The sequence below is a fragment of the Leuresthes tenuis genome, unplaced genomic scaffold (genome assembly GCF_036924035.1).
Source record: "Leuresthes tenuis unplaced genomic scaffold, fLeuTen1.0.hap1 SCAF_12, whole genome shotgun sequence".
Taxonomy (NCBI): Eukaryota; Metazoa; Chordata; class Actinopteri; order Atheriniformes; family Atherinopsidae; genus Leuresthes; species Leuresthes tenuis.
Genome location: NW_027325366.1, coordinates 29070391 through 30223823, shown reverse-complemented (window position 1 = coordinate 30223823; position 1153433 = coordinate 29070391). Strand labels below are relative to the sequence as shown.

The 1153433-nt window shown below is 40.4% G+C and overlaps 67 protein-coding genes, 2 long non-coding RNA genes and 1 pseudogene across 87 annotated transcripts in view; 43 read left to right on the top strand and 27 right to left on the bottom strand.

Moving 5' to 3' along the window:
* Positions 1–25697, bottom strand: part of xpo4 (exportin 4) — a 54145-nt gene extending 28448 nt beyond the window's left edge. Inside the window, exons 1-7 of the mRNA XM_072397449.1 lie at positions 25608–25697; positions 21397–21502; positions 20064–20205; positions 19466–19604; positions 17533–17649; positions 17276–17429; positions 8528–8640 (exon numbers count right to left, since the gene is read on the bottom strand). Coding sequence (XP_072253550.1) covers positions 8528–8640; positions 17276–17429; positions 17533–17649; positions 19466–19604; positions 20064–20205; positions 21397–21502; positions 25608–25697 — 861 coding nt within the window. The remainder of the gene's footprint in view (positions 1–8527; positions 8641–17275; positions 17430–17532; positions 17650–19465; positions 19605–20063; positions 20206–21396; positions 21503–25607) is intronic.
* A 1998-nt stretch (positions 25698–27695) lies between these two features.
* lats2 (large tumor suppressor kinase 2) lies at positions 27696–54809 on the bottom strand. The gene is made up of 9 exons (XM_072397448.1): positions 54608–54809; positions 46886–47568; positions 37330–37462; positions 35661–37216; positions 33778–34005; positions 33316–33670; positions 32971–33153; positions 32381–32487; positions 27696–31676 (listed from the first exon to the last, which is right to left on the bottom strand). Exons 2-9 carry the CDS (start codon positions 47222–47224, stop codon positions 31119–31121), a joined length of 3459 nt encoding a protein of 1152 aa, XP_072253549.1. The 5' UTR covers positions 47225–47568; positions 54608–54809; the 3' UTR covers positions 27696–31118.
* Positions 54810–55568: 759 nt separating this feature from the next.
* On the bottom strand, positions 55569–60630 carry LOC140319696 (uncharacterized). Of its 3 annotated transcripts, none has more exons than XM_072397445.1 (2): positions 60290–60630; positions 55569–59239 (listed from the first exon to the last, which is right to left on the bottom strand). In XM_072397445.1, the coding sequence occupies exons 1-2, from the start codon at positions 60465–60467 to the stop codon at positions 57909–57911; spliced, it is 1509 nt and encodes a 502-aa protein (XP_072253546.1). In that variant the 5' UTR covers positions 60468–60630; the 3' UTR covers positions 55569–57908. The 3 variants fall into 3 exon arrangements, with proteins under 3 accessions (XP_072253546.1, XP_072253547.1, XP_072253548.1); XM_072397446.1 differs by having other exon boundaries at positions 55569–59182; XM_072397447.1 differs by having other exon boundaries at positions 55569–59167.
* Positions 60631–62372: 1742 nt separating this feature from the next.
* On the bottom strand, positions 62373–68934 carry ska3 (spindle and kinetochore associated complex subunit 3). Its single transcript, XM_072397444.1, has 11 exons — positions 68780–68934; positions 68613–68674; positions 68137–68308; positions 67619–68063; positions 67410–67471; positions 66502–66692; positions 66187–66393; positions 65109–65297; positions 64928–65007; positions 63858–63997; positions 62373–62973 (listed from the first exon to the last, which is right to left on the bottom strand). Exons 1-11 carry the CDS (start codon positions 68892–68894, stop codon positions 62816–62818), a joined length of 1821 nt encoding a protein of 606 aa, XP_072253545.1. The 5' UTR covers positions 68895–68934; the 3' UTR covers positions 62373–62815.
* A 4401-nt stretch (positions 68935–73335) lies between these two features.
* Positions 73336–76083, top strand: LOC140319991 (uncharacterized). The gene is made up of 2 exons (XR_011917995.1): positions 73336–73398; positions 75919–76083. It is a non-coding gene; the product is annotated as an uncharacterized lncRNA (long non-coding RNA).
* hcn5 (hyperpolarization activated cyclic nucleotide-gated potassium channel 5) lies at positions 75469–84663 on the bottom strand. The gene is made up of 10 exons (XM_072397753.1): positions 84066–84663; positions 82858–83044; positions 82174–82278; positions 81801–81938; positions 78697–78858; positions 78312–78405; positions 78108–78235; positions 77516–77662; positions 77179–77416; positions 75469–76085 (listed from the first exon to the last, which is right to left on the bottom strand). Exons 1-10 carry the CDS (start codon positions 84248–84250, stop codon positions 75910–75912), a joined length of 1560 nt encoding a protein of 519 aa, XP_072253854.1. The 5' UTR covers positions 84251–84663; the 3' UTR covers positions 75469–75909.
* A 2914-nt stretch (positions 84664–87577) lies between these two features.
* cox17 (cytochrome c oxidase copper chaperone COX17) lies at positions 87578–90432 on the top strand. Of its 2 annotated transcripts, none has more exons than XM_072397751.1 (4): positions 87578–87654; positions 88823–88948; positions 89023–89137; positions 90230–90432. In XM_072397751.1, exons 2-3 carry the CDS (start codon positions 88830–88832, stop codon positions 89105–89107), a joined length of 204 nt encoding a protein of 67 aa, XP_072253852.1. In that variant the 5' UTR covers positions 87578–87654; positions 88823–88829; the 3' UTR covers positions 89108–89137; positions 90230–90432. The 2 variants fall into 2 exon arrangements, with proteins under 2 accessions (XP_072253852.1, XP_072253853.1); XM_072397752.1 differs by lacking the exon at positions 87578–87654 and adding an exon at positions 88520–88538.
* Positions 90433–92121: 1689 nt separating this feature from the next.
* On the top strand, positions 92122–100296 carry popdc2 (popeye domain cAMP effector 2). 2 transcript variants are annotated; one of them, XM_072397750.1, is made up of 4 exons: positions 92122–93037; positions 95840–95948; positions 96748–97201; positions 99816–100296. In XM_072397750.1, the coding sequence occupies exons 1-4, from the start codon at positions 92544–92546 to the stop codon at positions 99896–99898; spliced, it is 1140 nt and encodes a 379-aa protein (XP_072253851.1). In that variant the 5' UTR covers positions 92122–92543; the 3' UTR covers positions 99899–100296. The 2 variants fall into 2 exon arrangements, with proteins under 2 accessions (XP_072253851.1, XP_072253850.1); XM_072397749.1 differs by having other exon boundaries at positions 96748–97342.
* Positions 100297–102261: 1965 nt separating this feature from the next.
* On the bottom strand, positions 102262–116524 carry pla1a (phospholipase A1 member A). Of its 2 annotated transcripts, none has more exons than XM_072397442.1 (11): positions 116048–116524; positions 113085–113301; positions 112437–112614; positions 110270–110378; positions 109342–109443; positions 108518–108610; positions 108182–108364; positions 107554–107643; positions 106348–106453; positions 104190–104345; positions 102262–102917 (listed from the first exon to the last, which is right to left on the bottom strand). In XM_072397442.1, the coding sequence occupies exons 1-11, from the start codon at positions 116112–116114 to the stop codon at positions 102827–102829; spliced, it is 1392 nt and encodes a 463-aa protein (XP_072253543.1). In that variant the 5' UTR covers positions 116115–116524; the 3' UTR covers positions 102262–102826. The 2 variants fall into 2 exon arrangements, with proteins under 2 accessions (XP_072253543.1, XP_072253544.1); XM_072397443.1 differs by having other exon boundaries at positions 108182–108346; positions 116048–116523.
* Positions 116525–118366: 1842 nt separating this feature from the next.
* On the bottom strand, positions 118367–121936 carry hsd3b1 (hydroxy-delta-5-steroid dehydrogenase, 3 beta- and steroid delta-isomerase 1). Its single transcript, XM_072397748.1, has 3 exons — positions 121761–121936; positions 119818–119982; positions 118367–119504 (listed from the first exon to the last, which is right to left on the bottom strand). The coding sequence occupies exons 1-3, from the start codon at positions 121909–121911 to the stop codon at positions 118696–118698; spliced, it is 1125 nt and encodes a 374-aa protein (XP_072253849.1). The 5' UTR covers positions 121912–121936; the 3' UTR covers positions 118367–118695.
* Positions 121937–123380: 1444 nt separating this feature from the next.
* LOC140319691 (kelch-like protein 9) lies at positions 123381–134932 on the bottom strand. The gene is made up of 11 exons (XM_072397437.1): positions 134894–134932; positions 133420–133473; positions 132519–132649; positions 131847–132022; positions 131329–131461; positions 130478–130674; positions 130243–130318; positions 129461–130018; positions 129006–129185; positions 128636–128749; positions 123381–124901 (listed from the first exon to the last, which is right to left on the bottom strand). The coding sequence occupies exons 2-11, from the start codon at positions 133422–133424 to the stop codon at positions 124405–124407; spliced, it is 2067 nt and encodes a 688-aa protein (XP_072253538.1). The 5' UTR covers positions 133425–133473; positions 134894–134932; the 3' UTR covers positions 123381–124404.
* Positions 134933–136511: 1579 nt separating this feature from the next.
* Positions 136512–150429, bottom strand: hao2 (hydroxyacid oxidase 2 (long chain)). 4 transcript variants are annotated; one of them, XM_072397439.1, is made up of 9 exons: positions 150398–150429; positions 146837–146902; positions 142860–143012; positions 142157–142308; positions 140907–141190; positions 140153–140371; positions 139107–139265; positions 137094–137163; positions 136512–136989 (listed from the first exon to the last, which is right to left on the bottom strand). In XM_072397439.1, exons 2-9 carry the CDS (start codon positions 146851–146853, stop codon positions 136934–136936), a joined length of 1110 nt encoding a protein of 369 aa, XP_072253540.1. In that variant the 5' UTR covers positions 146854–146902; positions 150398–150429; the 3' UTR covers positions 136512–136933. The 4 variants fall into 4 exon arrangements, with proteins under 4 accessions (XP_072253540.1, XP_072253539.1, XP_072253541.1 ...); XM_072397438.1 differs by having other exon boundaries at positions 140153–140374; positions 150398–150427; XM_072397440.1 differs by lacking the exons at positions 146837–146902; positions 150398–150429 and adding an exon at positions 143482–143604 and having other exon boundaries at positions 140153–140374.
* A 37959-nt stretch (positions 150430–188388) lies between these two features.
* wars2 (tryptophanyl tRNA synthetase 2, mitochondrial) lies at positions 188389–215157 on the top strand. The gene is made up of 6 exons (XM_072397433.1): positions 188389–188493; positions 201548–201808; positions 207139–207219; positions 209307–209389; positions 211334–211452; positions 214196–215157. The coding sequence occupies exons 1-6, from the start codon at positions 188389–188391 to the stop codon at positions 214642–214644; spliced, it is 1098 nt and encodes a 365-aa protein (XP_072253534.1). The 3' UTR covers positions 214645–215157.
* Positions 215158–219851: 4694 nt separating this feature from the next.
* Positions 219852–257198, top strand: tbx15 (T-box transcription factor 15). Its single transcript, XM_072397432.1, has 8 exons — positions 219852–220337; positions 226443–226650; positions 229505–229606; positions 240326–240497; positions 247714–247881; positions 248131–248195; positions 252617–252714; positions 255329–257198. Exons 1-8 carry the CDS (start codon positions 220151–220153, stop codon positions 256159–256161), a joined length of 1833 nt encoding a protein of 610 aa, XP_072253533.1. The 5' UTR covers positions 219852–220150; the 3' UTR covers positions 256162–257198.
* Positions 257199–324154: 66956 nt separating this feature from the next.
* LOC140319260 (zona pellucida-like domain-containing protein 1) lies at positions 324155–325441 on the bottom strand. Its single transcript, XM_072396851.1, has one exon. The coding sequence runs from the start codon at positions 325439–325441 to the stop codon at positions 324281–324283; it is 1161 nt and encodes a 386-aa protein (XP_072252952.1). The 3' UTR covers positions 324155–324280.
* A 48897-nt stretch (positions 325442–374338) lies between these two features.
* On the bottom strand, positions 374339–386735 carry wdr3 (WD repeat domain 3). The gene is made up of 27 exons (XM_072397430.1): positions 386663–386735; positions 385146–385347; positions 384844–385053; positions 384567–384685; positions 383764–383842; positions 383476–383571; positions 383221–383322; positions 382959–383060; positions 382167–382267; positions 380999–381103; positions 380676–380906; positions 380496–380589; positions 380185–380286; positions 379978–380060; positions 379670–379808; positions 378443–378499; positions 377548–377648; positions 377005–377116; positions 376735–376869; positions 376604–376654; positions 376243–376308; positions 375839–375931; positions 375665–375715; positions 375489–375532; positions 375272–375400; positions 374778–374871; positions 374339–374691 (listed from the first exon to the last, which is right to left on the bottom strand). The coding sequence occupies exons 2-27, from the start codon at positions 385317–385319 to the stop codon at positions 374536–374538; spliced, it is 2826 nt and encodes a 941-aa protein (XP_072253531.1). The 5' UTR covers positions 385320–385347; positions 386663–386735; the 3' UTR covers positions 374339–374535.
* Positions 386736–388101: 1366 nt separating this feature from the next.
* On the top strand, positions 388102–746731 carry gdap2 (ganglioside induced differentiation associated protein 2). 3 transcript variants are annotated; one of them, XM_072397435.1, is made up of 14 exons: positions 388102–388339; positions 389604–389830; positions 394632–394771; positions 395110–395263; positions 395674–395762; positions 397034–397110; positions 397569–397728; positions 400323–400470; positions 401500–401576; positions 403126–403202; positions 403673–403812; positions 409311–409365; positions 410753–410896; positions 418171–420248. In XM_072397435.1, exons 2-14 carry the CDS (start codon positions 389649–389651, stop codon positions 418210–418212), a joined length of 1485 nt encoding a protein of 494 aa, XP_072253536.1. In that variant the 5' UTR covers positions 388102–388339; positions 389604–389648; the 3' UTR covers positions 418213–420248. The 3 variants fall into 3 exon arrangements, 2 of the variants coding, with proteins under 2 accessions (XP_072253536.1, XP_072253535.1); XR_011917975.1 differs by lacking the exon at positions 388102–388339 and adding an exon at positions 746718–746731 and having other exon boundaries at positions 388938–389830; positions 418171–418652; XM_072397434.1 differs by lacking the exon at positions 388102–388339 and having other exon boundaries at positions 388938–389830.
* On the bottom strand, positions 438960–444996 carry tent5c (terminal nucleotidyltransferase 5C). The gene is made up of 2 exons (XM_072397436.1): positions 444840–444996; positions 438960–444001 (listed from the first exon to the last, which is right to left on the bottom strand). The coding sequence occupies exon 2, from the start codon at positions 443977–443979 to the stop codon at positions 442828–442830; it is 1152 nt and encodes a 383-aa protein (XP_072253537.1). The 5' UTR covers positions 443980–444001; positions 444840–444996; the 3' UTR covers positions 438960–442827.
* Positions 463379–552471, bottom strand: man1a2 (mannosidase, alpha, class 1A, member 2). Of its 4 annotated transcripts, none has more exons than XM_072397425.1 (14): positions 551668–552471; positions 550236–550741; positions 533987–534248; positions 522865–522961; positions 510615–510733; positions 501681–501761; positions 486215–486309; positions 482705–482828; positions 482459–482552; positions 475423–475538; positions 474837–475056; positions 472555–472727; positions 469520–469635; positions 463379–467083 (listed from the first exon to the last, which is right to left on the bottom strand). In XM_072397425.1, the coding sequence occupies exons 2-14, from the start codon at positions 550547–550549 to the stop codon at positions 466948–466950; spliced, it is 1947 nt and encodes a 648-aa protein (XP_072253526.1). In that variant the 5' UTR covers positions 550550–550741; positions 551668–552471; the 3' UTR covers positions 463379–466947. The 4 variants fall into 4 exon arrangements, with proteins under 4 accessions (XP_072253526.1, XP_072253528.1, XP_072253527.1 ...); XM_072397427.1 differs by having other exon boundaries at positions 551850–552471; XM_072397426.1 differs by having other exon boundaries at positions 552138–552471.
* trim45 (tripartite motif containing 45) lies at positions 564565–575310 on the bottom strand. Its single transcript, XM_072397429.1, has 8 exons — positions 574645–575310; positions 573395–573683; positions 573011–573156; positions 571711–572027; positions 567129–567258; positions 565922–566036; positions 565688–565814; positions 564565–564829 (listed from the first exon to the last, which is right to left on the bottom strand). The coding sequence occupies exons 1-8, from the start codon at positions 575124–575126 to the stop codon at positions 564675–564677; spliced, it is 1761 nt and encodes a 586-aa protein (XP_072253530.1). The 5' UTR covers positions 575127–575310; the 3' UTR covers positions 564565–564674.
* vtcn1 (V-set domain containing T cell activation inhibitor 1) lies at positions 576865–581131 on the bottom strand. The gene is made up of 4 exons (XM_072397747.1): positions 581072–581131; positions 579044–579397; positions 578596–578847; positions 576865–576983 (listed from the first exon to the last, which is right to left on the bottom strand). The coding sequence occupies exons 2-4, from the start codon at positions 579378–579380 to the stop codon at positions 576871–576873; spliced, it is 702 nt and encodes a 233-aa protein (XP_072253848.1). The 5' UTR covers positions 579381–579397; positions 581072–581131; the 3' UTR covers positions 576865–576870.
* On the bottom strand, positions 591676–610682 carry LOC140319259 (MAGUK p55 subfamily member 4-like). The gene is made up of 17 exons (XM_072396850.1): positions 610661–610682; positions 608816–608937; positions 608655–608732; positions 608122–608205; positions 607902–608033; positions 603127–603208; positions 602939–603024; positions 601778–601849; positions 600325–600521; positions 598859–598917; positions 595275–595313; positions 594265–594432; positions 593866–593946; positions 593324–593417; positions 593089–593197; positions 592043–592177; positions 591676–591861 (listed from the first exon to the last, which is right to left on the bottom strand). The coding sequence occupies exons 1-17, from the start codon at positions 610680–610682 to the stop codon at positions 591676–591678; spliced, it is 1746 nt and encodes a 581-aa protein (XP_072252951.1).
* Positions 616426–617699, top strand: LOC140319258 (olfactory receptor 4B13-like; annotated as a pseudogene).
* LOC140319984 (olfactory receptor 10J5-like) lies at positions 630987–631913 on the bottom strand. The gene has a single exon (XM_072397746.1). It carries the CDS (start codon positions 631911–631913, stop codon positions 630987–630989), a length of 927 nt encoding a protein of 308 aa, XP_072253847.1.
* LOC140319983 (olfactory receptor 11A1-like) lies at positions 637904–638830 on the bottom strand. The gene has a single exon (XM_072397745.1). It carries the CDS (start codon positions 638828–638830, stop codon positions 637904–637906), a length of 927 nt encoding a protein of 308 aa, XP_072253846.1.
* LOC140319257 (olfactory receptor 10AG1-like) lies at positions 640648–641568 on the bottom strand. Its single transcript, XM_072396849.1, has one exon. It carries the CDS (start codon positions 641566–641568, stop codon positions 640648–640650), a length of 921 nt encoding a protein of 306 aa, XP_072252950.1.
* On the top strand, positions 643360–644301 carry LOC140319256 (olfactory receptor 4C12-like). Its single transcript, XM_072396848.1, has one exon. It carries the CDS (start codon positions 643360–643362, stop codon positions 644299–644301), a length of 942 nt encoding a protein of 313 aa, XP_072252949.1.
* Positions 649942–650868, top strand: LOC140319255 (olfactory receptor 6N2-like). Its single transcript, XM_072396847.1, has one exon. The coding sequence runs from the start codon at positions 649942–649944 to the stop codon at positions 650866–650868; it is 927 nt and encodes a 308-aa protein (XP_072252948.1).
* On the top strand, positions 655642–656562 carry LOC140319982 (olfactory receptor 4D5-like). The gene has a single exon (XM_072397744.1). It carries the CDS (start codon positions 655642–655644, stop codon positions 656560–656562), a length of 921 nt encoding a protein of 306 aa, XP_072253845.1.
* Positions 660284–661045, top strand: LOC140319254 (olfactory receptor-like protein DTMT). The gene has a single exon (XM_072396846.1). The coding sequence runs from the start codon at positions 660284–660286 to the stop codon at positions 661043–661045; it is 762 nt and encodes a 253-aa protein (XP_072252947.1).
* On the top strand, positions 662164–663084 carry LOC140319981 (olfactory receptor 4B13-like). Its single transcript, XM_072397743.1, has one exon. The coding sequence runs from the start codon at positions 662164–662166 to the stop codon at positions 663082–663084; it is 921 nt and encodes a 306-aa protein (XP_072253844.1).
* On the top strand, positions 667247–668155 carry LOC140319980 (olfactory receptor 11A1-like). The gene has a single exon (XM_072397742.1). The coding sequence runs from the start codon at positions 667247–667249 to the stop codon at positions 668153–668155; it is 909 nt and encodes a 302-aa protein (XP_072253843.1).
* Positions 676074–676994, top strand: LOC140319252 (olfactory receptor 6N2-like). Its single transcript, XM_072396845.1, has one exon. It carries the CDS (start codon positions 676074–676076, stop codon positions 676992–676994), a length of 921 nt encoding a protein of 306 aa, XP_072252946.1.
* Positions 682270–683178, top strand: LOC140319979 (olfactory receptor 11A1-like). Its single transcript, XM_072397741.1, has one exon. The coding sequence runs from the start codon at positions 682270–682272 to the stop codon at positions 683176–683178; it is 909 nt and encodes a 302-aa protein (XP_072253842.1).
* LOC140319976 (olfactory receptor 5T9-like) lies at positions 687192–688112 on the top strand. Its single transcript, XM_072397740.1, has one exon. The coding sequence runs from the start codon at positions 687192–687194 to the stop codon at positions 688110–688112; it is 921 nt and encodes a 306-aa protein (XP_072253841.1).
* Positions 692862–693815, top strand: LOC140319251 (olfactory receptor 2T1-like). Its single transcript, XM_072396844.1, has one exon. It carries the CDS (start codon positions 692862–692864, stop codon positions 693813–693815), a length of 954 nt encoding a protein of 317 aa, XP_072252945.1.
* LOC140319250 (olfactory receptor 6N2-like) lies at positions 700893–701819 on the top strand. Its single transcript, XM_072396843.1, has one exon. The coding sequence runs from the start codon at positions 700893–700895 to the stop codon at positions 701817–701819; it is 927 nt and encodes a 308-aa protein (XP_072252944.1).
* Positions 706154–707080, top strand: LOC140319249 (olfactory receptor 10K2-like). The gene has a single exon (XM_072396842.1). The coding sequence runs from the start codon at positions 706154–706156 to the stop codon at positions 707078–707080; it is 927 nt and encodes a 308-aa protein (XP_072252943.1).
* LOC140319975 (olfactory receptor 6N2-like) lies at positions 709899–710825 on the top strand. Its single transcript, XM_072397739.1, has one exon. It carries the CDS (start codon positions 709899–709901, stop codon positions 710823–710825), a length of 927 nt encoding a protein of 308 aa, XP_072253840.1.
* On the top strand, positions 712427–713359 carry LOC140319248 (olfactory receptor 2AT4-like). The gene has a single exon (XM_072396841.1). The coding sequence runs from the start codon at positions 712427–712429 to the stop codon at positions 713357–713359; it is 933 nt and encodes a 310-aa protein (XP_072252942.1).
* Positions 716691–717479, top strand: LOC140319974 (olfactory receptor 2T27-like). The gene has a single exon (XM_072397738.1). It carries the CDS (start codon positions 716691–716693, stop codon positions 717477–717479), a length of 789 nt encoding a protein of 262 aa, XP_072253839.1.
* LOC140319973 (olfactory receptor 4B1-like) lies at positions 719436–720362 on the top strand. Its single transcript, XM_072397737.1, has one exon. It carries the CDS (start codon positions 719436–719438, stop codon positions 720360–720362), a length of 927 nt encoding a protein of 308 aa, XP_072253838.1.
* Positions 723407–724348, bottom strand: LOC140319247 (olfactory receptor 10AG1-like). The gene has a single exon (XM_072396840.1). The coding sequence runs from the start codon at positions 724346–724348 to the stop codon at positions 723407–723409; it is 942 nt and encodes a 313-aa protein (XP_072252941.1).
* On the bottom strand, positions 728251–729192 carry LOC140319246 (olfactory receptor 10J4-like). Its single transcript, XM_072396839.1, has one exon. It carries the CDS (start codon positions 729190–729192, stop codon positions 728251–728253), a length of 942 nt encoding a protein of 313 aa, XP_072252940.1.
* On the top strand, positions 730337–731074 carry LOC140319244 (olfactory receptor 11A1-like). The gene has a single exon (XM_072396838.1). It carries the CDS (start codon positions 730337–730339, stop codon positions 731072–731074), a length of 738 nt encoding a protein of 245 aa, XP_072252939.1.
* Positions 733379–734329, top strand: LOC140319243 (olfactory receptor 5F1-like). Its single transcript, XM_072396837.1, has one exon. The coding sequence runs from the start codon at positions 733379–733381 to the stop codon at positions 734327–734329; it is 951 nt and encodes a 316-aa protein (XP_072252938.1).
* Positions 739924–740850, top strand: LOC140319972 (olfactory receptor 6N2-like). Its single transcript, XM_072397736.1, has one exon. The coding sequence runs from the start codon at positions 739924–739926 to the stop codon at positions 740848–740850; it is 927 nt and encodes a 308-aa protein (XP_072253837.1).
* Positions 744947–745900, top strand: LOC140319242 (olfactory receptor 51L1-like). The gene has a single exon (XM_072396836.1). It carries the CDS (start codon positions 744947–744949, stop codon positions 745898–745900), a length of 954 nt encoding a protein of 317 aa, XP_072252937.1.
* A 2950-nt stretch (positions 746732–749681) lies between the features above and the next one.
* Positions 749682–750629, top strand: LOC140319241 (olfactory receptor 10T2-like). The gene has a single exon (XM_072396835.1). It carries the CDS (start codon positions 749682–749684, stop codon positions 750627–750629), a length of 948 nt encoding a protein of 315 aa, XP_072252936.1.
* A 2949-nt stretch (positions 750630–753578) lies between these two features.
* On the top strand, positions 753579–754526 carry LOC140319240 (olfactory receptor 10T2-like). Its single transcript, XM_072396834.1, has one exon. It carries the CDS (start codon positions 753579–753581, stop codon positions 754524–754526), a length of 948 nt encoding a protein of 315 aa, XP_072252935.1.
* Positions 754527–760770: 6244 nt separating this feature from the next.
* On the top strand, positions 760771–761718 carry LOC140319239 (olfactory receptor 10T2-like). Its single transcript, XM_072396833.1, has one exon. It carries the CDS (start codon positions 760771–760773, stop codon positions 761716–761718), a length of 948 nt encoding a protein of 315 aa, XP_072252934.1.
* A 2935-nt stretch (positions 761719–764653) lies between these two features.
* On the top strand, positions 764654–765601 carry LOC140319237 (olfactory receptor 10T2-like). Its single transcript, XM_072396832.1, has one exon. It carries the CDS (start codon positions 764654–764656, stop codon positions 765599–765601), a length of 948 nt encoding a protein of 315 aa, XP_072252933.1.
* A 6177-nt stretch (positions 765602–771778) lies between these two features.
* Positions 771779–772726, top strand: LOC140319236 (olfactory receptor 10A3-like). Its single transcript, XM_072396831.1, has one exon. It carries the CDS (start codon positions 771779–771781, stop codon positions 772724–772726), a length of 948 nt encoding a protein of 315 aa, XP_072252932.1.
* Positions 772727–776045: 3319 nt separating this feature from the next.
* On the top strand, positions 776046–776993 carry LOC140319235 (olfactory receptor 10A3-like). Its single transcript, XM_072396830.1, has one exon. The coding sequence runs from the start codon at positions 776046–776048 to the stop codon at positions 776991–776993; it is 948 nt and encodes a 315-aa protein (XP_072252931.1).
* Positions 776994–784026: 7033 nt separating this feature from the next.
* On the top strand, positions 784027–825125 carry itgav (integrin, alpha V). The gene is made up of 32 exons (XM_072397412.1): positions 784027–784570; positions 788674–788804; positions 797316–797407; positions 797957–798071; positions 798425–798486; positions 799380–799428; positions 802892–803014; positions 803512–803556; positions 804503–804546; positions 805528–805584; positions 807716–807768; positions 808810–808885; positions 810320–810449; positions 810660–810757; positions 811127–811220; positions 811328–811373; positions 811888–811995; positions 812261–812316; positions 812415–812569; positions 814019–814156; positions 814475–814542; positions 814650–814794; positions 815235–815327; positions 815709–815788; positions 816897–816977; positions 817070–817175; positions 818228–818386; positions 818662–818790; positions 818888–818998; positions 819162–819269; positions 820640–820759; positions 820859–825125. Exons 1-32 carry the CDS (start codon positions 784416–784418, stop codon positions 820949–820951), a joined length of 3120 nt encoding a protein of 1039 aa, XP_072253513.1. The 5' UTR covers positions 784027–784415; the 3' UTR covers positions 820952–825125.
* Positions 825126–825287: 162 nt separating this feature from the next.
* LOC140319971 (alpha-aspartyl dipeptidase) lies at positions 825288–830570 on the bottom strand. The gene is made up of 8 exons (XM_072397735.1): positions 830175–830570; positions 829768–829856; positions 828948–829022; positions 828706–828785; positions 828191–828364; positions 826184–826243; positions 826028–826110; positions 825288–825455 (listed from the first exon to the last, which is right to left on the bottom strand). The coding sequence occupies exons 1-8, from the start codon at positions 830267–830269 to the stop codon at positions 825389–825391; spliced, it is 723 nt and encodes a 240-aa protein (XP_072253836.1). The 5' UTR covers positions 830270–830570; the 3' UTR covers positions 825288–825388.
* A 2346-nt stretch (positions 830571–832916) lies between these two features.
* tgfbr2l (transforming growth factor beta receptor-like) lies at positions 832917–848432 on the top strand. The gene is made up of 8 exons (XM_072397423.1): positions 832917–833080; positions 839456–839612; positions 841631–841842; positions 842057–842784; positions 843455–843592; positions 844139–844280; positions 844626–844753; positions 845967–848432. Exons 1-8 carry the CDS (start codon positions 833026–833028, stop codon positions 846126–846128), a joined length of 1722 nt encoding a protein of 573 aa, XP_072253524.1. The 5' UTR covers positions 832917–833025; the 3' UTR covers positions 846129–848432.
* Positions 848433–852154: 3722 nt separating this feature from the next.
* Positions 852155–868640, top strand: lmln (leishmanolysin-like (metallopeptidase M8 family)). Its single transcript, XM_072397411.1, has 16 exons — positions 852155–852558; positions 853450–853553; positions 853769–853799; positions 853990–854072; positions 854643–854760; positions 855945–856123; positions 856260–856365; positions 856758–856852; positions 857119–857236; positions 857875–857982; positions 858058–858245; positions 858639–858771; positions 859130–859289; positions 859631–859761; positions 861069–861279; positions 861551–868640. The coding sequence occupies exons 1-16, from the start codon at positions 852421–852423 to the stop codon at positions 861649–861651; spliced, it is 2004 nt and encodes a 667-aa protein (XP_072253512.1). The 5' UTR covers positions 852155–852420; the 3' UTR covers positions 861652–868640.
* A 997-nt stretch (positions 868641–869637) lies between these two features.
* On the bottom strand, positions 869638–872568 carry lacc1 (laccase (multicopper oxidoreductase) domain containing 1). 2 transcript variants are annotated; one of them, XM_072397733.1, is made up of 5 exons: positions 872025–872568; positions 871552–871730; positions 871197–871362; positions 870610–870847; positions 869638–870361 (listed from the first exon to the last, which is right to left on the bottom strand). In XM_072397733.1, exons 1-5 carry the CDS (start codon positions 872506–872508, stop codon positions 870136–870138), a joined length of 1293 nt encoding a protein of 430 aa, XP_072253834.1. In that variant the 5' UTR covers positions 872509–872568; the 3' UTR covers positions 869638–870135. The 2 variants fall into 2 exon arrangements, with proteins under 2 accessions (XP_072253834.1, XP_072253835.1); XM_072397734.1 differs by having other exon boundaries at positions 870610–870835; positions 872025–872567.
* Positions 872569–879393: 6825 nt separating this feature from the next.
* Positions 879394–988093, top strand: enox1 (ecto-NOX disulfide-thiol exchanger 1). The gene is made up of 16 exons (XM_072397418.1): positions 879394–879585; positions 908902–908934; positions 940443–940585; positions 940801–940938; positions 947346–947513; positions 947900–948106; positions 949354–949587; positions 954627–954839; positions 961066–961172; positions 965199–965316; positions 965494–965699; positions 970352–970459; positions 975266–975322; positions 976885–976984; positions 980020–980105; positions 982727–988093. Exons 3-16 carry the CDS (start codon positions 940576–940578, stop codon positions 982856–982858), a joined length of 1884 nt encoding a protein of 627 aa, XP_072253519.1. The 5' UTR covers positions 879394–879585; positions 908902–908934; positions 940443–940575; the 3' UTR covers positions 982859–988093.
* A 10682-nt stretch (positions 988094–998775) lies between these two features.
* Positions 998776–1006644, top strand: LOC140319682 (transmembrane protein 237A-like). The gene is made up of 10 exons (XM_072397424.1): positions 998776–998854; positions 998938–999066; positions 999236–999341; positions 1000549–1000703; positions 1002493–1002613; positions 1004251–1004442; positions 1004667–1004740; positions 1004835–1004922; positions 1005246–1005367; positions 1006463–1006644. The coding sequence occupies exons 1-10, from the start codon at positions 998785–998787 to the stop codon at positions 1006528–1006530; spliced, it is 1125 nt and encodes a 374-aa protein (XP_072253525.1). The 5' UTR covers positions 998776–998784; the 3' UTR covers positions 1006531–1006644.
* A 1001-nt stretch (positions 1006645–1007645) lies between these two features.
* Positions 1007646–1038372, top strand: LOC140319669 (abl interactor 2-like). 3 transcript variants are annotated; one of them, XM_072397408.1, is made up of 13 exons: positions 1007646–1007830; positions 1018303–1018470; positions 1024490–1024666; positions 1025453–1025470; positions 1026702–1026805; positions 1030010–1030123; positions 1032725–1032849; positions 1033113–1033163; positions 1033276–1033596; positions 1033908–1034072; positions 1034190–1034270; positions 1034388–1034570; positions 1034912–1038372. In XM_072397408.1, the coding sequence occupies exons 1-13, from the start codon at positions 1007714–1007716 to the stop codon at positions 1035085–1035087; spliced, it is 1800 nt and encodes a 599-aa protein (XP_072253509.1). In that variant the 5' UTR covers positions 1007646–1007713; the 3' UTR covers positions 1035088–1038372. The 3 variants fall into 3 exon arrangements, with proteins under 3 accessions (XP_072253509.1, XP_072253510.1, XP_072253511.1); XM_072397409.1 differs by lacking the exon at positions 1033113–1033163; XM_072397410.1 differs by lacking the exons at positions 1033113–1033163; positions 1033276–1033596.
* A 960-nt stretch (positions 1038373–1039332) lies between these two features.
* Positions 1039333–1044825, top strand: cnot11 (CCR4-NOT transcription complex, subunit 11). The gene is made up of 7 exons (XM_072397420.1): positions 1039333–1040100; positions 1040449–1040613; positions 1041780–1041932; positions 1042477–1042679; positions 1042883–1043085; positions 1044161–1044257; positions 1044395–1044825. The coding sequence occupies exons 1-7, from the start codon at positions 1039782–1039784 to the stop codon at positions 1044590–1044592; spliced, it is 1338 nt and encodes a 445-aa protein (XP_072253521.1). The 5' UTR covers positions 1039333–1039781; the 3' UTR covers positions 1044593–1044825.
* A 380-nt stretch (positions 1044826–1045205) lies between these two features.
* Positions 1045206–1057556, bottom strand: lcp1 (lymphocyte cytosolic protein 1 (L-plastin)). The gene is made up of 16 exons (XM_072397419.1): positions 1057397–1057556; positions 1052064–1052160; positions 1051092–1051240; positions 1050874–1050997; positions 1049976–1050108; positions 1049667–1049748; positions 1049409–1049574; positions 1048805–1048947; positions 1048011–1048106; positions 1047712–1047907; positions 1047559–1047637; positions 1047354–1047468; positions 1047023–1047156; positions 1046614–1046734; positions 1046034–1046158; positions 1045206–1045925 (listed from the first exon to the last, which is right to left on the bottom strand). Exons 2-16 carry the CDS (start codon positions 1052125–1052127, stop codon positions 1045793–1045795), a joined length of 1860 nt encoding a protein of 619 aa, XP_072253520.1. The 5' UTR covers positions 1052128–1052160; positions 1057397–1057556; the 3' UTR covers positions 1045206–1045792.
* Positions 1057557–1061148: 3592 nt separating this feature from the next.
* On the top strand, positions 1061149–1066243 carry LOC140319668 (GDP-Man:Man(3)GlcNAc(2)-PP-Dol alpha-1,2-mannosyltransferase-like). Of its 2 annotated transcripts, XR_011917973.1 has the most exons (7): positions 1061149–1061232; positions 1061486–1061707; positions 1062091–1062293; positions 1062575–1062743; positions 1063086–1063732; positions 1064091–1065886; positions 1065977–1066243. XR_011917973.1 is itself a non-coding variant. In XM_072397407.1 (6 exons), exons 1-6 carry the CDS (start codon positions 1061177–1061179, stop codon positions 1064372–1064374), a joined length of 1581 nt encoding a protein of 526 aa, XP_072253508.1. In that variant the 5' UTR covers positions 1061149–1061176; the 3' UTR covers positions 1064375–1066243. The 2 variants fall into 2 exon arrangements, 1 of the variants encoding a protein (XP_072253508.1); XM_072397407.1 differs by having other exon boundaries at positions 1064091–1066243.
* Positions 1066244–1066428: 185 nt separating this feature from the next.
* Positions 1066429–1083923, bottom strand: LOC140319667 (serine/threonine-protein kinase Nek5-like). The gene is made up of 24 exons (XM_072397406.1): positions 1083838–1083923; positions 1083017–1083141; positions 1082550–1082646; positions 1082370–1082467; positions 1082053–1082136; positions 1080826–1080896; positions 1079975–1080061; positions 1078479–1078533; positions 1077689–1077802; positions 1076244–1076330; positions 1074928–1075018; positions 1074046–1074158; positions 1072485–1072543; positions 1071710–1071889; positions 1071266–1071344; positions 1070610–1070708; positions 1070414–1070494; positions 1069772–1069873; positions 1068523–1068600; positions 1068170–1068262; positions 1067920–1068100; positions 1067552–1067662; positions 1067292–1067403; positions 1066429–1067066 (listed from the first exon to the last, which is right to left on the bottom strand). The coding sequence occupies exons 2-24, from the start codon at positions 1083134–1083136 to the stop codon at positions 1066751–1066753; spliced, it is 2508 nt and encodes an 835-aa protein (XP_072253507.1). The 5' UTR covers positions 1083137–1083141; positions 1083838–1083923; the 3' UTR covers positions 1066429–1066750.
* Positions 1083924–1085563: 1640 nt separating this feature from the next.
* itm2bb (integral membrane protein 2Bb) lies at positions 1085564–1101553 on the bottom strand. Its single transcript, XM_072397422.1, has 7 exons — positions 1101330–1101553; positions 1088609–1088740; positions 1087911–1087982; positions 1087578–1087727; positions 1087078–1087188; positions 1086628–1086778; positions 1085564–1086201 (listed from the first exon to the last, which is right to left on the bottom strand). The coding sequence occupies exons 1-7, from the start codon at positions 1101411–1101413 to the stop codon at positions 1086113–1086115; spliced, it is 789 nt and encodes a 262-aa protein (XP_072253523.1). The 5' UTR covers positions 1101414–1101553; the 3' UTR covers positions 1085564–1086112.
* Positions 1101554–1103470: 1917 nt separating this feature from the next.
* Positions 1103471–1108065, top strand: med4 (mediator complex subunit 4). Its single transcript, XM_072397405.1, has 7 exons — positions 1103471–1103568; positions 1103909–1103975; positions 1104705–1104875; positions 1105152–1105209; positions 1105298–1105384; positions 1105473–1105604; positions 1106076–1108065. Exons 1-7 carry the CDS (start codon positions 1103495–1103497, stop codon positions 1106246–1106248), a joined length of 762 nt encoding a protein of 253 aa, XP_072253506.1. The 5' UTR covers positions 1103471–1103494; the 3' UTR covers positions 1106249–1108065.
* A 1022-nt stretch (positions 1108066–1109087) lies between these two features.
* On the top strand, positions 1109088–1126342 carry sucla2 (succinate-CoA ligase ADP-forming subunit beta). 2 transcript variants are annotated; one of them, XR_011917972.1, is made up of 12 exons: positions 1109088–1109189; positions 1111096–1111291; positions 1112664–1112763; positions 1113352–1113514; positions 1115971–1116099; positions 1118203–1118341; positions 1120419–1120580; positions 1120818–1120960; positions 1121271–1121391; positions 1123391–1123479; positions 1124282–1124644; positions 1124675–1126342. XR_011917972.1 is itself a non-coding variant. In XM_072397404.1 (11 exons), the coding sequence occupies exons 1-11, from the start codon at positions 1109106–1109108 to the stop codon at positions 1124354–1124356; spliced, it is 1401 nt and encodes a 466-aa protein (XP_072253505.1). In that variant the 5' UTR covers positions 1109088–1109105; the 3' UTR covers positions 1124357–1126342. The 2 variants fall into 2 exon arrangements, 1 of the variants encoding a protein (XP_072253505.1); XM_072397404.1 differs by having other exon boundaries at positions 1124282–1126342.
* A 22994-nt stretch (positions 1126343–1149336) lies between these two features.
* Positions 1149337–1151688, bottom strand: LOC140319968 (uncharacterized). The gene is made up of 4 exons (XR_011917993.1): positions 1151624–1151688; positions 1151512–1151541; positions 1151227–1151409; positions 1149337–1150963 (listed from the first exon to the last, which is right to left on the bottom strand). It is a non-coding gene; the product is annotated as an uncharacterized lncRNA (long non-coding RNA).
* Between the last annotated feature and the right edge of the window lie 1745 nt (positions 1151689–1153433).

The following is a 1153433-nucleotide window of genomic DNA, read 5'->3' as shown; positions in this document are numbered from 1 at the left end:
GTTCAAATGGCTGTAATAAAGGAGAAAGAAATGTTGTTTTCATCCTCTGTGCCTGCAGCAGGGAGAATCAGTGCAAGTCTCCATGTGGATCGTTTCAAAGGTTGCCTGACCTTAAAACAAATGCCCAAAGACTAAATATTTTTCATGTTTATCACCCTCACTGTCCTCCACACTTACTCAGACGTCAAGGAAATCAAAGCAATTTACTTCTTAGCTATTCAAGGATTTTACTCCACAGCGTCGGTCAGAATCAAAGCGTATCAATGTGATTCCCCGAAGCCTTTAAGAGACACTAAAGACGACTTTCTATACGAATGACTGGACGTTTTAATGCAATTTTCAGCCCATTTTCTTCTCCTTCCTCTTCAGTTTACCAGTCAATAAGTAATCAGGTTACTTACATTGGTTGCTTGATTCACTTTGATCCAACAGGAAACTCTTCTGGATCAGAGTTAAGCAAAGTGCAGAGATTCAACATTCACAACTAAAAACAAAAGCAGGGAGACAGAAGCAGGTGAGAAGATGGCTGAAAGGATGCAGAAAGAGCATGAGGACGAAGAGGGGAAATGAGAGGTAGGCAGAACGAGGAATGGTATTTATAGAAGGAGACAAAGCCTGGCGTCTGCTGCCGCGGGAGAGTCTCATCTTTCTGCCTTTTCAAATCAACGCTGTGCTTCCAACTTATTGTCATTTCCACCACCGCTGTCTCTGATCAGGTTACGGTCTGCCTGCAGGCCTCTGCTGCAGCCTCATCAGCCTCTGCACTCCGCACTGATTGTGTTTACCGGGTAAACACAAAATGCCTCCGTGTGTGTCTCTCTCTGTGAGGACGAGGAGTCAGTGCCGATCCCAGAGAACGCCATTTCATATCACAGCAATAAACAGGACGCCGTTCAGAGCATATCTTCCCAAAACAAACACGGGAAACAATCTATGGCATATAATCAAAGGAAGTTGTGCATCACCTGATGCTGAACACTGGTCAAACTATGCTAAGCAAAGAAAAACCAACATCTAATGTCTCACAGTGCAGAGCATGTCTCCGTGGCTGATGGGCGTGATGCCATTTTCATCTCTTGTGGTCGCTGCAGCATTATTACTGGAACACAAACATGTTTTCCATCGCTGAGCTACGACTAAAGAATGTTTAAGTCATGGTAGCAAGGATTTCTCTCGCTGGCTGTTTGCTTATACAAATTTAGACTGTGTTTCAGGTAATTACAGCTTCTGTTGCTTTAAAGCTCAATCAAACTCTGTGCAAACTGATTTAAGGGAAACTGAACCCGAGCAGGTGAATCAGTAAAAAGTGCAGCTGCGTTCTTTTGCTTTGTCTTAACATAAGAATCCTGCTGAGTGTAGGTTTGATTTATTGTTCAGCAACACGATTAATGTCCTCACTTTCGTCAGACATTTCCTGGTGTGGTCCCAACACCTAATTAAACAGACAGAAGTCAGGCGTTGGGGTGCCATTGTATCACACTGTGAAGCCTCAACGCACAACAATAAATTCATTCATTTGAGAGCGTTAAAGTTGGGGCATATATCAAGTTGCTGCAGATTAATCTGTTCTACCAAACATTTAGCCTGTAAGCCAGACGAATCTGAGAGCTCGTGTTTTATGTGTCCTGGCAGTATGAGCCCATCCATGCCACTGTTTAAATAGATGTCTGACTGACCTTATCTTTGTCTCATGTAGGGCATAGAACAGTAGAGAGGAGGTCACCCAGGGGCGCATCGCTTTGATTGGTTGTAAGCTTGTTCAACTGCATCCAAACACTTCGGCTGCACCTTCACGGCCTTTGGAAATCAAAAGTAAACTGAAAGAAACGTGGATAATATGGAATTTGCACATTTTTCTGCTGATGCGAAGTTGTAAAACAACAACAAATAAGGATAAATGCTCCTCTTTGTATCTGTGAGCCAAATGTGTTGGCTGTCCGATAGTCCAACACAGTTATAGCTAATTTAGGAGATAGGAGATGAAGAAGAGACTTAAATATCAAGACAAATGTGTGTACATACATTCTGTGTGTTCATGTGGGATAAAAATGTACATTTCCAGGAATAAGGTGGCATGTGCAGTGTTTTAGGGATGTGTGTGCATATGAGCTCTGACACTATCTGACCATATTACCATGTGTTTGCAGGCAGGCCTACAGTCAATCCCAACGAGAAGCAGCTCTCTAACCACTCAGACAAAAACGCTCTGTTGAAGCCACAACTGTGGCTTCCTCAGTTACTGTAAGAGCTTTTGTGTTTTTGCATTTGTCCGTTCCTTCTATGCTTGCACCTCAAACCATTTTCTCCTCGTTTCTCGTCATTTTACCCCTCTTCTCTACCGAGTTTTCACCAATCGTCTCTCAATCCATCATCCCTTCCCTGAATCTTGAGCCATAACTGTCACTAGCTGAAGCTGAAAAATGAGATACTCTCTTACAAAACCCCTGGGGCCAAAATAATTCTGCTGCACAGAGCAGCTCTTCAGCAGCAAGTTGCTGCGATGCACGGCATAAATATTAAGCCCGTTTCCATGACACGGTATTGTCCTGTCAGATATCAGCCTGAGGCTTGGCACAATCAATAATGATCTACTTTCAGTATTCTCTCACCGCTCTGTAGATTCATTGCATTTATTGTCAGTGGCCCGAACTACTTCATCAGCCTATTAAAAGAAAGTCTGAATTAATTTACAACATCTGCCTTATTTTCATGGTTCCGGCAATCGTTTCTAATAAAACAACATCGTGTTCATAATGGCGATAGCAGATACGTGGTATCATCCCCGGGCTTTCTTTAATAAGGGAAACAAATTCCCCATCTCTCAGCTGTCCAATAAAGCTCCTTAATGCAGGCAGGTCAAACTTTCATGAGTCACTCTGTAAAATCTAATGGATGTTTATAACAGACAGTGTGGGCAGCAATTTTACAGTTTAACCCATTTTCTTTCCAAAATTAGCCAGCTGCCATAGACGTTTCCTTGGTTTTTGTCCGATTTGTCCAAATCTGACGTCAATAAATTAATAGAGCGTGTAGATTATAAAGAGATGGTGAGACAGAAACACAGAGAAAATGTCTGAGATGCCTCTTTTTAACGGATTTGAACCCGCTGCTGGAACTTTAAAACTCCCCGAGAGCCGTTCTGCTTTTCCACACAACGTTACGTCACTGTAAGTGTGGGTTCCAACACCTGCTGTGTGTTGTTTGAAGCTCCTGCTCGAGTATTCTGGATTTCGGCAGCAGACCACAGTGCAGGCAGACGGTTTGCCTTTTCCACGTCTCATTTTCCCTGCAACTCATTGTCTTAATATCAACAGCAACCATGTTGCAACCAGCCAGCAGTCTGCCTTTATGGATGCACTTTACAAAGCCAAGAAGTGGTTCCATATGCTAACTGGAATTTATAAATAGTGATGCAAACAGGCTCTATAATCACTGGTGATATCAAATCATCAAACAGCATTTAAAAAAATGCTGTGTGCAAACACAGCTGCAAACAATGATGGTGAATGTCGCTTCATGGGGCTGACAGGGCATCACATCTAAACATTTAACAGAAAGATGACCTCATGTGAACATGCTGTGGCTTTAGCTCGAGCGCGCCACTGGTTCTGCTTTTTTTTCCTCCCTAAAACAAGGCGGTTGTAAAATGTTAGTTAGTCGGCACAACCTCACCTCCTTGCCCCTGATATACGGTATATATTCCCTGTTCTCGTCACCTCTATTCATGGCCAAGAAAGTCAATTGGAGGCTGTCAAGATGCAAAGAAATTGGATCTGATCCAGCGTGGGATCGACATCAGTCGAAAAAGAGTCCAAGACAAAGCTACACACCAACAGATCCATACATCAATTAGAGTTAGTAACATATAGACATTTACTGTAGAGCGAGAGAAACGGCACATCAAGAAGAGACTAGAAAAAAAGAAACTGGTTATTGCTTTAGACCAAGTTTGGACTTAAAATGCATGTTAGTCTGACTGAAGATGTGCAAAAGTCAACATTCTCAAAACCGGACAAACACATCCAGATAATGCAGAGGGGGCGTACACCCTCTAATGGGTCTAAGTGTTTTGATCCATCTTTATGTAAAAAAAAAAAAAACTTCCAGCACATCTTAAATTGTGACTGAAACATTTCCAGACGGTCACTCTGCTCTAATAAAATCCTGATTTTAATCACCCGAGCGTGGTCTAACTTGAAATGCAGAGTTTTTCCTATGTAGAGAGTTTGGTGGCGGTTGCCACCGCCAAATTTCTTCCCGCCACCGGCTCTCGGCTGGTTTTCAATCGGTAATTTCACCAAGCTTTTCCCTGTCGGCATCTGTCATTTCATTTCTATGTAACTGCAGAAGCAGCTTTTATCGCCACATCCAGAGAGGCGAGGAAGAGGAAGTTTTCACTGCAACAAACAATATGCTTTAAAATAATACTTCATGTAATTACAACTCCTAAAATAGGCTGCTAGTAAAACACTTGCTTGAGCCAGTTGAAGGCACGGTACATGTGCACCTGTGAGCCCACGATCAGGTACCACCACCTCATTTTAAGGCAGGAAAAACCCTGAAACGGCAGTCAAATGGTCCAATTAACGGAGCATGACTAGCATCAGCAGCAGCATATTAACATAGAGGATGTTATAAGTAAGAAGGCACGCAAATCACAGTATTTATACAGACTTTGATTAGTAACAAAAAGCATAACTAAAGAAGCTAAATCAGATTTCTGAACACCAACAAAACATGGTGGCAGCGTGGACCGACAACAGTTAGCTCACAACACAGATAGGTGGCGGGTTACAGGAGGCTGACAACCATCCACCCGCTGGGAGACGGAGGCTCCCCAGGCCCTCAACAGGGTGATGCGCATGTTATGGTTGGGTTACTGTGGTTGTTAACAGGGGCCCCTAATCCTGGGGCTGGGCTCTAATCCTGCCACTGGTCGGTTGTGGACTGTGACCCTAATGGCGCGTGTCTATGAGCACCCCCTCTACACACACTTAGCCCGGCCAGTCTGTTACCCCCCCACAGCTGAGGAGGCACAGCAGCTGAGGCGGCAAAGGACCCCATTAAACCCAGCGCACACACACACACACACACACACACACACACACACACACACACACACACACACACACACACACACACACACACACACACACACACACACACACACACACACACACACACACACACACACACACACACACACACACACACACACACACACACACACACACACACACACACACACACACACACACACACACACACACACACACACACACACACACACACACACACACACACACACACACACACACACACACACACACACACACACACACACACACACACACACACACACACCTACTAAACTGTCACAATCCTGCAGAGACAGATATGTTCCAGCACACACAAAAATGCACACGACAAGGATGATGCTGGAGCGCACGCACACACACACACACACACACACACAGGCAGCTGTCAGTGCCACAGCAGCCTTACAATAACAAACAGTTGAGCTACTAGAAATACCGCCGCGAGAGATGAAACCGGAGGCCTGAAAACTGAAACCAACACAAAACACATCCTGCGGATTCCAGCAGCAAAGACGACCGGCCGAAAAATGACAAACATTTTTATTCAGCGCCAGCCACCAAGGCAGGCCAATCAAGCCCGTGATTGGACTTCTGCAATTTGTACAACACGACTCTGATTGCGTTCGCTGCTTTAAACCAATCAATTACTTGTGATTGCTTTGAAAGTCCTGACAAAGGAATGCATTTAGAGAGCAGAGACGGTGATTATAAAGCACAGGAGGATTCCGAGTTGTTTTGTTTTACAATTTCAGAAGCATCACTGCCGACTACAGAAGATCATTACAGTCCAAGCAAAAAGGTTTATGAGCTTCAAAACGACTCTTTGACGAGCAGAATTACTGATCCAAGTAGTTTTCCAGCTAGACTTCAGTCAGAAATGGTGCTCAGGTGGCAGCATTTGATTCCGTGTGCAACGCAAAAGAAAAAAGAAACTGCAACCCACATTAAGTCGCCTCATATCCCAGGAAAATACACCATCGAGCACATTATCAGGCAGACATTAATGCAGCTCCAGCTCTCTGTGCCGAAGATCCCTCCAGATGTTGGAAACATTCCTCTGAGAGTTCATCATAACACGACTGCATCACATAATGTCTCAGCTGTGCATTCAGCTTCAAATCTCCTGTTCTTCAGGATCCAGATCTGGATCTGTTCATTAGACTAATCTGTAATTCTAACTAGCTGCACATCCTGTTTCCACCTCCGGGTTGCCATGCCGTTTCCGATGCATAATGTGAACCAAAACAGTGAAGAAATGGAGCCGTCCCTGCCCCTTTATTCATATTTTTATATTTTCTGTTTACTGTGTTGCTGTTTCATATTTACATGGTTGAAGTGAACCAACCAAACGTCTCGACACTAAATGGAAATGAGTGACTCACATTTCCCTTTTCTGGCTTTGAAAAAAATCATCTGAGATTTGCTAAAGTGAATAAAAACCTGGTTAATGCTTTAAATGCACAATTTGAAGCCTCATTTTAACAATTCAATGTCAACACTGAGAAAAAAAAGAATAGAAAAAATGCTTCTTTGCTTCTTTTTCCTTCCTTTAGGGCAATAATAATCAGAATCAGTGTTTTTACAGATAGTTTGTGATGTTTCATCATCAAACTACCAAAATTTGAGAAAGAAATTGCATAACATTTACTTTCTTTAAGCATTTACTACCCAAACCAAGCAGTAGAACCTGCTCAGGCAGGTTTAGTTCCACAAAAAAATGTAATAAGATACATAAAAGGGTTCGATAGAGGACCCTGTTTTATGAAAACAGGAGAAAGGAAGAAAAGTGCTCTCACTTATGGTGGTTTTTGCCTTTTTTGGAAAAGTCCTGATGAGCATTAGAGCAGAAACGGCTCCCATCAGTGATCAGCTGCCTCCGTTTGTAGAGAATAAACAGGGCCAACACTTACTGACATGAAAGAATAATCACATCGTACCAAATTAGCTTAAAGCCAAGGCTTGTTGGGCGGACCAACTGTGGGCGGCGACAACACGGAGAGTTCTGTGGCTTTCAAACCACGACCGGCTGGTATTAACGAGCTCAAAGTGTTGATGGAATAAATACTGAACGTCAAAGCATCACCGGACCGGCGAGATGGTTTGGGTCCATTCGTGATTCATGCCGTTGAAAAATATCTGAGCAGAGAACGCGACTCATCAGACCAGGACGGGTTTAGCTTGGTCTTGTTTGGTCAGTTGTTGCAGGTTTTCTGGACTTTTCTGATTTATCGGAGGGACACCCGTCAGCTCCGAGCAGAGCGTCGCTTTGTCTGGACTCCAGAGACTGCTGTGATGAAGCCTGGCTGTCCGTCACCGACGATCACGCCACAATCAAGGTCACTGAGATAATTTTTTTCCCCTTTCGCACTGCTGCCACATGAACTCCTGATTGGCTAACCGCATAAATCAGCAGTTGTAGAAGGTGTTACGAATGAATTGCTCTGAGAAAAGACATAAAAACAGGTTTGACTGCTGTTGCTTGTCAGGAAAGGTGGGAAAATAAAAATAAAGGGAGGTTTGTGGTACACTAATATGCTGTAATGGATATAATGAGGAAAAAAAAGGTCTTAAAGCTTCTGGATTAAAGAAAAATCAGGAAGATTTCCCACAATGGCAGCATGTGAAGTGTATTTGGAAGCGAGTATAGAGGCTAAAGGAAGGATTTAGTATGTGGCTGCAGGCAGCTGAAAGGTTCAGGGGTGGAGCAGTTATCTGATGATGGGCAGCCAGTGTGTCTGAGTGGATGCTTAATGGAAGAGGAGCTGACCAGTTTGTTCCACTCTTCTATTCCACACCATGTGCTTGGCCAGCGTGGGCCGTCTCTTTAAACACAGTGCACAAAAATACACATTTACTTCACCGTGCGGTCCTCTAGACAGTAACACAATAACATGACCCCACTGCAAGGCACCCATAAATCTGCTTAATGGTGCATTCAAGTAGCAGAAAAAACAGGAAAAAAAAAACTTAGGATGTGCCAAAAAGGGGAGGTCAAACCAGAGCTCTCTGCCCAACATGAAGAGTTTGTTTATGACAAATTAAAAAAAATTAGATTGTAACAAAAAGAGGTAGAGAAAGACGACACAAGGAACTTTTAATGGAAATATGTGGAGGGAAAGAAGCCTTAAATGCGTAAGGAAAAGTGACCTCTGAGGCAGAAAAATACATCTGGACAGACAAAAGCAGATTATCGGAGAAAAGGGAACCTTCAATTTTAATTTAGTCACCTAAATATAATCGAATATTTATGCAGTGCTGTTTGAAATGTAATGAGACCCATTTAGAAAGCCAAACACATTCAAATAAGGTCAAATATTGACATTTATTTGCATTGAATTAGCGTATAAGTGCACCACATGAGGTTTCGGATTCATTACTCCAACAGCCAGCTGACGCTCTGAGAAAGGCAAATAAATCCAGATACTCACAGTGAAGAAGAGGTCCATGATGCGAGTGTCCAGCAGTGCTTCCCTCCAGGACTCCGTAGGCTTGAGCATGACGTTCTGCGTGGCCTCGAACATGGCGATGTAGTAGCGCCCCAGTGATCCGCCGCCAGTTAAGGCCAACAACAGCAGAAAAAGACAGAAAGAGGAGGAGAAAGAAGAGGAGGAGGAGGAGGGCCACACTCAAAAACACCAGCTCCTGTCACTAAGCTCCTTCTCAATGGGTATTCTGGTCTCTGTGTGAGACTCTTCGGTTTCTCGTGGCTGGCAGCAGATACTTGTGAGGCACTTGTTCACCAGCTCTTCCTCTCATTAACTCTGTCAATCTATCGTCCACAGAGGGATTTTTAATTTTCTCACCCTCCCCTTCTTGGCCACTTTATGTTGTCTTCCTTTTATTCTCCCTCGTCAGCTCTTTATTTGCAGCAGTTTTTAGCCACACAGCAGATCTCTTCTTCTTTCTCACCCTCCTCCCTCTGTCTTTCTAATCTTTACCCTCTAACACCCTCTTCCCTTCTTGTCCTCTTCTTCACCCCTCTTTCTGCAACCCCTCCCTGCTTTTGCTCTCAGTTTTCTCCCCTCTGCTTCCTAAAGATCTGAAATGTACAAGATACGCTCCAGACTCCTTACTGCCCCGAACACTCCTCCTCCCGCCTCCTCAGCCAATCACCGTGGCTCTGCCCCGACTGCTTTCCAAGACCAAAGAAACACTGTCTTTGCTTCTCTAACACGGACTTAAAACTTCAATAAAACACTTTCCTGTTTATCTATTTCTTCTCTTGTTCATCTTCTCTTTCATCTGAACACTAAATCCCATCGTGTTTTAACTTAAAAATAAACACTTCTACCCTCGTCACTTTCCGAATGTCCTTTATTTTTTCCCAAACAAGTCTCCCTGTCTCCACCACACAGTCGCCTTATTTAGACTTTCACTATAGCCACAAGAAGCTTTTCACAAACCCACAACAGAGAATCTCTCACAACAACACTTCCTGTCCTCATTCAAACCTTTGGAAACGCACCCACAGCACGTTTTTTCCTACGCTCACCCAGAACAGCCCTCTTTACTGCCCCGACACGCACTCTTTCCACAATGAAAGCATGTCACACGTGAACTTTATGAATTAATAAGCCGCTCTCAGCACGAAGTGACTCCGTGTTCTTTTGTCTTCTTGAACGATGCCTTTTCCCCGACTTTATTTCATAGACGGTACATAAAAGAAAAGCACCAACGTGTAACCACACTGACGTCCACTTACTGGGCCGCGCAGCATCTCTGTATCCACCCTGCAGCCATTAAAGTATTCTTACACCATCAGCTAGTCCAACCTCTTCTGATCCGTGGTCCTTCTGAGAATAATTCTACAACTAAGGGGCCTAAATGATGTGTGTTTCGGGCTGTGACTGACTCGATGGACATGCTTAAGAGCTCATGGGAGTGACTGAAAAGGCCCGTCAGACAGACCAGGTGAGCTGCTCGGTTTGACTCACGGCTCTAATGTAGTCTTCGTTCACCGGTGAGGTTGGTGATCCATGTCTCTCCTACAGTTTTGATCAGTTCTTACACTAATTATCAGACACTCAAACACAACAAGTGAGTGTTTTCTTAATGTGTTCCTGTTTTAATGCCCTTTCTGGACAACAACAGTTAACTAGAATGTGCACAATTTTCCATAAATGTGACTTTTTTTTTTTGGCACTGCCTCCATTTGTCACTTCTGACATGAAACAAACCAACAAAACAACAAAAACTAAATGTTTTCATCATCAATTAATTAGCAGATCATCTTCCCAAGGATTTGTTTCCATTAGAGCACTAAAATAGGCTGCTTTGCCTGTTAATCACTTCTAATCCCAAACATACTCAGGCTACAAAGTGAAGCAGATCGACGTCACTGCTGAGGGAAACGTTGGCATTTTGGGAATAATTTCATCCCCAAAAGATGTTTAATCCCACCCCTAACCCTCTCTTTCTGAATCTTTTTCTTTCAACCTGAGCTTTTTGGCATTTGTGGGAACATTGAGGGTTACAATGTGAGTTCATACTGACTGAGGGCTACTGATGACGCTTTGATAGCCACCAACCAATATTATCCCCAATTTAAGAAATCTGGATATCCATTTACTGCGTCTGCAAGCAGCCATAATCCTCCCTTTAGTTCCTTTGTGTTCGCCTCATGCAGGGATTTTTTATATATTCCCCCCATTACGACACACGCACGCTAACCCGTGTCACTGCCCTGCGGCTCAGTGACAGCAGAAGGCGGAAACTTTCAGAGGAATGTTCGATCAAAGCCAAACAGCGGCAGAGGCCGGGAAGGTCACACATTCCTCCCACACCAGCCCAGTCACTCCCCGAGCACACACCCCACCACAACACGCCACGCCACACTTTTCGGCACAAAAGTTGGCACCTGTTTAAGGGTCTGTGGGATTGTGTGCGTGCGTGGATCTGTGTCCAGCGCTTGGCTTTCGGGCCTTGTTAAAAATAGTCGTGGTGAGGCAGAGGACCTCTAACTGAACCCTTTCAATGAAAGAGGGAAACAGAAAGATCTGATAAATAGCCGGGGTCTCAGTGACTTTATTCCTCTATGTTTTTGTTGGCAGCTTGAAATCATGTCATCACAAAATTTCCCTCTCTCATTTTTTCCATAACAGGCATCCATCTTTAACTGGATTCTCAGCACTCTGTGCACTTTACGTGCCCTTTACGGTTTTAAATGAAGCTGACCAAGCTCTTGTTGCTTTGTTTGTTTCCTCTTCCTGCACATTAACCTTTAATTTAAAGGAACCCGGTCCAACAACAACCGTGTTTCATTCTGTCTCTTAAGGGGGGGGGGGGGGGGGGGGGGTCGCCTCAGTGACGCTCAGGTTAGACAAACCTGAGTTAAGCTGTGGGAGCAGAAGACATTTTAGCTAAAGTGCATTCAATGTGAACTCCAGATGAGTCTAAATTAGGAGCAGAATATATAAAAGCACTTGGAGGTTTTATTTATCCAACAGCATAGAAAAAGGCTGACTTCCAAACACAAATCAATGATTACAGAAAGAAAGAGATAAATGCATCAAAGCAAGGTGCTGTGTTTCTGTTTTTAAAGCAGCTGGAGAGTTAGTTTAAAAGACTTCTACCTGTTTAGACTAATAACTGGAAAACCAAACGGGTTTGTAGTACACCCGGTAATACGAGCCGATTAAACCCTTTCCCACTGCCAGCACTCACGGGTACTCATGATCACAAGACCTGACTTAAGTCCAGAAATACCGTTTCCTCCCAGTGGAAATCCTGTAAGCAGCTAAAAGAGGACCTGATGCAACCAGAGCATATGTATGATAAATATAATTGCATAAGTCACAACAACGCAGCCACAGTCTATCTGTGGTGCCTTCTCTTATCCCAGGGTGGCACGGTCAGAGTCACAGGGAGACTGAACACGACTTTAAAGTGAGTCGTGCTCACGGTTAGAGCACAACTCTCACATGTTTACATCACTGCCGATCAGAGCTGGAGCAGATAAATGTTCACAACCACTGCAGAGTTATTTCAGTTGGGATCTAATGCCGACTGAACCCTTTGGATATGCAGACGGATGTCAGTGGCTCTTCTCACGCTTCATTTAGTGGGAAACCAAAAGCTCTTTCTGTATCAATAAACAAAATATCTCTGCAAATATAAATACTCGTGAATAAAAATGGCCGAATGTGAAGCAAAGTAGCTTTCCTTAAGTTAACAAATCCCAAAATCTTGTGAAACTGAATTTCCGGGGGACCCCTGACCTTCAGATTGGGTTTATTGATACATCTGCTGGTTTACTTTCACGAGCGCACCTTTGGTACAGTGATCAACAGATCAGACTGCTTGTATTCTCAACCTCACAAGCAAGCGCTTGTTGCACATCTGGGCACGAAGCACCACCGCTGTCAACTAATCACGGAGCAAGCCTAGCTTTAAACATTTAGTTCCAGCCAGCACCATCAACAGTGAGGTCTGTGTGCGCTCAGGCAACATCAACAACCAAAACTATCCGACCAATGCAGCTTCACTCAGTAATTCATGTTTTCGGTGCCAACCCAACGAAGCCCTTCAACTTTAACTTTAAAAACAACACAGACAACCTGAAACATTCACAATTTAGAGGGTCAAACCAAATCCTTTACTGCTCCAGTAGCTGCTGTGAGCTGTTTAAGTGGTGAGGGAACTCAGAAACTCTGCTATATGCCAAAGGAATTGTGCTCATTCAGTGCAAGCTTGAGCTTCTGAATTCAGAGGAAATTCTACAAGCTTGACAAGCGAATTTACAACCTCAACCATGCGATTCACACTTTAAAAAAAGAAAAAAGGGCCGACAGTCTGTGTGTGTTTTGCGCGTGCCTCCAGTATGAGTAATGTACACAGAGTGACTACGACATGTGGCTGCGGTTTGGTGGGTTTTTAAAAGACATCACCTGCTGCTATCTCAACCGTTCCAGCAGGTTCAAGAATAACTAATGTGACACGTCAGTTTTCCACTGCAAAGATAAGACGTACTGACAGACAGACGTACACACTAACACGCTCAACTTACTCAGAACCCAGCCAGGGTAAACCACTGACCACAAGAGTTTAAATCAAATGCAAGTTTACACCAACAAAGTTCTCACATGCAGCTCTCACATTTGCACCCACAGAAGCACACGGTAATACCTTAATTAACACCAGCTAACAGTCAAATCCCAATAAAGGTGCCGATTAAACATTTGAGTAAGACTCTCCTCTTCACTCCACCTTAGTTTTTCTCTCAGCTTGTATGAGATTATGACACTCGGTTAGAGGGCCAAAAGAACGACATTTTCCTCTTTGCAATAAACCATACAAAGTTATGGCTCTGTCTGGGGATATTTAGCAGTTTCTGAGTGTGGGGAACGTAAGAGAAACAACTCCCCCAAAACTAATACATCACAACTGTAAATTCAAATATCTGAGGCATTCTGTGGGATCTGTTTTTGGCAACTCCTCTGATGAGTAATGCGATATTTCATCCCTTTGTAGCCGCCCAGTTTAAAAGCTTCTGATCTAAAAGATCAGGAACACCACAAGACAAAAGCTTTCACCCTCTATATGTGGCAGATCGGGCCATAATGGTGCCAGAAATGGTTAAAAACACCTGTCGCTGTGATGAACAGACCATCGTGTTTGCTGTGACGCATAAGAAGAAAAATGCTGTTTCCAGCACTCAGAGACCTGCTGCATCTAATTGGCTCAAAGGTTGAATATAAGATGTTTTGAGCAGCTGCTTTTAACGCGAGGACACAGCAGTGGTCATGAATAGTAGAAAAGAAAAAGTGTGGTTTGTCCCTTCGGGGCTACCATTGTCACATGGTGGAGGGGTGAGGGGGGGGAACCTGCCGTTGCATTAAAATGCTTTCATTTAGTCAGGAGAGCAGCTAAAGCAGGCACTCATTGTATTAAATGACAGCCTTTTTGTAGTTCCAGGTAAAAGCTTTTCACTCACAGTGGATTCCAAACACATTTTACCCTAAAAGATGCAAAAAAACGCACTGAATTCATCTTAATTTTGTCAGTGTTTAATGTCTTTTCCTTTTTAAATTGCTGTATCCTGCAAGTTTTTAATTCTGTAATTGTTTCCAAACTTTAGAATCACTTCAGAACTTCACAACAATTATTCCTGGAAACAGAAAAATGAGTAAATATATAAGAATTCAAACATGGGCTGCCACAAGTTAAGTTTTTTGTGTTGAACTATGCAACAGATGTATTTTTTTAAGTCCTACCATATCGAATCAAATTCAGCCTCATTTCACTTTCCTAACTCTGTAACAACAGCTTTAACATTTACAGATCAATCTATTTAAATATATATATATTATCTCTGTGACTGCTTTAAATAGCCAACAACTGCTCATCCTTGTAATGTCAACATTTTGCAAGCCTGAACAACCTTCGTGCCGGAGGCTTCGCCTTCTATCGTCTATTCATTACGCTTGACCCTCGCTGAGGAGCGTCCTGCCGCACAAGAAGACGGGCTGAACGTCTGCCAGTGGCCGTGCGAAGACCGCAGCGCTATGCTAAGGCGCGTGGTAGGGTTTAAGTGATACATCCTGCCACAAATCTGTCCTGCCGCCTCGCCATGTGAAATAACAGTGCAGGAATACTTCCATGGTGACCTGCCCCCTCCCTCCCCCACATTTCCTTCTACTGTTTGGCCCCCCATCTGTTTAGACAGCAGTTGTCATTAATTCTCCCTCCAGTGGATTAAACCAATAAGAAAGTGATTCCACGCCACTGCTCAACACCATTCTTTGGAATTCAAGAGCAGAAATGTATGGATGAAAAGGGGAAGCTAAATAAATGAGTGGATTATTTTCTCAGTGCAACACGAACCGCTGTTAGTCGGACAATAAAGAGCTGACAGAGTGGGCCTCGATGAACTGCACCCACCGAAAGAAATGCAGTGATTTAGTTTAAAAAGGTAACCTAAATCTCACAGCTTAAACACGCGTGCCAACTGAACATCCATCAACATTTCAAGCAGCTGTTTACTCCCCCCAACTTTGTTTAGACAGTGGTCCTTAAAGATTCTCCATACAGGTCAGGGCCAAGGCAAACATCCAGCATCAACTTACACACTCCTAATCCTAACCTTAACCTGAGGGCCACGGTGACCACAAACTGACCTTTCAACAGCTAATGAGAAAACCGAGCCGCGCAGGTGCTGGTCTGAAAGGCTGCTGGGGGCACACTGAAACGCCAAAGATGGAGGTTAGTTCTTTCAGGACAAAGTAAACGACTTCCACTCCAGTAGGGAAGAGAAACGCAGACAACAGCGCTTCAGAGGAAGAGGCAGGGACTCTGCTTTAATTAAAGGAGTTTAAGTTAAGCCATGGACCTCTCCACCGGAGGGGTGGAAACTGAGTAGAAAACGGCGACATGACAAAGCACCAATTATAGTAACGGACGAGTCTAAAGATCCCCTCACATTCCAGCTACATCCAAACAACATCACAAAGGCCCAAATGCAGAGGTTAATGTGGGATCACTGAGGCAGCTGGGTCATCCGTCGCTCAAACAGCCATTTACAACACCTGACTGCCACCACAGCCTCAAGGCCTGACCGCGACCCCAGCCAGTCAAGCCCAGTGTGGAGTGACACGGTGTCTTCATGATGCCTGTGGAGTGCGCCTCCACCACATGACACCAGAGCCACAGAGCCGAGGTTCAGACAGCGGCGAGGACAGATGACCTGCGTGCCGCTCGGTTCATAAAAGGCAGGAAGGCTTTTTGAAGGAGTCTTTTGAGCCGGCTGAGGAGTGTGCGTGCTTGTAAGAGAGGTGGCTGCTGTCAGCCAAGCAATGGAGGGGAGGCCCCTCAGATACCCATGCAAGTGTCGCTCACTTCACGTCGCACAGGCGTTTTGTGACACTTGCAGACAGGCGGCCGCACTCATTCAGGCCTCCCAGCGGTCTTCATCAATCCGTTTTCCTTTTCAGCAACGGCCCACACACTTAAAGGCTTCAAACACACACACCAATTTCAAGGAGAACGCCACTTGATCTGAGAAACCATAAGCTATTTTTATGGGCTGCGACAGGAGTCAACATATGTGTCAGCTCAACATCGAGAAGGCAGAGGACTACAGCTCTATCTCCACGCAAGCAACACCACAAATAAAGCCTGTTGTATTTAAAAATGACCCAGCGATCATCACCTCAGTCAAGTTAACTTAACGACACCCACACTTTCATTTTTAATGCTCCTGAAAACGTTTAAAGTCATGGTATTTAATGTGAAATTAAACACATTTAACCAGACAGATTATATGAGTTCATAAACTCCAGATAATATAGCAAGTGATGAGGTGAAAAAGAGTCTGGCTCTGGCTGATCCATTGAGGTAAAAACCCTAAATATGGAGATGTTTAATCACAAATATCCCAGCATTTCAATCTGCTAACTGGGCTTTAAATGTTCCTATATGATAAACCTCAGATGTAACAGGATGAGTTGTGTCAGTTTAGTGCATGTGATCTGATATTCTGTCTAATAATCAAGCCAACAGTCACCTGCTTTAACCTCAGATTCAAACAATCGCTCCATATAGACACCAAAACTAAATTAAACCGTCGTCTAAAAATTGACTGCAATCACTCTTAGACTTAAAAGCATGTCTCTGAGAACACACACATATGAAACCGAGCGTGCCACACATACCAAGGGGAGCCTCGACAAGCCAAGGCGGGGCTGGTGTGCTGCTGGAATGATGCAGGGATGGACACACAGACACCTCTTTGAAAATGATACATGGCTCTGGTTGGCAGCAAGCGCCACTCCAGATCCCTTCAGACAGGCAGAGAGGATGCCTGGCTGTTGGGATTAAAGTCATAATGAGCCTGGCTGCTCACACACACACACACTAAGTGACCAAGTTCGCTCAACAATGCGACCAACTGCAAAGATAACACGGATGTATGCACAAGAGATGAGCTACAAAGTAAAACTAACCGACAGATTTGCATTCCTCGGCTCAACACACACACACAAAGGGAATAGTGACGGATATATAGGCCAATATGGGGACAGCACACACATCTACACAGCAAAACTGCATTTAATCAAAGCAACTCTGATGTTAATCTTACTCTAAGGCAACCTGGGTGTTATCCATATGTATCCATAAGGCCAAAAGTTGCTAAATACTTTGTGTTCTTAAAAGGAAACAGTAGAAATAGCAAAGGATATGATTAGGAGGCAGAAAGTTCCAGCTGAGGACCTGGTTTGCCAGAGTCAGGTAGCGCTGGAAGACACAGGACATTTGGGCGTTGAGGTTCTCTCTGCGACTGAACTCCTGCAGCACCTCCATGGTCAATACGAAGATCTGACGCAGACCATCCTCCTGGAGCAGCCGGATGGATGGATGGATGGGGGAACAGACACGTAGATTAAGGGAGAAAGACAAAGGGAGAGGCTGCGTGAAGAAGTGAAGGTGCGAAACAGACCTGGAACAGACGCTTGCAGCTGCTGTGAAACTCCATGTTGAGGCCGATGCTGCTGGTCTTACTGGAGCTGGAGAACTCGCTGAGCAGAGCGGTCAGGATGGAGCAGGCCAGCGTTTGCTGTAGAAAAGGAGTTTTACAAAAAGCTTGAGTTCACCTTAATCGTTGTTGAATTAACAAGATTTGGAAACAAATGAAATATCGCCATCTACTGGACGGATTGAGAAAGACCTGCATTTCTACACTGATTGGCACTGATTTAATAAAATATATTCATTAGGGCCGGCACTTTAACGCGTTAATTAAGATGAATTAATTACACAAAAATTAACGCATTTTCATCGCACTTATCTTTGCACCGCGGAACGTTTCTCACTGGATGAGTTTCAGGCGTACCGATTATACCGGAGCACCAACTGACGTTCATGACTTCAGACAACAACAAACCACAGTGAACAATGAAGAGGAAGCTGATGAGACCCGTGTATAGAGGCTGCAGTCCTCGCTGCTGTCAGCCCCGGTTCCAATCCCGCATCGGACGGCCTTTTACTGCCCCCCCGTCTCTTTTTATCTGTCCTGTCCATTAAAAAATGTCCTTTACCTCCTAGTTTGTTTGTTAGTATTTTCATACTAATTCTTATCCATTAATTATTACTTATTAAATTATTAATCATTAAATACTTATTCCCTCCCCTCTCTGTCTGGCTGCTGTTACGAATGTCGTGCGTGTGTTTTCTTATCACTATCCCATAAAACCAATAAAAATATTTGAAAAAAAAAAAAGGCATAAAAAAAAACTGGTTAAGTAGCACCTTGAAAAAAAAGTTTTGTTTTGTTGCTTAAGCTTATGTATTCAGTCATTATTCAATGTTATACTAAAATCCATGTGAAAAAAATTGCTTCTCACTGTTCTCATGTCAAATATTTATATGCGATTAATTTTGATCAATTAACTACAAAGCCTCTAATTAATTAGATAAATTTTTTTTAATCGAGTCCCGGCCCTAATATTCACATGGTAAATGTTCATTGTTATTACCACGAAACTTCACGGTAACACACGCCTATCTGATGATGCCAAAAGCTACGCTGGGATGAACACAGCCGTCTGAGGATTAATTATGGATCTATTAATAATCCTGGAAGTTTAAATTCAGGGATTAGGCTGCCTCTTCTTCTAAATTTGACAAATATTTGCACATTTACCAAATCAAATTCTATTTATATGACACCTTTCATACTTTAAAAGCAACACAAAGTGCCTCACAGAGGCTAAAGAGAACAATGATAAAACATAGCAACCCTCCCACCCCCATAAATACCCAGAGAGACACACACACAAGCTCAGACCCACTGCACCTATCAGACAGAGACCTAAGGCAAGGAAAAAGCCACCCTTGGGGGGGGGGCGACCACACTGAGAGGGCTCCTGGGCCACGACCACAGGGAGCGCCCACAGAGACAGTCCCGACCCGGGCAGACAAGAGGCCCCACACCAAGGCACAGAGTCCTCCAGCCACCCGGGCCAGAGCAGTCCACAGGACAGCACCCCCCCACTGGACCAAAAGCAGCTCCCAGTGTGGTCGCCCCCCCCCCCCCCCCGAGGAAACACTGGAGCTAAAAACTGAAATACTAAAACAGTTAAATAGATACAAAGGTGTAAAATGAACAAAATAGATTTTCAGCTCATATAGTTACAATGTGTAACTAAAACCTGGAGTTTAAAACATTTAATCAAAATAATACAGAACAAAAATTAAATATGATAAATATTGATTAAAAGGAATAAAGAAAATCAATAAAATCAAATAAAAGCCTGATTAAAAAGGCGAGTCTTGAGCCTCTTTTTTTAAAATCATCAACAGTCTCTTATAAAAAGCGTACATGAGAGAAAGCAGAAAAAACCCTGGAACTGAAGCTAAAACATGCCACTCACCACCGTGGGGTTCCCGCTGCTGATCAGCTGTCCCACCTCATGGAAGATGCCTTTACAGTTGACACTTTTGTCCAGAGAGCCTCTCTTCACGATGACCGCCACAGCCAGCAGGATCTGCTCACGGACATACTTCTGCAGACTGCGGGGAACACGGAGACGTTTGAGCACTGCAGTCAAGGTTTACTGTCCTGCTGAAGCACAATGACGACCCGGCAGAGCGACGACACAACAGAACAAGTGTGTGCTGTGTCTGAGACTGCACCACAGCAGCGTGATCCAAATCATTTACATTCAGACTGACAGAAACCCCACTATGTTGTTCTGTTGAGTTAGTGTGAGGAACCACATCTGTAAAAGCATTCATTATTGGATAAACTGAGAAACAAATGCAGAGCAGTCCTTTATATATGTTAGTTTACTCGACTTTTACAGCTTTATGCTGGGGATCTACTTTCATATAGAAAACCTGCAGAATCGTCTGTTTTAGATCGACATAAAAACAGGAACTGATGTTCATTAACCTCCAACTTTGCACATCCTGCTGCAGTTCAAAATGTATCGATCCAAAACGTCTCTTTTATGACTCTTTTTTACTTACTTGGGCCTCTGTAAGACGTAGGTGAGGAGGAATGCCCGGAGCGACTCGATGCTGGTCTTCTCCAGTAGGATCCACTCCCGGACCACAGCCTCCATGATGGCTGTGGCCGCCTGGAACAGCACATAGTCCACCTTACTGGTCTCTGGTGAGTCAAAAGATGGGGAGAGAAACGTAAGGAAGATGATGGCCATAGCTCAAAGGTTTAAAAGTACTGGGAAATTCTGCCCATGTGAATAAAACTGATGTCTGTAGGTTCTTCCTGCTAAATAAAGTCCCTGGGAAATAAAACTTCTGTTGGTTAGGGCTTTATTTGTTACATAAAGGCTTTTAAAAGACATCAGTTTGTCTGCATTGTTCCACTGAAAGATGATCTTTCTCTAAATGTCAGAGTTCTTCTAAAGATGAAGCATATAAACTTAATTATGTTGGATCGCACTGAGAAATAAAACGTAATCAAGGTTTACATAACAAAATAAGGACGAACAATTTAATCTATGCAACATGTTTGATTACAAGCCGATCAATAGGCAGCCCTGATTTAAACAGAGGAAAGCAGCGATGTGGAGCCTGAAGCTAAATCTGATGCCGCTTTAAACAAGTGTTCATTCAGATCAAAGCAGAAGGTGTAGTTATCAGGGTCTGTAAGGTTTACACTGCACATACTGACCTAAGCACTGTGGACAAAATATCTGTTATGAGTGGAAACATTCGTCTGTACAATACTGCGATCAGAAAGCACAACAAGCGAGACTCTTTAAACAGATTCTTAACGCATGGAAACAGTGATAAAAGGCTCAATTTAATGCTTTCACAGCATCAACCTGAGTCGCCTTGAAGCAGAGAATCATGGGAAATGGACCAGAAGCTAAAGCTGATAGTGAAGCTGCTTTAGAACAAGTGCAAAAACAGCCAGCCTGAGATGATTTGGCATTCTGCATGCTTACAAATGTGGATGTGAGGACCTCAAAGACTTCTAAAATCTGTCGCTTTTTGGTTTAAGAATGAGGGTACAACATCCCTGGCTGTGTTTAAACACTACACCATGACATCCTGGACAGAAATAAGGATACTAGAACAGAAATTCACTTCCAACCGTGCAGAAAGAAGGCCCAGATCAAGCAGAGCTGAATTCTGTGAGCATGGGGGCAGATGACGTTAAAATGTTTGGGGTTTACATCACACCTGTAACCCCAGAGGCTGAGTCCCAAGTAAAGTAATCCTGAAAAACCCCTGAATGTGCCCAGGAGCCATGCACAACACCGACAGCCCTGCAGCTGCAGAAGCAGAGCGATACATTCATGTCGCATTAAGGAAAGATTGTTCTGAGCGTTACCCAGGATGTGCTTGCAGATGGCAAAAGGGGATTTGGACTTCCTGAAGGAGAGGAATACATGTTCAGCATGCTGCCTCTGCTCTGTGCTGACCATGGACGGCGGTGCCTGTGAAGATCAAAAGAAAAGGAGCATTTAGAGGAAGAGTACCAGCGCTTCATCCAACAGCAAGTTTAAATCTGTCACCCGTTTGCAGGGAAACACCACATTAGGGTTGTGTTTATTTCATTTGGCCGAGATTACATCAGATTCCCAGTGCAGATAAGACGTTAGAAAACTGCTTGATTAAAAGTGAAATAACATGCATCATCAGCATTCTTCCTGGCTTTCTTTACAAGGTAAGATTGTGACCACGGCCAATTTTATGAGCTGGAAATTTCACAATGATGGCCCGTGTGGAGCCTGCAGCACTCTGAACACATAACAAGCAATAGGTGAGACTGGCTTTCTCAGAAACTGCTCCTGCTGAGCCCTGATACAACAACATCCATGCCACCACAGTAAATTACATGCCCGTTTACAAGCTAATAAGTCAGCAGAAAGTAGATACGACACTACTGGGGCACATTTTGGTTTTTTACGTCGTACATACAGACGAGGAGCCGTCATGAAGGTGAAACACGGACAGACTCAAACAAACAACAAAAGATGAAGAAATAAAGCCATAATCCATAAGAAATGTGCGTTTCTTAAACATTCCCACAGAAACAGCTCCATCAAAAGGACAATTATCATCACAATCATGATGATGATTGTTCATATACAAGCAATAACATGAGTAACTTTCCCAGAAGAAAAGAAGAAGACGTCACAGCTCTGAATGCACAGCGAACAGACATGAGAGAGCGGAACACACAGATTTTTATTGAGGAGTGTCTCCATGATACCGCTCAGCAGGAAAGTCACATTCCAGACCTAATTGCAGTGAAAGCAGCTCTGCGGTTGAAGGCAGCAGAGTGAAGAAAGAGCTTTTTATCTGAGGAAACCCAACACAAACACACCTCAAACCACAGAATGTGCCATCTATGATGAGACGGCAGACGCTGCAGAAAGATTCTACGAGCCGAGCTCGAAGGCGTTACAACAAAGTATTTAACTGTAACCCTGACGCTCACTTCTTATTAAATTCAGACTGATGACTGGTGATGTGCTGTGGCAGTTACATCGATGGGGGAGGATTTAATGCTGCAAACACCTTTCCACTGAACCCTCTCCACTCTGCCTGGCATAGCGGCTCAATCTCCACGCTCTGGGAAGCGCTTCTCGCCAAGCGTCTGCAGACTCAGGGCCGTCCCTCGCCTGCAGACTCCGTCCCTGTCGAATCATCAACAACATCCGGCTCGGATGTGGAAATTTCTCTTATGTCCTTTACAAAAAACACACAAATCAAGCGAGTGTGTGTGCTCTGAAACGTAGGTGTAACCGTGATACACCCGACTGCTGGCTGCTGTGTTTGTTCACAGAGAACCTGTATCCTCAGTTAAATGTCCGTTTGTTTTCACATTCAAGAACTTCATGATCTTTGACGGCTCGTCTGAATGTCCCAAACAGAGAGTGAATAATATATATACAAAATAAAAAGACTACACGAAAGACTGTAGGATACGTGCTGCAGCTATGGAGGGAGGTGTGAGTCCTGGTGAAGTCGGTTAGTCTGTGAGGGTTTGGTGCTCATGAGGCCCAACATTAGCTGAACAAAAGGATTCTTTTTCCTGTTATTTTGTAGAACCACTGACTAGTCAAAGCGCTTTACCGGGCAGGCCACGTTCATCCTGTCACACGCTGCTTTATTCTCTTTTTCTTCCGTCACACGATAACACGACAGGTGAGATTTTGGGATCCGGAATCTGAGCCAAGAACAAATCATTTCCAGATACGATTTCTTTCGTGGCAGGAGACTATCAACGCTGTCACCAGGTGAGAGCGACACCCTGGACTGGTCCAAATCATCAGCCGACCTTTCAACTAGGGTGGATGATACGCTCCTACTTCCCAGTTCTTAGAAAAAGTGATGCTTGCATGTTCTGAATGAACCTGAGGTTAAAACTGAGCTACATGAGAATTAAAAAGGGACAGGCACATCTACAAAATAAAAGAGGGAAAAAAAGAGTCAATTTTGACAAGGTTTCGTCTTTGAAAAGATATTTGGAAGCAGAACAGAATGCCAGAGAGGTTTTCTGTACAATTTACAACATGACTGCCTGTGGGCTTAGACTCCAGACTGCCTGTGGGCTTAGACAGGCAGAGCATCAGTGTCAAAGTGACACAACACCTGTTTTTCTACTCCAAATATGAGCCTCATTCCCTCTTCTCATTTCCTATATTATAGTCTGTCCAGTAAAAGTCACACATAAAGTAACAAAAGAATTTTGTCCGTCTCAACAGGCTTATCAGCAGCATCGTAGAAGGGAGAAATCAATCCGAAACTCCGAGAATGAGTGATCATAACACCCAGACCTCTTTGATCAACTCTTAATAAATAGTTGGGTTCACTGTGTAAAGTTAGGCTCATGTACTGTACATTTGGTTGGGATTTAAATTTCATTTGCAAGGACATCCGAAGCCAAATTGACAGTTTTAGGTATATTTTATGGCAACAAACACAAACCAGTAAACTCAGCTGCATAAGTAAGTCTGGACAGCGTTCATTGATAACATTGCTGGACGGGCACAGTTCCTTTCCAAGGTAAAGAAAAATCCCTTCACAACATGCAGCCACTCTCCACTGGGAAGACATCGATTATCAAAGAGCAAATACAGAGGGTTCAACAGCAGGTGCACACCAATCAGACGCCTCAAAAACATAAAGGCAGGTTAGACTTAGTCAGAAATTGCTTTAAAAAGTCAAACCAGTTCTGAAACTGCTCTATTTTGACTGCTCAACCTGCACCAGAATGATAAGGCATCTAAAAAAATTCATCATCTGTGAAGCGCACAGGCGCAGTGTCAAGGCTCGGCTTCCAGCTGCACTCCAGATGCACCATCATCACAGTATCAGCATGTGCAATATCAATATTGCAAAGACATTTTGACATGCAAAGGTGTCTAAATGAGGGCTGTAGGCCCCCTTAGAGGATGCAGACCTACAGCTTAGCAGCATATACTGAAGTAATTACCCATCACAAGCCATAAAATCAGCCCAACTTTCAACAATATTACATCTTTCCTAATATATTTCCTAATATGAAAGAAGACAAAAGCAGTCAGATGCTCAAAAGGACCCCAAAACACAGTGTGAGAAGTCAACCACTGCGTTTTACAGGCTGAAGAGCAGAAGGACTCACAAGCAGCCTGGCAAAGCATCACTGAAACGTGTTTCTTGTTCTAGTTGTGTTCTTTTAGATTTGAGCCCCTAGAAAAGAGGGCTCTATGAGAACGACCGTCTAAACTTCTTAGTAAAGTTGTAATCTTTAAGCTTTTTCTCAGATTTGGAGTAACATAACCTCAAATCAAAGCAGAGAGTCCACACTTCAAGCTAACACTCACTGGACTTAAATGTATACTGACTGGCACAATGTGGCACAACTTTTAGCTACGCCCCACTTGTCAAGCTGCTATTTCATCAATTTTACTTTTATCACATTCAAAAAACGAAAGTTTTAGTGTAAAACCTGGGATAAAAATCGTTTTAACAAGCGAGAAAAGCTAGCTAGCTAGTTTATCCTACATGCACATGGTTAGTTAGCCACTTGCTCCTGGCCGGGTGGAGGGGGCTCTGAGAGGGGAGGGGGTAAATATTTTATGTAAATAGCTGTTTAGGAGGGGACCTAATGAGCTAAAGTTACAGACAGAGGTAAAGAACCGCTCAACCGAAAGCAGCGAGATGCTCCAACTGTGTCCAGAGTCCATAAAAACTTGATTTAACGGCTGAGAGAGCAGCGACACTGAACGGCTGAAGTTTCTGGAAAACCGAGCCACAATGCAGAGCGCCCACATATGAGGTGATATTTAAGGGTGTAAAGGAGGGGAGGAAGGCAAAGAGGAGCGGGAGAAACGTTAGGATGATGAGAGGATTTCTATTTCATGTAGGATGGAGGCAAGCGAGGCGTTGCGCCACGCATCGTTCACGTCCCTGAACTCAACACATTTACCAACAAAACCCGTGACGAAACAAACACCCGCGAGGACCCCCAAACGCCACACTTCACTCGAGACGGGCTAAGAAACGTGTGCCGTTCCCGCCGTGGCCACAAAACAACGATGAATTCCTCACCATTAAAACTTTGGCAGCGCTTTCCAGCTGTGTGATCACTTCTGGTGCACCGACCGCCGCCATCATCGTCCCTCTCCAATGACGCGCCATGCGCTCTGCATTGTGGGATTACAGCGCTGCTGGTGCCCGGCAGGGTTCCGTGTGAACACAGAAAGCGGGTTACGTAATCGTGTAGTGACACGAAACTCAAGTCGAAACCCAGTATTGGTTCAGAAAGTCCTGCAGGCTCCAGAGGAACATGAACTTATTAGAATAAAAAACACGCGAAGTGTAAGAAACTTACAAACCGACAGTCTGGAATTTCTTTAATATTGCTCAGATTTATTACCATTCGCCATCGTTACTCATTTCGTTATATTTTGCTCCCAAGCAGCCAGCCTTTGCTGTAATCTTTCAAAGTTGTCTTGAGCAATATTTCTCCAGGCTTTCCGAAGGTCTTTCAAAGCATTTCTTTTCTGCTTTTTCACTCATTTTCAGTCCTTGTACCTGACCATTTTCAGATGAATGTATTTGCTTTGCCATTTAACACCAGCGGTAAATCATTCAAGCAGGGAAAAAGGCTCCTAACTCAAGGGATGAACAGGTGATAATACAATCAATTTTAAGTTGTATCTTCAGACACTTTGTTGTTAGCAGATATGAAAAACATAAAATAAAACACAGTTTGACTGACAGAAAATTGTATTTTTGCAGCAACAAGGTGATTCCCAAAGAGCTATCTGCTGAAAGTTTGGCATATCTCAGCATGGTGTGCAGTGTGTCCTATCTACAGCATCTGAAAGTGATAAATCCAGCAAAGACCTGACACAGGACCTGAGAGATGCATCTGGACCTTCAGCTGATCCATCTACTGTTGGCCCAAGCCTCATCAGAAATGGTCTCCATGGAAGGGTGGCTGTCATGAAGCCATTCTTAAGGAAGGGAAACAGGGAGAAAAGGCTGAGCTGTGCCAAATGACACAAGAAGTGGACTGAAAATCAGTGGCAACAGGTCTTATGGAGGGATGAATCCTCCCCAGAGCCCGGACCTCAACATTATTGAAGCAGTGTGGGATCATCTGACAGAGAACGGAACAAAAGGCAGCCCACATCAAAAGAAGAGCTTAAAAGCCCAAATATGGCAAGCCAGAAATGACTGTTTGGTTCAGCGAAATAGACTCAAGTACAATGCCTCGAGTCCTGGCCCATGATACTAAATTAATTAAGTAGCCGGTCTAAATGTGGCTGAACTGATCAATTCTCAGCGCAGACAGAACCAATTCATTCGTTCACTTTCGATACCCACTTTTATCCAGGTCAGGGTCACAGAACAGAACAGAGCCCGTCCCAGCTGCCACCAGGCAAGAGGCAGGTTACGCCCTGAACGGGTCACCAGTCCATCACAGGACCAACACAGACACAAACAGCCATGCATGCTCACACTCACTTCTAAGGGCAATTTAGAACCACGAAGTGACTGAACATGCACGTTCTTGGACTGTGGGAGGAAGCTGGCGTACACAGAAAGAACCCCACAGCCACCCTGCTGCCCCTGGCCCAATCCACACTCTGAAAATGATATCACTGGGCCAGACTCAGCTCCCTTTTGATGTGCTAGAACACAACATTTAGCTTTAATCAACCCAATTCATCTGGCCAACAGGACGACTAAATCTCCCGCCTGAAAATATACCCACATCCTTCTTTATATTTCACATAAATAGATCGAAAACAGCAAGCAAAATGTGTTGATGCATACAATTAAGATTTATTTCATCTTTGCAGCTGCTGAGATACTTTTTAACTATAACAGCGCAACTAATGTCTCCAATAGCTCTAATAACAGTCTGAAAAACGCCACTTTGGATGGTAAAACTTTAAAAATAATGGTCTTATTCTCAGACCATGGTATCAATGATCATACGTCTCTGAATTGTGAGTTACTCAGCCAACAAAACAGAAATGTGACTGTATAGAATACTAATTCATATGGTATAACTGATCTTTTACTCATGAGCCTGATGTACATCCAAAATAGTTGTAAATAGTGTATAATGGTGGTGTAATAGAGTACTGTGGCTTGTTCCTTTCACATATAAATGCACTCAAGTCCAAGTTGGTTAATTTAATTTATACATACATTTTACACACAAGGACAGTGAAAGCATTTTTACAAATTCTCAGTTCATACATAAATGTAAAAAAAGAGATAGCTGTCCAAATTACATCATCTATAATACTGTGTATTTGTGGATTTTTAACATTAGCACAAGGAAAATTGAAAAAAAAGAGGAAAAAAAGATACAAAAAATATGTATATCTGTATAAATATAAATTTAAGAATAACAGAATTGTATCAAACACGAAAGAGCAAAGCAGAGGCTCCTCAGAATAAAAATACAAAATGAAGAAGATATACAAGTGAGTCTTGCCAGGAAATCAGATGAAAAGGACACAAGAGTCCATAAAGATTGTCAGTCGTCACTCTCAGAAAACACCTCACACGCTCTCGTTATAAAGCTTTATTTCCCACCGAGAAGCCCGTCCTGATCCGTGTGGATTGGAAACGCAGTCAAAGGGAGGCTAAGAGAAGTTGGAGAACGCGCCGTTCGACGGGGGAAGATGCCAGAGCAAAGCCGGGCTCTTAATGTCAGCGATGATGCTGGAGTGTTCAGGACAGCTCACGGCCACACGCTGGCTGTGTTTACGTGCAGCAAACCGCCATTAGTCCAGATTAAACTGCCATTAAGTTTCAATCCCCGTCAGTCAAATTAAACAAGCAGCTTTATTTGAACAAGACCTGAGTTGCAGCATCAGACTGTGGCAAAAACCATGTTTCCCTTTCCTAAAAGAGAATGTGGCAACTAGAAAATTGAGTTTTAGAAAAATACGATTTTAGGACTTTTTCGTGGGACAAAAGGAGAAAAAGCCACCAACATCACTCTTTGATTTCAGATGCAGTTTATGTTTCTGCTCACTTTCCCTCATCTTCAGCCTCATCTAGCGCAACATACTGACTTATTTGTTATGGAGCGGAATAAGAAGAACGATTGTCGCACGTAAACACAGCCGACGGGACCCGGCCTGCTCCGTCATTCTCCCCGGATCCAGGATGGCAACAGATAAAATAAGTCTGAGGAGCAGGGCTGAAGAAAACAAGGCAAAACCTTTAAGATTGTGCTGCTCATGTTGGACAAGGCACATTTACAGAAACAAAATCAAAACATTGTCGAGCAAAACAAAGCAACAACATCATCCGCGACTCATCTCATCCTCACATTTATCCGTCACCCAGAGAATCAAGTTAAAGTTCTGACTTTGTGAGCAAAACCGTGCGTAAAATTCACAACACCGCTGGAACAGTTTGGTATTAACTGACCAAAAGTTTTACTGTTTGCTGATTGTCAATAAGCAAGAGGGTGCTAGATGGCAGCATCACCGCGCGTGCCGCCGAGCAGCCGAGCAGCAGCAGCATCACAGCGTGCCGCCGAGCAGCAGCAGCATCACCGCGTGCCACCGAGCAGCAGAGCAGCATCACCGCGTGCCGCCGAGCAGCAGCAGCATGCAGCAGCATCGCCGCAGCTCTGTAGTTAAAGTATTAAACAACAACCTTAACTTGAGGCTGTTTTGGATAAATAAAAGAAAATGTACCAAGCTCTTCGAAGTTTAATATTTTGTAGTTTTGTAAAATAGTGAAAGCTGCTCATTCTTTTTATCCGGAAACATTTCCTGAAGCCAACTTGCCTCACTCCTCCTCTTCTCCGAACTTCTTTTAATCATCTCTGCTCCAACTCTGTCTGAACCAAACCGCCACACCCCCCTCCGCCGCAGTCGGGGCCAGCCCGGCCGCAGCAGGCGAGGAGCCCCACCCCCGATGTTCTGCAAACACCCGTCGTCATCGCGCACCACAACATTCAGTTAGAAAGGCACACGGCTCGGCAACTCTCAGAACCCAAACACACTTAAGCCATCGTTTCTTTAGACCGCATCGAAAGAAAACGGGTAATAACAAATATAATAATAATGTAAATAATATTAACCACAATAATAAGCAGCATGTTGTAATTGAAAGGAGAAAATACACATATAAACCAATATATTTGTACATTTCAGAACTAAACTTTCAAAAGGTTATTAAGTGTTTAGAAAACTATATACATATAATGTCATTTCTGTATTGCACATAGTCATACTATCACAAGTTTGGCTGTTGTACGGACATGTTGGTTTGTTTCCATCACTGAAGGTAGAGCAGACTTAAAGAAGCTACACATCTGTGCTTCTCTGCGAATGTTTTCATGCATTTCTGTTCACTGGAGCAAGACTCAAGCCTGACCAGAATTTAGACTTTAGATTCAGGCCTGTGCAGATCTGGCTCTGATTTCTCTAATCGGTTTGCGTCTCATGGTTTTGCTAATTTCCTTCTTTTAAAAAGCGCAAATCATGAGAAACGATTGTAAACACAAAGTATAATTTAAATGCAAAAGCATTTCTCACCAGATCCGACTCTTCTTGTAATTTAGAGAATCGTGACACTGCTGGTTTAAAAAAAAAAAAAAAAAAAGGCTCAAATGTTGAGTTTTTTGAGCCAAACCAAAGTCAACGCTGACACTTTGAAGGTTTTTTGGCAGGTGAGCCTTGAAATAATGAGCATAGAAGACAAGAATATTTGAAACAGCCACCTCTGAGCGAGCAGACTCCATCTCACTCGGAGCTAAAATTGGCACAAAATGAGGCAGGTGGAGATGCAAAAGACAGATGAAGAAACTATAAATATGTTCGTCTTTGACACATTTCCTCTCGCAGCACAAGATGGCTGCTAAACTATTTCTGCGTCAAAGGAATCTCTTTGTCAATTGTCGTTGGAGCTAGCGTGTTGAAACATCAATATGGACGTCGATGACCTGAAACCTGGCGGCCGTTTTTTGCCCTTTGCATCTGAACACGAGCCGTAATGAACAAGCAAGTGTGAGTGTGCACACGCATGAATGTGTCTTTGTAGCTTATTTTGCAGCAGCTGTGAAAGAGGCGCCACCAACAAGTAACTTGTTTCCACCTCGTTTTCACACTGCAGTGTCCAATACTTGAGTGTAAAGCAGCTCAGGTAGAACAGGAAGTAGCTCCTGTAAGAAGGTCACCGTGGAGGCGTTTTAGCAATCCGTAAGACCGAGGGTGGAAGGAATGGGACAAGGAACAGCTGGAACAACATCTCAGAGAATATTACCCATCGCCTTTCAGCTTGTACAGTTTCTAATTCTGCCTCCGCTTCACCCTTGATGCAGTCAGTCACGCGCAGAATGTCGTCTCTTGGTCCCGGATCAGAGGAGTTCTGTAGTTATTGAGGAGCTCTCTACTGATTCCACAAGGTGGCAATGTTCATCCATCCTGCTCCTGTACAATCACACATGCAAACACACACACACACACATCTGTGCATCATTCACATCTGTCCGCGCACAGACAAACACCTGAGAGGAGCAGTTTTAAGGGAGCTGAAAGGCGAGCAGTATCAGACGCTCCGGTCTGTGTGGCTCTACACGTACACCGGCTCACATCCCTCCCCCTGCTCTCCCTCTTCCTCCTCGTCTTCCTCATCTTCCTCCTCCACTTGCCCTTCCTCCTCCTCCTCTGTGCCCATGCCGGTTGCTCCGGTGATGCTTGGCAGCGCCTCGCTGGCCTCGAGTGGCTTCGGGTAGCGGAAGGGGCAGCCGTGGTCGTCGAAGAACCTGCGGAAGGTGAACTCATAGAAGGCGTGCTCCGGGTGCTTCCCATGTGGCGAGCAGAGCGCGTCCAGGGCCCGGGTGCTGTCCCCGCTGTCGCTCCACGCTCCCGGGCCACCTTCCTCCTCCACAGGGTCGAAATTGGATGTGTCCATGGGGTGAGCGATCTTGGGCCTGTAGGGTGCCGGCTGCTGCCGTAGATTGCTGGAGAAGTCCACCTGGGAGAAGAAGGGGTGAGCCTTGATCTCGCCGGCGCCGTTGGCACCCAGGCGCTCCTCTGCAGAGCAGCAGAGGCGACCAATGATGTCGACAGCCTCTGGGCTCAGCTTGACCTGCGCCGGTACCTGTAGTGTGCTTTCCCAGTTAATGACCTGCGAGGGTAGAACCCAAACACAAGAAGCAGTTCATTTCATATGCTTTCAAGGTTTCAAGAAGGTTTAAAGTTACAGTAAAGCTGAGATAAAACCAAAAATCTGATTTGAATGTGATGTTTACATCCTTTGATTCACCCTCTTTGTTGTTTGGTGCCAAAGGGACAAAATTCAAACTACAGTGAAGGCTATGACACTGGTAACCGATGGTAACCGATAAGCTGCCAGTTCTTTAACTCACATTTCAGGAGGATTTCTGTCTTTATGAAGGACACTGCTGACAGGTTTAATGCCAGTTAATCTTATTTTGAAGTTGTGTACTTAATATGCTTCTGTGCACACTTTGTGCTGACAGCTTTTTTGAAGGTTGGACATGCAATCACACTTAGTTTGGCAAATCGAACCATATTACATGTTTTTCATAGCCTCTCTTCAGAAAAGCCTAAATTCTCTGCTTTCATGCTGCAACAACTATCTCTGTGAAGTGTGGGAACTGACATAAAGGTCTGAGAACTGCAGAAGTCCAATCTAAAGGCGGCTGGCAGTATGAGATTTGCCCCTTTTATTGTGCCATGCAACAGAGCGGGTGGATGAAACAGCATAAACTGTTCAAATCAGCTGACCCCAGGCTGACATTCATCCATGCATCAGACAGTTATGCATATCATAAAATCCAAAGCTAGGATATTTTCTTCTTCACAAACCTTGATCTGAGTTTCGGTGGGTGTCGGAGCAAGGAAGGGCGGCTGTCCCACCAACATCTCAAACAAGATCACTCCCACGCTCCACCAGTCGCACAGTTGAGTGTAACCTGAACACAGCACACGTATCAGGTTATTCAACAAGTGCTCTCACTTCAAAGCCGCATTTTCTCTTTTGTTGGCTGCATACTTAAGAGCACTGATGCTGAATGAAACAAAGCCTCTGGTGCTAAAAAGCAACTGAGCAGCACATTTGGGACAGAACAGGACATTTTCAACTGTGTTCAGACCTAAAAAAGAGATTAAAGACGTTTAAAACTAGTTACATTGTGTTTTATTTGCAGCGGTTGGCACGCAGAGCTTCTAATTCTACAAAAAAGAGCACACATATTGGCCAATGATCTAATCCCACATATGGACTGGGGATCCCAGGCATCGAACCAATCCGACTGGTGGACAAACATCTTTAGCTGCAGTCGGCAAGCAGGTGCCCAAAGTAGCAGAATCTGATCTTTTATGTCTGCAGAGTTAAAAAGCAGGCAGAACAGCTGTATTATTACACTGTATCCGTCCAGCTCATCCATGGCGCTCACCTTTGCGCAGCAGAACCTCAGGTGCGATGTAATTGGGCGTTCCCACCAGAGAGTGAGCCAGGCAGCGCTGGTGCTGGCGGTTGGCGCGCTGCTCCAGTGTCATCAGCCGGTCGCCGCAGCGACAGTTGGACACGTCGTCCCAGAAGTCACTGGGCTCCATGCTGTCTTGTCTGACGTGACTCCCTGGAGACAGAAGAGGAGAAACGACATTCAATTCTATTCTAGAAATTTGGTGCTGCCTGAAATGAGTGAAAATGAGGGAACACTTAACAAATGAATGCGTATGGGTCTAAACTGTCCGAGTGTCACTGAACCTCTGCTGCGGAATGAGGAGCAATGAACTACCTTTCTGGTAGTACTTGGAGTTGTGCGTCCAGCGAAAGCCTGTGCACAGCCCGAAGTCGGTCAGCTTTATGTGTCCGTCCAAGTCGATGAGGATGTTGTCTGGCTTGATGTCGCGGTGGATGAAACCCATCTTGTGGACGCTCTCAATGGCCAGCGTCAGCTCAGCAACATAGAAGCGAGCCAGATGTTCGGGGAAAACCCCCATTCGGATGAGCAGGCTCATCATGTCTCCTCCGGGGATGTAGTCCATGACGAAGTAGAGACTGTCGCGGTCCTGAAAGGAGTAGTAGAGACGCACCACCCACTCGTTGTCTGCCTCCGCCAGGATGTCGCGCTCCGCTTTCACGTGGGCGACCTGCAGCACAGACACCATTCAGCTACTTTGCATCACAGCTTTTCCTCTGGAAAATCCAAAATGGCACATTCATTATTAATGACTCTTCCATGCAGCTACTGAATCACCTGGTTGCGGTTGAGGACGTCTTTCTTGCGCAGCGTTTTCATGGCATAAAGCGCACCAGTGTCTACTTTACGTGTGAGGCACACTTCACCGAAAGCACCTATGCCCAGCGTCTTGATTTTAACAAACATGGACTTGTCCATTTTGGCGCGCCGTAGCCGGTTGTAGTTGGACTCTTTTTGGTTCAGCATCTTCCTCATCTGTTTCTGCTCTGCTTCCGACAGGCCGGCCTGAGCGGAGAGAAGAAGCGTTGAAGAAAAGCAGCCTCAGGAACAGCTTAAAATCATTTTTAAGGCGCTGAACCCAGTTTCCTGACCTCTGTTGTCAGATTTAGTGTGTTTGGGTCAAGCTGTGGTGTTTTTCTTAAATCACTTTGAAGAAAATGGATAAAGAGTAAAGCCATGATTCAGTCAAGCTCATGAAAACAAAAGTGTGAAGCTCTTGACATTTCCTAAGAGAGACGTTTATGGCTGACAAGCTCTTCGTAATCGACACTCTCCCCAGCATCATTCTAACCAACTGTTTAGACAAGAGAGCTAAACCAGTTATGTTGAGATTTAATCAAACTTTACAACAAGAAGCAGCTTCTACAGACCGAACTTTATTGCGAAGAATCAGCCGTAACGACCAATTTGTCTCAATTTTCCTCCTTTAATGTGGTCCAGAACGCCTGCACTCTGAGGGATTCAGCAGTTATTAACATAAACTTGGATGGTGCCGTCTAAATGAATCATGCTGCTATTTGCACAACTCTTGCCACTACAAACAAAGTAAGCCATGTTTATGTATCATGAGGGTCTGCGTCCACATGGCAGGAAAGCTCTGGCAGGGCGCTCAGAAGCGCTCGTTGCTGGCGTTCCACCAGCAGCATTAGCCCCGCCCCTTTGCCTTGCATCTTTTCAAGCCCATTTTTTGTTTATTTCACAATGAGGTGATGAAGGTCTCCTGCTCTCACGCTGTTCAAATGAGCTTTGTTCAAAGGATGTCAGTCATGTGCAAAAGCTGCTGTTAAAGGTCCATTCTGGCTGTTTTTAGCTTTATGAAGGAGCCGTTTTCAGATGGAGATGAATAGCATGCACAGGATGTTTATTCATGTTTTCAACACAAGGTTTCAGCTTCACTGCCATCACATTAAAAATAGGTGATTACTACCATCGACATCCAGTGGCCAACTTGTCTTTGCTTTGGGATTTCTGTCTGACATGTCATAGCCATCTTTTCATAAGCACATCTCTGAAACTCGCTTTTTAGGAGAGCATTTGAAATGCCATGAAAGTGATTGAGGGTTAACATGACGTCTTAATGGGCTGCTTAAGTTCAAACTTGTTTCATGGTCTGACAACTAAAACATAAAGGTATCAAAGTAAGAGCAGTTTTATTGAGAAGAGAGCTTTATGGAGAAAACAGAAAGCAAAAGAGAGGCAAACAGATGCAGGCAGAAAGAAAATGAAATGTGAAAATGCTGACTTTAGCTGCTTTCTGTTGAGAATAGGTGACAACACATGTGAATTGTGTCAAACCGACTGACTTGAATTAGCCTGAGAAGACGTTAGATTTGCATCATTTGTATGAAACAGGCTAAAACATGCAAAACCCCAGGAGTGCACTACTGAATCCTGTCAAAGATGTGCGATCAGGCTTTAAAAAAGCTCAAAATAATAGTCATTGGTGAATTGTCATGCGGGGCAATCGTGCATTTCAAGCACGTTAGCCAACTTCTGGCAGCAAGCTGTTCATACGATATATTATTTCATGACACGGGGCTGAGAAGTCAGAATACTCAAGGCGTATTTGATCAGTTAGAGATGCAGCTAATGCTACTTTTTACCTCATTGTAACGTAAGCAGGAACTGAGCAGGTCGGGCTGCAAAACATGTGGGCTTACCTTGGACATCTCTTGCTCCAGCTGAAGCCTGCGGTTGAGTTTCTGCTGGTACGTCTTCATTACATTCTCTATGTGCTGCTCCATGTAGAACTTAAATGCGAAAGGTGAGTACGTTTTAATGCGGGACTCCCTCTTTTCCTCATCTCGTCCATTCTTCCTCACAGGAACCGGTGACGTCTGGATCTGCTTCTTGTCTTTCACCATTTTCTCTCCCTTGCCCATCTTTGTCTTCTCCTTCACCTGCTGGCCATCCTCGGCCTTTCCGCTCCCTCCGCTGCCACTGTGTGTGCTTCTTGCAGCAGAGCTGCTGAGGTCCTGAGCTCCACACATGACCCCAGCTCCTTCCAGGGCCCCTGCCTCAGCACCTGCCCCAGACATGAGCAGATTTTTGGGGTAAGGAGGTGGAGGGCATCGTGGCTCCTGAGCAGGCTCCAGTGGGTATGTCTCTTCTGGCATGTAGGCCAGAGGTTCTGATGCATCCTGGGTCTGAGCGGTCATCCAGCCAGGGTGACACGGTCCCACAGCTGTCTTGGGCTCTGGCCTCATCACACGGATACTCTTGACTGGCTGTTGAATGGGTGGGGAGGTTACAGCTGTGATGGTGTTAGGGGGGCCCAATGAGGACTCCTGAGCAGCCATTGTGGGCCGGACACCATTAGGACCTGCAGAACGACTATTGAAGGAGTTGGTTCTGCTTGGTACGCGCACCTCCCCCCTAAATGGGCCCTGGGGCTGGGGTTGCCTGGCTGGAGGGCCCCCTTCAGGACCTGGAGGCCCTGCCCAGAGGTGCTCATACAGGTCCAGGTTGAGGCTGGCCCTGGAGGGGGTCATCAAACCCTGGGGCAGGTCTGAGAAGTCAGGGCCCATGGCTCCGACCCCACCTGGGGAACGAGTTATCATGTGGACCTGATGGGAGGTGGGGCTGGCCTGTCGGGGGTGGGAGTGAGGGGACAGGTAGTATCCACCGCCTCCTCCACCCGGCCCATTCTGACTCATGCCCCCTTTCCCCTGAATGTTGACATAGTTGTCTGGGGGCGCCATAGGGGGAGGTGCCATCTTGTTCTGGAAGGAGGGCGTCCTCTTGACTCCATATCCTGCAGGCTCCATAATGTGCTGCCTGGCATGACCGTAGTCATAATGTGGACCGGGGACAGGGCCCCCTGGTGGCTGTGGCTGGAGCTGCAAAGGCTGGCCAGGGACGTTGTAGCTCATCATGGGCCCGTGCTGCTCCATGCTGCCAGGGTAGCCCTTCTGCTGAGCCCCTGGGGGATACATGGTGTTGCCTGGGTTGCTCTGAGTGGCCATCACTGGTGGATAGCTGCCCATACTGGGAGGTCGACCCATCGGGTTCCCCATTGCAGGACCCTGTGCTGCACCCGAGGGGGCCATCATGTAGTTCATAACAGGAGGAGCACCCATGTAGGGTCTGGCCATCTCTCCCTCTGGACCATATCCTGCTGCTCCGTCATACATGGGAGCCCCCATCTGATGATAAGGAGGCATGGCCCCTGCCTCGCCCGAAACCTGGTCCATTGCATTCGGCATGCCAGCTTTTCCTACAACGACAAGGAAGAAGTTAAAATATAACGTCAATTTGTTTTAGCTACAGCAACTTTATCAACAAGCACATCAAACTCCATCGCTCGTCTCGTTGAAGTTGTATTCATACCTGGTGAAGTCTGCTTGATGACACGAACAATGAGCTCGTTGCGAGGGTCGAGGTAACCCATTTTGCTGATGTACTCCAAGGCCGCCTCGATGTTCCTGCTTCCCGTCTGCTTCAGTGCGCGCACTGCCATTTCCTACGAAGTCAAACACACAAAAAGAGATATTTAGGAACTGTTGGTACTTTACTCAGCTGCAGGCATTTCATTCGAGAGTTAGTTAAGATTTAAAATCAAATTTGCTACTAAGAATTAAGGTTAACTGTTCTCCATGCATCAAGCCAAACAGGCTCCATCTTCATGATATAAATGACATTTTACTTGGCTGTTTGCCTTCATTCATTCCCACAGGTGGGGCACATGGAACTGATCCCATGCCTGGAGGCTGATGTTCCGACAGGTGGGTCACTATAAAAGCTAACGGTATGTAGGTCATCTATGTGAAAAACGTCTGTTAACCACTGTAGAGTTTACGGTCTTTTTATTAAACGATGCCAATAATTCTCTGGAGGTTGTAGTAAACCAACTCAGACGTTTTGCAGCTGGCATTATACCAATTACAGATGTGGATGCACTCAGGGTGCAGGTCAGCTGAATATCATGTCATGTAACTGCCTGCTACTCAACACAGTTAACAGTGTAAGATGCAGCCATTGCATGGCAGTACAAGGCAGAGCCAAACACACGATTAGCGGAGACACATTTCAATCTTAATGCCCGATTAAGACACTAAAAGCTGCTCACTTGTGACTGGATCCCCTGTAAAAGCATGTTAATGACCGGGAGCAAAGGTCTCCCAATGCAAAGAGTTGCTGTTTTACTAACACGGAAAAAATATTTTGATAATTTCTGCAACAAAATTAGACACAAAAGCCTTTTGGGAGAATCCCCTCTGATAACATCTTAATTCCAGCACATCAGTGAAACACTGTCTTGCACATGCTGTGCAGCAGATTAACTGATCTGCAGAGGAAAAAGGTCCTTTAGATGTTGTGAACAGGGAAGAAATCAACACCGAACAGCCGTAGTGTCTCTAAACTTCAGGTCTTTTCCATAGTTCACAGCAGCAAACAACATGAGATCTATCTTTCCCCCTCCGACAGCGACCCACACCTCGATGAAGAAATCCCCTTGGATGGTATATGACCTCACTGTAAAGACATCTCGGCTCAGACCTCTGCCCCACTGCAACGCTCTGGCTGCTCACACTCAGGAGTGACAGCTCTGCCCGCTACAGAGCTGAATTATTCCAACGTTCACTGCAACACAACGAGGCCAAAGAGGAAACCCAAAACTTCTACAGATACACGGCCAACAAGATGCTGCTTTAGAGGTAAAACGGTGACATCATGTCAGTGTTTTTCATCCATTTATCAAGTTAGCTGTCAACAAAATATTCAAAGTGCATGTAAAGTGCCACCAAATAAAATCTCAAAAAAGGAAATATACACAGAAATAAATATGGAAATATTTTTAAAGTTTATTTCTTAAGCGTAAATACATTTTTTCATTACATTTTCATCTATCTTTATTTATCCATTTGTTCTTTGTGTTCTTGCTGCTTCTTTATTTTGTCTTTGCTTTTCCGTCTGAGCCAATCGCGTTTGAGCTTAAGTTGTCTTTATGCTCTGAGCCTCATGTGCAAAGGGACAACTTCATGGCTTTTATCACCATTAACTGTAAATCTAAAGGTCCGAATAAGAAGTTTAGTGTAAAGCCAAATTCTGTGGCCCAAACAGGAGCTTCGACTGCAGCGCACGTCTCACAAATGTGAAACTGACTCTGAATTTAAGGCTATGAGTGCATGTTTGATACATATTTATGGTCATGTAAGCAGCAGGAAGCAGACAACTCGAGCTCAAACTCGATTGGCTGAGGAGGCAGAGGCGGACTGTGGCTCAAACCCGACAGGCTTAGAGCAAAAGCTACAAGGAGAAGCTAAGGCAAACATTTCTGTGTATGCTTTTCTTTTAAAGATTCGTTCTTTTGTGGCACTCCCATCACTCCATACTCAAACACCACTATGACAAATTCACCCATAGCTTATGAACAACTGCACTGGCATGCGTGTCCACTCTTCTTCCCAGAAACAGAGGAATGCCGGTGCCAGATTTCTAATCAGAACCAGGACGACTCAGCAGATTTCTCCTTCCCTTATATATTTACAATGGCTTTCAGGTTATTTTACATGATTTTCAGAGTCTCTGGTACATCATAAATCAATCTGTAGCCCAAAAGTCAGTTTATACGGCCGAAAGTTGCTGAAAAAGTGGAAAAAAACTGCATTTAGCTACGATGCCGTCATCTGCCTTTACTTTACTTTACTGACATTTTCCCTTCAGTACAATCAATAACTGGACTGAAACTATTTACTTTTCACAAGCTTAACATATGTATGTGTTTGCATCTCAAGCTGCATCTGCCCTTTTCATTTGGTAGCAACCGTCCTGATGCTGGTTACAAAATACCTCAACAAGAACAATAAAGGTTTTCTACAATGCCATCTGACATCAAAAGCACCTAAATATGTCCGGGAAAACGAAGGAGCAGCTGACGGGAGAAGAATCATCCCAGAGGAGCCATTTTCTAACGCTCTTTCTCAGGAAGACTGGCAGCAGGAAACTAAATCAAACGCAAATTGTTTAAAAGCCGGCCCACGCAGCCATCGTGGGCACGGTCCGCTCTGAAAGCCAGGAAATGCCAAGGCCGCGCACGTTCTTCACCTTCTGTAATGTGTGTGCAGAAGCAGCCAGAAGCAGCCAGTGTGTCAATGCACTATGAACGGCTGCTTTACTGTCCCCTCCCATTGTTTGTGTATACCTTTAAATCCCTGAGCCCAACACTGGCCATGCACGCACACGCACACTCACACACACACACACACACACACACACACACACACAGCACTGTTTATACTCTGTTTCCTGTGTGTACACTTATGTGTGTGTGTCTGTTACATTCCTGCGTAGCCAGAGGAGAGTGCTGGCTGCCAGAGCCGCCCTGTACTGTCACATTTTGTCCTTTCCTCTTCTGCATTTTTCTACTCTGTTTGTTCTGCTTCCTTTCGACCTCTTTCAAGTTCAACTTTGTTCAAATGATCTGAAGACGGTGATAAAAACAGATGTTTGCCCATTTTTAAACAGGCTTAACAGGAGGAGACGTCAAAGATCCGAGAAGAACGCAGAGAATGGTCAGACTCTACCTGGTGTCCAACCTCCACACACACAGAGTAACATCACCCTTAAAAGCTATGCTGGTGTGTTAAATTAATCCAGAGTGCAGGTGGATGTAACTCATCTCAAATCTGATAACTGAAAATAAACACCAGATGTTGAAACTAAGTGCAGTTTGAAAAATATGACGTAAGCAACACGTAAAAACAAAAAAAGTTGGGAGAGGAGCATCTTAACGGTGCTGCATCACCCTTCTCTTAGGAAATGGGACAAACAGCATCTTTAGTTCTGAAAGTGAAAGATGCAGCCATTTCTTACCCAATATAACGTAGCTCTGCTTTAACGGGGCTAACATCAGATGCTGATCTGGATCCAGGATTTGCTCGTTATAAGTAGAACATTTGCTGCTCCAAGACCTGGATATGTCCTTCAGAGGTGCATTAATGCACCCCCACCCCATATTACCCCGACGGACAGGGTTCCATGATCACCAAAAAGAATTTTGATTTCTTCAACAAGCTGAGACTCACAGGGAAGCTGCGTTTCTGTCTCTCCTCTGTCTGGAAGGTTTAGCTCGTCTTTGTGGATGTGACGATGAACTGTGCTCAAAGACAGTTGTTTTTAGAAGTGTTCCTGAGCCCGAGCAGTGATTTCCACAGCAAAATCATGCCCTTCTGCACAGAATCTATGGATTACCTGCATCTTTTAATCACATGAAGTACCGTAGATGATGAAATCTGGACACCTCCCAATATTTACATCTGGAAAAAACTGATAATCTCCACTCAGGTGACTGACAGGTTGCTAAATAATCTGTAGTCATGAGATGCTCCGGCAGGAATCATCTCAAGCACAACTTCTCTGGTCTTGGTGGATGTTTCAGACATCAACTTCATAACAAACACATATTTTTACACAATAAAATTTCTAGTTTTATATCCCGACTTTGTGCCATTTCTCATTAGATATAAGATTTTATTGATATTTTACCCAGCATCCAAGAAAAAGAAAGCGATGCTTGTATCGATCAGAAGAGACACAGTTTGAATGTGAAAAACAGTGTTGTGTTGCCTGGGTGCAATGAAGCAATAAGACTGAATGTGTTATGCAATCAGAGAGCGTGTTTATGTGAAGTTAGTGCGACTTAGTGTGGAAGAAGAAGTGAAGAATCTGCACTTCAGGCTGACCATGATGCCTCTTCTTCTTCTTCTCCCTTTACAAACTTTAGGGTTTGTATCACATATCACTCAAACTTGATGCATTTGGTTTAAAACTGCAAATATCTAGAATCCGACATTAAAACAGCTCCGATTCGGAGAGTCGTTTAAAGCCGAGACGTACTGAACCACCATCACAGCAGCTTTTATTGTTCGTCTCTTCCTCTTGGACCGTGGCTCTGCGTGTGTGCTGGGTGGAGGCGGGTCTGGTGACCCCGGCTGTCATGGCGACAGATGTTCCTCGCTCACATTCCCCGGCCCAGGAAGCAGGAATTCAAGCAATTTGAATTTCTATCTGGATAGTCTCTCTCGCGTTCTCTTTGTCAATTGAAAAGATCCAGGCCACATTTGCACCCTTGTCATAATGGTTTGCGGGTCACGAGTCTCAAAGTTATCCCAAACGCATAATCACCAGCCTACACTTTCTGGAAGGTCACACAAACCGTTCTGACAGACCGATGCAGCGACAGTTTCAACCGCTGCTTTTCTTTACATGAGGAAAGAAGATAAAAAGCCAAAATGGTTCTGATTTAAGCCATCTTATGGCACATTCCTGTCCTGGACCCAGGAAATCAAAGCCATATGGAGCACGATCCGGAGCACAGATGGGACACACCAACTGGGACGTCTGCAGAACGTTTCCACAGAGAGAACTGAAAATGCTTCTTCATCTTCATCCATGCAAGACACGTGCACTGCAGTGTTTAAGCGACGGTGTCATGCCTCGTCCTCTATCCCAGCACGCAAACACACAACACAGCCTCCCAGTCATGCTGCTGGCCTCACTGTTACATATTTGCTAGCTTCCACACTGAAGGCTGCAGTATGTTTAGCATGAGCAGGATTCCTGCAGTTTGCAGCAAAAAGCCCTGCGAGGACTAATGAAAAAAAAGACATTTTAAAAAAATCTGAACACACTTCCTGTCTTTCCCCGTCATCTCTACGCCCAGCATGCCCCCCCCCACCCGAGCTCCCCCTCAAAAACATTTCCTCTCTTAGAGAAAAAAAAAAAGAGAGATTATGTAACAAGCCACAATGGTATGTGATCTGCAGCTGGAGGGGGGGGGGGGGGCGAGGAAGATGGGGAAGACGAGGCTCGCTGATAAGCGTAGAACTGACTCGAAAACAGGTTGTGAAGAAGAAAATAGGTGAGTGGTCTTCAAGGACTCTGGAAGGTGCTTTACAAAGAAAAATCAATGTCGAGAACCAGAGTTAGAAGGCACTGTGAGGGCCAGTTAGAGTAATGATTTCCAAAAAAAACACGTGCCAAATGATTATTAAACTTTAGCATCCAGTATTTACAAATGATGTGCAAAAAAAATACTCAGTAAAACACAAGCTAAATTAAATCAGTGGGATCTACGAAGCTCTGAAACAAGCCGCTTCATTCAAAGCCCACATTTAGCTGCCAGTGCAGAATGCTGATTGGGCCAAACTTTAGTGTTTTAGGCCTAAACGGATTCCCAAAACCTGGCAGGACGTATCCTCTGTCAACTGCCGTCCTGAAAATGTTGTGAGGAGGATGGTCGGATGTGCGAGAAAGAGGAATTCCATTTAATTAGGCTGCTTCTGGCTTCATGTTCTAAAGGAGACACAAGCCACAGAAAAGTCCCAATAAAATCAAATTTGATGATGAAATGCACCAGAAGATTGTCCACAAATAACAGCATTTGTTTTCATGGTCAGTTCCTGGAAGACTTTCTCATGAAAGCTGACTCAGAGTTAAAGTGGGAGACACTTGCGTACAGATGTGCGTTCCTGGTTGCTTGCTTTGAACTGTTTGTGTTCACATCACGGTTTCTGGATCATGAACTCGGTAACCTGTCCACGTGTGCAAGCGAGCGTTCACTTGGCCACGAGCAACACTATTTGTTTGTTTGCTTGACATCTGGAACTCGACATTAGGGGTTGCAAATCAGTTGTCTCTGTGTGCTGTAGAGGTCTGTTTAAAGTCACAGGGAAGAAATCAAACCCTGAGAGGAGGCGACGGACTCACGGAGACACAAACGATTGAAACATCAAAGCTTCCGATCACTGTAAAGCCTTAAGGAATAAAATGCACTGCACCGTTTTTCTTTTTTAAAAGGCTTTAAAAGGTACTTTGGTGCATGGTCTCAATGTGATGTTTTGCCCAAATGACCCATGTTTCTTTTGTTAAGCTATAATACACATTTACTTCAATGATTTAATCATTCATATAAACTCAAACACTGTGTTTAGGAACAAACACCCCGAGTCTGGCAAAGTCCTCTGGTGAGAGACAGAGGAAAGGAGGAGAGGCGACATGTTGGGTGGACTGCAACAAAAGAAACTGTTCCACCCTGCTGCCATTGAATGTTCACTTCCTGTTTGTATTGACTGGGCCCGCTCTGCTCTGGTCCATTCACAATGGTGGCAACTATGGAGGTCAACTGTCCAGAGCAGCAGAAGCAGAGGAAATGGCTGCCATTGTGGGCTTTTTGAACAGATGTTTAAAATGCTGGATGAGCAACAATGTCTGAAACAACCAGCCCAAAGTTGTATATGATCGTTTCAGTTTTGCCATGGCAACGGCAGCTGGGAGAACAGCAAGCATGTTATCTTCAAATGTCAACGTCCAGACATCAACCAACAACATGCTAGGTTGAGGTGTGGTCTTCCTGTTTCACCTTTAAAGGATTGCGTGAAGAAATGTGATAATTTTCCAGAAAACTGAGCATCTTTAGAGACTTTTAACTCGCTTTTGAAGCAGCATCGTCAGCTAACACAATCAGTTTGAATGCATTTGAGGCGAGCTCCGGTTACAGCTCCATTTCATTGGACCGCCATCTTTGCAACGGTTTACGTGCATGAGAGAGAAATGATGAGACGGAGAAAAGGCGGAGTCATTTTCTTCGAACACCGGGATCAATGGTTAGACCGCTTTTATGGACAAGGACATTTTCTTCCTTCGCGACCGTCACCTTGTGGCCTTCTGATGCCGACAGGTGGGTGCATCACAGCTGTATCACAGCTGTAAAGTGATCACTTTACCCTGTTTGGTTTAGTTAAAGCCAACTCAGATTCGCCTGGAACGGTCAATTCAAGCCGGTGTGAGAGCTGTCGATCAGCAGCCTCAGAACACATTCCCACCATGTCAGGAACACAGATTTCAGATCATTTCACTGTATTTCAGGGTCTGAAGCCTATCCCGGCTGCCACTGGGACACTGCTAAAGTCGCCACCACGCAGCCCAACATACTCCTTATATTTCTTAAATTGCTGGAATTTGCCTACGTGGTTAAAATGTTTCCATGGTGCGACAAACGGTGCAAAGTGTACCGCGTGCACGTTCACAAATGTTGCCCCAGTTCTTCGGTTTGGATTTAGAAACAAAAAAAAGTCTGTTTAGTGCTCCAGAAATCCTCTGAGGAAACCAACGAAGAGGAAAAAAAAAACATTTTTATGCAAGTTGATTTTAAATAACGAGTCCGCTGAGCCTTCAGTGTGACACACGGTCAGTCCAGATGTGGAAAGAAGATGCAGAGCAAAGGTCCTGCTATCAGCAAAAAAACTCAAACACTGGGTCTTTGTTTGTGATAAGCCTAAAAATCAATTTGGCGGCTCTTCTTCATGGTGCTGTGCATGGGCTTGAGCGGAGCATTCTTCACATACCGAGCCTCATCACAGGGCCTTTAACCACAGACGCACCAGATCTTAACTGGACTGACTGCATTTTCTTAAGATAATCTGTGATTTAATCATCTGGCTGAGTCGCCCCTTAAACACGCTTTAGTCACTTTGCTTGAGCACACATTTCTGCAGCTTCCAGAGAAAATAACAATGATAAAGAGGACAGCTGGAGGGTTTCTGGCTGCTGTTCTTGTGAGGTCTGCAGAAAGTAGAGCACGGTCAGTGTGGGCAAAGGCACCGAGGCAGAAACTCCGCTTCCTCATTCATTCGTTTTCAGTGATCCTGTTTCAGAGCGAACCTCACTGGCATTTAATAAACTTTTAGACTACAACTAGCTGGTATGCAATCCCTCCTCCAACTGTAGCTGCAAAGAGCCAGGATGGAGACAGGTTCTCGACTTTATTAAAGGAACAACTGATGCAGAGACGTCATTAAAATCATGTAAATTTCTACTGAATTAACACCACACAGATGGAACTTTTAAAACTTTGAAAAGGGTCGATTCTTCAACAGAAGGGAGGTGAAGCCACCATTGATTAACTGCTTCCCCATGACTCAGGCCTTCTTCAGCAGACGTTTGATGGCGAGCTCGCATTCGAAGGACAAAATGCCAAACAGCCCAGTTGAGAAATCCACCTGATGTTTCCACATCTCAGCACTGGGGCCTGCCTTACATAACAGAATCACTGCACACTGGGCAGAAAGTCACCAAGTGTATTGCATCTCATCTAAGAGCACATAAAAACTCTGGAGGGAGGCGGAGAGGCTTTCAGACACAGAAACCCACCTTCTAATCTGCACAAAGCCATCTTTTACTTCCTTTTATCAGGACTAAAAGATTGAATCGCCTAATAAAAAGGCTATTCTGCAAAAACCTAGGATGTGGTTAACTTGTAGATGCTAATGGTTGACGTTAGCCTCTTACACACATTAACATGAACAGAGACTGTCATATTTTACATAAAACACAGCAAAAACAGCTCGAGTCAACTAAGAAATGGTGTTCTCGCAGAGTCTGGTTTCCATCAACATTTTGAAGCTGCCCTCCAGGAAAGATCAATAGAAACACCTACTTGTCATCCGAATACCTCAGCCCTGACATACCAAAGATGTTACTTACACCACTTAACACACAGCTGTCACATGGCCTACACTCACATAAATTAAGCTCTCACAACAAGCTCCATCTAAAACAACTCCTCGTGACATCTTACTATTCATAAGTATATCGTCACGGCAACATGCAGTTTACTTCTCCTTCCTCCTCCATGTTTTGCTGCTGGCTGGGGACCATTCGTCTGTTTAATCCAGCCATGGTTAGCGTAGCCTGGACAGCCACCTTCATAAAACTTTAACATAAAGCACATTTTTACTTTCAAAGATCTGTCAAGGAGGGAAAATAAATCAATGCAAAAAAGATTCAACATGTGTGAGGCTTTCTGTCACGTCCTCTGTCCTGCCACGCCATGGCAGGAACCCGCACTGCTGAAAAAAGAAAGCTCTGGCTCCATGTGGCTCACCTGGTCGCAGCCTGCGTTGACGAGTTCCTGCAGCATTTGCCGGTTGACCTCTCCCGCCTCTCCGGACTCGTTGGCGAAGGGCATGAGGGACTTGCGGATCTCTCGCAGCGCATTCTGGTAGTTGTTGAACTTCTGCGGGGGTCTGAGCTGCTGCTGTCGGCTGGACGTGTCTTTCCCGCTCTTGGAGTCGGCCCCTCTGCCGCCGTCAGACCGGGAACTGCCTCCGTGCAGAGCCTGGCTCACCAGCTTGGCCGGCTGCTTCAGGCCCTCCTTGATCTCCTGAAGCCTCTGCCGTGTGTTGCCCACATACGGGGCTGCTGGGAAAGTCTTGGGCCTCATGGCCTCAGTGCCCAGCGCAGGCACCTACTCTAATAGGGAGACACACACAAACTGGCACTCACTCCCTTCCACTGACTCAGCGAAGCCTCTCAAACTGCCTGACCTAAATAGATAAAGGAGCCTCCAGGAGAGAAGATCGGAGCAAAGATCTAGGGGACGTCCACTGTGTCCCTCACTTTGTGTTTGTGAATTCTGCTGATGTTGTTGGGTTGGAAGAAGGCAAGGCGGGATGCTACATGCATTCCATGGTGTGCCTTTCAACGCTCGGGTTCCAGCTTATTCCAGGAAATGCAGCCGCTCATCAGGGTACCGTGGAGCCAAAACATGATGATGCCAATCTGCGCCTGTGGAGGAAGAGATGCAGTGAGAACGTGGAGACTGTGGTCGTGTTTGTCTTATTTTCTCAGTATCCTGCTGTGCTTTAACTGATGCAATAGATGTAGAAGTGGCACAGAAATGCTGACAATAACCCTCAAACATTCTGGTGTAATATAAGGTTAGAGAGATGGAATTCCAAAAATGTTGCCAGTGGTCACAAAATGTCACAACCAGTACTTGGGACCAGTTTGAGAAGACTATTATTACCTGGAAGCCTGGGAGTCAAATTGCCTGTCGGTAGTGCTCAAGCACTGGTGCATACCTTGTGCATAATTCAGGAATGCCAGTGGTCATAAAACTCCACCTTCCCCACCCTCACACCCCATCAATGGACAGCTACAGTTGCACAACTGAGCCCCTGTCACTGCATACTTGTGCAGCGTGGTCATCGGTGAACACCCCTCAGAGAGCGCTGCGCTCCAGCAAAGGGTCAGAACAAGTCAGCCCCCCCCCCTCAGCAGCCCCTCTGCCCGGGACGCTCCCCTGCGATCGGATACTTAACACCACCTGACAATCTTAACTGGAGGAACATACTCCAAATTCTGCCACAACAGCGTTACTCCTCTGGAGCAGATGGGATGACCGGTGGAATGTACGCACATGTTCCTGTCAGGAGCTTCACGTGAGGCTCCAGTTTTCATCGAGTGCGACGCGCTTATTTCTGCGGGAAAAGCTTGGACTGTAAATCCAAAGTTCACAGTGATAAAAAGTGTTTTTATCATTCACCATCTCCAAAGACGGGGGGTTTCTGAGAAAGTCAGGCATCCACTCAGATAAAGTCTGGATGCCAACAGGATCTCGGTTCAGCTGTTTAATCCCACACACACTTTCCAAGTAAGCCAAGATAACCACAAACTGCTGCCTGACATATCTATAAAGCACTAAATACATAAATACTCTGTCCAAAGGTATCAGTGTCTGACTTTGGGAAAAGAAACAATACTCCCAGAAATGTAGCTCCCCAAACACAACATGAACATGTGAGTTATTCTTTTTAAAACAAATGTGATATTTCCTCACCCCCACTCACTGGACTCCCCCCCCCACCTCCGGGAGGCCGGACTCACACTCTGAAACTCACCGCTAGAAGAAAAGGATTAAAAAAAAAAAAAACCTCCTACGTGTAGATTTATCAGTCAAAGTAATTGAGACTTTAGTTTAGTTCTTTAGTGGATTCATTACATCCCAGACCAACAGTTCTGTGCATCTATGCAATAAACGAGATGCATGCTGTCACTTGTGATTATTCTTTGTCGTTTCCACTTCTTCTTCTTCTTCTGCTGTCGCTTACGGCTCAAATAACAAGCCCACAACATCAGATTCGAACCACATCCTCTGGTTCGGTTAGTCTGACTTTGGAAGAGTTAGATTGAGTACGATCTGAATTGGATTAACATGTATTTTAAAAGCGGACCGATACAATGATGAGATTCTTCTTCTAATGTTACAGAAACCAACTGAACGGGGCCCAGGCTGACCGAGGTACTCTGCACAGGCTCCGGTTCCCACCCGGGGCTTTGAGCCAAAGGTAACAGAAGAAACCTGTCCACCCGGGCTGGGAAACAAACATTTTATTCTGTGAAAACCTGTTTATAGCTAAGCCAAATTTCAACTGAGTTATTTCGATCGGCATGGAATCAAATCAGACATCACAATGGATCACGACCTTCTAAAGAGGAAATTAATCGATGAAGGAAGTCAGTAGTGATATCCAGCTAAACTGTTCACAGAAGAAGAAGAAACCACAAGGACAGCACGCGGGTTACTTTCATGTGTACGTAAAGCACGAAAAGCTGCAGAGCTGTAAAGATTTCCAGTTTGCCGCTTAATGAGGCACCAATTTGCTACCAGTTGATTTGTTGTGTGACGCTACAGATTAACCAGAAATAATCCGATAGTGACAGGCTAAAAGAGGGCTTACAGCCACCTATCGCAGCTGAGTTGGTTATACTTAAATCCATTCTGTTCCTGTGCTTCTCGACTACATAGAAAGTAGTCTAATTAAATGTACAAAACACAAAAAAAGACCATTCTGGAAGATTCACCTCCTCCGCGACACAATTTTCCACAGGTTTGATGTAGTAAAACACCATGTTCACAGACAGTTTTTATCTCAACTGTCTGTTTGGCTCAATAATCACAGCAAATACCATGCATTTAGTAGCACTTAACTCTTTGCCCCTGGCACTTATTTGACAGCTGGCCAATCAGAGGTGGAATAGTCTGTTGTCATCAATCATGTTAAAGAAATATGTTGAAATTAAGAAGACAGCAGGGCAGAGGTTAATAGCACTATTTGCTAATCACAGAGAGGACCCGTCTTACATAGCATCCAAACAGCTCTCGGACTAAATTATGGTCAGCACCGCACCGGGCTCCCCCCAAACTGAGCTTCAGAAGCTTCAGAAGCAGCCAGCTGTTTTCTTTATTTTAAATCTTTGCAGCAGCTTTCAGTCGGTTGAGAAAAGATGCTCTCTGACAGACTATAGTCATTCATTTTGGTGAAAAGGTGCAGATGTGGTTTCAGTCACACCTGAAACAACACTGCGGGCCGTTATGACAGTGATGGATGAGACATCCCCAGAAGTCAGCTGAGTTTAAGTGAACTAACTGCCAGAAGATGAAAGGAGGCCGTTTTAACCCTTCTTTTCTTTGGGTTCCTCTTAGTAAACTCTCATTTCAGCAGTTGACCAGAACCAAGCACAAGGACATTTAGCACTTGTGCAACAGTAAGACCGACCAAACCCGACCCTTAAAGTCCATGTAGACGTGTTAGTCTGACTGAGATCAGAGGAGAAATCAAGCTCCTCAAAACCGCACTTTCACACTGCCGCGCTGCTCCAATAAAATCCTGCTCCTGAGCAGCTTAAAGACAGCGTCCGTGCAGAGAATTTGGCTTTACTCGGCTGTACGATGACCTCCCACAGCGAGTAGAAACGGCACATTTAGTCACACAGTCCACACACACTTCAGGTAATAACTTGTCTCAGTTTACACGCATGGGAGCAGAATCAAGGACGGTGGTCCTGTTAAACGGTCCATTCGAGCTGTAACCTTAGCCTGACTCATCTGTGCATGTAACCGCGCTGAATGAAGCCGACACGCGAGCTGCGCAGTTCACCGGGTTCAAACAATGTGTGGGGATTTTCATTTGGCTGGCAGGTAATCTCAACTGCCCAGATACTCATCTGATTCATAACCAACAAGGAACCTCTGGTAGATACGACCTCTGGCAGTTTCAGACATGCATAAATAACAGTCGCTTTAATGGATCTGGTTCAAATATTTTGGTTGGCAGGTGAATCGGCGAAGGAATTCCACCTGACAATTATTCTGACACATAAAAATGACTGATTAGTCGAAGGAATTTCTTCCTGCAAATGAATGATTTCACATATTTGAGACGCTTTTTGTGCTCATGCCAGGACGAGTGACAACAGGCATGAAATACACGATTGATGAATCATGTTTTTAAATGTTGTTTGTGGTCCGTTTATCCCACATCACTTAAACTTCCTGTCTACATGAGAAGTGGAACTGAGCTGTGTTGCTGGACAACTGCAGCTTGTTACCACATTTTAACAAATACGTGAGAGCTGAGAGACAAATAACTAAATAGGAGACAATGATGTCAACATCACTGTTTTCACTGAGGCATTAATTAACTCCCTGCCAGCACAACAACTAAATCAGCTGATCAGTTTATTATCAGTTTATTATCAGGAACAGTCAAAGGGACTTTATGTTGATGGTGTTTGGGTTTGTTTACCAGAATAAGCTGCCATGTGCTGAAAGTAGGGCTGTAGCGATACACTAATCTCACGATACGATACGTGGCATTCAGCCAACGATTCGATACGATTTAATACATCATTTTCTGAAAGATTTTAAAGGGACAGTGTGATTTGACATGAATCGTCGCTGATTGGACTGCTGGTCTGACCTTTGAACCGGAAGGACAACAGCACCAGACAAACGGAAACAAACAAACATGTCCCAAACGTGTCTTCAGCGTACGCAGACTCATGTTTATGTTGCGAATATTACATCATCAACCTGCGTGTTTTACTTGCTTCAAAATCCAAATTCTTTAATCAGAAACAATCTTTTTTTCATTTTTGAGAAGGAGCTCAAACAATAAATTACAACAATCTTACACTCTATAAACAGAAAAGCCATCAAAACCACTTTATATAACATTTTTATTAACTAATTTATCACCGTTTTGTATAATGTGACCCCTCTGGCATTGTGTTGTATTATGTTCATATTCTGTGTTTTCACTAAATGTAACGTCTGACTTTTCAATAAAGTTTGCTTAAAAAAAAAAACAACTAATTTTTTATTTATATCGACACTCTAGCTGAAAGACTCTATCGATGCTAAATCTAATCACATGCCAACAAAGTAAAAGTTGCAAATATCATTAACAACTCAAACTGCATCATCACACTCTGGAAACAGCAGCTGAGCTCGCTCCAGGCTTTTCGCTGTCAAACGCCGTCTTTTATTTCGGTATCTGCCATGAATGTGACCCGGTCTGCCTCTAAAATGTGTTTCCGGTTTTATTATGAGCTACAACAGCAGGAGTTCCAGGTGAGAAAGGAGTTATCAAGGCGGCCGAGAGCACCGGATGGAGACGCCATGAAAAGCAAAGAAACGGCTCATCCTTCAGTCGAGGGAGCTACAAACTGAGCTAAAACAGACCAAGTTTAATCAACTTCAGTTTTAAAGCGTCAGATAAGCCAAAACCTACACAAGATGTTCTTTCTTTTCCATGGTAACATGCTTCTTTTTTTTATACCTGGGGTCTTTAGTGGGAGAAGGGTATTCCTAAGAAAGTAGTAATAGTTAATAGTTAATAGCTAATAGTTTTTGGATGTTGCTCAAAAAAAAAAAATCCTCTTTGTAAAGACCAAATAAAACATTCAGCCACGTAAATTGGTTTTCTTTTTGTTTAGTGGGTCAGATCTTCTTTTCTCAAGTGGAAAATTACGCTTTCAATGGTGAGCATTGTTATACTAACCAAAAGACTCGCGTGTGTGTGTTTGAGTTAAGGAAAAACTAAGAATAACAACAATTTACAAAGAGTAAATTTAAGGCTTTATGTGACAATGGGATCATCTGCATATAGACGAGTAAAAACAAGATCATATAGTTGTTATGATCTCGGCCTCATCACCCACAACTACAGGCCCACAGATGCAAAAAGCTCATGCCTCCTCCATGACGGTCTCCGTTCCTTTGGGCCATGTCTAAGACAGACACAGCGCTCACTGTTTGCACCGATAAAACTCTGTACAGACTAAAACACATTTTCTTTTCTCTCTTTTTTTAAATATAGCTGGATGGCGGGTGACATGAGGCCAGGCTGCATAAATGTTTCCCCATCTCTGGGATCTCTTGCTGCCATTCCTGTGATGCTTTCGGCGCCTTGTCCGAGCAATAAGCATTCCATTCCACAAGTAACTACAAGTAAAATACCACCCCTGAATCACGGGACAGTCTGTGCTGACCAAAATAAACCAAAAACCAAGATTGGTGTCTGGATATAAGCTGTAGCAGGGCGGGGAATCTTTTTCTGGAGATTTACAAGAGAAAAAAAAAAAAAGATATGCAAGATGTTACTATCCAGGAAACCACCAGCCGTACACACACCTGCAAACACTGTCTCATACTTACCACAAACCAATGCATTCGTAACCCTCATCTCTACTCTGATCTGACTCTAAACTGGATAAGTCTTCATCTCTCATGCTTTAGAAATGTAAAACCACCCAACGAAACGTCGAAATCACTGAAACTTTCTACCAGCAGTTCATATCATGGCCACTAGTTGTTCAGGTCAGAACCGGGTATTCGGCTTTAAATTGCTAAAAATAACTATGTGCAGAACATTTGGCAGCAAGCTTGCAGAATAAGACGTTGAGGTCGTAATGAACCTATCCGACAGGTCTAAAAGAGCAGTAATGTTGCATCAGGGAAGTTGCAGAGGAAGATAAATAAAGACAACTTCCAAAAGGGGAAAGCTGGTGGAGCCGTTAAGGTTTCTGTAGTTGTAAGAGTGAACCTTTCTTCCTGTCCGCTGTGCAATTATACATCTGCTGCACTTTTAAACAGAAAGGACATCGGAGGAAAGCGTCTACCTGCATGCCTCTATCATCACAGCATCATCGCAGCAGCTGTCTCATCCCGAACTTCACCAACATCTGCCAGCATCTGCAGACTTCCCTGTTGGGATGCACCTAAACATCCTGGAAGCATGACATCCAGCTGTGGTGCCTGGCAACACACTGCTCTCAGTTGAGCTCAAACCCCTGCATGTGATGGGCAACTGCTCAATCAAATGAGTCTGAGTGGGAGGGAGTGTGTGTTTGAGCATAGTAGTAGAAACACACCTGGATGAGACACACAAAACGCGCAAACTGTGCAACGAAACTGAGCTAAACTTTCAAATTCAAATGAAAAAAATAAAATAATAGCTCTTTTCTTCCAATAAGATTCAAATGGTACTTAAAGAGGGATTTTCTTGCTGTGGAAATTAAATTAAATCATTGAAATAAGTGCTACTGTATAGAGCTGCTTTACAGTAAGTTTGACCACAAAAAACTTGGACCAGAACATATTGTGCAAAAATGACTATTTACCCGATAACGTTTTAAAACTGTAAAAAAAAAAAAACGATGAATATGAGGATTACAGCTTGTGCCTGAGGGGCCCCTGGACACGGAAACATTTGGAAACCCCTGTTTTAACGCTCTGTGGCCTTCTTCACTGTACCCCGGGCAGGGCTGGGGGCAGCAACGCATTCCTATGCAGGAAAAAACATATGGAAGCAGTCCTGTTCACCCAAATACACTCAAAACTAACAGAGTGGGGGGGAAACTATTTCGTTTCTATAACCACTCACTGTAACACACCCGTTATGGAGCGTTTTCCTCAGCAACAAGTCGTAGAAGTAAGTCACACCACCACTCCCCTCCCCAAAAAAGTAACTCAACTTACCATGTGATAGAAGTAGCACGAATAACTCAAGATTGGGGAGTAAATCCCGTCAAACGGCGACTTTTAACATCCGTTTCTCGCCTGCTAAGCGCGTAGACACAGCGGAGGAGCTCTGCGAAGACGGAGCAACTGAGTAAATATGATGAAATGAGCCTCCATTTTCTCCCCAGACTCAAGGCAGGATCAGAAATGCAGCACAAAGTTGGACACTCGCTGCATTGTTAACATTCCATGGGTCACGTGACGGACCAACGCACGTCAGCACGGGCGCAAAGATCGTCTATTGAGAACAGGAGTCACTCTGCGGTTTTGCTTTTGCTGCGAGCATGTTGAGCATTTGTTTTGCAAACTTTAAAAAAAAGATTTAAAAAATCACAACAAAATCTTATCCCATTATGGATTATTGAAACTTTATGCCTTGTAGAGAGGATAGTACACATATATTTACATCTAAAAATATTTACACCTCAGGAAAATGACTCGTATCGATTAGATGATTCTTGAATAGTCTTGTATTAATATTTTTTTGTGAGTTTGAATTAATATGAAGGGTTGGTGTTGATTTGTGGATTGATTTGTGGGAATAGGATAAATCCTGTCAGAATCCTCTGATATACATTTTAAAATACTACTCAGTGATTTTAGAAAGCAACGGAGTGAGAGGTCACCTTTTTCCCTCCTCTCTGACCGCACATTCTCAAGGTGGAGCCTCCTCCACAGCATTTTTTTCCCTTTCATAAATTAAAAGCTATCAGTACATTGCATTATTCAGTCTACTCCTCTCTGAACCCTGAAGGAATCTTTGCCAATCAATCAAGGATTAAGAATGAATGTGAAAGCAAATCAATCCCCAAACTCTTATCCGCCATCACAAAGTCAAACAGAAAGAGGAGAGGGCACATACTGCACAAAACTAACATTTTAAAGTACTGAGGAAGTAGCAAAAGACCGTTGAATTTCTTATACTTTAATTTTTCAGTCACAGGAGCGATATTAGAGGAGAAACAAAACAAACAAACTTTTAGAGGTTACTCATCATGGAAACACATGCAACTGTAAGAAAAAAGGCAAACAGTAACAAACAGACACAGCTAACATAACAGAGATTTAACCAGCACTGACTTCAAATGATTTCCTTTTAACACTGGAATTCGGCCTCATCTGATAACGATCCTCTTGTACAGGAGAAGTGCTGCATCTTGTGCTCTCGGGAGCAGCAGCACTGGCATTTCTTTCGAAGTCAAGCAGAAACTCTGCTGACAAAAAGCATTTAATTTAACATTTAACCAACAAGCAACAGTCTGCAGACATCAGTGTGTAAACGAAAGAAAGGAAGCACATGCACCAGTAAGTAAACACATCAACTACAGCGCTGCCGATTAATCAACGCTTCTGATTAGTTTAAATGATGAAGAATGATGAACAACTGAAAAAGGCATCACAAGTTGAAGGAAACCCCGTTTGATGTGCATAGTTTATCAGTGAATGAAAACAGAAGTGGTTAGGAAGGACGCATGGCCATCTTTGGATGTGCCACAGAACAGAAGGCACTGCTAATGACTGGGAAGCAACACCTGTTAAAGCTCACTTCCTCAACTGAGGTTTGTTGTTGGAGCAACCTTCTCACCATGTGAAAGACCTTTTCCACTTAGTTTTAAGCCTAGTGCAAGAGTCACTGTGTTACGCAGGATTACAATTTATAAGCATTAAATGACAGAAGCTTAAATAACAATGAATAGAAATAAAGACTAGTAGATTACCTTACATAGCCTAGATGATTATTTTTGCACATCTGGCTTAAGTACCAAACCAGAAGTGGGTCTAAAGCATGTTATAAGGTGCAAAAAAATAAATATCTGTAAAAAACAAAGTAGAATAAGGCACCAGCAATGCAGGACAACAAAAGACAGACAGGGTGCAGATTTCTCAGTTTAGCTACCACATGCATTCCAGCTTCATTTAACAAAGATCGAAAATGCACTTCAGTGTCTGGGTAACTAACTGTGGGAAATATTCATGCCCCAAATCGGTTACAGCTGATTATTACAGAACAAAACCGATGAAAATGAATCCACCGCACGTTGAAACGTACATTATCTGCTGCAGCTGCAAATAAAAGTGTTAATCAAACCTCATCAACACACCAGTGTGTGTGTGTGTGTGTGTGTGTGGAGAAAAACAAAGCAGCTCTGAACAAACACCGTCTGGGCCTTTGGAAGACGATTCCTCTCAGGACACACCTTTAAATGACACGAGAAGAACAGATTTGGTGCTCTGATCCCTGCGTATGACGCTCTTTCTTCTGCTGACTGAGGTTTACTCAACTTAAGGGAAATAAACCTAGAGGCAACACTCAAATACTTAGCTTCTTACCAGCACAAAGATTTTCTGTTTAAACCAAAGGATTTTGGCAAAAACGCTGGAAAGCATTGTAAATGATGACATCATTGTTCACAGCCTGTGTTGGACACGTCTAGTTCAACTTTCTTCAGGAAGGATTGTTCTTTTTTTGAAAGCAAAGTCGCACTGCAGAGCACGAAGATTTTTGCAATACACTGGAAATGAGTTCCTTCAGTACCAGAACACAGCAGATAAAGTGATACCTGGCTATACTCTGGCCATAGGGGTGGTAAACTGGGCTGTGGGTGGAATGTCTGTCTGTGCCAATCATCCCGGGCCGGATTTGCTCCATTGCTGTCAAATCGACCTGGCTGGCATAGAAGTGAGTTAGTCAGGAAAGGTACATTTAGACCCATAAACCACCGCCTGTTTCTGTCCTCCTGCATCCAACAGGAAGCCAAAACTCTTCTCAGCGAGGTGCGATGCAATACGTGCGCTTTGTTGTCGTAACGAGGGTCACGTACATGTTCACGCTGCATGAGCCGCTCTCGTTTCACAAGCAGCAAAGTTTAAAAAAGAAGTTCTGCAACAGCAGGAGGGTGTAGTCAGTTCAGTCAGTGTTTCTTAGAGATGAACAAACAGACTCGCAGACTCCCTGCACCACCCAAACTAAATCCTGCATTCTTCAGCATTCACAGAAGAGCAACAAAAAGACATTTGTTTGTGATTCAAAGCCTGAAAAGAAAAGGAAGCTTCTGTGCCAGATGACCTGCGTAACGTTGACGACTTTACATCGCAGCGGTGTGGGACTGGGAGGAAGTGCAGCTACTGCCAGGAATAACATGACCTAGATAATGTGGTAATTATGTAGTGTTGATCCACGGATGTAGTGGAAGTGCATGGAATAAAGTCCAAAGGAACCATCACAGCACTGAAAGGAGCAAACGTTGTTTAGCACAAGTCACTCAAGTGGAGCAGCAGAGATGCACAGGTTGTTTAAGGCACAAGCGACTTGCACAATCTTATCAAAGGTTGAGAGGGTGGACGTGCGCTCAGAGGCTGAAGTGAAGGGGCTCTCCACGGGGCCAGTGAGCATGGCGTACCTCCGCTTCACCATGGCGATTACCCTCTCCACATGCCTCTGCACACTCGCCGTGTCAGACGCCGGATCAGGCGGTGGCGAGCCCTCTGATCTCCCATGCCCGTCCTCTTGGCAGGCGCCGGCGATTTTAAACAGGGCTCCACGTGCCGCCACAGACTCGCCAATGTCCAGATCGCGAGTCGCCAACACGACGTCGCCTGGGAGAAGCTTGCATAGAAATCCACAACCCTCAGCGAGCCGCTTGTCGCTGACGTTTCCCATCACACCTCTGGAGACAAAGGTGACAACGCCTTGTGGCGCCACACCAATCAGATACTTTAACATATTATGACTTGACCCCGCCCCATGAGGGCGTGAAAGCCCCCTCTGCTGTTGCTCCTCCTCAAAAGGCACAGTGAAGCAGTCAATGATGACAGCGCAGTCTGGGTGGGAGGCGCGCAACGATGCCGGCAGATTTTTACGGAGCTCAGCTCTGGAGGGCCAGAAGACAGCTGTCGGCACCAGAGTGGAGGACATGATGTTGACTATCCGATGTACTGTTCTGGTTACCGTGCCGACTTTCACTCCAAAACGGTAGGCCAGGTCTTGATTACGGAGGTCCAGACGGAGACGCATGAGGGTCAGCAGAAGCTGCTGGAACTTTGAGAGCTTAACATTCTTCATCCCATCCATGTGAGGAGCCAGCAGCCACATGACCGTCTCTAAGACAAAGTAGTTTGGTAAACCAGTGTAAAACTTTACTTTCTCCGCATCGTTCCTTAGAGAGTTCTCAGAGAGGGACATTTTCTCCACAGACTCCTTGAGAAACTGGTTCTCCTTTTTCAGTGCTTTCAGGGTGTCATCAAAGTTAACAGGCACATCAGATGCCTGAGCAAACTTTCCTCGCTTGCAGTTAATTAGAGTTTCTTTATCATCGTCGTCGTCTTCATCAGAGCTGAGGGAAGATGACGCACTATCCTCCACGAGGTCCTCCCGCTCCCTCTCCCCAGGACGCTCTTCTTGGCGCGAATCATCAACCGCAGACCTGCCCTGGCCCTGGAGGAACAGCAAGGCGTTGGCCGCCTCCACGCGCGCCTCCTGTTTGTCCAGAATCTCCAAGGCGCCCGGCTCCTTCATCTCTGGGGATAAGGGAGCTGTCGTGAACACAGAAGGAACATAATCTGGCGAACGTGGATTCTTTACCTGTTTACCTGCATGTGGAAAATAAGGAGAGTACAGAGAAACTGAAACAGCCACTTCAGTTAAAACAGCAACAAGTTTGGAGGCTAGGCCACATAGTTTCATATAACGGCTGCTTGTGGGTGGAATTTATAGGAGCAGTTATGATTGTTAATATTAATAAGAGCTGTATCTGCTCAATGAGGATGTGAATATTATACTGATGAATCAAACAGCAGTGTATCACTAAGCCAGTAGTATTGGGATGCATACGTAAGCTTGTTTTACCCTTAATTACTCCTTGTGACAGATAATGGAATATTTGGTAGGAATTATAGCACCACAAACTTTTCTAATCCAAAAAACATGCAGAAAACTTTAACAGTGTCAGAAAAACACATTTAAGGTGCAAGTTAAAGGTTTTTTTTTTTTAATCTTTTGCTAAACTCTGTAACCTTTGTAGATAATTTAATGACTGAGCAATGATTTCTTTTACTTTTGGCAGGGCTAAAATTTTAGACAAAGTAAAAATTTTTATAATACAAGAGTAAACCACAGGCCGATCAAAGTTATGATTTAGAAACCTGTGAGACCTCTTGAGACCTCTTGAGACCTCTTGAGACCTGTGACCCTATAGAAACGATTTAACCAAACTCAAAATCTTCCCAGATAATACTTAACACCGAAAACTAAAGCCAAAGGTCTGAATCTCCACCTGAACACACAAAATTTTAGGGTTTACAGCATTTTCTGCACATGGATAGCAGTTTTTGATGGTGAAATAAACTAGGACACAGAGTTTGATGTACATGATTTGGGTTTTTTTAAAAGATAAATTTCTTTAAGATGAATAAGAAAACTTGAATACTATGTAATGTAAATAATATGTAATGTTGTTACTATCAGCTATAAACACGCAACCTAAGACATACTTTGTTGTAGCATTTTGTTGAATATCTTATTTATATCTTATATTTCTACTGTAAGCAGTACATTTAGCAGAATCTGGGGTTGCATCACTGGATCAGAACAACCACTGGGGGGAGGGGGGCTATGACTCCAGAGTTGTACTGCAGTCATACCTGAGATGAAGTGAGTACTACACAGCCGACTGCCGTCGTTCGGGACCCAACCCTCCCGGTTCACGGCAGCTATCCAGCGCTGCTTTCTCTCGGGGTCCCGGGGGAAACGGTAGAAAGATAAGGTGGTTCCTGGCGTCCTTCTGTTCCTACAGCCTGCCACCACACATGTGTGAACCATAGTAAGGCCACGGAGAGGCGTGGGAGGTGTGCGCTGCTGTTTGTTAGTTGTTTTGACTCCCAAAATGGTGGCCGACCAGAGGATGTCCAGAAAAAAATAAAACTATAGTCCCGTCATCAACGGCTAGTTTGCATTAGTCGTTCTGATTGGATCAGCTCTGGACGACGTCACCGAAACGCGATCTGTACTCACGCGGTGCTGCTCGATCACTGAGGGGTGGGAAATGTGTTAAATATGAAAATATAAAGGAAAAACAAGAAAAATAACTTAAAACACAAACTGAAAAAATCTTAAAATGTTTTAAACTGGGCTTTAAAGAGATTTACCGTTGCCAGGCAGAGTCTTATTGGGTAAAATAGCCTGTATCTCACAATGTCTCTACTTTTACCCTCCCTTCATATATCTGTCAATCCTTTTGCAAAGAAGTGATAAATATTCCAGTTTATTTGGAAAAATAAAGGCCACCAATTGAATAAAGATTATTACAGAGGACGCTTGGACATTCTTGACTTTATGGATGTAAACTAAAATGGATGAGTTCCTAAAAAAAAAAAAACTTTATACCACATCATATCTTTGGAAAGATGTGAGGACTACCAGGACTTACATTTCATCTGAAGAAAAACGTATTCCTGTAACTCTTCCTCTTTAACACGATCATATGAAACAACAAATCCATAACTAAACCAATAAACTATTTTGTTCACTGAATGAATAGACAAAAATATAGTTATTCTGGCAATTTCGCCCATTATATGGAGCCCAAATCTATGAGTTCTTCAATCTTTCCCACTTTATTATAAAGGATTCCAATCTGTTCATATCATATTAGGACAGTACGCATTCAAAGAATAGTTTTAAAAGTCACAAATGTTCCTATAAACACATCACAAATGTCATATATAGCAAAAGGAAAATCACTCCAAGAGAAAACTGTGACATTATCATTTTTTCCACCATAAATAGGAACGTAACATGGTTTTTCCCATAGAAACACGTTAAATCTAATAAAATAATGTCAATACAAGATCATACACCAGGTCTACCCTAATAAGAAGGTTTGCTCTAACTATATGAATATTAGCAACTAGTTTTTAGTGTCTTGGAAGAAGAGAATATTCAATATTTGTTAGATTAATGTCAGCATTCCTTTGGATTCTGGATTAAATCCCAAAGTAAATATAGAATCAAATTAGAGGTAAAAGATTTCATGCTATATTTTGAGAAAAATTCAGAGGATAATCAACTTAAAAAAACAAAGTTAGAGATATTAAAGATGGATCTTTAGTAGAACTGGAGTCCATGTCAGGTTGGTGCTTTGGTGCCATTTTTGTTTCTTTTGTTGTTCAGGACTGTGTCGCTTCCATAATTTCTTTCTATACCAATATTCCCTTTATTTGAAGTCTAATTTTTGAAATGCTGAACTGGATTCATGTCAAACGCTCCCTGAGAAACTATTTGATGTTGTTTCGACGTGGGACAGAGGAAGTAGAAGTCATCGTAACTGAAATGTTAATCCTAATAATAAAAGGAGAATATGGGGCTTTTTCTTAGGGAAGGTTTCCCTTTAGTGAGCAAATTAACAGAGGCAGGTTTGGGAGTGAAAGCTTAAAATAAACTACAATAAAACAGAATAAATCTGGTGAATGACGATTATTTTTGTTGGTGTCCAAACAAAATGCAAGAATTCTCTTTTTATATGAAATTTTGGAGGGTACTCGCATCAACTACTGCGAGAATAATTAATGACATCCCCACTTTTTAAACTATCACATTAAGGTTTTTTTTATTTTTCATTTACAATTATGTAAAGAAAGCACAAAAATGACAACATTCAAACTTTTTTTGACCGTATAAATGTGGCAGACGAATTGCTTTTGCTGAATTTGAGTTATTTCTGATTCATTGTGACGTGTTGAATTGCGTATTTATTGAAAAAGCAGCGAAAAGAGACAATAACAGTAAATGTACAAATTTGCATTCTTAAATCAGATTGAAATCCAGGCTGAAAAGAGGTAAAATAGCTGAGGTATTTTTTAAGGTCAGGGTGCCTTCAGGGCATTCAGAATTAATGGTCACACTTTGACCGAGGAGGAGAGTCTATTATCCATAATTTGTGAGACTTCTTCTTTAGTCAAATATCTCTAATACTTGTCTAAAGAGGTTATATTATGTGCAGAAACATGTTTGTATCCGTTAAACAGCAGCGTGCACCGGAACTACTCACATTCGAAACACTAAAGACGTTAACCTACTTTCTCTGAAGAAGATAATTAGCTCGGACTCCTCTCAGCAGATCAGCATTTCTGCACCTTAAAGATGAATTCTTTCATTAAGTCCAGCAACCTTTAGCTGCGTGTCACCAATCTGTAGACGGCGGCGTCCATAACTTCGTCTACTTGGTTCAGCCTCTTGAGCTCTTTCAGACAGAGGATGTACACCGGGGCCATGGTTCCGACGTTGATCATCCTCTTCAGCTCCTCCGTCGTGAACTCTTTAGTTCCTCCTGCAGAGGGCACCGAAGAACAAGGAGCGAGCTGCTAAATCAGCCGTTTTCAACAGGCGCGCTTCATCTCAACAAGCTGCGTGTCTTAGCTGTTCGTGAGGTTGTTCTCTAATGTGGCACTAAAATGCAAACAGCTGCATCAGCCAAATCTAACAGGAATTCACTTGTGCTGCTGTAGTTTGTAGGTGAAGCCAAATAAACGTCAAACTGATGAATATACATCCTTATAACATTTCTGACAGATCTGAAACTAAGGAAATAATGAGAAGTTTCTCGTCTACTCTCAAAATACCACATTTTTGTCTTGAGCTGACGATCCAGTCACTTATAGAATAACTTTTATTATAGTCATTGTGTGACCGCTGGTAAGTAAATTAGCCCATTAATTAGACAGAGCCAGGCATCATCAAACATTTAACAGCTGTGTGAAGCCGAGGTCTTGTCATTTGTTACATTTACTAAAGGTAACACCAACTAACTGGTAACATAACACTCACGTGTTGTTACTTTGGTAAAATCTTTGTGTTTTTCCTTTAATAGCAAATGAAATGCACATAATGAGCTCCCTGAACTGCTGCAGTTGTTTAATGGGAGGGCTTAAGGCCAGACTGGATGAGCAAGACCTGCAGACTAAAGTTCTCAGGAAAAAGACTCAATAATTCACAGTTAAATCTACGATAAAAAAAAATAAAAAAGTGTTTGTTGAAACACAGAAACTACCGAAGCTCGCTGGACTCAGAGCGCCTGCATCATTGCACAGAGGCGTTTTCTTGCTGTGGTCAAAGATTAAATAACATCACAAGCGGTTGTCTTGCTCATGTATTCAAAAGGCCCGTTCATGTACAGTTAGCTTGGGTTCTGATCCTGTGTACAGCAGCACCGACCTTGACGCTCTTCTGTAAATCGGTTGATGTTGCCGACTGCCTGGTTGAGGCTGCTCAGAGTCATTCGCCTCAGGTAGTTTGGTAAAGTCTGAAACTCGCTCTGTGACACCACAGACAGACTCTCAGCTCGTGGGGGAGGACTGCAGGGAAGGAGACGTTATTACAATGGAGACAGATACACGGAATTAAATCACAACTGTGAACACAAAGAAGGAAATGAATACCAGATATCAGAATAAACTAGATTTGTCCGGAAAATATGGGAAAAAAAACAAAATAAAAATAATTCTTCTTCTTTTGAATATCTTTTTTTCTGTGTTTTCTGTCAGAGGAGGAGTCAGCTGAGGACTTTCTATCAGGCATATTGGGACAACTCCATCAAAGGAGCTTGAACTCCCCTTTATGTGAAGAGCTCCTTTCATACACAAGTGTGTTACAGAGCAAAGCAATATTTAGACAAAAAATGAAGACCTCTCCACTGGCCGTAATCTTTTACTAAAACTGAAGAATGAAAAAAAAAAAAAAAAAAAAGTGCCAAAAGAAAGCGAAGAAACGACCATGTTTTTATTAAAAAAAGAATCAAAACCGCAGTCGTATGGTCTCACCTGCTAAACTAATCTACTGAAATGAAATACATATTAAGTCACCATCTTAAATTAGCTTTTGCAGCTCAGCAACAGTTTGATTTGGCTCAGGACTTCAGAGGATTCACAGCTTATATCACATAAAGAAGGTGTGAGGGCAGATTAGGCAAAGCATCCACAGCTGTAGTTTACTTTGCTTTGTAAAAAGGGTCAAATGTGGAGCAGCAGAGGAGAGATGGAGTCAAACAACACGCTGTAGATCCATATACGACTGGATTACTGACGGAGATGTGCGACCTTTGCTCAGATTTCAGCACATTGCAAACAAAAACCCAAGAACTCAGTGTACGATCTCTGTTAAATTCAGAATACTTTTGTTAATAAACCAGTTACACAAAATCCAACATGGCCCGAGGTGAAACTTTACATTCTCTACTGTCACCCTTGTGTTTTTAATGCTGTTGGGAAGGTTAGAAGTTGGTTTACCTGCGTCTGTCTTTTTCTGGACGGTAATGTGGATGCATGTCCACAGCAACTGTCTTCTTCTTCTGTGCCTGAGCAACAAGCTGCACAAAAAAGATGATGTAAAGAGATCTCAGATCCGGTTTAGACACCTTGAATATCAACAATCAGCAGGTGTGGTCTGACGGGGACGGTCGACACTTACTTTACATATATCCTGTGTAACAGAGCTGAGGTCTGGCATCTCGGGGGTGCTTGGCTCTTGGAAGTTTGTCCTGATGCGAGGTGTCCCCAAGCTGAATTCCTGGGTTAGTCCATCCAGCTCCAGACGACTGACAGCAGGGTCCTTTCCCTCCATTTCAGTCTCACTGTTCTTCAGGATTTTTCTATTTCTCTGTAGGTGAACGTGATACAGGTGAAAAGGATAAACTAAGCTAAGCTAAGCTAAGCTAAGCTAAGCAAGATAAACTAAGCTAAGCTAAGCTAAGGTGGTTGTTCCACCATATTTCTATTGGCTCTGGGTTATGATTTTGATTTTCCTATTTTAAAACATTAACTTCAAAGGAGACATATTATCCCCCTTTTATAACAATTGACACAATTTTCTGATATATACGAGACAGGCTTTGGTCAAAAATACCAGATGTGGGGGTCAAAGAGGTCGAAGCTTAGCAGAGGAGGTTGAGTGAACTTAAGGAGTCATTTTGGAATGAAAATTGGGCTCATTAATCGATGAACTTTCAAACAAATGGGGACTAAAATAAATCTGTTTTTTTGTGAGTTGTTTAGTTGTAATATATGCTCCCAGGAAGAGGGAAAAAAAAAGGGATTTTTCCATAATATGTCAACTTTAATCGTCTTTATCTGTTTTTTTTGAGGAAGGAAATCTTTGTTTAGGATCATTATATCACACCTAGAGTTACTTTCTCTTAACATTTAGCTCAAAGACAAATGACGACGTCCTTTATAGTTCATTGGTATAATCCAGGATTCATTGCTCCATCAATGAGCATCAAAACAGGCTTAAACCACGGAACTACCACCATGTTTCACAGTGTTGTTCAATGCAGTTTTATTGTATCCAAACATAAGGCTAATCTAAACCCAAAAGAAATAACTGCTAATTCTCCAGGTTACTATAGTTTTGTCTCATTTGTTAACTGGGTTATCTTCGTCCTTTTTAATGTCTATGAAGGTTTTAAATGCTTTAAAGCACCACTCTAGCTTGGAACATTTTGGGAGTTAACCTGTTGATTGGAGAAAACACTTTCCTTTGATCTTACATTCTGTAAAGAGTTTCCTAAAACAGACTCCAGGTGTGGCATCTCCGGCAACTTCTTGACATCCACATCGAAGAAGGATATATCTGGCACAGTGTACGCCCAGGCGGGTTTGGAGGCCGTGACTCCGTTATGAGGAGACGTTTGAATTTGAAAAGTGTGGCTGTTGTCGTCGGCCTGCAGGCTGATAGGCTCAGGCTGCCGTGCACTCTGCAGACACATTTAAAGGCACAAACTCTGAGCTGAAGGTTTGGGTCAGAACAAAGAAATTAATCATCACATGACTTTAAATTCAAAAAAGGAAAATGCTTTTCATACCTTTTTGGTGCTGACGAGTCGGTTCAAATATGGGGTTTGAAATGCTGGGACATCTGGAGTGGAAGGCAGGTCGGAAGGGCCAGCTGGGCCGCCGTTGCTTTGGGCCGCTGGGGAGCAGTGACCGTTTGTCTTTTTGATCTTAAATCTTGGGGTACAAAGTACAGGCGGTTCTGGGGACGCCATGTTGTCAACTAAAGATAACAAGAAAAATAATATTAATAAAAAGGCAAAACAGGTCACTGCAGTGTTCTCCTTCATTTATACTTTAACTGTATTGTGCAGGTTAAAGTTTATTTTCTCCTGTAATATTCTTCTTCTTCTAGTTTCAGGCCATAGCATTTAGGATCTACAGCACTGGCAGAAATGCAGTTTATGTTTTGTTACCGTGAAAACAAGCATAAAAGTAAGAATTAGGCATCTGCATCTGTACATGACACACAGCTTCTTTGGTAAGTCCACAACGTCTCACTGCCACGATTCTGCAGCAGCCAAGAATGAAACCAAAGTTTTAGAAGTTAAACATTTTCAGAACTTTAATAAGAATTTAATACACAGATTCATGACAGAGAGAAACTGTAGTAACAAATCTGGAGTTGCTAATTTAGTTCCATTTAAAGTAAATGTAGGAGATTAATACAAGGTGGGAAAAAGCTGTGATGAGTTGATATTGACTGTCTAAGGAGCTTTGTTTCTGGTACAGACCAAACTGGGATGAAAAGGGTGACAAAGTCCTTCCAATAGAAGTTCAGAGGTATATTCATCAGAAACCAGGAAATCAACTGTTCTAAGATAAAGAAATACAGCAGGAGAACATGACAACACTTCTGGCTTCCAGCAGGAAGAAACCGGTGTCGAGGTCAGTTACAGCTGGTAGTGACGCACCTCTGAATGGTTTAATGGTTTCATACCTTTTGTCTGCAAACTCTCCATAAAAGAGTTTATTGGTGGCACGGGTTTGTCTTGTGGGGGTCTGTTGAAGGAGGACACTGATGAAGCAACAAAAACTGTGACTACAAACTGAGATATCTGTATCAGTAATGCTACAAGCCATGTTTCTAATAAAGCTCTGCATCTATCAGAAGGTCTTATACGAGCGTGACGGCTCATTGTGATCTACCTTTGGGGCTTTTCAACGTTCTTCTGAAACAGATCCATAGTGAAGTCATTGTTCAGACACATGGTGTGCTCCGATATGCCAAAGTCGTGCATCTGGGGTGTCTGTAGCTCTTCGTCATCCATCCGCAGGGCGCATTTAGGAGTTATGGGCAGGGGGGGCGGTGCGGGTGTGTTTAGCGCAGGGTGTGGGAGGCTCATCTCAGGCATAGGTGGAACTTCAGAGCACCACTCTGCCCCAGCCAGAGCTCTCTTCAGCTGCATCTCAGACAGGCCGAAGTCTGAGAGCTGAGGGGTTCGCATCACATCGGTGAAGGGCTCCATTTTCTGAGGCGATGACAAACTAATCTCTTCCTCCTCCCTCTGGCTTCCCTCTTCTCCTCCTGTTGAGTTAGTTTCATCCTCTTCTGCCACTTTATCTTCAGCATCTGCCTCCTGATCTTTTGGCTCTGTGTAAGAGACCAAGGAGTTAGTAAGCTTCTTTAAAGACATTTTCGCTTGCGAGCTATGTTTGTGACTTACTGGTTGGTTTCTGGCTGTCGCAGGGAGCTTGGTAACCATATTTTTCCATGTGTGTCCTGAGCATCTGGATGTCATTAGAGACTCTTTGCTCCATCACTCTACAGGCCTGAATAAAGTTGCTCACTTCGTTCTGTTGAGCTTTCTTCTCGGCCAGCTCATTCTGAAACTTCTCCTGCACGTGGCCATAACATAAGAGTAAAAGTGCATGAATTTAGTTGTTTTGGATAGTCACGCCTTAGTTCAAAACAAAAGTCAACAAAACACTGGTCATGTCTCATGTTAGCTATTTGCTCCAGTTATATATATATATATATATATATATTGCAATTTGTCATAAATTATAATATATCAACTACCTGGTGTCTCTTACACGACTTATATAGTTTTAACAGACTGATGACTGTGCTGGTTGGTGTGTTACTGAGGACTTGAATTAAACTACGACGCATTCAGGTGTAAGGTAAAGGTGTAGCTACCTTTAGATTCCCGACTTCACTGTTCAATTCGTGATACGCCCGCATCCCTCTGGCTTGATTTTCTGAAATAAGAACGAACTTATATTAACATATATGAGCAAAATGACGTATTCGTGGCTGATATGAAGGAGCTGCACCGCAGGTCTGCTTGTGGCCGGATAACTCACCGCTGTCACCGTCGTCGTTGCGGTTCTCAAAGAAGTTTTGGAGCCTGGAAGTTTCTGACTGCAGAGTCACCGCCAGCTTTCTCAGTTTGGAGAAGAATTGGGATGTCGGATCCATTTTTAAGAGCTCAATGTATTCAACTAGCTCAAGATAAATTCATGAGAAAGCTGACCAGCCGTTTGTTTAAATTTTCTCTCCTCTAGCAGGAAAAAAACAAAACCGTTTTGATTTTGGCGCCTCTTCCGGCTTGGGCGGAAGTAGTTTCTTCTTCTTCGGTTTCAGTCACTCACATTTTGTTACATTTGCACCCCCTATGTTTGATAGTTGGAATTTTTTAAACCATGCTCTGTTAATTTCAATGTGGGATTAAATATCTAAATCATATATTGTATGATCTGCCCTGTGATTTTGATTCTATTCAATATTTTAATTTCAATCATTTTACATCCCATTGATGTAAATGTAAATGTAATTTATTTATACAGCCCTTTACAACAATCCATTTCGGTGTACCAAAGTGCTTTACAGCAGATAATAAATAAAGAAAAGAATAAGTACAAAACAATAAAATAACAGTAAACGCAATAAAATACAGCAAAATTGAATGAGATAATATAAAAGTGTCACCATACTACTGGGTATTAAAAGCCATCTGATTTTTTTATGCATGTCTTATTATATTCATATCATGTCTTACTCCCTTTATGTGTTGGATTATCATTGAAATCTTATCACTCACATTTGCATTTTGACGTCCATGCTTCTGCAGCATCTCAAAGCCCATGCAAATTGTTACAGTATGATTTATTTAAATGAAAAGGGCTCAGTTGCAACTGCTATTTTTGATTATTTTAAAAATGTGTGAGTTGTTTAGGCAAAAATGCAAATTAACTCCTGGTCAGAATTGTACAAAGCTGTGATGCTCTCGGTTCAGCACATTCAGTAGACCTCAGAGCTATAGGTTCTGTGATAAGATAACATGGATCATAAGTGTTAGGAAGGCTTATTTGGGCCAATGCTCGAATGTCTTTGGTACCAGGAGGAAATAGTAACAAAAGAGCCTGGAAGCATTGAGGCAAAAGACAGTTGTCTTTAGTGGAGATTATTCTGTATTACTGTGCACAGGGTCACACGACTTGCATGCCAGAGATGTAAGACAAAGACCATAGAAGCCAGTAACTTTTTATACCTACATATACGTGAAGAAAAACATGTGTATCTTCTGGTTTTTCAACATACTTTTGCAAATGCCTCTTAGATTTTACATAACAACACATAACCAGCTAAGGTACATTTAATATATCTACTTACTGAGTTTAGTGAATTCAGATATGTTTATTTGTGCTCAATATCTGTATTTGAGTACATATTTGTACTTTTTCTTTTTTGCATTTTTGCAAGAAAAAGCAATACTACAATACTTTTACTGAAATAATATGATTATTATGTTTAAACATAATATTTTACCATTAAGATGATCCAAAGAACCTGTATTTTTCTGTCATGTATTCCAACAGATTAAACAATAGGTCAAATATATATATAGTACATAAACAGAGGACAAACTTTGAGGGTCATTTCAATTTTGCACACCAAACAACTGAGGCGAGCTGCAAAGAAAACATGGTGGGCTTTACTTTTGTTTGGGTAAACACTTGTTTCAATCATTTATGAACAGAGCAAACACAATTTGTCAGAACATTGCTCGGGACCATGGTTCACACACTGACTCCCTGTGTCTGTGTGGTGCAGGGTCCTGGTCCAGAGTGTCTGTTCCTATCTGGGCGAGAAATTCACAGTACAGGAAACTGAAGTGGCTAAGAGGAACCTGGACCCCACTGATTAGGACATCGAGCAACTGCCTGCTAAAAGACAAAAGGGAGGTCAAACAGCTGGAGGTCAACTTGGCTGCGGTCTGCTACCAGCTGGGTACTGCTGTGAGGAAACAGAATCTGGTCCTTATACATGCAGCTTTACTTATCCGATGGTATTCTGGAAGCCTTGAATAGCAAGTTAGTGATGAATCTATCAATCCTATGCAGGGAAATCATTTAAAGACAATTTCATAATCGTAAATTTGAAAAAAAACAAAAAAACAAGTCATCTTATGTGATGTGAAAATTTACAACCTTTTTACATCTATGAGGACAAATTATGCAACCTTAAGGTCAAACTTCCCCAAATGAACTCAATAAGTCTTATTTTCTGATATTTGACATTCTACAGTAAAAAAAGATAAACATAGATTTCTATGACTTAATAACACATTATTTTAAATGCATTGATACTGTTTCTTCTTCCTATATTTGCTTATAAACATAAGCTGCTTATTTCTTAAGTTTTCCATCAGATGGAGCTCATAGTGAGCTTTACACTCACTAATCTGCTGACTAATATGAGCTATAAGCAACCGTTTAAGTTTAGTTTCATAGCTAAAGAACATTTAAAGTTGTTTTTTATTCTGAAAATTCCTCGTCAGATCTAACCGAAAAGTTCCTTTAGTACATGCTGATGCTCTGTAACCATCTGATGGGAGTGTTAGTCCAAATGCTGGGAGCTGCAGGGAGTTTGGTGCAAAGGTCGGTGATGCTGCAGTTTTCAGGGTGAAGGGTTGATGGCATTAGGGCTGTGTGATTTCCCAGCAGCAGAGGTCATTAAAGTTTCACTGTCTCTGTTTATTTTAAGTTTGATTTAACATGTCATTATACAGAGGCAAACCTGAGGTGACACAACAACTCAGTGACCTTTCTCTGAGCAAATACACTCACACACACACTTTTAGCAGATTAATCTTTGTGAAGAATTTCACTGACATGATGCATTCACTGACCTTAACTTTGTCTTGTACTTAACCCTTAAATTAAGACTCTGTGATTGAGGGACAACATGCACTAATTGGTCCTCACAAAGTTAGATTTACAAGTACACAAACACAAAGTCTGAGAAAGGAAAATTGATAAGTAAAAGTATAATTTTTGCATAAATAACCTTTAAAGTTGGAAGTTTATTACTCAAGATCCAATAACTGACTAATTAATTTGGTAGCCCACTGATGTAGAAGACTTTTCTGGGTTTAACTGAAGCTAATCAATAATTTAATAAGCAAACTAAGTTGATGTTTTGATGCCATTCCCGAGAAATAATACAAACATACTCTAACTCCAGCAGCAGAGAATTAAATATGCAGTTTTCAGATCACAAAGATAAATGTGACAGAAAAACACTGCGTTCCTGTGGGGATTAAGGCAAGCTGCATCTATCTTCTTGGTATGAAAATAAACTGAATATTTAATACTGCAGAGCTGTGACCTTCCGCTGTCTTTCTTGTGAGCTGAATTGGCAAATTTCCTTTTGCCGACACAGGAACAAATGTTTTTCCTTCCATTTAAAGGGAGCAACAGCAGTGCTTTGATGGCTCAATTGTTCATGCTTTAGAACTAAATTAAAACCGATTTTCAAAGCCCGATTCTGCTCTTAACCATGCAAATGGTGGCTTGACATAGAATTTGCCTATGATTAAGTTTTGAAGAAAATTATAGAATTGCTTTTACGTAACAAATAAGCCTGTGACTACTCAGAGCGGGTCAGTCATGGCGAGCTGATTCTGCGTGTTACGCTGAGAGGGACGGCAGAATGACAGACTACTGGACACAGTTACATGTTAAGATCAGACACAAACTCACAGTGATTGTCCACTTGGACCCGTTGTTGTCATTCTCTGCTATAAAGAAGATTTTTTTTATCTTTGAATCTCAGATAAGTCCAGAGTCCGCTTAATAAGGGGCTTAAGAGTGTGGAGCCAAACTCGATGGATTACGTTAATACTGAAGCAATATCAGCTTGAAACTGGAGCTCAACGAGTGGTTTGTGCAGTGCTCCTTTTAAGGACTGATTTGTATAAATACACTTATAGAAAAGCCCTATAAAGGTGCTTTCAGTGAAGTGCAAGGAATCATTAAAGTAGCCCTCATCATGCAGTCCAGGTGGGTTTATGGTACAAGGTTACTTTGACAGAAAGGCATGTTAAACTAACCTGTACCGTAATCCGGAAATCTAGTGCCCAGATTGGTGAGCCATGGTCGTTATTATTGTTGGACGACATCTTCGGCCTAACTGAATTAAGACAACACTGAATAACCACAGCATCAGATGATTTTCACATTTTATTCTCTACAATATCATCAAAGCCCTTCCAACCGTTGCTCCCAAAGCACTAAAACTGCCTCATTTTATATCTCTTTCCTTGTTTAAAGTTTGTGGCATCTGCAAAGATTATTACATATTCTGTAAGAATAATAGGATCAAGACCTCTCCTAAGATTTAGATTGTGAGCCAAAACAATCTTAATGAGCCCCTGTTCTGTCATAATGATGAAGTTCCAAAACTCTTTTCTAAGGTCAGTGCAGTTAACAGAAATCCCAGATTTGATGTTGGACAGCTAAAGATGAGAGATGGATCAAGCAAGTAATTAAATCTGTTCCAGCTGTCACTTTATTATGAACTCCACCTGTTTTCTCTGCTGATGTGACGAGCATTGAACACATTTCAGCAGCATCCTCTCATGCCTTGTGAGCCAGGAAACAAGTTAAAGTTAGAAGCTGGGAGGTGTGGCAAATAATAAGTAAGTTTCAGAGCCGGAGATGTGGGTTTGACTCAGACAGTTTGGTTGGAGTCCCACGTGACACCGTTGTGCTTTTGTTAATCTTGTCCTCACTTGCTCTCTCGTTTTGTTTTCAGCAATAAAACCTCTTTCTTTGGAACAGAACAGGGTTTAGCTTAAAAGATGTCAACCTTTTGTTCTGATGCATGGGCTCACATAGAACATTTTATTCCTACGAACTGTGATATTAAAGATTTGGCATCTATTCAGACAAACTCTGGACATTTGAAGGCTTTTGAACGAAAGCCAGGACTTTTTTAGGAACTCAAATATTAAAGGACCTTCAAGTGCAGTTTCACAGGGATAGTTTCTTGGCCCCAGGGTTCGATGTCTCCTCCACCACCAGCTCATTGTGGACCTGGAATAAAGGATTCCAGATTCACCAGGACATGACGCTACCTGCTGAAGAAGCTGCTGGAGAGGTTGGAATCTGGTGGGGCTTTTCAAAGGGATGGAGTCTAAGTGAACCTACTCCCCAGCTTCCTTCTACCTCTACAAATACAAACACCTGACAGAGTCAGGCACCATTTCTCTGTTTGGATGAAAGATTAAATGACCTGCTGTTCTCACCCATATTATTGTAATTATATTCACTACATCATGCAACAATCATTCAAACTTTCATGTCACCTTAGTGTGTCTTGTGTAGTGCTATGCTTAAATAAATGTTATTTCAAAGGAAATAAACACAAGTTATTACCTTTTAAAAGCAAAATTCTGGCTCATTGCAACTTGGGTCCTGTCAAGAGTAATGAGACAAAACATTAAGCCTGTTCATACAATAAACAAGTATGGACTGATTATCCTGGAACCTCAGATTCTAGACAGATTGTACAGTAGCTGCAGTGAAGCTAGTTCTTGCTATCAGTGTGCAGAGTGTGGGGAATGCGGAGAAATGTAAGGATCTGCGGTAGTTTTCTCTGGGGAAGAATTTAAGAAACAGCACAACTGTGTGAAACTCCCAGTGGGCAGTGATGAGTAAAGCTTGAACATGGTTCTGGGTCCTCTCTGCGTTGGCGCTTTGGAAAGGCACAGGTACATGTTGTGGTGTTTTGCTACCACTTGTGAGCAGTCGGATAAATAATGTGGAACAATCTGAGCTGTGGGCTGCTCATGGCTGTTTTGGTGTTGGTCCTTTAGCTTTGCTCTGCGGTGGAAAACGCAGAAGTCAATGTGGACAAAGTGTTCTGTTTTGTGACTGAAAGAAAGTGTTTTGTGCTAAAATCTGTGCTGCTTTGATATTTATTTGTTTTTGGCACTGCTCAAGCTAACTTCCAGCCACTCAGCATTCGATCAATGCACAGCATCGTCAAAACATTCAATTATCAATAAAAAATGAGTAATCTCAGAGGGTTATATTTGCACTGTTAAATAAATAAATAAATTGGGAGGATGGCACGTCTCACCATCTGTATTGAAAAGTTGAAAGTTAACCCAAATCCTTATTTCTGCTGGTGCTGAGACGTACAGATGCGTCTGTGCAGGCATAAACAGCCCCCAAGGTGTTGGGGCTTGTGTTTGAACAAACCTGATCTAGGCTGCTCTAACTTGCAACTTACAGGACTGAAAGGACATGCACCTTCAGGGGTCATGTGGTGCCATGCCAGATATAATCAAGATTATAATTTCTGTTTCTCACGGCTTCCTAAACCCACTTCAGCAACATGCAAGACTGTGTGCCTGCACAAGGCTTGTCAAACAGGCAGGTACATGAATGAATGATCCTTTTTTCAATTAATTCAGCTTCACCATGAGCACCTAAGTTCCAGTGTCTCGTAATAACTCATGAGACACTTGATTCCTCTTTACTTTTGTTCTAACTAACTGTTCGGTTGGATTCAGCCACCAAAATTATGTCATTAGGTTTAAAGAACTGAACAAATTGGTTAAGTATGGAAAAAGTCTTTGAAATCCCGAAACGGTCCTTAAAAAACATCATCATGTGACAGGGTTGAATAAGATTAGACCCATCTGTGGCTGGGAGACATTAATGACGGATATCTGAGGTTCCTAAAAAACATAAAATGGCAACATCGTCTAAGACTGGTTTCATAAAATACAGTTAAGTACATATTTCCCCCTCTACCTGAGATAATGGGTGCACCCAGAACCTTTTTCAAGGCTTTGGATACAGATCTGGCTTCTCATGAGGAATCTTCCAGTCCTTCTTGGAAGTGGATAAACTCTGCAAACATCAATACTAAATTGCAACTTTAACAACAAGAAGGCTGAGACCACATATTTGATCGTCTTTACCAGTGAGGTTTTTGTTTATTGCTGATTACTGATGGATAAGAAGACAATATGACTCCTAGACTGACTAAATATTCTAAATTGTCCATCTCACAAATGAATAAGTGTCCCATTTGTATCCAAGTCTGTCCATCACTTAACTAAACAAAATGCCCTGTAAATGCATAGCTTTTGTCTTTTCCTTGAAGTAATAAGTCCATGTGCTTTCTTTTTTTTGTCTTACAGAAGTCCATCCTCAGATGAGCTGAGCAGAACCATTTTTTCTATGTCCTTCTTGACATCTGGGAAGCCCTGAAGCACATCCTGGAAGTCGTCCCAGGACAGAGAAAAACACTGGCAGTCAGTCAGCGCCTTCACTGTGGCCAGATGTTTGCCTTTGGTCAGCACACATGTCTCTGCAGTCACAGAAGGAACCAGAAGACCGTTATTAATGAGCGTGTAAACCCTAATGATGGGGATGAGCTCTGACAATTAATCCTAAATTAAATGACCAGACGTAGCTGAGTTGTGTGGGGAGGGAGTGCTTGTTCCTACTGAAAGCCTGAGAATTAAAAACTGATAAAAAATTGATTTAATCTCTTTGGGTCTGATCTTTGAAAGCATTCTGTCGTTACAGCCAGTTTTCTTTCGCTGATGGAAGGTGAGCTGTAGCTCACAGAAATGACCTTACACCTCTGTAACGCACTCACTTAGTGCAATAATCACTCTACACTGGTATTTGTGGGGGTTCTGTGTCCCATTTCAGTCACTGCAGCTTCTCCCAGCACCACAATGAAAGAAGCAAATACACCACGTAGAGGGGATACTGTCTGAAGTGGAGAACCAAGCAGAGAAAGGCTGAGTTCAGTGGAAAAATACAATTTAGTGCAAAAAATATATACATGAAAAAGTTCTACCGGTGCTTAGAGCTATATTCAACATCAGATCATGCTGCTATGGACACTGATCTGGTTGGGGCCCATAACGGTGCTCATAGTTATGCTTCTTACTTCCTTTACGATGTTCCATCTACTAATTAAAAATGATTTAATACATACAGACTTATGTAAATGTGTTGTATGGCAGATCAACAATCCAATCCAACACTGACAACAGGGAGAGGTCACCAGTCCACCACAGGGCCACATAGAGACAAATGACCCTGCGCACTCACACCGGCTCCTAGGGTCAGTTTAGAATCACTAATTAACCTTTCATGTGTGCTTTTTGGGCGATGGACGCCACACAGAAGGGCTCCAGCTGGGATTCAACTTAACTGCAACGACTCTTTGCCAAAAAAAAAGCTCATAAAAATTAAAATTGAGATGTGAAATTTATGTATGACACATTCATTGCTTGCTAGTAACACTTTCCCACAGTTTCATGGTTTCCATAGAGGTTGGTCATTAAAATATGAAAACATTAATGTGGAGATTAACGAGGGGGAAAAAAACATTTGAAAGTATTTAAATGTTTTATCAAATGTAACTTAAGATTTTATGAGATTACCTCCGAAAAAGTCTCCATCGCACAGCTCCCTCTCGTAGGAATCCATCTCCATGACAACCTGGCCGTGGTCGATGAAGAACATGCGGTCACCTGGGACGTTCTGACGAACGATGACGTCTCCCTCCTGGAAAACTTCGTACTCCAGTTTGAGAAGGATGACGTTAATGAAGGTTTCGTCTCTGTTCTGAAACATGGGCACTTTTTTCAGCAGCCGGCTGCACATCACCGTCACGATTTGCTGAAAAATAAATACAAAATGATTAGAAACACTGCCATTTCCAACTTTTTGGGAACTGAGGTTGTAAATCCGACATAAGCATTCATTTCTAAGCTGTACCTCTTTGAGTGCTGAGGACACTACATCCATGACGTCCTTCTCATTGAACCACTTCCCTCCGTAGCGCGCCTGGTAGTAGTTGCTGATGCGAAGCTGCAACTCTGGCGGGAGCTTCATGAAAGCCATGTAGTGCTCCAAACGGCTCATCTGTTGAGAGTCACAGCTGTTTCACACACCTCCCTTCACACAATGATTAAATAAGCACCCGGCCTGATTATGTGCTCATGTGTCCACTTTCCACAACTGCATAGCATTACGATGAGAGGACTATTTCTACACACTTTTCCTCTGAAAATGCAAACTTGAAACTAAAATGTCACAGTAGTGCAAGTTTCAGTAAATGTATATGCAAAGAGATTGCAAAACCCAATCCCAGTTCCTCCCCTTTTGCTCTTCCACTTCTCTGTTTCTCATTCAAGCATGAAGGGTAGATGACACTTTTCTTTAAAGAAACGAAGCCCTCCAAATGGCCTCCAACACCCTGACTGAAGGGTTAGACGTCCATTGCTCCTTAAATGCTTGAAGGAAAGGGACATTTCTGCAAAATACAAGGAAGGAATTGTGAATGGGTCTAAGTGTAAACCACAAGGACCTTGCTTTTGTATTCCTTGGCTGCTGGGTCGACGTTGGCGATCATGGTCGTAGCGTTGGCCACGAGGACGGTGTACATCAGACAACCGGACACCATGCTGACCATGACGATCCACATCTCAACATAATCTGGTGATGAACAATAGCAGCTTCAGCTCCATCTGATTTATTCAAGCGTCAGAGTAAAAAAAGAAATAATCCTCACTTGTCGGAGCGTCCATTGAGCCATAAGAGAGAGCAATCATCTGGGAGAGAGCTCGGAAAACTCCCCAAGAGTATTTCACGATGACTGTTGCATTCTGGCAGAAAAGAAAAGTTAATAAGTTATATTTTTTATTAACAATGCACCGTGTATCAGAGACGTCTGATGTACCATTAATAGTCTTATTTTTTCAGTGTTTCACACAGTAGTTTTTTATTCATGGATATTTCTTTGTTCACGTGGTGGAAAAAGGAAATATTCCACTTAACCTGTTTTAAAATGATCAATTTTCTACACTGACAGAAAAAAAACTGACAGGCCTCTTCACAAACACCTCATTAGCATCAATCAGCATTAACAGTCTTTTTCATTTCGAGACAGTTTTTACCATCAGGTTTTCTTTCCTGACCCAGCAGTCGCTGGGAAACTCCTCCAGCATGGGGACAAAGTACTGGATGCAGCCATTCCAGTGACACAGCAAAAAAATCATCATGAAGAGAGACAAGATGCGGAAGAACAGGCGCACCACCTCCAGGTTTGCATTTGACACCTGTCAAGAAGAGATGTCATGAGACATGACATTTAGTAAGCAAATCATACTCAGTACAGATCATCTTGTCAGCTTGTCTTGGCTGAGATGTGTGAAATGTTGCCGACTCTCTGACCTTAAAATGATGCTGTGAAAATATCAAGTGAATATGATTTCTTTCTGACTGAACAATTTGTGTGTTCCTTTGCTAAAACTCATTACGAAGACAGTTTGGGTTTGAAATAACAACCGTGATCAAAGCTGAGCAGAATGTGAACCAATTCTATCAAATTACCGTGAAGGCTTGAGGTTTACTTTCATGGATATAATTCAGAAGATTCTCATTTTTACCTGGTTTATGGAAACTTCTGTCTTACTTCCATAGCTTTAGCTGTTGTTAAGGTTTGGGGGCATCAAATGACAAATTGACTACAACAAAGTCAGATGTGGCAAGAAACATGAGCTGTCAAACGATCAGACAGGCTGTAAACAAGTCAACAGTTTAGTCAGATTATCTAAACCACTTAATTTACACCATAAATAATTAAATAATCCCCATCACAGGTAAAACTGCGCGCACAGCAGTGGTCAGTTCAGCCAATCATCAGTGAGTTTGAATTATTTCCATTCATTCTTTGTCTTTCCATATCAATTATTAATTCTGAATATATAGATATGCTTTTTTTTAAATGTTTATCAGGAAAAGTGGCTGAGTATTTGCAAAAGAGACCCAGGTTGTAATAAATCTGTTAGAAATCAGAGCCCAAACGCTACCCGTACACATGAAAGACATTTTCCACCAACTGTGCAAAGTCGCAAATAAAAACAAACAAGCACAAAACAAGATGAATGTGGCATTGTTCATGAAAAAGCAACATTAAAAAAAGTGGTTCCAAGTTATTCCCGATCCAAACAAAGTGAGCTGGACGGAGAAACAGAACTAGGTAGCAGAACAGAGGATCTGATGAAACGATGAGAAGAGTGAAGAAGGAACAGAAGAAAGAATGAACACACGAGTAAAGACAAAATTAAGGTACTCAAAGCCGGACTAACACAACATAAAGCAGTTTGGGATCAAATCCCTCCATCATCTACATGCTTAGCTAGACTCAAGTGGACCTAAATGCTGTGCACATGCATTTTCCTGTAAAAAGTAAAGTGTAAGTTTATTCTAATACATCTGAAACCCCAATAAAGCTGCTCTCATTCACAAAAAAATAAGCCTATGAAAACTACGTGCCACTTAAAGCATTTTCACTCTGCTCTAATAAAATCCTGATTTGATAACTGCAGCGGGCAAAACTCCGAATTCAAGCGACGTACAGATGTTGGCTGTACTTACATGTACAATGATCTCCCACAGGCAAAGTTAGAAATGACAGAATGTCTTGAACAATTTCTCAGACACTCGACAGCATTGTGGCATCTAACACACTCTGGTAACAGCTCGAGCCGCCTCACATGCATGTGTACCAGGGCAAGAACGATGGTCCAGTTAACCGTGCACGTAACTGTGCTGAATGTTCTAAACCAACCTAAGAAAACTGACCAAACATAAATAACCAAAAACTAACACAAGATGACATATACGCTGCATATTGACTGAAAGTACACAGCGCTTTCTTTGTCAGGCACTTTATCTAAGAAGCTAAAAGGTTTCTTTAGATCGGTTTCTTCACTGTAGGGTTCACTGAGTTCTAAAGTCATGTGAAGATTAGGCAAATGAGTCCGAAGTGTAACAAATCAACATCTCTAATTGCTGCTGTAGTGGGGCTGCAGGGTTGATTATAGTACACAGACACAGATGGTGAAAGTAGGAAGTGCCTTCAGCAGAATTCACGTAAAAAATGGCCATGTTGCACCTTCCCTCAGGGTTGTGTTCAGGTTTGGGTGTTTTACTGCCACAGCATGTGCTCACTTATGTGCTCCCCCACTCACCGGACAAGGCAATCAAAGGCAATGTTTGAATACTGTGTTTAGAAACAGTAACACTGTAAAGTTAACACGTGTTAATAGTTATAGCAGAGATTGATTGTTTCTATGACTGTGGCTGAATGGCAGAAAAAAGACTCAACCATTCAGAAATGTTCAATGCAGCAAATCCCACCTCAAAAGTACCCGGTACACTCAAAAGTACAGTATTTTCCCACAGTAACTAGTTTCTTAGTGTGTTTAGTCAATGGATCTGTGGTCAAAACACAGGAGGTCAGAGAGGGGCTCCTCAAAAGTCTCTTGAACCTGCATAAAATTCCTACCAAACCAAACAAACAAACCAGAGCATGAACAATGATGAACACAAGGAACACCAGTGCAAGAATGGCTCAGTGTGTTTCACAACTCCATGTCTATTAAGATTTCCAATAAATCCAGACAAAAACCAAAGATGCATTTGATGGCAACATCAAGTCATCCAAATGTCTCTGAGACTGAATTAGAACAGTAATATTACCAGCTATTTCCATTCAGTAAGGTCCACTCAGTTGTGACTTCAAAACATGACCAGAAGACGCACAGATACTCTCTGTTTTGCCATTCAAACTGCAGATCTGACAGTTCACTTCACAACTTGAAAACTAAAAGAGTGTTAAGGTTTCCTGGTTTTCAGGGATTGCATGAACTCAGAGCAAGTATCATCGCACCAAACTATGCTATAAAGATTGGATAAAGATTTGGAATCATAAAAAAGAATATCATGAATTATCGATACAAAAACTAAGATTTAGAGTGAATTACTGTTACATTAAGATGGACATAAAGTTTTAGTTGGTTGAGTCCAATGTTTCATCTCAACGTGTCGGATGAGAAACAGACAAAGAAGATCTGACAATAATCAGTTCTTTAAATTGTTTTTTTGAGCGATCAAAGTCACGTTCGTCACTGGAACCCAGTGTGGTAAGGCATCAGCAGCGAGGGCAAACAGCTGAGGGAGCTTTCAGAGGTCTGTAGTTTGTGTTTGAACGTACTTTCTCCACTTCGTTGAAGAACCTGACCAGTCTGGACACCCGAGCCAGCCGGATCAAGCTGAGGATCCGCACAAACATCAGTATCCTCATCATCTTGTTGGTCTTGGTAGGATTGTCATCATTTTGGTATTGTAAGTCCTGTGAATAGAAATAAAAAAGGCATTTTCATGGCTTATTATTATCAATACACATTATTCTACTTTACATCTAGTATATGTAATTTGTTCTGGATTAGTTCTGATTTGTTTAAGTGCTGTACAAAACTTTTTAAACATGAATCACAACGAAATTATTTTAGAATAACTGCATCTTTGCTTTGTCAGCACTGCAGCACACTGTTGGCTTTTAACTTTAACAGTCCGTTCATCATTACCGCAAACAGCAGTATGTATCCAATTGGGAAAGCTGCTATAACATCTGGTATGAACCATGTCCTCAGGTAACTGACTCGGATCCGCTTGATGTCCAGAATAGCTTCCTGAAAAACAGAAGGGCGCAGTGGATCGAGCAGATGGATGAAGACACTGTGCAGCATATGCCACAATCACATGAATAATGTAAGACTTGATCTGAACCGATATGTCAGGAGTAAGTTCAAAATTGAGAGCGTCAGTGACGCCAGATGAGATAACAAGGCTGCCCAAAAAAACTAAACATTCATTCGACAGCATCACTGAAGTGTTGTGAATATTTGAAACAGACAGAAACCGACTGAGAATAAATCTGGCAAAACCAGATGTTTGCGTGGGAAAACACCCCAGATGGGCCGTTTGTGATTGGCCGGAATGCCATGAGCCGATGAAAATAAATGGGATATGCTCTGTAAAATACTTAATAGTAAATGATATATACTCATTTAAGCAAAACATCATAATCCTTGTTATAAAATCAGACAGCAGGTGCCAATGTTGCCTGTGGCCTGATGGAGCTCAGTGGGAGGTTAATCTAGCCTTCCGTGTATTGAGTAGATTACAGATGGAGCAGAGATGGATTGTATGAGCCTGAGGGATTATCGTCTTCCAGATTGTGTCTGAAAATAGAGCGCAGCCACTCTCACCTCTGCGTCCTCTGTTATGATACCCATTCTGAAGTTTAAAACCACATCTATCAGAAACAGAGTGTCTGAGAACACGTTAAAGCTTTCCCATGCCAGCCCGCTTTTGCCATCCAGAAACGCTATCTCCATGGGAATCCCAATCAGGTTCAGAAATGTGATGGCCATCATGCACATGATGTAGTAGCTCCTACAGGAGAGAGACCACAAAAGCATAAATTATGTCAGTGTTAGTGACCTTTGAGTACCTCTCAGATCTTGTTTTCCATGTAGGCTTGTAGTGGAAAGTCTCAGTTCATCTGCCAGAAGAAGCTCATTAGACAGTCCCGCTGCAGCCAGTAAGTCAAGCTGATTTATGCACACTAAATACTCTGATAATGTAACTGCACATCTCCTCAGTAAGGTTTAGATTGCCGGGCTCAAATATCTGCTCTCTGATCCCAATTGTTTCATTGCCTCTCTGATTTCACTCCATATGATCACCTTACAGACTAATAACGATGCTACACTGATAAAGCAAAACCAGCCATCTCTGAAAACATGAACCTTAAAGAAGTCATTTGAACTATCTCTTTTCATCTTCTAATCCTTGAGTATCATCTTAAATCGCTCTTGACAAAATAAGAGTATCGTGAGCAAAAATCATCTCTAACTCTTGTTTATTTATATATAGTTATTTTAGCTTTATTTACAATATATTAAAATGAGAAAAAACTACGAAAAATGGAAGAAAAACTTCTGAAACAACAACTTTACAGTATAGACAAAATTATAGAATGAAAACATTAAGTAGTAAACACTAAAAATAAGTATTATAAACTAGAATTGCAACTAATGAATCATTTCACCTAAATTGTTGAGTTACTTCCTTGATTGAAATGTTAAAGAAGATGAGCAATTACAAATCTTAATACACAAGATGATGTCATTCACTCTTGTTTTTCCCGAGCAAATCTCTAAAAGTTTTCTTTTACAAACTGAAACTTTAACTTTACAATATCTGGCATGTAATCACTTATGAAAAACACGACTCAGTAATGAAATATTGGCAAAGTGTTTTGGCTCAAGCATGGATGGAACTTTTTGTTTTGAGCTTGAAATGATGTCATTAATCATCTACAATCGTCTACATCAATGAACCAGAAATAGTCCAAAGAAACAGTGGAAGTGATGTACGGGACTGGCCTGATTCTATCAGACTTATTAAATACCTCATGAGGCTGAAAGGGTGAATGACAAAGACTCCGCTCTCCAGCTGGCGGATGCACTCCTTCTCCACGGCCACCTCGCTGCCGTACACGTACAGGGACTGCCTGTTCAACTGTGGGAGAAGCAGGGCTCTCCATCCACAGGTGAGTTTGGAGCGTCCCACGACGGGACATTTTACTTTCTCCATAGCAAGTCCCTTAGATCAGTCCCTATGATCAGCTGAATGAGCAGGCCATCCTTCCTCTGCTGCTGCTGCTGCTGCTGCTGCTGCTGCTGCTGTTTGTTCTTCTTCTTGGGATGAGTGAAGTACGACTCCAGCAATCCTGACGTCCCTTCTTGATCACAAGGTAATTTTACATCCAGCCTCCCAACCTCAGGGCTTACTGACGCTATGTAGAATGAGGCGAGTGGATACCCGCCTCTCTGCTCAGTCCCTCTCTCCCTCTCTTCCTCTCTGGCTGCCTCTTTCTATTTCTGCCCCCACCCCTTCACTTCTTTTCTCTTTCTCTCAGCTCATCAACTATTCAGTAACTGTGTCTCATCTCACATGAATCAAGCCATGTCAAGGGGACAAAGTCCAGCTCACATTAACACGAAAGACAGTGGTGGATGCATGTGCGTGTAGAGGGGATCACAATTATTGTCATGTGAACTAGACATCTGGCAGTGTGTGCAAGTTCAGTCAGGGAAAACTGTCACGGATGTAATTAAACCCTGCTCTGTGTTACCTGATGCTGTACATACAGTATGCTTGCAGCACTGAGCCAACTCCTTGGCTGTTTGTTTTCACATTTCACATTAAAAAAAGAAAACAAAACAGAGGCAGCATTAGTCTTGAGGATTATAAAGTGATAAATAGGGATATAAATCATCTGGATTTGCTTTTTCGTGGAAGGAGAGGAGGATTCGTTGCAAGCTAGCAAGTTTGATAAATTACATAATGTGACAGCAAAGAGGAATTAATTGAGGGATCTTCACAGTTGGTAAGACAAATTACTGGCATCTGAGTGCATAAGATGAATTTTCAAGCTTTGAGCAACTTTGCTTGCATTTCATTCTGTCAAATATAGAAGAAAAACAACTTTGCCCGACCTATGTAAGGATACATTCTGGTGGAGTGATATCTCTTAGTTCTAAGTTTGCAGCTTAACAAGTAAAATGCTATTGGAAAGCGCAACATGCCAGTTTTTCTGTTATACCTGTGACAAACTGCCAACCTGTCCAGGTGCACACTGTCTCTCCCTCAGTGTGCTTCCTAAAATAGGCTTCAGTGACCTCAAACAGAATAGAGCGGTTTGGAAATTTCTTGGACGTCGTACTTCTTGCAGTTTTCCTTCAGATGGCTTGTAAATGTTAAGCATTAAATCCAATCTCTGATTTTCAAACAATATAATAACCTAGTTTTGGCAAGCAGATATCACTGAGTGACAGTGGGCTGTGTGGCTCGACTTTGAGCCAGGTGGACAAGAATAGTCTCAACAAAAAGCTGGATAACATAATAAAGTGTATGGAAAGTGTTTTATAACGCCATCAAAAACAACCAGAATGGAAAGAATGGAGTCTTTTCTTACCTTACTAAGAGTTAGAGGCTAAAAGCATCTTATTCAAGCCAAGAATTATCCTAATGCTGAGTAACTGTGTAGATCGGAGACAACTGAAACAACTGTAATGACAAGTTGTTCAACACCTTCTGCTTATGAGTGAACCTGTTTATGAGAAGGACAACATCACAAGAGAATCCATATTGTCGTATTTGTGGCCAAGGCAGTTGTTCCAGCATCCTACACTCAGGCGACAGCAGAGTTTGACAACAACAATGGTGCCCTCTTAGGAGGTTGTTGTAGATGCTAATAGCATTAATAAATGCTTCCCAGCAACTGCCAATGATGATTTTACTGGAACAATGCGTCTGATGTGTCAGTTTAACAGGAGGTTTGACTTATAAAAGTATGAATAAATGCAATTTTAGGCAAATATTCTGTGTTATTGTGAATAAATTATATTAAGTACCATAACAGCTCAGGAGAAGCAAAGCTTTAACAGGTTTAATTTAGTCATTTAAACTTTAAAAGGTATTGGTATCACTGCACCTTCCAATTTACCATCCGCTGGAGATTGTTTTCTGCACAATACTGAAAAGAAGCTTAGTCGAAAAAGTGCTTACACCTCTGCTTTGTCGGAAGATGCTGCAAGGAGCACAAGGTGGCAGAGATGACTTGCTTCATACCTCTCCCCCTCGAGGAGGCAGTGTTCTGCAGGAGAGACCAAAACAACAAGACTTCAAAGCAAACTGAACGTTAATTAATGAACATTTCAGAACCACTTACATTCATTAAGAGCTACAGATGTGATAGTAGCAGCGAAGAGAACAGCAGCGCGTGTTTCAATTGGTGATGTAGATATATCACACAGTTATTAGCAAGTGAGCAATACGCTCAGTTATCTAGCACACAGCTGGTTCTCAAAGGTGAGTTAGGGACTCAGTGCTTCTGCTTACGCACGGCTTTGCTGTACTGACGCACTGTAGACCCAACGGGATGCACACACACCTTTATTGCTGTAGAACATGAATTGAACATTTTTCATATGCCAAAGCTCCCAGGACACTATTGTGTGCTGAGCATCCTGTCGAGCAGCAGCAGTATCTTACATAATGGTATTGACCGTGTGGGAGAAAATAAGAATCCAGTGGCTGTTGATCCTAATTTTCAGCTACCGCACCTTTGTGATTATCAGAACAAAACAGATTTATCCTGGCTTTAGATGAGATTTATTTAATTAGAAAAGAAACTGAAGCTATGCATTCTCCAGGATGCAAGATCCACTGTGGCAGCAAGAATAGTGAACCCCCACCAGGCACGTTTTTTTATTCACATCTTCATAGATGCAGCCAATTAAGCCAGGACATTAAAAGAAGAGTAATTTACTGCTGTATGCTTTAATGGTGTCGGAATAAAGCATTTTAAAAATTCAGTGTGTATGGCTTTGTTTAGCAAACAACAACAATGTAAAATATTTGCATAATTTAGATAATGTAAAGATTGTTCTTCATGGAAAGCCCGTCTTTCTTATTTCTATGCTTGATGTCACATGCTTTTGAATTCATAAATTGAGCAGTTATTTGAGGACCTCATTATCTATGCGTCAGCTGAGAAAAAATATAGTAAACAGCCTGTCAAATGTTAAACATTTCATCCAAAATATAATTAAAAAGTGAATAAGCAGATTGAAAATAAGTTATTTATATTTTCTTTACTTATATGATTAAAAAAAATATTAGATAGCGTTTTGAATACCCAAAATGTGCATTTTATTTTACCAAAACATATCAATATCTATTTAAACCTTCTCAATAAATATCCAGCTTACTCTGGGACACTCCGGGCTCTGTTTTCTCCTCTCAGAGGCCTTCACGTGTCGCCTCTCTGTCGTCTTCACGCCTTTTGTACTAAAGTACTACATTTCCCAGCAGCCTCAGTTAATATTTGTAGTCATGTGAGTAAAAAGCTGAACACGTGACATTGCTCACAGCGTGGTGGTTTCATTCTGAAGGTGAAGCTTCAGCTAGCGAGAGTATTACTCTTCGTACAAGTAAGTTAGCGTTACACAACGTACTATCGCCGCCTTTTTTTTTTACTGATAGGGTGTTTTAAATGTTGCTCTACGTGTTGTGTTGATTTAACTGGTTTTTGTCTGTCATGGCGCCACTTCGAGCGTTCCTGTGAATGTTTTTGTGGTCCTACTTTTGCCAGCATCGTTAGCTAGTGTTAGCTAACTTTATGTAAGCGTTGTGCAACATGGTTAGCTAATGCCTAAAAACCACAACACTGCGAAAAAGTACAAGAATGCTTGTTTCGTGACTTTCGTTAGACCCTTCAAGATACTTATTAATATTTGATAGTTTTGTGTAATCCCTGGCTTCTGTATTTATTGTTTTATTGGCCTTTAATGATTACATCTCTGCACCAGTTACATCACCTCAGCGCCCTTCTCTGACAGAGTCAAAGGCGAGGATGTGATCGGATGATTATTACATACAATATCCGAATGACATGTATTGTTTATTTTTCAGTGATTCAGTTTTCAGATGTTTGTGAACCAGTTAACCAGAATTGATTATTGCAAACGCCTCATGACTCGTTTAGATAATGTATTTTGATAATGAAGATAAAGGGTTATATTCACATGGTTTTCCTTGAGTGGACCTCATATATTTTGCTTTAACTTAACAGTTTGATTACACCATAGTGACTTTATGGTTGGTCAGCCTGTGTAAACATAGTGTCAGAATGATTATAAGAAGAGGACCAGGAACACTTAATAAGCTGGAACCACCAGAGATTTGGCCTTTTGCTAAATCAGTTTTTTTGACCAGGACCTGCAGTTCAGCCTGACAGAAACTGTAATTGGGTGGATGATTGTGGCTCTAATTATCTGATCCCCTGCAGGAAGACGAACTGGCACACTTGACTGCGGTACTACAGTTATATGAGAATAATCGGCCAATCATAGCCAGCGATTGTGGTCTGTTTAGCATTCCAGTGCCATGTTCAGTTGTGACCTTGAAGTTCAAAGCATTTGTCTAATTGAAATAAAGGAAAATGTACGTGGGAAATGGGTTCAGTTGACTCCTGAATGCCAGCTCATCCTGTTTTGCTTTATATGTAGAAAGGAAGATAGATATGTCAACTGCTCTGTAGCGAATGTTGAAGTGAAGGTTGCCAGTAAAGGAAGTAATTCCCTAATTTCTGTGTTTTAGCTTGAAGATGTCATCCCTGTCGGCTGCCAGCGTGGAGCCTCCTGCACTTACAGCGAGCACAGAGGAGAAAAAGCCCCTGAAGCCATGCTGTGCTTGTCCAGAGACAAAAAAAGTCAGAGATGCCTGGTAAGTACCTGGCTGGAGAGACTGAAATGGTTTCCTTGCGATATCCCTGACCTAATTTTTGTTTCACCCACCAGCATCATTGAGAAGGGCGAGGAAAACTGCAGGGACTTAATCGAGGCACACAAAGATTGCATGAGGGCACTTGGATTCAAGATTTAACTACTTGTACTTTGCGTATGTGATTGTGTGGTGAGTATCAAATAAAAACTATTCCACCTTTAAAGAGACTTTTCTTTAATAAGCTTCAGAGCCGTTGGTAAAGTTGTCTTTTTCTGGGGGAGAAATACTGCAAACAGGATGCGGTTGCTTGCATTTATGGTGAGTTTGTGTTGATGAGTCATTCGCTTGAAGCTTAACTCAACCAGTCCATTCATTTGTCCTTCAGTTTCTATGAAACTTGGAAGCTCACACATTTAGTTTCATTTACCAGTTTTTCCAAACTGGCTACATTTCTTTTTTTAGAAATAAAAAATGTAATGTTTGTAGCTTCTGACGCACAAAACCCATCATCGCTTCCTAATTGAATCTAACGTTTCCTGATTAATTTTTTTAATCCCCTCAGGGTGTTACATCCCCGTTAAAAAAAGATTTGGTTCAGGGTGTTGTTAATATGCCCTTTTAGCACGTAGCTTTTTGAAAGGACCGGAAGCTTAAATTTGCATGTAGTCATTACTCACTTGGCTGACGAGCTGCAGCCAGATATGCCCTGACAGACTAAAACCAGCTTGAATTGAATCAGTCTGGTGTGTAAATGGGGGCACCTGCCCTCTCTGTGACCCATGAAAATGCCCAGCTTTGTTGTAGTTTTTTTAAGGTGAGCAATGAAAGTTTTTCTTTTGCTGGGTCAGTTGCCTTGGCTATTGCTCATTTCATGCTGCAGCATGAGATCAAACAGGATTTATGAGGAGGCAGAGATGGGATGTGGGCGGAGGATTTATCCCGCGTGCTGCATGGCTACAGATGAAACGAGCCCGGGGCCGGGCGGCTCGCTTTAACTGGCCTGCCTGATATTGCTTTTATGTTAACAGGATAAATATTTTTTCATGAGGCTGAAAGAAACATGCATTTGCAGTTATGCTGACAGTTGAACTTGGTTTTGTGGGTTAAATGTGGGACTTTTGCTAAGTACCAGCCCTGGACTTGGTTTTCCTGTGTGTTGAAGTTTGAAAACAATTTTGGCTCAAATGTAGGTCAAAATCAAAATATAATCTGCAGAACATGTAGCTCCTTGAAGTAATGCACTCAAACTGTGTCCTTGTGCATTTTTGATCTCTCCTGCAGTGTGTTGCTGAGAGTGGAAGATGACCCTGCATATTCTTTTTTTCACCTCTTATTTATACATCCGCTGCAAGGGAAACGTGATAAAGGAGCACTCCAACTCCAACTTTATGAAAAAATGTCTTCTTTTTTTTTTTAAAGTCTGACAAATCTGATGTGTGAATATATATTAAAGGCTGTATGGAAATAAAGGTCCTATGCAATAAGCCTGTCTGCTCTCTTTTCTCAAGGTTATTAGTGTTGTATTCATCTTGAGGTTTTTGCATTGTGGCTCCTCTTCCCTGTGGAAGTGGTTGCTGGCCAGTTGCTGCTCCTGGTATGCACTTATGCTTAAAAATAACTCCTGACCCTGTAAAGTCGATACTTGGCATATCTGCATTCCTTCTCCACAGTGTGTCACCGAAGTGTGCCTGATAGTGGACACTTGTTTTCGCACGGCTGCAGTGATCACGTTGTAAACAAACTGGTTTACCATCAATGCGGAAAGGTGTTGAAATGCAATTTGAAATTAGAATCATTCATATAAAAAAGCTGCAAAAGGGGTGATGAAACTTTGCTTTAAATCACAAACAATATCTTTTCTAGAGTTTGAAAGGATACTAAATGGAAACTTTCAGGGGATTTAATATGTTTTAAGAATTAAGTGCACTTACAGAAAAAATACCGACAGTCCTCGCCTCATTTGGGAAGTTATTATGAAAACCTGACGCCAACATGGATACAACATGTGAAGAGATTAGCCCAGACTGATAGTTGTTTAGTCTAAAATTGGCTTTTGCAAAGGTTTTAAGATAATACAGCCCACCTAGTGGAGCTGAATGCTACGTTTCTGTAGCATCACTTGAGGAAAATATCTAAAAAAAGAACCAAATTGACCCTTTTGAGTGAGCGCTCCTCTTGTGTTAGAAAAGCAAAATCCTCCTGTGAAAAACAAGCAGCCCGAAGCAGACTTCCACATGCACTTGTTTCTGTTTTTGGATGCATAATTTAATAGACTAAATCTGCATGCATTTTTCCCACTTTAAGGTGCAACATCTTCAATGTTTAAACAAGTCTAAATGCATTCAGCATGTTTTTTAGTGTGTAGTTAATGGCATAAGTTTGCTGTGTAATAGGTGTCCAGTAGTTATATTTACCATACAGTGCAGTGTCTACATCATTTATGTCCACAACAAGTTTCTTTTTGTTACTTTTAAGCCTTTGTTTTTGCCCAAAATATATCTTATAAGTCACAAAAAAATGACAATCGAGGGATTACGGTGATATCAAGGAACCAGGGAAAGTAAATATGTCTTTGCCTCCTTGTTCCATGTAACCTGCCTCATTCAGTCATTTTTTCCCCTTAAATAAGAATAAGCCGCAAATTAACGTCTGCAGGTAGAAAACAATTCTTAGGTCGTATAACCAGTTCAATACACACTGAAATGTTTAACTTTGATAAGAATACAGTGCATTATATGGCAACAAATAGAGCAGGCCAGAGATTGTGACGGAGGCGGAGACGGACCCTGTGGGTGGAGTTTCCAGCCGGAGAGTCAGATATGTGGAGTGATGGTGGCGTTTACACCTGAAATCTGACCTGCTCTGCCATCCTGTTTATTTCTGTGTCTCTAAATATGCACCAGGAGAGCCACGCTCGCTGGAGTGGACTGCACTCATGAAATTTGTGAGAAAGTCTTAACTTTAAATGTGTGACACTTTTTTTGGGGGTGGGTTGTCTCATGTTATACAGCCCCACTGCTCCCTCCCGTTTCCTGTCCCTCTCTTTCTGTTATGTTAAGTAGCAGGCCTGCTTTCTATCTGCCACTCTCCTCCTTGGGTTTCAATTCCAAACATGGTTATCCTTCTAGGGCTCTATCAACGTCCCCCCCTCCCTTCTCCCTTCTCCTCCAGCTGTTGGCTCTTCAGTGCAGGCCGGCGGGTGAGAGAAACGGACAGAAAATCAAAGCAAGAAAGACATCAGGAAGGCTCAGAAGGGAGAGACGGGGCGAGAAGCCAGAGGAAAGGACGCATAATGAGAGGAGGAGAAGAGGAGACCCATTCCAGCTGTGTGTCTGTAACAAACAGAGCCGTGAGAACTTCTTCACATTGAAGAATTTTCCACTGCACGCCAAGGGAACAAACATTTACATTTTTACTCAGTATCAGCTGTTTATTTTTTCAACCGGCTGTAATTCAAACAGATCATCTTGTTGTAAGTGTTGACAGGACAGGGACAGCAGCAGGTTTTAGCGGATTAGAAGCCTTTTTGGTGTTTCTTACTTTATTTTGTGCATCAAAAGCCTCCTTCCAGCTTATTATTTTGTGAGTTTTAAACATGAGCGCAGAAAACTTGACCCTCCTGGACAGCTTGATCTTTTCCCCTTTATGCAATGGCTGGAGCAACAATACAGAGGGAGCCATCTACCATTTGGGCAACACCATCCTGTTCCTGGGCTACATGGGAGGCAGCGGAGCCTACGGGTGCCTCTTCATCTTCGGCTTCCTGTCTCCCGCCTTCCTGTGCCTCACTCTGTGGGGCTGGATGACCATGTGCGGCCTTGATGTCTTCACCTGGAACCTTCTTCTACTACTGGCCTGCTTGCTTCAGATCAGCCACCTCCTCTTCCGGCTTCACCAGGAAGGAATACGCAGTGAGGAGCTGTCCTTCCTCTACCAGGCGGTCTACCAGCCGCTGGGCGTGCCTGTCCAGGTGTTCAAGGAGATTGCAAGAGCTTTTGAGAACAAAGTGGTGGAGCTGAAAGCAGGAGAGACGTATGCTGTGGAGGGCAAGACGCCCATTGACCAGCTCTCCTTTCTGCTGTCTGGGAGGTGGGGAGTGTGTGTGTATGCATGTGTATGCATGTGTCTTACATCCACACATCTGTACAAACAAATGCAAACCACCCCTTCTGTTTCTGTAGAATACAGCCGGCATAAGATTTTACAGAACCTCAGAATATGGAGTGACAATAACGATGGTATTAACTTCACGGCTCCTCAAAGAATGTAATATTAACCTGCCTTTAAGCTCTGATTTAGATTTCTACAACTTCCTGAGGGAAATAACCGGCTCTTCAGCTGCTAAAACCTCCATGTGGTCCCTGTGTGCTGTCTGCTGCTGAAAGTTTTGCCAATTAGAAGCATGAGAATGAAACAAAAGGATAAATTTGTGACTTTAAATCCACATAATACATTTGAATATGCCAAAATGTTTCCTTCAACTCTGGAAAACAAAACCATTTTTGGGGTTGTCCCTCCAAGAGGCTGCTTTTACGTGATTGGATTCCTTGGTGGTTTAAGTAAAAGTACAGAAAACTTACCAATAAATTGTAACTTAGGAACATCTAAGCCACAGGTTAGCAGTTGTAGGTGCGCTGCACAGTGAACAGGGAGCACTGACACACATGTTAGTGCAGTTTAACATCTCTGTTAGAGGGCCTCTCCAAAAAGCTGTCACACTCTGTAAAATGTGGATTAAAAACAGAATCCATTCATCCATTTTCTCACAAATATATGCTTATTTTGAAGAGACACCATTCTAAAAGTGTTTGGACTGGGACACTTGATGATGCTACAGATTTATACGGCTTAGTGGTGAAGTCTGCAAATGTTGTTATTTAAAAAAGCTTGACAGGTCTGAACTGTGGAGTCATTCTGTTGTAATATCTACAGAATCTCGTTTTACGTTGTCTTGGTGAAAAAAGCAAAGGAAAACAAACCAAACCAGTTTGGATGGTGGGAAATGTTGCTCCAGAACCTTTATACAATACTCAGCATCAATGGTACCAACACAGATTTGGGAGGCTCCATAATTTCTAAAACAAATTCGTGATTCTGATCAAATTGCAGCACAGTTTCTTACCTCAGTCCATCTTAAATGAGCTCAGGCAGAAGGATTTTACAATCTACTAAATATCCAGTTAATCCTGAGAACTTGAATAAGAGGAAATGGACTTGAAGAAGTTTCACTTCTCATCCGAAAGGCTTCTTCAGTCTGAGTTTTTAAAGCAGTGCTGCCACAGATTACCACAGCAGTTTTCACCTGTGAGATTTACCCCGATTCTCAGCATCTTTTAAATATCTTGTCTACCACAGCTGATGACATCCCACAATGCTTTGCAATTTTATGCTGAAAATCACCATTCTTAAAATACTGAACTATTTCTTCCCACAGTCTCTCAGAGTGGCGAGCCGCTCCTCTTCTTTACTGCTAAACAACTCTTTTTAGTCATTTTACTGACCTGATGTGAGTTAACATCAGTAGTTACGAGATTTTCAAATAACTTTTCCCACAACTTTTGTATTCTTTTGTTGCCCCCATCGTAATTCTTAAAATAAGCAGATACTTTTGAGAAATGCCTCAGTTTCAACACAAATCATTTCTGACTTATGCTAGTTTTCATGATATATTTAGGTTTAAATGCTTTACAAACCATTGCGTTCTTTAGCTTTTTAAAAACAGCACAGAAAGAACTTTTGAGTATTAAAAGTATTATTTTTAGAGTATTCCCTCCTCAGTGTGCTGTTATAATATCATTGTCATAATAACATGTCATGATACAAACATCTTGTTTGGCGTGGGAGAGAGATAGAAGAAGTTATTTCTCATTTACAGGATGTGACATTTCATCTAATGGACGATGCTGAAATGATAAAGACGGCGCTCTCATTATACACCTATAAGCACAGCTTTAAATCATTCTTTTAGAGATAGTAAAACAACTAAAATTTCATCAAACTGGACTCCAAATTTCCTATTTTTTGAGGCTGTTGGCAACATATAACCATCACAGGAAATGTGTTCTCTTCGTCCAAACATCCTCAAAGCAGGGCTGCATTAGATCCTACGGCCCTGGAACTTACAGTTGAGAAATGTTGTAAACAGAGTATTTTTGTCTGTGACTCACCAGTGAGAGTCCCTGTGCACTCTGCCAGCTGGTTAAGTGATATCTTTGTACCAGTGACAGGAAAGTGGAAGCTGACAGCTCCTCTTACCTTAAATTAAATGTTGGCCACGGTGTCGTTGAGCCAAATTTGGAAACAAACAAATGCTATCAAAGTTTCATTTCTAAAGTGGTGGCAGAACTAAACGTATTAACACCCAAACACGCAATTGTTGGAATTTCATCTAAAAACAATGAACAATAATCTGATGCTGTAACAGTCTCAAATCTTCTGGGAAAACCTCTGACCAGATTAAGAATCTGGCTTCAGGGATTTGCTCCCATTCAGCCTCAATAGCATTATAAAGTGAGATTCGACAGAAATCAGTGGAGGACAACAGATTCCAAGGCCTCAGACTAAAGTAGGGAGTCTTTACACACACAGTTGGTCTTATAACATACATGCCAAATAGGAAAGTACCAGCAGTAGAGAGACCTTTGTAGCAGGTGACTGTCCCAGAGGAAATCAAGGTCATTATCACAGCACATAGTAAAATAGCTTTGAATTAACGCCCAGGGTTTAAATAAAGGCTTCTTACAGTTTGTCTACCACAAGAACACATTCATTTACAAAAATTTCAAGGTGCTTCGTATGTGTGTCCTACAGCCTCAGACCGTAAAGTGACTTCCAAATCCCTCTGTTCCTATTGTGTCTTTTTCACCTTGCATCTCTCACTCTCACTTACAGGATCAGTGTGTCTTTGGAGGGTCAGTTTCTGCACTTCATCCACCGCCATCAGTTCCTTGACTCCCCTGAGTGGGAGTCTCTCAGACCAAACGAGGAGGGAAAGTTCCAGGTATGGGACTCGACATGTAGATCATCAAAGGAGCCGCTGTTGCAGCTTCTGTTCATGTCTTAAAAAAGCAAATTCATTAGGTGGCGGTAAAGTTAAACTCGATATTCAGGTGTAGCTCTTGTTCAAACAGGGATGGTGTGCTGGTTATCAGACTGACTGGATGTAAGACATTTCTAGAGTTTGCTGTTTATATTCTGGATCGATCAATTAATAATTTATGCCAGAAAAAAGTGAAAAAGTCTGTAATGGCGGGTCCTTAAGATTCAATATCACTCAGAAGTGTCTATATTTGTGCCTGAATATGATCTAAAAGAATATTCAAATGTCATGCTTGCTCTTGTATTTATGAAAATGACCCAATATGACATGTTTGTATGTGGCAAAAGTTTCTGAATCTTTGCTTTTAGTGTTTCTTCGGATTTCTTCTGGATTAAAGTCTAACACATGATTTTTATTCCCTTCAACCATTCTTTGGTACAACTCTTTGTCTCTTCTATATTGCAGAGTCACTTTCTTTTTATGTTGAGTCACCTCACAGACAAATATTCAGACTTTTTACTGAAGAAGTTGTTGGTTAATTTGAGAATGAATTGTTCCAGCTAAACTGTCCCAAACCATGATACTGCTACCACTGTGCTTTATGAAGGGATAATGTTTTTATGCTGGAATAAAATAGCCAAAATTACTGAGAAAAGAAAAATGGTTTCTACTTAGAAAAACCTTTGCTCTATATTGCTATAATTAAATATAAGAAATGAATAGTTTTAACGTATTTATCGTGTTGATTCATACTCTCCAGGTGACTCTGACGGCAGATGAAGACTCCCGCTACATCTCATGGCGTCGCCGCCGCCTCTATATGCTGATTTCAAAGGAGCGTTACATCGCCCGTCTCTTGTCTGTCATGCTGGGATACGACATTGCTGAAAAGCTCTACAACCTCAACAACAAGCTCTTTATAAAGAGTGGTGTGCTGCTGGACATCCGCCTGCCGAGCCTCTACCACGTTTTGGCCCCTTCCTCGCAGGGCAGCGAGGGCGGCAGCGGCAGCGGCAGCGACGGTGGCATCGCCAAGGAGCAACCATCTGAACAACAGAGCCAAGATCCAACACCGGCCTACCAGATGTCTGATCCGGGCCAGTCTCAGCCCCTTAAACCCTACCTGCAGGGACCAAAGACGACAGCCCCGGATGTGCCCCAGGCCTCTGAGCACGACCTCTACCAACAGCCCTGGAACCCGGACCTGCCCTCTGGTGAGGACACCACCAGCCTGGTCCTGGAGGACTTTGCTGATATGACAGGCTCCTTAACGGATTATGGCAGTGAGAGGGATTATATGAGGTAGAGAGGCAGGGTGCTGGAGCTAACACACTGGGTCACCACTTAAGCTACATGTAAGTACCTCACCTGGGTGGAAAGAGTCGCATGGGGGCGGTGTGTGTGCATGGAAGTTTGCACAGTTTCTACTAACCTGGCTTTGTAGAGCGCAACAAGGCTGAGCAAATACACCACAACATTATAAAACACATCATGTAAATATTTTTTACAGACATCAATTTACGAATGCATGTTTGTATGGAAAATACAGTTAATGTTTTACTATTTATATGATTTTCAGAAGTTAAAATACACTATCTAGTAGTTTAAAGATATAGATTAAGCCCTTAAAATCAGATCCATCTCAACTGTCCTTGATAAAAGTCCCATTCCCATAACTTCAAGACTAAGTCTGTGCCGCTATACTTACATGTACGATGATCACAGAGAAAGTTAGAAGCAGAGGAAGAGGAGTCCTCATACGATCCAGAGTGTTGCAGTGTGCCACATACTTTCATCAGTAAATGTATACTGGGACAGGGTGAGTAGTCCGATGAAGTGGCCAAGTGGAGCTGTAGCCGTAGTTCAACTTCAACATGAAAGGATCCATAATGAGTAATAAAAACTGTAATGGTTTTCTATATCTTCTGAAAGTTCTAGTGTGAAAACTTAACTCAGAAATGGCTTTTTCCAACCTTAACCATACATATGCGATTGAAACTCTCTAACTATCAAATGGGATAAACTTATCCACTTTCTCTTTAAAGTGACTTCAAATGACCCTCGGTGTGAATCTGCACTTTATAGAAAAACTGAATTGAACTGAAAGACAGAAAGTGACAGAAAATACTAGCTTACCATTGCCTTTAACTAAGATTTTTACCTGCAATGGATCTTTTACGTTGCTGTGATGCTACTCAAATGATCATAGTGTTTCTTCCATGAGTAAACATATCTACATGTAAAATATGAGGTTTATTCTTAAATCGTAGAAGCTTTTAGAACTATTATAACTCCTCTACTAATTTCAACCCCAGAGATATTTGACTGGTTAAAATGAATAAAAATCTATTGTCTAGCCTTGGAATGATACTCTCAGGTATGAGAAGCCAGTAGTAGTACTTCTAGTAGCAGTAATGCAGTAGTATTTCTTCTCTAATTTCATTTGTCTTTTGAGGACCTTTTGAGGTATTTGCATTTTAAAGGAGAACCACTTCGATGTTTAGAATAATTTAGACTTTAGATTACACTGCTTTATGTATTCAGTAAGTGATTCGCAGCTCAGAGTTGAACTTTTAGTGATGGCTAAGATTCTTCACTGTGGAGCCTCTTCAGCTTTATGGTTGTCTGGATTATTATCCCACTGCAAGTACTTTAAAACTAAAATACTCTCCATGTCGGCTGCATTAGTAGTTGCTATGCTGCATAAAAGCTTAGTCATGTTTGGGAGAGAAGCGGAGTGAAGTGGGTTCTCAGGGGATAGATCAGTCAGTGGAAAACAATTTAACTGTAAATAGACACAGTTTGGGTTCATCGTAGTGTGTAGCTGTATGTTCCCTGTGTGCGTGTGATGAACTGAGGGGGGTTTCTGAACAGCAGTTGGTCACAGAGTGGCTGTGATGTTGGCCGGATAGCAGCTGTGTGCTTATCTGACAAGGATTAGAGCTTGTAAATTTAGGGGATGTTCAAAAAAATTCAGTGCCACGCTATTAATCCAGCGTGCCCACCATTTGGCTTTCTATCCGCTCATCTGTTCCCCCTCCCCCCCTCGACGCCGCCCTGCCGGCCCAGCAGCAGCTCCCATCCAATCACAGGTGGGGCATCACATTTCACAGCAGGGTAGTGGGGTCAGTGTTGGTCTTGGGTTGCAGGACAGCTGTGAAGCGGCAGGTCAAATCTGTCCCGCTGTAGTAACAGGACTTCAGCTCCGGTGTACATAAATCTGTCTGCTCAACATGAAGCTGGCATTTTAAAGTTCACCTTTAATCTCATAACTGTGGCACATCTTGGTCTGAGAATAAATAACTAGCAAATTATCAGTAATAAAAGTACACAAAGCAACGGTCTGGTTTTGGTCCTCTGGAACTTGTTTTTACCTCCTCCTTTATACCTTTAGCTCGTACCTGCTCTCACTCTGTAGCCGCTATTCTGCGGACACATCTCCCATTATATGGAAATAATACATTTGCTTAATACACAAACATTAATCACAATAAAAACGTGTTCCATTTACACTAACAAGCTTCCTCTGAAGAGTTTACACTACTTTAAATGTTTGCTGCCCATCTGCAGGTCTGTTTGTGACTGATGGATCAAATTGATTGTATAATCAGTTTTTAGAAAGCGGTGGATTCCAGAATGAAATAGATACTTGCTGTGAATAGGCAGGAGATGTTTCCTCGCCTCAGTTCTTTTTGGATAAATGGCAACGAATTTTGTCGTTTGGCTTGCCACTTGTTTCTCACGTTATCAGTTGTAACCGTGAACACACTTTGAGTTTCCTGTGAGAACACTCGTGTCCTAACTCAGGCTTCGATGTTGCCTCTGCAGGAGGTGATGCTGACGGGAATTTACCACCTCGATTCCGAAGGGGCAGAGCACCGCTGGCTCCCACTGACACTCCCAAACTGTGAGAACAGTCTATCCTGGAAACACCCTTGTCATGTTCAGTATAGCAGTATGAATCTGTCACGTCACACTGTCTGCTCTCATGTTATCTATGTTCTTCCTGCTTACTATTCAAGTTAAAGTTTCGACTTAAACTGCCAGTTTTGATATCTTAACTAGGAATTAATTTGACTTCTTTTGCAGAATGCCAACCGATACGCTGATAAATACACATTGTTTTTCCACCTTAGACATGCCATCTTTATTTCGATGCCTAATTTCAAAACAAAACTATAAGCTATTGATGAACTAGACTAGAATCGAAAAGCAAATACCAACAATATTCCAACTCATCCCAATCTCATGACAGAACAAGCAATAGCTACGTTTGTCTACAGTTTTACAATAAAGGCCCAAAATAGTACATTGACTATGTCTTCCTGATCTTTTTCGCTGTCTAAATGTCTTGATATATTTGTCACAACAGCCACATGCGACATCGCTCTACATGATCATACAGATGTTTGACACAGATGGAGGTGATTGGGGTGTGACCCAAGTACGACTGTCACCCATTTCTCCGCTCTCATTTGTGAATGGTTAGGGTAGAAGTTAAAACAAAAGGGTTGGGATTTGGAATTAATATACATAGTTAGGGTTAAGAAAATACAGGTATACTTGGTTGGTGCTGCTTACCCACATAGCAGACCAGTCTGGGCCAGATCTGGCATCAAACCGGCACTTCTGGCCTACGGCTGGCATGACAAGGGAACTGGATGTGGGCCAGATCTGACAATGGTGGCACGGTTTATGTGTGGCATGCCAGATGTGGGCCAGATCTGACAATGGTGGCACGGTTTATGTGTGGCATGCCAGATGTGGGCCAGATCTGGCAACGGTGGCACGGTTTATGTGTGGCATGCCAGATGTGGGCCAGATCTGGCAATGGTGGCCCAGTGCTGGCCCATGTGTGAACCAGCTCTGGCAAACCGGATCTGGGCCAGTAAAGGGCCGTCATTCTTTGCGGTATGCGGGCCAGATGTAAGTGCATCATGTGGGCCAGAACTGGGCCAGACCAATTTGCTATGTGGGTACTTGTTCGTGGTTCTCATCGTGTTACGGGAATGTTGGCTTACACAAAGCAGGATAAGTTGCAATTTCTAACTGTGGATTTTGATACCAGTAAGTTTAAGTTTTGTACACATGGACAAACGCTCACATTGTATGTTTTCTGGTGGTTTGTAGCGCTGCTCTTTCTTTAGCTTTTGTCAGAGAGAAGCGTCTGTTTCTTAACTTGTAGGTTCTTTATCCAATATGTAATAACAAACAGTCACTCAAACCCAAATTCAAATCAGAATTATAATATTGTTTTAAATGGCTTGAATGTGCACTTAAGTTAGTGTTAACTTAACATCACATTCAGTGTCTGAAATGTTATTTCATGTTTTATTGATTTTATTTTACTGAAACAGACGAGTTTGGTTTTATTCTCACTTTCGTTGTTTGACTCAAACTTGATGTTCACGTGATTTATTTGTAAAATTTAATTTTTTTGTATTTGTTTCACAAATGACTCGGTGTTAAAATGTATTAGACTTATCAGGATAACCACACAACTTCTGGATGGGAAGTTTTAAAAGAAAAAAAAAGTCACATTACATGAATTGAAGAGAGGTTATGGTACATCCTTTTAAGACCTGGATATAATTCAATTTGGCTTAATTACAAACTCTCCAGATGCTCCAGTTAGAAACAAAACCTGCAAGCTGAGTAGTTTCCCTCATTTCATCTATTTTTTTTGTTTTTGTGACCCGTTAGGTTCCTGAATGCATCATGACCCGGTCTAATGTGTGCTGAGGGTTGAGCTTGTGGTTCTGATTTCAGAAAATTACTCATTTTCATCAAGAAGAAATTGTTTGACCTCCTCTTTGGTGATACTTTGAATGCTGTAGACCATGTTTTTTCTAAAACTTTTATAATAATGGAGTCACACCCAAATGGACACTGAATTGTCATTTTCTTTCTGAGACTGATCAGACAAAAATTAAGCATAAATGTCTTCATAAAGTCTTCATCATGGGTCCAACAGTTCTCCATAAAGCTCTTTGTGTGCAGTGTAGTTTTTTTTTTTTAATGTCTGCTTCCTGTCACATTTCAGATTATATTATAATCAAAGTTATTTATGTGCAACCATAAAAATAAGTCCCAGCTCATGCTTCATCTTGCAGCTGCGAAATCTAAACTTCAGCACTCACTGACTGCACATATAAATAAAACTTTTAACTTTTGACTCTTGAAGCAGCGTCTTTTGGCTTTTTTGATGCATAAAATTCTATCATGAACACATTTCACTGCGACCAGAGGCAACAACTACAACTGAGGCAACTGCTTCCACATTTGCTGTTTATCTTGATTTATGTAAAAGTAACACAGTAATTCAATTAAGTTGCTCCATTTTGCTTTAGAAAGATTATCCGACCTCCCGACACTGACAGAGAAACAAAACATAGCACCGTTTATTACTCTGTTTATTTCCTAAACTACTTGTGAGAGAATATAAAACAAATCCAAAATCTGGAACATATTTCACAAGTCGGACTTGGAGTTGAACAGTCAGATCACAGGAGACTGGTGTGAGGTTAGATCTAAACTTAAATCTCTTATAGGCAAGATTATTATCATGGTTTCAGTCACAAAGTTAGAAAATCAGAGGTTTAACTCATCAACTTTGCATAAATGGTTGGCATTTTGTCTGAAGGCATCCTTTACTCAATAAAATTAACTTCTATGACCCTTCCCCCTGAGATTTAACTTCCTCATCCTTTTATTTTAACATTAAACAAGGTGGTTTGACTGTGAAACTGCCTCCTTGTGAGTGTCTTTGTTCACTGTAGACTTCACTGTAGATGGCTGCATTGCTTTCTTCTCAGAGTCTTTGGAGTTAGTCTTTCTCCTCAGAAGATCCCACACACCTGGACAAAGTCATGTGACCACGGAGCTCCTCGTCTGATGCTGATGTTGTTCACACACAGCGGCTTCTCATGCCTGAAAGACAAACACACCTAAATCAAGCTGAAAGAGTGAACTCGAATAAATATTGGATAAGACAAACTTTCACTAAGCAGCCTCAGTCTAAATGGAGCTGGAACAAAGTTTTCTGTTAGCTTCCCTGAGTTAACTTTTACTTTTAGCTCAGAGAAAGTAACCGCTGCAGTCAATCATGATCTATAACAGGACGTGCCAGGTTAAAGGGATAGTTCGGGTTTTTCTTTGTATGACGTACTCATGAATAGTTCAAACCTTGCCTGCTGTAGGCAGCGGTCAGAGCGCTCTGTGTTTGGAGAGGAAGGGAGGAATTCACATGTGGTGCCAAAGCTAACAGCTACTGAGAATTTTCACCATGTATAACAACTCAGGCTTGTTGCATATCTTCCTTCTGGCCATTACTTCTACACAGATTAACAACATTTACATTTTCACTGTATTGTAATTGCTGTTTTCAAATTAGAGCGGTAGAACTGAGTTACAACTGATCAGCGGCAGGATGTGTTGGGCAGCCTCCGAGCACGCAGTAATGTGAAGCAACATGGGTGCTGGTCAGTAAATAGTGAAGTAAGCAATGGTTTGATGCAGTAGTGACAGATCTACTATGTAGCCCGAGCTGATCCGCTATGAAATTTTCAAAGTTTGAGTTGTTTTAGAAGGTGAAGGTCTTGTTTCGTCTGGTCTCAGCAGCTTCTCCAAACAGAGAGCGCTCTGCCCACTGCAGGTAAGGTAACTACTTATAAGTACCTCATAAAACCCGAACTATCCCTTCAACATACATTTCAAACCTTCCACAACTTTAATTCAAACATTAAAGAGGGTGGTTTGTATGTATGATTTTGAGCCCGTGCGTTAATGTTAGAAATTTAAAATTCCAGAAAACAGCAATCTTAAAGATTTTCTTCCCCTAAAGATGCAGCTCATACAATCATTTTGCTGCAGAGATGGAACAGTTTAGAGGAATCATTGGAAGTATCCATGAGCCCAACCGGAACTGTAAAAGCAAACTGATATAAGAAGAAGTGGTAAATTGATTTTAGCTGCCGACTCGTTGTCTTCTGCGTATTCTATGACCGAATCAGCTACATTTGCTTCATGTTTGCTATTCGGGACCAAAATCAATCTAAAACACACCCACTCTAAGAACAAAGAGAAGCTTTGTGTTGCCATGTTGAAAATCTTTAGAAGACGCTGAGCTTAAGGGTTTACATTTAGGCGATGACGATTTGATGTGCAGAACACTTGGAAAGTTCTTGTTTTGTCCACACAAACCTGAGGGAGGGGAGCTCCAGCAAACACACAGACTTGACGTGGATGTCTCCCTGTCTGTAGAAGCGAGCTCCGGTGTTTTTCAGCCTGATGGAGTTGATCTCACACAGAGCAGCAGGGTGAGCCAGCACCGTCGTGTATACAGTCATATCCCTCTGACTGCAAGAAACACACAAGTAAGTAATGTCACAACTGCAGAGACAAGACAAACAAAACACTTCAGACAGTTATTGCTTTTATTATAGTGGCCCAGAGGTGCAAAAATACAGCGACCCTTCACAAAAGACAGAAAACTGAAAACACTTCCCAAACATTTCACTGAACAAAAAGCAACAAACTGAAAGCGCATCCCACCACAAAATGAGCTTTGTCAAAGGTTGTTTTCTTTGTAAAATTTGGTGCTTTCTGTATAATTGTTACATTTTCTGACATTTTGTGGATGCGTTTTCAGAAATGTTGAGTTTTCTGTTTAATTGTTTTAGGAAATGTGCATTTGGTTTTGTTGTGTATTGTGTTCATATATCATGTTTCTTTCATATATCATGTTTTTATTTTTGGTTTAGTTTTAATCTTTATTCCAGTGCTGATGTGTTTAACCTCAGGTTTACTGTATCTGCTATAACTGATAGAACTATAATAGAATTGTCTTTATTGTCATTGCGCAGGAATCTATACAATGAAATTGAACTGACAGCCTCTAAAAAAAAGCATTTCTAAAACGTAAAAAGGGTTACAACTAGAATAATGAATAAATAAAAGGCCGACAAGACAATATACATAATTTACAATTTCTAATTATTGCGCTGAGGGTGATATTGCACTTAGTCTGACTGAGGTATTATTGTAGCGTGTCCAGATGAGAGTTTTCTGTCCTGACAGCCCACGGAAAAAAGCTGTTTCTCAGTATTTGCTCTGCTTCGCATGCTTCTGCACTTTCTGCCGGAGGCCAGCAGGCTGAGCAGGTGGAGGGTGTTTGATGATCTTGCCAGTTCTAGAAAGGCATCAGGAGCTCTCAGCGTCATGCAAAGAAGGCAGGGGGCAACCAATAGTTTTTTCGGCTACTTTGATCACCCTCTGCAGCTTCTTTTTGTCCCCCGCTGTGCAGCCAGCAAACCACAGTGATGGAGTACGAGAGAATGCTCTCGATGGTGCAGCGATAGAGAGACACAAGCGGGTTCTGGATGCGCTGCTGTGCTTCTCTCACCAGTGAAGTAGTGTTCTCCGTCCAGGAGAGGTCGTCAGACATGCAAGTTCCCAGGAGTTTAAAGGAAGGGACCTTCTGCATCCGTCTCAGCTGATGTAAAGAGGAGCAGGAGGATTTTTGTGCCGTCTGAAATCAATGAGCACCTCCGACTCATAATAGACTGTTTTTCTTTCACGTTTGCTTTTAAATCAACAAGGTTGAACGTTTCCTTTTCAACATAAAAAAAGAAATCAAACCGTGAGGAAATGTATCCACACACTCCTATGTGAACCTGTGCTGAGGTACTTTTGCTGTCTCAACATTTCTGCCAAAGTTTCGTGCACCTGGCTGAAGCTCCTTTCCTCTCAAAATAGAACTTCACCTTATTTTATGGAGTATATAAAGAAATTGCTTACAAGCTAAAACAGGAGCAGCTGAATCTAATTATTTTTGCTCTACTTTACATCTGAATTGATGTGAAAGTTTAGATTTAGTTTAGATGCTGTGAGCATTGTGGACTCATTTTTCTAAACTTTATTTGTATTTTGTTCAAGCAGGTCGATTGTGGATGCTATGTTTGATTAGCAAGAACAAACTGCACTGCCAGCAGCTGACCTATTCAAATTAAATGTCTCTACTTGAGACACAAATGTTTTCAGTTTTTCTTTAACTCTTAATCCTCTCACTATCCAAAGGCAGCAGTTGCAGGTAGACTTTAGCCCTGTATTTGTTAGTTAACAGCTATTTTCCTGTCTACTCACTATTAAACTGTAAGGTTTCACCTAGAGTGGGATATTTTGCATTTAGAAAGAAAATCTATTCAGTGCTAATTTCCTGCCTTGATATAAATGATCAGACGTCCCGGACTGAACTGAAAAGAGCTCGCCTACAGTGACATTAACAAGTGAGGTCTGTGGATTCTTTTTGGTTCTCTGAACCGCAGGATACTTAAATAACCATTAACTATGTGCTACTTACAGCCTGAGCCGGTCCTCTGTTCCCAGGTTCTCAGTCGTCAGCATCACTTCCACCTCAGCACTCTTATCCAGGGGAGAAACTTCCAGCTTCAGCAAGATGTGATGAGCTGAGGAGAGGCACATTAACATATTACATGAACATTAATATATTGAAATTGTTTCTTTCCAAAATAAAGGCTTATAATTCAGGTTGCTTCACTAGAAACTTCCTCACTGAATGCAATATGAAAAAGATGCTGACAAGAGGTCAGCTCTGGCTATACAGATCTTTTGTCTCACTTTGGAAATCATACAACATCTGAATAATACCAAGCAACAACAATCACTTCACAGAGTACTCAATTTCCAAAAACGACAGAGTGCTGTTTATTCTTTGTAGAAAAGTCTGGTTGCTTCCAAGCTTCCAGACTTTCTTGACAGACAGAAAATAGGATTTTTGCAGCAACAAGGTGATTCTCAAAGAGCTATTAGCTGAAAACTTGGCATATCTCAGCGTGGTGTGCAGTGTGTCCTTAAAACATTTGAGGAAACTGGACAAGTGGAGGACAAAAGAAGAAGTGTCAGGCCTAAAAAACTATCTACAGCAGATGAACAGGATCTGAAAGTGATGTCCTTAAGAAAGAGGAAAAAATCCAGCAAAGACCTGACAGGAGCTGAGAGATGCATCTGGACCTTCAGCTGATCCATCTACTGTTGGCCCAAGCCTCCTCAGAAATGGTCTCCATGGAAGGGTGGCTGTCAAGAAGCTATTCTTAAGGAAGGGAAACAGGGAGAAAAGGCTGAGCTATGCTAATGACACAAGAAGTGGACTGAAAATCAGTGGCAACAGGTCTTATGGAGGGATGAATCCTCCCCAGAGCCCGGACCTCAACATTATTGAAGCAGTGTGGGATCATCTGACAGAGAACGGAACAAAAGGCAGCCCACATCCAAAGAAGAGCTTTGGGATGTCCTTCAAGAAGCCTGGAGAACTATTCCTGAAGACTCCTTAAAGAAATGACAGAAAGCTCGTCTCAGAGGGTTCAGGCTGTGTTGGAGAATAAAGGAGCTCAGACCAAATATTCACTTTAAAGCTGCCTAGAATTGTACAAACTCGTTATTGCTGCATGTAAATGTTATTTTCCTGGTTATATATGAACAAAAACAAAAACTTTGGAGATGGCTGAAGACATGTGCACAGAACTGTTAGTTGAACAAACAAACTCACTACAAAAAGGTGGCGAAGAAGTGGTGAGGAGGAACACTTTCTGCTCCCTGGGAATGGGTAACGTGTCTATGCCACTGTTTTCTGATAAACCTGAAATAAACACACACACACAGTGAGAGTCACACTGTAGGTTTACATCGCCACATCACAGCTGAAGAAGGACCCTCATGTATCGGGGGCAGAAATGATAAGAAGCTGCCAAGAGCTGCCGTGTGACGAGACCTGACCTGCTGGCTGAGTGCAGCCTGAAGTCAAATCAACTGGTGTTACTGAGACTGACCAGAAAAACTTTGTATTTTGTAGTTTTAATGCTTGATTCGGTAAGTTAGTTCCACCAGTCACCAGTTTGATCTTATCGTAACTTAAGAAGCACTTACAGCAATCTAATGTGGTATGTTCTAGTTATTAAACCATATTTTTAGTGATGTGATGCATTTACAATCATAAAAGAAGCACTGGCAGCAAATGCTATATAAATCTTTATTTTCTTTTTCAATCACTGTAAGAACTCTCCTTATAAATTCCCCTTGCTTTTATGTGGAGGTGAGACAATAATGCAGAGAAAAGCAGCAGCTCATTGAAGGCTGCAGCAGCCATTCTGCAGGTGTGATCCCAGGCGTGTTATTACCTATCACTGGACACGTTCCCTTGAAGACATCACAGTCCATACAGTTTCCCTTCATGAAGTCCTCATAACTGGAACAGGGGATCCCCATTAAGGGGCACATGCTCTTCAGCGCGCTCATGTAGACGTGCACCGCCCTCATGTGGTCACAAATCACATAACCGTACACTGGAAAGTACACAAGAACTGACAACACACAGGAGCACTAAGGAAGCCAAATGTGCAGAGACTACCACTGTCATCATGACTTAAATCTGTGTTAAAGTAGTTCAGGCATCACTTCTGCACAGCAGTAAAAATACGATTCATCGGCTCCTCCGAAGGTTTTTCTAAACTTACTTGACGCAAATCTGGAGCGTGCGCATCCAGTCTGATCCTTTCCACCGTTCAGGAAGAAGTCCACATGACCGACAGGGATGGAGATGCCAAAATCTGACACAAGAAAACCTCATCAGCACTAAAAACAACACCTGTGCTGTGATTTTGGCTATATTCACTGGTGTTATGATCACCCAGACAGAAAGTTATAATACATAGAACGCCTCAGATGTTTTCTCTATATTACAGATGTGTGTCAGCTGCTGTGTGGTGGCAGCTGCTTCACTTCTCCACTCTGCAATGTTGCTCGCCAGGCAGCATCAGCTCAATGAGCTCAATGAGCCAGCCTGCAACTTCTCACGTAACGAGATGTTGTTAAGCTGCTGACTGGCAACAAATCCACCAAGTTGGCAACACTTGAGCCAAGGGAGCGGCCACCACTAACCCCTGACTAACTTCTCCTTGTAGCCTGTACAAGGTTCTCATTTCATGGTGGGGAGAGATATAGATTGGCATATTCATGGGTTCCCATACACTGATTTGAAGAAGTAGGTGTAGAGTACTACCCATGAGAGTTTTGGTTCTTTTTGAATGGCAAAAACTTCAAATTGTACAAATTCGAGGAACACAGATGAGTTTTTAGGGTATTAATAACTGCTGGAAAGGGACTTAATACGAATCTGTTTTATGTCTCATTAAACACAAAACATGAGTCTCAGTTTATCTTTTTATTTCTTTGTAAAGTAATGTTCTGTGGATCTGCTCCACATGCAATAAAATACTAAAATTTACTTGCCAACAGTGTGGTGTTAACAGGCATCATGGTAATTTAAAGTTATTCTCACAGTCAGAGTCTGTGTGGATGGCGTCAACAAACTGAGCGTCTGAGGGATCCAGCCGGTCATAAGTGTCAGCTCCTTTAAACATGGGTCCAGCGGGGTCAAGACCTAAAAAACAGGGAAAAAACTTCGATACAGTGGCTGGTTGCGGAGGGAGGACAGGGCAGGGCTAAACTTGCTTTGTGAGAATAAAAAGCTGCCATTTTGCAGAAAGCAGCTACAAATGTCAGCAGCAAGAGGGAGTAGATATTCAAAATAAAAGAAAAATATAGTGAACTTTTTTTTGTCTTCTCTTGTATGTTGACTACCTTCAGGATATAAAAGCGAAAAAATTCAATTTAGCCTGATTATTTTGGCGCCACTAAAAAGTCTGGCAGCAAGATTGACTGCTCTCCTAAACAAAACTCTCCAAAGCAAAACTTGTTAAATTGTCTAACTTCTTGAAGTTCTATCCTCTCTGAATCTATTCTCGCCAGTGCTTGTGTGGCCTCTCAAATGCACAGAGAAAATCACGCCAGCCTCCCCACTCAGACAACAAGGCCCATATCAACAAGTGAACAGTGGTGCATTGTGTTGCGTGGTGTGTTATTGAATGAGAAGACTGAGCCTCTCCACAGGGCCTCTGAGTGTCTCTTATCAAAATGCTGTTGTGCTTTGAAGAGGCCTGCTAATTTTCCAATGTCACACTGGGGCTCTGTTGGACCCTTGTGTGGTCCTTCATTGTCTGGCCTCGCTGTTTACATAGATGTAGCAGCAGAAAACTGGCACTTTTTTGTCTTTTTTTAACCAGCCAGCAATACTACAGAAGGTGTGCCTCATAGTTCTGTGATGTATCTAGTCAAAGAGGGTTATTATTTGGCACTGTGCAGGAACACAGGTTAGGCAGGATTGATATAAACTCTTCAAAACTTGTGTTTCCATGGTCTACACTCACCTGTGATTCTTCCTATTTTTCCTTCGAACAGAGTCCCCACAAAACCCGCAACATGTGCTCCAAGACTGACCCCGATAAAGTGGAAGGACTCTGGTTTGCACCCGTGTTTCTGTTGGACAATACACACGTAACATTTTACTTTCAACTTGACAGCCCTGCGATGTATACTAAGCTTCTTTATATTGGTTTGTTTTGTGAACAAGAAAGTCAAAATTCTGCATAACCATAGAGCAACAGCACATTTCAAAACTGTATCGTAAAATATCAAATACAAGGCAGAAGGACAGGAACTGCTGTGAAACATGACTGTAAAATGGCTTAATTTCACTTCTTATGTTTCATAGCTTTGATAATATTCATGTAGGCACAGCACCATACTATCAAGGCTTACGGGGACATTTTAATAGAATGGAGCCATCGTTAGTGTCAAAATGTCATTTATCCACCAAATGCAGTACATCCAAAAATGAGCAGTGTACAAACAAAACAAAAAAACAGCTTTGAAGATTTTTACACCTCTTGAATTAGGTATTTCAAGAGGAAAATGTTTGCCAGATTAAACCAGAGTTACTACACTGATCACTCTTAAATGCGTCACAGTTATGGAAAAAACACAATAGAAGTACAGTTGTACTTTCATTTCAGATTGATAGCAAACTTGTAGAACTTCCTCCATCAGCTGGTTCCTGTCACTCCTCACTGAGGAGATGTTCTGGCCTTTCTTTGCAACATGTTACCTCATATAACTACAAGTATCTTTCCCAACAGTGATACAATGGTTGGAATTCCTTATGGTAGCCTACAGTCACCAACAACATAGTTCATCCAATGTAATAGGAGTCAAATTATTGAGCTAATTACAGACCATATGTTAGAATTAGCATTTTCCTAAAAAAATGGTACATACATGTTAATAGAAAGTAGATACTTCGGGTGGCATTCACAGCATGCTTTTTTAAGGAACTATCCACTGGTAACTTAAAGATTAGGAGTGGCATTCCCATTTTCCAAACATTCTTCTGTTTATTTACAGTATCTGTTGGGTGGTTGTTTTGTTGCATCATCCAACCTCTCCTAAGCTTCACATCATGGGAAGCTGCTTTGACAATCCCATGTAAAAACCTTTTTACATGGGATTTTTTTGTGTCAGCGTGGAGCCTTTTGCTTCTAAACGAAGTGCAAAAAAGTTAAACTTTTATTTAATCTGTCTACATGTTGTCCAGGCGTTTTGTGGATCCATGTGATGGACGGTTTCCACCATTCTTATTCAGTATTTTTCTGCACATTACAAATATTTCTAGAGGTGCTTTGCCCTCACCTTAGTGTAAATTTCATCTGGGTTTCTTGGTTGCACTTTGTGATTTTAGTTTGATGCTTTTATCATCACTTTTATGAAAAGTAGCAACAGTTTTTAAGGTCAAATAAGACCACAAATGAATGATCAGTAAAATCCTCAGCATCAATTCAAGAATATCACCATGAAATGAATGTACATCCTAAAAACATAGAAAACATCTGATGTAAAGTGTTTGATTTGGAAACAGATTCTTCCATAACACTGGAAAAGCACCCAAAAGTGTCAAGTTCGGGTTAATTTGAAAGAGTTTAAGCCTTCCCATTTCCCTTTCTTTATAATATAAGACAAATAATGGCTTGATATTCCCTCAACATGAGAAGATATTATACAACACTCATTTCTAAAGTTATAGCAATTTATGTATTGCACTAATTAGCTATTTTGTCATCTAGATATGGCTTAAAATTATGTTCATGTAAGATTTTACATTGTTTTCTTTGTCATGGACTTCCCTGTACAAAGTTTATCATAGAAAAAATAACTAAATGCTGTTCTTCACTTTAAACTTGTTTTTCAACATCCTCATGACCCACTGCCCTGCATGTTTTCGATGTTTCCCTCCTCTGACACACCTGATTCAAATGAATGGCTCCTTAACAGGCCACTGCAGAGCTTGATGACGAGCTGATCATTTCAATCAGGTGTGGTGGAGGAGGGAAACAAAAAACATGCAGGGCAGTGGGTCCTGAGGACCCGAGATGAGAAACCCTGCTTTAAAGCATTTGACACCAACATCTGCAGTAAAAAAACAGGGTTAAGGGTTAACCAAGTGTTCTTAATAATAACAGCCACCTCTTTTGTTTCTCTCACCTGCATCTGGTTGATGAGGACAGAGATCTGCAGAGCCACCTCCCTGTAATTCTCCACCACCAGGTTGTAGGCGAAAGAGGCGACATAGACCCAGTCCACCACCAGCACATTCACGTCCTGAGCCCTGAGCAGGGCCTGGGCCAGCTCCTTCACCCAGGACGGCCTACTCCCCAGGGCCCTGTGAGGTAATAGTTTTCAGTTTTCTGACCCATTTCAGGTACGTTTGTGGGCCAGTCAATCAGGTCTCGAAAAACTGAAAGAAGTTAGAGCTACAATTCTATTTTCTACTCACTTTTGGGAGGATGTTTGCTAAATAAATGTGCTGATGTGGTAACAGAAAATAATTTTTAGTGTTACTAAAAGACTTTTGTGGCTTTGGTTGAACTTTTTTTTTAATGGTAATTAAAGAATACGAAGTAAACAATTGGAGTTAATCTATCATATGTGTGAACATGTCCGCCTGGACGAGCTGGAAGCTATAATTTTGTGCAACTAGTTCATCATTCCAACTAGTCAGCAGAATGCAGATAAATCAAAAATATAGAAATCTGTAACAATGGCAATCAAATTTAGTCTGTAGTCTTTGTTTTAATGTTGAATGCCCTGATTCAGAAACTGATTCCAGCCCTTTAAAAGCCTGATCCTCACCTGAACCCGTGGATTATGACCTTTGTAGGATGGGAGATGTTGAAGAAAGAAGTGTTGTTGCTGAGAGACTCCTGGTCAAACTGCTGCGCACAGTCCACGTTTTTTCTGGTCAGCAGCAGGTACTGGACCCGCAGTTTAACTCTCTGCTGGCGATACTCCAGCCATGTGCTGTTGTTGAGCTCAGCGCACTGATCATCATTCTGCTTTCCAACCAAACCTTATGGATGCAAAAGGATTTAATGTCATGATGACCAGGCCTGACTGCTGTGTTAACCTCAAGTGTTACAAAATGCCAGTCTCATAATGAGGTCAGTAAATGCATCATGACATAGAGTCCACTTTGGTGAGTGGATGATGATTGCAAAACAAAATTATACAAGCAAAATCCTCTTTTAATCTTGCACAATATCACATTTATAAAGCCCGAGCTCTGTCCCGTGTTCTCAGGTAACATCGTAGTGGAGAGGCTTTAACACTTTCTAAAATGAGATTAAGAAAAAAATGTCAAAAGTCCTGATTAAATACATTTATGCAGTTATTGTTTGGTTTATGTGTAGCAGTACAATATGGACCCAATGGTACTTTGTTCTTTGAGTATGATCATTATTTTCATTATTCCTTTTTTTTTTTTTTTTTGTATATAGAAGTTTTGTGGGTCTTTTACTGCTCATCACCATCTGTCTTCTGTCATCTGTAGAAGCTGTTACTATTAAACCGTCTCAGGTCATAATCTAACATCCCTTTTATCTCTAAAATTCTTGAAAAAGTTATTTTGAAACTACTGCCCATTTGCAGAGATCTTATTGTTCCCTGTAACCAAACAATAACTTGTCACACTGTGACTCCAGGCTCAGCTGTGGTTCCTAGAATTTCCAGGTCCAAAATGAGTTTTTAGTTCCCAGGTTCTTCTCATGGAACCAGCTGGGCATGGAACACATACCAAGCTTAAAACTTACCTTTTTAATAAAGCTTTTGTTTAATATACTGAACTTTTGTGCCCTACTTGTTATAATATGCTAGTTTTTTGGCCTTTTATATGAATTGATTAAACTTTTGTCTTATTTGTATCGTTTTATTGCTGTTTTTAAAACTGTTATTGCTTTTATCAGTGTGGGGATACATGTTCACATTTCCAAACTGTAAATTACTGAGCCTCTCTTAAAATTTCCGGCTTCTTTGAGGTGAGCACAAGGTGCCTCATTACAGGTGGCAGGATTAAAAGCATTTTCTTTATATTCCTCAGGAGGAAGGAAGGGGGCTTGATGGTACAATCCTTTCAACCATGGGATGCAAGTTCGACATCCAAGTAAGACAACTATTTTGTCACTTCTGGATTATGTTCAGGCAATAAAACAACGCTTTACTAAAAAACTTGTCACTTCTTTGTTTAGTCTGGGCGATAACATTACTTTATTAAGGTTACAAGTCTAAACTGCTTAACTTGGGTTAAAAACGTTGTGTTTATGACTAAAATTGGAGGCCATTAAGGTGATGCTGGGGGGCGGCAGCTCATGGGAGACGTGCTTGTTTCCATAGCGGTAGCGGCACGCCAGAGAAATTTATATTATACTTTTTTTTCAGCGTGAGAAATAATATGTGAGAGAACTTGTTGAAATACATGTGAGCTGACCTGCTTTAAATGGAGTAGCTCTCAAGACCACTAGAGAGTTATTTTTGGAAAGGGAAAATGTCTGAATAAGTGACAAAAGGTTCATAAGGTGGTTTAGGGGAAGGTGGAGGAAAGAAACAGAAACCACAAGCATGAATCATTGGGTTTGAGACCCCCATTAGTACATTTGTTTCCTCACTTTCTTTTGTTTCTTTTTGGCTTTACTTGCTGCTTAGCTTGTTTGTTAAGTCTAGGCATCATAGCTACAAGGTTAAGGTTAAACAAAAAAATGTCCATTTCAGGTTCAGGTACCCAAAGTACTTGTTTAGGATTAAGAACCAAAATTACACTCCTTTAAGTTGATCCCCTGTTGAATGCTACAGCTAACTGCTTCAGAAAGCCAGCTGTAGCCTTAGCCAGTTAGCTTTATTGCTTAATGCTAAAAGCTACCATGTTGATGTAAGAGTCCCGAAAAACCAGAAGACAAAATTCTGTGGGAATGACAACAGGCTGAATACACTGGTCTTAAGTGGACATTTTTCAATTGAAGAAATACAGTGCTGTTAATATACTTCAATACAGGACTTTTACTTTAATTCTGTTTTTTGCACATTTTTTTTTTATACTTTTACTCAAGTAAAGGTGAGATTCCAGACAAGCCCTCATCTATGTTCCAATATGGCTTGTGGACTACAGCATAATGTGAGGAGCAGTATAGCAAAAAAGTGAGATTTTATATCATTTTTATATTTGCAATAACTTAATTAATGTGGGGGACATCTGATTAATATGAAAACATTAATTTCTTTAGAAATACATTTTATGATCACATTCAGAGAGCTCCCATTATGTACATAACGGGGATGAAGGGTAACATTGCCCAGATCTTGAAATAATGAGCAATAATAATAGAGAGCTAATGCCTGAGATGGGAAAACATGTTTTTCTGATAGTTAAAAATATCCTTAATGCTGTGGTGTATACAAACAAATTATACATTTTTGTAAAAAATTTTAAAACGTCAAAGTCCAATTTGAACCATTCTTGAGGAATTACTCAAATTTAGCATTTTGAGGACATCTAAAGTAAATTTGAAACCACAAAGGCAACCATTTGTACATTTAAAATCCTGCCTTTTTAACAGTTGTGTAAATGGACTGAGAGAAAGTGTTGTATTTAAGTGGTTTTTTACACTGATCAGTCATCTAGCGTTAAGTAATCCCTCCCTCATGCTCTGACATGAACTCGGTTCCTGTTTTTCTAAAGCAATTTTAGACATGTTGGCACATATACATTAAAAAATGCCACAAATTCATCAAGCTGAACAAATTTCATTAATGAACAGACCACTTACCCACCACCTGTGAAGAGATGTAGAGCAACAAAATGGCGAAAAGGAGGGCTTTGTGCTTCCAAGGCATTTCTGTTGCAGCTGAGAAGTGAATGGGGTGAATTGCTGCCAGGGAGCTTTACTCAGTGCTTAACGGTGCTCAGCTGCTCTGTTGAGCCTCCAGATTGGTCAATGGAGTAAATCCCAGTTCTATGCAGTCCTGAAACCCTGGAACCAAACTTCAGCTTTTTACTGGGAAACAGCAGACATCAAGTAAGGAAAGACTCCATATAAAACAATCCAAATGAGCCCACAAAAAAGAAAAAGGGTTTGTTGTCTTGCCACAATGACCCTGAACGTATCCATAACAAACCTCTCCCCCTGTGTTTTTCCCTTTGCTCATCACAGCCATCACATTCATGGTTGGGCTATTTCTCTTTTTTTTGGCCCAGACTGGGTTTGTACTGAGCCAACAAGTGATTGGAGGTCTTTGCCTGGTGGTGAATCCATGACCTCGTTTGTGTTCAATGGCTGTTTGTTTAAAATGCTGGACTCTGGGCTGACTGCCCTCTGAGTTGTGTGGGTGGCGAGCTTACATTTTCTGTCTCTGAGTTGGTGTTTTTGAGAGAAATAGAGAGCAGGAGTGTCAAAGAAAATTAGCAGAGGTCAGAGAAAAATCAATAAGCAGCTTAGTGGCTGATCTGTGAATAGTCTGTTATGTAATCAGTGCTCTTAGTTAACATTTAAAAAAACTCGGTGCAGCTTTTAATTTGATTCCATGACAGAGATTTGTCCTTGAAATGTGTCTTCAGGTTAAAATGAAACGATTTGCATCGTAGCAGTCCCCACAGTATGATTTTGTATGACCACACCACCTCAGTAATAACTAGTGTGCACACACGGAAATGTAAACCTCTGAAACAAGGTCAAAGGTACTTCTTACAGCTGTTAAACCCATCACAATATGGGATTTAGAGTTAATTATACATTAGACTTTCTTGGGAAAAAGAGGAATATGCTATAAATGGTAACTTTGGCTCTTTATCTCACACTTTTATGGGAGTTTATTCTTCCAATATTCTTCACTTCATAAAGTGAAAAGAATCGGTTCAAGCACACATCCCTGTGGAACTCCAAGATACAATCTAATAAAATTTTGTTTATATACATGCCTATTATTGGCAAATATCAGCTGCCTTCTTTGAATGGGTTGGTTGTATTTAGGGCACTTATTCAATCCTGATGCTCATTCACTGGCGTCAAGCAGCACCCACCAGTATTTAAGAGTAGAAAAAAGTTCACATTGGGAATTAGGAGTGGTCAGACCAGTTTGTTTCCTGTTCAGACCTATACTTTTTAACACTTATTCAATTTAACATTTAAGCTTGTTTTCATTCAATGTACTCGACCTTGGACTTGTTTTATATTTAGGCTGAGGCTACATTTAGGCATTAAAGCGTATTTCGTTTGGGTCAGGAAACTGCCTTGTCTGTTTATTCTGTTGAGTTTTACTTCCGTTCCTGGGTTCTCACCCATTTTCAATCCCCTCATCACTCCTTCTGTATTTATACTCTTGGTTTTCAGTTGAAACTTGTCGGATCATTTTAAGTCACTTCCTCTCATGTTGCATATTGTTCTAAATTATAAATTTCTGTTCCGTAAATGTTACAGATGATCTGGTATGTTGATATTTGATCTCTATTGAAGCTGATGGTCTTTCCAGGATGCACCCATCCTATTGAGCAGTGGCCGTCACTATCTATTTTTTTTTGTTTGTTGTTTCTTTATTTCAGTCAGTGCGGTTACATGAGTGCCATCGGATCGGATTAATGGCTAAATTACAATAAGACTGAGTTATTCAGTTCATGTTGAAAGAATTATATCCCTTGTGCATTATGCTTAATTTGGCTTTGCATTCTTGTTTCACCCCCGGTTTCAGTCACTGATTATATTCATTTTGACATTGTCCAGCCTAATTATTCGTGTTCCCAGGGTTTCCTTATTTCATTACCAGTTTGTTACTGGTTACTACTTACCTTTACAGTACTTTTAGGTTTGATTAATTTCAATAAAAGTCCATATTGTTCATTATCTGCATGTCTTCAGTGAGGTTCAGTTTGGGTTCCTCTTCTGTTGGGATAAGCTCTGAACAGGATAAAGCAGGTTAAGGAATGAATGAATGCTTGCATGCACACAGGAACATGAAATTTCAGTCTTAATGCACATAATTAACTGGAGTTTCATGGTGATATCTGCTGTGACCCTGAAAAAAATGCACAGAAAATATAAATATAAACAGAATATATTAATGAAAAGCCATAGCAAGAAAGAGGTTTTCCCATATATTTTATTAGTAAACACAGCATTACCAACAAGTGAAGTTTTTCAAACATTTGACATGTCCTAGCCTCCTCTGACACATGTAAATGGGTAAATGCTGACATCTGCCTGATTTTAAATGTTTTTAGCAAAGATTAGGTTATTATCTACAAATGATTAAATAAACGAATGCAGCTGATCTGCAGCTAAAACTGCTAAAACGACTCTTCGGGTAATAAAGCAAAAATCTATACTAGAATTTCTTAGAAGTGCCTTTAAATGGATGTTTCTAAATGACTGCCTCACAATGGTCACTGCATGGCATCAATACATGCACAGATTTTATGGATCGATTATTTGGACATTAGTCCTTCCCTCTGCATTGGCAGCTGTGATGCGAGCCATTCAGTGGTGCGTTTGCGTGCTTCCTCCCAGCTGTATCTGGGGGCATATCCTAGGTCTTTCTTGGCTTTTTGATAGGAGAAGGTGAATGTTGTGTTCAACATGGTGAGAAGCTGTCGGTTCAGTGGTGGGACGATGCGAATGAAAGGCCGAAGCATCATGCACAGTGTCTCTAAAAAGAAACAGAATATGTAGAAGATGCGTAGTGGCACCAGGAGTTTCTCTTGGATGCTGAAGCCCAGAGGAGACATCACAACGTGGTTGAAGTCTGAATAACTCACAGGTGGCGTGTCATCAGAAATGAAGTAAAATTTCCCTCCAACAGTGTTTCTCTTTTGAGGATCTTTGAGGCTGCGGGCTGCTTGGAGGTGAGCGACGGCCACGTTGCCCACATAGACGGGATTCACAAGGGCCTCTTTCACAGACATACGAAACAGAACATCTCTGCTTCGTATCCCATCGCTCATGTGGCCCAGCAGGAAGCGGCAGCCCTCCCCATAAATGTACATAGGTCTCAGAGCACATGTGGCCAGTCGAGCTCCATTTGCGAGCACCTCACCATTAGCCTGCAGGGTTCTCACCTCAGCCTCCATTTTGGTTTTGCTGTAGTTGAACTTGAGACGGCTGTCATAAACTGTGTCTTCACTGCCGTTGATTATCGGCTCTCCCCTGGCGTTTGGACCCATCACTTCCACGGTGCTGGTATAGATGAAGGTTGTCACGTTCTCTTGGATACATGCCTCCAGAAGTAGTTGGGTTCCTGCAAAGTAAAGATGCTCATGGGCACTGAACGTATTGATTCTCAACTCTTAGACTGCTTCTAAAATGCTATTTACAACTTTTTTTTTTTGTCTGGGGAAATTAGTAAAAAATACCTATCCATCGCATTCTCAAAGTAAATTGACATTTATTATTCAACCAATGGGAGTAAATTCTTAGTGTCAATCCAAAGCTAAAACCCACAGGATTATTCTAAAATCGCTGCATCAGGAATATCTATCTGCACAGCACATACAGCTTATGGCCCACCAGACATGAAATTAGGTTAAAGTGGATAGAAGTAGCGGCCTTACCTTTAACATTGACCCCGTACATCTCGCTGTACTCCACTGAGTCAGTAACATCAATGATGGATGCGATGTGGAACACAGTTGATGCACCTCGACAGGCTTTTCTGAGGAAATCACAGTCTCTGATGTCCCCCTCAAACGCGCTCAGTTTCGTCTCACCTCTACAGTCTGACACACAGTGAATCAAGTTGTGACACTTTATCACACGAAAACAGCTATGAAAACGTGCTATGATTTCCAAATAATTCAATCCTGATATTAAAACTACACGCATTTGGTTGCTTTTTAAAAAATATGTGCACATTTTTTATTTGGTGCCATTAATATTTAAAAAGAAAAAGGCAGGGATGTGTTGACCCCTGTGCTGCATCACCTCCTTTTTTAAAGGAGCGGTGTGTGTGTTTTAGCGACATCTAGTGGTGAAATCACAGATGGCAGCCAATTTAGTATCCACTGCCACACTGTCCCCTTCTAAACTACCGAGAGAAACTACAGTGGTTACCAGCAAGTAAGAAATACAGTGATTGAAGCCCTCTGTGGAGTTTTTCAGTTCAGGTCATGGCAATGACAGGCTCAATAGATCCATAAAGGCTCATACAGCTTTTAACAACTCTCTTTGAGCGTTTGGGTACTGAGGAGATAAATTGGTCGAGTTGTTAATGCAAAATGTCTTCCGGCTCCTGCTTTGGTATATTAGCAACTCAACAGTTCATGTTAATGTTTTTCTGGGATTTAATCACCATGTATTATCGTGTCAGGTTGTGCAACAACTACACTTGATCATCTGTGCACACGTAGTAGTTGTCTTGCCAATTTGTCTGTGCCCAAATTGTTTGGTTCTGGAGTTTTTGCAAATGGAGACTCAGCCCATTAGTTTTTTCTCAGAGTATTCTTGTTTTGTATTTTGATGTAGACATTATCGCCACCTACTGTCCTGGCATGATTATTTCAGCATTTGTGGGAATTTCTGCTTTCTCATCTGGGCCGAGATATTTCATCCAACTGAGGGAAAAGCATCTGTTTAAAAGTATGTCTGAGGTTAGCAGTGTATGAACACTAATAGCTGCCACATTTTGTTTGGATGAGTTTGTTAGATGATTCACATTAGAGGGCTGAGAGCAAGTAATGGTTTATAGTGGCAAAGGGCGTGGTGTGAGTGAAATTAAGAGTAAGTCTTTCCGAGGGCTCTAGTGCACATTAGCCTTGTGCTGTGCACATCATACCATCATGGTAATTTAACAATCACCTTGTTGTTGAATTGTGCTGTAGAAATAAATAAGATGCAGCATTCTTAATTCCTTAAATACATTTTACATATTGTCCCAAAATGGGGCTGTTTTACAGACAGGGTCCAGCATTTGTGGCTGCAGTGACGACTGCATTCCCCAACAGTGATTTGTGATAAATTTCTTGAGATTCTGTTGTTGTTGAACTTTTTGTCCACACATCCCTCCCCATATTTAGCTTTGAAAGACTGTCTGTCTCTGCAGACAGGGTGCAATTACATTTAATTTTCTACATTTAATGTCAACTCTGTTCTATTTTTATTTAAATGTATGGTATAAATGATTTGGAAAGCACTGAATCTGCTTTTCATTTAATTTTAAAGACTTTTTTTTAGAAACATGGTTGCATTATATAACAGTGCACCTTATCCTTGAATATGTCTACAGCTGTTATCATGTATTGCAAATTACAGCTTAAACATCTCTTAAATTTAGTCCATGTTTTAATTATTCTACCCAAATTAACTGAAGATTAACTGTAAATGAGATGCAATAGATTGATATTGCTATAGTTTTCATGCACCGTAGCTTTATGGCATTCATCACAGTTTGTTAGATAAACCAAACTTTTCCCTAATCTGTGAATGCTTAATCATATAGAAATAAGTGTTTTCATTTAAAAAATGTAATATTAGTAATTATAGATATTTAAAAAATTACCCTCCAGACTCTGTAAAACTTGTAGCTGTACGTCTTTGTCCAGCAGTCGGATCTCAGCCGTTTTCTCTTCCTCCAGCAGCAGCCTCACCAGCCTTTTTCCCAGGAATCCACAGGCTCCAGTCACCACACACACTTCACCTCTCAGAGACATAGCAGGGTAATATTGCTTTGCAATGGCAAAAAAACCCAAAAACCTGCAAACTTCTCTTTCAGAGCTCCTCTCTCTTTTTTCTCCCTTTTGATGAGCCACTCTTCTAAGGAGCGGCTGAAAGTGAAACAAGGAGGAGGAATGCAAATTTGGGATTCTTGGGTGTTGTCTGTCGATGGGAGAGCGGCAGAACCTCCTACCCTCACAGCCTCAACTGCTCCACTTTTTGTAAGCTCAGAAAAGTTACTAGAGAAAAAAAAACCACCCTTATTATTGGCTTCAAGGCAGTGTGGGGAAAAAAGGGGATGGGCTGCGCTACTTACCGATGGAATGTGGTGCTAAACAAAACAAAAGCTGGTATAACTTACACAAAAATACTCCATATAACCTAAAGAAGAATCAGAGCTGGGTTGTTCTATGAGAGTGAACACTATAAAATAACTTTAGGTGTTTAAAATCAAAGTTGTAATGCAGGAGTACAAAAAATCGAGATATTTCAACTTCATAATCATATCCTGCTTGAGGTCATGTGTTTCATATTTCTTAAATTGCAGTACTACAATTCTTTTTACTTCACTTGTGTATTGTCAGTTTTTAGGTGCAGTTTTTGCTGACATGACAACACAGGGAAATATTTAACTTAATTTGGACTGTACTGGGCTTTTTTTTTGTGATGATAAAACCCATACTTCTATATTACGAATATATAACACTTACATGTACTATTTCACAATTAAATACTACCATTATATTCTTAAATAGTACCACTCTTCACTGCTGCATATTGCATTCAGCCTTTCTTTCCTACAGAAAAAAGTGTCATTGCTAAAATTGGCTGCTATTAACTCAGTTCTTCATCTGTTGAAAGTCGTTTTTTTTCTTCTTTTTTTTCTTCTGTTGTGCAAAATGAATGAAGTTATGAAGACCTCTTTGCATCCTTCAGCCGGAGAATGAGGGAAATATTTGCTCTTCAGGGCGGTGATGCTTCTCTAATAATTCAGACCACTCTACTAGCTTTTACTGTTTGTTTATAAATCCAGAGGAAACGATTTACAGGGAACCTTGAAATCGGAAAGAGAAGTAGATCGAATCTGTGCTCCACAATATTAGTGAAGTACTTGAATACCTCCCACTCCTGTAGAAGGTACAAGGCTACATCAGCCTAGTAAAACAAGAGCTGGCATTTCAAGGTAACATCTGTTTGATAGATGGCAAGATATGTTTTCTCATGCACAGTGATTAATTATAGCTGGACCTTGTGTCCTGAGGTAATGGTACATTGAAGTGGCTTTGTGGTGGAAACTTTGAGTGTTGCAGGGTTTTTAACGATGGCACCAGTTTTAAATAAGGCAATGCTTTTTATTTGTTTATTAGAAATTGTACAGACTTCTTTTTGAGTAGATTGTGTATTTTATGTGTGTTTGTATATAGATATCAAAGCAATTTTTTAAGTTAAAAGCACAGCAAAATGTTTATTCAAATCAGCTTTGTACATTGTTTCCACAACAAAAATAAAACATTTTTTGCATCATTTACATGTGTGCTGAGAAGCTTGTATCTAATCTTCGAAGCTTATGCCATGGAAGCCAAAATGACAGCTGTCTTATCTGAAAGTGAAGAGTGAAATTTCAAGGGTAGTTTCAGCGTCATTTGCTGACGTCACATGCTCAGAGTGTTTGTGTTAATGTGCTTGTAGCTGTGGAAGAACTTGTGACTTTAATGATATTTAATGAATGTCATCAGGGAATTATAACATGTAAACTAATTTTAAAACACTCAGTTGAAACTTGATGTGAGGCATTGACTTTACAGCTTTGCACATTATGGTTTTGGCAGGGCCGTGAAAATTGGGACTTTTGCTTTCAGGCGGTTAGTTTGACTTCCATGTAACTAAAAGAAGACTTTGTAGCCATTGTATAGATGCTAATCTCATGACTTTGTGTAACTCGTGAATGTTAGAGGCCACACTGTGGCTTTTTGCTTACACGCTGCATCATGCCTTTGTATAATGCAAAGGATTTAGTTTATTCATTTGAGATTAGAGATAAACTACAATGATAGCATGTGTTATAACGCCAGTTTTACACAGTGATTTATAATTAATGCCATACTGGGGCCTCCTTTCATTTCTGCGTAGGGATGGATTTGCCTGATTAAACGTTGAACAATGACACAGTGATCCTCCCTCAATGAGTGCCCAGTCAACCCAAGATAGATGGCAGTTCTGATCTTTTACTTTGGGAGCTGGCTGAACTTTAGACTAAAGATATGCAAGCAAACAGAGCAGGTGAGAAGCTACATGGCTGACACCACATGACAGGACAGGAAATTACACAACAGGAAGTGAAAGGTGCAAAAGTCTCAAACTGTTGAATGCTAATGTTTAGTAGCCGCCTTATTTGCATATGCAGTTTATATTTGCCGACCACACTATTTCCTGTTTTGCTCTCTTTTTGCCACAGTGTGAGAAAGTCCCCACTCCCCCGTGCACGGTTATCAGCTCTTAGCTGTTGGCAGAGGGCACTCTTGTATCTGAGCTTCATCCACCGACCCCTCTGGCAGATGAACAGTCATTGTACAGGCTCGAATCCCCCCCAGAGGCTCCAGCACGTTGAACACCCTGTCCCACACGTCTTCCTCTGGGTTGTAACGCTGTACAATGTCAACCATGCATCTGCTGTTCCAGGAATACCCTCCCACCACGTAGATCTGCCCATTGAACACTGTCACACCAACGTCGCTCTGGCCCCGAGGCATTGGCGCCACCACCGTCCACTGGTCAGTGTCTGGGCTGTAGTATTCACAGCCCAGAACATCGTCATAATCGCTGCTGCCTCGGAAGTGATTCCCGCCCATGACGTAGAGTCTGTCTTCCACCGTGCACATGCAGTGCAGACCGCGGAGCTCCATCATGTCAGCCCGTCGACTCCAAGTGTCAGTGACAGGGTCGTAACACCAAAGCTCCTTCTGGAAAGTGTCACGAGTGATGCCACCTGTTTGACAAGAAAACAATCAAGAGTGGAAGTGGCACTCATCCTACTTTAATGAAATAAAAACAACCCAAATAAATGTAAATAACAGTTTCAAAATGCTCAAGATAAAAATAGGCATTATCCAGCTGAATGATCCCAGCTTTTGGCTTATGATGATTGGAAACTACTAATGTGAACTTTAACATTTTTATTTTTTTTTTAGAGTATTATTTGTTGTTTTGTAAAATCAGAATGTTAAACTGAAAAGGGATCAGCTTACGCTTGCCTCACAGAGAGGGTATTTCAGACAGGATGCCTCAAAGCAGACCAAAGATTTGCTGAATAGATTAAAGCTCAGATCCAGTTCCTTTACGTAGACCTAACATTTGGGCCCTGCCACATTGTTTGCAGACTTTAGGTGCCCCCCTTTTTAGGGCTTAATTAGTATTGGTAATGGGGCTGCACGGTGGTGTGGTTCTCTCCGGGTACTCCAGCTTCCTCCCACCGTCCAAAAACATGCATATTAGGTTAATTGGTGACTCTTAAGTGAGCGTGTGTGTGGTTGTTTGTCTCGTTTGTCTCTGTGTGGCCCTGTGATGAACTGGCGACCCGTCCAGGGCGTACCCCGCCGCTCGCCCGATGACCGCTGGGATAGGCTCCAGACCGCGACCCGTCAGGCGGATTAAGCGGGTATAGAAAATGGATGGATGGATAGTATTGGTAATCAGTAGCGGATTGGGATTGGGCCAAAATGTCTCAGCCGGCTTGCTAACACCTCAGTATCGCCTCAGAAAAGTTGGAGGATGTGACTTGGAAGACTAAATCTGGGGTTTTGTGATCAGCCTGCTGCCTCTATAACCCAGTTCCAGATAAGAGGCAGAATAAATGGCTTGAAAATTTGACTGTATTTTAGTTTATGTCACTTTATGTGACGGTGACACACAGACTAAGAATTAAAGTGGCTGGTTAACGAGCAACAGCAGATGAGTGATGTTTTTGTATAAAACTGTATTTTTTGTGAAGTTGTCCTCCGCACACACGTACCCACTCAGAGGAAGGTGGGTGTGCTACCTGTTTGTCTGCTGCGGTCTGCAGCTGTGAGCATTTCAGGGGGATTCCTGGCTTTGAACAAAGCTTGCAGACATCAGCTTCCATACTCAGCATGTTCTGTCATAATAAATTGTCCTGTCCTGTTCACAGGTGTATTCCTCAGATTTTATTTACCTTAACGGTAGATTATCAAGGCTTTATCATTACTTCAGTGGGGTACTGGAATGATGGCGACCCCCCCCCCCCCCACATGTGAGTGGAAAAGAAATGCACTAATTAAAAAAAAAAAAAAAACTGGTTTAAGAAGCCTTTTTTAGAAGGGACCCTGCATGCCACTACACTGGATGCTCTGATATCAAGTGAATTTAGAGCTAATTTTCAGTCATTTTAACATGATTTTGAATTTGAAAATGTAATTGGATGGATTGTTTGTTTAGTGTAACGGTATTACAGTAAGACAGAGCAGGTGTGACTCAGGTGGTGCTCCACAATCTGAGGGCTGGTGGTGTGATTTCCAGCTGCTCCACATGAGGAAGTGTCCTTTGACACAAGGAGCCGCACGCTGCACAGTATGGAAGTGCATGATAGCGAAGAATAATGAAAATAAGAAAAATTATGACAAAGAGAGACTAAAATCAGCCGTTTAAGTGTGGACTTTCAATCTGTTTTATACTTTTTGCCATCTTAATTCATTTGAATTAAAGAAATAGATATGACATTTTATTAACCTTTCTAATTAAACTATAACATGCTTATAAAACACATGTATAAACTGTTATCTTTCAGTGAAACTCTGTACAGACTTGCTCCAGCTTCTAAAACTTGAATATGTGTTGTTTTTCCTTGTTAATAACCAGTTTTCTTTGGGTTTGGGTTTTCAGTCAAATTTTTTGGACCACTTTCCAAATGACTAATTGAATGACTATTCACTATTCCAGTAAGTGCATGTGGAACAGGAAGCTGTAGCGGTGAAACTCATGTGCACTACATGTCTTGCCACAACAAAAGTTGTATTTGGAACAACACTCGTGCAGAGAGGCATGAAAGAAGTGCACGTTTAAAAACATGGCAACCATATTCAAGACATGAAGACATGTCGACAAGCCCATGAATTTGGAACTGCTGATTGTTCACTTTACTATTTTTTGATTTTATATTTTTACTGATGGCTCATTGCTTCAGTTTTTTTTTTTGGTCTGTTGTTTTTTGGCAGCTTTTCACAGCTGCTCCTACTGAATATGTAACCCTGCCAGACAGCTGTTTGTGTTAACATGTGAGCCATAACACAGTGATAAGACAGATGTTTCTGTCTCTGAAACAGAGAAACAAACTGAACTACACGGACACCTGCAGCACTGAACAAAAATGAGGTGAATTTTGCAGTTTTGCCTGAAGTATTTCGGGCTTTTTGTATAGTTTATGCTGTACAGTTAGCACCGTGGGTGACAAAAGGCTATTAGTGTATGTGCTGAATCAAGCACATGATTACCAGCAGGATGTAGCCTCTGAGAACTGTCAGATCGAACTTGGTTTTAAGTTGCTGAGGCCCACCTCAACCACAGGTCTTTGAGCTTCCTGGTTCTCAGTCCTGCATGTGAAACCCATCTCTGCTCGCTATCTCATAAGGTATTTTCCTGTCCACGCTGCAAAGAAACTGAGCTCAGAGTCAGAGCAGCTTATGAGGCTTCCACTAAACAGGAAGTGGTTTCAAATAGGTCAGCCAGTGGCGTTTTGTCTATAAGTAAAAAAAAAATGTATTTCACAACAGCCTCAGTTTTTACAGACAGATATTCATGACTAGTAAAGAAACAGAAAGCTGTCTGTTGATACTGCAAAACAACTGTTGGTTTGACTTTCTTGATGCAAGTGACTGTGGGAATAGTGACTATCTGTAGATAAAAGTTGCATCGATGCGGTTACAGAGCTGTGACTAACCTTTTAGAGGAAATGTGGTTATATGGTTGCTGTACTCAGAAATTTGCCCTCAGCTGTGTGTCAAACTGCTGTCCGTGAGTTGTCAGTGCTAGTATCGTTACTGCAAAAGCAAGCTTCCCTTAACTCCGAAAGTGATGAGGATCTTTCCCCATCCATGCAGTGTTTCTTAAACTCAACAACTGAGACAGAGGACCAGACAATTCTTTCATTCTGTAGAGGTTAAATACCTGAAACTCCCAATCAAAATGTCATCAGTGTCTTGGATGAGACATCTTTAAGAAACAAAAGAAGGGCACTGCCTTCTCTTTAAGCACTTAAGCTGAGTCAGTTTTGAAAGTTACACGGATTCTTTACAAGAGGAAGTGTTAACAGGAGCTGTGGTTTAGGCAAAAGGTCTTAGCATTGTTTTTTATTAAAGAGGCCACCACTATGCCTGTTTTAGTGTGCTGTTTGAAGACAACTTCAATCAAAGGATGATTTTAGCCTCTTAAATATTTATTTGTTGCTTTAATTGTGATCTCATGTCATCTTATGACTGTGCTCTAAAAACAAAAGTGCACTTAAATATGTTGTCAGGACAATGCAAATGTTAGAAGTACAAATTCAATAGAGAGATGCAAGTTGTGTCTACATGTTGCAAACTGAGATCAAACATTCACTCATGGTTGCACTCATCTCAGAGAATCTACTCCATGAATGACAAAGAAGTCAAATGAGTTCAAATAATGCAAGATGTTATTCTGCAAAGATCTCTGGCTGTGTTGTCTCACCTGAGATGTACATGAGGCCCCCATGAACTGTTCCAGCATGTCCATAGTGAGGCTCCACCATGCTGGTCACAAAGGTCCACTCATTTTTCTTCAGGTTGTAGCACTCCACCGTGTCTGATAAAAAAAACCACAGAGGGATGCTTGTAATTTGTTTTCAAGAGGCAATAAAGTAAATAATAACAGTTATAATCAAGTAGAACTAGAGAGAAAGTGCAGAACACTCTGAATACTAGTGGAAGTATTATGATTTTTTTATTTCAGAACTGAACTGAGTTTCAGTTCTCCAGTAGATAAATATATGTTTCTGAAAATATATGACGTATCAACAGACAGCAGTTGTAGAAAAAGAAAAATATTTGTTGCAGCTCACCAATTTCACCAGAGGCGTTCCTTCCTCCCACTGCGAACAGTTTCCCCTTCAGGGCGCTCAGGTGGAAAAAAGTCCTTTTTTCGTTAAGGGAAGCAATCTGAAGCCACTTGTCAAAGCGTGGGTCGTAGCGATAGGAGCTGTCTATGGCCGTTTTACCCTTTGTGTCATATGTACTCTGACCTGAGAAGACAACAGGAATCAGCGTTATAATTTGAAATTATGATTACTTCAGCGACAGCAAACTTGTACTTTTGTGTCTTGTTTATTTAAATGCAACATCCTATGTGTGCACTTTTTGTCTCCTGTCACATAGTTTGTATGGACTAAAAACATAAGTATTGCAATCTGATACAAACTGATTTGGTTTATCGCAAGTAAAATGAATTCATGTGGATTGAAAGCTTGATGTGAATTCTGCCCTGTGAGTGCGTGGCGTGAACTGTTGGTGCTCTGACCTCCAACAATAAAGAGGAAGCCACCCAGAAGAGCCACGCCATGCTGATAACGGGGCACCTCCATGGGCTTCAGAGCCCTCCAATAGCCGGTGTTCTCATCATACAGCCTTAACTCCCGGCTCACCACCAGCTGCTGCCGCATCACACCACCCAGTGCCAGAATATGTGTGTCCTCTGATCGTATCTGCGTTCTCTCGGTCTGCAGGGCGGGCTGCATGTAAGGCATCATCTGGTAGTTGCTGGCCTCCAGCAGGAGGTTCACACAAGCTGTCTCGGAGCGCATCATTGAGTTGCTTTCTCCTTCGTCGTCCTGAGAGATCTGAATCAGCTCAGTGGGGCTCATCAGTGGGAAACGAATGTGTCGCATCAGGGTGTAGACAGAGGAGTTGCGTTTGGGAGGGTCATGGTTCAGCCATCCTTTGGCGATGTGGTAGAGCTCCAGCTCAGAGAAACCTTTCAGTGAGTTGCTCGCCAGAGCGTCGGCCATGCTGGCATCAGAGAGCTGCAGGTAACGACCACACTGCACCAGCTCCGCGAGGTTCTGGCTCACAAACTTACCTACGTTCAATAAAAAAGAATGATCATCAAAATAACCCAGTTTCTTATAGTTTTGGAACCAAAATTATGCACAGTGCATTCAGTTTTTTATCATCTTAAATATGAGAAGTTGCGACAGATAATGAATGGAAAGAGATAGTACTGAAGACAGAGAGGGGTTTAACTTTTACCCACACTCATCCCACCAAATACTGCAGCTTGGTGTGAACTTTCATTTTACTCACCTATATTCAGCTTAACATCCTCCAGTAGCAAGTCTGTGGCAATGTGCTCAACTTCCACACAGTTATCAATGGTGATCTGAGTCAAATAGAAACACAGAAAATAGATTAATTACTTTCAATTTGTCTGTTCAACATTATATTTCCTGTGCTGCTGCTAAGTCTTGTATTGTAAGTCAGAGAAGCCCCCTGGGAATAAACCAGCTTCAATGTGACATTAAACGTAAAAGCGTCTCACCTCACTGCTCAGAAGCTGATTGCAGAAGTTTAGGACGGGCATGACCTGCAAGAAGTTTGCAGCTTCTAGTGTGTCCTGGAGGTTGCTCATGTCGAGATTGACTTTGGATGTGTAAATGAAGTCTATAATGTTCTTTAAGCCAGTCTTAGTGACCCCATGCAGCTTGATCTCTCTCATCTCCTGCTCCCTCATGCCTCCTAAACGGGAGAAGCATGTGCAAAGGGACAAAAACAAGGTGAAAGCATGAATTTGCATTGTTTGAGAGGATTTGTCTTGAGCGTGCAGGATGCCACAAGTGCACAATCAGCAAGATACAAAGACACAGCTAACACTGTAAAGACTGTCTGCTCAGACATTTACAGGAAGATTATAGGACAGAAGTAATTCCATATGCGGTTTAATATAAACGTCTTTTGTGAGGCTGCAGCTGAAAGGAGTTTAATGTAAAAATGAGTTTGAATTCAACACCTACTTCCTCCTTTTCTTTAACTACTTGAGCATGTTGATCTAAAAGTGAAACTATGAGTTATAATGAGTTGATTCTATGAGGGTAATGTTACTTATGGACAGATTTGGGCAATTTAATCAAAAGATTACTCAGTATACTGGACAGCATTTTGACCTCTGGTGGCAAAGTTATCACTAAAATAGTAAAACTATCATATTTTGGATTATCTAATGATTTTTTAACCCTAACCCGTATAAAAATCACACCAAACCATTGAAATTTAAACAACTGCAGTGTCACAGGGGCACTGAAAAGGTTTTTGACTTTGTCTATCATTTTGTTTCCTGGCTCTTGGACTTTCCTGAGTTGTCTGCCGTCAACTTTAAGAGAAAGAACAACAAACCTGTGAACATTGCCTTGAAATAGTCACTGCATGAAGCCATGATGACCCTGTGGACTGGGAAAGCTTCCTTACTGTCTCCAGGAACCAAGACAACGTCACAGAGAGTCTCATCTGATCGAAAAACATCAAAACCCTATGGGGAAAGGAATGTTATAGTATGAATAGGATGATATGATGCATCTTAATGATAACAAGTTAATATTGGAACACCTGTTTATGGGATTGGTGGCCTCTACTGCATCTTCTCTGGCTCTTTATTGTGGTGTATGTGCTAAACAGGTGAAGTTTGCTTCTCTTTGAATGAAAATTGAATGATAATCTTGTGAAAAAGTCAATTGAAAGAGGTTTATGACCCAAATTTGAGAGCAAAAATAATTATTATAGACAAGGAAATAAAATTAAACCTACATTTACTGGATGTTTTATGCATAATGTTTGGGAAACTGAAGTAGCGGTTCATCTGGACATGATAAACTGTTTGAAATCGAAACTCCATGAACCACCAAAGGTTTATGTACCTGTAGCACAGCTGATCCATGCTCATTGCTGCTGAAGATCTTGGAAAGTGGTCGAGGCGGAAGCTTGGGCTTTGTGGCTTTGTCGGGACGTTTCGGTGGCATGTTCACGGGTGGGGGGAGAGGAGCTGGAGATGGTTCTGGAGGCAGAACGGGGGCTGGTGGAGAAGGCCTTTCATCTTTAACACCACATACAAATTGATGACATATATTGATAATGAGAAGTGAATCATCTTCAAGTGGGACGTGAACATAATCATCAATACAGCACAAATAACAAGTACCAAGTCAAAAGCACAAGAAAGTGCTAAGAATAGTAATAACTGTCTTCCTTCAAATATGTTTAAAGTCCTTAATGGGATCAAACTGGACAGCTTTAGAGGTCAAAGCATCAGAATAAGTCTGTATGCACCGAGGGAACACTAAGGCGTAAACTGAACACTGTTCAGAGCCATCTACTGGGTACAAGCTTCTAATGGATACTTAAAGTACATTTTGTTGAGGAATCTTTTATATTTCAGATGTGACAGAGATAAAAACAAATGTGAAGTGTCAGTCAAATGGCTCTTGTCAGTGTTAAATTATAATGTTGTATTTGAATTGAAATGTTTCCCTTTGAAGGGAAACATATTGTTTATTTCCTTTTTAGTTATGGGGCACATTGATGTCACTCACCTTGATGAACAGGTGGAGCAGGAGGTCTCTCTGCCTGAGCTGCAGGTCTCGGAGGATCTCTGGAATGCCGGCTGCCCAGACGAGACAGTCTGCGGCTCAGCCTGCTCGGCCCGCTGTCGTCTCCATTTAGACTGCAGAGGAGGAGTCGGTGCAATTATTAGTGACGTTATTTTACAGAATGATCTTCGGAATAATTAGAATTAGCAGAATTATGGAAGTGAATCTGCAGACATTACAGTTAGATGGATTTGGAATGATTAACCTCTCACGAACAATAAAAGGAGGACAAAACTAATCCTAATTTAAAGTAGATGATCTTCACTCCAAGTTGTGTCTCTACACTCCTTCTCCCATGCCACGTCCTTCACTCTCACTTTGTCCATGGTTTAACGTCTCATCTTAACTTTAGCTTCTATTTTGCATTTCCTTAACGCAGCTTACGAAATCTCCTTTTTCTGTTTTGTTGGTCTGAGCGTCAGAATCTATAAAAAGAGGAACCAATTTCAAGTGCACCGCTTCTCCTTTTTAAACTCCCAAGACGACAACACACAGATATTAAAGAAAAAACTCTTCTAAAATAAGTAAACACATACGATAAAAAATTGTTTAACGCTGGTGAGATTTATTTTCATTGACCTGGCATTCAAGAATATTTCAAAAAGAGTCGTCCTTAAATATCCTGTTAAATATTTAAATACAGTAAATTAACAAGATATCAGTTGCTTTAATGCAGATGCACATGTGCAGGAAGTCACCCTGATTTAGCAGCATCACTCATTATCTAAGCTCAATTTGGTTTTGTTACATCTTCTCACAGAAATGTTGCAGAGAATGTGCAATACAGTAAGGAGGAATGTTGAAATACAGAAATTGAAACACTGAAGCGCAGAAACTGCCTTACCCCATCTCATTGGCCCCTTGGGGTTGAGGGCTGTTGTTGCGCTGATGAGACTTTCTACGAGGAGGGAAAATTAGAGCTTTAGTGGACTGAATTATTTTTAATTAACAGATTTTTACATGGGATCGTTTGGTTGTATAGTTTGCTTCGACAACCCTTTTAAAGGAAATCCTGTGCTGTACAGGTGAGCTAAATGAAGACAAACAAATCAAAAAATATGAGTGTTTTTTGTCCCACTGTCTTAAAGCTTTGGCTTGGCCTTGCTTGGCAGATGAATAAATATAGATATATCACATATGTATGTAGACAAATAAAGGTGTATTCTGTACAATTCCAATAAGTTATAGATGATACAAAGTAATTATGAACAGTCTGTAATGTCATATTCCATAAAAAGGATTGATGTAGTTCAGTGTTGAATAAAGTTTGAGGATTCAATACACGAAACGTATTAAAATCTGAACACTTTTGGATTATATCAAAAGGATGCGCAGAAAATATTGCATTTTCTCTGGAAAACTGGATAAACACAATTAAAAATTACTTCTGCAAAATGAACAAGGCCAAAAGTTACTTTGATTACTTTCTGTAAGCAGTTTATTTTACATTTTAAGTTTTTGTCTCATTAAATTATCCGTTAAAAAAAGAAACAGTTATTAGTTATGTAACCTTTAACAAATAACTGCCAATCCAAGGAGAGTTCTCCTTTTTATATACATCCCATTACAGCCTCTCATCTCATGATTATATTGGATCTGTGACTAACAACCCGTTTAATGTGCCTTGTCACATTTAGATACCATCATTATGATTTGTACGTTATCCCTGTTGCAGATTTTCACATTATTGTTCCCTGCAGTGCACTTTTGTGGAACTTTTAACTGATTAACACCAACAGAGATGTTATAGCTATCATGCTCGTAAGATGCAGTATCAAGTATGAAAGATGTAAAGTGACTCTCGTTTCCTCCCACACATTTAAACACTGACTAAAATGTGATGCACATGTCATTAAGAAGTATTTCCGTGGTAAAAAAGAATCCTTTTACCCCCTTTTTTACGACCGCTTTTCTCACATTTATATCCACCCACAACAATTGATCAAGAATTTTAATTTGCACACAAATATTGAAATCACAGGGTGACGAGCTTTTGGGCCACCGTTCTTTAGTAAGCCTCAAACTCCCTCTTGTATAAGATATTGTGACATGACTCAACTGACAAGTGTAATTATGAAGAGAAGCAGCAGTCATAGATACTCACTAAACTGTATTCAAATTAGTTTAGTGGTTGTACAGAATTAGAAGCAAATAGCAGTACTAAGCCTAAATTCATCATGAAGTACAGATAAAACAGAACCTAATATGCAGTATACTGTATATTTGTATCGCCGGTACTTTATCTTTAAGTGCTGTGCAAGCAGGTTGCTCACATAAGAGCTGAAACTAAACAAAATTGATATCTGTGTATGACCTACCTGGAAGAAATCCTCCTCAGCAGACTGGACCCGAGGCTTCCCTCCAGCCTGCTCGTCTAACCAACCAGAACCCTGAGAGGAAGACTTAGCAGAAAATGCCTGCTGCAGCACGCCAGCTGGGTTAAGAGTTGGAGTGTTTGAGTTAGCATCACCGTCTCTTCAACTTAACCGAGACCTCAGTCACTTCCTGTGCCACTTCTCTTTTCTCAGTCTGCGTCTTTTCCGCATCTTGATGTTCTCCACCCAGCTACGCCACACTTGTGATACTGTCATGGAGCCTCGTAAACTGTTTTTAAAGTATTCTGACACACTTAAAGGCCTCTGATTATCTGGAGACATGAAACCCAAAATGGAGGAATGCATTGCTTAAATTGACAGCTGCCTTTCATACTTTTAATGAGATACTTATTGTCACGTTCTGCATGAAAGCTAAAATAAAATTTGGTGCTTGACCTTTTAAAAGGGGGTGTTATAATTCACTGTTCTACCTGAAGTTTGGTGGGTATGTGACCTGGAGTTGACATGGCGTCTGATCACATCACCGAACACAACACTGTAATCATTAACCCTGTAACTTTTAACAATTCTAAAAAAGGCCTGCAAATGTTTTTCTTTTCTCAAGACCACATTTACATAGTTAATGGCTCCTATTGTTTGTCCTCACAATGCTGCGGATAGAAGAAGTGTTTATAGCTCTGGTCATCTGGCCTTGGACTCAGTCTACCTGCAAATTTCCCGTTGAGCTCATCTCCTTTTTTTGCATGGCTGAATTTGTCAGGATTAAAGTACGTAAAATTGCTTAGATATTTTTTTGTGTGTTTATGTACATATTTAATTATCTTGAAAAACATTCATCAGATTTGATTTAGAGCTTGTTATGTCTATGTTGTAATTCTACAACGTTGGGCCGGAGTGGTGGTGAAAACAGCCTGAGCTCCTTACACATTACATCAGGACTCTGCACTGATCACATGATCACAAATTAAAAACAAAATGTAGTAAAATTGTGTTTTTGTTTTCTTCTGTTAAATTTTCACTTAGTTTAGCTTAGACCACAATTAAGCACGTGGATAAATTGTTTGGGATATGTGAAACTCTCTGTATCTTTGTAGTTTTTTCTTTGTTTTTTAACTTCAAAATGATGCTGAAGTGTTTTTCTCAGGGTTGCCCAAGCAGCAGTTAGTAGCATTAGGAGATAGAAAAACAGGTTCTGAATGTTCTGCAGTTGTTGTGAGGATGCCTGTTGCATTGTTCAGGGACAGGTGCGAATGGTCTGGAATGTGAACCTGTAAGTGCTCCGGGCGTCTGTTCCTTTTAGGATGATTAACAACTTTACTGCGTCAGAGATGGAAAAGAAGAACAAACTCTGGAAACTCAGACCATGGCTGAATTCATTCGGGGAGAAATGCCTGCAGGTGCCCCCAGACAGTTCTGCTCCCAACTGTGCCCAACGTTGCAAATTTACAACAACATTTCCCTAAAAACTTACTAAAATGTAAAAAATCTGAAAACTCTTTCATTTCTACATCAGAGGCCTTCTACAACAATATCCGAGAGGTCAAAACACAGCTACATATGCTAAGATCTGATTTGAACAAATCCAGAAGAGAACAGAGAATCCTTTTTCCCTTTAGCAGGTGTTTATTCAAGCACAAGCACTGGCATTCAAACTACAGTGTACAGTGTTCATTACAATAAAACCAAAAGAGAGTTGTTGCTTTCATAATACCTGCCTCCATCCATTCAACTGCCAAATCAAAACACTTTTATCAATCATTTGCTAATTCTACCACCACCCTGAGCTTCCCCAGGACATTCTGTAACTCACACTAACTGGTCTGAATCTACCCTAGATGTCAGGCTGAGGTTAATTCCAGTAAAGTAAGGACGTTCCTCGCATGCACTGTAACCTGCAGGCGCGACAGTAACGAGTTTTGATTTTTAGTCGTGATGAAATCTCATCTCTGACTGTTCGATTCATTGGTGAGTCCTGAATTTTTGGAATCATTATCACCCTCAGCGCTGCCCTCTGCTGGCCTTTCAGAGTTTGGAACACTGAACGAGGTTCCTGCTGATTTCAGCTACATTCCTGCAACCTGCATCAGGTAAATGATGAAAAAAAAAAGAGTTACACAAGTTACTTTAGCATGGTTACACAGGTCACTTTTTGAATTCTAGTGATTTAACCTCCCAGACTCACCAGATAAAGCCATGGACAGACGGAACTCATTGTTCAAGATTTGGAGCACCTCCCTCACTCCTTCCTCACCCTGAGAGATCACACAAGACATATTTCCTGTATCTGCAACACTTTGGCTTCAGTCTGAAAGATATGCTAAAACATATGTAATCAGCACACACAGAGGATGTTAATGATCCTTTTTTTCAGCTTTGTCACGGACCATTTTCTTTCAATTTCCACCATAGATTTTGAACTGGATTGTTGGCCATTTCATTGAAATGTCTTCCATCCATCTACTTTCTATTCCTACTTCATCCTATTTAGGGTTGCGGGGGGATTGGAGCCTATCTCTGCTACTCTTGGGCAAGAAGCTGCGTATATCAACGTGGATGTTTTTTAACTGTGGGAGAAAAAGTTTGAGTACCTGGAGAAAACCCTAGCTGGCACCGGGAGAACATTCAAAATCCACAGAGAAAGTTTAGTTGTTGCTGTGAGGCGACTAACCACCACACCACCATGCAGCTCATCAATATGCCTTTCTTGAAATGAAGTTTGAACACCCTTTGCCCTGTGGCTCAGCATCACCAAACCAACTTTCGATTGTTAGAACGTGAAAACAGTGTGTGATGACTGCCTTCTCTCCTGGTCCTTCATCTGACATCAACCCCAAATCATCAGTGACTGTGGAAATTTGCTTGTTTTCTTCAGTCAGTCATCTTTTTATGATTCACTGGACCTGCATCCAACAAGTTTTCTCTGAGCAAAAAGTAGTTTATCCAAGTGTACTACGAGTATACTTATTTTATACTAAAACTGAGGCAGTATATTGGAAGTTTACTTTTATATACTTAAGAATAGTATAGTGAAATATACTTGACTTACACTGAAAAGTATACAGAAAAGTCTAAGACTAAGTACATTAATACTAAGACTTATACTAAAGCTTATACTTGTACTTTAGTATACTTCTTACTTCTTTCTGTCGCAAAGTACTAATACTTAGTTTATCTTGATCCAAGTACAGAATAATGTCAAGTTGTTGACTCAGCAAAGAAGGACTTGATTTCATAGAGGCTCTTTGTTGTTGAAATGCACATCTTTAATGATTTAAGCAGGTATTTGTAAATACACTGTATGGTATCTTTTAAAATGTTAGATAAATAGCTGGATAGTGTGTTCAAATACCCTGCAGGAAAGGTACTACCTCCAGCCTTAGGCAACACCCTCCCTGATCCTACCAGTGTAAGTTGCTTTGGATACAAGTGTCTGCCAAATGCATAAATAAAAATAGTGTGCTACAAGTAATATGTTAGGTAACTAGCAAGTTTTTTTTTTTTTTGTTTTAGTAATTCTAAGTTCATAAAAGTATAATAATAAATAATAATAATACATTTTATTTGTTAGGCGCCTTTCATGACACTCAAGGTCGCCGATACTTAAAGTATACTTCAGTAAACTAAAATGTGGACTGGAAGTATATAACTAGTACACTAGTAGTATATAGATGAGTGTACTTTTACTTTTGTAAACTTAAAATGTTCCAATTCAGTCCGAAGAAGTATTGAGTTAGTTTACTTTCTAGTACACTACAATTATATGGTTCGTAGTATACTTGCTATACTAAAGAACTTGCTATACTTATACTCGAGCATACTTTTTGCTCAGGGTTATAACCCTCTCCATAGCTCTTGTTGGGGCCATGTTTCCTAAGCATAAGCACTCCATAAGCACTAATTTGTATACTTAGACCTGTTCAGGTACTTGTTTTTTAAAGTTCTAATTAAAACGTGATTCCATGTGTTTTTCCTCTGCTTCATCTGAGAAAATGATTGATTTCTAAGACATTAAAAATATCTTAGGTATTCTTTACTAAACCAGAATCTTACACTGATAAATAGAATAGTTTTTTTTTTAGTTTTTTTAGTTTTTTTTAGTTTTTCTTACAAAATAAGAAAAAACTGATTGTACATCATCCAAGAGTGGTGACTCCACCAGTTTTTACCAGGAGCTAAATGAAAGGAAATACCTTACCTTGTATGCAAGACCCCACACTACTGGACGGCCAATGAACACACACTTGGCTCCCAAGGCCAACGCTTTCAGCACATCACTTCCTGTCCTGATTCCTCCGTCCACATAAACCTCAATCCTGCCCTGCACCGTGTCCACAATCTCTGCCAGAGCGTCAATCTGTTAGCAACAAAGTTGGAAATGTAACAAGAATAATATGACTAACAGTACGGTTAGGTGGTCTGATACATATCTGCTTTAAGTTACCCAAAGCTGAGAAAGATTTAATGCAGGAGCACGCTGATCTTAAACATCTGCATAACACTCTTATGCTGTTTGCAACCAAACTTTATCACTGATAAATGATACCAGTGCTGAAGTTATTGTACTGGGGAAATAGTTCTTAACCCTCTTAACATGAGTTATGTAACAGTAATAATAAAATTCTAAGGATTAGGGACAGAGGCGATTGTATTTTGTATAAACTGTAATAATTGTCAACAAAAACAGACTTGACTCTCATGTGTGTATACTAAATATGAGGCTAAAACCCGGACACTTTTAGCTTAGCTTAACTTAACATGAAGAGTGAAAACAGGGGGAAACATATTTCTGCTTACCAGCACCTCTGAAGGTCACTTATTAACACTTTTCATCCTGTTTGTTAAATCAGTAAACCAGCAACTTATCATTGCTCTACTTGGGCTTTAAACCCGCAGCACAAAGACCACATGGAGGTTCCAGAAGTCAGCTTTACAAGTCCTACAGCTCCAGGATTCATTTAGTTAGGATGAAACAAAAAAGAAGGCTTTATTAGAGTGCTTTGGAGGTATGAACAGTCAGATGGATGGTATCAATCTCATTATCCATCTCCTGATGAGAGCTTCTTTCTGCTACAGATAGTAAAGCAGAGCTACTGTGAAGTACCACTTCATTACTGCTACAGCTACTTTGGCAGCTCACTACTGTTTTGAATCCAGTCACTATTCTTTATTCTAAATCTGCACACCCTGATGTAATTTTATTATAAAGCACAGTAAATAGTGAGTAATATGTTCAGTATCTACCGAGGCCGGGCTTCCGTCCAGCTGTCTCCCCCCATGGTTGGACACAATGATGCCTTGGACACCGTGCTCCAGGGCCAGCTCTGCATCCTCCTTGGTCAGGATGCCCTTGATGATAATGGGGAGGCGGGTGATGGACTGCAGCCAGTAGACGTCCTTCCAGCTGATGGAGGGGTCCAAGGTGTTGGCCGGTACCCCGTACTCCTCTGGGACTGCATTTTCCTGCTTCGAGTGCACACAGTACAAGTACAACCACTTTAAGTGTCCACTTATCCAAATGTGCTGCACTTCTGGTAGCACTCATAATGCTTGAACTTTCATTATCAGGCAACTTTGATTCTTCTTATGCTTTTGAGTCAATTTAAACTTACAATTTGAACCACATTTTACAAGTAGAACTGGTCACTTCTGATAAAAAAAACAACAAAACTTCATGATATGACTTTTATGAAATGTAAAAAAATAGTAAGTAATTTATTTAGTTTAATTATGGCAGAGGGTGATAGATGTTAGCAGTATGGAAATGTAATAAAAAGAAAAAAGACAAACATACCAGTACAAACATAAAAAGTGGAGGCTAAATATAAGCATACAAATGCACATTAGTGAACTACTAAACCACTAAGCTTTGTCCTCTCATGTTTGTTTGGTTTGTCTACTTTTCTTTAGTCAAACCTTAGTAAATCTTTTTCTCAGATTATTTTTCTCCTATGTTGTTACATACTATAGATGCCTGCTGAATATGTAGAAATATTACCTGCAATAATCCCTCAAAGTTCTTGACCTTGAGGTGCGGCGGCAGTTTGAACTGGTTGCGAATGTCGTTGCGGCGCTTTCCTGTGTAGGGCACGTCGACGGTGAGGACCAGGGCCTTGTAGCCGAGCGACTCTACTCGTTGCACGAGCTGCTCTGACAGCTTCCTGTCCCGGTACACATACAGCTGGAACCAGCGGTAGCCATTTGGAGCTGCTTCAACAATCTCCTCCACAGAGCAGGTGGAGTATGTGCTGCTGATGTAGCAGGTGTTGAGGGCCTCGGTGGCTGTGTGGTGAAATTATCATTGAAATGACTGAAGATGGGATTTACATGTTAAAAAATGATTCGGTGTCACAACAAGCTGTCCAAGTGGCTTTTAGAACATTATTCTACACTGTTACATGGCTTTGTGTGGGACCCATGGTTGTGTTGGTCATGTACACCCCCCATTATGATGCATTTGATGTGCTGTTTTGTTCACTGAATTTAATTAGCTTGTTTCCTGATCTTATTTTGTAATATTTTGTTTTATTAACTCATGCACTAATATGTCCTTTCACATTAGCAGCTAGTTTTTGATCAGGCAAATTTGTGGTGTCTATGAATGGAGTTGACTCAGGTACTGTGGACAACGCAGGGGTCCTGGAGATGACACATGCATGTCGGATGAAAGAAACAATGTGCAGCATCATGCTAATGTGCTTGTGTGTACGTGCAGAGAAACTAACCCAAGTAAAAGTTTTATTTTGAATTTATGCACACCTGGAAGTCCCTTTTTTGTGTGTGCTATATAATTTATCTGTAATTATTTCTATGCCATTATTAGGCTGACAAGACACAAGTTACAGTATGTGACATATGGGTCACCATTCAGCTACTTGTGTAAATGTATTACTTAGCTTTGGGGTACATTTTATTAAAATAAAAGCCTATGAGCTTAAAGTTTTGAATAATTATCTGTAAGTGCAAAAAAAAAGCAGTATTGTTTGAATAAAACCTTTTATCTACAACATGTAGACTTGTTGGGAACCTTTTTAGTTGAATAATAATCCCTCATGATTAAGCTCATATGAGATGGGATATTTGACTTCCTGAAATAGTTTTATTAGCTCTAAAAACCTAAACCAATGGAAAAAGCCAGCTTTTAATTTAACAATGACTGACCAAGAAAGAAAAACAAAGTAATAAAGTGTGATCAAAATGAACATGAACATGCAATGAGTATCACTCCCAAAAGCACACAATCCTGACCTCGCGCTGTGGCCACCTCTCCCTCATACCAGGCCAGGCAGTGAAACGCTGTAGGTGCAATACCAACAGGAAAGCTGATTTCTGTCCCCAGCACGGTGGTGCGCGTGTCGCTCACTGACACGTCCCTCAGGATGCGAGGCCGCAGACGGATCCTGAACGGGAAGTACAGATGTTAACAACAACCCATGAAATGTAAAGTGGTGATCATCTAGGAAGCCATGTTGTGATCATCTGAAGCAGAACAGAAGCTAAATGTGAGTAAAATGTACAAGTGTGAGGTGAGCAATGTAAACACTTTGTATAGATGTGTAATTATGCATAATTAAACTCACAAGAACTTCTAAGAGTTTGCCTCTTCAAAATACAATGTAATCTGATTTATATGAAAGAATAATTGAACCTGCTCAGAAACACTGACAAACACAAATCTCTCATGACCAGATAAGATGTTTTACTTTGGTGCAAAGGTTTTACATTTCTACATGTAGACAGGCAGAGCACTCTGGCTTATTCTGAAGCTGAAACTTGTAATCAGTGCTTAGAAATATCTAACATGCTCCACTCACATCAGCAAACAATCCTTAGTGATAGGCTTGTTGTTCTAAAAGCATATACTGTGATGTCAAATTTAATGCACACAGAACACTTCTGCATATGTAGATGTCCATAAAAGTCTCGGTGAACTTTAGTTTTCTCAGTGTACCTTTTGTAAGCCAGGAGATTGTCATCTCTGGTGCAACATTCGTCGGCTCCCGCTGCATAATAATCCCAGGTGGCTTTTGAAAGATGCCCCTTAGCATACTCTTCAAAGTCTGTGAGGCACACCATAGCCATCTCTGCACACTGACCTCCCCCTCTGTGTTGGAGAAGAGCTCAAACAGCTTCAGTGCAATGCTTATTAATATCTAACCCAAGACAAAATATTTCCCCATATCCTCTGATTGATTTTTACATGCAAAACATCTCTTAACTGAATGTTATACCATGATGACTAAGTTAAATGCTGCATTTTATGTTAAAACTTTAAAACAACCACTCAGAGCTTTTATTTTGAACAGATCCAGTTTGGTCTGGAGAGTAAATTTGCTGCACTGCATGTATCAAAACAACCTTTGAGCAACAACGGCACACAAGCAAGTTTAAACTTGTAATAATAAAAAGAAAATACATGAGTGAAATTACAGCTTCAATACTTACCACAGATTATCTCATATAAAAAAAAACAAATCCCTCTGAAACGAGCACGAACTGAAGTTGTGACATCACAGCTCAACCTGAAACTCCCCTTTTATTGGCCTATGTAGTTCAATCAATCAATAACTCACCAGTCAGGCTTCTGCACTTTGACATGTTAGCAAGAAAACTAACTCTTAAAACCTGGCTGTCCTGCTTTTTGCTGCACCTGTGCCAGACCTCCTGTCCACACAGTTGCTTTTGTCTGGAACAGAATGAGATTTTTGAATATAGCTGCTATGAAAGCATGATGTGGCCCAACAGCAACCCCTGCTTTTATTGTGTTTACACGAGCTGCAGATGTGCTGATGGTGATTCCAACTATAGTGAGGACATAGGGCCTCTGGTACAGGGCTCAGTGCTCCAGGTGCAGCATACATATTTACACAGTGTTGGTACACATGCATACAGGGGGTGCTGCGATATGAATAATCTTCTTTTAACTGTCTTTCCATTCATGGTTTAGAACCTTTTTTGTATTGAGATTATTAAGTTAATGTGCATCCAAAACAGATTTTCAGCACTTGATCACAACTATTAGCATGAGGCATTTTTATACAGCCAGTATTGGACTTTTCAACATTGACTAATGTCTGTCATCTAAATGTAAACATTCTTAACTTAACTGCATGCTTACAGCTTGACACATATGGATACAAAACTTTCTGTAGCATGTGCAACAACAAGGAAATAACCGTTGTTGTGACTTTAGGCTTTACACATGCGCATATTTGTTTTTTTTTTAGTTTGATCGGCTGTCACAGGCATTAAATTACTTATATCTTAGAAAGAATTTTTTGACAAAATTCTGTAAAACTGACCTTTAAATAAAATATCCTCCAGCTAAACCAAATTTACAGCAGGACCCAGATTAAAAGGGGCTAAAGGTCCCCTCTCAGTGGTTTGCCACGGTGGGTCGTCAAAAACACCTCTTAATGCATATGCAAAATTTATGCCAAACTCCAACTTAATGACAAAAGGTGCCATAGATTTGCATGGAGCTATCCGCACAGCCAGTTGTTGAAATGGATCTTGGATACTTGGAGTGTGGTGAGACACCAGGTAAAGTAGGATGCTGAGAGTGTATCTGCAGTTCATGTTCGGCAGTTCTACAGCAAAAGGCTAGCCTAAGGGTGCTGGCTGTGCGGATAACTCCATGCAGATCTATGGCACCTTTTGTCACACAGCTGGGTGGTTGGCAGAAAATCTGCATATGCATTAAGGTGTGTTACTGATGTAACAGGCCGACGACCAGCCCACAGTGGCAAACCACTGAGAGAAGTGGCTTTTTGCTGTTTGTAAGCAGCAGCAGACCATTGAAGAAACGTCAACTGCTGATCCTACAACCTTTAGCCACCTTTTAGATCTCTGTGTCCTTCCAAATTTGAACATATGCTGCATTCATTGTACTTCAAAAGTGTTGCTTTTACTCACAACTCTAAAAATGATGGCTCTCGGTTTGCTTTGTTGAACTTCTATTCAAAATAAGCTATAATTGACAGTTATGTAGTTGATTTTCACAACATGGTGAATAATTACCCCACTGGAACTTTATCTGATCTTCTGTTTAATTAAATTTTTTATTATTTTAAGTTTACTATGTGAGCTGCTGATTTTGGCAATGATAACAAATGGAGAGTAATAAAATTGGGAATGAGGAACCTATTCCCAGTTTCCAGTGAATGTACCAAATTAGCAAAAACACGACAAACCTGAACCATAAAACTAGATGAGACATGTATCCCTCAGTTTTTAAAACAAGTTTGAACGACCTGAGAAATTCTTGAAGTCGGTGTTCACAGTGTTTTATGTTCAGATAATGATAAGTTAATGTGTGTTTGAATTTAAACCTGATCCCTTTGGGAGGACATGAGATTGTTCCCCTTCTTTAATTTCTTTCTTCTTTATTAAGCTTTTTTAAAACCTATTTATCTTTTAGGGTCACACGGTGGTGTGGTGGTTAGCAATGTTGCCTCACAGCAAAAGGGTTCCTGGTTCAAATCCTGGCTGGGGCCCTTCTGTGTGGAGTTTGCATGTACTTCCTGTGTGTGCTTGGGTTCTCTCTGAGGTCTCTGGCTTCCTCTCGCTGTCCAAAAACATGTATGTTAGGTTAATTGATGATTGACCTTAGGAATTAGTGTGCAAAGTTGGTTGTCTTGTACCATGTCTTAACTGAACAATAAGTGCCTAAATTAACTCAGAATACTCATAATGTGTCTGCTATCTTCCATAATGAATGCAATCTTTTTTTCTTTACCTTTGGTGTTTAGAATATTTTGCAAATTTGACAAGCTTATCTAGCATTACCCCTGATAAGTATTATTATCATGCTTATGAAGCTGGCTTGGGAGCCAGATCCGTCTGAGAGCTCATGTTTCTTTTTCTCAGGCTGCATGCATCTGACTCCCCTCCAGTTCGAACAGATTTCCAAATGGCATTTTTTTAGGTCAGGCCAACCCAAACCATGGGACAGGTTTGATACATGACTGTGAAGAGAAGTGGAGTTGAAGGTCTTGGACTGTGAAGTCATGTGTGGAACTTGATAAGCATGCGCAAGTACTTCTTTCTGTAATTGCAGATACAGCTGGCATGAACTTCAAGCAGATTTGGTACCTGGCCTGGCTAAACTTGCTCACATATAACTGGAGGCACCACAGGCAGGGAAATGCTCCTTTTAAGAGCCTGGTTGCATATGCTTATGAGAATGGCTTTGCATTGGTAGGTGCTGCAGCTGTCGTTGCAATAAATGGTGCACAGCATTCATATGCAGCTTTTTTATCTTCTAATTTCTTTATGACAAAGCCATAAGATTATTCAGCTATGAAGCATCAAGAGACAAATTGCACCATGCCTGATACTGCTGATATTTTTGCTTCTTCATGGTTGCCCAGACACAAATATTTCAAAAGCCTGGACAAAACTGCCATCTAGTGGCTGCAGGTGTCAGACCTATGTGACTGACCAACTTCTGTTATAACTTACTTATTTTAAATCACAGTTTTGCCCTTTTCTACACTTTCTACACCCTTACATACATGATGGTTTTCAGTTGCTTATCACCACAGTTAATGGCTTGACTGCCTGTCACACATAATAAAAGATATGAGAAATAACAGAACAATTGATTGAAAATTGCACCTAAAGCATTGGGCTTACATGGGGGAAACTCTCCAAATGTAAATCTGAATTTACTGCCACGCTCCAATCAATTAAATATATTCACTGATTGACAATCAACAAATTAAACGTGTATGTAAATGATCTGATACATTTACAGTTGAAATGGATTTATTATAGTGTGCTTACATATCTTTCTTTGTGTTTCCTTTCAAAATAAAGGCAAATAAGTGAAGCTTTATTTTCCTGCCCTGTGAAGATTTCACTGCGGTTTTCACCACATCTTCACAGAGATGAGTGAACCGATTTTACCCCTTATAGTTTACTCACCGATTACAACTGTTCATTCTCTCTCAGCTGAAGCTCTTCCTTCCGGCCAGGCTCATAACCTGTGAACTGTCCACAGCCAGAACATAAAGCACAGTGAGTAGTACTGCTCCCACCAATAGTGACTCTGCAATTTGTCCATAATAACAACCATAATAACCAACTAAAATTACAATGAACAAAATATAATTTTATAGATTAAAAGGTCCTTATTAGGTCTACATGCAGGTTCTGGGACCGTGAGGGCCAAGGCAAAACACTCTTGAAGCGCTCCACTTTGGATTTTTACAGTCTTCAGAATATTATGGAGTAAAATTCAATCCACTTCTTTCCAAAATGCATGTTTAGCTGTTCTTACTCAACTTACCTCTGATGCTCAATTTTGTGGCAAAGACACCAGTTAAATTTTCTTTTGGTTGTTCATCCATTAAGTCATTTTTGTGTTAAAGAATCTTCTAAATCTGCTATATATTTACTCTAGATGGTATTTCTTTGGCTTCTAGTTCTACGGTGAGGAACCTTGGAGTTATTTTTGACCAGAATTCATCATTTGACTCACATATAAAACAGGTTTCCAGGGCTGCCTTCTTTCACCTTTGTAATATTGCCAAAATCAGGAACAAGAGAAACTGCCTCATGCATTTGGGCAACTGTAATCTTTATTATTGGCCTGTGCCCTGATCCAAAATGCTGCAGCTAGAGTCCTGATACGATCTAACAGGAGAGATAATGTTTCTCCAGTTTTAGCTTCTCTTCATTAGCTCCCTGTTAAATTCATAATAGAATTTAAGATTCTTCTCCCCACCTATAAAGCTCTTAATGACCGAGCTCCATCATATCTTAAAGATCTCATTGTTAGATATTTTGTTATTTTGTTGTTAGAGCCTTCAGTTATCAGGCCCCTCTCTGCAGAACCAGCTGCCAGTTTGGGTTCAGGAAGCAGACACCCTCTCTACCTTTAAGGTTAGGTATAAAACTTTCCTTTATGAGAAAGCTTATAGTTAGGGATGGCTCAGGTGACCCTGAAACATCCCATAGTTACACTGCTATAGGTCTAGACTGCTGGGGGCCCTCATCTGTCACACCTTTCCTCACTTTGCTCTCTTTTCCCCCCTTTTATGTCCTCATTATGTACATTTGGCATTATTGTGGTTATTAACTTGTGTTTCCCTGTCTCAACAGATATTCTTTGAATGATGTCACGGTGTTTGTTGTCCCCCTCTTTTCGGTCTTCTCAAACCCCAGTGGATGGCCGCCCTTCCTGAGTCTGGTTCTGCCAGAGGTTTCTTCCTGTTAAAGGGAGTCGTTCCTTTCCACAGTCGCCTCAGGCTCAGGACGGGAGATTGGACCGAAGAGAAGTTTCGGTGCAATCTGTTGGTTTCCTTAGCTAGGAAATTGTTTTTTTAAATCGGTTCTGTATGACAGAATTAGGCTAATTTTGAATTGAATTAATTGGATTTAAGATATTTGCTGCATTTGCTGTTGCCATGACACCGACACCAGAAGATTTCTTGAGTGTATCTCAGATGCCACAGGCTTACACAGAGCAGTAATATATGGAAAAGCATGCTTTCTGGCCCTCAATTTGTCCTTTGCCTTTCCTGATACATGATAAACGGAGGAATCAGCAACAAAAAAAGCCTTTCTATCGTTTTAATGCCTGCTTCCACTTTGTGGGCATGAATTCTTTTAATTGGCTTTTAATTTCAAGTGTTAGCCAGCAGGTAAATAGACTACTGATTATTGAAACATAATGCAGTACATGGCCTTTCTTATCTAGTTCTTGCTTGAAATCTATCCAGCATGGACTGTGTAAGAAAATGTCCTCGATGTTCTGCCTCTTCTAACTTTCTTAGTGGGAGATCATCGCACATGTAAGTTTAGCTGAATTCACTGCACAGATGTTGTTTCTAAGTTGATTGAACGGTGATTTTTATCAAATGACGCTGCTGTTATATAATCAGGATTTTACTGGACCCCAAGTTGGGCTGATTTTTAGCCAGTTTCCAACATGTTTAGCCATCCAATAAAGAAAATTTTCAGCCAGTTTCCGACATGTTTAGCCATCCAATAAAGAAAAATTTCCAGAAATGAACAAATACTTTATTTATCCCAATGAGGAATATGCGAATGAAAGCAGCTTTATTGGGAATTCAGCTGAATCAATATTTGACTGTTTTTGCAAATTGATGTAAAAAGATGAGTGTGATTCAAACCCCAACCGGATAATCTGGGTGTTAGTATGGCTTTGGCTCAGGATCAGAATCATTACATTCCTAAGAGCTTGGCTGAAGGCAACAGGCCTCCTTCTTGGATCCTGAAGACATTCTGTCATTACAGAAAATTTAAATCCACATTTATTGATCCGATAAGCTGTTTGTATACAGCTTTCACAGAGCTTCGCTATCGTGTGATTTCAGTCGGACTAACGTGTACAAATATTCTAAAAGTCTACTTTTGGTTTGACACACACAATGATTAGTTTTTTATAGTGTCATATAAACATGAAATATGCCAAGTGTAAGACTAGAATACATTAGGGAAGAAAATACCTCCACGAGACTGACTGTTTAAGCTTTTTAACCACAAATAAAGAAGAAAGTTAAAGCATGTAAAAAATTGTGCCCAAATGTTAAGGTGTGTGTGAGATATTTTGTTCCTTAAATAAGCTTTTCATTCTGTAGCATATGTAGTTTTAGTCATCTAGAAACATCTTTCCAATGAACCCTTTCACAGTAGCGTTCAACTCTGAGCACTTGAGGGCAGTACAGTACTGAAGGAAGTCAGATCTTCAAGCAGGAAACGTGCGTTCTCTGATTTAAAGTAAGCGTCTATACGCTTATAAAGACAGTATAAATGACACAACGCATATTGTTGCACTACACTTCGTACGATCCTTCTTACTGAGTTCTGTTGAATGTTTTTGAGGCAATATATAAAATAACATCTTGTGTCTTAAAAAACGGATTAAAATGATTAAATATTAACTGTGATAATACAGTATACACACATAATTAAGTGCAGAATTTTTCCTCCTCTTTCTTCTCATTCCTGAATCTTACTGTTATGTGTTTTACCACCAGGCAGCACTAATAAGATTTATTTCTCCTTTTTGTTTCAGGTGCAGTTGTGTTTTTCTTCCCAGTGTGGTTGTATTTCTGTGGTGACTGTGAGCCTCTGTCCTGTGTAGTCTGTGAAAAGGTGGCAGTCATTTAGACCAGCTGAATGGCTGCTGAGAGCACATTGTTCAGGTGAATTTCTAGAAAACTTGGTGTTTGGTAATTGGTTTACTGTTTTCAGAAAAGGTGATGATTTACCCACATTAGTTTATGATTCACAGAAATGAACATATTTCACAGATTTTCTGCTCTGCTCATCACCTTCAGACCCTAAAACCCATCCTGATAACGTTTTTATTGATATTCATTTGCCTGGTGGAAAAACTCTGGGTTTCTACCATTTGGGGTAAAAGGAAAACAACGGATATAGATGAATCTGATAAAGAGCACACAGTGTGAAAAAAACAAAACACACGTAATGAAGTGGATAAAATCTCTGTCTTACCTTAAGTTGAACCGTTTAGCGGGCCTGCGGTAATGTCGGCTCACCTCTCATGTAATGGGGTCATGTCAAAGTTCAGTGCAGCCCCCACCCCTTATCCACCCCCGCCCCCTCACAGCGAGAAGCTCCGCCCACTTTGGCTCCATACCAGATAAGCCCCTCGTCAGCACTTTTTGTCCTGGCCTTTCTTTGTGCCAAAAAACACCAAAGCTCAGGTCAAACATTTCCCGTTTTTCTCTGTCCTTTATTCTGGACTTCCTTCCCCCCGTCCTACACCATCGCTCCATCTTTCTTTAGGTTTTCTCCCTGACTTTTGCTACTCATCCATCTTTCTGTCCGTTCCTCTTTCCCTTTTATTTCTATCTTTCCGCTTTCCTTTTCTTCTTCCTGTCAGTCGTTGCTGTGTGTGTGACGGGTTTTTGAGAATTTATTTTGCATAAATTAAATGGAAGATCACACCTCGAAAATAAATAATTGGACAAGCAATTAGAAATAAGCAAGAATTTATTTTGACAACTCATAAAAGGTATTTTTGGACATTCACATATAAAAAACAGACAATAAATAATAACTTTCATCAAACATAAGAGATTTTTGGCAATGAAAGTGTGTAGGATCTACTTTTTTTTTTTACACACATCTACCTTTTGGTACAGTTTAAATGTTACATTAGATTTACATGCTTTGTCTTTATTTATGGTTGAAAAGCTAAAACAATCAAGATTGAACTGTCAAACTTGTCAAGTGGAGTGTAGACTCAGTTGGGCATTTTGAGTGTCGTACATAAAACACAGATGTCCTACGCTTTGATATCATGAGCCTGTTATGATAGGGTCCCCACCCGTAAGTGATGGATCGATGGCAGGACGTGAAAGAAAATGTTATGAATGCCGCAGTGTCTCGGCTCACTCATGGCGAAACAAAATGCCTCAAGAAGTTGTTCAAGCATTTTAAAACAGCGGTGGGGTGCAGTGTGGTAAAATTAGATTCTCCCGTTCTTATTACATTATGGCTTTTGAATTGAATTTTCTCTTTGTAAATGTAATATCTTTGGTAACAAAACCTGACTTCCTGAGAGATGTCTATCTCTCTTTTCCAGTGCATCTCAGAATGTTTGTTAAATCTTCCTGCACTGAGGCTGAATCCGACGAGCTGGACCTCCATGGGGAGGTGTGAGTGTTACCTGTACCAAGAGGAGGTGCAAATTGTGTTAATCCACAGTTGGCTGCGATGCTTAATACCTTAGAGTTAGATCTGGCTCGAGGGCCATCGTATTGGAGGTACTGAACGTTCAGCTGAGTGGAAAACCTCTTCCACATGCTGGTTGAGGCTCTGCCCCGAGGCTGCAGCCCAGCACGCTGCGGCACATGTGTGTTGAATTGTCAAGGTGTTATCATGCCCTGGCGAGGCTCCGAGCTCCTCCACCTCTGTGTCTCCCGGGTTCACTATCAGACTAAATATAACAGAATCCATGGACAGGTCGCACATCCTTGAAGCTTTTCATTTGACTCTGCAGCAAGGCCTTAGCTGCGCCAGCTGTCAAATGCCCCCCCAATCATTCTAAAAGAAAAGAAAGCCTCTTTTATCATCCAGGCAAATTTAAAGATGTTTTTCAGCAGGTTTTCAGAAAAAGAGCAATAAAATTCCGGGGTTCGATGCAGAATAGATGAAGAATTCTGTAGATAAGATTAATAGATAAAACATTTGGTGAAATCAATTGAAGAAAATCCGCTTTACAAAGTGAATTTTAAGGGTCTGGTTTAAGAGTATTTAAATGTTCCAGTTTAGATTAGAGTCAAAAGACAATCTTTTGAAAATGAAAAGAAAAATGAATCCCTGGTGACTGTGAGTTATTTTCACGGGTGAGACTCACATTTCTTTCTTTTTTCAATATATACACTCATGAATATTTGGGATTACTGATGTTTTTATGGGGAAAAAGATATGAAAAATGTCTAAAGAAGAAAAAGAAAAAAACCCACAAAGTATAAAGTTTCAACTGGAAAAAATCTCATAAATTAGTTAAACTTAAGAAATTATTTTAAGATATTTGTTTTGAAGCTCTTGCAAATGCCTTTAAACATAATAGCATAAAGTTATTTAAGGAGGTTAAATTGTACTGATATTTAATTCAGTGTAAAACAAGAATAAACTTATGATTTGGCAAATTGTGGGAATTTTATGCTCTGGAGAAATACTTGAAAATGTGCATTATTTTCACCCTCTTCGTGGTTGAGTGTTTGTAGAAGACATGTGTGGAGACTTGGGAGCAGAGCAGCGGTGCGGTATCTCTGTGTCTCAATGGAAACGTTGAATGCTGAATCAAAAGGCAAAGAAGGGAACAGATCAGTGGCTGTAAATGTCATGTAGCGGATGAGTGATGGATGTCCAGAGCATTTGATGTCTGAGAGAGATATGAGTATATTTTACAGGCTGCAGTCACGCCATTTCAAACTTCTATGATTCAATCCTACACACCAGCGACTGATGATTCACATCTACAAAGCAGTAGTGGTGTTGTGTGAAAGTGTTATTTCTGCTCAGTTTTTCCTTCTAAATGGAAGAGGGAGTATGTCATGATTTGTGTGAAGGATTCATTTTTCCCTGAAGTGTGCTTGAAGCTATGAAAACTCGACTGGGATGGCTGTGAACTCTTCTGTGGGCGCCTTTAAAATATTAACTTTCACTTTGGTTTTTCATGCTGCACATAAATGCCATTTCCTCTTCTCTATTTCTGTTTGTAGTCTATTTCGGTTTAACTTTCTTGTGGTAAATGTCTGAATATTCTCTTTATTTTCCTTTGCAGAGATTGTTTGGAGTTCTGTCTGATTAAGTTATGTAAAAGGAACCTGATGTCTTCAAATACAAACACATACTTCATGCACAAGTCAGAGCACAAGTCAGTGGTTTCCAGCAAAAGGTTAGTTGGACATGACATAAAATGGGAAGTAAAACGGCTTGTTGAAAGCCAAGATTAAGAGTATTGTGACGATAGGAGACTTTTAACTTATTTCAGCTCTTATTTAATTCTTATTGCTTGACAGTCAGATTTCTAAGTTGGTTTCTGACCACAACCCAAAACTCATCATTGACTTAAACTGGGTTTTGTTGCCTAAATGGTCCTTTTTCTTTAAGCTGATGAAAAGGTCACATCCTTTGATTTGTGTCTGAAAACAATATACAGTGTTAAGTTGACATTTTGATGCTATTTTTACCCCATTTTTTGCCCCATCAAAATTAGTTTGTCAGCAGGATTCTCTTGGAAAGAAAGACCTCATCGAAATAATCTTCCTGATTACTATTAGTTGTGTTTACACATGTGATGGAAAAAAGGCCCAAAATCACCTTTTGTTTTTTCTGCCGGTAAAAAAATTAAACTGACAAATATTTACAAGCCAAAAATACTTTATTGGTCATAAGATATGATCAAACCAGACCAATAATCGCCTTGGTAAAATGAAAGCTTGCTTATTATGAACAGATAGCGTCAGACGTACAACTCTGTTCTGATCCTCTCTGTACTTTGTCTCATATTTGTTAAGCCCTACTAACACCCTGACACAGTGTATTAAAGAAAGTGGATAGTGTAGTGGTAAGATTGCTTCCTTTCATGTGAGTCACCTAGGCTTGAATCCCCTGCATGAAAGGTACTACTGTCAGTAGGGGCAAGACGTCCTTAGCCCCAGTGTAAGGTGCTTTGGATAAAAGTGTCTGCCAAATGCATAAACATGTATACATAAAGAGCAGAATCTGACCACTAAACATTTAGCTGTAAATCACAAAATTCAGTTTTACAATATTCTGTACGTCAACAGATGTTTTAGGTTTAATTTGGCGTAAAAAGTTCTCAATCACTGTGTGTTCTGATATAATTCTCAAACTTTTGAATCACTCGGCTGCTGGCAGTCAGCTGTCTCTCATTGTAAGAATGAATATGTGTGATATTTGGAACTACTGAAGCAAATGACTTTTTCTGTGTGAGGATTTAGTGGAGTGATTCTGAACACTGAGCACAGTGCCTATGTGTGTGCAGTAATCCCAGCAGCTGTGTTCAGTGTGATGTGTGCAGGTTGGACACGTTGGCATGTTGGTGTATTTGAGACAAACTAAGGCTACACAGATATTTTCACAGTGACAGCCAACTGCATATACACATCGTACAAGTGCCAACACTTGTCTTATTATTGTTCAAACTATCTTTAATGACCATCCAAAGCATCAAAAGTGATCTCCCTCACCTGCCAGTAGTGTATAGTTCAGTGTACAACTTTTCAGACAGCACCAAAAGGTCTCAGTATGGTTGTCTCCCCCTCAATGTGCAGGCAAAGCAGCTCACCACAACCACTTTACTCTCAATGTTCTGAGGACAACTAGCGGTCTAACTGAGTGTCTTTTAAAAACTGGGGACATGGACGGTTTGTTTTGATTTGGATTATGTAGCAGGGAGCTCTGTAGCTCAGTGGAGTAACAGAGTAACTGTACATTTATGTGCAAACATGTAAAAAAGTGCTGCTAATATGGTTCACACCGGCAATATCTCGCTGGCGTCTCCCGTTGCCATTTCAACAAAGAGGAATCTGGTGCATATTCAGTCCAAAGAAGAATGGAACAAAATCTGACGCTGTAAACCAAAAATCCCTGTTTTCAGGTCGACACATAAATAATATAAATGCACGTTTATAAATGCGTATTTACTCTTGCTGTCCTATTAACAATATAGTGGTTTATGCCAGTTAAATGTTAAAAGATGTGTGAAGGATGTCTTAGTTTTGTGTTGTTTGCAGTGTGGGTATAAATGAGGAAAGTGCCTGCCAACACCCAGGGTCGGTCTGCTTTAGTGACTGTTAGTGTATGTACTATCGCTCTGTTTTTCTCTTTTTCACAGCAAAAAAGCCTTCAGGATGGTCATTTGTCTTGCCAAGAAGAAATACTGTTCCACAATAAAAAAGAAACCCTTTTAAAGCTTGATGAGCTAAAGCTGAACTTGTCCAATAATCTTCTTGAAGCTTTGTCATCATGCTAAGCTGTCTGAAGCAACTTACTAAGGTCAATAATGGCCTTATGAAAATCATAAAAAGACACTAAGACCACATAAATTTGATGGTGTGCAGCCCTTCTACTTCATAATATGTTCAAAAGAATATTCTGGAATGACGCTTTCTCATCATTAAAAGTCAAAAGTTTCGATTTAATGCCTCTATGAAATAGGAATAGAATAACTGTGCTCTCCATCTCGCCCTCATCATCTTTTTTTCTTTCTTTTCTCGTGTTTCCTGCTCATCATCAGAAGACTTTTCGTGTACCTCAAGGCTCATTTGGAAAACTTCATGTCCAATCAGTTGCTGCTGAAATGGGAATCCACTGTGACATTTTCTGTAATCAGCTCTCTCCAAGAACCCCTCCACAATTTATTGCAAATTATGCAAATCATGGCGCAATAACCTGCCCAATTAGAATCAATACCACTCATTCCTGCATTTTTTATATTCTAAATGTACGGAGAGGACACAACATGTACACTTTATAGAACTAAGTAATGTAAAGAGGCCGTATTGCCAAAATTCAAATAGCATGTTCTTGTCCACATCTGCTTTTTGTGCAGTCCCTGGTGTTCACTTCTGGTATTGGCTGATTTCTGGGTGTTGTGTAACAGGGACAAGCAGATGCTCATGCTCGTTTGTGGGTGGTCACATCATGCATGCCCCCATGGCAACATTCCTACCTACAATACCTACAAACCCACAAACAAGCACATGTGAGCTGAGTGGGTTGTTCTGGTTGAGCTCTTTTTATTATTTTGTAATCTCAAGCAAAGGTCGGGGAACTGTATATCATTCAAGGCCTGTTTTATTTTTTTCAGCTCTATTGCAGAGCTGGTTTTGGTTATGAGCTTTGAATATGAATAAAATGATCTGGCTGGACATCTGGACCTGTTATACTTTGGCAAAGTTTTTGTCATATAGATATTTTAAGTTTATACCGACACAGGCAGATCTAGAAATGTTTTTGTACATTAACAAATATGGGCTTCTTCAGGTCAGCATTGATGGTGTAATATCATACTATGATCTGATATGTATATATATATATATATATATATATATAATTTAAACTTGTCTCTGGAAATAAAAAAAACTAAATATCTATACAAACTGGCCAGTCAGTGCCTTGCAAAAAGACCAACTTTTTAGTTCCAGTTCCAGGTAGAGATCCTGTTTTAAACCATTTGCATGGTTGCAAAGGTGATTTGCAGCAAATTGTTGTTGATTTTCTGTATTTAATTCTTTTTGTACTCTATTTAGAATAGAATAGAAATATGCTTTATTCATCCCCCAGTGGGGGAAATTCAAAATTAGTCAAGTAGCTTAATTTAAAAAAAAATATTTACACTGATTGTATGTTAGAACAAAAACAACAATAATAATAAATGAATACATAAATAAGTAATTAAATTTGAGAAGAACATGTCAGCAGTTCCTTTTAAAAAGCCTTATGGCTGTGGGGACAAAGGACCTCCTGAACCTCTCAGTCCTGCAGCCTGCAGCTGCTCCTCTGTCCTACCAGGATGCTGCAGAGGGGATGTTTATTGTTCACCAAAACAGAATATAACTGCCTCCTCATCCGTTGCTCCACCACAGCACAGAGAGGGTCTAGCCTTCTGCCTACTACAGAACCAGCCTTTTTCACCAGTTTGTCCAGCCGCCTACAGCTTTTGTCTGTGGTGCAACTCCCCCAGCAGACAACAGCATGGAACAGTGCACTCTCAGTGTGATAAAACATACACATCATGTCCCTGCAGGACCTGAGCCGTCTCAGGAAGAAGAGTCGGCTCTTGCCCTGATTTAAAAACCCTCACTTGAGTATTCTAATGTGGCAGCTAATTATTTGTTGATTTAAAAGCAAAAACAATGAAAATACTGAGGCTGTTAATAATGTGAGCCTAAACTGTTCCTTATGGAACAGCACACAATGTTACTCTGTAAACACGTGAGGCTGACGTCATTCGGGGGAAACAGAAAAACATTTGGGCTAAATCATTTCCCTGAAGTACCAAAATTAATGTAGAATAACATGCTTCATTAAAATAAACTTGTTTAAGAATCTGGAGATTTTAGTTTTAATTAGTAAAAAGCCACAAGATAATTTATATGCTGCTGTAATGGAGATGCTAATATGAAGAGCATGCTGAGCCAAAATGAGAGAATATGGGACCAAGTTAATTAAATTATTTGGAAAAAAAGATGCCCAACTGTGTATTTCTGATCTTAAAGTAAAAGATCACAAAGTAGTCTTTAGCTTTCAGCTGCTGTGCAACGTTAACCCAGGATGGACTCCTGGACTCCAGACGCCTGGTTTGTGGCCGCTGCACATAAACTAAGATCATCAACACTTCTAAGAGCCCAATCAATCTGAGAACAACTAGAAAAGTATATTTAGCGCAAATAACTGAGTGGGGATTACATATTTTTATTGGATTTTTCCATTTAATGATATGCAGCACATGTGGAGCAAGGCGGAGGCAAGAGGCCTGGGAACCACTTTACTGACCGACTGTGTCAACGCGGGACAAGTGAGAGGCTAAAGCAGACTTTCAAGTCAGCATTAAAAAGGTTAAAAGCTGGGTACGAGGCTCTTTTATGTTCAAACTCAAGATAACTCATCCCCAAATAACTTGCTTTTAAAGAAAAGTTTACAGTTGTTTTAGTCGGATCTGAAGCCTTTGATTGTAAGGTCTGGCAGAGACAACTGAGGATTTGTTATGCATTACAGACCGTATGCTAAACTCTCATTTTTTTCACTCTGATGAAAACTAGACAAATTGTAGACTTTTCCAAGGACCAGCTGGCTTTGAAAGGGTAGGCATGTGCATGCATATGTTTTAATGTGTATCCATTCATGTGTGTGTGAATCAGACAAAATAAGGACTCTGAATTTCCCCTCCGGCTGTCAATAAAAGTTGTCAATCACCTCGTCTTATAATTCCAAAAAGATGAGCGCTCACATGCTAAAGCTTCGCCCACCTCGCCACAGGCTTTGGCACAGCCTCTGAAGCCTGCTGCTCTGCTCCGCACCCAAAATATGGAACCAGGGTGACAGTCACAAAAGAATAGTTTTACCAAATTTGAAGTGGCGCCACGATAACTTGACACATTTTTTGTTTGATTCAACAAAAGTAAGGCATGTCAGATTGCCTTTTGAGTTTGTTTGTGTGTTGGTAGCCCGTGAAGGACAGAGTGAAGCACTGTCGGCACTTCAGAAACTGAAAAAGTACGTACTAAGAAGGTATCTAATCCAAAACAGAGAGCTGAAATCAATACAAAACAGCTCTCTAAAATGTCAAGTCTTCCTTTCTTTTTTAATAGAATTTCTATAGCAGCCAAACTCGCATTGAATTAAAGTAAAACTGTCTTATACCACAAGTATGATGAGATCAAATTAAATTACCTTGTTTCATAGGGAAAGCATCCAAACCAGGAGTACAGACTGGGTTTAACATATCAAAGTTGGCTCAAACACCAGAACTAATGTGGGAACCAGCACCTCCAAGCGTGAAAATCAGAGAGGATGAAGGAGCTACTCTGCCACAACATCCCCAGAAGACTGTGTCGAGTGGGAAATATAAAACAATACATGTAAAAGGCTCCAATTTAGCTTTAATGACCATTTAAGCTGTCATTTGAGGTAAGTACATAATTACTTTGATTGTTTTATTTATAATATGGATACGTCATGATTTTACTACAGCATCAGAGCTCAAGAATAACCTGCACGGTGACAAGATCAGATAATCTCAGATCACAAGTTGTGAAAAACTTATGAGGAGGAGACATGAAGAGAGAATTGGGCAGTGATGACAGATTTATTTGCTCAGGAGGGATGTTGTGGACTCTCTTTCAGCACTGCAGTCCGTACCTGCAGCATGGTCCTCAGCGTCCACCTGCCAGCTAAAGAAGGATGTCTCCACCTGGCCAGCTGGTGTCTTCACTGACAGGTGAGGACAACCGTCTTGCAGAGAGCAAGGCTTTGCACAGGTTTAACAAGCTGTCATCAGGCTTTAGGGAATGTAGAAATGATGCAGAGTTTGAATGTGTCAGTGTGCTCGAATGAACTGTACACTCAGGCATATGTGTGTGGGACACCACAGAAACACTGAACCTGTTTCCAGTTAAAAGCAGAAGCTTCCACAACAAAGGCCCTGGCTGAGGGAGTCATAACGAGGAGAATATCATTTTTCTTTGGCCTCTGTGATCTGCCATTCTTACGTTTCACTTTCAAAGCTCTGCTCGCTGGCAGAGTTCTCTCCTCTGCATCTCTGATGGAAAGAGGGAATGCTGCCCTCCACCTCCCCGCTCCTTTTCCAGAAAAAAGGCAAAGTAATAAAAGAAAGAAAAAGTCTGACTTGCCACGGCTGATAAAAGAAGCATGGATTTGTTGGAAGCAGTTTTTGTGTCAACCTGGCTCTAAGCAGATCCTGCAGTAATCCAGCAACAGGTTGTTTATGACTTGTAGCTTCCCGGTTATAATCTCATTTTGAATCCCCTGCTTTATTCCCTCAGAGGGAGAAAAAATTGCTTCTTTGTCTTCTTTCTTTCAGCAGATATTGTGGGTAAATAGGGCTGATCTTTCTGAGTAGAAGACTCATTTTCACTGAAAACACAACACAGCTCTGATGTAGAAATCATCATGTGAAATCAGTCTCCTGTAAAATACTATTGAGTTGGATTGGATTAAGCTTAATTTGAATAGTAGCCCACATAAAAGGCTGGATTTCTAACGTTTCTTCACCCAAAAATCAACAGTTTGCTGCGGGTGGAATAGTCATTCCTTAAAAGCTCCTTTACAAATATGATCAATACTTTACCTCAGTAAAACCTCAATGACAGCACAGTCTCACAAGAAAACCCAATAAAAGGTACATTTGTCCACATCACCGAAAGGTAAGCATCCATGTGACATGAGTCCTATTAATCTAAACCAAACAATGTATTTTGTAACATGTAAACCCAACCCATCTTCATTCCCACCCTAACCATGTGCTTTGTTCCTAACCCTTTTGTAATTGAGTGTGTGATTGAAAAGCGAGGAATCATGAGTGAAAAGGCGGAAGAAAAGAGAGGGACTGTGTAAATTGTTGTGCTGGGCGAGTCTCAGACTTGGGGTGTGAGCAAGTCTGCAGACTGCTCCTTCCACGTTCTGTCACGAGATCATTTGTCAGTGTTCTCGTAGACAATCTACTCAATCTCATTTGACTCACAAGTTCTGTTAAGCGTGTTATTTTACCACAAATTCAGAAATCAAACCAGAATGTCCTGCACTTATAGGTGCCCCCGAGCTCAGCACTTAACCCCTAAGTTCTTCCAGCTGACTGGAGTGACTCAACTATGGTAATAGCTGCTAACCCTGACTGGTGTATTAGTTTTAAGTTTGGCATTGTCTGTGGAGGATGTGCTGAACAAACACTTCGGGTTCTGAGTGAACAATGAATAATAGAAGTTTTTGTGTCACATGTTTACATTCAGATGCACGGATAATGGGATATATCTGAACACATAATATCACTGAAGTTTAGCAGGCTTTGGAAGGACTTATTGTAGCTCACCTGCCAAGGTGTGCTGATTCCAAACTCATCCAGCAGCCAAGGCAACGGGTTGCTGGGTGAGATGCAAGATGCAACTTCGGAGGAATAAGTTATCGCCTTCACTTTTCTTACCTCTGGCCTTCCAGTTACCACCTCTGGCTTTTCATGAGCCGGATCAGTAGCTGGTGTCAGCAAGAGTATAGCCTCCACTGGGGCCTCAGTATTCCTGATCGTGTCCCATCTACTGCACTGTATCTGGTAACTACTCAAAACTGTGTCCTTCTCTGGAAAGGATAACCAAGAGTCATTATCAGCAGTTACTGCTTTTTATCACTTGTCAAACCATATATAATTCAATCAGCTAAGACACCTAAACAGCAACTTTTGATGGACGTATCAACATCAAGTAAGTTTGGTGTGGTAATATACACAGCTGTATAACTGCAGTTTTATAATGCGTATTCTATGGGCCGTTAAGTTTTCCTTGAAGTGATGCTCATGCCTCTCATATGTTGTGCAGATCTTGGATTTGACTGGATGCCCACAGTGTGGCGGGGGCTGGGGGGGGGTGGGGTGGGGGGGATTTTATTCTCTGAGCTGGTATTTATAGGCAGAAGGTGGCTTTGATAGAGTGTCTCTTGAGCATGCTCCAAGAAGAGATGTACTCATGTCCGCAACCTCTTGCCTCTTCCCCTCTTCATCTCTTTTTTATTTCCTATCAAACAGGGAAACTTCTGAAGTACTGTGCGCATGTGTGGGGGAGGAAAGAGAGAAAGATCTGATGGTCTGTTAAAATATGGAAAGATTAAAATTCCTCTCGAGCCTTGTAAAACCTTTACTGGACATCCAGAATCTCCTTGAATTATTAGACATCAAAGAAGTTGAAAGAGGATATGACATTGTGTGTAGAAAGTACACTGTGTGACATGCATGCTATTTATTGATTCATGTGTACTACCTGTATTTCACATCAATGATCATGTTCTGCTGGACAGGTCTTTGATGTGGAGTCATCTAAACTTTGAAAACGATTAGAGCCATGTGTTGCTGTTGTTGTTATTGTTGTAATAGATGAAATGCACCATATGTGCACCACATAGAAACCAGACAAAGAGTTGATGCTGCCTGTGTGCCAGTTGTTTTCTGAATTACAACTCTACAGAGTTCCTCCTCTCAGATTCCTGGCTCAGAGGCTTCAAGGGGAAGTAGTGATGCTTTTATGCTATTTTAACAACAGATGTAACCATCATACAAGTTTCACATTTTACAGCTCCAGCTGCATGGAGGAAGAAATTATCACCAAGCTGTGGCATTACCTCTCAACAGGAAATGTTGGGGAGTTAAACTGTCCTCCTGGTCATTACAGTGATAAATTCAAGCAATAAAAGACTGGCGATACATGCCTTGCAGTCAGCAGATTATTTTGTAACTATTTTGCCACTTGAACAGACTTTTCTTGAAATCAGGAAAAGAACAGGTGAATCAAATGTAATGAAAGATAATTCGGTTCCATGATGTTTTCGCCAACATTCCCTGTATCAGAGCCTAGATATCCATCCATCCATCCATCCGTATACCCGCTTAATCCATCGGTCGGGTTGCGGGGGGGGGGCTTGGGGCTGGACTCTATCCCAGCGGTCATCGGGCGAGAGGTGGGGTACACCCTGGACAGGTCACAGGCCCTAGATATCAAGGCACAAATTTTCAACCTTGATTATACCTGTGCTTTTACTTACTGTAAAAACAAACCAATAAAATCTAACAAATACAGGTGATGTAAGAATGTGCATTCAGTGTGTTTGGGTAGGTTTAAAGCCCCAGAATTTATAACAGGAAACAAAGGTCTAATGTACAGACTTAAAGAAACCATTGGGTGTTGCGCGAGATCAGCAGAAAGGGAGATATGAAAGTGAAACCTAACTTGGAGCAAAAGTGAACAGGTGAAAGGTGACAGTTGCACTTGACAAAATTCATTATTTTTTCAACAATTATTTTTGCTTAGTATTAAGCTTTACTTGTGTTGAGGACCATCAACAGCACCAACACAACGAAGACCAGCCCTCACCTCAGACTGTTCTGCATATTTTTGCAGCAAAATGCTATACAAGGGTAAACGTGTGTTTGTAAAGCCTCAACACAGAGGAGTCGCAGATGTATTTTCAAAGCATACACCTGTATATCAAGACAAAAAACAATCTATGTAAGCTAAGATCATAGCCCTCTCTTTGTTTGAGTCATTATAAATTAAATAGGTGCATTTTCCATTAGAGGAAATGCGAAAAATTTACTTTCTGTGGAAGAGCCACAGGCCGATGTCCATGCCACAGAAAACAAAGAGCTGCAGAGGTGTAACTACAAGGCATGCAGAGGGAGAGAGGCTGCAAACTGTGGTAAAAATATCAATGCACCACTTCATTCTCACATTGCAAGTAGTTATTTGCTGCTGTGTAAAAAGAAGAAGCTGTGGAACCTATTGAAAATCTGGTGAGGAGACACCAGGGAGTGAGGTTTGGAGTATGAGTATGTCTCAGGAAGCTTTGATTGCTTGATGGCTGGGCTCCTGTAGAATAAAGAGGATAGGAAGGGGAGGGTTTTTAGAGCTGAGAAAAATGGAGGCTGGGATGTGCAGACCATTTGTTCTGGATGTTTCACGTAGTTGCTGTTCACGCTTGTGTTTCACAGTAGGAGATTTTATGACAAAGAAGCACCTCACAGCTGGAAATGTGAGGGAGTTGATGCAGGAGAACAGCTGTCTATAGCACACAGAAGGCAGTCGTGATGCAGAAATTAGGCTCTGGGAATCGCAGTTTTCGTTGCAACCAACACATGAGGCTTTTGTGATCATATCAGTTCTGCAAGTATCTGTACGTCCAGTATTAACGATAGCAAGGATCGAGTGGAAAGATGCATATAAAGGAGAAACTTTTAAGAGCACACACATGCGTACTTGCACAGCGATACGTTTACATCTTGTCAGACCCACTGATGTGATGTCTGGGTGGGAAAAGCAAACGATGCCGATGCATTCTCACATGCCATCACTCCAGAACACCTACTGAACATTTCAGGACTCCATGTGTAAAAATGACTACATTCAAACAACAAAGGCTCAGCCCAGTGAAACAGATAATTCGTTAAAAAAAAATTTGTAGCAAAAAAACCCATAAAACTTTGCTGAACTGTCTGCTCGGGATGCTGCAACATAACCACTGCTGTATGTCAGCATCTATCACTTTAATTGAATATTATTAGAACATTTTTGTACAGTATTTGGGGGTAATAGCCAGTAATGGCTTTAACATTAAGCCTAACCGTTTCGTATATGAATATTTTCTGAATGCAGAAATGCTGATTCACAGGCTGAGTCAGCGCTCTGATGTTACCCCAGACATTTTCTTTTCATCCATTCTAAAGCTCAGTTTGAGGTTTTTAAAGGAAAGCTCACAAAAGTGTCAGATGCTACAAAAGAAAGGCACACATCTTTCGCACAGTTCCTGATGCCTTTCCTCTCTGTCCCTCACTTACCCAGAATGTACAACCATGCATACATCTGTGTAGCAGGTTTGGAGTCAGGACACTCTGCTACATGTGGAACATCTATATGCCTTAGAAGTTTGCTCCACATGTGTCAGGGATGTATTGGGTGGGGGGAATATATGCATTTGTGTGTGAATAATTTTGCGTGAGTGTTGGTGTGAGAGAGAAATAGAAGAAAAAGAATGTGTGAACGATGATATGATGTAAGATTTAATGGAAGACTCAGCGTTTGATATGCAGAATAAGATCAGCACTAGATGAGCATGTAATGATGGGTAGATGACAATATAATTTGGCTGAGTTTTTACAATAGAGTTTTGAAGTTTTGTATTGTGGAAATAAATATGATTCACCCTTATACTAAGCTTGTATAAACAAAACATGTTCCCAGCTGAATCCATTTTTACTGTAATACAGATTTTTGTTGTAACAGTGACTCAGAGGTTGATCAAACAACAAACCTGCACCATAATCTGAATGGAATAAGCTGAATGTGCTTTGAAAATGTACCTCGCAGCAAGCAGCAAACATCTTACAGTTGTGAAGTATTTGTAGCACGCAACAAAAAGCAACATGTTGAACCCATATTTCCCTTCTAACCAGGGAGATGCCAGGCTGCAGAGAGAGGAAGGTCTTATAGGGCAGAGCACACTGGGCCTAGGTGTAGCTATACTTTATATCTTTAAGGGTTGTGAGTAAAGTAGTAGAATAAAATGCATTTTTGATTGTGATTGGCAGAAAATTTACTGATGGGGTCAGTATGTTGCAGACTGACAAGATGAACTGTCTTTTCGAGTACTTTAAAGAATTAAAGCCAGGAGGGAGGTAAATCACAGCTCATTTACGCTTCTCAGGAGGGATAACCACTGTGCATTGGGCAGAAGTTATTGAGATTGAAGTTGGCACCTCACACTCAGAGGGAGCTCCAGGGGATGAGGCCCAGCTCCGGGCGGTCTGCTTCTAGTTGAGGTGAGGAGTTGTGGGCGAAAGGCGACATGGCAGTTCACTTCCTCTTGGCTCAGCTGCACTGGAAGCCAAATTAGAAAGGGTTTTTTCACTGTATTTCTCTTATCTTTTAGCCTTTTTGCTTCCTTGATCCCTCTATCTCCGACAGCCCCCCTCCCATTCCCTTTTTCCTTCCCGTCTTCTTCAGCTGAATTAAAGAGAAGACATGTAATCCAGACGATGGCTCACCACAGATCATTAGAGAGGGAGACAAATAGATATCACCAGGCCTGATGAGCACTGTTGATTATGCGGGTTAATGGTTTGGACCGAAGTTCATAAGAAGCTCTGACTCCTCAGTTTTGTGGGTAAATAGTGCTCCTCACAGGTCAAACCACTGCACAGCTCAGACTTATCTTCTTCTTCTTCTTCTTCTTCTTCTTCTTCTTCTTCACTTTACTCTGGTTGCTATCAGAATCATCCAAATAAGAAGTGAACCAACTTCGTTATAGTGAAAAAAGTATCATACTACAGGCTGAATAACTCCTGTGTCAATTATTTTGAGTAATCATTCATGGATTCATAAGTTTTTTATGTCTATGTTTATGTTAGCCGAGTTGTCTCCATTGAGCAGTGAGATTAATACATGTGTAATCTTTCATAGCTAAGCCAAATGTGTACTGGAAATTAATTTTTGATTGATTTGATTCAGGAAGTGGGTAGATATAACCAGCCTCAGTTCTAACAGAAGCCATGATGCCAATGTCTCACTAATATACTAATATACACATATACTAAAACTGTGATGAAACAGCAACCAAATCCCTAAATTACATTTATAATTTGAGTTTCCTCTGATTCTATTTGTAATTAATAGATTAAGTTATCGTGACTATTTCATATTTCACTGTAGCTGGAAACTGACCAGTGACTCCCAGTCCCCTGCAGGTTTTTCCTGTTTCCCTGCTTCAACACACCTGGCTCAGATTAATGGGTCATTAACGGTCGTCTGCAGGACCTAATGACGAGCTGATGAGGTGATCCGTTCATTTGAATCAGGTGTGTTGGTGCGGGGAAGCGTGTAAAACACGCAGGGCAGGGGGTCCTGTGAAACAGGGAAACACTGAAATAGGTGCTTGGTTTCTACGGTACACGATGTGTATGGAAAGGTACATATAGCAATGATACAGCTGAAGCAATTTAGGAATGAAAAGGAAAGAAAGACAAAGAAGAGAGAAATTCAAAGAAATGTGTTGACAAACAGAACAGTATCAGCAGCTTTATGTCAGGCAGGCTTTATGAGGCAGTGGGTGTATGCTCAATCTCTTCTTTGTCCACACTCAGTACCATTTAAACGCTGTTTAAAGCTACAACAAATACAGATTTGAGCTGCATCTTCTCTCCCTCTTCGCACACATAAGAGCAGAAGATCCGTGCTGCATGCTGCAAGTCTGGTTTCAATTTCTGGAAAATGAAGAGGTTATGAGAGGGAGGGAGAAAAAAATTCCTGCCTTGTAAATCCATTATTGTTCAGGATATATCAGAAATCCAGCTTTAATAGCAATGTTTGTGTAGGATCTACTCTCAATACCCAACTGCATAATCCTATTCGCCAACCGAGGCTTAGCTGCACAAATAAACATGGTAATGGATCCCTTCACATACAGCAAGGAGAGGAGGCAAACGTAGAGGCACCCTTTGGCCCAATCTTTTCCAGATGGCACCAATAGATCACATTATTGACGTCGGCTGTGTTCGGGTTCCTACAGCAACACTGCTGTGTTTTACAATTGCTGTTTTAGTGACCCAAATCTTTTTTATTTTCTTTTTTTGGGGGGCGGGGCTTTCCTTGATTAGAGCAGAACCAAATTTTTGTGGAAGAGTGCGTTACAGATGCACAGATGTGGTGTCACTTCGGCATGCCTTCTCAAGAGGACAAACCTTTCAATGTCCCACCTACTCCCATATGGATTCCCTTATGATATTCAATCCTCAAGCTGGGAATGCATTATGCATTGATCAGCGCATCGTTTCCATTAGTGGAGCCAGTTTTCCTTCACTCACCCGTGAATTGTGGTACAATCTTTGGGACTCATTACCCCACATCTCTCTTCATGCAGTTACAGTTGATAGACTCATTCATAACCTTATAATTGTTTCTGCTTGTCTTTTCTGCTTAAAGATGAGCAGTTGGGTGGATAAGGACGTTCACCGTGTTCTCTCTACCAGGCAGAATTAAATGTTTTGTAAATGTCAAGAGATCAGAGACATGATGTCAACCTTTGATGGTGATGTGACGACTCAGTCCAAGAGGTCATGTGACAGATTGATCGGTTATCTTTGGTGCTCGTGGGGATGGGGTTCCCATAAGAGTCTAAGATGCCAGAACTCTTTCTTGCTTGTTTATCAAATGTTGTACAGGTGTGGAGGTCAAACACAGCATCTCAGAAATCCCTTAAAAAAGGCACGAAGGTCATTCAGCCTCAAATGAATTGCCCAAAGTTGCTCTCAAAGCTGGTTTCACCATTTAAAATATCTCTGTGCTTCTGCCAGATCTCACTGGCTTTCTGCTCTGCTCCATCTTCTTGGCTGGGACTCAACTCTACAGTCTGTTTGCCTCATGCATCTTTCCACTTTTAGCAATCAAGAAGAAAGACGATTACGGTCTTGTTTGATATAGAATGACTGAGACCAAGATTCCAATGGATTTTGAATTTGTTGTCTGCAGTCACTATTTTATAGCAGTGCTCATTATCGTGAAATATAATAATCATAAAAGGTTATTGCATGGTGGATATTCACTGGCAGTTTATGGGCTGACGTTCAAAGACAACTGAATGAAACTTTTTTTCAGGACCATAGCAAACAAAGGGTTGTGGAGAGGATTATTATATAATGTTCATGGCAACATTAAAGTGTGCTCGCTTGATTTTTCAAACCCCCATTAAATACTTTCTATCTAAAAGGAGTCATTGATAGCGATAAACCCACTTTTACTGCTCTGTTCCTTCTCAGCTGCAAACTGCAACTGTTTTTTAGGAGACTTCTCCACTGCCTCAGTAGGTGACAAACAGGTGGACAGACCAAAGCATTTACTAGCTGAAGAGACACATAATTCATCATACAGTAGCTGTCAGAAAGCAAATGCAGACGTAGAAGTAAAATCGTTTGGAACATGTTAGAACATGTGGTCGCGCCTGTTCTGACTGTTTCATGCAGCCATTTTGTTAGGACTTCATGATGTCACAAATCAATTAGCAGGAAACCTCTGTGTTCAGCTTGCTGGATAAATGCTGTGAAGCGGTGTGTTTAACACGAATGACCATTCTTTGCCAAAACAAGCACTTTGATGCTATTGGACACCTTGTGTGTCTCTAATGGGCGTGCACAACTGGCAGAGATTTACTGCAGTTCATCTTTGTTAACAACTTTCCAGGCATTTTCAACATCAAAAGCTGCCTCTGAAACTAAAAGTCTTTGTTCCCAGCATGTATGAAATGCCATCAGATCCATACAACAATCATGATGGCATCAGAGACAGGAAAGGGCATGTGCTGAACTTGTGAAAACACCCGACACGACTGAAGTGGTAGAAATTATGCTGCGTTTGAAATATGCTGGTTTTCTAAAGAGAGTTTGGTTCTCCGGAGCCAAAGTAAAGCACCTAACAAATTGGTTTTCTGTTGGTGGAAGCAAAATATAATCCAGGGGAAAAAAGCTGATATTTGACACCCTGGCAAGAGAAGAGACTGGAGGTTAGAAATTGGGCTCCAAATGAATGTTTTTGTTGCAGTGTGTTTTTCATCTGGGAGACATGAGTTTAGCTCCAGTGTTAAATCACTGACTTGTTCTCCCCGGTTTCTGGGAATGTAAGATTTACACTTTCGTTGGCGACTGCTCTGAATTAAAAGGTGACAATATGTAACTTTTACTGCTTGTGTCCAAATGGTGAAAAATAACTACACTTGCAAGTTTAAACAATAGGAATTATGAACTGACTGTGTGGAAAAAAAGCAGGTCTGAGTCAGCTGAAACGTGGTGTAATAACACCCCACAGACATATAAAAAGGAAGCCAACATGAGGAGAAAAAGACTTAATGATGTGTAAATGATGTGAACGTGTCTCTCTGCTCCGTAATTTAATCTGTCACTGGACGAACTCAGATTTAATAAAAGTGGGACGCGAGCATAACAAACATGAGTTGAATACATTAGTGATCCCCAAAGAAAATTAGGTAAAATTTGAGGATGATTTGTTTTTGTCCAGCTGAGCCAATATTAAAACGTCTCTGGTCTCAGATCAGTCTCGTCAGTTTGCCTTTGACAGATTTTGAAGGTGAACATGTGTTTACAGTCCAGTGCATGAGCAAATGAGCATCACTCGTGGGCCCTTTGACAGAGTTCACACTTATGAATCAGTGTTAAACTCCCTGGTCAGTCTGTCAGTCCCATTTTAACCACTTATGTGTTTTCCCCCCAGATTTGGAAAAAATGGACTTCGACAGTGTGTGTCAATTCCTGGCTCGACTTTTGCTGTCATATGTCTTTCACTCCTCATCTTCTTGTCTTTGTGGCAATGAAGGCGAGTAAGATATTAAAGAAAAGTGGCTGCCCCACTCCTCTGCTCCAAAAGACTTAATTAAATTGAAACTTTGAGCACTTACTTCACGTTATTAAGACCGTTGCTCACTGGCAGAAATAAATCAGCATCTTTAATGACAGATCGGTGCATGATTAGGCAAATATATGACGTGACAGTGAGCTGTTTTGAACTCATGTGAGCTAAAAAAGAGGAGCAAGAAGCTGGAAGTGCACTTATGATTTATATGAGTGGGTGGAAGAACTGCGATTCTGGATAGCAAGCAGAGGCTTGCCCCCGGATAGTTGTGGGTGCGAGTCCCATGTTGCTAAAGGCAGCTGAACAAACCAGGCAGAAGAATGTCGAGGCTGAAGAAAGGCAGCAGAATAACTCATTAGAAAGAGTCAATTCTGAGCGTGAGGGATGATGTGTGGCGAACATTTCTTTTAGCTTTTTTAAACAATCATATTTTAAGTGACTTACAATGAGTTTTATTACTCTCTAGATATTTGAAATCCAGTTAAAAGGTAATTAAAAAATAATAAAATGCTACCTCTTAAGATATAAATGACCAAAAATGAAATATTAAATAAAGTAAAATTGTGAAAAATACTACAACAATTACCACATCTGTAAAACTACTATTAAAGCTTGTAAAACTGAGATTTTTGTATTTTTCAGGATGAAAATACCTGCTGCTGCTCAGTTAAAATCATCTACAACATATCAGCAGATTAGTATCGCTAACTACCTTTTGGATGAAAAGTATAACCATCAACAGTATAAATGCAGACGACACCCAGATCTACGTCCCCCTCAAAATCAGACTCCTCTGTCAAGCCACGCTTGGACTGTCCAGATGACATTAAAGCCTGGATGTCTTTACATTTCTTAAATTCTAATGAAAAAAGACAGAAGTCATGTTTTTAGTCGCACCTCCATGACCCCCCTAGTTGAGCTGCCAACAAGCCAATTGTGAACAACCCTCTCGGTCAAAGCGGACGCAGAACTTAAAATGTGACAGCCAGATCACAGCGGTGTTCAAATCCAGCTTTTTCCAGCTAAGGCAATGAAAAAGATTAAAGCAATCATTAAAGGACGTGATCCACGCCTTCGTGACCTCCCGCCTGGATTATTGCAACGCACTTTATTTCGGGGCTCGTGCGTCCTCCATTGCTCGTCTGCAATTAGTGCAGAACTGTACTGCACGTATTTTAACTGGCACCAGAAAGTTTGACCACATTTCCCCCATTTTAGCCTCACTCCACCGGGTGCCTGTCCGTTTTAGGATTCATTTTAAAATTCTTTTGTTTGCTTTTAAATTCTTAAATGGCACTACGACACCCGTGCACGCCTCGCGCTCCCTCGGGTCAGCCGACCAGCTGCTCCTGTCAGTATTCGGCTGAAGCTCAGACGGGACCGAGCTTTTGCAGTGGCAGCCCCCAAACTGTGGAACAACTTGCCCATTAGGCAGGCCTCATCGCTGTCACATTTAAAAAGCCTTCTTAAAACCCACCTCTTTTCACATTCTACATCACACAGTGTAACGGTTGTGATTTTATGACCATTTTTGATCTTTATCACTATATTTTCATCTGTTTTTACCTGATTTTGTTTTCTATTTTGTCTTATTTTATTTGAATTTATAGTAATTTAATTTATTCTACTTTATTCTACCCTATTGTGTTTATTGTTTCATTGTGCTTCGGTTGTGCTTTTTTTTTATCTTTCTGTGCAGCACTTTGGGAACCTTGTGTTCATCTTAAATGTGTGCAATATGAATAAAGAGGATTGGATTGGATTGGATAAATCTTAAATGTATTAACCAGTTACATGTGCTTTCCTGCACATTTATCTGCAGGTATTTTTAAAATGTGAAGCTAATTTCTTTGTCTGGGGCTCCAAAACCTTCTTCTCTGTTAGATAAGTGAGTTTAATTAATCATATTAATATGAGTGTAATAATACACTGCAGTGGGACTTTAACAAAATATTGTTCTTTCACACACTGGTCACAATATTAAAATTTCGGGTTGTTTTGCCTCCATAACATGTAATCTTTTTGCAAGATTGTCACTTTATGCAAATCACTCATATTTAATTAAGTAAAACCTAATTTTCATATTTGCATATGACATTTTAGGCCATGTTCAATGCAAAACATGTATTGTTTTTAATTGTAGTCAACAGGCAAAGATGATTATTTCAGTTTTTAACAGATGATATATGCACTAACTGCAGCGTCTCCCTGTAACTGAACATATTACTTCCATATTTGGTCATTTTCTATCATAACAACTCTAATACAGACAAAGGTTCATTTTAAGGTTACATGTGAAATATTCATATATGTGGGCCCTTTTCCCCTCTCTCTCTACCATAACTGTTTGATTTAGCTAAAAAGAATACACTTTATTATATATTTAGATGTTTACACACCATATGTGTGGCCTTTAAACTGCAGACACCCACAAAGGTTTGTGATCAAGTAAAATTAACAAATTTAAACTGGTATTTAATTTTTAAGACGGTAAAAAAAATCCCTCCAGACAAAACACTTCTTATTGATCTTTTTAAAACTCTTTCATTGTTAAACAGTTAAGGCAAAATGTGTTCACCTCAGATATTCAAAGAGAATGTAAATAAATGAATCATTTCCTCAGTTATTCATCTTCCATGAGAAAGAGAAAAGGAGAAAATCCACATTTTAGGTTTAATCTCTGGTTGACTTGACATGGAATAATACAAATGGGATTTTTAGTGAGATTTCTCAATCCAGCCAAATAAAAGCTCGAATAAGCTCACTGTTGGCTCAGATTGATTTATCAGGTCAGAGTCAGTCCATGAAAATCCTTGGGAGTAATGGGAGTGCATGGCGTTCAAGAACTGTGCTTATGCAACAAATGCACATCAACTTGGTTTCCTGGTTGGTTAAAAAAAACTGACAGTCCGCATGAGAAAGAGCTGAGCCAGCTGCAACTCTGGAGCAGATGTTTGAGCAGAAAATGACTTCAAACCCTAATCTTTACTCTTCTAAGAACATTAGAAATTCTTCTTCTCGTCTCTTCTTTTTCTCTTTGCCACGTTGCAGTCACAGACGGTTTTATCACTGGTTTAGTTACATCCAAGAATGGCTGTGAAACAACAGTTTTAAGGTATGAATCCATAGAGACCAACTCAGGCATAAATGTTCGGAAGTTCCTGCTGATTTATGCATAATTTCCAGGATGAGGAGCATCTTTGTGTCACATCATTTCTTCTTACTTATGTATCTGCTCATGAACACGTCTTCTGAGAAGTGCTGGCATTTCCTCTCATGGCATGACACTATACTCATGTTAACTCAAACTGAGGGCACGTGAAACGTAAATAAAGCGAAATCAGAAGCACCAAAACGAGTTTTGGCGAATTATTTCTGTGAATAAACATATTTCTCATCTGTTAATGTTACGTTTGAAGCTATAAACAACATTAGAGCAAATTGACTCAATCACTTATGTGTTCAATGGTTTTGATCCAGCTCACTGTTCCCCATAAAAAAAAGGGATTAATTAAAAAAGAAGGATAAATAAATGTTTTGGAATGTGTGTGATTGGACTGTTTTTTAACATTATGGCTAAATATAAAGCAAACTATTATTATAATTCTGCCGCTTGGTGCAGTGGAAGAAAGAGACTACAGGTTAGGAACTACAGGGAATACATGACTTGGTAAAAACAGCCACACTAATGTGCATACTATGAATTGAAAACATGACATTTTTATGTGCTTTTGTGTGAAATTCAATATCAAAGATGTTTCATCCAACTGTCTGTAAAATATAATCTAACAGTGAAGGGAAACTTTTCTGACTCGTGACCCTTTTCTTGGCTGCGTTTTATTTCAGATGAACAAACAAGACACGAGACACTTGATATGATATCTGATATCATGGTTCTATATGAAGCACGCCCGCGTGCCCCCCCTTTATATTGGAGTTCACTGTACATACAAAAGTATTTGTTAATGTGTTAACAATAGCATGTTTGATAATTGGAAACAACAAGCCTGTTTGTGAGCTCTGAGATAGTTATTTTCTTCTTCTCTGTGCACATTTTTGCACAAATTCTCGTCAGAATTACGCTCTAAATGATCTTGCTCACCATTTCATCATTAGAACCCTCGTTATTTCTCAGTGTGTAAACAGCCGCCACTCTGCCTCTCTGTGTGTGTGTCGCAGTGCTTGGTGATCATGAGCCTGACTGAGGCGCTACATGCTTGTTGCATGCAGACACCGCCCCAACAAGACTTGACCCAAAATCCACTTTTACCAGATCGTCTCTGCCTGCGCTGCAGCCGGGGAGCGACCAGACACAAATATGCTCATAAAACATAAAGTAGACACATAAGCCCATCTGCTCCATATGCTATACATTCACCAAGAACCATACACAAATTAATCATTGACTCACACATATATAAAGTCATCTTACAGATATTACCACCATATTATCATTTACAGTACAAAGGATTTTTGCTGCTTTTGGTGAGTTTAACTTTTCTGGTTATATCTCATAAAACGACCTGGAAAAGGTGACAAAAGATGGAGGAAAGGAACCTTTTTTCTTAAACTTTAAGTCTTTTGGATGGGTCACGCGTACAAAATTAAAACTTTTGCTTCATAAACTTGCCACATAGCAATGTAAAAGTGTTCCTTCCTAACTGGTGAATACAACTTTCAGCCAGCAGTTAGATGTGTTCTTTGCTGCGTTCAAGCGACAGACACCCGGTGGGGAGGTCCCTTTGGGACAGTCAGATTATAACGGCATCCTTGTTGGTGTCACTAAAATGGATTTAGTATTTGCTGGGCCTTGTTTTAGCTCACAAAACAAACTTACTTTAAGCAACATAAACGTACAGTTTATGTTTTTAAGAGGCTGTTTAAAATGTAAAAATGCCTGTTTTTCATGGAATCATAGAGATTTCACTCTAACATGACAGTAATCTTGTGGAGACTTCCTGTTTTTTATAAATCTCTTCAGAAGTGACTCTAAAGACAGATGGTGGTTTCAGTCTCTGCTCGTGCACGAGGCTCGTGTGACATTAAGCTCATCATATGCACCAGTCAGAGGGTACATCAGGTCCTTCTGGGACCACTTGAACTGAGCACATCATCAACAATAAAATCTAGTGGAACTTCATTAAAAAAAACAGCATACCAAACAAAAGTCGAAGTCGAAGGGTAAACTTTGCAGATATGCGCTATTATCTGCACAGTGTACTGTAAACAGATTAAATACCCATGCACGGGAAGCTTCTATGATGATTTAATAACTAATATGGATGTGTACGTACTTGTCTATGCTAAACAGTTTGTGGGTGTAGAAACTGTAAAATGTGTACCAGGCCTTTTAGGTAGATCTGTGGTCTGGTCTTACAGTTTTGGAGCTGTTAATGACAAAGTTTTAGGTGGAAATTTCATGTAAAAAAATCAGTTTTCACATCCAGACTGAAACAAAGTAACTTTTTTGATAATGCGTAGTTTTCTCAGATTTCACAACTTACTTCCAGTTCCACTGAAGACATGAAATAATGGTTTTCACAGTTTGGAGAGTACTCATCATCACAAGTCAGCGATCTTGGATGTCTAACATTTGTGGAGTGTTCCTTTAACTCTTTATGCACCTTTGCATTGGAACTTCTTTACCTTTATGATCTGATACTATACTCTAAAAAAGAAAAGCTGACCACCAGGTACAAAGCTACATAAAGAGGGTTAATCAAAGTGGAAAGTATTCAGATCTGCTCCATCCATCCATTCATTTTCTACACCCGCTTAATCCAATTTAGGGTCGCGGGGTGGAGGTTGGAGCCTATCGCAGCTGTCATTGGGCGAGAGGCGGGGTCCACCCTGGACAGGTCGCCAATCCATCACAGGGCCACACAGAGACAAACGACCACACGTGCCCACTCTCACTCCTAGGGACAATTTTAGAGTCACCAGTTAACCTAACATGCATGTTTTTGGACGGTGGGAGGAAGCCGGAGGTACCCAGAGACCCGCCGCATACGCGGGGAGAACCTTTAAAAGAAACATCATGTTTACTTGGAACAATTACACCTTTGTTGTAAACATTAACTCGTTAGTGTTAATTTTTTTTCCAGGATATCATTTTAAATCTAATCTTAATTTATTAAATGATTGGGACTCCCACATCATCATGAACCTGTTTTATACAGATTTATCTGTGGTAGTACCAGAAAATAATGTCACTTCTGACAAAAACAATAAAATCATTCTCTCTACCCACTTAGACACAACATCAGATGTCAACCTCCAATACACACAGACGGATACTTTACACACTCTTATACGCATTCCCACTCATGGATGCACACAAATACAGTCCAGCAGACAGACTGATCCACCTACAGTATCACTGCAGCATTTCGTTTTTCCACAGTGAGAGCAGAGCTGGTCAGGCTGAATGTTAATGGAAATGAGCCGGTTCGGTTGGGGAGACGGCAGGCAGTTCCAGCTGTATGTAAAACAATCCACCATCACACACGCTCAAAATCGGACGTGCTGACAGCAGTGATGAGGCCTTGGAACAGATATTACACATCTATTACACATGTGAACACACCCATACATATGCATTGAAGCACACACATACATATGTGCTGTCACTGCGCCTCTTCCTCACATACTGTATGCACACAGAAAAAAAACGCTATGGTTTGAAAATTGTTTACAGTTTAAATGGTTCTGAATGGAAAACTTTGAACTTACTTGCCAATCAGTAGGCAATTTCTTTCACTTAGGTAACATTAAAGAGATCATAAACTATCAATTCACAGCCTCATTTACCTAAAATAAAGACACTATCCTCATTTTAAAATGTATTATCTTATGGACCCTTTTTAATAGGTGTGCATTATGTTGAGCACATCTACCACATTTAAATATTATCTTTCGGGACATTTAGTCAGTCAATGACTGTCAGAGACCGTCTCCTTATGACAGAAAAACAAGGTGACACCCTTAATTTGAATGCATTCAGTACTACTTGGCAGTTTTCGTATTGACCGTTCAGCTACTGTCAATAAAACCTACATACTTCCAGCACAGGTGTTTCACGTTAAAAGTCTCCCAGTGGCATTGGTGGGATAGTGGAGGTTTAATTCAACGGACAACAGACCTTTGACTCTAGTATGACTTTTGTTCCAAGTGATGACACAACACATCATGCCAAGTATTTTCTCCACGCTGAAAGGGGAAAGATGTAAATGTGGCTGTTGGCAGCGCGGTTTTAAATCTAGATAAAACCTCTGTGACCCTGATAAAATAAAGCAGCTCTCCTGACCTGTAACTATCAACCTGCCAGTGTCCATCAAATCCTGCCAATTAACTCCCTGCAGGCTGCTCTGGATTAAAACATGAATATAGAAAACATAAAGAATCTCCTACAAAAGCCAGTCATGCAAAGTGCAGCATCCCTGATGCAGTTTTCTCACATTTGTTCGTGTGAAGCAACTCTCTGAAACGGCACACAGTGTTTCACATCTGTGTCGAGCCAACACCACTGACCCCCTTTTCACTTTTTCCTGCCTTTAAATGAGAGTAAATTAGGTGTTATAATGTTGTGGTTGTTTTTGGTGGCTGCTTAGAACAAACACACACATGTTCCTGCAGTCACGCTAGACCGCTGATATTTGGGCAGACAGTTTATTCAGCGTACTCGCTCTTAATCAGTCATCAAGTTCAAGGGAAGCAGGCAATGTCCGCACACACACACGCACATTTACACAGCTAACTGGATAACAAGGTTTCAGATCGGGGTTTACTTTGGCCCGTGCTGCCAGGCTTTAATGATTAAATCATATATTAGTTCAGACTTCCTCTGTGTTAGCACATATCTGAGGGTGAGGTAGTGATGCTCACATACAGGCCAGTGTATAAGCACTCTTTTGACAAGAGTCTTACTCTCGTGAAAAATAAAGTTCGCCCTCTTTCAGTTCTAAGGTTTTACGTATTAAGACATTATCAAAAAAATATCACCTGAACTTCATAGATCTTAAAATTATGTGAATATAACCTTAGATTACTGTGAAATGCAAAGTACACCCTGAATTCTACCATAGGAGTTAATAGGCTAAGTAGTAGCCAGGTGCTGCTTATCAACTGCACTGATTAACTGATTATTAGTAAGTGTGACCACCTCTTTAAAAGCAGAAGTTGCAATGTGTTGTAATGACCCAGTCAAAGTCCAGACCATAACCCGACTGAAACGCTGCTGTGGGACATTAAGAGAGCTGTGCCTGCAAACCTCAATGAACTGTAACAACATTGTGCAGAAAAGTCGGCCAAACTGTTACGATCTCATAAAAGAAAATTACTTCTAGTTATTCATGTTATAAAAGTATGAAAATGTATCTCAGCATGAGTGCGGTACATGTGACGTCATCGCTCGCTTCTGTTTTTTTTTTTATTAAAAAAAGCACCTAGCGACATATGTAGCAACTTTCTGGACAAACTGTTTAGAGTATTGCACTGCAATAGCGGGATACTTCTCCATAGCAAGCACATGCCTCTCTGCTTCCACTCTGTGGCAGCCACACAGCAGTGAGCGGCAGCACCAGTTAATGACCTGTTTGCACATATGCTGTGTTGTTCTTACTTAAGCAGGCTGGGAAGTGTGATGGGAAAAGTGTGTGTTAGCCAGACATTGTCATTGTCTGTCTTTCTGTGTCTTAAAAATGTTGATGCGATGTTCACATTTAAAAGATAATAGTATGTTTATGGTGCATCGGGACCTAATAGGGTAACATTAGCTTAGATGTTAGATTTATCAGGTATTTGAACATGAAGCCCAGCTGAATGCTCTTTATGATTAAAAAATGAAGCGAAACTGTAAGCACTTTTTAGACATAAGAGGATTATTATCATGCAAAAAGTGTAATTCACATGATCAGGGGTGAGTTAGGCATTTAATCAATGCCAGAAGAAGAGTCTCCTTCTGTTCTCTGTTTGACTGGAAGGGGTAAATGTTCTGTGAAAAATGACACACGGTATTCCTTCTAGGTATTAGAAGAAGGAAAAGATGACCAAATGGAGAAGCATCTGACTTTGGGATCAGTCGAGTCTCAAAGAATTACACTGCAGGGAAAACAAGGACAAACTGTCATCTAAATTGAGTTTGTCTGCGTGCCTTTTAGTTTCTCTGGTGGGCTGTTCGGGGAGACAGGGGAGAGAAGTGGGTTAGAGTCCAAAGAGACCACCATTATTTTTCACTTCACAGGGAATAAACGAACTCTGTCAGGCTGACTAATGACTGTGTCTCTGCTGTGGTGGAATCAGCAGAAAATCTCAGTCTACCAGTGTCAGTCATTTTCTGATTGACCCCGGCTCTGATGGATTGTAGGGTCTGGCTCTGATTACATGCTACACTGGCATCCGCTCATCCCCTGATCCCTTTGTTATTTTGGAAATGGCTAATAAACACACATACACATGCTTGCCAGCTCACATTGATGTAGATACACACAACCGCTCCTACCCCGCAGCCCTCGTCAGTTCTGACAATTCCCTCTGACCTCAGCTCATTTAGACTCTGGGAAACTCCTGAAACTCACAGTTAGTCTGGTTCCCTGAACGCTACAAACAAAACTCTGTTCCAATTTCTTTTCTTGTGCAAAATATGTCTGTAAAAATGTTGACTGCATTTATACTGTGCAGAAGCCCTTGTTGTGATTTTTATTGCACTCATTCATTCATTTTGTTTGACTTTTGCTCTTGAGATCACTCTTGAAGGACGAACAAAGTGTGGCTGTAATTTACAACGACACCTGGGTTTGAGTAAAGTTAAGTTGGCTCCACCCTTATGCAACAGAGGTGAATAGAGGAGCTGTGTGTGCTGTTTCTTTTAAAGAAGTAAAATCGGCAACATCATTGCTCAGTTATCTGTACAGTCTGAACCATCCACACTTGAGGATTTTCAAAGGGTTCACAGAAGTTCTGGAGAAAACTTAGGACCGGGTTTTCTTTGCATTATTGAGAGAACCTGAAACACTGGTTGAAAAATTTAATTGATAGAAAAAGTGAAACTTAAGTGAAAGTATTAGCACTTCATTGTGAACATATGTGGGTAAAAGTAGTTATACCACATCTACTGATGTGATAAACACTGTTTTAATGTAGCAGCAGGTAAAATGTGCAAATTCTGATGACTGAATATTCTAGTAGGAATAAGTTTTAAATATATCTCAGTGTTTAATCAACAAAGGAGAATCTGAAGAAACATAGCCTACTGATTTGAGTCTGGGGACAGGATTCTCTTCTTTCATCACATGGTTGTTGAGGCCGGAAGGGTCTAAGAGAACTGCATTTGTCTCGTATCTGATCTGAATTAAATATCAACCTTTGAACAAAGTTTAAGCATTATAAGCATGCTTGTTAGGATTAGGAGAAAATCATGGTTGGACTCTAACGTTTGCTGCATGTTATAAATCATCTCTTTTCATGGCCTTACCACCACATCTGTAAAACAAGCAGAGGAAAACTCTCACAGGAAAACATTACTTTAAAAGTCTTCATGATGTCACAAACAGAAAGCACAATTTATGTCCATCAGCATGAGAGTAATTCCTTTTTGTTTCGGGACTATTTTTACTACGAGGTCTTGTTCAGCACATTACATCACAGCAGTTTATTTTGGATTTCCGTAAGACAAGCTAAAAAGAAGCTAATTGTACCTTAATACGGGCTTATGCTCAGCTTAAAAACAGTCACGAATGAACATGGTAAAGATTTTTCTAGCTCACTCACACAGAATATTTCTTTGATCTGTTCCTTGTCAGAAATGTCTTTGTGTGTACTTAATATAATGTCTTCTTTCTTTGTGTGTGTGCTAAATCCAGTTAGCTTATTGGGAGACTTCATCAACAATGATACTGACACATTCATCACACTGAAGCTGTGGAGGCGCCCTTCTGATCGGTGATTCTGTGTTTCACCCCGTCTGCCCCCTCACTCCTGTTCTGTCAACGCTACAACAGGCAATGAGACAAGGTGCTGAAACAGACTGCTTCCCTGTGGGAGCCCACAACGCCCACTGCAAACACGTGCACACTGTTGCACACCTGCAGAGGTTTTCTCCTGGATGTCCACTACACAGTTAAAAGAGACTGAAATGTGATCTTTCTTCATGCCAAAATAACTGAAGGCATGAAACTTGACAATACTATTAACATCTAAAATCTTAACTAAATCTTGTCATTTACCTTCTGAACATGAACACAGAGATCATTATTATTATTATTATTATTAAGTTTCTGCATTCTGTGCATATTTCTTTTCTTTAATAAACTTTTCTTTTCTAATTAAAGAAGATGATAATACATGTCTCACTTAGCCCGTTTCTCCACCAACAAACTGTCATCAAGCTGCACCAGTCAGATGTAATAGTGAAGCAAAAGGGATCCAGACTTTTCTGATCATGTGAGAAGAGAAAGAAAATAAAATATACTGTTGATGAGATGAATCTGAAATCCATTTAAATGCTAATCTATCACATCCAAGTTCTGGGGACACACACCACACTCTGACTCCTCAGACTTCTCCAGAGCCCAAGATGACATCTGAGATGACTTGCTGAGGCAATATTAGCGGTGCAGAAACCCAAAATCTGTCTTTGGGATCAACTCATGAAAATGAAGAAAACTATTTCAACCTATTGAGTCAAACACTTGGTGGAGGAAGCTGCCAGGGTGTATTATCTTACCCTAGTGTGTCTATGTAAATTTGTAGTTCAAATATATTCTTGCGTTGTTTCGCATCAAATGATTGAACTACCTGAAATATCCTGTGAGCACTTTCAACAAAAATATTTTTGAATTTTATGAATGATCAATAGTCATACAGTGAGAAATGAAGACAAAAACATGTGCGGACACCAGAAGCGGCCTGACCGCAGATCACTGTGTTTTAGCATTTAGTTAGCGTCACTTACCTTCACAGTGTCTGGGCATTGCATCAGTCGGCTTCTGTAATACTTGTGATGAAGATTTCCTCCACGTTTTAGCCAGAAAAGCTTTCAGTTCCGCTTGTAAGTGCTCTGTGTTCTGCATTTAGCTCAGAACTCTAAGAGGGCCTTTCTAACACTTTCTCCCAGGGAAAATATTCTTTCAGAAGTCTGCTGATATGCTTTGGAACATTACCCTACTGAGAGACCCACTTCTGCCTCTTGAATAAATTTTCTGGCTGATTTCATCAAGTTTGAATCCAAAATTTATTCATTATCCAGTCAGGACATCCCACAACAGCTCCAGACCTTTGATGTTCCCTCTATGCTGCATTGTACCCTCAGGGTACTTTGGCTGGAGGTCTTCTCATGCACACAAACTTTCTACCATCAGGTAGTTTGAACCTTAAATAAAACATGTCTCCCAGAACTTGGCAGATTTGGTGCAAGTGAGTGGTTCCTCACATTACCAACAGACATACTCTGGTTGGAGAATCAGTAGTTGTCCAGATACACGTCAGGGGATTCATGCAAAGACTTTCTCAGGTGACAACAAAAAAGTGTATCTTAAGATTTATTATGCATCAGATACATACTTATCATAATCTTATGATCGTTATGAAAGTTTGCCAATCGTTTAGGTATCCAAATATGTTTTGGTGTGGTCGTAAAGAAGCAGAGAGAAAGATGCAAATGCATAAACCTGCCAAATGCTCACTCTTTCACACATGCACAGTCACACATATATGTAATGAAATCCAGACCCTCCTTTGGGAGGCAAACATTGCTTTACACAAAATCCTTTGTCCTGAATGTTTATTATGCTTGCTGAGGCTTCCCTTGTGAGGGCGATGAGGAGGCTGTGTGCGGTCAGCCCCACATTTCGATCACTGACACATTCTCTGCATTTTTTAGTATTGTGCTTTATTATTGTTGTTGTTATTTTGATTATGTCAGCCAAATTCCATCTCCCAGTATTCAACCCATAATGTGATTGATTGTCCCACCATGTAGACATCTGTACTTTTACTCGTCTGTCTGGATTTGTGGACATCTGTTCACATCTTTTGCTTGTCAAAGTGTCTGTCATTCTGCTGGTTGTCTCTCCTTCCTTCCTTCCATCCATCCACTTGGGTGGTGGATGTCCCGTGGACTCCGAACGCCTTAAATGTCAGAGGGGAGAGCCTGTCTTTCAGCATCAGGCAGCAGCCCCCACACCCTCCTATCATGCCTTGCCTGGCTGTATTATGACAGGTGGAGTGTCGGTCGCCACCAGCCGGACTTTCCTACCAACATGTCTCCTCAGCGGAGGATGACTGCTGCTGAGAGTAAGTGAGTATGTGTGTGTTTATTCTGCATATGTCCATATAACAAGTCTGTTTATGTAATGTTTTAGATGGAAGCACACAAACAAGATGAGTATAGAGGGGAGAAATTGGGAGGTTGAGGCAAGATTAACATGAAAACAAAAGGAAGGAGAGCAAGATAAAAAAAAATGAGAAGGGTCTTTTTGCTCAACAAGAAAGAAAAGGTGGAAAAAGAAGACAAGAACATGAGAAAGGAAGAGATGAGAGGGTGATTTAAGATGTAAAGCTGAGGCAGAGGAGGAGGAGTAGCAGGGGGTGCAGAGAGCCTGATGAGGATGAAAAATGAATCACCCTGATGGTGAAAAGTGGAAAAGATTTGTGATGAAAGCACAGAGTCTTCACTCATCACCTGCATGGCCTCTCATCCCTCTCTGGAGATCAGACTGCTGAGTTTCTGTTTCTTCTTCTCAGCTTCAAACTGAGTGATGGACAGTTTAACATGTTAATATATGAAGGATGATCACCCCCCAATTCCTCAAAACTGTGCAAAAAGATCAATATAAATGCGTTCCATGATATTTGATCTACCAATGGATATTTTCATCTTCTTTTATAGCCGATACAAGCTAAATCTGTACATTTCCAGCTTTGGTACAATATAGAAAAACACATTACGTACATTTTTACAACACAAAACATGAAATTTCACAGTAAAGATCCAGAAACTGTGAGGTGTGTTAGCGTTTTCTCCACATGTTTTCGTCATGTTTTCGTCAAGTAACGTCAAATTCAGAACACTCTATTTAATCAGCAGAATCAGAATAAATAGGGCACCATCATTAGGCAGTGGTTAGCACTGTAAACTCAAAGATTTGTGGTTCAAATCCCGGTTTAGGTCCTTCTGTGTGGATTTGTTTGAGGGAAGGCAGAGGGAAGACTGCAGTACATCATGACTTTTTTTCATTCACTCTTTCTCAGGTTCAGCTTTCACTACTTTGGATTAGGATTAGAGAACACAGTTTCCACGTTAAATACAGGTACTAAAGCGCTCGGTTGGGTTTAGGAATCACACCTACCTGGTTTAATTAGGGGTTGTGTAACATGCACTTGTTCAGGCGGCTGGTACAAGTTCCATGTTGACACTGCTGAAACAGGACGGTCTTTAATGATGATTTAGATTTTATTGTGGACTTCCTAAGGTGCAATAGACAGCTGTGAATATTTAAAGTGGATGCTTTGTTACAAAATGTTTTATTCAGGGCTTGATTTATCTTCTAGAGTTTTCTGAAGTCTTGATGCTGAATTAGTTAGAATTATAGAATTATTTTTTAACTTGCGTGCTGAGTTAATACTTTGCAGTTTATATTTGCACCTTGGACTGCGGTGTTGTATATTCAGGCAATGGCATTACTCCACCATGTTGGTTTGTCATCTCTGCAGGAATTACTTGTCACTACTTGGTTTCTCTGTGCTACATATCATATTACTCACACTATTTATTCATAAGACTCGGAGAAACAAAAAGCAGAAGAACTATACTCTATGCTTTGGGGAAAAAAGTAAAGAGGAGGAGAAAAAGAAGGGGAGAGAGCAGATGAAGCACTGGAGGACCGACCTCTTCTGGGTGGCCAGGAAACAGGAGCTGAAGGTTTCTGCACACACACACCAGTAGGCATACAAACGCATCTCCCATCAGTCGTCCTTTGCTCCACGAAAACCAGATCTTCCATCAGCCAGGCGTGAGAGAACATGCCGGCTCAGGTCTCTGAATCTGACACACCAAAGAGCTCAGCCTCAGTGCCTCGGGAAATAATAATGAATATGGAATGATAGTCTGTATTTTGTTCTGCAAATGCAACCAGATGCAAAAGGTGGAGGGAAAAATATCAGGAGCAGATGTTTGAGAAACAAGAGGTCTCCAGGACTCTGAGCAGCCAGTCTGCCCTGCAAACATGTTGTAACTTTACCCAGCGTGGAGTATAATCAGTCGTAGCATATATATCGCCACTTTGTAATGAGGGAAGGTATAGAATAAAGGGGTTCTGCAGCTGCTCCCTGGGAAAGTTTGGTTGTTGAGGAAGCTGCCAGACACAACACCACTCAATTAACATGAAGACCTCAGACAACGAGGAAACCGCACATGTCTGACACATTTCTATAGCCTACTGTACATTTTGCTGTGGGAATGTGTGGAGTTGCATATCTCTCTCGTCCATAGGCTGCACAGGGCTCAGACATGCATATAGAGCAGAGCAGCCAGCTGGTGTACAGCTCAGCAAGTAGACCAGAGGGTGCTGTGCTGCTCTCAGTTTAAAGAGTCAGCAGTTGAGGTTTCTCAGAAGATGATTTACATTGATAGGATTCAACTGCAAGATCATTTTTTTCTTTAAATCCCATCCCTCCTTTTGTTAATGCGAAGAACCCAAAAATCTGCTTGGCTTTCATTGAGTGAAAAAGCTAAACCTCAATTTGGTATTACAGCAGTCAGAGATGCAAAGTTGATCATTTAAAGCTGTCACTTTCTTCAGTAATGACAGCAGGATGAACAGGAAAAGGATTTTCCAAGAAAGAAACCTTCAGTTTTGTGTGACAGTAAATAATTCTCACCTGTTCTGACTGACAGACAAACTGTGATGAAAAGTTTAAAAAGCATTTAAAATGAAAACTTATGGAGTTAAAAACATGCTTTTTGATTTTTATTTAATTCACAATTATCATCATCATAATGATAGAAAATCAGAATGTTTCATTTTATTTTTTACATATTGTAAAAGCAATAGTGAACAATTTAGGTCTCTTTTTAAGGACTTTTTAATTTTTGTATTTGTCTTCATTGTTATTGTTTAACTTATGCACTGAAATATCTCTTAAGAGAATTAAACTACCAAAGTCCAGAGGACAGATAATCAAAGACATTGTTATGTTTATAAGTTTTATTCTAAATTCAGTAATTATGGCTGAAGGGATAATTAATCTTTGATGGACTCCATGTTCCCTGAGTGTCAGGCTCCACAGATGCTGCTGACATTTCCCCCGTCTGCTTTGAATTTATTCATCCATTTATGTAGTTTTTGTTTAAAGAGTCTAAATATGTATGTTATGTATATCTGTGGGATTAGATCATGTTTGTAACTATTCCTGAATGTTGACCTTTCCACGGTGTAGAGACCGCACATCATTGGCCCCCCACTCAACTCCAGACGACTCTTCCAGAGAACAAACTAGCACAGATAATAGAACAGAATAGAATAGAAGTACTTTATTCATCCCAAACTGGGAAATTACTTTACAGTAGAAGCATTTACACCCGAGTGAAATAGACATAGAAGCACAAAGCACCTACTGTTAAGCAGCAGTATAAACTAAATGTAAAATTCAACCTTTAAGATTGTAATTAAAAAATAAGATTCAAGTAAAAATATCGTCTATATACAACAAAATGTGCACTTGTGCAGTAATTAAAGTGTACCAATAGCAGTTATTGAACAGATGTACAAATAAGCAGTATGTTTAACAGAAAATATATCTAAAGTGCATATAGAGAATAATGAGCAGTGCTTTCAGCTTTTGTTAAACAGTGTGATGGCATGTGGCAGGAATGATTTCCTGTATCTGTCCCTTTGACAGCGGAGCTGGAGCAGCCTGTGTGAGAAGGTGATCCACTGTCTGACCACGGTGCGATGGAGAGGGTGCTGATTATTATCCATACTGGACAACAGCTTATTCTGTGTCCTCCTCTCCACCACAGTCTCAAAAGACTCCAACCTGAGACCAAGTGCAGAACCAGCTTTCTTGATAATAATGGATGGATGTTACGATCATGTGAAAGTTAAGGTGGCAAATGACATATATGAATGCATATATACATACATATGTATGTCTGTCTGTAAATGCTATGATTGACCGTCCTGCTGCTGTCTGGCCTGTGATGATGAAATATTCTGAGGTTTAGTTTTTGATTTTGATTGTTGATTGTTTTGATGTTTTAATTGTTTTATGGTTCTACTGTATTACGTTTGTATTGTTGTGCTGTCTTTGCTAACTTGAAAAGCTGCCTATCGTGGCCAGGACACTCTTGGAAAAGAGGTTTTTAATCTAAAGAGTTTTTATTCCTGCTTAAATAAAGGTTTGAATGAACGAATAAATATAAAAGCATCAGCTACAAAAAAAAACTAAACAAAGGTAGTTCTTAATTATGTGTACTTTTTACAGTTCTACCTCTACTCCACTGCATTTCTCAAGGAAATATTTAACTTTTTCCAACATTTATTACCATTTTGATTACTATTTACTTTACAAATTAACATAAAACATATAAAATATTTTCTTACTATTCAAATGACCAAATGGTTTATACAAGTGCAGTTTGATTCCTGTTATTTATTTTGTGGGACAGTCTGTAATGAAAATGAAGATTTTATTCAGTGATCCTTTATCCAAAGTGTGTAACATGAGATTTAAGTACATTTACAGCATTAATGGTTACTTGTACCTAAGTGCTTTCATGCTTTTCCATTTCACCTCTACTCTACTGCATCTCCCAAGTGACTTTTTCTCTTCATACTGCATTATTTTTAATCTAAATGACAAGTTACTTTAGAAATTACCCTAATATATTTTAGATTTAACTTCATCCATGTGCAGTTGGATTCGTGATTTTATCATTTTTGTCATCTGAAAGAAAACCATTTCGACTAATATTTTGAACACCTGTGATAGCACCTGTCTCTAAATAAAACAATCAACCGATTCATTAAAAACACGGCATTTAAAAGATCAAATAAAATACAGTAGAGATGATCACTGATGAGCTCCAAGTCAACCAACTGCAGCAGGAAGTTCCAGCGTTTCTGTCACTGTTTGAATAACAACATATCATTGATAATGATCATTTTTGCGATGTACAATTAGTATTTCTACTGAAGTAAATTATAAGAATACTTCCTTCTACACTGACCACAATTTAAGCTGTTATTTAACTCCTTCCTACTTACCGCAACACTTTTGTCCTTCGACGGTTTCCGTAGAGTGATGTCACGGTCCAACATGGCGCTCCCCGTGCGGACAAACTCGAAGCGTCTCTTCAGATTCATTCAGAAATTTAACTTCTCAAAAAGGTCTCTCTGCGCCGGAGTCTGTCCGGAAAACAAGGTACGTGCTGCTGTGAAGGAAAGCATTTAGAATAACGAGATAATATGTTTTAAAAAGCCGTTTGTGTTCAAGTTTGTGTTGAGGTGGACAGCAGGTCAGCAACAGACGGCAGTGCAGAGGAGGCGAGCTGTCTGTAGCTGTGTCGGCTCTGAATTATCTACCTAACATCCTGCCAGCTCCACGTCTTTACTGTGTAAATGACAAACAGCCTCTACAGCTACACGTTTATTCTCAGAAGGTACTCATTAAACCATATTCTTCCGCTAAATAAACAGTTCATCGTTTCCTTAACTTATATCGAGGCAATACTTGTTTATTATGTATATGTGTTGTAAATAAATCTATAGCTTTTCAGTGTCTGAGACAGTAAGCCTCCCCTGAGATAAAAAAGGAATCAAACCCACTCCAGTTTTTCTTTTATTTAACCATTATTTAGTTGTTTAAGCTCATACACACGATGTGTGTGAGCCATGAGAACCATATAACCAGTGTTTAACCAATCTAGATATATAAATAGTCTTTCTTAAGCTATTTATTTGTTCTGATGTTGGGGAAAATCAGTCCAATTCTCTCAGAACTAAACAATAGTATCTGAGTTATTCATCCACATCACAAACATTTAAGTTATTCTTCGGATAACCAACCATCAATGGCAGATAAATAATAATAATATTAAGACAATTCTTCCCTTTTGAATTCACATGTAAGTGGGCCACTGGTATTCGTACATTGTCACTAAACTTGTACTGTTTAAGTTCAGGGAGTACACATCATTGTGGAATTAACATGAACCGCAGAGAGCTGTAAACTATATTTTTGTCCTTTTGTCTGTCCACACATAAACAGTCTTTTTTTCATCTTAAAGATTTATGAGCCAGTGGTCTCTCCCTCTTTTTTTATCCTCTGTCTCGGAACAGCTGGTTAATTATACGCTGAAGCTGTTTGTAACTCCTAAACAAATTTTGCTTTGTCGTTTATAACTTCATCCTGTTCTAAGTTTTTCCCTAAAGTCTTCTAAAGGGTGTAATCTGTTGCCTTTAATTTGAGGGGAAAAACAATGGATCAGGCAAACCACACAGGGCATAACTGTGGGACCTCTGAGGGGAGTGGTCTCTTTCAGGATGACACCACACCTATGCATAGGTCTCAAAGGGTAATGATTCAGATGAAAATGAAAATATGTGGCTCATATTATGACCCAGTCATCAGAACTCAACCCAGTGGAACATCTCAGGGATTTTGGACTAAGGTTAGACAGAGCTCTCTGCTGCCATCATCAAACACCAAATGAGTGAATATCTTTCATTCGAGAGGCTCGTAGCTTTAAAAACAACAACAGCGCACTGAAAATGTTCTGGCGGTTCTTCGTGGCCCAACACCTTACTGAGACGCTATGTTGGCTTCTCCTTAAATTTGTCCTCTTCTCCACTGGATGTCCTCCTTCTTTTGAACAGTTCTCGCTTTGCTTGGTTGGACTCCTGAATGCAGCCTGTGCACTCGTGTGATCAACCACTTACTCTGATGTTGGAGCTGAATTTGCTGTCTTGCAGGATTTAGACTGTGAACAATGATTTTTTCATTTTTTTTGTCTGACTGACACACTGGATGGAACCCTGGCTAAGCAGCCTAAATGCTCATTTATGCACGGTGTTGAATACGCAGACACATACGGACGGAGCCTTCTGGAGCCTTCTCAGGTTTCAGCAAAACTAATTATGCATAATAGGCCAATAGTGCATTTAAGTGGTGAAAAACTGCTAAAATGAACCGGTTAAACTAGCTGCTTTTAATGTCTTGATGGTTTGGGATTCTGGCAGAAATTGGCTGGCACAGTTTTTTTTACCCAGAAAGCTTGATTGGTGTGTTGTGTTTACGGCTTTTCTGTGGCTGGGTGTAAGAATTCAGTCATCTAAATTTCTTCCTGTGCAGCCCTTCTTCTACAAATACATTTCTGTCAAGTTTGACATTCTCTTAAAAATGTGATTATTACCTTTCATTTAAAAAAGTAATAAAAGGAAACATAAGAGCGGAAAGCACTGCTTGACACTGTGTAGGAGGTACTCTGGAATTGAAGCTGGAAGCTCTAGTATTTACGAGAGCTGCTGTAAGCTTGACAGCAGAAAGTGCTTTCAGAGACCTGGAACCTCAGCAGTAACTGTCAGCTTTGGTGTCGGTTGCTCAGAAGGCTCTGAAGGAAGTACAGATGAAAGCAAACGCCCAACCCAAGCTCCGGAGAAAAGGCATTCTGGGAAATGACGGAAATGATAAACTGACACTGAAAGAGGCAGCCTGAGGCAGAACGTGGCTGCGCACAGGGATGCTTCAATCTGTCGTCAGAGGAGTTGAGTGTCATACAGTGATGTTATTTGACTTAGCTGGCCTGGTCACATCTAAGTTGATATATTGTCTGATACAAACGGTGTTTTTATGGTCTCTGTGTGAGTTTGAAACCTTTTGTTTCATCATAAATCACATTATTCATTCAGTCTTGACTTTAGCAGTTTTCACTCGTTGTTGCTAAATCCTTTCTATCTATTTACTGACTTATTCTGGTTTTAAGTTGATTCAAACGTTTTGTAAGTCATCTTGAGGTTTTCTACTAAGCAAACACTGAGTTGAAGTATTTAACAACAAGCTAAATGTTGCACTGTTCTGTTGCTCAGTTTAAAACCTCCCTCGTCCACCTAAAGGCTGCAGGTTGATCTACGAGCTGTGCGTTCCCTGCCGTCCTGTGTGCAACGTAAAGGGAGATCGAGGCCGGAAGTCGGGACTCAGAGAGCATCACAGCAGTGCTTCAGTACCAGCAACAACAGCAGAAATGAAGTGTTGCTTCTCATTTGTTTAAATTGTCTCTAAATGCAGACTACCAGCATGCTCACAATGCTCCGAGGTGCGATTTACGTCAAACGCGACGCAGTTTGAAACGTCCAGGAGCTTCGGCTGATTGGCAGAAAGATGAAGTGTGATATTTGTCAGACGCTTTCAGTTTTCCCAGAGCTGTTTGTCTGCTTTTTAAGTTTATCACTTGTAGTTAATGTCTGCTCATGACTGCAAATGTTGCTGCGACGTGCTGTCGTCACACAGCAAAGTAAGATGGATTGCTTTGTGCTAACTGTTAGAATAATTGGTATAAAATGAATGCTATTTTTTTCACTTTTCTGGGCATTATTTAACACTGTGACTCGGGGACAGAAGGCAGGATTTGTCACCGTCTTTCACTCTTTGGTTGCCACAGTAGCTGGGCGCTTTAGTGTTGCTTCGGCCAGGCTTCACCTCCTTGTTTGATGGAAACCTTTTGCTCGGTGGACAAGTGGCACATTTGAGAAGCAGGAAAAGCTGCAGGGAGGAGTGTGCTCATAGGTCCTTCCCTACAGGCGTCTGTACAGCTCACCTAAACCAACGAGGGGACGCTTTTTGCCAGCATTATCGTGGCTTTAGACGCTCGGCGCAAAGAAGGAGAAGTTTTCATGAACTGCAGCTTGGCCTGCCAGCTTTGACAGTATTTCCAGTTCACTGTTGGACACCATGTTGTGTCATTTTGTCATTATTTCTAAAGCTGTCATTGTTTTTAATTATTTAAAAGATACTGAGACAACAGCCCCTGTGATCTGTCATCATAACCCGGAGACTTTACGTTTTTAAAAGTAATTTTGTGTTTTAAAAACCGACCTCAAACAAAAATCAGAGATGAGGCAAGTTTTTTAAAAAAAAATTTCATTTATAAAAGTTTATTTCTAGCAGACAAAATATTTGACAACAGATCCTGTTCCTGGGTTCATTCTCTCTGATCAGACTTCTGCTCTGACTGTCATCAAGTTTACAGCAAATGTTTCATATTTATGATATTAACAATTATGTTGAAGTGTTTCTTTTTTTACGTGCAAAGATGTCTCAGCTGGACAGAGATGCAAAGGTCATTTCTTTGACCTAACGGTTCTTCTAACCTGTTTGAATGTAAAGGCTCTGTGCACGTGCACGACTCTGCATTCAAACTTCTCCTTTCTTTGCTCTCTCTTTTTTTTAACTCTTAAAAACTATTCGTGCTCCGTTGCATGTGAATTTTCATCCAGTTGTCATGCAAATTGTTATTTTTCTGATCAAATCTTTGAATAATTATTCCTAATTTCTTCTCTTTAAATCACTGCTTAGATGCATTTTCTCTGGAGCGTTGCATTTAGTCATTGCAGTGAAACTTTTCTCCTCTGGCCTTCAGCTTCATATCAGCTGTAAATATGTCGCTCCTCTTCCAGCCATCTCTCGTCTGTGGTCCCGTTATTGGCTGATATCAGTCATGTCAGCCCCGGACTGCAGGAAAGAGGAAGTGACTTCTAATTTGCCTCTCTGTTTTCCTCAACTCCAGATTCACTTACTCGGGTGTCAGCTAAAACCATTAGAGCAGCTCCTGCACCGCATGGGAGAGGCCAGCGAGAGCGAGGAAACTGGCCTCCCCTTTGAGGATGTACATTAACTGCCCTATTTATTTTCAACTGTCAGAAAAGCCCGCTAATTCACAGCGGTCCCTTCTGTGTAATTAGGTCTGTCGTAATCATTCTCCAGCCAAGGCCTTCACTCAGAAGCTCTGCACATTTACCCTTTCCTTAAAGCAGTCCCACATGTCAGCTTATTCCTATTTTGAAAATTCATCTCACTAAGTCGAATTACAGAACCACAGCCACAGTGGTGCCTTGGGAGTCTTCCCATGTTTTAGTTGTGAGCCTGATCCAGAGCTCTTTTTCATCGTGCATCTGACATTTTTAATTAAAACATACCAAGTATCTGATATTGTGCCTTTGAGCTGCACTCAAGTCAACAGACGCAGCCCTGGCAGGAGGAAGTGACTGCACTCTTCAGAGGTGCTGGTGGTGGAGCTTTGCCCTGAGTGTTACCATAATAACATATTGATAAATTTACGATCTGCGTGTCGGTTATTTTTTGCTTCGTAGGGACTTTTGTGTGTATTTTCAGGTATTATTAGCTCTCCCGTCAGTCAGTGAGTTTCCTGTTAGTAAAATTAAATTTAAACATGGCCGTTGTCAACACTGGGGGAGAAGGAAGTGGTCCAATGAAACTGACCCATAATGTGTTTGTATAAGTTAAGAGGTTACACATAAATGAAGGTGGTTTTGGCTTTTCCATATGCACACAGCTGCTCTGCATGCAGTCGTGGATGAACTGGAGGAGTTTTTTGGCAGGATTAAACTTGCAGTCAGTTTAGCCTCTGATTTTGAACTGATTTACTCCTTCATGCAAAAGTTTTAAACCTCTTTATTTCAGCTACATGGTGTTATGTCGAATATTAGTTAGTTATCGTTTATTTTATCGGATCAAATTCTGAAACTTTTTTTTGTTCATTGTTTACAGGAAAATTCTGTTTTCATAGTGTGATTAGCACAGCAGAGCAGTAAAAGCCTCTCATACAGTAGCCTGTTGTAAACTGCAGGGTTATGTGGGGACATGCTTACTTCTTCTTGGTTTCAGTGCTTTGCTCATACTGATGCTCTGCCAGCTGTACATTAGATACATGTGAAGCAATGACAAAAGATGGTTGCAACCAGCCCAGATTTATGGGAGTTTGTGAAATAGTTGCTGAATAGCAGAAAACTTTGTGTTAGTGCTGATGAACTTGAGCTCTTTTTGTTTTTCCATGCTACCCAACACGACTTGAACATGTAGATTGTGCGTCCATCACTTTTCTTGTGCTTTGTCTCGGGGACGGGACTCTGCAGCCAGTAATCGTAATCCTCACGTCTGCTTTAACGCACCTCCTGATGTTTTCCTAACCTAAACCGTATACTTTTCAATGCCTGACCACAACTGTGTATTTTTTACTGCCTAATCTTAGTCGAGTAGTTTTTAATGTGTAAAAAAAATCCTAAAATGCCATTTGTAAGTAAAGTTACTGTAAAACATCAGGGGTAGACTTGAAAAGGGTTATCTGGCTTTACAGTTGTGTGTGTGTTCAACCACACAAACACTCCAAATGTGTCACCTGCTAGATGTGATGCAAGTCATTTGTGACCATTTCAGGAAATGTGATGACGATGCATTACTCAAAGGAGTTGTATCCATGTGTGGTTACTTGAAAAAAATGAAGAAAATCATGTCTGTTGGCACATATCAGCAGATTAAGCTTCTGTGACTATTTTTGTTTGGCTGTGAGATGGTTTTTGCAACAGCAGTCTCGTCCACCACAGCATCGTACATCTTGTCTATCGCTCTGTGAGATGTGTGGTTATTCTTCCTCCCTGAGACCCGCCTTTTTAACACAGCAATTAAAAAGGCAAAGACATTAAGGCATTATTCTGCTGCTTTTGCTCATTCCTACTAACCGGATAGAAACAGCTTAGCACTGCGTCAGTGTGTGCTTTTAAATAATAAGTCAGCATTGTGAATTCAGATTAATGAGAGACAACTGTGGGAATGAGAGAAAGCACAAACAGTAAAGAGGCCTGAACCTCTGGATCTTCTTCTAATACTTTTGCATTTCCTGTACACAAAGCCAAGTGGCTGCTGAGCAGCGTTCAGTGTCTGTGCTCATTTAAAGAACTTTCTCTGATGGTTTAGCCTTGACATGTCTTTGTGAAACTTCCACTGGATCATACTTTTTTTTTTTTCTTCTTTGCATCGGCCATATTTCACAGATGTTTAGTGTAATAACATCAGCAAGTAACATGATGCTAGCACTGATGCACTGTTAGTGAGTCACTTCCCAAAAACTAGAAGTCATTAAATGTTTAGTTTCTAATGAGCCAGATAACAGCTTCCTGTCTTAAAGTAGGAGCCTCTCGTCTTGGTTATCTCCCCCAGGCTCTATTGAAGTGTGATTCCTTCAGAAGCTGCAGCCTGTTAGGGCTGGAGGCCGGGGCTGCCTCCCCTGCCAGGTTATTTTTGGAGCACCGACGGCCTCTGCCTGCGGGGAGGGCTGTTTTTGAAGGGCCTCCAGTCCCATTAATCAGCCGAGGGACCCCACGGCGCGAGTGGGCCCTGAGCCCTGTCCCGCCACACTGCAGCGTTCTGTTCCTGTACCCCTGCTCTCTGCACAGTGTGAAACTCAGAGGAACCTCATCAATCTCACCTGTCCCACACGTCAACCGCAGATTTAATCAAGCGCTCCTTCTGGGCCTTTCCTTCTGCTGCCCCTGCAACATACTCGCCATGCAGGAAAAAGGAAAAGAAACCTACCTGGACTGTAGTCACATTTAATCTTTTTATTCTTTTTTATTGCATTATCTCCTGCACGTTTCCACTTTTTGCTCTTTTTTCATGCTTAATCCACTGCTGCACATTCTAATCTTTTTTGGCCGTTGTTTCTATATGCATCCACGTATGAATGTTTTCTTTGTGGTCATATGCACTTTGTTTCAAGCTGTGGTGTGCTTCAACACTGGCTAAACACAGACATACCTTTAGGGATAAAGAGGCGCAATACAGTGAGCCCCGTTTCCTGTTTGATTCCTCACTGAAGTGTGGCTCTGTTGGTCACCTGCTTAACAGGTCCCAAAGTGGGCAGAAGACAGAGATGAAGAAAGATACACAGGAATGGGTTAACGTATTTCAGCATGATGCTGGTGTTAATGGGATGCCTGGGGTGCCCAGGACAGCAGTGGAACACTGAACACTGTGTAAGACACCCAGCAGGAGAGCTGTGAATATCCTCCATCCGTGGGTCCGTCTCTGAGCTCTGCAGATGCAGTCAGATCTGGAGCTCCTTGCCGGCTCACAAAGAGCTGATGGTAATTCACAGCATGGCACGCAGCGATGCTCCCAGAGGTGGATTTGTGTCGTGTTGAAATTGGCGCAGTAAAAAAGCAGCGACTATCGTGCCCTCTCCTCAGCTCCGTGTTGAGAGAGATGTCAGTGGACCGCTCCAGGACATCCAGGCTCTGATATGATGGATGGGCCCTGAAAAGCACCCCAGAGCTGATCTGAGAAGAGAAATGCACAGTTTCGCAAGCTCTAGCTCAACCAAAACTATTCCTGTGATTAATAATACTGAGTGGACCGAGACTATATTCCTGGAAAAGCCACAAGTGCACAATAATTATAATAATGATGTGAATCTCTTGAATGCAACCTCAAAGAAACATTGTTAGACCCAGCTGAAGGACAGACGACCCTGCCTATGACCTAAGACATAAAAGAAGAGCACATGTGAAGTTTTTAACTCTTAAGTGTTATATTTCCAATTAAAAAGAGAAAGAATAACTAGATAGTACTGATTTACAGTGTAGTTCTTGTATGTAAAATCATTACTTTCTTGTCCAGCTTAAATGTGATAGTTGAAACTATTAATCCAACTAAAGAAGTGGCAAACTTTGGTCTCTAATAAGCTTTTATCCGTCTCCTAAGAGCAAGGGTGTAATTTCATTGTAGAGAGCAGAGAAATGCCTCCATGGTATGCTGTAAATGAAGTCGACTGACTCCAGCTCGACTATTGTTCTTCATTTTGATGATGCAGATTTCTGGTCACATAACTGCTTTTGATTAACCGTCTGGTAGTTTTCCTTCCACTGCTGCTGATCCTTGATGTGAGCTGTCAAATTCGTATGAACAGACACCTTCACAGCTTCGCTGATGTTGATATAGGCAAGGACTACGACACATGCGGACATGCGTCTGTGTTTGCACATGACCTCTATCCCAATGGATAATACCACACACACACTGACAAATGAACACATTCCCGGAAAGGTAGTGCGAGTGTGAAAACATGGCCTTTTAGTGTATGTAACCTTCTCGCTGCTCGCGTTAATGTCACACACACGTGGTGCGAAATGCATTTAGCATCTGGCAGACGTGGATGAAGAAGGTTTTCGGCACCTTTTCAGTGGTGTAGTGCGACTGCACCGTGCCTGTCGGTGTAAAATATGAGGAGAGAACAACCAGTGTTGTGTCTGCTCCATGTCTTCAGCAGGCATCCTTTTGAGAGAGAGCTGGACTGTAACTTGACAAAGATGCACAGCATTTCATTAGAATTGAGCTCGGTGTGCCTGTCAGCTGAGGATATGTTCTTCTGCCACACCATTGGCCTCTTCCTGGCTCTATGGATTGTTTTGTTCTGTCAGCTGGTCAGTCGGTCAGAGGTCCAGACTCCCGTAATGTCTCCCATTTCTAAAGACCCCAGACATCTCCTGACTTTGTTTCTAGCACCACCATAAGGTCAACTTTGGTGAATTTGACTGTTGTGTCTCAGTTACCGTTTGATGGATTGCCATGAAATTTGGTACAGGCATTTAGGTTCCTGTCGGGTTGATCTGCAGTAACTTTGGTTACCTTCATCTAGACTAGCTTCCATCTGGTCTGTTTTACTAGTCTCTGACCAAATACCTTGGAGGAAAAAAATAAAAAATATCCAGGAAAAGTTACCTTAATGGTGGACATCTTGCCATATGGTGCTGCACCACCAGTTATTGACTAGTTATTTATTAATTTAGATTTCTCTTCAGTAAAATACAGCGACTGTATGAATATCCTCTGCGGCTTAATCTAATGTACAGTCTATGGTTATAGTGCTGCACGGGATGGTGTAATGAATTGACAGTCCTGTCTTATATCAGGCAAAATCATCACTGGTTAAAGATTAAACACTTAATAACCCACAGAGAGCTCTTATATATAATAAAATAATTAAACTCCACTCAGTTATTATAAATCACTGCAGAAAGCCAAAGAGGACATGATTGGAAAGTTAATTAAATGTAAATGTAAAGAACGTCTGATTTCCAGTGTTTTAAAATGCTTACTTTTTAGTTCTTATTTTCTCATATTTTCTTTATGTGGTGTTAAAATCTGTTTATTAAGTTAGAAGTTTGAACAGCTTGCAGAACATTTAATTTATTTGACTTTTTTTTAAGGAGGCATAAGGTATCATTTTACCTCTGAGATGTTTCAAGTATTTCAAAAGTAAATAAATGAACTTGGACTGTGTTAATACAGTCCAAACGTATGCTAGATGATAATATGCTGTTGGCTTTGCAGTGTGGTGTTCATGACAAACAATAATTGTTTTACAACATCTCTGTCATCACGCAGTAGTTGATTTACTTCTTGTATAAACTATCTCCTTTTGCAGCTCTAGAGGCACATGTTTAAAGAAACTTCCCTCTGAGCAAAGCTAACATGGAGGTGTGTGGTGCAGCAGCATCATGTCTGATTGCCCATGATTGCCCAGTGGCTAGTTAGCTGTGGCGTTGACTCTTATTTGACACTCAATTGGTTCAAATGACACCATTACCAAGTTTGCATGGCTAATGGCCTCCCCGGGGAGACGGCGCAGAGGGGGAACATGCGTTAGGCGTGTCAGCTTGAGGTGAGAACACACAAGAGCCAGGCTCAAGGCCCCGTCCACACCCAAATCAATCCTGACACCTCTTAAGAGGCTCTCAGCATCAATGGCACTCCAGTGCAATTACCCCGTCAGTAATGACATAAGCACCCAGTTCCTTCCTGCCTCTCTCTTGCTGGGTAGAGAGCCGCTCCCTCAGGCCAGTAGATGGAGACGTCGTGGATCATGCTGGCTTCAGAGCAGTTGTTACTTGATCCGTGAGAGCTGAGAGATCTAGAAACTAAGGGCCACGCTGGTGTGAGAGCAGCTGTTATCTGATATCAGATGCTGTGCTGAGCCTGTCCTTCAGTCAGATTGAATGTGAAGTAGCTCAGCAAGCTGTCAAGATAACTGATTTCTCAGCAGTGACCGAAGAGTGTATCCTCTAAAAGCTTCAGGTTTTAATGATTAGTTATGATAACCTTGAAAAGTGCAGCTGGGGAACATATGATGGCGGGTCAGATCCGACGTGATAAAGTTTTAAAACGGGCTCCTCTGAAATGTCCACGTGTTGCTGTTAACAACAAATCAATACAAATTCCCATCAAGCTAAGCTTATTTTCTTTTAAATCAATGCACTTAGTCAGGCTACTTTACTTTAGGTTTTTTTTTATAATTTAAGGATACATTTCAGTGCATTTTGAGAAATGTAAGTTAGAGCATACACCATCTGTCATGATAAACAGAATAACTTTATCTGATCTTTAACGGAAGTAAGAAGTTATCTAACACCTTCTAAACTCACCTCGTGCTTTCTGACAGGTGCTACACATTATGATATGATCTATTCTAAGCCAAGCAGTGATGTTTTACTAAACCTAACCAAGTGAGTTTAGCCTAAACGGAAGCAAACTGTGAGAGGAATCAGAAGTAAACATGTCTCTCTTCATGTGCTTCATCCTACTCAGGTTTTTTCAACATGCAGAATCAGTCTGTGGATCTGTCGGTCAGAGACTCACTCTGATTGGGTGTCCAGCAAAGCAAATGAGCGCACAAAAAGGGAAATGGCAGTGATGACAGAAAGCAAACTGCTACTTTAGCATATCGCACGCATTCTCTTGTCATTTGTCACCTTAATTTTTCCAAAATAAGCGTAGTTTGTACGACATTGTGGACATGAGGAGTGTGATTCACGGAGATTAGCTCTACTAACTATTAGCACAAACATCTGAACCAGCGGCCTTACAGAACAGCAACCTGAATAAGAACGCACAGAGGGACTGCGCTGTCGGCTAAGAAAGCAACTAAACTCTCATATTCTTGCCTAACAGATAGTTGTTTACTACCTAAATGTACCTGTAATGTAGGGTTTTTACTATTTCATAAACTTGTGTGTGTGGCAAATAGTTTTTTAACATCCGTTTGTAATGCTGTTGTTTACTTCATTAACATGCAGTTGGATGACAACTTCTATTTTCTGCATTTTGGCATGTTTATCACTCATATATCAGACATATTTGATTTTGTAAAACAAGACTTCTTGTGTTGCATCGTTTCATTTGTACTTTACAACGTGGCCCTTGGCATGTCTTCTCAAAGCTGTGCCATTTTTATTGAAAACATGTGGTGCTCAGGGTAGGAACTTAACTTCAGCCACTGATACTTTAATGACCACAATTTACCAGCCACTGAATAGCAAATTGTTATTCATGTTACATGCTTCACCAGCACTTGGCTGATGGATGCTTCCACCCTGGTTGTAGACCTGAAAGGTTCAACCTTGGAGCATGAAGAAGCTCATTTGATCTCACTAAAAACATTATTCCTTATCAAGTTTTTTCTATATAACCTCTTGACTTTGGCCATCCAGCATTTGCAGTTCTGCCAAGATCCGAATGCCAGTGTGGGTGTTGATTTGTGTTGCCTGGGCTCCAAACACTTTGTCTTGTTTCAGCCCAACAAAAACACAGCTCAGTCACACCCCTAACCTAGCATGAAACAGCCTTGATGAAGAAGTCCAGATTTTTGGGTGCCAGTGTGGTTTCATGTCTCATGGCAGGTGACGCGTTTCTCTCCCTCTAATTGTGCCGTGTGGTATAAGGTGCCACAAGCAGTGGTTAAGACTCTCAGGAAAGCCAAGGTTCAGTGGTGCAGGTCGATGCCAGAAGAAATGAAGCGGTCTGGCCCATAGCGAGGCTCTGCACAAAGAGCAACACAGTGTTTGCCCAGTGATACAAACACAGCACACACACGGCTCATGCTGTCTCCTTGTTGTAATGTTGGAGATCTGCTGAGCCTCATGTCCGTAAATTTGTTGCATGTCTGTGGTTGTGGCTTCTGTCTTCTTTTAGCGTCCCTCCCTGCTTGGAGCAAGTTGGGTGGATGTTAAATGATATTGTTGGCCTGTAAGGTGTTGCATTCTTTTTATTAAACGTGTTTGGGAGAGAACGGAGGTGCGAGCCATAGAGTTAAGATCATAATAACACAAGCATGGCTGCTGCTGGCCTCCAACCTGCCAATATCTGAGGAGTGAAACTTCAAGCTTTTGAAGTTTGTCTCTTTTTCACAGTGACCCCCACTGAGACCCCCACTGTTATCATGTCTTATACCTTGTTGCTTGTATAAAATGTAAACATAAAAAAATATGATTTTTGCCTGATTTAATACACCTGTAATAGTTATGGTATTGATAATATTAACTTATTAACTTGTTTATCTCACACACAGGTCCTCTTTGGCTGACAAACTGTAGGCAATGCCCACTTATGCATGTTCCTTCTTCTCTTCCAGGATCCTCCCGGCCGTGGTCGCATATTCTCAGGGATCCAGCCAACTGGAGTCCCACACCTGGGAAACTACCTGGGTGCTCTGGAGAACTGGGTGGCCCTGCAGAACCAGTACCCCTCTGTGATCTACTGCATCGTGGACCTGCACTCCGTTACCCAGTCTCAGGATCCTACCCAGCTCAGGAGCAACATACTGGACATGGCTGCCAGTTTGCTGGCCTGTGGTATCAACCCTGAGAAGGCGATACTTTTTCAGCAGTCTCAGGTGGGTCGGAGAGGGGTGGTGGTGGTGGATGATGGACTCCTGAGTGACTGCCTGCTGTCTGTCATAGAACATTTGAATTCAGAGTATGTGCTATCTAAACCCAAAACCCAAAATTTCATAGCAATTCGCCGCTTATACAAGCAGCTACATGTGGGTTTTAGGTTAATTAATCATCAGCAACTGTATGTAGCTTCTATTCAGTGACTGGCCTAGCTTGTAGCGCATTGATAACAGATGCTTCATCTAATTGCTTGCTAAGAATTTTTGCTGTCTTTGCTGTGTAACAAAACGTCTCGTGTGTAGAGAAAGAGGCACAGTTCTTAAAGGCAGATTTTCAAGGTCACGGTGGAATGAGACCAGTGGTGCTGGAACCAGAGGGCTGTTTCAAATGAGTTGGTGGTCAGGAAACTGAAAAGGCCTGGCCATTATGCAGTCCATGGCACCATTTCAAATGAGGATTAGGGCTGCAAATCTGTTTTAGGTCAGATGAATAGATGAGGGACAGAAAGTCAGCAGAGCTCTGCCTAAATGGATATTTATATCACCTACGACGAGTTGAGGTAAACCATGATGTGGAATAGAAGACAATGGAGTATGTAGCTCATCCACAAAGCAGCCCAGTTGACCTGGTGGATGAAAAATGACAACCACAGAGTCTCATACCGCAGCAATCACCATAATAGCACGATAGAAAAAAAACAAAACAGCATATTTGATAGGACGCAAACATTGAGTGAATTTCCATTTGTTGGAAATTAGAGAAACAGTCCAACTTCCTCATCCATGCATACAGGAGGTACCAAGAAGGAGGCACTTGTGGGTGGAGTTTACTATAATGACCACCGCATTCCTCTCAGGAACGTCATCTGGTGCAGCCATCCCTGTGCACAAAGCAGGCTCAGTCCAGACTGTTCTTATTTGTGGCCGAGAACCCCTTTCTACCTTCAAGACTCTACTTGTTCCTCTTATACTCATGAAGTACTTCTTAATGCCTCCTTACTGTACTTGAGTTTAAATATTGTTTAAATTGTTTAGTCAGCTAAATGACTAAATGTAATGTTAAAGGTCAAATTAATGTCCTATGGTCATGATACCAACTGGAGGATACTTTATGTAAGTAAATAAACAGAATGCAATGAACTGCAAATCTCACAAACCAATCAAATGTCTCAAAGATAATATTGGCTCATCTTGAAACTGATGACAGCAGCACAGCTCCAAAAAGTTGTTTCCCATTGTGCAGCATCCCCTTTTCTTTTAACAACATCTGTAAACATCTGGGAGCTGAGGAGACCAGCTGCTGGACCTTTGGGAGAGGAATGTTGTCCCATTTCTGTCTGATATTGGATTCCAGCTGCTCAGCAGTCCTGGGTCCTCTTTGCTGTATTTCACATTTCATGATGCACCAAATGTTGAAAAATCCACAGGCACTAATACACCCCCACAGCATCAGAGATGCAGGCTGAGCAATGATAACGAGCCGGATGGTGCTTCTCCTCCTTTGTCTGGAAGATGTGGCGTCAGTGATTTCCAAAAAGAATTTCGATTTGTCTGACCACGGATGATTTATCCACTTTGCCTCAGTTTAAATTTGGTCCACAGAAGACTGCTGCATTTCTGGATCATGTTCACATACGGCTTCTTCTATCCATGATGGAGCTTTAACCTGCATTTGTGGATGTTACTGTGAACCGTGTTCACAGACGATGATTTCTAGAATGTTCCTGAGCCCAGAATCGTGTTCGTTTTTAATGCAGAGCTGCCTGAGAGGCCGAAGCTCACGGGCATCCAATGATAACGTGATTGATTGTGAAGTGGACACACAGAGATGTTTCCAGCTTCTCTGAATCTTTGTTATGTGCTGTAGATGATGGAATATTCAAAGTTTTTACAGTTTAATGTTGGAGAACATTACTCTGGATGTTTTGCAGATTGTTGAACCGCTGCCCAACTTTACATCTGAGAGACTCTCTAAAATGCATTTTTATACCCTCACCTGTTGCCAATTAACCTAACTAGTTGCAACATGTTCCTCCAGTTTTTTTGCTGCAAGATGACAATCTCTACAAAATAATAAAATGTCTCACTTTTTATCTCATTTGTTTGCTATCCCGAATAAAACTTCGATTTATGTGATTTACAAACCATTGCATTCTCTTTTTATTTACACTTAACAGTTTCTCTTTTATAATTGGGCTTCTATTTTGCTGTTAATGTCTCAGATATGTTGTTTTGCACATATTTCACTCTTATCACCCTGCTCAGCACATCGTTTGCTGCATTCGTACTGGTCAGTAGGTAGAAACGGGTAGAAATAACAGTTTAATTCAGGGGGTTAGATGCAATAAACTATAATGTTGTGCAGCCATCTTGATGACTTTGTTATAAATGCTCTTTCAAATGCCAGGCTGAGATATTACTCAGAATTCTGCTTTTTAATATGTTTTTGTACTTCTTTTAGGAACACTCTTCCTATGTGACCATATATGAGGTGCAGCGGTCTTATTTGTGCTTCTGCACACACTTGTTGCATTCCTGCTCATGTCTGCACATTATTTCACACACTTACTGTGATTATTAAGTGTGACATTGCATCAGTGTCTATTTCAGAATTGATCAGTTTGTCCCAGAGAGAAACTGTTTATTTGACCGACGCTGATGTTTACCTGCTGACGTGCAGGCTGCTGCAGGCTGCTGCAGGCTGCTGACGTGCAGGCTGCTGACGTGCAGGCTGCTGACGTGCAGGCTGCTGCAGGCTGTTTATTTGATTGCTTGCAATCCTTATCTCCACAGTTTGCTCTGCAAATTCTTGGCGACTTTAATAACATTAACTGCCATAAACCACAATTAAGTCCCGCTTTGGCTACATGAATGGACGGACAAGGATAACGACAGGCTTGACATTTGCAACACATCTGTTCAACCCAGAGTTTTAGGTTTAAAGTCGCAGCAAAGGCAGAGTCGCGAATCGGAACAGCTGCTCTGTTCGCCTCTGTTTTCATTTCTTGCTCACAGGTTTGGAAGTTTAAGTGTGTGTGTGAGAGACAGAGTCAAGTCCATCTGTGTTGCTTTGAAACCCCGTCCTCTTGCACACACATCCAATCCTATTTTTATTCCCGTTTAGCTTCATGCCACATAACTTGGCAGCAAGGCGACCCCTGTGTTGAGCACGTCTGCTCCACATGTAAAAATATGATGGCCGCCCAAAGAAAATAATAACTTCTTTAAAAAAAAAAAATGAACAGAGCTGGTGACCAGCTGAACTTGGTGGATCTACTGATTCACTGACTTTACCTTCGATTCCACTGAGTTTTATATAGGATTGGAGGAGAAGAGCGGATTAGCAGATATAACTGTTTTTTAAACTTCAGTCTGAATGCGCTGCTGCTGTGACTGTGAGCTGAGGCACTGTCACTGTAATCCTGTTATGATCTGTAACATGAGCAGGTTTCTTGCTGCGGTGTGTTATGGCCTTGCAGCATGAATGGATTCCCCGTTCTCCCACGCCCTTTAAATATCAGTTTTATTGCGCCTCAAACCATAGCACACCCTATAGGCACGGACATCTGTCCCATGTCTTGTCTGTCTGCAGAGTGTAATGAATACCGGCCTCCTACACGTTGGCTGAAATCCTGGTTTATGTTCCTGATGTCTGGTCGTGACGTCACACTCCACAGAATGCTTTTCAAGCAACAGGAGACGGATTACAGCGATATATCCATAAAGTTTCATTTGTGAAAGTAGAGGGCATTTTTCCCCGCACACGGTCTTGAGGGCACAGACACACTTACTCACATGATTCACATTTCCGATTCAGGACAGCCTCCATGAAAGCAGATATGCTACGTTGGGGTTAATTCACCACTGCCAGATGCAGCAGCAGCTACAGTCACCTCTTCATTACTCAACAGTGTGTTATTAATTTCTGTGGCCACATGCAGAGACTTTTTTCGTTCTGATGATTTAGTGAACAGAGCCATCACCCTCATCAAAGAGAGAAACACTACTTAAACCTGAACTTGGGGAGAAAATTCACACGCCTGTGCATCAGCGAGTAAAGTGAAGCCGATGGGTGCGCTGCTCCTTTTCCATCCAGACGTGCGCACAATCTGCAGCCTTAAAATAATCGAAAACAACGTTAAAACACAGTAAAGTTTAACATTTGACTTTCCTGGAATAAACTACAGCTGGTCCTTTAGCTTATAACGCCCAATGTGACCTCTGATAATTCTTTTTAGTCAATATAACTTATTATTGAACTAGATCCTGACATTATCCTGATTTCATCCAGATATCATCCTGACATTATCCTGATTTCATCCAGATATGTGGTACCTTTGTCTCAACTTCTTCTTTGACTCCAGTAACTGTAGCCTTTCACTGGAAAATGAGATCTAGAAGTTTAAAAAGCTGACAAATGTATGAGGCATTTCTTGATAAAAGGCCCTGTAAATAAAAAAAAAAAAGAGTGGAATTACCAATAAGAGATTTAAAGGATTAAAACTCTTATTTATTGATTGTTGCAGTTCAGTCAACATGAGTCCAGATGTTTGTGTGATGTATTTAGACTTACTGCCACATCCATTTATTTCTTTTAAATCATTGTTTACCATATTTGAATATTAATATGAAAAGTATTTTAAAAAAAGATTCAGGATTGTTTCTTGTCTGTGTCACAAATACTCAAAACAATTCACAAGAAAAACTTGTAAATAGGAGAAACAAATAAAAGGAAAACACATCCGCACAGTCGCTGGTGAATAGAAGGCCACGTTCTTCACCAATAAGCAGTCTCTGAAGTTTAAACTCACCTGTCCTGACGGTAAACGTGGTCCCTGAGGGGAGTGTGGGACACTTTCATGGGGGGTGGAGACTGGCAGTGCTCCTCTTATCCACTTGGAGGCGCTAGGAAGTTGCCCTTCATTTCCTCCACCTCAGCTGTCCAACTGCAGGCTCTGCATCCATTCATCTGCTTAGTCATTCTGCTTTTTCTCCCCTGTCCTGAATTCCTATGATTTTTCTTATCACAGGACTCAAATAGTAAAATACTGATGTTTGCATTAATAAGAGCAACTACAGCAGCAACGGCCTCTGCTGGAGTCAGCCTCAGAAGGATCAAGGGAACAAATTTAGAGATGCTAATCAGTTCCACGATCTAAGATCAGGCAGGATATTGTAAGTATTACATTTGGACCTTTTGCATATGGAAATGAGTACATTTAGAGCATAAGCAGGGACAAAGGATGAATTTCATAGATTTGCTGTTGCACAGATGTGGTTTAGATATGCTGATTACATGGATGTGCTTCCACATGTGCTCAACCCTGCAGGTGTCCGAGCACGCAGAGCTCTCCTGGATCCTCGGCTGCCTGACCAGCATGCCCCGCCTACGACACCTACCGCAGTGGAAGGTTGAGATCTCTCGCTGCACGCACACACACACACACACACACACACACACACACACACACACACACACACACACACACACACACACACACACACACTCAAAACAATCAGATAACAATCAGTCAGCCTCTGTGACCAGTTTAAGCGTAATAAAAATGGTTTTGTTGTATCAGATTATAATCTGTGTTCTTGTTTTGCTGCATTCAGGTATTGCTTGTTAATGTGGTGATGCTCTTTTGTTTTTACTGCCTTGCTCAGACATTTATTCTTGGGTCCAGATGAAATAATATTTTTGGATTATGAGAGAGTTTTGCTCGCTGATGAGCTGAATCTTATGGGTGGGAACTATGTTGAAAGATGAGCTCTAGGACGAGCCTTTATTGGCCGGTGTTTGGTGGGAGTGACAGTTTGACTACATCTGCAGTGAGTAAACAAGAGGAGGCGTCCATGGAGAAGACGTTTCAGACATCTTTAACCGTCCTGCTCAGCTCGAAAAAGCTTTTAGAAACACAAGTCAGCCACAGAAAAAGCTTGTTTTCAGTGCAGTGTTCGTAGATTTTCTCTCAAATCTATTATTATTTTTATTTAGTATTTTCTGTTTGATTACATGAAACACAGATAAAGAGTAATAATAATGTTCGTGATATGAATTTTTACATAAAAAAGTACTGATCAACAGAACCCGCCACAGTTTTTTTTATCGATACAAACACTGAGTGCTGCAGAATTTTTAGACATTAAACAAACATGTTTTTCGAAGATTTATAAATATTTGAACAACTCCAAACGTTGTTCAAAGGAATAAAGAGGAAACTGATTCCTCACGATGAATTTGTGCTAATAGCTGCATGTGTTGGCTATTAAAACTCATTTATTGCATGTTTATATACACATGCAAACGTTACAAAGGGGGGCAGTGTTCAGTTTTCTTTTATATAAATACAATATTATCCTGTTTACAGGTGAACATTGAAATTAAACCTTGATTAGAATAAAATGCTTGATTAATAAAGTCATAGGCTCAAAACAACAATTAGCAAAGAGGACACATTAATGTAATGAATACACAAAAATAAACTGATCTGCGAGGAAAAAAATGCTTTTAAAGACAGAAAGCGTAAAATTACAATTATTTTAGGAAAAATTAATATATTCACATCAACATCTTTGTTTAGGACAGAAAAAATAATCTGGATTTATAAAAAACTGTTTGAAATGCTCAACATCAGGGTCGGTTTACAGTGGAGACGAACTGAAAATCGTGTTGTTGAACGAAACCTCAGCGAGCAAAATTCGTGATTTGCATTTCAGCTGCAAAGCCTCGAGTGAACGAAGCCGTTTTTCTGTGTCCGCTGGACCCACATCCCTGCTCCTCTGATCATAAACATTCCAACAAGTAATAAAAAGCAAGTGTATTTTAGGCCCAACATATTGAATATGGAGTTTAAATTAGTACTGATTAGAACCACCGGCGCTGGAGGCAAACGGCTTTGAAAAACACGTCAGTTTCTGACTGAATTTGTCCCGTATTTTCAGTATTTGCTGCTACAGAAAACAGACAGACAGACACCCGTTTTGGGTCCGGCCCCAAGGCTGTGAACTTGTTCTGCTTTTATTTGTACTCGTATCATCAACTGTGGGCGGTTAACTACGTTATAGCTACATGCAGTTAAACAGAGACAGCTTTAGAAAAAACTATCTGGGTGAAGTCTGTTCATCTCAACTTCCACCAAACAAAATGCAAAATTAATTCTAATTATTTCTGCCCTGGACTCCAGTTTAATGTTCAGAAATTAAACTGTGTATTCTTTTTATATGTATATACTGTATATATTCTGTATTTTGTGCTTTTGAAGTTGTGGAAGCGCAGTTATTTCTAAGGCCTCGTGTACAACCAGCACTTCCCTGTTGCTACACTTTTGTTTACCCGCAGCATGAGTTGATCTCAAAAAGGTGGAAAACATCACGTGAAGTCAGCCGTGAAGTGTTTGTCTGAGAGTTGATGAGTTGTAAAAGTGAAAATGGCTCTTAATGGGGGAAAGGCTTGAGTCACACATTTTTTCTTCTACTTTCTAATGTTTTCCACCAGATGAAGAGCAAGCTGAAGAACGAAGGCAGCGTCGGTCTCTACACGTATCCTGTCCTGCAGGCTGCAGATATTCTCCTGTACAAGTGAGATTTCCATTCAGACAGGCTGCTGCGTGTGTTGGAGCGAGAATAAGAATAATTATATCCGGTATTTACGGCTAAATCTTCATGAAAACGATGTCTAATTTATGGTTTTATTCCAAGCTGGAGTAAATCTGAGCATTAGTCCCTGTCCAAGGTTGGGTTTGTTGTTTTTTCCAGATTTTGTTTCCTATAATTAATGGTGCCTCATCTTGGTGTAGATGACGCAACATCAGGGTTCCCGATTTTGCCTAAAAGCTGAGAAAAATAATGAGAACATCTTTGCTGAAAGGGTTTGCAGCTTTTTTGACATGTGCGACCATCCTGTGCTCAAAAGCAGATTCATCCTTTACTGATTGAAGGCCAACAGTATAGTCTGTGTTTAATCTCATGGAGACTCTGAGGCGGATGCCTCACTCCCTAAAAGCTAGGTCTGTTCCAGAGGTAATGGTTATAAACGACAGTGTTTCAGGATTGTGACTGCAGTTCTGAGCCGATAAGTTTCACTTTATCATTTCTTTGTGATTACTTTCATTTGATTAACTCTTGTACTTTGGTATAAAAGTTATTTGTAGTGTTTTCTGAATTGAATTGAATTGAAAACCTTTATTGTCATTGTACATTACAGTACAACGAAATTGAAAAGTGCAACTCCTCTGGGTACATATGTACAGTATAAATACAGCAATACACAATAAATACAAATACAACAAAACGCAGAGCAAGTGCTCGTGCAAGAGGGCGTCAGGTGGGAGGGTTTGTTTTCCGTGTTTGTTTAATAAAGTTATAGCATGTATATTATAAAAGCTGGGGGGGGGGGCTACCGATTAATTTTTCTGCTGTCTTGGTGATTCTCTGGAGTAAACCACACAGAGATGCAGTGGGCCGGGAGGCTCTCAAGTTTAGATCTGTAAAAGGACAATTTCTGTCGAACAGTTTCGAACTTTGATCAACTCTAAAAATGTGATGAAGAATCACTCATATTGAGCAAAAAACAGTAATCGAAGGAAATATTATTACTAATCTGTTAATCCATACGATCTTAAACTAATCTAGTAAAATGTTATGGTTGTGACCTGTGGAGACGTTTACCTGGTCAAAGATATCAGTTAACGCATCATTAACTGGGCGTCGGCTTTATAATCTGTGACAGACGACTTAAAGAGGCAGTTGTAGCATGTTATTAAAGATCAACAAACAGATTTAGAAGTCGTCTTGGTGTCTGATAGTTTTGATTTGATTTGTGAGCTCTCCATTCCAGTTTTCAGCGGATGCATATGTGAAAGAATGATTAGGGACTAGTTCTTTAAGAACTTTTTACAGGATGTAGTTCTTGGTTCGGTTCGTCTTGTGAAACGTTTATTGTTGACTTATTTCTGTTAGTGGATGTGATCATGAAATAAAGTCCCTGTTATTTGTGCTGTGGAGGCAAACATCTAACAGACAGCCGTCTCCAAATTAAACCAAAATTACATCTCAAAGTAGGAAATTTAGTGTTTTAATGGACCGGTCTGCACTCATTAATGTAGTAAAGTTACAGTAAACTGAGCTTAATGGGTCAAAACAGTGTTTTTATGGTTGAGCTGCGAGTTGAAGCAGGTTTTGATGGATTTTTATGGCAAAGATGAGTTACTGTTGATTTATTAAAGCTATAAAAAATATTATTAAATTTACATCTTAAGCTATTTTTTAGATTAAGGATCTAAAATCTATGGATTTATTTCTTATTTCCTGTGTGAAAATGAGGGACGTGGCAGAGCAAAACCTAACGCTGTCTGGATTTTATTAAAGAGGAAAATGAATCGATGGCTTCCTCCTGAATGAAAGGAAATGTTTTCAGGCTTCCAGCTGTGACCCCGAATGTCTGTAGCTTGGGCTTACGTCACGTTTCTTATCGTAACTCCTGGGCTGCTGCTGTGGGGATCTCACACTGACGGTTTCTCTCAGGTCCACTCACGTCCCGGTCGGAGAGGATCAGGTCCAGCATCTCGAACTGGCTCAGGATCTCGCTCGGATCTTCAACAACCGCTTTGGCGACCTGTTCCCTGAACCCCGTGCGCTGCTCAGTAAGAATTCTCCACATGACTGCACGCACACTGCACACGCAAGAGGTTTAATTATACGTGAGCTTTTTAAAGTCGGCAACACACAATGAAGACGTGTTCTGGGAGACTGTGATTTTCCAGCAGCTTTGCGTGTTTATGCACCACATTTTGGTTGCTTTTGAGAGGAAAAACTTCTTCATCCTGACATATTAAATCCTCTGAAAATACAATAAAGAGCTTTCTGTAGTCTAAGCAGTCGCTAATATGAGTAATCACTCTGTTGATGCTTGTAGTAGGAATTATGTCTAATGGTTGAGTGATTTTATGTTTCCTGGAGACCTGAGCTAGTTGCAGTTTGGCTTTCAGTTGTGCTTTAGTGAGAAGAGAACGACACTGAGCTATAAATTAAATCATCACCCTAATTGAGTACTTCAGTTACCTTTATTGTATGAAAACAAAGGGTAAAAACTGCTCGTGCAGTCGGTGTTTCATCCTTTTCAGGTTTCAGTAACTTTCCAGAACAAAGCGTGTATTTTAGCAGAAGAATATCAGATTGCATATGGGCATCGCACCGTTTTTCACTTTGTAAGATGTGATTAGTTGCATTCTAGTGTATTGTTTTTGTGGGTTTATAGATTTGTCTCTCGATCTTTTTCCTGAATGCATTCCAGCTTCTAAAACAGGTTGTTTTGTTTTGAATCAGAGGAACGCTCGTAGCTGAAAACGATTCCTATTCTCAAACCATGTATAGAAATGCTAATGAAACGATCGGCGGCAGCTGAAAACTCCACTGAATATGTTTTTAGCTTTTCTTATTCGTTTGGTAGTTTGACTGGAAGCAACTCAACAGATTTGATGGTGAGTTCCGCCGGCAATACATCAGCAGACAGGATGTAAATGTTCTGTTTTCAATGCTTGCATAGAGCTGCATCAGGTAACATTCAACCGAGCATTCGGAGAACAGCTGTTCCAACCAGGCCTCCTTTGTAAAAGATGTCTCTGACTTCAGCGCTTGAATAAAGACTAAATTAAAATCTTAAATTAACTGTCAGTCACCAGAAATTTGATATCAAGTGACATACAGACATTATTGACAGTGTTTTGTCTTGAGATGATTGCTCTGTGCTTTCTAAGCGTGCTCTCATCTTTTGCACACACATGGCCAACATGTTCATGGCTCCCAGTTTGATTCCTGCTTATCGCCATCATAAAAGCACAAGATGGATTCAGTCATGTGTGCTGTGAAGCTTTGATTAAAGAAATAGTTTTTCCCTTTCGTATCAGAACGATGGAAGAATGATAGATTTGGGAGGATGTCTTCAAGATGACTATAGAGATATGTGTGTGTGTGTGTGTGTGTGCGCACAAAAAGTCCAAAAGTATTCGGCTCAGACTGGTGGATCCCTTCTTCATCCTGGTTTTTAGCAAAGTAGAGCTGTGAGTAACCATCTTCCCTTTGAAACCAAACCAAAGACTCAAAGGCTTTTAATTCACTCGAGATAAAGACATTTACAGGATGATGAACAGGACACATGTGGACTGCTCGTGCAGAACGAGAGTCATGAATGATAAAAGGAGAGGAAATCTCCGCTCCCATGGTCTGCTCATCACTTGACACTGCAATACGTCTGCCTCACAACACACCCGGCAGCCATGATGGTTCTTTAATCTTCAGCCATTCACCGTCCTTCTTACTGTATCATTTCACTGACAGTCTCATCGCCTGTGTCCAAATAGGTAGAGGAAACAGGTTGTTCACCTCTGAATTTAGGAATTCAGAAGATGAAACATGCTGAGTGCCGTCCTGTAAGGAACGTTACCTGGTAAGCTTTTTAGCTGGCTGAAACCGTGGTGGAGAAGGGGCGAGATGGGGAACCCGCACCAGGAGTAATTAAATCGCACTGCTTTGTTTAATAGACAAGCTGGTAATCTGATGAAAGTTGATCCCATGTAAAATCAGATTCCCCCTTTTTATGTGGCCCTTTTATTGAAGAAGGTTAATTATATTACTTTAGAATGCATTCAGCAGTGTGTTCATTTGATAGTCGTATCCAGTGAGTTTTATGAATCGCTGTAATCTTAAATCTCATCCAAATGTATTTTTTCTTGTAATGGACAGATATTTTTAGTATTTAGTTATATGGGGTAGAAGAAGACTGATCCTACTGTGCATGTATCAAAAGACAATCCTAAAGTTGGATTTCAGCCTCAGGAATGCAACATGGCATCTAAACAAACCCATACACGAATAAAAAGCTTCATATTTTCTATAAATCAGTGTATACAATCCATCATAATACTTTTTTTAGGGGCTTGTTTGTTATCCACGTGCAGCTTTTCAGAGCCCAGCCTTTTACTCCTGCTGTTTAAGATGGATTTACACGCTCGGATTTGTCAGAAGATTTCTCATAAAGTCCAGTCAGTCATATGAAGAAGAGAGGGTTGGATTTGATCAAAGGACAGAGATTCGCTTCCCAGTTGTTGGTGTACAGTTCAAACTTTAGCTTTAGGAGGAACACTGAATGCTTTGTGGAGTTTTCAGTGCTGCTTTCATGTTTGGTTAAATACAGGCTGCACTGCTTCTTGATTGGTAGATGCTTTTGGGGAAAGTACAGCCTGAGGGGAGGGTTTGCACAGATTCTACCTTATATTTAAATCTCCATTCTAAACAAAGGTGCAATACTGTAACATTTAGATTTTCGTACTCAGATCTGAGTTTTTCTCAACTTTATAAAGTTAAGATTTTTTTTTTGTCCTTCTACAGGTTCCACACGTAAGGTCAAATCCCTCCGTGACCCGTCTGCCAAAATGTCCAAGTCTGACCCCCAAACAATGGCGACCATCGCTATCACCGACTCTCCTGATGACATTGCCCTCAAAATCCGCCGCGCTGTCACCGACTTCACCTCTGAGGTCACCTATGACCCAGAGACGCGTCCAGGTGTGTCCAACCTGGTGACGATCCACGCTGCCATGGCGACGATCAGCGTTGAGGAAGCTGTGTTGCAGGCGAAAGGACTGGACACGGGAGCCTACAAGAATCTTGTGAGTGAGGCTGTGATCCAGAGGCTGACGCCCATCAGGGAGGAGATCGGGAGGCTGCGGGCGGACCGGGCGCACCTGGAGGAACTGCTTGCTCAGGGGACCATCAGGGCTCGGGAACTGGCTGCACCTGTGCTCGCAGAGGTGCGACACAGAGTGGGTTTCAGCTGAGGAGCAGTTGTACTGCGAGCATAACTGCCGCTGATATGAAGTTTTCTGTGTTTAAAGCAACGTGGAAAACACTCAGCAGGACATGAATGTGCTGCAAACTCTAAACTGGTTGCAGGTGAAGAGGCAGCATCTGAGAACGGAGCAATCTTTTGTTTTTTGTTCCTGCTTGACTTGTCAATGCTTGGCTGCATCTGTTTCCCAAAATACCACAAAGTCATTTGGATATTCTTTACAGAGTTTGATCTTTTTGCTCTTCAAGGCGTTTCAGCCACATCTGTGCCTCCAAAACAATAAAAACATCTGAAAAATAAAACGATTTTCTTCACAGTGTATTCAAGTTCAGCACATTCTGGTGGTTTAAGCCACAGAAATGAGGATTATTGTATTGGTGCAGATGGACAGGAGCACAACATTCAAAGGGATGTCTGTCAACGGGTTATTTTCTTTCATATTTTGTGTTTGTGTTCAGCAGATATCAGGGCAGAAAATGGGAGGTTTCAACATCCAGCGGGCTGATGTTGCAACAGGATCTGCTTTAAGGAAAATGATAATGTTTTCTAAAGCCTAAATAAGTTGTATAAGCAAAGGCAGGAGAAAAGTAAATGAAAAAGAAGTATTTTCATCCCTTAAAACTGAACTTTTTAAAATATTTTTTGTCCATATTGAAGTTTAAAAAAAGAAGGAAAAGTTTTGAAATATTGTCAAAGACCACAGATGATTTGATTTAGATTTCATGACAGTTTCTTCCCTCTCTGTCAGAGCGGGTGTGCTGCTGGGGTTTAGGCTACAGAAATAAATGTGCAGCTTGTACTCTACATTTCTGTCCACCTTTAGGATATTTGTTTTATCGGACTGTGGTCACTCCAGACCTGAACGTGATGCACGACGACGGGCGACAGAAGAAACACGAAGCAAATGTCGTCTGCTGATTTTCAAATGGGCTGCAGGGGGATCTATTTCAGCTTCGCTTCATGAAGGAGCAACATCAACAAGCCGAGCAGTCCAGTGGGAAAGACGTGAATTCAAAGGTGAAGGTGGGAAATGTTCATTGATAAGGAGGTGACAGAAGGCTGTGATGTGGGCAACTCAAACTCTTCCTGTTTCTGAGTATTTCAGTGAAAATACATATTAGATATATTTCTAGGGTTTTATTTGCATCCCAGAAATGGATGTGATTTACACATGATGACATGAATAGATGCAAACTGAATTTCCTAAACCGCCCTTAATTCTACGCCTGTTTGACCCTTTCTTCATCTTGTTATTATTATTATTTGCACACTTTACTGTGGATTGGCTGTTTATGCAGTAGCACCTTGACACTTAACGTACAGCATGAAAACAGCAGTTTGGTTCATTCTTAGGGAAGCTGTCGCATAGAGGCTCTTATAGGCCACTCCTGCAATATGCCCGCAACGCTCTTTAAAAGCTGTGTATTATTGTATATCCCACTCCAGTGGGAAAGTAATTCACTTCCCTGCAGTTACACATTCAATTAAACATGATTTAGTGTATTAATATCTTCTGCTAGGCTTTTATCACTGCGTATTACCTTCCTTTGCGTTTTTCTCATCCCCTTTCTGCTTTTTCGTTGCCCTAATAGTTAATTTCTTACCGCTTTCTCTCTTTGTAAATGCAGATTTCGTCCTAAAACATGTCTGCAGAGACTCGCGCTTCATGCTTGAACCTTTGTAAACACAAACGCGCGTACACACATTATGGAGCGGGTCTGGGGTTTACTTTTTCCATCTCGTTTTTTTTTTTTTTTTTTTTACCTGGGAGCACACCGTGTCCTTGCTCGGTTTAAATCCTGTGTGGTCCCTTTTCTGCTGGCTTTTCTGAATATAAATAAAGACTGCATATATTCAGAGCAGCATCTGTAAAACTCGGCGACCTGTCAGGACCGCGGCATCATGACAAAAACGTGTTTTTGTTCAGAATGAGACGAGCTGACGGTCAGAAGTGGTGCGTTTTAGTACGAAGGCGACGCCGTAACTGAACCGTTTTACGCGCAGGAGTAAAGACCTTAAAAGAGTCTTAATGTTTGATACTTTTTATTTAAAGAAATCGAGTGTAATGGAGACCGTGTCACATGGAAACAGCAACAGCCCTGCGAGAGAAGAAATGAATGTAAGACTGAAACGTTTTATTGTTGTTGATCTTAGTTGGAGCCCAATCAGAGAGCGGAATAGGAAACTAGTGAACCCAAAGGCTCTTAAACTTTGGACATTATGGCTGTTTAACATAGGTAAAAAGGTAAGCCTTGAATTGGCGCTTGTGTTCTAACATGTCTACCTTTTAATAACCACTTGACTAAACAGTATAGTTCCTGTAAATAATTGGAAACGGAGAGTGTGTTTTAAGACATTATTTCTGAGTTTTTCATGCGAATACGCGGTCTGCAGACACGTTAGAACCACAGCACTGGGGACATGTTGGCCGCTCCTGATTTTAGGGCGAGCCACAATAGGCTGTTTTTTAGGTGGAATGTTATAGGTTGGAATAAACTGGAGTTGCTGCTTTGTCTCACTTTATGCCAGCTGCATAACACCTTATTATGGACATGAAGTGTCTAAACAGCGAAAAACGCCTCCTTGTCCCAATGTTGAGTTGGATTAAATCGAGTGATATTTGAAGCAGAAGAATTAGAATTCAGAGTTAAAATCTGTTCTGCTTTATTGTGTGATCAAACTTTTCAAAACAAAGGAAAGGCCAATATGGACTTCGTTAATCGCTGTCATTGGGGCCTTTTGTTCTTGACAGTTCCCCCTGTCCTCAAACACCTCTTTGTCTTTTTTTTTAATCAAAGCCGTTTGAAATAGACTTTAAAGTCTTAATTTTATAAGGAAAATCCTTGTCGTGGCGGTAATGAATAAAAATGGATTAAATGAATTCCTGTCGCCTCAGACATGCTTGCCTCTAACTTTGATATTTGCAGAGGGGATATTCGCCTTCAGTTTAACTTTAGTATTTTGTGGTGAAACAAATCAGCCTCCTGATTTCATCTATTAAATGCTCCAATAAAACTCCTCTTGGTTATAAAAATGGCAGGAACTTAATTTTGTTTTGAATGCATAAAAGATTAAATCCGTATTAAGGATTTTTTTTCATAAAAAAAAGAGCAACAGGTGAATCTGTCCAAGTGACGGCAGGATTAATCTTTCCATCCTCCGTGTCCACTGCCCCTCCTCCTGCTGCTCCGCCGCGTTTGGGACGTTTATTCCCGCGTGGAGAAGCGCAGTCCTCGGCCTGAAGCGCAAGGTTTTGGGGAAAAAACCTGTCACTTTGAATGCTTTGCTACTCCTCGCACGCTTTATCCCGATTTCTTGTTGCTACTAATTGTATCAGTTTCCGGCCACTTTCCACGTGTCGCCAAGTGTGATAAGCGCAAAGAATTTCTGATAGGACAAGGTGCATCAATTTGACCTAAACGTGGAAAATACCATGTGCTGTGTCACAAAAAGGTGCTGACAGAAATTCCAGGAGTGTTTGAGAGAAAATATGTGAATAAACTGGACCAAATAAAAAGGTTTAAGAATATCTGCATAAAGACAGAGTCATGCGTCATTATGGGGCATCAAATGCCAACTGGTCCCCGACTGTGATGGAAAGTTTTTACTGACAGTGTTTCATAAATTTCCTCCCACAGGGATTAAACACCGTCACGCGCAGACTATCTAACAATTCAATCTATTTGATCTATCTTATCTATGATCAACGTTGGAAAATGTAGTTTTTAAGAATGGCAGCTTGACTTCAAGCCTGATCTACGCGTACGGCCATCCGACGGATCAGCCCAGCAGCGATTTCGCCCCCCTCCCGATCCTTCCTTGAACTGTGTGAAGTTTTTCCCCCACGACTGAATCTGATCAGCCTGCTCTGTTCGGCCTGAACTGAGCTGCAGGCCGGCAGAACGATCACAAGCAGCTCTCAGAGCAGAGAGCCAGCGAACCTCCTCTGTTTTTAAAAAGTCACCTTTTCCAGATTAAAAACTTCTTATCCGCTGCTTTTAATATTATTAAGGATGCTGTAGATAATGCTAATTGACTCATTTAATTTAGGACCAACCGTTGTTGTCCATTTATTCTTTCTTTAATTTAAGCTGCCCACATGTCGTCTACTGACACGTCGACTGCGTGGCCTGTCTTTGGAATAAGCAACTTCTAAACCGTCTGTTCGTTCTTTTCTCAACACAATACAAGTTTCTGATCTTTAAGCAGTTTAATTGAACAATGATTAACTGAAGGAAATATAAGGAAATATGTATATAATTCCAGGCTCTTTTTAAACCTTTCTTCTGGTGTTGGTTTCTGACAGTTTCAGATCTATTGATGACCACCGAATTATTACAGATTCAGATTAAATCAGGTTACCGCAGTAGTCGAATTTATTTTTAAATGTTTCCAATTTTACATTTTTATTACTAAAATCATTACGTCACCATGTGCTATCTTTGATCTAAACTACCGATATACTGAATCCAATCATGAACATATTTTAAAGATACTTTGTTCTGTTTCTGAATTGTAGATCCGCTGAAATAAACACTCAACAAGCCGAGCAGAAAGGGGAAAAAAAGCTTGCTTATCTTCTTTGCAGCTCTGAGATCAGCCCACCTGTCCCGCCGCGGCCCTGCTCTGCCTCCTCCGCTCTCGGGTGATACGAAAAAGCTGCAATGAGGCAATTCCTACAATTTAATGATGCAAGCAGCGCTTCTGACACTTGGAGAAATGACTTCTGGATGCTTACGGAGGCCTCGCATAGGTCTGGCACACGGTAAACCTGACGATCAGCCTTTAGATGAGAAGTGAAGTGATGCTGCAAGATCTGGGTCTCACAGAGGACGAAGGCCCAGCAAGGTCGCCATTGAGGTTAAAACTGACAAAGTTTTATTATTTTGTTCTGTTTTCAGAGATACTTGGATTTAACGCTTATTTACGTACAACAAGAAAAAACAACAACTTGTGTTTGTTTCAATGTGATTCATTATGGAGTCGGTTCATTAGGCTGATGTATATCTGATGACTTCTCTTTCAGAACTCGCATCTCCCTTCTGCTGCCATTGGACAGAACACTTTGTGTAGCCCTGTCTTCTCACTTGTCATTGGACGCGCGGTTTTGACAGCGAGCAGGAACACCGCCCCCCTGCGCCTGAAAAAAACTCCTCCAGAAGTGAGTATCAATCAGAGAGAAGTTGGGGGGCAGAAACAGAAAAAGAAACACGGGGAGAAGAAGGACGAAGAGGCGCGTAAAGCGGCAGACCGCATCAGAACTATCAATCCTCCCGGACTTGATCCAGTGCGCAGCCAAGATGGCACAGTCTGCCTTCAAAAGTTTCCCTCGGCGTTTCTAGTCACAGTTGGGATTACTTTGGACACTTGGTGAGTTTGCGCCCTGCTGTAAACACTGACGTGTGCATTTTCCCCCCTATTGTTTTGCTTTTACTACGTTGGACGGACGGAGTGGGTTTTTCGCTGCGTCCCCACTTCGGGTGGATTTGAGAGAAATGAGTGAGAGGAGGCGATCTGCTGCAGCTCTGAGCTCTAGAGCCCACGCTTTTTCCGTGGAAGCCCTGATCGGCTCTAACAAGAAGAGGAAGCTTCGTGGCTGGGAGGAGAAGGAGCTGGAGTTGTCCATGGAGAGCCTCGCCACGGACGGAGAGGATCCGGCTCACTGTCTGGATATGGACCCGGGTCAGTCCGCAAACATGCACAACACCGCTCAAATGTCCGGATCTCCGTTAGATCACTTCAGCGCAATGCGAGGCCACACATTCTGAGTCAAAACATGGCTCCACGTTCAATGACCCAACCTAAGACAGGGCGCATAGCTCCACAGTCAGCGCTGCCAGCACAGACTAAGTTTAATCGTTGGATATGTAGTTTTGAACTGTGATAAGCGTAGATTTGTGGCAACATTTGATTTACTGTCAAGAATATGAAAGACTATGAGTGACTTTCTTTAAAGGGGAAAGTTGACATTTTAAAACCAAGTTTTGACTCTGCTCTAGTGGATGAGAAATACATGAGATAGCATTTAAATATTTTAATGCGTCAAAGCGTAAAGTTGCTACTTGAACTCTGCTTTTAGCTTGAATTTGGCTTCAGACCTGCAGAGCGTCGAGGCCCCAGATTGTTGCAGGTCCACCAGAAACAAATGAACGACTTATAATGCATTTCATTCTCAAAGAGGAGCTGGTCTAATATATTTCGTATTTTATTATCAGCTACAAATAATCCCTGATTGTACAGAAATGCAACCAAGTAAAAATAAATAAAATGACGTGTTACGCGCAGATCAGACACATTTACCAGATATGAGGCCGCTCTGTAGACCAATGTGGTCAAAATAAATCATGAGGGAATTAAAGAGAAATATGAAATCAGCTTAAAAATGTATCTAGAAAAAGTTCAACCCTTGACTGAAATATGAATAAATTCCCAGCAGTAATGGAAACAAACTGTTTGCGTAAAATAAAATAAAAATTAAAGAAAACTGGACGAAACACAAATATTCACAAAATATTCCACGAAGATGAAGACATTTATTAAACTGAAGTTGCAGTTTGTTGAAATAAATAAGTGACTGAGAACGTTATGAAGTATGAAAGCAACATTTTATTGAATTTCGTTACGAACACGGAAATATTTCAAATTAGTTTGTGAACAGTTGATTTATTTAATTGTCTTTTTTTATTCTCAGAGTAGCTTCACCTAAAACCTGAATTTCCTGACTCATCACTTTAATATTATTGATCTTGATTTGTAATTTGAATTAGAACTTGCGATCAGTTACACGTATGATGAAATATTCCAGTTGATCTCGTGTCAAACTGCGTCGCTGAGGAGTAACTTCAGATTCAGGCCTCAAGTGACCTTCCGCTCGAGCGCTTTGCTTTGATTTCAGATTTTTGCAGTTACTGTAAGAACTGTACAAGAGAAATATGCTCTGAACTGCTGTGAATTTAGAAATACAGTTTAAGAGGGCGGTGAACGTGTCCCGTGTGGGGAAAACAAAAACTTGATAAGATGAAAATGGATCATCTTTGTGAAGCCAATTCGGGAAAATGTCTAATTTTCGTAAATTAGGTTATTTGAATAATCTGACATATTCAGCACATTGCAACTGAATCTGCGTTGAAAGTTGGAAGCAGGAAGAAGTGACGCTTTCAGGCTCAGGCCGACGCGGTGCAGCTGCCTGCTGCAGTCTGACCTCCGGGGCGCAGCGCCTTTACGCAGCACTTTTCTCCGCTCAGAACGAACTGTAACGGATCACAAAGCAAAACTTTACAAAAAAAGAAAGAGAAAGAAAAATCAATGTAAATATTACAGGCTTTAAAGAGTGGCTTTGTTCCCGGAATTCTCATGGTGAAGTTGTTGTTGTTGTTGTGAAAGCAGAGCTGTCTGTGCTGTGGTTAAATGAGGGAGGTGAAACTAAACGCTGATTAGTAGCAGCCTATTGGTGTGTTTTCTAAAAGGGAAAAGATAGTCGAGGAAAATGAAAGCTTAGGCTTCTTATAAAACTCTCAAGTCGCTCCAGTTTGGCCTTAGTGGGTCAGAAAAGGTTATCTTCCCCTCAGGTTTGATCTCAGTATAGTTTCAGCCTTTTGGGCTTGATGGATAACTCAGTTCCCGGTTCGTTGACTCTCTGTTCCTTCTCAATAGCAGCCGGTTTCCTGGCAGGTTCAGCGGATCCTGCTCGGGTCCTAAAGCCCCCGCTTTGGCGCGTCGGGCGGAGGTGACCGAGAACAGCGAGTCTCTGTGGTCATATTTTGTGGTTTAGAGGAATCCTTAACGGAGTGATTTTATTTTTACTCAGCTCCAGGCAAGACTGGAGGACTGGTCGTATAACACGTTTATTAGCCTCAAAGACAAGGACAGGACTGAGAAATGCACAGACTCTGAAGGAGGCACGTATTTTACGGCCTCCCTGGAAGAGCTCAAGAGTCCAGTTTGCACTGAAAATGTAGTTTAGTTAGACCTCACAAAACTACTTCCACACCTCCGTGATAAATATCTGCTATAAGTCAATAATTAAAAAAAAAAGGTCAGTTTGTTAAAGGAATGGCGGAGGGTCGCGCTTGAACGTTTACGCACAGAATCTGTGCTCAACAACACCGCACCCAGATTCTGTTAATTAGAATCTACGAAGACATTTTTTAAATAAGGTACTGGCAATATTTCCCAACTGTACCAAACGCTACGTCTTCCATTCAGTCTTTCTGTGAAGAGTATTTTTTTAGTCTGAGACGCGCAGGTTGGACGGTATGACTGCCTCCATCTCCTCCTCCGCCCTGAGTCTCCATCAGCGAGGAAACAGGTGCCCCCTGTGTGGACAGAGTTTCGCAGGGATTTCATAGTTGGCAAATTGCTGCCGTCCACTTCAGAAACCTCCTTCACTATATTTATCAGCATTACAAAAGACTGATCCACTACAAACTCCGAGCATGCGTTTGGTAGCCATCTGACCTTCTTTTACGAGTAAGTTTAGTCGATTTATTATTATTATTATTATTATTTAAGGTTTCATATCCACAGTGAATTTACCCTAACACACTTTGCTGTGTGTTCTGCGTGACTTTTAAGGTATCAGCGAACGCACGAGGTTCTTACACTCTCAGATAGTCACACCAAGGCGGTGTACTTCGCCTCCTAAAGTAGAAATAGAAAACATGTCTCCCAAATTCCAGCTTCACTTATTGGGAAACTTTTGTTTGTTCGAGTTCTGTCATTTTTAACATCACCTGTCTTTGCAAAGCTGTTTGGGAACAAATGCAACATGGAGGTCTTCATTAGAGATGTCACAAAAGAAATTCATATGCTGAGTATTTGCATCGAATGATAAGTAAAGCCCAGTAAGAGCAGCATGGACAGCAGGAAATGTAGCTCCACCTGATTAACCATCCAATTCAAGAATAAATACATGAATACATTACTGATGTTTAAATTTAAAGTTAGATGAAATAATCATTAAATATCAGAGACGAAGCATCATAGAAAATAATCTATTTATTTATAATCTATATAAAATAATCTATCTATTTATTTATTTCATCCTTGTGTAAGTTTGCATGTTTGGTTCAGCTCCTCTTTGGCTGCCTGATGTTGGTGTGAGTGTGAAAATATGAGAAAACTGAGGGCTGATTGATGTACAGCAGTACAAATGATTCAATTCAGTCCCACTAAGGGCCAAATATGAATGTTTGTCTCATTTTAATGAGGCTTGGCATGAGCTGATCAGGAACCCAACCGCAAGATACAGACCCCATGTGTGTGTGTGTGTGTGTTTGGAGATAACCACAGCAAAAGTCAGGGAACCACTCTGCTGAGTGGGCAAATTTTTGTTCATCAATAAATGTCATTTCAGCTTAAAACAGAAACTTTTATTTAAGTCAGAGAACTAAAACATGGACTGAACGTGGTGTGATTCTGGAGTAAAACTATTGGAAATGACTTCAGATCAGATGCTTGACTGAACACATGGAACAGACACATGCATCTGCTATCTGGTGCTGTGTTTGTGTCTGATACTTGGTTTAGATCTCGATTTGAGTGTGTGTGTGTGTGTGTGTGTGTGTGTGTGTGTGTGGCTGCTGAGTGTCAGAGGAAAGGTCCTTCAGCCTGATGACAGGGCAGATAGGCGGAGTCAACAGGCTCTCTGTGTCTCTGCGATTTCCTCCTCTGCATCTTGGAGGCGTTCTCTCAGAATTATCCAATTTAATTCGTCTGCTTTTGTTGTCTTGAATGCATCTTCTTCTGAACGCCTCTTTTTCACACACCAGCATCCCCGCTTATATGCGAGCAGACATGGCGTTTCTCCGCGTGGTTCTTCGGGGTGTCTTTGTTGTAAAAATCCAAGCAGCTTTCAAAATTCTCACATTTCTTATGTTTTCCAAGCTGCTAATGACAAAGCAAATCCATCTAGATCAGCACGAGACCTTAAATTGTCCAAGTCCTTCTTAAATGTATGCATTTATGTGGGTTAATTATTTCAGCCCTGTAGATTTGAAGTTATTCAAAGTTACTACAACCCGATCTGTGGATATATGATTAAAACTGTACAAGGGCAAAATGAAGCTCAGTTTTTAAATATATTGTTCCAGCTTGAAGCAATAATCGGACTGACTGCGTTGTAACGTGGAAGCTTGTAGGGCAGATTTTTAGCACTCATTCACACATGTTCAAATCAACAAAATAATGAAATTACAAATTAAAAGATGAATACAAATGGCTCTAAAGCAGAGAAGCTTTATCGGTCAAGCTCTGCTCAATAAATAGGTTTTGGTTTCTTTTAGCTGAAGCAGAAAGCCTTCAGTACAGTCTTATAGCTGTTATTTTCCAGCTATTAGAGCCTCGTGTTCTGCTCTGTGTTTATAAAGTGAGAAGGGGCAGCTGGGTGTCTGTCACCGTGAGTGTGAACACTTAAAGGGGAAAGAGGTGAGAATAATCATGTGTGACAGTTCTTACTGGCTGCTATGACACTGGAAGAATCTCCAAAGAAGATGATGGAAACACTCTCTCTGTCTATCTGTGCTTATTACTCCCCCTCGTCTTGTTCTTCCCATCTTCATCTCCACCGTTGCTTCTCTCGTTTCCAGCAGGGTTGGCCCGGCCTGCGCTCCGGTGGTTCGCCTGGGACTCTGTCCAGTCTCTCAGCAGCTCTGCATTTGCATAACCATATTTGTGTGCCCGTAGTCTGCCAAGCCAACCTCCTCGTGTCAGGGCCCTAGATAAATAATACATTATTAGATGCCTTTTTATTTTTTTGGGCGGTGTTGGTGGTGTTGGAGGCAGAGTATAATCATTTGTATAGTGTTTCTGAGAAAAGTGAGATGAGAGCCAACATGTGGGGATCTTGTGAGGGTTTTTCTGGGCAAAATACCGTCATGAGGTGTTGAGCATTAGAGATTTGACATCCAGCTGGAAAAAACGATGATACATTTTGATATCTAACCCCTGAAGGCTTTCATGTTATATTTAAATAACATCACACATGTGTTAAGAAACATTACAGAGACAAGCTGAATAGTTCTTGGTTGGGAAATTCTGCATTCCTCTTGTAGTGGTTGTGACTTTTAAGTTCCAAAGCATTGTTTCATGTGTGATGGAATTCGAATAATTCTCGATTTCAGTGCTTAAATGTAGGGTTCGTGAAATTAAAGCAGATATAAGTGTTATAATGTAGAAGGTATTTCTGTATTGCAATCTTGCCTTCTTAGAAGTGATGCACAGTTTTTGTCGGGATAAGCTCGTGTCCATCTGAGGCCAGCTCCGCCTTCTTCAGGGCGCTCTTTGAAATGATGCGAGGAAGGCAAAAGGAGGCTGAGGTCATCCTGGTTGATGGATGGAAACCTCCCCGGTAGGTCTGGATTTGCTTCAAGATGGAAGAAGATTTTATCTGCTTTGACTTTGCCCCTTTTATGACTTTGAATGGCCAGTCTGTTGAAATTGGTTCGGAAGGATCACTTGAGGGGAAATTTCATTTTCTGTATTTTCCCCATTGGAATTCTTCATTGTGTGGCCCAATTTAAAATTGAATAATTTTATTCGTCGCATTTCAAAGGCTTAACGCAGCATTTAGTCTTCCTTTGACATCAGCCCAGAGCTCCATGACAGGTCGAGCCAACACGCCAGGCTCGCCCGCTTGTCTCCAAGCTGCAAACGGCAGGTGATGTGGACTCAGATGGGAAAACCGCTCAGCTCTCACACCGCGCCAAGTTTCCTGCGTAAAGCTGTAAAGTGCATTAATTCCTCTGTTTTAGAGCTGCCCTCTCATCATCCTTCTCATTTCCCCTCCAGATTCAGAGGCGAGTCCCGGCTCGGACGGAGAGGGTCTGGCCGAGAGGACATCGTGCTCTTTCGGCTCACCTGCCGACCTGGCCCCGGGCCCCTGTGACGCGTCTCCCACGACCAGCATGGAGGAGATTCAGGTGGAGCTGCAGTGCGCAGACCTGTGGAAGCGCTTCCACGACATCGGCACGGAGATGATCATCACCAAAGCGGGAAGGTATGGACACACTCTCAGTTGCTGCATTGTTTTAAATTCAGCTCTGAGCGACTCGTGGCGCAGACGGACTGTGTAGAATTAGTAGCCTTGGAAATTATTAATTTTCTTCTTATTATAAACGAGGTGTTCCAGAGATGCAAATATTTATAAAAATGTTTAGTCCTTAAATCTGCGGACTCACAAACACGCTCAAAACTGTAAAGAACCGGGTACAAACACACTCAGTCCCACACACCACTGATCTCTGTTTGGAGGGTGTTAATGTGTTGCACATGGGGGCTGCTCTGCTCTGTTCAGGCCTTCCTGACGCTGCAGGTTATGTCGGAGTACAAGGAGACCTGGTTCTAATTAATCCTTGTGTAACATGCTCTGGGTCTCCTCGCTCTCTCGGGCACAGAGTCGAAGCCCAGAGCAGGAACAGAGGTTGACCTGCGGCTCCCGGAGGAAGGACCTTTCCACACAGTTCTGCGCGGCCGCACGTTTCCAACTGCACCCCCCTCCTCTCCGTGCCGATCAGTCGGCCTGAGTGATCACTACTGACTTGCTTTTGACATTACGAAACATAAGCTCATATACTATAATTCCCTTGCATGAAAAATGTTTGATAAAATGTAGAGCCACTAAGCTGATAAACAGAGGCAGAAATATTTTTTTCCACGATTTAAGTACAGCAGCGGCTGGTCTCATAGTACTTATAAGTACATGTATCTTCCTATTGTTGATAATGGAACAGATGCTAAAACAGGGCTTTGTGTAAGTCATATTTCCCACCTGTAAACTGCCGTTTAAAATGTGTTTTAGTTTTTTTTCTGACAGGCTGCAACACCAGTCTCTCGGAAAAGAATGAGTAAAATCTCATCAGACTTATTTAACCACATATTTCTCAGTCTATACTAAATAATAATAGACATATAGCTTTCTAAATATTTTACTCATTTAATCTTTTTCGGCCGTTGCGCAACGTTTTAAACCTGCATGTTTTTATCCATCAAATGCGACCAAATTACACCTCAGGTTGACACACGGACTAATGTCGCTCCCCTTTACTCGTTACAGACTACCCTCGGCTGCTTTTATGAATTGGGCTTAAATTGGTAATCAGCTCATAAATAGAGCAACAATCAGATGTCGCTGAAGCAGAGTGAAGGCGGACACGACCGTCGCCCCGCGTATTTCACGGCCTGCTCATAATAAGCCCATAAATCCAGAGGAAAAGGGAAGGGAAGCAAGAAAACAGCCCTCTTTTCTCATTAGGCAGGCCCGGATTTATGACCTTTAAATGAAAAGAGGGGGGAAAAATGCAGTGTTTGAAGTGCAAAACGGGAATTAAGTTGAAATGTCTCTTTCTTCATATACAGACTGTTATTTAATGGAGAAGTCGGGTTTTCCCCCTTCAGAGTATAATTTTCATGAGGTTTACATCAGTTTAAGCCCCAGCCTTGAGAAGCAGAAAACATTTCAAGGATTACAATAATTTCTGTTTATCTACATTCAGACAGCCAATTTTATTCTCAGAGTACTGTTTAAAAAAAAAAGGTCAGGGGTGTGAGTGGCTGAAAGATAAAAATGGAGTTTTCTCCAAATTATCTGGGAAAAGATTTGTCCCTTTAAAAAAAAAAAAAGTGCCCATTAATATATTTTCTTTACATGTTATGAACAAGGATTCAGAGAATAACCATAAATATTATTGAATATGTTCAATTAACAGTTGAAATAACAGCGATTTTCATTTTATGAAATAAATCTTTTTGTATTCTGGTTCTTCAAAAACTAAAAATGCTTTTAATCGAAAGTAGTAAACACTCAATTTTCAGCTTTACAAAGTGGAAACTGTCTTAATTGAGACCTGATTTAAGCTGAAGAAGGAATAACGAGCAGTTCATATGAAACTCTTTACAGAAAAAAAGCAGGAATATTTGATCATTGTCTTAAAGGTATTTGACAACTTCCAAACTTCCAACACATTTCTAGAGCTTTTTATCATGTGTGTTTTTAATTAGCACCGACCAGACAGTCCACAAAGTGTGTTTACATCAGTTAGGACTGAGAAAAGAGACTTTTTCTGTTGAAATGCAACTTAAAAGTGAACCTGTTCATCTGAAACAACTTTGTAACGCACCAATTCATTGAGTGGTTTCAATCATATGACAGTCTGTGTAACCTGTGTCTCCAAATCTCCTCCTGACACAAGCGTTTTATAATAATCGTTCATATTATAGCATGAAAAACTTTATTAGAGGTATTCATAGCTGTATATATGCTGTCATTTACAGTGTTCCTTATAATTTTTCATTTGTTTGAGCAGCATTTTTCATTTAATTATAATTTTTTTGCCTTGAGCTGGAATGCCAACATGGAAATGACTGATTTTTATATGTTGCAGTATCTGGAGAACAGACCTATTTGTTTTTCCTCAGCTGGTATACGCTGAGCTTTTTTCCTCTCTGGACATCAAAGATTTGGATGAATACATTTTTGTCGGCCTATGAATTGGTCATTTTCATTCTGTTTTCCTTTTTACAGGATATTTCTCTGCATTTTTTGTGCTGCAAATGAATAAAACCCTTATTGTGATGAGAGGGAAAACACTTGCCAGTAGGCAAAACTGACATGACGTCTGACGTTTTTCGGTGTCTGTACATGTTTACTTAATAATTCTGCAAATGACTGAAAAGCTGGATTTAATTACCTCTGAACATTGTCTCATTGTTTCAAAGGAAGCGCAGACTTTTTTGGCCCGGCTCTTTCCCCTCTAATAAGGATTTTCTGGACTCGTGTTATTTTCAGATGTTGCCTATTTCAAAATGTCCAGATAAAAAAATCTCTTCATCAGATGTATTTGTTCTCCCTTCAGGAGGATGTTTCCCGCTATGCGAGTAAAAATCGCAGGTCTGGATCCCCATCAGCAGTATTACATCGCCATGGACATAGTGCCTGTGGACAACAAGAGATACAGGTACATTCCTGACACACACAAGTATTATTACGAGTTTGAATACCTCTGTCAAAATGCCAGACAGCTGCTGAGTGTCATCCAAAACGGCTGTTCTTCTCAGTGTTAAGCCTGGCATTAAATCTAATTCCTTTTATTTTTAATCCCTTGCCATTTCAATCTGCTCCAGATACATAAATGTAACCCAGAGTTTCTCAACCAAACAGCTTTTAAATCAAAAGTGGTTTCATTTTCTTTGGTTTCACAGAGCGAGCTTAATATCCCTTGACGGTCTTAATGTTGTCTCACATGCCTTTCAGCCACAATAAGAATTAAATTGCAGCAAAAAACTATCAGTAATTGTGTTTTTTTATTTTCCCTTGCGTGAAAGAATGCTGCTTATCAGCAAAAAATAATTGGGCTTCAGTATGAAAATAGCAGCGTCTCCCACTTCTACTTCAGTGGAGTTTTTCACAAATGCACAACTTGCACGGCCACGTCTCACTCAGTGTGGAAATGCATGAGCAGATCTGCACCCTGCCGCTACGTTAACTGGACTGGTCTGTACTTTCCTGGATGATTTTCAAATACTGGACCTAGCATAAACATTCTGCCCTGGTTGGATTTGTCTCCTCTATGGACCATTTATCACGTTGGACTCATACATAACAGGATCTGGATTCAGCATAGATATTGCAGCCCCCCCCCCTTCAGATTTTTCATAGTGCAGTACAGAGAAACTAGTTACTCTCATCATTTACATCAGCAAAGTGATTAAAGAGTGCATGTGTTTGAGGATGGCTCGTCTCTCTGGATAAGCTGTAAGATTGATATCCTGACTCAGCGTTGGTCCCTGGAGTCGGAGCCAGAGTGAGGAGATTGAAATGTATTCATCATCGAATGAACAGCAGAGCCAGAGTCTGCCTGCAAATAGGATAACTCTCAACGTTCATGTCTAAAGCGGGAAATGGGGGGAAAAACTAAGTCGGAATGGAAAGAAAATATGGAGGTATGTACCTGCTGCTGTAGAGATTTGCTGTTGAAGTTGCATTGGGTTGCTTTTACGGCTCAGAGATACGAAGATGTTAAGAAAAATGTGTGAAGTTCACCCGCAGATTCAGTGACTGTGTCTGGTTTTATAGACGTTTTTGTGGATAGAGGCTGTTACTGTGTTACTGTCGCCCGTAACGCATCGCTACATCTGAATCAGAATCCGAGCGAGACATCTAAAAGCTTCTTTTGTGATGCTGCTGTTTGTGTATGAAGAAATGTGTTTTATGTGTCCACACACTCCGAATCTGCCCGAGTCGCTTCTCAGAACGATGACAGACACATAAAAACTCAGCAACTTCTCATGAATGGTTTATTCATTTCTCCGAGGCGTGGCTTAGAATTTTTTATTCGTTATTACTGAAACAGTAATCATGCTGATGTGATTTTTGATCATTCTTGACAATAGCTGACGCAGAGAATGATTTATGGACAATTAAGAAAAGCAGTTAAAAATGAAAAAATACACGAGGAGCAACGTTCTTATCCTCAATTTGATCAAAACATTATTTTAACACTTTAAAACCGTTACTATGAAAATCTTTTTCCATTCTTGTGTAAAACTCTAAAACAAACTCTTACTTTACATCACAGATCAATTCAAAGTCAAACTTTATTTTTGATTTATCGTTTAATTTTCACAGTAAAAATGGTTGCTATGTTTGCCAAAATCTTGTTGTGATGCAAAACAAAATGTACTCATGGTTACGGAAATATTTTAAGGTAATTTAAGGTAAATTCATTCTCGTTCTCCACTTCTCCACCTTCACTCCAAAACAATATGAAGGTCAAATCATCTCTTATTTAAAGTCTTCATTCTACTCTTAGATGAGATGTCTATAGACACACACACACATATACAAATATATATCTATATATATAGATAGATATATGAGAGGGTGTATTTGACAACAATTTATAAGCATTTCCACATCAGAGCAGATATTGTTCTAAAGTCCCTCGTTTAAGGTGGAATGAGGGATTGTGGATGGCACAGTTAAGCTCTGTGCCTTCAGCCTTTTTGTGATGTGAGATCAAGACCAGCGAGCGTCAATAGCACGACAGCATTTTACTAAAACACAGGGTTAGAAAACAATTATGGTTAGAGCTGAAAAACCACACGGGCACGTTTTCAGGAGAATAGTCCTGTTGTTGAAGATTCAGTGAAAATAGTATTTTCACATAAAATGTTTAACCTACATACTCCAATATAAACAGTAATGATATGAATTAAACATTTTCAGTTCTTTTCAGTTATAGAATAAGTGCTGAACTGCTTTATTATGCATCTCTGTTTGCTTTACAACAAAAACCACATTTCCTGAAGCACCTCTATGGGCACATAATTGACAACTGGGTATCAAACCACAAACCTTCTGAATGGTGGACGATGCTAAAGAATGTCTAAAACTAACCAAGTAGTTATTATAGCTAAATGTGTTTAACGGTGAGAGAAGGAAGGAAGTGAAATGCACAAACACTACACAACATCTTACAAAAAATTGTGAAATCGGAGCATTTGTCCAGTTTCTCATCCAGGCTTAAAAACTGTGAGATTGTCAGATTCTTTTGTGAAAGATGGCGTCACATCACATGACAGGAACCATGACCGTTGAGTGCTAAACTCTGTAGTCTGTGGCAGGGTAAAGTGTTCTAACCACAACCATTTATTTATTCTTTTACATCTGATCCTAAACATTTCTAACTCTTCTAATCAGAAATTTCACAACTTCCGATTCGAACCGTTAGTGGCTGGGAGTGAAGTTAAAAAGTTAGTAATTACTGAGGTACAAAATGAAAGGACGTGCAGGATGGGAATGAAGCGGAAGTCTCTCACTCAAAGGTCAAGGGTTTAACTGCACCCACAGCCACCTCCTTTCCCCTGATACAGAGTTTTTGCCTTAGTCAAGAGTGGCAATCATCAGCAGCACAACAGAAGGGAACTGAGGAAGGTAAACTTAACTATTTTCCATGGACCAACACGCTTTTACAGTCTGTCATGAGACTGTGTTACTTGTGCATAAGTAATCACGCCACAATGCCGTTTGTCCCACTCGCTGTCTGTTACTGTGACCGCAGATAGTGATCGACAGAATTTGGCTCTACTTCCTTGATTTCATCAGAAATGATTGATCACACTCTTTTTTTTGGAAAATAGCGCTTCTCAGGTCCCCATCCTCTTTGATATGTGGAGTTTGTGCGTCATGGGCTTCCAGGTCTTAGATGCTGCCTGTTTGAAGGTGTGTTTTCCCGAATTGTTTCTATTTTTAGGATTTAGTGCTAAAAGTGGAGGGGTATTATACAAGAATTATGTAATACAATACTTTTATACAATTAATCAAAAGTATTATACAATCTTTTGAGAAAATGCAGGGGATGTGTGTTGTGAAATTTAATCACATTGATAGCATTTCTTTTTTAACACATTGTCATTTAAATCTGAACAAATAAAACCGCTTGAAGGCTTAAGAACATGTTTACTTTGTTTCGGTCAGGGCTGAGTATCACCACTGATTTGCCAGATTAATTTGTTTCACAGAGTAAAGGGAATAGTTTCAGGTTTGGTTTGGTTGGAGGTGTTTCAGTTACCAAATTTGTTTGGATACGAGAGGTTGCCACACATGACAAGTGGAACAAGTATATTAAAATATTGGTATTGTGATTTATTGATATCCAAATGTCAATTAATTTGAATTAATCTTTAAAAACGTATATCCTATAAATCTTGAATTAATAAGTAAACACCGGGATATGTCATACAGACGTCTAACAACTTGAGCTGAGTTGTGTGTCCTCAGAGGTGCATCAGCAACGTTTTAAAGGCCTGCATGGCCTCTCCTGGCAGCTGCTGAGCATATCTTAAAGCAGAAAGTTCAATGACATAAAACATGATTGCAGGGGGTTAGTTTTGTGCGAGGCTGAAGTTTATTTAAAGGCTGTGAGTGTGGCACGGATACATTCTCTCGCCTTCTGCGAAACAGATTTATATAAAACCGATTGGTCAGGAAGAAATGAAAGCCTTCATAAAAACACAAGACAAACTGAAATGATGTGAGCTGTGCATTCGGCACATTTGATTCGACCTTCCTGCAGCCTTCATTTCATATCATTGTTTAAAAATGTAAAGTTTTCCACCAGAGCGTTTAGCAGACGTTCTGCCCTGCCGCCTCTTCCTGCTCGATCACCAGTGAACCAAGACATCATGGAGGATTTTTAGAGGCCAGAAGATCTTGTAAAATTAAATAGGATTTTCTTCCTGGCTGGGGAATTTACCACAGGGCTTTGCAAACCAAGCAGGGAGCTGTCACTGCTGTGTATCACAGGCCTTGAGAGTTTTTGGTCTGGAAATACAGTCTTTATCGGAGTCAGCTTGCTTTGCTTGGGCTCGCTGCCCCTCTTTAGGGACGTCTCATTGGTACCACGCACATGAAATCTCCATATATCACAGCTCTTTTATGTGGATAGTCACTCAGTTTGCTCCACTTGATGTTGGGGCTGTCTGGCTTCTCAAATCTTTTAAATATGTGATGTTGCTCTGCTTTAACACACACACACACACACACACACACACATACCCACTTTTATTTGGAAACGTAACCTGATGTTTTAGTATTTCAGTGAGGATATTTCTTTCTCAGAAGTAAAGTATACACACAAACACAAACACACATATTTGACTGTACCCATGATGACAATAAAAATAGGGTCCCTTGAGCAAACCATTATCTTGTCTATAAACCCAGGTTATTGCTGTAAACTAATGGGCAAAGTGTTTTTAATGTTAAGAAGAATAACCTGAAACCTTCATTCTATCAAATTTTATTTTTATTTTTTATCAAAGTAATGCAGTCGAGAAGAAGTTGTTCAACCTTGATTAAGGTAATACTGAAATAAAATTAACTTAAAAAAACGCCAATTCTAGTCTGAAACTGGCCTTAATTGGCTGTTAGAGGGGGAATACAAAATGTCCTTATTTTCCTGTCTTTGTGAGGACATTTGGTCTGAAAGGTTGAAAAAAGAGACACACACATACTATAATAAGTCCTCCAGTCCCTGTTCCCTGACCAAAACATAACCAGAACTTAAATCTGTTTTTTCATCTCATGTTGTTACCTGCAAAAGTCCATTTATAGCTGAATGAGGGTTTCTGTCAGCGTTGCTCTCAGCCCCCACAGATGGTTATTTTGTCAATATAGAACGACATATGTGTAGGTCTCCAATAAGTTGTAGGTTTTGGAGATGACGCTACGTGTTGATCAATGGCTGAACGTTAGCTTAAATCTTAGCTTAAACCAGGAGGGCCTGACAACATCCGATTCCCTAACAAAGATGGAGCTCCTGAAATAAATACAGAAGCATGGGTGAAAACAAAAAGTCCTTATTTTCTCCATAACTAAACAGATCTTTGTCCACTTTGACTTGTCTTTTCCAAAGCTAAAGCACCTCCAACAGCACCAACACAACCAAGACAGCAAAGCATCACACATAGAAGAGCAGCCCACAGAATTATGTTTGCTCAACTTTAACAGGATGTCAACCTAACTGTAGTTCTAACCTTATCCAGATCTTTTCAGTGATAACTTAAGTGATACTTGGTCTTCATTAGTATGAAAATAAACTATAAAAAATTGACCTAAACCCCAACTATTTTTCCCCATTGTTCAACTATCTTTATAATGACACTAGTCCTTTCTAGTCTGTCCTCTCTAATCATAAAACATTCAAAGAACATGTGCTTAGCTCATATTAAGGCTTGTATTCTTAAAGAGGTACATTATATACATAATTATATATATATATATATATATATATATATATATATATATATATAATTTTCTATAATAATTTTGAAACTAAATTTGATCTCAGCCCTAAATCAAACTTGAAATAAATGTAATCAAACATGATTCTCATCTTCATCCTACAGTTAGCAATAGCAGTCTTAAACTGACAGCTAGCAAATGATCAATTAATGTGAGTCCTAAAATCTGGGAACACACATATGTGCTCACCCAAAGGTTTTGGGTTCTGTGAACAGTAATTTAATAGCAGTATTTACAGTATTGTGCAAAGGTGTGTTTAAATGTGTAGATCAGTGTGTGACAGTTTGTAAGTGATGAGCCACATGCACACACTCAGTTACTTTTGATGATAGCCTGTTCTGGTGTATTTCTGTGCATGTGTTTCATGTCTGTGTGTGTGGGAATGAAATGAGGAGAGCATTCGAGCATGCATTGCAGTACAGTTTTGTCTGCTGTAGGGTTTGATGTTGGCGGAGAAGGCAAAAAGAACCCCCCCCCCCCCCCCCCCCTCACCCCTCCATCCGTCCAGTAAGAGTGTCACATAAAGTCGAGTCTTTATTGATCGTGCCGGTGCCAGATGGCAGATTTATGGAAGATGAAAGCGGGGAACTAATCAGATTTCCAGTCCTGTTTAGGGCTAAAGTTTCCTCGTTCCTTAACACTTTCCCTGCTACACTGAGCGTAACCCTAAACAGCTCTCCAAACAGGAAATTACAGAAACGCCTGGCACCCTTTGTGGGTGTACGTGCACGTGTGAGTGTACGTAAAGGTCAAAAGTCAGGGCTGTGTGTGGAGAGGTGTGTATGGCTTTACAGTGAAAACAAGCTCCATATTTCAACGGCAAGCACAGACATTTTGATTTTAATAAATGCCTTTTTACGTGTATTATATAGTTTTTATGATGTTGAAATTTAACTGTATTTTAAAGTTTATATCAGAAGGTTCATAGAAGCCAATTTATGCTCTTGGGCTGCATAAATGCCTTATAATTTAGTGAAAATGCATCAATATGACTTTGTAAAAGGGATAACTTCTAATGATCAAAGTTGTCTGCAGGTTTAGCCAATTTCTGCTGCTCCGCTCTGCTTTACAGTGAGTTTAAGTTTATTGTTCAGCTGTCTGGATACAACATCACTGTTTTAGGTCATACTTCCCTCTCTCATAATTTTGTTTTTACTCAGCAGGAAGCTCCCAGCTTCTCTGGGGAAAAAACACCCTGCACACTATTTGTATGATAGGTAAACACTGTTACAATCCTTTAAACATAGTATAAAACCAAGCAGCTTATGAGTGTAAGAGTTGGCCAGAAACACAGCTACAAAACAACAATATGTGATGTTTAACGTGATAGAACGTAAGTGTTCGGTCACCAGAACAAAATGTTGATCTTTTGCGTTTCTGAACACCATGGATCTCTGCACACTAGTCCAGGTTGAGCACATGTCCATGCTGACAGTGTTTTGCTTACATTTCATTCTAGCGTCTGGATTTAAAACTAGTTTCTCCTAGTTCTAAAGGCTTATTCTCCCACCGCAGTCCTATAGCAGAAAATTACATGCCAAAACATTCAGTGTTACCTGAGAGTGTCACCGATTTGATACTGTTCAACTATTTCTTGTTAAAAGAAATGCTTGTAAGAGGGCGTAGACAGCGGTGTTACAGCACAGACAGCCACGCAAGAGTTGAACCATGTTGGACTCCATATTGGACTCTCCTTTTCACCTTCTCTGTTAGTTGAATGTTCAGTAATTGATAAATATATGGTTAGGATTTGGGATAAAAACTCACAGTTAGGCTTGAATATTAATGAAGACATGGTCACACAATCACATGGTGTTTATACTCAACAGCCAAAAGTGGTCCAAATCTGACTTTTTTGCCCATTTGTGACCCATATCTGCCCCACAGTCTGAGCTGCACAAATCTGATTTTTTTCAAATCAAAACCTGGCCATTTATATGTGGTTCTAAATTAGATACATTTAGGGATGTTTTTCTAAGCAACCTCAGTCTGAACGATCATGTCTCATTTCAATCTGACTTTTACGTCACTGAAGTCCCAATTCTGCACCGGAGGAGGTGGTGACATCACGTCTTCTTCTGTTCTCCTATTCTGATAGCTCTTCTTTAGTTTTTCCATCATCAATAGTACTCCATATGTAATTAATTGTTCCAAGGAAGTTGAGTTGCTCTTAAAAGGTGACAGCTGACTGGTCAGAGTCAGATTCTTCTGACAGTTCTTATGTTTCCTCTGAAAAGATGTCCCCCACATCTGTTCCCAAAGCTGATAGCAAGGTTTCGGTTTAATGGCCACTGTCTTCAGACGTAAAGACATATGTTAGTGTTTCCTGTCTGTCCCTTCCTCGACACTTTCACATGCCACAGCTACAATGATCATCTGAAAGAATTGTGTCCATCAAAGCGATGCTATCTGTGGTGTAGAAGTAGTGTAAAGTAGCTGGTACCACAGATCAAATTGAGCCATGCAGTTAAAGTGCGAAACAAGTGACTGAAAATCATTTAATCCAGGGTAATATTTATTACTCTGTCCAGGTTGTTTAGGATTAACTTTGCATGAGCAGTAGCAGCAGTCATGGTTTTACTACACACGTAAAGGAGCATAAAAATACAACTAGAGGAAGGGGACTTTTAATACTAACACCTGCAGTGATTTGCAGACACACCAAAAGAACTTACCAGAGACACCAAAGAATATGTTTTTATATTTACAGTACAGTAGCTAAAGCTAAAAAACACGGCTACTGTAAACTGTGCGGAAACATTCAGGTCAGTCATGAAGATTCCTGTGATTCCTACACTGTTAATTCTGTAGCAAACATTTATGCAACACTGGAAGTCTCACTTTATGCAACGCTCCAGAAGTTGTGAGTTATCATGTAAAATGTGTCCAAATTGTCAGTGCTGATTTGAAACCATGGGACAAGGAACCGACAAACCACGCTGCTCTAAGATCTAGTTTGGTTCTTTAGTTTGTTTTGCCAGCATGCATGCTGGAGTGTGAGTTTTTGATCTTCATGCAGTAATGCTTTGTGTTTTTTACTGTATTCAAGCCAATTTAAACTGATGTGTGTAAAAGGTAATTTGTTAGAAATGGACTTTAACTTTGTGGATTGTGAGTTTCTAATTTTCCTCTTGGGCTTTTGCCATGTAGACATGTGATGTTTGAGTTCCAATTATCTTAAGTTCCAACTATTAAAAAATCAAGTTAAAGTTTAAATGAGATATTTCATTAATATGCAAAGCAAACTCGGCAAAGCTACTGATTGTAACTACGTGAAACTTAGTGACTATGGTTAATTAATCATACAGGCACATGCTTACATAGATATAGTTCCATGTCCTTAAATGTTCCTTTGGAGTTTAATTTTCTTCCCAATCATCCACAGACAATCACGATAAATTTTCAGAGGACTCTCTGCGTTTAAATCTTGTTATGTGTTCATTAACTCATCTGAAGCGCAGTGCCTGAACTTTAAAGAAAAACATACTTATAAAAATCCAAGAGTTTTGTAAAAGTCTTTCTTATCTAAATAATGCAAATACAATGTTAGAAACACTCCGTGATGGTTTCCACCATCACAGAGCTGATTTTTAGCTCCAGTATGGCGGCCGGAGGGTCTGTTTGCCAGTGTTCCCAGAAATGCCCCCAGTGTGTGTTTTTTAAATGTTCGTGTGCTTTTGTGGCAGGATCTCAGAATATATGTGTGTGTGTAAAACGGGGCGGCGCAACCCCTCGAAGGCAATAACAAAAGAACCAAATGAGAGTTTTGTCCATGTTTCAGCAGTGAGTGATGACTTTGGCAGAGACGCTGCAGATAAAACACTTTCAACTGAGCGCAGGGCCAGAACTAAAAGCAAACAGCTGTGCTTCACAATCTCTCTCCTCCACTCACTCCCAACCACACTCTCACACTTCCTCTCTTCTTCCTCTTTCATTTCTTTCACCTCTCTGTCTGCTGACTTTATCTCCCTCAATGTTTCTCTTTTTCTCCCCTGATGACTCTCTGGCTTTTTATGATCTGCCACACTTTCTTTTCTTCCTTGCGTTAATTATTCTGTTTCTTCCTCTCAGTCTTTCCTTTATTTCTTTGTTTTTCTTTGCTTGTTTTTAATAGTGCACACAGAGTTAAGTGGTATTTTCTTGCTTTTGCAAGAAGGATGCTAAAAGTTATATTCTTTCTCCCCTCTTCCTGCTGTTTAATGGGTGGGACACCCCATTGTACCCAAACTCACACACAACATCATCAAATGTTATGGCTATGCTTAATTGAAACTATGCAGCTGAGCGTGTGACTGCACATGGAATATTTTATGTCGCTCTTGTTAGAAATTTCAAGCGCGATGAAGAAACAGCAGATGAGTTTAAACAGCCGGTGTTGTGGCAACACGGCTCATTGTTTGGAGTTTGTTTTCCAGCGTAGAGAAAAAATCAGACACACTTCAGCTTTTTTGAATCCAAGAGATCTTTATAAAAACCGGATCAACCCTGAAGTAACCTCGAGTGAGTTTTGAAAACAGTGCAGTGATGAGGGAATATTTGACCTCCACTAACTTTATGTGGAACAAAAACATGATTAGCAAAAGCCTCTGAAAGCATGAGAGGCATGCATGGTAGGAAGACAGAACTGTTGCTTTCCTTAACATTTGAAATAACTCAGTCAAATGTTTTAAAAATGTCTGTTTCTTAGGCTTCTATCTGCTGTATCTGCCATTAATGCAAAATCTTGCCAAATGTGACATAAAGACAAAAAAAGCTGTATGGTCTCTTTAAATTTGAAGTTACTAAACATCCTCTTTTTGTCTTGAGGATCAGCAGTAAGCTATCCAAACAAAATGGGATTCTTATAGCACCTGATGGTCTTTTCCTGCAGGTATGTGTACCACAGCTCCAAGTGGATGGTGGCAGGAAATGCAGACTCCCCTGTGCCTCCACGGGTCTACATCCACCCAGACTCTCTGGCCTCTGGAGACACCTGGATGAGGCAGGTGGTCAGCTTCGACAAACTCAAACTCACCAACAATGAGCTGGATGACCAGGGACACGTAAGGAAAACTTCCTTCTCTCTTTATCTTCATTTTTGCGTACTGCAACCATGACGTCTCACAAAACATGTCGTCACAGTGTCTTTGAGTATGTTTAATTACATTTGACATTCAAAAACTCCATACTATGCATGTTTAAAAGTTTCATATTTTTATTTTGAGGGTCTTAAAGAACGTGTTTTCAGTCTTTAATGTTGAAAAACATTCACATAATGTCCATCCCTTCAGCACCTGTGGTCACTTTCTGTCTGAAATGCTTCATTTTAGCTCATGTCTCTTTAAGGCCGTCCTCCTTAAAGGTCCAGTCTTCCCTGTTATGTCAAAAACTTCAGCATGAAGGGACGTGCACCATCTTTGTTTAAGAGTGTGTGAAATCAGCAGCTGGGCAGGCACTGTGCCTATGGCATGGGGATTTCATTAAGTAAAGAAAGAAAAGCTTTCATCACAAATGAAGCATTTTTGGTCATTTCACGAACAAAGAGTCCTGCAGGAAGGAAACATTTTCTGTAAAATCATATTTTGCATGTGAGCAAAAACTACTGAATACACTATAAAGGAAAGAGCTCAAACTACAGTGTTCCTTTTTCTTGTTTTAATACTTTAATTTGAAAATGGCAAGACAGGAAGCAGGCAGAGAGAGAAAGGGGTGACGTCCAGCAAAGGGCAACAGGCAGGACTCAAACCTGGGCCGAATTCAGTGAAGAACTTGAACATCTGCACATGGGTAACCAGATGAGCTACCTTGTACCCCCAAACTGTGGTGCTTAAATGCTATTTGTCCTGTTTTTGGAGAGAGAAAGTCTTTTGCTGACACGTCCAATCCAAAGGAGTTTCAAAATCCATAAAAACAATATCACACTGAGATATAAACTCACTGATGTATTTTATTCTATTTTTTTCATACACATCATCCAATTTTTAAAATAATGTTAAAGCCCCCGAAACCACACATTAATCAAAAATTTTTTTTTTCCTTTTGCGTAGCATCTTGCAACACGAGTAGTAATTAAAATATTATTCATTGTCCTGAGGGGAAATTTGTCTGGTGCACAAGTAAACTGAACATAATCAGCATGATATATACACACCACACAGAAATGAAACAGTACACAATACAAATGGACCCTTTGTACAAACCCTGAATGATAAACCCATGTCTCGTTTTTGCAGAGGGTTTAAATATTAAGCTGTGATTTTCATTTTTGTGCCTCATTCTTCATGGTTTTGTAGTGATGAATGAAAGCGCTCTTGGAGCTGTGTGGCAGCTCTTGGATGGAAACGTTTATGATGCATTTGTTCGAAAGGAAAGCTGACACGACTCTTTGTGGACTTCATGCTTTCATGATTCACAGAACGATGAGTTCAGAATCGATTTTCTGTCTGCTGTACCACATGCTGCCTCCCACACAGTTTCTTTTTGAACATTGACCACTCTGACTGAATATTGTGCAGGAAATATTTTACAAGTCTGGGATTTGGACCAGTGCCCCTTAATGCATAATATTTATTTCCTTCATGGCACTGTGAAGGATATTGTAATGAAAAAGTTTTGCTAAGGGCACTTAATGACTTAATGGGTTTGATTTGTAGTTCCCTCCAGCAGCCACACAACTGAACTAAATCTAAAATCTGACCACAATCAGTCTGATTTACTGCATCGCTTGTATCCATGCAGTAAAAGAGGTGGTGAGCTCAAGTAGGTCGCTTATAGGTTTTTGGCTGCTCTAAATATGTAATGTGGCTTTCATAAGTGAAATATTTAACATTAATGCAGCGAGTTAGACCAGCATTTGTTTGATTTACTGCACTGCTTATGTACAATCAGCAAGACTGCAGCAAGCTTAAGTGTGTTGCTTATTTGCACTTCAGACTTTTCTCAAGTTAGAGGCAGGTTTCATGGGAAAGGGACTTTATTAGGTTAAGGCTTTTAACAATTACTGGCCCTGTTGAATTTAGTCCTGCTATGAAAGTTAACTGAATGCACAAGAAAATATTAAACATATAAATAAAAAATGACAGTGAAGCAGGTTTGATAAGCAGTGTTTGCAGTTGGTAAGTATGGTTGGAAATGCAGCATCAGCAACATGAAGTTATTTTTGCTTGGAGTCAGTGGAGACCACAACAGAACAAAAATGGCTTACATGTGAAGACTGTAAGCAGTGTTGAGCCGTCTGTGCAACCATAACATTAAAAGTGGTGTCTGCTTTTTGTACGTTTCTTTTCGTGAATTTGAAATTGATAAATGCAGCTGCAAAAAGGGAAGTTTGAACTCAGTCTAGCTCACTGTCCCAGAACCTTTAACACAAATTCCAACATCGGATTTAAGATAACGGTGAATAACGGTAACGTAACTGTTTAAGGAATCAACCTTGCTATAACTCCATATGTCCATATGTGTCCATTATACGTGACATTTGATCATTACGATCGAAAGGCTGGTTGGTTAAAAATAAGGCAGAATGTTCCTCCATATGACTAGAAATGGCAGGAAAAGGCATAAAAAATACATATTAATGATACAGGCTATGACGTGATGAATGCCATTTCATACCAAAGAAATTTATCCCAGTCAGCTGGATCGTGGTTTCCAGTTTAAAGATGTATGACTTGATTTATTCCAATGATTTGCAACTGGTCGGCATAAAGTAGTTTTACAGTGTTTGAGATCCAACAAAGGTGAGCTGCAGACCAAGAAGAGGCGATCGGAAGGGACTAAACTACTTATTATTCACATATCTGCCTATAATAAATATGACAAAGATAATGATGTTATGCTTAAGCCATTTTAGGACACAAAGTGACTTTTTTTTAGGTTCAAGCAATACCAGAGGAATGGCAATAAAATTGTAATGCGAAGTAGGTAGAGTTTTTTTTAGGTAGCACTGGACTATTTGGCAGTTATTTTGCTCTTTGGCTCCCCCTACAGCTGTGGGACGTTACACCACTGTCTTACCACCAGATCTCTGTGTGAGCCCTGTAAATGTGCAGCCATACAAATTAATTTGTTGTCATATCTAAGAGGCCATAAACATCCCATCAAAAGCCCCAAAAATATCAAGCGGCTGTAAAGCGACACGGTTTGGTGCAGGGCTGGAAACTAAAGTTGTGAACTGCAGTATCACAGCCCCTGGGCGCTCTGGGGCAGTTTCAGACCCGGGAATGTGCTTGACAAAAGTTATTTTACTTTACACATCATTTTAAGGTTCATAAACTTCTGTAGTGTTGTTTTAAAGTTAAAAAGAAAATAATAAATTAACATCCTAGATTTCATTAAAGCTGATTAGCTTTAATTAGCTTTGTGCTGATGAGTTTTTCAGTTTTAACTGATGCAAACTTCTCCTGACTGTCAAACTAGTTGAGAGTAGGCTGCTATAACTGTTGCTGTTGCGTGAGATGCTGTTGAAGAAAACAAGCTACAAATCAACACTGGGAGGATTAGAAAAGCAGGTGCTGCGATGACCGTAAATGTGGCGCAGCATCGGCGCCATCACAAAGATGTTTGCAGTGCTGCGACAAGATGGCAGCCTCATGTGGAGCTGGTAGATCTCTGCTCGGTCACTGCTCTGCAGATGATTACATCAGCTCATTGGAGATGCATGTGATGACTTATGGGTACTAGTCCTCTCCCACGGCGCAGTTTAATCGCTTTGTTTTTCGGGGGGTGATGGGTGACCAAAGGAAATTCATTCTGGTGCTTCCTGTGTGGGAAACCTCACCAGTTCTCGCTCATCTCTCTGACTTGTGTCACGAAATGCCTGCCTCATCAGAAACAGACGCCACACAGTAAATGTCATGAATCATCAGACATTTCAACGGTAGCAGAGTCTGTGACAAAATGATTTTAGTCACTGCAGACAAATTGTCAAACAGTGTCACCTTTAGTTGGTTTGTTTGGACTTAATGATGACATTTGCAGGTTAAATCGCTGGACTGACACAACCAATCAGAACCTGTCATAAGAAGTCGATATATGTCCGGTCTTTTCTCTGTATATTCTAAGTTATACATTAATGTAGTAGCTAAATTGATTATTTGTATCTGTAGCAGGTAAAATCACACAAATAAATTACACAAATGAGACAACTCACCTGTGCTGCCTTCTAATTATTCAACGAGCATTGTTATCCCAGAAGACACAGTATTGTTTGAGTGATAAAAGTCTAGACAATCCAGTCCACTAAAATGTTTAATCCAAAAAAGACAATTTCATTGCCACATATGCAAAACCCTCTGTTGCAGCTGTTTTATCTTATCCTCTGTGTTTTCTCTGTCATAGCTTCAGTTTGCATGCAAACAACATGCTGTTATCATTATTCTAAATGGAACCACCATCCTTAGCTTTTGATTGACACCTAACTTAAAACAGTAGGAGCTTCCATGTCTTCCCCAGAAACTACTAAATCCAGCAAGAGTCAGTATTTAAAATGACCCCCACTGCCTCACCCTCTTGTGTGTATAGACTGAGCCATGTGCAACTTAACTTATTTATGAAAATGAGTGTGTCACTTTCAATGTCTGATGAGAAATGCCTGGTATTAAGAGAAGTTGCTGCTTCCAGTTATTTATGAACCACTGTGTAAAGAGTGTAAACTGATTATTAACAGTGTTTTTAAAAGTTGAAATATGGCCAAGTAGATAAATATTTAAATCTAATTATTGGATATTTTAATTGATACACTGAGAATGCAGCTGTTGTTACCAATGACCCTTTTGCAGTTGCAGCTGTCTGGATATTCCCTTACAAAGACCTGTCTTTGTAGTATTGTTATTAAACTTGAGCAAGTTCTTGGTAAAGCGCCGGCCTGTTGTCAGATTGTGTTTTCCAGCAATACAAAAAGTCTCTACTTTAGCCCTTTGCAGGCATTTGTTCACAGAAAATCAGAATTCAAAACACATTTTCTAGAGTGTTTTAAGCATAGTCCTGGTTACACTTAGAGGGATTCTTATTGTTTGGAATCGATTTTAAAGTCTTACCTTTTACTCCAAACAGTTTAATAACAGCTCTTAGTGTAGTTTGGGAGATCTTTTACAATTAGTCATGGAGTAAAGTAATTTCAAATTGAAATTCAGTGCAGTTCACAGTATGATACAGCTGATTGTGGTCCAAGAGATTAAATCAAATAAACACTGCAACTAAAAGGTAATTTAATACTTTTTCTTTTATTTGCAAAGTAAGTCTGAAAATGTTGTTGAAAGCAACATGAACTTGTGTTCTTTTTCATGCACAAAGCACCATGCTTCCATAGTTCTGCTGTCGAGTTATTGTAACATCTCATGTGCTCAAAGAGGAATCATACAGTCAGCTGACAGAGGTTCTTGTGTCTGATTGGACCCATCAATCAGCTCAGATCCGCCTCACTCTGTCACTCGTCTGTCATCTTTTTCCTGTTTCGCTGGTCTGTGGGAAAAATCTAATAAAACACTGAAACATGCTGAACTGGCCAAAAGTTTTTTCTTTTCTTTTGTTGCTTCGCTTTTGTTCTTTGTTGTTAATGATGCATTGTAACATATCAATGCTTTTGTGCAAGATCGTTCAAAAGTCCACAGTAAATGTTTTTACAGTCTGCTTTGAACATTTGCCCATTTCCCCGCAAAAATAGTTTAAATTGCTTTTGAGAGATGCAATTTTTTCATTTCTTCATCAGAACGATGTGTGAGGCACTGCAGTCCTTCTCGCTCACACACACAGTCAGTCACTTTCTCTACTGATGGGCTAATCTGGGAGTGCTCAGTCTTCTCCACGGTAACAAAATGTTCCTGCACAGCCACAATTCGTGTAATTAATTGCTTTAAATTACTGATCTTTGATGATCATTTAGTGTTTAACTTTAAAACTCTGCACTAGAAATCGGATACATGCATGTTTTGGTGTTTCTGGTGTGGATACCCACATGATTTTCAAAGGGAATTGAAGGGATCATCATTGATTAACCTAATTGTATTTACACTCGAACAACTGTCAGGTCTTGTCCTCGAGCTGGTTTCAGAGTCCTTTGTTTTGAGTTCAGAGACAAATGTGATTGGGACCAAAGGCATCAATCCTTTGGGCGTCTGTTTAGAAGTTTGCTGTTAAAATATGTTTGGATTTCAGTCTATTTGCATTATTTAATGCCTGTAATCTGATGAGTCTCTTAAAGCAAAATGTTATATGCAGGCAGAGATTTGAATTTTCCAGGAGCATTCATGACTATAATGGCTGATTAGACAATGAAACAATTGTACATTCACCTACTTCTGCACTGAAATTACCCTGGTGGGAAAGGACATAAGAATTGTAAAACATGCCTAATCTGCAGTCATTATGTGTAAACTTGCATTCCTGGAGGGCTTCTTAAATCTTGTAATTTCCATTTTCAAAAGGCGGTTTCACCAATTCAAAGGATGGCGGCATGAAAACAACCCGCATAAGAGAAATGGTGTAAAACTGATGTCGAGACATGCAGCCTGGAGACATTTCTGTCTTTGGGGATACAATTTGTGCAACATTGAGTAAAAAGACACTGCAGTGCCGCCCACAAGGTTTGATTGGCAGGTTATCTCTGGGCAGAGCATGCCAAACCACCACAAAAATTAATGCTGAGCAGCACAAATGGAGATGAGCTTTTAAAAATGAGGACTCCAGATTAAAGCAGCATCTGTGTGTCTCCACGCAGCAGCTCAGTCATAATTTCTGCATTTATTTGCGTTTGAGGTCTGGAACCCTGAGTGCAATGTTTTTGATATTCAGAGGTGTTTCCCCCCCTGCAGCCCTGGCTTGAAATGACCCCCTCTGTTGTACCAGAGTGTGGAGAAGGTTGGGGGTGTTTGGCTCTGGGGAGGTTTTCTCACTCGCCGTTTAATCAAGAGCAGACCGAGACCCTGAGGCGAGGCTGGGGCCAACACAGTCTGACGCCTCTGCTCTGCTGTGAAATAATCCTCAAGCAAGCGTCACTGCAATGTGAAGCTAGTTTCCGCTTAATGTCACACGAAACTGATACAGGATCAGTGTGGCTAACTGATGTGAAAAATTTTTCATGATTTGAACTACAAGTTTAGAAGCACACATCAGTTGCGATGCATCTCTTTAATTGCAGAGCCTCCATTCGCTAAATTCACCTTGAGAACCCTCTTCATGTCGAACCTTTACTGCACACATCATACCTATTGCATTCCACAATCACTTCCAGCAACACAAAAACACTGACTGCACCTCCACCTCTCACTTTTTGTACCTCAGATTATCCTCCACTCCATGCACAAGTATCAGCCTCGTGTTCACGTCATCAGGAAGGACTTCAGCAGCGAGCTGTCTCCAAACAAAGCGGTGCCCAGTGGGGAGGGAGTCAAGACCTTCAGCTTCCCCGAGACAGTCTTCACTACCGTCACTGCCTACCAGAACCAGCAAGTGAGCGGCTCTCTCTTTGTAACCACATTAAAACTGTATTTGTATTTCAATTTCAAGAATGCGGAAGAATTTTATCTGTGCAACTTTCCTGCAAATGGTTCAATGAACTAAAATGCATCTTTGGTCTTAATGTTTGTTTATTTAGGTATTTTAATTATTTTTTTAAATCTGTCCGAGATTCTGCTTGTGCACCTTGGAAAAGTTTTTGCAAGGCCATTTTAGATTAAGTCATTTTCTACATTTCTGTAGATCACCAGACTAAAGATTGACCGCAACCCATTTGCCAAAGGATTCCGGGACTCAGGTCGAAACAGGTACACCATAAATCCTGTTAGTGTCTTCTGTGCTCCATGCATCTATCGTTGTCCTGCATCTTCACCCAGTGACTCAGGAGAAAGGTTTTCATTTGACATTTCTATTAATCACTGATGTGTATGATATCAAACCTCCTCATATGATGACATCACATTGTTTTTAAAGGCTGTTGTTTATGCCTTATCATGGTCTTTTCCTAACTCTAACCAAATATTTTTGTTGCCTAAATCTAACCACATCTTAAGCTCATTAGTTTAAACCTTAGTCGGACCAGGGTCTCTCAAACAAAAATCCTGTGTTTTATTCTTCATATTTGATCTTGTTTACTGGTTGGGTTGATAAAGCAAGCATTCCTACGTGTTGAAAAGCATTGTAAACAGGAGGGCCGGACGTCTGGGCGCTCACTCCTGGGGTCAATTTAGAATCCGCAGTTAACCTAACATGCATGTTTTTGGGTGGTGGGAGGAAGCTGGAGTATGTGGAAAGAACCCACACATGCATGGGGAGAACATGCGAACTTCACACAGAAAGGCCCCGGCCTGGATTTGAACCAGGAACCCTTGTGTTGTGAGGCGACTGTGATAACTACCAAACCACCAGGCAGCTTCTCATGAAATCCTCAAGTCTGAAAATACAAATAATTAAAGCGTTTCAACTAACGATAAAAATGAATTAACTAAATAATTGGTTATCTGTTGTAATCCCCTAAATTGTAGGCCTGTCTGCCTTTGATATTAACTGTAAATGACGGCTTATCAATAGTCGCAGGATGAGGCCGGTATAGAAAGTGGATGGATGTTTTCTATATCTACATCACTGATTTGGGAATTTGTTCACATTTTGTGAACGTTATTAAGTCTGGGTAGTATCTCCCTTCCCCCCCACTTAAAGCTTTTTCTTTTTATAACATTTTGTTATAACAAATCATAAAAATTTCAACACATGCTTACGACCAGCTTTAGGCTAAAATATGGTCATAAAATGCTTTTGGAACAAAGACTACACATACAACAATTTAGCCACTCTAACCTAGACGTCTAGACATCCTCTGACCTGTAAAGCACCACGTCCACACCAACAGGGTTATAAACACTGTCTGGACTTGTTTTATTTCTTTTAATTCCACATTCTCGCACTCCATATGACACAATAAAGCTGGCAAGCCGTGCATCAGTTCAAAACACTGGCTTCTCTGAGTTATGCAGAATCTCCTCTCTGGTAGCGGGGGTGGATACAGGTGATGAGGAATTTTTTATTTTTTTTTTACAGCCAAAATAAAAACATACTCAGCAATATTATTGACGACCAGTGTGATTTATGATTGTACAGTAACAGCAGCCAAGGGGAGTCCCCCCTCTGGCTGACAGCGCTCTGGCAGTGACAACAAGTTCATGCAACAGCTGACAGACAGACAAAATGATCTGATCTGTCAAGTTGTATCTGTGTGCTCTTTGCACATATAAGAATGTGACAATTGCTGTCTCTTAATGGATGTTGCATGGTGTAGGTTTGGTTTCTCTCGATTTGCCTCGTTTTCTCTCAGTCTTTGAAATAACATATATAACACCGGGGATGGTTGGGGGGTGAGAGAGGGGATGCACTGAACCAGCAGACCCCTCCGCACATGAAAGCAGCCCCCTCATCTGGTCTGCATTATTGGCACACAGATATTTGAGACATCTTTTTTCATTTTCAAACAATAGACTGTTTGATTTATGAACTGGCATTAGAATTTCCTTGCAGAAAAGCTACAGATGAGAAGATAAGAGAGAATGAGATATTGTCCATAGAGAAAAAGAAAATGAATTTATCCTCACGTACTGCTGCAGTCCTCCTGCAATTTGTTTTGTCAGGATTGAAGGACCCTCTGGAAAAATCTTCAGTTACCTTAAAAGCCCTTCCTGAGTCTTTCTGAATACCGTCTGCTCTACCTATCTTTACACTGTCACCCCTGACAGAGTCTGAGGTCTCCTTCTATGTAGCTTATTGTTAGCTTTGATGTTAGCTGTAATGTTATATCCTGATTTGTAAGTCGCTTTGGATAAAAGCGTCTGCTAAATGTGTTTTTGGCATATTTATGGTGACTTCTGCAAGTCCCCTCTAACAAAAGTGTTTGCTCAATAAAACAAACCTTCAAAAACTGAGCCTTTCAAGCAGTTTATTGTTTGGGAGGGACAACAACCTCTCTCTACTCAGTGAGAGGCTTTTAATTCTTAAAAAAAGATTTTAAAATATTGATGTCTCATCCAGCATTCAGGAACAAAATGCCAACATTTGAATTTCAACAGGGCTTATACAGGATTATAGGCACTGCCTGATCAGGCCAGTGGAGCTGACCAATCAGAACAGATATGGCTTCATTCTGTTTTTACAGCTAATACTATGTAAGCAAAAAGCTCTCCTCCAGCCTTTTCATTGGATGTTGAAATGGAAAAATCGATATCTGTTCCACTGGAACACAATGCAGCTAGAAAACCTCTAATATAACTTTTAATAAAATACCAAACTTGTGGTGATTGCCCTCTTTGGAGTTAATTCAGCCAAGATATAAAAGTGGAAAGCGACAGCTGCAACTGTAATTGTTGGAAACAAGAAGCTGCAAATATAAAAACAGGTGTGACATACTTCGCCGGTGCCATGTGGGACTTTTTTAAACGTTATATTGGTGTCGGATATGAGTGACATAAACAGTCATCGGGAAAAACAAAACTATGGTTATTTTCCCTGGATTATGGTTGTAAAGCGATGGCGCAGCTTGTTTGTTGTGGAACATTACCAAGAAGTTCCACATTCAGGGGAAATTCCAAATTAATCTTTAGAGTGCCTTGAGATGACTTTTGTTGTGAATGGATGCTGTATGAATAACTAAATGGAATTTAATTAATAGAAAGAGCAAAACTGCACTGCTAATGTTCACATTAAACACAGACTTGTTTTCCTTTTTCTTTACTTTCTCATTGGATCTCAATACAGCCCTAACCTAAGCTTTACAGTAAGTAATGGTGGTGTCGTCAGCTGTGTCTGGTAAGCGGGCTTTATGGCCTAGCGGAGGGATACAGCTCATTTGTTGGGCTTTGCTCCCGCAGCAGTTTGACTGTATGAATGAGTGCAGTGATGGCAGGGCAGGGCAGATTAGCATGGTGCACTAACGAGCTACCACGCTCTGGGAGTTGGTGGGCCTAAAATAACATGAGGAACAGCGCTTGTTTCCCTGGGAAGAGGCTGAGCAGTGTGCAGGGAAGTAAATCAAGCAGGAAGGAGAACCATGTACAGATTCAAGATGAAACGTCACCTCAGATTTATGTGCACAGTAAAAACCTGCTCCCTCTTAATGGCCCCGCTTTCCTCCAACCAGACTCCGGTTTCCCGCCTCTCTGTCGCGCTCCATCTAAAACATTCTCCCCTAACCTTTTTTATCTTCCTCTCATTGTCGCACACAGTACCAGTCTCCCTCTTAATTTGATTATTTAAAGTAACAATTTGCTCTCATTCACTGATTCAGACTCTCATAAAAACACATGCGCTAGTCAGATATTTTATGGCAAATATATCCTTCCTTCACACAGCATTGTTTGAGAGAGCAATGTTTTAAACTACACTTGGCTGTAATTAGTGTACCTATTAAGTCTATTCCAAATCAATACAACAAATTGAACATAAAAGTACCTTTTATTAAGTTCACAATACTTAAATGATTGGATATATGTGAACTGATGAGTATGATTAATTCTGAGGTTATAGTACAATTCCTCAAGAGGTGTTTCTAGTTGTTTGTCCCCAGCTGGGCTAAATATTATATTTATATGATCAATTTCTGTTCAGTTCAATGTTTCCTTAAGATTATAAAAGAATTAAAAGTAGAATAAACATGGACTTTATGACAGAAAAGTGTCCGATTGCAAAAGATTCCATGAAACAAAATCTGAATGACTTCATGCAAACTGTTTTGTTCTTATTAAATGTTTAAACATCAAACTAGCGTAATAATTATGTGAGATTATAATGAAATCAACACTGGATGGATTAAGCAAGAATGAATAATAACATCAGAGGACATAGACTCTTCCTGTTTGAAATCCTTGGGTTGAATTTTCATTGCTGAGGTCTAAAAGAAAAACTGCAGTTAAATTCAGAATATTAGAACTGAGAAAATGGATATCTTATTTGAAATGCAGTTGAGTAAGAAAACAAACAAAAGATCCAGGCAAATAAGAAACTTGGACAGAAGTGATGACCAGCTGACCAGAGATTCAGAATTAGAGCGTGTAAGGCTTAGCAATCGGGAAATCAATCATAAATACTAACTCCCTCAATCTGTTTTCATTTAGTTGGTCAACCAGTTAATCCTGAGGTGATTATTGTTGCATATTCCTTTTTTGCAGTGTTTTTTTGTGAATATCTCTGCATGTCTCTCTGCCAGGACCGGCCTGGAGGCGATCATGGAGACATATGCTTTCTGGAGACCTCCGGTGAGGACCCTCACATTTGAAGATTTCACCAATATGCAGAAACAGCAAGGTATGTAAATTTACATCATCTCTCTGAGAAAGTCTTCTTGAAAACGAGCCCTCAGTCTGTCCAGTACGCTTCTAATTTTAAGTAAACTTTTGGTGCAATTTAGTCTGATCCCTTACCCACAAAGTAGAAACAGATGGGAGAAAGCTGGCAGCTCGAAAACAGAATACACTTGTTTTGTTCTGACCTGAAATCCACCTGACAACCTACTTTACCATGAGCCTGTTCTGTTTTTAATCATTTGCAATTAGGGAGACTATGACTGAGGATGAAAAAGGCGCTATAAGAACCGCACTTTTCAATTCGTTCACATGCTTTTTACTGTTAGACTCAAAGCTTCTGGACTTAACGTGAAGAAACTTCTATAAACCAAACCCAACAATTATAATCATAAATGTCTCTTTTAGATTTTTGATTTGGTTGTTTTTTTTTGTCAGCTGTGCATTTATTTCCATACGTTTACTGCATTTTTAAGCCTTTTTACGTGTTACTGCACATAAACAGAGTGGTGTGCAGTGGTACTCAGCATGACCCATCGCTATCCCAACCTGAACCCTCTGCATACTTTCCCTGCATATATCACCTCACACTGCATCAGCCATGCTTGTCCTTCACTTGAGGTTGGCCATACGCTTGTACTCTGGCAGGTCTGCCTGCGTCTGCTGAACTTTTCACATCATGCGTAGTCCTTGAAAATAAAATCCTTATAATGTGGGCTTTGGACGGCTTCGCGACCCGAGTCGCGCCACCTCCCATTGTCTCACCTCTAGAGCGGGCGACGAAGACTTAGTCATGACACACATCAAGGGCCTTGCCGCTTTAAAGTAACTTTGTTTCCTAACCGACCCTGTCACGGTTACCTCTGGAGGTCAGCATGATGTCATGCTTCGCATTTTGTCTGAGCAGGCTGACGTATGCGTGTTATCTAAAAAACTCCTCTCCAGTGATTAGGATTTAATTAAAGTCCTTACAACGCCAGTGAACTCTTTATCACCCTGTAAGGACACTGTGGTGTGGTGCGAAGTGCATTAACTGTATGTGCATGTGCAGCTTTGCCTTTTGGCACCAGACAGCCTTTCCCCTTCAAGCCATCTACTTTCCCTCTGCACCGAAGCACCTCGAGCCTTGTTAATTAGAGGAAAACATGACATCACCAATATTGTTCCCTTCTTTTTCCTTTGTCCACATACGACTACCTTTCTTTCTTCCTTTTCTCTTTTCTTTCTTTTTTCTCTCCTAACAACCTCAATCTCCTTGAGCAGAGCACAGTGCAGTAGTGATATTATCAAAGGCATATGGTGCAAAATCAGATCTCCAGCCAAGCAAGTCCTGGATTATTTAGTTCTGCCTCCTCCTCATTCTAATTTCAAACTGGATTTCTCCAACAGCAGCAAGAACACATGCCAAATTCTCATTAATAGTGGAGTACTATTTGTGATTGATATCTCCCCCCTATGGTTTCACTCTGAAAGGCTTGACTAGACTAGTGGATATCATTTGTGCCAACAAAGTTATACAGTATATATATAGATATATATATATATATCTATATATATTCATATGTGTGTGTGTGTGTGGCAGCTCTGTTGACCAGACATAGTCAAAACTGAATTTATCTCCACATGGCAGCCATATATTTTACAGATCTGCTCATGATCGTATGTCCAAAACAGTTTCTAAAAGCTAAGCCTATAGTTTTGTAAAGTCAGTGTAGCTTAACAAGGTTATTTATCTAACTGGCAGCAAGTGTAGGACTATGTGTCTTACTTTGTTTAATTTTGTGCTTGTGAACTACTTGGAAATACTCCTATTGGCAATTATTTCTAGACTATACTTCCATCTGCTTCGTAGAAGAGGAAAGAGCCGAGGAGGATGCATGCTAAAGTCAATGGACAAATGCTCACAATGAATCATTTTTACTAAAACATTGTGCATTGGACATAGGACGCATTAAAGCTTGGTTCATTCTGTGGTGGAAAAAAATACCTTTCTTAATTAAATTTGACACTTTTCCAGATTTGTCTTGCGTTGCCACAGGGTAGAAAAATGTGGATGTCTGGCAATGGGGAAACTAAAACCCACCCACAAAGGAATCTTATTTGTTTCTTGCAACACAATAGGGAGGTCAAAGGTTAGCAGGAGATTTCACAAACTGAAAAAGAAAAGGGGAAAAAAAGGCTCTGCATTTGGGAGAACGTATAAGACCTACAACTGTTTATGTATATTTTAACTTTAGTTTCACTTTTTATTGAGGAATCTTGCCAAGCTGGAGATATGATGAAAGCGTTTTATTTTACACGTTAACTAACTTGAAATGAACAATGAATAATTTAATGTAACCCTGCAAGAAGTTGACATCATGTGTGAGTTCTTGGGTTTATTTTTGTCTCATCCATTATCAGATGGCACCACTGAGGATGATATCCACAGCTGATTGATTCAGCGCTTATGAAATCTTTCACTATTATTCATATTTGTGCAGATCCTGACTTAACTCCATTGTGTCTTGAACTTATTATCTTTTTTGAAGCACACATTTATATGCCCATTAGTAAGATAAAAGCACCTGTCAAATAAATCTGAGTTTCACCCACTCTCTCTGGATATTGTTTTCCAGGTGGCAGCACAGGCACCTCACCCACCACCTCCAGCACAGGAACCCCTTCTCCATCTGGCGCCGCACACCTCCTGTCCCCCTCCTGCTCCCCGCCAACCTTTCATCTGGCTCCAAACACTTTCAATGTCGGCTGCAGAGAAAGTCAACTCTGCAACCTTAGCTTATCAGAGTACCCAGCCTGTGCTCGCAGCAACATGGCGGCACTACAGGGCTATGGTGGCCTGGCCGATGGTTCCTATGGACGCCTCCAAGCTGCAGGGGGTGCAGTGGCCTCTGCTCAGCCTTCTGAATCCTTCTTGCCACAGAGGACTTCTTCCTTGATTGCTGCTGGCATGCAGGGCGGCACTCATGCCTCTCTGACCAGCAGTGGCAGTTGCAGCAGCACCGGTAGCAAGATAGATGCTTATAGCGGTCAGCTTGGTTCTTTCCCAGCCTCTCAGCTTCAGTATGTGATGCAGGCCGGTGGGAACTCCAGCTCTGCTTCATCCAATTCATCGGGATCTTCCCCTTCCTCTGCCCACATGTTTAGTGGAAGCCACCACCACGTGCAGCAGGGTTCCTACAATGCTTTCTCCCTCCACAACCCTTACAACTTGTACGGATACAACTTCCCTGCCTCTCCTCGCCTGGCTGCCAGCCCAGAGAAGCCTCAGGGGGGGTTGCTCTGCTCCTCCACTCCTGCAGGGGCCTTTGCCGACCGCCAGTACTTGTCTAATGGAAGCATGGACACTATGCACATGATTGGCAATTCCACCAGTAGCCAGCAGGGAAGCAGCTCTTGTGATGGACGTCAGTATGGCACCTCTTCTCAGATGTCCATGCACATGGTGTAGGAACAGGGATCACACCTCCCAGTGCTTTGTGTTTCTGAAGTGTTTCAGATGAAAAGCGAATCTCCAGTCAGTGAGGGTTGATTCTGAAGCTGAGGCAGAGTTTTTACATGAAGCATTTATATGCTAAGGTACCATGATTTGTTTCAGAAACTGTCCACCACTGACAAAATGTTACAGAGTGAGTCAAAACTACTATTTAATTTTCATTGTATCAATAAAGAAAAACTATGGGACAGGAGCTTGATACTTTTAATGTTTGATGGCGAAAAACAACAAATTCAAATGAGTGTAAGAGGAAAAAACGAGTGGGAGAGCATGCTCTGGTTCAGAAGGGATGTAAATTTGTTATGGTGCAATAATAGCAACAGCCCCTTCAAGTGACTCATTCTTAATTTTTAGGGACTCAATGACCATCTGGTCTTCCTGCCATTCTGGAACCAAAGAATCTTCACTGTGATCCAGAAGTTATTACTTCATGCAGCACTTGTGCCATTTTGGTTTAAGAGTGATAAAAGGTCAGTGGTTCGCTGTCATGGTCTGGGGTTTTTGGCTCGAATGAAAGGGACAACTGGACAAGATCAATGAGTGACTCACTGCTCCACATTCATGAAGGAGATGAAGTATCTGGACACTGTTGTGACCACTTGCAGTGCCAAACGGAGTCGCTGTGGGCGTGGTTAAGTCCAGCAGACATGTACAGTACACAAGAGATCAGGACTGCTGCAGACAGCTTCACCCACAAGTCTTCTAAATGACTGGAATAGCTTCACTATGTTTGAGTGAATTATGTTTTAAAGCATATATATGTATACATATATATAGATATATATATATCTATCTATATAGATATATATATATAGATAGATATATATAAAGTTGGCGAATGCAATCAATAACATAAGCTTAAAAAGTTGTTGTGTGAAAATTATAAAATAAGCAATAGCAAAGAGAGCAAAGTATGTTGTGGTGTGTTTAGAGATGTGTATTTAAGTGCAGAGCAACATAGCAATTTTATCACCCAATCTGCTATCAAAGAAGTGTGAAAAGGGGAAATAAGAAAAGTAATTCTTTTTTGAAGCATTTTAAAAAAATGTAAATACAGGTGCCAAGCACGTAAAATCCCAATAAATGTACCACTTCATGTAAATGAATTGAATTTTTTTCTTTCTTAGCAGAAGATGTGCATTTAAAAACAACGTTTCTGTGAAAATGAGAACGTTCTGCGTTTTCCAGCTGGAAAGAATGAGAAAAGATTATCTCTAATAAGCCAAGTGGGAGGAGTTTTACATGAACAAGGCAAATGGACATGTTCAAAACAAAGACAAAACAGTGATTTACAAATTATCTTCAGGAATATCTGATAAATATTACTTTAAAAACATGCCCCAGTGGATCCAGTTGCTCTCGTTTTGAATACAAAGCGAGGGTGTAAGATACCACCACGTGACGAAGGGGTGCTACACCTTAAAATAACAGACAGGTGGTAATTCCCAGTAATTCCCTTTTAATTTGCAGTCCTAGAGTAGAGCGTGGTGTCAACATGGGGTAGTCTTAACATGTTTTTCAATCATGACTTCAACAGAACAGAAGTAAAACCTTCTTTCTTTATCAGTAAGTTCTTGACAAGATTTGTTTATCAACAATAAAGACACCATATATGGTCGAAAGACTGTATGTGTTATCGTTTGTAAAATGCCACTAACTCTGTGAGGTGCTCATTTATGCTTCATTCACGTACGTAAACGTGTAAATGTTTCAAACATTGTGAAGCTTCAGGGGTAAAATTAAGCAGAAACTGAAAAATCTCACAGAATAATTCACTGGAAAATTTGGAAATGCATCACTTAGCAAAGGAAAATTCTTCAAAAAGTCTTCAAAAAATGTCGTCACCTCAGTTTTGGCATTTTTAGCCATGACCACCTCTAACTGAACAACAACCTGCATCCAACAGCTCTACAACGGGTTCTTCATGTTCTTCACCAGCCTCCAATTTTTACAAGACGAGAGCTAGCTTCAGACATGCTGCTGTGACGGGAAGCAGTCTAATAACATTCGCTAACCACAAATCCAATAGAGCAGAATGAGGTTCTTGCAGCAGGTTCAGTGCAGTTCAGTCACATGGGCACGACAGAAACGTACTAAAGGAATCATTAATCTTTGTCTTTCACTGAAAACAACTCAAACAATGTTTTTTTTCTTCTACCTATGCAAGTTGTTTGGATCCCTGCAGTTTAACTATGGGCGCTGATTTACCTGACAGTCGCAGCTTGGAGGCCAAACAACAAATGACATGATTATTAATCACAGGAGAGGGTTCTCCGCTCATAGAATGCACACATCTGCTCTGCTCCACATCACAGACACGGGCTTCAAACACTGACGCAATGCATCGATCATAAACCAAACTGGAAGACCCAAATAAGACAAAATGTATCCCTGCTGGTTCTGTTTATCAAAAGAATGGAGAAAAAAAGCTCTCTCAAACTGGACTCAGCTGCACTGCTGTTGTACTTGATGCACATAAATATGGCACCTGTTTAAAAAGACAGAAATCCCCTTGTAATTACTTTAACCGCTGAGAGAGTGAAAAAATTCAGAATTTAGGATCATTCCTACTTCAGCCTTGTAGTTCCCCTCTTGGTATAGAGGCACAGACCCCAGGGATTTAGCTGGGACCAATCAGCATCCATTACATGGACGTCTTCTGAACAGCTCTCCCCAATCACTTCCTATAATGCATACAGCTCCAGCCATGAAATATCATATCTGAACCATCATCAGGAAATGAAGGGGGTGTGGAACCGTGCAGACAGCGACCCACTATTGAAAACACCTGTTTTTCCAAGCATGAGTCGAAATAATGAGCAGAGAGATGTTCCGAGAGAAGCGCATGATTTCATAATTTGGCTTTTCTCCAATATTCATCCACATTATTTGTCTGATGTTCCCTGCTCTCTGGTTGCATTAATATTGAGAATTATCCTATTGCCCCCACCACAAATTTACCTCAGGACCTGTAAAATTAGGAGATTTATTTCTAAAGAGAAGCAGTGCACATGAACCTAAAGAGTGGTGGTATAACTTAATGCACAACAGGTCTGATTTTATGCCATAAACTATCCATCAGAACCTCAAGTGGAAAAGAACGGTCACGCTTGAGTAGGAGCCACTCTGCTTTTCATTGTGGCGTCTTCAGCTCGATTCAAAATAAGTCAAATGGCTCCATTGACTGATTAATGGAAGAGTGGAGCTGGCCCACCACAAAACTGAAAGAACTGGAGATTTAGGGTCGGGTGTTTTAACAAGGTCCTCTGACAGAGATGCCTCTTTGAGCTAATTTTGAATGACAGCATGCTGACTGGAAGGTATCCCATAATCCCTCTTCCTCAGCCATTGATCTGTCCCTTCGAACACATTTCAGATATTTTAAGAGACTAAGAAATGGCTCTCTGGGGAACTTTACTGGGGGCAAGTCAGGCCGAGGAGAACCATGACCATGTGGAAGAGAGACCAAACACAGTGCTTTGATTTCAGAGATGTGTGAGTCTGGTTTTGATACAAACGGTCCATTTATATCAGTCACTTCAATCATAAATTCTTGGTAAAATATTGCCCTCTTGTGTTTAATCCTCTCTTCTAGATGATTTTGTTTGGCTTGGCTCATCGTCATGGTAAATTATTGCTGAAAGTAGACTCAGACCCACTTTTTCTCAGGTGTACAGTGTGCCTGACACGTAGTGAGACTCTAAATCATTTCACATACCTTCAGCCACCTTCCACCAGTGTTCCTTTCTCCTCAAAGGAACATATCGAAACTATTCCAGGATGGATAGAATCATGATACAGATGTCAAGCTGAAAAAAATGAATATACAGGATCTGGAGATGTGACCAAAGTTTGTTCAGCCACAGGAGAGGCCAAGCTGTTGTTTGTCTTATTGAAAAATGTGTTCACATTTGTTTATATTCCATCATCATTAGAACAAGAGAAGTCTAAGACAGCATGTCGCCACCAGTGCTGTGTTTGAAAAATACTGCATCTGGGTTGACAACATCATTCACCACATTCAGTTACAAATTTGACTCAAAATGGAATTGAGCCTCTATGAAATTATCAATCCTCTTGTCAGGTATACTGGTAATGGGCTGCGAGTGGTTGAGAAAGCAATAAATCCAAAAATAGTTTTAGAAATAATCCCGCGACAAGAGACGCACATTGTTCCGTAATGACTCTGAACGCAACACGTAGCTGCACCTTCCGTGCCAATTAGTTGTCGCATTCACTGTCCTGAATTTTACGTCTGAACTGCAGATAACCTAAACTAAACCCAACTCAAAAGTTTGTTTGAAACATTTCTGCCAGCACTGAGCACTGAAAATGGCTTCTATCTCCCACCACATATCTCTTCTAAGAGAGATTTTCTGCAGTGAATGAGACTAAACTACCTATGAATTGGACAAACCGAACACACAAAGGGTGTTGCAGTCTGCTATGACCATCTTCGAGTTGGATGGAGTCGATATCGGTGAGCTGCGGTGTTTTCATTCATGCAAACGTTTTTAGTCATTACTAAACTTAAATGTCATGATATCACTCACATAAACATTTTTACATAATCCGTGCTGTATGGACCCCTGTCATTTCCCAATAATGACAACATATGTTAGTTATAAAATGTGCGACATTTTTATTTATTTGATAAATCAAACTTAAAAAAAATCTATTCATTGTCAGTAGGTTTTTACCCAACTTACAAATCGTTAGCTCCCTGCATCCAGACACATAACCATGATGGGATAATGTCATATTGCTGAACACCAGAGGGGAAAAATTATTATAGAGTCCATTTAAATTGCTAAATTGCCACCACCTGTTGTTAGCATGCACCGCAGTCTGTCCTCCTTTACTGTTACCTGTCTGTCTGCCTGTAATAGTCTGAAAACTGGGTGGAGTTGTTTTAGTAATTCCTGAAGCCATATCTGAGTGAAATTATTATTTTTGCCTTTTCCGATATCCGCTCTGTATCCTCGTCAGGGTTCCAACCTAATTGATTTTTCTCTGACAGTAATCTCACATTTCCCATGACAGTGAAGTCAAGAAACTGTTTAAACTTCCTCCCCCTGTCTCTTCTTTCTGCTCCCGCCCTGCATCCTAGACACCTCCTCTTCAGTCTGGATTTAAGGTCTTACTTCAGGCATTACTTTGGTTTTACAAAAGTCCAGTCAGCTGCTCCCCCTTCACTGAAAATATCTATATGGAGAATATCTCAGAGACTTGTGAAGATAAACTTGTAGGCATGGTTTTAGATATGAAATTGGTTCAATACAAGACCGAACAGAAACAAACTACATTTAATCTGTTGTTATTACTCAATCGTTCTATATGATGTGAAAGTGCAATTTCAACACTACTTTTTAATCACAATCTTTGTTTTTATAGAGTTGTTGAAATAAATAAGTGCAAATAAAAACGAAAAAGGAATTTGTGTAAAGTTAATTTATGAATACTGTTCAAATTTTGTTTGGTGAAAAGCACATGCGGGTGTGCATGCAACTGTTCGAGCAAGAGTTGAACTTGACTTGGGACATCAGTCTTGATGCGGGACTCCAGCAGAGGGATTTCAGCTTTTCTGTGACTTGCAAAATAATGACTCAGATTTTCTATGATTATAGCAAAAACATAAAACAGGTTGTTAAAATGAATCTATTAATTCAAGTCTATGGACAGATGCAAACAATCAGTGAGTCACTCAAATTAACATGAAAGAAAAAATGATGTTCCAGAATTTAACATTAAATGTGCATGTTGTCAGGTTTTAAATTGAATAGATGAGTGGACATTATGTGACCAACATTAGATGTTGACATTAAACACAATTCTCATGTAAGAGAGAGAGAAAAACAATACCTTTTATTTCCTTTATGAAAGTAGTTAATGATGAGTGAAGTAAACCTAATTTAAGTAAGAAATATGGTTCTTTGGTATATTGAAACATATCTTCTTTTATATCTGTTTTTCATAATTTATCGAGGCTGAAAATGTATTTTAACACTTTAAATAAAAATGATCTCTTAGACAAAAATAAAAAAGACAATCTTTTATGTAACTTTTTGCCTAAGCTCAACCGATTTTAATTCTTAACGCCAAACCAAAACAGAGATCTGTCATGCTTGGTGTCTGTTAGCTCAATTCAACACACAAAAAAAAAGAGTTAAAAACACACTCTCACACTCTTAGGACAGGGCCTCAGCCTTGGCATGCAGGTCAAATGGAAAACAGTCTTAGGTGATTTTCTTCTTCCTCAGGAGGGAAAAGAGATGTTTGAGATACGATCCACCCTCTCAGGCAGGTGGTTCTGATAAAGACCGCAGGCCCAGATGGAGACAGACCTGTCCGGGGCTGTCCCACGGTGCCATGCCTGGTGAGAACAAAGACGCCCTGCAGGGTCTTAATGAGAGAAGTCCGGTGCCGTGTGGTGCTGTGCCGTCAGGTCCTCAGAGATCCAGCGGATTGAGTGACTGACCAGGCAGGTGACCCGGATACTGAAGCCCCCACGGAGGCTTGATTTTAGAGTGTGAGAACTGAAGTGGTGGAGCATGAGGAGGGTGTGCGGTGCAAAAGATCAGCCAAGTCAAGTTGTGCTGAAAGTTGTGACTGTCAGAAAACTGTCAACAGAACTGATTATTAGTTAACCTCCAAGTAATTTTTTCAGTGAAGAATTACGATTTCTGGCTGCAGGGATAGACTCATTTCCTTTGTTTTACTTCATGGAAACTGTTTTTTCCTTTAAAAGAAAACAGAGTTGTGACTTGTTGCTATTATTTGAAACATGACGTATTTAGATATAATGCTGCTTATAGGAATTTATCTACAAAACACCAAAAAAAGCATCAATGAAAACCATCAATGATGATTATAATCATGTCTACACATTGTGTGATGTCAGGGAATGGAGGCTCTTGGATGGTGTGGAAAAGCACACGGATGCTGGCTGGGGAGTTGGTTGTTTGATGATGGTTAGGGACAAAGAGTTGAATTGTAGTCTGAAATACAGAGAAACAGGCGTCCCCTGGTCTAAGGCTGAAGAAATGAAAAATCACCAACAACGTCTCATTTTCTCTGACTCACAGTTGATCATAATGAAACGTTAAAGGTCGACATTTCCTGAATCCTCAGTTAGATCTCTTCTACACCCCAAAAAAGTCATGATGCTGTTTGAAATGTGAAGAAATTAAACCCTTAACTGTATTGATCTGATGCAGCCACACATTTTAAAATAGTTAAAACAAGGTAAATATAGACTGGATAGGTGGTGTAATGTTAAAAAGCAAAACCTGATGGCATGATTGTGTGAGTAAAAGATGCACTGAACCTGGAGAGATATCTGTTCACTTGGAGACTATTATTTAATGGTGGTGGTAATATTCAGGCTCTCAGGCAGCACTGCACTAAAAACAGACTTGATTCTGACGTGGAAAGGCCTAAGATCCCTTCTAAAAACCATCAACCAGGTTTCCATTTACCAGCGAAGCAACTCTGAGTCAATCACTTGATATAATCCTAAATTAAATGTTAGTCAGACTCATTTTAAAGTGAATAAACTAGGCTGCATAGTGTCACCAAAGGGTGTATAGGCTTTGTTTCTTGTGGTTTTAATTCAGCAGAAGAACTAGTTGTCCTTGAAGAGGTTTCTAAACCCCTCCATCCACCCATCCATCTATTTTCTATACCCACTCAATCCAATTCACGGTCGCTGGGGGTTCGGCGCTTATCCCAACTGTCATTGGGTGAAAGGTGGGGTACACCCTGGACAGGTCGCCAGTCCATCACAAGGTCACACAGAGCCAAACGAGACAAACAACCATGCACACTTACACTTACACCCAGGATCAATTAACAGTAACCAGTTAACCTGACAATTAAATATTAGATTAGCCGCTATTACACATTCTGCTGTATTACTGCGTTGCACATACAGTTGGTGGGGGGGGAAGCCATGCTTTTAGAATTAATTATGGTTAATGCCATCACCTTACAAAACCACCTTAAATGGCACAAAAAAGCTAAACATCTCTGATCAACTTTTGACCCAGATAGAAATCAGCTCATCAGCGGTCCTTTATACCATAACTTCAGCAGCTTAACTTCTGCAACAGAAAGCTTGTGCAGCAGCAGGAGTTTGCAATGAATTCACAGGTTGACAAACAAATGCCAAAAAAAATAGTAGAAAAGCAGGACAGCATTTCAGAAGCAGTTTGTTAAACCTGAGAAAACACTGATAACCCACTCACTTAGCCCTGCGGCCAATTTAGGTGAAAACAATGGAGTTAAGGGTCACTATATAAGTTTGTCACTATTGCATATTAAAGGCCCTCTCATTAAAACAACAAATCTTTTAAGTGTGTGCTTTGAACGGCATGCCGCCTTTGTCCTTGTCGGGACCTTTGAGAGATTTCCATTCGCTATGCTCGTTATTTTCACAGGAAGTTTGTTCAACTGTCTGCGCAGAGACGCTGCGATCAACCAGGCAGTTTTGAAAATGCAGACCTAAGACCCCATCTAAACATTCTGGAAAATATTCAGCCTGACACACTTGCGTCCCATAAATCACGTTTATAATGCTTGTCACATAAAATGCTACTACGTCTGTGGGATTGAGAGCGTGTCGGCTGTGTTAAATCTGGCCAGATTTCAGGACAACCACGCAGCCCTTGGTTCCCTCCCACCTTCCCCCGGTCACCATCAATCTATCTATGGGAGCCATACATGCTGGTGCGTGTCTGAATGCAAGTTTGAGGGTGGCAGCTGCGCTCTGTCATGGACCTCACCTGCACTGACTGGGCAGAGGCCAGGGACAGATTCGCAGAAATTTCACAGTGACATTTCTGAAGCCGTCAGTGAGCAAAGTGTCTGACTTATTACTCAGATAAAACAACATTCTATTGTGGTCCAGATAACGCTATTAAACAACACTGGGGTAATCCCTGGTAACAGGCCTGTTGAAAGCTGAATCACACCCGTGCTCATTGTACGGCCCAGCAGCTTGGCTGAGGTCACGTTACGACGTGTGCTTAGAGAGGGAAACAGGAAGCGGGGGTCCTCTCTCTTTCCTCCAGTGGAATCTGGAGTTGCTGCACATGTTCACGGAGCTCCTGAAACCTTTGTCAAAAACATACACTGAACAACTGCTCGAACTCTGCCAAAACCTTCTTTTAAGTCCCTGAAATGCACAGCTGGAAGACAAAAGCTGGCTGGGGATGTATGTGCTCTGTGAATGGCTTCAGCATTTAGTTACAGTATTCAAACGTGAACACAAGAGGCAAAAACACTATGCAGAGTGAGAGTATACAGGTGCTGTGGGCTTGTATTACTGTATAAATCAAGGATAAGTTCTTTGCTTATTCAATAAGAATGATTTTGTCCTGGACTCAAGATTGTTTATGTAAAATGTCATTTCTAAAATCTTAACTTAATTTAAGGTCTTTTTTGGAAAATAAGGTGATCTTATATCTTCTATGTTCAACATTCATTACCTCCAAAGCTGCTTCTTATTTTTCTATTAATCATACTATTGGCGAACCTTCAGTGAGCCATATTTTTGCTGTTATTTTGGATCAGACAGAAGAGGTTAGGATAGAATAAGGTGCAAGTGCAACAGACCAAAACTATTAACACGTGACATATTGCACTCAGTTCAACTCCAGCTAAAGTCAGAATTTACACCAAACTTTGATTTACATCAAAGCAGACACTCCCACGTGTAATGGCAGTTATGTTCAGGTCATTGGAAATGATCCTGTATTGTCTCAGTGAGCCTCTGACTTTAATCTGATGCTGTTTTGGTGAGGAAGGCACAACTTTTGAGTAAGGAAAATGATTAGTGAAGTTTTGTGGAAACATCTGAACAAATTGTAGCTCAGTGCTTAAATAAGAAAATAATGTGAAGTGTCAAATGTGAACCAGGCACTTTCTTTCTGAACCTGAACTATATAATTAATTCCCTGACTTCAACATGATATAACCAAGTATTTCATTTTGTAAGCTTACTAAAGAAAACAATTTGGAAGATAGGGTAAATACGCCATTGATGTGGATTACCATGGATTCATAAGTAATATCCAAGGTGAAACAACAGGACGTGAGTATTTCCTGCAGGTCAGGTGAAAGTGCTATTTTTAGCACCATCTGCCACGCTACGTATTGAATTTGAATATTGCAGGGTTTGGAGCGTACATATTGCACGTATTTATGGTTTCTGGACATGTAAAATCTCTTTTCCTGGCGAATGGGTTGCAATCCTTACTTTTACAGTGCTTGATCCTCTTTTAAACCCCTCACTGTTATGCACAAGCCAAATTTAACATGACTAGCTCCTGCACTCTAATGCAGAACAGCTGAGGATTAACATGGTGGCAATAAACGAATGAAATCTTGGTCCATCAATATTTAAATACTGATATATATTTTTTTCAAATGTTTGGAATGCTGCATTAAATATCTCACCACAGCTTGCACATGGATACATTAACTTCTCTGGATAATTAATGGAAGCTGGAATTTTAGATTCACACATGGCTCTTATCCCAGCTGTCATGGGCTGAGACAGGTGGATACATCAAGCATTCCTTGATGTTCGAAGAAACTTCGAAAGGAAGCTTTAAAGGTTTCAATAAGCAGATGGTCTTTAAGAGCTTTACTTTTTAATAAAGAGTTCAGACAAGAGACGAGAGAGCCACAAAATGACATCTTTGAAATATTTCTATATCAATCTGACTGTCTCCACTGTGGTCTTCTTCCTGTTGTCACCCTGCTGCTCATTTGCCAATTTCTCTCTGAATGGCCTCTAAAATCCACCTGCACAGTGTTTAATTTAACGTATAATGGCCTTTATACACATCACTACATGAATTATTGTGTGTGAAAGTTCAGATGTCTCACAGTATGTTGGCTTTATGAACACCCTTTTCAGTCTAATCCCTCACACCTGCTACAGAAACCCAGAGCAGCCACAAGTAAAGACCAAGTGGAAATAAGACTTTAATTAATTATATTTAGACAAACCATGGTTACATGAATAGCATTATTGCTGTTTCATATTAAGAATTATTGTGTGCCCTTCATTTACTTCATGCACAGCGGTAGATTCAAAATAAGAAGTAAACTATTAAAGGAGACTTGTTGTGCACCATTTTGCAAGCTGAAAGAAATTTCAGGGGTCTTCATAAATAATATTAATGATAACAACGGTAATAAAGTAAGAATATTAATAACAATGATGATAAACTAACTGGGTTTTCATTCACTGGCAAGCAAATCTGAAGAAAAATAGGCGAAGAAATTTTGTAAAATCTGGCACACTTTCATTGGTTTGAAGCAAATAAACAGGATCATGTAGCGTTGTCAGAAGGTGTCTGTATAGTTCAGCTGTCCTAAAACTCTTTGAGGAGAAACAAAAGGACAACCACTGTGGTGGAAATCCACAAGAGGAAATTGAAGAGAGCTCTTCTTCAGGATTTACTTTAATATCTGGAAATATTGGAAATGTTATATTTGGGAAGACGGTGGTCGGTTAATTGTTTGCTGTGTCAGACAACATTAAGATAGCATGACTCAGCAAAAACATCTGCTGCTGAGTCATGCTATCTTAATCTTTGGTAAGTCAGATGCGATTTGTGAAGTCGTTTCCATTCTCCCTGCTGTGCATCAGGTCTTTCAAACGGGCAAACATCTACATTTCGATGTACGTACTTATACATATCTGACAGTGGAAACATGGCTACTGGCAATTTTATTCTCAAATATTGGGCCACAGAGAGTTAGCATTGATTCCTTGTTTTGGGCACAACGCATTAACTGATACAGGTTGGAAAACACAATACAGCAAATGGGAACAATGGGAATAATGTAACAACCAGCTGGCAGGTGAGTCGCATCCTGTTTTTCTGCCTCTGTTGCATATCAGCATGATCAACCCTGGGTGTGTTGTTTCAGTTTTGTTGTGCTCATATGTGCTTAGTTAGGCTGCACTTGAAAACAAATGGGATTTACCAACTTATGATTAGTGAAAATCCAAGAAAATATGGAACTTGGGTAAAGTTTAACCACCCTGACTTTTGCATTTTAAGTAATTCCCAAGAAAGGTTACCTGATGGTTCCTTTTGTTGTGGTATTGTGAGGCTTGACAGTTCTACTCTGAGCTGGTACAGTGATGTAGTAATAGCCTGAAATCTGAACGGCTTATTGAATGAAAGATTTTCAGACGGTCACTATAGCTTTTTTTTTTTTTTATTCCATATGTCCTCTTTAAAAAGCAGCTACTCCTGCACGTTCATTTTCAAGAATTGCTCCAGTCAGATGCATTAAGTGGAACACATAATGCATGTATCTATGTCTGTTTGTCCTGATTGAGATCTCATTCTCAGTCATGCTCTGAACAACAGGGTGAGTACGGACTGTGCATTTCTGGCCTGAGCTGCTCTACCCCTGCCTGACACCTAATCCACTTAAAGCCAATTACAAGACTATTAGTGAGATCGCCTTCCTGACAATGACAATGCAGCCTGTGCTGGAGAGAACCACAGAGCAGGACTAGCCCTCATCTCGGGTCCAATCATCTGTCCCTTGCAGTTATGGGCTTAATTTTCTCCAGTGTGGCTCTTATCTCCATTAGTTCCAGCAGCAGTGATTGATATAATCGCTGTTTTGGCTACAGAAAGGCAAAAGGTGTTGAAGGATGAGTTCCTACTTTGACAAAATGAGTTTTCTGAAGTGTTTTTCAGGGTTGCTCAAAGGTCAAAGGGCTGAATCCCAGAAACATCAAACCCTTCCACACTTTGACAGTTTAGTTAATTTAAAACACATATGAGGACACATTGGGTTCCTGTTAAGATGCTGTCACATGATAACACGAGTCTATAAAGTCCAAAACTTCCTCCTCAATGTTGAGTCCACACTACCATAATAATTTCAGCAAGCGCCAGTACAATTTTACACAATAAAGATCAAATCATCTGGAAAATGTGTGAAATTCTTATATTGATTTATAATGTACTATTACTAGCTGCTTGTTCCTTTATATTTGGCTGTTAATAGTTGTTCTACTCTTTCTAAGGGTCTTGCACTACATCTTTAAAACCTTTTAACAATTCTTCTTACATTGAACTAAAATGCAGGTAAAATGGCAAACAAACACTCAACAAACTTGAGAGAGTTGCATTGGCTTGAACCTTCGCCTGCATCTCAAGGCCTAAAATTCAAACACTTGCCACATTTTAGATCCACACTATTCGTGCAGTTGTAGACCTCTTAAAAACAGATTTGTTTAGGAAATGCAGCTGACCCAGTTTTAGATAAAAGAAAAGCAATTACCAGTGGGCTGAGGTCAAATGGTTCTCTGGACAGAAATCTTTATAGTCTCCACTGATTAAACCAAGTCAGCAGACTAATTATATGTTTATACAAAAGCTAAAGCTAAGTGCAGGCGACTGTACAAGCTCCTCCTAAACTTGCTGATGGCACTAAATAAACCCAGCTGCTAGATGTGAACCTTCAGATGTCTTTATTAAGATTCAGAGATGCTGTTTGATGTTCACTCATACAACACATTCAAGTATCTGTGTGTGTGTGTGCCACCATACATGTGGTGAGCACACAGGCCGGCGTCCTCAAGCATCACATATAGTTTAACACGTTGATTTAATTATGCAGGAAGTAGGTCCTTGACATTCTTCTTATTTACGATGTGTTGTGGCCATTTACATCTAAACCATCCAAGAGGGGGAAATCTGGGACAGAAGTTGGTCAGGACTCTGTTACGGTAAAGAGAATCAAAACAACAATAACATAGAGAATCTGGCCATTCACTTCCCATTCAGTTAGAGTACGTTGTTTGAACTTTTAATTGGCACCAAAAATGTCATCATCATTATTAAAATCAGAGACCGGTGACGCAGCCAATATTGATCCTTCTTTATATAATACAGTGTCCTGCTGGTAAACCATAGATCTGGGTGTTCATCTGGAAATTTCTTTGACAGGAATCACCTACGAGGCCCAGCAGATCCTCCATGGCTCATTCTTTATAAGCAGAACAGTGAGCTCTTCCGCATGGTTAAACTGCTCAGGAACAGCTTGAGCAACGCGACAAAGAAGCCAAGGCGTTGACACGCTGGCAAAACTTCCCAGATTTCAATGAGATTGAGGATTGAGGTGGCATGCACCACAATAAGGCTTGAACCATGGATACTCCACCCAACAACCCACAAGAACCAAAGGACCAGATCCTTTGGTTCATGTCATGGTCCTGATGCAGGACACCCAAGAAGTCCATTTTTCATGCTTTAATGGGTTAGAGCTGTTTAATCAGCTAACTAAAACCTATATTTTCAAAAGTTATTTTTAGGAGTTTTGTGAAATCAAACCAACTATAATGTTTGCAGATGAGAAAATGTTGCCATACATCATTCTAAGGGGCACAGAAAAACACCATAAAAAGCTAGAATCAGGTGTTTATTCATGAATAATTACTTACAGAATGCATTACATGTTGTCCTATCTATGTTTCAGCCAAACATTTGAATGTAATACATTTCAAATTAGGAAAATTTCATTGTTATGACATTTCTTTTGGCATGTAAGTCAGCTGGACTGTAAAAGTAGCAATTATCCTGCATATTCCAGAGCTACACAGCAGTAAAGCATCTCATCTGGCTCTAGGTTAAAGTTAAAGCAACAGTTTTGGAACAGTGAGACATGCTCCTCAGATGCCTGGACGTGCCAGTGTAATTTTATATTTCTCCTTTTTTTATATCTCTAGTGAGTGAGTTGCCAGCTTTAGTTGTATAGGTTACAGAGCAGGCTCAGTGGGAGCTATCTGGTTACTACTGCCTGTGTGTTGTGGTTGTGTGTCTGTGCCTGTTGGGGAAGAAGGAGGGTGGAGAGTGGCAGTCGGAGAGTTTGTTGAGTGGAAAATGGCCTCCAAAGCTCCTCTACTCACCTTTCGCAGTGACAACATTTAGCACTGTGTGCTCCCCACCCCCCACCTCTCAGCTTCATCCACATTTCCCTTTACAGACTTCACAAACTGTTTTCAGAGTTGCAGAAGGATGAAGTGATTTTGCGGGAGTACATGCCCTGTAACAGATGGTCAGACATGACAGGGGGTAGTGGGTGGTGGTGATTACAGTTGGGGTCCTGGTTCAGCCCCAACTGTGGCCGAATGTGACAAAATGCTAAGCGGAATTTGCCGGCCCCTCCAATCCAGAATTGGCCCAGGGAAAGAGCATGTGAGAGGCACGATGGCATGTCCTTCGCGGTCCGTGCGAGCTTGGGTGACAGCTGCGATGTTTATAGGCCAGCTTCGATGACAGTCAGGGGGGGTACAGCCCGGCTCTTTTCAGACAGGAATTAGGTTTGTCATCAGATTCTAAAATCCCTCTGATTTATGACATTTCCACTCCTGTTTTCCCCTCTACCCCTTTGACCCTCACCAACAAACACCCAGCAGGGAGACGATGACATTCGGCAAAATTGTTTGTTTGTTTACCTCTTACTTTCATCACAAAGGATCGATTTCCTACATCGACTCGAACCATCGTTGTAGGAAAAAACACCCTCAACATGTCATGCTGCTTTGATCCGCTTTGTTAGGAAGGTGAGTGAAGCAATAATCACTGTTTGATTTATGACACATTCATGAATCATTTTCAGTCTCATTTGGACATTTTGCTCAAGCGCTAGCTTGCAAAATGACAAGGCTTTAACCACATCTATTTTTAGATCTCCATCTCATATTAGTTCTCCAGCCAAGCAGCATAGACTGCCCCGAGTAAATGTTGCAACTTCCTGGTGAGGCTTTCTTGAAAAGAAAGAAAACCCTCACCATAGGCCTTAATTATCACGGCCACCAGTTAGCCATGTGTGGTCTAACAGCTAAGATGTTATAACAAATATAATGAATAAAAGATAATCTCTTTTCTGTTATAAAATTGGTAATAAAGGTTATATGATGTAATGTGTCATAATGAATAAACAAACAAGCAAAAAAAAAGTAAACATTCCTAATGCATTTTCCACAAAATAACAACATCAGTTTGGCTATGTTGTTCAAACATTTAGAAACAAACTGAGTTTTTCCTGTTATGACTGTGAAGGTAAAAATGTAAAAACAGCATTTTTTTAAATAAAAGAGTGAAGCATGAAGCCCTGGTTCTGCTAAATATTACCTCCAGCCATTTCCATGCCAGCCACAGAGCTGCTGTACATTGCATCCCCTGGGGACAATGCTTTGGTATTGTGCAGTTTCAGTACTGAGCTACCTTATAATGAATGCACATATATGCATTCAGTGTGTTTCTGTGTGATACCATAACATTTCAACTCAGTCCCAGTGGATTTAGCATTAAACTGTGCGTGTTGAATTTACACACCTTATCACTTTCAGTGCAGATCGACAGACGGTTCAGTGCGATGTTCACATTTAGAAGATGGAAAGTACACAAACTTAGAACTGTAACATTCAGTTTTCACTTTAATGCTCTGATTCTGGTTAGTTTTAGCTAGTTTTTGTTTCCTTTTTTTAAGGCTTACGTTTTGCACTTCCATTTTATTTGTGAGTGAGAAAAATGTGGCTGATGGAGTGAGGTGCTGTGTATAAAACCGTTAAATTGCTCATATTGACGAGCTGTGGTTACTTATCATGTGATGAGCATGGTGCCTGAAACTGCATTCAGGACCCACTGCAGGTTTCTAAACATCCTTTAAGACAGCATCATCCAAGCAGGCCCCATTCTAAGAATAGTGTTTTTTCATCATTATTATTTCTTTTATCTCTCTGGTGTGTTTGATGCACTTCAGTCTGCACCGTAATGTGAGAAGCTCTAGAAGATTCAGCCTGATGCCTCCACAACCACCTGGATTAGTGACGACCTGACAAACAGATCATAGAGAGTGAAGGGTTGTGTGCCTGAGAGGGAGGTCAGCAGCACGGGAAAACCAAAGGGGCCCCTACTCTCACGGTTTCTCTTCACTCTTTACACCTTACACATCTCAAATTCCTGTCATCCTCAGAAATACTCCTGTGACTCTGGACTAGAGTCTGAAAACATGGACCTCGTGGATTGCTTAATGAGATGATGTGGTGGAAAATTACCTTATTTTGGATATGAACAAGACGTATAAGATGATTGCTGATTATAGGAGAACCATAAATAAACCAAACACAGTCTTCATCCTTGGAGAAGAGGTGGAGGTGATGGAGGCCTACAAATACCTGAGTGTTCACCTGGACAACAGTCTAAACTGGAAATGCAATTCAACTTCTTGAGGAAGCTCGGATCCTTCAGTGTTCACAGCTGGATGTTGCTTATCTTCCAAATGTCTGTGGTGGAAAGTGCAATCTGCTTTGCAGCAATCTGTTGGGGCAGCAGCATCAGGGCCAGAGACATGAAGAAACTAAACAGCCTAATAAAGAAGGCCGGCTCTGTTCTGGGAACCACTCTGGAGCTTTAAGTAGCATTCAGTTCTGTTCAGTGCTCCTGATCTACCTGTCCAGAAGGCATCCAGGTACATCACAAGGACGAGGGTTATGTTAGGAACGGAAATTTGGCGAAAAGGTGATTAGATTTCATACTAGCCTGGGTTGAACGTTCACACTGATGATAGGTGTGTACAGTCAAGATAATTCAGTCAATTCTTGGTGTAATGACTGAAAATAATGGAGGACCAAAGTTTATTTGTGAAAGTTTCAGTCTGAACATTTTTGTATTGTCTATAATATAATAATCACGGCTATGTTAGAGAAAATCATTCATTTAAGTTCTCAGCATCAGAACTATGAGAAGAGTGAATAAGAAGTAGATTTTATATTGGTACTGATGGTTGATCGTGAGCTGATTATTTCAACATTTTCAGCTTTTCACCTACATAGTAAAAGTTTATGAAGTTTGGGAAACTTAACACTATTTTCAGTCTTGCTGTATTTCATAAGGAAATCAAGCTGGGCGGCATTTCTTCACATCTTAAAAAAATGACACCAAGCTATGTGACACTTCCCCTCTCCTTATCATGGGAATTTATAAGCTCTCCTCTGCGCCAGGTGCTCTGACTGGGGAATGTTTGCATACACACATATGCACACACAGATATACACTTACAGTGCAGACATGTGTCATTCACACGAATCCTCAGATTAAAACACATATGTAAAGCCTCAGACATTCAATATCTGTGTGTTACACAAACAAATGCACAATATGTTTCTACACGCACACAATCTGTTACATGGTTGGACACAAGCACAACCAAAGTGCAAAAATCTGTATTTCAGGGCAAATGTGAATGAATATTCACACATAATGGTAAATAAATTTGTGCCAACACGCTGGATCTTCATTCTCTCCTCTCTCATCCCGCTGTTAACGGAGAGCAATTCACAAGCTGTAAATTCAGGGCAGATATATAAATCACAGAGGGCACAGTGGGCTCGGGGGCCCGAGACGGGATCTTTCACCCCTGGGTCACTGGTGCTATTCCAAACCGAGTCGAGACGTTCGACCACAAATGGGAAGATGAGGAGAGTAGGGAGCAGGGGGGCAGGGGGAGGAAGAGGGTGTTACCACACTGAGCAAGGACTAAAACAGTTATAGCTTTAAATCCCATTATCTTTACCAGTTACTCCATACATTTGTATGATTAATTAATTAATTTAGCATTAATTATTCTTGATTTAACAGGACTTGTGGAAAACAAGCTGCTGCTTCTGCAGCTGTTGGGTCAATAAGAGCTGCACCATAGAATAAATGTGTTATAAGACCAAGACAAGGAGGTTTAGGCTATATTTAGGCAATTCAGGTATGTGTCTGAAATATTTAGGACAGACTGCATGCAGGGTCATTTAATCAGGCTGGATCTGGTAGTGCATCACCAGCTTATTTCCATGGTTGTCTTTGCTAACAAAGTACTCAAATTGTCTTTCTTTTGGTTGGTTTTTTCTAGCTTTACCTTTATGGAGAGTTTCCTTCAAAGTGACTTCAATCAGCTCTCTTTCCACAAGCTATTTTAACTCATAGCCCCCTGTTGGAAGCACTGGACTTGATGTTACCGTTGTGTATTGCATTGCAAGTCTTGGAAAAGGGATTTTGACATTGGATTTGAGTGATTGAGACACGTGTAGAACTCATAATCACATTCCAAACCACATGTGATTTAGATTAGCAAAAACTGGATTCATAGTTGTTGTTCAACAACTCTTTTTGCAGCTCTATCTGTGAATATTACATAAATCTGGTTAATAGATTTGTATCTAAATTTACTGACAACAACAGTAACAAAAGAAAGTGCACAACCAATAAGGCTTGTGTGTGCGGGTGTATGTTTAGGACGTGCTCTACACACATACTGTGTATCAGAAATGTCATTGTGCAGGGAATGATAGGTCAGGTAGGTGTGAACACCAAGGAAGGTCAACCATGGAAAAGACTCCCAGTCAAGGAAATCTATTTGTTTGAAATCTTTAGCATGCAAAGATGATTAACTGGAACTTTGTCCAATGAGCGAGCACCTTATGAGCGCACGTGGAACCAGAATCAGAGTGAGCTCTCAGTGTGTGTGGTTCAGACCAAAGAAAACAAACTGTAGCCGTCACCATGCAGAGGTCTGGCATTGTCCAAGGCTTGATGCCCAGGCACAGGGCCTGGGGCTGAGATTTGTTTTCCCTTAAACCTCTGTATTGCAACGAGATGCCCTGGCCTCCCCTCCTCTCTCACTGATCCATCATCAAATGACAGTAAGGTCCAAAGCAGAATTTCTGCTCCACAAATAGCCCAGCCAGACAAGCCTCACTTTTTTTGAGCCTCTGCAATCTCCTGCTATCTACAGTAAGTCATGCGTTATGTATGCCGGTCTATGAACACACTCTGTTCGCAGGCAAGCAAGGCGACCCCTGCTGCTGCCCTTGCCAACCCCCCACACCAGGATATTTTAGGCCTACAACCCCCTACTCTCTGTCTGTCCATCCTCCTTTCTTTCTCCTATTTCTCCCATGCTACCTCTCTCTCTCTCTCTTATATCATCTTGTCATTAATCATCTGCCTGCTGGAGATTAAAAAAGAAAAAAGACAACAAACACTACCACCTCTAGGACACAAGGGGAAATTTTCCAGCGGTGGCAACAACTTTGCAACTATTAGAAAATATTCTTTCCTCAGCGGGAGGTTTCACGAATGTCTGCAGTGAATCTACCAGCTGACAAAAGTTAGCACTCAGCAGAGTCTGTCAGTAACCTCAGCCCCTGTCTGACGGAGAGACATCCACACCAACAATTAGAGCTTAATAAATCAGTTCCCCATTTTAACACCTTGATTCTCCACGCCAAGGGGTGCCTCCAGAGCATGATGTCTTGGTTGAACGTGTCGTCTTTGCTAATTAACTGATCAGGCGGATGAGGAGAGATCAGTGTGGTCTGAGCGGAAGTTTTAGGAATGATGGAATGTTCCAGTTATTTACTTTTCAAAATCTATTCAATTAAACAGATTGTTTTCTATTATTGTGACCTGCCAGGTGCATCCCTGTTATTAAGAATATCTACACTATGAACATCATAAGAAATATGAATGTGTAATAATAAGGGAATAATGATAATAATAGTAATAATAACTGTTCTCTCCTAAATCATTCCCTGCCTTCAGGTAAATATTTCTTTGGTTATCAAATATTTTTGAGCATCAGGGAAGGTGAGACATCAAGTACAAGTGCTATATTTCTAACAAAAATACCTGGAACATACTGTGAAAACAGCTGGAACGATTACACAGCAGGAGCAGTTTGACAAGGTTTCATAAATGCTTTGATATTCCTTTCTTTTTGTGTGTGAGTCTGTCCACACTGTTAAAATGTTTAGCATCGGACATAAATCTAAGCTGACCACAGGTGCGGTTCAGTGACAAAGTAAACTGGAAACTGTTACAGTCACATTTCAAAAGCATTACTTTAGTTTCACCTGTATGTTTCATGATTAATGATCAGAGAGGAGGGCAAAAGAACACTTATGTATGTGTTGGCATGTGTGTGTGTGTGTGTGAATGCACAAGGGGGTGAGTGGGAAGAACACCTGTGTGACAGGCAATCTGTCTTTGTCTAAAGAATGTGACAGTGACCCCCAGGATGAAGGTGAGCGTGTGTGTCTGTGAGTCGGTTCTTTCTGTGTGCAGAAGCAGGTGCTCGTTTTTGTTCACAACACTGACAGATGGTAATTCACGCCAGCTCAGGGCCAGTTCTTTAATGTTATGTTGACAAACCCCGTCTTAGGTAAATGGAAGTGACATTTTATTTGTGATGGATCCTAAAATTGACCCTGGGAGTGAGTGTGAGTGTGCATGGTTGTTTGTCTCTATGTTGGCCCTGTGATGGACTGCTGACCTGTCCAGTGTACCCCACCTCTTGCCCAATGACAGCCCCCCTGTGACCTAGAATTGGATTAAGCAGGGATATAAAATGGATAATATGAACTAAATTGTTTTCAGTGTCTCCACTGACCAACTTCATTGTATTTGGAAAAAATGAACAATTTAAAATTTTGGGAGTTGGGAGAGTGGCAAGAAATATGCAAGTAATACTTTTCTGAAACGTTGTGCAGATAAACCGGTGAGAGGTCAGGGTGTCGGGATTTATTATATAAAGCAGATCCTCAAAGGCTTAGTCTTTTCAAGCAGGGATGGTTCATGGCTCGGAAATCTGGGCCAAACTGCAGAGAATGACGAATCGGTTAAAGAAGAAAAACATTCTCACGGCAAAATTGTAAAGGAGTTTGGTTTGACAACATTAATAGAGCACAATACTGTGAAGTGATTCAAAGAGTCAGAGGACATATCAGTGTGTTAAAGCAAATGACAGATAACATTTTTGGTTGTGCTTCAAGCTCTCAGACAGCACCGCATATAGCCAGATAGGCTATATCCTGGAATCTTGGAAATCTACTTTCACTTATCAGAATCCAGAAATGAAACCTGTTACACAAGTAGGAGGCCATATATAAACTCTGGACAGTTCTCTGGACACAAGCTCATTTCAGATGGACAGAAAGACAGTGGATATATGTTTCTCTGGTCAGACGAGGCAACGTTCCAGCCGCTTTGGGAGCTACTCTTCCAAAAAATGAGAAAGAACATCAAGTCCGTTATCAGAGAACGGTGTAAAAGCCAGTTACAGCGATGGTATGCAGGTACATCAGTGTCCATGGCATGAATGACTTGCATATGTGTGAAAGTACCATTGATGCAGAGGTGGATGTTGGAGTTTTGGAGAAATATATGCCACCATTAAGGCGATGTCTTTTTCTGGGAGGTCTGTGGGTATTTCAGCGAGATGATGTCAGACCTCATTTAACTTTGGGAGTGTGCTGCTGACATCAAACTCTAGATTTGTTCAGAAGTATTTTCCAAATACAATGACTTTTTTCAGTAAAGACACTAAACATACACTCCTTGACCAAAAGTTATGTAGTGGTTGAGTCTCGACTGATGCGTAAGGTTTCTTTGAGCAGAACAATGTTGTTCAGCAACTTTATTCCCTTATCCTTATATTAAAACTGCATTAAAACTGCATTAAAAACATTAAAAAAATTTCATGATTTCTTCTCACGGTACGTGCAAATAATATATGAATAAATAAAATCTTGATTAATCACACAATGCTAAAAATTATACAAATATGGCTTTTTAGTTTAAAACTCATTGACAAACATACCTCACTGCGCTCTCCAAGGAATGCAAACAAAAGATCCGATGGTCATTTCGGTCTCTAAATGTGCAAATCCAATAGTCCTTTCTTCAGTCAAACGTATACCAGGTAAAAGACAAAAGTCATTGTGCAAATCAAATTCTACGTGGCGATAGTCCGACAATCACCAGCATTGTGCACCTGCCGGCTGCCTTGAAGAATGTGCTAAAATACCTAGGGGCTAATAAATGGAGCACACCTAGTTAGCACAGGCGTGTAGGGTTTCCACATCACCTCACAAACCCCAAACTTCCCAAGATGTTACAAAACAAAGTACCGTATTTTTCGGACCATAAGACGCACCAGGTTATAAGGCGCATTAAATGAAACAGAACTCAGATAAGTCAAACTTTATTCAACTCACTTGCTGATAGTGTTGAGTTTGAAATCCGCTTCGTAAGCATGTCTCTTAACAGGAGCCATTTTTGGGGCAGCGGCACAAATGGAAAACTCAATTTATTAAAGTTTTCAAATTATTGGTCTGCATCAAGCAAACAAAAAAAATATCATGGAACTTATGGCAGTGATAGTGAAAGTAAGAACATTTCCACACACACACTGCAGAGAATTCAAGGTACTGGCAATAAAACAGCTGTGTAGCCTCCAGAAAACCACTTATCAGTGAGACTAATCTTAAAAAGGCTTTGATTTGCTAGGAAGCATAAAGATTAGAATTCTAAGCAATAGAAAAGAAGTTATTACTCTACGATTAGTCCAGATGTAACCTGTTACAGACTCAAAAAGCAGCTTACCCCACCTCTTAAAATCAGCCTTCTACAAACGGAGGTGCGAAGACAGGTTTGAGAGGAGAGCTGTGGTGCTATATCTCTTTGGTAATTGACCAAAGCATGTCAGAGATTTCATTAAGACCTTGAAAAATTGTGTAAACTTGTTAAAAAAAAAAGTGTAATTTGTTTAATTTAAACTATCGTGTGTTTATGCTTCAGTATGAGTGTAGTTCCATTAATAACACAACAGCATGTCTCACTTCAACTCACTATCTTGGCCAGCATTGCAACCCATCTAATTCTTTATTAGCTTAAATGTTTCTTTGACTGCTTTCACATCAGAAGGTCTAGTGAAACTTAAACCTCCTCCCAAACACCACCTCTCGCTCTCACTTGGTATGCTCTGGATGGTCAAGTGGAACATTCCTGCAGACTGCATTTCACTCGGTTGGCTCAGATCTGCTTTAATCACCTCAGCGATGGCTGAGCTGTAGATATAAAGTTTCAGTACCAGGGAAAGATGGTGAGAGAAAGGGAGTGAGAAAGCGTGGACCCCAGAATAAGTTTACCATCACTGGGCCAAGTAAGGTTTTACAGGGTCAGAGCAGGCTCATATCACCCGGCACTGACTGACAGTTCCTTCAATTCTTTCTTTGTTTTTTTGGTGCATTTCCTGTAAATGCAGACTATAATATCAACAGCAAAACAAAATTATTAGAATTATTGCTTCCACCGCTTTTTTTTTTAAATGCGCAGAGTACTCAAAAATATAGTTTGTGATAGAGTCTGTGGCTATATAAAGGCAAAAAACATACTTGACTTGAATTTGACCACTATTCTAAATTGAGCCACAATTCTCTTCAAAGTGGTGACCTTGTAAAGTGATACATTGCTCCCCAGTGATCCTGCTTCACTTAGAGCTCTCATCACTGGTGAAGAGGGTTGACTCGATGGTTATGACCAAACACTGGAAGAGCCCACAGTCTCCACCACAACCAAGAGCATACTTATCACCTGCCTTGGCATGTTGTGGCCTATGAAAGCATCCCTCAGTTTCACATTTCCAATGCTGAGTTCTACTTTTAAAGTCTGATTGAGAACAACCTGGGGAAATGACCTGTCTCCAAGTTGTTCTGGCCTCATTGTCCACTAAATGTTATCTTACTTGACTTGCTAAGGACAATGGAGTTGATTATTTTGATATGAATTAAGTCTTGAGTAGAAAACCAAGCCAAAACTCTTACTTGGACATAGAGATGATCTTATTTCTCAGCAAAGTTTAGACTTGATGTCAGTTTTTTAATCCTGTTTGTGATGTGAGGTTTTTCCAGTTTCAGATGTGTCTGCAGTCCTTCCATGAGCTTTATGAACAGTATGAGAGGATTATGAGAGTGTGAGATGAATTACCAGTTTCAAGATGAGACGTATTGTTATTCCTTTTCCTTTAAAGTTAGAATCAAATCATTTATTTCTGGTATCAGTCACAGTTCTGTCTCCCAGCCCCACTTCATTCACTCCTGCAACACATCCATGTTTGACCTTGTTTGTCCACCTACTTAATCCACAAAATAAACCATTCGTCTCCTTCACGGTGATCTCATCCCCCAGAAAGTTTGCTCCCCTCTTTTGATCTGTTGCTATTCATGACTAAACCCTTTGGAACAATTGCAAGACTGGTGCTTTCAATTTAAGAAGATTAGCCATTTATATACTATATTCAATCAAGTTTGAAATAGGAGTCTTAGATTCTGCTTAAGCGAGATTTTCATAAATCAGTAGACATACCTCTAGAAATCTTTATTTCAAGTTATAGTAAGAATCTTAATGAGGTCCCAGATTTGGCTTCTGGAGGGGTTGCTGTTGAGATAGTGGTTTAATTTTTCACACTACGTTATCAGCTTCTTAAACTGTGTTTATTGTTTTAGCAAGTTGGATGTGTTTAATGGCAACTTGCCTTTCCGGACACGGGACATAAAAGTCCACTTCTGTTTTTCTCCTGACGGAAATAAGTTACTTCATACATAACAACACTAACCCGCCACACACCAGCTCTGTCAGCTGTCTTGTGTTGGACTTGTTGTGTACAATGGATTGACAGTTAAAAATGCTACATGTAAAAGAAAAAAAAACTGTTTCAAGCAATGAAGTAAAAAACAATGAGAAAGAAACAAAAAGGCTCAGTAGAGTTTCAGTAAATGTGGGCCACATCATTGCTCTTGTATTTAATATCCTTTAAGAAAATGCTGAAGAATGTCATGATTATGGTGGGGACAGGTTCGTAAATGCTAACAAAGATTCTACCTGGTTTACTATATAAACAGCTGATGAAGTCAGGGCTGAAATCTGCTCGTGTTTCCTGGGTGAAGCTCAGAGATATTAATAGCACACAAGCTCACCGACATCAATGCACCGTCATCTGCTAAACCTAAAATCAAACAGCAGGACACATCAGATCTGGGGACAGATTTATTCCACCTATAGAGGATGAGTTGCATTTTGGTCCTGTTCAACTTGTTGTCTGTTCATAAAATATAATATCATACATGATTCCTCCCCCTCCTGAGTGCCCCTACTGCCTCACTCTTCTGTCACGGTGCCATGGGCCTGATCGTTTACACTGCTCATACTGTGTGTCAGCAGGTTGTTACGTGTGCTCCAGACGACCACCAATTAGCTGGCTTCTAATTAATCAGCACTTTCCGTGATTCCACATGTCACACAAGCTCGATCCATCAGCACCCCAGAGGTGGAGCAGTAGTTTTATGATGATCATTTAACGAGCGCGGGTTCGTTTGGACAGTGTCTTAATGAGGTTGTTTGTACTGCAATGCCCTTGCCTCTGTCCCACCTGATCAGTTCCATCAGTAAACGTGACCATTCATTTACCTGTTTTTTTTTTGTTTGTTTTATGGATATATTTTAGTCTTCACAAAACACTTTGTTTTGAAATTAATCATTCAAATGTACTGTATTGCTTTTCATATTAATATAATGTACAAAATACCTGATTTTTGTTTCAAAAAGTTTTCTATAAATTCATCTTTATTTGCAACAGACATCAGAAAATAATAATCTTAATAGCCTGGTATGATGCAAATGCGTTTCTCACTTTAACTATACCACATTAAAGTTGGGGAAAGCATGAAATGAATTAAACTGTGAAATGCAAAAACTACTGGTTGGTGATCAAGTGTTTTGCAAAAGTCCTAAATTACTTTACAAATAAAGCTGCTGTACCATTATTTTTAAATCGCTGTCTAAATAAACACCAAAGCTGCAACTTAATTATGGAATAATCTGCTCTTTTCTTGGGAGCCTATATTTGGGTGTCTTAGCACTGGTGGTTAGCACTGATGCCTTGCAACAAATAAGGCTCTCGGTTTGAATCTCAGATGGGTTATTTCGGTGTGGAGTCCACATGTTCTCCCCGTGCATGCATGGATTCTCTTTGGATGCTTTAGCTCCCTCATCCCATCCAAAAACATGCATGTTTGGTTAATTGTTAATTCTACACTGAGGTTTCATGGTGGTTTGCCTCTGTGACGGACTGGGGGCCTGTCCATGCAGCTGGGATAGGCTCCAGCCACCATACATCCGCGATTAGGAAGAAGCGGATATAGAAGTTGGCCTGCCATTCTGCTGTTCATACAAGAATAACGTAACATCGCCCAAATGTTGGGAATTTTACCCATGAAGAACCCAATTTGAATTAGAAGATCTAATTTCTAATCCCGCTCCTATGAGAGTCTTAAAAATGCCTGGACTCTGTGGAACACTGTCTGCAATAACACATTGTAGCCTACCTAAAAATGTTGTCTTAACATCCCAAGGTTTAAAAGGTACATTTACATTTAGAGCTGCTATACTTGAAATAGAAGGAGACTAAAGTGGTTCATGATTTGATCACTCCATCAGTGAAAATAGCTTGCTATGATAATCATTTCAGAAGACATGATATGAGCCCATGCTGACTGATAAATAGCGTTGTCTGTAATTATATCTAAATTGATTTATGGGGATACATTTCCAGAACGCTTTGCTGCGTGTAAGGTTACACCTGTTCAGCCAGATGGTGATATAGATAGACTACAAGGTACAGCACATATGTACAATACATACAGTGTAAAAATAGAGAAGTTGCATAGTAATACTGCTTGTATTTAAGCAGAAATAACAATATATACAATAGTTGTGCAGTAACGAAAGTCATCAACTGTCTTTTAACAATGCTTCTGCATTTCAAGTCAGGGTTTGTCTTTTGTGATAATAATAAACTATCAAATCTATTCCATTTGTATTTGTATATTATATGTCAGCTGATGAAAGATTAACTGTTCTGACTATGGCGTATTCCTGGATGGGATCACTTGCGGTTGCAATAAAGTTTATATTACCTTGCTCCTGGTCAGTTGGATTTTAATATGCTGCTGCTGTTGAGGCCTTTCACAGGGTCAGTGCAACCTTCCCCGTCATTGAGTCCCTCCTCAGCGTCAGAGGAGCGCAAATTACAGTAGGGTGGGCTTTTCACATTAAAGGCCAGTGGAAATCTCCAAACAGGATGAAGACTGGAACATTGGCATGCTAGTGGGCAGCCATCGCATGTTCCAGATACCATCACATCACATGAAGATTCCACATCACACAAATTAATCTCCCACCAGGGTGACTCGCTGTTACACCGTCTGTCAGCTTGAGCTCCGGCATATAGCGCAGCTTATGTCACGAGATGTGTCTGGTATGTGGTTCTGCTTGACAATACTCTTTGCTTCCAATGCTTGTTTTATCATATCCAATAGTATGATGCATAATCAGTGTAGAAATGTACATTCTCCATTGGTTTACATCACAAATTGGTGCAGAATTATAGAAATTACATATTTGCATTAACTGAGACCTAAATGAAGTTCAGCTACAGTTAAAGCATATTTTACTCCTATCTCTGACCGCTGACGTTAGTAAACCTGCTATACACAGTTGTCCACACCAAAGATCCACACAGTTCAGCCACACTATTCCTCTGTTAGCCTCCAAGCTGCTGCATTCAGGCATTCATTCATTCATTCTCCCCATCCCGCTGTTATCCTCCGAAATTTTGGTCACAAGCCTGCTTCTCTAACCTTTAGGCTACCACCACTGCACCCAGTCTCAGCGAGCCACAGAGCAGGAATGTGAAAATCAAATAAAAGTCTTGAGGAATCAGAGAGCTTGCCTGTGGGAGGAGGCGTGTAAAAATGTGCAGCACCAAAGTTCACCCTGTTTTGGCCAAAGATACACTCATAGATATCCAACGCCAGAGATTACATCTTTTTCAAAGTAAATAAATGGAATTATGATGTTTTTCTTGGCTGTGCACATTGTTTATAAAAAGGCAGAGAGAGCAGTCCGTTCACACTTTAGGTGATAACTACAGTGGGTCTTTGTGAAGACCAAGTGCTGGAGCAGGATTGATGGTTTACTTTGGAGGCTTAAATTGAGCTCAACTTTGTGTGAAAAGTTGTCAGGATTTGTACCTTGTTTACAGAGCATAACCTGTTTGTGACCTGCATGTGTGTGCAGGTACGCCTGTCTGTTTGTGTGTACATGATACATTTCTGTTTTATTAGTGTCTCAACATTTAGACATGTGAGTATTTGAGAACATCTGGTATTTCTTTATTTTACAGGGGAAAGAAAAGCTGATTCTGGCAAGAATTTACCTGGATGATGGATGCATTTAGAACAGGCCTTAAGATGATAGAATTACAAAATGTTTATGACTTCGAACAATTGTAGATATTTAAGAATTATCAGACCTAAATCTGTTGTAATCTACCAAGTAAAACACTGTCGTTATCAAGGGTGAATCAGATGCTGTCACCGCCGTAGTCCTGCTTATCTTTCCAGGGACTCACCCCTCGCAGGCCCTCATAACTATTTACTGAGAAAGTCTATGATAAGAACTGACAGGTCAATAAAAGCAGAAATATCATCAGCTTTGTCATTAACCACCTCACTGATGGCTGCCAAAATATCTGCCATCATGCTGGCTGCCTCCTCTACAAACATCACCCCCTATCTTTTTAGAAAGGTGCTAATTTTATGACACCGGAACGCTCAAAGCCACAGATATCCTAAGAGTCCAGTGCTAGTGAACCTGACTGAAAAACAGGGTTGCCTGTCTTTGGTGATTCTGGAGCCAGTGATGCTGCCATGGGTGCCCGAGCCACATATCACACTGTTACTGACTCGTGCTCAGACCACATCGACACCGTCGCTCAACACCCTCATACATTGAGGTGTTTACTGACAGTCTTCACACGTGTATTACAGTTGGTCAAACGGCCCAGTCTAATAGCACTTTTACTGCTGCTTGAGCACACACTAACGTTTAACACTGATAATCTTTATTTTACGTTAGAATATTAGACACGATGTAGCATAAGTTAACATGCTGAAAAGGGATTGTAATGATTTAGCTATGAGGAATAAAAGGAAGCTGCTGGATTTAAGCAGCTTTATTTTTCAAAGCATCCCCCTTTAACTTTTTATTCTATTTATGTCATTGGGATTAAGGAACCACATTAAACTGGCTTAAGTCATATTTATCTGATAGATTCCAGTTTGTGCATTTAAATAATGAGTGTTCTTCACACACTAGAACAGGGATGTCTACATCCGGTCCTCAAGGGTCGCTGTCCTGCAGGTTTTAGATGCTTTCCCTGCTTCAACACACCTGATTCAGATCAATGCATCATTAGCGGGTTTGTGCAGAACTTAACAATCTTTTGAAGGGATCCATTTAATTTGAATCAGGTGTGGAGGCAGGGCAACACCTAAAACCTGCAGGATAGTGGCCCTCGAGGACCGACTTTAGACATCCCTGCACTAGAGTAAGTCATGGAGTTCCACAGGGTTCTGTGCTTGGACCGATGCTTTTCCCTTTTTACATGCTTCCATTTTGTAATATTATTAGACAGCATGGCATACATTTCCAATGCTAAGCTGATGATCCCCTGCTAAACTTATCCATGCAGCCAAATGAAAGCAATCATTGGTTAGACTTTAAGCATGTCTGGAGGACTTCTAATATAGATTCAGACAACTGAATTTGTCATATTTGGACCTGGGTGGCTGTTGGTCAGGAGGAAGAGCAGTCGTCTCCCAATCGAAAGTTTGGCAGTTCGATTACCTGGTCCCCTGGACCAGATGTCAAAGGGTTGTTGGACAGGACACTGAACTCCAGGTTGCCTCTGATGCCTCTGCCACTGATGTGTGATTGTTTTGACAGAGAAAAAGCCCTGAGTTTCCTGTAATATTGTATAGACTAAGCAATGTTGTAGGAGTACGTGTCTAAATGTGGCTTATCGCGTATAAGTGCTATGAAAGTTAAACTAGACTAGAGTGCCAGTTAAATACAGTCAATTTACCATTTTGACTCACATATAATAACAGGTTTCTAGAACCACTCTCTTTCAATTTTGTTATATTAGCCAGTTTAGGAACATCCTGTCTAAGAATGATGCTGAAAAACTGGTGCAAACATGTCCCTCTTCAAGATTGGACTGCTACAATTCTTTAGAATTCTTTATTGTTGGGATATCCCAAACAGCTTATCTTCTTAGGCTCCCTGTAAAATCCAGGTTTGAAGTTCTTCTCAGATATAAAACTCTTAATGATCAAGCGCCACTGTCTCTAAAAGATCTCATAGCTCAGTGTTTTCCCAACAGAGCACTTAGCTCTCAGACTGCAGGTTTACTTGTGGTTCCCAGAGTTTCTAAAAGTAGGATGGGAGGCAGAGCCTTCAGTTGTCAGACCCCTCTCATGTGGAACTGGCTGCCAGTTTGGATTCAGGAAGCAGACACCCTCTCTACGTTTAAGATTAGGCTTAAAACTTTCTTTTTGATAAAGCTTATAGTTGGGGATGGCTCAGGTGACCCTGAAACATCCCACAGTTCTGCTGCTTTAGGCCCAGACTGCTGGGGGACCTTCCATGATGCACCTCTCCTCACTCTGCTCTCTTTACTCTCCATGCATGTATTAACTTGCGTGTATCCATGGCCTGGCGTTATGGTGTCCAAGTCCAAACTTGGAGGTTGTAAGGGTTGGAGGATGGAGCTACACACTCAACTGTAAAGAGGAACAACCAAGTTCGACTCCCATCATAAACACTTTTAAGTTTCATTCAATCTTCTTACACTCTCAGTCCCTGCTTACAAATTAAAAACAGCAACTAGGTCAGATTACTATTTTTTGAGGTTAGGTTTTACAAAGGAATGGGTTGAAGAAGTCAGGTAAAGTATAAATTATGACGGTAGAGAGTGTTGTTTAGGACTAACACTAATGGCTGTCTATCAGGAGACCCAGCTCTCTTACCTTCCTGTGAGGAAGCAAAAGATGAAATGGCTACAGCAAAGCTGGCAAACGCTATAATCTTGGTGGAGTCCATTACACACTTGGCCAACAGTGACCTGGCACTGGTAACTGACAGGGTGGTGGTAGGAGGTACGAAAGAAATTGTGTCTGAATCCAAAACCTGCTGCGTTATTCCCTGGCTTGGCTGGGCATTGTCATACATTTGCTAGCAACAAGCATGCCTTGGCTTGAAATCCATTGAATGTGAAGTCAATGGATTTTTTTTATTTACCTTAAATATTTATATAATTTAAGAAAATTACTGAGTAATTCAAGCAAATGTGCAATTTTACTCACATTTTACTTTTTTTTCAGTTTACTATGAAATACTTATCATTTTATCATACTTTTCATTTTCGAGTATCCTAATAATCTTATTTTCATGTAAAGTCTGTTCTACGATATATCAAAAGGCAGACATAGTCCAAAGTGTAACCGCTTTAAGTCCATGAAGTCAGACATGTGAAGAGATAATATTTTGCATTTATGTATATATATATATATATATAATTATGCTGATAAGATACAAAAACCTGCAGCTGAAGGCTGTGTTGGACCACAGTTTCCACCTTGTACGTCATTTCCAAATGTTTCAATGAAAGGTTAAAGCAAAAAGATGCATTTGATTTAATTTTGATCACAAGTTGTTGCTGTGAGTTTCAACGCATTTAAGAAACATTACAGTCGGTAGACCTGAGCTGTGCCCAACACCAGCATCCTCAGTGAAAGTTTCCATATACAGCCCTATGCTGTGTTTCCATTGATGCTGAGGCTATTAAAACAAGTCTCTACTGCAATAATTTGAGCATTCAAACATTTTTACATAGCATTCAAAAGCCAGATGTTAGCAGGTGGCAGCAGGTTTTATTGAGTAGTTTAAAAAGGTCTCAAGTTTTGTCCCTTACTTATTCTAATATATAGTGTGACATTTTACCTTTTTTTATATCCTATATTTGCTTTCGCTGTCACTTGCTGATGCACCTAAACCTTACTGTTTGGGAGCCCAAGTCTTGGTGGTCAAGTTTGGAAACTCTAAATAGCAACTGAAAAACATTTCTATGAAACCATAAAGTAAGCAAATTCCTGCTGTCAATCAGCACAAATACAATGATGCTCGTTAACATCAAGCCAGACTGGTTTGAGGAGAACTGACTGTAAGAACAGCTGTCCTTTGTATAAAATAAATCCTTCTTCATACATTTTACATACAGCAGTATCCTGATCAGGCAGGAATCAAGTTCCCATGACAAGTTATTGTATGTCAAAACAATATTTGTCAAAAAATAAAGTCGCACAGTGTTGTAGAGAAGCTTTGTTGTGTAAAAACATGGCATGTTGTACGGCTCCCTGTGCCCTCCAAAGTGGCGGGCCATCAGAAAAGTTCTCGTGTTATATCAGGCCGGCCGGCTGGTCGACACAACGTTGTTTTGCTGTTGTCCAAACCGTTTGATGTTCTATTTCAGTGCACACTTGAAAGACCTCTCTGTCACATTAATCAGGGCTGTAGTGAATGCCATGCAGTGTTTTCTGTCAATCCAAAGGCCTCTGCCTACACCGGCAACGATTTATTGGGAAAAAAAGCTGCTATATTTGAAGCAGGAGCCTTTCGCCAGACCTCACCAGCTGATGTCACTTAATTATTTGTCCCCTGAATCTAATACTTTTTCTCTGTGCCAAAACTCTGAGCGCAGGGAAGCAAGGTCCTCACATGTACACATGGTTATATAGGCACTCACACTCAGATGTAAGAGCACACATGCTGACGCACACAAATAAACACACTAGCAGATGCTCTGTCTTACTGTCGGTCACTGCGGAAAATCAGACGATCCATCCATCTGCTCTTGTTATTCCTAGCAACCAGAGTTATGTTGCTATGGTAAAGATCCTCCCCACATGAACTTGTCAATCAAGCTGCAGTGACTTAATGTTTTTATCGTTTAGTTTTTCGCTCGCTCGTCTCCCTAGCCTCATTTGAATTTTAGTTCATTGCCAACATTGTTTTTTCACTGCCTCATCAGGTCAGCAATGTTTCTGTTTGCAGCGTTCTTTGGTTAACTTTAGATGCCTCGGCTCTCAGTAGAACATGGCTGCGAGACAGCACTGAGGGAATCAAAGCTGCTGGGAGGAACTTTGCATTCTTGAGACTAAAGGCCATCCTGTCAGTGAATGATAGCTTTGGTCTAGAACTTAAAACTATATTTGTGCATTTCCCATTAGTGCTGGTGAGAAGTGTCACTGAATCAATCAAATTTTTTGCATCTGACAAAAGTCAAAAAAGGTGCTCTGTACAATTTGTACGTCATGGTGGGTAAAGCCCACATCTGTTTGGACAAATGTGTGATTTAGTGTTGTGGGTTTAAGGGAGAAAAGCCAGGAAAACTTGATAAACCACGCAAATCCACCATAACCACAGAAAGCCTCCGTAAACTACGGTAATGCCCAAATGAAGTGTGAGAAAAAGGAGGAAAAGAATGACTTTGTAATATCTTTAACGACACGGTTTACTCTAGGATGAGTGTCGTGTTTCCTTGGAAATATTACGACGTCCGAAATGTGGGGCGGTATTTGTCTCATTTTGCACGCTGACTTATGCTTTGGTATTACGCTGGAAATAGTTATGCTTGGATTTCAGGCTGTTGTGGTTTTGCACTGACCTTCTTTGACTTCCATTATAAATACACTCCCATAGTATGTGGATATTGGCAGGGGAGGATTTCTGGGGAATAGCGACTAATTTTATCTGCGACATTTCCCAACACGAAGCGCAAGCTCATGTTATAATGACAGTATTTGATCAATTAATACAGTCAAGCCATAGTTTGGTCTCAAACACTACATTAGAGTATTACTGTGCTTACATACCTTTAAGAAGCAAATACTTTTTCAGCTGCATTTAAGTGACAGATATGATTGTTTCTTTAAATTTTAAAATTCTTCTTACAAAGAAAAGAATAAAACAAAAAAAGAATATTACTTACATACAGTAAAACAATAATATAGTATAGCTGTACAATACAGCACTGTATACAGTTAATTTGAAATCGAGCTTAAATTCAAAATGTTTTGTATGATGTCTTTTCTTAACAGTATTTTATTTTGGGTTTATAATATCCTGAATTCACATCTCATTCTGCACCCATAGGCATATAGAGAGAGGGGTGGGCTCATTGTCCTCTGTTTTTACAGGATATTCGTAAACATGCAGAGGCAAATAGCACTAATTGGGTGTTTGATGGGAACTTTAAGCATCCAGTGTGGTGTAAGACAGTGTTTCCCAACCCTGCTCTTTGAGACACACTGCCCTGTGTGTTTTCCATAATTCACTGCTGCAGCACACCTAATTCAAAGGAATGGGACTTCATTGGCCTTCTTCGGAGATTAAAGAGCTGACCCGTTTATTTAAATCAAGTGTGTTGGAACAAGGACACATGAAAAACACGGAGGGCTGTGCGCCTTGATGACCTGGGTTAGAAAACACTGGTGTAAGATGTAGTGAAGTAGAGCGAATACACCCCTGGCATTTCTTTTCTTTTCATGGTAGCGATATACACAAACACATTCCTTAGTTATACATTATTCATCTTAATGTAATAAGAAAGACAACAGTTCTTATTGTCTGACAAATAGAATATTGATTTACAATGTTACATTACATTCCTGCTAATAAACGTCCCAAAATGTTGGGAAAAAATAAGTTATGCTTAATGTTTGCCACAACATGCTCACCAGTTCATTTAAAAAATGTGAGCAGATCATTAACTGAAATTAAGCACACTATTACAAGTCAAAGGCATTGCATTGTCAGACAGGTGTTTCCAGTTATGTGCGTCATTAGATCAGGTTGAACTGTGAAGCCCTGATAGAAAAGTTATGAAGAAGTAACTTGTCCTGCAGTACAAACCCTTGGAGTGTGCAGAAATTCAAGCTGTTTTTTAGCAGAGCGACTAATGAAGTGACTGCTAAATATAATCAAGCTGGATGAGCTGCGACAGAAAGGTTTCAGGTATTTACTTCACTTTTTATGTGTCTGATTCAAGAAAGCGGAACATAAACAGCTGGCAAAGTGATTGGAAGGCCTGAGGACTGATCTGCACTGCCCAGTCACACTAGAAAGACTAATATCTCCACTAATCATGGACACCAACAATGCGACCTTGTTCTTTGATTACACAACCACAGTTGGACGTGTATGGGCTCAGGTGGGATGTAATGGAAACGCTCTGAGTTTCCTGCTACCCTGTTCCCAGTGAAGGCATGGCCAGGGCATACTCTGTAGCCTCTTTCTCATTGTAACTTCACTGAATCTCAGCCGCTTCTATAAAACTGGTCTTTAAATGCGAAGTGGACAGCAGGTGGGAGCTCCATGTTACGGCAGGAATGTTGAGCCGGGGAAAGACTGGGGGGGCTTAAAGATGCCCCCTTGGCACTGTGGAGGAGACCTCGGTGGGGTTGCCCTTTAAGGCTGCATGGTCAGTGAGAACGAAGTTTAGCCTAAAGTCTCTACATGTGAACCTGTCACTCTTGCAATCTGGAGACTTGGTGGGGAGGGTGTGTGTGCATGGGGGTGGATTTAGACCATTAGTTCCGGGCTGCCCAGGCACACACTCACATGTGTGTGGAGAGTCACTGAGGTCTTTCTGCTAATTATAGGCTGAAATCTGACAGAGAAAAATTAGAGGGAAAAGGGACAGCTGCAAGGTGCTGTGGATGACAGAGGGAAGAAGAGAAGGGAGAGGGGGGGTTGATTTCTTGCTAAATCCTCAAACCCCCTCCTTAAGGCAAAAAACTAAATTCAATCATCTTGGTGTCCTTCTCACTCTCAACACAACCCCGTTGCCTCCATCATCTTCTGAGACAAGAGGTCAGGGGTCAGTCCCAGATGGGATCACCACACGTTTCACGGGACGTCGCATCTTTTCCCTGAACTAATGCCATTTCCTAAGGGGAGCTTAGCAAGCAACGAGAACAGGACTCAGAGACCTCCCCGGTGTGAATCAACAAATATCATATCACACACACACACCAAGACTTATGTTTTAACACAACATGGGAATAAAATATTGTATTTATGATAGATCGCAAATAAGTGAATTCTATTTAACCAGTTTATTTCAGAGTAACCATTTCAATTCAGATGCAGGAATGATATTCCAGAGCTGAAACAACCAAGGGACAATACTTCCAAGGCTTAATTACAAAATGAGCAAAGCAGGTGGCTCCAAACCCTCAAAGGCCACAACGGTTCCATTTTATTGAGCGTCACTGTCAGTTGACACGTATCTCATCTAAGATATGATGCAACCAAAGCTGAGCATAATCAGCATAATTTCAAAAGTCTTTAGGTAGGTCTTTCAAATATTCTATCCTTAAATCAAAATGTTTATGATACCTCCAAATGCCACTTTATAGGGCCAGTAAATTCAATCCTTTCTACAATGAAACTGGATTTTAAAGCAAGAGAAAATTGTTCTTTGCACACTTAATAGACCTGGTGTAAAGTGAAATCAGCTTCGACCCAATCAGACTTTTAACGTTGTTTCAGTTTAACAGACTTTAAGGATTTAATTTTTTTTTTAATTTATGTTTTTTCCACCTAAAACGTGCAGTAAAACAAATCAGAAACATCTCTGCAAGCCTACAAAAGCCCTCATAAAAGACTTACTCAGGCATATTAAGTGAGTACCCATGTTACACCTAGCATTAATATTTGATGTCTCTCATGAATCTGTCTGTATTTTTGTAGCTTGAATTGCTCTGCGTCCAACAAAAGTCAGTGGTACTTGCTTTAGTCGTCATCTGGCTCACTGTGCTCAAGACTTTTTACGCCGGTGGTGTGACTTTGTTGAACGAGCTCTCACTCCAAGCTATTCCCAGGCGCCTGTTCACATCCCAGGGTGCCAAATATTTCTGTTGAAGCTCCTAGTGTCTCTGTGATATGAACACAGTGTTCCTGTCTGCACTGCACCAATATTAAAGAGGAGCAAATGCCATTCTGGAGTTTAAACCGCTGAACAAATTACAAAGTCATTATCAAGAGGCTGCAGAGGGGTGGCGGTGTAAGTCGCAGGAGTCAGGATCATGAGGCCTAAGTTCGACAAACAGTTTTTAATTTTTGTTTCACAGTAATTTACTTGGACAGCTTGTGGAAAAAAAATGGTAATTTGATTTGAAATCCATTGCTTCATGTTGGATAATGACACTACCGTACGTTACTATCTTATCGAGGTGCTGATTCAAGGCTTCCCTCTGTGTTGATTTATGCCACGAGGTCGTGACAAAATCACAGTGTGTGATGCCTTTGAAGTGAAAGTAGGTCCGTCACTTCCTGTGTGTCATATTCAAAGCATTTTGTCAGAACTTCAACCTTACTCCTTCCTGCTTCTGCAGACTTCCTCATTCATATAGCAGTGTTTTCGGTGTGTATTATCGCTGCCCTCTGAATGAATACTGGCTGTTCAACAGCCATCAGTCGAAGGCTTTTCCATGCAAGGTCAGAAGTACAGACATGTATTTGTTATTGTTGGAGTTTTCTAAGCTTGTACTAATGTAAGTTCTTGCTTCATAAACCTAGATACCATGCCTATTCCATTTGGATCCAGAATGTTAGGATCCAAACCAAGAAAAATCCTGTGGTGCTTGTATGCTTCATCCATCATGAAACATCTCCACACTGTCGTCCAGCTCTCTTCACAAAAGCCCCACAGACAATCAAATGTCTGTTTTCAGTGGGAGTATGTTACTCATCTCACCCTTCATAATGTGCTAGTGTGCAAAATGTTTCTCAATGTTGGTGTAATATTGTAAGATCATTATCTTGTTACAGGGTTTTCCGTGAGAATGTCATGAGCTTGCCTTGGGCCAGCTTAACTGTCTTACAGCTGAGACACAGTAGCCAAGTCCAGATTGTTTCCCTCCCTGGCCTGATTGACAGGTGTCCAACAATCCCCCTGGCTTTGTGCCGGAGATCCAAAGGGGCTGAGCAGAGGCCCTGGTGTGGTCGTAGCTGACCTTGCCTGGTTCATCAATGGCATTCATTGCTCACAGGCTGTGTGTGTGACAGGTGCTCAGGCCCAAACCTCTGCCCTGGCCCCCTGAACCTAAATCCTGTTCATTTTATTGGTCCCTTTGCCTTTGCCTTTCCCCTCATCCCCATTTCCTCCAGGGACATTTAGGAGCAAGGCTCAAGTCTCCTCCGCTCAAATTAAATGCCTGTGGTTAATTAGCTGAGGTTGCTAGGAGAGGTGGAATACTTACAAGCTTACCCAAGCATGGGAACACTGGAAGTTGTGTGGGCTTCCATTTGAACATAAGTCAGTATTTATAGTTTCCCACTCCAGCCTCAAAACCTTAAACAGAACGCGTTTACTTATTCTCTCCTTCTTACTCAAATGCATCAGCAGCTCCTGCTGGCTGCAGGAGGTTGAGAAAAAGACTCACATCTCCCCCCTAGTGGCTGCTACTGTACATGCGCCCCCTCATGTGTCATATTTTGAGCTGCAACATAGTTTGATTAGCACTTAAATTAGATATATTATTTAAATGTAATCACAAATTGTAATTGTTCATTTTTGTTGTAGATATTGATAACATTTAAATACATGTGTGTTTTATATTTAAATGTACGTGTCTCTGTATTTATATACTGTGTGTGTGTGATCCTAAGTATGTTCTAATTCCTTATCAGATTTGTTACAGGTGTGGAGCTTCAATACATTTAAAGAAGCACATAAACATCTCCTGACCTGCAGAAGTGCTCTGATGGGAAGTCAACTCAAAAATGACTTGGTCGAGCTCATTTGTACCCCGGCTAATTTCAATGACAGCCTTGCCTCAGAAGAATGTTTATATCTTAAATTTGTGCTTTAAAAGCATGCATCAATGCTAACATTAACATTTTATTGGTATTGGAAGCTTATTCTTGTTTGGCGAATAAGTCCTAACAAGAAATGTCATATAAACCTTGTTAAATTACATCATAAACATAATAGTGAATAGAAAATAATTGGATATTATTTGTTTTCAAAGCAGCACTTTTCCTGACAGTTGCAATACTGGAGTTATTTTAATTTTTTTAAAGGTTATAAAGGTTTTAAAGGTAGAGACTAAATATCCTTCTGCATCTATTTTTACTGTCTAATTATTATTCTACATAATTCTGAAACTCTCTCTGAACTTGATCATTTCAACGTGGATCCTTTGATAATGATAAAGGAAAATAATTATTAATGAAGTGCCATTGGGTTACTTTCCAGTCAGGTGATTTAATCTGGTATCAATGTTGATGCTGGTACTTAAAGTTTTCCTTAGAACAACTTCTGTCAGTGGACACAAACAATCAAAACCTCTTTAGAGCCACACTAAAAGCCAACGATGTTTGAATTTTGAAGTCTGTGGAACCAACCTTTACTTCAAAATGAGAAGATGAGGTAAGATAGATCAGTCTGTCTACAATATTTTACGGGGAGTCAGTGCTATAGACTGTATATAAAAGATGGACATCTTTCTGTGTCAGATATGAAGCCAGTCAGAAGTTCTTTAAGATGCAATACCACGGATGGCTGATAGGGACTGATTGTCTACAATCAAATCTTGAACTTGAGGCTTCAAAATGGCCTTTCATAAACCACACCATGAATGCCATTTAGGCAGTTTGTTCATACCTTTAAATACGACCCACAACAAAGCCAGTAAAGTTCCTCTCCTGCAAGCGGCAGGATCGGGGGTTTGGTCAAGGGTTACTTGGATCGGGTCAGAGAAGGATCATGCTCAGAGCTGACAGACATTCCTTTTACAACGTGACCGTGGGATGAAAAGTTCGAGCGCCACTGCTCTGTGTGGTGTTGGCTCAGGATGTCAATTTATAATGTCAATTTATAATGATCACTGCAGTGGATTTTGCCTTTTTCCAGATGTCCTCGCTCTTTGTGTGTGTGTGCGTGAGTGTCCAGGCCAGGTTTTAAGGAGCCAGCCCAGCCTCAAAGCTCCTTTACAGACCAGAGGCTCGTCTGCAGAGGAACCTCCCATGTCTTCCAGCTGTCTTAGCCTGAATCCATCGACCTCCTGGCCTGGAGAGAAACTTGGTATTTATTCAACATCCTTTTTTTCCAGGCTGCTCCTATACAGAAATGACCTCATATTTATTTGTGTCATTTACCTCTGATGTTAACTTTTCTCTCACTGGCTGTTTTTTAGTAGATTTAAATTTTTATTGTTTGCCTCCTATATGCCATATTTCCCATATTTAGCTTTTTTTGTACCTACAATGCTGAGACTTTATTATGTAATTTAACCTGGAAACATCGTTATGACCCTTAGCAGAAAGAGGATTCAGTACTTAAATTAAACCGATGTCTTAGCATGTCCAACTCTACAGTCCTGTGTGTCTATGAGTGTACATTCATTACATTGCTGTAGATATTAGTTTGACTTGAGAGCAGTAACTCATTGTAATGCAAAAACAAAATTCAAACCAGTGTTTTCTCACCTCAGGAAAGGGAGACAGATTTTCAGCTGTTTCCAGTTGTCTGATCTGTCGGTAGATGTGGAGCACAAAGCTGATATTTTTTGGCCTCAAAATAGATACAAAAATGTATTTTACAAATTCATTAAAGAAAAAACATCAATGGTTATCAAGCAACCATTACTGTAGGTGCCTCTCAAAGCCAAACAGGCAAACAGCAGAAAAACTCATATGGCTTTTTAACAGCTCGCTGAGATAAAAGGACATTTTTCCCTTTGGCAGCTTCACTGCTGATTGTGTAACAGACCAAACTTTCCGAATGCAAAACTCCATATGAGCACTTTATTGACTGAGTTATCATCCTCTAATTGTGAAGATTGGAAAAAGTTGTGGCCTGGGGGAACTGTTTTCATAAAATATAATATGCTGGAAAGTCCACTTTTACAGAAAATGACATATCTGAATGCTTTGAACTTGGTTTGATCTGGGAATTTAAACGGCTCCCCCACATACGCTCGTCATGCTCAATATGCTGACATCCTAATTGGACGCGGGTTTGCTTTGCCCATGCTTCACATCTCCACCTTTCATGGAAATCAGCCTTGTATTTTTGCAAAAACTTCCTCGGCAGAAGTGATCACATCCACTTTGTCAACTTTTTCACACAATGACACAACTTTACCTTAGATAAAAAATAAGTGACACATCACAGAGAGTCAAGAAAGCTTTAAGTCTATGAATATTCCTCCCGCTTCACCATCATCCTTGTTGTGCTGCTGTTCTGCTGTGCTGTGTGAGAACCTATTAACACTGTTATTCCAAACCCAGATGAAAGCCATGAGGCTGGTTGTTCACAGCCCTGAAACCTCTTCGGCATCCTGAGAGACCAAAGCCGAACACACTCATTTGACCGGCAGCATTAACTTCTAACACCTGTGGGAAGGAACAAAATAACCTCACAGTGGTTAAATATGAGGGGCGATAAGTCTTGTTACTATGTGCTGATCAGTGGCATTCCCTTCTTCTTACATGTGTTTTGTGCTGTGTAATGATGTATTATGATATCTAAAAGGTGGTTGAAGTCACTTGGTAAGAAGTCTGTTAGTTGAGTTCAGAGCACGTTAAAGGAAGTCCTTTACATAGTTTTCACAGCTCCAGAAATATTACCATGTTTAATCCAGTTTATTGTGTTTTTTTGGGATCATTGGACCATTTTCCCCAATCTAGCAGATATCTATTGTGATATTGAAAAAGGAAATAACTTGATATTCTATCCTAGTTTGGAATCCAACATTCATGTCCTCTCATAAGTTCAATATAATGGAGTTGTACATGAGCTTGTCTCCTTTTTCATTTAAGTCGTGAAAGACTATAAACTGAAGTAGTTTTGGACTAGTCAAAGTCTTGTGATCACCAAACTATCTTAATCTGCGGTCGTCTAACATCAGCATTGAGGCATTTCTAACGTTTGGTAACTGAATCCATGTCCCAGTCAGCCAAAAGGACTCCAGAAGTGTTAGCATACCTGCACACGATGACCAACATACACCTGAAATCTGCCCTTTTCTGAGTTTGGCTTGGAGGACTTCACATGTTTAGCACACACCCTGTGTTCGAAACTTTCTGTTGACAGATGTTTAGTCAGACCTGATGCAGAAATCTATCTCACTTTGCCATCTTGCATCAAGTTGCATCAAGTCTTAAGTAGCCATAACCGCACAGATGTATGCTTTTTGTCACCTTGTTGCTTTCTGCGGTGCCAGTGTGAATTTTTAATGTGTAACACACCTCCACCGGAGAAGCAGGGTGAAGGGGTTGTAGTTATTTCACATATTTTTATGAGACCAGGCTGGAATGAGGGATTTATTCCATTAAGAAAGGAAGGCAGTTTATATCAAACATCCCATAATGCCACACTGTATGAAATGTTATACTGTTTTTTTGGGGCTTGATTGTAGGTTGGCCCAAAATATAACAGTGTGTTTTTTCTTTGAGAGAAAACCAGCTTTACATAAGAGCGATACTAAATTACTAAAACTAAGTTTCACAGTTTCGCAGGATGAGATTATTTAACTTAAAGCCCTGAACTCTGTCCCCCAAACCTCTATCGCCTCAGAAGACTTTGTTGTACTGAGTCTAATTCTTTGTTATGAGCTTTGTTTTCTTCTTTACTGTGTTACTGTTGTTATTGAAGCTGGAATAGAGTAAACCCCTTGCTGATGATTGCATTATTATATCATTAGCTTAGGGAGAATTACATCAGTATATCTTACCAAAAGAAAAAAAGGAGGAATCTGTTTCACCACCACATTAACACTTTGTTTTCACATGTTTTCACTTTCTGCCTTGCAAAATCCCACATGAATAATGCAATGTATGTTTTTGCATCCGTGATGGTCCGCAAGCTAGCCTTAATATATGCAGAGGCTACAGGTTGCACTTCTGACAGTGTTACTGTGCACTGTGTGTGAACGGTGGAGGTGCTGTGCTCTCCCCGGCTCATTAGGATCTCTCTGCTGGGTGTGTAATGGCCAGTGTCTTCACGTTGAGCTACATTGTGCGTGCAAGAAAAAAAAAAGCCCTTCTTCCAAAAAGCACTCGCTCTCACACTGGCCACTTCAATTAGAAACATCTGTAGGCTTACTGTATCTGTTTATGAGCTTGTGTCTGCGTGCGTGTGTGTGTGTGTGTGTGTGTGTTCTGCTCACTAACAATGCTGACTCACTCTTACGTTGTTTGTCCTAAAAAGACGTGAGTTGTTTGCTAATTAGACCTAAAAGTAATACAAGGAATTTGCAGGCTTTACTTTTAAAGCAGAAAAGAATATGATATTTTGTGTTTAGATTTATTATTCTATTATGAATTAAATTTTATGTAATTATCTCTTTTTGATTTCTTGAAAATGCTGCGTTGGTCTTCAAGCTGAACACAAAAGCTCTCTGTCGTCGTTCAGTCATCATTCCTCGTATAAATGCATAAAAAATTTTGCATTTACATTGATTTTTTTCTAAAATGACCAAACAGTTTTGGTCATTCTCCCATATTTTATGTGTTTCGTGTGCTTGGGAACATTTTCAAATACGTAAGACGAGTTGTAGGTGGTAGGCTTCATTTGCATGCATGACTTTGCATGCTTTCGCAAGTTTTAAGTGTGTGCGTGTGTTCGTTCATGTGTGCGTGTGAGATGTGTGAACGATTTTGGGCACATTCAGCCACACTGAAGAATGAAATGTGACGGGTCCATCCACAGCAGCCTAAATCCAAACTCCATCTGCCTCTGCAGCCTCTGCTCAACCCCTGATTTCTCTCACCACCCTTTCGTCAGATATTCATTTCTGACTTTTCCTCACTTTCTACTGTCTGGATCTCTGTTTTGGTTCCTCTGCTAGCTTGCTTATTTGTTTAACACCTCTAAATTCAGTGGTTTAGACACACACAAATAAATTTAAGGAAATTTAAGTTTGGCTTTTTACAGCCTGGCTGCTCACATTTCTTGCCTTAAATTGTGCAAATCTTAACAACAACTGATAGAAATTAGAGAAAAAAAGCAAACAAACTGTGAAGCATGAAACTATGATAGTGTTATCCAGGCTAACACAAACAAGTATATTTTAATTCAGTAATGAGATGTAAAATGCTGATCTGGACCAAAGTGTCCTCACATTAGCTGTCAAAGCCAGGAGTGAAAGAGCAGATGATTCTTTCAGGGATTAGAAGGTACTAGTTACACCCATAATCACACACTCACTCACACTAACACATTCTCTCACATCAGCATTTGCTACGAAGTATTCTGCACACAGTACATTCTCTTAAACACAAGGGCTAACACATGCCGTCACACAAACGCACTCAAACTTGTGCGCTTTGAGAGGCAGCCAGGCTGTGAGTGCTGCGAGGCCACATGATGGTTGCAGGGAGATTTGAGAAGGCTTATCTGAGGATAGATAGAGCAACAGACTGCAGCTGTGCTGAAATGATTTATATCAGCAGAAACATACACGCCTCGCTTTTTGAAGCCTGTACCCACAGACGTGTGCAAATGTGTGTGAAACACAAGTGCATGTTATTGCGGCAGAATTGCACATGATGCGAATACTCAACTGTAAAATCAATTTGCACATTTGTCTGTGACGAAACATAACGTAATGTAGATTATTACCTTTGTGTAGTCACAGCATGGAATGAGAACATCTATCCATGTGCACATGTTCACTGTTGGAGTTTTAAAAGACCACAATGAGCTGACTTTATCACAAATAATAAAGAATCATTCAAGATGCCAAAGATATGCAGTCCTTAGATTAACACTAAACATCAAAATATCGCGCTTAGATTTTTTAAGATTCAAGATTTTTTTCTCTTAAAACTAACTTAAAGTATGCGTACAGCCTGGGTTAAGAGCCATTCAGCACACAGTGACGCTGGACTCAAAGTGTACTTCTAAATGTTTTGTCTTTTCCTGTTCAATTAAGCACATTTACATTTCTAATGGAGCTATTATGCACTTTTGGACACATACAGAACAGACTTTTGACTGTCAGCTTTATAAAGCAACAACAAAGCAGGTCTTTAAGCTCTGCAGAAGGCTGAGGACGACCCATTTATTTGAATCGGGTGTGCTGGAGCAGGGAAACATGGAAAACATGCAGGGCGATGTGCCTTGAGGACCAGGATTGGGAAACACTGCTCTATTACACCAATTTTCACCTAAAACTGAAATGACACCACAAGATTTTGGATTTGAATAGACCAGGAGTATCTTCCAGGTCACACTGATTGTATCCCGTGATGAAACCCTCATCTATTCTTCAATCTTTTTTGTCCAAATTTGAAAATTGGAAAATGTTTTTTTTTTATCCAATTAAGTTGGTAGAAACAAAATGTTTTTTTGTTTTTTCATTTTATGTTTATTTTAGAAATGGAATGAGTGAATAAAATTCCTCAGATTTGGGCTTGTTGTGACACATTTTAGTTGTTTTTTTTCTCCAAGAGACTGTTGCTCATGACTGAACATCATGCTCTCTATAGTGATATTTCAGGGTGACACTGTGTAAAATACAGTATGTCATGATAAAACATACAAAAATGATTTCTTAGAGCCTTTTTTTTTTACTTATACAGGGCCTTTCTGTATTTGCTTGCCGGGACGGCTTACTTCTGTTGTGTCTATAATAATTGATCCACACACCGTTAAACCGCTCTGTGCCATTTTTCTCTATTTCTAAAAATTAAAACCCACCGTACCACTTATATGTCTATATGGTTCTTTTTTTTTTCTATTTATCTAATCGTGTAGCATAGACCTTTATCACATGATATCATATCACATGCAAGAGTTACACTTTTTTTAAAAATTCCATTCTGGCAGACTGGAGCAAGAAAAATGCACAGAATAGCCCTTTACCACCTAAACTGGAAGGGGGAGGGGAGATGATCAATCAGACACACCTGGGAGCTGCAAAGGACAGAAAATGACCAACACGACTACTTAGAAGAAAACAGACAGAGGACCGAGAAGAGCAAAGAAACAGAAAAAACAAAGAATATTATTATTCAGTTTCTGGACAGCATTGCTCCGAAAATTAAACCATGACACATGTGCACATGTGACATATATAAATATATATATATATATATAGCACCTTCTCCTGGATATAAGATAATCGCTGAATGAAGACGACTCAACTGACCTGCTCAGACACAGAGGTGGATTACGACTTGATTGGACCAGCAGGAATCAAGATAAGTCTCCTTTGCTACAGCTTTCCAAGCTGCTTCTATACTCTCACACATTCTTCTTACCTGAACAGAACAAACTGTCCCAGGACACACCTAAATAACTTATTAGAACTGAACCCTGAGTGTCCTAACTGGAGGTTCTGAGTGTTTTTTCCCCACTGTACCTTGTTTGTCATTAAAAGACCTCACGTTAAGAAGCAGCTCTAACTTAGTGCCCTAAATATCAAGAAGATGCCATTAAAGGGTTTCCTTCTGCTTCAAAATGTCACGCTATAGGTCTCCTGACCAAGCGTCAGTATGTGACAAGTTTTGAGTGAAAACGTGTGGCCGTACACAAATTTATGCAACATTTACTACTTGCTATTATTGCAATAAGCTCACGGTGTGCCTCATGATCTATAAAATCAAACCCGAATGAAACAAAAGGTTTACATGCAGAGGGATGTTCCAATGTCAACCTGCATATGATTCAACCACATAAACAGCATTTTCTGATTACCTTAATCTGAATAAAGTCATATTTGGAGTAATTAAGTGATTAAGATATGTGGAGTATTCCAATCTTGATTGCATTCTGATAAGATGCATGAATCTTAAATGTGCTGTTATACGCTACAAGAGTCTTTGTGGCATCTTGTGACAATGGGACGTTGCCAACTGCTTTACAACGGATGCCCTTTTGCCATCTTCTCAGCAATCACAGTTCAACAGCTAAATGAGTGGGTTTAAAGCCAAATCCAGCAATTGGTGCAAAGGGACGAAAGGCTCCTTGCTGCAGTTGAAATCTCTAGATCTAGAGTTATAAAGTTCTATATCATACTGAAAGTTTTTCTTTTTAATAACTGCACTTAATCCAGACAGATTATGTGCAGCGTGATGGAGTTACAGATTGCTGTGCAGTGTGCTCTCTTTGCAGTTGTGAAGGTGAGCGATGGTTATGTATATATAGTTCTTGGTCTTGGGCAGCAGTTGGCTGGGGTTTGGGTTACGAGGGGCTTAAAGTGTAGGTTAATAGAAAGTGCGCAGTGGCACAGAGATGAGCTGACGCAACACACTTTTCTATTTTCACTTCTTGAAACGTCGAAAGACTTTTTGCTCTGATACCATTAGCAGATGCAAGTGTGTTATTACAGAGAAGGGAATTGGGCATTCTCCACATGCCGTGCTATAAATATCCCTGTGACGTTTATTGTACTCAGTGGGGTTCAGGTGCTAAACCACTTGGATCTTATTCGCTCCTTTTGTCTTTATTCAAAGAAGAGTCACTAAGGTGGACTGTTGATATTATGTGAACCAGTGTGGGAATAGAGGCTGAGCAATGACCTGATGATGGAGAGATATCAGTAAATCAGAAAGAGTAGAAACTCTCTCATTTTAATTTACATGAAGCAGTTAAATTATTTACAATAAAACCAAATCCTTGGTTTGTTCTACACTCATTGTTTTGTCATCCTGACCTTTCCTGAAGCTTATGGTAACTACCAGTTCCTGACGGTGCACGTAAGATCATCGTTGGTGTGTAACCGACATCACTTGGTTGGTCCACAGTGCAAAATGTTGCAGTTTGTCAAGAAAGGCTAAAAAATTGTGCCATTATTATGGTTTCCCTGCACTGCTCCCTACACACAGCTTGACTTTCAATTCATCTACACATCAACATCCTATGTTTCCATAGGTGTTCCTATGTGATCATCTCCACATTTCACATGATGAGAGTCTTTACTTGGCCACTTCTAACAGGGAGAGAGGATGATGGAAGACATGGATTGCAGACCTCTGTGGATTAACATACAGGAGAGAACTGGTTTGAGACTAGCACTTCCTTTCCACTCCCGACTCCTTACTTTTCTACAGGATTCTCACCCGTACATAACTAGAGTTAGGAGTTCTAAGTACATAGTTAGGGTGAGTAATGTACAAGGTTTTTTTGTACATGTCACAAAATATCACATGACGTCTGCCCAACAGAAAACAACAGCTCAGGGACACATCACCATTTCAAAAGTTACAACCAGATTCTAAAACTACTTCACCTCAGACAGATATATGTATTCTATGTTAGCTGGTGTGACTGGGCTGGCTATGGCTATACTTATGGCTATATATGGCTATATAAAGCCAAAAAGTCCCCCACTGTGATTTCTCCCATTGGACTTGAGTTTGAAATGAGCTCATTCATACAGATTCATTAAGATTGTCGCCTTTCATGTGGGTGATGTGGGTTCAAATCCCCTGCACGAAAGGTACTACTTACAGTAGGAGTCCTTAGGTAAGACACCATTATCCTGTACGCCTACCAGTGTAAGTCGCTTTGGATAAAAGCGTCTGCCAAATGCATAAACATAAAAAACATAATCCTGTATAATTCCTGATAGTTGTGAAATGTTACTAACGTTAATTTCAAATTCATGTAAGTTTGTTTGTTGATTTAATGAACCACAATGCTTCATTCATACATTGCAGTTAATTTATAGATTAAAGGTCTAAATAACATTCTGCTGGGAGCATAGCAGCTGCTATGACTCGAGCTTGTACATACAAGCTGTGCTCTGACTCTTTAGCAAATTAGGTATTTCAACCCACCTGAATGTGACACCTGTCCTGTCCTGCAGGTAGCAGCCACACACTCATTGGTTCCTTGGGGTCATCTGGCGTTATTTACACCTTTTCATGGTGGGGACATGCCCCACAACTTTCTGAACTGGCATGTTTTGTCCCCACTTCTTTTTGAAAACATACATTTTTAAAAAAAAAAAGTGTTCTATTAAAAGTTGATACGTGTTGGTGCACAGCCTGATCTCATGAAATGGTGTATTAATTACCTTCAAAATCATGTCACGTCATTTTTGGTGCAAATGATTTGGGTTTTTGCATGTTACTGCATATCATGTGCTGTAAAGGCATATTTTATTGCCATAAAAAGAGTAAAAGATGACATCCTATTTATACACAATGACACGAGGACAAGCAACACTTACTTTACATGGCAACGACAGATGTGTGCAGATGTTGTGGCTCTGAAAAATCAAGATTATGTGGTGAATTTCATTAATAACCTGTCAGAAACGGCTTTAATTCTCATTCCTGGCAGTGCTAGATGGATACTTGATTCAACTGCAGACTTTTTTTTCTTCTTCTTTTGCCCTTTTAGTAAACCAGCTGAGATATAATAATGGATATTTTGAACCTTTTTTCTATGCTGCGAAATTTAATTTTTTTTTAACTTGTTTCTTTGGTTTTTATCCCTTCCACTGATCATTTGTAACCAACTATATAACTCGTTTGAAGACGTGATCTTTAATTTAGGAGATTTCATATGAATACAGCAAAGCGAACATTAGCCATCTCTTACATTTCTGAATCCTTAACCATGTGTCATTTAATTTTAAACTCCTCCAGATACTCACTCTTAGCCAATATAGTTTAATATTTGTTCAAATATTGATTTCAACTACACCTCTTCAATTAGTCTCATACGGTTGCATGGCACATGTGTCAGAAATTCACAGCGAAGAATGTGAAAGTTAATATATCGCAAATTTAGATGATGGCACATGTGAGTGCCATCCATCTGGTGTGCCAAGTAATTAAACACTATAATCTACCATGAAGAATTTTAATGTTGAGTTGATGCTGATGGAGCAACGGTGCTGAAAATAGAAAAAAAAATGAAAGCCGAGATGATTTGTCGTTCAGAGCAATGGGTTTAATTGGATTAGGTCTAAATGTATTTTGTGCAATATTACACTAAAATTAGCATATATATGTGTGTGTGTGTGTTTAGTTTTTATATATATATATATATATATATATATAAACTATATATACTAATATATTTGTCATACTTCTTTTACTGTACTAGTTTTGTGAACTTGTATAAGCCTGTACTTTCTGTCCTTTAGCTGTCCTGATACAGCATCTTCACAGATGTCACTATAGTGATGCCATGAAAGTCTTGCTGATAATTCAACATGGCTAACCTTACAACTAATCCCCCCCAGTGAAAATGAGATTAAGGCTTCTCCTTGCATTTCACTAGGTATGCACATATTGGCTATATGTCCTTTTCTAAGAATATCCTGTGGCAGATCATTCCCAAATTGAATGTGACTTCTGGCTGTGGCGAGGGACACTCTATATGCGGTGTATTGATAGGCTCCGCAAGCAGGTGTGTCTGTGTGTGTGTACGTGTGTTGAAGTGCAATTATAGAGTGCAGAAATATTTAAAGTTCAAACAATACAAATGTATTTTAATGTGACATGTCAAAAATGACTGAATATAATGATTTGATGGCATTTTCTAATCTCCTTATGAGGATAAACCAGAAATCCTTCACATTGTCAGCAATTATGCCATCCTTCTCTCTCTCCTTTTCTTTCTTTTTGATCTTCTTCATATAACATAAAACACTGGGTGGCAGCAACAATTGTATGTGTGCATGTGTCAGTTTGTTAGTAACAGAGTAGAGAGCTTTGATGAGGCTCTAGTCGTCACAACAATTCATCACAAGCAGACTTCTCAGACCGCATGTCAATTTAAATGTATTTCCATATGGAAACACCTGTTATGGTGGAGGAAATCATTTGATGCACAACTCTTATATAAATTTCTGTTTACATATCCCATGCACATGTAGCAGGTTGCCAATAGAGTACATATGAAAGATTGTCATGGAAACTGTGACATCATCAGATAAAATATGAATTATTTATCTGGCTGTTTGATATTTGGTCATAATTGTCTTGACATGTAAGTGATGGATCAAGCTTTAGCTGTCAGACAGATGGCCTCACATTTGATTAGAATATTTTGGTATACAGAGGAGTTCATGGTGGACTCAATGACTGCAAAGTGCCCAAGTCTTTCCAAATTATCAAAATCTCCATTACTGTTGACAGTTGGTCTGAGGTGTGTGTTTAGTTTTCTCCAAACGTGCTGCAGTGCATTATGATCAAACATCTCCTCTCTGTCCAAAGGACATTGATCCAGGAGTCTTGTGGTTTGTAAAAATGAAACTTTACAAACCTAAGTTGCATAGCAGTGTTCTTTTTAGAGAGAAAAGGTTGTGTCCTGGAAACCCTTTCAAACAATCCACGCTTGTTCAGTCTTTTTGTAATTGTACTGTCATGAACTTTTAGCTCAAATGTTTGCACATTTTTGTGCTTACTGAGGCCTGTAGAGCCTGAAATGTAGCTCTTGAGCTTGCTGAGATTTTTCATATCATTGTACCATGTATCATTGTCTGAACTTGGGGTGAACTTGCTGGGACGTCCACTCCTGGGGAGATTGACAGCTGTCTTGAATGTTTTCCGCTTCTGAATAATCTTTCTATCTGTAGAAAGATGCAGTTCAAATAGTTTGCAAATGGACTTATAGCCCTTCCACGATTGAACAAATGCTTCTCTAAGATCATTGCTGATGTCTTTCCTCTGAATGTTCCAGACAAGCAAACTGCCAAAATGTTTACTTCTATATAAACTTCTACTTTTAGATGGATTAGATGAACAGCAATAGCTCCCGCTTACCGTCCAAGTAAGTAGCAGCGGTTCTATTTACGCTGTTTAAGACCTGGTGAGGACTAGATTAGGATGTATTTTCATATGACTTGCTCTGAAATGACGTTGTCTTCCTAAAGACTATTACAGGTCGCAGCAGCAGTGGATTCTTCTTTTTTTTTTTTTTTAATGCTTGTTCACTATCTGGCTCTCTTCTTGTAGAAAACCATGCATTCCCTTCAGTGACCAAACATTGTGATAATCTGTTCTGACAGGAGAAAAACAGCCTTTCTTTTTTTTTTTTTTTTAAAGAAAGAAAGGATAGCGTGGTCTTTACTTTCGACTTTCCAAATTGTGACCAGAATTGATCAAATTTACGCTCGTACTACATTAAAACAGATCACTGATACATCTAAAGATTTGAGAGTTTCATCTTATTCTGTAAATATCACAGCCAAAAGCCACTGGAGCTAAATTCACCTTTCAAACCTGTTTTATAGAACCTTGCAAATATGGAGGGCCCCCTTTCGGGCTGGTCTTCCTGCAGATGGTCTGAATTACCTCACTGTATGGCTTAGGGGTCCCTCAGGATTCACAGCAAGCATGAGTTGTGCACAGGTTTTGTGTGGTCCAAACCTTTTCCCGTTATTCCTCTCAATCTCTCAAACTCTGACATTATTCATCTTTCCCTCGTTAGAAAGGGAGCAGAGAGGATTTGTTCATCACATCACATCTCACTGCACATGCTTTTCGTCTCGTCTTCCCTCTCCTCTTATCTTCCCACTTTTAATCTTCCTTTTATTTTAATTTTTTCTTTCTTAACACCCTTGTTCAGTTATATCTAGACACAAGAGATTTGTCGATTAGCTCAGGAATAGAAATTTGATAGGAGACCTTCCTTCGGCTCCTTTCTCAACCATGTTTTTCCTGTAACAGAAAAGAAAAAAAAACCTACAAATTTATGAAAGGGCCTTTGATGACAGAGATGTACTCGTATAAAGGAATGTGAGCATTGTAGGCTCTCTGCAGCACATGTGCACCACCTGTCCAGAGTAACAGACTCAACCTGAAATCAGGCTTCTCTAAAGCAGCTCCTCCGTGTCAGACGAGGCAGACGAAGGCATCACACCCTGATCTGTCACACTACATCTGTACTCATTCAGCCTATAATGCACAACATGTACTGGCTGTTTGCACTAATCATTAAAAGAGCATATAAGGCCCTCATCACTAGCACTTTTAAATTCTTATTTATAGATTATAAAACCCTGCTTATTTTGTATTGTTAGCATTTTAATTTCCAACATGCTACAGGCTACGTTTTGTGACTAGCTTCTTATTTTTTTAGCTACTTTTTAAGGTGTTTTAAGTATATTTTCTTTGCAGCTTGACAAATCTGAGTCTTTTAGATTAAATCTAACATGCAGCAAGATATCTTCGATATGTCTGTACCTTCCTCAGCCTTCAATAAATTCTTCAAATAAACTTTTTGCCACAGCACTGTACCTACAGTCCCTGGAAGCTGCCAGAGGGCCATTATGGAGGTCTGTGCATCACCTCAGATCAACTGTTGTAAAAATTGTAAAATTATAATGCCATGGGTATTCCTCATGTAAGCTAACAATGCATCACTGTATGCAGCTGTACACCCAACATGTAGCCAGAGACCTGTAAAGGTAATGCAAAACAAAATCACACTAGCATGAGTAGCAGACGAGATGTTTTTAGGCAGTACCTGTCGGTCAGTTACTGTACAACATGCAGTCTAGAGCCATTGTAGCTACTTTGGTTTCTGCAAGTAGTAGCTCAGTTTGACCATGCTGTTGCTGCCATCAAGCTTCATTTCAAAACAAGAAGCTTGGTATGCATGTTGGTATATTTCAGACCTGTTCTGATTGGTCAACTGATAGGTCACATTCTTTGTTTGAGGTTCACCAGCGTAGCTGCTAATAATCATGCAGATGTGTTGCCTGTGCTATTTTCACAGGTGCTATGCAGTTCTGAAATGTTCTGCAGTTGTTCCGGAGCAGTGACACGAAAAAATGCTAACGCACCTACATCAAGTCTGAAGTTATCTAATGAAAATCAATATCAACAACATAATGTGTACAGATATTTAATCTGGGAGACTAACACACAGTAATGGTGAAAAATAACAAGAAATTAAATAACCAGTCACAGCTAAACTGGCCTAAATTCTTTAAAAGTCAATTTGAGGTCATGAGTCTAGACTTTTTTCTTCATGTGTGTTAAAAGGAAATCGTGTTAACAAGTCCCAAGCAGATCCAGCCAGCCGATGATCCATCCCTCAGCTCTTGTCAACGGACTTTACAGACCCACAAAACCTAATATGTGTGTGAGTGTGGCAGGGCACATTTAGTGGTAGGAGTTTAATGGTTGTAAGAAGCCTGTATATTCCTCAAATGAAAATGTTCCACCCTTTCACCATGTGACTATATCAAACAAGTCTCTGTCACCAAAAGTTTAAAAAGTTAATTTACTGGGAATCTTTGCTGCTTAATGATTAACAAGCATAACTGAAATGTCTTGGGCTCAATTCTAGTGTCATAACCCCTCTCTTTGTCTTTGAACTGTCAACTATCGTCACACGAAATGTTATGTTCAACGAATAGGAAATGGACTTTTTGTTAACCTGCAAAGTTAAATCATGTGCTTTGTAAAATGTATTGTTGATGTTTGCCTACCAACAACACGTGGCTTCCTATAACGAATGAAAAACTGTTTTAGTTTTTCAATAGAAAATTAAAACAGCTCATTGTTGTTTCAGCCTGCATTGAAAATTACATGCATCCATGAAATGTTTTCACCTTTTGGAGCATATTCATGTGTAAAGGTGATGTTTTTTTGCTCTGTTCAAAGCTCAGCAAATGGGACTTTCACCCAGCCTGTTTGACCATAAGTCACAAGTAATGTGAAACGTATCAGTCTCACGTTATCCCAAAGTGGGATGATGGTTCCTATAAAGTGAAAGGAAAGCATTAGTTGCAGTACGCTGTCCAAACCTGTTTCCACAATAAACATAGTCTTAAATATAAATTAAAACAGAATGCAATGATTGATACTCTTAAAAAAATATGTTCATTTTGAATTTGGTGTTGACATCTTGTGGGGATTTCATCATCCACAGCTCATGATATAATATCATCTCTGTGCACAAGGGAGAAGACTGAAAACAACACTGAATGGCTGTGATCTTCAGGCCCTCTGGTGTAACAGCATTAGAAACAGACACAGTTCTGTGGTGGAAGTGACTTCATGGGCTCAGGGACACCTCCGAAAACCATTGACAGTGAACACACTGCATGCATAAATGAAAGAGAATACAAAGAAGAAAACATGCACACGACATCCAGAGACACCGCAGCCTTTTCCTGGCCTGAGCTCATCCAATACTGAGTTAAAATGTCTGTACACACACACACACATATACATATCTATACACTTTTTGGGATAAGGGGCTGTACTAAACTGAAAATGGCACTAAAATGTTGCTTTTACGGACAGTGACTGCACATTTCTTCTCTGTTGTGATGAATGGTTATTTAACTTTTTCTTGAGTCGAACCATTCGTTTCCTGCAGTCACAGAGAGAAAAATCATCATGTTGTGAGTACTTTGGGACAGAAATATGCCAGAGCTTCGCTCATGGGTTTCCACTGGGATTGGCCAAAATGCAACGGAGCCATGTCCTCACAGACATGTTCTGTGAATCACTTCCCTGATGTGAGCTCTTTCACCGGGCCTGAAAATAACCAACAAGCTAAGAGTGAAGCATTCAATCGCATTATAAGAAAGCAAAGATGAGACTATCTATTCACCAACATGTTCGTGTCTGAGATAAATGCTTTTGGCTTCAGATTTCAGTCATTTACGTAAACACAAGCTTCCACCTTGAATAATGAACTAAACTCGGATGACATTTCCACATGCAATATGTGTGGATTAATCATTTTGCATGACTAATGGTTTGTCGTTATGCTTCTTTTTAACACACATAAGTCTTTCAATGTATCTAGTTACATGTGTGACTGCCTTTTACATGTGTGTGCATGTTTGTTTTTAAATAACAATTTTGTGGTTGTTTGCTTCTGAGAAACTGCCCCTGTAGAAAGTGTGTATGTGCACGTTTATAGTTAACTCTGGGGGTCACCGGGGAGTCGACCGGTTGTCTCCTCTGGAATGGATTTGCATCTGAAACTCCAAGGTCAGGACTAATGTTTTTCACTCTGGCTGTATCCCAGAGGGGGCAGGGAGATTAGGTTGTCATATTTCACCTGTCAAACACTTAAAAGGGAGCAGTGAGAGCCGGTTAGAGAGTCCTGTGAGTCAGTCGATCTCCTGAGGATGCAGCTGCCATTCACAACCACTATAACAGAGAACTAAAATGCAGGGCCTGGTGAGATTAGGGTGAGGTGAAGTAACTTTTAAAGCAATCCTGTTATTGAACTTAAACTATTTTTTTCGTTGATTGTATCTTGACCAGTTGTTATGTGGTGGCAGTTGCACCTCTGGCATATTCAAACGGATGTTTCCCTTTGCCATCTGAGTACTGCTTTAATGATGTTGATTTCTTAAATAAAAAGTCCTCCAATAAGTCGACTGCAGGGACCTTCTCAGTGTAGTAGGTTCTTTGGGTGGGTCCTTTCCTCAACCCCCGCCATTTCCACTGCAAGATTTGGGAGCCAAACGGAGTTCTGGAGGAGTTATTTTACCTTGTTCTGCAGGGTTAGTTTCTACTGTTTTAAACACAGCATTAATTTTTTTATACATGCAAGGTGTCCATTAGCGAAAAGATAAATAAATGCCACATTTTTTGTAATGTACAATTTCAGACAAACGGTCAGGAAGTGACAAATTGAAATAGAGGAGTTGGAAGATGGAGGGAAGGAGAGTAGTGGGAAGACATAAAAACAGCGGAAACGACATTTAAAAGGGAGAAGGAACCAGGTAATTATTTGAGATGTCTACCTGGGGAGTTTGACGTAACGACTTCCTCAGATACAAGCCCAGCTGCTTCATAACCCCCCCCCCACCTCCCATCTTCTTGTATCCTATACAATCTCCCCACCCTACAACCACCCCCACCTCTTTTCCAATCCCTTGGTGCCTCTCCATGAGGGCCGATGATGTCAGATCCAGTATTTCACTGCCAGAAGCGGGCGATGACATGGACAATTTGGCCTGTGAGTTCTCTCCAGCCTTGGACATGGTGTTACGATTACACGCTCCACTGCAGGTCCGACATGCCAGGGATGAAGGGGTGATGTTGTGTACGTATGTGTGAGAGTTAGGGGTGTAGACCTTTTAAATAACTTTCATGGAGTACGACTCTATCGTTCTCGCTCCTCGTAAAACAAAATAACACTGACAAATATCCAAGGGTACCGTAGGGTTGAAGCACATTTCTGGAAAAATGCTAATTTCTCCTTGATAGCAGTGAAGTCCAACACTGCTTTTACTTCCGCCTCAGCCTCCCACACATGAGAGATTTCTGGAGCAGTACATCGATCTGTAGCAGCCTCCAATCTGCTCTGTGAGCTGGGAGGGAAACAAGGCCAAAAAAAATTGTCTTTTTTTTCTTTGTTTTGTTGACTTTTACAGCCAGTTTGGGTTTCATGGCCACAGCAGGTGAAAACCTGAGCAGGTTTCCAATCACTCAGTGGACCCTTAGAGTAAGAGCACAGGGCTGTTGAAACCTCAGGGTTGGCGCTCGGGAAGTGGCTGGAGGACGGAGGAATTCTGCCTCCGCTCTGCTTCTGAGCCAAGGAAACCACAGGAAACCCTGCAGAGATAACTGAGTACGATATCTGATATGGAACATCAACGTGTGATGAGGGAACCTGTCTTCCTGGATGTAAAACTACTCCAAACAGGTAGGATGCTCATGGGAGCCTCGGGTGGTCACTTAACAGCCTTTAAAAAATAGCTTAGGATATGGTAGTCGGTGAGACATCGGGGCCTTAAGAAGCCAGATATACTCACATCTCAAGATATGAGCAAAGTGTTGGTGGGTTTTGATTTATAATCTCAAAAACTCTTTGAGCTCAATATTTCAATATCACTCAATTTTGCCACTTAAGTCTTCAGTTTAAATGACATTTTCCTTCATATGAAAGACCCAAAGTAGATAAGTCTGTGGTGAATAAAAACAACGCAATCTCGCAGCAGAGCATGTAATACCTATATTGGCCTAAATCCCAAAATGTTGTAAAATGTTTTACAATAGTGGCTCAAAAATCCTAATTACAACTTTTCCTTACTTGCTTCTCAACTCCAAAGCAATCTTCATAGTGCAAGTAACCGTGTGTTGTCTTGTGATGATGCTGATCTCAGAATACTGAGACACTGTATACTTACAAAAACTTCCTTGTGGGTAGAAGAGGTTTGCAGGATGGTATTAAAATAAATCTGTAGTTTGACTCCTGTCCTGAATAGCATTTTCCATTGTTCTATTATTTTTAATTCCCCTTCTCGCCTGTAATTATCTACTTTTATGCTTCACTCTTTCCCATAAATGTTTGAAGTTAGGAGTAAAACTGACACGTTTAAGGCTAGAATTTATGTACAAGGTGAAGGTTAGTTAATCAAAATACATGGTTAGGATTTACAAATGCATCTCAAGTGGACAAATGTTTCCATTTTATGAATTCTTTTGAGACTGGACTCCTCTAACTGTCTAAAGTAATTTGGTTTGGGCTCCGAAATGTTGCTTGAATGACTCTTTGATAGCCGTCACTTTTATCTGACACTAAAGGGGGAAACTAGAAATGCCATTCAGGCTTTGATAAGCCTGTCAAAATTAAAAGTTTAGCCACTTTTAGCTTAATTATGATGTAGTTTCAAGAGTAAAAACTCATTGTAACGATGGCCTTTTTCAAGCCCAACATGATATTATGGGAACTTGGGAAATGGGTAACCCATATTTTACAGATGATACTTATAATTTAATTTATTTAAACTCTAAGATCATTGAGGCCTGGCCTCCATTTACAACGATTCACATGATGTCAAGTAAAACAAATCAAATGTTCAACACAATCAACACAAATGTTAAACTTCACAGTAAAGGTAACATTCAAAAATTGATTCATTAAGTACTAAGCAACACAAGAAGTGATACAAACATTAAAAAAAATCATGTAAATATTACAAACTATACTGTATACTATTACAAACTGTCAATAAATGATTTGCCACCATCAATTTGAGGTGACTCGGGGTTATCAAGTATTTCATTTTCAATGTGGTTTCTAAGGAGTTCAACAAGGTCGGAGGTTAAAAGCTGAATTTTCAAGCTCGGAAGAGATCTGATGCACTTGTAATAAAATCCTGTCATGTGATCTAGTTTGGTATGATCCAGAGCACCTGTATGGCAATGCTGCTAAATATCAAGGTATCTTTCAAGTATAGGCTTCATGGATGAAGTCCATCACACTTTTTTGTAAAGGATGCTGTGATGAGAGTCCTTGCCATCCCCAGTAATAAACCTGCCTGAATGCAGAAAGATAAACTGAATCCAGGGGCTTAAAACTGAAAGCAGTAGCATGCCTATAGATAACATCACAGTCTAGAACTCACTTAAATTTGTATCACCTGGATACAAGTGAATGTAAAAGTCCTTAAAAAACTATTATGTTATTAATGTTAATCGTGAAAAGAACTGGTCCTAAAACTGAACCTTGGGGAACACCTCTGGTTAGCAGAAAAACTCATACTTAGTACCTATGATGTTCGACTGCTTCCTATCACTCTGATAAGATTTCTTAAAGTATGTAAAAGTAAACAGTGATCAGCTGTATCTTAGGAATTAATAGGATTTTTATTTTTGACCCTAATCATGTATCAAGTGATGTCATTGCCTGAACCTAACCGAGAAGTGATTGTGTTATCATAAGATTTAGAGTCGATATGTCTCCAATGTAAATGATCCTTTTTATTGATGATGTCATTATAAAAACAATGTCTTTTGGTCTTAACCAGAATAATTTTTTTGGACTTTAAAATTGAAATAATATCCAGTCCTCTACATTTGTTTTATAGTCATTGAGCAGTTATATCAATTCAGGCTCCTTTTTAATTTGTGACCTAAAGCTCTCCAGCGAGACATTCATCCTCAACCTGCTCTGCTGTTATTACAGCTTGGATAAGGCATCCAAATAACTCGACACCTTTGCAGCCTGTCCGTCATACCTGCTGGTGACTGTCCCTCTTAAACTGCTAGTATTAGTCGCTCCACAGGAGCCTACATGATTAGGCCTTGTGTGAATTCTTAACACAATTGTGGAAGTGTCACATCCACGTTGGACGCATCAGACCTATAACTAAGGTGAATTATCCAGCTCTCAGGAACCAGCCGCCATACTTCATTCACAGGAATTCAGCAATGACAGCCCTCTCCCCATGGAGGAATAAACATGGAGTCCTCACTCACCACATCTCTCCACTCTCACACATCGGGACACATCTGCTGACTTCAACATATAGATATCAGCACTGTTCAAGGTGTGTGTTTATAGGTGTATTAATGATTGGAGTAACTGGAGTCCAGGAAGTTAAACTGCTCATTTTTGGAGTCAAAAAGTGTTCTGTCATTCTGCTCCATCTTAGATTAAGATGACTAAGAAGACTATTTAATGTTCCTTTTTTTCCTCTCAGAGCTGGAGAATGCTTTAGATCCCCATGAATCTGTCAAGTCTCTGCACAGACCTTGATAACATCTGCCGTCTGATGTCAACTGAATTATGTTTTCATGACACTTTTATGTTGACATTGTTTAGTCAACATAATCAAAAATGAGGAAGTATCTCCTGCTTGTCAAAGTAAAACTAAAGTTATGAGTTGTATGCTGTGAAGGATCTTTTTAGCAGCAGATGGCACATTATTGAAAGCTTTAAAAAAGCAAACAAAGAAAAATTACTTGGAAAATCAGCTACTAATTAATAGAAAATTACCCTGGATTGATAGTTAAGGCCCTTCTCTTTTGTTCAGCATACAAGGCTGTATTCCAAGGAGGTTACATGTTTGGTCCAACTTATTTGGACCTCTTGGACTTTTTGCTCTTATCAATGTTAGGATTCCAATGTGTAGTTTCTGAATAGGTTACATTGAGTTATACTGTGTTAACCAAAAAAAAAAAAAAAGTGTATTTCTTACATCTATATACCTTAAAATGCACACTAAATATGTTCAAACTATATAACTAAACACTTCTTCACTTATTACTTTGTGTTCGGTAGTTTGTGTGGGCTGAGCAGGAAATTGAGTTTCTCTTAGAACTTAATGAAACAACTCGAGAGTGAAGGGGATCTTTGTCCGAGTATTCTGCCAGCCGTACACTTACAAAGTGCCACTGTTGGGAAAACATAAGTGAGTGAGGCCTGATTTCCCTCAACACTCACTGTTTGATGAACAGTCAAGGCTGGTGCTGAAATGTTACTCAATATCTTTGAGGGATAAGAATAATGAAACCTCTTTCGGATTAGAGTCCAAATCGAAGCTGTTGACCAAACCATAAGGTCACGTTTGTGGAGTCTGAGACACTTGATGAATTGACATTTCAGCAGTGAGACAAACTCTAGTTTGGCCTAATCGGTGCCTTGTGGGTTTGATGTTGTGTATACTTTCAATCTATTCTGATCCTGAACCATGTGTGGGCCTTTGGTTCATCAGTTTAATTAGCAGGCGTTCCCGTTCAAACAGAGCTAATAACTTATTAGCATTAGTTAGCTGATCTGATCACATTTCTGATAAGTGCCACTGGTGGTGTGTACTGATTCATTCATATCACTGGAATGCTAGTGGCTAGAGTATTCACCCTCACAGAAGTGCACATGGACAGCTAAGGATATCACAAAGGACACAGTTCTTCTGAGTTCTTCTTATCGAGGGCTTTTTTTTGTGGCGGGCTGAAATTACCTTGTCATTTCTTAGGCTCTAATATGTGCCCTTTCCTGTGTTATTTATACTGTAATGGAACATTTCTTGAGTCTGCCATGCACGTATGATCTGTGTTCACACTTCTGCTGACATGCATTTAAAGTCTGAGCAAAGAGTTCAGAGATTTGCATGGAAACATATCATATTCACTAGAAAATAGTTTCTTAAAAGTCTCAAAGTACAGAATTATGTTGTACTGACACCATTTTTTAAATGTTTTTTCCATTCAGGGTTTTTTATCGAAGCATTCCAAGATGCAGAGGAGTGGCATTAAAGTTGGCCTCATCCATAACACTGTGATGTCATAAATAGTTCTTCAACAATGCATTGTTCTTGAATGAGACATCTAGCTGTTTATGCGACAACCGGCAACCTAACTGTTCTGCCTTCGTCACGGAAATCTGCCTTCACTGCATGCCAGAATTTCCAAATGTACTTATATTGCAAAGAAATAATGACATAAAGTATTTAATGATTTTGGGAAGAGTGAAGCTGAAATGAGACACTGCAGAAGTTTGACAAGTTACACTCACTGGGGGAAAATCCCTGTTCACAGTTGGAGACAAACTGCTCTGTTCCGGATGAAGTTGGGCGTGTATTCAGCAGTATCTGGTACTAAAAAACTTCCCATCAAACTCTCACAGTATCCTGATCTGAAAAGTGCAAAGTCTTCTTATATATGATATATGATTTTGCTTCTGACAGCAAAATGGGAAGATTCAGATGAACAGGGAATCCACTCACCTGGATAGTGATGTTTTCACCCAGTGACATCGGTTCAGAGAATCTGTTCAGCCTCAGGAGTCTTTCTGGTGTTTCTGCTCGAAAATGAGTATTTTTCTGTAATTACAAACTCTGTGTAAACCATCTTTGTATCGAAATAAAGCCAACACTTCTGAGACTTCATCAGAGCCGGCTCAAACCACGTTTCCCTCCCGTCCCTAGTACCAGATACAGAGACACGGAGCTAAAGATTAACCACCAACACCCATCTCATTGTTCATCGGGTGGGCTCATATGCTTTCACCAAGTGAGGATTAACGGGGACTCTGCTGCCACAGTTTACCAGATGGACTCCCTTTCCACCTCCCATTTGGGCACTTCTTTGGCAGATGCCGATACTGTGAACGTGTGTGTGTTACCGTGTAAAAACATTGGTAACTCTGTTAACTACTGGAGAGTTACTGGAATGTTTAATAAATGCGCTGCGCGTTTGTGATTTACATCTAATCTGTTTGGTTTCGTTAGAACAAACTTTACAGGAGTTTATGTGGTTATTTGAGCTGATCTGAGATCTGTCTATCAGGGTCCTCAGCAGACACAACCCCTGAGAGCAGAGAACATTGCTTTTTTAAAATGGTAAATACTTTATAATTGTTTTAATAATTCGTGTAACAAAACCAAATACAAACACAGTTATCCGCCTCTAAGTCGAACTGCAGGATGTTCACGTACTACTGATATGATATATGGGACTCTAACTGTCTTCTCATGCCAGCTCCATAGGAGGCAGTTTCATCTCTCTCTGCAGGGAAGACCAGATTTATGGATCTGAAACTGTATGCCTGTATATAACCTTTTCAAGCTCACGAGTCTGCAGCCACTGAGGAAGGTTATTGGTCATGAGAATTCAAACATTAATATGTAAACCAATCAACAAAAGTCTTAAAGAATGCATCAAACCAGTAACAGCTTAATAGTGCTGTTTACAAAACTGCATCAGACAATGTGCATAAGATTTTGTTGCACACAGTCCTCTGCTCATGGACAGCAGGTATTCCTCCTCCTATTTCCTGTCATCCATCCTGCCTGCCTCCTGCCGCTTAGTCATAAACTCACATAATATGTTTAGCAGTGCCTCAAGAATCTCACTACTGCTGCTCAAGGCCACTTAATATTATCAGCACAGTGAGGCTGTTATAGGCCATCGTAGGATAAGCAACACTGATGTAAAGTGATTGTAATGAAGTAGCATTTGTTGTTACACTACAGGCTTTTATTATATATGTGGTTTGTATATGTTATTTGTTTCCTCTGAAATCTGAAGAAGAAACCTACTTCATGTGTCCACAAATGAATCTCAACATTAAACTGGTGTGCATGACTCACTTAAGCCATTTCAATAGGGCTGTACAATATTAGAAGAACACACATTCTACAATATTCCAATGACGATGAAACAATATATGGTGCTAATCTCGGGTGTATTAATGAGGGCTGCATTCCACTTCTGCACCTGTTTATCCTAGTTAATTGTGGTATATGAACAAAAGTAGAACTTTCTTAAAGTGGAAAGCAGTCTGGGATATTGCTCTTGCACATGCTGATATTCCAGTAACTATAAATTTAACAGCAGCTACACTTTGCAATGCACCTGCAAACACCTTGAACACATTTGGCAATTACTTATTTAAACTTAATGCCTAAGAAAAAGTCATAACCCCCTGACAAAATACGTACTGTATTAAGATTAAAATAAATGTTTCCAACACCAATCAAATCTTCTTTTTTGATTAGTTAGGAAGCGGAAGTAACTTCTTAGACTGCTTTCATGATGGCAAGCCCCTACAATGAAGCTGCAATTTCTGTTTCAGTGTGGTACAAGGCTACATTGAGCTGTTTAAGGCATATAGTTCACCGAACGAGGAGCTTTTCTCATGTGACAGAGCAAAAATCACAGGTGCAAGTGTTTGAATTAATTTCAAACGCTTGATTAAAAGCAAGTTTTTTTTCAGTTTACTTGTGGAATCCTTTTCAGCTCCCTGCACAAGAGCGGTAACAGTGTTATTAATAATCAGCTTTGAAATTAAAAGATTTTTGCTGTCTCCATTAGTAAAAAAAAGTTGCATCGTATTGGTATAGTTTTTAGATGCGTGTCTTTGTATGTTGAGCGATCTTCAAGGCAAAGAGCTTCAGCCTATGAAACTTCAAAACTGTCAGAATGGGCTAAAGAACTAAGCTTTGAAGCTTTGAATTCATATTTTATTTTTCCACTGCATGTCACGTTAAGCCAACTTGCCAGAAAGTTTCTGGTTCTTCGAAATTCCACTCGGCCAAAAAACGTTTCTTCCTCCGGAGGAGCACTGCTTCAGAGATTGGGCTTAAGTTCCATTCTGTGAATAAATGAAATTCAATCTGTTACACGCATACATGCACATGCCAGCTGGAGTCAGGGACAGTCGGGGCAGACAAATTGACTTCCCAGTAAACTAAACTCCCTTGAACAAACCCTTAGAGAATAAATCTCATAGAATATATAATACTTATACACAGTAGACCAATCAAAAATGGGCCTCCTTCCTACTACCTCCTCTCTGCATCACTTTCTCTGTTTCTTCCTCCAGCTCTCCTTTCTAGCTCTTCTAGCTCTTATGTCTCATTGCTAAACCTTGTTGGTGCTAAACTGCCGTATATCAAATCCAGCATGACTCTGGGAAACGGCTCAAGTCCATATTTGCCCGTCTCTACAGCAAATAATGATTTGATCAGGTTTTGGGGTTTAGTATGAAACCCGTGCATAACTTGCTCCATGTGCTGTGTGTGTGAACGTAACCCATATGTGTGGGTAGGCTTACAGTAAAGACTGCTCAACAATGCCAAATGTTTCTGCTGAAAGTCTGTGTTTTCCATCTCACTCGTCCCGCATTTTTTTCTATGACATATACAGTAGTTTCTGGCCCATCATTTACAACTCTATGGGCTGAGCTCAGAACAAACCAGAGATATAGTATAATATTTGCAAATTCAGCGCAATGCAGTGCCAAACAACTGTGTAGAGTATGCAACATATATGTTGTCCTTTTTGTTCGTATTTCTGCTTAAATGATGCAGTTCTGAGAGCTATTTTTTTATCACTCTTGTTTGTGTTAAATATGTAGTCTATTCTCTCATTTGTTTTCGGTTTGATTATAAGGTTTTATTTGATATTGTTCTCTTGATCTGGGGCACTTTAGACGTATTACCAATAACATTTTGTAATAGCCAATGACGCATCCGTGTAAATTATGAAAATAAAAGTGTGTTATTGTAAATCTACAACAAGGCAAACAGAAATGTTATTATAAATTATTAGCTCGTAAAACACTGGCATTAGGCTTTAAATCTAGAATGCTTTTCCTGTGCAATTACCGGAGGCAGGAAACAGCCTGTCCTGTACCAGAAAGACTAAAACGAGCACAAAGAATTGTTAGTAAAAATGTTTCATTTTCGGTCCTGTTAAATAACCCTCATGAGGGGGCTCTGCATCTTCTGTCCATTCATCAGCGGGTGTCTCCGGAGCACATCACAGAAGGGTGGAGCTGTTGTGGCCCTGTGGGGTCAGAGATATACTGCCATGTGTGTTCACATAGTCAGACGGCTTCCTTTTCTGACATATACACTGGCCTTATGGGGCATGAGGCCAGTCTGGAAGTGTGGAAAACTGGAGAATTTACCAGCAGATATGGAGCAGGGGGTAGGGAAACCTTAAAGACTCGGACATACCAGGAAAAGTTCTTCTTTTCAAGTCATACATTGATGGTACTTTATAGAGATATTAATCATTATGAACATATTTTAGTATTGTTTTCCTTTAAGTGGCCGTAAATGGATGGTCTTCTTGTCATTATCTTGTGTATTTTTCATTTGTTCTTATCTTGTATAAACAAGGATGTCACTTATAATTATTTTGCATATCTAGAAGAGTTTTAATTTTCTCTCTCTCGGTTTCCTCTAATGGTTGTTGTTCCTTACTCCAGTCCTATTTCTGCAACTCAAGATGTGGTGAGAGTGTTTTTTGCCTTTTTCTTATTCAAATTCTGTCCCTGGACAAAACTGTCGCTGGTGTAAAGATTTTGTCTTAGAAGAAGTTTCCAAATACATCTTTCATGGCCTTTTTCATTGTATTTTCTTTTATTTATGCATCTTGGATTGATAACCCTCCCCTACAGACAGGCTTACAGTTTTATATACATTATAAAAGATATGACTAACTCTTCAAAAAAGATTCTGATACTGCAGATTTGCAGGCATGCAAACAAACACATGTACAGGTCAAAGCTCTGTAATAATCAAGCAAATATTGTTCTACAGAAAAGAATAGCTACAGTTAACAATTTGATTTGCGTAATTAATTTTTGGATTACGTTAAAGGGAGAATTAAACAAAGATAATCAAGTGATTTGTTGATTTTGTGTAACAGCTTCAATAAATTACAGACATAATATTTTGAAAGGTACTTTAATTTCACTTTCAAAACATGCCACGCCCTTACCACTCCACAGGAAGAAATTATGATTTTGTAACATTTCTTTGCTATTTTTCTTATCATTTACCATTTTTTTATTCTATTTATTCAAAGCCCATAAAGTGCAGACATTTTTAATGCTAACAAAACCTACAGAATCCTCTAGAAAAATGTGCATTCTCCTAATTATCTTTCCAGAACCTATAGACGATCTCCCGACAGATGTAGTGTTGAGTTGAGCCCAGTCCTCTACCAGAAAAGTAAAATGAGAGAGTAGATACAGAACACTTTAAAAAGTGTGTAGCCTCACAGGCTAGTGTTCTGCATTTCAGCTCATCGATGCATCCTTAGTGCCTGAGTCTTTTGTAAAACAAAGCTGCAACACTAAGGGCAACTATGCAAGCAAAGGCAAGGACACCAACGGCCACACCGAGCCCGACAGCAGAGTCATCTTCTGCTCCTGCAGCAAGGGGCTTTTCTTTGGATTCAGTGGAGTCAGCTTTGGTGATGATCTCTGGGGAGGTGATGGTGTAAGTGCTGGCTATGCCTGTAGCAGACGTGTCAAGGGCGCTCCTCTTCCTCCTTTTGTTGCACTGCTTGAAGGTACTGCAGGTGCTTATCTCACAGAGACGGGTGATGCAGTGGAGGAAATAGGTGGACATGGTCTCGTTCTGCTGCTCAATGAAGCGGAAGGCTGGGAACTTAAAGCGGGCAGACTGGCTGTCTCCGTTCTCAATCATGGTCGTGAAGCGGTCCTTGGAACAAGGGACAAAGAGGTTGAAGTAGCTGGAGTTGGTAGGTAGAGCAGAGACGGAGGCATAGCACCGGTCTAGCAGAACATGATACTGGCCCGTCAAGTTGGTGGCCTTGACCTCGACGTACACATCGGTCCTCAGTTCAATTCCCAGCTGTGGAATGGTCATCGGTGATGTGTAGTTGGCATCACTGAAGAGCTCCATGCTCAAGGTGCTGATGAAACTTCCATTGTTGTCTTTGATTGCAATGGAGGAGGACGACACATCGATCTGGGTGTTGTTAATTAGATACTCTAAGGGGTAGGCACAGGAGTAGAGGTACTTCAGCTCAGCGTTGTAAGTGATTGTGCCAGTTGTAAGATCGATGGACCGGACAACACCACTGATGTTTACGGTCTGGATGTTGGAAAAGTCAGCAAATGGCCCTGTCCCAGGTGCACTGGTGGTCCTGAATGTGCTTCCACAGGCATGGGTCATATTAAGTGGAAAGTTGAAGCGAGCAACAGGTGGAGTCACAGATTCATCGAGGGTTGCTCTGCAGACTGGGTCCATCATATGGTTCAGGATCAGGAGAGTCTCATTGTAGCCAGTATAGATGACTGGGCAGATTTGAATTGCCAGGGAAATGGATGAAGTACCACACTGCACTGCAATGTCAGTTATCTCTGGTCGTCTCGCCTCCGTCCCACAGTCACCTGCTGTGAGCTGACTACTTCTGGCTATCAAGGAGAGTAGAATTAAAAGAGTCTTCATCGTTGTTCTTCAGCTTTACCCTGAATGTTACGTTCGTTATGCTAAAACCTTGTCTCGACTGAAGGCTAGTAGGTCTTCTGAGTGTGTTTGGAGTCTTTAGGTTCGATTCAGTGGTCTTTATAGGAAACTGTGTCTTCTGGGATTGGTCCAAAACAAGGTCAAGCAGCTGCCTTTTTTTGAACAATTGCATTGTACTGGGAAGGAGAACTCCAGTCTGGACCATGTCCTAAGGGCAACAATTGAAACCTGAAGCATCTTGCTACCTTGAACACAAAGACAATGGGCTTGCTCCTTTGTAGACTATGCCTTAAAATATAGATTACCATGTCCCCCAGTACAGAGCCTTCATGAATTATTGGAACATAACACTGTATGTGGTGAATAACTGAATAATACATACAATGCTATGAAGGTTCTTTCATCCGGTTTGAGCCCCGCCAACTTAATGACCCAGTTTGATCATGGCAAGTAATGCCTGACTGAAATGAACCATAGAAGCATCACAATCAACATTTAAACAAATACTAAATAAAACATTTAAGCTACACATCTTTGAGTTTAGATTTAACTATACATTAAAGTAGGTATCGAAAGGGCAGACTTAATGAGATCTTGATGAAGAAAAAGAAATCAGCCAAACACAATTTAGCCTTCTGTTTTCCTCTTATTTATTTGTTAATTCTTTGAAATTATCACTGAATGGCATTCTTTATCAGGCAAAACTCACACCGTCATTTGGATTTTTGTTTTATTCAAACCAAAATTCATAAATATACATACATATGATCAAAGATTGCTGGTAATGGAGGAACACATAAATCAATGCCTGACTTTTCTCTCTGGCTTTAATTTACTAGCTGTTTTTATATAGTGCTTTCAAGCCATAGTTTTAGTTCTTTCTAGTGTTTTTGTGATTAAAAATGCATCAATCTTCGTGTGATAATGCTAATATTTGAAAATCCCTATACTTTACTGGGGAATAGAGCATTTTATGTCACATATGGGAAGTGTATCAGGCTATTATGCTGTGGCATAATATACTGTATAATTGTCATCTATTGTTGGTGGCATATATTCAGAGGCTACTGATGAAAGGACAAACTGATCCTGTGGTGTATTATGAAGGTAACTGAAACTAAGCAGCGTCAGTGGAGACAAAGACAGTAATTCTGACAAAGGTTCAATAGCACATCGGCGAACAACAAAGAAATCTATGACTGCCAAACTCGTGAAACTTCCATAAACAAGTGAGACCAAACCTAACTATAGACGAGGAGAACGAAAACCTATACATTACCTACAAACCTACATCACAAAGACATTGAAGGATAGAAAGGTCACTATCATTACGCAGAAAACCTTTTCAAGTCCTCACAGAACATTTTGTTCTTTGTCAACTCAACCTAAACAAAGCTGCAGGAGCCTTTTCTTTCTACTTAAATCTCATCTTTAAAGAACTATAAATGTGTCAATTGTTATGATTTATCAAAAGGTTTTGTGTTAAACACCAATATACTGGACTTATCACTACATCACTACATTTTAAATGTACAGTATATGTCAAAATATCTGTAACTGAGTAGAAAATGACCTGACCTCTAAAAGACATCAGTTAAGTTAAGGAGTTAGAAGAAGATTTTGTTCAAATAGAAGAGGGGAGTGGACATTTACCAAGATCTCAGACCTTAATTGCCTTTTTGGAGTTTGACTTGACATGTGATGCAAATATCAAAGCTCTAATTCTTTTAACTTTGCTCCATCACTCAGCAGCCATGGACTCCCTGCAGCAGCTGCCCTGGATCAGCTTATATCCAAATAGAGGGAGATAACAGTTAGGAAGCTGTTACCTCATTTTTCATGTAATTAAAGTTTATGTCCATAAGACCAACAAAACAGGACGGTTAGGTTGTTTTGTTTCACTGTGTGCAGTTACGCCGGCATTGATACAACCTTTTTAGAGAAGAAAACCTTTCGTATGTCTTCACCAGAATAATCCACTTTAGAATTATGCAAATAAATGTTTAAACAAGCTTGATGCATTTTTCATGACTTGTTCTATGGAACATTTCACTGGTTGGTAACTGCAGGCAAACGTATTGTTTTAAGGAGTAAATCAATTCAAATAAAGTGTATTTATATGGTGCCAATTCACAGCAAAGGTCATCTCAAGGCACTTTAAAGATTCAGGCCAATTCTAATCTATCCATCCATCCATTTTCTTGGGTCGCGGGGGATGGAGCCTATCCCAGCGGTCATTGGCCTGATGTAAACATCATTAAAAATCTGAGAATGTATATCAAAACAGCAGTAAATGGGTTAAAAAAAATCCCTGAAACAGAAACTGAAAAAACGCTAAGCAGCCTAAAAAAAGTGATTACAAACTGTTATGGTTGACAGGGTGAACAGATTGGTTCCCATATTTGACATGAATGCTGTGACATATTGATGAAAGATGGGGGGAAAATACTCATTTGGATTAAGAGTCAACACCCAAAAAGCATGTAGCTCACCATTTGTTGTACTTTGCCGTGAGGGAATTCCACTAATGACCTAGATTGTGATATTCCTGCCATAATAGGTTCCCTTTTACCTTTGTTTATGACCAGCGGTGACAGAGTGTAACAAACCTACTTTTGAAGAACAGATATTATATATGAATGAGACACTGAGATATTCAACAAAAGGGTTTGACCTTTATATGTCATGAATATTGCAAAAAATAGGCCTGTATTAAATGTTTTGGTTTAGAATCTAGAGACGTAAATGTCTTTACTGGAGCATCATAAAACAGATCAAATAAACATTTATTTGATCTGTTTTATGATGCTCCAAGCTGCAGGTTTATATATATATATATAGCTAAAAAGCTACCATTCATACACACATATCACTGTCTGCCTCATAATATAAGCTTGTTGTCCTAATTGATTAAATGTTTTATTTGTGATGATGATATCAGACAGGAAGTGAGAGGAAGGAGGAAAAACAGACTCTGACAAAGTCCTGCTGTGAATTTATTGCGGTGTAGAGATGGTGTTTGGGAGATGATGGGGTCACAAGTGTGGCTGGGGAGGGTCACCTGCTCTGCTGCTCGCTCACCTCCGCCCTGACTGTGCAGTTAAAACCATGTGATTGATGGTCTGAGCCCCCAAGTGCACCAGAGGGTCCGCAGTGTTGAGGAGTCGCAGAGGCGGAAACATGCAGAAAGAAGAAAAACGATGTGGGAATTCTGTTTGGAGGAAAAATACAACCCTCTGTCATTCTTTTACTGCGCAGGTCACGACCGAACGACCCACTGTTATGATTGGGCCTTATGGGTTATTTTGTCTAGCAGCTCACAGCAGCGAGGTGATGATAGCTTTTTGGGGCAGAGGAAGTAAAGTGATGTGGCATTCTATCAACAAGACTGTACAGAAAACATAAACTGAAAGTTAATTTGCTGCTCTGACCACAAACTCTATATTGTTGCATTGTAGATTGTGTATATCTTTAACATGTTATTTTAGTCAAGAAATTACTCCTAATAACTGTGAAGTGACTGTGCCTTTCTTACCCAGCCATCCATCAGTTTAGCTGGTGACATTACAGTGTTTTAGACTCATTTTAGAAATGCTTCTGTGCACCACATCTGGTGTGTCTAAATGATTTTTCTGTGTGCTATATAGTTTCACAGTGAAGACTTTAAACAGCATTAAAGAAAGGGTAATTAGCCAGTAGATTTGATAAACACAGTCCATATCTACACCTCTGGAGAACAGAATGATATTCGTTAAGAGCAACAAACATGATACAGCAGCAAATTGCATGAATCCGTGGTGTAAAAAGAGGGCACAGACACAATTTTGTCAGCAAATTAAACTGGTATTGTGAGGTATTTTTTCAGTGCAGATGGACAGACATGTAGTCCTTCAAAAAGACTTTAAGGAGCAAAGACTTTAAGGATGATCAAACGCTGATTGGCTGAACATCCAATTTCATAACTAAGAGAATGCGGTGCTTAAAGATAAAGTCATGTGAAAAAATTCAACATAGAGAGCCTTCAGAAGTATGTTCAGACTCTCAGATAAACGGACAAACAACTTTACTTTTGTCCCATCCGGACAAAAGTCCTGACAGATCATATGTTAGTCTCAAGATCAGGTCATACAAAAGCCTGTGGCTGAGAGCACAGCATTAAGCTGCTCCATCCAACCACCCCTCCTTCCCCTTATGAGGATTTTGTGGCTTATTAAATGAAAGAATTGAGAATGACGTTTGCTCTAATGTGGAAATGGTCATATGAGTTACATCTCCCTTCTGCTGCTTGTAGGGGAGGTACTTTACCGCTTTGAGGGGTATGAACAAAAGACCGATATATCCGTTTGAGTTGGAGGATTTGTTGCTTAATGGGCCGCTTTTCAGCTCCAGTTAGAGTAGTTTTGCCATCTGACAAAAAGTATATGTGAAAAAGAGCAGCTTTATTAGGAAGACAGCTGGATAAATGTATGGAATATGTGAGCAAAGACGGTGGGAAAGAAACAAACAGATGTAAAGGTTTGGCACAAACCAGAATGAAAATACAACACTAATTGTGCTAACTGAAAGCTCATCTGTTTTATAAATTTCTCAGCCATTTCCTCCTGACCTGGAGGAAACTGCTGCTCAGCCATTATATTGACTGACCTGGTTCACACCAGATAATATATCACAGTGTAAAGCAAGCCACCGTAGAAGTGGACAAACAGTTGTTAAGGAAATTAAATGTCACATTTGAATGCTGTTAATGCTCGGAGGTGCAAGCTGCAGGTTTGATAAAAGGCAGTAATTTGAAAGAATTACGTAAAAGGCTGAATAGACATGTTCATGTGGTGTGAGAAGGCCACACAGGACTCCCCTGCAGAGAAAGGCTGTTACGAACACCAAAATGAGGTGTAAATTGTCCAGCTGTAATGCACCTTACACATATTAGTTTCATATTTGGGTGTGCCAGTCTTAATAAAGGTGTGCTGTACGTGTAGTATTTGAGAACACAACCTCCTGGACAATGAAATGGAGCTTTGTGTACATGATAACCGGAATTAGGCCAAGACAGCAGTGACAATACACTCAACTTTCCTCAGTGCTAATTTGAGACTTCACTGACCTCTGAAATGAAACCAAAACTCCTTTCACCCGTTTCCTACAATGTAATCCAGGTCAAAGATACACGACAGCAAGAAAACGAGAACCTAACAGGATGGCACATTTCAAATCTGAGGGACAACAAAAGATGAAACACACACATTGCACAATCAATCATTAGCCTTATTTATGTTTTCCACTTGATCTTTTGTAGAAGATCATCTCCATTCAGGATAAATTATTCATCCGATTATTGCTAAAGAATATTGCAAAAGCTCTGTTTGTATGGTAGCAACATGTTCTACTAGAATTTAGCAACAAAATTCAATAGATTTTTTTGTGTTGTTGTTTCCACTGCAATGCCACATTTCAATCACCTCATATGAGCTTTATCAGCTTTGGTAAGAGTAGATAAGGGTGGTAAATTCCTGTTATGTAGGAAATAAGTACACCTATTTGTGCTTAATTTAACTTAAACCTAATTCCATCTTGCATGTTTATCAAAGCTAATAAAGAAGCTAAATAAAAGAAGGCTGCATGGACAAAACAAAGAGTTTTGAGAGTATTGTGAAACTCATATCGGAGCTATTTGAAATTGGATCATTTTGCAACTGTCCAAGGTCATCGAATTTCCCATAACTGAAGTTCCTTTACCATTACGCAAGTTTGAGAAAAGTTGTTGATAATCAGTTAAAATCCGAAACACCATAATGTGAGTCATGCTATTTTCTATGAGCCAGACAACCTGACTGAAGGCTTGAAGATACTGACTCAGAGTGCTGTTAAGTAAGCACCACTTTCATTCATTTACATGTGCTCAAAATTAAGAAAACTTGTGAAATCATGGCTCATTTCATATCTTATATCATCAGACTAGTTTGCCCTGAATAGTACCAAGTACAATTTTATTTATTGTACAATTATTTTCTAATTAAGGAACACATTAAACATAAATAATGCTTTTAAGACACACCCCAAAAAACTAATGATAATTATAATGATGCTCTCAAAACAACCATTATACACTCAACCAAGGATTCAGGCACATACTATAATGAATAAAATATAAGAATGCTAAATTAACATTTTTTTCTGTGATTATTCTTGTTTATTAATGGTTTGAGAAACAAGTATGTTGTATAATAATGCAATAATGCATAATAATGGTATAATGAATAATAGAGGGAGCTCTTATAAAGAGGACAATAAAGCTTTACTTACTGTGTTTGAGTTGATGATCCATGAATGAAACTGGGATTTAAGGGCACCATCCAGAATATGTACATTTAAACATGGCAGATCTACATTTTAGAGCACAACATAGATGTGGGAACATCAGCAGCACATGCTCATGTACAAGTAGAAATGTGCACATTCTGTATTTTGGGAGAGCAAACGTCTGATGTCTGCTTTTTAATTTGCATGGAGCAGTTTTTCAGTACTTTTCTTCTACTCTTAAATAACAATTGCAGTGATAATATAAGATATTTGATTGTAAATTATAAGTCTAAAAAGCCATATTGTTTGTGAAAATCTTTATCGTTAACAACTAATCATGTAACCAGGCTTACAGCAGATACTTATGATGATTCATATGTATATGTTCAATTCAATTCCGTTTTATTTATATAGCTCCAAATTACAACAAATGTCATCTCAAGGCACTTAAATGATGAAGTCCAATTCAAGCCAACTGGAGTTCAATTCATTGTAATCATAATCCAATGAAATCCAATTAATTAATTTCAAAATAATCCAATTCATTCATATAGAGCCAATTCAGAAACAATTTCCTAGATAAGGAAACCAACAGATACCAACCGAAACCTCTCTTCAGTCCAATCTCCCGTCCTGAGCCTGAGGCGACTGTGGAGCGAAACAACTCCCTTTTAACAGGAAGAAACCTCTGGCAGAAACAGAACCAGAACCAGGAAGGGTGGCCATCCGCCTCGACCAGCTGGGTTGAGGCCAAACACACAAAAAAACATTTAAAAAAATCAAGATGAAACAAAACAAACATGAAAAAATAACCCTCAACACAAAACAAAAAAACGGAACATGTAGTAATATTAAGACATTAAACTACTTGGTTAGGTTTAATCATTAGCATTAGCAAAGCAAATATCTGCTTTCTCTGTATGACAGTCCAGATAACATTCATGTCATTCTGAAAATAATCTAAACATTGGCCATTTTATCCCCCTCAGACAGTCAATGCTGTAGCTTTTTGTATGATGTGTTTAAAAGTGATAAAACAGCTGTGACATAAAAATAATGAATTTTGGATTTTGTTTGCGCTCTATTTCACCAACGCTTGCCTAAAGAGAAGCAAAGGGAAATGAAGAAATCGATTAGAATGAATGTGTTCTCCAGATTACTTCTTCCATAAACAACAAAGATGAGACATAACATATAACATGAGATGTTATAAAAGTAATGAGTAACAGTTGCTTGAAAATAGACATGAACAAATCTCACACACACAAACTGTTGTGTTAAAGGCATGCATCATGGCGCAGTGATTTATGAGGCACTGAATATTTCCTAGTGATGCCTGTTGCTGCTTTTCTCTTTCATGTCTTACACACAAATGCATGTACACACACAGTGACTGTTGCCCTTTCATGTGAGGAAAAGGGCAACTGCAGGGACCAGCTGTTAGGAACTAAAGCAGATTTACCCTTTTCACCAGAGCAGTTGGTTTTCTGCAGCCCGCTCTCACCCACACATATAAATACACTTACACACGCATTCCTATAAAGTTCTGAAATGCCACTGATTTGACAAATCGTTGACTGCCAATAACCCTGACTTCTGTTTGTGAAGGAAGAAAGTTCAGTGTGTCTTCAGCTTTCTCAAAGACCAATAAGGTTCATACTGTCTCCTGTTGCATTTCCTCACATTCAAATATGTTTGCAGCTTGCGTTCCTCTTCTTCTTCTTATCTCTAATTCAAAGTTGGATCTCGATGCCAACATGAACAGTGCTGCATCGATGCGGTGACAAATGTTTTGTATATGACCGTTAACTGAGGATTTTCTGGCTACAGCAGATCAGTGCAGTTCTGGTTACAAAGCTTTATTATGTTCAGTCGTCATTAAACACCAAAGAAGAAGAAATTGCTAGCTCTGACATTATGCTAACATTACTGTGATATCGTGCAGGAAAAGCGTTCTGAAAGCAGACATCTGGGCACACTTACCAGAAACTTGTAAACTTACCAAGATAAGATGTGCACCTCGTGTAAAATCTGCTCAAAAATGCAATACTGTGGCAATTCAGCGAGAATAAGGAACTATAATAGTTGTTTTCACCTTGACCAAACTTTAAGGAACACAAACAGCCTGAATGATCAGCCTCAAAAAAATGAGGTGCTGGCAACTGTTCCCAGGGTGGGGAATCAATACATCTGACTTTTAAAGTTTTACATGAAAAGGAAGATTAGATCGATCTGACTGATTAAAGAGAGATTAAAGAGAGAGTAGATATGTGTGGTTATATGGTGACTTGAGGTTGCAAAACATGGGGATGCTTTTTTTGGACACTTTGAATCGTGAGTCCAGCAAAGATCTCATGTTTCTTTACTTTTCTTTTCTCACTTTGTCTCCACTCCATCGTCATTCCTGCCTCTCCTCTCGGTTTCACTCTTTAGTAAAGTTTGCTGCCATCACCTGCTGAATCCCATCCCCCTCTAGCTTTGAGTTACACCAGATGTGGAGCCTTGTTTTTTGGAGGACTGATTGATTTTAGGCTGCACTATAGTACAGCTGTTGTACTGTATTTGTGATCTGCTGGCAAATTAGGCTTCCTTACTCACATCTGTCGTATTTTAGCCATGCAGATATTTTTGATTGTACTCAGATTGCTCCCTCTATATCAGTGAAAAAAAGAAAAGTAAAAAAATCAACAATCACGTGTCTTTCCTGGTTTGTGGTAGAAACGTTTCCTCTTGCAGTGTTTTGTCCAAAGGAAAGACACATGTGATCCCACTCTTTGTAACTGCTTTTCAACATTACACATGATGCTACAGCATCAGCGAGGCAGCAGAAAACAATTCGGTGACAGAAACAAATAGAATTTTTCACCATTGACTTCAGCTTGTCATTGTCTGGCTACACACAATCCTGTAAAATGGCAAAGTCAAACTAGCTACTGGGAGGGTTTTGTTTATTTGTCAAGAATAAAAAGACTGAAATATAACAGTTCTATATGTTTCAGACAATGTTTTTACAGTTTCAGCAGGGGAATGGTGCATCATGCTTAAGATACGTCCACCTGTACCTTCTGAGATTCACTGGACAAAGTTAGAAAATGCACACAAATGTCTGTAATGTCAAGATAAAACTCCAAGCCATGAGAGTATCTTTGTACCTTTGAGATGGAACTGCCAATGAACAGATCTGAGGAAGGATACAATAGAAATTCTGCGTCATTAAAGTGCCCCACCATAGTTACAGCACTGGTCACTCAGGCATATGGAACAATCAGAGACCTGAGGCCTTATTCAGAAAATTAACCTTGTTCAAGGATAACTATCAATGTCGTGCTCCACTAATCTGGCTCCTAATCAGGCAGAGTGGTCAAACACAAGCAATTCACTAAAAAGCAAACCACTTAAATGACTCTCAGAGCATCAGAAGCAAAACCATGTTAATACCCAGCAGCCTGTACGGAGGAAACCAAGCAAGGAGCTTTGCCTAATTAACAGTCAAACACTGTCATGGGAAAATCATTCAAAAACCAAGAGACTGATCAGTACAGTAGGAAAGGTGGATGTAGAAAAATAAAAAGCAATCCTGAGGATGTCTGTTTGATGGCCTGAGAGTTTTTAAGATAACAACCAGAAGCATGCAGCTAATAAAACACAGGAGAGGAGTAGTTTTAGAAAAACTCTCTGGAGGAGCGACCCAGACTTTTTTATTGTGTGTTTTGTCTTTATCATGAGCAGTTTGAGTAATATACCGACAAGTAAACCTTTAGAAGCGCTGTTAAAAGGGTAATACCAGCCGTATAAGTTGTTCTAATAATGTTAAGGTTCGATAAGCACAGAGCTTAAGTATGTAATGATGTTGGTTAATCCACAAGAGACGAGAAATCCAACGATGGTCCTCACAAGTACAGTCATGTTTGCATACATCATATACACTGCACATTTGTGCAGAAATTCCTGTCACTGTGTTGTTCCACAACTGTGCTCTGTGTTTAACACTTTCACGCACACACTCCTGCAGCCCCTGAGCGTGCATGATTGTGTGAGCGTCAGTCTCCCGGGCTGGCCCATAACAGTGATGGATGGGCCGTGTGTGGAGGCCGTTATTATTTGTTATGTGAGCGGGTGTGTGTGACTGGGCCGAGCAGGCCATACACCTGCTGCGCGCCCAGAGAGCCCCAGCGAGCTCGGAGAACAGCTGGACGCATTGATTTAGCGGCTCGCTCTGCAGGCTGCAGGAACAAATCAAGCAACAGCTAATAAAACTGGCCTTTATGATGGCTGCTCCATTTGCCCTTCAAAACAACTGGCTACATCATGTGTTTTTCTAACGCCTGCTGCCACACAAAATGAAATGCTGGTCTAAGGTGTCACTTCTGGATGCTGTGGAGCTCGGGGCTTAATGTCTGGCTTTAATGCAGCGAGGGTAATCAATGTTGCATGGTATATGCAAGTTTGCATGCACAACCACTTTTATAAATGAAAGTGATGACTGAGTGTTGTTTCGTCAGTTTTGGATGTTTGCTTATGCTTGTGTGTGTGTTTAGGCTTGTTTGTCTTCACACCTAGATGTTAATGCGATCAATACGTTGTTTATATGTTTCTATTCTGGCTAAATGCAGCAGCTGGGTGAACAAGGTTTGAGCATGCGAGGGAGTGTGTGTGTGTGTGTGTGTGTGTGTGTGTGTGTGTGTGTGTGTGTGTGTGTGTGTGTGTGTGTGTGTGTGTAAGACAGCGTGCTTTGAAGCGTGTTTATAGAGGAGTTAGTAAATTTTGTATGAGTCAGCCCTGTTAAGACTGTTCCATTCAAAGTCGTGAGTGCAGCTGTGCTGTGAGTGTTTGTAGATGATACTGTAATGCTATTGTGAGTCTGTTGTGTTTTCGGGCCTGCTGAGCTATTTGATACAGAGGAACAGATTAACTAAGCCATTGCACTTTGTTTTAGACATAATCTGCAACCAGAGATTCTTTTTTTCTTCAACAGATGCATCAGCCCTCCAACATGACTGAAATGAGGGTTTTTCTGCATTAGTGCAGGCAGAGACTTGTAAACATCTGGGCCAGAGGAAACGTCTCCAGATCTCAACCACACGTCATGTGGCCTTGAAGATCAAGACACCTGCAAGGTTATTTCAAGTGAGGTGGTCTCAAAAAGGGAAAAAAAACAAAGAAATATGCTACACAGTCATGTGCAAAAGTCTTTCTTTATATTTTGCTTCCTTTCTTGTATTCTTTTAAGGTGGACATGAGCGAGGGTTCTCCAGGTCGTCTGAATTTGAATAACTCATGCTTAAAAAGGCCCCTAATTTAAGGGATGAAATGTGTTGCGTCTACACAAAACAGACAGCCGTAACCCAAAGAACCACGTTTTTCTAGCTTTATATGTACAAATATGGAGTAGCTCAAGAGTTTTGCACAGTGCGTGTCTGCGCCCCATCCTACAGATTCCTGTTTGGCTACATGTTATACGACCTCAGGTCCAGAGAAGGCAGCAGTGATTTATTCAGAGTCGTGCCTGGTTTTAAATCTGTGTCCCCAGAGAGCCTAAAGGTCACGGTTGTTCAGAATTATTTTGATGTCTTGACCCTTGAGTTTTTAGATTTTTGGTATTTCTTTAAATCTTTCACTCATCGCATGACATGCCATAGATGATGTGGTATCACAGTTTTTAGTAATTTTACATCTGAAACTGTTTTTAAGTATTTGCTCTTACACAGATTAATTAACCTTTCTCCATCTTCACCTCTGAAACGTTCAGCTTCTAAGTGAAGCTCTTTTTATTACGTATCACATTATCAAACCTTCTTCAGCTTAACCATCTGGGAAAAGTGTGTAATTCTGACATTTAGTATATTATTGTAATATTTTTTTCTTATTGTAATGTCCTAAATTTCTAAGAAATTTGAAAAATCTGCAAAAGGATACCTGAGGATTAGCTTTGGCACCCTATAGATCACCATGCAGTTAGCAGCATCTGAGAAGCTGAAGCCAGGTAATGCTAAAAGTTCATCTATTTAAAGAAAAAATCAGTTGCTTCTTTCCTGTGGCCCTGAATAAGATAAAGCACATATGGAATATGCATAAATGACTATTTCAGAGAATAAAGGTTGTGGAAATGTTTGCTATGTGGTAGATAAACTGTCCGAAATGGTGATAGTTACAAGCCAATTAAAGAGTTCTTTTGAGCAATGAATTCTGCAGCCACAGCACGAATATAAATATGATTTTACTGCTCCATGCACTCTTTCTCAATCTATGAGTCAAATAAAAGTCAGTTTGAAACAGCCTGTAAGGTGCTCATCCCTGCCACAATGCAAAGTCTGATGCTGTGGCTGATATTGTGACATTGTTAAATGGACTGTGTGCTGGTGAGTGACACCACTTAGTGTCACGCAGTGAGGACGATGAAAACAGACAGGCTTTATTGTGCTACGAACTGAGCCCATCAGCTTGTTGTTGATGCGAGGGACTTGCATTCTTCTGTGCTATTAATACACCTGAAAGCAGATTTACAGCTCAACGAGCAGCAGTGAGAGATCAAAAGAAAGATGGAGAATCAGGTGGTCGGGTAGAAAACCACTTTCTGGGTGACAAAGGAGAAATGTACAGCCATATCTCAGCATTTTATTGCCTCAGCAACATTTTCAGCCATTACTATTAAAATCAGACTCAATGTTTGGAGCAAATCATTGAAACTGAAAGATTGCCTTTGACATTGCAGTTTTCCCCTCCTCTGTGTTCTGCGATATCTATTTCAGGAATCCTACCGACCAAGCCAAGACTGTAAAAACCAAAGCTGCACTTTAGATGTTAAATCCATCAGCCCCATGCGTGCATGTGTACGTGCGTGTGCACATACAGTGAATTAGTTAACGGGCCTTCTTATATCAGATACCCGCAGTGCTTACAGTCCATTGCTAAACCACAGAGCTTCACCATTCCATCATATTTATTCACCCATGAGATAAATCCCTGCAGACATTGTTGGAGATGGAAAAAGATACGATGAACCTTTATGCTCATTGCAGGCTGACCTTCACAAGGATGTAACCTCCCTATAAAACACTAACAAACACAGTCTTCTGTTCTTAAAGAGGCTCTGACTGAGGAACCAAGGAAGCCTGTTTTTCCCTACAACAAACTTCTTCAGATGCATCTTTTCATGCTTAGTTGTGTGCTGTCTGACAGTATCTGGTCACCATCCCGATACATTTGAGGTGGGTCAAATCTAAAGCATTCATAACTATTAATAGAGCTAAAAAATTCAATTGAAACACCTGAGCAGTATAACTGGTAAGCACAACAGAGCATTTACAGCCTCTGGAATCTGAAAGGTCCAAAGAGATCCAAAAAGAAGAGCTGTATCCCCTCTGAATGTATATATATATAAGTCTGATCTATCTCTGGGCAGAGATTTCAGAAGGGACAGAGGATAAAAGATGCATCTGCACCATCACTATCAAAATGATGAGTTTTCCTACAATTATTTGGCTTTCTTTTAACATTGAGCAGTTCTGTTATTTTGAATTCATATTCCTGGGATGGGTCAGTTTAATTTATTCTGGCTTATTCAATGTTTTTGACTAATTTAATATAGTTTGCACCAACTAAAGTAAACATGGAAATACCTTTAATGATTTCATCACACAAAGGTAAATTTAAGATAACTTCCATCTTATCAAGTGACATTATATCAATTTTATCCAAACTTACAAGTGAGGAGCACATTGGAGGTCAAATGTGGGTTTCAGATTCTCCAAATATCATGCATTCAACTCTGTTTCACGACATCAATCAAACTTTTAAGTGAAACTAAATGAAATCTTATTGTGTGCTGTACTTTATCAGGGTTTCCTGTATCAGTCCTGTTAATTAAAACCGATTTAACTGAAACAACTGACGTGACTCAACCTGACAAACCTATATCGGCTCATTTAATAAACGATGAATTCAACCAGTCCAATTGAGAGCCAAACCACGTAAATAAGACTTAATTGAATCAGTAATTATTTTGTGTGTTTGACTAACTAATAAGAATAAATCATTTAGCAAACTTAAACTCACTTGTGTAACAGAAACATAGTTTTTGTTTATTTTAGTCAATCAAACATTTGCCTGAGTTGGTTTCTTTTTTGTCCATGTAATATTTGCTCGTTAATCCGAGGAAGAAATATTCAGTCGCATGCTGGGACATGAATGCACAGATATTTGGGATAAGTTTTAAATGCACTGACAGTTTTGAATATGAGCAGAAAAGCATTTGCAGATTTTCTCTGACTTAAACCGTTTCACGTGAATATATTTGTAAATGTAGTTTCCCAAAAAAGACAGAGGTACAAATCCCTCTTAGATGTGTGTTGACTATTAAGTGAGACGAGTTGAATAATTGTTAAAGAATAAAACGGAAAGCTTGTGCTCCAAATGTCATTTCATCATATCTTGAAATGTCACCGGGTGCCTGAGTTTTGTTATTCATTTAAATAGAACGAATCTCCCACTGTTTACCTCTGAGCTGATACATAAAAGGACATGGTCATGGCTCCTTCCGGCTCTGTTTGAATGCATCAGGTCACTTTGTCCTTCAGAGTCACTGACATGGCCGAGCTGAGACACGGCCTCTCTGATATCCGTGATTTACATCGCTCACCTTTAACCCCACGGTCTCTGGGGTCAGACAGACCACACACCTCTTGCAGCAGGTGAGTGTGAACTATGGCATCTCATAACTTTTACAAGTCTGGAAGCAGGTGGCGCTAAAGGCACCATCACTCTGCTGTTTCAGCCTCTATTTTCAGCACCTGCTCCTCACATTCTGAAATGATAATAAACATAAACATCAGAATCTGAAGCTAAAGTCTTGACATCAAGTTCTGCTCGAGTTCTCGTCCATTTTGAGGCCACGTGGAAATGAATTCTAAGACGTGATGGAGTTAACAGTATTTCCATGAGAACACAGTGGGTATGATGGTGCTATTTACACACTCAGTGAGAGGTCACTGATAGTTGGACATTTATGCTCTTGAGCAAGGCTTCGGTTGATGGCGGGTGATTCATGGCCAGTGCCCATTGCACCCAAGGAGCAAGCTCTAAATTATTTGAAGGGGAAAAGGGCTGCCAGACTGAAAATTAAGAAGGAAAAAACTTTTCAATGTGAATTATTGACTGGACACGACTCGAGGGCCTCAGTCGTCCCTTTACGGCCCAACTTGAAGATCCAAAATGAGCCCCCCGCCCCCGGTTCTTTTTTCCCCGCCTGTGTTACAGAGCAGCCCGTTAGCGCACCACAGTTGCAGCCCTGTTGCCTTACTTGTTTTATTATCTCTCATGTCAGCACAGACCACTCTTTGTCACCTCCCAAACTTATTCTGAATTCTTGCCATGGCCGTTCCTGCAGTGGCGTATACAAGCCCCTGGTGGTGGGAATGACATTTGTTCCTCGCACAAGTCTGGCGAGAGGCGAGGGGCTGCCATTTGGCAAACCCATCAGGAGCGCTTTACGCGTCTGACCTTCACGTGTCTACATGCAGTAAATATAACCTGCTGGCTTTTGTGGAAGAGTCCTGATCGCTCTGACTTCCAGTGGGAGAAACGGGGACAGCAGAATGAGAGACTCAAAGCTGGAAAGTGAGACGTCTACCTGGGAAACATTTTTGCATGCAGCCCACAGTGGGCCTGCAACGTCCCATTCACAATGTTTTCCAAAATTCACTTCTTTTAAAAGCCATCATCGCCTCTACATTCACAGAAAACGTAATGTTTTTAGTTGACAGCTTGCTGAGCTTCTTTTTGGAAAATTTTACAAGAACAATGTTTAACTGAAGACTCACAAAAGTTTGTGTTTGACTTGACGGTGAATATGAATGACATAACGGGTAACGGCGATGACATCACCGCTTCTGTGAGGAAGAAGGAGATTTTATTTGCATTTCATTCAGCTGATTCTAAGCGTTGAATACTGTAAATATGGAAACTGATCCCCAGTTTCCTGGTTAAAGTTCATGCGATTGTGTTGCATCAGCTCCTGCCTCATAGATGGAACTTTGTTGGTCATAATAATCTCAATTTACTTCAATTAACGTTATTTTTTCAGCTTCCTCCACTACCATGTAAAACTGCGTGAGAGGTTTGGGTTATTTCACGTATTTCTATAGGTCTGTTTTTTAATTCAAGAATGCATGCAATGCTCACATTTACATATGTGAGGAGTGAGCCAGGCTCCCTTTGAGGTTTGTGGAGCTGAAACCTTCCCTCAGCAGCACATCTGGAGCCCGCAGGGACGTTCGGTCAGCGAGCAGCAGTCCATCTCTAACTATGTTGGTGCCTTCTGGCTGAGAGAATGATGAACTCCCTACCATTTAAGAGCCGTCACGGCCATAATACTTTTTTGAGTTACGATGAATGGTTTGGGATAGATCATTAGCTAATCAAAGATTAAGCTCATTATCCCTGAATATTTGATTCATGGAAGTTTTCTATGTGGGCTGTATTTAAAGGCCTCTTTTTCTATTCTATTTTTATTTGTTGTAATAATGAAAATGTTAGAAATTTAAAAATCTAAAAGCAATTTTTAGCCTTTTGATCCTTAAAATGAAAGAATAATTTAAGGCACCCCATAACAATCTGCTAGGAGAGAATTTGGAATTAATTAAAACTTAAATTTTAAACCAATGCTCAAAGTCACTAAACAGAAAATAAACCCTGGAGTCACTTATTGTCCCGCTTCACTAACATTTGGTTGTACATTCGGGAGGTGAATTTTTTTCATTTTTCATCAACTTCAGTTTTCTCCGTTCATAAAACTTTTCCCCAGATTCACTGCAGTCTTCAGTCTTTCTTTTCCCCCTTCCTTTCAGCTGCAGTGTTTAACCCCTCTCTTTAAAATAGATTAACGAAGCACCGCTTCGGTTTTGAGATGCACCTTGGTGTTTGCCCATGAACCTCTACCCGGTGTTCTTTGCACCATTTTCCTGAAGCAAAATGATCCGTTTCATAGCTAAAGTTTCTTTATAAGCTGTTAAAACAGATATTTTACCATTTTGGACCGAGGCCTGATATATCCTTTGGGTGAATTGTTGTGGTTAATGACACAAAAAAATGAATGCAATAAAACTATCATTCTTTGATTATTTCAGATAATTTAGACAAAAAATTATGCACACTTGAGTCTTTTTTTGTTGTTATGTTGCTAGAGTAGCTCTGTACGTATGTATATAACATCCTTTTTATTATTATTTCTTTTTAGATTGTGCACTCAGTACAAATCAGAGGTGTGTCAGTAACTTTGACCAGGACCACATTTAATTTGATTAACAGGTTAACAAATCTAGTACTTTTCAAGAGGATGGTTATCTGGTCCAGATATATGAAAACTCTGAAATTTGCATTTTCTTCCCATTGTTTTCACCTTTTGTTTTGGTCTCCTGTCAGTGGCTACAAATTGGCATTGACATATTTTCACATCAACATGTTCTTTCTCCACTCTTTGGGAAAAAGAGGCCCAGAGCGTTGGCTTGTAATGGGCTTCCAACTCTCTGACCTTTGCCCCAGGAAGCATGTGGTGGTGTTGTTGGATATTTAAACACACGGACTGACAGAAAACCAACTGACAGCGTAGATGAAAATGTAAATCATTTAACCGTGGTGAAAGCTCCGGGAAAAGGTGGGGAAACGCTGCCGTACCAGCGCAGAGAAAGCTATCAGTCAAGATCATTCTAACAAAACTTCTATGATTAACAGTCCAATAATTCTCTTTTATGCCGTTTCCATACAGCATCTTAGCTTTAGCAACCGCATCTTTATCAACATTTCTACTAGAATGAAAACCTACATTTAGGGACGGGGAGAAAATACGTGTCAGTACAGTACGTAATGCTCCTTTTTCATTAAATATTACGGGGGATTTTGTTGCTACTTCGGCAGAAGTGTGCCGACAAAGCAATATTTCATGGTGTCTCACTCATGTTCTGAAGCTTTCAGCTGAATCCTGCTGTTGAGAAGTTTGATTAGTTTTCATGAGAAGGTGGACACTTAAAATTTGAGTTAATCTCACGTTACAGGACTTTAGGAAAGAGAGTGTAAAGACAACATAAAGTGATCATAATGGTAATGATTTTGTGTGAGAAAAGCATTTTAAGATTTGGGTTTACTTACTTCAAATTCGCCCGTATTCACAAGTAGTCGAGCACCCCTTAAATCTTTTATAGGGAGGAAATGCATGTACTTTGTGTGTGTGCATTTCGGGGTCTTGACTGAACATATAGAGTTACACAGTGTGACTGAAGAGCTGATGGAGGGATTGCTATAAATTGACTTGCCATGCTGACATGCTGCTCTCTTTGAGGTCTCCTTTTTACTGCATAAACGCTCCATCAGTCAGCACAGACAGTTTACCATCGATGGAGCAGATCGCCGTTTAATCTCTCCCCAGGCACAGTACGTACATCCAGTCCTGTGTAGGCAGAAATACCCCAGAGGCCTGTGGCACAGGTTGTCCATGTTTTAGCTGATTTCACTTTATTTCCCCAGAACTTAATTGTCTAAGTGCTGTTTTCCTTGATTCTGTCGGTCAGGGTGTTCTGGTGGAGGAAATTATCCCACTTCAGAGGGCAGACACACGTAAGTTTCATTGGACATGACTTGATAAATCTGGCCCGTTCTCTTTAATGTTAATGATCAGATTTTGTGTGGAATTTATGAATAAAATAAATATGTTTACTTAATTTAATATGGTCAAGCAAAGAGACCAAATCAGTGTACTTTTGCACGAGCCTTCTGCACCTTCTGTAACATTTTATTTAGATTTACGACTCAAATGTATTTAACACGGTCATCATTGTCATTTTCAACATTATCGGTTTTTTTCTGAATGACAAAGTGAAATAGTTTAGCTCATTCTTTTGTTAGGGATCTTTCTTTATCTAATTTCAGTACTTGAGAAAAAACATATTAATATTACAGATCATTTTTATGCAGGCAGGGTTTGGCTATATTCATGAGTTTATCTATTTCTTGCACTGTGACTTAACGGTTGTGGAAAACTGCTACCTATCACCCGTTTACTGCCTTTGGAACACAACTGTGTGAATAAAACATCAGTTTATCTCTTGTAATCCGTACGAGGAGACACATTCCACATCACACATTGGCAGCATTCATGGGCAAAAGTTTTTTTCTTTGTTGTTGCTGCCAGTAAAAGATCAGGCGGGGGCTCTAGTGGCTTACACACATAAAAACTGTCCCCTGACCTCCTATCTACCTCCCTTTGTCCCCTCAACTCATCTCATCTGCACCCTGTGTCCCCCTATATTTAGACTGTCATTACTATATATTTGGGGTATTTGGGGCAGCCACTCCCACCAATTCTTCTGCCCCCACCCCGACCTCTCTCTCCACTGGTATTTTGGCTCAATTTGTCTTTGACAGGGACGACCCAGTGATCTGTCCGGGTGCAGACATCTCATGGTGAGACGTAAATGTTCTGATAAGCTGTGAACAATGTCGTTACACGTTAATGATCCCGCCTGGAAACGCGATGGTTATACTCGGTAAATATGCCCCCAACAAACACACCCACATGCGCACACGTGCTCAAACTCATTTTCCACCGAACACGCGCTGCACCTCCTCTCCTTTCGTTTTACTTTACAACTGGACTGAACTGAAACTAGATGTATTTAAAAGTAGATCGTATAAAACAGGTAGAACTCCTCAGCACATAAACATTTTCTTTGTTGATCTTTAAAATCATTCCCCATAAGAACCAGGCAGGCCTTGATTAAATGCTATATTATATTAAGAACCTTACCTTAAAATGATCCTGTTGATATACAGACTTCTTAGAAAGAGAAAAGATCTTAAAGAAAGGGAGCTTTGACTTGTTGAACATCAAAGCTAGTTAGACATTCGCTTTATATTTTGGCCTGACAGACCATATCATGTTGCAAACAGCCTTTTATTCTATTAATATTCATGCTCTGCATTCCAAAGTCTAACATATAATACCACATAACTTAAAACTACTAACTAACTGATGTTATATTCTCTCTGTTTAGTTTCCATGGGGGTGTGACTAATACCTGGAACAATCTTTATCTTCCCATAAGATTCTAAAGGAATAGCAGCATTATTTATTGGACAAGCCAAACAGATTAGTTTTTGTTCACTTTTCAATAAGATTTATATCAAAACAGAAGGTGTATAAAAACATTTGAAGCCGATGTTACGGGCATTTCAAACTATTCTTTTTCCATCCAAAACAACTGCTTCAATTCTTCTGAAATATCTTGCCACTTGTTTGGTGTCGTAGTAAAACTTTTAAAATTTATGGCTTTTGCTTTGCTTTTAATGACTAAAACCTGACAAAAAATCTGTTTGAGGCAACTGTAGCTAATGAAACAGAGGGGTCATCCACCACGTGGAAGGTCACCGGCTCAATCAACGCTTAACCGAGTCGACGCGTCGCGGGGCTCTTGAGCAAGACACAAGTGTTCCTCACATGTCAGTCGCTTTGGATAAAAGCATCTGCTAAATGAATACATGGAAAAAGGGTGATGAAGGTCCATTTATCATTTTCAATACTGTTCTGGAAACTTTTTACACGAGGTGTGTTAGATTAACATGGTTTACGTACTCTCACTGCCGAGTATATGCGTCTATGTTCACACACTGTTCTTTCACGAGGATACAACCATGTGTTTAATATGTGTTGTATTTAGTCTGTGTGTGTGTGCGTGTGTGTGTGTAGCTTTATTTGGCCAGCTGTTTGGAGGTAAAGCCTCATCCCATGTGACTCTGTGTTTCTCCAGCTGCTCTCGGATCAGAACAGCCAGCTCCTTCTGCCAGGAGACCTTTATGAGCCCAAATCATGTTTACTCTGCTCTTCCTGGTTTTCTTTTTTTAGGATTGTTATTGTTGGTAACGGTAACAGTAGAACTTGTAGAATCTCTTAGGTAGAATCCTAGAATAAATCAAAATGTACCTTGCTTTAAGCCTTTCATGCACGAATTATGAAAGTATCAGTTAGGATTTTTTTCCTAAGTGTTTTTATTTATCTTTAGGCATAAAAAGAAGAAATTATTATTATTTTACAACAATTATTTAAGGAGTTACTGAAATGTCACATGGAATGGACATTGTGCATCTGAGGAACAGAAACAGAAAAGGTGATGCTTTCACGTCCACTTTAGTGGCCTATGTGCAACTTTTACCAAAAAAACACATTTATTATGATAAAAAAATAAATTATTTCCGTCCACTCAAGTGGACATCGTACGTGAAAGGGTTAAGGACTGACTGTGCACTTCTGACAAAAGTGATTAAGTCTAACTTAAGTGTTTGGCTAGATTGGATGAACATTATAATAGCAGAATTGCGTGGTGCACACAGAGATACCTTTAAAAATATTACAAATGCAAAATAAAGAAACATTTTGGAGGCAAACACTTCTGCTTTCATTGTTGATTTTTGCACTTTTGTTTGTTCATCAATACATTTGTGCCTCGAAATCGATGGCTTTTATTAGCTAACTTAAAAGACAATGACAGCGTTTCAGCAAATGGATAACCTAGTGTGTAATCCAGCTGTGAAAGTCCACTTTAAATTAAACGTGGAATCATTCGAACACATCCAGCAGTCGCAGCTAAAGCTGAAAAGTGAGAGCTTTTGCAGTTGCTGCACCGTGACTGTGGAACCAGTCGTAACTGGATATAAGATGTGCTTCCTCTGCGTAAGATTTGAAAAATGATTGTATTCATGTATCATCCTTTCAGAGCCGTAGTGAAGTGAGTTTGTTCTTTTAAATGTCATCGACACATGACCAACGACTGCAGCAGTTTACATGAAAAGTTGAAAATCTCAGATGTTTTTTTATTAGGGATGTGCAACATCGTATTTTCCAATATGCCGATCCTTTCAAAATAATTTCAATTTATTGCTGATACAACATGATGATCAGCCTCTTCTGTTGTGGAACTGAGATGTTTGGGCCAAAGCTATAGGGATTTATAGTATATATATATATATATATAGTATATATATATTAATTTATATTCAAAACATCCATACATATTTATCTTTATACAGCATTCTTCAGTAAAATTGCAGACTTTATCCTACTTTAACAAGACTGGAGGATCCTGTCCCAAGGACAGTCATAAATTGAACGCCAAGCAGACCCAATTTTGTCTTTGTTGCCCAATACCAATCACATGATGACAATATTTTGCATCCCTTGTTTCTATTTAATGTTTCTAGTTCCTTTAAACACTGAAAAAAAGGATAATTCTGTAAATTTTTCAGAGAAGTCTGGTTTTGCATCTTCATAACAAAATAAATCAACAAATTAAATGTTAAAACGCCACAACACAGTGTGTGTTAGCGTGCTCTCAGTGCATATAATAAGCTGGTGTGTCAGAAGGATGACGGTCGTTGGCAGATATGCTTCATATCATGGTTCTCCACTAAAATTAGATCACAAAAAACAACCCATAAGGGCAGTAGTCCAAAATAAGTTATTGAAGGAGCTTAAACTGTGAGATCAGAGACCAGAAACAGATCTGAGTCAGTCGTCTTTACAAACTGAAAATAAATGAACCATCATTTTGCACCTGTTTCACATTATTTACTTATATTTATGTAATGAAATGCTGTTTGTCAGAGAAAATGAATCTCATACTGAACTGATGCACGGCCCTCTTAAAAAAACAGTTCAACTCGGCTGTTTTAGTCTTCCATGACATCATTTTATTTTAGATATTCAAGCAATATTGACGAACTGATGAACAGCCAAACGCTGTTTACAATCATCTACGAGGTGACAGAGTTGCAGGAACTTAAGACCACAAACCGGATTCACCAGAGGGGAGAATCAAGCCGAGACCGTGGATCAGCGAGGTGGTGAAATCTGACGGCTTCACACTCGCACTGTCACACAAACACATGCAGAACACAGTTGTACACACTCACGCCCACAGAGATGAACAGTTTGACAGACTGACACGCTCAAATCCTTCAGTCACACACAAGTGAATGCACACACACACGGTCATACTGCATATAAAGGCACAAGTTGCAGTGCATTGCTCACACAAAGCTCAATCTAGTGAGAATATTAACATTTATCAGCTGTGTCTCATGCCTTTCACATTAAGTATTTATAGTGTTGTTCGCCACTAGTAAAGACTTTAGTGTGTGTGTGTGTGTGTGTGTGTGTGTTCCCCAATTAAATTGGCAGGAGAGAGCTGCCTGTCAACAGCCAGGTGCTGGATATTTGGGGGAATTTGGCGCGTGACCATGACTCGGACACTCATCTTACACAGCAGAAGACAAACAGTTTGTAGTGAAAAGAAGCTACGAGGTCTCAGTGGGCCACATTTTCATACTCTAAAAATAAAAAATAAAAATAAACAAGCACACATTTAAACAATTAGAAGTTACAAATAAATATGATTTGGAACAAATGCATACTTATCTATTCATAGAATGAATCGAGTATTTATGGTTATATTTATTGTTGTTTTTAATAATACATTTAAGCAATTTATACATCATTGATGTTTTATGAACATTAAAATGATTCTTTATGAATAACTTTCATGCATTATATACAGCTATATATGGCATTTAAATCTATCTCGTCTAAAAGTTGGAAATGTATTACTGCTATGATATTTAATATGGAGAATTTTAAAGGGGTATAAAGTTATTACTTCTTTCATTTATTTAACAATTTCGAAAACATTCTAATTACCTATTTTTTGTTTGTTTTGTTTTTTGTGGCAGACAGATATTGGAATAACGTCCAATAACTTGATAAATAAATTGACCAAAAAAAAACCCAATAAAATTGTGAAAAATTGCTTTTTAATAATAAACTGCTACTATTTATCTAAAAGCTTCGTGTGTTAGTGTGACAGGAATTAATCTCTCGATACAAAGGACGGGAAGAGAAATAGATGATCTGTGGTGGCAGAAGTCGTTTATCTAAATATAGAGAGCGAGGTTGTAAAAGTTTACATTTATTCATGTGGTCAGTATAATGAGGTAAAAACGCCATCATTATTCAGTAATTCCACTGAAGCTGATACAGATCATTTGTCATGAACAGAGACAGAGCAGAGAGACCTCGACATTTCCAGTAATCCCTCCTCTGTTCCCGGCTCTTGTTTACAGATGTCTTTCTCTTTGCTGCTTTAAGTTTGGTGACGTTTAAAAGTGTCCAAACGGCCTTTTCAGGGCTTTCAACTGAGGCTGAGGCCTCCAGCTCAGCTGGTCGCACATGTCTGTCAGCACCGCTATTACCATCCCGTGTGTCTCTGTGTGTGTGTGTGGCCATTGGGTGGAGGGTACCCAAGCCTGTAACCTTGAAACTAACACTGAACATTATACTCGACACCTTCCCACATGCACACGTTAGCGAACTCATATTCTCAGCCAGAGGCTATTGACCCTTTTACTGGTTTTACATTACCAACACATGTTCAAATCCATGCGTTCAGTGTGTATAAATGCAGTTTTTTAACCCCTTGACATACATTTTCCTCATCCTTGCCCTTCTTTTCCCTTAAGTAGCTTTAAGGTTGTTAAAATCATAAGCTAACTGAATTAACATGATGTTTACACTGGGAGAGAATATCATGTATTGATGCACAGCATAAGTTTGTAATGACACTGTTTGGTTCTAGAGTATTATGGCAAAATTGCTTCTGTGGTATAAGAAATCGTGTTCCATTTCCTACAATGGAGACAGCACGAAGGAACCTTTGCTCGGTTCTCATGGAAAAATCTCTGTCCAATAACTGCTGTAACTGGAAACCACTGTGAGGACAGTTGTACAATGTAAGGGATTGTATCTGGGAAATATTAGGTGTATAAATTAATAAAGTACGGCTGTGGATCACAGCAAATAGTCAGCATCTTCAGTTTTTGGCTTAAAGCCGTTTAGTCTTTGGATAAATAGTACAGATCATTTAAATGTAGCATAGTGTTGTACACTAATGCTTTCGTAATATGTTTTCTAACAGGTTGCATGGGTCGATGGTGGCATGTCCTGGATATTAGAGACACTTGAGCTCTCATGTGTGCCACACCTTTCCAACCAAACACCGTCGGTTTCTGGATATTCCCTTTTCCAGAGGAGGCAGTGCTTCCATAAAGGCAACAGACTGTAGATGGTGCCTTATAAGGCATGCTCAAGTTACATTGACATTATTAGCACCATTTCTGCCTCAAACATTGACTATTAATTCAAGCAAACTGCATAAAGTTGTCATTTTTAGAAGATGCCAGTATTTCAAACAAACAGACATGTTTCCCCTTGATGGACAAATGTCTGAGCTGAAGTGCCACAGTGCTAAAGTCAAAAGGCTCAGTGGCCATAACAATGTGCTAATGCTACAATGGATCTCTAACGAGTGAGAGCCAGCGCTAATTTCCTAGTTTGACAAAAGGACTCTGTGATCATTTGCCTGCTAGTGGTTAGCCAGACTAGCAGGTGTGTGTGTGCATGTCTGAGTGTGAGTGCTGAAAGAGAAGGCCGGTGAAACACGAGTGTGTTTATGATTTTGCATCTTTGAATGATCTAGTATGTGTGTTAATATGTGAGAGTTTCACTTCTTTTGTGTTCATGAGAGTCTGTTTGTTCACAGGCATGTAAACAACCGCTCATGTCATGTCACGTCAATAACCGCTGCAGGTTATTGGACAAAGGGCACAGAGGCATAGGACAGGTCGATCATCTACATCTGTATATCATTCTGTTGCATCCATGCTGTGTTACTTCTATAAGAAGCATTGCTGAGATTGGCTGAATTTCCACCAAAATATATAAAAAGTTTCAGCAAAACTTTCTGAAAATCAACTGAATATCGTGTGAATAACATCATGTAATCATCTCTGACACTTATATTAGGTTATTTTATAAAGATTAGTGGTGGGACATGCTAATTCTTCAGCCAGGACTACAGAAGAAGAATTGAATTAGCTCAAATTAAGCCTCAGATAATGGAATTCTATAAATAAACGTATCGGAAAGTTTGGTGACAGAGAGCACAATCAATGAGGAAATTTAGACGTTTCAGCAACTAATATTACAACTACCTGTTTTTGGAAGAATTCTTCTAACCTGTGTGATTTCATAAATACTGAGACCTCTGTACATTATTTAGTAACTAAAACTTTTTTGCCCATCGCTGTTTGTCAAATTTACTTTCTTGCATTATTTCAGTATCCAAGAGTTTCAGCTGAAGCAGAAGTTTGGATTCTAAATGAATCAGGAGATGTGTCTGCAAGTGATGTTTATTGTAATCCATAATCTCAAAAGTGAACCTTCATCCTGTAGAGGAGGCACAGGGTAACTCTGTGTAACTCATTGCTCTTTTCAGGTAATGTCAGGTTGCTCAAACCTTGTTTATTTTCCTAAAATTGAACAATTATCTTGGTGTCCAAACCCAACAACGTAGTTTTTACAAAAGTTGGAAGAAAGAATGTACTCAAGTGTAAGGACAAGGAATGACAGTTCAATTTAGGAATCAAAGTTTGAGCAATTGGTTAGAAAATTTGCAGATCAGGCTTTTCATAGTGGGCCTTAAAGGTGTCTGAGAAGGAGGGAGACAAGAGGTGCTGCAGCAGTGCATGGTATGAAAAAATGATGTCATTTGAACATGAAATATGTAAATCTATTCTAGCAGACCATCCAAAAAGTTATGAACTTGTTAATGAGCATAAAATTAGTTATTTAGATGGAAAAAGATGCAATAAGAAATCATACTGAGATAATGTGTCTGGGATTATGCAGAATGATCGATGATGGCTAGTTGGAGGACGTTCAAACTGCACTTATTTTCCCACCCTCCAATGGCTTTGTGTGGAAAAACTAAAGCTAAAAATGTAAAGGCCAAGATGCTAAAAGGATCTTGGGTTAAAAGTGTCCACCAGACCCAACATGTGAGGGTAGAAGACATCGCTATGTTTGGAGAGCCACTTGGGTGGTGTTGAACGATTGGACAAATGGAGGAAAGAGGAGAGGAAATGAGAAGAGTAAGAGAAAAGAGCAGAAGTACGGTGACAGCTTCAGTCCTCGTCCACCCCTTCACCTGCTGGGGTAAATTTAAATCTGAGGATTGCTTTCAGAGACCTGTCACTAGGATGACTTACATTCTTGTGTCTATCTGCCATACTTTCCCCATCAAGGGTTATATGTTTGATGACTGTGAACAGATCATATCCCATCACACAGAAACAGCTTCATGAGAAAACCTGTTTCAGTCTGTTGTTTTCATGGATCAAAGCAGTAAATATATCTTATCAAAGACACTTGAGCATGGCTGCAATGCATGTTAGGGGACATAAAGCTCTCTGGATCCCAAAGTAAAAACTGTGAGAACACAAAAGAGGCGCCTTTACATTCATTTCTTTAGGGAAAGAAAATAATTGTTACTTCATTTCCTTTTTCAGACTCCCAAATCAAGATTGTGCACAAAGTTTTTTGCCATTCGCATAGAGGAAAAGTTCAGGCCTCAGCAGACATGAGAAGAACAGTCATGTTAATTATGATCTTAAAGTGAATTTGACCTAAAATCTATAAGAATTATTGAGGAAGTGACAGTCTTGTGGACTTCATCACCCCACTCTGAATCACTCAAGATCTTCACTCTGCCCTTTATGTCCTCCTCTGCTGTCCACATCTCAAGTGGCACATTAATCACATGGTGCATACAGACACACACACACACACTTCCCTTGGGTGGTAGGCCGGTATTAGTTTCTATCAACTCTTCTGTCTGGTCCCCATAGTTGTCTGTTTGCATTCCTTTATTCCTGTCTGCTCTCACTCTCTATGTGTTTCCCTCACATGTAAACAAATGCTAAGTGGGTGTTTCAGTGGCTTTATAAATTAGGATGAGAGTTGAGCCCCTCTTGAGGACTTTGGAGACTAATTAGTGGACTGTACCCCTGCCTGCCATTTCCGCAAATGGAAAAAAAAAAAGCATGTGTCCAGTGTTGCCATTAATATGCCATCTGTACTTATTCTGATCCTGGTTTCACGGTGGGCCTGGTTCATAAAGGGATGGTAACAGACAAGAATAGGAAGGGTAAAGATTTTGCTTGGCACAAGAAAAGACAAGCTGATGAGGCGAGACACTTCATGTCTCTGGAGAGGGATCACAGCTTTCCCTGCATCAGGTTCGGTTTCTCCTTGTTTCTCATATTAGTGCTCCCAGTTGTTTTTGCAGACCACACCTTAAATGACCCCTTTTCCAGATGTAAAGAAGACATACATTCTTTTTTTCCAAATTAAGCACAGTTTTTAGTTTACATTTGATTAAAGTTTGATTAAAGTGTACATTTGATTGGATAGTGTAGTGATAAGATTGCCACCTACAAATGTAGACATTTTCAAATCCAGGTTAAAAACATTTCTTTTCTTATGTGTCTATGCATGAAATCTGCACAGTATCTTTTAACTTATCTAGACTGTTGCTTGTTTTTATTCATTTGAATTCATTTTAATTTTTTAATTTCTTTCTATTTATATTTTTTTACATATTTTTAATGCTTTTTTCCGCTCCCCGCTGCAATGCTTTTATTTTATGTAAAGCACTTTGAATTGTTTTGTGCATGAAATGTGCTATACAAATACATTTGACCTTGACTTTGACGTTTGACCTTTCATGTAGGTGACCTGGGTTCAAATCCCCTCCAGTAGGGGTCCTTAGGCCGGATCCCCTTACCCTACCTGTAAGTTGCTTTGGATAAAAGCATCTGCCAAATGCAAAAACAACAACATTAATCATATTGTGAGCTATAGAATGATAGCAGAGAGGTTATTATTAGGTCCTTTCAGACCATGGAACCTTCTTTGTAGTTATAGATAATTATTGGAAGAGCTCCCCTCCTTGTTATGTGTGCACCAAAGGATCTGTGGACAATTGTGGGGTGTTTTTTAGCTCCTATCTCAGAGTAAGTACTTTCCCAGCATGAGAAGCTGTTAAGTCATTCAAACCTGCACTACAACCACATAATAAAAACTCTAAAGGTGTGTTGCTTTTAGGAGAGCTTGTCAATTCCCATAATCCCTAGAATGTCCCTAGAATGGCTTGGTAATTAGTCTACACTTATATATTGCCTTTTTACTTTCTTTTTGTTTCTCAGTCTTTCTTCATCATGAATATTTGGGATTCAACATGTTTCCCAAGAACAACACACAGAAGCAGAGTTTTGAACCACCAACCTTTCAGTTAGAAGATGACCAGATAAACTTACCCAAAGAACCCTGACAACTGGCAGCGGTACGCCCAGTGCTGCTCTGAACATTTGCAATAATGTTACCTTTGCTTATGTGAATATTATACATGCCCACACAGACTTCCTCCTTTTTAACACACCACTGGAGCAACCTGCGACAGGTACATAACTGGCCTAAAGGACAACAAAACACCAGCCCCGTCAGGTAGAAACATTTCATGTTTGATGGACAGCAACTACAAAACCTAGCTAAAGGGTAATGAAGCAATGTATCACAAAAGTTCACTAAAGAGAGGAGAAGAAATTGAAGATTTCACAAAAAAACATTCACAGAAATCTAAAAACAGCTTGCATCTGCTGCTTCTCTCAGTCGTTGAGTCAAAGCTTAGTAGATGTTATCAGGCACCTTCAGCACAAGTCACTGAATTTGCATGAATCTTAAAACAAACTGTGTCTTTTTCACAGTGCTATCGGATGACTTACTCTGATCTGCCAGCGCTGTGTAACGGCTGGTGTGGATTTGAGATTAGGCCACAGCTGTCACAGAGAACCTTATCGGCTGCCATGTTCGTGTTTCTTGCGGAACCGGATAACCCTTCCATCCCTTGGGGGGCCAAGACTGAATAGTCGGTACCATCTGACACCGGATCACCCGAGTGGAATTTGGGGAATGGCGCTGTCCCTCTGCCTTGTGAAGCCCCTCATAGGACCTGTCATCTCTGAATTGTGTTTATTTGTTGGCACCCTGTCGTGAAAACCTTTGCATCAACTGCATGTTAATCTTTTCACTTAATTACGCCACTATCCAATTATTTATTTTCATACAACTGCATTAAACACAAATGGTAGTTTCTTCTTACATTTTCAATTCTTATCCTCTCTGTCTGGCCCATTTTTCCGGCAGTTCACTCCCACGTATTGACTTCCAAGTCCCAAATACACACACATAAACACGTAGCGCAGCTTGAGTTTGGTGACATGTGGTTGTGGCAGTGGAGGGTACTAAAAAGGCTCCAGTGATGAAAAACCTCCCAGCCGTCCTGGGAAGCCATCTTCTGTTTCACACCAGACCAAATTTATGAGCTGTGCACTCAGCATCTCTGCTGTCCTGCTGAGATGTGGAGAGAGATTTAGAGAAAGATGTGTAGAACAAGAGGGAGGAATGAAGAAAATTGCAATGTTGGGAGGCTGTAATTGGTGGAGAGAGCAATGGAGCGAGTGATATGAAGGAAAGAAAAAAACTAGAGTGCAGGTGAGAGATGAGAGGCAGGAATGGCACACTGTGAAACCTTATCAGTGAAGCACTGGTTGTATTTTATTCACCCCAGAGGTTTATTAGCATGGAAACAAGGTTTATTTGCCCAGACTTTTCTTGTATGTCAGTTAAAAAGCAGCATTTAGCTGGCATCATCCACTTAACATTCTCTCTTTGAAAGTTTGATTGTCAACCAATTAGCCACAATTCAGTATTAATAGTGTTAAAAAACTCCTCTGCTGCTGGTTTGAAATGAACGATTTCTCAGTGTTTGCGCAAATTTTTGTAATTCGAAAGCTGTAAATATATACATAAAGAGAAGGAAACTCGGGCCGCACAGTCCTCCATCATTGCCATCAGTGGCTTAATGAATAAAAGAGTCACTGTAGAGAGTCGAGCTGTCATTGGGCGAGAGGCGGAGTGCACACTGGACAGGTCGCCACTCCGTCCCTGAGCCAACACAGTGACAAACTAAACAAACAATCGTGCACGCTCCCACTCATTTAGAGTCACCAATTAATCTAACATGCATGTTTTTGGACAGTGGGAGGAAGCCAGAGTGGAAAGAATCCACACAAACACGGGGAGACCGTGCAAACTCAACACATTAAGGCCCCAGCCGGGAGGCAACGGTGCAAACCACCACACAGCCACTTCAGAAGATGAAGGTGATTTATTTATTTCATAAATAAATCTGAAAATGAATAATACATGTTTATACCTTCATAAAGTGTAGTGGTCAGTAAAAGTTTAAATGTACAGTTATTCTCTGTTACATCCCTGATCTCAATCATTCAGTGGAAACTCTGCCGGCCACAAGTTCAAATCCCTTCAGCCTCATTTCATCACTCTTCCATACCCACTTCTTCCTCTTTGGGAGGGAGGGTACAGCCTGTACAGGTCGCCAGCCCATCACAGGGCCAACACAAACAAGTCAAATAACCATGTGCGTGTATATTCACTCCTATGGTCAATTTAGAATAACTAAATAACCTAAGATAGTTTTCCAAATTTTGAACTTGTGTTTTGGCCTTTGCTGTCATGCAGCAGCCAAATAATGCCTTCAAAGAGTGAAGGATTCACACAGCAGAGGCTCAAAAATGTTCCCTTTACCATCCATCACCGTTTCTATTTACTTGGGGATGAGACCAGTTCCTTAAGGAGGGTCTTGTGGAAATGTTGATGCCCTGACTGACTGTTGAGCCAAACTGACAGCTCATGGAAAAAGTGTTGCCCAAGCAAATGGCTGAAGCTCAGCCAGGTTATGTGACCGACCGAGTGTGTCGATGAGGAATGTAAAAGAAGAGCTCAGCATGTAACACATGAGCATCTTATCAGTCGAGTGAAAAAAAACCTCCTTGGTCCATTACGTCAAAATGAAACCAACTCCTACTGATGAAGTGTAAACGGTCACTTATACTCATTAAAATCCCAAATGTCAGCCAGTGGCTGGGGTCAGTATTTGAACCCGTTTTAGCTCATCTCTATCTAAACCTCTAACCTTACACCAGAAAATGTCAAGGAAAGTCAGAGACTATCACGCTACAGTACAGGCTGGTAGTTTTGAGATGAGATGGGAGGTAGGCGCGCAGTGAAGAAGAGTTCAGGGGGAAAAAATAACAAAGACAATAATCATGGCCATAAATTACACTACAGGCACATCAACCTGTCCACGCAGTCTTTAGGTCGAGTGTCAGCTGGTTTGGGAATGAAAACACTTAACCCCCGCGTGACTTAAAAGGTCATAACTCACAACTCTCCTCTCTGACATGAGTTACAGCCGCTCGTTAGGACTGGACATCCCTGTCTCACACCTTCTGCCCCTACCGTCCTCCCTCCTGCCCCATTTGTGTAACCACTACATGTATCCATTGCCACTGAACAAGATCCTCTTACCCAATCTACCAAAAAATGTGCAACAAGTGTGCCGTAAGAGGAAGTGAAAGCGGTGGTGATGTCACACACAAATTATTTTTACAAATCGGACATACGATGCTCTCATATGATATGGGTAGTTAATCTACCCTGGTGTAAATTTATATTCTATTCAAGGAGAAAACGAGACAGCTTCAGTATGAGCCCCCTGTCAGTCAATGGCAATGTGCCCGGGAGATTCCCACCATCACCTCTTTCACTGGCACATCTTGGTCTTTAACCGTCACACCCTTCACTGCCTCGTCTAAAATCATTCAATTTCCAAGACTTTGATTTATCTGATGCTTAGCATAACCTTTAATGCGGCAGTTATATCATCAGCTCATACTGCTTTTTCAGCTAAGCTATGGGATGAAATACAGAGGGCTTGAATCAACATGTACACTCACCGGACTTTAACTTCACTGAAGGATTATGATTTCTTTAACACAATAATTTGGGGATATGAAATAAAATGTGCTGCCAAGGCAGTGTAATTGATCCATGGAAGACACTGTGAGAATGGACGAAGATTTATCATCTGTACAACAGCATGTTAGCCAAACAAAATGTTACTTGAGAAAAGTTAAAACCCCTGCTGTAGCTGTTTAATAATGGATACGGATTCAGAGCGGGTGGTAGTCAGATAGTGACACCGAGAGATGTTGACGGATAAAGAGCTGTAAAATGAAAAAGAATGAGGCAAAGAGAGAGTGTAAAACTAAGAGAAATGCTAGCCTTTTTGTCCAATGATCTCTCACACATGCAGGTTATCTCATCTTTGCAGCAGCTGAAAATCCGTCTCCTCTTTTCTCTTGCGGCTGATAAAACAAGTGTGGAAAGAGGAGCATTTCTCAAAAAGATTTCATCTGTTTTTCTATCCCTCCCTGTCATACGATCAGATCCGCAGGGGCAGCCTCTGAAGACTACATCTACCAGTGTTTATTCAGTTCAAAAGATAAAAAAAAAAGTTGTCACCAAGCAGTTTATGAAGGTGCTAAGTGGAGATCTGTCATTATGGAGGAGGATAGGGCAGGAGCTGATGAGTGGGAGAACAGAGTGTGCATAAAAATAAAAAAGGGTGGCGTGAAAATACACGATGCATTAAACACTTCCAGTACAAGAAAAGGGTTGATCTGCCTAACAGTGATTTTTCATTGTAAAAACCATTGAAATAAATCTATAAACTGATCACGAAGGCCAGCTCTGTCTTGGGTTTCCCCCTTGACTCAGTGCAGGTGGTGGGAGAGAGGAGGATGATAACAAAACTATCATCAAAGATGGACATTGTCTCCCACCATATGCAGGACACCTTTGTGTGAACTGAACACACAAAATCAGTCTTTTAAATGATTCCCTTCCTGAGTTTAGTGCTCTAAAAGCGAATCTCCCTTTAGTACATATGATACAGGGCCCAAAGATCACTATGTACCCATCTTAAATACCAACAGTAATTTCAAGTTTGCGCGCGGTAGTGGAAAACATATGTCAGAGTATATGTTTCTGTTTACATAAAGAAGAGCCGCAGCACTCCTGTGAGGGCAGGCTGTTATAAAATAGATGGCAGTCAGGCAAATAACTCATGTTTGTATTTAATTTAACTTTATTTTAAATAAATAAATCCAGATTCCCGTTAAAAATTAAAGTTTGCTTTCTTTGCAACATTTATCATCATCAGCATCTTGTTTTTTGTGTTATCCTGCAAATAGACAAATGGATCAATAAAAAGAAAAACTGCACTGATCACATGTTCCTTGGTGCAGGAACAAGAGATTCTGTATTAATTTAAAAATCCCAAAAAGCTGAAGATTGCAGCAATATTTAAACTAATATCATCCTTAAAGATAACATTTGAAAAGCTACATGCTCCCTCCAAATTTGAGGAAGTCCATAGAGATAAAAGAGTTCAACCTGCTTTTCTTGGCAGCTGTGGGGCCGAAATTTTAGCCCTGGGGTAAAACCTGAACCACAGAAAGTGAAGGTACGGCACTGTCAGAGAGGAGAGGGCTGACATGAGAGACAGCAGGTGGTAGGAAAAGAAAACAAAAAGTGGGGGCACAGAAGACAAAGTGAGAGAAAGGTTTGGAGATAGAGGGAGGTCTGTGTAATAGTTTTATTGAGTTAATCACATGAGTGAGATATCAGTGATGGCCAGAGGCGACTGTCAGGCCCGCAGACCCAATGCCAAAACCTGCTTTTTATGGCCTGTGATCCCAGGCTGCAGGAAAGCCAGCTCAGAGCCATGAAAGGAAAGACGACTTCAATTGAGTTATTGGACTGCAGAGTGAGGGAGGTGGAGAGAGCTCTTTTAACTTAATTAAACACTAATATGAAGCAGTCGTGCCTCTCCCCTTTTTCAGCGGGGCTTTTATGTGTGAATTGTGTGTATGTGGCCGGAGGTGAAGCCTTTGACAGCGGTGTTTGTGAGCTTGGACCCCCCTGGAGTCTCTATCGCTGGTTAAGTCAGTGGTGTTATTAGGTTAGGATAGACAGATGTGTTTGTGTGTGTGACTACTTGTGGCACTGTGGGAGCGTGTGTTTTGACAGCATTACTCTTATAGGATTAGTCTGAGGCCATAGGGGCTGTGTGTGTGCATGTGGAGCTGAGTCCTTACTTGTTTTATGATGGAGGACAAATTAAGTATATTTCCCTCTTTCACTGATATCTAAACTCATACCTCCTATTCTCAGGCACAAAAACAAGAAAGACCCTTTCCTGTTTTCACTAAACTGCCAGGTGCACGAGGAGGGGGGTTTCCCTCGTTAATTGAAAAAGAAGCTGACTGGTTACTGCAACCTCGTTCCCAATCCGCCAACTTAGGGATGAACAGGAACGCTTGACCATGCTTCCCAAACTGTTGGATTTCAGGGCTCCTCTTGTGGCTGAATGGAAACACATTGCTGCAGCTACTTTTAAAAACCTCATGGAAAGCCTGAAACCAGGAGTGGGGAGGCCTCTATAGCATGTATATTAATGCCTGTGGCTTTGGAGTGAGATTTTCAACACGGACATGTACATTAAATGGTCAGGTTACCAGTGAGTACCAACCGCTGTCTTCACATCTAAGGCCTCTTTTCGACCAGCAAAAGTGCAGTTAAAACTTCACTTTATCCCCAGTCATGTCACCCTGGTAGACAAGACACAATTTAACTATAAGTTTAATTTAAGGTGTGATGATTATTAAGTTATGTATGCTCTGTGCTGCAAACAAAAAGCTCTAAAGTTAAAATGTGCTCCCTTCCTTCCAATATAAGCAGTAAAAGGTTGTATTGTGTACATTTCTCTATATAAAGGCTGGTAAGATCAGTGGGTTGCAAAACAGGTTGACAAAATGGGGTTTAAGAGAGGAATTCTTGCTTGAATCATCATATTTCTTCTCGCCAGTCTTAGTGAAATGTGGTTGAAATCTGCATCTCCAAGTAGTCCCTGAAAAGAAGAGGAAAAAAACTGGTGATGGTTAAATGCAGGCACAGGGGACCGTTTGGCTTCCTGGTGTAAGGAGGAATCCGGTTAAACTGCTTTCTAACTCACCACAGCCTACCAGATCATATCAAACATGTTTAACACTGACGAAGGCGATATATGTAGGCAAGATAATCATGAAATGTGTCTTTTATCGTGGATTTGTGGTGTTCACATGAACCTGAAGCAAGTACTTTACACACAGAGATGGCTGCTCCGCCATCCTCTGCCATGTTGGGTCGCCAGCTTAGACATACAAATATAATCTGCAGCAAGGCCCTTTCTGTTTTGGTTTAAGTGGAGTCTATTCATGTACAATTTATGCAGCTAGATATCACTACATCTACACCCTAAACCCAAAAGTCAGAATCTCACCTCATCTCTCACTGATATCCCCAACAATTTTCTCATTCAGGCTCAGTTCTTCTTCTTTATTCTTTTCTCACTGCACCTTGTTACAAGCTTTTGTGGCACGTTTTTGAGCAAAAGTCTGCGTTTTCTTCACATCTGCTGAAATTATGTAAATTCCTGTGAGGTTGAGGGCCAGGAAAACTTAACAAAAGCCAACTAAGGAGCAGATGGAAAACAGATTTAAAAAATTGAGTTGACTAGAATGCTGAACATTGAAATCCAAAGAATAAGGATAAGGCAACACAATCTATGAACCCATAAACTATGACACATGTTTAGTGTGCAAAGTGCTATTATTTTCAAGACTTGTAGTGTGTGCATATTCGAGATTAAAACAGAAAATCATATTTGATTAGTAAAAAAGCCTGAATTTGGAGGTCACAGGCACTGGAGAACAGTGCAACACACTTAACTGACAAGTAGGAGACTAATAGCCTCATGGCGTCATCTATTACTATCATTAATTAATAGTAACAGTCACTATGAGTAACAGTCTGCGTTTCCTCGTGCTTTTCATCAGTTGTACACATTACACACTACTTAATTAAAGATAGGTGATAAAAACAAGGTTGTTAAGGTTAAGAAAACATCATGGGGTGCATTAAAACTTGACTATTTTATAGTGTATCACATCAAAATATCCTCTACCTGTGTTACTGCCTGCTGAGTCCTGCTCTCTCAGCTAAACACACACAACACGCCGTACACATGGAGCAGATGTTCTATCGAAATATACTCCTGTGACGGTCCTCCTGGCTGACACAAAGAAAGGGACGGATTTCATCTTCATCTGGGGAAGTGCACAGTTTTCTTTCAGTTAGACCAGGCTAATACAAACAGAAGTGATGCAAAGTGTGTGTGATTTTAGTGAAGAGACTTAAAACCACTGGTGTGGACTAAAGGTGGACTTTTCACTGTATTTCCCATCTCATGACTTTACAAGCTTGCTTCCCATCCGCAGTTTGCTGTAAATGCTTTTTGTCACATATCCATTACAATTCGTATATTTTTCATCTGTTTCAACATCCACCGCTACTTTGACTATCTCGTGTCAGGTTCAAAAAATGCCTGTCTTACGCTTCAATCTCAATTGGCCCTTAGTGTTTTGTGATATGTAATCGTATATCACTTTGTCTGTCATTACATGAGAGGAACGCCATTTACTCCAACTTCTCTTAAATCTCCCAAGATTAGCCAGATGCCATGAGGCTGTGTGGTGGTCTGAACTGAGGCAGCAGGTTATGTTTGGACTGATGTTAAAAGACGGGGTTGGTTTATTGGTTGGTCAGTGGTTGGTGTGTGTGTTACTGGCAGGAGGTCCGATCACTGACAGAGGGATTACAGCGAGCTCGAGTTCAAGCCTCGGTGCTGACAGACAACTTGCCCCTGAGAGTCAACACACACACACTGTGGAGACACACTCCGCATGCGCCCTTGCCTGACCCTGATGTGTGCGTGTTTATCACTGTGATGATTAGGCAGCACCTCTGTGCAGTCTTTAACAAGCTGACCAATCGTCCTTCAATTGAATAAAACCTGTGTAATTACCTATAATTACATTACATAATGAATCTGCAGCCGCATGAGATGAATCAGAGGTCAGGCTGTCTGAACACATTTGAGCTGTGTGGAAAATACATAACATTTAGTACATCAAAATCATTTGTGTAATCCATGGAAATATTCTGGAAATGTAAATGTTTTGGAAATATTCTGTGTATCAGTATCAATGATATGATCTAAAGAGACATTTGAAGCAGCACTCCACATAGAAACGAAATACTGAAGTGTTTACCCCCTTAATGAAATGAATGACAGCTCACTATTCTCTTTCTGGGTGGTCTCCCCTGATGGTGGTGGTGCTGGAAGCGTGAGTGAGGAGGGGGTCGACAGGGTTCTATGTTACCCTTTCAGCTATTTTTCATCCCTTGTTTTTCTCCACAAAAATCTTTAAGGAAAAAGGCCACATCACCCACATCATGTGTCAGTGTCTTAACCCAAAGGCAATTCTGCTGTTTGGAAAAGATTGTACATCCCTTCACGAGAAACTTTTCTCTCTTCAAATTCTTTTCTCCCATGGTGCATTATGACAGATTTTAACATCTGGAGTCACAGACAATGCCGCATGGTTTCTGAGATTAGATTAGACCGAAGATGTTTTCAGCCACAGAAGTCTCTGAGGACTCTTCTATAGTTTAACATTAACACTAACATGAACCTCCATCTGGCTTGGGACCACGTTTTATGGGCTAATAACATAGTTAATAGTATTTCTAAATAACTCTGGTGATTGTTATTTTCTAATTCTGAGTGCTTTCTAACCCTAATGCACAGCTGTACAAGTTCCCAATTAATCCCACAGTGGTGTGACAAACACCAACTTTTCTCAACATAATAAAAACAGAGAAGATGGTGTTGGACCGTAAATGTCTCAGTGATTATTCACCAGTGGTTATCCATGACCAGACCATTTGGCAGTTGGACTCTTACTTTTGGACATCCACTTAGCATTAGTTTAAGAGGTCCATGTGGAGGATGTTTGCTCTACGGTAAAGCAGAGCTTGCGCTTCCTCAGAGGGCTCAGAACCTTTGTTATGAAGCTTCTTTTCTATCGTGCAGTAATAAAGAGTCTTCTGAGCTATGTTGTCTGCACAGTACAGCCAAAAGCTTAGATCACCTGACATACACAGATAGCAATGAATATCATGGGAGTCAGTTAGTGTCCCAATCTTCATGTCATGTTTCAACAACTCATAAATACACAGGCCAGAAAAATTATCTCAGATCCAACCTATGTGCCTCATTCAGAGTACCAGCTTCTCATGTCTGGCCAGCAGGGCAGGGTTCCCCTGAGCAGATATAACAGTTACAAGCACTCCTTTGTCTCCTTGTCCAATAAAGTCCTCAAAAGCACTTAGGAAAAAATATGTGTATGCCGTTGCTGTCCTTTGGTTCCATCACAGGACACTCTTCCAACCCCTGAGGCAAATGTCTTAGCAGTTAGCTGCTAAAAGCTAATTTGCATTCACAAGCTAGCTGAACTTTTGCTGTTTAGCAGGGAGTGTACTATCTTTATACTTTTCTGAATAGAAGAAACACCTGCTGTTACTGAAAATGGTGCTGTTACTGAAAAGAAAATAGTCCAACACATTTAGCAGAAATAGCTAAACTACTGTATAAAGCTGCAGTGAGCTGCAGATTCATATTCATTCCTACTTGTTATGAATGTTCTCCTTGTCTCATTATTCTCAAACTACTATGGAATGTATTATCATTGCACGCTTCTATTTCAAAGTCACTGAAAGATATCATTCCAACTAGATAAATCATAGGCTAGGCTAGCTAACTAGTTTAGATAAATTGTTACACTTTCTAGTAGTTAGTGCTGGTTTTAGATTTACAAAGGCCAAGAATGGCTGTGCTTTATACTAATTGTTCATGCTGTTATTTCAAGATTTTATCTTGTGATAAAGTGGTTTTAATGCCTGATAATTTATTGTTTTTTTAGCATTTGTCTGAGCAGCTGCTGACCAAAGCAGATACGTGAAAGTTGTCCGCCGACAAAACCTCTCTAATATAATTGAAGCAATTAGAATTATGTCAGAAAGGTGTACAATAACTACACACTTACTTTTAATTGCATACAACTGTCTCTGTAAAAAAGTTTATTTTAATGCTAAAACAATAGCTTTAAAATACAAAACTGGGAGCTTTGCATATCTCTCCTCTTTTTTTTTAATTGAGTGTTATTCAACCAGAAAACACACTTAAGTAATTGCTGTTTCATTCGTTGCCCCTAACATTACTGAGCTTTACTGAGCTCACAACCATTTAAACTGTAGTAATCAATATTTCCAGTCCTAAGCATCATCTGACTCCAACATCCACCGACACACCTGTTTTTAATCTCTGATCATCAGCTCTGTTGTCCCTGTTGTCGGTTGCTGTTTATATACTTACCTGCGTAATATGCCTGTTGCCATAGGGTTCCACAAGGGCTCACCACAGAAAACTAAAATCAGACAGAATGCTGAGATTTTCATGATATAATCATTGAACATCAAGTCAAAGAAGGAGGTTAGTAATTAGTGTGTTAGCAGAAAGCGACAGCCACGACATTACAGATTATCTAAAGCCTCTAAATCAAAGATGTCAGATAGCTGGTCATGTTTGCCCCTTTGCTTCCTCTAATGGTCACCTTCATCCTGCATACACTTAGCATTCATTTCTGCAGGTTTGCACAGTCAGCATTATAAATGAAAGTAGGATATGTAGGTAGCCATCATGAATATGTGAACTTTTAAAGGAAGTACATTCTCTGTCTTTGTGTTACCTGTTTATGGCTCATTCTTGTGAACATTCGGCACAAACATCTTGAGCATCTGTGAAAACAAGTGTGCTTCTTTTTGTACAAGAAACTACTGTTAAGTCACCTCAGTTGTATTTGTTGCCGTTGCACTGGCCTCCATATTTTATAACTCAATCATGGGTTTTAACTGGCATCCATAACATGCTTGCTTCCTGCTCCAGGCTAATAACCATATCCTTGCTAAAGGCTTAAAACAGTCATTGACCTTCGCCCTTGCAGTGTCATACCTCACCCAGATGTAGGGCTTTACCACCAAACAGACTTCACAGGCATTCCTCAGATTGTTTTTCATTTTGTATGATTACTCCCTGTTTCCTCTGACTGGGTTCATGATAGTTTTCACACCTTGATCCAATGCTAGACCAAACACAGAGCCTTGGATGTTGCTGCAAGGATGGGCTGCTGATCACGTCTGTCCGAGTGCCCTGGAGAATATATGGGCCAGCCCCATAAACAGACCTTCATAATTGGCTGTGTGTTTTTGAACTGCCAAGGAACTACAATACTGGGGATCTGCAATGAGACCATGAGTGAAGCAAAGTGTGTATTTATATTTGCCAACAGGTGGGTTTGCAAAAACAGGTGTATTAAATTATGTTTTTTTTTCCTTCTTACCGTTGTTTTTTACTTGTAGTTTTAACTTGTCAAGCTTCTGTTCCGTTGACATTTATCATTTGAAATATTTAATAAAACAACTGACATAAAGTTAATCTTTACAGACTCGTTTCAAACCAAAAGATTTCTAAAAAATATTTGTGTTGTTGCTGCTTGACTTTGTCACAGCTCCTCACGTCACTCTGTGTTTTGACACGTGAGCAGAATATTCTGATGTGATCATCCAGATTAGTGGAATTACTTAAAATAAGTAAGCATTGCAGAATGGTTGTGCTGAAAGTGTTTAAAGTTATTAGTTTTTTGTTGGAAAGTTTGAGTTGAAACTCCTAAGCTGTAACGGTCCAACTGTCTCTTTTAGTTTGACTATTATAAATGTATAAATAGTTTCTGTCTGTAGCTTTTTTTTTGCTGTATGGATTAAGTTAGCGTTTTCTCACACAGGAAATTGCATGTCTGTCAGGAGGATTGTGGGTCAGCGTCCTGTTCATAAATCATGGCTCTAACGGTGACCACGCAGTAACTTTGTGTTACATAAAACGACTGTTCTCCCTTCGACTTTTAGCAACACAAACTATCATTTTTTTCAGCAAACTCTGCCACAAACTCTCCTAACGTAATTCCAGGAACATTCAAATGACCTCAGAATTACTTTTGTTTAGTACTCTCCATCGAATTGGACATTTTTGATTGTTATTGCACAAACATGTATTGGCCTTATTCTCCCATTATTCCCTTTTATGCTTTTCTAATCCACATTTTTTGCATGGTATTTAAGAATAATAGCAGATTATTATCCGTCTGCAAACAGTAATTTACTAGTCATCAGTTGAGTTTCCAACAGCACGCTGTAAATCCCCCGCAGAGCGCTGTTGTTAAACTGTTTTTGTTAAGCAAAAAGATTTAGGCCGAACAAGTTGGCTCGGTTTTTGTATTTATTTTTTTGTGTTTAACGGGACAAGTGAATAACATTCCAGCCCAGGAGCATAGTGACATTATTGTTCTCGGAGAATAAACACAGTAGAGTCCTGCGTGGACTATAAAACTCCAGAATAAACAGCTCTCTCAAAGCACGGTATTGAATGTCTGTTTATGACTTGTAATATGAAGTGCAGAGCTCTAAAATCACTAATTACATCAGCTATGTGGATTTGCTGGGAGAACTTGTGCTTGTGTGATTGTGTTTGTGTGTGTGAAGGCTTGTATAAGCTAATAAGTCTGATGTGTTTTGTGCCCTCATGGCCGCCTCGTGCTTAAGTGAAGATTTAAGTCCTTTGTAAATACATGGGTCCATTTGCTTGTTTTTAACTCTGTGCTTTTGTGTGCTCCAGGATTACGACTTTGGTATGTGTGTTGTACATATGTGCAAGAGGGTGTGTGTAGCTTTGTAGTACAGAGGGCTGACATCACAGAAAAAAATGGTTTCCTCTCCCCTGATCTCCGCAGACTTGGGTTATTAAAACATGTTTCCCTCTTCCGCCGAGATGAGAGGGGTTGAGCTGCCGATCTCTCCAACATGTGCAAGTGACGACTTTTTCAGTGAAAGCACCAGAAAAACCTGACAGAGAGAGTTATAGGTGAGATTTACTGTTGGAGTTATTGAACCTCCAGGATTTGATCAGGTAGAATTTTTCAAGAAGGCGAGTGAAATAAGAAATGAAGAGACTTAGTTCTTAAATTCGTATTATAGTTTTGCTGTTAGGAGTTGCAGCGCAGGGCTGCAGCATCACACAAACACATAAACATCAAGGAAGGAAGAGTGAAAAGTCTGAGGACAGCTGAGGGGTGGAAAAAGCAGAGAGGACGCAGAGAAAGGGAACATTCATAAGTGTATGTGAGCAGCTATGCAGCTCCGCTGGCCGTCTCTGCATGCACCGTCACCTCATCACTCAGCGGCCTGCCTGGACGCCCAGCAAACACGGCTCCCGCCCTGCTCCTGCTGCTGCTGAAGCGGCCGCATTACAACTGCGTTGCATCAGAGTGAGCCGTCACCTCATATCTCAGCTCAGGTATGGGCTCATTCATGAGTGCTGGACACAGATTTAACACGAGGCCCGTCATGGGGATGACTGGTGGCCTGGCAGGCTGATGGATGGCCTGACTGACAGTTGAAGCTGTTCTGCTTTCTGACTGGATGCTATTTTGATGATGCTGAGGTCATCAAAGGCAGATGGAGCAAAATGTGCTGTTGGGAAATATTACTAGAGTATATGAGTTAATCTGATTAATTACTTATTTGTGGGTGTGGGTGAGTGTGTGTGTGTGTGGCCAAATCATTTCTGGTTACATCTGATACATCTCAAAATTTAGCTTGCATAAGTTTTAGGGGCTGAAAAAAAATTTTTTTTTTTTTTTTTTTTTTTTTTTCAATATTTAAACATAAATTATAATCCCAGTGGTAGACTATATATGTCTTATTAACCAAGACATTTATTTTTTTCACTGATTTGCACATCGATATATGTCAAGATGTGTGACTTTTCTGACCAACGGAGCTAACAGAGGCAGTTAGGGTTCTATTGGGGTCTTTACACCACTGCATGAAGGGTTTCTTTAGTGGTACCTGCACACATATGCATGCCATAGACACCGATGCACTCCCCTACCATCACAGCTGCTGGCTTATGCTTGCATTTTTTTCTGATAACAGCCTGGATGGTCTTCCTCACCAAAGGGACAGAGAACCAGATGTCAGTTTTTCTCGTGTCCACCGTCTTTCTGTCCATCTGAGGTGAGCTCATGTCCAGAGAGCTCTACTGTATTTCTGTACAGGGTTAATATGGCTTTCTCCTTGTGTAGGATAGTTTCGGGTTACATCTCTGGACGCAGCGGAGGACTGTGTTAAGTAAATGTGGTTTTCCAAGGTACTTCCAAGGTCATGTGCATCCAGTAGTAGTTTCCCATACTCCCTGAATCTTTTCACAATATTTTGCACCGTAGATATAAAAAGACCAAAGCTCTTTGTAAGCTTACACTATGCTATTATTGTTATTATCATCATTATTTTCATTATTATTCGCAAGCTGTTCTGTAAATGGTTTTGTGGTTCAAACCTGGCTTCACGAGCGTGGCAGATATGTGAATCGGTCCCCAAGATGACGAGATCAAAACACCATTTATAACTAAGTGAAGTTTAGCAGACATGCAATACGTTTAAGGATGGTGTGAATTTCTATCATGAAGGGATTTGAAGGCAACATACAGATGGAGCGTTACAGCTTTAAGCAACAATAAAATAGTCCAATAATTAGCTCAAAAGGAGCTTTGAACTGTTTGTATAATTTTACCAAAGTGCCTCTTAAAAACTTTTGATATTTTCCAGAAAAATCTGTGATGTGTTATAAGGTAAATAACTCACTGATTAAAATGTCCGAGCTGGATTACAAGAATCTGCCAAAGCCTTTGCATTTAAAACATTAGTCTGTGCATAAACTTTTTCTATTATTTTTTACTGTCAACAGCTCACGAAAAGAGGAAAAACATGTGTTGGACCGTCTCGAAATACTCGGTTTTCTGCCTCGTCATCTTCTCTCACTTCCCACATATGACATGAAAACTCGTCCCATTTAAAGAATGGGATGTGCAGGGGGAGCATTAAGTAAGGATGCAGACATGTCCTCTGCAGAGGTCTTTAGGGCGGCTGAGACTTAAACAAAGTGAGTGGCACATTACAGAAAATTGTAAATTCAATTACAATGAACACATAAGTCGGTATGAAAACTCAACAAACAGAGATAACTAAGTACAGCGGTAAGTATTAACAAAAAATATATGATGCGTGGAACAGCTGCATCATCTTTGGATTATTCTAAGTCGATTTAAAACTGAGAAATAAAAGAACCAGTTTCTCCGCCTGCAGCTCTCAGATCTGCCAACAAACTAAATCTTGTAAAAATTTAATTACAACCCCTGACATATAAATGTGTCAGTCCTAATATATTAATATATTAATGGAAATTTCTTTTTTCTAATAAAAGAAAGGGGGAAAGTAAGGAATCCCTCAGTCATGAGGAAAAAATGATAAAATCACTCATTTCTAAAACAAATACCTGCAGAGGTCTAAATATGCAAATGTTAAAAGACAGATTTTGTAGACCTTAAAGAGCTCTTGCACTTGGCTGATTAAACGGAAACATAGCCCCAACAAGAGCAGTCAGTTCAAAAAGGTGGAAAGGATTAAAAAAAACTACACCAAGATGGTTGTTCAGTTCAGGGTGCTCCCTGCCAGGTGTCTAAAATTTGGTGCAAGTACAAACAAAATGAGAAGGTTGTGAAAGGGAAACAGACAGGCAGACAAAGGAAGACGTTGTCATGGCAGAAAACGTAAAAAACAACAGACAATGTTGCAGAAACAGGAGTCAGTTATTAATAAATGAGATTTAAATCCAACGTAAACCATCACTAACACCAGCAAACAGTCTGGATCTCAATCCAACTGCACATTTTATGCTGGAAATGACCTGATTGTGGTTTTAAAAGATCACATTAAACATATAAGAAGTACACTTATCTACAGTATCTTCACCTATTTCAAGGTTGTTTGCTGTGTAAACTGATTAACTAAGAGCTGAGCGGCTGTAAGAGGAGGCCTCTCGCTGCCACCTCCATCTAGCTCAAGTACGGCTCATACATTTATAACTTGCATCAGATTTCCTTACCATCGAACCACCATATCAGTCAGCCTCTCTAAGTGACACTGTTAAGATTGTATCATATGTAACATAATGCCGTGCAGACCATATGCTGACAGACTTCGCAATGTAAATGTCAACAAGTAACACAATATCCTGTCAATCAAAATGTAAACACTGGCGTTAAAAGACACTTTATTGTAGGTGGTGCGCTACACACTCTAGGAACATTTTAAGGATTTAAGGATTATAAATCTGTTCCACAGAAAGGGGTTGGGGGGGCTTTACATGTCACATTTTGCCACAGATAACAACACCACCTTAAAAAATCAGCAAAATAGCAACAAAAAAATTAAAAATTCAAGTAAAGCGTGTCTGTTCTGGGATGAGTCATGGCTGCTGTATTAAAAATACCTTCAGAAATGCTGTGAAGCATTAAAAGTGTCAATCCCACGTGTGAGATGACTTCTCCTGGTCCGGGTATCTCTCACTTGTGGTCAGCTGCCAACTTGGGCCTCTGCCTGACTCTCCGACGTTGGGAGCTGAGCAGAGCGGCAGGTGGCCGGAGGTGTGGAAGCTCTCAACAAGGAGCAGCGTATGAACCTGGATACCAAAAGAGCCCGTGTGAAACATGCTTAAGAAAAGGCAAGACTGCCATCTAGTGAACAAAGACACATTCATTTCCCTGCATTTCTGACCCTTCCACTGTTGTATGTTGCAACATGTCACTTTAAATGTAAAAACATGTACAAAAGTCAAGGTTATGGCTCATGTCAAGGATAATGCAAAGGTTAGAACTGGGGAAAATCCTTGATTCATATCCATGAATGAATATTTATGCTTTAAAGCTATCCCCGGTTTTAGACCTCAGCCTGAACATCGATGGGTTAATACACAGCACACAGATTAATGGAAGACAGGAAACCCATCATCTAAATTTATGTAGATATTCATCCACATTTTAGGGTGCTTGATAAATCTAATCTCCTAATCTCTAAAGGGAAGGGCTGGGGTTGTTATCCATGTTCATATTTTCAACATTCTCATGTGGCTGCTGCAAACCACTGGCCCTTGAGTTGGTCAGATATGGTCAAAAAAGAAAAGAAAAACCCTGCAATCATGCATACAACACAAAACACTGATCGTTCCTCTATGACATTGAATGCAGCATATTCATATTCAGATTAACTCTCCTACCTGGAACTAAGGGAACAGCCAATGTAGGAATAACTTTACTAACTAACTAAATCGTAAATTGAAGTGCGTGATCTAGAAATGTGTTCTTTTTATCCTGTGAAATGCGAGTCACTGTTTTCAAGTGGGAAAAGCACCCCCGCAGATCTGAGGCTAGAAATCACTCTTAAAACAAACTGAAGTCCAGAGACCGGCAGTTTAAAAGTGTCACAGAAGAAAGAACGTCTCTTAAAAAATGCTGTAGCCTTCATAATGATGAGGTTGTATTCTGCTATCAAAATGAAACTGATATAAGTTTTAACATAATGAATCTGAGCTTTTGAGTTTTTCATTTTACATCAAAGTAAAAATTCTACTTGGAAACAATGAAATTGCAGCAAAGGGAAACCCTTAATAACTGACACATTACACCAGGATTTGCTCACTTATGTTGAATGAGGCTTTCTTTTGTGTCTTTAAAGCAAAGTCAGACCTGAAGTCTGGAGATAAATACTTATCAACTGTTCAGTAACGTCAGGACGGGCTCAGAAAAGAGTGCTTTTAAATTTGCATCATAACTGTATCCTGTACTGCCACCTCACTGCGTTTTCCATCGAATGTCACAGCGATTCACTTTTTTGGGTAAAATGAACACTAGCAGATTTAAAGCACACACTGGAACGTTGTATTTTCCATTTTAATCAGTTTATGATGACTAATATAAACCACAGCTGGGTGCTAATGCGATGTCCATGCTGTTCATGTGCGTGAGAGTGACCTGGGATTTTCCTAAAGAATTTTTAATTTTCTTAGGTGTGACATTTACAGCTTCGAGACCAAATCCAGCCTCATAAAGAGCTGCTGCCCACTCCCCTCATTTTTTTTTTCTATTACAAGCCTTTAAAAATACTGAGTTAATTTGTTTTTTTTGTCCACTGTGACATTAAAACATGAAGTGTGAGCGAGAGGTGTTTTAAAGGGTTCATTTCACTATTCCTAAAGCGCTCCACGGTCAGGAAATAAACACACTTGTGGAAAATGAAGTGTCTGATGTGGGTGTGAAACCTTCCAAAAGTCAGTAGGATTAGAAGGCTAGGCAATGCACAGAGCCGAAAACGTATTTACCACAGCTACCCAGCCTACACATCTGCCCGGGACAGTAAATTCAGGCTAAGTTACTGGAGCTATAAAGTCAGTTCACTGACTGCAGCGAGGTCAGCTGGATCCAGTTTTTGTAGAGACTTGCTCGGCAGGACATGGGGGCAACACCCAGGTGGTCGGGTGCTCTCCTTCCATGTCCAGACCATCTTTAGTCTGGTTTTGGCTCCGGTCCTGAATGGCTCCCTTTAGGCTTGTTAGACAGAAAGCAGCTTAAATCAAACGCGTCCTTTGTGTGTGGCGATCATGAATGGAGCACTTTTTAAACATGACACAAATCTATTTAAAGCTTCACCGTAGGTTAACGTATTTTATAGTGGCCACTGTGTATACACAACATCGCTCTCTGCCGAGGTGGATCTATTTTTTATTGAACCGCAAGTACAGTTTATTTAAAAAAATATAGAGCATGTCACTGATTAACACGGAGTTACAGCCTGTCAGGATTCCAGGACATACAAAGGCCAACGGTGCGATCCATGTGGTCACGTCCTGAAGTAAAGCCGAGGGAGGGGGAGGGCGGATGTTTATGCTCAAAAACAAAATGTACATTATAATTCAAGCAATGGTCAGGACAGCCCTCTCCCTCTTCCTCCTCTTCTTCTTCTTCTCCTCCAGTCGACCCGTGGCTTCGGCAAAGAACATCACTTCCTCTTTGCTCTCGATCTCCCGCTGGAGGAACTGGAGGGCGGCGCTGTTGAAGCCCATCACATCCTGAGGCGAAGGGACAGTGGACAAAGGTGAGCAAATATATCAGAGACAAAGCAACGAGACGCTTCTACATGCAGATGTTTACTGACTCTGATTGCAGACACTTTTGAGAGCGTGTTGGACCGCAGCTCATCGATGACAGACAGCAGCATCTGGTTACTGGTGATCTGACCAAAATGGATCCTGGAAGGAAACAATGACATCAGCTCAATACTGTTTCCACCAGAGCAATCACAGCAGCTGCATTAACACGCTCAGACCGGCTTTAAGGTTTCAAGATCTCTCTTATTACATCATTATATAAATAACTAATTCACTAACAACGAAGCTCGTGTTCACACTCGAAGCAGCAGTTTTGGCCACCTCCTCGTCTTCTTCATCACCATGTAATCATTCACCTCTTATTCTTCTAAACTTCTTCTATTCTTCTATGACCGTCCATCACAGACGCCTCAGAGATGTGGGATTCTTTCTTTTTTCTTTTGTTAGTTTTTCTGAATTTATCCAGTTTTATTTTGTCTTTCTTCAATGAGCACAGACCGTTTAAGTATCAAATTCAACAGAGGTCGTGCGTAGGTCTTACCTGAGAAGGAAAAACAGGCAGCGACAGACCAGCTCCACCTCCAGGCCCTGCTGGATGTAGCTGTTGAAGAGCTTCAGCAGCTCGGGAACGTAAGGAAACGGCAGCACCAGCAGAGAAACCTCCAGCTCACTGGTGATCACAGAGAGTGTTTTTAACAGACAGAACAACGTGTGCCGGGAGCTTCAAGTCAGGGTGAAATATCAGGTTCGTATCTTACCTCGATCTGACCTTCTTTATGACATCTAAAACGTAGCGGGACGACTACAAGAGGGACAGCAAGTCATTAAGTTCCAAGTTACAGCTGACACCAACCTTACCAACGAGGTTAATCCTTACACACAGTAAATATTATCAGTTAGGGGAGGCAATGATTTCCAGGGTTGTTCCACTCACCGAAACATTCCCAAAGGCCACAAGGATAGGGTTGGGTTTTGGAGGAGGAAGCTGAAAAACAGGCATCAGCTTTAAATTCACTCAAACTTTGCAAAAACAGCAAATCAGAGCCTCTCCAGCCTCATTAAAACAGGAGGTCTGAAATAACAACGGTCGGGGATAGCGCGTCTCTACCTCTTTGCCGGCTCTCTCACAGGCGTATTTGTGCTCTTCCATCTTCCTGAGGTCCTCTTTGTAAAGCTCCAGAGCCTCCATGATTCGCTCTGCCTGCAGAAATCACACAACAACAGCAAGAACATCAACAAGGAACATCGAAACCAGCCGAGTCGTAGCGTCTGTCTTCAATGTGTGAGCATAGTTGGGACCCAAATAATTCAGAAGTGCACACCTGTCTCAGTATGGTGTATGCACAGATGAATAAATATAGTGAAACATTTTAAGATAAAACAGATAAATGAATGTTTCCTATCTGATTCATTTTCTTAGGATCATTGATTGATATCATTATCATCATTACATAAACAAGCCTGGAACTAAATACTTCCATACTTCTGGCACAACAAGGCGAAAACACTCACAGCTTTGACAGTTTCAATGGTCTTCTTGCCAGCTGGTGCAGCCTCTCCCTCAGTCTCTCCGGGTACCTGCAGGGTGAGCCACAGTAGAACAACCATCTGACACAGCAGCATCACAAATGACTGAAAATACTCGAGTAAAAGACGTTTCTTAGACTCGGAAAACTGAGCAGAAGTTTAGACAGATGTGGCATTAGTTAGGGAAAGTGATTTGTGTTAAAGGTTAAAAGGTTTGAAGGGATTCGGTTTTGATCTATTCCAACAACCACATTGTCTACACAGCTTTTTCAGATAGTACACTATGAGCCGGAGGAAAGTTACAGAGATGTTAGTGAACTCTGGAAGCTGAAAAGAGGGTTCTCACCACAGGCACATCTCCTTTGGCCATGCTCTCTTCAAACTCCGCTTCTCTCTCCTGTAAATCCAAACACAAGGCAAATTAGAGCCCTGAACAAATGCCGATGTCACTTCTTAAACCCCGTCCTTCCACCTTACCATCTCCCGTTCCTCCTCCAGGATGATGGGCTCCCGGGTCCTCTCCCATAGCCGGAGGGACTTGTCGTGAGATGATGACACAAGATGGTCTCCGTTTGGACTGATGGCCACACACCAGACCTCCCGATGGTGGCCCTTTGACACAGAAAGGACAGTTAACAGATTTGACAGTAAATGGAAGAAAATCAAAGGGAAATGCAGCTACAGCTCGATGTCTTTAAGTCACTAATCTTAATGTGCCAACATCAGGCAGATGGAGAGGAGCATCACCTCAAGTGTCTGGATGTGCTCAAACTTGTCGGCATCCCACTGTTTGATCTTCTTATCCTTCCCTGCTGTGAAGAACAGGTGAGTCTTGGGGACAAACTGGAGGAACATGACGCTGTAGAGAGAAAAAAAGAATGAAAAAGGAAAATCAAGTAAAACTTCAAAGATACGAGAGTAATACAAAAGAAAAAAGGGGAAAGACAAGTCAGCTGGAACACAAAAGAGAGAAGAAAGAAAAGCAGGGAAGTGTATAGAAAGAAATGGAGAAAATTAACCCAGAAGAGATAAAAATGAAGTCCAATAAAGACAGCGGAAAGAAGAAAAAAAACACTAAGGACATAAAATGAGATGATCCAGAGGAAAACAGATGAGCGGTGAGATGAAAGAGCAGCTGGTGTGACCACGGTCCCTAACCGCCAGAGATGAAGTCAGAGCTGGAGACTAAACAGCCCTGAAAATGATTTCATCACTTCATATTTGATGAAAACCTGTTTCTGTTCCAGTCAACTTATGAGCAGTTTGGCCCGGACACGTGTCAGCTGATACCTGTCGTCATGAGCAAACAAGGATCTGTGGCAGTCGCCAAAGTCCAAACCCCAGATCTTCACGTTCCTGTCAGCAGAGCCGGTGGCGATAAGTGTGTTATCCTGTTAACAGAAACACAAGGTGAGACGAGGGGACAGCTGACGTCTCACAAGCTGGTGCAGCAACAGATACTCTGTGCATCATTCAACACAAAGAACAAGACAGGAAGTCCCCAAACCCCCCCCCCCAGCAGGTCAACCACACTAAAAACTGGCCAAATAAATGCAAACAGCAAAGTGTAGCTGAGCTTAAACTCCAGTTTGCTTCACCATACAACAGTATTTACAAAAAATAAAGCTGCTTTTGTAATTTTCCATTTTCAAATGTGGAAAAAAAACCTGTAGGACACTGAAAGATACACTTTTTACGTTTATAACCGTTTAAAATTCTTAACTAATCAACACAATGTGCTGCGAGGAGCTGGCATGAAGACAGATGGGAAGACAATGCTGACAAGACAAAACTTTTATGAGGAGGGACGTGAACTCATCCTGTAGAATAAACAGGTGAGAATTTCAGCCAAACGGTGATGTCTCAAGATTTTGAGATTTGCATACAAAAGAATATTTCTGTGACTTTCCAACGCTGCCAAAAGCTGCCAATGCTGCCAATGCTAAGCTCTAAATAACAAATAAAAACAACTATCCCAGCTCCACCTCCACCTGCGTCCTGTTCTATCTCCTTTATCCATCCATGTCACTTCTTACTGTAAAGCCTCACAGAAGTCCCTGAATTCCTTTTATTACTCCACTTCATCAACTTAAACAGATAAAGTGTTCTTTAGATGATCTGTCCATGCTGAATTCTGAGAGTCGATTACCTTTATATTCAGGTAGAAAATGTTGCATCTACTCACATGTGAGATGTCCAGGCAAAGTACAGGCAGCTTGTGTCCATACAGAGACAGGAAGAACTGAGGCAGCAAGAGGGAGACAGTTCAGATCAACTTTATAATGCTTAATGTTTGGGAACTCATATGTCTGCTTATGTGCACAAGCCTTGAGCCACCCTTCATTTCTTTATATATTACCCAGAAAACAGAAGCAGGTGCAGCAATTCACTGATATATACACAAACATCAATGGAAATACAGAAAATAAAGCAAAAAACTGAGTTTGTAAAATCATCAGGAGAGTTTGAAAGGGAATTATTGGTCTGAGCTCCTTTATTCTCCAACACAGCCTGAACCCTCTGAGACGAGCTTTCTGTCATTTCAGGAGTCTTCAGGAATAGTTCTCCAGGCTTCTTGAAGGACATCCCAAAGCTCTTCTTTGGATGTGGGCTGCCTTTTGTTCCGTTCTCTGTCAGATGATCCCACACTGCTTCAATAATGCTGAGGTCCGGGCTCTGGGGAGGATTCATCCCTCCATAAGACCTGTTGCCACTGATTTTCAGTCCACTTCTTGTGTCATTTGGCATAGCTCAGCCTTTTCTCCCTGTTTCCCTTCCTTAAGAATGGCTTCTTGACAGCCACCCTTCCACGGAGACCATTTCTGATGAGGCTTGGGCCAACAGTAGATGGATCAGCTGAAGGTCCAGATGCATCTCTCAGGTCCTGTCAGGTCACAGCTGGATTTTTTCCTCTTTCTTAAGGACATCACTTTCAGATCCTGTTCATCTGCTGTAGATAGTTTTTTAGGCCTGACACTTCTTCTTTTGTCCTCCACTTGTCCAGTTTCTTCAAATGTTTTAAGGACACACTGCACACCGTGCTGAGATATGCTAATAGCTCTGAGATATGCTAATAGTTTTCAGCTAATAGCTCTTTGGGAATCACCTTGTTGCTGCAGAAATCCTATTTTACTGGAACACGTTATGTTTCTCCATCACAACCCTGAGTTAGAGGCCTTTTATGTGCAAAAATTACTCATACGTCAGTGTTAAGTGGCTTAACAAAGACACATTTCTCTAAAAATGATGAAAAAAAACAAAATAAAAAAAGCAGCCAAAGACCAAAGAAAAGCTTATGCTCGATACCACTTTTAAAATTTTACCAGAAAGTCTGGCAGCTTGGAAGCAAAATAGAAAGAAATAAGAGGTGGCTCCAGACTTCTGCACAGTGCTGTATTCATGTAAAATGTACCTTAAGGGTGTCTGTGTAGAAAATCTTGACGGTGCAGTCTAACAAAGACACAGCCAGCAGTCTGTGGTCAGGAGAAAACTTCACACACAGAACGTCCTCCTCCAACTGCAGAGTGCGAGTGTGTTTCACCGTCAGCCTCCTGCATCACACACACAGCACCTCGTCTGACATTTCACCCGAGCATCTTTCTTCTATACCAAGCACTTCACAAGCTTTTCAATCGAACCCAAGAATGAATCAAACTGTGCAGCAAAACATAATCCAGAACTGTGAAGGGTAATACAAGACAGACGTGGGCGATAACTTACTTCAGGCCAGTGCTCTGGTCTTTTATCAGCTCAAACTCCCAGAACTTCACCGTCTTATCTGCACTTCCTGTGACGATCCCCCTCTGCAGGACACAATAAGTAAAACACCACAGATAAGTAAGTCAGAAATGGTAATAAAACTAGAGGGATAGACATGAGGAAAGGGTAGCTGAGCAGGTCAGAAGTGCTGCTGGCAGGCGGGCTGACCTGGTCTGGGGCGAGGCACAGGGACCACACGGCTCCATCATGGGCGTCTACGGTCTCCAGAAGGCTTCCTGATGCCAGCTCGAAGATCTGCAGCTTCCCACTCTGACAGGGAAAAACAAAATGAATGACAAAAGGTTTGTAGCGTTTATAGAGGAATATACCACTCACCACAGGCACAGTCATCTAAATCCAACATCAGTCTTCAAATAAGGAAAAAAAACAGACATCTAAGCCGCAGTTAATAAAACTAACTGCACACAGGAGCTTATCACTCACAAGAACGTTTGAACACCAAAGAAGACTCCAAATACCTTAGTGCCAAGGATTATCTGTCTGTCTCCCGGCACAAAAAGGGAGCAGAGGGCGTAATCACACGCCATGGTGCGAATCACCTGCAGGGTTGACCTGTGCGAGGCGGAGGAGGAGGCAGTTAGAGGCCGACGTCAGTGTGGCGAAACAGACCAAATCTAATATCCCGGCGCGCCTGTCACCTGTTCCAGACTTTGACCGTGTCTCCAGACGCGGAGAGGACAGCCAGGTTGTCGGAGCTGAAGGCAAGCGTGCGGACGTCGGTGCGGTGGCCACCCAGCGTGAGGCGAGCCGTCTTATTGGCTGCAGGAGTCTTATCCAAGGTCTTCAGGCTGTACGTCTCAATGGTGTTGTTCTGCAGCAGCAGTGCCACCTTCAGCTCACCGCCTGCACACGACAGGCAGTCCACCCACCTGAGAGGGGAGACGCGGGGGTTAGGGACGGCCTGCTGGCCACAGTCTCCCCTATCTTACGTCTGCTGCTGTTACGTTTGCTCCACACTGACCTGATCTTGGCAGAAGCCTTGATGTTCGTTAGTCTGATGATCTCGTCCTTCAGCATCCTTTCCACCACCGGCTCTGCTTTCTGTTCGCCTGCATCTTCCTGAGCTCTGCAGAGGGAAGCAGCAACACGACAAACTTGAGTCTGCAGTCGCAGTTTTAGAGACTTTAATAATGGGTTTAACACTAAATAAAAAGGGGATAACTATGCTGGCGACTGTATAACAGTAACTTATATGCTTCATACTTATACGAACTATTGAGTCACATTAATGAACAGAAACTCACAACAGAAGTGGGTTCATTTAGATTATGATCAGCTGACAGGTTGTGTTATTGGAATACACATATAAATGTGTGTGTGCCCCCCATGACCCTGAGTAGGATTCAGCAGGTATAGAAAATGGAGTAATATTTTCAGCTGCTTCCATCCACCGTCACTATGTTTTACTGCAAACTTTGCACACTGATATGAACAGCTGTCATAGGTAATATGATGTTATATCACTCCACATATGGGAAAACTTCATTTAAAGACCTTTTCTTAATATACCACACTTTGTGTTCAGTTTAATCTTGCATTAATGGCTAACTTTGAGCATGCATCGTGTCACTTTCACAGATGTGTCTAAATGAAACCATGAGGTACTTTAGGACCAGAATGGCTGATATATTACACATCTCACGTCCGAAGATGGCTTAAAAGGCTTTAAAAGTGGGTACATGAGCAAAAGCAGAGCCCACAGTGCCTAAGATTAAGGGGTACAAAGAAAGAGGAGTGGATGTTGTGACCGTAGTTCTTCATTTTACCATGAATTCATCTCACAGACATGTTCTTTCTTCTGCTGCTGGCTGTGTAAAAGCACATCTAACAGATCAGTAGGAATAATGTCTATATGAGAATCTATCCGACTACTTAAGAAATGTTCTTATTTATACATGCTACGCGCTGTAAAGTACAAAGTCTGTGGTATAATGCAAGTGTGTTTGCAAACTGGTGAAAGCACTCACTGACCCACTCATCCAACTCCTCGTGGGACGAATGTGCTTCAGATGACGTCTTATCCCCCAAAATTAACTGTTTGACTCTGGATCAGTGAGTGCTCAAACAGAATCAGTGGTAACGGCGACAGAAAACAAATTTGAACCTTCAAAGACACCAGAAATACTTACTTTGCTGCCTTCTTTTTGGCTTTCTTCAGCTTCTTGGTCATTTTTCTCTGCACTTCGCCCTCTGACAGCACAGTGAAGAGCTCCAGCACCGATTCACTGCCCTGATCCAGGTGTGTGAGACGTATGGATTTAATTGTCACTACAAACACTTTATTTTCCTGATACATCACATAAAATACAAACTGCTTTGTTTCAACTGAGCACACTGGAAAAATGACAGAAAGAAACAATGGGCTGAAAATAAAGGAAGCAAAGTGTTTAGACTTTAATGTGAATTATATCAAGCAGACTCGTCATGTTTCACGATGATAATGAATGCTTTGGATGCTTAAACAACGTGTTGAACGACCCAACCGGCTACTGATGAGGGCCACAGTAAAGCTCAAAGTGCTGGAAACCCCTCAGAGCTACAGACATGCCTCAGAAGGCTCAACTGCTCTGAAAAACATCAACAAGAAGCATGTTTCCTCCTGACTACTGGTTTTTCCTTTAGCTGTTGCCATCCTTTATTTCTGCAGCCAAAACATGTTACTGAAGGGATTAACCCACGAACCTGAGGACACCATACAGGTAACTCACCTGTCACTCTGAGCCCCTCCCATACAGAAACTGTCACTTTAACAGAATTCACTGCAGCCTTTGGCACAGACTTCATTTTACAGTCCAACACTTTTCCACTTCCCTAAGACCTAAAATCTATTTTGATTCACTTATTTTCTCCATAATTCCTGAGGCAGCCATGACATTTTCATAACAGTTCAGAGGGCTTAAAGGGAACATCTTGACACTCACGTGGCAGGCGATGACTCTGGCCTTGGTGTCTGTGCTCAGCGACACAACTCTGTCTCTGGCTTCTCTCAGGATGGAGCCGGCCTTCTTACAGCTCAAGATGCGCTAAGAAAAATAAAACAAAACAGGAGTGAGACTGAAGAACACTTTAAACAGATTAGTCGCCACCTGCTCTGACAGATTTGATACCCAAAAGACTTTAAATAAGCACAATTAAATTATGCTCAATGTCTTTTTTACAACAGCATGTTGACTAAAGTTTTACCTCTTCAAGACTTTCATCCTCCCCTTCCACATTGTCTCCATCATTGTCATCATCCAGCAGAGTTTTCCCCTTTTTCACTTTGGGCTCACCCTCAGCTTTTTCCTGACCACAACCAGACAGACAGACAGAATCAATGATGACAACGGCTAACGGGCTGTGAAATCACAGGCTGCGCAAAAGGGATTTATGTCAGTTATGCGCTGGCTTGCTCAGTGAGAAACAAAAACACAACATGGCTCTCATGCTCTTCCTCACCTCCTCCAGGTAGCTGATGTCCCAGGCTCGGAGCTCGCTGTCGGCCGAGCCCGTTAACAGCCTGTTCTCCTGGTTCAACAGCACCATTCCCCAAACCTGAGGGAGAAACACACACTGCCACTGTCACCTCATTCCTCCCTGGAGGACAATTCCAAGTTTGACTCAACAGAAACACTCAAAATGAGACATTTTGTGTGGCTGCATCTAAAAGAAAAAGTTTGGTACACCAGCGCAACCCAAGCAAAAAGTTCGTCTGGAGCCCTGGAATATAGAGAAAGAGGCTCTCACCTCACTGCGATGCCCCACCATGGTCCTGAAGCAGTGCTGTGTGTCCAAATCCCACCACTTCACAAAAGTATCCTTGGAGCTGTACAGCAGCAGAAACACGCAATCGCACACTATGTCAGTAACTCTGGGGTTACAAAGACTGTATAAATAAATTACATTTACTTTAGTGGTAATCTGCCTTTTCCAAGACTGAAAATTCCAATAATTTCCGCTGTCTACCACAGATTACACTGTGTTAGCGTGACTGCTATACACAGCAGAACAGAACAGGCGGTGGTGTCGAGTACTGACGAGTTCCTGAAATACATCAGTGCAAAGTTAAGAAACACTCACCGTATAATGTGTCTTTTTTTAATATAAAGTCCGTGTAAACGTGTCTTTATGTGTATAGCAGAAGGGGAACATCGGTCATCATGTTGAAATCTTTTTCTTTTAAAAGCTAAAACTCTGTATATATATATATAAACACAAATCAGACCCACATGCGAGGCCACATTGAATGTGGCGTGAGGTCACATGATGGCTCCCAAGTTCATGCCAGATTACTCTGGCGACCGGGTGGGTTTGTGTCAGATTAAACCTCTGTAACTTACATCAATAGCTTTTACACGTGGGATGTCAAAATGAAAGAATTCTGCTGGTTTTTTATCTAATATTGAACTTTTTTCACTTGTTGAAATTTCCACTCATCCTCCTCATCATCACATACTCTGTGATCCAAGAAGAATCACTTTCAATAGGTAAGCGGTTTTCATGAGCAACATCCGATCAGCTACTAGTTATTTGTTTAAAGGCGTGTTAACCTTGTGATCAGGAGGTTCTTGTCTTTAAGGAACAAGGCCTGTGTGATGATATCTTTATGGCCTTTCAGCCTGTACAGCCCACACTCGTTGATGATGTCCCACACGATCACATCTGTGTCCTGAAGGAGGAGAAAATCACAATAAACAAATCAGCAATCTTCAACTCGCTGTAACATCTGTGTTAAATATGTTGTAGTCCTCAAAGTTTCACCTCAATTCCCAGTTTTATAAGATGTTAGCGACCTGACAAAATCTAAGAAAATCCTGCGTTTTGTACCTTGGAACCAGTGACGAGCCGCGCCCCCAGCGCATCGTAGTTTATAACGGTGATGGCAGACTTGTGGCCATTGAAGGAGACGCTGCTTTCACCGTTCAGCAGGTTGAAGATTTTAACAGCGCCGTCCTCATAGCCCACAGCGATGTGAACGCCATCAGGAGAAGGACAGAGGAAGCTCACTTCGTGTTTCTGGCCCTGCAGGATCAAAACCTGGACAGAAGGATTAAATCTTCGGTTTAAACGCTTTAACCAGATACCTGGTTGCTTCCTATGGAGCCGCCATAACTGTGCTAAAGCCTCACCTTCTCTCCTTTTCGCACATCCCAGATGAAGACATGTTCGCATGCGGCAGCGGCCACGTAGCGCCCCTTCTCGCCTCCTCGAAGCGTCACGTACGTGATGTTGGCCTTCTGGCTGCCGATTACTCCAAACACTGCAGTGGCAGCGTAGCGCAGGTACTGCTTGGTCAAACCCATGACCGGCAGCCTGACGGGATGGTGAGTTCTGTTTCACAGGAACAAAGGACAGACTCTAACAAATCACTCTATTGATGGAGCAGAAATACTCTTCTATTCCTAAGTATTCCCATATTAGTCCCATACGTCTGAGGCATTTGATTTCAACAACAACTGCTCTCCAGGAATACTTAAATAATAATCTATTTCTCCAGTTAAAAACAGCACATGATTCCTTTAAAAAAATATGTGCCAACATCAGTGAAAAAAGACTAAATTTCCTCAAGAAGCATGTTTAGAAATGGAGTTTCCATGCAGACAAGCACAGGCACACCTGCTGCTTTATTCCTGCTGCTTTGAGTCAGAGTCCGACCTGATTTGAAAGGTCCTGCATGGATCAAATGTGTTATTTACATTATCAATTATTGTTATTTTGAATCCTGGCTTAAGTTTTTCTGGGAGGAATTTGTTCGTTCTGTGGGGGGTCTTCTCGAGAACTCTGTCATCCTCCAATTATCAAAAGAAAATTGACGGATTTTTTTATTAATCTCATTATCATTATCCTACAATGTTTGGTGTTTCCATTCTCTCCTGAGAAGCTGGTTTAAAATTAAAGATAGGTATCATGTACATTTAGAAAACAGTAATAATAACATTTCACAGTCTCAACATTTGATGTGATATCGTTATATAACATTCCTGTACAGTATAAGGTTTAAATGTTTGTAAAGCATTGTATTCAGTTTTAATAAAATATTCAGCTGTCCAACCTTTGTACTAATGCCATAGAATGTAATCCTATTAATTAAACATGTTTTTAGAATATTTTTATCTTTATCTCTGTCTCTTAATGTCTTAAAACATGTAAATATACCAATATCGTCAATTTTACGCAACATCTGGTTACAAAATACAGTTGCATCAGTTACTCATCCATTATGTAGATGTGTGAAACATAGAAAAAGACAGGTTTCAAACCACATGTTTGTAACTTGTCTTTTAAGTATAACTTAGCCTTTTTACACACTTTTCGGCACATTGGAAGCTAAGTATCTGGCCACAAAACTGATGAGAGCGTTCGTTTTGTGACACCAACATGCCCGCTTGTTTTAAGCAGGCCACTTCCAACGGTTGAAGCAACTCATAACAGAAACTCCGCCTGTCTGATTTTCACAACATTTTAAATCGAGCACATCCACATACAGTACTCTGCCTGGTTCTGAACCCACGTGGTGACGTTCTCGTCTAAATCAACCTCAGGAAACCAAACAAAACGTATATTTGTGTCTGTAAATGTTACACAGAATGTTAACGTTTCAGCTAAAAATTAAACAAGTTTCAGTGTGTTGAGTTTGTCTTCTTACCTTTAAATTTTGGTGGCTACCTGCTAACTTGTGTTGTCTTCCTAGCGTAGCTGTTCGGACTCAGACCCAACTAATCAATAACCAATGACTCGAAACACAATAAAAGCGTAGTGTACCATATACCACCATATTATCTGTTAAAGTACACACATACAAATATTATGAAATTAGTTCTTAGCGGTATTAGGGAGTAAATCCTGAGCCGAACTGATAACATTTTTATATGTTTTACTTCTGTCTCGCAGTCGATGTCATTCTGTTGCTTTTGTCTGCGATACCAGAAAAAAACGTTGTTTAACTTTACGTAGCTGTGTCAGTTTAGGAAAACATTTTTTTAATAACCCAGTTATCATATAAAAATACGTTTGAGAGAATATTTTTGTTTATTTAGATGTTCGGTTCGCAGTTATTGGTTTACAGTTTACGTAAATGCTGTCACTTCTCACCGTTTCCCGAGCAACCACAGCGGAAGTGATACTACTCTAGTCAGCTGATTAGCAACTGATGAGTCAAAAGTACCATGAACAGCGTTACTGGTACCGGAAAATCATATGTCGTTCAGGCAAAATAAGAGCATGTTTAGAATTCAGTGGAAAAGGAAAACAGAAAGCGGAGCACAACAATTTTTGTGAAGCTAATCATGATTAAATATGCAGTTAGCACATGCATAACACAGAATCTTAACGTGTCAAATTCAATAATGCATACTAATAAATAATCAATTTTTTTTGGGGGGGGGGGGGGGGGGCAGGAGCTGAAGCAGTGACAACAAACTTTATCATGATATTTTCCTTGTGAAACAATATAAGGCACAAAAGATATCTAAAAGTGAGGGATTTCATAAGTCTTGAGGATTTTAACTGCCAGTAAGGACCAACTGAGCTAAACATTAAATTAAAAACTCTAATTTGATGAAAATCCACCATCTAATCCGTTCACTTTCTATTCTTGGCTCTGTTCAGGATATTGAAGGTCTGCATATTTATAACAAAAATGCCTGAATACATTATTTGAGCGTATTCTGATTATTTATATAACCGTTAAAATGTTTTTTTTTTACTTATCTGCGTAAAAGTAGAATATGAGACTAGTAAAAATGTTTCTATCACAGTTACCATATAATTTTGCACTGTTTGTGCCCCCTTCATGTGATTGGTACCAACTTATTTACATCTCAGTTTGTTTCACTTCAATATTTAAAACATTTCCTTTTGATGTGCATCTGTTGATATCATGATCATAATGTTAGTTGCAAGCAATAGTGGATTATATATTACAATTCACAGACAGATCTAGAAGGTGGGTTGACAGGATGCGTGACGCAAACACACTAAATATGTTTAAATAGAAAAATGGCTTAATTTAAATAAGGGGGGAAAAAAAGGTGGGTCTTTGAGAAGTATTACTTTGAAATCCCAAACCGGATGTAGTTTAGTTTACGGCAGCCAACTTATTAGTCGCAACAGCAGTCAGCTAGTAGCATGTTTGCTAAGTGTATAAACCCGGGTAATTGGCGCTTTTAAACCTATTTTTTTCGCTCTTGTTGCGGTGCATTTGTTTACGGATGTGAGGACACGTATTTACGTCGATATCTGCTGAGTGCACAAGTTGTCGTGAGGAGATTTATTAATTATTGATATTTTTGGCGTGGACATCACCTCTGTCTGGGTTAGCTAGGTAGGTAACTGCTGATTTTGTTGTTTTAAAAAAAATACCATCGGGCCAAAAAACAGTCTTCACTAATTATTAAAGACAGTTTTCCTCCTCGGAGTCTGTAAATATGACTGGAAAGGGAAGGAAGTTCCGTGTCTCAGGGAGGAAATTAGATTGTTTTTTTAAGGTAACACGACAGCTTCCTCGGACCAAAGTTGTCTTTACTCTCCCACCACAAACCTGTGTTTTGGTTGATTAATTTTATGATATGCAGCTGTTACAGAGTCCCGATGTTCCTGTAACACAGTGCTGCGTCTGACATTTAAGCTCAGTCATCATTTTTTATATATCTGGCGGATTATTGAAAATCGAAATATCGATATTTACTGTTTTTTTGCGACAGAGATTGAATGTTTTTAGTCTAATTTCATGTTTCTGGAATAGCTCCGGATACTAAACGTACTGTTTAAAAAAAAAAGCAGAAAATGATCTGCTGGAAATAGCTGAAAAAGCTTTCTACAAATGACTTAATCAAAATTCAATTTGTTATTGAGAAATTTTGTATAAATGAACTAGCCATCCATCCATTTTCTATACCCGCTTAATCCAATTCAGGGTCGTTGAGAATCTGAATTAATGTGTTACTAAGTGAACGTAGTTGAGGTTCTTGAGCTTTCATCTGTTTATTTAAGGCTTTGTATCTGGAATTTGATACGATGACGCCACAGTATCTGATCAGAGAGACTGTTTACATGCTACTATTTAACGAAGCATGGAGCTCACCCTTTCTAATCTGGTGATATCGTTGTTTTTTGAAGGGTTCTTGGTGACTTTGTGATCTAAAATGAGTGAAGTCTGGTTTATCTTGCTGCAGTTTGGCTGATAGTGGTGTGAAATACAGTTAAAATGTCTAACGTACACCCAAGTAACAACACAGAACATATTTTGTTCACAATTTTATCTCTTTTAATAGACACGAGGACCTCTGAACTCAGCTTAAAGTCATTGAAGCTTGTGTACTTGAAGGTGTTTTCTGCAGAAGTGTGATGTGGAAACTGGATGAATCCCAAGAGTGAAAAAGGCTTCATTGTGTGAAATAAACGATATCTGTGTAGGGATAGGTGCTGGGTTTCATTAGGGAGGAAAAAGAAGTGCACTGAACCTTTGGAAACGTTGATAATAGCGTCTCCACAGCTGTATCCTGGCTACTCTATCACAGTAGAGGTAAACACTCAGATTGATATCAGAACCCGCTGACTTTTTTTTCCTGATTTGTGTTTTCATGCAGGCCGTGTGGTTGCAGGCCCTGTGTGAGCTTGTACTGCCAGAGGGGATGGATCCTCTGGGCGCTCGCTCCCAGTTTGTGGATATCCAGACTCTTCCGACGTGGCAGCAGCAGCTCAGAGAGGATGGTGTCAAAACGCCGCTGGAGCAGAGCGACGACCCGCTCAGCCAGCAGGCCTTCCCCTCTCCCTTCCCCTTTAGACCGGACATCAACAGGAAGATCATCCTCTTGTGAGTCACTAACAGTTCTTCATATTGTTGCTGTTAGCGTGTAAATGTCTCTTGTAAATCAGTTTGCTTTCTATGTTTGGATGTGATTTAAAACGGTGCCGTGTGATGTTTTTCCTGTTTTGTTGCATTAGAACCTCTAATTTAAAAATATTTATTTTCAAATTTAATGTGCAGAAGACCAATGACTTATGCAACAGATCAGAGTTGTTTATATAAATTAAATAAAATACTAATGAATACAGCGTTACACACTGATGTATCTTTCTTTTTAATACTCAATGTTTGGGCCCCTCGCTCTTCCTCAAGGTGGGTTCTTCACATGGGTGCTTGGTGTCTTGCAAGAAAGGACAGATTCACAGATCATACAAAGATCATTAATTAGAGAGGCAACAAAAGCCTGAATAAGCCGTTTATAGGACCACTTTAGGCCGTAGACTCCACAACGATGAGCATTCATTCCTTAATTAATAAAATGCCATGCTTTGAGACTGCTGCTGTGGGCAAATGAGACTAAAAGGGAACTTTTTAGCCACAGTGAAAAACTCCCGTGCTTGTGGCACATTTCCATTAGCCCGGGTCCCCCACATGCTCAGTGAAGCATGGTGGTGGCAGCGTCATGCCGTGGGGATGTTTGTCATTAGCAGAGCCTGGGAAACTGGTCAGAATTCAATGAAAAATGTAACCAACGGTGCTGAGTACAGGCGAACTATTTAGGGAAATCTGTTTCCAGTCTGAGATGGAGGTTCACCTTCCAGAATCCCAGTGACCCCAAACGCACCGCTCAAGAAACACACAAGTGATCTGTTTGAATGTGTTGTTTGGTCAAAATGCTCAAGTACTCTGTTCTTTTTTTGTGTCAAAGCTATTAACACTTTGCACTTGGAAGAGCTAGATGTGTTTTTGCTTCTAAAATCATATAAACCCAAACACAAAAATCCATTTTGATGCAGCAAAATGGGATAAAGGCTAGAGAAGGTGAATTCCACAGGGCTTTGTAAAGGATTATGTGTCGGTAAGCCTAAACATCTTTTTTTAAATATCCAACATGATGGAATTCTTTCTCCAAAGCAGCTATCACACATATTTATATCAACAAAGGTTCCTCAGTTGGTTGAAAAGCAGCTAAACGTGGATGAATTGCATTAATCACGGTAAAATTGTGGTTTGTGTTAAAATGTAAATGCTGTTTCTGAGCCTTGCGGTGCCATGAATGCCACGATTGTTCTCAGATTCTCAACAAATCTCTTTTTGGTTTCTTTTGGCTAATGCTTTGCTTCTTAGGTCCAAACCATCCGTCTGTATTGACGTTACGCCTGCAGAAGTCATGCGATCAGTCCTGTTTGAACTTTGATCTTGTATCTTGATTGTGCTCTTTGACCCATTCACTTCTGAGTTCTTGTGTAACCACAAAGTCTTTTTGATGGTGCAGAATGAAGCGATTTAGATGTTAGACGAGAAGCAAATAAGATCACACCGTTTCCATGCTCTTAAGAAATCTAATATGTGAAGCCCTGATTAGTTCATTCGTGTTTAACTCACCGGTGAAAGCCTACACAGTCTCGTCAGGTGCTGAGTGGCCTCGTGGTTTGTTGGGAACAGCGAGCTTTGTTGGGTTTGGACCCAAAGCGAAGAAGCTTCCAATCAAAATCTTTCCTTTTTCACCTCAGCTGCTTCTTGCACTTTTGCCTCTTTGGAAAAAATCAATGGAAAAGTTGTTGTATAATCGGATTATATCGTAATTGCGGAATATTTTGTGAAACAGTTGTGACAGTGTGATGATTCGGTGATCTGTGGATGTGTGTGAAGGGCGGCGACACGTGTTATCGTCTTTTATCTGATTAATCCGGTTCATCGGTTGTCTTTTAGTTGTTTTAAAGATGAATAATGCAAAATCGCCTCATGCTGTTGTGCCCTTTTAGCGTATTTAAAGACGCTAAAGGGGGGGGGGGGGGTAACTGACGGTTATTTTGGTTTTTCATGTTGTTCGGAGGAATCCGACAGATCGTGTTACTGAATAAAAACGCTGTCTAAACTCTTCTGCTTCATGGTTCTTCCTGTGATAATTAGATGCAGAGCAGAGTTATTTCTTCTCAGCGTTTGAGTGAAACGAACAAGAGAGAAAAACTACTTAAAAACCTTCGAAATGCAGCTGCAACTTCTGCTTTCTGCTCTGAGAAGCGGTGCTGCAGCTTCTCGCTTTACACACAGCAGAAAATGTGTCCTTAGGTTAATGAAATATCTTTTTTTAACTGCAACAACTATGAGTGCTAGAGTAGAGGAATTAAAACTGTTCAACGGAGTGTAAAACGGACTGTTGAATGAAATGAAACGTGTAGAAGGAAGATGTTTTCAGCTGCTTCCACCCACAACCACTTTGGTTTGGTAGCCCTCTTGGAATGCTAATGTGAAACTTTAGTGATAAACCTCACTATGTACAGTCCAGTCTCACATTAATGGCAAATACCACATGTTCACAGACATGTCTAAAAGTGAGAAATGTCTGAATGAAACCACCAATGTCACGACCTACGTGACTGCGGCCATCAGTGTTCGACTGGCATCATATTGAGAGTCTCCAGCTCTTAGCAGGAGACTTTCATATCTAAATGTGTGCCTCCCCACGTGCTCACCCACAGCAGTTCAGAGTCCAGAACACCTCTCAAATCCTCTTTGTGGAGGAACACATGACCGTGTGTGGCCCGACGGCGGCGGAGTGTTGTTGCAGCAGCCCTGTCGGGAGGAGGCACATTCCTGCTGCGCTAACATGACCAGAAATCACCGACAACTGACCTGGAGCAGAGGCACCTTTTTAACTTGTGACCAGGGAAAATGTTCGATGATGTGGTTTCTTTTTAATCATGTGAGACACAAAACTTAAGTGAACATTAAACACTAATGTATCTGCATCTCTCTTTATCTGCTAAGTCAGTGTTTCCATTATTAAATATTTCTGTCCTCACTTTCCGCTCACGTCTCCCGAAATTATTGATAGATGATTATCTTAATAAGACGAGGAACCAGCATGATTAATCACCCATCAGCACTGCTCACTACCCATCAGCACTGCTCACTACCCATCAGCACTGCTCACTACCCATCAGCACTGCTCACTACCCATCACACATGGACATGAACGGCCTTTGATTTTTAATCTTAGACTTATTCTGCTGCTCAGACTTTCTGATCGACATGATGAAAATCTGTCTGCAGATGCTAAAAAGGGTTTAAAAAAAACACTTAAAGGCCATTAAAAGAGTTTAGAATGTACTTACTTTTCCTGATGCATATTCCTGCATCAATAATAAGAATTATTCTTATAATTATTATTCAGTGTTCTTCAATCAGTCTTTGACCAATAACGAAAGGATCTCTTGAATAAGAAGTGAAACAAAAAGAAAAGTCTTTCTTCAGCTGATAAATGATTTAATAACTTTTTTTTCCTGAAAGTAGTTGCCTCAACACTTTGTTTCCTCCAAACAAATCATTCATTTGTATTCTGTGTTGCTGTGTGTGTTTTTGCTTCTTGTTTCTTTCATAATCACCTTGTGTCTTCTTCCTGTTTGTGTTTCATCATTGTTGCTGTATTTCAGACATTTTTCAGTCCCTCCTTCCCTGCGGGTCGGCAGCAGCTCGCTGCTGCTACACTTCAGTCACGCACATGTTGCCCTCACATTTAAAACACGAGGCAGACAGGGTGAATCACCTTTTTGTTCAGCTGGGAGTAAATGAGAACTGGACATTTTGCTCCAAAGGAAATATTCTGATTTGTGCTGTAAAACATTAGACGTGACAGAACAGGAAATCTGAGATGTGTTTTCCAGTAAGACCTGTATTCTGACAGCCTGGCTGGCTTTCCATTGTGTTCCAGCTTTTATTCATCTGTGGAGAGTTCATATAAGAGCAGAAAACTTCCTCCTTGAAGCTCCTGGTGACCGAGCTTCCCTTGTGACTTAATGCTTTTAACACAAGCTGAAGTATTTCCTCGTTGCTCTTTCCAAACGAGCCCTGAAGGGGCTGCAGAGCAAAGGAATGGCTTTATTACTCCTAAGGTTCACACAATCACTGTGATGGGGAAGTTGTGCAGAAACGTGGGGATTTGCTGCTGGAAATACGCTGCTGGAACCAACAAAAGTAAAGCAAAATAGCACATATATATGCTTACATCTGAGGGTTTATATATTTATTATATTATTAAGCCAAAATGATTCATGCCCAGGTCAGATTCTTTTGATCATAGCACATTTTTTGTTTTGGTGACTAAAGAGTGCAAAGCACTGTAAAATGTGCTCTGATTCAGCCTCGCCAACGTAAAACAAACTATAATGCCTCCTGATCCTGATTCCTGATCATTCTCATATTTACTCCCTGTTTTAGAGCTCTCTGATGAGCTGCAGGTGGAGAAGAGTTAGTGTGGTAGTTACCTGGTGAGTGACAGAAAGATCTCGGTTTTAAAGGTAAATTCAAGTGATTTTGCAGTGAAAGGGCAGCAAGTGTTCCAGTGACGTGGAAGGACTCTACTCCCTCAGAGCACTCTTGGCCAAAGAAGAAAGTGTTCATTGATTGGATGTGATTAGTATTTAGTCAGTTGGACACGGGGTCATAGCCTTCGTTTTCTGATGATAAGCAGAAACATTCAGACTCAAGAAGGTCATCTCTTGGTCCAGATGTCTGACACGGTGTTCAACAGTCTTTCGTCACTTGTTTATGTCGTTTCCAGTTAGATGAATTGGCCTGCTACGTAAAACTGTGCACACGTTTTTTCTTTTTTTAAGAAACTAACGCTTTATTCTTTCTGCAACAGCAATGGTGACGTTGCTCTGCTGAACTGCACGGCCATCGTGAACACCAGCAACGAGTCGCTAAGTGACAAGAACTCGGTGTCTGACAGCATCCATCATCTGGCCGGGCCCGAGCTGCAGGACGATCTGCTCAAACTCAAAGGTACAGTTTAAAGGATTTCTTCTGCTTCAGGTACAGATCTGACAGCAGAGGGCGAAGATGGAACAAAGAAAACAAAGAAGGATGCTTCCTCCTGCCCTTTGAGTTCTGTTTTATAGATATAAACATTCACCTGGTGCTGAGTTTAATGAGAAACTGCATCATTTTAGGAAGGCTGTGAAGCTGCTTTGGGAAATGTTCATTCACTGAAACGATGTCATACACACACATACACTGAGGTGATGATAAACTGGAGGTTCTTTAAGGCAAATATCACAAGTCTGCAGCTTAAAATGGAAGGTATCAGCATACCAAGCATGTGGTCTGTGAAATGTGCGCAGGATGTCGGACGGGAGAGGCGAAGCTGACCGAAGGCTTCAACCTGGCTGCGAGGTTCATCATCCACACAGTGGGACCAAAGTACAAAGCCAAGTACAGGACGGCGGCGGAGAGCTCGCTGTACAGCTGCTACAGGAACATCATGCAGCTGGCTGTGTAAGAACCAGTGGTTCAGTCCCTCTGATGGCTGCCAGCATGAATGGAATCTGTGCAGATGAGGGCTGCAAATCCCTTTAGTTTGTTTTGTTCTTTTCTGTCCTCTCAGGTCTGACTTTGTTTGATAAACAGTATTTTGATGAAAGCTAATCGGAGCTTTCCAGTTCCTCCCTGAAAGAGTCAGTGGTATTAATCAAAGCCGCAGCTGTTCTGGTAACTTGAAGTATTAAGTCTTTAAAGTTGTAACACTGTAAAAAGGCGTAAAAATGCACAGCTGATACCAGTCCTCCTCATTTCACGCCTGTTCTATATATAAAATGGATAGAAAGATGTGTAAATGTTGTGGTTTTCTGGGTGTAGACTGAATGTTGTGCACAGTATCTGAGACATTTTTGTGCGCGTGTCCACAGAGAGCAGTCGATGACATCCGTCGGCTTCTGTGTGGTGAGCACAACCAAAAGAGGTTATCCCCTGGAGGACGCCACACACATCGCTTTCAGTAAGACGCACACACGGCTGTTTTCTGCGCGACACTCACAGCTTACAGCCTTGTTGCTTATTTTTTCACACTTGTCTTTTACAGCCGGATCTGAAATTAGGAGCGAGTTTGTAAAAGGGGAACATACAGATCGGTCAAAGCAATGAAAGCAGAACACTTCCAACAAAAGAAATGAGAAACAAATGAGCAGAAACAGGAGTTGGTGTTTGTAACTGAACTGAAAGCTCAGGAATGTTTTTAATCACTTGTTCGCTTTAGCAGCTTTCTCCATCGTGGGTGTGATTATTCACATACTTACCTGTTTACTGCTCCTGTTACCGGAGGATTCCCATAACATCACAACCGTTTCTCCAACCTTTTCCCTCCCTGAACGGATGTTTCCAAAATGGCATAACCTAAAGATTCGGATAACTGCGGACTTTCTTTACTAGTTTGTCTTTAAATCTTCCCGCCCTTTACAATGCTGCCGACCCCGTGACCCTACATATGGTCAAATTTGGTCCCACACAAGTTTGCAGCACCTGTGATGTCCTTGTGACTCCTTGAACACTGATGGTCTCTCGTCATGTCGGACTCGCTGCCTTTGAACCAGCGTTTCAGCTCCTGTTTAAAAACTTAACACTCAGAATCAGCTTCTCTTTTTTTTGAAGCCTTCGTCCAAAGTCTGGTTCTGCCATCACAACCTCTAACCTTACAAACCTTTAAATGGCAGGAGCCACTTTATTTGTGCTGTAAATTCTCTGATAATCCAACGTAAACGGCGCTCTCTGCTTTGATCGAGTGAGATGAGATGAGGATGGCATTCGTCTCGGGCTGCTTCTGGCCCTCGGGTCTTGTTGTCCATGCGATCCTTATATGGATGCAGAATTTACTGCAGGTCTGCTACACCAGACTGCATTTGTTAGTGTAACAAATCTTTCCTCAAAGATGCATTCATGTTAAATATTTATGCCAGTCTCCAAAGTGTTTATACAGGAACTGGTGACAAAATGTGTCCGTTTAACCACAGTATAACATGCATTTTGATTACTATGTGAACCTTTTTTTTTATTTAACCTCCTGGAAGACATATCACAATCAGCTGTTTTCTACTTTTAGTCTATTTTTTTTTTGTTGTTAAATCACAGAAAATGCAGGAATTCTGTTGCATTTTTGGCTTGTTTTGCATTGTATGATTTACATTAAGTCCGACTTTCCCGATGTTGCGTTTGCTAATCTGGGTCATGTCTTTATATGTGAGGTAATGGTGGTGTGCGGTGGTGTTTTTACAGGAACGGTGCGCAGGTTCCTGGAGAATCATAGGAACAGCGTTGAGACGGTGGTGTTTGCCGTGTCAGACGCAGAAGAGGTTTGTTTAATTCTGCTTCTTAAGAATAGTCGTATCACAATGATCTGCACAGATAACAATCATGTTGAAGAGAATTGATCATTACGAGTATTTGAACTGTAGCTTCCATCATCATCACATTCTTTGGGCATATTGATGTCCGATAACTGTCGTTCAAAATCTAAAGAAACTGTTTAGCTCTCATATTCCCATTTGATAGATTTTACCAGCATTGGAAGGATGTTGCTCTGTTCAAAACGAACGTGCGTCAGCCTAACACTGTATTCATTTCAAGGCATTCGTTTGTGCACGTGAAAAGTGACAGAAATAGCAGTGATTTCAAAAGAAAGTTATAAATACTCTGGATTATGTGATTTAGCAAAGTTTTACTAAAGCCTTCTGACTCTTTTGATGTCTTGCTATTTAACGTGCCTGTATACTCTGTATATTCATACCCTGATTTGCACATATTCTTTCAGCCCGTGTACAAAAAGCTGCTGCCTCTGTACTACCCTCGCTCTCAGGGAGAGGAGAGGGCCTGCCTGCCTCTCATCCCAGCTGACGTCGGCAACTCTGAGGGTGAACCCGTTGTCCCAGAGAGACAGATCCGCATCACTGAGAAACCAGGCAGCCTGGAAGGTACTTGATTCTTTTAGTTTGCCTGCATTAGAAAGGGACACGCAGTGAACATCACCCTCTCGCCCGCGATTTATTTATGAGACGACGTGATGTTTTTTCAGGTGGTTAATGATGTTCGAGATCAAATAAGTTCTTTGGCTATAAAAGTCAGCAAAATAAGCATTCACATGCACAATTTGAAGTTGGGTTCATCTCCATTTCTGTCAACAGCTCTCAGTGTCTCCAGGTTATTGTTGGCATTTAAAAACCTTTTTTTTCAGTTTAAGGCAGAATTACCTGAACATTTCAATAAGGACACAAGTCAGGCCGTTATTTAGTCAAACATGTGGCTTACTACCCAGCAGTCAGCCAACCGTTGGACTGACCATAAAGGCACTGAACAGACACCGTTTATAACCACACGTGCAGGTGTTCTGCCTCAGTTTCCCGTTGCCGACCACAACATCAGATATAGCACAAAGATGAAGGTCTGGGCAAGAATGAAATATTCATGCGGACAATGTTTCAACTCCAGTGAGTCAGCTGCAGGTCGTAGAAGATGCTAATTGTGCATCTGGGTCAGTGGAGCTGACACCTGACTGTGTGAGTCACACGATTACCTTCACACACTCACCTGCTCCTGTGTGTCATTCATTGCTTCGTGGCCTCCTGTGGTTTCATTCCACTGCAAGACAAAGAATTACTGTGTTAATGAGGTTATTCCTTAATATACCTAAAACACTCCGAGCTGAAAGATAATGATGGTTATATAAGAGCAGCTGCATCCTGGTGCGATAAGCTGTATGTTTTACATTCAATATACGTTTGATCCGATTAGTTGACTATTAAAATAATCGTTTGTGGCAGCCCTAGTAGAGACGGTACAGATCTCTGCTTCTGTGTTTTCTGTGGTATTTATTAATTATATTGAGTAGTTTGAAGTATATTTAATCTACATTCATTAACAGCCTGAAATGGTACAAAAGAGAAGGAGGTTGTCTAATGCTTAAACTCTGAATGATACTGTTTGGTTTGTCTTGCACTCGGCATCATCTGCAGCTCATTTAAGAGCATGAGGGATTGTTGGGTTCATTGTTCATTCGGCTGTTTGGGGAAAGTAGTGTGAAGGTTTCTGTAGTCTGGTTTCAGCAGACAGACGTGGCTGCTCGGTTATTTTGGTCAGTATTTTCAGTTTATAATCACTGAACCATAAACTTAAGTGGTTGATGTAGTTGAAGCCTGGGAGAGAGTGACTTTCAGCTTTTTGGAGGAGTGAAAGTTTAATCCTTTCTTATCTTCTGTTTAGTTTTGATTCATTATACTCATATGGTGCCAGTTCACTTACAGAGAAAATAAACAAGTGAAGTTCTACTCCAGTTGAATACGATCCACCTCACTCCAGATGTTTTCCACTTCAATTCAGTGAGCATCAGTGCGGAGCTGTAATGTTCATAAAAGGTGTAAACCAAAGCAACACATCACACAGACCCTTAACTTTGGTTAAATCCCCCGCTTCTTGTGTACCTAATATTGGTTATTCAGTATGACTCGGTGTTAACTGGTATATAGACACGGAGTCAGGGGACTGAATTAAACACCTGAGCCCAGATTTACCATCACTTTGCACCTGTTGCAAACCCTGTTTTGGTGTTGAAGAGTTAAATCTACGCCTGGAACCACACGCAGAGCTCAGGAACTCACATAAAGGATGAAACATATGATAGGATGGTCCTCTGCAACACACTGGTGGTGCGGCCTGTCCATCAGTGCTCTGTTTTACCAGGTAAACAGAATAACTATACCATTTACACCCGACCACCTCCTCCCAGGGGGCTGTAAATATTACACTTTATATATTCACAGAAGTGTGAATGCGATGGATTTCATTTACACAGAAACAGAAGATCAGGGCTGACAGGTAATGAATTAACAATCTGTAAAAGGTTTAAAGGAGTACTTAAACCAGGGCTGTTTAACGCTTTGGCCACTTTTATGCTCATAAACAGATTTAATGGTCAACATGTTGGCACCAAGTTAAGACAGATCTGTCACGTGGAAATTGAAGATATGGCACATCAAAGCCTTTCTTGGGGCTTTTTCTTCCATCTAGACTTGAAACCTTGAAGTTTATTATGTAGTTATTAAGGATCTGAGAAAATCCCAGATAAACATTAATGGAGCATCTCAAACTCTCCTTCAGGCCTTAAACACTCCATGTAAACTGTACTTTGTACGAACCCTCCACTTCACCTCACCTAAGCTGTAAATGTCAGGCTTTGGTGAACTGAACTGTGAAAATAGCACCAGGCTGTGTGTCAGGGAGCGCTTGCAGTTACTATGTTGATGCCTGTTGGCTGATGCTTCAAAGTGTTGATCCAAAGCAAGCAGGCTGCTTTCAAATGAAAGCCAATAACAACGTGCCAATGTATATACACACTGAAGAAACACATGGCCACGCGCTTGTTGATGGAACGTGTGCGGTGCACATGTTCATAGGGAAACAAACTTAAAGCCGAGCCTGGATACTGCTGTGCGAGTTTATCGGCCTCGACTACTACAGGCTCACCAAGTAAATGGAGTGTGCATCATTCTGTGCCATCTGTTTGTTCCTCTAGATGGTTGTGAAGAGAGCCTGGATCTGGATCTGGGTCAGGTGGGGAATCACGCCTTCGCCCGGATGGAGGGCGACGTGGACAAACAGCGGAAGTTGATCTTACAGGGCCAGATGTCAGAGGCAGCCATACAGAAACAACACCAGAGAAAGTAAGAGTCGAAAAGTAACTGCAGCCTTCTGTAATAATGTAGAAGACCTCTCTTTCTACCTCTGCTCAAACTGAAGCGTTAATGTTGTGCATGCCTGACCGCTTGGCTTTAAGGACGCCGTCATCAACAGCATCCAGAACTTGCACGACTTTTCCATGCGGCTACATTTCCATTGAGGTCCAAGGTTCAGGGTCGTTAGGGTCGGATTTCCTTTTGTATTCCCCAGAGTGTCAATCTGTTTGACCTCGCCTCTGTTCAGTCCACCGAGTCTCCACTGACCATAGCTACGCCTGAAGCTTCATTTTTCTGAGTAGGTGTGCAGCTCTGGAACCTCAGATCAGTTGGTCCTATGAGTGAGACTGCTGAGGAGCAGGTGGCTGCATCAATGCCTGAACTAAAGTAAATCAACTGTCTGCAAAATGTTCCCATTAAGATGTTACATATATTGTTATTGATTTAATATAAGATCACTTACTACTATTAATACGGATTAGCTGTTAGGCATTGTCTGAAACTCCTCTGTAGATACAGAGCTTAGACGTGTCTGTGTGGGAGTCATCAACAATAGTCCAATATTATGTAGTAAAATGCAGTTTCCTTTTACTGTATAATTCCTACCAAATGATTCGGTACTCTTACTTATTATTAAAAAAACCTAAAAATCCTGAACTTAGGATATCGTATTAAGCTTCCAGAGCAAAACAAGGAGTATAAAACAATGTATATAGAAGGCCTCAAAAATCATTGCAGATGTGCCTCCAGAGTTTTATCTACAGCTGACCGACCAAATGATCTACTGCGTGGTAAACTGTGCTTTTTTCAAGCCACGGCAGAGATTATTTAGAGCTCTCGCACATCAATCATTAACTCACAAATAACTTTCCTGCCCTAAAGCTTTACCAGATGCAACAAAATCTCATCAGAGGCAGTAAAATTTTAAAATGTGGGTCCATTCTGTGGCTGTGGCGTATGTTCAGCTGCGTAACCACACAATGGAGCTTAAAGTCTAACTGTGTTTCAAACCTGCAGCTACGGTCGCTGGCTGTGTCGGGCGAGAGCAGAGGATCTGTCAGACATTGCTGCGCTGAAAGCCTTATATCAGACTGGTGAGTGTTTGTGTGTGTGATAGACGCGATGAGAGACAGCTTCTATGTTATGACCTTGTAAGGCTGCTCGTTGGGGGCGATGAGGGATCTTTCATCTGGTTAAAAGTGTCTGTTTCACATCACTGAAACCAGTGCTGGTGGAGTACAGTCATCTGTTTTCCCACCACCTCATTCATATGATTAAAAAAGCAGAATGATTAAGATCTTGAATTTAGATCCTTGAATGTACAACTTTAATCTGAAGTCTTGGGAGGGGGGTTAATGAATATAAAAAAAGTGAGCTAATTACAAAGTATTTCCTGGCCTCCTGGATGTTCTCCAGTCCCAGAAGTCACCTATATTTGACCCTCAATTGTCTAAATTTAACTGCATCTTTGCGTTCTTTCTCTGAAAGGTGCAATTATTTGTCTTTACCAGCAGGGGGCGATGTGTCACCATTGTGATCCGATTCAGCTTATAAAGACTGGATGAAGGAGTCCTTCATGTCACATTTGAAGTGGTGTTTGATGATTCTGTTTGACTTCTTTTTTTTTTTTTTTTTTTTTAAATTATGGCCAGATGCCTGCATTGATGTCAAATGGGGACATCCAGACTTCTTTCTGGTTATATCGAATATAGAATGTAAACACAGTTAAAATAATTTGTTTATGAGGAAAAAGCCTCTCTGAAAAGCTTCTTTGTCAAGTTGTTGTTGTAAAGGAAACCCACATAGCAGGGCACGCGGTTCGTTTAGAGAAAAGGATTTTATTTGTAATTCGTACATTTAGAATCAGACAGAATGCAAAAGAATCTGGATCATATTAAAGTTAAAACAAGTGCAAATATATATGTCCCATGAATTTAAAGGGTGTTTAAACTAAACTCTCTGAAGAACATTACATGAGTAATTTTATTTAAGTAAATAATAGCACACAATTTTTAAACTTTTTCCAAAGGAGGTTAGTCACCGGTTTTAAGGACAGATTAAGATCTCGAAGAAAGAGCAGCACAACGTGCAGGCTGGGCTTCAAACTGCAAAGCTTCTCTGAAAACAAACCTCAGTAATAACGAACTTTAAGAGGGAAAATCTGATACATGTTAAATAGAGACTCTTCCTCTCGGTCTTATCCTGCGTAAATGTTCCTTTTCTGTCTTTTGGTTGGTTCCTTTTGTTATTTTTATGTATTTATTTCTCTATACATCACTTTCTAAATTAGAAACAAACACATTTTGCTGTATTCCAACTTTAGAAATGTTACTAAAACTGTCTTTGTTTCCATTTGTTGTTGTTTTTTCATTGTTTTATTGTTTTGTTGATTGTATTTACCATAAAGTTATACTTACTTCATATTATTTGGTTTATACAGTCGGAACAAACTCTGTCTGTCTGTCAGAACGTGTCCAAACCTTCCTGACAAATGTTAAAAGCTGCATCAGAGAATTGCAGCTCAAACTACATCAACAATATATCCAGTGAAGAACAGGTGGCATTAAAAGCTTTCCCGTCCGGGTAAAGTTGGTCATTGTGTGTTTCCATGAGTACAAACTGATTGTGTTTTCAACCTTTAAGGGGTGGATATGTGTGGCAGGACAGTGATGGTCGTTGTTGGACGAAACATCCCAGTGACGCTCATTGATCTCGAAAAGGTAACAAAAAAGAAAACGGGTATTTCAAAACTATGATCTACAATGTCTGTTGTGATTTGGATTTTTTCAGCATCTGTGTGTGGTTGCTTGTTCTTTTGTCGCTTGTGTGAAAACGTGCACGAAACCTAAATACAAATGCTCCCTGTTTCAGTGCCTGTCGCACAAATACTGTGGACCTATTTAACTTCCTGCTGTGTCATCATCTAACAAAATATCCAAACTAAAGCGTTAAAAGTCTCATTTCGCCGTCTGATCCTTTCAGATATTGGTGTGAAACTCAGTGAAATTCAGTTAATCTTTGGCTCCCGTGTTTGCCTTATTAGAAACGTTCCCCTCATGAGAATGGAAAGAACTGACAGACGAGCCTCAGCTGTCACCAAACATAAATAATCCAGAAAACAATCTGGATTGATTAAAAAAGGTCCGTAGAAGTGTGTTCACACTCACTTTGTTTGTGTTTCTGTGTTCAGGCGCTGTTGTACTTCATCCACGTGATGGATCCCATCACCGTGAAGGAGTATGTGATGGTTTACTTCCACACTCTGACCGGAGAGCACAACCATCTGAACTCAGACTTCCTCAGAAACCTCTATGACATCGTCGACACAAAGTCAGTCTGACATTTTGCTGTCCTGATTAACAGAGAGACGAGAGCTGCGACGTGAGGCCTTTCCTTAAAATGCATTCATGTGTTATATCTGTGCTTTTTAATCTATTTACGACCTAAATTCCTGAAAAGTTGTGACACTTTTCAGGAAGTCTCATAAACCAACATTTTATTTCCAATAGACAAAATGTTAGATGTTGAAAGTGAGACATTTTTACTAAATCTCTTTAATTTAATAGCAGCAATGTGTCTCCAGAAAGTTGGGACAAGGCCAGCAAAAGGCTGTAAGCGTAGGAGGAAACAGATGGAAGAACATGATGCACTTAATTAGTTGCAGTGGTTCAGTAATCTTCAAAAAACTGAAGCAGATTAATGTTCCTATATGTAAAATTATGAAGACTTTTAATATTCTATCATCTACTGAGCGTGATTTCATGAAAAGATTCAGAGAATCTGGAGACATCTCAGTGTGCAAGGGACCTGAAACCTGTCGTCTTCTGGCCTGGAAATCACTGCACGGGCTCAGGAACACTTCCAGAAATCACCGTAAAGCTTATCATGCAGGGAAGAAGTCATATGTGAGCATGATTCAGAAACGCTGCCGTCTTCTCTGGACCAAAGCTCATTTAAAATGAACCGAGACAAACTGGGAAACTGTTCTGTGGTCAGATTAATTCAAATGTGAAATTAGTTTTGGAAATCATGGAGACGAGAGGGACCATCCAGCCTGTTATCAGCACTAAGTAATCTGTTCCAAAGCCTGCATCTCCGATGGTTCGGGGGGTGCATCGGTGCTTATGGAACTGGAAACTTGCACATCTGGAAAGCCGTCATCAATGCTGAAACGGGTTTTAGAGCAACATCTGCTCCCATCCAACCGTCTTTTTCAAGCCCTTGGATATTTCTTCAGGACAGCGTTGAACAACATTCTGTATCAAAACATTTGGCCCAGTTTTAAAGCACAAAGTACGATAAAGATGACCCTGGATTCCTAAATCTGACAGTCACCAGCATTCGTCTCCCAAAAGTCCGGCAGCTGGTCCCAGATGTTCGCAGACTGTAAGAGGGGATGCTACACTGTGACAAACAAAGTCGGGATCAGCCAGTATTTTTCATTAAACACTATTTGATGCGTCCCAACTTTTTTTTTGGATATGGAACTGAAACTTGAAAGCAAATCCAAGCCCAATGAATTTAGGCGTTAGCCCCCATTTAGTATCAGTCTGGAGTTACTGTTCTAACCTCCCACTCGTCCAGATCTGTATGTTTGAGGTTGGCAGCAGAACGGTTTAATAGCCTGAACTAGCTGACAATCATACAAAGTTTTTCTTTGAATTTTATTTCGCAGAAGTCTCAGCATTGACCCTTTTTCTCCTCCTCTGACCAGAAATCTTGCCCACACCTCGGCTTGTTTTGTGGAAATCTGGCAGCCATTTTTGGAAGTGGAAACTTGAACGTGGAGTGACTTCTCAGGGGGATTTTCTGGCTGCGACTGACCCTTAATGAAACGGCTCAAAGTTTTAAGTGGATTCTGTTTAGCTGTTCGTAGAAATTGGAAAACTCAAAGCATGACAAGTCGCTGTCTGTGAAAATAAGCCGTAGACCTTTGTTATGCAGCGCAGTGCCAGTGTTTTATATTTAAAGAGCAATGCTGACAAAGCTTTTTGGAATGTTTTGCTGATTTATTAAAAAGGATCTCTTATTTTCATAGACATTTCATAGACTTGCAGCTGAGCTCTGGTGTATCCAGTTTCTATCCACGGTGCTTGTGAACTGAAATCTCTGGTCATGGTTCACAAACTGAATCCACTAGACGGACAAGATTATATCAAGACACAGATGAGAAGGATACATGAAGATTTGTGCAGCTTTAAAATGATAAAAAAAAAGTAAATAGTGCTTCTTTTACACATTATTCACGGGAAAAGAGGACTTTTCTGTGGTTTTCTTTGTTTCACACAACAGAAAAAGCTGCCGCGTTGTGGTTGAAACGACCATAAACCTTAACCCGAGTGCTCAGTGCTCAACATGCACAGTTGAGTCGAGCTGCAGTTAGAGCTTGTCTGGGCCATTTAATTAGACCACCGTCCTTGTTCCAGTACTTGGACAGAATTGAGTTATTGACTGTTAAATATGCCCAACGCCATGTTGCTGTGGACCGGGTCTTTGAAACATTCAGGACATTCTGCTGCTTTGAACTCTCCTTCATGGGGATCATTTCGCATGTAAGTGCAGCTGAATGAAACTGCACAGATGTTGTCTAAAAGTTACTTCAATGATGATTGCTGTGGCTCCAAAATGACGCATAGTACTAATGGGCTGAGTTTCAGTGGACAGTCTGGCAGTGAGAGCAGTTTTAGGGGAACTGTGGAGAAAGCATCGAACATCTTGAGCTTCATCATTGCGGAAAATCATTTGCTGATAGAAAATCGTTGACTTAATCCATTGCAGGATGATATGCCAGAGTGCCAAAACCTTGAAAGGGTCTTAGAGCTTCCTGTAGATGATAATTTGTCATTGAGATATCAGGTTTGCTTCATGAAAGCCAGAGAGATGCATTCCAGCAGTCAGACTTGGATCAGACTTAATTTATTGACCAAAGGCTGTGGGACACTGGAGGATGTTTGTCATCACGCACACAGCATTAAATCATTAGATACTCGGTACACATGGACTCAGATGTTGTGTTAGTACCACTCAAACACAGCAACATTCTGTTTGTAATCTGCTGAGGTTCACCACTGATAACTATTTTGATCCAGTTTAATAGGAGCCACATCCTCCAAATAAAAACTGGAATTGTTTACAGCTCCGTGCAACAATCAGAGCCGATCCCCATCTGTGAGTCATGAAAAGTGATACCTGTGGCGCTCTGCTACCTTTACGAACTCCTCACAGACGTATTTAAAGCCGTGTTCTGCCACGTTGTTCATTACTTTTCTTTTTACATTTCTGTTTGATGCTTCTCATCATCTAAGGTTTTTAGTTCCAAACATGTCGGGCGAACTTTTATATGGCAAATAAAAGAGGGTTATTGCTCAAGCATTTCTTTGTAAATATCCATTATAGTTTACAGTTCTTCCAGATTTAGATTTGACTGACTATGCGCTGCATTTTTGAGGAAACTGTTTGGGGATAATCACATACATTTGGGATCTTTTCAGTTTGATTCAACTCAGAATTAGCTGGTCCAGATGCCTGGAGTCAAGTCACACAGGTTATTTCACTTTAATGTACAGCATCAGCACTTAGACCAGAAATCCTTTTTAACTGGAAGCTACTCAAGTAAAACATAGAAACTCATGGGCTGAACAACCTCATTCAACTTCTCTAGTTCTTATCTCTTTCTGGTTTCTAGTAACCACAACTGACAAGGCTTCCTGTGTCGGTGGGAAACTCCGCACAGTCAATCTGCCACTTTCTATGACTTCATTCTGTGGGTTTCTCCTCAGCTTTCTTACTTTTTCTGTCGTGAAAATTACAAGCAGTGAAAATGTTTCTCATTGTGTTACGTGATAAGTTCACACACAGGCCATCAAAAGCTGGTTCAGAGACAAGGTGGAGGCTCAGAACGGGAAAGGGGAAGAGTTGAATACCCGGTTTCTGCTGTCACCACTGAAGCAGAATGAAAACGCCTTCGTATGGCTTCACCCTTTCATCGGAACTGGGAAACCCCATTCAGTCTTTATCAATAACCCCGAGGATGTTGGTACACTCTGCTGATTCATGACAGGACTGAGGGCGTAATGCTGATTCCGTTTAAATGTCATGGTTATTTTACGTCCCACAAACCTCCAGCTCACTAAACAAGCACCATCAACTCCACCAACCGGCCTCAAGTTGTGTTTTTTTTTTTTTTTTCAATTTATTTGTACATATTTTCACACTTTGGCTCAGTCAAGGCATAAATACGAGAACGTACCTGTAGTTTATCTCGGACTGAAGTTTGGCTGCTATCTGCCTTCTGGAGCAGTCGCTCGTCTTTCTAATTTTAAAGAGTTGCACCTTTTTAAAACAGAGCTGAGTCTATTCATGCCCCTTCCTTGTTTCAAGTTGGATGACTAATTTGAAGCAGTTTCATCCCTCAAGCAGTTATGGCTTCTCTTCTTCTAAAGGAGGGGGAATTGGCGACGTTGACCTCCACAGGCAATGAAAGCCTGGCCCGACATATCGAGCGTGATCAATCCATCCAGCTGTTGATTGGCTGCAGATGCATTTTGGCTCAATATGATCTAACCAGCAGACTGAAGCCAAACTCGAACACAAGACATTTCCAAACCTGTCTGGCAAAATGTGGAAATGTTGAGGCTGATCGTGGGGTAGTTCTGCTGCTTATCCTCTCAGGTTTTCATCCAGAACATCGAGTTCTTCGGTCTGTTGGCCAAAAGTTTTGTATTTTAAGAACAGATTAAATCTGCTGTACCTCTGAAATGTGCCGATTAATTTCAGGGGCCGTTTGTAGCAGCAGTGTGGGCAGCTTCGTGTTTTGTTTGTCCTGGTATTTCAGAGCCCTGCGGTCTCACGGTCACACTGGTATGAGGAACTCTTTAGCGTCTCTTTGGGAGAAAGGAAACAAAAAAAGAGGAAAGCTGTGGTTTCCTCACAGCCTCACACTGGTTTGGTGACCTCAGCATTGCATCTCTGGTTTTTGCCAGTGGTGTGGTTTTAATACTCTATTGGAGCATGGCGTCCTGAGGAAGGGCGCCACCGAGGACGAAGTGGGTCGGCTCCAGTTATGACACACCAGGTTGGTTTTTTTTGGTGTTTCATCTGTTCAGCAGAAACTGGCCCAATAATAGGTATTCTTAATAAAGTCATTACAGAAGAAGTCATTTACTGGAAAAACTAAATATCCTAATTTCATGTTCGATGAAGCATTTTAATGGAATTTATATGATCCCATCAGTACAAAAACATTAACAGAGCCCATGTGGAATGGTTGGCCGTGCCTTTTCAGGTCCGTGAAGCTGGCTAGTTGCCACTTTTGGACTGAGCATTGCGCCCTGAAGGCGGCTGGGGACTGGACGCCTCTCCGTGGAATGATGAGGCCTAACCGGCGTTTAATGGATGCACTGATGGGAGCGCAGGCTGGCAGATGAGTCCCAGTCGAAGTGGTTGCATACAGCCTGGGTTTTGCTCTCAGACAGACTCCTGCCTGTGCATAGTACACACTGCAAGCATGTGAGGGCTGTTGGCTTCATGAGAAGCTCATGTTTTAGCGTGTCCGTTGCTGAATGTTTCCCTGCTGGCGGACAGCCTGCAGCTCATTTTTGGTACAGTTGTGTTTTTGGGACAGCGAAGCTGCGCCTTTGGAAGCGCGGCTACAATGACTTCACACACTTGACTAGTTTCAGATGATTAATCTTTTTCACTTCATCCACACTCTATTTTTTTTCCTTTTTATTAAATTCTGCTTTGTTTCTCTGTTTTATTTCAAGATTAGTGAGTCATAACCCAAACTGAGAGGGGCTTTCTCTTAGGTCCACTGTTTTGTGTTCCAGGTTTAAAAAGAATTTGAAGGCCTTCTACTTTGTGCATCCAACATTTCGCTCAAAGGTGAGATTCATTTATCTTTGCATGATATTTAGATCTATAGAGCTTATATATAGCGTATTGATCTTAATGTTTTCATCGTTGTAACATTGTTCGATGTAGCAGTTATAGCGTCCATTGTTGCCTTTTTCTTTAATGTTACTGTAACCCAGGGGGATGGTTCATCATTTTAAAGTTCTCCAAACCTTTTATGGAGTATTTGGATCACTTTTGATTCAGAATTTCTGTTTTCACGCTACTTTGTTGTATTGTTTTGGCAAATATACATCTTCAAACAATCTGCGAACTTATGAGCTGCCATCTAACGTCTGCGGCTCATGCAGCGGACCGGACAACAAACATCCAGGCCAGGAGTTCTCGTTACATGCATGGATCATTATAATCTCAGAGGGTTTTGAAAATGGTATTTTAGCCTGTGCAATTCAATTCAATTCAGTTTAAGTTATATAGCTCTAAATTACAACGAATGTCATCTCAAGGCAGAAGCAGAACCAGGAAGGGTGGCCATCCGCCTCGGCCAGCTGGGGTTTGAGAAGACAGAAATGAGGGGGGAAAAACACCATAACAGCATTCAAAGGATACCTGTTGGAACAGGGAAACACAAGTTAATAACCACAATAATGTCACATGTACATAATATCATTTGAGAAATGAAACGGGGAGAAAAGAGAGCAAAGTGAGGAAAGGTGTGACAGACGAGGTCCTCCAGCAGTCTGAGCCTTTAGCGGCTTAACTATGGGATGTTTCAACACTTGATCTCTGTTGCTCTTCATGGACGACACGATGGCTCCCTCAGATGTAAATAGCCAGTTACAATCAGATTGTAAACTAAGCGTTTTGTTCCTCGTCTTTATTTATCTGCTCGTACAGATTATGACCTGCCATGACATTGTGAAACTCTGGCTCACACAAACGCACATTAGTCTTGCAAAATTTTCTGAAACAAAACCATTTTTGTTTGAATAACTCTGCTATAATGACACCAAGATTAATGCTGTCCCTGGACAGAGCTTCAACCTCTACATATAAACATTATTAAAGAATCTGCATCGCTTCTTTTACGCAACGTGTTTAGATGCTCGTCCTGATGCAGATGCAAATGAAACATTTCTAAATATTTTCCTGTTGGCGCAGAAATGCGCTCCTTGAATGCTCTCTGGTTTGTATCAGTTTATTTAATGTTTACAAGGGCCACAGTACTTTTTGCTCCAGTGGCCAAACTTTCCATTGGATCATTAAAGTGTAATTAGAGTTAATCCAGTTCTGCTGTTTTCTTTTCTGTGTTCTGGTCTTTTTTTCTTTGTTTATGTCAGGAACTTAAAATAATCATCAGGGTACATATAAAACTATAAAAGAAGTGTTCCTTTTTGTGTTTCCATGCTCGATCCAGGTCTCGACGTGGTTCTTCACGACCTTCAGTGTGACTGGCTTGAAGGACAAAGTGCGTTACCTGGACAACCTGCCGCAGCTCTTCACCTGCATCAAACCCGAGCAGATCGACATCCCTCCGTTTGTCCTGGAGTACGATGCTCGAGTAAGAAGCAGCGCACGTGATCCATAACCGACTCTGCACACACTTTATTTTTTAAAAAAAAGTTAATTTCGAGAAGATTTTTGACCTGAAAACATCCACAGAGCGACATCAGCTGACTTCTAGTTGCTTAACATTCCTTCAGATGAATAATTTTTTTATTCTCCCGGGATATTCAGCTGGGGAAGGGTTTTGTTTCCTGGTATTGTACACTCTGCTAAAGCAGCCGGACCATGTGAGCGGGAATCAGTCAGGCTAAACGTTTAACCTATTCCATTAAAACATGGTGATATGTTTTCTTGGCAAAGTAGCCAGTTGATCTGGAAAGGAAAGCTTTATGTAGTCTGGTTACACCATAAAGAAGTGGCACGCTGTGACTTTAAAGCTCTCCGATGCCAGTCACTGACTTCTTCTTTTTAATTCAAGTGTTTTTCTTTATGCTTTTCCAGTCTCCCATCGGCCTCCCATCCGCTCTTGGTTTACTGTCGTTTAAAGGAAACTTGCACGCCAAACTCTGAAATATGTTTACACCCATGTGCGTTTCATTCCCTGCACTTCTGAGCTCTCTTTTATCTGAATTTGATATTTCTCAGATATTTTTTTCAGAGATGATGGAAACAGCCAGTATTTCATCTTCCTTTCACATGTGTCTGCCTTTTCTAAGAATGACACTAATTAATCAGTTTGCTGACAAACTCAATGAAAATTACACAGTCCAGGACGCTCTGTGTTGATCCTGAGCAGAGTGAAGTTGCTTTGATTAAACTGCTGCTTTAAAAAGAGGCAACTTTATTCCTGCACACTGAGCCATGTGAAAGTCTCTCTAACTCTAAGATTGGTAGGCACAGATGTGTGTTTGTGTGTATGAATAGATTCCTCTTGATGATTCATCCAAATTAATGCTGCTGGGTTCAGGATTAGTGTGTACAACCCCTGGAAAAAAGGATATAGCCACAACAATTGGAGGATTTAAATGCTTTTTATTTTTTAGAACAGCTCCTGTAACACTGATGGTTTTAACTTAATCACCTATCGGTAACTACAAATACGTGGCGTAAATGCTTTTTTTTTCGAACAGTGCCTGTAACACAGATGGTTTTAACTTTAATACCTATCGGTAACAAATAAGGCGTAAATGCTTTTTTTTTTCCGAAAGAAAACCAGGAAAAGTCATCGATCGCCTTCTTCATCTTCCTCCTGTGCACTAAAACCATCAAAGTCATCTTCTTCCGTGTCCGAATTGAGCAACCTCAGAACTTCATCACTCACTTCAGTTTCTTCATTTTCGCTCTCACAATCTCTTCTCAGATTAATCGCCTTTAACTTAAAAGCTGCATCATATGCATTTCTTCGTGTCTTCGAAAAAAAGATATATTGGCCTCACCTTATTATAAGCCGCGGTGCTCAAAGCCTGGTAAAAAGTAGCTGCTTATAGTCCCGAATTTACGGTACTTTGTTGTAGCTCCTCTAGCTTTGAAATGGGTTTCTGAGTGTTACTTTTTAGTTTTTTGGAGTTAACGGATGAGCTGTGTGGGATGGAGCCTTGTCGTGGACCTTTGTTTTCAGTTTCCACTCTAAAGCCGGGATAGGCTCCAGCCCTTTCACAACCCCGAGTGGGATTAAGCGGGTTTAGAAAATGGATTGGATTTTCAATCAGTTTCAGATACGGACTGTTTGCTGCCAGCCGTGTCATGGAGTTCACGCGTCTTTCCTGAGGAAAAGCTCGAACAGTTCACAGCATCATTCTCCCTTTGATGGACGGAATGAGAAACCTGTGCCGTTAATCCCACCTGTGCCTTTATGGTAAACCCCTTATTACTGATCATTGCAGAAATGTGCTTGTCATTCTCATGTTTCATCTTTAAGCAGATTCATCTCTGAATTTCACTTTGATCCAATCATCCACAGTCCATGACTGCATCTCTTCGTCCCACCGTGACCTTGTTTTCTTCTCTTAAGGTGTTAGTCATGGTTTTACTTTTTCTGTAACTGGTTTCTTATTGTTTGCTCACAAACCCTAACTTCTGTTTGTGCCCATTTGTTTCCCATCAGTTTTTCTATTTTCAGACATACTGCTTTGAGTTTTTTCCATCCTGGCGCTTTGAAGTCTTCCTTCGTCGACCTGTATGTTTTCTATTTACAACCTTCCCAATTTTTTTGTTCTTGCTCCAAATTTTAGTCATACAAACATCTTTTTCCAGACTGAGTTGAATTATCCTTTTTTTTTTTTTATCCTTTCCATTGCTTTCCACTGACAGCTCTTATTACAATCAGCCAGGTGCTACAGATTGAACTCACTTATCTGCAGACTCTTTAGAAAAGCAAATATATAGTGATCCCATCATATGTTTCACTACTTCATCTGATACCAAAAAATCGTGAATGACATCAAACATGACCTGCCCAGAGTGCCACATGTTTCATCCGCGTTAGCAACAGTGAGCTAGTTAACATCATTACATATGTGCTATAGCTTAATCTCGGTTAATACACGTTCTGTTGGCATAAACTCAAAATGTGCTCACATAAAGGAGGTACGGAAATTAAAACAGCGGCTCAGTTAAATTCTGTATTTCACCCATAGGTTTGCCGTGTGTGTCGGTCGCTACGCTGCTGATGCTCCGCCACGGCACTTCACTTTCACATCTTTTCTTTGGTTGAAAACCTCTTGGAAAACCTTTACCTCTCATCTTGGAACCTGGCAGCTGACATCTCGACATCTGTAATGAAAAGCAATGGCTTAGAACCCATTCTAAGTATTATTTTAAGCTCCTTTGTTATTGCCAATAATGGACACCGGTGACATTTCAGCATCAAAATCTGCACAGTTTGCTCCAACAGTGGAGAAGCAGCACATGACACATTCAGACTCACGGGTCCCCAGAATCCCTTGGCTGTTGAGTCTTTGGGACCAATGCCACATGCTCCCAGAATATAATTACATGTTTGGACTGGCGTCTGCGACCTGATCCAGCTGTGTTGAGAAGTGTTTTGAACAGAGAGCTCAGCATCTCTCTCCCTAAACTTAGTTGCAGAAGTAATTATGCAACTACAAAACTGATCATAAGCCCATAGCCATGGCTGCATGGTGAACCTTGAATAGTGTTTTATTATGGCCTTACTGTGATTAGCATCGTAATCCAATGACTAAACATTCCTGGACTCAGCGCATTCACATCTCCATGTAAAAGAAAAGAGTTCACACAGGTAGTTCCTTCCAGCACCCCAGAAAGGACTTGGAATACTTTTTCATGTGAAAGCTCATCATCACGGTCAGTTTCCTGACCCGAAGGAAGGCGCAGGACAACAACTTCCTCATTCATTAGCATGAAACATACAGTTACAAAGTTGGGGAGGTGGATATGGATAAACCTGCCATGCCACCTCTCACCCAGACCCACTCTGAGTGGAGCCAAGGTGTTTTTTGAGAACCTGTGCTGTGCATTAAGGTGTCTCCTAACGCTGTGTGCAAACTCAACTTCTTTCTCCACCGGAAAATAAGCAGTGGCTTCTCCATCTTGCAGTGTGACCATAGGAGAGCTCTTTGGAGCAGAGCCTGGTCAGTACTGATGGCTAAAGGCCCAAACACAATGCTAGTAACCCATTCCCAGACTCCTGGCTGCATTGCAGGAGCCCTGTGTCTCCATCTCAGGTTGGGTAATCTTTTAATTTATCTTTAGAATTGGATGTAATTGTCCATTCACCCAGTTTGCTTCAGAAGAACTCTGCTAACGGTCATAACACGCAGATCCTTAGATCAACCTTTGACCTGAAGAGATGGTGATTAATAAAAGATGATTAACTCGATATATTTTATTTTGATAAGAGGTGGAACAGAAAAATGATACAGATATTGGCGGACTCCCAGCCTTCAGTGACTCACAAAGAACACATTTTTGGATCAACCTCAGTCCTTGCTGGGAATTAAACTTTAAACTTCCAGTATGTGAACACAGCTGGTTGCCTCCATTAAGGCTGTAGTTCGGTGCAGTTTCCCTTTTCTGCACTGCAGCCAGCAGACAAACTGAGCAGCTACTTTAATGCCAACACCTGTGAGCTGTTGCCTCACAGAAACCGTTTAAATCGCAGGGTTGGATTACATTACCGATGGAGTGCGGAAAAAATAATTATTCTGTTTATTTGCTGAAATGTAGCCTTAACGCCAACCTCTAAAGATAAAACTCCCTTTAGGACTTAACCGTTGGGGAATGTGGTTCTTTGCAATCAGAAGTTGGGAAGTTTGCTAAAAATGGATCGATAATTTGTAAGTGTAACCTGCTCGATCCTTTATGAACAGACACAAGTATAGGAAAATATAAACAAATCTAAAATTCAGTGCTTGAAAGAGTTATGATCGAAGTCTGAACTGCCAACAGGCAGAATGAGGGCTGACATCGTCCTGTTGAATAATTTCTCAGGAAAAGACATGATGGGAGCATCACCTTTATATACCTCTACATCAATGGTACCGTCACACATTAGTAAGTCTTCCATGCCATGGACTCCGCTGCGCCGTGCCACATCTTCCTCTGACAACAGTCTTTCTCATCTTTGACACATAAATTGTGAGAATGCTGCTATTGTTTTCCTGTTTCTCTTTACTATTATTATTATTCCATACGTTTTTTGAAGCTTAACTACTTCTGCATACTTTCACCGATTTCTACAATTTTGGTATCAAAACGTTCAGCTCGTTCAGAAGATTCCGGCTTTTGGTGTTTATAACTTTTATACTTTTTTAAAATATTTAACATTTTATGAAAATTATATGCAAATTTAAACTCTTTCTCTTCTTTTCAGCCTAACTAATTCTACATACTTTCAGCTAGAGACACCATTTAAATTTTAAACGGTTCAGAAGACATTCAGCTATCACCAAATGGTTCAGCTTTTTGACAGCTTCAAAAACATGAAAAATACTTTTGCATTTTTTCATTCCTTTCATCAAATCTTTCGTTTTTCCAATGGGTTCACATCATTCCACTATTGTTATTTCAACTGTAAATTCCTTCAACCAAGACTTCAACAACTGGCCTTTCAGCAATTGAAAGTTTTTCCGCTTTTTTAGCAGCTCATCAGCATTCTCACTGCTGTTTTGCAGGAACAGCTATTTTTATAGTTCAATGTCAGTTTTTCCCCAAAAGCAACTGAAATGTTGACTCATCTGACCACAGAAGACGTGTCCACTGTCTTTCTGTCCATCCGAGATGAGCTTGTGTCCACAGAACTAGTTCAAATATGACTTCCTGCTTGTGTAAAACGTTTTCAGGATACATTTCTGGATACAGCTGTTGACTGTGTTACGTATTCCTGGGTCCATGCGGCTGTACTGACCATGATGACGTGGACTTTTACACTCTAAAGTTATTGACTGAAGTATGTCAGCTGCCATGATGCTGTGTGAGAAAACGTTCCCAGATATTCTGCGGTTATAAGAATCTATATTTTATTACAGCAGAGCGACAGTCTGAAAACGCTTTAAGTAACCATGAGCTGACGCGTAGTCTAAACGGGCTGATTTTCAATGACAATGTCTTACATCTGTAAGACGTCTGACAGGAGAAAGAGGAAAAATCTGTGAATGAGAGCAGCTTTACGGGGAATTCGGCTGATTTAATGTACCGATCACTGATTCTGATTCAGTGTTGAGCTCCAACCCATTCTTGATTGGAAAGACACCCTCACCTGTCACCAGTTAATCTTCTGATTATTGAATCTCCCGGAACAGTGTTACATGCATGTCCTCAAGGCCATTATGCCATGTCAGTCTTCAAGGGGAGGAGAGGCTAACCTGCAGAGCTCAACAGGATAACCAGTTCCACCAGTTAAATGTGAGCTTGAGTTACCTGTGATCTCAGGTAATTGTAGCTTTTCTAGAGAATCAAGTGAATTGAAAACATAAAACCACTCATCAGCTACACCCTCCTGTTCAATGCCCGAGATACTGTTACGTTCTGAGATAATAGTGAAACCAAGCCCACCTCACCTGTTTGCTTCAGTGTTTCCAGTTCAAATAAAGTGGGTGGAACAATATTTTTTATTCGTATCAGCTGTATCGCAGGTTTCTTTCGCTGGAGTTGGTCAGAACTATTTGTCAGGGTTGAGTCACACTTGGGTCTCAGTTATCATCTCAGAGCAACCCGCAGAGAGCCTGAATGACACGGCCCACCCAATTTGATAATCCAAGACTTCTTGTCTTTGATTGTGTGCGTTCTTCGTGGTATTTTTGAGTTTTTGTCATGGAAAATGCTTCTGAATGTCGGTGGCTCGTCCTGCACTCGTTGGTGGATCTAACTTTGTTCCCACAGAACAGTTACAGCACCCCAGGCTTTTCTTGGACCCCACCCCCAGCTCAGTGGTTCCTGCAAGTTCGTCCCTAAATTCTGGTATTTTTAGAACCCGAGTAATCATCAAACATGTGAATGTGACTGAAATCACAGCAGACGTTCACAGCAAACTGATAGTGACCGCAGTAAAACGCTTTTAAATGAACCGTGACTTCGTATCACTTCCAGGAGTTTTTGCTGTCTCACAACAGAAAACGTGCATAAATGAGAGGAGTTTTATTCGGTTATGTTAGGATACAGTATGTGTGAGCTCAGGGAGTGAGGGGAGAAGCGAGCATGTAAAAGGTTGATATAAAGCAGATGTTTTTGGCAGCATTTATTTGTCGACCTTTTGAAATAGTTGGATAAATTTCCCGAGCTTTTGTTTCATAGAAAATCTGTAATTATTCAGAAGCCAGTGGCGCTCAGTGAGCTGTTTCATAGGAATTTAGGTGGGTAACAATGAGTTATTGCCTCCTCTTAGAAAAGGAGGTGGATTTCTTCCTGAGGTAATGCTGTTGTCAATTTGTAGTTCCTGTATATTCTGAAATAATGGCCTCAATTTCACCAGTTGAAACCTTTTAAGAAAAGCATTCTAAAACCTTCAACTTTTATTCCCCAGCTTTTAACACAGATTAACATGAAATTGAAAAGTCGTGTCCGTTCCCCTCATCTTCAACATTGTATTAAATAAATATTATTGCAAACATCTGCAAACAGCAGTGCAGGAAAGATCAGTAAATAACGAGTATTTGTGTTTAAAAAGACAAATATTAAGTTATGGCTGTGTGTTGTAGAACCTAAATGGGTTTTATTTCCTCTGCTAGCGCAACACGCTCTGTAACCTTTGAGAAATCGATTAGCTTCTCTAATCGGACATTTAGTTGATGTAACCTGGATAAAGGTGGACCAGCAGTAACTCTGATGGCTTCTTTTTTTCCTCCATCGCAGGTGAATGGACCGTACCATCCCTCGGAGGCCTCCAGTCTGTGACAGGAAACCAGTTGGACCTCTCTGCCGGGCTGATGGAGTGAAGGCAGCCCGTCAAACCGTTGGAAGCCATTATTGGACATTGTGTTGCCCGTGTGGCCCGCACACTGAACCTCTTTGAGGCTCTGAACCTTCATCAAAACAGACACAATGAAGAGTCGCGGCACGCGGTTAGCATGGCTCGTCATCAGTTTGTGGGTCTGGTATAGTTTCTGGATAATAACAACTATCTGTGCCTTACACAAAGAGGTTCTTTTTCAGCATTTTCTTTAAAGATTCCTCCGTAATGAAGGAGCCTTGTTCTTTTGTGGCTCTGTCACACATCCTCACCCTGTGAATGACCGGAGGCGCTTCACCTCAGCCAGAAGTCTGAACTTCCAGGCCGGACATTCATTTCTGGGAGATATGAAGATAAAAAGAGCGACAACTTCTTACCCAATGTTGTTTTTGTTGCACACTAACATTAACTTATCTACATCCATATCATCACTCACGTATTTGCATGTAAATGCAAAGCTACAGTCAGGAGATGGTTAAAGGGATATTCGTTTTAGGTGGCAAGTATTTCACTTATCGAGCTCACCCTTCAGGAAATGTACCTATTTTTCAGTCTAAGACGCCGCTTGCTCACGAGTGCTTCGCACAACTCAACTTTCTCAGTTTAGCACGAACATAAAGCTGCGGCGGTTTCACTTTTCCACAGACACAGGTGCTGACACACGTTATCGTTTATGAGGTTTAAACGTGTTGTAGGTGGGCTGAACCCAGATACCGTAGCTTCATCTCCTTCTCATGCGCTTCTTTTTCCTCCTGCGATCTTTCACCCATTTTGAGCCATTTCTTGTTGGCTTTAAACTGTCGACGTACTGACGGTGTTTTAAAAGATCTCCAGAGTTAATGCCTCCACTGGCTTTTTGAACGTGATAAGTCAGTCAGTAGCATCCAGCTTATTGTTTCAGTAATGCACCGATGAACAAAAGTCGTTCCATTTCTCAAATTCGGAGGCTGTTAAGGAGCATTTTTCAACATTTCTTGAAGCTTTATATCCCTCAGAAGATTATAACGGTGTATTAGAGCCACTGCATGAAAATAATGGCTGAAATAATGAAAAATAACCACAGAGGAGGTGGGTTGTGGTTATTTTACCTTTAACACACATTTGCTCTTACAGAATTCTTGGTATCAAACAGCATTCTCCTTCTGTGTCAACATCGCCTCATTTAGTTAAATCCAGATGTGGTCTCACAGTTGTACATTTCCCTGATTTCTCTTCCTCCTCCCAGTGGAACATGCCATAAAACGACCATTTGTGTCTCAATCACTGATGCAGCTTGTGTTGCTCTTAGAACTTGGATTCAACCCGGACTTCCAGGGCATCTCAACAAATATCAGCCTTCCTCTGATTGTCTGAACCTTCAACACTATCACAATAAGCGTAGCGTCTGTTTGACTAACACCTGCAGGTCTTCGCTCCGTCACGTCCAACCAAAGGAATCTCCGTGTTTTCATTTCAGCTCTCGGAGTCTTTCAGGGTGAATCTTCTGTCCTGAAACGGGCCGACGGGCCATTTCACACTATCACGCAGAAACTGTGAGGCTTTGTTAACTAAGGGATGTGATGCTGGATGTCGTGGGTCCGTTTAAGAGGTGCCGCGTCATTTGTTCAAGAATATCCTTGATTGTTTATCAGCTGAAAATGAAGCACCACAATCATCGTGGGAAAAAAGTAACAATCAAGTTGAAGTTAATGATCATTTAAGTTTCCAGTAAGGCTGAAATTATTGGTAAAACTGGTACAGTTTCTGTAAAAAGAGCTTTTTTTTATATAAAGATTAAAGCCTGAACTGAACTCTGTTAGAACTGTAATGTTCAGAAATGAGCCAAATTTTGACTTAGCGGAAATGTATATAATCTTTTTTTTGTTTCCTTTTGTATAAATTCAAAGCTATGAATGCAGGTTGGTTGTCCATGACTTTTGAGACTCAAAAGAAGTGACTTAATTTCTTCTTCTTTTTTTTTTTACACTGATTAAAATGCTCTCCTCTGTAAATGAGTTTGTTTTCTCTCTGAACTGCTGAACACTAAAACTGTGCACAGTTCAGTCTTTATGCTGTAAGGAACTGATCTGTTTTTATATCCTTGTCTTCAAGGAAAGCTGGACTCTTATTTCTCCATAATGCACAACTCATATTTACCTCCACTCTGGAAAGTGAACATCTAATCTGATACATACCGTCTTTAGTGAGTCGTTCAGCTCTGCAGCCTAATGTGATGTCACAGCTGGAGGTCAGAGCAGCATGATCCAGCTTCCTCTGTATGTATCGCATCGCATTCATTGTACCTCAGAAGTGGGAAGTCGTAACGCTTCCTTTCGCTATAAAACAGCAAAGTTATTCAACTTTTGTTTCTCTCAGCTCCCCGTGCAGCGGGGGTTGATTTAATTGCAGGTTTATACTTAACTTAACTTAGGGAAAACGCTCTATTGGTACTTTGTATAAATTAAAGTTTATAAGTTTGAGTTTACTGAAATTTCTGAAGTTCCTGTTTATCGGTAACCAACATTTCCAGAAACAAAATCTGTAAATATGAGAAGTTGCAACACAGAAGAATGGACCGACATTGAAGGGTTTACCAAACACGTGCAGCATCTAAAGGAGGAATTCTGACTCTTCTGTTAACGGCTGGTTGGCTGTTTTCAGAGCTTTGTTGTAATGCCAGTTCATCACGTGACTAAAAATACTTGAAAATAATACTGCCGGTCAAATATTTTCTCTTCTCCTAAACGCGTGTTGGAACACTAGGTGTTGAAGGTAAGTGGAGTCAAAATTGACATTTGCTTGGTATCAAAAGGCTTTATAACTGATCTCAATGGAGGCACAGCCCACAGAGGAGAGGGGTGGAGTTAAGTGGCTCCATCCACCTTCTAAAACCAGTTGCACAGTCTGTCTGTGGCGTGTTAAACAAAGCATGTCACGGACATTTAATCAGGATTATCACTACTTATGAGTTGGAGCTAATTCTGCAGCTTACAGAACATTTGGGTTTGTTTCCTTCTTTGTAATTGGAAATGAGGACCAGGTGGGATACTGATGCTTTAGCACTGCTGCAGCTTCTCCAATGAAAGGTTTCTATTGTCCACTCAGCAGAAAACTTTAAATACTACAAGCTGAAATTTGAATGCACACTTATCTTGAATGTTTATTACGTCTTAATTACAAAGTAAGAACTCATGTGTACTCATTAATAATAATAATTATAATTAGTGCCAGTTTGTTTCCAAGTACAATACCTATAAGTTTTCATTTTTCACTCTTGTTTCCTGTTGTGATTTTTTTCTTTCACTTAACCTACATTTAAAGTAGTTTTGAGCTGTATTTATTTTCAATACTTCATCGTATTCATACAGCAGAGGTGTACATGTCAGTTTATTGTGGGACTGAAATGTTGGGTGTGAAAGCTACGCGAGGAGCAGTGTTCTGCAGTAGTTTTACTTAAAAAAGAGGCGTCGTGTCCTGTTTGCTTAAGCTGACACAATGAATGAATGAACAGATGAATGATAGATGACTAAAAAAAGAGGGGAGGGGGGCATAGTTTTCAGTTATTACTGTATAAAAACTGGGCTGATTGTTTCCAGTTGAGTTTGGTTGTCGCTTTGGCGAAGACAAATGAGCTGTCAGAGAATCAGAAACGCTTTCATCGAAATCAAATGCCACCATTGAAGATGTTGAAACCCTTGTTTTCAGGGGTTTTATATGTAAGACGCTTCCAGGACATTGTACCAAGCACATGAATGAAAGAAGTCAGCGAAGGCTTGTGTGGGTTCTGGAAAACATCAAAACTTTAAAGAGCTTCTGACTGACTGGGAGTCGAAGTTTCAGCTCACACTGAACCATAGGTGAGGGTGCCGTGAATTAAAGAAAGGCACAAAAAGCCAAGACTCATTTCTCAGATAAGTGACGGTGGTTCTCAGTGTTCTAATGGACAGAGGTAACAACAGATGGGCTGTAGGCAATGAAATCAAGCCCATAAGGAAAATAGTTTAAGAAAACATGTTGGTACTTTGGTAATTTCGAGCAAAATGTGCTACACAATGTTAGAAAGAAATGAATCAGGATTGAGGTGAAGGTCTTCTGTCTTTCAGCGGGACAATGATGTATCAACAGTCTCACAGAAGTCTGTGAAACTGTTGCAACACACTTCTTTATCGGATGATGTGTCCTCGTACATTCATGTCTCTGGACACTGAGGAACACAACCTTTAGTCAAAATGCAAAGAAAGGTGCAAAAAGTTTCTATATTATATTTAAAAGTGTTCCAAAATGTATTAATAAATGGTGCCAATAATTGGATCTATAAATCTGGTTCATTTCATGCAAAGCTGAATGAATCCAGAGCTCTCAGATGTGCTTTCCTTTAAGAACACGGGAGAGATGGAGACATGTAAGTGGCCGAATGAGGCAGGTCTAACCTTCCCTTTGCAGAAAGTGCAGAAGTGGAATTGTGCTGATTAAAAACCTCCGACCTGCTCGTCAGTCCTCGCCTCATCCTGCTGACCTCTGTGACCCTCCACCTTCAGTCGTTTTCATCTCTATTCGGTGTGGTTGGATTACGGTGCTGATGAGGCTGGAAGGATGCTGCTGTTAATGGAGAGATGTGAAGAGCGGAGGAACAAATCCATCTTTTATGGACCTCCCTCCATTACAGGCAGAGATTAGCTGGTTCAAACAAACAGAGCAGAAGGACAGGAAGTCAACAGCTGCCTTTGGGCGAATTACACCGAGGAGGGAAAAGTGCTATTTATGACCACACAGAAACGTGACAACACAGCTCACCATTTAATAACACGGTGAAAGAAATTGTAGCAGATGTGCTCAAGAAGTCCATTAAAGCACAAAACAACCAGACCTGAGACATGAAGACGAAGAGCATCAGATGTCAGCGGCTGGTTCACGTCTCTGTTCTGTGATCACATCCTTCTAAACTATAAATTCAGTCTAATGTGTGTAAAACATGACTTGGAGTTATCTTTATTGTATGAATTTGACATTTTGTGAAAAGAATAGTTGTAGTTTAGGTAACAGGATGAGACAAGTGAAAGCATTCGTGTCAGAAAAGTAAATGAAAGGTAGCTCAGCATGAAGGCTGGAAACAGGATAAAACATGTAGGTTGCCACTGGTCTGCTGAAAGGGAGGGGGGGGGGTGCTAAAGCTACAGATTGGCTTGTTAATGTTGGTAACTTTCAGTGTGTGATAAAGTGTTCCAAAAGGACCAGAAAACACTGATTTGATTGAAATATTTAGCTTAAATTAAAATAAATACACAGTTTAACCAGCTCCAGTGCTCATTTTTACCTCTATGTTGGGGAAAGTTGTGCCATAAGACCAACTCCTTCGATCATTTAGTCCATTGAAACCATAATTATTAGATAACTGGTTCTAATTTCCACAGCCACAGAACAGCCTAAAGTGTCTGTGGGATTCATGATAAAGTGGCTTATGTTCCCAGGACGCCTGAATCACCCGCTTCAGTCCTCCATCAGATGTGTACGAGCTACACAAAATAAGCAGTTTTAGTAGAGTTAACATACTTTCAGAAGTGATTCCACAGAACAATTGAATAAAAAACAGAGAGTTAGGGCTGAAAAACAACAGGGTTTGTCTTAAATGTGAATAAATCCACGGTTACAGACAACCAGCAGTGAAAACTATTAGCATCTAATAATCTGTCTTCATTGTGACGCCACTGTGTTGTGAACATGTGGACAAACACACTTCTCTGTTTTAAATGTGTCCATCAGCATGATTATAATGATTTCTTTTTCACATTTTATCATGAAACTGGGACATAAATGTGTGTTTTTAACCTTTTCTGTGTGTGGGTGCTCCTTTCCTAAGGTCGAAAAGAGCGTTTTGTTTTGTAAAATATCTTCATCTACAAAGAAGACGACGATCCTGACCTGCCCGATGTTCCTCCTATTTTCATCTGTTACTCATATTTCAGTAGAATCCCTCGGTTAAATAACGAGCCTGCAAAAGGAGCATAATATAATCTCTTTACTCAATAAATGGAGTTTGATTTGACCTCCAAACTTGCAAACAAAAAGAGTTTATCCAGTTAGTCTGCTGGTTGAGAAATGCATCATTTTCCTGCATTATGTTGGACTCATAGTGGCTTCAGTTCCTCCCAATGCTCATCCACCCCGAAACCATGAAAAGACTCCAGGAAGTCATTGCTCCTGCCCAAAAAAGATAGCCCGGCCCTATCATCCGCTACCACAAAGATTGAAACATTTAACCTGCTGACTGGATTTTGTTACCTATATTTCCATATTTACCTCCATATTTGTTTTTATGTCAAACTAAGCAGCCGCAGCTTCATATTTAGAGTTTTATTGCTCTTTTCATTCAGCTCCAAGCATAATTTCCATATTTAAGAAGCCTGACTTGAATTCAGAAGACATTATTAGCTCTTACCCAGTCAAGATGAACCCCTCCAAGCATGCTTGATGTTCACAAAAACCCAGTGTCTTGCAGGTGAGCAGCTGCTTTATTAGAACTTCCTGTGACTTCTCACACCTGTAGGCTCCTCAAAAGATGATGAGAAGAAAAGGGAAAAGCTGCCTGTCAGAAAGTCTCATCTTTAGCCTCACACGTCCAGGAAATAGACTGAAAAACTGCTGACAGATCAGCCCGACAGCAACACCAAACCAAACACAGCCTTCATCATTCGCTGAGGTGAAAAAAAACAAACTTTAGCTCCACATTCAGCTTCCACGTGTTGCTGCAGAGACTTTAGACTTTACATGACCTGTAGATGCTCGTCTGTATTAAGGCCTTGATCAATCAAAGCAGGTCTGATCTCCAGATGATACAAAATAATTAAAAACTGTCCTTATTAGTAATTAGTTGCAGCACACAGAGTAAAAGAGGATTGTTTGGAGTACACGTGGAAGCTGTGTGACGACGTGACCTTTATGTGGAGCGTGTGTTCGGTCAAACTCATAAAAAGCGTGAGGGTGCATGAATGAGGCCTCGTAGGGAATGCAGAGTGGTATCCAACGTCTCTACCGCAGATAGGTCCCGCTGCTTTAAAACAGGATCGGCACACTGATGCAGACGTACGAAATGACTCCCTAAAACAGACAAAAACAGTTTTTTCTCCCCCGGAGAACAACTCACTACAGCACGAAAATGTGAGGAAAATAAAAGTATAAATCGAGGCCAAAGGCAAACATTTACTGGAACAAATGTGAAATAATGCCATCAATAACACAGCCACGTCATTACAACAGGAGTAGATCTGTAATTATGATTGGGTTTCATAACATGTATCATGATGATAACACTGATGTATCGCAGGTGTGCTCGAAAAGCATGTGAGAGTTTTATTATTTCCATTCCACTCCAACGTCCAACTCCAGTGTCCAAGATGCGAAACGTTTGAAATCAAATCTGTTTAGGACTTGTAATGTCAAAGCAGTGGGACGAAGCAATCTCTCATCAGTGGAGCAAGCAGAAAAGATTGGGCTGTGGATCAATGGAAGACTGTCATGTGGTCGAGGAGTCCAGATTTACGCTGGTTAAGGGGGGAGGGAGGCACCTATTGTGCCTCCTCTGTAAGGCTGTGGAGGCAGCGCCATGATCTGAGGTTGCTTCAGTCTGTCGGGTGTAGTTAACATCCTGTGGTGACTGATCAATCAACTGACTGACTGGATATACCCAATGACCCAAGTTTTCCATCATTAGATGCAAACACGACCATAGTTCAAGATGAGCACAGAACTGAACCTCACTGGATGGAAGTGCACGAGCTTATTGTAAAGCCGACACAGTGAATGTGTGCTGCAAACAAAGCTATAATTCCTCCGATAAGATGTGAGCGACACTTTCTTTCTTTAGGCCAGGCAGTGTACATTAACCCTGAGCTGTCACACAACCCTCTGACACAGGAGCATTTAGAGAACAAAATAAATATCAAAATATCCTTTAAACTATGAGGCAGGCTTACAGGTAAATGTCTGCAGGTTCACAGCAAACATAGTGGCTTAAACTCTATAATTTAGAGAAACATGGATGTATCCCAAACAGGTAAATCCTTTGATGAGACATTTCCTCGTGGTTAAGTTACAGCTGTCGTTCCCTCTCCTCTCCGGACAAGTTCAACCCTATTTTTCTACTCTTTTGGTGGAAAAACCTTAAGACTGGCCTTAGGATAGACCCAAAAAAACACAAACATGATGACGCTACAAGAGAAACCTTCAAATCACATGAACTGCAGGGTGTCACGGGAAAAGAGAGCGCAGTTTGTGTCCATCAACAGGAGCAAAGTGATGTCCATTTTTATGGATGACTGGATGAAACTCGTGACTAATTTGATTCAGTAGTTGTCATTGCGATGGTAGTAAGACAGATGTTCAAACATCTGGGTCTTTAAGCTAATACATGTCATAAATCCTGAGATAATAATCGAAATATGTAAAAATTCAGGCCTTTTGATGTTGATTCAAACAGCCTTGGCTTGCCATAGTCATTGAGTATTATCCCTATTAGAGACCTGGAATATTTATCTTAATAGTTATCCCAATTTATCCAATTATTATCAAGACATTTCATTCTGAGCCCACATGTTAACCTTGTGATAGCTGTAGATTAAAAAGAGGTCACCAAAGGCATTCTGGAAAGCCTTTATGGTGATCCATCAGCAAACTGTTGACAGTATATCAACGTACACAACCCTTGCACCCCCCCACTTCATGAAACACGCGTTATGTATGGAAAAATAAAGAAAAACTGATGTTGTGAGGCATCTGGAGGCAACATATCTCACAGAAAACAGTGAGTGAGGGGGCTTTGGTCAACTGAGGCGTCCGATCTGTCTTAGATCACAGAGCAGATATGTGGCAGCGTTTCAGACAGAACATATACTGGACTGATTAGGAGAAGTGTACATCTGCCCTGGGTTTGCTTTGCTGAAGGCTGTTTGATGAAGGGGGGGCAGCATGGGGTCAGGGCTAAATGAGCGGATGTGGCCACCAGGGGGACTGACTTCTACTGACTCTGAACTGCACGTTTTACACAGCTTAGTTTAAAAAGGCAACATCACATTTCTATTGTGCTATGTGATGAATTGCGATATGATGTAGAATGTGTAAACAAGCGCTCACTCAGGATACGGGGGCATGCTGTATCTGACTGCTGCACACATACAGTAAGAGTAGCAACAGTGCAGATAAGCTGCTGCACTGATAATAAGAAACTCCGGACAACATCTGCGGTGTGTTGATACGAGCTGAGACACCGAGGCATGTAAACACATCATTCCCAGTAATGCTCACTGGTTTTTAAGAAATGTATCACTTCATTTATATTTAGAACTTAAAAATGATGCCTTTGTTTACTGTGGGTACAGTGAGGAGGGGTGGATGACAGCTGGTCCCACAGCTGGAAACAGATCGGTTTTCTTAACACCCAACATTCTCCGGTGTGCACTATTAGTTCCTTGGCTAATGGCAGATGAGGGCATGCTAGCACCAATACCCTTTCAATAGGACTTTTTACCTTTTCCACATAAACGACAACTATAGTGAGGAACAGCAGCGCTGTGGAGGTCACCGCTACAAAATCCAACACTGATGCCACCGTTACTGTCGCCAGTTTGTCACTGGTCAGCAGAATATAAAGAGAACTTTCTCTGGTGTCTTTGAGCTTCACTGAAGGGAAAATAGCTATAATGAGACAACAACAAAGACGGGGAAAAACTCTTAAAATGTACGTTTACCTGTTGATTATATGAGGTCACCTGAAATCTGAAATCAAACACTTTTGGAATCAAATTCGATGTTAAAAGTATTTTCAAGTATTGGCCAGTGAGAACCAACCCAAGCTTTTCTGGAGCGGGGCCACCTCCCAGGCTTGTGCTTCTACATGAAAAATACAGAAACAAATGACACTCTGCTTGCTGTTTCATGGAGACTTGAAGGCCTGCACCTCTGAGATAACAGCTAGAGTCAGGACCTCTCCCTCCACACCACTGAGTGGATCAACATTTCGCTCCACACCTCCTGCACCTGCTCAACACACCATCACACCATTGCTTCTCTCTGGTTTTCACTGGGCTTACCTTTCTGAACCCTGTAGAGTTCTCCTGTCTGCATCCAGCTTAACTCCTGCTGATGCTCATATATTCCCATCCTTTGTGGTCTGAGGTTGCCCCCCCTTGTGACCCAATTGTTGAAAAAACACGTGCTAAAGTGCCCTCTTGGGAACTAAAACACGTGCTAATGTTCCCTTGAGTGCCAAAACGTGTACTAAAGTGCCTTCTTGGGCACTAAAACGCGTGCTAAAGTGCCCTCTTGCGAGCCAAAAATGCGTGCCAAAGTGCCCCCTTGGGAGCCAAAACGTTTGCTAAACTGCCCTCAAGTGCCCTCTTGCAAACCAAAACGCGTGCTAATGTGCCCTCAAGTGCCCTCTCATGAGCCAAAAATGCGTGCTAAAGTGCCCTCTTGGGAACCAAAACATGTGCTAAAGGGCCTTCTTGGGAGCCAAAACATGTGCTAAAGTGCCTTCTTGGGAGCCAAAATGCGTGCTGATGTGCCCTCTTGGGAACCAAAAAAAAAAGGGCGCTATATGTGCCCTTTTCTTTCTTTCCTTCAAAAACTCTGTGTACGCCACTGCTACCTTCACCCCAGAGGGTCAACTTGAGCTTTGACCTGAACCAGAGCCTGTTTTCTCTGGTGAGCGAATCAGGAAAGTTTCCTACAGATCTGAGCCATGGACACATTATCATCTCAATATGTTTGAGAGCTTCTAATTTCCTGACTCATTATCTAAGTTTCCGAATGTTGTCATCTACGTTGGTAAATGGTTTAAAGGAAAACAGGTATTGTTCAGATCTTTTCATTTAGAGGTGCTATTTCTGTCTCAGTGTCGTTGAAAATGTAAACTCTTACATAAGAACACGTCTCCATTACAAGTAACTGAGCTGCAAACCCTTCTCAGCGGTTTGAGTTTTCTTTTTCACTATGTAAATTAATGAGGGTTTTTTCGGGGCTCAGGGGACAACTCGTTGTTATTTTGAAGTCTTTCAGAGCAGCAGCTGAGAATTAAGACACAAAGGTGATGCACAGCTTATCTGATGCAGCAGAAATGATTTGTAACAGCTGTAAGACAGGAAGTCTGAACAGCTCAGTAAGATTCTCTTTAGCCATATCAGCAGATGAACTCAAAGTTAAGGAACCTCACATCAACAATTCAGTGCAATCTAAAGATCTTCAACTGCATGTCCACCAAGTTTCCTACGACAAAACTGAAAAACAACCGATTCTTCCTCTGCAAACTCCATAAAAATGTCATCAGTGTTGGTCAAATAAACTGAAACCAGTGCAGATGATTCCAAGGGAGAGGAGGTGAAAAATAAAATAGCCTAAAAAATGCTCCACAATTGAAAAAGTCTTCTTTTATTTTGGTGAATTTTCCGTAGTCTGAATGCAAGTAAGATAAGCAGGTGTGAAATATTCATCAGGTGCATAATGGGACATGTATTTTCAAGTGTGTGTAGCTTGACTCATCCTCACATTTGGACCTCTTTTTCTTCAGTTCTGGTCCTTCTAATTCAAATTCATTCAAATCCTCCTTAAAAATGGGACTCCCCTTTAAGAAGCAGTCATCTTATCAGTTGTTCCCAGTTAATAAGACTGCATCATTAACATGGCAGCAGCACACGAAGCAGGTAGAGTCTGAACAGCATATTAATCAGCACATAGGCTCAGATCAATGGGGCAGTACGAGCCACTGATACACACACAACAGACTGGATGGCTCTGCTGAATATGCAGCATTTAAGGTCGTCAGTAAGGTAACACGAGCTCCTGCTGGCAGACATTTTCCCCTCCATTTAGGAGAATGAACACTTCAAGCAGGCGTTTGGAAGAAGGAGCCAACCCACATTTACATAACCCCCATAAATGAGGGTTTTCTTGAGCATTTTTTTTTTTTTTTGATTGGAAAACATCGTCACATTCAGGAAAGATGGTTGCAAATAGCTTATTATCATGTAGAAAAGAAAAAAACCACAAAATGAAAAAAGTTGACACAGGCAGGCTTTTGCAGTCATTTTGCAAGATTATTTGCAAAATGACTGCAACTTAACTCCAAGCATAAAGCAAAACACACAGAAATACACACACAAATGCAGAATTTCCTGATTTACTAAATTAAACATTTGTCCTGTGAAGCTCTTATAAGATACGTCACTTGCTGAGCTTTAATGTTAGACTTTTGCTTAAAAAGTGTCCGCTTCACCGCGGTGATAGAGAGATCAGCCGGTGGTGTAGAGGCCATCATCACCTTGTCTTACCTTTGCTCTTAATGTGCAGTCCACATACAGTAAACTCTGCAGTCTGTTTGACAGAAAGCAGCTGGAGGAGGATCAGACATCAGAATGTAGCTGGAGAGAGATCACACATCCAGAAAAAGAAAAAAAAGATGGATGTAATGAGAAGAGTATGTTAGAGAACATTAGACCTACACAGAAAAACATTTGGTCATGAACTGTTTGCAGAGGTTAGTGGAAAAGGACAGATTCTATGATTTTTTTATTCTCCTTCTGTTGGAAATACGCAGAATACGGAGCTCTCGTACTGTATATTACATCACATGGCTGCGCTGGTCAGATATATACTGTGCAGCAGGACATTTGACATGTGGGCGCACAACTGTGCTTGGCGTAGGATCTGTAAGGCTGTGGGTGCATTTTACATAGACTGACAAGCAGGAGGTTGTGTGTGTCTGTGTGCTGATTTTCTGGGAAACCGACCATCGGTGCGTGGAAAGGGTACACGAGAACACACTGAATTCTCTCTGTCGTTTTTTTCTCTTTCTCTGTTTCAGCCACAGGTTGCTCACACTCCACCCGCCACCCATCACCTGTTTCTCGGGACCTTGAGGTCCTCCTATATATATGAGTAGCACTCCTCTGGGGCTGACTGAGCGTGATGGAGGCAGTGGCTGTTTGCTCAGCTTGTTTGATTCTTGAAAAAGGTGGAGAGTTTGCACAAGCCGCTCAACTTCCCACACTTCTTTTTGATGTTTCCCCAACAGGTCAGAGTCCATGCAGTCACCTGTTTAATGGCTCTAATGGACAGTTCCTTGATGCTGCTGCTTTTCTGCTGCTGAGCCATAACAATCATTTATACTGCAGCTATATAATTTCCCTTCAGGCATTAATAAAGTATCCCTAAATAGATTTTATGTGTAAATCTTTGTGTGTACAGTCATTAAAACATGATTGAAGCATTAAATCCACTGAAGGTGAGCTTGATTTTTCGAATGACTTTGCTGCAAAGTCATCTTAAAAAGCTACTGTTCACTACTGTTCACAAACTTCTTGTTTTTGTTGCTTTGGTGGGGAACACGGGTGCAGTTACATGTAGTTTCACATATATACGTATACATAGTATCCAGCATTCAGTTGTACTTGAGGCAAAAGTTGCCTCTTCAAATGGAATGGAGAGAAGGATATTAAATAGAGAATAAACTGGGTTACAAAGCAGATTAATAAACTTAATTTAGCACACTTTATATTGAATATGAGCACAGAGTGAAACCAGGTTGATGGGGCTTTGATGCTCTTTTTACAGCAGCATACTTTTAGAGTGAGTTCTGCAGCAGTGAGGTGGATATTTACATATATATCAGATACTGGACGTCTTTCTGTCTGAAAGCAGAGTCAAAACGTGGCTGCAGGTTTTGTGGCGAGGCTGTTGGAAGCTGCGTCCGCTGCACCAGCTGTCATAGCTGTTTCATATTCGTGAACATATCCAGTGGAGCAGACTGACAGATAACTTGTGACAGCAGAAGGAATGCATCCATTTGAACTTATCATAACCAATAACAATGTTAAAATGTCCTAAATGTGAGGTTTATAGAAACCAGAGGGGATGTGTGAATGGAAGGGGATAATGTAAAAGTAATACAGAGTAAGAGCAGTTTTTAATCACTGGTAGAGTTCTTTAAAGGAGTTCTGCTCTCCAGAGCGAAACAATGTGATGTGGTATTGGAGTTATTAGGTTTTCTTGAGCTGACGGCTTTTTACGCCAGCGACCTGGGACCCAACCAGCTGAAGAGGAGCCAAAACATGACAACATGTTCATTCTAGACCGCTCATCACATAATGACATCCATTGTGCAGCAGTTCACAGCAACACTCACCATCCGGTCCAGCGTAATGTTGTTTGCTGCACAGTTTACAGGCATTATGTTGGGTATAAGATACGTATATACAGTTAATAAAGTGTTTCCAAATGAGTGGATATACTTTGAAAAACAAAAGTTCATCAGTCCAGTTTGTTGTAACTGTTCTGTAGTTTTATAGTTTCTTTATAACGACTTGAAAACTGTGAAATTATCATACTTTCTGGGCTACGAAATCAGAATCAGGTGAAACAAATATAACATGTTCAAAAACACTTCCAGTTATATGGGACAGTGTGGATGGTGTGAAGTGTCGCACAAAAGAACCCAATTTGAGTAGCTCTGACCCAACACATTTTGGGTGGGTTAGCGATGGGGATAAATACATCGTTACAGTTTCACATCTTTGTTAAAAACAAAACAATCTGCCACTAAAAATATTACCATCTCACAATTTCTTTATCGTGACACGACTGTTTTGAGGCTGACGTTCGTTCATGCAGGCCAATACGACCTATAATTACGCTCAAAGAACATGCAGCCTCTAGTGGTCATGAAAGCAACTGCAAGTGAAGTCTAAAAATGGCGTCCATGGGAGAGTCGGCCGCTTTGTAAAAAGAATGTATTTGAGCCTGAGCAATGACCGTTTAATTCTTAGCAAGGGATTTTGTGGCCTAAAGCCAACCAGTAAGTGACTCGGTTGTTTTTACATGTAACCAAGGCAACCAGTAAAATAGCAGCCATGAAGCTGAAGATATATTTCAGCTCCGACAATGAGCATAAAAAGCATGAAAAATGCTCGTATGTTGGTCATATGTTGGTCAGCTGCAATTACCTTTCAGATCATATTTAAGGGCATAAACCTACGATCTACGTGTTGAATTGTTCTTTTTCTATTAAGAGTTTACTTGGACTGAGATTGGGCAGTAAAAATTCCTTACATTCAGCAGATGCTTTTACCCAAAGTTACTTACAAGCTGTAAGGACAGAGTGGACTTCAGGGGAGTTTGGGATTCATCCAGCAACCAATTTCAGACTGAAGGACACACATTCTCCTTCGTGAGCCAACAGCTGTCCCAATATCTCATAAAGCCATCTATCTAAAGGTCTGTACATTAGACTTTTGGTCTAAGTGTGTGAGTCTCATGAAAACTGTGTGGATGGAAAAAAGCAATGTTGAACATGTGCTGTTTGATTTTATCTTGTAAGATAAAGAGGATAATTAGTCAAATTTGATCCAGATTACAAATACGTCACACATCTTTGGTTCATATATTCAGTTTTTAGGGGTATTTGTGTTGCTGAAACACAGCATCGACAAGCCTAAAACAACTTTTTCTTTTGGTGGGAATAATACCAATTTAGTATGACAATGTTAAGATGTCTGTTGTGTGTAAAAGGGCTCCAACGTTTCCCCGAGACTGCAGGGAGACAGAATGCATAAGGATCTGTTTATATTCACTCTAGCTGTTGGAGTTAATCCAGGACCCGCTGCTGGTGTCCTTAAAGGAAATGTCAGTCTGGGAAAAACCATGTGACACAGGCACAAGACACAACTCCTCGGTTGGTGTCTGAACAGCCTCCGGTTAAGGTTAGGGTCGAGGTCAGTGTGACGGTCAGGAGCGGCATAAATGATTCCAGCCAACCACGGTGGACACTTCACGAATGTCCACAGTGTGACCTGTAGAGACTGCCTCTTGGAACAGATCAAAGCTCCAAAAGGCAGCAGTGGATGTCTGAAAATGTGCTGAAATGTTTATTTACAGAGCCAAATGGACACCCATTGTTACAGCAGTGTAACAATACTCGTGTCTGCCAGGAGGAGCAGACGTGAATAGTCAGGTTTGACTACATTAACCCCCCGCCTGTGGAGCCATTCCCCCACTCAGTCATATCAAACACAACACATAATCAGCAAAAATCATCAGCCCAGAGAACAGATGCCATTGGTGCTGCAGCTCATTACTCTTGGATGGTTCGCCTGGATGCTGATGAGGAATCTACGGCACATCAGCCATAATCAAGCCAAGTGCTAATTAATCAGCGCTGACCGAGAGGACCCCGCACTGAAAACAGGAAGGAGCAAAGGGAACATGGAAGCATTTTCAACATTAATTTCCACACAAATGAGCTCCATTCTATGGTGGCACCAGCTCTTCCCGTACCAGGTCAGTGTGAGTGATGAGCAGCTGTTAAACATTTACAGCTGTTTCTGTCAACACTGGTTTGGCTCACAATTGGATATAACAGTTTGATGACTCTTGGATGCTTGTCCAGCAAACTTTCACCCACACATTCAAACAACAGTGGGTGTAGTGAAGAGGAAGCAAACGTGTGTAAACACAGTCAGATACAACTAGATATCAGATCTTAATACAACTGTTTGACGGCAGAATCCATCCTGATGCATGGTTAAAACACACATTGATGGTTTACATATCTTTATACTCATGCAGATCTGAGGAACTGTCTTTAAGTAAGAGATCGCTGGTCTGAGACTCAATCTGTGCTGTGTTTTCAACATTTATCGCCTCGGTTTGGTCTGTAAAATACAAGTTTAGACGGTAACAAAATGGTGGTTACAGTCTGGATGCTTTTCTACGCATGTGCTGCCACCCCCGTCACGTCTCACGAATGCTGCCCGTGTGAAAACAGCTGTCCCGAGATATGTGACCGCCTCTCATTTCACAACGTGATTGTGTCACTGTCACTCTATGTCTTGGACAACAGGTTTAACTATACATATCACACTTATTCTGGTGAGACTCGGCTGCATCTACTGACCTTTTTAAAGCTATTAAATCCCTTTCTGAGATAAAAGAGCAACAATTCATAGACTTCAAAGAAGCCAACAATCAAGGCATTTGTTTTAGGAGCTGACATATTGAGTGGGTAACATTGACCCTCATGTTGTTTTGCACAGTTTAAGCATTCTTCGACTCTACTGAACGTCAATAAAAACTCATTTACACCAGCGCTGGAATGTAAAACTTTAACATCTTTAGGTGTGTTTGAGCTTGTCTTATATACTCATTAACCCCAAAAATCCATAAAGTCAGAGGTAAGTGAGATTATTTTATTGAGCAGGAAGATAAAGTACAGCGAAAACTCTTTTCGGAGACTTTAAAGAACAATCGGAGCTTCCTGACTGAAAATCTCAATCCTTCTGTGTCTCACTCTGTTTGAGGAAGGTTTCATAACTCAAAGTGAAAACTCTCATAATGAAAACCACAGAAACACCTCGAGCTTTGACTCCAGCACCTCACTTTAAAGTCTTACCAAAAAAAAAAGTGGAAAATAATGCTTTGGTGAGTGGATATGAAGCATAAAACAGCTGGAGTAAAAACCTGCGCTGAAAGCACAGAGGAAAAAAGAACAAATTCAGCTGCTGTCAGAGGGCAGCAGCAGGTAGGAAGCCCCCTCCCACATCCACATACCCTCTCTGCACCGCGGTAACTCTCCATTGTCTCTCCCCTCTGCTTACATGTAGCAGTATTTTTCCAGAAATCATGCATTGTTTGACCAGGCCAAACACCGCTGCAGGTTTTGTGAGTCTGTGATGTGTTTGTGGGGGAGGGCGAGCGGTGAGTTTGTGTGGTTTTGTTGTGGGCCTGAAAGTCCCTCCCACAGAGCAGTTGTCACCTCACTCTGTGTTTCCGCCGCAGGAAACGATAACTTTACTGTGAAGGGAAAAGCTGACAGGTGAAGAGCAAGTGAGGGGCGAACGTCGTGCACGTGGGTGTCAAACTGCTTAGAGGTGTAGGTTGATCTTTCCTGTCAAACTTACAGATAAATCACTCAGAATTAACTCTGCAGATAGCATGAACACCAGTATTAACAGCAGAGACGTGGTTAATTACGTAAAAATCACTCCCTTAATTTGTTATTTCCCTAATGAGAAGCACAAAAACCTTCCAGGAAGCCAACATTCAACCTCATTCTGGGAAAGTTTCAACCTGCGTCTGAAGAATTCACCCTCAACAGAAAATTTGCTGAGCAGGCTTGTGAGCCTGGTCTGTCATTTTTCTGTGTAATTCTGTCATATGTCTGGTTGTCTCATAGTTTGTCTTTGCTCAGCACATTGTTTGCATAGAAGGAAACATGCTGCAGTGTGTAAATAACTTTAAATTAAACTGACAGAACTACTTTAACGCATCCAGTCCTAAGGCTTGTTTAAAAGAAGCGGCCTCTGAAGAAACTGTGACTATAGATACACTTAATTTAAAAGATTAAACGTTGTTTAATCAAAGGAAGGATCATTAGTTTGCCACAAAAACACGATGGACAGATTACAATTGGCAAAAGTCCTTAAAGGAGCTGCAGAGTTCTGTAAAGATGAACCTGTATCAGAGTGACTGGAAGAGGAAAGTGAAGAAAGTCCAAAAGGAAGTGCCAGAGATCCAAAGCAGAGCAGCTCCTGTGTTAAACACGGAGGTGGAGGTGTCATGGTGTGGGCATGCATGGCTGCCACACTTATCTTCACCGATGATGGAGCTGCACAATGAATTCTGAGCTGGATAGAAACATCTGATCTGCTCAAGGTCCAGTAAATGCCTCCAAAGCTTCATCCTGCAACAAGATAATGATCCCAAACATCCTGCTGAGGCAGCACCAGAGTTTCTCAGAACATTCCTGAATGGCCGAGCCACTCAGCTGATTTAAATCCAGCTGAGCGCGACTTCTATATGCTGAAGAAGAAACTTAAAGGGACAGATTTTATTTCATTTTAGAAAATCTCCCAACTTCTCTGGAAATGAGGGTTGGAGGACACTGGAAACACAAAAGGAATAAGGTAGCTTTCACACATTTTACACTCCGAATGTGTTTGAGAAACAACTGAAATGCAGCTAAAGTGTCGACTCTGCGCTTTGGTGGCTCTGAGGAGTGCTCCTCTTCTTTACCTGCAGGAATCCCGGGCTGGTTTCTGCGGTATGTTTCGGGTCATTTTCCATCCAAACAGCGACATGTCATCCAATCAATTTTACTGCAATACACTGAATCTGAAAAACAGCACAAGTGAAGCCATGACTCTCAGTTTCAGACAGCCGGGAGCACAGAGGAGGCAGGTGCTGCTTTGCACATGATGCCAATGGAAAAGAGATTTTTCAGATGTGTGATCCAGCTGCAGAGACTGAGTGTGCTTCTTGTCAGGGATTACGCAGCACTTTTTACATAAACATCACAAAGAGGAACATTTTGGGGTACTGATACTAAGAATTTGATTGTTTTTAATCAACTTTGTTCCTGTGAAACCACAAATAAACCACAGTGGAGATGTGGAAGAAGAAAAGGAGAAGAGGGTGAGTCAGGGTTGAATAAAATCCAAAAAACTAAAGGTTAAAAAGAGTCCATAAACCAGCATCAGCAGAGTGGAAAAAAGCCTGGTGAGGGCAGATTGCTGCATCACCCAGTTCCACACAGTGAGTCACTGCCTTACAGATAAATGATCAGGGACTCCGGGCCACAGCGAGGCATCCAGTCTGAATGGAAAATAACAAGCAGACAACGAGCCCGAGCCCCGCAGAGCAGGAAACCTCCTTCTCGTGTTGAGCGGACTCCTCCAGCATCATCTCCACAGAAGCAATGTCCAGGCCGTTATTACCCACTAAAACCTCTGGCAGAGGGACGAGTGTTTTCCACTGCGCTCAGACCAGCAACAACAGGGTTTAACGTTCTGACTGCCGAGCCGAAGGATGGAGATGGAAAACATCTACGGGTAAAGTTCCCGTCAGGATGCCCAGAAGACTGAGGAGAAGTCGGGAAGCTGTGTGAGATACTCAAAGCTGGATCCAAGGCATTAATGAAGACATTCGTTTAACTTGTTGTAGGTATCGAGTGTCCCTTCTGCTCCTACTGGTGATATTTTCATTCATCAAGATGGTGTCACATGGCACTCGGAGCCTCCTGCAGCATGAACAAAAATGCATTCAGTTTCTTATCTCGAGGACAAAAGGTGTTGCAACAGATGGCGTGGCCCTCCAGGGCCCAGAAGATGACCAGAATCCACACAGCACCTCCCAGATGTCAGCAGACGGGTTACATGTGAAATGTTTACCACATTCACCTGGAGAAACGCCCTCCAAAGACCCCGTTCTCGCAGTAGAAACTTATTTCTATACGTTGGGTGGAGCTGGACCTGCTTCCATCAGTTGGTGGATACGAAGACGTTTTAAAAGCCCTTCGGCTCTCACAGACCCTGCAGAGCTTCTGCTGAACACACCTCCACTTCGCAGACGTTGATATTTTACCTTGTTTAGAGCAAGCGTTTCATTCTGCTGCAGTCTTTTCTGTATCTTACACTCGAGCGTGGAGCACATCCGGCGCGCTGAGGTTTTTGTGGTCGTGAAGGAAAACCCTGACTGTATGATGACGGAGGCGAAGCATCAGTGACATCTTTGACAGTAGAAATAATCCTTTCTCTTATTTTTTAGTTTGCTCACTCAAACTAGTTTCCGAGGATGCATTTTCATACTGTAAAAGACTTTTACACAAATCCCTTGAAGTCTGGGTTTGTAAACCTTTTCAAAGGAGCCACTCGATACAAACCACTGAGACAGATGGTGCACTTAATTGTCTTTATTTCTTCTTCACACACACTTTCCTGATGTACATGTACATTTCGATTCAAAAGGAAAAACTTAGGTGAGGTAAAAGTGCTGAAAAACGAAATAGTATAATGGTTGTAACCATCGAAGTCATCATCACAATCACAAAGCTGACAAAAAAAGCTTGTTTGCATTTACTATTCCCAAAGAAGAACGAAAAGAAAAAAAAAGTGCGACAAATTTCATATTTCCCCACTTTTTTTTTACATTTTTTCTCCCACAGGCATCTCCTCATACACACATGCAAACGTGCACACACACCTCCACGCATCAACGTAAACAGATCTGCTGCTGCAAAAAAAAGAAAATTCACAACTTTTCATATAGAAACTGTAGGAGAGGACCTCCGTCACATTCCCATGGTTTAAGACTTGTACTTCAGACAAGCGGAACCACTAAAATATCTACTCGGCAGATTTCTCTGCATCGCCCCTTGAGCAGAGACGCATCTACAGGTGTCGAAGGAAAGAACACACTGTACTAATACACAAAGGCCCAAACAAAGAGGGAAAGGAGAGACCAGACCAACACCTACGAATCTACAGCAGAAAGACAAGCGGGGGCCAGAAAATAAAGAAAAGAAAAGGCAAAACAACACTTCATCCTCCTGATTTTTCCCAATAACATCCTTCCCCATACATACATCGACCCTGGCTAAAGGAAGGGTTTGGCGTGGACCCTGCTGCACTCGACTCTTATCTGGGAAGGTAAAGGTCCCACTGACACATTTTCAGCTGTCAGGGAAAGGAAAGAAGAAAAAGAAAAGGGGGGTAACAATAACCGTAACCATGTGAAACTAGGGAGTGCACAAAAAGAAAGAACAGGATTTACATTCCACGCTGCATTCATGATTAACTTGAAAACACACATTTGTTTGGTGCATCATTCAGTGAGGGCCGTCGACAGGAAGCTACAGCAGAAGCTCGTCCTCCCCACAGCAGACGGCTCTGAATGTCGCTGCGAGCCCGTTACATCCAACTTATCAACCATGGAGTACAAGCTAACTGAGGAGAAAGAAAACCCCCATCCTCTGACAGGAACTCCAACTCGACAAGCTCGCAGCTGTTAGACAGGGACCATCAACTGAGTGATTGTTGGGTTTTCATAGCTTCATGGATGCTGCTGTCTGTGTGTGGCAACCAACTGTCTGCTACATATGACCTCCAAACCAAGGAGAGTCAGCATCACTACAGAGAAAAGGCACAAACGAAGGCAAGTAGTCTGTGTCAAAGGCAATTTAAACCAACTCACTCTCCCAAAATTTTAAAAAGGGAACCGATAACAGGGACAAATAATCCTCAAAAACACTTTGTCCCTGAGAACCAGCTCAGCTCCTCCTGCAGGCGACCACATTAGCGTATTTACACTCCTCTCAGGTGGTTGAGCTAGGAGGAAATCAAGGCCTCTTTAAAGTGCTGTTAGCTGTTAGCATGAGGTCTGTGCTGGGTGACCTCCAGCCCCTCTGCCACAGTCCGGCTCCGTCAATGCACTTCAGGTGTTGCTTTGGTTTGGATGAAGTTCAGCGAAAGGAAAAAGGAAAAAAAAACAAAACACGTTGACCAGGCTGTTTTGGAGAGGGTGAAACTCTGATCTGAGGCTGCCAATCAACTTGGAGGCCGCTAAGCAAATGAAATTAGTCAAAAGTCAGATTTCCAGAAGCATCACAGAGAAGACAGAAGACTCACAGGAATGACTAAACAGATGGGTTTCCAGGAAAAGAAAAGTTTAGGATCGGGGAAAAGATGCCAAATCAAAAGCTGCTTGACAAATGTATTGATTAACCCATCAAAAACAATCTGATACAAACTCTCACAGGGTTTTAAGAGGCTGTAAAGAAACTAAATGGATAAACTTTACCCTTCTGATCACCATTAAAAATCATTTTAAAAAGATAAACCTTCCAAAAATGTGACAGGCACTTAAACGTTTCGCTTGCTGGTTGTAAAGCTGCCTTTGGTTCAGAGCTGACGCATGCAGCAGCTCTCTTTGTTGTTTAAAAAGAAAAGAAAAAAAAAAAAAAAAGACACGGGCAGTTTCATACAAAAGTGCAGCATGAGCCAACACAATATATCCCGAACCCCCCCCAATGTGACCCGCATACAAAAAGATGATCTCCCTAATCAACTGCAACGGGTGGCGTGCTGTGAGCCGGCCAGATAAGACGCACTTCTGGTTATCTGCTTCCAACACGAGCCACCGCTGAGGAGGAAGCTGGAATTCCACTTCTGAGAAACTGAGAGCTGACGGGAGCAGCTGTTTGCAAAAGGAGTTTAAGATGAAATTTATCTCCTCCTCAGCCGATATGCGAGCGATGATGTCAGGAAAGTAAAGGGGAGAGATGACAAGCTGAAGTAGTCCCAGCTTAGGCCATCCGCGAGTAATGTCCCGCTGCGAGTGCTCAACATTAACAGCTAATAATAGGCTTAGCTAGGAATAGAAATTCATAAGTTTGCAGGGGCAACCCAGTCGGGCGGGGGGGGGGGGGGGCTCCTTATAACGTCCACATGAATCAAGAAAACCAAGTCCAAAAGGAAAGATGCATCATCAGTCCTTCCATGACCACAAAAGGGGTTCAAACGCTGTGTAGTCCCAACAGGCACCTGAGAGGACAGGAAGCTACTCAGCTCGTACACATGTAAGGTGGCGGCGGGGCGGCGGCTGCAGGCAGCACGCCCCGTCCCACTTCCCCGCTCCCCAAAGCTAATTATAGACAGCCTGCAGTTTGAGAGCCGGTCACCGAGCTACGTCAGAGGAGGATCCCGTTTCAGGGCCGCCGTCGAGCCTGCAATGGTTGTGAGGGACAACTCGGCAGGCCCTCCATGTGCTGCTCCTTTTAAGGGGAGAGGCAGCCGGTTGGCCCGTCACTCCAGGACCCCATGCCAGGCGCATTCCCTCAACGGGCCTGTGTCCGCTGCGGCCCGTCACTCAGCCTCACGCAGTGACCGCAGCACGGTGACCTCTTTTGGAAGTAATTAAAAGGGAGGAAAAGAACCCCCTCCCTCACTACCAAAAACACAGTCTGAAGCCTGAACTGTGTGGCAAAAGGCTGGGCTGAAAAATACAGGGCAGAGTAGACCGGATCGGGGGAGAGAAGGGGTGAAATTCACAGTGGAAAATAAAAAATACACTCTTACACTGTCTACAAATAACAGGCACTGCTGGCACGTTGGCACAAATGTCAGAGATATTTACACGCCACTATGAATAAAAACAAATGGACTCTTCCCACTGATTTCTGATGTAACCAAAAGTTATTCGTGTACCACCTTCCTTCCATCCCCCAAACTAACACCAGTGATCAGACACTTTTTTTGGCTGTGACCCATCAGAATCACAAATTTCCCCCAAACAATAGTAATTTTGAGCATTTTAAATTTTTTTTTTTTTGCATTTTATCTTCCCTTTCTTCAAATAATAGTCCATACACAAAGTATCAGAGTGGTAATCCTGAAGGTTAAGGCACAAAACGCATCTCCTTTAAGAATAAGGCCGATAAAGACGTAAACAACCAAACGAGAGGAGAAAAAAAAACAAAAAACCTAAACACTTAAAAATATCACTTTCTATTCAATAAACAGACACCTCTGTAGATAAGGAATGAGAAAGATAAAAAAAAGAAAAGCAAAATAACTTGTCCACTTATTTTGTGCCTTCAGAGAAACATAGCATTTATTGCCACCGTGTTCAATTTTTGGGAGTTTTCATTATTATTATTTTTTTAAACTTTTTTTGCGTATTTAATCTTCCTTTTTTAATTTTTTTTAATCCTCAAAAGCAGCTGTGGCAGCCATGCCCTCCTGTCATCGGTGCGCTTGTTTATTTAGTCAGTTACATGGCAGCCATGTGGGAATGTTCTGGTTTGCCACATAGTAGTTGCTGAAGTTGTGGTCTCTGACGTACGGCGCCGGCTGATAGTAGCAGGTCACGCAGGACGCGTCCGGGATGGCGCTCTGCTCGGCCAGGACTCTCAAAGCCATCAGCGAGAGCAGGTGGAGGGTCTGCCGTCGCTCGTGGCCCATCAGGCACACCGTGCTCTCGTTGACCACTTTCCGCAGGATCTGGAGGTAGTCATACTTGCTCTTCTCCTCGCCGATGAAGTGGCTCTGGAGGTAGGCTTCCACCTTGCGCTGCTGCTCTCCGATGTCGGGAAAGTCAATGAAGAAGCGCGAACACATGTATCTCTCGAGTGCCTTGAATTCTTCCTGACTGGCCGGCTGGAAGTCCCGCACCAGGAGATTGCAGTATTTTAGCAGGCCGCCACCTCGGATCTCCTCGGGTCGCTTGGTGGCGATGAGCTTGTTGCGCAGGTGGGTCAGTGCAGTGTTGAAATCCCCGTACACACTCTCACCTATAACAGTGGGGTGCACGGCTTGTGACATGGGCATCTGCGCCTGCTCGTAGTGGGAAAGCACGGAGTCCAGCACAATCTGAAAGGAGTCCACGCTGAACTCAAACTGTCGGCGTATCGAGTCTACAAACTTCAGCTCCACGTTGCGGCCGTTGTTGTTGGAGAGGGAGATGAGACTCCAGCGGTCCTGCTCGTTGTTCACCTTGACCAGCTTCTGGACATAAGCCTCTTTGAGAGTCATGGGTGTGATTTTCTCCTTGTTCACACCCTCAGGCAGAAAGTCCAGCAGGATACCAAGCACAACATCCTTAATGAGCCTGAACTCTGACTCATGCGGCAGGTCCACCCTGAAGATGACGTCCAGATCCTTGTAGCTCCAGCCGATATCCTGCACCAACACGTGGCTGGCTGTGGAGCCATTGAGCCGGATGTCCTTCACCCTGATGCCGCTCAGTTCCAGACAGGAGCGCACTCGTGCCACAATGTCACTTAGCTGCACCTCTAAGGTGGGGAAGTTCCCCCGTCCATGAACAGGCACAACCTCAGTCAGAACTTCATTCAGCCGGCTCACCTGCTCCCAGGTAAGGACGCTGACGGAACTATTGGTTGATTCTTCCTTGTTATCCATCTTCTTTCAAAGTTCAGATTAACTGAGATGGAAGGACAGAACACAGATCAGTAAAGGCTCTTAAATGTGACAAAAAAACAAGCAAATTAACCTACAAATGCCTTCAAAACTTCACCAGACAAAGCTTAGCTGTAGAAAAGAGCATAAATACGTCCACACATCCAGATATAAATCACAACTACGTGCACGGGAGCTTTAAAACGACTCACGAAGAAAAAAAAAAAAAAGTCGCTGCATCACTCTGCACGAGCAGAGCAGAATGCGAGCACGAGACAACCTGCACGCTCTCCGTTACACACGCACAGTAAAGAACACAGCCCGTGAGGCTTCTAGAACAGCACCCCGCGCGAGCCTGGCTTTTATTCCAGAACCGCTGAGAGACAAACACCAAGCTCGCTTTAAGTACACTAAAGCCGCCCCCTCCCCTCAAATAACAACCTCGTTAACCGAACCGTTAGTCAAAATATTAACTGCAATTATTTGTTCAAGCTGAACCCCGAAGAGGTTTTTACTTCACTAAACCGCTGACGTTACAGTGCAAACGGCTAACATTTAAAACTAACTCACCTTGTTGTTAAGCTAGCTAGAAAACGTTACATCTGATTTAATTTCGCTCCATATGGCAGTAAGTCTTCGGCAGTTATGCAAGTCACAACGATTTGAAACCGTGGAGAAATCAAATATTCGTCTTACGTTAAAATACCCAACCCGGTGTCACTTTTTTTTTTCTTTTTTAAAATCACGTTTAAGCTGAGTGAACTTTAATTTAACCACTCAAACTTTTGCTACCGCTTTCATGACGACGAGATTAAAACACAACTTCACGCAGTAAATTTGTGAAGGATAAATGCAGTACATACATTACCAAAAGGGTGCTCTGGAGGCATTCAAAGTCCAAAAAAGATGTTAAATTCGCGAACACGCCTCCACATAATCCACTACCCGACACAAACACACGAACAGCTTAAAAGTCAGCGTTTGAACCACAACCTCCGCAGAAGACACGCCTGTTTTATAAAGCCGAAGCACAACCCATTGAAATAAATGCGCCGTGGCGGTACACAGTTCCCAAGTCTATGTAGCGGGCAGTTCCCGACTCAGATTTACAAATTTAACCATGAAGCGTAACACAATTAAAACAAAACACTTACTTTGTCTGTTTACAACAACCCACACTTTAATCATCAGCGGATCACATAGTCGTCAAATCGTAGTTTGATTGTAGCAATGCGCTCAACGAGGCATCTGATTGGACAACGAGGTTTTTGAGTTGCCAAGTAACCAGGAGCGCCTGCACGCAGCCGGCGTTCTATGACATCATAGCTGTCTCATCGTACAGTTCGACAGTTATTGTTGTCAGTGCAAACGTTTAGCGTGGTTTAAAATATTCACGGTGGATTTAATGTATTATCTTCACTGTTCGAATAAACATCCACATGCGCTCGCGCGCTATGCATACGTCTCGGGCGTCCCTGATTTCTTCATATATTACCGTGAAAATAGGGAATTGCAACAATTAGTAAACACGAATGGAAATATAGTGTGTATATAATGAGGCAAAACAGAGTTTGTACACTTCTAACAACCTTGAAAGTAAATTATTTTTGTAAGAGCACCTTTGTTCTTCAACAAAGCCTGAACTTTCTGTCAAGATGATCCCACACGGATCTGGGCTGTTGCCACTGATTTTCAGTCCACTTCTTGTGTGATTAGTTCTTTTTTTGCTAATAACAAATGTAAAACTGGTTATTTGCTAAGTTGCCAGCTATGTTTAGACACAACTTCTGTGTTTGAAAGAGCTTCAGAAAACCTGGAGAACTCAAGTTCTCATGACCGCTTGAAAAGATTATAAGAACGTCTGGCTGTTTGGAAGAAGATAAAAAGAAAGGAGGGGGGGCTCAGTGCTGAAAACAAACTGTACAAATAAATGATCAACAGAGTAAGGACCCTGTACAATCTAAACTATAAGCTGTATCTTAAACACGTGGTGGGAATATTTTACTGAACAATATTGATGAGAAATATGAATTCTTATGGTTGACAGATGCCTCAGTTGTGCAGTTTTTGGTTGATTGTTCAGGGAGATTTAACTCTTTTTTTTGCCCTAACTGAAATTAAACGAGGTGTGTTGGATTTCTGGTTCTGTGTGGAGTTTGCATGTTCTCCTCGACTCCTCGGGTACTCCGGCTTCCTCTCACCACCACACAACATACACATTAGGCTCGCTGGTGATTTCAACTGGACTCTGGGGTGCGCCTGTGTGGCCCTTAGATGGACTGGCGACCTTTTTGGGGTGTACTCTCGCCCGGTGGCAGCTGGGATATGCTCCAGCTCCTCACGACCGAGTTGGTGTTGACTGAGTTAAACTGCGACAGAAAATGGATGGATGGAATCAAATGATTGGCTAAAATTATTATTTTTTTAGAAATAAAAATAACCACAACATGTATTAGATGGGAATCAATTTAAAAAAGTATACCTAATAAAAGAGCAACTCATAATGTTGTTGAACTACCTCCTTGCTAGCAGCACACCAGGGCTGCTAAATGCAGTTTATTCTGGACCTAAAACACAAAAACAAGCATCTACAACAGAAATCCTTAATACATGAGTGGGTTTTCTTCCACGACTCCTTGCACTATTTTTTCAGTCCAGTTGAAGTGAGATATTGTAGCTATTGATGGCAAACTGATGGTCACGTGACTAATCCAAGCTTTTTTTCTTCTCAGCCGTCTGTGCAAACAGTATTGATCATAACTTGTTTGAATTTGTCATAGCATCAGAAAATGTTAAGTGGTATGTTTTAGAAATGAAAAGTGAGGTTGCTTAATATTGAAGAATGTGCACGAGGCTATAGTCTGAAGTCCATGAAACAGCAGGCAGATGCTCTGTGCTGTCAGGGGAAATATCTCTTGAATTTCTGTGGAAAACAATGAACTTTATTCAGTTGTTTCATTGAAATTCATCCAACACACACATTCAACACTGATAAACGTCCCTCCCCTACATCTGTGGTGTATTCTTGTGTATGATGAACAAGAGGATTCCTTGGAAAATAAAATAAAGTCGTAGGTCACAGAATCTTCCAGCCACAAGAAGAGTTGTTTTCTGTTGAAACGGAACATTTGACACTAATAGATGCTAAGTTGGAAGTCTGGTGTGTTTGGCCTCATGTCAACAATTGAGATTAACTTTTAAGAAATAAAATACAAAGTAAAGCACTGCTCAGATGCACACAGTCACACTCATGAGTGAGTGATGAGGAGCGTCAGAGGAACCGGTCTTACTTGAGAAGCAGTGATGGGGAAACCAGGAGGTGAGGTGAAACCACTGACTGACAGTACAAAGCTTGAGCCATGTCAGCTGCGTGGTTGTGGTGGCGTGTTGCGGGGAGCCCCTCAGGGAATGATTTATCCATCAAAGCCAGTGAGTCAGCAGCAGCGCTGACACAAAAATGGTAGTCCGGTGAGGGGAGTCCCTAAATCTGCATCAGGTTCTCACTAACTGACGTTATAACACTGAGATCTACAGAAAAGACATCGAGCCTTTCGCAGGAGTATCAATGAAAGATTTCTTTACGAAGGAGTTCTTATTAAAGCGACCTGAGGGAAAATTCAGGGGGGATTACTCTACAGCAGCACTTTAATGAGTTTGACGCTTACAAAACAGGAATTTTTCTCCTCATTTAGATCACAGCTTTATCATCTTTGAAACTGAGAAGGCGTCTAAGCATCAAGCTAATTAGGCTTGCAAGTCCATCAAGTTAGAAATGATATTATTGGGAGGGATAAAACACCCATAATACCTACCCGAACTCTCAGGTGGCATCTTCAAATCACTTGTTTTCGTCTAAGAAACTGACTGACCAGACTTTAAATACATTTAATTTACATACATTTCAGGAGCTCTTCACTGGTGACAAAAAGCATCACAATGCTGCCAACAGTCGTCAAATCAACACAACTAGTCCAGTGTAGGTGGTTTGTTCAGTCTTAAAATACAATGCTATGGGGCGTCCTCAAACCTACCAACCTTGCACAGGGCGGGAGAGAAAAATGACTCATATGAATGTTTCCTCATCAGAGCAAACATCATTCTCAAGTCCTCCTGACGAGGAAAGAAGAGGGGTGAGTGGCCCAGTTACACAGTATGTGCTGCGCTTTTTCAGCCAAGAGATGCACGTTTGACACCAATTTAATGTCATTATGAACAGAAAAATGTTGCAAAAGCTGCTCAGCATAATTGCCAACACTGCACACCTTCTACGTAACGTAGTGATCAAACAACAAAGTGTGTTCAGGCAGAGGCTTCTTCAGCTCGGCTACAACAAAGAACAGTAGAGTTCTTTATTGATAGGTTACTTGGTTAAGGTTAGAAAACATGATGCTTAGTACTAAAGTTCACTCTTAGGACCTGAGAAGATGCACATGCAGCTCCTCTCCTGGCCGATAGATGTTTCATATTCTTTTAACAGAATTATAGGTCAGCACTGGCCTCACGAACAAACAATCCACTGGGACGGTCAGTCTGTCTCCTCCTGACGTGCTGTATCAAGCTGTCTAATTCTCTAAATACAAAGCAATGCTTTCTTTATCATCTCATTTACAACATGAAACACTGGCACATCCTTTAAAGAAGAAGAAGAAGATAATTCCCTGTGACAGCTGATTATTTTCAGCCCGTACAAACTGTGATTCGTGTAAATAGATTTAAGAACCGGGTGAGTGGGAGCAGGTGGTGACATCTTTCGTTTTTGTGGCTTTTTCCTTCCTTTTATGGATTACCAAGCATACTAACGAAGTAATATTTCACAGGCTATTATCTTATGATGATTTATAGAATATAACCTCCTAGAAATAATATGGAAAGAGCACAGTAGGGAAATCACTTAATACAATTTTTGTGGAATATTTTTTGAAGTGTGGTCAGATTCTCACCGCAGCACAGCTGTTTTTTTCCAAAGTTCCTTCAAACTTCTCCAACCACCTTTCTTTAACCTCAAGATGTTTTCCGATGGGGGTCAAGGGAAAGTGCTTAGGAAGAGATTATAGGAGGTCATTTGGTTTGGGGGCCATTCAACCGCATGCCATGTTTAAGGTGTGCCAAACTATCCACTTGGCAGGCTTTAGGTAAATTTATGACGTGGTGATTCAAACTAAAGAAAAAGCTGGACTACAAATTAGGCATTTCCAGCTGAAGTGTCTTCTGTAAGAGGAAATCACTCCCTTTGGGAGACCCTAGACTTTGGGATCCTGAAAAACTTTCACATACACATAAATTTGTATAACACACTGAAGTAAAAACTCTTCTCTTAAAAACCAAGCAAGGCAGCAACACTTATACGATACAGCTGGAACATGTAAATGTTGGCTGGATTTTTTCTGTTGTGCTTGTATTTGTCTGACTATTAACTGACTTAATGTAGCATCCAACAGCAAATTCTTCAGGCTGATTAATTCTCATCTAGTATGATGTGTCCTCCATATGTTTGAAGTAACTAAGAAACGCTCCCGACATCACCACATGTTAACTTTTAAGATGTTTCTATGAAAGTGTAAAGCGTCCCACTCTGCGTTTGCCTTAGTCAGAGCTCCACTAACAAATTTTAAGAAATCGTTGTAAAATATGTTGCATATAAGAACCTCTTACATACCAGTAGCTTTGTGTCGGCGTTTGCTGTGATTTCAGTTCTTCGTTTCTGAATCAAACTTGCTGTAAACACATCATCGCTGAGGTCAGAGGTGATGAGGGAGATTTGACCTTTTGATGTTCCAGTCTGAGCTGACCAAAGAGCCATTTGTGTCATGTATTATGTAGAGAGAGACCCCCACACACTTAGAAAACACACGCCAAGCAACTGTTTAATGCTGTAAAAGCATTTCAAGCATATATTCTTGCAGATCTAGAATCTAGAAACTACTTTGTAGTTTCTAGATTCTACTTTCTAGCCAGTTTCTAGCTGGCTGTAAATGAAACTCTGGGTCATCACATTTCACTATAATTAAAATGAGTTCTGCTGGACACTGAGGACATTAATCTGCTGCCATAACAGCCTCCATTCTGCTGGTTTCAGTCTTCCCACAAGATCTGGCAAACTGTCTGCGGGGCTTTTCTCCCACTCTGTCACAAGAACATTAGTGAGGTCCAAATCTGATGCTGGGCGATAAGGCCAGGCCAAAATTTGGTTCTACAGTTCCAGAGTTGTCTACTGACCTTTTGCAGAGGTCGAACTGACATGCCAGAATAGGAAAAACTGTCACCACTAAGTCTGAGACATAAAACTGTCATTTTCATTTCTGTCACATCATATTGTGCGGTAGCATCGCATGGAGCCTGGAAAGTCTGCACATCACCATTTTTGCAAGATTTTGGGCTGAGCACAACGTGCGTGTTAGACTTCCACCAAAACAAAAATATCACACACAACGAACCCCTTCTCAGGCTCCAGCAGCTCATAGAAGGAGAAGAGAGCGTGCATCCTCCAACACTGAAGCCTCGCACAAACCATAACCAGACGCTGCTGAAAGTAAACACGAGTATGTGAACAGCAGTGCAAGAACAAGTACAGACTGCATCGCATACATTCCCATTTTAGGTATTAAAAAAAGAAAAAACTGCGTGGAGCGGAGTAAAAATAGACGATTCGAACAGAAACCGCAGAAATTAATACTGTAAATCTACTGTAACGGTTAAAACGCTTACAGGCAGGATTTTTATCTTAATGAGCTCGCTAGAAATACGCCAGAAAAAAGCTTTGTGAATGAAATTCAACAAGTTCCACTGTGTTAGAATTACTGTGATTCACAGACAGAACATTAATATTCACCATTGTGTTTTTAGTTTAGTGTAGAATTAAACATTTTCATTTCCTAATCGTGGGCCTGAAGACACTTAAAGACATTTTAAGGCGCTCCTTTACACTCTGCCATCCCTTTATGCTACGTCGTAATTCCTCTACTTGTGTCCAACTCCCCCTATCCAGACATCGAAATAGAGGAGTTGAGGACGGATACGACGAAAGAAGAGTGGAGGTGAGAGGCATTTGACAAAATGAGACATCCTTGCTGTTAAGCCGATGTTTTTAAACCAACAACATTAAATGTTTGTAGCCTCTCACTGTTTTTAATTATCTCTGTCAGATAAGCATAAAAACTGTTTGTGATAATTACTTTTAGCTGAATTAAAACTGCGGGCTTAGGAAAAAGAATAAACTGGAGAACCCATCCTTATAGCTCCTCCTGTAAGTCTCCTATAACTTCATCCGTCAAAGCTGCGAGTGATTTTGGGTCTCGGACGGGAGGACGGGGGAGATGAGGAGGCACAAATGATTGAATAATAATGAATTGGGCTGAAATAAAGGTTAATCAATTGGATTTCATTGGATTGTAACCAGACTGAATTGTGTTGAACATGTTTACTGTAATCAGGCGTCTAAGATGGAGGCTGGAAGAGCAAACAGCGAGAGTCAGGAGACGAAGAATCCAGCAGCGGGCGATACTTCTTCGTTTTATGAAGGAAAGAAGGAGAGCAGAGCTCCGCAGACAAAGGAGACGACGTCTAAGTTTAACTTATTAAACGGTTGTGTCCGTGTCGTATGAGTAAACATTTCAGACAAGGGGCGGAGCTACCGGCCACCAAACACCTACGTCATATGTGTTCCTGTGGAACCCAGAAAAGACCCTGCCTCAGAGAAGGAGCTAAAAGGGCCGTGGTCCCGAGTTCCTGTCTGTCCGAATGCACGAAAAAACGTCCCTATTCCTGAAAAGGTTATAGGAACTGCAAAAGGTTCCTACAGTGGGAATGCGCCTCATGTGCTCACTGCTTCACAGTCGTGATAAAAGCTGTTATTAAAGGCTGTGAGTTGGGGCAGCATATAAGCTTCATTAGGGTTTTTATGAATCAAAAACAAAGGAATAATTATCATCTTTCACTGCAAAACAACAGAGGTGAGGGATTTTTAAAAGAATGAATAGCAAATGTGTGCTTTAATACAAAATCACTGTAAAATCCACAAAACACAGAGTTCACCGTGAGGTTTGTTGCTTGTCTGGATAAAGATGGAATCACTGTCCTGGTCAGAGAGGTCGTTTAAAATACCAAAAGTCCACTTTTCTGACCTGATTGGAAGCAAACATGTTATATTCTGACTTGACTCGCTAAATGACCCACTACATGACCCTGGAAGTTTAGGGAGGAAATGAGTCTTTGAAACATGGGGTGAAATTAGAAGCTGAATAATGAGAAGTAGTGTAATGAAGAGGATTGATCAGTGGAACAAGTGACACACAGAGACTGAAGACTGAGTCTGATGGCTTGTTGGAGTTGATAGGAAAGCACCTACACAGAAATGACAGTACAGACAGTTCGTTGTGTGTTTCGGAGTTATTATCAGATGATTTTCCTGGAAAAATGGAAAAATCTTTCATAGCGCATCCACCTGTGAGCTGAAACCCAGCCATGACATAAACTGCAAGAATAGGAAACTTATCTGTTTAATTCAAATTCGGACTAAATCTGATCCTAAAAATAACAAATAAGCAATTAATGGCTTATTAGCATCAGCAGGGAAGATGGCGTACTGCTAAGACCATTTATTGTTAGGTTTGGAGGACTGATTTACCCTTTCATGTTTCAACAGTAGTAAACTGCTCTCCATGTGCATCACAGATGAAGGTTATCACTCTTTTTCCATTAAGGCTTCTAACCACCACTTTATCCCACATCTGCTTTCCCTTAGGCTGATATTAAGTGGGCAAGCTATCAAAAATGTCATATTTAGGCTCGTTTTTAACGGTAACTGAAGACAAAAAGTTGACCTTTGTTTTGTCGAGGCTGAGGCTAAAGGCGAAATTTACTGGCTCAACACACGCAGCAGGTGTTTCCAGGTGTGTTTGTGAATAGATTTCTTTTGTGAATGCTGACTGAACACAGCATCTCCTGTGGCCGTTATTACTATTTTTTTTTTTTTTTTTTGCCAAGATATCCGCCCACTGAACATGGAAATAAATACCCAGTCTGGAACACATAGACAGCGTGAGTGACCTTTCTCAGAAGTGTTATCATGATGCTCTTGTGTATGGATGAGCAGCAGCAGCAGGCCCGTGCGGTTACTGTATTGTGACTATGTGTGCATCCTCATCCTGTTACACAGCTGCAGCTTGGCTGTCTGCTTCTCGTGCCATTTGAGAAGTGACTCAGTGTGTCCAGGCCACGGGTGGCTAAGCACCGGGAGCCATTAACACATTAAACACACTAACACACACAAACACGATTGATTTGCATGTACCTTGATGCACATATTGTACCCATGCAAGCAAACAGACTGACACACACTCGAGAGCCATTAAAGCTTCCACTACGTCCACTGACGAAAACATGTCCTAATCTTTTCAGGATGACTCAGTCGCCCCTCTGACATCATTCGGTTGTTGTCGTTATCTCACTTTCCATATCGTGTTACATCAATACAACAAAAAGATAAAGAGAAGAACGCAAAGCAAATATTAGCAAATCGTATAAACTGTATTTGCAGCTTAAAAGTGTAAAGATAACGTATCAAAGCCAAAAATTGAGATCCAGCAACACACCTGTTTATCATGGTGTTGAATCAATGTTAAGTTCAAGAGGAAGAGAAATTCACTTCACCTCAGTCCATCACAAGAAACAAAGATCAGACGATGTTTGACAATGAATGTGCAAGATGAAGGTTAGAAAGCTGAAAAAGAACCAAATTTCAGCCCCGTTCCACCAAACTTTTCAACTTCAAAGATTTTAATGAATACATGGTTATGGTTAAGGATTAAAAAACACATGATCAGGCTCAAATATCGATATTAACATGGTTACATGATGGTGTCACCTCACCTCAACACTGCAACACACAACAACAGGCAAAGCAGTCATGATTATCTCACCTTTATGATAATAACACGTTTTGGGGAATGTGGACAGAAACATGTATCTTTTTAACACAATGTTACTGATTTTTACTGATTTTCTGCCAAGAACTATGTGCAAAGGCATTTCTCTGGAACACAAGAAGCTTTTAAGGATATGGTTTCCCCAGTTCCTTCCAGTTTGACCTTGAGGTAAACACAGTTTGTTCTTCCCGAGGGGACAATGAGGCTGTAGATGTTTGGGATTCGTGTTCTGGTGCCAACGGTAACACCAGATGAACTTTTTGAAGAATGCTGCACAAGTTGCTTAAAAATAATGGAAGAAAGTGCACAAACATGGTGATTAAACATCGGTGTTCAGGCAGAGGCTTCTTCAGCTCCACCACAACAAATAATGGCACAAGAGGTCATTCTTGGCCACAAATGAGTAATGATTGTTGGTAGTTCTGTACGTTCTGGAGGCTTTGGAAGGAAATGGGAACTGAGAACCTTTGCAGGTTCTTTCTTTGACTGTATTCACACACACTGATAGAAAATGTTGTAAAAACAAGGCAGCGGCTGGACGAAGATTCAACATAACGCTGAATTTCCTCTGAGCTTCACTGTGGATCTACTCTTGAGTGTTTTGTTTAAGTTTTAAGGTTGAATGTAAGAAAGATCATATGTGGAGAATTTCATGTTTACAAGAAGTCTGTCTTTAGTTTTAAGTCATCATACACGTAAAAGTAACAGGTCATATGATTACATCATTGGGAATTACTGATTAAAGCTGTAGCTATGCAACCATTGAAAATAAAGCTGCATGTGGACGGGATTTGGGATTTCAGATGTGTTGAAGTTTAGTGTTTTGTGGATCTGTTTAAGTGGGTCGAAGCCTGGTTTATCTGAGGATGTGGAGATGTTTGTATGAAGATCATAAATGGTGATGCTCAGCAGAAACAGAGTGTATTTTTTTCTCCTAGCTTCTCTTAAGGCTCCAGTGATGTCTGCCAGAGCACCTGCACAAGAGGCTGTTGGATGTAAAGGGAAACCTTTAAGTAAACTCATGCTTACAAGGTAATTGAGGGCTCCAGAGCTGCATTTATATATCACACTGGGTGCTTACGTTTTCTGAACCGTCACCATACACTTACGTCCTGAAGGTTCCCCTCATGATGGCAGAGCACCGACTAAAAAGGACCCTACAGATACGATCATCTGTTGTTTAAGGACAAACTCAGAGTTATAGGAAAGTTTGTGCGGTCCAGAAGCACCTCGTGCTCAGCCTGCTTTGTTGAACAAGCTCCAGGTGAGTCTGTTATTAACCCAGCCTCTCTGTCCCCGCCCCCCCGCCCTATTCTGAAACCTTTCATGATGTAGAAACAACAGTAACATTTCTCTCTCTCCGTCTCTGCACTCCTTTCCCTGACACATAAAGTTTAATTTCCAAACTGTTTTAATTTATGACTAATAAAGCACGCCAATGTATCTGGAAATGTGGTTGGAAATAATCAAACATCATCTCTTCTCCACAAATGTGTTTCTCTGGTGGACTTTTATGATGCTCTCGTCTCGCAGATAAAACTGAAGTTTCCACTTCTTCCTCAGTAGTCATTTATTCTGCCCCACAGAGTCACTTCAAAAGTATTTATTGTGAGCAAAGAAGGAAAGAAAAAAGCGTGACAGTTTCTTTGTGTCTCAGAGCAAAAGAAACTCTCATCTAAGAAACTTTGCGAGCAGATTTGATGTTTGGCTCGGTCTCACGGAGTCGAGAAACCTTTTCAGAGTAGCAGTAGCTGTAACCTTTGTGGAGGGCAACACGGTCTTCTAACAGAAACTTTCCAACTAAAAAACAGCAGTCCAGAGGGAGACAGCGAGATATTCACTGGCAAAGGCTGAAAGATGGAAAAGACTTTCCCAGGATGAAATTTGTGGACAGACGGCCCAAAACGCTGCCACTGTTTCTGGGGTGAAAAAAAGAAGGAAGATGACGTAGGAGAAGTCAGGATGCTCGCCGTCTGTTCCCAGAGTCTTTACTTACAAAACATTAGCATCCGAGCACAGATGAAACAACTTCACTTTAGGAACAAAATGTACGATTTTAGCGGATATTTTCATGATGTTTTCACAATCTTTGCCAAAGAGTCGATGAACTTCCTGAGCAACAGTGTAGGATGCAATAAATCTCGTAGCATCAGAGGAAAAGGATGACGACTCAAATGGAAACAAGATGCAACCAGGAGACCATCTTCACCAGAGAACTAAGTCATCACGAGTCTTCAAAAGCAACCACACCTTAAACACAGAGTAACCTTTCTTCTCTAACATGCACTATTAGTCCAGAAATATTCAGTTTTGTTTGTCTTCCTGCTGATCAGAGCACCACAGACTTATTTTGTCGCTGAGCTGGCACCAAAGTGATGCAATGCAGCGCCGAAACACCGCAGACAAATAAAAACCAAAACATCTCAATTTGATCCAGAACTGCGGGGAGGCTCCTCTGACTCACCACACTGGGACTCTTTTCATCGTCTCTTTCCTAATCTCTTTTCTCACGTATACAGTTCAGACCGTCCAGGATTAGATTTACTCTCCGTCGGCAAGACGGAGTCATTTCACACAGCAGTCCAGAAATAAATGGGGAGAAGGCAGAGGAAGAAACTGATTGCTGATATCTAACAGATGGGGATATTAACAGAGATTTCCTGTGATGGATGGTAATGTGGTGGTTTTGTGTGACATTTTTCAGATGGCCGATTGTTGTGGTGGTGATGTAAGCGCTAAATGTTGCACATGAACGCAACAGTACATGTGTTGTTGATGCAAAACAAAAGCTTTGAGTGAATGTGATGCAGCTTTGTTGGGAAGCTACGCTCATAGAAAATCAATGCGGTCGTACGAAACTGTTCGAGCAGCAGAGACACGAAGCTGAAATGCAAACAGAATTCACTTGAGTGGGATAAATGCAACTGTGTAGCATGAACCACGTTGGAGAGGTCATCTTGAAATATATTATGCCCTATTTTCTAAATGCCAGTTAAATAAAACTTTTTCTTTTACATTTCTCTAGTTCTGCTCCCAGTTTTCCAATTTAATCCTCAGTGCATATGTCGAAGAGTCTGTGGGTAAGATTCTGGGCCCCCTGCTGCCTCTGATGCATTCATCAGTGTGTGAGTGCATGTAGGATGGAGACAAAGCACTGCATAGGCTGAAAAAGAACATTTATAGACTAAAAGGTGCTTAACGAATGTGGCTTAGTGCATTGAAGCACTTTGAGTGGTCAAAAAGACCATAAAAATGCTGCATAAACGCAGTCCGTTCACCTTTCTGCAGGTTCAGCAGGATGTGGACGCCCTCTCATATTGTGAAATCTTCATGTCAATAACGCAATCAGCAAAAAGGCGTGCTGCAATGTGGCAATACGGGTGTGGAAGATTGTGTTTCAGGATTTATGAAATCTGATTTATGATCCTCAGCATGAGACAGCCAGCCTAACCTTAACTAAAACGCTGCGATGTGTAACCAGGGAGTGGAACCAAAAGAAAAGACATAAAAGACAAGAAGAAGTGAAAGACCCACAGTTTAAACTACTGAGCATATTGGTACCATCGGCCCCAGTCCATCCCCCCTAATGAGGACAAACTCAAGACACTCGAGCTGTGCACGAGGTGGCTGCAGGGTCTGTATCTGCTATGGAAACTCTGTCATAGCGTCTTGTTTCTTCTCGACGCCAGCCCTGCTCTCAGGAGGCAGTCTCAGTCCAGATGAGCTAACAGACGCTAGCAGAGCAGCGGTGTCCCTCTCCGCCTTCAAGTACCTCATCAGCACTCACCTCCCCCCCTACAGTAACACCTCGTACACTTAACTTTCTAAATTTGAATCTGCTCCACTTGATTTGACATTTAATGTTGAGACTAGGGTTTCCTAAAGCTCTCAATCTGGTTAAAAGCTGCTAAATGACTAACTGTTCAAGTAAACACTTCATAAGGACATTTGGCTGATAACAGCCTGCTAACTAGGTAGCGTAAATCCTTCTTCGCCTGGCTGAATGGGAACTGGTCCAGTGTTTTGTAGATCCTTCACCCATCTGTGTGGTTTCGACTCTTTTTGTTTGCAAGTTTTAACATGTCCGTTGTGCTCAAACATTTCTCAAAGGCCCTGATGGGTTTCACATGCACAAAGATGAAAAACGGGTGGCACATGTTGCAGTTTCCTAAGCCAAAATTTCAAATCAGAAATTCAGAAGAGCTTTAATCCCCATACAAAGTTTACATAGCAGGTCATTTTTAACCTCACATACGTTAGCATTTAGCTTGCTTCTTGCTTCTTGAGCTTTACAACTACGCATGTGACAAATAAAATCTGAATCTGAATCCGTGGATGGTGAAAACCATCTTAAAAAGCTTTGAGAATATAGTTCAGAGTAAAACTGGAAGGTTTGGTTCGTGCAAGTGTCTCTAATGTGTACATTTGTGGCACTGTGAATGGAAAGATTGGGAAATTTCACTCATTTTTAAAGGACACACAGTTAAAGGTTAAAGTTTAAACCATCATCATGAAACATCTCCAGCTGATTACTGATTATTTTTGTCACTCAGGTTGTTTGAAGTATGATGTTTATCTGTGTAAATTATGCATTTTTGTAGTCAAATGAGCGCTGGTTTGAATGAATGTTGATGGTCTCTAGCAGTCTTAAAGTGAACATATTATGGGGGAAATTTTTCTGTGCTTGTAGCAAATATCAGGACGTCTGAAGACGCTAACAATAAAACACATAATTGGCACTTTATTTGGGGCCTTTCATGTTTGGAAATGTGAGAGCGTTTTGGATTTGGAGGGGTAAAGTACGCCACACCACCCTGCTCAGAGAAGTGTTGTCCAGCCTCTTTCAAGCTCAAATCGTTTGCTTTTAACGGGAAATTCTCATCATCAGCAGCCTGCACTTCACCTCAGAAAGCAATGAGCTAAATCCCACTTCTTATTGGCATTTTTCCATCTTTTTAAGCTTGTGAACTGCCAGTGCATCACGTGATAAAACCCTCTTTGTTTGCTGGTATTTACTTACCTTGACTTGAAACTGAAGGTGTCATTTTCTTCTGTCTTTTGCTTCACAGTGTTATCCTAACGCCTTGCATCCCCCCCACAGCTACAACATTATATATAACTTCAATCATATCTGAGAAAAACACCAATAAACAGTTCAAACAGAGCAATTAGATCTGAACCGCACAATAAAACAAAGCAATGATACAAATATACAGTGAGTAAAGTGCATGTGTGGTTTGTTTAATGTTGAATGGGTAACAGAATTAAAAATGTGTTATTTAATTATCTACAGCTGCGCTTCATGATTTAAGAACATAAACTGTGGAAACTACAGAAATAATACATGAATATTTACAGAAATATGCCTGAGCTTAGCTCATTTTTAATTAACCCAGCATTAGAAGTTTGTCTTCTTACATTTTTAATCTTGAAGTGGATTTTGGAGTAAAATTCAGATCATGTGATCATGTCCTTTTCATTAGAGTGTGAAGTGTTAATCTTAGTTTAATATCCATGGAAGATACAATATACAGACATTATTAAAGCACACAGGCTGCAAACTACAAAGACGTCCTCACCCTGCCACGGCGATAAAAGGTGCTCCATCTGTCAGGGTATCACACTTATCAGGGATCTGTGCATGTACTGAGATCACAGCTTTCCAGTTCAGAGTAGTTTTTTGCAACAGAATGCACCTGTTCACTTTCACACCATCTCAGATAAACACATGTAAAAACAGGAGAGCTTTCTAAATGTCTGACGCTGAGCTGCACTCTGAGCCACCAGCACACACACACCTTCAGTTTTTATAGAAGCTCTGACACTGAGCATCATCTCTGGACCACTCTGCACACCTTAAACAGAGTTTAAGAGCCCAGAAATATTCTAGTCTAAGCTTATTTCTTTCTCAAAGTTCAGTAATGACTCATAAGATTGGAATTCAACCCACACTGTTCTGTTTCCTTCTTTCTTTACTTATCTTGCAAAACACAACAGTCTGTCCGTCTGTCTGTCAACATCTGTCTGTCTTGTGGTAACATGATTATTTACTTTATTGATAAATTTTAGTGGAAGAAAATAACCGTAGACTATATGATGAATTACGTGGAAGGTTCTCCACCGGGAGAAGCAAGGAAAACCAGTTCAAGGACCCACGAACAAGTCGCTGAATAGCTAACCGACACGTTTCAATCACAGCATGTTTTCCACACCCCAGTTCTTGTTCATGCCAACAGTTATCACGGCATGGTTTATCAGTTGGTTTGCCATAAGAACGGACACTAAGTTCTGGGAAAGTTGTGCTGAGGCACTCTTTAAGCCACACCTGCTGACACCTGCATGCTTGTTTTGAAGGATAGCGTCAGCACCTTCTGCTCTATATTTGAGTCAGATGCACAGGACATATGAAACTCTGCAGACTACTTTTGGGTCAGCTGGGCTGACACTTCCCATGCACGGTCATGTAAACCCCGAGTTTGCTTTTAAATCTTTCAGTCAGTCAGAGAAAACGGAACAAACCCGTCATCTAATCGTATCCCTGTACTGCTGGGTAGCTTTTACAGCAGAGAATGAGGTTTTAAACCATGAGGGTCACTCATGCCAGCAGACTTACATAATGTACATGCGAACATGTGAGTCCTGGCAGTGAAACATGAGAGGGTTATGCAACATACATAGAAATTCACAGGCTGCACACCCTCCTAAGAGCTTTAACGCTCTTTACTCTTCATGAACATGAGAGATTATGTTGTTTCTTTTTCTCAGCAGGTATCCCTGGCCTGATGTTCTGGTGCCGCTCTTCCTGGTTTTGGCTCTGATGAACGTTTCTTCCTGTTAAAAGGAAGTTTTCAGTCTCCAGAGTTCTTATGTCTAAATAAGTTAAGAGTCATGAATGTGCTTATGGACATTAAGAATCATAAAGAGCTGCTTGTAAATGCCAAGAAAACAGTTCCAGGCAGCTGCACTTCACCACCACAAACTCTGGTGGTTCCTTTCAGGCCTGTTCAACATGTGCCTGCCCAGCGCTGTGCTGCATGTGTGAAAACATCCAGTCCTGATGTCACACCATTCTGGGGTACCACAAGGAAAGAAGCTGAAGCTCAACCACAATGTGGAGCTCTCTCACTAGTAAAACAAAACATCTGCTCGCGCTCCCCGTGACACCTAAATGTGTTGTGCATCCACTGAAAATATAAACATGTCAAATGCATTTTCATCCCAATGAAAACACTCAAAAAGACTTGACATGAGTGCAAAAAATAAAAGCAAAAATAACAAAGAGTTTCCAGTTGCCTGGAATATATACAAATTTATCACAAAAGCCCAGTCAGGAAAAGTAGTTCCAGGACTGAGGATAGCATTTTTCTAACAAGAAGCCAAACCGATCATCAACATCTGGGGATGTGACACAACAAAATGAAACATTATCCACAGACGAAAGTGGGACTCACAAACCTCTCGCATGAATATTCATCGACGCACGATCCTGGGCCGTGAATACAGACAATACAACAGCTTTGGATGGTGCGGTTGCACGGTGGAGCAAACACACACACAAATGTGCTTTTTCCTCTCTGATCAGCTGCATAAACTCACCACTTAATCAATGGTGCAGTGCACAAGGGCGGCTGCTCTGATGGTTAGAGAGTCAACATCCACAGAGATGAGATGATGTTTGCTTGTGCACGTCTTCACAGCCAACATGACCCGCTCCATCTGTGTCACCCCCCCCCCGATCATCTCCGTGTAGAAATGACACAACATACAGGCAAAGTGTTCGCTGGTACAACATGCTCTCCTTGTGCGACTCGATGCACTTTTTTTTAAACTCTGGTTGTGACTCAAGTTTCTACTTTTGTTCATTTACTCTCCAAGAGTCAAGTTAAGAACAGAAACCACAGCTGGAGAGAGAGAGGAGGTGTGATATCAAGTGTTCGTGTGTTTCTGGGTAGAAGCAAAAACAGACGTCACTTTGATTCGACTTCAAACCCCCCACAGGAACATGCATCACCTGCTCTTCATGAACACTCTGGCAGGGGCCATGTTAACTGCAGCTTTCTGTTCGAGGCCAGTGTCCCGGGTCCCTTCAAAGACTTTGGGGCTAATCGTTACCTCCCTGAGATACCAAACACGACAACATTTCTGAAAACGTAGCATTTTGGACAACGATTACACATAAAAAACAAAAAGCAGAAGGAAACAACTTCACGAAACAGAAAACATCCCGCAGGACGCCTTTCAACTAAAAACCACAGAAAAATCAGGTGAAAGCAGCAGTTTTCTTCTGTTTTTTAGTTGAAAAGTTAATTTTCAGTCTCGTGTCTTATTCATTAAAGGATTGAAATACACACAAAGTTCTTCATATTCCAAAATGTTGTTTTTCTTTTCTTTTTAAAATATTTTCACGCTTTGCAGCTGTATTATACCTGTATTACACAACTCCAGAAGGAAAAGAGGAACCAACATCTTTCTTTCGCTTTCCGACTGACGCCTTTGATTTGTGCTTCCCCTCTGAAGTTCCAGCACATCATTCACAATTAATTCATCAGCTTCTTTATGCGACTGTACAGCGGCGCTTCGAGCTAAACACCAACAGTGGACAGATGTTTCCTCTCAGCTCTCACTACTGAAGCCGAGGCTGATCATTAGTTTGGGACAAAGTCAGGTTTTGATCTCATGATGGTTCTAAATGAAAAGTTCATTGTTCACCAGGGTATCTTAAAGGCAACATAAAAGACTGGCAGATATTTAACAATCAGTCAAAACATGACATTTTTAATCAAGACATTTTAGTTAAGTTTTACAAGACCAGACTGTAAGTGATGGAAATGGATGAAAAGCCTCCAAATCTGGCAGCATTTTAGCCCCGGGGTGGTAGAAATAACTGAAAACCTGCCACTGAATGCGCGGTATTTGAGCTGGGAAGGTGAAGTTGGTCAGCATCAGTCTGCAGACAGCTCGGTCCTTTCAAACACATCCCGGCAAAGCTCACACTACAATTTAAACTCATCTATGGACATCCATCACATACAGATCAGCTGTGTTTGAATTCCATAAATCAGGCAGCCTCAGACTGGACGTCTTTTTGGCTTTAGTCTCTGAAGAGTCCCGGAAATCCATCCAATCTGGCTCATTTGCAAATGACCCGGAGAGGTTCAGAAAATCTTACCTCAGACTGAAATAAGATGCTGCTGATGGCCAGCTAAATGCTAATGCTGACGCTGCAACACACAAACACTCATCGGTTTGTGTGTGCCACATAAAGAAAAGCCATGAGACATCTTTCTGAGAGGGAGAATTCATGATGATTCATGCAAACCACTGTTTAGAAACATCAGTCTGGACCAAAGTGGTGAACCAGCCAAATTACAAGGACATGTTTACCCCTGAAGCTTCCACTTCAGTCTGCTTACAAGCAAATCCGACGCAGGTTCCCAAAGCATTACCTGTAAATGTTTAAAGAAAGAAGAAGCTCCTGGTTTCTGGTCACTTTTCATAACATCTTTATTGAATCTGTGTCTCAGTTTTAATCATATTTACAGATAATTTATTTTTACTTTTTAGTTCAGTAAAAATACAAATACAGAACACTCAGTTTTCAAAATGAACATCGCTCCCAGCGACCTCGCGGGCACCCAGCTTTCCTCCTTATATATAGGTGCTGATGATGTCGGGTACCGGGGGGGAGCATGAGAGCCAAATCTGTACTGCAACAATGGACTCAGATGAGAGACGGGTGATGGTTGTGAATGGATGAAGAAGAGAGAAGTAGAGGAAATCCATGCTGTAAGTGCTTTGAAGGCCGCCTCTTAAAATTTAGCTCAGCTTGCATCCGTATTCTGAGCTGCTGCTTGTACTGGCCAGAAAACTATGGCAAAACACAATTTTAAACCTCAAAACGCTGTTTTTTGTTGATTTAATGAAGGTTAAATGAAAGAAATGACTAAGTAAAGGTTAAAAAAAAAAAACTGGGCTGAGTTCATAAAACAATAGCAAATAAAGAGGAATATGAACTGTTATTACCCTGTAACATATGCTGTCAACACTTTTTCACAAATGTTTGAACATGAACTTTTATCAAATAACCAAATAATCACACGTGGAGCCTTTTGTGGGCTTTGAGGTAAAGAGCAACACTGTCATCACCTGGAGTGCCGGTGATCTGCTAAAATACTGTAGGTCCTTATTTTGGGTTGTGACAGCAGAATGAGCTGTAGGAAAAAAGCACTTTATCACAGTTTGGCTTTATTAATAGACTTTTCTATGTGTTTTGGTACATGTAAGTAAGAGGATTTATGGATTTATCCGTCATATGTTAATTCTGTAGCACGCAAAGTGAAAAACATCAACTAGCGCTGAGCTAACTGCATCACATTTAATCAAAAGCAGCAAAAAGTGGCACACAAAGCAGCTTTTTGAGTTCCTAAAACTATTCATTAAATGCAAAGTAAACGGTCTTGTGTCCTTCTGACTTTGAATGCTGCAACACGACCGACCGAACCCGTCTGTATGAACCGGGTGACGTGCAGAAGCTGAAGGCGTGACTCCAAAGCGAGAATCCTGTGATGTGGCGGTAAAGAAACGGGGAAAACGGCTCGCTTCATCGCTGTAGCTAAGATGAACTTTTAAGCCTTTTTTAACCTGCAGAGCACATTTTGTGATGCTGTAAACAGTAACATGAACATGAGACATTCTGGTAATAACCTGTAGCTTTGTGGCGCTAGAAGCTTGCCCAGTGAAAATAAAAATCTCAAATAAACATCAGCTCTAAGTGCTTTTTCCCCTGAAAAGAAAAAGTTCAGAAATTGTGTATAAAGCCCAACTGAAGCAGATGGTGTATCAGACTGGCCAGTAATAAATAATAACAATAAAGCATTTGGCTCTTTCTGCTAATGGCCGATTGACCCTGTCAAAAACATTTAAATTTATTTCTTTTTTTACACGAGTAAAAGCTGAGGTTGTCTCATAGCAGGAACCTTCTGTTTCTGTTCACTGGATGGTTTTATTTATGGAGTTCTGGCCTTCAAATCCTCCCATCTGAGGCCGCTTTGCCTTTGGTTTGTTTTTTTGTGGTTTAGTTTTCGTATATTCCACTTTCACATCATTTTAGTGGTAATTTTTGTTCCTTTCTGTTCCATTTGATGTGCCTTTGTTGTCCCGTTTCCCTGTTTTGAGACTTTAACGGATCCAAGACTCACAGGGTTTGGGTACGGGTCGCATCAGATGTGTGAACCCTTAAGACACGTTCGTGTGTTAGAACGGCTTCAGAGTTTTCAGCAAAGATTTTAGAGGACTTTTCTATCCAAGAACCCACACAGTAAAGCCCTCACACTGCGTCAGGAGTGATGATATGAGGTGAAACGGAGTCAGTAAGTCCGACCGCCTGCTGCTTCATGCCAACGTCTCCCAGGGCATAGAACAAACTGATTATTCTGACTTTTCAACCCCCACTGAGGAAAAGTCCTTTTTCAAGCCCTTTTCTGACCTTTTGTTTGATGATTTTTATTTCATGGCGGCACTGAGTTGTTTGAAAAAAAATGTGAAAAAGGTCAAATTTGTCACTAAAGCAGCTGCTCAGAACAGTGCACGAAACACAGGGCAGGAAAGTCTGAAGCTGAAAACTAGAACAGCTCACATGTTGTTCTTTTTCTTTGAGAGATTAACCAAAACGTTATACAATTAAAGACCATTTAAGGTCTCACGCCTTGTGGTTTTTATAGATCAATTATGTTGGCTGAGGTCAAAGTGAAAGCAAGAAGGTTGAAAATTGTAAAGGTAAAATCAGATATTCAAAGATTTCCAGAAAACCTGAAAAACTGTAACACTATGATAAGAAAATGTAACAAACGGGGAGAAATGACGCAGCAAACTCATGTCTGTACAGAGAAAATGTGACATGCGAGCTGAGCAGGGAGGCGTAATGTCTTCATTTATTCACCTCTTTCAGTGTTGCACCTCTACTATTCTCTTCTTCTAATCTTTCCATACAAAGTGCTCAAACAAAGGATTTACAGCAGAGGTTGTTTTTCAACCAACACACAACGCATACTTATACAGAAGCATGGCTGAAAAGTAGCCTCATCTCACAATGTAAGGCCTGAATATAATGTGATTTATGAGAAGGGGAAAACAAGAGGTCTGAGAAAAGCTGGGGGGGGGGCTATGTGACGAATCAGATGATCAGAAAAACTGTAAAAAGATGGAAAAGCAGCATCCAATCAAGTAGCAGCAGGATGGTTTGGACTGGTCTAACTGGAGGAGCAACTGGAAAGATCGGAGGAGGGGTGAGCATGAGGAGGCCTGCTGTAATTATCGTCCCACTTATACGTCCACTTTACTGAAAATGGAGGATTAACCACCTGCCCTGACATGATGATCCGTATACAGTTCCAGGTCAGCCTTCGTCACATGTAGAATAAACAGGAAGTGGACTGGGGTGGGTCAGGGAGAAGCGGAGGGTTGATTCACCCTGTGTCTCCAGTAACAATATGTCCAAAAAAAAAAAATCTCATCTCATCAACAGACCCTGTAAAGTCCTCAAGTCTGTCTACCTGGTGAGTTTAATAGAAAGAACCCCCCCTTCAATCAGCTCAGTGTCAGACTGACTGCGTAAGCCTTCTTTATGCACTCTCGGTGCCTCGGCTCGAGTCTGTACGGGAGGAAAGTTTGGTCAAATAAAGACTAACAAATAAGAAAAAACTAAATCAAGCCTCTGGTTTGGAGCTCCTTCCTTCAGAGGAAGAGTCAGTTGAAGCCAAACGGAGGCTGAGCAGCACACCCACCGTCCCTCTGACTTAAGCAGTGAAGACAGATCGACAGAGACTTCAAAGAGTACGACATAGAAGAAGAGAAAGAGAGATTCCTCTCCTCTCTGCAGTGGTCTGCGTTGGAGACGGTCTCTCCATCTCCCAAGCTCGTGTCTGCAATCCGTTTTCATATGAGAGTCTGAATGATAGTTTGTCCGGTGTTGGTGGGTGGGTTTTTGGGTGGGCAGAAAGGTGGCGCCCCCTGGTGCTGTGGTGGAGAAGAAGGAGGAGGGCCTGTGTGTCTACCGCTGAGCAGGCTCACTGCCGGGCAGGGTGATGTTGCCCAGGTGGAGGACGGGAAGCGGGTGAGCCTCCGTGTTGAAAACCCAGCTCTCCAACGGCATCAGGTCGTCACTGGAGAACAGCAGGTACAGATACCTGAGAGAGGGGATGTGGTGGTGGTGGGGTTGATAAAGGGAGGACAGGGTTGAGGGTGGATGGGTTTGGGTAGGAAGGGTAAGGAAGAAGAAAGACGTGAATGACAGAATACCACACAGAGCTGCCATTTGGTTTTCCTGGCTTTAATAAGAGCAGATGTTAACAAAGGTCTGAAACATGCAAAGACACTGGGGCAGATTATCTCAAACCACATGTTCTTCATCCAAGTTTTCCTTTATTTTGCTCTCATTTTGAACCTAAACAGGCATTATTCCAGCTGTGTGGAATTGAAAAGTGCGGCCTTTGATCTCAACAAATGGCGCCACATACCCAAATATACTTTCTGTGTTTCACCCCTCTTACAGCACAGTTACAGCTGAGTCTTTGCTTCTGAGGCCTTTACAGAACTCATAAAATCCTCAGTGTAGATGAGGCTTCTGTTCACTGGCTTTGCTCGTGTCTCGCAGACTTTTGTTACTGATGGTCAAGCCAAGACATTTCTTCACACTTCTGTTGTCTTTATTAATTATGGTGATGTGATCGTTTCATTAGTTTTCCTATCAATGTTAATTCTAACCTCACTCAGCAGCCTCATAAATCAAATTAAAACATAAAAAGAGGCACTGATCCATTCCCTGAAATTGCATCTCATTTAAAATGATTAGACGGAGAAAGCAAGTGAAACTGTTATGTAATCACTTTCTGGTTAAGATGCAGGGTTTATAGGAGTTTGGTTGTTTGGTGTATGGGGAAAATTATCTTTGATATGTGATCACAGCACACAGCTGTTACAGCGGAGACCGATTCTTTCCACCATAAAATGCTCCACAGAAGTGATGTCCTGACGGGCATGGAGGAAGGTACTGTCCACCGAGCACACACCTGCCAGGTCAGTGTGTCCCACACCTGGAAAAAAGCTCAGCGACTAATTCAACACCCCCCAAGTACAGTGCCAGGCTCCAAACGCCCGATATTCTAATCCAAATGAAAAATACATGGCAGGAGATGTGATGAGACAGATTCACGAAGGGACAAAACCAGCAACAGGCATAAGCCAGAGGTTCAGTGGAGTCCCAGATGTTGTCGCTGTGCAGCACTGATTTTAGCCGCAACAACATGTGTACAAAAAGCCTTTACACAACACCATGTTTCCTGCATTGCCATAGCAACAACTGCCAGGGTTTTATTTGTGACATGCTCTGAGATTTCTCATAACACCATAATAACACCAACACTGACGTGTTGCATTGTTCAGTCTTAACGGCCAATATACTGGTCACAAAGGAGGAGATGCAAAAGTGCAGAAGAATGTAATTAAAAAGAAGATTTAGGGGTTTACAACTTCCTCAAGCAGCTGTAATTCTTAAGTTTGATGCTGCATCTCTGTGCTGATCAGCAGGGCTTGTCGGCTCAGCCAATCAGCAGCCTGCCTGACGCAGCGCGGCGCGGCTGTGTTGCTTTAATGTGACTGGCTCACAGCCAGCAGGGACAAACACTGAGAACAGATACCGAGGACACAAAAGGCTTCGCAACACGGAGGAACTGAAATGTCAGCGTCTCGGAGAGTAACCAGCCACTGTGGCGGCTGACCTTTCACGACTCACACGCCAAAGACAGATTTTAGTGGCATTTGATGCTTTGCGGGTGTTGATTTGAGTTCAAATTAAGAACGGAGGAGCGATCAGCTGCCAACTGCTGCAACAGGGGGTGGCAGGCAGCAAGTGGAACCAGCTTTGCTGTGTTTTCAGATTATCTTCAACCTGGCAGGCTGTTTGACTGACAGTAACAACGGTATACAGTGTATTGTATCAGGTTACAAATACAGAAAATTTCCTGGGGGGGGGGGTAAAATGTGAAAGAGCGGCCAGTAGAGGGAATCAGAGAGCCACGTTATCATTTCATTTCGAGTCCCAGTCTGCATTCAGTGGCAGTGATTAAACAGACATTATGTCACTGTAAACAGCCTGATGCCCCCCCCACCCACCGTGCTAACAGCGTCCAACTACCAGCTCATGACACTGAGGATTAGGCCTCCAATGTCTTAACTTCCTAATCTAAAGTTTTCACCAACCTGTGCAATTTGTCTAATTATAATTAATTAATTATAATTATGAGATCATTCTGAATAAAGAAAGTAGGACAAAGTTAAAAAAAAAAAAGGAAATTAGTGTCGTGTACTTGATCCCCAAGTTTCAGTTTTTAAAGACCACACCATAAATCCCCAGTTTTATGATTTTATTAAAAGCCTGAAAGAAAAGGTCAAGTCGGTTGTCCTCCTTTTCCCTCCAAACCCGGCGCAGATGTATTCATAATGCTAATGAGCCACAGTTCTTGTGGGCTAAATCAAAGTTCAGCTGAGGTTTAATACTGGGTTCAGTGTTCGTTTCGAGGCTTTCTGAAACACATTTCAGGGAAACCCGTTCAGGAAAAACTTACTTGAGCGTCTCAGCCAGGAAGAAGCTCTGCTGCACGTCGTCGTAGGTTGGGTTGGAGGAGTAGACGTCCTTCACTCCGGAGAAACCTCCACTCACCCGGCAGTACTTGTCAATGGCCTTGAGGAGAGGATAGAGGGAGTGAGGGAAGGAAAGAGAAGAGTAATGAGAAAGGATGGAGGGAAATGAGAAGGTAGGCATTGTGGAGGAAGAAAGGGAGGCAGGTGTCAAGAAAACAGAAAATAAAGGATGTGACAGGCAAGAAAAAGGTGAGAAAATATGAACGATCACAAAAGAAAAATGAGGAGAAGCAAAAAGAAAAGGTGGAGGCGGAGAGGACATTTTAATAAGCATATAAAAGCACGCTATAATTAACTTCTTTACTTGTGACAGATTAGAGCAGGTCCTGGGGAGAGGAAAAAATCCTCCCCAGCATTTACACTTACTTTGTTCTACACAAAGCAGCTTCAGAATGAGAGCACACACGCTTTATTCACTATTTTGTTTCATTTGAAGGAGCTTCAGTGATGATTGCAGAGTCACGGAGGGCTGATGACAGCTCGTCAGTTACATTATACGACTCCTGCTTTTCTTGGTCAGGATAAAGAAAACAAAAACATCCTGATTTATCCGTCTTAATGGTCACACGTCAAATCTAACGTGCAGAACTGTGGTCCTACCAATGGATCTTGTTTTTGTGGATTCAGAGCGTGCTGGTCCTCCATCTCTCTGAACCTCGGTCACAGTAATTCAACACAGCGTGCTGTCGTAATCCTGCTCCTAACTGTTTAGATTTATTTCTCAAAAACAGCTGCACCTAAAGCATTTTCCACACACAGAACACATCTTTGCACGTACAGGTGGTTTGTTCATCTGCGCTCTCACATACAAACACCGTCCCACAGTCTCATTCGGAGCCATCAAAAACACAGAAATCATCCAGCTGGTGATGCCAGGGGTCTGCTATTTTCATTCAGGCTCCACCGATTTGCAGTGAGAACTGGTTACAGTCAAATTTGCACCTGCATTAAAAAAAAAACTAAAAACGGGTTTTTTCATGCATTCACGCAAATAAATGCGTCTTGGCCCTCCGTCCTGTCCTCAAGCGAACGCTCTGCTGTCAGCAGATTTCAAAGAGTTTGGAGCATAATTCCTGTTATTCATGGGCTGCTGCGCCCGACTTGAGTTTGCCCTTCTCCATCCACACTGCAGTGTCCCGCAGCTGCCTGTGCAGCACACTCGCACACAAACACGCCACACTACGAAGCGGAAAGCATTTCTGGGTACTTAAGACCCTTTTAAACTCGAGTCACATCAACACTTTTACCAGGCAACGCCCAGTTTGAGATGACTGTGCCCAGATATCCCGTCTAATGAGCATCTGAGCTGAATGGATTGCCTGATTAAAACAGTCCACCTGTGCAGGGGAGGAGGAGGAAGAGGAGGAAGAGCAGCAGAGTGGCAGCAGCAGCCGCAGCTACACGAGTTAAAGTGAAAGCTGGTTGTGTTCATGGCTGCTGTGGACAAACAAAGGCAGGTAAGGCTCACCAGATAAATGCAGCTGGAGTGTTCTTTTTATAATGTGGGGTCCAAAAACCTCAAGCTTACCGTACTTGTGGAGTCTGACACCTTTGTTGCAACCAAAGGAGATAATCAAAATGGCCTTTTCAGAGTAAAGACTTGGTTTATCAGGACAGATTCACTGCTGCTGAGCCGAGCTTTGAGGCAGCTGCAGGTGTTTGTCAGGTGTGAGCGGGCTGGAGTAAGGACGAGGCTGAAGATGGCCCACGTTACGTACCGATTCTTAGCAGGTTGTGAGCCTGATGCATGCAGGTGGAAATCTCACACAAACGACGTGAAAAGTGTGTGCAGACTGAATGCAGGATGAAGTATGGACTGAAACACGTTTTAATTTACAAAAGACAGAAAACAGAAGTTGTTAATCCCCGAAAAGCAGGAGGTTAGACTGTTTCCACCGATGTCTACGTGTCTCACAGTGGCGTTTACACATTTGTGTGGAAAGAAAAGTCTCACGACACGGAATGATGATAAAATACAGTCAGTGCACGCCGTTGTATTTAATGAGCAGAAAGAACAGAAAGCAACACTATAGCCATCTGCAGTTGGTTAAACTATTTAGTTTCCTTCATGAATTGTGAATCAATAAGCTGAGAGAAAAACACAATTACAGAAAGTAAATGTTAGATGAGCAGTAAAAAGCACAGATCCGTCGTATTTACACAAACATGTGCATATGTGGAACGTTAATTAATGCAACAGAGGCAAAGATTCACAGCTCATGAGCACACCTGCCAATGCATTTGTTTGGCACCGGTGTTCATATGCCTCGACTCCCACTCAGAGAGCTGCTAAAAATGGAGAAGTAAAAGGTGGCAAGACCAGAGATGGAGGAAAAAAGGATGAAGATGATGAGCAGACCGGATGAAATTAATACAGAGAAGGAACACAGACTAATGGGTAGAGCTCTTTGTTCCTCTGTCAGAGCGGGTGGAGCAGGGGAGGGCGCTCATTTCTGCTCTATTTCCATCAAACTTCTCATGCAGAGGAAGGAAAAACTGACACAAATGTGTCTGCACAAACAGATAAACCATTTGCAGATACGGTTCCAAGAAAAGCTGCTCCTTTAAGTCCTTGTTTGGACTTTTTACTTTTTACTAGCTTAAAAACACATAGAAAAAGAGACAAATTGATGCTAAAAATGAAGCATCGACTGTTTTTTTTACTCAAAAGGTGTTATTAAACTCTGTCTAATATCTGTGTACTGTTTACATACTTTAATCTTTCTATGGACACTTAATAAGACGTTAGACTTTGTGTGCAGTAGCTTACAGACATGTTCCCTGTGAGGAAATAACAGCAAATGTAATTAAGTTCTAAGAGCACGCCTGTATCCCTCCAAAAGATGTCCGAATATTACCAAATCCTGCCAGACGGGTCTGTGTTAATTACTGCTCAACTCAAATTAAACTGATAAAGACAACTTTGGTTTCAGTGAGTAAATGAACACGAGTTCCTTACCTGCGCTGCCTCCCAGCCCCACTGCCTGTACTTGGGATCGTGGGTGAACCTCCACATGTACCAGTAGGTCTCGATGACCTCCGGCCGCAGGATGTAGTACTTTTCATTCTGCCGAACGGCCACCGCCTCCAGGCCGCTGTCGAACTTGAAGGCCTCTGGGCCGAGCTTCAGCACTTGAGAGAATAAAGGGTGGAGGTGAAGGGGGAAATTGGAAGGAACAAAGATAAGGAGGCAGAGACGGCGAGAAAAGATGGAAAAGAAAGAAAGGAAAGAAATCAAAAGAGATTTAATGGAGACGAGGAAAGAGTTGGTTGGAGGAGAAATGGAGGAGTAAATAAAGGAAGACACAAGATGATAAAGGGAGGGGAGATAAGAGGAAAAATGATTAACAAGTAGAAAAAAGGACAGAAGGGATAAGCACTATCTTTTGCTCCTTGTTTGTTTTAATGGTTCAGCTGCTGGTGATTACAACTCAGTGCTGATATGAACGTGCCTGTGTGTGTGCGTGTGCACGTGTGTGTGTGTGTGTAATAAAAAGCATCCACCCGCATTGACTTTACTGCCTTTTTATCTTTTTACAACCAGCGTTTTCTGCCAATTAAGAGTGATAAGTATTAAGAGTCTACATATGGAAATCGCTGAGAAGCAGAGACGGAGGATTATAACAGTCACACGTGCACGTGCACACGCACGCATTCAGTAGGTGCAATAAACGACCACTCATTAATAACGCACTAACATCGTTATCGGGGGGGGGACGGTGGCTTTCTCTACCCGACTCCATTCATGTCACACCTGATTTCTCCATTTTCATCCGTTGCCACGGCAACGTCTACAGCTAAACACTCACACGAACACAGTCATGATGTGAGCTCACACGCTGGTGTTTCTTTGTTTAAACGGTAGCGGTTCCGGTAAGTTTCAGCTGGTTCAAAACATGCCACATTCAACAGACCATAATATTTATCGTCCCGAACAACCAATCAGCCGGCGAGAATATAATAAAATAGAAAAAAAACTCCATGATTAAGACAGATGTGTGAGAGGGTTGGATACCTTGTGAATTACGCCAAAAGCAAACAAAAGAAACAGCTGCAGGGTTTAAAACTGACACACGTGTTCGTTTTAGAGGTGAAAAGGACGCCGTTCCTGAGCCAAACAGGCCTTAAATGTAAGTAATAAAATGTGCAATCGGAGCATCATCATCGTCAGGCTGCTGGGTGCAATTTCAACACATTCATTCACACGTTTTCTCTGAGCTGTCTGAACTTTTCTGGGACACAATTACTGTACGACCAGTGAGAAAAACATTCATCTCTTTAAGGTTTAAACTTAAAAATCAACATTGAATGGATATTACGTCTCTGCCGTCCGAGGAGTAACGTTTGGATAAAATCAGGTTCTCTGGCATGCTGCTCTGTTTGGTGACAAAATAGATCCAACTGTGTTCAAAGTTGAACTCTCCAGCTTCTGGTAATTATGTTATAGAGTAATTACGCTAACTTTATCCAGCTGAAGTTTAAATTAGACACTTCTAAATGACCTCAGGCTGCATTTCGAACAGAACATTAAGACTACAGATGGCTTAAATGGAAAAAAAACACTCGGATTATCTTGTTACAGTGGAAGCCCAGAAGTGGGTGGAACACATTAGGCAACAGGTCGCAGATTCTGTCCTTGAAGCTGATGTATTGGAAGCAGAAAAAGTGGACATGCGTAAGGATTTTGACTGTGATGGTTTAACAGCTGCAGCTGGTTAGATGGACGTACATCTGAGAGTCACGAGCAGCCAATGCACGGAGAACGGCCCCTGCTTTCATATCCAAAAGAAGAGCTACTATAGCTCCAAACTGGGAAAATGGGTCTCCTAAAACAGACCCATGACCCCCGTATGACGACACGTTATCTTCTCAAAAACAACGCTGAGTTTTTATACTCATCAGATCTAACTCATCCCAGCTTCACGGTACCACTGATGTCCAACAAGAGCTGGAGAACGACTCGATGAAAGAAGGCGGCTCGGTCTGATAATGTCGATTTAAATCCATCTATGAGAATGAAAACACTGAGCTGATGCTGCTGGTGCAAAACTGAGGATAAACGTGTCTCAGAACAGACGATAAATGCATCCTGAGGACTGACCTAATGAACAAGATCGATTATTTTGACACTATTTGCAGCAGAGTTGCTTGTTTTTCAGTGCAGGTGTGCAGCATCGGAGCTGGTATCAGAGCTGGTGCGTATACAGTATTCATGTATGCACGGCCTCTCGCCCTCCTCACCCGTCCTGTCGTAGGATTCGTGGCAGGTGTGTGCGATCTCGGCTCCGAGCTGCAAATAGTGTCCGGCCTTGTCGTCCGGCGAGCCGTCAGCCCCCAACGCAAACATGCCACCGGCGAAGCAGGCCAGGTGGCCCATCTTCCTCTCCAGGTGGCCATTCTTCCATTCGCCAATGAACGTCAGACCACCGTTGGATTTGCGAACGAGGTGGCGTTCGATGGCCTGAAGGGGAAAAAGTGGGAGTGCTAATTAGAGAAAAAAGTGAAAGTTTAGAATAAAGGTCCAAAACAAAAGCAGAGCGGAGACTGCTCTCCTCATTCTGACACTCTTAATGACCATCAAACACACACCATTAAAGCCTGATGTCAGCCAAATTCACTCTTTAATCCTTCAAAAAAACAAAGCAACATCTTTACTCTGCCTACAGAACCTTGGCAGCAGACACTCGAGTGCTTTTTGAAGAGGATAACCGACGACATTTACAGACACGGCGGCGACTCGCCTGTGGCTGCCTGTTTGTATCCAGCCTCTGAAATGCATGTAGGTGCTGCAGATTTCTGAGTGATTGCTGTAAAGGTTGGACTGTACCTCGATGGCGTCATCGTAGGTCTTGCGAGCTTCTGTGTCGGTCTTGTCAGACATGAGCCACGCCTTCAGCAGGTACTCATAGAAACTGTCACCCAGTCCTCCAACTGAGGTGTGATCTGCAGAGACAGGAAGGAGTTTAGAAAAAAGGAGAGAAAAGAAGAAGAGCGGCTTAAGTTGGTCGTGTGAGAGAACAAAAGTGAATTATTCATTTTTTGCCTTGGCAGAGCAGAGCCTGGCATCGAAAGCATCTATCAAAGCCTGGAATGTTTTCTCTCTCTTCATCCACATTATATTGGCAGCGTTTGTTTACCCTCTCCCTGATGTGCTCACATTTCAGTTTCCCCAGTTGTCCTCTGAGTTTACACAGCTTTCATGGCTGTCCTAATTCGCAGAGCGAAGATGGGATTCGGCCAACGTCTGGCAGGGTCCAAGCACACCAAGAAAATAGCTTCCCCTGAGGGCAATTTGAATGCACTTTAATGGTGCTTTGGTTTATTTCGGTGGCAGTTTCAATAGCCTATAAAGTACTATTTACAACATTAGCAAAGATGGCTTCAACCATGATTTCAGATATATCAGAAACACAGCAAGTTTTTCTATTTGAAAAACATGCAAATGATCCCAAATTCTGATCTAAAGGAGGACAGTGAGAGGAAGGAAATGTCTTTCTTTGTCCTCTGGATTTCATTGGATGCAACGCCCAGTGTTTCAAAGGATTCATCACCTTTTTTAAGGATGAAGTAAGAATATTTCTCATCCCCCGTGTGTGGTGATCTATTTAGCTCTGTGTAATCACATTTGATATTTGATCAGATGCTTTGTGCCTCATCACCGAGGAGATTCTTATCTGTATTTGACTAACATGCCTGCAGGGAAATGATGGGATACTTAAAGACGGGGAGCGAGAGACTGGAATGAATTATTCATCTTTTGTCGTGGAGAAAAAGACATTACTAAGGGAAGAGTGGCTGCTTGTGCTCATGTGTGGAATGTGCATGTGAGGGCTAGCAGCTAAGCACCAGCGTGAGAGATCATAATCGGGTTAAATACTTTTGAAACGGTTAATCAGTTAACAGAAGACGACTTTAATACCTCCAGGTAAGCAGCAGCAAGTCTGAATGTCAGCGATTTCCGGCTTCCTGGTGGATAACGCTGGTGTTCTGCTGCCATTAAAACTGCATGTCACTTATCTTCATGGTGTTCATAACTCAATTAGGGCGTGTTCTTACATTACAGGCGTCCTCCTGGGTGCTGTGGCCAATATCTTGCAGTTAAAGAAGCATGTGTGGGAATGTTAATTAATAAAGGTGTCTGTGATGCAGTAACAAAGACACCTGAAGGACTTCTGGTATAATTTGCTTCCATCTTTGGCTCCGTCAACCTTAGACAAGGCAAATTATCACCACTAGCGAAAGTGGAATGCAAAGTATTTTTGTTTATTGAGGCTGGAAACGAATGCTTTCTTTGAGGTGGCAAAGACGAGCTCTCATAAGCGTCTTCCCGGATGACAAGGACTCTTAAAATCAGCGTGGAACGGGACTGAGGCTGGAAAACAGAAGTCGGAGGTGGTTTACACGTCGGAACAGGAGGCGTCTCACATCTTTTAAGGAATAATACGTTTGGGAGAATCAAATTCTCCATCAGACTTACTTCATCTTCGTGTAAAATGGGTCGGTGGCTGCTGCCACACGAGGTAACGGTGAAATTTAGGTCGAGGGATGTGAGAAACTACGATCAGACCGGGCTTAACTGATGGTTGACATATATTTTTTATCACTCACTAAAATGTGATTTTACCTTCACTTCTTTGCCTTCTGCTCCCTGTGAAGCACCAGACTTCATATTAGAAACAAATGTTCTGGGTTTTATTCACAATTATCTTTGACTTTCCCTCCATATTTTACTGTAAACTGAAACAAGCCCAGCTAAGAATGATCAAAAATGAGAAAATTAAGGAAAACTAAGGGACATTTCCAGCTACCTCTCACATGTGTAAAGTGTCAATCGTTTCCAGTGTTAATTCAAATATTAAGAGTGTTAAATGTCTGGAAAAAAATCTGTGGAAAAAGATCAAATTAATTAAAATATTCCCAAAATATACAGACACAAAAGAGACTAACTTAAAATATCAACAAGGCTGGCGCGTTTTTGGGGATTTTTGAGGAAAATGTACATCAAAATAAGTAAATAATTTTGTTCTTGGGCTAAATATATTTATACCAATATAATCAGTAGGTTGTATTCAAGTCCGTGTGGCTTCATTCTGGCTGCGTTACTGTGAAATATTTCAGTCTTTACTGAATTATTTTGTGATCTATATGTTTACCACGTTAGCAGCTACACTCATTCATCTATTCATTTTCTGCTCTGTGTTATGAATCCACTCAGAGCAGCAGCCTGGATTAAGTGGTTTACAGGAAAGAAAGCAGCTCAGAGGTCTTTATTCCCAGTCCACATACTCAGTCTAATTTCTTGATCATGGAAAAGGAAAACAGAGACAAACAGACAGACTCTAGACTCGTGCTAATTTAATCCCTTTTAATAAAGATTTACAACCAATATGTTCTGGAGGCCAGCTCCCCCTGCTTGCATTTACATGCCTCTTCTTATTTTTCTGTCTTTGGGATGCAGCTTTTGGGGAGGAGGGCGAGCAGACACCAACCAATGCAACGTCTCTTTCCTTCACTTTAATCTCTATTTACGGGCTGTGAGAACGTTTTCACATCGGTTTTCACAGGTGGTTTTCGTATGCCAAAGCTCAACAGGTGTAACATCACAGTGTAACCAGAAGTAACCAGGCCAGCTGTGCACAGTGAACAGAGCATCAAGCTGTTGGATGGCGAAATAAGCCTCCATGCGAGACGTTACGGTCGGTAAACGTATGTTTCTGTTACAGCATCCTCAGAGAAAATTAGCATGTACGCCCAGGCGCTGTCTCACCATCTGTGCCATGCTGAGCAGGAGCCGATAAAATCCGGTAAAAAGACAAATGTTAGCATGTGTAACAAAAAATTTAAGAAAAAAGGTGTTTACATTAAGAGCGGTGTGTGAAAATCAGGCTGCTGGTAACCGAAGGATCTCAGTAAGTCACTCACCAGCCTGGTCTAAATACAGTCTGCACAGCTAATCTCCACAAGCCCACTTTCACATGCCTGCCTCCAACATTACTGAACACTACTCTTTCCGTCACGTCTCCCTACATCATTAAAACAAATTCGAACCAACTAAGTAGTAAACAGAACCTCTGAGCGGGGGTTGTTTAATTGTCCTGAAATGCATTGAGGCTTTGTGTTAAATGTGTTGATAAAAGCTCACATTATCACAGCCTCTCTGCAGTCTAAAAGAATCACATCAGGCACCCAGACAATCAGCACAGGCGCCCCCCAGGGACGTGTGCTCTCCCCACTGCTCTTCTCTCTCTAAACCAACGACTGCAGCTACAGAAAGGGTTCTGTCATGAATTTAAATGGATGTAGTCGTGCCTGTTTGACTCGCTGACAGGTGCTCAAAACATGCAAATAGAAAACATGCATTACCACAACGAGAATTGCACAGTTGCAATTCTCTCCCTTCTCGAAGGTTGATCATAATATCCTGAGAATATCCGAATATCGTTACTTTTAAGACCTTTAGAACATGATTAACACACGAACGATGCAATGTTGGCCTTGTTTTAGCCGACTTTACAGCACATCTGGCCCTTCCAGATCAACTGTTTTCAGATGCCATCTATGGTAGTGAAGTGAAGCTGCCTCATATCAACATTAGCAGCCCATACAGGACTGGAATATGCACCAGTTAGCACCACAACTGGTTAGCTAAAAAAACCTAAATGAAGCTGAGTTTATTATAAGACCAAACACCTTTAGATTGTCGTTTTAAACAACTGATTTAAAGCAGTTTCTTTTATGTGTTTGAGGAAGAATTAAAAACTAAGACTATTATGACAGATTATGTACTTCTTACTTTTAGGAAATAAAAGTCGTCGATCGTCCTCAGACTGGAGAAACTAGCGGAGGAGCTAACCTTGAGTGCACATCGGTGATATCAAACCACTCTTTAACTTTGGATCTCAGGTGATTTAAAACTCACAGCACCTTGACTGTGGACCATATGTCCCTTTTTTCCACTTTTCAAACCAACTGAAAACTTGTTTTGCTAGGACAAGTTTTTAGTTTGCGACCTTTTATACCAATGTTGTGTAGTGTGAATGTATTTTATTGTGACCTAATGCACAAACACAGAGTAGGAAACTGTGCTTGATGCAATCCTCACACACAAAGTGGGCAGCATTCAAATATGTGACAGCTAAAACAGAGGACCGCAGATGCTGACAATGAATTAACATGAAAAGCATTTCATTTGAATGAAAATAAAGCATCAAAATGCTAACAATGATTGCTAACAAACTAGCACTGACTGAAAATGTGGGTCCACCGCTGTCACATCTGCACTCAGAACAACTGAGACCACAGCGGATTAAACAAAGCCATACAGAGATGGATCAGCATGTCCTAACCTCACTCAAACATCTTCTACTCATACGACACAACTTATTTTGTTGATGAAGCCAGGACTTGAAACTGTGATTTCTTCTGCTGGCTGTGTGTTGGCAGCATTTTCTCTCCATGCCTCAGGATGCATTTCCATCAAAAAGCCCTGATTTTTCTTTTCCAAAGCTACACGCCCCCACATACAGTCTACTGCAGTGTACAGCCTTCATCTGATTGGGAGTGATTACTTCAATGCTTAATACATGACTGGAAACTTTGAAATCTTTGTACGAAGGTTAGCCTCGTTGTTTTGATATTTCGTAAGAACTTATCAGCATTCAAGGTCTCTCAAAGTTTCCTTCTAATCAGTTAATATAGCGGAATGGCAGCTAATCAAAGTCTTTTTGTTGAAAAAGCAACATGCATTAGTGGACGTGCATGTGGTGCACATGCACAGATGCAGTTCACTCCCAGACACAAACACAAAGCATCCATCAGCATCGTCACGCAGCTCGCCAGCCAACTCTCCATCTGTTAATGTCCATCAATCAATCTGCTCTCCCTCCATCTTCTGTCCATTCATTTATCCCTCGCTTTTCCAAGTCACCCATCCATCCATTAAGAAGCTCCCCATCCTCACTCAGAGCCCTTCATTTGTTTTGTGAAAAAGTTAAACAAACACAGCACATTTAATCTGGCTCCACCTCAATAGCAACTGAAAATCTACCGACTGTTTCCCATTTACGTGGGAGTGTTGTGGAAGATTTAATATATCACACTCACTATGGAAAGCAGCTCCACACAGAAATATACACCCTATATATTCAATCTAAATAGATTTCATCTTTTCATTTTCTCTCACTGAACCGAAGAGCAGAAGAGTGATATCTGATGGACATTAAAAGCCGAGCAAGCCCACAAAGAGGAGCAGTTCAGCACCGACAACGTCAGCTGGAGTCTCTGATGAACTCACCAACTGAAGTGGTGAAAAATAAAGAAATATTCGTCAAGTCTTGGGTCGTAGCTTCACGATTAAGGTGACAGAGAAGTGTTCGGGGTAAACATTTAAAGACCCGACACGTGGAAATGTTTTGTGGACCTCTGGTTGCTCCTGGAAAATTAGCCCAAAAGGCTGTGAAATGCAGACCCAAATAGAAGTGACAGCTGTTCTAAACTAAAAAACTCTAAAAACTTCACTTCCACACAATGATTAATTGGCTTTGAGTGACAGATGTTTAAAAAACACTTTTGCCTGATTGTTCGTCTCAGTTTTAAATCTGTAGACATCCATCTGCAGATGATCTTCTGACAGATGTTTCCACACAATCAGACCACATTTCTACGTCTAAATCTGAGAACAATAACCTCCAAAATTGAAAGTTTTATAAGAGCATTTGTGAGGACACATCCAGGCGTCAGGGCGACTGCATTCATATCATCATTGTAAAACTTTATTAATCACATTACCAAGTTATGTTTAAGCTTCAGCGTCCATTCTGATGCGTTTTACTCCTTATAAAGTTCAAACTTCTAACATAAGAACACAGACTTGCAAAGGAAAGGAATATGTTGAAGATGAGGCAGTAACTCTGAAGGATCTAACAGCAGTCTGTGGAAACACGGGTGTCATTCTTCACAAAGCGTTTTACTGGACACTTTTTGTTGGGATTACGTTTATCGCTTTATTGGCTTCAATGGTCCCAACACACACAAAAAAAGAATAAATAACGACCTAATGCTCGTACGGGGGTTAAAAGAAATTCAAATTAGAGAGATACAGGAAATCACCAAAAAGCTGCTTCATTCCAGCTGATTAGTTGACTGATAAATGTAACTTTAATGTGTAGTAGAAGCAGACTTAAGATGTGTTTGTTTTGGATGGAAAAAGAAGTGAAAAGCACATATGAACAATAGTTAAAAGTAGAAAATGATAAGAGCAAATTTGACCTGAATCAGAAAGACAACAGCAGCTTTTTAAACTGTGCGGCCACAGATGCACTCACAGTTTGTCCTTCCCTGTGCTTTAAAGGAAATGCTACATCCATTCAGGTGTAAAATGCATTTGGTTGCTGTTGAAAATGGCTTTAACCAGAAATGACAGATTTCAGAGTAAGAAACCTGCCCGACTTTACTTTACTTCATTCTGAGCTGTTAATTTCCCCGGGCAAACCGCCAAATGTAATCAATATAGTGGGAATACCGCGTTCCTAGGCTTCCATCTTCTTCAGCTTGATTCAATTTGTTCTCATTAAAGAAGATCCATTCCACTTCTCCTCTTTCCTGCGTGTGGACTTAATCCTTTCCCCGACTCTTCTCATTTGAAGCAGCTCACAGGAACACCCTGACACCCCCTCCCCTCCCCGCTGTGGGGGTTTTCTATCAGTGATTCAGGAATTCAGGCATAATTCACAATTAAAGTCTGTCTCACCTGTCACTGAGCAAGTGTAAATTCAACGCTCACACATCTGATACGCATTCAAAGCATTAAATACGAGTAAAATAAAATGTAGGAACCACTCGTCAAAGCAACCGTCTGCACTTACGTTGGCCCCAGCGACCCGTGCGGGGGTTCAAGTAGTTGGGGTAGAGCCCGTTGGGTCGGTCCATTTTAGCCAGCAGCTTCCGGATGTGCATCACCTGAGATAAACACAGCAGTTTTTATCTGAACAGACAATAAGACTGAATCATCTTTTCATGACAGAAAACTCCTAAATAAGTAATATTCAGTTGGTTTTTACACCGAAACATATCAACGTTATTAAAGTAGGAAAGAAGTCTGCAAATGTTACCTTTTGGTAGTAGGCAGGGTTTCCTGTCAGGTAGGTGAGGTGGACAAACTCCATGTGGAGAGTCCCGAACTCAGCCAGGATGCTGCTGCCTGCCGACGCCCAGCCCCAGTTACGACCAACGCCGCTGAGGAGGAGAGGGCGGAATGAGAAGATGGGAAGAACAACAAGAGACAGAACACAGGAACAAATACCAAGTTCTGCACAATCAGGAAGTAATGATCCTTGCTTTCTCATTATGAACACATCAGCCTGGGTGACAGGGTTTTAACTTTGAACCAGTGCCTCACAACATAGTTTCAGAAGTTCTCCGATTCTGATATTTTGAGCTGCAGTTCAGAACATTTCTGAGAGCTGGAGCATCAGAAAAGTGATAATAACCCTAATGTAGACTTCAGAGCATATATTTGGGTTTCTGAAGTCACTGCAGTGGATTTCTACGTCACACTTCCACCTGTCCTCCAAATTCATCTCCACAAAAATTCAAATTCAAGTCGTGCTGCATTCACTGAACTGACGGAGCAGGAAGTCGAAGCTCTTCTTCTCTTGTTTTTGGCTTTACTATCAACAGCAAAAAACATCCATAAGCAGGTCACTCAAAGAAGCCGCAAATAATCCTTTTCTTGTCATTTGTTTGTTTTATACATTTACACAGAAATCAACCACATATTTGCCTGTTTTGAAAGTGGTAAATTCTGACAGGCGACATGTCTTTGAATGCAGCACCACACCAGGACCTGTATTTGCAAAAATAAACGTGTAACATCAGTAAAATTTCTCTCAGTTTGGTGTGTGGTAGTCTGAGCTCTGATTGCTTTGGTGGTATTAGCTCTATGACCATCTACTGTGGGCTCTCTCATACAGTAAGAACGCTATTCAACGGTTACTAAAAGGGACGGAGAGTCCAAGGAGGAGGTGAAGTGGAGCCCTTCATGCCCTAAATATAAAGAGGTCTAAGTTCATGGTGGAAATAGGTGCTGTTGTACCGTCTCTTTTTAGCATTTTCATCAAAGCACGTCAAATAAGTTAAGATCTCAGGAAATTCGACCAACTCGAACATCTTAGGCTTCATTTTCTGACAAATTTCCAAATAATAAGGACACAAAAATAAATCTCCAGCCTTAAAAGGGAATGAGTGAATTCATCCAAACAGGAAAGATTTTGTTTGCTCAATAACCAAAATGGAAATGCTTCATCTTTGTATATTTAACATTTAAAGCAGGGATGTCAAACTCCGGTCCTGGAGGGCCGCTGTCCTGCAGGTTTAAGATGTTTCCCTGCTTCAACGCACCTGATTCAGATTAAATGGATCTCCTCGAAAGATTCATTCTGCACACACCATCTAACGAGGCATCGATCTGAATCAGGTGTGCTGGAGCAGAGAAATATCTAAAACCTGCAGGACAACGGCCCTCGAGGTCCAGAGTTGGACATCCCTGATTTAAAGGCTCCGTATTATCTGTGTTTGAGCTGGATAGTCTTTTCTGTCTAGTAAAGCTGCAAAAACAGATGACTCGCTTGTGTGTGTCTTCTGTTTAGTTATAATTCCCGTTTTGTTCCACAGGGCCTTTATGTATGTATGAATGCGTTTCCTGTATGTCTGGTGGGAGATTAAGGCGAAACAGAAGGTGGCGCTTCTCTGACAAATTAGGAATTACCTTGAGAAAAATGTGCCCCTGTCTCGTATTACTTAAATTCTCAACAGGAATGCTGTTCCTCGCACAGAGGCTGGGTGCTTAGCAACAAACCGCCGAGTAGATTTAAAAAAAAAAAAAAAAAAAAGTATTTCACTGTCATTGTTTGACGCTATGAATAAGTAACTGAATTTCTAACACGGAGAAGAGGCACACACAGGTACGCAGACGGAGACCGACTCGGTTTTAACAGGAGTTACGTGCGATTCTACAAGCTGTAATGTAACAGGATGAATTCAGCTCAATGAAAGCTGACCGAAACTTTCTCTCTTGCAGGTTGAAAGGCGAGTGCAGTTGCTTTGGGGACAAAAAAACGATGAAGGATCTACTTTGTCCACACCCACACAGCTCTGTGAAGAGGCCTAATCAGGCAACAGAAGTGAGAAAAAGCCCCGTGTGGGAGGGCTGTGCATGTGCTGGTGCTTTGAAAACCTCTGACATTATTCAGGAGTCAAATGTTACAGCTTTCAAGCCTTTAGCTTCATTTTCATTGTCAATATTTCAGTGTAATATTGTAAAACTTTGATTTTGACAAGAATATATGTGGGTTTCTGGGTAGTTTTGACCACTATCGACATGCAGTTGTGTGATTATACTGGCATCTTAACAGATATAAGAACAATATTCATTTTATTTAGTATCTTAGGATATGTGAACTGCAAAGTTGCCAAAACCGATAACATGACGCTTGATGTCAGGAACTCTCAGTGTGGAGTGGTCATAAGGTGCTTCCTTGGGAAACGTTGGCTCTGAAAGGCTGCTCTGCGACTGCTCTGACCAAACAAATCCTGGTGACAAACATTAGCCATTAGTGTAAGGTTCATACATGTAGTTAGGTTTCAGGCAGATGTTTAGCTGCTGTTCACAAAAGCATTTCATATAGATGAAGAAGCAAGTCAAATAATGACAGGTATGTTGAGAAATATCAGTTCTTCTTGAATTTGATGGCAGAAAACGTTGCAATAGGACCATGTTTCCCACGGTGTCGCATCCCCTCTTCTTTTAACAGTCTGTAAACATCTGGAACTGAGAAGAACAGCTGTTGGACCTTTGGGAGAGGAATGCTGCCCCGTTATCATGTGATAAAGGACTCTAGCTGCTCAATAGTTCTTCTTTGGTCTTCTTTGCCCTATTTTCTCTGTTCTACTTTGAAGCCGAGCTGTTGTAATAGATGCAGTATGTGAAGATTGCAGACATCCAAATACTGATGTTCTGCCGTGTCACTCGCACACAGAGATGTCTCCAGATTCGCTGAATCTTTTGATGACATCGTGTGGTGCAGGTGATGGAATATGTAGATGGAAAACACTAACATACAGCACGTTTGATATCTTTGGCTCGTGCTGCGTTCACATTCAAGTTAAACCTCAGTTTGGAGTTTGTTTGAATCTGTCATGGACCACAGTTCAAATGACAGTCTCCACCTGCTCAAATGATCCAAACTCATGGAGCAATCAGTTTATTTCAATCAAACTGCACCTCTCAAGTGTAAACACACCTTTAGGAACAAGCTGTGAGGACCTAAGGTGAAAACAAGTCAGAGTAAAATCAATGACAGTTTAAACCAGTGCAAATTGTCCCAATGAAACGTGTTTTCTTAACATTTACCCTTGATAGTCCTCAACAAAGAAAGTGTCTACATATCAAAGAGCTTTAAGTTCTAAATGCTTTCTCCAATTTAAATGTGAATGTCCTGAAATCGAGGCTGACTCTGCAAAGATGGTTAATCAATTTCAGGTTACAACAGTCAGTCAGAGCTGACTTTATTTCCTTTCAGGGTACTCAGGAGGTGACAGCTCTCTGTGGTGGTGACACTAACCTCTTAAGGTTGACCATGGCCCAGGGGATCCCAGTGGGGGTGTTAAAGGCAGGAAGGAGCTTCTCAGCCAGCTGCACTGCTTTCATTTTGAACACCTGGACAGAGAGAGAGAAGCGGGAGGAAGAGTGATGGATGGTTAACTTCAGGACTGATTTATTTTCTACCATGTTAACTTGGAATATTCTGCAGTCCATCAACTTTCTCTGCTTAATATTTACCTCAAAACCCAGACAAGTACAAGCATAAAAACGCCCGCCGGCAACCAAAAAAATGAAGGACGAAAGCAAATGGAACAGAGTGAGACTTCAGGACACAGACGACAGCTAAACGATGGCCACAAAGTGCCAGCTGAGGAGATTTATCGAGGAAACTTGCACCCTAATATATGTAAAACCACCCTTTGAACTGTACGGCAGCGAAATGAGAAATACAGAAATGCTGGAGGTCAGACGACATCGACTGAGCACAGCAAGAGTTGGATTTCTATTATCACGACTGGCGTCTAATTCAAAAAGACTAATGCAGAGAAATGGACATGTGTTCATTTTGAGATTACATGACCTCTTCCACTCGTCTGACAGATGAAGGCTCGGAAAAATCTGCTGCAGCCTTTGTTCTTCTCTCAGCACGCCAATCAAAGAGATAAAAGCAACCTGAGGTCTGAACTAAATGGATACAAACACAAGCTCAAAGCTAAAAATATGGATGTGAATCTTGTCAGCTGACGATACAATAAACTTTGGTCTTTACAAGGTTTACAGACTGTCTGAAACAGACTCGGGCTGCCATACGATAAAGAGAGGGACAGATTTGACAATGAGTCTTCACGGTGTTCGTTTTACCACAGGAGACAAATGGATTCTCTTTCATTTATCAACAGCCAGTATTTCATGGCCACAGAACAGTCGATATTACCACTAAGTGATTTGAGACAGCTCATTCTGTCCACGCTGTGGTTTCTCATCGAGAAAATACTGCGTCTGAAAAACATGAACAATTCTCCGACCCCATACAGGCCACGAAATTAGATGTCATACTCGAGCTCCAACTGAAACATGACTTGGAGCCCTTTCGCAGCTTGTGGAGGTCTCCATTTCAGGAAAGCTGGACCAGTGTTGACTCTCATCATGCTGCCTCTTTCTACTGTCTTCAGATAATGCTGGTGAGCTCAGAGGGAAGAAAGAATCTAACAGGAGGGACAATGACATCCTCATCCACACGGACAGACTAAACAAAGAACAGAAAAAGCTACCATTACAACACACAGGGAGAAAGAAGTGGTGTTACAGTTTTATTTACCACATCCTGGTCTGTAACCCAAGAAAACTAGACCAATTAGAGCCATCAGAGCTTGATATTAACAGGCCGGCGAAAACAAACGTCCACCTTTTTCTGTATTGAAAACAGTTGTTGGTGTCCAGTGGCCCTCCATGATGTCTTATACTGTATTTACCAATCAGTCCAATCAGACTCAGCCCTTGAACACATTAAAACAAAATAGCAAGAGTTATAATGGATTTTGGTCCCAAATGTAATGTCTTCCAACCTCACAGGCAAAGCAGAAACAAAGTGACCCTGAAAAAGCAGCACAGGATGACTATGGAGTGAACAGACAAAGGAGGTTCTGGACATTTACATGTGGAGATTAAGTGATAGAATAAAACAGAATGAGGAAAAACAGCATGATCGAACCACAATCCAACGAAAACAAGTGACGCAACCGGCAAAAATAGCAGCATTTCAGTAAGAGAACTGCTCAAACTCCAACATGTATTAGAGCACAGTTGTGAGGAGAAAAAACATAGCTGGTTATAATAAAACAGACAGCAGTCAGGCAGAGGAGCTCCACAGAGAAAAGCACTTCCACACTGTGCAGACGGAGGCTGATGCATCAACACGATGTGTCAGGGCTGAGCAGTTTTATAGAGACAGCAGATCTATGGAAAATTCCTGCTGTCTCAAAATGTAGGAGGGAGCAATAACACATGCCGGTGTTTGCAGAATACTTAAGCAGCCAGTGGGACATTGAACAGAGGACTTGGAGGTCAAACTGTGGAGTTAAACTTGAAACAAATGCAGAAACAGCACAATTTGGGGCGGGGGAAAGAACAATAGTGCCAAACAGATGCAGAGATAAGCCTGCATATGAGCAGGATATGATCTGCATTAAGGAGAAAGCAGGAAACTTACTCAGAAGGCTGAAGGAGTCTGTGGGAGATCACACACTCGTATGATTTCTGAGGGTAGGTGAAAAAATTAATTCATCCTCACACCGAACCAAAATACCACAAACTAAAGCAAAAGGTTTGTTAAAGCTCAAAAACAGCCGTAGATTAAACACCCTGCGGAGTCATCGTTTCTCCTTCAGATGTTAAGATCAACTCAATGAGGGTTGAGTCCAAAGATGGCCGACTTGCCCCATCCCTGCTCAGAAGAAGAGCATATGGGCCTTCTTTATGGGAAACAGCAACCTTGATCCAAGCTTTTGATCGTGCAAAAAGGTAGAGCTGCTCATTTGTTTGGCTAAATGGTCGTAAATAAGAAGCATTGACATTTCTCCTCCACACTAAGGCTCCAGACCAACTTTTCCAAACAGTTGCACTGGTGCTGCAGCCCCTTACTAGTTTTCAGCTTGAGTGCGTGACTGATAAATCAGCTGGTTATAAATCCACAATCCAAGGATAACACTAAACGTCTCTTTTAATTTAAAGGAAACTTCCGCAGAGTGAAGCGGTGCTTTGACCAAAATAAATGAAGACAGCAGTTTGGCATTTCTGTGGGCATTTAATCAACAAAACATCAGCATTCATCAGTATACTGTCAGTGATGGAGCTCAGACGGAATAAATGATGGGTTCAGGTTTTTGGCTGATGCACACATTAGGTTGCTGCCGAGGGTCAGATTTGCTCAAACTGAAAAAAACTCAAATTAAAACAGTTAAATATAATCCATCAATGAACTGAATGCCACATCCTCTTTTACAACTTGATTAAAAGTAATAGATTCTATGAACATTGCTTGAATAAGTTCCACCTCTCATCCGAGCGGCTGCTGAAGGGGAACACAGCCAAGTTCCCCCGATGGACCTAATTGTGAAATATTGTCGCAGTGTCTCCAAAAATGTCACAGTCTGAGTTCTGCACCCCTGAGATCCCTTCCCCAGATAGTTGAGGTGGCACCAACAGACCTGTGGCTGTAAAACGTGCAAAGAGTGAGAAATTCTCTGTTATGCTGCATCAGATGTCACATTTAAACCTTTTTTTTATATCTAAACAAACAGATGGATCATAGCAGAGTTAGATGGGGCTCCCCAAAGCTCTCTCTCCTGCACATTATGACACGTTTAAGGTCATCACCAAGCAGAATAACTCAAACTAGACAGATGAAGCGCCTGTTCTGCTGCTGGGCCAGAAAATAAAACAAACAGCATTTAAAACGCACATGCATCTGAAAAACAGCGGCGTTATTAACACGCTTCGATTCACCGTGTTAGCAGAGCAAAGACTTGTTATGGCCACCTGGACGTAAACTCGTGTTCATCAGCATCATAAACCCCTCCGTCTATCTGCGACCTCCCTGCTGGCTGCACAGACGCCCCGAAGCTTTTATTGGCAGCGCTGCTGCCGGTGCCATCAAGCAAAGCAGGATCCAAACGACCCATCAGAAGAGACCGCCGGCCGCCTTCACAGATAAAACTCCATAGTTTACGATGGTCGTCTTCCTCCACGGGCGAAAAAACGTTCCCCTCAGGGAGTAACAGACAGAGACACGGGAAGGTAAACCCATAAAAACATGGATACAGACATCCTGCTTAATTAGCGTCTGCACATTTCTTCTTTTTGTTTGTGTGGCTTGTTAAACTTTTGTTACTTTTTAAGTGTTAATGAGGATTCTGCTGATTTATATTTCTCAAAATGAGACATCAAACCACAGACAGATGAGCAGTAAAAACTTTGGTGAACATAATAAAGAAAACATGGGGAGAACAAAAAGATTACTTCACAAAAATATTCAAAAATGGCTGGAGGGGAGAGATTTGGCATCAGTTCTGGGAGAGCCTGTCCCGTTAACCTCTGAAACGTATCGCAGCTGCACTGTCATCACAGCAGTTTGCATCCTTCTCCCCTTTGACTCGTCTCCCGATCACTGCAGCAGATCTAGGTGCATCTGTCCTGTTGACATCATATTTACTGTGGCAGGAAGACGAGATCAGGTTGTTGAGCGCTCCGAGATAAAAAAGAAACCTTTGGGGAGGACAAGCCCGGACAGATCGTTGTCTGTTATTTCCTACATTGCTTCTCTCATTCTCCCTCCAGGGCTGACAGCTTGAGTGTCTTACCTTTTTAAATGCATTACAGCGCTCTTTAAAATCGATCACTGAAGGATGTACTCGCTCACCGAACACGTATAGATTTGAGATGCACAGCTGGGAAAAATAAGTGAGGCCCGGCAATAAATTCAGTCCATTTTTGTGGGCTTGCAGGTTAAAATCTGCCAATTTCAGCTCGTCACACACTTACCAGTAAATTCATTTTGTTGATGCACTGCAGAAGGTCAAAGATGCAGTGCTTAGATGGAAGATTGGACACAGTTAAAATCATACATGTGAAAGCACTAAAAGTTTGGATAAAACTGAATCAAGTTGAGCTACAAATTCTTCAAACACATCTCAGACTCCGCTAATGAACCAGTTACCCACATGAGGAAATCATTTGGAAGCAAAGCAGACCAGGCGCGGACACGGGCAAGTCCAGATGTAAGCAAACACAAAGTGGCACAGGAACAAGGCCCTAAACCACATGCACATCTTCCCAGTCCAAAGAACACACCAAAACACCTCTGATAAAGCAGAGGCCACCGGGGTAGAATGAAGCAGGCATCAGTCAACCTTAAAATATATATTTAGACAAGCAACACAAAGAGATCCATCCAAACCTCTGACAGATGACGTAAATAGCGTCAAGTAGCCATGTAGCTGCAAGTAGCCACATAACAGCAGCTATGAGCTAACAGAGCTATAGCACACGTTCGTTCGTTCATTCATTCTTCTTAAAGTATTGGTGAAATAAAGACAGATAATGCCTTATTTAGAGGCTGCATCATCTCAGCCCCGTTCACTCCGTTATATGGATCTCCAGTTATCTAAATATCTTCCGAAGGACGCCGACTTTCACCAAACTGTTCTCGGTGAGTAGATGAACGCATTTCATGCCAGAAATAAGGTCCAGGTTTAAAAATACCGGAGTTCCCCTTTAATGACTTAATAAGAAACATTTTTCACCATGCAATATAATCTGCCCATCCTAACAAAGTGCTGCACACAAGCACGCTGTACTCGAGCTGACTCCCGGTCTCTGGTGCATGCAGTGGGCCACTGTTGACATGTAATGGAGCCTCCTAAAAGGATTAGAGGGTAGACTGTGAAATGTGCTGAATGCGCCTGCTTGGTAGGAAGGGCCCTGAGGGCCAGCAGGAGAGACAAGATTAAGTCCCCCGCTCTGTGTGTGTGTGTGTGTGTGTTTACTCTGTGTCATTTCCATACTTTGTCATGCCACTCCACCGTCAGCTGATCCATTTGCTAATATTGTTCAGCGTTCACTGGCTCAGCATCAAGGAGGGGGACAAAGATGAGCTGCCGTGAGTAGAAATTCAAAGGCCATCATCAAATTAGCTCGCCGAGCACTTCATTTGTTGCCGTCACGATGCGTGAAACCGAGTGCTGACAAATCTGACAGATATTTTAAATTGAGTATTAACAGAAATGGTGCACTAATGCCTTGAAAAGAAGAAGGCATGACTAATGAGTTATTCTGCCATGAGAATGGCTCGTTGTTCTGCTGCAGACGCGCTGTGCTTACGCTGTTATTTGGCGTTTGGTCCCCACATCATTCTCTCTTTAACTGTACCACATCTTTGCAGAACTAGAACATGTTTTTCTCATTAAAAATGCAGGACAGACATGACAGCTAAATAAGTCTCATCTGTGGGAAAAGAAAAGTAAGTTGTGCTTATCTTTGATGATCTATCATCATGTCTCCTCCTCGTTTCCACAGCATGGTCCATTGTTCTGCTTCCATCTCACTCTTTTTGTCATGTTCTCTTCCATTTTTGCACATATTTCTCTGACTTAATCTCACTTGTATCACTGCACTCTCTCTTTTCCTCTCTGCTTTCACGACCACCTTCATGTTGGTCCAGTCGAATGCAAAAAGCTGAAGCAGAGCAGGCTTTCTCTCCTGTTTGTTACACCATCTTGGCTTCATGGTGTCCTTGTTCCTCGCGTTCATGCCTGCCTGCTGGCACCGCGGCAGCAGCAGTTACCGAGCATGTCATCACAGCAATATTCCGCAACAGAGAAAATGATTCCCAGAGGAGACAAGACAGCTGCGACTAAAAAACAAGCGGGGTGGCCTCAATATGTGCTGCTCTCTGAACAGGAAGGATGTCAAAACGTTGAGCTTTGCTTTGCTTAATTTGAGGCTTTTATTATCAGCCAAGGGTATGTAGAACTAGTGTGCATCTATGTAATAAAACCGCCTGGTTTTCATCTCTAAAACACACATTACATATGCTGCTCCCTCTGCTTGGAATCAGGCATTTAAACACATAATGAGCACATAAGATACGCCTGGTTCTTAATGTTCAACCTGAGTGTTCCGCCACTGTTCGGTCTGTATATTTGGAGCTTTTAATGTTTGCTTTATATCATCTGTTGTACTATTACATAACAAGTGTGTGCAGCGCGTGTGTGTGTGTGTGTGTGTGTGTGTGTGTGTGTGTAGTTATTTCTTATGACCTGAATTCTAACATTTCTTCCACATTACTGAGCAGTTTTTATGATTTTATGACTGGTAGGATGTCCACAGACAGACACACTGGTAATTAAGGTAATTAAGGCCCATAAACAAATGTTCTTCACAGTCTGGAGTGGAAAGAATTTGCTGCAGAATGCAGAAAATCCCTGTGCAAACGGTGGAAGCCGTTACAGCAGCAGCAAGCTTAACAGTGACATAGTTACTCATACTTGTTCCAAGAGTGAACGCCATCATTTTGTGCTGTAACTACAACAGAAAGTCTGCTGTCCCACTCCACCTCTAGCACCAAACACCTCAGAGGATTGGGTACCGAAGCCCCAGAGAATCAGAACAACGTGAACGGTAGTAACCAGACCGAACGACATCGTGAATTTTGGTGCCACAAAACTGTTTATTTCAACTGTTTATTTCTGCGTGCACGCAGCAGGGAAACACGTCTTGTACAAGGTCAAGATGCCTAAAGCTAAGAGTTCAAACGTTTGGCTGCATTTCACAAGACAGGACTCGGAAACCTCTGCATGCAACAAACCCCCCTAATCCCTCAGCTACTGCGAAATGTCAAGCTATTCCTGCGTGAGACAGCATCTGTGCGACTCCAGAGTTCAGCTTTCGTCAGGCAGAAGTCACTTTTGACTGAAACATTACCAGCATAAAATGTCTTACACAGGCCTAATATTAAAGGTATCAGACAGCCGCAGAAAAAGGAGCAAAGCAGGCTAGAACATGAGTAACAACATGGTAAGTAAATGCAGAGCTGATGAGAGTTCAATCTGACCTTTGACCCTCTGGCAACCAGTTCCGTTTTCAACGTTTAGGCAAATGAAACCCAGTCAATACCCAACCCTAATCCGTCCATATTCCATGTTCACAGCAAGTCACACGACCCTTCTAACCGAGACTTTTTCTCTAAAGACCATCGTGGAATAACCACAAAGTTCAGTAAAGTGTGTGTTAAACCTGCACATGTAGTTCCATATAAACCGAGTCACAACTGTTCACGATTAGCAACATGTTTGGAACTGCTAAAAACATTCCTGGCAGCTCATCATCCATCCCACAAACTGAAGACATCTTCTGTGATATACAGCTCACCCAGGCCTTCCTGTCCTACTTCCTGGATGTGATCATGTGCGTAGTTAACCTACAACTGTGAAAAGGTAAGGAATTAGTCAGCTTGCAACAGCTGTTGCTCCCTCATTTACCATAAAAGCATCAAAGTGCTAATTTTGGTATAAAAACGGTACGGTGCGAGATCACAGAAAGTGGCATCTTCAGTAAAGTACAATTACACAGTTCAATAATGAACTTAAATCGGTATAAATGAGCAGCAGGTCTGGTTTGTTTTTATTTTGACTTCACTCACAAACCAGAGAGGAAAAGCTTCAAAAAGCATTTATTCTCCATCTATTCGGGCTGCTGAGCCATCGTACTCCCACCACATGTTTCTGCCTGCCTGCTGGGCAGGTGTTTGTGTGTGATGGCAGTCAGTGAGAGGGAGAAGGAAGCCCTGAATTTGTTTGACACGTTTGGTGTGCGACAAAGTGTCAGACGTGGTGCCGTCCTGTCGTAGGTGAAGCGAGAAGCCGGCGAGTTTGAGGCGTTCGACAAGAAGTGGCGAGAAGACGCAGCATCTGGAGGAGCGTGAACAGTGCAGACTGAAGAGAGAGGTTTCAAAAGATGGCAGCAGGGACAATGAAGTGCAGGAAACATTTGTTACCATTTATGTCTTTACTTTCCACCACTTCTTTTCCAGCTCCACCCTTCGCTGTATCATCCGCCTTCTTGCCATCCAGTCCTGCTTTCACACCAACGTTTCTTCTCTATCCGTGATCACCCTCTAAACCAACCCTTCCTTTTTCCTTCGTGTTACACTGCATCCCCAAAGCTAACTTTTCCCCAAGACCTCTCCTTTTCTAACTTTGAGGCCTTTGACGTCTCTCCCTGTTCCGCACTACTTTCATCAAACACCCTCTGTCTTTCTCTGGTTTTCCTGCCCTCGCCATCATTATTTCTTTCTCCAGGTTTCATCTGATGTTCACTCACTGTCCCCCTTCTCTCTCTTCAGCGCCTTCCTTCCTCTCTCCCTCCATCTGTTCATCCACAGGGTGGCCGTGCTGTGGTGTTTACGCCTGCAGAGTTTCAGTTCTTTCCTCTCATTATCCTACATTACAGGGCTTGGGTTGCTCTCCCTGACCTTGTCGCCTCTCACTGCTGTTTCTCGCTCAGATCATCCTTGCCACACTTCTTTTTTCTTCTCAGTTCTTGATCTCCGGCTCAGCATCTGCAGCTATTTCCTTGCCCCATATTTTCCATCACATCTACCTCATGTCCCCATTTCTCTTCACCTCTCTCTTCCTTGCTGGCTTTGGATTTTTTAAATAATTGGAAGTGTTTGCAACTACCCGCTTTCTCCAGCCAACAGAACAGTAAAGAGGAAGCTTCAGATGTTGATGCTGTATGTGTTACTGCTGCATGTACAGTGTGAATGCCTCCCTATAAGCTTACAGTCTAGCACGGCTTTTTAACAATGCTGCTTCTCTTCTGCTATAAAATATTTGTTTAAATATCAATCTTGTTCTCAGGTAAGAACTTAATCCAGCCACAGTCAATAGAGCGATTAAACACATCTATTTTAGAGAATAATTGTTTGGGAATGTGCCTGTTAATGAGAGTCCAAACATAAAGGTGCTCTCCAGGAGTTCAGTATTGCACATCCATAAACTGGAGGATCCATGAGAGACAGATTACACTGTAAAGGTTAGAAAATATATGAAATGTGGGCTTTGTGTGAGCAGAGATAACCCTGTGACGAGACTACACTCAGGAGCCACAACAGATGAAATACGGTCCAACTGAGAGGGGCGATGTGTGGTGAATGAATCTAAAGGATATCCTCCCAGCCTTACACTTTAAGACATGCTACCTTTTCTCCACTAAGGACAGTATATCAATCCTCTTGGAGACTTGTGCTCATAGGTGGAAAAAATTCCAATAAACAGTCTGATAAATAGCAAAATATATCTGCTTAGTTTCAACAGCTCTTCCATTATTCAATACTCTCTACCCACAGCGCAGCTGATCAAACTATAAACAGAACGTCACAGGATGTGTCCCTAACAGCAGAAGCTGGTGGGTTTACTCCTTTCAAAGCGACTGTAAACTCAGCGTGGGTGTTGCTGTCACTTTGAGGTTCACCTCCAGCTGTCATGTGCATCCCGAACTGTTGCTAAAAACTTTCCCAGCATCTTTTCCTGAGAACAAGCCATGAACTACCAATGGAAGAGCGGCTGAGCTGAGGGTAGCCTGGTTTCGATCAGAAGAATAAACTCCTCATTTTCAGAACCCATCAAAAAGACAGCGCTTAAGAAGCAGTAAGAAGCTGAAGGTCGGTGTTGTTTCACATTTATTTTCCATTAACTGAAATGGGTGCAACATCAGAGGCGCTGCCCACAGGAACACAGGGCGACAAATGACAAAAAGACGTGCAACTGCACCAGTATACGTATATGTTAGTATCTTGTACGTTGCATATAAAGCAAACGCTGGCATACTAAAGCCAGTAAAGCTATAATATGTCTACATGTTAAAAACAAAGGTTAAAAACACCCACAAAGGCAGAGTGCTAATGAGGTAGATGAGTTTGCAGTTTCATCAGTAACTGCACACACTGGAGGACTGAGTTAATCTTAAGCTGTGGTCTCGTAATGCAGCAAAGTCAGGCGCAAAGACTCACAAAGCATCAACAATTCCTCCAATCATAACCCTGCAACTACATCCAAAATATCTGTTTATCTGAGTTTAACAGTTTTTCAGAAAGGCCCGACTATAAAGCCACGGATAGTTTGTAGTTATCTACAAAGAAAAGAGAATTCATACGTCTCCATAACGAACCAACCATCATAAAAACCTACAATGTGCAGAGTTCAACACAGGAAACCTGAGGAAAAATAAACCTCCGAGATGAAGAGAGGAGAAAATATGTAGCAAGAGAGAACAGATGCAATGGAAGGAAAAAGGAGGAGGAGAAAGAGTGAGTTCAAAGTTGCACAAGACAAAAAACGGACTGTAGAGAGAGATAACCACCTCAAAAAGAAAAGCAAAGGGAAAACAAGGAGAAAAGCTTCAATACATGAGACTAATCACAAATGAGGGGGAAAAGGAAGCAAAGGACAAGATAAAAAAGGGAGGGAGGTGAAAGAAGACTCTTCCAAAACAGAAGAAATAGCAAAGGGATGAAGTGTAAACAGAGGAGAAACTGGTGAGGGCATTAGAGAAGGAGCCTGAAACAAAAGAAGGGTAGACTAAGAGAATAAAGCTGGAGACAGACAGAGGAGTAAACACAATCCATCACTGCTCCCTTGCTTCAGCCCCACACCACCTCCTCCACAGCGTTAATCTCCAGCTCTCCGTTTAGCCTCGATTTTCTCTTTTAGTTTTCTGTCCCCGTCCTTCTTAAGTCTCTTCTGCTCAGCCTTTTTTCCACATGAAGTAAATCTAATGTAAAGTGCCTCATCTACATCATTTTGGCTTGGTTTCAAAATGTGAACACAACCAACATGAATCTCTTCCCACATTTTCTCGTTGAGCAGACCCACGAAGATATTAGCAGCGAAGCCAAAGGTGAAATTTGCAGATGGTGGCTGACGGAGGTGGGAGTAGCCTGTGTGGGTGAGTCCTGGAAAATCTTCAAAGCTCTAAATGAGCCAGAAAGCCTCTCAAACACCGAGCCAAATTCAGTTCAGCCATTTGTTGCAGGTCAACCATCCGTCTCAAGGTGCAGGGCGTGTTTGTCATGTTATCTGACTCTCAGCTTCACCCTGTGCCTGTAAGGCTGCTGTAGTATCATCATCATCAACAGCAAGTGAAGTCTCACTCTATCTGAAGCTGCTTTGGTTTAAAGGCACAATGAAACGCCTAAAAGGCTGATGATTATTTTAATGGCACTCTGTCTTTAAATTCCCCTTCTCCTACGTGCGTTTTAGCAGTGTCTAACTTGGGTGGAAAGCTACGCTCTCCCGGGGAGTGCATCACAAAGGATGCTGAGGCAGGTTGCTACTACTGAGGATACACGTCTCTGCAGCAGGGGACTGATATAACAAGCTAGTTACGTGAGTAAGAGATGGTCAGAAAACAACAACAAGGTGCTAACTACGCTCGAGGCTATCTCTACACTTATTCAACTCACCAGAAAAAAACAGGACACATTCAAGCTAAGGCTGAGCAGACAACCTGAGACAAGGAGCTTTTGTGCAATCGGACTAAAACTTCACTTTATGGTTTCTGAGAGAACAGAGACTCGCTGTCGTGGAAAAACAGGAGGAGGGGGACTCTGCACATACAGATTGGTGTACAAATTACTCTAATTATCAATAATTGCAGAGAAATATCAAATCAAATAACAACTTGTTTTGTTTTGTTCATCATAAGCCAAGTCAGTCCATTTAAAGAGAGCAGAGAGATAGCATCAGCTTTCCTTCAGTGTGGCGCAAAAAAGCACATTTTAATCATGTGCCTGTTTGGTAAAGGAATCACACTTTCAGCATCATAAAAAGGCACAGTATATGTGCTCTCTCAATAACCTTTTTGACAGCCATTAAGGAATTCTTAAAGTTAACAGTCTGACCCAAATACAGCGATCGGATGACCGAACAGCTCCTCTTCCCGTTTACCTTCCATCAGTGCGTTCATCGCCTCAGTCTGCGGAGCGCTGCAGGACAAAGAGCAGCAACCTAAACCCTCCACATCACCCACCGCTACATGAGGTGAGAGAAGGACTGTTTCAGAAAAAAAAAATCATGCTTTGGTTGCTGTTTTTCTGCTGGACCAGGAAGGTTTTGGTTTGGTTAATGGCTGCGTTTACCACGGTTTCCATAACTGGTCCGAGGTTAAATCGCTGCTCTTCCAGCTGACTGAGGCGGTGTGTGTCCACAGCAGATTTACAGCCAGTTTCAGTGTGATACAATAAAAAAAACATGAGAAAAACATGCATTACCAAAAATGCGTACAAGTATCTAAGAGCTTTGCTAAATTAATTAAATGAATCGTTGTGTTTTTATTACCTTAGAATGAGCCATTTATATCTATTTGCACAGCGGGTTCTTCTTCACAGGAGAACCAATATATTACCTCAATTAAGGCATGCAGAAGAAGAGTAATCCTATCCGAACATAGAGTTAAAAGCTAAATTTAAAACTACTGAGTACTGTTTTGAGGGTGAGAAAGGAGAGAAAAGTAGGTCTGTGGGTGAGAACGCTTTAGGGAAAACACCTAATGCAAGAACAGAAAACTGAGAGAAAGAAGCAAAAACAGGGGAACTTAGAAAGGAAAAATTAACTTTGGTGCAGCTGTTTCCAGGAGTGAGCTGTTGATAAAGAATGAAGAAGTTCAGAGTGACACCGAAGCGGTCCGTTACTTCCTCAGCAAGTGATTTAGGCCACAGCTAAAGATGCAAAATGAGGTGGTCGCTATCTCTGCTCGCTGTCGGTTATGGTTCAAGTGTCTTTAATGGTGGGAAAGTGAGTTAACAATGCTGTGGAAACGTGGAAAAGTACATGTAACATAGCTGTGAACGACAAACTGAAAGAAAATAAATCCATCTTGTGGGTCCATGACATGAAAGGATGATATTTAGATGGATATCACACTTGGAGGCTGGATGGAGCACAGCATCCAGTTTCTTTCTGCATGTCAACATCAGCCAACAAGTCACACATTGCAGTGAATCTGGAATGGAGACAAAGTCTTTCATTGCTTTTCTCTGTCAGTCTCAGTCTGGGCTGAATGTGAAATACTCACCTGCGCTAACCAAAGATGAGGTGTCCTCTGAACCATGTACACGAGTTACTCGATGGTCAAAGCGATTCATTACTGAGCTACAAATGAAGACATTCATATCGTGACCCCACGACTGGACGGTGATGCTAACAGCTAAGCTATTTGTAGAGCAGCGGGCAACAGGAAGGGACTTTAAGAAGAGTTACAGAGCCCTTTTAGAGCCACTGCATTGGAAGTTCTCCAGACGCCGAACGTCAAAATGAACAGGAACACTGAAAAAGTCCTAAATATATTCAGTAAAGCTGACTGCACTGGTCTTTCTTTCCATTTCTTTATCTTTTATAGATCTCTCAGCATGTTTCTATTTTCTTAACCTCCAAAACAAAGTAACGCGGACATCTAAGTGGTACAAACACTACATCTAACCTTTCTCCTCCTGCTTCTTTACAGTTTGTGTCATTGTGGGGGATGGACAGTGCTTCTTTTTACTGCAGGTAAACGTATCTTCCCTCAGAGAAAAACCCAGAGCGAGCCATCTGTTCAGCCGCTGGTTATCTGCAGCCGGTAGGAGGATGAAGTGCCTTGCTCAAAGACGTTTCCAGTGAGACTGAACAATGAGTCTCACTTGCTTTTATCAGCTCTCAGCCATTCATCCTCCACGCTGTAACAATCACCTCCAACCACTTCCCACTGATCCTCACTGTCCCATCGCACAGATTCCACCATCCTCCCCTCCCATGCTCCGTATCCCTCCACCCACAGCTCCTGTTCTGACGGATGAATGACTGACTTTCATTTGGGTGGAGGAGGTGGAGTCGAGCGATGAAACGGGAGGGAGAAAATGCAGAGAAAGAGTGGCATTCTGCCTTTGAGGCACTTAAGCTTCTGCTGTGATTCAGAACGAATTAGCCAAATCTGCATTTATGGGTTTAGAAAACACAACCCACAACATCTGCGTCTGTCACACGGAGCGAAGTCTGCGGGGCGCTTCCAGTGATCGAGGCGTTATTAGTGGGAGAAGGTCGAAAACTTCTCTTTTCAGGCCATTAGATAAACAAACAACACATGACTGATAAGTTCTCTTCTTTGTTATATCACCTTGGAAGATAAACATGCAACATAATGACAAGACAAGACAGACATCAATTTATACGAGCGAAACAAACTCATTTCAAGTTCAAATGAGCTTCTGAAAGGTAGCAGCATTCATTTAAAGGGGTATTACACCTACAACAAACTGCTGCATAGTGACTAAATTCATAAGCTGTTCATCTCCTCCAAACATTTACAGTATTCTAACACAGCGTAGTACTATCTAAATAAAGATTAAACAGTCTTAGGAGCTGGATGAGAGAAAGTGAAACCTGCCGAATAAGTTGCTGCTGCTGGACCCCAAAAGGCCTAAATTAAATGATAACGGAGATTACAGTATGTGTAGAGCTTGTTCTGTGCACATATTTGATCGTACTTCCAACCATTACGGAGACTTAGCTGAACATGAACGCTGGAGTGGATGGAAAAGACAAAGAGAGACATGGTAATAAAAAAGTAAAGGGGGATAGATGGTTAGATTTAACTTTTACCAAGAAACAAAGTCTGCCTTCTGGCCACCGTGTGAGCAAAGGAGAAAACGAAAGAAAACGAAAGGAGGGAGGGTAGAAGAACATAAATCATACGGGGAAGAAGGGACAAGATGAGAGCCTGGAAGTTTTCAGTCCAATCATCTTTCTCACATCAGTGCAGGTAAAACAGCAAAACCCAGAAACCTTTTCTTTCTCTCCCTCACTTGAGCCCATTCCCCCCAATAGCTCGAGTTCAACAACCCTAAGACAAGTGAAAACCGTAACCGCGCAGACACACAAGAAGTAGGCACTTACTTCCTGTCCAGAGAGGTAGTACGCAGCCAAAAGTCCTCCAATGAAGCGAATGTTGACTTCAAACACAGACACCTCGGCATTCTGGAAAAACAAAGAGCACAAAACACACCGGAAATAAGTGAATTATTCAAACATCTTTTGAATTCAAGTCTTCCTAATGAGCTTCTTGTGAATTTAATTGCATATATGTGAACTAGAAAAGACTGAGCAGAAACATCTGTAATAGGATATCCAACCAAAGCCACCGTGTGTGAAGCGTTCAGCCAATAAGAAAAAGCCTTAAAGTGCAATACCAATGATGGCCATCAGGGGCTTACTCCACAGAAACCTCCAAAATTCTTACAGAGATAAGAGAAATCTATTAATTGCATCATTAAAAACGTTGTTCAGGTGAGATACTTAGAGCTAAATGAAATGTGTGTTTTATTAGCTTTGAATGAACCATTTGTATCTGTCAGCGCAGAGGGTCCTTAACAGGAGAACAGCAGATAAGGAACACAGAAGAGCAGCACCAATCAGAGGGTAAACAAAGAAGAAGAAAGCAAAGGAATCAGCGGTAAAAATTCCTGTTTTGGAGAAGAAGCTTGACAGATCATGCCTTTTACGAGCTGATAAAGAACAGAAAACATGAGGTGCAAGGGCAGAAAACAAGAATGGACGGTAGGTGAACTTTCTAATATGGAAATAACCAATAAAAATCAAAGGTCTTCAGAGATTTGCTTGTTTTCTCCTCATTAAACATATAGATAAAGATTAAATAGACTGTCAGACAGTAGAGGGACAGTATTTGAGATGGTTTTAATCTCAAACTCGTTTTCTTTATAAAGTATTAAGATTAGCTTGACCTGGATGGCTGAGACGTGTTTAATCAAACATAAAGACAATAAAATGAGTCCAAAAGTCATTGTAGCCTTATTACTTATAGCTGATCCTTCTTATTTGTGTGCCTTTGGTCTTTGTTAAAATATTAAACTGTAAAACAAGTGAAAACACAATAACTACCAAAGTGAAATGATCTTTAAGTCACCATCAGGTCAGTGGAACACAATGATCCTCCTTAACAGTTTACGAGCATTAAAGTGTCTTAAAGCACCAGACAGTTAAAGGACATTACAGTTAAGCCAGCATAGTTCTCCAGAACCTTCCTTCTTGCACAGAACAGTTTTAAATGAGGATTAACCGAAACAAAATATACTTTCCCCCCCATTTCACGTACACTGAATGAGCACCGACAGCCAGCCCTGCTGCTTTAAAACTGTTGAGATATCCATGTGAGACGTCTTCTCTGATCGGGGATGATACAAAAAGATTACTCAGCTGGAACACCTTGAATCCCGATACATTCAACCGGCTGGTGTTGTTCAAACTGTAATGTGACCTCTCTCGAAAGAAAGAAGCCAAAGTACAGAGTACAGTCTGAATTACATCAGTTTAAAGCAAATGCACTCAGGAGGGGATGAAGGGCCTTCATCTAGCCTTGCTTTAATTCATTCGACTGGCTCTCTCTGCCTCTTAGCATTTCAGATATTGCTGCCTCGCACAGCTACATGTTCCCAGCAGAATACTTTTCTTATCTCCAGTATTATGTCTGGTGGTGTGGCAGTGCGCTTCGTGTGCTTCCTTTGAACGCGAGCCCCCCATCTGACGATCTGTGAGCCGTTTGAAGCGGGTTTGATTCTGGCCTCAGGTTCGTCAAAGGTATCTGTTGAAAGAAAAGGGACAACTTGCCTCTGATTCTGCAGAAACTTCTACCTTTTCACTCGCTGTGAAAGAGTAGCGACACCACAGTTGACCTTCAGTTAAAATGCTTTTGCAGACTGTGAGAGTTGGACTTGCCTCACACCACCTCCTGTGTGTGCAATTGCTCCTTTTCCACTTTAAGGTTTGCAATTTTAACTAAACTTCCAATAACTCAACCCATAATAAGCCATAACCTATTACAGACAAAGAAAACAGTGGATGGCTGCATTCAACTTGATAAAAAAACCAAAAAAAACCAAGACATTTTGCTTTTAAAGGGCACGTGTGCAGCACATCGCGGGGAAATTAGGGATTTAAAAAACACAACAGGGTGCTAATAATGAGGAGGATGCTGTATTTGTGGTGCTGAACTCGATGAAGGAAGGAAACCTCTCATAAAAGCCCGGTTTATTAGGTAGAGCCCTTCTAACTAACTCCCAGGCTGGCTGTGAGTCCCTGTTGTCATTTACAGGTGTAGATGCAATAAAGCATCCCTGATTTAAAAATGAGGTGAACACAGACAGGGCAGTGGGGGGGGGGGGGGGGGGGGGGGGGGGGGGGGGGACTACAGCAATGACACATGAGTGCAGAAGAGAAAAATAAGCTTTGATTTAATAAATCACTTTGTTATGAGGCTACAAAACAGGACTGCATAGCCATTTCATTCTGTTCTTTTATTACAAGGTAGCTCATAAAGACCGCTTTCACTTCTTCTACTTTCTGTTTTCAACCTTTTGTTCATTCTCCACCAACATCCAGCAGGCACAAACCGAGACCTGTCTGGCCCTCTTATAAGCCGTCTTATAGGCTTCCTGCTGCACATAATCAGGGTTTATTTAGCTGGAACAAGGGACGGGGTCAGAAGAAATCTTTAATGTAGAGACAATGCTGCCGTGGACTCTTGTTCTCCTTGGCGTGTGAGCGCTTTGTGCACTTAAAGCTTAATCACTGCTGTCCGCATGTCTTTGAAAAAACACCAGCAAAAAGACGCGCATAAATCCGAAGCACCCCATCGTCGTCAGAAAAGCAGGAGAGACGAGCTTTAAATAAACAGAGAGAGAGAGAAAAGGGTTTGGACGAAGTGAACATCACTAATTAAACTGTGTCATGCAAAAGCAAAGCTTCTGTTTGTGTTTCCAGTTAACCCGAGCAGTTAATGTTCAGTAAAAGTAACAAGACTGAGGACTGAAAAAGGAAACCGGTCTGACATCTTAGAAACTTAGAAAATGAAGATGGAGAAGTGGTGAAAATAAGTAATGTGTGAGGAAAAGCATGTCGCCTGCAGCACAAACCACTGATTTGAAAGATTTGAACACACGTTTGCATCAGCTCAGTCACATAAAACCATCTACAGTGTTTCATATGACAAGTCGTCCCAGTGGAAGCACACAGGCAGGCGATAAAGACTGAGTAAAACCAAGCTCAAGATATGCACAGACTGAAATTTTCTTGTGTCATCTGGCATAGCTCAGCCTTTTCTCCCTGTTTCCCTTCCTTAAGAAGGGCTTCCTGACAGCCACCCTTCCATGGAGACCATTTCTGATGAGGCACACCACGCTGAGATATGCCAAGTTTTCAGCTCACAGCTCTTTGGGAATCACCTTGTTGGTGCAAAATTCTTACTTTATGCCTGTCAAACTGTGTTAACTTTGTTCAGTTTTCATAGATGCAACCAAACAAATATGAAATGATGCATCTTTGTGACAGGCTGCCAGTAACAAAGTGCCTAAAGACACAATTTAAAATGGCTCCTTTGATAGGTTCTCTGCTATGTGCAGAGTTCACTGGCTCATCCCCTGAGTGAGGTGCCTTTTCTATGTTTGAATGATTCATGGGTCAGTGTTAAGTGGCATAAAAAAAACACTAGAGCCTGGAGAGATACTGCCAAAGAACAATTTAAAACAAAAGAAAAATCTGGCTTCTTAGAATCAAAACATTAAATTAGCGCTGGCTCTTAACGTTAACTTAAAGGTCTATCATTGTATCTTTCTGATGAGGTATCTCATCAAAAAATAAGCTAACTTCTGCAACAACTTACCATCTCAGAGCCGAGCAAACTCACGGCCTATCGGCTGAGCCGATATGAGTGGAGGGGGAATGGCTGTGAGAGGAAGCTCATCGGGCCACGTTCTGTGCCTCCAAAAGACAAAAAAACTCTCTGAAAACACCAGAGCATCAAGTGCCACAACGCAGCAGCACAAATGTTTCCTGCACGTAACACTGCAACAGCACTTCTGAAGAAAGAACTCCAGCTTGAGCATATATGAAACAGGTTAATCAAACTGGACGGGAGTGCACTCGACAGCTAGAATTAATTTGTCTTTCCATCTCTGCGGCTGATCAAAATCTCTCTTTTACAAGGGTTATTAATGCGATAGTTAACAGAGTCTATTAACTTTGAGGTCTGGTGGTGGATGCTGATCTCCTGCCGACACATCCATCATGCAAAGGCAGGCTGCAGTGCGGGGGCCCAACCAGGACACCGTAGAGTCCGGCGATGACTCACTGCTTGGTTCAACCTGACATGGCAGCTATTTAATCATTCATTAGTGGCACAGCTGATGCTGGAGGATTAGTGGCAGCAGGTGGGTGGCTGAATGGAGAGGATGTGTTGGCAGGGTGTTAGATAAAATGTGCATAAATTTGTGAAGGCATATGAGAACCACTAAACTGTTTTTAGGAAATGAATATTTAAAACAAACATGTAAAAGAGTCTGCATTCAGAACACTTTTCTAAGTGAAGTAAGTCCTTAAAATTCAAGCTTTATTGGAAAACAAACTCAAATAAACAGGAACATTAATATCTCAACCTGTGCAAACTTTGGTTCATGCACAGCTCTCTTTAGGGCCCACCACAGGCTGAGGTCTGGACTCTGACTGGACCGTTGCAACACCTCAATTCTTTTCTTTTTCCCACATTGCTGTAGATCTGCTGCTGTGTTTGGGATCTTTGTCCTGTTGATGAGCCAGTTTCAGCCCAGCTTTAGCTGTGGGACAGATGGCCTCACATTTGACTCTAGAATACTTTGGTATCCAGAGGAGTTCATGGTGGACTCAATGACTGCAAGGTGCCCAGGTCCTGTGGCTGCAGAACCAGCCCAGATCATCAGCCCTCCACCACCGTGCTTGACAGCTGGTATGAGGTGTTTGTGCTGATATGCTGTGTTTGGTTTCCTCCAAACGTGCTGCTGTGCATTAGGACCAAACATTCCACTTTGCTCTGGTCTGTCCAAAGGACATTGTTCCAGAAGTCTTGTGCTTTGTTCAGATGCAGCTTTGCAAACCTAAGCTGTGCTGCCATGTTCTTTTTAGGGAGAAGAGGCTTTCTCCTGCAGCCCTTCCAAACAAGCCATCCTTGTTCAGTCTTTTTCTAACTGTGCTGTCATGAACTTTAACCTTTAACATGCTAACTGAGGCCTGGAGAGTCTGAGATGTAGCTCTGGGGTTATTTGCAGTCTCTCTGAGCATTGTCTGACCTTGGGGTGAACTTGGAGGGACGTCCACTTCCGGGAAGATTGACAGCAGTAAAAATGTTTTCCACTTGTGAATAATCTTTCTGTTCGTTGATTAGGAGACATTCGTCTCAGCAGCAGGCCTGTGGGATAAGTGCAGTAAATGTCTGATTATCTATGATCACACGACCGTCACAGCAGCGGTCTTTGAAAATTTGTAAAATTACAGTTTTGAGCTACAAACATCTCCCCACAATCCTTTCACGTATGCCATCTTTCATCCGTGATGAGCGAGAATCACACACAGGCTTAAGATCATCACTGATGTCTTCCACCTTGGCATTGAGTTATCACACGCCTGAATGCTGCTGACCAGCAAACTGCCAATACTTCTTCTTTAATAAAAGATGCTCACGCTGGCCGACGATCAATAATCCAGTGCTTTTAATTAGCAGCACCAGGCTGCTCCTTACCCTCTTAATTCCTTTGGTAGCAGTCAGAGTGGACTTAGGTTTTCACACACTGCTTCTTGACTCATAAAACCTTCAGGCTTAAAGAGTTTGCACTTTATATTTCACATGACTGGAGTATTTTTCCTGAACCAATCCCAACTCCAGTCTCATTCAAAGTCAGTCCCATTCAAAATGTATGAATTGATCAAAGTGAAATAGGCCGATAAAGATTAAACCTACTTCAACAGGCGCGGCACACACGCAGAAGCAGTTAAGTTAGGTGAAACACTTGGGAAGTTCCTCTCTTGCACGCACAGACAAGTGATTAAACTTGACTAAGACTGATGTCTTTAATCTCCCAAATGGAAATCCAGACTATGGCCTCATTCCGCCCTCGGAGCTCCAACTAGAGAGTGTGGGTACGGCTTCGCCCTCTAAGTCGAACAAATCTTTGATATTCACAAGGACCAAGCTTAATAACATTTTAGGTGCAAATTATGCTGCCAGACCACAGCAGGCTTGAAAAAGATTCTCCCCTTGTGAGCTGCGAAATTGCCTTTTCTGTTAAAAAAGAAGAAAGGTGAGAGTGATGCCAGAACCAAACTGCTAAGCTGGCCTAACCTTTCAGACATATTCCAGCGGCTGAAAGCAAAGCTTGACTCCTCCGTCTAATGCAGCGAGTATAAACCGAGCTGTTAACGAAGAAACACACCTCCCTCCTTCTCCAGCTTGTTAACAAGAGCTTCGAGCCTCATCCCTTTTCCTCTTCTCCTCCCTCCATCCTGTAATCTCCTCCCTCCCTCCCCTGTAACCACACAGCTCTCCTCATAGCTCTCATTGTTATCACGTTTGTTTTACACTTCATAACTCTCCACCTTCTTCTTAAGGTGCAAATCTCATACAATTTGTTGGAGGTAAGAGACGTTATTGTGCCGGCTGCATCTGCAGCTACTTTGGAAACTCTAAAGATTCATGTGGTAAAGATCTTGGACTCAAATGTTTTCTTTTAGACCAATAACAGAATCCCCTTTGTCTGCTTTAGCTTTTTTCCACCCCCCACCCCCCTTAAAAATCATTTACTCATGAATCAAAGACTCACAAATCAAATCTGAACACTGAGACACGATTCAAAGAAACTTCTGCATTCAGCACTCATTTCCGGTGTCGTAGCAGATAAATATCCATAAATCCATTTTAAAGCTCTGGATTACAGTCGGGAGCTATTTGGGCTCAAGATTTAAACAGAACAAACTTAACTAAACAGATAAAAACAGAAAGAAACAAAAGCTAAAACCCTATTTTCAAAGTAGAAGCAACAACTAATTCATTTCCTCGAGTCTGTTGTCATATTAGCATGCAGCAAGCTTCACTATTTATTTGCATTTAAACACATTTGAAAAGAGTTCTTCAACTGCAAACAAATGAGTTAAAAACATTTAAAAACTCTTTATGACTGAAACAGCCTTTTTCCTCTGGAAGAAGATGGATAACTTAGTGTTCATTCTGTCTCCTCAAATCTTTCTCCCTCCATCTATTGTACAGTCAGTCCAACAAAACTCCAATTTATCTTCACTAGCCTTTCTGTCTCTTTTCTTTTTCCCCTTTATCGCAGATGCATCGCCTTATTTTCCTTTTTTGCCCTTGCTTCTGCTCTCCAGACCCAATTTCTCCCTCATCCTCTGCTCCCTCCAGTTCTCCATCTCCATTTTGTCCTTCCATTCCTTTTTTTCCACAGTGATCCTGAGGTTAATTAGCCCTGCAAGTGTCAGACTGTTAGCTGCCCTCTGCCTGCCTACTAGCTGCCCAACAATTGCCTCAGCACGGCGACTAACAAGCTTGGAAGTCAGACGTCGGTGATAGTAGAAAAGTAAGAGATGGGAAACTAGAGGGAGAACCTAGAAAAGACGGATGGAAAGATCTGAAGGGACATTTTGGGTAAACTGATCAGAACAGATGGGACTGAAGGAGGGAGGACATTTAGGGGAAACAAAAGGCGGATAGATGAACAGCAGAAAGCTTTATTAGGTCTGAATAAATGTGAAAAACAGATGAGGATGATGGAGGGATGAAGAAAGAGATCGTGGTGGGATAAGAGAGGGTGTAAATTAAATACAAAGGACAGGGAGGCTGTTATGAAGAAGGAGAGAAGATGGAGGAAAAATGATGAGGAGATTGGACAGATTATAAAACAAAGAGAAAGACAGCAGATGATGGATGGCGAAAAATTTGATTGTGACGTTAAAGTAATGAAAGACAAGAGACCGATGACAAAGTCTAAATCCTCAAAGACGTTATGAGGAAAAGAGGAAGAAGAAATGCAAATAAAAGTGGCTGTAAGAGGATGCAGGAGCAGAGTAAAAAAAGGTGATTGACGGGTGAAAAGGAGGGAAAGAAAGCTGGTAATGGGCGAAGGATTGAAACAGGAAATAAATTATGTGAGAGCTGCAGAGCCGATGGACAAGGGTGACGGAAAAAGAGACGGCTGAGGAAAATAGGCCCAAAGGAAGGAGAGGGAAATGAAAACGGACAAAAAGTAGGATGATGGACGCCGGGTATAAACACAAACAGAATCAAGCCGAGATAAGATCTCTGAATCTCCTCGTGTTAAAAGTGGGAGAGCCATTTCTATTCCATGAACATCTTTCAGGATAAGTGTCATTCAAGTGGTCTGAAACCGGCCATAGCAACCATCGTCCATGACAACAGACTCTGGCCAATCAGAGGTCTTTTCAGAGGAAGATCAGGTGAGGTCGTGAAAAAATAACAAACAAGTGGAAAGCCTGTTAAAACATGTTGAATAGACACACCAAGCAGCGGGAGCAGGTGACAAAATTAGTGAGAATAATCCAAGTTTAATGGGTCTTCATAACTCTGTAACTACTGTATGGAAAAATGTGTTTTAAAAAAATCATCAAAAGCCTTCGTTGTGCATTCAGTATCTTTGTAAAGAGGAGTTAATAAGATTCTTTTGAGATAAAAGGAGGTAAAGACGGCTGCAGAGCTGCATACAGATTATAAATTAGGATAAATTTCAATAGAATTAGGCCCCATCAGAGAGGATGGATGATATTATGACATATTATGTTCGGTAATGGTTAAAGAAAATGCAGCTCTTACCCTTAATTTCACCTCCCATCAATTTAATGGCTTCTTTTATGGAAAAACTCATTTAGTTGCACCAACGACACTCTACTGACAAACATACATCAAAATACAAGTCTACGTACGTGTCTGTGCTCTTACTAAAGCTTCTTCACACATTTCGCTTAACAAAGAAGGTTGTTACACACCACACCGAAGTCCAGGTTCTGGTCGATCCACTCCTGGCCATCCTTGAACTCGTCGTGCAGACCCATGATGTACAGGGTGTCCAAAGCGTCCACAATGGATGCCCCGAGCTGAGAGTTACCTGCCGAGAGATTCATTCAGTCATACATCTGCTAATGTGAGTCATTTAAAGGGGGGTGGCAGTCCAACTGAAGCACAGGGTGAAGACGTAAGGAGCAAAGTGCATCTGTTATTGTGAGGAGACTCCCTCACCGAGCAGAATGACACCTGAAAGTGTGTCAAATTCTTAAGATTCAATCAGGTGACGTTAACATGTTAGCTTCAGATGAAACCCAGAGCAGGATGGAGTACTCAAACTTTCCAAAGCCTCTCTTTACGTGAACAGGACTCGTTTTACGTGACTTGTCTTTACACCCAGATCAGCGCACACACGTTAACGCCACATTTTGACCGTTGAAGTCAGCAGCACAGCCCTTTAAATCCGTCTTCATTTCCTATCAGACATGGCGTGCGCTACTTGAATTCCCGAGGCTGCCCGCTGTCCCTTCTTATCTGCGACTCCATTCAAAGGGAGAGCGTTTGGCTTCACGCAGGAGCTGCAGCAGTATTATCATCACAGACAGGAACCTCTAAATCTCTCTAAAAATACACTGCAGTCAGGCAGGCGTAGCAGATAGCAAGATGCCCTGGCCGTCTGCCGGATCTTGACAGATTGGTCCGACTGCCGGTGGAGCAGAGCCCCTCCTCTGCACCACACGACCTCCATCTAACTCCCGTCTGCCACCATCACCTACAGGTGGGCTCAAGGAACTGATGATGGCCTGACATCACCAAGGCAAAGACAGAGGCTTTTTAAAATTATCGATTGTCGTGATGTAAGGGTTTACTGTAACAGCTCCCAAATGCAACGAGTCCATTACGGTGATACACTATTACACTATTCAGGATTATCATTAAAACAACACACTGCAGCAAAATGTCTTCCAGCCTGCTTTCATTGGAGAAAGCTTTCAGAGGAAAAGTACTTGATGCAAATGATCACAATCGGTTGAATAAGACCACTCCAACAATAATGGATAATTAGTTAATTGTTCTTAGAAAAGAAAAGTGCCATCCTGTTTTGGAGGGGGGGAGAGTTATTCAGTTCATGTAGACAGCTTAATCTGACAAGAAATCGAATCGGATCGGGTTACTTGCGATCGAATTAAGACCCTGAAATAACTCGATCCAAACACACTGAACATGCCTGGAGACGACAGTGGATCGGATCGACCGCGATCGTCACCCCGAAGTCGAAGGAGACGATATTACTGTTGTTGTCGCCGCCGTCAGAAGGAAACAAACAGCGTGATGGAGAATGCGCCGTTGTTTGTGCCATAACCAGCTCATCACAGATGGAGAGGGACGCAGCTTCATCTCGCTCTGCGTTCCCCATCTTTCTGAATGCCTGAGTTTGTTGTTGTTGGTGGTGAAGACGTCAACAGGAAGTGGCTCTATTAGCGATAGCTGAAATGGGAACACCTATGGTACCGGGGTATGACATGCTTTGTGCCAGTGATTCCATTCATTCACCGCCATATATCCAAGGATAATTACCCTCAGATAAGGAGCAGAACCCAACTGTAGCTATAATCCAGTTCATCTCATCATGTAGTGATGAAAGCTCACTTCACCCTCCCCTTTCAAACGTTAAAACCAGAGCTAAACCCAGAGTTTAGTTGATGAAGCCTGTCACTAACTCACACACTGGAATAACTCCTCTGTCCTTCTTCCTTCCAAGTTGCTGTAAATGAATCAGATGAGTCTAGCGTGATGTAACAAGCGAACACGGGGTCGTCTCTTCTTTGTGCCGCCGCGGCATCAAATAGTGGAGTAGTGCAACCTGTCGGTGACGGACAACGAAGCACAGGAGAGTAGAGCTGAACCGGACCGCATCAGCGACCTGTTTAGGGACTGAAGGCAAACGTCCAGCCTGACCTTTTGACTTTGATAGTTTTGGACACTGTTGTTACTTTTAAGAGGAAGAACTTTACAAAATGGACAATGTAAGATTATTTCAAAATGGCTGATGGTGGTTTCAAAGAAGCAGCGTGTAGTCAGGGTCACAATTCAGACGTCCACAGAGTTGTTAAGGGTCCCACCAAACAGTGACTTTTATCATGATCCAGTAAATGTTTAAGAAATCCTACCCGATATCTGACCAAAGGGATGTGTACCAGAACTACTTTTATTCTTCTTTCACTCTCCTTCAGATTTACCTGGTGGTAAACAAGAGTGTAAAAGTATTTATAAAGCAGATGGCATAGCCTAGTGTGCTGGTATTAATAACCTAATGAAATCTTATATCGTTTATCAGCCAGAGGCCAAAACATGACTTCAGCCACATTTTGTTCCAGACAGATTAATTGGAACTTTTCTTTGGTAAAAAACGGATGCTACTTGAATTATTTTTGCTGCCTACAAACATCGTGACCTCGGATGGGTAGTTATTATTCACTATATCACAGACGGTGATCACACCTGAAGTAAAAGACAGCCCACTCCCATCACGCCATGGGCCCCTCCCTCTCGTACCCAACCATCTGTTCGCCCTCATCCATCACTGTCTGGCTGTGTTTTTCCTAATCTCGCCTTGATCGCTCTATCCAAACCCTGGATCGCAGATAGTACTCCACCCTTCTGCGAATGCATTTTTCTGTCATGGGTTAATGTTTGTATTCTCCAGCAGCACTCATGCCTGCCTTCAGCGCCTCCTTATCTCCCGACGCAGTGCTTCTCTGCCACTGTCGGTTGCGGCTGGTCTCCAGAGTCGGAGAGCTCTGCGGCCTTTCATGCCACACCGACTGCATCACATGAAGCGGTTCCTGACTGCCAGACACTGCTTATCTGAAACAAATTGGCCTGAATAATGTTTATTTGGGGGCTCATCAACACAGCCTCATGCACACATGGTCCCCATCAGATGAACTCCAACACACTTTGCTGAACATGTACTCTCCTTCAACTCTGGCTCGCTTCACACCGCACACGCCTCTCCTTCCACTGAACTCTTACTCCACTCTTTAACATCCTTCCTCCATCTATCACAATTTCACACACCTCTCTCTCCCTTCAACACTCACACCCACCATCTTGGCCACTGCATCAGCTGCATTAGACGGCAGGCTTCAGCGCTCTCTGGTATGAATTCACACGAGGTTGGAAAACATCACACCGTTACTCAGGCCACATTCTCCAGTCTTGTAAACTGGAGGCTCTTGCAGAATGAGAGATGACGGTTTCTGGTTTGGCTTTGAATGAAATCAGTGCAGACGATGTGGGTGTGTATGCTCCTTTCTTCCTTTGTTTTAGAGTGTGAGGCAACAGCTGCATCCACACTCGTATCGGTCCGATCAAGTTGCATCAGCTTAAGTATTTATAAGCAGAAACGACTGTAGAGGTCCAGCTGCACTTATTCAAACTCTTAGGATAATCAGAGACTCCTTAAAAATGAATAACACTTCCTGTTGGGCACTTAATTACAGTAAAAATATATTGCAGCTGAATCTTTCCTAAACAATCCATTTTGACGCATATACAGTCGAGTATCAATGCTATTCCTCAATCACAAGCACAGTACTTACTGCAGGACTATCCAGGCCCTACGTGCATTGTGCATTCCTCCATCACGTGCACAGATGAACTCTGAACTCCTAAAGCTACTCTTTTGAGCCCACCACACAGATACAGACAACTGAAACCACACATTTGAGCCCAAAGACACAAAGTCAAGTCAACTTTGATGATATTATGAGGTAGATATATTTGATCTATGGTGTTATAGTGTAACTAGAAGCTATTAAATCAAAAAATATTCATAAAGTAACTAGCTAACTAGTAAACCAGATGTGTCAAATATAAGCAAGCTAGCACCATTTTATGAAAGAGGCTATCTGATCATGGTGCTAGCTACCTCAGATGCTGTTTCTTCTGCCTGCTGCTAGACGAACAATAATGGGACAAAACAATGATGGGAGCCCATTATCATCTTCAGCTAACTACCTACAGTATATATCTGTGTATTGCAATGTATCTGATTTGTCCGGTTTAGGTGGGAATACCCTATACTTTGCTTTCTTATAAGTTAGAATAAAATAGGTTAACAGTGAGATGTGATTGTAATAGCTGTTACCAACAAACAAAAAAATCCTCCATTTTCAACTACATCTCAGAGATAAGGGTCCATTCTAAATATATACATTGTGTTTTTGTAGTCTGAAATAAAATGGCCTTTAGAAATCACTTAATACCACTTTGTAGGCGATTCTAATTCTGGATGCAGTGTTGTAACATCCACCGTACCAGCTCAGCCGTCAGGCCTCTCAGACAACACGGTTTGTACAGAAAGTTGTAAATAACGCCTGCAGCACAAAATACTTATTAAGTACTTTGTTAATACTGACATTGTTTCGACAGCACCTTACCTTTTCAAGTCAGAACAATACCACTGATTTTGTGCATCAGTTCACGGAGAATGAGAGAAATTCATTATTAGCGACCATGGAAACAGCTTTTATCTCGATAGTGAAACCTGCAGTTTTTCTTCTGTATTCAGCCCATTTGTACCAACATGTCAGACTAAAAGTATTGACTGTCATAGCTAGAGAATGCTAGGCAGTTTTGTAGAGGCTCTCCTCTGTGGCTCCAAGTCCGTTGTGACACTTCAGCCCGTTTTGTAACAAGCCCAGCGGTGCTAAACAAAGCCAAGTCAACTCCCCAGGCCAACGCAGCCCAGTCTGGCTCTCTGATAACTGGTAACCAACTTATTTGGCACCAGAACTGAACATCTGCTATGTTCTGATTTCAGCCTCTGAGTGTGACTGGTCTGACTGGGCCTTCCGCTCAATATGAGCTCCTTGGCTACACTCCAGCCTGTTTCCAGGCCTGGTGTCCAAGTCAAAGCTGTCAGCGCTGGTTTAACAGTAAAGACATGCGAAGGTATTGCCACATGCACACGGAGACAATGAAATCAATAATAACCTCCAATGTAACTATGACAGGTGTAGCTTGGGTATGGGATACAAAATGAGTTGAAACATAAAGGACCATCTCAACTAAGTGTTGAATTTCACTGCCAAATTTGATGGGACATTATTAGATAAATGCCAGTATTACACAATAAAACCACAGGCCAATCCAGGATTATACTGATCACAAAAGGATCAGTTAACCAACAAATAAGTAGATTTATGGTGTTCAACAACAGGGTGTTATTGCAAAAGCGGGTATAAAAAGCACAACGTCTTCATTTTCATTGAGGAGATAGACAGTCCTTTAGTGTTTAATGAGCAACATGTTAAATTAGGGGCTTTTGTGGGATAGTTCAATGAGGAAAAAGGTCACAGACTCCTTTAAATTCCAACAGTATGTTTATGTATGTTCAAAACCCAAATCACGTCGATTGGAGCCTGTAATTCAACCAAAAACCTAAAAACCAACAAACAGAACCAACCATGAGCGCACCGTGCTGAACCATGTAGCAGCTCAGTTATTTAACATTCACAGCAAGCCTCATAACCTCAGGTAGAAGTGCAAAGTATCCCATACAAAGATTCAGTGCTGTGGCCTCCCCCTCAGATCATCACATGCTCACATATTTGGCAGAAAAACAAAACTGTTGGTTTGGTTTTTTTTGCTAATTCCTGCTGATCTCCACAGCAGGCAAATCCGCTCATTTTCTTCTGTTCATTCGGCACCTGCAGTCCGACTCAAAGTTCAATCTGAAAAGAAACTGTGAGGCAGGACCCCACAGAGGGTCCTGAAAGGATACCGAAGCTTCACTGGGAGCCGGATTCAACTCAAGAAAAACAATGAAAGACATTTCTGAAGTTACGATCCTAAACTATCTGATACCATGTCCCATTTAAAGACGATGATCTCCACGTGAGCCCTGAACATGTACAGCTACACACATGTGCTTTTTTCTTTGTTAAAGAGGCCGTAAAGTCAACATCAAGCAACCGTGAAGCATAATGGTGTGCTGCAGTTTCAGGCCTGGGAATGTGCACAACAAGGGTCAGTTTTAGGGTTCACAAACTTCTGTAGTGTTGGTTTAAGAGTTTTATTATGATATAAAAGGTAACGGATGAATCCTGGCTCATACATTTTAATAATACAATGTATAAGATACTGATAAAGGAGTTTCCTCCCCCAGGAATAGACTAATTTCCACTGCTTCACTGTACTTGCAAAATTACGAGGCAAATTGAATACGTCATGTGGTGCACGGTGGTTAGCACTGACGCTTCACAGCATGAAGGTTACAATCTCCACAGGCTTTCTCAGCCCTATGGCTCATGGAGCGTTTACTAAATAAGGAAATAAAGAAAAGAAATGTGATGAAAAACAAAGGTTACAATGAGAAAATCAGCCAGTGAAGTTGAATGTTGGATAACTCCAATGACAGGCTGATCAGTTTGGATGACAAAACAAAATAAAAAATTTACTTTTTGCAAGAAAAAAAGGGAATAAATCTACGCAAAATGCTACAAGGGAACGATTCCTCTTCCGGTACATAAAAATGTGTGATAAATATCATAAATACAGAGAAGGTTCTCAAAAGTAACCGGCCTCTTTTGTTAATAAAACACAAGACAGAATCTTAAGAGACTTTCAGCCAGCAAATCTTCAACCATCACCACGGCGAGCTCAACATGTAGCGCCACATTGGACAGCTTGACAAGCATAGCAACGGTAACTAAAAGGGATGGGGCGCAGTGAGGGATCAACTGCATTTCATCCCCGCCACAAACGGCAATCTCTGCTTCCCACTCTCGCTCCGTCTCCCTCGCTTACATTGGAAGTGGCCCCGGCCCCTCAGGCAGTCATTGTGAAGTGATAATCGGTCAAATCTTTACTCCAATCCCCCCTTCGTACAGCCACGGCTGTAAAGATACCCAAGACAAGTATGTGTATATTGGGAGGTTTAATTAGAAGGCTGATGGACATGGATGAACATGAAATAAATCGCTAAGTGCTCCTGTGGTGGACTCGATCCTTTTAGGAATTCAGTAAATAGATTTTTTTTAAAAAATGAGCTACAGAACAATCCAAAAAGTGTGACCTTGAACACAGTCAAAAACAGTCCTTTTTTCCCAACTTGCACAGAGCAGCTGCATTAATGTGATGTATTGCTGTGCACAGCATGTGCCGCCACAGGCCAGCCATGATACAAGCAACTGGATAAATCTGTCCTACAGCCAAGCTGAGAGACAAGGCAAGCTCCAAGGCACCTGAACAATTTAAGGTTCAAATTACAATGACAAAGATAAACCGACAGAGCTGCAATAACCTGAAGCAACTGTTTTCTGGGTAGGATGTTATCCGTCTCTTAAATCGTTGTGGCGGAATTTTGGCCCATTGTTCTTTACAAAAGGGTTTCAGTTCACCGAGGTTTGAGGAAATTAGTTTGTGAGCAGCTCTTTTAAGGTCCCACCACAGCATTTCAATCAGGTTGAGGTCAAGACTTTTACTGAACCACTGCAACACCTTGATTCTTTCCTTTTTCAGTCATTCTGTTGTAGATTTGCTGCTGTGTTTGAGGTCATTGTCTTGTAGATGAGCCAGTTTCAGCCCAGCTTTAACTCAATGACTGCAGTGTGACTGCAAAACGAGCCCAAATCATGAGCCTTCCACCACCGTGCTTGTCAGATTGCGCTGATATGCTGCATCTGTTCCAGAAGTCTTGTGGTTTGTTCAAATGCAGCTTTAGGATGCAACCTAAACCACGTTGCCATGCTCTTTTCAGAAAGAAGTTTTTCATTGTGTTCACACACACCTTCAGAGCAGCAAACAGCCCAAACCTCTGCTTTTATAGAGGTGCTAACATTTGCTGATGATCAATTAATCAGGCGCATTGGTTAGCAGCACCTTACTGTACTCTCTTAACTCCCACGGAGCAGAAAGGATCTACTTTGTTATTCCCACAAATCTTTTGCATTTTGGGTTCATTTTTGTACTTTGTAGAGAGGTATAGAGCATATTTTTGCACCCAGGTTCTATTCCACTGAGGCTCTGTGGCTCTAAACTAACGTATCATGCAGTAGGTTTTCTCCTATAGTCCATCCACACACTGTTTAAAGGTCTTTGTTAGTAGTACTAGATATATGGTGTTATATTCTCACAGGGACCACCAATAAATGTGCCATTGCTGTTACTTTGGTCACCCATGGGTGCAATGCCATGGTGTCACTTTGCAAACCCTTTCCCAGGGTGCAGCACTCACTCTGACAGCCAATCATCTTAAAACATGCATTAGTTGCTGAGAGGAAGACGGGGAAGCTATGTGGCTTAATGGTAATTACCCCTGCAGAGATTGTAAGAGAGAATGAATATCTAATAGCTCTAAAAAAAGATTACATGTGTTGGAGTTTATTGATTAGGAGAGCTGGAAATCAAAGTAAGCGTCGGATCCAATACTGTTGCATTCTGGATGAGAACAAACAGAACCTAATGTTGGAGGTCGCTGTCGACTGCCAGACAAAAATATTTGGTAGATGATCAGTCAGAGCTTTCTGTTCCAAAATTAGTCTCGTACATTAATAGAAGTGAACAGTAATGCTTTGGTCCAGGTTTTCAAGTGACTTTTAGGCATAAACATGCTGCTGTGTGGTTAAACTCCTAACAGGGACATTTCATAGCTATGGGCAAACAACCAAAGTAATCCCATAATGGAAAAAGTGTCGTCCATGAATAATGAGTAAGCTCTCTTCAGCGCTGGGCCGACAGCAGAGACATGTGTCCACACTTCATCCCAGTTTGGCATCAGCTTCATCACCTCCACCTCCCTCTGCCTCATATCATTTTCTGAAAGCCAGTTAAACTACTTCATTAGTAAGTTTAGATTAAAATCTGCAGGCTTTCAGGGAAGCCGTTAAAGCGAGCCTTTCAAAATTCCAAATGAGCTTTTCATAAGCTATTCATCATGTATCCACATCCAAACATTTACCAGAGCATGGCAAGGCTGTTCCAGTTTACCCAGTGGGGATTTTGGGTGGGAAAACAGTCCTCTATGCTCGCCTAATACCCATTATAGTTTGCAACGGTTAAACTCAACACCATTAAATTAAATTATTTTCAAAACTATAAACAAAGCACTAAGGGCCTCTGACTTCAAGTCACTAGGAACACGGTCGTTCAGTGGATAACAAGGACTAGGACGGGGGTTAAATCACATGGAGCTCATCTTACAGCAGCGACTGTTGTGTCCCCCACCATTATAGGCAACGGTCTGCTGCAGGGGAGTGGGCGAAACGATGAGAGGCCAAGGTGGAGACACACACTGGCACACGTTGATAGATCCTGCACCAAACCCCTAAGGAGAGCGACATGGGTGGGCGGCTGGAGCCAGGAGGCCAAAGATCTTGTAGCACCACTAACGCCAAAGAACTGGGCGGGAGCGATCCTCAACATCCTCAGCAGGCTGCCAATCAATACATTTATAGTTATTGTAACACCCTTGATGCACGGAACAGGAAGTGCTGGCCTGTTTAACTGGACATTGCTCTTAAAGGATAGGTTGAGAGATAATTGATCAGATGGTTACACACCTACCCATTTTTTTCTTGCTTTTTATACATAGAGCTTCATCTTTCTCTGAGATCATTATCCCTAAAACAAGTCAAAGCAAGCTCCTTGTCTTTGCTGGACCTTCATTAGTACACAGTCTGTACTGTTGAGCTTTGCATTTTGAAGAGAACGTCGCCAACTAACTCTAAAACCAGCTTAACCCAGGTTCTCTTTACAAGACCGTGAGTCATCCCTGTTAAAACCATGTACACTGAAGACAAAGGCTGTGTTTGTATCTGTGCTCAATATCCATTTAACACATTCTCCACAGAATACAGGGGAGAAAAAAGGAGACAAACCATGACCAGGCAGTGAACTTAAGGCCATCTGTGCTCGGTGCCAGAATGAGAGCCACAGTCCTCATGTTACCAATCCAGCCTATTATCTTGCAGGACAGATTGAGGCTGAGCAGTGTAGAAAATAGAGAGCACAAAGAGCTTTAAACACTGTCTTTTTAACATCTGCACGGAGGGTTTTGTCTGGTATACAAACTGTATGCAGGCTGCTGCGTATATAGAGCTCGTGCCAAGCAGGATGACTGCTCAGACTCAGAATACACTGCCAGCTCAGCTGGAGAGGTGAAATCTTTCCATATCTCCCTCCAGTCGATGAAGTATTACAAGTTAAATTCATGTAAAAGTAAATGTAATCTCTCTCTGAGAGGCTTTACATCAATGTGTATTGCATCAGGGGTTCAGTTACAGAGACAACATATCAAAGGGATTTACAGCCACATCTAACTGTGTTTCCGTCTCTTTTCTGTTGAGCCGTCTCAAACACAAACGCAATCAATACAGACAGAAGACAGGATACCCCTTCATCAATAATGCAAGTATGTTTTCTGAAGAGTGTAATGCTTGACTCCTTGCCTTCTGCTTTCACTGCCCACCCTGTGACTAATAACCTGCAGATTCCTGGACTCTGTTATTACCGAGAGTCGAGGGAAAAATACACACAGACGTTAAGAAACAGTGAAGGACACGTTCCAGATGAACAGTCAAACCAGTAGAAACGCAGACAAATGGAAACACACACAAACACTGCATCCATTTAGCAGCAGCTTATAAAGGCAACAGGCGCCTCTGGCCAATTTACCAAAGAGAACATTTCAATTTGATACTAAAGCCTCATAACCGTGCATCCGCACGCATCAAAGCCACATCCAGCAACATTAAGCACAAATGCACACACACAAAAAACACAGCCTCGTCTAATTATCATGTTATGGAAGCACAATAAGCAACATCTTCACATGAATAAATTCACATTTGAGCATCATTATCAACAGTGAGCTACCCCAGCTGCCATCGGGCGAAAGAGACCGCGGAAACAAACGAAACAGACAATCACGCTCATGCTAGCTCCCAGGGTCAATTTACATTCACCAATTAACCCAACAAGCAGGTCTTTCTGGACTGTGGCAGAGTGCCCAAAGAAAACCAACACATGCATGGGGAGAACGTGCAAACTCCACACAATAACGACCCCACAGCTGACGTCCAATCCAGAGGTGTTCTGGGAGTTGTACAATCTGTGGCATCTTCATCGTCTTAAACTCAAATCTCTTGAATGAATTGCTGCCTTAGATCGACATCTCTGTGGGGAAAAAAGATCACTGCAAACGTCTTCGTCTCTACAAACAGGAAACTCCCTCGTGACTCCTTCTTTAAAAGCCTCACCAGACTTTTGTAAACGCTGTTACAAAACCCACATTCACTCGTTCATATTCCATAAAAGCAGAATCACCCCAGCTGGAGTCCATTTCTGAATCACATCCGCTCCGTTTACATTAAACAGCTCTCTTTCATGTCACTGAAATCCAACTGTTTAAATGGATGCTAAATGAAGCGATATGATGTGTTTATATGTCCTAAAACAACTTCAACCAGTTTGTAACCATCAGTGTGTTACAGCTTCCTGTGGAGAGGATTGTATCTGAACCTAATAAACAACAATCAAACCTCTAAATCAGATCAGTCTGATACGATTACAGTGTTTACATGACCTTTTTTTAATTCTTATCGACTGTTATTCTGATGTAAATTAAGCCAGGAAGAGTTGCACATTGATTGATTTTTTTAAGAAAAAAAAAAAAGATTTGGAGGTTCTTCTTGAAACCAGAAGTCAAGTTTTGACTTGATTCTCTTGTTTTTCTAATTGTTGGAGACAAAAATCAAAACTGAACATGAAATCAAATCAACTGCACATTTCTACAACTACACCAAGACCCTTTTTTTTTTTTTAATTTAAGTTCATCTTTTTGTGTTAAACCAAGAATGTGATTATCATCATTTGCAAAAACTTCCACTAAAAGCTAAAAGGATCTTTTCTGTTAGAGTTTAAACACATTTCTACAAGTGAAACCTTCGCAGTGCATGAATACTTTGTCAGCGATGTGTGTGAGTTCTGCTTTTAATATTTTGTGCCGCTGTTTGCAAACACTCCATCTAAAGTGACGCGCATCCAGCTGGAGGCATTATCACATAACCTTGTACACAAGAAAGAAAAAACTGTGCAGGTGTGAGAGTGCAAATGTGTCTGAGTGATAACAACTCAGAATGCGTGTGTGTGTGTGTTTGATTTATAAGTGTGTGAGCAAAGTGCCAACGGGCAGCAGAGGCAGAGAGGAGCTCGTGTCTGACTTACCAAAGATATTTGTCGAATGACCTTTCTTAGCGATGGGCTTCAGCTCGTTGTGGCCCCAGCCATATTGTCTATAGCTGTCCCAGGCATGTTTCATCATCTGAAAACAGGAAAACAAAGACAAACAACACATATTAGAAGATGTCAGGTGCTTTTGTGCCATGTGAGGCTCAGCGTGGACCTTTTGATCTGTAACTAGGACAAACAGGACATCCGCCTCGGTGGAGGATGCGTTTTCTTTCCATGATTCTGCTTTACAAAGGTACAATTTGGAGTTTGGCATCATGTAATTTCAGTTGCAACAGCTGTTGATTAAGTCTGAGCAGAATTAATGTATGTTTGTGAATCATTAAAATGACCAAAATGCAGCACATCTTCACACATTCTGACCACATCTCACAGATAATGCTTCAATTTAAAAGAGGGCGAAGTAAAAGACTCACTGAGGTAAATAATAAATGACAACAACCAAATTCAGCAGAACCTGAGGCTGTTTTTATTTCCACCTCCCCTCCCCCTATGTGCAAACACGGCCTGATGGCACAACGTAAGATTTTATTCTTCACATGACCTCTGAATGGAGCCTGGAAAAGAGAGACATTGTGGAGGGGAACAAAGATAAAGAGGGCGAGCGATTGTGAGACGAGCCCCGACACTGAGGCTGAGGAGGGGAGCTCCAGGGCAAACAGAGAAGATGTTCAGTGCCGCTTTCCTTCAGCTTCTTCCTCTTATGGCACCGACAACGTCAGAAAAGCACATTTCCCGTCTATGTGGTCGAGTTCAGAGGATATCTGCTGATTTCTTTCTTAATAAAGCTCCTCTCTGCTCCTTTGTAACATTCAAACATGGAGCTCTTGATGTTGAAAAGGTGACCAACACACCGGTGATTGCGTTAGAAATTATTTGCAATCCATCGTTTTTCTCGAACACAAGTGAATGAATGTTTAATCTGTTTTAATTTAACTCAACAAATGAGATGCAAAAAAGCATTTGCTTTCACGTAGAATGTGGATTCTTTTTAAACTTGCAATATTAGTGCCTCAGTGTTTTGTTCTTTTTGAAGAAATGGACCTAAAAGCTGAACCGTGTCACCGGTTTGTTTGCTTTCTCCTGCGACAGCACTGGCTCAGTATCCACCAGATTAGCGTGGTGACAGTCAGCCACCTTGTGTTTTCTGTCACCCAGCTATGCCAGCTTCCTTCACTGCCTTTTCACGCCACCATATGGGGATGTGTAGCCAGACCCTCATCCAACTTCCTCCCCTTGTAGCGGGAAAACAGCCAAGCTAAAACAGACCAGGGCCAGGAGCATCATTGTGTTCTTGGCCTTGTGCATTTCCATGACGCACTGCATCCACACACCAAAGATTATAAATCAAATTAATTCACTCCGTGACACGTACACTTCAGCACTGGCAGACTCCCACTGACATGCGTTGATTGGATGCTTCATCAAATTTTGATTGGCCCATATGACAAGGACAAGTGGCACAGAACAGGGTTTCCTGACATCGTTGAAAAATTGCTTATATGACAAGGATTTTGAGAAACCACTTGGAGATTAAGCTACAAAATGCAAAGATTGGCTCTGACAGCTACCGCTTGCCATCACAACATCATGGGAGCCAGATGGAAGGGATAAGGGGAAAAAAATGGGTCTGAATTGGCCCAAGTGGCTGTCTCATTGTACAATTACAGCTAAGCCAGAACAGAAAAACGCATCCAGCAGCTTGTGGTGTAAGACTGAGAGCCCAATCAACCGAGACAAGTTTCCAAAGTGACACAGACAGATAAACGCAGTCTGTTCCTTTACATGATTTGTCATCGTTTGAGCTGCAGATGCTAAGTGGGGCTGGAATAGCTTTATTATCCGTAACAAAAAGAAGGTGGACAGTAAAATACAGATCATGCAAACAATGACACGAAGTGGTCTCAGTTCAACTGAAGCAGCCTTTTTAGTCGTAAACCTTTCATTTCTCAGCCCCTGAAGAAACATGAAACAGAAAACCTTCCACTTCTTCATTAAGGGAAGTTTAATTTTTTATTTTTTTTAAAGTGGAGCTGTGTGAAGTACTGATGACTAACCACAGTGTTAGCTGCAGGAAGCAGGCAGACTGCTCTCAGTTTGGGAACAAATCAAGATGAACAAGCCAAGCTTAAAGCTACTCAGAAGGCGGCCATGAGATGAGCAAACCTTTGGCCAACTGCAGCAATATGGTTTGTGTTGCAATTAGGTGATCCATTTATTAGCATCAGCCAGTCCTGGTAACAGTCTTAAACTAAAGTAGAGCAGTACGGCACAATACAAGATTTTGATCCAACTGTTTTTTTAAGTCTGGCAAACATTTTGCACTTAGTTCTGAGTCGCTTTTAGCTTGGCTGACCCATCAGAAAACCATCTGAGCCTTCAAACCGACAAATCTGACCACAGTCTACTGCAGCTAAAGCACAGGCTACTCATAAGTACTTCAGAAAATACCACTTTTTACTGCATCTTTCATGTCTACAGTGTCCTTCAAAAGTGACTGACATATGGAACAATGGCTCCAGAAGAGCAATCTTTCACCATGTGGGGATGACGTCATATCAATCTGATAATGTTCTGCTTTTCACTTCTTTAGGCAAACCCAAGAGCCAAAGTGGAAACAAATCAAAGGGTGTATTCTTACATTCATGGACATCTCTGGTTTTCAGGTAATAACAGATTTATGAGGTCATAAACACCGTCATCATCTATCAGTACGCTTCAATAGCTCACAGCGTCCCCATTTCAACACACCGTCTGTCACGTGTTTGAGAGGACGACAGAGCACCACCGTTAAAGGCTACCGCCACGGCTCTCCGTTGCCGCAGTATGTTCATTAACCGTGCAACATTACACAGTCAAGCTCACTTTATAACAGAGTGGCAGCCAGGAGTGGCCCAGTGTTATTAAGGTTGGAGTGAGGGAGATTAAACACCTCTCCTCCCCGACTTCACCTACTCAACTGATGAGAGGGAGAGCGAAGAGCAGAAAGTCTGAAACGTGTCGGAGGGTTTGATGAAAAAGGCAGCGACGTTTCGGCTTTGATTCATTTAACCAAAAACATTTGTTTCACTGGTTTAGAGAGAAATGTCCGACATGCACGACAAGCTGAACGAGAGGTAACTCGGCCCAATCAGACATACAAATACACCAAGTGCCTTCTCTCTTTGACTTCCCTCATTCAGATCTTCACATCTTTCTGCAACAAAAAAGAAAATATCAGATGATTCTTTCAGATGCGGCAGATTGGCGTCCAACTCGCTCTCCTGCCAGGCTGGGCACTTTAATAGAAGCTGTGACCTTCACAGTGTCAGCCTGAAAAGCAAGGCAAGAAGCAAAGTCTGGCCCTTTCCATCTCGCTCCAAAAGAAAACAGCTATGATTCAGCTACTCTTTTCCTTCATGTGAGACACACAATTACAAGGTACGGACGGGGACAACCAGTCGGCAGTAAAATATTTAAAAACCTAGCCAGCTGTCCCCAAGGCTGTTATTTTTGCTATAATTTAGAGACAAAAAAACCCTCTGTTTGAGCAGCTTTTGGAGGTCTGAAGTAAAGTTGAAGCTGCTCTGAGTGACCTCCAAAGGCAGCATGACTGATTTAAAGCCCCGTCCACCTGCCCTCATCTTTCACATCTCCTTCCAAATCACCCCATGGAGGCTTCCTATCTCGCTTAACAGAAGGTTCTCTCAGAAGATGCATGGGGCTGTGAGAGTGTGACATCTGAATTGCCTCTTGCAGTAAATACATTCTTTGCGATAAATTCCCCATGAAATTGAGGCAGTAAAAGGAGTCCAGACAGGCCGTTTTCAAACTGCTCTCAAGCTGAGAGCTCAAAAGATGGCGACGTCCAATTACCTAAGTGTTATGTATTGAACCCAGGCGGAAATCAAACATTTCACTCCCACTGCAGTTCCATTCCTTTCTGAAACAAAACTGGTCGCTTTTGCTGGGGAAGGAAAAAAAGAAAACCATTTCAAAGAGCCATGTTTTCAACCAAAGGACGGCAGGAAGCGACAGAAGGCATTAATCAACAAGTAGGTCACCATCGCTGCTGAAGGCACCGATGTGTCAATCACAGAAACTTCAGATCATTTCCACTTCCTCATTCACTAATCGTGAAAGTAACCAGCGGGCGAGCAAAGCTAAAGTCTTTTAAAGTTTTGTTTTGTTCTTATTTTGGGATCTTTTATCTTTTAAAGGCAGGAAAGCATTTTGCTGTTGAGCCATCGACTCTTTCATCTGGACATTGATTCATGTTTGGCATCATGAGCGCTGCTGGCACCACTGGAAGATGTTGAGGCGGTCAGTCGGTTACATGCGTGCCATCGGATCGGATTAATGGCTAAATTACAATAAGACTTATTCAGCTCATGTAACAAGCTTAACCCCACAAGAAATCGAATCGGATCGGGTTACTTGCGATCGAATTAAGACCCTGGGATAACTCGATCCAAATGCCCACTGAACGTGCACGGAGACGACAGTGGATCGGATCGAGCGATATTACTGTTGTTGTCGCCGCCGTCAGAAGGAAACAAACAACGCGATGGAGAATGCGCCGTTGTTTGTGCCATAACCAGCTCATCACAGATGGAGAGGGACGCAGCTTTATCTCGCTCTGCGTTCGCCATCTTTCTGAATGCCTGAGTTTGCTGTTGTTGTTGGTGGTGAAGATGTCAACAGGAAGTGGCTCTATTAGCGATAGCTGAAATGGGAACAGCGCCACCTATCGTACCGGGGTATGACATGCTTTGTGCCAGTGATTCCATTCATTCAGCGCCATATATCCGAGGATAATTACCCTCAGATAAGGAGCATAACCCAACTATAGTTATAATCCAGTTCATCTCATCATGTAGACTGTCATATCATATGTTTTGTCTGTTTATTCCTTCTTGTAAGACACTTGGTAACAAAAAGCTAATAAAGTGCTTTGTTACCCCTTTTGTCTTAGATGTGGTCATCATGTTCTGATCAAGACTCTCAGCTTTCAGGTAAATAATAGGCAATCAGCAGGAAACTGCATACTGTGTGATTCATTTAAATACTCTACTCCCCGACATATATACGGCGCAAATGGGGGCCAACAGCCAAACAAAAAATGTTAGTTGATCTGAAACAAAGGCTACAGCTGACCACCTAATCTCAGTCCAAAGAATCCAAAGCTAGCTCTGAAGACAGGTTTGTTGTTGTGTGACTCGCTGTTTATATGTACGACAGGCATCAAATCAAACCAGCATATGGTGTTATTTTGGGAGAGAAGCCAGCAAGACACCAGCGCTAAGGAAAAGAAGCAAGTTAGAAGTTTGGTTAGTCACATTTAGTAAGGAAGTCAGCTCAGAAATAAACCAAAAGCATAAAATAAAGAACATTTGATTCATTTACAATCCGAGTGTTACAAGTGTTTGGATGATGTGAGGCTAAAACTGAAAATGGATCTTATCAAAGTCTCCTAGTTGTGGGTTGAAGCACAGAGAGTGAGACTTTGTATCAGTGCGTCACTTAACGGATACAGAGTCAACAAATGGCTGACAACACTAAAAATAAGTTATTCTGTATCTTCTGATCTAACAACAATCATTGAAAATATAAGAATATGCAGTAAGTAAAACACTTCGCCCACCCCACAGTTAACCCGACAACGTTCACTGTCAAGCTCGGTCAGTAAACATTTAATCTAGTAACACAAAGACCCAGCAAAGTTGCATTTGATTTACGCAACGCTGTGACTCAGGAACCAGAGCAGTTGGCTGCCAATCAGAAGGTCACAACCAAGTGTCTTTGGGCAGAACAGTGAAAGCAACACTGCATTTATCAGTGTGTGAGAGTATGTATGACACGAAAAGTACCGTGTAGACTGAAAATAGCACTGCAGAGACTAAGAAGTGCAGTGTGAACGGGCTTTGTGTTGTAAAAGCAGTTTGAGCAGCCAACTCCACTAAAATGTATGTGGACTGTAGTCCACTTCCTTCAAATAATAAACACTGAACAATTAGGGAGAGATACAGCATGTTTAACTCATAATTCCTTAAAGAATCTGACTGGTGCTGGGCCAAATGTTTAACACTCAAAAAGTCTTTCAGCCCTGAGCTTTCTTCGGTGTGAAAGGTAAGGTAAGGTTTTTGAGAAGGCGCTAACAGATGGACGACACGGCCCAGTCTTTCTTGCTCTTTGGTAAAGTGGGCCAGCTGCCGAAAGGAAAACGCTCTCTGCCGGTCCTACTTTCTCTGAAGAACAACAGCGAACAACAGCGGTCGAGATTACTAAACATTAAAAAAGTTCATCACATTAATGCAAGATCAACAAAGACACGTACACACAGCGAGACATTCTCCCAGCAAAGCTAAATGCGTCTATTGCCGATTGGTCTTCTGTAATAATGAATGAAAAGGAGGCAAACCTGGATAGAGCTATTCTACAGTGGCAGCAGCCCTGTGGGACCATTGCGGGACCACTTTGGGACCACTTTGGGACCACTGTCCTCTGGCAGCTTCGATGTCATTCACTCTCAATCACCTGAGCTCTAAGCGGTACGATTCATTATGTATGTCCTGCACTGTACTTACTACAGTCTCCATTCTTTCTGCTTCTCACCCTAAAGAAGAATTTATCACCACTACTCAAGTAAAAGACAGTTATGTTCTTATTACGGCTAATAGATCCGCCCCACTTTCAGCTATCTAACTACTGTACACTTAGAACTAATGCGACAGCAATGCAACATGTCAAAAAGGAGAAAGACTCAGAGCTATCTGCACAGAAAGAGCCGTTTCAACCCCTAGAAAAATAGCAGATAAGGCTGGTTTATACTTTGAGGATGAAAAGCATAAAGCGATTACTAAAACTAAACACTGACTTGCTCAGCAGCGGTAAAACATGCTGTAAATTCATAGAAAAAAAAGGTTTTTGTTTGTTTTTTCAAATGCTTCCCAAAGTGGAACTTTCATATTCATTAAATTCTGGTCTTTCTGTAACAAATGTTGGTTACATTAGTTGGGCTACATTGCAGGGCTCAGATGTCCAATCACCTCTCCAATACTTGACTTGACATTTGTTCTGTGGGGTGATGATGATGATTGCAACTGTTGGCCTTGGATAAAAGCAAATTGCACAGAGGGATTTTGTTTCTTACGTCACTATTAGGATATGATGCTTTTGAAGTCGTCGCCCCCAAACTTTGTGACTCTCTCCCACTGGTGAACATCTTACGATCTGTTAGCCACGTTTTAAAAAGCAGCTTAAGAGCTCTGCTATTATTTTTCATCTTTGTGAAGAACTTTTTGAGATCTGCTCTAAAAATAAATGTTACCTTTACCAAAATGCATGCTTATGATGATCTGTATCACATGACCTATAAAAATAGCTCTTAAAGGGGACATATAACCCATAATAGCCTTTTCTGTGATTCACCATTTCCTTTCATTCTCCTTTTCTTCTGTTAGTCCAGGAACGGATTCGATGTGCAGATAACTCAGATTTGTTCATTACTTTGTCCTTTTCTAACACTGAAGTAAATCTAACTTCTCTTCAGCCGTCTCGTGTAAATACATTTCTTCATCGTTTTAACCTTTCCGACACATCTCTGTGGCTGTGTGAGACTTGGAGTAGATGGGTCCGTGTCATGTCTACTGGCCAACCACTAGCTCCGTATCTTTGGTTAGGCTGTGGTTGGATATTTTTGGGGAAAATACAACTACATTTAAGAAGTTTATATACTTTAAGATTTACTTTGGTATTTATGGACGAAGTGGTCCCAGTAGAGTGCCTGTGTAGAAATCCCTCGGTTAGCTCTCCTATAGCCGCAAGTAGCCACATAACAGCACCTATGAGCTAACAGAGTTATAGTACACATTCGTTCATTCATTCATTCTTCTTAAAGTATTGGTGAGATAAAGACACATAATGCCTTATTTAGAGGCTACATCGTCTAAGCCCCGTTCACTCCGTTATATGGATCGCGAGTAATCTAAATAGCTTCCGAAGGACGCCGACTTTCGCCAAACTGTTCTCGGTGAGAAGATAAACATATTTAATGCCAGAAATAAGGTCTAGGTTTAAAAATACTGGAGTTCCCCTTTAAGTACATAGAGGCACTGGATACATAATTGCATCAAAATGATGTTTAAATAACTGTTGAGTGCCAAATATGGTTCAGAATAGTTTAATCCAACATAAATTAATTGGAGTATTCAATCCAATACAAATTTGTATAATAAGCCTTTCTACTTATTATTCTTTCTAAGAAAAGCCTTTCTAGCCTTTTCTTATTTATTCTTCCCGGCTCTCTTAGACTGAAACAGTGTACTGTGTTGTCTGTGCATGAGAAGTGCTCATTGTTCAAAGCAATCAACCCAAAGTCCTGATGAACACAGATGATTTTTGAGCCTTGTAGGCTTGTAAGCGGGTGGGTGAGGATTGCTCAGAATGATAATGGACGATCCTCCCAAGCTGTCCTTCGGTTTGAGGGAGGCAGGATGCGACATTATAGAAACACTGGGGTGAAAGCAAGAGGGGCAAATGAAGTGAGAGGGAGAAATATGGTGAAACATGAAGGGTCCTACCCTGAAGGTGATTTAGCTGCACACACATACGAGCATAATCAACGTGTGCTGCCAACACACAAGGCCTCTGAAGATGTGAAAGAAGGAGGATGCTTGAGAGAAAATGAGAGTGTAGAGTGAGGGCTGAAGGAGCGGCAGCTCATCACCTTCATATCTCTATCGGAAACCTGTGCCGTCCGTTTATGGACCAATACAACTGGACTGCTGCTCCTTTTAGATTGCACTTAAAATGGACCGCTTTGGCCATCGATTTATCTGGACTTTACAGCCACAGCCTATTGCTCTTCAGGGAAACATACGTATGCTCTAATGCCAGCCACAAATCTAATAGTTGGCTTTTCAGTCCTCAGTCACAGCTGAGTGTTCGGTGAGCCAAATCGACAGCCAGCTCATGCACCGTTCTGCCTCCACGAGCCAACGAGAAGCTGAGAACTTTCCTTTCTTCTGCAGTGATTATGTGCTGCAATTACCAGTAATCACCTGCCAATTACAAGTAATCCTGAATAACTTTCCTGAGAAAAAGTTTAAAGTATTGGAAATAGTCCGTTTAAGTTCATGACACAGGGGGGAAGCATTTGTCTTATTAAATATTTATGTTTCATCGAGTCCAAAAACTTATACACGTTAATTAGAATAACAAAATGTGGCCTATGTGGTGTGTTGGAGGTGCCCAATATTCCCAAAAGTCCTTCTGATATATTAACAAATTAAAAACAACATGTATAATCAAATAAAATAAAAGATAACTATTTTAATAACTAACTCATTTATTTAAATGTACAACATAAACTGAATTACAATTCAGTTACAATGAATTTCTTTTAATATTTTCTAATTTCAATTCAGTTTATTTATTATGGAGCTAATTCCCAAAAAGAGCAATTTGCAGAGAACGTAAATAAGTTCAGTCAAAGGCTAATTACATACAGTCTAATTCAATATTAAGCATTCTATTCATTTCTGTAGACATAAGTGTTTTTTCTCCCAACATTAACAAACAAATCTAGCACAGCTCATTAACTCCAAGGGCGACAGTACCAAAACAATCAATAATCAAACCAATTCCATTAACTTTCTTTATTGCATTAAAGATTCTTTCTATTTCCAGACAGAAGTGCTTAGGTCCAATAAGTAGCAGAACTGCACTGTGAGCCACTGGAAGTGGAAGAACACAAGGGTTCTGTCTCCTGTACGGGTAATAAAATATGTATTTGGAAGGCATAAAAGCAAGTTCATTTCTATTTCTGGAGCAGCAATGGGCCAGAATAGAGTGACAGGTAAAAAAAAAACAACTTCCCCAAAAATCATTTCCCCAACTGTTGTATGAATGGGACATGCTGGAAATGATCATCCTCACAGCTGAATCCTGAATATTATCAAAGAGAATAATTTGGTTTTCCTTTACTGATTGCAGTTCTTTTTTCTTTTAAAGGTTCCTCCTCTTTCATCAGCCTCCAAGCTGATGAGACGCTTGCATGTGTGTGTCTGCGATAAAACGATGGAACACACTAAGTTTTAGCAGCTCAGAGTGGTAACGGACACACGATAAAGACTCCCTGTCAATATGAAACAGGCACAATAAGGAGACTGGATGCAGAAACTCCCTTTTCAACATTAAAATGCAGGTTAAACGGCTGTGGCGCTGGTTAGTAGGAGGAGAAAACGCATGAGTCTTACAGTAGCCGTTCTGCAGTGCTTCTATTATATTTCTCCTTGGCTCCACGAGGCAACAAGGACAGTGGGAGTGTGCTGTGCCCATACAGCTGCTACTTTCCTGCTCATTTGGGAGTGTATGGCATTCTCTCTAATTATGAAAGAAACAAAAGGGGCATTTAGAGACAAAGGCGGGTTCGGAGTGAATGGGGATGCTCCCATACACGGCGAGTGCTCCGACTCCAAGTGCTGTTTCATGAGAGACGATATGAGGTAATTATGCAAAAGGACTTGCAGAGGGGAGAAAGGAATCAGAGCAGCACAGAGAGGGAGATACGCTGGGGCTGGCGTGGCGTCTATAGAGAGTGGGACCAGATAGAATCATCTGCATGCTGCACATGCACTGTCCATCTGGCTCGCTGTTGCCTTCAATAAGAGCTGGCGCTTAGACAGAGACTGAAAAGTATTCAAACGTACAGTATATTCGAGCACACATTAGTCCTTAAACTCACACGCTGTGGGAGTTAAATTACACCACACGGCTGGCATGGCAACAAATTTTCATCCCAATCTGCTGTAAAATGGTCTGACAGGAATAAATGTGAGTGCTGGGCTGATGGCTGACTTCAGGATGCCAACCATCACAGTGAACCAATGGACTCTAATGCTGACACTCCTTTACGTGTAGAAAGATCAGTTGGATTCTTTCTGAACTTTCTCCTTCCTAGCTAAGGTATCTTTTTCATTATTACTCTCAAAATTATCTTTACCAGCTTTAAAACAACTCCCTTATAAAAGCTGAGCCTCACCAGCAGGAAGCATCAGGAAGCAAATGAAAGCCGGTAATCTTTGAAATCTGTTCAAATAAAAGGTTTTTATTTTACCTCTCTGATCTTGTCACGTTTCTCTTTGACGTCAGGCTCCGATGGCTCGCCATCACTGACCCCCACCACCTTGGGCATGGGGACGGGTGGTAAGGGTTTAGGCCCTATATCGTTTTTCTTCAGATCCTCCATCACTTTAGTCTTCTCGGTCTGAATCTCAGCCTTCAGCTCCTCACGTGACTTTCGCAGCTTCTCTTTTGCCTCCTGCAGCGCTCGCTCATGGTCTGCACGAATCTTGTCTCGTAGACTCTCCTCCTCCTCCCTGCAGGTAGAAGAGAAAAAGCTGAAATATTTTCATTCTTATGTTCACACTTTGCCTGAATCCCCATTAGGCACCACAGTTTGCTCGCTCTCCGATTAAATCTAATAAAATCTGATGAAATCAATATCATTCGACTCTATAGGGAAATGGACATTCTGCTGTGTTGATTATAAAGACGCACTTTACATGCCAGCTGAATGAAACAGCACTTGTGTCTAGTAAGAGACTATTTCCAACAAACAGCTGCAGGCAACCAGACTGAAACTTCCCCGTCTATTCCAGATCATTATGGGGAAGAAAAAAAACACCATTCTCTCCTGGGAAACCTAACCCCGACCGAGCTAATCTGCAGTTACATCAGCTCCAGGAAATAGCACAAGTGGAGATGAATACAATGAGGAGGGTGGCAGTGCCAAAATGACAATGAAACATCATCTTTGGTTCCTCTACCTCATGAGGATGTACCTCAGTAATGAAAAACAAACACAGCGGGATGTTGAGGCAAAGGTGGTGGGAGGTCAGAGACTCTGTACTGTTCCTCTGTGGTTGAAAGCTGGAAATTTACCTTTAAATGCCACTTTGCTAATGCATGGTTTTGCAAGTACAGCGAGTACATAAATGTTGAACAACGTCCGCTGTGATAAAGACTGAGAACTGCTTGGGAGCAGCTTCATTATCTGTCAAATGAAGACAAACTGATGAGGAATCCTCCGGGTTTCAGCTGAGAATACCTGACATTAAACAAACCACCAGAACTTGTACAATCATCAGCACATTGTGATTTCTCTTCTCCATCAACCCGCTCGCTGTAACTTTCACCACAGATCTGCAGCTCCAGAGCTGCATGACTCTAATTTGTGGTTACTGGCCCACAAACCCGACCATTGTTGAAAGACAATCTTCTCTCTGTTTTCCTCTTGCTCAAAAAGACAGATGGCCACCCGCTCAGAGTCTGCTCCCGTTTGAAGTCTCTTGGTGTTTAAGGGGAGTCTTTCCTCCCCGTGGCGGAGGTGTTTTTGCTCAATGTGGAACAGTCTGTTTCTATAAAACATGAAAAGTCCCCTGAGATGTCTTAGCTTATGATCTGGAGCGACAGAAATAAAACAGCATTTTCCTAAAGGTTAGACAGAGGTTAGTATGAGAAAAATTAAATGAAACATCCATATTGTTTGAATCAAGAGAATGTTCGGGCTCTTCATCAGAACCAAAGACCACGTCCAGTTGCTCGGATCTACGCTCGACGTCAGTCTGCAGTGTGTAAGGAAGCAGTGGTCTATTTATAGTATTCAGGAAGGGAAACCAGAGGACTATAGTGAATACAAAAAGTAAACAAAGCAGTATTTGCATGCTATCACAGCGCTGTTTGTTCACCGCTGAAGTCTGTGTGCAGTTCAAAGATATGGCGCTGCCAACATTTGGCCTGTTGGTTGTGGAGGAAAAGAAAAGTTTTCTACTGGTAACAGCTCATTAATGATATGTCTGGACTAAGAAAGCGCATTGATTTTACTCCTTTATGTTTGTCAGTGTCAAAATGACCTTTACTGTAAAATATGTTTTGTGTGCCACAGGTATATCCCAAAAAAACGTCTTAAAAAACATCTTACAAGCCGCAGTGAACAACAAAGACCAATCAGAACGTAATCCGTGTCATCTGAGAGCAAACACTCTCTTTCAAGTTTGTTTTTCCACTCATCTTCCAAATAATTAAAGGCAGGAAGAACAGATGACCCGCTGAGCTTCATGTGGACTCAGCTGCAAACCACCCCACAGTTAACAGAGTTCAGCATCTGAGAGAATGAGAAAATAATACTGATGATGTCTGTGTGGCTGCAGCAGCATTAATCTGTACCTAAAACAATCCAATAAAGCTCGTAGCCACCAACAATAACACACGTTTATTATTCTGCAGATATAAATGAGGATCCTGCAGCTGTGTACATGTATGGTGCATCATAAAGGAAAATATGAAGATATCATATTGTGTAATAATATTTTCTGGACTTACATGTAGATGTGAGTAATGAGAAAATAGAGGATGTTAACTTTCTTCAGTATGGTGTCAGTGGACCTGCTTGTAGAGAATCAGACGGTATTAGGACACGACTTTATTTCATGAGCAAAAACCTGAACCAATTTGAGAAAGAATCAGATCAACCAGAGAGAACATTACCAAGTGTTTCTGCCACCTCCAGACTTTAAATTCTAAGTAAAATACTCGTATATACTGTATGTCGTCATTCAGCTCCATGATACCAGGGTACGAGCGTCAGGAGCTACACCAAATAAAACCTTGTAGTGGCATCTTTACCCCCAGTGCTCTGGGGGCTGGTTATGTGGTCCAGTAACAGATTCGTGTGACAGAGCGGGGCCAACAGTGAGCTGCCATTTGTTTTGCAGTCAGGTGAAATCTACTACAAAACTCAGATCTTTTGTCTGACAGTTGCTGCTTTCAGTTTAAGGGCCTCCATGTGAGACATCACGGCCTGTAAACAAGTGTTTCTGTACAGAACAAGTGAGCTGTGCCCACTCTTGTTGCCCCGACCGCAGCACCCACAGTGATAATAAGCATGGCCACCGAGGTGTTCCCACTGATTGCCAAAAGCAATAAATATATGTGACTAGTGCAGAGTCAGCTGACATGGGGCTGAATGCAAAATAAACACAGTGTGGGTTTTTAATCAGCATAAAAGGCTAAAATAAGGCTGCTCTGTAATAACATCCTTCTAATGCCGCTGACTATGTGCAGTCTAGTGCTTAAGGTGCAAGGTGAGACGTCACAAGTGCAGGCAAGGGACAAAACATCACAGTCTCTAAAGAAAAAGCCACCCGGCTTTGCTCCTGTGAAATGGCATTCAGATAAATAAGAGAATACGCAGTATGATAAATACATCCAATGTGCTTCTGTGAAACCGTACCCGTCTGACATCAGAAGCGTGTGCATGCCAATCCATGCATCACCGCAGTTACAGAGACAATGTGTGTCAGTCCAGGCAGACATGAGCAGACAGCTGAGCTGCAGGACGGAGGGAAGAAGGTCCAAGAAAAGCAAGAGGTGCCAAACAGCTGTATGAATGCAGAGACACTTACTTATCAGACAAAGAAAGCCAAAGTACTGCAAATGTGCTGCACTGAGCTACAGAACACCAAACCAAGGCCAGACACTGGCTGATGAATGTGTCTGAGCAAGAGAGAAAAGAAATAAAGCATAAAGGAATTGGAACAGAAACATGAAAAAGACCAACACAATGAGCATTTTATAATTCCATCGTGGCACTGCGTGTGGAGCCAACTGACACCTAAAGTTACACAACATCGTGCACGTCCGGCTTTAATATGGCAGCGCCTGTGAACGTGTTCTGGTGAAATATGCAACATCTACTTTGTGGGGATTTGTTGCAGGCATTGTTCTTAACAGATGTTTTCAGCGTTTCTGATGAGTGAGCAAGCAAGTGTATGCATATTTTCTCGATTTCAAGGTCATTCTGAGGTTTTATTGCCTGCATTCTTGCAATTTCTGCGCGCGTATAACTGTGCTAACACCTAAGAGGGTCACAGTTCCTCTGCACGCCATTATCCGTGCTCCTGTCAGGGTGCTACAAACACGCATTTAAAGGTGATATTTAGATGGCTGATGTCTGTGTGTCCAGAACGTACACAAGCATATGACTTGTAAAGAAGCATTGGAAAAGGACATGAGATTACGCTGGCATTATCGCTAATAAGCGCTCAAATGATTCAATGATAAAATGTCAGTTTCAGAGCAGTTAACAACGTTCTTTAGACAGGTCTTACATTTCTGGAATACTTCCTCTCCCTCTTTATATTCTCCTGTCTATCTTTTCCAATTACCACATTAATAAAAAATAAAAAAATCACTTGGGATTCCCTTTGAGTCTCACAAGCCTAAAAGTACCCACCAACGACAGCCTGACTCAGTTATCTGGACAAAGATAAGACCTGGGCCTGTGTACACTTTGTTTTTCACTTAAACGGACTCTTCTCACCTAAAATATGAGTGAAACAAGGTTACTTCAATCAGGTCAGGATGCCAAGTGATCACTTTAAATCCCATCGAGCTTCCTGCCCAGGTATCGTGAAACCATCAGCACTTTTCATGGTAACTGGAGGCGGAGGCAGCAGCAGCTGTCGTCTGCCGGGTGGGGAAACGAAAACAGGTTTTTCCTCAAGTCCAGGAAACGCGCTTCTGGAGGCTAAACACTGTTACCGTAGCAACAGAAACACCAACATATAGAGGTCACAGACACAAAATTAAGTCCTAATTATCTAATTGACTCGTTTATTCACGGTGTGACTGGAGGGCCGCTAAGTGACTGCACAGATGCTAAATGTGGCATCACATCAATAAGGAAGTGAAACAAACTGATCCTCTCTCATTACGAAGGAGACGGCTCGAGCCCATGAAAGAGGAAACGCCCGTTGATTTTTCATGCTTTCTGTACACAGTACTGTATACAGAGGCTGCTTCTTTACTGTCCTGGAGCACAGGAAGCCTGTTCCTGTGTGTGGCAGTGACTCAAGACAGGAATTTCCTCATTCTTCCTGTGAGGCACTGACACATGAGTAGGGAGCCTTTGTTCCACGACAAGCACCTCTGTGCCAGAGAGCCCCACGAGAACAGCTCCCCAGAGTTTCACGTGAAGCGAGCACGCCTAACTCCAGCGAGCCAACATAAACCAAGAGAGTCCCCATATTTAAGTTTAGAAAGCAGACAAAATTGCATTTTTTTGTCAGCCACATCAGCATAACATATCAGATACAGTTTGCTTCTCTTTTTCCCCTCATGAGATGGTTCATTTGCAGGCTGACAAAGCTTAATATGAAACGGATCTCCCAAGCTGCAAAACAATGAGCTTCTCACCATACAGCAGGCTTCGTGGTATACAGTATTAAACAATCAGTATCAATCAGAAAAGGACATGCATGCTCGCAGGTGAGCTCCCAGTTGTATATGAGCTAACTTATACAGTATGATAATCAATTTTCACTCCAAGTTCAACCTTGACATCAATATACGAATGCAATTCTCGGATGTTTAAAAGCATCTTATTCCTCTCTCAGCCCTGGATCTCACTGGGTCAATGTGTCTGCAGCCACATTATTCTGGTTTGACCTGATTCCTAAAACTGTGTGTACGCACAAAGGCAAAAATGGGCATTATTTTAACCAATTCTATAAAGCTATACGTATTTCAGTCATCTTATCACTATACACATATCCATGAGCCCGATTCCCACTCCATTTTTAGCCACGAACGCAATGTAATTTACATATAAAAACAAGTAAAAAGCCATGCTAATGAAAACTGCACGGTACAGTATGAAGCCCTGTATACTGGCTATTTTCTTCTATTGTCTTTGGAAGCCTAAAGCAGCAAATGATCCAATCTTGTTCAGTTTTTACCACTTTTTACCAACAGTTACCCTCAGATAATTTGGATGTTGATACAAACACTAAATCAGGTCCCTTTTCTTATCCTCAGGTTGATGACAAATCCAGTGGTTATGGTTCAAGGCACATTTATTTCCATGACAGAATGAGTGACTAAAACCTTTACGGTCATGCTCAATACAGAATAGGTTGGTCAAAATCACCACTGAAAACTTAAGGACTGGGGTTTGGTTTAGTGTTGAAGGGTCTCACTTACTGCTTTAACTGCTGCACATTCGTTGTTTGGCTGGGACGTGATGTAGACTAAGGCCCAACCCAAATACCAACCTTCTTACGGGGGGATACAGTCATCTACACCTTCAATGGGGGCATTGGGAGCCATCTGGATGGCTATATGCCCACTGTAACTTCAACCCAAAAAGAAAAAGGACACCAACTCTGCCAGCCAGAATGCAAAATGGAGGGGGAGGAGCAAGTAATGAGCCCAAAGGCACAGAATTGGGATTTGGGAACCAATTCTCTGCCACTTGTCAGACATCTTGGGCTGTGTCTCCTTGAAGAACTTTCTGTGTCTCTCTTTTTCTTTTCTCCAGCTTTCGAGACGGTTTGTCACAACACACTCCCTCTTTCTGACACAAACCAACACCAACAACAGCACAGCTTGATCTTGTTTGGCTTATCATTTCCTCTTATTTACATTTCTAAAATAACTACTTTATCCATGATCCATCCTTCTACCATTTCCCTTCACTTATTTCTGTGGGGAGCAAGTTCAATCTCCTGAGCTGCAGGTGTCCCGATTCAGTTATTAGGATCAAAGCAAATCAGGATTTATCTTCAGTTATCATCACACAAATTCTGTGTAAGAATATGTGTAAACTTTGCTACTTTTAACTGCTACCCGTCCAGTTTCCTTCATCCATGGCAGTGGTGCCTCATCATTTCACTCAGAGCAGTGATCGATTACATTTTTCCTAACACAAAATCCGCACTTCTGAAATCTGAAAAGCTCTACTTCCTTCCAAGCAACTCCGAATGGCCACAGAGCAGCTTCGAAGTCCAACGACAGTGCAAAAACACACGTTTCTATCACATAAACAACCAGAACTTGCCATCACAGTTTCCATTGACACAGCAGTACCACAACACCTCATCTGTGTTCAGTCACAAATGGACAAAATTATTTTCTATAATCTAAAAAAAAAAGTCATTTAGCCTGCGGGTTTCATCAAAAAGCCCATCATTTACCCCGCGTGGCTTGATCTGCACTCTGCAAACCATATCCAAGCAGAAATGTTAACCTCTGCCTTGTTCGTGGCGGGGTTTTCACATCAAAGGACTAAAGCTACACGATTCAGCAAGCTGAGTGAAATGGGTGAAATCACAGTATGGATGAAGACCGTGAACCTGCAATCCTGTGCCACAATATTCCTTATACTCTTAGAGGAAGTTATAACTAATTCTATGTATTTGGATCTCCTGCAGCATCAATATAGCTGATCCAAAATGTGTAAGCTTTGGAAGAAACGGCTTCTTCTATGTGGATAGTATAGATATACTGTTATATTCTCCCATGCAGCGGTTTCCACAGAAGCTTTGATTGACCATCGGTTTTACAAAATGTCCTCCTGCAGTCACTCGCCATCTATCACGTTTTACATGCAGTTCTTCTAATTTGTAATGCATGTTCCTAAAAGTAAAAAAAAAACACTCGGTACAGGTTAAAGGAAACGTTTTAACCACGGTTCCATTTCCTTTCTATTTTGGGTGTAAATTATTAATAAGCAGAAAAAAATCTTTGGTATTTTTGTCCTTGCTGATCACTAAATTACGCTGCTGAGGCTTAGCTTGTTAAAACAGTATAATAAGCAGCGTTTTATCATTAACCAAACTGTTAATCAAAGAGAAATCCCGCTCTGGTTGTTATTTCTTTACACTCAAAGTTTTTTTCTTCCAAGAATAACACAAAAGAAAACACTTTCAGATTTCAAGGATCTTATTTTTGCTTTGATGTATTTTGCTGCACAATATAGAAGAAAAGCAATAAAACATTCATCAATCCCTGATAAATGCCTGGTTTTTTTTATGCTCCTACAGCTGAAGAGGATGGCTCGCTGCTCAAAGTAACTACAAAGCTCCTTGGCAACGCTGCCGCAGCCAAAGTATGCTGCTTTTTACATGGCCAGCGTGTCAGTGGTGCTCTCAGAAGAATGTGTCCTCCTAATTCTTTTGTTTTATATGCCTTATCGGAGACTAATGTGAAAACACTTCACAACTGTTATGTCCTTGATCAAGGTTAAGAGGCCTGAGGCATCTGTGAGGTCTGGGAATGATGCATACTGTGCGTTTATTCTCTCCGTCCTATGACAACGTTGAACAAATCAGACTAATAATCAAAGCTTGAAATTACAATTTTGCATAAAAAAAATCACCAAACTGTATAAAACATCTGTTGTAGCTTGATGGGATTATTCACAAGCCAAGCATTAAACGGCAGAAGAGCTCAGGGATCTTTCATCTTTTTTTTTATACTCTTGCGGATATAAAATTGACACTTTTAAGGTTTCAATTCATTTTACTTGCTTCCAGTTTGTTTTACTTTTTACAGAGGAGTCTAAGATGCATCACAACACTTAAAAACTGACCATATTGAGTAACCAAAGGGTAGAAATGAAGAATGTGGTTACACCTCAGTCCCACAGTGGCATTGGATTATTGTATACGATCTAAACATCAGGGCGGCTGTAGCTACTGTCATCTTTTTATTCAAATAATGAAGCTAACATACATTTTAATACATCCAAATTCCTGATTAAGCTGCTCTCATTGACACGTTTCTTCTGTCAGACAGCTAAACACATCAGAAACTGGGACTGAATATCAGCCCATTAAGACAATGTGTCACTTGGCTGTTGCTTTCAGCATTTCCAGACCGTCGCTCTGCTCTAATAAAATTATTTTGATTTTGTAACTGCAGATTCAAACAAGATCACCATTCAGTTAAGTTCAGGACAACATCTGTGCAGTCATTAACTCAAGCAGCCTCCCGCACATGTACTCTGGCCAAGATGGTGGACAAAGAGGTGGTGTTTCAAACCAGTGCGACCCACGGGAAAATCATGACAAATTAGCCATGTTTCTGGCCATCTAAAAATACATTTTAGTACATTTCTTGGGTAGCAATGATGGCTCTCGTTTGGTTGGCTTGTTCTCAAACATATGCTGGTTTTTCTTTGACCTGAATACTCCAACCAAAGCTTTTCTCACTCGTGTGTACTTAACCGTATTTGTTGGCATGAAAATGCTTAACAAATGAAAAGTTGAAAGCAGCCTTTACAACAGAAACACACACACACACACACACAGAGAGCTATTTGGTCAAACTGAGAGGCTGCAGCTGTGTTCAAGTAAAAAAAAAAAAAAAAAAAAACATTATGGTCACATGAAAAAGATGGAAATAAGATGAGAAAGGACAGGAAATTAGATACAAAGCGGGCAGATCTGATAATCACTCATGCAAACACACTAATTCTGCTGGTTCTTTACGCTGATACCAACAGCATGAGATGGTATCTTTTAACAGATCAATTATTGATAAATGGTTTATCTAACATTTATCAAGGTTCACATTGTAGCTTTAAATTAACCAAAACCAGATATGGACAGCTGATGGGCTCATCAAATTACCTGAAAGATTTATATTGGGCTTCTTACTCTACATGTATTGATATTTCCATGAAAAATACTAACACCAGTTTAGGTGGGCAAAAAGGATCATGTAAATGTCACTGTTGCTCTCCTGAACGTGTGTTTAAACAAATTAAAAGTATGAACAAGATCTGTTTACAAGGTCTTGCTCGTTTCAAAATTTCAACTCCAATGAGTTCCAATCTATGGGCATGTTTCAGTTATTGGAAATCAATACACCGGCTCCCACTGTGAGCACTGATTCCTGTAAAATATAAGGCTCCATCAGAATGAGGGGAAAAAACTACCCCTTACCAAATCCTTATTCCAGTTGGAAATATACAAATCATGCTCTTCTAATTCCAGCATCTAAATTAGCAAAAAAAGGACATGCTTTTATGTTATAATGTGAATAAATAAGTCAAGAGAAAGGGGACACCAACATGAGTCCCTGTGGATGCAGGTTTCACTGGGTCTCACTGGGTGGGAGTGAGCAGCTTTGCTCATTTCACCAGTCAGCGTGTTTTCACTGTGGTGGCTGGTCGGTGTGCATGTCGCGTTAAAAGAAACACATTAAACATAATCAGAATGTCCTCATTAATCTCACAGAGATGGTGCCACATAAAACAAAGTCTGAGTGTTCAGAAATGAGGAATTTACAGACTAAAATACATAAGAAGCTGAATTCTTATTACAGAAATGTAAGAAAAAGGAGACGTCACTTACTTTTGCTCAGTTGCTACGGCAAAAGTTGTGTAAATTAATTATTAAAGCAGAGCATCAATACAGCACCTGAAACATTAACAACCATCTCTCTTGGGAATTTATCGCCTTCTTTCTTTGATTACGAATGCTCACCATGGGTGCACTCTATGAGCGTTGCCCATCATTATCGCACCTTTTCTCAGGTTTATTTCATTTTCCAACAGAGCAAACGGAGCAAATCTGACAAGCAGATGTTATGGCACATAGTTCCCACTAATGTGAACTATCAGAACTATGGGCTTCTGACTCATTTTGACATGTATAGATTTGTTATTTGCACATTTCTTGGCCTGTAACACCTGCGAGGCTGAGATACCGCAGTTCACAACTCAGCATCAGACCACTTTGCTTTAAGGTACCACGTCACCCGCCAACAACTAGATAATAACACACTTTGACCAAGGCAACACTTTTGGAGGAAGTGCCAAAAAAAGAGAGGAACTAAACATCACAGCAGCTAACAGGTGCCAGTTTCATCCTTGCTGTGGGTAAGTAATAATCGATTACCTCTCTCGTTTAGTGTTACGTCACGTTTAATTGCCTTGGTTTAAAATCATGAAAAGAGACGATCATGAGGATCAGAGGAGGCTGATTTCTCCATAATAAAACAAAACAACTGCTGCTGTAAGGTCATGTGTTGCAGAGTCTGAAGCAGAAGTCACAACCTTATCGCCATCATTTCCGTCTCACACGTGAAGCCCAAGTCATCCACATCAGTGCCGTTTCCTTAGAAATTAGCTCTCGTATAAAAATGTTTGGCGAGATTTTGTAAATTTCACGCCAAAGTCTTGTTAAAGTGTACATCTTTTCAGCATGGCACTGTTAAACAAACTGAATTACACTGGAAATGTATCGATTTCACACAAACGACACATTCAAACACTTAAAAAAACAGAAATCAGAAAAATTAAACTGTAGCATTACAGGACATTACAGGCTTTGTCATTGTCAGTTGAAAATTTTGGCGTCTTCGCCAGCCTCTTCAGCTTTACAACAAATGCGCATGTATAGCTGCACAAAATGTGACTTGTTTTATATCCCACAACAGCAGCGAGAGCCAAAGAACAAGAGAAAATAACTGCCTGTTTCTCCAGTGTTACTTTAAGATCATCCATCAAATTAGAGCTTCAGAACGCTTTAATCTCTGCTTTCCTGGCTAAGCAAAGGTGTACGCGAGGATGGTGTGAGCTGGAAGTACAAAAGGACTTCTTTATTACAGCTGAGGTTCGTTCATCTGGAGAAAAACACACAACCAACCCAGATTTACTTTGCAGCTGACGGGGAATGAAGCGTGAAGATACAGGAACGATGTCTACGGTCAAACTAAATATGATAAATAAGTGCACTTTGTTGTTGGCCTGAGCTTTAAATGTGATCTGCAGCGCTGTGATGCTGATTTATAGTATCAGCAGCAGGAAAGCTAAGGTGAAGCCGGCCAATACCAACAACAACTGGCAAGCGAATAAGCAGCAACACAAGGTTACTTATGTCACGACTCTAAAATCTATTACGAGAGGGATGTGGTGTGAAGAGGTTGGGCTTCTTCCTTTTCTTCCATGACGCCCTTACATTTTCCATGACTTGCTTAGCGAATAAGCTAGTTTGGTGTGAATGCTAAAGATGACCTTTAAGATATGGACGACGTCTTTATCGGCACATGAATGATAACTGAAACTAAAGTTAAATTCTCATGGTAAGGTATAGTGACAAAAACCATATCCCCTGAGAAGTCTCAAGCTAAAGATAATGGACAACACTACACACCCTTGACACAACGTAATGATTAAACTACGGAGTCTGTTCAGTCAGAGGCTTCTTCAGCACTGCAACAACAGCAAAGGATGGAATTTATGTGTGCAGCAAAATGACTAATTCCTATCATTTGTTTGTGCTTCAACAATAAAACTTCCCTTTGGGAAAGTCACACAGGTCAGTGAAGACAGAGGCAGATGAACTGAAAGGTTTGGGTCCGTTAAGTATCTTAATTTCAGATCATATTTAATGACAAATAATGAGATGAAATGACTGGAATTGAAGCGGTTTATTACCATAAGTTGTGAAGAAAGTTCAAATCTACTTTACATTCCTGCTTGAGGATTAAAAATACAATAAAGTTAGTGTGTCCAAACAAAGTACTAACAAACAACTGTATGTTCACAAAATGGTGCTTAGTTTTAGCAGTGGACACTTTAGTAAGTGTTTTAATACTCAATCAAGCTGGTGTTGGTTAAAAATAACTCATCTTTGCCAATTGTGTACAAAAAAAAAAACAGGGGATTGTATTTTCCTGAGCTGAATGGTTTGGTTTAACCCTTTCATATCCGAGGTGCCCTCTTAACTAATGTTTCAAGATGAATAATTGTGTTAATTAGATTATACTAGAGCAGTGTGTCCTCAGCTGTTAATAAAAAAATATCATGCCTGGTTATCTACGTGTGATCATAAAACTGAACAGAAGCCGTCTCAGCTGCCCGTAGAACTAAAGCAACCATCTGAATCCTGATTATTATTTTACTCACAAACCGTAAACAATGCACATTTATTCAGCTTATAAGATGTGCATTTTCCACTGTGGACATTCTTCCTTTTATTCAAATGTAATACAACTGAAAAACGATCATAAATAAATATGAACCAAACACGCCACAGCCTGGCAGAGAGTCAGAATGGGCTTTTAGGACGGGACAAAAGCCACCGATTTAAAGGAAAGAGGCGCTCTGAAAATTTAACGCAACACAAAAGAAAAGCCTCAATGCAAAACAGAATGCAGGCACAGGGGTTGTTTTACAATTGTTGGATGTCAAAATCATCAGTAAAACATCAAATCTGATTAATTCCCCAGCCTTCTGTGCCTCCTTCTCAGGTGAAGAGTAATTCTCCTGGTCCACTCTTATGCTGGAGTCAAGCCAAAATCTTCACTGGCCCTGACGTATGTCAAGTTTGACACAGCTGGTACTCCAGATCTCCATCTGAAGATGTTCCTCTCAATTTACTTTGTACTTTGTGTGTGTTGGCTTTCCATTTTAACAATCACTCTATAATGCTGAAGTCAATGCAAACTACCTGCCTGTTCTGTATGTTGGACCTACCAAATACCACAAATAAACACACATCTCCACGGTTAATGTTAAATTCTGCTGCTAGCTTGTAGCTAGTTGCTGAACAAACAGTTCAAACATCTGCAAAAGCATCTGCATCTTTGTCTAAATGTAGATATAACGCCACATGATCAGATTCCTCAAACTTATAGCATTACAGCTAAAGGAAGTTTAGGATGGATTGTAATGAGTTGGGAAGCACACCGCTCACCTGTAGCAATAATTTCAGCAGAGGACACCTGATTTAAGAAACCACAGTCCAGCTAAATACAGTAGCAGTACATTTATGTGAAGAGGCATTTTACACTGACTGCACTTAGCATTAGTGTTTGGCCAAAACAATAATTTTAAAGGAGGACTTTATGTTCAAGTGGGGACCAGATATTTAGGGAGATGCAAATTCATTTCTACCCATTTATTGAAATGTGTCTCAGGCGTGCTGGAGTGTTTCAGCAGCAGAGGGAGTTCAGTCAAACCAACTTAACCCACACATCTGTCTGTAGGCTCATGTTAAGTAAGTAAATGGGGGGGGGGATCCAGTAAAATCTTTATTACACGGACTTAACAAGGTTACATTTGTCAGGGAGCTTGAAACACAAATACTGCAAAAATGCTCTCTATCAGAGGATGTTTGCTTGGTTTAAAACATGACTGATTACAACAGCTTGACTGGAGATATTACGAGTATGTTTACATGAGCTGTAAGAGGATAATACCTCAGAACGATACACTATCCGTTCTATGATTACAATTTTATGAATAAATGTTAAAGGGAATTACTTACATTTCACTCTCAGACACTCAAAACAAAAAAAGATTTACAGTGTGAAATGTATGCAAAGGCTCGAAAACACATTCATTTCTACATTCAAGTCTTACATGCAAGGACAGATGGATTACCGCAGATAAAATAGATTAATAACCTTTACTATCTCAGGGGTCTGTGCAAAACTGGAGCAAGGTGAACTTCTGAAGAGACCGATGGTTCTCTGGGGTTTGCCATGGCCAAATAAAGTAAAGGTGGAATTACTGCGAATTTGTCTGTGCTCCTGAGGGTCTCTTTAAATCCAAGCACACCTCGCTTTGCAGGAGCCATTTGAACCCTGGTCCTCTGAAGCACCCATAATGACTAAAGAACATCCTAAAGAACATCCGAGGCTAAATGCATTGCCATTACCGGTGTATGACGGGAAAAGAACAACACTTCTCTGCACATGAATACTTATTATTTAAATATATTGTGCATTTTGGATGCTTTTCTATTGCATTAAACTCATTTTAAGAGACCACAAAGGTTAGGATTAATCCTCCTACTAATAACCTTAGATTCACCTAAGAGTCTAAGTGGCGGCTTTATTAAAATCACCACTTTGGCTCAAACCTCTCATTTTCAGTCTCTTATGTAAAGGGATATTTTATGTCATGTCACATTCTGGAGAGTCTAAATTGAGCAAAAAATGCTGTCTGTGGTGTTTGAAACAGACGTGTAATTCCACAAATAGAGGGCATTAGCTGTCACATGCAACAGGAAATCTATTAAACATATGACAAACCTGATATAAATATAGATCATCCCGCATGCTTTGTTTTATTTAGTGCTTTCTGCCATCTGTTGCAGCGCGCTGACGAAGAGCAAGAACATATCGTCACATTCTTCAAACAAATGCACTGTTTAAGCAAGAACAGCAACAGTTCACTCATGTCAAAGGATGTTCAGTACGTTTGCGTGCAAAGCTGTGTTCTGATATCAGCGTTATCTTATCAAACCTTACGCTGAATACGATACTGCCATGTTAACAGCGTTTTCTGATCACCTTAACCATGCGCCGATGAGGTCATATTAGGAGTGAACAACAATCAAACTGAGATAAGAGATATAATCTGAGTCATTCATACGATTATGAAACATGTAAACAGCATCGCTGAGGATGTAAACAAAACTAGAAGTGCTGCCACAATCAAACACCAGAGGTGCTCAGAGATGCCACATGGTCGTGTTGAGCTATAAATGCTCCCTAAGTCCTTCCTCATCCCTGCCATAGACTGCTACCCCTTAAGATGCTAGAACATCTTCAAACCTCCTACATCAGTTTCAAATATGCGTCTCCATTCTGACAACAAAACACAGCACACATTCAGCCCAACCCCGTCTGATCTGAGCAGCTGAACACCAATATTATGTTATTTCAAGCAGGCACAATCCCAAGGACTAGAAGGCTTTCAGAATGCAAATAAGAAAAGACACCACAGGGGACAAGGAGGCAGCACTCACTGTGAAAGTGCTTTTAACACTTTAGAAAAACACGAATGACTAATGTCACCAGCATGGAGAAGACCTTCCAAAGAAAAAAAATAATAATAAATCACCATTTTCACCATTGTGTTTGCCCAATACAGTGGATTCCAAATAACACAGGACACTTTGAGGAGCCAGAAAATATTCATTTGATTTAGGAAGGGGAGTCCTGCCAGCCTGTGCGAACCGAATGACAAATGTAGAAACTGCAGGGGAAAAAAAGTATTTAGCTAAAGGCAGGCAGTAATTTCCAAGCCCGTTTAGCCGGTAAAGCTTAAACAGACCATGTGTTCTAGCTCATCCAGGTCTGCCTGCGGGCCGGAACACCAAAAATTGGGTCAAGGTGATAAAACTTCTCTTGTTAAAAGAACTTAAACAATGACATCCAGAGGAGACAGAAAGGGGGGGGGGATTCACAGCAGATCCAGCTGCACTAAAGACAGAGGGACATGAGGAAGCAAGCAACACCTGTGCTGACGTGTATCTAAATGTTCAGTGGAGTGTGTAACACTCTACAAATTACCTCACCAGGGCTGTCACAGCAGACTGCAACACACAGCATCAGTAACCCTGCTTTGATAGCCTGGAGGAAATGTGACGCCACGTCAGCAATAAACCAAAAGCAAACAGAAAAAATACGGTTGCCCCCAGAAATTAATATGAAAAATCAACTTAAGATATGACAGCAGTTTGTTTGAATCACCAAATGACACTTCATCTCTCTGTGCTTACCTGTGTCTGTGCTCATCAAGTCCTCCTTCTCCATGGATGACCGCCGGTCCTGCAACATGCTTGCCCTCCTTGGGTGAGTCAATATGAGGGATGAGCACGTCCTCCAAGCCCAGGTCAAAGCGCTTGTGCTTGGAATTGTCCGGGAGGAAAAAGAAGGCCCCGAAGCATAATGTGATGAAGGCACTGAGAATAAGGAGGAGGATGAACTTCTCCGACAGCCTCAATGTAGCCCTGTGGTGCGGGAAAGAGGAGGCCCCCGGTGACAGAGTGGGTATCCTGCGGCCTGACAGTGGCAGTAGAGCTGGCGTCGTCATAGTTTGACAATTGAAATTAACTTAACTCAGGGTGGGGTGTGTTTACAGGTGCCACAGGTGGTGTTGAAGTAGCATGCACCGGCTGGTTGACTTTATTATCTCATCCCTACACTGGTAAGTCCGGTAACAAAACAGGGCCGAGGTCCCTCAATAAAGGAGTGACTAGTCAGCAGGAAAAAGGTCATGACCAATCTGAAAAAAGACACATAACAGACACAGGGGTCACATGTTACCAGCAGTCACTGAAAGCCATTTGAAGCAAACCTTTTCTTTGCCTCGTTGTAAACACAATCCTCCATAGATACCGTCATCTGTTAGTATAAAAGCACTAATCCCCTTTACAGTCTCTAGTTCGCCATTTCTCCACCTTGGCGGCGTCCCCTAAAAGCACAAACATCATCTCGCCAAGCACTCCCTGACAGACTTCCTCTGAGCCTAAAAGCTCTAAATTACAATGTCAAAAATGATAACAACTCAACAAAATTGCATGTAATCTATCGAGAGTTAGCCAAAACATTTAAGTAATAAACTATCTTCTTCCATATTGGAGTCATTTTCACACCTCTAGAATTAATACTTCAGAATCTAATTTCCCTTTGCACAAAATAATCCTTAATCCTTCGGGCATGAGAAAAATGACAAACATATTATCAATAGGCTTAAGGTAGCAATATCTGTGGGATCAACAGTCCTTTGCGCATACTGGCATCACTGCCTGGACCGAAAATTAGGCTATCACTTTGCAGTTTCATTGTATTAAATTCCTGTGAAGCTTACGGTGTCATATTTGATTGAATTAGAAAATAACGACTGAGAAGAGCGAGATCAGCTTACATCTTTCCGCAATTCGTTTCCGTCAGAGACGACTGGAATAACAATTCGGTGTAAAATCCCGCATCAAGGAGCAAACAATCTGAATTGTAATACTTATATAAAATAGCCATGTGGCTGCACTACAAAAGGTCCTGGTTTTATTTGGCCGTGCCCGTATATATCGAAAGGCAAGTGGCCAAATGTTTGATTCCGATACTCCAGGTGCGAATGTGAGGGATGGATGGCAAAAATCAAGCGAGCAGCCTTGTAAAACACTAACATAAGCGATCGCTTTAACGCCTTACCCAATGTTAACAGAAACGTTTATCTGAGTCTTTTCATCGGGCTTCCATCATGTCGGTGTGGTGCTACGATGTCTCGGCGTGTCCACACACAGAATACCAAGTTCATTCTCTGACAGTGCCAGCCTGTGTGAGCTGATTAGCCGACACGGAATGCTAGCTAACAAGCAAAGGAGCTAACTTACCATGCTAATACTGGCTAGCATAAAAAAAAACGAAGTGCAGAAAATTGAGTGTCGGGTAATGCTCTGGGGAAAGAAAAACACGGATAAAAATAAAATTCCCCTAGTGTGCGCGTTTGGGCTCACTGACATATGAGCTACCCTGCTGGGTGGTAAACACTGAGCTTTAAAACCAACAGCCTGCTGAGGAGCCGAGCCAGCTAAGTGGCTACTTTTATATTGCTAACTCTAGCTAGCTAGGTGGCTATCAACTGACAGAGGTGCTCGCTTGCTTGTGTGCTGCATCACCACCTTTCTCAAATGCTCGGTGAAAACGAACTAGTCAGGATTCCCGGTCCGCCGTTTAGAAGAAGTCGCTGAAGCAGATGTCCTCATGTCCACGAGATTTTTCGCCGCTGTCGTGCCCTGCTGCGGCTGCACCGCTCGCCCTCAGCTCAGAGCCACATAGCGCCACAGCTCCGCGGACGTTGAGGGGATGTTGATGACCGGCAGCTCTGATGGACTGCAGCGGTGGACTGAGCGTGGAGCCGCTGCTGCTGCTTCGAGATCCAGCATCAACTAATCAGCCTGCCTGCCCAAATTAGGGACCATCTGACAAATTCATGAGGCGGAATTAAACTACATGAAATTTCAATGTAATTTATAACAAGGTGACGCTAGAATTAGGAAACCTACAACCTGCTGCTTCTCACTGCACATCACTACTCAGAGATGGGTATTTGTAAAGCTGGAGTACAGCTGAAGGATCCATAATTGTAATTGTTTTCCCTTCTCATATGTGTAAAGAAAGAAAACACACATTAGGGAATTATTTTCAGAGAAAAAAAACAGAACTATTGATAAGAAATAATATCATTATTACAGTTATAAATGCATTTTTTATTGCTGATTAATGGAATACTTTAATAAAATGTATCTTGTTAAAGTAAGCAGATGTCCTCATACAGTTAAACAATCGTGATATTTGTCTGTCTCAAATAAATTGCTTTGCAACAGCACTCTATATCCACAAGCAAAATTTCAAATTTCATCAAGCATTTCTTGATTCAATCATGTTTTCTTTGTTGCTTTGCTGCTTTTTTAGATCCATGAGTTGCCAGGCTTCCCACTTACACATAAACCTCTTAAAATTCGAACTAAACAGCCAGTTTAGTGCTATTTTCCTGCATGTGTTTTACACGTTTCTGGTAAAAATAAAACCCAGGAACCCAAAAAATTAAATGTATTGATTGGACACAAAGATTGAACAGTGCAGGATGAGTCATCAACATCTATTTCAAAGCAATAAAATATGTATGATAAACTTTAAAACACTGAGAATTAGCATGAATTGTGTTTAACTTTGATTATCATTCACGGCATAAAGTGTAAGACAACTCATATAACAGACATTTAAGCATCCAAAACTGAATTTGTGGGCATTGTTTCTGTTTAAAGAACTTAGAAATTGTACGTTTCTATATTATGCACAACAGTGGGCTTGACAGGGTTTCACAATTTCTTTGAATGCAACAAATTATGACCCACTCTACCACTGTGTTATATTTTTTAATAATTTATGAGAAGTGTATTAACACTATCACTGTGTCATCTGAATAAACTGATCAAGGAGGCGAACTCTCCACTGGGGACTGCGCTGATTATCCTAGAGCTGATTGTATAGAGAGGAATGTAGCACAAGCTGCAAAACATAACTGACTAACCTGCACAACCTCTACACAACATTAAAAAACTCGAGTATCCTCAGTCAGAGGCTTCTTCAGCTCGGCTAGAATAAGGTCCAGTACAGATAGTCATTCCTATCCTCTGCAACAGCCTTATATAACGACTCTCTGTCCCAGGAGAGACAGAAGATACAATCTTCCCACCTTTTTATTTGTTGTTATTTCTATATTTACTTTTTATTTTAGTAAAAAAATATATATATACTTTATTCTTTCATGCTGTATCAATTTAATTTTAACTTCAGAATTAATAAAGAACAATTAAGTGCAATTCAGTTTCTAGTCAATTCACTGATTGCGCAGCTGTCTCAGTGACAAATAGTTCATGTTTGTGTTTTATCTTTATTTCTTCAAAAGGTGTGTGGCAGACAGAGCTCTGAGCAAACAAACACTCTTCACCATGCCACTCCTCTTGTGCAACAGCAGATAATCCCAACATTTTCTTTACATACTTTTCTATGAACTGCAAGTCACTGAAAACAAAAACAGGGCAGCATGAAATAGAGAGGTCTTTGTAACTACCAGTATGCCAATAAGCGTATCTCAGTAATGGTCTCTTAGATACTTAACGAGACTTTACCGCGTAATAGAGTAGATGATGTCCCCTGGTACTTTCCTCAGTCCTCTGAGCTCCAAAAATTAAGTTTGTTATAGAGAAACAATAAAAAAGACATGTTAATGGGAGCATTTGTTTCAGTTAAGTATTAACCATACTTGTGAAACAGCAAAGCAACAGAATGTAGCAACTGTTTTCTTCCACAGAATGAAATCATGTTTATCATGTCGAGGCCAGAATTCTGAACACTCACAGGCTCATTTTCTTCCAGAAGTTCTGCAATCAATTATCAATGAAGGGTGTCAGTAATTCTTTCCAGAGTACTTTTTGTGTCTTGTTCAATATTTTGGAAATTCAGAGGTCTGAATATTTCCTACCAGGGCTGTGCTATTTAAACAGATACACACAATCGTCTGTCAGGTGCTGTCAACACAGCGAAAAAATAGTTTTGGATTGATCTTCTGCGACTGACGAAAACGGCCCTGAGGATGTCACTTTAGTGTCATCAGGACTATTTCAACTCAGACTTTAAGACTTCAAATGCACAACAAACAGCCTGTGTTACAGTGGGAGATGTAGAATTTGAAAGAGGCAGAGAGGCCCCCCACTGAAAGGATTCCAGCAAGCTGCGTTACTGGGAACACAGAATGCAGTCTCCCGGAGCCTCACCCACACCAGGGGATAAAAATGCAACTAAATCAGACTCTATTTCTTTGATTTGTACTGTTGGTTCAAGAATGCACCCCAGAAATGTGCAATACAAAATTGTAAGACCATAAAAAGACAGCAAAAAGTCTAGAACTGTAATTAAGAAGGCAAAAGCATTTGAAACAGATAAGTAATGTGTCCTGTGATCTTTTCAAAATGATTTTAGATGAGCCAAGTAGAACACCAAAGACAAAATAAGAGCCTTTTCTTCTGCTTGGAAGGAGACAGGATACGATGCGTTTGCATCCAGTGGAGGGCAAGTATAAACTGGATACAGAGATTTGAATGAATAAAATTCAAATATAGACCAGTTAAACGTCTACAACTGGACAGACATAAGAAAAGAAAATGAGACTGACAGCAGAGGGTGGTTTGGCAGCTGCATGCAGTAACTTGATACAGTAAACCTCCTGGATCTATACATTATGAATGGTCACTGCACAAAATTGAATAATCTTGTCAAATGCACTCTCCTTAATCAAATGCAGCATGGTCTGAGCTGCCAGGAATGACGCAGTTTATCATATTAGTCCCCTGCTGCATGCTGAGAACTTTGTCTCCTATTCTGGCCCTCACAACGAGTGCTCTGTCTTCTATTTCAGCAGACAGACACCGCTGAATATGAGACAGGTGTCACTTTGCTTTCAGGAGCGTTTCTTCCACTCACAGAGCAGTTTTCCCTCGACCCTGGCCAAGAGCAAACTCCCAGCCAAGAGCTTGGCTTTCTCCGCAAGTGAAGGGTGTAATTTGTTAGCAACCTCAGTGATGACACTTCTCCTGCTGCCGAATAGCTGGCTTTCCTGTGGTGTGACTTGGGTCTCGGCCACAAACCTGGCTGAACCACAAACTCTCAAAAGACATGCCAGTGACAAAGGTGACCATGACTAGTTCCACTCTGGTGAGTCTCAGAGCACTGAACTGTCTCCCTCTGGGAGAATGAGAGTACAAGATGACCACATAAACATTCAAGCCACCATTTCAACATGATTGTATATTATCTGGAGAAGGGTGACTTAAAGTAAGAGTGGGTGTGTAGAGCTTGAACTGGCGTGTGAAAGTACAGCTAAATCAGCGCAGTCTGATTTAACTCAAGAGTTTTCAAACAGACGGAACTTTTGTGAAAACATTTCACCGTGAGGCGTGTATATTACAGCAACCTGCAGCACTGTTGGCCACTCAAATAGAAAAAATGAGTGGAAACGCTTACAAAACCACCTGTGAAGAGCATGGACACCAACGCTCAAACAGATAGATCGCACACAAATGTTGGAAAGAGAAACTGACTGTGGCGTGCAGAAGTGGCGTCCATTAAGGATACAAAAAATTTATTTTAGCCTTAACCACAGTGTCTTTAACTCCAGCCAAGTTATTGACACCAACCAAGTGATGTTTTAGGCAGAACCCAACCAGGAAGTGATAAGTATTTTAGTTAAGTGTTACTGGCTGAAAGAAGTGAGGAAACAGCTGTCATACATTTCTCTCTAAATTGCATCCCATAGCTGAAGGCACTTGGTCAAAAGTGCCGTGAGTAACTGTGCCATCCACAACCCCTCCTTCTTCCCTAAGAGGACTTGTCAAAGGACACAAGTCATCCCATCAAAGAATGGTTCAAGAGGAATGAAGTTTTGGAACGCTTCAAGTCAAAGTCCTGACCTTAATCCAATAGAACTGTTATGTATGAACCAAAAGGAAGCAGTTTGTGTGAGAACAGCCATCAACATCCTAAACTGAATCCATTCTGTACAGAGGAATGGGCTCAAATTCCTGCAAGCTGATGTGCAGAACTAATCAAACAACAGTTTATAGTTTTACCACTTACAGGTTTGCAGTATTGTTTTTTTTTTGTCATACTTGTTTAATTAAGCAGGATGTGTGCACGTCATGACGTGTCAGGTTTAATTTCTGAACAGTTCAAAAACATACAGCCACCACTGCATGCCACCGCAAAGACAGGTGGTTAAAACAAGTGACTCTCAATAACACAACAGTACATACCAGGGTTGTGTAGTTGAAAAGGAGGATTGTATTTCTTTTGCTTTCACTGTGTTTGCTCTGTGCTGAAGTTGGACTCAGCAGGCAGTAAGTCTGCACTGTGATGCTGTCAGCCCACATCCCCAAGTGTGATCTTTTCTTACGGGCATTCTTTCCACATATAAAGTCCAAACATATAGACAGTGACTGCGTTTTGCTGAGTGTGGAAGACAGCCAGCTGCTGAGTTAATCAGATGGTCCTTGAGCTGCCATCGGCCGCAGCCACACTCCCCGCGGCGATAACGGGGCCTGATATACGGGACACCCCTCAGTGAGTGAATTAGTGGCAATGCTGCAGCCTGCAGTGTCGTAATCACAGAGAATTCCTCCCATCGGAGAGGTATCACTGTGAGTCACTCTCAGTGCTCCCAGAGGAGAGCTGGTGAGATCTAATGCCAGGTTGGTGTTGGTGCACAGAGACACACAAAACAGCCAAATGAGCTGAGCAGACAGAAAAAGGCTGACAGTCTCCAAATCACGGCCAAGTTACAGAGAAGGAGACCATGTTGCACAGAGAGGAAGAAGGGTGTCCTTTACATCAGTGCATGTTTATCATTGTCAGAGGGACGGACTGCGACAGATTTATCACACATTTCACCCCCACAAATACCACCGCTGCAAAGACAAAAACACTCAATCTGTCCCCTTTGAGGAAAGGATGAAGGATAAGTGGAGCAAAACACAAAAGGGACAAAAAATATTAACAGGAGGACGAGGCAAGACACAGGATGCTTTATTCCAAGTACAAGATAGCCAAATACCATCTGTCCTTCAGCTCCATGTGTGACATGCTGAAATGGTGAAATCTGACAGCTTGAAGTCTCTGAATGCTGCACCTGAGGGAGCCTGCCTGTCAGTGTTTGGGTAAGATCAGCTCTGACCTCTGGCTGTGGTGGACATTGCTTGGCATAGAGGAAATGTGTGGCTGAAGTGTTAATCCCACGCTTGAGTGGCGACAACTGCATAAAGCGCTGAGAGCTACACACATGATGTTTGACATTCCAGTTAATGGTGCGATGCAGCAACTTCCCACGCTGCTAAGAACAGCCATAATGAGGTCTACAGAATCTAGATGCTTCTGTAGAGGACAGTGTCTTCATGCAGTTAGCAGCAGATACTTATTTATTCAACTAACAAAGTTTAAAGAAGTCATCTCCAAAGCTCCAGTGTATTACAGTTTTGATCTAAATTAAACACTTTTCAGCAATAAAAACTCATTAAGTTCTAAAGGTAGATTTTAGCGAAGCTCTTCCACCCTTTCACTGACTTTGCATGCATGTCTTTGCCATCAGTTCTAATATATGTAAATGTGGAACTTGCCTCAAATCTCAAAGAAAAAAAATGAACCCAAAACTGTGGATTATCATCGCTGACATCATTAAAAAATTAACTGTAGCATCGTGCCAGCTATCCGCTTGGAGGGAGATAATTAATTTTTCATTTTCAGCAGCTTGATTTTGCAATAAAGCTCCTCTAATCGAGCCTGTGCAGATAAAAAACAAAAAAGAGGCCTCACCCGGTCCACGACCCAGCTTCTGAGCCACAATATTAAATGTAGACCATATTTGTAATGGAAAATCAAGGAGATGTGCTGCAATTTAATGAAGTTGAGGGCTTTACTGCCACCGAGAGACACGCTTTAATCGCACATGCAGCATGGAAAACATACATCAAAGCAACAAGCAGGAAGAGTAATGTGAGTTCAGAAAGTCCTAACAAACTGACAGTATTCAGGAGGTCTACCACTTTACTTCAAGAATTAATTTAGAATATTTTAGCATATGTGGGAAGATGCTGGTGGTTCACGGCAGCTTAGACCGGAAACAATTGGTGAGTTTATGTTTGCCAGGTCAAATGCAGATAGCAAAATTGTTTCCATACTCATTAGCGTGCAACTAGTCTTCCTGAGCATACAAATGAGTTATTTGAAGTTGATCTAATTCATAAAGTGTCCTTTAACCTTTTCTTACTCTTTTAAATTTAAAGCAAAAATGGCAATAGATACCCAGCTAGACTGAGTCCTGCCGCCACACATCCCTCGATCCCAGTTAGGCCTCAGTTCTGACTAACAGTAAGGTTTCAGTACTATTAAGCAGCAGGCAGCAGCACTTTATCAGTTTTTAATTATGAAAAACACTGTACCATTACTGAAAATGAAGATGAAAATACACTATTTGAAAGGACAGGACTTAAAGCTGTGCCTCTGATGAAATTTCTTAGTTGACTGGCTGCATATTAAAGACATATTTCCTTTATTTTGTGTCAGTTAATCCCAAATGAAACATTTTGTCCCGTTATTGAGATAGAAACGCTTATCATTCCATTGTGATTCAGTAATGCAAACATCCTCATCGCACCCTGTACCCCTAATCTGTTTGTCTTTGTCCGCATTCGATCTGTAATATATTGATAAGTCTAAACCATCATGCACATCTCCTCTAATTTTGCAAAACATCCATTTGGATTTTCAGTCCCGTTAAACTAATTCTGCTGTTCTCTGCTTTTTTTCTCTGACTCTGCATCCTCCTCTTTTGCTCCAACTGGGCGTGATCAATCATTTGTGATGCACTAGATTTCTATTGGAAAACAATGCGTAACTATTTACATAAACATAACCTCTTCCATGATATCACCTTTCAAGCTTGAGATAAGACTGCCGTCTTGCCAGTGAGTTATGGCTTTATAGGCAGGCAGAGATAGAATGACAAACTAGACTAATTTCATTAGACTAAGGGGCTGTTTTCTACTTTTTTTTCTCTTATTTTATTAAACAGACTCTCTGTAGTGTAATTACTGCCAGTGGTTAATAAGCATTCACTTGCATGAAGAAAGAGAAAGGAAAACTAACTGGTTAACTGGCTAACATTGGTCTTCCAGAGATAATTTATCACAGATGGGCTGAAAATGCCTTCGACAATCCCACGTTTTGTTTTTAGGATTTTTTTGGTTACTTTCTAAGCCCTCAGCGATTTATTTTTTTCCTCTTGATCCCTATAAAGGCAGCTTGGGTCTGGCAACCAAATGCTGCCAGAAGATTCACAGCCAAAGCTCAGGAGAAAGGTGGATGGTGTCTGTTTTAGCTCCAACACAGTGAAACTAGGTCAGCGCACTGGGTGAGTCAGAGCCACGATTTCTGGGGCTTTTAAAGCCCACCTGGAAGTTTTTATAATTAATTGATCCAGTGTTTTTTCTGCTTTCTTTGGTTGCTGTATAGTTAATTTACATTTCTTATGTGTGATCATTCCCATTTCTTATAAGTTAAGTTGTAAAAACCTCTTGAGAGTTTCTATAGCTGCTAAGTTTTGATCCATTTTTATGAATAAGTGATATCACATAAAGGAGACACCAATGATCATTAAAAATAATCATTTCTTTGGATGTTTTCAATGTAACCGTTAGATCTACAAAGAATAAAACAGTCATACGCGTCATAAAAGCAGCAATTCATGTTCAGAGTTTAGATGGACTCATACACAGATAAACCTATGGATGTGTTTTGGACCTCAGAATCTTTTGTAGATCACTGGTTAAACTAAAATGGGCCAGTAAGCTAAAATCACTTTAAAAAAAAAAAAGTCATACTGAAAGATCTTTCTTTTAAATGAAAAGAACCCGCAAAACATTTCAGATTTCGGTGGTATTCGTTATGTCATATCCACTTAACCAATAATTTGTCAGAAAAGCTTGACGTTGTGCCCAACTGCACAACCTCAGACCAATAAAACGGTTGTAATATGCCAACAACAGCTCAAGCAATATTACATAACATATATCCATAAATATATATTTTTTCTTTACAAAGGAAAACTGAAACAAATGCCACACTCACTCCTAAGTCCCCAATAGAACAGAATAGTTTATTAGTCCTTAAACAGGGAAAGCTGCTCTATACTGAAGAGGTTGTGTTGCCCTACGTTAAGTTCTCCTTCTTCCAAGTCTGGTCACAGTTTTCACTTTTTCCTCTTTCAAAACTTTCACGTTATTTTGGCAGTGATTTTTCTTCTTCCTCCTCTTTGCTTTGAGAGACGGTGAGTCATCATGTCAGCTAAAGTCGACTCACAGCAAGAGGGTTCCTGGTTGGCATCCCGGCTGAGGCCTTCCTGTGTGGAGTTTGCATGTTCTCCTCGTGTACATCTCTCTAAATTGACCATAGGAGTGAGCTCTGTGTAGCCCTGTGATGGACTGACCTGTCCAACATGGACCCTGCCTCATTACCATTACAACTGTGTTTCCATTGGTTCTTAATGGTGATTTATCCTCCAGCATCCTTCTCTAACTTTGTTAGGTCTAACAACCATATTTCTGTTGTTTTTCATGTTGAGTCTTGATGCAGACATGCTTACATACAGCTGACAGGTCCCAAAGTGAGAAAGTTCATGTGTTCATAGGTAAATCTATACCCGCTTAATCCAACTGTCAGGCGGAGGGGGGGGGGTGGAGCCTATCCCAACGGACATTGGGCGAGAGGCAGGGTACATCCTGGACAGGTCGGCAGTCCATCACAGGGCCACACAGAGACAAACGAGACAAACAACCACACAGGAACTCTCCTAGGGACAGTTTAGAGACATGACATGCAACAGGCACTGTTTTGGACGGTGGGAGGAAGCTGGAGTACCCAGAGAGAACCCACGCATACACGGGGAGAACATGCAAACTTCACACAGAAAGGCCCCAGCCGCGTTGAACCTGGAACCCTCTCGCTATGAGGCGATGGTACTAACCACCACACCACTGTGCAGCCCTTTATAACAATGTGATTATAAATTATTAATTATCAATTATAGATTATCAAATGTATAACTGTATAAGAGTTAACTCTTAGTGTCATGAGTTTCTACTTTAGGGCCTTTAGTTTCTTATTTATCATGGTCTCTGTCTATGACATTTGTTTTTGCTTGTTAGGAGGAAATAATGCGAGAATTTCTGTGAACTTAGATTTCAGTAGCTGCAGAAAAAATAAAAACTGTCTTTATTGGCTTTTAACAACAACACTTGTTTCCAGAAGGGAACTGATTAGGTTTAGTTTAGAGCCCCGTAAGTACATTATCGTCACGAATGTGGCCTAACCTGTCTGTCTCTAATCAGGTTACACATCATTCAGCCTGAATGACCTGCAGTCTTTGTGAATCCTCTGTGGAACTCACACTGACACACATGCAAAGTTACACTGAAGAAAAGCCTGGTTTTCCCTTTTTTTACGCAGAGATTGCATCGTATCAGCGCAAACAAGATGTCCTGCTGCTGTTTCTAAAACAAAGGTGACTCAGTGACACATCATTGTGCGCTTACACAAAATAAACTGCTGTTGCAGAATCAGTTGGTAAGAATGGTACGTTCCACCATTCTGGCTTGTAATCACAAAAGTTTGGCTCTGTGAATACCTCAGTTGCTGTGATGGACTGGCAACCTGTCCAGGGTGCATCCTGCCTCTCACCTGGGATAGGCTCCAGCCCCCCAGCACAACCCTGAATTGGGTGAATGGATACCTCAGTTGCCAGTCTAGAGGGGAATCAGCATCGCATCAGCTTCAACTCCCCCATTCCGCCTCTGTGCTTTCACACAGGATGCCAATGAGTTAAAATCTCTTTACCCTTCAGAAAATCTGTATAGTTATCACAACACAAGTTTAACTATTGTGTGTGTGTTTACCTGCCTCCCCACACACTAAAAAGATTAAATATGCTTCCTGGGACTGTACTGACCCACCTTTTAGTTTAAAAAAGTATGCTGTAGATGTAAGAATAATAATAAGTTACATTTTGTATCACAAATATACCATGAACTATACCACAACTGAAATTATAGTTCTTAGTATACGCTCATGACTATTCTTTTATTGTAAAGCATAATCAGCAGGTATTATTGAATGTTGTGACAGCTAAATTCAGGCACTTTTGCAACAGAACTCGCAGTAACTCTCTCTGGATAATCTGAACAGCCAATCAAGGAAGCATTGAAAGCACAAATGGTGAAAGAGTACAGCATAAGACATGTGAGACATTATTATTATTGCATCATGATCACTGACTCTCACTATTACGAGGTACATTATTTGAGGGCTCAATGGTGAGTGAAGGAGGTTTATGAGGTTTGGAATGGATGTTTCTGGTTGATATGTTTCAGAAGGAACTGAAAATCACCACCGAGTCACTCTTTGAGGGTTTTGTCAGAAGGCAGCTATCCGTTTACACCTTCCTCTTCTAAGGAGTGACAGAGGAAGATTCTCAAAAGACACCTCAGAGGATGCAAGAACATCAGCGCTATCCTGATCCTAAAAACATCAACAATAAAAAATATGACATCATTAAGCCCATCTTTCGCTAACCTCCATCTACCCTGATAAAATAGATACTTGAAACCGACCTTGAAAATTTTTGATTTAATATCAGTCAAAAGGAAATTTGTGAGCGGTTTCTCAGCCTCTTGGTGCTCCGGGGCAGTGTCAGGCTGCTTAATGTGCATAATTAATGTCAATGTGCCTTCAAGATGAGTCAGAAGCCCATCATTTCAAGGTTCACAAACTTCTCTGGAACTGCTTTGATTCTGTGGAAGCTGTGGCCACCCCTGGCTACCTCCTGACCTCGCCAATGTTAAGAGATTCTTAACTCTAATTTCTTCTGTGGTGTAAAATATTAAGAGTCCATTAACTCTTTGCAATCACACCCATGACTAGAATTGAGTAGTTTCCTTAGTCATTCTAAATTCCTTACTAATACAAGTTTAGCACTTGATTAATGTTGCGTTGATGAAGGTTTACTTGTTCATGTCCTTATTATGGACTTTATACCCCATAGTTTAGACCTCAGTCAGCTGAATCCTGGTGATAACCCAAGTTTATCAGCAGCGTGACGACTGCTGAGGAGAACATTGTGAGAAGGTTACAGGATGTTCAAAAACCGTGACTTGCTTTTATTTTTACACCGATACTTCAAATGATGTTTAATAAATGAACTCCAGAGTTCACTTTCATCTCCAGTACTTAATGCCTGTGTTTGTTTTTATGTCTACAATGCCATCTACTGGCTTTGTCTCCCTTTATCAGGAAACACTGACCATCGTGGCTTATCATGACTTACAAGTTCAGTCTGAAACAGGACTAGCAATTGAACAATTATCTGTACAAGTTCTCTTACTCACTTCCAGGGTTTCTACAGAGACAAACTTTTCTTCCATTGACATTAACACAATTTAGGATCATTAGTTGTACTCTTGTGAACCATTTTATATTCTTAAATGAAAATTAAACATCCATCTTTTGCATTTTGTGAGAAATAATACGTGTGCTAATAACTCTTTGGCATTGAGGTTGTAAATACTGCAAAGAAACACCTAAAATAAAGATATTTCTTAATTATAAGTATTTCATATGGAAGTGATGGATTGTTTGGATGAAAGCCCTTTTGATATTTCAAACAGGGATTATAGCAGTACTAAATGAGGGTTTTATGATGTTTCAACAAGCTGGGATTGTTCTCTTTGGCCTTTGGATATGAAAAAAAATACAACAAAAAAAAAAAATCAAGGTTCAATTATGTAGAGATAATTCAAACAATGAAGCAAAACTTCTCAGGATGCTTTTAGCACATTTCATTGAGAAGGATGCACAAGGTGAGTTGATATTCCTTCTCTCTGAGCTTGTAGCTGGGTCACAATCAGCCAGCAGCAGCCTGCATATTTGGCAGACTTTGATGTCCTGGCTCGCTCCTCTCTGCCACCGACAGCCTGAAGCCTGCTCCCCTGCCCTTTCGGTTGCTGCCATCCTTCACGGACTTGCATCATCTTGACACGACCTGTCTCCGAGTCACATCAGAGCTCCACAGTTCGCAGGTGGCCACGGGGGGAAACTGCAGCCAACACGCTTTGAGGCAAACACTCAGACTTCTCCACAGTGCTGCCACAGCAAGACCAATGAGGCTTCCCGGGATGTCCCTTATGACCGTGACCGCAGCCTTTAAATCCTCCTGCAGCCAGAGAGACGTGCATAAAGACAGACAGAGATAGATGTGCTGGGACATGAGAAAATCGATGATATCTCCCTGTAAGTATTTATAGGGATAGTTGAGGGGGTGAAAAAGAAAGGCTACAAATGGCTAAAAAAAGGTAGTGTGCTGAATAATAACGGGATCCTGCAAGCACCGCTACAGCACCAGCCTTCATGGTTTACCTAAAATCTTTATAAATTGAATTGATCCTCCAAACATGACTTCATATTTAGTCCCCTTTACGCTGAGTTTCCTCACAGCTCCAGTCCCACATGCCCATCACAGGGCTGGAGAAAGCCAAAGTGTGCAGGCAGTGTAGGGCATTCACAAGCCATACAGTGAGGTATGATAACGGGATTTCTCTCCTCAACATGACAAACAGCTCTGACAAGTGTGCTGAGCTTCTCTCAAACATACCGGTTTTGAAAGAGAGCGCTTTCAAATATCAAATTTTCTACATGTTAAAGCTTGTTGATCAGTCAGACCGACACTTTTCTTTCACTTCGTCTAGATTCTGTCTCCAAATACGTATAATCGTGCCTCAGAGAGTAGATGCTGCTGCACAAACATGATGAAGAGCGTTTAGCAGAGTTTTCTCTTTTCTTCGTGATAAAATGCTCAGTCGCTGCGCTGTTATTCATTCATTCATTCAGTGGGATTCCTGGCACGACCACTAATGCGAGGGCAGCACTTATGACTTGTGTCGCATTGAAAGTGTGCTGAAGATGGATGATAATAAAGGAATTTACAGTTATGAGGAAGGATTTCTGTCAATGTTTTAACTGCTGATGTAGTAACTTATTTTGGTGAAAAGGTGAAGGCGCTTTGAGGGCGTACCTGGCATGGTTCCTGGGCAGCCACAGCGAACCTCTTTGGCTCCTCCACTGGAGCAGAACGAGCAGCAATGAAACGTCCCACTGTGATGCCTTAACTTCCTCTTCACATTCAGAACAAACGGAGAACCCTGCAGGAACACGAGGGGATGAGCTGTGAGCTGCCTGTGAGGCCCTGGCCCTCAATCCAGCTGTCAGCTTGGCGGTATTTAAAAATCAGATCGTGTTCGTTTGGTACCTTGACATGTTGGGCTTTGACACAAACCCACACAGAGTAAGATCCTGGCTCTACAGGTGTGTATGAAACACTGTAAGTTCCATCAGCGTTGTCGGCCACAGTCGTCTCCACTTTGCTGAAGCAAAACACAACAAATTTTGAGTTATTGATACACAATTTATCAAAAACGTTATGAGACACATCATCACAGCATGCCCCCTGCCTGTCGCCCCCCTTGACTGAAACAAGTTAGACACATGGGCTGAAGTTGTGACCCTGATCCGTGCAACTCGTGTCTTACTGAAGTGTCTCCTTGCTATGATCATTTTCTTCTTGTACTCCATTATATTCTCGTAGCAAATACAGCCCTCTGTACAGCTTACAGATACACTAAATCTATCTTTAAGTTCTACTAGTTAATTATTTTGCATATTTCGATCATCACATTTTCATATAAATCAACTAATAAAGTATACTTTAGTGAATTATTAAACATAACTCAACAAAATTATGTTAATAACTCAGTTTTACCCAATGAGTAAATTAAGTACATTTCCAATTGTTTTTATAAACCTGTTAATTCCACTTAAGGAGTTTTTTTTTACAATGTATTACTGTATTATTGCTTCTTTTGAGTTTGTTTGCTTGTTCTGAAAAGATCTGTGTGTCTCACCTTAAAGCAGCTGCTCAGGTCTCAGGTCTTTTTACTAAATAAAATATGAGGCTGCATCGATTAGTGGGATGAATCCAACAAGGCAATATGTGGGGGAACTGAACAACAGCCTGAGTCATTCTGGTGTAATTTAACAACTTAACAATGCACATCTGCTAAATAACAGGCTGTATATGGAGAGCGCACACAAGCTGCCTTCAGAAAACTATCACGGGTTCATTTCTACACGCAGGCTGCTGTGGATGAAGGACGTCGGTAAGAATCAGAAATCAGTTGTCCTGACTTTCATTAGCAGACTTTTTGTTTTTACATGAGAAGACTGTTCAATTAAAGTGGAGCAGAAGCATAAATAAAAATGAGTACATTTGGTCTTATAACTAAAAGAAAGTAAAAACACTGCACAGGTGTGAAGCACACAAGGACAAATATCTGTTCGAAGGCTCCCACATGAACACTGAGGCATCATTTCGTTGCTCCAGGACACAGGAAGTCTTTTTGTGACTTGTTGACTCAGAAATGCTGCTGACAAAGCAGGCCAGACACTGCCACACTCACCAGTTTTTCTTCTCTTTGTGGAAGATGCTGACGAGCACGTGCTCTCCACCTCGAACCATCTGCTCTCCAGCTGCGTCTCGGCACACCAGGATGAAGTGGCCCTCCTGGCCCTCATGGCCCTGCTGCAGACCTGTGAGCACAAATGGTGGGAGGTTAGAGGCCAAACAGCTGCTGAGAGCAATTAAAATACTCTGTGGGGCTAAAGTGTGTGTCGCTTTAACATAGGAGTCTAAGGTGACAGATCTGCTGCACTAGCAAGTATGAGCCTGATGACTGTCTAACTATTTCTTTATGGGTCTCATTTGGTGCAGACGATCATCATCATCCCACTGAAACTGGTAAGGACCATTACAGTTCGCTCGTTTTACATGAGCTAAGTGATGAGTAAGTGCCACAGATCAAATTTAATTGGACAACTGGACTAAAAGCTGCTTCCTGGACAGATTAGTGTTGCACCTTCTTTTTTATTTGTCAATCCGGTAGGTAAAAAGTCTGGAGTAGCTCTTGTTTTTAAGCTGGTGATGTGAACCCACAAAATGCAGCCAAAGGAGCTCACAGAGCAAGTACAACACGTCAGATCAACAGTTTGGTTCATTTAGAGAAAACAGAACAAACCCAGAACCCAACTTAATAACTTTAAGTCTAAAGAAGATCACTCTCAGGAGGAAGGATCATAATGAGAAGACTTCACCAGAGCAAACATTAAAGGGTCACCACAAGGTGCAAATCATTCATAAACCTCAGAACATAAGTTTGTAAAACAATATCTTTAAAAATGATGGAGCAGCATAATCTGGACAGAATTGTCACTTAAAAAACCAATAGCTCCAAAGAAGCGATCTGTGGCACTCATGGAGATGTCCAAGTCTCAGGATAAATATCCCGAGTGTTTGACTTTTTCAAGGACTCGTGCTGAGCGAAGCGCCTGCGAGGAACTACATAAGAGATGAGGTCAGGGGACACGATGGGGTGAAACCAAGAAAAGGAACATATCAAATATACAGAAAACCTTACTGAGAGCAGAGCGAATGTTGGCAATAACACACACACACCATGATGATGCTTCAAGTGTGTAATAGTGTGACAGACTAAAGAGAAAGGTGGAGAGAAACTGACGATTCTCTTTCACAACAAGGTAAGCAAAAACAGAGCTTTAATGACGAGAAAGGCGGCTCGTCTGCAGGACAGCTGGAGTCGGGGGTTAAGTCTGGTAAAAGAAAATCTTGTAGTTTGGGACCCAGCGTCACTGATGAGCTGTTTGCTGTGAACACACTACGACTGGATCATGAGGCTTCCAAAGGTTTCAGCCACACACATGGCATCCCACCCACAGTGAGCGCACATGTGAGTCACTTTCCTCCTGGACGCTGCAGTCAGGTTCAGAGGGACTTCAGCTGCTGGCCACTTTCTCCACAACTTCACAGCTTTTCTCTCATTAACTTGTTCTGCTCTGCCCAGACACAAGATTTTCAGAATTTTTTTCAGGGAGAAAATGCAGTTGCTGCTTGAGGTGGACATGAATAAATAAAGGAATAATGGACTGCATAAATCTGAGCAAAAGCTGGGGTAGGTCTTTGAAAGTTTTGCTTTGAACATTGGTTGCTTTTTCTTTTTCAGTCCAGTTCATGAGTAGTTTCATATGAATGTGCCTTTAGTTTAGTTTATTAAGCCATTTAACACTGACCCAAGAATCCTCCAAGCTTAAATGAAATATTTAGACACAGCAGCCTGTAGCAAAGACACAAATTGTTAATTTATCTTAAGTTGCATCTGGTTTTACACCAACAAAGTGATTCCAATTATCTATGAGCTAAAAACTTGGCACATATCAGCAGGGTGTGCAGTGTGTCCTTAAATAAAATGGAGGAAACTGGACAAGTGGAGGACCAAAGAAGAAGTGTCAGGCCTAAAAAAACTATCTACAGCAGATTAACAGGATCTGAAAGTGAAGTCCTTAAGAAAGAGGAAAAAATCCAGCAAAGACCTGACAGGACCTGAGAGATGCATCTGGACCTTCAGCTGATCCATCTACTGTTGGCCCAAGCCTCATCAGAAATGGTCTCCATGGAAGGGTGGCTGTCAAGAAGCCGTTCTTAAGGAAGGGAAACAGGGAGAAAAGGCTGAGCTATGCCAAATGACACAAGAAGTGGACTGAAAATCAGTGGCAGCAGGTCTTATGGAGGGATGAATCCTCCCCAGAGCCCGGACCTCAACATTATTGAAGCAGTGTGGGATCATCTGACAGAGAACGGAACAAAAGGCAGCCCACATCCAAAGAAGAGCTTTGGGATGTCCTTCAAGAAGCCTGGAGAACTATTCCTGAAGACTACTCAAAGAAATGACAGAAAGCTTGTCTCAGAGGGTTCAGGCTGTGTTGGAGAATAAAGGAGCTCATACGTTTCTATTGAAATGTATAATGTTATAGTATTTCCATCGATTTTTGCACGTTTCAAGAAATTGCTGCACCCATCTCCTCTTTTTCTAGCACAATATAAAGAAATAAGGGCTGAAGACCTGTGCAGATTATTGGATCTTGATCATGTGAGATTTCACTGGTGCAAATACAGAGTGAGCAGAGAAGGGAAGCGTCTCAGTCTGACCACACCAGGCCAACAGAAGGGGGCGCTCTGATGTACCCCTTTTTTTGTTTCTATGACAACAAGATGTTAACACATCCCCACTTTCGAACTCAGAATTCTGAACTTTTCCATGTGTGAAAGGACTTTTTTCTTTTTAAACATCACATACGAATACAGAGATTACCGTTACCAACACTACTTATCTGTTTCAGCCAGATCACTACAAATGTGGACCTCAACCTCTCCTGCTACCACTGCTGTTCCTAAGGACTGTATTTTGTGTGTATTTCCGTGCGTGCTCCTGCTCAGCAAAATGGCTGGCAGCTGAGGCCATTAAAGTTGCAGCTGTTGAAGGTCGCAGCTCACCTGTGCTGCAAAGCCTCATGGTCCGCTCCAACACTTTAAATCCTCTTATCACTCACTGGGGTGATAATAATCAGTGAGTCTCTGATTTCTACACTCAAATCTGACCTTTGTCTGACCCTGTAAATGAGAGCATCACACTCCTGATACCAGTTAACTTAAAAAGGAGAAACACCTTAATGCTGGCAAAAGAAAGCTCATCTTATTTAAGCCTGTGGGAAAAAAAAAACAGGAAGGTCACATGCATCAAAATGTCACAGCAGGACAAAGATCTGAACACAGAAGACACAATGCACATAATGTTCTACAGGCTCCTGTAAGCTGCTCAGCAAATGCCTGACATGACACTTAGACCTACAGCAAACATTAGCACAATACTTTGGCTCTTTGATTCAGCACAGAGGTCTGGATTTGCTTTGGTTTTTCCATCGCTCACACAAGTAAACAAATGCTTTTTTCCCCTGAGCTTTCAGATTGAGACGCAGAAAAACAACTACAGATCTGTCCTGGCTGCTCTTTTGTGTGCTTGCGCTGTGAATAGTGTCACACTCGCTGTAACAGTGGAGTCATTTCTGAAGGCAGCAACTTAAATCACAAAGTAATTGATCAAATATGACTTTTCTGACAATAAATGCATCATTAAGTCAACAGAATATTCAAATAAAGGGAATTTTTAAACCATGCACACATGAAACAAAGCAAAGCAATAAATCCTCTCTTTAGAGGCTCTTATTAAACAACCAGCACTCATTCAGCCATTCCACTGACCTTTGTATCTCAGCCCTGTATTATCTTAGATTACATCTCAACATTAGTATGCATCTTTGCAACTCCATTTTGATTTTCATTGGACTAATGAAATAAGAACTGGGACTTCCATTCATCTGATCAATGTTGGTTATATTCCAGCTGCAGGCCTGTATATGAGCCTATAAAAAGGAAACTCCTGTCAACTGAAAGTGACTTGTTGCCCCTTTTAAGTTCTTTCCGACTTCTCGCCCAGACAGCATGTGTGTGGACCTGTTATATTTGTGTGCAAACAGATTCTCAAAGCATTGCCTGGTCTGCTGAGTCACCTAAACATTCCTGCATTTGAGCCCAAGCACCCACAGAGGCAACAACAGTAATTATCTTCTCAGGCGTACACACTACACACTCGTCTGCGCTGACTATCCTCCATGCAGAGCGCCATCAGTAATCTTCTTAAATATGAAGATATGAATAAACAAATAAGACTTGAATGTTGGTAAGTGTTCACCTCTTCTAAAGTCTAAAGAGCTCCTTTTTTGCAGAAACTCTCTACCTTCCTGTCTTTTTCAAACCATTCATCTGTTATCATCTCTAACTTTGTTTCTCTTCCTTGTAATTTGGGCGTTTCTCTCCCTGCAGGCATCTTTAGCTCCAGAGCCAAATCTTTCTGGCCTTGGTTTACTGGCCCCACTTTCGCCACGTGCTAGCAGATGGAATTGTTTGTTTCTTAATGTCGTTATTATGATTTATTTCAGAATATTAACCTTCTGATGACATACTAAAATGGGCAGGTGCTCTTGTAGATGCATGGGTTTCATTTCAAGCCTTAGAGGACATGACCAAACACACCAATAAATTAAAAAAAGAATAATTTCCTATTAGTTGCTCACCTTCCCCTTGAATGGTGCATCTGCTGACATCCACAGTCTTAGAGTTGATCACCCCAACCACTGGGTAGCCCTCCACCTCACCTGCAGGCTCCCCGGGCAGGAATGAAATACTGCTGCCATCGTCGGGGGCGACGGTTGCTGGGTGGGGGTCGTAACTGCTCTCTGCCAGTCCGGTGAGTCTTCTGAGGGTCACTCCTTTGGCGCTGAGGATCTCAGTGTCGGACCCGCAGCTCAGCAGACGTTCTGCGAACTCCACGCTGCCTCGGACGTCCAGCAGAGCCTGCTGCAGCTGCGCCCTCTGCAGGTGGAGGTGGTTCCTGGAGAAAAGACGACGTGCGTATGCGTTTGTGACACATGTATACGCATGCTGCTCGTGCAATATGTCTGTCAACCTGAACGGATTATTGTGTAACCAATTTAAAGCAACAATTCAACATGAAAGCTTAGATCTTGGCTCAGAAATAACAACCATCAGTTTTCACGGCTGTCGTAAACTGAAGTGAAAAAAAAGGAATAAATCTGCAAAACATTTAAAGAATGAGGAAATGTACAGTAGAGAAGAGCACCAAAGATTACTTCTAGACGTGTTTAATTTTTCATATCAATGCTCTTTAGAGTGGAGTTCAGCTTAGATAATCGTCAAAGGGAAATCACTTAACACCTTTAACTCAATAAAAAACAATCAATACAAGAAAAGAATGAAAAGCTACTGGGTGAATGATGCCATGTGCGGGTGTCTTGTTATCAAGTGAAGGGATGTAAATAACGATAAATAAGAAGGGTGGAAACTCCTGGTATATGACCTGTACATGGCTCACAGTTTAATATCTGGGAAAACCAAGCTGGCACCGCGTGTTGTTGCTAAAAACAGCGATCCATCTGCCTGTTTTCCTGCCACTCTGTTTGGGTATCTTTGGGTAATTTCTCTAACCATGTTTCTGTGAAACTTTGACCTCCATCCATCAAAGTTCCCTCAAACACAGCTTTTATCTTCTTTTCTACACGCGTTTATTTATCTCCGTACCCATCTTTTCCCCTTAATTGCTTCATTCCTCTGAGCATCTGGTCTACTGTTGTTGGTTTGGTTGCTATGCAACAGCAAGCCTATTGAGTGGAAGTGGAAGTAACAAGGTGAACAAATAGTCAAGCATTCAGACTAGCATGTGCAGACATGATACAAAGCAAAGGTGCCAGCAGTAATACACAATTTCTGATTTATGTCACATAAATCACATTTAGAAACTTAGGAGAGCACCTGCGATGGAACTGATTCCAATATTTAGCGTCGGGTATGTCGTACCTGCGTTGGACCCGGAGTTCCTCCAGACGACGCAGCAGAGACAGGCAGTGGGCCTCCACAGCGCTGGCGTAGCTTCGTGCAAACGCCCTGATCTCATTGGCTGTTGCCTCCACCCGTACCTGCAAAGTCTTTTGGGAAGTTTCCACCTGCAGGCGAGTGTGAGGGAAGAGTTTAGTTTCATAATTTAATATCTCAAAAAGTTCAAACGGAATTAGCAATTTGTGCCATGATGCCCGTTGAGAATAGTTTTTTGTTCTCTAAACTTACTCAAGGACCTGGTTTGAAGTTGTTGCATCATGCAGAAGCAGCATGAGGCCAAACAAACGACAGAGTAGTCAAAGAAATGTTTCAAAACATGGAATTAAAGGTGGGTTTCTTAAGGACCTTCTGTAGTGACTCCTCCAGCCGCTCCAGACGAGGGCGCAGACACATGCTGACCAGCTCTCGGATGCGGTCACCATGAAGATCGATGATATCATGTGTGGGACAGCAGCGGTGGTCACGGTGCAGTGTGGCGGCACACTCTAAACAGACAGGTAGGTCGCATGGCTGACAGAAGAGGCGGAGCTCCTGGCCGGGGTGGATGGAGCAGAGGACGGGACGGCAGAGACGGCCTCGAGCCTTCAGCTCCTCCAGGGCCTGAACAGAGTGAGACGCTGTTCTTTTCTGCCGCCTGCCAATAGCAGAGTACAAGGCTGCATGTAAGAGAAGCCAAACTGGACTTTTACAATGCACAGCATGTGTAACACTTGATGCATGCTCCTGAGTTCCTGTTCAGCACACATAAGAAGAGGAAGAAGCTGGAAACAAGAAAGCATAACCACAAAGGGAAAGTGTGCATCTTTTCTGTAAAAGCAGTGAAGTGTAAATCTGTATCAAAACAGCCAAATCCCCAAGAAAGCTTCTCTCATTAACATATTTCAGCTCTTCTTTTCTCTATCAGGTGGCTAAGTGTTACATGTGGTCACTTTAAGCATTTTCAGACTGCTGCTCTGCTCTAATAAAATCCTGATTTTACAACCACATCACCTGACAAAATCTCCATTAAAGTTAAGACAACATCTGTGCAATGAATTCAGCTACATTTACACATACAATGAACTCCCACAGAGGAAGTTAGAAGCAGCAGAAGATCTTAAATGTGCTCTCATATAGTCCACAGTGTTGGGGGGGGGGGACAAAGCTGAAGCATAGCAGAGAGGGAGGGGTTGAGGCCTTCCTTTCCAACTCATTTTCATTGTTTCCAATATCTGCTTTAAAAAAGAAATACAGAAAAGTGTCTAATGTAACCCAAACTACCTGTTAGCTGTGCGGAAGTAGAAATCAATGAGAGAATAACAGAAAACATAACGGAAAAAATATTACAGAAGCAGAGGAAAACCCAAACAAACATATATCAATATCTATATCTATAGATATATTAATACTGATATGTTTCTGTTCCTATTAGTTTTAGTCTTTAATATGATCGTGTGCGTGCAGCTTTATGTGGGTTTTATGGGGAATGTCTGCATGAGTATCAGTAATAATCATAATTTTACAGAATTGGTATTTGACAGTAAGACAGTAAGTAGCAGAACACGTTGGCAGCTTGAGAACATTATTTGTCTGGAACACAACAGAAACTACTCTACCTGTGCGCCTGGCAGCAAAACTCGCACAGGTTGACGCAGCAGACTTCGCACCGGCTTTCTGCAGCGCCTTCGCCGCACAGGTCGCATCCCAGCGGGGCGTCCGACACCAGGGTCTCCAGGAAAACTTCGTCCAGCGCTAGGTGGTCGGTGCTCAGCCCAGCCGGCCCCGACTGAGGGATATCCACCTCGGTGTCACAGTCGGGACACAGCACCGTGACGGTGGCGGTGCGGTTCGCCTCCGGCGCTTCGCCGCTCCTGCCGTGCTCAGCTTCACCGCGTCGAAGCGAAGCCGCCGAAAACGGCTCCAGCTGACCGATACAGTCCGAGCAGAAAGTGTGCAGGCAGGGGAGGATTTTAGGGTCACGGTACAAGCGTTTACACACGTTACAAACCGCTCGGGGATTCACCAAAACGCCTTTTTGTTGAAGTTCCGAGCCTGGCACTGCCTTCTCCGCAGTTTCTCTCGCTTCAGACTGCGACATGGTCGGTTTTTGGTGACTCCTGGAAAGAAAACTTGGACGCACCGAGAAACCCACGGAGCAATGCAAAGTTTTCACAGCTGAAAGAAAACTTTCTAGAATCTTTCTCTTTACAATAATGACAAAAAATAATCGGACTCCCACACGCTGGATACGAAAATATGCTTCCACCTTTTTACCAATTACTTTTCATGTCACTAATTATACTTTTCCTCGACAAAGTTGGCTGCGTTCAAATCTGCACGGGACATCCGACACCTTACTCTATAAGAGACCAATGGGAAGCGTGTCATGACTATCCGGGGCGGTCCAAAGACTTTCCAGGACTCTTTACTGCCCCCGACTATGGAATGTCGCACTCCCATTATTCCATACCGTCCCAGGACATAACAACGAGTCTGACCCTCACTGTATGTGAACAGAGATACTTTGTTGTGCTTTTTTCTTCACTTATGCTGCATTGAGTTGGTGTTTTCTTCTTAAGGACCATGGGAGGGAAATATCAATTGCATTCCCACTTATTTGATAGCAAATCTGATTGTTTCAGTTTTGGAACAGACTACAGGTAGCAAACAGGTAGTCTAATAATAATCTACTGAAATAAAAAATTCACTGATGAAATACACTCTTTGATCCTCTACTTGTACAGGATCATGTACAAAATACATCATCTACATGTATTTTGCAGCAGTTTCCCCACAGAACAGTTTTTAAAAATGATTTTATTTTATGTTGAATAGACACTAAAGCTCACTGACAAATTCATGTAATGTAGATGGGTTCTCCAGTTTACAGTTGAAGCATACATCAGAGGAAGAAAAAAGATGGGTAAACTATGAAATGCAACAGAGTTTATTGTTGTTTTAGAGTGAAAATACCAACTGTAATAAATTAATAAGTTTATGTGGTCAAGACAACTTTCCGAAGTTCAAACCGAGCATCAGAATGTTTTAACGTGGCATGGTTGTTGGTGCCAGACAGGCTGCTGATCTACTGGGATTTTCACGCACAACCATCTTTGGCGTTTACAGAGAATGGTCCGAAAAAGAGAAAAACGGAACGGAACGGAAAGTAAATTGTCCGCTGACGCATTAATTTTGACAGCCCACAGTCCACAGAGCTATCAAAATGAATACAAGTTAACGGAAATTTAACCTTTTAGCGCAAAATTAGCTTTTTACGCAAGATCAACGTGCGCACGTTCTATAAATATGTCAAATTTAACGCATTAACGGATATATATCTCAATATAGATATACATATGTGTGTGTATATATATATTAGTTACAATCAATTAAATAATTTTGACAACCCTTGTGTGTGTATATATAGATATATCCCTCCCTTTATGACCACAGTGTGCCATCTTCTGATGGCTACTTCCAGCGCCTTGAACATCACAATGAGTTTACTGAACTCCAGTGTCCTCCAAAGTCACCAGATCTCAGTCCAATAGAGCACCTTTAGGATGTGGTGGAACGGGAGACTCGCATCATAGATGTGCAGCTGACAGATCTGCAGCAACTGCGTGATGCTGTCATGTCAATATGGACCAAATCTCAGAGGAATGTTTCCAACACCTTGTTGAAAGTATGCCAAGAAGAATTAGTAATAATATAATAATAAGAAGAATTAAGGCAGTTCTGAAGGCAAATGGGGGTCCAACCTTTTACTAGCAGGTGTACCAGATAACGTGGCCGGTGAGTGTATAATGGTTAGTTTGTCATAGGTTTAATAATAGGTTTAATTAGGTCACATAATGTATGCAGAGGAGACTGGTCATGACATTCAGGTAAACTGATGCAGGCAGGAACGAAGCAACATTGAAAGTGAAGAAGGTTCTCCCTGAAACAGTAGTGTCTGAAAAACAAAATGTCAACATATTAAAATGCAAAGGTATCTGTTTATTTTAAATCTAAACTTTAGTTCTTTTAATCTTTTTAATTAAAGGAGTTTTCCATTGACTTAATGTTGGATAATCATTAATTAATGAAGTATATTTTTTAAAATTTAGTTCAAAAACACAAATGCCACATTTTTCCCTCTAAAACCCTCTTAAACAACACGGTATCTGTAAAAACCTACGATTAACCAGCGGTAGGCATGTTTTTAAGAAAATTACCTTACTTCTCATGTAATTTGCAACTCTAAACATCTTATTTAAATGTACAAAATGAAAAAGAAACTATTGTGCTGATTGTCACTTTTTACAATTGCAAAATATTTTGGACTCTGTGTAAAATATGTATTTAGTCAGAAGGTAATTAGCAAATTTCATAAACCAATATTTTGTTCACAATACAACATAGAAAACCTACAAAATGTTGAAAATAAGACATTTTGGTGTCAATCCTTTTTCACTTTCGTGAATTATATCTGCTCATGTTTCAGATTTGGGGCCAGGGCAACAAAAAGACGCACTAAAAACAAAAAAGCTAGATTCTCTGTTTTCTGATGATATGAGGGGTGCATTCTTGCCAACTGAACTGGCAACTTGGTATCTGGAAAGGCACCGTCAATACTAAAAGGTATATACAGGTTTTAGAGCAACATATGCTGCCATCTTTTTCCATATTTCAGGAGGACAATGTTAAATCACATACTGCACCTGTTCCAACAGCATGGCTTCGTAGTAGAAGACTCTGAGTGCTGAACTGACCTGCCTGTAGTCCAGACTTTTTACCAACTGGAAACATTTGGTGCACTGAATACGACAAAGAAGACCCAGGACCGCTGAGCAGCTGGAATCATCTATTAGACAAGAATGGGACAACATTCCTTTCCCAAAGGAGCAGCAGCTGGTTTCCTCAGTTTCCAGATGTTTCCAGATGTTGTTAAAAGAAGAGGGGATGCTGCACAGTGGGAAACATGGACCTGTCCTGTTTTTTTTTTTTCAGATTTATTGCTGCCATCAAATTCAACATCAGCTAAAAACATTAAACAGTAAAATATCTCACTTCAGCACTTTCTATATTGTATTATGAATAAAATATTATAAATTATAAATTTATTGGATGGATGGATGGATGGATGGATAGATAGATAGATAGATAGATAGATAGATAGATAGATAGATAGATAGATAGATAGATAGATAGATAGATAGATAGATAGATAGATAGATAGATAGATAGATAGATAGATAGATAGATATGGTATATAGGTACTTATTCTTATTTTTCATTTTACACAATGTGCTACCTTTTTTGGAATTGGATTTGTAGAATCTTGTGGACATGAAGCAGTTTGTTGTACAATAGAAAGTGATTGTAAAGCTGTGCCCCATGGGTTTAAAAACAGATGTGAAGGACTCTTAACCGAGCGTCAGTGTGTGACAAGTTGGCAATGAGAATGTGTCGTCAAAAACAAGATGATGATAATCAAAATGACAAACATGTTGTAACAATATGGGATTAAAAGAGTTTGTGGTGTTATTTTACTCTGCACTGATGGACAAATGAAAACAGAATACCTGTTATTACTGCGTCAGAGAATGCGATCACTAGATTATTTTCAATCCTGCAGCTGTAGGCGCCGCTGCTCTGGACCGGCTTCAGTGTGCTGATGATGCTGAATATTCCTGCTGAGGTTTTTGTGAAACTCGTGTTTGCGTTCAGGACGTTCCCGGTTTGGTTCATCCACGTAACAGTTGGTTGAGGGAACCATCTGCTCGCCTCAGCGGTCAGGATGCCATTTGATAACTTGAATGTGGGGGCTGAGAAGGCTGAGGCAATGAAAGTGGGAAGGAAGACGCATGCCAGGTGAAAAGAAAATGTTTCCAACAAGCATCTGTGTTAGTTAACACTCAAGCTGCTGCTGAAACATGCTGACTGGAGATGATGTTAGCATTAGAAATTGTCTCGGAGAGATTTTACATTTCAGAGTAAACAGAGAGAAACTGGAAGGACGAGTCATCCTACCTGCTGCCCTGAGCTGAATGTTGACCTTCCCTTGGCCTGCTGAGGACCTGATACTGCAGGTGTACTCGCCTTCGTCACTACTTCTCACACTCTGCAGAAGCAGGGAGGCATTTCCTGTGGCCACGGCTTCAGGGAAGAGCTGAACTCTCCCTTTGAACTGCGGGGCCTGACTCTCGAGAGCTGGAGCTCCGTTCTCATACTTATAAACATTCAGCGCCTTCTTCTCCCAGGTGATTAACACTTCACTGGGTCGGTCTTGTTGAGTTTCTGTAGGAAGATAACAGCTGAGGAGCTTGTCTTCACCGAGGTTGGCGATTGGTTTTGTGTTGCTGCTCATCGCCTCGGATGTTTGTTCTGTGGACGAGGGCAGAGTCTCATAATGGAAAACACAGCATATGTTTCTCTGTGAAATTTCACTATTTGAGACTTTCCGTTCATGACATATCCAAAGTCTTTAGCTTTTGGTTCAAATCCAAATATTCCTAAAGGGTGCTTTAAAGTACAGGTTAGCATTTGCAAAACAATGTTCCTTAAAGATCTCAGTACAGTGATGTCATCACAAGAAAAGTGGTGCAAATATCTATTTTCATGAAAAGACCTAAAGCAAAAAGCAAATGAAGCAGATGGTTTTCAGGCAAAGCAAAACAGGAGGATTTATGTGCATGCACTTACCAGCTCAAATGGGTTTATTCTACAGATTTATTTTCCAAAGAAAGTCAGTTTTTATTACTGATGATCCTCAGTGACTCAACAAGGAAGCATTATGATTTAAAGCAAAAAACCCTGGAAGCCAAGCATATGATCTGAACAACAGTAACTGTGGATTTTGTCTGTTTAAATACATTTGGGAGGGTCCCATCATTGGTTAAAGAGCAAAAGACATTCAGTCAATATTTTTTTAGAAATAAAGACATGCTGAGATTGAACGCTGATATAGCAACAGGAAGTTGGGGACAGAATTTCATGTATGAAAATGGAAACAAGCTTATTTACATGCCTGTAAAGAGCCAAAGGGACAAAACACAGAAGTCGTCTCTTTAATTATAACGCGTGTCTTAGCTTACCTAAAAGTGTTGTACTGAATCACTTAGAATATATATTAACTGCAATTAAAAAGACTTGACATGAGCAGAGTTCAAAAAGTCTTCAAAAGGAGAGAAAAAAAGAACAAAGTTAGAAGAGTAACAAAAGGATTTTACATCTGAAAGAATGTAATAAAATAAAGGAGATTTCAACAACTGTATCTGATCTGCTTAAAAGTGAAAAACAGTTAGCTCAGGAATAGCTTGTGATAAACGTTACTTCAATAGGTTTGGTGATGAAGACCTTTGTTTGTTCTTGTCAACAAATGGATCTCTAACAATGTTAAAGGCGATGAGGTTGAAGCCTCTAAGATTTGGTGACATTTCAGGTGAGAAGTTACAGGTTTATTTCAACCAAATATGCCCTCAGGTTCACCCCCGCCCCTCCAACGCTGAACAACAACTGTAGATATAAACATCTCCTTTTAAGGCACCAAAAAATACAGACATTTATCCTTTCACATGAAGCACGAATAAGAACAGTTACGTCTAAATGATCGCTTTAATGAAAAATGATTTCACTGTTTCAGGAAAGACCTTAGCAGCCAGGTTGAAAGTCACTTTGGGGGGATATTCAGATGCAGTTTGAAATGTTTGTGGCTGGTTGTCAACGTAATGTAAAATACTGGATATCTTTGTCTTGTATAAAAGACAAACTTGATAAAAATAAACCCTGAAACACTCAACTCTGAGGAAAACATAATGTTCTGTGCAACTAATTTCATTTTGAGCTAACTTAAGCCAAAAAATGTTTTGTGCAACTAACGTCTGAATTAACAGAGTTATATTTGAGCTACACATGCAAACATGCTTCTAAATACTCGGTGGCATGTCATTAACCACAAGTATTGGCTGCTTACATTGAACAAATACACCCATGTACCCCTCAGGTGTGACTGAGCACATGATTGTTGATACAGAATCCCCATGGATGTGTGGAACTTACTCGAGAAGGCCAGAGCCAAAATGAGGATAATGAGTGCCCCAAAGACGACGATGAGGGTCAGCATGCTTCATGTGGAAAGAATGAAGAGAACGGGAGTGTTTCAGGGCACAAAAATAGATAAACGTCACAACAACTGAAACTAGAAGTTCCTCATGTTATAGAAATCTGACACCCAACAGGACAAGAAGTATGAATTAGACTGATTATCTTTTTCTTAGAGCATACTTGCAATGCAGATTTTATATTCCTAAATCTGAGCGTAACTTGCAACAGCAGCTGCTGAATTAATTGGATCAAAAGATTCAGTAAGCACCACTACAACAGGACCAATCCAAACCTCATGAGCTCACCTGTACAGCACGATCTGCCCGATCGTAGCCATGGCTCCTAAAAACAATTTTAAATCGGATCAGTTAGCTTAAGTCAGAGCTCCAGTCGAATATCCACCCTTTCTCTAAAGATAATCCCACACATGTTCCTTCTGTCCTCAACCTGTACAGAGTGGGTGTCTTCTGCCTCTCTCATCACACTTAAAACTCAACACCATAAGTAAATATTACATTTAAGGTGTGTGTGCCATGTTATGTTGTCACAGAGGCTCATTCATCCTGTGTAAAGCAAACACTTCAAACTGACATTAAAAACTTGTGATATTTGATAAAGGGAAATTGTACTAATTATGACATGGTATGCTTTGACTGTGTAACTAACCTGTGGTATTTGTTGAAGCTGTAACAACTATATCTTATACATACAGGTTAAAGAATGTCAGATATCCTGGGATTGGCACTTTACTCAAGGTGGGAAGGCAGAAAATGCACTAAAAGTCAGTTTTTATCTGTTCGGTGACAGCAAAAATTCAGTGAAATGAAAGGATGTAAAACAAAATGGAACCACCTCCAAAGAAAGGTGTGATACTCGTAAATGCAGGGACTGAGAGCCTATTGGTGGTCAAATATTTCTAGCAGTGTATGTCAAAGTGTTTAGGACAACAAAAGACTTAAAAAACAAGACAAAAGGTTGGACACCCCAAACAGGTCGGTATTTCTCACCCTCCACATCTACATCTGTTCTACATGTGTAATAATGTATTTCATAAAAGTTAATATGACATTATTTAGTCTTTCAAAAGCTGTTTTAACCAATGAGCAACATGTGTTTTTATCTTGCAATCCTAATTATTTCAAGACACATTGAAAATTATTTGAAAAGTATCTAATAAACTTGAGGGAAATGTCAGTAATTCACAATAAAAGCTGAAGGTTTAACTTCTCAGAAGGGTTTGATTAGTTATTAGCTGAGAGATTTAAATGTTTTATAGGAAAGTTTGGTGTTTTTCAGAAAACTTTCTGGTTTTAGGAGGTTTTTCTGAACAAAGCCTCAGGTCTGAATGGGCCAAACCTGCATCTTGTTTATACAAAAATGAGAAAAAATGCATTTTTCCAATTTTCCCATCGACCAATATGACCGTTATGCTCCACCTTTGCACTCATAGAGCTCCTGAACTGTGGTCTGCCATCTCCATCCTCTGTTTGGAATGTTTATTTTACTGCTGTTGTTTGAACTCCTGTTTCATCAGATGTCACCCTCTGCTGAGAATGTTTTTCTGTGTTTTCAGCACCACTTTTGATCAAATTGGGCCATTATTCATGTCGTTAAATACACTGAAATACCACAGAAAAGTGCTTGTTTTCCAATTTATTTTTGTGTAATTTTCTTTGTTTGCTTTCATTGATGCAGGTTAAATTATACTTAAAACTAAACATGTCAGAGCGATGGATTTAGCTGGTTTTGATGTCTGAAAATATAAACAAATTGCACATTTCACAAAGATTATCAATGACAGCAACTGGAAACACGAAACATACAAGTAGAACAAAGAGAATAGGAAAAAAGATTTCTTACTGAGAGAAAGGAGGATAAACTGGATTTTGAAGAAAAATAAGATTGATAAATTGTAATTGATTAATCAATAGTAATAATACATTACATAATATTAAATTAGACAACTATTGATGAATGATTTCCAGCTTCTTTAAGGTGTTTCCTGTGGAGTTTCTTCTCTCTCGATATTTGTCCTGAAGAAATCTGGGTGAGAAATTGTCTTCCAGACGTCGGAAACCTTGCCAGGATCATTCTCAGGTTGCAGATTATAGTGTTTGTCAATAACCTCAATGTGGTTCTTACAAACAGCCATTGCCCTTTTCGTTGCTATTTCTTTTAGCTCTTCGTTCAAACGGCTGCTGACCTCCTCCGCCAGCAGATTTTCAAACACCACGCTGTAGTACGGAGGGCAGCTACGAGAAGAGGGTCTTGCTGTACAATCAATCTTCGTTATTTCAGCGATGCTCCAAAGAAAAAGGAAACCCAGGCACACGTAAAGGCCATAGTACTGGAAAAGAAAGAAAAGGTTCCAGTCTTTTGTCCATAATGTTGCATTCAACATCAACATTAAAGGTTCGGTACCTGCTGCACATGTGCTGTTTAGCTGCTTCAGTTAGACAGTTTAAGCACAGCTAACTGACTCTACTGACACCTAAGAAAGCTAAATCCAAGCATCCTCAATTCCTTTCTTTTTATTTTGTGTTATAAAGCTAATACACGAGTGTGATCAAATCAGCAAATCCCACAATCCTGTGATAATTTAGTTGTAAATGGCAGTGGTTAAGTTATATTTGGCCATTAATTTGCTTTCTTTTATAGACTATAAATGTAATTCAAATTACAACTTTATTTTTCACTGAATTTAATAAAACTGATATTTCATCTTCATCAGGCAGCTAAAGTCTGTTTTTTTTTTAAATTATGATACCACAAAGAGTTTGACAGGTGCTCCTAGAAAATCATTTATAAACTGTGAATAAATGCTTTTATACAAACACATTACAGTGTGCTCTGCATTGGTTTTAAAAATTTTTAAAAATGTAAAAAATGAAAGTTTTTTTTATCAATGTGCATTGATACTTACAAGTGACTCAGTCTTATAGCTGTCTTTAATGCGTTGCTCCTCGTAAGTCAGATTTATTCTGCAAGGAATTCCAGTCTGATTTGTGTTGAAGTTTGTCCTCAGGCAAAAATACCAGTCTCCATCAAACAGAACCAGGGAAATCCAGAGAGAAGTCAGGGTGACATACCTGAAGATCAGTTTTATAAGATAGCGTCCACCGCAGCTACCGCAGCCATTAAAACAGAAAAAGCGCCGGCTGGAAAAAGTCTGCATTTGATAAAAAGGCTCAACAATGTTGACAACAAAAGTGAGGATTAAAGAAGGCAGAAGCATGTACATTACACCATTTGGGTGCAGCCCAGGTTGGCAAGAGCACACAAAATGCATGTCAAATATGTACTGCAGGATGGACAAGAGGACCACGAGCAGGAACATATTCATAACAGGTTTTAATATTTCAAAAACTCTGAATATCTGAAATATCTGAAAATCAAGATTGGGAGGCATGTTGGTGGAAGAGCTCAAACAGAAAACCTTGAAGGGTTAAGTTTCCTCCTCCTGCTCTGAGAAGACTTCAGTGGTGCTATCTCCACTGTGTGAAAAGTAAAAATGTCTCTACAGCTATAGATATCTTCAATATTTAATACATCTGCCATGCTGCTAGCGTGAGACAGTGGTTAAACCACAATGTGTCGTCTTTACGTAGCCGACTTTCATAATGATAATGCCCCCTGCTTTCACTTCTCAAATTAAAAGAGGAGGGTTTTCCAAACACACTCTGTTGAGCAATGAATGAGAACCTCAATCTGACCCCTGATCGTATTCACAACCGTTTCCCATGATGCAGAGCAAACTTATCAAGTCAGAAGAGAAACACGAGCAATAGTATTTATGGTAGAAATAATGCACATAAAAGCACCAAGTACCACATGAAGAAAAATTTGAACAATTGAGAAACATATATATTTTATAGCTATAATCAGCGTTGTCCAGGTTCCTGGTTTGAAACTGCCCCCCCCACACACACACACGCCCCCCCCCCCACACACACACGCGCACACACACACACACGTGCTATATTGGTGGAGTCTGGTTTAAGACAAATTTTCATTAATCCAGGTTCAAATATAAAATACTATGCAGAAAGATACATTGTGTCAGAGTTCTTCTCCTTTGTATTGTTTGAATGATCGTGTTTGGAGCTTCTGAGTTAAAAGAAAACAATTCAAAAGTATTCTTGACTACAAACAGAATCCTCTTAAAAAGCAAGAATCAAGGCATCTGAGTGTGAGAACTAACATTTAACAAAATTAAATGAAAACAATCTCCAGAATCACATGGTGAGATAATGTGGTTTCAATGGTCAGCACTTACATGCAGAACTTAAGAATTTTTCAGTGGTCATCTATAGGTGCCCGTTCCTTCTTTATGTTTTCCAAAGCACATGACACAGGTTTTGCTTCTCTTTCAACACTGACTACAATTGCATTAAAAAATGACCTTAACGTCAGCCACTAAGATGAATTAAGCATCGGTGAAACCCAAGCTTTATCATTTGATTTGTGAGAGGTTAATAACATCATTTGTGACCGACAGTTGACACTTTGTCAACATTGACCAGTTTAAAGAATAAGTTAGTTTTTTTTAAACCTGCACCTGATTTCTGACATAAAATACGTTATTAGTAATAATAATAATAATATTAATACAATTTATTTGTTAGGCGCCTTTCATGGTACTAAAGGTAGCTGTACAACAATCAAAATATAAAACACAATTTAAACAATAAACAACAACAGAGCTTGCAGCAGAACAAAAAGAGTTAATCCAAAGTATTGGTGAAATAAAGATAGATAATGCCTTATTTAGAGGCTGTCTTGTCAATGCCGTGTTCACTAGGGCTGTAGCGATACACACACCATACGATACACGGCATTCAGCCAACGATTCAATACGATTTTATACGATTCGATACGATTTAATACACTTACATCATTTTCTGAAAGATTTTAAAGGGACATTGTGGTTTGACATGAATCGTTGCTGATTGAACTGATGGTCCGTCCTTTGAACAGGAAGGACAACACCGCCAGACAAACGGAACAAACAAACGTTCTTCAGCGTACGCAGACTCGTGTTTATGTTGTGAATATTACATCATCAACCTGCTAGCTTTACTTGCTAAATACCATATACACAAATCCAAATTCTCTGCCAAAAATCGATATTTTATCGGATTTTTTTTTTAGGTATAGATCATGGTATAGATAAAATCACTCAGCCCTACTGTTCACTCCCGTTATATGGATATACGCGAATCTCGAGTTATCTAAATATCTTCCTAAGGACGCCGACTTTCACCAAACTGTTATCGGTGAGTAGATGAACGTATTTTATGCCAGAAATAAAGTCCAGGTTTTAAAAAAACACATGACTTGTCATGAGATTGTTGCTGAAACAGGCATGTCACACTCCTCCTCCAGCTTTTTTTGTTGGTGTCCTCAGACAACTGAAAGATGTGATCTCTCCAGAGAGTCCTGGGTCTGCCCTGAAGCTCCCTTCCGGCTAATACATCTCACCTGGGAGATGAGTCCTGACCAGATGACCATACTACCTCAACAGGCTCCTTAATGTGGAGAAGCAACAAAAAAACCTCAGTGTTTTCATGAAGATGGATAAAATAACTTATTACCAGGGTGGAAACAGTAATGTTGGATTGTCTTCCGTGAGGCGCTAAAGCAGAAAAATTCCAGTAAAAAGAATCACATCTAGACTCGTTCCACATGTAATGTTTATTAAACTCATTTAAGTTCACTTAAAAGCACTCAAACAGATCTTGCCAAAAGACAGGAACATACCAAGATGGTTCCAAGAGGTTTAGAAGGTTTTATCAGTTAATACTTACTTAATTTGGAAGCCTCTAAGATTTTAAAGTAAATTCTGCATCAAACTGGAGACAATCAAGAGATGTTTGAGGGATAACTGTACACAGCAACAAAGAATGCAGAAATGGATGATGGCTCCTTGTTAAACCTTGCAGGTGGAGAGTCCATAACCAGGACACGCCCATTCATTGGTCATCTCTGTGAAGCCTGGGGCTGAGGTGAGACCGCTTGCTAAAATCAAGACGTTCATTCACAAGCACAGACATGACTGAAATTAGATGGATCCACCTTATTTCTGTACATCTCTCATTCTTCATGAAAAGGCTGGGGGGAGTCTGCATCTTAGTATAAGCAGCGTGTGCGATAAGACAAGTCAAGTGGTTTGGGTTGTGCGCTCACCTGACAGCAGGTTGTAAAGGTTGCAGTAGTTGAGCCCGTCATCGAGAAGGGTGGTGAAGTTGAGACAAACAGACTGACCCTGGTGAAACAACACATCAATAAATGAGTATCACATGTTTTTTAAGCACTAATATGATCTCCAGCGTGAAAATACCTGGAATATCACCAGAGAACACTGTAGAAATACTTGCTCTATATTTTCATGCCGATAAATTCAAAGAAAACACCGGACCAACAATGAATCATATTCTGTTAGAGTTGTATACATCGTTCATTCTTCACTGTCAAAGAGAACCACTTTTGTTCAGAAATCAACACAGAAACTTACAGACACATGGCAGCTGCTGGTCAGTACGGTGGAACTTAAAGCGAAGGTAATGTTCTCAGTCTGTAGCCCATCATTCGAAGTATGGTTGGCTTTTATAATCACAGGCGTGGCCGACACAAGCTGGAGCAGACATATAAATATGTCCAATTAGTGAGAAATTAATAAGTAGTTTGCATTCAGCCCAGAACACAAACAGAACAGAGTTGTTTTGCTCTTACCTGATACTGAGGGCTGAAGGCTTCAATCTGTTTCACTAGTGTGGTACTGATTTTGGTACAAGGCATATCAAAGAGCCTAGAAAAAGAAAGTGTAACACAGTTTGGGCATCTGAATAGACAAAACTAACAAATCAAAAAATAAGAGCATCACAAATCTTGATCTGTACCTGACAATGAGATCCAGGCTCTGACACAGATCAATGTGCAGTACTTACCAGAGAGAGTTGCAGAAAGCATGATAAGGGAAAGGGATGGCAGCCAAGGAGCCGAACAGTCCTGCAAGGAGGGCGGAAACCAGCAGCAGAATTCTCATGGTCGTAATGAAGCAGGTTACTGGTTCCTGTAGGGCTGTGGGATGACTGACAGGTTTCTGGTTGCTCATTCACTGGATGTTGAGCTTTATACCAGCTTGTCATGAGGGAAAACAAAGATGCTTGAAATTGATTTGGTCACAGATGTGACTTCTCAGTTAAGTACAGATTGTCTCTTAGTCGTGTGGTATGCCTTTACACATCAAAATACTCTTTATATTTATATGCCGTGTAAAACGGCGACACATGTGAAAAAGAAATCACACCCTCTTCCCGTTGTAAGATTTTATGCATCAGGACATGACAAATAGAATAATCTGCTCCTAACTAGATAATAAAAAGGGGTAAATACAGCTTCAGATAAACAACACATGACTTATTATAGTGCAACATTTTTCATATTATAAGAACTAACCCAGAATGCAGAAACAGTGAGCAAAAAAGCTTATAGAACCAGCTTCAGTAGCAACAACTTGAAGTAAGGTTTTTCTGTAAAATGGTATTAATCTCACATCATTTTGGTTCACTTTTCTTTACAACATTGCTTCAGCTCATTGAGGTTTGCAGCATTGGTTTCTGCACAGCTCTCTTAAGGTCCCACCACAGCATTTCAGTCAGGCTGAGGTCTGGACTCTGACTGGACCATTGCAACACCTTGATTCTTTTCTTTTTCACACATTCTGTTGTAGATCTGCTGCTGTGTTTGGGATCATTGTCCTGTTGATGAGCCAGGGTAACCCCTAACCCTAACCCAGAACAGACAAAGTGTGATACATCATGTCTTGTTGTTAATTTACGGTCATATCAAAGATATTTCAAGATCTAGTAAAGTCTTAATAGGGATGGAATATTTAAGAATTGTACTGTAGAATTAAAACAAAGGGTGTGCTTTCTCTTCAGACTGTGGTAGGTCAACCAAACTTGCAGGGGGTCATTTCATTGGATTTTCAGATTTTCTGCCTTTTCAAAGAGTGAAATCTTTATTCTAGATGAATGCTGATTGTATTTAAAGACTTCGATATATCAAACATGGGCAACTTTGGGCAAACTAAATAAAAAAAAAATATTGTGTTGATTGTTTTGTGGCTTTTGACTATAATACTGTTATACTCTATTCTAAAATTATGATTTTTCAAGTATAAGCATTTCTGCAAGAAAACAAGTTACTGTCGACTATTCCATCACACAGAAATGACGAAAAAGTTTTTTTTTTTACCAGCAACTTGCCTTGGAATATCACTCAATTAATGTCTGACTCCAGTGAAGCGTCATGAATCTGGGATTATTTAAAAAGCGGTTACCACTGTGAGATTCGAATGAAGACAAAAGTGATTTCATGCACATTGGTTGTGCCACAGCTGATCACTGTGAACGCTGAAAGTGTGTCCAGTTTATTTCTAACTGCATTTATACCTTCATGCTTGAGAAAAATAAGCTATCTGGGAGTGATTACAATGAATAAAAGCCTTCAAAAAAATCCCTCTATTTCATTAAAACTTGGGAGCAGTTGAACATTTTCCATTACATAAACCGTTCAATGGAAATAAAAAATTATCAAACAGTCTCAACACTTAGCAACAGAGGCCTTATTTGTGCAGCTAAATGAATGAATACAGTCTCATTCACATGAGATGTCACAAGCCATCATACATTCTGTGTCTTCTGCATACAGCTGCATGACATTTTTATAGCTTCCAGTGGGGCCACAACAGAAGTAACACTTAACTGAGGCTTAAAATGAGGATTATAAAAGTCATATCTGCCCAGTAGTTCACCCCGTGTGGGGTGGATTCCGTAAAACATGTTATCTACACTTGATCTCACAAGATTTCTGTCACACTTTGTATGAAAAGCATCATTTCTGAAAGTATCCTCAGATCTAGAGGCTACAGTATTGTGTAACTGTTTGACTCCGCAATCAACAGTTAACCGTAAAGCTACATTAAATCAACAACGATTACCAGTGTTAGCAGCAGCTGTATTCTTAGTAAGAGGGCTTTGTCGTCCAGGATTCAGCCCAGGAAAGCTCCTTCTTAAAGGGTACTTTGAAAATGTTAAAACAAAAATAATGACATTTATGTTTGCTGATTGAAAGGCTGGCAGGGAAAGCGGCATTGTCTATTTTATAAGTGCAGCAAACTCAGAAAATCACCACCGTCATTATTACTCATTTTATTGTCTCTCACACACAGTACACATTGACTTCCAGATAGTTTAGTTATAATTGAAGCGGTGAAACATCTGTTAGAAAATAATCAAACTTCTTAAACTGCAACCACTTAACTCAGCTTTGAAGATATACAAATAACACAGCAGGAAGAAGTAAAACTCTTTAATTCTAAGTTACCTGGAAAACAATGTTGAACTTGTCTGTTCATTTAGAAAATATGCTGCTAAATTAGACTTCCTTCTGAACTGAGGGGGGGGCTGGGGCCTAACCCAGCTGCCATCAGGCGAGAGGCAGGATCTACCCTGGACAGGTCGCCAGTCTATCACAGGGCCACATGTGCTCACTCCTGGGGACAATTAACCTAACATGGGTGGGAGGAAGCCTTTCTTGGATACATGCAGAAAGACTCCAGCTGGGATTTGAACAGGGAACCCTGTTGCTGTGAGGCGATGGTGCTAACCACCACAGCACCGTGCAGCCCATCATAAACAAACCTTCGTGGATGTCAGTTCTTTAATCTTTAGGTGCAAATTCAGAAGGTTTCAATGACAAATCTTTCCAGGTTGAACCTCAAAATTACCGCCTTTCGAATGTTTGGGGGTTCAGATCCAATCTATTCTCACTAATGGTCAAGAACTGGCGTTAGCTCTGCTTACCAAAACTATACAATCAGAAAAAGTGTTGTCAGGATTATAAACTGCAAAAAGGCTCAAACTGCAGCGTTTTATTGCTAAAGTTAATGCAAACGGACTGAGTTTAAGTTTTGTAATAAACTACTGGGCAATGCAATATTATATTGAATAATATGATATTTAACCATCCTATTATGTTGTTGGCATGCAGAAAATGAGTCTGTAAAGAAGGAAAATTAGTAACTAAAGCTGCCAAGTTAGTGTAAAAGACTAGGAGGAACAACTGATATTCCACCAGAATTGTTCTCAAGTATCAAGTTGGCAAAAAAAGGTAAAGTAGAAGTACCTGCTAATTTAATTCCACATTGCTTTATGAATCCATTAAGAGCAGACTATTAAAACAATGTCTGATAAATGACCTTTTTCTGCTCTTAAATGAAAATGTTGCAGAACGGCTGAAGCTGACCGATAAAAGCAAATAATGCTGCTTTCTGTGGGTTTGACTCTCTCTGTTTTTACAGAAAAAACCCTTAAATATGTGAAAGCAAATAGCACTCTGCTGTCTATTTCATGGGATATTTGAAATTTAACTGCTATCTTAACAGCTCTGAGAGTGGATTTAGATGGCTTGGAACTGGGCTGCTGTGGTCAAATCTCTACATCTGATGCAACCCAAATTGCTTTCCACATCTCCACCGTTGGTCCTGTGCTGTGCTACTCCTCGGGTCGGACCCAGCTGACAGGTACCCACTGAGGCTCGTTCTGTGCCTGCTGGATGATGGAGCAGAGCTGAATACAGGCGTCCTGTAGGTCGTCGTTCACCAGGATGCTGTCAAAAAACTGCTTGTATTTAGCTTCCATCAGCTGGGAGGCGTCCTCCAGCTCCAAAAAATCTTCCTCCTGCATGAAGAGAGATAAGACTATGCTCACTACTCCATGCTTTGACTCAGTTTATTCCTTATTTCTGCTCTGGTGTACTATCAAGCCGAATATTTCCAATATTTTCCTTCCTACTTTGATCAGTTTTGCTACAAAGTGGGAGAAATAGAAATGTAAAGCGAGGTATCATCTGCAGTCTTACCGTTGATGCTCTGTTGATGGCGTAGTTGGTGATAATTGTGGCGTTTCGCCGAGTTTGTCTCAGTCTTTCCGGGTTTGGAGGTTTGATGAAAATCACAAAGGGCTTAAATTTTCTTGTCCTTAACAGCTGGATGCTCTGAAAATGAAACAATTAGTCTGTTATTAGACAAAAAGGGTGCTCTGATCGGGATTTTTTGGGGCAAATCACTGATTCCTGGAAGCAGGACTGATCAATATTTGTCACAAGTCTTTTATAATGTAATATTATTCACTTATGATATGATTTGACAGCAGCTCATTTATCTTTAGGCAAGGTGTGCATCGAATTCTTAAAATCTTAAGATATAAATGACAATAACAGCTAAACGCAGACAGCCTTTAAATTAAGCATTTTCCTGGGTCCTTTTTTCTCTCTCTTTGACTAAACGCAGGACTTTGTGCCATAGTGGCACTCAATCAATCACTTAATGAATCGATCTTTACTCATATAACACTTTTTTAAAGCAGAAATGCCACTCAGAGGAGGAATAAACACAAAATTTAAAGAAATTCTAAAGAAACAACACTCTGAAAAAGGCAATTAACAGAAAATATTAGCAAACTATTAACAAAAACTGAAATAAAACAATACAAAAAGGGTTAAAGAAAATTATTAAAGATCTACAAATAATCATATTAGGTAGTGCACAAAGGTTAAGTGAATAAATTCAGTCATGAGTTTCAATTGTTTTCATTCAGTGGGTTGCATAATATCTGAGTGTATATCATTAATGACATGTAAATACAGCTGTAGCAGTTGAGAAAAGACTTTGCGATGCTGTTTGTATCCATGTGCTAACTGGCCAAGTTTAAGTTACTTTATGTAATTTACCCTCTTGATGATGGAATTACACTCACTTACAGAAACAAAAGGAACTGTAGTCAACTCCAGTGGGGGTATCGTCACTGTGCTGTGAGGCTTTGCTTTACTATTAGCATCTTCCTGCTGCTTGCTGTGCTGACACACAATCACCTTGGACTGAAAAAGCTTCATACACAGAAACTCACATGTGGTTCAACATCGATGATGCACATCCGTCCGCGTTTCAGCACCTCATCAATGGCATCGATGCTGGTTCCATACAGCTGGCCCTTACTCTCCCCATACTCCACAAACCTGAACACAGAAATACATTCACACTTGCGTACATATGGTGAAGTTTTTGAGCTAAATAGCGCTCAAATGGAACTGAATAGAATAGACTTGAATCTCAACAATGCAGGTAAAGAGAGAGAAGCCTACCTGTGGTTGCAGACCATGTACTCAAACAGCTCTTTGGTAACAAAGTGGTACTCTCTACCCGTCTGCTCCCCTTCTTTTAGTTGACGAGTGGTGTCTGCAGAAACACAGTGACCGTGATGGTATGAGCGTAGTCCAACACTCTAAACTAGAGCCTTACAGTTACCATATGATGCTAATTCACAGGTTTATAATTCCATTGATAGGTTTACATCCATTGATGCTGACAAACCTTATTTTTCGTCCCATATTGCACATTACTGCAACAGTTCTTACCACTTTTGCAGACGTTAGGAAGGCCCACACCTGATCAGAATAAGGCAAATGCTCGTGCATGTTGTGAGAGTGTTTGTTGAGAAACGGTGAGATAATAGGGGTGAACGTTCAAAACATTTACAAAATGTTAGAGCGATGTGGATTATATACAATAAAGCACACGACTATATGTCTTTGACCTTGTAGATTTCTTTCTGGAACTGTTACAATATGAGAACAATGACTTATTGGCTTTAAATGAATGAATGAAATGAGTGGACGTCACGTACGAGGGACAGGTCCCTGGAAGGTTGATGGGTTCAGTTTGATGAGTCTCTTCCTCAGCTCATTTACTCCAACTCCTGAAGCGCCTGTTCAGAGGAAACCATCGCAGATGTCAGCAGTCTCCTCATGCCACAAAGATTCTCAGTCATGAGTTTCCAGGAAAAAAAGCATTCTCACTGAAACTCTGGAGGGAACTTTTCACCCATATTGTATTCGAATATACTGAGATGTGTAAAAAGAGCCACTTTGGCAACTTAAATCAGACTGAGACATATTAAAGAAGGAACAGCTGAATAAAAATGGCAAAGTGAGCTTCCAAGACAATAAATACTGACTGAGATAAAAGCAAGGTTCAACCTAATCATTCCTAAGGGCAAGTGATCGTGTGGATATTCTCCTCTCACCGACAAGGATGATGAGGCGGTGGTTCTCCTGCGGGGGGCGCTGGTACAAAGCCACCTCCTCGTAGGGGGTGGACAGAGCGTTGATGTTGGGGGAGCAGGAGGTGCAGGACTGCCGTCTCTTCCTGTAGGACGTCCTCCTCCAGAGACGGAAACTCCGCCGGAAACCAGCTGATGAGGGCGAATAACGTGTTCATTTACATATTCATTCAGAGGCGAAGTCACTGTCCAAAGCCAGGAAGGGGAGTCGGATCTTCTTCTTTCATAAGTATACATATCTTCCATAAAAATAAATGAATCGTCGCCATGTTTTTAGGAAAAATGTTGTAGAAATCAGACTGCAGCAATACCTCAGAATAGGAGTAAGAGGAGAGCTTGATGCATGTCACTGCTACTCTGGTGGAAATCCTGGAATTATTGGTTCTCTGAACTGTATTTGCAGCTCATTAGAGGTAGAATACGCACTGATTTGAGATTTTAGTGTTTTTTCATTCTTCTTTTTAAAGGATTTTGGTTCATATATCCTGTTAAACAAGTATCCACCCTTGACAATTGTAGAGCAAATGAATAAATGAGGATTTTCCTCGTTCTTAATGTTTTATTGTAAGTTCATAAAGAACTGCTGGCTCCTCAGTCAGGCAGTTAACCCTTGAGACGCAGTATCTCAATGTCAAAGGCTGAAAATAAATAGTGAAACAAGAACCAGCAATTAAATGTGTTTAGTGAGAAATATCTGATTAAGCTTTAAATCTAAATTCAAGTTTTTCCTGAAGAAAGGGCCTAAAGAACCACATAAAAATGTCTTTAAATGGATATAATGAGAAAATAAATATCTTGTTGAAACATGAAATGATTAAATTAGTTTTTTCATGTCTCTTATACATATAATAATCCTTCTAAAATGTTTCATTTGTCCACCAATGAGCTAATCTGTCTCTCATTCTCTTATTCTCCTCTGTTTGCAGTCTCAGTAGATAAACCATCAAATTATGTGATCATTAAATGCATCTTACCCAAGTAGATCCCATCAGTAACATCGGAGTCGGCCTCATCTGAAGGAAAGAAACAGTCAAAGTCTTCGTTCTCTCCACAGGAGTTCCTTAACTTTGAATTTCACTAAACTCCTTCATTTAGCACAAAACAGATTAAATAATTAAAGTAGAAATACAAATTAATCCAGTTACCGTGAAGACTGAAAATACTAAATAAAAACTGCAATAAATGATGCAGCAGCACACTGCATCAGCTAATGAATCCTGTAGACTTTAATACAAGAAAACAGTACAAAGCATCACAAGTGACCGGCAGTCATTATCATTTGCTCATCTTAATCAGATCAATACACGAGTGTCTGGACAGACTTACCTACCAAAGTTTATTTCTTTAATATTTTCCAAATCTGGAGAAGAGAGAAAAAAACAAGAGTCACTTCCACTCCGCTGATGGTTGATGAGATTCTGCTTATAAAAACTCAGACACGCTTTACCTGCAACGATGCGTTTTCCATCAGCATTTGGCGGATCGTCCTCTGCAGGAGATGGAAAATAAAGTTAGTTTCTTCAAAGCTCAAAACGCACAGGTTAACATCTGATAAAGGAATGAAACACTGTGCTTCTCTTGTATTACCACAAAAACAGCCTCTAAAGAGGTTAGCCGCATTCCTTCTTATTCTTTAATTAACTCTGTGTGAGCTGTTAATTGGTTTGTCTGGAGTCCATTTGACCCAATGAATAGTTTCAGTCTTGAGATGATCATTTTTAGGGCTGGGCAAATATTAAATTCTTTAATCGCATGATTTCCTGTGATTAATCACGATTAATTGCATTGTTGTACACAGTTATTCAAAAGTAGCATATAATGCACTTTTATTGGAACTGTACATGATCAAAGTACTCCGGTGATAAGACACTTCCACGCTTACAAATAACTTTGGCTCTGTCGACTGCGCCGTCTTGAAGAACTTTGAAATGAAAATGTAAAAGTTCCATAACCTTCTTTGTCTAGCCCGCTTCATCCGCCATTCTTTTCTTTTCTGACTGTTTCCTGTGGGCGCCGCAGCAGTAAGCAACATGCTCGGCTCGCTCATGATGCACTTTTTCAAAATAAAAGCCGGTGAGCGACAAACGTTTACAATAACAATAATAAAAATTGCATTAATGGGAGACAAATAATTGTCGGCATTAGTTAACGCAAAAATAACGCGTTAATGTGCCCAGCCCTAGGAATTTTCACCCCATTTCTCATGAACGCCTATTCAAATGGTTCACAGATCTCACATCTCAAGCAAGTTGCTTTCTGTTCATTTTTCATGTTAGCGTGGCTTCATAAAAGGTCTTTCTGAGCAGGACTGAAACTGTCATGAGATGCTCCTCACAAATCATGAAAGGTCAACAGTTTCAGTGCAAATAAAAAAGAATATAAACAGCTGTTTAGTGAATTAAATGTACAGAGTTTTTTTATTTATTTATATTCCCTACAGGCATGGTTGTTTGTCTCGTTTGTCTCTATGTGGCCCTGTGATGGACTGGCGACCTGTCCAGGGTGTACCCCGCCTTTCGCCCAATGACTGCTGGGATAGGCTCCAGCCCACCCGCTACCCGATTAACGGACTGTCGGTATAGAAAATGGATGGATATTCCCTACAGGGAGAAAAAAGTGACTTTTCTGAAAGTTGGTGAGTCAAAGAGGCCAGAACATTAACTTAGGCTGAAGCAGGAACCTGACTTTTGGATCTCAGACAGCAATCGGACTAAGAACAAATGTCGCTCTTTGAAAGTATTGGAAGGTTATGTCTGACATGCGAGCAAAATTAAAAGCACTTAATTGATGCTGAATAAATGTCGGGTTCATTCAGCTTCCATCTTAAAAGTCAACCGCTGTTCTGAATCTAGACTTTGATCAAATCTCGGTGTGTCAGTTGCCAAATTTAACCACAATACAATGTTGATTCAGTGCCATCTTTTCAGAATTGAATCTATAAGATATTTGATCCACGCTTTTTTACCAGAACAGAGTGTTACATTTACAAGCTGGAGGAATATGTTAAATATCTGAACCTTTTATCAGTAAAATAACGTTTAGTTTGTTTATCATGCTACCATGGAAACCGTACTTTTAGTTTGTGGATCCTAATAAACTGAATATTGTTTTTACATCTTTTGCCCTAAAAAGTCTGTTCTCTACTGCTGATATCAGATGTAAGTCTGGGCCTTTTGTAAGAGATTATACATTCACTGAAACTCTGCTCTGGTTTGGTCAGTGAATTATGTGATTTCTGTGTTAAAATGTGGTAGTGTCAACGTTAAATGTGCTTATAAAACAAATGTTTATATGCAACTGTCTAATAAACGTCTGTCTCAACTTCTCCTTCACATTGTGCAAAAGAAAAGTCAAACTATGTGTGAATAGTTTCACACGACCACACAGAAAGCCTGAGGAAGAAAGCCTAAATTTACAGAAACAGATCACAAGTTAGCTCGAAGTGGAGGTTTAGGTTTTGTCAAGCCAGCTCAGGTAAAGTTACCCTGCTTCTTGGTTGGACGTGCTCTGTGGTGACTAAAGTCTCTTTATAGGAAATGACTAGAACAACAGGGTCACATACTCCAGAAAGTCACATTGAAATGTAGCTGTTTGGATACAAACAACCTGTCATTTCTGTGAATGATAAGCTACTCTATGAGTGCTTCATCAGGTGCCACACCCACCGTTATCAGCCACGGACACTGAGGACAGCAGGAAGGAAAGAAACAGCTGTTATTTGAAGTTACATGCACAACGCTACGTCAAAACTAAGGTTAACCCAGGTGGGAAATATGACTGAAACCATAGTCAGTGTTAAATTACACTTCTGATATTACTCTGTAGTCCAGTCTCACCAGAAAACATGTGACGGCTACACTGGTAAACAAAGTCACAAGGCAGGCTTTGAAATTTAGCGTGTCATTTAGGGCAGCGTTCATGTGACATGATGGGGAAACCCAAACTGTGAACTATGAGATTTGCACATTTTAATTCTTAATGTCTAACCATTCAGGAGTGGGAGCAAAGTATGAAAGAAATGGGAAAAAGTAGAGCTGGATCTGCAAATGAATGCCACGTTGTTCATGTTTCTGTGTCACAATTACAATTTTTTTTACACAGCGACATTTTGTGCTGTTGTCCCACATATCTGTGGCATCCTGTGGCCCGACACTGTGTTATAGGTTAAGTTTACTGACATTTTGTTTGTGTGAGAACTGTCCATTGTACAGATTTTTCTTCTCCACACACACATTTACATTGCTAATATGTGCCTGATTGTTGTAAAACTCGCAGGTGACACAGAATCACACCTTCAGTGTCCAGCTGGAGGAAAAGCACATTGTCAGGAACAAACCATGCTCTAGAAGAAGAAGGGGCGAGTGTTCTGCTGTACTGGTACTCAATACTCTCTGTCACTCTGCCGTGTGGAGGGAAACACCATCATTATAGTTTTCCATCCCAGGTACAGCCAAACATCTTCTTCTAGCGCATGGTGCATTTCAGTCTGCATACTGAGATTTTCATTCAGTCTGAGAAATACACAAGATGGGTTGAGACAACGAAGAGGAATGCTTACAGGGTCTGATGCAGGTATGAACCTGTAACGGCTGACACCACCAGTTCTCCCTCTGTTTACTTCAGAAATAAAACAACAACAAAGAAGAAACATTAAAATAATTTCAGCTGCATGAGCAGCACGAAGCTCAGATACTAAGTGAAATAACAACAACGTAAAACACTCATATTTCATTTGAAGTCATGTGAAAGTTCAGCTTTGCCTGATTCAAGTAGTACTAATGAAATTATTATCAACTTAATAATGTCAGAGTACTCAAGTGTTATCAGCTTCATGAAGAACGCAGCTGTTCGGTCTCATAAAGTCAAAGTATTTGTGATAAAAGTAGTAAAATACTATCAGCTTCAAGCAGACAAAGAATGAGAAGTAAAAGTACACGTATAATGATGTAGTGAAAGTATCAGCAGAAGATGTATTATCAACTTCATATAGTTGAATAGTGGGATGAAGTACTTCAGAACTTCAGTGTGAAGAAGTATCTTCATATGGGGCGTGGCTCAGTGGTGGGTCGTCCAATAACTTGAAGGTTGGCGGTTCGATTCCCACTCTCACCGCTCAACGATTGGTGAACTGAGGCAGTTCATCAACTTGTCACGGCTGAGTTGCCCTTGAGCAAGGCACCGTAGCCCCATGCTCCCCGGGCGCTGTGAATCTTCCCACTGCTCCAGTGTATGGCATCTGTCTCTAAGAGTGTGTGACCCTGTGCATGTGCATGTGCATGTGTCAAAAGGGGTCAACCTGGATTAAAAGCGGAGGACAAATTTCATGTGTATGCATGACAATAAATCTGATTGTCATCTTAAAAATGTCAACAGATAAAGTACTCAAGTACTGTAAACATAATTATTGAAATAATTATGGAGAAAATGTACTTAAATGATCACTTTTGTGCAGTTTTAGTATCGCTTGTAACAGAAGTGAAGTTTTATCAGCTTCATGTTGTAAAAGTATTAGCTGTAAAAGTATAGAATTAGCCTCCTGTAGCAAAAGTATCAACAGTGGAATTACTGAAGTATTATTCCCTTCATGTAGTAACATCTGCTGTGAGAGTATCAGTTGTAATAGTACTTGGGTTTGATCAGTTTCGTGTAGTAAAAGGCTCAATAATGGAATCACTGAAGAATTCACATCTTTGTGTTGACACACGTTGAAGAATCAACAGAAAAAGTACTGAAGAACTTTCCGCCCCACTCAGTAATTTATTCCAGCTCCCAAACACTAATTTTATATGGTGCTAAAGCTTAAATTAGCTTAATTATTAAATAATTTAGCAGTGAAAGCACGAGTAAAGCAGTAAAATGATTAATTTCTAAATTTTAAACTTGTTGAAACACTCTCCAACAGAGGTACGCTGCAGGTAGTTTTACCATGATAAACGCACAACTTCTGGTGTGTGGAGCAACAGCTCCCCCTGGTGGCAACGTGAGAGGGCGACAGGCGTCAGTATGTGTGTGATTGGGCCTCACCTCTTCAGCATGCTGGCAGAGGGAATGAGACCAGCGCAGGACGCTCCACGGGGCAACTTCCTGGCCTGCCACCACTGTCCGTCCGACTGGTCGACCACCTCCAGCAGGTCTCCCCTGCTGAACGGCATTCCTGCATCTGGACATGGGATGGAGGAGTCCTGCTGGGGGCAGTAGTCCACCATTGCCCTCATGTACGCCTGACAGAGAGTGGGACAGTTTTTGGGTGAAATTGTCCTTTAAAGTATCGCTTACATTTTAAAGCCTGTAAACTTTACCACAGAAGTATTTTTTTCCACATAGATAAAAAAGTTTACTTTACATTACGCCTCTTTTGAACTGTTACTGAAAAGAAGGATGGCTTTGTGGGTCGTTGAATATTTTTAAAAAGCCAAAACTTAGTCATGTTGTGTTAGTTACGTGCTACAAGAGCTTAAAAACAGAGATTAAACAACATGTTTGATCAGAGATAAAACTCAAATTTCCTTTGTTAAACAATCAGGAGGTTGAATAACAGCACAAGCACTTTTAGGGATAAAGTTTGTGCAATAATAACAAAGAAATTATCAATACTAAGCTTTAGAGCTGGTAGGTGGTAGTGTGGCAGGTGAATATATTGCTGGAATGATCACAACAGTCAAAAATCTTATTGAATAAACTAAATAGTCTATCAAAAAGAAGTTTAATTCTTTATTTGTCAAGTTTCCCAACACTTCAAGGTCTGCTTTGCAGGATCTAACACTTGGAGTAATTTGATGACTCTTCCTAAGTTCAGCAATGAAAGTCACATTTGCTCCTGGTCTATTGTGTCCGGAACTTTTGATGAGAAGTAGCTTTATTTTTAATTTATTTTCTCTTTTACAGAGCGTTTTAGTTGATGCAGAACTACAAAGCATGATGCATATTGACCATAATTGGCACATGAGATGAAAAACTCTCTGAAACAGACTTTCTATGATCAACTCCATGATATCACAACCTTTCCTCGACTGGCCTCAGGATTTACTAACATGTATGTATTAATTTGACTATTAGTTATCCCTCTCCCAATACTAATACTACTTATTACACCTTTTTGATCTGTCACTCAGGTAGTTGAATTTTCAGAGAAACACTGAACAATACACCAGTTTTCAGTTACAGCAGGAATGCTCCACAGCACGTTTAGTTCAAGGATTGTTGTTCTGTTAATATAAAGTCCTTAAGTCCTTTGAGATGCTCAGTAAAACAGATAATATCTGTCTATAAGTTTTGCTGAAGATGACTCCAGTCTTGGAGCCAACAGTTCACATTTCTGATCATCCAGCCAGACACGGAGGCACCAAACTAATCTTTAATCGTAAACCAGGCCCCAGCTACTTTCAAACTGATTGAGCAACTCCAGTTAAACAGATTCTTATATTTCCTTTGCAGTACGTTTGATTTGAACGGTTGCAAAGAGGTGCATATTTCTTACCGGCTTGTGGTTGCTGCTGGCCTGAGCAGGATGTGGAATGACTTTAAACAGGATCGTGCCCGTGGAACTGGTCTGGGGTGGAAAAAGAAAGAGATATCAATCAATTTCACTACAAAAGGAACAATTTTAGAGTTTTCTTTGTTGAATATTAGAAATAATCGGCCTGGTCTCACTGAAAAAAAACACGTAATCAATAAATTTGTCTATTTGTACAAAACATCTGGGCATCTCAATCTAGGTTCGTATATTGTGAGATGGCATGTTTCTGTAGGCAGTTGTTTGGTGTAGGGTAACATCACATCACTGTAACATCGAGTGTTAAAATGTCGACATTATTGTGTCGCGAGTGTTAAAGTCGTCATGTGACTGCCGGGGGGGAAATGTCATCAGTGGCGAGATGAGAGCTAGATCGCAGTAGAGAACTGAGGAAGGAAGATGTAGCAAATGAACAATTTCTCAGCTTTTATGGTTAAACTATCCATGTTTTTCAGATTTTACAACCTGTTATGTGATCCCACTGTCCCAAAGGTCTATGGATTAAGCACCTTCCAACTAAACTGAGGCCAACTAAACACTAGGGGCGGCTGTAGCTCAGGAGGAACCACCAAGCAGAAGGTTGGTGGTTCAACTCAGGAATCCTGTAGCTGGTCCCACTAAATGTCGAAGCATCCTTGGGCAAGACACTGAACCCTGCGTTGCATGTATGAATGGTTAGAAAACACGTAGTTATGTACAGACTTAAGACGCGCTGTAGCATGCAGTGTCAGAAGCGCTTCGAGTGGTCAGCTAGACTAGAAAAGCGCTATACAAGTACAGTCCATTTACCATAGTGAGACACTGAAAGTGTTTACGCATCGATACTCAAGCAGTATGTCTGTGGGGACTTTTTGTATGCGTAGTATTCTTGAGCCTTTACTGTAAAGCTTAGGTTTTTTTTTACTTTTGAACACCTAAAGCAGATGTACTGCAGAGAGGGGGCAGCCATGTCTGTAATATCTGAGCAGCTTTGGGCCGTTTTGTACAACAATCAGTGGCTCTTAACTGGATATAACACAAAACAGTGTTTGAGCTCATAAGATAATTAAACATCCCAATTTCCTCTTGATATTCCTTTTAAATGTAGATTTATTTAGTAGTACTTCTCACTCTCAGTTCACCTACCAGGATCTGGATGACCTTTTCTGGCTCCATGCCCACCACTGGGTTCCCGTTCACTTCCAGTAAGAGATCCCCAGCATAGAGGAGTCCTGGCACACAAAGCCACGTTAAACTATCCCATGTTTGCATTTTTCCTGCTGTCACACTCATGGATGCTAATGCACATATAGCCGTATATAGTTTTGTCTCACCACTGCGATCAGCAAGTCCTCCATGAATTACCCGAGCGATGTAGATGTCTCCGGTCTCCTCTTCCCTCCTTATTGTTGCCCCCTGTTAGACAAATATTTATTCCAGAATTGATTATCTTTAAAAACTGCAGTGGATACCAGGCAAAACAGATTAAAAATCAGTGGTTGAAACACTGAGGTTATGATGACAACAAGAAGGCCTTTTGAAGCAAATGCAAAGATTCTGTCATTTGGAAAAGTAAAATAATATATTTTTCTTAAACTTTGTCCCTGCTGGTCGTCATTACTATGAAAATGGCTGCAGCAGTTGAACTCAGAGTCTTCAACCTGACCAACAATATTAGATAATTCAAAACTTTACTGCAAATCCACAAATTCTTCAGACTTTTCTCTTAGTTTGGCCTAAAATGTTGGAATCTGAAGTAACAGATGATAATGTATTGGATATTTTATTATTAAACAAATAATAATTCTGTCATATCAAAATGTTGTGAACATGGTCTAACGTGGTGGACTTGTATGTAACATTGATTGAATATATTCGCTTGCATTAGTCAGTGTTACAGTGTGTTCACAGCGCTCTTTCTACTACTGTATATTTATTTATTGCACCCGGTATATCTTCTCACTGTTCGTCCATTTATTAATATAGCACACCTGTATATTTGTCTATACTACATGTGGATATTGACCCTCTGTATATTAATATAGCACACCTGTATATTTGTCTATACTACATGTGGATATTGACCCTCTGTATATTAATATAGCACACCTGTATATTTGTCTATACTACATGTGGATATTGACCCTCTGTATATTAACATAGCACATCTGTATACTTGTTCATACTACATCTGTATATTGCCCTTATGCATATCAATGCAAAGTCATTCCCATTGATTTCATACTGCTAAACTATTCCCACATCTGTATATTGTCCTCTATTATTGACTTACTTACTGTATATATCGCACTTGCTGCACTTTGCCCTTCTGATTAGATGCTAAACTGTCTTTACACGTGTAATGACAATAAAGTTGAATCTAATCTAATCTAATCTGATTGTTTAGGGATCTAATTCTAAGGGATTTAGATATATTTTTTAGAAATATTTTTCCATCCATCCTGAGCAGAGATTCTCAAACTTCCTTCTCCCCAGAAACATTTTATCTGGTCTTGATAGAGTTAATAGCTAACTTCACATCTTCCGATTAGAGTGCATGTGGTCCTGACAGCGGACCTCAAAGGCTGGCACTTGTAGGTGTGACTGCTTTGACTGACACCTCTGTGTGAAAATGGTAATGATTGAAAGGCTTTGGACCAGACCAGTGTTGAACCTGAGCTGCATGCCAGCTATTTTGAATCTTGACTGCTTGCTGGGGCTGGCAATATTTACTCAGCTTTCAGTTAATTGGATTATCAGACCCTAATGGGACTCTGATATCTAGCTTTTTAATTGGTCTGAAATGGAAATGTATCATAGTTATGGATACAGCAGAATGTGCTAGCTGATAACATCACTCCTGGCTTTCCAAAAACCCCAAGAAAACATCAAACTAAATGCTTAACTTGTGACATAAACAATGGTTGACCTCATCTTTTATATAAGGCTCACAGCATTTACCTTGATTATGTGTAAAAGTGTGTATTCAAACTCTACAAAATAGAAATTCAAAGAGTGGAATAGACTTGGTGATAGGTGTGGAAAATTACAGCCATTTACAATCATAAAATGAAACACTTCGTACCTTTAAATCAAATTCCTTTTGCTTCTTTTAGTAATCCAGTAAAAAACAATTGTGTTGCTGATTAAGAGTTGATCTGAATCTGCTTCTGGTTTGTGGTTGAACATTTAACAGATAAACTAAGACGTGGGAAATGCTGATTTAACTCCAGCATTGTTTCCATTCTGAGAATTATGTTCTTCCATGCAAAGTAAGGTGTTTGAGTCTGAGTCACTGTCTGTTTCAAATAGCAAAGCAGGCAGGAAAGGCACCAGTCTGTTTTCAGTTTGAGGGCTTTTTTTTCATCTTTTTCTTTGTTTTCAAGCAGCCAGTGCTCTCACAGTCTGGGTCCTCCGGTTGAGCTCTTGTAACTTTTCCACTGTTAAACCAAACGTGTCCATTACTGCCACTACCACCTGCCCTCTGGCTCATTTGGGATCCTCCGTTTAATTGTTTGGGAGTCTGAGACACTGCGAAGCCGTCTGCATAGGAACTGACGGACGAAGAAGAAGACGAGCCAGACAAAGTGTCGTCAGGTGATAATGGACGTGGATAAGGTGTGGGAGGTTTGCAAACCACTTTTGGAGAAAGCGAGGAGACCCTCGGGGGAGGTGTGGGACCACTGCGCTGTTTCAGCCTGCATGGGGGTGATGCTTCCAGGTGTTTTTGGGCTGCAATGATCCCTTGGAGCTTGTCAACCACTTCAGCAAGAAGGTTGAGGGCCTGGGCGTTCTCTTCCACGCTGTCTGTGATCATTTCTGTGGCTGCCACCATCTTCTGGCCAAGATGGAGTACATCCTGACTACTGTGTTCAATACTGCTGGCCACTGTCTGAACAGTAGACCTGAGCTCTTCCATGCTGCACTGTTTGTTGAGCTGGGGAGGTGGAGGAGGCTGGTGGTGTTTCGGCTGCGAGTTTTGTGTCTGTTTTGATTTCTTGAGGCATTCATTGTGATGAGGAACAGTGGAGTAGTAGGGCATACTTGGCTGGCTTAAAGGTTCTTTCTGGGGTTTGTTATGAGGTCCAGCTTGACACCCGTGTTGCCTGACAGGGGTGGAGAGTGTGCTGATGCCTTGCTGCCGAGTAGAACGCTGAGGTGCAGGACTAGGAGGTGCAGTGTGAACTCTGACACGAGCACTATCGTAAGTAGGAAAGTTCCTTGATTGCCCCCCTCGAGTACTGTTTTTGCATAAGAGGGGAGAATTTGGAAGACTGAGATTGTAAGCCAGGACTGGAGAAGGAGGGTAAGCATAGTCATCACTGCCGCTTGAAGCACCTTCTTCCCTATTTGGTCTCTCTGACAATGAGAAATAACACACACAAGAAAATCAGATAAAAGGAAAGGAAAGTTTACCGCTAACAGCAATGGACCCATGAGGGATAGCAAGATGAAAAATATGATTAGAACACCAAAGAAAGACAAGTAAGCTTTTGTGGTGAAAGATGATAGATGAAAAGGTCATTTCCTTTCAGCGTGTTATTGAAAAGATGAGCAGGCAAAGGAGTCAGGAAATGTCTAAATGGATGGATGAAAGAGAGATGGCCGACATGAAGTACATGTGAAAATACTTGTGGATGGACTGGTTCTTCGTACGTCATCATCATGACTCCTGGCTTGACTTATAGGCTTGATCAGAGACACACGAATGGCTGAACGATAAAGAAAAACAGACCAATGACTGGTTCCATTTTCCTCCCTCTTACCAGTGCAGACATCAGGACTAAAGACAGCCGGAGCCGACTGGTTGAGCCTTTTGTTCCAAATTTCTGCATTTTGTGGGCGCAGACAGCAACTTCCTGTTGATTCATAACGGGGGAGAAAGGGGCTGCCTCTGGAGGGGTAAAGAGGTGTGGCTTCACTCTCAGTCATGCTGAGCTCCTGCCCTGACCACACCGACCTCGTAGGGATGAGGCGCTCCAATGTGAGGCGATGAAGGCTGCTCCAGCGACCACGAATAACTCCAACCCCGTCTCCTATATTTCCTCTGTGCTCTGCTCCACTCTTGGTGAATGAAAGATGGGAAACTGAGTTTTTATGATTTTAAAATCAAAACCATCCTCTGTAAAGCAGTGATTGGTATATGTAGCCTTTACATTTGTTATGCAACTATGTTTTGTAGGTTGCAGGGAAATATAAGCTGATTGCTTGTCTCACTTCTTGAGTGTAGGAATATTTCAAACTGTCCTCCCTAACAACACCCCATGGGTCATTTTTCATGCAGGAAATAACAACCTACAATGATATTACAATTAAATTAAAAGAACTTGAGACCTCTAGTGGCCATAAGAAAGACTGGATGTCTGCTATTGTGACAATTGCATAGTACAAATGTTGTATTCAAGTCCTAAAGGTGATATTTTTGAACACCCTTTTTTCTATCTCTTACCCTAATCAAGTAATGTTACTGCTGAACCCAACCAGGAGGTGACAGAGTGTTTAAGTAAGGATCTGTGGCTTTATTAACTGAAAAAAACCCAGAAGTGAAAAAACACTTGTATCTGAGTGTCAAGTTTGAATTTTCTGTATGTAGTTGTGTTATTGACGCCCTCTAAAATATCTTTGAGGTGAAGCTATGAGGCTTTGGTTTAAGTTATTACAATATTACTAATTACTAATTATTCCTGCACAAGAGGATCATACTATCTTAGGAAGCCAGGAAGCTCTGTCTCACCACATTTCCAATATAATTTTAATAGGCAGTTGTTTTGTGATGGTAATCACAATAAATGAGCATTAAACTGTGGAGTCTGTGTTTAGTTTAACTGAGTCTCCTTCCCTCTTGTGGAATAATTATTCTCGTCAGAAATGGCAATGTGTTGACATCAGAACTTTGGGAGTATCATCACCTTCAGCAGCACAGTTGGAGCTGTATTACAGTAGAGAACTGAGGGAGAAAAAGGTAGCTATTGCACTTTTTGTAGCCTTAATTTGAAAGTGCTGCATAGTTTCAGCCAGACTTGCCCATTTTTGCCAGGTGGTTGTGGCAGACTTCAACGCTAACTCCTGTTGTCAATGATTCAAGAAGAAATTAATATTTCTGTCTTACCAGTGGCTGGTTGTTCTTTACAAGACAAACTATTCTCATGGCCTCCTCATCCTCAGGTAACTCATCAGGCAGGGGTGGCAGGACAGGTAGATAGTCTGACTGTGCTACACTGTCATGGGAAGATAGAAGGGCCTGACAGGCACAAGGACAATCAGAAACTGTCTTACCAGGGCATCAAAAAGGTGTTACAAAAAGGTTTAGAGTGAATCTCACTTCAGACCTTGACATGTGGTGAATTGAGAAGGCTGTAGAGCTCTCTAGCTTCAGTTGAAGGATGATTGGCGCTCTGTATTGTAGTCGTGATCTGAAGTAAAAGGAAGAAGACTGATGAATACAGAATTAAGTTAAGGATAAGTTAAAGGAGACATGTTATGCTGCCCCCCCCACAAATTCACACCATTATATTAGTTTTAATTAAATATCTTGGACACACTTTAGTGAAATTAACATTTTCTGTCATGAATTCACCCCCTTATTCAGATAGGCCAGTTTTGGGTTGTGGAATGACCTCTCCATCCCCCTGGATCTGCATCTTTTGAGATAGATAATACTCAGTAACCATATGACAGAGTATATGGTAAAGAGCCTAAGAGTTAAGATTAGCACACACAGAAAACTGAACCCACAGTACCACACACCGAACTGACAGCAGAATTCTTCTGTAACTACACTAAATCTCACCTCAGCGTCCCTATTAAAAAGCTGCTGAAGCTTAGCTGCATTATGATATAATTTATCAGTGTGTTCACTCACCTCACATGAGAGTCCTGAGGCATAAGGCAAAAAGGGGCTTGGTGTTTGCCTCTGAAACTGCATCAGGCACTCATAAGTCTGGAGAGACAAAGAAGAAATTAAAATATCAATTTACAAATGGATTTTCTGTCTGTCCATGGCAGAATCGTTGAATCAGGTACTTTCAGCAGGGCGCGCAGCCACGGTGCACTGAGCAGGTCATGAAGCAGCTGAGCTCCACCAATGTCTCTGCTGACGGCTTCACCAACGTCTTCCACCACACTGGAAAGCACCTCACTGACGCCTGCACACACACATAAAAAAAGACAATAATAGCGAACAGTTTGAAACCACAATTATTTCAACCACAGGTGGATCACGACTTTGATGATTGCAGTATAAATCTGCAGATTAGTGATGTTTAAAATATCTCAACAACAGCTGCATGTATTACTGAACGGTTCATGCGTTCTAATAGTTTGATTGTTGTGTTAAATTAAAATAAAAACAGAACACAGTTTTTTGAAAATCTCATATACCAATAAATTTAGTGATAATACAAAATTAAACAAACATCAAATGTTTTAATATCTTATGAAAAAAAAAAACGCTCAACTTGAATTTAATGGCAGCATAAGATCTGAAAAAGTCTTGGACAGGCTGAAAAAGTAAGCGGCACCAAAGAGAAAAAGCTGGAGAAACATGCACTGTTACATAACTGGGTATAAAAAGAGCACCTTAGAGAGAAAGAGTCTCTCAACTATGTTTCTCTCCATGACATTTTAAAGACTTAGTACATAATATCATCGAAAGATTTGGAGAATCCAGAGACATCTCAGTGCTTAAGGAACAGGGTGGGAAATCAACATTGGATAGCTGTGATCCTCGGGTCCTTACTCCGCCCATTAAATGGGCCCCGCATTTAATTCAAAGCAGGCTCGAGTCTGTCTGGAAATACCCGCATGGGCAAACGATCAGTAGCAGAAGTTATTGTTAGTGAACACAATTCACCAACATCATGCAAAGGAGAAGCCAAATGTGAGCATGATTTGGAAACACTGCTGTTCTGTGGTCAGATCAAGCAAAATTTCAAATTATTTTTGGAGATCATAAAGGCAACGTCATCTGGACTAAAGAGGAGAAGGACCATGCAGCTTGTTATGAGTGCTCAGTTCAAAGCCTGCATCTCTGATGGTATGAGGGGGGAGGTGTGTGTGTGTGTGTGTGTGTGTGTGTGGGGGGGGGGGGGGTGCATTAGTGCCTATGGAGCTAAAAAAAATCCCTGTACATCTGGAGAGGCACCACCAATGCTGAATGGTATCCACAGGTTTTAGAGGAACGCGTGCTCTCATCTCAAGCAAAACAATGCCAAACCACGTACTGCATCGATTAGCCCTAATAGGCCTGCCTGTCGTCCAGAACTTTCACCAAATTAAAAACATTTGGTGCATCATGAAATATAAAATACGGCAAAATATGAATAAAATATTGTTTTCTGACATTTGGAAATCATTGCATTCTGTATTCATTATTATTTGTTTATTTATATTTTACACCGTGTCCCAAGTTTTAAGGAATTGGGTTTGTACTTCGCTCATTTGAACCAAAATAGCCTTTTTAAGTTCTCTCTCCTCTTTGAACATTAACAGTGAATTACCACCATCAGAAATGGTAAGTTATTACATGGGTCATATTGTATGATAGAGAGATTTGCTCGGCTCATGCATGTGTGTTTCACAGGGATGATAACATGATTTTAGTTTAGTATCAGGAGATGTTTAAAGCTTGAAGAGAAGGTGATAACATGAGCAGGTGGTAACAGCCCCGGTGTTGTAGATAGACACCAATAAAGAAGTGTAGAGGTTGGAATTAGATATGATTCAAGTAGACCTTAGTTTGAAATTAAAATAAAACACTATAAAAGAAATTAAACAGTGGATGCAACCAATGATGTTCGGCTCTATGAGTTTCTAAGGGAAGCTGACATAAGAATGTAAGTTTCTTTGTGTTTGTGTGTGCTTCCTCACCATCTTCCATTTTCTTTCTCATGGTGATTATCCAAAACCACTGATCAAAATCGGATGGATTCTTTCACTGAAAAGAAAATACTTAAATAATCACAAATATGTCATTGCAAACAAAGACCTGACCTTGTATTTAACGACTATAGCTAACATAATTCTTCTTTACAGAATACTGTACAGAAAAGGCGATACATTTGAGTTGGAAACAATAAAACTCCAACACTATGGGTCATACGTGCTATTGTTGCTTTAAAAAACAATAAACACCAGGCTGTGTGAAAACCATGAACATGTCAAAAAGGCAACATGGTAAATATAGCTTTCTAACATGTGGAAACTCAAGCCTCTACCTCAATAATACTTACTCCATCTGTCTTTACAATAGGGACAAACAAGTTGTTGGAATGTCAGCACACCTGAAATGTTGTTTATCAATGAAGAGCTGAGTAAAAGGTTATACATATTCAGATATTTTGTGAGTGATATTAGAGCCTAACTATCTTCAAAAGTTTGTTTGTGCTTTTGTACTTTGGTCTTTTTTGGGTTATCCGAAACAGTTTATGGTGGTTTATTAAAAAAATATGCAAAAAATCTGTTGGCACATATATTAGGAAAGGTTTACAAAGAGAGGACAAAGACAAAACTACCAATAATGGGCAAAAAGTTCAAATCTTTCACCCAAAGTGGATCTGTTGGATGTATAAACCAAATAGACAGTAGAAGGCTTGTGAAGACAAGGACAAAATGGGTGTACTTTTGTATTTTTTGCAGGGCCAGGGGTAGTTAGTCGATAAGGGCGATCAGGCAATGCACCACCAAAGGGAAAAAAAGAGTTATTTGTCATTTTTTTCCCACAGCGTTATGGTGGTTGTGACAGTTATAGACAGTTTTAGCTGCTCTGTATGTCACTGTCCAATCAGCGTAAGGCCGTGCTCCATGAGCTACCGCCCCTTTGGGGCGATTTTTGGTCAACTGCTCCCATTGACTCTAATGTAAAATAATTTTATTTCAAATTTCTGGCGTTCCAATACAATCTCTATGAGTTCCGGGAGGGCTCGCCACAACGTGCTTTCATCATACGTAATGTGAAGATGGCTAACGTAGCCACCACGTGCTAGTCCTTTTCAAGCTCACCACAGTGAGTGTAAACAATTGAGTTACTCCGTAATAGTTTAATTAATATAAATAGTCTGGTGGTGTCTTTGATTAACAACAAAATTTTTAACTATTTGTCATGGAAAATCAATGCTAATATAAAGTCAAGAACTGTGAATAAATACAACTAATGTTTTCAACTTGTATCTGGTCCCTGTCTTACTTAATGGTGAAGAAGATATCTCTCACTATGTTCAAAGGTACTTGAAAGTAAACTGATTACCTATTAGTATGTGGTAAATGTGGCTAAAGGGAAAATCTTTATCCTGCAATCTAGTGCTTAGATGCGGTGTTGGTAATTGGAATTGACCAGAAAAAAAAAAAGAAATTGTGACAGGTGACTTACTACTTATTAAGTCACTTTAGTCATCATCGCTACTATAGCAACCCCCCCAAGAAATTTGCCAGGAACCGCTACTGTGCAGGGCAAAAACACTACATAGTAGAGACTTCTTGTGTAGTACAATTTTTGAGGCACACAGTCAAGTGTCTGTGATTTAATTGTGTGTCTCACAAACTGTACGTATCTAAGAATAAATATATGATGTTTCTTTAAAAATTTTTATTAAACCTAGAATGTTCCAATAACTCAGACATCATGAGCATATATTGGATCATAGCAGGATATATATATATATATATTGATTTCTAAAAACAATTTTCATTCTTTAAGGTTGTTGCTTGTAAATAGAGGCTGGCGGCTCGTCTGGGCCTTCTGTGTGACCAGATAAAAATAAACACTTAAATCCATTACATGTAGTTGCCTAATAGTAAATAAGACTATATATGGCATTGGGAAATCATGCCACTGTCTTTTAATTTCTTAAAGGTTTGTGAAACTGTTTTAACGGGCATTTTAAGTTTCATTCCAATGCACTATATATATATATATATATTCTTATATTCTTATATATATATATATATATATATATATATGCACTGTATATGTTAGGGTTCAGACTAAGTTATCTATATATAATCAGGGGCAAACTTGGCTGAAGTTTGGTGTTATTTTGAAGACAAAAAGAGAAATTATTACATGACAATCTAACTACGTAGTTTGCTAATGCAGATCCCTTCACAGAGTCACCCTTTTTGTAAGGTTTCATCATTATCAATTTAAATAAACATGAAATATAATTGAAAAAGCATGGAATCTTTATATATTAGTTGAAATATATATTATGATTGAATATTGCCCAAAATGATTGTACATTGTTTGATCAATTGATTATTAAGCCTAAAACATGAGTGCAAATGGAATAAAGCTAACCATCAAACAAACGAAATGGTGGAGGTGAATTTCAAACAAAACTTGTGTTATGTCAGTACTTTCTCACAGCAGTAGGTTACTAAATGTGGACTGATTTCAGGCTATGCCTTCCCTTTAGCTTCTTATCTTTACTTGGCTTCCGTTTCCACTTACAGTCTCCAAAAGGAGCTTTAATTAGAAGTCATCAAACGTCAGCAAGACAGTCTTAGAGCATCTTCAGAAAAACCCTGGACTAATTCCATTGCTGTCTATTATAAAATACAACCAACTTCAAAGTTCTTATGCATTTATAAGCTCCATTTTTCAGAATGAAAACAGTTTGGTCATCTAAAACCTAATTAAATTATATTTCTTGACTTCTAGAAGCCACTGGACTGGACAGTGATCTGTTGGTCCATATGAAGATGTATTTGAAGTCCAGCCTTTGAAACTGCTTGAGTTTAGTTTCAGTGACTTATATGTCTCTAGCTCTTAAACACTGAAGCATAGAATTCATGAATTAGATGAAGATGAATTAAAAAACAAGCCAAGTGCCCATGAATTCACTCAGAATAAAGGAATTTTATTTAAAACTTGTCAACATGGTTCAAAGACCAAACAAAGAATATCATATATATCAATGATGAACATTATATTTCTTATCGATAACAGTAAAAACTGATGATAAATTTTGCATAGTTATAGCTCAAATAAAACTTGGTTGATTTCTACATATACATCCTTATTGTCACCTTTCACCTAAAAGTTAACCTTTTGACCCTATAATTAGTTAATTTGAAAGTTTTAGTGTGAATCCACTGACAGAAAATGCTTATTTTTGCAATTTTTTTCTTTTAACATCTATTTCAAAATTAATTCAACCTATTTTAGGCATGATTGGTGCCAATGTTGTTATCTTACAGGCCTGACAATAAGATGTGGAGTCCGTGCTTTATGGTATCAACCTATCAGTTGCTCTATGTGTACCTCAACCTCTCCTTTCTCAACAAGTCTTTGGCTGTTTGGTTGTTGTTTATATCAGTAAGTATATAAGCGAGGGGGGCTTGTTAGTATTTAGCTCAATAGATCATTGTGATTAAGCACAACCTTGCGGACCAACCAGGAAGACTTCTGACGTTCAGTCAGATTTGAATCAGTTAAGCCTTTTGTTTTCTCATGTGTACACACCAGCACACACACACACACCAGCACACACACACACATCTGTTTACATGCAGTGAAAACATAGATAACAACAATATTGAAAAAAAACAACTCACCTCTGAGTGAGAGGACCACCTTTCCGTGGTCCAGTTTCCCCTGCAGTGATTCTTCAGTGTGTGATCTCTGAGCTGAAGTGAATCAGCAGTGTTAGCATGTCAGCAGCAGCTAGAAGTGACTGACGTGGATGTGAGTTTACGACCAAACCAAACCTGACACTAATCCTCTCTAACCCCGCTTAATCCACCAACCTCTCCCCCTCCCTTGGACCTCATCTCTTTTTCTCTCCTTTTTCTTTTAGAACTTTGCAGATCTTTTTCTTTCCACCACTATCACTTACTCCATCTGTTTTTCTGGTTTTATTTTACCTTCCACGCCACTCTTTGTATTTTTTTTTATTATTCTATTATTCTCCTGCTCTCTACTCAATCTAAGCACTTCAATGGATCACAAAGCTTCTTAACCCTTTGCAGCTTTTAGCCATGCACACATATACGGACACACACAGTACAAACACACACATTTGTACTTCTGTGTTTATGAGGACCTTTGTTTACATAATGGTTTCTTAAGATAGCATTTAACTGATCATATATTCAAGTCATAAACTGAGTCTAAACATACAAAGCAGATGTTTTCAGATCTCATCCAGGTGAATACTAAAAAAATGTCCCTACTTTGATAAATGTCCTCAAAAGAACAGAACCTCATATTGGTCCCCACAAAGATGGTGAACAAGTACATAAAAACACAACAAGTCAGATATGTTCAACAACAGCAGGCACCACAGTGTTAAGATCGAAATACACAGTAACAGTAAATTTGTGATGCATTAAATCTCACTGCAGCATCTGGGGGTTCAAAAGGTAAGTTGCTATTAACCGTGTATATACATGTATGATGGGAGTTATGCCAGGGTAAAAGTCAGAGGGTCACCTCTTAAGATTAACACAGATCCTTTGGAAAAAGACAGAAAGAGAGAGACCATATCCCAGAGATAGATGTAACTACCTGATTTGTGTTGCTTGTAGCTTGAAGCTTGTGAACTGGCCTTACACATTTATAGAAACAACAACAGATTACAGCATTTGTCTCATGTCTTAACATTACCTGTCTAGCTTTTAAATGCTGTTTTAGACACTAGTAATAATAATAATATAAATTATATACGTTATATATATATTATATATAATAATAAAATAAATAAATAATAAATAACTAAAGGGGTGGGTGGGAAGCTGACAGAGATCCCATCTGTGAAAACCTTAACTTCTCTAACTGCAGACATCTGAAAAATTCTGCGTATCCAGCAGTTGTGAGTCAGGGGTGAAACATGTTTCCATTTAAGAAGAATGATTTGCCTGGCCAACAGGATGGTGAAGGCCACGACACGCTGTCTAGTAGTGGGCAGATTTTTATTAAGAGGAAGACCAAAATAAGAAGTCAAGGGGTTTAGTTTCAAATTTCTGTTCAGGGCTTGTTTGAGAGTTTGGAATATATCAGACCAGAAGTTGGTCAGTTTCGGGCACATCCAGAACATGTGTGCATGGTCGGCTGGGGACTGTTTACAGCGGTTACAAACATCACTGTGGTTGGGATATATTTTAACCACTTTGGCATATGGAGCACCTTCCACTGCAACAGACCATGTCCGGCACATATAGACGAAGAATTCATCAGTTTTAGAGTGTCCTTCCACTGGGCATCGTAATCTCTACCCCTAATTCCTTTTCCCATGAGTTTTAGATGTAGTAGAGACTGGACCCAGAAGGGCAATTTTGTTGTATATGACAGTATATATTGTATATGATATTGGGGAAGTTGTATTTTTTTTTTACAAAGATGCAAAGGACATGAAAACACCTTCATCATATAGGTCATAAAGTGTTCTGAGGCCTTTATTTTACCATATACGAAACGCAGGGTCAGAGCAGGAAGGGAGAAAAGAGAAGTTAGCTTCTCATACATTTTAACCAAACAGATGCTATTTCATGAAGTTTTCATACCTGTGTTTATGAAAATTCCTCCCACGAACACTTTATACCACCTTTTTTTCATGCATGAATAGGCACTTTGTTTGAATATGGACTACATGTGTGTGTTTAGTGCAGTCGTAGCAACAGACCAGTCCACACGGATCATGACGAAAGAAATGGTCTGTAAACAAGATTACCATGGTAACAGCTCCTCATTAAGATAGGTAAATAAATCCATTGAGGATGAGGAAGTTTCTTTAAATATTTGGTCTGACTCTGAAAGTTTCAGATCTGAAGAACAACACCAAATGCAGGTATCACTGACTAAAGAGACAAACAGACCATCTTCAGAGCTGTACTTCTTATCTTGTGTTTGCTGCTTGAAAGCATAGTTCCTGTCTCCTCCATTCATGTCTTATTTGTTGTTTTGACAACCGTCTTGCATACTTAAATGAATAGAACATATATCAGTCTTGGTGGCCTCGTGGAAGTGGAAAACTACAGATATCTATATTTTGTTACAATGCTTACAGTATATATTTTGATCATCTGCAGCAATTCTACTGTTGTGTGTCTCATTGTGATTCACAAAAACCTGCATGAGCCTATGTACATTTTCATTGCTGCTTTGTTAATCAACTCCGTTCTTTTCAGCACTAATATCTACCCGAAGCTTTTGATTGACTTTTTATCAGAAAAACAGATAATATCTTATCAAGCCTGTCTCCTCCAGATTTTCTCATTTTACGCTTTAAGTTGTTCAGAATTCGTACTGCTGGCAGCCATGTCTTATGACAGATATGTGTCTATATGTAAACCTCTGCAGTATCCAACCATCATGAGGAGGAAAAATGTTGGTATTTTACTGTTTTTGGCCTGGCTTGTACCTGCTTGTCATATTGCTGTGCCAGTTATAGGAAATGCTAATCCAAAACTTTGCAGCTTGACATTACAAGGTATTTTTTGCAACAATTCATTGAACAACCTTTTCTGTGTGAATTCAAAGGCATTGTTGACATACGGTTTAGTTGTTCTATTCAACATGGCTCTTCTTCCTATGCTTTTCATTCTTTTCACATACACAAATATACTTATAATAGCTTATAAAAGTTGTGGAGAAGTCAGGAAAAAGGCCGCGCAGACATGCGTACCTCATCTTCTGGCACTAGTCAACTTTTCCTTTTTGATTACTTATGATATGATTATAGTTAGAATGGACTCCAACTTTCCGAAGACTGCACGTTTTGTAATGACCATGCAAATAATAACATGTAATCCTCTCTTCAATCCAATCATATATGGACTAAAGATGAAAGAAATTTACAAACACCTCAAAGGGTTCTTCTGTCAAGCCAAACTGAACTTATTAAGTCATTTACTGTCCTGTTCATTAATAATGATGATGGTGAGGACGTGTGAGAAGACTGTGTCAAAATGATGGATTTTTACAAACTTCTACGAACACAGAAAAGAGATGCAGCAAAATCTTTTACTTCAAATATCTACATTTGTTACTGACACACAAATATTAAAAATATAATCTGTTGTTCAAAATGAGGGGAATAAAAAGGCAACCTGACATTTGGACATTGGACTGAGAGTAGATTTCTATTTAAATCCTCATTTAACATGCCTGAACCAAACCTTTCCTGTTGTTTTCATGCTGACAGTTGTATGGTCATTTATTTTTCTTATACTTTAAAACCTCCTTCTCATACTAGTTTGACCTTTAAAGTTGGGGTCAGAGGGGTTCATACATATTTCTAGCTTCACTATAAAATCTCAACTTCTATTATTATCTCCGTTTTCTTCTTCAAATCAAATTCATATTAATTTTTGTTCACATTGTTGTGGAACAGCTCAGAGAAGTGCTGTACGATGAAATGTATTTTTAAAGCCAGTCATTTGGAGTTATTCTCTAAAACTGTGATACTATGTAAAACAAGTTCTGTATATATCGAAATGTTGTTGTTGTCAAATATTTATTACCAGTCATTTACATCTGTTTGTTGTTTACAGTTGCAATCTATTTGCTGTTGGTATTGAATTTTTGTAGTTTTCTGATATTGTTCTCTGCTGCCCAGTGCTTTTTGTCCCTACAAAAGTCATATAAATGGGTTTGAAGTCAATTATGAAGTAAGATTGAGCATTTTATTGTCTGGAGCAACTGGTCCAGAATAAGGTATGTGTCACATCTGTAAATATGCCCGTATGGTATGTTTGCTGTACCCAACAAAAAAATAAAACTGTGTTGTTAGTATGTGTCACTGTCATTATCTGTCTCATTCTCAGTTCCATAGTGTCCATTCTGTGGGTTTGCACCTTGCATCTCCTTAGCACATCACCCAGAGTGCATTATACCTAACCCCAATACCTATCCACTGTCAGCACTCAGGGTGAAGGCTGCTTGTAACCCTTTTGAGCAGAGTTTTCATACAGATATCCCCGAAATCCACTAATCATGAATAAAACCACTCCTAGAGGGAAGTGCATGTAGAAATATTGTATTGTACACTTAATATCAATAGCTGAAAATAAGATATGAACCAACGTTTAGGTGCTTACTTAGTTACTTAGTGCTTATTTAGTTGATTGTGGTATTGTATAAGACAAAATGTGAGAATGATTAAAGATGAGTAGTTTAAACAGTTTTTGTTAAACATTTAACCTTTTTGTTAAGAAGTCTTGTCAAACACTGATGATACACCTTCATGATGCAAGGCTAAAATCATGAGATGTCAAAGAAGTCAGAATGTGGCCACAAAGTTGCTTCTAAAGTTTTGCAAAGTGCTGTTATGCGCTCTAAGGCAAATGTGTGAGGGTTTCACAAATGAATCTGACTTCCATGAACCTGATGTAAGGATACTGTCTGTAATGAGTGTCATTAGTGTCCTCTACTGTGGCCTCTCATGTGTTCCAGCTGCACTGTGGTAAACAACAGGCCGGGCCTCAGAGGAGCGGCCTGACAACAGCCAGGCTGAAAACACAGTGAGATGGACTCGTGGGATTTTCCCACATTTACCTCTGTGGTCAGTGATTTGTGTCACACTGATCCAAACATGATGCAATATTACAAACAGAAAAAGACAAACTTTTACTTTGAATGCCTCTTGAGCTGCAAAGTTAAATGAAATTTGGAACGATTCCATATCTCATGATGCCCTTAGAGAGTGGTTAACCCTCACAAACAGTCTTAGGACAACTCACTTTAACAACAATAATAAAAGTATAAAAACAGGGTTCATTGTTCTTATTGATACATGACAACATGGCTCATTAAGGAACTATTTGTTCAAACGTATTGATATTAATCAAAGTTAAATGTGACTTTATCTTGTAGTCTCACAGCCAAAAAATCTATCAGGTCATTTTAAATTAAATAAGAACAATGCTGTGTTTGTGTTTTATATCATTTGAATTTGAGGAGATGGTTGTTTGTCTCATTTGTCTCTATGTGGCCTGTGATGGATTGGCAGCCTCTCGCTCAGTGGCAGCTGAGATAGGCTCCAGCACCCCTGCAAACCCTGAGTTTGATTCAGCGGGTAGCTACAGAAAATACATGGATGAGTTTGAGGAGTATATTGGAGACAAAGGGACATACATTCATGTGTCATTATTCTTTTGACAATAGAACAATCACTTTATATCAGTTTATAGTCACTAACACAAATCTATTTGTAACCCAGATGATGACCTTGCTCACACCGTTGTGTTTATGGGAGGAAACATTAATAAACTTCTATGTATTTCCTCTTCTTTTCTTGTTTTTGTTTCTTATTCAGTCATTCAAAGGATTGTTCCAGTTTATCAAGTGTCTTCGGTCTCACTTTCCTAATAACTCTGAAGGTCTTGCATTCTGTAGCTTCTCTTAAGCTTTTGAGTTTTTTCTTAATACAGTCGAATTATTAAGTGGGGCTGCACGGTGGTGTGGTGGTTCGTACCGTCACCTCACAGCAAAAGGGTTCCAGGTTTGATCCCCAGCTGGGACCTTTCTGTGTGCATGTTCTCCCTGTGGATGGGTGGGTTCTATCCGGGTACCCCAGCTTCCTCCCACTGTCCAAAAAGCATGCATGTCCCTAAATTGTCCCTCAGAGTGAGTGTGGTCATTTGTCTCTGTGTGAACCTGTGATGGACTGGTGACCTGTCCAGATTGTACCCAGCATCTCGACTAATGACAGCTGGGATAGGCTCCAGAATAAATCTGAATTATATCTGTAGAATTGGCAAATAGTTTTTTTCTCAGAATATTTAGTTATATTTCCTTCAGTTAAACGATCAAACCCACTTTCTGCATGTCAAAAAAGTTTCATTCTGATTAATCTTTTGTGACATGTAAACACACAACTAATTCATCCATTTATTCAGTGTCTATGTAAATCCAGCCGGTGTTCTGTTTTGTAGAAGGCATTGTAAACAATAAAACAGTGTTCTCCTGTTGAATCACTAACAGATGTCTTGATTCCACTTGTAATTGTTACCAGCAGGTTAGTTAAAAAAACTTATTTTTCACCTCAGGTCTCCTCTCACTGTCTGAAATTGTGCCGCTCATTTTTGATAGCTAATTCAAATCAAATACTGTGCGAACAATCACTGAAATCTAATTTATGAGTACAAATATCCCACTTTCTAAGGGCTGATTAGACAATTTGATAATTGATAATGATAATTTTTGATAATGAAAATTTGTCCAAAGAGAATGTGTAGGCCCACAAATCATGAAGGCACGTACACACCTTGACATTGGTTTTAAAAGAAGTTTTAACATAGGTGCTAATCTAGTTGCTCTCCCTCAGTATAAAGGCCAGCAAGATGAGGCCCTGAGGAGATGACTGTAAATAATAGTCTGAATATGTAGTTTTCATGAGTTGGATATCCTTTATATTTCCACTTACATATTACAAAACGGCCTTTTGATGGACTGGCAACATGTCCGGGGTGCACCCCGTCCAACGGCAGCAGGGATAGGCTCAAGCCCCTATCCCAGCAGTTCGACAAATCACTCAAACCTCAGGACACTCATCAGATTTCTCCCTCACCCCAAAAGTGTGTATTTTTTCCCAGCAGCCATCCTGTTCTGCACTGACGCTGATGGAGCCTAAAACATGATTGTAAAGCAGCGGTTTGTGTTGCGAGATGTAACAAAAGCTGCTGTAGGATGTCACACTGGGATATAAATGTCTAAATACGACCTTACTTTGGGTTAGAGTGATTAAATGCTGTTTACATGGCAGTACCTCAGTATAGGAATAAAGTTAACTGTAAATGTACAGCGTACAACCCAAATTCCAGAGAGTTAAGACGATATTTAGAATGTAAATAAAAACAGGACGCAATAAGTAGACAATCCCACGAACCGCTGTTTAATTCACAATAAAACACAGAAAACAAATGAAATGTTAGAACTGAGAACTATTTAATGAAAAATATGAGCACATCCTGAATTTGATGACTGTGTGTGCACTCAAAAAGATGAAAAAGTGAGAATATCCTGCAGTGAACATTTTTGTATTTAAGAACATTTTTGTATTTAAGAAAGACAAATATTCAAGCTTTCTGGCTGTAAATGATATCAGACATGACGTCAGAGTAACTTTACGTGTTAAATGTTGCAAGTTTTGGTTGCAAATAAGTTATGTCTTTTGTCTAATCTTCTCTTGATGCATTACAGCTGCAACTGCTCTCCTTTCCTTTGTCCAGTGATTCAAATGTCCGACTTATTCATTGTGTGCAAATCATGAACTGTCAAAAAGGTCAGAAAGTTGACAGAAAGCTGCTACTAAAGTGATAAAAAGTTTTTCTTTGATTTGTTTGGAATCAGAGAAGCACTTTTCACATAGTATGATGCAATTCATTTAGGTGACACCAACATGATCCGTTGGTGGACTATCATTATCACACATTGGAATACTCACAGTTGATGTAAGGATACTGTCAAGAGTGTTATTAGTGGCCTCTCATGTGTTCCACCTGTTCTGTGGTAAACACAGAAACAGGCCTCAGAGGAGTGGCCGGACAGGTAATTATCACCCAGTGGCCACAATGAGCTGGACTCGTGGGATGCTCTCACACTTACCTCTGCGATCAGTGATAACTGTCAAATTGATCCAACATGCTGGGTTATTCCAAACTCTCTGGTTGCCTTTGCCTCTTGGAAATAGAAATCTTTGACTTTAATTGCCTCTTTAATGAGACAAGTAGTTAAGTGAAGTAACTTTGTCAGTAACAGAGTTGGCCAACAGATCATTAGCTGACAGTCTTTAGAGAGCAATGAGCTCTGACTAATAGGTCATTTAGCTTGTTCACTTTAACAACAACAACAAAAGTAAAATTCATAAAAGTTTTTCAAGTGTTTCTTCTAAAAGAAAAAGAGCAAGTATCCGTGTAGTCCAACAACTCTAAATCTATCATTTGATTTCAATTTGTTTAAGTATTCAATAATATGGCTGCTGAGTATTTTTGGTTATTTGTATGTTCTAAGCTGAATAAAGTCTGTGTGCACAAACTTTTCCCCATTCATCTACCACAATTGAACAGTCAGTATCAGTAACAATTATCAAAGAACTTTAACCTTTACTTTATTACCTTATAGTTTCTTTATAGTTTACAAACGCGTATCTGTGGTATCTGAGGCTGAGAGTTTTAAACACTGGCTTTCGCGCAAGCTTTCAAAAACCTTCATTGGTGAAACACTGCATTTATTTTAAAGATTGCTACTTCAAAGGATCATCCCATTTTACAGTATTATAATGACCTTGTTCTATGAAAAAATCCAGCTAACTCATATAATAAATATAATATATAAAATATCTGTCATCTGGGAACACTGACCCACTGATGCCTCGTTTACTTCTGGTATCTCCACCTGCTCTCGTTCTTTGCTGTTCTTTCAAAGCTTCTGACAACTCTGAGTTACCTAAAACGTGTCGTTTTGGGTCACAGTCCCGTTAAAGCTGCTGTGGCAATAATAACGACAGCAAAGAGCAAATGTCATGATGTGTTAACTTGAACAAATTACAAGTTCCCTGTGAGGGTTCTGGAGGCAAGACAAAGAGTCCTGAACTAAACTCAAGTTCAAGATAATGTTTTTTCCTCAGTTGTTGTTTTACTGCTTTTTTTTTTCATTCGCTTTCTCTGTTCCACAGACTCCATCCTACACACGAACACATATGAATATACAGAAAATACTTTTCTACAAATGTCTCTAAATGCTTCGTCACACCTATAAGGACAAAATATAATAAAAATGATCTGGTACCCGCCAGGTTCTACAATCTCAGATGAGTAAAAATCACTTATATTAATTAACGTGATTATTGCTGAAAATACTCATAGACAGAAACAAGGTTTATGAAGCTGGGATTTGCCATCTGTGCCATTTGTCACCTGTTTGTGTATTTTCAGAGAACTTGTTTAAGCTTTATTAAACTTTAATATCTGAAGACAGTGAGTGAATCCCTTTTATGTTTATGTTTATGCACACATTTTCCAGCAAGTGATTAAAGGGTTGAACCATGCAGGTTCTGCAAGTTGAGCAACAGAAGTGTTCAGACTATGTTCTGAATAAGTTAGAGAAAAGTACATTATCATATTAAAGATAGGAGGAAGTAGGCCTGCCTGAGGCATCTACAACACTCTGTTTTGGTTTGTAAACCCAAAAGTTCAAACATGTTATACCTTCACTTTTTCAAATTTTTGATACTTTTACCATGAACCATAAGGTTTAGATTTGACAGCAGGTTAACAGGTTCCTTCTAAGTGCATGTTCTCAAGTGACTATGTTTACTTTTCACATTTTACTCGGGTTCATTAGACCACAAAGGCTCCAGTAGTCTGTGACTCATGTATGTTCTCCACAGTCATTGCACTTCACTACTTCCCTTGCACTCATTTTAATTTTTTTTATACATTTTCCTATTCATAAGTCACAGTTTTCATCATGTCAGGTGAATGCTGCTTTACAGAAAATAACACCCTCAGCATCATCATCTCACAATTTACAACCAGGGCTTGTGACACCATATATTTTTGGACATATGAACTATTTATTATCATTATTATTTGATATTTCCTGGTGTGACTGAGCTGGCCTCTCACACCCACATATACAAGCCAGCAGAGGGTGCACGTCCTTGTATGCCAGACTGTCAACAGTCTATATTACTGAACAATAAGGTTATTCATAGACAGCGTTGTGCAAGCTCACACAGTTAGATTAACATTATTAAGATTAGATTATATTAAGATTTAATTAAGATTAGAACTGTTTCTTCTCATAGTTTACCGATAGAAAAGTCCACACCCCTCAAAAGAACAAGGTCACACTCATTTCTCATTTTTAATATGCGCTCCTCCGAATTATCCTCCCTATGTTGGATATACTGTTATATTTTGCTATAGATTACTGGAACAAGGATTAGTTGAGATCAAGTATTTAAAATACGATGGTTTAATGTCCTGCTCTCCTGTTAAGTAGAGTTAACTTTTTCTGTGTCTATAATGTATCTTATCGACAAGATTAAGTAAACCTATCTAAACTATCTCTACCACTTAATTTAGCTATGTAATACTAAAATAAATCCAACAGTATGCCATACATTTTTTAAATCTTGATACTTTGACCGTGAAGTGCTATCCAACTATTTGTGAAAAAAAACACAGATTCTCATTATCACTGCTCAAAGCAAATGAAAAATCAAGTGACAACATTTTCCCTTATTGTTCTTCTCAGTGTGGATATTAAAGGGTTATGGTTAGGAAAGCATCCCTTGCATTAAAACTGACTCTGTAACAGTGTTGTGCATCAAAGATTCCTGATCCTGCAGCTAAACACACACAATCTGCTGTACAAACGAATGAAACATTTTAAAACAATACAAAAAGTCATAGTTTTTGTTTTGTAACTATCACACATTTTTCACAGAGACAGACCCATCATATGTTCTCCTCAAATTCAAATGATATACTGTTGAACTATGCAATTAAAAAAAAAACTACTAAATTTCTTAGTTTTAAGATCACAATCAGTTACATTAACTCATATTAGTCCGATTCTCTGTTTATTTTTAAATCTTTACTTTTGAAGTCTTTTATGAGCCGTCTGATCAAAATAAAACTCTGTTATTTAACTCTGTTACTGTGACATTCAACAGTTAGTAAAAGTTTTATTTTTGTGTTTGTTATATTGCATCATCTTGATCACTGACACAAATCACAGAGGTAAATGTGAAAACATCCCAGGAGTCCAGCTTACTGTGGCCACTGGGTCATAATTATCTGTTGTCAGACTGGCTGTAGTCAGGCCTCTGAGGCGCGGCCTGTTGTTTACCTCAGTGCAGGTGGAACACATGAGAGGCCACAGTAGAGGACACCAATGACACTCATTACAGTGTCATTACCTCAGTTCATGGCAGTCGGATTAATTCATGAAGCCTGTTATAATACAGCATACATTTGCCTCAAGAGGCCATGTTGGTGGTATGTAAACGAATTGCATCATATGAGGTGGAAAATACACACAACACTTTGTAGCACTTTTAGATCAACTTTGTGTCAACTTTGCAGCCACATTCTGACTTCTTTGAGTTGAGCCTTACCTCAATAACACATTAAAACATGTGCATCAGTTCATCCATGTTAAACAAAAAGGACAAGAAAGTTGTTCAAATGCATCAAGAGAATTAAACAGTAATAAGTGTTTGAACAGCTTTGAAATGAAAAGGTTGATTATCTTGTAAAAATGATCTAAACAACCTCACAATATTATCCTAACATTTTGTCTCACATAATATCCCGATAAGTCAAATAATGTGCTTCCCTCCAAGGGTGGCAGAACCTGTGAAAAAGTAGAGTGGTCGAAGATGAACACTGGTCTTTTTTAATCATAATCAGTGGATGTCTGTTTAAAAATGCTGCTCAAACATTAAACAAACCCCACTGCCATCTATGCATCTAATCAGTTTCTTCTCAAAGTTTTGTATGGATATCTAATTTTCTCCAGTTTCAGAAATGACATGGTGTCTCTAATCCATGTACTAAATGTGGGTTTGTTTCTTCCAGAGGAACAGTATCAGCTGTCTAGGGAGCAGAGAGGTGAAGGCTCTGACAGTATGGGCCCTGCCTTTGAGTGAATAGGTATCATCTGCAAGACCAAAAATCACACACATTGGGTGTAGGGGGATAACCACACTAAACACATCCCCAAAAATGTGCTGAGGCAAGGGCAACACCAGAATGTACTGTATGTATGAGGTCAGCTGGTTGAGTTTGAGGAGTCAACATCAGAACAAATGTAACCCTCATTCAGTGTACTCTTTGGATTTAAGTTAAATTAAATTGTGTCTTGCACAAGGGGAGGAGGTGTGTTCTAGGCATAGTGCAGCATTAAACCACATGATTGACGTTCTCTAAACAGTTTCTTGAATGTCTTGTAATGAAAACTGACATAGTAACAACATGGCTTTATTTCTTTATTGGGTAAAACACAGTCAACAAACATATTTCCTACTGAAACATGGCGTACGCTCAAACCAAAATGCCCTCCAACGTACAAAAATATCCGGATGTATCAATGTGTGCGCACGCATGAATCCAAGCACATTTCTTTTGTACATCCCAATCAACGTGGAATTGAGTACCCAACTCCTCCCTGTCCACGTCCCTACTTAAATATGCAAATTATATTTGGATATGGATATAATTCTCAGCTAGATTCACTGATGCAAAAAAGCCTTTCTACGTTGACAAGATTCACAATACTATTGACACCTGGAAACAATTTTCCACCTTCAAAACTCTACTTAACCCTCTGCCTCTGCCACCAATCTTTTTTTTTCACCTGCTTCCAATCTGACAGCGCATCTTTGCCTAATTTTTTACCGACAAAGTGGCAGCTATAAGCAAACAGTTTACTGAACTGCCCACACCCGAACCTTCCCTAAACATGTGTGCCACAAACTCAGCATGCAAAAGTCCCACTGCATCATTTTCTTCATTCACCCCTCTCACTGACAACTTCTCATATGCTGTCCTACTGCATGTCCGCTGGACCCTGTTCCTACTAATCTATTCCAATCCATAGCTCTTACGGTAACTGCAGCAGTCACATACACAATATTGCCAAAAGTATTCGCTCATCTGCCTTAACATCATTTTATGACATCCCATTCTTAATCCAGAGGGTTTAATATGACGTCGGCCCACCTTTTGCAGCAATAACAGCTTCAACTCTTCTGGCTCAAATTTTCAACCTTTCCATAAGATTTAGGAGTGTGTTTATGGGAATTTTTTACCACATTTATGAGGTCAGACACTGATGTTGGACAGAAGGCCTGGCTTGAAGTCTCCGTTCTAATTCATCCCAAAGGTGTTCTATCAGGTTGAGGTCAAGACTCTGTGCAGGCCAGTCAAGTTCGATGCTTCTACACCAAACTCGCTCCACCATGTCTTTATGGACCTTGCTTTGTGCACTGGTACACAGTCATGTTGGAACAGGAAGGGGTATCCCTAAACTGTTTCCACAAAGTTGGGAGCATGAAACTGTCCAAAATCTCTTGGTATGCTGAAGCATTCAGAGTTCCTTTTAATGGAACTGCTGTACACTTGGCACAATGCAGTCAGACAAGTACAGTTCTCCTGGCAACCGGCAAACCCAGACTCCTCAATCAGATTGCCAGATGGAGAAGCATGATTCGTCACTCCAGAGAACGCGCCTCCACTGCTCCAGAGTCCAGTGGCGGTGAGGTACTTGCTTTACACCACTGCATCTGACGCTTTGCATTGCACTTGGTGATGTATGGCCTGGATGCAGCTGCTTGGCCATGGAAACCCAATCCATGAAGCTCTCCACACACTGTTCTTGAGCTAATCTGAAGGCTAAGTGAAGTTTGGAGGTCTGTAGCGATTGACTCTGCAGAAAGTTGCCGACCTCTGCGCACTGTGTGTCTCAGCATCCGCTGACCATTTTATGTGGCCTACCACTTAGTGGCTGAGTTGCTGTCGTTCCCAATCGCTTCCACTATGTTATAATACCACTGACAATTGACTGTGGAATATTTAGTAGTGAGGAAATTTCACAACTGGACTTGTTGCACAGGTAGCATCCTATCACGGTACCATGCTGGAATTCACTGAGCTCCTGAGAGCGACCCATTCTTTCACAAATATTTGTAGAAGCAGTCTGAATGCCTAGGTGCTTGAATTTATACACATGTGGCCATGGAAGTGATTGGAACACCTGAAGTGAATAATTTGGATGGGTTAATGCTTCACTGACATCGGGTACATTTCCTACCACATTCAAGCAAGCTCGGGTTACACCACTGCTCAAGAAACCTTCCCTGTTCCGGTCTCTCTCCTCCCGTTTCTGTCTAAGACCATTGAAAGGGCGGCCTTTAAGCAGGTCACAGAATTCCTCTCACAAAACAACGTTCTTGACCCAAAGCAATCTGGGTTTAAAAGTAGCCACTCCACTGAAACAGCTCTGTTGGCTGTGACAGAAGCCTTAAAAGAAACCAGAGTGACAGCTAAGTCCTCAGTACTTACTACTTATACTGCTCAACTTATCTGCTGTATTTGATACAGTCAACCACGGCATCCTTTTGTCCATACTCTCTAGCATGGGCATCACAGGGAGGGCACACCTCACTGGACGGCCATTCAAAGTATCTTGGTTTGGTCACACTTCTGCAGTGCACCACCTTGCCACAGGGGTCCCCCGAGGTTCAGTACTGGGACCTCTTCTCTTTGCCATATACACCACCTCACTGGGCCAGATTCTGATCACATGGCTTCTCATACTACTGGTATGCTGATGATACCAAGCTCTATTTGTCTTACCCACATTACTGAATCCCAATCTCTTCCTCCGTCAAAGGTAGCTAGAAACTTGGGTGTCGTGATTGATGACCAGCTGACCTTTAAAGATCATGTTGCCTCCGTTGCTCAATCATTGCTTAATCGGTTTGTTGAGCTCCACTGGCTACCCTTAGCCGCCCGCATCAAATTCAAGTATGTTTTTTTTTTATTATTCTGATGTTAGCCTACGTAGTACTTAATGGAACAGTTCCCATCTACTTGACAGCTCTCGCAAAGGCTTACGTCACGACTCGGTCACTCTGGTCAAGACAATCCAGACTCTTTTCATGTGTTGTTTCACAATGGTGGAATGACCTACCAAGTGCTACAAGAACAGGGGCCTATTTATCTTCAAGAAACTCTTGAAGACCCAGCTCTTCAGAAAGCATCTCCTATCCTAGCACTTACCCTGTACTTCCCGACCCCCTCTGCTGCACTTTCTCTTTCTGTACTTTCCTCTATGCCTGCACCCTATCTCTACTCTGTCACCTCTGACAGAGTCAGACTAGTGGGTTCCTTCTATGTAGCTTATTGTTAGCTTTGATGCCAGCTGTAATGTTATATCCTCATTTGTAAGTCGCTTTAGATAAAAGCATCTACCAAATGCATAAACATAAACATTTTAGCTGCTCCACAGTCACGTGAAGATACACAGTATGAACATAAGATCTGTAATACAAGATAATGATAACAGAAATGATAGTGAAACTAGAAACATGCAAGATCCCCCTGATCTCACTTCTTCTTCTCATCTTTTAATTCTCTCAGCAAGTGAATTTGAAATACCAAAAACGAAAAAAAAAAAATCAAAGATACACCATATTGAGTTTAGTGCTGTTATGTTACAAGATTATTATCAAATAGTTATTTACTAGTGATTGAAGATTTTAATAATGATGTACTCTCAGTTAGATGTGCAAACCTCGGGTTAGCTTTCCAGCCTCTTACTTTGAACAAAAAAAATTCAATTCAATAAGCTTAATGAAAACATTCAGGGACATTATATACATTATATGTAAACACTGAAGTACACTAACTAAACGGAACTTATTTCAATATTTGTGTGCCTAAAACAAATTATAATAGTTAAAGTAAGAGATTTTTTTCTTTTACACAATCTCTTCACATCACTTCATTATTATCACAAAGTAAAAGAACAGTGAGGTACGCATGTCTGTGCGGCATTTTTCCTGACTTCTCCACAACTTTTATAAGCTATTATAAGTATATTTGTATAGAATGAAAAGCAGGGGAAGAAGAGCAATACTGAATAGAACAACTAAACCACATGTCAACAATGCCTTTGAACTCACACAGAGAAGGCTGTTAGCTGTATTGTTGCAAAAATAACCTTGTAATGTAAAGCTGCAGAGTTTTAATTGACCTTACCTTGTAATTGACGCAGAAACAAGACAAGCAAGTAAAAGCAAGGCCATAAACACTAAGATACCAACATTTTTTATCCTCATGATATTTGGATACTTGGATAGAGGTTTACATATAGACACATATCTGTCATAAGACATGGCTGCCAACAGTGTGAATTCTGAACAACTTAAAGAGTAAAATGAAATCAAAAGCTTTGGGTATATTTTAGTGCTGAAAAGATTGGAGTTGATTAACTAAGCTGCAATAAAAATGTACTTGTAGTACTGTAGTTTTTTGGGAATCACAATGAGTTATACAAAAGTAGAATTGCTGCAGATGATAAAAATATGTTTTGTAAGCAAACAAAATAAAGATATCTGTATTTTTCCACTTTGCATGGCCACCAGTACTTATTTATGTTACATTCATTTCAGTATGCAAGAAGGTTCTCAAAACAACAAAGATCAGACAAATCACTTAATTTCTCATGTAAAAAAATCTTTATTCAAAGTCGTTTTACTTGACAGAACAACCGCTTCAGGTGTTTAGAGATTTCTTTCATTTTCAGTCCATAGATGATTGGATTAAAGAGAGGATGATACAACAGAAATTGTAAAGTCATTACTAAGCGTGTTGTTTGAGAAATATCTGATTCCAGTCTAAGTACAATAACATCATAAGTGCCGAGCAAAGTAATGTTGAATAAAACCAGCAGATGAGGTAAACAGGTCTGTGCAGCTTTTGTTCTTACCGTCTTACAACTATGCCAGGATATCATAAGTATCTTTGCATAAGTGAAAACTGTGTACGGTATGGGCAAAAATACAACACTGAGCATAATCATTATACCATACACAGATATTAATCTAGAGGTCACACAATGAAGTTTGTGAATTGAATTGTTACAAAAGATTCCTTTTAACGTGAAGTTACAAACTCTCTCATTTGCACTGAGTAGAGCTGACCCAGCAACTAGACATGCGGGCAGAAGCCAAGCCGAAACCAAGAAGACCAAGACAGTAGTTTTTTTCATGATAATTGGATATTGCAAAGGTTTACATATAGACACAAATCTGTCATAAGCCATGGCTGCCAACAGAAAGAATTCTCCAATCGCTGTAGTGTAAAAAAAGAAATATTGGAAGTGGCACATTGCGTGTGATATAATCTGTCTTTCAGATAAAACGTCAATCAAAAGCTTCGGGTAGATTGAGGTGCTGAAAACAACAGAGTTCAGTAATAAGGCTGCAATGAAAATGTACATGGGCTCATGAAGGTTGTGGTGAATCACAATCAGACAAACAATGGTGGAATTGCAGCAGAGTATGAGAACATATACTGTAAAAATGACCACAAAATATACATACCTCAATTTCTCCACCTCTACATACCCTGTAAGTGTTATATAAGTGACATTCAACTTATCATCCATCTAAACGGTCAAAAATATATTAGTCAGTTAAGAAAAAGGACATAACATTACCGACACATCGTACAGGGTGGCGAAGACGAAGTAAGCATTTGAATTAATTCAGTTACCTGACTTAGAAGTACAGTCATGATAAATTTAGTTGTCCTAAAGTACACTGTCTGAGTTTGGTTAATGTTTTTATTAGAACACTTCATCCTTTATGGATCTCATTAAACTCCTCACCAAGGAGACAATAACGTCACAAACTTTGTCAAACTCAGGAGGCCTGTTTTTTTTTGTGTTGTGTATACCAGTGTTGTTTTTTATGCTCAATTAAACAACAGTGGTGCGGTCGTGCTGCCATATCCCATATTCTCAATAACTGGCTATCTCAGATTAGAGTGGTTCTTTGGACAATGGTACAATTGAGTCTTCAGCGCCCTAAGGCAATACTAGAGAAGTTTGTGAACCTTAAAACATGTTTTGATGTACACTAACCTTCTATATGTTCACACACCTGGGCTTCAAACTGAACGAGATGGCTCTGGGGCTGAGAGGCTTTGGTTTCCGGCCCTGTACCACATCGTTTTGCTTTGCGAGTGCTTCGCACTTTATAGGCTTTTGATGTCATCTTTCTGGTCTCTTCAACATGACAACAAATTCATCTGTATAGCTGTAGCTACATGTGCAGGGCCCAAATAGGGATTGTTTTAATAATTTACATCCCGCAACTTTAGGGGTAGCCAAAGAGCAAAGGGCTTGCCGAATTCTCTTGTCATACTTAAATGCAATTTTGGCAGTCGTATAAGTTCACTGCAGGCCAAACTGTGTGACAGATGTCTAATGATCTTGGTATCACGATCATGTCTGATGTGTGCAGACTGCTTGATGATATTACCTGCTAAATTGTTATAGGCGGCTTTGGTGAGAAGCAACACAGATTCTAAGCATGTTAATGAAAAGAAGGTTTCATTAGCTGACAGACTGAAAAATACCTGCCCTGTTTACTGCTGGGTAAATCAATAGGTTCACTGGTTTGCTACTAAATTAAAAATGATAATTCTTTCTTTCTTTCCATGCCACATCTTTCTTTGTGTGGTTGTGGTACGAGCTGAGGACATATCAAACAGACAAAACCTCTGCTAAAGCAAATTAACCAAATTTGGACTTTTGACCCGATTTCACAAATAACTTTTGCTCGTCCGGCTTCCATCTACATTGTTCATGTTTTTAGGTTCTCACACATTGGTTTTCGCAACATACTAATCAACGTGTTTCTCCATGATAGATAACTATTGGTTGGCTAGTAGACATAGGTCAAAGTAGCTGTCACGTTGCAGGAATCATCCTAAATTTTTGAGACTGTCAGAAATTTGCCTCTGGCTAATTTTGGTTGTTCTTGTGAATAACAATGAGTGAATAACCACCATGACTTATACTGTCAATGTTACATTCATTGCATGCGAGAGGGTTGTCAAAACAAATAAGACATGAATGGACAAGACAGATAAAATGCTTTAAAGCAGCATGCACATCAGTACAGTATATGATCTGATCTCTGGAGACATCTGTCTTCATGGGACATGGCTAAAAATCTATTTTGGATGGACATGTTCTGCAGGTCCTCAGGTGGCACTGCATTAAAAAACAGACATAATTCTGTCATGGAAATCACTGCATGTTTTCGGGAACCATCCATCATCTGCCACTTCTCCGGGGATGGGGTCACAGGGGCAGCAGCTTGAGCAGAGAAGCCCAGACGTCTCTGTCCCCGGCCACTTCCTCCAGATCTTCCGGGGGGGACTCCGAGCCGTTCCCAGGCCAGCCGAGACATAGTCTCTCTGTCAGAAGCCCAGGACTCAGGACACAGGTGCAGGGTCAGTTCAGAGTAAGAGAGTTTATTTTCAATAAACAACAGGTTGAGGATCTCCCGACAGAGCAAATGAAATCCTGAGCACTCTCCTCAGTAAATATGTTTGAGGACGAGTGCAGCTATGAAAGTTATCAACAAAGCAAAACCTCTCCACTCTAGGAGGAAAACAAAGGGCTATTAAATATAACAAAATAAACTCACGCTCTCCTAATGAGGCGGATTTAAACAAAGGACGCTCTCTAAAAAACTATGAAACTTTAACTATAATGTAAAATGCACCTTTAATGGTGGCGTACAAGATCGTTCAAAAAACGAAAACACAAAACACTCCACTAGAGGAGGAACTATGAAACATTAATATTTTAACCAAACGCAAAGCTCCGCTAATCGGACTGACTATGACTATGAAACGTTTACAAATCAAAACTCACTCCCAAAAAGGAGGAACAAAACCGGCTATGAAATTTACCGTTGTAAACTAGGGCTAGAGAATAAATTATTAAACACAAAGGATATGCTCTGCAGGAGGAACACTCACTGCAGGCTTGTGGAATCAAGGGACGTGGAAGACTCAGGAATTTAAAGGCTGGTAATGAAGGTGATAACAGAACGCAACATACTGGCACAGGATACAGGGAGACGCAGACTATTTGAACACATGAAGGACCAAGGGGAACAGGTGGAAACATTTGGGGAATCAGGGAAGACAATCAGACGCTTGACACGGGAGGAAGGGCAAGATACCTGGAACGAGAAGGGAAGTTAGTGATTTTTCAAAATAAAACAGGAAATGACGAGACAAGACATGAAACAGAACGTAAATCATGACACTCTCCAACATATCCTTGGCTTTCCCTGGGGTCTCCTCCCAGTGGTACGTGCCCGGAACACCTCACCGGGGAGGTGTCAAAGAAGCATTCTAACCGGATACCCTTGCCACCTCCTGTGACTCCTCTCGATGCGGAGGGGCAGTAGTTCTACTCCGAGGCCCTGCCGGATGGCCAAGCTACTCACCCTATCTCTAAGGGAGAGCCAAGACACCCTGCGGAGGAAGCCCATTTCGGCCGCTTGTATCTGTGATCACTAGGACAGGCCGATACAGAGCCCGCATTACTGCTGACACTGCAACAATCTACTTGTCAATCTCCTTCTCCATTCTTCGCTCACTTGTGAACAAGACCCCGAGATACCTGAACTCCTCCACTTGGGGGAGGATCTCATTCCCGACTGGAAGAGGGCATTCCACCCTTTTCCGGCTGAGGACCACGGTGTCGGATTTGGAGGTGCTGAGTCTCATCCCAGCCGCTTCACACTAGGATGCGAACTGCTCCAGTGAGAGCTGAAGATCACAGACCGACAACGCTAACAGAACCACATCATCCGCAAAGAGCAGAGACCCGATTCTGAGGTTGCCTAACAGTACCCCCTTAACGCCCTGGCTGCACCTACAAATTCTGTCCATAAAAATTATGAACAGAATCGGTGACAAAGGGCAGCTCTGACGGAGTCCAACCCACACTGGAAATACATCCGACTTACTGCCGGCAATGGGGACCAGACTCTTACACCGGTCATACAGAAACTGAACAGCCCCTATCAAGGGGTCCGGCACTCCATACTCCCAGAGCACCCCCCACAAGACTCCCCGAGGGACACGGTCAAACGCCTTCTCCAAGTCCACAAAACACATGCAGACTGGTTGGGTGAACTCACATGCACCCTCTAGGACCCTGTTGAGGGTGGAGAGCTGGTCCACTGTTGCACGGCCAGGACGAAAACCACACTGTTCCTCCTGAATCCAAGATTCGACTATCAGACAGATCCTCCTCTCCAGTACCCCTAATAACCATCCAGAAGTAATTCTCCATGGACTCACCAACCTCCTCCCACACCCGAGTCTTTGCCTCGCCAAATGCCGAGGATGTGTTCCGCTTGGCCCGTTGGTACCCATCAGCTGATTCCAGAGTCCCATTGGCCAAAAAGGCTTCTTCAGCTTGACGGCTTCCCTTACGGCCACATCTCCGGTTAGCTGCCTCAACAATAGAGGCACAGAACATAGCCCATTCGGACTCAATGTCCCTCACCTCCCCCGGGACATGGTTGAAGCTCTGCTGTAGGTGGGAGTTAAAGCTCCTTCCGATAGGGGATCCTGCCAGACGTTCCCACCAGACCCTCACAATACGTTTAGGCCTGCCAGGTCTGATCGGTATCCTCCGCCACCAGCGGAGCCAACTCACCACCAGGTGGTGATCAGTTGATCGCTCCACCCCACTCTTCACCCGAGTGTCACTAAATTGTGATACTAAATTGACCCTAGGAGTAGACCTTGGCCGATAATCAATAAATCAAGTAATTGCACGATAAATTAAAATGAACTCAATGATTTTGCCGGCCTCGATATATTGCCAAGTGCATGCGTGTTTGTTTTTCTCGTCTCTCGCCTTCAAGCAGGCTGGATGACAAGAGGGTTCACTTTGTGCTTGGTCTCAGCACCTGGGCGCGTTTGTTCCATAGCGGAATGGACGGAGTGTCAGTCAGTCTTGTCAGTCATCCAGTCTCTTTGTCTCTGTACGGGGAGGCGGGGCCACTAGCATTGGCTACACACACAAAGTGCAGCAAGTGAGGCTCGTGCGGAGCAACGCGAGGAAAAGAGATGATTGTAAAGCCAAATGCCACAGCCCCGGTATGGGAATATTTCGGCTTCAAATCAAATGAGCAATGTGAGCCCATCAACACGGACAAGCCAGTATGACGAATTTGTTTCAAAAGCGGTGGCAACAACAAACTTGCATGCCCATCTAAACCATAACCACCAGACCCAGTTTTCCCAGCTGGGGAAAAAAACTGCACCTAGAGATAAAGAGTCTTTGTCACAGTCAACACTTACTGAAGCGTTTGGTCAACAAAGTAAATAGAAAACTGCGCAAAATGGTCTGTGCTCACAGAATTTTCATTCAAGTGCAATTTTTGCTAACAGTGACTGAGAATCCATTTTATTTTTTGTTTGTTTTATTTATTTCGGATATTTAAACGTTTTTGCAATTACAATGGTATAAAACACTGAAAAATAAAAGCTTATAGTATTTGAAAGGGTGTGCATTATTATGATATACAGTATTATCATGTTGACAATAATATCGTTTATCGGCAATAATTTGTGGGACAATATATCGTCCAGCAAAATCTGTTATCGTCCCAGGCCTACTGAGGTGTGAGTGTGAGCGTGCATGATTGTTTGTCTTTGTGTGGCCCCGGATGGACTGGCGACCCTTCTATGGTGTATTCTGTCTCTCGCCCAATGGCAGCTGGGATAGGCTCCAGTCACCTGCAACTCTGAATTAGCCTATCCCTGCTGTCACTGGTGTCATCACACCAGTCCATCACAGAGCCCAATTATAATCCTATTCATTCTAATACATCATAATCCATTCAAATCCAATTAATTCCACATTAGTCCAATGCATGCATTCAACGCCAATTAAAAAAGTAGCCTTGCTAAAGAAAACCAACAGATTGCACCGAAACTTCTCTTCAGTCCAATCTGAGCGTGCATGAGGCGACTGTGGAAAGAAAAAAAACTCCCTTTTAACAGGAGGAAACCTCCTGTTAAACAGATTTAGGAAGGGTGGTCATCCACCTCGATCGACATGGAATGTGTGCAACTGTGAATTAAATACTCATGTAAGAGTTTTGCAAATCAAGTCCAACTTTTTTGTTACTACAGATGTAATCATACGTAAGATCAAATATCCTACAATTGAACAATTAATATTGTTACCGTTAGAAGATGCAGATTTAATCACTTTAATGTTGTTGTACTGCTCTCTTTGCTGTTGCAAACTCCACCTGTTTTAAGCAGAATGTTGAAAAAATACAGAAGGCACTCTGTTTAACGTCATATAATTAAAGTGTAATGCAATATCCTTTTAGGTGTGCCGGTTTAAATTGTCACAGAAAAGACGTGTAATTTATTTCACAAGAAATCATTTTCATAACCTTAACCTTACAAATCAGTTGTTCAATCACAATTTCCCTCATCGTCTCTGCTCATAAAGATAATAGTAACTACATTGTAATAATTTCTTCTCTTTTCAAAGATCAGACAAATCACTTAATTTCTCATGTAAAATTTCTTTATTCAAAGTCGTTTTACGTGACAGAACAATCGCTTCAGGTGTTTAGAGATTTCTTTCATTTTCAGTCCATAGATGATTGGATTAAAGAGAGGATGATATAATAGTAATTGTAAAGTCATTACTAAGCGAGCTGTTTGAGATATATCTGACTCCATTCTTAGTACAACAATATCATAAGTGCATAACAATGAAAAGTTTAATAAAACCAGCAGATGAGGTAAACAGGTCTGTGCAGCTTTTTTTCTTACTGCCTTAGAACCATGACAGGATATCATGAGTATCTTTGCATAAGTGAAAACTGTGTACAGTATGGGCAAAAATAAAGTACTGATCATCATAATTATACCATACACAGATAGTATTCTAGAGGTCACACAATGAAGTTTGTAAACTGAATTGTTACAAAAGATTCCTTTTAAAGTGAAGTTACAAACCTTCTCATTAAAACTGAGCAGAGCTGACACACCAAGTACAAATGTGGGCAGAACCCAAGCCGAAACCAAGAAGATCCGGACAGTACTTTTTTTCATTATAATTGGATATTGCAAAGGTTTACATATAGACACATATCTGTCATAAGCCATGACTGCCAACAGCAAGAATTCTGCATCTCCTGTAGCGTAAAAAAAGAAAAATTGGAAGTGGCACATTGCGTGTGATATAATCTGTCTTTCAGATAAAACGTCAATCAAAAGCTTCGGATAGATTGAGGTGCTGAAAACAACAGAGTTCAGTAATAAAGCTGCAATGAAAATGTACATAGGCTCATGAAGGTTTTGGTGAATCACGATCAGACAAACAATGGTGGAATTGAAGCAGAGTATCAGAACATATACTGTAAAGATTATCACAAAATATACATACCTCAATTTCTCCACCTCTACATACCCTGTAAGTGTTATATAAGTGACATTCAACTTATCATCCATCTAAACAGTCAAAAATCTATTAGTCAGTTAAGAAAAAGGACATAACACATCGTACAGGGTGACAAAGACAAAGTATGCATTTGAATTAATTCAGTTACCTGACTTAGAAGTACAGTCATGATAAATTTAGATGTCCTAAAGTACACTGTCTGAGTTTGGTTAATGTTTTTATTAGAACACTTCATCCTTTATGGATCTCATTAAACTCCTCACCAAGGAGACAATAACGTCACAAACTTTGTCAAACTCAGGAGGCCTGTTTTTTTTGTGTTGTGTATACCAGTGTTGAATGGCTCAGGGGCTGAGAAGCTTTTCAGAGTTTTGGTTTCCAGCCCTGTACCACATCGTTTTTCTTTACGTGCCCTTAACATTTTAATAGGCTTTTGATGTCATCTTTCTGGTCTCTTCAACATGACAACAAATTCATCTGTATAGCTGTAGCTACATGTGCAGGGCCCAAATGGGGATTTTTTAAAATGATTTACATCCTGCAACTGTAGGGGGACCCAAAGAGCAAAGGATTTGCAGAATTCTCTTGTCATACATAAATGCAATTTTGGCAGTCGTATAAGTTCACTGCAGGCCAAACTGTGTGACAGGCATCTAATGATAATTGGCATCAAGATCATGTCTGATGTTTGCAGACTGCTTGATATTACCTGCTGAATTATTATAGGCGGCTTTGGTGAGAAGTAACACAGATTCTAAGCATGTTAATGAAAAGAAGGTTTCATTAGCTGACAGACTGAAAAATACCTGCCCTGTTTACAACTGGGTAAATCAATAGGTTCACTGGTTTGCTGCTCAGTTAAAAATTATAATTCCTTCTTTCTTTCTTTCCATGCCACATCTTTTTTGTGTGGTTGTGGTACGAGCTGAGGACACATCAAACAGACAAAGCTCTGCTGGAGCAAATTAACCAAATTTGGTTCTTTAAATCAGATCTGTGATATGTTCAGAGAATATAAGCAGAGCAGCAGAGCTCTTAGATCCAAGGACTCAGGTCAGCTGGTCCAGTCCAGAGTCCAGACTAAACACAGAGAAGCAGCATTTAGCTGTTATGCTGCAAACAAGTGGAACAAACTGCCAGAGGAGATTAAACTGTCACCAAATGTAGATATTTTCATATCCAGGTTAAAAACATTTATTTTCTCATCTGTCTATGCATGAAATCTGCACGGTATATTTTAACTTATCTAGACGGCTGCTTGTTTTTAATCATTTTAATTAATTTGAATTATTGTATGTTTTCCTCAAATTCTTTTATGTATTCTTAATGCTTCTTCCACTCCCCGCTGTAATTCTTTTATTTTATGTAAAGGACTTTTAATTGTTTTATACATGAAATGTGCTATACAAATAAACTTGACTTGACTTGTTGCAAACTCCACCTGTTTCAAGCAGAATGTTGAAAACACACAGAATGAACTCTGTTTAACAACATATAATTAATCACTTGCTCAATCATAATTTCCCTCCTCGTCTCTGCTCATAGTTATCTGTTTTTTCCAGCATAGTTGTTCTTTTCACGCTGAAGAATTTATTATCAGTCTTTCTCACATACAAGTTTGTAGAAATTAGCTTTGTAATTCTTTTGCCAGTGTCTTTATAAACGATTGGAGAAACATCTGTGAAACACAAGCAACCACTTTCTTTTCCAGGTTTTGGACCCTAAATATGAGCATTTAGATTGATGCAGATTCTGTTCATTTAAAAAACATGATCAAGATAATAGTAACTACATTGTAATAATTTCTTCTCTTTTCAAAGATCAGACAAATCACTTAATTTCTCATGTAAAATATCTTTATTCAAAGTCATTTTACGTGACAGAACAATCGCTTCAGGTGTTTAGAGATTTCTTTCATTTTCAGTCCATAGATGATTGGATTAAAGAGAGGATGATACAATACTAATTGTAAAGTCATTACTAAGCGAGCTGTTTGAGATATATCTGAGTCCATTCTTAGTATAACAATATCATAAGTGCAGAACAATGAAAAGTTGAATAAAACCAGCAGATGAGGTAAACAGGTCTGTGCAGCTTTTTTTCTTACTGCCTTACAACTATGACAGGATATCATAAGTATCTTTGCATAAGTGAAAACTATGTACAGTATGGGCAAAAATACAATACTGAGCAGAACAATAACACCATACACAGATAGTATTCTAGAGGTCACACAATGAAGTTTGTAAACTGAATTGTTACAAAAGATTCCTTTTAACGTGAAGTTACAAACTCTCTCATTTGCACTGAGTAGAGCTGACCCAGCAACTAGACATGCGGGCAGAACCCAAGCCGAAACCAAGAAGACCAAGACAGTAGTTTTTTTCATTATAATTGGATATTGCAAAGGTTTACATATAGACACAAATCTGTCATAAGCCATGGCTGCCAACAGTAAGAATTCTGCACCTCCTGTAGTGTAAAAAAAGAAATATTGGAAGTGGCACATTGCGTGTGATATAATCTGTCTTTCAGATAAAACGTCAATCAAAAGCTTCGGGTAGATTGAGGTGCTGAAAACAACAGAGTTCAGTAATAAGGCTGCAATGAAAATGTACATGGGCTCATGAAGGTTGTGGTGAATCACAATCAGACAAACAATGGTGGAATTGAAGCAGAGTATCAGAACATATACTGTAAAAATTATCACAAAATATACATACCTCAATTTCTCCACCTCTACATACCCTGTAAGTGTTATATAAGTGACATTCAACTTATCATCCATCAAAACAGTCAAAAATCTATTAGTCAGTTAACAAATAGGACATAACACATCGTACAGGGTGACAAAGACAAAGTATGCATTTGAATTAATTCACAGTTACCTGACTTAGAAGTACAGCCATTATAAATTTAGCTGTTCTAAACTACACTGTCTGAGTTTGGTGGATTTTGGTGGTTTTTATAAGACGGCTTCATCCTTCATGGATCTCATTAAACTCCTCACCAAGGAGACAATAACATCACAAACTTTGTCAAACTCAGGAGGCCTGTTTTTTTGTGTTGTGTATACCAGTAGTTTTTTTAATGCTTAATTAAACAATAGTGGTGCGGTCGTGCTGCCACATCCCATACTCTCAATAACTGTCTCAGTCTAGAGTGGTGTATGATGGTACAATTTAGTCTTCAGTGCCTTAAAGCAATACTAGAGAAGTTTGTGAACCTTAAAACTGTGTGCTTCCAAGTTATTTTCATGTCCACCGACTATATGTCCACATTCCTGGACTTCAAACTGTCCAGGAGGGCCGGTATACTATACTTTTTGCAACTAATTAGGTTAATTGGCAGCAGTAACATGATTGGTAGGGATGGGAATTGTTAAGAATTTAGCAATTCTGGTTTCATTATTGATATCGCTTATTGATTCGATTCCTTATCGATTAAATTCCTTATCGATTCTCTTATAGATTCTCATCCAGTTATATATAGTTCAAATGTCTTTGGTTGCAGTAACACTTTAATTTCAAGTATGCACCAACAAGATGCCTCTGTCATTTTACTTTTCCCTGCCGTGATGAAAGGGGCAGCTATAGGTATGCGGCGTTACCTTGGACTTTTGAGACGGAACACGCTGTGCCACAAGCTACTCGATTCCCATCCCTAGTTATATTTAGGGAAGTGCTGATATGTTGTGTTTGTTTTATTGTTGTTTTGTTGGTGCTGGTCCCGAGTCATGTCATACCATTGTTGCTGTGCGCATGGAATAGAAAAACAAGGGAGGCATTTTGGAACACTTTGGCTGATGTAGTAAGTTATCTACCTTACATCTCTGAGCTTCTTCACCCCTTCTCACCTTCTCGGCCCCTCATGTCAGCTGACCAGCTGCTCCTGCAGCTACCGAGGTCCAGGAGGAAGCTCAGACGGGACAGGGGCTTCTCTATTGTTACTCCCCAACTAAAGAATAACCTGCCCTTGTACATGAGAGGCCCTTTAACTGTCTACTTTTAAAACTCGTCTTAAGACCCATTTTTATTCTCTGGCTTTCAACCTTAGCAATACTTAGTGTCTTTGCTTGATCGTATTTGTTTTAATTGGTCTTATTGTATTGATTATCAGTTGTTCTTATGCCATGTTTATAGAAATGTCTGTTTTTATCTTTTCTTTTTTTTTCTTATAGTTTTGTGTTATGTGCAGCACTTTCTTTGAGCGGTAGTTTTTTTTTTAAAGTGCTTTATGAAAAAAGTTGGTATGGTATGGTATGGTATAGATCTTATGTTGGGTTGTCGAAGAAGGTGAACTCTGATGTAACAGACCTTCAGAGATTATGTGTCTGGAGGCTCTCAATGCACTAGAAGCAATCTGATAAATACTTTCCACACTCTCTAGACGCTAGATTTTGTAGATGAGCAAACAATAAACGTGTCAAGTGCACTTAAGGTTCAGGTAAATAGATGAAACACTCAGAAAAGGCTGAAGGTTTCAATTGGAAGGCACAGTTGTTCTTTTTGAGTGATTCCTAATTTACGCTGTTGATCAGTTTTGTCTGGTTTCTGGTTGTGTTTAGTTTTTGGGATTAATGGATGGGGAGTTGAATAGCACATATATAATTCTAGATGGGTATGTGGAACTTAGCAAATACAGATATGTTTATTTTTTTATTTTGTTTACTGCCTATATTCTAATCATGTGTAGTAATTTGATAATTGTGTACCTGATCTGTATTCACAAAAACCTCCAAGAACCTATGTATATCTTCATTGCAGCTTTGCTACTGAACTGTGTTCTTTACAGCACCAGTACTTACCCAAAGGTTTTGATAGATGTTTTATCTGAAAAACAAATCATATCATATTCAGCCTGCCTCTTTCAGTTTTACATATTTTACTTTGTAGGCCCTTCAGAGTTCTTCCTCCTGGCAGCCATGGCCTATGACAGATATGTGTCTATATGCAAACCTCTGCAATATCCAACTATCATGACAAACACCACTGTCATCCTTTTCCTATGTGTAGCTTGGTTTGTGCCTGCTTTGCATTCTGCAATCCCGATAATGCTGCTGAACAGTACAAAAGTTCAACTGTGTCACTTTAATCTAAAAGGAATATTTTGTAACAATGCGATTTACACACTTCAGTGTGTAAGATCTAGATCAATTGCCATATATGGTGTGTTTGCTGTATTAGATGTTGTTATCCTGCCTATAATCTTAATTGTTTTCTCGTATACAAAAATACTGATAATATCTTACAGAAGTTGTAAGGAAGTCAAGAAAAAAGCTGCTGAGACCTGTTTACCCCACCTATTGGTTTTATTCAGCCTGACTTGTTTGAGTGTATATGATATAAGCATTGTTCGAGTTGATTCCGATTTCCCAAAAACAGCGCGAGTGATCATGACGTTACAGATAGTTATGTATCATCCTTTGTTTAATCCATTCATATATGGACTCAAGATGAAAGAAATTCATAAACATATAAAATGTTTGTTTAGTCAAGACAAAGCAATCTTAGAGGTATGAGAGGTTTGGCACAGTTTAAGTTATTTTTTGTTATTCATCATTAGATGTTGATGTATCTGTGAAGTGCATGTGAATGCAAGGTAAAGCTTGGCTGTTCAGGACGAATCACTGAATTAAAGCGATAGGCCAGTGCGTTTAACCCTGAGATGTTGCATTTTCACTGTACTTTACAGAATGTAAATTTGCTGCCTTTTTCCAACCACTTTCTAGCCCTTTGTTGGTGCACAGACCGACAGAGAGAACATTATTACTTCATCTAAATCGGGGGTCGGCAACCTGTGGCCACCATTCATCCTCCGGGTGGATTGGGAAAAAAAATGAAAAAGTATCCAATTGAAGTGTATTTTATTTGTGTTAGTTGGTTTTTTGTATTGTAGTTCTAAATTGGAAGATGATTGTGATCTTGAAATATCAAAATAAAATTCTATTTTATTATTTTTCGTCACTCAAAATATGCGTCACACTTGTATTATTGTTCTTTGAAGAGTTCAAAATGTGTTCATTACATAAATAAAATGAAATTTTGAGCGTAAAGGCAAAAAAATTATATCTTCATTTTCGATCACTGTGTTTTATTTTTCATGGAAACTGGGTCCAAATGGCTCTTTGAGTGTTGCCGACCCCTGATCTAAATATCACATCTAAACCCTGTTCAAAGAAAAATGTTGTGTGTGATGTTCCGCTGGTCTGGCACGCTTTACAATAAGTAACAAAACAAAATAAACAGTATCATTGCTACTGATTACACATTTCTTGTTATTTATGGACAGTTAACCATTTGTGGTACGTTTGTATCTGCACACATTGTGGGATACTGACACTAAACCAACTGTCTTAGAGAAAATGTGAAACGGTTTAATATTGGCTAAAGCATTGTCAGCCATATATAATGTTTTACCAAATGTTCTTTTATTTTCATCATTTGTTTTTTAACCATTTTTATAGCTTAAAGGAGTTTAAAGGATGCTGTCTGCGTCGAGCTCGCAGCATTCTGAAGCACATACACTGTTTTCCCTCCTGCCATTGGGCAGGTGCTTCAGAACCCTCCGGACAAGGACCGGCAGACTAAAAAACAGCCCTTTTCCCCACAGCTGTCACCTTACTGAACACCGCCCCCCGCTGACCCCTACACACCAATTCATCCACACTTCTCAACTCCTTACTGACCAAAAATCATCACTCTTTAGTACTGGACTGTTCTGCACACGCACACTTTAAACAAGCTGTTTACCCAGTACTATGTACAGAATATTGCACTAGTTTAGTTAGAAGGGAGCTACTGTTTATTATTTATGCACTATTTATTCCTCACCCCATCTGTATTTATATCCCCTAACTTATCATCTGCCTATTTCGTTTATTGTAAATCATGCTGTTGTTCCTGTGAATAGTCTATCCATCTGAATAATATGTTTTCAACACCTCAATTAATCATTGTGTACATTTTGCTCAATCACATGTATATACAGACCGTATATTTAATCTGCAATTACTGTCTATGCTATAAAAACAACCTGTACATACCTCTATATACCAAACTATTTATGCTGCACGCACTCACTGCTTATTGCACTTCTGGTTAGATGTTAAACTGCATTTCATTGCTCTGTACATGTGTAATGACAATAAAGTTGAATCTAATCTAATCTAATCTAATCTAAAAAAAGATCAGAAAATTAAAGGGTAAAAGAAGACTTTACAATCTTAGTTGAAACTTGAGGAACTTGTAATAACAGTCAGTCATTAGTACCTTATGCATCTCCATCATGAAGAAATGTTACTTTAAATTCTTTTTCTATTAAAAAAAGTAAAGATGAATATTGTTTAATTAAAACAAGCAGGTCGTGTAACAGAGATTTGAACAGAAAGTGATGAAATACTGAAACAACTGTATTATTTTAGCTTTTAGCCTCAGTTTTCAAGGCAGCAGATAAACAGATGGGTTATTTTTATCTCTCATTTTAGAATTAAATTTCTCAGAAATAAATTGCTTAAAAATGCTGAAAAGGCTCAGCTAAATTGAATAATCTAAAAATTGAGAACGTAACTCAGTTTGTTTTTGGATTTTCTAGTTAGGCCAGAAATATGTTGGCATAGAAATAGTCAACTATCGTATCTAGTTGTGTATCTGACAACCAGCAAGCTATTTTTTTTGCCTTTGGACTGCATTCGTATTCAAATGAAAGAAAACTAGCCATCTTCTTCCTGACATTGTATTGAGAGAACAGAGACTAGTCAGTTTGAAGCTTCTTCGGCTCTGAGCAAAAAAGAAAGCCACAGGATGTCCTTTCTGACAGCAGCAACACATCTATTCATGATTTACTGCTGTGGGACCTTCAATTTCACTCGTTATGACTGCTTGAGTGGACCCACCAAACATAGTAAGGTAAGTTAAAAAAGCACCAGGGAGATGAGCAGGTACGGGGAATGTATAATGAAGGTGTCACTTTGGGGCTCCAAGTTACCTACAGTTCTTTGCCTGTTGAAACTTATTTTGGTGGAGAGTTTAATGAGTTCCATGGAGATTGAAGCAATCTTATAAAACGTGTTCAAACTATTTACTTCCTGGATTTTGGAAGTGACCATACACAAAGCACACTTGACACTCCAGTGCAGATCATACTCGTTTCATCCAAAACGGAAAATATTATATTTTTTTAAATCCATGCAGTTTATTTTGATGATGTGGTCTCCCTGTATATTTATTGTTTTTTACTTTGCTGTGAGCTTAGAACACACTGATGGATGGTAATCTTAATGCAACATATATTACTTTTGATGGGCATGTGGAGTTGCACAAATTCAGATATCTTTATTTTGTGGTCATGCTGACAGTGTATATCTTGATAATCTTCTGTAATTTCACTATTTTACAGCGTTGTTTCCAGGTCCTTCTGACACCTTTTCTCTTCATGTTTCCCAACTTGTTTCTATAAATGTGTCAAAGCCATTCATTTGAATGAGGCACGTTCTGACAGTGAGAAAATGACATTGTATCCAGGAGATGGTTCCGAGATTAAGGCTCTGGATTAAGGCTCTTATTAAGGCTCTTAAAGGTGTTTGCTGATCACTGCCTTTCTAAAACAGTAAGCAAACAACTGAAGTATTGTCAAACAGACTATGCCTACTCTGGGTGACTAGGGGTGTAAAAGATTAAGCAATACAAATCAGAATTCAAGCTTAATATTTAAAGATGTTATTACAACAGTAGGTGGACCCAGTAATTCAATAAAATGTGGCAACAACTGGTCATGACCAAATTCTACTATTAGAATCCATCTGACTAAGTTTAATGTAGGTTCTACAGAGCAAAGGAAGATCTCTGTGTCATCAGAGTGTAACGTAAACCTGTACTCACAGATTTCAGGTGACGACCGTCTTGCTTCTCATTCACGGTCAATTGAGTGACGTCTTATGCTGACTTACTAAATTCTGGATCTGTTGCTTTGCTTTGCTCGAGGAGCTTGGAGTACAAAGTAAGCACTATGCTAGTGGACACAGAGGGAAGTCTTCACATTATTTAATCATTGCATCAGCCAGCCGGCCTGCCCGCCTCACCTTATTCAGATGAATCAGTGAAAGTGGTATATTTGTTCTTATCACCGTTTACGAGGTAAATGCGAAACATGTCTGATAATGTAGTTTACAGATTGCCATTGAATCTGGTATCTGGAAATAATTTGGATTTTAGAAGTTTGGAAGGATAAAATTAACCAACTTGTCGTCCATCCAGCCTGGGCTAAAACTGAACATTACTGGAAGAACATCTGGGAGACAAAAGCATCACATAACACCAATGCTCCATGGTTACTGGATCTGAGAGCTGACCACAGGAATCTCCTAGAACAGGGATCAGTGGCCATCATGGTGGCAGACATCCAAGAAAGCTTCTTAAGTATGAAGAGTTGTATCGCACCAGGCCCTGACATGATATACACCTACTGACTGAAGAAACTAACTGCACTCCATGAATGCCTAGCAGCACAAATGAACCAGCTGCTTGTGGATGGGACCCACCCAGACTGGTTAACCCAAAGATGGACAGTACTGATCATGGAAGATCCCCAGAAGGAGGCAGTTCCATCAAGCTACCAGCCAATATCCTGCCGCTGTACAACACAGAAGCTCCTCAGGCATCGTAGCAGATAAGATGAATAGGCACATGTATCAGTACATGAGCGGGGCCCAGAGGAGACTTGGGGGTAACATGCCTTTTGCATAGGCCTGAACCCCCTCAGCCACATCATCACAAAGAGTGTCTATGGATACTGGTTCCAAAGTAGAGCAACCATCAGCCACCTCCTCTATATGGATGACATCAGTTTGTATGCCAAGACTGAGCGAGACATTGACTCACTGAGAAACCTCAGTAGGATATACAGCAAGGACATTTGGATGCCATTCAAAACATCAAACTGTTTTTAAATAACTGTTGCATCCCCATCAATAATAATTGTTACTTGTAATCTTTCATCTATTTACAAAAGTAACATAAATATTATTTAATCAAAACAAGTGGGTGATGTTACAGAGATTTAGAAGGTTTACTTTGAAGACCACAAAAACATGTCGCATATACTGTATTATTTTTTATAATAAACTGCTTTATCTGGACACATGATGTCTGGCACAGAAGATAGCCTTTAGCATCAGTTTTCAATGCAGCAGATAAACAGTGGTAACAGATTTTTTTTTACATTTTACTGATGTGCTGGACTAAAATCTTAAGTATTTTTATTTTTCCTCTGACCGTCGTATCTAGTTTTAGTTCCTAAACTTAACCAAGTAGTTTTTGTGCCTCAACCTAATGGAATAGTGGGGGAAAGAATGAACAATAACAAGGGTTTGCTGCATATACTGTTAGTGACAGATTTTGCCAAATTTTGAGACCAGTGCTCTGAGACCTTGTGCAAATCTGAGCACCCCAGTCCCATAAGATAATGTGTGATATGCTCAGTCATAGTTCCTGTTTGTTTTAATGATGGAAGTCTGGCAGGGCGGTTAATAACACACATTTATTTCTGTTTTACTCATCTCTGTTTGCTCATGTAATCTTATTTTGTATGAAATTTATATCAATTAAGTTGAGTTTTAAAGGGTTTAGTCAACGCCTGAGTACTAAACACTGGCTACCTTCATCGGTTCGTCTTTACTCAGTATATCTGAGGTTGCTTTGTTCTATTTACAGAAATATGTCTATTCATGTTTACTCATTTGGGACCTTCAATTTTACTGGTTATGACTGCTTTAGTGGTACATCTGATCCACCAAACATAGTAAGGTAAGTTAAAAAAGCACCAGGGAGATGAGCAGGTACGGGGAATGTATAATGAAGGTGTCACTTTGGGGCTCCAAGTTTCCTACAGTTCTTTGCCTGTTGAAACTTATTTTGGTGGAGAGTTTAATGAGTTCCATGGAGATTGCAGTAACCTAATAAGACGTGCTCCAACTATTTACTCCCTGGATTTTGGAAGTGACCATACACAAAGCACACTTGACACACACTTGACACAAGATCATACTCTTTTTATCAAAAGCTGAAAATATTATAATCTTTTTAATCTATGCAGTTTATATTGATGATGTGGTCTCCCTGTATTTAAGTCTTTTTTTACTTTACTGTGAGCTTAGAACACACTGATGGATGGTAATCTTAATGCAACATATATTACTTTTGATGGGCATGTGGAGTTGCACAAATTCAGATATCTTTATTTTGTGATCATGCTGACAGTGTATATCTTGATAATCTTCTGTAATTTCACTATCTTCTGTCTTATCTGGACACACAAAAACCTCCATGAGCCCATGTACATTTTCATTGCAGCTTTGCTTGTGAACTCTGTTGTTTTCAGCACTAATATCTACCCAAAACTGCTTATTGACTTTTTATCTGATAAACAGATCATATCATGGTCAGCTTGTCTCCTCCAGTTTTTTCTGTTTTACTCTTTAGGTGCTTCAGAGTTCTTATTGTTGGCAGCCATGGCCTATGACAGGTATGTTTCTATCTGTAAACCTCTGCAATATCCAACTATTATGAACAAAACCACTGTGAATATTTGCCTTGGTTTAGCTTGGCTTTTACCTGCTTGTCAGATTGCAGCACAAGCAATTATGAGTGCCAATATGAAACTCTGTAAATCAAATCTGAATGGAGTTTTATGTAACAATGCAATTTACAGTCTGCACTGTGAGAGTTCTGATGTACGGTCTGTATTTGGTGGTGTGATTCTGATTACGTCTGCACTTCTCCCTCTGCTGTTTATATTCTTTACTTACTCCAGAATACTTGTAATATCCTATCGAAGCTGTAAAGAAGTCAGAAAGAAAGCTGCGCAGACATGTTTGCCCCACCTGCTGATTTTAATCAGTTTTACCTGTTTGTGTGCATTTGATGTTATTATAGTCAGACTGGGATCCAACTTCTCAAAAGTTTTGCGCTTAATAATGACTGGACAGGTGATTTTGTATCATCCTCTCTTCAATCCAATTATCTATGGACTAAAAATGAAGGAAATTTCAAAACGCTTGAAAAGGTTGTTCTGTCAAACTAAAGTATTCTAATGTACTGAAGCAGGAATGTATGTTTTTTTTGTCTGTATAGATTTATTTTGTAATAACAACACAAATATTGAAATAAGTTGTCCTTGACCATGTTTGATGGAAACATAAAACATTTGATGATAAAATAAATAAAAAATTGCAAACATATCCTTTTGTGAATAACTCCTGCAGCCAAATAAGACTTTATATAAAGACAGAGAATACCTTGTTAATGATGTGATATATCTATTTTTATACATACGTGTGTATAGTCCTGTTTAACCCACAATATTACATGGACAAGAGTAAATAAAAACAAGTGCGAGTTGATTCAAAGATAGTCAGTTTGAGGCATACAGAGCGCCATCAGGGTTGCTCCACTACGGTGGCTGAGAAGTACAAAACACATTTACAATTAAAAAAACACATTAAGAAATTAAAAAACAAAATAACATTTTAAGAAAAAAAAACATTTTAAGAAACAAATCAAATTTTAGGAAACAAATGTATTTTTGAAAAACAAGTTTTAATTTTTAAAAACAAATTTAGATTTTAGGAAAAAAAGTTCACATAAAAAAAAAATTACATTTTAGTTTTGTGGCAACATAAAACTACAAGTGGCAAAACACAGTTACAAAGCGAAAAAGAAATTAACAGAAGACAGAAAGGAAATGTCCTAAAGGCCAGACGTGACGTCACGGTGACCCAAACATGTCGTACAAACAATTGAATTTGTAGTCCTGCTTCACGTGGAAAGTCAGAAGTGATTTTTGATAGCAAGAACTACGCTGAATGTGTTTTTTCTTAAGTTTATGCTGACTGAACAATGTTTTGGCCTTTTTTGTGGAGTAAATTTCACCCAGTTTACACCATTTTTTTCTTTGTGCGGATAATAATGCCGTTAATGCCATAATGCCGTTTTCCGTGCCACAATCAGTTCTCAGCCTCATGGGAACAACATCAAGGTTTCGCACAAGGTTTATTTTGTTTTTTAATTTATTGTGTCTTTTTAATTGTAAATGTGTTTTGCACTTCTCAGCCACCGTACTCCAGCGGTGGCATTTCACAGACTTTCAGATAAGTTGGAGCTTTTCATTAAAAGCTTTTCATTTAAAGGCTTTTTATCATAAGCCTTTAAAGACTTGTTTGTCTTTGTTTTTTCTTAAACCTCTAGTTAAAGCTGTGTTTCCAGGTCTTTCTGACCCAACCTTCTGATCATGATTCATAAATTTTTTTTTTTTTATGTGTGTCAAACCCATTTATTTGAATCAGATAGAATACAACAGAACTGTTGAAATTATAGAAAATGACATGGTTTTATTCACAGATAAGTTCAATTTCTATTTTAAGGAAAGAACTACATCAGACTGCATTAAATTGAATGTTTCTGTTTCTGTATTCAGCAGACGCTTTTATCCAAAGCGACTTACAAATGAAGATATAACAGCTATATAAAAGCTAACAATAAACTATATAGAAGGAACCCACTAGTCTGACTCTGTCAGAGGTGACAGAGTAGAGATAGGGTGCAGGCATAGAAGGAAGTGCAGAAAGATAAAGTGCAAAGTTAGAGGGGGTAGGGAAGTACAGGGTAAGTGCTAAGATAGGAGGTGCTCTCTGAAGAGCTGAGTTTTCAAGAGCTTCTTGAAGATGGACAGGGACGCCCCTGTTCTGGTAGCGCTCGGTAGGTCATTCCACCATCGTGGGACGACACATGAACAGAGTTTGGATTGTCTTAGGCGTGATGTAGGAGCTGCTAGACGACAATCCTGGGACCAACGGAGGGACCGAGTTGTGACATAAGCCTTTGCAAGAGCATTCAAGTAGATGGGAACCGTTCCATTAAGCACTTTGTAGCTAACATCAGTGACTTGAATTTGATGCGGGTGGCTAAGGGCAGCCAGTGGAGTTCAATGAACAGAGGGGTGACGTGTGCTCTTTTAGGCTGATTGAAGACCAGACGCGCCGCCGCGTTCTGGACCATCTGCAGAGGTTTCAAAGTACAGGCTGGGAGACCAGTTAGGAGAGCATTGACAGTGTGAGGTCGCCCGAGCTTCCATGCGTGTGGGCGAGGACAACGATGAGCCCACCTGGGCTGCCGTGAGCGACGGCGAGGATGACAGTGCGCCCACCCGACCCACCCCCGGCGATGCCCATAGCCCCCTCCTCAAGGAACGGCTCCCAGACATCCCTAAATTGGGGTGGGCGGGTGGGATTCTGACCGCCGTAGCAGGCTTGGTTGTGGCAACGGTTGTGGTGGCAGGAACTATGGTCGTGGGCTGGGGACAGACCTCGGCGGCAGCGGACAGCTGCAACAGGATGACCTCGGCGCAGACTGGCAGAGACGTGGAACCAGACTGGAGGACCGGCAGAGACGTGGAACCAGACTGGAGGACCGGCAGAGATGTGGAACCCGGCTGGAGGGCCGGCAGGGACGTGGAAGAGCTCAGCGGAAAGGCCAGCTCGGACGAGGCGGAGCCCGGCGGAAAGGCCGGCTCGGACGAGAAGGAGCCCGGCGGAAAGGCTGGCTCGGACGAGAAGGAGCCCGGCGGCAAGGCCGGCTCGGACGAGGTGAAGACAGGCTGGAAGAAGGCCGGCTCGGACGAAGCGAAGACAGGCTGGAAGAAGGAGTCTTGGCAGAGGCAGCGGGCTGTGCCGTGGCGAAATCAGCGGGCTATGGAGGCGGCAACACAGGAGATAGAGCTGGGGAGGCAAAAGGAGAGGCGAGGGCCTCGTGGAGAGCGTGTGACACTTCAGCCGAGTCAGCGCCGAATACATCCACCAGTGCCTCATGGTGGACAGCTCTCACACACTCCCAGGTGGCCTGGATTGCGGGTGTCCCCGGAACGAGTCCCCCCCGGAACACCTCCAGGACCTGACCAGACAGTCACCACCCGAACATGTCGCCTCCCTCGGCGAAACGTTTATGCAGAGCCGCGAGTCGGCTCTGAAGATCCTCAAGAGCTGCTGGGTCCATGATTGGCAGAATCTTTCTGTCTGGAGTGATTAGTGAATGACATGCAGCTGATGACAATGAAACAGGTGATGTGAGAGAAGCTGATGGCAGGGGAGAAACATGACAAGAACTGAATCTAAAAACATGACAAAAACCTGAAAACATAACAAATGACATGAAAACAAGATTTAACAAAACATGAGCTGTGACACTAACATGCATGTTTTTGGTAGGACTAACAGATGTATAAATGAGCTGGAATGACCAGCAGAAACCCTTGTATTGACTCTTTGAAGTACCTTAAGATGACATTTGTTGTGATTTGGCACCATATATGTAAGTAAAATCTAATAAAATTTAGTTCCAGCAGCATAGCATGCAAACCAATGCAGAAAAATGGGTAAAAATAATAACAAAAAAAAAAAAACGCTCTTTAGAAAATATGAAAATGCAAAGAGAGACACAAAGTCAAATGTGGCCCAAATCTGATTGTATCAGTTCCGATATTTTCATGACAGTGTGAACAGCACAAGTCACATGGGATCTGATTCTTTCAATTCTGATTTGGGACATTTCAGTATGTTGTAATAAATCGGATACACATCTGATATTTTTAAAAGCAACCTCAGTCTGAACAGTCATGTTGCATTTCATCCGACTTTTACGTCACTGACATGAGACAGACGTCAGAATTCTGTGCCGTAGGAGGCGGGGCTAGATCAAATGTAAACTGTGGACAAAACAAGCACTTGGTCATAATTTTGTAGGCTCAGATTGCACAACAATTTCAGCATTGATGCACACATGCTGAAATGTGTAGCATCCACATTTACTTTCATAAAAGCAGCGTGTTGCGCATGCGGGTCACTTCAGAGCTGGAGATTGTTCACACTGAAGTCTGATGACGGTCGCCTTTAATTCATATTGTGAACAATAATGCAACATGCAGCTGGCTGCCATCTCTTTAGCGTCATTCTAGATACTATAAACAGTATGATGATACCCTCACACGGTGGTTCAGTTTCACCTGATAAGCTTAATAAAAACAAAAAAGGAAATTAAAACATCAACAACAAAAAAAACAGTTACAGCTTACTGTGCTTGAAGTGCCAAAGGTTTTATTTCCATGTCTAAAATTTCATTTTGCATTTTCAATTATGCAATATGTTTTGAACATTTACACATTATATGTATATTATGACTTATTTGGGAACTTGAGAAGCTTTCATGAGCAGGTGAATTTGCAAAGTTGCCCAAAAGAGATGCTAATGTGCAGTGCAATGAGTGTTCTGTTTGTCAGGTTTATGCCACTGCTGTATTTCTGTGCTGTGATTATGTATATATTGAATTACATTTCGTTCATATCTTTCATTATTTGGAACCCTAACCCTCTGAACAGCCTCTTTAATAATTTAGTTGTTTATCGAGAGTCTCAAATAAACAAAGACCACCCCCCCCAAAAAAAATTTTAAAACTACAGTTGAAGTTGTGTGCATGATTTAAACCAACTTAATTTCATGTTTATTCTGTTTTTCTTGCTGTGGTTCGTGTTATGATTCGGAAAGATTGCGTAATGCTGCGCCGACTAATGAAAAACAGTAAACAGTGTGGAAGGCCTCCAGAGATGAGACATCCATGGAGGGGGAAACAAATACTGGAAACAAATTTCCACACACAAACTATTCAGTTTGTATCGCAGAAGAAAACAGACTAAGTGTCGTTCAAAGGCAGGTAATGAAAAGGACAGTCAGTGATGGATGAATTTTGGTATAACTGCATAGCTTGAATATACAGTGAATTTGTTTTATGAATTAAATTGAAAGCTTTTCTTAATGTTTATGGATAAGTTAAATGTTACCGACATAACTCTAAGTGGGTTTGTAGAAATTGACAAATACAGATATTTATTTTTTTGCATTATGTTTATATTATATACTTTAATAATGAGTGGCAATTTGACAATTGTGTACCTGATCTGGCGTCACAAAAACCTCCATGAGCCTATGTACATCTTTATTGCAGCATTGTCATTTAACTGTTGTCTTTACAGCACCACTCTTTATCCAAAGCTTTTGATTGATTCTTTATCCGAACAACAGATCGTATCATATTCAGCCTGCCTCCTCCAGTTTTTTATGTTTTATTTTGTCGGTGGTTCAGAATTCTTACTGTTGGCAGCCATGGCCTATGATAGATATGTGTCAATATGTAAACCTCTGAGATATCCAACTATCATGAGAAAAACCACTGTGAGTATTCTCCTGGTTATGTCGTGGTTTTTATCTGCTTGTCATTTTGCAGTACAGGTACTACTGAGTGCTCAAGCTAGATTATGTAGCCTCACTTTAGAAGGAATATTTTGTAACAATTCAATTTACACACTTCACTGTGTAAGATCAAGAGCGCTGACTTTATTTGGAGTCGTTGCTTTAATGGATACGGTAATACTTCCCATGCTCTTCACAATTTTTACATATACAAGGATATTTATAATATCTCACCGAGGCTGTAAAGAATTCAGGAGAAAAGCTGCTGAGACCTGTTTACCTCATCTCGTCGTTTTATTCATGATCTCCTGTTTTACATTTTATGATGTTATTATAGCTCGTGTGGAATCAAATTTTCCAAAGATGGCACGGATTGTAATGACATTACAGATAATTCTGTATCATCCTGTATTTAATCCAATCATATACGGGCTCAAAATGAAAGAAATAACCAAACATTTAAAAAGCTTGTTCAGTCGTAACAAAATGTAACTCATTTTCACTGAATCTTACTTGAGTGTCCAAAGGGAAGATTCATCTTTTTTTAAATCAATTTCATTAATATATTTTATTTCAATGCAGATATATATAATCGAATCTTTCGGAGATGTCTCTTTTTATTCTAGTATAGTATTTTACTATGAATGTTTATTACCTATTGTGCAAGAACATGGTAAATGTGCATATTGATGAGCAATGTTCATATTTTCCATGAATTTTAAACTGTACAAAGCCGAATATAACGACACTCTTCACAACAGTGTACGTGTTATGTCTGCACACAATCCCACTCTAACAGAAGCCACCAGACTTTATGATTATTACTACCATATATACAGCTGATGCATTAGGACATAACAGACGTGTCTGGTTACAGGTATATGTAGAACTGAACAGAAACACTCCTGCAGCAAACTCTAAGGTGGAAACTGAGAAAAACTGTTGATCTAAAACAAATGTGGTGATCAGAAAAGAGAGCCATAAAGGAGTTGATGATGCCTGCCAGCTAAATCTAAAGGTTGTAACAGATGACTTTGAACAGTGAAAGGCCAGTGGAGAACACATGAACAGTAAGTTTGACTTACTTTTCGGCCTTGGCCCTGTCAGCTGCACATTCACCTTCACTCACCTGTGTCATGCACTGTCACTAAGTATGATTTAACCTGAGATGATGCTCCCACAACATGATTTATCACAGCTGCTGTTCTGCTCTTTTTCATGCTGTTTTTCACCTGCTGCTGAAGTTATCTTAGCCTCTGTTATGTTGCTTATGTTATGTTACTCCATGTGCACCAGAGTTAAATTTTTTAAAAGATGTTAATACAACTAATGTAGATAAATATAAACTGAGTAAGCTCTACAGGTTTTGTTGATTAAGAGTCAGAATCTGAATTTACATGAAAAGATCAGTATTATGGGTGTGACTTCTGAGGGCAAAGTTCTATTTAAAGTCATGGCTGAAATGCACACTGTTAAACTTGATCAAATAAAGTACATTCTGCACCAAAACACTTTTAAATCACAATTTTAATTTTGTAATGAAATAGATAAATACAGAGAGGTCCATGCAACTGTCGTTATTTTACGTTATTTTAATCAAGCAATCATTATGAACAGTTATTACTGCAGGCCGGAAGGATCTTTTTTATAGTGCAGAGGAGCTGAAGATGTTCCAAACTGACCACACTCTTTTGTTTCAACACAACATTTTAAAGAGGATGGTCAGTGATGTTCTTTAGGTTAATCAACTTCTTGTACTGGGTGTATGCAGTGAGGAGAAATAGAGAGTACAGTCCCCTGTGGTCCTCAAGTGCTGCTGACCACCTTCTCAGGCTGACAACCCTTCAGTCTCACAAACTGTGGTCTGTTTGCCAGGTAGTTAACTATCCAGGTGGTTGTGGAGGTATCATATATATTTTATGTAGCTTTGTTACATAGTAGTGCAGGCTGAATTGTATTGAAAGCACTAGAGAAATTAAAGAACATCATCCTCACTGGCTGACCTGATTTGCCCAGATGACAGTGGGCTGGGATAAGTTGTGGGTCATGAAAGGTGTTTACTGGCTTACTCAGGTGAGCCAATAACAGTCAATTTCATGACATTGGATGTAAGGGAAACTGGTCTGTAGTCACTGAGGGCAGATGGATGAGATTTCTTTGGGTACTGGTACAAGGCAGGATATCCTCCACAGCACAGGAAGTTACTCCTGCCTCAGGCTAAGGTTGAAGAGTTGCTGTAGAATTCCTCATAGCTTTTCTGCACAGGCCTTCAGGACCCTGGGGCTCACACCATGCAGACCTGCAGCCTGGCTCTGGTTCAGTCTTTCCCGCTTCCTCCTTACATGACTGCTGGAGACACATAAGCTGGAGTGGGAGGTAGAGGAGGTTTCAGTGAGTGATGATGCACTAAGAGCTGTTAGTGAGGCAGAAGGTGTCATTATGGAGGTGTGACGGGGAGGAAGTGGGTAAAGGTAGGGTGTGAGGTCTGTGTTGCTAGAGGTAAGGGAGTTGAATGCTAAGTGCTTATCTGAGCTGAACCTGTTGACATCTTCAGGTCACTGGCTCTGTCCAGGCCTCTATCAGTCCGATCCTCTTTCAGATTAAAGACTGTGATCTTTAATCCACAATGTCACCTCTTCAAATCCTCATGGATTTGGTGTCTTATTTCAGGCTCTTGTTGGCATTTGCAAAGGTCAATTAGCTGCTCACATAGGCAAATGACATAGGCATGGGAACTGTCATGATCTGTGTTTTTGTTTTAAATCGTCCTATGTTCCAGGTTTTTCTATGTTCTGGTTTTCCATGTTGGGGTTTAGTTACTTCCTGCTTTATTTTGTGGAGTTTCCACCATCTTTGTGGTGTTGAGTCTTACTTCCTCTCCTGTGTGACACCTGGTTATCCTTATTGATTGTCTTATATGCTGTTAATTTGTGGTTTTCTCACTCACTATATTTACTCCCGGGTTTCAGTTGCTCCTTGTCTGACTTTCCACATTCAATGTAAGTATGTAGTGTTTTTCCCGTTGCTTTCAGTCAACTTTTCTGTGTCAGCTGGTCTTTTGTTCCCTTTTTCTTTTTGTTTGCAAGTTTATAATTAAAGCCTGTGAAAATCACCTCCTGCGTCAGTAGTCCTGCATTTGTCTGCTTTTGGCCATTTATGACGGGAACTCATCATAATTTATGTATGTCAAAAAATACAAAATAGACACACACTATTAGCAGAGCTACTACAGCCAGATGCATTCTGCTCAAGGCCGTAACATTAACCCTCTGAGGTCTATGATAATGTAGGCGTGATCAGATCGCATGACATCATTACGGCTCAGAGCCCAGAGGGTTAAGTTTCAAGTATTAACTGAGCCCTGTAAACTGTATAGAATACGAAAAATATGCACAGCCAGCTGCTACCCCATTAGCAACTTCCAGTATAATCTAAGTCGATTTAAAAGCACAATACATGAATTGTTCAGCACTTTCACAGCAGAGGTGTTGGCTTTAACCTGTACCAGAACTTTTTTAATGCTTGTAATATGACCAGCATGAAGCCAGAGTCTAGTCTCCATGTTACTAAGTTTATAGGGTGGAACATTATCACTCAGTTGATGTAGCCCTCACAAAAGATCATTCCAATGACCAGTTGCTTGACTGGCTTGTTGTCCAAAAAGTTGAAAGACATGCAAGTTGAAAGACTGTTGCTCTGCACAGTGATATGTATGGTCCAGAAAAAGACCACCGAAGTTAAATGTATTTGTAATAGACATACAGTATATCAGACCATGTGTAAAGTTGCTCATGAACGTGCCAATAAACTTGAAAGAGGCCTGTGAATCTAAGGTAGAGATGGACACTGAGACTGACAAATCTTCAGCTAACCACGACACAACTGTGCATCCCCATGGGTGATATTGTGAGTCGTAAATATTGTATAACACTGCATCTAATAGTAAAAGATCATTAACAGTTCACCAGGAACACCAGGGATGAGATCTTTGGAGGGTGAGACAATCCCATAAAAACATGTCCACAAACTTGCATGGTTCAGTTTGTCAGTATTGCAGATGATTATATACCAAGTTTACCAAGTGTGTTTCAAAGAAAGGCAATGAAAAGGACACCCAGTGCAGGTTGGATTTTAGTGTAACTACATAGTTGCTAACAAACCTCGAGTCTATCTGCTTCATGAGTAAATGTACTGAAATTGTTTGAGAACATTTATGGATGTTGAGTATAATAATACTTACATAACTCTGTCTGGATATGTAGAAATCAACAAATACAGATATTTATATTTTTCCTTTATGTTTACAGTATATGTTTTAATCATTTCCAGTAATGCTACTATTGTGTACCTGATCTGGATTCACAAAGACCTCCATGAGCCTATGTACATCTTCATTGCAGCTCTGTTATTTAACTGTTGTCTTTACAGCACCACTGTTTATCCAAAGCTTTTAATTGACTTTTTATCGGAACAACAGACCATATCATATTCAGCCTGCCTCATCCAACTTTTCATGTTTTATTCTGTAGGCAGTTCAGAATTCCTCCTGCTGACAGCCATGGCCTATGATAGATATGTGTCAATATGTAAACCTCTGAGATATCCAACTATTATGAGAAAAAACACTATTTTCACTATTTTCCTGGTTTTTGCATGGGTTGTACCTGCTTGTCATATTGCAGTACAGGCAATACTGAGTGCTCAAGCTAGATTATGTAGCCTCAGTTTAAAAGGAATATTCTGTAACAATTCAATTTACACACTTCTGTGTGAAAGACCAAGAGCGCTGACTATATTTGGTGTTATTTCTTTATTGGATATTGTAATACTTCCTATGTTCTTCGTGATTTTGACTTATATGAGGATATTTATAATATCTCACCAAAGTTGTAAAGAATTCCGATATTCCGATGTGTCCTTGTCAGGACTCCCTGGTTGTCCATTTTGTCTGTCAGTGATCTCATATTTCCCATGATGATCAAGGGAAGAAATGGTTTTAACCTTCTCCTTCTTTCCATCAGTTTTGTTCTTGCCCTGCATCCTCAACGTCTTCTCTTTAACTCATCTGGAAATGGGGCCTTATTACAGGCATTACTTGGGCTTTGGAAAGCTGCTTTTGGGTGCAAACAACTTCTCTGTTGTTATGGTTATGCATCCAAAACAGATGCATAAAAAAATCTGAATTACCAGCAGAAATCAAGAAGTCATTACAGCAGCATAGCATGCAGTCTATTTCAGAATGATATACAGTATGATTATAGTCTCAGGTATTGGTTCAGTTTTGCACAATATACTTCATAAAAACAAAAGCATTTTGTATTACAGTGTAGTGTGCTTGGAGTATCAATGGTTATGGCATGGAGACTATGCAGGTGTCATGTTGGCGCATCATTTTTATGGATTCAGGTGGAAAGTTTTATTTCTGTGTCTGAAATATGAATAGATAATAGTAATAGTAAAATAGTAATATGTTTTGTAAAATACCTAATTGTTTTATTTGTTAAAATGAGAACCTTTTACATGATAGTGAGTGCACAGTTACCATAAAGAGATGTTAATGCTCAGTGCAATGACTGTTTTGTTTATCAATTTTATACAACTTCTGTATCTTGTGTATTATGTGAATTATGTATATACCATACTATATTTTGTGCACCTTTTTGGTCTTTGTAAATTATTACTAGCTTCTTTGAAAATAGCTTAAAGCCTTTATTTAATAATTATTTATCTAATGTCTTCGGATAAATGAAAAACCAAAAGAAATTAAACAAAGATCCCACAAAAGCTATGCTCTGGAAAGATTGCGTAATGCTGCAGTGTCCAATAAAAGATAGTACACACTGTGTGGCAGGCCTCCTGAGATGAGATCCTGGAGGGGTCAATAATATGATAAAACCAAAAACTTCCCACAGACTTAAACTATTGATTTGATATTGCAGATGATAACACATCCAGTATATCAGCTGTTGTTCAAAGGTACTGAATGAAAATGACAGTCAGTGCTGGATGAATTTTGGTTTAACTGCATAGTTTGAATTTGCACTGAGTTTGTGTTATGAATTAAGTTAAAACGTTGATTTATTTCATACATTAATGGATAAGTTAAATGTTACCGACATAAATATAAGTGGGTTTGTGGAAATGAACACATACAGATATCTATATTTTTGTATAATGTTTAAATTATATACTTTAATAATGTGCAGTAATGGCACTATTGTGTACCTGATCTGGCGTCACAAAGACCTCCATGAGCCTATGTACATTTTTATTGCAGCTTTGTTAATTAACTCTGTTATTTACAGTACCACTATTTATCCAAAGCTTTTGGTTGACTTTTTATCTGAAAAACAGACCATATCATATTCTGCCTGCCTCTTCCAATTTTTTATATTTTATTCTGTAGGTTGTTCAGAATTATCACTGTTGGCAGTCATGGCCTATGATAGATATGTGTCAATATGTAAACCTCTGAGATATACAACTATTATGAGAAAAACCACTGTGAGTATTCTTCTGGTTGTGTCGTGGATTGTACCTGCTTGTCATATTGCAGTTCAGGTAATACTGAGTTTTCAAACTAAATTATGTAACTTCGATTTAAAAGGAATATTTTGTAACAATGCAATGTACACACTTCAGTGTGTAAAACCAAGAGCACTGACTTTATTTGGTGCTGTTATTTTGTTGGATAATTTAGCTCTTCCCATGCTCTTCACAGTTTTCACATATACAAGGATATTTATAATAGCTCACCAAAGTTGTAAAGAATTCAGGAGAAAGGCTTTTGAGACCTGTTTACCTCATCTACTGGTTTTAATCAGCTTCTCCTGTTTGGGTGCATATGATGGTATTTTACCCAGAGTGGAATCAGATGTTCCAAAAACTGCACGCTTCATAATGACGTTACAGATAATTGTGTATCATCCGTTGTTTAATCCAATTATATACGGGCTCAAAATGAAAGAAATATCCAAACATTTAAAAAGGTTGTTCAGTCGAAACAAAATGTAACTCAGTTTTGTTTCACTCATTTTCACTGTATCTTAATTGAGTGTCATAAATCTCTTGATCAGAATTTAAATGTCTTCATATGCAAAATCATTTATGTTGTTGTAATTTTATGACTTTAGTGAAGTAAATATTTTACTTTTTATGTGGTCAACTAAAACTGACACAAATCAACGATTATTTGATTTGAACAACTCCAAAGGAAAGATTCATCTTTTCGTGAAATCAATCTCATTGATATATTTAATTTCAATGCAGATTTATATATTTGAATCTTTCGGAGAGGTCTCTTTTTATTCTAGTAAAATATTTTTTACTATGAATGTTTACTATCCGTTGCGCAAGAACATGTTTAATGTTCACATTGATGAGCGATGTTCACATTTTCCATGAATTTTAAACTGTACAAAGCTGTTAAAATGTGAAATGAGCACAGCTCTTTCTTGTGGAATTGAACAACACTCTTCACAACAGTGTACGTGTTATGTCTGCACACAATCCCACTCTAACCAGACTTTATGATAATTACTACCATATATACAGCTGATACAACTGCATTAAGACATTACGGACATGTCTGGTTACAGGTATATGTAGAACTGAACAGCAAGACTCCTGCATCAAACTCTAAGGTGGAAACTGAGAAAAACTGTCGATCTAAAACAAATGTGGTGATCAGAAAAGAGAGCCATAAAGGAGTTGGTGAAGCCTGCCAGATAAATCTATAGGTTGTAATAGATGACTTTGAACAGTGAAAGGCCAGTGGAGAAGACATGAACAGTAAGTTTGACTTACTTTTCGGCCTTGGCCCTGTCAGCTGCACATTCACCTTCACTCACCTGTGTCATGCACTGTCATTAAGTATGATTTAACCTGAGATGATGCTCCCACAACATGATTTTTCACAGCTGCTGTTCTGCTCTTTTTTTCATGCTGTTTTGCACCCACTGCTGAAGTAATCTTAGCCTGTGTTAGTGTTATGTTGCCTATGATATGTTACTCCATGTGCACCAGAGTTAAGTTTTTTAAAAGATGTTAATTCAACTGATGTAGATCAATGTAAACTGAGTAAGTCTACAGGTTTTGTTGGTAAAGAACCAGAATCAGAATGTATACAACAAGATCAGTATGATGAATTAGACCTCTGAGGAAAATGTGCAAAACTGAAAGTCAAGACTGAAATTAACTCTGCTAAACTCAATCAAATAAAGTAGATAATGTGCAATAAAAATATTTTGTTTTGATATCACAATTTGATTTTGAGTTTGTGAGGGAAACAAACAGAGACATTCTGCTGCTTCTTGCTTTCCCTGTTGGAGATCATTGTACATGTAACAGGCAAAAGAAAAAAGGAACAGCCCAGAATCCAGGAGAGGCACCAGCCAGGACATCCTGAGTAGACCAGCGGCCCAGCGGGTATGGTACGGGGGGTCGGTGGAGAATAGCACCCCAACCCCCTCCTCCCGCATTGCAATCGCGCCAAGGGCCACACCCCCCACTCCTGAGATACAGGGCAACGGGGGTGCGCCCAAACCACAGGGAGGACCCAAGAGCTGTACCACACAGGCCCCCCAAGCCAGGAGGGGGCCACCAACCCCAGTGGGGATCCAGTTGGTAAACAACCTTGCTGGGCTTTGTGGAAAAGCACCAGTGGGTGGGCGCGACCCAGGCAAAATCTGCAGCATCTCCCCACCCCAGCAGGCATCACCCCAACTGTGACATCATCGCACCAGCACCATGGGATGCCCCCCCACTACGGTCCCCCAAAAGTCCCACACATGACAGGGTAAGCCAGGGGGATACAGAGGGGGAGTGGAGCAAGGTGATGGAAAACATCGAGCAGGTTCGCAGGTTCACGCTCCGGTAGCCTCGAGACCCTAACCCGTAACCTATGTGTTGGTGACGTTGAAGTTTAGGCTTAGAATGTGCTGGGGGGGGGGGGGGGGGGGGGGGGCGGGGGGGCAGTGCTACATTCCCGTGCCGCAGCCCCTCTTTCCCACAAAGACCCCACCCTCGAGCCAGCTGTCAGATGTTGTTTTTGTGGTGTGGCAAAAAATTAGCTGATGATGTCACACACAGCATCACCAGGTAACAAAAGTGAACTCATAGCCAACAGTTCAACATCTGGGGCACAAAGATGCTCCTTCTCAGTGTAATCTCCAAGAATGTACCATATGTTGTTGACAAGCACTGAAATCCCCCCTCTTTTACTGTAATCTCTCTATCTGCAGTCTTTGTCCGCCTATGTGGTCTAAAATATGGGTTGAGAAGTGTTCACGTTGTTCCTGCAGTCATATCAGCTGAAGAAATAACATTACCTTTCCAATATTCCTGTGTGCCCTTGTCGGGGCTCCCTGCTTGTCCATTTTGTATGCTAGTGATCTTTCATTTCCCATGATGATCAAGGGAAGAAATGGTTTCAACTTCCTCCTTCTGTCATTCAGTTTTGTTCCTGCTCTGCACCCTCAGCGTCTCCGCTTCAATTAATCTGGATCTGGAATCCTATAACAGGCATCACTTCAGCTTTGGGAAGTGTGGGAGAGAGCAGGGTCTTGCCACTGCTCACACCACATATTATTTAAAGTCAGAATATTCTCTGTTGAGGCGATGACGAAGATGCTGTAGCAATCTCAGACACAGCGGTGACGGATAGAGATTGTTTTTTGGCCACATATGCACAGAATGATATCAGGAAGTATATGAGGAGCTCACAAACTAATGTCACTGGGAATTCTGTGTGCACTGCCATGTAATATGTTTCTATGTTGTTCCTGTTAACATAAATTTGACTTCTTGAACCCGGCTGAGTGAATATTCTATGCCTGAGTCCAAGTTTCTGAGCTAACCCCCAGTCCGTCATGCTCTCATCAGTCCCTGAGTCTATGAGTGCTTCAAGGTGTGTGGTAGTGGCATGGTGTATTAACTTGATGGTCGTGAATTTTCGTGGAACTGACCCTAAGGCAGTGACATGGCTCACCACAGTGGGTCTTCTGGCTGGGCATATGGCACCGAGATGAACCGGCTCCCCACAGTAAAAGCACCGAACCCTCCTTCTGTCGACACGTAGCTCCTCCTGCGTAAGCCGAGCCCTTCTGGCTGCATGGACTCCCCCTTTTTCTCCGTGGGGGAACGAGAAAGAGGCGTTGAACCAGCCAGACCACAAACGATGCAGCGATAACTATAGTTTGGTCAAGGTCTGGTGTGATAGATAGAATGAAAAAAACTCTGGCACAAGATAAAGGGAGACTTTCAAAGGGAGACTATTTAAACACATGGGGGTAATGGGGAACAAGTGGAAACAATCAGGAATCAGGGGAAGACAATCAGACCAATGACACATGAGGGAAGGGCAAGTGACCTGAAAGGAGAGGAGAGTTACTTTTCAAAATAAAACAGGAAGACAAAAACTTCACCGTGGTATGACATTTACAGTATGATAATAGTCTCACATGATGGTTCAATTCAGTCCAATATGCTTAATAAAAACATAAATATTTTGTATTACACTGTTGGTATTTATGGATTAGGATGTAAAGTTTTAATTCCATGTCTAAAATATTATTTTGTATTTATATTGATTCAATATGTTTTGTAAATTACCATATTATTTTATTTGTTCAAATGAGAAGCTTTTATGTGATAGTGAGTGCATAGTTGCCATAAAGAGAAGTTAATGCTCAGTGCAATACCTATTTTGTTTGTCAATTTTATGCAACTGCTGTATTTTATATACTATATATATACTGCACTATATTTTGCACAACTTTTTCATCTTTGCAAATTCTTACTAGCTTCTTTGAAAATGGCTTAAAGCCTTTATTTATTCATTATTTACATATGGTCTTCGGATAAATGAAAAACCATAAGAAATTAAACAAAGATCCCACAAAAGCTATGCGAGCATAGCTCTGGAAAGATTGCGTAATGCTGCTCTGTCTAATAAAAGATAGTACACACTGTGTGGCAGGCCTCCAGAGATGAGATCCTGGAGGGGTAAATAATATGATAAAGCCAAAAACTTACCACAGACTAAAACTATTCATTGAATATTGCAGATGATAACAAACCCAGTATATCAGCTGTTGTTCAAAGGTACTGAATGAAAATGACAGTCAGTGCTGGATGAATTTTGGTTTAAGTTACATATTTTTTTTCTCATACATTAATGGAAAAGTTAAATGTTACCGACATAACTTTAAGTGGGTTTGTGGAAATGAACACATACAGATATTTATATTTTTGTATAATGTTTATATTATATACTTTAATAATGTGTAGTAATGTTACTATTGTGTACCTGATCTGGATTCACAAAGACCTCCATGAGCCTATGTACATCTTTATTGCAGCTTTGTTATTTAACAGTGTTATTTACAGTACCACTATTTATCCAAAGCTTATGAGTAACTTTTTATCTGAAAAACCGATCATAGCATATTCAGCCTGCCTCTTTCAATTTTTCATGTTTTATTCTGTCGGTGGTTCAGAATTCTTACTGTTGGCAGCCATGGCCTATGATAGATATGTGTCAATATGTAAACCTCTGAGATATCCAACTATCATGAGAAAAACCACTGTGAGTATTCTCCTGGTTCTTGCATGGATTGTACCTGCTTGTCATATTGCAGTACAGGTAATACTGAGTTTTCAAACTAAATTATGTAGTGTTAATTTAAAAGGAATATTTTGTAACAATGCAATGTACACACTTCAGTGTGTGAGACCAAGAGCACTGACTATATTTGGTGTTATTGCTTTAATTGATCTTGCAATACTTCCTGTTTTCTTTACAATTTTTACATATACAAGGATATTTACAATATCTCACAAAAGTTGTAAAGAATTCAGGAGAAAGGCTTTTGAGACCTGTTTACCTCATCTATTGGTTTTAATCAGCTTTGCCTGTTTGATGGTATATGATGTAACCATAGCTCGAGTGGAATCAGATGTTCCAAAAACTGCACGCTTCATAATGACATTACAAACAGTTCTGTATCATCCGTTGTTTAATCCAATCATATACGGGCTCAAAATGAAAGAAATATCCAAACATTTAAAAAAGCTCCTCTGTTGAGACAAAATGTAACTCAGTTTTGTTTCACTCATTTTCACTGTATCTTACTTGAGTGTCATACATTTCTTGATCAGAATTTAAATGTCTTCATATGCAAAATCATTTATGTTGTTGTAATTTTTGTCACTTCAGTGAAAATTGATATTATAGTAAACATTTTACTGTTTATGTGGTCAACTAAAACTGACACAAATCAATGATTATTTGATTTGAACAACTCCAAAGCGAATATTTGTTCATTGTGAAATCAATTATATATTATAAAAATCAAATATATTTTATTTCAATGCAGATTCATATATTTGAATCTTTTGGAGATATCTCTTTTTATTCTAGTACTTTAGTATGAATGTTTACTATCCATTGTGCAAGAACATGGTAAATGTGCACATTGATGAGCGATGTTCATATTTTCCATATATTTTAAATTGTACAAAGCTGTTTGAAGTGTGAAATAAGCACAGCTCTTTCTTGTGGAATTGAACAACACTCTTCAGATGTACGTGTTATGTCTGCAAACAATCCCACTCTAACAGAAGCCACCAGTTGTCTTTAAGTCACTCTGCCACAGTTATAAAATCGGAAATTTATTAGAGAAGTGACAGTCAGGGAATGCTAAGAGTAAAAGCAAAAAATGTTCTCAATGGTCTGATTTACAGTCAGAAATTCTAACATGTTAGCCATCTCACCAAAGAACTGAAAAATTATAGAGAGAGTTTTATTCAAAATTCATTTGTGTTACTATACACGTAAAGTACTAGTTTTACAAAAAAATTCCAAAATTAAATTAAATGAAATTAACAGTGCTTCGTATTCTTTAGTAGGTGTAGTTGCAGGATTAAGGATAAGAGAGAATATCTTCCAAACATAGAGGTTTGCAACAGCAACTCAAATTTCCTATAGAGTTTTAAACCTCTGAGATTATCAACTATTATGAGAAAAAACCTCTGTCACTATTTTCCTGGTTGTTGCATGGGTTGTACCTGCTTGTCATATTGCAGTACAGGTGGTACCGAGTGCTCAAGATAAATGATCCAGTCTCAGTTTAAAATAAATAGTTTGTAACAATTCAATGTTCACACTTCTGTGAAATCTTCAGAGGTCACAGTGAATGGATCAGGGTGTTATTTTTGTGGCGTGGCAACAACTTAGCTGATAATGTTACACACAGCATGAGCAGGTAACACAGGTGAACTCAAAGCCAACAGTTCAACATCTGGAGTGCAAAGATGCTCCTTCTCAGTGTAACCTCCAAGAGTATATCATCTGTTGTTGACAAGCACTGAAATCCCCCCTTTTTTTTACTGTTATCTCTCTATCTGCAGTCTTTGTCTGCCCATGTGGTTTAAAAATGGGTTGAGAATCGTTTGAGTTGTTCCTGCATAGGGATGGGAATTGTTAAGAATTTAGCAATTTCTTTTCCATTGTCGATATCGCTTATCGATTCGGTTCCTTATCGATTCTCATCCAGTTATATATAGTTCAAATATAGTACAAATGGTTTTGGTTGCAGTAACATTTTAATTTTAAGTATGCACCAACATTTTATCTACTTTCGCCTCTGTCATTGTACTTTTCCCTGCCTTGATGAAAGGGGTAGCTACAGGTATGTGGGAGCTTGCCTCTCAGCCTGCCTCACTCTTGCAGTCCTCTTCAACTAAATGTTAATATGAGATGGAAATTATTCATACAGTAGGTCGCTAACATTATTTCAATCAACAGGACCTGGAAGTTTTATTTTACAGGGCTCTAAAGATTTGAATGAAGGCAAGCGTGACCCTCCCCATTGGGCGGGCCGGTTGCACGGGTCGCCAATAATACCCAACTGCAGCCACCGCAGCTGCTACAAACCACCTCTCCTACAAAACACGCCCCTACAAACTACGCCCCTATAATCGACGCCTGTGTTGCAAGACAAGACGGTAAAACATATTTATATTTTTACATTTTGGGAAGATGTTGACGTTTAATGTAATGTTTAAGACATCTTTTGCTAGTCAGAAAGAGCATTAATGGCTGTTTTCAAAGACAACAGCCTCTATTTGTAAAAGAACACCTTTTTATCAAACTCAAACCCATTTTGTGTCGTCTGTTACAGTGGGGGAACACTGCACATAGACATAATAGGCATAATATTCCATCGAAAGTAATCCATAAGTTCAATCAGGAGGCAATGTGACAATAAATGTACCAAGTACTGAAAGATTGTTATAGGGTCGGACAAGATTTGCTTCTCGAGAGCTGAAATGGACTAAAATAGACAAATTGTCAGTGCAATCAAAAGGAAAGGGGGACAGAAAGAAATCCTCCTTGTTGAACTTTAGGAAAAAATAAATATTTACCTATTTGCATGGTCCAGTTCTTGGACGTATTCCCTGTTCTGTGGATTACAGATTTGGATACTGTTCATATTGTGACATACCATCAGTTTGTTTTTTCTCCCCAACAGAATCATAGCAGTGTATACTTTTTACATTGCTGTGTTCTTTACTCAGAGGTGTTGCACAGCAGATTGCTGTGGGAGCCTGGACAGGGAAGACTGCTCTGGATTTGGAGGTATTGCCTGCGATATCACTATCAAATTGATTTGTAATTATCTACTATTCGTTGACTGTAACTGTCTGTCATACAGGGTGTTCCTAAGCAGACACATGGCAATGATTGTGGTGTTTTCATGATAATGGTGAGTGAGCATAATGCCTTATAAAGTAATGTGGCACATCCATCCATCCATCCATCATCTGCCGCTTATCAGGGGGTCGGGTCGCGGGGGCAGCAGCTTGAGCAGAGAAACCCAGACGTCTCTGTCCCCGGCCACTTCCTCCAGCTCTTCCGGGGGGACCCCGAGGCGTTCCCAGGCCAGCTGAGAGACATAGTCTCTCCAACGTGTCCTGGGTCTCCCCCGGGGTCTCCTCCCAGTGGGACGTGCCCGGAACACCTCCCCAGGGAGGCGCCCAGGGGGCATCCTAACCAGATGCCCGAGCCACCTCATCTGACTCCTCTCAATGCGGAGGAGCAGCGGTTCTACTCCGAGCCCCTCCCGGATGACTGAGCTTCTCACCCTATCTCTAAGGGAGAGCCCAGACACCCTGCGGAGGAAACCCATTTCGGCCGCTTGTATTCGCGATCTTGTTCTTTCGGTCACTACCCACAACTCGTGACCATAGGTGAGGATGGGAACGTAGATTGACCAGTAAGTAGAGAGCTTCGCCTTCTGGCTCAGCTCCCTCTTCACAACGACGGGTCGGTGCAGAGCCCGCAACACTGCAGACGCCGCACCGATCCGCCCGTCAATCTCCCGCTCCATTCGTCCCTCACTCGTGAACAAGACCCCGAGATACTTGAACTCCTCCACTTGGGGAAGGATCTCATTCCCGACCCGGAGAGAGCATTCCACCCTTTTCCGGCTGAGAACCATAGTCTCGGATTTGGAGGTGCTGATTCTCATCCCAGCCGCTTCACACTCAGCTGCGAATCGCTCCAGTGAGAGCTGAAGGTCACGGCCTGACGACGCTAACAGAACCACATCATCTGCAAAAAGCAGAGACCCGATTCTGAGGTCGCCAAATCGGACACCCTCAACGCCCTGGCTGCGCCTAGAAATTCTGTCCATAAAAGTTAGGAACAGAATCGGTGACAAAGGGCAGCCCTGACGGAGTCCAACTCTCACCGGAAACGTATCCGACTTACTGCCGGCAATGCGGACCAAACTCTGGCACCGGTCATACAGAGACCGAACGGCCCCTATCAAGGGGTCCGGCACTCCATATTCCCGGAGCACCCCCCACAGGACTCCACGAGGGACACGGTCGAACGCTTTCTCCAAGTCCACAAAACACATGTAGACTGGTTGGGCGAACTCCCATGCACCCTCCAGGATCCTGCCGAGGGTATAGAGCTGGTCCACTGTTCCACGGCCAGGACGAAAGCCACACTGCACCTCCTGAATCCGAGGCTCGATTATCCGACGGATCCTCCTCTCCAATACCCCCGAATAGACCTTACCAGGGAGGCTGAGGAGTGTGATACCCCTATAGTTGGAACACACCCTCCGGTCCCCCTTTTTAAAGAGGGGGACCACCACCCCAATCTGCCAGTCCAGAGGCACTGTCCCCGATGTCCACGCGATGCTGCAGAGGCGTGTCAGCCAAGACAGCCCTACAACATCCAGAGCCTTGAGAAACTCAGGACGGACCTCATCCACCCCCGGGGCCTTGCCACCGAGGAGCTTTTTGACCACCTCGGCAACCTCAGCCCCAGAAATGGGAGGCCCCGTCTCCGAGCTCTCCGACTCTGCCTCTTCCGAGCACGTGTTGGTAGGATTGAGGAGTTCCTCGAAGTACTCCCCCCACCGACTCACAACATCCCTAGTTGAGGTCAGCAAAGCCCCGTCCCCACTGTAAACAGTGTTGACTGTGAGCCGCTTCCCCCCCCTGAGACGCCGGATGGTGGACCAGAATCTCTTCGAGGCCGTCCGGAAATCGTTCTCCATGGTCTCACCGAACTCCTCCCAGGCCCGAGTTTTTGCCTCAGCAACCGCCGAAGCCGCAGCCCGTCTGGCCTGTCGGTACCTATCAGCTGCTTCCAGGGTCCCACTGGCCAAAAAGGCCCGATAGGACTCCTTCTTCAGCTTGACGGCTTCCCTCACCACTGGTGTCCACCAGCAGGTTCGAGGGTTGCCGCCACGACAGGCACCGACCACCTTACGGCCACAACTCCGATCAGCTGCCTCGGCAATGGAGTCACGGAACATGGCCCATTCGGACTCAATGTCCCCCACCTCCCCCGGGATATGGTTGAAGCTCTGCCGGAGGTGGGAGTTAAAGCTCCTTCTGACGGGGGATTCTGACAAACGCTCCCAGCAGACCCTCACAATACGTTTGGGCCTGCCAGGTCTGATCGGCATCCTCCCCCACCAGCGGAGCCAACTCACCACCAGGTGGTGATCAGTTGACAGCTCCGCCCCTCTCTTCACCCGAGTGTCCAGGACATACGGCCGCAAGTCCGATGATACAACCACAAAGTCGATCATCGAACTGCGGCCAAGGGTGTCCTGGTGCCAAGTGCACATATGGACACCCTTATGTCTGAACATGGTGTTCGTTATGGACAGTCCATGACCAGCACAGAAGTCCAACAACATAACACCACTCTGGTTCAGATCGGGGGGGCCGTTCCTCCCAATCACACCCCTCCAGGTCTCACTGTCATTGCCCACGTGAGCATTGAAGTCCCCCAGCAGAACGAGGGAGTCTCCGGTAGGAGCATTCTCCAGTGCCTCCCCCAGAGACTCCAAAAAGGGTGGGTACTCTGAACTGCTGTTTGGCGCATAGGCACAAACAACAGTCAGGACTCGTCCCCCCACCCGAAGGCGGAGGGAGGCTACCCTCTCGTTCACTGGGGTAAACCCCAATGTACTGGCACACAGCCGGGGGGCAATAAGTATGCCCACACCTGCTCTGCGCCTCTCACCACGGGCAACTCCAGAGTGGAAGAGAGTCCAACCCCTCTCAAGAGGACTGGTTCCAGAGCCCAAGCCGTGCGTCGAGGTGAGTCCGACTATATCTAGCCGGAACCGCTCAGCCTTGCGCACCAGCTCCGGCTCCTTCCCCAACAGAGAGGTGACATTCCACGTCCCAAGAGCTAGCTTCAGTAGCCGAGGATCAGACCGCCAAGGCCTCTGCCTTCGGCTACTACCCAGCTCACATCGCACCCGACCCCCTTGGCCCCTCCCACGGGTGGTGAGCCCGTCGGAAGGGGGACCCACGTCATCATTTCGGGCTATGCCCGACCGAGCCCCATGGGCACAGACCCGGCCACCAGGCGCCCGCTGCCGGGCCCCACCCCCGGGCCTGGCTCCGGGGGGAGGCCCCGGTGTCCCATATCCGGGCAAGGGATCACGAGGTCCAAATTTTTTGTTCATCATAAGGAGTCTTTTGAGCTGTTCTTTGTCTGGTCCCTCATCTAGGATCTGTTTGCCTTGGGTGACCCTACCAGGGGCTTAAAGCCCCGGGCAACATAGCTCCCAGACTCATTGGGGCACGCAAACTCCCCCACCACGATAAGGTGACAGCTCAGGGGGGATGATGATGTGTCATCATGTGGCACATGATTGTTTTTTTTTTCTTTCTTTTTTTTGATAATTAATTTGTAATTGCATCTTTAAGCCAATAATTATTTAAATCTTAAGTCAATTTTGTTCCAGCTATAGAAGCTGGAAGTACTGATTTAATAATACATTGGATGATATGTAGTATTTTCCATGGCTCCAATACAATTCAATACAACACAGTTCAATGACTTGAAATCAATACAGTAACTTTTTTGGAAAAAAAATTAAACCAGTGTTACTACGAAGTAAATAAATGGATTGTAGACAGTGCTCTGCAGTATGTCATGTCTTTTCTAATATGCAGTTTATTGTAATGATCTGCACTACATATTTCATTGTAAATATGTGCCCACTTTTTCACTGAGTAGTCAGCTGTCGGATATTCCCTGTGTCTTGCATCTATTGATTGAGAATTTATCATCACTACAGTATGCCTGGTACTTGGCCATGGATGCTTGCTTTGACTTCAGTGTCGTAAGTACCCTAAAAATTAAAAAAAAATTATATTCTGCAATAATAAGTGCAAATGTCAATCCTCTCTGGATCCTCATAAAACAAACTGACACAATTATGGTTTGCTTTCTGCAGAGTCCACAGGCCCTGCCACTGACCACATTTACCACAAGAGGCCTTCCAGCTTTCCACCCAGAAAGCAGGTTAATGTGAGTGAAGATTGTTACAGTAGAACAAAATATCCAGTGTTTAGAGCTGTGCACTAAGTCATGTCTTTGTGTGTCTTGATTAAGGACAATAATGACAGCATGGACCAACATGATGGTCACCACAAGCAGAGATGTTGGGATCCTGAGTGAAGACACGTCTTCCGACAGGCTTGTGGTAAGGACATGCAAAGGATCAAGAAACAACAAATCTTATTAAATATACTTAACCAGAATAAGTATGTTTAACATCTAAATGCTGTTTAATCAAATTTTAGGAAAGGGCTCAGCAAGCTGAACACCAAAGAAGAGTCACCAGTGACCTTCTATTAACGTCCATCACTCAGGATAAAGGCCTACTGCAACATCTTGAAGTGAGCTTGAAATTAAAATTTGAGTGGCATACTGTAACTAATTTTGGTCAACACATGATAAATTAATTATTTAAGTGAATCATTTTCTGCTAGCCTCGTGTTTGTACATTTATTTTGAGCATCCTCCCAAAAAATATATATATTTACAGGTGATCATCACAGGATAAGTTTCATCCTCCTGGGCAACATCAAAGGGCAGGGTGAAAACATTATTGTTTGTACATTGTTTATGTATTTCATGCCAGAAATAAGGTCTAGGTTTAAAGATACCGGAGTTCCCCTTTAATTTAATTTTGTTTGTCAGTTTTATGCAACAGCAGTATTTTGTGTAATATGTGTATTATGCAACTTTTTTATTGTTGTAAATTCTTACGAACTTCTTCTAAAATAGCTTGAAGTCTTCATTTATTTATAATTTCTCTAATGTCTTACAATAAATTAAAAAAAACAAAAGAAACTATGCGAGCATAGCTTTGGAAAGATTACGTAATGCTGCAGTGTCCAATAAAAGATAGTACACACTGTGTGGCAGGCCTCCAGAGATGAGAGCCTGGAGGGGTAAATAATATGATAAAACCAAAAACTTTCCACAGACTAAAACTATTCATTGAATATTGCAGATGATAACCCACCCAGTATATCAGCTGTTGTTCAAAGGCAGGTAATGAAAATGACAGTCAGTGCTGGATGAATTTTGGTTTAACTGCATAGTTTCAATTTGCACTTAGTTCGTGTTATGAATTAAGTTAAAAAAAAGAAAATTTCATACATAAATGGATACGTTAAATGTTACTGACATAACTTTAAGTGGGTTTGTTGAAGTCAATAAATACAGATATTTATATTTTTTCATTATGTTTATATTATATACTTTAATAATGTGTAGTAATGTTACTATTGTGTACCTGATCTGGCGTCACAAAAACCTCCATGAGCCTATGTACATCTTTATTGCAGCTTTGTTATTTAACTGTGTTGTTTACAGTACCACTGTTTATCCAAAGCTTTTGGTTGATTTTTTATCTGAAAAACAGACCATATCATATTCAGCCTGCCTCCTCCAATTTTTCATGTTTTATTCTGTAGGTAGTTCAGAATTGTCACTGTTGGCAGCCATGGCCTATGATAGATATGTGTCAATATGTAAACCTCTGAGATATTCAGTTATTATGAGAAAAACCACTGTGAGTATTCTTCTGGTTGTGTCGTGGTTTGTACCTGCTTCTCATGTCACAATACAGTTAATACTCAGTTTTCAAGCTAAATTGTGTAACTTTGATTTTAAAGGAATATTGTGTAACAATGCAATGTACACACTTCAGTGTGTAAGACCAAGAGCACTGACTATATTTGGAGCTGTTCTTTTACTGGATATTTTAGCACTTCCTATGTTCTTCACAATTTTTACATATACAAGGATATTTATAATAGCTCACAGAAGGTGTAAAGCATTCAGGAGAAAGGCTTTTGAGACCTGTTTACCTCATCTACTGGTTTTAATCAGCTTCTCCTGTTTGGGTGCATATGATGGTATTTTACCCCGAGTGGAATCAAATCTTCCAAAAACTGCACGCTTCATAATGACATTACAGATACTTGTGTATCATCCGTTGTTTAATCCAATTATATACGGGCTCAAAATGAAAGAAATATCCAAACATTTAAAAAGGTTGTTCAGTCGAAACAAAACGTAACTCAGTTTTGTTTCACTCATTTTCACTGTATCTTACTTGAGTGTCATAAATCTCTTGATCAGAATTTAAATGTCTTCATATGCAAAATCATTTATGTTGTTGTAATTTTTGTCATTTAAGTGAAAAATCGATATTATGGTAAACATTTTACTGTTTATGTGGTCAACCAAAACTGACACAAATCAATGATTATTTGATTTGAACAACTCCAAAGGAAAGACTCATCTTTTTGTGAAATCAAATTCAGGAATGTATTTAATTTCAATGCAGATTTATATGTTTAAATCTTTTGGAGATGTCTGTTTTCATTCTAGTAAAGTATTTTACTATGAATGTTTACTGTCTGTTGTGTAAGAACATGTTGAATGTTCACATTGATGAGCGAAGTTCACATTTTCCATGAATTTTAAACTGTACAAAGCTGTTAAAATGTGAAATGAGCACAGCTCTTTCTTGTGGAATTGAACAACACTCTTCACAACAGTGTACGTGTTATGTCTGCACACAATCCCACTCTAACCAGACTTTATGATAATTACAACCATATATACAGTTGATACAACTGCATTAGGACATTACAGACATGTCTGGTTACAGGTATATGTAGAACTGAACAGCAAGACTCCTGCATCAAACTCTAAGGTGGAAACTGAGAAAAACTGTCGATCTAAAACAAATGTGGTGATCAGAAAAGAGAGCCATAAAGGAGTTGGTGAAGCCTGCCAGATGAATCTATAGGTTGTAATAGATGACTTTGAACAGTGAAAGGCCAGTGGAGAACACATGTACAGTAAGTTTGACTTACTTTGCCTTGGCTCTGTCAGCTGCACATTCACCTTCACTCACCTGTGTCATGCACTGTCACTAAGTATGATTTAACCTGAGATGATGCTCCCACAACATGATTTATCACAGTTGCTGTTCTGCTCTTTTTTATGCTGTTTTGCACCTGCTGCTGAAGTTATCTTAGCCTCTGTTAGTGTTATGTTACTCCATGTGCACCAGAGTTAGGTTTTAAAAAATATGTTAATTCAACTGATGTAGATAAATATAAACTGAGTAAGCTCTGCAGGTTTTGTTGATAAAGAGCCAGAATCTGAATTTATACAACAAGATCAGTATAATGAATTAGACCTCTGAGGGAAATGTGCAAAACTGAAAGTCAAGATGGAAATCAAGTCTGCTAAACTCAATCAAATAAAGCAAATAAAGTAGGCAATGCACAATAAAAAAAATTTTAATTCACAATTTGATGTTGTTCAACTCCCAGCTGGGGCCTTTCTGTGTGGAGTTTGCATGTTCTCCCTGTGTATGCGTGGGTTCTCTCCAGGTACTCCAGCTTCCTCCCACTGTCCAAAAACATGCATGTTAGGTTAATTGGTGTCTCTATAATTGTCGCTATGAGTGAACGTGAACATGTGTGGTTGTTTGTCTTGTTTGTTTCTGTGTGGCCCTGTGATGGACTGGCGACCTGTCCAGGGTGTACCCTGCCTCTCATCGGATGACCACTGGGTTAGGCTCCAGCACCCCGCAACTCGACTGACGGATTAAGCGGGTGCACAAAATGGATGGATGGAATTTGTTCTTGCTTTCCCTGTTGGAGATCATTGTACATGTAACAGGCAACAGGAAGCCCAGAATCCAGGAGAGGCACCAGCCAGGTCATCCTGAGTAGACCAGCGGCCCAGCAGGTAGGATAGGGGGAGGATAGCACCCCAACCCCCTCCACCCGCATCGCAACCCTGCTGAGAGGAAGGTGCACACCCCCCATCCCGGGATACAGGGTGCGCCCAACCCACAGGGAGGACCCAAGAGATACACGACACAGGCCTCACAGCCAGGAGGGGGCCACCGACCCCCGTGGAGATCCAGTTGGTAAACATCCTTGTGGGGCTTTGTGGAAAAGCACCAGTGGGCGGGAGTGACCCAGGCAAAATCCCAGGGAGGGACCCAGGGAGAGGAGCAAGGTGATGGAAAACATCTCGGAGGTTCACGTACCTGTCGCCGGCCACATCGAGCAGGTTCACACTCCAGTAGCCTCAAGACCCTAATCCGTAGCCGACACTACTGTTCAAAAGTTTGGGGTCACTTAGAAATTGCCTTATTTTTCAAAGAACAGCACTCTTTTTTTTCAATGAAGATAACATTAAATTAATCAGAAAAACACTCCATACATTGTTAATGTGTTCAATGACTATTTTAGGTGGAAATGTTTGTTTTCTAATTAAATATCTGCATAGGTGTATAGAAGCCCATTTTCAGCAAATATCACCTCAGTCTTCTAATGGTACACTGTGTTTGCTAAACACCTTAGAAGACTAATTGATGATTTGAAAACCTTTGTGCAATTATGTTAGCACTGCTGAAAACTGTTTTGCTGGTGAGAGAAGCTATAAAACTGGCCTTCCTTTGAGCTAGTTTAGTATCAGGAGCACCACATTTGTTGGTTCGATTATACTCTCAAAATGGCCAGAAAAAGAGAACTTTCATGTGAAACTCGCTAGTGTATTCTTGTTCTTTGAAATGAAGGCTATTCCATGTGAGAAATTGCGAAGAAACTGAAAATGTCCTTCAACGGTGTGTACTCCTCCCTTCAAAGAACAGCACAAACAGGCTCTAACCAGAGTAGAAAGAGAAGTGGGAAGCCCTGGTGCACAACTCAGTAAGAGGACAAGTATATTAGAGTCTCTAGTTTGAGAAATAGACGCCTCACAGGTCCTCGACTGGCAGCTTCTTTAAATGGTCCCCGCAAAATGCCAGTGTCAATGTCTATAGTGAAGAGGCGACTCTGGAATGCTGACCTTTTAGGCAGAGTGGCAAAGAAAAAGCCATATCTGAGACTAGCCAATCAAAAGAAAAGATTGATATGGGCAAAAGAACACAGACATTGGACAGAGGAAGATTGGAAAACGGTGTTATGGACAGGCGAATCAAAGTTTGAGGTGTTTGGATCACACAGAAGAACATTTGTGAGACGCTGAACAGGTGAAAAAATGCTGAAAGAGTGCCTGATGCCATCTGTCAAGCATGGTGGAGGTAATGTGATGGTCTGAGGCTGCTTTGGTGCTGGTAAAGTGGGAGATTTGTACAAAATAAAAGGTATTTTAAATAAGGAAGTCTATCACTCCTTTTTGCAACGCCATGCTATACCCTGTGGACAGCGTTTGATTGGAGCTAATTTCCTTCTACAACAGAACAATGACCCAAAGGACACCTCAAAATTAAGCAAGACATATTTAGGGAAGAAGTAGGCAGCTGGTATGCTGTCTGTAATGGAGTGGCCAGCAGAGTCACCAGATCTCAACCCCATTGAGCTGTTGTGGGAGCAGCTTGACCGTATGGTACACAAGAAGTGCCCAACAAGCCAATCCAACTTGTGGGAGGTGCTTCAGGAAGCGTGGGGTGAAATTTCTACAGATTACCTGAACAAATTAACAGCTAGAATGCCAAAGTTCTGCAATGCTGTAATTGTTGCAAATGGAGCATTCTTTGACAAAAGCAAAGTTTGAAGAACAAAATTAATATTTAAAATAAAAATCATTATTTCTAACCTCATCAATGTCTTGACTACATTTTCTATTCATTGAGCAACTCCTTTGATAAATAAAAGTGTGAGTTTTAATGGCAAACATAAAATTGTCTGGGTGACCCCAAACTTTTGTGTTGGTGACGTTGAAGTTTAGGCTGTTCTCTAACTGCCAGGTTAGAAAACAGAATGTGCTATGAAAACCTGTGCTGTGTGAGCCCCAACTAAGTGACTAAGGATAGGTGATTCATTAAAATTGGAGGACAGGAGAAGGTGGGAGAGTGGAAAGGGAAGACAGCGCTACATTCCTGTGCCGCAGCCCCACTTCCCCACAAAGATCTCAACCATCGAGATTGAGCCAGCACCTCCAAACCCTAACGTGCTATGGTGTGTGCCCTATGTAATTAATAGCTCTGAAACTGGTGAGGTAAGTAAGTAAGTAAGCTTTATTTGTACAGCATCCTTCACAGACCAGGGTCACAAAGCGCTTTACAGTTACAACAGAGCAATAAACAGGAAATACATACAATAGCAGCAGGTAACACAGGTGGACTCAAAGCCAACAGTTAAACATCTGGGGCACAAAGATGCTCCTTCTCAGTGTAATCTCCAAGAATGTACCATCAGAATATTGACAAGCACTGAAATCCCCCCTCTTTTACTGTTATCTCTCTATCTATCTCTCCCTGCTTGTCCATTTTGTCTACTAGTGAACTCACATTTCCCATGATGATCAAGGGAAGAAATGGTTTAAACTTCCTCCTTCTTTCCCTCAGTTTTTGTTTACATCTTCTGTTCAACTCATCTGGATCTGGGGTCTTATTACAGGCATTACTTGGGCTTTGGAAAGCTGCTTTTGGGTTTAGCTTCTCTGTTGTCATGGTTATGCATCCAAAACAGATGCATAAACAATCTGAATTACCAGCAGAAATCAAGAAGTCATTACAGCAGCATAGCATGCAGTCTATTTCAGAATTATTTTTTTCTATTATTATATAATAGTCTCACATGGTGGTTCAATTTAGTTCAATATGCTAAATAAAAACAAAAAATAAAAACATTTTGTTTACAGTGTTAGTGTGCTTGGAGTATCAATGTTTATGGCATGGAAAATTATGCAGGTGTCATGTTGGAGCATACTTTTTATGGGTTATGACTGAAATTGTTTTTTCTGTCTAAAATATTGTTTTGTGTTTTTATTGATGTAAAATTATTTGTAAAATACCATATTGTTTTATTTGTTTAAAATGAGAACCTTTTACATGATAGTGAGAAAGTTATTGCTCAGTGCAATGAATTTTGTCAGTTTGATGCAACTGCTGTATTTTGTGTAATATGTGTATTATGCAACTTTTTTATTGTTGTAAATTCTCACTAGCGTCTTCTAAAATAGCTTAAAGCCTGTATTTATTATTTACATATGGTCTTAGGATGAATGAAAACCCCCCCAAAATTAAACAAAGATCCCACAAAAACTATGCAAGCATAGCTTTGGAAAGATTACGTAATGCTGCAGTGTCCAATAAAAGATAGTACACACTGTGTGGCAGGCCTCCAGAGATGAGAGCCGGGAGGGCTAAATAATATGATAAAACCAAAAACTTTCCACAGACTAAAACTATTCATTGAATATTGCAGATGATAATAAACCCAATATACCAGCTGTTGTTCAAAGGCAGGTAATGAAATTGACAGTTAGTTCTGGATGAATTTTGCATTTAATTTAAAAAGGTTTTTTTTCATACATTAATGGATAAGTTAAATGTTACTGACATAACTTTAAGTGGGTTTGTGGAAATGAATAAATACAGATATTTATATTTTTGCATTATGTTTATATTATATACTTTAATAATGTGCAGTAATGCTACTATTGTGTACTTGATCTGGCGTCACAAAAACCTCCATGAGCCTATGTACATCTTTATTGCAGCTTTGTTATTTAACAGTGTTGTTTACAGCACCACTGTTTATCCAAAGCTTATGAGTGACTTTTTATTTGAAAAACAGACCATATCATATTCAGCCTGCCTCTTCCAATTTTTCATGTTTTATACTGTCGGCGGTTCAGAATTCTTACTGTTGGCAGCCATGGCCTATGATAGATATGTGTCAATATGTAAACCTCTGAGATATCCAACTATCATGAGAAAAACCACTGTGAGTATTCTCCTGGTAGTGTCGTGGTTTTTCGCTGCTTGTCATATCACAGTACAGGTAATACTGAGCTTTCAATCTAAATTATGTACCTCTGATTTTAAAGGAATATTTTGTAACAATGCAATGTACACACTTCAGTGTGTGAGACCAAGAGCACTGATTATATTTGGAGTTGTTTCTTTGATTAATCTTGTACTACTTCCTATGCTCTTCACAGTTTTTACATATACAAAGATATTTACAATATCTCAACGAAGTTGTAAAGAATTCAGGAGAAAGGCTTTTGAGACCTGTTTACCTCATCTATTGGTTTTAATCAGCTTCACCAGTTTGATGACATATGATGTAACTGTAGCTCGAGTAGAATCAAATCTTCCAAAAACTGCACGCTTCATAATGACATTACAGATAATTCTGTATCATCCTTTGTTTAATCCAATCATATACGGGCTCAAAATGAAAGAGATATTCAAACATTTAAAAAAGCTCCTCTGTTGAAACAAAATGTAACTCAGTTTTGTTTCACTCATTTTTACTGTATCTTACTTGAGTGTCATAAATCTCCTGATCAGAATTTAAATGTCTTCATATGCAAAATCATTTATGTTGTTGTACTTAAGTGAAAAATCAATATTATGGTAAACATTTTACTGTTTATGTGGTCAACTAAAACTGACATAAATCAATGATTATTTAATTTGAACAACTCCAAAGGAAAGATTCATCTTTTTGTGAAATCAATTTCAGGAATGTATTTCGTTTCAATGCAGATTTATATGTTTAAATCTTTCGGCGATATCTCTTTTTATTCTAGTATAGTACTTTAGTATGTTTACTATCTGTTGTTCAAAAACATGTTAAATGTGCACATTGATGAACGATGTTCACATTTTCCATGAATTTTAAACTGTACAAAGCTGTTTGAAATGTGAAATGAGCACAGCTATTTCTTGTGGAATTGAATGACACTCTTCACAACAGTGTACTTGTTTTGTCTGCACACAATCCTACTCCGACAGAAGCAACCAGTTGTCTTTAAGTCACTCTGCCACAGTTATAAAATCTGAAATTTATCATAGTAGTGACAGTCTGGGAATGCTTTGAGCAAAAGCGAAAAATGTTCTTAATGGGCTGATTTACAGTCAAAATTTCTAACATTTAAGCCGCCTGACTAAAGAACCAAAGAGAGAGTTTTATTCAAAATTCATTTGTGTCCTTATAAATGTAAAGTACTGGTTTTACAAAAAAAATAAAAAATTAAATTAAATCAAATGAATAGTGCTTTGTATTCGTCCAACGGGCTCACCACCCGTGGTAGGGGCCAAGGGGGCCGGGTGCAATGTGAGCTGGGTAGCAGCCGAAGGCGGAGACCTTGGCGGTCTGATCCTCGGCTACTGAAGCTTGCTCTTGGGATGTGGAACGTCACCTCTCTGTAGGGGAAGGAGCCAGAGCTGGTGCGTGAGGCTGAGCAGCTCTGGTTAGATATAGTCGGACTCAACTCGACGCACGACTTGGGCTCTGGAACCAGAGCTCTTGAGAGGGGTTGGACTCTCTTTGACTCTGGAGTTACCCGTGGTGAGATGCGCAGAGCAGGTGTGGGCATACTTATTGCCCCTTGGCTGTGTGCCTGTACATTGGGGTTTACCCTGGTGGACGAAAGGGTAGCCTCCCTCCGGGTGAGGGGACGGATCCTGACTGTTTTGTTTGCTTACACACCAAACAGCAGTTCAGGGTACCTGAGTGGAGTCACTGGAGAGTGCTCCTACAAGAGACTCCCTCGTTCTGCTGGGGGACTTCAGTGCTCACGTGGGCAATGACAGTGAGACCTGGAAGGGTGTGATTGGGAGGAATGGCCCCTCCGATCTGAATCAGAGTGGTGTTCTGTTGTTGGACTTCTTTGCTCGTCATGGACTGTCCATAACAAACACCATGTTCAAGCATAAGGGTGTCCATATATGCACATGGCACCAGGACACACTAGGCCACAGTTTGATGATCGACTTTGTAGTCGTATCGTCGGACCTGTGGCCGTATGTCAGGGACACTCGGGTGAAGAGAGTCGCGGAGTTGTCAACTGATCATCACCTGGTGGTGAGTTGGCTCCGCTGGTGGGGGAGGATGCAGATCAGACCTGGCAGGCCCAAACGTATTCTGAGGGTCTTCTGGTATCGTTTGGCAGAATCCCCTGTCACATTGAGGGGGGGGGGGCATTGAGTCCGAATGGGCTATGTTCTCTGCCTCCATTGTCGAGGCGGCTGATCGGAGCTGTGGCCGTAAGGTGATCAGTGCCTGTCGTGGTGGCGGCCCCCGAACCTGCTGATGGACACCAGCGGTGACAGAAGTCGTCAAGCTGAAGAAGTAGTCCTATCGGGCCTTTTTGGCCAGTGGGACTCTGGAGCAGTTGATGGGTAGTGACAGGCCAAGCGGATCGCAGCCTCTGCGGTTGCTGAGGCAAAAACTCGGGCCTGGGATGAGTTCAGTGAGACCATGGAGAACGATTTCTGGACGGCCTCGAAGAGATTCTGGTCCACCATCCGATGTCTCAGGGGGGAAATGGTTCACCATCAACACTGTGTATGGTGGGGACGGGGCTCTGCTGACCTCAACTAGGGACGTTGTGAGTCAGTGGGGGGAATACTTTGACGACCTCCTCAAACCTACTGACACGCCTTCAGAGGAAGCAGAGTTGGAGAGCTCGGAGACAGGGCCTCCCCATTTCTGGGGTTGAGTGTGCCGAGGTGGTCAAAAGGCTCCTTGGGGGCAAGGCCCCAGGGGTGAATGAGGTCTGTCCTGAGTTTCTCAGGGCTTTGGATGTTGTATTGCTGTCTTGGCTGACACGCCTCTGCAGCATCGAGTGGACATCGGGGACAGTGCCTCTGGACTGGCAGATCAGGATGGTGGTCCCCCTCTTTAAAAAGGGGGACCAGAGGGTGTGTTCCAACTACAGGGGGATCACACTCCTCAGCCTCCCTGGTAAGGTTTATTCGTGGGTACTGGAGAGGAGGATCCGCCGGATAGTCGAATCTCAGAATCAGGTGTGGTTTTCGTCCTGGCCGTGGAACAATAGACCAGCTCTACACCCTCAGCAGGATCCAGAGGGTGCATGGGAGTACGCCCAACCAGTTTACATTTGTTTTGTGGACTTGGAGAAAGCGTTCGACAGTGTCCCTCGGGAAGTCCTGTGGAGGGTGCTCCGGGAGTATGGAGTGCCGGACCCCTTGATAAGGGCTGTTCAGTCTCTGTATGACCGGTGTCAGAGTTTGGTCCGCACTGCCGGCAATAAGCTGGATGTATTTCCTGTGAGGGCTGGACTCCGTCAGGGCTGCCCTTTGTCACTGATTCTGTGCAGATGCTGTGGTTTATGGTTGGTTTGGCTGGGAAGACAAGCAGTTCAGTTTTTGAGAGGTTTAATTGGAGGTGATGGACTTTCATCCATTTTGATATGTCAGAGAGGCAGTCTGAGATTTGTGCTGAGACCGTTCGGTCATCAGGGGGGAATGACAAATAGAGCTGAGTATCGTCAGCATAGCAGTGGTATAAGAAGCTAGTTGATCGGATGATCTGGCCTAGTGAGGTGATATCACAAAGACAAGAGGTCCCAGTACTGAACTTTGGGGGATCCCTGTGGCAAGGTAGTGCGCTGCAGAAGTGTGACCATGCCAAGATACTTTGAATGACCGTCCACTAAGGTATGATTCAAACTAGGAGTGTACTCTCCCTGTGATGCCCATGCTAGAGAGTAAGGACAAATGGATGCCGTGGTTGACTGTATCAAATTTATAGCGTTAGTGTGCTTGGACTATCGATGGTTATGGCATGAAAACTATGCAGGTGTCATGTTGGAGCATACGTTTTATGGGTTAGGATGGAAAATTTTATTTCTGTTACTAAAATATCATTTTGTGTTTTTATTGATGTAATATGTTTTGTAAATTATCATATTGTTCTATTTTTTTTAAATGAGAACCTTTTACATGATATTGAGTGCACAGCTGCCATAAAAGATGTTAACGCTCAGTGCAATGACTGTTTTGTTTGTCAATTTTATGCAACTGCTGTATTTTGTGTATTATGTATATACTGCACTATATTTTATATTTTTATATTTTTTATTATTTACATATGGTCTTAGGATAATTGAAAAACAAAAAGAAATTAAACAAAGATCCCACAAAAGCTATGCGAGCATAGCTCTGGAAATATTGCGTAATGCTGCTCTGTCTAATAAAAGATAGTACACACTGTGTGGCAGGCCTCCAGAGATGAGATCCTGGAGGGGTAAATAATATGATAAAGCCAAAAACTTCCCACAGACTCAAACTATTCATTTAAAATTGCAGCGGATAACAAACCCAGTATACCAGCGGTTGTTCAAAGGCAGGTAATGAAAATGACAATCAGTGCTGGAAGAATTTTGGTCTAACTGCATAGTTTGAATTTGCACTGAGTTTGTGTTATTTATTTGTTGTTACGTTAGGTTAAGTTAAGTTAATTATTTTTTTCATACATTAATGGATACGTTAAATGTTACCGACATAACTTTAAGTGGGTTTGTGGAAATTAACAAATACAGATATTTATATTTTTGCATTATATTTATATTATATACTTTAATAATTTGTAGTAATTCTACTATTGTGTATCTGATCTGGCGTCACAAAAACCTCCATGAACCTATGTATATCTTCATTGCAGCTTTGCTATTTAATGGTGTTCTTTACAGCACCACTATTTATCCAAAGCTTTTGGTTGACTTTTTATCTGAAAAACAGACCATATCATATCCTGCGTGCCTCTTCCAGTATTTCATGTTTTATTTAATTACTGGCTCAGAATTCTTACTGTTGGCAGCCATGGCCTATGATAGATATGTGTCAATATGTAAACCTCTGACATATCCAACTATTATGAGAAAAACCACTGTGAGTATTCTCCTGGTTATGGCGTTTTTTTTATCTGCTTGTCATATCACAGTACAGGTAATACTGAGTTTTCAAGCTAAATTATGTTACTTTGAATTTCAAGGAATATTTTGTAATAATTCATTTTTTGCACTTCAGTGTGTAAGACCAAGTGCACTGACTATATTTGGAGTTGTTTGTTTAATTAATCTTGTAGTACTTCCTATGCTCTTCACAGTTTTTACATATACAAAGATATTTATGATATCTCACAGAAGTTGTAAAGAATTCAGGAGAAAGGCTTTTGAGACCTGTTTCCCTCATCTACTGGTTTTAATCAGCTTCACTGGTTTGATGACATATGATGTAACTATAGCTCGTGTGCAATCAGATTTTCCAAAAACTGCACGCTTTATAATGGCATTACAAACAGTTCTGTATCATCCTTTGTTTAATCCATTCATATATGGGCTCAAAATGAAAGAAATATCCAAACATTTAAAAAGGTTGTTCAGTCAAAACAAAATGTAACTCAGTTTTGTTTCAATCATTTTCACTGTACCTTACTTGAGTATCATAAATGTCCTGATTAGAATTTAAATGTGTTCATATCCAAAATCCTTTACGTTGTTGTAATTTTAAATACCAACAATTTTACTGTATGTTGTGTAAGAACATGTTTTACATGTGTTACATTTTCCATGAACGTTTATATAAACTTTACAAAGAATTTTTAAATGTGAATTGAGCGCTTTATTATGGAATTGAACGACACTTGTCAACAGTGTACATGTTATGTCTGCACACAATCCCACTCTAACAGAAGCCAACAGACTTTATGATAATTGCTACCATATATACAGCTGATACAACTGCATTAGGACCTTACAGATGTGTGTGGTTACAGATATGTGTAGAACTGCACCAAATCACTCCTGCAGCAAATTCTAAAACTGTAGATCTAAAACAAATGTGGTGTTCACAAAATGGAGCCATAAAGGAGCTGGTGAATCCTGCCAGCTAAATCTAAAGGTTGTAATCGATGACTTTGAACAGTGAAAAACCAGTGGAGAACACATGTATAGTAAGTTTAACTTTGAATTCGGCCTTGGCACTGTCAGCTGCACATTCATCTTCACTCCCCTGTGTCATGCACTTAGTATGATTTAATCTAAGTTGATGCTTCTATAACATGGTTCTTATTTATTTAAGGTGTAATTTGCTGTTGCTGTTTTATTTGAAGTCACCGTATGCTGTCAGTGTCAATGTCAAGTGTTTGTCTCTGCTGAATAATATTTTAGCTCCACATTCAGCAGCTTGTCAAGAAGCTGAACCTGCATCTGGGTTTTTACTTCAGAAATAAGTCCTGTTTTTTTTTTTTACTGCAAAAAAAAAAAAAAAGACTTGATGCTGGTACTTTCTTGCCCCTGATTGATTAAGGTGATGTTTTGTACATGCATACATCTTCACAATGCCTTTACTCCTTGGATACTGTATGTCATGGAGCATTGAGGTTTATTATAAGTCTTAAGGCTCTGACTCATCTTTGTGACCTGAATTCTCAAGTTGCTTGGCCCGTGTTGTCTCTATGAAGACAAAATCACTGATATGTCCTCATTTATAAAGCAATTCTTCATTTGCTTCACTCTTATTGGTGCGATTATATCAAGCTGAGAAATTTTGTAATTTACAGTTTTTTCTCAGTCTCTCTGTCACAAGACCTATTTTTGTCTGTTCCTAGAGTACGACTTGAAATGAGAAAAAGGAGTTTTAGATATGCAGCTCCTGCAGCGTGGAACCTGTTGCAGGAGAAGTGGGGCCTGAGGGAGCAGGTCTCTTTAAATCTTTTCTTTTTAAAAGTAGACTGAAGGTGTTGGAGGATGATGAATCAGGTTGCAAATGCTATGATGGCTGATTTTTTTCTGATAGTACACTGGATATGTTGATCTGTTTCTGTAATTGTTTTGTATTGTTTGTCTGTAATTGTGTTCTATGACTTGCGGCTGTCTTGGCCAGGACATTCTTGTAAAAGAGATTTTTAATCTCAATGAGGCTTTCCAAGTTAAATAAATTTTAAACAAATAAAATAATATGCTGTAGTCAGTGTCTGGAAATGTGGACTTGCTGATAGTGGGACGATAACAGGAGAAGGCAGGCTAGCAGACTCAATAGTTATCTTGAATGCTCTGAATACAGTTTTTTGGCAGGGCCTCTTTGACCATCTAGTAGTAGAGAACAGTACCGATTCCTTACTCTATATTCCTTACATTAGGGTATTAATGTAACTGAAGTAGATAAATGTAAGCTGATTAAGCCCTGAGCCAGAATCAGATTTTATATGATAATATCAGTATTACGAATGTGGCATATGAGGGCAAAGTTGTATTTAAATGTGCTAAATTGCACTTTATTTAACAAGATAAAGTAAAGTAGGCTATGCACTTAAGACATTTTATTTTTTATTGGGAATGAAAAAGATAAATGTAGATAGGGGCATGAAACTGTTGGAGCCTCTTCCCAGTTGGACATGCATGAAACTGTCCTGTAGTCACAGATTTCGTAGCTACATCTAACTTTTCATGTTGGAGATCATTGTACATATAAGTAGGGCTACAGTCACAGCACAGACGTTAACTTTAACTCACTTGAATGTGGTCTTACTGGGCAACAGTCACGGTTAATTTACATTTTAGCCATCTTCTTAGTCTTTCGGTCTTCTCCCTTTATCAGGGGTCGCCACAGCGAGTTGATCTCACATCATCAATTTGGCACGCATGTTTTACGGCGGATGGCCTTCCTGATGCAATCTTCACCATTTATCCGGGCTTGCAACCGGCACTAGAAATACACTGGCTCGTGCTCCCCAGTGGCACTGACACTCACACCTAGGGACAATTTCACACCACTACTTGACCTAATACGCATGTTTTTTTGGGGGCAGGTGAGAGGAAGCCGGGGTACCCGGAGAGAACCCACAAACCTGGAATTGTCTTGCTGTGAGGCGACGGTGCTAACCACTACACCACCTACGCCCCTACACGTTAGCCATCTAATATCTGAAAGTAAAGAAAAATGTATGAGGACAGCTTTATTGAGAATTCAGATGTGTTAATATACACTTACGCAACTGTTTTAACAAAAGGATGAAAAAAGCTTGAACTCCACATCATGTATGGACCTTGGCCCATCTTAGTTTAGTAGAGTGTGTCCATCCGTTCATTGTCTTCCGCTTATCTGAGGTCCAGTCATGGAGAAAACAGGCTTGGAAGTAGAAACCCGGACATCCCTCCTTCCAGCAACACTTTTCACCTCCTCCTGGGGGATCCCAAGGTATTCCTAGGTCAGAGGGGATATATAATCCCTTCAGCATGTTCTGGGTGTGCCTCGGGCATCCTCCCAGTTATATGTGCCTGGTAAACCTCCAAACTGAGGCAACCAGGAGGCGTCCTAACAAGATGCCTGAACCACATCAATGGACTCCTTTCAATACAGAAGAGCAGTGGCTCTACGTCGAGTTCCCTCCAAATGGCCGAGCTCCTCACCCCATCTCTAAGGATGGGCCCAGCCACCCCTGAAGGAAACCCATTTCAGCCGCTTGTATCCACTGCCCCATTATTTCAGTCACTATCCAGATTTTGTGTCCAAAGGCGAGGGCTGGAACAAAGATATACCAGTAAATTGAAACCATCACCTTCATGCTCAGCTCCATGTGCACTACAATAGACAGGAGCAGCCCACCATTGAATTAGAGCGACCTAAGTTGGTAAAGGCTCTAGATGATAAAACACTAGCTGGTGATGGTAAAATTCAAACAAAACTGAAGTCATTATCTTTGGACCTGAGCGCTTCAGGGAGAAATTGTCTAGCTTTATAGTTTCTCTAGCTGGTATTTCCTTGGCTTCTCGTACTACAGTGAGTTACTTGGAGTTATTTTAAATCAGAATTTATAATTTGAGTCACATATAAAACAGGAAGGGCTGCCTTCTTTCACCATCATAATATTGCCAAAATATTGTGATGCAGAAAAACTAGTCCATGTATTTGTTACTTCAAGATTTGACTATAGTTCTTTATTATTGGGCTGTCCCGATATTCTCTGATCCGACCCTGTTAAATTCAGAATAGAATTTAAGATTCTTCTCCCCACATATAAAGCTCTTAATGACATTTATCACATCTTAAATATCTCATTGTAAAACATTTTACTGACAGAGAACTTTGTTCCCAAACTACAAGTTTATTTGTGGTTCCCAGAGTTTCTAAAAGTAGAATGGGAGGCAGAGCCTTCAGTTATCAGGCCCCTCTCTTCTGGAACAAGCTGCCAGTAAATCCGGGAAGCAGATACCCTCTCCACCTGTGTCAAACTTTGAATGGACACAATTGTAACAATTCATGCAGAGATGAAATTTCTCAGGTTTTTGGATAGAGAATATAGCGCAAATATGTATTTCAGTGACTGCAACGGGAAAGAGTTTATTCAGCGTCAACACTGCATTGATTCACAATATTTCTCCATATGTTTGACAGTCTGCTATATGCACTTAATATCTGTTGCATCATGGGCAACATTTAAATAAAAGTTTGACTAATTTGTGTTCGCAAAATTACGTTAATTCATAATCATTATCATTCTATTACTATTCTATAAAGGCAAAATTTTGTTCATTTATTTAAAGTAGTTTAAACCAAGAGAAAGAAATAAGAGTTAAATAACTGTTAACTAAACAAGCTACTTGTTATCCTTCTTTAAATCATGTTTCTCAGATCTCACATTTTTTATATCATATCAGGATATGGAAAGGGCAACAGTGTTCAACATGGATCAAAACAGCCATTTTCAGTAATGACATCACCAAATTGACTTTTCTCCACTTTGCCAACTTTGTTCAGCACCCCATGTTACTGCACCTCTTATTCTATGTTGTTTTATTGTTGGAATTCTTTTCACAACACCTTGTAAATTCAGATAATCTTCTGGCAGTTTAGTTGAAATCTAACTTTGAATGTGAAGTCTTGTAAAAGAAAAAAAAGGTAATTAGACCTTTATGAGGTCTAGAAACATGACAGTAAACAAAGTTTACAAATCCCCAGGCATTGATTAAACCGTTGCCATGTTATTTGTGAACACTTTAATGAGACCCATTGAGAGAGGAGTACGATAAAAACCATTTCATGGGCATTTCATGGACAGTTCACTTTGAGCTGAGCACAGCCATTTCTTTATCATAAGCGAAGAATAACTGTTTTTGTGAGGCACTGCTTTACAATTGCGTAGCCATTATGAATCAAGCAAGTGATAAATATAATGATACATATGTAACTTTTGTTGGACATGTTGAATTGTACAAATACAGATATCTATATTTCACGGTCATGTTTATTGTATATATTCTCATACTCTGCAGTAACTCTATTGTTGTGTACTTGGTCTACATTAATGAAAACCTCCATGAGCCTATGTACATTTTCATTGCAGCTTTGCTCCTAAACTGCCTTCTTTTCAGCACTAATATCTACCCAAAACTTTTAATTGACTTTTTATCTGACAAGCAGATCACATCTTTTTTGCTGTGTCATTTTCAGGCTTTTTTATATTATAGTCTAAGTGGTTCTGAATTGTTACTGCTGGCAGCCATGGCCTATGACAGGTATGTGTCTATATGCAAACCACTGCAATATTCAACCATCATGAGAAAAACAACTGTCAGAAATTTGCTGGTTTTAGCTTGGATTTTGCCTGCTTGTCAGCTTGTGCCATCAATTTTTATTATGACCACTTTAAATGTTTGTAACTTAACTTTGAAAGCAATTTTTTGTAATAATGCAGTTTCCAAACTTTACTGTATGAGCTCAAATACACTGTATGTTATTTATGGTGTGGTTATCATACTTAGCACCATACTTTTCCCGATGCTTTTTATACTTTTTACATATTTAAAAATATTGATAATATCCCATCGAAGCAGCAAAATTGTCAGAAAAAAGGCTGCACAGACGTGTACACCTCACCTGCTGGTTTTGATCAGCTTTTCATGTTTGTGGACATATGATATAGTGATAGCTCGGCTGGAAATTGATTTGCACAAAACTGCACGTTTGATATTGTCTTTACAAGTCATTTTGTATCATCCTCTCTTTAATCCGATTATATACGGCTTAAAAATGCAAAAAATCTCCAAACACATAAAGAGACTTTTCTGTAAACTCAGTGTGTCTCTCAAGACGAATGTCTGAGGATCAATAACTATGGTATAAAGTCAAAGGTCTAATTTCTTTATAATGTTGCAGTTTTTAAAAAAAAATATATATATATAAATCATAGACTATCACCAGCTTTAGTCACGTAACAAAAACCTCCTCAAAAGCCAAGTTATGTTTCCAGTAAAACATATCAAACATCCTGTTACTCAACATATAACAACATGTTACCATTTTTGCTTTAAGTGTTGTGCTTAGAAGAAAATTCTGCCATATTACAGTCTCTGCCTTCTGAGTCTTCTGAACTCTTTCAAACTACATATTGATGATGTCGCATTGTTCGTGGTAATATTTTAATCTTGATATCATAAAAAAAAAGTTTTACAGTTTATATGACTAACAGTGGATTATGACCACATTCTAACGCTTAAAATGATGATCTTGGTTCTTGAACTGTTGTTTACAATAGACTCCAGCTTGCACCTTTTCCACAATGTGTTACACTCTGATTACTGCCACCTTTCATGTGACACCACTTTCACTAACTGCATAGGAATTTATCTTTAAATATATTAACCTTAATTGTCATTATTGTCTTAAAAAATTATTTTTCTTCATATTTTAAATTAGGAAGCAAGAAGATTTGATCAGGTGCTTTTTAAAGTCCCAATTCTGTCTCGTGAAGTTGGTTAAAAATCTTTTATGTATAGAGCTCCTTTACATTAGAGTTTGCTTTAAATATTCATTCCATGTCACTTTAGTTTTCTCAGATCCAAACAAATTATTATATTTTATATAAGTGCATTACTATTCTTTTATAATTTTTTAATTATAAAAGTAAAGGCTGTAAGTCTTTTGCGCATGGTTATGCTGTTTAGTTTGTCTGTTTGTATGTATTTAGGTTGTGTAGTGTAGTGTAACGTTACAATTTCTGTCATCCTGTTTCCAATTATTGTTATTCAATTGTATATTTTAACTTCCTTGAAAATGAGATGATACATCTTAAGGGGGTTTGTCCAGATATACCTATCCACAATTTGTTTCTATTGTTATGTTCCTTCATTAGCATATTAATACTACTGAATATGTATATATTTGTAATTTTGGTTGCAAAATACAGAGTTACAAGACTTTTGTCTTTCATTTGTCTCAAGTGTATTAATTCATACTCATTAATTTAACCTGCTCATATGTAGATAATGCGTCAAATGTGATCATTGAATTAATCCTCAAAACCCCATACTACCCAGGAACTTGTTTTTGGATTTGAGCTCCCCCTGACTCTTAATGTAGGTGGATCACAGACTTCTTATTTGACAGGAGGCACCATATGAAACAGTACCTTTTACCCTCAATGCTGTATTCTCTCTCCTTTAATCTTCTCCATGCAAACCAACAACTACACCTCCAGTCTGACAAATTTATGTAATTTGCAGATAAACTCAGCGTCATTAAGGTCCTTTTTGGAGGAAAACATGCCTCTACAAGTAGCACATATGTGACAATAAAGATGATTTTGATTCTGATTCTTATCTAAAGAAAACTTATCAATAGAGAAGGTATGTTCAATAGAAGGGCAGTTATGTGATGGTCAAGTCATGAAAATAATTAATAAATAAATGTCAGGACTTAGGTTTTTGTTTCATATATTGTCTTGTCACTTTCTGTTTTATTTTGAAATATTGACGTCTCCTCTCGTTTCAGATAACTTGCCCTTCCTCCCGTGTCTATTGTCTGATTGTTTTCCCTGATTCCCTCAGTATTTCCACCTGTTCCCCTTGGCTCCTCATGTGTTAAATAGTCTTCATCTCCCTGTGTCCAGTGCCAGTTTGTCGCAACCTTCGGGTGGCAACACCCATTCCGAAATACCGCCATTCCGACATCCCGCTATTCCGACATCCCACCATTCCGACATCCCGCTATTCCGACATCCCACCATTCCGACATCCCACCATTCCGACATCCTACCATTCCGACATGCAAATGTCCCACCATTCCGACATCCCACCATTCCGACATCCCGCTATTCCGACATTCAAACGTCCCACCATTCCGACATCCCACCATTCCGACATCCCGCTATTCCGACATTCAAATGTCCCACCATTCCGACAAGGCTTTCAGTATAAGGAAATGTGCGTTACTCAACAGGCGAGTCCCTTCTTTCTGTTCATGCAATTTATATGTTTAACACATGTTTACAGATAAGCGTTATTAAAGACACAAAGTCTCGGCAACTGGAGGAGGAGAAGCAGACCGCGGTGGTTTTCAATCATACACTCCAATGCCACTTGTTTCAACTTCCGAAAATTTAATCCAGGAAATAAAGGCTTACAAATATGGATCGAAACGGCTCCATAACACGTACAAGAAACCAAAAGAAACGCAAGTTAACTAAAAGAAAGCAAATAAACAGCATGAAGTAGTCAAAATTGGTTTTACGCATGCCTATGTGCGTCTGGCACATGCGTCTTCGGGCTCTCCCACGTTTGTTTGTGGATGAAAGCTATATGTTCAGCTGTAATGTCATGTAAAAACAATCTCTACATGACATTTACTCCCAGGTGTGACCAGTTAGGTCCTTAAGATATCAACAGGCTGTATAAAGCCTTGCGCAACGGCTGTGTGTTTGTGCCAAATGCGCAAAGCCCATCCGCGCTTCCCATAATTGGAGCGAGTACTCATAAATCACGTGAATTACATGAATAAACGTTTTTACTGCATTTTGTTGTGTTTTATACGTTCTATGCTGTCATTTCTCTCCTCTCCTATTGGCAAGGCAAGGCAGAGTGCTCGCAACTGTGTCCTGTGCAGTAGCCGTGATCTGTAATTGCAATTATTACTTTTGCATATGATGACAGCGGGCAAAAGACGCATGGGCTCTGTGGAGAGCTCCACTCCAGCTGGCCGCTGTGACAGCTCACTGACACTGTATTTCTGCTTAATCAGTTTCAGTCTCGCCAGAGTTACATTAATATCTGTATTTTTATATTTGACATTTCAGGGGATTTTGATAATAGATTATTAAAGTTTGTTTGCGAGGCTGATATGCCAAATACGCGCGCCGGCATATCAGCCTTCATTAATGTAAAATGCTTTGGGTATGGCGGTATGTTAAAAAAAAAACATACCGCCATTCCGACCATAGGAGGAAACAAGTGTCGGAATGGCGGGACGTTTAATAAATAATCAAGTGTCGTCATTCCGACAATTGGAGGCCAATGTCGGAATGGCGAGATGTCGGAATGGCAGCATGTAACCGCAACCTTCAGTTCGTCACTCTAGCACTCCGAACCTTGCTTAGTTTCCGAAATATTTATTCCTTGTTGTTCCACTGAAGTGAGCGTTTCTCCTTCAGTTTTGTTTTGTTAAAGTTTTTGATTCCGTAGCCATCCTTTATTATTCTCAGTGATTATAACCTGTTTTTGGTCTCCTCCGTTTCAGGAGTGATTTTTAGTTGTAACGTTTCATAGCCCTTGGTTTTTTCTGTTTCCTGATAAATAGTTTTTAAATAAACTACCTTATCTGAACAATCCTGCATCTGTGTCCTCTATCTCCCGCTGGATCCTGATAATAAAAAAGAAACAGAAACAGTTCTGCCTCAGTGGTTGCAGTTTATTTTGGGGCTGTAGAGAAGTTATCAGACAACGTAAATTGTTATGTTCAAGCACCTGAATACAGAAAAAAATAAATTCTAAAACTAAGAGAAACTAATAATGTCAAGTAAAATTATTACTTAAAGTCACCCATGGGCACAAGCGGCGCATGGCTCCTCACGGTTGCGCACCAACGCCGACCGTAGCTCTGTGCAAAGTTCCAGGAGGATTGCCCTCAAAACGGCTGATGAACCAGTTGTCATCATGTGGCAGCAAATCCTCTCTGTCTCTGAACACACACTCTCTTCAAATTGCACCATTTGCAATGTCTTCTAATACCGCTAAAGCAGCCATTGTTTTTAATGGTATTGCACCACTTTGCACATGCTTTTATATCCACTCGTATAATTTCAGAGACGTGGGTTAATTGTTCATCCATCCATCCATCATCTGCCGCTTATCCGGGGGTCGGATCGCGGTGCAGCAGCTTGAGCAGAGAAACCCAGACGTCCCTGTCCCCGGCCACTTCCTCCAGCTCTTCCGGGGGGACCCGGATGCGGAGGAGCAGCGGTTCTAATCCGAGCCCCTCCCGGATGACTGAGCTTCTCATCCTATCTCTAAGGGAGAGCCCAGACACTCTGCGGAGGAAACCCATTTCGGCCGCTTGTATTCGTGATCCTGCTCTTTCGGTCACTACCCACAACTCGTGATCATAGGTGAGGATGGGAACGTAGATTGACCAGTAAATAGAGAGCTTCTCCTTCTTCACAACGACGGGTCGGTGCAGAGCCCGCAACACTGCAGACGCCGCACCGATCTGCCCGTCAATCTCACGCTCCATTCGTCCCTCACTCGTGAACAAGACCCCGAGATACTTGAGCTCCTCCACTTGGGGACGGATCTCATTCCCGACCCGGAGAGAGCATTCCACCCTTTTCCAGCTGAGAACCATAGTCTCGGATTTGGAGGTGCTGATTCTCATCCCAGCCGCTTCACACTCGGCTGCGAATCGCTCCAGTGAGAGCTGAAGGTCACAGCCTGTCGACGCTAACAGAACCACATCATCCGCAAAAAGCAGAGACCCGATTCTGAGGTCGCCAAATCGGACACCCTCAACGCCCTGGCTCCGCCTAGAAATTCTGTCCATAAAAGTTAGGAACAGAATCTGTGACAAAGGGCAGCCTTGACGGAGTCCAACTCTCACCGGAAACGTATCTGACTTACTGCCGGCAATGTGGACCAAACTCTGGCACCGGTCATACAGAGACCGAACGGCCCCTATCAAGGGGTCCGGCACTCCATATTCCCGGAGCACCCCCCACAGGACTCCACGAGGGACACGGTCGAACGCTTTCTCCAAGTCCACAAAACAGATGTAGACTGGTTGGGCGAACTCCCATGCACCCTCCAGGATCCTGCCGAGGGTATAGAGCTGGTCCACTGTTCCACGGCCAGGACGAAAGCCACACTGCACCTCCTGAATCCGAGGCTCGATTATCCAACGGATCCTCCTCTCCAGTACCCCCGAATAGACCTTACCAGGGAGGCTGAGGAGTGTGATACCCCTATAGTTGGAACACACCCTCCGGTCCCCCTTTTTAAAGAGGGGGACCACCACCCCGATCTGCCAGTCCAGAGGCACTGTCCCCGATATCCACGCAATGCTGCAGAGGCGTGTCAGCCAAGACAGCCCTACAACATCCAGAGCCTTGAGAAACTCAGGACGGACCTCATCCACCCCCGGGGCCTTGCAACCGAGGAGCTTTTTGACCACCTCAGCAACCTCATCCCCAGAAATGGGAGGCCCCGTCTCCGAGCTCTCCGACTCTGCCTCTTCCGAGCACGTGTTGGTAAGATTGAGGAGTTCCTCGAAGTACTCCCTCCACCGACTCACAACATCCCTAGTTGAGGTCAGCAAAGCCCCGTCCCCACTGTACACAGTGTTGACTGTGAGCCCCCCCGAGACGCTGGATGGTGGACCAGAATCTCTTCGAGGCCGTCCGGAAATCGTTCTCCATGGTCTCACCTATCAGCTGCTTCCAGGGTCCCACTGGCCAAAAAGGCCCGATAGGACTCCTTCTTCAGCTTCATGGCTTCCCTCACCACTGGTGTCCACCAGCAGGTTCGAGGGTCGACAGGCACCGACCACCTTACGGCCACAACTCCGATCAGCCGCCTCGGCAATGGAGTCACGGAAGGTGGTGGGAGTTAAAGCTCCTTCTGACGGGGGATTCTGACAAACGCTCCCAGCAGACCCTCACAATACGTTTGGGCCTGCCAGGTCTGATCGGCATCCTCCCCCACCAGCGGAGCCAACTCACCACCAGGTGGTGATCAGTTGACAGCTCCGCCCCTCTCTTCACCCGAGTGTCCAGAACATACGGCCGTAAGTCCGACGATACAACCACAAAGTCGATCATCGAACTGCGGCCAAGGGTGTCCTGGTGCCAAGTGTACATATGGACACCCTTATGCCTAAACATGGTGTTCGTTATGGACAGTCCATGACTGGCACAGAAGTCCAACAACATAACACCACTCTGATTCAGATCGGGGGGGCCGTTCCTCCCAATCACACCCCTCCAGGTCTCACTGTCATTGCCCACGTGAGCATTGAAGTCCCCCAACAGAACGAGGGAGTCTCCGGTAGGAGCATTCTCCAGTGCCTCCCCCAGAGACTCCAAAAAGGGTGGGTACTCTGAACTGTTGTTTGGCGCATAGGCACAAACAACAGTCAGGACCCGTCCCCCCACCCGAAGGCGGAGGGAGGCTACCCTCTCGTTCACTGGGGTAAACCCCAATGTACTGGCACATTGTTAATTGTTCATCAGTGTTAATTGTTCATGTGTCTCAGATGTGCACATCACGCAGTGAGGATAAATTGTGTTCACATTTATTTATTATAACAGTTTCCCACTATCACCTCTAAGTGTCGCTAAAGAATCAACAGCTGTAGAAAAGTGCGTACGACAGCCCTGACGTTGGTGTGAGGCATCTTGATACATCTGATTGTTGACGTGAAAAAGTGCGTAGCCACTTTTTTGTGTGTACGCACCCTTTGTACATGAGGCCCCTGGTGAGTACCAGATGATTTTTTTTAAGTATGTCATATTACATTATACTTTAAAACAGCTGAACTGTCTTTTTCACATGATCATAAATACTCAGCCAGTACTGAGACATCGCCTAGCATCTTCAAGAGACTGTATCCAGTTTTGGGTCTCATGAAACATTTACTACGAATCCTGCTTCTATGTCCAGTCCTCCAGAGTTTTCATAATGATGATGATGATGATGATGATTACGACGACATGTTCGATGGGAACTTTAATGAGGTCCATGGAGGGTGACACCATTCGATAAAAACAGTTAATCCTTCCGAGGACAGAGACAAAATGCTTTTTTCAGAATAAGGTAACAAGCATTCATTTATTTAAATAATCTGAGTAACAGTTATTAACATCTTAATGTTTTACAAACTACTTTTATTTACTTATATTTAATTTTCATAATTTTGATGGCTGTAAATTTGAATGTGACATATATAATTCTTGGTGGACATGTGGACGTGCAGCGATACAGATATCTTTATTTTCTGATCATGTTGACAGCCTATATTCTAATCATTTGCTGTAATGCTTCTATTGTATCCCTCATTGTTATTCACAAAAACCTCCATGAGCCTATGTACATTTTCATTGCAGCTTTGTTAATCAACTCTGTTCTTTTCAGCACGAATATCTACCCAAAGCTTTTGATTGACTTTTTATTAGAAAAACAGATCATATCTTACCAGGCTTGTCTCTTTCAGGCTTTTACATTTCACACGTTAAGCATTTCAGAATTTTTGCTGTTGGCAGCCATGTCTTATGACAGGTATGTGTCTATATGCAAGCCTCTGCAGTATCCAACCATCATGAGAACAACTACTGTGAGTATTTTTCTGGTCTTAGCTTGGCTTGTGCCTGCCTGTCATGTTGCAGTTCCAGTTATATGGACTATTAACACGAAAATCTGCAATTTTACTTTAAAATCAATTTTTTGCAACAGTGCAGTTGGCAGTATGTTCTGTGATAATTCATTGATATTCTCTATATATGCTCTAGTTGTTTTTTCAAACATTGGACTTTGTCCTATGCTTTTCATTCTGTTTACATACACAAAGATACTCCTTGTAGCTTATAAGAGTAGTGCAGAAGTCCGGAATAAGGCTTCACAGACCTGTTTACCTCATCTGCTGGTGTTAATCAACTATTCCTGTTTACTTACTTATGATGTCATTTTGATAAGAGTGGAATCTGATTTCCCAGTAGTTGCACAACTGGTTATGACACTGCAAATAATAACTTATCATCCTCTTTTCAATCCAGTCATATATGGACTAAAAATGAAAGAAATTACTAAACATCTAAAAAGATTGCTCTGTCAAGATAAAGTGAAGTAATTTATGAACACCAATGTTTTCATTCACATTTATTTTTATCGATAATGAAAATATGAAAAGAAATGGCATGGTAGGTAGTGGACACATGGATGCTCTGAACTGTTGGGAGTAATTTCTATTAAATGAACTACCTAGATTAATGTAATGAGTTTAAATCAAGTATGAAATTTGTCCTCCCAATATATCTATGGTAAACAAGAAACTTTAATATTTAAGACAATCATATTATGACCATTATCTTAGGGTTAAGTGATTAAGTTTATTTGTAATGATAGACAAGAATGTTTTTAATCTGTTTTACCATTTGTAATGTTGCCATGTGGTGTCTTTTATCATATGGTGCTTTCAAAAGATATATGAATCAGTTGGGACCCTATTATATAAAATGATTAATTAGTTAAATATCCCTGTGTATTCAATGTGTAATACTGTTAAAACTAAGATATGAGCTGTTGTAATAATTTGCTAAGGAATATATTAAATATAATTTTACACTTTCTGCTTCTTTGATTGAGTGGGTTTTCGCTCTCCAAATAAAAACAAGTAGCACAATAAGATGAACATACTTACAGGTTTTTTTGGTTCCATCCATACATTACAATTCTTGGGGTTGATCAAGGAATTATAATAAATAATATATTACACAAAGAGTGTGAAAACAAGCCGCTTGTTCCCTAGATGCACTAGACCAAAGTAAAAAAACAGTGACAAGAGAACAGATAAAGATTTAAGGAGAGGTTGTGTAATATTTTCATATGTAACAAAGCAGACAAGTGTATATGCAAGTTCTGTCAACAATTAAGAGAGGAGGGGAGCAATGGGCCCAAAAAACTCCCTAACTGACTGTGACGATGATGTGGAATCTGTTTGCGAGTGTCAGGGAGCGATGGTGCGGGAAGGTAAGACCCAGATGCAGTACTTCTCAAGAATCAAAAAGGTTTCTCAAAAAAGGATCTCAAATATACTAAAGCTGTGAATAACTTAACAAGACTATGGGAAACAAGACTATGAGGCAAAACCAGACTTAGATTTTAGTGTACAGAACATGAAAGGGAAGTGAGGATTCTGCCAAGTCTGCGACTGAACCTGGAAACCAAATGCTGTGGGGAGGTGATTGGTGATGATGTGCAGCTGTGAAGCGGAAAACAGGTGACATGAGTGAACCTAATGTGACAGGGGAAAAAACATGACCTGAAACCTGAAAACAGAACCAGAAACATAACAAATGACCTGAAAATAAGAATATTAAAACATAAACCGTGACAGCAGTATTCAGTGCTTTAGTCATAGATCGGACCATACAGAGAAGAGTGACTTTTCTTGACAGTCTGTGAATGTGGTGATGTGAACAGAAATATGGTAGAGTGATGGAAATGAAGGCGTTGGGTGGGGTCACTGAAGTCTGAAGTCAGCAGTGGTGCTTTGCCAGCAGGAAAGCAGAGTGTTATAAGGCAGCTAACTCAACCCAGTGGAAGGTTGCTTGTTGTGTGTAGAGGGTTTGAAGTTGAGACCTGGGTTTGTGTGTGTTGATACTGGCTATACTGAAGTGGGAGGACTTTATGTTGCTCTTCCAGCCTAATTTCACTCCAAAGGCATCATACTGTATACTGCTGTTTGATCAGGACCCCAGCCATTTTATATATAAACATGTTCATAGAATGTAGAATTTAGCATCAGATGCAGTCATGCAAGGTAAACATACAATACATACAAATTTGATGGATTTACACAGTGAAGTTGAGCTTTGGTTACAACTTAACTTAAGTCAATTTTTGGACTACTGTACTTGTCCCAGTATACAAACACAGGAAAGCAATCAATTCAGTGACTGAAGTTAATAACCAACCCCCACCTCCCTTAAGCTTGTGAGTACTGGGCTTGATGTGGTTGACCTATTGGGTAACAGACTAAAAAAAATTACAATTTAGCTGGTGGCAAAGTGACATCACGACAAGCAGCCAGTTCTACATGTTTTAATTAAATTCAGTTCAGTTTCTTTTGTTTCCTTTATATAGTTTCAAACCACAACTAATTTAATCTTAAGGCACTTTAAAGTTACAGTCCATCCATCCATTTTCTATACCCGCTTAATCCGTTGGTCGGGTCGCGGGGAGACTAGAGCCTATCCCAGCGGTCATCGGGCGAGAGAGGGGGTACACCCTGGGCAGGTCGCCACTCCATCACAGGGCCACACAGAGACAAACGAGACAAACAACCATGCACGCTGACACTCACTCCTAAGGACAATTTTAGAATCACCAATTAACCTGACATGCATGTTTTTGGATGGTGGGAGGAAGCCGGAGTACCCGGAGAGAACCAGTTACAGTCAAGTTCAAGCATATTTTAAATTGAATTTATTGTTTTAATCATAATCCAACAAAATAAAATTAAGTTTAATTTTTTTCATGAATCAAATTCATGTGTTTCCAATTTCAAAAAAGCTCCCGCACTAATGAAAGGAACAGATCACATCAAATCTTCTCTTCCATTCAACCCATGTTCTGAGGATGCACAAGAAAAATCCCCTTTTAAGTGGGAGAAACCCGAAGGAGAACCAGACTCAAGAAGGACGACCATCTACCTCGACCTGTTGGGGATTGATTATTTTTCGAATTTGGCCCTGATTTGGCATAATGACAGGGGATTGGAGTAACTCTGACCTGTTTCTGTTCAGATGGAAGTGCATGTACAAGCAGTGGCTCAGCGCTCTCTGAGGCAAGTCTTGTTCATGGGTGTTCTTTTAGTTTAGTTGTTAATTAACGCCACACATGCTGCTCTGAAACGTTCAGGTGTGTGTCAACCCAATACCAAGGAGAAGACACAAGGAGAAGATTTTTTTTTATTATCATTCAAATTTTTTTCAAGGCTATATCCAAATAATTTGGAGTCCATCGTGCAACAGTGAGAAAGATCCAGGGGTGGGTGTTGAAACAAGTTCACCTCATGGTCAGAACATGCAATGTTCAGAGAAACTGCAAAACACCAAAGAGCTTCATTTCAGAGTCTACAGGCATCAGTTTTCAACGTAAATGTAAAAGCTCAAGACAGTACACAGGGGCGGTTCTAGGGGTGGGGCCACAGGGGCATAGGCCCCAGCTGAAATATTATTGGCCCCCTGAAGAGCCCCTGTCCTGTCACTCCATGCCGAAACATTACTGGTGCTAATGAGCCAAATAGGAATGTCCAGCGTGAATAAAGCTTACAGAAGAAGAAGATTTGAACGATCTCGAACGATGTTGGACAAATACTTTACCCCTCTATGAATATTGTGGCCCCTTGATGGCCCCTTAAAAATGCCACTGACAGTACGGTTTAAAAAACGCTGAAAAAACAAGGCTTGCTTGTTTGGGTTTCCTGAAAAAAGAACACGTAGCATGACATAGGTTTGCAAAATTGTATCCGAGCAGGCTACAAGACTTCTTGAACAACATTCTTTGAACAGATGAGCACCACATGCACATGCCAAACACATCATATCAGCACAAATGCTACATACCAACTATCAAGCATGGTGGTGGAGGGCTGATGAGTTGGGCTTCCTGAGCAGTCAGTAAGCTGACCATGAAGTCCTTTATGTGCCACAGAGTCCAGAGTCAAATGTGAGGCCATCTGCCTGACAGCTAAAGCTTGATTCCAAGCACAACACCAAATATAAAATTAAGGGCTTGAAAATGATCAAGGTATTGTAATGGCCTAACCAAGGTCAAGACCTCAACTCAATGCTGTGAAAGGACCTTGGAAGAGCTGTACATAAACAACTGCTTACAAATCTCAATGAACTAAAGCAGTATTGTAAATAAGAGTGGTCCAAATTCCTCCTCAATGATATGAGAGACCGGAAACATGTAGTAATAGTAATTATTGCAAGAATTCTACAAACTACTTTTCACGCACTGCTTCTGCATTTTTGGCTTAGCTTTGGTTGAATAAATTAAATGATGTCCTTTGTTGTAGTTAGTCTAAGGTTGTATTTATCAAATTTTAAGATCCTGGAAGGACCAGATTATTTTTATTATGTCCTGATATGTAAAATATTAAAATTGAAAGACGATTAACTTTCTTTTCACATGATCAAACTTACTCCAGAGTTTAATGATGATGATGATGACATGCTTGTTGGAAAGTTAATGAGGTCCATGGAGGGTGACACCATCTGATAAAAACTATTCATCCTCTGAGTTGTGAGGACAAACATGCACCAAGTTAATTTCAGAGTCAGGTAACAAAACAAGCATTCATTTGTTTTAATAATCTGAGTAAGGTTTATTGCCTTATATCACTTTTGACTATTTTAAGAACCAATTTTGTTATATTGTATTTAGTTTTCGTTAATGGCTGTAAGATTGAATGTAACATATATAATTCTTGGTGGACATGTAGAAGTGCAGCGATACAGATATCTTTATTTTCTGATCATGTTGACAGCCTATATTCTAATCATTTGCTGTAATGCTTCTATTGTATCCCTCATTGTTATTCACAAAAACCTCCATGAGCCTATGTACATTTTTATTGCTGCTTTGTTAATCAACTCTGTTCTTTTTAGCACTAATATCTACCCGAAGCTTTTGATTGACTTTTTATCAGAAAAGCAGATCATATCTTTTCATGCTTGTCAATTTCAGGTTTTTACATTTTACACCTTAAGCATGTCAGAGTTCTTGCTGTTGGCAGCCATGTCTTATGACAGATATGTATCTATATGCAAGCCTCTGCAGTATCCAACCATCATGAGAAAAAATACTGTGAGTATTTTGCTGGTCTTAGCTTGGGTTGTGCCTGCCTGTCATGTTGCAGTTCCAGTTACACAGAATGTTAATATGAAAATCTGCCATTTCACTTCAAAATCAATTTTTTGCAACGGGGTAACTCGTCGTATTTTCTGTGACACTTCAGGAACATTCTCTGTCTTGTCTCTTATTGTTTTTTCAAACATTGGACTTTGTCCTATGCTTTTCATTCTGTTTACATACACAAAGATACTCATTGTTGCTTGTAAGAGTAGTGCAAATGTCAGGAATAAGGCTACACAGACCTGTTTACCTCATCTGCTGGTGTTAATCAACTATTCCTGTTTACTTACTTATGATGTCATTATGATAAGAGTGGAATCTGATTTCCCAAAAACTGCACAACTGGTTATGACACTGCAAATAATAACTTATCATCCTCTTTTCAATCCAGTTATATATGGACTAAAAATGAAAGAAATTACTAAACATCTCAAAAGGTTGCTCTGTCAAGATAAAGTGAAGTAATTTATGAACACCAATGTTTTCATTCACATTTATTTGACGTTTTTATAAATAATGACAAGGTGAAATGAAAAGCTATTGGATAGTTGTGGGTATTTGGAGTTATTTTAAATGAACAGATCACAAGAGAGACAACTATCTGAAAAGGTGTGATGAGTAGAAATCAAATAAGACATTTTTCATCCCACCATATTTCTGTTAAATAAAAAACCCTTTAATGTTTAATATAGTCATATTAGAATTATTATTTTAGAGTCTACTTTTCAAGTCGATTAATATTAATAGACTATAATATACATATATAGTTTATCATTTTTAACGTTGCCACGTCTGTTGTTGAGCATAAATCATGTGTAACCCTGTCTAAATGTTATTGAGACCAAAAAAAAAGCTAAATGAAAAAATAGATTCTATATACTAAAAACACTTTTACATCATATCCCTGTATATTGAATGTGTAATCCTGTTAAATCAATATCTATGTTGGAATACTATGAATGATATTAAATGTACTTTTTCACTCTGTGCTTTGATGGAATCTTTGATTTAGTGTGTTTTCTCTCATCCATCCATTTTCTGTACCTGTTTAATCCAATGCGGGGTACTGGAGGGGATGGATTATATCTCAGCCCATCACAGGCCAAAAAGCTAAAAAAAATAATAATATACCTACAGATTTTTGGTGCATTGTAATGCTTGAAGTTTATGAGGGAACAAAAAGAACAAAACTTCAAAATGAAGAGAGAAGAGGAGAAAAGTTGGATATTTTTCAGAGATTCAATGGAAAAGATACACAAACAGACGCATAATAAAAGCACAAACAATGTAAGCACAAGCATCTCCACTTTCCCCACATGCATTTTGTCAAAGTAAAAAGATTAGAAAAGAAACAAAGTCAAGTTAGTGAGTCAAGTCACCTTTACTTATATGAGACATTTTAAAAACAACCAAGTTTGACCAAAGTGCTTCAGAGATCAAATGAATAACAGTAAAATCTGCTTGGATGACAAAGGCAAGGAAGCTCAAGAAAAAGAGATTGATGTTTAGCAGTGATTTGAATTGCTCAAAAGCTGGAGCAGATTTCATAGAAACTGGTGAGCTTAACTTCATGTATAAAGTGTGCCTTTTATATCATGACAAGGAGATCAGTCCAATAAATTACATTAAATAAATTAAATTAGATTAAATAAAATAGAAAAATACTGTATTTATCCCTAACAGATGGCTGCAAAAAATCTTGCACTCGCCACCACAGACTTTTAGAAGATATGCAACATGTTGGTGTAACTATGTCTGCTGTCTAGGTAAACCCCCAGGTATCTGTCATCCTCATCCACCTCTTCACCTAGGGAGAAGACAGAGTTTGGCTGACTCCTAGTCCTCCTAAAACCCACAACCATCTGTTGTGTTCTGGTTTTGTTCAAGATGAGTTGATTGTTCCCACACCATGCCAGAAAGTGACTGACCAGCTCTCTGTACTCAGCCTCTTGTCCTTGCCTAGCACTTGATGCCTAGCACATGACAAGACTCTGGTGAGAATGGCGAGAGTACAGTCCCCCGTGGGGCTCCTGTGCTGCTGACCATCCTCTTAGACACACAACCCTTGACTCTCACAAACAGTGGTTTGTGATGTAGTCTATAATTTAGGTGATTATGGAGGCATCCACCTGTATTTTCTGCAGCTTCTTACATAACAGTACAGGTTCAATTCTGTTGAAGGCACTGGAGAAATTGACGAACGTGTTCCTCACCATGGTGGCTGCTTTGTCCAGATGAGAGTGGCCTCGCTGAAAGCAAATAGATGATTATATTCCCAACATCAACTCCAGGATGATAAGGAAACTGCAGTGGGTCTTGAGAGGTGTTCACTTGCTTATTTAGATGAGTCAATAACTTTCTCTGTTGTTGAAGACTTATGAAACAGTCGAGTCAGAGGAGCTATATAGAAACTGGACATTACCTGTTTTTGCCAATATACTAAAACTGAAAGATGGAAATTTACAAAAAGATGAGGGAAGATTGGAAGTCATACTGCAACATTAAATTTGATACCTCATGTAAATACTGGAGACCACAATCTAAGCATTCTATTAAACTTCCTGCTACTCGCTCATTCACCTGTGGGGAGAGCTTATGAAGTTGCCTAGTCTGATTTGAATCTGCTGATGAGATGCATGCTGAAAGAAAAAGTGTTGATTATGGAACAGAGGATGAAAGAAGATTGCAGCCAAAGTGAAGGACATGGGTCCGTAGCAAGCTCCGACTGATAGGTCATAGAGGAAAACTGAATAATGACACCATGACTGAGTCTGACATCATTACAACCAGACTCCCATCTCAATGGCCCTCACTTAAACCACAGTTCATCCAGTTCTGCACAGTTTCCCTGTTGTTGCCGGTGCTTCAGTTACAGCAATGGGGATTCTATTGCAAATGCCTTATTTAAACTGGTGCACGTAGAAAAGAAAATGCTCAGACTACACTAGTTGCCATGTTCTTGAGCTTGAATCCAGTTTCTGGCCCACAGAAACAGTCATTAGGAGTCTTACGTATACGTTAACACCCTTTTTGAGTTTGATGATGATGATGATGATGACATTTCTGGTGAGGAAGTTAATGAGATCCTTTGAGGGTGAAATAGTCTAATAAAACAGTCAATCTTCTTGATTCTAAAGACAAACACGCACCAAGGTAATTTCAGAGCCAGGTTAATTTGTTCAATTGTACTGGGTAAGACTTATTTCACTATATCAAGTTTGTCTAGTTTAAAAGCCTGGATAGTTTGGTTATATTGTTTCTTTCATTTAAATTTCAAATCCTTATGGCTGATAAACTAAATATAACGTATATATTTCTTGGTGGACATGTAGAAGTGCAGCGATACAGATATCTTTATTTTCTGATCATGTTGACAGCCTATATTCTAATCATTTGTTTTAATGCTTCTATTGTATCCCTCATTGTTATTCACAAAAACCTCCATGAGCCTATGTACATTTTCATTGCTGCTTTGTTAATCAACTCTGTTCTTTTCAGCACTAATATCTACCCGAAGCTTTTGATTGACTTTTTATCAGAAAAACAGATCATATGTTATCAGGCTTGTCTCTTTCAGGTTTTTGCATATTACTCCTTAAGTAGTTCAGAGTTCTTGCTGCTGGCAGCCATGTCTTATGACAGATATGTGTCTATTTGTAAACCTCTGCAGTATCCAACTATTATGAAAAAAACTACTGTGAGTATTTTGCTGATTCTAGCTTGGCTTGTGCCTGCTTGTCATGTTGCAGTGGCAGTTGGTCTTAACATTAAGAGGAAACTCTGCAAGTTTATCTTGTGGGGAATATTTTGCAACAATTCAATTATGAACCTTTACTGTTTCAGTTCAGTAGCAATATCTCTGTATGGTGTAGCTGTAGTATTCAATATGGCGCTTTTTCCTATGCTTTTCATACTTTTCACATATGCAAAGATACTGACCATAGCTTATCAGAGTTGTGGAGAAGTCAGAAAAAAAGCCACACAGACCTGCTTACCTCACCTACTGGTGTTAATTAATTACTCTTGCTTGTTTTTTTATGATATGGCTATAGTAAGAGTGGAATCTGGTTTCCCAAAAACTGCCCGTTTTGTAATGATTTTACAAATAGTGATATATAATCCTCTCTGCAATCCAATCATATATGGACTAAAGATGAAAGAAATTTCTAGACACTTGCGAAACTTGTTCTGCCAAGCCAAAATTAAATAAAACATTTGTAAGCTATTTTATTGTAATAATGTCTAATGCTCTCCATTTCTATGGCTATAGATGCGTCTTATAATGCGTAATTCCTGATTATCTGCTGGGAGGCTTTTTAAATGTGTGACTTCTTTGAGTTCAAGTCAGTTCAAATGTGAGGTACATCTTTTCCTGAGAATATGCATAAAAATACCAAATTGTATGCAATATGTAATCTCTTTAAATCTGATATGTCTACTTCTCATAATTTGTTTTGGAATATTTTAGACGTAGTTTTTAACTTGTTTGTTCTCTGCAAGAACCTGAATCAAATTGGGGCACCTAATTATTTTGATAGATACATAAAAGAAAGGGACAGAAGTCTTTGGGCATACACTGAGATGTAAATGGTTATCTATGAGTTATGTATATATTCTATTTTGGGTTGAAGGCATTCTGTTTTTAGCTTCAACCACATTTAAGACACTTATGTTGACCGTCTATGGAAATGGAGTGTGTTTCTCATAGAATTCAGAACAAAATCTTCTGTGTTTATGACATTTGATAAACTTTTAGAACATCTCCCTCGAGAAGCTCCTTTCAAAAAGTTTCGATGCAATCTTGTTGGTTTCCTAGAGAGGCAACTTTTTGTTTTTATTTTGCATTGTATGAATCGCGCTAATCTAAAATTGAATGCATTCAATTTGATTGGAGTGAGGATTATTTGATTGGATTATCATCGCATTACAATGAATTGGATTATAATTGGCTTGAATTGGACTGTACAATTGAATTACAGTTGAATGAACTTTTAAAGCAACATAAGAGAAGCTTGTGAATATTAAACTATGTGCTTCTGACTCATTTTGAGGTAAACTGACTTGTGTTGAGTACATTATGAGGTTCTGAACCCCAGAGCATCTGTATGGTGAGATACTACAGTTCAAAACTTTGATTTCCAGTCATACAATGAATCGTTTTGCTTCTTTTGCTGTTTCAACATTTTGTTGGCTTTTGATGGTGACCGTGTGGCCTCTACAACATAACAACAAATTGATGTTTATGGCTGTGCTTATGCAGGGTTCACACAGAGATTTGTTTTCATGACAGTGGTGATAAATCCCAAAACCGTAGAAGGAACCAAAGAGCGTGTGTTACTTTAATGTCCAAAAATTCTGCCTAGTCTATGATAATAATGTCAAACTAGTTTGGCGCATGTAGTAAACTATATTTCCAGACCAACTCTCTTATTTTTGTTTGCAACATTACAATCCACAAGCCCACAGGACATGCTCCACTACAGTGTATGTGAGCAAAATACTACGCTTGCCCACTGATGTCTATTTGTTCCACTAAAACAGTGGGTTCAGACCTCCAGAGTTAGATGATGAAATGTTTAGTGGGGATGTTAATGAGATCCATTGAGAGAAACATGATTATGAAAGCAATTGATCTCAGTTCTGAAACAAACACACAGCAAACACATTTAAAACCATGGTCCTTGTCACTGAGTAGGTTGATTGGTCTTCAGTTTGGTAATCTTGTGAACTGAGACTTACTTTCATATATCAAGTTTATCTGTTAAATTAACCTATTTTATTAACCTATTTTATAATTATCTAAACATTTTAATGGATGCTAGATTGAATACAACATACATCATTCTTGGTGGACATGTCCAAGTGCAGCGATACAGATATCTGCATTTTCTGATCATGTTAGCAGCATACATTCTGATCATTTTATCTAACAGCACAATTGTTTGCATCATTGTAATTTACAGAAACCTCCATGAGCCAATGTATATTTTTATTGCAGCCTTATTAATCAACTCTGTTCTTTTCAGCACGAATATCTACCCGAAGCTTTTGATTGACTTTTTATCAGAAAAACAGATCATATCTTATCAAGCCTGTCTCTTTCAGATTTTTACATTTTACTCTTTAACATGTTCAGAATTTTTACTACTGGCAGCTATGGCCTATGACAGGTATGTGTCTATATGTAAACCTCTGCAGTATCAAATCATCATGAGAAAATCTACTGTGAGTATTTTGCTGTTTCTAGCTTGGGTTGTGCCTGCGTGTCACATCGCAGGGGCACTTGCTCTGACTATCAACAACAAACTCTGCAGCTTCACCCTTCGAGGAGTTTATTGCAACAATTCGGTTAACAGTCTTTACTGCAGGAAAACAGCAATAATGTCTATTTACGGTGTAGTTATTCTGTTTAATGTTGGGTTTCTTCCTATTCTTTTCATACTTTTTACATACACAAAGATACTTGTAATAGCCTATCGGAGTTGTGGAGAAGTCAAGAAAAAGGCGATACAGACCTGCTTACCTCACCTGCTCGTTTTAATCAACTTGTCTTCTCTGTTTACTTCTGATGTCATTCTAGTTCGAGTGCAGTCAAATTTTCCAGAAACTGCACATGTTGTACTAACTCTACAAATTATTATATATAATCCTCTCTGTAATCCACTGATATATGGGCTAAAAATTAACAAAGTTTCGAAACACCTAAAACAGTTGTTCTGTCGAAACAAAGTGGTCAATGTTTGATGTGAAAATACAATAGTTGGAACAGTGAACAACTGCCGGGTTGCTGTAGGTAGATGTAATATCTAACATAACATATTAATTCTGTTAGTTACTTTTTAAGGTCCCATATTTAAGGTATATAGTAGAAATACCTCTAAATGAATTGCTTTAGTTGCTTTAATTGAATGCCATGATATTAAATGTTGCAGGTACTGGTGCTTCTGCATGAGGAAAGATTTGAAGATTTGAGAGTAAAGTTAGATATCTAAATGTCACGGGTGTGTAGCAGATCAAGGACTCAAAAGCAGACTCAGAGGCAGAGATCAGTTTAGGTGGATTTATTTACAATGGTGGAGGATGTTTGGTCTAAAGTCTGGTGTGGCTTAACTTGGAAGGTCTGTGCATGTGTTTTCCAAGCTGCAGACTTTGTCTACAGGGCAGCTTAAGATGGTGGCAAGGCAGGGCTCTGGAATATTTGTTTGGCATGACAAGACAACATTTGAAAATAGTTGAGAGGGCTTGGAAGCAAAGATACTAAGAAGCTGCCTAACTGGCTATACACACAGTGCAGTGATCTGGCGAGGAGTTGTTGAAGCAAAAAGGGATTTTGTGAGCATGTGAATAATGAGCTGCAGCTGCCTTACTCACCAGGAACTGCCCTCATAATTAAGAATACAGACAGGGGGGAGGGTAAAAGAGACTGTTAAGGTGTCGGCTGACACCATGACACAATTTTTTTTTATTTTTATTCAAAGAACATTATAACCGTCTTGTCTTAATAAATCTGTTTCCTGTTTCATATACATATAGGTTTGTAGTTTCAAGTTTGAAATAACATATTTGGGCCCAACATATTTATGACAATGTATAAAATGTACTACATTATTCATGTTTGGAATGTAGCATTTTGTCTGAGTATGCTGTTGATTGACCTTATATGAAATGACATCCAAGATAATAGTGTTTCCTGTTATTTGTGTTGAATTTGTGTCATCTCAAAGACGGCTTCAAAGGAAATAATTTTGTCTACATGTTATTGAAAGCAAACATAAATAATTAATGTAGTCAAATCCAATGTGTATACTGCCCTTTACTTGGCTGAGATACTGAGGCAGAATTTGTGTCTCTGTGTCTTTTTTATGTCCTTTATCTTATCACATGTGGCACCTGTTACATATTTTAATAGGTTATATTAAATGTACTTTTTAAATTTGTCTGTGGTTGGGAAGCTTCTGTGTCTTACAGTCTTTCATTGACTCCAAATGAAAACAATATTTTTTTAATCTATTGTTACTACTTCTACCATCAAAAACAATAACAGTGATAAATTCATGAACATTTGAGCACAGTCCCTGCATGTATTTGGTCAAAAAAACTAAATTATTATATTTATTCAACTGAAATTTACTAATTTAATTCAGTTTGAGGAGACTCAATTCAACAATACAAAATACCGGGGAGATTATTAATCCCAGAAGGGAAATTATTGTGGATTCATTTTGTTACAAACCATCAGCATATTGCTAAGATTAAATAGCCCTTTCTCAGTTATTGACTTGAACCATGAAGATGGAGAATTGAAGATAACCACAAACACCGGCCTCAAATTTTAAGCTGGTATTTTTACAGACTATCATTAATGTTTGGCTGAATAGCTAACAACACATCTGTATTTAATGTGACAGAAGAGTGTAGATTTATTTTTGCTGGCCTCAGACTTGAACCTAAGAGCAAACATTCCACTGTTGATGTTGAGATCCACTGCAGAGGTGATTGTGGTTTGCCCAAATGCAGACAGAACCGAGGATAGCTAACAGTTAACTAAAGAATGAGCTGCACCGAAGTTGGCAGCAAGTTGCAGAAGCTTTGGCAGTGTTGTGCGTATTTAAGTGTTGTTGTGATTTATACTCACAGAAGCTGTGCTGCTTGAGCGGATTCTCCTCATATTTTTGATTTGAGTTACCATGCTAACGCAAGAATTATTTACAAACTAATTGAGCATTCCAAATGTCACCTAAAGTCAGGAAAAAAAACCCCTCCATATTACATGGATCTAAACGCCATGGATGGCAGACAGGAGCAAGATGGAGGAGCAGGTGGAGAAAGTTCTGCACAGTGACTCCCCCTCTACGTCACATGGAGTTTAAACAAATGAGTGTGATCAGTATGAGATGCCTTCAGCTACGATGGAACACAGAGAGATACTGTACAGGAGGTCATCCCTGCCAGCAGCAACTAAAATACATAATATAGCTTATAAAGGCTGTTAAGAGAAAAATGACATGTAATTTGATAATGATAATGTAATTTCCCTTTAGGATAAAGAGATTAGAGATGTTTTTATTAAACAAACCAAGGGCACTGCAGAATATGACATGAAAAACAAGCACAAATAAAGGTACAGGACAGGAAACATTAAGGGTAAAAGACAATGAGAAATGAGTGAGGGGGCAGGAGAGCTATATAATATGGGAGCACAGATTAGTTGAGTGATTAACAGAGGACAGGTGTGAAAAGACAACTGAGGACATCTAGGGGTGATGGCAAGAATAGAGGGAAAGTAAACTAAACTAAGCCAAAGATTGAAAACAGAACACAAGAAGAAACAAAACTTTAACAACAAATTCAGAGGATTAAGAGGTTTAAAATGAGATCTAAACCAGAGCATTGAACAACAACCAAAGCATTGACGATCGACAGAAGAATAAAAATAACATAATATGTGAGCCTAAAGGCCAAAGAATAAACTAGAACAACAACACGTGAAAATCCCATAAACTCTAGCATTTAAACTTCCAAATAATGCAATTAGTGAAACATAATTTGACATTATGTAATAAAAGACTGAACCTTTTTTTTTGGGAACTATTATATATCCTGCTACTCGTACAGTGTTATGGACTTAATCAGAGTAGACATAAAGCACACCTTTCAGGGTACGTTTGAAAAAGACTCACCAGCATAAATTCTGCTCTATGTGGCAAAATAACATGTGAGGTCATCGAATATCACATGTCAGTAACCCCTAGTTATTTTTCCGTTCCATGAAACAACACCCCCTGCCCCTAGAGTTGGAAAAACATGTTTGTTCTTTTGCACTGACCCAGAGAAACCCAGTGGAACTGGAATGATCTTAGTGGAGAGAGAGGCCAAGGTTGATTAAAAACAGTACACAGAGTCAAACAGCTCATTGTCTTAAGCTCCTAGGACAAATATACATGAAGTACAGGTAACTGGGACATGCTGTTTGTAGTCTATTAACGGAGACTTGTTTTTGACCATTTTAACTCTTGTATGTCATCTGCTTAATCTGCATTTTCTCTATATTAGCTTTTATTTTATTACAGTCTAAATGGGTGATAAATGCAATGCAACGTTTATAACCCTGGGCGGACACGTAGAAGTGCACACATACAGATTTCTTTATTTTGTGATCATGTTAGCAATATATATTGTAATAATCTGCAGTAATTCAACCATCATAGGCCTTATATGGATTCACAAAAGCCTACACGATCCTATGTACATTTTCATTGCGGCTTTGTTACTGAACTCTATTCTTTACAGTACGACTATCTACCCAAAACTTCTGATTGACTTTTTATCTGAGAAACAAAGTATAACTTACCCTATTTGTCTGTTTCAGTGCTTTTTATATTACTCTTTAAATGGTGCAGAGTTCTTACTCTTGTCAGCCATGGCTTATGACAGGTATGTGTCTATATGTAAACCTCTGCAGTATCCAACAATCATGAGAAAAACAACTGTTGTAATTATTCTGGCCTTTGCTTGGCTTGCTCCTGCCTGTCAGATTGCAGTGCCGGTGGCTCTGAGCGCTAAAGCCAAACTCTGCAATTTCATTTTAAAAGGGGTCTTTTGCAACAATTCAATTTACAAACTCCACTGTGTGAGTTCAGCAGCGCTGTCTGTGTATGGTGTGATTGTCTTGATAAATGTGACTGTGATCCCTGTGCTTTTCATACTTTTTACGTACACAAAGATTTTTATAATAACCTACAAAAGTTGTGGAGAAGTTCGGAAAAAAGCTGCACAGACCTGTTTTCCCCACCTGCTCGTTTTACTCAATTATTCTTATTTGGTTACATATGATGTCATTATAGTTAAACTGGAATCAGATTAACCTGTAAATGACTTTACAGGTTATTGTATGTCATCCCCTTTTTAATCCTATCATATATGGACTGAAAATGAAAAAAATTTCTAAACACATGAATAGGATTTTCTGTCAAGAGAAAGAGAATTAAAACATGAGCAAACATAATTGATGTACTGTTGCTCTGGTGTAATTATAAAGAAGCAATGTGATTACTCTTTAAGTCTTTGAATAATGATTATCTGCGTTTCATTTAGCCATAATCATAAAACATAAACTAACAAACTAGATTTGATTGTGTAAAGCTTGTCTTTTGAATTGATCAGTTATCAGAATGATGCAAATCACCACTCTAACATTCTCTACTTTACGTCAGTGTTGTTTATGTTATTGGTCTTTATATATAAAAAAAGCAAAGCTCTCTTCAGATTTTAAACCTTTTTCTTAAGATTTAGACAGATTTTACACGAGTCTGGGTTTTAATGTTATAGAAGGCTCCGTACTATTCAAATGCCAACATAATGAACGATAATGAGCCATCACAGAATATCCCAATCAGATACTTGTGATAGAAAATATGTAAAATATTTCTTTCGTCTGTGAATAATCCATGTGTCATAAAAGACAAGGAAGAAAGAGTTGTGCATATTGTGTCAGTTCAAGTCGCATGTTATTGTTATATGGCTTAATCTGCTTTATAGATGTGCAGAGATGGGTGTTGGACAGATAATATTGCTTGACTTGTTTGTCAGGAGAGTAATGTCTCCAGCAGGTTAGACTGTAACGGCCTGCTCGCTGGGCTCTAAACAGGCTGTAAGACAGCTGCAGTACATCCAGAACGCTGCTGCTCGAATCCTGACTAGAACCAGGAAATACGACCATATCAGTCCAGTGCTCAGGTCTCTGCACTGGCTTCCTGTCGCTCAGAGAATAGACTTTAAAACAGCTCTGCTTGTATAAAAGGCTCTTCATGGTCTATCACCAAAGTACTTCTCTGACATGTTAGAGCCATATGAACTGACTTGCACTCTGATAACCTCAGGGAGGGGTCACCTGCTGGAGCCCAGAGTCAGGACTAAACAAGTTAAGCTGAAACTTTATTGTCATGTTGAGATACACAAAATTACTCCTCCGCATTTAACCCATCCAGGTATGCACCTGTTGAACACACACATGCACAGGGTCACACACTCATAGAGACAGATGCCATATTCACTGGAGCAGTGGGCAGCTATTCACAGCGCCCGGGGAGATGTCGGGGGGGTACAGTGCCTTGCTCAAGATGAGGCTGCATTTCCGTTTTATGCTCCTAAAGTCTGGAACAGTCTTCCAGAAGATGTGAGACAGGCCTCAACTCTGACAATGTTCAAATCAAGGCTGAAAACACTTGATTTAGCTGTGCATATGAAAACTGAAAGTATTTTATCTGCACTCGTTGCATTTAATTTAATTAATAGATGATTATTTTTATGTTTTAATGAGTTTATTACCTTGTTGTGATTTTATGTAGCTGTAAAGCACTTTGAATTGCCTTGTGTACAAATTATGCTCAACAAATAAACTTGCCTTTTACTAATTCACTGCATTTGAATGAATACGTTATGATTAAAGAAAACAGTTTGCAGCCCCAATTCCAAAAAAGCTGTGAAGCTGTGTAAAATGCAGATAAAGAAAGAAAACAAGCATTTGCAACTGAGGAAGCATTTGCAATGGCTCCTGTTTGTGTGGTCAGGCCTCCAGGGTTTGATGCTGATGTAACTTTACTGGTGTAAAGTTTAATGAGATCCACGGAGGGTGACAATCTCATAAAAACAAATCATCATCGGAACTCTGAAGACAAACATGCAGAGTGTAACTTTTGTCAATAAATTATGTGGTCGATATATAAGTAAGGATTTGACCAAATCACTTGATTCATCTTTCATAAATCAAATTTATAAACCTGTTAAATTTGGTTATATTTTATTTTTGCTCATGTTTTGTATGGAAGCTCGATTAAATACAACATACATCATTTTTGATGGACATGTTGAAGTGCAGCGATTCAGATATCTTTATTTTCTGATCATGTTGACAGCCTATATTCTAATAATTTTCTTTAATGCCTCCATTGTATGCCTCATTGTTATTCACAAAAACCTCCATGAGCCTATGTACATTTTTATTGCTGCTTTGTTAATCAACTCTGTTCTTTTCAGCACGAATATCTACCCGAAGCTTTTGATTGACTTTTTATCAGAAAAACAGATCATATCTTATCAGGCCTGTCTCTTTCAGGTTTTTACATTTTACTCCTTAAGCTGTTCAGAGTTCTTGCTGTTGGCAGCCATGTCTTATGACAGATATGTGTCAATATGTAAACCTTTGCAGTATCCAACCATCATGAGGAAAACTACTGTGAGTATATTTTTGGTCCTGGCTTGGGTTGTGCCTGCCTGTCACGTTGCAGTTCCAGTTACACTGAATATTAAGAACAAACTTTGCACCTACACTTTAAAAGGATTTTTTTGCAACAATGCACTTAGCAGCCTTTACTGTGTGAGTTCAAGATTGCTATCTGTGTATGGTGTAGTTGTTCTATTTAATGTTGGAATTTTTCCTATGCTTTTTATACTTTTTACCTACATAAAGATACTGATTATAGCTCATAAGAGTTGTGGAGAGGTCAGGAAAAAGACTGCACAGACCTGCTTACCTCACCTGCTAGTTTTGATCAACTATTCTTTTTTGCTTACGTATGACGTTGTTATAGTTAAACTGGAATCAGATTTTCCAAAAATTGCACGTTTTGTAATGACACTGCAAATAATTACATATAATCCTCTCTGCAATCCGATCATATACGGACTAAAGATGAAAGAAATTTCTAGACATCTGAAAACGCTGTACTGTCAAGCCAAAGATAGATAATTTCATAATTTACAATGCTTAGTATTGTATGAATAAACATGATAGAGATGTGAAAATATTCAATCGAATTTTAAATGTAGAGATATATGTACCTCTGACAGTCTAAACTTTCCAAGATGAGATTTTTATTTTTTGATGAAGACACGTTTCTGCTCAGCATTTTTCTGGTACCCTGCTGTCTGTAAGGATTAAGGATGTCTTTATTACTCCTGACGGGTAATTAGTTGTACATGCAGAATTATACATGTAACCTGACAGGAGAAACTTGATCTTCGTGACCTCGTACACATTAAGAAGTTCATCCAGAGATGTTGCATCAGCAACACACCTTAACAGTCTGCTTCAACTTCTGAGGATATATGTTCCAGCTGATAAAAGAGAATGCATGAAGAGATCCAATGAAACAAGAAAATAAAAATTTTATAGGTATCAAAACTGCCAAGCTAAGAATTAAAGTAGATGCAAGGCTTGTTGTTGCGGTTATGCATCATCCACCTGGCCCTTACTGAAAGTTCTGCCTGAATTCTCAGAGTTTTTAAATCTCAGTGCAGAGGATAGATGCATTCATGACAGTCTGTGACTTTAACATTCTTGTAGATTTTGAAAATGATAGCTGTAATGTTGCTTTTAATTCTGCGTTAGACTCAACTACTCACTCTAATCACCACGCCGTTGAACTTGTTCTGGCATTAGAAGCAATCGGTTAACAGTATTTTCTCACAACCCTACAAATAGTTAAGTATAATCCTCTGTTTAATCCAATTATCACTGGAACAAAAATGTTAAGCTGACATTTTAAAAGGATGTTCTTTTTTCAAACAAATAAATCTATTCATTAACAATCCCTATTAATGGAACAATAACAGAAGAATGTGAAAAGATGGTACTCAGTTTGTGGAAGCTAATGAAGAAGCAGTTTTCTGTATGTAAAACGCTACAGTTCACTTATTTATATCATACAATTTTTAATTTGAATTTCATTTGTTTAAAATTTTCACATCCAACATGATCCTTATGATTATGACTGTAAATGACATGTATATAAACACTATTCAATTAATTTACATGTTTTATCTTTTTATTTCAGCATAACTTAAATGGCCTAAAATATCTGATTTATTCTGATTTACATGTCACTGATGTTGTCAAAAAAGGGGCCATACTGACAGCTGTATGCCTGTGCTCAGTCATACCAGCTGTGTGTAGAGACTGCCGATATGTTCACTGATACCAACTCTGTGTTAGGTGTAACTGTGGGTCATGTGTGCAAGTGCAAGTAGGATGATGTGAACATACAGTAGAATCAGACATACGGTAAACAGGTGGTTAGTAGGAGGGGGGCTCCGCAGCTGTTTGGCCTGTATTTCAATGTTGACTGAATAAAATGCATCCAGTTTGAATTTTGCTGTCTACAGAAGATTATTTGTGACTCCTCTTGTGTCTTGACTATTTTTTAAGCCACTGATATTATACAATTTTGAGCCTGCATGCCAGTTTGACTGAGGTGACCAAGAGACAGGGGATGTAGGAAGATCCTCCACTACACTGATAAAACACGTGTATGAATATGTAATCATGTTAAATGAGCCCTCTGTTCCCCCTTTGTGATAGATTACATTCAATAAACTGTCACTGTATGTGAAGGATGGTTTAGGATGTAAAACAAAAAGGTTTTGGATGTGTGGAAGCAAAAATACTTATCTGAGCTGGTGCATAATTCTGTGATTCAACTATTCTGATCAAAATGACTTTTTTTCTGAAACATAAATCATGATATGTGTTTTCATCAAAGATCTTATATAGATATTGTAGTTGTTATCAATCAATAAATCAAAAACTTAGTTTTAAGCTTTGATGTTATTAATAATGATGTTTGCTGGTTTTGCGAGGAAAGAAGAATAATGCACATTAGCTTTTTATTCACTTTTTCTGCTTTAATTGGATATAATTGCAAATAATATGCCATATATTCTTGAACACAGGCTTTTATCTAATTTCAAAATGGATTTTAACATTCTTTTTGTTTCATATTCAAATAAATGTCAGAGTCATCACATGCCATCACATGACATTTGCTCGAGTGTACACTGCTGACTCTGTAATCGTAAGTCTTCTGCAGGGTGTGGAATGAGATCATGGCCGTGTTGTTCATCACTTTGTCCACTCGTGTGACAGATCAGCCTCTTTGAAATTGAGGACATTTTTGCTTTTCTGAATTTTCTGGGTCTTCTGGAATCTGTGGGTTTAATGGCATAACAGCTGAGTTCCATTAGCATAAAATGGTAATTTACATCATAAGCTGGCCCAGAGTTAGCATTTAGATAGACAGTGAATAGAATAAATAGAGAACAGAAGGCAGCTAAGGAAATGAAGCGACATAAGTGGCTTATGTATATAAGGCAGTTCACATGTTCCCAACTCTGCACCCTACTGCTTAGAGGAATTGTAATACTTTAGACTGTTCAATGTAAACCAGCTGTGTAAATGCAGTGGTAGAAACTTCAAGCTGCTAGAGCAAATAAGACATTTATTTTATTATAACTTGGATTTATTGAGATGAGTGTTAAAACTGTGATCACTTGTACTTATAATCCTAACTATATATGAACCTTTACTAACTAATAAATCTAAAACATTTCATTATATATTTCCATAAAAGTTCTCCTTTCTGATATCTGTATCATCAGTGGGATTTAGTTCAGCATGTGGGTAAAAATACTGTTCCAAAGGAGTTGGAAGAGTGCTCGTCTGCATGTCCAAGCAGAACAGATCTGGTGGATCCTCGACTTTACCAGAACCATGGAAAAATAATATTATAGAAATTAAACTGTACTTTAGAGGATGCATTAGCAGATATATAGAGGACAGTAAACGATTCCAAGTAATATAAATCATAAATTTCCATACCTCATCATAGATTGATGTAGAAATGTGGGAAAGTGAATTACTCCAACAAATTGATCAATCTTTACACTATAAATCAGGTGTAGAAACATATTCAGACATCAAACACCACAACAAGATCAGGTGAGTTATCCAAATTATTATTTAGGAACCTTTATTTTGACTCTGCAGAGAAGTCTCTTGAGGTGTTTAGTAATTTCCTTCATTTTCAGCCCATATATAATTGGATTAAAAAGCGGATGATATATTATTATCTGTAAAGACATTATAAAATTCACAGTCTTTGAAAATTCAGATACCAGTGTATTTATAGTTACATCAGATCCAACCAAACATGAAAAGCTGATTAAAACTATCAAATGAGGCAAACATGTCTGTGCAGCTTTTCTCCTGACTTCTTTAGAACTCCGGTATGATATTATGATTATCCTGGTGTATGAAAATAATATTAAAAGCACAGGGAAAAGTGCAACATTAACAAGTATGATTGTAGGAAGTATATCTAGTACCACTGAGTGCCCACACAAAAGATTGTAAAGTGGACCTTTACAAATTATGCCTTTTAGGATGAAGCGACACAGTTTTGAATTAAAAATCATGACAGCCATCTTAAACACACTGAAGTGAAAAGTAGGTATAGTCCAAGCTAAAGCCAAAAGAATACTCACAGTCCTTTTTGACATAATAACTGGATATTGCAGAGGTTTACATATAGACACATATCGGTCAAAAGCCATGACTGTCAAGAGTGAAAATTCTGATGCGTTTAAGGAGTAAAACATGAAACTTTGAAAGAAACAAGCTGGAATAGATATGATCTGCCTCTCAGATAACAAGTCGGTCAGAATCTTTGGATAGAAGATAATGCTGAACAGAACAGAGTTCAGTAACAAAGCTGCAATAAAAATGTACATAGGCTCATGTAGGCTTTTCTGGAACACAATGAGAAATATAATAGTCGAACTGCAGGAGAGTATTAGGATATATACAGCAAACATGATCACAAAATAAAGATATCTGTATTTTTGCAATTCTATAAATCCACCAAGAGTTATATATGTAGCATTCAGTTCAACATCCATCAATCTTATCAAAGTTGAAATGTAAATTAATAAAGCTGGAATATAACAGAATTAATAACATATAGCATTAAAAAATACCTTTTGAAGAGTTCTGTATTGTAGAGTTTTTATTCTTACTGCTGTGATTTATACTCATCTGATCTGGACACAACAAGCCTTTGTATCTTTGAATCACAGACTGAAGGGTTTGAGCTTACAGACTGTTTTTATGAACCTGCTTCACTCTCAGTGGACTTCATTAATCAATCCAACAAGAGCAACTTGTAAACATCAAATTCTGGAGGCCTGTACCACACACTAACCATATTTTTCCTAAATCATTTGAGAAACATTGCTATATTATTGGATTGTACAACAGTTATTATCTATAAGACATATAAACAATGAATTAATCTGACTGATAAACAACAATAATGTATATAGTAACTGTAATATTAGCCCAATATCCCTCTAGAACATGTAATAGCTGTAATAGCTTACCAACTGCACAAAAATGTTGTATGAAGTCACAACAAATGCAACAAAACTGTGAAATGTCAACATTTATGTTATAGTGGGTAACCCTAACTATGAACTTTTTAGTTTTCATCACATAACCATGTGAGTTTCATATCGAACCTTAACGATGTGCGTAATTTTTTGCTCTTAGAAAATATCATCCTAAACTGGTGTCTGGGAATCTTGGAGATCTGGAGCTCTGGAAAATATTTCCTGAGCTCCAAGCTAGATGAATTAAGGCTACAGGTGGCAACTAACAACAGCATGAAGGACAGCTGTATCCTTCTGATTACAGAGACCTGGCTAAATCCATTCATCCTGGACTCTGCTATCAAGCAGACAGGTATGCCAGCTGTGTAGGGTGACCAGGTAGATAAGCAGACCAGCAAGAAAGGAACCCCAAAGCAGGTACTATAAAATCAGAGAGTCCCTCCAGGGAATCAGCTTTGGGAAGGCATGGTGGCCATCTCAGGGATCCCTCCAGGGATTGGGCCTCTCAGATGGTCCGAGGACTCACAAGATGACCACAGGCTTCACAGCTTGTGCGTGAGCAGGCATGACAGCTGCCAGTTCCATGACTTGGACTTGCAGGCACTCCGCATCCTTGTGGACATGGGCAGCAGGTACATCGGCTGCCCCATGAACATGGACAGGAACAGGATTAGCATGGCATCTGCAGACCCCTGGGCAGAGACATAAACAGGGTTTGATTTTGCACCTTTGGACCCTGCAACAGGAAAAGGACCTGGGAAGGAGCTGGAGAGTGCCCACCTTCACACTCTCTGAAAGCTGAGAAGGAGTAGCCAGGGAATTGGCATACCCAGAAACCAGCAAGATGTGCTCTGGCTCTGATAAGGAACAACAAACATTCCCCAAGGTTAATTTTTGGCCTTCTGTGAGATTAGCAAGGCTGCTGTGTTTTAAGGGCATGAACATGTTTATATTAATGTTTATGTTTATGCATTTGGCAGACGCTTTTATCCAAAGCGACTTACAACTGACCGCTGGGATAGGCTCCAGCCCCCCCGTGACCCGACCGACAGATTAAGCGGGTATAGAAAATGGATGGATGGACATACAACTGAGGATATAACATTACAGCCAACATCAAAGCTAACAATGAGCTACATAGAAAGAAAACCACTAGTCAGGCTCTGTCAGCGGTGGCAGGGGTGACAATGTGGAGATTGACTGCAGGCATAGAGGGAAGTACAGAAAGAGAAAGTGCAGAGGAGGGTATAAGAAAGTACAGGTTAAATGCTAGGGTAGGATATATTCTCTGAAGAGCTGGGTCTTCAAGAGTTTCCTGAAGATAGACAGGGATGTCCGTCTTCTTGTAGCACTTGTTAGGTCATTCCACCATCGTGGAACAACACATGAAAAGAGTCTATATTATCTTGAGTGTGGTGTAGGTACTGCAAGACGACAATCCTCTGACGACTGGAGTAGGTATAAGCTTTTGCAAGAGTTTTCAAGAAGATGGGAGCCGTTCCATTAAGCACTTTGTACGCTAACATCAGTGATTTGAATTTGACCAGTATGGAGGGTGTTGCAGTAGTCACAGTGGGAGATGATCATAGGAGCACCAGGAGCTGGGTGGCATGTTTTGGTTTGGTACTGCCTGATCTTTCTTATGTTTAGCAAAGCGAAGCGGCACGATCGAGCGACTAGGGCAACATGATCTTTAAAGGTCAGTTGGTCATTAAACATGACATCAAAGTTTCCGGCTACCTTTGATGGAGCAAGAGATAGGGATTCAGTTTGGATGCTGATGCTGTGGTGTATGGTTGGTTTAGCTGGGAAGACAAGCAGTTCAGTCATAGAGAGGTTCAGTTGGAGGTGATGGGCTTTCATCCATGTTTATATGTCAGAAAGACAGTCTGAGATTGGTGCTGAGACCGTGTAGTCGTGATCGGATGATCTGGCCCATTGATGTGGTGTATATGGCAAAGAGAAGAGGTCCCAGTAATGAACCTTGAGGGACCCCTGTGGCAAGGTGGTGTGCTGCAGAAGTTAGCTAAATTAAAAAATATGCTAATTTTCCAACAGGAAAGGTCTTTATAATGTTTGTCTGAGAATCAACAAAACCCACATATTAAGAGACATTAAACACTCAACAAATGACCTCTGATGTATGTTAATATGTGAATTAGTATTAAAAATAGTGGCATATTGTTTTCTTCCGCGATCTCCGGTGCCCCCTGGTGTTAGGCGGCCTTAGCATTTGCCTATACTGCCTAAGCCACAGACCGGCCCTGATGGCATTGACCTTGTTTTATTTTCTTACTATAATCACACCATTCCTCCAAATGGGTCATAATAAAAAACAACCTGACTGATATACGGTGTTTGTCTTTTATTTTTCCTCCTTTATTACCGCTCATCTATTTTATTTTCTATTAATTTAAATTAGAATCAGTATTTAGTTAGCATGAATTGGTTTGTAGTACAAAGTTATTTGTATTAGATGTGTTGAGGTTTATCATTCTATGCTTACTGTCAAATGTTTCTTACTTTGTACACAACAGCTTACAGGAACTTGTACACTGTCTATGTATTCTTCAGTGTCCCTGCGACCCTAAATTGTATAAAGCAGGTATAGAAAATGTGTGGATGTATTGTTCACCAGCAGTGTAAACACCATTGCAGAACTTCAAACAATTTGAGCAAATAAAACTTTTTAGATTTTGATTAAAGTTTATTGAAACTCTCCACTGACACTCCCAGTTACAGTAAAACTTGTACCTACTACCCAAACTGTGTATGAACTTTAATGACAAACTCTTTTTACAATGGCCTCAAATAAAATCACAAACATTTTATTATTTATTTTACCTAAACTTTCCCATTTCTCTTATCTTATAATTTTAGTGTGACATTTAGCTTGGTTGGAGTTTAGGTCGAGCACATTGGTAAAAATACTGTTGTCAGAGAGGGGGGTGGGAGAGTATGAGGAGGAGAGGCCTGGTGAGAACACCACTTTAAACACTTTAAACTGCTGTTGAAATTCGTGTTAACAGAATTTTTTTGTAAATGAATTGCTGTAAAAATTCAATTTTAAGACAGACACAATTGTGAGGATCTTTTAAAAAATGCATTATGTGAATTAAACTGTACTATATGTACTATAGAGGTCTAAAACATTTTAGCAGTGATAGAAAGGACATAACCTGAGAAACACTGTTTACATTATCACTTAAAGTGAGGCTATAACTACATCTGAGGAAAATAAGCAAATCCAAACAATGTAAATCATACATTTGTACACTGAAAACTGATGTAGAGGTGTCGGAAACTGAATTACTCCAACAAACTGATCAATCATTACACTATAAATCAGTTGTAGAAATATATTCTGACATTAAACACCACTACAGGATCAGGTGAGCCTCTTATCCAAATTACTATTCAAGAACCTTTATTTTGACTCTGCAGAGCAGTCTCTTGAGGTGTTTAGTAATTTCCTTCATTTTCAGCCCATATATAATTGGATTAAAGAGTGGCGGATATATTATTATCTGTAAAGACGTTATAAAATTTTCAGTCTTTGAAAATTCAGATACCAGTGTATTTACAGTTACATCAGATGCAACCAAACATAAAAAGCTGATTAAAATGATCAAATGAGGCAAACATGTCTGTGCAGCTTTTCTTCTGACTTCTTTAGAACTCCGGTATGTTATCATGATTAACCTGGTGTATGAAAATAATATCAAAATCACAGGGAAAAGTGCAACATTAACAAGTATGATTGTAGGAAGTATATCTAGTATTACTGAGCGCCCACACAAAAGTTTGTAAATTGGACATTTACAAATTATTCCTTTTAGGATGAAGCCACACAGTTTTGAATTAGAAATCATTAGAGCCATTTTGAACACACTTATGTAAAAAACAGGCATAATCCAAGCTAAAGCCAAAAGAATACTCACAGTCCTTTTTGACATAATAACTGGATATTGCAGAGGTTTACATATAGACACATATCGATCAAAGGCCATGACTGTCAAGAGTAAAAATTCTGAAGCGCTTAAGGTGTAAAACATGAAACTTTGAAAGAAACAAGCTGGAATAGATATGATCTGCCTCTCAGATAACAAGTCGATCAGAATCTTTGGATAGAAGATAATGCTGAACAGAATAGAGTTCAGTAACAAACCTGCTATAAAAATGTACATAGGCTCATGGAGGCTTCTCTGAAACATTATGAGGAATGTTATAGTGGAATTAAAGCAAAGTATTAATATATATATTGTAAACATGATCACAAAATAAAGATATCTGTATTTGTGCAATTGCATAAACCCATCAAGAGTTATATATGTAGCATTCAGTTCAACATCCATCAAACTTATCAAAGTTGAAATGTAAATTAATAAAACTGTAATATGACAGATTAAGCTAATATTAAAGATAATTAGCTGTCAACAGTACAGTATTGTCTTACTGCTGTAATTTCTACTTATCTGATCTGGTACTGCACACAACAAGTCTTCATATCTTTGATTCACAGACTGAAGGGTTTACAGTTTGCAGATTGTTTTTATAAAACTGCTTCATCCTCAGATGACTTCATTAATCTGTCCAACAAGAGCAACTTGTAAACAGCTCAAACTCCAGAGGCCTGCACCGCACATTGTGTCGTAACTTATTATATATATATATATATTATGACATGCCGTTCAGGAAATTAATCTTTGAATATATGGAATGAAACTCTGAATATATTGAATGAACCTTGAATATATGGAATGAAACTCTGAATATATTGAATGAAACTCTGAATGTATTGAATGAACCTTGAATATATGGAATGAAACTCTGAATATATTAAATGAACCTTGAATATATGGAATGAAACTTTGAATATATTGAATGAAACTCTGAATATATTGAATGAACCTTGAATATATGGAATGAAACTTTGAATATATTGAATGAAACTCTGAATATATTGAATGAACCTTGAATATATGGAATGAAACTCTGAATATATTGAATGAACCTTGAATATATGGAATGAAACTTTGAATATATTGAATGAAACTCTGAATATATTGAATGAACCTTGAATATATTGAATGAAACTTGACTGACGTCAGACTTCACGGAAGTGCCTGCGGCCATCTTGTCTAAGGTGTGGCACTGGCTACTGTGGCGAAAAGCGAATGACAATGAGTCAGTCCGCTCGGAATTTCGTAGGAGGAATATTAAAGTATGTGGACATCATTAACACACTGGCGAATGCATGTACGGGCCAAAATCCTCCCGATAACCCTGTAATTTTATTTAGTGTATTATTTTTCTGTGGCACTTATGGGACTTTACAGACATGTCAAAGCTTAGCTGTACACTATGTGCAGTGCTGGACCCTGGAGTTTAAGTTGTTTACAAGTTACTCTTGGAGGACAGTTTTTGGGGACCTAAGGAAGATGCCTCCTCTGTCATATCTCAGTTCTATTCATTAACATTTCAACTTTGATAATCTTGATGGATGTTGAACTGAATGCTACATATATAACTCTTAATGGGTTTATAGAATTGCACAAATACAGATATCTTTATTTTGTGATCATGTTTACAATATATATCCTAATACTCTGCTGTAATTCCACTGTCATATTCCTCATTGTGTCTCAGAGAAGCCTCCATGAGCCTATGCACATTTTTATAGCAGGTTTGTTACTGAACTCTATTCTGTTCAGCACTGCTGTCTTTCCAAAGCTTTTGATGGACTTGTTATCTGAGAGGCAGATCATATCTATTCCAGCTTGTGTCTTTCAACATTTCATGTTTTACACCTTAGTTGCTTCAGAATTTTTACTGTTGACAGTCATGGCTTTTGACCGATATGTGTCTATATGTATACCTCTGCAATATCCAGTTATTATGTCAAAAAGGACTGTTAGTATTCTTTTGGCTTTACCCTGGACTATATCTGCTTTTCATGCGAGTGCGTTCAAGCTGGTTATTCTGAATTACAATCCACAGCTGTGCAGCTCTACTCTAAAGGGGATCTATTGTAATAGTCGACTTTATGATCCTGTGTGTTCAAGCTCAACAGCATCAGTTATAGTGACTATTATAATACTAATCAATGTTGCAGTTTTCCCTGTGATTTTGATATGTTTTTCATACACCAGCATACTAATAATATCTTGTAGAAGTTGTGTGGAAGTGAGGACAAAAGCTGCACAGACTTGTTTTTGTCACAGTCTGCATCTGTAACAGGCTTTTGTCATGTCACAGTTTATGTTTAATCATGTTTTCAGGTTATGTTCCCCTGTCACATTCAGTTCACTCAAGTCACCTGGTTAATTGTTCACAGCTGCACCTCATGTCACTGATCACTCCCCTCCAGTTCCTTCAACACCATACGGCCTCCCAAACTGGAAGAGAAGCTTGTAGGTATGAGTGTGGCACCCTCCCTGACATTGTGGATTATAGACTATCTGACTGCCAGACCACAGTATGTCAGGATGACAATTTGCACAGCTGTCAATATTTTAATAGTTTTTAAATTTGTCAATATCTGTAATATTTTATTATCGCCTTGTACTGTCGGCACTTTCATCCATTTGCACTGTATTTATCTTCAACTTGTTATTTGTGTACAACTGCCCTGTGTGCCTTTAATGGCCCATGGGGACAAATAAAGTTTTTTTTTAATTGAATGAGGAAAACCCCCATAAAACAGCATCCTCAACACCCCTCGGGAATGCCAAACCAGCAACAACACCTAGATTCCAGAAATTAAATTTCAGAAACATTTTTCTGTGTTGTTTTGGATGCTGTGCTGTTGTGATGCATAACCAAGGCAACAGGAAAGTTGTTGTAACTTCTTACAGCTTCTTACAGTCTTCCAAAGCTCAAGTGATACCTGGAATAGGACCCCCAAATCAAAATGAGTGGAAGCGGAGACGTCTAGGATAAAGAGCAGGAACAAAATGGAGAAAAAGATTAGGGAAGGTTAAACTATTTCTTCTATTGATCAGCATGGGAAGCGAGAGATCGCTGATATATAAAATGGACAAGCTTATAGCCCTGATGAAGCTGCAGCAGTAGTATCAGGAAGGCAATATATATATTTGCAGAAACAACAACTCTGTAATCAGAGTCACTTAAGACTATAAGATTTGACAGAGACTGTGGACAGAAAGGTAAAAGTAAAGGAGGAGGATACCAGCTTGTTAACAACAGATGGTGTTATCCTTGACATGCCACTGCTAGCGGGCATCTCTGCACCGCAGATCTAGAATTTGGCTGTGAGTTTCTGGCCAATGCTGCATGTACACTCATCAGCAGCTGAGTTGTTTCCATGTTAGAGGAGCAGCTGTAGTGAGAGGCTCATCTCTCTGCGCTGCAGGACTGAGAGGTTCAGGAGTTCCTTTGTCCCCACAGCGATAAGGCTTTTTAACAGTGACTGCTGACATGTTCTTCTCAAATGTATTTATTTAGTCATTGATTATTATTATTATTATAAGTAGTAGTAGTAGTAATAGTATTATTATTGTTGTTGTTGTCTAATACACAATCATTGTAAATATTTATCATTTTTGAGCTACTTGACTAATTAAAATTTCCCCCACTGGGGGATGAATATGAAGTATTTTTCTATTCTTCTTTGACCATTCCCTTCGACCATTGCCTTCTATCTGCTACTTTAACTTTCTATATGTTTGTCACCTATTTCATATTTTATTTTGTTGTCCATCTATAATTATAGTATATCTTTAATAATAATCATTACTGAAGCAATATAATTTCCCTTTGGGGATTAAAAAAAGTATTATTGAATTAAATAACTGTATGCAGTTGTCTGTAATAAACAAATCAACCATGCAAGGTCATATTAGTTTTATCCAGGAAAGGTTGTAAAGTCACTTAGGAGCTTTAACTCCATACAACATCTACTTAACTTAACCACAATGAAACAACACCCTGAAATGTTACATCTCCTCTTCAAGGGGGATTCGGATTGAATAACTTCTTCTGATCACCATATCAATCATACTAAAATGTAAAACAGGACAGGACACGAATCTTTCCTCATGTAAACTTATCTGGCAACACGTAAAAATCTGTGTGTTTGTCACTGTGAACAACTGGATGTCAGTGTGAGAGTGTTTGAAATTAATCTTATCAATCTTTACAGTTTCTGTTCAGTTCCCTACTAACGAGTTCAAGCCTACAAAGTTAGATAAAGTTGCTGGTGGAGAGTTTTTTTTAAGATCTATGGAGGTTGATGCAATCTGGTAAAAAAACAAAAACATCAAACCGATCTGTATAGTTTATTCTTTTAGTCCAGGAGATAATGAGATCCATGGAGGGTGACGAAAGCTACTAAAAAGAGTTTGCAGAGCCAAACATTTCATTTTGGACTCCACGACACATAGAACTAATGTCAGGTAATTGAGACTGCTTCATCAGTTTGCTATACATGTTTATTTGCTGAAGATCTGTTATTTATTTAACACATTTGCCATTTAAGTAATCTGCCTTTTGTATTCACAAAGTTATTTGACAATCTTTATGGATGGTGTTTTAAATGTTACATATTTAACTTTTGATGGATATGTGGACGTGGATAAATATAGATATGTTTACTTTTTTGTTATGCTTATATTGTTTAGTCTAATAATCTGCACCAATTGTACAATTGTGTACCTTATTTGGGTTCACCAAAATCTTCATGAACCTATGTACTTTTTCATTGCTGCTTTGTTACTAAACTCAATTCTTTTCAGCACTGCGGTCTACCCAAAGCTCCTAATTGACCTCCTATCTGAAAAACAGATCATATCATATCCAGCCTGTCTATTTCAATTTCACATGTTTTACTCTTTGGGTGGATCAGAATTCTTACTGTTGGCAGCCATGGCCTATGACAGGTATGTGTCTATATGCAAACCTTTGAAATATTCAACTATCATGACAAAAACTACTGTGTGTATTTTCTTGATTTTAGCTTGGATTGTGCCTGCTTGTCAGCTTGCCATTCCAACAGGATTTATTGCCTATGATAAACTCTGTACCTTTATTTTAAAAGGAATCTTTTGCAACAATACAGTTTACAAACTTCAGTGTGTGATCTCAAGAGTGCGTGTAATACGTGACATGATCATATTACTCAATGTTGCACTCATCCCTGTGCTTTTCATACTTTTTACTTACACCAGGATACTTATGATATGCTATGGAAGCAGTAAAGAAGTCAAGAGAAAAGCTGCACAGACCTGCTTACCTCACTTGATAATTCTCATAAACTTTTCCTGTTTATGTACATATGATGTAATTGTAGTGGGACTGGAATCAGATTTTCCAAAGATTGTACAATTAATAATGACTTTACAAATTATTTTGTACCATCCCCTATTTAATCCAATTTTATATGGACTGAAAATGAAAGAAATTTCAAAACACCTTAAGATGCTGTTCTGTAGAGGAAGAATGAACAAATGTTTCAACACTGTTAACCCATAATTTTCTTGTTTAATTTGTAACAGTGATAAAAAAGGGACTCCTTCGATCCTACACTGGTGTTTAATATATGAATTTATTTCTATGACAGATACATTTTAAGGAATGCTAACATTACTGATGTAATGAAAGATCAGTCTGTTGAAGTGATTCTGCAGATTTTTTTTTTTTTTTTTTATAAATTACAACAAACACAGACACAGAAGGTACAGCTGTGAAGTCATGTAAGGTCATTATTTTTTGCCTTTAACATGTGTTCAGGTCAACTAAACTGTTGTTTGCGCTCCACACCTTAAAGTTAAAATTACAATAAAATAACAAAAATTCCTAAATGTATTTCAACAAGTACTCCAATTTGTTTATTCGTGACGGTGAATAAAATATTTTCAACAAAGGGTTTTGAGTTTAAGGCCAAGAAACTATTTTATTTTTTACTTTGAGATCGTACGCTGTCTATAAAAGAAAATTGATGTCACAAATCACTTTGATCACCTCCTGATTTAGTATAGGAAATACTATTACTTGCGGTTAAGAAGTAAGAATTACGTGAGAACCATTTTTCACTTCACATGTGATTGCTCTCATGACCACTAGAGATTGCATATTCTTAAAACATAATTACAGGTCATTATTCCCTGCATTGACAATCTGTCCATGGGGTCTTTTTTTCTTTTTTCTTTAAAGAGAAGCAGTCTGTAATGTAAGGCTTGTTTTGTAAAGATTAATCTTAAACTGCCAATGCAGGCCCAGCTTTAAAACACTATAAAGTGTAAAATTATATTTTAACTGTACTACAGCTGATTTTTGTCACTCTTTGCCCTCAGTCAAGCTTGATGCTTTGGGGGTTAGTACTGTTGCCTCACGGCAAGATGTTTCCCAGGTCAAATCTCTGCTGAATTCCTTCTGCGTGGACTTTGACTATTTTCCCTGTGCCGGTTTGGGTTTTCTCCAACTGCTGCCCCCTCTTTTGCAAATCTTTTGATTGGCAAATTTCTCTTTGCTTAAATTGTAAGAACTTGAGTAAAGGGTCACCTTATGACTTTCAATAAGTAGCATAAACAGGTGAATATTTTAATTCAAAGAAAAATTTGATTTATGATCAAATCAAACCTATAATGACACTTCCATCAGCCTCAGCTGGGCTTTCCTTTTATTGCAAAATAATAAATGTTATCATTTGTAAAATGATATACAAAGATAAAACACACAAGCCTGTTTACAAAATTGAAAATAATATAAAGATAGTAAGTCAAATCTTGAAACTTGGAAAAGCTAAAGTTTTTAGATATGTGCTCTTATATGCTAATTTTGAAAAAGCAACAAATGTAAAAAAATGTTAGGAGAGAGTATTATCTACCACTGTTGCAACACTTTCATTTAAGAACAATATGTAGGCATGTGGGAACTGAGGAGCTCAAACTATGTAGTTTTGAATGCAAAATTTCACTTTTAGTTACTCAATAGTTAAGGGTTGTTGGCACCTTTTCCAAAGAGATACGCAAGAGCCAGCCTTGGCCCCAAGTTCCATACCAGCAGACATTTACATGCAAAATTTTCCACCAAGTACAGACTGAGGAGAGCCATCACAACTGGACGGCTTCTACTTTTCTGCTGACTCCGGGCGGATGTGGCAAGGCCTGCAGCAGATCACAAAATACAGGAACACCACCAGCATAGTCAGCTCCTCAGGCAGCCTGTCTGATGATCTGATCAGCTTCTACACCCGCTTCGAGACCACCAGTGACAGCACAGGTAGAAGTAGTCACACCTGGCCCACCCAACATCCTGCCTCTCCTCCACCGACAGTATCCTCTGTCCAGGTACTCAAAACTCTGAAGAGGATCAAACCCTGCAAGGCAGCAGGACCGGACAACATCCCTGGGTGGGCCCTCAGAACATGTGCCAACGAACTGGCAAAATCCTTTCCTGCTTCAAGACCACAACCATTGTCCCCCTCCACTAGAAGAACCCCTCCTGCCTCACTCACTCCAATCATTATCAAGTGTTTTGAGAGAGTGACGCTGGCCTGCATTCAGAGCACCATGTCGGACCCCCTGGACTCCTTCATTATGCCTACCGGTCCAACAGATCCACCTCAGACACCATTACTGCTGCCCTCCACTACTCCCTTTCCCACCTAGAAAACAAAGACTCCTACATCAGGATGCTCCTTGTTGATTACAGCTCTGCCTTCAACACGGTCATCCCCCACAAGCTCACCAATAAAATGTCTGCCCTTGGCCTCGACTCAGTCTGTCAGGATCAGCAACAGGACTTCAGCCACTATCATCACAAACGTGGTCGCCCCACAGGGGTGCGCCCTCAGCCCTATCCTCTACACCCTCTTCACCCACGACTCCCACAAGGACAAGGAACAGGACGTTTGCAGATGACACCGTAGTGATAGGACATATCACCGGCGGGGATGAGGCGGCCTACAGGAGGGAGGTGGCAAATTTGGTGTCTTGGTATGAGGACAACAACCTCACCCTCAACACGGACAAGATAAAAGAGATGATAGTGGACATGAGGAAGGAGAAGAGACCTCATCAGCCACTATTCAGCTGAGAGCTTGCGGTGGAAAGGGTAAGCGCCTTCAAATACCTGTGGGTGCACATCAGCGAGGACCTCATCAGGGGCCTCATGTACAAAGGGTGCGTATGCACAAAAACATGGTGTACGCGCTTTTTCATGGCAAAAATCAGATGTATCAAGGGTGAAATGACTGGAAATGTGCGGTGCCTCACGCCAACTTCATGGCTGCACATGTTTATACAGCTGTTGATTCTTTAGCGACACTTAATAAATGTCTCAGATCATAAATAAATGTGAAAACAATTGGCTGGAATTGGTAAATCATGTTGTTCTAGTTGGATAGCTCATGATCTATAGTTCTTTCTTTCCTCCGCCTATACTGTACTTAATTCCTATGACTGGTGATGACTGGCTATGCTCAGCTGCTCTCTGGAAATGTTTAGTGAGAAAATCTCTTATTATTCCTCTGCTTGCATGCTTAAATCTATCAGTCAATTAAATTCTTTGCTGATATGATTGCAAGACCCCTTCTCTATATGGATGACATCAAGTTGTATGTCAGGACTGATCAAGACATTAACTCAATGATACTCGTTACCAAGGTACACAGCAAGGATATCAGAATCAGAGGCAAGATGATCACAACAAAAAGGGTTGAACTACCAGAAGAGAACATAGCATATATTCAGGACAGCTACATATACCTTTGCGTCCCACAGGTAAATGACAATCCTAAAGAGGCCACAAGTACGTCAGTCTTAACCAAGTAGCTGCAAAGAGTAGGACAGGTCCTGTGGAGTCAGCTGAGAGGGGAAGAACAAAGTCAGAGCCGTGAAAATATATGCCCTACAATTTATCAGATACTCTGCCAGTAAAATAACATGGCCAAACATGAGATAGAAACAACAAATATCAAGACTAGAAAGCTCCACACATTTCTGGGTGTGTTTCAACCCTAGTCCACTACCCTGGGACTGGGTCACTTTGCAGAAAAAGGGAGGCCAGGTACTAGCGAATGTCAGATCCACTATCCAGGATGAAACAACAGAGATCCATAAATACATCGGGAAGATAGCCCTCAATAATGAACTAAGTGACTGCTTCAGGTAGCTGAAGCTCAGTGACAGGAGGAGGAAGAGGATAAACCATCATGGACATATAATCCTCTGAACATTCTGTTATAATGACAGATCGAATAAGTTGCAGATAACGAGGATAACATCAGTGCCTAGAAAAGGCAGGTTTGAAAAACAGCATGGAGACACAAATTTAGGCAAGTCAAGAACTGTCCCTGAGCATAAAAACAACAGAGGACAGGGTCTGTCATACTAGATAGGACCCCAGTTGCAGGCTGTGCAAAGAGACCTTAGAAACATTCTAGCATATAGTAGTGGGGTGTAAAATATAGACAGCAAAAAATGGAATGACATATGGAATAACCGAGAGGTGGGAATACAGGAATAAAGTGGGAGATACCTCCAAAGGAGGTGGAATGACAAAGCTAAGATCCTGTTGGACTTCCTGATCAAGATCACATCAAGAAGAAGGAACACAAGAAGCTTGAAAAATACTGAGAGCTAAAGAAGAAAGTTGAAGGATGTGGTAAGTGAAGGCAACAATGGTGCCAGCGGTAATCAGAGCTTCTGGGCCATTGACCCCAAAACTGGGAGAGTAGCTCAAACAGATCTCAGGAACAGTTTAGGAGAGCACAGTCCCAAGAACACACTCACATATATGTATATATATTTAGAGAGAGAGATAGAGATGCATATATGTATCAATATAGAACCACTGTGTCCATATTGTTCTGTCTTATGTTTCAAATATGAATCCTGTATGTGTCTTACTAATAATTTCTCACATCTTGCACTTCAGTTAGAAAAAGCGCCATTTCATGACTAAGATATTTGAGGTGTATATTAGCTCACAACATTGCACTGCAAATACTAGTGCGAAGTAACGATACCTAGTATTAGCCTGATTAGTAAGAGCCGTTAGCTCTTGTCTCAATGGCATAATGTAAGACCCATGTGGTGTATATCATCTGTACATGATGGAAATATAGCGCACTGTTTGTGAAAAAATGGATTATTCAAACAAAGCCTCTATATCTTCTGTGATTATTATCTTTGGAGCCTGTCTAGTCCGCCTTCCTTTGCTGCATTTCCCTTCTCCCCGCCTACATACCTTTCTGATTGGACCAGTTCTCCAGTCCAGGGATCCGAACGAGATGACCTGTGCTTATGTAGGTCTCACTAAAACTGCTTAAATTCACAATCAAACAGTCATCTGGGGCAGCTGTGAGCAGTGTGTCTCTGTGGTTTTTGTAGTAGCTACTTGTAGTTTAAGATACCACTTGCTACATGTCTGTATCCAAAGCCTAGACTTCTGTATGCCATTTTGACTCAGTTTTTAGTGTAACTTGTTGCCGGGGCAGTTATTAGTCCTACTTATTGGTTTTTTATGTTTAACTCAGAGTAGTCAACTTGGATCAATTTCTAAATAAGATAGACTAGATCAGCTTTTAGAACCACTTTAGCAACTTTTTATTATTTCTTATTTATTGATTTGAGTAGCACCCTCTGCTTTCTGTGTTTTTTTTACTCATTCCCTGTAGTGCTAATATTTCTATTCACTTTTATTGCAAACTTCAATTAAAATGTGTTTAACTCCGTTCAACCTTACCATCTACTTAAACCTATGCTACTTTCTGTACCGCTACCTGAGCTGGGTCATAACTCAGGCCTAATGGTTTTCTTGTGACATTATTTCAGAACTTTCTACCAAAGCTCCAGCATTTCATTAATTATGCCTTTCACCAGCTCCTGAAAGGCTTTGTGATTTTGTTTTTCAGGCTCTGCCTTTGGGTTTGCGAAATCATTCGCCAAGTTGCGGTCCTCAGAGTCTAAAGAAGTTGTTTACATGTTATCATTTCTGAGTGAAGAATTTAATGAGATCCATAGAGAGCGAAGAAACATAACTAACAACATAACTTACAGTTTATATTTAAGTTTGTTGTTGAGATACTCTTCCTCTTCCTTTCAGCTTTGTTGGGAATCTAAATGGGTGATGAAGTAAATTCAACCTACGTAGTTCTTGGTGGGCATGTGGATGTAGACCAATACAGATTTCTTTATTTTGTGATCATTCTAACAATATATGTCCTAATACTGTGTAGTAATTCTGTTATTGTGTATCTTATTTGGACTCACCAAAACCTCCATGAGCCTATGTACATTTTTATTGCATCTTTGTTATTGAACTCTGTTCTATGGAGCACTGTTATTTACCCAAAGCTTTTGATTGACTTTTTATCTGAAAAACAGATTATATCATATTCAGCCTGTCTTCTACAGTTTCACATGTTTTACTCTTTAGGCGGCTCAGAATTTTTACTGTTGGCAGCCATGGCCTATGACAGGTATGTGTCTATATGTAAACCTCTGCAATATCCAGTTATTATGTCAAAAACTACTGTCAGTATTCTCTTGATCTTAGCATGGATTCTGCCTGCCTCTCAGGTTGCAGTGCCAGCTGGATTGAGTGCAAATAAGAAACTCTGTAGCTTTATTTTAAAAGGAGTGTTTTGCAATAATACTATTTACAAGTTACAGTGTGTTGTCTCAAGAGCACAAATCATACATGATATGGTGATTTTGATAAATGTTGCAGTTCTTCCTGTGCTTTTCATACTTTTCACTTACACCAGGATACTTATAATAACCTATCGAAGCAGTAGAGAGGTGAGGAAGAAAGCTGCCCAGACGTGTTTACCCCACCTAGTTGTTTTAATCAACTTTTCCTTTTTGTGTTTATTTGATGTCATAACAGTTCAGCTTGACTCGGATTTTCCAAAGACTCTGCGATTGATAATGACTTTACAGTTAATAATGTATCATCCTCTCTTTAATCCTATAATGTATGGACTGAAAATGAAAGAAATTTCTAAACACCTCAGGAGGCTGTTCTTTCCAGCCAAACAGATCTAATGTATTATCACTGGATCAATTTTACAGAGAGTTATTTAATGAGGAGAATATTTCAAATGTATTGAACTGATTTACTGGTGGTATTTACAATTATTAACTTATTTTTCCTTTCAAGTTATCAAGATAGCCTATTCCTGTTCCTCAGGTTTAAATCATAATCTGATGTGTCTTGTAAAGAAACCATTGTTTGTTTCACACATAAATTAATTTTTGTTATATTAAACTGAGATGTGCATATGCACATAGACACTTAAAATTAATATGGTCCACAGACATTTTAGATCCTTTAAATGACTGTAAGAGGCTTATAATAAGTAATCTTACTCATAATAATGGCAAATATCAGTGTAAGTGATAAACATAAACCCTTGCAGTAGGTTTACGTATATCATTGACATTAATCTTTTAAAACACTTAAAATAAGACTGATTTAGAGGTTGTAAATGTCAACATTACAAAATGCTCTATTAACAGATTGAACACAAGAGCACAAGCTGCTCAGATGATGTCTTTCTTTTGTTTTATTTCAGCTCCTCGTGTAGAAAAACATGTAAGTTAATCCAGTTGTGGGTTTCTTATTTACTGTGTTTTTACTGTGATTTTGTTGAACTGTGTCTGGTTTTAACGTCCGTAGCACACAATCAAAATAAAAAAGTAGGTATGAAACAAGTGTAAAATATTCCTGATTTACATTGGTGATACTAATTGTGTCATTCTTTTCTTTTTGATGTGGTAAATATTGTGTCGGGTGAAAGGAAAAGGCAATACTAATATAAGGAAAGCCATAACAATAAGGGAAAAAGAACAGACTGGTTGCCTGAGACATGTTAATTTGATCATTTAGGCCTTTGACAACGTTTTTAAGCATTTTGAAGTTAACACACACCATTTATTTGTCATATTTAACATTTTACAGAGCCACTGTATTTATTGTGTGATGTTAAAACCAATGTGAAATATGCTTTATTTTGTTTTCTTTAACCATGAATGGCAAGCATTTGTGAATTAAAATCTGTCTATGCATAGGCTCATTGAATGTTCCTAAAATTAAGCGAAGTTATACATATCTCTTCTCTTTTATGAAATACAATAACTGCAGCTTCTTTTAATCTTAATATTGCAACTCTTACTGACAAAGACTTAATGAAAAGTAAATTACAAATGTTAGTAATTGACAAAGATAGTCAGAAAGAAATGCTTATATCAATGAAATGTCACTTATTGTCATCTTATATCTTAAGATATTCTATCACCACAACAAAATTACTAATTTGTTTCGTTTAAGTAAAGCTTTTATCTAAAGATACAGATACAAAATTATATGTTTGTGAGGAACAGAGAAATTTTAGAAAAGATTAGAAAAACAAAGATTAGTTAAGAGTAAAGAAGCAATAAATCCAGAAGCAGGTGTTCAGCCTGGCCTTAAAAATTTACAATAATTATGTCCACAGACACAGTTTTAGCTACATTTTCGTGTTATTAGACACACAAATAACTACATAAGGGAACGGGGTGTCACAGTATTTTCTGAAATAGCCACAACAGTGTTGTGTCACATTGAAGACGTGATAAAGTCCAAATTCAGGCATTTTGCCAGTTGAGGGACTGAACTGCACAAATAAGCAATTTTATCTTGAAATATAAATTCAGGCTATTTTTTTTCTTTCTTTTCCTTTTTTTTGGTAAAACAATCTACTGGGCATTAAAAATTACTTGATTAAAATGAAAAATTCTGGCATTAATACGATAATGTAAAAGTTGCATCAAAATTTTCTGGCTGACAAGTTCCATCCACAGAAAACGTGTTGGACACAAGAATTTGATGTCCAACTGAAATACATTACTTTGAAAGACGTACTAAGCGACATAAAAATATAGGAATTTCATGTTTCTCAGCACAAAAAGCTTTTGTTCTGTGCCTAATTCGACTAATCCCCTGAGACCCTTGAACTGCTATGTAACAGTGACTGTTACAGTCAGTTCTTTTCTATTACAAAAACTCTGAAATTGAGCTTTACACACAAAAGGTCAACACTGTTTCACAGACACAGTCTTTAGCTGGCTGTGGGAGGCATGCATCCATTTTCAGAGATAAACGTATCTACCTCCCCAGCCAGATGTGAAGCTACATCGGCCAATCATATAATTTATCAGCTAAAATATTGAATTGTCTTTTTGTGTCATTTCACCAAAAGCATTTTCACACGTGATCAATGGAGATCTTTCAGGAGAACGTTCCAGCACTTTATTCCGAACTTTTTCTGTGATTTCACCCATAACTGGAAATGTGAGGAAAGAAATGTGCGCATGAGGCAGGACGTGATGCTGAAATTAGGCTGGGGATATTAGCAGATGTTATACAAGTTATAGGAGAAGCTAGTGTATGCTAGGTGGAGAAACTACCCGATGTTTTGTGTTTGTTTGTGATAGCATGAAATAAGACTAATATTCAGCATTTATGTCTTGTACTGCAGTGTCAGTAGGCTATAGAACACCTTTCGCAGCAATACCTTTAAGTAATTATAGTTTGTTTGGCTTTATCAGTGTAGACCTTGATTGAACCATTGCAAAACCTCAGTTCCTCTTTTTCAGTCTATCAGTCGTAGATTTGCTGCAGTGTTTGGGATCATTGTCCTGTTGCACGACCCCTTTGCATGGTTGGCAATACTTTGGTATACAGAGGAGTTCATGGTGGACTCAATAACTGCAAGATATCCAGGTCCTGAGGCTGCAGGACAAGCCCAAATCATCAGCCCTCCACTGCCATGCTTGACAGCTACTGTGTTTTGTGTAGCATGTCCAAACATCTCAACTGTGAGCTCATTTATTTCCAAAGGACATTATTCCAGAAGTTTTGTTGTTTGTAAATGAGGTCCCATTTCCTGACAAGTAGTTCAGTGAGCAACTTTTCTGAAATCTATGTTTGGGCAAACTCACGATAACAACCCGATTCTCAAAGTTCTCCCAACAACAAAGAGGTCCGATTGAGACTCATTAAATACCAGGAATACTGTCTGTGATGGAGTATGAGAACTCTGTATCTCTCAGAACCTTCTCAAAGACTCTGTCCTTCAACACAATTTCAGAGTTTCTGTTTCCGTTTTTGTACAACAATGTAAGAACTGCTGGTAACAAAGTTAACATCCTCCCGTTTCCATGTCAACAAAAGAAATTTTAGTGCATATTCTGACGTAAGACCAATAAGCTATGGCACACAATCTGTTATTTCAAGCTGAAAACCATTGCTTTCCAGTGCACACAAAAACATTACATTCGGTGTCAGTGGAAGTCTTCCCCCCAGAACGTTTACATGTGGATGACAGATGACAGGTGCAAAGAAAGATAAAAAACTGGCTTCTAAAAATATCTGTAATAGTATGCACTGGCCCTGAAGATGCATTTTGGCCTAGTATTTGTTCAACTAAATAATGACACTGTGTAATTCGTCTTGTGTTGTTCATCTGACACTCTGTTTCCTTATCAAAGACCTGGTAAGGACCAGATGGTTTTTCCTTATTCTGTCCGGATATGTAAGACCTTACACTTGGGTATAGAGCATATTTGATCAGGTAACGATGCATATTATCTCCCATTGGACCCTATTAGTGCATGTGACTGCCCTCAGGACAACATCAGAACAAGGTTAAAAGTTCAGCAGCTGACATCGTCGGATCGGGGGAGGCTGCTGCTGCATGTGTCAGATCTAACGCTCCTTAAACTGATGTATAGAATTATGCTTTTACTTTTTCTATGCTCTTGTTAACTTATTAGATCTCAGGACTATTATTGCAAACACAATTTATTGTGTTGACACGTGCTTATTCTTACAACTCTTCTTTGAAGCACAATTAGAACTACGATCCAAAAAGCGTGATTTTTTCATGAAAATGTAAACATAACTTCTGGATTTTTCCTCTTTTCTATTCCCTCACCAATCACAGAATCTTAATTTGCGTGTTTGTTTCACATTTCATAAAGTGCAGATGTCAGTTTGTTGATTGATATATCTTAGTTTATTTAGATTAATCACTGAATTAACATTAAATCTCTGCATCCGTCACTGATTCTCCTCTTCCTGCTGCACTCTCGTGCAGACATGAAAAACAACGAAAGCCTAAATTCTCATTTTCACTTGGCACTATTTGCGGACATTGGCCCAATTAGATATCTTTTCTTTAGTCTGTGTCTGATTTTGTACATGATAATAAACTGTGCTAATGTTGTCCTTATTCTGACAGTCTGCCTGGAGAAGTCCCTGCATCAGCCCATGTATGTTTTCATCTGCTGCCTGTCTTTTAACTCTCTGTACGGCTCAGCTGGCCTCTTCCCCAGGCTTCTAATGGACATTCTGTCTGACACTCATTTAATATCACGTTCATCTTGTTTCATTCAGATATTTGTTTTATACATGTATGCATCATGTGAAATTACTATTCTCAGCATCATGGCCTATGATAGATTTGTTGCCATTTGCCAGCCTTTACACTATCACAGTAAAATGACATTTAAGGTAGTGTTTCGTCTCATCACCTTTGCTGAAGTCTACCCTGCATGTGTATGTAGCTTCTGTCTTTCCCTCACTATTTTGTTGCCTTTGTGTGGTAATAAACTGAACAGGCTTTTCTGTACAAACTGGCCTGTGGTTCAGCTCTCCTGTGTGGACACGACTGTGAACAGCATAATAGGTGTGATTGCTGTTGTAATGACCATTTTTATCCCCTTGTTCTTTATCTTGTACACTTACCTGTGTATCCTGCTGGTCTCCCAGAGAAACTCATCTGAATTTAGGGTAAAGGCTCTGCAAACTTGTCTGCCCCACATTGTGACATTTGTGAACTATTCTTTGTCATTTACTGGCGAGCTTTTACTAAATCGTTTGAAAGATGATGAAATTAACCCCTTTATTATTGTTTTTTTGTCTCTGGAGTTTTTAATCATCCCTCCCATCATGAACCCTTTAGTTTATGGACTGAAACTGCCTCAGATCAAAACTGTGATCTTTGGATTTTTTAGGATGAGCAAAAGAGCTCGAAGACAGGTAGATGATTAAAGACACACTATGCAGAAGAATAAGTCTGTAAAAGTTCAACTTTCTGCTGTTTCCTGAATTTACTTCTAGAATTTTTTAAGAAAAACTTATATGTACCAACACTGCATGTATATTTGCTGGTTATCATTACTGTTACCTTCATTAATGTAATGCTTAAAGTAAGTTCCTGTTTAACTTTATATTACATAGATATTTATAAAGGCTCAAATAGCCTTTATTGAAAACAATTGACTGAAATTGTGTAGTGAGGCCTGGAGAGGTGGGTGTGCTCTTCAGCAAAGGAGAAATTATCAGAGAGATGTATATCGTCATATGTTGTTTACTGCCACACATCAGGCAGTAAGCATCAGTACAAAATATATCCTAACCAGCATATTGACGTTAATTGAAGTGCTAGTCAGAGAAAGGCAGGGACACGCAGGACTCACCTTTGTCTTCCAACACAGCCGTGAATGTGACGTACATCACAAGAGGAGATTTAGAGGATTTATGCTGTGATGACTGGCTGACTGAAATTTTATTTAACTCTTTTTTTTTTAAATCTCTTTTTAAGTTTTAGCATTAAGCCTTTTTTTCAGCAAGCAAGAATGAGCCTCCAAGATTCTCTTTGACTGCTTTAGTTTAGAGCACAGGTTATTGCATGTTAAAAGATAATATGCAATGAATACATTTAATCACAGGACATTTCAGCTGTCCCTTAGATGGTATGAGGAAAGCTTCCCATTTTGCACACTTGGTAATTGTTGCCAGCAGTGTAATACATGATCAAAATCAGCTTGCAAAACACACCTGCAACATTATCAGGTCAGGTCAGCAGTCTTTATGTTGCACTATGAATGTTTTAATATGTCTTACAACGTTCTTCCCAGTGTACATCACATGTTTAACATCAAACAACAGAAGTTAACCATTCTTTCAGGCTTTTCCTTTCTTTTCTTTACTATTTTCAATAAAAGTTATACCACGCATGTGTGTTTTCCTTGTTTTGTTGTAAACATTATCACACCGACAGGGTGAAGAGGAATACCTCAACCTGAGTTTCCTCAGTCAGTGTAAACTCATTTCTAGATTAAGTTTTCCATCAAAAATACAAAGGCAACCAAGCATATATATATATGCTTTAGTTTTGATGCCTTATCCTTTGAATATTATTTCAACAATTAATGATGCAGCACAGAATAAAATGAGGAGTTTCTCTAAACAATTTTCTGTCCGAGTCTGCGAGGGTAATGACTCAAAACCTTTTAAGCTTTAAAACATGACACTGACTGACACTGAGTGACACTGACGCTCTTTGTTTTAAAGCTAAAGTGTCAGCGCTGGATGATAATGACTACTATCATGTCATTTATATTGTCAGATATTTTTATTCACCATTGAATATTTGAAACATATCAAATGAGAGTCAGAAATGAACCATTTCATAAAAAATATCCCTACCTCTTGAATTTGAAGACAGCAACAAGTTGGGACAGGACCATGTTTACCACTGTGTAGCATCCCCACTTCTAACAACAGTCTGGAAAAACCTTGGAACTGAGGAGACCAGTTACTGGACCTTTGGCAGAGGAATCTTGTCCCATTCTTGTCTGATATAGAATTCTAAGAGCACAACAGTGCTGGGTCTTCCTAGACCTATTTTACATGTTTTTTCTGTGATTATTGATCAACCTTTTTTGTAGCTTGAATCTGTTTACTTCACAACGTCTTTCGGCCAACCAGTAATTCCACCATAAAAGGTCTCAAGTTACTCTTGTGAGCACTTGTCCTTTCATGCGCTGTCTCGCAACACCAGCCTCAAGCTTCTTATGTTGGCAAAGAAGAAAGACAGAGAGAGAGGAAAGCTTATCCGAGGCCCACAATAAGCTGACTGACATGCAAACCACAGCCGACCAAAGGACCCAGGCAACGGAATCTGGGGGAAAACAACCGTGGCTCCACTTCCAGCAGTCGAAAAATGATCAACCAGAATACTGTCTAGCTGGGTACGTGTGTTTTGCTAAAACTGAAAGTAGGATCCATTACTTTCCATCCTTTGACCGTATTATGACTAGTGTTTTGAGATTGGTACCCGTTGATCATCTTCCAAGTTGCTAACCTAAAAGCTACATATAGCCTAGAAATAGAGCCGTAAAGTTAGTTCAGCTTTGATCTTTCCCAGTCTCTTGCCTTTGAGTCACCTCCATACTCATATTCAAAAGGTTAAATATTTTCTCTCCAAATACACAGATTGTCTGCTTGTAATGCCTTGGCCAATGCTATGTCTGGTTAATATTTCAATAAATATTCTGCATTTATTTTAACTGATTCAATTAAAGCGAGAACTACCGAGTAGCATTGTGAGGCTGATTCACATTCATATTTATGATTTGATTCCATCGAAGAAGGTTGTGCCGAGAGATTTTCTGAATTTAATAGTGATTACGCCACAGTGGTGTAAATTTAAGCTTGTGCATAGTTCAGGGTGTTAACTATGGTCTCCACACCTACAGTCCAACTCTTCTACATTCATTATCCAATATCTTTGGGTAGCTCTTTGCAGTATTCTTACCAAATGCAGCAACTGAGGCTACAGCAAATGATTACGTAGATTATTGAGCATTCTATTGATTATTCTATCAGTTAATCGAGTGATCAGATAAGAAATGCTTTAGTCACAATAACTATTCAGAAGAGAAAAATTCCCATTGTGAAAAAGCTTTTACGTATGGACACAATCTTTGTTGAAATATGTATCATTAGGCTATTAGTATTGGTATTGATAACAATGCTATAGAACAGTAGATATCTGCTTCCCTCCTACAGTCTCCACTTTCATATATTGTATTTTAATGCAGCTGAAATCCTTATAAAGCATCTCATTTATGGTTTAATTGTCTGTTATCAGACAACACAGTGAATCAGAAACAGAGACATCCATCTTTTGTCTGTACTTGGCTGTAAATTTTGAGACAGGCTCATGCATAGGATGTGTGATCAGAGTGAACAGTAGCAAATTTTTCCCATGTTTTATTCACACACAGGTCTTTGCAGCATGTCTGTACTACGTTCAGATTTGTTAGTAATGTGATACTAATACATGACACCAGATTACAGAATACCAAACTGCTGTCAGATACTGATGATAATTATAGCACATACTGCTTTAGACTCTTCTGGCTCATGTGACCGTTCTCAGTGGAACAGCAGAACAGGTTAAAACTTAGATAATTAGGGGAGAGGGCTGTGCATTTCTCCAACAGCTCACTGTAGATACACTGATGCAGAGCCTGATGCCAGCATGTGTTTCTGTCTTTATTAGTGTGACAGACCAGAGATTTTGTCTGTTTTCTTGGCTGATACATTTGCTGTTTTTTCAAAGTCGTTTAATCTAGTATATGTAACTACTGGATATTGCAACTTTGTCGTTTGCCAGCCTTTAAATTCACATTCATTTCTTCTTTATTCATTTGACTGAGATATTGTTTATTACACAGAAACATTGAAATCTCTCAATGAGAAATGTGAGGTTGCTTGTTCATTTATCACATGCAGCTTTTTTCCACCCAAGTGTCCTTTTTGAATATGTCTTCTATAATTATTTAATATTACTTACATTTTCTAAATATTGTCAGATGTGTTTGTTTGAAATGTGGAGCATTTGCAGCTTAAATGGATTCCCTGATGTCACTGCATTTTTATCACCTATTCACAGTTTTGTCCTCATTTAACTTGATTCTCTCACCTTCTTCATTCTCCACAACTCTCTCTTCTTTTCTTCCAGCTCTGCATTTGTGCTGAAATGAAGAATAATAGCAGCCTGAACTCTTATTATTTTCAGTTAACACTATTTGCAGACTTTGGAATCCTCCGGTATCTTTTCTTTGGTCTGTGCCTGCTTATTTACGTGACTATAATCAGCTTTAATGTTGTCATTATTCTGACAGTCTGCCTGGAGAAGTCCCTGCATCAGCCCATGTATGTTTTCATCTGCTGCCTGTCTTTTAACTCTCTGTACGGCTCAGCTGGCCTCTTCCCCAGGCTTCTAATGGACATTCTGTCTGACACTCATTTAATATCACGTCCATCTTGTTTCACTCAGATGTTTGTTATTTACATGTATGCAGCATGTGAAATGACTATTCTCTGCATCATGGCCTATGATAGATTTGTAGCCATTTGCCAGCCTTTACACTATCACAGGAAAATTACTTTTAAGATGGTGATGTGTTTGATATTATTTGCAGAGCTCTATCCTGTGGTTATATGCGGATACTGTCTTTCACTCACTGTTAACTTGCCTTTATGTGGGAATAAACTGAGAAGGCTTTTCTGTTCTAACTGGCCAGTGGTTCAGCTCTCCTGTGTGGACACGAGTGTGAATAACATAGCTGGTCGGGTTGTTGCCATAACAACTATCTTTATCCCTTTGTTTTTTGTCTTGTACACCTACCTGCGGATTCTGCACATCTCCAGAAGAAGCTCGTCTGAATTCAGAGGAAAGGCTTTGCGAACCTGCCTGCCCCACCTGGTGACATTTGTGAACTTTTCTTTGTCTGTGTTATGCGAGCTTTCACTGAGTCGTCTTGAAGCTGATGAAATTGATGCAGTTTTCATTGTTTTTTTGTCTCTGGAGTTTTTAATCATCCCTCCAATCATTAACCCTCTGGTTTATGGATTCAATCTACCGCAGATCAAAACAGGGATTTTTAGACGGCTAGCTGTTGAAAAATGGATATCCAGTAAATAATTCACATCACAGCATGCACAGGGAGAAGTTTATGATTTACTGTTATTCACTCTATGTGCTCGTAGAATTTTGCTGTAATTTATATGTTCAGATCATACATGTATATTCACTGTTAACCTGAACAACTCGAGCAAAATCACTGCTTCTTTCAAAACTAGATGTCTTTCATTTAAAAGAAGCTCATTCTGCATAAGAACTCTGTTCTCAGCCACAACTACTTGTGAGATCAACAAAGAACACAACTTTTTTTTAGCCTTTTCAAATCCATTTCTGCATTATTATTTAGCCTTCAAAATCAACTTTGGTGTCAAGATTAATTTCAAGTCAGCTTTAAGTGCTTCATTTTAGGTAAGTTCACATAACACACAACTCCTAAATATTAATAAGACATTTATCTAATAAAAAGGGATTTAAGTTAAGTTTTAGTGAAATAAAGGTCAGTGTGATATCATCAGTAAGGGTTATCTCATGTTTTTTTTTTCGCCACATCTTAACCCCATTTCTTTTTTGCTTTCTCTGAGGGGTTTGAGAACCACTTGTGTTTCTGTACATCATGTACCACCGTAAAGATGCACCTAATCAAATAAATTGCACATTTGAGCTGTGACCCAGGGTGTTCCCCACTTTACTCATTTGGTGATTTACATAATCAGTTAAATCAATAGTTCAAATCAGCTTGACCCAAACCACAACTTTAAAATATTTCTTAAACAATAGTGTACTACACAAACTCTTCAAATATTTCATGTTTGATTTGATGAAACTACATTAACTTTGATTAACGTCCTTGAATCAGTTTAAAAGCAGAGTCGCCATGCTTTAAGGGAAGCGAACTTGCATTATTCTAGTTTGGTGGAGTATTTATCAAAAGAGGGTGCAGAGGAGCTCCAGCTCCACAACTCAGCTGCACTTTTAAACCAGCAACAATACCTGAAAATCCCACATTTACTGATACAGGGGGTCGTATTCTGTACAGATTTAGGGTTATTCAAACATATTTCATTGCAGGATTTACTCCAATGAACTAAAACAAACTCTGTTTCATAGCAAATTAGTTATAGTTTAAATTGTACACTTAACTCTGGTCTCCACACCTGCCTTTCTACGCTCACTATCTACTTCATTGTGGGTTTTTTTCCTGTTTACATTACAAATCCAGCAGTTTCCCTCACTGATAAAAGAACACCATAATCCCACCAGTAAGTCTGTTTTTCTTTTAATTTAGGCTGTACATTTTCGGATGGGGAGCTGCACTGTGGTGTGGTGGTTAGCACCGTCATCTCATAGCAAAGGGGTTCCTGGTTCAAATACCAGCTTTCTGTGTAGAGTTCGCATGTTCTCCCCGTGCATGTGTGGGTTCTGTCTGGGTACTCCAGCTTCCTCCCACAGCCCCAAAAACATATATGTTAGGTTATTTAGTGACTCTAAAACGACCCTAGAAGTGAATCTGTCAAGTTGGGTGGAGGTGTGGTTTGTGGCGTGATGGAAGTTAGGACCCGGATGCAGATATTTCAAAACAAAAACTTGATTTATTTCAAAGAACAATAAAAAGCGCGGCTGAGCCGAAATACCAAATAATCTAAACTATGAAAAAACTTGGCAAAACAAAATCTGACTATGATTAAACATAACCTGACTTTGACTAGAAATAACATGAGAAAAAACCTGACAGAACCAAACCTGACTTGGCATGAGTAGGGAGCTTCATCTATGACGGTGAGGATCTGGCAGTGAACATGAGAAAACCAGGAGACTAAATACTGAGGGGAGGTGATTGGTGAGAGAGTGCAGCTGAGACAAAACACAGGTGATGTGGGTGAGGCTGATGAACAGGGCAGGAGTGACTGAGGGAAAAAAATGTGGCAAAACTAAAGACTAAAAAGAAACCTAAAACATGATAAACTTATAGACATGACAAATGAGAGTGTGAGCGTGGATGGTGTTTGCTTTGTGTGGCCCTGTGATGGACTGGCGACTCGTCCAGGGTGTACCCCGCCTCTCGCCCAATGACAGCTGGGATAAGCTCCACCCCTACATCAACCCTGAGATGGATTAAGCGGATATAGAAAATGGATGGATGGATGGATTCTTTTGATGGGCCCATGCTAAAGATATGATGATAAACATGATCATTTTCACGTCATCAGAGTGAACTGTAGCACATTTTTTCCCATGTTTTATTCACACACAGGTCTTTGCAGCATGTCTGTACTACGTTCATATTTGTTAGTAATGTGATACTAATACATTACACCAGATTACAGAATACCAAACTGCTGTCAGATACTGATGATAATTATAGCACATACTGTTTTAGACTCTTCTGGCTCATGTGACCGTTCTCAGTGGAACAGCAGAACAGGTTAAAACTTAGATAATTAGGGGAGAGGGCTGTGCATTTCTCCAGCAGCTCACTGTAGATACACTGATGCAGAGCCTGATGCCAGCATGTGTTTCTGTCTTTATTAGTGTGACAGACCAGAGATTTTGTCTGTTTTCTTGGCTGATACATTTGCTGTTTTTTCAAAGTCGTTTAATCTAGTATATGTAACTACTGGATATTGCAACTTTGTCGTTTGCCAGCCTTTAAATTCACATTCATTTCTTCTTTATTCATTTGACTGAGATATTGTTTATTACACAGAAACATTGAAATCTCTCAATGAGAAATGTGAGGTTGCTTGTTCATTTATCACATGCAGCTTTTTTCCACCCAAGTGTCCTTTTTGAATATGTCTTCTATAATTATTTAATATTACTGACGTATTCTAAATATTGTCAGATGTGTTTGTTTGAAATGTGGAGCGTTTGCAGCTTAAATGGATACCCTGATGTCACTGCATTTTTATCACCTATTCACAGTTTTGTCCTCATTTAACTTGATTCTCTCACCTTCTTCATCCCCCACAACTCTCACTTCTTTTCTTCCAGCTCTGCATTTGTGCTGAAATGAAGAATAACAGCAGCCTGAACTCTTATTATTTTCAGTTAACACTATTTGCAGACTTTGGACTCCTCCGGTATCTTTTCTTTGGTCTGTGCCTGCTTATTTACGTGACTATAATCAGCTTTAATGTTGTCATTATTCTGACAGTCTGCCTGGAGAAGTCCCTGCATCAGCCCATGTATGTTTTCATCTGCTGCCTGTCTTTTAACTCTCTGTACGGCTCAGCTGGCCTCTTCCCCAGGCTTCTAATGGACATTCTGTCTGACACTCATTTAATATCACGTCCATCTTGTTTCACTCAGATGTTTGTTATTTACACGTATGCATCATGTGAAATGACTATTCTCTGCGTCATGGCCTATGATAGATTTGTAGCCATTTGTCAGCCTTTACACTATCACAGGAAAATGACTTTTAGGATGGTAATGTGTTTGATATTATTTGCAGAGCTCTATCCTGTGATTATATGTGGATATTGTCTTTCAATCATTATTAACTTGCCTTTATGTGGGAGTAAACTGAACAGACTTTTCTGTACTAGCTGGCCAGTGATTCAGCTCTCCTGTGTGGATACGAGCGTGAACAACATAGCAAGTTGGGTTGCTGCGATAACAACTGTCTTTGTCCCTTTGTTTTTTGTCTTGTACACCTACCTGCGGATTCTGCACATCTCCAGAAGAAGCTCGTCTGAATTCAGAGGAAAGGCTTTGCGAACCTGCCTGCCCCACCTGGTGACATTTGTGAACTTTTCCTTGTCTTTGTTCTGCGAGCTTTCACTGAGTCGTCTTGAAGCTGATGAAATTGAAGCAGTTTTCATTGTTTTTTTGTCTCTGGAGTTTTTAATCATCCCTCCAATCATTAACCCTCTAGTTTATGGACTGAATCTACCACAGATTAAAACAGGAATATATACACGGCTAATTGTTCGCAAAAGGACTCCCAGTAAATAATTCACATCACAGCATGCACAGGGAGAAGTTTATGATTCACTGTTATTCACTCTAGGTGCTCTTAGAATTTTTCTCTAATTTATATGTTCAGATCATACATGTATATTCACTGTTAACCTGAACAACTCCTGCAAAAATCGTTGCTTTTTTCAAAACTAGATGTCTTTCATTTAAAAAAAGCTAATTCTGCATAAGAACTCTGTTCTCAGCCACGACTACTTGTGAGATCAACAAAGAACACAACTTTTTTATAGCCTTTTCAAATCCATTTCTGCATTATTATTTAGCCTTCAAAATCAACTTTGGTGTCAAGATTAATTTCAAGTGAGCTTTAAGTGCTTCATTTTAGGTAAGTTCACATAACACACAACTCCTAAATATTAATAAGACATGTATCTAATAAAAAGGTATTTAAGTTAAGTTTTAGTGAAATAAAGATCAATGTGATATCATCAGCAAGTTTCTTTTTTTTCTCACAGAAACAGATTCACCTCTCTTTAAACCCACCTCTCTTTTTGCTTTCTCTGAGGGGTTTGAGAACCACTTGTTGGGTTTTTGGTCGTCATATACCACCATAAAGATGCACCTTATCAAATGAATTGCACATTTTACCTATAGCCAAAGATGTTCCCCACTTTACTCATTTCGTTATTTATAAAATCAGTTGAATAAATAGTTCAAATCAACTTGACCCAAACCACAACTTTAAAACATTGGTTAAACAATCATTTACTACACAAACTCTTCAAATAAATTACATTGAAACCATTTTGTTGTGCAATGAATATGACTACCTTCAATACTTTGTCACTCTTTACATCACCTGAACAGCATGAAATATTTCATGTTTCATTTTATTAAACCACATTAACTTTGATTAACATAATTTATTAACATACTTGAATAAGTTTAAAAGCAGTCCTGCTCTAAGGGAAGTGAACTTGCATTATTGTAGTTTGGTGCAGTATTTATCAAAAAATGGGTGCAGAAAAGCTTCACACCTCAGCTGCCCTTTTTAACCAGCAACAATACCTGAAAATCCTACATCTAAAGATACAGATGTAGGCTTTATCAAACACATTTTAATGCAGGATTTACTCCAATAAACGAAAACACACTTTTATAGTAAATCGGTGATAGTTTACAGTGTACTGCATAGTTTAATAATCTGTTTCAGCTCACCTTACCAGGAGAAACTATAAAGATGAAAAGATCTACTTTGTCCAATACATCATCTTACATGTGCTTCCATCTAGTGGTCACTATATATTCCTGTATGTTCCTGTTGAGAGAGGACGAAATGCAATTAATGACACATTTATTGCATAAAAAGAAACCTGCTTTGGGCTGTCGAACTTGGAAGATGTGACCACTTTGTCCATATCGCACACCTCTGGTATGATCCCTTGGAAAAACTTGCTCCGTCATGGGGCTCCATTAGAATTTAAAAAGAATAGTAACATTTCTAACAGAAATACAAACACTACGAATATACGAATGAAAATAGAAAAATAATTATAAATACAATAATAAACTGAAACAGAAAACTAAAATAGCAAATAAGAAGTTAGTTTCACACTGCTGCTACTTCAGAAATAATATTTGAAATATTCAAACTTGGGAACGGTCAGTTGTGTGAATTGTGTACAAACTTCGCTCAGGCTGATCAAATAAGTATTGTGATGATAATTATATTTTAGGAAAGCATTTTATTTTTCAGTTTTATGCTTCATTTTACTCACTACCTCAAGAAAACTATTCATTCATAACCATGTTTCAGTGAGTGTTTTATCTGAAACTGAACTGCTGGACTGCAGCCTGCTGATTGACCACTAGATGGGAGCAAAGTTGTTAGATTTATGTCATTTTTACTAGTGCTGCTGGTGGTGGTGTGTATGTGTGCATACACATTTCGATGGACATGTTCTTCAGAAACACATAAAATGAGAAAACTCCAACAAATAGAGAAAAAGTGTCCCGTCTGAATATATGGATTCGAGCAGATAGTGAGTCAAGGTAAAAGGATTAATGAGGACACAAAGTGAGTGGAGAGTCGAAGGCTGAATTTAGGTTGGGCAGGAACTCTGCAGGTGGAGGGAGAAGGTTAGGAGTTATTTCCAGGATAAGGGAATGATCCAAATGAGATTGCTAATTTACAGCAGACAGAGATTTGATGAGTGACAAATGGTAAGTGGGATGGATGTACATGGAAGCGCATGGAAGGAGTGAGCTTGAGGCAGACGGCAGATGGGTTAATGACTAAGTCTACCTCGAAAGGACCAATGAATTTGGGAGCCAGTTTCTTGGAGGTGGATTTCAGAGGTATGTCCTTGGTAGCCAACCAAACCCATTAACCAGGAGTGTACAGAGTGGCAGGAACCCGGTAACGATCCATCAGACTGCGATTGTGTTCCACAGTGCATATTAAAGCCTCCTGAGTCTGAGTCCAAATGCGCAGAGCCTGTTGAAGATGAAAATTAACAGAAAGAACCTCCAAATCTCTCTCTTCTTCAGGAAACAGAGGTGGTTGATATCCTAATGAGGCCTCAAAAGTTGACAGTCCTGTGGCGGAGGATGTGAGGGTATTGTGAGCCTATTCGATCCAGGGTAATTGTTTACTCCAAGAAGAGGAGCTGTTAGAGGATACACAGCAGAGGGCAGCCTCAAGCTCCTGGTTATAATGTTCAGTTTGTCCGTTAGACTGGGGTGATAACCAGAACTCAGGGAAACCTTAGCACCCAGAGAAGTACAGAAGGTTCGCCAAACTTGAAAGACGTACTGGGGTCCCCAGTTGGACACCACCTCAGAGGGGATTCCATTGAGGCGAAAAACATTGTTAATCAACCGGTCTGATGTTTCAGAAGAAGAGGGAAGTTTATCAAGGGTAATAAAATGAGCAGTCTTGAAAAAGTGATCTATGATGGTGAGAATGTTTGTTTTACTTTGGGAGGGAGGTAGTCCTGTAATGAAATCCAATGAGGTGTGTGACCAGGGGCGACCGGGGACCTTCTGAGGCTGCAATAGGCCAGACGGAGGGTAAGAGGTCATGCTCTTACTCTTGGCACACACAGTGCAAGCATTCACATATTCCCTAGCTTCGATCTCGAGAGAGGGCTACGAAAGATAGTGTAGAAGGAGGGTGGTAGTGCAATGAATCCCGGGGTGGCATGTAAACCTGGCAGTATGGGCCCAGTGGATGACAGTGCAGCGAGCAGAGGTGGGAACAAAACGGTGGTCGGCAGGACCACTGCCTGGGTCTGGGTCCAAGGCCAACCCCTGAAGGATCTTGTTTTCAATCTTCCAAGACAGCCCACCCACCAGACAGGTTGAGGGAAGAATCCGGGCGGGCTCCGTAGGTTCTATCAAGGGAGCAAACCATCTGGACAAGGCGTCTGGCTTGACATTGTGCCAACCTGGACGATAGGAAATGGGGAAGTTAAATCCACCTCTAGGATAAATTGTTGATCAGAGTTTAGTTGAGAAAGGATAGGTGCTGAGGTGAACCAGTCTTTGAGTAGCTGGAAGGCTTGAGCAGCTTCAGAGGACCAGGTTTTTAACAGAAGTTAGTTTAGCTAATGGTGCAGCGACGTAGTTGCAGATAAAGCGGCGATAGAAATTTGCAAAACCTCGGAATCTTTGTAGCTGCTTACGATTAGTGGGAGTGGGCCTCTCAGCCACTGCCTTTATTTTCCCTGGATCCGTCTTTACCTTCCCGCCCTGGAAGATGTAGCCGAGGAAGGAAACTGATGAGACATGGAACTCACATTTTTTGGCTTTCACAAAGAGACAGTTCTCCAGAAGCCTTTGGAGAACCCATTGGACATGTGCGTTCAGCTGGGGATTTGGAGAAGATAAGAATGTCATCCAGGTACATAAACACAAATTGATTCCGGTAACTGCAGACACATTAGTGAGGCCGAAAAGCATGACAAGATACTCAAAGTATCCTTGGAGTGTACTGAAGGCCGTCTTCCTTTCATCACCTTCCCAAACTCGTACCAGGTGATAAGCCTTGCAGAGATCGAGCTTGGAATAGATGGTTGAATGAATGAGTTCAACAGAAGAGGTTACAAGTTGCAAGGGATACTTATTTCTCTCGGTAATCTGATTTAACCCTAGATAGTCTATACAGGGTCGCAGGGACTTGTCTTTGTTTTGAACAAAGAAAAATCCTGCCTAGGGAAGATGACGGCCTAATTATTTCAGCCACGACAGAGTCACGGATGTAGGTCTCCACTGACTCGCTTTCAGGGCTAGATGATTACAGGCAGCCTGAGCCATGGAGGAATCTTTTCAAAGGTTCCGCCCAACAGTAATCCTGCCCCTACTGGTGGGCTCTGTCTTTTGGTCGAACAGGACAGGCTGAAATAATGTGATTTTTTTCACTGCAATAGATACATTTGGACTGCTGGGATATGCTCCAGCCCACCCGCTACCCGATTAACGGATTGACGGTATAGAAGATGGATGGATGGATGGATAAATTTGTTCGCCTTTGAGCGGCGAAGATGTTCCTCCGGCAAGAATCTGGTCCATCAAAACTGCATGGGCTCTGGAGAATCATCAGTCGGTGGTGGCTCCAGTATGATTTGAACAGATGGGGGAAGTGAAGTGTGAAGGTTGAGTGACTGTCACCGGAAAAGTGGTAATTGTGTGCGAGAGTTCCTTTCCCTCCTTCGCTCAGCTAGATGGTTGTCAATACAAATAACTAGGGGACAAGTTCCTTAAAGGAGGATGGCTCCTCTCTTAATGCTAGCTGATCCTTTCATCATTGAGTGTGTTTAGTATTCCCTGGAGAGTATTAGTCGGCCAATCAGTCTCAGCGGCCAAAATGCAGAACTGAATAAAGAATTCGGCCACTAACTGGCTATCCTGTTTTAAGTTCAAAAGTTTTTTTGCAGTATTAGCCTCATGGAGTGGGTGATCGAAGGTCCTTTTAAATTTCTCATGGAATGTGACAAAAAGAAAGAGTCAGTAGTGTGTATTTGAAAAAAGGCAAGTGCCCAATTTAAGGTCCTTCCCGTTAAAGCCCAAGGCTCCCAACCTGCTCAGCACTGCCTAAGACTCAGAGACCAAAAACAACAACAGCCAAGCATGATCGTGACAAAAAGAAGTATAATTTATTTGTAACTTGGAAATGCAGCCGATTTACTTTGAACTACTGTCATTGTGGTTCAAAACTTTTAACTTTTTGTATTTTGTATCACCTCAGAGAGTCATCATTTTCATTTCAGACAAATGTGCTACTTTTAAAGCTTCTTAAAAGTATCAAAAAGATATTTTACTGAGTTTCATAGACAAAAGCTACAAGAAACTGTCCCCTTCAATTCTCACACTTTGTCTCTCAGACTGTCTGAGCTTGAATTTTCTGCCAAAGGAAGTGAGACAAACCTCATATTACAAAGGTGTGCCAAGCTTGTAATATGAAGAGAAGTTGAGGCTGTCAGGGATGGCCAAAATCTTAAAAAAGTACAACTTGAAGATTCGAAATACTTCTTTAAATCGGATATTTTATTGCTTTGTTTTAAATAATTTTTTGTATTCCCACTATGGAGAATTGTGTTGACATTAACAAGAAGAAATTAACTGAATCCATTGAACTGGAGGCCACTGGACTTCTTTTCTTGGTTGCTGAGGTTGTTTCACCTCTCACTCGCAAAGGCCTCTAATTGAATTGGTTCTTCAACAATCAAGAATTAAAGTCCATTTGCCTTGATCATCATTTTTTTCTCTGTTTTATTCACATACAGATCATTGCAGCATGTCTGTACCACTTTCAGATTTCTCAGTAATGTGATGACACCAGATTACAGAATACCAAACTGCTGTCAGATACTGATGATAATTATAGCACATACTGCTTTAGACTCTTCTGGCTCATGTGACCGTTCTCAGTGGAACAGCAGAACAGGTTAAAACTTAGATAATTAGGGGAGAGGGCTGTGCATTTCTCCAGCAGCTCACTGTAGATACACTGATGCAGAGCCTGATGCCAGCATGTGTTTCTGTCTTTATTAGTGTGACAGACCAGAGATTTTGTCTGTTTTCTTGGCTGATACATTTGCTGTTTTTTCAAAGTCGTTTAATTTATTATATGTAACTACTGGATATTGCAACTTTGTCGTTTGCCAGCCTTAAAATCCACATTAATTTCTTCTTTATTCATTGGACTGAGATATTGTTTATTACACAGAAACGTTGAACTCCCTCACTTCTTTTCTTCCAGTTCTGCTTTTGTATTGAAATGAAGAATAACAGCAGCCTGAACTCTTATTATTTTCAGTTAACACTATTTGCAGACTTTGGAATCCTCCGGTATCTTTTCTTTGGTCTGTGCCTGCTTATTTACGTGACTATAATCAGCTTTAATGTTGTCATTATTCTGACAGTCTGCCTGGAGAAGTCCCTGCATCAGCCCATGTATGTTTTCATCTGCTGCCTGTCTTTTAATTCTCTGTACGGCTCAGCTGGCCTCTTTCCCAGGCTTCTAATGGACATTCTGTCTGACACTCATTTAATATCACGTCCATCTTGTTTCACTCAGATATTTGTTATTTACACGTATGCATCATGTGAAATGACTATTCTCTGCGTCATGGCCTATGATAGATTTGTAGCCATTTGCCAGCCTTTACACTATCACAGGAAAATGACTTTTAAGATGGTGATGTGTTTGATAATAGTTGCAGAGCTGTACCCTTTATTTGTACTTGGATATTGTCTTTCAATCACTGTTAACTTGCCTTTATGTGGGAATAAACTGAGAAGGGTTTTCTGTACTAATTGGCCAGTGGTTCAGCTCTCCTGTGTGGACACGAGTGTGAAAAAAATAGCTGGTCAGGTTGTTGCCATAATAATTATCTTTGTCCCTTTGTTTTTTGTCTTGTACACCTACCTGCGGATTCTGCACATCTCCAGAAGAAGCTCGTCTGAATTCAGAGGAAAGGCTTTGCGAACCTGCCTGCCCCACCTGGTGACATTTGTGAACTTTTCTTTCTCTGTGTTATGCGAGCTTTCACTGAGTCGTCTTGAAGCTGATGAAATTGATGCAGTTTTCATTGTCTTCTTGTCTCTGGAGTTTTTAATCATCCCTCCAATCATTAACCCTCTGGTTTATGGACTCAATCTACCACAGATCAAAAAAGGGATTTTTACACGGCTAACTGTTCACAAAAGGACTCCCAGTAAATAATTCACATCACAGCATGCACAGGGAGAAGTTTATGATTCACTGTTATTCACTCTATGTGCTCGTAGAATTTTGCTGTAATTTATATGCTTAGATCATACATGTATATTCACTGTTAACCTGAACAACTCCTGCAAAAATCATTGCTTCTTTCAAAACTAGATGTCTTTCATTTAAAAAAAGCTCATTCTGCATAAGAACTCTGTTCTCAGCCACAACTACTTGTGAGATCAACAAAGAACACAACTTTTTTTTAGCCTTTTCAAATCCATTTCTGCATTATTATTTTGCCTTCAAAATCAACTTTGGTGTCAAGATTAATTTCAAGTCAGCTTTAAGTGCTTCATTTTAGGTAAGTTCACATAACACACAACTCCTAAATATTAATAAGACATTTATCTAATAAAAAGGGATTTAAGTTAAGTTTTAGTGAAATAAAGGTCAGTGTGATATCATCAGTAAGGGTTATCTCATGTTTCTTTTTTCGCCACATCTTAACCCCATTTCTTTTTTGCTTTCTCTGAGGGGTTTGAGAACCACTTGTGTTTCTGTACATCATGTACCACCGTAAAGATGCACCTAATCAAATAAATTGCACATTTGAGCTGTGACCCAGGGTGTTCCCCACTTTACTCATTTGGTGATTTACATAATCAGTTAAATCAATAGTTCAAATCAGCTTGACCCAAACCACAACTTTAAAATATTTCTTAAACAATAGTGTACTACACAAACTCTTTGATTTGATGAAACTACATTAACTTTGATTAACGTCCTTGAATCAGTTTAAAAGCAGAGTCGCCATGCTTTAAGGGAAGCGAACTTGCATTATTCTAGTTTGGTGGAGTATTTATTAAAAGAGGGTGCAGAGGAGCTCCAGCTCCACAACTCAGCTGCACTTTTAAACCAGCAACAATACCTGAAAATCCCACATTTACTGATACAGGGGGTCGTATTCTGTACAGATTTAGGGTTATTCAAACATATTTCATTGCAAGATTTACTCCAATGAACTAAAACAAACTCTGTTTTATAGCAAATTAGTTATAGTTTAAATTGTACACTTAACTCTGGTCTCCACACCTGCCTTTCTACGCTCACTATCTACTTCATTGTGGGGTTTTTTCCTGTTTACATTACAAATCCAGCAGTTTCCCTCACTGATAAAAGAACACCATAATCCCACCAGTAAGTCTGTTTTTCTTTTAATTTAGGCTGTACATTTTCGGATGGGGAGCTGCACTGTGGTGTGGTGGTTAGCACTGTCATCTCATAGCAAAGGGGTTCCTGGTTCAAATACCAGCTCTCTGTGTAGAGTTCGCATGTTCTCCCCGTGCATGTGTGGGTTCTGTCTGGGTACTCCAGCTTCCTCCCACAGCCCCAAAAACATATATGTTAGGTTATTTAGTGACTCTAAAACGACCCTAGAAGTGAATCTGTCAAGTTGGGTGGAGGTGTGGTTTGTGGCGTGATGGAAGTTAGGACCCGGATGCAGATATTTCAAAACAAAAACTTGATTTATTTCAAAGAACAATAAAAAGCGCGGCTGAGCCGAAATACCAAATAATCTAAACTATGAAAAAACTTGGCAAAACAAAATCTGACTATGATTAAACATAACCTGACTTTGACTAGAAATAACATGAGAAAAAACCTGACAGAACCAAACCTGACTTGGCATGAGTAGGGAGCTTCATCTATGACGGTGAGGATCTGGCAGTGAACATGAGAAAACCAGGAGACTAAATACTGAGGGGAGGTGATTGGTGAGAGAGTGCAGCTGAGACAAAACACAGGTGATGTGGGTGAGGCTAATGACCAGGGCAGGAGTGACTGAGGGAAAAAAATGTGGCAAAACTAAAGACTAAAAAGAAACCTAAAACATGATAAACTTATAGACATGACAAATGAGAGTGTGAGCGTGGATGGTGTTTGCTTTGTGTGGCCCTGTGATGGACTGGCGACTCGTCCAGGGTGTACCCCGCCTCTCGCCCAATGACAGCTGGGATAAGCTCCACCCCTACATCAACCCTGAGATGGATTAAGCGGATATAGAAAATGGATGGATGGATGGATTCTTTTGATGGGCCCATGCTAAAGATATGATGATAAACATGATCATTTTCACGTCATCAGAGTGAACTGTAGCACATTTTTTCCCATGTTTTATTCACACACAGGTCTTTGCAGCATGTCTGTAGTACGTTCATATTTGTTAGTAATGTGATACTAATACATTACACCAGATTACAGAATACCAAACTGCTGTCAGATACTGATGATAATTATAGCACATACTGCTTTAGACTCTTCTGGCTCATGTGACCGTTCTCAGTGGAACAGTAGAACAGGTTAAAACTTAGATAATTAGGGGAGAGGGCTGTGCATTTCTCCAACAGCTCACTGTAGATACACTGATGCAGAGCCTGATGCCAGCATGTGTTTCTGTCTTTATTAGTGTGACAGACCAGAGATTTTGTCTGTTTTCTTGGCTGATACATTTGCTGTTTTTTCAAAGTCGTTTAATCTAGTATATGTAACTACTGGATATTGCAACTTTGTCGTTTGCCAGCCTTAAAATCCACATTCATTTATTCGTTATTCATTGGACTGAGATATTGTTTATTACACAGAAACATTGAAATCTCTCAATGAGAAATGTGAGGTTGCTTGTTCATTTATCACATGCTGCTTTTTTCCACCCAAGTGTCCTTTTTGAATATGTCTTCTTCAATTATTTACTATTACTCATGTATTCTAAATATTGTCAGAAGTGTTTGTTTGAAATGTGGAGCATTTGCAGCTTAAATGGATTCCCTGATGTCACTGCATTTTTATCACCTATTCACAGTTTTGTCCTCATTTAACTTGATTCTCTCACCTTCTTCATTCTCCACAACTCTCTCTTCTTTTCTTCCAGCTCTGCATTTGTGCTGAAATGAAGAATAATAGCAGCCTGAACTCTTATTATTTTCAGTTAACACTATTTGCAGACTTTGGAATCCTCCGGTATCTTTTCTTTGGTCTGTGCCTGCTTATTTACGTGACTATAATCAGCTTTAATGTTGTCATTATTCTGACAGTCTGCCTGGAGAAGTCCCTGCATCAGCCCATGTATGTTTTCATCTGCTGCCTGTCTTTTAACTCTCTGTACGGCTCAGCTGGCCTCTTCCCCAGGCTTCTAATGGACATTCTGTCTGACACTCATTTAATATCACGTCCATCTTGTTTCACTCAGATGTTTGTTATTTACACGTATGCATCATGTGAAATGACTATTCTCTGCGTCATGGCCTATGATAGATTTGTAGCCATTTGCCAGCCTTTACACTATCACAGGAAAATGACTTTTAGGATGGTAATGTGTTTGATAATAGTTGCAGAGCTGTACCCTTTATTTGCAATTGGGTATTGTCTTTCACTCACTGTTAACTTGCCTTTATGTGGGAATAAACTGAGAAGGCTTTTCTGTACTAATTGGCCGGTGGTTCAGCTCTCCTGTGTGGACACGAGTGTGAATAACATAGCTGGTCGGGTTGTTGCAATAACAACTATCTTTATCCCTTTGTTTTTTGTCTTGTACACCTACCTCCGGATTCTGCACATCTCCAGAAGAAGCTCGTCTGAATTCAAAGGAAAGGCTTTGCGAACCTGCCTGCCCCACCTGGTGACATTTGTCAACTTTTCTTTGTCTTTGTTCTGCGAGCTTTCACTGAGTCGTCTTGAAGCTGATGAAATTGATGCAGTTTTCATTGTTTTTTTGTCTCTGGAGTTTTTAATCATCCCTCCAATCATTAACCCTCTGGTTTATGGACTCAATCTACCACAGATCAAAACAGGGATTTTTACACGTCTAGCTGTTCACAAAAGGACTCCCAGTAAATAATTCACATCACAGCATGCACAGGGAGAAGTTTATGATTCCCTGTTATTCACTCTATGTGCTCGTAGAATTTTGCTGTAATTTATATGTGCAGATCATACATGTATATTCACTGTTAACCTGAACAACTCGAGCAAAATCGCTGCTTCTTTCAAAACAAGACGTCTTTCATGATTACCTTTAATACTTTGTCACTCTTTACTCTACACCACCTGAACAACATCAAATACTTCATGTTTCATTTGATGAAACCACATTAACTTTTATTAACATACTTGAATCAGTTTAAAAGCAGACTTTGGACTCCTCCGGTATCTTTTCTTTGGTCTGTGTCTGCTTATTTACGTGACTTTAATCAGCTTTAATGTCGTCATTATTCTGACAGTCTGCCTTGGAGAAGTCCTTGCATCAGCCAATGTATGTTTTCATCTGCTGCCTGTCTTTGTCAGAGTCCCCCTGCTTTAAGGGAAGTGAACTTGCATTATTGTAGTTTGGTGGAGTATTTATTTAAAAAAGAGTGCAGAGAAGCTCCAGCCCCACACCTCAGCTGCACGTTTTAACCAGTAATAACACCTATTCTGTACAGATTTAGGCTCATTCAAACACATTTTAGTGCAGGATTTACTTTACTCTAATAAACTAAAACACACTCTGTTTTATAGCACATCAGTGATAGTTTACAGTGTACTGCATAGTTTAATAACCTGTTACAGCTCGCCTTACCAGCAGCAGCTACAGAGGTGTAAAGATCTTCTGCCTCCAATACATCAGCTTGCTTGTGCTTCCATCTTGTGGTCGCTATATGTTCCCGTAAGTTCCAGTTGAGAGAGGACCAAATGCAATTAATGACGTATTTATTACATGAAAAGAAACATGCTTTGAAAGTTTTGTAAGCTTGATGAATTACGTTTCAAACAAGTGTCTAATAAAGTCTTTTTGAGTACGTAGATTTCAGCTCAAATAAATTTTGGCACAAATACACAGACTCTTACATCTAGTGATATTCTGGACTGACACAACATTAATCTTATGATTATTATGTGTACAAATAAAAATAAAAAAGCCTTTTTTGTGCATTGCTGTTTAATTCTGAACTCTAATTCATATTAAGGCACACTTTAATAGGGTTTAATCCCGTGGGGAAAATTGCTCTGTTATGGTGCTCCATTTCAATTTCAAAAGTCATTGTGGTAACATTAATAACAGAAATACAATCAAAACAAATGTAAACAGAGAAATATTGACAAATACAATGATAAATTGAAATAGAAAAATTTAAACGGTGAATGAGAAAGTTTGCTCCACTAATCTGTAATGTATTTATTGTCTGATATTATGTTGCTGCTACTTCAGAAACAATATTTGAAATATCCAAACTCAGGGATTGACAATTTTGTGGCCTCTGCACAAATGTTGCTCAGACTTTTCAAATTTCTTCCAGCTCTCTGTGTAGAGTTTGCATGTTCTCTCCATGTATGCGTGGGTTCTCTCTGGGTAGTCCAGCTTCCTCCCACAGCCGAAAAACATGTATGTCAGTTTAATAAGTGACTCTAATTTACAGCTCATACAATACAAAATCCTTCATAGAACACACTATACAGGACAAAGGATGTTCAGGATGGGTCTAACACACTCAAACATCTGCTCACATTGCACAGATAACACACCTGATGATTATGCACACGCTTTGTGGTTCTGTGCGCCTGTCCAGAAGTTCTGGCTTGAAGTCTGTGCGGACCTATCAACATGGCTAAAGTGTAGCATTCCTGCATGCCCCAGACTGTGCATACTGGGTGACTTAGACAACATCAACATGGAAATTAACTCAGCACACATGGTTCTCACAGTGTTATGTATCGCAAAGAAAACTATTCTCATGAACTGGAAAGCGAAGAACAATCTGTGTATTAACCAGTTTAGAAATTTTCTTTTAGATTATATTAGCATGGAAACAATGTCTGCCTCCTCAAAACATCAATTGGCTGAATTTAACTCTCTCTGGTTCCCGCTGATTAGCTTTATCACATAGTGGTGGTGGTGGGTTGCTGTCCCGTCGCTCTGGGCGGTTGGGTGTGTGCTGGGGGGGGCTGTGTGGCTTCGGGTGTCTGGTGGTCTCGCGGGTCGTGGGGACCGGGTTGGTCATTGCTGGGGGGGACTGTGTGTCGGGCTTGGAGGGCAGTTTTGGGGGCTTGCGGGTGGGACTGTCTTGCGGTGTGGGGCGGGGTCACTTAGAGGCCTTGGGGTGGTGGCTGCTGGCTCTATGCCGGGTGGCTGGGCCGCTCCGGCATGGGTGGTGGTGCTGGGCCTGGGCCCTGGTGGCTGGGCGCTGCCTTGCGCCCGGGGGGGGGCCCTGCCTGTGCCTGGAGGGGCTGGGTTGTCCTGGACGCGCCACAGTATGGGTGGGTTGGTGCAGGTCCTGGTGCCGGGCTTGTTGCTCTGGGACCTCCAAGGTGTCCGCAGATGGTTGTTTTTTTTTCAGGGTGTTGGGGCGTGCGGTGGGGGGGGGCGGTGCTTTTCCCCTGTTGGGGGGGGAGGGGTGGCCTGTGTGATGGTGGGTCTCAGGCCCGGGCTGCTGCGACTGGTGTGACCGGGAGGTTTGTTTGTTTGTTTTTTGTTGTTGTTTGTTTGTTGTTTGTAGAGGTCCTCCGGGGTGGGGTGGGGCGGGATGGGTACCTTCTGGGGGTACAGTAGCTCCCGCAATATGGTCGCTGCAGGCCCCGAGCCTGGTGGACATCAGCCCCTCCTGCCCTGGGTTGGCTCCCAGGTAGCGGGGATGCCTATTGCAGCCAGTCCCTGGCTGCCTTCTCCGGGGAAGAGTAGCTCCCCCCGGTGTATATCCCCATACCCCTCTCCCTTCTGGCTCCTGTACACAGCACACACTCACACATGAAGGGTTTTGGGGGCGTGTGTGTTCGGTGGGGTGTAGTGGATGGGGCCACGTAGGTGGTCCCCTTTGGTTGCACTCTGCAGTTCCCCGCCCCTGTTTTAATTACACCTTAGACATTACTACTTATCAAACACACACTCACACACACACATTAGGTCTTGGGGGGTGGTTACACTGAGTGGCATCTGGTGGGCGGGGCTCTTTGGGTATGTAGGCTGCCCAGAGGGCCGCGCTCCCAGTCCTACAAGTTGGGCTGCCCCTCAATTTTAATCGCTCACTATTAGAAAATATTGAAGAGCCAGAAGGGTGAGGGGAGGGGTCTTCTTCCCACACCCCTGCTTCCTGGTTGCTGCTCGGGGCGGGAGGGGCCAAGAGGATTAATTAATTGTTCTGCTGGTTCGGGGTCTGTGGTGGCTGGGGGGCTGCTGGCCCCCTGGTGTGCCCGCTGCACTACACCCCAGTGGAGTCGAGGGAGGGAGGACGTGTGGATGTATGGGACGTGAAAGTGTGTGTGGTAATGATTGGGCCTGGATCTGGGACTTGCTGTCGCCTGGCCTGCCTGTGCTTCTCCCGATGGGGGGGCGGCGTTGCCTCTCCCCGCTGCTCGCGACTTCACCCACCTGTGGGCACGTCTTGACTCCCAGGGCACTTGGCCAGGGGCGCTTGGGCAGGCGCTGACCCACTGCGTGGCTGTCTGGGGCACTTGGCCCTCCTGGGTATTGGGTGGGGCCTCTGCCGGGGGGTTTGGGGGCGCTCGGGCTCCCGGGGCCCGGGTCCAGTGCACGGCCCATGTCTGGGCGGCTGGGACCTGGCGGGGTCGGTGGGCTGTTGCCCCTGGCTCTCTGAGGGCCTCTGCCCTATGCTTATGGGGGTTCTATCCGGGGGCTTCCTCTGCAGTCTTCTGGGTGGATGCGTGGTTGTCCCTGCGGTGGGCTTCGTGGGTTCTGTGCTCCGTGGGGGCTGCTGGTGGCCTGGGTCTTGTGGCCCTCTCTGCCTGCTTCTGATTGCTGGGGGGGGGCTGTGGATTGTGGCCCTGTACACTTATACACTCATAACTAACCACGGTTACCATGTAGATCCTGTGCCATGGGTGTTGCATGTTCTCACACACACATTTATTAGCCCAGTAGCATGCTCGCTAAGCAGTTTATGTGTTATCCTGTGGTTTCAGGTCATCTCTCCACAGCTGTGTTGTATGCGATTACCGCTTCTTGTGCTTGTTTTTGTTTGTTTGTGTGTTTGTTTTTTCTCTGCTTGTCTGCTTTCAGGTGCTCCTGGTGGCGCTAAGGCTGGATTCCCCTCAGAGGCCATGGATTGTTGTCTGTTTTGTTTTTTACAGGTGTAGCAGCTGGTTGTCTGGTTTTTGTTTCTATTTTTGTTCTGTTTCCTCTTCTTTCCTCTTCTTCTTTCCTTGTCCCCCGGTCCGGTTCAGTTCTATTACATGTCATATATTGTAAACAGAAATAAATAAATGAAAAAAAAAAAAAAAAAAAAAAAAAAAAAAAATAATAAGTGACTCTAAGATGACCCTCGGAGTGAGTGTGAGCATGGATGGTGTTTGTTTTTTGTGGCCCTGTGATGGACTGGCGACTCGTCCAGGGTGTACCCCGCCTCTCGCCCAATGACAGCTGGGATAAGCTCCACCCCTCCCTCAACCCTGAGTTGGATTAAGCGGATATGGAGGAAAAGGATGGATTTTTTTGGTGTTGCTATGGTAAAGATATGATGATAAACATGATAAACTAGGGATGCACGATCCAATATTTGGATCAGATATCGGTACCGATATCGAAAATAATTCGAGATCGGGTATCGTTGATAACTATTCAATCCATATCGGACGTTTTTTGGGTTTGTTTTTTTTTCCTTTGTCCTGTCCAGTATTGGCATTCATCCAAGGGCTTTCTGCCACCTCTAGTTGAGAAAAAAACTTCTTAAACTGGGACTACATTTGATTTTTTTTCTTTTAGTTTTTACCAAGCTTGTGAAGCTACTGTTTTGTTCAGATGCTTTTGTAATGAATGTTTAATTCCCATTTGCACTAAACTATATAAAGAGCTGATTGCTATTTATTTTGAAAGTCTACCACCCAAGCTAGTGAGGCTATTGTTTTTTTCTCAATTTCAGCTCCTTTATTATGTAATATTTTGTTTTACATTGGATTTAGTAACACTTGTTATATTTTTATGGTTAAGATTGTTTTACTGGTGCAGAATTATTGAATGAATAAGTAATTCAGTACATTTATATCTGTTCATTTGTTCTTTGAAAAATAGGAAAGAAATGTTTAAATCAAGTCTAATATTGCCTTGAACAAAATAATGATCCCAGTCTTTTCCACACAATGTAACTTACTGTTTGTTACCATATTTCTGCTCAATTTTTCTGTATCGGTATCAGATCGGTACCAGCCGATTCTAAACCTCAGATATCGTATCAGAGGTGAAAAAAGCGGATCAGTGCATCCCTATGATAAACAGTTTCACTTGTCATCAGTGAACAGTAGCTCATTTTTTCTGTTTTATTCACATACAGATCATTGCAGCATGTCTGTACCACTTTCAGATTTGTTAGTAATGTGATACTAATACATGACACCAGATTACAGAATACCAAACTGCTGTCAGATACTGATGATAATTATAACACATATTGCTTTAGACTCTTCTGGCTCATGTGACCGTTCTCAGTGGAACAGCAGAACAGGTTAAAACTTAGATAATTAGGGGAGAGGGCTGTGCATTTCTCCAGCAGCTCACTGTAGATACACTGATGCAGAGCCTGATGCCAGCATGTGTTTCTGTCTTTATTAGTGTGACAGACCAGAGATTTTGTCTGTTTTCTTGGCTGATACATTTGCTGTTTTTTCAAAGTCGTTTAATTTATTATATGTAACTACTGGATATTGCAACTTTGTTGTTTGCCAGCCTTAAAATCCACATTCATTTATTCGTTATTCATTGGACTGAGATATTGTTTATTACACAGAAACATTGAAATCTCTCAATGAGAAATGTGAGGTTGCTTGTTCATTTATCACATGCTGCTTTTTTCCACCCAAGTGTCCTTTTTGAATATGTCTTCTATAATTATTTAATATTACTTACATTTTCTAAATATTGTCAGATGTGTTTGTTTGAAATGTGGAGCGTTTGCAGCTTAAATGGATACCCTGATGTCACTGCATTTTTATCACCTATTCACAGTCTTGTCCTCATTTAACTTGATTCTCTCACCTTCTTCATTCTCCACAACTCTCACTTCTTTTCTTCCAGCTCTGCTTTTATACTGAAATGAAGAATAACAGCAGCCTGAACTCTTATTATTTTCAGTTAACACTATTTGCAGACTTTGGACTCCTCCGGTATCTTTTCTTTGGTCTGTGCCTGCTTATTTACGTGATTATAATCAGCTTTAATGTTGTCATTATTCTGACAGTCTGCCTGGAGAAGTCCCTGCATCAGCCCATGTATGTTTTCATCTGCTGCCTCTCTTTTAACTCTCTGTACGGCTCAGCTGGCCTCTTCCCCAGGCTTCTAATGGACATTCTGTCTGACACTCATTTAATATCACGTCCATCTTGTTTCACTCAGATGTTTGTTATTTACACGTATGCATCATGTGAAATGACTATTCTCTGCGTCATGGCCTATGATAGATTTGTAGCCATTTGTCAGCCTTTACACTATCACAGGAAAATGACTTTTAGGATGGTGATGTGTTTGATAATATTTGCAGAGCTCTATCCTGTGGTTATATGCGGATATTGTCTTTCACTCACTGTTAACTTGCCTTTATGTGGGAATAAACTGAACAGACTTTTCTGTACTAGCTGGCCGGTGAATCAGCTCTCCTGTGTCGATACGAGTGTGAATAACATAGCAAGTTGGGTTGCTGCGATAACAACTGTCTTTGTCCCTTTGTTTTTTGTCTTGTACACCTACCTGCGGATTCTGCACATCTCCAGAAGAAGCTCGTCTGAATTCAGAGGAAAGGCTTTGCGAACCTGCCTGCCCCACCTGGTGACATTCGTGAACTTTTCTTTGTCTTTCTTCTGCGAGCTTTCACTGAGTCGTCTTGAAGCTGATGAAATTGATGCAGTTTTCATTGTTTTTTTGTCTCTGGAGTTTTTAATCTTCCCCCCAATCATTAACCCTCTGGTTTATGGACTCAATCTACCACAGATCAAAACATGGATTTTTACACGGCTAGCTGTTCACAAAAGGACTCCCAGTAAATAATTCACATCACAGCATGCACAGGGAGAAGTTTATGATTCCCTGTTATTCACTCTATGTGCTCGTAGAATTTTGCTGTAATTTATATGTGCAGATCATACATGTATATTCACTGTTAACCTGAACAACTCCTGCAAAATCGCTGCTTCTTTCAAAACAAGACGTCTTTCATGATTACCTTTAATACTTTGTCACTCTTTACTTTACACCACCTGAACAACATCAAATACTTCATGTTTTATTTGATGAAACCACATTAACTTTTATTAACATACTTGAATCAGTTTAAAAGCAGACTTTGGACTCCTCCGGTATCTTTTCTTTGGTCTGTGTCTGCTTATTTACGTGACTATAATCAGCTTTAATGTTGTCATTATTCTGACAGTCTGCCTGGAGAAGTCCTTGCATCAGCCCATGTATGTTTTCATCTGCTGCCTGTCTTTGTCAGAGTCCCCCTGCTTTAAGGGAAGTGAACTTGCATTATTGTAGTTGGTGGAGTATTTATTTAAAAAAGGGTGCATAGAAGCTTCAGCCCCACACCTCAGCTGCACGTTTTAACCAGTAATAAGACCTATTCTGTACAGATTTAGGCTCATTCAAACAAATTTTAGTGCAGGATTTACTTTACTCTAATAAACTAAATGCACTCTGTTTTATAGCACATCAGTGATAGTTTACAGTGTACTGCATAGTTTAATAACCTGTTACAGCTCGCCTTACCAGCAGCAGCTACAGAGGTGTAAAGATCTTCTGCCTCCAATACATCAGCTTGCTTGTGCTTCCATCTTGTGGTCGCTATATGTTCCCGTAAGTTCCAGTTGAGAGAGGACCAAATGCAATTAATGACATATTTATTACATGAAAAGAAACATGCTTTGAAAGTTTTGTAAGCTTGATGAATTACGTTTCAAACAAGTGTCTAATAAAGTCTTTTTGAGTACGTAGATTTCAGCTCAAATAAATTTTGACACAAATACACAGACTCTTACGTGTAGTGATATTCTGGACTGACACAACATTAATTCTATGATTATTATGTGTACAAATAAAAATAAAAAAGCCTTTTTTGTGCATTGCTGTTTAATTCTGAACTCTAATTCATATTAAGGCACACTTTAATAGGGTTTAATCCCGTGGGGAAAATTGCTCTGTTATGGTGCTCCATTTCAATTTCAAAAGTCATTGTGGTAACATTAATAACAGAAATACAATCAAAACAAATGTAAACAGAGAAATATTGACAAATACAATGATAAATTGAAATAGAAAAATTTAAACGGTGAATGAGAAAGTTTGCTCCACTAATCTATAATGTATTTATTGTCTGATATTATGTTGCTGCTACTTCAGAAACAATATTTGAAATATCCAAACTTAGGGATTGACAATTTTGTGGCCTCTGCACAAATGTTGCTCAGACTTTTCAAATTTCTTCCAGCTCTCTGTGTAGAGTTTGCATGTTCTCTCCGTGTATGCGTGGGTTCTCTCTGGGTACTCCAGCTTCCTCCCACAGCCGAAAAACATATATGTCAGTTTAATAAGTGACTCTAAGATGACCCTCGGAGTGAGTGTGAGCATGGATGGTGTTTGTTTTTTGTGGCCCTGTGATGGACTGGCGACTCGTCCAGGGTGTACCCCGCCTCTCGCCCAATGACAGCTGGGATAAGCTCCACCCCTCCCTCAACCCTGAGTTGGATTAAGCAGATATGGAAGAAAAGGATGGATTTTTCTGGTGTTCCTATGGTAAAGATATGATGATAAACATGATAAACTAGGGATGCACGATCCAATATTTGGATCAGATATCGGTACCGATATCGAAAATAATTCGAGATCGGGTATCGTTGATAACTATTCAATCCATATCAGACGTTTTTTGGGTTTTTTTTTTTTTCCTTTGTCCTGTCCAGTATTGGCATTCATCCAAGGGCTTTCTGCCACCTCTAGTTGAGAAAAAAACTTCTTAAACTGGGACTACATTTGATTTTTTTTCTTTTAGTTTTTACCAAGCTTGTGAAGCTACTGTTTTGTTCAGATGCTTTTGTAATGAATGTTTAATTCCCATTTGCACTAAACTATATAAAGAGCTGATTGCTATTTATTTTGAAAGTCTACCACCCAAGCTAGTGAAGCTATTGTTTTTTTCTCAATTTCAGCTCCTTTATTATGTAATATTTTGTTTTACATTGGATTTAGTAACACTTGTTATATTTTTATGGTTAAGATTGTTTTACTGGTGCAGAATTATTGAATGAATAAGTAATTCAGTACATTTATATCTGTTCATTTGTTCTTTGAAAAATAGGAAAGAAATGTTTAAATCAAGTCTAATATTGCCTTGAACAAAATAATGATCCCAGTCTTTTCCACACAATGTAACTTACTGTTTGTTACCATATTTCTGCTCAATTTTTCTGTATCGGTATCAGATCGGTACCAGCCGATTCTAAACCTCAGATATCGTATCAGAGGTGAAAAAAGCGGATCAGTGCATCCCTATGATAAACAGTTTCACTTGTCATCAGTGAACAGTAGCTCATTTTTTCTGTTTTATTCACATACAGATCATTGCAGCATGTCTGTACCACTTTCATATTTGTTAGTAATGTGATACTAATACATGACACCAGATTACAGAATACCAAACTGCTGTCAGATACTGATGATAATTATAACACATATTGCTTTAGACTCTTCTGGCTCATGTGACCGTTCTCAGTGGAACAGCAGAACAGGTTAAAACTTAGATAATTAGGGGAGAGGGCTGTGCATTTCTCCAGCAGCTCACTGTAGATACACTGATGCAGAGCCTGATGCCAGCATGTGTTTCTGTCTTTATTAGTGTGACAGACCAGAGATTTTGTCTGTTTTCTTGGCTGATACATTTGCTGTTTTTTCAAAGTCGTTTAATCTAGTATATGTAACTACTGGATATTGCAACTTTGTCGTTTGCCAGCCTTAAAGTACACATTCATTTCTTCTTTATTCATTTGACTGAGATATTGTTTATTACACAGAAACATTGAAATCTCTCAATGAGAAATGTGAGGTTGCTTGTTCATTTATCACATGCTGCTTTTTTCCACCCAAGTGTCCTTTTTGAATATGTCTTCTATAATTATTTAATATTACTTACATTTTCTAAATATTGTCAGATGTGTTTGTTTGAAATGTGGAGCATTTGCAGCTTAAATGGATTCCCTGATGTCACTGCATTTTTATCACCTATTCACAGTTTTGTCCTCATTTAACTTGATTCTCTCACCTTCTTCATTCTCCACAACTCTCTCTTCTTTTCTTCCAGCTCTGCTTTTGTGCTGAAATGAAGAATAACAGCCGCCTGAACTCTTATTATTTTCAGTTAACACTATTTGCAGACTTTGGAATCCTACGGTATCTTTTCTTTGGTCTGTGTCTGCTTATTTACGTGACTATAATCAGCTTTAATGTTGTCATTATTCTGACAGTCTGCCTGGAGAAGTCCCTGCATCAGCCCATGTATGTTTTCATCTGCTGCCTGTCTTTTAACTCTCTGTACGGCTCAGCTGGCCTCTTCCCCAGGCTTCTAATGGACATTCTGTCTGACACTCATTTAATATCACGTCCATCTTGTTTCACTCAGATGTTTGTTATTTACACGTATGCATCATGTGAAATGACTATTCTCTGCGTCATGGCCTATGATAGATTTGTAGCCATTTGTCAGCCTTTACACTATCACAGGAAAATGACTTTTAAGATGGTAATGTGTTTGATAATATTTGCAGAGCTCTATCCTGTGGTTATATGCGGATATTGTCTTTCACTCACTGTTAACTTGCCTTTATGTGGGAATAAACTGAACAGACTTTTCTGTACTAGCTGGCCGGTGAATCAGCTCTCCTGTGTCGATACGAGTGTGAATAACATAGCAAGTTGGGTTGCTGCGATAACAACTGTCTTTATCCCTTTGTTTTTTGTCTTGTACACCTACCTGCGGATTCTGCACATCTCCAGAAGAAGCTCGTCTGAATTCAGAGGAAAGGCTTTGCGAACCTGCCTGCCCCACCTGGTGACATTTGTCAACTTTTCTTTGTCTGTGTTCTGCGAGCTTTCACTGAGTCGTCTTGAAGCTGATGAAATTGATGCAGTTTTCATTGTTTTTTTGTCTCTGGAGTTTTTAATCATTCCCCCCATCATTAACCCTCTGGTTTATGGACTCAATCTACCACAGATCAAAACATGGATTTTTACACGTCTAGCTGTTCACAAAAGGACTCCCAGTAAATAATTCACATCACAGCATGCACAGGGAGAAGTTTATGATTCACTGTTATTCACTCTATGTGCTCGTAGAATTTTGCTGTAATTTATATGTGCAGATCATACATGTATATTCACTGTTAACCTGAACAACTCCTGCAAAAATCGCTGCTTCTTTCAAAACTTACTTGAATCAGTATAAAAGCAGACTTTGGACTCCTCCGGTATCTTTTCTTTGGTCTGTGTCTGCTTATTTACGTGACTATAATCCGCTTTAATGTCGTCATTATTCTGACAGTCTGCCTGGAGAAGTCCCTGCATCAGCCCATGTATGTTTTCATCTGCTGCCTGTCTTTGTCAGAGTCCCCCTGCTTTAAGGGAAGTGAACTTGCATTATTGTAGTTTGGTGGAGTATTTATTTAAAAAAGGGTGCATAGAAGCTTCAGCCCCACACCTCAGCTGCACGTTTTAACCAGTAATAAGACCTATTCTGTACAGATTTAGGCTCATTCAAACAAATTTTAGCGCATGATTTACTTTACTCTAATAAACTAAAACACACTCTGTTTTATAGCATATCAGTGATAGTTTACAGTGTACTGCATAGTTTAATAACCTGTTACAGCTCGCCTTACCAGCAGCAGCTATAGAGCTGTAAAGATCTTCTGCCTCCAATACATCAGCTTGCTTGTGCTTCCATCTTGTGGTCGCTATATGTTCCCGTAAGTTCCAGTTGAGAGAGGACCAAATGCAATTAATGACGTATTTATTACATGAAAAGAAACTTGCTTTGGAAGTTTTGTAAGCTTGATGAATTACGTTTCAAACCAGTGTCTTTTTGAGTACGTAGATTTCAGCTCAAATAAATTTTGGCACAAATACACAGACTCTTACATCTAGTGATATTCTGGACTGACACAACATTAATTTCATGGTTATTATGTGTACAAATAAAAAAGCCTTTTTTGTGCATTACTGTTTAATTCTGAACTCTAATTCATATTAAGGCACACTTCAATAGGGTTTAATCCCGTGGGGAAAATTGTTTTGTTATGGTGCTCCATTTCAATTTCAAAAGTCATTGCGGTAACAAAAGTCATTGTGGTCATTGTTGCTGCTACTTCAGAAATAATATTTGAAATATCCAAATTTAGGGATTGACAGTTTTGTGGCCTCTTGCACAAACGTTGCTCAGGCTTTTCAAATTTCTTCAGCTTATTGAATAAGCCATGAGATGATAATTAGATCCTTAGTTTTCTGTTTTGTGCATCATTCTACTACCTATATGAGTAAAACTATTTATTCATAACCATGCATCAGTCAATGTTTGGTATGAAATTGAACTGCTGGACCGCAGCCTGCTGTTTGACCACTAGGTGGGAGCAACGCCGTTAGATTTATGTTAATCAGATTTAGTAGAAGCTGTTGTAATTACCATTTCGATTTTAAATGAATATGGCACTTTTTATATCCCATATATTTTGGGTTGGTTTGATGTAAGTGCTGCAGCAGAAAGTGATGCACCACCTCTGAATCACTGAGAATGTTTACATGACACCAGAAAAATGCATAAAACAAGTTAGCCAACATGAATTTTACAAAATTAAGCAACCCTTACTTTTAAAAATCTTTTTGTTAAAACAGAAAAGAGTAAGCGTATATGAATACAGCTGAATTACCAATAAAGCTGCTATTTCTTTTGCCACATGTCTATCAGGGTCAGAAATTATGTCTGAAAATCAGCCTGTTCGGACAACGTGTCAACTCACATTTCCACTCTCAACCTATGTCATTCTGCTTTGAGAAAATTCTAAATAATTGCAGCATCATCTAACAAAATCACCAATCACTTTACTCAAAGACAACGTCTGTTTGGTGAATTTGACTATACTTAAAAGTACGATGATCTCCAACAGAGAAAGCTTCAAGTGGCAGAATGCCTTGATAGTTTACTCACAGCCTGAAAGGGATCAGCTTGTATTTATCATTATTCTAGGCTGAAACCCCCCCTCCTGACCTCAAAACTCAGACTGCAGTATATACTGTCCTTTAAACACAGAATCATTCTCGTGCGGCTTGAAGTGTCGGAATTCATGCTGTTGCACAGAATATGTCCCGGGCCTTAAATGAATCAGATGGACACAAAAGATGATACTGTTAGCCATCGCTTATCAAATCAACTTAAAGAGCCCATAAGATGCCCATTTACACGTTCACCATATTTACCATAAGAGCATTACCGGTATATTCTTTAATGTTCTTGAACACATCATTTGACTGTGCTTTAATGCAGCAGTGGCAGTTGTTTATTTTTGAAAAACTCAATCCGCTCTGATTGATCTCAAGGATGGAGTTGAAGGAAGCTGCTCATGCTTTGCTTGAGGTGTGCCAAACCAGCCGCTTGGCTGGGATTATGTAATTTGCTTAATGGTTATGTTGTGAAGTAAAGAATGGACAACAAACAAGGCATTTTAGGCTGCTCATTGTGTCCTGTTGGTGAGAATAAACCCATTTGCTGTTGTAGATCTTTTACATTTGTAAAAAATCACTCAGAACATGCAACAGCTACATGTACTTACAGTCACAATATAATCTCTGCATTGTGAGATGGCAAAATTTAATTTTGTCTATGGTTTTGCAAAAGGGCAATGTTCACATGGCCTGATAAATTTCTTACCTTTTCACAGTTTTTTGGGGTTTTTTTCCCCCTAACTATGTATTTTATTGCCTAAATCTAACTTATTGCGAGTGACAGCTAAGTAGTAAAGTGTAACAGCTTCAGAAAATGTCGGGTGTGATGGGGCTTCCCTCTTCCCTTTGTGTGACAGTCACAGATTACTGTCACCGACATACCACTGTGTGCTATTTATGAATACTTTTGTGCATCTTAGGAGTGGCACACATTATTCTCCTGCCAGTTTTATGTCCTAAAACTACAAAGGACTGAAACTGCCATGATGTAATGAATCAAAAGTAGAAAAATTATAGGAATATCTACAAAAATGAATGAATATACAAAGAAATGTAAAAAAAAAGAACTTTAATTTAAAGGACAATGTATGTATGTATGATGATGTATTCAAACAAAATTGAATTAATTTACTTGAAAAATAAAGTGAAAATATCAATCGATTTAAATTTCTATTAATTAATCATTGCAATTTTGTATGACTACGTCACTTTTGTCGGTGACATTTATTGCAATATTTTTTGGGCCATTTATATATTTGTTTCACATAAAAAAGACAAGGTATGTCATGGTTTTAAACCATTTCTAAGCCCTCACATTGCAGTCGTTTCATAATGTGCCTTCGTTACAAAACTGCTACGTTCTGAGCTGTGGCTCAGCGAGGCTATAACATGTTCTTGAATGAGACGGTGTTCATGAAACACTCATTTCTGCTGCCGCTAATTGCCCAAAACTCACTTGTTGCAGATTTAAGGGGCGCAAGGGGTCCTTGACGCCCCTATTTTAACCTTTAAAACTACGTCTTAATCCTAAAACAGTCCATTTAAGGTCCAGGCCAAAGTGACTGAAGGCCAGCCAAAATATTCTCACTTTGCAAAAATGTCCTCATCATCCACCTCCACCCAACTAAAACTCAGACTGATCCTCATAAAGAAACACATTCAAGAGGGCAGAAACTTTACAACACACTGAAACCAGGCTTACATGCATCTGCGCTCTGCAGGGTACGTAATCTGCATAGTTATGCCTTACACAATGCTGATTACACCATCTCTATCTTGCACACATACACACCGTGCTCTCTTGTGCTTTGACACGCTTTTCCCTGTAACATGCTGTTTCAGACACATTCAAACCTAACAAATGCTTATCTTGAGACTGTACACCGTAATCAAATGTCCAACACGGTATGTATTAACCCCCACCCCCTCTCCCTCATCCACATATAAACACATTAACTTTCCCCCTCTTGTGAATCTCACGGGAGTTCTGCCACACATTCTTGAGTGTACACTTCATTGTAGCAGTGATTCAGAGCAGTTCATGGCCAAATAAGACGAAAAGCTTTCTTGCTGTGCACAGACATGACTCCTTGTGGATTTATGGATAGAAAACCATAAGGGTGTAGCTCCACATCAGCATTACCAAATGCTGTTATTGGTGTAAGACAACTTGTAATCCCTTTTCTAAGCCAGTATTGTTTGTGCTGTCAAGAAGGACAACTCAGCTTGAATTAGAACTCGAATGTTACTTCATTTTTACAGACAAAAAAAATTTGGACCAACAAAAACTTTCAGGACTGCTCTAAATTGAACATAACTTGGACTTGTCTATCCTGCCATTGACCTTGTAAAACTGATTGGGAGTTGTCCAATTTAATTTTAACTTAGAATTGTTTTTCATGACACAAGACTTGATGTGGGCTTTGTGGGATTAGACGGTCATAACTTAGCATGGGCTTGACTTGGAGTAGCCTGTCTTTCATTTTAAGACCTAATTGTCTTGAATTAGATTATTGTTTTGCCTGATTTAGAGCGTGACTTGGATTCGTCAGTCTCAGTTTAAGACATGTGGAGTTTGGCTTTCAAGTGTTTATCCATAACCGTCATAAAATACCTCACTGTACATAAACATGTACATTGACTCATCCAGACTTGGGATTTGACTTGCAGATAGACTTCAACTTTAAAGATAGACTTGTTTGGCCCATCTGGGTCTCAGATTTGAGCACTACAGAGTATAGACTCTCCTGTCCTGATATGAGGTTTGGCCAAGGTGTTAATGACTTCACTTGAGATTTGACTTGTCTTTACTGACAACCTGTCCAAGATAATGTGGTTCTCTGGACTCAGAACTCTGTTTGGGATTTGGATAGCTCACCTGTTAAAACTTGGATGGCTTGAGACGTCCTTATCTTGAGTTAAAGACCTGATTTGGTGTGAATTCTAGATTTCCTTAAGCTCTGTCTTGGGGTTTGATGGTGAACTTGCCAGTCTTGAATTAAGCCGGGCTGATAAATCCTTTGTGTCTTATTTGCAAGATTTAAAGGATTTAAAGAAAAGTTAGTCTTTGGACAACTTTTATATGGATATTTGAATAATGAAGCAGGCTGTGCCTGCTGTTATCAGTATTCTTTTCCATCCTGGCTTCAAAGAGATCTGCTATCAATTCACTTTTAAAGCAGGGAGGCAAAATCCTCAATTATTACTTATTGAGGATTTTACACACAGCACATTTGGTCAAATCAACACCTGTTTTCTGTTTTAAGGAAGGCACCCAAAGTTATGAACCCGTGAGTAATCATTTTTCTTTGTTATACCAAACTGAGTTTAAAGGACAGGGCACATGCCTTTAACGATAATGGGTACTGTATACTGGATAAAACATGATTTAAAAGAGTTAAGCAGAGGGTCGGGATTAAACACTACAGAGTAAATAGTTTTCATCATAAGGCAAACTTTATGACTTCATATTTTCACTCTCATTTAATTATCTTGAAACATGAAATCTGGAGATACTATTACTGAACCGTTACTGTATGTTATCTTTTGTATAGCTTCTTTTTTACATTATGACTCATTACTGTGATAGCACAGTCACAAATCCTTTTTACTTATGACCCAGTGTGACTTTACAGAAGTGTGTGTTCATCCAGTCTGATGTTGTGGAATGAACTTCCTGTTGTGCATGAAGAGTCTTTTGTGTGAAGTTAAATGCAGACAGACTGCGAAAAACACGAAAATGGCTTTCAGAGTAAAACCACAATTTATACAGTCTAGTTTAGACCATTGATTGGAGTCACATTTGAAGGATTTACGTAATCCCACAGTCATGTGAATGAGTGAATAGTATGCTAGCAGGTCTCTAAATACAGCATTGTGATTAATACTGAGGTTTAAGTCTCTGAATTGCTAGTAATTATATCAGTAAGAGTTCACAACAATGAAACTCATTCACTTAAAATGTAAGAGCCACAGCTGTTATCGTATAGAGAAACAAACAGAGCCTGTAAACAGTTTGTTCAGAGTTGGCATGATGCTGGGAACACATACACAGGGTGGAAATTGGACTTATTTAACACACTGTGAGAAAACAAAGAAATCCAGATGACTTAGAACAATTACAAAATGAATGCCTGTAAGAAAATTTGTGGGCGGGCATTTTCAATCATAATGTGTAAACTCCAGCTTGTGCTTCTCATGTATTATCATCACGTGTGAGTCATGAAGCTGAACATCAACATACCCAAAAATAAAAGCCAAGAAAATGCTTTAACATTCACTCCACAAAGAATCCTTAAAGACTCTTTGAAACATCATGATGAATAAACACTGTGTGTGCAGCTCATATCATTGATTACACATGTGTCCTGTCCACAATTAACTGCTTTATAGTAACACAAAATATAAGCATTCTGTTGTCATTCTAATTGTTTATTGATATATACAAACATTTTGAGCAAAGATTATTCTATAACCAGCAATATGATGTAAACATATATAATATTTTTTGTCAAAATTGATTTAGATATCTGCTGATCAGCTCGAGCTCATTGTTTAACACTAACATGACACATGGGTTAGACTCGAAATACCACTTAGGTCATTCATTTCCTTATTCCACTCGATGAAATCTTCACTAAAATAAAAACACTTAATGTTAAAAGTCTGGTTAAATAGACTCCATCCATCCATCCATCCATTTTCTATACCTGGTTAATCAAATTCAGGGTTGTGGGAGGAGGTTTGAGCCCATCCCAGTTGCCATTACACTCAAAAAAACCTTCATATGGGGGCATGTTTTCATTATTTCTTTTAAGTATGCTAAAGTAAATGTTTTCTGAAACTTTAGTGTATATTTCAACACTAAACAAATAACACTGAATAAATAGCCAATATTATGTTTTGTGTGAACAAAAAATTAAAAATGTAAAAATATATAGGCCTGGAGCACTAAAGTCAGTCCTCTGCATGGGCCTGGAAGTAAAATTCACCACCAGACAGGCTGTCCGAGTGCCTTTATTTTCACAGGCACTAACCGGATGTTGTTGGCTTAGCTTTGCTTGGAAATTAGCCTGACTTTAGCTTGTTGAGACAAGCCTGCGCTGACACACTTTCATACTCTAAACAGTCGTGGCCTCTCCCCAGGCTTGTTCTGTGATTCTGCAGCTTTTGTCGGACAAAACAGTCGAACACAAAGCCGCCCAGAGCCGTACTTTATTCGGGCTTTCTGCCACCACCTCACTCGGCGTGTAACGACCGGTGGTTTCAGTAGAAGCCGGGAAGCTGAATTATTTTACTCTTACATGACGACTTGTTCCCTCGGCGTTTGCGGGGGAGAGCTGCTGTTTGGAGGACTGAGATTCTGAGCTTGTTTAAAGTGACGCTGTTGGTGGATTGAAACTCAGTAATAATATAACCGGCAGCATCTTCTTCGGTGGTGTTTTCCTCGGTGAAGACGCGGAGGTCTGCAGCAGAAGCCATGGCAGCTGTCGGGCTGCTCGTCCTGGTGTGTTTGAACTTCCATCGCTGCGGCTCCTTCAACCTGGATGTGGACAAACCAGCCGTGTTCTCCGGACCCGAGGGAAGCTACTTCGGCTTCTCGGTGGACTTCTTTAACCCCCCAAGCACCCTAAAGTAAGACATCTGAATGAGTGCATTCATAGTTTCTCTGAAGATGATTATGATGTCTGAAAATGGACAAAGCGTCACAGCGTTAAAAGTTATTTCATCCCCCTAATTCACTCAGTTTATATTTGACATATTTACCCAAACACTATATTTTAGTAAATTTTTAAAGTATTTGCTTTATCAAAAGATTCAACCGCATTTTATATGCTAAGATTGCTTGAAGAGGTTTTGATATTAAAGCATGCCATTAAAAGCGTTTTGATTTAAAGATAAAAGACAAAAACTTTTACTTGTTATTCCCTCATGTTAATATTACACTTCTTCGTCGTGTCTCTTTTACATTTCAGTTGTTTAAGTTGTTAGTTAAACCAAAAAGACCAAAAGAGAGCAAAAAGGAACAAATATCAAGTGAAAGTCTGCAACATGAATCCACATTTTTGCACAAGTGCTTTTCTTCTGGTCACCAATACATTCAGATATGATTCAGTACATTCGTAAGATTACATCTGAGCAGACTACTTCGATCTAACTCCACCTAGAGCAGCTACAACAGTAAATTCATCCTAATTACAGTTTGTATTTTTCACATCTTAACAATTATTATTCCTTTTCCCTCTAAGATGACTGCTAAAGTTAAATCCCACATATGGGTTGATAATGTCATATGTGAGGATTTATCAGTAATAAGGATGCAGCGCTTTGCATTTTATCGATATGCTCAATTTAGGACACGTTAAAAAGTCTTAAATCACCCTAAAATGACATTGATACTACCTCTTATACCTTAGTTTGGTCTCTTAGAATATGGATATAATTTACATAGTTTGTACATAGATTTATCACGAAAATGTGCTGTGATATTTTTGATTGGCTTGATTGTTGACAGAAATCATGTGGAAAAAGACTAGGAGTAATACAAATTTAGTTGAAATTATAGTAGCTTTGTTTTAATTTCAACCACAGATAACAACACATGGTGAGACAAGGCCATATTTATCTAGAAGAACAATGTGCAGATTTAAATTTAGGAGAAATTTACAAAAAAAAAAAATGACAGTGTATGATGGTATGTTGCGGGTCTGGACACAGTTCTTGTGTGCAAAGGTTGATGAGAAATTATTTTCCTGTGGAGGTATTTACTAAGTCAAGACTCAATTTCACCTTAGAAAAGGTTGTAGAGCTTTAAATTCTGTAAACTTACTGAAACTCTACCTTTATTTCTGGTAGAGAATGTACTCTTATTTGCACCACAGATCAAACCTTCATTGCTCCAGTAACCATAGTGGCACCACCAACTGGTTTGCAGACTACAGTTTCAGAGCTTCAGGTTCTGCATTCAGCTGCTGTTTTTGTGCTTTTTTTTCTCTTTTGAGCCGGAAGTTACCATATTTGGTCAAGAGAGCGAAGCTGGAGAGTAGTATGAAACCTGTGGACAGAAGTGACTGAAGCTGTAAAAGCTTGACATTGATGATTTTTGGAGACCTCTCCCAGTGGTAACGCATGTCAAAGCACCGCTGCATTCACCTCAGTTCTCAGAAACTATCTTTATGTCCATCTTTAACATATAATTTTTCATTAGTGTCGCACCACAGTGCTGAGTATGTGTTCTAATAATGATCATTAAGAGAATCTTTAGGTCATTCTCTCCACTACACTGGGTTTAATATTGTGTGAAACATCTTTATCACTTTGCTGTTTCCTGGTCTTGTTTGCTGCTGTAATATCTATTTGCAAAACATTTCCTCTTTATTGTCTCCTGCGTGAAGGCTTGAAGTGTGTTTCATGTTTTATTTAACTGTCATAACCAAGCCCAATTGTTTATCTTCAAATTATAATACTTTAACACATACAATACAAGAAGAATAGTATAAAAAATAAGAAAATAACCTTTAGTCAACTCTCTTTTTGTGCATAGTCTGTTTAAAAGTTAGTTTCTATAGGAAGTTCTACTGTGTATAGAGAAGCTCTCACCAAAACTCACTTCTTTTTCATTTAACATCACGGTGTGGTCAACGTAACACTGAAGTGTTCATCTTTGCTACTAAATCAATGCTTTTAATATCAATAAATACTGATCAAAATGCAGTTGACTGAATATTAGAAGTTAAGCACCTAAGTTGTCTGACAGTGCTCATAAACCAAAGCTAAAGAAAGGCCCCAAAACATGAAAAACATTGTGTTCTTGGTTAGATCAGTACAGGAATCTGCTACTCCGCTGTTATCACAATGGTTGTGACTGGTTGGAGTATTTCAGCACTCCATTGGCTAAATGGTTTTAGTTATGCTATTGCACACAGTCTCGTTTGATATGCAGAAAGTTAATAGTATTGGTTTGTTATATAAAGGAGGTGGGCAAAAAGGTTTTTATTAATCTTTAGAAACGGGTGCAACGGCTGTCTGTTGCGTACACAACTGATTTGAACTCAAATCGTGATAGTTAGTTACATGATTGTTCTGATGAGCTAAACATCGCTGCTTTTAACATTTTGCACTCTTAAAATATCAAGTTGATATGGTCCTACAACACACAGTTGAGCCGAGCACAGGCTAGTTAACGTCTATGTGGAAATGATGGCCTTTCTTTGTCAGATATAATCAGTGAGTGCGGTTCTGTCATTCATCTCTGAGCCAATCAGATTTCTGAGGAGTATAGCAGGTAAAAGTAGCTGGATGTTAATAAAAAATCAGGAAAAATGGCAGTCCGTGCTGGGTCCTTTTTAGTAGATGTATTGATTGCTGTATTTGCTGCTTTCTCATTGTCTCATTCCACTCACTGTGATGCCTGACAGCCTATGAACAGCCACATCAATCAATAAAACCGCCTCCGTCCAAATTAATCAGTGTCCTGTAAACACAGCTGTGACTAACAGTCGTGGCCTCATGCAGCCAAAACAGTTGTTTTTTTTCTCTTGTGCATTGTAATCCACCGAACGGCTGGCTCAAAATAAATCTGCAATTAAACCAAGCTGCTCCGAACAAAGGGTTTCTGTTCTGAAAGCAGATGAAGAGTCATGTACAACATCTCTGCTTGCAGCCAGACTCCGTTTTATGTCTCAGATCTGCACTTGTTTTAAGAACATCAACAGATGGGCGACGAGCTGAAAATCAAGACGAACAACATAAGATCTATTTATGTATCTTTTTCATTTAGAGCGCGAAAGACCAGTGATTTTATCTTATAACCATTGATTAAATTAATTCATATACTGACTCTTTTAACGTGGATGTTTTCCTGGCTTCGAAGTGCAGAATCTGCCCTGGTAACCCATCAGCGGTCATATGTGGTGAATGCAGCCACGAGAGCACGATCCAGTGCTTTTAGAGTTTGATCCATAGTGGAAATTGAAGCTGTATTTCCACCACAAACCCCCCCACTGGGGACTAAGAATCATTTGAGGAACTTAGTTCATCTACATCTCCACCAGAGGAGCCCGTCTAAATTAAGTTCTTCGGGAGATGGTTTTACTCCCCGGAAAGTCGGGCTTTCTGAAAGTGCTGGAATTTAAGTCGGGGAATGATGATGGATTTCAGGCTTTGTTATACATTAATGCAGGTGGCAAAAATGTGGAAAAATGCTTCTCACAAAGAAATAAAATAAGGACTTAGCTGTTGAAGCACAAGCTGGCTAATTCTTATGGAGTTCAGACACAAAGGCTGAAGAATCTGTCTACGTCAGCTGAATCGAATAGAAACCAGTTTCTTATTTACACTGCAGCTCTGACATTAACCATTCAAGCTTGTGTTTGAATGGACTCGGTTTAATTCATTGTGAGTCTTTGTGTTTACTTCGTCATTTTGTCTGGTTGATTTGTTTTCTATATTTGACTCTTTAGCCTATCTTTTAGTATATGTTAAAAAAGCTTTTGGAAAACATTGCTGCGTTCCATCTTTGAAGTGCACCTCTGTATCAGGCCATGCCTCCTGTTTTATCTAACGCTGACCCGTTTACTGCTGTTTTGTACATGTGTGCAAGGACAACCTCGAACACTGACTCGATTCCTCAGACATTTTGTAAACGGCTCGGTTACCAGAGTTGCTACTTATCTTTGGCCTTCTGGTGTGAGTTAGTGTCTTTGCTGTTGTCTAATGACTTCCTCACCTCTCCTCAGCTCAGACATTCTGATTGGAGCTCCTCGGGCCAACATGTCGTCCTCCAGCAGTGTTATAGAGGGAGGAGCGGTGTACAGCTGCCCCTGGAGGAGCTCCTCCGCCTGCCAGCAGCTGCAGTTTGACAACACAGGTACTGGAAACTCCTGTTTTTTTATAGCTACAATGGCCTGCTGAGACTAATGCAGATCTGGATCAGTTCAGCTGTTTGCAGTCAGCTTTTTTATTAGTCCTCTGTGGCTCCCTGAGCAGCGGTAAATGTTGTATTAATAATAACATTGAGTCGATGCCGCTGCAGAAGAGTGGGCATTAAGCAGTGATGGTGATCACAACCCTCAGCACTCAATCACAAGCTGCTTGTTTCCAGACAGTCCCCGTGTTTGTCTGTGTAAGCAGTTGGAATCTAGCGCAGAAATGATTGCTAGCAAGAAGAAAACCGCTCGGCCATTTTCATTCCTAATAACAGGCTGAGGCAGCTTTCACATTTTTACAGTGACAGTGTATTATTGATGGGATAATGAGAGTTCAGCTCAGCGTTCTTCTGTTATCTCATGTCAGAGCATGTTCAGGAATCAGCAGTAAAGCAGGAGGAGTGTGGAGTCTCTGTATGTTAGCAAACTCATGCCTTTAAGCGCCTTATACACCAGCTCAGCTGTCAGCAAGAAATCATTCTGACGGTTATTTAGCGCAGTGAATAAGCTCTAAATGTTCCATCTTTGCAGTGTGTTTAAATTCTTTTAAAGATGAGACAACATGAGAAAACAGCAGAATGCTCTTAGTCATCCTCATGCTGTGTAAGAGCCCTTCGTCCTTTGTTTATCCATACCTCAAACATCTCTTTACTGCAGTGATAAGTTAGTCTCTCATTATGTCTCTGTATTACTGTGACTGTTTACACGGTGACATTCATCATTTTCAGTATTCTTTATGTAATTTGGCATAAAAATTGATTTGCTTCTTGAACTCCAGAACAATTCTGATTACAAGCTGAATCTGCAGCTGTCCTCTGCTTTGCACGGCTCTCTCAGTAAGCCCCAGCTCCATGTCTAGATGTTTATTTACAACTTTACTTTTATGCTTCACTCAGAACTTTGTATAGATTTCACTTGATTTTTCTACAGCGTTGTCTGCTAAAAAGAGGCATCATGTCTGTTTTTATGGCTTGAAGTCTGAAATGGAAGGAAGGTTTAAAGAAATAAAATCTTATTCAAGGGTTTGCTTGTTTCTACTTTAAATATATTGCTTTATGTAAAAGTTTTAGTTTTTTACCCTGTGCTTTCTCTTCTAATTTGATGTGTTCACTACAATTAAGCGCTAGATTTAAAATAGGGTGAGCTCTTTTTAGAGCCTCTGATGAAAGAGCAGAAGTACATTCGAAACCAGAACTAAACTACAGAATCACGGCTTGTTTTGTTTTTATCTGTAAAAAAAGCAGAAGAAACGGGCTCGTGCCTACAAAGTGTGTTAAACGTCGTGTTCAACAAACGCAGCACATGGCAAAATGCAGTATTTGCAGAAGGGTATTCATAAAGACCTGTGAATGGTTTGTTAAAATATCTACCGGTCAAGTTGGAGCGCACGTTATTTCAGATGAGTTGAGAAGAAGGAGCATCCCGTCCTGAAGCAAAACATCAGCAATCACACCCAGGTGATAACTGAATAAAAACAGTTTTTCAGTGCCAGTCAAAGGTTTTTACACCTCCTCTGATCTATTCTGGTTGAGTATGTTCGAACCTTTGACTGGTTCTGTGTATCAGGTCAATATGATGCAGTATAGTGCACCACTAAACTGCCATTATTCACTGTAAATATGACTGAATTGGGAAAAAAAAACATCGATTGAGTAAGAGCCTGTTGCAGAACTGTTTTGGATTGCATGAAGTGTGTAAAGCACATGAAGCCAATTAATTAGTTTGGTTTATTACTGGCTTATTGTCCCTTTGGGTGTGGACAGTGTTTCCTCACCCTTAAGATTTGACTCAGATTCAGATAAACTTTATTAATCCCCAAGGGGAAATTCTTTTGCTACAGTGCTCCATTGAAGATTAAAAATGTAACAACAGTAATATTAAGAATAAACACACACATTAAAAAAACTATGCAGTAATTATGGATAGTATTGAGTCAATGTGCAATTTCTTACTAATAAGATTTCAGAACACATCGTGTCCTCCAGTCCACCGAACCACTGGTGACTACACTCAGAAACAGGAGAGATTTCCTTCACATTATCAAGTCCTTACATCTTCTGTAAAGTTGAGAACAAAGAAAACTTAAAGATGAAGTGAAAAGCAGCAACCTGCCTGTTGAATATGCCTGGCACAAGAAAACAGAAACAAACCAGGCTGGGATGCAACTTGAATGGTTCCCTCTGGGCATCACCGTCAGGTGTTGTAATGATAACCGTGGCGATGTGAACAGACTTGCCACAAAGGGAGCAAATAAAGTCCTTTTTGTTTTGTTGAAACTCGTGCAGATTCAGATTCCTTTGGTATTGTTCTATTTGCAGAATGAATCATATCATAGAGGTAGTGTCACTAACTTTGTGTGAATAAATGAAATTTCAGTAGTCATCTTAGTCCATCCATTACCAGAAGTTTGCTTCATAGCAGTCATTTTAAACCATGGCAAAAAATATTCCTGCTGTGCTGTTATGAGGAGGATGGATACGAAAAGGCTGTAAACGGGGAAGTGAGAGGTGCCTTAAAACAGCTGTTTTCTGACCAAACAGGGAGCTCCCCTAAAAACAACATACGTCTGCAGACTTTTTCTCTGGTTGCATTTGCACCTTATGAATTAAAAATCGAAGAGATGGCAGGTAACTAAGTTATGGTGCAATTCCTCCATTGCAGATCAACTCAGGAAATCTGGGACTTCACAGCTGGTTAGTTTCTGTGTTCAGTTTTCAGAGGCCAAGTTATAGATCATAAACATGCCCATTGTTTAACCCGTGTTGTCAAATTTTTTGGTGGTGGCTGTACCGAGTGCAGTATCTTTATGCGTTTTCATGTCCTCTGACCACTCACGTTCTCCTACTTTACTAAAGACTGTTTGCTTTCAGGGAGCAGAGGCAGAGCTGAGGCTGAGGACTTCATACTATGAAGTAACAGTGGCATTAGTGATCGACCGATACCGATTTTTTTTTTTAAATTTTAATTTAATTTTTTTTTTTTAATTTTAAGGCCGATACCGATTATTTTCTATCCCCGATATGTGTTGCCGATTTTTTTTTAAAATGTATTTATTTTTTTAAGCCGATATTGTTTTTTCTCCCTCCATTTACATGATAAAAATGATACAATGATAACAAATGTTACACAAGTCTCAATTTGAACAAAAAAAGAAACATTTATTAACAAATCAAAGAAAACATGTTAACAGTAGCAAAGAATGTAGAACATTTAAATATATAACAATAGAAATAAACAATGTTAACACTTAAATGTTTGTCCACTTTACGTAGCAGCATGAGGCCTTTGTAGTGCAAATGACCTTCCTGAGAAGATTTATTAACAATAATACAACAAAAATAAGATTTTTTTTTAAAGAGATGTGAACAATCGTTAATGCGCTAATTGATCTGCGAACGCATGCACGTATCGGCCAATTCAAGTAAAAACCACAAATATCGGCCCGATCCTTGTTTGTTTCTAAGCACAATCGTGTCGTCCTTAAAACTTTTCAAGTCCTCACCGTCTTCTAACATAGCAGCTGATGAAATTAATTTAGCATCTTTTACACTTTGGGTTTGTTACAGACAGAAATGAATGATTTTTTTCTTCAGGCTATGTCTAATACACACAACTCTGTCAGTTTTGGGATCAGTTGGAGGAAAAACTGACAGAGGGGAACATTTTAGTGGCTAACACAGAAGTGAAGTGTAAAAATGGCAAGAGAGAGGCCGGTGTGAGTTGTGTGACAGTCGCTGTGTAGCTGAGTCTGGTTGGTATTCGGTGGTAGACCTCAGTCACTAAAGTTTGACACGACAACAACGCTCCACTCTTAAACTCTGTCTCCCTGCCCCCGTCACATACACAACACGATGGTGTTAATACTGCACATGCTGGGGTATAAGAGGCCTTTCAGTCACTTGACATGTGGCATGTTTAAATGATGGCTTTGTGTCATTTCAGACAGAATAGGGCCTCCTTTAGATGTGTTAAAAATAAGAGGAAGAAGGTTGTTTTTATGTTCTCTTGTAAGCTGCACACAATCACAGATCTGAGTTCCCCTGATTCATATCTGCAAGTGTTATCATTTAAAGGTTATGCAAAACAAAAATGTTGCCTCCTTCACAGCTGACATCATTAGGAGAAACTTTTTATGTTCCATTTCCATGCATCATGAGTAAAAACGCACAATTTTTATAGACCGATCAGGTTTCAGGTTGGTTCTTTTTCATTTTTTCAAAGCGTATCTAGATGCTTTTATCTTATAGTAGAAAAAGAATCTCTGTTTGCTCAGTTAGAAAGCATAATATTTGATGTAAAGCCTCATGAAGACATAATAAGGTACAGCTGTTGCGTGGGGTTGTCTCATTAGATTATACAGCTGCTCCTAATAAGAACCATGCACTTAGGCTATTGTTGTTATGAGCAAACTATAAAGTACCATATTACCTTAAACAGTCTGTAGTTTAGCCAAGCTATGCTTTATAGGTACAGTGTAGTATATGTAGCTGATATAAGCCCATCTATCTATCAGTTGAACACCTAAGGAACAGCTGTCTTCATGCGTAACTCTCTTCCAGCCATTTATGCCCTTAAAAGGGGAATTTGTCTCAGTAAGTTTAAGTTGTGGAGGCGGCTGTTTGTGCTGGATGTTTGCTTTCCTGCAGCATTCAGCTGGTAGCCTGATGTTACAGAGAGCTGGATAAGGAAGCGTCTGCAGTGCTGAAGTGCCTTAGAGCAAGACGCCGACAGCCCTGAGAGCCTGCGGCCTCTGACAGAAACCAAACGTCCTCACTGAGGTCATTTCCTCTGGCTGTAATGCTGTTCGCGAGTGGCCTCGATGTATTGTTCTGAGTGTGTGTATGTGGGTGCGCTCTCTTACAAAAGCAGTCTTTGTTGTTAATTTGACCTGCATGATTGCTGGCCAAAGCTTCACTGGCCCAGTAAACAGAATTAACTGGAATTCTTTTCTGTGTGTGTTCGTGATGTGGTGTGACTCTGCCTCATTGTTGGTCCTTTCCATTCTGAGCCCTCTAACCATGATGCACCACATGTTCCTAATGTTTTAAATACTGTTTTAGATACGTGACTCGCCTAGTCACGGTGCGGTGCCTTTTTTAGATGTTTTGAGGGTTGATTTTTCTGCTTTTCTGGGCAGCATGTAACAGGAAGTGAGCTGAAAAAAAAGCTATAAATATCTCCTACCAACGATGGATTTAGAATATAAAACACTCAAACCACTACCGCACAAACTGTGCTCTGTAATTATGACATCTTTCTTCTTCTTCTCTGTGCAGTTAGAGGTACAGTAAGTTACATTTGTATGGGCGTTTTTATTAGCTGGATGGATGCTACTGACTGTTTCTGTAGCACCACCTGAGGATAACAAGGTTTTGAGAGCATTTCTCAAACATCTCAACAGCTGTTTCAGTTTTTCATGAATTTTGGTGCAGACATCATTGTTCTGAAGATGAATTGTGATAGGTTTCTTGATCCTCTGACCAACACCATGATTAAAGCCTAATGCTACTTTTCAATGATCTTGTTTTGATGTTGAAAAGGAAAGAGAAAGTTTCTGAGGGTATCGAGCAGTTGCATTAGCAGTGATGGCGTGCTAATATTAGCGAAGTGCAGCATCAGAGCGCTGATATAGTAGCTGTAGACTCTTAGTCCCGTTCCTCAGTGTTTGTGTCGACTTGAACTAATTTCTTTGGGTAAGGAGTTCTCCACGGACTAACAGCAAACAAAGAGACAGAGTCTGTTGTCATGGCAGCAGTTCTGTTAAGATGGTAACTAGCTGGCAGCACTGGCTGATTCACCACCATTATAGGAGATTAGGGAGGAAATATCCAACCTGTTGCCAAACTGGAGAAAATAATCCCCTCACTGTTTATCTACAATGTCTGATGGGCACTAAAACGTCCTAATTTCTGTCAAATCAACCAAACAGTCCTGAAAATCTTTCAAATTTAGCTTCCACAGCCAAGATTTTTCCTCAGGCTGGAGTTTCCCATTCTGATGGGAAAATCCCAACTATTTCTTTACTGCCTGTGTGTAATATCCAGACCAGACTATCTGCTTCCTATCAGCTTTTATTCCTCTGCTTCCTATGTGTCAGATTTATGTGTGATTCATCCCTTTATTTCAACATTGAATTCAAGCTTAGTGGTCAGCTGCTGCCTCCTCCTGACACCAACAATGCTGGACTGATACATGTACTGTATCAGTCAAAAGATGGTACACACTTACTCCTGTTAACTGGAGACATCACACAATTCAGTACAGTTTTATGAACAAAAGAGTTGAGATTCCTCAAAGCTTTGTAAACTGTTGCCAGTGTCTCAGGCAGCTCATCAAGGTCATCACCTGCAATGATTTTCACTTGCTAGGTGAGCCTGGTTGAAAACTTAACAGGTGAACTTTCTCACCCTTATTTTCCTTGGGACCACCATTGTTGGTATACAGCAAACAGCCCTATTCAGCTACAGTCATGACTCATATCATTGTAAGAACTGCACACCTAAGTAAATTGCAAGGATCTTTGTTGCTTGAAGACTCAAAGGTACCTTGGTCTGAACATTGCAAAATCTTTAAAAGTTTCTTCATGTGCGGCTGCAAAACTACTGCTGCACAGATTAAGATATTGCCAGTAAATGACAGCCCACATTAACTTGAGTTTACATAAAATAGGGATTTGTTTGACTGCAGAGGGAAGTAATATTCTGCGACAAGTGTTCAGCACATGTAGGAACCCCTTCAAGCCTCATGTGACAAATTTATGAAGCTGGTTAACAAACTGCCAGTAGCGCGCAAACTTCTCAAGACAAACCTTTCAATAAATCAGTGGGCTAAAGAGTCTGACATTATTATAATTCAGCAGTAAAGACAGCACCAGGTATGTTTTAATGTTCCTTTTCTCTCTTCATTGGATCGGCAGCCACTTTAACCTTTTGGATTCTACTACATTTTCAGCCTCTTTAACCTGTTATTGCATTTTCAGCCACTTTTCAGTCACACATCTTCTTCTAATGTTTTTCAGTTTTATAGTTCTGATTTTTATTTTGCTTCATAAACACCTTTGTTTTCCATTTGTCCTCAATATTGAGCTACATCAAATGGCAGATGATCAGAATTCAGTAGCTGGGACTAAAAAACCCTTGTTTGGAAGTAGTTTTGCATTGTCGTGCTCTGATGGTTTATCATCTGATTCTGTCCTGCCTTTCTTTTAACTATCCCACGAATGTTCACCCTGTTTGTCCATCTGCTCACTGACTTTTAGACTAGATGTTTCAATGCACTGCAAAGTCATTTTTAGCGTCAGCTATGTGTGATGTCATGAGGCTGCTTTAATTCCAAGTTTGTTCTCGTTTGAATGGAAAGTTGTGGCACTTGGCAGCAGAGAAAAAGTGTGCCGTTGGATAAAGATAAAGTAGTAAACTGGCCTGGATTGTCCAGTTACACTACTGTGAAATGAAAAAGAAAGGTGTCATCCAAAGAGGCTGTGCCTTCTTTTTTCAGGTTAATGTAGATTTAACAAAGATAAACGGGTACACCTCAAACACTTTAGCTACAACAGCTTCTAAAGACTGAATAAAACATTGATAAAGGACTCCTTTTGTTTCTTTTTTTCTCCAGTGAGTATTGTTTCCAAAGTCCTTGTTATATGCTGTAAAATACATACAGTGAGCTAGTTAGGTAGTTTGGTTTCTCTATTCGAGGTTGGGTCAGGAGAGCAAGAGACAGGACAAGAATAAGCATCGGACTTGCATTTATTGTTGGAAAGGCTGAGAAAACAGCTTAAACAGCTTGTTGGTTGGTTACTTTTGGTCGCTGATGCACAGGTTTGAAATCATGAAAAGATCTTGATAATTTCTTTTTCTGTTCTGCGTGTGTTGAAAAGCAGAGGAGGCTGAAGTTGGATTTATTCCTAATCATGACTCATAAGAAGAGACAACAGCAGAGTATTCATCCCAGTTATGTTATTTATTAGAGATCGAAACACACTCTTTTAGGTTAGCTGTTATCTGCTTTTCGTCACATCTCTTGTCCCTGATGCCACGGTTCTACCTTGATTTGGCCATTTAACAAGTGTGGAAGGGGGCTTGATTTATCAACAGAAGTATGCTTCTTCTGCAATATGCCCCCTGTAAAATGAGTTCCTGTTAGACTATTATATCAGAGACTAGAGAATAGTCTGTGGCAAATCAAAACCATTCCTTTTCTTCTTCTACCTGCTATTTTTTGTTTTTACTGCTCAAAGTCCGAGTGCCTAAGCCGGTTTTAGTCCAGTTGAGCATACACTGCAGGAGAAATGATCTGGGTTTGCCTTTGAGAAATTGGCTTTAGTACGATTTCAGTTGGATGTCAGACTAACACAATAGCTTTGCATACTGTATGTTTTTTTTAATTAGTGTAAAGATGTCAATTATTTGTGTTATGTAAATAAGCTAATAACAATAACCCTCTTTTCTTAGAGGAGAGGAAGAATGCTCAAGGAGTTCAGATGGAATTTAAATCCAAGCAGTGGCTCGGTGCATCAGTGCGATCTGATGGAGAAAACATCCTGGTAAGAAATACTGCGCACACAAACGCACGTCACACATGTCCGCCGTGATGTGCCCTGCTGGCTCCTCACAGTAATCAAGATGGAGCAGCACTGATCAACTTTATGGAGCAACAGCAAAGTCGAGTCTTTTTTGAAAAATTAGAAGGTGCTTGAGACCAACACCGATTGGCTTCATCTTCCCATGGCTTTGTCCCTCGGTGACAACTCAAATCACATTACTCTGGAGAAACTTTTATCCACTGGAAATGTCTCCAGTGGATAAAAGTCTTCCCTGAACCTTCAAACCAAGTCTGTAGTTGAAACAGCTTCTCGCAAAGAGAAGACGAGAAACGTCTTCACAGGCAGATTTACAGATAGATTTGCACATCGACTTCCTTCCTCGTTCCAGTTCATATTTACCATAAATTTGGAAGCTTTACTCCTGTAGTCATAAACCGTGTGATCGGCAGTGATGACGAATTTGCAGTTTTTGCCTGAGAACACATTTTCCAATAGACGTTTGAGTTGTGAAGTGTAAGTTGGTCGTAAATGTCCGTGTTTGTTTTCCAGGCCTGTGCTCCTCTGTACCACTGGTCAACCTTCGGTTTGTCTGACCGCGAGCCAGTGGGTACATGTTACTTGAAGAGAGGAACCACTGTCGTTGAATACTCGCCCTGCAGATCAGGTATGTGTGTTAATGTCAGTTAACGTGAAACCATGGAAAGATTTAGCATTCTGTCTGAAAACTGTCAGTTAAATCATTTGTCTCTTAATTGAACTTATTAGTGAGTCTGATTTTATTTAAAGTAGCTAGCTACAAAGCTACAGCTTTGTTTTGTTTAAATCTCATTTGGCTGTTTTGGACTGCAGAAAGTGGCTGTTTTAAGCATGATCCTGGACAGTGCAGACAGAGAAATAACAATTTCATAAAGTTTTTATGTGTGAGTGCCTGAAGGATCCCTGCTGAACAATGTTATGTCATACAATCAAATCAAATATTCTGTTTGTTACTCTAATGTTGCTGACTTATCTGTCCAGCTGCCAGCTCACCAGAGGGGCAGGGTTTCTGCCAGGCTGGCTTCAGTGCAGACTTTCTTAAGGTAAGCGCCCAATAAAGTCGCTTTCATTGCTTCATGCTGCAGCAGTGTGAGCAGAGCATATTGACAGAATGTCCGAGTCTGGGAGGTTGACTCCTCTAGATTAGATTGAGCATTATTCTTCTTACAGGTCAAGTAAGACTTGAACAACAAATACCTTTAGTTTGTTTAACAGTTGCAAAGTTCATACACATCAGGATTTTAGAGGATGTGCTTCCTTACTTGTATTAAGCATCTTTTTAGTCAGATTTAAACTGGAAGCGGGAGAACAATCTGGCTCTCTTTCAGAGATGCAACTTTTGATACCGTCACAGATAAATAAACATCTCTTTCTCTTTGGCTGAAGTCATTAAAGTGATTGAAAACAATCTTTTCATTTTATTTGCAAAGGCCATCCTATCCTGTTGCAGAGAGTAATCCAGATTGAGTAATGTTTTGCCTTCTGTGGGTTTTATATCCCCTCATCCATTTCCTGCCATGTATCCTGGTGCAGGTGATGTTTTATGATTGAATAAAGCAAACAAAAGTATAATAGAAAGGTTAATAAACTCATGAACTTTGTAAATATGTGTAGGTCTTATTGTTCCTACTGTGATGTGAACAGATTTAAAATATGTATTTATTTATATATATATATATATATATATATATATATATATATATATATATAGTTTAACTGAAAGAAACCTGCAGGATTCCTGTAAAATACAGTACAGGTGGTCAGAAGGTCTGTGGTCAAGTTGTAAAGAAAAGCAGGTTAATGGGTTTGATTTTGGGTCAGAAGTCCATGTGTGATTCTTAAAGTGAAAGTGTTATTGTTACTCTGTCACACATCTGGAAAAATCAGTGTCTTCTCTTTGATTTTGTGGACTGAAAGTTTCTTTTTGTGTCTTTAGAAGAGTAATAGAGTGGTGTTGGGAGGACCTGGCAGCTTCTACTGGCAGGGTGAGTGCTGCACTGACACTGTGTTTGTGTGTGTGTGTTTGTGTGTGGATGTGTGTTCTTGTGGGTGTGTGTGTGAACATGCTTTTGCAGCCTTGAAGTAGGTGTGGTGACTCAAACACAGTTCAGACCCAGGCCAGTCTGCTCCATTTTCACTTTATCCCTCTACCTAAAAATGAATTTATGGAGTCTGTGGCGACTCAGTGGGAATAACCTTGAAGCAAAGGGATTCCCCTTACAAACGTTGTGGTGCCAGCTGGCAGCCTCAGACAGACACAGCAGCTCCTCATCCCCAGGATTTCCCACAGGCCTGAAAAGATACCCCACTTTTATTACAGGTTACAGTTCAAGTCCCACTGACGAAAGACAAAAATGCAGAAAATTGAGGCTACCACACTCTATTAATCTCCAAACAGTTTTCCTGTTCATTGACATAGTTTTACCAACATGGTAGAGTCCTGGAATCCATTTTCTCTGGTTTTCTTTGTCCTCTTTTCTTTTGTTTTCATTTAAAGGATTTATGTTGTGTTTGGACAGAGCCAGACAAGCTGTTTCCACCCATTTCCTGTCTTTACACTAATCTAAGCTAAACTAGCCAGCTGTTGATTTGAGCTTAATTTTTTAAACATGAGTCTAGGACTTGGCAAGAAAGAAAAGTGTTTTTTTTTTTTTTCTTCCCAAAAACTTCCAAACTTCTTTTAATGACTGCACTGGCTTATGCTGACACCGGTCTTTGCTCCAAAGAAACAGGAAATGTCACCTCTTTATGACTCTGTGCTTCTATCAGTGTTTGAACAACCTCAAACACTTATGTTGAAACCAACAGTAATACACAAGCAAATCTGTGAAAAAATAATTGAAAACGATCAATAAGAACCAAGAGGAGCTTCTAACCAATATCAATCATCGCCACTTTAACAGTTGCCATGGTTACTAGGACGTGTGTACATCACATAGACTGCATGAATGGATGAACCTTTCACGATGTCACCCACAATGGCTATTTTGAAGTCAGCAGTGACCTTGTTTGGAGAAGAGATTGGAGCCAGAGAGTGAACCTTGAGGGCTGGTTGGACAAAAAGGCGTTTCCTTGAGAAATTTTGGATAGATTACGAAGTTAATTTCTGACAGATGACCAGCAGTCTAATTAGATTGAGCGAACACTAATCACACCGCAGTAACTGGTGGGAAAAAACCCACTTTCTTGGCTTTTCATGCGAGCCAGTACTTAGCTGTTGTCATCATTTTAAGGCAATTCCTCAGCAGTTGTCCTTGTTCAACGTGTACACAGTCTATGGTACAGTTTCCTCTGCAGGGAGGGGCTTTGAAGTTAGAGCTGAAGCACAGCAGAGAGGGAGGAACATATGCAGTCTACCTTCTTCTCAGGAAGTCGTGAAATGCACTAATTTCTTTAGCATGAGACCTTCATATGAAAACACATTCTTATGGAATCTCAGTGTCATTTTTGAGATGTCTGTGTTGTTTCCCTCCTACATTCTTCAGTAGTTTCACACCAGAGCTGTTTGATCCGCTTTAAACCGACCGGAGTTTGTTTCCTCACAGTCTGCTTCATCTGGGCGAGTGTGAAAGCTCATCTGAACTCTGGCGCGGACCAAACAAGAAAACTCTGGTCCGCCTGAAAACGTGGCTCTCGGTTCACTTGCAAATTAACCCCACGGAGTATCCAGCGACCCAAAGCGCCATTCATCATGCTGGATAGCTTGCCGCCTCGCCTGCTGCTCATTCTGGGCAGCTTCTTGTGAAAAAACAATTGGACACCGAAGTAAAACCAGAAACCCCAAGACTGCATACATTTAGTGTTAACAAGCCGGGCGAAAGGGATGGATTTCTGTTTTCAGTCCTGGCCAATCGATGAGCTGGGTTTTCTTCTTCCTCTGGCTTTTTTCCTTCCTGATCAGTGAAGTGAAGGGAAGGGAACTGCCTGACGTTGTCCAGGTGGTTTGGTCCGCTTTCAAAAGTGCTGAAAACCGAACCAAATGAAGGTGTGAAATTTTACAGTATAGAGTCCCACAGACTATCAGGAATCAATTCAGTTCAGTAAGCCTTTATTAATCCTCAAAGCAAAGTATATTGTTGCAGTATGAACAAACACGCACCTGAATATAAGCCACACCCTCTAATTTTAAAAAGAAAATCCATTTTGTACTTGTATAGGCCGCACCGGATTGTAAGGGTGTCCACATTGTAATATGATATATTTACACAGAAAGATGCAGAAAGTATGGTAACATAAACAAATGCATGCTGCAAATGCTTTTTTTTTTTCTTCGAAAAGTGCCGGTAACACGGCTGGTTTTAAGATAAAAAAAAAAAAAAGCCTACCAGGAAAAGTCATTGATCGCCTTTAAGTCAAATGCTGCATCATATGCATTTCTTTGTTTGTTTTACATGTTGGGGTTGAGTACAAATGACCGATTTGCAATAATTTTGCATTTAAGTGTGTTTGAGTTATCATATGATTTCATTGGACCACTGTGAACTATTCGTTAATGTTATTGGTCTAATGTTACGAGGCAAAATGTTTTTGACAGCATGAAAAAAAAGGAAAAACAGGCTCAAAGCCTGGGAATAAAGTAGTGGCTTATAGTCCCGAATTTACAGTAATTATGTAAGGTTATCGTTGGCCCATTTGGCATCGGACATGAATATCTGGACCTTTTTGCACCAGTTTCCCTTCTCTGGAAATTAACTCAAAGACTAAAATACCCAAAATAAAAATGAAAAAAAGACGCTTAATCATCCCGTTTCTAAAAGAATAATTAATCTATTTCGGTTGAGTGTCCGATTAGTTTTAACGTTGCTGTTGGTTATTGTGTTGAAATACACCAAATCAAATTTCATGCGTGCAGATCCAAAAACATTTGGTCAGTAATGTTTCTGTCAGAACGTAAACACACGTATGAAAACAGCGAACCTCGACCTTGTGACTCGCTGCCTCGCCCCACTCCGGACTCGCTGCCTCGCACCACTTCCTTAAGATTTTAATGAGCTGGCGGGATGGGCAACAGATGATGTGAGTGTGTATCAGCTGTGTGTAGTAATCCATGCTGGTCTGGATGTCTGACATTAGAGGGTGTGACACCGACTATATCCTGAGTGCTGACTCAGTTTTCTGGTTGTGTGGACAGGCTCCTCCTGGGCTGTGAGAGCCTAATTATTGTTTCCTGTTGAGTCAACACTCACAATTACACAACTGACCACTCTCTCTCACACACACACACACACACACACAGCTCTGTTTGTGATTAGCAGCTGTTAACACTATGTGTCTCTGTGGCTTCTTTAATTGTGTTGTTTTTTTTCTAAACCAAAGTGTGTCGGCTTGTAAACAGTCTTTTTAATTTTTTTTCACATTTCTGTTGTAAGCCTCCGTGTTCCCGAACTTCCCTCCGTGCCTCCGCAATCTTTTCCTCTGATCTTTAAAGTTCTCCTCCTCTCTCCTCAGGCCAGCTGATTTCCGATGACATCTCAGAGATTTTTGCCCGCTTCAATAAACAGTTAATTACTCCCTACAGTAAGACGCTTGCCACCAAATCAGCTGGTGCCCAGTATGACGACAGCTACCTCGGTAATCTCACACACACACACACTCTTTATAGATATATGCTTTGACCCTTAACATCTAAAAACTAAATGAGTAATTCTCAGGTCATTAAGGACGCTAGAGGAACATAAAACATTGTCTGTGTTCCAGGCAGCAGGCCAGAAATTTCAGAGAGTGAACATCCTATTAAAATGAGTTTTCTGACAAAGAAATGTATCCTAATACCTGGACACACGTGATATTAATGACATTACTGCCAGTTTAGAGCTGATCATTATCCAGTGTTTAGCCTCCAAGCATTTAGAGTGGACTTATCTGTGAAGTAGTGGATGTTTTAGTGGAAAAAAACAAATGTACATCCTTATTCAAAGCAAAGTTTTTAGATAAATGTTTCTATAAATACCCCTGAAGTAATCTTCAAGCCTACATCCATGAATTATTGATTTGGATCACAGTAGAGCTGTTTTAGGAACACAAAGTTTGTGGATTTAATCTTTCGAATTTATTTCACATGTTAACAGGTTACTCTGTGTCAATTGGAGACTTCAACGATGATGGGACTGAAGGTACGAGCAGGTTTATTTCAACAGATGCTTCAGCTATAAACTCCACCTCTGTCAATGTGCAACAAAACGTGCAGAATGAAGAAAGAAACTCAGTTTATAGTGATGATGTACATAATTTCTTGAGCTGAGATGAAGCTGAGTGCATCTTCCTTGCTCCTAAATGTTAAAGTTACTCGAACAGTTTCAGGTTGGGAATGTTGGTTATTGGCAAATGATCTCAACTAAAACTGAGAATGATTTGATCTGTCATCACTTTACTTCACCTGTGCTTAAAGCACAAATAACCTGCACAACACCGAGCCAGACAAACAGCAGATATATGACAAACACCACCATATTTTACAGAATCATTTGCACATTAGAACAATTGAGATCAATTGGAAACACTATAACTACACATTGCATCTCAGTTGTGGATGCACAGTAAAGGATAAGTAAAATCAGGTCCTAGACCGGCAAAGACACGAATGAGTCTGATAGATAAAAGCACAAAGCTTGATGTAGCCCACTAGTCTTAATATAAGTTAGCTATATCTGTGGCCTGAAGACTAAAGACTATACTGGTTGTGTGAGTGGGGTCTGAGGCTGTTTGTAGATCTTTCACTTTATTCCATCTGCTGTAAAATCAGCTTTACAATTAGCCTTCAAGTCCAACTATTTTTGCTGCTTTTTGATTCTGATTACCTCATTTAGTGGGTCAATGTTACTTAGTGACAAACCAAGCCGTAATGTTAAAGGTAATAATGTATTCAGTGAAATACCAGAGAAGAGCTAATAACACTGATTGGTGGACCTTGGGAACAGGAGTTTACTATGAAAAAAAGAAGCTATTTATACGCTTGAGCTCTTATTATGGTATGGCCGTTGTCAATAATGGCTCTGTACAGGGATTCAGTCCATGTGGACGTTCATTAACTGTCTGTCTTTTCTTTTCTTACCTGCACAGATTATGTGACTGGAGTACCGAGAGGAGACAAGGCACTGGGATATGTGAGTGGTTCACACCTGTCACAGCTGTTTAAAGTACACCAGAAAGTGAGATGTTCAGCCTGCAGAGCACAGCGAGAGAGGGATTTAAGAGGCCTTATGGCCCATAACTTCTAGTCCACAAAGCAGTGATTCAGCACTGGTTCAACCAGTAGGTCAACCATGCAATGATCTCGAGGTCACACTGATAATTATTCAATGGTTTCATGGGCTCACTGAATGGCCGAGGATCAACCAGAACATCTCTCTCTCTTTTACTCCAAATAAGATCCATGCTTTTAATTTGCTTTCTGTGTTTATATTCGAGAGTCGAGCAAATCTGAATGAAACTTTTAAAATGTCTCTAAATAGAAAAAGCTGTGTTTCAGTTATCTTTTGTTAGTGTGTAAGTTGGTTAACGTGGTGCTGTGGTAAAGGCTACTTTAAGTATGGCTGTAAGGGGTTAAACAGAGTAGTGATATAAAACTATCAAAACCGTCCGCCTTGGCAAATATGCAAGAGAAAGCTGCAGAGAGGTCCTCAGAAATGAGTTTGAACTGGGTTCATTGTGATTATTTTTCAAATCAGCGAGAATGGGCCATGAGATCAGTTTTTAGAGTAGCATGTTCTCTACATCGGAGGATAATCCTGATAGGCGTTTCCATGACCGCTTATGTGCCTGAAAAGGCAAAAAAAACAAAGCAAACCTCAAGCGGACATAAAAAAAAAAAAAAACTTTCTGTTAAATTGTCATGTTTGAGACGTCTCAGTTGTTATCCAATAAGCAAAAAGCTTGGTGATAACTACATTTAAACAGCACTTGAATCTCCGTTTTTCTTCTTTTCTGTCCTAATAATGCCGTGACGCTTTGAAGGGGCCTTTGATCTGTGGTCCAACAGTGAATGCTGAATGACGGTTATGTAGGGGAGGGTTCAAAACTGATTTCTTGATGCAGCTGATGTGATGCCTGGCTGATATTCTCTCTGTTGTGATATTATGTTTCAGGTAAGCATCTTCAATGGCCTCAACATGGAGTCCATGATCAACTTCACAGGCTCTCAGGTGAGATGCAGGGTTATATATGGTGTATAGATGCTGTAGTCACGGCCGCATGTTCTGACGAGGACTTTAAAACGATGAGGGAAACATCACATTGAGTCACAATTGTGGTACTCATCTTTAGAATCGATTTTAAGGTTCAAGAAAGGTAAATAATCTAAGTCAAACACGAGGGCAGTCTGGATGGTTTACATTGTTGTCACAATATAGCTGTTTTAATGTCTGCCCTACTCCTTTAAAAAGAGCAATGACGGTTCAAGTTAGAGACAGAAACTGGTGTCCTATTCAAGTATTTCTGAAGCATCTCAGTGAACTGCAAACGTGTATTCAGCGTGTGGTCAAACCCCAGAAATGTTAACAGCCGGCACCTACGTGGCTGCTGAAGACGAGAATCAGTGCTCCTGTAATCCATCCAGTGGAGACAGAAGTGAGGACACCGTGGACAAAGACTTTCTTAACCTCCTCTCTCATTAGCAACCGCTTTTTGTGGTTATTGTTATTATTTCTGAATTGAAATGCAAAAGCCTATCTTTCAAAATGAATTCAACCTGTGTAAAGAGCAGAGAACATCTCTGAGAACACACCCTTTTCCATGAAATGAATGCAGGACCACTTCAGCTGTATCTGCAGTGCAAACACAGATGCTGGCACAGTCTAAGATAACTTTGTCACACATTAGTTATTCTCTTAAAACCCAAGATATAAATCTTATAAAAAGAGCGCTCCTTCCTGTTCGTCTACAACAAAGAAAAATGTGGAATAGACTTTGCTCAGGGATCAGTGTCGGAACAGCTTTGTTGTCACTGCTGTGCTTTAGTATGATTTTAATTGTTCTGAAAAAGTGCGAGGAAGCCGTTCGTTAGATCCCCTGAAGATACAAAAGAGCGTGTGAACCCTAAATCAACTCCTGTTGCAGATGGAGAAGTGTTTGAGCAGCAGGTGGGAGAGAGTAGAGAGAGGCTGTGATCAGCAGAGTTAATGACAGAGTTCCTCTTCACTTTTCCTGCCTGTCCTCCATAACTCATCCTCTGAACCCAGCAACCTCACTTTTATCAGCTTTTCTTCCTTTGAAGAGCTTGTTTACATCTGTCCTTCACTCCTCATCTTTATATCCACCATTTCTTTCAGCTACTTGTCTTCTCTTCAAGGTCCCTCTCAGGGGGGTTTTCAGCAAAGACGTCCCAGTGCTGGTTTGTAGCAGGAGCCTTAGGACCAGTTCTCTCTGTTTCAACCACCTAAATGGTGCTACACTCGCTCCAAGTCTTTGCTATTTTAGATCAAACAACTGCTTACATCAGTGGCTAATGGCGAGGTTATGGAGACCAGCAGAAATCATGTGACAAGTCATGTTTAAAAATCCAAGATCGCACAACTGGTTGAGCTTGCATTCAATGTACAGAGGCTAAAGTTTCTCAACATAGGAGAAGCTCCGGTTAGAGTCCCGGCTTGGGCCCTTTGCTGCATGTCCTCCCCTCACTGTCTGCTCCCTTCCAACTTTAAAATAAAGCCACTACAGCCCAAAATTCCTTTATTGAAAAAAAGAAAAGATAAGAAATTCAGATCCAGTGCAGCATTTAGTCTCTGAAATGCAAGAGAGGACAATAAAATAAAAAAAAACAGTGCTGCAATATGGATATGAACTCAAAGCAGCAGTGGAAGCACAAAGCTGTGAATGCTACACAATGCAGAGCATCGTTCAGTCGCTGTTTCCAGCTGAATGTTGGTGTTTTGATGTGTACAAATCCCAATTTTATCATATTCAAAAACACTGGTTTGCGTTGCAGAGAGGACTCCCAAACCATTTGTAAACTAAACTGGTGATATTAGGAAAAAAACGAGACAAACACTGTGATCCGGTGTTCAGCACAGCTTTATAAATGGTGAATATTAAGATAAACTTTCGACCTGGACGCGACAGAAACTCCGAATATCCATATACAAACATTGGGAGAGATGTTCAAAGGTTCTTTGAGAAAAAAGCATGAAAAACTAATATAAATAACACTGTTTTGTTCACAGTGTGTAAATTACCAAACATGCCCATTCTTTTTTTTTTTTAAAGCTTTAAAGATTGTAAAGGTACAAATAAACTTGGTTAATGAGTGAAATCTCCTCTTCTCTCTCTGTCTTGTAGATGGCAGCCTACTTTGGACATTCAGTCGCTGCCTCTGATGTTAATAATGACGGGTAAGTGTGGCTCTGCTCTTTGAGCCCAGTCATTTTCCACGTCCAGAGCTCCTTACTGCTGTATTTAAAGGGACGTGGGGAATTTTATAAGCTCTGTTGTACCCTCAGGGAATGCTTCATACTGCACAAACGTCCTCACAGAGCTGTTGTTCCACCGTCAGCTTTGATGGTCTCTAAGTGAAACCAGATTCACGTTCTCTGGATGTGTTTTGATGACACAAAAAAGATAGGAGCTCCAGTAAAGTGTTTAGTTCTTCTTCTTCAGAAGAAGAAGAATGTGGAGTGATAAATGGGTACTGCCACAGAGAAGGAGCAGACATTATGATGTTGTCAGAGTTTAAGGACGATAGCACACATTTTTACACTGTTTTTGTAGACAAATTAATATCGTTGAAGTCTTTTGTTTGCTTGATACAAAGGAAAAGGAGAGCTGGGAGAGAGCAGCCAAAGTGAGAAACGGATGCAAATGTTGGATAGTCAGTTTCAGGAAGTTACAGATATTGTTGGACAGGATTCTCCCCAACAGGAAAGATGTGAAAGGAGTGGCTTTGACCCCTGACTAGTACTGAGTGAGGGCTTGTTTTGCTCCAGTGTTGCACTGTTGATATGAGTTATACTTCATTTTGGTGTCATCAAAGATGTCACATACATGTATACTATTTTAACTATGAGGAAACTTCTCATCACTCCACAATATCTGACAATTTCAGCTCTGAATTTGACAAATGTGACCTTAAAAGCCACATGTCATGTGAATGAAATAGACTCTCTAAGTCCTGCTGCATTTAAAAGTAAAAGACAACCTCAAGTTAATGTAAAGTCACGCATGCAGGTACCAGACAATCAGAGCGTTTACTTTCCAAGAGCTTTATGGGGCAGGAAATGTGCTCACCATGAGTGCTGGGCCTGCAGGACATGCACTGGTGTGTTTTATTGAGAATTGTTCATGTGCAGCATTGACACATGTGAGACTTGGATGTAGATACACTGTAATAAGATAAATAAAAGTCTGTTCTTTTCTTTATTGATTCTGTTTGTCAGTTTGGTGGATCTGTTGGTTGGAGCTCCCCTTTTCATGGACAGAGGGTCAGATGGAAATCTGAAGGAAGTGGGACAGGTAGGTAAACACTCACTCACACACACACACACAGCATTTAAACATTGAGGTCCTTCAAGCTTACTGTGCTCACATGAGTGAAAGTGCACATGCTGCTGATCATCAGAGGTGTTCTAAAGGACGTAGACGGAGGAGTGTTGGCACTAAGGTTAGCATTTTAACACAGGAAAATGCTTTATCTTGCTGATCACTACAGAAGATTAATGCAAAGCTATGTTGCAAATGCATTAGCATTAGCTTAAAGGACAGGATCAGCCAGATCCCCTTAAGAACCTAATTTAACACCTTTTTTTGGCAGTAGTTGGAATCATTCTACCTGTTTTTAAGACATCAAGCAATTTGGTCTAAATCAGTTTGACTTAAATCAAGGGGATATCTTTAAAGTAGACATTTTTAAGTACTAACCTCCATTTTTGTTCTATCCCTCCACCATAGCTACACAAGGGAACATCTTCTCTGGCAACAATAGATGCTTGCACAGCACTGTTGGTTTTTTCATCCAATACTTGCACCAATTGAGCCCAATTTTTAGGAACACATACGCACCTTCATATACAGCATCCAAGCAGACATTAATCCCACATTTATATAAACAGAATGAAGACGATATGTGCAATCAGTTGATTGACCTGAACGAAATGTATCTCCTTCTCTGGTGTTTAGTCAGGACGTTGGAAAAACAAAGAACACACAGTTGTGTGATTAAGAACATCTTGTTGATTAGAGAGATTGGGCGATCTGACAGCAAGGCTACAGTTACTCTTTCCTTCTGCACTGAGCAGAGAAGCATCAGCTTCCAGTCCAACCTGGAGGTGGATGTGCTAAAACAACAGACTCTCACGCTCTGTCTCACACAGACAGATGAGCTCCTTCTCACAACGTTTACAAGAACATTTTTACATGGCTTTGTCACCTCCAGGGGGATAAGAAGTAAAGATAAGAAACCAAAGCTGATGAACTTTCCTCATAACAACTAAACTCAGCAGAATCTCTCATATCTTGGGCTGCATTGGGCTCTTTTTCATCTTTATACAAAACACCAGTGGAAATGTGAAGCTACTCATCTGCTTCTGCGTTTGAGGTCAAATAATAATCTTTGTGATATCTGAAATATTTGTAAAACACGATGAACTGTACAGCTCACGGTGCCTCAAAAAAGCCTGAAACATCCTCATCACACTCATCGCACCCAGGACAGAAGATATAAGGCACTAAAAACACTAAAAAAAACACTTTTTATCCAAAAGTAATGAATGCACTCAAATGCTTGTCTTTTTTATGCGTCTTTTTGCACTGACATGGGTTGCATTTCAGTTTCATTGTACAATGACACTAAATATAAATGTATTCCGTTCTTGTACATGTGCTTTCACACTACTTATGTAGTCGTTCTTTTGCCTGCTGCTGACTCCTGAATGCGTGTGTCTTCTCCAGGTGTCCGTGTTCATGAGTAAAGGTGGATTCTCCTTCCACGAGCCTCAGATCCTGACGGGTTCAGAAGTGTACGCCAGATTCGGTTCGACCATCACAGCCCTGGGAGACCTGGACAGAGACGGATACAACGGTACGCCAGATCACTGTTCTCACCTGCGTGTTGGGTCTTTCTGTCTTTAAGAGGACGTTTGTTTTCTCTCCTCAATTAAATCTGACTCTGAGGCCTCAATCAGTTGTGTAAACTTAAAGGGAAAGACACTTCTGCATCTCGACCAACTCCAGACTCTGACCTCTGTCATTCCCTCCCCGTGGCTCCTGTCTCTCTCTGTCCCTCCTCCAGATGTGGCCATCTCTGCTCCATATGGATCCCCTGACCACAGCGGCTTGGTCTACATCTATAATGGCCGCCCCCAGGGGCCTGACCCGTCACCTTCGCAGGTAAATGCTGCCTCCGTGTCGAGCATTCCTGAGTTTCCATTAACCAGTAAACCGCTCTTAGTCATCATTAAACCTTTATTTTGTGTTACAACATAGTAACACAAACTAATTTGATGATCCCAGCTTTTCTATGGCACAGTGTGTCACCACAGAGAATGTCTGTGATAGTTATTTTGCTGCTTCAGTTTCACTTTCACATAAGCCGATGTTGACTGTTACACTGTCATGATCTGAGTCACATGGACTTCCCCTCCACATGCTCTCACTATATAAGTGACCTACACAACATAAAACAGAAAGACATTCTGTGTAAAACTGTATAAACCTAAGACTCGAGATACAATTTTCCGTGTTTGCTTTGGCTTTCAGGTCCTCCAGGGCAAGTGGGCATCCAGCTACATGCCACCAAGCTTCGGATACTCCATGACAGGAAATACTGACATAGACCAGAATGGATATCCAGGTATACACACACACACACACAGCCTCACCAACATGTGTGAAGAAGCACAGCAGGACTCATGTAAAATGCTGGGATGAAAAAAGCTGAACTGTGTTTGTCTCCTGCAGATTTAATAGTTGGAGCATTTGGAGCAGACAAGGCTGTTTTATACAGGTAATCAAATCTAAATCTTACATTGTGTGTTGGGGTTTGTGTGTGCGCTCCCCTGCTGTGTGTGTGATGCTGCTGATAGAAGCAGTTTAATGAGCGAGGCCACCTCTGATATCAAAGAGCTGCTGTTTTTCATCCAGTTTGCTCCTACTGACTTTATAGAGGCTGTTAGGAGACATTCAGCCCCCTCTGTACAGAAAGCCTTCACATGGTGATTTATTTATCCTCCAATGTTGATCCACTTTAACCCTTTGTACCTATGTGACACATTTTCACACAAAATATACTCCTCAGAGTCAGTATTACTTTACCTTTTAAAGTAAACCCTCACAAAGTCAATAGTAAAGCTGTATTTTAATTAGTGCTGCAGCAATAAAATTGATTCGTCATGATGTTTGTCAGCCATGTTGGGTATCAAATATTTGCTGGTGTCATCCTTTTTGTGTGTGTGGGCACCTAGATGGGATAAATGACCTCACTCGTCTTCGCTGTGTGTGTGTGTGTGTGTGTGTGTCAGAGCCCGTCCAGTAATCAGTGTGAATGCCACATTAGACATCACGCCACAGATAATCAACCCAGAGGAGAAGACCTGCACAATTCCTGGGACCAGCACAGCTGTGTCATGGTGAGTTCTCATGTTTGTTGTGTTAGTGTTTCCATTGACGATCAAGAACTAACAGGGTATGCATTTTAAGAGTAGTAGAGATTCTACATTTTTCAGAGATTCAGCAGGCAGGTTTTGGCTGGAAGTCTTTATGCCAACCATCCACAGCACCTGAACTAAACTAACCTGCTGCTGGCAGCTTCATATTTAGCACAGATAAGTTTCACTCTGAACTTAGAAGTTAGGAAGTGTATTACAGCAGACTCTGTGTGTGTGTATTTTGCAGTTTTAAGGTGAAGTACTGTCTGACGGCCAAAGGTTACGGGGCTCCGAGCTCTTTGGGTAAGTAAAGCACCAGCAGCGACGCGTTTGTTGACCGTGATCATTCAGCTCTGCAGACTTACTCATTGTCTTCTTTCTCTTTCTAATCCCTTCTCCAGGTTTTCGCGTGGACCTCATGTTGGACCGTCTGAAGCAGAAGGAGGCGACTAAACGCGCCCTCTTCCTGTACAGTAAGACCTTTCAGTACTCGAAGAACATGACGGTGACCAATGACAGACGGCCGGCCTGCGAGGAGCAGGACGTCTACCTGAGGGTGAGGAAGCTTTAGACTGACAGAAGAAGCAGATGTTTTAGTTGAACTCAGCTCATGGCCATGACATTATCAGACTACTTTGAGCAATTACAGATGGCTGTTTTACAAATCTAACAAAAAAATTGATATTTGAGTCTAACAAGCATCGTTTTTGGTTACATCAAGATACTTCAAATTTGAGTGTAAAAGTGAGGTAATTATGCACATACGGCCTAATTTCTCTAAAAGAGAATTTGTACATTCACAACCATTTATGACTGTTTTTATTGCCAGTTAAGCATCATCTTAATCCAGCCATTTAAAAGTGATGATTTAAAAGACATTTGATAAGTTAAACTTCTTTTATTCACCTATTCTTGATAATATGTACAGCGAGGTGAAATAAAGAAGAGTGGACAGAGCATCTCATTGTTTTTATATTCTCATCAGTACAGTTTACACAATTTATACTTAGAAAATACAAAATAAGTACAAAATAAAGCAGTTATTACTTTATTTTCCTCTGTACCATCAATAAAAACCAACAGAAACAAAAAAAACTTTATTTGGCTACCACAGCTTGGGGAATGAATAGTTTATAGCAAACCAGGGGTAAATGCACAGAAACATAAACACTAAATTACACTAGATTTAGAGGATGGTTGGTTAAATAGCTAAATGTATTGGATGAAGTGCTGAAAAAAGCTCAATGTATGTGAAATAAAACTTCATATCCAGCTCCCAAAGGTGAAATATTTTCCCAGACGTTTGGGGGGGGGGGGGGGGGGGGGGCTATTCGAAGAACTGCCGAAGCTGTGTGTAAATATTACCAATAATTTACAAAATGTCTTTCCTGAAAGAGAAAAAAAAACAAGAATAATGTAGAACTGAAAAGAAAAAAACAATGCTACAACCAACCAATTACTGTGGATTTTATTCAGATTTTTTAGTTGTTAGGGCTCAATGAGTGAGATGTTTGGTTCTCACAAATACACAAGTTGTCTCATAAACTTAATCCTTCCTTTTTTTTTCCTGATTTCATCCTAATGGTGTTCAGTTGATCTGGTTTGTGATGAAGACATTCGAACATGTCTTTTCCCTGATAAACGCTGGTCACGTCTGTATGAAACCCTTACAGATGATGAGCCATAACCAGAGCTAAAAACAGATGCCAAATCTTAGATCTGATTTAGATCTGATTTTCCTGCCAAACTCTGTGTCAAACAGTCCTGGAAGCTAATGAGGCAGAACTCTGAAAGCGGTCAAATAAACATCTTCATGTATAGCTTAAGATGGGTGTCTTAATCCGATGCATCAATGCACTGAATATGATTCAGGTGACTTTCGACCAATACAAGTCAGTTCGTTGCCAACGGTTTGTCATCTCTAATTACAACAGTCTGCAGCTGATTCACTCACAGCCTCATTTCTCCTGTCAAATATGCCTGATTCTTAGTTTCTCTCATTCAGGACGACCGAGAGTTTCGGGATAAGATCACTCCCATCTCCGTGGTGATGGAGTACAGTCTGGACTACAAGCTGGCTGCAGACAAGACCGGCCTGCTGCCCATCCTCGATGTGTCGGCGCCCCCCGACGTCACCAAGCAGGTATGTCCGCTGTCACCGTCAATGCAGCCCCTGTGCAAAAGCTTCCTGATGGACTCCTATTGGTCATTTAATCCCACATGTGGAGCATGTGTGCAGAGAACTCTTATAACAGCCACAGTATTGGCTGCAATGTAAGTGCTATTGCTGATTTTTGTTTAATTTACTCCAACAACCAACAGACACACAGTGAGTCTGTGACTGTTGTGGCTCTTGGCAGTTTGTTGTAGGTTAAAGGAATGGTCGTGAAGGCTGTAGACCCCTTTGGTCAGATCTTTTATTCCCCTCCTCTTCCACACTCACCAACTTTCCTTCCATCAGGCTCACATCCTGTTGGACTGCGGAGACGACAACATCTGTAAACCTGACCTCAAGTTGTCGGTGAAGAGGTAATCTTCTCTTTGTTTACATGTGTGAACTTGAACATTTCCTCGTTAAAAAGCAGGAAGGAAGTGCATGAGGTGGTTAACCTTTACCGTTCTCTGATTGGCTACAGTGATCGCGACCAGCTCTACATCGGCGATGAAAATGCTCTCACTCTGGAGGTGACTGCTGAGAACGAGGGTGAGGGAGCCTACGAGGCTGAACTCCACGTCTTCCCTCCACAACAAGCTGACTTCACCGAGGTCGTCCGCAGTCCGGTAATATCTCGTTGAGATCGATTAATATCCTTGATCTCCAATTTCCTTCCCAAAATAATCCTTATTAGAGGTGGATTTTTGCACGTTTCCTTTTTCACATTCTTTCTTTTTCTCACAAAAGTCAAATTTGGTGTTGACTGTGGCTCAGATGGAGGGGAAAGTCTTTAGTTAATCACAGTGTTGGATGTTCAATCCGAGTGTTCCTGTGTGAGACGCTGATCCCCAGCATCAATGCGTGAATGTTGCAAAGCAGTAAACTAGCACTAGATGTTCACAGGAAGAACACCTTCCCTGATTTAAAAACTAAATGTTCAAACTGGGCAGCCATAACTGAGCAGAGCAGGTATCATCATCAAGTCTTCCTACAGCTCAGCTGTTCATGAACAAACCCGGTCCAGTTTTCTACTGTGTAGCACGCGTTCTCCCTGTGTTGTTAACAGACCCTGTCCAGGCTGTCCTGCGCTTACAAGAAGGAGAACCAGACCAAGATGGTGGTGTGTGACCTGGGAAACCCCATGAAGGGAGGAACTAAGGTCAGTGTACACTGGATCACCATCAGACCTGTTAACCAGTCAGATTGGTGATCTGATCTGATGTTTTTGTGTGTTAACTAGTCCAGTTAACTAGTTGAAATAGAAATGCCAAATGAAGGAATCGAAGGTAGTGACGCTAATGTTAAGAATGTAAACGTTGGCCAGAGAAGAAGAGACTTTACGTTTGCCTAAAGGGACCTAATTCTGCTCTCTGGCATTTTTTTAAATATGATTAATACATCGTAGACAGTTTTTACATGATATCACACAGAGACGAAAAATAAAAAGATGTTGTTTTCAAACTTATTGTTGCTTCTTTGCTTTGTGTGCCTTTGTGTCTCCTCCTGCTCTCTGATTGGTCCCTGTCCTGTCATTGGCCAGATCCTGGCTAAGTTGAGGTTCAGCGTGCACCAGCTGTCAGAGGAGGACACGTCAGTCAAATTCGACCTGCAGATAGTCAGGTACGGCCGGCCCGTCGTCGTCCAGAACCAACCTAGCATTGATGCGGCAGAAGCAGTGGGGCAGAGCTCCACCTGCTGGCAGCAGAAGATAGTTTGACTTTAGGTGTGCTGAGAAATGTATGAAACGTACGATGAAGGCCTGCGTCTTCATCGATACGAACAAGTGAAAAATCTGAAATGGCAGCCTCACAGAACAGTTATGTCACAAACTGACATAAAACTCTTTAACTTCAGAATGAAACTTGGCCTTGTCACACACCGATGTGAGCTGAGGCACAAACACCACAGTTCAGCCTCGCAGTGATGTGTGGGGGGGGTTCTGAAGCCAACTCCCCTCCGACGAGCAGCGGACTTCCTTCATTAAAGCTGAGCTGTTTTTCTCGCTGCGCTCATCTAAATGACAAAAACCCCTGAAAGAGAAGGCAGCAGCTCGCGGTCCTCACATTCCTCTGAGTGTGTTTGTGATTCTGTGGGTGAGAGCAGAGGAAGGGGGAGATGCAGAGGTATGTTAATGAGAGGTTTCAGCGGCGTTTGGTTACACTCCTCTGCTCTCTGACACACTCTGCTGCGTCTCAGCTTTACTGGACGTTAGAGTTGGACTTTTACACTCAACTTGTTGAATTTATCAGTGAAGAAGTTATGGCTTAGTTACAGATACTGTTTTCTAACATAACTCTGGGTTAATACATTATTCATGGACAGTGTTTTTCCTCCATATTACATCACTTCCCATGCAGGGCTTGTTAGTTTTGCCACCGGATTTTCTTTTTGCTGTTTTACTGGTTGAAGCTACAGGTTGTCAACATTGAGTAATAACTTTGTTGCTGCCATGAAAAACTTTAATATTTTTAGATTCTCACCATCTCAGACCATACCTGAATCTTTACATTTGAGTTGTATAGAACTCTAGAGCTGATAATGGCGTCATTTTCAGGAAATCAAGTCACAAATAGATCAGTAACAAGCGAAGAATGAATGTGGAAAGCAACAGAGCTGCCACAGATAATCTTCCCTTCAGTATATGAGAGGATTTTAATCGAGTGCTTAGCTGAAGCTGCTAAAAACATTGTTAGTGTGGAGTTAATATCACAAAGTGCTTATTTTTCAGCTCCAACCAGTTTGACAACACCAGTCCTCTGCTCTCCAGCGTCACCAAACTGGCTGCCCTCGCTAAAGTCTCCATCAGAGGGTAAAACACACAGTAAAATACCTCCTCATTCAGTGTCCATCTATTCCAGGAGAGCTTTATAAAGCTGTGGTGTGTGTGCGTTGTCTTCGCAGGTCAGCGTCTCCCAGTCAGGTGTTGCTTCCTATCGCCAACTGGAAACCTAAAGACCCTCCGGAGCTCGGAAAAGATATCGGACCAGAGATATCACATGCCTACGAGGTATGAAAGCACAAATGTTGTGTGAGCGAGTGGCGTTTGAGTTCATAGGACACCTTCATTTATTTGGATGGTGACATAATGAAGACAGTAAAATGGTCAACAGCACCAAGACTTGATTAGTCTGAAATAAGCGTGCAGTGGAATTAGGACTTCTTCTTTACCACCTAAGCTGAACATCAAGGCTTCCATAAGGCCACTGCAGCACTGTTTTATTGAACTTTATTGTTTTTAGTTGTAGCGTTGTGCAAAAGTCTTGAGCATTTCTTGACACATTGATAGGAAAGTAAGAAATGGGTGCAGTGATGTATTGAAATGTGCAAACATAAACTGAAATAGAGTTGGCACAAGTATTATGAGCTTGAAAGTCAGTCTTTAGTCTGAGCATCTTTACTCTCCAACACAGCCTAAACCCTCTTAGGCAACCTTTCTGTAGTCTTCAGGAAAGGTTCTCCAGGCTTCTTGAAGCTCTTCTTCAGATGTTGGCTGCCTTTTAGCTTGTTAACATGTTTTAAGGACACACTGCACACCATGCTGAGATATGCCAAGTTTTCAGCTAACAGCTCTTTGTTGCTGCAAACCACTGTTTTCTGTTTTAATCTTTGGTGTTTTTCATTTATGCAACGAAAGAAATGGGAACAAATGCTGAAATTTGGTTCTGTGCTAAGTTAACTGTCATATGTCGACACAACACTGGTTCATCCCTTGAGTTAGGAGTCTTTTTAATGCTTGAATGATTCATTGGTCAGAGTTAACAAAGAAAAAACACATTCCTCACAAGTGGTCAGGTACAAGGACTGGACTGAAAATGAGTGAAAAAGAAAAATTTAAAGCTTGCTCCTGTCCTGGTGCTATGCAGACATTTCATTACGTGTGCATCCTAAACCTTGAGACAACGGAGGAGGAGATGGAACAGACTTCAGACTTCTTCTAAACTATTTTGCCAGCTTCCTTTGGTCAAGCCTTTTCAAACTAATCTGCAAAGTGAGGAAGAAATAAGAAGCCAAAAGGAAAACAATGCTGGTTCAAATCCTAACAGAGTTCTGCTTCCTCAGCTCCTTAACAGCGGGCCCAGTACAATCAGTAAGGCGGCAGTGGAAATCGAGTGGCCGTACCGCTATAAGAACGACTCTCTGCTCTACATCACCCACATTAAGACTGACGGACCCATCAACTGCACCACGGACATCGAGATCAACCCGCTCAACGTCTCCGTAAGACACACAAACAAGAAGTAAAACAAACACAGTTCACAGCATCCAGCTTCTCTCCAGCTCTGTCACAGTGTCACCGTCCACTGGAATCACCGTAGAAGTAAATCATGTATCCAGCTTCATCTTAGCTGTTTCACCTCCATCCAGGTGCTCCCATAAGAATATTTCAGACAGACGAAGTTAGAGACTCTCAGGAGTTTGTAGAGATCAAAAAACAGCCAGAAGCTGTGCTCATTAGCAGCAAACGCACCATACAAACTTTGTGTGTTCATCAGAATCCGGTGACGCAGCAGAACACCACCGTTGCTCCACCCAATGAGAGAGAGATGGAGGGACGAAACCGAAACCACGTCCACAAGAGAGACCTGGAGTCCAGAGACGCACAGACCGACCTGCAGACACTGGTACACAAACCTCACTAATGTGTCTGTAGTGTCCATCATTATTTTCTGAATGACCATACATAACTGACTGTGTGTGTGTGTGTGTGTGTGTGTGCAGGAATGTACGACCGACTGTCTGCGGCTGAAATGTCAGGTCGGCCGTCTGGAGAGGAATAAGAACGCCATCATCTTCATCTACTCTCGACTGTCTGTCAACACCTTCCTCAAGGTAAACTGAGCGAATCCTAGATCTGAGCATCACTACCGAGATCTGTACCACAAAATAGATAAATATGCTTTTCACCATAATCTGCAGGCTTATTGATCAGGATGAGACATGATTTGTTGGCTCTTCGTGAGAAATGGAACATTTGCTTGTTTTTTTCTCTCAGGCTGACAATCAGAATCGTTCGTATGCGGTTCGATCTCCAGCCTCCTTCAGCGTCATCGAGATGCCGTATAAGAACCTGGAGTTTGAGTTACCGTCCAACAGTACCTCTGTAAGGCACACAAACACAAGTCCTCAACACTGACTTAATGACAATGATGGTGATTACTTATTTAGGATCAGGAATGACCTTCCCAGTCTAACTCTACTTATTCTCATCGTCCCTCCATTAGAACAAACACATGAACAAACTGTTTTGAGTGTTAGAATATATGTTAGTCCTTTTTTTTCTGCCCAACAAAAATTCAACAGATTATCCTCGTAGATTTCCTCAATTAAACTCCCAAGCTTTCTGATTTCACAACAAGTAGAAAGAGCAACCAACTTCTTTGTGTGATACTGCTGTTCATCAGTGTTACGGCACTCCTTCAGACTTTTTCTGTTTCAGAAGCGATGCAGAGATGCCACCTGCTCTACTAATTCTAACTGTGTGATATACATGTAGAATTACTTCATATTGTGTGGATAAAATACAAAAAACGCAACAATCTTCTATAAAAAAAGACTTGAGGATCAAGAATTAGAGGAGCTTTTATAGGTCAAACGGAAGCAGTTCTAGCCAGCCATAACATCTGCAGCCTGATGTTTTGGCCTCTAAATTATTAACAGTTTTGAATTTATTTAATGAAACCAGCTCCAGCTGAATTCAGGTGATTCCAAGCAGGGGGAGCAGCGTATTTAAATGGCCGTTTTCCTAATTCAGTACGGACTTTAGGGATGGTTAAATGAAATAAGTCCCAGCCCATATGTTTTTGGAGGGAATCGGACAGAGAATAGCTTTGTCGATGCAAAAAAAAAAAAAAAAAAACAAAGTTTGAGGCTTTGGGTTAACAAAGCAGGCCATCGAATCCAAGCATCAAAACATACAATGTGAGTAAGAGTTTGAATGTTTGTAATGAACCTTCGTGCTCCATGGTACTCTTTATGAAGTATTTGTATTGAAATACTACCACAATCTCACAGCCTTTAAAAGTAGTAATGGATGGAAGGATGTTGTCTTTGTCTCTTTTTCCATTTGAGAATATGTGTTTTACGATAAAGCAGCAAAAAATGAGCATTTTTATGATGTAGAGTACGCATGAACACCTGAATATTGATAATCCATCCATTTCTAGCTCAAACAAAAAGCAAAAAGTTCTCGTGTTGAATTTTCCGAACACAGTAAATCTGAGGGGCTGAATGAGCATCAGGTGTATTTCTGTGTCTGGCACGTTCACAGAAGAAGTTTAATCCAAACAAGTGTCAAGATATTTATCAATCATATAGACGAATGAAGAGTGGGCCTGATAACGTGCCATCACGCTGTGAGGAGCACGATGATGGTAACAGCCTTAAAGCTGCTAAAGGAGAACCACACAGGACAGAATAAACATCAGAAGGTTAAAGTGTTCGTCTTTATTCGCTCCTTGTGTGTGTTTTCAGGTGAGTTTGTCTGTGATTTGGGTGACTGACACTGCTCAGGCGGTACCAGGCTGGGTGGTGGCTCTGGCTGTTCTGGCAGGACTGCTGCTGCTGGCGCTGCTCATCTTCATCATGTACAAGGTGAGGAGTTGTTGGTGTGTCTGGATGGGGCTGTGCATCACCGACTGTAGCGTAACTCTGTATGAGATAGGAATGACCTTTCCTCCTCCTCCTCACCAGCTGGGCTTCTTTAAGAGAGTGCGCCCCCCGCAGGAGGACTGCACTGAGAAGGAGCAGCTGCAGCCGGAGGAGAACGGCAACACTGACGCTTAGAAGCCGAGCTGAGAGAAAGTCCGGGAGAGAAGAGATCAGGGTATAATGGCCTCTGAGAGAATTCACTGTATTGACTGTTGGGTGGCAGATAATGGTACTCGTTCAAGTTTTAATGAGATGTCTTTTTTAGTCGTGTTGTGTTTGTGCCAAAAGAGAAGCTGGAAAAAAACTGGTCGCAGATGAAATCCTCAACCCTCAAATGATTATACTTTCAAGTTGAACGTTAAAGGAATAGTCTGTCATTATGGGGAATGGACAGCAACTTAATGTGCAGATTACAGCATTGCAGCACTTATTTGCTTCATTGCTGAGAGTCAAATGTTCCCATAGTCTTCATGCTTAATGTGAGGCTGGATGCTAGTTGGCATAAGCTTAGTTCAAAGGACCAAAGCACATTGAAATCACTGAAAATATAAACAGAAATTTGAAAATAAAAGTTTAATCAGAATCCCACACTCGGCTGGAGTATTTCCCAAACTGCTGAACTAATCCTTTAACTTCATCGGTTTGTTCAGACATGCAGATGAAGCGTGTTGTCCAGAGATTTGAGGCTTTTTCCCGCAGAGTTCGGCCTGATATCTGATTTGCACATTGTTTGGTCCAAACATAAAATGACTGATGAGCTGTTGGTGCTTGTTGCCCCAAAAGTCCAGAACTGCTGATACATTTGAGATATTTGTGGACCCTTTCCAAGCTCACTGAGAACGTTTATAGAGATTTTTTAAAGATTTGTCTGACTGAGTTTGGTCTTTTAGGGGATTTTTTTTCCCCCTCAAAGTTGTTCAAGTGCTGGTTTGGAGCCTGGTTTCTTATCATAACTGTGAAGGCTGTGGCTGTGACCGCCATGTTTAAAAAAAATCCTAATTGAAGAGAGATCACTAAATGTACAGTTGAAGCAGCAGCGGAAGCTCATGAGCTCAGTGTTCCTCTCATTTTCCTGCTGTTCGGTGTTTGAATATCGCTGCCAATGTTTCCGGCTGAACTTTAAAAGCTTTCACAGATCCCACTCGAAGCGGAGTGTATGAATCCCATTGGTGTTTGGAAACACCGACTGGTTTCACAGAGTGTTCTCAAACACCAGCGGTTTCCAGGGGAAAGGAGACGGACGCTGTGAGAGGGTGGCTCAAACGTGTGAGAAGAGAGGTTTGAAGTGATGTGATGGCGTGGCTCTGTTCGGGTTCTGGCTGCGGAGGAAAACCAAACCAGTCCTTAGCCTGACCCGACTTAGAGGTGGCTCCGAACCAGCACTGGAACCGCTTTGGCCAAAACGGGGATATGGGGAGTATCACCATGAGTGTACAAAATGTAATAATCATTTATTTAAAAAACAAAAAAGACACAGAATCAACTGCTGAGTGAAAAAAGAGGAAAATAAACAGTGGAAAAGAGTATAAAAATGAACAAATATGAATGAGGCGATGAGGGCCAGCTGTATAATCATGAGTCTGTCAGTTAGCTGTGATCATGTACGAGGAAAAAAACGGCAATAACGCAGCAATATGACATTTGATCACTAAAGTGGCTGATAAACTGCTTCCAGGTGTTGGAGAAAGGTGATTTAGTTGCTCTGATTCGAGATGATCGTTACAGTAATATATTTACCTGTATGTATTCCTAACCTTGCTTTTCCTTCTGGCTTCGTGTGTGTGTGGATGCTGGTTGGAGTAAGACTTCGTCTTTGGGGTGCTGGAGAGCTGTTTGCAGTGTTTTTTTTTTTAATGTATTTTGTACAAACCTTTGATAGTAAACTGAATGGTGAGTCCAGTGTTTTTCAACAAAATCAAGAAATAATTTTGTATTCTTTGTATTATGGAAACCTATTATTTGTACCTGTGAACTCGATCGTTTGTTAAACTCCACACCTGAAGGTTTAGGAAACACTCTGCCCCCTGCAGGCGAAGAGCTGCAACTACATAAGTACTGACGTTAAAATGATTTCAAGCTGAAACAAAAGCCGAAACTAATTATTTAAGTTTTTCCATGGATGCTAAACAATATGCAGAACATCAGATAGCACATTCAGCCTTTAATAACTGCGATAACTACCAGAAAGGTAACTTGTCAGCTTCCTGATCCAAATTAACTTCAGTTTGATTTTTATTTGGCAAAGTTACAATATGTTGCTGTACTTCTAATACATATAAATGTTTTTTAACGCTCTTATATGATTTAAAGACAGCTGAACCACCAGACCTCTAAAGAAGGGAGGAGCTGTTTCTTCCATCATCATAAATTCATTTTAGTGCCACCTTGTTTAAATCTGGCTTCACAGACTTGACGAGGAAGATTTTCTTAATCAAACTTGAGATTTAAGGCGAGTGATATCCCAGCAGTAGTAGAGCTGTTTGGCTTTTAAGACTATATTAGCTGCTTTATTGTCACGCCATCACCGGGGAAAAGCTATTTGTTACCAAGTGCTCTCGACTGCAGGTACTCTCCCTGCATGAGGCGCATCTTCTGTTGTGTCACTGGTCCACACAATATCAGTGTTCAGATTAGTTCGGTTTAGTTGTCATTTCTCAAACGCACAGGATAAATCCTCCCTAAAGCACCGGATTCTGAAGAGTTCTGCACCTCGTACACCTTCCAACACCTGTAGATACCCCGCATGTATCTTCAGCTGTGGAATGTGCCAATAACAGTCCACATTTGCCACAGAAATGGTAACTAAGGGGGCGGGGCTTAACAAACGGTCAGTTGCTGTTTTGCTGCCTTTTCCTGCACTGAGGCCCCCTTAAGATTTCTTTAGTTTATAAAAACAACCTTCCTCAGATTTCAGTGGCGACTGGCAGCTTTGCTGAGTGCGACAGCAGCGGGTTGCTTTTTTGTGTTTGAGTGTGCGTGTGTTAATATATTAAACAAAAGAAGAAGAAAAAAAAAGAAAAAGCCATTTGCTATTTGCCCATATTGGGTTTGCACCATGAATTATTGTTTAAAGGCTGATGATGGTTTTTTTGAAAATGTATTAATCCAGTAAACGATCACAGCATCACTGTTTTTCCTTTTGTTTATCCACTGATTTCATGCTTCGCTCTGAATCCTCTCTGCTGCCTCTAAACGTCATCACTCCATCACCGTTTCACTAACAGCTCGCAGAGATGCACTAATACTACTGGCAGACATCACTGAATTGCTGCAGATACGCGAGAGGTCATGAGATTCAAATTTTTTTTCTTAATGGAGCATTTGCTGGTTCTACTGGATCATTTTTCTCTAAGCCGAGTCGCTTTCTGTGCCACGTTTTGATGGAAAAATGAGTCGGAATCATGTTTTTTCATACAAACAACTAAAGAAAACGATCTTCAGCTTTCTTTTTAAAGAACATCGTAAAATAGGTGAAAGAGTCTCAGATGTGATGGTTTAATGCTTTTTTTTTTCTTGTTCCAGTATGAAATCATCTCCTCTTGAGCTTCGGGAAATAACAGCGACCGCCTCTTATCACAGCCTTTACAGGCTTTTAAAGATTAAACGAATCGTTGGTCGAGGCCTACTGTCATTTTTTTTTTAATAAAAATTTTGTCAAATCTGTAGTTTTCACCTTTTTCATGTTGAACTACAGCTTTGGCCGAAGTTCATCCTGAAACTCGTCGCTCTTTTATCAAACCGATTCGAGCAAACTATTTTTTCTGAGAAACTGAAGCGTTTTTTGGTGCGAGCGCCGATCTTGGCGTCTGATGAGGTTGAGCTGTTTAGTCGTGGCGGAGGGACTTGACTGCACTGTTAAAAACTTTTTATAGAGATTTTTCTAAAGTCTCGGTGTGTAAATAGACGAGTTTAACGCATCTTTCTCGCTGCCAGCTGGACTGAAATCACTTGGCCATCAGACGGTTTCTGTTGCTGAACAAACGTGATGTTTCACTTCTGTCTCAGCGCCGTTAACGTGGTCCATTTTCCAAGATCAGCTCAGTTCTCCTGAGCGACAGCACGGGAAGTTTCAGAGCCTGAGAACAAAAAACTGACTGAATGCAGTGATTTGATTCCAGTCCTGCGGCTGGTATTTGTTGTGTTTGAGGGGTTTTGTTTTATATTTAATACCACTCTCTTTTTTTTCTGCCATGAGTAAATATTGACTATTTTTGATGTATGTATTCTTTCACCTAGAGAGTAAGAATTAACGATTTCGTAAAGATGATTTCACCTTTTGGAACTGAAATAAACAAATCTGTTCACGTTTTCTTCTGTGTTTTTGTCTTTTGTGTAGATTCACATGAAAGACACGAGTAGGAAGAAGAGATGTTTTGAGCTCTGTGCGAAGCGGCTCTGAAACTTTGATAATTCAAAGAAAACAGGACTCGTTATAGAAGAAAAAACGGTCAATCAAAAGCAGACAAATGTATAATGTTTCCTTAATTAACATTTATTCTCTTTGAATGTGAAACATCAAAAAAGAAAAATACTGTCTCCATGGCAACATGCCTCCAGCTCCCCTTTGATAGGTCAGTGCGTGTTGGCCAGCAGGAAGCTGAGGTCGCTGCCTGGATCGTACTCCACTGAGGGATTCCCCCTGAAACGCAACAAATCCAGGTGAGCAGTGCAGTTAACAGAACAACACAGCTGGGCTGGAACCATCGCAGAGCGAAGCTACATGTTGTTTTACTCGAAGTGCAAAAGGTTTGGATATTTGACATAGTTTATTCCTTCAGGTAAGAGTCGACATTGTGAGCGGTTGATTCAACACGAGTTCCAGGCAAAGAGGCTGATTTTTGGGTGAGATTAAAATCTGTGGCAGGGAAATGTTGAATAGATTACACCCTGAAAAGATTGCACTGAATCCTCATTGTACTGCAGTTAAATTTGGTACACTGACATTTACTTTAAATATGTTGGTTTTTTTCCAATAATTTCATCCAAAACTACCCTGGAGCAGATTATCATGCTCAGGTTCATGTCATAAATCCTTCAACTAAAAGCTGAGGACCTGGTTTAACGTTAAAGAAAGTTGGATTTATGTTGCTAAGGTTTGATTTGGTTGCTTTGAGGTTAAAATCCTCATTTGAGTAGTCCGATAAAGTTACATTAGAGTCATGATAAGATAAGAGACTACATCAACACTTGGTTTTGGTGTTTGTGTGTTACCTGGTGAACAGTCGGGCCTTTGTGGTTCCCAGCAGTGTGGCTTTGTTCCCCTCCACCAGCAGCATGGAGCCCTCCCTCAGACCCTAAAAAGCACAAACAGAAACGCTCACGAACTGTCGGATAAAGGTTCATCTGCTCCTCTTCACGGTCACTCACCAGGACAGACGGAGTATCTGTTTCTTCGTGGTACTGAGTGATTCTCTGCTCTCTGGTCTCCTGCACAAGAACAACAACCACAAAGTCAGCAAGACGCATGCAAACTGTGCAGATAACAGCTGATTTCAGTTCAGTTGATGTCCTCTATCATCAGTACCACCACGTCTGGGTCCAGTATTACTGTCATTTCTTTCAAAGTCCAAAATCAAGACAATTTAGCAGTTTGTGTTTGCAGCCACAAAGGTTTTGATTACATTTAAATTCATTCTCTTTGATTTCTAAAAGGATTACAGTGATAATAATAATACCGGTAATGTATTTCTAATAAGGAACCGTCTTTTATTGTTTTCCCGTTTACAGACACGCTTCACCCAACATAGGTTCACTCAGTGCGACATCAACATTCAGGGACCTGCCAGAATCTGGTTTTTCACTCACTTTTGTACTGAAATCCTTTTCTGTGCATAACAAGCGCTGGAGAATGTCATCATGTAATTGTTGCAATAACACACAGCAACCACCAGAGGGAGCCCTGGACGTGTATATCAAAGACTGCACTAAATGAATGCGTCTTAACGGCATACAGCTGGGGGATGTTTAAAGTTAATTTAATGTCTTGTTTGTTTGCTTTTGCTTCAAGCCTCTTCAGTGCAACAGTTTTTCTTTTATAAATCATTAGAAAGTGTGGATGCAACATAAAGATGTCAATCTCACAGCTTTGAAATGGTGACTGGGAAAAAGAAAGGATGCCAGTTTTAATTATGATTAAACAACAGTGCGACTATGATCATGTCTGGCTACTGAGAGAAGAAAAGCTGGCAGCCTAAAGAAAAGCCTGGATCCAGAAGGTTTGCACCTCTTTTCATTCAAATCCAAAGCACACTAACCGAAGCCACCACAGAACCTCTTTGGCCGACCTAAACTGTATCACAGCTTTTAGATGAAAGCCTCCAACGTGTCAAATGTCACAACATCAGACGAACTCTTCGTTTCACTTTGCTGACAGTGCACTTTATTTTGTGAAGCGCTGCACTTTCACAACTTCACGTGTTGCGTAACCTCAAATTAGCATATCTGCAGCTCAAACTCATTCCAGCTTCTTTACACAAAAACTGTCTTTATGTAAAAACTGAACGTGGCTTCCCTCTTCTTTCATTGTTTTTTTTTTTTTTTTTAACCATTTCTGCCATTTGGCCACTGCGTGCCGCGTCACATGATCAGAAAATATGACCTAAACACAGTTATCAGGAACATGCGCTCGCTCTGTCTGTGTGACAGTTTGTGTTGATGTGAAACAAGTTGCTCTTTAGCACCAAATTAGGATCACACGACTGTGTGGCTTAAATTATTATCAATAAATATGTGAAAGTAGAAGTTAAAAGGTGCTGTTAATGAGAGCCAAACCAAACCATCCTGAGCTTTGGACTGTTGTTCTGTCGAAATGAAAACCTTTGATCCAGCTTGAGAGCACGAGCACACTGAAAGGTTTACGCTCAGGATTGCTCCATGTCGATCCGCCTCCATCTTTCACCCCGTCCTTGCCGGAGGAAAACATCCCACAGGATGATGCTGCCATGCCTGTGCCTGACCATAAGGATGGTTTTTCTCAACACGCTTTTTTAGCTGGTTTTAGCTGCTCTGAGGTCGGTTAAATATGCGTAAGGTTCACTCATCTCATCAAAAACATTTAGTTGAATCCAAACTTGAAAAAGTCTCAAACTGTGCTGAATATATATTATTTCATGTGTGTATTACAGCCTTTAAAACATGAAACTCAGTGTGGTTATTCTGCACACAAGTCTCTCTTTCACCTGACGGTGGCAATAACGGGCTGTGAGGGTGATGACTCATAACGCTGACATGGCGGATAAGCAGTTATCTCTTACACCAATCAGCTGTTGTGTTTTACTACAGCACATCCTTATCGATAGAGAACATCCCCCACAACAGCTCAACAAGTGAATATCAGAGTGTATATTTAACAGAAGAGAAGGTGGAGTGGCTCACCCCCATGTGGCGGCTGTTGGGGTCAGTGTCCAGGTAGTGTGGGTTGATGTTGAAGGGGACGAGGCCGATGGCGGAGAAGGACGGAGGGTAGACGATGGGCATGTCGTTGGTGGTGTTGATGCTGACGGTGGCCACGTTGGTGCCGGCACTGGAGCCCATGTAAGGAACCCCGTCCTGGAAAAGAGGGACATGATGGAGGGGTAGAGGGAAAGAAGCCACGCCCTGTAATTAAAATCCTACTCAAATAAAAGTACTCAGGTGTTGCTTGATTAGGTTTAATTACCTAACGACTATTTTCCTCAGTTAAGAAGTTCCTTATTTGGGCCACAAAGCTTAAAAAAAAGGACAAAATGCCAAAAAACATTAATTTAGAATTAATCATGATAAAAAAAGAAAGTAAAAGCTGTCCTAAAAAGTTAGATCTCCCAAGAGAAGATGCTATGAATGGGGTCCAGACTGCATTCAGAGTGGTGTCTTTATTAAGCTGTGGAAATAATGCGGTCTGCGTGTTTCACCTCCATCACTCTCTTCCTGATCTCCGTCACCACCTTATTGTCATAAAGACTCTTCAGCAGCCGGAACGTGTTGCCTCCTCCTACAAACACACGCATCTGTTAGCGCCGCAGTTTCACGAGGCAAACAGGATAGTATGAGGCGAGAATGTGAGAGGTGGAGAGAAAAGAAATGAGGTAAAGACGTTTTTAAAAAGCTAGAAAGAGAGGTATGCTGCGGGGAGAAAAACGTCGGCGCTGCTCACCTATGAAAATGCCTTCAGCCTTCAGGACGGCATCGACGGGGTCCGCGGCCTCGTGGATGCCGTCCACCTCGTAACCTGCAGGAGTCCAACACACATCAGTGTTTACCAGCACAGAGGGTTCAACACAGTTCTGTTAAAACGGGATACGTTCGTACAAAGCCACAATTTTCAAATCTAAAGTCAAACCGCTCAGTTTACAACTTTGTTTGGCCTTGAGTGCATTTCTAATGCGTGCACTATGCCTAAAAACGGAGTGTAACAAGCAACATTCTCCCTGTCTGGAAGCCAGAGCTTCTGAGACATTACAAACTCCAGACCAAGCAATACTTGTCCAACAAATGTCCTATAGACACACAAAACCTATATTTTTTAACTGGTAGTGTCATAGTACACAGGTAGCGATGGTAACCATGATATTAAAGGAATCCAATTTCATTATTGTGTTGATAATACTCATCTGATGATCATCTGATGAGTTCAAATCAGAACTCATCTGATAAAACATTGACTGGATGTTTTGAATAATTGTTTGGTTGTTACCACCTAATTTGAGAATAATTCAATAAGTGAAGACATTTATTATTTTATATATATTGTTAACGTGGGTGGTTTAAACCCACAGCAGTCTGACAGCCTTAACTGGAATATATCTATAAAACACACAAGGAAATAGACAGTCTATAACCAGAAATACTTTAAATAAAGAGAAAACAACACAGCTGAAAAAACAAAATAATACAGAAACACAAAAGTTTGAAAATGTACAGGAAAGAAACGGTCGAATAATGCTGAGCATTAGATATTTGCAGATTAAACCTACCCAAAGTCTTGAACTTGTCCCTGGCTGTCTTTGTGTAGGCGTCTCTGTCGTGGAGGGCATAAGGAACAAACAGAACCCGTTTCACGTTCCTGAAATACACAAACAAGCCAAAAACAGTCAGTGAAACAGGACAGATCCGTCTTTCCACCTACTATGATCTATAACCATAAGTGTTTAGCGTTTTTAAAACCAACTACAGCATTTTTTTAAATGAAATTTCAGATTTTCCATTTAAAGTTAGTTCCTTGTTGAGCTCCGTCACTTTCAGATGTTGGATGTTTTTTCATCAGAGGGATTTTTTTAAGTAAATTCGTTATGTGGGTTATTCACCACCCCCTGACAGGCCGCATTTCCACGTACTTCCTGCGTCTTCTCAGCTGTTCCAGTGTTGTTACACGAAAACTTACTTTCCGAAGAAGTTGGAGATGTGCTGCTGACAGTGGTCCAGGTAGCCGCTGCCGTGCAGGGTGGAGTTGGACACCAGCAGAAGTCTCCTTTTCATCTCTGGACGCAGAAGAACAGACTCAGCTGAAGCAGAAAAACGGCAGAAAAGTGTCGCTGCTGCGGAGTCCAGAGGTCCGGGTCACAGTTCAGAGGTTTATGGACCGTCAGAGAGCCGCTTTAGGGACCATAAACATGCTGTAATAAACTAACTCTCATATCACCACAGCGGAACTACCGAAAACCGCTGTTTGAAGGCCACCTGCTGCCGTTACTTTTGGTAACACAGAGGGTGTGTCACAGGAAATACGGTCCGGTCATTATTGTTAGCCGAAGCACAACCTTTTGTTTTCAGAAGAAAACCTTTTAGTAAGAGTACTTTTTGTCGCTTTTCTGCAAGTGGAAGCAATTTTAGTCCTTTTGGTAGGTTCTACCAAAGTAAAAGCCTTATTCTGGTCAATACGAGCAGAACAGAGTATGGAAAGTCAAAAGGGTCATAATTAATGTACTTCAACCCATCCAAAATCCAATCTGGCATCTGTAAAATGCCATTACAAGTGCCACCAGGCAGAGGCGATTGAGCCATCTAATGATTACATTAAGACTAGGATATTAATTGTTTTTCACCCAATGAGGAAATACCAAGAGCAGGCACTACTGATCAGAAATCTAGTTTGGCTATAGGTCAGCCTGCGATTAAGATTGATTTTTGCAGATGATGTAGTTCCGTTGGCTTCATGGAGCGGAGGGCCCCAGCAGGTACTGAGGCTATTTGCAGCTGAGTGTGAAGCAGCTGGGCTGAGAATTAGCACTTCCATCTCTGATGCCATAGTTCTTAGTGGGAAAAGGGTGGATTGCTCGCTTCAGGTGGGGGATGAGTTGCAGCCTCGCACACAGCCTCATATTGTATATGGTGTTGTGTATACAACTGATCAAAACCCATGCTGGTAAAACCATTGTAAATGGTACAAAAGTATAGATCACTGCTGAAACATTACAACAGTGAACTTGGTTTTTTGTACTTCCTTTACAAATTTGTTTGGTGCAATTTCTGTGGTATCAGGACACCATTGTCTCAGCAGTGATGCCTACTGTTTTGGAAGAAAACTGCACTGAGTCCAACAATTCTAAAGTGCTGAATTTTATACAGGATTTTTTCAGATCTTCAGCCAAACTCAGATCTTGATTAATAAGGGCGACCCTTGTTTTTTCCTCACTGGGTGAAAAATGTTCAATTTCACTGGCTGAGGCTAGAGGTCATTATTGTAATATTTCCAGGTGTTGAATTGTGCCACAATAATACCAGTGGCATTCTGAATAGAGAGCAAAGTAAGAGAACTATGACGATTTACACTTTCTGTATGTAATCATATTTCCCATATCCTGCTAACTGAGAGAATTATGACCCTTTATGCCCTCCGTTTTCATCTTCACCTTTTCTGGCCAAAACTCTCAGAATTTAATTCTTCTCCATCTTCCTCTTGAGACCAGTATAATTCAAATGAGAGCAGTCTTTGTTGGTTTTGGTCTATCAAAGTAAAGACTTATTTCTTCTTCCTCTGGGATCAGTTCAAGCTGAATAACAACCCTCTTCTTGTTGCTCTCAATTTTCTTTTATCCAAATTATATCAGGATACAAATTTCCTCATGTTCAACGACCTGATTCTATCAGAATGAAAGCTGTTTCCTCATCATGACACTTTTCCAAAACAAGTTTACAAAGATATCTTTAAATTAAAGTGTTAAAGTATTAGTTTTGATCCAGATATGAAGCTGATATCTCAGGAGGGTTCAGAGAAACGGGTAGCAGCCATTTACATGTACAGATTTGTACAGAGAATTCAGAGGTGACTCTAAAGGTTTCGACTGGAGTTTATAATAAAGCATTTTCAATATTCAGCCACTTTGCTGTTATTAAACAGCCAGCAGTAAAACTGAATGAAGTTTAAAAAACAGAAACGTTTAATGTGAGTTGTGTGAGGATGGGTTTTGGCTGTTGGTCACTGATCCCTCACATCACCGTGGTTCTAGTATAACCTGACCAATGAGCTGGAAGAAACCTGTTAGTGCTCAGAACCTCAAACTCTGTCTCAGATTCACTTCTAAATAATTCCGTGTTCCCCTTTCTGGTTCTGTAATCCTTTTATTCTGTCTTTAACTCAGTGTAAATACATTATACTGTAAAATTGTCTAAAATCCCAGCAATTCTTGATGAACTAATAAAATGCTGGACGAGAAAACATCAAAAATTAGTTTTATACACACCAGCTTCACAAATAATGTGTTTTTATTCTAATTTGTTTGATGTCTTATGTCATTGTAAAATACAATCGCCACCTCTTTTTATGAATAAGGATATAAGTCATTACATCAGTAGAATAAATGGACAGTTTAAGCGTAAAACTAAAATCTAGAAATAAAAACACGTGTGAAACTCTTGGAAAAACTATTTTCTGTCTGTGAAAGTGTTCAGGCGAGAATCTACAAAAAAAGTCGTAAAGCATCTCTGTCTAGCCATTTGTTGCTCATTCATAAAGTCAGCAAACTTTTAAAATAAAGCATTTTGTAACAGAATAATCCGACACCGTGGATGGCTCGCTACAGATGTGAGTACTGGCTCCACCGGCTGCGTGTCACATGTGGAGAAGCGAGACACAGAAACGGAGGCAGCAGCGGGAGGCGGGGCGAAACCACATCTGGATGAAAAACATCTGGACTTCTCCCCCTGCATACATGAGAGGCTCCGCGCTGACACCGGGGTTGAATATACCGACACGACACATCGACTGACCGAGCGCCCGTGTGTTTCGCCCGCAGATGATGGCTCGGTGTTGGACGTTTTGGACCGGGATCCTCGTCCTCCTCACAGCCTGTGAGTGCTGCCCGCTGCGGGCTTTTTCTCTCTTTGCCTCGGAGTTGTTTAGAGGGCCGAGCAGAGGGGATGGATGGAGAGGGGGGTTGCTTTGTTTTGGAAAAATATGCTGATCTTTAAGGAGCAAGACAAGCAGATGAAAACCAGCTCAGATGACACGTTTTCCTGGTTTTGATTAGATAAAACTAAAGCTCTGTGAAAGTATGCAGATTCATGGAGTTAGAAAGTAATCTCCAGAGGTATCAACTTTTTAAACTGCTCCTATAAGCACCACAGTAACACAGCTTTTTGTAGTTTAAGTGCCAGTTCAGCCCGATTTTCTTTATCAGATTTCAGAATTTGAATTATCAAACTTTAGCTGCATTTCTGTTGGAGCTGTTCTGTTGACTTTACATTAATTTTACAGGCACTCTACTTTTGTTTTTTTCCAGTCTCTACAGCGACTGATAGAGTCCAAACAGAATCCTGATCAGACTTTTGAGGAGGTCTAATGACCTAACAAATCCTCTTCTACAACACATCTGATTAAAAAAAGTTATTTGTACTAGCGTTGTTTTCGGTACAATGTTACTAACAATTTCTGGGTGTGGTTGATCCCCACATATGCGCCTCCATAAGCAAACGATTGTTGAGTGATTAACAAGAATAGTTGCAGAGTTTTATGTCACAAATGAATCTGGAGGTGTCTCCATTATTTTTAAGTTGTTCAGTTCCACTGTTGCATATTCGTGCAGCTGATTCCCCAAATAAGATTCTCATGTCTTCTCAGTATTACCCCGAAATTAGTTCATGAGAACAGACTATGGTTCAATTTACTGCCACTGCATAGAAATAAATCTAGATTAAGCAGAATGTTGTTCTTTTTTTTATCGCTTATCCGGTTTGCTGATGCTACCAGAGGCAACAACTTCCAAAGCATTTCAGTTCTGGCCTGAATTGAACTTTCAAATCAGACATGCCAAAGTCATTTTTATGACTTTTTGTGATGTTGTCTGAATGTCTTGTGCTAAAGAGAAAAACAGCACGGGGTTGGGAGAAATATATAGACCATCTACATCAGATACAGCACTGATGTAGTTCTGATATAAGAAGAATTTTAACTGATACTTAAGTGAAATGTACTTTTAATTGTACTCATAACAATATGAATTGTAATTAGTGCAGATAATTTGTGGCTGCAATACTGTAAAATTAGATTATCACATATGTTTTTGTATTTTCACCCTGTTGGTTGAATTGGATCTTATTTTAACTATTTTATTACAAGCCTCTACAGCTGGGCTGTGTGAGTATTTTTTTTGGGATAACATGGTCATATGGTGGACACCTACGCTGGTATGAACCACTGCAAACATAGTTTTGGTGTTTGTCTGTGGCCAAACCTTTTCAACACAATGACATCAAAATGAAACCTCGGTTCAGGGAGGCATGTTGTACATAGGCTTTATGACATCACTCATTGGTTTGTTAACATTTTTAGGCCTTCTGCATTTGGCTGCCACCACTTAGGTTGTTTTTGAGTCACAAGGGAGTGTATACTGGACTTTGAAGGTGGAGCTGGAGAGTGATCATTTAAAATGTGGTTGGGCAAAAATACTCAACTTTGTTACTCTTTAAGTTTGGAAATATTCTCAAAAGGCCCATTAGCTAATCAATCAAACAAAGTAAATTAAACTAAGGGCACCATAAGTACTTCTGTGGAAAATGTAATGACTTACTATTTAACGAGACAAGTTGATGCTCTTTGAAAGGGCCTCTATTGGGACCGAAATGAATGAGACGTGCCCTCTGAATGTCCAATTTATCACACTGCTGTACTTGAGTAAATACGCTTTCTATTATAGTCATCAATGTACAACTCTTCTATAAAAGCAGACCATTATCTCACATCTAACAAAGAGCAAGTGTATCTGAAACATCGTATGAATAGTAGCACACACTGAGGCTTCTTGGCACTGTTTAAGACACTGGAGAAGACAGAGACTGGCACTGAAAGAAAATGTGTGTCTGTGTTTGTACATTTAATTTTCATTATCATTTTTATCCCTTAATGTCAAAATATACATTTGAGGATAAAAATAACACCACATGAAGGCTTTGCACAGTACAATCATGCACATATATAAAACAACCAATCAGTGGCAAGGGTAAAAAAAGGCCCTTCGTGCTTTTCCGACAGGCTAAATGAGTTCATGAAAAGCTTTGGACCACAGGAAGGAAACAAAATACAACTTATTTAGAATGTCTGAGTTTGTAGGGTTAAAATTTAGACACAAAAATGTGGAACTTGGCAACATGTTGAAAGTACTTGTTATTTTTGTGTGTGGGCAAAATGATGACATCACATGAATTTAAAATTAAACTGGTTTATTTTCCTTATATAGTTCCCTGAGATTACTTTTGTTGTGAATTTGAGCTAAATAAATAAACCGAAGTGAACTGAATGAAGGAATGATGAGGAAAACACTTAAAAAAAAAGGTTTTACTTATTTTACAAATGTGCCTTTAAGAGAAAGTCAGCTTTTCTTTTTAGTGTGACACCAACATTAGGTCTGTGGTGCTGATTAGGGGTAACATATCAAATGAGGTTTGACCAGCGAGTGAACCGCATATGATTAACTTTGGGGTTAAGGTTAAGCTGTCCACGATGAATGGAAGTCCAGTGTCCTAATAAGGATAGCTGTGCAAGCTGTTGTGTGTTTGTGTGAAAATTAACCAGTGTTGTGATAGGGAGGTTGTCCTCTGAGCAACATGTAGTGCCAGGATTTCCCATGAGCCTTAGAGGGCGGAGAGTTGGATGCTAACTTGGCTCTGAATGCAGCTAACTTCTGGATTCAATTTATTCCTTGTGGAACACACACACACACACACACATTTGTGCTTATGTCTTTGTGAGGACATTCACTGAGATAATCCAGGCCATCAACCCTAATCTGAACTTTAACTTGGTTCTGACCTCAGAAGTTGAAGAGATGTTAACAGTGTACACATTGATATACTTTTTTGCTAAAATGCCATTCTAATTTTAAGAGTAGTTGAATAAGAGTGTTAGCTTCAAAGTCAATCTGTGTCATTGATTGTAATTACTATAATGTAGAAATACTTTGGTGTTGTTCTTTTTGAAAATAACTACTTTTAACCATTTTTTACAAGATAGTGCTGGGTACCATTATTACACTATATCAATATTCATCTGTTTAAAAATTAGGAGTAAAAGTACGAAATTTTCATTGAGTTTCTCCAATTTTCTGGAGTGAAATTATTCTAATTAATTTACAATTTACTGCCTTATGGAAAAGCATGTGAAAGCTTGACCTTTACCAATTTTTTTAACTTCTTACACTTACACAAATGTTAGTCCTTATTTTAAGCAGACATTATCTTTTTATGCTGACGTTAAAACTTTTATGCTAACGATTGGCTTTATGTTTGCTACTTTAACTTTGTAAGCCAGCATTAATCTTTTTATATGCTAATGTTCATATTGTGTGCCAATGTTAATCTTTCTTATAGACTACTATATCTATCTATATACTAACATGCTAACATATGAATATATTTATGTTAATGTTCCTTTTTTAAGCTAATGTTAGTATTTTATGCGTCCTTGTAATTAATTCTTTGGGTGGTTGTTTTGCTTATGTTTACTTCCGCATTCATAAGATTACATTGGTTCTTTTTTAGGTATTATTTTAACATGATGCTACCACAGCTACAGCTTTTTCTTGCTAATCTTTTGTTGTTGTTACGGTACACCTTTAAGCAGGAGAGATTCAGCGAGATTCAGATGACTCTTAGACCTTTAGTACTGATCCGGCTATCTTTTGTTTCCCAATTCTTGGGAAGCTTGTTTTGCGTTTACACTAACATTTACACGGGTCATTACCACATATGAATGACTAACCAAAATTAGTTGTACATGGAAGGAGGAGCAGAAGGTCAGTTTATTTTTAGGCAATTCAAATCTGAGCATGTACAGCTCACATTGGGTAGCCACTGTCACAGTAAAAGAAAGGAACAGAGGACAAGAGAGAAACTAATGCAACACTTAATTTAAACTAAACACAACCACTGTGAGATCTCACAAGAAAAAGAAGAAACCAGGTATAGAGACCTGCTTCTAGAAAAGAATCCAAAAAAAGGTAAAGCAGTTTGATCAGTTCTACACTTTGGTTTGTATTATGAACGCTTAACTTATGCAATCTAATGTTACCAATCCAGTCATTAATCAATACAATATTTAGTTGTTTTTTTTTAACTAATTTAGCACCAAAACTACATATGTAAAAATGATGATACGGTTTGTATGTCAGCATTATTGTTTTTGAAAATCTACCAACCACCAAAATGTCCTCACTTTCCACAAATGCCCTTATTCTCAGTAAACCACATATTGGCCCTCACAAAGATAGATGTACATGGACACTCACAGAGACACGTAGAGTTAGCCATGCTGCTGAATCCAATTACAACAAGCTTTTGGCTTCTCAGCTCTTTCAGTTTTTTTCGTCTTTTGTCTTCAGCTGATTTTGAAAAAACATCTGGAACAGCTTCTGCTGTGTGTGAGAGACAGTTAATGAAGTGTTATGTGTTTGTGTAAAATGCATATCTTTGTATAAAGTATACATGATTATCATTCAGTGGGGCTCAGTAAGAGTGTGTAACTGCTTGCATCTTTACACAAGCTGCATTTCAGTGCTGGAATTTCTCTATGTGGAGTTTTATCTATATCTTTAAAAGGACCTGTTGTTTTCCACACTTTTGTGACACTTTATGATACTTTTATACAATATGAGACCTAATAATTGTGCTTTTTGCCTTTAACATTGCATAATAATAAATAAGAAAAAAAAAGTTGTGTATTTAAATGCAGAAGCAAACAAAACAACATTTGTACAATCTTTCCTCTCTGTGCCTTCTGGGTGTGATGATGACGTGACAGAGACACACACACACATCCAGATGCAAACACATTGCATATAGATACTGACATAACTCTGTGGGTTTTCGGTTCAATTTAATCTTATTTATTTTGAGAGACTGAATGCTAAATGTTTGGGCTTCAAAGGGACACACCCATATCCTGCTCCCAGTCCCAGTCGCTCCATGTGATGCTGTACGTGGCAGAGCAGATACCGTAGGACATATTGAATGTTACACTGCGAGTGTATACACATTGACTGAGCCTAATAAACTATGCCATTTTTAAATATATATGTATGTAGTAGCAGTCAAGTGTTCAGACACACTTTCTCATTCATTTTGAATAAATAAATCTGTCCAAACTTCACCATTATTTATGTATATCTAAGTTAATAAAGACCTAAAGCTTTACTGTTAAAAAAAATGTAAAGTTATCTTATTTTCCAGGTTTAACCCCAGAAAAGGTTTAAACCCCATTTACATTGAAGGACAGCCATGTTGGTGCCATAAAAGGCACTTACAAGAGGAGCACTAATTACGTTTCCTCTGCTGTTTTTGATTCTCATTTAGAGATGTAAATAAGAAAAGCGAAATGGAATCAGTTAAACAAGAACACTTACAATTTGCTTCTGACCTGGCAAAGACCAAAATGACGTGACTCAACAGCTGCTTCCCGTCTGAGCCAGCAAACAATAAAGAACAGACTGGCATCTTCCCAAATATGATATAATATTCCAGTTCTTCCCAGAGAATAAACTCATTCCAGAAGAAGAGCTGTGTTCATTTTCCTTTTGTCGATGTCCACTACAGTTGTTGTTGTTCTTTTTCTCCATGAAGTTTTTTTCAATACTGCTTACTGAGTTGGAGCCATGAGCAACGTAACTTCTATCACCATCCTCTTTCAACACTACACTGCCTAGTTTCTTTACCTCACTGCTTCACTAATGAATGGAAATCCAACTAGTTTGTGGGTAAAAATGTTAGAAATGGAGGCTCATTCTCATTTCATGGTGCATGAACAGGCGAAAAAAAACAGTGAACCGACCTTTCTAAAGAAGAAAAACACAAAGAGTTGAAGCAAATTCAGGATAGGTGAAGGAAGAAAACAAGAATAAACACTGATGTGGCTTTTCAAAGGTTGGAGATCGATGATGAGTGATGCAAAAGTTTCTTCTGACAAGTAATTAATCCTACCACAGTGGATGGAAGGCAAATTAAAATGGTTGTTTTCTCCAACTTGACCATTAGATATGTTACAAAGTCTTACAATAATAAGAATAGAACATGACCCCCCGCCTCAGATCTTGGATGGACCTTGTGCCTCTTCTCTAACTTAAGCCTTAATTCCTACGATCACTACAGCGTGATTACACTTTGAATTTTTTTTCACATCTTCCCAGGAGCAGTTTTAAGTTGTTAACCCCTCTACCACTTCTGCCTCTTATCCCCCAGGTCTTCCAGTTGTTATCCAGTCTTTCAGCCATCTGAGATTCAACCTGTGTAAGTGGTGTGAGGGTTCCAGTCCAGTGTGCAAAGACGGTGTCTGCTTCAGTAACTGCACCCTGTCCTCCTTCTGCATCGCGATAGAAGAGATCTGCATCGCTATATGGTGAGATTGCTGATATTTTACTTTACACTCACTGAACAGAGACTTCTGTCCAAACGCACCAAACCACCATGAGATGAAAATTATCTTTGTAAACTCATTGCTGTAGCAGCTCTTTGGGGCCTAATTCTGTCCAATGATGTTAATTCAATCAGCACAGAAAAGACTTTCTTAATAGCTTTTCGGCATCTATGTGTTTAGTTTGCGTCCCCTCGGTTGTCTTTGTGTTCATTTTGTGACTCTTTGGAGTAATTTATGTCTTTTCTGGTGTTTTTTTGACTATTTGTGGTCACTCTGCCTCTTTTGTCGTTATTTTGTATTTCTTTATTATCAGTTTGTGTTGCTTTCTGCTTGTTCTACGTCTCTTTAGACTTGTGTGTGGTTGGTTTGTGTTTATAGGCATAATAATCCATATGCCTACTCTATGATTCATCCCATCTCATCAAAAAGGAGAAACACTTAGACTTCAAAACTCGCTGCCCTCATTGTTATTCGTCAGCACAAACCGATGGGCCAGCAGAGTCTGGAATAGTACAGCTGAGCTACTTTAGTATGCTGTTCGTCAACATTATGAAACATCCTGACGTGATTTCTCTCAGAAGGACTAAAAAGAAGAATAAGACAAAAACATGTGATCAAAGCTTGGCTTTTTTCATGTTTGCGTCCATTGATTTTTTTTGTTCTTTTTACATTTTCTAAAGAACATCTGGAACATCAAATCTTCACACCAGTCCACTGCTATCACTGTCTTTATGACTGGAAAGTTTCTGCTGATTGGTACTTTTGTTTGGATAACAGTCCTATGCTTGGATCCCCCTCGCTGCACCCCTCTCATTTCCTGTTCACATCAGCCAGCTCGACCCTCCCAGCTTTCTGCAGGAAACCAGAGATAAGAAGGAACTGACAGGAGAAAATAGAGGAAAGCAATAGTTTATCCAAGGCAGCCTGCAGAAATCCCAGTCAGGCGCAGTATTTGTATGCGCTGCACTTCAACATTATGAGGTTACACAACACAATTGGGGCAGGGACACGCATCAAAATTACCTGTTTGACTAAAGTGGTTCCAACACTGGTTCAGGGCGGGTGCTAGAGCCAGTTCTAAGTTGGTTCTAGATAAGAACTGGTTTGGTTTTCCAGTGCCAGAGACCCTGCAGGAGACGTTTTAAGTGATTGCGTCACTTTAAACATCTCAGTATATGTTTAACCTTCCCTCTAATGTAATCTGAATTTCTGTAGAAGACCACAGTGGGGGTATACAGCTTATCTTCACAGAAACAACAACAGATCGGAGGGTTTGTCTCGTTCTCCAAGCCGCTGGATGTCTTAATGTCACCAGTGTACTTTTTAAAGGAGAGTTGGTGTTTCCAAATGCAAACCAGTATAAATAAACCGCAACACAAAGATGTGCTTTTTTGATCAGAATCTGTTCATGTCAGCTGAATATATTAAAACACCTGACAATGTTGATATATGTGGCATATGTCTATATTACATTGTCAGTTGTTCTTTAATTTTCTGGCACAGTATTTATATTGTTTTATAAGAATAAGAGTTCCTTTATTCGTCCCACAGTGTGTGTTTAGTTTTAGTATGTATCCGGTGTGTTTTACAGGGATTATTTTGTGCTGGTAAGTAGTAACACATCTGATCACAGAAACAGAGACTGTGCTAAACTCAAATACATACGCATGGGTTGTTTGTCCATGCAGGCTGATATGAATTATACTTACATTTCACCTCTAATGGTTGTGAGAACAGCTGTGTGTGATTTCTAAAAGTTGCTTTGTAAAACTAACATATTTTAGCCCCAATCATACATGTTTTTCTAACCTTAACTAAGGGATGTTACTGCCTTAAGATAACTAGGAATAACATGTTGTGTTTACATGTAACCAAGGGCCATGAGTGTGTCATGCATGCAATTTTATTGGTGGCATTTTATGAGCTAATAAGCTTCATTAGAAACAGAAATATTCCATGTGCTGAACTTCATCAGGTGATGTTTTTGTCCACCCCTCCAGGAGGAAGACCAACGACACAATGACAGTGCAGACAACGTGTCACCATCCAGCTCTGCCGCTGGACGGTGTAGATCCTGGCTTGCTCCTGAACTTCACCTCCAGGGAGTGTCACATGGTCTCACAGCCGGCAGAGGATGGAGCCATGATGGTTTGTGGCTGCCAGGACGAACATGAATGTAATGACAAACTCATCTTTGACAAAGGAGCCAATGGTAAGCAAAAGGTAGAGGGAGTTTGGGCTGAATGAAACAAGTCAGGGAATGAGTATAATAATAACTGTACTGTTCAATGTGCAGCTGATTGATGGATGTAAAAGGACAGGAAGGATCTATATCTAGAAGGATGAATAAACAAAAGATAGATGGAGTTGGTGGGTACTGGCCTAACTAATGGAGACATATTTAATTCCTTCTTTTTTTCCTGTAGGTTTCCTGAGGCTGCAGAGTAAGGATGTGATCCCGGTCGTGGTGGTCAGTTTAGTGCCTCCTGTCCTTGTGGCCATAGTCGCCACCGCTGCCTTCTACTTCTACCGTGTACGACACCCTGACAAACCAGGCCCACCTGTGCGTCCTGACTGGCCAACTCAGCACAAGCCGAAGCTCTTCCAGGCTTTGGACCTGCCATGTGGGGCATCAGGCCGTAGGGGTGAGGGTGGAGGAGGACGTGTGATGGGTCAGGAGGAGTTTAATGCCAAGACGCCATCTCTTAACAATGACACCATCAGTGAAAAAACAGATTGGCAGGGCCAACTGGCTGAACTGCTGCCCATCAAGCTGGAGGTGCTGGTGGGTAAGGGCCGTTTTGCTGAAGTGTGGAAGGGCAAAAAAGGAGGCGCTAACAGTTATGAAACTGTAGCAGTGAAGGTTTTCCCAGCTGTGGAGTATGCCTCATGGAGAAACGAGTGCTCCATCTTCTCTGACCCAACATTACAACATGACAACGTGGTTCAGTTTCTGGCAGCTGAAGAAAGAGGACCGCTAGGCTGCGCCCCTCAGACCTACTGGCTGGTTCTTGCCTATTACAGCCTTGGAAATCTGCAGGACTTCCTCACAGCCAACATACTGAGCTGGGAGGAACTTGTTTCCATGGCATGTAGCATTGCTAAAGGAGTAGCTCACCTCCACAGTGACACAACACCCACTGGGGTGTCAAAGGTAAATTCAGCCTAATTTCTCTTGAAATTAACTTTTGCTGACGATTAAAATGGAAAAACAATTCTTCCAGTTTCTGTTACTGTAAGAAAAACACATTCAAAATTGTGGTAAAAATCAAGCTAATTAATGATTTTAGTTTCCATAAAAATAACAAGTTATTGGTCAGTCTTTATGCAGTTGCAGTTATGTCTCTAACAAAGCCACAAAAACAGTTTAGTGTCTTTACTATGGCTTGATTCCAGTATCCACACTCATAACTGATGTGTGTGTGTGTGAGAGAGTAGAAAAGCTGCATTCCTGTCTGAATATTACAAGCGTGCAGTCCTCTGAACTACATAAACATTCATCCTGGTAGCTTTTTGAAATTGCATTCGGAGCTAACAGTTCAGTTCTCCCCTTTGACATAACAGCTCACTGCTCGTCAGTGACTCAGAGTTCACTGAAGCTGAAGTAAAGATGAATCCATTGAATCCATTCATATCATCTATTTTTTCCCAGTTTAAATAATGGTGTAACAGCCTTACTGCTGTTAGTTTAGTTTAGTGTTCTTTGCCTGTTAGTGTGAGCTTTACCTTTCAGCATTTATAGCAGTGCTGCTGTGCTTTTATTAGCATATATAATGAATGCTTTTTTGAGTGGCACTTGTGACCAGTTGCTTGTGTTGCTATAGGTGCCAGTAGGTCATCGGGACCTTAAGAGCAGTAACATTGTGGTAAAGAACAGGAAGGAGTGTGCACTGTGTGACTTTGGACTGGCATTAAGGCTGGACCTCTCCCTTACAGTCGAAGACTACGCCAACAGCGGACAGGTAAGCCATGCAGAATAGTTTTTGCAACTATTAAATACACTAATAACACTATGCCCTCCTGCCTGATATGCTGTTGCTCCATTACATGCAGCAAACCTCTACAGGTTCCTTGTGGTGTCTGAAACCATATCATTTTTGCTGACCTGGATGCTACATCCCTGTTCAAAGTCTCTCAGGTCTTTAGACCACCCCTCTTTTTCCACATCGAACACATTAACATTTTTGGACTGAATAACTCTAGTGGCTGCTAGAGTTCCACTGGGAACACCCCAGTTCCCAGTGGAACTAGTGGGCTTTGAAGGCTTTTTCTCTTTTTGCTTTATAAATAGAAATAAATCCTGTTGTCCAAATACCTCAAATGAAAACAGATTCTTCACTCGTGTAACATCGCATACACTGACAACCCCTGTTGTCACAAGATATTAACATATTTTTCTTCACCTGTGAGCAGTCATAATGCATTGGCTCATTTGTGCAGATCACAAGACAGAACTTGCGTCTTATATTGTCTTCATTTGTTTGACTCCACTTTATCATCCTGTCCAGGTGGGAACAGCTCGCTACATGGCTCCTGAGGTACTCGAGTCCAGGGTGAACCTGGAGGACCTCGAGGCCTTTAAGCAGATGGATGTTTACTCCATGGCTCTGGTCCTTTGGGAGATGGCCTCCCGCTGTGATGTCATTGGAGGCAAGGAGTTTTTCTGTTTCTGTGCATGAGGAAAGCATAAGCAAAATGTTAATCTTATAAAGAACAGACCTTCCTTTAGTCCACTTTAAAGTTCACTTTAAGGCCAACAAACTCAATCAGCAGTTGTGCACTTTTCTGAGAGAAATCAACTTCAGTCCTGAAAGAGATATAAGTTAGATATGATGATTAAACAGACCTTCTGCGTGTGGAGGAAGATGCATCACTGTGCATGCTGTTCCAAAAAATAAAATAAGCAGACGCCCTGTGACATCTATATAATTTGTTATGGGTCACAAAGTTGCCATTGTGGACAAGGTTTACAGATAAATGTCTGTGCTGGTGCAGAGGTGAAGAACTACGAGCCGGCGTTTGGCTCCAAGGTTTGTGAGCAGCCATGTGTGGACAGCATGAGAGACTTGGTGCTGAGGGACAGAGGACGACCGGAAATCCCCCCGACGTGGACGCAGCACCAGGTCAGATACGGTCTGAAGGAAAAACTCTGCAGCATTCTGTAGAAACAGAACGACACTAACAGACACTGACAGAATGGGACTGACTCACACCCAGACAACATTTACTCAATTTAAGGGACTCTCTTAAACCTTTTGGCAAAAACAATACAAAGACACACAAACTGATATCAAGTAATACAATAAAATCACAAAGAAAAACTTGATGACTAAAGAGAGGTGTAAAATTACCACAGGAACAAAGAAAATCCACAGAGAGGCATATAATAACCTCAAATAAACTACCAAATAACTTGATACAAAATCCCCTAAAAAAATCTAACACAAAGAGACGAAACAAACACAATGAGTCACAATTTAACCCCAGAGAGAGAAAATATCTTCAAAATTTCTAAAGAAGTACAAAATAGAGATACAAAATTATCTCTAAGTTTACTCAGAAATGTAGACAAAAAGTTACTACAAATGTCACAAAACTCAATCACTGAGACAGTGAGACACAAAAGAGCTAAAAAAGAAAGAGATACAAAAACAACTTTCCAGACAAAAATACATCCAAAATCACTCACAAAATGGCCCAAAAGATGCAAAGTAAAAGAGACACATCTACATCAAACAGAAGAGAAAAAGAGACACAAATGACACAAAGAGAGCATAAATACAGAGGCACACAACACTACCTCAATAAGACACAACATGACCACAAGGAGACAAAAAAGATCTGCAACAAACATAATACAAAATAACTAGAGAAGGACAAAAGTTCTTCAAAGAGAGACAAAATGTACCTGAAGACACATGTGACCACAAAATAATCAAATGGACATACAAGACAACCACAGAAATACTAAGTTATCCAAGTAATAACAGCAAGGACACGAAATAGCTGCAAAGAGACACAAATCTAAGACAAATATGGTTCAAAATGATTCAAAGAAACACAAATGATCCCAATGAAACTCACAAAATTACCTCGAAAATACAACACTACTACAAGAAGACAGAAAACTATCCCAAAGTAAAGAGAGTAACAGCATGTCTGTCTGGTTATGAGCCTCTCATGGTTCTATAAAGGAAAATGGGGGCACTTGTCATTGTACCTGTCCATGCTTGTGTTGCATACAGCTATCACCGTAACACTGAGCACTTTAAACTCCTCACAGGGTTCTGTTTGTGTACACTATTGCCTTGCTGAATATTCGTCTCTGTCCTGCAGGGTATGAACATCTTCTGTTCCACCATCACTGAGTGTTGGGATCACGACCCTGAAGCCAGACTGACGGCTCACTGCGTGGTGGAGCGCTTCAACACCCTGCTGCAGGGCGAGGAGGAGGTGGAAATAGGGGAGGAGGGTGAGGAGGTAGGAAGGCAGGAGTAATGAAATGATGAAGAGAAAAAAAAAGAAAACTCTTGGACACCCCAGATGATAACCACAGTCACTCCTTCTCCTCTCTATTCTCCATCCAAGCTGAAAGGAAGACGCCACAGAAGTACGCCATGATTCTTTACTTCAGTCTGGTTCCTATGCTTCTTGTCGCCCCTCATTCTGCTGTAGGCTGTGTTCACACTGTCTGAGTAACCTTTTGTTTTTCCACCAGCAGTTTCTGATACAGCTGAGACAGATAAGAGACTAAAAACAGCCAAACAATCAATTGTAGTTGCAGTTAATGTGGTTTTTGTCTCATAGATAAAAAGAGAAGAAAAAAAGAAAAAAAGATCTGTACACCTTGTGTTTGCATATGAAGTGTACCATTTTGGACACATGATTGGCCCCCGTTTGTCTAGAGGGTGAATACCAGACTACCAGTCGTGGCACAGGCTCAGTCCGAGAGGAGATGAAGTCTAGATCAGCCTCAAAGGACAGGAAATACACAGATAAAAAGGACCTGAAACCAGTTATCAGAAGGCTCCAAAGAGGACCGAACACTGGTGTCTCCTGAGCTCCAGACATCAGGTGCTGAGAAGTCAACAATTTCACCTTAAAATTGAATAATGAATAAAAGATTCTTGGTCATATTGGCAGCATTGCTTAAGGAATACAAATGCAAGCTGGTCCACTATGTTTACCTTCGAGGCAGGATTTTTGGGATGTACAAGATCCCAATCCCAAGAGAATCCATCTTGCCAGGCTTCAATCTAACCGGTTTTGGTCAAAACACGAAAGCTCACACCAGTCATCGTCTGATAGTGGTTGCGACGGGCTTTGAGTGTGACAAAAGTCAACCACTATGGCTCCTGTTCACTGATTGGCTCTGCTTGTAGTGCCTCACTGAGCCGATTTGCTGGAGTTCCTCTCTGACAGACGCTGGTAAACCTGTTTCATCCAATCACCTGCTAATTCCTCCTAAGTGTCTATCCTTTACCAAGTGGCCTTTATGACAGATTTGCCAAATGGATCTGGTTCTAACATATCCTCTGATTCACTGTGCTGCAGTTTGACAGGATGGACATATAAGTCGCTTTTTCAAAACATCTTGTTAGAACAAATTACATGTCAGTTTGAATTTATTGAAATTTGATTATCCCCTTATAGTCGATATATTTTGTGTGTACGGTGCAATTTAACTTGGCCATATATCTTCATGTATAACTCTTATAATATTATGGCCTCTTTAAAAGCTTCTCCTGACGCTTCTGATGATGAATATGAGGAAGAAGTAGTCGAATTAGGATGTGACTTTGCTAACTTTCTTCTACTGTTGCCTTTGGAGTGCTGCCAGTGCAGTGGGGTAGCTGCTTTTTACAAGCTCACCGAGTGTACCAAATTTACTACAATGTGTTGGCATGAATATCTGAACTGGATTTCATGACAACATGAGTCTGCAGTGTAGTTCTGCTTGGTGCCTAAAGCAGAGGCCTGAACCCGACCAGAGCCCACATCTTACAGACCCGACTCAGTCCGTCTGGAACTGCTGGATTTGGAAACTCAACCAAACCGGAGGCTCAGGTTTTTCCTATTTTTTCGTTTCTTGCAAAGTTTTATTCTTGGTTTGGAAAGATTTTCTCCTTTAAAGATAATAACTGTCAAAAAAAAATCTCCTGGAGCGTGAGTGCAGCCATCGCCACACAGCAGAAAGACAACACGATCATTAAGAAGCTAAATGATCGCTCTTCAGTAAACCCGGGACTTTTCAGCTGACGCCTGGTGAGGACAGGAATAAACCAATGGCTGACTTTGTGCCTGAAATGAGGCATTTAGGGTCGTGAAACCGTCATAGATCTGCTGGCAGACATGCACATATAGACAGTTTGCTGTGTGAAAATGATTCTTACGTCGGAGCTGGTCTCCATTTTGTTTTGCTATTATTTTATCATTACTATAACCTTCATGTATGATTAAACAAGAGAACAAGCTCCTTCCTGTCGTGTGGAAAGTATTGGTGTATGTTTAAAAAGCAGCACAGCTGATTTTATTATTCCACACGTTGACTTATGGGCGACTTTTTCAGTTTCAGTCCCAAAATCCCTATTAGAAACGTCTTTATATATATAAACTATTCATTTCACATAATTAAATGGAACATTTCTGTTGTTTCTTAAAAGTATATCATCCGAAGTACAATTTGTAAATGACTGAAAACTGAAAGGATCCAGAAAAAAATACACAAATTGTAGAAAACCACTAAGTGATGGAAAATCAATATCTTCTTTTGTTTGATAATAAAATCTGTTTTGTACATGATTAGTGACTCTTGAATCTCTTTTTTTTGTTTGTTTCCGGACGTTTCTGGCACATTTTTCTTTGTAAATTTTCTCAGTGAATGTACTGAAAATGTGTTTCTGGGTGCACTTCAGCACTGTTTTCTCCACATTTCAAATGAAGGAGCAATTAACTGTAAGTCACAGCTTTTCAAGGTGAGTCTAAAAGCACATTACGTTGTATTTCAATGTCATTAAGGAGACAACAAAAGTTCTGTTTTTGTAGTTATTTTACATTACTCATGCTGTAATGGCCGTTAGCAGTAAATATTGCCGTTCACCCATGGAAACACATACAACTATCTCCGGACTGCTGCCTTTGAATACAATGATTCTCTAGAAAGACCGGTTTCTTATTAATTTGTTTGTATAAACTCCAGAGATAATGATTAACTGGGACATTTCTAGTTTAAATATATAAGAATATGTATCATGTCTGTATTTTCATCAAATAAACAAGTTTTAATTCAGTAAAATATCAAGAAACATCTCAAAAATCAAAACGGATGGTTTGAAGGTGTGTGCTCCAGTTTTGTAGGAGTTCTTTGGTACATTAAAACAAAAAGAAACATCTTTTTATTTTTTAAGCCAAACTTTTTACTTACAACACAAGACTTCCTTATTGTCCTTAGTTCAAAGTGTAAATTAATTCACAATTTTTGCATTGGGAAGGTAAAATTGAAGCTTGTTTGAGTGATTAATGGTTTAACTTTTAAATCAAACAGTCTGTTAACAGTTTACAATGGTATAAAATCAAAATATGTTCAGTTCATCATTAAAAACAACTAAGAATCTAATATTTCTAATATTTGCATTTGATACAACTGATATAAAAAAAGACTAAAATAATAAATGAGTTAATTTTTTTGCTGCTAGGGGACATGATTAGCATAAAATGTATCATGGAGGTCTGTATGGACCCAACAACCAATTTATGCACCTCAGGATGATGGTCAATGGTCTCCTGGTAAATTGATTCAGATGTTGGTGATTTCATGCAATCATGACAAATTGAAGGCAAAGTGTCAAAGAATCTGAAACACCTATTTTCATGAAAGTAAATCATATCAAATAATACTTCATTTATCATCAAGGAGACTTTTATATTTATCAAAGGGAATTATATTAATTGGATCTGTGTGTCCCTAACAGCCATAGTGTGATGAAACCATTGTTTTCCAGCTTGAAACGATTCAACATTAACTTTAAATGAGTCTGGATCGCACGTACTGAATGAATGTAGGTAAGAAACATGGTTTTTACTTCTTGATCTGTTTTAGGTTTTAACACAGAAGATTTGTAAAAACTAATATAAAACATCTCTCTGTCCTCCATACTCTTCTAACCATGATGTAAGTCAGCATTTTTTTTTAAATAAACTCATCTTCTTAAGAGTTGTATGAAGACAACATCTGTTACCATCAGCTGTTTGGTTAACATTTAACCAACTTACATGTACTTGGTGTGGAGCTCACTATCTAATGAGAGAAGTGCTCTAATTCATAAATGCAGTATTAGTGTGAAACATTCACACATGCTCAGTAACATAACACCGTCTCCTTTTGGGTGAAGTGGGAGCCTCTGACACACTTTGTGTCCATTATTTTCTTTTTAAATAATCAAAACTCGACTCTTTAACGTCAGAGAAGACACAAATGAAAGAGGAGCTGAAACCACCAAAACTTTACAACAATGTCTATTTAAGTTTTGGGTTGGGACGCGGGCTTGGAGGCGTTTTAATGTGCCTGCGGTTTGTAGACAGGACTGATTTTCTCTTTAGGGTCTAAAAAATGTCAGGGACCACAACACAGACAAAACTGAGGAGAAACGCCCAGTTATTACGATGAAAGAGCGGATTTCTGCACAAATATAACCAAGTATGTTACTGGCTTCTCAGGGAATCATTGGAGGAGATTAGCTGTAACATTATGACCTCCGGCCTAATACTGAGTAAGTCCTTCTCATGCCACCAAAAACAGCTCTGACCAGTCAGGGTGTGGACGAAAAAAACATGTCCTTGAGAGTCATGTATGGTGAAGTTAGCAATAGATACTTTAGAGGGGTCTTTCCCACAGATGCAATTAGATTGGTGTATAGGGAGTTTATAGACCCTCTGCTGTCCTGCTGAGGGACACAGTTACTGCAGGCGAGTGCTGTTGGCAGATATGACAAGGTAGGTACCAAATGTTAGAACATCCCTGTGAATAGAAAGGTGCATATTTCCCAAGCAGTGTGTTTCTCATTTTACCTGCCTGTGATTTAAAACTTATGGCTGATGCTGAATAACGAAGTGCACTGATTTTTCCCTGAAAGCCTTCAACATCCCATTAAGCTATAATGACTAAATGTTGTAGTTGTTATTAACTGTACTTTTTAAACTGATTATATTTATCATTAAAAGTCTCAACTTGTGTAAAGGGGTTAGGGTTAGGGCTGCAGGAGTCAGTTTGACTCAGCGAGACTCCCATTTCTTACAACTTGGAAAATCAAGTAGCCCAAATCAGCTTGTCAAAGTCCCTGAATTATTGAATCACTTTGATACCACCCAAAAAACAGATGATCCTCAAGCTACTTCTGAATTGTCTTTTCTCTATTATTACTATTTTTTGTGGGTTAATGAAATTTTAGGTGTAACTAGAATCCATCTAGAAATTCGATTTGACATTTAGAGATTTGATGGAGTCATGTCTACAGAATTTTTGGCACTAAATCTAATTGATCTAATCTATTCTAGTATATCTGTCTCATTAATCACAAAACTAGAAATACCTAGAAATAACACCCCTCAGCTGCATCTATGAAATAATAAAGGTCATAAGATGGCAGCAATGAAAGCCACAGACTTTTCAATGCTTTTGCTGCTTTTCTATGCAAACAGTAGTACTAAAGCACCTGGAAACATATGCTGTGGTTGAATATCACAGTCTGAAGTATAGCTGCCAGCTGTTATTTGAACTTATTTGAAGTTCCCTACCAGACGAGCTAATGTAATCAGACATGGCTTTTGAGTAGTCACTTACAGCAATCAGAAATTGTCTCAGTTAAGCTGGAGCCTCAAAAACTAATCACATTTGACTCGTCTCTCTGAAGTTCATCAGCCAAGTTTCAGTGTCTGTGTCAAAGAGCGTGGGAATCAGACAAACAAGATAAATTTAAAAAACACCGCAAACCTTCCACAAGAAATGAAAGTGGATTAACTAGAGTAACTCCAACTAAAAGTTTCAGTTTAGAGGAAACTCAGCAAAGCTTTTTAAAAGTACAGAATTCACAAAACCATCTCCCACTTCAGGTGTACAAGTTCTCTTTTGTATACTCTATTCAAATCTATTTTTTCTGATTGAACAACAATAATGACAAAGTATGTGTCCAAACAGCAGTAATCATCTACAAACCCTTTATGTTTTTCCCAACAAACACCTAAAAAGTTAACGGTTTTTCAGTTTGCATGCTCATAGACTCCATGCTAAATGTAAAGGGGCCTATTTGAGTTACCTTTTGTATTTTTGCGCCATCCAGCGGGTTACACTGTACGCGAGAGGTACAAAATGCACACATATGTTCTCCAGCTGTGAGTAACTCGTTTTGTTAACAGACGATCTTCGTAGTACTGTGACTCTTCCTTGAACCGACGCCTGGTAGAAAGTATTTTTGTGTGAGTGGCTCATCTTACTTACGGACGATCTTTGGAGCGCCGGTGCTCTCCCCTCAGCTGACACCGAGCAACAAACCAGGACCCGCCGCAGCTGTCAGGCGTCCGTTTAGCCATTAACCGGCCGGCGTTACTGCCATCACAGCTGTTTCTTCACCTAAGACGTACAAGTCGAAACGTCGATCATTTTGCAGGATGCTAATATGTTATAATTCACCCGGAAAGCGATGAATGAAACGAGCACCAAGGGGACCGGACCGAGACCGGTGGTGGTTCTGTTGACTTCGGGCTGCCAAGCCCCGCTTGTCGGGCAAGTCAGAGGATGGAGCCGAGGCTGAACGGGGATGGCAAGCCGTCCGTTTCCTGGTTCCTCTTCGGCCCTGCCCTCATCCTCTCCCTCCTGGCTGCACTTGCGAGTTGTCACGGTCCTTGCAAACATCGTGTCCCGTCTCCCAGCGAGGTGAGCCTCAGCTGTCTCTGCGGTGATCCAATAATCTCAACGTAAAGCACAGTGGAGAAGCTAAGCTAGCCTGCAAGCTGCGGTTGATAATTAACTTACCTTTTGGTATTGTACCGTATTATATTTGACAATATATTTTATTGAGCTCATTTTTAATCGAAAATATCGCTTGGCAACCACCCACCCACCCACAATAAAAATCTGTTTCTGTACATTAGCTGTTCACTAGCAAGCTAACAGGCTAACACGGAGCTAGCCTGGTACTGTCTGATCACAGCCTCTTTTAGGTCTTTTTGCATTTTGGAGGCAGTGATTTTACAGTGCATTAGTTTTAACTGTTGCCTTCAGCCGTGGTTTCTCAGTCCGGGAAGGCTTCCTCAGAATGAAAACGTACATCTACTCAGTATCTAAAGTTTTTATTCGCTCATTTAGGGCATTAACCTCCTGAGACCCTGTTTCTTCATATGGGGATTTTTTATTTTTTTTCCTGTATAGAGACAATGTTTAGGTTTTATACTTATTAGGTGCTACACATCCCATGTAGCTTTGATAAATTAAAAGTGCACACAAAGTTAAAGTTTGGGTCTCATGAGATTGAAATAAAATAGAAACGAATCCCACTCAGTCCCTGTGTTTTAGCTGAAAATAAAGTAATGGGAATGTCTCTTTAGGATACTTGGAAAGTTTAACTTACTTTTAACACACGTGTTAATTAATACACACAGTAAGTATATCACAGTTTATAGATGAAGCTTCACACGTGCTCTGTGCTGGACAAGTACTTAACAAACTTATTTAACTGAATATAATAGTTACAAACTTGCTCTTGCGTAGCTGCTCATTACTTGTGGAGATCTGTGGTCTGTCATTGTTTCTCTTGGCCTCTTGTAGGTTGTTCATCACGTGTACTTGAAGCCTGAACGCCTGACAAAGAGAAGCTCACCTGACGACCTGCAGCTAAAGATAAAGATCATTTATGACAGCAGTGTTGATCAGTAAGTACTGCATCACTTACATGAACCCGGATGGTGTATTGACGCTCTAAAAAGTAGACATGACCATTGTCACCAGAGCAAGATATTTATCAGTTAATTCCTTTTGATCAGCTCCCAGAAAACAACATTAAAGCTGCAGTCTTAGATTTGATTCAGGCAACCCTTTTACTCACTTTTCTGTCAAAATTGGGTGCACTCTCTGTTTCTTTCTACAGGCTCTCAGCAGACAAGAGGAGACTAGTGAAGGTGAGAAGACACCTGCCATCTTTACATGCTTGGGCTTTATTTACTTAGAAAATTCAATGCAGTTTTGTGAAAGGACAAATTCTATTATCTGGCTGTGATACCTGTGGCGTCACCCACAGACATGCGGATATTTTGCAACTAGGATTTTAGTTCTCAGCTGACAAGCGTTACTGTGCGTGTCCCTCCTCAGGATAAGCTGTTTCCTCAGGCCATCGACTACCTGCAGAGGGCTTTTAGCGTGAGACGCAGAGTGGGACCAGTACTGCTCAGCAGGTACGTAGCCCATAAATAAACATGTTTTAAGTCTGAACAAGATTTTATAGTTTGATTACCAAATTATATGAAATTATTGCTTAAACATGTCACATAAAATGGTGACATTTTTAGATTTTTTGACATAAAAAGTGATGAATGAGCCCATTAAACAAAATAGAGCATTTCAGACAACTGAAGATTGTTTTATTTTGTTATAGTAACTGGTGTATTCATGACTTTATAACTTTAATTATGTTACAGGCTCACATATGTTTACAGCTACAGATCTGAAAATGGTCCCTTGAATGTTTGCTAATAAAGTGTCCAGAAAAGATGAAGAGCGGGCCAACTTTTATGGCAGTTTTGGGTTAAATAAAATGAAACAAACCAACCAGTTTTTTCAGTTCATATTTCAAACTTTTGAAAGTCAGGTTGCAAAAGAGAAACTCAAACAGTGGGGTTGTTTGATTTGACCAGTGGATGCCTTTTTAAGCTTTTGACTCTAACATTGGTGGTTGTGAAGTCGGGGAGGTCACATCTTAAACTGCCTATCTTTAACATCTGTGTTTGTTATCTCTGTCTTCTCAGACAATGTTCAACCAACCAGTACATGAGGAAGAGAAATGACCCTCATCGCTACTGCCAGGATGCCTGTGCAAACGTCACCAGGTGTGGCCCCGTCATCGTGCCACAGCACCACCTGCAGGTAAGGAAACGCCGCACAGACATGTTGCGTAGAAGCATCTTGCCTAAAGCCTAGTTTATGCTTCTGCGTCACGTCCATCCGCGTAGGATGTGACGCCGTCATTGAGCATTCGAAGTTCTGCGTCAAGGGAACACGTTGCTCTGCAGTTCACCGCCATGCCAGTAGGGGGGTGTGGCTGCGTGTTTGTGTGGTTTCAGGGGTTATAGCAGAATCCTTGCTTTTTCTTCCGGCCACAGTTAACAACAGTAAACGATGGCAACTGAGGTGGAGCAGCTGTATTTGCAGTTGGAGCTTATCAATACTGAAGAACAAATTGCTCATATTGCTAATGTTGAAGTGCAGGCGACAGAACAGACGTTTCCGGGGGTGATCTGTACGACCGGTCGAGGCTGAACGGGTGAATTTACAACACTGGTTCTCCCACTGAGGGACCTGGATGAACAAATGCACTTTCGATACTTCCGAATGTCAACGGGCCGATTTGACAAGCTTCTTTTCACCGTGTACAGCCATTAAGACCGGAAGAAGCAACTGCCGGAAATTACGTTCTGAGCGGACCAATCACAGCCGATTGTAGTTAGGATTTTTTGGAGGTGCACGTCAGGCTACGGCGTAGGGGTCCACGACTTGACGCAGAAGCATAAACTAGGCTTAAGGGCTTCTTGGTATGTGGGCAGGAGGAACCGAAGAACTGGGGATCTAACCACCAACTAACTGCAGCAGCCCTGAGGAGGAAGCTCATTGTCAACTTGTTCATCACATTATAGTTACTGTAGACACTCTGCAGAAGCTGATAATAGTTCTCAAGCCTCTCTTTCTGTTGTCTGTTGATGCTCCTGATTTCCCAACAAAGAGGAACAAGCACCAAAAACTGTAATTAGCATAGTTGCACTGGACAGTCTTCGTAATCTAACTGTTTCACTCCATTGCAAAGCAGATCTTCGTCCACTCTGGCGTTTGTTTTTTCCACCACAGAGCAAAGCTAAAGAAAAACAACAGCACTAACACAACTAAGAGCTAGCTACAACTCCGACTGCTCTGCATGTTTTTGTGAGATCGCCCTCAACTGCCTGAAAGAGGCCATAACCTACGGATGTGCATTTTGGTTCATCCCTTGAGGATTACCCTTGAGGATTAGATTTTGGGTTCTGCGCACACTCATGTTTGGTGTATTTTTATTTCAGCAATGCAAGGTATGCAGCGAGTCTGGGAAGTCATGTGGCCCAGTGGGACCCACGGATGGCCCGGGGGTGGAAGGGTCTGACTTTGTGCTCTACGTCAGTGGCATCACCACAGAGCGCTGTGGACAGGAGAACATCGTGGCCTATGCTGCATACTGCCAGCTGGAGGCAGAGCTGGACAGGTGAGAAGAAAAGAAAACTGTTCCTTTAACTAGTAAAGTTTACTACTCTCTGAAAGTTTCCCCATATACAACTGTTTCTTTGGTGTACAGTTAGTTAAATCTTTGCAAGCTGATGTGTGTCTGTGTGTGTTTTTAGGCCTGTAGCAGGTTACGCCAACCTGTGTCCTGCCATGATCTCCTCTCAGCCTCAGGAGTTTGAAGGGATGCTCTCCACCGTCAAACATGAGATCATCCATGCTCTGGTAAGATGCTTTTTGACCTCACAGGAACCATCAAAGATCACTGTGCCGAAGCTTTAGTACAACACTCCCAGGGGATATTTTGTCAGATGTTTTCTTTGACTTGGAGCACTTTTTATATCATGGTACTGCTTTGCAATGCTTCCAACTTAACAAAACGGGATATTTGTTCCTTCTTCTCAGACAAGCTGCAGGGTACTAATGCTGTTGTTATGATACTCTGTAACAGAGTGATCTACTGGTGGAAAGTAGCTGAGCTACTTCATTGGAAGACACATTTCTGATAAAATGTTGATGTGATTCGGTTTCAGGCAGAATATTTTAGAACAGAATTGAACATGAGTGTACACCAACACTGAAGTTTAACCTGTGTGCTCTTGTCCTCCATCCTTCAGGGGTTTTCAGCTGGTCTGTTCGCCTTCTACCACGATGATGAGGGCAAACCTCTGACCCCTCGCTTCGCCAGCGGCCTGCCCCCCTTTAATGAGAGGTGAATACAGTTCATGTCAAATTTGACCGGATGATAAATCACCTCAGTCTGCTGACATACAGTCTGTAAACCATGAACATGTGTCTGCCCTGCCACTTGCTCACCTCCACCAGCCAGAGAGAGTGAATGCTTTGACAAAATAGTCAGCACTACCTCCTGCTTTTGGCTTCAGAAAGCATTTCTGTTTGAAACGCATGCTGTTATTAGCCAGAATCCGTCCACAGATGCTGCCAGCTCTCATTTATAAACTCAATCCTGTGTGACAGCCTGGGTCTGTACCAGTGGAGTGAGGCGGTGATCAGGAGAGTCAGCAGGCTGTGGGACATCAGAGGCGGAGTGATGGTCCGACACCATGTGCACGTCCTCGTCACTCCTCGCGTTGTGGTGAGATGCAGTTTTAATCGAATGCAAAATTGATAATGGAGATCGTTAATCCAGTCCTCTGCTGCTTGTATGTAAGCACAGGTTGTCTCTGCTGTCCATTTGAGTCTCTTTGTGGTATTTTTGCATCTATAGGTTGACATTTCTGTCCATTTAAAAAAAACAAAACTCTGTGATTGTTTGGGGTTTCTTTCTTTTTCCATTTAGTGTCTTTTTGAATGTTCTTATGGTCATTTATTTTTGTCTTGAGGTCATTTAACATCTGTTTGGCATCACTCCGCAGCTCTCTGTGACTGTTTTGTGAGTCATTTTATGTCTTTGTACAACTGCTTTTCTTTTCTTTTTGGTCTTTTAACGGAGCTGTCTTACTTTACAGAAAGAGTGACAGTCACCTCATACTGAGGCTTAGGCCCAGAGTCTCCTGACCTGTGCCCTTAAAACCCGCTCAGTATTTCCAATATGTGTCCAGCTCACAATAATGACTTGTTTTGTGAGGAATCTTATGTGTGATTTATAGCAGGTAAAATCTGACAAAAATGTGATAAAAGTACAAGCTTAGAGTGAGTTTAGTAAGTGGAACTGCAGACGTATTACAGGCAGTGAGGAGAAGTGGCTGAGCTGTATGTGTTGTTCTTTTCCAGGAGGAAGCCCGGAGGCATTTTAACTGTCCCATTCTGGAGGGGATGGAGCTGGAGAACCAGGGAGGGACGGGAACTGAACTCAATCACTGGGAGAAGAGACTGCTGGAGGTCGGTATATGTCCTCTCTGCTGTTTTTCAGCTGAAAAAGTTTGTTTATTGTTTGTTTGTTGTTTACCTCCTCAGAATGAGGCGATGACGGGCTCCCACACCCAGAACCGGGTGTTTTCTCGGCTCACGCTGGCCATCATGGAGGACAGCGGCTGGTACCGAGCCAACTACAGTCTGGCACAGAGGCTGGACTGGGGCCGCGGCCTCGGCTGCGACTTTGTAATGAAGAGCTGCAAGTTCTGGATGGACAGACAGAGACAGAGGTCAGATTAATGAAGCCTTTCTGCTGTTTCCAACCCTTCCAACCACAAAGAACATCTGCTGTGTAGAGCTGACAGTACCACTCAGATTCAACAGTGTCATGGCTCGGACTGTCATTGAGCTCAGAGGGAAATTTTGTCCCTTTTGGTCAGCTAGATTTTCATTAACCGGCAGTCAGTCAGGAAAAGTATTTGTTTTCCCTAAAGTACCATTTTAAATACTTTATTTGAGTACATCTTGCAGCTACTTAGATAGTTGATTAGATTTTTTTTGTCATTTTCAAGCAGGAAGGGTGTATAATCTAACACACTTTTAGATTTCAGCTTCTCAGAAGATGTTTGAACTAGCAGAACGTCTCCTTACCCGTGTTGTGTGCGTTGAATATGTCGCTGCAGACGACACCCTGTGACCCCGTACTGCGACACAGTGCGAGCCTCTCCTCTGCAACTGACCTGCAGACAGGACCAGCTGGCCGTGGCTGTCTGCAACCTCCAGAAATACTCTCAGGAGCTGCCGCTGGAGTACCAGGTACACGAGGGAAATGATTAGCAGTGGGATAGAGCACTGTGAGGTGATGATGTTAAAGAACAAGCAGAGCAGAGGTGGTCTCCTTTAAGGTTTAAGCCACATGTTGTGAAATGATTTTGTCTGATCCACCTGGTAACAGCCACTTTAACCACAGGAAAACGTGTAATATAAACTAAATTAGTCATAGATGTTACATTTTAGATTAGAAAGTAACTAAAAAGGTCAAATGATTACTTTCACTTTTCTTCTAATGCATGCTTTGCTTCTATACAGCCATTTCAGCGTGTTATATGTGCTATATTACTGTCCTGTATGGAAGATCTGCTCTTCGTCAGTGTGCTGATGTTTTCTGTGTCAGTATTTTGATCGGATCCCTGACGTGACTGCTGACCAGCTGTCGTTCTATGGGGGCGCTGTGGAGATCGCTGACTACTGTCCCTTCAGCCAGGAGTTCAGCTGGCACCTCAGTGGAGAATACCAGAGAAACTCCTACTGCAGAGTGTCTGAGAACCAGCCAGGTAGCGTTCACACGGAGGGGCAAAAAAAGTCCAAAATAATTTTGCTGCTGATATAAATCAGTCCTCTGTCACTAAGGCACACTGCTCCACTGGTGTAACATATTTCTCACTCCAGTTTGGTGATGAGTAATTGGCTAAATTTCACATTTCACCCCATTGAATATGAGGATGTTGTCTGAGCTCTCAGTGTTAGATTGGGAAAGGTTGCATGAATTGTTCGACTCATCATACTGGCACATTTATCAGTTAAGTTGTTGATAAAATAAGTTTTGAACAGCTGTTTGTACTCTTGATATCGGTGCTTCCTGTATAATGAGTTGGCTTTTTCTGTGTGCATGTAGACTGGTGGAAGAATTATGGAGCAGAGCAGTATGGGCCGGATTCTGTGTGTCTGTACCAGAAGTCAGCCTTTGTGATGGAGCAGTGCACCCGGAAGATGACGTACCCGGACTGGGGCTCCGGATGCTACAAGGTGCCTCGCTTTCTGGCAGTTTGGTGTGTCACCCACTAAGCCCAAGCTCCTCTTCTGAGGTGTCGTTAACGTGTATTAAAGGACACATATTATGTAAAAATCTATTTTTTTCCGTACTTGAGAGCATATATTTGGGTGTGTCAGACCTTGACCAACACAAAAACCAGCCTCCTCCCTCTGTATCTCTGCCTAGCTTTAATTTCATATGACACCACATTTACTGTACATCAGAAATGGGACGTTGAAACTCTTTCGCTCTTGCTTGTTGCTCTGCTATGAACATTAAATCTATTTCATCTCTCATTAAAAAAAAAACTGAAATTATATAGTTAATTTAATTAAAGGAATAGATGAGCTACCAATGCTCTACCAGTACTTTGTTTAATGGTTTCTGTCTCTACCATTCTTCAATTTTTACCAGTAGAAATGAGGAATTTGTGATTTCCTGTTTGGCAGTGAATGCATCATCAGTACAGCACTGCCATTACATAAACAAACACTGGTGATATATGACGGAGGAATTGTGACACGCGTTTTCAGTGGTCTTATTAACCGTCCAGTCACTGTTATGTTCTGCGGTGTGTTTTAATGACTGATTCCTGATGAAAATGTACCCATAAGAGGTGTCCGTGGTTCAACTGCAGATGAGGGAAATGGAAGTATTTGTGAATAAAACTGCCAGCCAGTTTGGTCTGAGTTCTCAGTCTATTCACTCTATGCTCTGTCATACCATAATAACATACTACTATTATTATTATTATTATTAATAATGATAATAAGGAAACCTCTATTTCAGAGGTTTAAACCTTAGTTTTCTTATAAATTATTGCCTCGCCTCTAATTCTCACCAACACTTTTACAAAGTTGAAAGTGAGAAACACACAAATACTTTATTTTTTGGCTGAAAGGGAAAACGTGCACATGTCTTCAATGGGTTAACTCACTTAGGATGAGATTAGCACTTTACTTTCCATTTCATGTACTTGTCTTCAGCAGAGAACTTGTGTGACGTGATGATTTATGTCTGTGCTGTTTTGTTTAACAATCAGACGCAGCATAGAGGACATGCTCTCAGTCTTTATGCTAAACACTGAACACATCTGTTCCTTTAACCTTTTAACATGCTAAATATGAAATAAACTAATTGAATTTGGGGTAAAGAATGGAGTCTGTTGAGCTGGAAGTTTTAGAGAGGTGTCAATATTAATGTTAAAAAATGAAATACTTTCTTTTCAAAAAGCAGAGATGCTGATGCGATGAGCTGAAACACAAAGATGAATGTTTCTTGTGTCTTTGTCTCTGAGCAGGTGTCGTGCTCACCTCAGGGCCTGATGGTGTACATTCAGGATCGCTCCTTTCAGTGCACCCGGAAAGGTCAGCTGCTGAGCGTCAGCGTCCGGGTCAACGACTGGGTTTACAACGGCGTCCTGATCTGCCCTGCCTGCACCGACTTCTGTGACGACTGCCCTCTCCCACACCAGCTCCCACCCTTCAACACCTCCAGGAGCAACCCCATTGGTCAGTGTCCCTAAGATCTCAATCAACGAGTAAATACAAAGACTACACAGTTTAATGACTTTATTCTAATCTTTTAAAGTGGTCTTGAGCAGTAGTTCTTCTGTTTTCAGTCCCGTCCTTGTACCTGTTTGTTAAGCCACTTAACTCTGGTCTATGAATCATTCAGGCATAAAAATGGCATCTAACTCAGGGCTTGAACCAGTGTTGTGTCCACACATAACATGAGAGAAAACACACGTTTGTAGCTAAACTTTCTGTTTGTTTGTTTCAGATCCATGCTCCAGTTCTCCAGGACTTGCCATCACTCTGTGGCTCCTGATGCTCAACCTGCTTCCTCTGGTGGCTGGACTGCAGCTCTGCCACTACAGCTGATAACACACACACACACCAATACATACATAGACACGCACACAAACTTGTTTTTCTATCTTTGTGGTGTTTCACCATTGACATTATACATTCCCTTGCCCCTCACCCTAAACCTAATCATCACAGCTGAATACCTAACCCTAACCCTTGCCCTAAACCTACCCATCAAAACAAAGTTCTGACCCTAAAAGAATCCATTTAAACATGTGAACCCGCCATTTTGTCCCCACAGAAAAACATTGGATTCCACAAGTATAGTGTTATCCTTGTTTTTGGACCTTATGAATATAGAAAAACAAGTACACACACACACTCTTGCACTCCAAGGTAGCTGAACTCTCTTCTGTACTGTATTCCTCAGAGGATTTGACCAGGTCATTTTCCTCCTCCTTCCTTTTCGTTTCCTTCTCTCTGTTTTCAAGCTGAAACGCTCTATTTTTTTTACTTTCTTTTATCAGCTCTTTCTTTATTTCTATATACAGTTTTTCCCTTCGTCTGTCTTTTCTCAGGACATTTGACGTTTTCGTTCTGTTTTTTTTTTCTCCCATTTTTCAGTCCATCTTATCTGCGATCACACGGCTGTAACTATCTCTCTCTCCTTTTGCTGAAGTTCCATTCAGGTGTCGATCAGTGAGTGTTTACATGCACTTCAGTAACCGGATTACAGTCCGCTTTCATTTAACTGAGAAACCTGGTCACTGTTATCAGGGTTTGGGATTATGGACACCTGATTTACCCCAGCAGAGTTCTCCTGAGCAATCCTGCCATGCATGGACAGACTCAGGCTTCTGAAGGCCAGGAAATTGTCATTGGCAAAGATACCGTTATCAACATGGCAGACTGCTATGTGGCAGCTAATTCACTAAATCAATCTGATCAACAGGGATCATCTTTGTGTGGCAGAGCACAGAAGCATCGAATTAGCCAACATTATTTTTCCTTTTCAGTGATTGACAGTTTTTTTAGACCACGTTATATTTGCTCGAGGGATAAACTTCAGAGGTTCTGTCCAAGGATCTCAAAGTTAATCTGGGACATTTAGCGAATTAGTGGACGCACGTATCTAAATATGTTCCTACTGTGATGTTGTATCTTGGAGGTTTTCTGAGTTAATCAGTGTATCCGAGTAACACCAAAAGTAGCTTATGTAAACAGGTTTTTTTACACCTGCTAAATACATTCCCATTGCCAGTAATTGCTTGTTTGCCATCAGTAACTACCACTACCTCTCAGAGGGATAAGCCTGTAAGCTGCAACAACATAAACAATGGCATTATACTGTATCCTGCAGGGTGTGTTGGACCTTTCTGAAACTTTCTGAGATGATTAGGCCAGTTTATTGTTTATTTTTTTACTGGACTATGGTAGTCAATCACACATTAGGATTGATAATAAGCTACCAAACTGGTATAATCAATCAATTTCCCTTTTGGTCCGGCAGTTAATGCTGTCAGTATCAGAGCCTCCTTTTGAGACATTACAGTCAGCAACATTGTTTTTCTATAAAGAATAAATCACCCGTGCTCAGCACCTTCGGTGAGAACTAACATGTGCACCATATTGGCTTTGTGTTCCTGTCAAAGCCAATCAGAGCTGGAGCTGATAAATACCCGCAACTTCTACTACTTTAGAGTCAAAAGCCAGTTCTTAGCATGTGTTGGTGAGTTATTTGACCAGTGTAAAACAAACTCAAATTACTGCAATGCATGTAAACATGTCATCTGAGTCTTCTGGAACTGTGACTTGGTCACTTTACTGCATGAAAACATTTCCAGCAGCATGAAGAACAGCGATTTTCATTACGTTGTTTTCTTTTTTTCTTACCTTTACGGTGTACTGATTGCAGACTGGGACACACATTTATAGCTGAATCACAAATTCGTGAGTATCATTGATGCTGTGGATCAGCCAGCTCTTTTGCTTCGGTTTCGACGGCTGCCTGACGTTTCTGAGTAACCAGGAGGAACCTGGAAAAACTTTATGTACAACTGGATGTTTTTTTTTTAACCAACAAACCATACTTGAAAGGTGAAAGGACATCTCCTTTCTCTGAATCATCATGGAGTGGATCTGTGCAGTTTGGTGACCTCTGGTGGCAGCTAGAGATAACTGTTTGAGTTTTATATGCTTGAAGGACCTTTTATGCAGAAATCTTTTATTGTAAATAAAATGTGAAGCTTTCCAGAGAAAGCAGGCTGAGGTAAAAATGGTGGAATTAGTTTGCCAGCCTCTTCCTGACAAAGAACTGGAGTTTAAATTAATACCTCATTTGTTTTGAGTAGATTTCATGTCACTGTAATGAAGTTATATTGGATGTGGTCATGTGGTCATGGAAGACTGTTGGCCCATTAGTTTAAACAGGTCTAAGCTTTCTTTATCACGTGACACTGTGCACATCAAGGTTGCCGTCAGGTTGTCGGACCAGCTCTGAACATTGCTGTCTTCTCTGCTGGAATATGGATCATATAGTATAAACTATATTCCTCCCTGCCAGACATTTAAAGCAGGTGCAGACAAAAGGTGGCAAGAGTTGCAGTAACCTTCCCTGAGGCTAAAGGCCCTCGAGCCATTTACCACAGCAGAACTAAATCCGCTGACAGTTCAAAAGAATGTTGGCGTCAGATTCCCTCTGAATATATCTCTTTCAGTGCTTCATCCTGATTTCAGCCACAAGCTATGAACAAAACAACCTGTTTGTATTCCCAGGTGAGGAAATGGGAACATACTTTACCAGTCAGGGATACTCAAGGCTGGAAACCCGCCCCTGAAAGTCCCTGAACCTCACGAGACCAGATCAAGGACTGGGGCTGTCACTTTTTCTTCGAAGTTTGAACTTTTTTTTTTTTTTTTTGTTCTGGGGAAACACTGAGCACTAGTGACCCATTCGAATTCAGAAGTGCTTCAGACAGTTAATGTATGTTGCTTTGTGATCCAGCAGAGGGTGCCTTAGCATTAGCTTGACCTAATTTATGCACAGGTAAGCTCTCAGTATAAGAAGCTAATGTTAGTCAAGTGTATGTTGCAACATTGCCACCAAAATGGAGGAAATTAGCAAATAAAGCCATCTTAAGAGAACAGAACTTATGATGAAGGTGGAGCCATGAAAAGTCACACCTCAATCTCTTCACACATTGTACAGCTAAATGCCATCACAAGCGAAAACAGGACAATTGTTGAACTACAGACTGACGGAAATGCATGGCCAGTGGGCCATGCATGCAGATGTGACAGTCCCAGCTCTAGGCACTTCAGATAAATGAGAACTTAACAGTTCCTGTGTAGTGACAAGCTAAGAGAAAGAATTTAACATCTCCAGTAAAGCAGTTGTAACTGTTGGCACAAACTATGAGTTCAGAGTATTGTCCTGTGGAAGATGACAATCAAAGAATTGCATGTTGGTTTCTGAGTGTTTGAAACTTGATTTTTGGAAAAAGTGATGGCCCTAGCAGGGACTTTTTTCAGGGGGTGGGGGGATGAACAAGGTTTCTGGTTCCTGCTGTGGAAACACATGTACAGTTTCCTTAAAGGTCCCTACTCCTCAGGGAAAGTTGCTCCTCAACCAATCTCACCGTGAGACTGTTTCGCTTCTCTCCTTCAGACATGACACGTGGACAGGATTTGCATCAGAAGAGAGTGCCAGAAAAAAAAAGATGTTCCCTGTGGTTCTTGTTAGTTTACCTCATTGTTCTCATATTGAGTTCAAGTTCATGGATGCGCAGCTGAACAATGCTAAAGAGGAGCAAATAAATGTAGCTATATTTTGTTTTAGAAATGATAGAAAGAGAGAACATTTCCGAATATCTTTAGGATCAGAGTAATCCAGTGATTTCTGTTTGTAGATTACAAACAGTAACTGGTAGTAGTTGAATTATTTTATGTTTAATGGCACCACTTTGCAAGTTATAATCAAATGCAGCCTGAAATAAGAGTGTCCGGCTGTAGCTGACATCTTGTCTGGCCACTCATGAGCTTACAGGTACTGGCGGTCCTGAGAACTTCTTTCTGGCGATGTTTTGTGTTGCCATGTTTCCATTGGAAGTGTCTCGAATACCCATTTACACACCAAAAATGTTGATGTAACCCTCAGCTGATAAGATGCAGGAGAAGAAAAGTAGAATGCCCCCAAAAAGAGGTGATTTCTGTAATTAGGACAGTTTTAGGAGTGAAACATTACTCATGAACTCTCTGGGCTGTATTCATATCTCATTCCAGGGTTGAAAAGTCACTTTCCCTACAGAAAGATATTCACAAACAGGGCTTTAGACCAGCTAAGGTTCTCGAACTTCAAGTGTCACAGTTTGGTTTTTAACATCTGGTACAGGGACAGACAGATGTTGGTGCCATTTTAGGATCTAAATTGAGAGACAGCACTGGCAGCAAAGCAATGGTGTTCATTACAACTAACAGCAACTCTAAACAGTACTATTATGAAGGAATCTTTGTGTTTAGAGTTTTGTAAATCTGCTGAATTTCTGGTTATTAATAATTGTTTTTTGTATGCGGCCAAGTGTGACAAAGACTGCTTCACTTCAGCAGTTTGACAGTTGCTAAACGGTGAAGTTCAAAAACTGGAGGAAACTACAGCCAAACTTCTGTGTATGATGTTTGAAAACAGAACAAATGTTGTTTTAGTGTGTGATGGGAAAAATGTGAGTTTTCTGTGGTGACAGCTGCAGAAAATGTTTGTTTTTCCCACAGCTGATGTTGATGTACAGTACAAAGAGACACATCTTCGGTGTGATGGTTGTTTCATCGTTGTCAGTGGTGGAAAAAATGTTTGTGGGGCAGCATGAGTGGAGTGGGGATTATTATTTTCATGTATGTTTTATTTTTGAGGCTGCACTGGAGTTCCAATCAAAGGGTTTCACTCTAAAATGCTCATAGCAAACACCGTCATGACAGCTTCTCTTTGAGCTCACATTATCTTTTTAATTTATCGATCTCCTCCCAGGTCTTTAATGTCACTTCATGAAGTCATATTTTCCCCCTAAATACACATGGTTATGATAAGATGAAATTGCCTTGAATGGATCGGGATGTTGCTTTTGTAGCTTGGCAACAACTTAGCTGATGATGTCACATCCAAAGTTGGCAGGTAACACAGGTGAACTCTCTTGGTAGAAAAAAGGAAAACAGAAACTTTCAGCCAACTTTTCAGGGTGCAGAGATGCTTCTCAGTGACATGTCCAGGATTACGCCATCTGTTGTTAACAAGTGCTGTGATCCTCTTTTTTTCCACTGTTACCTCTCTGTCTGCAGTCTTTGTCTGCCCATATAGCATTTTCTATGGGTAGGTATGGAGGAAAATGTTTAAACTTCCTTGTTTTTCCCCTTTTTGTTCCTGCTCTGCATCCTAGACATGCCCTTTTCAGCTTGTCTGGATTTGGGATATCATTCCAGGTTATTGCTCCGGCCTATGGAGTAGCTCAATCAGCTGCACCAACATGTAAACAACTCTCCCACTGGTATGGTTACACATCATAACAGCTGTTAAAAGCTCACCATCCAAACCAGCTTCGACAAAAATCTGTTTGCACAGAAAATAGCTTGTTGGAAAATCTAAAGAAAGACACCATATGTCCAGAGCTGCTGCAGCAGTAGCCATTGCATAACATGCAAACCTGCTACCAGGCACAATATAACAGTGAAGGTACCCACCAACAAAATAGTTTAACACAGCTACAACTTTAGGTAAAAATAAAAAAGGGAAGCGATACGACACATTAAAACAGAAAAATACAAACACATAGATAAAAAGCAAATCTGTACACAAAATTACCACAATTGTTGAACTACAGAGTGACGGAAATGCATGGCCATGGCTGTTAGTGTTGCAGATCTACTGCACACTGAAAGAATTTAACATCTCCAGTAAAGCAGTTGTAGCTGTTGGCACAAACTATGAGTTCAGATTATTGTAAAAGGGAAGCGATACGACACATTAAAACAGAAAAATGCAAACAACCACAAAGACAAATAAAAACACACATAGATAAAAAGCAAATCTCTACACAAAATGACCACAAAGTGAAATGAGCCTGAGAAAGAGAAGCAAAACGATTACAAAGATGCAAAATAAGTGAAATGTGAATGAGCTGCATGAAGCTTCAGACGTCCTCAAACAGACTGAACACATAAGGTCACTGACACCATGCATGAATCATGTGATTTTCAGTTGGCAACCGACCTAAAGCCTGTCAAACAAAACAGTCATTTTGTCTGATCAGGATGAAACAGGTAATCTGCTGAGGGAACGCAAAGAATCTTTATTTTTGTAATCTTTCTGGTGTTTTAGATTGAAATTTGCCTGCCGTTGTTCTTCAGTGCAGCTGGATGGATTGAATATTTGAAAAAAAAAATGAGCATGTTGAATTTTTCCAGCTTGATAATTGCACAAAACCAAAAGAAATGGCCTTAATGTTAAAGGACTTTCTGTTAATGTGCGATGAAGACAGTACATGCAGTGGCAGAACGCAGAGGGTTTGTTTTTAGCTTTTTATTTGTCGGGTCGGGAATGTTTCTGTGTTCTGTAAGATATCTTGGGTTCATATTTTGGCAGCAGAAAATGTTTGACTTACAGAAGTGTTATGTTTCACGCAGAGTAGAGCTTCGCCTCAGTTGCTGATGATCTGACCTCAGTCCAGTTTTCTTATTTTGATGGGAGTTTGAACTAAAAGTGACTGAAATGTTTTAGTTTTGAATAAAGCTTTTGTTAATGTGATGACTGTGTTGCACTGAGTTGGGGAAAAATAAAAATCTTATTTGGGGATTTAGATTGAAAGTCTTTATTGGTGAAATTCTGTCCGTGGAGGCAGGGGATGTTTCTTTGCGTCTCCTTTTAATTTAATGCTGTGACAGCCGGTCCTGTCAGAGGGACACTCGGCTCATCTTTCTGTTTTATTTGATAGAAAAAGGGCTGCTTTTAAGACAAACTAAGACTTGTCTTAGTTGAAATAAATGCTGTCTATATCCCTGAAACTTCCTTCTGTTTTGTCTCATTCAATAATGTAAAATGGATGCTATTGATTTTATTATTTGATATGTTAACAGGATATAAATTCTGCTGTAAAACTACTCATTTTAACCCTGAATCTGTTGCTGAACAGCCACGGCAGCCACTTTCTTTGCGTCCCAACTGCACATTTACAACCCCTGCAGCTCCTGGGTCCACTCAGCTTGAATTTTCCAAAACAACTGAAGTTTATTCCAACTTGATGTAATTTAAAACAATCTGCAAAGAGTCGACGTTTTTTCGTTAATCAGGAGAGCTTTTAATCAAGCCTTATATAGTTGAAAACGGAAAAGTGTTGAAATAAATCTAATATCTTGTACCCAAATCAGAACATCATTGGTAATTTCTACCTTTTTTTTTTTCTTGATTTAATATTAAATTAGAGGAGGAGGCGTGCAGCTGCTCAATGAGCACCACTGCTGAGGGGCTGGTTTGCTTGGCACAGCACAAAATGGAAATGTACATTATGCTTTAACTTCTCCAAATACAGAACAAACGCAGGTATTCATGATTTGGACAGCTTCCAAACCTCTTGTAATAAATGCATTTAATTTCTTTTCAACAAATAAAAAGCTAAAGCGTTCACAAATGTTTGTTGGACACATTAAACGGAAAAGTCATGGGAAGAATCCCTCAAAAGGTACTTTTTTTGGGTTGTGAGGAAGTGAGGAAGCGTTTCTTTGCATTTTGTATCATAACTGTGAAACAATTAGCAAATTGCTCAGTGGCAGCACAACAGATGCATCCAGTGGCAATTGGAGAGTTTATGAATTAGATTTCCAACTATAAATCTAGAAATAAAACACCAGAAAATGAGGTTTTCACAGTAAAAAAGAAAGCTTTTGGTTTTTGGTTTGGATTTTGAGTGCCAACAATGGATTTGCGAGGTTTTACACGCGCTTTAAAATGGCTTACATCTGTGAATATGAAAATCTGTCTCCTTTCTTACCTCTCACTTGGTCTGCTGTTTTTATTCTGTTGTTAATTGCATGCCCTTTGACTCAAAGACATCATATGGACGTGTTAACAAGGATGGAATGGTTTATTTTTTATTGAAGATGGGTTTAAAATGCTTATTTAGCTTCTCCTCTACTGCTTACACATTCACATTATTTCTGCTACATAATCTTTGGAGAGGCTGTGTAATTTAATGCATCCAGGTCCAGAAAACTCACCACACAGGTTTATGCAACTTAAATTGTGAGCTCAGTGTGCTGGACACTTGATTTGAAGAAGGTGGCTCAGCTGTATGATTATTTGTGAGCCTCAATCATCTCAAACAGGGAGTCCTGTGTCCCAGCTGGCAGTCATTATCTTTCCCATCTCTGCTGCCTATTCCTCCAGCTGTATTACACCTGAAGTCAGTTGCTTCTTGTTGGCTAACAAAGCAGTATGCAAGTAGAAGCTCTCTGCTGCAGACCAGAGACAGAAGGAATGCTGAAAATCTCCAAAACTAAAAAAGCTCAGCTGCCAGCCTAACGTCCCTCATGTCGGCCCGACTGGTTCGCTGCAGGTCCAGCCCACTCTTCCGTTTCTTTGATCCACAGGAAGCCCACCTGGGTGCCGAAGTTGAGTCCGTCTCTGACGTGGGAGAAGAAATGTTCAGGGAAACACGAGGTGCAGGGCGTCACACGGGGCCGATCGGTCACTGTGTTGTCATGGATGTGCTCCGGCAGGACCCCAGCTCTCTGGAGAAGAACTCTGAGATCATACATTAAACACAATTAGTAAAAAGACGTTAAAAATGAATAAAGAGTAATGATGACTACATAAAAAGTTTCTGTTAAATAAATAGCGACACTGTGCAATATATCTTGTGTTATTGTTCAACTGATATTTGGACCTGTTAAGGACTGAATGATTCTTATATGTGAAAACTGTAAGAGGGTGTACTTTCTTTTTCACATGACTGTATTGCGTACAGTGTTTTTTTGCCCTGAGCCGTATACCTGCTGGCGAGGCGGATGTCGACATGGGGTCTGGCCGGCTCTGGATCAGGAACACAGTCTGGATGGATGGAGGCGAAGTTCAGTGCCTGCTCTCTGTCCAGCGTGAAGCAACACACCCCCACAGTTGGTCCCACCGCCACCACGATGTCGCTCGCCCGACAGCCAAAATCTGCCACCATGGCATCAACAGTCGCCACAGCAACCCCCATCAGGGTCCCTTTCCAACCTGTGAGTAAACCTTCAAGGTTAGAATACACAGCTCTCATATGTCATATCAAAATCAAGTTTGCTTTTAGCCGTCACAACCATTTCCTCAAGGGGGTGACATAAACCCAAAACCGTATTCAATAAAAGGTACAAATGACCTGGTTTTATAAATAAAAGGCGTGCATGTATTCAGGAATTATATCATTACACTGCAGAATAACACTATGTTTAGCTAGTCCACCTACGACTACACCTGGAGTTTTCTAGTCACCAGATTCTCACTCAGAAGAATCATTTTTAAAAACAGTTTCTATGTGAAGAGATAAGTGTGCAGACTCGTATTAACTGTCCATTTTTTTTCAGCAGAATGCAACATCGACCTGCATGAGCGGCTCCGATGACCTTCTTTACTGGATCCGCAAACAGGATTGGCATACAGTCGGCACCAGGAGCGGCCAAGACCAGCCCGCTCTGATTGGTCACCATCGCGTCGTAGCTTTCCGGTTCAACTTTCCCCAAAACCCAGACATCGCTGGCGTGGTTCACCTGAAAGAAAGAGCTCCCGAGTTCCAAAAACTGCAGCAATTCCTTTTTAATAACATAATAACAAGACCACTTACAAGAAGATCTGGCAGCTTTGAAATAAGAGGTGGGTCAAGACTTTTGCACAGTGCTGCATATCGGCATATTTAATATAAATATTGTACAGGATTATTCAAATAAAAAGTTCAGTACCTTGACCATATGTAGAGGAAGAGGGTGGAAACCAGCATGGAGAGCCAGTCGACGTCTGTTCTCCATCACCAATGCCACTGGGTCCCTCCTCTTGCTGCTTTTGAACAGATTCAAGGAGGACAGAGTTGGGATGCAGGAGACGCCACCTGCACGGGTGCTGAAGCCATGACCGAAACAGTCTGAGACAAAAGAAATATATGCTGGAGTTTAATGCTGATAACCTGTCACTGACCTCTGCTCAGAAATCTGATATTTTTGTGGTGTTTTACATGTTTTCCATGCGCCCTTGCTCCAGCACATCCGATTCAAATGAAGACTTCTTCATCAGCCTTCTGCACGAAGATCCCTTCATTTAAATTTGGTGTGCTGGAGCAGGGTTGGAAACACTGTTTCACACAACGTTTATTTTGTCCATAGTGAGTCTGCACACTCGCTGGATACGTGAATGAGGATTTATTCCTCATCAAACCGACCTGGAATCAGCGTGGACTTCAGAACTCTGATATCTCCCTTCAAGGCGGGCAGCTGTTGCACAAACGCTAACACATCATCCCGGACTCTTTGGCCTGGTGAGTCCGTGACGGCGGAGCTTCTGCAGCTCAGACAGGTGAGATTGTCCACCGGTGTTACTTTATAATGGAAGGTATAAACGGCCGTGAAAAGCAGCTCCTGATACTGAACCAGCATCTCCTGACCCCGCGGACCTGTGAGCACCCTGATAGTGGTCAGGTCCAGTTGGTCCACAGTCTGCTTGAGTCGGTACAAACACTCCGCGGTGGAGCTGGAATCCAGCACATGCACGCTCTTGCACGGGGTCAGAAAGGCGTCTGAAAAGTCGCTTGTCTCCCGGGAACTTCTCCCGCACAGCAGAAAGACATGCGAGTCTGACTCCTCCAGCAGAGACGCGCCGGTGCACGCCGGACAGCAGCCGTGAATCAGATCTACCAGCACGGCCATCGCTGAGGCATTTACTAAGCAGAGCTGCTTTTCTGCTTTATGTACAGCAACAGGAACGTTTTTTACAATAACCGACTCTGCAGCTGACTGTGTACTTCCTGCACCGCATCGCTCCGCCCATACTGGAAAGCCCACGCTCTTGGTGGAAATTCTCATCTTCCCCCCCTTCTGCTAACTGTTGCATTGAGTGAGGCCAAAGTGTGCGATGCTTATGTTTTAACCATAAGAAAAAAATGCATGTTGCAGCAACACGATACAAACGCTGCGGTTACGCAAGTTACGCAACCTTTTATCTGCCAAAGTGTTTTTAAGACGGGAAACATTACACTTGTAGCTGCTCGAATCGACAGCGGTTTTCCTTTAAAGGTTTAATTCAAACTTAAATTACTCTCCAATACTTTCTTAATAATCAATTAAAGAATGTCGGCATTTTGAAACACTGCGAGAATATCCACAGAATAACAATGCAATGCAAATTGTTCTAAAAGGTTAGTAAGTAGAGTTAGTGAGTAGAGGATAAACTGTAGGTCCAGATGCATCTTTCTGAGCCTGTGTCAGGTCTTTGCAGGATATTCTTTTTTCTTTAAAGACATAACTTTCAGATACTGTTCATCTGCCACTTCTTTTGTCCTCCCTGCACTTCTTCAGTTTCCTCAATTTTTTTAAACGACATACTGCACACCACGCTGATATATACGTTTTCAGCTGATAGCTCTTTGAGAATCACCTCATTGGAGCTATTTTCTGTCTGTCAAACTGTGTTATATTTGGTATTTTTCATAGATGGATCTAAAGAAACTGAAATAAATGGTCTTTGTGACATGCTGCTAGTGGCAAAGAGCCTACAGATGCAATTTAAAACTGGTTCATTGCTACGTTGGCCGTTACGTGTAGACGCAACATTGGTTCATCCCTTGAGTTAAGTGAGCAAGTAAGTCAAATTTATTTATATAGCACTTTTCTCAGAGGAAAAAACCCCACAAAGTACTTCGCATAGCACCGTCAAGCTATCTAGTTAAAATCATGAAACAGGTACACACACAAATAAAATAAAAATACAAAGACAAAACCAACAGACAGAAACAGTCAAAATAACACTACGACTCCTTAAAAGCCAGCCTGAACACGTACGTTTTAAGATGTTTTTTAAAAATGTCCACGGTAGATAAGTCTCTCAGGTCCTGAGGAAGACTATTCCACAGCCTGGGTGCGACAGACTGGAAGGCTCTGTCTCCTCTGGTTATGCACCTGGTTTGAGGCCCAGGTTGGCAAACCTGAGAGACCTGCTTAGGGACATGAGGGCGAAGAAGTTCAGACACGTAATCTGGTGCCTGACCACGAAGCGCTCTAAAAGTTAAAATCAAGATTTTAAAATTAATCCTAAAACTAACCGGAAGCCAGTGCAGCGAGGCCAGGACAGGCGTTATATGGCAACTCCGCCTAGATTTAGTCAGCAGCCTGGCCGCAGCGTTCGGCACTAACTGCAAACGGTTAATAGCTGCCTTGCTGAGATATGTGAATATGGAGTTGCGGTAGTCCAGCCGAGATGACGCAAACGCATGAATTATCAATTCTAGCTCGGCCTGCGACACCATGGTTCTCAGTTTGGCAATGTTTCTGAGTTGGAAGAAACAAATGCGAGACAAAGAATAAATGTATTTGTCAAAGCTCATATGCTGGTCAAAGATAATGCCCAAATTTCTCAGGAAGGAACATGCATTGGTGCAGATAGACCCAACGTAGTCCTTCACGGCAGAAATACAACTGTCTGGCCCAATAATGAGAACCTCAGTTTTTCTGGTATTTAACTGAAGGAAAGTGTTGCACAGCTAGACCTTAATAACTGACAAACAATCATGCAGCACATTCAGACCATCGTATCTGTTGGGGTTAAAATAAAACTGTAGCTGAATGTCATCAGTGTACATGTGATAAGAGATGCCCTGGAACTGACTTATGATTTCACCAAGAGACAACATGTACAAAACAAATAAAATAGGACCTAAAACCAAGCCCTGGGGCACTCCACATGATATGGGAGCAGACGAAGAAATAAATGGGCCAACAGCTACTGAGAAGGTTCTGTCAGAAGTTAAGTGTCTTTTTTATGTTTGAATGATTCATAGGTCAGTGTTTAGTGGCTTAGCAAAAAATAAAAAATAAAATTGCTCAAATGCTCAGATACAATGATTGAAAATGAGTGAAAAAGCAGCCAATATCCAAAGAAAAACTTTGAACAGAGATCAGAAAGCCCGGAGAACTATTGATCAAGACATCTTTAAAGGATAAGAAAGTGTGGCTGCTTGGAAGCAAAAACATCCATGTTAGGTCGATTAGTGATTCCAATTTGATCCTAGGAATTAATATGCATGGCTCATTTCTTTCAACCTGTCCAGGAGGTGTTCTTGCTCAGTGACAGCTGTCATAAGCTCCAGACTTTTGCACTCATTCATTATATGACTGTGATTTCAATAAGTTTTAGTTAACACTGTCATTGTCTTAATATGTCATGGCCTAACTATACATCTTTTTCCATGTAATGATCTAGAAGATAAAGCACAAAGCAAAGTAGAAGTAGTTTGAGGGCTGCTTGGGGAAGAACAGAATGGCAACTTCCCATATTGGTGAATGCATTTGTAACAAATGCTGAACTAAGGAAAAACTAAGTTTTCTTAGACATTTCTTTCACGCAGTCCTCCTGTTTATGTGCAGTATCTCATCTGACGGCTTAATTCACGTTTCATTCAGCTAACCAGTCTGGAGTGAGTCATGAGGAATGAGGAAATCTGGGCCGAAATAATGATCATGCATGTGACAACCTGACCAACTTACCTGCTCAGCAGGAGGATGTGGGAACTTCCCAGGGACGTTTATTAGCCACAGCGTCAGCAGTGCAATTAAAGCCGTGCATAGCTGCAGACAACAAAGGCGGTTTATGGTGTTGTTATGATACATGCTGGAAAGACCAATGCAGAATATGGGGCACTTAGGATGACGTGTCCTCCATGTGAGAGCACAATCACATGTTTTTTGTCAGTTCAAAGTAATAAAAACACTGTCAGAAAGTGATAAAGAATTAATGAAAAATTAACACAATGCAATATAAACAAATGGAGATAATAATGTACACAGTGTGGAGCTTGCTTGCTTAAAGATTGGAGGTCTGGGCTTTGACAAGGCCGGTCCAAATACATCTAAATGTTCCCACTTGAGCATTTCTTTAGCAACATGCTTTTGAGTGGGTGTCGGGCTGAAAGCTAAACCTCTGTCCCAGTCTCAGTATGCATCATTCATTCAGTTGTGTCCAATTTCACTGATGACAAAGAGCCCCACAGCATGAAGCAGCCACCACCACAATTCACGGTTAGGATGGTGTTCTCGAGGTTATGGGACTTGATGGACAAAAACTTCAGTTTTAGTCTCATCTGACCAGTCTGCCTTGTTCCAAATGTCCAGAGATTCGTCCAGATGCATTTTGGCAAACTTTAGTTTTTTCCTAAAATGATTATTATCAGTTCATTGATGAATCTTGTTGCTACTCCAGTCCAGTTTCTGATGTGGAGCTTTGCGGCTCCATCAGGTTTAAGTTTGGCTTCTTTAATACCTTTCTGATTAATGTTTGAAAATGAAAGTGCTTAATGTTTCTTTTTTACTCGTCTGTGAACTGTGGTGGTCTTTGTTGTGGTGTCATATTCTCTATTTCTTAAATGATGTGTTTGATCATGTTTTCTATGAAAACTTTTTTTTTATAGCTCAACTCTAATCCTTACTTCTCCAGAACTTTGTCCCGACCTGTTTGGAGACCTCATTTGTCTTCATTTGGCTGCTTGCGTGGTGGCTGTCAGATTTTCATAAATAGTGAGGTCATGTGACAATGAGATTATACACGGGCACATTTAACTGGATTTATATTGTCTTCTGCGAGAAAATTGAAAGCTATGGGTCTTGATTTAGGACTTTAAACGAGGTGAATATATATATATATGCACTCGCTACCTTTTAGTTGTTTATTTGACTATTTCCTTTTAATTTCTCTTAATATCCCAAAACATCAATTAGGTTGTAATGTAGCAAAGCAGGGAAACCATCAGGGATTGAAAAGGCATGCATGTTTCTGTAGTTTTTACTGCCTTGAATTTACAGTATTTCACATATATATCACATATGCATTTACTTTAACTGCTGATACTTATAGATAAGCCTCATAATGCTTGCATTCTTCTACTGCTGATAATTCAACTTTGTGTTAGGTAAACATCGTGTAGAAACCAAAATCTTATTGTATTTGCTCAGTATAACCAGCAGAGTGAGCCAAATATCCAATTCAGATTTCAGTAACGCGAGTTCATTAATCTGAAAAAGCTTTTGAACTTCACAGATCTGAAACTATACATCACAACATCCAAAAAATATGTAAAAAAAATCGTTGAAGACGCAGCTCTCCGTTCTCACACTTTCAGTTTTTTCATGCTGCATGATTTGGGTCCCATCCAAAAGCACTTGTGTGACATATTTTATGTATGACATGCCATGCTGCGGCCTGTGGACGCCTCCGCTGCTGCAGAAGAAGCTTTTTCTAGTTTGCTGCCCTGCATGGCTGCCCACTGGGACTGAAGCTCCCTGTCATCTGTCCTGCCAAGGTTACAGTGTTCTGCTGCACAGGGATTTATTATCAACCTATATTTATTACTCTCCACCAGGATTGTTGCTTGGCTCCATCTGGATCAGTACTTTTTAACATCACAGAGGGGATTTATAAAAGGAGTTGGTGAGAAAACTACGTGGTCAGTATTTAACATACAGTAGATTAAACTATGAGGAAACCTACAGTCCCCATCATGTATTTGTTGCTCAAGGACAACAAACAAAAAGCTTAAAAACTTTTTGTTCTTTAAAAAACACCAACAATAATAATAATAATATGTTTTATTTATAGGTGCTTTTAAAGAATCTCAAGATCACCTTACATTATGAGCAACAATTAAAAGCAACATTGTCATAATTAATAAAAAAAAACACGCTGTCGTGATAAAATACCATAAATTTACTGAATAAAAGATCTCACACTAAAATGGATGGAAGGTGCTCTGGTGGTAGTGAGGATGTAGGGATCATGTGGGGTTTGAGTTGAGTCTTGAACGTTGTCAGAGATGAAGCTGTGTGAAGGTTCAGAGGGAGGGCAGTCTAGAGTCGAGGGGATGTGACAGAAAGATCTGAGTCCCGTGGTGGTCAGGTGGGCAGAAGGAGTGGATAGGAGGGAGGCATCATGAATGTGGAAAAGCTACATCAAGTTATAATTCACAGTGTTAGTTTCAGGTAGAGATTGGTCACCAAGCAAAGCAGGTTTGTTATCTACCAGATTTAATTTGTATTTTAATGTCTTTCACCATCTTTCTACAGGATCAGGTTCTCACCAGGTCTTCAAATCAGGAAAAAACACCAGCAACCAACAAAACTAAGTACTGTTTCCATGGGAATTAAGGGGTAAGGCATCCAGGTGCTGCTAATCTCATGCACTTTATTAATTGATCATCAGTAAGTGTGAGCACCTCTATAAAAGCAGATATTTAGTCAGTTTTGCTGATCTGGAGCATTCAGATGTGTGTTAACACAATGCCAAGAAGAAAGACATGAGCAATGATCTTAGACAAGCAAATGTTGCTGCCCATCAATCTGGGAAGGGTTCCATCGTTCTACGGAGACTATTCACAAGAGGAAAACATTCAATATGGGTGCCAATTTTATCAAGAATAGACAAAAAAATTTACAAAGTTTACCTCAAGTTCAGATCATAAAATGCTCAAACTGCTAAAAAAAAAGAGCTACATATCAGACTACAGGCCTCAGTTAGCATGTTAAATGTTGAAGTTCATGACAGTACAGTTAGAAAAAGACTGAACAAGTATGGCTTGTTTGGAAGGGTTGCAGGACAGTGCAGCACAGCTTAGGTTTGCAAAGCTGCATCTGAACAAAGCACAAGACTTCTGGAACAATGTCCTTTGGACAGACCAAACCAAAGTGGAGACATTTGGTCATAATGCACAACAGCATGTTTGGAGAAAAGCAAACACAGCATATCAGCACAAACACCTCAAACCAACTGTCAAGCACGGTGGTGGAGGGCTGATGATTGCAGAAAAGAATCAAGATGTTGCAATGACCCAGTCAAGTCCAGACCTCAACCTGATTGAAATGCTGTGGTGGGACCTTAAGAGAGCTGTGCATAAACCAAAGCTGCAAACCTGAATAAGCTGAAGCAACGTTGGAAAGAAAAGTGGGACAAAATTCCTCCACAATGCTGTGAGAGACTGATGACCTCATATGGACTACTTTAAGTAGTTTACTTATAGGAATGCAAAACACTGCTTCTGCGTTTTGAATTTTTTTTCATACATTTTCACCTGAGGTTGTATTAAATCTACTTTTGAGATCTGGTTAGGACCAGTTAGTTTTGATTAATCCCTGATACACAACCCTACTTTCCCTTATTAACAATCATCTTTATCAACTGATCAACCCACAGGCTCATTTTTAGGCTTAAGGAAATAAGAAAACTTAGAACCAAAAATGCTCCAAAACGTCTACTCTGGAGAGAAAATTGTTCCAGTCAATTATTTTCAATTTAAGATGACAGCAGAAAGACTATTTTATTAGTTACTGCATTTGCAACCAATTTTCTGCCTGACTGGTTGATTGATTAATAATTAATGATAATAAAATGATTAATTAATCAATCAATTGTTGCATTGTTTTCATGATATTAGTGAGATTATATCCTCCCCCTATGTCTACCCAGGCTCCACCGGTCGGTCTCCGCTGGAGACCGGACCAGGCCACCGTGCACGTGTCTCGGTGACGCGCCTTTGGGTTCTCTGTCCAAACGGAGGCAGCAGCATCAGCAGCAGCGGCGGCGGCGGCAGCAGCTGCGGCGGCTCGGTGTCTCCACGCTGAGATGCATCGGTGCGCCTGAGAGGAAACACACGGAGAATTTGCCTCCAGTTCCACCAGCAGCGGGATTTATTGTGTTGACGCCCGCAGATTACACAGCTTCTGCCGGATCCTTCACCGCCTGACCCGGTAAGGAGACGTGTGCTCTCTGCTGTGATTTGACCGGTTTGTGTGCTTTATTTCCCCCGCTGATTACACGCTCCTGTCAGCCCGCTGAGCGGTTTTACTGGAACGCTATAAAGCTCATATACGCCAAGAAAAACTGAAACGAGGCTTTAAAACAAAATGAAAGCTTTACTGTGTTAATTTCTAATGGAGAAACGTTATTGATAAGTTAATCTGATGCGAGTGAGCTAAGGTGTCTCCAAGATGCAGCGACCAAGCGTTGTTCTTTATCCAATACAGAGAGGAGGGATGCCAAACAATAGCACTATTGAAGCTCAGGTTTAGTAAAACAGATTTCTAACTTAAAGTGCATTAAAAAAATTCAGAACCAATTTAAATGAAAGAAAATATCAATAAATGGGGATTGAAAGTGCTTCTTTTGTGTCCAGCCTGCACTTCTGCTTCTAAAATCCTGAGGAAAAAAGGATCAGGTTGATCTGATATAGAGAACACTTTGCACCTGAAAGGCTGTGTGTCTGATGGCTCTCTTTGTGAAATTTGGTTGGGTTTCCTCTGCTGCTTCAGCCATGTGAGCTAATGTAAGGAGGAGGGAGGGTGGTGTTTGGTTGATGGACGGTGGAGGAGAGGATGTCCTTGGTATTAAGTCACCTTGACGACCCCTCAGCAGCACAGAGAACTGGCTTTGTCATTGTACTGTCATACCGACATGCTTGTTATATTCAAGTATTTAAGAAAAACGGGAATATTGCATCAGTTCTGTGATGTGTAATAAAATTAAAGAAAAGTAGGTGTATTTTTGTGGTTTATCACATAGTCTTTGAGTAAAATTTGAATCTGCTGTATAAGGAAAATGGCAACTAAAGCTGTCAAATGGTAGTGGAGTTAAAAGTGCAATACTATTGTAAAGCACAAGCATAAAGTTAGACAAATTGCCCATGTAAAGCATAAGTACCTTTTTAAATTGCAGAGCTGTATGCTGAAGCTGAGCAGCTCAGGATCTTGGTTCATAAACACAAAGCTCTTGGTAACTCGTCACCAGGGCGACGTCCTCAGCTTCATGGAGAGGAGCGGCACATTCTGTGTTAACAGCAAATCTCTTTTTTTTTATCTGACAGATAGTGAACTCATATCTAAACAAGGTTTTATGTGAAGCAGGATGAATTTCTGCACATCAGCCAGCTCTGAGCTCAGTTTATGGTGGAATTCATTATGTCTCAAATTAAAATCTGATGTTTTTATCCCTGCAACATAACTGGAGAAGTGGTTGTTTTGCTGGTAACCAATGGGACACTAACAAATGATTATCATTAGGACATGAAAATCATGTTTTAAAGTCCCCTACATGCACTGAATGTGAGAGCCTGCACCCAACTGTTCCTTTAACTTATTGAATAATCTGTTATATATAAACTCGGCTAATACCTGAATACATTTCCTTAAAGTCTAAAGTGACCTCTGCAGATGTCTTCATCTGTTTTCACGCAGCATTGCTGGTAGTTTTCCAGAGAACCACTGCTGGTCATCATCTCTGGAGTTGCACTTTTACAGGTGGAGCATTCACCAAGCGACTGTCTGTGTCAGGCAGGTTTTTGTGTCTGGTTTAAGGAATGGAACCAGTGTGGAGTTTGGAAGATGTAGGACAATGATACAACAGTAATCTGCAGTTATTATATGTCAGCCAACAAAAGTCCTCAGACCTTTATAGTTCTTCAGTCTGACATATTTGTTGGTGTCTGTGCTAGATCCCCATTCTTCTTGCAGCGCAGTTACCTGGAAAATATGTCATAATTTTACATTGCTGCAAACCAAAAGTTTGTATCCCGCATTCTTCAGCTGAAGAAGCCTGGTGTTTGTTTCCCTGTGTGACACTTAGTCATGGTTTGTGAGGAATGTGCAGAATAGGTAAATTAACACCAGACTGGGCTGTTTTCCTTAACCTTGCAGGCACTTTATTCTCTAGCCTTAACCAGGTATTTAATGTTCTAAATGTTACCACATGGCTTCTTTGTGTATATGTAATCAAAGGAAAGTTAAGATGGATGGATGTGGCAGAGACAGTCGCCATATTGGAGCCATCCACCAGCTCCAGTTTTATAGCTCGCTCCTTGGTGGGTAAAACTGATTGTTGTACAGAAACAAAAAGTATTTTTTACATTCATCCAAAAAGGGAGGAAAACAGACAAGAGGAGACTGTGTTTCCAGAAATGTAATATGTTGATAGGTTGTCTCTTCACTGTGGGATGTTTGTATTCCTTCTGTTTCGGATACTCTCCTCTGTGGAGTTACCCTCTGAGTTGAAATATGGGCCAAATCAGGCATTAGGCAGACTTTATCAGGGAGCTGACCGAATAAAGTTTGCACAACATCTGATTGAACTGGACCTTTGTTTTCTCTTATGTATCACTTTCAGCCAAACTGCTGTTTTGTACATCAGATGTAGTATAGACAAAAAAAGAAACTGACTCATCATCACCTTTCAAAACACTCCACATCCAGCAGTTACACAGCAACATTCTCATTATTTTTGGGGTCCTGTTTTGATAAATGTATCCATTTGCTAGTCTTTTAACACTCGGTGTTCATTCTCTTTCCATTCATGAGGGACATTTTTGACTCTTTAACAGTTATATAGTCTTTGAGTATGCATTTACACCCAGCTTAAGTAACTGGTCAATACGTAGAGGCAACAATGCTGATGTGAAAGCTGACCTGTCAGCTTTGGGTCTTGGGGATGCTTTCACTTTTTAGACAGTATGTTCACATCTTTAGGTCCTAATAATGTGGTTTCTGTGCATTTAAATCTGAACAATGTTTTCATGGCAACAGCTGACATGTCTGATTCTGAGCTCATTCATCATTTCTTTTAGTGACATAGAATGACCTTTTAAAACTGTTGAACAAGTTAAAGTTTAACATCTTGAAGCACACATCCAACAAAGGACAAAAGAGTGTTTGAAAAAGAAAAGATGTGCTGTTTTGAACTGACCGAAAGCTTCTGGAAAAGTCAGCCATTGTAAAAAGGACTTGCAAAGTTAGAGCTTAAACACATAGCTGTGAAAGAGTGGCAGAAACTACCAAATGACAGGTGCAAGAAGCTTCTAGAAATGTTTCAAGGCTCTCTGTGATGCCAAAAATTCTGACTGTGATGTATATTTTCTGTTAGTAGTGTTCCACAATCAATCCCTACTTTGCTCTCTTTTGCTCAGTAACATTGGACATTTTGTGCAAATATTCTCATTTCAGCTCATGGACCAAATGTTTCATCTTTGGTATCATCAGAGAGTCAGTGTCCAGAGTGTGAATTTGTGTTGGGTGAATTGGTTTGTCACTCTCTGTGAATGAGTGACGTTGAAACGGTGATTCCCAGGAGGCCGCAGGGACACAGATACTCATCATCTGCATCAACAAACAGCTTCTCTATTGTCTGCAGGCAAACAAACGGCTGTTACATCATGAATTGACATGGTGATGTGACTGCTAAATATCAGCTATGGAGTCACTGCAGCAGAATTTGACACCACTCCGCCCAGTGGCGACTGGCTGCTGAGGCTGTGTGGGGTTTGTTTGGTTTGATGGCCATGACGTGCAAGACCTGAGGGGATTAGATTGCCAACAGAGGCGGCTACGTAGCGCGCCAGATTTCCCTCAGGTCAATGGGTTGTTGGGGACAACATGGCTGATGAGCTTTCACAGGAGAGAGTGAAACCAAAGCAAAATAGTCCCCACCATTCAGCAGACACAGAATCCTTTCAGTCCTCAGATTGGACTGAAAATCTCCTCAGCTCTCTGCTGTTGTGATTATGTGTTTTGCATCTCATTACACCATGTGGCAAAAGCAGCCTGTTAGCTTCTGTAATGTGATTATCCATCCTCCTCATGTCTTTTGCAGATTCTGCTACGGCACCTCACAAACGTTAATTGACCCCACGCCGCAGAGCTCAATGGGGACGACTGTCGCTAATTGCGGTGGTATTTTGAGATACGGTGGGAGCATTAGGCTGTGTTCCACCACGGGAGGAACTACTCACATGAGATTTCTCCACCAGCATTTATACGAGAGTGAGAGTATCTCTTTGTGCTGTGTGCAGCACACAGTGGGGAGAATGAAATATAAATAATGACTTCATTTATGTGGCTCTTTTACCTGCTTCTCTGTTTGCTTCTCATTCATACTTATTATGTATTTACTCAGGTAACAGTATGTCTTTTTTGCCACTGCCTGCTTTTATGCTGTCTTATTTATTCAATCAGTTATCTAAAGCCAAAAATGCCATCATAAAAGTATAAATGTAAGGACATGTTTGTATGTTAGAGACGATGCAATGACAGGTCTAAAGAAAAATCTATTTAACCTATTTGAATTAGGTGTTAACCTATTCAGTCACACGTTGTAAATTTCACACGTGCAACAGTTCTTACACTTACACAGAACAGCAGTCTGAGCGGACAACACACAGCAGAGTTTCAGTAACAGGGGTGTTATAACTTGTGAGTCCTGTGGGGTCTGTATGCAGACTGTGAGGTCCTTTGTGAACAGCCATGTACCCAGCATCCGCATTGACCTGTTTACTGACTTGATTCATAGTGCGCAGGTGCAGAAAAACGACGCTGATGCACAGAGCATGTATTGAACATGGTCCTCCAGGCAGACACTACAGTAAAAACAACCACAGGTTCATGGTGTCTGCTTGTGTCTGTCTGAAGCCAAGTGAGTGGGTTCTTTAGAGCTGTAGTTTTTCTTATTAAGTTGCATCACGTCCCTGCACATCGGGTTGCATGTTGGGATGCTTGCCGCATCTTGTGAGGAATGCTCTTTTGTTATCAACACCTGCCACTGTCATTGCCTGGTTTGCTTTGGTTTGGCTAAGACGTTGGTCAAAAAGGTCATATTTGGTGGAGAAAGGGAGATACAGGAAAAAGTAGAAATATTAGCTCAACAGCATAGATCCATATGGTGGACAGGATTACTGATCCAGATGCACAACCTCTGCTCAGCTTCCTGCACACTTTAAACCAGGTTTTTTTGGACATTGTGGGTGCTCTCTGTTACAATCCAGTCACTGACTCCTGAGATCCCCTGTTAAATCAGAATCACTTTTATAGCCCATTAAAACAAGTAAACCAACAATAGCACTTTTAAATACATTTACCCTATGTTTTTATGGGGGTTATAATCAGTCGGTGTTAAGTGTCAGTGAATGTCTGTCTCTCTTATCTGTTCTTGGGGTTTAAGGCCCAGATTCAGCTGTTTTGTACCTTTTTGCTCAATTCAACATGCTGAATTGGCTAAAACAAACAAACAAAAAAAAAATAGAAAGAATTATGCCTATATCGTGGACGTAGATGGTACGTCCTAGCTGGCAGTTGGACCTTGTCTTTGTGGTGTGTTCAAGTGCTTTTTGTTTTGTGAGGCAACACGACCCAGCAGGGACCTTTTCATTATCGCTAGTTCTTTATGTTAGTTTGTTGTGTTGGAGTTTTTATAGTCACTATACCGTAAAAAAAAAAAAAATAATAAGATTTGTTCTTTATACTGTAGAGGCAGGTATGTTTATTATTTTGTCATGTTTACTAGAAATGGCCAGAGACGGGATTTTAGAAGCTATTCTTAAAGTATGTGCAAAAAAACATGATTCTGAGGGTTGGAATCATGGTCCCAACTCCTAAAAGACGACATTGATGCTATTGTGATTCATACAGCATGACACAAACAAAACAAAATTCCCCAAATTCAAGGTGGTGAGATGTGAACTTCACATTCATGGCCAATAGATCAGTATCTACAGAGAGATGTATTCCATACCAAATCCAAGGCGAAGCTATTCCAAGTGTGCACACGACTCTGTGGAAAGTCTCATCCGCACCCTCTGAAGACGATATTTATGTTACATGGGCCTCATACTCCACAATATGGCCACAAACTGAATGTACAAGACAGACGTAGTCACTTGCTCTTAAAAGGTAAGCTGATGAGGAAGAGATTTCAAGTGCAATACCACCTAAAGCCACTGGGTGTTGGCTACAAAAATCTCTGGCTCCAATAGACTCCCTCTGAAAATAAGTAACTTTATGAATGATTTAGTTAGTCAGTACGTTTTTCCAACAAGAAATTATGTTCTCATCAACTCTTTGTGATCAGTGCGCTGGTTTAATTTTAAAAATAATTACAAAATTAGGTAGATATTTGCCTTCAAAGATACGCATTTTTTGTCCAGTCCTGGTGCCAAGATGCAAAAGTTGCATCGAAAAATAATAGTACTTGTCAAATAACTAAGTATATATGTGTTTCTATTCTATCTATTCTTTTAAAAATCTTCATGTCTGGCTCCCAAAAGACCAAGTAATGATGGCCACTCCAGGCTTTAACAGCAGTTCACAAACCAGTGAGTGATGTTGAGATGGGTACATCGAGAAAGATTTGATATCTGACCCTTACACACTTTAGTTTCAGCACCACTTCAGCTAATTACTTTAATGCAGTGATACTGATATTGCTCTTGTTGTTTCTAAATGTATGTTTTTAGGGAGACATGTCCAGGATGTACCCTGCGTTTTAGGGACAGGCTCAAAAAAGATGGAAATTTTGAAAGATCTGAACACAATAAACGAAGCTGCAGACGCCCACACGGTAACATTGTGGAGCCAGAAATTAAAAGAAGTATCTGCAGATTTCAAATCTCATAAAGAACAGTGGCTAAATGTAATGTTTATTGGAGTGAAGCATCTCTTTAAGGTTGTCCTGTTGGTTAAGGTCAGCACAAAGAGAAAAGAAGTCAGTATAACCGAGCAAGAGTCCTCTCAAGCATGGTTATTTGAGTTTGTGTTAGAGAAAAGGGCCACCAGCTGTGTATTGATCCGGAGACGCAGCATTCAGACTGACTTCTGGCTCTGAACCAATTTCATCCCCCTCCGTCTCTCCTCACAGCTGGCTCTCATTTGCTGTCACAGAAATCAGGCTTTGCGATTTACAGCCAGCTCAGTGTGAGCAGCAGGCCAGTGTCTGGTCTGAAAAAAGAACCCCGAAAAACAAATGCATGTGCTTCTTGTTTTACAGTGCACGGAGATGCATTCAAGCTGCACTGCAGAGATGCTCTTAAAGATGAAGTGTCCGTACAAAGGCATTTCCCTGGAACTACTATGACCGGGGTGAAAGAGTTCAGGAAAATATCTGATTTCACTTGATGGAGCTCTCGAGTTGTTTAGTAGCTGCAGACAGATAACACATGAGGAGTCACAACAAAGATTAACGGGGATAGATTAAAATCAATGCGCCAGAATCATACGCCTGTCAGGTTGACTTTTTTCACAGGTTATTAAACTTGTTTTTATTTGTTGTACTTTTTCATTTATTCATCCAAAAAGGGGCTGAAAGACGATGTGCTCCTTTTTGGCAGTGATGCTCTGTTTTGGAGCTTGTTGCTAAATTTCTACATTGTTTCTTCAATAAAGTCTGAGGAAAGGAAAAACTCAGAAAATAGAAGAGAAAGGGATATCGCTGATGTATAGCTTGTATCTATTTCCTTGAATTCAGTCGGGCTGCGTGAAAAGTGGTGTTTTTACGCTTCTTTGTATTAACTGAAGTGAATTTGAAATTTATGACTGCACATAAAGAAAGTGCAGTCATGAGATGAAGATGTGTATCAAAGTCCCATCCCTGGCCCAGCGATTTAGCAGTTTATACCACAATACCAGTGTGTAGGTCTTAACTATTTGAATTGTAGATGAGTAGTTAGTGATCATTAATTACTTTACCTGAATAATTATTCTAAAATGAGTGTTGATTATGCCAGATGGATTATGTGAAGTGTGCTTACATTTGGGCAGGACCTCAAAACCTCATCATTATTCCTCATGCTCACTTGTGTGTTCACTTAGGTGGCAAATCATGTCATCTGTGCATCTACTTTCATCACGCCTTGCCTCGCCTCCACACAGTGGAAGGAAATGGTAACACATTTCCCATCTTTACACATATGATTAGTGACTACCACTATCTGACACATTAATGTAATTCCCACCTCTTCTTCTGATGTAAGCGTTGGCATCATGTTTGTGTCTGGACCACGGTCCCAACAATGAAGGTCTGATTTGTTCGGTAGCATCTCCAGCTCGGAGGGTTTGTGTTTCAGCACGCTGTGTGAGGCAGGAGGAGGGAGGCCATTTCCCCAGCATTAACCTCAGTGAACCTCCTCCTCCTCATCATGTTAATGGAGACAAAGTCATTACTGTCACTCCAGAAAGGCTTACAGGCTCACACACCCGCCCTTTGAATACTCATATGGATAGGTGCTTTTGTGACTTCCAATGATTTTACTATCAGTAAATCTATTAGTAAATCTATTTTATATGAATTGGTTAATTGTTTGGTCTAAAACTCGTCTTGTATTTTTGTTTAGCTTATTTGAGATAAAAAATCCCAAATGTGTGGACCTTATACTCTCTTCTTTTTTAATGAAAAAAGTATTTTTTCATTACAGAATACAAGACAGACTCTAGACTTTTTGAATATTTCTAGATGCGATTCAGCTTTTTATCTATTAAATAAGCTAATGGTTAATTGAAGCATAGCGAAAGCGTAAAATACGTTTTCTGTTCAATTGCCGCAAATCAGCTTATTGGTCCTGATTAGTTGATCAGCAGTTAGGTAATCCAAAACTATTTGAAATAATCAATCAGCTGTTTTAATTCATGTCTCAAGCAAACAAAAAAGCCAAATATAAGAGACGAGTTGCATAAATTATGTGTACATGCATAAACCAAACACACAAAATTAAATAGCGGTGTGTCTCATTTTCACATTTAGTAAAGTTGCGCTTTCTTATGTACTGTTTTCTTCAAGGTCATTTCTAGTTTTTGTTGCATTGTGAACAGTGTTTCTATATGTTTTAAGATCAGTTAGATCTGCATCCGTTAATGCGTAATAATGGAGTGTAAATCAGGTTTGTGCATGTGCGTACGTTTTCCCGATGATTGAGATTATTAAAAGAGAAACATACTTATGCATATTTCTAAACTATTCATAGTTTTATACATCTGGCTCCAGATGTTTCCAGCTTTTTAGATGTAACGTGTTGCTTTTCGCTGTTTTGTCTCAACTTAAGATTTTGGTTTATTTATTTAGACAAAACATGAGAAACATTTAACTCTTTTACACATTGGCTGGTTCATTGTTGCTTAAAAACGATTTAAAAAAGGGTGAAAATGGTCATTTCTTGCAGCCCTAGTGTCTATTTGCATGTTTGGCTTTTTTTTTTACATGAAATTTTTGTAATGTGTTTTTCAGGAAAAAGACAAACATTTGCTGGTAGGTCTGTTGATTATAAGACATATTGCTAAATGTTTTTTTTAACATTTTTTTTAGCATTTTATACTGGACAGTTTTCTAATCTTTTTGAGATTGAAGTTGTTGCAGCCCTGGTATTTAATATATATCCATCCATCCATTTTCTACACCTGCTTAATCCAACTCAGGGTCATGGGTATTTAATGTATAGATACGTATAATTAATTATCATTCAGTTTATTTTTGATATGAATCAGAAAAATATCAAACATTTAATGACATCAGTGTCATTTTAAGCCTAGTACGTTTTCTTCCATTTGAGCGGTTAACAGACCACATGATTTCAGAGCTGTAAAGACTCGCATGTAGAAGCGTGAGCACACATACAGGCGCAGTTCACTGAGTGGATGCACATCAAAGGAGGCTCGGCCATTAGTGAGATAGAGGAAGCAGCCAGAGGGGAAGAGCTGCTGTGACTGAAGTGCTGTCTAATTCACACAATGGTGCATGTGTGTGTCGTGTGTTTCTGCGTGTGTGATTTTTCTCTGGCTGCACATCAAATAAATCTGATTTGTGCTGAAAGCTTCAGAGGAGTGCAGCAGGAAATAGGATTTACTTCCTGTCTGTCTGAGAGGCAACAGCCAATACAGACCCGCGGCTAACCCACGTTTTTATTATGAATTAATCCTTTCGTTCGTTTGTTTTTTTTCTTTTGGTCCAAATTCTAAACCTTACTCTGATTCTGACTGAGATAGAGCCAGAATACTTGACATCATCTTTGTTTGTTCAGATTGTGCCAAAGAAAATTCCAAAATAGTAAAACCAGTAAATCCTGCAGGCGTCCTTGAAGACAAAATTAAGCAGAAAACTACCCATCAACATGATAAATGTAATTTAAACAGGTCTCATTCAGATTAAGATGAATCTGCAACCAAGCAGTGGCTTTATTTTTCTAGCTTATATATCTTTCTATTTGAAATGCTGGAACAGGCTTCGTCTGCATGTTTTGCCTAAAAGCACCAACAGCTTTATTTGAAACATCACATTAGTGGTGATGATAGAAAAGATCAAACTGGAGCCCCCCAGTGTGCAAACTATTTGTTATCTCAACATGGAGGTGTGTGCATTTATAATTTACTTCATATGATGATATTGATTAGTGTTTAGATTAAACAATTTGCAAAAACTGACTTAAAATTACAATTAGTTTAATGATTTAAACCCATCCCAGAAAATTTAACCAGAGGTGTGACATGGCCCTCCTAGAAGTAATAAAGTATTGATTCAGTTCAGATGGAGGTGTTTCATGCTCTACTCTTGTTTAAATATTTCTTCGTTGTTTGTGTCATTGTTTCACTATAAAGTGTCAGTTTTGGGGGTTTTGAATATTACGTGATTAAGCAAAGACATGCAGACACAAACTCAGGATGGCAGGTTTTTAAATCATTAGGACTTCCAGTGTGACCAGATGTGATCAAAACAAGATAAATTCTTACCTGGAGTATTTTTACACAGTTGTTACCTTTATATATATTAGATCTAGTTCATGAGCTGAGTATAGTTAAGATGTCCTTTGTGCGAGAGATAGATATGATTGAATTATGCAAAAATGTTGCTCAGATGACCTCAGCCCATATCCGGTTTATCTTGGCTGCATCTACTCTCAGCTGTGTAGATACTGAATGGATGCTCAGTCTACTTGAGCTGCCTGTGGGAGCTGAGTTTGAACAGGGAGTTTGTGTTTTCAGTTTTTTTTCTCCCCGCTATGAGTGCTGTTTCAAATAAAACCCATCATCCGCTCTCCTCTACCGGCAGTTCTATGCTTTTAGATGTGCAGGCAAGACTTCAATTGTGTGCATGTGCTTGATCTGGAAAAGTAATACACTCATTTTAATATCATGAGGCAAGATGATCTTCTTGAGTAATTAGATTTTGGTCTGTCACAGTGAGACTCCCTTCAAAATCTCATTTAGTGTGTTTATGGACCAGTGGTGAACCATTCCCATTTTCCAGATGCATGAACCAGTTCTCCCCCTAACAATCTGCTTAACTCTGTTTTATTTTTCTTCTCTGTATGTGTACCCTCATGATACACGGCTGCAGTTGTATGCCTGTGCTCGCCCATGCAGACGCCAAGGCAGCGCTCCAGCCCTAAGCTAAAGAAGTACACAGGAGCAGAGACTCAGAGGCAGAAATGTAGCCAGAGCTCAGACACAGAGTGTGTCTCTGTGCGGGACTGGAGACTGCTTGCTGCTCCTGGATGAGATGGTTTTTGCTTCCAGTGATCCATAAATGTGAAATAGCTTTGTTTTTTACTAAGTGCAGAAATAGATTGTCAATCAGTGCCGTCGCAAACATCAACACAGCATCCTGCAATCAAGCCTGTCTCATGGGAAATCATGAAATGGGCACAGCATGAAATCTTCTTAATCATCCAGATGGATATGAATTGTGCATGTTTTTGTTTACAACCAAATTAATGTGTTTCAGTGCACAAACCTGGAGCTGTTGCCTCAGTCTGGCACCCTGACTCTACGAGGCCATGCTTGTGTATGTGGTTTAACATTATCTGGCTGAAATATACAAGGAATTCTCAGAAATAGAAGTAATCTAGATGGAGGCTGTTACCCTAAAACCTGTATATACCTTTCAGCATTGATTGTGCTTTTCCAGAAGCGCAAGCTGCCAGTTCCTTAGTCCCTAATGCCCCCCGGTACCATCAGAAATGCAGGCTGTTGAGCTGAATGCTGATAAGAAGCTGGATGGTCCCTCTCCTCTTTAGTCCAGAGGATGCAGTGTCCACGATTTCCAAAAGGACTTTCAAATTCTGATTCATCTGTTTACAGGGCAGTTTTCCATTTTTTCTATGAGCTTTGACCCAGTGATTTTTAATCGTGTTCATATATGGCTTCTTCTGCAGTTGTGGACGGCACAGTGAACTGTGCTCAGTCATGGGTTTCTGAAAGTGTTCCTGAGCCCATGCAGTGATTTCTATGACAGAATCATGACTGTTTTTAAAGCCGTGCTACCTGAAGGCCACAGAGATTTCTCTAGATTCTCTGAATCCTCTAATGATATTATGTAGAGTATTCAAAGTCTTCACAATTCTATGTTGAGAAACTTCATTCTGAAATTGTTTCACAGTTTGGGCCTTTGAGACTTTACTTTTGAGTCTCTGTCTCTCTAAGGAGCTCCTTTTATATCCAATCATGTAACTGACATGTTACCAGTTAACCAAATTAGTCTTTTTAATATCACGTATATTTCTAGTCTTTTGTTGCCCCCATTCCAGCTTTTTCAAGAGGAGTTGATATTTTTCATGAAATAGTAAAATAACGCAGAAATGAAATGATGATGTGCTTTTTTTATGTGAATAAACTATTGGTTTCAGTTATTTACAAATCCCACCAAGTTTAGATTACTGAAATCTGTTAAACTAAATAGTTTGGAAAAAAATCACTCCAACTAGGAGATGTACCAGTCCTTATTTTCAGTCTTCTTCCTCCAAATGACACTTCTTTCATCCATCCATCCATCCATTTTCTATACCCGTTTAATCCAACTGAGGCTGGGGGGGGGGGGCTGGTGCGTATCCCAGTTGTCATTGCGCAATAGGCGGGGTACATCCTGAACAGGTCGTCTGTCCTTTGTGTTCATGTGAGTGGAATAAAATAACTGGGACCTCAGAGATGACTGGAAAATATCTGTTTATTTGTGAACAGGTGTAGGTCATATTTAAGGGAAATGTCCTGGGAATGAATGGAAGTCAGTGTGTGTGTGAGAATTTACTAGAAGGGTATAGATAAGCAGGAGCACTGGGTCCTCCCATCAGGCTGGCTAAAGAAAGGATGGCATCCATCAGACACACACAACTCTTCCACCAGCCTCTCAGCCGGGTTAGATGTTGGTGTGTGAAACATCAAGTACGTGACATGGTCTGTATCTGTGTGTGAACTAAGCATCTGATATTCTTTTACATTCTCAGTTCCCAGAGTGGTATCTGGGCCTCGCTGTGGTCAGGTTGTGATCTTCTTCAGACGATTTCACAGCTTCTGAAAACCGAATATTTGGGGAAAAAAGAACATCAGAGTGATTGTCTTTCAAGGAAATCTATTCCATCTGTTCAAAACACAGACAGGGTGGGTTTTTATGGTATATTAATCGTAAAAGGTTGTGTAAGAGAAACACCAGTCATGTCACCAAATACATTCAATTATGACACAGTTGTTTTCATATTGCCGTGATGTGATGGTGGGTTATATTCACTGCCACGACTTGGCTCAAAAGCCATGACAAAAGGAGAGAGGCAGGTTGAAGGCAAATGGTAAACGGATTTATTTTGACAAAGTTTACCATGATAATGCAAAATGCAGGGAGAACACATATTGATGTGTCTGTTTGAAACTGAGGAATTATGTAGTGATACATACAGGATGTTGTTTGGCATAAAAAACAAAGAGGTGTGGGAGAGAAGACCTCAAACTGATTGTGAACAGACAGACTGTTATAGGGAGCGAAACCAACTTTTGGCACTCGTACCTCATAAACTGGGTCTGACCCAGGTTATGGCATGCGTTATAATGGACAGATTTGACCCAAATATCAAAAGTTGGCCTTGTCATGGCTCATAAGTGTTGTGAGCACCAGGCATGACTAAGAGGTTGAAAAGAAAATGGCAGATTTGGGCTTTTAGTGGATCTGTGGCTGAGTTTAGGCAGCCACACTCACCCTGAGTCTAAGCCAAACATTCTTGACTATCTGAGTTGGTTCCCAGTGAGATCAGACACCCAGACAGAGCCGAACAGGAATCATGACATCCCCCGTTATGAATCGTGTGTATAATCAACTTGACTGTACAGTAGAACTGGTGCTGCACTCAAATAGTGTTGGTTTGCTATCGTATGATTGGTTCTGTAGTTCCCAGATTAGACCCAGTTCACTTCACATGAACAGGACAAAACAAAAGTTAGACTCAATGACAGACTCGTGCTTTTTTCTTTGTCCAACCCATGAAGAGGTCCACAGTTGCTCTTAGTTCATTTCAGTTTTATCGGCACACACAACAGCCAGTACCTTAAGACTGTGACACCAGTTTATCTCTGCAACCTTGTGTCCTGTGAAACATTTTGGATGCCGTAGGTGGTTTTATGTTCTTGTTTCTTGAAGTGATTTGCTGATGATATCATTGTGAAACACTGTGAGCTTTGACACTTTAGTCACTTTAAGTGAACTTTGGATCATTGACAAATGTGTTCTCATTTGTATTAATATATTCAGTATCAACAGCATCTTCATGATAGAACAAATTGGGATTCAGTTGCAACTGAGTGTCTTTAAAAATGTAAAGCTGGGTGTGTTGCTCACTGAAACAAAACGTACTTTAGCATTATGTTTGAGCCCACAGATTCTCACCCCAGCGATGCAATACCCTTTTCCACATCTCACAAACACAGATCACACACTCTGATGCTGTGTGTGGGCCACTGAGACAGACTACAAGCAGCCAGAGCCAACAAGCACATTTTCAATTAGTTTATTTAATTAGAAATCAGATCAGACAAAGTAATGATTCTTCTAATTGGGAAAATGAAAAAAGGATGTGATATTCAGTCATGCAGATAATCAAATGACCTCTGCTGTTACTGCCGCAGTTGAGTTCTGTCAAATCATATTTGGCAACAAAAATCTACAACGCATAGAGATGATGGTGTAAACCAAGTATTCTCACAAGTGCAGTTAAACTGTGCTCATGTATATGACACACCACACCCTGCAAAGGCATCACTTTGACAGCCGCAGACAGTGAGGAATGGGGTTTATTAAGGAGCAGACTGCCCTGGACAAAGAAGACGGATCATTACACCGTCCAACAGTGGGAACAATAGAGGGAACAAGCTGCCTGCAGCCTGCCAAAATGCTCGGTTACACCGACAGCAGTGTTCACCCTCTGTCTCTGTGCTGCTCTGTCATCACACACTGCAGCCACCGGTTGTAACATTCCCTCTGCTGATGCTCTGCCAGCCTGGAGAAGAGGTGAGACAGCTGAGAACAAACAGTGTGATGCGTTAGTGGTGTGAGTGATGCAACGTCCGGGTTTAAAAGAGAGAAATTCCGTTTACTTTCTAAAATTCTGGTGGAAAATACCTAAAGGAAGTAGATATTTCCAGGGTTCTGCAGAATGTTTGTACCCGCTGCCAAGTGGGGATGAGGGTCAAGATGTTGTTCCAGAACAGCGAACAGAACAGTGTTTGAAGGAAGGTTTTGATGCCTTTCATGAAATTCTGTGATCCGTTACCTTAAAAATAAGAATCAAATCTGTTGAAATCATACTCGAAACAACAAAAGTGCATCAAACAGACAAAATCATCGTAACATGGTTGGGACATTAGCTAGCTATCATCTAGACATTATCTAGTTATCACCAGAGGGAGGCTATGTTGCTGTTGTGGTTGTAACTCCTTAGAGGAAGTTGTTATCCTTACCCAAAAAACTTTAAGTAACAAAAACAGCAACATCCACAGGACAAAAATGGAGATTGCTCTTATCTATTTAGGAATTACCTTCATGCCAGGGAATAGCTAGGATATCACATTTGGGAAGAGGCCAGATAGTCACATGAGTTCATTGCTTGCTCAGACCAGAAACAGCTGTTGAGTCATTTAATTTAGATTTTTGTCTGGTCAGATGCTATTTGAAAAGTTATTTCTATTCTGTTCCCCCTTAAATAAACCATTTCACTTGAACATGTCAATTTCTTGAATGATGAATGAAGCAATGTCAGGTGTTTAAAATGTGATTAGAGGACACAACAAATTTGTTCTTGTAGCTTGATGAGTTGCCACTGTAACAGTTTCTCCTTGGTCAGCCAAGATCTTGCCTACCTGTATGTCCTTAGTTTAACAACAGTTAATTCCCAACCTGCTGCAAAAAATCCTTATTTCCTAATTATGATGTTGCAACAGACTCCTTCGTTAAGGGAAGTTTCACCACAGTTTCATCTCTTTTTTTATCCATTCAACACCCTGCTTGGATGGGTTATAATAAGGAAAACATCATACAAACAAGGCAACGGTGTGTCTCTATTCTCTTAGAGTGTCGTATGGACTTGGTTGAGGTTCCCAAATAAGAAGCTGCTCTCATTCACATATTTTTCTATTACTTCTGTCAGATGGTTAAATCAGAAATTGTTTGAAAATCAGCCTGTTATGTTGACGTTTTGTGTTGACTTGTGGTCGCTTAAAGTATTTCCAGACTGTCACTCTGCTCTAATAAAATCCCTTTTTTATAACCACAACGTAATATTACAAAATCATCACTCACCAAATTTAAAGACAATGTCTGTGCAATGAATTCGGCTATACTCACATGTACGGTGATCTCCAACAGAGAAAGTTAGAGGCTGCTGAACGTCTCAAACATTTTCTCACGCAGTTGCGCTGTTCTTTGCATGTAAACTAGACGATTTAGTTAAATAACAACTGTACTGAACTGTGGGACCGCGAATAAGACTGCAGTTGTCTTGACAACAGGTCCCATCTCTTTTTGTACACTAGCTTACAGTTTCACAGCATCCATGTTAGACATTACATTTAGAAGACATGTGTTTCTCTAATGAAAATGTAAGCTGTGCCCGTTTTTGTTGTCAAAACCGGAGTTTCCCCAATAATAATTAGCATGTGTTCCCATTGTTTCTGAGCCGAGCTGGAGTTGATTAAAACCTTTGTTTATTGCAGACTTATTTGATCCAAGACTGAATACAAATTAAAGACAGTCATATTATACTAAAGAGCCAGATGTTAGCTGCTTTTAACCAGTGTAAAAAGGGCCATAGACTGATTTTTAGGCTGCTTTAAGAACGGCCTGAATTTACAGAAACGTTGGACAACTTTGTGTTTACTTGCTGCCCACCTTTAATATGTGATGTATTCACTTCTTTCACTGCTGTATGCACAAGACTGAGGTGCATATAATGCACATATGATTATACCACTGCTTATATTCTGAAATTCCGAGGCTGTAGCCTTGCGTATAGAAGAGGGAGAGGCTGTCTTGGTCTGGTTGGCCGACAGAAAAAAAATGTTTACAGTTTTATCTGGGTTAACATGATTGAACTCTACAAGACCATCAAGTACAAAGACTTAAGAAAATCTTAATCCAGGTAGTAGAAAATACAGACAAGAACATGCACTTGAACACAGCTGCACAGCTCTTTATGTACATGTGAAGTCAAATGTGTTTGCTTGCTGAGTGCAGTGTGTGACAATAATGGCTGCTGAGAGCATCTTCTGCTCTGATGGTTTGTCTGATGAAAGCTGCCGGACAGCTTCCTGACCCGAGCAGCCGCATCGCACACCACACTACACCGCCCTGAAAATAGACGTCTCCCAGTTCACCTGACCACAACAAACCTGATATATTCTGCTTTCAGTGCACATCTGTTCCGTGCTGTAGGGTCTGAGTTTGACTCTAGGTATATCAGGAGTTAAAACAATTTCACACTCTCTTGTCCTAATGTTACACTGCAACATGCAACACTCCCACGTAGCGGGTTTATGATCATTTCCTTTCTTTTTAAGGTATCTTTACATATGTAAATCAGAGATAATGTCAAACGTACACTCTTTACATGAAAGTACTAAACCATTAGACAGAATAACATTTTTCAATTCCACCCACATATAAAAGCTTCTGCATCTGTCCTTGTATTTTTAACAGTTTGTCATTGACCTGGACACTGAAACAGTTCAAAGACGATGTGTCCATGACTAACACTTTTCAAAATGTGTAGCTCCTGACAGCTCACTGCCGAATGCTGTAAAAGCCCCTTGGCTCCACATGTGATTGTGTTTGTGTCTTTGTTTCTCATGGCAACTTTCTGCCTAAGAAACATCTGCAGCTGATGGAAAGTCAAGTTGGGATGAATTTGTCTATTCTTTCCTGCTGAGCTGGAGTCATGCGTCTCCTCCTCGCCTGACCTGAAAACCATTGAAGCCTGAAAGAAACGCAGCTTTCGGTTTAATAACTGGAAGTTTTTCCACAGTGAAGTGTATTTATTTCTACATCTGCTCAACGAGTTTAGAAGACAACTGAAGTCTTTACCTTTGAGGACAATCTAGAGAGAGTACATTTTAAAACCCAGAACAAACCTTATAACCTGTGCATCCTCATGTTAGACCTGGTGTTATGTTTATGAAATATGCATCTTTACATCTGAATTGCCCTCCAACGCAACATAGGAAGTCTGGGCCTTATTGCTCAGATGTCAGTTTACATCTCAACCTTTATAGCTGAGGAGGAAAGTAGCTGGAGGGACAGAGGAGACAGAGCATGGAAGTTAGAAAGGAATCGTCTTTTCTTTGCTGGCCGAGCCTGCTGTCGGTGGTATATAGAGCATGGCTAAGTCACACGCTCACATGCTCCAACTAATAGAGGTGATTCCAACGACAGAACTCACTCTTTTGACTCATGAAACGTGTAACTCTGCAGCTTTGTGTCATTCGGTGCCCAGATGCTGTGTGCATCTGTGTGATATTTCTGGTTCTGCAGTCACTGGAGAAAAAGACAAATAAGAAGGAGCCGGAGAAGGTGGAGAGAGAGACTGGAGAGTTTTTACTCAAATTTACTTCATCACACAAATCTTTGAGTTATCACGTTGCTAAGCAACAGCAGAGTACTAGCTCCTGTGGTGTATGTTTGTGCCACCTCACTAAGTTTTAAAATTGGAGTGATCAATAGCCTATTTGGATAGATAAAAGACTGCACCATAAGATTTGTGGTATTTCTTGAGATTAATCACTCCAGACATTGTTTTTTAAATTTTTTTCTATAGCTGAATCAGTGGAGACAAACGGCTGACAGACTTAAGAGGATGACATTATTCTACATTATCTCAAATTCACCTGAACTTCTGACAGTTGGATGTGAGTAATTTAACCTTTAGAGGGGTGTTAAACCCTGTATGACCGTGAGTCTGTTGGAGGTCTGCAATAAGTAAATGTCATCCTGAGAGGAAGCTCTTTGTGTAGCAATTGATTTACAGGCTATTTCTGCTCCACGGTCCTCCAAGGAGACTCAATAGTAAGAACTGCTGCAGGTCAATGGTGCCTGTTTTGTCCATGTGCACTTCTGCAGCCACATATGAGAGGGTCCTTATCCTGTAGCAGAGATGAGCAGCAATCTGCTCAAATCACCTATTTCAAACTCCTGCCTCTGACCGAGGAAACATCACACGAGTACGTCTGTACAACTTCAGACTCCCTGAGGACACTTTAACGTGTGGTTATGTTTGCCGTATAGTTCATTGAGTGAAAAAATTGTGACAGCAACACTGCACCATAACTGTTTACTCTGCTGCTTCGGGTGCACCAGATTGTGCAGTTTTCTACCTAAACCGTAGATGTTGTAACTGAGAAAATGGAGCCCCGAAACCACAGGAACAGCTTAAGAAGAAGTCGTACAGGAAGTCCAACATCCATGGACATGGACAATTACATGGTCTCAACTTCTCTGTTTGACACATCTTAAAATGTGAAACTCTCGCATCGTGCAAGGTTACATAAACTGAAGATAGTGAAGGGTATTGAGTTTAATGTATGTCCCATTTACTTTTGCAATGTAGATCAAAGCTGTACCGCTGGTCTCTAGGGAGGCACACCTCACAGAAGTCATGGAGTCATGGATGGAGTGACTCATCCCTTTTTCTAAAACCAGATGCTATTAATAGATCTGTAAAGTTTATGGTTGAAGTGGGAGCTGTTGCACTGTGTCTTTGTGATATTTTTTTTCTATAAGACCTCAGGAAGAGGTGAGGCAGAGAAGTGGCGCCTTGTACATTATTTTTCCAGGAGTTCTGAGCTGACCATGTCGCATCCTGTCTGTTTGAGTCTTGGTCATTTGGTTTAGATCAGCTCTCAGTTGGTTTATTTTGGCCATTTAGTCTGTTCCAGTTTCATAAAAAAAAAAAATCATGCTGATTTGTGTCCGGTTTGTTTTTTCATAAGAACACCTCTGAATCCCCACAGATTTAAGATCAGATCTTGTGTTAGTAATTACTGCTTTGAAAGAAAATCCTAAAGAACGGTGGTTAGCACTGTCGCCTCACAGCGAGAGGGTTCCAGGTTCAACTCTGCTGGGGCCTTTCAGTGTGGAGTTTGCATGTTCTCCCCGTGGATGCGTGGGTTCTCTCCGGGTCCTCCAGCTTCCTCCCACCGTCCAAAAATACGCATGTCAGGCTAACTGGTGACTCTAAAATTGTCCTTAGGAGTGAGTGTGTGTGGTTGTGTGTCTTGTTTGTCTCTGTGTGGCCCTGTGATGGACTGGCGAGGTGTCCAGGGTGCACCCCGCCTCTCGCCCAATCACTGCTGGGATAGGCTCCAGCCTCCCCACGACCCGACCGACGGATTAAGCGGGTATAGAAAATGGATGGATGGATAACATGAGGCTTTAGAGCAGGGACGTTTTTCACTAAAACAGGCTTTAAACACACATATTGTCATTTATCTGTTACACAAAGAGGTTTAAGCAAATGTAGTTTGCTTTAGATCCCTTTTCAAACCACAAAATGTGGTTAACCGAACAATCCCAGAAGACCACTCGTTGTATTCACTCCTGCATAAAATTTACGACCCCTTCAAAAAATGTAGCAGTTAATTACAAGGATATTTTTCTATTCTAGTATCAACAGTATTCTGTGATAATGCAAATGATTAACTATAATTCCTCCTTTTTGTCAGAAGGTGCCCCAGAGTCTCACCATGGAAACTTAGATCACTGTTCATAGTTATCCAGAATTGAGGTTAAAGCTATTAAAATGGCATTAGACTAATCTAACAGCAAACTTTAAACAGTTGTAACTTTACAACCACTCTAACATGCCTCAGTGAAGCCAGCTGAGATAATAAAGCCACTGAACACTTGAACTTCTAGGGGTCCGTGAAGTTGGCGAAAATTAAGCATTATACCAGACTTATTTCTTTCTTCCGACCTCATCAAACTGAGATGTCCTTGCACAGTCATTTTCCCAGTCAACACAGATCTGCTTCCAGGGCTTTCCCCAGGATGTGAGGGTTTGATCCAACATGCAGGCAGAGCCAGAGAGTGTCTGGCTTCTGTCATTTAAGCAGAAATCAAATACTTTCAAGGCCACTCAATTTCAACACTCCTGTAGTCTTACTAAAGTAGCTGAGCTGAAAGTTTTCCGCTGGGAAGTCTGTGAAAGTGGGAAATTTGTCCTAAAGTTTATACTCACTGAATAGAGAAATCATGACAGGAATGAATGTAGATAGAATAGTTTTATTTACATTAACTGTGCTGCATTTGTAAGCTAAATCGATGAAACATTACTTTCTGAAACATTGATATTTTCCATAATCACATTATGGTCACCTCCTGGAAAGTGGTATATCAGCACATCTTTCCAGTACAATTAAATAACCAATGACACAGACCACAATTTCCTACATGTCTGCTATGTTTAAGCAATAGCTCATGTGATGTTATTAGAAAGCCTTTGACTTACAAAATACAGTAACTACATCACATATAACACCAACTTCAATCTGCCAAGAAAAAGACAAAGCTGAGGCCACTCACCCGTTAAGCCGCCAAGTAATCGAGTGGTTATGATAATGTCCCAACCAAAACAGCCTTGACAAAGTCCAGACGATCAAATTAATTCAGACGTTCAGTCCGAGACACATTTTTAGATTTTTAATAAATACCCACAGGCTTCAGTTTCATTATTTAAAATCATTCAACAGTTAATCCAGTATCTAAAATGTAATTTACAAAGGTCAGCGAGAGTCCATGTTAAAAGAGAAGTGTCTACCCCTGTTCATTAGTTTATAGACTGGGCCAACAGCAACGGGATTTCCCGATAAGTGGTGAATCGAAATGCCAGTGAAGTTTTGAAAGCAAGGAAATGCAGATCATGTTGGTGAATTTAAAACTGCAATAAGGACTCTCATGAATAGAGACGAGTTCGTCTGTTTCTTGGAGTTTTACCTTAAAAAGTTACCTTATTAAAGCACAGCGCCCGGGGAGCATGGGGGTACATGGCTGTGGACAGCCATCCCTCCAGCTGTCAGTCAATTTTTTATTTTTTTTTTTTAGTGGTGAAAGTGGGAATTGAACTGCCAACCTTCCAGTTATTGGACAACCCACTCTGATGTCTGACCAACTCCAGTGTATGGCATCTGTCTCCATGAGTGTGTGACCCTGTCCATGTGCATGTGTGTGTTCAACAGTAATTTTGTGTGACTACATGCCAATAAAGTAATCTTAATCTATGTTAATCTATTTACGTTTGGAATCTGACCAGATTTACCAAGGGTAACTTTGAAGTATTTGCAGTAAAGTAGGTAGAGCCTAACCGAGCTGCCGTTGGGTTAGAGGTGGGGTACACCCTGGACAGGTCACTCCTCCATCTAGGATCATGCTTGTACTTTAAATGGTTCTTGAACAGCTCAGTTAACTTTGATATACTTCAGGGAAATATTTTACTATTCATGGCACAAGTCTACTGTCATGTAACTTTACAGGTGTGTAGTTGAGCCCAAAATGAAGGTCAACAATATAAATTGTTGTGAACTGACCAGCAGTTACTGAAGGAAGAAGAATCAAGTGAATGAGGTGCCATCTTCCTACATCACCAACATTTCAAAATGTCATCGTCAGTATTATTATATTTCCCTGATGGCTGTGGTCAGAGATGCCGTTAATGTTGTGGCTGTTGTCTCTAGTTCTGTCATGTTTTTGGATCGTCTGTACTCTGGTACAGTTATTTTAACTGTAACATCTCCCGCATTTAGAGAGCGTTTGTTCAAATGTAGTGAGCACAAATGTTCACTACATTTTAGTGGTGAATTGATGATATGTTATATAAGAATATCACCTATACTGTGACATCAAACATTTTCTGGCTATAAATCCAGAATAGACAGGGAGATTTGGACACTGAATGGGAAAACTGACCTCAGTGCTCACCTGGAGACTCTGGGGATCGTGTGGATCTTTTGGGGCTCACAGCTGAGCATGTTTGTGGAGCAGCTAAACAGTATTTAAAGCATTTTGTGCTTGCATGCCTACAACATTGTCTTCTGTCTCGATCTGCTTTATTGAGCACCTATAAATACACTTAATACCATTTAAGAAATTCCACCAGATGGATGTGATGGTTGTTGGAGGCAACAGCAAGATGGTAAATCTAGCTTTGCAGCATACTTCTTCATTTATAAAAGGAAAATATTGGAACCCAAACTTGTCTAAGACAGACATCCAGTGGGCTCTTTGAGGGTTAGGATTTGGTTTCAGGTTTAACTCAAGGTTTAGTTCAGGTTTAGCAGCTATGCAATTATATCGCGTCGGGACCTCATGAAAACCCAAGTAAAGTCATTCATGTGTACATTTGCACACAGTACGGCCCGCTTCTGCCAAGGTGTTGCTTCGACATAAATATGTATTTCCTGCCTCCATCGTCTGCTTGGAGAAAAATTTAATATTCATCTCAATGCTTCCTCCTTCTTATTTCAGGATTGTGTTTCTGTGTGTGTGTGTGTGTGAGAGAGAGAGAGAAATCTTTAACCAACCACTGAGCCTTCAGGGCCTCCAAAGATAGAAACACATTTTCACTCACATTTCCTCTTATCTTCCTCCCTAATTTTCTCACACCCTTGCAATGCAGAAACATATAGGTGCGCACACACACACACACACACACACACACACACACAGAGTGGCAGTGTTTTCCATGCAAAGACTTTAATGTGCACAGACCATTACAGTGATATTCAGCTAAAAGGGGGGATGGTTTAAATGTTAATGAATTATGCAGGAGGAGGCCGTTATTTCATTGGAAACACTTGGGTGCACAGGGCAGAATCTATAATCCTCTTTATTGGAGGGAGTTCCATGGATGTCCTATGGGACTTCTGCCTGTGTACATCTTCATGTTGTGTGCGAGTGTGCGTTTGGGAGCAGCGGTGATGGAGCTGCCGTGAAATTCCTTTGTTCTCATTCAGGAATATTTCCATTTGAGCACACAGGGATAATCAGCTGTGTCTCATGGAGAGTAATAACTGCATGATGGCTTATTTCAGAATTCAATTTGAGCCAGACATCAAAAGCTGTTATCATTCTTTGCTCCTCTATATGATTTATGTATGTGGCCTTGCAAGACTGTCCTGTAATTGGACATGATTAAAGTAAAGCACTGAACACAAGTCTTCATGAGGCAACAGGAACATGATCTCCAACAACTGACAGGTTATGATTTAAAATGTGATTTACATCCACAGATGATGAGATTAAGTTTTTGGCTCTTTGCATCTTTGCATTTTTATCAGTCATGGTCATTCCAAATTAATTCTGCAGGAAATCAAGGAGCCAAAAACAAAGCCAGAGTCATAAAAACTAAATTCAGCCTCTGGAATAAAAAGTCCTGGAGCAGATGGTCTGCCCAGCACAGCCCTGATCTCAACATCACGCAGAACATCCCAATTCCCTTAATTGCGTCGCCCTTCCCCTGATGTGCTTCCTCCCCTTGCATCTAAGTCTAATCTAGATGTCTGAGACATGAGGAGCAAGGCAACAAAAAGATGCAAGAAACAAGGTAGAAAAATGTTCACGCAACTAAAACCAACATCACATGTTTGTCGTGAGGCAGTTTGAAACAGTAATTTTCCCCAACGTAATGGTTTGAACGATCAGATATTTAGCATTATTACCATAGACATGTTTCTTTAAAATATATTTGCTGTATCATTTTACATTAGGATATAACATCCTAGTGGAAAGATGCATCAGTACACACATCATATATATACCGGTATACACCATACATCGCCAAGACAAAAACAAATCAATGAGGGTGCAGGCGACAGCACGAAGACACCAGCAGAAATGAACAATGAGCTGTCCCTGAAGGTCGGTGTGTTTTCTGTACACATGACTGTGTATCTATAGACTGTTAGAATCTGAACAGGCAGATAGATCAACTGTTCTTATGTCTGTTTTATGCAGGCTGGCCAGAACCAACCAGCCATCAGAAAATGATTAAATCTGTATGAGGAGATTTAATTTGGAGGATATTTTAAAACTGTTGGAAATCACATGAATGCACCACAATTGACTGTGTAACTACACTAGGAATCTAAACTGACATTTTCAAGTCTATGCTGCATTTATGTGGGTTTCCTGTATAGTTTGTTTTCTAATTTACTGAACCATCAAATCTCCTTGATTAGCTCGTGTTAGCTCGGCCAGCTGCAGTTAGACTGGGTCTAATAACCACAAGGTTGGTGGTTCAATTACCACTCTCACCACTCAGAGGACTGGTGAACTGACAGCTGGAGGGGTGGCAGTCCACCTCCTTGCCATGGCTGAGGTGCCCTTGAGCAAAGCACCCCCATGCTCCCCAAATTCTTAACAGAAGTATCTCTGTGCACAGTGCAGTCTCACTACACTACTAACAAGTTATTTGTGACAAACACCATTTATGATGGTACTTTGTTGCATCATTTAATGTTCACATTCAAATCTGCTTCATATTCATGTGTTACCATAACCAGCAAAGCTGAGATAATGATTCAGCTGGTTCCGGTGTGATTCAAAGCTAACAAGCGTCCAGTCTTAGTGTCAGCCTTAAAGTAGGAGTAGCAGTGGGTTTGTGTTGCCACTTACAGAGCAAACCAGCTACTCTGAACACATCACATGAAATCACACATTCTGCCTGTTTTCATTGCGCTTGAGGAAAATTCTGACCGAGGCCATTTTCCGCTGGTACCCACAACTTTAAAACATCCATTACTGCGAGTCCGGGCTGCAGTTTCTGATAGTCAGGAGGGAGTGAAGCATAAGCGGTGGAGAGATTCTGACATCCAGCTTCTGGTATAGAAAATGCTCAGATTCCAACACTAATGAATCTCTGCTCAAGCCTTTTCTGTCATCCCATTCTGTCTGAGAAGCAGAGCGTGATGGATAGCAGTATTGACAGCTGAATGTTTAACACATTGGTGGTTTGGGGCTTTTTGTTTGACAAAACAAGACATTTGAGAGTAAGACCATCTGCTGGCAGTTTTAATTGAGTGGGCATGACTTAGGTTGGAGATCCAGAATCAAGTCTTCTCATCAAATCATAGCTTTTATCACTTAGCTCTCATCACTTGAATTTTAAAGATGTTGGATTTTTAAGAAAAATGTCATACAAAATGTATTAGTTTTACACATTTACGTGAGAGGGAATGGAGTTGACTTATCAATCCACACGGATCGGTTGTTTCATCAGAAATTGCATAGTTTGTAGTTTAAAACCTGTTTGTGTCACAATCCATGGTTCAGAATTCTGAGTTGGTAGCGTATCCCACAGCTGCTGTTTTCTGCAGGGCAGCAGTCGAACAGCACATTTTCAGTGTGTCCAAATCCAAATAGTTTGTTGGGAAGCTTCCTTGTTTAAACTTAAGTTACAACTGTCTTGAGACTCCATCTGAACCAGACAACCCTGCACTGCTGCAGTCTTTATTTGCTCTCACTGCAGATGGGTAAAATTCTCCAAATGCAACATCCTGAAATGCTTTGAGCAGAGTATTTAACCACAAAGCTCTTCCCCCTCCTCCTCGTCTTCTTCATTCTGATGTCATTAACGGTGATTTATTCGAGGGCTCCTTGGAACACGGATGGTGCCAATAGGTGTGATGCAGGTACATCGCCCCCATGGCCACCCTCCCCACTGCACCCCACTGCACTCAGTGATTGATCAATGCAAAGCAAAAGGCCAGATAGACGAAAACACACAATTAGTGGGGGTGTTTTGTTTCCGGAGACAACAGCTATTGTGACTGCAGTGGTGTGTGATGAATAGAGAGGCTGGTCTGCAGAGACCTGAACGTTTGTTTCACTTGGCTCTCAGTATTCAGCTGCAAACATGTGCAAAACAATCAGATAAACCAGTCTGACTCATTTTTTGTCTTCCTGATCTAGCGTGAGGGTAAATGCTTTATGTAATATTCATGGTTGAGGATATTTGAGTTATGCTGTGTCTTATATGTCTGCTGCAGATTAAATCCAGTAATTTGAAGGCGTCGGATTTAGATTCTGTTCTGTTGTTAAACACTTTAAAAATGGATCAGACTGCAAAGATGGATGAAAATAAAATGAGTTGATAACACTTGAAGCGCAATATGTGCATTGCTTTGATTTTATGCTATTAGTCACAAAATATATGCATACTTTTTAAACACCCACACATATCTCAGCTTTTTTATTTGCTAGATGTAATCACATTGTTATAGTTATCTTGCTGTAATTACTTAACAAAACAGAAGTTATTCTGCACAATAATCACTAATCACAGCATTGGTGGTTATTTAAGCCTGGTCATGGCTGAAAGCTCCACCATTTAGATGATTCTGGCTCCACAAATTAAACTCTGTCCTTGAAAACTCTTCATGCAGCTTAGCTAGTTGTATGAGGTTCAGTCAGGAAGCCCATGAAACAAAAATGTAGTTTAATACGACTCTCAACGCTCCGCCATGCTACGAATGACCTTTGGAAGTTCAGATTTTTTTGTGAAGAATTGTCTATTCCCAAGACACCTCAGGATGTCAGAGTGGATTTACTTCTAATGTCAGTCATCTTTAGAGCGTGCTCTTTGGTGTCCAGTCCCACCCTGTGACAGCATACTGGTGCAGTCTGTGTGCAGAGAGGATCTGCTGGAAACCGGACTGGTTCATTCCAGTCTGGACTGTTTTGGCTTGAGACTGTCTTTGCCATATGGCGTGTTCTGGCATTAACACGCTGTGCTCTTCGCTTGGCTGAACATTAAACAGCTGACAGCCACTTTCTATCGACAGGCTGCCATGCGCTGATTTATTCAGTGCTTTAAAGTCTTTCAAAGCATTACATTTTATGCAAAAATGCATTACATTTCATCTTATATTTCATTTTTTTAGAAAATAATATGCAACTACATTACTTTGAATACTTCTATTATCGAATGGATTTCTTATCACATCATGCGATGAGTAAGACTGCCAACTCTACCTTCAAATGACCACCTAATGGTAGCAAGCAACGCTTGCCCAACTCATCATCTGTCCCTGGGTGTCATGTACTGTCCCAGATGTCCCCAGTTCTAAATACTGCAACAAGTATTAGTTTCTCTTGTTTTCGTTTGACCACAGTTCACTGTCAGTGTTTTGCTGTTTCTCTTACTGATTAATTCGGTTAACACAAATACATTTTTTGGTTAGGTTTTGGCTTCAGACTATATTGTTAGATTTAGAAAATGGTTAGGCTTGAAATACTTTCACTACATTTAACAAACACACTGGTGTGAAAACCAACTGACTGTGAACATGCATGGTTCAAATCCCATTTCCTCCCACATGACCCTACCCCTCTGTTTTTCTTTCTTACAGGAAGGGTAGCTGCCTCTTTTCTTTTAGGGATCAAGGAGCTCTTGTAAGACATCATCACCCCAGCTGAAAAGATAAATGACAGCTTCTCCTTGATCCCCAAAACAAAAAGGATGCATTGCTCCAACAGGATTATGGGTCAGGTTCTAGTGAGAAATTAGGCCTGTTACATTTAAAGATGAAAAACAAAACCTACAGTTGACCTACCGCTGATCATTTTTTCATGTGTGCTTGACTGACAGCTGTGTTGTGATGATATCTCTTCACAGACTTATTTCTTTTGTTACTCTTTCGCTTCTGTTGCTTACCACTCATTGAGAAAGGTCAGCACTGTCCAGCTGGTTCTGTGTGCATGTGTGTGTGTGTTCAGCACTCTCGCCCGCAGGATGCAATAAATCCAACTGCAGTTTTATTAGCGACTCACCTCCTCCATCAGCCTTAAATCTAGCACACGCACATTAACATTCACAGAGTCAGTGTGTTGCTTCAGGGACTGGGAGGGTTGAGATGATGTCATGTCTAAAACCTGAAAAGATCTCCATACACACATTTACTTCATTAGGACAGAAGAAAGCTTGAATATAAGACAGTTAAACCTAACTAGGAACTCTGTCTCTGTCTCCACAGAAACCTCTGGACCTGAGTTGCTGGGGCACAACAGTAAGTCTGACTTTACACCCTTGTGTTGCCAGGTGTGTGATAGATGGCTCTGTATGATCACTCATACAGGAACTAAACTCTTAAGAGCTTATCTGGAATCAGTCTGATTATTTGTACTTCATAACTATGTTGAAAGTATATGATGGGAAACTGTCCCTGGACTTGCCATCTATGCTGACAACTTGTGGCACAGCTGATATCTTCTTGTTTGATTGCATATTTCATACAGTGGGATGCACACTTTATTGTACAGCTTGCACGCTAATCTATAGTTGGAGTCTGTTGCAGTCATGTTGTCAACCTGTTTGACTTTCAAATCCTTCCTGTCACCCATGAAATGTGTAGACAAAGTCTAGAATCTGAAATTTTAATGCAAGTTATTTTCTTTTGAACAATTTGAAGCAGCGGGCTCCTCTGGACAGGTTTGTGTTTCCTTGAAAACAACTCAGAGCAGTTGATGATCAACATTCCAGTTTGGCATTGTTCACTCTACATTGCTGCAGGGCTTCTTCTCATCCTCTTCAAGAAACACTCACAGACCTAACGTTTGAATGCTTAATGATCCAAGCCTGGGGTGACTTAAGTGTTGCATCACTATTTTTATTCCCCACAAAAGTGGTATTCTTTAGATATTGATAAACACAAGAACAGAATCATTTTTTACAATAAAAGCTGAAGGTTGTACCCCTCAAACTGATTTAATTTCATATGACTTTTCTAGAGGCTAAGAAATAAATGGTTTTCTTGAGGGTAGTAATGGCCCAAAAGGCCCAGGTCAGGTCCAAAGTAACAGCTCACTCCTTTTAGAGGTGTGCCAAAGAAACTAGCTACCATCTTCAATGCCCTCTGATAGACAGCCCCTTCAATTGTGTGATGTCAGTTAATGATTTAACTGTGAAAAGATATGATGTAAAATGACAGTAAAAAAACTCCTGCACACATACAAATCTTAATATATACAAAGGAACAAAATTTACAAGAATTTACATAAAAAGAAAAAATGCATCCTTGAAAGAGATAAAGTAGCTATTGAACAAGAAATAATTATTGCATGATGTATTGCATTGGTGTGGTTATTGCACATGTTGAATTGTCCAAGGATGTCTTAATTCACACAGAGAATTACTCTGGAGGAAGAGTTGTTGGAGAGCCTGTGGTAACGTTCCTTCCTGCATGGAGTTTGTTACTGAGGGCCATTACAGTGTAGTTCTATACATTAATAATTGCATGAATAAATTTTTTGCTTTTATTCAATACCCTTCATTGGCGTATTATTTCAGGTTATGGCAGTTTGAGTCATCCACCAATGACCCTGTACAGGATGAAGCGAGAATGAAAAAGTTGATGGAAGTATTGTACATTTAAAAGGCTAAACATTTTTTAAAAAGCCTCAGTTTTTCTTTGCAAATTGCAACATGCTTATGACATGCTTGTAACATTATGTCAAACTGTCACTAATCTGATACAAAGTGGCAGGAACAGCGGGATGGTTGCATTTTATTGCTGACTGTCAAGAAAGGAATCCAAGTGTGAGTCTGACAGACCCGATATTGTTGGTCCACTTTGACTTTGCTGTGAGTCCTTTAAGGTTTTAGATATTTATAAAAGTACGATTGAGGATACAAAGCATATGGTTAGGCTTAAATGTTAATGAATACATGGTAAAATAGTGGCATCTGTAGCCATGGACAGAGCCCATAAGAAAACATAATGAGCATATCAGAAAACATATCCATTAAAATTGTTTTTCCACAGAGGCTGGACTGAATCTAACTGGGATGGACTGACATTGTGACATTACTTTCAACATTGTATGCAGTTCTCTAAACTGTCTTTGGACCCAGTATGATCAAATTCATGAAAAAACCTTTTCAGAACGGTGCAGCAGGGCCAAGGGGAGGCATTGAGATTGGGCCTATAACTCCCTTTTCACTTGTTTCAAATGCACATAAAGGCTATATTTAACACGGAGGTAAGTGGAAAACCCCAAAAGCGCTATTTGACCTCTTTAATGCACAATTTTCCACCTCAGCTTTTAACTCTGTGTGAGAGCTGCTTTTCTTTTAATAGCTACGACCTAATTACCTTTTTGTTTTTCTATTTCTACCTTTTAAGCTCGTCTCTGTATTTTACTTAAATATCATTAGGCTTTTTCTTATTTTTCTACTACAGAACATTGGACAGCTGTCTTAAATATGCTTTATAATGAATCACTTAACCTCTTTTCAAAGCTTCGTTTCCTCAAAACAGTGTTACGGTTTTATTTCGCATGACTTAATAGTCACATGTTTTATTTGATGGTTGAAATATTTTATTTGGTGATATTATTGCTAATATTCTGATGGCAGCTAAACTTTACAAACACATAACTCACAGTACTCCCGCAGACCAGATGCAACAATTAGTAGATTAATAAAAAATGCATGCAGACTACAATAAGATGTCTGTAATTTCTAGTAATTATATCGTGACTCTGCCCTTGTTGGAAGTCTGGTTATTGATTTGCTGGTGGGCAGAACTGTCATTAGATTTGTCTACAAAATTGATTCATAGATAGATAGGTAGGTATTTAACATTAAAATTCTTTGGATCTTGTTCACAATGCTGAGCAGTAACCAAGAAATTAGCTCCTAATGGTAACTACAACTTTGCTTTTACATTTGTGTATTTAATGTACTGCTTCACATTTCAACAGATTAAATTTAGTGTTGAGTCAAATAGATGTTCTGTGTTGTAATGTTTGTAAGATGCAATGAAAGAAAAATAACCCTCCAGCATTTGAAAACTGATGGCGTCAATTATCATGGCAGAGGTCAAAGCTTTAAAGCATTTGTTTTGGCATGAATTCCAATTCTGGACGAACAAAAAGACTTTTAGAGCCTTCATCAGCTTTTGGATGTCATGATTTTTCTTTCCTATTCTTAAGTGTTGACCACAGCAGCTGCAGGCTGACATTTTCCAGCAGACTTTGTGAGATCCCGAGGCTTCAAAAGTTGGACATTTGCCCTGGAAAAGTTCTTGTGCATTTATGGTTGAAGTGTTGAGGCAGCTGAGGGAACAATATATGATTCTCTCATCAGTCCTAACTTCTTTTTTATGCTAATTGAAAACATTTTGACTGTATTTTTTTCCATATAATCTGGTTTATTTATTAATGGGCAATACATCAATGACAAACTACACGCACCAGTTCCAGATTCAGTACTGAAGAACACTTAGCTTATTCTCTCACCTTTGGCCAGGTAATACTTGTTGTATCAAAGCGTTTTTATTGTCTGACATCAGTGCTTTTGAGTACCTCTTCCACCACTTTATGTGGAAGTCTAAAATGTTGCTACTCTGTGTGTGTGTGTGTATTTACTGCAGGCTGAGAGACAGCAATAATGATGGATTAAGGTGGATTATTACCGTCACCACAGAAGTAGCCCTCTTCTCCCTGTAGATATTCTGCATTTTTCTCCTCCTCATCACGCTTTTCTTTTTTTTATCCAGTCTTTGAGTTTTCACTTTTCTCAGTTGCTTTGTCCTGTTTTCTGTTCATATTGTGCCATTTCACCAGCTTCAGTATGTTCTTATTGCTCTAATCTCATGTTCCTTTTCTATTCTCCACATCGCCCTCTCCTTTAACCATCCATTCTCCTGCAATATTTCATTTTCACCCATTGTTCTTTTACTTCCTCTCGCTGCACCTTCTTCTCTCTAACCTCCCGTTTGTCCTCCATTCATACTTATTCCCCTTCTCACCTAACTCCTTCTCTCCTCTGCCATCATCTCCTCTTTCTTTTCCTCCTCAGTCTTCACAGAGGAGGATGAGGAGCAGCAGCAGGGCCAGAATTTACATCTTGATATATCAGTTTCCTGCAGCTATGGAGGCGGTGATGGATGGCGAGTTGCCGGCGCCACCGCACTACCATGAGTTACCGTGGTGATTACCGGCAGAGACGGCTACTCACTGGCCACTTCATCACAGTGACTGGTGGGGAGGATGGTGAGAAAAGAGGGAGAACAAGAGAAAGGGGCTTAAAAACAGAAAGAGAAGTGAGAAAAACCCAATTGGAGGAGAGTGTGTGGAAAAAGCAGCAGTGCTTTGTTGTGGCAGGGTGAAGGAGACAAGATCATCAGATGGAAATAAAAGGAAAACGTGAAGGATTCAGTGCAGTAACCAGTCTGACGAGACTGAGAATATTTTCTCCTTTATGTCTCTTTTTTTAATGAGTAACTAATGTACTAATTTTGGTAAATGCCTTTAAGAGGACTTTGTGACCTTTTTGAAGGAAACACTTAAGGAATGATGTTTGCTCAATGTGGAATTGTGCATAAGAGTCATATTTGAAGGAGGAACAAACTTCCTCAATGGTCATTTAGAGCTGTGATGCTCAATACCTCCTGCCACTCGTAGGGAGAGATGATGCTTTACAGGACATCCCTATGGGTTGTATTTATGGTATCAATGAAACTGTAAATCAGGAAGGAGCAGGGCGGATTTTACAAGATGGACTTTAAATGTTCAAGTAAGGTTCACTTCCTCAAAATTGTATAAAAATATAAGAGTTATACATTTAACGTGGTTAAACATTTTAAACATTAGTTTTTAACAATACTTCAGTGCTGCATAATGCGCTGGCACAACATGATCTCATGTTACTGAACGCCACGTATCTAATCACAAAGACAAACTTTGGGTAATTGCCTTGGTATGCTAGGTATGTTTATGATCCCTCTTGAATTGAGAACATTTAAAGACCCCAAAAAATTCCCCTTTCGTGGGGAACGATGTGTCTGAGGAGGCAACAGATGCAGCATTGTCACCGTCAAGATTTAATTTATTAATGCTTCATCACCCCAATCTGCAGCATTTTTGATAAGATTGTTAATTTGGTTTTAGTGGTTTCATCAGGTTTAGGCACTAAAAATACTTGATTAGTGTTGGAGCCATAGGATTTTAGTTGCCCAAACTAACATAGGAAATGACTGAATTCTTGCTCTCTTCCAAATTAATTAGTCTTTGACGCTTTGAAGCAAATTGTTGTAAACACAGCAGGAGTCATCCTCTTGGTAGCTAATCAGGCTGGTCTGACAGATGTGAAATGAGCTCAGCTTAACGTGCTGCAGTTTATGGAGGACAAGCTTGTTGCTTTCGGTTGAGCCAATTACTTCATTTACAGTGCCCATCTCATAATGCACTGCGAAGGCGTCCACCGCTGACATGAAACAAAACCAAATACTAGTCGTATGTTTCTTTATTTGGTTGTGTTTTCTATATATTTTGCAGCATTTTTCTAAATTGTTGCTCATGTGTTTTTACATCATGAATGTTTTCTTATGTTTTCCTTAGCTGCAGAGTTTTGAGCTTACAGGGCCAGTGTATTATTACCATATTAGAAAAGCCTTGCCCAAAACCACAATACGCAGGCAAATCAATCTAAATAGAGAAGGAACCAATCCAGGGTTGGTTGAAGTGGCTCTTTGGCTTCAGCATGTGTTTGCTGCTGTCCTAATAAAACTTGGTGCTGCAGGGAGCATTCACCTCCATCTTCTGTGTCTCATCCTGTGGTTGGTGATTTCATGTCTAGACCAGCCGCTGCCTGCCATCCAGTCGGGGGAAAATCTGACATGCCCTCCTCCCTCTTGCCCTCTACTATAAAACCTGAGGAAAAACAGATCGATGCTGGCCAGCACGCTCATTTCGCTTTGGGCTTATTGAAATGGAAAATTACAGGTCATACTCTGTATCAGCAGTGCAGCAGTCCTGGGGAAGGAGGTCCTGTGACTGGGACCTGCACTCTGTCAGGGTTTCATGAGAGGTCATAATGCAGGTCAGGTTTTCTGCATGCACTAATTTAACTTCTGTATTAATTCTATGTCCTTTGTTATATTGTTATACATATTGAATATTTCCTATTCATTACTTTTTTATTTTCAAATTGGCCTTTTATTCCCTCTGAGGACATGTTTTTGTGTTAAAAATTGTTTCAACAAGCTACATTTTGGGGTACCTTACATGAGTATTTCCCATTTTTTTCCACTCCTTCTCCTCTTCAGTTCAAAGAGAAATATTCATCTTTTTGCTCAATTACCCCAATTAACTGTGCTATATTTTCAGATTAAGACTTTGCTTGAATAACTTCGCAGGACTTTCAAATTAAAGGAATTGCTGAGGATGGCACCAGCCCAAATATGTTTAGATTAATTAAATCTTCCACAATTTATCGTCACACTACTCATCAGATCCTAATAAAGAGGGAAGAACTGAGAAGACTGGGAAGAACTACACTTTAAATTGTTGCATTGTAACTTTTACAGAAGCTAAATAATCTGTAGCAATGTGCTTCTTTTATTGTTGATGCAAAGGAAACATCGTGATTAGCTTTTGCATCACGACCTGCTCTTTGTTTCCAGACCAGTTGTTGGCATTGATTTTTTTTTTTTCAACCATCATCATTCTCTGACCTTAATCATTAAAAACATTCTAATCTATTGATGATCTTTATCTGACCTTTTAACCTCTGAAACAGGTTGTTTTTGTGACCTATCGCATTGTCGCAAACATCAGCACTAAAGACCATTAAAGACCTTTTATTGTAGAGGTGTTAGGCATACTGCTCATGAAATTTTCACTACCTACATTAGAGAAGAGAGCAATATAAATTATATCTGAGGTTGTTTTGAGCGTTTAACAAGTGACAGATAAAATATTAAGCTGAAATCAAATCTAAAAACAGATCAGCTGTTGAGGTTATCTTGTGAAACTGCTGGATTCTTGTGAGAGTCTGAGAAAATCCAACTTATATGTCTGTCACAGCACACCTGGTAAGGTCAGGTAATCAGTGCATTCAGGCCAGAAGCAATGATTGGACGAACCTACCACTTTCTTTTCTAGCTCCTCTTTCTGTTTACCTTCCTTACTGTACTGTCTGTGGATTAATTGCACAGAAACTTACCCATCAAGCATCACTACAGGAGGCAAGAAAAGGAACATTGTATCAGAAAAGGGTACAGCTGAAAAGATGTTTGGATAAAGAAAGAGGTCAAACCAGAGTCAACATGAGGATAGCTTTATTTCGCTTTAGGATACATTGCCCTCAGCAGCTTTAATCACCTGCTAAATATTTTCTGCTGAGAGCTTCCCTTGTGTTTCTGTGAAGCAAATCGTCTTGATTGCTAAGGACAATTTCATGGTATTATAAGAAATATGTTTAATTTTGTTGAAATATTGAATATTTTGCGGTTTAGTTGTAAATCATTGTCTAATGTAAGTGTAAATTCAAGGAAATTTCTGCATACAAAGTAAGTCAATGATATGAACTCATTAATCTTGTCACTGGTAGAGTGAAGATTATGTTAATGAATTCTTGGTGTTTCAAGTTTCAAAAATAGAATATATCTGACATCAGAAAACAGGCCTATATGAGTCAGAAATGGAACCGTCTGGATGGTGTTTTTGTTTTTTCTGCAGAGTGCAGGGGGAGACGTGTGAATAATTTACCGTGATATGGTTCAACCTTGAGGTGTCCTGTGTGATCTGATCGTCCACTGATGTTCCCGCTGCCGCCTCAGATAAACCTTCATTGTCAACATGTTCTGACACTCTGGATTCTCACACAGACTTGTCTGTCTCTGTGGTCGGGGAGGTCTGGGGTTCAAATGTGGCCTCCAGTACTGTTCAATACTTTATGGCAGCAGGAGGAGATGATGATGTCAACTCCATGAATGTGGTCATGCAGAAGAGCACGAACCGTGTAAGCAAATTCTCAGGGACCTCTATACATGCTTTTCAAAAAGAAAAAAGTCTTTTCTGATACTGAAGTCCTTTTATTTTCACTGCTTACAGTGGAACCACAACAACTTGCTACTGCTTTTGTCAAGAAAAGACAACTTATAGAGTAAAACTAATGTGCGACCTCATAACCTTTAGATATTACTGTTGAAATGGGTTACAGTAACACCACGTTGTTGATAGTGAGCTGAGCAGTAGTCTCACAGTCTTGACCAGCCATGTTCATGTTTCCTAGATAAGCTCAGTGAAGCAGGGTGTCTGTCCTTTATTATATTGTCAGTCAATTTGCTAGAAACCTCATGCAATATGATGCCGCCTCACGTGCCACTCAACATTAGATACCAGTAAAATGCAACTGTCCTTCTGGAAAAACAAACCCATGGGTGTTTTTTTTTAAAGCAGGTAATAACAACCCATAATAACTTAGAAGAATATGGGACCTCTTGTGATCAAGAGAGAAACTGCACGTGCACTGTTAAAATGCCTTTGACATTGTAGAAGGAAGGTATTTTAGCCTTAACCGTCATCCATCCATCCATTTTCTATACCGTCAATCCGTGGTCGGGTAGCGGGTGGACTGGAGCCTGTCCCAGCAGTCATCGGGCGAAAGGCGGGGTACACCCTGGACGCCTTAACCGTCATGATTTAGAAAACCTACCTAAAGATTTTTCCATTAAAACCAAATAGTTTAATAGCCTAAACACAGCCTAGAAGTGGCACATACAGTATGTCACATAATAATATGTTGCATATATGGCATGCGTTGACGTGAGGGTGCCTTTGCTTTGGCCTGAACTTTGATCGTTTTCTGATTCTATCTGACGTGTATCTTTGTGTAAACTCAATCACGCAGTGAAACCACAATGTTTTGCTAAGTGTGTCACTGCCTGAACGTAAACCAGAAATGAAGTAGTTGTTATATCTTGGTCTCCAGATGGGGACTAATGGAGCCATCTGCACATATTTTTTCGTATTTATAAGAACTTTGTGGCTTGTTAAAGGAAACCCTTTAGACTGTTGTTTACTCTAATGTGGAAACACTCATGTGGGCCAAATCTGAAGAATGAACAAATATCTTCTGTGGTCATTGAGTTCTGAAATGTGAGATACCTCCTGCTGCTTGTAGATGTGGCAGTACTTTATGGGATGCCCCTATAGGGGCCCCCTTATTTGAGGTTATGAACAAAAAACCTATGCGGTCATTTGGATGTGAGGACTTGGGGCTGCTTTTTTCCTCTTAGTAATGGAGGTGGGGAAGTAAAGCAGAATGTCCACATTTTGAAGTGTCCTTGAGCAAGACACTAGACGTCACATCACCAAGATATTTGCTTTACTGTAGAGAAAAAGCTCTACATACTGTACATAGAGTGAATATGATAATAAGTGCTACATGAGTGAAATTAGAAACACATGTAAAGTTCTTTATAGAACCTAGAAAAGTCTCAAAAGGTGATATATAGGTACATATACATACATATATGTTAGCTTTTCCATCCAAATTCAATTAACTTCTGTTTTATTTAGATATTGCCAAATCACCACAAATGTTATCACAAAGCACTTCAAACGGGAATCAACCAGTTCGCTACTGGTCAAAATTCTTATTATGGTTCAAATGGTTCGAAGCTATTTGTTTGTGATCGCAACTAAAAAAAAAGTTTGAACCAGTCAACATCCTGAACTGACAGCTACAGGAGGGTTTTTAGGTGTGAGGAGACATCACTCACTGGCTCTTTTTTGTCATAGTTCATTGATCTGATTGGTTGACATTTGCTCATTATGGTGATAGAAACATACCAGTGTAGAGCACTTCTCCGAGAGTTAACCTATGTTGGTCAAAAGGGGGGGAATCATTGTCCTTTTTTTGGCCACTGGGTGAAAAGAACTTCCCTTTCTGAGGGCAAACAACACAACAGTTAGCTTTTTGTTTTACTGAAAATGTTTTCGAGCTGCTCATGGAAAAAAATAGTTGCATTGTTTCCCTATTAAAATCTGACACGTCAAGAAAGTTAATACTCATGAACTCTCCAGAAAAGCACCTATTTATACCATTCACTCCCAGAATCAATACAAGTCAACTACCCTGCCTTTGACTGCTTTGAGTGTGCATCTGATGTGCCACTACTCGATGCAGTCAGCAGAATTTCACTGCAGAAGTCCACTAGTGCAGCAGAGAGAAGTCATCAAACTGTGGCCACGCAGTAATTCAGAACAATTCCCACCAACTTCAGTTTTTATCCAGTAAGTCCTCCTAATAAACCACACATTTAAATGTTCATGCATATGATAGAATCAGACATTAAAGCACTAAGCACTAAATAAGTCCAATGATTTGACTGCGTGGTTAAAGTCCAGTAATGGTGACAAGTGTTTATTTAAGTCTTTTACTTTCTGTGTTACAACTTGTACTCCAGTGCATTAATTAGTTTAATTATCTATTGAATTAGGCATGTTTCCTTAAAATCTTGTATTACAGTTTGTGTCCAATTTGCATGTTTTGTCTGAACAACCATCCTCTATCAAAAAAACATTTTAAATGGACCTTCGCACTGGACAAAGAATCGCTGAAACTCCTCAGATCTAAGGAGCTGAGAGTATTTTGGCAGTTTTGTTTGAAAAATGACTGCGTTGTCTCTTAATATCCTGTAGTGTGACCCTGCTATGAATCACTGATGGCGGCTCAGGGGAAATAAACAGGGAGATGAGTCTTTTAACACAACGTTGAACCAGTAACTGATGCTCAATGACAAGGAATTACACCCAGAGACACTTTCAGCTCCGACACAAATATGTGTAACATGATATCTCATGAATATCAGGTTGTTATTCACAGCGGTAGCTTATCTGCAGAGTTTTTCCATTTTCTTTTTTTGATAAAATTATGTTATTTCACCTGCTATTTCTTTGATCAATTCACAATGGAGCCTCTCTGCACATGCATGCTGATTGACAAATTCGCTGAGCTGAGATTAGATACAGAATGTAACAATAGAGTTGTGTGCTGATGCTTTACAAAAAGTGGCTACACATAGGGCTTTCTCTGCACAAAAAGAAGCCTTATAGCCTTTTGACTCCGTTTCCTCTAATCTTTTGTCCTCTCCCTTCACTCTGCAGCCATCAGACTGCTATTAGATTGCTGGTTTGAATCAGATGAGGAGAAGTTGTGCCCCGCTCTTCAAATAAACGGCTCAATGCAAGAGTGCTTCCATTTAAAAATCACCAGAGACAGATATCTGTAAACCTCAGTGTGCATGTGTCCCTGCACTACCATCTTTGTGACCAGTACAATGACGGCGCCTTTTCGTCAGTGAGACTCTGTGAATATTTATCTGTGCAGCTTCGTGTTTTTTGTGCCACATATGGATAGGATGGATATGTATGAGTATATGCATTGATGTACAGGTTTATTACTCGAGGTAAAGTGACGCCGCAGCAGCTTTAGTGTTTAGAGTTCAGTTGTTTATGTGACTCTGCAGCTGAATAAACTTTATTGTTTTTCAGTGTTTTCTGAGGGCAGAATTACTTCACACTCACAACTGAGACTGAGAAATGTGCTTGTGGTGATAAGAAATAAAAGTCCCCTGCTGAGATTTCTCTATTCTCAGGCTATTCTTTGGCAATAAAAGCATCATTGTGCTGAAGCAGTAATCTGTTTTTCTTTCTCCGTCTTTCAGTTTATTCAACCCTGAATGTGTTAGAGCTGCAGCATCAGCAATCTGTGGGAGGAAACAGAAATGGAGGTTGTCTGGGGTTCTACTGGAGGTGAAATATCTGCTCTGGTCTTTCAAAGTGGACGACAAAGTTTTTATGGTCATGAGATTGCAAGACTGGAATGAGTTTCTCAGTTTTGGTAGTTAAGCTTAAGACACCAGGATGCAGCTGGGAGAGCTGCTCCTTCATATTCATGTTGAAGTTGGTTCGTTTGATCCTCCTGGGCGCCTTCTTTCAACTGGAGGCAGACGTTAGGGTAGGTTCAGAAGATTACAGAGCCAAAACATTATGACAGGGAAGCAAATAATGATCATTGCAGGTGTAGGATGTATTGACCAGCTTCTGGAAACTTGATACCTTAGATGTGTGTGGGATGTAGTGACATATTGTAGCACAAACTCAAAAATACACCTCAACCCTTTCAAGAATGTGGGGGTTAAAAAAAACGTTCTTATTCCCATCCTGTCAGCTACTGCTATTTAATCAAAGCCCCTGATGTCTCTGAGACATGAAGAAGATGCATTAAAAACACAAGACCCAAGACTGAGACCACATTGAGATCCTTTACTTCATTCATTTGTAATTCACTTTTGATTTTACTTGCTGTTTTACTCACTGCTTGATGAAGCTTAGGCATTATAATATCCTGTTTAGGTTTAGGCACTAAAACTACCCAGTTAAGTTTAGGATAATGTTAATTATGATCACGAGGCACTACACAGTTTGACTGTTAGTACAAATCTGATGCTTCCTTCTGCATTAAAAAAAGCAACACAATTGGTTCTGACAAAATCGTTCTCAAACCATTGAATTATTTCCCCAGTAAACAAAAAAAAAAAGTATTGCAGTTTGTAGTTTGCAGTATATAGTCCATAAGACGGACTTTTTCTTTCAAGGCCATTTATTTGACTGGTAGGGTATATAGGAACAGTCTCTGGTACATCGCATCTCAGAGCATGTGAAGTGTGATCTGACAGATTTATCACAGTATTTTTAGAGTTCAGAGCTGCCTGCTGAGTTCACTTTTGACTCTTTAAATGTACTGAAACAGTCTGTAGCTCAGAGTGTGGACTGCTTCTCAGCTGGGAACTCAAACCCAGTCAAGATCCAGCAGCCAAACCTCGACAGAACATTTTGAATGATTTTTGACCTAAAGGGAGGAAGAGTGAACTAGAAATAGATGATTGTGCTCAGACTGATGAGATATGACTTTGCTTTTTTCTTCAAGTTTAACAAAGAAGGAATGTGCACTTGGTTTGTGTATGTGTCTGGTTCTTTCTATCTTTGTGAGAACTAATATGAGTTCCAGACTTTGGAGAGTGAGGACATTTTGGATGGTTCTCACACTGTTCGAGACAGACCTTCAGGGTACAGATTGGATTTTAGGATTCAAGATAAAGTTAGGTTCAAGTAAGGGGCTAGGGATTGTGTTATGTCAGAGAGGGTCCTCTCACTTCTCAGACAGAAGTAGAAATAAGTGCTGCAGTCTGAATGAGAGTCTTTTACTTTCCGTCTTTCTATAGTTTAACTGACCTCAGTCTTGGCTGAGAAATTGGGGTTTATGCACATTTAATTCAATCCCCACCCTACCTCATTTCCACACACTTTCCTCCAAACACACACATATGCAGACACATAAACGGTGATGCGGGATTGAGAGCAAAAACATCTGGACTTCTCATCAGATTTCTGGAAGCTACACTATCCAAATCATTGCAGAATGAGAGACTTTTTATTTTTACTTTCTCTGCTGTCCTCTTAGTGGTTAGAATAAGTGTTTTCTTAACTTTTCATATGAAAATGTCCCCCTGAAAAACAAGCTTCTTAAACGGTTATTTACTGCAACAAGAGAAACTTTTCCATTGCAAACACTAGTATTTGTGTATGTCATCCTTTATAAAATCTTATCAGAACTTGTATTATATGAACATATTGTTTGTCAGTCAGTGAATGTAGCTCCCTTCATCTGTTTCAACTTTAAAGTGGACATGGCATGATCATCTCCAGTCATTTCATTCCTTATCTTGGCTTCCTAAAACTTAGCTTTGCACACAGTTTGTAATTACGTTAGAATGAGGGAGAGCTTTCCCTTGGGGGAAGCATCCTCCCAAGAATGACAGGATTTGGCTGAAGTTTCGTCTGACCTGTCGAGTTGCTGGAGGCTTGCCAAGGGAGAGGAGGAGGGGGAGAGGATGTTGATGACTCGTGAATGCACAAAACTCTTGTTGTTGGTCAGGAAGCTATGACAGTAGGTAAACAAACTGAGAAACTAAAGAATATGGTTTTCGAGTATGACAACACCTCAAATCAGAGTACATGTTCGAGCCAGAATCAGATCCAGAATATAAAAGTGAGCAGCACGATAAACAGCCACAACAAAGATTAAAGCAGGACAACTCCGTTTGGTAAATGTGCTCAGTTCCTGCACTTGATTATGCTGTCTTTCACTTCGTCCTTGTATATACATTTTTCAGTATACTCCCGTGTTCGCTGCCTTTTCACTCAGTGTGACTAGATTTTTGTACCAAAATCTGTTCATATACTTAACGAACAACACAACACAAACATTTCAAACAGTTTCACTCACCACATGAACTCCAGCTCATTTTCTTTTAAAGAAAAATGATGTTTGAGCACAAAAACAAACGTTTTTGGGTGTGGTGATGATGGGCGTACAAAGCTCTTCCCTGTGACACTTGAGACTGCGGTTCGCATCCAGAATCACTAAGGTTACGGCTGCTGGAAGCTCTTTATATAGATTACATCTTAACGAATGACTCTGACCCAAGTGACTTTTCTGTTTTAAACAAATCAAAAAATCTGACATAAGAATGTTTAATATATGAGGATCAGGGTATTTAAAGCATCTCATCTTTAAGGCTACACATTTAAATGTTAAATCCTAATTTCAAAACCCTGGGTACTTTGGATATGTAAGTCCATGTTAATACAAAATTGCTCCAGCCATTTTACAAGCCTGCCTCAAAGACAGTTTACATGTTCTGTAAAATTTAGCTCATCGAGAGAATGCAATGATTTGTAAGTGTATTAAACCAATATTTTATTCACAATCGATTTTAGAATGCTGTGCTATCTGAGGGGCCTTAAGGTCTATGTTCTGTTACGAATACAATATTGATTTATGAGGTTTGCAAATCATTGTCATTTGTTGTTATATACATGTTACGAAGGGAAAGCACCCCATCATCTTCCTTCTTCCATCTCTGCTGTTGCATTTTGTTGTGTATCATCAGTGTCATCTGGATGTTGCTTGTCCCGCTGATTGGGAACATCGTGTTAAAGCAGGATTTGAGTGTCTGATATAGCAGATGTTCTCAGTGTGACGAGACTGATATTGTTTACAGGTGTCCATACTGGCTTGTGCCTAAAGTTTTCATCAGCTCTTAAACGGCACGAAACGGATTTCATCAGCCTGATTTTTTTCTTTTTGCTGTTCGGATGACCTCATGGTGCTCCAGTCGCAGCTGTTGGTGGCTTTCTCTGCTGACACTTCACACATTTTTGGATGTAAAAAAGCTTAAATTCAATAATCATAAAAGCAGCGTGGTGGTTGGTCTATTCAAAACTATCTGGGTCATATCCCTGCCTTGAGGAGAGGCCTGGGTATCAGCAATAACAGACAGACAGACAGCTCAGCAATGAGTTCAGTCACTTTTAGTTTTTCTTGATTATAATTAGAGGGGATGAGAACAGACGGCGCCACCTCACCCTGCTGCGTCTGTCAATCAACCCATTTAGCCTGAATATACATGTATTATAAGGCTGTAATCACACACAGGCGCACAGACACATGCTGGGCTCTTTGTCTGTCATCGTTGCTTTGCATATATCTTTGTATTTATGCATTTCCCTCTTTAAAATACTCCAAATGCAAACTTCTGTTTTTTTTTTACCTCTGTAGTCTTTGATCCTGCTAATACATCACATGCAATGGTGAAAAGTACGTAGAGAGCAAAGAGATTGTTCATCCAACAGGGTGCCGTGTTTCCATCGTTGCTGATCAGAGCAGGAGATTATGAATACCTGAGACTACAGTGAGAAATAATTGCAAATTGAGCAATTTCACAGGGAAGACATGAGATAGATGCTTGTGGGATTATTGTCTATAGTGAACAATTCCCCCACATTTTGAGGCGACATAAAGAGTGTTTTCTTGAAAGTCAATTAACTTCTTGCCAAAAATTCTAAATCGCAATTTCTTTATTGATTTAATTTGATTCAGAAAGCATCATAAAGCATGATATTTGCAGCTCAGTTTACCTTGCATCCATCCATCCGTTTCCTATACCCGCTTAGTCCACTTAGGGATCCACTTAGGGATGTGGGGAGGCTGGAGCCTATCCCAGCTGCCATCAGGTGAAAGGCGGCGTACACCCCTGATGGGTCGCCAGTCCATCACAGGCCCAACAGAGACAAATGAGACAAACAACCATGCACCAAGACCGATGAGTACTGACCTATGTAGTCTGTGACAGTGTATACTTTTTAACCCCAGCTATTTATTTCTTAATATCTAAACCTAAACGTGTACAGTAATTCTAACCCTGACCATTGTGGAAGTGTAGTGGAGGTAGAAAAGCAAAAGTACTGTGGAAAACATTGTTCACAATGGGCCTGGACTGGGGATTTACTACATATTTTTCCGTATTTTATGATCTGTCATAAGATTATATTGGATATTTGGGAAAGCTGCTGATCGTTATCATTCTGTGTCATCACTGACCCTTTTTGAGTCATTTTGGCACTTAATAACTTTACTCCTTTTTTCCGTACCAGACTTTTCTACAGATTTACAAATTCAACTCTCTTCTAATCTATTCTTTTCAAAATGGAGATTAAGTCTTGCTTCTCTTTCACAGGTCCGTTGAGTCGGATTGAAACAGTCAGTAGCAGTGTTGCAGGTTTTCCCCTGTTGTCAAAGTGTGGTTAGCTCTTCTATTTTGTGTGTCAGACGTAAATGTTCATAGGCAGGATTTATTTGCTCGCTCTGTGTGTGTGTATGTTTATGTGTGTGAGCGTGTCTATGTGAGCGATGCTAATTGGTCCGTCCTGCAGAGCTTGGTCTGTCAGCAACAGAAGGGAAGGTGTTTAAAATTCAGAGAGCAGTCACGGCTGGAGGAATTCTAGCTACAACCCCCCCCTGTCACTCTTTGTACTGCTTTCCTTTTTTCTCCCCTCTTTTCCCTGTGTTTCTTTCTCTCTGTCTTGCTTTCTTCTGTGTTTTCATTGTCTCCCCTGTTCGTCGCTTTCCCTCCTCTCTTGGTTTCTATCTCCAACACCATCTGGTCATTTGCTGTGACTCAGTGATGTCTTCTGCTGGAGGCTCTGCCACCCGGACTGACTCATACACACTGTAACACACACACACTCACGCACACACAGACCTGTGACATTTAAGATTCACTGCACTGGAGATGTGTGTCACTGTGTGTGATACTGGATGTGATGTGGTTTTAAAATCAAGACTGCCATCCCATCCAAGAAACCCTGCAGGTTGTCTGTGCGCCGTCTGGTGGCAGAAAGAATTATGACAAAGTTGGTGCAGGGAGGAGTTGGGGTAGATGGATGGACAAACCAAGCGTAATAAAACAAAAGTCCATAAAAACACAGTAAAGTGCAGTCAGTTAAATAAATAGAAACAGACTGAACAAACAAAAACGTAGTGAAGTAACATTCAGTTAAAAGACAAGAAAACACGAAGCATAAACTCAAGGTGTCAAGCTCAACTCGAACCGAATGCCAGTGAGGGGAGGTGGCTTTTCAAGAGAGTCTTGCCAGTTTCTGAGGTCTGAGCAGTTATTGAATAAACTGATAAAATATTCCACAGACTGACACCACAACAAAAGCACAATCACTTATGGTTTTGTCTTCAGATCTTGGAACTTTTAGGAAGATTTGGTTGGTTGACCTCAGTGATCTAACTTGAGTGTGACAATGTGAAATTTCCTCCATGTGGGCAATGGTCAGTCCATTTGGAGCGCAATAACTCATGCAACAGTAACCAGGATAATCTCTATTTTAATGCAAATCTTGGTTTATGCCTCAATGCTACTTTGGCATCTAAAGATAACACAACAGATGTAATATATGTGTAAGTGAGCTCTGAATCTGCACAGTGGTTCGGTATTGTTCCATTTAAATATCCATACAGCCATACAAGAAGCTAAGGATCACATCACAATATTGTTTAAATGTATAACTATGTCTGATTATTTCTCAGGGCTCATTTTGGATGGTTTTATAGTAAATCCCCCAGAGGGTCATTTTACACCACTTAAAACTTAATGATACATCCACTCTACTTCAAAATAAAAAGAAGTAAAAGATTATTAATTTTCCAGTGAACCCACATCATGAAACAAGATTATTTAGTCGCTAACAAACTACTACTGAGCTATGATGAATTGTCCATTTTAGACCTCAAAGCTCTCCATCCACTCAAATGGCAGCTCTTTTGAAAAGACTGAAAAAAACCTTTCTATAGTATTATTATTTAAGATTTCCAGTGTCTTAAACATGTAAAACTCTGTGACACTTGGTATTTCAGGGCTGTAAGACTCAGAAACTTTTTGAGCAAACCTTTGTAATAATGTCCTCAACAGGTTAAATGAGATTTAGTAGGATATGATAAGGATATGATAGTAGTTACAGCTTATGAGCAGGGATCTGTTTAAATATAAATGAAAAAGTCAGACAAATCATAAAACTAATTCCTATCGACTATTTAATTTTGTGTCTCTGAAAAAAAGGATTAAGGCCGCTTGTATCGTACCTTAGACTAACTAACTTAAAACATATTTGAAGGGACATTTTAGCGTTTAAGCTTGTTAAAGCCACGGAATAAACACTCTGGATTTAAGTGATGTTGATTTAATGTTTTCTCCATCACTACATCACGTGAGTAACATTCAGCTGCAATTATTTCGCACCTCTAACAAGCTCCAGCAGCAAATGGATGTGACCACTCGTCAGCTATTTGCCAAATTTCCCCAAACTATTTTCATGCAGGGACACAACAATGTCAGCCTCATTCTTTCTTGTTTAAGTCTAAAGTGAGTTTACATGAGAATCTTGATTTGCTTTGGTTGTTTTTGCGTTTGTGCATGTCAACATTGTATCCCCTTAACAGGAAACTGCCATCATTCTTTTTGTGGTTTTCAGAAAAATAGACTTCTGGACCACCAGTGTTTCAGATTACACGCACAGGTGCCACTCCAGCTGAATGATTTAATGCAAATGGCAGCGGACAGACAATTTCCCTTCTCTAATGAAAAAGTTTTTGGTCTTTTTAATAAAGAATATATGGAAACGCTTACCTAGTCAAGTGTGTTTGGAGTCAGGTTTCAGTTAATGTTGTTTTACCAGCATAGGGGGGTTGCTGGCAGAAGTTAAAGTAACTTCGATGTGCTAGGATGCAGGTTTTCCCAGAAAACCTTTGCCTTGTAACAAGGATAGCAGTGTGAAGCTGCAGTTATGCTTGTTGCATTGGTCATTGTATGAGAGAACTGTCACGGCAACACAGCATCATGACTGTTTATGCTGTTGCAATATGTATGCACAGAAATAACTGCAAAGTTTCCCCTTTTATATGTTTTTTAAAGGTTATATAATATTTATAGTTGTTTTACCTGATGGCTGTACTGATATCAGTGGGAATGAAAAATCTCACACACTATTCGCTGCTGCTCTTCCTGTTTTTCAAATGCAAGTAGGGAGACGGACAACCTGCCAAAATAGCACCAAAGCAACCTGTGCACTAGCTACAGTGTTGTCAATTTTGGCATGTGCTGCTGTTTGTGAGGGACCATAAACTAAGAACCAAACATTGCTTACATTACCTGTAGGTTCATCATATTGCTGATCGGTGTAAGGTTAACAGTTACAGAAACAAAACTGCTGCTATCTGTTCATCGCAGGTACCTGCACAAATGTGCGTCTCATATCCCCAAAGGTAAACTTTCATAACCAGTGTACTCATGTCCAATCAGTAAGATCCACAAAGGCTCCAAGTGAGTCACCAACTGTGTGGTTCACATTCGCATTGTTTCCACACACATGAGTGTTTATTCTTTTATTTTGTCTGATAAACATGCTTGTTCAATGTCAATTTGAGTACTAACAACCAGCACTTTACACAATCTTTGTATTTAAAACAGTAATTTTACAGTGGCGTCATACAGCTTTTATACCCTCAGTTTCTGGTCAAGCCCTGACTTTTCTTTAATAAAACCTCTCTTCTGACTGGCAACAATTACATCACACCCAAAACATTATGTTAATTCCAAGGATAAATTTGCTCCTGTAAACTTTGTTCTTATTAGTGCAATAAAACCAAATTCTTTCTCACGTATTAAATGTAAGTAAATGTAATATCATCTAGCTACGAAGAGTACTGATAAAGAAGTAGAGATAAGAATCCTGAGGGGATACTGCTCGTGTTTAGCTTGTCCATCATTTTGTTCTCCAGGTTGAATCCATTTCTCTGGTTTCTTTCTCTTTTCTTTTTTGCAAAATTGGCAGCTACTTTGACCTCCTCCTCCTGCTGCCTCTTAGGCCCTAAGTGGATTAAATGGATTCAAAACACGAGCCACAGCCACACTAAGAGCTCAGCTTGAATTTTAAGCAATTCATGGAGGATTGATTCAGAGACTAAAGAGCCGCAGCACTGTAACTGAGATGCATGAAGCGTTCTCGGTAATATAGCGCTGACACAACGGTACATCAGCATACTGCTGAGTCAAGTTCATCTAATAGGCAGCGCAGTTTTTAAAGCTAATATTGCCACAGTTTGTTTAGAGTGGAACACCCTATTGTCTGATAGTCTGTGCAGAAATATGCAATCTTACCATTTTTATTCTGGTTATTCTGGTTTTACTGGGAAGAGATGGATTGCTTTGATTGATTTATTTCCAGACATTTATGAGGGAATGTGCAGTCGCTTTGAAAAACACACCAAACTCTGTTGATATTTTAAATGTTTCCTTAATAAATGTGAAAATTAACAGTAGTTTAAATTATTTTTAAGTCTTTTTATCTATAGTTTATCTAAAGTTTATCTATAGTCAGGGGTGCACATAAGCTTTTTGGTCTTGTTCTCAGGGGAGAACCTAGGGTTGTTGCTTGGTCCCAGGGGCAGACCGGTAATCTGTGCATTCTGGAAAAGTCCAGAACGATCATCGGTCTAAGGCCGTCGGCCCTGTTCAGTAACCAAAATTTTCAGTCTATCAACTACCAACAGGTGTCGCTTGTAGGACGTTATTCCATAGGCCTAAAAGCCAAGAAAGAAGATTATGAGGAAACAGACTACGTTAGTGGTCTGTCAACAGAAAGATGGCAAGCAGAAAACTCAAGGAGAAAGGTGGATGGAAAAAGTTAAAACAAAAGAAAGCCAAGTCGTTTGAAGAAGATTCTTCAAAATGTATAAAACTCACAGAGCTTTTTGGCAGCAATGCAACTGCAAGCAGCAGTTGAATATAGCACCCTAACTTCCAGGGCCATTTTTTGGTCCCAGTCCATCCCTGCTTGGTCCTCACATTTTAAACATATTTTTCCTTAACCCACCTCAGGGGAGGAACAAACTACGTCTGCTTTCATTATCAGCTGCTTGAACTACTTTGTGGTGCTTTCTGCTATTGGCATGCTTATGAAAAGCTGGATGACTAAAGTTTTTGGTACCTGTATAAAAGGTTTTTGTCCACCAGAGTGGGATTTCCACAGCATATTCTGCACTACATCTCTGTGCGTTCATCACGCGCTTCTTTTGTGTTTCAGATTCAGTCTGACATTTCTTTGGAGGTGGCTTAATGGAGCTTTCTTCTTTGACATTTTGACAACTTTCTAAAACAGTGGCTCATAGGCCTATCCTGCGCTACAGATTGCGCAACTATCTATCCCCAAATATTAGGTACGCAAATGAGTGTTACAATGTTTCATCTGGCGTGCATTTTTTGTTTTGAGCGTGCATTTTTTGTTTTGGTCGCACATGAGCACCAGCGCACCACTTATGTGCACTCTGTCTAAAGTTGATGTTTAGGCCTTCGGTTATCTTGTGTCATCTCCCGCCTGCATTGACTTTCAGCTCAGGGAAATGCTGTATCACCTGCATGTTCAGTTGCGACTGACTAAAGCTCAACTGAACATGGGAATAAATGGATCTTTTCATTCAGTTCTGTTTGTTCACCTAAAGATTTTCTTTTGGGATGAATAATTTGCAAATGAAGCAAAAGAAGTTTAGGCTGAGAGCCAAAATAGTCTCTGTGAAAAGCCTAATTATAACATACCAAGTCATGCTGCGTGTTATTGCTAAGCATTTTTCTGCCCTGTTCTTTCACTTTACCTCTGATATTTTGCACGTCGCTTTAATGGGCACTGAACTGAAATTGTGCCCATTGCTGAAACTTGTCTTCCAAATCGTGCAGGTGGCCTGTACGTCAGCCATTAATTACTATAAGGACTAGACAATATGAACCAAAATTCAAATTCATTAGTCCTTAAGCCTAATGGCAATTCATAATATAAATCAGTATTTTATACGAATTGGACTAAACATTCAGTTTTTCTTTTATGTCACACGTAAGATGTCCAAACAATTTGAATTAGTGTAATAAATTATTTCAGTTTACTTTTAAAGCAATGACTCAGTGACTGGATCAAATTAAAACTCCTCCAGGTTTTCAGGCTTGCTTCTCTATCATGAACTTTTTGCCAGCACTAAAATTTGAGTACACTACATTTATACACTCACTGAGCTGTAGTGAATCGGAGACGGACTGTCTCGCCCAGAAAGTGACGCAGGTTTGTTCAATGGGATGTTTGATTTTTCTTTACATTTTGTTAGGGGCAGCACTACAGTAGAGCTGCAGCTTTGTAGGCAGAAAAACATCAACGTCTGCCGACACTCTTGTATTGATTTTAACCAGTTTGTCCAACAATTAAACACAGAGTTAGACTAACTAATTATGAGGCTCAATAAGAGGCAGAAACCTGATGGAGAGATAAAAACTATGGAGGAAAATGAGACCACGAAAATAGAAATACAAACAACAAACAGATCATACAAATGCATTAACTTTAACTCCAAAGTTATTTGTGGACCAACCGCCATCAATTAAAACTTTTAACTTTAAAGCTGCAAATGTTTGGTACTTCTAGTTTTCTAAATGACTTAACTGTTTTTGATTTATGAAAGCAGACACATATTCTGTGTAGTGACTGTAAAATCAACTAATTGGTTTTCACTTTTCTCCTCTGATATCACAGTCTCCCTGAAACCAGCTGTGCTCTTTGAAAAGCTGCTGTACACCCGCCAACATGTTTTCTATTTCACCACTTATTCAGCATTCACCATTCAAATGTTAAATGCAAAATACTCCCCTTCTTTTGGTGATCATTATGGGGTCTGAGCTGGCCTGTTTCTCTGGACAATGATTTGATTGGAGCTGATTGGATTTGCTACCACGGATACAGCCCATCTCTCTCTTGGTCTCTCTCTGTCTCTGTGGTTAATGGAGCCTTTCTAAAGGCTTTATTAGAAGTAATTTGCTGCAGCGAGCGCTGACTGATATGTGGGCCATGACCCTGTCTCTCAGTTGAAGGGTAAAGAGGGAGTCCCAGTCACACTGGAAATGGCAGGCCCTGCACTTTGTCCATAGATTAGAGTCTGTACACTCTTGAATACATTGATGGGTGCTGAGAGTGGACAATGAGGAACAGAGAAATGACAGCGCTCAGTGATTGGAAACAGAAATATATCTATATCTGACTGTGGTGGAATTTCTGGATCAACTGATTTTATACAAGAGGGAAGATTAGATTATTAATCTGTGTGTCCTGCAAACTGAATCTACCATTTTATGACATAACAGTCATTTTTGGATGAGCAGGGTTTCCCAAGATCGTATCAATGGTGATATGAATCGCCATGGCAATGTGGAGATGCCTCACCATGATGTTTTTGGAACCTTAACCAACTGTATTTAATGCAAAGTGGTACAGGAGTAGATCAAAGAAGGTCAAATTCAAGACCTGAAGGTCACAGTTTTACACAGCATCACAATGCAGTAAAGCTGATAAATGAAGTCCTTTTTACCAAAAGTGCAGCTGTCATTGTGTCGGAGATGAAGGCAGGTGCAGTGATATGAAGAACTTTGACAAGGGGAAAATCAGAAGAAGAGGTGGGAGCAGCTCTAAAACAGCAAACCCTTTCCGTTGCTCATGGTTAGCATCAGTATTTAGTTTAATCAAGCTTCACTTTTAAAACAGCACTGAATCTCCCACTTACACCATCGCAGCTGGATTGTTCAAACCAGTGTCGAGGATGATGATGATGATGATGAGGATGATGATGAAATCAGACACACATTAAAGTCAGCCACGGCCTTATTACAAGAGCTGGAAATGAAGGAGTGAGACCATATCAAACCTGCAGGATCTGCACTCCTATACTGTAAACTATGCTGTACTGAAACAAATGAAAAAAACACCAGTGAACCATAAAAAAAAAAGACTTCGATAAGTGGATGTTAATGACATAGCTAATGTCCAAGTGCTTAATTTGTTTCTGCTAAAAATAATCACTTTAATACACATTTGTCTGTAACCACTTCATGACAGCTGCCTTCAGGACCTGCATTTTGGCCGGCCTTGCATGAAGGCTTTAAGTACAGAAACATGCTTGCTTGACTGTGTGGGGGAAGAAATACAGAAAAAGCTGTCAGCTGCTCTCTGCTGCCATCAAACACAGCATGTATGAACTCATTGGAAGAGGATTTGTGAGATGAAACTATTCAAGTTATTTTGAAAATCTGTTATGCATATTGGGCTTCAAACGAAAGTGTGCTCCTTTAATTCTGAAAGAGGCCTATGTAAATCTATTTGTAATCATTTATTAGTGTTCTGTTGAGAAGGAGACATCCCTGGCGTCTTTAAAGATTGAATGTTTACAGATTTTCATCGGGGACTACTGCCATGCTCTATTAACATGTTTAATGCAGATGGAATTTTTTTAAAGAACTGGAATGTTGTGTCTAAAAAAAGCAAAGAAGCATGTTGTTTTCCTTCAGATTTATGTTTTTTTTTTTAGATAGACATCCTGAGCACCATTTGAGACTCATTAGGAACATATGTGTCACAATATACAGAGCTACTGCAAAATCCTCAGCTGCATTCAAGCACTTTCATGTTGGAAAACCATCTCTAGCTTCCTATGAGTGCTGGTCTTTAAGGCTTCATTCATCTGTCCATTTTCTGCCATGTTTCTTTGGTGGTTTTTCAATGTTAGCATGATGCTGTGATGCTGAGCACAATGTTCCTACAGAGGAAACTATTTCCGACTGCTTGTGTCCTAAAAGTTCTCAACATGAATCACAATGTTAGATTAATTTCACCATGTGTAACATTAGAGTTTGAACTTTGACTGAATCTTACACAGATCCTTGATTTGTCCGACTGCTTTTCAGACTGCTGCGTTTCCCTTATTCTTGGACTTGAGTTGATCAGGGGTTTACAAACTGTGAGGTGCCGCCCCTGAAGGCTTGACAGATACAAAGCAGGCTGCAAACATAGGTAGGTCATCAGAGTCAAAGATGTATAAGCATTCAGAAAACAAGTAGGGAAACAGTACCAAAAGGTGGGTGTGTTTCTGGGGTGGCAAAGTATCCCCCTTCAATAATAGCTGAAAATTTTCATGACAGTTCCATAGCTGTTAGCTTTAAGCTAGCTGCCACATTTTCAATAGTGCTTTTCTGCTACCCCACTCAAGGATGGTTGGGGTAGACGTGCTGGCATCACATGATTTATAACCATGAAGTGTGACACCACTGTGTTTTGGAGATTTTATTTTGAGACTGGAGCAGTTTTTTGGTGAGATTTGATTATGAAGCGTCATAGAAACGCAGCTGTTAGAGATCATTTCTTGACTTTAAGAAGTAGAAAAGGGAGGTTATTTTCTTTAACAGCTGATGTGGATGATGATCAACTTGGTCAGCAGAAGCATGAGCACTGACACCTTTTTACCATACTCAGTGAATAATCATCCAAGAAACAAGGTAACAAAGGCTGTTATTGTTTCTATCCGTGTCAAAGAAATCCACTAGGTGCAAAGAGCAAGTTAAATAAACTGAAATAAGCAGGGCTGAAGCTGTAGGTCACAGCATTCTCTTGGACTTCTTAACATTGTTCTCGGTCTAGCTTTGTTGTAGCCTTTATTTAGTTCGAAAGGGGAATTTTCTGTAAATTCTCATTAGATAACCAAATCTGTATGCACCAAAATATGTGCAGGGCTGTTTAACAAATTAAAGCTGTAAAATTGCATCTGTGCTCCCCGTCTTTACCAGAGGCACAAAAATGACGACAACAGGGATGATGGCTCTAAATTTCAAATTCATTTTATATGCAAATACGAGTGTGCATCTGTGAATGTGTATGTGTGTTGATGTGACAGAATACCTCCTGGTGGTGCTGTGTTTGAATGATTCAGAGATCAACTGAGTTCATAAATGATTAACAGGACACGTATTCAGCTGTGAATATTTCATGGTGTGTGAAAGTGAGCTGAAACCCTCTGTGGAGATTGGCATCGTCCAGCCGACTCTCAGAGGAAACAAGTGATGACCCGATAGATAGATAACAAGATATAAGAGGGCAAAAAGGGCTAATGTATTTTTATTTTATGTATTTGTTTTTAGGCATTGTGAGGATAACTACATTTAGTAACTTTACACTTAATTTTATGTTTATTTAAGCTGCGGTCACGTGTTCATATTGCCTGCTCCGTGAGACTGGGCCTAAAGTACCAGGATGTAAAGTTCAGAGCTATCAATATACAGAAATTCAACATGAAATTCATCACCAGGCCTGTGTTGTCATTAGTCTTGACACAAAGTGTCTTTCAGTTGGTTTCTAGACGTCTGTAAATCCTATATGGTGAACATTGAAAGGCCAATACATTGTTTTCATAAACTGTGAGTGTGAACAGAACAGAACCCAGAACTTGAAATAGTCAAAAATTCCTCTATTCATTCACTGGTATATAAAGAGAAACACAAATGAAGTTGTGCTTGGTTCTGTATTGGTACATTACATCCTCAAACATTTGCAGATATGTACCATGCAGAAATTTTGACAGATTGGACTTGATCGGCTGAGACGAACAAGAAGCATCTGAATAACGAGACAGTTAGTGCAGACGGTACATAGCTCCAGGTGTTTGTGTGTGTAGGTTTTTAGTAAGTGCCTGCTGTGGCCCATTAAACATACGATTCTTACCTGGATAAGGAGGTTTGTGTGTTTGTGTGTGTTTCAAACTGATATGCTGCTCACAGAGAGCAGCGGGAGAGATGCTAGCAGTTCTGCATCTTGTCGTGTTTTAAATGAGCCTGATTTTTTTTGGACTGTCTGACTCATACTTATGCAACTTTGAAAAAAAGTCTAATTTCAGTCCATCCCAATGTTTCATATCAGTCACTCAACATATCCTTTTTGTTTTATAAGATAATTTATTTTTCTCTCATTTTTGTCGCTTCTTGTTATTTTCATTCTCAACTTATTTACTTTCTATTTAAAGGGCCTTAAGATTCGATTCAAAATTAGTAGGTTTCAACATCTTGGAAACATGAAAGATTTGATGGCGAGCCACACAGCAGTTACTGGGATATTTTAGTCTGGATCAAAGTAATGGTCTGACTGATATAAATCAAGATGTCACCAATGTGCCAAATTCCTTTAAAGATAAATGACTCTTAAGACTGATGTGAACTTCCTGCAATGCTGCAGTGAAGCAGCCGCCCTCATGTCTTAAGTAATTCTGCCTGCAGCATGTGTGTGTGCTGAGGTTCTTCTGCCTTTGTTTTAACATTTCCCCGGGTTGTCATGTTTGAGGTTTGCCACGCTTTGTCTTTGTGGGCAACCAGTTCTCATGACAGGAAATGTAATAGCTATGTTGAACTTAATGCAAAACATTGTTGTTTTGAAAGTCTGTCAGTTGTGAGCTGTTTGGGATAGGAGTTACAACTACCTGTTCAGGGGTAGAATTAAGGTACATGACTACGTTTATGTATAGGGCTTACACGTTTAACTATTTATGTGTTGGGATTCCTGTCATGTCACGGTGATGCAGCACTACAGGAAACACACCATCTCACAGTTTACAGTCATGGCTTGGGATATTCTTACCTTTTGGAGATGCAGACGAACTTACTTATTACTCATTTTCTGTGAAGACTTGGATGATGAGAATCATCAATCTTCATTTACTCTAAATACATATGCCATATATTCTGTACATATAAACCTTGAATGCATCGTTATCTGATTGGCTGCCTCTGTTACACTGTGCCTCTGATACAAACAACAACCATCTGCTCTGAGGCGTGCAGGCAGCTTCTGTAAAACTCCAAATTGCAAAGACTGTATACGTGTTGGAGTTTAATTGGAAATCTTCCTGAACTACACGTTGTGTTGTGTAATCATTAATGAAAAGTCACTGATATGATTGTGTCTCAATTAAAGCAAGATGTGTTGTGAGGTTCAGCTGGTTTCCTGGTGTCACGCGTGAAAAATGGTGATTGCTGCAGAACAGCGCGGGCTGTCAGAGAGAATGTGCTCTGCACGATGAACTATTAGCGCTTCAGTGTTACGCTTTGAATCCCACATCAAAGATACAGTCTCCGCCTGACAAACAGCCTCAGACAGAAAACCTAACAATATGATGTAAAGAAATATTTAAAGTCAATCTGAACTTAAAAGTTATTAGCTTCTTTTCCAGGAATTATAATTTAAATGAAGCTGTGTGAAGTTTTTCAATAGGACAAAAGTAGGGAGAGACATGTTCGGGTTTCTCTCCTGGACCTGACGTCAGATAAACAGAAGATAATGAATCATCAATCAGTGTCCGGTTCCGTGTTGGTAACATTTGTTTGCCTCCCACAGTAATGTCAATTGGACCACTCAAAAGCAGAACTAAAAGTTAGCTAGTCTTGCTTTTTAACAGGAGTCCCACTGGATAGCACTGCACTTTGCCTCCTCATGAGAACATAAGCCATATAGAAAACATATGTGTCAGGCTCTCCCATTCCTCTGTAGGAACCAAATTAGAAGTAAACAGTCAAAAACGTAAGACCGAAGACAACACAATCTGATAAGTTTGAGTACACCACTGGGTTACACACTGGGTCAGTTTAACACAGCAAGAAGCATACCTCATTTATACGAGCAGCATGTGTTGAACATTCAGTTCAAATCCTTTTCATATTGTCTTTAAGCTACAGCAAGTTGTTTCTACCACTTAATGTTTGGTGTATCTTGTTTAACTTCTGACATGTAAAAGTGAGCCATGTGGCAACGGTGGCACTCTCAGATGAATAACACAGTCCATGTTTTAACCCAGCATACACACTCACCGATCAGCTGACTGATATCACTGATAAGTGAGTTTTTTACTGTCAAACTAATTCTAGGAAAAAGTGAACATTTAGTTTAGTTAGCTGCATTCACTGCAGAAAACGCTGCTTCACAAAGATATCTTCTTGTAATGTTTTCTGTGCTCTTGCAAAAAGCAATGCGCTTTGAAAGCAATGACCAAGTCCTGCCGACAGTAAAACCATGTGGCTGTTGATTAGCCCTGCAGGTGGAACTATGCAGATAATGGTGCGTTTACTTTAATTACGGAACAATTAGCATCTGTTATGATGCCTATTCAAGGGTTATATGGCTTTTTAGCTGAGCCACATCGTGTCCCTTTGACAAACGGTGGCAGGGAACCCCTGCTTTTAATGTTGATCGATCTGTAAATTGACTACGCTGGATAAGAGCTTCATGTGGTCTGAGACAGATTTGTTCCATATATGAGCACATATGTGCAGGAACCACATTAATAGCATGACTTAGCATTAGTCCTAACGGATCAATTCTAATGTTGCAGGTAGTAATATAAACATGTCTTCATATTAGGTCAGATACAGATGGAATCAAGAAATTTTATTCTTGTCGCTGGTTGAATATAAATCAGCACAAAAAATAGCAATTGCCAACATATGATAAACCACTGGAAGCATATCAAACACCATTTTAAACATACAGCCAACTTTAAATAAAATACATCATTTTCATGTATCTGTGTCATGTGGTTGTCAGTTAGATCGCCCCTTGAGGAGAATAGCAGCCAGCCCTGAGTCTATTAGTTCACTTTTCTGTGCTTGTATTCTCTTCTCCATTGGGAAAAATGAGCCCTGCCACAAGCTCTGCAGTTGGATTACACAAAATACTAAATGGAGAACGTTTTCCAACAGGAAAAGCAAACATGAGTGAATGATCATCTGCCCCATAGTCCTCAAAGGAAATATATCATATCTCCTACTTTTTAGGTCTTGGTACATGCTTTCCACATCTGCAACCCATCGGGACCCTGTACACACCTAAACTCACTACCTTTTGAGTCATCTGTGCTGAAGTTTCTCATGCATGAGTTTGTAAGTTGCTCCTCAAAGTCACCTCAAAACTCATCTCCATGTTGTTCAGCTCCTTGTCTCACTTTTCTGGTAAGTTGTTTTTTTTCTGACCAGGGATTGATTTTGTGTGAAGAAGCTCTTCGTTTTTCCTACTCACAGAGATGATGGGAAATAAATGTCATCACCGTATTTACTATCCAACTGCTGTTACAAAAAATTTGTCAGGTTTGGAAATGTTTACCTTCTACAGAGCCACAAGTTGCAACTTGTGAGTCACAGAAATTTAAGTAAGATTTGTTATATTGGCACACATATAAAAAAATCTGCCATATGAATTATATTCTGTCCCCACCTCAAGTGCTGTTCACCGGATTATTTTAGGAGAAAATATATGAATCATCTCTTGCTCTTTGGAGCTCCTGGGACAAAGAAAGTGATCTGCAATATCTGCAGATTGGTTGATTTACTGATACAGAAGAGTACAAATGCAGTCTATATTTAAAACAAAGAAGCTGTAACAGGCAAACTACGCGTCAACTCATGAACTGCTATGAGTAATAAGCCACCCACCGAGGGAAAATTTGATTAATTTATATTTCTGGTACGGGCCTGAGTTGTATTTTGGCTCCCTGGAATGGTACTTAGTCATTAAAACTATCAGAACTCGTGCTTTATGTGTACGAGGACGCAGAGCTTCTTTAGTAGAAGGGAAGAAGAACGCAAAGTTATAAAAGCAGCTGGGTAGATCAAATGATTTATCAATGATGTGCCAAGTGTTGACCCTAGCTCTAAAGCAGACACTGGGTTGCACTGGGTAACTCCTTGTAAGCAACCCTCCAAAACATCTTAACCCTGTGTCTGGGTAGATAGAAGTACACAGCATTTTTCAGCATGCTTTCATACTCTGGAGAGTATGAGCTGTCCAATATTTTATTTCTGAATTAGTTTATACATTTCTGTTAAGTCTTGGGCTGACTGAACTTGAGACTGAAACACAGAGGATTTAATTTGAGTAAAAATAAGCTGGTAGATGCGGATCTGATAGGAGACAACCACAATGGGACCACACAAGATGCAGCCTGCATGATATCTGCTAATCACGTGGATTATAAGGATGCGACTAAATTGTGGTCTGTCTGGCAGACAGGTCTGTCTCAGCTGCTGAATACTGCCAGTTTGATCCTCTGATGTTTTCCATGTGGCTTCGACTGCTTGGATCAGTGAGGGGGTGGCACAGTGGTAATGAAAAAAGATGCCAACCCACTAACAACATATGTAAAGGCATGCACACGCCTGTGTAATTAGATTAGAAACTGTCAGTGTACATGAATGAAAGGTAGCATTTGCGTTCTTGTGTGCATGTGTGTGTGTGTTTTAAGTCTCAGCTAACTTTTCCCTTCTGGAAAGTTTGCTGAAATTGTAACTTTGCTTCTTAATCACCTTAAGATGCCTCTGGTTTTGCGTCATGATTACTCATATGCGTTCTCAAGGTGTTCTTTTCTTCTCTGACTCTAGCGTGATTTTAACTCTTTATTTCCCTTTTTTGTAATCCTCAGACTGTGATTGTGGGTCAGACTGGATGAGACTTCCCGTTCATCCAGTTGATGATCCATCCCTCCATCCCTCTGTAAGCCAGAGAAAGGATCTGATGACAGGACTGCAGGGAAAGGAGAGAAAGGACCACCTGCTATGGCCAGTGGTACGCAAGAAAATTGTGATTCTACTTTCAAAATTATTGCATTTGCAAAAATATAAGCCACACATTTATTCTATTCTAAATGGAGCCATAAGAAACTCCTGCTGGTTAAATTGGATTAAGTAAAGACGAGCCAAGCAAAACCGCTGTTAAATTCATTTTTGGAGCAAATGATTTTTAGTCTCTGATGTCAGTGTGTTTGCTTTGGTCTGGTGTAGCAGCTGATGGTGCAGGCAGTCTGGGTGCTGAGCAGAACCACCTGAGCATCCCTGTTGCTGAGCATGGAGCCTGGGCTACAGCCATGAACAACCTGGGCATCATGCCGGTGGGCATCAGCGGGCAGCAGCTGGTTTCAGGTACCGTCTGTTCTAAACTTTGCATAACTGTCATTTGCGGGATTATTTAATCTGTAACCCAATCGATCTGTGGATGTTAATAGCTGTTATTTTTACTCTTTACTTTATACTTTTTTTCTTTTTTTTTTTTACCTGTGAAAAGGCAACAAAGACATACATTTTCCTTTTCTTCTTTAAAGACCCTTAGTATGTCTCTCCAATGTCCAAAACATGGCAGTTCACTGCTACATAAGTTAAAAGCAACTTCATAAAGTTAACTAAACTGAAATAAAGTCATTTGACTTTATTTTGGTGAACTTTAAGTTTTCTGTGGAAAATGTGGAAATATCAGACTTATTAAATCAAGCTAAAACAAAACAGAGGTAGGAAGACATTTTTTGCCTCTTTCACATAATTAGATCGCATTTTATGGCAGGGTTAGAATGAACTGATTTGGGTTTTATAGTAAAACCTGTGGTTGCCTTGAGAGTCTAAATATTGTAACATAAGGGGAGAAGTCCACAGTTTTCCACTTCATATTTGTTGGAGTGCGCACCAACTACCTTCCTGTGACAGACAACTGCACTCAGCAACCAAAATCAAGACTTAATTTAACATTCATGCGTTTGGACTGTAAAATGAAACCAGAGCAAGCAGAAAGGCCAAAGCTGAGGTTCAAATCAGGAATGCACTTCCTGTGAGGAGACAAGTTTATTCCAGGCATAGATTAAGAGAATAATATGAGTTAAAATCAATCAGTTACTGTTTCTGAATTGCTGTATGTTGTTCATAGCATCTTATTCTCTGTGCTGCTCAGTCAGTCTCACAAGTGTTTCACTGCATATGAGAGTGAAGATTCACACAGTGTAAAGAAAAATAACTTATGTCACTAACAATTTAATCTGTTGAGACAGTTTTCTTAGTTTAATCTGTAATTTCAAATGAGTGCAGAACTTCAGAAGTTTCACTTTAAACCCCTTAACAATAAGAAAGAGCTCCACAGATGATAGGTTGCCCTGAGACGCTTTGGGCTCCATAGGCAGAGATGTTTGATAGAGTTTTATATCTGCTTCACCAGGCTGCACTGGGACATGACACTTTTATGTGCATACTTAAAACTGTAAATATGCACATGAAAAGCACAACAAATCTCCATTTGCTGTATTTTAATTATTGGGATATCGCACAGCCTCCTTGCTAATTATTCTACATTCAAACTACAGAAAGCTGTGGCAGGTCGTTTTTAACAATAGACAGAGGAGAAAGGGTTAATCTGACGAATGTGGCTGATGCCAGCTCAAAGCAGCTGGTTCTGATTAATTAAAATAAGTCAAACTTGATGATGTGCCAAAATAAAAGAACTGGGCTGCTGTTGAGTTTGTAGCTGATGATCTCACGTCAGTTTCAAGTGTTAAATTCTTTCAGATGAACTTCGCTGCTCGCAGCAGTTACATATTTACTGAAATAGTACGAATATAAGAGGTCCCACTTCATAGGAAATGTACACGGTCTGATAGGCTGTAATTAGCACAAATATTTCCAAAAATGACCCACGTAACAGGCCTTCTGGATGGGTCTACAATCACTGACCAGAGCCCAGAATCAGGCTTTAGTTATTTTTTTTATCCTCTGCAGCAACATTGAGGGAAACAGATGAGGGCAACAACTACTGTCCTCCAGGCTGTTTTTTAGATTAACTATGTGGTCATTTCTATCCTCTACTGTTTTCTGATTAAAATGAGTAGTTTGAGATACAACTACAGTAGGTGACGCATATTCTGCAACTAGAACTGCAGTAGAAATTGCTTCAATAAGATAATGTTGCTAATATTCTTTTAAAAACGCTCAAATGAATGAAAACAAACCATGAATGAGTAAAGCACGCGGTGGACTGTGGTGAATTTAACTTTTAATCAACTATTATTACAAGTCTGAGCTTTTGAAAGGGTTTTTGTAATATCTGAACATAATTTATTCATTGAAACTACTGTATTTATAATTTTCCTCCATTCTAATACACACAAACCTTTGCTATAGTTCATTTTTTATTATATTTTTTCTTGTGTTTCCAATGAGCTGCTTTTTAGAGAGATTTTTCCAGCTGTATTAAGCTGTGACATTTTTCTAAAAAGGGCAGGACTGGAAAAACATACAACACAACAGAAACTCTATCATCTGGATGTAATAAATACCTCTTTTCTGCCCCCCCCTCTTCATACAATTCCACCAAAGTCTAACTCAAACAGAGAAATGCATATGTAGGGCCTCAACTCCACAACAGTCTCAGAGCTTCATCTGTCACTCAGCACTGCATAATGTACAGTGTTGCTGTATTCCAAACGCACAGTACTTCCTTGTTATTTCAATGAAGACGACACAAAGCTGTGTGTAGCCACACAGTTTAATTTTCTCTGGGTTTTATTTCACCTTGGAATCTATTTATAAAACCTGTTTTTCTAAGACTTGGGGATTATTTCACTGAGCTTTGTGTGTGTTTCTACTGTATAAAGCCCTGGACGGAGCGGCTGTCATGATATAAATGCATCATTTTGTGCTTTTATTTAATGGCCACATGGGGGGATTTAGTGAGTAGGAGTTTTTTTGTGTGAACCTCAGGATAAATGAATGCATTGACTTAACTGAGCAAATCTGCAATGAAGAGAGACGAGCTGTTGTTGGGAGGGATGGACGGGAACATAGTGACCAAAAACCATTGCGCCAGATTGGAAATGTTCAAAAGATGACATGTTATTACAGGGATGATGTGACACTGAGTTGACTCCACCTCTGGCAACAGCTGCAACTCTCCTCCCTCTTTAAACCACATGTGGGAATGTTTTGAAAAGAGAAGCAAGAGAGAAGAGACAGATATGGCCGTAAGGGTCATGTCACCCAAAAACATATGTTTACACTGATCTCCAAGCTTTGTTAAAAACCTCCTAAAATGTTGGGATGCTGTGTAAAATAAGATAATGCAAGAGTATGTGGGTGTGACAATTTGATAATGTGGCTGTCTTTATGATGGCAGATTTACAGACGACCAAAAACCTTAAAAAACAGCTCTGTGACTTTTACATTTTACACCAACAGAGTGTAAAGTGGCGTCACAAAGTCTAAATCTCAAACTAAATTAAAATAAAATGATTGCTATAAAAAGAAGCTAATCCTCTAGTGTGAACAGATTTACATTCAGACGACACTGAGGCAAAACCTTTTCATTGGATCTTTGTTGATCCTCACTTTGTGGAGCCAAGAGTTGTTATTCACATAATAAATGTTTGATCAAATGTTTTCTATAGAGGTGGAGTCATGAATTTTGTGCCAGAGGGCACAGAAACTCCTCCACTGCCTCTTTATACATTTGTTAGAGGCAAAAATAAGAAAGGGTCACAGTTTGATGCTGATTTAAATGAAGATTGGAATTAGGATTAGTTTAAGTTTACTTTTGTATAAACTGGGTGCTTCCTGACTGATGAGCTCTCACCTTGAGGGTAATTGCAGCCAGATGTCTCACAGCAAGGCCGGAGCAGCTCATGCCTCCTAGTGGGTCTGGGTTTGAAATAATCACATCTGTCAGAGGCTCGCTCTCTGTTTCTTTGCACTGGTTTTAATTTTTCTTGTCCCTCTGTGTGTGTTTTGTTTTTCCTCTCTATATTTCTTCCTTTGTTCTTCCCTGGCAGACGCAACAGAATTCATAGCCAGAGAAATTAACCCGGCTCGACTCATTTTGGTTCTGGAAGAAAAGCTGTGAGCAAAACCAGCCTTTTGTGATTATGATGAATGTGTAGCACCAAGGCTTGTAATTTACCTGTCGAGGCTATCGTAGACTGAGCTTTAATGAGTTTTCCTAAGACCTGAAGAATCTCAGAGTGCATCCCGGCCGCACATGCTCAGATTTATGGTGGATCATTTTTCTTTTTATAAGCCTGCAGATTTCTCTCTGATAAAGAGTGTGTGAGGCTTTCTTCTTTTTCCGAAACAAAATACTGCGCAGGAAGCGTTTAACAGCTCTTTAGCCTGCAGCACGCGGTGTACTTTAATGCTGGGTGAGAATAAAGATATTTAACAATTACTATAGCAGTGCTCAGCTAAGACAGATCCTACTTTAAACTATGTATCTTCGAGATAAATATGATGCCACAGGAGGGATTTTTAAAAGCACAAAAACTAAAATACATTTTGATCAAATGTATTGTTGCAGCTCCTAAATGTTCAAAATGTAACTTAATTTAACACTCTGAGCAAGGAGGCACCAATCACAGCACTGCAGGGAGGGGAGAGTGATGATACCTGAGGGGCCGGTACAGTCCATCTGGAGTGCTTATCAGATGTTAACTAGCCTTAGAAACCCCTCCAAGTTTCCATAGTCAAAATGTATTTTCCAACTGTATTTGTTGCTTTTCTGTATTTTTGTTTTTGGATGGTGGAAGGAAGCCGGAAAAAGAAAATAATTTAAACTTAATTCTAATTTAACTAATTTAACGTAATTCTTGAACTAAAGTGCTTTTTAATGCTGGTTGGTGATGATATCTTGGTTTGACACTGGTTTAGCACATAACTGTTAAAATTCAAGTATATTATATTTTGAATGTGAATATAGTAACAAGCCTCGTTATTCGAGCACAGCCTCTCTTCTTCTTTTGCCTGTCTCATATTTCTCCTCCACTGAAACCTACATTTTTAGGTTAAAAAGACACACACAAAGACATTGACGCAGGAATAACAAGTCATTCAATCAAAATAATGTTGTTTTTCGCCCCTACATGTCATAGGAATGAAATACGACTCAAATGAAGTTTGCACATTGAAGCAAACATCATTCAACATCAAGTGTTTCCTTTAACGAGCCACAATTTCAACTCAAGGTGGAAGGAGGTGGGGTGGGTGGTCAATTACACACACCAATTTCAGTCATGGGTGCATTCAGCCATGGAACACATGATGGATAACCACAGGAGATAACTTTTTAAAAATGTAATTTATGTATATTTTTTTTACCTCCGGGTTTCTTTGAGTCAATAAGTAATCCTAAACTAAAACATTTTTTTTACTCCCTGGTCAGGTTTAAGCAATAACATCACCTGGTTAGTGTTAGAAAACGTGCACGTTTAGAGATATAATGCATTCTTTTTACTGTTGAGCTTCCTCACACACAGTGTGCTGAATGTTCAGACCAGCAGAGGTAAAAGCCTTCACAGTGAATCAGTTCTGTCAGTCATCCATACCAAGAAGCAAAATCATTTTTTTCTGTTAGATTACCATAAGGGATGTCTGTCCTTTCCATGTATGACAGCTTCCTTCTTCTGTGATTTGAATCACTTTATTCTCCATGGTATTGTGGCTGTGCAGGGATGCAGTGGGGGAGGATTTTCTGCTGACATTTTGTTCCTCCTGCTCCTTTGTTATTGCAGTGTTGGAGATGGGAACATGCGATGCTGCACCTCCCTCCTCCAGCCTGCCAGCTTTATTTTTACCCAGACAGGAGAAGCATTGCTCCTGTCGCCTCTGTGCTCTTATTGTTTATCCATCTCTTCCTCCCTCACTTTCTCTCTATCCTGGAGATAAGACATTTTCTTCATTCCTTCCTCTTGTCTTCACCAAGCTTCACTCTCTTATCTTTCCCATCAGCACATGCAAGATGATATATTTGGATATTTTACCACAGATCAAGTCCCCAGTTTTCCCTCTTTTATACATTTTTCTCCTGATAGTGACAGGTTATTCTCTCCTTTGCGTTTATGTTTTTTGATATAATGCACTACCAAAGCTTTCTTTACTGTGACACTGATTAAAAAACAGTACAATGCACTTTTATTCTGACTGAATGACCAAAGAGCCAACATGACAAAAAGCAGTATGTACGTCACCAGATTAGATGACGTCATAACATGCACATTTCATGCTAATTCCTAATCCCCTCTGTCAAATTTGTCATCCTAGCTTTACGTGCGAGGAGTACAAATGATCTCAGCGGTGCCGTTGTTGTTATTTATCCCGTTATAGCTAGAATAACAAGGATCCAGCACACTAAACCACCTTCAGTGTGTCTAAATCAACTGTCTGGAAATCTGAAGCTCATTTCAGAGCAAACTTTTCAAAATGTTTGCAATGCTATCTGTATACCAGTTGTACCATAATACCAATAGTAGCATTGGTACTCTTAATAAACACAAGTGGACTTTGTATTGGCAACCTTTACGATAATGCTTCAAGGTTTAAATATTAGCACCCTTATTAAGAGCCTACAGCCCTGTAAGCAGCTCTGTGAGCCCAGACACAGCCAAGTGCTAATATCTGATCAACCACCAGACAAACATCTCAAAAGACGAGCAGGCTACAGCCCAATACTGCTCCATCATTGTTAGAGTGTTGTAGAAAGTACTATAAATCTGAATCTTTGTGTTATCTGTTATTGTTCTGTCCCACAGACTCTCTGTGTATCCAGAGATTCGACCCCAGTCTGAGCCTCATCGCACCCATAAACCCCATGATGGCGGGCATCAGCCTGATCCCACCTCCACCTGTTCCCGCCGATGTACCAGTCATCAAGGAGATTATCCACTGCAAGAGCTGCACTCTGTTCCCCCAGAACCCGAGTAAAAACCCACACATTCATTATATTCTTAATTCTTTTTTTACTTGGACAGTAAAGTTACTTAATACCAGATGCTGACGGTAGTAGAAAAATTATTCAAAACCTTTTTCTTCAGCTAGACTGTTACCACCAAACAATAAAAACTTGTCAAAAACAGCCCTAATTGAGTATTTTACTTTCAACTGGAGAGTGATAAAGAAGTGTTTGTCTTCGCTGTGGACTAAAATTTGCAATCGTGGATCAACAATAATCATTAGAAAGCATAGCGGCCATTTTGATGCCATACACAGTTTGCATACAGAGAACTTTTGTTGTATATTACAAGATTTATTGAAAGTGTAGCCATGGAATCATGGCACCTATGATGACAACATCATTCTGTTTCAGATCTGCCCCCTCCATCAACACGAGAGCGCCCCCCCGGCTGTAAAACCGTGTTTGTCGGGGGGTTGCCGGAGAATGCCACTGAGGAAATCATCAGGGAGGTATTCGACTATTGCGGGGAGATCATCGCCATCCGCAAGAGCAAGAAGAACTTCTGCCACATCCGCTTCAGCGAGGAGTTCATGGTGGACAAGGCTATTTACCTGTCAGGTGAGCTAATTTAAGGGTTTCCTGCTACAATCCCTGGCAAAAAAAATATGAAAACAAATCACAGATGCAACAGAAAAGAGTTTAGTTTAACAGCTGAATGTTCAATGACCGCATTAAATTCACTTATGAAAATCAATGTTCTTCATCAATCAAGTTACAACATTCTTGTGCAGCAGTTGACAAATCGGCTTGGCAGGATGAAGCCTTGTGACCTTCTTTATCAATTTCTACCATAAACATTTCAGTCAGATCAAGATCTGGACTGTTGAACAGTTTGAAGACTTTATTCTGCAGAAATATGCATTATCATCCTGAAGAAATTAGCTCAGCATCACCAAACATACTTTCTGACTGATTGAAAACAAAAGTGTCCACCTGTGCATTTACTGTCGAGGTAATGACTGCCATCTCTTCTGGTCCTTTGCCTGACATCAACCCCATATTAGATTAGATTAGATGCAACTTTATTGTCATCGTACAAGTACTGGGACAACAAAACGCAGTTTAGCATCTAACCAGAGGTGCAAAGAAGCACAAAGTGTCGAGGAAATGTGGAAATATGCTCGCTTTCTTCAGCGAGTGATCTTTCTGTGTTTCATCGGATCTGCACCAAACTAACGTTCCAGCATCATCTCAAATGCACATGGGTGATTCATCACTGAATATCACTTTCACCCAATCGTCCACAATCCTTCTCTTTAGCCCTCTGTAACCTTGTTTTCTTCTCTTTACCTTTTTATTCATGGTTTATGTTTGACTTTTCTCGATAAAAATCCCCACTTCATTCAGCTTGTTTGTTACAGTTAGATCACAGACACTGACTTCTGTTTCTGTCCATTTGTTTTTTATTTATTTTCCTTTAAATTTTTTCAGGCATATTGCTTTGAGTTTTCTGTCCTGACACTTTGACATCTTCCTTGTTCAACCAGTATGTTTCCCTTTTACAACTCATTTTGTTTGTATTTACTCCAAATTTTAGGCACAGTTGCCACAGTCTGTGTTGGATTACCCTCTAGAAGGACTTTTATGATCTTTTCCATTACTTACACTGACGTTTCTCTTGTTCGGGTAATGTTTTCTGTCAATCAGCCAAGAGCAAAAGCTTCTTTAGGTCTTCAAGCACTCTTTTAACTCTTTTACAATAATTACTTTTACTTTTACAAACCCAGAATATTCGGCTCGTAAATAAAATGTTTTCCCAAGAAAATAAAACAGCAGCAAGAGTCATTCTTCGGTGTCCTTTTCAGGATATCGGATGCGCATCGGATCCAGCACGGATAAGAAGGACTCTGGAAGGATCCACGTGGACTTCGCCCAAGCCAGAGACGACCTGTATGAGTGGGAGTGTAAACAACGCTTATTGGCCAGAGAGGAAAGACACCGACGCAAGGTTAACGAAGACCGCCTGCGGCCACCGTCTCCTCCTCCCATCGTTCACTACTCTGAGCATGAGGCAGCGCTGCTAGCAGACAGACTGAAAGGTGAGCTGGACTGCCATTTAGAGTCTGATACCAAGGCATGCATGAAAATACTCATATACAGTAGACATGTATCTTCTTAACAGGCTCCTTTTCAGTCTCAGTTTTTCGCCATGTTTTGCCCTTTGACAACAAAAACAGAAAACTATGTGAATGAGAACAGCTTCATTGGCTGTATAAAGATGCAGTTTATGTGGTTCATCGAGAGCAGAGATTGGAAGTAGTTGCTTGAGATGCCAAAAGGCTTTGTACTAATACACCAAAACAGGTTTTCTGCAGAAATTTGTAGAAGTTTGCTATTGTTTTGTGACAGCAGAACTTTTCATGTATCGTACAAATCTGATTTAACCACCAAAAGAAATACAGAAAGACTTTCTTACTCTTTATTGTTTTACAAAGATTCTGTCCATGATAGAAAAGCTTCTCCTTCTGGTAAATCTTCTTTTACTGTAAGAACCAGCTCAAATGCAGTGAAGTTACCACAAAGAGTGATTCTAACCAATCACATTTTGCAGCTGCAGAACGCCTTCTGATGGAAAAACAACACTTTTATTGACATTCTCCACTTTTGGTTTGCAGAGAGCACTTTCCCCTAATTGATTATTAGCATGCTCCCATGCTGGCAACAGCATGAAATCCTTGGCTTTCCCAAGTTTTCCCAACATATATTTATCCAATTTTCCTGAAAGCAATATCTCCACAGTGTCTTGATGGAATTTCTTCAAATTTTGCTCATTTGCACAAACCCAAAGATGAACTGGTGGTAATGGTAACTGTGACCTCACAAAGCATTTTTAAGACATGACTCAATTATTCAACCCTAAATGTTGAAGTATAGTAATCAAAATGTATTAAATGACACCATAATGTCATACATACTCAGTAGTTTAGTGTGTTAGCGTGCTAATATGCTGACACCAGTGATGTCATTAACTTTAGAGATATTTGGTCATGAAGCAAAGTATTAGACAGATGAAACTGTTAACCTGCTGTTTAGAACCCAGAGAAAGTTTTTACAGCTCAACATTACCATGGCTGTTGATTCATCTGAATGTGTTAAAATTTTCTCTGGCGTCTTTCTTATTTGTTTTAGACCTAAATAGGAAGGACTGAGTCATGTAATAATTCAAGAGACATTTTAAAGTAACTGTAATTCTTTTAAAACTGCCCACTTTACCACGCAAGCTACATTCAATAGACCTACATACATTTGGATATAATGCCGGGGATCTTTCTCTTGCTGCTGCTCTTGAACCTGATTCCTTTACACATACGGCGATTTGATGGAGAAAGACAAAGTGTGGGAGTGAACTGGATGAGGTGTGGAGTGAGAACCATGTGATGAGTGATTTCTGTGAGGGGGAGCGTGAAGGTCACTCCTCCTCCTCCATGTGTCCTCCACTCTGCTGTGGTTGAATCCTAGTTCCCGTGACTGAAAACACTGTATTTACAGTTGAGAGCTGTTTGTCATCACTGTGTTTATGACAGGAAACACAGAAAGACTTGAATAAATTTTGTTATTTTGTGCAGTTTATTCTCACAGAGAACTGCATTGTTATTACAGGTATTATGGTGGTACATTTCCTTCTGGAAAGTGGAACATTACGTACGTTTTAATGTTATTGATGTTTATTTGCTGCATTTAGTCAAAGTACAGTAGTGTTGTCTGTCAGGTAATTACACATTTGTTAACAAATTCGTTCAGAATTTTTCGGTGGGAATCAGATTTTCAGCTAATCGTATATATATATTTACCTATAAAGATCTTTTTCTTTATCTGACTTTTTTATCCTGATTTCCCCTCAGCAGGTGGCTTAAACGGTTCATTTCAGGTGATGGTTGTAAATCTCTGGTATTGGTAACTTGTTGATGTGCAACATCCTAACACCTGTATTGAGAATCTGATATTTTAAGCTTCAGTTTGCAGAGATATTTTCGTGCAAACTGCTAAAGGTAAAAAGCCTGAAGGTGCTTGTTTAATGCAGCAGTACAGCTAATGTGAATGACTCGCCGGCTTCTTTACAGTCCTCCTAAAAAGCAGAAAAATTAAGTGTAAAGATGTGGAGGAGTTAGTGGTGACATTGCAGATAACAACTTAAACTGCAACTTGCAAATAAATGCCTTACAATAACATTTATAGATGTTTCATTGTCAGTTTTAATTAAAAGAATACAGCTCAGCAGTGACGTAGCATAAGGGAGTTCCAGACTGAGTTTAGCAGTAACAAAAACATGTATTTCTTATTGCTTTTTTCTTTGTGCTACAGTTACCATATTCCCCTCAAACCCGACTATTCCTCTGCGTTTCTGTCTCTTCCTAAAGCAATATGCTTTGGGTTTCTCCTGGAGAGCCACAGCATATTGCTTTTATTTGTTGATATTTGCTACTGTGTAACTCTGCCTCAGTGCAGTTTTCCCATCCATCCTTTAATACCTAACATAAACAAGCACGCTTTCTCTCCGAATAACCTTTTTCAATTCATTCTTCACCTCAAACAGCAGGGGAAATAAATTTCCATTCTTCCACGTTCAGCAGCGCTTCATTGTGCTCGCTTTAATGTGACTGTAATCTGCTGCTGTGAATGAATGGGGCTTTATCATAGCTGGGGAAAGAGTCTTCTTTCAGGTTGTGTTGCAGTGGGTATTGAACTCATTAAAGGTTCTCTAATTCACTCTGTTCTGTATTTGTCAGCGGCTCCATGGCGCTGTTCAATTATTATTCAAATGGAGGAGAATGCACTCGACGGAAGCCCACGAAGGCTCTCCGATTTTCATAACTGAGACGAATGTGGCTCACAGTTTTCGCTTGAAAAGTTGAAAACCAAAAATGCCCTCTGTGATCAGCAGTTGTGGCATGTTTCATGGAGCTGTGAACAGTGAGTGCCCCTATAGAGGGATTTTAGTCCTCACTTGGTGCTCTGTTGTTTGTTTAGCCTGACTGAATGTTAAAAGTCCCATGAAACAGCTTTTATATCGGGCTCCATCTGGTGTCCCGTTGCATGAAACAGGATTCTGGGTAGAAATTCAGCATCAGAAGGGATTTCATTTTCGACTTTTTGAGGAATTGCTCGTTCGTCTTTGAAACGGTGATATTAACACGTTGATAATGTGAGGTTCCACTGGTAGTGTTAGTTATTCTAACAGAATAAAGTTGCTCTGTTATCAAACTTTATTTATACATCAAATCAAACTTTATTTATAAAGCACTTTTCATACATTAAAATGTAGCACAAAGTGTTAGTCAGCCCTCACTCAGACAGCTAAGGATCCGCTTGTATTGTTTTTACCAAGAAGTCTTCTCAGCAGATGCTGTAAAAGTACTCAAATTTTTTTCAGAAATTGTTTTATTATACAACCTAAATTCCAAAACAGCTGGGATGCTACATAAACTGTGCATAAAAAACACAATGCAGTAATTATGCATATTTGTACCATTTCGTTCAGTTTTAGCTGGTCTTGAATTTAATGGTAGCAGGTTCGATTCCCGGCTGGGGCCTTTCTGTGTGGAGTTTGCATGTTCTCCCCGTATATGTGTTGGTTCTCTCCGGGTACTCCGGCTTCCTCCCACTGCCCAAAAACATGCATGTCAGGGTAATTGGTGACTAAATTGTCCTAAGGCGTGAGTGTGAGTGTCTTGTTTGTCTCTGTGTGGCCCTGTGATGGACTGGCAACCTGTCCAGGATGTACCCCGCCTCTTGCCCAAAGACAGCTCGGATAGGCTCCAGCCCCCCCCCCGCAGAATTACTCTTATGACAAGCAGCAAAAGATCAGTGAAAAGAAGCAAAGGACAGTCAGATGACATTAAAGGAATTAAGAGTATACCCACTTCTCAAAGAACCTCTACACCTCTGTCTTTAACCATTCATGAGTGCAAGTGAAGTGGAAAAGTGAAAGGACTGTGGAATGGATCTATGGCAGGTAAGTCAGTGACTTAACGCCCCCGTCCATGTATGCACACACCAAGTCAAATGAGTATACCAACAAGTAGCAAGACACCGAACATAAGGAGTGATGGATGAAGGCATCAAACACCTACGTGATCACGTAACGAGACTTAGGCCATCCGTCCGTATTATAAAGGGAAATGAATGAGGTACATAGTCATTGTTCAAGCTTTAGCTTTTATTGTAAAACTGTAATGTTTTTAGCCTTGAATAAATACAGTTAATACATGTTCTATCATAAGATCGAGTTGGTTTAAAACAGATATCAGATGCCTTTACTGTTTTTTCCTGTCATCAGCTGCACTGACAGAGAAGCAACTTATGGAAATACACAACAAAAATGCCACAAATGTAAAATACAGTAATGTTTAAGTATATCTCTTTTAGAGTCTCATATCCAGTTTTTATGTTGCTTAGGAATCACAGGTAAGCCAGAATCCAACTGAATGATTATAACTTTATCACTTTATCATCAGTGTTCATAAGTGTTTATTCTCATTGCATTGGTACAAATAAAAGCACATTTAAGGACTGAAGCAGGCCTCCTTTCCTCATTCTTCTTCAGTTTGTTTAGACAATCTCTGGAAAATGACAAGATGATCTCAAGTAAGGAGGCAATCAGCTTCAGGATGGATTTGAATTGAGAGTTTAAAAAGGTGTTAGAGAAAAGAGGGAGGCAAATAAAAGGTACAAATCAGAGATGTAGAAAAGCAAAAGTGCATCACGACTGGTTTAAACCTCCAAACTGTGAAATGATCTTTTTCAACTGTCAGCTCCTTGACAGCTTAGAATCATGGCTCTCTATGCTTTATCTTTTTATAAAAGAACTCAGTTTTATTTTTCTTGAAGAAAATTTTGGAGTTATGGCTGCTTGTAGTTCAAGACTAGGGTTATAATTTAAAAATGAATAAGCTTAAACGTATCTTTGTTGCTGGTAAAACAGGAAAATGCAATGATAGAGCAATAATAAGCCATTTCACCATTAATTTTTGTCATTTACATGTCATGTTGCTGAAGAGTTTTATTTTAAATGCTATGACTAGAACTTGATATATTCTACTGTACTTCACTCTTGACCTGTTTGACTTTGTTCCCACAGATGACCATCAGTTCAGTGAAGCCACAGCAGTGCTGTTCACCTGGATCGACCGGGGTGAAGTCAACCGCAGGACTGCCAATCACTTCTACTCCATGATCCAGTCAGCCAACAGCCACGTTCGCCGGCTGATGAGTGAGAAAGCTCTGCATGAGGAGGAGATGGAGCGTGCTAAAGAAGTCTTCAAGAATGCTCTGCTGGCCATATTAACACAGTGTAAGTGCTCTTTTTAGTCCATACAGTCACATTGTGAGAACTTTCCAGACAGATGGGCACGTTGCACGTTGGACACCTTCAGAATGATGACTGTGAACGGTGCAGTTACTCAGGTGAGTCTGATACATGACTATTCACACCAGTGTGAATAGGATATTTCATCATGTTGAGGAATAGCTAAAGGAGCCATGGCATGTTTTTACATGTTTTCTGGATTATCTGCAGTGTTAAAACAATTAATGATTACCCTTAAACTGCACCCAACGCTTAGATAGAAGGTGTACAGTGGCCACTATCCCATCATAGTCCGATTTAGTCATGATTTACAGGCAGTGCACCCCCATGAGAAGTGGAGCATGCACATAATCTCCTGTAACCATTTTAGAAGCCAATGTTTTTGCGTTTCGAGGTGCGAGACATGGCACTTTTCTTTAGTTTCAGAGATGTCTCCAAGAAAATGTATTTTTGGTTATGAGGGCAGGTTGAGCCTCTCAGCTTCCCCACCCAGCAATTTTGGATCAGTAGATGCAATTAATTTTTTGTGGCCAGCAACTCATTTGCACAAATATTTGGATTTTTTCTCTGAATGACTAGTTCAAAAAGAAGGCCCAGTATGACACTGGCTTTGCAAGAAGACTGAAGCTAAAAGTTGCGACTGTTCCAAAACAAAAAGGTCACGAGTCTGAACCTAAAGTGAATGCAACAGTTTCAAATGTCTGTGTTGTCTTGGTATTAGAAGTTGATATCAGTATAATTTTAAAATCTTTTACTCTAAACTCCGATAAACCACACTATATAATAATGAAAGGTCAATAAAATCTTGCAAAAAACACTTTTTGTAGTAAACCCTGTGTAAAATGAGGAATTTATATAAAAGTTTCATAAAATAAATCAGTTAGATAAATCTAACTGAGCCAACCATGTTAATATTATATGGAGACCTGTAATACTTTGCCATTTGCCATAGAACGATCCAGGGTAATGAGGACTAGATTTGATCTGAGACTAAAATCTCGAGAGCTTTTCAAACACTGGCAGCTGAAAATCACTGCAGGGGTTTGAAACCAGGGTCATTTTTCATATTTTTTCGATTATTATTCACCAATAATGTCCGAATTATTTGGCAATGTTTTTCCATTTGGCAGTTTTTAAACCAATTTCTCTTAAATGCCATCCTGTAATTAAAAGCTAAACCATAAATATCCAATATTATCCTCATAATCGCAGTCTTTACATCAGCATATGGTGTGAGTTCACTCCTGATTACAGTCGCTCTCCCGGCTGCAGGGTGTGGTTTCACTAGCAGACCGTGCAGTCATTTTCACCACATCTACTTTAAAGCCAAGCTCGTTCCAATTCATTTACTCTGCGAGCATCTCGCCTCAGTCTCCATGACAACGCTCCCTCATCCGTCTCACCATCAGCTCCATTATCTTCAGCTCTCTGTGCTGTGATGATTAGGTCAGTCGCACAGAAGTGGAGCGGCAACGTTCTGACCTTTTCACACGCTGGCTGCAGAACGCCATCAAAGCCGCCGCTGCTGTTGTTAATGCAAAATATCAACCCTGTTTAAACATCTCTCACCATCACTTCTCCAAGTCTTTACATTTAAAGCTACATTAAGGGATTTTTCACCAATAACAGGCAGTTAATTAGCTGAAACAAATTACTGACGATGCATTTTATTAAATTCAGTTTCTCTTCATAGTTTGGAGAAGGCTGTCCGATTTATTAAGAGAAACCCCAAGAACATCCTTTGAGCAGACATAATTATGGAACAAGAGTTGCTGTTGTTGCTTTTTAGGTTTTGGACTGTTGCACATTGAAAAAGCTGGACAGCAATTAGAAGAAGCACATTTTGGAGGACAATATAGCTCTTTGTACTTCACTACGTGGTTCTTAAAGAGTGAATAAACTGTCAAGTGAGAAATCCATTCATAACTATGTAAAAATGCAAAATGCATCTCAGAGGAGCTGAAAGACGCAGCTGAAGGACCACAACTAGGAGCAAGAAGCAGGAAAACAGACAATTCATTATAACATTTGGTTCAATTTGACAGAGAAGATATCACTTGATGCAAACTTGACAATGCAGTTCATTCAGAATATTAAAGTTATCTGACATCAGCTCAGAATGCATGTTAACATCTTTCCATGGCGTGTGAAGGGAGGTGCAGATGGGTAAGTACTGCAAGTACATTCTGTATCTTTTTGTCCGAAGGTCATAGTTCAGTTAATTTCCCTCAGAAAAAGTCCTGAGTTCAGGGAACACACAGATGTTGTTTGAAATAACTGGATTTTCCCTTATGTTTATTCAGGTTTGGCGAATAAATTTTATGTCACATCTGGAAATGTTGAATAAAAGCAAATCAAATGTCAGAGCGAATCTTAAAAAGGCAACATTTTTCACAGAATGGAAGTATAGCTTCTAACTGTATGATAAGTTCATTCACTTAAGCAGTCTCTCAATAACTGTAGCTCACATATCAATTATATTAAAACTGTAACTCATCTTAAAGCAGAACATGGTAACTTTTTGTCACATTTGTGGAAATGCAGAGACAAGGAATGCGTGAAAAAAACATGTTGTGGAGCAGCCTTGTGCTTTAAATTCGATTTGCAAGGATCCACCATGCCTGAGTGAAAACAACCAGTCAGAGCCACTTCCACAGTTTCTATGGTTACGAGGCCTGTGTGTGTGTCTGTGTGTGTGTGTGTGTGTGTGTGTGTGTGTGTGTGTGTGTGTGTGTGCGTGTGTGTGTGTGTGACAGCCTTCTCCACAGGGAGAGGCTGTGAAGGCTGATCTGAAGCACAGCAGAGAGGGAGAAAGAGGAATGTTGTAAAGTTAAATCTACCTTTCTCAAGGTTACAAAGTTCTGCTTTACAAAGCTCATTTTAATCTAAAAGTCACCTTCCATTCTGGATAAATGTTGCCTTAGTCAGTCGTGAAGGAAGTGTCGCTGAGAGGGATGTAAGTATAGAGCACCAGACAGGAGAGAGACCTGCTCATCACGTGACACACCTTTTGATTACATATACCACCCTGGATCATTTCTGTTTATTTCAGCCTGCCGTATTTTACCATAAAAGAGTTTATACATTATGCATTAGGCCAGCTTTCCACTTTTCACCTTTGCATTGAAAATGTTGGGAAACTGGAACTAACACTAATATTATATCATTAAAACTTTGAAACTAGCTTTTAAGGCAGTGAGAGATTCAGTTACAGGAGTTAAAGACACAACAATCAACCAGGAGACTCAGGTTTGACTGGAAAGACTCAGTACACATTCCATCTAGTTTAAATGAAAGCTTAAAACTAAGTGGTTTAGTTTAGGTCATATCAATTATTTAAGAGCTGACTGAAGCTCTTCAATATTTCAAGTTCTTTTATGTTCTTATATCCAACACAACTGTGCCTTGTTCTCATGGAAATTATGTAATTTTAGCTTAGATTGAATCCTAATAGAGTGGATCCTAATGAGATGAGAGTGTTTTCTACCGAGGATGCCTACACATAATACGCTTTTGGATCCTATTAAAAACCTGTGCTCCAGCCGGCTTTGCTCTTTTCCTCAGCTCATTATGGGGAGGTGTAACATAGTCTACAGGATGTCTGTGTTGATAGAAATGGCATAACTCTCATTAGTAACAAGTAGATTTACCATGGGAAATATTGAAAGACATGGAAAATAGGCACTAACCACACCTGCAACTTTGAAATGTGGGCTAATCGCTGCTTCATATCTCGATTTTCCAAATACTTGCAGTATTTGGTCACTTTGGCAATCATCCTGTTGTTTAGGTAGGAGGATGTGCTACAATTGAGACATTTACAGTATTTTAAAAGCCTGGAATCAAATCAAAACTTTTCTACATGACTCCTGCTGTCTTTAAGGGCAGTCCTGTTGGTTCTTTTTGTCTCCTTAGCTGCAGTTTAGTTCGAGTAAAAGCTTGAAACTGTTGGGAAATACAAAAATGCATTAAGATTTTTGGCAATTAGCCACGAGGGTTGTTAAGGGCTTCCGAGTCAGACTCTGAGAAAAGTGTTTGACAACCACTCATGCAAAAAAAAGAAGTCCTCAGAGCCCTGAGGTATGACGATGAAATGCCTTTAATATTTAATGAGGCTTGTGCTGCATGACCTTATGTTTGTTGTACAACTTAGTCCTTGTTTCCCAGAATCTCTGCAACAAAGGTGGAACTGGCAAAGTCAATGACACATAGAGCCATGTTTACAAGGAATACAACTGAAATAAATCAGAACCTTGAGGACACATTTTTGATATTCCAGTTATTCCTTTTAGTCAAGACTAATAACATCATTTAGCTGAGCATTTATCTTCAAGCATGTTACACTATTGTTCATTTGGTCTGGAATTACACGCATTTTCCTGTCAATTTTACAGCTGAATCCCAAAAATGAAAATATAATTCAAATTTGTTCACAACCACAATTCCAAAACAGTTGGGACGCTGTGTAAAATGTAAATATTAACAGAACACAAGGATACAAGGCTTAGTAGAACATAGAAAAGTTATCAGATGTTTAGAATGAGACATTTTTCTATTTCGTGAAAAGTACGAGCTCATCTTGGACTTGATGGCAGCAACACATCTCAATGAAGTTGTTTACCGCTGAGCAGCATCCCCTCTTCTTCTACCAACACTCTGTAAACATCTGGGTGCTGAGGAGACCAGCTGTTGGACCTTCCCTGGGTCTTCTATGTTGTATTTTATGTTTCAGCAGTTGTACTCTTCTACTATGAAGACATGCTGGTATAATAGATGCATGAGGTTTAGCATTGTCCTGCTGAAATATTCAACGCCTTCCCTGAAAACAATGTTGTCTCGATAGGAACATATGTTGCCGTGAATTTTGTTTATACCTTTCAGCATTGATCGTGCCCTTCCAGATGTGCAAGCTTACAGTTCCAAAGGCACAAATGCACCACTATACCATCAGAGATGTAGACTTTTAAGCTGAGACCTGATAACAAGATTGATGGGCCCTTCTACTTTTTAGTCTGAAGGACAAGTTCATATTTTGATCCATCTCACCACGGAATAGTTTTCCACTTTGCCTCCGTACATTTTTAATGAGCTTTGGCCCAGAGAAGACGGAGGTGTTTCTGATTTAATCTTATTCGCATATGGCTTCTTCTTTGCATGATGGAGCTTTAACCTGCATTTGTGTATGGACTGTGAACCATGCAATGACTTCCGTGTCAGAATCATGTCTGTTTTTAATGCAGTGCAGCTTTACAGCCCAAACATCACAGGGACTCAATACTGATTTAAGTTTGTTTCTTGTTCACACAGAGATGTCTCCAGATTCTCTGAATATTTTGATGATATTATGTAGATGATAGAATATTTAATTATTTTGACATTGCTCCAAAATGTGTAGATTTAGCTATATGCAGATCTCTGAACCTCTTCCCATCTTTACTCCTGGGAGACTCTTTAAGCCACTTTAAGATGCCCTTTTAAGCCCTGTCATGTTTCTGACCTGTTAAAGTTAACCTAGGTTGCAACATGGTCAACCAGATGCAACTTTTTTGAGACATGTTGCTGCCATCAATTTCAAGAAATAGTCAAATGACAGCCAGCAGGATTGTTTCTCTCTGTGTTGGCCCTGCGATTGATTGGCGACCTGTCCAAAGTGGTACAGGTTCTAGCCCCCCCATCATGGATGGATAGATAGTCAGTGTCTCGCTTTCAGCATTTGATTTATTTTCAATGTTCTGTTGTGAATTAATCGTTAGTTTTTATATTAGGAAATCGTTGCATTCTGTTTTAATTCACATTTTACACTGTGTCCCAATTTTTCTGCACTTGTGGCTGTATTTGATTTATAAATATGCCTTTACCAATGTCTGTAAATCTCTACATACCTTCATTATATCATCATCAGCTCAGCGAGTCATGACTCAAACATCAACTAAAGTTTGACTGACACCCTGAAGCAGAATATATGAGTAACTTCTCTGAGTTTAACATGGACAACTGACAATTTTGGACTTCTTTAACATGAAACACTCAGCCTGCTGCGTTCACCAGCCTGTGCTCAGTGTATGTCCACGGTCTCTCCTCTGTCTGCTGCTCAGACCTCGAGTCAGTGCTACAATGCTACATAAACGGCTTGTTTTGTCTTGACCCTCCCTCCTCCTCCTCCTCCTCCTCCTCCTCTTCCTCCTCTTACTCCTCCCTGTTCACCTCAAAGTCGAGCAGATTACCACCGTTTTCACCGCCGCCACCCGGCAAAAGGCATGGGACCATTTCTCAAAAGCACAGCGCAAGAACATAGACATTTGGCGCAAGCAGTGTGAGGTTGGTATAGCTTTTTTTTATTCTATTCTCTCCTCCCACCCCATCCTACTGCCTTCTTCTTTGCCATCACCTCTGAGTCTCCAGGAGAAAGCTGACAGACAGCCCTGTATGATCTGTCGAATTCAGTGGCCCTGTTGTTGTTTTGTTGGATGCTTTTCCCTCACAGACAGACAGACAGCATCCTCTGATCTTGGCCTCTCCTTCTCCCTGCAGCCAAAATGTAAAAGACCTGCCGTCTCCTCGAAAGTGTGAGGCGCTGCTATGGCAACAGTGATTTCCAGGGTTAAGTCTCTTATCAATTATTCATCCAGAGTGAAATCAAGATAACAAGTTTGAGCATGAGAACGCGGGGGGGATTAGTCAGTTTTCAGCACACTCAGCAGTCGATGGTGGATTTAGCAGCCTGTTGATGTGTAGGCAGGTTGGTTTTGTCATTCTGCAGGGGTGGAATCAATGAATAAAAACAAATTAAACAAAAACATTGAAATACACTTTGTTAAATATATTTCAAATAAAAACATACAAACAAAATGAGGAGGTGCACACTGCCCTCTGCAGATGGAAAACAAATAGAAAGGCTGTTACACTTTAGTTTACGTCATTTTAGGCTGACCACTGCCATAGAACAGGTAGTTAAAAGCAATTTGAATTCAAAGGTTTATGTGTGTGGTTTAAAGGCAGTCTGTCACAGTAAAAGAGTTACAGTACTGACTGTAGCTAGGACAGTTCTCTATCACTTGTTTAACTACATGCACAGTCTTTAACAGTGGCCCTCCGGCCAGCAAGATCATCCATCCTGGCCCCCAGAAAAGATTGAAAGTACCCTGATCTCATAGAAATATGTCAAATGACCATAACTTCTTATCAACTCTACATGTTAGAGGAGCCAGAAAAACTAAACTGTAACTGTAACCCCTTTAGTCTCATCTGTGAAAGTCCTGTGTTAGTGCAGCACTGCTGCCCCTTATCTTTTGATACATTTTATTTTTATTGTCATTATTTATAATCCCTACACTAGTTACCAGACCAAGGTGTATCCACTGTGAGCAAGTTTCTTCTACAGCATTGTTTTAGGGCACAGTTTCAACGATTGCAAGAGACATTTACCTTGCAAGGTGGCTGCATTCTCGCAAAATGTAACAATCGTAAGAGAATGGATCTTTCCAAGCTCCAAGTTTTCTGTTTGAGTACTAAACACACAAGTTTGGACCAGTTAGTGTCTTTTTCTGCCAGCTACAAGTGGCTCTTCGCTGGCCCCTCCTCTTCGCCTGTCCATTTCCAAACAGTTTCTACAGAGGCCTCCCCAATACGCCGCCACGTAATGCAGTGTCCTCATGGTAGAATGTGTCATTTACACAGTTTTACATGGTTGTAGTTCCATAATAAAGAACCACACATATTTCCCTGCAGAGATGCAGCTTGCATTCCGCTACATGATAACATACACATTAGACATTTCTCCACATCTGTCACGACATCATTGTTTAGTGTCTCCCTGCAGGAAACATAGACATGAAATTGATTTGGCCTTAAACACTTAAACAAGGTTGAAGATAGTGGACAGAGGCATTAGTCCACTGTTTCTAATACTGGAGTCCTCCTTTGTGTTCCACTTTCACTTTTATACTTATGTCTCACTTGTCAGGGAGGTTTATATTTGTAAGGTTAGGGGTTACTCAGGGTTTTAGCATGGGTTACAGTTCCTGTCATGTTATGTTGACACTTACACATAACAAACAAGGGATTAGTGCTAAATCACAGGGTTGTAACATAACTACATGTTGGAGATGTGGACAAACGTAATTGAGACGCATTTTATGGTAGACTGAATCGTAAAATGACCTGAGACCAGGTCAACTGGACTCCATTAGGCCAGGTTGAATTTGTCAAAGAAGTGATTTATTTTTCATTCCAGTCTAATTTATTTTTATAGTAATTAATATTTCAACCCATAAAAATACAAAATCTGCAGATTAAAATATTAATGCCCACATTACCTTTATCAAAATGGACTGTTCGCTATTAACTTCTGCTCTACAAAACTATGGCTGCATTTGCATCCACCTGATTTATGTGCTTCCTCAATTTGTGTGTATAAAACCGTGAGCAAAGATATAAAATAACTTTTACACAAGGCTGAGGAGAAAAAGCTTGCACCTAAATAAAACCCAGATGTGATATTACAGTGAAATCAGACTTGGTGATCCACATCTGCTTCAGCTCCACTGAAGAGAGATAAGGAAATTGTACCATTCCTCAAATATCTAGCTGAAGTAAATTCCACCGTCATTGCAATCATGTTTTTACACTCAAAATTTTCCAAATTTTTGCTGAACTCGTGCCATTTCAGTTGTGTCTGAGACATCCAGCTCATCTGGATAGAAAATCTAGCATTCATTTGCATTTTCCTCACAGATATTCTCAATAGTACGCAAATCTCTATTTTAAGGTGTTGGTATTTGGGTCTGTTACAAGCTCTGAAGTCAAACAAATCCATTGTGTCAAACAGTTACCCTTGAAGCTTCATCTGAGTCAGCCCAGTATCACCACTTTTAGTAGTTTTGGTTGAAAAAGAGGTAAGAGTCAGTGATCGGTACACAGCATGACTGGTGAGATTCCTTAAAGTCATCTATAGCATGCTGTAGTTCTCATGTGAGCCCATTCTTTAATGACTAGTATTTGTGGTAAGTCTACATGTACCCATATCAGTGGAGCAACCTGCTGCCATATATGAATGTTGCTGTTTTAAATTTCTTGAAACAGTGTTTTAGAGTTAAAAGAGCTCTGCGTCTTTAATACATTATCACATGGTGATGCTATCTGAGCAGCATTTGGGATATTGAAAGGCTGTATATGTCCTTCCTAATCTTAATCAAATAGTTTTGGAACTGAAATCCAACGTGTTTTGTTGCCAAATATCTTACTGAGCACGGTATGAGAAAAATTATATTTTTTATGCTAATTGACAACAGAAGTCATGTCAGGGCTCTTTACGGGTGAAGCAAAGAAACTGAATTTAGATCCAGTCGCATACAATCCAATTCAAGCATATTTATTTGATCTTCTCCAAAAAGAAATACACTCTCAAAGTGCAGTTATGGGAGACTGGAACTATGCTGTAGAAAGCTAAAAAAGAGGGGGAAACAACAGCCATGCACTGGAGATTACAGTGGACCTATTAACTTATACCTCCAGACCCCCCACCATGATTGAGTATGTTATTCTCAGTGATGTTGGCTCAGCAGTTTCAAGAAATGTAAAATGGCAATGTCAGAAACATGACATTCTACATACTGGATGTGTCACTCTGGCAACTGAGCAACAACAGTAGCTTTATGTGTGAAGTATATGGAAACAATCTGCATCACGGTGGAGATGTTCTGATTATCATTTATATCAATATCAGTGATCTTCTGTAGAGGTGATACGATGATGCAGCATGCAGGTGGAAGCTCTGCACTCTCACTTCCTACTCTCCACTTGCATGTACTTCACTTTCTGAATGCCTTTGGTTTCTAATAGTACAAAGAAATGAAAATGCAGCTGTTTTGTGGACAAATAAGATAAGATCAGTAGAACTGATTCATATTATAATTTCAAATCCCCACAGAGGCTACACAATTAGTCTGTATTCATTAATTGCCAGTGTTCAGGTCACATTACACATTTCTGATCATGTCTCCATCTACACAAGTAAAAGAGTGCAAAAAGAGTGCAAAACAGAGCCCAGGATTGATTTATGAGTTACTGAAACTGATAAATAACTCCTGGATATCCTGATATTTTAAGGCATCATATCTGAAGTGTGTCTTCACTCCAGAACACCTTCGAAATACCCCCATTTTTGCACTTTTCAATCACACACAGACACACGCTCTTCTCTCCTGCCGCCTGAACTTGTTAGCATGGAAATACAGCTGCTGGTGACATTTTATCTGCTGACCATGCAGTGCACATCCCAGTGCTTCCTGAGTGTGCTGAGGACTGTTGTTGCTGTGTTTGTGTCCGCTTGTTGTGTTGTTTCAGGAGCTGAGAAATGCCCACAGTGAGGAGATCATGGGCATCAGACGAGAGGAAGAGATGGAGATGTCGGATGATGATTCAGATGAGATTCCCTGCAAGAGGATACGCACAGAGGAAAATGGTATAATAAAGAAATACTATCAATATTTTTTCACTATTAAAACTTGATAAATAAGCTGCATTTCATAAGCTGTCATTAGCTTATAACGTTAGTTTTTTGTTCTCTGAAGGAACCTTTCACAATCCTTTATTATACATCGACATCTCTCTCGTGCTCTCTTCTCTTCTCCTCCTGCAGGAGTTTGTGATCAGGCCTCTCTGAAGGAGGAGAACGACTCCCTGCGTTGGCAGCTGGATGCCTACAGGAACGAAGTGGAGCTTTTAAAGATAGAGCAGAGCAGGGCCAGTCGTCTGGATGATGATCGGCCACAAACACACACTCAAGCCAACAGTCCAGAGGCTCAGATCCAGCTGCTGCAGCAGAATATGCACAGCATGCAGCAGGTAAGCTTTATCAATTTATCATCAATACACAATACGTCAAAAATGGTATATGTACTCCAACCCTTCAGATTCACTTTGCCAGCTGGTATCTTGCTGATATCTGGATGACATTCACGCAGACAGACAGAGGGAATCATAGGTATAGCTTCATTTTACATTAATCATATTCTCCAGAAAATTGCCTTAAAACTTTTCCCATGATTACAATAAAATTGGCTGGTGTTTAGTTCTAAATTACATCAACATTCACAAAAACATTCAATCCAATTTAAAGGAACACCAGAGAAGTCTGTAAGCATTAAAAATATATGCTTCTTACTAATTTTAAGGTTCAGTGACTTTTAGTCTGCACATTCCCGGGCCTGAAACAGCCCTGGAGCGCCTGGAGGCTGAGATACCGCAGTTCACAATTTTAGTTCCCTGCCCAGACGAAGCAGTTTTGCTTTACAGTCACTTAACATTTTTGTATGCTTTTAATGGCAACTTTGTCACCTTGTGAAACATAACAACAAATTCAATTCTATGGCTGCACATGTGCAGAGCTCACATGTAGATTTCAGTTGTAGGGGGAGTCAAAGAGCAACAAATCTGCCAATTTCTTTCTTGATATATTTGATACAATTATACTTGATTGGGGGCAAAAAAACGTTGAAAATCTGTAGCAACAATAGTCATCTTCAGCCCAATAAAAAACTCTAATTAGGCTGCAAATAACCTTATGGCAGGGATTCAGTTGAATTAATGTTGTATATTCTCTAATAAATTTGGTAAAACAGACTTCAAGCGCAACATTTAGTCATAGTGGTGCTGGAAAACCTCTTGATGAATGTGCCAGGCTGTACAGCCTTGTATAAGGGACCTCCGGGGCAGAAAGCTATAATTTCTTGCTGCCTATGCTTTTAAGTTTTTAGGGGGGAAAATAGGAAATTATGTATTGAGAATTCTAGAAATAGTTTATAAGAAAGACTTACAAAAACACTACTTTGAGCATCCATTCTCGCTGGACCAACTGGGAAATTAGCACATTTTACATGAAACAATCTTTATTTTTTGTCTTAACTCACTTCAAGCTACAAAACCTCATCCACTTAGCTGCTATGCCTTAAAAAACATACTTACATTTAGCCAAGTGATTCATTTTCAGTGAGTAGATGTGTCCAAACTATTTACCAGTACTGTACATTCAGTCATTTTGAAGGTGTTTTTATCCAAAACAAAAAAAAACTTAAAAAGCAGCATCATTCAAGCTTAAAAAGACAAAAACAGAGAAAAATAGATAAATACTGAATCAATTCAAAATTACAGAATGTGAGTTAAACATATAAAGAGGTTCGGTATAAGGCAAATTGATTAAATCAAACAACTTGACCATTCAAACTGTTTTATATAGAACATAAAAGCCTTAAAACAACATTTACGGTGAAAAAAATGAGGTGTTCTCAGAATAGATAAATTTCTAAGATATCCATAACAACAGAGAAGGATGCTCCTGCCCTGATAGCGGCTGTTTGTCTGGACTGAGACTGTTCTGCGTAAGGATGGCAGTGCCAAACAGCATTCTTAAGAGACATTTCAGTCTAATTTGCTGAGCCTGGACTCGTATAATAAAGTGAAACACTGCTCTATCTATTTTAGCATACTGCTTTGTGCTCCAAGAAATACAGATTTCAGTGTCCATTTATAAGCTATCTCGTTGCCCAGGAGACTTTTTTCAGAGTTAAATGATTGGTTCAGACTGTGATTGTTTGTGCCAGCAAACAGCTTCAGGGTCTCGCTGAACCTAATCAAAAATCAAATCAAACCAAAAATCTTGCAATTGAAAGATGATCCCTCTACTTCCTGAGCCACATCTGCCCTTATAATTTATAGTACTGGTGTCTTTTTTCTGCTGTGTTCATGTGTTCAACAAAAAATCTGACATTTACCTCACAAAAACGTCCCTTCATGCCAAAAAAGTTCCTACTCACAGTCAGAATCTAAAAGTTCAATGAACTACAGGAGGCAACAGTTTGTGCAGTATAGACACAACATTGAAAGAGTTTCTCCTTCAATGACCTTAAGAAATCCAAAAAAAGTTCTGGGATTATTAGGCAAATGATCACAAGTGCCACCCTAAAAGAAGTGAGTACTCTCACAAGTACTCCCTGTTCCCCTTTTTTGGGGATAAGATGTCTGCCTGGTACTATGTTTGGCCCCTGGTTCCTGCAGTGTAAATGCAGGCGAATGGGAACAAAGGTTTTAAATATTCTTACAATCCACCACTAAAGACCAGGAAGCTTCTAAGAAATGGATTGAAGGTGTGAAACCAGTAAAAACTTGTTTTTATTGTGCTTACTAAAGTAAATGGGAGAGCAAAGGCAGAAAAATACCCTCAAATCTTACATGTGATTGTGTTAAAATATGCAGTAACCCTTTGGGTCCACCTACAGGTTCCAAACGTGAGTGGTTTGAACTGTTTGGCCAGAGGAAACACATGACGGCATACTTCTCTCCTCTGTCTAAATCCAAGGATGTCAGTGAGCAAGGCACGTCGGCTCATCAGTGCTCCAGAGTTGTGTGAAACCACAGATGAGTTTTATCACAAAAAACAGGCCGCTGGGTTTACACAAGCAAGCAGACAAACAAACACCACTGCCGCTCGCTGCTGACTCAGAGGTCTCCAATAATCCTTCGCTCCACTGATTTCATGAAGCAGCACAGAAAGCTTTGTCAGAGCACTGCGTTCGTTTGGCACAAGTTAGCCTGATTTGACTGGACTTCTTGTCTTTCTCTATTTGAAGTGACAGCACTGATAGATCAAGACACATTAGAGACAACCTCCAACACACAAACACACACACTCTGCCCTGCCGGCTTGTTGTAAATGTTGCCAACTTGACTTCTAACAGTGTGAGTGAAAGTCACCCGGCTGTCGCCTCCCGTTTGTCACCTGCTGTTGTTTTTGTTCACCCAATGTACACAAGTTGCTGTGACTAACAAAATAAGAACTTGGCTGAAAGAACTGTTCACTTGTTGACACTTTATATGAAGAGTGGTGCATAAGGCATGACACTGCCATTACAATGTTATAATGAATGAGCAGTGAGCATTTAGGAATCCAGCCTCGAAAGACTCAGGACAATGAAGTGTTTCCAAATGAGGCTTTGGAACACGCCCTCTCCGGCCTCTTGGCTCATGCCCATTCATATTTAAATGTCTTTTTTGTGTTACCAGCAGCCAAAAACATAGCAGGTGATCAAATTTGAGAATCTGTGATTAGATCAGTTGTGGAAAGTTTGGCTTAAAGAAATGCTTAAATAGGAAATTACCACATTCGCTTCGTGTTGTTTTCTTGTCATCTTTTGTGGGAAGGGATGGAAAATAAGAACTGGTTCCAAGTTTTCAAAATCGTTTGCATTTGAGCTCACCAGCTCCTTTAATGCACATTAATTGTAAGTCTGCATTGCATGTGAGACTCACAGATCATACGTTTCACACTGTTACACCACAAATTCCTTTTTCTCTCAGAGAATTGCAAAATCAAAACTCATGATGTTGCAGGGTAAAAACAGGAGCCAAAAATTGCCAAATCTTATCAAATTGGCAATTTAAACCCTCATCGAGAGTGTGATCTCCACCTTCTTCCTCTGCCCTGCTGCTCCATGAAAAGTGGTACCCCCGGCAGCGCCGTCCTTGGAGTGTGTTAAAGGAGGCTGTGGAGTGTGTGAGAAGACAATCTGTTGCCTCTAACTTTAGTTGTCTTTCATTTATTTGTCTGGCTTGTTTTTCCAATGACAACGAGGTTATAAAGTGTTTCTTATCAGGGCCAAAAAGCAGTATAGAAATGTTCTTGGATTGACTATGAATTGTTATGTCTTAATTGGTGTGGCAGATGGAACAGAACAATATGTGAATAACAGCAGCTTTAATGAGAATTCGCCCTGAAGATGAAGAACTGGATCCATAATGGTATTTACTTCAGTGAAATCTTATGAATTGTCTTCCCTACGAGTGGGAAACAATCTAAATCTGGCCAACACGTTATTGTCCTTCCAATCCAATCTCATGACAGAACATGAAATAGATACATAGATTTGTCACACTGTGTGAGATATTGCAGTGTTGTGATAAAGGTGAAAAAATTGTACAGCAACTATATTTTCTTTACACTGTTCCCAACACAAATGCAGTTCAAGTGTCAATTCATCAGCATGTCAGCGTATCACGTCTCCATGCATGCTCTTGTGCAATAATGTCCATTTTCTACGTCTTGCTAGTGTTTACTTGGCAACAAATGCATATAAAAGAGGAGGAGGGCACGACAGAGAGCACTAACTGAGCACCACTGTGCAAGAGATCACTGGTTCAAAACTTATCCTCCAAAAATGTTTGTACTTTTCTACTTCCATTTCACTCATGAATCCTTCCTTTTCTGCTGCGCTCATACCTTTGAAAGGTTAGGTTTAAGACTTGAATAGGCTATAATGTTATCTTTGATTATCAAATGTATGTGTCTGAGAAGTTGAACTTCAAAAGCTGACACATTTGTATTTACATTTACAGTCATATCTATAGTTATTTAATTTGAAAATACACACCTAATATGTAAATAATCGAAAGTCCTGCTTGAATTCTTTCTTAAAGCTAAATGTGTGCCTTTGTTTGTCTTTTAGCAACTCTTGAGCCTGCAGGAGAAGCTGTCGAGTAAAGAAACTGAGCTGGAGCAGGCAAGAGAGGAGCATCGCTACCTGGAGGGGGAGGTGCTCTCCCTCAGAGACAAGGTGCGTACTCCCAATCACATCCAACTGGCCTCATGCACTCTTCAAAGGCCATGTGTTAGGACATGTAGTGACTGATAAAACCAAATCAGCAAACATTTTCATAATCTTTTCCAAAACTCTGTTTTTCCCTGTCTACAGTTTGTTGATATCTGATAGAAGGTGGACAAAAAAGTCCAGAAAGCCCGACTGTAAGTTTTTAAAAATGCCAGTATGTGTGCAGGAGATAGCTGTAATTTGGCATCAGCTCGCACGGACAGTTAGAGCTAAAATAAAACTGATAAGATAGGATAGATAAATAACTTACTGATTTGACCCAGTTTGTTGGACTATGAACATATGGGGCTTTTCTAGTCTTTCATAATTGCGTATTTAACTCTATCGGTCATCTCTACGCGGGTGTGAACTCAATGACTCTCAAGGTGTGTCTGTCCCAACAACATCTTATAAGCCTGAAACGCCCCACCTGTCTGTTAGAACCGAAAATGCATTTTGTATGAGAGATAGAGTCCCCAAGAACCAAGAAAAGAAGTCCAGTTGCCCTCTTTTGAAGCATTTTGGATAGTTTTATATCACTTCCCAGAAGAAAGAAGCATTGACAGGCTCAGCTGGGATGAATTTTGTCGTTCAGCATCCAGCACTCTTGGCTGAGAGGTTTAGCCTTCCCATGTTTTCCGACTAAGAGCAATAATTCATGAGCTTTCTTAACCATACTGGAGGAGTGACAGACAAATGATCTTTTCTGAATATAATCTGTTGTCCCCACTTCCCCTCAGCTCCAGTGATTGGGCAGAGGTGTGTATCTCTGTCCCCTCTCTTTAAATGTCCTTTGGTTTATCAACGTTAAACACCAGGTTGTTCGTTTAGCACCACACTGCATTATTGTTGATTTTCTCCTGATTTAAAATGTTATTTTTGCTTGTAATCCAACCAATGGTGATGATTGTCATCTGCAAACTTGGGTGCACAGCATGAACAGTTGGGGGCTGTGCACACAATCATATGGAGCTCCAGTGTTGATCACCAAAGTGGTGAAGGTGTGACTGTCAATCCAAACTATCCAAAGAACAAAACAAGACACTCTGCTGCCCCAGCATGAGACATTTCAGCTGTGCTGTGCAAAAAAGCTAATTATTGTAATACTCTTTGCCTCTTTTGCCGTAACATCATGCTAAAGCTCCTCCTAAAGGGACAAATCCACAGAGCGCATAACAATTCACATGAAGTTAGACCTGAATCTAAATTATTGCTTGTGCTATGATATGTTATATTATCTCTATATATGCTACCATGAACTGTGATGTCATTATCAAACAGGATCCTACCTACATCCTGTGCCTGTGTCCTGCTCTTTCCCTCATTAAGCTCAGAAAGCTCATCTTTCTTAGTAAATCTTCAAGTTGAGATGATTGTCTATAAATCTGTTTACAATATGAAATAAGCACAAGTTCTGTGTTGCTATCAGTGATGTGCTTGATTAATTGTGTTATAATTCATCACACAAACAGCACAGTTTCCTTAAGCATTCTCTTTCCAGCCAGAGGTTTTCTCAGTAATGTGAAACACATGCTTTGGACTGAATGAGCCAAGTTGACGATAGCTTTTCCTGCTAAAGTGTGAAAATGCAGTTTGTCTTTGTGTCTCCTTCCAACATCAAAGAGCTGTTGGCTTATTTGCTTTAAAAGCCTGCAGTGCTTTTTGAAGCACATATCCAGGTTTTTCTGCATGTCAGTGGCTATTTCTACTGCTGATCTTAATCTAAATCAGACAAAACTACAATTATGATGTTTGCATGAGTTTCACATGGGATAGTCTATTATTATTACAGTTTATGTGTTACAGAGCATAGTCTGAGCCATGACTCACAACCACATATACCCCCTACACAGTTGCGATGTTTTGCGCTCATCCTAATTACTTCCATTTGACTCAAAACATGGAGCTTTAGTCTGATCAGGTTCCTCTCTCTCCACTAAGAAACAAGAAGTGCTTTTTGAACATCTGTTAATAAAGTAGAAAACTGTGTATAAAACGCCACGCCAAAAGTATCCACCCTGTGAGTGACTGCCATCATACCTCAAAGGTGAAAAATGAATTGCAAATTAAACAGTCCAAACAGAGGGCAGATGTTTTGTTGCCTTCAACGCTCGTAAAAGTCTTGAAATTGAGGTAGATTTTAAAGACTGTTGGCAGCATGAGTAAAACTCAAGGTCTTATGATTCAAATCTGTGACTCGTGTTTTTCAATGTTGAATGTTGAGTTTTACCAATAAAGACCCCCTGCATTTGGACACAGGACTATTTTAAGTCTGTAACTGTAAACAGGTTCAGATCATATTCTCCTTTCCTCACGTCTTCACATGACAGTAAAATCAATAAAATCAGTATGTGTAGTTGGTTTTGTTTTCTTCGTAGTTTTCTCTGGTCCTGGATAAATCTTTATGGAAACTGATGTCAGTTTCACACCACTCTGTGTCTACTGATTGCTTCAAAGATGTGTATAAACTCTAGAGCCCCCAGCTCAGTGCCTCTTTACTGTGTTTAAATAAAGTATTAAGGATGATCAATGTTTTGATTTTTGGACATAAAACTTCCATCAATATGCAGACACACAGTAGAAATACGATAGTAAAGCAGAGGTGGTGTGTGGGATGAAGAAAAGCATCTTTTATTTAATGGTTTTGAAGGTGAGATTGACAGATGAGCCTGAGTTGCAGATGGGAGTAAAAACAACAAACTCGGTCAGAGGTTACATATAAAACAGACAACAGATCCATCTTCACTTAGCGTTGATGTTGTTGTGGCAGAGTCAGATGCTGTTTGGGACAAGCACAGCAAACCTGAGAAGCCCAGTTTTGTCTGGATTTTGCAGACCTTTCTACGGTTCACATAAGAGAGCGAGCAGTCTGCAACAATGGCAGCAGCATCTCTGATGCATGTTTTGTTTGGGGGAGATTTTATTTGATCAAATAAAAAGATAAGGATGCATGTTTGCCCTGCATACCTCACACACAGACACCTCTTGTGAATCGATCAGCTGAGTTTCAATGTGTCTGAACTGGTCAGACATCTGGATGTTAACAATGTGGTTAACTTGTGCACAAAAACTGTGAGTGAAAACAGCTGGTCGAAGGTGGAGGAGCTCTCTAACTGTGATTTTGGCTGCTGCTATTAGAAGAGGGCTGTCAGCTTCGGCTGATGGATAACTGCTTGCAGATTTGTAACAGCTGTGAGTTACTCATGCTTGATGAAGGAAGCAGACTGATGGCTTTGGGCTGGAGAGAAAGAATTATATTTAGACATATTTTGGAAAATGATCTGCAGAAAAAAGCTTTAACATCCTGGATTTGTTTCCATACTGCAGAAATTGCCACCCTCTGAATCTTCACAGAATAAACTAGTGGACTTTGTAAGCTTGTTTTAAAGGAATTGTTTAAAGGAAAAGCATATTCATCGGCTAGCTTTCTGAGACTTAGAGGATACAATACTGATGCTTATTTAAAGTGCATCGGAGCAAATTAAACAGATTAAACAAACTGATGTCACATCAAGTAATTAGTTAGCTTAGCTTAGGAAAAAGACACAATGGGGAACAGCTGGCCTGGCTCTGTCCAAAGACAACAACATCACCCAAATAGCAATATTACTGATTATATTTTTAGACAATTTATGAAAAACTGGGGTAGAAGAATTCAGTTTATTTAGTATTACAGCAATAGCCACTTTTAGCAACTCATTCTCAAGGTGGGAGTCAGATGCTCCCTCTAGGAGTCTCAGGGTCTTGTTCATAACTCAGGTGTAAGTGCTCATAGGCACGTTAGAACAGCTTCTTCAGTGATGCAGATGTTATACTGGTCTGTCCTTAATGAAGGGAGAGCTGAGTTGAAAGGTTAAACTGTTGATTTAAGGGTCAGTCTTAAATCAAGCTCTGTCAAAGGTGGCAGGGGTCAGTCTTAGGCATGGGGGGAGTAGATTGGTCACACGGGAGGGCTCAGAGAGCCTGCTCCTCTGCATCTAAAAGGAGCCACCTGAGGTAGTTCAGTGGTCTGGTTGTCTTACTTTCCAGACACTTGTCTCACATAGAGGGGGACTTGAGGTAGACCCAGGACTTGCAGGAGAAATTACATCTCTTGGCTGGCTAAGGAACACCTCGGCGTTCCCCCAGAGGAGCTGGAGGAGGAGGCCGGGGAGAGATCTGGGAATGCGTGTCAGAAATAAGTGTCAGAAATTTGAATAATGGATATTACAGCATCATAGTATAATTTTCATTGAGTTCATTAACCAGTGATAAAGTTATTTTCTGGGCGCTGGGACTCTGGCTGCCATCTGCGGAGCGACTCCTCTGCTGCTAATTATGATGCATTTGGATGCCTTTGTTTCTGGGAACTTTTACTTCTTTTCTTGGAGCTGTTCACCATTATAAGTTGCTATTCATGTAAACTGAGGCGGCATTAACCCTCCATTGGTACCTTCTCGACATGAAGAAGGATGTAGATTAAAGTGTGATGACCGCCATCACTTCGTGTTTTTTGTTTCTGTTCCATCAGCCGAGTGTTTGTGCCCCCCCTCTTAGAAATCTCACCAACACACAATCAAACAAGTCTGTTATTTCCCCCCTCATCATATTTTAGATGTAATTTTCAATCATTTATGAGATCCGTAATTCTCTAGCGTACAGATGTAGAAGACAAACACCCCAGAGAGCCTGATTCTGTCCTTGTTCACTTCATATATCTTTAAGCAAATAATGCAAGCTGTTTTTAGAAATTATTATTCTCACTCTGCGTTTTCTCTCCGTGTGTCTCTGCAGCTCCTGAGCAGTAAAGGAGAGGCTGTAGAGGGAACCAACGGAGAGCTCCATGAAAAGGTAACACCTGGGACTTGAGCTAAAGTCATGAGTAAATGTGGTAAATGACTTGTTGTTTCAGAGTTCCAGCTTGTTAAAGGAGTGGATTTATTTGATTTATTTTAGCTCTACACAGCATCAGCTTTGTGAAACTTGATTAAATATTTTTCAACACCTGAACAAAGAAACTATCCCCCAAAACACGTAATAGCATACATATTTTACTCCAAACTAAGAAAATGTTAGATAACTTATCCTAAATAAAATCACACAGATTTTTTTCAGGCTTTTGATGCCAAATTAAGATTTGTAGTTTTTTTATGTACCTGTAAAATAATGAGGGGATATGCTAAATGTCATCTCAATCTTGCATTATGTCACCAGAATCATTGGTTTCAAGTAAAACATATTAAAACACACAACAGCTTTGGAATAATAAATATACTAAAAACTGCTAATAAACTGGGCTTTTGATTGGAAACAAAAAATAAGTTAATACATTTCCTACAAATCATTCCTCTTTTCTAAATTTTGCCATTTGTGGATCATGAAACACAATTTACTGAGACCTATTATATCAGACTGTTTACACACAGCATGTGCATAGAGTATTTAAGTCACATCATGGAAAAATGACCTTTTAGCCACAAAGCTGCTGAGGTGGAGACTGATAGCAGTCAGAATGAGACATGCTAAGTACTTGTCGACTTGTTTATAGTGTAACTTAAAAATCTGAACACATGCCTTTCACTATATGACAAGGCTTTGACTGTGTGTTTGTCTTTACACTGTTTGGATATTTAGGTGCTCTGTGTATTCTTGTATTTACAATATGCAACAATAATCTATGTTCTTTCTTTCAAACAAAGTGCACTGCAACAGGCATGAATAGTTACTGCCAGACGAAAATCAAGACAACTTGTGGCTACTGGATGTCCCTCCTGGATGTTTCAGCAACCTGAATTTTTGTTTTTTTTTGTAAATAATAAAAGCAGATGCAGTGAAGGGTGATGATAGTAGCAGCGATCAAACTTGCATTCTGTGACCAACATTTCTGAGCTTATCAGCCAACCAAGAGAGGAAGTTTAATTCTTCCTCCAGGACAGCTATTGCCCCAAATCGCTTCCCACAAGCAGATCTTGTGTTGTTTCTCCCATCTTGAAAGCCTCTTCTTATCAACACTGTACAGTTCTTAGCATAGTTTCATTTGAAACCTTTAAATAAGTTAAATTCCCATGTTGACCCTATTTTACTTTGTATGTAAATGGCTTTGGAGTAACATCTTCACACAACAATACTGATGCTTATTTAAAGTGCATCAGAGCAAATTAAACAGATTAAACAAACTGACTTGGTTTTTTGACACGTTAATGGGATGCCATATTTTCAGTGAAGATAAAAATTTATCACAATTTAAGCTGAAGTCCATGTTGATGGTTGCAGGATTGTACCCACCACCTCTGCACAATCTGCAGACATCTGTAAACATCTTATTTGGTTCTGTGTGATATGGGCTATTTACACTTCCAAAGCCCACCTTTCTGTATTTTTGTGCTATACCTGTGTGTGTGTTTTCCTTACAGGGCATGAATGGATCTCTTCCTTCGCTGTACCTCAGCAGAGACCGGAGGAGTGAGTTCATGAGAGGTGGGGTTGCGTCAGAAAAAGAGGCCCTGCTTTTAGGTAAATATGATAATAGCTGAAGATGGCACGAGTTTGGCATCAATTGTTCAGGGATAGATTATGGTTTTATCAAAAAAAAGGAAAAAATCTATATCCCTTTACAGATACCTGATCATTTATGATTTCATTTTGAATTCCTGTGGCTCGACTAGTAACCTTCACTTGTAACCTTTTGAAAGTGTAGCAATGTCAACACAGAAATCAGTTACCTCAGCCCATTACTGCACTGAGCATGCAGAGCTCCATTGTTCTGTGGTCGAGCCTCAAGAGTCAGACGAGGTATGACGAATAGAGTTTTCCAGCTGAGATGAATCGATTTTGCACAAACCAAAGACTTCTGGAGCATCTATCAGCTTTAGATGTTGTTCCAACCTTTTTCTTTTCTCCTGCTGTGACCACAGCAGCAGGGGGCCAGTAAGTTTGTGAGGTGAGAATTCCTGGAAAACTACTTGCACGTTTCTTACACCTAAGGGAACTGATTCCCTGTACTTACCTTTCTTGAGAGTGCTACTGTCACCATTTCAAGCTCCTTTTTTCATTGTAAATGACTGACAGAATGCTGAATTCAGGAACATTTTCATACAGATAATAAGAAATAAAATGCTGCACTGAACCAGATGAGCTGCGGTGCCATTGTGTTCATGTGACAATGAGCTGAACAGACGTGACTTCTAACTCACTGTGTCTGGGCTCAAGCATCATAGCATTGAGACAATGCAGCCACCAGTGAAGAAAAGCAAACAGTGTTTTTTTTTTTTAGAGTTTCTTTAATTTATCCGACTGACCAATTACTGGCTCTGCTGCTGTATGAACAGAGGGGAATGTATGAGTGTAATGATTGTTGCTCAGACTATTTTGTTTCCAGCTCTGCTTCCAAGTGTCTCCTCAAATCAAAGTGGATTATGCACATATTGTGACTGTGAAATAATTACACTAAAGCTTACCAACATCTCAAGGATACATGACATATGATCAGCAGTCTTGCTAAACATTATGACATCAGTGGACTGATTGCACAGGAGAACTGTATTTGGTAGCAATGACTTAACGCCGCCATGCTCTTTGTCGGCCCCAAAGAGCATCCAGACTGGATTGATTTCAGCTCTTCTCCTTCCTTGTGTCATTTGAACCCCTCATATAAGGCAGACCATGCAGCAGCATCAAGAGGAGCATGAAGTGATCTGTATTTGCACTGCTCTGTCCACAGCAGAGGAAAGCAGGATAAGGGCAGCACATTTATCTCTCTTAGTGGCGCCAAGAAAATCCAGATATGAGCGAGAAAGTAGGGAGAGCTCTCCGTCTTCCTCCCCGACTGCCTGCAAACTGCAGACTCTAGGAGGTTTTTCTCAAACAGAAACATTCTAAGAGGCATCTGGCAGCAAGCGTTTCAGCTTCTGTGTAAAAAGTAACCTGAATGGGAACCCCAAAAAATGTGAACACAGTCATATGTATGTAGTATATGAACAGGCTAAGAAATACTCAAAATTAAATGCCTTTTGTAAAATAACATAAGATCCATTTTAACACTGGTGGGGTTCTTTTTTGAAGACAGACTAGAATGTTATCTGTGTCGTTTCAACCTTTGCAAATAAACAGTAAGTGCTCACGTTTTTTCAGTTATTCCATTCCTGTAGTCTTTATTCTAAGACTGACACGCAGGCAGCAACGATCCTGGGTTGGACAAGAATGTTACAATAACACAGTCCCTCCGACCATGTCTTAAATATACAGCAGAAACGTGCTCCTAAAAACAGTGTTTCCACTTACGATACAGTGGACGGCTGCAGCCTTTGGGCAGAGTGTGTGTAGTTCTGGTTGCCGTCTACTCTGTCTTCCTGTTCTTCATCTACACGTCAGTTCTACACTCATCTTCAGGCTCTGATCAGCAGAGCAGGGACTCTACATAAAATCCACAGATGCACCAGCTTATCATGAGGGTGTGTGAACTGAACATTTTGAATATTGCTGCACATTCTCAGGTCTGGCTTGTCAAATATCGGAGGAAGTTTTGTTGCGTTGGGAAGTCTGAACGTAACTGCGACAGAATGAACGAGCCAATCAGCTCTTCATCCTGACATGCCTCAGCAGGTGATGGATGGAAGTGTACGCCACTGCAGATGGTGATTGGACACACTGCTGACGGAACTTCCTTTTTATGTCACAGGGCAAGGCGTTTTCTTGGAGCTAGTTGGAAATTTAACTTTTACTTTAAAGAGAGTGCACACTCAGCTCCCAACCCCACCCCTCCAGCTCTCCTCTGATGGCACTGTTCCATGTGAGCAGGCCTGGTGGAAGGAATTGAATTAGGCCCGTCTGTAATTGCCAGCGTTTCGCCACATAAATCAAGGAAATAAATATTGGCTGTGCTGGATCCTCAAGGGGATGCCACTCTATTTTCTTACCCCCTCCCCTCACCCACCCCCCCTCCCCCCTGCACGACTACCTACTTCTGCAGGACCTCTCAGAAGTAATCAACTTGAGAGCTGTTTCTGCTACAGCCAGCATTTTTTATAGGGCTGCTCTGCCATTTGTTTATTGTGCAGCCCTTCGCGAGGATGCAGATTGGCTTCTCTGCTGGAGCCTGAAACTTTTCATCTAAAATCTGCTCTGGTTTATCTTTAAGACCTCTCTCTTGGGCTGTATTAGCTCGCGAAGGTCGTGTTCATAAAGCAGCGCTGAATACTGATAGTTAATATTGGGATTCGCTCTGGTCCTAAATGATACATGATTACAAAACATATGAGAAAAACTTCCATTGCTCTTTGTCATATTTTTCTTTTGTCTATGCAACAATTGTTCCACATTAGCCAAATCAGGCAGCCAGAAAGAGAAGTGAAACCTTTCAGTCTCCTCAGACTTTTATAGATATATACATGATTACTGATTTCATTCTAGATTCACCCTTGCTTTTGAGGGTTCACCTTTTCTCTTCACAAGTTGTGCAATCTTTTGAATATGTTAAACATCTCTATAAGGGTTTACCCATCTTGTCATATTTTGTTTTTACTAGACAAACCCTTTTCTTTCCTCTGCAGGCATCATATCGACCTTCCTTCACGTCCATCCATTTGGGGCCAATCTTGAGTATCTGTGGTCATACATACAGAGACTGGACTCAAAGGTAAAGATTTCCATGCAGCTTTTTACTATTTTACTATTTCATGAAAAATATGAGCTTATCTTAAATTTGATGGCAGCAACACGTCTCAAGAAAAAAGTTGGGATAGGGCTGTGTTCACCACTGTGTAGCTTCCCCTCTTCTGTATGTATCACACGAAATTACTCCTCTGCATTGCACCTATCCAGGTTGGCACCTGTTGAACACACACATGCACAGGGTCACACACTGGAGCGGTGGGTAGCCAATCACAGTGCCCGGGTCTTTAAACGACAGTCTGTAAATGACTGTGAACAGAGGAGACCAGTGTGTGTATGCAGACACATGACTGGCGCCCCCCATTCATAACAATTCAATGATAAATTTACAATAATCAGATTACAGTAATCAGATTACTGTAATAAGAATACTTAGATTACTCAGGTTACTGTACTTAGATCACTGTAATCACATTACTGTAATAATAAACTTATAAGTGCCTAATCAATAACGTGCCTCTGTTATTGATCATATCATTTTACACATGCAGAAAAGCTGTTAAATAAAGAAAATGCCAACTCGAAAAAAAATTTCTGCGATCGCTCTGGCGCCCCTTCTTGTGCAGTGCCCCTATGCGCCGCATATAGTGCTTACCCACTTTTTGCGCCACTGTGTGTACTTTTGGGAGAGGAATGTTGTCCCATTTTTGTCTGATATAGATATAGGATATATATCCTAGCAGCTCAGCAGTCCTGAGTCGTCTTTGTTGTATTTTGTCTTTCAAGATGCTCTAAATGTTTTCAATTAGTTAAAGATCGGGACTGCAGGCAGGTCAGTCCAGCACACAGACTCCTCTGCTGAAACCATGCTGTTATAATAGATGCAATATGTGGTTTAACATTGTTTTGCTGAAATCTGCAAGGCCTTACCTGAAAAAGGTGTCATCTGGATGGGAGCATATTGCTCTGAAATCTGTATATACCTTTCAGCACTGATGGTGCCTTTCCACTGTAGTCCAGAGATTACGATCTATACTGTCTGCGTTTAGCATGTTTGAGAGCTAACAACTAATAATTAGCAGTAAATGAAAAGGACAGGTTCACTGGTACAATTTAATCAGTGATAAACTATGTAAGTAATTAAAGTTTACGTCATGTTTAGGTTTGTTTACACAACATATCATGTTCCTGCTTGCTCTGAGGGAACATAATGTATGCACAGATCTCGTGTTTTTACTGTGGGGTCTGTCTCTAAAATCATGTCTCAGTCCATTCCTGGTCCTTATAATCAAATGCCAAAAATATCTAAGTTAAAAAGCACGTTCGAATGAGTTTCTATACTATGGCAAATCTTTAACATCAATACCGTGACTCATTAAACCCACTGCATAATAAATCAATGAAATGAACACACAGCTGGATTTATTTAGAAGAATCAGAATAATTTTAGTTTGATAAATGCGTTAATAAAGGGGGGGCAGATTTTGCAGGGAATCCGATTCAGGCATAGCATCGTCTTGTTAATTAGAGATCTCTCACTTAGCAGCGTGAATCAATTTCTCCGAGGAAAGTCCATCCTCTCTGCCTTTTGTTCTTTCCTTCTCTGCCTTTCTGCACCAGATTTGACCAGTTTGATCAACTTTTTAGTAAAAGAAAACAAAAGCTAATCAGGAAACAATAGTGGCAGGCCCAGATAACAGTGATGCAGCTCTTATAAGGTGGTGCTCACATCCCAGCATGAAACACCGTGTGACATACCTTCACATTCTCTGTACAATTCTCTATATATACCAATGCAATTGAAAATTTTCTGAGGCCTTAATGAAATGTCTGTGTCTCTATGCTTTAGTGAAGATAACCAGAGCAGCAGCAGATAACAGCCAATGTTTTTCTTCCACTCACTTCCACCTCTATTCAAACAGATTACTTAAGGCCACTGGACTGTACTCTGCACCTTTTTTCCTCAGAATCTGCCCCTTTTGAAAACTATTGTACTTTATAACCCTAGGAGCATGATACTACTCTATGAAAGAGTTCAAAGTAAATAGCCTGAGAGCTCAGACTATACTGATAGAAAAATACTTGACTGGAAGCTTTATTCTTAAATGCTTACATTTACCTTGTCAGGTAGCTCATGGACAGCTGGTTGCTGGTACGGGCCTCTCTTTTAGGCACATTTTCATCAGGACTCAGTGTTGAACTGGCCCAAGTTGTTAAAACATGCACTGCATAACGTGATGGCTGCTGGCTGGTCAATAACACCACTGAGAACTCTGTCATAATTCCCTGGTTTCACGTCAGCTTCACTTCGCTATCATTCCTCTGTGTTTGGTTCAAGTCTTTAGTGGCTTACATGAGAAACTCACATGGTCAGTATTTCAACATTGTGTTTCTTTTTAACAGCAGTTACTGGTGCTGTACTACTGGTGCATTCAATGGCAAATGGGAAATCGGAATTTCTATGTTACAACAACTGGAAAAATTAAAGAACGCCAAATCAAAGTAAAAAATCCGTAAACACTGAAAATTGTACTTATAGAGCCTTATATGTTAGGTTGCAGGAGATTAAAAACTTTTCGTCTTTTTGGTGTTTATTTTCTCTGCCACAGACTAGTTTCTCTTCTTCTCTGGTGTTTCCTCTTTCAGGTGTCTGCCGGGGAGCTTGAGCGTCTCATGGTGCGACTGCCCACTATGTTCAGACAGGAGCTGAGCGGCGTTGGTGCCACTCTGGAGAAACGATGGAAGTTCTGCGGTTTTGACAGCCTCAGTTCAGCGTGACGCAGGGACAGCACACACACGCAATGGGAAGGCACACAGAAACGAACAGACTCACACAATGTTTCAGACTTTTAATCGTGTGTTTGTGTGTGTTGCTCACACAGGCAGCAGTGTAAGGTACTGTGATTTTCATTGAATCCAACACTGGAAATCGTGGAAAAGACTTTCAGTGATTCTTAAACACGGTTCACTTCAGGATTAGGAGTCCAGGTGAAGTTCTTTTCTTCCCTGAAGGCACACCTGCAGCAGGATATTTCTACACATCAGTCCGTAGACTTTACGTCTGATTCTGCTATGAACTGGTCTCCTGGTTGTCTGGCATCTCCCAGCAGCAACCCAATTCACAGAAAAGACTGAAACAGTTATACCAAAGTTGATCCTCCAGCAACTTCATTGTCAGAATTCATTTTGTTGTACGTTAAATAGAAGCCTTGATTTCCCATGTTGTCTAAAACTGTCTGAGTATTTTAAGGGAGATTCTGCTGGTCTATCTGTAGAATGATGATGGCACCACACATGGAGTAGAACTGGGTGGGTTTGTGCAGCAGCTAACTCAACAGAAACCTTTAATAATAACTTTACTCTCTCTGAGTGTACGGGTAGGATGTTATCGAACTTTACGTCTGTTGCTTCATCAATCCATCCCAACAATCCATCAAGGTTTGGCATATTCATTTCTGTTAACTATGTAGCTGGACATCCTTCAGGCAGTTCTTCTCCCCAGAGTTGGTGCATTTTTACCAGGTTACTTCAGACCTTAGAGAGAGCGTGCCATGACTGGCAACTTGAACGGCCATAAAGCTGTAATAACACAGGGCAAGTACTGTGAATCCTCCAAAGTAGGCGTGCTTGTACGTGCAACTGATGGGCTGAGATTGTTATTAAAATTATCTGACAATATAACAGCAGGATGACAATATAACAGCAGGAATGCCTACAGAGACAAACATATTTTTTTTCTGTTTTGATTTTTCTGGTCTCAGTTGTCTTCTGATGTCTGGTAGTGGTTCCAGGACAGATCTAATCTACCCCATTGTGAAAAGTGTGAAGGAGTCCATTGTTAAACTTATTCTTTTACGATTAAAACTTTGATCACTCACTTTGATTGACAGATAACTTACCCAATACAGTAGCATGGTGCATACTCGGATCTATCGCTTCTGCTAAGTTCATAGCTGCTATTCTCGCATTATCAGGTGTTTTTGTGTGTGTGAGCAGGTCTGTCCCTGCATAAGTATAACCCATCAAAACCTAGGAAGGTATTTTATAAGAAAACTATTGCAAATGGAAAATCAAATACAGTTTAAAAGTAAAACAGAGAAGTTAAATCTGAGTGATTACATTTGTGTGTTCACAGTGTTCTTCCTTATGACTTCTTCTGGTGTTATTCCTGCACTTTGAGTCATTTTCTCAGTAGGAACACCTACTGTTTAGGATGCAGACACCCACATCATTCCTCGACTGCACTTAAACATGAAGTCAACAGAAAAATGCTTCAAAACAAGCAATCCAGAAACCTTCGGGCGACATCATGGTTTCGTGTGGTAAATACAGTCTATGGTTATGAGATTATTTCAAAATCATGGAAACTGTAATCAGACACAGAGGAGCTGAAAGCATTAATTTATTTGCAAGTGCTTTTAGCTGATTTCTGGCCATTAGACTGGTGTGTTTAAAATTCAAAGCCCTACTTTTTAGAGCTGGCAGATGATGTACTTACAATCTTTTAACAAATGCAAAATACAATTACATCCACGCACTCTGCAGCAGGTTTCTCTTCTCCTAAAGATGCATTTTTCCTCATATAAATACTGCTCTGCAAGCTACAAACATGATGGTGTGCAAGGTCCAGTGTAAAGACAGCATCCATTTGTAGTACAACATGCCACAACTACAGACACAAATGTGTTTTCCATTTTGATTTTACAGAAAGGTACCTTGTCTTGTTGAGCTTTGTGATGTAGCTCCACTCTTCCCTTGATAGCTCTTCATGCTCTCACCCATGTTAACACTTTACACTTCATGCAACAAGTCATCTCCCAGGAGAGGTCAGAGTGAGACTTTTCCTTCAGCAGACATCCTTTTCGTGATATTATCAGAGACTTAGAGTAACAACCTGAGGCCATCAGTTGTTCATACAAGCGCTTCAACTTTGCTGTGCAGGACTGCTGTGAAGCAGCTGCGGGTCAAACTATTCTTGCTCAACATGGGTCTGTCTGCAAAAATCTTTTTTAGATGTCAAAAATACAAACCTGAATACGAGAGATAATCAAGCCCTGATTGAAAAATCATAAACACACACCAGCAATATACAATATGATGATTTATTCTTATTGATCTCACACCAGAGGCCTGTAAAGTTCACACAAACACATGCTCAGCTTCAAAACTTCTTCAGGTGAATTTCCCCTACAAATAGAATGAGGCTGAGGCTTCTGCCAGATGTGAAACTGCAGAAAATCGTCACTTCTCCTGAAAACCAGTGCATGTATGACGGGTGATGGTTTTGGCATGTGAACAACGTCTCAATGGGATTCTGTCTGCCAGGTAGCTCTGGATTAAAGAAATAAACAATGTTTCAGAGAAGCAGCTAAAGGATTTGTAATCTGGTGAGCGACAAAGTGTGAAAACACTGCAGAGCTGTTTTGCGTTTGCTTCCTGCAGAGATTGCAGTGGGCAGCACTTTACATTACAGCACAGTAATAAAATGGCTTTGCAGTCAGACCCAGCTTAAACAACAAGTTTTCACTGGCAGCTGCTTACATGATGCTGCCATTGTTACAATTATCACACTATTATTTAGTTATTACTTTGGTAATTACATGGCATTACCTAATTATTACTTCTTTGTTACCAACCTGTTACCATCTTATTACCAAGCTGTACTGTAAAGTGGAACCAAGTTCTGTTTTGTGATAACAGGAGTAAGAATTGTACCCTTTATTAATTTATTTCATTATAATGGTTGAAGATGCTGTTCACTGAAGGCAGCAGACTGAAATGTCTCACTGCCATGAGTTACATATTGTAATTAAATATGATGAAATGAAGACTGACTGTCTATTAAGTTATCAGATGGATTAATCATTTATGTCAATGAATTGTGGTAAACTGAAGACTGCAGCTTGTGAAAGAGGTTGGTATTGTAAGAGGACGATATGTTTTAACTTGTATTCTTTGTCTTGATTGATAACACATCACTTACTGTCGTAGTGGCCTTCATTTCAGTTTTCAATGCACCAGAGTACCTCTTTACTGCCATTTTCTGACCAATAGGGAACTGTTCTACTACTGCATGTTGCCAGTTATCGTTCCATGATGGCTAGTGATGCACCGGCTCCTCCAAGAATAAACTATAGCTCCTCATCACAGACGACATGACATCAAAGAAGAGGAAGAGGATGAAGAACTCGCTCTCAAGCATGAGATTCTTGTCAGAGTCCAATCTCGACACCATTATTTTTCTTTTTTTTTTCTCTAAATCTTTGTTTTAACTTTCATTGCTTTACATCTGGACTTGATGCAGATTACAGATACTTTTTTTTAAATTAAAGCTAAGCGCTTCAAGTTTTTTATGTGGCCAATTCAGAATTTACTGTACCTAGAGAGAGTGTAGACTTGGGCGAAAATATTGGAAGTAGCAATGCCCAAATTTAGGCTCCTTAAACCCATCAAGCATTTGTAGACTTGCTTTAATTGAGGCATTGCTCCTGGAATGATCCTCAGTCCCCTTGTGTTTTTTGTTTCTTTTTGTGTTAGGGGTACATATATAGAAAAACTGATTTACTTGTTTCCCAGAACCAGGAACTTGTATTTGATTAATTATGAAGCAGTTTAATCAATTACAAACAGTGTACTGAACCCTGTATCAATAGATTTAGTGTGCAAGGTTTCAGTTTGACTGACATGTCAGATGAAGGATTAAAAAAACACATAAAAGAGGCAGGCCTTTGAAATTTATTCAGAGGAACACAAAGACTCATGTCAGGCTAAATTAGCATTTTCAGAACTTGGCTGGTTATTTAATAGTTAATGTCCTGCATGACAGCGTTAAATAACAGCTGCTACTCTGATTCTGCCATAAATGTGATGAATACAGCTCAAAAGATTATGTTGAAAGTGTTCTGAATCTGATGCAATGCAGGCGTAACATAAGTAAGCATGCACAGTGAATCTGATAAAAGTCTTGGACAGAGCTTCACTGTGTCAAACACAATCTTTGGTTAACTAGCCTGAGTTAATGAGCATGTTTTTCTCTCTCCCTGCTTGCAAACCTCCTTCAGCATGAGGAAAATTAATTCCTCTGAGAATTCACTCGCTGAAGTTCTTGCAAAGAAATTCAAACGAGCTTTCATGGATGTTCTGCTTTACTGCAGCCCTGCAGTCTTTTCTGAGACGGGACCTGACAAGCCTCCAGCTTCTGTCTTTGTGCTGTGAGAGAACCTGAAGCAGATGTTAAGAGAGGATGACTTGATGAGGATATACAGAAAAATGAAATCCCAGGCAGTGTGACAAGTTGAAAATAAGTGTCTCTTAGAGAGGAAGAATGGGAGATAATTGTCACTTTCCTTCATAAAAGATGTCGAGGTGTTTCTTGCGCTATAGGAAGCATCAAAGTGCTTTTCTTCAGAATTTGGAGAATTCGACCAGCTCTTATCATGGCCACTTAAGATACTTCCAGGTCATTTCAAGGAACTTTCCTCAGCAAAGAAGACATTTTCATCTAGAACCTGGAAGGCTTTGGAAGCAATACAAGACATCTTTGTCACTTGTTTTTTGCTGACCAACACCCCCCTTTGGGAAACTAGCAGCAGGTCTGAAGTCTGTAAACTTTAATGTGAGATTCTGTCATCTCACAGTTTCTGATGGAAATATTTGACCCATTTAAAACCAGACAAAACATCTCAGAACATTCTGACTCTAAATTGCTATCTTTCAAATCTGGAGGAAAACCTAAAAGATGTGGCATCACAAATTCCTCTTAGCAAAGTAGAAATGTTGATATATGATGCTAATATTACCGAGATTGGCCCATATGTACGTTTTTATTTTGAGCCATTATCCCATTTACTACTACAGATGATTTTCTTTTTTCAAAATCAAGAATGAAAGCTTCATTTTGAGATTTTCTTCTTCTCTTTAAAAAAAATCAAACCAACAACCTCTTAATATATTACCCAGTCCTGTGAATATACATTTTAAGTATATAAACTATAATAACTTTTTAATTTGTGTTTTAATTGTTGCTGCATCATCACTGATTTCTTTGACATATCTTTCTAATTTACAGCAAATTTCCTGTTAATTTCTTGGACACAATATAGAAAGTTTCCAGAAAATGTGCTTAAAAATATGAAGCTGTTACAATTAAGTGTTGATTTCACAAATATTGAAATGACACTTTCTTCGTTGTAAACCCTTTCACGATTCTTTATGTGTTGGTTTTTCAATTTCAAGTAATCAACACGGCACTTTTCATCATTTTCACCAGGGCCAGAGCAGCCCTTCTTTTCTTGTTCCTTATTTTTAAGATATATTAAGAATATATACCTATTTTTTAACAATCACATTTTGGGGACCAATCAGACACATTCCTGACTGTTCTTTTCTGTTATTATTTCCACTATTCAAGCTCAAGAAATGAATTAAAACAGAATCATTCCGAACCTGAACATATTTATTCTAAATAGCTTTGCTGACTATCGTCACCAGTAATGAGAAAGATGTGTCTTATTAGCTTTCATTAATAAATTACAGACAGGAATGTTTGCCTGCACACTAACTGCTACTGTCACACAGCTACTGTTTTTTTATTCTATGCCTAACTAAAGAGAGAAACCAATTTCACAATTTGGGGCAGAGCTTTACTATTTATACACCATCCTAAACAGGGAACTCACATAATCACACAGTGGCCTGTGGAGGAGAAGATGGATCAGGAGAGGAGGAAAACTCTCTCTGGGTTCCTCATACACATGTTTGCTTTTATACTGAACAGCTAGAAGCAGCTTCATACTTGTTCCTCATGCTTTTATGTGGTTGTTGACTGATCCAATAGCATTAGGTTACCCTGGACTGGGTGTATATGAGATGGTTTGAAAGAATCCAGCACTAATTTAGTTGTAAAACAAAAGAAAGTGTTCATTAAGGTGTAGAGCACATCAAATCTGACCAGATCTGTTCTTTGGCATTTTATACCGTATTTTCTTTACCGTATTTCAATGTGTTTGTTCACCAAATATCTAATCCCAATGAAGAAAATATCTGCACGTAAACATGCAGAATCTGTAGTTGATCTGATCAATAATTTATGCTTCAAATTTAATTGTTTTGAATGAGCACTCCTAGTATTTGGATCCACAAGCTTGTGGCATATGAATGAGATTAATTATTAATACTGTTACATCACAGTGTGTCATATAAATGTTTCATCAACATCAGTAACACTGCTTTTCAATAAGTGTTTCCTGAACTCAGCACTTGTTGTTCTTGTATTCCTTTTTCACATCAGTATCTCTGCCCTCTTTCTCACTGTCCTTCCCCCTCCATTTATCTCCCCCAGCCTTCTGTCTCTGTTTCTGTTGTGTCTGAAAGCAACACCAAAAACTAACAAAAAACAGATTGTGCAGCCGTCAGGCTTGGATGATGGTTCCTCGGGCCAGTAATTACCTCCAGCCCAGCTATACTTTCTCTGCTGCATAAGACAAAATAATATTATGTACCAAGCTCAAATAAGTGATGCTGGAAAGTGGTTCAGTAGGGGATGAAAATAGGGACAAAAAAAATTATTATCTACTGTCCAGATATTCTGGTAGGCATCTAACCAGGAAAGCCTTGTCAAAATCTTTTTGCCATGAAGCTTCTTGCAGCAGAAACTCATTAAAGACTTTTTCAATCACAGAATAAAGTTAAAAGTTGTTGTTTGATGGGTGTGTGCAGACAACCTCATGTTTCACTTCCTGCCTTTTTTTTTCCTTTCTTGTATGCTGTTATATCATATTTATTGTATAGTCCCTTTGTAACAATATGAATATATAAAATATTTATTGAACAGCTATAGTTTCAGTGCTGGAGACCAACATCACAGCTTAGTGTAAGTGTGGTTGGATTCTTGTTGGAGCTCCCAAGTCCTTGAGAATATCTCTGACCACCTTTCCTTCACCCCATGACATTCAACAGCAAGGTCAAGAAAAACATCTTATCACCCACCAAATTTAGGCTTTTTAATAAGTTAGATGTGGTAATTATATCTATCAGGGTAGGACTTAATGTACTAATTCATGTTCCAGGTCAGAAATAATAGATTTAGACTCGTGCAAGTCGTACAAACCCCTCTGAGAATCTGCTGCACCTTCACACAGCGGGCCAATCAGAAAGTCAACTTAAGAAAGATAAGATCAGTTCAAAGCCATCCATCTATCCATCCATTTTCTATACCCGCTTAATGCATCGGTCGGGACGCGGGGGGGCTGGAGCCTATCATCGGGCGAGAGGCAGGGTACCCCCTGGACAGGTCGCCAGTTCATCACAGGGCCACACAGAGACAAACAAGACAAACAACCACAGACATGCTATTCTCTGGACATTTACTCCACAAAGTGTGGATAAATGTATAGAAAGACAAGAGGATGGTTTATATTTCCAATGCATGTTTACTGTGAATGTTGTACTTCTTGCTGGTTGTTGCCACTTAGTATATCCATGTCCATGTCTTTCCTACATTTCGTCATTTGAGGTGTTTTGGTTCCCTGTTTTAAATCATACTTTAATCCTGCAGAATGAAAATCAGCTAAGCAGCCAACTGCCCCTAGGCCAAACAAATTGTTCATCATGCTGAGGCTGGAGTGTGTGTGTTTGTGGCTTGTCTATAAATAATGTGTGCAGCAGCATTGTGAGGAGACAGAGGGAGCATGCCTCCATTAGCTGTGCTGCATCTCAAATGAAGCCTGTTGACAGCAGCTGTAATTAGCAACAGCTCTTTGTGCTTCCTTTGTCGAATGCAGTGTTGAGACGTTCCTTCATATCTGCCGCTGCTGTCGTGTCTCATCACTTACGCATAATGTCATTACACCTGGCAGTCATGGCTGTGTGAAATTGTGTATGGGTTATTGTGGGGATGCTTTTGGCTGACAACTGTGTGTGGCTGCAAATGACAGCATCAAATGCTGAGGCCAGCAGGGTTCTTAAGTAAGGCTTGCACAGCCGTGTGAAAAAGATACTACACCCGTCGTTTTTTAAGCTTTTATGTTATATGATCAAAGCAATCTGGTTTGAAATTAGGTAAATATGATCTCAGATGAACAACAGAACAACATTATTGGTTTTTTTCAACAAAAACTAACCCAAAATGAAGAACAATGTGGGACATCTAAGTGAACCCCAGGATTCAAACAGCTTGTAGAACCACCTTTAGCAGCAATATCTTGAAGTAAACAATTTCTGTGTGACGTCATCAGTTTCTCACAGCATTGTGGAGGAATTTTGTCCCACTCTTCTTTCCAACATTGCTTCAGTTCATTGAGGTTTGCAGCATTGGTTTCTGCACAGCTCTCTTAAGGTCCCACCACAGCATTTAAATCAGGTTGAGGTCTGGACTTTGACTGGACCATTTCAACACCTTGATTCTTTTTTTTCCAGACAATCTGTTGTAGATCTGCTGCTGTGTTTGGGATCATTGTCCTGTTGATGAGCCAGTTTCAGCCCAGCTTTAGCTGTGGGACAGATGGCCTCACATTTGGCTCTGGAATACTTTGGTATCCAGAGGAGTTCATGGTGGACTCAATGACTGCAAGGTGCCCAGGTCCTGTGGCTGCAGAACAAGCCCAGATCATCAGCCCTCCACCACCGTGCTTGACAGTTGGTATGAGGTGTTTGTGCTGATATGCTGTGTTTGGTTTCCTCCAAACGTGCTGCTGTGCATTATGACCAAACATCTCCACTTTGGTCTGGTCTGTCCAGAAGGCATTGCTGTGGTCATAGTTATATGATGGGTTTCTTAGCAATCAGATCATGTTGTAGAGCTGCAATCTAGCTTCTCATTGTTGTGTAAAGACATCATAACACAATGCTGCACAATAGATGCTTGGGGAGAACAAAAAGGGTAAAATACACCGGTTAGTATGTCTTAAGCATTACAGGCATAAACAATTAGGTAGTTGAAATTTATGCTAAAATGGTATAGAATGAAATCACAGCTGAAGGAATGTGAGCATTGAGCATATGTGAATCGAGTGTACATGAGAATGAACAAACTGAACAAACAAACCCTCACATGTACATTTTTGCTCTATTTGACAGTCTGGGTTTTAGTAAATGGTTACACTGACTCCTAGAGGTTAGGAGCACAAACTACATGTTATCGTGCATTGAACTAATCAGGATATTCTACTTCATAGTATTATAATTGGTATTTTCTATTGAACAGAAGAGCCAATTTACAACTTAATTAAAGTATTTAAGATTCAAGTCTTAATGGCATATTCCTTCATTTAGCCTCCATTAAATGCTGTGCAGACATACTTTGTTTTTGTACTCTAAATGTATGTAAAGGCTGAATCTAATAGGCAAAGTAGAGTTTAGACCCTTATTTATTTTGAAGGTCTTGTTTAAAATAAAATCAATTTCCAAGTTTTATTAGAGTAGGTTAATGAATTGTGTGGAGAAATGTAGCCCTTTAATTCATGCTGCCCAAAGGGTTCAGAGATGATTTAAAGTTTCATAGGAAATCAAACCAACCTAACATAAGTTCATGTTTTGATATTATCTAGCAGTAGTTTTTGGTTGAAAAAAAATGGAAACATCAGCGATGGTCTCTGGTACCAAGACATTCAGAATGGGTTCATAAGTGAACAATTTACAATTAACCATAAACCTAAAAAAAAGTCACATTGAGGGTGTATTAATTCAGCATTTACATTAAAAACATAACAAAATCAAACGCAAGACCCAATGTTGCATGCAAGCTTTTTAACCTCTTGAGCTATGAAACTAACTACAAAACCCCGACATTTTATGTGGTCAATGAGCCTTTGGAGCAGTCAAGATCAAACATTCAAATAACAGCAGTATACACAGTTTCGAGATGATATATATGCCTGCAGCTGCTTTCGCTATGATACTGTGGAAGTTTCCTGTTGGCAGAGCACAGCCTACATATTTCAGTAATAACATTTTATATGAGCAAAAAAAAGCAAAAAAAAAAATATTTGGCAACGTTTCAGAGGTAGATGTAACAGTTTGAAAAGGGAATGAAAAGATTAGCCAGTTATAGAGAAGACCTCTGTGATGACCTTATAACGTGTATTGTGAATGACCCAAATTGAGAATACAAGCAGGCGGCAGGCAGGTGGAGAAAATAACACATTTTGATTAAACACAAACATAAAGCTCTGCTCTAACAGGATGTTCTCAAACAGAAACCAGAGCACAGAGATGAATAAGGATGAGCATTAACCACACAAGATAGCGGTGACACTGATTAAGTACTGAAAAGAGGAAACCTTGTGCTATCTATATACTGAGGTACAAGTACGAACTGGGCATCAGGAGTTTTCCCTGTGGGCTGCTGAATAATCGGGGCAGATGAACCATGCCACATTTTATCAAAATACATAAGAAAATAAGAAAAAATGGATTGGCATGTGCCTTTATTCAATATGATTGGCCTTGGTATAGCAGAGGGTAAAGCTCGCTAAGGCACCGAAGGGAAACCAATCTGAAGATGTAACAAAAATGGACCAAGATACCAAACATGGAAATCCAAACGACACACAAAGAAACAACGAACATCACAAAAACCCATAAACCGTGTTGGAAAACCATGATTGTTAGTACCCATTTTGAGCTTCTGCAGTCAGATATAGAGAAGACGTTAATGCAACTTTATTTGTTTTAATACTTTTACTAATTAGTCCCTGCTATTTGTCCTCATTTGTCATATATTTAAGGTTGTGTGGTCTGATGATGCAGCGATAAAATAATCACCTTTGTGATTGCTGGTTAAAACTGTAGCTTCTGAATTTATTCAAGACAATTATGTAAATGAGAGAAAACAACTTGGTGTAAATGCAGTATGTGTGAAGACAAAGTTAGAAGGAATCAAATACAGGCAACTATATTCACTCAGAAGCTAATTTCAAACTTCAGAGACACAAATGTAATAAACAATTACAGCCAGCGGGTAAAAAGAGTTGTGCTGGATGCATGTGTCTCCGGCTGCAGATCCGGGATGCAACACTTGGTGTGGACATTGCGGGTGTGTTAACCCCTCTGTGTTACAGAGGTTAATCCTCTACAGGGCAGATGTAGCTCAGCCGATTTAACAAGAGGATTAGTGTCTTCTCCCCATATCATTCAGCCTGACTGTCATCCACGCAAACAGCAGTGAGTGTAACACAACACAACAGGTAACACAGGACAGTGAGGTGGTGGGAAGGTGGAGCTGCAGACCTGTGGGGATCTTTTAAAGCTGAAACCAAAATGGGTTTAAATTAAGTTCTTAGACTGGATTTCAGGGAAACTTGAAAGTGAAAATAGTTTTTTATCCTTAAAAAAGTCATAGTGTTGTTGTCTTTTGTTTCATAAGCAGATATTTAAGTGATGTGTGACAGTTCACTTTTATATGCACTGTCTGTGCGTCTTTGTGTTTGTCTAATTGGATTTCTGCTTGTGACCTGGTTTCTGCAGTGTGAGGGTTTTATCTTTAACTTGTTAAACTCAGGGAGAACTAGCACACCTGCACAGTTTTTTCAGCTTCGCACAGTTTAAGGTTTATTGAATAAAACCATACATTTCGACCCGGTGGTGTTCACTTTGAATATATCAAGTTTTAGCCTTTTCTGAGAATCAGGTCTGATTTAACTGAATACAAATACTAAATATAAACATTTTACTTCATTAAAGTATTTCAGAGTAATTGTTGAACTTTTAACAATTTATTGGTTATAAAACACTGTAATTTTACCTGTTGTCTTAATAGTAGTGAGTACACATTTGATACAATTTAGCATTTCAATTGCTCAAGTTATCCACTGCTTCAGTATGTCCATCCATCCGTTCACTTCTCAGGGGTGGGGTCACAGAGGCAACAGATCCAGGAGCTTAGACCCAGGGTCCTGAGGTGTACCCAGGCCAGAAGGAATAAACAATCCCCCAGCAAGTTCTGGGTGTGCCCCAGAGGGACATGCCTAAAAAAAATAAAAGATAGGTGTATGCATCCAGTTTAAGTACAGATATGATATGTATATGTATAATAATGATTATAAAGGGGGTGTTGGTAATGTGGTGCAATGACCAAACACTCCCAACATTATTGCAGAAGCATTTGTGCTTCTAAGGATGATATGTTTTCAGCTACATACTGACTGAGGGGGTGTGAGGCTGTCATAGGACAACCATGTACCAGGCCCTTTATTGTCTGCTATGTGTGGTGTGCATGGGTTGAATATCTTTCTGTAGATGTGAATTTTAGTGACTGACTGCACTTTAAAAAAGAAAATCTGGATTTATTGTTTCCAGCATGACTGCTTATGTTTTTCAACCCGTCAAACTACTGTTTGGACAGGCCTGAAAGTAGAAAATAGATGTATAATAAAAGTTAATTTTAAGGGAAGAAAATATGCAATATTTTGAGTTTAGACTGCAGTCAGAATCATAGTATTTTCATTATTGTCATTTTAGATATAGTCCCAGCCTTCTCTGATTTTGGGTTTAAAACTGAATATTAGAATTTGAGGATGTTCCCATGGATGTATGGGAGAGAAAAGAGTTTCACCTCACCTGGTTCTGTGTCTTAATGGGTAACCAGTGATTGGATCTGCTGGGGGAGAACATCAGTGAGAAAGCACAAAGGGATTATTGGCATGCAGGCTAATTTGCAGCACTGCCAGCAGGTGACATCACATCTGATCAACCAACCACAAAGCTCCCAGAGGCTGTCACAGCTCAGCACGTGACCCACCTGCCACTCTAAACCCTGAGAGGCGTCTCAGAGCCGCTGACCTCCTGCCTCTCGGCCTCCTCTCTGCGTCACTTTACCCCCTCGTCTTTTGTTTATGCTTCAAGATTTCCTTTTGAAGAGTCCACGATCAGTTTCAAGACAGTTCAAGGATTAATCACAGTGAGAGGATAGACAAGAAAAGAAAGGAGGAGGAGTATTTGTACTCAGGCTCACCCTAAGACACTTCAGCTTGACAAGATCAGATACACAGGAGGACCATCTGGAGAGTTTCAGCCCCGGAAAGACTCTGCTGCACAGGTGAGAACAGACAATAAAGCCATAAAGACCCTCTCAGAAAAGTATGTTTTGTGTAGAAATAGTATCTTTTTATGACATGATAGAGCTTTCATCTGGCCATCCTAATGAAGTTGATATCATTTTACAGCATTAGACAGTTTGAGCAAACCATTAAAATATAGAGCAGTCCTTCATGGTGCAGCATCAGTGTTTTTGTTCTTTTTTAAGTAAGATTTTATTTACAATAATTCAGTTTTGCATTTTTCTAAACTTTTAACTAAGAGAGAAGTTTCTTTTGTTGACCTTAAAAGTTTGCATTCGTTGACCCCAGAGAATCCTTCACTTAAAGTTTGCTTACGAGAGATTTTTATGGCAGTTTTGGTTTTCTTCGACAGATTTAATATAGTTCCAGCGCTCGGTCTGTTTCTGTTCCAGCAGGCTAATTCTCAGCATATTTTAATGTGTAGTTCAAATTTTTGATGCTGTTAGATTCAATAGAGTCCATTCTGCCACAATGGGATGTTTAAAAACTCATCTTAAACTTAATTTAGTTACATGTCCATGTGCACTGATGATTTATCTATCATAACGTTCAATTGATTTGAAATATTATGATTTTTTTCCTTAATTTATAAGTCCTATTTCAGTATGGTACCAAGAGTATGCATGATGTCCATTTTTTGGACTCCAACCAGAAGTCCTTACTGATTTCCACAGCCTGCAAAATGCAACACATTATTTCACAACCAGGTGTTCCCAGTGATGTGCTGGAGAGCTGAATTTCTTCTAATTAACGTTTCTGTGACATGATACCAGTTCGTTGTCACTTTACTCTCAAATTCCTTCTACATCCTTTGGGCAGTTATCTTCCGATCAACACATTTTCATACATACATTTTCATTTCACCCACAATAACAACCCATAAAAGTTTACCAAACTAACATTGCTCATATTCAGAACTCTAAAACATCAAGGGGCGGATTATACCTGTTGTTCTGCAGTCTTCCAGTGCTTAGATTAGATCAAATACATTTCTGAATTTACTCTAAAATGTTGTCATAATGTGAAAGTAGAGTTATAAAGTTCCAGGACCCAACTTCGAGAGGCCGGAGCAGTTTTTTGCTGGTTTTATGGTCTTTTATGTGCCTATTGGTGCAGAGACTCTAAACGTAAGGAGTTGGGTTGCCAGGCGGGTCCCAGGATACTTGTAGAAAAGGTAAGATATAATAAAAATGACACATTTTTGACTGTGATATTATATCACCTGTACAAGCAGTTTAATTTGCGTCAGAATGTGTTTTATTCAGAGTTTTTATGAGTGTCAGAGAGCTCAAAAATGAGTTGACTTTGGTGTCAATGCAGTTCTGTGTCAGTGCACAGAACTGTGTGGTGGGGTCATGACTCACAACCTGATTATTCTCAAGTAGTCTTAACTCTAATGTAACTTTACTGAAGTAATGTTGTGGGACCAGAGTATATTTTGTAATCTGTTTCTGGAGCTCGTAGTTAGCACAAGAAATAATGCTATACTAGAAATACACTTGTGGTTATGAGAGCATACAAAAGTGTTCTTAACCTGTACCTGGGAGGAAGGCACTGCATATAACTGGAAAATAATCAATTGTGAATGAATAGTGGGGAAAATTTTTAAGAATGAAAATAAGAATGAGGTCTTAATAAAGGCACGTTGGCTGTTATGGTTAACACTCACTGTGCAGTGGCACAGTTAGAATAAAGTCTAATACATCGTTTTCTCTTTGTAAATAAGTGCTAAAGGAGTATTTTGTTATTGTCATTGTAATATTGTATTTACATACTGTGTTGAATTGTATAAGAATGAACATCGACTTCTGTCCACAGCATTAAAACTAAGTATAGTCACAACAATGGTGCTGAAAATCTGTTGTTGGAGAGCAGTGTTCATATGACGAGATGACGTACATCTAATCATGTTTTTATCTAAACTCTAACCGCATTTTTATCAACATCCCAGCTTAACCTTGTATTTACCGTCTCACAACCGCTTCAACTTCCTTATGAGTGCTCTTGAACATGTTCTAATTTCCAATATCCCTTTTCTGACAATTTTACACAAAAGAGGTAATGTCACAGTTTTAACAGGAAAATGTAGGCATGTCTTGTTTTTGGAGCCCAGAAATTGTACTGTGCAGTTTTTCAACCTTTATGATGAAACCTTTGTATTTTGTGCCAAAGGAACCAACGCAGCTACGAAACATTCTGGGGGGAAAATATAATACATTATACTGTACTTATGCAAAGCATAAAGAAATTGTCCCTACTCGCTGCTGCAGGCGACCCTGTTAGATGTACAGATATTTATTGTATGATGGCGGTGGCCAGGAGAAGCTCACTAAGAAGGGATGTGTTTCTTTTAACAAGCCATCGAGGTGCATTATCTGCAAAACAAACTTTTCAAAATGACCAAGAATTGGCTTATATTGCTTTCATTGTGCACAGAAACGGTTTGTGGTTTTCTGAAGCTTTGATCCACCACCTGTTGTCAGAGCTCAGACTAATCCAGTTATCTCACACAGGCATCACCACCCGGCCACTTTAAGATCCTCGTTAAACATCAATTAGTGACCTCATTTACTCTTCAAAGGTACACAGTCTATTTCACGGTCAGAGATTCATGCTGCACTTCTGATTCTCTCACAGAAAATCATCACCATGCCAATCGTTAAGAGCAAGAAGAAGAAAGTGAAGAAGGAAGTGAACGATATCGAGGAGCAGGGGGAAGGTGAGCTAATAATTCCAGCAGCTCCACACAGTCCTCTGTTCTGCTTTACTCTGTTTACACGTCTCTGTCCTGCTCTGTTACAGTGGGCCTGGAGGTGGAGATGGAGAATGTGAATAACAGGAGTAGCTCTGACAGCAGGGACCCTCTGACTCCAGATCTGCAGGATCCAGCACCACAGAAGAAGAAGAAAAAGAAGAAAGCATCTAATATTGGTAGCAAACCTTGACTTTTAACTAAAGGGGGCACGAGCCGGCTGGTGGGAAGTCAACAAGTGTTGGGTGTAAATTAGTCATTTGGAGGTTGTGTATGACCAGCCTTTGAAGTATAATGATGATGAAACATCATCTTAAAGAATTTTTCCGTCATGTTTTTGTATGTCAGACCAGGAAATGGAGCATGCTGATGTTCCAAACGGCAACATGGCCGAGTCTGTCATGGACGGAGAGGAAATGGCCGTTGCTGTCACCAGAAGAACGAAAAAGAAAAGGTGATTACCAACTAATCTGATACGAATAAGCATGAAGTTCACATATTAACATGATGGTGACATTTGAGGAAAAGTCAAATGTTCATTGATCAAAATGAACCAAATGGACTGAAAATTAGAGATGATCTTTTCATCAGCAGTGAGCTTAAAGAAACATAACTCAAAATTGGGAGAGTTTTTGATTAATTAAGAATTTATTTAGAATAAAAGACATAAATTATGCCAGTCCAAAAGGAAACTATTGTCAGAGCTAAGCAACAGTTACATTTTTTTCTGTCATAATTTTTAGGTGAAGTTCATCTTGTATGAGAAATGCTGTTGTGAATCTCAAATTCAGCTTCAGCAAACTCCGCTTATCAAATAGAAATCATCTTCATTAATAGTGTACATGTCAACAATGAGGAGTCATTTGATGCAACAGGATGTAGAAATGGTGGTTAATATGTAAAATCAGACACGTGAGCATCTAAATAACTGATGAAACATCCAAATATACCATGACATACAGAGCTGAGTGATGAAAACGTTATCAGAAGTAAACAGAAAATATGACAGGTCAGTTTTTCAGTAACTTACAGTTAACATTTAAAGAATTTTTCTATCACAGAAAATATCAGTTTTAAGACATCACCTACAAACGCAGCAGATGCCAGTAAATGAGATAATTCAGTGGCAGTTATTAAGCACAAAGGACTGGAATATTAAATAATATCCTAATTTCAGTAAGTTAATTAATCCAGGAACTGAGGTAAGTTAAATGCAGTCTTTAATGGAGATATCCCTGGGAGTTTGTGTAGAATCCCCTGAAAAACAAAGATTTCCAATGAGGAAAAACAGCACACTTGCAATAACAACACCATTTACCTCAGATGTGGTAGCCTAGAACAAAGGTTTTCAACCTGAACGGGCCATGTGACCTGATTTATTGTGAATAACCAGTGGACTGTGATCACAACAGACCTGGGATCATATATAATCGCTTTGGCCATCACGACAGTCAACAGTTGTAAAGAGGGGATTTGATTTCTCCTCAACAATCCAAGAGTGACTGCGTCATCAGAAGATTTTGAGGGGTTTTACTCACACACTCATTTGTAAAGATTGCTTCCCCTCTTTTCTCTTTATGTTTAAATTAGGCTTTTCTGCCTGGAAAGTATTCTGCTTGTCCTGGCCCTGCAAACACCCTTTTTCCTGTATTCCTCAGCAGGAAGGCGAAGGCCACAGAGCACTGCAGCAATGACCTGGGAGCTGAAGATGATGATATCGTCACTGATGCCCAGTCGCCCATCCCCCAGCATTCCCTGTTCTCCGCCCCACACGGACAAAGCCAGCCAGTTGGCAAAGTCTTCGTGGAGAGGAACCGTGAGTGTGAATCCCATTTAACTGGATAGAAAAGGAGGGAAAGGCACAGCTTGAACCTCATGTTTTCATTACTCAAATATACTTCTCTGTGCATTTAATCAAACAATGTAAATTAACAGAAAGAGGAATAATTGGAATTTCCATTTATTTTACTTTGCTTTTCTTCTGTAGTTTTTTTCTTCACTTTTTATGGATAGTGTTAATTTACAGACTCATATATAAATAGGTTATCTGATACCAAAGTTGAGTAAAACATCCTTTGTTAATTATTAGAAAATTCCACACAAATTCCAATAAAGGAATGCTGAATAAAAACAGAATGCAATGATTAGCACATATCATAAGACAATATTTAATTTACATGGGAACCATTTGAAGTTAAATATATAAGGTATATTTATTTATTTATATATGTTACAAGTGCTTGCTCATCTTAAATTTGACGGCAGTACCACATATAAAAAACAAGTTGGTACGGAGCCACGTTCAGCACTGTGCAGCATCCCCTCTTCTTTTAACAACAGTCTGTAAACATCTGGCAACTGAAGAGACCAGCTGCTGGACCTTTGGGAGAGGAATGTTGTCTAATTCTTGTCTGATACAGGATCCTAGCTGCTCGTCCTTGGTCTTCTTTGTTGTATTTAGTCTTTAGGGTTCTTCTACTATGAAGCCATGCTGTGGTAATAGATGCAGTATGTGGTTTAGCATCATTGGCTTGTTGAAATATGCAAGGCCTTCCCTGATAAAGACATCGTCTGGATGGCACCACATGTTGCCTTAAAACCTGTATATACCTTTCAGCATTGATGGCGCCTTTCCAGATGTTAAAGTTTCCAGTTCCATAGGCTCAAATGCACCCCCATACCATCAGAGATGCAGGCTTTTTAACTGAAAGCTGACAACAAACTGCATGGTCCCTCTCCTCTTTTGTCTGGTAGATCACGATTTCCAAAATTAATTTCAGATTCTGATCCATCTGACCACAGAACACTTTGCCTCAATCCATTTTAAAGGAGCGCTGTTTCTGGATCACGTTCACTTGTGGCTTCTTCTTTGCATAATAGAGCTTTAACCTGTATTTGTGGATGGCACAGTGACCCGTGTTCACAGACAGTGATTTCTGCAAGGGCTCCTGAGCCCATGCAATAATTTCCAGGACAGATTTGTGCCTTTTTTTTTATTGCAGTGCAGCCTGAAGATCACAAAGACCCTACACTGATTTTAGGCTGTGCTCCTTGCACGCAGAGATGTCTCCAGATTCTCTAAATCTTTTGGTGATATCATCATACTGTGGAAACTGGATAATTCAAAGTCAATTATAAACGCTATTCTGAAATTGCTCCAAAATTAGCAAATTTCTAAACCTCTATCCATTTCTACCTCTGAGAGACTCTTTAAGGTGCCCTTTAAAGCCCAATCATGTTTCTGACCTGTTGCCAATTAACCCTAATTAGCTGTGGTCTGTTCCTCCAGCTGTTACTTTTTAATGCCACCAACTTTTCAAGCCTTTTTTTGCTTCAAATTCTTATTTTTCATCATATTGTAAAATGCCTGACTTCCAACATTTGATATTGAACATTTTTATATGTTCAATTGTGAATAAAAATGTGCTTTGTGAGATAATTTACTCATCGTCAAAATTTCTTTGGAACTGGTTCTCTCCAGTGATAACCACATATTAACTGAAGATCAGATAGAAACACTTTTGGTTTGTTTTTAAATATTTCAGGCATGACTATCTATGTCTACGATGTCTTTTAGACTGATTGTGACATGGCTGTGTATGCAGGGCGTTTTCAGGCAGATCGAGTGGAGCAGCTCAGACACTCGGAGCTGATGGACGACTACATGGACCCCAGACAGATCTGGACCACCAGAGACATCGCTTTGAGGGTTCACAACGGCTTCAGGTCTGCACTCACACATACACACAACCAACTCATACACACTAATCTGTCTCTATCCCTGAGGATGACATTTTTTAACTTCCATTCACTTTAAAGACGAGAAGATGGTTGCAGCAGTTTGCAAAGTGGAGTTTAAAGTATGATGCAAAATTGTTGCAAATGCAAGACACACATTTGGGGATGCCACTTAAGCAACTATATTGATAACTAGTTTTTAATAAAAGACAGAATTTAAAAACAAGAAAAAATACTATTTTGATCACATTTAGGATTCTACATTTTCATGTCCAAATTACATTAAAATATGTTGATGAATTGAGTTTTCTCCCATTTTTGTGGAAATTGAGGAATCCTTAAAAACGAATAGTGGTGAAACAAGTAGTCAGGCCCTTTATTAAGGTGAAACGTCTCCTACGACTGACGACTGATTTCATTGTGAGACTGACTTTGAAGTATTTGTGACTGCTCCAGGCGGTGGTAATTTTCACTTCTTTATATGTCGTTAGCCTGTTTAATCAACTCAGGGTTTACTTGGAAAGATGTGAAATAAGCATTTTTCACTGCATTGTGCCATTTTCTCTGTTATAGTTTAGTTTTTAATACTTTTATGTTCTATGTTCTATGTAAACAAGCTTTAAAAACATTTAACATTAGCTGTAAAAGAAGCCTGGAATGAGACTCCAGAGTTAAAATTAGACTTCGGGTGGGCTGAAATTATAAGAAATGAGAAGAAACGCTCATTTGTTTTTAAAGTGGAAGCTAGAACGAAGATCGATGTTTTTGTTTTGAGGGAATATTTTTTTTAAATCTATAATTGGAAGGTTTTTCCTTATTGCAAAGATTAAACTGGCAATTTTGTTTACCATTCAAAATCGAAGCTCTGAAAGCAGCAGTAACACACTCAGGTGATGAGGTTGGGGGTCGAATCACTCCTGCATCTGTAAACTCACCTCAAGTCAGAGACAAAGTCAAAGTTTATTTCTTAAATTGGCTCTGATGCTCCACACAAGCTCCAAAGTTCCATATTTTTGCATGTTTTCCGTTTCTTTTGTCACATCAGAGACTGGGACTGAAAATCATCCCATTAAGTTTATGTCATCTTGTAGTCTCAAAGCGTTTCCAGACTGTTGCTCTGCTCAAATAAAATCCAGATTTTTAGAACCGCAGCGACATCTGACAAAATCATCTTTGGAGTAACTTAAAGACATCTGCACAGTGAATTCAGCTGTACTTGCATGTTCAGTGATCTCCCACAGACAAAGAAGAAGCAGAATGTCTTGAACGTTTTCTCACATGGTCCACAGCATCTTGGTGCTGGACAGCAAACTGGGAGGTGGGCGGTGGTCCAATTAAATGGCCTGCTCACACTCTGCCAGTAGATCAAATCAGCTGTGTACGCTTTTGCTTGATTTTTTTTGACTCATCAGTATCATCTTTAAGCTTTAAAAAGTAATTATGAACACATGCATTGAATGCTGTCAACAGCTCTTCAGGAGGCTCAGTTGTGTAATCATTTTATGCAGGTTATGCAACATCACAAGACACATTGTACTTCTCCCAAACACGATCTCTAATAATAAAAGTAATGTGGGAATGAAACAGTTTCACATTTAGTTGTGTGTTATGTTCTTTGTCTGCAGGGTGATTGGCCTGTTCTCACACGGATTCCTGGCTGGTTTCGCCGTGTGGAATATCATTGTTGTGTACGTGCTGGCAGGGGAGCAGATGACCAGACTGCCCAACCTGCTGCAGCAGTACCACCCGTTGGCCTACCCGGCTCAGTCTTTGCTCTACCTGCTCCTGGCCATCAGCACCGTGTCCGCGTTCGACAGGTTTGTGAGTGAGTTGCTCGCTGCACGCCATCAATGAGCATAAATCAGCCTGAAAGACAAATAAAAACGCTGCAATATCACATGTTTCTAATCTCAAATTTCAGTGACTGAATTTTGAACAGGAAATTCGCAACATACACTGATGCAAATAGCGCATCTGTGCCATAGTAGAGGCAGAATCAATCAGCGACTTGAATTAACAAGAAGTTTGCTGTTATCTGCAGAGTGAACCTGGCAAAGACTTCCATGGCTCTGAGAGGCTTCCTCACCCTCGACCCTGTTGCTCTGGCTTCATTCTGTAAGTGAGTCCAGACAAAGACCCAACAGATGGCAACATGATGGCAGTGGTGATGATGAATAAGAGTCTTAACAACATATCTGTGTGTATTCAGTGTATTTCATAGCCCTGATCCTGTCCCTCAGCCAGCAAATGACCAGTGATCGCATCAACCTCTATCCCACCGCCAACGAAACACTGTGGTGAGATCCCTGATTCTTTGTTTTTATGTTTTTAAAGCTAATAAATTAAGATTTTAATAGTATGAACTAGCTCAAACATCTCGATGAGGACCCTTTACAGTTATGATCCACGATAGAGGAAAATCTTAGGAAGACGCACTGATTATTGAAGCCACAAAAGAGACGCTTGAATTTGTTCATTTAGGTTGAATTTTTTTTGTTCATTTTCTGAGATTTTGGTAGCCAGAAATCTGCCATCAAGGAAAGCAATTGTCAGATTTTCCCACTGACTGCTTTTCCCAGCTGGTAATCCAAGCTTCTTGCTTCCCCCTCACCTGCCGTAGGCCCTCCGCCTCAGAGCAGCAGATCCTGCGGCCGTGGATCGTGGTCAATCTTGTGGTGGCGTTGTTGGTGGGTGTGGCCTGGGCCGTCGTGTCCACGCGGCCGGACATCGACTACACAGAAGGTAATTTATCACTGTCAAGTTAACTGTTGTTTGGGCCACATTGACCTGAAGTCATTTATAACGCCCTTGAAGATATTCAAAACTTTATCAGCTGCCACCAGTTTATGTATTAAATGGTTAAAATTAGCTACATGCTCGTTTTGGTCATATTCGGGATGTGGCTTTTACATGAAACACGAAAACCGATAAGCTGTCACAGTATTCACGTTGGAGTTCTCCACATATCTTATGTATTAAAAGTAGCAAGTATTTAGGTTTTTGAAACTTAAATAATGCACACTGAAGTCAAGTTAACTTCACTGTCATTTAAACCACAAGAAAAAACTGCAGAACTAAATAAATTTTGTCTTAATTTAGAAAGAAATCCACTTGGATTTTTGGGAACTATTATTTGGCAAAAAAAACTTTTTTTTAAAATATATTTTGTCATCCTAATTATGTAGGATGCCGAGGATAGTAGTTCACATTTTAAAACTGTGACAAAATATAGATGATGGTGAGACAGAGTTGTGTTTTATTTATTTTGACCTAAAACTAACAAGATTCATTTGGTTTTGTCTGGCAAAAAATAGACTTGGTTGGGCCATGTAAGCATTGAAAAGTCACTGAGTTGGCAATAGTTTAACAGGATAATAAGTGTTTCGAAACAGTTTTTTCTATTTCTTTACTTAACTGGTCTTTTTATGTGAAGCGGTTTTTTTTTTTTTTTTTTAAATATCTATATGGAAAAAAAATAAAAAATCAGGGTTCATTCAAATATAGTCAGCTTCATCCTCCACAGGACTTTGGAAAAATCAGTTTAAAGGTTTTTATACTAATTGAGCTGTTAAAGAGGACAAGGAACAAGTCAACTGAATGATAAAATTGAATGATTTTTAAAAAAGTAGACATTGGGAGATGTTTTTGTATTCCTGCAAAAAATAAAACTGAACTTTAGATGCAGTTCTTAACATTACCACCAGATGGCACCAAATAAAACAAGTTCATATACACCACACAGTGATTATGACGCACATACTGAACAAACAAAATGAGTGTGTCGTTTCTATAATAACGCAAAGTGAAGCTCTTGTTTTTGTTTTTCTTCTTTTACAGAATTTTTGATGACAATGGAGGTAGAGGGATACCCAAGAGAAGACGAAAACCTTGACATTCCTGCCTGAAACCCCTCCGTCCGTCTGTCTGTCAGTTTTGCTGCTTATCTATTGTTTGTTTTTTGTACCATGTAATTCCCATAACTTGTTTACTGAGTGTAATTTTGTAAATAAATAAAGAAACACAGTATATGTAAAGGAACAGTTGTCAGTTGTTTGGTGTTTGAGATGGAGAATGAAGGTCTAAAGTTTTAGGTTCTTTTACTTCTGTTTCCAAATTAAATTGGATTGAAACATGATTATAACTTTCAAGACAAATGGAGTCTTTTATGTATAATGAACATCTTTTTAAATAAAGATAATTATAAGGGTGGTTAACTATTATTAACCATAGGTTGATGGAAACTTTGAGAATACAAGAAAAATATACCTTTAAATATATATAATATGCCTAGCTGCTTCTAGTATTTTGTCTTGTGTCTTTTATAGTTCTTTCGTGTCTGTCTGTGCTTAGTTTGACTGTTTTTGTGTTGTATATTTTAATTTTGTATTTCTTTCTGGCTATTATACATCTCTTTTATTTTGCTTTTTTTGTATTGTAATTTTTGCTCTTTAGATCATTTTCATCTCTTTGTAGTTTTGCGTCTGCTGCTTTTCTCTTAGTTTTTTATTTTCACAGTCTCTTATATTTGACGTGTATCTCAGTCAGTTTCTCCCTTTCATTTTTAATCTCTTTGGACAGTTGACCATCTAAATGTTTTATGTCTGTGTTCATGGTCGTTCGGTATATCTGAACCCTTTGTCTCTGGTAGTGATTTTAAACTTTTAGCGAATCTGTGTTCTTTTTATTTCTATAGGAATTGTATTGAAGTCCCCATCATGGTCGTTGCATCAGTTTGTGATATTAGTAGTTTTACGTGTGTTTTTTATCACGGATGTGTCTCTCTGTGTAGTAATTTGAAAATCTTACCAACTTAAAATCACTTTAAAGGCTCTGTGACCGTAGACCCCTGACCCATGAGCTTTTTCCCGGTTCTCCAGTTTAATCCATCAATTACCAGAACCCTTTACATTCTTGTTCACCTACTAGTCTCCCTCCAACTATAATGAGAGAGAAAAAAATTCCTCACATTTTATCAGTCATCGCATCACACTCTTGATGTCAATCTTGAATTTCCCACAGTCTCCGAAGGCAGCACAATACATCCAGTCAGCGCGAGCCGCAGCCGTTAGTAGTAAAAAGCATGTAAAGATGGCGGAGCTACAGATGCTGCTGGAGGAGGAAATTCCAGCGGGACGGAGAGCGTTACTGGATAGTTTTACTAACCTGGAAAGAGTAGCAGAATACTGCGAAAGCAACTATGTCCAGGTACGCCCAAGTATTTTAATAAAAATACATTACTGTTAATTTTAGATACCACTATAGGGAATGCCAGCAGGGAGTGGGCGGTTTGGAGAAAGGAGTGATGGAATGACTGTACCATAATCCGTTATGTTACCGTTAGCGTGTATGTAAAGGTTAAAAGTAATGCCGAATTCAGTTTAAAAACTGGCACATTTTATGAGTAAACAGCAATAATAACAGTCGAGTTGTCAACTAGAAATCACTGTTTTTGCGAAAAATCAACTTTTACAACTGGTTTACGCAGCAGTACGGTGTGTGAACGTAACTGGGAATGCCATGGATGTACTGTAAGTTAGTTTTAAAAGTTGTCATTTTCTTGCATTAAGGAATTGGCTCATTGCATGTACGCCGAATTGAAGAGAAATTAATATTTGTTTGTATGTCTGAAAGACTCTTCTATGTGATGTGGGATATTTGCAAATAAGCAGGAAATCGTTTAAACATAGATTTGTTCATTGTTGTCTGGCGTGACACTTTGGTGCTTAATAACCATCACTTAGAAGGAACTGACGCACTTAAATTGCTCTTAATACAACCGTGTTTTCATTTTTTTTAGTCTTAGTTTAATTTGATTACATTTAAAAAAAAAACCTTATACAGAGTGCGTTTTATTACATGAACACCTGCAGCAAAACACAAATCACAAGTATTAGCTAAAGTTTTGCTAGTTTTATAACTATGAATGAATTGATTTTGATCTCAGTCTTAGAGAAAAGCTAAAAATGTAAGGGGAAGTTTCTGTACATGAGTGCACATCAATGTTGATTGTTAGTGTGAAGTTCATATTTAAGATCCCTGATCACAGAGAAAGGTGTGTTGTGGCTGTTTTTGCTTCAATAAGCATCACGATGGACCTAAATACAGGGCTTAGCTTTCTCTGATTTTCATACAAATACACAGAGATCTTCATTTTCATTTTTCTCAAGTGTGGCTCAGACAAAAACATTTTTTTTATCTGTAACATCCTGTTCATGATCAGCTTTATGAAGCTGCATCTTAAGATGGTAAGATAGACACTTTGTCTGTGTGTTGGATTGCCATCCTCCTGCTGTGCTTGGTCGGTGGAGACATGACTGTTGCGTACGTGGGCAAGCAAGGCTGTTATGAGCAACTGTTCTTCCTCACTTGGCTCTAAATAAACACCTGTTCATCGCCTTGTTTTATATTCATCGCATTTGTGCAGCTGTGTGTGAGAATATCACCGTCTCTCAAGAGAAACTGCATTAACACCACACACCGGCTGTGTGTGATGTGTCGCTTCGGGTTGAACGAGTGAAATCTTGTCGCAGGGATTGAAAAACGTATTTTTTCTGTTATACCAGATACTAAATTACACATTCCTTCAGTTTTAACACATGAATTAAAAGAGCATTTATCATGACAATCGGTGCACTTTTCCCCACATATATTCCACATTGTGCTGTTGTTGTTCCCCAACAAGTGTTTTGTGTTTAAAGTTTGTGGGTGAGGCAGTGAGCTCATTTTTACAGAGAATGTCGGGCTCCTCTGAGAGCAGCAGGCTACATAAATTCAATTTTTTTGGCAATATCTCAGTCACATAAACAGTGTGAGACATCCCTTTCTGACCCCAGTCTTATCCAGTGACACCGGAGGGTCTGAATGAAAATGAACTGCTGTTTTTAAGCCCTTTGAGTCTGTTACAGGTATGAACAGTTGAGCCAACGCAGAAATGTTAAAACCTTTGCTTTTGTGATAACAAGAGCCTTGCGTTAAGTCTCCCTCACAGGCTGCAGAATCACCATGAGGATTTAACTAAGAAAACGATCTGGGGTTCATTTACACAATCGAGTTTTGGTTCGGCAACATTGTGTGCCCCAAAAATGTCCTTCAGCTTTGTAAATGGGAAATTTCATTAATGTTTTGGGGGAATTTCTGTTATCACAAGGTGCCAGAAGTATACTTTTCCATTGCTACTCAAGATTATCTGTCATGTCCTTATATATTTGCACACATAAAATAAATATTTCTTTCTAAGTGTTAATGAAAATTAAATTATTCGCTATACTGTTTGGACATAGTCAATAATCTGGACAGTTTTAAACCATATTACATTTATTAAAGAATAGACAAAAATGCTAAAAGCAGATATTAGTGTTTAGCTCTGCCAACACACCTTTCACCTTATGATCTTTTTGTAACTTATACAGCGTCAGACATACTCAAATGACCACAGTGAACAGAATATTTCAATGTCCATATATAAAATAATTCATCTACAGACTGCTTTCAGAATTGAAAATGCAGAAAGTGTAAACATAAGAATTACAGTTATGGTTCAGACACGATTAGCTGTGTAAAGAAGTTTACAGGGACAGTTTCTAAATGGAGTATTACATGTAGAATGTATATGCTCACAAATATGAAAACACTGGAGAACACTGACTCTTGTTTTTGGCTCTTTTTGATAGTTTTGTATCTTTGCTGTTGAATGGAGTTTCATTTCTGACGTTGTTGTAATTTCTGGGCTTTTCACCACCTTCGACTTGACTCTGCGCTCTGGTTATGTTTCTGTTTCTACTGTTTCTTGTTCTTCTGTTGGCTCCAGGGCAGACGAGACACTACAGTGACACATGGTAAACTGTTTCGTGGTACAACTTGGTATTACAGTAAAGTGCGATCCGTACACCCTCAGCTGTAAGTTTCAGGTGCAATCTACAAGTCAAATTTATGTTTTTAAGACTTTTTGTTGGATGTAGAGCACTTTTAAAAATATAAACTGATGAGATTTTGGTGGTCAAAGGTCAACTGAATTGCATAAAACAAAATGCTGAATGTTGGAAACTTTCACATAAATGCAAATGTCAAAGATGAACTTCACTGTGACATAATTTGCCCGTCGCTATTCAGCATCATAACTACAGAACTGAAGGAGAGATGAAAGTTCCTCCCTTTTCTTCTTCCCTCCCCTTCTTTATCTTCTTCTTTCTTCCTTACGTCCTCTGATCTTTCTTGAGTTGAAATGACTGATAACGCTCTTTTCTGTCTATGTGAGCAATAGCTTCCTGCTCGGGAATCACATCACGTCATAATCGCTTTGCATCACAAAAAACTAACCCTTCCAGCTCATTTAACGGGTCATACATGTCCAATCGGCCCAAGTTGCAGTGCTAACTCAGAACCCAGTGGCCTACATTTCTGCTGGAAGCAGATGATGTGATCTGTTACATAATCCAACACTGTTGTTGATCCTGTTTTATGGGCTAAATATTTTGATGTGAGCATGACCCAGGTTAAGCCCTACTTGGCTCTGTGTGACCACTTCCAGTGATGTGCTCACAGCATTTCAATCTCACTTTAATTATTTAAAGCAAGTCATTTGCCTGTTACCCTGCTATCGCACGAGTGTCATTATTAATAACTGACTGGTTGGATAGATTATTTAGTTTCTACTAATTCAATCATTTTAAATGTGTACAAAAATCAGACTATTTATTTTAAGTCATAAAGTTATGAGGTTGAACTTTGATTGCTGTTGTCATTCATTTTAGCGTTCAGCATTTGTAAATAAATAAAGTTTCGGTCAACATCTATTGAAGACTTTTCTTGAACGAGAAGCTAGAAATACTACATTTTTATTGGAAGCTACTAAATGGATTGACATTATCTTGAATGCATCCAAGTGAGTGTTAATAACCCGATGATGATTAGAACAGCTGACGTGTTGATGACTGAGAGTTAATGTCTGCAGAGACAATCTGAAGCTGCAACATGCTGACATGTGAAAAAGAAAGTGCCCCCCTTCTTCATTTCTAAGGTTTTATATGCTCCCCATCAGCTTTTAAAGCTTTTGGCAAATCCAACCTCAGGTAAACAACAGAAACTAAGCCAAAATATTACTATATAATATTCTTTAGGGTTGGCCGAATTAAAAAAGGAAGGAAGGAATTTCTATGATAACCTAAGCTTCATGAGTTATAAAACTGTCACTAGGTTTTTAGTATAATGGTGGCATAAATATTTATAAAGAAAATTATGACAAATAATCACATACTAAATTTTTTAATTTTTTTTTAAATTGTGAAGAAAATGGGCAAAAAAAATCCTCAAAAACAGAAATTATTATTTAAAAATAATGCGGCTAAATGTGGTTCTACAGGCTATTGAATCATGGGAAGCACTTCTTCTGTATTTTGACTTCCTTTTTGTTCAGTAAATCATGACACAGCGTAATATGTCTTGTGCTATTCTTATACTGAATCATCATCAAACCCATTATCTAAACAGACAATCTGGAGCTCGATCCGAGACTGAGACCCCTTTAGAAACCCAAACTGAGGCCAGTGTAAGGGAGAAAGACTGAAAAAGGACAATGTTTGTTACTGATGATGTTGAAGCAGCACACTAATTGGAGCCTGTGGGACTTCTTGCGGTCTGTCTCTACCTGTTAAATGTAACATCTGTGTGCAGATATGAAGCTGATGTCAGAGAACACAAGCAGCAGAAGATGAACTGCTGACACTGATAATTAGGGTAGTTTTTAAGGCTACTCAGTTGGACCATCTGGTGCTGACCGTCCATTGCTGTCGACTTTGTACAATGACAGTTTTGCAGGTGTGCATGTCTGGTTTTTTTTTTAATTAACTCTCAAAAATATGATATTTCGTAGTGTTTTTTTTCTGCAGCATTTTTAAAGACTTATTAGTGTCTGTAGAGTGAAGGATATTGATGGAAAATGTGCATTAATGTTCTTTTAAGTGCCAGAACAGCCATTCTTCTTACATCGTCTATCAAGATAAATAAAATGCACTGTTCCTGTTAGACACCTGGTTGTCAGATTTACCACTCAAATCTTCACTGCTTGCTGTGAGTTTGTAAAGTGAAACACTCGGCGAAGCTGCGTTTTACACAGAGCCTAAAGTAGGCAGAGGACGCTTGAAATATCCTGACAGTTTATTAGAATAGCTTCTTTAAAGAGGAAATTGAATCAAATCTTAAAGGAATGCAGCTGATGAGCATGACGTGGAACAGGAAATTGATGCAAGGAAACCTGTTGGAACTCTGCATCCATTAGTCAACATTCATTTTTCATAAATCCAAATGAAGAATTGGGCATTTTCATTGGTGGAGCCCATGAAGTGGCTTGCAGAGAGTATATACCTTCCCCACACACACACTCCTGTTCTGTTTTGTGCCTGTCTTGGTTCTCCACAGCTGGTACCGGTTAGCTGTCAGCAGAAGTCGTCGTAATGTAACTCAACCTCCTGCTGCTCATTGAAAACACATGGCACTGCCGCAGGAGGCTGGATGTGGACGCTCGTAGCGAGTGCAAGTGTGTATTTTTGGGCTGAAAACCATGGCGATTGGTTTTCCAGTCGAAGGAGTATCAGCCTCCACTTTCTGCACTGGTGCCAGGAACAGCTCCTGCGGGGGTGAAACAGGCTGAGTATTTGGAAAGATGGGTTTGTGATCAGAACTTTGGCAAACCTGAGCTGATCATGCAAGTGAGCTGAAATGAAATTTATATTTTTCTGCTTACTCAAAAACTCTTGCTGTTGTCTTGTGGAGTCAAATCTGCCTTTTGCAGGCACAAACACAACAACCTATTCTGAAAGTTATCAGTTTCTGTTTAGGCGGCTGATGGTGCTCTGTGAATGCATTTTATTGGACTTATTAATGAACTGATTATTATTCGTTCATTAGTTTTCTCTGCAAGACTGTAAACCTGCTACGTACCTGCATCCAACATGAGGAGTTTGCTTCTTGGCCACATTTGATTACCAGCTCCTCTGATATAAGTCAACAAGGAACAAAGCAGCAGGTGCAGATCATGCTGAAGAAATTCAGGACATAAACAGTGTTGATCTGTATGACAACAAAGGGTTGTTGCGTGATCTTGAGAGTTTGTACACCCCAGCAGTTCTAAAATGATAAATCCCCTGAAGCCCACCTTCTGTTCACCAACTGAACAGAAAGCCTCCTCTCACAAAGGTGTATTATTGCCATTTTAGTAGGCAAACAGAAAAACATGACATCTTTAGAGATGTGATTTCCATAAGGCAGTTCATAACGCTCCAAGCATTCACCGTTTTCTCTGTTAAAGCCTAAAACAACAAAAGAGCAAACTGAGATTTCACCACTAGTTTACTCCTTGGGCATTTGGTCCCACAATGCATTGCACTTTTTATGTGAGCTGACATTTTTTAAATGCTCTACTTTGTCTTTTAACTAAATGCGTCTATTCTGATCTGTATTCTGGAGGTTTTTGATATTTGTATGATTAAGTTAATAACAGAGGAAAGAGTTAACCAGACCACACAGTAACTATAAAGAGTTGTTGCTGTCGCACTGTTTACATCGACTTCTTAAAGATATATGCAGTCTACGACAGAGACGCTGTTTTATTTAGACCTGCTGAGTGAAATAAATATAAATATATATTATAAATATAATAAATATAAATTACGAAATCTTTTGAAAGTATATGCTCACTTCTGTGGTGCCTAAGATCTTTGCAGTGCACCGGCAGTGTGTTAAAAATTATGAATGATTACCACACTTATTAAAGTAACACAGACTTATAAACACACAGCGAGGGACCTTTCCTTGTAAGGTTAAGGGAGGCCGCTGGCTGTTAGGGGCTGTTTTTCTGAGATGAGGTACAAACACATGAGTGATAGATGAGTGGTTCAGATCTGGGATTCAAAGTCTGATGCTCTTTCTGGTCTAGTTGCGCCTCTCTCCATGCCAGCAACTTAATCCACCCTTAATTCTAGCTTTTATTTAACATTGTCAGGAAAACAGAAAACAAAAGCACAGGGAAAAGGTATGACATGTTACGGATATTGTACCATGGACACTTTGATTATATGACATTTGCTTTAACCTTGTAACTACTGAAGGCCTCTCTCAACCATTTATTTATTTGTTCTTACATACCTGTGGTGCTACAGTGATGCAAAGTAAAGTGTTTTCTACTGTCAGCTAGTCTTCCATGGCCAGTCCTTGATCCTTAGCTCTGTGTCAGCTGTGGACATTTGTCTGGCTGCATTACCATTTTGTTATTGTATATTTCTTTTAACAAGTCTCTTGTTCTCTGAAGCAGCAAGCCAGATTTCTGCCATGGTGCCCTTGTAAAATTATGTTGAGTGGGTGTGTGTTGTGGTACGGTGGAGATACAAGTATCATTCTTTAAAGGGTCCTCTGGCCTGTTTTTTCATGTTTTCTGACTAATCTGCAGTGGTAAAATTCTGTTTTATTACCTTACATGTTACCAGAGGTATATGCATGATTTTATATTTCCATTGAAAGTTGTTTTATCTATTTTTTTAACAACAAAGCCGCTATCCTGTTTTACTTCCTGGCTTTCCTTGCCAGTGCGCCCCAGCTGGAGGATGCACATTATCCTTTGCTACCATTTTAAAAGAAGAAGTTTTTGTGCCGCAAGAAACAAATGATCTACTACTTCTTCTCAAAGCACAGCACTTCTTATTTCATTGGTTGCGGGGGCTAGGTGGCCTTTTCAGAATCCCTACAGACCCAGCGATTTTGGATCAGTGGATGATGTTTGTTTTTCGTTGGCAGCAACACACACGCGAAAATGTTCACTTTGCTATGACTGTTTTATGAAGGGAGCAAATTCTCTTTTAGTTTATAGTACGCCAGTGGTTTTACTGTTTTTTTTTCCCAAAGATTACATCCAAAAGACTTACAGCAGCATTTGTCACCACACCTTTAGGTGTTTAAAAGCCTTTTTGTTAAAAAATGGACAGCGGGAATGAGACTAGTAGGGTCTTCATTTAAAAAAAAAAAAATAGGTCAGAGGAATCGGAGTGTACTTATGATTTCATGTAAATCTGATATGATTCATGTAGATGAACTTAGTTGAAATTGAAAAAAACCATTAGCAGCATCTGTGTGTGTGTGTGTGTGTGTGTGTGTGTGTGTGTGTGTGTGTGTGTGTGTGTGTGTGTGTGTGTGTGTGTGTGTGTGTGTGTGTGTGTGTGTGTGTGTGTGTGTGTGTGTGTGTGTGTGTGTGTGTGTGTGTGTGTGTGTGTGAGTTGCTCTGCCCTCGCCTTAGGCCAAAGAAGGCAACCCTCCAAGTAGGTCAAAGCAAACAGGACATGAGAGGGCTGATGGGAAAGAGGGAGATCTAATAAAATGAGGGAGGAGTGGAAAGAGAGATGGTGGGGAAACAGAAGATAGAGGGAAGAATAGAGAATGATAAGGGAAAATATGGGGAAGGAAGATAGTTGGAAAAGAGAGAGAGCCAAGTAAACAATGAAAAGGCCGAATGGAAGATATTACTAATGGAAAGGAGGCTCGAAAGAAAACATGATTGACTAAAGGTATTCTGTGATGGATTAAGCTGGTAAAGAAAATGGATGGATGGAATTGACTCAAAAAGACCCAGAAAGTAGACCAGAAAACAAAAGCGCACCGCAGCACACATGCACCCTTTCAGCCATCTCTGGTTGAACTCATGCTAGAGGAGTGGCTGCTCTACATCGGTGACATAATGTTAAGAACGACGCATTAGAGAGGCTGTCTTTAAAGAAAGCAAATCTTGATTCTTCTGCTGTAGACCTACATCTGTGGCCTGTGCATGAAACAGTCGGTCTTTTAAATGTCATTTTCTGTAGCCACTCAAGAACTGACTAAGTCTGACATTCGAATAACCAAGTACACCAGACACATGTAGATCAGATAGGGCAGACAACGCAGATGAAAAAACAACCCCACAGTGGTTGCAATCACAAATTCATGTTGGAGGGGAGGCCGGTTCTGTTTTAAACTTTACTTTACTTGTTTGTTTCTACAAAATAATCCGCTCACACTGAGCCTCATCAGGGCTTAAGAGAACAGCAGAAATGTGGTGCACACTTCACAGAAGTTGGAAGCTTTCAGAGATTGACATCTTCCACGAGCATTTTAGCATTTAGCCAACACACGCGTGTTGGTTCTCTTTCTTCTTACATTGTAGAGAATGAAACCTAATATTCTGTCAGTCAGAGGTCAGCAGGGATGAAGTCAGGGATATCTGTATTCTTGGTATATATATTAAGTTCAATTAATATTCATATATCTAGATTTAAAAATACAACATGTAACAAAGGTAAAGTAGTACATCTCAATTAGTTTAAAGCATAAAAGGATCATTTAGTTTAGTTTAACTTATGTCAGGAGAAGTACAGTATTTGAAGTGTTTGGTGTTATGACCACAGGTACCACTTAGTTACTGCCGGCACCTCGCTAGTGTGAATATGAGGTTCGACTTTTAGCTGCCGACACTGCTTCAAGCCAATCAGAACTCGAGCTTTTTTTTTTGTCCATTATGTAATTCAAGAAATTTAACAGAATTTGAGCTCTGAGTGTGAATGTAGGGCTCTGGGTCATCTGAATCTATGACACAAATTCTGTATGTACATGTTTGTGTTGTCTGTTGCACACATTTTTCATGTGTGCATGTTTCAGAGAGTGGCACACACACACGTGGGTGTCAGTGTGTTTCTTGTCAACCTCAGGCATGAATGAGTTTGCATTGACCTACATTGTGCTTTGGCAAACGCACACCGATCCTGGTCTTCTCATACTTGTGAGGACTGTACCTCAACATTCATCATCAAAACTAAATGCCGAACCATAGTCCTGATCTGATTTCAGCTTGAACCCTCAAATATTCCTTTAAAAGTTTGTCCTTCATGGAAGATCAGTCAAAATGTCTGTTCTTGTCACTCATCTACCTACTCAAACATTTTAAGCGCCAAATCCGCCCTCACAATGAGGTATACTGGCACACACACACACACACACACTCCCTGCACCAGCCTTGCTTCTTTATATATGCACACAGTATGCATGTGCACACATAAAATTAGTTTACTCACACATGTAGCGACATGCCGATGCTCGCTGACACACATTCATGCAAACACGGAGTCTGACATCCTGCACAAATCACAGTGTGTCTACAATCATCATGTTGATTGTTTTCCACAGCTACACAACTAAAACACAATCAGCGAGTTGACTCTAAATTATTGGGTCGATCAGCTGTTAAAAGTAACTGTTAGTTCAAGCCCCAAGTAATGACCTGTCATTTAGCAGTGGGAAATACCATTACTGAAAGAGCAACATCACACATTTTATTAATTTGGAACTGAGGGATGTAGTAAGTAAGGTTTAGATCAATAGCAAAAGATGCAGCAATTTTAGGGAAATCATTTTCCAGACTGAACAATAATAGAAAAATTAAACTGTAAGTCTTTTCCCAAGGGGCTGTGGACTGATGTCATAGGAGAAAGGGCAGCCATAAAAATGAAGCAAAGCCTTGAGGACATCTTTCACACCAGTTTTGCATTCTGCCCATGTTGTTTGATATTTCTCATTTTCAAGCTTCAGTTTTCTTCCATGTTTACGAATAAAAAGGGTGGCCTCGTGTTACTCCTGTCCTAAATCTGTCTCATTTCTCCCTGCAGTCCGCAGACAAGCAGCGAGCGCTGGAGGAGACGAAGAGCTACACCACCCAGTCTCTGGCAAGCGTCGCCTACCTCATCAACACGTTGGCCAACAATGTGCTGCAGATGCTGGACATCCAGGCTTCGCAGCTCCGTCGCATGGAGAGCTCCGTCAACCACATTTCACAGGTGTGAGGAACTTTAACGTGCTCGCTTCGTTTGAAAAGATTTACCAGCTGAGAACACATGGTGCATGAAATCATACATGGTTATGTTATGCATAGTGAGAGGACTAAGGGTGCAACGAATAGTTGACGCTGTCGACAAAAATCGATAACGTAATTAGTCGCCGACGTATTTAATTGTCGGTTACGTCATCACACGTCTTTTTCACGCTGTCGAGCTGAACATCATTTTTCGTACGGAGTGAGTCATCTCACGTCTTACCTATCTCTGCTTAGAGACGTAGTCGAGTTACGGTAAATATTAGCGGGAGATGACCTGTATAAACACAGTGAAATGGCTGCGGCTGAATTCTCGTCGTCTCGTCCTAAAATGTCCAGGGTCTGCAAGTTTTGTAAACCCGATCTCAGGTATCACGGGAGCACGTCTGTCATGCATGAATATTTGAAGAGGAAGCACCATGGTAAGATATTTAGCTTGTTAGCGTAGCCTGCTAGCTATAAATAAGCGGAGTTGTCTTGGATTTTAACATTAAAGTGCAACATTAAAATTGTATCATTCAACTTCACAGTCCAGAGTTACAACCAGGCTGTATTCTTTTTTTCACTTGTTTTCTTTTTGGTATGGATTTGACTGTTGGTGCATTACTGCCGCACGCTTCTTAGTATTTTCAGTTAATGTTAAAAGTGAAGATGAAATATGGCTTGAATGTATCCTTTTTCAGTTTTAGATTGTTTTAATTAGTAATTAACTGATTAGTCGATTAATCGATGACGAATCGACTATCAAAATAGTTGTCAGTTGCAGCCCTGGAGAGGACTCATGTGGGAACACACAATATGTAATCATGTATGCATGCAAGCTCGTTTATGCTAGCCACTCTCTGAGTGTTGTTCTCCTCACTGTGTAAGGCAGAGTGCAGCAGCCCAGAGTTTATTTTAGGACTTTGTCCTTAAAGAAAAGTTAGGAGGAAGAAAAAAAGACACTGTGCGGCAGTAATAAAGTGTAGTGTGGTGAATTCTCACCACAAAGTGGCTAAAGTGCAGAAACATGTCTTCTCTTTTTTCTGTCCACACATTAGTTCAATAAATGCAGGGTTTTGTTGGTTATATCCTGTTAAAGGGTAGGGCTGAAACAGACTGCGTGTCTTGTCCTTTTAAAAGAGCTTTAATCAATATTTTACTATGTGAAAGTTGTGTTTGATGTAAAAGGTGTCTCTGGAATAATTAATTGAACTTATTTTGACTTTACAGCAAATTTATAGTGACTTTTGTTTCGTTGTTTAACTCTCTGGCTACAATGTCAAACTGCTTTGTTTCACTCGCAGCTTTCATATCATCATTATCAGCAGCAGCTGTTAAAAAACTTTAAACTCTTGTAGGAGTGACACTTTTGAGTTTCATTTATTCTGTTAAGTGAACAAATGAAATTAGTCAATTCTGACACTGCAGTGAAATCTGGTCTGTTTTGCAATATCAAAAAATATTATTATTTGATATTAATCAATTCAGGCAATTCTGACTGAAGTTATCTTTTTACATGACATCTGAAATATCAGGTTACTATAGGAAATTGTTGTTTTTCATCCAGTAAAGCAAATAAAACTACCTGTAAGTGTGATTGCATCTATCAGTCTTAATAGTGTGAAGCACTGCAAGTGATCCCAGACCCACGCTGTACACCTACACATTTCTCACTGCAGCTGTATGCAGCCTATTCATATTTCTAGGCAAACCCAGAGGATACTGACACGTCGTTAAGTGCTGAGAAAAGGCTTCTGTAGGAAAAGAAATGTTAATTCACTGGAGACTGAGATTTTCAACAGTCCAATCACACAGTAACTGTGTGCTTCTAGGACTACAGTCATAGTTTCAGCGGTACAGAGGGTCCATTCTCTTCCACAGACCACTGAATAATCAGTATAATCAGAATACTCTGCATACAGAAATAATGAGATGCTTCTCTCTGTGTTATGTTAGCTCAAGCTGTGGTTGAACGTCATAATTACCACTTTCTGCTCAGTGAGACACAGTCACATCTGCTATGTAGGCGAAGGCTTCGTGCAGTGAGGCTTCCTCACATAAGAAATGACACTGAGATGATCTTATATAATGCATTTTGCATTTCATGCTGCAGTAATCAGCCAAAAGGGTATTCGTGTAACATGAAGCAAAGATATCCAAACACACTCATAGCACAGACCAGATGCTCTGTCTTCGGGGGAAAAATCCCCCCCCCCAAGTCCATCGTGTGTAGTCTACAACAGGCAGGATTAAGCCATTAAAAATTTAACAGTTTTACACCCAAACATCATCCATTGAATAAGGCAATGCCTTTGTGTGTAAAAACCTGCCATCTGACATATTAAACTATGTGTGCTGACGTGCATATTTACTGCAAACTGTTGTCTGCTCTTACGTGAACTCACATGTAGCACTGTTGTTCAAAGTAGGACAAGTCTGCCTCTGTTTGGCCCCGCTGTTGCAGTGACTAACTGAAAGCAGTGAAAAGTTCATATATATTTTCTGCTGGACAGAAGTGATTCACTCATAAGCCAAAGCACGAAGACCATCTGCCTAATATGTTGTTTGTCGCCAACACCACACCCAAACGGTCCCGGTCTACTGAGGCAAGGACTCTACACCAAGACATTACAACAGATCCTTTAAGCCCTGCGAGTTTGGTGTTGGAGCCAGGGATCAGACTTCCTCCAGGACGTCCACCAACACCCAACGGCTGTGCTACGTATCAGAAGTCAATGATTTATAAGTGAGGCATGTTGGGCCTAAAGTCAGAGTTTTTAGTGTCTCTCTTTAAACATGGCCATTGTAATTTGTGCTGAACACAATCTGCTGTTATTAAATCTGTGGGATATCACTTATCAAATTAAATCGTGTTAGATTGTAATTGCAGTTTGACAGTTTTATATCCTCTTTAAAGTACGGTGGACCTGAATTTGCTTTGTAATCATGTTAAAATGCAAGTTTGAATAAATAAAAAAACAGTCGTGATAATTTACAGACAGATAAATCAATTTCTGCCAACATTCCTCTACAGGCTTCTTTGCAGCCACAGTGTTGCTTTTTCTCATAAAAAGTTTATTTTCTCCCCTGCATTAAAGTAGGTGCTGTATGAGGTTTTTAATGGTGTACTAAACACCCACTTTCATGTATGTGTATATGAAAAATAAAGAAGAAACCTGGGTTTTCAAGAGAAAGTGACAACTGCCATTATGATATGATTGGGTGGGATTTAGAAACCTCATGGCATAAATCTAATTATCCTTTTAATGGAAATACTTTGCAATCTGGATAAAAGCCTTTTTGGATCTTTAGATGTTTCATTTACCGTCTTTTCCGCACTATAAGGTGCACCTAAAAGCCTTAAATTTTCCCAAAAAACGGCCATGCGCCATATAATCCGGTGCACCGGATTCCAAAATCTGTCACGGATACCGCCATTTTGAACTTACCGCGGGGAGCGCCGAGCATTCATCGGGGCATTAATCCCCCTCCGCATCACTCACCGCTCTTCCTTTGCGCTGCTCACTGCCACGTCCACTTTTGCTGCGCCTCTTCGCTCTCTTACATTGGAAAAGAATGGCAACTGGCCACTTCCGTCGCTCGCTTTGTGTTCGGTGTGAATCCAGCGTCAGGTGGATCCTAGCCATTCACTCTGAATGGGGCGAAGATTGTATCGAGCTCGTACTTAGCGATTGAATCGTGTCATCATTAATGCTTTTGCCCGTGTCCCAGTGAGTCCCTGTTCTTCAGTCTGAGATGGGTGATGCAGACCGATGTGCAGTTTATAAATTTAGAAACGACCGATGATGTTGCCCTTGACCGTCGGACCATTTCCCGCTGACACAGGGATGTAATACATACACTACTGTGCTGGCAGCGATAAACCAATCAGAGAACATTAGATAATACGTACGCCTTATAATCAGTTGCGCCTTATGTACGGGTTAAATACAGAAATGGACCCCATAATTGAGCTAGCGCTTTAGAATCAGGTGAGCCTTACAGTGCGGAAAATACGGTAATATAGTTAATATCAATGTATATAAGTAAATTTTACAAATCACAATATAATACACCATTAAAGATGTGATCAATCATTCTCCTGAGTCCAGGCTTCAAGAACAGATCGTCATCCATATTAAGATTTCTCTCAAAATATCCACAGTGTGAGAACACAGAGCAGTGTGAATGTGTTTGTCACACTGAATACTCTGGGATTTTAGTGTTGGTGAGAAAGTAAAAACATTATTACAGACCCTTGAAAAGCGCCCTCTGACTCTTGTTAGAAATGTGATAAATGTATCAGTACATCTACCAAATGATGATCACGGTTTGCAGTAATGGTTTCAGCAAGTTATTTCACACAAAAGTGCTTCTTTGTGAGAAAGAACTGTTCAGTGAAATTCTGACAGAAAATGGCTAGACAGTCTCAGAGGGGATTTAGGGCTCCGTAACTGTTGCAACACACATAATTTAAAAATATCTTTGCAGCTGTCAGATGAATTGAGATGACTTTTTCTCTTAAGGTTAAAATCATAGCGTACCGAAAGCTCGACTTTATAGGACTGACAAGGTACACGTCACGTTTAGCTGTAGCTACTGCTAAATGGCAGCTACACTATGTTGCCAAAATTATTCACTTACCCATCCAAATAATTAAATTCAGGTGTTCCAATCACTTCCACGACCACAGGTGTATAAATTCAAGCACCGAGGTATGCTGACTGCTTCTACAAACATTTGTAAAAGTATGGGTAGCTCTTAGGAGCTCAGTGAATCCCAGCATAGTACCGTCATAGGATGCCACTTGTACAACAAGTCCAGTCGAGAAATTTCCTTGCTACTAAATATTCCACAGTCAACTATCAGTGGTATTATAACATAAGTTGAAGCGATTGGGAACAACAGCAACTCAGCCACGAAGTGGTAGGCTTCGTAAAATGACAGAGCGGAGTCAGAGGGTGCTGAGGCGCACAGTGCGCAGAGGTCAGCAACTTTCTGCAGAGTCAATCGCTACAGACCTCCAAACTTCACGTGGCATTCAGATTAGCTCAAGAACAGTGTGTGGAGAGCTTCATGGATTGGGTTTCCATGGCCGAGCAGTTGCATCCAGGCCATACATCACCAAGTGCATTGCAAAGCGTCAGATGCAGTGGTGTAAAGCAAGCCGCCACTGGACTCTGGAGCAGTGGAGGCGCGTTCTCTGGAGTGACGAATCACGCTTCTCCATCTGACAATCTGTTGGACGAGTCTGGGTTTGGTGGTTGCCAGGGGAACGGTACTTGTCTGACACAAGTGTAAAGTTTGGTGGAGGGGGGATTATGGTGTGGGGTTGTTCTTCAGGAGCTGGGCTTGGCCCCTTAGTTCCAGTGAAAGGAACTCTGAATGTTTCAGCATATCAAGAGATTTTGGACAATTTAATGCTCCCAACTTTGTGGAAACAGTTTGGGGATGGCCCCTTCCTGTTCCCACATGTCTGCGCACAAGTGCACAAAACAAGGTCCATAAAGACATGGATGAGCGAGTTTGGTGTGGAAGAACCTGACTGTCCTGCACAGAGTCTTGACCTCAACCCGATAGAACACCTTTGGGATGAATTAGAGCGGAGACTTCAAGCCAGGCCTTCTGTCCAACATCAGTGTCTGGCCTCACAAATGTGCTTCTGGAAGAATGGTCAAAAATTCCCATAAACACACTCCTAAACCTTGTTGAAAGCTTGCCCAGAGGAGTTGAAGCTGTTATAGCTGCAAAGGGTCATAACATCATATTGTGTCGTTACAATCTTCTAGCCTTCATAAGTTAGCAAGTTATTGTGTGTTTTATGTATAGAAAAGATGAATATCTTGTCATTTAGAGGTCAGTTAAAGGTCATTAATTTGACCTGCAGAACGTTCAGAAATGTCAACGAAGGGCAGAGATATTTTTCTGTAAAGATCAGCTTGAAGCAAAGATCATAAGTTAGTCATCATGTTCATTACTGTTTTCCCCTTTTTGCCTTTCAGACCGTTGACATTCACAAGGAGAAGGTGGCGAGGCGGGAGATTGGCATCCTGACCACAAACAAAAACACATCTCGCGCTCATAAAATTGTTGCTCCAGCCAATCCGGAGAGGCCTGTGCGCTACATTAGGAAGCCTATTGACTACGGTGTGCTGGATGACATTGGACATGGAGTCAAGGTAGGGGAAATGAATTGAGAAACATGTTGATGATTTGCAATAATCAAAGTGATTGTAATGTTAGATTTATTTGGCACTTTTTAAAACAACGTTTCAAAGAAAACAAAAAGAGTATGAGTATGAGTTTTCAACGTGTCAAATGAAAATAAGATCAGTTAGAACAATAATAGAAATATTCTAAATGTTGGGCCAGAAACAGCCAGAAGAGTCCTGTGGCTCTCTCGTGTGGATTGTAGGGCTGCAGGAATTCAGTAATTTAACTGAGAACCAAGCTGTAATGTGAAAAGTGAAAAGAGGCCCAGGAAGAAGTCACTGTGTGTGATCTTACCTCTTTGAACTGACCATAAATACGTTAAGTAGAGATGCAGACAGTCTCGTGTTTGTACCTAAAGTGGTCACTCTTGTTTTGCATCATTGGAATGTACCACATGGTGCGTTCATGTTTGTGTGCATAACACAAAATGAGTGTCTGTCACTAAATATTTTAAGTATGTATTTCCAATAGTGTTGAACAAGTAGTGCTAGTTATCTACCATTGAGTTTTCACATTTATGGAAGTGTACTCTTCACTATTACTGTGTTACGTCCGTTCTCTACACTTTAAATCCCCATCTCTCCATCTCAACCAGTCTTTATCTTCATCTTTCCTTCTCTGTAATTTAAATCCAGTGTTTCTAATGACTCGTAATGTTTGCATGATGTTGTTGTATCGTCACTGACCTTTAGACAAAATTTTCTCCCATCTCTTCTTTCTCCTGTTTCATCCGCTGTCATTGATGTCTTAAGTGGTTGATGAGGTTTAAGGTAAGGACACACAACACATCTACACACAATGCTGGCAAAATGCTTTTGATACGTTCTCTGCAATGATTGGTTGCCAGCAAAGTGCTATTCTGCTGCCATGGTGATTTCAGTCCTGCTAAAGCATATTTCAAACCCCACATGTTGCTTATGTCCATGTGGTCTAACCTCACTCAGCAATATGGTACTTATTTTAGCTGATTTTGAAAAGTCCGTGTGATACAGGCTGCTCTGATGGCTTAGATACGAGGAGCCCAGCTCCTGCAACTATTTCCTCAGTGGGTAGTGGGATATCTATGTTTGCCATGTTTGAAGCAAGCTGGGATACAAAGCTGGAGGGGTGGGTGGATCCAACCACTAACCTCCTTCAGCTGCAGCAGCTTTCTCCCCCACATTTTGAAACATCTTTAAATGCTTAATAACCTTTCATTAGCCGTGGTTAATGTCTTAATCTGAAGAGGATATTTGGACCATGAAGTGCAGACTCTGATTTTGTGTTGAAGAATCTCAACTATTTAATATGTGGAACCCTCTTTTTTTTAAGGGGCTCAAATATAATCAGGCCGGTAATCAGACCGGTTGACTGCACAGCTTTTGACTCCAGTAATTGATTGCATTTGAAAGTTATTGCTCTGAAATCAAAACATGCTGTCAAAGCATCTCTAAAGTAAATGAAACAACTAAAAAACAAACAAAGCGATCGTATCAAAGAATGCACATCTCCTGGCCAAAGCTTTTATCCAGTTGAAACAAAGGACATGCCATCAAAAGAAGACAAACTCTTGAGTCAAAACATGATGATGATTTACTGATAGAGACAATAACAATAATGATTCCTGCAGCAACACTGCATGTTAGACTATTCTAGTTTTCTAGTCTGAGTGGGATGAGGAAGAAAGGGACGAATATAAACAGTTTGAGGGCTAAATCTATATCATGACCAAATAACTGGGTCAGAGCATGTCTAAAATTGTAAGGTCAGCTGAGGTGCTCCCAGGGTCTCTGACGTGCCTGATGAGACGGAGTGGGAACTGCTTTAACAGGCACAGATTTTAGGATATAAAGGGCCTGCTGTGATGACGGAGCCATGTCCCCTTTAGTCAAATATGAGCTGTATTAGTGGAACACTGGCAGTATATTAGGCAGGGATGGCCACAATGCCTCATCAGTATATAATCACATTAAGTGGTTCTTCTCTGTGTGGAGTTTGTGAACCATGTATTTATTTCCACAGGTGAACGGCCAGCAGAGCATGAAACTTGGGGGGGGTCTGTCCCGGTCCAACCCCCCGACACAGAAACCACCCAGTCCACCAAGGGCAGGAAAGGGGATCTTAGGGTATGTATCCAACCTATCACCGACGCCCCCATGCACACACTGTATGCTTTTTACCTTAACTTGTCCTCGAATGTCTGTTTTTCTTCTGTACTCATGGTTTTATGTAATTATTATTACTTCCTGGTGTAATTTGTCTCTTTCATCGTGCCCTGAATACGTGAAAGAAATCTGAATAATATGAGAAGTGCAGTTTTATTAACAAGTTGGAGGATCTGCCTCACAAAATCATGCATTGGTCTTTTTGGTGACTTTGAAATATATGGTGTGTGAAAGTGCTGCAGTCTGTGTGTGTTTGCCTCTCTTGGAAGGACAGCGTATCCTGCAGCAAGCTTATTACACATTTGATCCAGTAAAGGGGAATATCTCTCTCTCTCTCTCTCTTTCACACATATTGAAACGCAGAGCTCTGAGGAATAACGTCATCCATTGTGAAAGCTTGTTGTGTTTGCACCCCTCTAACATCTAGGTCACACAGCTGTTTCTCTCTTTCCTTCTTTCTTCTTATCATCATCATCATGACCCTTTCGACTGTCTCTTACTTTCTTTCCACTCTTTTTTTCATTTGCTCTGTTTCACTTTAACTGTTTCACTCTGTTTGCATTCACCTTTGCCTGTATTTCCCCTGATCCTCTCCACCTGATCCTGATCCTCCTATTTCTCTGGTACTGCTTCAACCACATGGCTGGGAATCCAAAGTAAGTCTGGGAAAGTGTAACATAGCGTTACAGATAAGGAGAATGATGCTACTGTTGTGTCTGCACAGTGTCAAAGACTGATATTTTGGGCCAGCACAGATTAAAATACCATACCTCACCATACAATGGACACCACTAATTAGCAGCAGGCTAATTTCAAGCCTGTGTAGTGTACATTCACACTAAAGGTATGTTGAATTAGCCATCCATTGTTCCTGTGTTTAGTCTGTCCACAGATATAAGGCTTTACCTGGATCCTCATCACTAAGAGGAGCATCTTTCTAATGTCTTAGTGGTTTTACATAGATTTATTCTTCATGGCATCAGGATCTATGGCCACAGAAATTTGAATCCACTGCTAGTCTAGAGCTATGCATGACTATGGTTCATAAGTTCACATTTGAACTCCAATTTTTGTCAAAGCTGCCCCAAGTGTCAACCAGCAGCCAAATTACAGACCTAATTTCCTCTACGAGCATGCACTTGTTACCAACACCTCACGCTCTGTCCCCCCTACAGCTCCTCTGTTTAAAGCATAACTTTTAGACAAAAAACAGAATCCAGTCTGTGTGCTAAACTATCCAGCTGCTGACTGGAGCTTCCTATTTAACAGACTAACATGAGTCATATCTATCTAATTATGTGTGCAGATTTTTAAAAAATCCTTCAGAAATGTTCATGTCAGAGCAAAGTACTTATCACTTCATTATTATTGTATACCTATACGCATGAAGCCAGGTTGTCTGGCTTGCCAGATCCAGCTGGCGGAGGAACGTGTGGCCCTTTCGTTGGCTTTGTCAGTGTTCCTGTAACCTGCTGATCAACCGGCTGTTGTACTCTGAATTAACAGTGGGGGAGGATTCTTTTCATGCTGAAAGGGCCATGAACAATAACTAGTATAACAACACGATGGCACATAACCCATCATGCAATAATCTCTGGAAAAGGCTGTGCTACACTGGTACTGTCTAATTTTAAAAGATAAGTAATGGTTTAGTCCTCTGATCCCAGATGGTCGCTGCTTTTTTTTTTTTTTAAAGCTAATGTCCATAAAAAGTGCGACATTCAAGCCGAAGTGTGTATGTTCGTTGGAAAGAAGGAACAGAAGCAGCTTAGCAGTTGGTTGGAACTAAGCTGTGGTCAACAAGCCAAGTGTGCCTGTCTTCACACGGATACAAAAACACACACATTCATGGGGAGACAAGGGACAAATACACAGCAGTGAGTTGGCATTGCTCTGCAAACAACAGGCCCTCTGACAGAACAGGCACTCGTTACACACATCGACGACAACTCAGTCCAACACTCGCAAACAGTTTCACATTATGTATCTGTTGTTCCCGGCTAAGCACCATTCAGAGGGGATTTTACTTTTTCAAATGACAGGATTGATGATTAAATCAGGCATTCAGCAAAATAACAGCAACAACACAAATAAAGGTCAAGAAATCTGCTGAAAATGACAGAAAATACACGCTTCACAGTCTGCCAGAGAGTCGTCAGATTTCATCCTCGTGCGTCCTTTTGTTTCAAAGTAATTCTGGGTAGTTTATAAACCCTGTAGTTGCATTATAGCAGGAGTTTTTGATCTTTTTTCAACAGAACTGTTTATAACAAATAAACAAGCGAAGATATCAGGGTGTAGTTCTTTTCATTACTTGTTTTGTGTTAACTGTTACGTTTAGTCACACACATAATTATTTTGCATAGGCTGCTGTTAAAGTATTTACTTTATTCCATACGGTTGTACTGTAATTGTAATGTTTGTACGAGCGTATTTATGTTTCAGTAACTCACATTTTTTGTGTTCATTCTGAGAGAAATATTCTGTGTAAATACCACACTGACTCTTCTTTTCTTCAGTCTGATTTCTGTGGGTTTTTATTCTTTGACTGTGCCCTTTTATCCCATATTTCTGCGGCTGTTTCGATGCTGGAGGAGTTGTAATTCTCTTAAAATATATCCTGACCTTTAAACACGACCTTCACAGATTTTTCCATTTCTCCTGCAGCAAGAAAGGAGCAGAAATCGGCCTATTTAAAACAAAATGTTAGATTTTATTTACTGGTTGTAGAACAGAGTTCATACTGGACTGCACTGACCCTCTTTGGCTCCTTGCCAGCATAAATTCATTAAAAGATACCCTCTCTAAAAATATGCCATCATATTTTATGAGAGAAACAAAACAATTATTTAAGCGAAGCAATGTTGAACAGTTAAGTGTGTAAAGGTGTGCTACGTCCATTCAACACTGGTGCTGCCCTTTTCCTTCATTGCACAGGTCCTGGAAAAAACCTGACTGACTCTTTCACCTCTGAAACACTTCGAGTTGATGTTACTCACTACATGAATACAAATCTTTTTGTCTTGGGACAAAAATTGCATGGGACACGTCCACTTCCTGACAGAAATGTACCTCATGTTCACGAGTGTGTGCAGATTGGGACAGATCACCACAACTATCTCCCTGTGTTAACCCTGTCCTCACCCTCACCTCTTGCATGCACAGGAAGAACTCCCCCTACAGGACTCTGGAGCCAGTGCGCCCCCCAGTGGTGCCCAATGATTATGTCTCCAGCCCAACCCGCACCGCCACCCTCAACCATCGACCCCGGACATACAGGTAGCCGGGTCAACGAGTAAACATGGCTGCCAGAAAAGGATTTCAGAGCTCCTCCTTCTGCTTGAATTTCTTTTACACTCAAAACGCTTAATGTTCAGCACATCGATACGTCTACATTTCTATTTATTTTATTCCCAAACTAGACTGACAAATGTGCTGAATATAACGTTTTGATAACTTCTTGGCTGACTCAACCACAGTACATCCTTTTTTTCTCAGCATATCTTAATTCATGCTTCAATTCTCCCTTTTCCATTTGATCTGACCAGTTAGTTTTTTCTTTGAACATGAGCAAATATTTTGGTCCTCCCTGAGGCTCATTTCTTTGCACAAGTAAACAAATGTGCCATAGAAAAATTTGATTTGGAAAGAAAGGGTTTTTATAAGGGTTAAACAGGAAAATGTGATGATCTGAGAGCTTTACAGGTGCCAGCTGGTGGAGTTAAATGAGTTAAATGTTAAACCTTTTATGCTAAGCTAACAAACTGCTGGCTGTAGAAAATCATAAAATTTTTGGACATTCATTAACAAAGCGAATAATAAAAAATCCCCATGAAAAATTTTAACTGTCTCGAGACACCTGTGGGTTGTTTACATAAAAAAGGAACATTTTCACTGCCCGTGATTTGGATAAAAGCCGACATTTGATGTTATTTTTCCCCAGATCTTTGCTCATGAGTTATCATTAACTTGGTTTGACCTCTGCTTTGGCTCCTCGAGTTCTGCTGCTGTCCAGTGCTTCCTCTGTGGTTCTGTGGAGCAGTTGATTTAATTTAGCTTAATATGGAAAGCATTTGATGTTGTTTTTGCAGTAAAACTAAGAATAGTCGATCATCCTAAATCAAACCTCTTTTGAAAAAACATGGAGGAGACAGTATTAGTAACATAGATGATAAAGAACCCAAATTTATTTCTCAACAGGCTCTTAAAACGTTAATTGAATTTCTGATATTTGATCATTTTGATTTAGTTTGTAAAGGTCCTAAAAGTGTCAGCAGGGACAGTTGAACTGTTGCTTTGTCACTGCTGAAAGAACACAGAGGACCCGCTGTGCTAATGCTCTACTTACATCAACTAACCAATTTTCTTTTCATCCATGGATTCATTTTCTTTTGCTTTATTTGAACTATTTCAGTTTATTGATTAAAATGAAAGCAATGATGCATCCTCACCATATATGTGTATCCGTTATTCATTCTGTGTGCACATCGTTATCAGAAAGTTTAGAGGCAGTTTAAAGTCTCATATTGAGCATTTTTCTGATATTCAGACTGATTTGTTATTCTGCTTCAATACTGCTGCTTTTTAACATGATTTCTATCTCACTGTGCATAATTTAGTGAACATGAACAGATTATTTAGACCCCGGTTGTCAGCTCTGCTTCAGTTTGACAATCCTTCCCATCCAGTCAGAGCCTTCAGCCTCTGAGATCACATTTTAAGCCTTTCGTTGTTCCTTTTGCTCTGCTGTGTCTTTATGGGCACCTGATTTTCTCTTTGTTTTTCCTCTGATCTCTTCTTCGTCTCTGAAATGTCCTTTCCCTTCCTGCCTGGCTGTTCTTATGTGTTTCTATGTCCCGACACAGTCAGAAACGTCTCACCTCAGTTTTAAAAAACATTGTTCCCAGTTTTTTGCCTCTTTTAGCTGTTAGTTCAGAATAAGGGGAAAGTTGGACCAGCCAAAGTCTGCTTTAAAAGAGTTTCTTGACACGCTTTCAGACATAAAAAAATAAACTGCTAAAAATAGCTTTTCAGCTGTTTCGTAATGTCCTCCTTCATTTAAAAACTTATGATTTATGTATGTGGAAATGTGTCAGAGATGTATTTTACTCCTCTAACAACTCTAGTCTGCTGTTTCTTTTGGTGAAGGTGTTAGAGAATAGAAGATTCTTTTCAGATTGTGTGGGCGTGTTCGGGGTCTCTGAAGGAACCGGTCCTTCAAAGTCGCAGGTTTACACAAACTAGTGTTTGTAATCAGCCAGCAGAGTACAAGAATACCTGACTTTAATTCACTTATATCACACAGAATTAAGTCTATAGCTTCTTTTATTCATGTTTTTTAACATATTTGGTCATTTACATGTTATTCGAGGGCCACTTACCACACTGACTGTAAAACAGAAAATACCAAAGTTGAACCAGGATATTGTGTCGTGGCGAAGGGTCGTAGGGTTTCATTTTTACTATAAGGGTAATCCGTGTTTACTCTACTTAACTGTGTCGTGAATATCTGTTGAATATATGGTTTACATGTGTAGTGCGCGTAACTCCAGCTGCAGGTAAATAAACTGCTGCTGAAGAGGATGTCTTACCTTAACGTGGTTGTTGAGTAGATATCTAAAGATTGTGAGTACTTTGCTGTTATTCGTGTCATCTGCAGACTTAAAATGTTCAGCTGGTTTTATAAATGAGGCAAAAACGCTATCGGTGGAGAACAAAGTAAAATCTTGTGAGTCACAGCCTAATTAACTTTTAATTCCTGATATTTAGCCAATTTGGAACTGGATCCAAAATGGAGCACATTCCTGTCCAGAACATTGATTATCCGGCTGTGTGTGTGTGTGTGTGTGTGTGTGCGTGTGTGTGTGTGCGTGTGTGCAGTGGGAGCAGCGGAGGCAGCCATCCCAGCAGCAGCAGTCGGAGCAGCAGCAGAGAGAACAGCGGCAGCGGCAGTGTTGGCATTCCCATCGCCGTGCCAACGCCCTCGCCACCCTCCACTTTTCCAGGTAGCAAACACACACACATAAACACACACCTGCACAGGAGACACACACCTCTATGTCCTGAGCTTTCTTAGAGTTATTTATAACTGGTGTTCTTATATTCTTTTCTCTGTGGTGTTGTTAGCCTGAGGTAAAATCAGTCTGATTTAATGAACGCCATGGGATAATGGTAGAAGTTCACTAGCTTTGTATCTCTTCTTTTCTTCTTTATTCTCTAATTTTATTGTACTTTCCTCTTTTCTTCCTTGGTCATTTTCTATTTTCAGAATTCAAACGTCATAGTAGTATAAGTTTATGCTCATTTTCAAATCAACCTGGTAAGAAACTAAACAACTAATTTTTTTGGTTTTGATGTTGAAATACCTCTGTAGGGTTTTCTTTATCGCTCACACCCTCCTTTAACATTCCTTCCTATTCTCCTTCCTGAAGTCTCCCCGACTGCTGGACCAGCTAGTTCTTCCTCCACTGCTCCTAACTCCTCCCCTTCTCCTTCCCCAACTCCTTCCTCCTTCTCCTCCTCCTCATCCACCACAACCTTAACCCACCCTAATGCACCTCTGCCACCAAACTCACCTTCACACCACGCTGACTCATCTCCTCAAACAGCATCACAGTCAAATGCACCAAACACCAACACCTCTTCACCTTCTAACCCCCCCCTCGGCACATCTGAGGTCCAGTCAGAGCTGTCTTCTCTCCCTCCTCCCGCCCCTACTCCTCCACTCTCTTCCTCCTCATCACCTGCTGAAGGTGAGTCTCTCCGACCTCCCTGAATCCAGCTCTCTTGCTTTGTTTCTGTGGCTTAGTCTCCTTTCTGGTTTTGAAAGGAGGAGAGCCAAAGTCTGTGTCTGACAGAAAAGATACACAAAACAAGGTGTTCATACGACTGTCTCATGTTTTTCCTCTGACTCAAAATTTCAACTCTTTCTTGAAAGTTCTTCATTCCTAATGTTTGAGTTAACCGTGTTGTCATTTCAAGAATATTTGTGAAATGTTGGCAGTTTAAACTGATGAATCAGTAAATCTTAGATGTCTAACACGGTCCCTCTCTGCTGCGTCAGGCCCTATCGTCCCTCAGTTCTACAGTATGAACCGGCCTCAGCCTCGACAGCAGGCCGCACAGGTAGGGGGGTCACTTCCGTACCGCAGACCCCCCTCTGTGACCGGTCAGCCCATCGTATCGCAGAACCATGTTAACGGTGGTCCCTACTACAACCAGAGCCCAGGTTTGCACTGAAAAACACGATGTCCCTGCAGTAAAACCTGTCCTCAGGCAGCTTATTGTGAAAGTTTGATAAAAGCCGACGAGTATTGTAACTAACTCTGACTTTGTTTGTCTGCAGCCTCCCCTCCACCCACCTCCCTCCTCCAGTTCACCCCTCAGCTTCCTCTGATGGGTTTTGTTGCTCGAGTTCAGGAGTCCAGTAAGTACAGCTTTGCTTCCAAGTTTTATTTTTGTTCATATTGTGGAGCTGTTTTCAGTCATGCTTTGCAGAACTATGTTGAACACGTTTCCGATTGTAAAATGCACCCATTTCCAGTTTCAGACACCCCTGCGCCCCCTCATCCATCCACAGAGAGCCAATCAGGGCCTGCTGAGCCTCTACCCACCCCACAGCCGATGGAGGACGGGCATAGTGAAGAAGACTCTGCAGTCGTGGAGTACAACGATCCGTATGCTGAAGAAGACCCGCCGTGGGCGCCCAGAAACTACCTGGAGAAAGGTGCACCATAGAAATGCTCGAGTGTCCCCAGTTATCAGCCATCTGTACTGTTTTCTGTCTTTTTCTGACTGCAACATGAGAGGTATTATGTTAAAAGTAGCTTCATATATATCTGTGGCACGTGACAATGTCATATAAAATACCTTTTTATAAATGTCATTGTTCTCCTAGAAGCTTCTTGTTTAGTTCTCAGTGGATTGTAGACGAATTTAGTCCATAAATCTGTCTACTAATGTGATGTGTGATCAGTGTGGCTGATTAGGAGATGCTTTTTACTAACGGCAGTGCAGCTGGTTGTTAAGTGATACAGCACTTATTGCGGTGCGTTTGTCACTTTCTAGTGGTGGCCATCTACGACTACGCTGCAGACAAGGAGGACGAGTTGTCGTTTCAGGAAGGAGCGATCATTTACGTCATCAAGAAGAACGAGGACGGATGGTTTGAAGGAGTGATGCAAGCCACCACCGGCCTCTTCCCTGGGAATTACGTTGAGTCCATCATGCACTACGCTGACTGAGGAAAAACTCTTGTGTTTTGCTGTTGGAGTTCAATCGCAGTTTCAGATCCTTGGATCCTTGGATCCTTTTTCTATATTTCTCTTTTAGATTCAGACCAACCATTTACAAGCAAGTAAATCATCACTTTGACGTCCCAGATTGTGTTTTGTGCACTGCACTTCTCTTGTTGGAAGACTTGAGGGGTATCGTAGGTATTTCATACCAAGTTTACATTTAGCCAAAATGCTGTTTTCCTGCAAAGATAACATGCAAACACACCAGGTTGTTTAATCAGCTGTTATTTCTTCCTCTTCCGGATTTAATCAACTAAATAATGAAATGTGGTATTACTGCCACCATCTGTTTTGTTAGTTATATAACAGCTTTCCCAGAAAGCTCTGTTCTTCCTGTTCACGCTACGACACTAATAAGAAAAAAAGCTCTACATTATTCAGTAAAAATCCTTTAAAAGCACCCAAACGGTTGATTGAATCAGCTGTAAATGCAGTAAGCCCAACAAGAACAACAAAGACACTCCACAGAGGGTCAGAGAAAATAATGGTAGACACATCAAATGTTCTTTAATGCACTTAAACCATTTGCATGTGTTCCTCAGTGCCAGAAGAAACCAGTGATGTGCACTTATGAGAGCACTGCTAATAGCTAATTCTGCACGATGTGATGTTAAACAGAACAGAATAAAAATGTCTCGGATAAGACAAAAGAAAAGGAGTGATGACGTAGATAAACAGCAGCTATCCGTCTTATCTCATTTTAGATTACATTACAAACAAACTGTCCTAGAACATATGAAGTGAAACATGAATCGAACTAGTTTCTATTGTTTTCTAAAAATAAATGTAACATTTCTGTACAGTAAGCTTTATTGAAAACCTGTAAAGAGAGTAAAAGTTTGTCTTTAACTGAATGGAAAAAGCTGTAAAAACACCTTTTGTCATAGAATAAAAATGATCAATAATCATAGGAAAACAAATATCTGTGTTTAGGTTGACAGGAGGACATTGATCAGCTCCTGATCTTTTAGCTTTAACCATCGTTTAACCTTCCTTTATTTTGTTTTTCTGTCAGTGAAGTAAAACTCTGATGGTGACTTTTCAGTTTTGATGTTGTGGTTTAACTTTAATCTGAAAAGAGACGGTATCACTATTTGAGCCATTGAACTTGAACACAGATCCTGAGTCTGAACTGCTTTTAAATACAGATTTGATCAATTTATTAGTTAAGTTGAATATTCAATCTTGGATTTAGCAGCTCTGTGTAAACTGAAATCAACACTTTACTTAGAAGATAAATCCGGCAGACTTCAGTGACCTTAAATCCCATTTAGTTCTGTCATCAGGTCAACACTCGTTCTGTGAAGCACTGAACTCAACCAGAAAGCTAATAAAATCAAATGGAAGCTCTCGAGGTCTGTTTTCTACGAACTGAACCATGTTGTCTGGAAGCGGTTCACTGCTCTACGTACATCAAACACAGAAGCTTTCGATATGATTAAGTTCAAACTTGTTTTAATGTTGAGAAAAAAAAAATATTTCAGTGAAAAAAATGTTTTTTTGAATTGACTGTAAAAACATAAAAGCACAGAGTTTGTGCTGTTTTTGTGCTCCAGGCTACTTTGGGACTGTCTCAGCTTTATCTTTCATTCAGCCGAACAGTTGCTACTTTATTGTGATCTTTAGATGCAGAAGGCGGCTCATTTACAGTATGTTATGGAAAAAGAAGCTGCAACGATACACTTACTTTACGTTAAACCGTTTGGATTAAAACTGATCAGAATACAATCCACCCTCCGGTGAGATATTGATCATTTCGTAGCGTACTGCACAGAAACAAAACGTTCTCTCTTATCGTTCCCCTCTCTGACCTCTGAGCCTCGTTTTATTGTGTTTTTTGTCGCCCTGTTGTCTTGTCGTGAGGTGGATTTGAACAAGTTGCCAGGTGGAGATTCTATTGCCAGTTTTTCGAAGTTTACATTGTGTTTGCCTGCATGCCTGATATATAACTGACACGTTTATTCGCCATGTTTTCATAGTATTTGTGTTTATATCTTCTTTTTTTTTTATTGTTTTACCAACTTGCTTGATGCTGTCTGTTTGATCAGCTGGAGGTTGTGATGTTCTTGTACAGTTGTTGGTTGTAATGGCCCTTTAACAGGAGTCCTGCACGCTTGGACTTTGTACCGTCTCAAAGATGGAGGGGTGGATATTTTCGTGCCATATGTGTGTGAGTGTGTAGTGATGCGTATGCTGACATATGTGTGTGTGTGTGTGTGTGTGAATCAGTATGAACCAAACCTTCCCTTGAAGTGAGCGTGGACCTGAAAACAGTGTGTCCTTGTGCAGTGTTTTTTTTAAGAGGCAACAATAACCAGAGTATGCCAAAATTTTTTGATTTATTTCATCTTTAATCATCTTCTTTGGATGATTAAAAAAGGAGAAAATCAATATTTTCCGCTGTACCACAGACGGTTCCCAGAGGTTCGTTATGAACCAGTTTATTATGGACTTTGTCTCTGAAATGATTTGCTAAAGACCTGCAATTAGTAGTTATTTATATTGCCAGTAAGCCTGTTAGTTTTTTAATAATAAATTGTTTATATAAGATTATTGTAAATATATATAATATGCCGTTTTATTTTGATATAATTTTCATGATTATAAGCACTGAGATTTTAGGTGACGAGTCACAAAAGTTCACGTTTTGAACTAAATAAATCTGACATGTGGGCAGCAAAGTCATTGATTCGACTCGTGACGGGCGTTACAGATGAATTCCTGATCATCAGAAGTGTTTGGCTCCTCAATGTTTTGGCATACTCTGTTTTTTGTTTGCCTGCAACGATCCCTTTAAAAAGTGTGGACTGAGAAATGATCTGTGAAATGACACAGGCGGCTTCTCCGAGGCCGGTGTTCATCGAGAATCCGCTTCATCCTCCTCCGTGTGCACATGTTTCTTAAAGAAAGCTTCACTCTGGATCTAAAGTTACAAAATAAACTAATTAAGCTGTCAGTTCAAATTGTATCTCAACACAAAATGTTTCTTTAAAAAGTTGTTTCATGGAAAATCCATTTTTATGATTTTCTATCTTACTTGATTGAAGCTAATTGGATGTTTTTGAGATATATTGAACAGTTAGAAGTCAAACCGACGCCAACCAGAGTGTTTCTGGTGGAACATTGTGTCCGGAGAAGCTTTCTGTTTTCCTAAATGAATTGCAGCTGAAAGCCCATTTTTTTGTAAGAAAGACGAAGAGTGAAATTACTAAAATAAATGTTTTAACAGCCTTTCTGTCCTATCTGTCTTGTTTATATGAAGCAGAATGTACTTTCACAAGAGATTAAAGACTCAGAACATAAATCCATCCAGCTGCCAGCGAGCAGGAGGCGGGCTACATCCTGGGCTCAAACATGCAACTGAATTCAAATCATTTTCAGCATTTGTTTTAGGTTTTGTGCAATACAGAAGATAGAAAATAAATCATGTGTTAACATGTAGCTCTTTAGGCTTGCCACAGATAAAATTAGCATATTGTTCAGCACCAGAATACAAAGTGTTGAACATGTATGCTATGTCATATCATAGATGTATTAATGTGTTCTTAATCAGACTTTATTGGTATAATGCTGCCTCTACTGGTTATTTTAAAGATGGCTGACAAGAGATGAAGTAAATGCAAAATGAAAGCTGTGAAACCTGATCAACAGTCAAGTAGTTTGTATTTAAAATGTCTACCTTTTGTTCTCAACATGCACACTTCAAGCAGAACTCCAACACAGAAATAAACGGAAAACTGACAAACACCCCTAAGATGAATAAATATGTGTTCTGTGGACTATAAAATATATACACCCCTGCAGTTTATACAGAACTGGTGTTGTGTTGTGTTTATCGTGTTTACATTGTGTTGTAAATGTATTTTAAATTAATCCACATTCAACAAACCATAAAGAATAATTAATTATTAAGTAATTGGTGAACTTTTTTACATTTGTTTTGAAAGAGCAAGAAACAGGAAATTATATCGCAAGTGCTTATGGGTAAGCAGATAACTTGCCTACCTAAGTCGAGCCAAAATATTGCATTCCGCTATGTTTTAATTTGAAGATGTCGTTTTGGCAGTCAATAAGTCAGATCTATTGAAACTAAAATAATTTATCAATAAAGAGTATATTAATATTATCAATAAAGAGTTTTTAAATTTAAGAGTCCCGGCTGGAAAGGAAGTTAGCACTAAACTACATCACCCATGATGCACCTCACCGTAAGGGTCAAATCTGAAATTTAAACGGCTGATTCACTACGCCAGGACTTCTGTTTAACAGTCGCGAAAACACTTAAACGGACTTTGATATTTCATTCAGTTTGTATCTGCTATTCTTTGTAAGACTGATTTGTGGCCGCTGAATCGGTCTTTGTGGATTTAGTTTGGCAGAATGCTGAGCTTTGCAATAACTCCGCCGCTTTTTTGTCAGTTAGCGTTGCTATGCGAGCTAAGCTAGCTCACTGGGAGTTCCAGGGTGCTACACTCGTGTGATGACTTTCAGACCGTAGTTCTTCGCATTTCTTCTTCAAAAATGAATTAATCGGGTTAATCACGGGGAATGGTAGATTTACTATAATAACTGGATAATACGCTGTTATAATAAACGGCACCGAACTTCGCTCAAGCTGAACGAATCCGGGTGAGGAGACCATGACCCTCGCTCCAAAGGAACTGTCCAACCTGCTGAGCATCATCTCGGAGGAGGCCTGCACCAACACCTTCGAGAGCCTCTCCACTCACTTCCATCATTACTTCGGGAAAGCGGAGCACTTCAGGGTGGGCTCGGTGCTGGTTATGCTGCTCCAGCAGCCGGACCTGCTGCCCAGCTCCCCGCAGCGGCTCACCGCCCTCTACCTTCTCTGGGAGATGTACCGCACCGAGCCGCTAGCCGCGAACCCGTTCGCCGCCGTATTCGCTCACCTGCTGAATCCCGCACCTGCCGGGGAGGAGCAGGAGAAGGTGCTGTCCGGTAGGTCTCTTACCGCGTGGAAATGATAGACAACATCTTGGGTATAAGTAATGACACAGTTTTAGTTTAGATAAATTGCACATTTAGTGTCTTAATGTTAACATAAGTTTAAAATCTGCTGTTGTTTTTCTGATGGCACAGCAGCCCTTTATTATGCACCTGTACCTGTAAAAGAACCATTTTCTTGCCCCATCCTATTGCCCCATCAATGCTTGTTCTGTCACCTGTTCCATGTGTTGATTGAACTAAGAAAATTAAAAAAGTACCATCTTCTCAAGCAACTCAAAATCATAAAATGATACTCTTAATATTGCAAATCTCATCCTCGGTGTCCACTCTCTGTTTCAGGATTCCTGCCTCCCATCACCCAGCCTGAGAAATTCTTTCTGTCTCAGCTGATGTTGGCACCACCCCGAGATCTCTTCAAGAAGACGCCCAGACAGGTGTCCTGCATGGATGTGGGCAACATGCCCCAGTCTATAGACATCAGTGGGCTTCAACTAGCTTTGGCAGGTCGGTAGACACCAAAAAGAGTCACAGCTGCATCTCCACGGTCCATCTTTAATCGGATTAAATATGTCTCATGTAAACACTTAGTTTAGAGGTTGGACCGATCAAATCTTAAATCTTTTTGGATAATTTGATCCACAGATTGAAATAAATATGTTCTTTCTGAACATGCTCAAACCAAGTAGTACCCCTACTTGATGACCTGTTGAGTTTCCATGGGGTACAAACTAAAACTCTGTATACATTCTTCAACTGCAAAATACTCACACCGTACCTTAAAGTTCTTCAGATCAGTGCCACGTAAATGCTTGATGCTTCAGTAGCTCTGCAATATAATAAGTTAAAGAAAGCTTTGTTCATGTTCATGCTGTTTAATTTTCTTATCATAGTCAAATAAAACAATAAGACCGACGTCTAAAACCAAAAAAGTATCCAAAATAAAACCTTGAAACAATCACAAAATATCAAAAGCCCATTTTCACACATGCGCTGCCCTCCATTGATCTGGTGATTGAGACCTGGACGTGTCGGCGCCATGTGTGAATTATCCTCTTGGTGCTTTTTCGTAACATTTTCAGATTGAAATCGAACTTGATGGTTTAAAGTGTGTGTTTACGTCGGTGACTCGCCTCCCACTGAATGCTGCTGCGAGGTCCAAGTTGAGGTGACCCCATAACGATCATTGGAAAAAAAACTCCATTATCTGGGTTTGCAGTTCCTGGAAATTTGGACGTCTCTAGAAGAAACGTAACTGAATTTTGAAAGACGCTTCCCTTTTTTTCCCGGAAACCTTGGAACAGTTAAGAGAATAAGTGTCCCTCAGAGTTTTAGCCACAGGCTGCTGACCGGCTCCTGGATGTGGAGTGATGTGAGTTTCAAAGGGCCTCTCTCACCTCTCCACATGCTTAGAAACAGCAGAAGAATATTTCTGATGAAGTTGCTTTGAGGTCTGAGCATATTTATGATTTGACGTAGAGTAAATGGACTTGTACTTGTATAGCGCTTTTCTGGTCTAACTGACCACTCAAAGCGCTTTGAGTGGTCAGTACAAAGGATAACGGAAGTAATTCAGAGCAGCATTTATTTCCTGATTAAATACAGTCCTGGTCATTGTTCACGTGTTCACGTGTTGAGAATAATTTGTGTGGATCTTAATCTTTGTCTTCCAGAGCGTCAGTCGGAGCTGCCCACTCAGAGTAAAGCCAGCTTCCCCAGCATCCTGAACGACCCCGATCCGGACTCTTCCAACTCTGGGTTCGACAGCTCCGTGGCCAACCAGATCATAGAGTCACTGGTCACAGGGCCGCGCCCTCCGCTGGAGAGTAAGCATTTCTGATGTTGTTTAAACAGACGGCTTTCGTTGAAGCAAAATGTGTCAGCTCAGGATTTAAACCTGCGTCTCCACAGCAGCAACCAGGGACTTAATTTAGTTCCAACATGCAAAAGGGTCTGTCTTTAATGAAAGTTATTAGGTTTTTATCCTTTATGCTGTAGAGAACAAGTTTAAGTCACATTAACATGACAAATCAGATGGAAAAAATGCCCCGACGGGTCCAGCAAAGCAGAGAAGATAGACGTTCACGTGTGTGAAATCCACACATCTATTAAACAAGCTGCCACACAGTAGTTTTATTGGTGCTTTTCTTGTGCCTCTTTTGTAAAACGCTGGTTAGAAACCAAAGTGCACGCAAACACGACCAGGAAACTGCTTCCTCAGCAGAAGATTTGAGCTTTGAGCGCTGCACTCAGAACAGAAGACGCCTTTTGCGGTTAATTTAAATGTTGCCGTGGTTACCATGATTGGAACCCAGGAGCAGGTCGGGGCCGTTAACCTCACAGAGTCCATCCACCTTGTTTCCTCCTCAGGCCACTTCCGCCCAGAGTTCATCCGGCCGCCACCTCCTCTCCACGTGTGCGAGGACGAGCTGGCGTGGCTGAACCCCACCGAGCCGGATCACAGCATCCAGTGGGATCGCTCCATGTGTGTGAAGAACAGCACCGGCGTGGAGATCAAACGCATCATGTCCAAGGCCTTCAAGAGTCCGCTGTCCGCCCAGCAGCAGTCACAGGTGGGTCAGCGAGTCAGCTCTGAGGCGTCCATCGAGTGCCTGTGAAACTTTAAACTGACACGTCAGGATTAAAGCAGCTAAAAAAAACTGTTACAAAGAAAAGCTTAAAGTCTTCACCTTTAAGGCCGTTATCAGCAGGTTTCCTATATGTGGGTCCCTCCTTTAAACGACCCGCGTTCTGAGTCTGTCTGTTCTGTCTTCAGCTGCTGGCCGAGCTGGAAAAGGACCCAAAGCTGGTTTATCACATCGGCCTGTCGCCGGCGAAGCTGCCCGACCTGGTGGAGAACAACCCGCTGGTGGCCATCGAGATGCTGCTGAAGCTGATGCAGAGCAGCCAGATCACAGAGTATTTCTCAGTGCTGGTTAACATGGACATGTCGCTGCACTCCATGGAGGTCGTCAACAGGTGAGGGGCGGGGCTTCTTTAGGTCGGTCTCCGTCTTTGTGTACGGTGAACCTAAACTTTTTAATGTGCTTCTGGTAAAAAGTTCTTCTACTACTATAAAGTTCGCAGCTGAGGACCGTGCAGCTCGGGCAGAGCCAGAGTCCGCGTTAAGCTGTCCATCGCCGCCATTTCTAAGCGAGTATTTTGCAGCTGACTTCATTCGTCCTGCCTCGCTGCGTCACTATGGATGCTGTTATAAACGGCATGTGAAGTGTCTCTCGTGTATTCTCGCTCCTGCTCGTTATTCGTGCAGCGCCACACGTACCGATGCGTACAGATTAGCTCGTCCGCTCTGCTGTCGCCCGTCAGCCACGTCGTGCATTTTTCTGTAGTCTGAATTTACACTGGAGCACAGCTGCTCCATACTGGGACACGTCCCCCGTGAAAAGGGGGCTGATGATGCCTGTGACCACAGACCAGCTCATCAGTAACTCAAGTCTTCCTGAACAGGTCCGTTGGCTCTGTCTTGGATGTCATTAAAACGCTGATAAAGGAAAAGTTGGAGGGTTGGTTACAGCCACACGACCTTCTTCTTAATGTCAGAAGATTTTCAGTTTCTGTTGTCTTTGTTGCTGCTTCTTTACTCGTTCAAAGTGAATTTTGGAAGTCCCCTCATCTTCTCGCTTTCCCCTCTAACTAACTAACTGTTTTAGGGCCAAAGACTCCACCGAAGACGGCTCCAGAAAAACAGTTATTTTGTTAGTCGGACCAAAATTGATACGATACACGACAGCCTGGAAATATACTCGCTGTTCACCTTCATTCTGCAGCTGTTTCAACAGTCTGAGTCTCACTGAAGCTGTAGAAAACCGGACCCAGGTGGTTTCCGCTCAGCTCGACTCAAACGGCCGGAGGTGTTGTGCATGTGCTCCAGAGTTCAGACTAAAAACAGTAGAGCGTCAGCTGCTGCTCTGCTTTTCTCTTTTTAATCACTACAGAGTGGATTTAGCTTCATGGGAAACTTCAGGTCTGTTGGCGTGTTTCCGCTCGTTCATGTGCTTTTTTCTTTCTTTTCTTTTTCTCTCCCCTCCCTCAGGTTGACCACAGCTGTGGACCTGCCTCCGGAGTTCATCCACCTCTACATCTCCAACTGCATCTCCACATGCGAGCAGATTAAAGACAAGTACATGCAGGTACAGCACGACCTAATTACAGTGAAAATCATTTAAAGGGCGTTTTGGAGCTCGTTTCTGCTGTTTTAACTGTAGATGAGGTCAGTTCACTTCAGACCGTTGAAAAAGACTTGTTGAACGCTGTTTCTGTCTTCCAGAATCGGCTGGTCCGACTGGTCTGCGTCTTCCTCCAGTCGCTGATCCGAAACAAGATCATCAATGTTCAGGACCTGTTCATCGAGGTTCAAGCCTTTTGTATCGAGTTCAGCCGCATCCGCGAAGCCGCCGGCCTCTTCCGCCTCCTGAAGACTCTGGACACCGGCGAGAACCCCGCCGAGGCCAAACCCGCCAAATAAAGACGAAGGGACATGAAAGCTCTGGAGCATCAGAGCACAAACTGGTGCAGCTCACTCTGTAAATACGTGACTTTGACTCGCTGCTCTGCCTCTGAACTTTGTCACCAGTTTCTCCTCGAACAGAAGTTTCAAAAAGAGAATTAAACATTTTGGGGTTTTTTCTGCTTCGAAACTTTTGAATTGAATTCATTAAACAGGTTGTTTAATTAAGTCTTTCAGGTGGATTTCTTTTTGTATTTTCAGTCATTTCTTCAGGTGAGATTTGTGCACATTTGTTCATCAGCTCCTCCCGACATCTGTGAAGACGAAGATCCGAGCTGCGGCGCCTTCATCGCAGCGGTAAGTTACTGTCAGAAGTGCTGGAAGTGACGGATTTTATTGTTTGGGGAAAAGCACAGACGATGCTGATGAGAAGAGGTCAAAAGTAAAAAGAAGTGCAGAAAATTATTGAATAACCAGAAGAGTTGGCTCCATCAGGGTTGTTTTTATGGAAGAATAAACCCACCTCAGCATCAGGTGAACCTGACTTTGTGCTTCGAATGTTGCTTCTTTTAGCTGATGTCAGTAAGGATTAAACAGACAATATTAGACTTTAAATAATGAAAAAACACCATTTTAATACAAAAATCTGTTTATTTGTCGTGTACATTTGAGTATATCTTTGATTTAGATCATCTGTTAGGAAGTAAACTGCACAGGTGAGTCCACCTGAGACACATCGTGCATCAGCTTTTCGTGATTAATCTGCGTTGATGCTGCTTCACGTTTAAAGCCCAACGAACGGGTGAGACGAGAAAAGTCTGACGAGAGTTCGGTGGAATCAAACAGAAACTCAAATCAAAACAGCGATAAATAATTCTTTCAGAAATGTAATAATCTGAGCCAGAATTTTTCGATGAAGATCAGAGTTTCATCCCCAAAGTGTTTTAATTTGACTTTAAACTTTAAAGTTATTAGATCAGAGTTTAAATATAAAAGTGGACGTTTGTTTTGTATTGATTCTAATTTAGTTCAAGGTTGAGAAACTCAAAACTTTACATTTCTGAAACATTTAAGACAAAACTCCGACATTATTCTAAGGATTATAGAGAAATGTAACAGACATGTTTTCGGCAGCGTCTTCTCTGTAACAGCTTCAGCCCGTCATCACGGTCAGCTGTTTCCGGGTTTCCGGTGCGGGTCGTGGGCTTCTTCGTGTCTTTAGGCTCGCTTCATGCCGCGCGCCATGAGGCAGGCGAACACCGTCATCACCATCTTAGGTTTGACCTCCACCAGGTCCTCGGGGAGCGCGTACACCCGGGCGCCGATCTTCCTGGCCATGGAGATGGCGTATCTAATGACACGATAACCGTCAGAGTTCCGCTTCGCAGGATTTTATGACAACTGCCACAAAACCGAGAAGAAACATGAAAGGAATGCGTTTTAGGACGTCTGTACGTACTTTGCGTTGTTGAGTTTCTCTTCCTCCGTCAGGTCGTCGGCCTTCACCAGGTCGTATCTGATTGATCCGGGCTGGATGGCGTCGATCAGGTCCAGAACCGGCATGCTGCTGCTGATCGACATATCCTACACAAACGAGCGTTCGGTAAAGTCTTTAAAAAAAGTCTCACATTTTCTAACAAAAATGGCTGAAGTTCCCCAAAAGTAGAATATTTAAAAGGTTAAAGCGTCTTTTCTAAGCAGCCATGAACAGATGAGACAGAAGGTCTCCACCTTCCATAACGACCCACATGGTGAAGGAGAAGACGCCATCTTGGCTCCACATTAACATGAACTGTTAGAATGATGTTATCAGGACTTTGTGTGATAAGAAAACTATCATGAATGTGATTTAATGTCTACAAGTTATTTAAAAACTTCAGACATGAATCAGTTTGCTTAAAATAACAAACAAAAGATCAAAATCTGCTAACTCTTTAATTAAAACCTCAAAGGTCAGAGTGTTGAGGAGCTGCAGCTGTGGATCCTGCTCATTATTTTAAGTCGACCTCACAGGAGGTGATGTAACCAGCGTGTGTTACCTTAAAGCTGGAGATGGTGCCTTTTTCAGCATTTGTGAGTGTGCCGTTGACCCAGGACACAATCGTGTCATCGACCACTTTCTGTCCTTCACCCAGATCCTCCAGGATGTTCAGGGTGTACCTGGGGGGAGGCCGGGGTTAAAGATTTAAGGTTTATCTCCGACGCTACTCAACGTAATCTGAGTCACTCAGCTGGACAAACTACAGGTTTGTGTCGACTCTACCAAATTAAACTTTATAAGACATTAATGAATCAACTGCAGCCAAAGAAAGACCAGAAAGGACAGTAAAAGCTCCAGTTACCACAGAAACTAACTATCGTCGGTCTGTGTAAAGCAGCCTCCTCCTTTGAGGCTGATTCAGCATTTAAGACCAACAGAAACACTGAATCTAGTTTGAAGCGAGTTACCTCCTCATGAGCTGCCAGAGCAGAGCGAGGGTGAGTTTTCGGTTCCCTGCATTCAGGTCCTGACCCGCGATGCCAACCAGAGAAAACTTGGCCTCATTTTTGCCCAACTCCACGGCGTAGTTACAGTTCTCTAGCTGGAACACACAGCAACAAAAGACGCTCACTTTGGTCTTTTATTGGCAGGAAACCTCCAGCTGTGATGTCTCGGTTTGCTCAGCAGTTTTTAATTAGACCAACATCATTAACATCAGTTCATGGTGATTTCCAGATTAATTCTAAACGGATCACTGAAGAACTTTTTGCTTTTAATGGCCCCAACGGGCCGTCGTACCTTCTTCATGTTGCTACCAAGTTTAGAGTAGGGAGGCTTGTTGACTCGGTCCCAGTCTACTGGCACTTTGATCTTCTCGTACAGCTGGAAGATCACCAGGGCGTCCTCGATGTCTCTGCAACACACCGACCACATGGCCCTTTAATGTAATCAGGACCCTTTGTTTGGAGGAGCTCTAATTATCAGGACTGATCAGAAAACTCACGCGTAGAGGTGGTTGACACGAGGGTTGACGCCCAGTGAGTTCATCCAGTTCCTGAAGGTCCTCTCCTCCCTGGTTTCCCCTGCAGGTGAAAGAGATGGTGAGAATCTCCGGATGGTAAAGACGGCATCAAACTGGTGGCCGAACTAAACTCGCCTTCGATGGAGCTCCAGTCGATGTCCTGGTTCTCTGGCTTCTTCAGAGCCGGGTACTTGTTGAACAAATTGGCAACAAAAGCCAAGTTGAGCTTCGGGTTGCCGCGGACGACATCTGCGGGCATGACGAACTGCCTGCAGCCGAGCCGGTCGGCCTGGTCCAGCATGCACTCGGCCCTCTTCAGGTCCTCTTTCTCCTGCAGAGACGAGCACGGCGTCAAGAAACCCCACCTCAGTTATTTATTTAACTGTCAGCCGTCCACTAAAAGAAGGAGCAAACCAACTGCTGCCACGTCTCACCCTGACTCCTGACATGTCGATGGCGATGGCGGGAATTCCCTCCTCGTCTCCTTTGGGTGCCACTTGGTTCAGGATGTTGTAGTACGACTTGGAGTCCTGGAACAATCAGGTTAGAGAATCTAAGAAAACAACATCACTCTGTGGTCCTTTTACCTTTGAAAGGCTGTTAAATATCTTCGGTTTGGCTGGTTAACGTTTTTAATTTCTTATTAAACAGCAAGAAGAAAACAGATCGACCTTTAACAAGGAAGGCAACGTTGATTTTTACGCTAAAGAAAAAAAGTTCTAATACTTTATTTTCCTTTTTAAGGCAAAACTAAAATAGTTAAAATAGGTAAGAGGGAGGCTAACGTACAACAACATCTGTGGACATGAAAGATAAGTGTTGTATTAACAATGTAAAGCAGCTAAATATCAGTCCATGTTGGTCAAAATTAAATCTTATTGATGGAAACTGCTGCTAAATTAATAATTTAAGACTTTTTTTTCACTCCAACCAATACTGAAGCTAATCTTCATCACATTAATGCATAAAACTAAGAGAAAGGTCACATTTCCATCATGTCCAACCAGCTGATGAGCTTCAGGCCAAATATTGGTGCATCCTTTTTCTCTTTTAATGATTGACTTTATTCAGGACTAAATTGGTTTAATAACTGTGAGGTCGTTTGAGGACACGTCAGCTGCACATCTGATTAATGCATAACTAAAACACAACTGGTGCCGGGAGCAGATTTATCTGTGTTCTGCTGCACAGTTTAACATTTAAACTCAGCGGGCGGCTCAGTTTTCACCTTGATGTCGGAGCTGAAGTTGTTGATCTTGCTGCAGCCGGCCTCCTCCAGGTGGTAGTTGGCCCAACGCAGCAGCAGCTCCTCGGGGGAAAGTTTCATCAGATCCTCCAGACTCTCTCCGTCACGCAGCAGAGCGATCAGAGCTGCACACACACGCGTACACCTTTTAAAACGTTCTCTTCACACCCCGTCTGTACAGCGAATATAAGCCCGAACGAGACCAAATCCACATCCCAGCACCTCTGAAGATCCCTGATTAACATCTTAATACTGAAGTGAAAAATCAAGCTTTTAATCGGGGACAAACTTTTTGCTTTGCGTTATATTCTTGTCAGGGTTTTGTTTAAATTGCCGTTTATACTGACTGCAGTGACTCTCTCTCTCTCACTAACTTTAGTCTCACTAAGAAGCTCCAGTAAGGACATTTGATGCTGCTCAGGATCAGTAAGAGCCTGGCTTATCTTCTCTTACTGTCTTTGAAACCTTCTGAAACTACAGTTTGCAGCTTGTTAGCTTAGCACAAACATCAGTCTGAGCATCTATCATTAACATACTGGTGTTGGACCGCGCTACATTCTCATCAGATCTACGTGAACGCACACACCTTCGTTCCTGCTGATCTCGATGTCGGCGAACAGTCCGATCTTGATGACCTGCCACAGCAGACCCAGGACCAGGTGCTGCCTGCCCTCCTTCAGGTCCTCGGCCCCGATGTTCACCACGTGGCAGCCGATGGCCGACGCCGAGTTCAGAGCCAGGTTCAGGTTCTCCTGTTGGACCAAACGGAACCACATGTGGACATTTAGCATCGTCCTGCCTTACGTCAAAGTGTCTGATCCTGCAGAGTCACTTCCTGTCTCACCTGGATGGTGAAAGGTGTGAGCTTTTTCTTGTTGATGGTCCTCTCGTCGATGGTGTCGGGGACGGACAGGTTGATCATTTTGCTGTAAAGACACAAATCCAGGCCGATAAACTGAACAGTCACAGGCAGACGTTCAGAGAACGCAGCACTTTGGTCTCATCCACAGTTGGGTTCATTTAGATAAAATGTAATATTTTTGATAAACAGTCGCATCTCATTTCTGTTGTCTGCCATCTTCTTTGCCAAAATATTTCTTCAGATTTGGTTCTTTGACACAATCAGCAGGTTTATCTTTGAATTGGACAGTACCAGAGGACGATTCCGTCTCCCATGGCAGTGAACAGGTCATTGGTGTCGGGATCCATCGGAAGAACGTGTTTGCAGTCTGCATCTTTTTCCAGAGCTTTATTGATCCAGTTCACAAAGGCGACCTTCTCCTCCTCTGCAGACACAATAAAATCTCACATCAACATCTTAAATCAACTGTTCGTCACTTTCTCTGCATAAAATAATAAAGTCTCTCTTCAGCTTGTTCAACTGATTTTAATCTTTGATTTAAAATTGATTGATTTAATCAATATGTTCTTTCTACTTTCAGAGCGACTCAAAGCACAGTATTACATTATGTCATCATATAAAAGTCCATTCACACAGCAGGAGTCCTCAGCTGAGTTAAATAAATACTTGTTTTGATTAATAACTGACCTTAATCCTAACATGTTGTTCCAAATGGATTTACTAAGAGTTTATCTCACTAACATTTTTCGATTAAAACAATTAAGTTGATCCCATCCCAAAAAACTATTCAAATCTGTGTTTCTTTGTTAAATGAGACGATAAATATAGTATTTCCCAGCCTCTCTCAGCCATGTCGTATTAACCCTTCTGAAGGAAAAACATCTTTCTGGGGTTCCACAGGACTCGGCTCTGGGTCCACTTCCCTTTAACCTTTACATGCTCCCGCTTGGTAACATCCTAAACAATCATATTTTCTACCTCTCTCATGCTGATGATACACACTTTTACTTATTTATCTCCTCACAAAGTGGTAAAAACTGTATTGATTATGTTACTGTTATTAAAGCTGAACAATTCTTGGAATTGTCTTGGACGCTGATCTCAACCTTGAAAACCAGCTGAACTTTTTTCTCTCACTTAAAAATCTATCAAAGGTTAGAACATTTCTATCTGAAACAGTTTCAGTTACCGGAGTAGGAGTGCTGAGTGCCGGACTGCTCTGAGGTTCCCGCCAACGTACAGATTCCCTCCTTCTTATTGATGGCTTTCCTGAAGGTCTTGGCCACCTCGGAGCTCTTCAGCCCGTGGACAATCTGAAGGTGTGTACAGATGTTAGAAAACAGTCGCCCTGTAACAGTCGTCAGCTGCTCAGTCTGAAGGAAACATGTCCGTGTGACCTCGACTCACTTCAGTGAACTCCTCAAAGGTGAGCTGGTCGCTGGTCTTGGTCAGCTCCTGGATGATCTCTCGGACTTTGTATCCCGGCAGAGCCAGGTTGGCGACCTTGAAGAGCTCGTTGAGCTCGTCTTTGCTGATGAATCCGTTGCTGTCCACATCTGACAAAGCACAAAGGTCAGAGGTCACCACGACAGCACGGTTTTTAAAACGAACCTCATCTTTATCTTAACGCAGTGGAAATCTGTGATTTAAGTGAATAAAACTACTTTCTAACACACAGATGAAGTCAGACATGCTCAGGAGGGACATTTGACCCCATTTTAAATCACCTTCACACAAAGACCACTGACAGCTTCAAGCCCTGTAACACACAGGAAAGTGCTGCCTCACCTCTGGACACACAAACCGCCGCAGTACAACTATTCGTCAGGTTATTCCCACTTTGAAAGACATTTTTTCTGTTCATTTGTGATTTCTATGGATTCTCGCTCGGTTTACTGGAAAAGGAAATGAATAAATCTGTAATCATAGGTTCACCAAACCACGTCTCCGGAACATGATTATTCTAATGATGAAATCTACATCAACACAAGAAAATATTTAGCATTAAAAAATGAAAAGTTTTACACAGAAATGCATTTTCAGCTTCTAAAAACTCATTTTACAGCCATGCATTCAGATGTACGGATGATAAATATCAAGAAATAAATCAAACCCAGACATGCTGAACTATATTCAATAAATATTTAATAGTTCCAGCCACACAAAGAGAACCAAACCTGGATTTAAACCCATGCCATTTTATATTCAGAAATGCTGCTTTTTGGATCATTTAAACCAACAGGAAGTCAGTTTTTACATCTTTAAAGCACAACTTTGAAAGATTAATGTTTCTAATGTTGCAGTTCCTCACTGCTTCTTCCTCTATGAAAAGAAAAAAACACAAAGAGGAAATGACAGCAACGCCGTCGGTTCTCTCACCGATCTTGGCGAAAGCTTCTCTAAGATCCTCCAGCTCCTCTGGGGAGATCGGTGTGGTGGCCATGATGGAGCCTTGAATGAGCAGATGAACCTGAAACTGAGAAAAAATGACGTTCTTAATTAAAGTCGAATCCTGGAGGCACCGAGAGGCCTGGCAGACGTGGCCAGCTGAGCAGAAAAGAAGGAACCCCTGACAGTATCTCCTGACTTGTTTTTATGTTGCAAACTGCTCACACTTCTCACTTCTGCCACCCTGAAACTTCCTGCTTTGCTGCACTTCCTGCCTGATAGACAACTGCTTCTTTGTTATTGCTGCATGTTACAAGAGCTGAGCACCTGCTGCTCCCACAAGTATCCTGTAATGACACTGGATAGATGACAGATCATATCCCACATCACTTTGTTTCCAGTTTAAAATAAATGCTTCCTTTTTTTAATCTCAAAGTGTTTTTTTAAGCAGCTCTAAAATTTGTTTCCACTTAAGAACCAAACGTCTCAATGAAGTGGTAGGAAAGCCGTTTTATTCTGATGGCTCTGGGGCTTTATTTATGGACTCTGCAGGGCTAACGAAACATCTTCTGACACGATGAAACGATCCACCTTAAACTTTTTGGAAAAGCTGCTGTATTCTGACATGTCAGAACTGATTTTTCTGATCGCTTCAGACTGCAGTGAAAACAGTAAATTAATTAAAGAAAGCTGAAGAAATCAATAGTTCCTTTTTAAAGTTCCTGGAAACCAAAGTTCTGGGATGTAAACAGGAGTTTACGCAGCTTCTTGGAGCAGCACATCTTGGACTGATTTTTCCTTCTTGTTCCTCTGAACTGCAGCAAAAATAATCTGCATTAATAAGACTGAAGAGCTTCAATCTGCTCTAACGGTGCAGAGTGGTTTGTGTCTGGATGTATATTCTATGATTTCATAAGAAGATGTAAGTGGGGTAATGGGTGAACATCTGAACCCACGTGTCTGAATCAGAAACTCAGCGTTTATGCTGCTGAGACACAGAAAAGCTTCACAACAAGCCTCAACTTTACTGTCACAGTGTTCTGAAGATGTCTGGACAAAGAGTCGATAAGAGTCCGTGCTCATGTTCACGTCTCACAGTGGAAAACCACGTGACACGGATACAGGACACACATCTTTTGTGGATTATCTTCATTCTGAACGGCCTGGGTTTGTGTTTTTATGCTTTTTATAGTCCACATCACACAGTTTTTAGGAACAATCAGAGTTTCACACGAGGAGGGAGCGCTGCTCAGCCTGGCAACAAATCATTTTGCAAGATTTAAACGAGTAAACCAAATCAGTTCTGTGATAGTTTGTGAGCGGCTAACACAAACCTTCATATTATTTCTCTAAAAAGGGAAAAGCAGATGAGGAAGAGTGAAGCAGCTGCGGGGGGTGATCACATGAAGCGCAGGACATTTTATATTAGAGTAATGACTCACACTGAGTGTGTGAGCATTCAAAGATCCTTTTTTGGCAGTTCAGAAGAAACTTTGTACCACAAATGGGACACCTTCATGGTTTAAAGCGAGCGATTCGACTTCCTGTGCAGGCAGAGAAGAAATGATGGTGACAAATCTTCTATCTGAGGTGATCGTTTAGATGTCGTCACAGTACACATATACTATAAAATCATGATGATCCCTTTACATTTACAGTACATCTCAGTATGGACTGGCCTGTTGATTGGCTGTATGCATGCAGAGGTACGCCATCTTTTCTTTTTATTTATGTATTTAACAACTATTCAACAAGCCGAGTCTTTCGAGGAGAGACGACCGGAAAAGCAGCACTTCCACCAGGCCAGAGGGCAGAAGGATTTATAAAACAACCACTTCCCCAACCTGCAACTATATAATGTTTCAGCTCATCTCGTTGACCTTCTTGTGCATCATTTCACAGCATAAGACGGGCCAAATGTTCGATGCCAGCCCAGATTTTCTTTGGCATGAATAAATCAGCTTGAAGGGTTTTCATGAAACAGAACTGATTTCAGACCTCAAAGAGGAAGTTCTGTATGTGTGGAAATAACTTCTGATATCCCAGTCAGCTTGATGTGAGGGAAACCGTCAGCTACAAACAAAAACTGTCAAACTACAAGTCTCAAAATTATTGGAAACTACAAATATGTCATATCTGAACAACCTTTCAGCCAGATTTTACTTTTCAGTAGAATCGAATCCATCAGGTGAAACTTTTAGACATCAGTCCAGTCCAGTCCAGTCCAGTTCAGTTCAGTTCAGTGTATATAAAGTCATGGCTTTTGTGTTTCCTTGGTTCTTCATTTTTCAGGAGACACATAAATCTAACTTGCACTTCTGAAATGCTTTTGTCTTCAAAGTAAAACAGAGAAGTAGCTGTTGTTGCAGCAGCCGTCAGATCAGAAGCAGAAATGAAACGCAGCTCGGTTAACTGGAAGAGTTACAGAGAGACACTTGCTCATGATCATGGTAGCTGCCTGTCAACGTGTGATGTCTGCATCCCTGTGTTGTATGTGCTGATGGATTGTGTGATTACCGGTATATTGTATGCTGCTTTTGTATGTTTTTTTTTCATATGTGCTGTCCCTGCATGAGTGACTTGATGCTTCACTGTTCTCACTCATTCTTACTGATTTATCTTCTTTTAGCTATCTTAACTCTATCTTTTTTTCAGCAGTGTGTTATAATATGTTGTTACTGCTGCTGTTGTTGCTTGTTGTCATCTGGCCAGAGACTACAGCAGGATGTTAGCCATGTTGGCTAAAGCTGCCCTTTTTACTGCTTTTGATGCAGTTAATTAATTGACACGACATAATAAACTAAATCTAAATCTAAATGTCTGACATTTAAACTGCAGGATTCATGCTGATAACTCTTGTTAACTTCAGTTTCTTCTGCATCTTTTGATTTTACCCCACTGGTTTGGCATCAACTTATGTGAATTATCTTCTTCTTTTCTGCTGCAGTGACGTAATTTTCTGAAGCTTTGGATTGAATTTCACCTCCTCTTACAAAGTGCAGAGTCTGCAGAGTTAATACTTTTAAAACAACTCTCATTCTGAATTTACTGACATTTCTGTCTCACTGAACTCTGACATCTTTAAACATGGCCTGGATAAGCTAAATACAAACATTATTTAAGGTAAAATATTGAATTAGCACATTTGTTTTGCCATTTTCATCCATTTATTTACCTTTTTCCAGACTTTCAGAGCTGCAGGTTACTCATGTCGTTGTTTTAGACTATGAACATTGTATTTCTCCTTTGAACTCCAGTGTTACATCTAAAGTAGCTCTCCACTGAAACACCGTGTTGGTGTTTGTTATTTTTAGCTTCACTGTGCAGGATGACGGATGCAGGAGGCTGAAAGTGAAAAGGTCTTCCGAGCGCACAGCTAAGTTTGTGACATCACAATTAACAACTAAGTTATTCCAACCAAGCTAGTTCAATCTCCATCACTACAGATGCAGAGACTTTAAGATTACCTGCAGCCTCCCAGGTGGGACGAGCGGTAGTGAAATTTTCTGATCATTTGAGAATTTCCATATTTTAGTTTGACTGCTCTGAGCGCTGCGTCACACTTAAACAGATTTAATTTCACCTTAGACCTCAGCGGAAATGAGAAATACACAAATTTAGCTCCTCAAAAAAAACAAAACTGTTCACTTAAAATTCAGTTGGTCAAAATGTACCTCAGTCATCTGTATAAAATAAGTTAACGAAACTCAAATATCATTAATGAATTGATAAAAAAGTTGCATAATCTCAGATTTTAGGCTCTTTGATGTAACTTTAAGCACATTCATCTGAAACTATGTCTGCGTTTTTACAAATGCAGGTCTTCTGCTGCAATGGAAAAGAAATCAGGATGTTAATGTCTCCACGCCATCCAGTGACAAAGCCATCAGATCATTAACTGATGTCGCAATTTATTTGCAAGAGATTCTGTTCATTTGTCTCCAGTCGTTAAGCAAAATGCCAAAGCTTTACTGAATCCAGCTTTCAAATGGGTGCAGCTGCTGTCCTTCTTTTCTCTATAACACCATGAAGTTTTAAACCACTTGTACCATCTTGTTTTTAGACAATAGAAGATATACCAAGACCCTTCGATGGGCTGTGAGGTTGACAAAGCAATCTGAGTTTTACTGGGATTTAAAACATTTCACTGAGTTTGCTGAAAACCCAGGACTTTACGGTCTAAAACATAGACAACAGGGGGGGCTAACACATTAGCTCCTGCCATTAAACTACAACAAAAGAAGAGGGCATAAGATGATGTCATTAAATTAGCTTTTTTCAAATCTGACACACTGGGAAATCATGTGGAAATAAATGCAAATGTGACTTGACGATGAATTAAAGTGAAGGAGGAGACATTTCCTCATCAGTGAACTCTCATGATAGTTTAACTTTAGTGATATTTGTTTGTCCTGATATATAAGCCAACTTTTAGGCCTCAAACCACAAGGAGCACAGATTTAAAATGATCCAAGAATAGGTGGATGCTTCTGTCAGTGTCATGTGACCAAAGTCCATGCTGTCAAATTAACAATTTGATATAAAACCATCACAAACACAAACGTATCATCTTATATCTTACACTAAATCTTACTTTCTTGCTTGAGGTAAGTCAGTTGAATATTTTCCGTGATGATGCAGAGGGGAAACCCTCCACTAAAGTAAAAGCACCCAAAATGCACACATTACAGTAAGCAGCAGCGCCTATAAGCAACGTGGCCTCTGAGCCCCCTACGAGAATATTTGCATGTGCGCAACTACATTAGCACATCTCATAGGTGCTTGACCTTCATCTATTACATCCACCCACAGAAGCTCCTCATCCTGTCCAGCAAAAAGAATTAATCATAAATCAAACACGGAGTCCCGAGCTGATGTTTCTGCCTTAGAGGGATTTTTTTCAGTTGAAGTGAAGCTAACCGCAAACTTCCTTTAAGCTCACTGCAGCGGTTTAACTTCTGGTTCCTCTCTCCTGCTGGCCTCACTCTGCTTCTAACTACTCCCTATCTTTTTACTCACACACGGCTGGTTTGAAATGGTGAAAGCACGACACACACAAAGTTTCACAGAACAAACCCGGCAGATCGAGGACATATGTTGTGTTATGAAGCAGGGCAAACCGAAGAAAGTTCAAGGTTTTGATTATTAAAGGTTTAACTGTGCAGCGACATGAGCTCGCAAAGACAGTGATACATTATATTCTCTTCTTTTTCCCCTTCTTGCCTCCTTTTTCACAAAAATAAAAAAAGTTGCCCCTCAAGCACCTCACAGGCCACAGTGATGCCTGTGCAGATCTAAGAGCACCTGATCTCTTCCTTCTTTACCTGAAAGAAGCAGTGAGGAGGCTGATGATCTCTTGGCGTAGAGGGTTATGTATCGTCCGTTTCTCTTCCTCGGTGGGTCCGTCCGGCTGCTGTGCGGCTCAAGGCTTGACAGGCAGCTGTCTGAATCGGCACAGAAAGCAGGGTGACTGCACATCTATTCAAATCTACGAGGAAGGAAGTGACATGCAACACTTCAGAAACAGGAATCAAAGACGTTTTGTCTTTATATGGCAATGCACGCGGGCTGTGAGTTAAGGTGACCCCCTCACGCCCAGTTTGAGGGCATTTTGGCGACATTTTTTTCCCCAAGGTGTCACAGATGCTTATTTAATAGATCATTTAAAAGAGTTGTTTGAACAGACACATACAGTCTAGTAAATCAAAGGTTTTATGTATCAGAACATGATAAAGAAAAAAAAAAACAATCTTGGGGCTCACATATAAAAGCTTGTGCAGCTTTCACATGAAAAGACGCTCAATCCGACGCACCTTTTCTTTATAAAGCCCGAGAAAATACCGTGAACCTGAGCACACATGCAGCCCTGCTTTGGCTCCTCTAAGCAAAAAATGACTAAGTGGAGTTCAACAACACTCCTCTTCTGTCACCTATTGTTCAATCAACCGCAAATCGTGCTGCAAAGAACAAGAGAAAAATGTCACCGGAAAAACCCTCCAAACTGGACCTGAAGCATCACCCAAACTAACCCCCCGTACTGCCAAATAAAGACAAGAGATCGAGTTGCTGATCAGATCAGTTATTGGTTATTTAACCTTTAGCTCAGCAACAAATAGAAAATATTGAAGTGGCAGAACATCACAGTCATAAGAGATGCACAGATTCTGAATTAAAAAAAAAAAAAAAAGAGATTTGTCTGACGTTAAACTTTCCGAGGTTAAACTAAATGTTTATAAATTACAGACTACTTGGGTATCTGCTTCTATAATGATGACTTTTCAGGGATACATACGTGGAGACATTATTTCTTCCGGGAGGAGACAGCGCTTTGGTTATTTTCTCTCCTCCCGCACATCCCAAAACCACTTTCATTTCAATACAAACCAGCATAAAAACTAGCATATGTAAACTTTGTATGGAGCAGGGACTTTGTGTATAAAAAACACAATTTATACACAAAGTCCCTGCTCCTAACCGGTTAGTTAAATACAACCTCAGATGAACAACAATACGTGACATATTAGACTGTTTCAGTGTTTATTTAACAAAAACTAGAAGCTTTGTGCGAACAACTACAACAGCACACAACTGAGTAAATTACAACTGCTTCCATGGGATTTAAGATGATGAATTTCAGGAGTATTCAGGGGTGTTTTAACACAATGAATGCCAGAGAACTGAATTTTACCTGTTAGAACAAATGCTATGGAGGCTGTCTTCCCCCAAAAGGCCCACCTCTCTGCTGATTGGTTAGATCCAGCGGCCCGATCAGGCACCATCAATCATCCAACATCAGATTTGCTGCAGTAAAAATAAAGAAAGTGTCATTGAATATAATAGTTAGTCACCAACATTTTTAACATTTTTCTGTAGAATAATAAAATAAAATTTCTTTAAGAATACCGACATGAAAAATGCATCATCAAACGTCCCACATTGTAATTAATTAGACATTTTTACAAAAATGGCTCTTACCTCATTGAACTGTGTCAACTTTCGGTCTGTTGGTTTTGTTTGCACGAGACAAAATTAACAAACTCTTTAAAGCTTCTTTAAGAACTGTTCTTCTGGTGTGGCTCTGCATTTTCATGATTAAATTGTTCATTTTAGACAACTAAATGAGTTTTGCTTAGACGCCTTCTTGCTAATCGTGGCAGATTCTAATTAACTAAACTAACGGCTTTCTGGCGCCAGTTAGGAAAACACGCTGAGTTTGGAATAAACTGGAGCAAGCCATAGACTTCCATTTTCGCCCCCCACGACCAGAGTGAAGCAGAAACACCAAGAAAACAAACTGAGAAGGACAAACTCTGTACTGACGCACGAATGAGAGTCTTAACTTGAGTTGACGGTTGCTATGGGGCCGTTGCTCAGTGTGACGGACAAACGGCTCATCAATCAGCAGAGGGTGAAGCTAACGGAGACCTGATGCTGTCATACCTGTAATGTGACTACTTTTACTGAAAACGGCATCATTACAATTTATAAATGACATTTACTTTTTGTAGTGTACCTTTAGGTATCTGTCAATGGTATTTTAAAAATACTAGTGTTCTGGATTTTGTAGTATGCTCACGGCCGTCTAACATTACTGGCAATACTCATGTGCTCTTACTTGTATAGTGAACTCAAGACTTAAACACAAATAAGTCCTATTTTATGGTGATGCTTCATGTCTTAAAAGACTTAAATTTATGATGTATCTGTATACTTGCAAGCCTCATCACTGTGGCTACACATAGAGAGCTCAGAGTAAAATGCTAAGTAAAAACAGGAGGACACAGGATCAGGTTTTGCTACAGATAAGTAAGTCTGTTAATCAGCTGTAAAATTGCTCAGTCATATCCAGAGGCTTTCACCACATATAACTATATAATTGGACAGTCCTTCTTTTAGGACCAAAAAAATGTACCTTTGTTTTGTCTGTATTCAAATGTAGAAAATTACAGCTTAGTTACAGTAGTTACAGTAACTGGTTAGTAACACCAGGTTTATTGGATACATAGAGCTGGGTGTCATCAGCATAACAATGTAAATCTATGTTGTGTTGTCTATATTTAGGAGAATAGGTGGTGCCACACTAGTGGCAGCTTGCTGCAGGTATTCTGGACATATTGGGTCTTTCTTTGTATCTTCTTTAAATTTCATAATTTTCTATGTTGGTTAGGGTTCTGTGCATCTGGAATGATTTCTGCTGGTAACAAAACTTTTCTTTCTTTTTTTTTTTACAGCAGTTATGATGCACAACCATGTCATCAGGAAAGTTGTTCGCATGTGGGAGCAGCTTGTCAATCTCTCAAAAGCCTGGGTAATGCCTGGAATAAGACCCCAAATCCAGATGAGTTGAAGAGGAGACATTCTAGAGGAGAAAAAGGTGAAAGAGTGTTAAACCTTTTCTTCCCTTGATCATCATTGGAAGTGTGAGATCACAGTTAGATAAAAATGTACAAGATTGGACCCCTGATGAAGACACAGCAGGAATATCAGGAAGGCAATAGGCAATATAATTTTTGTCATTCAGACATGGCTGCACAAACAACTCCATCCCTCTCTACTCAACTTTAAGACTATACGGGCAGACAGAGACTGCAGACAGAGCGGTAACACTGAAGGAGGAGGATTACAGTGTTTGTTAAGAAGTTAAAAAATCCTGTCTCTGTTGAACTGTTGGCTATGAGTTCCTGTCCATGTTGTCTTGACCTGCCGACATTTTGTGACACCATTAGCTCAGTTGCTGCCAAGTTACAAAAAAGAAAACATACCAATCCATCCATGTTGATAATTGAAGATTTGTACCACCACTTTGACTGCTACACTTCAAATTTCTTATTATTTGGCTGCTAATTTGAATTAAATTCATATTTGTTATCTGGTTTGTGGCAATAGCATGTCTTTAATAACACTTTATATTGCATAATTTACATTTTTTTAAATAAAGCACTATTGAACTGAACAGAAATCTTGTGAGGTGAAAAGTTGTGGAAATATGAAGCTGTGAAGTCATGTGTCGATGACGTTTAGGTAAACAAACGCTAAGCCAATAGCATAGTGGTTGCTCGGTCAGCTGACAGGAAGTTTGTCACGTCAACAGCTGTGTTGTCAAAATGGCAGGACACGAACATCACCATCGCTTCTCTCTGTGTTTCTGTGATTTAATGAGGTAAATGTATTCTCGCTGTCACTCGAGTTTTTCTCTTAAGTATTAAAATTGCATATAAGCTAAGTATGGCGTTGAGATAAATTCAAGTCATAAGTATTGAGGTGACGGGACACTGCTAAGTTTAGCTTAACTAGCAGCTAACTGGATGATTTAAAACTTAAAAGTGACGGTTAAACGGTTTTTGTACGGTATGAATGTATTAAAGTTAATGTTCTTGCGGTGTCTTCTTTGTTCTCTGACCCCCCCTCCCCAGGCTGATGTGGTCCCTGGTGATGCCCTGCATCTACCTTACCTTGGTCCTGACCCTGGTCCTGCTCCTGGTCCTGCTCGGACTCCGCATGTGGCTGCAGGGCCGCCGCAAGTCCCGCCTGGCTCAGGACGGTGGCCCGGCAGTTGCTTTCTTTCATCCGTACTGCAACGCCGGAGGAGGCGGGGAGCGAGTCCTCTGGTGCTCCCTGAGGGCCCTCATGAACCGGTAACACGTTTTTATGAGCTGTGCAAATGTTTCATGTGAAAAGAAGTGTTTTCAGATCATTTTCTAAAGTGAGACAGAACAAGTAGAGGAGCAAATTAAATCCACTGCAACTTGAGTCCAATAATGTGGACAAAATGTTTTTTTTTTAAATGTTTGCATAACTTTAATTGTGAGCAAACAAGCGTTGCACTATTCCCCGGTCTCAGTGACCCACATGCATGTGTGTTCTGTTGGAACAAGTTCAAACACGTTTTTTCTGCCAGCACCATTAAACCACATCAACAAGTGCTGAGTGAGTATAATCAGACTCACTTTTCCCTGGTGAAAAACATTTAAGCGTACATTCAGTGTTCAAGATGGTCTAAAGTTGCCCCTCATTGCAGATACCCCGGTGTCTCCTTTGTGGTTTACACGGGTGATCAGGGAGTAACTGGTGAGCAGATTTTGGAGGGAGCGCGACAACGCTTCAACATCACGTTGCCCCGACCAGTTACCTTTATTTTCCTACGTCACCGTGTGCTGGTGGAGGCCACTTCTTACCCTCACTTCACCTTGCTGGGCCAAAGCACCGGCTCTATGTTTCTTGGTAAGATTTGGTCAGAATGGAGGAACTTTTAAAGTCTGTTTTGGTCTAGTTTAATCTGAAGCAGCGAGTAAAAATTGTAATAGAGGTTTACATATATTACAAGTATGATGAATCTCTAGTCTTTGGAGCCCTCACTGTCTTCAGTCTGTTCAAATTAGTCTGAAGGGAATTGAAACTCTTAGCTGACCAGTGGTGAATATTGATGCTCATGGAAACATATCACTCATCATTCCCTTTCTGTAAGACCTTATAGTAAAAAAACTAATAATAATTTGTTTTAGGGTGGGAAGCCCTTAGAGCCTTTGTTCCTGACCTGTACGTGGACTCGATGGGTTATGCCTTCACACTTCCAATCTTTCGCTACCTGGGAGGCTGTAAGGTGGCGAGCTACGTTCACTATCCCACCGTCAGCACTGACATGTTGTCTGTGGTCAGAGAGAGGAACCCCAGGTAGTGCTGCACACAAACAGACAACACACCTTTATGCTTCTATTTTTGCAGGAATGCTCATTGATGTAATTTATTGTCTAATACCTGAACTGATTCTAACATGAACCCCTAAAAGGTTCCTTCTTAAACTGGTCCTTCCAAAGATACAATTCAATGCAAATAACCCAATATATTTTACTAGGATCCTGTATACCGCAAATCATATGAACCGGGGAGCTTTGTAAAGGACAAAAGACCCACAAAACATTTAGCCGTCTGGATAATAAAGTAATTGTATTTACCACACCTACTGAAGGTGGAGGCCTAAAACAGAGTTTAGTGAGGGTGTTCTTCTGATTTCAGGTTCAACAACGCTGATTTCATCTCCAGAAACCCCATCCTGAGCGCCTTGAAGGTGGTGTACTATTGCTGCTTCGCTCTGCTCTACGGCCTGGCCGGCTCCTGCAGTGACGTCATCATGGTTAACTCCACCTGGACCATGGGACACATCCTGGCTCTGTGGCGATCCCCGAGCCGCACCAGCATTGTCTACCCACCCTGTGACGTCAGGGCCTTCCTGGATGTCCCACTGGAGGAGGAGGAGGATGAAGACGATATGGAAGAGGGCTGGGAGGAGCTGGGACGAGAGCTGGGGAGTGGAGAGGAGGAGGAAGACGTAGGAGGGGACAGAAAGGGCCACTCCATTGTGTCAGTGGGTCAGTTCAGGCCAGAGAAGGACCACCAGCTGCAGATTAGAGCGTTTAGAAAACTGCTCGACAGGAAAGGGGCCGGGCCCGGGGGGAGGGAGTCGCTGCGGCTGGTGCTGATTGGTGGCTGCAGGAACCAGGAAGACGAGGAGAGGGTACTAATGTTGCGGGGACTCTGCCAGGAGCTTGGTATCTCCGACCAGGTCGACTTTAAACTCAACATCCCCTTTGAGGAGCTGAAGAGGGAGCTGGTGAAGGCCACCATTGGTCTGCACACCATGTGGAACGAACACTTTGGTATAGGTAAAGACACACACACAAACATGTAATGCCATGACCTAATCTGTGTTCATAAAACCTACACATGTACTTTTTAAATTAGTTATTCAAAGAAGTCTTTGTCTGAATAAAGAATATGAGAATTCTGAAGAACACATCTATGTTCCTTCTCCTGTTCTCGTCCACTGTTTGGAGCTAATACTGAACTGATGAAAATGATCTGCTCTTCTTTCAGCTGCCTGCTTATGAAAACATACGACTAGGTTATTCAAACACATTACCTGATGCTTTGTAATCCCGTCCACATCAGTGATTTCAGAGTGATCTGTTATTTGTGTGAGGTCGGCTGGTTTGAACATTGAATCTTTGCTGCTCTCCTCAGGTGTGGTGGAGTGTATGGCTGCAGGCACCATCGTTCTGGCCCACAAGTCTGGAGGTCCAAAGCTGGATATCGTAGTGCCACACCAAGGCAGCCAGACAGGCTTCCTGGCAGACAGTGAGGACAGCTATGCCGCTGCCATGGAAACCATCCTGACACTGTCACCATCAGCTAGGCTGGAAATAAGACGCAATGCCCGGGAATCTGTGGGGCGGTTCTCTGACCAGGAGTTTGAGACGTGTTTCTTGGATGCCACGGAGTCTCTGATGAGTACACTGGTTCGATGAGGAAGAGCAGAGGAGGCCTGGTGTCCACCAGGGATCAGGAGGTTATCAAAGACATGTTTCAGAGCTGTTTGTCAGTCTGTCTGTTAGCAGATGACCTGAAAACTACCAGGTTGAATGTTAGGAAATTTAGAGGAGAGTTGGAGCACTGAATGATGACACAGATCCATCAGTTTTAAGGAATAAGATTTGGATCTGTGTCATCATTGACCTTTGTGGAGCTCTCTATTGTCACTCTACTACTTTGTCTCGTTTCGCTTTACTTGAACTGTGCCTCGTAGCTCTATGGGGTTGAGCAGTGAAGGTCACATCTATGCTTATAACAAGATAAGCTTACAGTTGAAGGCTGACATGACAGCTCATTCTCATTTGAAATGGTCTAAAACACAATTTATAAAGATAGAATCCTGGTGGACACCCACAGATAAAGTTATTATATACTGCAACAACAGGATAAACAACAAATATATCTAATTTCCAGTGACTTTGCATGTGTCAAACTTTCACAAATATGTCATTGTAACAGTCTTCGACAGCAGAGCTGGAAGATGACTTGTAGCACGTGTAAATGACATTTTGTTCACTGTTGATGTGTCTTTACATAACAAATTAAAATATACCTCAAAGTTTAGGACGCTTACCATTTGATGGCATTTTCCCAGTGAGAAGTTACGAATTAAAACTTATAAGGGGAAAATTTAGATAAGAATATTGTTTTTGATGTTTTATTGCAGATATTTGGTCCAGAAACAGTTTAAGTCTGAAGGGGACACAGAGTTAAAGAGAAAACAGCTAGATTTTATAAGAAACATGTCTCATTTAGAACATTTGATCTGGTTTTGAAGCAAACTAATAACCAGCACATCCAGTAGTCACTTGAGTGCAAAAATGCTCAGGTCCAGAAACTTCACAGTTGTTGAATTTATATTAAAAATGTTGACCAACTTCTTTCCAAACTTGTGTGAATATTCGTTAAAAAATTGTCCCGTTGGAGCTGTTTACACTGCAGTCGAAGAGACACAGGATGATGTCACTGAAAGTCAGAACTCGGACATTGGAATATAACTTTTGTTAGTTTCATATATTAAAATGAGCAAGGCTCCAGTCTCTTCGCTGATGTTTTCACTTCTTCAGGTTCTTTGATTTCTGTCCAGATAGCAGCTGCTGCATCTCTGATGAGTGATATAATATTTGATATATTTGAACAGTAATTTTCTGTTTATAGGTGTGTTTGAGAACATGTTACATGTAAATCAAGCATGTATTTTTTCTCATTTTGATGCAGCGAGGCTCGCAGTTTCCCCTGCTTCCAGTGTTTGTGCCAAGCTAAGCCGGACTTAGAGCATCTCTGCACTGGACATAAAACTTGTTGAGTTACTCTGTGAACAACAGGGACTCGTATGTCTTAAAATGCATTCCTTTACAGCGTTAAATTATATTTGGCACTAGTGGCACTAGTTTTGTTTGCGTTGCATTCCAGGCTCCAAAATGTTAGCGTAAAAGTGATTTTATCAAGTTGATGCTGACAGGATTTTGATTCTAGTTTTCTCTCACAATGGTGTCATTTATTTCACTTCCTGACACATTAGTCGACATGAGAGGAAGTTTGTTAAATGGAGACTTTTCTTTTACTGCTTTGTGTGCACACTGATGTAGCACTTAAAGGTAATGGCCAAATCTTTTATTTAAAAGTCGTTTCTCTTCCTGCATTCCTGTTTGTCATGAGTTCCGGGCATGGAAATGTGATTATTTGTAAAGTACTATCTCGCTTTTAAGTTTAAAGAGGCATTACTACTATTTAAGTCTATGTATAGAGGATGTTTGGAGCTTGTTTCTTCTGAACAATACTGCAATAAAAGCAAAAATCCAACACCTTGGAGCGATTACTTTTTGTCTTTTTATAAATATTTGTGCAACAGTTTCAGTGTCACATACCATTGACTGTTACATGTGTTGATTATACATATATGATAATGTTACAATACATTATTGACTGTTTTTGTACAACTCTTTAAAGTTCCTTTAGTCTGAGTATATCACAACTGCCAGTAAAAAAAAACGAGTAGCCAAAAATCAGCCTGACAGCTTCTTATACTCGACTGATGTCACCATAATATGGTTGTCATGAATGATTTTGGGCGTGATAATTGCACAGTGAAAATCTGATGGCAGTCCTATCGTGAATGAAGTGACCTTTCACTTCACTTCACACACGTGTAAACATGTTGCTTCACATGATACCTTAAATTAAACACAATAAATGTTTCTACTCACAGGTTTTCATCCACTTCATTAAATGTTACTCTGTTAATATCGAGGTAAGAAGTCATTTCAGCTTGTTTTTTTCACCCAGATTACGGACTTCTGTGTTAGTGAGTCTCAGGTAGCCTGATGCTTATTTAAAGCTCTGTCATTGTCTGTCTGGAACTTGCCTGGACCTGCAGGCTGACTGTCTCCCTCTTTAGGTTTTGAGGTGCCTGCTGTGATTTCTTCATGTGAACCTTCGATCTTTGGCTGGAATCGCTGACCATCTGCAGAGCTCTCTGCACCACCTTGCTCCTTCTCTTCTGTCTCTTCAGCCACCCCCGCCGTCTCCTGAGGGCTTTCGTCTGAGCTCGAGTCCTCCATTACGTACAGGTTCCTCATGGAGTCTGCCACCGCTTCTCTCAGCTCGTCCTCTGACTCCTCAAAGTTCCTGATGAGGAATGGGAAATTGATCTGCTCTCATTCTGGACGAAGATAAGCTCTGAACACAATGCTCTGAACTTAATGCTGAAGCTAAAACGCACATTTAGAGCAGTACACATTCTATATTAATTAGTCCACAGTGTAAAACCCACATGATTTCCACTGAAAGTAAATGTGCACAAACAAATCATGAATCTTATAACGACAGAGGAACAGAGTGAAGTGAACTCACGTGTCATCATCATCCGACCTCGGCTCCATACGCTCTTCATCCATCTCCACATCTGAGTCTGAGTCTGAGTCTTCTTCCTCTTCCTCGGTTCTGTCTTGTTCTGGTTCTAAATCTGAGGTAAAAGTCTAATCAATCACTTTGTCCTAGTTTACACTTTTCTGGGATCCTTTAGGAGAAGCTTTAGGATCCAGCAGATTTAACTCTTCACAGTGTTTCATTCTCGCTGCCTGGGGTGACTGGATCAGTGTGTGATGTCTGACCTGTGCTAACTGAGTCCAGAGTTGAGGATGTGAGTTCAGCCTGAGCCAGAGCGTTCAGCAGGGTGTCTGGGGAGCCATCGACCCACTGCCTGCGACCTGCTGCATCTTCGTCTGTGTGTATTCAGGACATACCGCTCTGACAAACCAGTCTCTTAACAGAATCGCTGAACTCTTTTTAAATTTCTTGACAGTGATTTTAAAGCTTTATATATTGTTTCAATCATTAAGCTTCTATCTAACTTTGGTAGCTAAATGGCTAAAACAATACCTTAAAATGACTAATAATCAGTGAGGTGTAAAAACTGAAATATGTAATTCAGATAAATATTTGCATGTTTCCTCTCAGATGTTTTAAAGATGTACTGGACCTCCTTCAGCTTCGACTGCGGTGCTGCAGACGGAGACGACGTCCATGTTTGCAAGTGCGTCCAGCAGAGTCTGAGGAGTCCTTTGGCTCCACCCCCTTCTCACCTTTGACCAGTCCCTAAGCTTCAACTCCTCCCCTCTCTGGAAGGTCAGAGTCTGGTTCAGAAGGTCCACTTCCTGTTTCTGAAGTCAGCACAGAGTGAGAGAAAGAAATAGAAAAAGTGGAGCAGACTTATGTCTTCCATCTCTCACCTTGTCCCTTTTTTTTCTTCCATCAGCTTTTTCCTTCCCTGGATCTTCGTTTTTCTCATCATCATCTATGCGAATCTCAAACATGATTCCCTTCTGCAGGTTTGCCACATAAAAAAAAGGAGAAAAAGATCCCTTCACCCTGAGAGATGATTATACTTAACCTAAAACGATCTATTCTTCTTGGGCCTTTAAAGAATTCCAACTAAAAGATGTGGCATGAAAGGTGATTTGGAGTAAGTTGTTCAATGTTACAAACGTTACTGTTCTGATAAATCTGAAAAATCCTTGAGTATCTAATAATTATTTTGTAGCCGGAAACGTTGAAAACTCTTCTTCGGCTGGCGTAATCTCACCTTGTCTTTGTATTTCCTCTGCTGCTCTCTCCTCTGATCACTCACTTCTCCAATCTGCCTCAGAGCTGCTTCAACATCCTGTAGCAAGAAACAAATGCTTCTGTGGTATCTCACTCCTTCTGTGTAGAACAGATACTCTATCCCCCATCCTGTAGTCAGACACTTTGCTCTGCTTTGACTTTATTATGGATAGATATCACAATGAAAAGATTATACAGAGCAAATAATCTAATTTGATTGAATCCAGGAGTCTCTATAAATTAAATATACATATTCTGGGGATAGAGAGGAGTAACAGCCTTCTTATTAAAGAGCCCCATCAGTGTCACTGTGATCTTTATAAGCAAAGGGGTTTTGCATTGTGGCAACTGGTCCAACCACCCTTGTATAATAGTGCATGTGAGTCCTTGCCATGAGTGAGCAAATTTTCTCATTGTACCTCCAAAGAATAAACTACACTTTTTTGGAGAGAACATCTCCCACAAAGAGAGAAATAAGACCGGAGTAGTTTAGTTCTTCTTAAAAAGTAAGTAAGTGTTATAAGGTGCTTGCCGGGCTTCAATTTCAATTTCCCCTTTGACATTGATCCGATATTCTGCTGCTCAACACCCTAATGTTGTAGGTCTAAATTGGACCGATAAAACCGTTTTAACAAGAACTGAATGGAAAAGATGAGGCCTTCCACTTCCACTGCAAAGGCCTCATCTTTCTGCCCACACTCTGCTGCAATACAGTGAGGCAGTTTAACTTGCAGCGCAATGACCAAATACGTGTAACAGTGATTAGTCATCACTGTGCAGTGGTGTGATGCTTTTGAGTTTGGTGGCTATCTCTTTGTGTAAATAAATATAATCCAATGAACAAGTAGGGATTCTATAAGTCTTACAAAGGGTTGCAGTGATCAGACAGAATGAGAATGACAGAATTGATTTGAGGCACATTGATGTCATGTGTGGGAGTACAAAGGCCACATGTGGTGGGTGTGAAAGTTGATCCACTGCTGATACGCCTCTGAACTGACAAGGGAGGAAGTAACAGAGGCGTAACGAGCTATAAGTGCAAGCTAACGTCATGGAGCATGCCTCATAAACCAACACCAGCTTGATGTGTGTAAGCACACACCGATGCAGGGCTGAGCCTCCTTTATCCAGCATGTATGAATGATTAAAAAGGAACAGTGGCAGTTTAACTAGGATGCCTTTTTTCGCTAATACGCCGCAACCAATACAGGAAAAGGACAAGTTTGTACCTGAGCAGGTGCTGCTTCCTGCGGCCCTTCACCGTCTGAAGAAGGTTCTGTGTATCTGGGTTTCTCCACCACAAAGGTTATATGTTTGTTTTGTGGATGAGCCTGACACAAAACACAATGAAAATACATTAACATTTTACTTTAATGAGATAAAGTTACTGTTAATATCTGAGTAAAAAGTATATTGAGTGCATTTCACCCATTAGAATGGGACAAGCCTTTTATTTTCATTTGTCACACTTCTGCAGATGATACTAAATTGATCCCAATAAGACGCCTGATCTCTCCCACCTTGATAAATGCTAAGCAGATGTCGTATGAAGAACTGGATGTTGGAAACCACCTCTAAAAACACCCAACTTTGGATTTTTTTTTTACGATTTTAGAGTTTTAAATCAGAAACCAGTCAAAAAGCTTCAGCTACACCTTTCAATAAAATCAGAAAAAGGGAGCAAATCAGGTCACTTTTGTGTCACTGGTGAATGATTTCTTTTAGGACTGAGTTTAAATTTGAATAGAGTACTTTAAAGACTTGTCACAGTCATTATCTGTATCTCTATTTTTAATATTTGTTGTATAAAGCACCTAATAACTGGTAAAAGTGTTATAGTGATAAACTTGATCATAATAAAGTTTGTGCACCTCAGTTTCAGCTCTCGGTCTCATCTGTTTCATCTCTTGGTGATACTGCTGTCTGATGAGATCCAGCTGACGCAGATATTCCTACACGCACACAAACACACATACTTTCCATATTCCTGCACAGAGCTTCATTTCGAGTGCTTTTTGAACACTTCTTTCACATTATAATTTGTTACAACTCTCTTGTGTGTACAACCTGCTGTCCCTCTTGTCTCTTTTGGTGTTCAGGTGGTCCCTCTTCCTGCACTGGACCACCAGGCTTCCTGTTGCGCTCAGCTGTACACGGGCGCAAACCCTGATGGTCAGAGAGGAAAAGGTCAGTGGTTAAAGATTAGTGGCTGAATGCTCACTTTAATCTGTTACAGTGGCCAGTCTGACAGGAATTTAACTCCACTGTCCACCAGTTAAAGGTACACTGACTTACTTATTTTAGACTTAAACTTTACAAAAGTTCACCTTGTATTTTTTATTGCAACACGTGTCTGTGAAAGCCTTGTTTACGAGTACGTTTTAAGACTCGTTTTAAGCGGGATTCTGATCATAACCTTCACTTACACAATTTGTGAGCATAGGACTGCAGTTACATGAGTTATTGTTCATCATCTCTCAAAATGCAGGCTTTTATTAAACGAAAAAGTAAGTCTACATAACCTCAGAGGTGTAAAAAGATATATCAGAAGCATTTGTGTAGAGTCAGTCAGTACGGTTACATGTACAGTTAAATCAAACTACTGTTACAGCTCCACTGGGCCAATTAACTCGACCACGTCACATTTTTTATTTTCTATGGTCCTATAAATGCATTGAGAAACAGTTTAGACTCCATTGGCTGATTGTTGGGCTGCCTCTTACCAGCTGCTTCTCTGCTCTCAGCTTATACTGATTGGCTTCCTGTCTCCTCTGCAGGTATTCATTACGTGCTGCAGCCACACTGACAGACACAACAGAACGTAGAACCATTATACTCATATTGTTAATATCAGATAAATAAAACATGACAGAAGCACAATATCATCTCCAACAACAGGCTAAAACTGACAGAAACTTTAAAAAGAGCGGTACAAGAGCGTGAGAAATTGCTTTATTCAGGTTGGGAGTGAAATTAGTAGCTTGATGCCTCTCATGTCTGCACTAAAAAAAGCAATGTTTAACTTAAAATCAACCTGATTTCACATCACTGGGTGACTCTACTATGTCTCAGCCATTACTGTACAATAATCAGTAATTAGAAAACTAATTGGCAGCTATGTTGATTCTGCTTTGTTGATTTGAATATCTTCAGTTTTAGCCACTCACAGCTGGTATGGTTCTACTGGAGGAGCATCTTGGTCCTCACATTGCAGCATCACATCCTTCGCTCTCTCTGGAGGAGGAGGAGGAGGAGGAGGAGAAGTGTCCTGCTTGTTCCTCCTCTGAAAGGCATCCAGCTGGGCGTGGTAGTGGTGGTAAAGGCTGATAGGCTGCTGATCGCTGATCCTATTATTGGCAGTCCATGTCAAAACTTTATGAGCATGAGTGCAAGTTATATCTGGACGATAACATGCAGTGCTTCCTGTTCCAGCCCCCAATACTTGTCCAACAAGCTGTTCATTAACTAAACTATGCATGTCATACAAGTGAAATTCTCCAAATCGTTGAGAACTTATAAGCAACACAAATGTGAATACAGAAGTTGATGAGTGCTGCTGTTTTGTAATTCATGAAAGTTCTCTGAACTCAGGTTTTATCTTTATCTTCGACATGTAGCTTCCCCGAGCTACATGTCGACACTGAACCCCACGTTGCCTACCGATGTATCCATCGGTGCATGAATGTGTGTATAAATGGTTAGAAAGCATGTTGTTATGTATAGACTTAAGACGTGCTGTATGAGTGTGTGTGAATGGGTGAATGTGGCCTGTAGTGTTAGAAGCAATTTGAGTGGTCAGTTAAACTAGGAAAGTGCTATACAAGAACAGTCCATTTACAAGACGTGTGAGAGCCAGAAATGTGATGCAATAGATAAAAAACAAACAAACGTGGAAACAGAACAAAAGAGCCTGAGAGTCATTGTAAGCTGATTTTCACTCACCTTTGGTTCACTGCAGACTCTCTGTCTGCAGCTGGTTGACCTGCTCTTTGATGTGGAGGCTGCAACAATAAATAAATGCAGTGTTAGGAGAAGAAAAACACTGATTGTGTTCTTTTCAGAGCTGATGAGTCATTGTTCCACATGCAGATGGAATACATGTGTGCAGCTGATTTTTAGAAGATGCTTTGTGGCAGAACTAGAACATGAAATCACTTTGTGCCTTGTCCCCATTGCTAAATCAACCATTCAAAAAAAATCAACAATATTATTACAGATCTGCAGCAAAAACTCAACCATATAGACATTAAAGCACAAAAATGGTCTTAATAGGACACTGTACACATAATTTTAAAGGGTGTTTAGGAAAAGGAATAAGCATTATTTTCCAATGAAACTCAATCCTACATTGTGTGCAGTAAAATCAGTAAAATCCTGGACATCTTCAACCAGTTTGTGTTGGCAAGCGCCATCAACAGTGCTGTGGGAGCAGTATCAGAACCAGAGATGTCCTCAGGCTCAATAAGCTTATTCATGAGTCTGGACCGACTGCTTCCCATCATGGACAATCCATCACATCCATTTCATGATGTCATGTCTTGGTCATGTTTTACATTTTTGTCATGTCTCATGTTTTTATCAAGTCCGTGTCTTAGTTTTGCCACGTTTTCCTCAGTCTCTCCTGCCCTGCCATCAGCTGCACTCCCTCACTAATCACCTTCCTCAGTATTTAGTCTCCCAGTTTGTCCTTTGTCAGATCCTCACTGTCACTCTTGGTTAGTCACCGTCACCCAGGCTAAAGTCAAGTTGGTTATCAGGCTTGTCCTTGTCCTTAGTCATAGTTCATGTCAGATTGTGTTAAGGTTTTTGAATTCTGGCCGTTTGTTACAGCTCTTTGAAACAAATCAAGTTTGGTTTTTTTTTGCATATCTGCATCCGGGCCTTCATCCTCACCACCACGCCGCACCTATCTGACACGCGACAGAGACAGAGCAGCTCCTTTTCCAACAGACTCACACTGTCTTCTGTGTCACAGGTAAGCACACAGTGCTCTCTACATATGCACTGTTTTTAGATATATATTTTAACACTTGCACTACTGAACTGTACATACCGTTGTCTTATTCCAGTCTGCAAACTGTTTCGACACCACACAGCCATCTGAATATAGCTTTTCATATCACTTGACCAAACGTTATTTGCTATTATTCAATACTTGGATTCCAACATGATCTACACTAAAAAGAGTTGGTGTACACTATACACATCTTCTCTAATGTAATCACTTACTTTCACAAACTTACACATACTTGTGACTAATGCGTGGGCTAATTAATGAATCTTTTTTTTCAGGTGTTGTGATACATTGTGTCATGATAACGAGTGTTTTTCCACATTTAAACAAACAAGTGAACAATTTAAGAAATATAAGCAGCCTTTTAGCTCAGTTTAAACAGGGGGGAACAGAAAGACTGGCTCTGTCCACATGTCTTTTGTTGTGTTCACATTAAATAACTCTGAAATCAACTCTTTGCTATCATTATTATCCTTCCCTCGTCATTACTTTGTAGTGGGCAGGGGTGTTGAGTCTGAACGGCACTCTCCAGTCTGCTTTAGCTGGAAGTCTTTTGTCAGTGGCATCAGGCCTCTCTGCTCCTCTGGCCTTCTGTTTCTTCTCTGGAAAACAACAGAATAACAAAAGTAGACTTTCATTACCTATTTAGGTATCAAACTCACATGGTTTGTGATTGGTCCTAATCATGGTTTTCTGACCAAAATGTTGACTTTCTAAACAGTTCTTAATATGAAATGACTATTCTGTTTTTGTAAGTTCATTACATTGTTTTTCTTTTCTGAACATATGCCATGTTAGTTTTCATGTTGAAAACATTAAATTCCAAATAAGACAGCAACAGAGGAGCAGGGATAATAGTTGAGGTTCGTTAGATAACAGCCTTGAAACCGCAATTGAAAACAGATGCACTGTTTGCTTTAAGGACACTGTCTGCAGAGATGATTACAGTCATGATTACACAGAGACCAACCCACATTCAGCTTGTTTCCCAAGAATACAGACTGATATGCAGAGAGTTATGTGTCACTGCAGTTTATCTGATGCGATGGAGGAGAAAACTGCCACAGTGTCAGTAAATGACCACGAGGGGGTGCCCAAGTCCAAGTACAGCACAGGGGAGGAAAACTGCCCCAAGAGTGAAGCAAGTCACATGACATTATGAATAGTTATTAGCTGTGAGGAAAAAAGATCACTTTATTATAATCCGTCACAGAACTGTTGTCCATGTCCATAAGTAAAGATTTAGCAAGTTACACTCTCTACATAAGAGTAGAGATCTGCTTAAATTCATGGTGTAGCAGAAAAAAGAGCCCAAACATACAGTTACTTGATAAAGTTTTAGGTTTTGCACAGTACTAATTGCAGCAATACCTGCTGCGTTTGCTCCTCTTGCTCTTGTTTTCGCTGCATTTGATGTTGCTGCTGCTCCGTTTCGATGCAACACCGTGTGGCTAAACGCCTCCTGCACACACAGGAAACCACAAACAAACACACACATATATGTCAACCCCCTTTAAGACCCTCCTATAGAAAAAAAAGTATCAGAAGACATTCAGAGCAGAAAAAGAGAGAAAACACTGCAGGTTAACTTGTGTCTTTTTCTTGAGTTTCTGAAAGCAGAACCATCAGTCTCCACTCTTGTGGAACCAGCTGCCAGTCTGGGTTCAGCAAGCAGACACCTTCTAAGATTAATCTCTCCTCTTTGATAAAGCTGATAGATGGCGATGGCTGAGGTGGCCATTGAAACATCCTTGAGTTTTGCTACATTATTGTTGTTTTTAACTTCTCTTTTTTCTCTTTCAGCTGGTGTTATTGACCGCACTTTCTTGTCATGTCAACCCCCAGCACTGGTTCTGGTTCAGATGGAAGGTTCTTCCTGTTAAAAGGAAGTTTTCCTCTCCACTGTCACTGTCAAGGACTGAATCGAAGAGAAGATTTAATGGGATCCGTTGGCTTCTGAAATTTCTTCTCAGGTATATTCATCAGATGAACAGAACAACTCACACATTTTTGTAAAGTCTGATATTTACTAATGTTTCATTCTCTTGCAAAAATACCAATTTATTTGTCATTAAAACAAATGTATTTACAAAATAAATCTCCTAACATATATCCCCGTTACACACTGTTTGGGCAGTGTAAAAGTGTGTGTTTGAAGGAAAGCAGAACAGTAAAATTGAGAAAAAAGGCTATCTTGACATTCATTTGTATGTGTTTTTCAAATAATCCTAATTGTTGGAACCTGTATGGCTTAATATTACTGTACGATAGATACAGTAATATTTCCACAGTGGAAATTGTGTGGTTTGGGGAAAGGAGACTGGGTCCAACCGTCTTCTGTGATGTTCCAAGAGACAATTTTGATCACATGGCCCATGAAAATACATAACTTCGTAGTAGTCTTGAGCCAGCCCTCACTCATATATTTTGCTTTCAAGCAGCCAGAATTTCTTCTAATCTTTTAAAGTGGTCTTCAGCAACAGTTCTCCAGGCTTTGTCAAGGTTTGAGAATTTTTTATTTGAACATTGGCTGCTTTGTTACTTATTTTCAGTCCAGTCCTTGAACCTGACTTAAAGGAAAAACATGTGTTCTATCTACAGAAAACTTATCAAAGAAGTTATTATTACATACGGTTTCTTTCTAAAAGAATACAAATCAAAAAAATAAAACCAAACAGATCAATTACCTGAGAGTTCAGATGTCTGTTGATGTGTTTCTCCAAGAAGGGACGTCGGAGAACTGAGCTGACCGAGGGACGATCTCGGGGGTTGACCTGAAAAACAGTGTTTGTATGTTCATGTAAGACTGTTCTTTTCATAAATGACATTACTCAAATATAAGTGATCTTGTGAGTCAAAAAGGCAATATCTTCTTCTTATCTAGCAATGAAATGAAGGTAATTTATTGTGCGGTCCATCCATTTTCTATACCTAGACGGGCTGGACCCTATCCCAGCTGCCATTGGGCGAGAGGTAAATGCTGGACAGGTCTGTGTGATATTATTTCTAATGGAAATTTGAAAAGAGTTTGTTTCTACAGTAATTAAGCAGCCACCAGTATCCAAAAAATACTTTAACTTACTGATTTTACAGGTCTGTCCCTTGGAAACTGTGTACGAATGTATTTGTAAGAATATACTGAGTCTAACTGTGTTTGGGTTATTGACCATAAAAATATTCTGAAACATGAAATCAAGAGTTTTAACACCGCTGTAAACTACAGGTTAGACTGTAATAATTTCAGTATAGATCTGTAATGTAATGCTTTATGTCATCCCTGAATATACAGTATGACTGAGCTAATAACAGCAGAAACAACGTTCTCTATTTTACTGAGTAACACAAATTCCTTTCGGGTTTTGTTAAGGATTATACTTGTAATTCACAAACAGAAACAGCATCTTTTTGTTTGGTTTGAGGAAACTGAGAATTGTGTGGATGGTATTTCCTCCGACAGTGACAATAATCAACAGACTGCAGCGTCCACAGTCAACAATGGAAGCTTCTTAATATGCAGCTACGGTTAACATCCTGAGAAAATGCTACAGCAGTTTGTGACATTCAGACGTTTACTTGTTCCTCTAATAGCTAATTCAGAAGGCTGCTGCTATAATCTAGAACAACTATGATCACATAATATGCCCTCTAAAATCGTTACATTTACTGCAAAATTCAATTCCCCGTCTACAAAGGCATAAAAACAGTTACACAATTACCTTTTCACTCGTTATAAGCCCCGTCAAGACTTTCAGGAGCTTTAATTTCTGGTTGTCTGTCTTTACTGGTTGTAATGTACACAAGTATTTTAAGCTTTGTGTAGTTAAAATAAAATAAAAAGTATCATCAGCTTTTATCTGGTAAAAATACACAAAATATCAGCATTACTTTTATTTTATGAGCTTATTTGTTCTTAATGTAAAATTTAAATCTGGAATGTAGTGAAAATCAAGTATAAAGTTATGTCATAATACTCTTTACATCACTGAGTCTGACTCATCAATACTACGCTCTGAGTTATTCCGAACTCTGCGGGTTGGTAAAGAGTCAGTCAAGACTTCAGATTCATGTTCATACCTGCAGTGTGCACACACTTGTTTATCTCACACTGTAAAGAAAAAGGAGTGTGTCAAACCTTGAAGAGTTGGGTGATTAGCAGGCGAAGGTCATGGGAGTAGCGGCTGGGTACTGGAGTATAACGGCCCCGGCAGATCTTACTGACCAGCTGCCGCAGGCTGCTGCCCTCAAACTGACAACGAGCAGACGTGCAAATTCACACACTGACAGTTCACAGAAAAGTAAAAGATTCTAGCAGAAGCTCAACACAGAAAATGGGAAAATAATGGAAAAAAAAACGCTTATATGCACGGATAAATGTATGACTGCCCGACTGCTGTACTGTAGAAGAATTATCTCACAGGTTTAAAGTCACAAAAATAAAAAAATAAACATTTCAAGACATTTAACAGACTAAGTTAATGTACCGTCAGAATAAAATATAGATGATCTAGATGCAATATTGGGATAACTTTGACCATCTGTGGAAATTTCCAATTTGCTAAACACTATATGTTCTTTTTTTTTAAATAGATCAATTAAGATGGCCTGTCTTTGCCCCTAATTTAAAACAAATTGGCCTTTGTTTTTGCCTGTCTGACATGTTCAGAATCTGTATGACGTAGAAAAGACCTCACATAGACATCTCTTATATCTTCTGTCGTGAACAAGACAGTTTTTCTCCTTTTATCTTATAAATGCATGTCAAGTTGACTTTTAAAACCTATTTTTAACATCTTTTTCGTGGAATTTTTCTTGCTCTTTTTCTTGGACTTGGCCTAATTAGCATCAGTGTTAGCTTTAGCTTAGGGTTAAGGAACCTGTGCGTATAAAGCAGCTGCTGATGTGCAGGGTGCACTGTAGCTTACTGGATGCCTCAAGGTGCAAAGTTCATACAGGACGCACCCCAGAGACCAGATATCCCTGCAGAGACAACACATACACAGACACACACATAGAAACACAGACATTAATCTAACAATTTCAGCTGCACACACAGCCCAGAATGTCCTCCTTGCTCTGTGCTGATGTTTTCAGCCCAAAACATTCAGGGAGAGGGTCTTTGACGTCACTGTAAAACACAACAGTCAGTACATCTTATATAAAGTAACATGCTTCTTGTTGAAACAGGATACTGAAACTGAGTTTATCATTATCTCATTCCCCTGAGCTAAAGTCATAAACAGGGAAAAAAGCCACAATGTTAAGAGCTGTGAGGTCACCAAACTGAGCACAGCGCTGAAAGAAAAGTCAAGTAAAAAAAAAAAAGTTTCTGGCATTGCTTTCTTGGCTCAGTATCAAGTATGCGGGGGTGTGTGTGCTCTTGTATCTTTGTGAGGACCTGTTTTATATGAGGACATGTTGGGAAACTGAAAACAGGCTGCTCCAGTGATTAAAATCAGGTTTGGGTTAAGGTTAACGGCATGTCTGAGTGAGTGTGGGAAGGAGGAAACAACTCTGACCTCAGCTGCATCAAAACATGACAGCAGAAGAAATCCGAGCAATGATACAAACACACAGCAGGACGCGAAGAGGCATCATTAGTTTTAGGGGTTTGCATGAGTGTGTTTGCCGTTAGCAGGCGTAAACATGCGTCTCTGTATGCGTTTGTACACGCTGCTGCTGAAATGAACACCCTTCTGAGTAAATGTATGCAAGTCAACCAGATCATGACAAGATGATTCCACAAGTACTGAACTATCATTACGCACACACGGTTGATCAACAATCACAGCCCGAAGCAATTACTTGTCCCCCTGTACAGGGACTTCAAACATTTAATGACTGTAAATTTGTTTCACACTGCATAAATGCAATAATGTGTCCAATGCTGGCCCTGCCAAGAGATTCCCATGCACCAGGACACTTAACTCTGGAAATGTGAAGGTGGTCTATGACGACAATGTTTTGAGGGAAGCAAGGGAACTTTTTTTACTGGAATACTGTGAGTTACCACTAATTTCATAGCAACATCTGTATGTCTGTTTAAAACTACATTTTAGTGCACTGAAAATATAAATTGCTGCACTGAGGAAACATTTAAATCAGGATGCTACAGGCAAACATAAGAGGTTTTGATACTGTCAATTACTAGTTTATTTTGCCTCAGTAACAGGAGTTAATTCAAAATAGTGGAAAGAAAACTTTTTAGGAAAACTTTTAATTTAAAACAATGGATGTAAAAGACCAATTCCAGTACATTTGTACATCACACCTCCGGCTCACAGCAGAAAAGTGTGGCCTGCAAAATAAATACAGTCGTAGAGAGTCTGATGATGATGGTGAAAATAAGTTTTTTTGTGAGACGCATTTGACAAAACATTACAGCCACAGATCTTGGTATCTGATGGCCGCACATACGCACGTTTTGTTGTTGTAGGGCCGACTCTCACAGATCTCTGGAGAAAGGTAGTATGGTGTCCCAACACAAGTCCTGGCCAGCTCCATCGTGCTGCATGGTGTAACAAAACCAACAAACTCAGTCAAGGTTCAATACATAAAAGAATACACTTTAACTACACTTTACAGGCCTTAAACGTTTATCTTTTTTTAAAACTTAAGTTAAAGGAGCCAGTTGCTCATGAAAATGTGCTTCCTTATTTTTAAAGATTTCTGCAGCATTGGAAATCTCCTCTCTTCCCAAAAAAACAGGTGCAAATCAAACCAAAAAGAAAACAAAAGGACGGTCCCCCACATAATCTTTACTAAAATAACATTTCTAATCACTGACTGTGAGGGGGACATGAACAAGTCTATTAAAACACAACAACAGCCATTTCTGCTGAACACACGTCACTCCAGATACTGAATGCAATCACATACTTTTACCACTCACACATATGCAATAATGGGTTATTTTCCTCAATAAAAACAGTAAATAACAAGATATGACAATATTTTTGTTTGTTGAATTTGGTTCTCTTTGTCTCTCGTGAGTAAATCTGATAATATTTCAGGACACTGCAAAATTATGGAAGGTTCACAAACTTACAAGCACCACTGTGCACTACAGGAATGTGTTGTGCACTTTGTCAGACTCTTAGATTGCCCGTTGCAGCCATGCACTACAGGCTGACTACTATTTCCACAACCATGTGTTTACAAGTCTTGGTGGACAGTTTGTGGAATGATAATCAGCTGTTTGGAGGTTGTCCATGTGTGACAGACAGCTGCACTCTGTGTGTGTTTATGTGTGTGAAGATGACACTGACTTACTTATTCAACATTCTTGCTATACCAAAGTCCCCCAGCTTTGCTTTCATCCCTCCACGGGTTAGGAAGATATTCTAGAGCAGAGGGAGAGTAGGAATGAAAGCATGCTTGTGTTGTGTGCATGAAAACAGATACGATTGATGAAAGATAGTGATAGTTGTGTGGTCAGTGAGATATTCTGGGAGTTGGCACACAGCGTGGTCTTTGTTCAGGGCAAAGCTGATCTCAGGACAGTTGAGCTGTAAAATCCAGTGAGCTCTGTAATGATAACACTTGTTAATTAAAGTCTAACCTCAGGGACTGTAGATAATGGTGTTCACCAAGTGGTGAGAAATGCACGAAATACACTCTGAGGGATTCAAAGCTCAGGGGAGTGGATCCAAAAGAACATTCAGACTTTGTTTATATCACATATTACAGACAAATTACACAGCAATTTCTTACCAAAACCCTTCTGTTTTTGCATAACACTACATGCCCCCGAGGAGTTGAACACCTTGTAAAATATAATCACGAGCGTATCATACAATTGACTAATTGATGTATCACACAATATATATTAATTTGTGAAAAGCAGTAAGTGTGGCTGAGTTTTCATGTATAATTTATTCTTATTATGAACTCAATATAAAACGGAAAAAAAAAATAACCTCAATGAAAAGTTTGACAGGGAATTTCTTTGCTGTGAAACTTAAAAAAAACTCGTCCAAGCCGTCAAAACTCACATTCAGCCAGAGGAGGAGCAAGGAGCTGGCGTCCAAAACCAATTAAAAAGCAGGTCTGAAATTTGAAATGAATTTGAAATCGGTCCGGAAACAGTGCCGAGACTCAAAACAAATTGCACCAAACTGTCCACGAAGTGTGGAGAAAAACTGTAATGTGAGGAACATTTTCTTCAATTTGCTGCACTTTATATAAAATGTATAAAACACAGAATAAAATACATGCCAATCGTATCCAAAACACTGAAAATCCATTGGTTATTTTATTTTTCATTTTATAGACTCTTTGTTAATTGTAAAAGTAATTCTTATACTAAATCTTAGGATTAAATCAAAGCATACAACCTGAACTTAAAGGATACAGTCATTGATCTCATTGTGTTGGAAGAGACCAACTTGAAGTTTAATTTAAATGAAGGTGGGGTTGTGAACTCCGGACTATCTCAGAAAAAAGATGAGCTGGTTTTGACAGTGAATGAACTGCAGCTGGAATAAAAAGGCCAGTTACCTGAGCTTTGATGTCTCTGTGAAGAATCTTCCTTTCATGGATGTATGTAAGACCCAGGCAGATCTGAACAAACCAGTCCACGATCTGAGAAACATGCAGCTCAACTTTAAAGAGTAAATCCCCTCCAAATGACAATGTTAACATAAATCTGTGCACTTTTATTACTAATGTTGGTGGAGACAATTCTGTCTGCACAAAGGGATTCATGTTATGGGGACATCCTTGTTTCAAAGTCTGTTGAGTCCCAATTTAAATCATTAGATTTTACAGTGGATACCTGGTTTAAGGTTAGAGCAACGTTAGGTTACTGTGTTCACCTTCTCCTCAGTGAAAGGAACTCCTCTCTGCATGTTGATCTTCTTCATCAGATCTCCTCCGTCACAGTACTCCATCACTATATACAGGCTGCCCTTCTCTGCACAAAGATGGAAGAAGTACCGTGACTCTGACATGAACTCAGAGATGAGCCTGAAGATGTTCTGGATGGAGACTCTCACCTTGAAATGATGTGATGAAGGAAACTATGTTTGGATGTTTCATCTTCGACAACAGTGTCACCTCCTTCTTGGACAATTCCTTTTCTTTTGCTGACATCTGAGCAGCAAACATACTTCTAAACCAACAATTCAGTGCTAAATGTGGAAATAAACATTCTATAGAAAACATACATGTTTATCTACACACACAAAAACATTAACCCTGTTAACATTTCAGGCAAAACAGCAGCTGCAAGCTCACAAAGTCCTTAAAAAGTAAGTAAGAATTCATATGGACTTGGATGCTGATGGTGAGACCGTTTTCTCTACTCTCTTCCCCTTACTTGGATATTTGGATAGCTGAGCTTGCACGCGCAGGGAGAACATGCAAGCTAACCACCATACCTAATTTTCACCCCAGTTTAGTTTAGAGATGCAGAAAACCTAATGATCTGATCTCAACCAAACACTGTGTGCTGCTGCTGTACCTTTCTGAGGCTGATCTGTTTGACCACACACTGTCTGTCACTTCCCTTCTTGTCTCTGACCAGGAAAGCTTTCCCAAACGCACCCTCTCCAATCTGTCGGATAACCTCATAGTCGTTCATAACACCTTGAACACAAGTGATAGACACGAGAATAGCGTTGTACACAGATCTATAAGGGCGAAACATTCCAGCTGCTGCAACATAAGCTTTTGTTTTGTTGCCAGTATTTTTGCATTTCAAATTGACCTTAAGAAGCTGAAAAAAAAATCATCTAATCACATATCTGATCAACAGTCAATAAGATATTAAGATATTCACTTCATCATCACGGGTGACAAGCATGACATTTGCACCTTTGAGAAGGTTAAGCAGAAGATATTAATAATGTAGTATGAATAATACAACGATGTAATGATCAAATTATTAAATTATATATATTAAAAAAAAAAAACTGTTGCTAAACACAGCCTAAATAGTGATATCAGGTATGAAGCTAGGATAAGCCATATGCAGATAAGTTTATCCAAAGTTTAGTTTGATGTCGGTTTAAAAAAGAAACAGAAAAAGTATTTTTCGACATTAGCCTGTAAATAAGATTGATATAATTCATTAGCCTGTGACTAATTTCACATTTAGATAACTTTAAATGTGCGTTGACAATTTTCTTAATAAGCAAGATCACAGCGGAACACGGCTGTTACCATGGAGACGGGAACACAGGCTGCCAGCCGCTGAGTTAGCATGCTAACACTAAGTTTACCGTCGAGAAGAAAGATACACGCTCTTCCTTTTTAAAATGTCAGATAAAAATTATCACTTACCTTTTAAGAGTTCAGAGAGGTGGAAATGACATAGTGAAATAAATTAACGGCAAAGAGTTGAAAAGTCGTGAGGCGTTAAGGTGCCTGTCAAGAAGTAAAAAACGGTTTTACGTACGGCATGCGCGAAGGAAAGCCACAAAGCATGCTGGAAGTCGTAGTTGTTGTTTAATTAGAACCAAAAGTTATGCAAATGTGGTGCAAGAAAAACATCTATAATTTTTCATTCACATTGTCGTTTCAAAACCATCAAGTGCTTTTTATGCAGAAATTCTGCAATTGTGTGTTGCTTAACTGCTTTAAATATAGTTTCTTGATTGCTCATGTCAGGTTATATCCAGTAATACAGCACAAGTACAATATTTCCATGACGTATGAAATGGCATCCTAGCCACAGAATCATTTTTATATTTAACTGTCCTTCAGAGTCGGGGTGATTTTCTCCATCTTCTTCTTTGAATTACTGGATTAAGTTAGACTTTCCTATAAAATTGCTGTATGTTTTTTAGAGCTAATTTTAGGCGCAGCAGTAGTTTCCACCTGCTTTAGGGTTCAGACTTCCTTATTTCAGGCTAAATAAAATCTAGAATAAAGTGGTTTACATATAGGAGACATAAAATATAGATTATACAAAGGTGAATAGTATTAAAAAAAAAGAAATACACCACTAAAACTTGTTATAAGAAGTGTCTTATGTGAGGTATTTTATGAGTCCAAGGTCATTTGCCAGATTATTCCAAACCTAAAGTTCCCTGCCAGCAAAGGCCCGTTTCTCTTGAGCCTCAAATCTAGACACCACACACATGAGAATACTCCAAAGACACTCTGAAGACTGGAGCCGAGCCATCAAGAATCACAGAAAGTACCTAATAAATCTTTAAAGTCAATCTTAAATAAAGTCTGCAGTGATCCTTTGTGTGGCATGATGTCATCACTTTCCATTGTTTAGGATGAAACTCCTCAGAAGCAGAGTAAGCACTTTGGGAACAACTTCTTCCAAGGACCACGGAGAAAAATCCCAACTCTAACAGCACCCAAAACAAAACAACTACACCCTGAACAAAATACAGGATACAAAAGAAAAACATACAGTGGAGGACCAACAACGCAGTTTGTCTCACATCAGCAGAAGCTCACTGGTGAGGTAGAAAACCTGGAGTCGAATCAACACTTTACCAACTTCCAACTGCAAGATCAGGGTCCTGATTTTAATTCTCTGATTCATCAAGGTGACCCTCCATCCACCACTTAACACCTGGCCCATTTCCCATCATCCTCCTGTGTAAGGGCCTCTCATTAGTACTTTAATCACAGACACATTTCCACTCGGCTCAGATGACACAGGCTGAGCGGCGACAGCTGATCCCGAGTCGGTCCTCCAAGAAGACGTGCGATGACATGACAACCACACAACATTTTGGATGATCCTCACCGCATCAGGTCACGACTAACTGCGTGTATCCATCAGTGGTGGAAGAAGCATTGGGATAACAACTTCATTAAAGAAAACAGCAGACAGAAGCACTGATTTGTTTTTTCTATTTTTTTTTTTATTGTGTTGGTCTGTTTATATCTTTTAAGAGGTTATATACACAAATCAGTAAAACAAGACGAATCATTCCAAAAAAAAAAATTACACATTTAGAAGAAAAAGAGACAAGCTTGTGAAAAAGATTTTAACCCAAGAGTGTGTTTTCTGTGAGCTCTCGCTTCCCTTTTTCTTTTACAATTTCTTTTTGTTTTTTTACTTAAAGCTGAACAAGTAGAGCACACCTTCACACTCTTACTTTAAGATCAATTTCCAGTTAAGAATAAACTGGTACAGTGTATTAATAGCTACAGCAGACATAATACAAAAAACCAAGTCTCCCTGGACTGATGAGGTTAAAAACCACGATCAGTGGTAAAAAAGTTGCTTTCTTTTGAAATTTTATATGTGAACTAAAAGCAAGATAAACAGTAAATTTATCCATGTCTATCAAAAGAAATGTTTATGCTATCACTGCAGTTACTTTGATTAAAATAATTTATAAATGAATACTCAGCTGACTTTAAGCTAGTTGTTATCTGTAAAGAAACCCCGATGACCCCCCTGCAGAAAGTGGAAAAATACTCAAAGCTTTACCTTTTGTTTCTTTTTCAAACAATCAATGTTTTGCCAAACAGCTTCACATTTCACTCCCCTCACTCACTCAAACTACCTGAAGAAAAGGACAGAAAACAGACAAGTGAGGATCAAGATCGCAATGTCACGGCACGCCAGCGCCTTTGAGGCGTCTTAAGGCTCGCAGATCAGAGTCTCCACAACAAACTTGTTCTCGAAGTGACGGATCTTGCGGCAGTTCAGAGCTTCACGCTTCTGAATACCTGCAAGACAGAAAAGAGACCTTTTAATGCTGCATGAAGCCATTCTGTGTTTCATAATGCTGCCTTCTCTTCACTGAGTAACGGCTGTTGAGCCAGAGAGTTAAGCTCCTCTGAGCAACGGGAGACTTTCATCACACGTCTGTTCGAGCAAAAAGACGAGAATCTTCTGTGCGAGCTGCGTGACACACAACCTCAGTTTGTGTTTGTATCTTTGCTTCCCAGAGATTCAAAGGTGGATTATTACTAAAAATATTTACTGAAAACAAAGGGGAATCATTTGTATGGCAACTAATGTTCATCTAGCTCTTGTAATTGCTCTGTGTCAATACAAACTACAAATTTGTCTCAAATGTCTTCGGTATGTGAACCCGCGTGTGTGTCATGTATTCTGTAGTGGTCACAGTTTCACAGAAATACCGCACATACCCAGAATCCTGTCTCTGCGCTGCAGTTTGAAGGTGTCTTTGTTATGGCAGAGGCTGTAGATGGAGAAGCCGAGCTGTTCCACGTGCTCCAGACGCTCGGTCACCATCATCTCCTCATGGACCAGGTAGGTCTGTGGCAGGTAAACGCCGGCCTGGGCAGACGGAGGAACGCAACACAAATATGTAGTTAGTGCTCCATTTGTTTCCTTTTTTTTTCATAAAGTAGTGACAGAATGATGAATCTTAACCACCACAAGAGCCTGGTGGCTGCAAACTGAGCTAAATGATGTTGTCAGACAACATAACCTTTGTGTGTTGAGTGGTTCGAAATAGTTCGGTTTAGCCACAGCTGTTTCTAACAGTTTGACACAGAATCAAATCTCAGTGTGTCTGGATGATCGAAAAAGTTTTAATCTGTTGTCAATCCATTTGCAGCAAAGCCATTTGTTACCTTGATGTTGACGAGCAGCTCCAAAAGGTCTCTGGGAGGCAGGACGATGGAGGTATTGAGTGGGATGACGTAGCACCTGTTCAGGCTCAGATCCAGATAGGCGGTCAGCCTCTGAAAATGAAGACAAATATTAGTAAGTAGCAAGAAATGTTGGACACATTTGGCTTGAAGTAGTGATAGTGATGGTTCACTGCGTTCAAATGAGTGGATAAATGACCAACTACTGGTTTAAGCCTCTGCTTGCTTCACAGCATGTGTAACTTTGAACAAAATCAGTGATTTATAGTTTGATCAAACAAAAGCAAATATTGTCCCACATCCACGTTTATCCATTGAATGTTAATTCACATCAGGCTCAGTGTTGATGAGGAGGGCTTGATATGTGATACATTATTCTTCATTCAGGTAATAAGAGGAAGGAACCATCAGAATGTCAGAAATGAACAATAAGGGGCGGGGCTTCATCATCCTGGTCTATGTGGGATTCTGAGCCGTCTCACCCGCTGGAAGTCGTGGACGATGTCTGCAGGATCTCCATCGTCAAAGTTGGGCACGGGCACAGTAATTAGCTCCACTTGCTCCCTCTCCAGCACTTGGATTCTCTCCTCCAGCAGCCGCAGGTGGAAGCCATTAGACAGCTCCATCTCCACCTACGGACGAGTGAAGACGAATAACTAACTGTTAGGTAAGTTCAGTGATGTGTTGAACTGATTTCCTGCAGGCTGAAGTCAATTAATCATTTTGTAATGATTATCTCATTCCGAGATAATCATTTAAACTGAAAATCAGCAGGTAGGGTCAACAATGAACTGATATTTAGAGTTTTGACATACATTGTCCTCCTCCTGGATCATGTAGTTCTCCTCGCGGTATTGTGTCCCGCAAAAGAACACCTGGTCTTCTTGCTGGAGGGTGAGGAAGATAAAACAGAGTATGAGGCCACAACGGTGTACATTTACATAAAAAGCCCAAAAACAGTTTGCATCCGACTATGGTTTTCCCATGAAGTGGTCCAGATGAACACGTGTAAATTAACACTGAGTCTGTAAACACTTGATTGCAGAAGCACCTTATGTCACACACTCAGAAACAACAGAGAGGACATTTACCTTTAGATCACACCAGTGATGACATTTACTGAAAGTGAGCAGGGAGCTTAGTCAAACACAGAAACAGCTCTGAATCATGTAGAGAGCAACAGGACAGAAATCCTCTGCACTTACCAACTGATTTCTGGTTATTAAGGTCATTAAACTCCACCGACCACAAAACATTACTCTGTTAATCATCCACACAGGTCAAGGTTCTAAACCTCCCCACAAACCCAAAAAGCTTGTGTCAGTTTGCATTTACTACTTTAAGTTGTATCTTGACACATCTTGACCCAGTGAAGTGAACATACGACACAAAAAAAGATCTAAGCTGGCCTACCTTATCTTTTCACTCGTCTTTAAACACACGCTCTGACTTCTGATATTTGTTTATTTTTGCCTTTCTGCACCTTCGAATCATTGTGAGGTCTTCTGCTCACCTCCACGACATAGTAGCGATACAGGTAGGCTCCTGCGACCACCATTCCTGACAGCATGAGGGCGAGACCCAGACACATACACCAGCACCAGGTCCGAGACTGGCGACGCACCAGCAGAGCCCCCTCGGCATCCTGAAGGAGAGAGAAGATGACATCAGTTTGTTGTACAAAAAAACAGTTCCACCATGTTTATGTATTCGTGGATCTGAGATACAATCCTTTAAGTGCATTTACATAAAATAATATGTCACTGTGAGAAGTTTTAACCACTTTCTGCGTCTCCTGCCAGTACAACTGCATCAAGTCTGGGTAGAAATGCTGCCTTATGAGACAAACTCAGGGAACAAATTAGTTTTTCAACCGTTTGCAGAACTGAAAGCACTCAGACAAGAGCTTCATAGTTAAAGAAGTACAAACCACACATCAACACACTGTTCAACTTGCAAATTTCCAGATGGAGGAAATGTATGTCAACGTTGGGCATAGATGAAATAGATGGGCACAATGAGTATACCAGGAAATAAGGGTGAGCATTTAAAGTAGTGGGGGGGGGGGGGGGGGGGGGAGGGGGGAGCAGTCAGTTTCAGATCTCTGCAAGATAAAATTAATATAAAAAAAAACAAGCAAATTTGTTCCTTAAGAGTGCTGTGCAACATAACTGGGTCACCACTACATCTGGAGGCACGTTATGGTTTAATGGCTGTAGCACGTTTTCTAGGTCATGGGGGTGTTCATCGAACCATATATACTCTTATACAATGTCATCTATGTCGTCTATGAGAGAGCAACCTGATTTTTCTCCATTTTCACTCAAACGTATCATGATGGAGTTCAACACAGATTCAATATTGAGTGACAAAAAAAGACTGTAGCTTAAATATATTCAAAAAGTGGGTTCATGGTTTTATTCAGTTTCAATAAACGGTCAATGAAATCTCAACTCCTCCCAGCTGTCAGCACAGCTCGGGGTCTGAGAACATGAGGTCAGAGCCAGATCATAGTCACCCAGACCTGTCGGGAGTCTGGAAACTCTCCAAAGACAGAGAGCCAAAGCCAGGGTGTGACATGAGGTTTGTGTGTGCAAACAAAAGCGTTCCTTCAAGGCCCTGCATCTCTTTTCAGACCCACAGAGCAGCGGGGTGACTCATCACCATGCAAATCACAGACACGGGAACAGACAGAAAAAAAACCCAGAAAGGTGAAGGAAAAGAAAAACACGGTAAGATAAATTGAAAGTGTGAAACTGGGGGTGCTGTGTAGTTCGTTCACTTCAGGCTAACAAGGTAAAACCAGGATAAAAACAGCTGTTGGGTGTGATGTTGCCTTCTTTTTCTGGTTTATGCATCTGAACAATACGATAGGGAGAGCAGAGATTCTGGGTAACTTTTCAACGGCCCAGAAAAAAGTGGGAGTTTATCAGCAGACAATCTACAGATGGACACTTGCCAGGAAGATAAAGACCCAGCTTCTTTCAGGACAGGCCTCAACAGGCATGCTTTCATCTCGTCCCGCCAGAATCCAAAAACACTTTTTTCCTCAGACAGGAATCATTAACAGGAGCATTTCTGAGGCTCTGTGGTTGGTTTCCTCTGACTACAGTCACTTCTTGTTTTTGGTCTTTATAAAGAAAAACAAAAAAAAAAACCCTGTGGTTTCTGTTACAGAAACAGATACGTTCCTCATATACTTTTTAACACAAGCTTCGCTGGAATTTCAGAGCTCTTGAACTTGTAGGAACAATTCAGTGACTTTCTCTCTGGTAATTACTGTTTTCAACTATAAAGATGACTGCTTATAAGTCAAAATCATCAAAGCATCATATTTTAGAGGGATGAACACGACTGTGTGGCATCTTTAATTAAGCAGTTAACAATCAGTTGTCAAATGTGTCCACTTAAAGTACAATTAACTACTTAAATGCACATTTCATTGTAGCTTAATAGCCACAAAGTTTACATTCAATCACACTGGAACAAAATGTGAGCACAAAACATCAGAAAGGTTTTAGCTTGAAAGTCTTTAATGAAGATGAAAAGAGGTAAAAAGAGGTATTGCCATGTATTGCTTCTAAATTGCTATGGGTCCATCCATATAATCAAAGAGCATGAAGGGTAAACATATGCCGTGTGTAGCATACAGGAGCCTAAGTTCTAACCCCACTCACTTTCTTCAGGGGGAACATCGTGCCAAAGTGTTGTATGGGTGTGAAAATGAATAATTAAACAACAAAACAAGAAAGGATAGATTGCAAGAGAGGATATATGGGTTTTTTTGGGGTAAAAAAACAAAGGTAAAAGCTTGCAAACTGAAAAAACAATAGTTAACTACACGCCAAAGAGACCCGGAGGTACTACAAACCCTCAGTTGAAGATTGTTTGATATCAAACACTACAGCACAAGCACTTCCTGCTGTTGTTTCTGTTGAGTCAAACAGGCTGTGGAAAGCAGAAGCAGCCACCGCAGCCTGAAAATAGCACACCATAGCAATGAGAACTGTGAAACAGTCTCAGTTTTAGAAGCTTTTCTAAGCTTGCTGATGCTGTCCAACGCAATCACAGATCTCAAAGATAAATGTTGAGTAATGTTTGTTGTTTGAAAGAAGAAACAATAATGAAACAGTACTTTTGCTCTATGCTGACATCCCTGCTTTCATGACGCCAGACTTCCATGTTTAAACTTTGGTCAGTAGAGCTGTGAGCATCAGGGAGAATGCATGGCAGAAGCAAAGCATGAGTCAGCACTTTCTGTCTGACAGAAAACAGAACATCTTGGTTTGGGGAAGTAACAGTGGCAATGTTTTTAGAAACAGCAGGGCAGCAACTGTAAAAACGGACAGTCAGCCCCTTCAGAAAAGCAACTCAACATACAGGAAACAAGACAAGAACTCCCCACATGTGATCGCTTTCCTGGACAGTGAAAAGCTGAGAGAAAAGAGGAACCAATGAGATGTTTGAGACAGCATGAAAGCCATGTGTGAAGGTAAACAAGAGGAAGCGTAAAGAGGCAGAGAGCAGCAACACTTTGCATCGGTTTGACAGGCAGGTCCGCTGGCTGACAAAGAGACTAAACGGGGACATTTCCTGAGGCTTTTATCCATCAGTTGTAAAGCTTGGGTCACCTATGCTGAGCAGAGGTTTGTATGAATCACTCGCACGTCTTTGGACTTTGAGGATAAAAAAGCAAAAGACGTGTCACAGACAGCTTAGTTCAGAGACTGCCTGGCTTTGGATTGATTTTTACGAACACTCGCTTATTTAATGTCTTCTCTGTTCTCCAACCTTTACACTGGAAGCTTTTTGTTGTTCTTCTGGATCCTCGTGCACAGATTTTCCTGTTTTCAAAGCGTTTCAGCAAAGCTTTGCCAACAAGACCCAACAGGCCTTCAGACGAGTGTTTCATAACTCTAACACACACACACACTTATCGTCACACTCCTCTTTTTACACATTTAAAGGAGCCGACGCCTCACACAGAGGGAACAAAATGTACAGTCAGAAGTGCACTCATGTAAGAGACGTCGATTGGAGATGATGACTGGAACTGAATTAAAACATACATTATTCTAATTACAAAGTTTCAAGCACCTTGTCTCCAGCTTACACAAAATATTATTGATTCATCATCTAATGTCTAAAACAAAGCATAGATACACTTTTAAATACTTTTCACTGTGCCATTTTCTTGCTTGTTTGCATTCTGAGAATATCAGAGATTATCGTGGATTTAACTAATTATTCTCATCAATAATCACAGAAAAAGTGAGGCACTATTATCAGTTTCCCCTTATCCTCTACGTGCTTCCTGTAAACATCTTAAGCGGATAAACCTGCAGTGTCCTGAGCATCAGTCCACCTGACTACATCTTGTGTTTCTGTTTCAGTGGAGACAGGTGAGTATCAGTGTCCAGAACAGGTTTAATTTCAGTCTACCGCCACAAACGCATGTAACTCCATCCTCGGCTCGGAGCTGCACACGGCCTGAAGGAGGTTAGGTTAGTGGAAAGTAAGGCACTGAGGGGGTATATGTCACCGAAAATGGTAAAAAAAAAAAATTCTCACATTCCAACCCATAACCAGCAAATAATTAGCATTTCAGAAAAAAAGTAGTTCTTCTTGGGAAAGGGATCAAATCGAAGAGATTCAAATCCTATTAGCAGCACTTTAACGGTTAAATCCTTGATTATAAAAACCTTTAATGTAAGAGGTGTTAAGAAATATTAAATAAGTGCTGTAATGTTCGGGGTTATGAGGAGAAGCTGCTCTGCATATGCACACTAGTTAAAGGTTGTCTGGATCTCAGAGCTGCTGTGCTTTGTTTATGCCTGTTTGGTTAATCCTCCTCCTTCTTCTTGAGTTTTAGTGGTTGGTAGCGCTTAGTGGGAGGCAGCTAAAGCCCTGCCTGATTAAACTGTAATGCTTCTAAAGCGGCCCACATGCCTGAGACGACAATCGCAGCTCACACGGACGGAAAAGCTGCACGAGCTGCTAAAAAAAAGGCTTGATCTGTAATGAAAAATTCATTCTTATATGCATTGTATTGAGTGTTACTGTGTATAACCTGGAGATGCCTACAAACGTATCCTGTTTTTCTCTAAGGAGGATAGAAGGGAAGCTGCTACTTGCAGCTGTGTCTGTGTAACCTTGACTGTAGCTTGGGAGGAAAGGTAGATTAGAGAAGAACGCTCAACTACACCCAAGGAGCGATGATGCGACAATGTGCATTAAAACTGAATTGTTTTTGCCTCAGTGGTCAGAGCAGCTCTGTACTTTGTACTGTGTTGTTTTCTCTTGCAAGATATTACTAAAAGCATCTTATCTCCTCAGAAAATAACTGACTCTTTGCCTTACTAAGATTTACACCACAGGTCCAATAGTCCAAATCTGCAATTTCAGCACACTGATGTATGTGAAGGGATAAACAGCTAAACCTATGTTATCGGGGGGGGGGACGACGATGATGACGACGACGACACAGCTCCTGAGACAGGGAGCAAACATTTAATTCAAAGTTCCTTCTCCTACAAAAGAAAATATAATGTTGTAATATTTATTTTCTAAGTAGCTTTGTTGGCCTTTGGAGCCGACTAATCAATCAACTTGTTGTCAGGTTGAGAGCTGCTAATAAAGACCAAAACGAAGCTGCAGAAGCAAAGAACAGGTTAAAATGTGCTATTTTTGCTTTGAAGACACGTTAGTATGATCCTCGATTTAGATCACTACATCTACAATCCTTCAAATCTTGAAGCACAAGCCTAACTAGTGTCAGAAATACTGTTATAAAAATACTGTATTTTATGTAATAAAATAAGGTTCCAGTCCAACACACCCACATCATCTACAGGGAAACACCTGCTAACCGAGAAGCTAAAATAAGGCATCTGTGGTGCCAGTAGCCTGTCACTGTATATATAGGCAGACTACAAACAAACATCTACTTTTATCGTTCAAGAGTCTTAAGGAAGGCGAGACAACCAGGAGCTTCAGCATTGAACAAGTCTTCTTGTCCGAGTTTGAGTCCAAGTTAAATTCAGGAGCATTACCTGCATGTTAGTCCAACTATAAGAGACTCAAATAGGTTTCAGTTGGGCTAACATGTTTTACATGTACTTAAAAGTCCAGCTTTTATTGGACGAACAGGATAATTTGATGTTTTCTAAGGTCATATAAATGTCCTGAATGATTACGATGCTCCAACAAAAAGCTTAGAACTCAAACAGCTTCTTATGGACAGAAAGGTGGCTTCTTAAACACGTATTTTCATAATAAAAAAAGGGTTTAAATACCAAAGACTTGATGTGTACAGCCTCAGATTATTGTTACATATGCCTCTTCTTATTTTATATCATTAAGACATAAATTCTCAGTATTTTTGTTTGCAAATCAATAAGCAATCTATGGGTAGTTAATTAATAAAGGTTTCATCAGCTTTGCCTTTTCAAGCTGATGCGCCTTCACTGCTCATCCTGTTATCTGAAAGTGAAGAGGCAGAACGAAGCGTTGAAGTTGATCTGACGCACGTCTGAGCCGACAAGGGAGGCAGCAACTGAGTTGAAACAACCTCGCCTCGTGTGTGTTTACACACATCAAGCCGGCGTGGCGAAAATGCACCACCCTGATTCCACGATGCTGGCTTAATGTGTGAAAGGACACAGTGATGCGAGGCTGATCCACCTCTCTGGCATGTGTGAAATATGGGGAGGAACGGCGGTCAGTAAAGAAGATGCATGTGTGAAAGAGGCTATCAATTCACTTTTGTATTTAATTTTGAATGCCTAAAAGGTTTGCTTAACAGATGAAAGTGATACTAATTTTTAGTATAGTGCAGTAGGATAGTTCAGTAGATTTCCATGATGTTTAAAGTAGTTTAGTTTTAGTCTACGTCTCTTATCTGTACATTTGCTTTGACATGTCACCATCTGTATGTGGGTTGATTAAGCTGAAGCTTGGTAAAAATCAAAGTAAAAGAAGTCTTACAGAGCTAGTTTTTGACACTTAATGTCACATCGTAACACAGTAAATCGGTCTTTTCCAAAGATCTTAAATGTTTCCACATCAAACACCTCAAAATATTTTTGCAGCCTTATCATGTTTGAATATCAAGAATAATTTAGTTGTCATTATCATTTAAGTTAAATTTGTTGGAGAAAAATGTATTGAAAACTTAAAACCTCAGGAAACAAGGACAATCAAGATATTATTACTGCTTCACTGTCTTCTCACATTTCACCCGTTTGACCAGTTAAATCTTCAATTGAAATGAAGAACTTACAGACTTGAAGCCATTTAGTACTAGAATTAGTGCAAAGACAACGCGTGAGGCTGCTGTCGGTGATTTATTATTCAATTACAAAGAATCGGGCAGCTTAATTCAACACTACCCACTTGTTTTCATTAACATAATGCAAAACAATCATGGCCTAATTTAATGAGAATAAAATATATACAAATTTTCCATCATCTCTCATTCTCTTAGTAGTTTTAACACTAAAACAATGTACAAGCTTTATATATGAAAACATAATTTAATGAGTTTTGTAAGTAATTAAGTAAGAAAAGCTCATAAGTGATGAAGTGCTTTGCAAAGAAAAAAAACAGGCATTTTGCCAATGTTTACGTTCCTCTCTGATGTTTCTCATTGTTTCTGCATCCCCTTATGACTCTACAGTAGAGACTCATATGTTCCACACACAGCCACCGCTGTAGCTCCTTTGAGAAAGAGTTGTGAAAACTGATCACTAATGAGCACCACCCACACCTCCCCGACATGTCAGTCTGAACATTAAGCTGCAGCGGGCCGAGGACGGCTCCAGGGCTGCAGCTGCTGCCATCTCATAAAGCTTCGGCTCAGCCACTGATGCGATCTTTGCTGCACGGGGCTGACAGCTCAGCACAAAGTGTGACGTGTGAACTTGCAATGAGATAAGCTTAAATGCTTCTTCATGCTAACCTTAAGATAAGCCAGCTGGGGGTTATTTTCGGTAAGTGAGTTCTGTGCAGAAAACATCCTCCAAGTGATTTTACTCTTAGCATCAGCTTCATTCGCTGTTGTTTTTCCAGCAATGGCTTGAGCTATTTTCTATGTCTCATTGTGTAAAATACATTAAATGTCCCCGTTGTTAAAAAGTATAAAATAAAGTTGGCTTTCTGTCCTCAAGCAAACAGAGAATTGAACCCCTCTGTCTGCTATCTAAAAAAATAACCAAACTAAATAGAGCTGGATCATTAAATGCAGAGAAAAATATGTAAATCAGGATCAAATGCTGATTACATTGCACCATTATCTAAAAGTTTTTAGACAAAGTGATCCATCAATTAATTAATAACAGTATCAGAGGCTTAACTGACAATGAAAGAGACGCATGGGCTTAGTGCATCAGCTGTGAGAGACTACAGTACTCTCAGCCCAACATCTGGATAGCAGTGGAGACAGAGCAGGGCATATTTAGCCTTTTCTAGAGTTCTTCCTGTTCAAGAAGATCTGTAATTTCCAGATTTCCCCAAACACCTCAAACAAAGACAACAGTTAGATACTATAATTGAGGATTCATTCATAAATCCCTGATGGGCAACGGCTCTGAAAGCTTGGCGGATATGTGCTTATTTGTGACTTGAAAAGAACGCGTACACACACTGAATCTGTGTGAATGTTGCTGTTAGTAAACTGAGGAGTGACTCCGTCTCAGAGCAGCACTTTCTACAGTCAAAAGAAACTTCTTAGAGCAGCTTGCTTTAAAATAACCACCAGAAACCAGGTCATGGTGAGGGACACATCTCACTGAGGTGCTTTCCACTGGATGGTCATGTACTTTTGTAGGTGGCTGGCACAGCTACAGTTACTCATTATTATCGCAGTGATTTACATGCTGGGAATCAGTAGTTGTGACAACATATATCCACTGCATTTCTTCTGGTTTGCAGAGATCTCCAAAGTCTGAGCTAAAAGATGAGTGAAAACAAGAAATACAGAAGGATCGAGAAACAACAGAGAGAGAGAAGCATCTGTAGTGTCAGTCAGAGTGATCTGGATGGAGTTCATTATATAAATGAGGGGACTGCACAAACTTCCATGTAGATTTACATTCAGTGCTGGATTCTTAGTGTGCATCTCTTAAAAAAGAGGGTGTAAATAAAGTCCCAGTATGGAATATATAGCACACCATGACCACAGGCATCCAGACAGGATATCAACACGGTAGGTTCTTTCCTATGTCCTTCCAGCTAGTTTCCTTTACTCTCATCAAGTTAAACAAAACACCCAAGTCCAGAATCTAGCTGTTACTACTGCTAGTCTCTGAGATATCTACAGGGAAATAAAATGAAAATAGAACAAACCTAATATTTAGACGTTGCATTCAGCGTTTGACCGAATACGCCTCGTAGCGTGTGTTCAAACTGCTGCTACGGAGCCAAACAAGGAAGCAGATTCCATCCTGTTGACCTTGAGGCTATAATAAGTGTTTGATTCGTGCCCAGTCTTGATGTCTGGTGAACTTGCATCCCTGCTAGAAGCACATGTATGCATTTGGCCACCTATTGAGTTCATTAGGGCTCTTCAAATACTCAAACTCTGTCAGAGACTGTCGACGGCAACTGAAGATTATCTTTGTTATCGACAATTCTATTGATTGTTTTCCCATTATTATCTACAGAATGCAAGTAAACATTGAAAAGTAGAAAGTAGAACAAGGAGAAAGAGGAACAGACTGGTTAGAGAGACCAAATGAACTGAAACAAAAACTAAAAATGTTGATGAAGAGTTTCAGGCATCCAGGTCACGATGATAATAAAAGCTTGAACAAGGGCAACTGCACTTCTTCTTGGATCTTGAAGACATTTCACCTCTTATCCGAAAGGCTTCTTCGTAAGCTGATACTCCCCATCATCTAGTTTAGATACATTTCTTTTTGTCTAAAATACCAGACAAATGTTTTAGCTTCATGATACGACAAATGTGGTGGAAGTCAACAAGACCTCTGTATAAATTAATTAATTAGACTAATGGAGACAAACAGCCAAGAACAGAGACTATAAGTTATAAAGCTGTCAGTCCACATCAGCTCATCTGACAGTTTTAACCCAAGTCTTCCAGTGGCTGTATTTGCCAGTCGGGTTCAGTTCAGTTCGCCGTTTAAAATCTGTTAACCACCTATACCACAAAGACTCTGATCTGATGCTTGCTAACCAACATATGTGAGAAAACACCTGTATGTGGTCACATTTATCACTTACAATCTTTGCCAATGTAAAGGAAGTGGAAAGAAAATGAGCTTCTGTTGCTACTTTATGTGATCGATGAGACACAACAGGTGTTCCTTTCATCAAAATGCTGCTGCAACAGAAGTTATCAAGAAAGGGTGTGAGATTTTTCCACTTGTCTTAGTCTACACCGACCACAAAATGTGTCATCATCATCATCATCATCATCATGTACACTGATACTGCAACAATGAGGGGATTAGTGACAACCGAGTCATTTCTTCATGTAAAAACATGAAGCTTCCTGGCTCCTGTTTGGAGCAGCGCGGCCGGACCAGCGGAGCAGCTTCCTGCTTCGGGAAGCAGAGCAGCAAGAAAGTTTCCATGAAGGCAAAGTGGACGAGGGCGTGATAAACACAACAGAAAGGCCGTGCAAACGTCAGCAGGAATGAGCCGTGATGTTTATTTCTGTCGCAAAAAGACAAAATGACCTTTTCCATGTGAATATACTTGGAGTGCACTTACAGAAAGTCAGGGGAAATACTCACGGTCGACATCATCAGTTCGTTTTCTTAGTTAATTGTCTGTAGAGCAGCAAAATGAACAATTTATACAAAAGTGGTGCCAAGAACGGCTTCTGCCACATATCATTGTATTCCTTATTTATACAGCTTTAAAATATGTTTAGCTGTTTGTCATAAGACAATTTACCTATCAAAATAATCTGTGATATGTTTTGATTAGGTAAAAATATATGTTCAAAAACTATTAAGTGTTTATTAACGATTAATCTGCAGGTTTTAGAACTTGGTTCTCTGTAGATTTTAGAAGTTGGTTGATCTAGTCTTGATTTATTTTTGCTTTAAAGATAAAGATTAAGCAATGAACTGATAACCAAAAGTGATCGACTAATTGCTGCCTCATGTCCTCCTGAAGCCCCACAAGACTTTTCTAACCATGTGTTCAAAGTTAAATTAATTCAATGCTGAATTAATTAATTAGGTCTCAAAAATCTTCAAGTTTTTAAAACTTTTAGGACTTTTAAAGCGCATCTAATGATCTTGTGTGTTGTCAGTTAAAGGATATACTTACACCTAAAGCCGAAACTAAGATGTATTGAAGCAACAAAGTTAATAAGACCCAAGAAAACAGACAAAATCAAACACAATCTACATTGTGCAACTCTCAATCAAATAAAGAAATAACAAAAAATATCACAAACTACTTGAAAAGGTTAAGCAGGAGATTTAAAAGGGGTTTAAAAAATGTGATTAGTTGGTGTTCTACTGCTGACAGAACCTCTGCTTGAGGTCCAAGAAAATCCCCCCAAATAATATGTCAAAGCTGCTCCATTTGAGTGCATGTCAGCCTCCAGCCAGAAAACATCATCAAGAGACGAGTCAGAGTGAAACTGAGACCAAACCAGACTCCCACGGTACAGGTTACAGCCACAATAACCACATAAACAGACTGTTTGAGAGGAAAAGTGCACAACTCATCACACAAATTAGATGATCATGTCTGTAGTAACACCTGCACGCGTGTGAACATCTTTTAACGTTTCAGCACTCTTATCTTGCTAACATCTTTAACTTCCTGTCTGCCTAAAACAGCTTATTTCACAACAGGGTGGTGGCTAAGTTGAGCACAGGAAGAGTTTAAGCAAAACTTTGCACCAAGAGAAGCGACGCACGACAGCAGTCGATGTTTTGAAACCACAACCAGCCGTCTGAGGCTGAATTATCTAGTTAGTCTGAGGAGTTACATCACAAAACACTCATGGCTTTTTGTTTTGCAATCGCACACCTTTCCATGGAAATGTTGAGTGTATTTCACAATAAATTTTTCACATATTTAACACAGCAAACATGGGAATGTTGCTGGCATTTAGGTGACTTTCACCATCTTTAAATTAAATTCAAAGCTTTAAAAACATCTTGTGTAACCTTCAGGACAGAAGGTTTACTGCCAGGATGTTTTCTTTCTCCATATACCACAGGGGCTAATAATACTGGGAAACTCGTGCCCTCTCAGTAAACTTTAAAGAACAAAGTGTTCACAACTAAATAATCAGGATGTCAGCTATTTCCTGAGATGTTCCCAAGATTAGATTAAACACCAAAAGTAGCTGAAATGTCCTTTCAGATGTTACATGTTGATGGTTTTGTCTACTTTCTAGTGCACGACTGAAACTCTTACCTTAAGAAGCAAAGAGATACATGGTTGAATTAAGATTAAAAGATGAGAAAAGGTGTAAAAACAAGACGGAACAGAATATATAGAGAACTGAAACCCTCCCATTACAGTGATACTCATTTTCTAGTTTTGGACTTCACGGCTAACAGGCTGCAAAACAGTAGGGACAACACTGTAAATCGTATATTCAACCAATCAATTTTCAACCATATGACAAACTGAAATGCACAAACTAAGCAGTAAAACCCACAAAATAACTATTTTTTTGTAACCTATATATCGCCTCAAGGACAAACTTAGATTTAAACTTCTTTATTTGTTGTGTGCTTAATCAATTATATATTCTAAAGTGTTGACAAGGTTCCTAACATGCAAAAAACAACATCAAAACCAATGAAAACAAACCACTAAAACTCCCTGCAGCCTGCGAGCTTCGACCATAAACTGACAATGTTTTCACACATACCAAAAAAATAAATAAATAAAAAGATATTAAAAAGCTAGAAAATAAATAGCTGTTTTTCCAAAAAAGAAAAAAAGCACAAGACTCGAGTCGCAATCCTGAGAATTTAGGTGTGTTTTAACAAAAGAATTAAAAACAATAAAAGCCAAATGAGGAAGTAACCGTTGCAAAATCGTAATTGAGACAATGTTACCAACATATTACACGGTGAAAGTCATCAGCATTAAAACAACCCAAACAATGAAAAAAGTGTCACTGTAGCTACAAAACGTTGCTACACAACACTTTAATGTGTCGCGGGATAAAAGAAACTGCGTGCTTTTCCACCGAGCTTAGAACTCGGCACAGTTGGCCATTTTCTACTCACCCTATTCTCCTCTGGGATCAGAGTTTCGGCGTCTTTCTTCACATCTTTCTGTGCAAGAGCCGCGTTAAACGACACTTTCACCATCCTGAAGCAGAGGTAGAGAAACTCCAACCGAGAAAAGGTGGAAAAACGAGGAAACAGAGAGAATTTGATCCAAAGTGAAGAGGTCGCACTTCTCCCTGGCCAAGTCTGATCTGTTGTGGTAAAAAGCGCGAGGTCAACAGAGGCTCAGAGGGCTTCTGTTCCACTTCCGCTAAGATGTCAAAATAAAAGCATAACCGCTCAATTGTTCCACCTGGAAGAAGAGGCATTACTGCAACGTAAAACTGCAGTACAACAAGAATATACATTTATATGTTTCTGTTAGCATCTAAATGCACAAACAATTACTATCATTGTAGAGCTAACTGTAAATCATTGATAACTACACTGTTTACTGTCATTGTTAAAGGTTGTGAAGCTAACTGTAGTTATGTAGCATCATACATCTCATTCAAGTTAAAGTAGCCATGCTATAAAAAACAAAATCAAATGACAACATACGTTATTTATCCCTAAAGGAAATTATACAATTATATATAGGCAACAAAACAAATAAGACATTTTAAAAAAACTTTTTTTTTTAAATGTGCAAATAATCACAGGACAATCACATAATAACAAATGCAAAATAATCATATATATATACATAAATACATACAGAGGCTCATAAATGTTGCATTTATTTTCAACTGCTTTTGAACTTTTCATGTTTCAGCTCTTCTCCCTTCTCTTCCACTTTTTCTTGTTCATCTCATCAATAATATTTTTGCATGCTATATAAATAATCAATAACTGTAGATGGTCCACAGTTTCCAGAAATGCAGTAAAATAAGATACATAAATCAAATAATATATATATATATATAACGGTTAACCATTGGAAAAGAGAGTATTTCCAATTAAAAAAGATCAGGTTTTATCAGCATTTTCAAAGCGTCAAAATATTTGCTTTAGATTTTAATATTGAAATTTTTAATATCTTTAATATTTAAACAGATAGATTTAAATAGTATTTGTATTTTTATGCTCTTGTCTAAGAAAAAATATTGTTTTCCATTTTGTTGACATTTGTTGTGTTAATTTAAGACACGAAGTAATGATTTAAATATCTTAAAAAGTTTGAACTTACACTATTTATTATATTCAACTGAATAAATTGTTTTCATTATTGTTGTCCTATGTTTATTTGTTAGAAAATAGAACACACACAAAAAAAATCTGTAATGTATAAACGTGAAGTACTATGAGTTTGGTTACAAAAATTATGACACATAAAACATATTTACATGATAGAAGAAAAGAACAAATTATATAATTAGTCAAACCAGAACTGGACTTTAAAAATTAATGTAAACATGTTAGCTCTTCTAAAATCATACGCAATCAAACTTCTTCAAACCCAGATAATGTAGTTGGGGGTTAAATCACTCCCGAATGTCTATGCTTAACTAGACTCAAATGAGCCTAGGTGCTATACGTGCTCCAAAACTCTATTTGGCTATTTTCATAAATAGTTCAGCATAAGTATATTACAATAATAAAGATGAATTCCCAAGAAAGCTACTGTCATTCGGAAAATGTTTTATTAATTTTGTCAGACGGCTAAACAAATCAGAAATTGCGATTAAAATTCAGCCTGTTAAAAGGTTTAAGACAACATATCAGTTTGCAGACACTTAAAGCTTTTTCTAGGCTGTCTCTCTGCTCTAATAAAAAGCAAGACGTATAACTGCAGCGTCAGCTGACAAAATCACCATTCAAGTAGCTTAACGACAACATATGTGCATTGAATTCTGCTATACTTACATGTATGGTGGTCTCCAACAGAGAAAGTTACAGGCGGGAGAATGTCTTTTTCTCATAGGTCATCAGTTGGATATTTACAACTTTGGACATTCACTCCATTGGGCTCACGTGCACGTAAAATCTTACAAGGAATTAAGTTAAATGGCACAGTCGAGCTATAACTGTACCTGTACTCATCTGTGTATCGTTGCTAATACCTGTAATAGCTCATTATTACCAATAGACTGCAGTATTTTGGTAATAACAGCGCAATTTAGAAGGAAGCCTTAGTGACGTAACATCCTGTCATGCGCAGAAACTTTGAGAGGGAACTAAACATGGCGACGGTGACAGAGAAATCAACGAAGGAACGGTTGCTGTCTGTGTTGGATGATCTGGAGGTTTTATCCAGGTGAAGTTAAACTCCTTGTGTCTATTTTTCGGGGGTCGCTAACTTTTGCTTTATACTGATACAGTTTTCCTTTGAGAAGTTCAGCCAACCAGCAACCCCGATTTGAGCCACACAGCCCAGTCAAAGAGCAAACCAGTAGTTGTACTGAAACAAAACTAACCGTCGCACTGATTTAAGTTTGTTCTGAAACCCTTGAGTCGACATTATCATAACTTGTACGGGACTAACATAGCAAATGAGACTTAAGTGGAAAGAAGCGGACCCGCAGCTCCTCTTAATGTTGTTTTAGCTGATATTAGCCTGTATATTTATTCCCGTTTTATGTGTGATTGTGTTTCAGGGAGCTGATAGAGATGTTGGCTCTGACTAGAAGTCAAAAACTACCCCTGCCAGGAGAGGACACGCAGGTAACATAGTACATAAAAAAAGATTTGTAACAGTGACTGTTCAGACAAGACATTAGCAGTTTTAACTGAGAAATCATTGAATGGGTCTATGCTCACGTTTTGATAGAGAAATTGTGTAATATACATAAATGTAATATTAGTAAATTACAAAGAGTGAAAATAGAGTTTGAAACCTATAAGCTCAGCTCGGGTGCTAGTTACCCATAAACATCCCAGAGGTTTGACTCCATTTAAAGTCTTCTTCTCTGTTCGTATACAGTAAACATTCAAATCCATTACGTAAATTTGCTTGTTAGATTAGTTTTTTAGGCCAAGGTATTAGTATTGGGGCAAAGCTGGCTAGATGAGGGTAATATCTGCTGATTTTATATTCTCTCAAAAAATAATAAATTAGTGACAGTGATCTGAAATTTCTTCTGTCAGGGTGCACACCAGAGGGGTGTGCTATGAAGTGCCATTAGTAGTGTGTTTGGCCTTGTTTAGTCTTTAATGGCTCTCTTACAACCTGGTTAGATCACTGATTAGAGTTCTTGTTTGATTTATCAATGAATAGATTAACAACAAGTGTGCGTTCAGCCTTACGTTGAACTACACTGGCCTACATAAAAGGTACTACACAAACATAAAGCCTTATAATAGTATGCATGTTTGTTGTCAGGATATGCTATTTGTTCATTTCTCCTGTTGATTCGAATATAACTTTGTTTATGTGTTTTTTTTCTTTTCCAGGTCCTGGAGCTGCTTGTGCAGAGGGACAAGGAGTTCCAAGAGCTAATGGAGGTGGCCCAGCGGCAGGGGAAGGTTCACGAGGAGATGCAGCTGCTGGAGAAGGAGGTGGAGAAGAGAGACAGCGACATCCAGCAGCTACAGAAACAGCTGAAGGAGGCTGAACACATCCTGGTCAGTTGGAGTTGTGTGTTTACATTAATTTCTTCTGACTTTCTTGATGTTAATCACATTGTGACATTTTAATATGACTTAATGACAAAAAATAAATAAACAGCATGACGAGTAAGCATGAAACAACGAAAGATAAACGCAGAACAGCTACAAAAGCTAATTGTTGTTGAATATGACTGTGTCCAGTGTTTTTAAAACTAAAACCTGAGTGTATTTCAGCCACATAACTGTAGGTTCTCTTAATGTTTCTGACCCTTTTTTTTTTCTTCTTCCAAGGCCACTGCTGTTTACCAGGCAAAAGAGAAACTCAAATCCATCGACAAAGCCAGAAAAGGTGAGAAAATAAAAAGGCACCTTTCTGACACTGTTTGCACTGCTTTTCTCTGGTTGCTTTTTAAAAACTCTTCCATTGCTGTTTGCAGGAAGCATCTCATCCGAGGAAATCATCAAGTATGCTCACAGAATCAGTGCCAGTAACGCTGTGTGTGCTCCGCTCAACTGGGTGCCAGGTATGAAGCCGAGCCACTACGGCACCAGCTGGTTGACTGCCGCGGTCATGTTTTGCTTCACTAACCTTTCACAAATTGTTGATCTCAGGCGATCCACGCAGACCTTATCCGACTGACCTGGAAATGCGGAGTGGGATGCTGGGTCACATGGCCAACTTGCCGACCAACGGCGTGAACGGACATCTGCCAGGTGACGCTCTGGCGGCTGGAAGGTTACCAGGTGAGCCCAACTGAAGGTCAAAGACAGGAGAACCCAAAGTTTTACCAAAAAGATATTATTTGCGGTCAGAGAAAGTTTCAGAAAGTACCACCACGATAAATCGGCATGAAAAAATGTTTCAGGATACACAAAGTCCACAGTTCTATGAACACAGAAACAGATTTTCAACGATATATCCTGTTGCTTTAATTTATTTCCATCCACAGAAGAGCTCATTTCTGTGTATACTTTTGTTCACGCGTACACCAATGCATGTAAATGTGGAAAAGCTGTGTTTTTAGGTGTAAAAAGTTCTGTTTGGTCTTAAGAAAAAAAACTCTATTTTGTACACAATTCAGGCTGATTAAGAACGTATATTACAAATTAACAGAGGAAAATGACCCTAAATACAAACACCAGACTCCAGAAAATGTTGATGGAGTTGATACATCACGTTTCGTACAATAACCCCTTTTTGTCCGGCCCCCTCAGACATCCTGACGCCTCACTACCCCTGGCAGTCCTCTGACGTCTCTGTAGGGATGCTGCCTCCTCACCACGGAAACGACTTTGGCCTGGAGCCCCCAGGTCACAACAAGGAGAATGAGGACGACGTGGAGGCCATGTCGACAGATTCCTCCAGCAGCAGCAGTGACTCAGACTGAAAGATGAGGGCTAAGAGTGTGTGTTTGTGTGTTTGTGTGTGTCTTTGAGAGGTCACTGTTGAACAACATCTGAGCCCACATCGTCACCTTTGGTCAACCAAAATGTGGCCTTATCTGAGAAAAATGAATTGGTTTAATTACTCTAAAGGACAATACTTCATTTTTTGTATCACAAGGGCCTTTTACTCAAAATCAACATTATAACCATGAAGACACTTCAGCTTGTTGTGCTAAGATGGTTTTCTGCCCATCAGTCACAGAAGAGCATGAGTTGGTGTTAGTGGGTACGATTATCCTGGTTTTAGTCACTGCCACTGATAAGTAAAAGGTTTACATTAACACAGTGTTTCTCAATTCCGGTCCTCATGACCCAGTGCCCTGCATGTTTTCTGTGTTTCCCTCCACCACCACACCTGACTCAAATGAATGGCTCCTTATCGGGCCACTGCAGAGCTTGATGACGAGCTGATCATTTGAATCAGGTGTGGTGGAGGAGGGAAACATCGAAAACATGCAGGGCAGTGGGTCATGAGGACCGGAATTGAGAAACACTGCATTAACACGTAAACCTGACTGTTCCCCTTAAATGTCTTAAACTGACTTCTTCCACTGTTGTGAAGCCAGAATCCACCTGCATACATCAGTAATTATAGAAACAGTGTCAACTGTCTTAAAACAGTGCTGAAGTTTGAGGACAGTTCAGCCAGAATTAAATTCCTTTTAAGCGTGAAATGCACTATACACCAACAGTGGTCTGCTTTTTTATATATCATTCGAGATGATTCTTGGAGAAATAACAAAACATTAAACTAGATGTGGATTTCCCCCACTGAAAGCCTGAGAAGTGATGTATAGTGTATCTTCAGTCTATGTACATATGCATTCATGTAGATGTGTAGCATTAATGCACACTTATACTTGTAGAAATACAACAAATGATCCATTGGCAGGAAACGTGACACAAACTACCAACAAGGCTTTTAAAGTTTGAAGAAGAAGGAAATTCAGCATTTCAACTGAGAATCCTCTCCCATGTCGGTAGTTCTCAAAAGTCTGTTATGTTACAAATTCAGATTTATATTGTTTTTGTAGTATTAAGATACTGAACTCTAAAAGCGGGGTTTTGAAATCTTAAAAAGTTGCTAACTGGGGTGTGTCCACAAAAACAAACTCCATGATTTAAATAGTAAAATACACTCGAATATCATGAGCTGGGAAATATCAGTGTGTCAGCTAATGTCTTTAGTTCATATTGTCTTATTACAAGTAACTTTAATACTGAGCCATAAAATAGCAACATTTAATTTTCCTTCTGAACTTCTGCAGAGTTTCATTTTGTGTCTGTGTCTTGAATACGAAGCTGGCACATGAGTGGTTAGTTTGTGAATCTCATTCGTTTTGTTGATCACTCGCTGAAAGAAACTATGAGAAGACTGAAAATGTCAACCGTCCTGAGGATGCAGCTGCTGGCATTAGCTTAAAATTTACAGCACAGACAAGTCAGCGGTATTGATTATTCATCAAATTTTCCAAGAATCATTTAATTTAACATCGATTCTTTCCTCGGATACAGTCTGAACATCCATTGTGCATGTGAAAACTACTATATATGATATTCTCTCTTTGTAGACTTTAACATGAAGCCAAAACAACACCAAATATTTGTTCTTTGGTGACCCATGTTTGAAACGGTATGTGTGTGGTGTGATATGATGAGACGCAGTCCAGTGTGAGTGGTTGTTAAACTATATGGTCAAACACCATGTAAATAAGTTTGTACATACTTAATCTTGTAAATAAATACTTTTTGAATAGAATTCTGAGTGGAATTTTTTTTTTAATGGTTTTTCTTTTTTGCATAGTCAGCCAGTTTCAAAGGTTCTGGCTGATTATGGCCAAGGTTTTTAAGCAAAACTTTTCCTCTTGTTATCTCCTTTTTGTTTTCTAGTGGTGCAAGATGTTATGTAATTTCTTAACAAAAATGCTCCATCACATTGGAATTTAAGCATGTTGTCTGAGCTAAATAGTAACAACCTTACATAATATTTAATTGGGGCAATATTTCCATCTGACTCCAGTTCAAACAACATTTGTGCGAGTAAATTCTAATAAAGGTCATATAGTCTTTTTGTAGACTTTAACAGGAATGTAAAATTCACCAAATATCCTGAAGAGAAAAATGGATTTATTTTGCTTATATCTATCCTGCACGGTAAAAGATTTTCTTTCTAATTTACTCTAGCTCCAAAATGTGGAACAGATGTCTTTTGGAAAAATAAGTTGAATTAGAGCAAAACAATTTGTCTACCTACAAATATCAACGCAGGAATTAATTCAGAAGATTTTGGACACTTTAAATCTTATTAATTTGGGTTAAAGGTCAGAACAAGGCTTTATTTACAATTTGTACAGGTCCTGTCAGTGGTGCATTCAAAAGCTCTTTGTAAACAATGATTACCTTAAAAAGGTGCCATACTTTGGTGAAAAAATAAACGTAAAATATGTTCTAAATAATCAGTATGTTCTTGACATAATATTCAAATCATGTAAACAAGCTACATTTAATTTCTATACTCTGAATAAGATAAGAAGACGTTTTTCTAAGGCATCTGTAGTTAATCCAAGTTATAAATTTGCCAAGAATGGTTGTTTTTTTCTGTTAAACTAGCTATTTAGTAAGGGCCATCAGGCTATATTAACTTAATCTCTTAACTACTTGACTATATTTAATCTCTGTGCAGTTTGCTAGCTTTCTTTACAGTTACTTTTCCGATAGCCGTGAATGCTACACAGGGGAACCCTAATTTCAAGCTCGCTACGCATGCGCGGACGTTTCTCCTCCTCTGTGTAGGTAGACATGGCGACGTCCCTGATCTGCGGCTGTTTGACGGCTAGCCTGAGAACTTCAGGGGCCAGGAACACTATCGGTGCTGCTTCCAAGGTGAGTCTGTGCCCAAATTTAAGCAAAGGCCTTTGGCTTTTGGACTAGGGGCTTGGTACGATGCTGCACCTACCCTGAAGACCACAGTTTCCCCAAAAGCGGACAGGGTCAAATTTGACATTAGCTCAACTTCATTGAGTTTCCGTTGGTTTGGCTAACCTGCTAACTAACGAGGAATTAGTATTAGCGTGACCGGCTGTCACCATAGGAGCATCATGAGCAATTCCACTCGGAATCAGTCAATCCTCTGTTCATTCCGTTGCAAACCTATTTGGGCTGTTACAAACGGCGCTTTTGTATCAGAATCCGTGCAGTGAAGTTCAGTGACCTCCACTAGCGGTAGCTATCCCGCAGCGGCTCTGCGCCATCGCATCTGTCCAGCAGAGTCCTCTTGGAAAGTTATCAGAACAAATCCGCTCAGCCTCTTTTAGAATAAACAGCTTTCACTGCGGACAGAAGCAATGGCGAGGGCTGGAGCCTATCCCAGCTGCCATCGGGCTTCTCCCCGGAAGGGTCGCCAGTCCATCACAGGGCTTCAATCACAACGTTTATCCAAATATTACCGCTAATATTCTTATTTATGACACAGAGTACAGGTAAACAATTTCCAATCTTTCCACCCTGCTCTTTACTAGATCTTAAAAAACAAAACAAATTTGAGCTTTCTTTAAGGTAGAATGTGCTCATATAAGCTTATTTATAACACTTCAGTCCATAAATGTTTGTTTTTTTCCCTCTTAAATATATAACATAGGATTCAATTTAGGATTGCCCTTAGTTTGTACATCATTTGTATGTAAAGGCTGCTCAATATGCTGAAAACAATTACCAGTCGTTGAGCCAGTTCACAAATACGATTCATGAGGCCTTGATTTATTCTTTGGTATAATCTGTTATCACCTAAATAAACATGGCAATAAACACAAAAATGTATGTGCCAGAGTATGTCCTGGCAGAATAATGTCTGTAAATGTTCATTTCCTCATCTGATTTCCTCATCTGATTTATGGTGCCAAAATAAAGAGAAATCAGTTTTTTTTTTAAGACACCCCGTGACTTATGTTGCATTCAAGAAAATACAGAATAGTTATAAATGTGTTTTTTTTATGTGTAATAATCTTAGTTTTTCTGTTCTTCTGTTTCATATATTCCTCATTTTTAGACGATACCATTTCACAAAACGTAGCATTTGTAGCCTTCAAAGGACATTAGAGTAATGTCACATACATATGGTGAAACAAAGGTTTACTCACTTTCGTTTTTACCATAATAAGTGCCTTTAAAAGTCTTATATTGAGACCTCTGCCGGACAAGCTCTGCATTTATGAGTGAAGTGTAGAAAAACATGGACAACTCCTAGTGGCACCAGTGGGTCTCCATTCAGTTTTGATCTAAAAATGGGATCCAAAAGTGTATTTTTAATTTAGTTACCAGACTGAAATGGCTGAAATTTTTGTTTTGCACACACAGCAATGAGAGGATTTTATTTGATGATCTGTTTTGTAATTATTTGGATAATTGAATAACATCTTCCAATCACTCATTTTTGTTCAACAGCTTCTAGAACAACTAATCCTCTGTTGAGTTACTGACATATCTGGGAGCTGTAACTATCAGCAAAGCCTTTGTCTTTACAGACCAGCATCACTTCTCTTTGAGATTTCCCCAGATTGTGCCTCTTCCTTTTTTTTTTCTGGTTCTGTTGAGGAAGTCTGTATGTTACAGTAAGGACGAGAACAATACAGTCATTTCTTTGTAATTGGTCTAAATGTATTACTTAATTTTAACTGTAAATCCGTTAAAGGACCTGACCGTATTCTAAGACTTGTTTTAAGATTGATCATTTCATAAAACTCAAATATTTCCGCACATATTGGACATTCATTGCCTTTGTTTTCTCCTTCAGGTTCTTGGTGGTTCCACAGGTTTGTTTGGAGGTCATGTGTCCCATCCACAGCCCCCCCACCTGCAGCAGCAGCAGAGGAACCTCTCCCTGCACGAATACATGAGCATTGGCCTGCTCAAAGAGGCCGGTATCTCTGTGCCGGACGGCTTGGTGGCCAGCTCCCCAGAGGAGGCCTATGCTGTAGCCAAGCAGATCGGTAAGCAGCTGTGAGCCTGAACAAAGCAGCGTTATACATGTGTTCATAAAAGTGTTGTTTCTTGTTAACCAGCGTACAAAAAAAAGTGTTTTTGTTGTAGTTGCTGCTTACTTTGCTCACTCCATAGTTCTGACATGGAAGCTGTTGTTCAAGCAGCTAAATAAAAGATGTTATGGGTGTAGGTTTTCTGCTTTTCTCTGATTCACCTCACCTTGGATTGAATCTTGTTTTGCGCTGTCAGATGTCACCGTCAGCTCTGGTAAACAGATGAGCTGTGGTTTTCCACCATGACGGCGATGATTGCCAGATGTTGGTTAAGCTGGTCGGTCCACAGCTTTGTTTCCAGACTGAGATACTCTCAACAGCTGCGGGACGTTTTACTAAAGATGTTGTCGAAGAAATTCAGTCACCCCTTTCTAAGTAATTGTAGTTGTTGCATTGGGGTTTATTGAGTAAATATTTATTTAGAAAATGTACAACAGTTTTTATTTCTTAGAGCTCAAGACAACTTTCTCATAAACTATCTTGAATTGTTAGAAAAAATGTGAATCTGAATGAACACCTGAAATCTCTCTTACTTGAGCAACAAATAATGCACGATGACACCCAACAACTTTAGCGCTTTTTGTTCTAATCGTTCAGCAACCGTTTGTGTGTCTATTGATAATGTTTTAAATGTAGAAAAGGCTTTGACTCTGATACTTTTTGTCAGTCTTGAACTTAAAGCTCGTTGTACAGAGACGTTTTCTCAGGATATGAAATCCTAAATAGTTTGTTACACTTGGATGTGGATGTTTGAACTATATCACGCAGCCTTGCACTCAAACACATTTCAGCACATACAACAACAGCATTGAGGTTCAGGAAATTACTCTCATGTGACACAGATGTCTGTTGCTGACCCATTTTGGTTGCCTCTGAAGACCTTCTCTGACATCTTATGACCTGTGTGTGTTGTCGGGTTGCTCGTACGTTGTAGACAGACACACTCAGGAATACTCAGTCCAAATATAGCCTCCTCCTGCTTCAGTGGTGTCAGTTGACACTCGGTGCTTGTTGCAACCACATTTGAAATCAGCACACCCTGTTTTATTACTCATTTTTCATCTGGCCATTAAAAGGTTTCCTCTGTGTACATTTGTTGAGGCAGCGCATGTAGTGACAAACAGGAAACTCTCACATTTCAAATGTTTTTTTTCCTTGTTTTCAAAGAATAGCAGACAAAAAAGACAAATAATCAATAGTTTAATAAGTCAAACACAGTTTTGGCAGGTTTGGGCAGCAGCATCGTCTTATCATAGTTTCCTGGGTTATGTCACTCTCACTGTAAATATCATGGTGCCTCATCGATGAACTGGTACGTTTGTTTTAGATTCAAAGGACCTGGTGGTGAAAGCTCAGGTTCTGGCCGGCGGAAGAGGGAAGGGGACGTTTGAGGGCGGACTGAAGGGAGGAGTGAGGATCGTCTACTCGTAAGTCATCCAGCCTCAACAAATAGTTCTTCTTCTTATCCACACACTTCAAGTTCTGATCCTAAACACTTCAGTCCCAGTTGCCTTTGGTTACCATGGGAACATACATTATTAATACCACAGGTCGCGGTGTCCAGTGTCCCATCACCTGCTGTTTGTTCATTAGAACAAAGTCAGGTTGTTTTCATACAGAGTAATGAGTAAACACTATGTATTGTTGCTTGTTCAGCTGCGTGTGAGTGTGTGATTGAGGGGAAAAAAATACTGGAATACGTAAAATACAAGGTGAAACATTTAAGTGGTAAAAGTGTATTTTTATTAACCAGATGAACTGTAAAGATTCTGTTTGATGATATTTCAAAGCAGAATATGTGCCGAGTTCAGCTTCTTGAGTGTGATGGTTTGATGCTTTATTGGTCAAACGATGAAGTAAATTCAATCTTTAGATTCTGTTGAGCAATGAAAGAAATATGGTATTAAAAATGTATCTGCAGATTAGTCAGTGATTAAACCAAAGACTTTTTGTGTATTTGCTATAACACTGTGTGTATTATCAAGTTATTCAAAGTCTCTTTTCTTCGTCTTCAGGCCAGAGGAAGTCCGGGACATTTCGTCCCAGATGATTGGTCATAAACTATACACCAAGCAGACTGGAGAGGCGGGTCGTATCTGCAACCAGGTGTTTGTCTGCGAGCGCAGGTACCCACGAAGAGAGTACTACTTTGCCATCACTATGGAGAGGGCCTTTCAGGTGAGGAAACGCACTGACACTCCCATTTACAACCAGATGATGTGGGCGGGCTGCTTGGATGATGATAAGGTAACTTTGCCAGCTGAGAATGATTTTCTTCATGAGGTGCCAAAAACGAATTGGCTTGAAGATAAAAGGCAGTCATCTTTTTTGAGGCTGTGATAGCTGGAGCTCTTGACAGTGACCCATTTTGAACAGCTCCGGAGATCTCGGAGCTGTTCTCGGCTGCATCTCGGAGACAGATTGCTGAGATTTTTGCCTTTTCTTCATAACACGTTTCAAAGATCAGGCACAACTAAAATCAATGAAAGAAAAGGCTTACAAAGCTACTACTTAAACCAACCATCTATCAGAAGATGCAGTAAACGACAACTAGATTAAACATTGTGGAAAATAAAGATGATAAAATAAGACATTAAGCAATTTAGCTTATTAATTAAATGATATATTCAGGATTATACAATAACTTGCTTATTTTTTTTATTTTTTTTTTTATGAAAGTCTACGTTTAGTGTGAAAATGTAGATCTCAGCCTTGTGCCCAACTTATAGTAAGTCACACATGCATACAATTACATACTAATAAGTACTTGAATGCACCAATATGCTTTGAACCATGATACTTGACAGAAAGGGTGATTGTTTTAGCTTATTTTGACCACTAGATGGCAACACTGTGTTAAAGTTAAACAGTCTGTGGAGCCGTTCCCACACACTTTACGTTTTTTTACAATTTGACTGGAGTGTTGGAGAAAGACTGTCATCACTTTGGATTCCCTCAAGATTAAAGTTCCTTAAATAAATCAGTTGAATACAGTTCAGGTATAGTGCAGAGATGTCATATTTACCCGTCAACACTTGAGATCGTTTGGGAACTCTAACTCCATCCAGAGGAAAAGCCAAAAGGGAGAGACTTTATTGACAGGTTTTGGGAACTAAAAGCAAAGTTAAGATTCTTTCCAAAGCTCTAACTTATGAATTGGCATTGCAGAAAATGTAGCATTGTGCTCCCTTTGCCTGACAATCAGCAGCACTCCTCTTTGGTAAAAGCACTTTTTCAGGTATTTGGCAGGGAGGTGATGCGGGTCATAGGTGTCTGTGTCTCCCCATTAACACCAAAGAATAAATCTAAATGTAGAGATGCCTCCATCATAGGGGTGGGCGATATGACGATATTAAATCATGAACGATTGCAACGTGAAGACGATCCGTAACGATCTGTCAAACTGCAGAGATCAGGGGATCGTCTCGGGTACATTCTATAAATTGCAGTTATATGCTGATGCACCGACGCACCAGACGTATTACGTCGTCAACCTGACCGACCAATCGCAGCGAATTACGGGCAGTGACGCGCTTTCTTACCCGCCTCCTTGTTTGTATGTGTAGCAGTAGCCACATGGAGAGCCGTTGGCCCAAGCCTCATCAGAAATGGTCTCCATGGAAGGGTGGCTGTCAAGAAGCCATTCTTAAGGAAGGGAAACAGGGAGAAAAGGCTGAGCTATGCCAAATGACACAAGAAATGGACTGAAAATCAGTGGCAACAGGTCTTATGGAAGGATGAATCCTCCCCAGAGACCTTTATATTTACAGATAATGTTTATACTCACTTGAGATCTGCCTTCTTGGTGTTAATAACCTCCTCTGCAGCAGAGAAAAGACCTCCTCAGTCTTTGTAGCAAAAGTTGCTCATTTGATGATATTTAGTGCTGAAATGCCTCTTTTTATGATCTCTACTCATGAAGACTTGTAGGAAACACAGTTGTGTTCTTGGATCTAACATTCATCACTGCTGCTATTTGCCTCTCTTCTACAATCAGTGCAATTCACAGCTGAAGTGATTAGTCCATTGTGAGTTGGTTGAATACTCCGAGGTGAATAAAAAATGTTGAATTTTGTATCTTTTTTGCTACCAAAAATGAGATTCATCCTCTTCCAAGTTCTCTCATCGGAAACAATACAGGGTTTCAAATTGTTGGTCCGACTTGGTGACATCACATTTAGATCTATGTTTGTAGACAAAACGACTCATTTGTTAGTGAAATGGTCACTGAATTAATGGAACTACTAGTTGCAGTAATATGTGGAAATTTATAAGCTGGCCGTTTTGAAACATTTTATGGTAAAAAGCCTTCTTGAATTTTAAATCTGAGCTGATAAAATGCTTTGGAAAGAAGGACTCCAATTAGCTCTAAAATACGGGGATGTTGCTTCAGAATTTATTTAAATTACAGGGAAAAGGCTTCAGTTTACTCAAAAATAGGAGGTAATTTTAGCTGTAATTATTGTAATTAGGAAGAGGCTGAGAATGACTCAGAAAATCACTGACCAAAGCAGGTCAAATTAAGATAACCCACTTTCCGTTGAGAAAGGAGTCCTTCAAATGTTTTGAGACAAAAAACTGTACATTAACTCTTGATTATTTTACTCACCATCACTTCTACTTGTGTCCCACAGGGCCCGGTCCTGATTGGCAGCTCGCAGGGGGGCGTAAACATCGAAGACGTTGCGGCAGAAAATCCAGACGCCATTGTGAAAGAGCCCATCGATATTGTGGAGGGCATTAAGATGGAGCAGGCTGTCAAGGTAAAATCAATAGTTGACATCATAAGTCACAAAGCAAACCGGGGAGGTTCCCATTGTGTGCTTTGGGCTGTTGGAGAAATTGAAGAAGAGGAGAAACAAGAGAAAAGAGGAGTGTGTTTCTTGTGTGTTCTGACTACAGTTAGCTCTAAAATGTCTAATTCCCAAAGACTCTGAAGGAAAAGTGTTTTCTAAACAATTGAGAGGCCCGATCTGTTCCTTAAGTTGTTGTAAACATTTTGATCTTTTGTTAGAATCTGAAAGTTGTTTGATGTAGCTGAGATTTCATGCTTTTGTCCTGGTGCCTAAAATGATTGCACCACTGTTCCTCTTGTTCTCCTGACTCTAGAGTACCATGACTTTCATTTTGTTGGCTGTCAGAACAAGTTTTAAGCCACACAAGGTATGCTGGACAGCGTTAAAAGCTTGTTATAGCTTGACCCTGGTTAGGGAAGGTGCACATTACAGTATCATCAGCATAAAAATTAAAATGAAAGACATTTCAACCACGATTGGTAATATATAAAATGAACAGGAAGAGGCCCCAGGATCGACCCCTGGGGAACTCCTTTCGTTACATTGATGTCACTGGATGCGACCTCCATATATACGGGCTGCTCTGTAGAACAAAGACTTTCGATAATTTTCTTCAGTATTATCTTTACAGACTGTTTCGAAGTGAATAGAACTGATTTTAACTGTATGAATTCCATGAGTTATTTTATATTAAAGTTTGCACACTTACGGCAGACACATGCAGTCCGAGACTAGCTGGTGAACACAGTGAAGTCTTTAACAGCTAAAGAGTCAGAAGAGTTGGTGAAGAACGAAAACAGAGCTGAAAGGCTGGAATTTCCTGACTTGGATAACACTGGGTAACAGTTAGCTGTAAATTTGCAGTGTTTGCAAAATTTGAGCTGCAGTTGATCAAAGTTGCACCTCAGTCAGTTTAAGCAGGAAAGATAAATTTGAAATTTGTTTGTGCAACATACTTAATGATTTATTTGAACCCTTAAAGGCAGCAGCACAGTGTGGGCTTTAGATAAAGTAACACGATTGTGTGTCAACATTAAGGACCCATCCTGTTTTCTCCTTCACTTCAGTATCGTGTCAGCCACTGAGATCCCACCCAAAGAGTCAAACTCTGCTGCTACTTTCCACTTTGCTGATGCATACATCCAATTTTTACATGTTATTCTTTTATAGTATTTTAATTCTTTGTTTTTTAGGTAGTGGAACATTTTATGTGGTGTTTAAGAATAAATGGCTTATTTTCGCTGCTTGTTAGTATCCAGATATTAGTGCATGTTCACTCTGAAAGGTTGTGTGTTTTAACTAGTGCCGTGTACAGCGTATCCTGACCTTTGCTGTTTCTTAGGTCTTCTTGATTTGTACTTTTCACACATTTTTCCTCTCTCTCTGTTTTGATGTGATGTCTTTTGAACAGAAAGTCGCAACAATCACAGAAAACAAAAGCCATGCAGAAACTGTGAAAATAAAGCAGGCAGAAAATTTTAGTTTTGGAAAGAATAAGACCAATTTTTTTGTTCTTTTATACATTTTTGGTTACTTTTGCTTTCCCCCTTTTTTGTCTGTACACTAATTTCTTTCAGAGACCTTTGTCTCTGAAACTTGGAACATAATTTTGCAGCACATGAATATTGAACAAGCTGTTTTTTTATAGAAATATACCGTCAGACTCTAGATATTGATTGTGGAGGTTTCTGAGTGGTTGGAGCTCCACTGATATTCTTTCACTGCAGAAACTACATTTGCTGAAGATGACCAGAAGCTGAGTATCTGTTTAAATTCTTGAGTTTAAAAACACAATTATGTGTGATGATTGCATCTGTTTGCAATTACAGTATCACAGATGTTTTGAATAGTTTGAGCTGCATTTTATTGATGATAAATGGTAACCAGACTCTGCACAGTGAAGCCTTTTGAGCTGAACAGCTACCTGCTGTGGCTGAAGACGATGCTGTGAAAGTGGTGAGAAACCAAGGCTGTGAGCTTGTCCACAGTAAATGTCAGCAGGGACTGAACTGCGGTTTGTATCTTGAGAAGCTGTGTTGACGTGGGATGTAATGCTTTGTGTTGCTGCAGGTCGCTCAGAAGATGGGCTTCCCCCCAGCGCTGGTGAACGAGGCGGCAGAGAACATGATCAAACTTTACAATCTGTTCATCAAGTACGACGCGTCCATGGTGGAGATCAACCCCATGGTGGAGGACTCCTCTGGCATCGGTACACACATGTGCTCTCTCTTCTTCAACACAGTTCGCATCCACTTATCTTAACTTTTACTATCGCAGCTTAATGTCCAAACCTGGTTTTGGTCTGTCAGAAATTGTAAGTAAGATATGCTGTTTGATTAAGGTGGAGATCAGTAGTGTTAGCTGTAAACGAAAATTAAAGTTGTTCAAATGTGGGAATTGTTGACTGTGGAGTTGGGACTGCTGGTCAAACAAAAGAAAGCGCTTTACAGATGCTCGTTGGGCTCCAGCTGTGATGGCTTTATGTAAAAGAAAAAAGGGTGAATAATCTTTGGATTCAGCTCTTAAAATCAGGAACACATTAAGTAACATTTTAATGCTGCATGTACACATGATTTTATCTGTAATGACCTGCATAATAATTGCCACACATTGTTGTTCCCCTCTATGAGGACTTAAAATGATTTATGTAGACTTTCTGAAAATATTTGGGAACTCCTTTTCTGGATATTTAGCATTCAAATGAGTGATGATGTGCAGCCGTTCTGCCCCACTGTTTGCTCATCTTGTGCTGATGGCCGTCTGTCCAAGGATTCGATTATTGTTTCCTCAGCTGCGTCACCGTGCTGCTTTAGTCTTAACGCTGCCATTGTCCAGATTTGCCATTGTGCAGCCTTTGTTAAAGGTCTGTCAGACTTATTCAAGTAAATCATCGGTTCTCCTGCGGTGAAAAATGTGTCAGTCGATCAAAACGTGGAAATGATCAGAGGATCGATTTCTCTTTGAGGTGTGTGTGTTGCTCTGTTGGTGAGTCACAGAGTTAATGGCTCTGCCTAATGTGCAGTGATGAGCTCCTCGGGCACGAATCACACATCTTAAACACACTGTTACGATGAGGGGAGCACTGACCTTTGTGGTAAATGACAAGAACCAGTACAGTTAATGACTGTCACACTGGGAACACTCTAAACAGCAGCGCTCCCTTTAGCCTGATGAAAAATGTGGTCCCTAAGCTGCATTATCATCTAGTCATTTAAAGAGTTCAGAGGAATAAACACTCGTAACAGCCTGGAGTTGCCTGGAAGCTGGACAAGTCTTCATTATAGAAGTTAAATAGAGTGTCAGAGTGCCCTTGAGCAAAGCTGTTGGATTTCTCTTTGTTTGGGTGTTTAAAAGAAGACTGCATACAGTCTTCTTTTACTGCTCATATTGTGGTTTAAAGCAAATATTCACTGTAAAAGTAAAAGAAAGGGTGAACAAACTGTAGCTGGAGGTGCAAACGGTCACCAAGACGACTTTCTTTAGTGTTTCGGAACATCGCTGTGTGTTCTGTGTGCGATGGATTTGACTGGGGAACATTTTAAAAGCTGAGATTATATGTTTATCCTATAAGATGTGATTTTAGAGTAGTTAACTCTACCCAACCTATAAAACTACCCTCATACAACTCGTACACATCATAGTAGTCAAAAAATACATTGGGTTAATCTACAATAATAGTTTTTATGTTTGCGATATATTTAATTTATTAAATCTTTAAAATATAAAAAAGAAGCAATAGATATTATGGAATAGAAAGTATTAATTAAAATTGGAACAAAGTATTTTACTTAATCATATGTACTTCGTTACTTTCCTTCAGTGGTAGCTGAGGCGTGTTGAATTGAAAAGAGATTAAGGTCTGACTTATTTTACTGCTTCTATTCTCCATCCAACAGCGCTGGTGAATGCATAGAAGCTAACAGCCAGGCCTTGGCACCATGTTGTGGAGCTGTATCAGCTAAGCTTATAAACCTATGAAACCATGAAGTGATATGTAAAAGGTTTAACTTATTTCCCACTCATAACACAATCCACCCACATACTATGTTAGGTCACATGACTAACGTGCCTACGTCTGTTTTAGGTCTGATAATCATTTCTGCCACACCTGCCTGTGCCCCGAAACATTAAAAATATGAAGTTTTAGCTCAACTGTTGATTTTGAGCCGTACTCTAATAAGAAAGAAATCTCTCACTGGTGCATAAAAAGTCGCTGCAGGTGGTCTTAGATTTGTGGCAAAATAAATCCTCTAATGCCAAAATGTCACATGTCTGCTGGTCAACAGTGATGTGCATGGATGCCAAGATCAACTTTGACTCCAACGCAGCGTATCGCCAGACGAAGGTGTTCGACATGCGGGACTGGAGTCAGGAGGATCCCCGGGACCGGCAGGCGGCCACGGCTGACCTCAACTACATCGGCCTGGACGGAACTATCGGCTGTCTGGGTCGGTGTCAGCATTGACTGACTTTTACATTTTACTCAGAGTTCAGACAGTACAAAATGCAATGTTCCCATCTTCTCACATTTATTTTCAGCCCTAAAAGTCACCATTTGCACATCTATCAGCTGAAATCTCGTTCATCAGTTTGCATTTTAATTAGCCAGAAGTTTGACTTTTAAGTACCAGTTCTGTTACACCTTGAGGTACCTAAATGATACTGACCAACCTGTCTGTTTCCAGTAAATGGAGCAGGTCTGGCCATGGCCACCATGGACATCATCAAGCTCCACGGTGGTACACCAGCCAACTTTTTGGACGTAGGAGGGGGAGCCACAGCTCACCAGGTGACCGAAGCGTTTAAACTCATCACCTCAGACAAGAAGGTAAGAGCTCAACTGATGCCTGTGCTGTCTGTTGCAGGAACAGTTTATCCTTCTGAGAAATGCAGGAATTTGCTGTACAGCCAAATTTAAGGTGGTATCTGAGTGGTTGGAGCCTTAGTTTGATCCACAATATTTGTTGTGGCATAGCTTCATATTGGTTTGATTTATTAAATCCATAAATCTCGTAACTATTAAGCATAACATTAACCTTTTCATAGTGAGATTTCTATAAAACTCCTGCGTTAAGCCTCGGTTTCGTTGAATGTTTGCTTGCCGTGCTATTCTAACCGCGCTCGTTGGCGTCGCTCAGGTTCAGGCCATCCTGGTCAACATTTTCGGAGGCATCATGAGGTGTGACGTCATCGCGCAGGGCATCATCATGGCTGTGAGAGACCTGGACCTCAAGATCCCCATCGTAGTAAGATTACAAGGTAATGCCAGTGTGACACAGAGAAAGATTTCTTTGCATTTTTCCACTGAACCCCTGTAAGTGTAATCACAGCTGGATTGGTGCAGCATCAGCACCAATGTGGGTGAATGTGGTGAAGACGGAGCTGAGCCTGAAGGCAAAGCTCTCCATTTGCTGATGTGTTCTGATCCTCATCTCTTGTCATGAGGTGGGGTAATTGAGAAGAAGAGACCACAAATAGGAGTTGCCAACAGTAGTCTCCATTACAATTAGAGACTAAATGAGCAACTCGGGCATAGTTTAGGCATCTGTTCAGGAATGTCTTGAGCGACTTCCTCTTGGGGTTTTCTGAGCATTTCCAACAGGTAGACGTAATGAAATATCTCATCTGGCCCGTGGTCACATTGGGATTCCAGTGGAGAAAATGGACCTGGTTAGAAAGATGTGATCTTACTCCTATAGCTTGCTTTCTTGGTGACATATTAGTTTTTTTTTCTTGTTTTTATTACTATAAATTGAACTGGATACTGCTTATTTTTCTTCTCAGTCCGGGTGACGGCCTGCTGTGTCTTCCTGTGAATACTAAGAAAGTCTGAACTATCTGAAACACACAAAAGGTTGTCTATCTTGAACTGCACTGACATGACGTCTTTTCACAGACAAACATTGAGCTGTTTTTATGGTCTTTTGGAGGATCATTTTGGGAAACTATGGTCCAAATCAGGCTGAAAACTCCAATCCTTTCCTGTACTGGATCAACGTCAGACAACAGTCTCTCCGCTCTCCTTACGTTGACGGACAGATTAAAAGGCAGCCGCCAGCAAGAGGCAGCTTGTCTCTTCGTTTGATGCTTCCTGCTTCAGTGTCTGGCTCCTGGGGAAAATGCAGTGAGCTCAAGAGAGCTGCGGATTATTGTGACATTTCTGTGATATGCATATGTACTTGTCTTCTCTATATTGTCAAGAGAAGCCAACTGGTGTAGAGCGAGCCTTCTGGTCCTTTGTGTCTGCACGTGGCGCTCCACACAAGTGGCTCCCTCGCTGGTGAAAATTCCTCTTTCACTTTTAGTCCCTCGTCTTTATCAATTTAAAAGTGTGAAGAGTGAAATTTGAAAGCATACCGAAATGGAGCGTGCTTGTATTTGGAGCATAAACAGAGCTGACAGTTGTCAGTTTTCCCGAGGGCGACATTCTCTCTTCCTGTTGTCTATTTTGGCATCAAAACGGTGTCACCTCATGTCATCTGCTGCTGAGGTCTGTGCTACACTGAAGTCTTCTTCGCTCATTTCAGTTTTATTTAACCTGCAAATGTGCTGCATCTCTGGGTAATTCAGTATAAATTCAACAACACAATTTCCTCTTTGTTTATTGAATATCATTCAAGCTGCAGAGCTGTTTTGGTCACCAGGTCGTCCTGCCTGATGTTCTGTGGTGTGAGAAATTCTTTCTGCATCAATGTGAAGACGAACGGTGCAGAGACAGATGAACACAGTATCACTAGAAGACAACAGTGTTGAATCTGTGAATTGAAAGAGGAACTGATCACAACAGTCAGTTTAACAGTGATACTTACAAGGCTTCCCTTTAAGATAATTCAAATTTTCTTGGAATTCATTTTTGCCTCATGTCTTATCAGCCTGTCTTATCTCTCAACTCATCCAGCTGGGGTTGGGTTATTGAAGGTGTTAGGAGCAGAACTGTTCTCAGATGAATCAGCCTTCCAAAAAGTGGGGTGGGACGTCCCTGCTCTGATAGCATTTGGTAGCGTTGCACCATCATGGAGCCACAAATGAGACCAGTCTGTCTGAGACTGCCTTGTTTGTAGAGATGGTGTCTGACAGCATTTCTTGGAGGAATACAGTGGTTGAGAAGGAGCACAAGTGTGATTGTGACTTGGTTTACATAGCTGGCTGCCGGCTCTGCAGTCGCTCGGTAGGCAGAGGTGTAGGTAGGTGGGTAGAGGGACTGACTGTGTGGAAACAGTTTTCAAAAACTCATCTTTTTTTGTTTGTTTTTTTTCAGGGACAAGAGTGGACGATGCCAAAGCTCTGATTGCTGCCAGTCCACTCAAAATCCTGGCCTGCGATGACCTGGACGAGGCTGCCAAAATGGTACATGCACAGAAAGTTTAAGTTTTAAAACATGACGCTACTGTACGATAGAACAGTATCAGCTGTGTGAGTCGAAGGGTAAATAAGTATGAAATGAATGACTGCACCTTCCTTTACAAAGGGAAACAACGTAATTGTGTCCCACTATATGCAGCTGTAAGAGGAAGCGTGCTCAAATCTGATTGGTTCAGAGGAAAGTGATTGGGACCTGACTCAGAATAAAAGCCAAAAGAAAAGAAATTCATTTAAAATATACACACAAACGAGGAAAAAGAACTGGAAAAATGGAATATAATCACCTGTGATGGACTAGTGACCTGTCCAGGGTGTACCCTGCTGGGATAGGCTCCAGCCCCCCCGCGACCCCACTGATGGATTTAGCGGGAATAGAAAATGGATGGATGGAATATAATCATATCTGGCATTTTGGCACATTCTTAGACAATTTTGTATCTTTTTGAAAGCCCAAAAAAATCCCAAGAAGCGAGCCACACATGAGAAAAATAACAGCGGTGGAAATGAAATGCAAAGTCTTCTCTGTTTGCATATGATAACAAATCGAGCGTTAGTTCTTCCAAATCCATCAAACACCTCGTTCATTTTCAAAGCTCAAGTTTGCTTCCAGTGTTTTGTGTTCACCGTTTCTCTCCTTCACATCTGTTTGCCACACGCGGGCATTTTTTGCCGTTTCCTTCCATCCTGAACTTCTTTTTGATGTTGTTTGACCAAGCTTCTGAACAGGGATGGCTGTAAGAAGGCCGGGGCTGGTCCATGAAGGTTAACTCCTTCTGTCTGTTCACAGGTTGTAAAGCTTTCTGAAATTGTCTCTTTGGCAAAAGAAGCTCAAGTGGACATCACCTTCCAGCTTCCCATCTAAGAAACTCCACCCTGGTGACCCCCTCACCCTCTCTCCAGACACCACCACCTCCGACTGACAACCAGACTCCACCCATCTCACCGACAGTAGGACGGATCTCTGAAGAAGTCACATTTAGGTTGATTTGCACTTGAGTTGATGCGCACAAACCCCCAACCTTTAATTTCCCTTCGCTTCTCACTTCCACTTTGAGATCATGTCAATCAGTCTGTTTACTTCTGAAATTGTTGTGAAAATGTCCTCAAACCTTCTAAAGAAACAAAAGCACAGCAACTGAAGCTTTTCTTTGTTTCTTTCCTTCAATTGAATTTAATTCAGCTCTTTCCGTTAATTTGATTTGAGACCGAGGTCGCATCATTTGTGTAGATAGAAGAGTAACAGAATAAAGACCAAACTTGTTCACTTCATGCAAGAGTTTGTCGAAGTATACCAGCGAACTGTGTCTCAGTTTTCTCCTTGATAACAATAAGCAGCATTGATTTAATGAGGATACTCGGACACAAATTGCAGTTTCTTCCCCGCAGCCCTCTGGGTTATTTCTGTCTGTCCCCCAGACAAAGGTGTTCATCAGCCAGTTCATTACTCGTCATACAGCCAGACGGTTACCTCTTCCAGAGCTCCAAACAGTTTCAGGTTCTCAGTCGAGCATCAGGAGAGGGTTTTACATCTTAGTCTCTGATGAGTGGGGGCCTCGGCACTTCACTCTTAGCTTTGAATGAGCATTTGTTGGAAATATTAGCTTTGACACCTGTGGTCTCATGTGCATTGATAGACACAGAAATCAGTTTGAGCGCCTCTTAAGCAGGAACATTTGAAAGATTTGGTACATGTGAAAATCAAAGTTGAGTCATTGAAATGTTAAGCTGGTTAAAGCGGTAACTTCCTGTGTTCAGTGCGTCTCATTCTGTCGAATTCACGATGACGAGGTAGCTCTGTTGCTTTTAGCTGATGATTGATTACAAACCAGCGCAGGATGACCGCAGCTCTGTCCTTTAATCACCTCACACCTGTTCAATCAAATTTAAAAATTTTGTGGAATTTAATTACCGTACAGCATTGAGCAGTATATATTTATATCTTTTTATGCTGTTTGTAGATAAAAAACACAGCAGAAGTCACTTTGGACAATATGAACCTGACGTCATTTTTTTGTAGATCAAATGATTATTTGAACAAATAGTCAAGTGATCAATATGTAGTAAAATGATTCTTGGTAGCTAAAAAGATTAAAAAATAGGATGAAAACTGCTTTGCTACGGTTTGATTTCATGCACATTTTAAGAAAGCTTGTAAAAACAGGCAGATGGAAGCATACCTACTGTCAACCTCAAATATTAATGCATCTGAGGCGTGCTTTGTTAGCTGATGGGGGGGTTTAGGAAGTCACAAGTGCAGGCTGATGATCACGAGTCTCTCAAACTTTCAAACCAGTTTATCTATTTCAGTCTTAAACTATCAAGGCTGCAAACCTTCAGTCCAGAGTTAATCGGCACATAGTCAGCAGCCGCCGTAGACGTGTCAAGTCTAAATAAACATTTTCTTTTCTTCTTCTTCTTCTTCTTCTTTGGGATGTTGAAAGTTACAGGTAATGGACCGTTTACTGATGGAGACACTGGAAATGCGTATTTGTGTAATTTATTCGATTGCTGTGTCACCTTCATGGAAAAGAAACTTGGGACAGCTGCTCCTCACTCAGCCATCGTGCCACAGAACAGCAGCCACTTTCTTCATGCTCACCTTCTCTGTACCTTTCAGTTCAGAATCCTGTTGAGCTTCATTCTGTCAGCCGAACTGTAAAATGGTTGTAGTTGTTCTCTCCCCCGTCCTCCTCCTCCTCCAGCGCTCCGAACACAAGCAAACATTGTGAGTTGTACGTCATTTATTTTATCTTGTAAATAACCAAACTGATGTTCTCGTTCTGTAAGATATTCATGCTCCTCCTCAAAGAGTGCAACAAAGAAAGAAAAATAAAAGCAGAGAACACCAGCATGTCTTGTGGTTTTATCTTAAGAGCGCATTTTACCATCAGCACTGGGAACACTGCTAATGTGGATCTTAAAAAACTTGAAAGAATATGTAACTTACACCCAAAGGTATTATGGGTTTCCCTTTTTGCTTTTTTTTGCCACATTGCACCACCATATTGCCCAGGAGGGGCAAACCAAACACTAGCTCCAGATCAGGGATGCAGTTGAATAATCAGTCACTTCAAAGGGTTCCAAACTGAATGAAATTATCAAAGTTTCTAAGCAGCACTCATGGTGAGAGCTCTTTTAAATCTCTAACTTCTAAGAAGGCACCTTCAGTGCTTCCTTTATTAGAGGAGATAATTCAGCTTGTGACAGAAATCCGTTTAACTTTTTTGCCTTTTTAGCTTCTTTTTTTTTCTTGATGAACCTTGATTATAAAGTATATATTTCACTATAATAACAGGTATGAGATGGCCCCAATGTAATCGCAACATAAGCTTGCATTAGATGAATGATTTAAAGCTTTGTTGGTGATTTTTTTGTTTAACAGCTATGGTTTCAGTGCGGACTCGTGTCACATTGTAGTGTTTTCTCGTGGTCAAGAGAAGCTCTCAGGATAAAACGATAGACTTGGGTTTTATCTAATCTCAAGTCTAAGCTGTTGTTTTTTAAGGAAAAAGGTAGGAACCATAGGGCCACAGGGAGTATTTTATCCTGCACTTTCTGTGATATTAACTCTTTTTTTTTATTATTTGCAGCTCTTTCATAACAGATAAAGCTCTGCTTGTCATGGTCTGCATTTTGTCAGTTTAATAATGTTGTTGACATAGTTCCATCTATGCTGGGCTCCGCATAAACGGCGCTCGCTCTGATTACAGGTTCCGTCGGAGTCATGCAGGCCGGCTGTAATGGCTGGTTGATTACTTGAGTGGGTGTTTGGTGACTGCAGGTTAAAATGAAGTTGACTATTTGCTTTTGAAAATCAACAAGATTCAAACAAGACATCTACTTGTTTTGAAAGCTTAATTTGATGATGACTATTTCACAAGTTTAGTTAATTCCAGGTTGACTTGTGTTAGTTGACATAAGAGTAGATATTAACCACATGTGGAATAGACAAAACATCTGGAATGAGCACTTGTGAATCAAACAACCAAAAAGGGATGCTAACTGACTTTTACAGAGATAAAAAAGACTAATATTTGCTAAAATGCACTTCAGAATGATATAAATGCTCAGTGTTGCTGAAGAAAAGAACAAAACCCTTTTATTGTTTTATTATGGATATATTTCTGCAGAAAGGAGCTGAAATTCCTGCTGTGTACACATCATTGTCACACAAAAGCAGCACTGAAAACTGACCCCTGGGCGTTGGATGATTGTGTCAAGACAAAAAAGATGAAAAGCTGCATTAAGTCATCTAAAAGCTGCCTGCTGGGTCCACATCTCTCAAATTAAGTTGTGCCAATACAACAGACAAACACACTTTGAAGTCTGTGATGAAGCTTTTTGCTCAACGATTTCCACCCCTGCAGCTGGAGGCAGAACTTATGATTCTGTTTCAACAAGACATTCACTCACTGTCCTGTTTCTCCGGAGAGGAAGAGGAAACTTACTTTGTTTTAAAAAAAAAAATACAGTTAAAGCTCATTTAGCAGGAAGACTGGGGGTAAAACTGAGTTTTTTTTAGCAGTTAGAGAATACAGTCGTCTGTCATGGCCAATGCCCCGATCTCACAATTAATTTAAAGACAATATTTAATAAGTCGTTATTTGGCTAACTCTGTGAAACCTGAGGACAAACTCACAAATGGCACCAAAAAAACCTCCCAGAGAAAGCAGAAACTCAAACTTGGTGATACCACGCTTGTTTGTGGGCGTCAGGCAGATCGTCTGTGTTGGAGCATAAGCAAAATCTGTCTCAAATTATTTTAGCTACGAGTGTGGCAATGCTAGATGTTTTCATTTAATCCACTTTTACAGCATTCGGAAGCTTATAGTGGGTGGACAAAATTACGAACACCTTATAATCAAATCATTCCTAAACCGAGCCAACACTTTCATGCTGCTGTCTGCTTAATTTAGTTGAACCTTACGATCCCACACATACTGTACTTTCAACACATTCATTTCCTAATTAGTAGTAAACACAAATGTGTTTTAAGGCTGATGAGAAATCATAAATCATGATAATCAAAATGTTTCAGACATTTCACCAAGTTATGACCGAGCACATGACCACAGCAACAAAGCAGCTTTGCAGTCCAAAAGGCAGAAAGACTTTAAACAACAAGGCTTTAAGTATCTACAGTGAAGGGAAAATTGCTTACTTTCAAAGTATTATTCACAAAAGTTCGAGGTCATGAGAATCTATTTACTCACTTTGATCTCCTAAACTTTCTGATCCGTTAAATTCTTTAAATATTGATGCAAACCTTCATGAATTAAAGCAGAGGTTTGACACAAGTTGTGTCCATTATTTTATTTAAATTTCAATGCAAGTCTGAGGACGCCAGTCTGCTGCTTAATCTTTAAGCATTTTTACACGGTGACATTAGTGTTTAATACTCTCCCCACCACGAGTGTCAACATGGATCACATCTGGACTTGTTCCTCTCAGCAGCAGCTGGTAACAGCTCTACAGGTTGGTGTCTATAGTAGTTTACTTGGCACAACTCAAAGAAGGAATGAGCAGATTCACAGTGCTTTACCATCATGGATCAATCAGAGGAGACTGAGTATTGATACAAGTCACCTTAACAGTTTTATACTGTCAGCATGTCCACACCGTGCAACACACAACAAAGTGAATAGATGTTTAGAAATGCCTAAAAAATAAAAAAGACATAATGTATGCTGTTGGATGACTGCTCTGATAGAGCAGTACATTAATATTTGATTTTGTATTCATTGCTCCTCTTCGCTTGACTAAGCCACTCAGGCTCTGATGCATGTAAACATCATCGAAATCTGCTGGAAAACGTGGACGCTGCAATAAGCGGTATTTGGATAAACATTAATGAGTCGAAGTCTGAACGTAGCATAATCTGAAAAACTAGGTTATGTATAAGCTGTCTGATTTAATGGTGATATTTAACTATAATGGAAAAAAACACTTACAAACAAGACTGGAGGAAACACAGATAGCAAATGGACTTTTACACTGCGAGCCACATTCAGCCATTCATACGCACAGTCATAAAGGACATCTTAGTCTGTACAGTGTTCTTTTCTCTATCACCACATTCACACACAGGTGGAGGCATCAGAGGCAACGTGGGGTTCAGTGTCTTGAACAAGGACACTTCGATGTGTAGTCCTGGGAAGCCGGGAATCGATCCGCCGACCTTCCCATGGGCAGACTGCTCTTCCTTCTGACCTATAACAGGATTGATTGTTTTTCTTTTTGCTGCATAACATACAAGAGCGCTCAGAGAGTACACCCTCCATCAAGACCAAAGCTGTATTTTTGCTAGTTTTACAATTCTCTTCTTTTGCACATGCTTTAATTCTGTACAATATTTCAACAAAACCAGCTCGGTTTTGTATTGTTTTGGGCACTAACAGCCTTTATTTGACAGTAGGCGACAGGAAAAGGGGAAAAGAGAGAGTGGGGGTGGATGAGCAGCAAAAGTCTTCAAACTCAGGCCAGCTTAGTCGACAAAGTAGAGCTTCTGTACATGGGGAGCCTACTTCACCACATAGTGCCCAGATTTTAAAGAGAATTAGTCTGTTAACATGAAATCTGTTGGTGGTGCTGATGATGATCTACTCGGTTATTTTAGTAGCTATGAGGAGCCTCACATGAGAAGTTTCATTTGGTCAAAATACTCAGTTTAGCAGCTTCTTTCCCTCATCTCATTTAATGCAGACTCTCTCTGCCTCAGTATCTCTTCCTGGTTGCAGACAGTGATGGAAGTCCTGCAGCGTGAATTCAGGCGGCTCAGCTGGCCCACTCTGATAAGGTTCAGAGTTTTCGGGAGTTGTGCCATGGCTGCAGCCACTGCCAGTTCATTGACTTATGATAAGGCCGGTCAGTCTCAGTGAGCTGGGTGGATGTGGCTGTTGGTCAATTTACTCCATTAAGGAAAAGTAAGTGTATCTCTGAGTTGGAAATAAAATGTTTCTCAAAACTTTTCACGCTTAACTAAAAAGAAAAAAAGTTGAAATCACATTTTACACTATAATAACATGATATTACCGTCTTCCCACTGGCAGTAGAATGAAGTCTGAGGTGTGTATCAATATAGATAAAAAAGGATTAAAATCAACCAACTCCCAAATATTTCACAGAAATAATGAAATAGTCCCTTAAACTCTACTCCACACAGTGTGTGTTCCTTGCTCCATCAAGGACAAAAACATACAGTACGGTATCTGCTGGTCAAATAATTGAATATAAGAGTTACCATTATTTCATTTTATGCACATCTGTATGTATCTATCAACAATGGATATCTCCATTTAACTGATAATCTCACCTGTCAAATTAACAGGCTGTTTAAAGCTCTGTTTTGATTTTCACATTGTTTTTACTTGGGTCTACAAGCACTGATTAACAGCACTTTTGATAATGTTGTGGATCAAACAAAAAGCCAGGGACAAATATTGGTTTGACCTGCTTTGGAGCAGCAGCCGAAGTTAAACGGAGTTACCATGACATTTTTGAGAACATGCACATGAAGATGGTGAGAGTATTTTCTTCACACATCTAATTTCTTCCCATCTGTCTTCGAGCCCCCGTCATATCTAATAGTGTTTTCTACTCTTTCATAGTTTGCAGATGTTGAAAGAGCGGCATAACTTTTTTAAATTTTCTTTTTTTTTAAATTAAAGAATATCAAATATTACTAATAGAGGAGTAAATACTTTGTTTGTATCAGAACTTGCCTCCAGAACTGAGCCCTGCAGTCGGAATTAATCTAGTCTTTACATTATTAGGATATATAGGAATTTTTATACTTAATGAAGATGAGCTAAGGTTAGGCTCAAGTTTGCCAGATTTGTAGGATTTACAAAGACAAAAACAACATACACACTTTTACAGTCAGAGTTGATAGCGTCTTATCAATCAGACTCATTTAACCTTTAGCTTTAATTTTGTTTTTGGGCTTAATTCTTGCAAACAACATTTTTACATTTTGTTTACATCTGAGATCAGGAGGTGGTGCACAGATCTCAGTTTCCACCCTTTGGCACAAATCTTAATTAGTTGTTATATTTGATGATTAAGCCTTGTAGTATGTACACGTTTGAGATTATAAACAAGATCAAATGCCAAGTTTCTGCCTGTGTGATGCACAGAAGTGTCACTTGCCACCAGGCAAGGCAGGAAGTTGTTTGGGGCCTCAGACCTTCTTGTGCTGCTGTTGCAAGCATATTCCTGAGTAAATAAAGTGATAACAAGGAAGACCTTGGCATGTTAATGAAGAGGAATTATCCCTTTGGGAGTGAAAGAAGAAAAAAGAGGAGAAAAAAAGCAAAACAGCAGAGAGTGAAGCACGTGAGGATTTAATATCTTGCTAAACAACTAAATACTACTTTGGTAACGGTTACTTTTAAAGACTGGGAGGACACAGTCTTGAATAAAGTCGCATTTCGCTGAGCATCTAATTATTATTTTCGTTTACTTAGACATAAATGCTATTTTACTTAAGAAGCAGACAAGTCAAGAGTCCAGCTCTGCTGGCTGTGACTTGACCGAGTTGAATACGTGGGAGCAGCATTTGGAGTCGGGACGTCAGTAGACTTGTTAGCTTAGTAGCTAGCAGGATGAAAGGAAGTTAAGGTGGTACATTTAGATCATGGAAAAAATGCAGCCAGTGCAGTTTAATCCTCTGTTCTGGAGCTACTACTTTAACCATAGAAAATTTAAAATAAATTGTAAACCAACAGTGAAAGATATACCCAAGCTAAGCAGTAATCCTTCCATACATTTACATGATATATTATTTTGCAGCAACCCCTTGTTGCAAGGAGTGTATACAGATCCATTTCAAGTATACCAGCTATTTCAGTTGGTTTTCTAGCATAAACATGTGCGGCCAGCTGCCAAGAGGAATCTTTGTCATGTCAGAGATCTCTGCTTAACTGCCAGCATGTGCTCAACCCTGTTTCATATTCTCATCATCCCTGCACCAGTGTTCAGACTGCGATCGGTGGGAAGAGAACCCACAAAGAGCGGCAGACGTTTCCTGGTTGATAGAATCAGAAAACCATCTATCTCCCCTCACATCATCAAACTGTGCCTTTTTGAATTACACTGAACTGTGTTGCAATGTAATGAATTTATTAGAGGACAGAGGATGACAAGGAAGACATCTCACCAATGAAACTGTTTATGTTTTGCATGAAAAGTAATTTAAGTTAAACCATCACACTGAGGGACTCCTCTCAACCCCCTTTTCACACTGCCTCCATCAGGTAGCAGATACAGATCCTTGGCACTGAAAAGAGCACATTCTGGCAGGATTTTGTTCTTTCTATCACAGCATACCAAACAAAACATCCCAGTAACTATCATGTATAAAAGTTTTACGTATGCTTGCTTATATATACGCATGTTTGCAGAAATTTGAATGGATGCAACATAGTTGATACCATAGCGGTCCAGCAGTCTGACTGTCAGCTATCTTTCAAGATAATCAATCTGATCTCAGTATCAGAAGTGTCTGCCACCTTCTATTTCTGTTCTTTCACCATCAGTATTTAAAGCCCAGGGGGGGTCCCATCCTCTCCACTTCCTTTGTTCACATCACTGCTCTACTGACATGATACATCAGAGTTTAATCCAAACAAAATGGTTTCAGGTGAACCTCTTGTAGATAAATAAAATCAGAAAGATCAGTCTTTTGAACCGACCTCTCCTCATTAAAGTAGCATATAAAGTGTTTCAGTAAAAAGTTGTCATGTGACTGATTAAGTGCTGCAGGTAATCACCTCCTCCACCCCATTATTCTAAAGAGGATTCTGTGTCTTGTCTAAGGAAGCAGTTGAGGATGACACTGGCTTCCCAGGTGTTTGTGATTTCTCAGGTGTGTTTCATTGCTTCATTAATGCAGGAATAAGATACCTAGGATTGCTTCTGCAATTTGGAGTCTGTAGCTGCCATTGTTCACTGTGAGGAGAGTAGCTGTGTCAATGAAAGTTTAGGAAGCTGTTGCGAGGCTAAAATACAAGAATAATGCCATCAGAGACAGGAATATAGTCAGTATTCTTCCTGCACCACAGGACCGTGACACTGAAGGCCTGTATCACTTTCCTTCAGTCTTGAATATAATTGGCACAACATTACTAACTTTTTACTCTGTCTGTTGCCCTCTCAGTCCAAATTGAAACTCTAAATGGATGGAAATCGCTCGACCTGATAAACATTAGCAATATCCATTATACAACATTAACAATAATTAGTGGTGAGAGCTGCCTGACCCACCTTAAAACGGGTATTTACTCCTGGAGTTTCAATGCAAATCCATCCACAGACTTCAGAAAAGCCATGAGTAGATCACTGGAGCTATCAGAGACCTGAGACCTGTACTACGAAGCAGGTTCAACATATCCTATGTGTGATCTAAATTCAGGTGTGTGAAGTCTAAGCTGTGTGAAAGACACTTTTGATACACTGAAAACTCTAACTCAGCTTAACATAATTTGCTAAGCCACTAACCTCTCCACTTAATACAAGTGGAGAGGTTAGAGAGTAGCTGCTAAGCATACTGAAAAAGATTTTACAGCCAAAGAGACAAGAGGGGTTGTTGGCATCCAAAAACTAATGGAAACAATCTCAGTGAAAAGAAAGTTAAAAAAAAGTTATTTTTCACACAAAACCAGGCTCCTTAGAAAAGCACAAAAGGAGGCTTTATAATCGTAATTTAGTGTGTCTCTCATTATCAAATGTGTCTGTGACGTCTCCTTCAACATCAGCAGCCTGATTTCCTCCATGAAAATACATCATACTGTTCCTTTCTCTTCAGTCATCGGGGGAACTCTCATCTTCTGTGGCTCACCGTAGGTGCAGGAGTAGGCGATGACTCACGTTGCTGTTTTCCTCCTCTTTTCAGTGTGAAGGAGAAGAAAGAAGCTGCTGGACCCGGTCCTTATAAATAAAGATAAATGAGGCTGCCTGCTGATGTAGCTGTCACGCACGTACAGCCGTGCCCTTCAACCGGCACCATGTTGACTTTCAAAGCAAAATGAATGCTGCTTTCACGTCTGCTTGGATTTACTGTACAGCAAATGTGACCCATGAAGACAGATATAAAAGGACTCAGACTGGCATGGGTCCTCAGCAGGACAATACATATATCTAAAGATTCTGCAGTTTACAATTTATTCCATCTATCCATTTTCTATATGCTTAATCCAATTTAAGGTCGCTGGATGGCTGCAGCCTTTCCCAGCTGTCATTGTGTGAGAGGCAGAGTGCACCTTGCTCAGGTCGCCAGTCCATCACAGGGCTATTATCAATTCATTAGTAAGCAAATTTATGTGTAAAGATGAATCCACTCCAAATGGAGACACATTTCTACTATATATTGCTCCTGTGTTGTGTCAAAGAAAAGCTTGAATATACAGTGCAGGTTTTTCAAACACTATTATAAAGCAGATTGATACATATGAGTCACATTGCTAATAGCTTCTCACAGCATAGCAATGACAAGTACTGATGATATTTTTCTTGTGCATCCCAATTTACAGTAATTAAAGTCAGAAAAATGTGTTTATAAGTCAGACTGCACCCACAGAAAATAAAAAAATAACAGATATAAAATGATTAAACAATCTCAACTTTATAAAAAGCCTCAGTCCTTGTGCATGGTCAGCAACCATATTTGAACTACACCATGATTTGGGGTAAATTTGGTCACTTAGGTTTAAAACAACAGACTACAGTATATATTATTGTAAAAACTCAATTCTAAAAATTTGGAAGGTTGTGTAAAATGTGAATAAAAGTAAAATGAACTGATTTACAAATATCCTAATCTTGAATTTGTTGGCAGCAAGATGACCAAAAACGTCTGATAAAGTAAGTGTTATTAAGAAAAAAAAATGGTAGAACGCGTTGTGACCAATCAGCTTAAGTGACAAGTAAAGATGGGTAGAGATTCAACAATGTGCAAAAGACTGCAATTTCAGAATTATTTTCCTCAACATAGGTTGACTTTCGATCTTCCATCATCCACAGTAGATGATATCAAAAGAGTCAGAGGATCTGAAGACATCACTGTGTGCAAGGGACACAGCAGAGAATCAATACTGAATGTTTGTGATCTTTGGGCCCTCGGGCAGCTCTGCAAAGCTGTGCTGTGGTCAGATGACTCAAAATTTGAAATTCTTTTTAGAAATCATGTACACTGCTTCTTCTGGACTAAAGAGGAGAGAGACCACCTGGCTTGTTATCAGCAGTTCAAAAACCTGCATCTCTGACGGTATGGGGACGCATTAGTGCCTATAGAACCGATCTTGCACATCTTGTACCATCACTACAGATACCGTCTTTTTTAGAGAAGACCTTGCATATTTCAGCAAGACAATGTTAAACCACATACTGCATCTATTCCAGCAGCGTGGCTTGATAGTATAAATCTGCCTGCAGTCGTCTTTCACTAATTGAAAACATTTAATGCATCATGAAACCCAAAATAAGACAAAGACAAAGACACAGGACAATGGAGCTGCTGGGATCCTATATCAGATAAAAATGGGACAACATTCCTCTCCCAGAGGTCCAGCAGCTGGTCTCCTCAGTTCCCAGGCGTTTGCAGACTGTTGACAGGGGATGCCACACAGTGGTAAACATGTACCTGACCCAAAGTTTTAGACACATTTTTCCCCATACATTTCAAGATGAGCTAATATTTTGAAAGAAATAGAGAAATGTGCCACTTCCAACATGTGCAAGTATGTAGGCACATCTAATATGTGCAAAACAAAAGCAAGGAGCGCAACAACCTAAAATTAGCAAAAGTTTAGATTTTTAAATGTGCCATCATGCAGATATGCTGAACGAGAGATTTGTGGCATTTACAGTGTATTGCCTATCTTAAAGAGAGCACATGTAAAACTTTTCAAATGTGAATCATGTTTCAGGAGAAGCCACGCTCCCCTACAGTTAATCAGCACGGAGCTCTTTTTAATCACAGGTAGCACATGCAGCCACAAATTATTTTTCAGCTAAGGAGCTAAGGTACGGTGTTGAGAAGCTTGCTTCTTCATCTTATTCTTTCTGGATGCAACTCTGCAAGTGAGCAAATATCGACCACATATCTAACTTCACCTACAAGTCAATCATATGTCATGATGGATTCCCTTGGAGACAATCAGCTCTCCTCTCAAAATGTTATAACTGACTTAGAGATACAGCAGGTTACAGCAGTTGTGATTCTCCTACACACACTTTGATCCTAACTATCAGTGAGGAGACAGATTGGAGCAAGAGAAGCAGAGTAACATCTGGATAGACAGATGTTCTCACCTGTATGTAGCATAAGAACAACCAGCTGACTGAAGTGAACACACCTCACATTGATGTCAAGATGACAGATGGAAAAACAGTCAGTTTATCATTTAGCTGTTTTCACACCCTCAGAGCCCTTGTGACTCAAATGGCAGCAGATTTCCACATCACTGTCTTATTGTAACAGATTGATAAACCAGGTGGATGAACGGGCAGTGCACGCTTCACGATTCCACGTGGACTGAGCGCCCACATTGTGACATATCGATCAGATGTGGAGTCTGAGTGCAATGTGAGCACTGAGGCTGTAGGATTATCAGCCTGTGGCTCAGCATGAGTTCACTGAATAAGATTAATAACAATCCCTGTGTTTGCTGAGCTTTGTGTTTAAAGAGGTTGAAGCTGCACTTTGTGTCAGATCTGGTTGCTGTCTAACTCTCAAGCCTAAAATCAAGCAAGCAAAATGAATCCACACAGAAGTTTTCATAGACAAGAGTTGAAGAGTTAATCCACTGCCAAGTGCTGTGCAAAGGTTACACATACAATAAAAATAATAAAAACTAGGATCAAGAGCTCTTGAATGCATGGTCTCTATCTCCATTATTATCCAAGAGTGGATGCAGACACTCCCCTGATTAATAATTTGCATATAAAAGCACTGTTTGCACCGCAGCTAACTAGACATGACAATGAAAGCAGCAACAAGTAGGAAGTGCAATTTCACCTAATTAGGTATAGAGATCGTTATCAGTGAAGTGCAGAAAATCTATTTTTGTTTGATGGTCTCAGTTCTGGAAACACAAACAGAGCAAAAGCAATCAACTCTGTAAAGTGAGAGCAAAAGGCCCTGCAGAGGTGAAAGAGAAATGCTTGTATTACAAGTGTAGAAGGTTTTCACAAAGACAGCATCAGGGCAGCTTGATGAACTCTCATTCTGCCTTGCTGGGAGGGAGAAACGGATATGCAGATGAAGCATGATGTGTTCACTGTGTTCTGAAACAGCCTTTAGAATCCTGGAGTGGTACAATCAACATTTTGAGCCAAGAAATCAGAACAATGTCTAAATATTTGTTCTCTTCTTAAAGTAAGATTAGTAAGGTCTTCCAACAGCATCAGAGCAGCCATGCATAAGTAGGACCATTACACACGATAGCAATAATTCATATTACCCACAGTTAGATAGAAGTATATCTTAAAAGCTAATGGCAAGAAACAACATCAGAAAAAGTTTGTATCATTGTGTATTATTCTGGTTAAAATGTTTAATTTAACGTTAAATTCTATGTGCATTCTTCCCCATTTCCACGTCAGGTTTAAATTTACTCTCAAAAGGTGTCTATGATTGGTCTCAAAAGTGCATAAAGTGCACAAATTCTTCCTTTGTGAGTATGCGTCGTTGTGTGTCTGGACCCAGCAGTACATCCTCTTTCTGAACGTCCGGCCTCATTTCTGTCTCAGCCTCCTCATTACTTCTTCACTTTGACTCAGCTTCCAATAAATACAACAATCAATCTGAAATCACCTCAAACCATTTCTGTTGCCTTAGGCTGTTGAGTTTTTAAGAAATGAGAGACATGCAAACAGACTAGTGAGAGCAGATAAATACCATCAAATATCTCCACGTGGAGATTCCAGGAGCAGTTAGGTTGAAGGTTATTCCTCAGCGGCAAATGAACAGAAGTTAATTCATGTTTTTTTTAGAATGCTACATTGGGCCAACAGTTGCTTATCCGTGCTTATTCGTGTTTTTAACTGCCTCTGTGCATGTGGTATGTTTAAACGATAATATTAAAAAATTGTCCTCCGTTGTTGCCAGTGGTGAGTTTCAACAAGGAAAGCAGGAAGAAAAAAAAGGTGATATTTGAAGGTGACTCATCTGACGGCTTCCAGAAATAGTCCGTTTATATCGGTGCCCATCACTCACGCTGTTAGCTGTGAGACCTGCTGGTTGTGATTACTTCCCTATTGCACTGCTACATCTCATTCGCAGATCCTCGGCAGCACACGCTCATTTTGGACCATTTTAAATTCTTGCAGTTTTGGTGGAATGGTTAAAATTAGCTCACAGGCTCTCAGCAGGTCTTTATTCAGAAGTTATTACACCCTGAAGCAGCTCATTCCATAACATTGACAGAGTCATTTCTGTAGAGGGATGATTTGTCACAGATCTGTTTTGAATAGAAACGCCACTGAAACCTTCATCATGAGTCACCGTGTTTTTTGTCAGGCAAAGTCTCTCTTATGGACACTGACACGGTTTGTGCGTGTGTTCATTACAAGGCTAGAGCTGCAAACTCCTGCAGCAGCTAAATATGTCTTGAGCTCTGCAGGGAGGTCGACGTGAACATGTCTGATCAGTGTGACGGCTTAGAGTGTTTCTGCTTTCACCACCTGGGATAGAAAAGCAGCCCTGGGAGCTCATTTAAGACTGCAGCCCACATAACAAGGCTTTTTAACAAGCTGAAGCCACACAGTTATAGCAACTGTTACGCATTTGTACAAACATTGACATACCGGGTGATGAGATGTAATTTTTTCCTCAAATCAAATGCATTATTGTGTGATAGATACGCGAATAATGTTCATAAAGATCACTTGATTTTTAAAGAGAAAGACACAATCAAATTTCAATCATTCAGTCCAGAGAGACATTGTCTCAAAAAGTGTGACAAATAAGAAAAGATTGACAGAAACAGCAAAATTATTATGAAAAAAGTTTTTTTTTTCAAAAAACAAGGTGGCACGTGTTACATAGGATGACAAAATGCAATTTAAAACAGATGTGGGGCCATCACCTTTTCCAGAAATCAAGTTAGACTTAAACATACAATTCCTCACCCTCTGTGTAGAATATTGATGTGAAGTAGAGCTGTGGTTTATGGAAAGCTTATTGGGGATCAGCAGAAACTCCTGTGTTTGCAGAGGTTGGGGCACACAAGGCCCCACTGAAGGCCATCGCTTTGATAGGTTCATAAAGCGAGTAATGTCATCTCATCTCTGAATGGGACTTTATTCAGTAGCTTCACGTTTGACTCACATTTGAAAATGTTTCATAGCTCAAACTAAGCAGTAGTGAATGAACAGCTGTGATGCTGATATGCCGGACGTTTTTTGGATGCATCTGCAATTATAATTGGATATACTAAAGGATCATCAGGGATAGCTGTTTGCTTTGTTAACTCTGTTAAATGTGTGATGTAGAACATTTATCCATTACTATAAACAGGGTTGATTTAACCAAAGTCGCAGAGCAAGTAGGACAGGATTGCTTGTCCTCATATGTTCAAATCATTAATCTTCCTGACAGTGAATTCCTAATGTTGTATCTGTGCCCATTTCTCAGCTGGAGGCTCTCATCTTCCTGCTTGCTTTCATCTCTACTCAAGGCACATCACAAGTATAATGGTGCTGTGTCTCCTCTCGCATTGACCCCTCTGACAGGAGATATTGGACGATAATAACCGACAGTGCCCTGTCTAGCTTCATTTGATTTAATGTTTCTGTTGCTCTCAGCAGAGCAGCTGTGACAGCTGGTGTTTCAATGGTCAGGTTCAGTGCCATTTATTGTGTCAAAAGTGCAGTCTGGTGGTGTTCTGGTGGCTCTTATAATCTGTTAGACATAATGTAAGAAATCCAATCTAGAAAAACAAACAAAACATTTTATTTTTGACATTGAGCTATTGACTATTTTAGATTATCCTTAAGTCTAAATGAAAATCAATCCAAAAAAAAAATAATTAGATCATTAAGCTATTGACATTATATGACCTGTCCATTTGTTTTGTTTGGTCTGTTCCATTTCCAGCTTTAATATCACATATTTGTGAACCAATCAGTGAAACAATAATACCAGTAATGCCCACCTGATGCCAGAGCTGTGCAGGAGAGGCAGTCCTTTAAACACCCGTGGATACTCAGAACAGTCTACACGATGGGATGCTCCTCCACTGAAGGTGTAGACGAAGTTAAAATATAAAATTACGTCAGAGCACTTGAATCTATTAAGATCTGACCACACTGTGATGTAGTCAAAGTACAGTTGAAATGAGCATTATAATAGAATATAATCAGATCTTTTCTGATTATATATAATGCAGCAGATGGGCGACCTTCCTGAGTCTGCTTCTACCAGAGGTTTCATCCTGAGGTTTTCTTTCTACTGTTGCTTCATGTTTTTTTTTCTTTTGGCTTTGTGCGAATTGGACCTGTTTTGATTTGATTGGACTGTGATTATATTACAATGAATTGGATTATGTTTGGCTTGAATCAGACTGTGTCTAAAGTGATTTGAGACAACATTTGTTGTGATTTAGAGCTATATAAATAAAACTGAATGAAATATAAATCTTTATAATCAAGGCTGGTTATCAAAAAAGAAAAAAAGGTTGTGCCCACTTACCCATTTTTTAATTTAAATTAATCACACTTTGCATAACTGTATGAAAGAAATTGAGTGTAGCTTTGAATTTCATGGCCACGAGGTAATGCTCTTATACCCCTGCTGGGTGTCCTCTTGCTCCCTGTGTGGGCAAACAAAATAGCACTTAAACAGAGAGACTGCAAGTTCTTGTGGCAGCCTGGGTTGCCACAGCTTAGCAGTGGCAGCTACTGCAGGGTGCCAGAGGCATCCAGAGGGTGCCACAGGGTGTCACAGGGTGTCACAGGGTGCCAGAGGCTGCTACAAGATTCCAGAGGGTGCCAGCAGCGTCCAAATGGTGCCACAGGGTGCCAGAGGCTTCTACAAGGTGCCAGAGGGTGCCACAGGGTGCTGGCGGCGTCCAAATGGCGCCACAGCATGCCAGAGGCTGCTACAAGGTACTAGAGGGTGCCAGAGGCTACTACAAGGTGCCAGAGGGTGCCAGAGGCTGCTACAAGGTGCCAGAGGTGGCCAGAGGGTGCCAAAGGCGTCCAAATGGCGCCACAGCGTGCCAGAGGCTACTACAAGGTGCTAGAGGGTGCCAGAGGCTGCTACAAGGTGCCAGAGGGTGCCAAAGGGGGCCAGAGGTGGCCAAAGGGTGCCACAGGGTGCCAGAGGCTACTACAAGGTGCCAGAGGATGCCAAAGGTTACTACAAGGTGCCAGAGAGTGCCAGAGGCTGCTACAGGGTGCCAGAGGGTGCCAAAGGGTGCAAGAGGCTGTTACAAGGTGCTAGAGGATGCCAGAGGATGCCAGAGGGTGCTGGCGGCGTCCAAATGGCGCCACAGCGTGCCAGAGGCTACTACAAGTTGCTAGAGGGTGCCAGAGGCTACTACAAGGTGCCAGAGGTTGCTACAAGGTGCCAGAGGGTGCCAAAGGCTACTACAAGGTGCCAGAGGGTGCCAGAGGTGGCCAAAGGGTGCCACAGGTTGCCAGAGGCTACTACAAGTTGCTAGAGGGTGCCAGAGGCTACTACAAGGTGCCAGAGGTTGCTACAAGGTGCCAGAGGGTGCCAAAGGCTACTACAAGGTGCCAGAGGGTGCCAGAGGTGGCCAAAGGGTGCCACAGGGTGCCAGAGGCTACTACAAGGTGCCAGAGAGTGCCAGAGGCTACTACAAGGTGCCAGAGGCTGCTACAAGGTGCCAGAGGGTGCCAAAGGCTACTACAAGGTGCCAAAGGGTGCCAGAGGCGGCCAAAGGGTGCCACAGGGTGCCAGAGGCTGATACAGGGTGCCAGAGGGTGCCAAAGGTGTCAAAATGGTGTCACAGGGTGCCAGAGGCTACTACAAGGTGCCAGAGGTGTCCAAATGGTGCCACAGGGTGCCAGAGGCTACTACAAGGTGCCAGAGGGTGCCAGAGGCGTCCAAATGCTGCTACAAGGTGCTAGAGAATGCCAGAGGCTACTACAAGGTGCCAGAGGGTGCCACGGGGAGCCAGAGGTGTCCAAATGGTGCCACAGGGTGCCAGAGGCTCCTATAAGGTGCTAGAGGGTGCCACAGGGAGCCAGAGGCTGGCAGATAAAACCAGAAACTTTCTTTTTCAGCAGGAAAGCCCTATTTTGAGAGACAGCCTGCAGCTGACTGGTGCTTAATGATGGAAGAGTTACACTTCCCGCAGCACTTCCTATGGACAAAGACGAACAAAAGGAAACTCTCCAGGCTGCTCACAGTGTGGAGGATGATCATGATGACAGTTCTTCAGAGGAAAGTTTTACTTTTGTATTTCAAAAGAAAAAGGAAAAAGTTTTTGCCAGATTTGAGGAAGACTGATTAGTCTTCGTTGTAAAATGTCACCAATAAATCAATTACAGCCTATATAACTACAGAAACTTTCTGCTGGCAGATACAGAATGTTATTTACTATATTTAATGAATTACATAATTCGGCAGTTAATAAAAATAGTGAACATTATCATGTGTCTTCATTGCTGGAGCCACTCCCCATCAGAGGGAGGGAGGAGACAAATAGATAAAGACAGTACACAGTATAGCTATGGAGTATATGTAATATATACATATATAAAGGCAGAGAGGCATAATGCTATTTAAGACATGGATTCCATCTTAAGTAAATGCAGTGACTTTGTATTATTCATTATCATTCATGTTGAACTTTTTAACTAGATTTTGGCTTGCTACAAAAAAAAAAAAGAAATGATACAAGATACTTTCATATGAGAACTCAAGTTTTTTTTATATAACAAACTGTCTGCAACAGGTCCAATGCCTCTCTTCCAGAGGATAGGTGGTCAGCCAATCAAATCCGGACACCAGGAAACTTTTATAGAGGTGATTGAGGGCTTTCAGCCTCACCATTAAGGCTGGTTTTTCTCCCCACCCTCCAGCGTGATGTTTGGAACGACTTCATACACACAGCAGAAGTGTTCTCCAGAGAGCGGCTTTTAAACTCTTATCTTTCTGTTTCAGAAACGGATAAGCTTGTTTCAACACTGCTGGGAATTTTTTACAAACCCCAAAGTTTCAAGGCTTCAAATTGGTTTTGTATGTACTGTTCTAAACTAAAGCTCAGTAAACATGGCCACTGTTTGTCAATAATTTTGTTCTCCATAATATTGCAATACACAGCTTTATAAGCAAAGAGAATCATCCAATTTTAAGTTTTCTGTTTCCTTCATGTACTTTATAAATATTTAAGCCATACACTGGCAGCTGTGAGCACAGGATGGATTAAATCAATTCTACAGTGTATGTAATTTCACCCTCCCATTCAAATAGTTTCATATTTGCTCTCCTCCTTTTTCATTTTCTATTTTCTAACACTTCTAACACTGAATTTCCACAACTAAAACAAATCACAAATGTATTGGATGTACAAGTAAGAGCTCTGTTGTTTCCTATTAAGTGTAAAAATGTGAAATCTCTGTGGGACTGTGGAGCTGACAGTGTATCTGTATAGTCACCCTGTATTTAAGTTTAGGCATTATTTGGCCGAAGTATGTGATAATTACAGCTGCAGGGAGGTCTGTGGTAGCAGGAGACAAATCACACCAGTGACAATGAGCACGATGGGCTCCGATGAGCTCCCTCGAGGAATGTCTTCAGCCACAGGATTCTTGATGTTGAGCATTCAGAGTCAGAGTCAGAGTCAAAGGTTGCGGTGGGGACCCTCTGCCTGCTCTGTCAGCCTCAACTCTCATTTTCTTTGCTGAGCAGAAGTCGAGTTTTACTCCACCAAGGAGGACTTTGGTAAGAAATATATTAAAAGTTTTCAGAGACCACATTATGCTGGACATGAAAGCCATTTTTTACCTTTATAATATTATTACTGTTAATTACTGCTGGCTACAAACTTCAAAGTCCACTCACATTTTAAAAAACAGCAGATGTGAAACATCTTTACTTCTATTCAGATTATTGAGTGTTTTTATTGTACAATTTTCTGCATTTGTTCTGCATTTTCTGCTCCCCCAGCTGTGTGTGACTATCTACAATCAGAATCTATTGCAATATCATGTGTTAGTATCTTAACATTTGGATATAAAATATAAAAGTTAATACATAAACTAAAGGGTTATTTTGGCTTCTTTGAAGAAGGGCTGTTAGTAGTACTGCAAATCGACATTGTGAAAGATATTACCACAATTAACTATGGGAGACACTGAATAAGATTAGATTTTAAGATTAAGACTTTATTGTCATGTAGAAACACGAAACTACTCGTCCGCATTTAACCCATCCAGGTCGGCACCTGTTGAACACACACATGGTGACACACTCATGGACACAGATGCCACATGCACTGGAGCGGTGGGCAGCCATTCACAGCGCCTCAGCTGTGGCAAGGAGGTGGACTGCCACCTTCAGGTTATTGGACGACCCACTCTCTCCACTGAGCCACGGCCGCCTTTCTTGTGCTTATGAATGTGCTTATCATCACAGAGCTACATATGCAACCTTAACACAGTCATACTTGTGTTTCCTAATATTTCTCATAGAGTTTAGCTAAAGTCTGCTAGAAAAAGTCAGTAAATGTTGTAAGATGAAATAAGTTCATCAGCATATCCATGACACCACCATGTGAAATTTGTATTCTTCTTGCTTCCAGCCATTCACATCCTTTTCCTCCTCGACTACTCTCTGTGGTCACAAATATTTCAATAAAGAGTAAGTGTCAGCCGCAGACCATTTGAAAGCATAGCAAGACTTCTGATAGGCTTATGTGCTGTTTAAAGGGGGTGCAGACCACTCACTTGGTCCATCGCAGACACATGGTGACCCAGAAATCTTTTAATATTGTTTTTACGCTGCACGATTTGCACTGAGACCTTAGTCAACAGGATATTTTAAGGCCATTGACCAGGTTATGGCACATGTTGCTTGATCCAGGAGCCACATACTGAATGTATTGCTTTTTAGGTCCGATACACACAATCATGTGTATTTTCATAACCTTTTTATTCGATGAGTTTTTGCAAATCGTCACACACAGTTTTGAGCAGCTTTGCCCACACATTGAAGGGCAGGAACCATTTTGGGATCACCTGAATGGGGACCAGTGCTGCAGAGATGTTTTTTTTTAATAATTTGTGAAAATATTGTGCTTGAGCTGTAGAGTACTGTGCACTTTGATTAACTCTCATTGACTGTTTAAGTCAGAAAGGGTCTAAATAACTGAGATAAGTGTCTCAACTTAGTCCAGTGCTGTTTGGAGGTTTTATCCAACATTAGATGAAGAGTTTTCTTCTCCAGAAAATATTACCTTTGAGAAGATACATTTTATTCAGCAACTCTGGCCTGCGATATTTCTGCAGCATATTTTAAAACTGAGGTTTCAGCACCTGTTTTAACAGCAGGACACTTAGCAGCTCAATGGAAGCTCTTATCTAAAAGCAGCAGGATGAAATGAGGAAAAGTGCAACTCGTTTGGAGTGAGTGCCTCCTGACTGGAGCGTTTAACTGAAGTTGCTAAGTGGACACCGCTGAACATTTTGACAATCATCATCGAGCAGTGACGGTGTAAACAACTGTGACAATGTCTTGAAACCGTCCGTTTCTTTCATCTCATCCACAGGGGAGCTCTGAATGTACTTTTCATCTCCATCTTGGGTTTTTGAGGCCCCACAGGTTTGCTTTAAAGTCACAGTCACCCGTTTCTTGCCTCAGAATAAAGCAACATGGCATGTAAATGCCACCCCCCCACCCATATTAAAAAAGGAAGAACAAATTTCATCTCAGCAGTTGAAAGGAGTTTTTAGAATTGTTCACTGAGAAAACAAAAGTAAGCAATAAGGAGAATAAATAAGGAGCTCAGACCTACTTTAAAGTTTACCTAAGACAGTGCCTAATATCTGAAGAACTGGCTGGAGAATGATGAATATAAAACATGCGTTTGTTTACCAGTGCCCTGATTTGAATAACTTCGGCAGGCGGAGTAAATGTAAATTAGATGTTCCAATGTACATTAATGAGCCTCATGATGAAATTCTTTCATGATGCATCGAAACACCAATTTCAGTTCATTATCCAGCTGTAATCATAGAAAGAGCCTTGTAAACAGGATCCTATACGTATAACTTTTTTTGGACCTTAAACACTTTTCCCACAATGGCAGAATTGTCAGGTTTTCAGGTTTCTTTAGTTTGCTAAATTGCCGGCGCAGCTTAAAACTTACCGTAATCGCTTTATCTTTTACTTGAACTGTCTTGTTAATGTAATTTAAGCCAAACTTTGACTACTTTCAGCTGATAATGTTTTGTGAACAGCTAATGAATCTAATTTGTGAAATTCTTTTTGGGCTGTATTACTATTATTATAAATCAATAGTATTCTATTCCATGTGTTTTGCAAATACTGTTGCACTCTTTTAACCCAGTTTTTCCGCACTGTGATGCCTGTACTTATTCTTACTATATTGGCTCTGCGCATTTGGTGATGGATCATGCTGGAGAGTGTTTGGTGTATTCTCCTTATAGTTTCCACGTTTATTTATATGCTCACGCTTTAATGCTGAGTCGTAGGCCTGGATTCATGCGTGAGGGCACGTAGTAAGGGGGCATAAATCAGCCTGGGTGAGAACCAGAGCGTGTGACGCTGAAGAGAGAGATGATGCAAGTGGCACCATGACAACTTACCGTCTCCTGATCTTCTGAACAACAAAGCGTACCTAACATTACAATGTGAGGTGTGAACATGGTTGACATCGGGTCCAGATGTATTTCAAGAGTAATTATTCTGACAGTGCGCCACTGGGGGTTTTTCATCTTTTCTGAGCTCTTGTGGTGGAAAAGTCTTTTTGTTTTTAACTGGCAGCCATCAGAGCTGCAGGTGTGTGTTGCACCCATGACCCGCTCTGCATGTTGCTGGAGGACAAAACTGTCAAACCCTGACCTGTAAACTGCCCTTCTTCTCTGTAAAAACCAATGCAAAACATTTAGTGTCAGTCATCTTTGTTATCCACATAGCTCTCTCTACGTATGTGAATAATCACTGTTCGCATTCATTACTATCCCTGAGATCTCTGATGCGTGCAAAACTCATGCTTAACAACTGTATTCATGCATTCTTTCTTACATACTGACTCCAACGTTCTTGCCAAATATAATATATTTAAACATATTCACGTTTCTTTTTCTTCCAGGCAGCCAGACTTTCTTGTAATATTCTGAAGTGGTTATGAGCAATAGTTCTCCAGGCTTTCAAGTTTTTCTTTGGACTTTTGCTGCATTTTCACCTCTTTTCAGTCCAATCCTCCGCAGAGTTTGAGTAGTTGACATCTCAGGTGTCTCAGGTGTTTACACTCTCATTACTGCGAGAAACTTATCAACTCCAAGTAAACAAACAAAAAAATAGCTTTATTGCATTTACGTGGACATGCTCAATGCTAGTATTTATGTTTTTTGAAGTAAAGAATACTTCTTATATCCCCTTACACGTGTCCAAACATATAAATCAAAGCAGCAGATTTGAAAGGAATGAAATGTTTGTGTGATTCTGCTAAAGAAGGAAACTGTGCCTTAACTGATAGTGTCACAGGTTTCAATTCAGGACCCTAAAATTTATTTAAAAAAAACACAAAAACAACAGTAAATAGGCAGGTGTGTATGATGTCCCACCACCTTGGTCATGTTTCTCTCAGGTTTGACTAATTTCCCCAAAGATTTCTCCAAAAACAGGTTGGGGAAAGGTCGAATGGAGGAGAAAGGGGAGTGAAAAGTGACAAAGTCATAGCTATACTCAGAGACAAGGTGGCAAACTGTCTGTTTGCAGTCCAGCTGACAGGTATTTATGGAAGAGATGACTCATGAGCAGCACCTGTGACCTGGCCTTACACACCTGACCCTTCTTCTGCAATCAAACACCAAGAGGAGAGGCGAAAGGGAAATAGAGACACTGCTTAGCAATCATATAAGACTATAGGCAGCTACACACTGTGAGATTTAAGCCATTCTATAAATTCACTGCAAGTCAAACTGTGCGACAAGCATTTGATAATCTTGGCTGTGACACCTTCTTTGATGCGTGCGCACTGTACATCAATGATACTGAAATCAGAGTAAGCGAGCTCGTAATTGCAGCTTCTTTGGGAAATTTTATGGAAAGATCCAACAGAGATACATGTCACCACAGCAAGGATCCCAATGGACTATGTCTGTTGGACAAAAATGTGGCCAAAAATACACATTTACTGTTATCTACTTTACCCTGAGAACACCCTGACTTCAGTCTCCACAGTTTATGGTATGAATAAGATGTAGTTTCATTACGGATAAGTGATTATAAGTATATTGATTAATAATTGATATAAACAACTACCATACATATTAAGAAGCAACTAAAAAAAACTTTATAAATGAAACTTCGTTAAAAAGTTAATAGTAAAAACTTAAAACTGAAAAAATCTTAACTAATCTTACTTAAAATACTTAATGAATAGAACATCATCATCATGCTTGTCCACAGTTCGCAATCGATAGGAGCTTCTGTTGCTACAACTCACAACTATATTGCCAAGGAGAAATTCTCCTAAGGACACAGACGCATAGCAAGATGATCGTGCTTTTAGAAAATTCATTGCAGCCTGTCTTTGGTCACACAGCCATGACACTATCCCTCTTTGAAGTCTCCTGGTGTAAGACCACTGTCAAGTGGCCATGACCAATGAAATTACCACAATCATCTTTCACCTGGAGTGGTAAAAACCGTGCAGTGTATCGTGGAAATATAATCATATTAGAATATCTTGCACAATAAAGTTAAATTTTTGCTGTTACGTAGACTAAAGTCATCTTTAACACACCACTCTTCAGTTAACTGAAAATAACGGAATCATACATACCAATTAGGGCTTAAAAATGAACAAACCTAAGCAAACGTTTCTCTTACTTCCATTTATTGTTTGATTTGTTTTTAGCAGTGACAAGAACAGACAAGAAAGGGTTGAGACAAGCAAAGGTTAATTTCTACTACAACAGTCACGGCATAGCACCAGAAGACATTTAATTGTTTTTGAATCCATGATAAAGTGTAGCCAGTTAATTGTGTAAGTAATTGTGAAAACAGCTCTAATTCTAAAAAGTGCCGGCTAACAACCTGTGATGTTAGTGGTGCAACTTCAAGTGCAAATTGGGCTCTGTAGCCATTCCTCTCAGATCCATATCAAGCCTCTTGGAATAAAAATGTCTGGAAAAACTTCAAATCTGTGATCTAAACACAATGAAAAGGCCAAATAGCATCACACAAATTTGTACCTGCTGTGTGTGTTAAACAGACATGTTTTGAAAAAGGCACGTTTTCAGCTGTGAATGGAAACTGCTCACTTTTAATTCATAAATCATGCTTTTTAAACATGTATGTAAGTAATAATACAGTAAGGGTCTTCACAGCGTCATAGTTACATAGAATGCAATGTTATAATGACAAATACTTAACTTTCTGTCTGTATCTTAGTTGAAAGTTTTCTTTGCATTACTGTATGTTTGTGATGAGGCCAGGCTGACTTTGGCAAAGTAACAAAAGAAATAAAAAAACACTCATCATCAAATTCCTATGCATTGGCTGAGACGTGGACAGTTTCTATTTTAGGATAGAACAGACTGGCAGATGAGAAGTTCATCACTCAAAATCAGGCATGAAGGGGTCTAGATGAGCCAAAATTCCAGTAGAAATTATCTAAATGTTTTCAGCACCATGTTTAGTGTCTCAGAAATGCGAAAAAAGATCTGACTGATGTAAACTTAAGAGGATGTAAATCATAGCTGGAGACAATCTTACCAAATGGTGCCAAATTTACTTTATATATATTTACAAGACTATTGTAAAATATGTCATGGTGTGTTCAGTGTATAGATGAGGGCAGTGTTTTAAATGTTCAGTGGTGTGTGGATATTTGTAAAGATGATCATTTGAGCAGAAGAAGAGCAAATACACAGTAAGTACTGTTAAAAACCAAAGTTCAGAGCTTAGACCACATTTATTTCTCTCGTTGGATTGACTTTGTTGTCATTGTCCAATTATAAAAGCAATACATTATCCCTGCTGCTATTGTAAAAATCAGCCAGCGTTTAAATGGCCACGTTTTCCAAAACTGAAAACTAACACCACTACTGTGTCGACGTAAAGTATCTTGTATTTGACAGACTGCATCCCCATTCTTTGAACAAGCCAGTAATCCTTGAATACTCTCGTGGAAGAGAACATGAACATCCAGGACGATGTTCTCATAGGTTTGCGACCATTTAAATTCAGCTGTGGTGTAGTTGGCATCTCGGGTGTGGTGCATCAGAACCAGAATGACCTTTTCATCACCTGCTGACACCACAAGAAAGAAGAGGAACACATTGACAGCTGTAACATGATCGTCTTGAGCTTGAAGATCTTGCATTTTTTTTTCAAAAATAGTGAAATATGGTAAAAGACTAGAAGGACAGGAAATAAAAGACAATTTGGATCTCCATGAACACAAACCTGCTGGCTTCGGTTGAGCTGTGTCCACAGTGAAAGACCAGAGCAACATGAACACCTGTTCATATATTCTAATGTACACTTTAACAGCTTAAAAACTGTATTACCTGAAACTTCACTCATGGCTGCCTGCACGTCTGTCCCAACACGAGAGGTGATTGGACAGAAAAGGACAACGACGTCACATTTCTGGCGGTTTGTGCGCTGCACCTGCAGCTTTGTCGCCACTTGCTTCAGCAGCTCTTCATCAGCCCCAAAAGTCGTCCCCGTAATGATTTTGCAGATCTTAACTGTTCCCATTCAACAACAGAACAAAACAAGCAAAAAACAGAAACATGAACGGAGCAGAACTAATCAACAGATGCAGGATCTTAGCAGAAGCTAAGACTCACCCACAGGAATACGAAACATCTTTTGGCCTCCTAAAAAGAAAAACAGCGGAGTTATACGTCGCTATACTTAGCCATCTAAATAAATCTTAAAATGAACGCTGTGAATCTTTACCTTTGCTGCGGTGCTGCCACTGAGATAAACTGCTGAAAGACAGAAAATGGCTTCTGCAGAAATTCTTTCACTTTCTTTTTTAGTAGATCGTCAACAAGAGCTTTTGAGGAAGTTCCGCGTGCATTTAAAAAATAAAAGCTTGACATAATGATTAATACGTTAGAGTGGCCCATTGAGTGAGTAGAAAAAACATTCATTGAGATTAAACGGAACAGAAATCTCATGGGATTACAATCCCCTTAATCCGGAAGGAAGAATGGGATGAAGAATAATTTGCTGCAGTCTTTTCCTTGTTGTTAGATGGCAGTTTATGGCTGGTACAACTTCCTTTGATTCATTTTAAAGCAAATATCTGGATGTGATTTGCCCCTGAGCCTTGAGATTAATTCAAAGTGGCTCTGCCTGCAATTATTAATAACTCTAACTCCTAATACAATTTGAACAGATAAGCTAAAATAAATAAAATATCACCTCAGTCACCGCTGTCATGTACATGAAAATATTCAATAGAGACTACTATCTTGTCCCATACTGTAAACGGATTTACTTCTGTTATAAACTTAGGAATTTGTGGGGCCTGTGGGGATTCACATTACCTCAGGCGGCCATTTCAGGACCTTAAATTATTTTGCATCTATAGTTTTGGTGTGTGGATCTTCTCTTACTGGGTTTTACATTGCAGCCTGAGTCACTGTTGTTACAGCCATGTGACAGTGACACATACAGTATTCAATATAAAGAAAACCATTAATTACCACTTAATGGATGCTGTCTCTTTATCTTGTTAATGTCTTTGATAGTTTTCATCAAAAACGAATGTGATAATATCCCTGAAGGCTGAGGCCATGTCGGAGCTGGTAATATTTCATGTTGTTTTGAAAACAAACTCCGTCCTGTCCTTGCTCCACCTTGCTCCTCTCTATTCTTTATTTACTCTCTCCTTGACATTAATTTACAAATTGCCTTCTCTGTGATGTCACAGGTGTCAAGGTCTGAGTGGTAATGAGCTGAAGGAGCTGCGGTGTCCTGGGGGCTCTAGTGAATTCAAAACCATTACACCTATGACAGACTTAATTTCATTACTGCCACGCGTAATTTGATAAAACAGTGTTGCATGCAGTAATGTGGTTGGATATTGGAAGATGGTGTGAAAGGTCATAATGACCATTTGTCATCCAATTGTTCATTGATGTTAAGACTCTATTTGCCTGGTTATTCCCAGGCTATGGAACCAGAGGAAAAGGGGAATTTCTTCTTCTGTGACTTGGTTTTTAGTGTTTTGGAGGAGCTGCTACCTTAAAAGCTAAGGTCAGCTGGATAAAGCTGGATTGGAAGTTAGATACCACTATGTCCCTTTTCTTTAATCATCAAAACACACACCATCAACAACCTTTTACTTGTTTTTCTCCACTTCTACCTCTTTGCCTGCGACTGCAACAAAAGGAAAAAAATAAACAGAGAACCATCTGCTTGGAAAGTAAGCTTCTGGAGAAATATGCAGGGAGATATATAATATTTGTCCTGATGTCAAAAGTGTGGTATTGTCTCAACAAAGGTGCTTGGTAGAATTTTTCATTGCCTGTTTATGCATTTAAGCATTCATGATGTGAACATTTCTGTTCACTTTGTAGCTGTGCGGTATCACAGTCATGACGGTTTTGATCAAAGATCTTTTGTAATAATGCTCTGTGGGTTTTGTTTTCTTCTTTGTTTTGTTGGTTGTTGTCTTTTGGATCCCCATATTCTTTATACTACTTTACCTTCATTATTTGTTGTTTTAACCACTGCATTCTTATTTTTGAGAACGTGC

Bases quoted from the DNA above. Each gene is read 5' to 3' on its own strand.
- lats2 (XM_072397448.1), bottom strand. From the start codon at position 47,224: ATGAGGCCCAAGACTTTCCCAGCAGCCCCGTATGTGGGCAACACACGG. The intron at 37,463-46,885 runs GTGAGCCACATG...TTGACTTCGTAG, and splicing joins TCAACGCAGGCTGCGACCAG to GAAATGGCAGTGCGCGCACT. The intron at 33,671-33,777 runs GTGATTCAGTAG...TCTGTGCTGCAG, and splicing joins ACGTCCTCAACCGCAACCAG to GTCGCCCACGTGAAAGCGGA.
- LOC140319696 (XM_072397445.1), bottom strand. From the start codon at position 60,467: ATGGTTCACACATGTGTGGTGGCAGGCTGTAGGAACAGAAGGACGCCA. The intron at 59,240-60,289 runs GTATGACTGCAG...TTCCACATGCAG, and splicing joins TAGTACTCACTTCATCTCAG to GTAAACAGGTAAAGAATCCA.
- ska3 (XM_072397444.1), bottom strand. From the start codon at position 68,894: ATGGATCCGACATCCCAATTCTTCTCCAAACTGAGAAAGCTGGCGGTG. The intron at 68,309-68,612 runs GTAGCTACACCT...GGCCACGTGCAG, and splicing joins GTGAAGTCGGGAATCTAAAG to GAGAAGTTTCAGAATGAGCT. The intron at 67,472-67,618 runs GTAGATCACAAT...CTCCTTCAACAG, and splicing joins AACGTTGAAAAGCCCCAAAG to ACCCCCACAAGACAAACCCG.
- hcn5 (XM_072397753.1), bottom strand. From the start codon at position 84,250: ATGGAGAAAGTAAAATGTCCCGTCGTGGGACGCTCCAAACTCACCTGT. The intron at 83,045-84,065 runs GTATTTAATAAG...TCTCTCCTGTAG, and splicing joins CACCCTTTCAGCCTCATGAG to GAGCTACTACATCATGTGCA. The intron at 78,406-78,696 runs GTAAAAACTGTC...CTTTTCTGCCAG, and splicing joins TCAGGAAAGAAAACCTGATG to AATGCAACAGTCATCGTGAA.
- cox17 (XM_072397751.1), top strand. From the start codon at position 88,830: ATGTCATCCCTGTCGGCTGCCAGCGTGGAGCCTCCTGCACTTACAGCG. The intron at 88,949-89,022 runs GTAAGTACCTGG...TTCACCCACCAG, and splicing joins AAAAAAGTCAGAGATGCCTG to CATCATTGAGAAGGGCGAGG.
- popdc2 (XM_072397749.1), top strand. From the start codon at position 92,544: ATGAGCGCAGAAAACTTGACCCTCCTGGACAGCTTGATCTTTTCCCCT. The intron at 93,038-95,839 runs GTGGGGAGTGTG...TCTCACTTACAG, and splicing joins TCCTTTCTGCTGTCTGGGAG to GATCAGTGTGTCTTTGGAGG. The intron at 95,949-96,747 runs GTATGGGACTCG...CATACTCTCCAG, and splicing joins ACGAGGAGGGAAAGTTCCAG to GTGACTCTGACGGCAGATGA.
- pla1a (XM_072397442.1), bottom strand. From the start codon at position 116,114: ATGCCTTGGAAGCACAAAGCCCTCCTTTTCGCCATTTTGTTGCTCTAC. The intron at 110,379-112,436 runs GTGAGAGAAACA...ATTGTCCAACAG, and splicing joins TCCTCATCAACCAGATGCAG to AAACACGGGTGCAAACCAGA. The intron at 106,454-107,553 runs GTGAGTTTGTTT...GCCTCTCCTCAG, and splicing joins TTCTTCGCCACCTTTTTGTA to CTCATCACATCTTGCTGAAG.
- hsd3b1 (XM_072397748.1), bottom strand. From the start codon at position 121,911: ATGTCTCTGAGAGGTGAAGTGTGTGTGGTGACTGGAGCCTGTGGATTC. The intron at 119,983-121,760 runs GTAATTTTTTAA...ACTGTGTGTCAG, and splicing joins AGTTTTACAGAGTCTGGAGG to ACTGTAGAGGTGAGACGAAA. The intron at 119,505-119,817 runs GTAAGGCCGCTA...TTTACTTTGCAG, and splicing joins GTACGGGGTCAATGTTAAAG to GAACCCAACTACTTCTGGAG.
- LOC140319691 (XM_072397437.1), bottom strand. The intron at 129,186-129,460 runs GTCAGAGCACCA...TTGTCTTCTCAG, and splicing joins CTTCCTCTTTATTGTTGGAG to GTCAGAGTACATATGACACA. The intron at 124,902-128,635 runs GTGAGACAACAC...CTTGTCAAACAG, and splicing joins GGGCCTCATGTACATCTCAG to GTGGCATCACTCGTGACACT.
- hao2 (XM_072397438.1), bottom strand. The intron at 139,266-140,152 runs GTAGATACTGAA...TGTTGCTAACAG, and splicing joins TGGACGGAAGCCCGGCCTCG to ATTGACGCTCTGGCAGAGAT. The intron at 137,164-139,106 runs GTAAGGTATTTC...GTGATCTCTCAG, and splicing joins TGTGGGGTCTTGCATACAAG to GGTGAGGAAGGAGTGAGGGA.
- wars2 (XM_072397433.1), top strand. From the start codon at position 188,389: ATGGCGCTCCCCGTGCGGACAAACTCGAAGCGTCTCTTCAGATTCATT. The intron at 201,809-207,138 runs GTGGGTCGGAGA...TCAACCCTGCAG, and splicing joins TACTTTTTCAGCAGTCTCAG to GTGTCCGAGCACGCAGAGCT. The intron at 211,453-214,195 runs GTAAGAATTCTC...GTCCTTCTACAG, and splicing joins TGAACCCCGTGCGCTGCTCA to GTTCCACACGTAAGGTCAAA.
- tbx15 (XM_072397432.1), top strand. From the start codon at position 220,151: ATGAGTGAGAGGAGGCGATCTGCTGCAGCTCTGAGCTCTAGAGCCCAC. The intron at 220,338-226,442 runs GTCAGTCCGCAA...TTTCCCCTCCAG, and splicing joins CTGTCTGGATATGGACCCGG to ATTCAGAGGCGAGTCCCGGC. The intron at 229,607-240,325 runs GTACATTCCTGA...CTTTTCCTGCAG, and splicing joins GTGGACAACAAGAGATACAG to GTATGTGTACCACAGCTCCA.
- LOC140319260 (XM_072396851.1), bottom strand. From the start codon at position 325,441: ATGAAGACTCTTTTAATTCTACTCTCCTTGATAGCCAGAAGTAGTCAG.
- wdr3 (XM_072397430.1), bottom strand. From the start codon at position 385,319: ATGGGTTTGACCAAGCAGTACCTGCGCTACGCTGCCACTGCAGTGTTT. The intron at 383,572-383,763 runs GTGAGAGCCTCT...TTTCTCCCTCAG, and splicing joins TGGTGGGGCATCGCAGTGAG to GTTTGGGGAATGGTGCTGTT. The intron at 375,401-375,488 runs GTAAGATACGAA...TGTGATCACCAG, and splicing joins ATAAAGAAGGTCAGATCGAG to TGAGCTGGAGGTTTCTCTGC.
- gdap2 (XM_072397434.1), top strand. From the start codon at position 389,598: ATGCAGGCCGTGTGGTTGCAGGCCCTGTGTGAGCTTGTACTGCCAGAG. The intron at 389,831-394,631 runs GTGAGTCACTAA...TTTCTGCAACAG, and splicing joins AACAGGAAGATCATCCTCTT to CAATGGTGACGTTGCTCTGC. The intron at 409,366-410,752 runs GTGAGATTCATT...TGCTCGATCCAG, and splicing joins ATCCAACATTTCGCTCAAAG to GTCTCGACGTGGTTCTTCAC.
- tent5c (XM_072397436.1), bottom strand. From the start codon at position 443,979: ATGGATAACAAGGAAGAATCAACCAATAGTTCCGTCAGCGTCCTTACC.
- man1a2 (XM_072397425.1), bottom strand. From the start codon at position 550,549: ATGACGACGCCAGCTCTACTGCCACTGTCAGGCCGCAGGATACCCACT. The intron at 534,249-550,235 runs GTAAGCACAGAG...TTCTACCTGCAG, and splicing joins CTTGATGAGCACAGACACAG to GGAGGAGGAGGAGAGTCTAC. The intron at 510,734-522,864 runs GTAAGTCAGACA...ATCTCTCGGCAG, and splicing joins TCATTCGACAAATATCTTTG to GTAACTCTCAGCTCGGGGCA.
- trim45 (XM_072397429.1), bottom strand. From the start codon at position 575,126: ATGTCGCAGTCTGAAGCGAGAGAAACTGCGGAGAAGGCAGTGCCAGGC. The intron at 573,157-573,394 runs GTCCTTAAGAAA...ACTCGCCTGCAG, and splicing joins TGGAGGAGTCACTACAGAAG to GTGGAAACTTCCCAAAAGAC. The intron at 572,028-573,010 runs GTACGACATACC...TCTTTTCTCCAG, and splicing joins GAACTCCGGGTCCAACGCAG to GAACCACCTCCACCTGCAGA.
- vtcn1 (XM_072397747.1), bottom strand. From the start codon at position 579,380: ATGAGCAGCAACACAAAACCAATCGCCAACCTCGGTGAAGACAAGCTC. The intron at 578,848-579,043 runs GTAGGATGACTC...TCATTGCCTCAG, and splicing joins CATTCAGCTCAGGGCAGCAG to CCTTCTCAGCCCCCACATTC. The intron at 576,984-578,595 runs GTATTCTGTTTT...TTTGTTTTTCAG, and splicing joins CTCTGACGCAGTAATAACAG to ACACTACTGTTTCAGGGAGA.
- LOC140319259 (XM_072396850.1), bottom strand. From the start codon at position 610,682: ATGAGAAAGAAAATGGAAGATG. The intron at 608,733-608,815 runs GTACCTGATTCA...TTGTCTCTCCAG, and splicing joins GGCTGCGCGCCCTGCTGAAA to ACTTATGAGTGCCTGATGCA. The intron at 593,198-593,323 runs GTAGGCTTCTCT...TTCTGTGTTCAG, and splicing joins TACATGGTCTGCAACCACAG to GTTTGTGGAGTATGGGGAGA.
- LOC140319984 (XM_072397746.1), bottom strand. From the start codon at position 631,913: ATGGATGATAAGTTGAATGTCACTTATATAACACTTACAGGGTATGTA.
- LOC140319983 (XM_072397745.1), bottom strand. From the start codon at position 638,830: ATGGATGATAAGTTGAATGTCACTTATATAACACTTACAGGGTATGTA.
- LOC140319257 (XM_072396849.1), bottom strand. From the start codon at position 641,568: ATGGATGATAAGTTGAATGTCACTTATATAACACTTACAGGGTATGTA.
- LOC140319256 (XM_072396848.1), top strand. From the start codon at position 643,360: ATGGATGGGGAGTTGAATAGCACATATATAATTCTAGATGGGTATGTG.
- LOC140319255 (XM_072396847.1), top strand. From the start codon at position 649,942: ATGGATGGTAATCTTAATGCAACATATATTACTTTTGATGGGCATGTG.
- LOC140319982 (XM_072397744.1), top strand. From the start codon at position 655,642: ATGGATAAGTTAAATGTTACCGACATAACTCTAAGTGGGTTTGTAGAA.
- LOC140319254 (XM_072396846.1), top strand. From the start codon at position 660,284: ATGGATGTTGAGTATAATAATACTTACATAACTCTGTCTGGATATGTA.
- LOC140319981 (XM_072397743.1), top strand. From the start codon at position 662,164: ATGGATAAGTTAAATGTTACCGACATAAATATAAGTGGGTTTGTGGAA.
- LOC140319980 (XM_072397742.1), top strand. From the start codon at position 667,247: ATGGAAAAGTTAAATGTTACCGACATAACTTTAAGTGGGTTTGTGGAA.
- LOC140319252 (XM_072396845.1), top strand. From the start codon at position 676,074: ATGGATACGTTAAATGTTACTGACATAACTTTAAGTGGGTTTGTTGAA.
- LOC140319979 (XM_072397741.1), top strand. From the start codon at position 682,270: ATGGATAAGTTAAATGTTACTGACATAACTTTAAGTGGGTTTGTGGAA.
- LOC140319976 (XM_072397740.1), top strand. From the start codon at position 687,192: ATGGATACGTTAAATGTTACCGACATAACTTTAAGTGGGTTTGTGGAA.
- LOC140319251 (XM_072396844.1), top strand. From the start codon at position 692,862: ATGAATCAAGCAAGTGATAAATATAATGATACATATGTAACTTTTGTT.
- LOC140319250 (XM_072396843.1), top strand. From the start codon at position 700,893: ATGGCTGTAAATTTGAATGTGACATATATAATTCTTGGTGGACATGTG.
- LOC140319249 (XM_072396842.1), top strand. From the start codon at position 706,154: ATGGCTGTAAGATTGAATGTAACATATATAATTCTTGGTGGACATGTA.
- LOC140319975 (XM_072397739.1), top strand. From the start codon at position 709,899: ATGGCTGATAAACTAAATATAACGTATATATTTCTTGGTGGACATGTA.
- LOC140319248 (XM_072396841.1), top strand. From the start codon at position 712,427: ATGGATGCTAGATTGAATACAACATACATCATTCTTGGTGGACATGTC.
- LOC140319974 (XM_072397738.1), top strand. From the start codon at position 716,691: ATGGGTGATAAATGCAATGCAACGTTTATAACCCTGGGCGGACACGTA.
- LOC140319973 (XM_072397737.1), top strand. From the start codon at position 719,436: ATGGAAGCTCGATTAAATACAACATACATCATTTTTGATGGACATGTT.
- LOC140319247 (XM_072396840.1), bottom strand. From the start codon at position 724,348: ATGGATGTTGAACTGAATGCTACATATATAACTCTTGGTGGATTTATA.
- LOC140319246 (XM_072396839.1), bottom strand. From the start codon at position 729,192: ATGGATGTTGAACTGAATGCTACATATATAACTCTTGATGGGTTTATG.
- LOC140319244 (XM_072396838.1), top strand. From the start codon at position 730,337: ATGGATGTTGAACTGAATGCTACATATATAACTCTTAATGGGTTTATA.
- LOC140319243 (XM_072396837.1), top strand. From the start codon at position 733,379: ATGGATGGTGTTTTAAATGTTACATATTTAACTTTTGATGGATATGTG.
- LOC140319972 (XM_072397736.1), top strand. From the start codon at position 739,924: ATGGGTGATGAAGTAAATTCAACCTACGTAGTTCTTGGTGGGCATGTG.
- LOC140319242 (XM_072396836.1), top strand. From the start codon at position 744,947: ATGAAAAACAACGAAAGCCTAAATTCTCATTTTCACTTGGCACTATTT.
- LOC140319241 (XM_072396835.1), top strand. From the start codon at position 749,682: ATGAAGAATAATAGCAGCCTGAACTCTTATTATTTTCAGTTAACACTA.
- LOC140319240 (XM_072396834.1), top strand. From the start codon at position 753,579: ATGAAGAATAACAGCAGCCTGAACTCTTATTATTTTCAGTTAACACTA.
- LOC140319239 (XM_072396833.1), top strand. From the start codon at position 760,771: ATGAAGAATAACAGCAGCCTGAACTCTTATTATTTTCAGTTAACACTA.
- LOC140319237 (XM_072396832.1), top strand. From the start codon at position 764,654: ATGAAGAATAATAGCAGCCTGAACTCTTATTATTTTCAGTTAACACTA.
- LOC140319236 (XM_072396831.1), top strand. From the start codon at position 771,779: ATGAAGAATAACAGCAGCCTGAACTCTTATTATTTTCAGTTAACACTA.
- LOC140319235 (XM_072396830.1), top strand. From the start codon at position 776,046: ATGAAGAATAACAGCCGCCTGAACTCTTATTATTTTCAGTTAACACTA.
- itgav (XM_072397412.1), top strand. From the start codon at position 784,416: ATGGCAGCTGTCGGGCTGCTCGTCCTGGTGTGTTTGAACTTCCATCGC. The intron at 798,487-799,379 runs GTAAGCGCCCAA...TTGTGTCTTTAG, and splicing joins TCAGTGCAGACTTTCTTAAG to AAGAGTAATAGAGTGGTGTT. The intron at 811,374-811,887 runs GTAATCAAATCT...TGTGTGTGTCAG, and splicing joins GACAAGGCTGTTTTATACAG to AGCCCGTCCAGTAATCAGTG.
- LOC140319971 (XM_072397735.1), bottom strand. From the start codon at position 830,269: ATGAAAAGGAGACTTCTGCTGGTGTCCAACTCCACCCTGCACGGCAGC. The intron at 828,786-828,947 runs GTGAGCAGCGCC...GTGTGTTTGTAG, and splicing joins GGCTGAAGGCATTTTCATAG to GAGGAGGCAACACGTTCCGG. The intron at 825,456-826,027 runs GTAACACACAAA...GTTGCGTTTCAG, and splicing joins AAGGCCCGACTGTTCACCAG to GGGGAATCCCTCAGTGGAGT.
- tgfbr2l (XM_072397423.1), top strand. From the start codon at position 833,026: ATGATGGCTCGGTGTTGGACGTTTTGGACCGGGATCCTCGTCCTCCTC. The intron at 843,593-844,138 runs GTAAGCCATGCA...CATCCTGTCCAG, and splicing joins ACTACGCCAACAGCGGACAG to GTGGGAACAGCTCGCTACAT. The intron at 844,281-844,625 runs GCAAGGAGTTTT...GTGCTGGTGCAG, and splicing joins CCGCTGTGATGTCATTGGAG to AGGTGAAGAACTACGAGCCG.
- lmln (XM_072397411.1), top strand. From the start codon at position 852,421: ATGGAGCCGAGGCTGAACGGGGATGGCAAGCCGTCCGTTTCCTGGTTC. The intron at 856,124-856,259 runs GTGAGAAGAAAA...GTGTGTTTTTAG, and splicing joins CTGGAGGCAGAGCTGGACAG to GCCTGTAGCAGGTTACGCCA. The intron at 859,762-861,068 runs GTGCCTCGCTTT...GTCTCTGAGCAG, and splicing joins GGGGCTCCGGATGCTACAAG to GTGTCGTGCTCACCTCAGGG.
- lacc1 (XM_072397733.1), bottom strand. From the start codon at position 872,508: ATGGCCGTGCTGGTAGATCTGATTCACGGCTGCTGTCCGGCGTGCACC. The intron at 871,731-872,024 runs GTCGGTTTGATG...CTTTTGTCTCAG, and splicing joins GAAGTCCACGCTGATTCCAG to ACTGTTTCGGTCATGGCTTC. The intron at 870,362-870,609 runs GTATACGGCTCA...GTATGATCTCAG, and splicing joins GACATCCGCCTCGCCAGCAG to AGTTCTTCTCCAGAGAGCTG.
- enox1 (XM_072397418.1), top strand. The intron at 947,514-947,899 runs GTAAAAACCCAC...ATTCTGTTTCAG, and splicing joins TCTGTTCCCCCAGAACCCGA to ATCTGCCCCCTCCATCAACA. The intron at 961,173-965,198 runs GTTGGTATAGCT...GTGTTGTTTCAG, and splicing joins TTTGGCGCAAGCAGTGTGAG to GAGCTGAGAAATGCCCACAG.
- LOC140319682 (XM_072397424.1), top strand. From the start codon at position 998,785: ATGCCAATCGTTAAGAGCAAGAAGAAGAAAGTGAAGAAGGAAGTGAAC. The intron at 1,004,741-1,004,834 runs GTAAGTGAGTCC...GTGTGTATTCAG, and splicing joins TGTTGCTCTGGCTTCATTCT to TGTATTTCATAGCCCTGATC. The intron at 1,004,923-1,005,245 runs GTGAGATCCCTG...CACCTGCCGTAG, and splicing joins ACCGCCAACGAAACACTGTG to GCCCTCCGCCTCAGAGCAGC.
- LOC140319669 (XM_072397408.1), top strand. From the start codon at position 1,007,714: ATGGCGGAGCTACAGATGCTGCTGGAGGAGGAAATTCCAGCGGGACGG. The intron at 1,018,471-1,024,489 runs GTGTGAGGAACT...TTTGCCTTTCAG, and splicing joins CCGTCAACCACATTTCACAG to ACCGTTGACATTCACAAGGA. The intron at 1,033,164-1,033,275 runs GTAAGAAACTAA...TCCTTCCTGAAG, and splicing joins CTCATTTTCAAATCAACCTG to TCTCCCCGACTGCTGGACCA.
- cnot11 (XM_072397420.1), top strand. From the start codon at position 1,039,782: ATGACCCTCGCTCCAAAGGAACTGTCCAACCTGCTGAGCATCATCTCG. The intron at 1,042,680-1,042,882 runs GTGGGTCAGCGA...TTCTGTCTTCAG, and splicing joins CCGCCCAGCAGCAGTCACAG to CTGCTGGCCGAGCTGGAAAA. The intron at 1,043,086-1,044,160 runs GTGAGGGGCGGG...CCCCTCCCTCAG, and splicing joins TCCATGGAGGTCGTCAACAG to GTTGACCACAGCTGTGGACC.
- lcp1 (XM_072397419.1), bottom strand. From the start codon at position 1,052,127: ATGGCCACCACACCGATCTCCCCAGAGGAGCTGGAGGATCTTAGAGAA. The intron at 1,050,998-1,051,091 runs GTGAGTCGAGGT...ACACACCTTCAG, and splicing joins CCTTTGAGGAGTTCACTGAA to ATTGTCCACGGGCTGAAGAG. The intron at 1,046,159-1,046,613 runs GTAACACACGCT...TCGTTTGTGTAG, and splicing joins GCACCATCTCCAGCTTTAAG to GATATGTCGATCAGCAGCAG.
- LOC140319668 (XM_072397407.1), top strand. From the start codon at position 1,061,177: ATGGCAGGACACGAACATCACCATCGCTTCTCTCTGTGTTTCTGTGAT. The intron at 1,061,708-1,062,090 runs GTAACACGTTTT...CCCTCATTGCAG, and splicing joins CTGAGGGCCCTCATGAACCG to ATACCCCGGTGTCTCCTTTG. The intron at 1,063,733-1,064,090 runs GTAAAGACACAC...TGCTCTCCTCAG, and splicing joins GAACGAACACTTTGGTATAG to GTGTGGTGGAGTGTATGGCT.
- LOC140319667 (XM_072397406.1), bottom strand. From the start codon at position 1,083,136: ATGAACGACTATGAGGTTATCCGACAGATTGGAGAGGGTGCGTTTGGG. The intron at 1,080,897-1,082,052 runs GTAACTGGCCTT...CCTCTGCTCTAG, and splicing joins ACAGAGACATCAAAGCTCAG to AATATCTTCCTAACCCGTGG. The intron at 1,067,663-1,067,919 runs GTCCAGTACATC...GAATACACACAG, and splicing joins CGCAGTCGAAGCTGAAGGAG to ACGAAGATGCAGCAGGTCGC.
- itm2bb (XM_072397422.1), bottom strand. From the start codon at position 1,101,413: ATGGTGAAAGTGTCGTTTAACGCGGCTCTTGCACAGAAAGATGTGAAG. The intron at 1,088,741-1,101,329 runs GTGAGTAGAAAA...TCTCTCCTTCAG, and splicing joins TGATCCCAGAGGAGAATAGG to GATGCCGAGGGGGCTCTGCT. The intron at 1,086,779-1,087,077 runs GTAACAAATGGC...CCGTCTGCCCAG, and splicing joins AGCTGCTCGTCAACATCAAG to GCCGGCGTTTACCTGCCACA.
- med4 (XM_072397405.1), top strand. From the start codon at position 1,103,495: ATGGCGACGGTGACAGAGAAATCAACGAAGGAACGGTTGCTGTCTGTG. The intron at 1,105,385-1,105,472 runs GTATGAAGCCGA...TGTTGATCTCAG, and splicing joins TCCGCTCAACTGGGTGCCAG to GCGATCCACGCAGACCTTAT. The intron at 1,105,605-1,106,075 runs GTGAGCCCAACT...CGGCCCCCTCAG, and splicing joins GGCGGCTGGAAGGTTACCAG to ACATCCTGACGCCTCACTAC.
- sucla2 (XM_072397404.1), top strand. From the start codon at position 1,109,106: ATGGCGACGTCCCTGATCTGCGGCTGTTTGACGGCTAGCCTGAGAACT. The intron at 1,111,292-1,112,663 runs GTAAGCAGCTGT...CGTTTGTTTTAG, and splicing joins TGCTGTAGCCAAGCAGATCG to ATTCAAAGGACCTGGTGGTG. The intron at 1,121,392-1,123,390 runs GTAATGCCAGTG...GTTTTTTTTCAG, and splicing joins CATCGTAGTAAGATTACAAG to GGACAAGAGTGGACGATGCC.